This window comes from Diabrotica virgifera, chromosome 1 (assembly GCF_917563875.1).
Source record: "Diabrotica virgifera virgifera chromosome 1, PGI_DIABVI_V3a".
In the NCBI taxonomy this organism is placed as follows: Eukaryota; Metazoa; Arthropoda; class Insecta; order Coleoptera; family Chrysomelidae; genus Diabrotica; species Diabrotica virgifera.
Window position 1 is genome coordinate 13,220,009 of NC_065443.1, and position 1,153,433 is coordinate 14,373,441.

Consider the following 1,153,433-nt stretch of genomic DNA (forward strand, 5'->3'; position numbering starts at 1 on the left):
AAGTTTAGTTAGGTAGGTACATTAGTTTCAGTTATTGTTTTAGCGTCAAACAGTGTAAACGTGACTCCATCACTTGTTGTATTATCTAACCCTCCACAGCTCTAATTTACACCTTAGTAGATTTATTACTATCATAACCATGTATTTGATCTATTTTGGAGAAATTAACATATTAAAGTTTCTGGCGGTTACATTAAATTTGTGGAACATACTTGTGGTAGGGGAGCAAAGTATGCTGAATGTGCAGTCACTCGAGCGCTTTGGGGACCTATTGGGTTGTGAAGAGTAGGTTCTAAAACCAAAAAACGTTAAGTAAAGTTTTCCATTTTAGCGGGGACTTTCCATTTTTGTTTTAATTTTTCTATTCGAACAAATCGTTTTTTTAGATTAGGTATAGCGCCATCTATCCATAACTCGAAAAAATGTCTCGAATAAAAGTTACTTATTTTTACGTAAAGAATACAAATCTGCAATAAAAATGGGGGATCCCATTTAAGATTTTTAAGTACCCCACCTCCGTGGGGGGTCGTGTTGGTGCAATTCGATAGGTTTTCCAAAAATATTGAATACATAAGTGTATTTTTCAGTTTTTAACTCTGATGTTCATTTAACGAAATATCGCGAGATTCGTATTTAAAATATTAAATATACCCCCCACCCCTCTCCCTGGGAAGTCGTGTTTGGTATCATTCGATAGATTTTTGAAAAATATTGAACACGTATTTTGTAGTTTTTCGATCTGTCATTCATTTCGCGAAATATTCGCCTTTTTTCTAGTGAAACTGTGGGACTCACCCATTTCCTTACGCCCCGTTCAAATCGTTAGATTTTTGAAATATACACTGTTTTGCATGTATGTACCTACTTAACTTACCTTATCTTAATCTGACGATTTCGAGTTTTTCTAAGGATAGATTTTTTTTCGGCCCCCCCCCCCCTTAACGAACTCCCCTGCATTAAGAGTCAACATATGGTAGAGGTACATTTTCAGGGTACAAGGTTTCTCCCCATGTAATAATCTGACGCGCACGAGTAACTGCAAAAATCCCCGCTAGGGCTTCTTGGGCATTTTGTATCCTTTTTAAGTTCATACTTTTTTATTATTGGATCCATCTGATAAACAATAGAGGACTAGAGATTAGGGATAAGATAGGGAATCCCCCTGACTTATCCCATTGCCATCTTCATTTGGATCAGTTAGTTCTTCTTCTACTTTTACTTTTATTGTGTTCTAGTAGATATTTTTGATCGTTTTGATTATTCTTAGAGGTATCTCTTTTGCGTACAAAGTGTATAATGTGCTTTAATTACACCCTGTCAAATGCCTTCTTAAGATCCACGAAACAAATATGCCGGTTTGTTGTGTTCTAATGATTTCTCTTGCACTTCTCGCTACAGCAAAAGTCGAGCCATGACCTCCCCCTGTATCGGCCTCCAAGCATCCCTTTCCTTGGTTGCTCTCCTCCAGTTATCCGTCACTTCGTCTATCCACCTCTTCCTTGGTCTTCCTACAGGCCGCCGTCCAACCATACTTCCACCAAGCGTTCTTATAAAGTGACTTGTCCAGCACAATCTTTGTATTTTTGCATAATTTGAAATAGAGGGTTCTTTGTAATATTGGTATAACTCATTATTGAAAGTTATCTTGCACTTGCCTCGTTATAAACACCTAAGTATAGCTTCGGTGCATGATCTTGCCGACCTAAAACCTCGTTGTTCTGCTAGTGTTATAATTTCATTCAGGTTATTTGTTAGGTATCAGTTTGCGGGTCCGATTTGTTTAGCTTTTTGAAGAGAGATATACTATCTACCTATAGAATGCTTGATCTTCGTTATTGTGGTACTTCTATTTTGATCTATTATTTTTTGGATTAGTTTTAATAGTTCTTTGGTCAGATTTTGTCCTCCGTACTTTGGGAGTTCATTCGGCATTCTGTTCACTCCTAAGAACTTTCTATTTTTTGATTAAATTAATACCTCCTTTATCTCTCCCTTCTTAATGTATTGGTGGTTCATTATTTTCAACTTTAGCAAATAAGGATCAGAAGTAGTCTGTCCATGTTTCCTTCTGAACGTGTTTCTTATTTATTGGTTCGTTTATCTCATTTATTTGTAGTCTGATCATTCTCCATATTCCTTTTTGTGTTCCGTAGCTAGGAATCGTGTTCCATCTGTTTTGGGAAGCTCTGCCAGTGTGCCCTTTTTATTTGTCTGACTAAAATATTCGTTTCATTTCTGATTAGTTTAATAGTGGTTGAACCTACACATGTCATCTTTCTTGTGTTCTACCTACCTATCTTGTAAAAAGGCTTTCTTCTGTATGATTATGTAGGTACAGATGTTGATTCTCGACTTCCATTCTAATAAAGCTAAAGAAATAATACATATTTTCTAATGTTTATTTGATTTGGTGAAAGAACTTGTTTTTCCATGACACTCATACCTGCTCATACCTATGGTTTTTGAGCCGTTCTAATATGTTGTTTTCTTGAGTCTCATTTATTTTTTCGGTGCGTGCGTTTTTCATTTCTCCTTAAGTTTTTGTACCTACCTCTTTTTGTCCCAATTCTTCGTTGTTGCATGGTCCTAAATACCTGGTTCTTCACATCTGTTATTTTTTGTATACTCTTGGTAAACCAGTCGTTTTTCTCTTGGTTTCAGAATATTCCCAATGTGCTTTCGGCTACTAATTTCGAAGCATTCCACTATTTCAGTTTTTCCACATTCTCATGCTTGTCGGTCCAGGTTTGTTCTATTGCTTCTCTTATGTGTGACTTGAACTGTTTATCTATGTTTTCATTATCTGGCATATTAGTCTAGTAAAATAAAATAACACTACATGTAAATCAAAATGTAAATTCGTACAGGTTGAAACAAATTTTATATCAAAGTTTAGGTGGGTACAAAAGATATTTTCAAAAAAGTATCCAAATCATACAAGGGGATCATTGTTTAAATAATTAAATAGGGGTCATTTTTGCAAAAAAATTACTTTTTTAACTGCTGAGGTCATTCAATTACTAATAAAGGTCTATAGTAATATTTTCTGCAAAGTTGAAGGGTAAATATGTCACATAAGACTTACTAAATTAAATTTGACCCCCTATTTATTTAAATAATTATACATAAAATACAAATAATTATACTATTTTACAAATTTGCAAAAAAATATTTTTAGCGTTTTAAATAAGCACTATAAAATATCTTATTTTACAGGAGAAGTTGCGCTATGTTATCAGTATTAATAAAAAAAAATTGGTCCAAAAATATTTAATATTTTTTAAGATATGGAATTTGTTTATCAAATGTTACTCTATTTTCAATCGCAAAAACGCGGTTGTTGCCAAAGAAATATTCACCTGTATTAAATCTTATTATTTTTATTCTTATGTATATTTTCGATAAATGTATTGATAAATTAAATTTTAATTGAACTTCCCCCTAAAATGGCATTTGAAAATTATTCAAATTTGTTTATAATTTGTTTTTTTAATAACGTCACGGGTATTAAATATTTTGAAATGCCGTTTCGATAATTGGGTTCCTGGTAATTTTTCACTAATTAACAAATATTTTTGTCTTTTTTTCCTCTTCTTTTTTTTCTTGGAGTTATATTACTATGGGCCCTTTTAGGGTTAAGTTTCATTAAAAATGTCGAATCTCTAAGTTGTAGATTCTATACCTAAAAATATTAAGATTGGTCTAAAATCACTTAAATAAAATGTGACTACTTACTGAGTTACAGGGTGTTTTATTTAAAAATTTAAAAATTATTTTTACCAAGTACTTTCAAACTATTTGACGTATCCTTATCATACTTGGCAGAAAGTGTGGGTACTATACAGTCTACTAAATTGTGATAAATAAAAGTTTCTAGCTACTACCAGAGGCGTACGACATGGGATAGTTAATGGTTAACCCTTCCCAAATTCTTCGCCACTGAGGTAATTACTATTTTAGCGAAATTTTTCGATTCTCCTATACTTTCTAAGTAAATAATATACTCTTTATTGGTAACGCTTAAGTCATTAGTTTTCGAGATATTGGACGTTAAAAATGAAACGGCATAGTTATTTTGATTCATTCATTCATTCATTTTAATCTTCCAATATCTCTCAAACTGATGACTTTATCGATACCAATAAAGCTACTTACATACAAAGTATTGGAGAATCGAAAAATTTCGCTAAAATAGTAATTCACTCAGTGGCGTAGAATTTGGGAAGGGTCAATCATTCACTATCCCCTGTCGTACGCCTCTGGAACTAGCTAGAAACGTTTATTAATTACAATTTAGTAGGGTGTATAATAGCTACACTTTCTGCCAAGTATGATAAGGATACGTCAAATAGTTTTAAAGTACTTGGTAACAATAATCTTTAAATTTTTAAATAAAACTCAGTAAGTAGCCACATTTTATTTAAGAGATTTTAGTTAAATCTTATTATTTTTAGGTCTACAATCTACAACTTCGAGATTCGATATTCTTAATAAAATTTAGCCCTAAAAGGGTCCGTAGTAATATAACTACAAGAAAAAAAAGAAGAAGAAAAAACGACAAAAAAATTTTGTTAATTAGTAAAAAATTCCCAGGAACCCAATTATCGAAACGGAATTTTAAAATACTTAATCCCTGCGACGTTATTAAAAAAACAAATTTGAATAATTTTCAAATGCCATTTTAGGGGGGAGTTTAACTGAAATTTAAATTTATCAATACATTTATCGAAAATATACATAAAAATAAAAATAATGAGATCTTAAGCAGGTGAATATTTCTTTGGCAACAACCGCGTTTTTGCAATTGAAAATATAGTAACATTTAATAAACAAATTCAATATCTCAAAAAATATTAAATATTTTCCGACCAATTTTTTTTTTGCTTAATACTGGTAACATAGCGCAACTTAATCTGTAAAACAAGATATTTTATAGTGCTTATCTAAAACGCTAAAAAAAATTTTTTGCAAATTTGTTTTTAAAGTTTTATATACAATTATTTACATAAATAGGGGGTCAAATTTAATATAGTAAGTCTTATGAGAAAGATTTACCCTTCAGCTTTGCAGAAAAGAATCCCATAGACCTTCATTAATAAGTGAATTACCTCAGCAGTTAAAAAAGTATTTTTTTTGCAAAAATGACCCCTTTTTAATTATTTAAACAATGATCCCCTTGTATGATTTGGATACTTTCTTGAAAATATCTTTTGTACCCACCTAAACTTTGATATAAAATTTGTTTTAACCTGTACGAATTTACATTTTGACTTTTTTTTATTTTATTAGGCTATATGTAAATTGTATTTTATTGTCTAGTGCCACTTTATTTTTTGGCATTTGTAATTTTTTGTCAAAATTTAGCTCCTACCATGAAGTGGTTTGAGTTAATATCTGCGCCTCTGTAACTTCTGATGTCCATTAGGTTTGTAAAGTCTCTTCTGTCAATTATAAAATGGTTAATTTGATTTATGGTGTTTCCATTTGGTAATATCCAAGTTGCTTTATTTTCTGATTAAAACATGTTCTTCCCAAAATCATGTCTTTGGCAGCTGCTATATAACCCATTGTGAACAATCATATTTATCATGAAGGCTGTGTTTACCAATATAATCTTGATAGCATATCTCTATTTCTATCTGGGCATTCATGTTCCAATAGATATTTTAATATCATTTTTTTAACAGTTATCATTTGCCTTTCAAGGTTTTCATAGAATGGATGAAATCGAAATAATAACAATACAGTGATCTTTAGTGTTGTTCAATTGGTTTTCTGTATATTTATTTTGACATATAGAGATCAACAGATCCAATAAGACTAGTGAGCTGTTGCTCTATTTTTTCATAGTAACTTTTACCAACCCTTCTTTGTCATCTTATTCAGAATAACATTTTTATTTCTTCTACATTCATTATTTTTCTAGCCAATATAAAATATTATAGACTATAACCAGAGAACAACGACCACATGTGGCCGTTGTTCTCTGCTATAACTATCTGATCTAGAATAAACTTACTAATCTGAAATAATAAAATTTAATAAAGAAAATGCTCAAATCCTCTAAACAGTTTATTTAATTCTTAACACATATTTTATAAAAACCTATCTAAAGCTAACTATTTAAATACAAGTGATCTGATACATCCCACATTTCCAAATCACGTGAAACAGGAATAGTGTTATTTACAAAAGTATGCTGTATGCTATTATATAATTGCCTTGAACATTTATCTCTGTCTTTACATACACAACTTGTACCACTACTTCCTCCATCTAAATGTACCTCAGTATGTCTCTTTTTACTCCCCACTTTATCTTTAATAGTCCTCATATCATCAACTGCTGGCGTCATACAAAGACCCAAACTTGGATAAATAACAAACGCAACAGTAGTGAGCACTGTTAACAAGTAAACAGGCACTGTTATTGCCCAATGTCTCTGAGGAAGAAACATGATACCAACTGCTTTGAAATACTTCTCTGGTAAGACAGCCCAAATAACGTAAATGATGAAAAATATTCTAAATGAAAGGTACATAACAAAACCATACACAGCTCTGCTTGGTGTTGGTGCTGGAGTGTGTTCTGGCATTTTTAATAATGATTATATTCGTTACTAAGTGGAGGTCCTAGAAGTTCGATAGTTTCAGATATTAGTTGCAATTTGTCAAAAAATCCAGTTACTGCCACTCGCAACTGCTTTGGAAGAGCAGCAGAGAAATGCCTAAAATAAAACAGATTGAATATTAAAAACATAATAATACGAGACACTAGCAAATCTATCAAGAAAAAACAAGCCATGGTTGGAAGATGAATGTAAATTAGAAATAGAGAAACACAGTAAGCTATGATTGGAAAGTTTAAGACTAAAGACACAAAAAGTGGAAACAATACATAGAGCAAAGAAAAAAAAAGTTCAACATTACGAAAAAAAAAAGAAGGAAATTTTATGAAGATAAGTCGAAAGATATTGCAGAAAACTATAGAAATAATATAATTAAATATTTATATCAAGGCATTAATGATCAAAAAGGGAATATAAACCACAGCCTACTTATTACAAAGATAAACAAAGAGAAATGATATCTGATAACGAGTTCAATCAGGAGTATATAAAAAAATACAATGAAGAAAGCTTCATGGATAGTGTGACCAACTAGCCCGAAAAATCCGGGACATGGCCCGAATTACGAAATCGTGTCCCGGACAAGGCTTCTGGGCCATCCAAATTTTCAACGTTTTGGTAAAATTCTATTGTGAAATTTTGAATACATTATTCTTCTAAGAATTTACATGAAATTAAATTGGTGGGACGAAAAAAAGTCGACAATTTCTAGAGTGTAATAATAATATCACATCCAAAACGCTTGCATTTTATATCGTGGTATTATATATATATATATATATATATATATATATATATATATATATATATATATATATATATATATATATATATATATATATATATATATAATCGGTTCATAACGTTCTACGACGTCTTCCGATTCCCAATCGCCATTGCTCTCGATCGTAGCACATGTCTTCATTCAAGCCTCTTTCTCCGATTTCCCTATGGATTCCTTCTATCCAGCTTTTCCTAGGTCTTCCTCTCTTCCGCCGTCCTTTTGGTGCCCATCGTAGCACTTGCTTGGGTAATCTGTCTTCTTCCATATGTTGTACGTGGCCAAACCATCTTAGTTGCTAAGATGCTCTTAGTAACTAAGATCGTGGTATTACAGTTCTACAAAAAGTCAAACGCTGGACGTTTTCCCATTTCTGTATTTTAATTATCGTCTTCTGAAAGACGATTCAAAAACATGAATATCAAATAATGATAATTATATTTTGATATTAACAAGGTTCTATTTACATGGAAATCCAACATCAGTTAAATTTTCTAATTTTTCCCTTTTTGAGAACGATTTCCAGATTGGAAGTCGAAACATCAAAAACTAATAAAAATGTAATTATCATTCCAACCCATCCCATCAAAAAAATGTTTGTCAACATAAAAATATTAAATAATCAATAAAATGATATTAAAGTTGTATGTTTAAAAAATGGCCCGATTTTCATTGAAAAGTCCCGGATTTTAGGTTTTTTTTCAGCTTTGTCCCGAATTGGACTGACTTGGAGTTGGTCACACTATTCATGGACATGAAGAACAAACAAAGAGTTAGAAGAATTGTATAAGGAACCTAATATAATTATAGCAGTAAGAGCACAAAGACTTAGATGATAAAGACCTGTCCAAAGAATGATCTAAGTTAGAATGCCAAAAATCTTGTTAACACGTTCACTACCAAGAGGGTATTTAAGTTGCGTGTTCATAAATCATGTATTTAAATCGCTGGTATGTTTCGCATAGACTATGTGATACATTGATGTGGCTCATATAATGTGAGTCGCTTAGTAGCGAACGTGTTAAGCACTTCAATTGTGGTAAAAAGGGTAAAGGAAGGCCTAGGACCAGATGGAGTCATGAAGTTTATGACGACACGAGATATCTCAATGTAATCAATTGAAAAGAAAAAGCAAAAGAGAAACAGGACTGGTGGAAGATTGTATACCAAACCATGAGCCAGCTTGTCTCGCAGTGCTAATATATATCAATAATAATATGTGACAAGCTTACGCTAATAATTTGGACTCCTCTACCCGTAAAACTTTAGTAACTCCACTTCTAGTAGGTTCTTTATCTACTCTCAGTACATCATAAGCAATTTCTGCAATTCTGTGGCTTTGGAATGGTACCTCAAGATCACTAAAAGATAAAATTGTAAGATTTAATTCAGTATAATACATTCTTGCTAAACTTACATTTCGTATTCATCCGTTATATCCATTTCAGAATTTCAAAACATTAAAATATAACCTAAAACCAGAACCTCTAGAAATTTAACCTAATAAAACCTTCTTCTGTATTTCAATTGTGATTATGGCTTCAATAGATATGTCATATCCAGTGAGAGTTGACTTTAGTTCTTGAATTTTCTGTCTATCATAAAAAAAATGGTACAACTATTACGATTGTTTCATTACATAATTCGAATATCGGAATTAGAATAGAATATTAGAATACAAGAATAGTCCACAAAATTAAGGAATTATATGTTAAATTATATAATAAATGGTGTGCTATGGTACCAAAAATACTGCTCAACTTAAACATGCAATCTAAATTGTCAAAATAAAAAAGAAGATTCAGACGTTTTGGCGCCATTTGTATGTATAATGTATTTATGTTTGTTTCAATTTTATAAAAAGAGGTTTAAACTTTTTTATAAGATAGAAAGATACATAAAAGTATAAAAGATTAAAATAGAAGAGTTTTAAAAATGGAATCTTCAACACCCACCAGACGAACACCACGAACTAAGAAACCCAGTTTAAAAGCCCTAGAATCTCTTTATTCCCTTAAAATACAAAATTCAGGTATTGTTCAAGCTATAGTAACAAGCGATGATGAATCTGAAGATGAAATAGATCTGGACAATATAGACGTAGATGTAAACAAGCCGAAAGTTATGCATGAAAATGAGGTAGTCCATGGTGAAGACATATTTACTTTCCAAAAAAGAAAGAACAGTGAAGCAATTGCTCAAAAAGTAGCTGAAGCCTGTGATTTAAAAACTCCTAAGCATGTTCGAACAAAGACAAAAAGTAGGATAGCAAAAATGATACAGGAGGATAGTGAGAGTGAATTTGAAGTCTCATCTGAAGAGTCTGAGAGTAGTAGCAGCAGTAATGAGAGTGAAGACAGTTCTGGCTCAGATTCTGATGAGAAAAGCACAAAGGTATTTAATAATAACAAATGATGTTATCATAAGTGACTTGACAATCTGTTGTGGATCTTGGGCTGCTCTCAAATAAGTCGCCACTCCTGTTGTTTCCTGGCAACTTCCCTCCATCTTCTGACCCTAACGGCCGGTTTCACAAAGTAAAGTTAACTTGTGGTTAAGAGGTTACCCCAAAATATGCGTTTTAGTTTCAGCTCAACGGTGAAGTTGTGGTTAAATGACAGAATTTTTAAGCAGAGGTTGGAGTGGGTTACCTTATGGGTATACCCAGAAGGGTAACAATTATGAAACTGAAACGCATATTTTGGGGTAACCTCTGGTTATCTCTTAACCACAAGTTAACTTTACTTTGTGAAACCGGCTGTTAGAATCTTTGGGTCTTCTTCCGCATCATCAACCGATCTTCTTCAAGGTCATCCTCTATTTCTTGTGTTCTCTGGTTTTGAAAATGTTAATCTCTTGGTGTATTGGTAATCTGACATCCTAGCGATGTCCAGCCCATCTAAGTCTCTGCACTTTAACAAATTTTACAACATCTGGATCAGTGTATAACTGATATAGTTCAAAGTTCTAACTTCGACGCCATAGCCCATTTTCATTTACAGCCCCAAAAATATTTCTAAGAATTTTTCTCTCAAAATTACCAAGAAGTCTTTCATCATTTTGAAATAAAGTCCACATTTCAGCCCCATAATATATCAAAACCGGTCCTATTAAGTTCTTGTAAATATTGAGCTTTACGGCACATTGCATATTTTTATTTTTTAAATGTTTCTGGAGAACAGAGAACTGCTATGCATCTTTTTATTTCGTCGCTTGTTGTGTTTGTTGCTTTTACTAGCGATCCAAGATATGTGAATTTTTTGACTTGCTCAAAGGTATGATTGTTGATTTGAATTCTCTGTTGGATATTTCGGGAGTTTTTATGTTATGTTGTCTCTAATTTATTTTGTTTTAGGACACTAAAAACAAAAAGATGATATTCAGAGAAGCTAATTTACAAACCACAAAAACTAGGAGCAGAAACTACCATATCAAAACTGATGAATACTTCGAAAAAACATCATCCAAGAAAATAGAAACCTCAAATAATACCCTTGAAAGATTAGAGACTCCAAGACTGCCCCAATATAAACTTCAAAAGTTATTACACACAGTTTCCCATTCAAGTCAACACATTGAGGCCATACACAAATTAAAAAAAGTTAATGAAAGTTGCTTCGCAAAATGGTGGTTCTTTTTAAACGAAAACTTTAACATACTTTTATATGGATTAGGGTCAAAGAGATCTATTATCAATAAGTTCCAAAGTTTATACCTAAACAATCATCCTGTTGTTGTAGTAAACGGTTATTTTCCTAGCATCAGTATTAAAAGTATATTAGACACAATTCTGGATCTGTTAGAGATTGAAGACATCCCTGGGAATCCTATAGAAGCTTGCGATCTAATAATAAGTGAATTCCAGAATATGCGTGGTAGCAGTCTATATATAATTATACATAATATTGAGGGTGAGACCTTACGAAATGGAAAAACACAGAATATTCTTGCGAAATTAGCATCTAGTAAAAATATACATTTTATAGCGTCCATAGATCACATCAACGCTCCCTTAATCTGGGATCAGAACAAACTCAGTAAGTTTAATTACATTTGGTGGGATGTTACATCATTTTTACGTTACGAGGAGGAAACTTCATTTGAACAGTCTATGATGGTACAACAAAGCAGCACCTTAGCTTTATCATCTCTACGGAATGTTTTCGCTTCTCTAACTTCCAATTCTAAAAGTATTTATAATCTAATAGTTACACATCAGGTAGACAATGGCAAGTCGCAGTACTATCAGGGTCTAGCGTTCAAGGATTTGTACCATATGTGCAGGGAAGCCTTCATAGTCAGCTCAGATTTGGCTTTGAGGGCCCAACTTACTGAATTTGTTGACCACAAGATGCTTAAGATGAAGAGATCTGTCGATGGGACTGAATATTTGGTGATTCCATTAGCTAGTACATTGCTGCAGAAGTTTTTAGATGAAAATCAGTGAATGTTGTTTACTTTTATATTGTATAAAGTTGTATTAAGTTTTGTTTGAATTTATTTATCAATGCTCCTCCGTACCAGTATCATCACATCTCTGAGAAACATAGTGTCAGTTTCAAGCTGTGTATTTTTATCATTGGACTTTCAAAATTATCATTCAATTGCGTCACTTGTCTGCTTTTGGCTGTATGTTAGTCATCGTCCAACATCACTGTGCTCAATACAGGTTCAGATATACTACCATCGATGTTCTTCGAAGTCTACAACAACTTACTGGTGACACTCATTAAGATGACTCCTGATTGGCAGAGATTTAATAGATCCTGTTTTTGGGATAGTTTGGGAAGTCAATAGTTTGTATATTTTGAATTAATAGAAAGAAAGCATGAACCACACAATGTGAACTGAGCATTTATTTTCTTAATTTGTACTTTTAAAAACAAAAATTACCCTGAATGTATCAAAACAATAAATTGCAAAATATCTAATATTATAGGTAAGTATTTTTAAACATAATAGTGAGGTTTCTTTATCGTAATTCCAAATTCTGCCAAAGCTGGTGTCAGATCTTCCATAGTTAGACAGTATCTTCTGTCTTTTGTGCCTTGTTTGCTCTGAAAATGATTTCAAATGAATAAACGTACATTTCATCCAAAAGTAATCACAGTAGAACCCTGATTATCCATGATCAAAGGGACCGGATGTAGCATAGATAATCCGAATATTGATTTCTTATACATATGAAACTACCATAAAAAGATAACAGGAAAATAAATCTAGATGAATTGGGTTGTGACATACCAGGCTGGAGCTGATACCTGGCTTATCTTTGTCTGTGTCCATGTCTCAACCTTATGATCGATCATTTGTCAACCTCGGCTTGATCCAACAAGTTCATCATAAATTGAGGAGCTTGCATTCAAAAGGGGCTATATCCATTTGGAAAAAATGTCCAGAAAACGAAAAAAACTTCTTATCGGTTGGCCTTAGTACTTGGGGATAACAAGATAAGGTTTATTTGTAGTGTTTTAGGAAAGTAGTTTGATGCAATTTGATTTTTATTTTTTGAGTTAACGTTTTTTGAAAAAAATTGATTATTAATCTGGATATGGATAGTTTTGATTGCAAAATTTTAAAAATTCTCAAAAAGAACTAATAAAACGCCAGAAAACACATTTTTATTATCAAATTGGGACACAAAAGTCAAAAGGAATCAAGAGAACCAAAAAAACAAAAAATATTTATATGTGAAGAGCAGGTTCTTCATCCAAACAGTCATATTCCTCGCTCTCATCTACTTCTTTGTCAGTACATAGATTCCGTGTCTGCATTAGCGGAAACAAGTAAATCCTTATACCATTTTAGATCTGCTCGCAACATCCAATTTTCACCAAACAGCTCTTTCAGAAGCTTCGTAAGACTGGGTTTCTTCTTATCTGGTAACGAGTTTCTGGGCTCTATAATGTTTAGAACCACGTTCCCATCGTCTTTTCCTTTTTTTAGCATCATCATCATCATAGGTGTGTATTTACTTCAATCTTTTGTTGGTTTTGAATGTCTTTGAATGCCCTGCTCTATCTGTTTCTTCATCCATATTGCACGTGGATCGTCATCAATCGTCAATATTTTTGGAAGCAAACCAGCACTACTCCCACAAGAGTTGGCGAATAACTGATCACTGATCGTCACTCAACGAACACCTTCAACCTCTACCACTCTTTAGTTAACAGTCAATGCGAGGCGGTCACGAGTTCGCCAAGTGTATCATTACAGTATTGTCAGATGCACCACTATTTTGCCGTATTTCTGAATATAACAAATTATTGGATATAGCCACTTTTGATCGCAAAAGTATGATATAGCCACTTTTGATGCAAAATGCCGACTTTATATGCGATTTTAAAATATAAATAGCTCGTTTTGAACGCTAATGAACGTGCCAGTTGATAGATCTTGTAAAACTTAGCCGAAAATCACAAAAAAGCATAATTTTGGAAAAAATGGATATAGCCCCTTTTGAACGCAAGCTCCTCAATTATCTTCAGTAGCAAATGATGTAACATTGGCTGGAAAAAAGAACAAAGAAATTTCCATTGTAGTGTCTCATTGGGATGAGCACCAGAAAAAGAAGCGATTTTTGTGGCAATTTTTCTTCCTTTAAATAAGACTTTACTTTTTATGACACTACTCTTGGAAGATGTCAAGTTATCCAGGCAGTTTGCTAGTTATAATGGTGAACTGTGAGATTCTACGATTTCATGTTTGTAAAAGTACAAGAATTTTTTGACCTTACAATCACAGTCAGCTTCAGTGTATGGCTACCAGACGCATTGGCAAAACACAACATTGTTACAGCACGACAAGTTTCACTTTGTATTTGAGATTTGGATGGGAACTGGTGTTGACGTTCGGTTTTTCCAACTTTTTTAAATTACAATTTGGTAACGTTTCACAAAATAAAATATTTGCACGGTACCAAAATAAAATTCTGAAAATATGATAAAACCGAACATCAACAACCGTGAGCATTCAAATCTCAAATACAAAGTTTATCTGGTATATACTTTTTTTATACACAGGTGCCCTTGTATAATTACTTGCAGTTTTGATTTTTTTAGGTACATATTTCTCTCCCATATTACCATATTTCGTGAGAAATCATAGCATGGATAATCAAAGTTCTACTGTACTATTTATGTTATGATACTAACTAACCTTGGAGCCACTGTGGCTTGAAGAATTAGTAGACCTCATTTTACAGTGTTGAAGAGCATCATTAGCAATATCAGATATAAATTTTTGAGCTGCTATCGAGATCAGCCGCACCAATCGTGGATCTTTAGGCTCTAGTCCTGAGGATCGTAAATAGTATGCAGTTACCGCGTCTGGAATCTAAAATCTAACACCTTAGCAACAGGGTACATAGAAATTGTGGCTATTTACTTACAGTGGGGGTGTAATCTTCTAATTGCAAAAGAAAATCACTCAAAGGTTGGCCGAGCGTTGGATTGTTATCTTCTATCATCATTTTGTCGTCGTGGTTCATTTTATATTTATATAAATTAGTGAAAAAGTGAAAACCATAAAATATCACTAATGACTTGTGTTGTTATTCTACTGACACTGACAGATGTTTACAGGGGTCAGGGTGTGGGTGTGACGTTGACGTATGTCAAAGTTATTTAGAAAACGTCAAGGTATTAGTCGGCAGTGGCGCATCGAATTATTAAAATTTGCGGGGAAAGAAACTCTGATCTAATTCATTTATATTTCGAGGGAACTTGCATACATTTTTAAATATTAAAATTATATTAAAAAACATAAACTAACATAATCATAAAACGCTTGCATGAAAAAAAAACAAATATTTTTAACCCATACGTTTATTACGAGGCTTTGAAAATGCTATGAAATTCAAATTTCTTAAGTCGACTTTACACTACATGATTTCTCACATGATTTGTCATATTTATGATTTGGCCCTTGACGAGCCGCATGACAATGCTTATGAGAAAATCATATGACAAATCACACAGTATAAACATGTACACCTGGTTCCAAAAAAAACTGATACGACTCTTGAAGCGTATGTTGTAGAAAATTGAGCAGTGTATTTTGAAGGATAAATACTTAATATTTACATACTGTCAATGTCACTGCCAAATCTTAAAATTTGTCAGATAGCTTATTCTGTTCCACGGTTATTAGACTTTATTATTAATCTTTATTATTAATACTTTCTCCGCAACTGAGGGTATCTTATCAACTGTATTGTTTTTAAACAATAGATGATAAAATAAAAATATTGACAGTTCAAAAATGTGAACATTATTGCATTGTGTGTGGCCTAAGTTTGGGCTGAAAACTGAAATGTATTACATTTTTACAAAATTTTGGAATATGTTTAATTACGTAGACCAATTTTAACAGTTGTTTTCAATACAGATTTCAATCCTCTACAAATAGTTTCTAATGTTTTTGATGTCAAATAATTAGGGAAGCTGGAATTCAACAGTTTAGAATTTTACATTGAGTTAATGCAAAATTGTGACGCATGTCAAAATTCTCAATGTATTTTAATTGTATTCATAAATATTTTTGAAAAATTTAAATTCAGAATGAAAGACCACATTATTACCGAGGGCTGAAAGTCCCTGAAAACTTCTATAATATTTATTTTAATAAGTTACAGGGCTGAATTGAATATTAATTTGTTTTGTTGTATAATCCACGTTTACAATAATTATGTGATCTATTTGATGTAAAAACTATCATTTATATACTCTTTATAAAATACAGGAATTCAAAATAATATAAACATTTAGACCTTAATAATTAGTACAATTTATGAATTAACATAATATGTAATCAGTTGTTTGTTGTTTGGTTATTTTATTATTTGTCTGTCATAATAAATCTAATGTCAGATCAATCAAATACACTGCTCAACATGATCAAATCTTACTAAGAGTCGTATCAGTTTTTTTAGGAACCGGCTGTACATTTCACTCCATGACCAAATCATAAAATATGACAAATCACATGATAAATCATGTAATGTAAACTCTCTTCTTTAACGTGACATGCTTTGTCAAGAAACAGTAAATCCTTTATAAAAGGTATATTTAAAATCCCTAAAATGGGCTTTTTCAAGACTTTTACTGGGGGGCCTGATACAATGCATCCCAATACTAGACCCGCTCATGATACACTTTGACGCAATTATTTGTTTTGATATGAAGTTCGTTGGTGACCGTGACGTTTTTTTTTAAATTTATCAATCATTGTTTTTCTTAAAAAAAACACAATCCAAGGTTATTGGAAAACAATAACAAGAGAGACATACCTACTAGTGATGTAACGAATATTCGTATTCGCATTCGCATTCGCGAATATTCGCGTGTTTTTGCATATTCGCATTCGCATCCGCATTCGCGAAATTTGTGCGAATGTTTTGCGAATATGAAAACCAGAAAAAAAAATAATTTTAAGATAATATTAGGTTAATAAAATCAAAATCTATTCACTTCTCATCTTTTTTTTATTAAGAAAAGGTAACTTAACCTCAAACATGCAGCTACTCTCAAATGGAAATATGCAGGACACAACAGCAGACAAAGAGACGGAAGATGGAATGAAGCGATAACTCACTGGAGACCTTGGGACTACAAAAGAGGAAGGGGCAGACCACGGACGAGATGGTCGGATGACCTAAAAAGATACGCATGGACCAAATCGACAGCATTAGCACTGAACCGAGAAGAGTGGAAAAATAAGGCGGAGGCCTACGTTCAACTTTGGACAAATGAAGGGCAATAGATAGATAGAACTTAATCTTGTATAATCACATTATCAGCCTTCACTTTTTTTATTATTTGGTATTATGTAATAAAGCTTAAGATTCAGATTGATTTACACTAAATATCAATTAACTTTTCATTATAAATTTAGGAAACATTACAAAAATAAAAACAAATCTAAAAAAAAAACTGGACATTCGCATTCGCATCCGCATTCGCGAATGTCGGTAGCAGATATTCGCATTCGCATTCGTATTCGCGAATGTTCAAAAAATGACATTCGTTACATCACTAATACCTACTACTAAATAGTTATTAAAAGTTTTTTACGCTTTATAAAAACGTGTAAATTCTCTTAAACATAATGAAAAATGTGATCTTTATTCTATTTTTTAGTGTGATATTATACACACTAACTTATGGTTATAAGCCTGTTATTCTGTTACATGGAATTATGACTGGTTCGAAAAGTATGGAGCTAATTAAGAAACGAATAGAAGAGGTAATTTATTTTATGTCATACTATTTCATTATTGCGTTTTTTATTGTTTAATTACCAACTACATAATAGTAGGATTTATGGGGAAACTGAAACTGACAATTCTGGAAAGGTCCCATGATGCTAGCAGCAAATTTTGATTCATTTTTCATTGTTTGCATATTAACTTTATGTAAGCAAAAGCCAGATCCAGAAGAATGCCGGTATCCCTGAAATCTAGTTTTTCGAAGATATACTACCCTCTATAATCCATCAGCAACTTAGTACTCTTCCATTCACCATGTAGCTTCATCGTTGTCATACTGGCTCCAGCGTCTGCCTCTACCAGAATAGTTGCTCATGTTTGATGCAGACAGATCTGTTTGTCAGGATAGCTAAATTCAAATGTTTTACAATGATGGAGATTTTTCCAACTGATTGTACACTACAGTAATCTTGTCTATACTTCAGAATTCTTTTTCTGAACAACCACATGGCCGTAGAGACATGTAATCTCTTATTAGCTCCAAAATGTTCATTTCGTCTTTATCACCAAGATAAAAAACGTGCCTTTTGTCTCTAGTATGTTTACCACAAAAACTGATTTTATATTTTCTATGAGAGTAAGCATATTCACCAGTTTTTCTTTCAACATCCATGAAATACACCAAATATTAATGCAACTTTGTTCATTAAAAACTTCTCAGTCAGTACTTCATGGATGAATTTTAAAACATCTCCTCTCAACAGAACTTTAAATTTTTAGGCTGGTATCCTTTTGACCCTTACTTCAAATAGTTCCTTAACTCATGATAATTAGCAATGTTAATATTCTTATTTACCGTTAGTGTCTTCTGTACCATTTAGTTCTATGGAGCATAAGGAACTCAAAGGAAATGTTTTAGCGAGATCACCAAAATATCCAAGCATATGTTTTCTACCATCCAGTTTAGTAATCTCACATATTCTCTGTTGTATGCGTCTCTCGATTTCTTTGATAGCAAGTTTTGTGTTGCTTTTTCCATATTTTTTGCGATTTCGTTGGGGATTTCAAAAAATTTCCTGCATATTTTTTCACTTATAAGGTATGATAGCGGTAGATGTTTATTTATGTTTGACATCATTACTCCAATGACGATATTACCTACTCTACTATGATAAATTTTCTGAATTTTTATAAATATTTAAATTGTGAATACGATAACAAACTAGTATGACATAAAAGGGCATAATTTGTATGCACAATGGGCATTAATAGACATATACCCTCGGCTGACTTACAAACACTGGGCCAGAGGCCCTGTGTTTGTAAGACAGTCACCCTCAGACATAAAAAAGAATGTGTGTGTACTTTGTATGCACGTAAGAAGTTATACTTCTATTATATGATTTAAACGAAATTAATATACTTTTTATTTATATTTTGTTTAAATATTAAACTAATTTATACTTACTACTTCTCAAACATTTTTATTAGAACAGTGCCAAAAATTAAAATAATAAAAGAATAAAACACACACAAACACATTAAACAAGCCACAAATGATGTCTGAACATTAATTGTCGAAAATTTTTTTAACTAAATACGTATTTTCTGAAAATACAATTATATAATAAATATACTTACAATCATAAAATGTATTAAAAAAAACAAAAAAGAAAGTTTCTATTGGGACTCGAACCAGCGCTGATAAGAGCGGTTGGTATTGGAATTCATTCGCCTTCTCCGCTTAGCCACGAACACTATGTGTCATTATTTACGAAGATCGACTAACTAAACGGATTAAACTTGTGATATTTTGATATTTTGAAAATTGATCAAATTATTTTAATTTTGAATTGAAATGATTTAGAATTGAAAAAATACAACAAAACATAGAGTAAAAAAACAATATATTAGGTGAATATTGATAGAAATTTTGATGGTAATCAAATTATATAAATAAAAGTATTACATACTATGTATTTTGGCAGATCAAATAGGTAGGTTTATACCCATGATACATTAACAATTATTACGTACCTGTTGCTTTTAAAAACTATTTAAAAGTCACTACAATATTATAAACTTTATTGTTTCTGTCCTCACAACAATAAAACTAATATATTATACATTTGTTTACCTTTACCTTTACCTCCAAACCACAGCTGCCATATCGGATAATTTTTGACATGTCATTTGAACATCCAATCAGAACAAAGTTATAATGCGCATGCGCCGGGCTGATAGGTTTTAACATATAAAAAAATCACCCTCTATCGCCGGTAAAGAAGTATAACTTCAAAAATCTACAAAGCCCTTGGTACATCAATAACTATTAAAAATAGTTACCAAATTCATACAACCGATTTAATTTTGTAGAAACACCCAGGTACTGTTGTGTATAATATTCAACAATTTGAAGGATGGTATAGTTTAGAAAACATGTGGTATCAAGTTCAACAAGTCTCTCAAAATATAACAAATATCACAATGAAACATCCAGAAGGCGTCAACTTTATAGGTAAATATTTTACACAATACTTGGCTATTGTGTTACTCTTTAACACCATTTTCAGGTTATTCTCAAGGTGCTCTTCTTGGTAGAACTATTCTTCAAGCTAATCCAAACCACACAGTTCATCGTTACATATCATTAAGTGGTCCTCAAGCTGGACAATATGGAAGTAAGAAATAAAGCATTTACGAAAGAAAGAATTCTTATGCATTGACTTTTTTAGCACAGTTTCTTCATTTGTATTTCCCGGGATTAGCTTTAAAAACAGCTTTTGAGTTATTTTATTCTAGAGTTGGACAACATACTTCTGTAGGAAATTATTGGAACGATCCGTATCATAAAGAATTGTACATGAGTTACTCGCAATATTTGCCTTACATAAATAATGAGATCCCAAATGTAAAAAGTGATGATTTTAAAAATGCTTTGCTCAAATTAGATAGGCTTGTATTGATTGGAGGGCCTGATGACAATGTCATAACACCTTGGCAATCTAGGTAGGTAATATTTATTTATCATTTATCAATATACTCTGTTCATTGAATCCAGTCCCAATTGTCTAGTAAGTTTAGTTATAAATTTTTTCCGTTGTACTATTTGCTGTAGATTATCTTAGTTATCTGAGATCGGGATTGCTTTGTCTGCATAACCAAAGTATTTTTATTTGTTTTTGCCCAACTTGTATACCATACTGTCTTTTTAAATTTGAACTTGTCCATTACAAAATTGAAGAGTAGTGGATTTAATTGACAACTAGAACCAAACAAACTAGCCAGAAACAAATTCTAGACCTCTTCAATGCAGGATAAAAACATGTCGTCGCCTCAAAGCAACAGTAGGATATGGCATGGCATATCCCTACTGTTGCACGAGTGCACCGTAAATACACACACATCGCATCGGTCCAATATCTCTTAACTGGTTGATCGGTGCACAGTTGCAACAGTAGGATATATGGCATATCCTACTGTTGCTTTGAGGCGAGGATGTATCACATCGTGGATGGTTATGAAATTTTGGATTTACCTATACAAACCTGTGTATTAAATGCCAGTGGTCTGTTTAGGTGATTCATTGTTAAAGAAAATAAGTGTCTATAAAAAGTGGTCAGACATTTACAATAGATCATATTGCAATGATTCTTCTACAAGAGCACACAACTGTTATTATTATTATTCTCCTTCTCAAAGCACTACAGCTTAAAAAAATGAACACTAATCATCCTTCTCAAAAGACAATCCAATTTTTGTTGCAAGAAAATGTCAAAGTTTTAGGCAATCTTCCCACAGGCTTGATAATAACGTCTTTAAAAGTCATCTACTGTTTTCCTCCTGCTCTATATGCAAAATATAAAAGACACCTTATGTAAGTCTTGTTCTTGGTTGAAATATAGATGAAAATTCATATATTTGATGATAAATGTCACAACCAAGTGCAGTTCATTTATATTCTGCATTCAATATTCAAATTCCGAAGCTATAATGCTATAAATAATATTTGTGGTAATCTGTTGTTAATACTGAGATTGTTTTTAGTCAGTTTGGATATTATAACGAAAACGGAACTGTGATAGATATAAAAGATCGTGCCATATTCCAGCAGGATTCGATTGGGCTGAAAACACTTTACGAAAAGAAGAAATTAAAGCTAGTCACTGTGCCAGGCGTCAACCATTTCATGTGGCATCTTAACATGACGATATGTGATAATTATATTTTACCTCATCTTGATTGATATCGATTTTCTTTATAGATAATAATTATTAGGCGACATTTTTTAATTTTATTAATTTAGATAATTTATTTTAAATAATTTATTTATATGCACTTCTTTAATGTGCACGGATATGTATATCATTTTAAGACTTAAAAAAGACAGTAAAAACAGTGATTACCAAACCAAAAATTGCTCATTTTTATGTAGTGTATGAATAAAAATAAGTATGTCAAATTACATTGGTGTATTAATTTTAATTGTCTACAGTTTATTTTTTAACCAGGAGGAGTAAACTAAAAAGACAGATTCACACCCAAGAAAGTCACTAGAATAGGGACCGTGCAAGTATTACGTAACGCAGGGTGGGGGGGTCAAAAATCTTCAAAAATTGCGTTACGTAATAGTTAAACGCCCATTACAGTGCGTTACGTAGGGGGGAAGGGGGTCAAAAATCGCGTTACGTAATACTTGAACGCTCCCATAATAACCAAATACATCTTTTTTGGTTGATCTAGTCGACCCTCAACGGTAATCCATAAATATTATATTAAATTAATACGCCGCTAAAGAGTTCCAAAAACAACTGCTTTTTATATAAAAGCAGACTAACAACCTACAAATTAAAGGAATAACACAGAAAACACAAAAATCGCCGCTATAACTTAATTAACCTATGAAATGTCACTAGTGTCAAAATTTGATAAATGTCATTAGTGTCAAAATGTTATAACAGTGGAGTAAACTTGCATGCGGTTGGACCAATTACAAACAAGCAATACAGCGCGGTAAATTTGAATCACTCCTCTTGGTTAAAAAACAAACAATAGAATATGAATATAACAATCCTTTTGTTGTATATAGGGCACTATTTACCCAAAATTTTTAGGGGAGGACTTAAACCAACGAATAAGTGTATGAAGACAACATGAAGAATGGAAGAGCCTATATAGCTGACAACTTACTGGATTGCAAAATCTGAATGATCAAAGACGAGGGTACCAAAACCAAAAATTAGATTCTTCTCCAAATACAGATGTGAAGAGAGAACGGGAGACACTCAGCTTGGTTTCAAAAACGGTTTAGGATCAGGAAAGGCATTGCTGTGACCAAAGGAGGAATGTCTTTATTGGCTTTATCAATTACCAAAAAGTTTTTGGCAATGTTTGACATTAACTTGTATTAACACATGATGTGTTAATACAGGTCTTGATGGATTAAGACCTCTAGATGTACTGCTCCGGGTAATGATTATGTTACATATGACATTATTAAAAATCTTCCCAAAGTTGCTAAAAATTTTATACTAAATATATACAATGATTGGTGGGTGAATTCAAACTATGTTGAGCATCTCAAACAAATTACCATTTGTTTAATTTTAAAACCTACTAAAGATAGAAATATGCCTTCCTCTTATCGCCCTATATCTTTAATGTCATGTATAACTAAAACGTTCGAAAGAATGATAAAAACAAGACTGGAGTGGTACATGGAGTATAACAATATCTTACCTAATACTCAATACGGTTTTAGAAGGGGATATGGTACTTTGGATGCAGTAACTCATTTAGTAAATGACATCCAGATTGCCTTTTCTGGCAACAAGTATCTAGCTTGTTTATTCCTAGATATAAAAGGGGCTTACGACTCTGTAAATATAAATATACTTAAACAGAAAATGGTTAAGATTGGTCTTAGCGAAACGACTGCTCTAAATATATTGCAACTATATTTTTCTAGACATGTCTATATTAGAGACCATAGAAATGTGTTACATGGTCCAAGGGTTGTTTATCATGGGTTGCCACAGGGATCCGTACTTAGTCCTATACTCTTTAATATATATTCTGCCAATATTCATTCACTATTTCATAATTCCGTAAATTGCATACAATATGCAGATGATATCTGTATATACACCATCCAAAATAGTTATGAAGCATGCACTGAGGCTCTTGATAATATTATGCATAAGGTAAGCACATGGACAGAAGAAACTGGTATGACCCTTTCAACAGAAAAATGCTCTATTATATTTTTTACCAGGCATAGACTACGTGCACCAGAGAGATTAACTCTGTGTGGGCGTACCTTGTCGGTAGTTAAAGAGTTTAAGTATTTAGGTATCATTGTTGACACCAAGTTACTATGGTCGAGTCACATACGTCACTTAATAAACAAATGTGAGAAAGGCTATAATTTGCTTAGGTGTGTAACAAATCGAAGTTGGGGCGCAGCTACTGGTATAGCTTTATTGTTTTATAGAGCCTATGTGCGGTCTATCATTGACTATGGATGTTGTTTATACGGATCTGCTTGTAACACCAATCTAAACAAAATAAACAGAGTTCAATATAAATGTCTTAGAACTTGCATAGGTGGAATGATATCATCACCGGTGAAAGCAATACTGGCAGAATGTAATGAATTGCCTTTGGATTTGCGTCGGCAGCTATTATCACAAAAATATCTTTTAAAACTAAAATCCTTAGAGTCAAACATGATCAACAAATTAAGTGATATTGCAAAAGAAGATTTAACAAACCGCTTTTGGAAAATAAAGAATTCTCCTCCACTGGCAGAAGCTTTCGTTGAGACCAATGCTGATCACATTTCCTTTGGTAAAAATAAAACATTGTTTATGTATACCATACCCTATAGATCACTAATAAAACCACACAGAGTCGTAATACCCAATTATACAGAATACCATCATATAAATCACACCCTTCTAAAATCCATATTAGGTGGATTAGTCAATAAGCCATTTATATATACAGATGGATCAAAAACAAAACACGGAGTTGGTTGTGGAGTTTTTATCCAAAATACAAAACAATCATTTATGTTTAAATTACCATCAATATGTAGCATATATACTGCTGAACTTATAGCAATTTGGAAGGGCATTACTTGGTTAACATCAAATAATTTTACGAGATGGAGTAATACTAACTGATTCTAAGTCTGCATTGGAGTCAATAAAAAGCATAAAATTTGAAAGAATGAAATGTCCTATATTATGCAATTTAAAAAATTTGATAGCAGATTTAAATATAACATTTGTATGGGTCAAAGGTCATACAGGTATACTAGGTAATGAAAAAGCTGATAGTTTGGCTAAGGAAGCAGTACTTAACGGAGTTCTTTGTAATATTTATACATTACCAGACGTCTTTCATTTGATAAAAAATAAAATAAGATTAAAATGGGAACGACAGTGGGAAAATACTGTAGAAAACTCACAAAATACCTACTTTAAAATACATCCTACCCTACCATCCCCACCTCTATATATTTTCAACTACCCTACTTCAAAATTCTTTTCGGCAAGTGTTTTTCGACTTAAAACAAATCATGGGCGATTTCCATCGCACCTTGCTAAGCTGGGCGTTATACAGTCCTCGGCCTGTAGTTGTGATCAGAACTCTTACGGAGATCTAAATCATATATTTTTCGGTTGCAAAAAACATTTAAAAAAATCCAATGATTTAATTCGTACACTTATTGAAATGAAATATTTTCTTCCATTAAATCTCACACACATTTTGTTAGCTGCCAATAAAAACACCTTGGAACTTTTAGTAAATTTTATTAAAGAAAATAAAATACAAATTTAAAACGGCATAACCCACATCTCTGTAGTTATACTATAAGAAAATTCCTTTTACAACTTTCTGTGGCAAATGGACTTGATTCCATGCCATTATCTTTCCACACACACACACACACACAGGTCTTGATGGAGAGATATTAGGATTATCCAAAAGTTGTACTGGAATCAAAAGGCAGAATTAAGAATCTCCAGTGGTCTATGTACAAAACAAATAGAAATTAGTGGGGATGTGCAACAGGCCCCCATTTCAGACAAAATCTGCCACATTTTACTCCAGTTGACTAGGTCGGAAGCTTTACTATAATTTATGAAGCACAGATGTTGCGATGTTGAATTCTCTGGATTTTCCCATATTCTGTTGTACATATGTTTATTTAAAATTTGTTCCCTAGTACCCGTCGGGGACGAAACCTGCTTGTTCTTCCTCAATTTCAGGTGGTTAAAAGGGCTTTATTCTATCTAGAATTATGTGTATATGTATCTTCTCAGTGTGTAATTAACCCTGCTGTCCCGTTCGAGTCAACTACACAAATGTACTGTTCGGGTCAATATGACCCAACTATGGTTAACGCACCCTAATCGAAATAAAATAAGCTATTGGTGATAAATAAAACTTTATTAACAAGAATTTATGATTAATTAAACAAAAATTATGTTGTTAGTGTAAATTAAACCTTATTAACAAGAACAAAAGATATTTCTTTCTTTCAAAAAACAAGTTTTCTTTCAAGTAACAAATATCTACAAAAATTTAATTCAGTTTACAACCGGGACAGTAATAAAAAGAATGGATTTTACAAAATATGTTTATGATATATACAACCTAATAGTTAGTCTTGTAATCGTTTTTAGGGCAAGCTAACGAGTGCTCGTTAAGCAGGCGGAGTTAGATTCTCCATAGATGGTTCACTAGCATTTCCATCTTATCTATTTGTTTCTGCTCATGTCCTTTTTACCAGTTCGTGAGAGCCTTTAGTTATTGGTATATTTTTTCTGGAAATGATGACGGGTTTTATTAGTTTTTTCCCAATTCCCCAAGAAAAATTCGCCGTTTTGCCAGTTTATTGGTATTCCATTGGATATAATTTCTTGATGCCCATAACACGAACGCGTTGTAGGCAGAAATGTCCAACAGATTATAAAAAACAATCATTGTTCAATCATTCATAATGCAATGTACTCATAAGAACAACATTTTTATTATTTTTAGGAATATTGTTAACAAGAGTGGTATCTTGCGTGAAGCAAAAAAGACGAGCTATGAACTTCTTTATTCGCGATTTTTGCTGAAAGCTCCGGTATATTTTACTTATAATCCACGGCATTGTATCTACTTTGTGTTAGAAGAAAATTGTCTTAAATTTTACGATGTAAAAAAGTTGTTACACGTAATATGGTGGCCTTCCAAATGACTACTCAGTCACACATCACATGAATTCCTGTATAGATCTGAAATTTTAGAGCATAAGAAGTTTTACTCTTCATAATTACATAAAATTCAAACTTTTGTGCCATATTTTGCTGGCTTGCTTGGAATGTACCATTTGAAGGAGAGTGGCCTCTAAAGGCAACTAGTTGCTTATCGACAGTAACATTTTCATCAGGGTTAAAACATTTTGGTACATTTTCTACCCATGTTTCATAAATTTCACGTATTGCAGTAAGTTTATTAAAACGTCTAGTATCCTCTCCTGTCTATTAGTTTTGTTATCAAAAAGTATTACTTGCACACTTTTTGTAAATATATCAAGCGACATTATTGATTGAAATATACTACGACCCGTTTCTTCATTCCACAAACTTTTAGTTGATTCACCATGGGACTTATAAACTCGAGCTAAAAATAAAAGACCAATGTATGCTTGGAAACCAACTCTATTCATGTCTTTCCAGTTGGTTCCACAGACATGCTGTTCGTCCATGTTGGTCATATTTACAATTTGGTTTGCAACATCGTCCATCTATACTAAAATTGTTTATTTTACAAGTTCTAGCTTGCAGAAACCTGTTTTTATTTACATACGTATCCGGCTGACAAACACACAGGTACTACCAATATAGAAAACTGCCAACTAAACACACATACACAGGTAATTTTTAACGGTTTAAATAGGCGGGTCATATTGACCCGAATGTACCCTAGGTAACAATTTCATTTTTATCAAAAAAATCAGGAAGTTGATTATGTATCTCATATGCAATTAAAAGACCTCATATTAGGTAATAAAGTCACGAAACACCAAATCGATACGCCGGGTAATATTTTGTAAAATAAGAAATAAATTATTTTTTGGGTCAAATAGACCCGAACAGGACAGTAGGGTTAAAGCAATTTCGCGATAGTTGCTACATAAATTTTTCGCTCCCTTTTTATGTATGGGAATATAATATAATAGTGATTTTGTCCAATCTTCAGACCATTTACCAGTCTCCCACACTGTTTGACAAGTTTGATGTATTATATCCACTCCAACGCCATCTAGGGCCCAAATCGTTTCAATAGGTATGTTATCTGGACCAGCAGCCTTATGCATTTTTTGCCTCATAATTGCTGCGTCAACCTAACTTTTGAGTACATCAGGTTCCGTCTCAAAACTGGTATTTTGTTGTCATGGGGCGCCTGTGCTCTCCTCCGTCATCAATCGTCCACAGTATTCTTTCCACCTGTGTAAAATATTTTTTAGAACTGAGTAGAGTTCTGTTGTCATCTTTGATATAGTATTTTTACTACAAAAACGTTATTACGTAGGTCAAAATTTTTGACGTAAGAGAACTGTCAAAACATTAGAATGTGACTTTTCATTATTGCCGTGTTTATAATAAACATAGCAATAATGAAAAGTCACATTCTAATGTTTTGACAGTTCTCTTACGTCAAAAATTTTGACCTACGTAATAACGTTTTTGTAGTAAAAATACTATAGCAAGGTAGTTTGATGTAAATAAAGGAACGTGTTATCTGATTTTTTTTTAAACATGTCTCTGGTCTGAGTTTTGGTTTTATGCTCTCCTATTTCCATTCACATTTTGTTCGTGTGTTCTTATCCCTTTCGAGTCGTTTTATTTGAGCGTTCGTTATCATTGTCATTGTTCAGTAATGTGGCTTCAGGGCATTCTAAGACTTACAAATTTTATAAAAATATATAGCAGTACAACATACAAGGAGCATCGATAATGTATTCACTTGTGTTTCAATAAAAAACGAAATACAACAATAATTATTTATTTTTATATAATACAAACAATAACCAACATGGCACATTTTTAATCTCATCTATTCACAAAGTATAGTATCAATAATTTTATGAAAATAACAAGGAAAACACAGTTATTGCTGTATAAAAGCACCTAGTCGCTTTAATATATAAGATATATCATTAAAAGATCCAAAAACTAAGTGTTCCCAATATGAAACATTAAGATAATTTGCAGGGTTCTGGATCATTTTCTAAATCTTGCGATATTGAACCGCCTTTAAGCACAGTATTGACCACAGCCCTAGCTAGATATCCTGTAGATCTGACGTAAGGAATCTCCACTAAATTCGCCACGTTTTCATCGGATCTATCGTGATCCTAAACAAAATTATAATTAGGGGAATACCTCAGAATTTTACAGAAAGTAGTAGTTGTTGGTTTATTGGATCGAAATAATTTAAAAAAATTGATTATTTAATTTTGTGCTTTCCGTCCATCCTTCGATTCGAAGATTAGTACAGCACATAGATGTAGTAATAATAAACTAGATATAGAACTCGGAGAATGTAAGTGAATCCCATTTTTTAAAGTTAGTGCGGGTATTATTGTCCGCTAGGTGAAGCAAATAAGAGGACAGGAAGTGTAAACCATTTTTGAAACAGATTCAACATTTGAAACAGAAATAGATTCAACGTTTATGTGCAAAGATCCTAAATATTTTAATTCCGGCAATGAAAATGATCAAAAAAGCTTATTACTTGAGCGAACTACAGTCCGTACAATATATATACCGTTGCAAGTCATCCGCGTCATAACATGTAACGTCACATGATACCAACATGAAATAAAACGTAGGTTAGAATCGTTTAGCTGAGTACACTGGAATTACAGCCACTAAACATATTTTATTATAACGCGTAAAAAATAATATTGGCAGATTTCTATTAATGTAAATTTAAAGAAACATAAATATCCTAACTTGTTTCACTTAATTTGTATAAGTGTGTGTGTGTGTTCACAAAGAGGGGACGGCAAATTTGTATAAGTGGAATATAAAGCACACTTGTTCGGATTACACTCTAACTGCGATCGAACAAAGGTGACATTTTGCGGCAGTTGCGGTAATGACACTTCAGATTTGTTTTTATTCTTTACTGTAAGTATTTGTTTTATTATATTTATTGTTTTTATTATTTACTTTAACAAGATTATAACTCAATTCTTGTTTTCTATTTCTAATGTTTTTATTTTTATTCACATTAAACATTAATTTGATTTGTTGTATAATCCACTTCGCAATAATTATGTGATATATTTGATTTAAAATGAATTCAAGAATTTTTTGTAACTGGGCAATAATGTCAACTTAGATCTTTGATGTAGATAATGACGTGCAACGGTAAGTATATTAGTACGGACTGTATTTATTTCGATCCATAAACCATTTAATTCTATAGAGTTAAATTTGACGCCCCTTATACTTACTTTGGCATACATATGAGCAGCATCTTTAATCAACTGTTCCAGATCCAACGGTTTGGTGAATGTTAATTCGGGATTTCGGCCTAATATCGTAGAAACGATCGTCAACAGTTCGACTATTAGCTGTCTATAATCGGGTTGTTGAACATGGTTCAGCATCTGCAAATAGACATGGTAAAAAATGATAATAGCGTAATTAGCAAATATTGTATTAATCTGAATTAAATTTGGACAGTGAATCGTGGTTTAATTACTATGCTTCTTTTCATGAGCATTTTTCAGTGAGTCACAAATGATAGAAAAAAAAGGTAAGTCCGTGATAATATACATTTTAGTGACATGACATTTTAGTTAAATCTGACAGATGTCACATTTTATTTGCAATTTGGCATAAAAACAAATCAATTGTGTTTATTGCATTTATAAAATGGTATTTTCTTTGATTTGTATAGTCTTATAAATTGTACGGATTATATTCGTAGATATATTATATAATTCGTAAATAATTTTTTTTCGATTATAGCGCCATCTATTGACATCTAGAATAAATGTTATAAATGCCACCGATGAAATGTAATCACCGACGTGCGTTTTTTTCTGTCACATACAATTTAATGCGTTAGAATGAAATCGAAAAACTGTGACGCACTGAAAGATGCTCATGAGAAAAAGCATATTCACCGTACAATACAATATTTAACTATAGACAGCTTAAGATTTTATTTGTTTCAGGGGCTACCACCATCAGTTGACATGTTTCTTCCTTTTGGAGTCTTCCGAACTGCCTGTGGTGTACAGGGTACATGTCAACTGATGATGGTAGCCACTGAAACAAATTAAATCTTAAGAGGATGGGTACGTATTTTCGGCTGCAATGCTATTCAAATGGGGATTCATTTCTTTCGAATCCTGAGAAAACTAATAAGTATTTTTGAAAAATTTAAACGCAGAATGAAAGATTACGTTATTGGCGAGGGCCGAAAGTCCCAGAGAACTGCTATAATGTTTATTTTAATAAGTTACAGGGGTGAAAAACTAAGAGAAAATTTAGTGTGATATTTAATTTAAAATATCTCATTCGAAATAAACTGTTTATTTATTATAAGGGACTTTCGGCCCTCGGTAATAATATAGTCTTTCATTCTGCGTTTAAATTTTTCAAAAATATTTATTGGTTTTTTCAGGATTCGAAAAAAAATGAACACAATGTCCGTGGTAATATTTCCAAATCTATCTTTGTCATACAACGCACTCAATCGAATAGAATATTTTCAGCATACTGTCAGTCAGACAGTGACAATCAGTGACAATTTTAAATATTTGACATGGCATCGGGAATATTTTGAGTTGTTGATTAAATAATATTGATATATAGTGTATTTGATAAATAATTGATTTAAGACGTAAACTTAATAAAAAGTTATTTATTGTGTATTATTTGTGGAAGATTCAAGCAGAGAATACATCAGGATAATATATTCTGTGATCCAAGTATTTTGTTGTTAAAGATGTTCAAAATTGTTAGCGTTCCATAGTAACAATATATTATTAAAAAATCACTTTAACACTTTAACTCTTTTCGCGATTGAGTATTAGTTTTTGTTGTACATATAAATTATTACAATCACTGAATACATAGTTAGTGAAAAAATTATCACATTTATTAACTGAATTAATAATTTGCAATAATAAAAATAACAGTTATCCAAGAACATTCAAAAGCCATCTCTTTAAGTTAATGATGACATTTTCAAGTAGAATGACATTCTAGTAATCTTTACATATCCATACTAGTGTGAATTTTACTACACGTAATTTGCCGTGTAAAGACAGAAAAAGTAGGGATACCCGTAAAATATTTGCAAATTATGTACCGATAGCCTTAAGTTGTCTCTAGTTACTTCAGTTTTACTCACATTTTGAGTACTAGGAAGCAGACAGCCTAGATAAGTACACAGGTGTACATAGAACGCATAGTGTAGATTTTCCCATGTCTATTATTTATTGGTTTGTATGCCCTGCAAATCGTAGAAGGCTCATATTAAGGGGAGAAGAAATCTATAGTACTTCTATCCTTTTACAAGTGGATTGAGGACACTTTAATCAAACTGTCGGATTTACACTCAGTCCAGTTGGACAGGAAAGTGGGCAGCATGAGTTTGTAAATAGGTCACTCGCGCTGCTACTGCTCATGCCGCTGCCATTGCACGGCGCTCCCTCAATTGTCGATTTTTGGGGACGGAAAGCCTGTCAAAGGACAGGCAGCGTGAGTGCATGTTCACATTCAGCCACTCTCGCTCACTTGCCGCCGGTAAAGCGGCAAGTGAGGAAGATGATGCTGTCGTCGCAATATCCTCCAAGTCTTGCATCGTTGCGAGTCGTTCGGTAAAAAGAGTATGAGGACTGATGTGGACACTCACTCGCGTCGAATATTGCAACAGAAACATTTCGAGCAATATTTTTAGCAGCGGCAGGAGAATTGGCAAATGATGAGTTGATTTCTCTTTGTTTGAATACAATATTTCATCACGGATTACTCAATGTTTTTCTATATTAATCATTTAAAAACTTATTTTGACATCTTAAGTAAATGCATAATTAAAGAATGAAAAGGAAGAAGCTTGATTATTACGTACACCAAAATTTTTAAATTGAATTTTACGTACCTCTTCGACCAAAAGAGAAAACGTCAATTCCGATCTGGTCATATTCGACAACGTTGGCTGTTGTGGAATGAGATTTCCGGCAACTCTTATTCCTTCCGGAGTCCTGGTCATGACGTCCCATACTTGATTGTAGAACGAAGAGGGAACTCTGCACAAGCATCCTTCCAGTTGGCGTTTTTGTCGTGAAGTTAACCTGTAACAGAGCGTACAGATTTTTCGTTACCTATGCGGATATAGATATTAGATATAAATTACTTACGATATATATGTGATATACCTATCCTCAGGAAAGCACAAATAATAATAATGCGAGTGTCAGTTTAATAAAGCTAACTAAGTAAAAGTTATTTATTTAAATATACAGGGTGTCCCGGAAAATAGTGCGTTCCTTCAAGGTGTGGGTAGAATGAACCATTTAACCCTTCGTTAGTCGCTAGGATAAACGGAGCATCAAGAGTCGCTACGGTGTCAGAGACCGACAATTTAAAAAAAAAATAGTTATTGCTATAAAATTCGTACAAATATTTTATATTGTGTATAGGAATGACTGAAAAATATTTTTGAAAATGTTTTATTGAAAAACAACAGATATAAAATGAAAAACCGCTTTCATTTTCACTTCCCTGATCGTCAAAATAATTTTCATCGTCGCTAGGAACCATTTCCCATAATTCCCCTCCAACGTTTTTGTTCGGCTTCAAAGGACATCTATAAATAAGACTTGACCAAAACTTATCGATAAAATGCAATAATAAAATGGTAAATATTTACCTGAACTGCAAGTTATGCCAATAAAGTAATAACCACACCGTTAGCCGCTACGGAGTCTTGCACCGAAAATAGCTATAAAACTCGCACAACTGTACCCAAGTAGGTAAGAATGTACACTAACCCGAGGTTAGTTGATAGGAAGAGGTACAGAAAGTGGCGATAGAAAAAAACAGTTATATTGTAAATCCCGAATGAATAATTCTGTCGTCGGTGTGTGACACCGATAGCGACTAACGGAGGGTTAAAAGAAAACTTTCTTTTTCTAATTTTTTTTTTCTAAAGTCGTCTGTTGCCTCAAAAAAATAAAATAATGTCTTACTAAAATTTACATTTGGCAATCCGGCAGTTTTATTTATTTTTACATAGCGAAGATATTTCAACTTGTAAACACAAACAGTCATATCATAATTACCTGTAACCCGAGAATACATCGTATTGTTGTGGTATTGTCATGATTTCGATCGCAAGTATCATGTTAATTATTACGTAATACATATAGTGTATAATAAGTGCAAGATTTAGGTACACCAAGGCGATTTACCTCGGAGTTTAAGGATTTGTAGATGGTTTCAAAACAAAATGTGTAAAGTATTGTGTGCAGATAAAGCTTGTTTTACGAGAAATGGTGTTTGTGTGTTTTACTTTAATAATGCCAAAAGTATTAATGTATGGGCTGGGATTATTAGTAATCATCTGATTGAACCACTCGAACTTCCCAGAAGATTAAATGGAGAAGTGTAATATGTACTCAAATTTTTTGTAACATGTTCTACCGATAGATTCTTCTTGAAGACGTAGCTTGATTGAGTTGATTGTAATAAAAAAATTTCATATAAGTTGAAATACTATACAAACCTTATTTATTAGATATTTAATAAACACAAATATTATGCTGTTTTTCTATCACTGTTATCAGTATTTTATCAATACATAATATTATGCCTAATGGTCGATGATTCATGATAGTTGAGTTCCAGTAAAATTATTTTTACACAGAAGGAACGCAGCGTTGCCGGCTGTATTTGCATTTCTATGGACATTAATCAAATGCATTAAAATTAATAAATTATTTTTTTGAAAACTGTTAACTTTACAAAAAAATTTTATTAGACTTTTTTGCTCTAAATGGTGCACTTAGCCCGTACCTTGAAGGAACGCACTATTTTCCGGGATACCCTGTATACAGGTTGAGGGTGAGTTTTTAATGCGATATTGATCGACAATTCCATTATGGTATAGAGCAGGGGTCTCCAAACTTTCCAGCCTTAGGGCTATACTGATTACTCCTGTAAGTTCTGAGGGCCAAGATGGCAACACTGCATATTATTAATTTTCCTGTATTTAATTTTTTCCCGTAAAATAACGAATAATTTAATTTTTTGTAAGTGTGGTAAGCTGTCAACATTATTAAGTATGTCAAATATTCACCTATTTTTGATATATTTTAATTTAATACAAGGTAGACATAAACAAACAAAATATTTCCACCAGTGGAAATCTCCAATCTCTCCCGAGATTGTCCACTAATAACATAATTATTCTTTCTACTATTTTTCAACGCCATCGTTAGAAATTGTCACAAACACACTTAACTATCCGAAATAATAAGAAGTCTGAAAAATAATAGCCGCAAATCACTTAAGTGTTACGCCCCTGATAACTGGGAGGAGACTAAAGACCCCACCTAAGCCAGTAAGCAATTTTGGGTTTGTGCGCTCCGCCAAGTTAGCTGGCGATGACAATAGTGGCGTAACTACAAGTCAGTTCCTATGAAACTGTTGTGAATTAAAATAGGGCGTACCTCCTTAAAACAAGTTTGTGCGTGTAACAGTATTTTGATTTGATTTGAATTGTTGCTTTTGTGTGTGATTTAGTAGAATGGAAAAGAAGCGAAAAATTGATAGTGAATGCAGAAAATTCAAAGATCAGTGGAACATTCAGTATTTCGTAATTGAGTCCAGTAACAAGGCGCTATGTTTGATTTGCAATGAAAGCATAGCCGTTCTCAAAGAATATAACATGAAACGTCATTATGAAACAAAACATTCTCAAAATTACTCAAAATATACAGGAATTGTGCGGACAGAAAACGAAGCTTTGAAGTGCGGATTGAAATCGCAGCAATCGTTATTTACAAAAGTCAAAACTGAACAAGAGGCGGCAACTCGTGCCAGCTTTCGTGTGGCTCTTGAAATTGCAAAACGTGGAAAACCATTCACCGATGGAGAAATGATCAAGGAATGCATAATTGCAGTAGTCGAAGAAATGTGCCCTGAAAAGGTAAATTTATTAAAAACTGTCAGTATGTCAGCAAACACTGTGGCTCGAAGGGTACAAAACATCGCTGAAAATATATCCTCTCAACTGTTCGACAAAAATGGACATGTTGAGTGGTTTTCTTTGGCCTTGGATGAGTCAACGGATGTGTCAGATACTGCTCAGGTGTTGATTTATATTAGAGGAGTAGATAAAAGCTATGAAACCCTAGCCCCGGAACTTCAAATGGAAATGATTGAGTCTTCCACTGACACAATTTGATAATTTGCATAAATTTGCTCGTGGGCTGTTTTCCGTTTTTGGTACTACTTATTTGTGTGAGAAAACCTTCTCCAAAATGAAGTACACAAAAAATGTATACAGATCTAAATTAACTGACGAGCATCTTAAATCTCTTTTAATAATTGGTACAAGTAAAATTAGTCCACAACTACAAACTATTGTCGGTGGAAAATCTCAATTACATACATCTCATTAGCATTTCATATGTCATGTTTGTTATAAGGTATGTGTTGTTTATTACTTACAATGTATAAAATGTTAGTTGGATTCATTTCAATAATTTGTTAGTTATTATATGCTGAAGTTAAATTTACTGCATAAATTATACATGTCTTTACTCATTACCATTCTGTGTTTCTTTATCCAACTTATCACAAACATTTTATTTGCTATAAAAAATATTAAGGAGTTTTCAAGTATGTCTCCGCGGGCCGGACAAAATCTGTCTGCGGGCCGGATGTGGCCCTCGGGCCGTAGTTTGGAGACCCCTGGTATAGAGTATTCAAATTCTAGTTATGTATTTGGAAAAAATGTAGGCAATGATATTCTCCAGGCTTGAAAAATATACCGAACTCTACAAGGTTATTGATAACTACGTGGTAAAGCTAACATATTTTTTTTAATAGTACACCCTATATATTTTTCATAGTTAGATTCCTCTTATAATTCCTGTTCTTACAATATGAAGTTTCACATCAATATACAGGATGTTTAAAGAGTCATGACCATGTGTACGCTCTTAGCGACCTCTATACGAAGAAACCTGAAGCTGATGATTCTTCATCTTAGAAATCACTCAGACGAGTGAAATTTCTGGTTTTGTTTTGAAACTTTCTGTGGTTTCCCGCATACACTAAAACCTTTCACTTCTGTGATTAATGTCTGTGTTATCCCACAAAAGCACAGGTAAAAAGCATTTTTTTTTGTTTTATTACAGAAATATCATGGCTTGTGCAGTAATATCTTGACTCCAAGTTACTAGATGTTAAGAATTTGGCTTGGGAGTACTCTCTTTTATCCTTTTACTACAGATTTTCACAGTTTTCACTATTTCTTCTCTCCAGCTCTTTCTTTCTGTCAATCTCCATCTTGTAGCTTTCTCTCTTCCAGTGTCTTGTCTACTTTCTCCCTCTATTCTTCCGGTTGGACTCCAATCTGTATTTTGATTATACAGTTGTTGTCATAAGTTACCGCACCTACTTCTGTGGTAAGTGACGTAGCGTAACACTGTTACCAATATAAACTATTGACTCTTTATATTTAGAAGCTATGAATTCAGCCCACGTTACCTTTTCTCTTCTCATTCTCTTCTTTCGAATTCTGATGATATAGAATAAACGATAAAGGATTGAAAACAGTACAACAAATTGACAATGGACAATTAAATGAAACAATTCGATCTGAAGAAAACAAAAGAATCTGAATTATAATCAAAAAGAGACATTTTGTCGACTGAAAAGAACAGTTAATTATAGTGATAGTAAACTTGTTAGTGACGCAAGAACACAAATGCGGATGAGGATCCAAAAATACTATTAGTGAAGGTCCAATATAGAGTTCAGCAATGAAAGAATAACAGAACTCTGAGATCAGATAACATTCACAGAGAAAATACTAAACTATCAGCTGAGAGAAGCATCTACCTACAGGATATTTGTTGCAGCTGGATTTGGGAGATAAAACGTGCTACAGTATTTTATAAGCAAACAAATAACTTACTGTTCTTTATTGCCCCACTCCTTGATGGATAAAACTTTGTGCAACAGCTGCCTCACTTCGTACGGACTGTGGTCTTCGATCCTCTTCTGATGACCGAAGATTTTCAGATAGTGTTTGATGGCCTCCAGTACCCAACCGATCCGTATCTTCAATATACCTTTAAACAATTCGGGATTGGTTGATATTAGGCGACCGCAATACAGAATGATCTCTTGCTGCAAAACGGCTTGGATTACGTCGTACGGTTGGATGGTGTTGTATACGACGGTTTGGATTTCTGCTGGCGTCATGGGTTTGTCGAAGACGGTTTCTTTTTGGCCTATGACTCCTACTGTTAACTGCAAAAACAAAAAAAGGGTTGAAGAGGGTGTAATACGGTTCACATTTGAGGATGACCTCGATATACTGGCAGGGAGAGAGAGTACCTGGCATTGACACAGGCCACGGAGTACCTTATCTTCGGTGCACAGCGTACATGCAACCAATTCGACGAATGGATAAAAATGCATAAACTAGAGCTGACTGAAGTAAGAACGAGGTCATAGTTCTCAAGGTACAACGGAAAAGAGACGGAATAACATTCGAATGTGCAAGAACGAACGTGTTTTCAAAGAAATGTGAAGAGATATTTAGTCCAAACGGGAGGAGCACGTGAAGACGGTGGGGAGGATCCTGTGCCCTGGGGGATCATCCTAACATCGGAGGGCCACATCTGAGAGGAGGAGGACCCTTCATTCTGTTGAAAATCTCACCGGTTGTATTCTGATGCACTAACTAGTGACTCTCGCACCTAACGGAACTACCAAAAATGAAATTGACTATTTTTTTCTCAAACAACAAAAGAATATTTAAAGACGTTATAACAATAGACAAGTAACAATGGGTAGTGACCATCCTATAGTTAGCGCGAAAATAAATATGTATTAACATGAAAGAAGACAGAAAAAGGATCTTTAAAGACAATGCGGATAGATGTCTTCAATATAAGAAAAAATGGAGAGGAATTCCGAAAGGTATTAGCGGATAAGTTTGAATCAGATCTTCACATAATCAAAACCAAATTGACGAGATTAACAAAAACATAAATAAAAACCTTCTCGCAGCAGGACTACAGGTCGCAAAGAAAACAAGAACTAAAGAAGACAAAATAAAGCAAAGAAACTAAACAACTAATGATGGAAAGATAACAAACGATGATGTCAAGCCTGGACCCTAACCAAGGCAAATATGAATAAACTGGCCAAAACTGAAAGAGTTAGGTATAAGACTGTCAGATAAAAAGAGGAACGACTGGGTAAGATCAAAAACAAAAGTCAAGGACATCACAACAAAAAATGCCAAACTCAAAGTGAGCTTCGCGGGCCACACTGCTAGACAAAAAGACCAACGTTGGAACTCCACAATACAACACTGGATACCTTCTAAAGGTAGACAACCAAGAGGAAGACTACAGACGAGATGGGTAGATGACATAAAAACAATAGCCGGAACAAATTGGAAGTATGTTGCTCATGATAGAAATCTTCTTTTTGTATAGACATGACTCTGTCTGTTTTTTCAATGTGCCTCTAGTAAGTTGTCGTTCCATCGTTTTCGTGGTCTTCCCACTGATCGTCTTCCTATTGGGGAGCCGCCTCTCGCTGTCCTGAATATACTATCTGTTGACATTCGGCTTATTCCATGGTCATTCCATTCTATTCTGCTGTTTCTTACCCAGTTATTAATGTTATACAGCTTGCATCTCCGTCGTATATCTGTACTTCTAGCTCTGTCCCATAGAGTCTTACCATCGATTTTTCGAAGGGTTTTCATCTCCGCTATTTCGAGCAATCTTTTTGTCCTCTCTGTGTCGGGTCGTGTTTCTGCCGCGTATGTCATTATTGGTCTGGTTTTGTAAATTCTGCCTTTCATTTCTTTTCCGATATTTTTATTTCTCCATATTGTGTCATTCAGGCAACCTGCGGCTCTGTTTACTCTATTCACTTGATCTTCCACTTCTGTTTCGAGCCTACCGTAGCTAGATAGTGTGATGCCTAGGTATTTAAACTCCATCACTTGTTCTATTATCTGACCTTCCAGTTCCAATTTACATCTTATTGTATCTGCTGTTATAACCATGCATTTTGTCTTTTGTGAGGAAATTAACATGTTAAATTTTCTGGCGATTATGTTGAATTGGTGCAGCATACGTTGTAAATCATCTTCACTTTGAGAGATTAGTATTGCATCGTCCGCATAGCAGATTATTTTAAGATGTTTTTGTGCCATTTGGTATCCTTTTTTAGTTCTTACTTTTTTTATTATTTCGTCCATGATCAGGTTGAACGAATCCCCCTGTCTTATCCCATTGCCGGCTTCAATTGGGTCAGTTAATTCATCGTCCACTTGTACTCTTATTGTGTTGTTCTGGTAGATGTTTTCGATCGTTTTAATTATTCCTAGAGGTACCTCTCTCGAGTATAACAAATGGATAACGTCCTTTAATGTGACCCTGTCAAATGCTTTCTAAGGTCCACGAAACATAAATATGCCGGTTTGTTGTATTCCAACGATTTTTATTGAACTTGCCTCATTATAAATATAGCGTCAGTGCATGACCTTCCCGACCTAAAACCTTGTTGTTCTTCTGCTAATGTTATAATTTCATTCAATTTGTTTGTTATCACTTTGGTTGTTAATTTTAATATTGTGTTTAATGAGTTAATTCCTCTGTAATTCTCCGGGTCCGATTTGTCTCCTTTTTTGAAGAGAGGTATTAGGATGCTTGATCTCCATTCTTGTGGTATTCTGTTTTGTTCTATTATTTTTTGTATTAGTTTTAATAGTTGTTTAGTTAGATCTTGTCCTCCGTACTTTAGGAGTTCGTTCGATATTCTGTCCTCTCCTGGAGATTTTCTATTTTTTAATTTTTTTAATGCTTCCTTTACCTCTCCCTCCTCGATGTTTATTTCTTCGTTTGTTGTAACTTCAGGTATTGGTGGTTCATTACCGTCGCCTTTAGCAAATATAGATCGGAAGTAGTCTACCCATGTTTTTTTCTGAATGCGTTTCGCTTTTATTAATTCATTCATCTCCTTTCTTTGCCCTTTGATCCTTCTCCATATTTCTCTTTGTGTATCGTAGAAGTCGTGTTCCATCTGTTTTGAGAAACTCTGCCAGTGCTCCCTTTTTATTTGCCTCACTAAAGTATTCGTTTCGTTTCTGATTCGTGTGTAGTGGTTGTATGCCTGTTGTGTTTGTTTCGTTCTGTATCGTAAAAAGGCTTTCTTCTTTTCTTCACATTTTATCTTAACTTCCTCTCTAAACCACGGGGTTTTCTTCTTTAATATGTGAGTAGTCGTTACTTTTCTCTCTCTAAGTGATTATGTTGCAGCGTTGATTATGTTATCTTTGAGTTTTTGCCAGCTTTCATCGATGTTATCGTTTTCTAATATTCCATTCTCAGCAATCTTCTCTGATATTCTTTTCCTGTTTAAGTATTCCGTGGATTCCGTATGTAGTCCTTCGACTTTGATTTTTGTTTGTGTTGGTGCTGCCCTCTTGGGTGTGAAATATTTCATAATGATTCCTATTTTAAATAATACTAAGCTATGGTCGCTACCTACATCTGCTGAGTTGAGGCATCTTACGTCAATTATTTTTGATGGATGTATATCTCTGTTGGTTACAACACAATCTATCATAGATCTTTGTCCACGGGTGTTATTGAATGCATATTTGTGTTGGTCTTTGTGGTCAAAAAATGTGTTGTTTATTCTAAGTTCGTTATTCTTGCAGAAGTTTATCATCAGTTCTCCATTTTCGTTTTTAACATTTTCATTGTGTTTTTGCTTAATTCCGGGTATTACTTGGTTACCTATTCGAGCGTTAAAATCCCCAGTATTATCATCTTCACTCTAACCTCCTGTGATAGAAATCGATGGAAGGTATTGAGAAAGTCCTATGTCCAAAGATAAACGGCAGAAAGCTAAGAAGAGGAAGAAGCTGGTGAACACAAATGTTACACAAAGTTACTGTGTTATGTCTGGTCTAATTTCTTCCCTCTCTTACAAAAATTACATTATTGACACCTTTTTTAAAGATTCGCTCTAAATTTTAATTAAGAGATAGAAATGTGTAAATTTAACAAAAATTAAACACAAAAACATTTCAAAAAGTTTTACTATTTCCACGTACCTGTTTTCCGTGTACCAACACAGCAGTGATGAACGGACTGATCGAATCAACATTGTGATTTAGCAAACTGCTGGTATATCTGACGGCAGCCCAATGTCTGAGGCATCCCGCTTTATGGTACAAGCTGTGAAGGTGTTCTTCTACGGTGGTATGGTGTACGCGAAACTGACGACCTTCTCTTTTCAATAAAATACCGAACAGCTGACACTTGGCTGAAATGCTTTCCACCGATCTTATCATTTCTATTATTTCGTTGGTTCCTTGGTTTGAGTAACTCTAAAAACAATAAATCGATGCATTAGCTACACTGCGACAATTAAGTAACGTTACATAATATTTTAAAGAAGATTTCTAGGTTAAGTTAGGTTATGTGGTTCGAAAAAACCTTACCGTGTAATCTTTAGCTTCATCTTGAAAATCTAGTACTCTAGGCACGTCCGTTAAACTCTGGTAGCCAATGTAGTCATGTTCTAACTGTTTAAAATTGAAGAAATCTTTATCTTCAGTATCCAAGTTATTCATAAAATCCAAATGTTCTAAAACAATATTTCCCATTAAGAAATTGTCGGTAATTAATAAAAAAAAATTACATAATCTAGAAGACATACCAACACAAGAACTTGAAATGAGATTCTGTAGCCGTCCAATCCTCACTTTTACGCTATCACAATACCCCTTCTTCAGCATAGCCAATAAGTCTAGCATTTCTTTAAACTGTGGATCTCTCATATGTTCTTCTCTTATAAGCAAACAAACCGTGGGTCTACCGGAGAGTCGCCAATATTTTCCTACGAATTGGAGCTCCGTTTTTATGTCGTCGATCAGCAACGCCATATCCCTGAAATGAAATGGAACGTTTTAGATCATCCCCTTACCATCCCAATTTATTACCGTGCGATTAACAATATGTTTAGAGATACGCCCATGGACTATATTTGGTTAATTCTGTCTCCTGCGCAAGTGTTTTCCCATTTGATGGCATCTGTTAGCTTACTTAAAGGCCAAATTTCAGACTCTGCCTATTTTGTTGTTTAGGCAGCAATAAAGTAGGTACCTATACATAATTACCTTTTTATTTTATTTTGTATTTTAACCTCTTATGTACATGTCCTATCTAAATAAAATTTATGTTGGGTTAGTATCCAAATCAAAATTATAATCTATCCAAATTACTTTTCAAAAAAAGTCTCAAATTTTTTTGACCATGTCACGTAGTTTCTAGTGTTTTCCTTCTTGAATATGCCTTCTCTGAACAAAAATATCGGAGAGGACTACAAAAAATCAAGTGGTGGATGCTAAAAGATGAGAAAGAAGGTCTATTCAGGGAAAGAATAGTAGAAAAAATATGTTGGAACATGAAAGGAAGCCCTAACACAATTTGGAGAAAAATGGCCAATATTATTAGAGAGACGGCTATTGAAATACTTAGGAAAACGTCAGGAAAGAAGTTTGAGGATAAAGAGACTTGGTGGTGGTCAAATGAAGTACAAGGAAAAATAAAAGGGAAGGGAAAATTATATAAAAAGTGGCAAGAAACCAGATCGGACATAGATCTTCAAAACTATATGGTCGCCAAAAAGGAAGCGAAAGTAGCAGTAGCAAAAGCTAAAGCAGAAGCGTATTCAAACCTATACGATCAATTTGATACCAGGGAAGGCGAAGCAAAGATATATAAAATAGCCAAACAGAGAGCAAAGAAAGCAAGAGATTTTAATTAGATTAGATGTATCCGAGATGAAAATAATAAAATACTAATTCACGAAAAGGATGTCAAAAAGAAATAGAGAAAGTATTTTGACAGTTTATTAAATGAAGAATTTGACAGACAGCTTGCGAAGTTAACGGAGACAGTAACGGCAATGGTTACCAGAATATCAAACGAGGAAGTGGCTCAAGCGCTTCAAAAAATAAAGAAAGGAAAAGCAGTCGGACCAGATGACATTCCTGGGGAAGTACGGAGAGCATTGGGAGAGACAGGAATAAGTTGGCTAGCAGGTCTATTTAATAGAATTATGGAAGTTGGACAAATGCCAGACGAATGGAGAAGCAGTATATTAGTACCTGTCTACAAAAACCAGGGAGACATACAACAATGTACAAACTACAGGGCTATAAAACTACTTAGCCACACCATGAAAATATGGGAGAGAGTAATTGACAGACGGATACGTGAAGAAACCGAAAAATCCGATAATCAATTTGACTTTATGCAGGGCAGATGAACAACAGATGCAATTTTCATTGTAAGGCAACTGATGGAAAAATACAGGAATAAAGAGACCAACGCTCATAATATGGTATTTATTGATCTTGAGAAAGCATATGATAGAGTTCTTCGAGAGATTATGTGGTGGGCACTCGATAAGAAAGGAGTCTCTGGCGAATATGTAAAGATTGTGAGAGATATGTATGAGGGAGTAACGACTAGTGTTAGGACAGGTATGGGAGAGACTGATAAATTTCAGGTGAAAGTAGGATTGCACCAAGGCTCGGTGCTTAGTCCTTATTTATTCTCATTAGTTTTGGACCAGATAACAGGGAAAGTAAAGGGTAGCATTCCATGGTGCCTAATATATGCTGATGATGTAGTGTTAATAGGAAATAGTGAAAGAGACTTGGAACAAAAACTGGAACAGTGGAGACAAGCTCTGGAGGAAAAAGGTTTAAAACTTAGTAGGACAAAAACAGAGTATTTGGAATGTTCATTTAAAGATGGAGTTACTACAAATAAAATGGTATCTTTGGATGGTGAAATGATTGTGAAAAGCAATAGTTTTAAGTACCTAGGATCGGTATTACAGAGTAATGGAGAAATAGATGGAGATGCATGCAGTAGAATTAGGGCTGGATGGATGAAGTGGAAAGAAGCGAATGGTGTGTTGTGTGACAGAAAAATTCCAATGAAGCTGAAGGGAAAATTCTATAAAACAGCCATAAGACCGGTTATGATGTACGGAACCGAATGTTGGGCAGTGAAAAAGAAAGAGGAACAACGAATGCATGTGGCGGAAATGAGAATGCTTAGATGGATGAGTGGAGTGACAAAGAAGGATAAAATTACAAATGAGTATATTAGGGGAAGTCTAGGTGTGGTACCAACTGATGTCAAAATGAGAGAGCATAGGTTGAGATGGTTTGGTCATGTTCAACGTCGAGACGTTAATCACCCAATACGAAGAATTGCTGAAGTGCAGATTCCTGGAAGGAGTAGGAGAGGAAGACCAAAGAAGACCTGAGGGGAGATGATAAGGCAGGATATGTTGGTAAAGGGGATTGACATTGATATGACCCAAGATAGAATTGTGTGGAGTAATTCAATTAGGGAAGCCGACCCCGCATAGGGATAAGGTAAAGAGAATGAAGATGATTTAATTCTAGCATCTTTAGTATTCTTTAATGCTACACTTTCTCTCTTTCCCTCTCTACTGCCTTCCCTCCTTATGGAGTATTGTGTGCTCTTGAGTTTCTTAGCCAAACGTGAAAAATGGCTGATTGTCTAGATCAGCGCATCCTACTCTGTTTTATTCTTTAGAAATTTCCTCTACAAGTATTTTCCATTCCTCTCTATTTCTCGATCTCTGTTTGACCTCTCTATCTCAGAACAATTCTTTTATGTTCTCTTATTGCAGTTCTTCTCCAGCTATTATCGGGTATTTCTTTTCTTCTTCTTCTTCCGTCTGGTTGGTATTCTAGTGTCTGTCTGGTAATATTATTTTGGTTTTTCCTCTTTGATACTACTACTCTCGTTTGATATTAGAGTCTTATGCATTCTCCACTCCATCTAGATTGGCCACGTGATGTCTATGTGGCTTAAGTGGCGTAGACACCTGACTCCAATGGGCCAATAGAAGCGCAATGACCATCTTGGAAAGAGGCGTAGCCTACCACTTAACTTCACACGTGTCACACCTGACCACCTCTCCCACTCATCGGCAAAAATATCAAAGGATTTCGCTTTTTCCTAGGGTCGACAAAATATTTCCATGCTCAACCATGCCCAACTTTGTTCAAGTAGAGTTTGGGGCATTTAAACAAGGAAAATTTTGTCAACCGTGGGAAAAAGCAGCATCCTTTGATCTTTTGTCGGCATCCTTTGATAATTGCGGCACATAGACACGCTCCTTAAGCATCGCTCATTGATATCACGAGGATGCATGGCGGCTATCCTGTTCCGCCTTTTCCACCTGTTCAATCGTTTTCTCGAGTTCCTTTTCAAGTCAATTCTGACGCAGAGATAAAGAAGATTGCATATATTAAAGCAGGTATTAACAAAGACAATTTTGAAGTTAACCAAGTGTGATTAAAAAGTTCTTGATCTATTCAAAACATCTACCTCTCTCTTCAATCCTGACCCATTGGAAGGAGTATAGTGGTCGACGTGATGTCGTGTATTGTCCGTCCCCAAAGATCTCTGTCTCTGGTCATTTCTTTTAAATCGTACATAGGTCTTTTGCACATTCCTGTAATTTGATCGATCCATCTTGTTGGGCATCTTCCTCGAGATCTTCAGCCTAACTATATATCTATAGTTACCTATAGTGTTATTCGAGAATATTTTTTGTTTTCGTAAAAATATAAGAATTGTAACAATTTCAAACGAATCTTCTACTTACCGATAGAGATAAAAATCAGACACTTCAAATATGATGGGATAACACAAAACTGTGGCTCCAGCAATTCTATAGACCTTACTGGTGCCCAAACTTCCGACAGGTCTTAGAGGCCGGCCTTTCAGTCCTAGTTTGTAGTTGACGCCCAAATTCTCGTACACTTTCACTAGTTGAGTGGAAGACCAAATTTGTACAGGTTCTACTTCGTGTGGCGTTTGAGTCTGAATGCCGTAGGTGGCCATCATGGCTTGTAGTCTCATGGATTCAGCGATGAGCACGATTTGTACGACAAGATCGGTCGCAGTTCCCTAGTAAGTATTCGAAAGTTAGTAAGATATACTACGAAATATGTCGTTATACTCAGAAATGTTACTCTATAATGATTCTCTACATGACAATAATGATACTCTACATCGGATCGAAAAACTGAAAAACACGTATTCAATATTTTTTAAACATCTATCGAATGACACCAAACATCACCCCTGGAGGGTTGTAAGCAACTTTAAAATATTAAATGGTCTTTTATTGCTGATTTGTATTTCTTATGAAAAAATAAGTAACATTTATTCAAGATATTTTTTGAATTGTTGATAGATGACGCCATGATCGGAAAACATATTTATCGTGATGCCCTACAAACATTATGGAAATGGTCTAATATTGTCCAGAATTACATTTCCAAATAAAAAACAAAAACGAGGTGTTTATTTTTTATTAAATATAGGTATTGATCGACATCAATTATTGGGGGCGGGATGGGGGCAACTTTAAAATATTAAATAGAAAACTTTCTTTTTTTTTAACAAGACCATTTACAGCCCAAATGTTTAATTTCTGTGGATAATGGATTTGGCTTTTTCGCATCCAAAGAGAATCCTCGTCTATCCAATATCTGCAATTAACATTCAATTGAAATGTTGCTTGTTGCTGAAGAAAGTCTGAATCATGATCAATCGTCGGTCAAGATCATCTTCATTTATCTCATGATAAGTGTCATTTTGTAAGGATGCAATTTTACTTTTCAAGATACTGCGGACTGAAAATGTAATTTCTTGAGCTTGGGCAGTTCTATGAAGACTGCGGTGATGATTAGCTCGAGTTTTCACAGAGCCTGTAGCTTTAAATATTTTAACCGTTCTCTTCACAGTCGATTTGGAGATAGGATCCAATCCAGTTCAAAAAGTACCTATCATTGACAATATTTCTTGCTTAAAAGCAAGCACCTTTTCCTATCACCCCTACCTACCATCATTAGTAACGATATTCTTTCTTGTTCACTAAGAGTAAAATTTTTTATGGATGAATCAACTTAAACTAATTTTATTTTAAAAGGTACCTACCACTAAAAAATAATTTGCTTACAAGCGGAAAGCTAATATTGTTCTCAAGCTATTTCTTTGTGGCATCTTATGTCATTTACTATATTAATTGTGAAATAAGCTTCAAATAATTGATTTCCTCTTAAATTATACCCTTGGATGTCGGTGGGGATGGAAATTTTTATGGTACTGAATACAGAATCCAAATTTTCAATAAAAATGGGAGCTTTCAAATAAGACTTCAATGTTACCCTTTGTCCCATTTCCAGGGTAGGAGGTGGTGTTTAGTGTCATTCGATAGTTATTTGAAAAATATTTTACACATGGTTTTTAATTGTTTTTCTTTAGAACTGTATTTCTCAAGATATTAGACCGTTTCCAAAATTTTCCTAGGGAAATTTTCAGTAGTAATTACACAAGAGCTCTAAAATTATCGATTTTTATCCCGAGTGACACTTTGACAGTTTTAATTTTAATTTTTTTAATTATGTCAAAGTGTCACGCGGGCAACACAAATCGATAATTCGAGCTCGAGAGTAATTCGGTAAGATTATTTTATGAATTAAACTATCTTTTTAAATCATTTTAACTAATATTTTATTGATATCTTCGCCTGAATATTTGCTAAACCTGTTTCTTGTTGTTCTCTGTGACAAGTTGTAAAACATTAATTGTCATTAATGTCACTGAAAGTATTTTTGCGTAGCAACGAAGGGCATCTGACGTAAAATACTTGACGACGGGAAATTATCAAAAATTATTGCTGTAATTTTTATTTCTGTAGCTTTTTATTGGTCAGATCTCTATGAATGAAATAATCAACAAAATGTCCTAATGTTTTACGAGTTTATTGGTCTTGAATTGTATTACCCTCTCGCAATATACAGAATCATTTCTGAGCATTATGTTTACCAATCCACAATACAATACGAATATATGTACATTTTTTCTAATGAGGTGATGGTGAAATTAAAATCAGGATTATGCAGAAAATGAATGAAGATATACGTATAAAATACGTCTAGAAAGTCTTCTAATCCGTCTATACAATCCAAGTTTTCAGATATGTTTGCCTAAAGGGTGGTTTTAGAAGTAAGACGGATTTTTTCGAACTTTCAGACAGTCAGTTAATATAAGGATGCATAACATATATATCATACGAGATCATTCCATCTATCTACAACAATGACTATTTCTTGCGCATGCTCTACCTACATAACCTACCAACCTATGTCTAATTTGGGCCACAATTTTCGTTTCTGTATAAAGTCAAGTTTATAAAGAAAATCACTCTACCGGGGAACTTCAACAATTGAGATAATTAAATAAAAACTTTTAATCGTGGAAGAAAAGTTCTTAACAGACATTCAACCCATCTAGATTTAGGTGTAAAATTAAACCCGCGGGATAGGTATCGGTTTTGTAGTTGTTTTGGCGTAAAACTATCGTTCTGCTTGCTTCCAAGTTCAATTTGATAAATCAAGTCTCAAATTTAATTATACTATAATAAAATCATGGTAAATGCTAACATAGGCGAGATCTTGCAAAATTTTCTTATATTCAACATCAATGGTGCTACAATCCTATAAAAGAGCCTCGACCATCCCAAGTCTATTACGCCAATCAGTCCTATCTATTGCCAACTGTTACCAGTTTCTCATCTCATCCTCATCTACAACATCGTTTCATCTGAGTTTTGGCCTACCCCTATTTCTGCTTCCCACAGGTTGTGACATAAGGATTCTTCTAGGAGGGTTGTTCTGCTGTGATTTTGCTAGATGTTCTATTTTTATAAGAGATACTACGTCTTTACCACTAAATTATGTTTATATCTGTGGTATTTCTCGTAGTTGTACCTCCTCCTCAAAACACCATTTTCACAAATGCCACCGAATATTCCTCTCAGGCAGGATCCTTCGTTCAAATATAAGCAGAAGGTTTTCATCTGCCTTGGAGTTGGTCTCCGATCCATATGTAAACATTGGTTGTATAAGGGTTTTGTATATGGTTATTTTTGTTTTTTGACTTAAGTTTCTGCTTCTCATATGTCCACTCAGTCCAAAATAGCATTTGTTTACTAGGATTAAACTTCGCTTGATTTCTTCCGTCATGACGTTTTCCTTGGTGATCAGGGAGCCTAAGTATGTGGCGACCGATGTTTCTGGCTCTATTGTTGGGTGTTGATGCGATCTTACTTTTCTCCTCATTTATTTGCAAGCCCATATTATTTGAGGCATAGGCGTAACCAGGGGGGGTTTTGGGGGTTATAACCCCCCCCATTGGGATGTATTTTGAGCTCTATACGCTTAACACCATAGCCCTCAGAGACCTTGCAGTAGTTGTAACCCCCCCTTTCAGGTAGTTGAAACCCCCCCTAAGGATCATCCTGGTTACGCCTATGATTTGAGGCATTTGAGAAGGTGGTATACATTTCTTCTAGCTTGCGTGTTGTTGCGGCAGCTAGGTCCACATCATCTGCATATGCAAAAATTTGGGATAATTTGTTAAAAAAGCATCTTTTAAAACTATCTTACATTTAGTCAAGTTTATTTTTCAAATGTTTGTCCCCTTATTTCTTTCCGCCAAAAAATAGCGCTTTCTTGCCAGTTATAGGGTATTCGACTATAAGTTATTTAATAGAACTGTGTGGCTTTTACTCTTATAAGTTATTAATGTGACTCAAATTAGACTTCATACTAACATACTTTATTTTCAATCTAAATAATTTTTTGTACCAAAACTATTTTTTATTATATAAATTAACTTTTTTAGTCATAATTGGCGCATTTGCTTGTCTTTGTATATTTCTATGAGTTACATAAGTAAAAAATAGTTTGGTTCAAATGGTGAGACATGCTTTGATTACAAAAAAAATTAGAAAGCGATGTTATGTTCAAATTACTTACAAATGTTTGTTTTGCCTGTTCGGGGGAGCATGGAAAAATATTTATAATTAATATGAAAAATTCAAGCATTAGCGAATAAAAATTAACAACAATATTAGCGCATGTATACAAAAATTTTGTATACAAAAAGTGCTTTATTATGTTAATATTTAAATAATGTAGCAATTAACAAGTTTCAATTCAGCTCTATCAAAAGCTTCTGACCAATTCGTTGGAGCATCAACCTTTTTTTTAAGTGTCATATTTTTTTAAGGTTGTTGGCAATCTTCATGAGCACTCTTAACTTTGTAGCAACTGCTCTCAAAAATTGTTTTTTGAGGTGCAATTATACAATACTCTTAGTTTTCAGTCAGCCAAGATATACACCTTGAAGATCACTATTAATTTATGCTTATTGTTAATTCTTTAATAGTTATTCTACTCTTTTGGGTTTATAAAAGACTCCGGAATACACATTCTATCGATTTGGAAGTTGCAAGCCTGAGATAATCTATTTTGTATGACGAAGTGACCCTTAAGCCAGATGTGCCTGACGTACAATAAATTGTACACCATAAACATGTTTTGACTTGTACGTATGTGCACATTCTTTGTCTTGGTAACAGTTTAAATACTTTCAGTAAATCTTAACCAACCATAATAGTATGGTATAACTAGACCCAAACCCAGACATCCAAAGTGAAAGTTATCGTCCAGCACCAAATTGTTCTATATGGTCCACATAATGTTCAGAAAAAAGTCACACCATTTTGAGCGTCGGGTTTGGGAGGGAGAGGGGGGAGAAATCGGTATATTCGTAGTTTTCTAGGTTTTTCGTCAATATTTCTAAAACCATGCGGTTTAGCATAAACAACCTTCTATACAAAAATGTTCTACATTAAATTTGAAATAAAAAAGGCCCTATGCATAATCCTTCTAAAATGAACGGTTCCAAAGTTACGGCGGTAGTATAATATAATTGGTCCAAAAAAAGAGATAACCCAGACATCCAAAGTAAAAGTTTTCCTTCAACACCAAATTGTTCTATATGGTCTACATATTGTTCAGTAAAAAGTTACACCATTTTAAGCGTCCGGTTTGGGGGGGAGATGGGGGAAAAGTCGGTAAATTAGTAGGTTTTTTTACGTTTTTCGTCAATATTTCTAAAACTATACATTAGCGTAAACAATGTTCTATACGAAAATATTCTACATAGAATTTAAAACAAAAAAGGTCCTATACATAATTTATATAAAATCAACGGTTTCAGACTTACGAAGGGGGAAAAGTGGAGGTTTTCGATACTTTTTATATTCTTTGGGCAATTTATAGAAATTTTCTCTAACAGGATTGTGTTTTGTAAATAAAATTTTGCTATTTCAGTAGCCGATGGTATGTTAGTCATAAGCCTTTGAAGATACGTCAACCTCACCACCCAAAATCATCATTAATTGCCCAAATAATATAAAAAGTATCGAAAACCTCCATGTTTCACCCTCCGTAACTCTGGAACGGTTGATTTTATAACAATTATGTATAGGATCTTTTTTGTTTTAAATTTTATGTAGAACACTTTTGTATAGAACATTGTTTGCGCTTAAGCATAGTTTTAGAAATATTGACGAAAAACTTAAAAAACTACTAATTTACCGACTTCTCCCCTATCACCCCCCAAACCTTACGCTCAAAATGGTGTTACTTTTTACTAAACAATATGTGGACCATATAGAACAATTTGGTGTTGAAGGAAAACTTTTACTTTGGATGTCTGGGTTAGGCCTTTTTTGGACCAATTATACTATACTACCTCCGTAACTTTAAAACCGTTCATTTTAGAAGGATTATGAATAGGGCCTTTTTTATTTCAAATTTAATGTAGAACATTTTTGTATAGAAGGTTGTTCGTGCTAAACAGCATAGTTTTAGAAATATTGACGAAAAACCTAAAAAACTACGAATTTACCGATTTCTCCCCCCTCTCCCCCCCCCCCAAACCCGACGCTTAAAATGATGTGACTTTTTTCTGAACATGGATGTCTGGGTTATGCCATTATTTGGATCAATTTTATCATACTATAAGGTGTAGTTGTGAATTGCTTACTTTGTGATATCTGGCGATAATTTTGTAATAAAGATTAAAGTTTTATAATACGACTGAATTTGGAAAACGATTTGCTAAATAATTAAATTTTTGTTATATTTATACAGAAAATATATATATTTTTGTACATACCGGTAGAGAACACGTATATATTTCTATTTAGATTTAGAAATTGATTAAATTATTATTCTACAATATGCGTTGGGCTATTTCATTTTAGTGTACAAAATATTGTACGCCAGGAAAATACCATACTATTTATTATTAGCGGTTTTTCACTGGAGGATGCGCTGGGTATGTTGGAGAATCATGAAAATTTAGTAGCAATTGTAGACAGTGGCGTAACAAAATTTGTCGGGGCCCCCCGCAGAATTGGAAATGGGGCCCCCTTGAAAAATTACTAAATGCGACATGTGTCACAAAAACTTATATGTGTTATAGCCCAGTAAATGAACGGGAAATACGGCGATATCGTGTAATTTTCAATGTCACCACCGAAGTGGTCCAGTCAATACTACTTTTCGAGTTATTTACGAGTGAAAATGTTCAACATTGTTCAACAAAAAACCATGTTTTCAGGCGGGTTTTCGCATATAACCCAAAAAGAAAGTACCTATTCGTAAGTAAGTAGCAATAATGTAGCTTATACAAAAATGAAGTCTATCGACCAAGTAAATGCAAATTTGTAGCTCATGAAGAATTGTTCTTATTTGTCAAATTCCAAATCGAATATTTCAACATGAAATACCCAAAAAATGGAGCACTTTTAGCGGACTCATTAAAATTTTTTAGCGTTTAAAATGAGTTTTAGGTATTTTTACTTTTTATAAAAATTTCTATTATCAAAACTAAGCGAGTTAGGTACGCTCAAAATACAGTTAAAGTCTTTTTTGGTAAACAAAAATTGTGAAAATCTCGCCCTATTTAGCACCTCAAAAACCGCTTTAAAAATTACTTAACTTTTTTTTAAATGACCTGTCAGTTTCACCGGTTCAAAGTGCCTATTTTTGGATGGGTTTTATTTAAAAGGGCTCTAACGAATAACTAATTACGAGTGTATGCAAATTGTGAACAGCCATATCTTAACAATTTTTGTTTTCCAGAAAAACAAAATAAAACTAAAATATTTATAAAAGAGCAAAACCTACATTTCTTTACTCTCTGGGATTTTTCGTATCACTAATACAGGGCGGTCCAAGACCGATTTTCGGGGGGGGGGGTATGAACTTTTTTTTATGATATGTGCATAGCTTAGGTTACCTCACACTTTACCTCGTTCAGCACAACCTTCACTACCGTTCACCACAAAGATAAAAACATTTTTTCTCGTAGGAAGCGAGATATGTGTTTAAAACAAAAACATTTGTACTGCAAATTTTAAATTTATATTATTGTAAATTCTCGAGGGGAGGTTCTCTGAGCCCCCCTTGAACTTTGAGCGTAACTCGCTTAGTTTTGATGCTAGAAGCTTGCTATAAATCGCTTAGTTTTGATGCTAGAAGCTTGCTATAAAATGTGATGAAAATGCTATAAAAATAGAAATAAAGCTCATTTTTAAACATTAAAAAAAGTTTCAATGAGTTTTCCCCGATAAGTGATTCGTTTGTTGGTTATTTCACGTTGAAATATTCGATTTGAAATTGAACGAATATTTCCTTTTACCGTGTCGATAGACTTCATGAATAGGTACACCATTTTTTTTTGTTTTTTATAAGCTACATTTTTGCTAAAAATATTTTTTCGATAATTTTTCGATAATATTTAATTCGATGAAATACTTATTTTTTGAGTTATTTGCGAAAAACCGCCTGAATACGTGGTTTTTTGTTGAAAAATAAACATTTGTACTCGCAAGTCACTTAAAAAGAATTGACTCAGATAAAGAAGCTCTATAGAACAAAAGCTGCTCATAATTAGTCAATTTATCCATTTCCGGACTTATTTTAAACGTATATTTTTCACACCCGAGCGCAGGGTGACTTTCACCCCCCAAGTAAAAGCAACCAACGGCACAACTCCAACTTTGAAGTGGAGGATAAGTAGAATCTAAATCCAAATTGCCTGGCAAATACGTCGTGACGCTGATAATTACACTCCAAAACAGTCATTTACTGGACTATTAGTGTATTCATGCACTGTTTAGGACAACTTATATTTTTCATCTTTATTGGTAGAATAAAATAGAAAGAACATTAATAAACGACTACATTATTACATAGTATTATTCTATGAGATGAACAATTTTCTCCGTGCACTACTATCAGCGAATATATCTACAATTTTATTAATACATACAATACATACTTACATACGATACATTGTATCTAACTGATGGGCAACTTCATTTTCAATACTGTAGTTAATTCATTATACATTTTCAATAATATAACAATAACACATTTTTACATATATATTTATTAGACGACAAGATGGGGCCTCTGACATATTGGGGCCCCCCCGCAAGCTTCATGCTGCGGGGGCCTCTGTTACGCCCCTGATTGTAGACAGTATTGCTTTGGAGTCTCCAGTAAATGCATGTGATGTCCTAACAGACAAAGACTGATGATAGAGATATAAAGGCAATGGATAATAATTTACCTGGCTCGCAATTATAACCTCGTTCTCAAATATATGTGCAAAATAATGACGAAGGCATATTGTTACCCGATTCTCAATAAAACATCCCATTCACAGAGCTGAGAGATAAATGGGCAGGTAAAGGATCAAAGAAAAAATATATATCACTAGGTAAAAGAAAACATGCAGAGAGGTCAATGTATTGGTGAAAAAGGAACTTCCAAAATATGATTCTAAGCGTTCCGCTGAATGTTTTTCACTTTTCGTTGGTAAGTAACTTATACTAAAGCTTATACCGTCAGCAACTAATCGATATGCTTCACAGAAGGATCGCCAACAAGAAGTTCGGGAGTATGAGGTCAAAGCTTTTCTGGGAACTCTACTATTGAGTGGATATGTCAACATTCCTTGGAGGAGAATGTGTTGGAAACGTGAAAGGGATCCTAGAAATCGACTTAAAGCTGTGACAGATGCCCTTACTTACAAAATTGGATCAGTTATAATTTAAAAGACGCTAATTTAGATTAGGTCGTCTATCTGCCAAAGAAAACTACTAAATTTGCTAGGATCGACTAGAACATTTGGTAATTCCACAGGAAAAAAGAACTAGATAGTATGATTTGTGGCATAATATTTCATAAGTAACGTATGCTCAAATTTCAAATGTTTTGTTTTATACTATACCCAAACCTAATAGTAGGTTATATGCCTGGTGTGCCATATTTTGTACAGCATTTTTTTTACTTATTTTACATAAATACTTTGTTTTAACGACAAATATGTTTTTGTTACCTTACATAACACGTAAATAGGGAACTTGCATAAATTTTTAAATATTAAAATAATATTAAAAAACATAAGCTAACGTGATCTTAAAACGCTTGCATGCAAAAAAAAAAACGAAATATTTTTAACCCATACGTTTATTATGAGGCTTTGAAAATGCTATGAAATTCAAATTTCTTAGGAGGCGCTTGAACGTCATTCTATTGGTCTGACGTCACGGACAACGAGTAAGCGGGCTACGAGTCGACAAAAACGCGATTAGAGTATTACGAGAATTGTATATTACATTTTAATCGTATTTAATTGGAAATTACCAGGTAGTATTTGTATTCTTGTATAGTTCTACAATCAGTTTATTTAGTTTCAAAGTGAAATTTATAAATCTTTAGAAATTGCTATTTTCTAAAGGGTTTAAAACGCATAACTATTACCCACGAGGGTTTTTCAAAACAAAGCGATTAGGTTATTCTGGGGATTATATAGTACATTTTAATAGTCTTTAATTGAAATGCTAAGGATAAGTTTAATTTAATTGAATTAACTTGGGGATTAAAAATACAAAATCTTAACTATTTACTAATTAATGGAACAGATTTTGCAAATATTCTCGAAGCATTTCTTTCGCTTATGGCGAAATCATCTCCAAGAGACATAAATGTGTGTCCTGTTCTTATCTTTTTTAGAGTTAAAAATAGATGCATTGTTTGTGTTTTACAATATTTTTTGATTGTTTGTATGCAATCGAAGTCTGTATTAAAACTTCATCACTGTACAATTCAAAGACAAACTTTTAAATTGTTTTGCTTCCTCTTCTTTCGAATCTTCATCACAAGATACGGAATCACTTTAATTGTACCAATAGTCATCACTACCACTATATTCACTATTATCTTAAAATACAGAACTTCCTGATTCACTTTTTGTATCTTCAAATGTTTCAAGTCTTTTATAGGTGAAGTTCCTGCATCCTTATTATGTATTTTAAATGGCGACAACCCAACTGTAACACTACTTTGAAATTTACACTGAATACTTTTATTGAGATACCGTTTTTGAGGTAAAGCTGGTTGGTTTAATTCAGTTTCTGATTGAACTAAGTTTGTGAAATTAGGACCACACTGTCTCTTGTCATCATTGTCCTCTAGAACAGACTTTGGTGTAGAAGAGGCATCTTCAAGAAGCTGTCGTTTAACCCTTTTAAGGGCTGCTTTCCTCACAGGCTAAGAAAAAGCTTGTTTTCTTTCTGGTTGACATCAAATATGTGCGGGACAACACCTGACTTAATAATTTTGGGACCACCCATAATCTTGAATTATATATATGTAGTTATCCATGTCTTGTTCCAACTGCAACCAATAAACAAGTTTAAGTAGGCACATTTCATGAAACGACAACTAATGTTTTTTCTTGAAATAGAAAATATAGGTACCTAATTAGATAAATACTCACATATTTAAATGATCCTCACAGACATAAAGACCTTTGCTACTTTGTGAAATATCCTTTTTATCTCGCCAGCATGCCTTTAGCCATTTTAATCGACATTTTGGTTCTACTGGTAGAGTAAAAAAATGTTTGTTGGATGTTCTGACAGTTGTGCTTTGGCATTATGGCACTATATATAGTACTTATATTGCGCAGATTTGTTTTCAATTTTGATAAAGTATATTATACACTAAATACAATAATATAAATACCGAGCAAACAACACAGTTATTCGATACGCACAACTAACAATGGCAAAATGCATTCAATGCAATAGCTCACCGAACGGGCGAACGAGAACAGTGGTTGGTGACGTCAGACCCCAGCTCGCGCTCTTGAAGTTGTTTGAAACGGAAATTTTGGGCGCGGAACTATTATCAGTTGTTGTACGTACACTATTCATTGTTAAGACGTAATATTTTGAATATAACATTTTTCAACATAAATTAACAATTTTATGCAAAAATATTTTTATGTGCAAGTTCCCTATTTGAAGAAAAATATTAAAAAATATTTTAAGGTAAGTTTTAGGCATATCTGGGTTAAATAAGGGATCATCATTACTCAGTCTATACTCAGTAGGACAGTGCAAACACTCCTGAACACGGCGCAGTAGCCTTTACGTGAATTTTGACTCCGCCTTCGCGCAGCTCCATGGTCAGGACTGTTTGCACTATCTCTACTAGCACCTTTCTAAGAGATTCATTAAATAAGGGATCTCCCTGTTTCATGGAATGATCCCTTGTTTATGTTATTTCACACTTCGACCAATAGCACACCGCTGAGAATATTAATGAAAATCTTAGAAAGATGGTAATACTATACGTCTACTGTTAACTATAGGCCTCTTAAAATGGTTCCTTATATTGAAAAATCATCAGGTAGTGTCAAAAACGACCCAGAAAGCGAATGACATGATCATTAAGTCATTTACTTTGGATGACAGAAAACTTTAGAGATAAAAAAGAGATAAAAAACAGGTATTTTTTAAAGTTGAGATAAAGTTAATGTGTTCAAAGCTGCACAGTGTCAAATATCTTCCGAAAATCTGTGAAAATTAGTAATAAGGCTTGATATTTGCTAGAGGTTCCTCAAACATGACCGTCAAGGATTGCAAATTGCGGCTTGTTTCATATCCTGTACAAAATCCAGCTTGTTCTCAAAGCCAGTATAAATGGTGTAATTTTTTTCATATTTTTTTAACCTTATTGACATTTCTATTATTGATATTATACAATCTACTTCTACATCATTGTCATAAGTTATTTGTATTATAACAAACGCATCTCATATTAATTTTAGACAAAAAATATGTTAAGTATAACGCTACCTTGGAATATTTTTTTAACCTTATTGATATTTGTATTATTGATATTATAGAATCTACTTCTACATCATTGTCATAAGTTATTTGTATTATAACAAACGCATCTCATATTAATTTTAGACAAAAAATGTGTTAAGTATAACGCTACCTTGGAAGAAGACTGTCATATCTCAAAAAAAGTAAAAAATGGACTATGTTAGTGAACAAATTTAAAACATTTTATATTTTTTGTGTGATAACATCATAAAGTTAATTTGAGAATATGGTCGTCAGTAGGCAGAAGTGTCCTTATTGTTATTCAAAAAGTTGATTCGACATTTTGCACAATGTCGCTCATATTATCTTAGTTGCTTTCCAGGTGCTAAAGTGGACGTACTTAGCACCTAAGATAATACAATACTTTCTGTGAAGAATAATGTATTATTTTGAGTTGTGTCAGTCTTGTAAAGAAGTTATGTTATGTTTAAAATGAGTTGTATTATTCTTTTGAGTTATGTCAGTATTTTAGAAAATTATTAGAATTTTTTGAATTTTTAAACCCAACTATTATATACAAATTATTGCGACTTACGATGTTGAAAAAATAAATCCAGTTGAAATTATTTCAGATACAAAAATGTCTCAAGCATTTAGAGGTAAACCCATGCTAAAGTTGACTTCTGCCACAAAAATGAATAGGGTGTATTATGGACAGTTAAAGAAAGATTTTTTAAATGAACAGAAGTATTTTTAACGATAATTTACGGCAGAATAACAGAATTTTTTAGTTTTTACAATACACAGTCTTTGTTCTTATTTTTGTGATAAATATACATTTCTAAAAAATCAAGCAGAACAGTTTTAATAAAGAAATGAATTATTTATCTCATATCCAAACATCTAATTATTAATCCTAGAACTTTTTTTAAGAAGAACGTCCCAACTTAAAAATTTTATCGCCTAAAATAGGATTAAGAAAGTATGGAATTGACTATAGCCGTTTACAGGCTACTACATACCAAAGGCAAAATGTTAGCCTGTTCGCAGTTATAGGTAAAGTTTTATAACCTTTTTCAAACTCATTGATTATTTAAATTGTCATTTCTGAAACTTGTAACATTTTCATATATGACAGTTTTCTTCCAAGGTAGCGATAAATACTTCATACAAATATAATTATTATTTCAATATTATAGCACCAATAAAATACTAATCGTGCCAAATGAGCCTTTGTAAAAATATTTTGAAACATTTTACTTGAATTTTTAATAATTAACTGTATTCTCTAAAATATTCTCCCTAAATATTATAAAAAAAACTTTCCTACCTGAAAAGCAGAATATCGTCCACCCTTTTTAGGGCGATTGTAAGAAGGTAAATACCTTCGGATTGGATCCAACTCGTTGATATGTAACAATCCACCAGTTAACAGCTGGGACAGTATAAACATGGACTGGTTCCAAAGGAATAAGCCACCGTCTGTGTGCGCTCTTCTAACTGTTGAATTTGGGATAGCTCTTTCTGAGTCGATGTTTTCTTTGCATACATAGTAGTATTTGGGGATTACAGGATCTTTAATAATATAAAAGAGATTAATAACAACAGAACTTTTTTGTATGGTAATATGTATATAATAGACCGATCAAATAAAATTACACTACATGTAAATCAAAATGTAATTCCGTACAGGTTGGAATAAATTTTTTATCAAAGTTTAGGTCTTGACAAAAGATATTTTCAAGAAAGTATACGATTCATATGAGGGGATCATTGTTTAAATAATTAAAAATGGGTAATTTTTTGCACAAAATTTACTTTTTTACCTGCTGCGGTAATTCGTGTTTTTATTAAGAATTTTACAATTTTTTTCTACAAAGATGAATAAACAGTCTTTTATATGAGACTTACTAAATTAAATTTGACCCGTAATTTATTTAATTAATTTTAAATCAAATTTGAAAACCAAATTTCCAAAAAAAATATTATTTGCATTATAAATAAGCACTATAAAATATTTTTCTTCACAGAAAGAGTTACGCTATAATATCACTATAAATTGACAAAAAAATTGGTCGATAAATATTGAGTAGTTTATGAGATATTTAATTTGTTTTAAAAAATTACCATTTTTTCAATTGCAAAAACGCGGTTGTTGCCGATAGAGTATACAAGTTTTTAAGGTCTCATTTATTTTGCTTTTATGTATATTTTCGATAAATGTATTGACAAATCAAAATTTCAATTAGACACCCTTCCAAAATGGCGTTTGAAAATTGGTGTAATTTGTTTAAAACTTATTTATTTTTTAATAACATCGCCGGGATTAAAAATCTTGAAATTATTTTTCGATATTCGTATTCTTGGTAATTTTTGACATATCCACAAAAGCATAAAAATTTTCTAGAGGCATTTTTAGCCGGGATAGCTTTTCCCAGTTTAATTTTCATAATTTGTTGATTTATCAATATTGCATTTAAAAGTATGTACGTGACTACATCTATTAACCTTACTATTTAACAATGTCATTAATACACTTAATCAAACTTGTAGAATATTTTAAAAAATGATGATTTTCGTAGCACTTTAAATGAAAACTTTTTGTCTGAAAATTGGCGGAGGAGTAGTTTCCAATATCTCTGTTAATAATGGGCCAATTTCAATGTTTTTTTTTTAATTTGGGGTAGCATATAAAAATAATAGCATCTGCATCACCCTTTTTACCATAAATAATCAATAATTAGTTATAAACAATTTTTTTTCTCTAGTATTGTGATCGTGATGTTTTCTCTAGATTTTGTTATATGTGAAACAAAACTTGGCACCAAAGATAATCACAAAAGAGTATTAAAACAAATTTTTATTTTAAAAATTTAACAAAATAGAAAATTTTTCTTAAAGAATCATAAAAACTTTTTTCTTTGTACAAATCATTGGCAAAATCTCGCAAAGATAATGTGAATACAAAATAATATAATATATAAAAAAATGGAGGACAACCTCTATATAAATATATGCATATAAGTGAATAAAAATTAACAAATACATACACAATTTTTAGTGCATTACCTGTTAAAAAGATTATAAAATTAAATGTAAAATACATGTTGTTCTGAAGCTATTTTCTTGTGGCATTTTTATAATCAAGTATATTCAAATGGGAAATAAGCCACAATTTTACCTAAAAATGATTTTATTAACAAATCCACGAGGAAAAATTTCCTGTAGTTGGCTGTATACCATTACAAAAACATAAAATCCTTTATAAAAGGTATATTTGTTAAAATCCCTATACAGGGATTGATGTAGCCCTGTATAGGGATTTTAACAAATATACCTTTTATAAAGGATTTTATGATTTTATTAACGTTTCGACGCCCAAGTCGGGTGTCGTTGTCAAAATACAAAATAATACTAAATAAACAAAAATGTTGTTGCTTAGTAAAAAATTCTTCTAATAATTTATTTATTCTGACTCATTTATATCGGCAATTCAGACACGTGTTATACATTTTAAAGTAGACGACTTTAAAATGATATTGCCAATATTGATGAGTTGCGTTCCTGGGACGACTTTACTAAAATATAGTTCATTCGATTACATGAAATCAATCCCAACTCAAGAATATCCGTCACAAAAAATATCATAGCATGTGATCTGTCTTTAAAAAGACAACCAAATGCAACGGTGGCACTGAAATTCTCGCGTTAGAGATTCCATAGTAAATCACGAGGGAAAACCAGGAAAACCTCGTGAAACGTCAAGACCATTAGACGTTAGAGTAAATGAACATCAGTCTTATATAAAAAATAGAGAATTTGATAGATCTCAAATATGTCAACACGCATGGGATAATGAACATAGAGTTCAGTGGAGAGATTCAAGTATAGTCCTAAAAGAAGCAGATAGTAAAAAGAGAAAAATCAAAGAAGCGGCTCTAATTATGCTAAATGAAACCAATTGTGTCGCAAATTCCTCGGTAGAATGCAGTAGGATGTGGTTACCCATATTAAAGGAGGAAGTCAATAGAAAGAAAATACCACAATTAGTAAATCAGTAACATATCGAATTAGTACATATTTAGTATTTTAGTATTAATTAAAATTTAAAATATCAAGTCAGAATTTGGTATTATTTTTGAGAGTAAACTAAATGTAAACCCAAATACTTAAGATGTCGGGATAGTATCACGAGGTTTTTCCTGGTTTTCCCTCGAGATTTACTATGGAATCTCTAACGCGAGAATTTCAGTGCCACTGTTGCATTTGGTTGTCTTTTTAAAGACAGATCACATGCTATGATTTTTTGTGGCGGATATTCTTGAGTTGGGATTGATTTCATGTAATCGAATGAGCTATCTTTTAGTAAAGTCGTCCCAGGAACGCAACTCATCAATATTGGCAATATCATTTTAAAGTCGTCTACTTTACAATGTATAATACGTGTCTGAATTGCCGATATAAATGAGTCAGATTAAATAAATTATTAGAAGAATTTTTTACTAAGCAACAACATTTTTGTTTACTTAGTATTATTTTGTATTTTGACAACGACACCCGACTTGGGCGTCGAAACGTTAATAAAATCATTTTTAGGTAAAATTGTGGCTTATTTCCCATTTGAATATACTTGATTGTAAAATACATATCCAGTGAGCACGTAAACGTTGGAATTAATTCATTTTCTCGAGAATGGACAATTTTGGAAAAAAAATCCCGAAACAGGTAAATTTTTATTTTTAAACTACGACTTTTTGGCATATATATCATACTAGTGACGTCACCCATATGGGCGTGATGACGTCATTGATGATTTTTTTAAATGAGAATGGGGTTCGTGTGATAGTTCATTTGAAAGGTAATTCAATCCTCTATTCAGTAGTATAACCATTAACATAAATATAATATTTATACAGGGTGTCCAAAAAAATTTTTTGCATTAAATTTATTGACATAAAAAGAAGAATGTATGTAATTTATTTAATTCAAAATACATTTTACTGCTCTCAGAAAACAGAAAAAAATATTTATTTGAAAAATAATCATCGCTTTTCGCTTAAATTAAATGTTCAAACTGTCAAGAGGTAGGTCGGTGGCTGCATAAGTATTAAATTTAAGCAAAAAACATTATTTATTTGTTAAATAAACATTCTTTCTGTTTTCTGAGAGCAGTAAGATGTATTTTGAATTAAATAAATTACATACATTCCTCTTTTTATATCAATAAATTAATTTAATTCAATTTTTTTGAAAACCCTGTATAAATAATTATGTTAATTTTTATACTACTGAATAGAGATGTAAATTACCTTTCAAATGAGTCATCACACGACACCTATTCTCATTTAAAAAAATCATCGATGACGTCATCACGCACAGATGGGTGACGTCACTAGTATGATATATATGCCAAAAAGCCGCAATTTAAAGAGAAAAATTGATCTAATTCGGGATTTTTTCCAAAATCGTTCATTCTCGAGAAAATGAATTTATTCCAACCTTTAAGTGCTCACTGTATACTTTAATATTGTACAAAGCAAAAAGTCTTTAACAAATTTTTAATGCTAATTCAGTATTATTTGTTACCTTTTTAAAAAAAAATCTTTTGTGTCAATTTTTATTTATCACATCTAGAGAAAAAAAATTGAAAAAATTGACGAATATTTATTGTTAAAAATGTCATTTAGATGTTACTATTTTTATAAGTTACCATAAACTAAAAAAAAACATTGAAATTGGTCCATTATTAACACAAGATATTGCAAAGTACTACTGCACCACTATTATTCATGCAAACAGTTTTCAGTTAAGGTCGCTACGAAAATCATTATTTTTTTAAATATTCTAAAATTTTAATTCTATGTATAAATGACATTGTTAAGTAGTAGGGTTGATAGATGTACTCACGAACTTTAAATTATTAATATTAATAAATAAACAAATTATGAATTTTTAAACTTGGAAAAGCTATCTCGGCAAAAACTGGATCTAGAATTTTTTTTCTTTTGTAAGTGTGTCAAAAACTACCAGAAACACGAATATCGAAAAAAAAATTCAAAATTTTTAATCCCGGTGATGTTATTAAAAAAACAAGTTTTAAACAAATTACACCAATTTTCAAACGCCATTTTGAAGGGGTCTCTAATTAAAATTTGTCAATACATTTATCGAAAACATACACTAAAGCAAAAAAAATGAGACCTTAAAAACTTGTATACTCTGTCGGCAACAACCGCGTTTTTGCAATTGAAAAAATGCTAATTTTTTATAAACAAATCATATCTCTCATAAACTACTTAATATTTATCAAACAATTTTTTTGTCAATTTATAGTGATATCATAGCGCAACTTTTTTTGCCAAACAAAATATTTTATAGTGCTTATTTATATTGCAAAAAATATTTTTTTTTTTTTGGAAATTTGTTTTTCAATTTTGATTTAAAATTATTTAAATAAATTACGGGTCAAAGTTAATTTAGTAAGCCTCATATAAAAGACTGTTTATTCATCTTTGCAGAAAAAAATTGTAATATCCTTAATAAAAACAAGAATGGCCAAAATAGTTAAAAAAGTAAATTTTGTGCAAAAATTACCAATTTTTAATTATTTAAACAATGATCCCCTCATATGAATCATATACTTTCTTGAAAATATATTTTGTCTTGACCTGAACTTTAATAAAAAATTTATTCCAACCTGTACGGAATTACATTTTGATTTGATTTTATTTTATCGGGCTATAATACCTCCATGATGGTCGAGCATAATCCTTTCTTTCAATAAATCTTGATACTCTTGTATTTGGTCGGGAAGAGTTTTAAATACTCCATCTATTATCATGAAAATATAAAATAATGGCCATTCACATTCTATATTTTCAAAGTTCTTTATTTCTCCTTTTTCATAATACCTGCAACAAATTTGACAAAAAGCTTTGTACACAGATTTTCTCATTAAAATAGAACCCTCATTAATATTACAACTAGTATCCTTACCTATTATTAGGGTTTTCAACTTCAGTCCTAAAACCATCTCTAATATATCTTTTAAATCCGTATTGTCCTTTTAAACTTTTAACAACATTCTTCTTGGTTTCTTGATACAACATTTCTTCGTGAGTTGAAAAGGCTGGAAAAGATATGGTCGGAAGAAGAGAAGCATCCACATCCTTAAATCAATACAATTAAATTCATAAATGCAAATATTAGACGAAAATAATTACTTTTGAGCATGACTCTCTTGGTAACAATGTCTCAAAAATGCTTCTGTTTCTATTATGAGCATCAATATCAACGTAAACGACACTCCAAGAAGCTCCCTTTTCCCCAAATAAATTACAACCATTTATAGCTTCCAGAGCTGATTTGGCTAGACCAATGGAACTGGCATGAATCTCTGGAGTTCCATCATTGTACTTGCTTCCTCTTTCCCACATACCAAAATCAGGTGTTCTGTAAGCTCTCTCCACATAGTACACCAAGTTTTGGACAAAAGCAACTTCATCCTAAAACAAAAATTATACTCTCAATCTACAGGTGATTGATTAGTGGGGTAAAGCTCAATAGATCCGATATAGTAATAGATAACAATAAAAGTTAATAACAAAAATTTTAGCCATCTTTGAGTTTCACATTACAAAATTAGTTAGAATGTTACAGGGTGTTCGATAACACAGTGGCAGACCAAACTTATGTTTTTTAAATGGAACACCCTATATTTTATTTTATATTCGAAATCCTGTTAACTTCATCACAAAAATATAAAGGTTTGTTATGTTATACAAATTGGAATACAGGGGTTTTGAGGTATGAACTATTTAATGAAAATATTTTGGTTTATTTACTACTTCCGGTTATACCGGAAGTTGATTGTAACTTCGTTTTTTCAAATGGGACACCCTGTATATTTTTACATTTTTGGATTCTCCTCGATGTCTTCTTTCTTAAAATATAGGTTTTGTAATATTATACAGGGTAGTTTAAAAGATAATTACGGTTTTTTATAAGTTTTGTAGCAAACTTCACACCCTGTAGAATTGTACTGATTTGATATCAAAAACTTCATTTATGTTAAAGTGATTTTTAGTATAGTCTATTATTATTAAAAATTATTAATATAGCGAAATGTTTAATTTTAGTATACAGTATACCCTGTATTTTAGTATTGTAGTAAAATGATATTTTATAGTACTTTTTTATTTCTTAAGCATTCCCTATACCTAACTGCTTTAATTTGTAAGTTATTTGTAGTTCTTTAAGCCTAACAATAATTGCAACAAAAATTACGTGAAATTTTATTAGGTTTGGCGTGAAAATATTCAATCACAAATAATTTTTCTAAAATAAACATATATTAATCAACTTATCGCAACTGACCCTTAATTTATTAATACTGGTTGATATATGAAAATACCTACGTAGTTAAGATTGTTGGTGTGTTTAATATTAATAAAAACACAATATTCTATCTAGTTGGCTATGACTGACACTAAATATGCTTTGCTTAAGGCTTAAACATTCTACCATTTTTGAAGTTCCAGTTGTTTGCTACCATTGTTAATATAAATTTTTCTAATGAGGAACTGATTCAAATGTTTTTTTTGTTCTAGGAGAGTATAACAAATAAAAATGTGCTACTAGCAATAACAGTTTATCATCAGCAGTTCCATGATAGATGACAACCAAAAAGAGAAACTTTTCAAAATTTACTAGAGCGGTTTCAACGAACTGGAAATTTAGATTACGAGAAATCTGATCGAAGAAAAATTATTTTAAATGATTAAAATGAATTAAATGTTAGTGTCACTGAGAATCTGCATATTAGTATGAACCTTCTCGTAATCTAAGTGTCTAGTACGTCGAAACCACTCTAGTAAACTTTGAAAAGTTTCTCTTCTAAACTTTGAAAAGTATTCTTCTTGGCTGTCGTCTATCAGGGAGTTGCAGATGATAAATTCTTACTGCTAGTAGTACATTTTTGTTGTACTGACTCTCCTAGAACAAAAACTTTACTAATCAGTTCCCCATTACAAAAATTTATATTAGTAATGGTAACAAAGCAACTGGAACTATAAAAATAATATACATAATGTCTAATCTTTAATCAAGTTTAGTGTCCAAGCCATAGCCAACTGGGTAGAATATGGTTTGTTTTTATTAATATTTTATGCACCAACAATCTTAACAACGTAGGCAATTTGGTATCTCATCCAATATTAATAAATTAAGGATCATTCTAGATTAACATGTACTTATTTTCAAAAAAATATTTATGATTGAATATTTTCACGGCAAACCTAATAAAATTTCACGTAATTTTTGTTGAAATTAATGTTTGGCATAAAGAACTACGAATACCTTACAAATTAAAGCAGTTAGGTATAGGGAATGCCTAGGAAATAAAAAAGTACTATAAAATATCACTTCATTACAATACTAAAATACAGAGTGTTCCATTTAAGAAAACTCAGATAATACTCATTCCGAGTTTCGACCAACCCTGTATATTAAAATTAAACATTTCGCTATATTCATAATTTTTAATAATAATAGACTATATTAAAAATCACTTTAACATAAGTGGAGTTTTTGATATCAAATCAGTACAATTCTACAGGGTGTGAAGTTTGCTACAAAATTTATAAAAAACCGAGATTATCTCTTAAACTACCCTGTATAATATTACAAAACCTCATATTTTAAGAAAGAAGACATCAAGCAGAATCCAAAAATGTAAAAATATACAGGGTGTCCCATTTGAAAAAACGAAGTTACTATCAACTTCCGGTATAACCGGAAGTAGTAAAAAGCCCAAAATATTTTCATTAAATAGTTCATACCTCAAAACCCCTGTCTTTCAATTTTTATGATTCTCTTACCTTTAGTTCTCGAGATATTTCTAATAGGCCCTTTATCTACCTCACCCTATATACTTCAGCGAGTCTTTGATAATTTGAATAATATTTACACTACACCCTATTTTATAACCCAAACTAAAATGTTTTACAAACTTTCAGGTAGTAGGTAGGATATAAATTTTAACAATAGGCCAAGATGTCTCAAAGATCTTCATTTGAATATTTCTCACCATAGTAAAATTCTGAGAAACTATAATAATTTTATTGTATTTGTTAAAAGCCAAGATTACGGTGTTTTGACTACTACCTAAATATTAATGGCAAAACATCGATTAGGTATCCCTACTATGAATGCAAATGTTTTATAACAGTTTAGAAGAGCTAATTTGTTAGCAGAAAAAGCTGACAAGCTTATTTTTCTTAGGTATAGTATTAGGATGTTTGATTTCGAATATTAACTAACAGATCCAGTAATCAGAAATACCTACTTACTTACTTTGATGTTTTTTAATGTTATTTATTTTTACTATCGCTTATATTACCAAATAATGTATAAATGTTTGATATTTTTATCTTATAATTTCATATTTTTGTTTATCACTCATCACTTAATAAAAATATAATGCACATTATTTAAATTATTAACATTTAATATATTTTTAGTCACCATTCGGCTTCGGCTTCGGCCGAAGGTATCCTACAGGCCAAACTTGGGCATCAGCTTCGGCCAAAAAAAATCACATTCGGTCGGTCTCTAGTTTATTAATGCCATATTTTTTACGTATTGTCAAAATTTTCAAGAATGATTGATATTGCTAATTTTCTTTATATCAAATACAGGGTGAGTCAAAACGCAAGTACATTATTTTCTCAGTAATTTTAAACGGAACACCCTGTATTTTATGTCACTATTGAAAATAACCATTACTGTACTTTAATTTTTAGATAACATTCCCTATGTCTAAATTTATTAGTTTTCGAGATATTTTCATTTTTCAATGGACCAGTAGCGTGGCCACCCAAATCACCAGAATTTAATAAACTGGACTGATTTTTTTGGGGTTACATTAATAATGAAGTTTATAAAATACCTCCAACAACAAGGGATGAGATGAAAAATAGAATACAAAGTGTATTTCAATGTGTTAATTTACAAATGCTTCATACAGTAAGTAGCTCATTCGATGATCATTTTTAGGCGTGCATAAATATGTTAGGAGGTAATTTTGAACAACTTATGCTTATGTAATTAAATATTAAAAATATTTTATTAATAGTAGCTTCTAATTTTTTCAGACATGTTTTTTTTGCAAAATGTACTGACAAATTATTTTTTGTTCTTTATTTGTTACATTTACATACAAAAGCAGTGTTAACCCTTAAGTACTAACACACCGTCTCTCAGACGGCATCGTTTGTTGAAAGTGGGATATTTCCCTTCCTAGAAAAATTTGAAGGTCATCCGTTTATGACTTTTCAAGTTGGGTTGTTATTTACTAGTATTGAATTCGGCAATTTGCTGCAGGTTGTTATTCCAAAGATATTTAGACTCAAAGTGTGATTTCCGTCTAATAGACGGGGTGTTAGTGTTTGTGCCCAGTTTGTTATTAAACATAATGTGCCCCAGTTCGTCAAAAAGTTCAAATAAGGGGATAAAGACTATGAGGAAACTCTTTTGAAATGACTTGATGAGGTAGAAGACGACGTAAGCGAAGCGGGATCAATTTGTGATGAAAATGTTGCCACTGACTACCATTGCTACACTGTACAAATTTTAGTGCCTGTCAGTTTTTTTTGTTTTAATATTTTTTAATTTTTTTTTTATTTTCATGTTTATTACTCTTTGTTTAACTCGATTATAAATTTTTATCAAGATTCTTTAATTTGTTTCATTTTTATCCCACTTTTTTTCAGGAATAAAAAGTCACACAAACAATCCTTCCATTCTTGTTATAATGTTTGGTATTTTAATAAATACAGAAAAACTAGATAAATTACTGTGTTTTTCGGATAAGTAATACTTTCAGTAAGTCATCGACATATTTTTTTGCATTATAATATTTAACAAAAGAAAAATAACCAGTAAAATGTGAAACCCGTCTGTCAGGCGGTTAGTTAGTGTTTGCGCCATTGATTTAAGATGTTAGTACTTAAGGGTTAAATTGTCTTCACAAAATGTTGTATTTTGTGTCTGTGTGTTTTTTTGTAAAATTTATTACTAATTTTCTTTCTTTATTTGTTACATTTACCTAAAAAGTAGTTTTTAATTGTTTCAAAAATGTTGCATGTTGTGGTTATGTTTTTTTTTTGTAAAATGTATTACTAATAAATTATTTTTATTTCTTTATTTGCTACATTGTTACATTCATTACCGAATTGATAATCAGTAATCGTCAATTGTCAATTCAGTCATGGCTTACTTAAAATTTAGATAAATTTAGAGACCTAAAATAATTTGGTCTGAAAAATAAAAATATCTCGAAAACTAATAAATTTGGGCAATGTTATATAAAAATTAAAGTATGGTAATGTTACTTTTCAATAATGATATAAAATACAGGGTGTTCCATTTAACATTACTGAGAAAATAACGGACTTCCGTTTTGACTCACCCTGTATTTGAGATAAAGAAAATTAGCAATATCAATCATTCTTGAAAATTTTGACAATACGTAAAAAAATATGGCATTAATAAACCATTGCTGTTGTGCTTATTTTTATTTATACAGGGAGTTGAACTTGTTACGATTTTCATACAAAATTGGTTATAACTTTGTAAATACCATGTATAACATAACAAACCTTTATATTTTTGTGATGGAGATGTTAACAGGATTTCGAATATAAAATAAAATATAGGGTGTTCCATTTAAAAAAACATAAGTTTGGTCTGCCACTGTGTTATCGAACACCCTGTAACATTCTAACTAATTTTGTAATGTGAAGCTCAAAGTTGGCTACAATTTTTGTTATTAACATTATGGCTATCTATTACTATAGCGGATCTATTGAGCTTTACGCCAATAATCAATCACCCTGTATTTGCTTTTCTCTTATAAAGAAAACTACTAGAGAACGTTGGAAATTTTGAGTGCTGTGTTACCTGTGTATAAATTATTTGCAGGCCTGATGTAATCATCTGCACAAGAAAGAGCAAATATAGAGAAATTACGTCTATCTGAAGGTGGTTGTACTCATTATCACCAAACACTTCATTCCCGGTGGTCAAATGAAATTTGACATGCAAGGCATGAGCACTACATTGGTTCTTCTTGAACAGCTCAATTTTTCTCGCCTGCTTCACCCAGCACTCCAAAATCCCCCTCATGCATTTCACTGTAGATTGTCCAAGTTCGTATGATTTTCCTCTATCATCATCAATGCGTCTAAAAACAAAAAGAAGAAATTGACACCTAAAACTGCTTCAAATTCAGTAAAAATATTACCTGTAAGCTTGATACAAGCCCCATACCGCAGCTGCACAATATATACTGTCTCTAACACTTCCTACTTCGGCATCAGACGAAAACACAGGAAAGAGTCCTGTAATTGGACTTTGAAACCTCAGCAACTGACGTTTAACTAAAACGATATACAGATAGGATCACACAATACAGTACATAAAAGAATAAATGTGGCAGTATAAGCAATACAATCAAAATATTCTGATTTACAAACCCATGCCATAGTAAATATCCAATTGACGAACAGTATCTTCATAGTTTGAGACTTTAAGAAATTGATAATGATTGTAATCTTCAGTGCTATTTTGTCGTTTTAATCTAAAAATACAGATATTTCCTTATACTTAAGTATGTTTACTATCAAAAGGTATTATGGTATCACAACTTATTTTCAAACTTACGGTTTCTCTCGAAGACCCATATTTAGATCCTTACGATATTTCAGAAATATAGTTCACTCACAATTACTTAATTAAATAGTATTCATTTAAAATAAATTGTCTATTTACGTTTTACTATTTAAGGAATGTTCTTATTCGACCTTTAGAACCAAAATATAACTACATAGCCCTTAAATACAAGGCTACCCTAAACGAGGAGGTTAACGTCACCTAACGTCACTGTCAAAGGTTAGGCATTCCAAATCACGTGATATAATATGGCTGCTGGATGGCGAAACTGTCATCCATAGGCGTATCCAATGTTTAAACCACTTCATATTTAATTTGCTATCACAATTTCACAAATTTCGCTACACAATTAACAAAAAAACAAAACCAAACAGGATATTCTTTACAAATTTGTCAATATTCAAGGTAAACATTAGATACGCCATGACCACCCCCCTTAACTATGTCTATGGCCATGTCAGTTTAGCCATCCACCGGCCACCACTGACAGTTCATTGGAATCCCTAATTTGACAGTGAGGTGATAATATTTGTTAGATTTGTTATAGTCCTTTGAAGAATTATTTTTAGATATAATAAATATTGTTATTGTCTTTTAGATTTTGTTAGTATCTTATTTTTCCAAAATTTAAACGATTTTAACAAGAAATTCTATATATTTTGAGATGCTCGAAGCGTCATCTGTTTGATTTCACTTTATATACTTGATAAAGATGCAGATTCCTATTTTTCTCCTGGAGAAATTCTATTTTACTTCTTTTTCCATAGCTTTAAATTTTTGGGTAAAATTCAGTTATTTAGTTTAGCGCGCAAAATTCAACCTTCGTTTACAAAATTTACATTTTATTGAACATTATCATTCCATTATTTTGTAGATTCTTGTTTAAATGTCAATTAATTAGCGCCATCTTCCGTCTCCAGTTTTAAGAACCAAAAAATGTCACATTCGTTTTGGTTTTGAGGTTCATACTCATACGCATGTTATTTACTATGTTGTGTATTTGTCACACATTTGTCAGTGGCAAGAAGAAATTACACCTTTTATGGAGAATGAACTGATTTTTAATAATGTCAGAGGTGTTTCTGTGTGCGCAATTAAGTAAATAAAGTACAGCTGTTGTGGTGAAAAGACATTGAAATATTTATTAAAATGACTGGAAGTTTGACAGTGGTTTAGACTAGTGTTTTTAATGAAAATACCTTAATTGATGCTTACAGTAGAAATAGGTGAGCTGTAATTTGTTTTTAATCAAAAAGTATAAAATAATGAGGACCCGATACAATATCTAAGCAACTTTTATTCATGGAAATGAGTTAATAGGTGGATTAAACAATCTAGGCAAATACATACATGTTTTGTATACAAATACAGCAAAAGAGGCTTGTTTTGTTTATGTTTCTATTATTCCCTAATTTTAATGTGCATTGTCTTTTTAAAAAACATATTTGAACTATAATTTTATTACTAAAAAAGTGGGGCACACAATGCAAAATGAATAGATTCCTTTATTTTTATTAATTTATATTGTTTTTATCATTGTTAATTATGTAATGTGTTTTATTTTACATTATATTTAAATATTTTGTGGGGTTGCCGATTGGCCGATTCTAAATAAATATATAAGTGTGTATACTATTAGAACTTTTGTTTTTCTTGTTTTTAGATTTGTTCACGGCCTTCTCTTGGTTTCAGGTTCACCATGAGTTCTAGGGAGAAAGAATATGGAATATTTATAAAAAATGATTTGCTTAAAGACCTGCCTAAAGGGCTACAACCAAGAACTGTCCTTCTTGGCCAAATTGTCATTATAGATGGAAGAATAGGTGACCGAATGCTAGCTATAAGGTTCTTGAAAGACTTTGATAATTGGGAAACAATAACCTATTCATGTTGTGAAGACAACATCGTGAGAATCAGTGAGAAGTTATGCCCTTTTATTGCTTCTGTGAGTTCGCCACAAGAAAGAGTGAAATTAGCCAAAAATAGGAATCTCTGCGAAGCACTACAAAGAGTCTGTACTGATATGGTAGTTGGTTTTACTGATTTCAATGACATTCAACTAGGGAAAGTGAAGTTCATAGGGTTGGTGAAGGGAATTGGCTATGGCTATGGGATTGAGTTACATGTAAGTACAAAAATATAGTTTATATACCTACATAAGGGAAACCCGCAAGTACCTGATATCCTAAAGTTTATTTATTAAATGTATTTGTTCAATTTGTCTCTGTAAAAATAGTAGAGGATTTAGATATTTTTAGGGATTAGCCCACATAGACACATATTTAGGTATTGACTTGACACATTGCTGTGAAACACAAATGTTGTGTCTCATATTGTTGATAACAGCCACGTGACACACTGTAGTTGTCTCAAAAGCATAGAAATGGGAGACTCGTTGCCGTAAGCACCCACTTTTTTTAACATTATGGCAGCCAACATGTTAAGAATCCTTTATCTAAAAAAAATAGTATACAGTGGAATTTGCTCATAGCGTCATTGAAGGGTCCAGTAAAAAAATGACGCTATATCAGGGTGACGTTATACAAGAGATAGAAAAAAATTATTTATTTATTTATACGGGCAAGCCCAATTCGGTAATACATTAATAAGATATTGATAATTATGAGATTAAAAGAATGAGAATAGAATGAGAATGAGAATAAAAATGAGATTTTAACGAGGCAAAATTTTATTACAGTCAGCATTATTGCTGCATTTAGGAAAAAGAATTAAGAAATAAAACCTATTATGTATATAAAATTACATTTTATGACAAAGTTTTCTAATGCTGAAAAAAGCCAATTATTTTCTTATGCACAATCCTTTCCGAAAAATAAAGTTTGCAAACCGGAAACGCATTGCATTTTATTCTTCGTAAAATAAAAAAATGTCAACCTACTGTAAAATTTTATGACGCTATAGACGAGGGTTACTTATTTTTAGCCGATAAAACCGGGTTTTTAATAATATGTTATCAAATAGGTTTTGGCCGGACCTATTAAAAATTGACGTTACAACTGAGATGACATAACTACTGAGGCCGTAATATCCAAGTTCCACTGTATTTCACATTTTATTGTGTGACTTTTATGGTATACAGTGGAACCTGCTTAATTCGAACTTCCATAATTCGAAATCTTCTTTAATTCAAATTTTTATTCTGGTCCCTAGCATTTCCTATATAAGTAATGGTGAAAAGTTGTGAATAATTCGAATTATATTTTGGATAATTCGAACTTTTCTGCTATCTTTTCTGAATATCTTAGAATCTTTTGTCATTACTGAGAAGCTAAATTCTAAAAATCAGCTAAAAGGATCTCTTTGGAAAAAAATAAAGTCGCTCTTTTTTATAGCTTGCAAATGTTGTAATTGGTATTTTTGGCCAAATTTTGTTAACCCATTTTTTTTAGGTTGACAAAACTCGGGCAAGAATGGGAACAAAAACATCTCCAAGCAATAAAAATAATCAACTACTGTTTTTTGCTGATCAACTACTGATATTTATCATTTGCAGATGTTTTTGTAGGTAATCCTTGTTTTTGTTGATTTATTTTTTAATTCGAATTTTTGGATAATTCGAATTTTTTTTAAAGGTCCCCTGAGATTCGAATTATACAAGTTTCACTGTATAAGGTTCTACATTTTTTTGGCTTAATAAATGCACTCTTCAATTAAGCAAAAAATATTTTTTTTATTAATTTTCAACATTTTATAAATTCAAAATTTCGGATTTCCTATGACTATCCCAAAATTGAGTACAACCATGATTTTGTACCAAAGTACCAAAATCTGAAACATACAGTCGGAAAATGAAAGAATACCCATGAACGATCACAACTTATTTTGTGATGGCCAGCAAATAGGGCTTTTTCACAGTCATTTGTTTCGAGCTTCTGTAATGTGTCACATAATATTAATATATCTACATCGTACGTTATTGGTATTACCAATGACACAAACCGAAGACATATGACGTAGATATATTAATATTATGTGACATATGACAGGAGCTCAAAACAAATGACTGTGAATAAAAGCCCTATACAAAATAAGTGATTGATGTGATCGTTCATGGGTATTCTTTCATTTTTCCGACTGTACAATTTATGAAGATTTCTATTTAGTAGGTATACTACCTATATTAGTAACTTTAGTATGAACTGAAAAAACAAGTTCTATAAAGAAATGAGTGAATGACAGCAGTTTAAAGACAACATTTTTGAATTTTTGTTTTTTTGCAGTTTGACAGCTGAAAATAGTAGAAAAAAATTGAAATTATACTTTATTTTAGTTCATACAAGACTCAAATGTTTGACAAATACTTGGTTAAAATTTTGGAAGGATCTCTTAAAGAGTTTGTAAGAAATAGTGGTTGCTGTACCTATGTACTTATGTAAAAAAGTGTTCTCCAAATTACTTGATCAACATGAAATATAAAGAAAACTAATTTTCGTGGAAAACTCATAGAACCTTTTTTGTGGTGTTTGAAAAAAATCTTTGTTTTTATTTTTTGATAAAAGTCTCTCTCACCAATCCTTAGGGCGTTATTATAAATTATAAAAATAAGGTTGGTCCGTAATTTTTTCGGCAACAGGAAACGTGAGAATCACCATGTAACTGCCACTTTAATTAACCCGCCGTTACACACGTCTTCTATAGTGACGTGGTGGCACGCCTATGAGCATTGCCCTCACCTACATCAATTCGACTTATTTCGAGGAAGAATGAATGTCAACATGCATAACTGTAAAATGGGTTGTATAGTTTAAGTAACCAATACAGTGAAACGGGTCAGACTTGTAAAGTCTTGCTAGTTCCCCTTTAATATAGTTCGGAGGCTGGTTGTTTTTTCTGGTGATTAAATATGTAATTAAAAATATTTATTTTTACTTAGATATACCGTTAAAGCAGGACATATCGTATGTGCTAAAATTAATTATTAATTAATTAATTAATCTTAAATTAAACAACATTTTACACTCCATTATCGAGCTTTAAATCACACACCTATACTCCAGTAAGACATACTACTGAACTAAAAGTTTTGTAAAACTTGTAAATGTCTGAGGGGACCGATTATGTGGGTGTGAAAAACAGATGTCATCAAACGAACCGCCTCTTAAAACATCTTTGACAAAGAATACCAAATTTTGCCGACCTTAAAGCTGTTTCACAATATAAATTTCTCGAACTATACTAACATATTATAGAAAGTCTCGTAAACCATTTTTTTTTATTAATTTAACAAAACAAAAGTAAAAATAATATAGATCAAAAGCAAGTTTTCTTTATTTTCAATTTCAGCAAGCCACTGAAGTAATTGACGTTCTTTACGCGAATTCATTTTACTAAAAATAGAAATTAAAATTAACAACTGTTCTGAAGTGTAATTAACTATTAATATTTTGTGTTTTGATAACGACGTCCGAGGTGGACTTTCCTCTGCGGGGGGTGGTTGGCTTGGATAATAAAAGTACCTACCCAAATATTAACTAAAAGTTTCTTTGTGATAACAGGAACGTGATTTCACCGTGATTGCACGCGCAGTGAGGAATTCTCTCACTTGAAGAGGGATGTCACTTCTTTCAAGTATCACAGAGCACAATGACCGCCTGAAATACTATATAACTTTTTCATACCCTCTCATGAACGATGCTAAAGGCATTCCTGGGTGCTCAAGGTTATTGTATTAGTTAGACGATTTCATTGGTTATAAACAAATATAGTGAGGTATTCCCTCACAGCGCGTGTAATGGCGGGTTAAAAATAATCATTACCTCTTTACAATTCACTTTAAATCTACTTATAGGAGGTTCTAGACTCTAGACTAGAGGTTTGGCTGGATTAAAATGGTTAGTTTTGAAAAAAAAATGAGCTGGCAGTGAGAGGATTTGTATTTTTACAAAAAATTCCCTATTTTTCAAATAAATCGAAAACTACATAATATAGAAAAACCTACAATAATTTTGTACTCTATAAAATGTTTTGGTGTTTGACGAAGAAGAACCAACTTTCAATAAGCTATTTCTCCACTTGTATTGGGGCTACAGACACAATAAATTTACCATTCTTTTTGTTTTTTTTATAACCAACATTTTTGTAGGAATGATTTGTTTGATAAAACACATACTTTTTGAGTAATTTACAAAAACCATTTGAAAATAAATGTGTTCTCTTTTTCTTAAAGAAATGACATTTTCACCTGCAAATAAGTCAAGATGCATTGACTTTCAGAATAAAATGTGTAGGGTACATCTACAATTTACTAATAATTGAGTCTTGGGGGCGCTCCCTTAGGGTTTGCCCTGTTGCCAAATTTTGGTGCAAATGGGTGCAAGCTCAGAAAATTATGCTGCAAATGGTTATTGATTGGACTATTATAATAGGAGTCAAAATATTATCAGTGCATAGTTATCAAACCCCTATTAATGTGAAGTACCTGCACATTTTTACTAACTATGAAAGTTAATACTTTGTAAGTAGGTACTGTGATCACTGCTTATCTCCATAGAAACACACAAAAATTATTTTGATACTTAAATGAATATAAATAGGTAAATAATTTTTTTTTCATAACAACTAAGTACATTACAAAAAAATGGTTAAAACAGGATGTTTTTTTTATATATAGGGTGAGGCAGATAAAGAGCCTATTAGAAATATCTCGAGAACTAAAGGCAACAGAATCATGAAAATTGGAATGAAGGGGTTTTGAAGAGTGATCTATTTAATGAAAAATTTTTATCTATTTTCTACTTCCGGTTATACCGGAAGTTGGTTATATAGTCTGTTCGCTAAACTCAGACGCAACTTTCTAGATATTTTAGTCGGTAATTTTGCCAATTTTAGTAGAATTGACAAAAAATAATTACTAAATAGTTAATAATCACTAACTAGTTAGTAATTTTGCCAATTTTTGCAAAATTGGCAAAAAACAAAAAAATTATCGACTAAAATATCTAGCCAGTTGCATCTGAGTTTAGCGAACCGACTATAACTTCGTTTTTTTAAAAAGGACACCCTGTATATTTTTACATTTTTGGAATTTCCTCGATGTCTCCTTTCTTAATATATGAGGTTTTATATTATTATACAGGGTAGTTTAAAAGATAATTACGTGTTTTTATTAATTTCGTAGCAACTTTCACACCCTGTAGAATTATAGTACTTTGACATCAAAAACTCTATTTACGTTCAGATGATTTCTAATATAGTCTACTATTGGTAAACATTATTAGTATAGCTATATATTGAATATTAGTATACAGGGTTGGTCAAAACACGGAATGAATATTTTCTGAGTTTTCTTAAATGGAACACCCTGTATTTTAGTATTGTAATGAAATGATATTTTATGGTACTTTTTTATTTTATAAGCATTCCCTATACCTAACTGCTTTAATTTGTGAGTTATTGGTGATTCAAGCCAAACATTAATTGCAACAAAAAATACGTGAAATTTTATTAGGTTGGCCTTGAAAATATTCAGTCACAAATAATTTTTCGGAAATAAATACATATTAATCTAGACTGATCGTTAAAATTCACAATAATGGTTGAGCTATCAAAATACTTACGTAGTTAAGATTGTTGGTGCGATTAACAATTAAGCACAAATTAAAGCAGTTAGGTATAGGGAATGCTTAAGAAATAAAAAAAGTAACATAAATATCATTTCATTACAATACTAAAATATAGGGTGTTCCATTTAAGAAAACTCAGAAAATACTCATTCCGAGTTTCGACCAACCCTGTATACTAAAATTCAACAATTAGCTATACTAATAATTTCTGACAATAGTAGACTATATTAAAAATCATTTGAACATAAATAAAGTTTTTGATGTCAAACTACTCCAATTCTACAGGGTGTGAAAGTTGCTACGAAATTAATAAAAAAAACCTAATTATCTTTTAAACTACACTGTATAACAATACAAAACCTTATATTTTAAGAAATCAGACTTCGAGTAGAATTCAAAAATGTAAAAATATACAGGGTGTCCCATTTAAAAAAAAAACGAAGTTATAAGCAACTTCCGGTATAACCGGAAGCAGCAAATAGATGAAAATATTTTCATTAAATAGATCACTCTTCAAAACCCCTTCATGCCAATTTTCATGACTCTGTTGACTTTAGTTCTCGAGATATTTCTAATAGGCCCTTTATCTGCCTCACCCTGTATAGATAATGTGAACAATAGATATTAACTTGAATACTGCTTTATATATTATAGCACAACTGCTATTAAAATGGTCTACCTTTTGACCTTCAAGTTCTATGCAAATGATTATTAATGATCTATATCAACTTTTGTTTGTGTGTTGAGGTTGAGAGAGATGTATTGAGATAAATCCACCAACAAACAAAAACAAATTCGACCTTGGTGATACTGAATGGTTCATTTATTTTAATAGCAAATATCATTTTTGGATTTTTATGTAAAGAGAGTCACAGGCTGTGTCACACAATGGATGTTTTGTTTAAAGTAGTTAGAATTGGTGTGGGATTATTTTATACACTGCTCAAAAATGGTTTTATTTTTGAATAAGAAACGGAATACAAAAAATGATAGTAGCTATTAATACTTAATGTCTGTTAATATAATAGAAAAAAGTGACCTATTTAGAAAACAGAGGACAAGAAATGGCATTGGATAAGGAATGAAACTTTTTTGATGATATAACTTGACTCTAGAAATCTGTGGCTTGATTAAAATAAGGCTAATAAAAAGCCAATTTGTGGAGCAAAAAAATTCAGGAAAGATGAAAGAATTTTTTTCTCGGGACCTTTATTAAAAATGAACATAAAACTTTTTATATATTAATATCTAACTCTTAGAGAGTACAAAAAATATATCTTTTTTCATTTATACACGTACACTAATGTTGCAGGGGGCGCAAAAGTCGAGGCCTCGAAAAATGATGGCGGACAGTTAATCTCAGAATTGTGATATCTGAATAAAAAAAATCGTACTGCATTTAAAAAAGGAAGGTTTCGTACGTGACAATTTACCACAATTTGACCAAAATATAAAAATAAATATTTTTTAACCATGAAAAACTGAAGAAAAAGTGGCGATTTTTTCACAAATTTTTTTCAAATTTCCATAAAATCTTTGTTTTGCGGAATTTTTCACTAACGATGGTAAATTGTCACGTAAGAAACCTTCCTTTTTCAAATGCCGTACGATTTTTTTGTTTCAGAGATCCCAATCCTGAGACTAACAACTGTCCGCCATCGGAACTACTTTTTTCGAGGCCTCTACTTTGGCGCCCTCTACAATATTAGGGTACGTGCATAAATGGAAAAAGATATATTTTTTGCATTCTCTAAGAGTTAGATATTAATATGTAAAAAGTTTTACGTTCATTTTTAATAAAGGTTCTGAGAAAAAAAATCTTGAAAAAATGCCTATTTTTGGTCTTCTAAAGTGTACTAGTACCTTAAGTTAGTGATTGGTTACTGACATTGAAATTTTATTACTGAGTATTGGAAGAAACTTCAAATTTGGCTTTTATACAAGTGCAATAATATGCTAATTAGTGCCTTACCAAAGGACGAGAACTTTTTTTTCTAGTTTATTGACGTTGTTCTGAAGCTATTTCCTTGTGGCATTTTTATGATTAACTACATATTTATATGGGAAATAAGCCACAATTAAATTGAAAAAATAATTTTATTAACGTTTTGACGCCCAAATCGGGTATCGTTGATAAGTATGTCCCTGTAAGTTGTATCCATATGGAAAACTTTTTGAAGTTATACTTCTTTAGGCACGATTGAGAGTAAAATTTCATAATACTGCGCGCATGCGCACACAGACAATATGGCGTTTAGTTGCTAAATCTTTCTAGTTATATATAAATATATCAGTGCAAGAAAAGGTGTGAAAAGAATATATTAGTGTTTTTAGTAAATATATTTATTATAATTTTTGTGTCTTTGGATTTGTCTTCCTCAGGAATAAGATGAGTATTATTAAAACATTTTATTGTATATTAATTCACCTTGTCTGTTTGTTATTGTGAATTGTCATTAGGTACGTCCGAACCGATACAGACAAAGCCTTCGTAGCGTATTTGGTATAGCATTCGGTCAGAGATCGAGAGGTCTTGAGTTCGAATCCAGTGCAATCCTATACTTTTTTTTATTTTTTTGAAAGCGGTAAGCACAAAATTAGTTTGGTGTTTAAAAAAATTAAAACAAACTGTTTAAAGTATATTTATTTTTAAGAAATCATATAATAGAAGTATAACTTCTTACGTGCGTACAAAGTACACACACATTTTTTTTATTATTAATTTTACGAAAAAAACTTATTCTTTATAAAAAGTTCTGCATGGTCCAAAACCCAAGATTCAACCATCAGATATTAAATTTTATGAATGTTATACGAGGTATGTCAAAAAGTTTGAATTTCAATCAAGAGTAAAGTACCTAGCTTTATTTTTCACAATATTGAAAATTGCTATTATGAAAAGTTGTTTGGAATTAAAAACTATATTCTAATATGCAATTACATCCTTCTAATTAAAAATTTTTTTTTTGAAAAATTATGGATAACGTAACATTATTTTCAGTAATTTCAATTATAATAACTCTTTTATTATTAATTTTACGAAAAAAAGTGATTCTTAATAAAAAGTTCTGGATGGTCTAAAACCTAAAATACAACCATCTTATATCAAATTTTATCAATTTTGTACGAGGTATGTCAAAAAAGATAAATTTAGATCAAAAGTAAAGTACCTTTATAGTTCAGAATATTTTAATTAGAAGGATGTAATTATATACTGAAACATAGTTTTTAATTCAAAATAACTTTTCATGATAAAAATTTTCCATATTGTGAAAAATAAACGTATTTTACCCTTGAGCGAAATTCATATTTTTTGATATACCTCGTATAAAATTGATAAAATTTGATATAAGATGGTTGTATTTTAGGTTTTAGACCATGCAGAACTTTTTATTAAGAATGACTTTTTTTCGTAAAATAAATAATAAAAGAGTTATCTGAATTGAAATAGGTAACTAAAAATAATGTTAGTTATCCATAATTTTTCAAAAAAGAAATTTCAATTAGAAGGATGTAATTGCATACTAGAATATAGTTTTTAATTCCAACTTTTCATAACAGCAATTTTCAATATTGTGAAAAATAAAGATACTTTACTCTTGAGTGAAATTCAAACTTTTTGACATACCTCGTATAATATTCAAAAAATTTGATATTTGATTGTTATATCTTATGTTTTGGACCATGCAGAGCTTTTTATGAAGAATAACTTTTTTTATTTAAAAATCAAATTAACTTTCTTATCTACCACTTTCAAAAAAGAAGAATATCTTCAAAAATTATATAATAATATACTTACAATCATAAAATCTATAAAAAAAAATAAAAAAATAATAACTTGCTTGTTACCTATTGACGCCATTTCAAACTGCACCAAACTCTCGTATAAGTCATGTGGGAATATACACAAACTAAACGTTTACACCATAAATTTATATGAATTTAATAAAATTATTAGTTTGATTTTTGTCGAAATAAAATACAACAAAATATAGAGTAAGAAAACGATATATGAGATGAAGATTTGTAGAAAGTTTGTTCGTAATCAGATTATGTAAATTAAAGCATTGCCTACTAATAGGTAACTACATTATTTTGTTTACATTTTCCAAATAGATAGGTATTGAAACTATTAGGTATTTCCAACTGAAACATTTAGAATTACGTACCTGCGGCTTTTCAAAACTATTTAAAAAGTCACTATAATTATAAATTTGATTTTATTTCTGTCCACACATCAATAAAAACTAATATTATACAATATTTTTGTTTACCGATAACCTCCATATTGAACAATTATTGACAGATCATTTCAAAATTTCAACACCCAATCAGAGCCCGTATAACAACTAATACCATACTGTCGGTGTGCGCATGCGCGCGGATCAATCAAATTTTACCCTCAATCGATTCGCCGCTAAAGCAGAATATCTTCAAAAAGTTTTCCATATGGATAGAACTTACAGGGACATACTGTATATAAACGATATAAATAAATAAATATAAACGATACCCGATTTGGGCGTCGAAACGTTAATAAAATTATTTTTTCAATTTAATTGTGGCTTATTTCCCATATAATGGTAGGGGAGCAAAGTATGCTAAATGTGCAGTCACTCGAGCGCTTTGGATACCTATTGGGTTGTGAAGAGTAGGTCCTAAAACCAAAAAAAGTTAAGTAACATTGTCCATTTTAGTGGGCGCTTGCCATTTTTTAATTTAATTTTCCATTTCCAACAATCGTTTTTTCCGATTATAACGCCATCTATGCATAATTCGAAAAAATGTTTCGAATAAAAGTTACTTATTTTTTCGTAAGGAATCCAAATCTGCAATAAAAAATGGGGCCTCCTATTTAAGATTCTAAAGTAACACGACCTCCGTGGGGGGTCGTGTTTGATGCCATTCGATAGATTTTTTTAAAATATTAAATAAGTGTATTTTACAGTTTTTCGATCTGATGTTCATTTCGCGAAATATCGCGGGATTCGTATTTAAAATATTAAATTTACCCCCCACCCCTCTCCGTGGGAAGTCGTGTTTGGTATCATTTGATAGATTTTTAAAAAATATTGAGCACGTATTTTTTAGTTTTTCGATCTGTCATTCATTTCGCGAAATATTCGCTTTATTCTTGTGAAATTTTGGGACTCGCCCATTTCCTTACGCCCGGTTCAAATCGTCAGATTTTTGAAATATACTTTCTTTTGCATGTACTTAACTTACCTTATCTTAATCTGACAATTTCGAGTTTTTTTAAGGATAGATTTTTATTTTCGGGCCCCCCTTAACGAACTCCCCTGTGTTAAGAGCCAATATATGGTAGAGGTACATCTGCAGGGTACCAGGTTTCTCCCCATATGATAATCTGACGCGCTCGAGTAACTGCAAAAATCCCCGCTTGGGCTCCCCTACCATAAATAGTTAATCATAGTTTATTGACATGGCATGTGTCATACCGATTCGGATATTTCGGTTTTACCTTCCAGACAAAGGTTGTGATGATTCGTAGACAATTAAAAAGGTATTTACTCATTGATAAAAGGTGTAACGTTTAAAAATGTTTTTGTTTGCGGTGACTTTCTTATCAGCCGTTCTGAAAAAAGTATATTAACATAATATGTGTTTTCTTTAAATATAATTTTAATGAAATCGTCATGTGAGTTCAATAATCGGGGAAATTTAAACAGAATCGGCAATAAATACCAAGTATTTTATTGAACTGATAAGATAGTAGATTTGTCACTATCTTTTGACTTCGGAATGAAGTAGTTCTACTACTAACTAAAGCTGTGAGATTATAAATAGGAAACAAATAATGAGAAAGTGTCCACATTGGTCTCCTTGTATTCAATATCATCATCAATGGTGTTATAGCTCGTTATGAGGCAAATTCTTCTTTAGAACAAACTTTGTGATTCCCTTTCCAATTTCTTGGTCCTCCCTGGCAAATCTTCTATGCTCTCTAAACTCCGATATATTTGTCGTTCACGATGTTATCTTGTACCTAAGTTTCAGGGTGTCCAAAAACTCTCATCAAAATTTGATAAAAATCGGTAAAGCCGTTTTGGAGGACTATGGTAACTAACACTGTGACATGAGAATTTTATATATAGAGAAGTAGCTGTGAGAAAATTTATTTTTTGAAAATTCGTGTAAAACACCATATTTTCAAATACCAAAGTGGATTTAGTCTACAGTAAATGTTACCAAAGTTATTCAAATTATTTATAGGTACGCCAAAAATGACTCTACTTTAGTATAATATTTTTGCAGTGGTAAAAATTACTTTTTTCTTCAAACGTCAAATAATGATGACATTACTTATCTAACTTGATCCTGTCAAAGTTTGATGTCTCCGCCGGCAGCAGTTTTTTTCCCATTTCTTTACGGCAGAGGGAAAAATGTTGTCATGGCAACAATATGAAACATGTCACAAAGCAACAATACAATAATGTCATTAACAACAATGAAACATCATTTTTATTTATAGTAATATTAAAAGTACAATTAGTTAATGAGGCTTTTTCAAAATTGAAACCGTGCAAAAATGTTCCCGACTCTTGATACGCATTGGTATTTGTTGATGATACTGATGTTCGAGCACAACTTTCAGCAATCATTCCCGATGTTGGCGAATCATGAGGGTTTAAAATTTTTTGAGCATTATCGTTCTTATTTCTTATTGAATCCTCTATATATCCTTCGGCAACCGTGCTTGATTTCCAGCCCCCATGTCGTTTGAGGCATTCTAGATTTCCGCCTCCATCAATTAAAAGTGTTGGAATTGTACTATTTATGGTTGAAAATTGCTACGTTTGAAGAAAAAATAGTATACTTTATTCGGCAAAGAAGCGACTTTTCTTGACTTGCCCTCTATTACGCGCCTCACTTCGTTCGGCGCGTAATATCGGGCGCGTCAAGAAAAGTCATGCTTCTCCGCCTCATAAAGTAATATACTATTATCTACTCTATGTGATATTGTGTATAAGTTTTTAGTTTGTGAAAAGTGTCATTATGGATAGCATTGCGTGAAGTGTTTAAAGTGTGCGTGAAGTAACAATGTATTTTAAATGGGACTTACTTTTCGCACTGTTTTTGACACACTTTCATATAATCAAATATCCCTAACTTTCGCGTTGTCATGGTGATGACATAACATGAGCAATAAATAACGACAAAAGTTTTGACAGTTTTGTGGTTTGAAAGAAGTTCGAATTTTTAAATGTCAAAGTTCTAAAAATTGTAGAATAGAAAATAAATTCCAGTGACGAAGAGTTACAGTTTTTTTATTTGTTCATCATAGATAAAATATTGTATGAAACTGTGCGTGAAATACTTTTTGCGAACTTACGCGATGTATAAACATTGCGTGCGTTCGCAAAAAGCATACTTCACGAACTGTTTCATAAATAACTATTTATTGATTTTTTAAAATACATTGAAAACATAAGTCTTCTTATTTCATATGGTTCTCGCAGAATCGCTGTACAGTTGTTATTTTCTGAGAAATAACATTGCAAAAAAAGCTCTGTGTGATAAACAAATTGAATAAAATTTAAACCAATTAAAGAGTCAAGTCTTGAAATTTTTTGTGCATTATAAGAACTACTTGTCTGAACTTTTTGTGCAGCATCAAAGTCTTAGTTTATTTTTGAGAAATTTATACCTAGTAAATTTTTGATTTTCAAAATTTTAGCTTTATTTTGCAATTTACAAAGCAACAAAAATAATCTGACGAAAATTCAAAAATTGCCATTTTAAACCTTTGTCCATCTACGCTATTTATACCTGTAGCGATTTAAAGAAAAAAACTGCCATTTTTGACCCTTATTTGTTAATAACTAAAATTTTCGTCCGAAATGTGACGGGCATTTTTGTATTTTATAATGTATTAGGTATACTTATATGTAGTACCCAAAAAACCCATTTGCAACCTGGCTGGTCAAGTGTCTTGAACATGGTATATTTTTGTCTTATTTCCCTGGAGTAGTACCATTTTCTATTTTCTAAATAAAAACGTTCTGGAGATGTTAAAAAAACTAATTACGAGACGCCATCTTTAAAACCCTCCGTTACTCGCACACGGTGTGTGAGACCGGCCCGATAAATAACTTCCTGTAACTCTGTAGTGGAGATTTTCAATTGCTGCTGCATATACCTCTTCAGTCGTTAGTCAACTATAGGTGAAGTCCACGTCCAGTGTAAAAAATAGTATTGTACTTTTATTACTAGGCAATTCGGTGCGCCACACCGTGTGCGAGTATTTGTGTACAAATTTTTGTGTTTAAATCAGACATCGATAGTTTTAATTATAGTATTTTTACTATAAAAACGTTATTACGTAGGTCAAAATTTTTGACGTAAGAGAACTGTCAAAACATTAGAATGTGACTTTTCATTATTGCTATGTTTATTGTAAATACGGCAATAATGAAAAGTCACATTCTAATGTTTTGACAGTTCTCTTACGTCAAAAATTTTGACCTACGTAATAACGTTTTTGTAGTAAAAATACTATAGTAAGGCAATTTAAGATCTTTTTCTTATTTTCAATGTTTATATATTTGTTTATTATATTTAGATATGGATTACGAGAAGGAGAAGCAAAGATTATTAAAATTATTTGAGGCAGTATTGACTGACGAGGAAACGTTTGAAGAAGATGATGAACAAAGTTACTTTTGATTAATAGTTATTTATGATATAAGTGTTAAAAGTACACGTTTAAGGCACGCATGTGAAAGTTTGCAGAATGAGCGATAGCGAGTTCTGCAATTCATATGAGTGCCTTAAAAATGTACTTTTTAACACGCATATCATACAATATTTTTTCTACAAACGTTATTACAGGACAATATCTACAAAAACTTTTACTTGAACTTTGACATTCAATTTTTATATTTTTTTGACATTACATCAAAATTGTCTATACGGTCAATACGAACTGCAGTGCCTTAAAAATATTTTAAAGCACTAGTGCCTTAAAGTAGCATTTTTAACGCTCGTATGGAGTGCTAAAAATTGCATTTTTAACACGGTTGTAGAAAAAATAATATAATATTGACTCAAACGCATATTATCTACAAAATTATATGATCATATATTCATTAAATAATATAACTGCACACAATTTTACAAAAAAATTTTTTTTAAATATTGCTGACCCATATTTTTGGACCCGGTCTTCTGCACCGTGCGTGAGTATTCGATCACAAAAAATTGGCGCGAGTAACGGAAGGTTAAAGAGCTCTAGCTCCCTTAGGAAGCATTTTCGGACTAGGTGAATTGGGTTAAATTGTTTTAAAATTATCTGAAGAATCTCCGGTCTTCGTTTGTCGGGAGAGTTTCTGGACACCCTGTATAGATAATAAAAAACAATACAAATATGTCAAGTACTGAAATTAAGTAAAGATAATCTGTACGGCATGTTTTCTTTTTACGACTGTTTCGAGTGACACATATGTGTGTCACAAAGTGCATCGACACAGTTTCACGCTTCGTGGAATTTGATTGAAAGGTTGGAAGGAAATCCATGGCGAATCACTTAAAAAACAATCAAGGCTTTACCTAAATCGACGAAAACAACTAATTGGATACGACAATCGTTTACATTTATCTTTATTGTCGACAGACAAATTGTAAAAACATTTATTTAAAGGTTGTCAATTACGTGAGTTTACCTTGATTTGGTTTTTCGTATCACCGCTAATCAATTTGGTTTGTGGTAGGATAAAAATAAAAGTGGTAAATGTGTAATGTGTGGATTGTTTATTCATTTTTTTTTTTCATTGTGGGTTTTTGATGATAAATTAGTTCCTAGTTTTTATTTACATTGATTTGGTGGTTCGTATCGTTGCCTTTTTATCAATTTGGTTTGTAGTATGATAAAAATAAAAGTGGTAACTTATGTGTTGATGTTTTTTTTTCACTGTGTAATTTTTAAGACAAATTAATTGTTAAACATAAGAAATAACAATCTTCTTCTTTTTGTAATTCCTTCTCTTATCGGAGGTTGGCTATCTTCACAGCTACCCGTACCTTATTGACGGCTGCTCTGAACAGAACACTCTCATAGGATTCTCAGCCAGGAAATTCTTTGTCTTTCTATGGATCTTTTACCCTTAATTTTACCTTGCATTATTAGTCTTATTATCTCATATTTCGCACCTTTGGTAAGTGGCCTAAATATTCCAGCTTTCTTGTTTTGATGTTCTTTATGACCTCGCAATCCTTTTGTAGCCTTCTGAACATTTCTGCATTTAAAATAGGAGTAGGTTGAATGCTGGAATACATGGAATACATGGAATTTATAGAAATAAAGACAGATATCGAGCACCTAGTTTATTAAATCTTACCCAAGATTGGGCAAGATTTAACAAACTAGGTACTCGATATATTACTCCATATTGGGCAAGATTTAATAAACTAGGTGCTCGATATATGTCTTTTATTTCTATAAATTTCTGCATTTGTAACTCGCTGAATCCATGGTATTTTCAAAATTCATATATAGCACCATATCGCAAATTCTTCTAACTTCTTTATATCATCTACTTTTAGTGTCCAGCTGTCCATTTCATACAATAAAGTCGAGAATACGTAGCATCTTAAGGCTCTTATCTTCGGCTCCAGAGGAAGGTCTCGATTAACAAACATTTTCTTTTTTCAGTTTTATAAATGCTTGTCTTGCAATTTCAATGCGTTTCCTGATTTCTCTACCTTGGTCATTGTTTTCATGTACCCAGTTTCCCAGATATTTGTAGTTATTCTATTTTTCTAATTGTTTTCCCTCGATTTCTAGTCTTCTTACTGTATGTTGCTTAGAAATAATCATGAACTTTGGTTTCTTAACGTTCATGTAGTCTATATTTTATACTGACTTGATGTAATCTTTTTACTAATCGTTGCAGTGCTTCTAGACTATCTGCAAAGATAGCGGTGTCGTCTGCGAATCTTATGTTCAAGATTTTTCCGTTTATTGATATGCCCTTTTCTTCCTCTGATATTGCTTCCTAAATAGCTTCGCATAAAAGTTACTTTACAGATACCTAAACTAAATGACGAATTAATCTCCGTCCTTTATAAATTGAGACTAATATCAAAACGAAATATATACAAGAAATAACAAATGAAGAGCGATATGAAAACCCAAATACACCTATCAGGCAGAGGAACGAGATAAATTATTATTCTTCTTCTTCGGTTTTTTCCCATTATGAGTTCGACGTTTTCGTCCTCCGCAGGACTTCTCCTTTTGTCACCTTTTTTTTTAAATGGAGGACACTTATGATAGATGCCACTCATCTGAAATCTCCTCTTCTGCTTCATTTCTATTGAACAACATGTCATCTTTTAATTTCAAATTTTTTTATTGAAAATCCCATATAAAAGGTATATAATTTTATTAAAATCCCTTCAAGGGCTACATCAAAGCATAGAACGTTTTCGATGATAAAAATAACGTCATCGGTGATGATCACATTCTGAGCCACTGAAAACACTTTGGTATAAACCCTTTAAATGTTATGAAAATATGTTAAATATATATTATTAATTATAATTCCAAACGATGGATAACATTGTAGATATGGCCCTTAGGCATCGCATGACTTCCTACACAACAATGGGTTCCTGATTAGAAGGATATGTCCTTACATTACGGACGATGAATGGCAACTGAATTCAGTTGTGTTGTGTGGGGAGTCATGCGATGCCTAAGGGCCATAACTATGACAATTTTATCCATCGTTTGGAATTATAATTAATAATGTAAATTTAAGATATTTTCATAACATTTAAAGTTTATATCCAAGTATTTTTGGTGGCTCAGCATGTGATTAACATGTATCAGCACTGATGATGATGTTTTTATATCGAAAACGTTATTTGATTCGATGTAGCCCTTGAAAGGATTTTAATAAAATTATATATATCTTTTATAAAGTTCACGAGGAAAAAAATTTTCCTGTAGTTGGCTGTATACCATTACAAAAACATAAAATCCTTTATAAAAGGTATATTTGTTAAAATCCCTATACAGGGCTACATCACAGAACAGAACTAGTTTTCAATCGGTTGACCGATCATATAATAATAATAATAATAATAATAGAGTTTTAATAACAAAAACTGACACCTGGCAGTAGGTATAAAATGCACACCCATTAATATGGAGAATTATGGTTTATGTTTAGGATCGCTGCCTGGGGATCGCCAGGGCACGTCTGGAGCCGGCGCTGGACGTGACAGCATGCGGGACGTCGGTGGCAGGGTGTTGAGGAGGCGGGCCCCTGTCACACAAACAGCTACAGCCCAACAACAACAACAACCACAAGCGAGCCAAACAACAGCAAGAGCTCCACTCGCTGAAGGTGCTGCGCTGGAACATCAGCCGGCGCTCACTCAAGCGGGACGACCGAGGCAGCGCATGAAATGGACTGTGTCCATTAACGAAAGCATTTTGCGCTCCTATTATAAGGTGACAAACCTCGGTCAAGAAACGATCGGCTACAGACAACAGCTGTATACCGAATTTTGCAGGGAGTACCCAGATATTCAAGTATCGGAGCAAAGAGTATCAGATCAATACCGGGTAATCATAAGAAACAACCTTATCCCAGAGACTAGACGCAATACGATCAAAAGCGAAGTCGAACGGGAGATTAATAACCAAGAGCTAGTTATAGATCAAGTCCCTGATGCAGGTCTTGATGAGCAGATTCCTGAGATTCCTGTAGCAGAAACTCAACCTGACAATACAGAGCAGGAAAACAACGAGTTGCGCGATAGTCTAGCAAACGAAATGGCTCGTGCTGTACAAGAGTTTAATGGAACAAATCCACTTAGCAGACCACAGCTACCACGAATAAACTCTTGTAAGAAACTAGGTGCGCTGTTACAAATTGTAAACACTGAAGTCCTACCCAACTATGTCGTAGAAGCCCACTCATTGGAATATCTGCATATGCTAATCTACTGTGCAGCAACAGCAATTGCTAATGTAATGGGCGTTAAGATCAGAACAAGACGGGGTACTAATAACGGAAGGACTTGTAACAGGACTGCGCCTTGGGAAAAAAGACTTCTCGGAAAAATTGAATTACTGCGTAGGGATATTGGTCAAGTAACAGAATATATAAGAGGTGTAACAAGTAGAAAAGTCATTAAGAGAGCTGAAGAAATAATGCGGAGCACTGCAAGACACTCGAGATACGATCCGGAAAATAACACAGCCCAACAGTGTCTGGATACATTAAAACAAAAACTCTCCGTCTATTCAGGTCGATTAAGAAGGTATAAAGTTAGTAACAACCGAAAATGTGACAATGCACTTTTTGAGAACTCTGAGAAGGCGTTCTACCGAAAACTCAATTCCACCGTAGAAAGTGTCGACAAGTCTTACCCAAGCCAAGAAGAGATTCATGAGTTTTGGGGAAATCAACTTTCCACACCAGCTGCTCTTAACAACAATGCTGGCTGGATAGAAGATACGACGCAGAACTGTCGCCACTATGTCACAGCTAACTACGAACCATTCACTACCGATGAGGTCTCAAATATCATCAAAGAGCTTCATAACTGGAAATCTCCTGGACCAGACGGAGTTCAGAACTTCTGGCTTAAGAAGTTTTGGAGTATTCATGAGTGCTTGTCAACATTAATTAATCATGTTATTTCTAACCCGCAGGAAATACCATCATTTCTAACTCAGGGAACCACTTATTTAATACCGAAGGACCAAAAGAACACCCAAGATCCAGCCAAGTACCGCCCAATTACTTGTCTTCCAACTTTGTATAAACTGGTCACATCCTGTATAACCCGGCGTATCTACCAACACTGTGCTCTAAACAATATCATAGAGCCTCAACAGAAAGGATGCGCTAAGGGTTCTATGGGTTGCAAAGAACAACTGATCATCGACTCAGTCATTTCTAACCAGGCATTCACCAAAAAAAGGAACCTCTTTACTGCCTTTATTGACTATAAAAAGGCCTTTGATTCAGTGCCGCATGAATGGCTTATAGATATATTGAGAATATACAAAGTCGATGATAACATAGTGACTTTTTTAAGGCATATAATGACAAGTTGGAAGACTAAAATTCACCTCCAAATACCTGGTGAAAACAATATCGAAACGGAAAATATCGCAATCAACCGGGGCCTGTTTCAAGGAGACTCGCTGAGTCCATTGTGGTTCTGTTTGGCTATGAACCCTCTATCACAGCTATTAAATTCCACTGACTCAGGTTTTAGCATTAAAAACAACAATACTGTAGTAGCGAAGCTTAATCATCTGTTGTATATGGATGATTTGAAATTACTGGCTTCTACTCGAGATAATCTAGAAGAAATGCTAAAAACAGTAGAAACATTCTCTAATGATATTAATATGCACTTTGGACTAGACAAGTGCCGCGTTTTAAATATAGTCAGAGGAAAGATACAGCCCGGTGGATTCGATATGCAAAATGGCCAGAACATCGAGGCCATGGGTGAAAATGATATATACAAATATCTTGGAGTAAAGCAGGCGCGGAAAATTGACCATAAGCAAATGAAAACTGAGATAACTACTGAGTTTATACGAAGGATAAAACAGCTGCTTCGTTCACAGCTTAACAGTAAAAATTTGTTTAAGGCACTAAACACCTACGCTTGTTCCGCGCTTAGCTATTCATTTGGTATTGTTAAGTGGACAAAAACAGATATAGAAAATCTTCAGCGAAAAGTACGAACACACCTCACAAAGGCACAAAAACACCATCCTAAAAGTGCAGTAGAAAGAACGACATTACCACGGAATCTAGGAGGAAGAGGACTTATGGATATAGGTGAGCAATTAGATAAACAAATTGCTAATTTAAGATCTTATTTTCAGATGCAAGCTGAGACATCTACTCTACATCGCGCTATTTGCGCAGTAGATGACACAACACCGATCAAACTGAGGGAACCAGAAATGCGCATAAACCACCTCACTAAAGACGAAAAAATGCGCGCCTGGATGGGTAAACCTCTGCACGGGCGACATCCCAATGAGGTCAGCCAAGACTATGTCGACAATGCAGCGTCGAACTATTGGTTGACAGCAGGAAAGATGTTCCCTGAAACGGAGGGTTCATTACTGGCCATTCAGGATCAGGTTATACCAACCAGAAATTACCTGAAATATATCATCAAAGACCCTCAGGTTCAAAACGACAGATGCCGATATGGATGTCAAGCCCAAGAAACCATCCAACATCTTACAGGGGGCTGCCAGGCATTTGCTGCAACTGAATACAAGGAACGGCATGACGCAGTTGGAAAAATACTTCATCAAGAGATAGCTATCAAGCTGGGACTTCTCCAAACGGACCATCTCCCGTATTATCAATACGTCCCCGAGAGTATGCTTGAGGATGGCAACTACAAGCTATACTGGGACCGCACTGTGCTCACAGACCAAACAGTGGCACATAATAGACCAGATCTCGTACTAGTTAATAAATTAACAAGACAAACAACACTAATTGATGTGGCGATACCTAACAACAATAACCTACGTAGTAAATTTACTGAAAAGATCGCCAAGTACAGAGATCTGGAAATTCAAATACGAAGACAATGGAGAATGCAAAGTACCCAGACGATACCTATTATTATGTCTACTACTGGAGTCATTCCGAAGAACCTCCTCGAAAGCATAAAAAGGCTGGGTCTAAATGAACATATTTACAAGACCATGCAGAAAGCTGTACTACTCGCAACGGCCAGATGTGTACGAAAATTTCTGGGAGATACACCTGCATACCAAGTCACCTAGGGCTCGATAACACGGAAAGAGTCCCACCAGAGCTCAATCCTTTTGATACCGTAGGTATCTGGGATGAGTCAATTTTCCCCTTAGAGGGAGTGTGAGCCGTATGGCTAAAAATAGAGTTTATTTGTAGCAAATAATAACATTATAAATAAACCCAGTTTCTCACTGAAGTTGTTTGTCACAAGGACTGCAACTTGTGCGTGAGGGTTAAATTTTGATTATATTAAACTACATTAATTTAGCTTAAAGTTTACAAAAAGGAATCAAATATTTTCGCTCATCTGTCTTCAAATTTGGGCTCCTCTTCTCACTAATTCATTTACTGTTAAATTTTGTTTATGGGACCTTCGAAACTCTCATAAAATTCAAGAAAAGATTCCGAAAAATTTCTGATGGGATTCTTCGGGCGGACTTCGTTTTCTATGATAATTATCATGACTTTTTGAAGGTGTTTTATCCATTTTTACTATAATTTTTACAATTTAAACATTTATAAGTGACATTCGAAATAAATCATTTTGACATTTATTTACATCGAGATGTAAAAAAAATCATCATCAGTGTATTCCTAAAATGTGTATAACCAGATAAAATGATGCAAAGTATTTAAAATTTTGACTAAGGTTATAAAAAGTTATAGGTTATACTCACTCAGAATCTAACATGCTAACCACCAAAGTAAAAAATATTTGGGTATAAACCCTTTAGACGGATTAATTATAAAGGTTTTATACCCAAATATTTTTTACTTTGGTGGTTAGCATGTTAGATTATGAGTGAGTATAACCTATAACTTTTTATAACCTTAGTCAAAATTTTAAATACTTTGCATCATTTTACCTGGTTATACACATTTTAGGATTACATACACTGATGATGATCGGTCGACCGATTGAAAACTAGTTATGTCTTTGATATAGCCCTGTATAGGGATTTTAACAAATATACCTTTTATAAAAGATTTTATGTTCTTTTATAAAGGATTTTCAATAAAAAATTTTGTGATTAATAGATAGTATACAGCCAGGTACGGGAAAATTCCTTTCTTATGGATTTCTTTTAATTTTTTTTTTTTTCATTTTCTTTCTTCTTTCATTCTTTCATTTCATTATTTAGCATTCAAGCCCTTTCTCCTCTGACCAACCTCTGAAGACGATCACATTTGTTCTATTTATTTGTTCTACAATATTCTCTGTTATTAAATGAGCTATCCCAAACGATTATTGTTTATTTTCATTATATGTAGAAAGTTAAAACACCAAACACATGCTGAACCACACCCACACCATTTGCAGTCAGTTATTAATATCGAAAGAAATTATCTTTTTTTCATAGTACCATGGTCCGTAAATATTTGGTATGTGCCCCAAGAGAAAAAGAATTCAATATCCTTTTTCTCCACAATTATTGCAGATTAAAATAAATTTCCACCAAACAGTTACTCGTTCCAGTCTTTAGGGATTTTGTTATTTTGGAGACATCTAGAAGTATAGATCGGAAAAAAATATTTGATTCTTCTTCATGTGCCGTGCTCGATTATCCAGCTTTGGCTATGAAATTGGCTATACTTAGTCATTTTGTTGAGGCAGCTCGGAAAAGTGATGCAGAGGATCTCAGGTCTCAGGTTTCTAAGCCATGACGTTTTTCTTCTACATGGTCCCTCTTCTTCCGTCTACCTTGCCTTGTATTATTAAATGGAGAATATAGATATTTGATAAAAAGTTAAAATGCCTCGAATAATATTTGTAGAATAAAGCACCGTATGGCATTTATCTGAATTTTGTCCTTTATTTAAATCGTAATTCTCGACCTTCATAATAATTAATTATCGATCAAACGAATATTTCATTAAGATCTGAGTCACTTTTTTATTTCTGTTAATCTCATTACCGCGGATAAACTCTGTCACCTTGTAAGTTTTCATCCACAGATTCGTGTTATAGTTGTTGAGGTGGGTGTTAACGTTTATTTTTTATTGCGTTAAACAATAATTAGAGAATTCGTAATGTTGTTATATACTGCTTGAAAAAAAAAAAGAAGTATGCAAACTGATATTTTTTTTACTTCAATTTAAGAATTTAAGTGTATTGATATGTAAAAAATGAAGGCCAGGAAATAGACAGGTTAAAGAAAACTACAGAATCTGACAGTAGGAGACTAACATCGAAAGCGTGAAACTTTTTACATATCTAGGTTCACTAGTTACCGCAGATAACAATGTCAGTGAAAAAATTAAGAGAAGAATACATATTGCTAATAAGACATATAATGGACCAATTAAACATCTAAGATCTAACAACATCACAAGAAAAACCAACTGCAAAATATACAAAACCCTGATAAAGTTGGACCTTATATATGGATCAGAGACATGGACACTGTAGAAATGAGATGATAGCGAAGGTACGAGATGAAATGTAACGATGAGTACCTATTAGGTACGTTTGAACGAAAAATCCTTAGACACATATATAAAGGGGTGAAAGAAAATGACGTATGGCGCAGAAGATATAGCCAGTCCAGCATGGCCCTGGATGGGTCATGTTGAATGGATGTTGGAGACTGAAACACCAAAACATATAATGAGGCAGATACCAGTGGGAATAAGGTCGGTTTCGCTTAATTATAGTTCTACCGTTTGGTCTATCAAAACAACACTCTGTCTTCCTCTGATCTTACGGCATGACCTGTCCATCTTATTCGGTTACCGTTTATATGTCTGACGATGTTTTCAGTACCATACAGAGTCGTCAATTCAGCATTACGACGTCTTCTTCACTCGCCTGTCACTGCATCTCTTTGAGCGCAAATATCATGAGAACCTTCCTTTTGAATACCAGCGGCTTATTTATTTCCCGCTGATGTAGAGTCCATGTTTCATATCCATATGTAACAACTGGGTGAATAATTGACATGTACAGTCTTAATTTAGATTTTCTTTTAAGCAGCTTAAATGTTAATAATGATGATAGGGAGTATAATGCTCTATTCCCAGCAGCTATCTTTGCTGAGACCTTTTTTTCTATGTGATTGTCATCTGTGATTACCATCTCCAGATATTCAAAACTCTTTTACTACTTCGAAGTTGTGGTCATTAATAGTTATGTTAGGCCTAACTCTTGGTCTTGGATTTTTAGTTACTAGGATGTATTTCGTCTTCTCTTCATTATTCGAAGACCCAGACTACCTGTTTCCTCTTCGAGTTGTGAAAAAACCTCTCTCACATCTCTTGTAGAGAACCACTGCATCTAGATTATTAGCAAAAGCCAACAATAGTTTTGATCATCGATTCGCAAATCCCCTGTCAGCCCAAACGATATTTTACTTATTGCATATTCTAAGGCCAAATTGAATAAAAACGGTGATAAAAGGTCTCCTTGTCTAAGTCCTGATGTTATAATAAATGGCATCGATGTTCTGTTTCCTATCTTTACCTGTGCATATGAGTATCACGCACATTTAAATTAGCTCCAGTAATTTTCGTGTAATTCCGATTTCTAGCATTGCTAGCCATAATCTGCTTTTTTTATCAAATCATATGCTTGCTGGAAATCTACGAAATTTTGGTGTACATCTCGGTTGAATTCCCAGTTTTTTTTCTAATATTTGTCGTATCGTAAATATTTGATCTATTGTTGACCTTCCAGCACGAAAGCCGCATTGGTAGTCGCCTAGAATATCTTTCGAATACGGAGTGAGTCTCGTTTGCAAGATAATTGATAGAACTTTATATGCTGTGCTAATAAGTGATATGCCTCTTTTTCTTCTTAGCCTTCTATCGTCCACGTTTGGACATAAGCCTCTCCCAGTGGCGGCTCGTGATTTTTACAATAGGGGAGGCTATACCTAACTGTAAAATATCTAGACAAATTTGCACTAGCAAAAAAATGCGCCAAAAAATGTAATTTAAGGCCCCATCTTTTGACCATTTTTTATTTACATTTCATAATATCATCCTAATTCATAATTTCATGATATCATCATTTTAAAAATAGTTAGTCTAATAGTAAAAGTTTAATACCAAAGTTTGTGTCGTTTATTTGTTAACAATTCCATCTATTTGTAAATAGATACCTATGCATATCAAAATAAATACAGATTTGAAGTTTTGTAGTCCATACATAATGAAGCTTCAAATTTTTTAAGATACTCAACTGAATTTTTTTAATTCTAAACGCGGCCTACTGCGAATTCAAAAACACGATAAATTACCGATATTTTGCTTTGAGTTAGAGATATCGGAAAAAGTTATTTGAGCAAGTTGTTCCAAATATTATTATAACCCCACATACCAAATTTCGTAACAAAATTCGCACTTTTAGATTTTTCATTATTTTTAGTCAGGACCCTAAAATTCGTTGTCCCGAGACGCACCCAACCACCCAACGGAGCTGAGAAGCTATTCTGCCTCCCTTGGTATATCTCCGGGCAGCGTGTGATGGCGCCGTAGATGCCACTGTTAGGAGACCGCGTCTCCGTAAACGCCTGCTGCGCTGCACGGAGCATTAGCAACGGAGAATGCTGGGCTTCTCGGCTCCCTTCGTGCATCTCGGGATAACCCAGGGTCCTGCCTACAATAATATTATATGTAATAAAACTGAGACGCGATCATGTGTTCTAATGCTAATGCTCCGTACGTATGGATAATTAGTGATAATATGGAATTTACACGTTGTATAATAGTGAGAGTAATTGTTGTTTTCGCGATTCATGATAAACAAAACAGTATAGAGTGTGTAAAAAATTTATGGGGAGGCTGAGCCTCCCTTGCCTCCTCTGACGAGCCGCCACTGGCCTCTCCCAACTCCTTTTCCATCGGTCTCTATCGTGAGCAACATATTTCCAATTTGTTCCGGCTACTCTTTTAATATCATCAAACCATCTCATCTGTGGTCTTCCTCTCGGTCGTTTACTGTCGTAAGGTCTCCAGTGTTGCATTGTATGTATAGTATAGATATACCTCTATAATTTCGAAATTGTTTTTTATCTCCTTATTTACATAATATGTATGCAGAACAAAAAAATGCCAGTGTTCAAAAAAAAATTTTGTTTCAGGAAAAGAGGAAAGACAACCTATGCAACGGTCAGTGTGCAGGAATCCAGTACTTCAAATGCAATCCCGGCTACGCGGTCTTTACGACCATAGAAAGAGTGAGACCTTTAAACATGAGTAGCGCCATCTGCAACGGCACACCTTCGGCTCCCCCGCCCCAATCCGACTTGGACATTTTGGTCGAGAAGAACTTGTACAGCATGACGAACGGCATGAACGAAGAAAAGCCTAAATACGAGGAGATAGTGACGAAATACGGCGAATATCCAACGAAGAAGTTCGCTACGAATAAACATACCAACAGCAACAATACCTACTTAAGAAGTTCCCTGTCCCTTCAGAACATGATGGATATCAATAATATTTCGGTTAACACAAACAACGACTTCGATCAGAACACCGTAATTCAACCAGAAAAGACGACGCTGATGAAGAAACCCAAGGACAACACTGAAATAGATCTGATAGATGTGATAGGAGGAAAATGGTCGGGTACCACCGATAGAAAACAACTGGACGACTTCACGGGATCGATGAGGAAACTCGACAAAAACGACAACGTCAAAGAAAAATATGTCAATTATGTGGAAAACAACACCCTGAGTCGACGCAATAAGAGTAGCAACCCTTTGCATCACCTACTGGACGGCAACAGTACGTTGAAGAAGAGTACCGCCAAGTTTTATACAAATCATTTTTCGGATATCAAGGACGAGCATAAAAGTTCGACTCTCAAAAAAAGTAAGTACCTACTTATTTGTATTATGTATTTTAGACCAGGGCCCATCTGTAAAAATATTAGTACATTTGGACGTTGAGAGGTGACTCAAATTTTTTTGCAGAACTTGCTTGAATATAACTCAAATAATAATATTTGAGTTATCCTCCCTCTCAAAAAGGTCCGGAACATTGTTTAAATAATGAAAATGTCAAAAAATGAAGGAGAAATTCGATTTTTTTTTATTATAACTTTAAAAGTATTCATTTCCGAGAAAAGTTGTACTGATATAAAAGTTGCGTAATTAAATTTCCTACAATATAGAATTGGTTAAAAATTTAAAAAATAGTCACCCTTGTTGCAAAATAGCAATAATTGCGAAAAAACCATACAAAAACCAGTATTTGCATTTTACGGTTTTCAACCATTTATGCTACACTTAGGACCTTCATATTTCACCCAGAAAAACTTTATGATACAGTAAAACAATACTGTAAATTTCATTAAGATCGGTTCAATAGATTTTGCAACATAAATTTTGCAATCAAGCTTTCGCAAAAAAATTCATTTTTTCAAAATGTTACACGACTGAAAATAAAGCAGATAGCAAGTTGAATTTTTTTTGCCTATAGAAGTATTCTGTACCTTTCATTTGCAATTTGCAAAACTAAAATCAATTAACTACCACGGCGTCAGGATTTTTTTTAAATAAACATTAATTATTGGTGCTACGCGCAGGACAGCGGATAGTTTGCTCTGATTGGGCATTCCAGGGACCTTTGATAATGATTGATACATTTTAATTTTCATTACATTTCGATATAAATAAATAAATTTGTTTATTGCAAAATTAAAACACATACTCTATCCTTTGAAATAGCACTTTTTTTAGCAAAAACTGTCTTTGTTCATATATTTTAACTTAGAGAATAAAAGTTTATTATTTTTAAACATATGCAATTGTTTAAACAATATTTCACAAACAATAATAAAATTAGTCAGATTTTTGTGGAATTAAAATATTAAAATACAACAAAATATAGAGTAAGGAAATAATATATTAGATAAAGATTGGAAGAAATTTTGGTGGAAAACACCGCTGTCCTGCGCGTAGCACCAAAAATTAATGTTTATTTAAAAAATTTCCTGACGCCGTGGTAATTAATCGATTTTAATTTTGCAAATTGCAAATGAAAGGTACAGTTCACTTCTATAAGCAAAAAAAATTCAACTTGCTATCTGCTTTATTTTCAGTCGTGCAACATTAAAAAAAAATGATTTTTTTGCGAAAGCGGGATTGCAAAATCTATTAAACCGATCTTAATGAAATTTACAGTATTGTTTTACTATATCATAAAGTTTTTCTGGGCAAAATATGAAGGTCCTAAGTGAAGCATAAATGGTTAAAAAATGTAAAATGCGAATACTTGTTTTTGTATGTTTTTTTTTTCGCAATTATTACTATTTTGCAACAAGGGTGACTATTTTTTAAACTTTTAACCAATTCTTTATTGTAGGAAATTTAATTACTCAACTTTTATGTCAGTACAACTTTTCTCAGAAATGAATAGTTTTAAAGTTATAATAAAAAAACCAATAAAAAAATCGAATTTTTCCTTCATATTTTGACATTTTGATTATTTAATCAATGTTCCGGACCATTTTGAGTGGGAGGATAACTTAAAAATTATTATTTGAGTTATTTTCAAGCAATTTCTGCAAATAAAATTGAGTCACCTCTCAACGTCCATCTCAAATCAGATGCGCCCTGGACTATTTAACTAAATTATCTTTAATGGTCTCCTACAGACATGCATCTTTTTAATTAGTGTATTGGGGGATTAATTTTACACTAGTTGGTTTAAAGTAGAACAATGATTAGTTTGTTTCTAATTTAATTTGCTAAGATAATTCTTACCTACTTATTATTGTTACATCCTGGTAACATCGCCAAAAAATTTCTTTCTTAATACGGGACTAATATATTTCTTTATTAATAATACATATTATGTATATAATAATATACCATGGTTTTTTGCAATATATTTCATTTTAAATATCTCTAGCACAAAAATTTCCAAGAGTTCGTTATATGTCTCATAAATCTTTCAAATTGTTTTCAATCTACACCTGCAGATTTCTCTATTTTCCGAATTCTCGAAGTGGTAACCTGATACGACATCTGCATAAAAAATTCGCGTTAAAAGGTTTTAATAGCCGGTCTTTAAATATTTGTATTTCTTTTGAATCTGTAACTGTAAGCTATAAATCACACACCCGTAATTTTTCATCGTTCTATTTTCACTAAAGGGCAGATTATAAAAAGTCTTTTATTGTTTGAATGTAAAAACGAGAAGGTAATAATAAAGTCAATTAAAAAGATTCGTTAAGACCGTTAAAAAGACGTTATTATAATTTCCTACAAATATTCGCTATTCCCCAGTTGGGATGACAATATCACGTATACCTCTCACGTCTCCATTTAGGACAATATTTCAACACTCTCCAGTCAACGTGTTAAATAAACTTATTACACAATAACAGTGAAACTTATTGATTGCCTCTCATAGGTATAAATGGACGTAAAACGGGTCCTAAACGTAATTGTGAATACAGTTTCTGGACTCTGTATATAGCTCTACTAAAACTAGTTCGTGTAAAGTCAGTTTTTTCCCGTTTTTGTAGTTATTCTAGATATGAATCAATGCGTGGTAAATAATCACGGAACACGTGTTTTAGTGACGGTCATATAATTATTAAATTATATTTTAAACACGTTCTAGATTGCCACCATAATTAAATAATGACTTATAGCTTGTTACTTTATTTTGTGATTTTGCGTAGTTATTGAATTAAATTTTTGAAATGGTATATACGAGGATGCATTGGAAAATTATTCGCATACTATATGCTTTCACAAACGCAGATGAACATAGACCAGAGGAATTAGTAAATAAAAACCCTTTTTCGTGACCCTTTGATATAGGTATCTAACAACTGTTATTGACAAATTTGGCTATAACAAGATGTAATAAAACAAAAACAAACAATTTTGCTGAAGACCCATAGAAAATCCTTTAAAGTGAGAGTTTGTAAAGTTATTTTTGTGAATTTGTTGCAAAGCTTTTGAAATTTTGCAATTTTTTTGAAAATTATAAATCCTCAGGAAGATCTTTAGTCTTCGTATGATGCAGGTTTATATTGTGCGACCTCTACTTCACTAATTGCACTTTTTCTGTTTTTCAAAACTGACTTGAGTTTTGTCTCACTAATACACGGTGGCACGCCAAAGGACATCCATTGGATTTTTCAGCAGTAAAATAAGCGTGCAACTTAAATATTACTTGATTTATATCTAAAACACGTCTCGTCATTTTCGCTGTCAGTATATAAACAAGCTCTCTTTGGCAACTGGTTGCAACCAGTAAGTTGCAACCTCAAATGCCTCAAAAAATGATGTCATCAACACCCAACAATAGAGCCAAAAACATCGGTCACCAATTCACGGTTGATAACTCTACCCTTGAAGTGGTGGATAAGTTTACATACTTAGGCTCCCTGATCACCAAGGAGAACGTCATGACGGAAGAAATCAAGAGGAAGGATAATCCCAGCAAACAAATGCTATTTTGATCTGAGTAGACATACGAGCAGCAGAAAATAACCATATACAAAACCCTTATACAACCAGTGTTGATATATGGATCAGAGACATGGACCATCAAGATGAAAATCTTCTGATTATATTAGAACAAAGGATCCTGAGAGGAATATTCGGTGGCATGTGTGAAAATCGTTGTTTGGAGGAAAAAGTACTACTAAGAGATATACCACAAATATAAACTTATATTTGGTGGTAAAGACGTAGTATCTCTTATAAAAATAGGAAGACTAAGATGGGCAGAACATCTAGCAAGATCACAGCAGAACAACTCTCCTAAAAGAATCCTTATGTCACAACCTGTGGGAAGTAGAAATAGGGGTAGGCCAAAACTCAGATGGAAGGATGGTGTAGATGAGGATGGTAGAAAAATAGGCGCAGCAAACTGGCAACAATAATTGACAATGGATAGAACTGACTGTCGTAATAGACTTGGGAAGGTCGAGGCTCTTTTATAGGGCAGTAGCACCATTGATGATGATGATGACTTAGAAATTACTTGTTTTGTTTCATATTTTCATTACTAGAGCAATTTACTTCCGTGCTTCTTATTCTGTACAGTAGAATGCACCATTGGCTGTCGAGGTTCTAGCGATAATCCAAAACATTCGCAAATTCGTAAAATATTCTATAGCACCTTACACCAGATTTTTAAGACAGGACTAAAATAAATTAATCTTTTTAATAAAATCCTATTTATATCGATATCAGCGTATGTTGCTTTACACAATCGACGAAAACTATATTTCGATGGCCTAAATATTTACAGAAATCAGTTGGCAGTGTTTCTCTCGATACTAGTGTCTACAAACCATGATTTTTATTCTGTTGTAAGTCACAAGGGAAATTTTCCAATTTTAATATTGTTTTATTTTATAATAAAGTGTGGATCGCAAGTAAAATAATCATCATTCAGCCTGCTACGTCTACGTACACTGTTGAATGTAGGTCTTCTTCAAAATAGTCAAAAATAGTATTGAATAGAATGTAGGCCTCCTTCAAAACTCCTTTATAGTATCCAATACAAGGAAGGCAAGTGCATTTAATAGGCTGTGGCTATTTAATTGGATGTTGCCTGTCTTTTACTAGGTGATAATGCAGATTTCGTTTTGTTTCTTAAATCCAGATTAAATCCTTTTGATCTTAGATTTTTGTGTCGACAGCCTTTTTTTTCAAAAGATCCTTTGTGGTTATGGTAACGCAATATATTCTTTATCCACGTATTCCATCTATGTTACCTAAATATTAATCATCATACTATTCTCCTCCTTTCATCCCTGTTTGTTGCTCTTTCTTCCCAACCGTCAATTCTCTCTTTTATGAGATCTTCCTGTACGCTATAAAACCGTCTATGTCGTCCTTTCCTTCTTTTCGTGATTGGACCCAATTTTAGGGTCATGTTTGGTGTCCTCTTCCTTTCCATTTTTATCACGTACTCCATCCATTTCACTCTCTGTACCTTTATGAAGCGACTGATGCTTGGTTCGTTATACAGTTCCCTGTTTGTTCGTCACACCCAACCTTTCACTGTATTTTTGCCTTTATACACTATTATACAGGGTGTCATGAGGAACTGTACATACTCCTACCTCGTATGGAAGCCGCTATGTGGAATAACAAATGACCATTAAAAGGTGTCTGCTCCCATTTTTTAGTAATATACAGGGCGAGTTGTTAATTTTTACAGAAATTTTTAGTCTGCTCCCATTTTTTAGTAATATACAGGGCGAGTTGTTAATTTTTACAGAAATTTTTATTCGTCATAATTTTTGAACGGTAAGATCGATGTGTCTCTTATTTTGGTCAATCGTTACACTATTACCACCCAATCAACTGATTTATTCAAACTAGAAAAAATCAGGTCCGGCTTTAAAAAATTAGTTCGTTTTGGTCTTAGAAAAAATTTCACCCTGTATACGGTTTTTGAAAACTCTAATAAGAATTTTACAAATTAGACAAATAGGCAATTAAAATGGCATATTTATTTTTTCCCCACACGATTACTTAATTTTTTATAAAAAAATCAAATTTGACTATGAATTAAAAATTTGGTGAAGTGAACCATAGCTTTAAAAAAAATTAACTTTTATTACAAAAAATAATTTTATTTAAAGAAGTATTTAATTTATAAGTTACCACTCAACTGATTTATTCAAACTAGAAATAAATCAGGTCCGAATTTAAAAAATTAGTTCGTTTTGGTCTTGAAAAAATTTCACCCTGTATATGGTTTTTGAAACCTCTAATAAGAATTTTACAAATTAGACAAATAGGCAATTAAAGTGGCATATTTATTTTTTTCCCCACACGATTACTTAATTTTTTATAAAAAAAATCAATATGAATTAAAAGTTTGGTGAAGTGAACCATAGATTTAAAAAAAATAGCTTTTCTTGCAAAATCTATTTTTTTTTGAACATATATTTAATTTATTCATATGTATTAATACTTCCACAGCTTGTGCTATACGTTGTAAATAATAAAACACTTTTAGGGTTAAAATCAGGTGATCTGCATGAGGGCCTCCGCGCCCTATTAATCCGGTCAACTTAGACATCAAAATAGTTGGCAAATAACAAAAATTGCCGGAGAGCCAAATTTTGGTGGAGAGCTAGGGTATACCATAACAAATAAAGTATTAAAAGTCCCCATCGATCCCATGTGTGCAACAAAAGTTATTCGGGGTCAAAGGTCAAAATTTGAGATTTTTTGGATTTTTCTCGACAACCGTAAGTTTTATCAAAAAAAAACATCAGACCAAAGCTGTAGATCTGAATATTCTCTACAAAAATAGTCCTTACAATTTTTTTCCTAAGAGTTACCATTCCTGAGATATCGCGATTTTAAAAAAATACTTTATACATTATATGCAAAAGCACGTATATGCATAAAGTGGCACTTAAGACAAGTATAAATGCCTATTTGTGTCTTTTTTATATAATATATTACACTATTCTGAAAATATTTCTTCAAAAGATAATCAGTCCCAAACTGAATTTCCTATATCCACGTGGCCTTGAAAAACATTTGGCTATACCATTGTTTAAAAAAGAACAGATTGTCTATTGTAAACAATGGCTACAGTATTGTCCGTAGGTCTTGTTCATATTATCTGTTTCTATTAGTGCTACTAAAGGTTCAGTTCAAGTGAATATAAGTGCTTATTACAAGCGTCTACCATTTAGCAGACATTACGGGCTTACAGTGACAGTGACAGTGGTATTTGACGGCTACAGTGACTCGGCAAAGAATATTAAAGCTGCAGAACAACGTCGTCGAACTACAAAAACATCATCGGGTTCCGAGATTATCTTTGATGAAAATATAACAATTCCAGCGAATCAACAATAATTTTTCGCTAACATTAATAATAAATCTCGTTTCATTTCCATGTTAACTGACAAATTAACAGCTGCTAGTATTGAAGTGAAACAAGCTAAAAATGACGCAGATGTCCTTATAATTGAGACAGCAATTGAAAAATTTAAGGCAACAAACACAACAATTGTAGTTGGTGTAGATGTTGATTTGTTAGTGCTGCTTACTACAAGGACTCCAGTAGATAAAGTTATTTATTTTCTGAAACCTGGAAGGGCTCAACAGCGAACAGAGATATATTTTTCGAAAAGTTTATCGGCTTATCCCAAATGCCAAAAGTACATTTTATTTTTACATGCGATAACCGGCTGCGACACTAAGTCAGCAATATGCAGAAGGGGCAAAACGTCAGTACTTAAATTATTCGAAATAAAAAAAGATGTGACTGACTGCTGTAAAGTTTTTACAGAACTTGATTCCACACCGCAAACAATAATTACGGAAGGAATTCGCTTTCTTCTTGCGGTTTATGGAGCTACAAAAAAAAATTAGTTGTCTTGATAAATACCGATACTTAACTTTTGTAAAAAATACGCGAAACAAGAAACAAGTACAACTATCATGTCTTCCTCCAACATCAGCATCTGCTTTTCAACATTTGTATCGAGAATATTATCAAGTTCAAACATGGCTAGGCAATGAACTGAGTCAAGAAGACTGGGGTTGGAAATTAATAGATAATACTCTGGAACCGATTAAAACCTTACTCCCACCTGCTCAAGAAAAACTCCTTAACACTATTTTTTGAAATTGCAAAAAAGGTTGTAGTGCCAAATGTGGATGTAAAAAAGTCGGGTTGCTGTGTTCTCTAGCGTGTATCAACTGCCAAGGTCAGTCTTGCTCAAATGTCCAGTTTAGTACAACAGAGGAAGACTCCTGTGATTTTAATGAAGAGACCAATGACTCAGTCACATTTGAACAATTTTTGAACATCCAGCAAGAGGAAGAGGAAGAAGATGAATTCGAAGAAGACTGTTGAAGTAGACTTTCAAGAATATGAATCTGATTAAAATATTTAAAGAAATCATAACAATAGTTAACCTAACAATCAATAGCAATATCAATAATCAATATCAATAATAAGGTAATATCTAGAACTTGACCGGTATTGTTTCCTTAAATTATCCTAAAATTGTCAAAACAGTTAGAGGAGTAGGCCTACAGGGGAAACCAAGGTGAAAAAACGCGCCGAGTACACTACCTCACAGGTGGTGTGGAAACGTGTGCATATCATGTATAATGTTACTCTTAGAATCGCGATATCTCAGGAATGGCAACTCTTAGGAAAAAAATAGTAAGGACTATTTTTGTAGAGAATTTTAAGATCTACAACTTTGGTTTAAGGTTCTTTTTGATAAAATTTACCGTTTTCGAAAAAAATCCAAAAAATCTCAAATTTTGACCTTTGACCCCGAATAACGTTTGTTGCACACATGGGATCGATGGGGACTTTTAATACTTTATTTGTTATGGTATACCCTAGCTCTCCACCAAAATTTGGCTCTCCGGCAATTTTTGTTATTTCAAATGTCTATATAGACCGGGTTATATCCACCTATTTCCATAACTCACATGAAGATGTTGACGAACAGCGACTGAGAAATGTGGTGATGCCCCATCGTGCATAAAGTACATACCTTGGGCGTCTACATTGGCAAGTAGATTCGGCAAAATATTTTGTAAGATATGATAATGCAAAAAAGTACAAATATTGTAAGAAACACAAATAAATAATAGCAATGGCGAACGAAAAGTCAAATTATGTACTCAAACAACGAAAATGTCAAATTATCATTTTTATACACATACATAGTATTAATACTCCACAGACAGCCTGTGGAGTTAACGGAGACAGTAACAGCAATGGTTACCAGAATAACAAACGAGGAAGTGGCTCAAGCGCTTCAAAATATAAAGAAAGGGAAAGCAGTCGGACCAGATGACATTCCTGGGGAAATATGGAGAGCATTGGGAGAGACAGGAATAAGTTGGCTAGCAGGTCTATTTAATAGAATTATGGAAGTTGGACAAATGCCAGACGAATGGAGAAGCAGTATATTAGTACACCATGAAAATATGGGAGAGAGTAATTGATAGACGGATACGTGAAGAAACCGAAATATCCGATAATCAATTTGGCATTATGCAGGGCAGATCAACAACAGATGCAATTTTCATTGTAAGGCAATTGATGGAAAAATACAGGAATAAAGAGACCAACGCTCATATGGTATTCATTGATCTTGAGAAAGCATATGATAGAGTTTCTCGAGAGATTCTGTGGTGGGCACTCAATAAGAAAGGAGTCCCTGGCGAATATGTAAAGATTGTGAGAGATATGTATGAGGGAGTAACGACTAGTGTTAGGACAGGTGTGGGAGAGACTGATAAATTTCAGGTGAAAGTAGGATTGCATCAAGGCTCGGTGCTTAGTCCTTATTTATTCTCATTAGTTTTGGACCAGATAACAGCGAAACTACAGGGTAGTATTCCATGGTGCCTAATGTATGCTGATGATGTAGTGTTAATAGGAAATAGTGAAAGAGACTTAGAACAAAAACTGGAACAGTGGAGACAAGCTCTGGAGGAAAAAGGTTTAAAACTTAGTAGGACAAAAACAGAGTATTTGGAATGTTCATTTAAAGATGGAGTTACTACAAATAAAATGGTATCTTTGGATGGTGAAATGATTGTGAAAAGCAATAGTTTTAAGTACCTAGGATCGGTATTACAGAGTAGTGGAGAAATAGATGGAGATGCATGCAGTAGAATTAGGGCTGGATGGATGAAGTGGAAAGAAGCGAGTGGTGTGTTGTGTGACAGAAAAATTCCAATGAAGCTGAAGGGAAAATTCTATAAAACAGCCATAAGACCGGCTATGATGCTCGGAACTGAATGTTGGGCAGTGAAAAATAAAGAGGAACAACGAATGCATGTGGCGGAAATGAGAATGCTTAGATGGATGAGTGGAGTGACAAAGAAGGATAAAATTAGAAATGAGTATATTAGGGGAAGTCTAGGTGTGGCACCAATTGATGCCAAAATGAGAGAGCATAGGTTAAGATGGAGTAGGAGAGGAAGACCAAAGAAGACCTGTGGGAGACGATAAGGCAGGACATGTTGGTAAAGGGGATTAACATTGCTATGACCCAAGATAGAGTTGTGTGGAGAAATGCAATTAGGGAATCCGACCCTGCATAGGGATAAGGCAAAGAGAATGATGATGAATGATGACATAGTATTAATACATGATGAGAAGGTAGTGATGCAAAAAACGAAGGGAAAAATATTTCTTTTTGTTTTTGTTTAATTTTGGTTTATTTGTTTATCTCCTTTTTGACAAACAAATATTATACAGGATGATGTTTTAGTATTATTCAAAACAACCTGTTCCTTTTGAAATTATGGAAATTGGCTAAAAAGGTTGTAACATTTAAAGCGTATAGCACGAGCAGTGGTAGTATTATTACTTATAAATTAAATATTTGTTCAAAAAAAATTAATTTTTGTAATAAAAGTTAATATTTTTAAATCTATGGTTTACTTCACCAAACTTTTAATTCATAGTCAAATTTGATTTTTTTATAAAAAAAATAAGTAATTGTTTGGGGGGAAAATAAATATGCCATTTTAATTGCCTATTTGTGTAATTTGTAAAATTCTTATTAGAGTTTTCAAAAACCGTATACAGGGTGAAATTTGTTCTAAGACCAAAACGAACTAATTTTTTAAAGCCGGACCTGATTTTATTCTAGTTTGAATAAATCAGTTGATTGGGTGGTAATAGTGTAACGATTGACCAAAATAAGAGACACATCGATCTTACCGTTCAAAAATTATGACGAATACAAATTTCTGTAAAAATTAACTACTAGCCCTGTATATTATTAAACAATGTGAGCAGACACTTTTTAATGGTCATTTGTTATTCCCCATAGAGGCCTCCATACGAGGTAGAAGTATGTACAGTTCCTCATGACTCACCCTGTATAATATATGATTTGAGCATTTTCAGTTCCCATTATTCCTCACCTTTCCTTTCTATCATAACCCCCAGATACGTATTTCCGTTCTCGAAATTATATTCTCTTGATTCATTGGATATGAAAGTAAACTGCCCCTTTTGTTTTTGTTCTGTATTTCTGAGTATCATGTACTTTGACTTTTTCTGGTTTATTTCTAGGTCAAAATATTTTGGCACCTTTTCTAATCTGTTTATAACATTTCTTAATTATTTTCTTGTTTTCATTAGAATAGTTACTAAGATCATCAATGAATGCCAAACATTGATGTTCATTGTTGAAGGTTGATCCGGTTGTTTTAACTAGGCTTTTTCGGATTATTGATTCCAATACCAAATTCAAAAGCATCGTGGATAACGAGATCTCTAAGACCTCTGTTCACTTCAAATTCATCCGATGAGAATACTCTCCATGCTAAATGATTTCGTGTGCTATTCAGAGTCATTTTTATTAACCTAACCAGTTTTGCGGGTAGGATGTCCAAGCAGCTCAGTGCTTCATACATTTTATTTCTTCACATGAACGGTTAACGCCCAAATAGTCAGGATTTCTTTTAGTGTAAAAATCTGATCTGACACTGATCTATTAATTCTAAAACTGGCCTGGTATTCACCTAGCTTATCTTTGGAAAATCTGTCAAAATCTCTCTTAGCATCCTGGCCCCCTGGCTAATACCTTCTAACAAATATCCAACAGAGCAACACCTCTGCAATTTTCACCTGCCAATCTATCCCCCTTTTTGAATATGGGATATTGGGACCGTGCAAGTTCGGAAGAGCGACACCTGTTTTCATAGCTCAGCAACATTTTTAGCACTTTTAATTATATTAGCTCTTGTTGCTGGATAATTGTCAAGGCCATAGCCTAAAAAGGAATAAGAGGAAAAGGTAAGATTGGGGTTATGTTATTAAAAGGTAAACATTCTACTACAAACAAAATACCATTCATTAAATTCACTTTAATAATTGCATATCATAGCAATATTGTGGAGCAACATATAATTTTTACAATGTATAACACATCATTTGCGAAATCCCATTTTCTTTAATGACAGTGGGTATGAAATATACGTCAATTTAACAATTTCAATTAACATTATGAAATATATGTTAAGAAAGTTGCAAGATGTGTCCGCTATACGCGCACGATCGTTTCTCGTATCCCCAAGTACTTGCACACAGCGAATAGTATCGGTCCAATCTTTAAGCATATTTTCTTCTTCCCATATCCTTTTGATAAGGCTATACATCCTTTTTTGTAGTTCTTCACCTCCACTCTTTAGAATTTTTGCTGCCATTTCATTTTTTTCCGGTCTTTTGTTATTTTTGAGCCCATTGATGATAATTTTAGTCTCCCCCTCACTAGGCAGTTCTATTTTTATGCCATCTTTCTCTCTAAGGTAATTTTCATCCTTATCTGTATTTTGTCCATTCAGTGGTTCACTAAAATGTCTCTTCCGTATAACCATAACCATCACTGGTTCTTTTTCATTCGTGAGTATTTCATCTTCTTTTTATTTTCATGTACCTATGGATTGTAATTCTGGTATTACCTTTCAGTTTTTTAATTTCTTAATAAAACCACCGGATTTCTTGTATTATTTTTTCGTTATATTCTCTTTTCTGTCGTCTACATACAATTCTCGTTATTCTTCTTTGATATTGTAACTCTGGTTCATACCATCACATTATTTCTTAGTGCCAATTGTCTTAATATTTTCTTTTTTTTCTATTTTAAGACATTCTTCATCAAACCAATTCTTCCCTGCTTTCATTTGGCTGTTTTGTGGAATAATTGTATCATTTGCTATAGTTATCCCCTCTCTTGTAGTTTGCCACTTGGCCCTTGCGCCTTTATTTATTTCATTAATGTACTTTCTGTTTATTTATACTTCGCTTAGCTTTTCTATATCATATCGATTTTCTTCTTTGAATTTGTTCTTCTTGTCATTTTGCTTTGCACCATTCCACATATAGTTCTAACCAGAAAATGGTCTGAATCCATTTCGAAGTAAAATATCAACAAGTAAAATAAGAATGACGTTTAATTTGCAACCCGTATGCTCGAATATTTTATCCACTTCAAATTAAACTGCGTTTTTATAATAACAGTATAGTTGAACGCACTTGAAATGTTTGGCAGAGATTCCGAGACGTCAAAAATTGCATCATAACATAAGAACGATCCTTTCAATTTTGATCTGTTACACGAAAAATGAATCCGTGTTTCCGTGTTTATTTACCATAATGACGATCTATTTATCGAATTTGCATATACATACACCTCCGGAGCTTGTCCGATTTTAGCACGAGTCCTCTAAAAATAGCCGTGATGCTTAGTCAGGTCGGTAGACCCCTAGACTTTTTTAGATTTCTAAATTTATGCGCCAGTAGCGATCGCCGTCGTCCGAATTAATGTCAGTCGAAAAACCACCGTCCTACTTTTCTCTAAAACAATGTGTTGTACGTTAGAACTGCTAAAAAGTGCGTACCACCTCGTTTTATGTATTTTTTAAACCATGTCATTGAGCCATAGAAAAAACACTCATTTGCCGCTAAAACTTTCGCCGCATAATATCATGAAACTAAAAAAGTTGAATTGCGCCATTTACGCTAACACGTCATACGACGAGGAGGACGTTAATAATATTCCACTGTCTGTCTTAGAAATTAACGAAAGAACAACCGAGCATGCCAAACCGTCGGCCACGTTCTACATTAACGAGAAACCTAAGTACGACGATCCAGCTCCAGGTACTACCAACGATTTCGTCATCGGCAGCTTGGTGGAGGTTCTGAACGACGTCAGCGAAAACCCTCTGTACGGAGTCGTCAGGTGGATGGGAGTTGAGAGCGGTACCAACTTTGTGCTTGTAGGGGTGAGTATTTTTTATTTGCAGTTTATACTAAAACAATATGATAATTGCTTACACGCTTATTCAATTTGCCTTTTTCACAGCCTGGTTATATTGTTTTCTTCCTTTTTTTGCTTTCTCCTTACTCTTTTATTCATATTATTTTTCTTTGCCTGTCTCCTCTTCAGATTACACCTCTCAACAGTTTGTAACTAGTTTTTTGGTTTTTTAGTTGGTTCTGGATAATTTGTTCTTTCACATCGTTGTTTTTTAACTCTACTATACACGTTTATTTATTGTTTTTTGTAGCTTTTCTGGTTCACTTGTGTCTATGTACAATCCGGTCAAAATAACATTTTTTTTGTTCCTTTTTCATCCGTTCCACACAGTCTTCTTGTTTATAATTTTTTGTCATCTCTTTTTTTTTAATTTGCCGTATTTTCTCCACAATTCTTCTTACTCTTCTTTTTGAGTATTTTGATTGTCTCACTAAAGATCGTTTTGCTCTTTTCTTAGTGCTTAATTTCTTCTTTAATGTAATACATTCCTACTTTCATATATATTTCTTTAAACTTAGAATTTTTTCAAATTTTCCTTTTTGTTTTGTTTGGCGTTCTCCCTGTTGTTCTTACTTTTCTCAAAAGCGTAGTCGTCCTCATCCTCAGTTTTATGTAGTATGGTTCTGTAACGTCGGTTCAGCGAACACAGTTTTCTCTGGATTATTTTTATTGTTTTTTACAATTTCTTGCATTAAGTTAGTTTGTTTTCTATTTCTGGCACAGTGAAATAATTGCATGATACCTTTCTTTTCTTTCTAAAAGTCTGTATCCGTTCACACTACGACGTTTCGTCTTTATTAAAAACTAACTCATCAACTAACTTCTTCAGGTACTGAAAATTCAAAGACAGACTCGGGGAAGAAAGGCAGCATCTTTAAGCAAACTTTCCACTTCCCATAGAGGTATTGTTTGTCTCCATATTTTCCTATCTCTTCAATCACCCTATTTCAGCCCTTTCTATTGCATAGTGAGACACTTTTTTCCTCCAGGCTAATGGATGTATTCCTCTTTTCATTGTTAGTATTTTCTTTGGCCAACGCTCATCGTCCATATAAGGACTTGTCCAAACAATAATTCTAGTTGTCTTGGGGTTGTCTGATTTATAATTCGGAGAATTATCTTCATTTCTAATTCTTGTCATTCTTGAAACTTAACGTGATCGTCGTAAATAGTCCATTTCAAGGGAAATGGTTTATCTTGTATAAAAAAAATAGTCTCATGTATTTTCTTTAAAAAAATAAGTATTTCCAAGGTATCTATTGTTCCTCTGACTAAATCGATTTCCTTTCATAAAAGTCTTATATTTTAGTTGTCCTATTCGATAATATGTACCTTCTTATTAATATTTTTTTTTCTATCTTCTACCTTGTCTTCTAATATTTTCCTCTACCTTTAATAGCTCGTTTTTATCCATACTATTTGCTTCTACACTGATTCCAATGCTTCCTTAACGACTCAGTACCTTTTTCTTATAATTATTAGCCTTTGGCATTAACATACTTCTCGGTTTCAACAAAAACTTCCTCATTTGATCGACATCATTTGCTGGAGTATTCTTTTGAGGTCTGCTATTGACCCAGAACGATGCTGGGGATCAGATCTTAAGAATAAGGTGAGTGAGACTTGGCGAAAAAAACTTGTTTGTTCTTCGTTTGTGAGCGTTTTTTTTTTCTCCATTTTTTGCTTCAGAAGCGCACTAAGATCGCTATTATAATAATAATATAATAATAATATATAGTGTCGATGATAACATAGTGACCTTTTTAAGACATATAATGAGAGATTGGAAGACTAAAATTCACCTCCAAATACCTGGTGAAAAAAATATTGAAACCGAAAATATCGCAATCAACCGGGGCCTGTTTCAAGGAGACTCGTTGAGTCCACTGTGGTTCTGTTTAGCTTTGAACCCCCTTTCCCAGCTATTAAACTCCACTGACTCAGGTTTTAGCATTAAAAGCAATAATACTGTGGTAGCGAAGCTCAATCATCTGTTGTATATGGATGATTTGAAATTAATGGCTTCCACTCGAGAACACCTAGAAGAGATGCTAAAAATTGTAGAAACATTCTCTAATGATATTAGTATGCAGTTCGGTCTAGACAAGTGCCGTGTTTTGAATATAGTCAGAGGAAAGGTACAGCCCGGTGGATTCGATATGCAAAATGGCCAGAACATCGAGGCCATGGGCGACAACGATATGTATAAATATCTTGGAGTAAAACAGGCGCGGAAAATTGACCATAAGCAAATGAAAACTGAGATAACTACTGAGTTTATAAGAAGGGTAAAACAGCTGCTTCGTTCACAGCTTAACAGTAAAAATTTGTTTAAGGCACTAAACACCTACGCTTGTTCCGCGCTTAGCTATTCATTTGGTATTGTTAAGTGGACAAAAACGGATATAGAAAATCTTCAGCGAAAAGTACGAACACACCTCACAAAGGCACAAAAACACCACCCTAAAAGTGCAGTAGAACGAACAACATTACCCCGGTATTTAGGAGGAAGAGGACTTATGGATATAGGTGAGCAATTAGATAAACAAATTGCTAATTTAAGAACTTATTTTCAGATGCAGGCTGAGACATCTACTCTACACCGCGCAATTTGCGCAGTAGATGACACAACACCGATCAAACTGAGGGAACCAGAAATGCGCATAAACCACCTTACTAAGGACGAAAAAATGCGCACCTGGATGGGTAAACCTCTGCACGGGCGACATCCCAATGAGGTCAGCCAAGACTATGTCGACAATACAGCGTCGAACTATTGGTTGACATCAGGAAAGATGTTCCCTGAAACGGAGGGTTCATTACTGGCCATTCAGGATCAGGTTATACCAACCAGAAATTACCTGAAATATATCGTCAAAGACCCTCAGGTTCAAAACGACAGATGCCGATATGGATGTCAAGCCCAAGAAACCATCCAACATATTACAGGGGGCTGCCAGGCATTTGCTGCAACTGAATACAAGGAACGGCATGACGCAGTGGGAAAAATCCTTCATCAAGAGATAGCTAACAAGCTGGGACTTCTCCAAACGGACCATCTCCCATATTATCAATACGTTCCTGAGAGTATGCTTGAGGATGGCAACTACAAGCTATACTGGGACCGCAGTGTGCTCACAGACCAAACAGTGGCACATAATAGACCAGATCTCGTACTAGTTAATAAATTAACAAGACAAACAACACTAATTGATGTGGCGATACCTAACAACAATAATCTACGTAGTAAATTTACTGAAAAGATCGCCAAGTATAGAGATCTGGAAATTCAAATACGGAGACAATGGAGAATGCAAAGTACCCAGACGATACCTATTGTTATGTCTACTACTGGAGTCATTCCGAAGACCCTCCTCGAAAGCATAAAAAAGCTGGGTCTCAATGAACATATTTATAAGACCATGCAGAAAGCTGTACTACTTGCGACGGCCAGAAGTGTAAGAAAATTTTTGGGAGATACACCTGCATTCCAAGTCATCTAGGGCTCGATAACACGGAAAGAGTCCCACCAGAGCTCAATCCTTTTGATACCGTAGGTATCTGGGATGAGTCAATTTTCCCCTCAGCGGGAGTGTGAGCCGTATGGCTAAATCTGGATATATATAATATTCGCTACTGGTCACTCTTTATTCCTCAGGGTAATCAAGCTAAAGTCACACCATTTGACTTCGCAGTAAAGTGAAGACTACAATTCCATCTGATATCTGTAACTTTTCTGTTCTCTTACAACTTCAATTTACAACCTATCATACAAATTTTGTATGTCAAACATGACTTGTATCAGTGCGACTACGTGTAACGTTAGCATAACACTTGTTATTGTTGCATTTTGTTATGAAGCTCCTATCTTCTTGTTTTAGGTGGAACTAGAAGAGGAACAACTTCATCTACCGTTAAATTTATCAGACGGTGTACACAAAGGAGACAGATTATTCAGTTGTGCTGAAAACAGAGCCATTTTTGTACCCCTAGATCAGTGTAGGAAAGATTCTAGATTCCAGGACACTCCGCCGCCCAGAGTTCACGAGGCTTCCGCTGTAGAACACAATATGGTAAGTGCGAAAGACCTTTTGTACAAAGATCCGACTGGAAAGGACCAAATTTACGTTAATTGGCCATATTTACGTTTAATTTTAGTAATACTATGATTTTCCTTTAGGATTGTCCGGTGATTCCAGGAGCAGTGCCTCCTTTGTGCATGCCCACCGAAGAAGACGTAGAAGCTGTGTGTGGGAAGTACAGAGGCATTCAAGGACACCACAATTCCTGTTATCTGGACGTGACTTTGTTCGCAATGTTTACGTACACCTCAGTTTTCGATAGTATTTTATTTAGGCCTAAGAACATGTGTGATATTGATGACTACGAAGAAGTAAGTACATTTTTTGTTTCTAAACTGGTTTTATAATAACTTAGTAGCTGTCAATATAATTGTGATAATTTCTTGAAATATGGCTCTGCAATGCGTTCTTGTAGTTCCCCTGCCAACTCTTCTCATCCCTTCTTCTTCTTTCTTTTGGCATCATAACCCTGGATGGGTCTTTGTCTGTCTGGCTATGACCTTCCATTCAGATCTCTCTTGTGCCCTTCTCCTCCATTGTCTTACGTTCGTGGTTCAGGTGGTCTTCCACGTAATCCAACCATCTCGTCCTGGGCCTTTATTTTTTTCGCCTTCTTACCGGCTTCCACTGTAATATCTTCTTTGTCGTTTTTGTATCTTCTTGTCGCGCTGAACATGTCCCAGCCATGACAGTCTTTGACTTTTCACAAATCTTACAATATCATAATCTTCATTCAGATCATTAACCTCGTCGTTTCTCCTGATTCTCCATGTGCCGTCTTCCTCTTACACCGGGCCATTTACTTTTCTCGATATCTCAGGATATCTTTTCTCAGTATCTTTCTTTTGAATATCCTGAGTTGGGCTTCATCTTTTTTCCTCATTACCCAGGTTTCACAACCATAGGCTACTACGGGTCTAATGAAAGTTCTGTAGATAGTTATTTTGGTTGTTTTGTCTAATAATTTCGATGTCATCAATCTTTTATTAGCATGGTAAGTACAATTTCCACTGGAAATACGTGCATTAATTTCGCTACTTACGGAATTCTTCTGATTGATTTCTGTGCCCAGATATGTGAAGGCATCCTCACGTTCATTAGTATAGTTGTCTAATGCTATTCGTGGTGTGCAAGTACTTGTAAGGGAAACGAGAAACGACCGTGCGCGAGTCGCGGAGAAATATTGCAACTATCTTAAATAATTCATATTGTCAATTGAAATTGTCAGATTGACGTATATTTCATACCTTATGTCATTGAAGCAGAAAAATTATATATTCCTCCACAATATTGATATGATATGCAATTATTATATAAAGGTAAATTTAATTAATTGTATTTTGCTTGCAGTACTGCATTTTAATAACTAATTTTATTTACTACGTACAATTGTTTACGTTTGCATAACATAACCTGCATCTTATTTTTTCTTCTTATTATTTTTTTGGACTATGGCCTTGACAATTATCCAGCAACCAGGACTAATATAATTGGCCAATATAATTAAAAGTGCGAATAAAAGTACAGAGCGTCGAAATAGAGGTCGCTTTGCCGAACTTGCACGGTCCCAGTATTATTTTCATTCTCAGGTGTTCTTTTGATGGTCATGTACCTACTTAGTTTTTGTTTCGTTTATTTTAAGCCCTCTTTTTTGTGCTTTCTTTGAATCAACTCATCTAGTATACTTTAAACAGATATTTCAACCCTTATATCTCTGTTATTCTATTGCACCATTCAAAATATTGATATTCAACGTGTAACGTGTGAACTGTCCTTAGAAGAGTATACTACAAGAACTAGTCCATGTTTCACATGTCAACTTCCAGGAATCTGCAACAATTCAAATCTAACAACAGCTTGAAGGAATAGCTATTTGTATAACAAGGGAGGAAAGTGCTACTTTTCCTCCCGAGAATGAAGTTTACTGCCCGACGCGTAGCGGAGGGCAGTAATCATTCAAGGGAGGAAAAGGCACTTTACTCCCATGTTATACATATGGTTTTTCCACCTTCCTCAAATAACAAGTCATTTTTTTATTTTTACTTAATTTATTTATGTAACTAACCAACAAAATTTATTAGAACTAAAACTAGCAAGTAGGTACAATATAACTGTCAACTGTCAAATATAAGTCAAATTATTAATGTAAACATTGTTAAATCAAAATAACAATTTACTGTTTTTTACCATTCTGCAAAATAATTCTGTTTTATAAATAAACGTTAAATGTATAGATACTTACGTAATAGAAAATAGATATTGTACAGGGCGTCAATAAGTTATATTTCATGAATGACGTCACTTTTACTTTTCCTCCCTAGGGAGGAAAAATATTTTCCTCCCTAGGGAGGAAAAGTACAACTTTGCTCCCTACAATCAGGTCCGGAAAAGTATACTTTCGGTAGAGGTAGGTGGAAAAAAAGTTTCCAGCAATTTTGGCCCTCGTCAGTTTGAAATTAGAATTAGAATTAGAAATATGCTTTATTGTCACTGAAAATTATACAATTTTATGGACAAAGCTTAACATTGAGTCACAAAAAAACATATACATACATAACAATAACAAATACAATTTTATGAAATTAGATAAATCGTCAATAAAAAAAAATATAAACAAGTTAAAAAAGTGAAGTAAAAAACAAAACCAATATATTGCAAAATTACTGTAAATTGCAAAATTGAACATACAACATATAATAAATCACAAACAAAGGAACTAATAAGTTTAAGCTGCTGTATGTGACACCCAAATATAGATAAATCCACTTTAGTTACTTGTACATTACTGTGATTTCTTAGTTAGTCATTAAGAAACTCTTCTACTGAATAATATGGTCTTTTGTATAAATGGGCTTTTGTCATTTTACGGAACTTGAGAAAGGATGTTGCAGATTTAAGTTGTAAAGGGAGATGGTTGTATAGTTTTTTTACGGAATATAGTATAGATTTCTTTACTAACTCAGAAGTTAGACGAAAGAAATAGGTGAGTTAGAAATAGGACGAAAACTAACCGAATAGAGACAGCTTGGACATCTATATCTGCTTTTGACAACGATTTACGATTTGGGAATCAGAAGTTTCTATCTGTTTGTTCGTGTGGAACTTGGTAATCGATTTTAAACCAACTTCCTGATGAGCTGGAGACTTTAAATTAAACAAAATTGATTTTATGTTAATTGTTGTAGATTTAACGTCATCTTACCTCGTAACAGTATTTTCTCATTTCAGGTACAGAGGGTATTGAGAGAAGAAATCGTCAACCCTCTTAGGAAAAACCTTTTCGTCAGCGCAGACCACGTGATGAAGCTGCGTCGACTTTTAGATAGGCTGAGCAATATTTCGGGCTTGACGAGCGAGGAGAAAGACCCGGAAGAATTTTTAAATTCCCTTCTGGCTCAAATTCTCAGAGCCGAACCCTTCCTGAAGCTGAATTCAGGCCAAGAGACGTTCCATTATCAGTTGTTTGTAGAAAAAGACGCTCAACTCACCTTACCTACAGTCCAGCAACTGTTCGAACAGAGTTTCTTGACTAGTAATATTAAACTGAAGGAGGTTCCTTCTTGTTTGATCATTCAGATGCCTCGGTTTGGGAAAAACTATAAGATGTACCCTAGGATATTGCCGTCGCAACTTCTGGACGTGACTGATGTGATAGATGGATCTCCAAGAACGTGTATAGTCTGCGGAAAGCTGGCCAGGTACGAATGCAGAGAATGCTTCGATGACTGCAGCAATGCCGGTCTGGAAAGTACTGCTTTTTGTTCGGAGTGTCTGAAGACGGCCCACAGGCACGAGAAACGGAAAAATCACAAACCTACGAAGCTGAACGTATCCAGTGATTTATCTTCTGTGCAGGATCTGTACAGGTGGCCAAGGCTGTTCATGGAGTTATTTGCTGTGATTTGTATCGAAACGTCGCATTACGTGACGTTCGTTAAGTGTGGCGTGGGACACGAGGCTCCTTGGTGTTTTTTCGATTCCATGGCTGATAGATTAGGTAAGTTTATTGCTATTATGTTTACCTTTAATAGTGCTTGTAAAGGCTACCCCCCGTTAATATAGATAAATTGCCCTCACTTCCAGAATTAAAATATTTTCATTTTTTACGTTCTGAACGATTAAAAAATATCACCCAGCGCAATTTTAACCTACTAACCTCCTCCAACTACCCCCAGAAACGTGATTTTTTCGTTTTTATTTATTTTTTTTTCCAGTGGGCTACCATCAATTTAATTTTTTTTTAAATTCACACGCATATTCGAGGCTTTTACAAAACTTGTCTATTTTAGCTTACCAGCCATAGGTGTAGGCTAAAAATAAATTTCTTTCAAAAAAAGTGTATAACTTTTATTTGAAGATGGCTGCAGATCTATTGTTTTTGTTACGTGTATTTTTTCATAATATATGTCTCTGATTTCTAAAAAACTGGTTTTTGGAGATTTTCGGGATTTTCCCCATTTTATAGACTTCAAAAGAAATCAAATCAAGATTTTTTTTATAAATTATATATAATGTATATAAAATATATATAATGTATATATGTACATAATTTGAAGTTACTTTTAGGACATTCAAAAATTGGGCGAAATACTTTTAAATATATACATAAAAACCCATATTTATTCAGTTTTTTAAAGAGTTTATGTGAGTTTTTGCGGAGTTAATCATATTTTTTTAGGTCGATACAGCCTGAATCAATGCGTTTCTAATTCATATAAAAAAATGTGAAAAAGAATAGTTTTAGGCCTCAAAGAAACAAATACAATCATCGTTTATACGAAAAACCAGGTTTTCATGTATTATTCGAGGTTTTTATCGGATCGATATATTTTTTTCTTTCTACATCATTAATCAGTGTGTTTTTAAAATTTTTTATAAAATAACATGGGACATGCTGTTTAATGATCTAGAAAGTTAAAAAAGTTGAATAAATCCAGTAAAAACCCCCGAATAACCCTTGAAAATCTGTTTTTTTCGCATAAACGATTATATTTGTTTAAGGTCTGAAACTATTATTTTTCATATTTTTTTAATATGGATTGGGGTCTCATTGATTCAGGTGGTATCAGTCTCAAATAATATTACTTACCCAGCAAAAACTCTTACAAACCATGAAGAACATGATTTTTAGGGGTTTAGAGGTGTTTCGTCCAATTTTTGAATGTACTAAAAGAATCAGTAAGTTCAAGTTATACATAACCTGTAAAAAAACCTTAATTTGATCCATTTTGAAGTCTATCAAATGGGGAAAATCACAAAAAAACCCCTAAAAAATAGTTTTTTGGGTTTTTGAAGGTGGAGCACCGTACAGATAAATCTGAAAAAAAATGAGAAATATATTTTTTGATAAAATACACAAAATAAAAAAATAAACCTGCAGCCATCTCAAAAAAAATAATTTTAGGTTATGTACACTTAACCTATGGGTCTATAAACAATAGACAAGTCAAAAAATAATAAAAGACGTCGAAAAATGACAAAAAAAACATACAAAAGCGTTGTTAAAGTGAAAAATCCATGTCAAAAAACGGGTAAAAAGTTTAATCAAAGTCAAAAAAGCAATGAAAGACTTCGAAAAGTGACAAAAAACGTAAAAAACGTTACAAAAGTGAAAAAACCGTACAAAAACATTAAATAAGTGTTGATAATGCGTCAAAAACTCTAGAGAAAATATCAGTAGGGTTGGAAAAGCAATATTAATTTAAAAAGCCATTCTGTATGTGAAGAATGAAAAATAAATTTAATATTACACTTATACATTTCGTGATGTAGTACTTTTATTAATAGGTTTGGATCCCGCGTATGAAAAAAAAGTTGATTAATAGCAAGCTGAAAATTTGTTAATAGCTTAAGGGTGTCTAGTCGGACAAACTTTGATATATGGGAACACTGGAACAGGGGCAATTTTAATTGTGGAACAGGTTAAAAATTTCGAACGGTCAGATCACAAAAACGGCACATGTATTTTGTCCGACAGAACAGACTTAAACTCTCCGAACAAAGATTAAACTCTCATGCAAAAATTAGACTGCTATTTATTACCAAATGGGCGTTTTAATGAGTGGAACATGTAGAATATGTCAAATGATAGGAATTATGACAGGTGATGAATAGCAGTTTGATTTTTGCATGAGAGTTTAATCTCTGTTCGGAGGGTTTAAGTCTATTCTGTCGGACAAAATAAATGTGCCGTTTTCGTGGTCTGACCGTTCGAAATTTTTAACCTGTTCCACAATTAAAACTGCCCCTGTTCCAGTGGTCCCATATATCAAAGTTTATCCGACTGGACACCCTTAAGCTATTAAAAAATTTTCAGCTTGCTATTAATCAACTTTTTTTTCATACGCGGGATCCAAACCTATAAAAAATGTGTGTTAAAAACTCTTAGCGTTTAAACGTGTACACATACAAAATTGTTAACATGTACACATGTAACAAACATCTTCATCTTCTGATTTTTTTTGTTTTTTTTTATAGGTGAAAAAAATGGCTTTAATATACCCGAAATGGTGGCCTGTCCCGACGTGTCGCGATGGTTATCAGACGAAACCATCTGCAAACAACTTCACGAAGAATATCCCTCGGACAGGCATTTGCCCGAGCATGCGCGTAGACTGTTGTGTGATGCCTACATTTGCATGTACCAAAGTTCAGATGTGATGATGTACAGATAAAAAGTGTCTATATACATTTCTTGTTTTTCATTTTTTTAATTATGGACAGATCGAGAGGATTGAAGCACATTTGTTAGTATTGTTCTGAAGCTATTTCTATGTGGCATTTGTGTAATTTACTATTCTAATTGAGAAATAAGGCACAATTTAACTTGAAAAATGATTTTATTGACGTTTCGACTTCCACTTCGGAGGTGTGAAAGTCGAACGTCCGAAGTGGAAGTCAAAACGCCAATAAAATCATTTTTCAAGTTAAATTGTGGCTTATTTTCCCAATTAGAATAGTAAATTATATTTGTTAGGTGACATTGTTACTGTTTATGTATCAAGGACAGGCCTAATTTTTTGTTTATGGCAGTTTTCAGTAGTAATTACACGAGAGCTCTAAAATTATCGATTTGTATCTCGAGTGACACTTTGACAGTTTTAATTTCACGACCCTAAGGGGAGTGAAATTATGTCGAAAGTGTCACGAGGGCAAAACAAATCGGTAATTTTTAAGAGTTCGAGTGTAATTCGATAGGATTATTTCATGAATAAAACGGTTTTTTAAACCATTTACCCATAGTGTACTAAACTAAAGTGTACTAAAGTTTAAACCATAGTGTACTATTTGACAAGTTGTAAAACATTAATTGTTATTAATATGATTGAATGTTCATTTTTGAGTAGCAACGAAGGTCATCTGACGGTATATTTGACGACGGGAAATTATCGAAAAAAAATTCCGCTGTAATTTTTATTCTTGTAGGTTTCTATTGGTCAAAGTCTGTATGAATGCAATAATCTAGCAAATATTTATTAAAATATATCCAGGTGATTAGGCAATTGAGAAAGAAGTTATCTCAGTGGAATGAATACAAATATAATGGAAGTTGAATAATTTCTTACTAAATTACCTATATTCATTTATGGAAAGACCTAAACCATGAAACACCTAGAAATTGTGAAACCTCTGTACTCTGGGTGTTGAGATTTTGAAGTGGAAGAACTGACAAAATAGGGGAAAAACTGGAAGAGAAGAGATTTAAGATACTAACAGGAAAGGCTTAGCTCAGAAGAACAAATCAAATAGAAAGGCGCACAACGTGGGGCTACCATAACTGGGGAATTTGTTGCATCTGCGTGTTTGCTCGAATATTCACGAAGGTAATAGTTCTTCACAAAATAAAATGAACGACAATATCAGAGAACCATTTTATCCAAAATAATTAATCTATAGGCTTACCTGAAACTAACATGCAAACTTCAAAACTTCCACCATAACAGCATTGCTCATTGCTTCATATACAAATTATTGGATAGTTACTGGCTTTGTCAATTGGTTACTCCGAAGATTTATTGAAACCCTGTTTTTGGAAATACATAGTTGATTTTATGTAATTTATTCGATGGTATTCATTTGTTCCAGAAATTCGTCCCTCTGAAGGTTTATTAAGTTTGCATGTTACTGTTGAGCGAGCTTTGACCTGACTAATTCATCGATCCTCATCGTAAATTCGATTTCCTTTTCACAGTGGACACACAGCGGAGGAATGTCGTTTCAAAATCGATCGCGGGCGTATCACAAGAAATTTCTTGAGGGATATTATTAATTTTAATTAAATTAATTTAATCAGTGCCTAACCGCTACAATTGGAGAGAGTAAAATTGTAGAGACCTATATAATTGAAAGTTGTGTACAGCTTCTGGGAAAGATGACTTGAAACAGTTATCAGCATAGATGAAATATCAGCTAATACTGATTTTTGTTATCTGTTCTTCCATATCGTCAATATGTGTAAGAAAACATTTATTCCTATCAAACCAACACCGACATAGTGCTTGAATCCTTTTGTTCTCAGTACCAAATTCTCCTAGACCTTATGTTATTATATTAACACATATATTAACATTTATTAAAATATGTAAAGAATTGTGAAAGCTCCGTTATAATTATTTTTTTTCCTTTGGCATGTCAATTCCAAAGAATTATAAAAGATATATTGAAAATTTATTGTTTAAAATCTACTTCGATGAAATTGGTGAATGTATTCACAGGTAGATGTTCCTTTTAACTTGTAGATAGATTGAAGGACTCTAAATCGGGTTTTTTATAACAAAATACAATCTTATTCATGAATTTAAACTCATAGGCTGATCACTAGAGATTTCGATAGTTTTTTGTACCAATGAGACGCATTTTTTGTAGAAGTTTGTCTTTTTACAACACTAAACATAACCTAACATCGTCATTTGACCCAAATGTTTTGCCTTAGAGCACTCTAGAGGTCTTGAGTTGTTAGGAGCAAAATCTGAAGAATACGGTGGAAGACAAGCAGTGTCTTCCTTTAAACACTCCAATAAAGCCATAATAATCGCTATTGATTGTTCTTCCCGTCTTAACTTGTAAATTAATGGTCCAAATGACGTTAAATTTTGACAAATGACGTGTGAATGTCAATACTTTATGTAAATGTATTTTATGATTATTGGTGACGCCAGTCTTATAATGACGCCGTAAACACACATTAAACACTCCAATAAAGCCATAATAATCGCTATTGATTGTTCTTCCCGTCTTAACTTGTAAAGTAATGGTCCAAATGACGTTAAATTTTGACAAATGACGTATGAATGTCAGTACTTTATGTAAATGTATTTTATGATTATTGGTGACGCCATCTATATGTCAGCCACAGGCTTATAATGACGCCGTAAACACATAAACCGATTTCATCGAAGAAGACGAAGAAAACATACAACAAACTATAACCAATATTAGCACTCTGCGCAAACTTAAATAAAATGCCTAAAAAACACTGTTTATAAACTAAATTTGTTATCCTTTTAGAAAATTTGTTATGCTAAAAGGAATTGACATGTTAAAGTCAATGATGACAATATAAAAGCTATGTACCTATTATATAAGTAACTTCTAAAGTAAATGTTGTACATGGGTAGTGCAAATGACTGAAAGGACCAACAGTTTTTTGTTTGAATGTTTCTCTATAGTAAAACGAAAAATCGTGAGATGAAAGAGTCAATTTACTCAACAAGGGGAGTTGTTATACAATATAAACATTTGATTTATTATAAAACAAAACTATATGTTTACTAACCTTTTTAACGTTAGTGGTAAATTCCTTTCAAACTATACTCAAATTTTATTTTTAAACATCTTATTTATTTTATATAATAATTAAATTTACTATCAAATGATATTTATTTATATTTTATTAATCATTTAATATTTAGTCTAACTTTGAAGGTCTATCAGAAGTAAACAGCGTGTGCTTTATTGAAACGTTAACAGATGGCGTTAGGAGCAAACATAATAATTTAAATATAATTTGATTAATATATAAATAATCAATAAATAATACAATTCCTTTAACAAATTCAGAACACATAGTATGAAGCTTCGCGCTAGTCTATAGTACCACCTTTTTGGAAAATGGATATGTTTAAATGAAAGAAGTGCAAAATGTCAGTGAATATGTTACACAACAAATTGTAGATCTATAGAAAACATTCGGTTGAATGCACTACCCAAATCTAAATATTTATTTAAAGCTTGTTAGAGTATTACAACGCGAGAAATGTATACCCTATTCTAAAACAAAGCTAATCGCAAATTTATCTGGATTTCGTTAAGGGCATATCACACATTTTACTAATGATTACTGTTACGTTATTTTCTAGGGAAAAAAGATAAGTAAGTTCATAGAGTGATCAGCTGTGATTTGTTAATTTATTTGACTAATTTTACAGTTTTTATTTTCTACGCAACGCCTATGAGGGCGAAGAGATTTATTTTTGTCTTCTGAGATCATGTATAGAAACTAGAAATTATGTTAAGGTGTTCTATATACTTTTTTTATTGAAGTATTCGGTGTTAGAGCAAATACAATTATATATGATATGTTAAAAGTAGGTATTTTAGAAGTCCTCGGCCATTTCTACTTCTCCCACCACACTGAAATCACAAATCACGACCACAAGATGAAGTCATCTCTTTTCAACGTTTTTTCATGCTCTTTTTGATGCTTGATAAGTCAAGAGCTGGAATAGGCGTGGTTTGTGACGTCAGGGGCTTGGCTTATATTTTTAGCATATTGTGAAAAATGGAAATGGTTGGGGCTTCCCAAAAGACACAATTATGTCAAAATTATTATTCTTGACTTAATTTTTTTCAGATGTTTATAGTTCAAAGGAAAATTAGACAGGATCTTATTTTGTATTTTGTTCGCTGTCCATTTTATAAATTTTTTAATATTCGAAGTTTTTATTTCTTAGATTTCTTGTATTGATGGAGGAACAAACTATTCACATACTACTTTTATATACATTCAAACTATTTTTAACCGATACATCCGAACAGTAGATTCATTCCTATCTTGGTACGTAAAATTCTAGCAATCATAACATTTCTTTTGGTTGATTTCGAGGTGTTTAAGTGTTCTGGAAATGTGCCATGGTTTGTTTTTAAGGTTATGTTAGATTAGGTAATTTGCCACTTTATCTCTACTTGGCGAAACGTTGTGAAATATAATTGAGAACAGCATGGTAAATGACAACCAACTAATATAGAAAACACATAAAGCAAGAAAACAAATAAAATGTAAATAAGTGGACAAAACGTAAAAGCATCACAGACAACAGTGTAAAATATCCAACAAAGATAGAATTTAAGATGATATTAAGAAATCCGTTACATCACAAACCAATAAATTGGAGAGAGAGAGAGAGGGGGGGGGGGGGGGAGATTGGTATCCAGAATTCGACAGTAAAAAAATTTTGAAACACTTTAATTGGTGTCCTGTCATTTATCAAATTAGTTGATAATCGATGTCAAATATCGCTATACTTTTTATTAGCTTTAATAATCCGGCTGAAAGGACCAATGTAAAATATTTCCACGGATTCATACAAAACACAGATTGTCGATGAAATTTAAGATGTTGACAATAATTCAAAACTGACGTTATCCTAGAAACTTATTCAATGCAGTTATAAAATTGAATTGTGGCCAATGATCAGCTTTTAGGTAATTATTCTTTTCTGCAAACTTTTTGCTTCGATTTATTCCTGATTTTTAGTTTTACATATTTTCCACCTTCTCTGTCAATTTGATGTGAACAGTTAGTGCTATACTTTGTTTTTAAACCAAGAGAAGTAAACTAAAAAGACAGATTCACACCCAAGAAAGTCACTAGAAATATCATCAAATACATATTTTTTGGTTGATCATAGGGGACATCCATAAACTACGTCGTGGAGAAGAGGGAGGGGGGCTTGCTTATTTCGACGAAATACGACAGGGGTGGGGGATATGAGTGTAAATTCGACGTCGTTTAATATATTGGTATATTTAAATTTGTCGCTATTGTCTCTATAAATATAATTTTTTACTAGCTTTTACCAGCATTAAAGTATCAGATATTCATATAAAAACGTATAGTTTTTGAAATGAAATTAAAAATAAAACAAAACGTTTACGAATAAATACACCTTCGTTAAAATTAAAAAGAATTCTCTTATATATACTTTTATCGCATACATTTCGTTTTTATCAGTCACAGCCTTAAAATAATATTAGGTAGCTCTTTTGTACAGTACAACAAACAATAAGACATTGTTCTTTGGGTTTAAACAAGCGCTTCTATGTATACAGAACAACATCTGGAAGCAAACCATATTAAATTGTTAATTCATTTATGTGCTGCATACTGTGTGTGAAAAAATGGTTCTGAAAAAATGAATGGAAATAAAATATTGTGTCCTATTTAGTTAGTAAGTCGTATTTATACTTAGAGAAGATTTATACGCAAAATCTTGGTCCAATGCTATTTAAATGCATTCATTTTTTTCAAATACTCAGAAAACTAATAAAAATTTTTGAAAAATTTAAACGCAGATTGAGAGATTACATTATTACCGAGGGCCAAAAGTTTCTGAAAACATCTATAATGTTTATTTTAATAAGTTACAGGGATAAAAAAAGATAATATTTAGTCTGATTTTTAAGTTCAAAAATTTCATTCAAAAGAAACCTTTTGTTTATTCTAAGGGACTTTCAGCCCTCGGTAATAATGTAATCTTTCATTCTGCGTTTATATTTTTCAAATATATTTATTAGTTTTCTCAGGATTCGAAAAAAGAATGCATTTAAATAGCATTGGACCAAGATTTTGCGCCTACCCCCTTAATTGTTCTTGTTATGATACACTCGCAAATAAAGTTTCAAGGTTGATTAAAAAAAAACAGAAATAACATTGAATTTTTTTTAAATCACTGAAAGGAGGGTCGTGAACTGCAATGACGACGTCGACTAGGGGGGGGGGTTCGTCTGTAAACGACGAATTACGACGGAGGGGGGGGGTATTAAAAAGTTCAAATTTTTTAATTTTTTACGACGTAGTTTATGGATGCCTCCATATCGGCCTTTGACGGTAATCCATGAATATTATATTATACTAATACGTCACTAAAGAGTTCTAAAAACAATAGTTTTTTACATAAAACCAGACTAGAAATCTAAAAATTAAAGGAATAACGCAGAAAATACAAAAAAATCGCCGATATAACTTTATTAATCTATGAAATGCCAATAGTGTCAAAAGTTTTATAAATGTGATTAGTGTCAAAATTTGATAACAGTGGAGTAAACTTGCCTGAGGTTGGACCAATTACAAACAAGCTTTACGCGGGAAATTTGAATTACTTATCTTCTTTTAAAAACAGATTATAGTACTTTTTGTATTCGATTTAATTTTACTCCAACTTCACGGAAGAAGTAACTAAAATATATACTCTGAAAAAATAAAGTCTACACTCTTCTTTACAGCTGTACTTGATGGATATCATATTTAGGCGCTGAGTAGCGATGGAGTATTTTTTTATTTTTTCTAAAACTATTTATAAATAAAGTATATAGATTGTTTTGTTTACGAATATGTTTTACAATTGTATAATAATATTTAAGACGTTTATTACTGTTGATATTCGAAAGATGAAAGTCAGTATTTTAATTGTTAATAACATTTAATAGGCCGAGAGCCAGCGACAGTCAAATTATTACTCTTTATAGTATGGTACTAAGGGTGCTGTATATGAGGGTAGGATTCAATAAGTGATTTTCAATACTATTGTATTGGGTATGGGTAATAGGCTAATATTGTATAACGATTTTTCCTTGCAATTGATCACAAGTAATAGACGGAGAGGCAGCTCTGAAAAGTCTCTTTGAATTTACTAAAGCTAAATTTTTCACAGTTGATTACTGTGATTGTGTAGAGAAACATACTGCGGTCGGTCAAGCGAAACGTAGAAGAGGGGTTACTGAGAGGGTATCAAAGTTGCTTTCCTACGAAGGTAATTAAATCCATTTACTAAGGCTGAAAATCAGTACACACATTCTAAATTAAATATAAATCAAAGTTATTATAGTCGGTCAGCTGTATGACGGGACAGAGCCGGTCGGTCGGCCCCAGTGAATGTACAGGGTTATTCGGTTATTCACTATATTTTGACCCCCTTGTAAACTGCTTTATTTACAGAATTAGAAAAAAATGTAAAATACAAAAGTTATTCGATTTTTAAATTACGATTTTTTGACATATATATGATGACGTAATCGACTATTTTTTTAAATGAGAATAGGGGTCGCGTGCTAGCTCATTTTAAAGGTTATACAATTCTCTATACAGTACTATAAAAATTAAGATCATTATTTATACAGGGTGTCCAAAAATAGTTTGAATTATTAATTAAACAATTAATTTAATTAAAAAAAAATTTTTGGACACCCTGTATAATTAATCATGTTAACGTTTATATTACTGAATAGGGAATTAAATAACCTTCACCTAATAACTATTAGGTGAATAACCACCTAATAATAGGCGACCCCTATTCCCATTTAAAAAAATAGTCGATTACGTCATCACGCCCAAATGGATGACGTCACTAGTACGATATATATGTCAAAAAATCATAATTTAAAAATCGAATAACTTTTGTATTTAACATTTTTGTCTAATTCTGTAAATAAAGCAGTTTACAGGGGGGGGGTCAAAATATAGTGAATAACCCTGTTCATTCACTGGGGCCGACCGACCGGCTCTGTCCCGTCATACAGCTGACCGACTATAATAACTTTTATTTATATTCAATTTAGAATGTGTGTACTGATTTTCAGCCTTAGTAAATGGAGTTAATTACCTTCGTAGGAAAGTAACTTTGATACCCTCTCAGTAACCCCTGTTCTACGTTTCGCGTGACCGACCGCAGTATGTTTCTCTACACAATCACAGTAATCAACTGTGAAAAATCTAGCTTTAGTAAATTCAAAGAGATTTTTCAGCGCTGCCTCTTGGACTATAAGTTCTACGTGGCGTTTAACGTAACAGCTAAACACCGAAGTTAATTAATTTCTTTGATCTTACAAAAAATATCATCATCAGTAGTGCTACAGCCCTAGTTAAATTTCGACCTATTAGTCTTGCCTGCCTGTTGGTCTTGGTCTACCTCTGCTCCTATTTCCTACTGGTACCTCTAATAGGGTTCGTCTGGGTGGGGAATTTTTATTGGCTTTTGACACATATCCAACCCATCTAAGCCTACCTATTTTTATGAAAATATTTTCTAATTCTGCCATTTACTAATTCTGTATATTTCTCGTACAATTCGAAATTATATCGCCCTATCCAAATACCGTTTTCACAGTTTGGGCATATTATTTCTCTTAGTATCTTTCTTTCGAAGATGAGCAGGCAATTTGCGTCTGTTTTGGAGATGGTCCAGGTTTCTATCTCATCGTTTCTTATTAGGCCCTCACTGATTTCGTCCAGCTCGAATTCTAAGATGGTTTGACTATAAACTAAACAACAATGGTAATAAAATATACCCTTGGCGCACCCTACGGCGAAACTGGATATCTTCAGTCAGATTCCAATAGAGGTTACTATGCATTTTACAAGCGTTTTATATACCATTTTCGTACCGTTCAAACGCATACTCAGAATTGTCTCTAGTCTAGTGAGCTCTCGGACTATAAACTGTATAATCTTCCGAATTATAATCAATGTTCAATATAAAAGATTAGGAAGGTGAAAACCCAAATATCAGACAGCAGTAAAACGAGATTACTATTTCATTGTAGGTACCTGAGTGAATAGACTCATTTGATGAACTAAAAGCTGTCTACAGTATCTCGTGTAGTTAGTTATTTGATATATCGGTCATATACAAAATCTTAGGTTTCGCACTATAAGGTTTGTCTGAATGATTGATAGTCGCTGGCTCTTGGTCTATGATTAATAGAATTATTTGTGTTCTATTCTTATCCATTGTAAAAGTTTTTACTCTGTTGTATATAGTTACTATTTGCTAGTGTAAAATAAAAAATTTACAACTCTGGCAATCTTGTATTATTAGAGTATGAAATAAAACGCCTTCCTATTCTGCCCTTTTTTGCAGATATCTAAAAATAATTAAACCCGTAAAAGATCGCTTAAAAGTTTGAAAATATACATCAACATATTAAATGACAGATCACTGATGATTTGTTGATGGCGCCTCGGCCTCACAGCCACCAAGATTTAGTAGTATGACATTTCAATGGATTATCATTATATTTTTTCACAGAACAGCAAAAATCATACAAAAGAAACTAATACCTAATGATTGTAGCATTCAGTGCAGATATTTTTTGCATTGCTGAGCAGACAATTTTCCTGCAGTGTGTAGAACATAATATATTTGTTTGGAATACCGATTTCTTGATCTCAGATATATTAAGTAGCATATTTTTCTTTGACCTGTGGTCGGCAGTTCTTCTACTTCCGGTTTATCTCTAACCGTTCAGAAATTAGGCTTCTAATTAAGTTATACTTCTTTAGGCGCGATTGAGATTAAGGGTGATTATTTATTATTAATCTGCGCGCATGCGCACACCGACAGTATGGTGTTAGTCGTTATACGGGCTTTGATTGGGTGTTGAAATGATCTGTCAATACTAAATAATTGTTCAATATGGAGGTAAATAAATGTTGTATAATATATTAGTTTTATTGTTGTGGGGACAGAAACAAAAAAGTTTATAATTGTAGTGACTTTTTAAATAGTTTTTAAAAGCAACAAGTACGTAATAATTGTAAATATTTCAGTATCCTAATAGTAGTGTTCGCGCAGTACAAATCGAGCATACCCAGAGTAAGTTCGGGATTAGTTTCTAATGCGCAGGCGTCAACGTAAACTTATCCTGGACATGCTCAGGATTTTCCGCTCCGCGAACAATTTTCGGATTCGCAATGTAATGACGGGTTGCATACATTAAGGTTAGAGAAGGAAGCCTTTTGTTGTCTCTTTCTTATTTCGAAATAAATGTCAAAAAAATGCAAATGCAACAAATTTCTATGTCAACAAAGAGAAAGAGAAAAGAGAATAAAGGCAACAGGCAAACGATTAACTTTCAACTTTCTATTCAATAATTCAATGCCTTTCTTAGAAGGTAGAAATTTGATTAGAGACTTTCTTTATTATTTCCACAATATAATGTGGTTATTTCCACTCTGAAATCCAGCTTACATTCTTGTAGAGAGTAAAAGATTGTTGATATTTAGATAATTACATATAAAAATTACCTTTAACTTCATGGGGGTTGAACATTATCTGAAGGAAGGAATAATTTAGTAAAACGATCATTTCCAATTTTGATATCTATGTATTGAATTTAATGGGTTGTGGCATTGTGTTGTGGTTTATTACACCACAAAAATAATGAAATATAACAAGACACAAGAAATAGTTTCAGAATAAGTTTGATGTATTGTTTATGTTTCATTATATTCAATAAGAGACTAATTTAACTCATAAATTAAACTGAAAAATAAACCACAAGAATATGTAGATACTTATAAGCTCATTTAGATAGAAGAAATTAAGTAAAAACAGAGTACAATTTATTGTAATACATACTACCTTAATAGATAATTATCGAATATCGAATGAAAATAATACTAGAAAAGGTACCTACTTATTTATAAACATACGAAATGGAAAACATTGAGAAAACAACTAAAAAAGCTTTAATATAAAAAATATTAAAATTTGTTTGAAGAATATTTAAATGATACAACACTTTGCATAATTTCAAAGCTTTAAAAACCAGAATCTACATCTACAAGCTGTTTAACAAAACAATATTTTAGGTTAAGAATTGGAAGGAGTAAGAACAGAATGTCAAGAAATTCTTCCCAAATATTTTGTGCGCCTGTGCGAACTTAAAATCCGAAACAAAATCCTCGAACGTGGAGAGCGTATCCCGGACATGTTCAGGATCTTTTTTCTGTACTGCGCGAACACCGAATTAAAAATCCGGAGGGTGTTCAGAAGGAAAGATTTGCACTCCGCGAACGCCCAATTTTGTAATGCGCAGGCGTTCTCCCTCTGGGTATACCCAGGACGTACAGCGCGATCAAAGCTAATAAAAAATTTCATAGGTACCTACCTATTTGAACCTACCAAAATACATAGTATGTAATACTTTTATTTACATAATTTGATTACCATCAAAATTTCTATCAATATTCACCTAATATATTGTTTTCTTAGTCTATGTTTTGTTGTATTTTTTCAATTCTAAATCATTTCAATTCAAAATCAAGAACTGTCAAAAGTTTAATCCGTTTAGTTAGTCGATATTCGCACATAATGACGCATTGTCTCCGTGGCGAAGCGTTTAAGGTGAATGAATTTCAATACTAACTGCGCTGATAAGCGGGTTCGAACCCCAATAGAAACTTTTATTTTTTTTTATACATTTTATGATTGTAAGTATATTTATTATATAATTTTATTTTCAGAAAATACGTATTTAGTTAAAAAAGAATGTGTGTGTACTTTGTACGCACATAAGAAGTTATACTTATAACAGAATAAAACACACAAACACATTGAAAAATGCCACAAATGATTTCTGAACAATAATTGTTGGAAAAATTTTAATTAAATACGTATTTTCTTAAAAAAAAATAATATAATAATATACTTACAATCATAAAATGTATATAAAAAATTAAAAAATAAAAGTTTGTATTGTGGATTGAACCCACGTACATTGTGTTTAAATTCCAGCACCTTCAGATATCGGCTACGGGTGACATATGCATCTTACTGGAAGATAGAGCAACTGAACAACTTGACAGTTCCGAATTTAAGCACATTAGTTTGATGTCTACGGAATTAAAATATTACAACACAACAAAACCGAGCAAGAAAACAATATTACATGAATATTTTTAGAAATTTTGTTGGTTAGGTAGGTTTATTTTACATACATACTAGGTAGGTTTATTTTACATTTTCCAAATAGGTTATGTAATTTTTTATTGCGATACTGATACATTTACAATTATTATTACGTACCTGTTGCTTTTAAAAACTATTTAAAAAGTCACTACAATTATAAACTTTTTTGTTCCTGTCCTCACAACAATAAAACTAATATATTATACAACATTTGTTTACCTCCATATTGAACAATTATTATTGACAGATCATTTCAACACCCAATCAGAGCCCGTATAATGACTAATACCATACTGTCGGTGTGCGCATGCTCGCAGATTAATCATAAATAATCACCTTCAATCGCGCCTAAAGAAGTAGAACTTCAAAAATTTTCCGACAATTATTGTTCAGAAATCATTTGTGGCATTTTTTAATGTGTTTGTGTGTGTTTTATTCTTTTATTATTTTAATTTTTGGCACTGTTTTAATAAAAATGTTTGACAAGTAGTAAGTATAAATTAGTTTAATATTTAAATAAAATATAAATAAAAGTATATTAATTTCGTTTAAATCATATAATAGAAGTATAACTTCTTACGTGCGTACAAAGTACACACACTTTCTTTTTTTATATTCTTTTACTAGCTCATTTCCAGTTTTAAAAAAATTTCTTCTCTGCATTCAATGACTTTCATTATTATGGCTGTGAATGTGGATCAAAGTGTGATTGTGATTGAAAGTGCGAATGTGGATCAAATGGAAAAATACAACCAAAGGCTACCTTCTTGTTCTTCTCCCCACATTGTAGATAGCACATAACTTGTCCTTTGTAGCCACTTCTCCTTTAGCAATATAATTACAGGTTTTTTCCTCTCCAGTTGTGTTTTTATCAATTTCGAAATTGTAGTGCATGATATATGGACCGTTCACTCTTGTTAGAGTATAGGTCGCTCAAATACTATGAGTTCTTTCAATCCATTTCACGCGGTGGATTAGTCCGCAGTTTCCTTTAAGTTGTCTCGTTTATAGGTTGTGATGTTTTTTTTTTGCCTTCTCTACTATCTTCCTCCACTCTCTCCGGTCCTGAATAATTTCTCTCCAGTTTGCAATTTCCATCTTTGATATATCGTCTAGAAGTTGATCTTCCCATCTTATTTTCGGTCTTCCTCTAGGTCTATTTTTTACTGGTTTCCAGTTCAATATCTTCCTGATCAGTTCTTCTACCCCTCTTCTTTGTGTGTGACCAAACCATCTGAGCCTTTGTGCTTTAATTTAGTGCATTGTGGATAGTATAAAAACGCTTTTAGATCTCTTAACATAGATCTCTTTAGGAACATAAGATAACAATGTAGTTGTTTTTCAGAATCCAAATTTTAAGCCATTTATTTCCCTAGTTTTGTTTGTATTCTCAGCTGAACTTAAAACTAAGAATCAAGGGCCTAAAATGTTATATATCTCCTGTAATACTATATGGATGTCAAATCTGGATCATGATGATGAACAAATTCGAAGCCTTCGAGATGTGGTCATATCGTAGAACGCTTAAAATATCATGGGTTCAATGCATTTCAAACATAGAAGTCGTAAACAGACTAGGTCAAGCCGAAGGTAACTTTACAAAGATGATAAAAATGAAAAAAGGGATGCCTGGGGCATATGAGAGGTAACAGATACTGGATACTGCAGTTAATACCCAACGGAAAGATGGAGGGAAAAAGAGGTAGAAAGAAATATTCATGGCTCCGAAACCTTCGTCAATGGAATGGCTTATTAGCAGATCAATTATTACATGCCGCGCAAGATCGAGAACGATATCGGCAAATTGTCATGAAAGCTACCCACGCCTAAAATTTTGGTCACGGTACGCAAAGAAGAAGTCTTATGTGGTGAACATGAAGCAGGAATCGTTTTTATATTTTTGCGCAGGGTTGCACAAAATATATTGCAAATTAGAAACTGCTTATTGGCGCTTCTCAGGCTCCTTGCGAGTAGGTTCTTCTTATTTAAGAATCATAACCCTGGATGGGTCTTTGCTTGTCTTGTCTGGCTATGTCCTCTCATTCAGATCTCTCCTGTGCCCTTCTCCTCCATTGTCTAATGTTCATGGTTTTCAGGTCGTGTTCCACGTCATCCAACCATCTCGTCCTGGGTTTTTTCGCCCTCCTACCGCCTTCCATTGTACTTGCGAGTAGGTAGGTACTTAAACTTAAGGGTTAAATCTGTAGATGAACCTTCGAAAGATTGGAAATAAACAACAATAAGTAAAAGATATTTGAAATTATTTATTGTTAAAAGACAAAATTTTTAACTATGCAGTAAGGGAAAAATAGTCTAGAACATTCTTAGCTGTATCAGACATCAAATCCTCCTGGACAACAGAAAATCCGAGGGATAGGTGTAAATAAATAAGACATGTACCCACTATGTTCGCGAATCTCTTGCGCTCCTGCAAATGCACCACATACTGGATACGTTTGCGCTCCCAGACCGTCCAATAGTGCGCGAACGTATCCACAATGACTAATAAGTGCAATAAGTGGAGCAGTTGCAGGAGCGCGGAGTGCAAGAGGTTCGCGAACATAGTGAATACCTAGCTTAATGTCTTGGTAGCTCTAAATTATAAATACGTCCATGAAAACTTGATAAACACTACAAACAACATCAGTAATAAATCAAAATTTCAAAAACGTTTTATTTAAAAAATATCCTTGCCTTTTAATTACTGTTTTTCGAAGGAATACCTATCAAATACCGTTTTTTTGCCAAAAAACATCATTATGAGTTAATTATACGGTATTTATTAGAACTAAACATCGTTTCGCTTATATAATTACAGCTGTTACTAATTATAAAAATATAAAAAATCGTATGGACGAAAATAACTGATGAAGAGTATGTGTTTTTACTTTTGTTTAAAAACAAATTTCAAGGTTTCACCTTATGTCGTTTGCGCAACCGTGCCAGGAAACAAGGGATATACACGAAGTTCTCTCTCGTACAATAATACCAGAAAACAATGATAAGAACAAAGACGTAAGTATGACGGTATGCTTATCTAAGCGTTTTTATTCGGAACTTACTTGCGTTGCCAACGTTATAAATTTAATGGTTCTTTCAAGAAACTATTTAAACACAAGGAATAGAAATATTAAATATCTATCCAACGACTCGTTTTATAACAATTTTATTTGTATAATAAAATATGAAATAGAGTAAAAAGATATATTCAAAACGAACTTTAACTCGTATAACTCATTGTAAAAAAATTGAATTAAAAAATTTCTTGTCAAAGATTTGTAACGGCAACGATCCGACAACATTGCCTGGCTATTTCTGTCACTGACAGTCAAATGTCAATTCATATTTGAAGTTGTTTGTTTCTTTGTACTGCGGCCAAGCTATTGTTGACCCTCTATTTTTAGTATTTCAGCATTCATTATAAAATTTTTAGCAAGTTTGTTGTGCCATCGTAGTGTGAAAATGATTAGGGACTGCGATTATTCTGAACACTAGCTAAAAGTGATATAATTTGTGTGTGTTCTCGAAGGAAGGTGAAAATAGTGGACTCGTCCTATATCTGTTTTGTGTGTGAAATTATTTGTTTGTATCCCAAAAATCTGAACTAAAACTCTCCAACTACTTGCAAAGTGGTTATCATTTGGTTTAAACTGTTTGTAATGTGCCCAAATTACCTATTGAGCAAGATATCTGTAAGGCGTACCTTTGTGCCGACGGTTAATCTCCTTCATTCCAAAAGAAAAGGAATATTCATACATCCCACAGCAATGTTTAAAAACTGTTTATTTAATAGTAGTGCTTGCATACCGTTTAGACAATAAATCCATATAAAGGTCACAAGTGTTTTATAATCGTTTTGAGTTCGTTACTACTTATACTACACCAGCCAAGATGAAGCTGCTAGAGAGTACAAGATTTGAAGCCATCAACAATGCCCTATGTATCCAAACAGGCGACAGCAAAATCATTGGTCGTATCGAAAGTTATTCATGCAAAATGGCAGGCACTGACAAAGCCCTCTATAAGAGATTCAACGCTGAAGGTGTCAATCCCAGTGATCTACAAGCACTTTCACCACCTCAAGGAGTCTCCCCAGGCCATTCCCAATACAGCAGAAGTATTTCTGGGGATGAAGAAGGCCCTTTATGTGATACTATTAGCCGTAAAACTCTGTTTTACTTAATAGCAACACTAAACTCGGCTTTTCCAGACTATGACTTCATGAACGTTAAGGTAGGTAGATAAATATTATTTGATTAGTTGATTACAAAATGCAATAGATAAAGATGATATAAGTATGACTCAAACCAGCTATACTTTGCAATATTTTTATGTGATATAAAATATAATGACTGATAACAGATAACTAAGGTGTTGTTAGTTGTAAAGATGACAAATACAGCGAAAATGCGTTCCAAGATTGTGGCTGTAATTTTGAATATTTTTTTGAGATATTTGGCACATGTATTCGTAATATAATAAAGAATGGCGGTACAGAGCCCAATTTGAAAAATATAGTAGTGTGTGGAAATTACTCTGTAATTAAATACAATATTAAAAAAACGAGCCTGTGCCGCCATTAAGAAGAACAAAAAAATACACTTTCTTCAAATAAACTTTTTTATCCCATGCCTAGATTTTGTGTCATTTTGGAACTACTAATGAAATAAAAAATTCTACATTGCCTTGTATTATTAAATGGAGTAAATTATGTCTCTCTGGGTATCACATAACATGGCCAAAATATTCAACTTTGCTATTTTTAACTGTTCTGACTACATCCATAACTTTTCCCATTAAATGCAAAACAACTTCGTTGTATACTCTATCCACCCGACTTATTTATTTATCAACGGGCAATCACCCAATTAAAATACAGTATAAACATTAATCACAGGAGATTTATAACCTAACCTAAAGTAAATTTAAAAACTTTAATCATACAAACTAGGAACATTAAATAAATAACAAACATTAACAAAAAATGTACAAAACACAAGGATATCAAGTTATCACGCACAGTTTTTAAGCTGAGCTTTAAATTTATTTGGAAAACTGTAACAATCTAAACCTTCCGAATATTGGTTAGCAAATCTAGGTGTTCTGGACATGAAGGAGTTGTGTCCGTAGTTAGTGCGATGCGGTCTAATGTAAAAAGGTTGAATTAGCCTCGTTTGTCTACTGGGAACATGGAGGCTAATTTTCTCCAATAGTTGAGGACTAAAATTATTGGAGTGTAGTATATTATAAAACATTGTGAGATCCTTATGCATGCGTCGGATTTGGAGAGAGGTTATGTTGAGTGACTTTTCTATATTAGAATAGTTAATTTCATGAACCCTCTGATTTTGTTTAAATGCAACAAATCTTAAGAACTTGTGCTGAACTCTCTCAATAGCTAGAATATGGGTGTTATAGTGTGGAGACCAAACACATGAACAGTAATCTAGGTGAGGTCTCACAAGTGAACAATACAATACTTTTATGGATGGGATATTTAGAAAGTCTTTTGCACAACGTTTGATAAACCCTAAAAGTTGAAGTGATTTTGAGACAATAGATGAGATATAGGGGATGTAGGATAAGCTGGAATCGAGCACAACACCTAGGTCTTTTATCTGAGATACAGAGTCTAAAGGACAATCCTTAATAGTATAGATATGATTTGCAGGAGTTCTATTTCGACCAAAAACCATTAAGTGACACTTTTTAACATTAAGTTCCATTCCGTTGTTATCACACCAATAGCTCAACCGATCCAAGTCAGATTGTAATTTTTGACAGTCACCATCATTCTCGATTTTCAAATATAATTTTAAATCGTCAGCAAACATTAGGAAAAAAGCAAAGTGGAAACAGGAGACAATATCATTAATATAGATATTGAATAGAAGGGGTCCAAGGTGTGACCCTTGTGGCACTCCCGAAGGTACCTTAATTTCAAACGATTGAAAACCCTGAACACGCACTATTTGTATTCTTTCAGATAGGTAGGATAACAACCATTCTAAAAGTTCACCCTGGATACCCAGACCTCTCAACTTATTGATTAAAATGTTGTGATTTACCCGGTCAAACGCCTTTGTAAAGTCTGTGTATACAGCATGAACCTGGAAGCCACCTTCAAGAGATTCCACAAGGAAGTCGGTAAATGACAATAAATTAAGTTCAGTGGAGCGGCTAGAGAGAAATCCAAATTGCTGGTCGATAAAACAGCATTTTAAACTTGCTGACAAATAGTCACAAACAAGACTCTCAAAAACTTTGGGAATACAACTCAGAATGCTAATCGGACGATAATTGTTCACTTGAGACTTATCTCCAGATTTTAGTATTGGGGTAATAAAGCTAGTTTTCCAGTAGTCTGGGAACATCCTGGTCTTTAATGACAGGTTAAAAATGTGAAAAAGAGGTCTCGAAAGTAAAAAGCTTAAGTGTTTAAGAAAAGAAGGTGGAAGACCATCTGGACCTGGCCCCTTGTTGCTATCCAAAATGGAAAGTTTTTCATATATAGACAAAATAGAAATGACAAATTGAGATATAGTAAATTGTGATAAGTTGATGTCACCAGAATCTAAAATATTATCCTGCAAATCACAATCTCTATCACTATAAGTTTTTGAAAAGTATTCAGCAAACAAATTAACAATTGCATTGGATTCTCTGATACACCCAGATTTCAAAGGCTTTCAGATTCTTGAGAAGTGCATCCATTAGTGCCGGCGCAAATTGATCCTAAGCAAAAACAACCTGGCACCAGCGAGGTGCGTAGAGAGTTCTGCGCATCCTAATATCAGTGAATACAGTGCCAGGTCTAGCATGCGAACGTTTGTCATTGGCGTACAGTTTTCTGGTGTCGTGGGATGCGTGACTCAATTCTCAGTTGCGGTATTGTTTTCGAGATGGATGTAGAAAAGCTAATAGGACTCGTTCGGAATTACTATTATTATAAACAACACTGATTGTGATTGGATTGTGGTTGCAAAAACTGCTTACCTATTACATATATTTATATCTTGTCTACATATTTTATTTTTAAGCATGAACAAGCCCGGTATGATGACACATTTTATTTGAGGGTTGTGCGATATTCACAGATATGCTTAACGGTTTTTAATGATAATGTTGTGTAGATTTAAGAAATGAATGATATTTACAAAATTTTTATACCTATAGAAAAGGGATTACGCCATCATTTGTGACATTGTATTTCTAGGCCTGGATCCCGCGTACCAACAAAAAGTTGATTAATAGCAAGCTGAAAATTTGTTAATAGCTTAACAGTGTCTCGTCAGACAAACTTTGATGTACGGGAACACTGAAACAGAGGAAGTTTTAATTGTGGAACAGGTTAAAAATTTGGAACGTCAGACTACAAAATCGTTCCATATATTTTGCCGGACAGAACTTCCAATTAATTTGTTACCATTTCATTAAACTCTCATGGAAAAATTAGACTGGTATTTATCACTAACTGGGCATTTTAATGAGTGAAACAGGAAGAACATGTCAAATAACAGGAATCATGTTGGTTAGTAATAGCAGTCTGATTTTTGAATGAGAGTTTAATGATAGGGTAACAAATCGATTGGTTGTTCTGTCCGACAAAATACATGGGACATTTTCGTAATGTGACGTTCCAAATTTTTAAACTGTTCCACTATTAAACCTTCCCCTGTTCCAGTGTTCCTGTACATCAAAGTTTGACCGAATAGACACCGTTAAGCTACTAACAAATTTTCAGTTTGCTGGATCCAGGTCTATAAAGTAAGTTTTGCTTTTAAAATAAAAGGTGTCCTTCATTTTGTGTAGGTTCATTTAATAAAAATAAAAGTTAAGTTTCTGTAATACTTAATAGGCGGCATTTCGAAGACTTGCATCATATTGAAAAGATGTACCGCACGGCTCTGTAGTTAGTGTGGCTTTTGCCAATAAATCAAAGTTATGTGTTTACAAAAGCATATTATTTGAAAAATAAGGAGTACCATAATGTGTCATAATTATAATCTCCTTTATACAGATCAAAAAATTGTTTAGTATGTATTTCTAAATCCACACAATCATTGGAAAATGATTCATGGTAAAAATATCTATTAATGACACTGTTATCGACAAAGTCGATCAATTTTAAACTTGTCATCATATATTTATTAGACTTTTGTTAAGCAAGGCTATAATCAGCAAAAATCTTATTTAAAACATGCGAACCGTTTTTGCAATCACAATCAATGCAGTGTTTAACTTATGCTTGTTATTATAAAGGTATGTAGAAATAGAATACTCAGTGTAAGATATATGTTTATGCACCCCGCTTATGATCAAATTCGATGTTTTCGAAAGTCATACCGCTACGACTTCTAGGGACGTGTAAGATATTTTTAAAACGTTACTAGTTACATGTAGGGAACTACCGTTTTTTAGTTGCCTACTCAACTCAGTACAAGGATCAGATACATCAGTATTTTGTAATCAGTATTTGTACTCAGTACCACTGAGAACCGGTATCAATAGTAACCGTTACACGTTTGCACTTATTTTGCCCGTCTCTATTCGTTACGGCGACAGCTGACGGTCGGGTTAGCTTGTGTTTAATATGCGGCAAGCTAGGAAAATAACTGCACAGGTCACCCGTCCCACCGGCGCAGGTTGTGACTCGCTTAGGTTCAATATGCGCTGGGACTAAAAGTCCAACCGTTGACACCATACAAAAGAGTAGAGAATATATAATATCTCTGACAATAAAATTTATTTAATATACACCATAATTGTGTATATGGTGTATATTTAATATATACCATACAAAAGAGTAGAGAGTACATAACATTTTCAGACTTAAAGTAATTTATTTATTATTTATTTACGGACCGAAGTCCATTAGTACATGATACAATTAAAATGTCACACAAATTAAAAAGAATAAGATCTAGTAGGTACAAAATTGGTAAATACATAACAAACAACAACAAAGAATAAAATTAGTTGCTCTCATTTAACAATTGAGAGCTAGAACATTTTGAAATTGACAAATACAACTTATCCTAGAACAAAGACAATAACAGTAGTTGACAAATCAGTCTTGAAATTAGAACATTAAGTTAAGTATAAATGTAATTGTGTGGAAAACGCAGTAAAGTCGTTCACAAAGAAATCAATTTGCGGAGATAATGTGTTTGCTAATTTAATAGTTTTAGAGAGATAGGAACTTGAACCATAATTTGTGCGGTTAATGACCTCGTGGAAGGTGGTCACAGAACGGGTGGTTCTTGAAGGTACATGTAGACCAATTTTATTTAAAAGTGGGATACAGAATTTATGACCATGAATTAAGTTATATAAGAAGCAAAGATCTTTATGTTGACGACGACTCTGTAATGAGTCAAGTCGAATAATTTGCAGTAAAGACTCATAACTTTGACCAGTGAGATGCATCTTATAAGCATAATAACGTAAGAATTTAAGCTGAACTTGTTCGATTTTATTAATATGACAGTTATATTGAGGTGACCAAACACATGATGCATAATCTAAATGTGGTCTAACCAAAGAACAATAAAGAAATTTTAAAGAACGACCAGTCGTAAAGTCATAGCTGCATCTTTTAACGAAGCCAAGCATCTTTAATGACTTAGAAACCATGCTATTAATGTGTAGGTTGAAATTCAAGTTAGTATAAGAATAACACCCAGATCTATAACTGAGTCAACTAATTGTAACCTAGTGTCCCGTATAAAGTAAGAATTATTCTCAAAGTGTCTTAGTCGAGTAAAAGTTATAGCATGGCATTTGTTTGCATTTAAGTCCATACCATTAAGTGAGCACCATTCCACAAGACTATTAAGATCTGATTGCAAATTGTAGTGATCCAAATCAGAGGTAATTATGTGAAATAATTTAAGATCAGCAAATAGAAGAAATTGAGCAAAATTGAAGCTTTTATTTATGTCATTTATAAATAAATTAAAAAGGATAGGTCCTAAGTGGGAGCCTTGAGGTACACCCGATTTAACTATAATTTCATTAGAGAAATAATTCTTAATACGAACTATCTGCCTTCTATCTAATAGATAATTTCGAATCCAACTAAGCAGAGGATCAGAGAAACCCAACTGTTCAATCGTATGTAACAATAACGTATGGTTGACTCTATCGAATGCCTTGGAAAAATCTGTATAAATCGCATCTACCTGTTGTTTACTTTCCAATGCTTCATTTAAGAAGGAGGTATAATTTAACAAGTTCATTTCAGTTGATCTCCCCATAACAAAACCATACTGTTATTCAATGATTACATTTTGTATAGTAGGCTTATTTTTGTCACATATTAAACTCTCGAATAGTTTAGGTATAGTATTAAGGATACTAATAGGTCTGTAGCTCTGTATCATGCTTCTATCGCCATTCTTGAATATCGGTGATATAAAACTAACTTTCCAAACGGGAGGGAATTCACTCGTTTGTAATGATTTTTGAAAAATAAAGAATAAGGGACGAGCAAGATTAAAACTACAGTATTTCAGTAACTTGGGTGGGATTCCATCAGGCCCTGGACCCTTATGTATGTTTAGCTGGGATAATTTGGTATATACCTCTGAAATAGATAAGTCACAACCAGTAATGTTAAAACTAGTGTTAGCCCTTGCACTATTTGGAATAGGACATTCGTCCTCACTATATACTGCAGCAAAGTACTGAGCAAACATCTTGGCTATGGTAGGACCATCGGAACTGGTTTGGCCATTATGGTTTAAAGTGTTCGGAATGCTATTATTGTTCCTTTTAGAATTTACGAACCTCCAGAAGCTTTTAATGTTACTAGGAAGTGTATGTTCAACGTTTGCTACAAACTGATTGTATGCTTGACCTGATAAGGACTTGCATATCGACCTCAATCTAGAAAATTCATTATAGTCTTGAGGTAACCTGGTCACTTTAAATTTCTTATGAGCTTTCTTTTTAGCAATGATGCAGTTTCTTAACTCTCGGGTATACCATTTAGGAAAATTGCTGGTATAAAACTTTTTCATTGGTACATAAACATCGATAGCACCATATAAGACATCATAAAGTATATTGACCATATCATCTAAACTTTTGTCTCTGAAAATTTCATCCCAGTATATAGTGTCTAAGTAATCAGAAATACCTTGAAAATTTGCTGATTTAAAGTCGTAGAAAAAGCCTTCAGCTTTCATTTCATCAGTTAAAACATCTCCGCGGTTTAAATTAAAGCATAACGGAGGGTGGAAACTATCGGGGTCAACTAATCCCTCATCAGCTTCTGCGACAATGCAATTTTCATCATGAACCAAAACTAGATCAAGTAATGAGTTTACATTATTATAGATGTTATTGCGTTGGAAAAGATTTTGATAGGAACATATATGATTCATAATATTTATAGCATCTTCTTCGATTAAAGGAATGTCTGGAGCAGGAATTGCCGTAGAACAAAAATTATCATGAGACCAAGTACAGTGTAGGTTGAAGCCCCCTGCAATACATAAATGAGAGGTGGGAAATGTATTTGAAAGATTATAATATTGTTTCGACATGATAGTTTCTTCATCTCAAAGAATGCAGCTCTGGCCTAGTCTGTATATATTCTAATTTCTTATTAATGTCCCATTTCTTATTTAGATTACAACCAAGGTAGGTGATTCTCTTAGTTCTCTCCAGTTGTTCACCATAAGCTGTTACTACTTCCTGTTGTATTAACGTTTTACTGACAACCATCACCTTTGCCTTTGCGGTGTTTAGCTTGAGTTCATATTCCTCACACATTGTGGTAATCCTATTAATCAGATGTTGAAGTTCTTCTTAACCCTTAAACGCCCAACCTTTTTTAGGTTCCAGGTACGCCCAAGGGTGGGTAAAAAATGTCCACCTCGAAAATAGCTAATATATTTATTGAGAGTTGTTGAAAATGGATTAAACTTAAGAATCTTATGCTTAATAAACACAGCATCTTCTAAAATATTAATATAAACAATTTACAAACCTTACAACAAAATTACAATGTACATCAAAATTAACATACCAGTAATTCAGATTTGTCGATTTTCTCCATATTCTTTCTTTCAGCCTCCTCATTGGCGGATAATTATGTAGATTATGTAATTATACATCGATAATTATATGGATTATCTTCCTACCAAGGAGAAATTATATAGAAACCTTTAGTAACAAGTTTTGCCAAGGGTGTACTTTTTATGCCCATCCATATTTAACTCAAGATGCTGCTTTTATTTTCAAAAATATTGGTAGAACCAAATTAACATTCGATAATGGGTTGTCTTTTTAACAATAAATAATTTTTAAAAAAAATTTAAACGTAATAAATATGTTACAAGGGAATACGCATTAGGTGGACATTTTTTACCCACCCTTGGGCTTTAAGGGTTAATTGCTTGCAATTAACTCCCTAAAAAGGAGATGCTCATAGTAAACCATATGAAAAGAATGTGTTGTTGATAATTGTGCTTGCATTAAAGGTTGATACTGCACTTATTCTAATTCCATATTTTTGTTTGCTAAACACATTGTTCTCTGAGCTAATAATATCTTAACGCTCTCTAGGCCTATAATATCAAAGTCATTCAGAATAGGATTTTAACTTTTGGTTCTAACATTGTTGTTATTTTTTTAGTATCTTAATCTGACCTACAGAGAGATTTTCTACAGTAATTCTAATAATTCTAATATTAACTTCTCTATTTCTTTCTCAATCCTTCTCTCCTTTTTGATCTAGAACCTGCTTCCTCTGTGAAAGTCGAAAGTATCCAAAAATATATTTAAAATAACAATTTTAGTTTTCATTGGGTTTGCTGCCAAAAATATCCTGGTTGAAAAACAAACCAAATTTTATATTTAGAAGTGAATGTTTTGATTTAAGAAAAAATTATTGATAAAGTAAATGATTGTAAATAACATTTTTCTTGTGTTAATATTATATCTCAAAAACAAACACATAAACCTCATTTTTTTATGTAAGACCTTAGTTTTTATATCTATTTAGAATGTACTGCCAAAAACATTCATTGATATAAAAAATTGTAAATTGTTCTTTGTATTGTGTGAAAATTTTTAAAAACTCCTAGATAAGTGACAAGGATGGTTTCTCAGTTAATTGATTATTTATAACTAGATTTCACTATGGATCATTTTCACTGAGATCAATAAAATAATTGATAAAGTGAATAAACTGTACAACGCAATAGGGAAAACAATTATTAACAAAAAAGGAGTATCGAAACATATGAAAATAAAGGTATTTAAGGCTATATACAGACCAGTACTTACATACGGATGTGAATCCTGGGTACTAAATAGACAACATAAAAGTAAAATACAGGTTACAGAAATGAGATATCTACTCAGAGTTCAAGGAGTCACTAGAAGGGATAGTGTAAGAAATAACTACATAAGAGAACTGAAAATCGAGACAATGATGGAGTATGTTGAAAAAAGACAATTAAGTTGGTGAGGGCATCTACAACGACTACAGAAAGAAGTACCAGTTAAGAAGATATGAGAAATGAAGGTGCAGGGGAAAAGAAGTAGAGGAGGACCGAGAGAGACAAGAAACGAAGTGATGGCAAGGATTCTTGACAAAAAAGGAATATCATGGAACGAAGCAAAGGCGATGGCACAGGACAGGAAGCAATGGAAGAGATTTGTGCACTGTTAACAGAGCACAAGTCATACCTACACCCAAGAGGGTAGAAGGTTTAAATTTTATATATACATAGATTTCACTAGTCCTTGTGGGATCGGTACTCACCGGAGGGACCGCAGACGTTCGGAAACAATTAGCGTCTCTTTGCAAAGACAATGACGTCGACTTTGCAAAGTAACAAGACACTTACCCAACACACACACACTACACATTACTCCCCTGACTTAGTGATAAGTTATACAATTACGTGGCTAAAGGTTCTAGTTCTAAACCAAAGCCAGAATCAGAAAAAAAAAGATTTCACTATAATTCTATTCAATATATTAACAACAACATCCTTTAAGGTCAATATTAAATCATGTTTATATTTTGAAATAACAATTTGGAATTTTCTACATAAGTTGACTTGCTATCAAAGTTCATTATGCATGATTTACATATCTACAATGATTGTACACATGCAAAACAAAATTATTCACTTGAGCGTAAGCTGATCTTTTGTAATAACGTTTTGTCTACAGAAGACATTTTTTAGCATTCATATCTATTTTTGTGTTCAAAAATTTATGAAATCATTCTTAAATCACTTCTGTTATGTACTTTGAGATACAGTGGTACCTCGACATACGAGGGTAATTCGTTCCGTAACGTTGCTCGTATGTCAAATTGCTCGTATGTCAAAGCAATTTTCCCCATTGAAATTAACTGAAATATCATTAATCCGTTCCAGTCCCAAAAAAAATCATTTAAAAAATTTAGTTGTTTTTGTTAGGTGTTTTTAAATAAGAAAAATGTTTTTACAAGAAGAAACATTTATTTATAAATAACAAAAAATACATACATATTCTGTAATAACATAAGAAAAAGTGAGGTGCTTACGGAAGCACTTAATTTTCATCTGCAGCTCGTTAAAAAAAACTGTCCAGATGTATGTTTCTTCCTCCCTTTCATAAATCGCTCGTGCCTTCTAACATACAGTGCGGTGGAATAAGTGTTGCCCCCCCCCCCCTGTTAACTTGTTTATTTTAAGAATATAAGCAAAACGCTCGGACAGGTCGATTTTTAAACTAACCATAGTATATTATAGCATCAACGTTTAGAACTTTACGCGATCCCTCTTCAGGTGACAGCCATAACTTTGATTTTTTTAAATGGGAAAGTACATCATGTGACACCTCATTTAAAAGCTCTTAAAATACTGAGTTCAAAAATGTATAATACTTTAATCCTATTTGAGAGCGTAGGCGAAAAATTTCGGTCGAATTCTTTCTAAATGCAATCATTTTTTTCGAATCCTGAAAAAACCAATAAATATTTTTGAAAAATTTAAACGCAGAATGAAATATTACAGTATTCTCGATGGTCCAAAGTCCCTGAGAACTCCTATAATGTTTATTTTAATAAGTCACAGTGGTGGAAAAAAGAAAATTTAGTGTGATTTTTAATTTCAAATATATCATTCAAAAGAAACTTCTTGTTTATTCTAAGGGACTGTCAGCCCTCGGTAATAATCTAATCTTTCATTCTGCGTTTAAAATTTTTAAAAATACTTATTAGTTTTCTCAGAATTCGAAAAAAAATAAATGCGTTTAAAAAGAGCTCGACCGAAATTTTGGGCCTGCGATCTCAAGAAGGATTAAAGTATTACACATTTTTGAAATCAGTATTTTAAAAGCTGTTAAACGAGGTATCACGTGATGTACTTTACCATTTAAAAAAATCAAAGTTATGCCTGCCACCTGAAGAGGGATCGCGTAAAGTTCGAAACGTTGATGCTATAATATACTATGGTTAGTTTAAAAATCAATCTGTCCGAGCGTTTTGCTTATATTCTTAAAATAAACAAGTTAACAGGGGGGGGCAACACTTATTCCACTGCACTGTATGATGCTTTATGTTAAGGTTCCTCCTTGAAGCTGCTTCTCTGTCACCCAGACCATCATTAGTTTCTCCATCTTTTCATGGAGACACGTCCAGAGCTTGGAAAGTATTGTAACGCCCTTAGCTGGCATTATACCCTGTATCACCTCCTTTAAGTTAGAAGTAGGTAGTCAAAAAGAGGCATGAATTTTAATAAAAATATGTTGCTTGTATCTCAAATTTTGCTCTCATCTCAAAGCAAAACATCGCTCTCTCGGCGGCTCGTATCTCAAAACACTCGTATATTAGGGCGCTTGTATATCGAGGTACCACTGTAATTTTAAGTTCTACAGTAGAACCCCAAAAATCCGAACTAATTGGGGGGACAGCCTGTTCGGATTCCGAAAAATTCGGATTATCCGAAAGTTAGCCTAACTAGTAATTCAAAGCTTTCATTGTCGTTGATTTTGAGTAGCAAAACGTTCACGCAAGAGTGTGGATAATATTTTTAGGACAACCTTTATAAGTACAGTACATAATATTAAAGTATGTACGTATTTCTTTTTAAGAAATTTTAAATGTCAAGGTCCTTTACTAATCCTACATTGTTCAATTGTCTGGTTTTACTCTGTACATATAATAAACATGTTTTTAAGTTTTTGTCTTGAATTTTTAAGTTTTTTTCACTTTCCCTTGGTTCGGATTAGCGGGGTTCGGATTTGCGGGGTTCTACTGTATTTATAATGTACAAATGTAATAAACCTACAAAGTTCATTACATTATGTATTTCCGATATCTTAATTGATTCATAACAGTAAAGTTTCCTTACTTACTTGATAAGGCAAGTAATGGCTGCAACTGTCATGGTATTCTTGAGCAAAGGACTTTACATAGTGCTGTTATAGTATGCAGTCTACCTGTGTATGTCTATTAAAGTGTGTAGTCTACTGATTGCAATCTGGAAGGATTTGCGGAATATAAAGAAATGTAAGGAAACTCTTGTAGCAAAATATGAATAAACTGCAATAAATATTTTGCCTACAAATGGTTACTTTCAACGTAGTAACAACAACAACAACAATGTAGTAAATTGATATGACAAAGTATTAATTTGTAAAATTAAAATAATAATTCTTCTGATTTATGTGTTTAATGTGCTTCGTTAAGATTTTTTTGCTGTCACTGTAATATAATACACTGCATCCCCTGGTAGATCGCAAGCTCGAGCAGAAACGTGATGGTAGGCTGGCAGCTATGGCAGAAATGTGACGATAGACAGCATATTATAGTGGCACCTTTTACATTACATTTTGCTTTTCGTTAGTTTCTTGGTTCTGACAAGGCTTACCTTTTGGAAACCTGGTGAGCATTCATGTGATTCATTTATAGGGCCATCTTACCTCCAGTTCAATTCAATTATGGGCGGCTTATACTCCTGCCCAGGAGTGATGGACCCATATATAAGTTGGCACCATATGGGAAACTTTTTTATTTTTAGTTTTATGAAAAAAATTATTGTTTATAAAAAGTTTATTTATTTACGATCTCTACCCATTATTACAAAATAATATAAAAGCTAAAATATACATTATAACCTCAAACTCAATTATAAAAATATGTAAATACACTTAATTAAATCACAAAATGATAACATATCACAGACAATATTAAACATTGACAATTATTTGGCCACCTAACACTAAATCACTTAGCTACCTGTAAATATACTTATAAATTTATAAATTAGTGTTCTACCCTAAGAGTTATAATCCTTAATAAAGCACATACAGCGCCTTTGAGTTACACTGAAATCAATATTTGGAGATAAGGTATTGGCTGTCCTTACAGACCTTGAAGTAAAACTATTATGCTTTACATTAGTTCTACATAAAGGTTGATGAAACATTAGGTGAAATCTAGTATTCCTTGACGGAACTGCCAAACCAATAGAGTACAGTAGATCTGGGCAATCAGCAATACCATTAAAAATTTTGTAAAGATTCTGTAAGTCCCTAGATTGCTTACGAATTATAGTTGTAATGGTAGTTATGAGGATCCAATCCAGCCTTAAAGGCCAATAACGCAAAAAGATTAAAGGCCAAGTAACGCAAACATCTTCTTTGCACTTGTTCTAATTTGTGTACATGGCATGTATAGAGAGGATTCCAGACTGAAGAAGCATATTCCAAAAGGGGTCTGACCAATGAACGATACAATAGGCGGATTGCTGAGAGATTTATGAAATCTCTTATACATCTCTTGACAAAGCCAACCATTTTAACGGCTCTAGAAACTTTGAAAGGAAAAACTCTAGGAAAGCTCTAGAAAATTTGAAGAATAGAGCATTGTCAAATAAGACTCCAAGATCCTTAGTAGCTGACATATTGATCAAGATGGTGTTAGAAATTGCATAGGAAAAAGCCAAGGGGAAACGCCTTTTAGAGAAATACATAGTAAGGCATTTGTTTGGATTTAAATCCATGCAATTTCTTTCACACCAGTCCACAAGTCTGTACAAAACTGACTGCAAGTTGATACAATCAGTAGTAGAAGAGACAGCCTTGAAGCATTTCAGGTCATCAGCAAAACATAGAAATTCGGAATATTGAAAGCAATTCTGCAGAAGTTCTGCATATTCTAAAACCTAAAATGCAATCATCAAAATTAAATTTTATTTTAAGTTTTAGAATAAAAGCAAGCAGAACTTTTTATAAAGATTAGCTTTTTTTTCATAAAACTAATAATAAAAAAGTCTCCCATATGGTGCTGACTTAGTATAATATACAATAATGAATTTGAATTTATTAACCTTTAACTACCCGCGCATCAAATTATAACATAACTACACGCGTGGCGTACTTTATATGACACAAGAAAATACACGTAAAGACAGCGGATTTGTTTATTTTTTTTTGAAAAAATACACTTAGTTGTTTGTTATAAACCTTATTCGGCATCAGTGAATACTTGGAGTTCCTTCCCAGTAAGCCAATTGGGATTTATAACTGGAATCATGGAATAACTGGATTCCATGATAAATAAAATTACTAATAAAATTTTTTTTTGAAATGTCATTTTTTACAGGAGAAAAAGTATTGTTTATAAAGAAAAATATAATTTGTGCCATAATGACAAAAAACAATTGAAATATGTACTTATATTACCTACTACTTATATTAATATATACTTAATATATTAATATATTCGTGGCGTATATTGTCCACCACCGGAAACAACAAATAATAAAATGTAAATTACGATCTTCCCAGAACGCCGATTATAACGAAACTAAAATCAAATTGTAAAGCAAATTCCAGTGATAGGTTAGAGAGATAAACAAGGTCAAAAATTAAATTTTTAAATATATTTGCAGTAGGATTCTTATATTTGGCATACAAAATACGCCAGCGCGTTTATTAAAGGTTAAAGGTTCCCACATTTCAGACGAAGAAAATTTATAGAATGAAAAACTTCATTATTATGGTATCTGAGGAAAAATAATTTTGTTTGTGTGTTTTAAATTAATTATTGGGAAACCCTTATTTTTTAGTTAGATCATAATATTGTAATATGAGTAATTTATGGTTTTCCAGGTACAAAAATAGTAACTATGTGGGTTAGAATTTGTCAAATTGCCTTTAAAGGAAATTTTACCAATTCAATTACTTTTTTTATCAATTAAGTATATCAGAGGTTCTCAATCTGTGGTACATATCATTATTGGCGGTGGTACACAAAACACAGAAAAAAATTAAAATTGTAGTACATACTTAGTAAGTATTGATAATACAATTTAAAAATATAGGTGGTATCAAAAATAATAAAAATAACTGTAGGTGGTACCAAAAATAATAAAAATAACTGTAGGTGGTACATCACTCAAAAAGGTTGAGAACCACTGGTATATACCGGGTGGTGAATCGGAAAACGGGCCATAGGAAACTCAATGTAAAATTCTAAACTGTTGAATTCCTGCTTCCCTATCTATTTTACATCAAAAGTCATGAGAAGTTATTTGTAGAGGATTGAAATCTGTATTAAAAACAGAAGTTACAATTGTTCTACGATTTAAACACATTCCAAAATTTTGAAAAATATAATGTATTTACCGCAGTAGGTATGTGTGGGTATGTTAGGCCACACGTTACTATTTAACTGACAGTGAGCACATTATTGACTGTAGAAAATATCTTTATTATTAATACTTTCTCCTTAACTAAGGGTATCTTATCAACTTTATTGTGTTTTAAACAAAAAATGATAAAATAATTTAAAAAATTGACAGTTCTAATTGTTAATATAATAAATTCATTGTCAACAAATGCAATCTTATACACATTATTGTATTGTGTGTGGCCTAGCTTTGGCGTATTACTCTGAAAATTGTATTATATTTTTACAAAATTTTGAATAATTATTGTTCATAGAACAATATTAACAGTTGTTTTCAATAGAGATTTCAATTCTCTACAAATAGTTTCTGATGACTTTTGATGTAAAATAATTAGGGAAGCAGGAATTTAACAGCTTAGAATTTTACATTGAGTTTCCTATGGCCCGCTTTCCAATTCACCACCCGGTATAGTCAAGTCAATGAAGGAACAATATAGAGTAACTTTATAATTTACTGAGCCTACACCTATTTGCACCAAAATTTGACTATACATTCTACTTACCCTCTACTCAAAGTTGACCCTGTGCTGTAGGGTGCTTTTACACTGGGGGATGCCACCCCTTCTCGGGTGTAAAAGTTTAATAAATATATTACCCGAAATGAATGTATTAACCTATTTTAAGCAACTTTTGTCATAACCATTTTTTTGTATACAACTGTTTCAATCAAGTTTTTGAATAATTTATTATATATCTCGTACACTTAATAGACTGTCTTAATTTTCTTGGCAATTGTTTATTTTCCACTCTTTGCTTTACATGATCTTCCACCAGCACATCTGCTAGCTAAAAAAATTAGTTCAACAATCACCATTGTCCAATGTTTGGAAACGATGTAACACCAAAGTTTAAGATTTTCACTTTTGTTTGATATCAAATTTGAATTCAGAGAAGTTAAAATCCTTATAGTACCTACACTGTTATTTCTAATTGTTCTAAATTTTTATTAATTTCGTTTCCCATTTAGTTTCTGCTATTTAGAATAATCAAATTTTGATATAATTCGTATTCAGCAAGTCCAAAAGCCTTCCACTACCGATTTGTGTCCAATTAATTCAGATTTTATGAAATTTGGTCCGCCATATTGGATTCGCCATTTTGTTTCTTTCAAGGTTGTAAACCTTGTAGACATTCATATCCAAATTGATATACATTTAGTTAGACTTTTGGTCAGATTTTCAGCAATTCGTCCTACTGTCAAAAAACACGAAACTAAGTATTTTTGACAGTTATGAAAATCTAGCCAAGAATGCCAAGAGCCAAGATACATGCACTATAAACCATCCACCAGTACTAAATCTTTGAGGAACCATAGCCCGAGGTCTAGACTGTGCTCAAGCATATTCAAGAAAAACAAAAGGCTGGGTCACGATCATGAGCGACTCCACGTTCTGGTTCTGGGGTGAAGTTTGTTTTCAGGCTTAATTTGCAATAATAGTGTGCCTCTTAAGTAGAGATTAGAGATTATTTGTATACCAAGATAATTGTGTTATTGTCTAAAGTCTAATAGTTTTTTATGTTCGTGGAAAACTTTACTAGGACTATAGACATAATATATATTATCATAGACTGAGCCTACAATCCGCGCTTTCTGATGACGAGATCTCTTAGACAGGTTTGCGGTATCTCTTTCTAGCACATTGTATGGAGAAACTAAGTGGGTGTATAGGCACAGAAGGGGAGGACTACTGTCACAGCTTTACTATGCGTAAGAGTGAAACAGCACTGAGCCAAAAAAAAATGGTGTCGTCACTTCGGTCAACATGACACTCTGTCTATGGTAATATATGTTACGACCTACGAAACAGGCATACATATTGGTTATCTACAATCTTCTTTTATAAACTGGAGAAATTATATCTTGGTGTCTCGGTTTCAATTACAGCAATTTTTTTCAGTAGAACTTTTTATCTTGCAGAGTCACGAATTCAGCAAAGAACCTTCAAGACAATGGGTGACCAACGCCATCGATACTAACCTAGCCGCGACAGTGGGAGAGCACTACCGTCTGCTAGGACCATCCATGTGGACAGCGATTGATGACGAGATCTCTTTGGAGAATTGTGATATTTATTCTTACGAGCCCGACCTCGTATGTGACCCTTTCGGCGAAGATGGTTGTTTATGGAGCTTTAATTACTTCTTCTACAATAAGAAACTGAAGAGAATTGTGTTTTTCACCTGCAGAGCCATCAAGTAAGCCGCTTTTTTGTTGTTTTTTAATGTATTATCAAAATCTAATGTTATACGGGCAGGGAGCTTATCTACCTTTTCCCGGTAACTATTAGTTTCATCTAAAAGTTGATGAGACATGTGTGGATTCATTATATGAATGTTTTTCCAAAATTGTGATTAAATGATATTATGTAAAAATAAAAACTGCATTTATTTTTGGGTGGGTCGATAAGTACCGGTTTGTACGTGGGTGGGTCGATAAGTACCGTTCTTGTGTAAAAATATTATTTCGGCGTTTTCCCACAGACTGGGTATTCTTTTCTTTATTAGACATTTATTCAGCAAGACTTCCACAACCTCTACAACAGTGATGCCGCCCATTTTTAACATTCCAGAAGTTATAGGATCCTCGCAAGGAGCTTTTTTATTTTTCATTTGCTGTAAGGCATGTCTAATTTCCGAAGAAGTTATTTTCGGGGTTCTGTGTAGTAGATGTATAAAGATTCTTGTAGAACGTTTGTATTTCCTTGTTTATTTGAATTTTTTCAATCACTGTATTCCCCTGTTGGTTTTTGATTTTAGTTATTTTTGATTTTCGAATAAAATTAAGTATATGTATAAAGAATGTAAGATCGCTATTTAATTATAAATAGTAAAGGTTAAATCCTTAGGGTAAAGGTAAAGTAAAGTTAAATCCTTTAAAATGAAAGTTATTTTTGTTAAATTTGTTGCTTAATTATTGCAAAAACAGCTTCAAAAGTAATTATTTTCAAAATCATTTAATAACTTTACTAAAAATGTACAAAAAACTTAAATTTCCCGTGAGTATATAATTTGCGGGACAATATCACAAATATTTAGCTATAAAAATTTCAAGAAGTTCGCTTAAGGACATAGGCGCAAAAGTGGCCTCCAATGCTATTTAAATGAACTCATTTTTTTCGAATCCTGAGAAAACTAATAAGTATTTTTGAAAAATTTAAACGCAGAATGAAATATTACATTATTACCGAGGGCCGAAAGTCCCTTAGAATAACGAAAAAGTTTCGTTTGAATGAAATATTTGCCGTTAAAAATCACACTAAATTTTCTCTTTTTGAATTTATACTTCTTTAGGAGCGATTGGGAGTCAATTTTCATTATTCTGCGCGCATGCGCACACAGACAGTATGGCGTTAGTTGCTAAATCTTTCAAGTTATGTATAAATATATCAGTGCAAAAAAAGGTGTAAAAAGAATATATTAGTGTTTTTAGTAAATATATTTATTATAATTTTTGTGTCTTTGGATTAGTCTTCCTCGGGAGTAAGATACGTATTAATAAAACATTTATATTTATTATACTTCGTCTGTTTGTTACCGTGAATTGTCATTATGTCCGAGACTATAAAAACAGAGAGCTCGTAGCGTTATTGGTATAGCATTTGGCTAGAGATCGAGAGGTCTTGGGTTCAAATCCGGACCATTCCTATTCTTTTTATTTTTATTTTTTGAAAAGTGGTAAGCATTAAAATTAGTTTACACAATTGGATATAGTATGGATATAGTAACCCTTTCATCATTTAAAATTAGTTTAATATTTAAATAAAATAAAAATAAACTGTTTAAAGTATATTTATTTAAAAAAAAAACAGTAAATCCTTTGTAAAAGGTATATTTATTAAAATCCCTAAAAAGGGCTACATCACAATCAGAACTAGTTTTCGACTGGTTTACCAGACATCATCAGTGCTTACGTGAAGTTTACATGCTAACCACCAAGATATAATTTTAAAAAAATATGTGGGTCAAAGCCCTATATACGTGGGCTTTTAAGGAAACATCGGTTAAAGATGCCAATTAAAACATGGATGTTCGAAATATTTTACCATTATGCCCTAGGTAACATCTGAGCTGTCAGATGTTACCTAGGGATGAACACAGCTCAGATGTTACCTAGGGCATAATGGTAAAATATTTCTAACATCCATGTTTTAATTGGCATCTTTAACCGATGTTTCCTTAAAGGACCACGTATATAGGGCTTTGACCCACATCCAAACCAGTCGAAAACTAGTTCTGATTGTGATGTAGCCCTTTTTAGGGATTTTAAATATACCTTTTATAAACGATTTACTGTTTTTGTATTACATGGTATACAGCCAACTACAGGAAAACTTTTTCCTTGTGGAATTTTTGTATTTATTTCGTTGATAATTACATTACATTAAATCATAAATATAATAGAAGTATAACTTGTTACGTGCGTACAAAGTACACACACACACACATTCTTTTTTTTTTCGCCCCTGTAAGTTATTAAACTAAACATTGTAGAAGTATTCATTGACTTTCGGCTTTCGACATCGGAGGCGACATTTTGCGCATATGCTCTTAATAGTTATGTAAAATTTAAATTGTTTATTCTAGAAAGCTTTTTCACCTCCGATTTCGTTGAATCTCCATCGATTCTTATGAAAATTGGTGAGTAGTTAGAGGATACCTCAAGGAACAAAGGTGACATGATCCAAACTTGCGCTTTTACCCTGGGGGTGGATGCCACCCCTTCTCGGGGGTGAAAATTATTTCATTAAAACTAATACCATAAATCGATAGAGGGACAAATTCTAAGCAAAATTTGTTATATAAAGTTATTAACATAAATCAAGACTTTTTGAGTTATTAAAGATCAAAGATTTTATTTTTTTGTAAAAAAATGGATGTTTTAAAGCTATTTTTCACGTATAACTCAAAAACTATTAGCTTTTACAAAAAAGTTATTACCAAAATTAAAGATAATTAAAAATTGAATACATTTTTTTTTAAAGAACTAGGTACACTAATGTTAATTCAAAGTGAGTTATGGGTAATTGAAAGTATATTTTTTTCGATGAGTACTCAAATCTAAGTATTCAAGCTTAAATAACGGGAAAACGATGCAATGTATAAAATATTCCTGCTAAACATTTGCCAAAGTACTTCAAAATACCTATCAAATGAGCTTCAGAACAAGGTAATATCGTCAAAATTAAGCAAGTTATAATGAAAATAAAAGAACCGTTTCGAATTTTTTAGGAAAAAGTGAAAAATAAAACATACGCCATTTCCACAAAAATTAAAATTTATAGTAATCCTTATAATAACTTCTTTATATTAGCATAAGTAATGTTTTCGATAATTTTGACCGGTTTAGAATGCATATTTTTGAAAAAAAGATATAATTTAAAAATATCATAATTTTTAAAATTATTGTAATTCTCATATTCTTTTGATAATAACTCTAAAAATACTCAATATACGTAAAAAAATTTTATATAACCAAATTTTAGTTTTTTCTGTGCCAAATATTTTACCTGTTTTACTATTTCTATATGGTAAAAAATAACCGAGATAGAAACGTTTAACTTTAAAATTTTGCTGTGGGAACCATGCAACCGGGGTCATTTAACCTTTTATTTTTAAAAAAGTAAGGGGTTTAAAAGATTAAGTTCAACGTGCTTAAATAGCACTTGGAATTAACTTTCAAACAGTTTTTAGATGAACCTGATATCGTAAACACGAACGGAGTTATCAAAAAACAACAATGACATTTTTTGGAAAAAATTTTAAAAGATAAATTTTGAAAAAATTTTGGAGCATAAATTTTAACGTTATCAACATGTTCGGGGGCTTATTTAATAGATATTTTTAAGTACTTTGACAAATGTTTAATAAGTTTATGTTATAAAATGCATCAATTTCCCCTTATTTCAGCTTGAATATTTAGAGTTTTTTACTCGGCGAAAAAAATATACATTCAGTTACCTATAACTCACTTTTAGTTAACATTAAAAGGTTTTTGTAGTAAGGGGTTTATTTCATTTTTTATTAGCTTCAATTTTGATAATAATAACTTTTTTGTAAAAACTTACACCTTTTGAGTTATTGATGAAAAATTGGTTAAAAACATGCATTTTTCTCAAGAAAAATTAAAATCTTTGATCTTTAATAACTCAAAAAGTTTTGATTTATTTTAATAACTTTATATAATAAATTTTGCTTGAAATTTGTCCCTCTATCGAATTATGGGGTTATTTTCCATAAAATAATTTTCACCCCCGAGAAGGGGTGGCATCCACCCTCAGGGTAAAAGCGCAAGTTGGCACCATGTCACCTTTGTTCCTTGAGATATCCTCTAACCACTCACCAATTTTCATGCAAATCGATGGAGGTTCAACGAAATCGGAGGTAATAGCTCATATCCACCTTCAGTGACTCCACTAAATGACATGAAAAAAATCCATCAACAGTTTTTTTAAAACTTTATAAGGAATTTTTTCAATATCATTTTTTAAAATAAAATAGGTCACTCTTTAGTAGAGGTTCTTTATAGTTTTTGACGTAAGTTAAACTTTGCGCTGAAAGCGCTCAGTTAGGAAATTAAATATTTTTACACACTTCAAAAATACTTTTCTTTTCTCATTCATTCGTTTAAAAATCCTTTGCATTTATAATGTCAATCAATTGGACGAATAAGAATATTTCTCGAATAAAAAAAGAGTAGATATAATAATAATATTGCATTTATTAGTGTTAAAATTGTTTATCATTCCTAACGATAACCAAAGTTTATATAATTAATATTAATTAATATGCAGTATGCAGTAATGACGTCGATTGTCTTGCGAGGCTTTCTCTTCACCCAAGAGTGACTCCTCCTACATATTAAACAGTTAAAAAGTAACTGACCTCTAAATCCGCAAGGTAAAAACAAACAAATCCAATTTGCAACCGTGGAATTATAATGTTAATTTAGAAATTCGTCTGTATCTATCCAACTCAAGTATAGTAGTTTCTATTTTATAATTGCTTAGAGATAAAAAAGTTTATTGTTCAAAGTGAGATAACCACCTGAGGTGATAACATTACCCATGGTTGTTTTTCAATGTAATCTCGTTTGTTGAATAAAATGTTAATGTCTGATAACTCTGAAAAAACAATATTTTGGACGTGTTCTATGAGTAAACAAAATCGGGAGATCAGAACAAATTAAAAAAAAACATGACGTTATACATTTAACAAGTCATCAATTTATAAAAAAATAGAAATATATGTAGTAATAATTATTTGCTAAAAAATGTTGAATATTAAAAAATATAGTCCAGTCATCAGAGATGAAAATACTGAACCACTAAAAATATTCCGGGCTTCCCCCTAAACCCACTCTCGTAGGGGTGAAAACGGAAAACATTGATTTAGCAAGAATCTGTACCCCTTAGAAAAAAATATTTGAAAGAAGACATGTTTTGTTCTTATTCTCTATAAGAAATTCTGCTTGTTCATTAACCTTCCGATGACCAACCTTTTTTGTTACACGGATGACCACCGGGGGTAAAAAATGACCCCAGGTTAAAAATTACCTGAAATGAATGTTTTCAGCAGTTAAATCTCCATCTAACAGTACATCCTCGTTTTCTGATACTATTTCATCTTCTCTATATCATCATAAAAATCACTAGCAGTAACAATTTCCTGTAACTCAGCCTCAGTAAGATATTTGCGGGCCATATCTTTTATGTACACATAATACTAAGAAACTATAATAATATACGCCAGGAATTAATAATAATGACTAACTGTAGCAGACAGGAATGTCATGATTCGTACATAACAGGCACCACAGTCTAAAATTAGATTTTGATAACGCCCAGTGTAAAACTACTTGGAATTCCACATAATAGACGGTATTTTACTAAACATCAACTTCAGAATATATTTTTTATTCGTAAAATATAGGGAATTTTTTTTATTTCAAAATATAAAGATGTCTAATAGAATGATATTAAAGTCAAATAAAAAAATAATGAATTAAAAATTGAAATTACTTTTGAATTTATTAAAAAATATACGCTGGGGTCCAAATTTACCCCCCTTGGTCATCCGAGGGTTAACGGATTGATACCTCTACGGAAGGTTGTCATTCCATCTTTTGCGCGGCGGTCGGCGACACTTCTACTGATTGGTGATTTATCTCTTGCTATTTTGACCATACTGGTCTCCCATATTCTGCTTATATGGTTATTTATGGTTTTTTTATAGCCTTTTTTCTATTCGAAATGTCAACATTGGTCCTGCGACTCTTCTGATGTCATCGCTCCAGCGCATTTGAGGTCTTCCTCTTGGTCTCTTCGCTTCGTACCGTCGCCAGTTTCCAACTTCTTTGCTCCATCTACTATTTTCGAGACGTTCGTTGTGTCCTGCCCATTTCCATTTTAATTTAGCCGCTTGTTCCACGGCATCCCTTACTTTTGTTTTGTTTCGGGTTGCTTCGTTTGTTTGCCGATCTATGAGTGAGATACCAAGCATCTGTCGTTCCATGGCTCTTTGAGTTTTTCTAATCTTGTCCATGTTGATTTTTGTGAATGTATAGGTTTGAGCTCCGTAAGTGAGAACGGGAAGGATACAAGAATCGAACACTTTGGTTCGAAGGTATTGTGGTATCTTTTTGTCTTTTAGTATATATGAGAGTTTTCCGAATGCAGCCCTCCCATTCTTACTCGTCTGCATATTTCGGTAGTTTGGTTTTCTTTGTTTACCTTGATATTCTGACCTTGATATATATATTCTTTTACATGTTCCACTTTTGTTCCTTGGATGGTTATCGTTGGTTGATCATCTTTGTTCGACATTAGCCTTAGTAGCATTAGTATGGTTATTCCTATAGAAATATAGCTGAGATAATTTTGAACAAAAATGTTAGCACTTTTTTTGTAGGATGACGTTCCTTCAAAAACAAGGCTTGAATTTTTTAAATGGCTATTGTAACTCAGTTCAGTCTTGTAAATAAAATATCCATGTTAGTTTTTTGTCCAGGATAAGGCAAAGATATTTGACATGATTTTTGTAAGGTCATTTTGATTGGTCATTAACTAATACGTCTTGGTTTATAGGAAGGTTGTGTCTTGTAAAGTCAGATACTGTTGATTTGGCAATTGTTAAATTTAAGCCGTTCTCTGAGAACCATGGAAAGAGGGAACTACATACTTTACTTAGATTTTGCATACCATTTTCGTGTTTCTTGCTTTATGTATAGACACAAAAATTGTCTGCATATTGTATTATTTTGAATGGAATGTTGTTTATTTGGATATTATGTATGTCAGAGGTGTATAGATTGAATAAGATTGGCGATAACACTGATCCTTGTGGTATGCCGTGATAGTTATGTCGAGGTCCTATTATAGTCTAAGAGCTAGAGGCGAGAAATCATCTTCTTCTTAGGGTGCCTGTCCGTTCCGAACGTTGGCGATCATTCTGGCTATGATGACTTTGTTAGTTGCTATACGGAATAGTTGAGTTGAGGTCTTTCTATACCATGCTCTCAGGTTAGCAAGCCAGGATATTCTTCTTCGTCCTGGGGTCCTTTTTCCTTCAATTTTACCTTGTAAAATACACTGGAGTAGCTGGTATGGAGAAATCATCGTCATAAGTAATATGGAGTTTGGCATGTGAAATGTGTCTATTGTATGTTGATAATTATGACCCCTTTCAGGCTGACACCTCAGTGGATACAGGGAGTAGCAATAAGGGATGAAAGGGGAAAGTTAACGCAGTCATTAAAGGTTTTCACCTCCTATTCTGTTAAACCTCCATAGATTTACATGAAAATTGGTGAGTAGTTAGAGCATACCTCAAGAAATAAAACTGATATGGTGCCAACGTGCGCTTTTACCCTGGGGGCGGATGCCACCCCTTCTCAGAGGTGAAAACTATTTTATTAAAAATAACCCCACTAATCGATAGAGGGACAAATTTTAAGCAAAATTTATTACCTCTAATTATTAAAATAAATCAATACTTTTTGAGTTATTAAAGATCAAAGATTTGAATTTTTCGTGAAATAAATGCATGTTGTAAAGCGGTTTTTCGTAAATAATTAAAAAACTGTAAGTTTTATCAAAATAGTTATGATTACCAAAATTGAAGATAATAAAAAATAAAAGAGATTTCTTATTCGAAAAACCTTTGAGAATTAATAAAAGTGAGTTATAGGTGATGGAATGTATATTTTTTTCGGCTAGTACCCAAATCTATGTATTCAAGCTCAAATAACGGGAAAACGCTGCATTTTATAAAATATATTTACTGAACACTTGTCAAAGTACTTAAAAATATATATCAAATGAGCTCCCGGAAAAGTTGATACCATTAAACATTATGCTCCAAACATTTTTCAAAGTTTTTTCAAATTTTTGGAGCTTAATTATTATATTATTTATATAAGTTTTTAAAATTGTTTTAAGACATTTATATAAAATATAGCAAAAATGTATTTTAATATTATGTCAGATGTGCCCATTATTGGACACCCTCAGTTTCTGTACATATTCAGTTTATACAGGGGCGGTATAAAAAAAACTAGACCAAAAAAGTGGGGGGGCAAGGGAACACAACCGGTGAATAAACAAGATAACGTGCCTTTTTAACGAAAATTATAGTACAAAAGTACTGTAAAAACTGAAGGGGAGGGGCAGCTGCCCCTGACTAGAACCGCCACTTCGATAAAAAAGTTTATATCGATAGAAAAAATTCAATTAAATATCGAAATAATATAAAAATAATGGACGATGGACGATGAGATGGATGATGAGCAAGCTGATGATGACATTCATAATAGCGAAAGTGATGAAAATAATTATGATAGCGATTTTAGTGAATGTGACAGCGAAAGTGAAAAATAAATAGTATTTTCAACGAAAATTTTGATTTTCTTTATAAATTCGCAAAGTCCGTTCGTTCGTTCCTGCGTTGCCACCCCTGCAATATCTGGAGCTTATGTACCGATGTCAATGTAGTTTTGTCCCCTGAATCCAAATCTGAAAACGGCATTTCGATATCTCAAACCATCTTCGAGATAACCGACCTCAAAGACAAGTTGCATATCGGGACAGCAATTTATGATTTTTTAGCAATTTTAGATAGCGAGATAATTCTACAATGGAGACACTGTACGTAAAAATGTTAATGAAAATTTCATATTATTTCAAAAATATATTCATATAAACTGTAAAAGAATTGAAATATCAAATAAATAAATATTACTTATTAATTTTAATGTAAGTAATGTTAAATGGCAGGTTACAAATTTTTGGTGCTGTCTACCCAATGATTTACGTATTATGCATATTATATTTTATAATATACAGTGTGTCTACTTAAGTTGGACACATTCATATAACGGGATACTTTTTTATTTTTAATTTTACGAAATAAAGTTATAATTCATAAAAAGTTCTGCATCGTCTAAAACCTACGATTCAATCATCAGATAGCAAATTTTATCTATATTATAGGAGGTATTTTAAAAAATATTAATTTCGCTCAAGATTAAAGTACCTTTTTTTCACACTGTTGTAAATTATTGTTACTACGAAAAATTGTTTGGAATTAAAAACTGTGTTCTAACTTTTATTATTAATTTTACTAACAAAAATTATTCTTCATAAAAAGATCTGCACGGTCTAAAATCCAAGAGGCAATCATAAACATAAGATTATATAAAATTGTATCGATTTTAGTCGATGTGTAAAAAATATGAATTTCGCTCAAGAAATTTGCTCAGTAAAGTGCCTTTATAGCTCACAATATTTAAATAGTAGGACATAATTGCACATTAAACATAATTTTTAATTCTAAACAACTTTTCGTAATAGCAATTTTTCATATTAGGAATTTAAATACATAAAAAACAAAGTTTTCGTTATAATAATGCTCGCATTTTTAACTTGTTATATTTAAATTGTAATAAAACGAACTTGATAATAAATTATAATCCTAACTTCATTCCCGAAATTCCTTTAAAAATTATTCTGTTAACTAATTTCAAAATAAATATATAAATAGCGTATGTTTTATTTTTCACTTTTTCCTAAAAACTCGAAAGGGTTCTCTTATTTTCATCATCATTTGCTTAGCTTTGATGTTATAAACTTCATCTGGAGCTCACTTGATAGGTATTCTTGAGTACTTTGACAAGTGTTCAGTAAATATATTTTATAAAATGCACCGTTTTCCCGTTATTTGAGCTTGAATACTTAGATTTGGGTACTAGCCGAAAAAAATATACATTCCATCACCTATAACTCACTTTTTATTAATTCTCAAAGGTTTTTCGAATAATAAATCTCTTTTATTTTTTATTATCTTCAATTTTGGTAATTATAACTATTTTGATAAAACTTACAGTTTTTGAATTATTCACGAAAAACCGCTTTACATCATGCATTTATTTGACGAAAAATTCAAATCTTTGATCTTTAATAACTCAAAAAGTATTGATTTATTTTAATAATTAGAAGTAACAAATTTTGCTTAAAATTTGTCCCTCTATCGATTAGTGGGGTTATTTTTAATAAAATAGTTTTCACCCCCGAGAAGGGGTGGCATCCACCTCCAGGGTAAGAGCGCACGTTGGCACCATATCAGTTTTGTTTCTTGAGTTATGCTCTAACTACTCACCAATTTTCATGCAAATCGATGGAGGTTTAACAAAATAGGAGGTGAAAACCTTTAATGACTGCACTAACTTTCCCCTTTCATCCCTTATTGCTACTTCCTGTATCCACTGAGGTGTCAGCATGAAAGGGGTCATAGTTATCAATATACGATAGACACATTTCACATGCCAAACTCCATATTACTTATGACGATGATTTCTCGCCTCTAGCTCTCTGTCTATTAGTTTATTATTATGATCTCTGACGTAGATTGTCCTATTTGTATAGAAACTGATAATTGTATTCACGAAATTTTTTTATTCACGCATATTTTTATGTTACAGCCCAAGATATACTGTTGATTCTGGTTTTGGAAGCGATTTCATCATGGACGAGGATGAATCCTACTAAAAATCAACCGTAAGTATCTTTTAAATAATGTAGTCATAGTCTATTGGTATTTATTAGCTTATCTACAGGGTGTTTCAAAAAGGTATGTCATAAATTAAATCACGCATTCCGGGGACAAAAATAAATTGATTGGATCTAATTTACCTTAGTACAAAAGTGTACACAAAAAAGTTACAGCCCTTTGAAGTTACAAAATGAAAATCGATTTTTTTTCATATATTTATCTCTTAGAGATTTTTCATTGAAAATTGACATGTGGCATTCTTATGGCAGCAACATTTAAAAAAAAATTAAAGTGAAATTTGTCACCCCATAAAAATTTTATGGAGGTTTTGCTCCCTTAAACCCCCCCCCCCCCAAACTTTTGTGTACGTTCCAATTAAATTATTATATTGTCGAATCCGCCACATATTTGTATATGGTTAAGTACCTATGATATACCTGTTAATAATCTGAAAATTTATTTATAATTTACATTTTTAGGTATATTTTGAAGAAGAAGCCACATCTCGATAAAAGGTGACTTATCAAAAAAAGACAAGAGGCAAAAAAGTTTTAAAAACACTGTGTTTACCTAATGGTACCACAATAATAGTTTAATTGGAACGTACACGAACATTTGGTGGGTTTAAAGGAACAAAACCCCCATAGAATTTGTATGTAAACATATTAAAAAAGAAGCCGCATCTCGATAAAAATTGGCTTATCGAAAAAATACTGAGAGGCAAAAAAGTTTTAAAAACGTTGTGTTTAACTAATGGTACCACAATAATGAATTAATTGGAACGTACACAAAAGTTTGGGGGGGTTTAAGGGAGCAAAACCCCCATAAAATTTTTATGGGGTGCACAAATTTCACTTTAATTTTTTTAAGATGTTGCTGCCATAAGAATGCCACATGTCCATTTTCAATGAAAAATCTCTAAGAGATTTCGATATGTGAAAAAAAATCTATTTTCATTTTGTAACTTCAAAGGGCTGTAACTTTTTTTGTGTACACTTTTGTACTAAGGTAAGTTGGATTCAATAAATTTATTTTTGTCCCCGGAATGCGTGATTTAATTTATGACATACCTTTTTGAAACACCCTGTATAATGGTGGACAATCTCCGAAATATTATCAACAACCACGATCATGACACATTATATGAAGAAAATAACGAAGTGGAGTAAAAAGTAAAGCTTCACACTATGGTTTCTGTATTTTTAAATTTTAAGTAATATTTTTAAATTTGAAGAAAGTAATTTTATGTAGCAGATGATCAATGAACATTACTTACGACGTGTGGTTGATTAAAGAGTTGGTATAATTCGAAGTTATATCTTTTGCGCCACTGCATTAGCTTTTAAGTTAGACCTTGTCATTCTAGTTATTCGGATAAGTTTTTCTGGTACATATGCCAAACTCGTGCATTGATTAGTATACTAATGTTCTCTTAACATTGTCGTATGCAGTCTTGAAGTTGATAAATAGGTGATGGGTTTCAATGCCTACTGTATTCTCGGCGATTTGTCCTATGGAATGAATCTGCTGAATTGTTGATTTTTCTCGAGTGAATTCGGCCTGGTATTTTCCAATTATGCCCACTGTGTAAACCTGTAGCCTTTCGTAAAGAATATTTGCTAGTATTTTGTAAGCAGTTGTTAACAGGGTTATACCTCTGTAGTTGCCACACTAGAGGCTATAACTTCGTTTTTCAATACCATTTATACCAGCGGACAACTTTTTAATGGCTGGTCTAATTCACTGTTTATAGCTCTACCTAAGAAGACAACAGCAAAAACCTGTGCTGATTATAGAACCATCAGTTTGTTAAACCATTTATTGAAAATTTTTCTGAAGGCAATACATGGTCGTATCTACAATAAATGCGACGAATACCTGGATGACACACAGTTTGGTCTCCGTAACGGGTTTGGAACGAGAAAGGCATTGTTTGGAATGAACGTACTTATACTGTTGTTTTATTGACTTCCAAAAGGCGTTTGATTGTGTTAAGCACTCTATATTGATAGAAGCTCTAAAAGACATAGGCTTGGACGGCAGAGATGTTCGAATAATTGCAAATTTATATTGGAATCAAACAACATCGGTTTTAGTAGATGGTGTGGAATCACAGGCTCTTTATATTAAAGGAGGAGTACAGCAGGGATGCCTCTTGTCACCACTGCTTTTCAACTTGCTTTCAACATTTTCTCCGAAAGAATTTTCAGAAAAGCTCTTTCTGAAAAACAAGAAGGAATACTTGTGAACGGTGAAGTCATCAATAATTTGCGATATGCGGACGATCCAGTACTCCTAGCTTCTAGTCAAGAAGACCTGCAAACACTACTTGATAGTTTCGTTGAGAGTTGTAGGGAGGCAGGTCTGGATCTGAACATACGGAAAACCAAAATACTCGTAATAAGTAAACAGCAGCATATAAAACCGTCTATATATGTAAATAATACCAAACTTGAGCAAGTTGATAAAATCGTTTACCTTGGACAGTAACTAAATTGTAACGCAGAAAATCACAGCGAAATTAGATCTAGGATATAGCAGGCTAGAGCCGCTTTTAGAAAGATGTCAAAGGTGTTATGCAACAGAGACCTAAAATTGGCATTGAGGATCCGCCTACTTCGCTGCTACGTGTTCTCGGTCTTACTTTATGGTGTCGAGTCCTGGACTGTGAATAAAATCGATCTAAATCGCCTTGAGGATTTTGAAATGTGGTGCTATAGAAGAATTTTAAAAGTTTCCTGGGTGGAGAAGATTCGAAACTCCACAATACTAGAACGTCTCAGCAAGACTACTGAGATCATAAAACGCATCAAGCAGAGAAAGCTGGAGTACTTCGGACATGTAATGAGAGGAAAGGAAAAATAACATGCGAACGCGGTCCAGGACGAAGAAGAACCTCATGGTTGAAGAACTTGCGAGATTGGTATGGTGTTGATACAAGCATGCTATTTAGGGTGGCAGCGAATAAAAATAGGATAGCTATGATGGTAACCAACGTTCTGAAAGGACATGGTACATGAAGAAGAAGTTGTCACACTGGAGTTGATCGCCTTTTTTATGTAAGAAGTATATCACACCTTGAGACCATTCACAAGACATGTTCTCATTTTGCAACACAAAAAGTAAAAGTTTATGCATTGTCTGTAGCATGGTATCGCCGCTATTCTTGTAGAACTCACTGCAAATTTGATCAGTCTCTGGTGATTTATTATTTTTAGGCTTTTTAATGGATTGGGGACAACCTCTTCAATGGTGGTGTTTCGTTTGGGTTGAATAGATTCCAATTATTTTGATCTGCTGGAATGTTATTTGCTTCTTCGATATGATTAAATTTTTCGTCGAAAAACTCAACCCATCCTTACAGCTTCCTATTCTTGGCTTAAACTCTTTGCTCATTTTATCAGAAATAATGTTTCTTCTTTTGTTATATACTTCACAATTTTTGCCTTTTATAATAACAAAATGATTTAAAGAAACATTTATTTTTCTTTGCAGACTTACAACAGATGGAGCGGGCCTTCAATTTTTGGCAGGCTCCAAAATAATGGCACCCTCAGCTCGGTGTATCAGCACAATTTCTTTAAAAAAATTGTGAGCATAAAAATCTTTTGGTGAGAGCAAAAGTACAAATTACATTAACAAGTTAGCTTGTAAGTTTTTAGTTTTAAGGTATTATCAAAGATTAGATACGATAGTGTCCACAGTTTTTTTATTGATTGTACACTTTTCACGGATTGTTGTACGACTCTTTTTCTTTTCTTAGTATAGGATAAGTATAGGCCAGTGATGACGTACTAATAAATGTAGAGTTTTGGTTTCTGTGTAGTTTTTTGTATCATCCAAAGAAATACAAAAGGATTATGATATATAGCCCATTAAGATAGTGTTTTTAACAATATGTCACTTACATTTTGACGTCATGCACAAATGTTTGAGGTTAGGTCTAAATTTTGATGCCATAAGACCAACTTTGTCTTCTGGCAACAAAATATATAACTTGACTTGAATGTAAAATAATTTCTGATAAATAATAAAGGTTCAAACAGTTGAAAAATGCTATATTTGAACCAATCAACATTTTTTCGTCAATTCCTTGACCTAACCTTAAAAAAATTGACAGCATTACGTCTTAGTCAAGTTGCTTATTGACGTACATAACCTTAATCTCACTTTTTTGCTAACACGTTAGACGAGAGGTTTATTCTCTGCAAATAATTACACAGATAACTATATAGAAATCTCAATATTTCTTCTCTGTGTATTAAATTTATTTTATTGTATTGTACTTATTGTACTAATTGTTTCTAGTTAAAAAATTTTACAGTTTTCTTTTTTCTGTGTATTTAAAAATTGATTTTGGTTATTCAGTGTAGTCCTTGTATATATGAATGGTTTCTAAATTCTAATTGGCAAAAAAATTAAGTTTTTTGTACCTGTACCTCAAAGTACAATTTATTAAAATATATTGTTGTATTTAAATTAATAAGTAGCTGTGTTTATATTCGATTCTTGTCTTTCTTACTTTTACTCCCAAAAGACTACAAATTTTTTCCCTTTAAGTATTCTTTTGGGTACGAAAAAAGCAGAATTCACTTGAAGCTAGATCTGGAGAATACGATGGATGCTAAAACAGTTCTAAGTGAAATTCGTGTATTTTCACCGTAGTTACGATCTGGTACAATCTGTCAAGGTAATAGATGAGCAAAATACATTGTGGTTGTCAAAAAAATGGCGACCACAACTGTGCCAGCTGATATTTGCATCATTGAGTGGTTTTTAATTTGCTGCTGTAACTCAGCTGACTGTGTGTCATTTATTTCACATGTCTACGCAAAAACCCCCGTTTATTGGTCGGAAACAGTTGCAAACAAATGCCGGAATGGTCTGAGCGTTATTTTTGGTCGACTGCGCAAACGCGGTAAATTGTGACAGATGACATATGAAGTAGATTTGTTAGTAGATCCGCCGGCGCCGATTGCCTGTCAAGCTTAAGTTATATTGATTTGTCTGCATATAAACAGAATGATAAGTTTAGCCTGTCTTGTTTCGCATGTCACTGTTCAAATTGCAGGCAATAAATTTCATTCATTACTTTGTTTTTTTATGGTATATTTTGCATATAAACACAGCTATACTTATATACAATAATTAAAATGATTATGTCGTAAATGATTTTCGATAAACCCAGTTGTTATTCTAAAATGAAGTTGTTTTCGTCATGTTTTTATGATAAAGATAAAAATTAATTATATTTTAAGTAGAAAATAACGAATTTTTAATGTATAGTTGGTCTAAATGTTAACCTTTCCCTAACTCGTTCATAATTTCTTGTCGTTTGTCGTTGAAGATAACACAAAAAGTTTTATAAACACAGAAAATCCGTCAAAATATTATTTTATTCATCTGTTTGGACACAAATAAATTGCCGTCAATAAATATATCACTTCCTTTACTGTACATACAGGACAATAACATCCTTATCGGTAAATTAGGCCTGGATCCCGCGTACCAAAAAAAAGTTGATTAATAGCAAGCTATAAATTTGTTAATACCTTAACGGTGTCTAGTCGGACAAACTTTGATGTACGGGAATAATGGAACAGGGGAAGTTTTAATTGTGGAACAGGTTAAAAATTTGGAACGTCAGACTACGAAAACGTCCCATGTATTTTGTCAGACATAACTTCCAATTGATTTGTTACCCTTTCATTATATTCTCATCCAAAAATCAGAGTGGTATTTATCACCAACTGGGCATTTTAAAGTCCAACTCGTAGAACATGTCAAATGACAGGAATTATGACAGGTGATAAATAGAAGTCTTATTTTTGCATGAGAGTTTAATGGAAGGGTAACAAATCAATTGGAAGTTCTGTCTGACAAAATACATGGGACGTTTTCGTAGTTTGACGTTCGAAATCTGTAACCTGTTCCACAATTAAAACTTCCCCTGTTCCAGTATTCCCGTACATCAAACTTTGTCCGACTAGACACCGTTAAGCTATTAACAAATTTATAGCTTGCTATTAATCAATTTTTTTGGTACGCGGGATCCAGGCCTAAATGGTTTTATTTATTGAAGATACATTTACACAAGACTGCCTTGAGACGCAAATCTGGCGTCCAAGGTGATAATTTTGTACTACTTACCTTTCTTAACCTTAATCACCATTTGGGAAAATGATTTAAGTCGATATACAGGATGATTCGACAGCAAAATTTGTAGTTTTACATTATATGTATATTAGGAAACAGCCAAATAAGAAGCAATATATTATTGTTTTGCCATAAAATCCATAAAAATCAGGTCATCATCATCTTGTTAATAACGACTAAAAAGTATGTTAATGTACAGTTACGCCTTTAAGTGATTTCAATTTCAGTTATTGAACAAATCGATGAGAAACATTTTTTGTTTGTGAGATAAAAACAACAATATCCTTAAAGCGAATATGCTATAAGGTTACAAAGTGGTTGAAAATTGGTTAGAATTGATTTTCCAACTACTACCTTCTTCGATGTCGTTTCTGGAATCCGTTTCGAAGGACCAAAGTAAATGCTTGAATTGTGGCTTTTCATTATTTTCTTCTTTTAACTTAATGTTTTAATACATTAACTTTTAATGTATAACTGTCCATCTCCTTTTAGTTTTATGTAATGGTTCCTTCTAAGTACTAAGATCGAGCTGTACATTGCCGACATTAGTTAGGGCGTAACTAGACCGAACCTGGGGGAAAATACCGGGTGAAGTCTCAACTAAAATGGACTGGTGGACTGAAATGCGTGTACTTAAGTGAAAACTACAAGTTTCTCGACAGATTTCAATCGAATCATCCTACATATAGATGTTTAGATAAGATTAAATTTGTGAGAAGAATATTTTAAATATGTATTTATATAAGTACTAATGGTCTGGAAATTGCTTTAAGTGTAGATTATGATAAGAAAGTCTTTCACAGTTTTGTGACAGAGTCAAATAGATGCAAAACTAAATTTTTATACTTACTAAGGATTTGCTGGCCTTTCAAAAGTATTAGACATAGTAGAAGGTACTTTTCATAGAACTGCGGATGATTTTTTCAATGTATGAGCGTGACCGATGTAAAATCTTTATTGAAAAATTAATTTTTTGTTTTGAGTTGGTTTTCGTACTAAGAATTAGAATAGTTTGCTTTTTTCGTAAAATGTGAGTCTACATTTCTTTCTTAGTTACTCTTGGAGCATCCAAGCCCCTGTCACCACCTTAACACTACTTTCTGATCTTCCAGAAATCTGTAGTCCTTGAAAATTTAGTGCTTTGAGCACCAACATTGATGTGTACTAATTTTAGTTACTCTCTGAGCATCCAAGCCTTTTTGTACCTCGTCAACACGCGCTAGAAGCGTTAGTCATTTATCATTTGTTCGTATTGTACACTGCTAGACAAAAATACACCAACGTTGGAATGCAACAATACAAAAATTGAAGAAAAAAATCTTCTGTGCAAAAGGTATATTTATTTGAAAACCCTAATACAGGGCTACATTAAAAAACAGAACGTTTCCGCTCTAAAGGGAGCATCATCAGTGTTCTAAGCCTAAAATAAGTATAACCATAATTAGTGAAGACAAAGTAAAAAATTTTAAAGGTTGACCAAGATAAAAAATTAGGTTATACTCACAAGCTGTACCTAATATACAAGTAGGTATAACGTAATTTTTTATCTTGGTCAACCTTTAAAATTTTTTACTTTGTCTTCACTAATTATGGTTATACTTATTTTAGGCGTAGAACACCGATGATGCTCTCTTTAGAGCGAAAACGTTCTGTTTTTTAATGTAGCCCTTTATTGGGGTTTTCAAATAAATGTACCTTTTACACAGAAGATTTTTTTCTTCAATTTTTGTAATTAATGGTATACAGCCAGCTACAGGAAAATTTTTCCTTATGGATTTCAACAATACAACATTAGAGTAACCGACCAAGAGTAAGACAACACATGAGATGGTTTGATGATATTAAAAGAGTAGCCGGAACAAATTAGAAATATGTTGCTCAGAATAGAGACCGATGAAAGGAGTTGGGAGGGGCCTATGTCCAAACGTGGACGATAAAAGGCTAAGAAGAAGAAGTTCGTATTGTAACATAATTTCTGGCCCAGTAGTCACTACCGATAAATATATTAACCATATCTTAACAAAAATCTAATTTTTTATCATTACTTCGCAATTTGTAAATGCAGCTGTGATAAAATTTGTACGAAAAGTGAAGATATTATACCATCTGCATTTCCATTTTAAGACAAGAACTGTACTGATAAGACAACATAAATTTTATGTAACTGATTGGTTTGCTTTTAGAATATCGTTTGTTTTATTAGATTCAGTATGTATTGAATGAGTATTATTTCATATTTTTATTAGGTTTTTAAATAATCAAGACTTATTAACAGGTATGGTGTAGCTGATCTCATTGAGTCTATAATATTTCGAATATAGTTTCACATTCAATTTTACAATACCACTTAGATGTATAGTTGGTACTACGGTTGCAATATGTAGTTAATAGCTGTATGATCTGAAAATAAAAAAATTCTTGTTTTATCGTTGTTTTATTTATTTACCTCAGTATCTATATGTATAGCAAAAACCACTTAAAAAATTGTTGGTAGTACACTCGTATGTAAAGGCGTTAAGAGACGTTCTGATCATTTGATGGACTAACCCTTTTCCGTTTCTGTTCTTCTGATACAAAATCCGAAAATTTGTCGAATTTTAAACGATTCTTCACGTCCTGAACATTTTAGGGACTAACCCTTCCCTGTTTCTGTTCTCCTGATACAAAATCCGAAAATTTGTCGAATTTTAAACGATTCTTCACGTCCTGAACATTTTATGGACTAACCCTTCTCTGTTTCTGTTCTGATGCAAAATCCGAAAATTTGTCGAATTTTAAACGATTCTTCACGTCCTGAACATTTTATGGACTAACCCTTATCCATTTCTGTTCTCCTGATACAAAATCCGAAAATTTGTCGAATTTTAAACGATTCTTCACGTCCTGAACATTTTATGGACTTCCGTTTCTGTTCTCCTGATACAAAATCCGAAAATTTGTCGAATTTTAAGAAATTTTTCTTCGATCTACTCGCAATATTAAATGAAACAACAAATAGCTTAAAATATTTTTTTTATTTTGATTTTAAATCTCAATATAATAAAATCATTTTAGCATAAATATTACATTTTAAAATGCATCAACATAACGCATCAAAGAATTGATATTACAACTGATTTTTGTGCTTTTTCTGAATTGAAATATCAGATCCATAAAAGATTTTATCAAATTAAGCGACATATCACATCACGGGATAGAAACTCTTATTTGGGCTATTAAAAATGGCCCAGACTTCTCACTAGATAGGTGTTGTTATCACATAAAACACGATTGAAATAATCAGCCAAGGTTGATCTATTGAAATGTGGTGTATAATCGATATACAGCAAATTATAAGGCCTGAGAAAAAAAACGCGGGGAAGGGTTACTTTAAAAAAAATACTCAAAAACTTAAAATACAATAATTGTTTAAGCTAATTTCCCACTAAAGACAATAAAGACAAAAACAAATTGCAAATGTGCTCAACAAATATAAATTCACTGAAATGTGCTAAATAATGAATATATGAGGAGAGCAAAGGAGAAAAAAGTAGGAAAAGGAGATTTGTTTGAAACAGTTAAACAATCTGAGGACTTGATTTAAATGATGTTTCGTGCTTCTGAAAGATTCTGACAGATATAAGATTGTTTATATTTTCTTCCACAAAAGATAGTTGACGATGGTAAGAGTACTAAAAAGGTATGTTGGTCACTGTAGTGGGAAATATACATAAGTTAGCGGCCATAACAGGCTTGGACACCATTCAGTAGTTTCCATTTCTCTTAACTTATTGTAATTAATTCGTGCAATCAATATATCAAATTCTTTGATCGTGTGTACACCTTCATATACAGTGAGCACGTAAAGGTGGGAATAAATTCATTTTCTCAAAAACGGACGATTTTGGAAAAAAATGCCGGAACAGGTCAATTTTTATTTTTAAATTACGACTTTTTGGCGTATATATCATACTAGTAACATCACCCATCTGGGCGTGATGACGTAATCGATGATTTTTTTAAATGAGAACAGGGGTCGTCTGATAGCTCATTTGAAAGGTAATTCAATTCTTTATTCAGTAATATAAACATTAACATAATTATTTATACAGGGTGCCCAAAATTTTTTTTTTGAATTAAATTTATTGAAACAAAAAGAAGAATGTGTGTAATTTATTTAATTCAAAATACATTTTACTGCTATCAGAAAACAGGAAAAAAATGTTTATTTGGCAAATAAATATTGTTTTTTGCTTAAATTCAATATTAAAGCAGCCACCCACCAGCCTCGTGACAATTTGAACAATTAATTTAAGCGAAAAGCAATGATTATTTTGCAAATATACATTTTTTTTCTGTTTTCTGAGAGCAGTAAAATGTATTTTGAATTAAATAAATTACATACATTCTTCTTTTTATGCCAATAAATTGAATCCAAAACAATTTTTTTGGACACCCTGTATAAATAATTATGTTAATGTTTATATTACTGAATAGAGAATTGAATTACCTTTCAAATGAGCTATCACACGACCCCCATTCTCATTTAAAAAAATCATCGATGACGTCATCACGCCCAGATGGGTGAAGTCACTAGTATAATATATATGCCAAAAAGTCGTAATTTAAAAATAAAAATTGACCTGTTTCGGGATTTTTTTCCAAAATCGTCCGTTCTCGAGAAAATGAATTTATTCCAACCTTTACGTGCTCACTGTATAAAAGTTAAAGCTATACATTATAATATGATAAATAATTTCATAGCAACTCTAAATATCAACAATAAGCGATTACTGGTCGACCACTAACCACCTCTCTTGAATTTGCTCGACCTGTTGAGTCTGAATTGGTGTTCTTAACTTCACTTGAATCTCCAGCTTACCTCCCACCTTCTTTCGACCTTCCAATAGCTAGAACAATAAACAAAATGTAGAATTTTACGTAAGAAATTTTTTCAAAAAAGGGAACAGCACAGAAAATTGAAGACGACAAAGATACAAATACAGTTAATTTTGTGGAGGTATTCATCACTTATTAAAAAAAAATCAAGTGAGAAAGGAACAAGTCTAGAACAATAAGCAATAAATGGAAATGAAGCACGAGAATCAGAATTTTTAAAGAGAAGTAAGGCAACTACAGGAAAGACTCAAACACGAGAGAAATACAGTAAGAAAAACAACCTGATAATATTATCATGATTAAAAATAAATACAAACGATAGAAACATGAGATAAGGAATTGAGAATCTCTCCGTTATAGAAACGGAAACAATGATAGAAAAAAAGAGATATTGAAAAACAATAGCAAGTTAAAAAACCACAACGACTTCATTTACTTAAATAATTACCTAACAACGAAAGAAGAAGAAATACCGAAACAAATAACCAAAGTGGCGGAAGAAGAAATGAGAAAAATAGCAAGAATAGGATACAAAAAGTTGACACTAGAAAATGGAGATTGGATGAAGAGAATGAGCAGTTATACGAAAAAAGGAAAAGGGAAGATGCACAAGGGTGGTGAAAAAACTAATAGATATTAAACAACAAAGGAAAAATTGTAACGACATGGCTACGATGGAGGACAATGATTTTGGCGGAAGGAAAATAAGATAACAAGAAATGAAGCAAACAAATTTTGAAAATGGGAACATGCAACCTAAGAGGAAGGAGTATTAAGGAATTTAGATGAAATACGTGAGAAATATAGAATGTAAAAACGTTACAATGTACTTACATCAAATGTGTCGTGGATTTCACACTGCGTTTCGAGAGGTTGTAGTTTCAGATTCACGGTTCCAACGAGTGCATCGCTCCTGAAGAAGCCGCTAAAATAAGAACATACAATCAAGAATTAAAATCAGTATAAAAATAGGTTTTTGAAATAGAGTAAGCGAAGGGGAGAGAATGAAGTATATGGTCGTGTAAAACATAATTCTTACCATTGTCAGAATATGATAAAGTTCTCTATTTTGAAGTTATAACTAAAATAAGGAAAATACGAATATCATAACGATTCATTGATAATTCCCAGGTCTGAATAATACGAGGGGTTGTCTTTTTAGTTTTGCATATAGCCATAAAAACAAAAAATATATACACTTATTGCTTTTCAAAATGTGTCCCTCCAAGATCGATACACTTTTGCATACGTTCAAACCAATTCATAAACCGTTATTTCAGTCTTCAGTTGATACCTGCAAAATCGCTGTTTTGAAGGCATTGATGGCTTCTTCTGGCAACTGGAATCGCTGCCCACGCATTGAATTCTTAATCTTTGGGAACGTGAAGAAGTCATTGGAACTCAGGTCGAGACTATAAGGCCGCTATTATATTAGCAACTGGTGACGCCACCAAGTTGCTCCACTAGTGACTCATGACGTCACGGGTCATTTAAGTAAATGAGACCTATTAGACTACGGCAACTGGTTGCGCCACCAGAAATTGTTGCCGTTCTGATGACCGAACCCGGCCACCAGCCGGGTAACCAGATCTGGTGGTGCCACCAAGCCGGGGCACTACGTTATATGGACCCTATTAGACTGAGCAACTGGTGTCGGCCACCACTAGTTCATTTGTATTGTAATCGAGTGCTTCGTATTTCCTATCTTTGTATTTCTATTAACTTATATTTTTATCAATCTTATATTTACAATACATAATCTTTTAAAATTAATATATAAAAGTTTTGCAAAAATTTCATTATTTATAGGGGAATGTCAAAAAAATGGTATGTAAAGTATCTTTATATTTCACAATATCGAAAATTGGTATTATGAGAAGATTTAAGTCACATTTTCCACCCACACTGTGCTTATGCAATATTTTTTTTCTTTGTATTATAACTATCAGATAGCTTTAATATTCTTCTTTTATTTCCAATTCGTAACATTTAATTTGATAAATTAGTTAAACAATTATGTTACATTAACTTAACCGCGCGCTTTGTTTGTGAGAGAAGTGACATAAAAAATTATAAAAGCTGTAGATTTAATTTTAGAAAAATCTTTATATAAGTTTTCCTACATTTCCTCATTTTTGTATCAATACCACGTAATGTAGTCCAAGAGTTTCAAAAATGACGATTTTGACATGCGAAAATACTGAAAAATTTTACTTCGTCGGCACAAAGTTCAGGAAATAACGTATAATACATCCCTTTTCCTTCTCTGGAAGCCAACATTGTATGTATATAAATTTTTCGACTCCTTCTCACTCTCCTATTATTTTTAATAAAAGAGCAAGAAGAAACAACGACTCGTTTAATGTTATATTCTCAACTAAACTACTAAATAACATTCACTATGTATTTTATTATTTTTACTGGTGGCTATTATCGGCTACCAGTTGCCCGTATTCTTTTGTGCTTAAATTTGGTGGGCCCACTAGTTGCGCCACCAGTTGCGTCACCAGTTACCTAGTCTAATAGAGGATGGTTTAAGAACTCGATGTTTTGAAGCTCCAAAAACTCTGTTGTATTTTGCACTTGCATAGTTCTGATATAGGATGATTCGCCGTTGTGTGTTGCTTTGTCTGAGTTTCGCGATAACTTCTGGTAAATAAACGGTTATATCCCAATCAGAAGTAACCGTTCTTAGGTCTTCTAAAGCAATTGTTGCCACATGCCCAGATTTATACACAAAAGTTTCGACCATTCGAAACAGTCTCGAAATCACCGTCTAAATATAACTAAGTACGCCCCTAGTATTATTTTTTTGCTCTATCCTGAATACCAAAGTTATTTGAAGTTTCGATCTAGTTTACATTTGTAACACTTTCGCTACGCCCTGTATATTGAATCGAAGAATCGCAGTCCCTAATAGATCTTTCGCATGAAGTGAGTTTTGTCATTTCTGCGTTCCCACAATGTTACGAATTTTATTTGTCTGTCCGTTCTTTGAAATGTGACGTAGTTGTTTTTGAGTGTCCAAGTGGTGCTTGCCTGAAAGCTCACCGCCAAAGAAGTTAAAGTTATAAATCTCTCAGTGAAATGTTTTTATCGACGTTTGGTCCGAATTTTGTTTATATTATCTCACGCTAAGTGAAGACTTGAATCCTTGTCGTCGATAGTCAAGTACCTAGAAAAGGACACGTGTTGTTGTTGTCGGCTACAGTATAAAGAGCTTTTATAGCCTTTTCAGACAAAAAGTCTGTAGATTGTTTGTATTGGAACAGGAAATGTCGACATAAATATAGTCAATGGTATTGATAAAACCCTCAAGTATTGAGTTCTCAAAACTGGCCTGAGTTTAAGACGCAGCAAATTTCGTGGGAACTCATGGATTTTGTTATTGCAAAGATAACGAGTTCGTATTGGTAGAAAGAAAAAATCTTGGCATTTGTAGGATATCCTGAGAAAGTTTTTCTAGCCACCCGATTGGTAGAGAAATGTTTTGGATGGTCACCATTGGACAAAGTAGGTGATGGCTGTCAGAATGGGAGGTAATTTCTTTTTTTTGGGGGAGAAGGGAACCCAAGTTTAGAAGGATCGAGTTAGAGGTTCTAGAGGTCAGTTCCATCTGGGCCATCTTCAAGTACAGTTCCATTTGAGAGAGTTCTGTTAGGGCTTTCATCAAGAAGTTTAGTTTGGAGTTGCAGTCAGTTTACAGTGACGTTAAAATGTAATTACCAGTTCTTCGGCCGGCTGAGAACTCAGCGCGGCGATGCAGTGTGGTGGATAAGTTGCTGTCAAACGAATTGTCGTTAATTTATAAATAACATTTTTGGTATTCCTTTTCTTATGCAGTCAGATCCAGGATTTATGCAGTATAAGTTTTCTTTTTTCTGATACAACAGTAGAACCCCGTAAATCCGAACTAATTGGGGGGACAGCCTGTTCGGATTATCCGAAAGTTAGCCTTAACTAGTAGTTCAAAGCTTTCATTGTGATTTTGAGTAGCCAAACGTTCTCCCAAGAGTGTGGACAATATTTTTGGACTCAAGTTGACTATGAGAGAACCAAAGTAAGTTTGTGTTTAACCTTTATAAACACTTTATAAACCTATATATTAAAGTTTAATATTTATTTTTAAGAAATTTTAAATGTCAAAGTCCTAGTAATCCTACATTGTCCAATTTTCTGGCTTTACTTTGATGGCTTTACATGAATTTTTAAATTTTTTTCACTTTCCGTTGGTTCGGATTTGCCGAAAGTTCGGATTCGCGGGGTTCGGATTTATGGGGTTCTACTGTAGTTTCAGCCCCCTAGTTGGATCCTAAGGTTGCTAGTAAATTTTGATCCCGTTTAATGAACTTTTAATATTTTTGTTCGAGTATTAGTAAATTTTGATCCCGTTTAATGAATTTTAAAACATTTTTGTTCGAGTAGAAAGCTGAATTTTTCTATAATAACTTTTGTAATGAACTATGGATAACCTTATGTACTGTTGCTGTAGCTATTAACAATGTGAAGTGATTTTCGCGTAGTGAAACCAACCAACAACCAGAAGAAACCAGGACAATGATTGTAAAGGTAGGTATCATTTTTATGTTTGTAGAACTTTTCGTTTTATTTTTTTTTTATTTGGTAATCTGGTCTCCATCTGTAACACCGAGAGATCAGAGATTCATTTTTTGTTTTTTTTTTTAATAAATAATGTTTGATTTACAAAATATAAATTTATTATTTCTTTCCTTCACTCTTGAATGGTAAGAACAATAAAGAATTGACTGAGTATAGCATATTGAGTAGAGTAAGGGTCGATTTCTCATACCTGCGGTAATCTATGGTTCAGTTGAACCAGGTTCACCGGTGATCTACGGTTTTGTCGGGATTGCATTTCTCATTGCACGTTCATGTCAGCGCTCGTTCTACAGCTTTCGAGAAATGCCAATAGATGGCAAAAGGTAAAAAACTGTCGCCATTTTGAACTACCTTTTTTATGCTGTTTTTGAATAAAGTTAAATTTAAGTATTTATAGTCAAATAGTCATTTTAATAATTATAAATAAATATTATAAAAACAAAAATAATGTTGATCGTTTATCGTTAGGCTTAATATAATAAAATAGGATATATTTATATTATGACAGCGTTTCGTGTTAATACAACGCATGCGTAGTCCATGAAATCATTTGAACTGAGTTCTGAAATCTTTGAACGGCCGAATTCCACCGTTCAAGCATCGTTCAAGTTTAAACTGCCATCGGTTGAACGTGCGAATTGAGAAAGACGATTTTGACTTTAAACTGACGTTTACTAGAAGTTCAGGTTAAACTGGAGTTGAACTCGATATGAGAAATTGGCCCTAAATAAGGTAAGTTACATTATAATATTTTGTATATTATGTATATTTTTTATTTGACTATGTTTTTTGTTTTATTTTGATTTAATACTATTTTTCTTTTAATATTTTCATTTTGTGAAAGTTTAGTTCCTTTAGGTAACCAATGGCGCCAAATATTTTTTTTTATTTTCTATTTTACATCCTTATTTCAATATTTCTATCTTTTCAATTTTTCTAAGCTAATAAGAGTATATCATAACACCTAAGAATCCACCCCTTTTCAAAGCTCTGAGACAGTAGCGACCGCGGCTATGTTCTTCATTATGTAACATCCCCCTATATGACATATCAACATCTTGTCAAATTTCAAAAATTACACCCTCTTTTTGGGGCACGTTTCATAAAATGCCGCCCACCGTGTTTTGGGGAATATTCAACGTTACACATTTTCTTTGAACACTTCGAGAACGGATCACTTTCGTTGGTTTGTCCTCATCGTGAAACTCCCACACAGCGGATTTGCGATTATTTTCCGGTGCCTAGGAGTAAATCCAAGATTCATCGCCACTAATAACACTATAAACTTCCTTTGTTAAACCGTTCAAATATTTTTCGACACCAATTGACACGAACCGCTTTTTGCTCCCCTGTGAGCAAATGAGGGAACCCACGGGAAACTCACTTCGTGACATCCAGTTCTTCATGTAGAATCTGTTGGATCAAAGTCTTTGAAATGCCCGAAGATGCCTCTATCTCCAGGTATGTTACACGGCAGTCATCCAATGTTTTGCTGTGTGACTGTTGTTTTGGGTGGACCTGGCCTGGATTCGTCGCTGAAACTGGAGAGACCACGTTGAAATTCGCAATACCAGCGGGAAATAGTTGACTGGTGTGATACTTCATTTCCAACACTGTTGGGACAATCCTCTTCGAAAATTGTAAAAAATTATTGCTCGAAAAAGTTCTAGGCTAAGATCCATTTTCGACCAGATTAGATTTCTTTATTTAATCCAGTTTTTAAGTAGTTAACTTAAGAGTTTTAAGCTGCTGTAAGAACTTGGAACCAAAGCGACTCAGACAAGATGTGGAACAATGCAGAACTCTTGTACAATAAAAATTCTATTAGACGGTACTATTAGGAAGAAGTACGACCTGATTTGTCTCACAAAAATACTCTTCCGTCAAAACAACGCAATCGTTTGCAAGGAAATCGTTACGAAAAGAAAATTAAACCAATTGGGATACGATTGGCCCATCCTATTTACCAGATTTATCCTCGCTTGACTATTTCCTGTTCCCAAACTTAAAAAACGTATCTTGTTACGTCGTTTTGCATTAAAATTAAAACCAATCACTTTTTGGAAGAAACTGAACACAATTATTTTTAGTAACTGATCAAATCTACTGAGCAAAAAGTTAAAAATTAATAAAAATTGTTGCTATGCCACAATAACGTCAACCCACCCTTGTATAGAACTAAAAGAAGACATTGAAATAAATATTATGAAAAAAACTTACTAAAGCGAAGACTACCTCCAAAGTCCTCTTTATTCAAAGATGAATAATTACATTAAAAATGAGTTATATTCTGTATCATAAGAGAACTGTATCACATTCTCGACTTACTTTTCATTTGAACATCGCATCGGCATAAATGAATAAAAATGAAATAACTATTTTTCCGCGATGGATTTGACGAACGACACACATTTAACTGAAATGATAAAAGTAGTTTAGAGAAGATACCTACAAAAAACATGGTAATCCTCCCAAAAACGAACAGCAGCCGGGACAGGTAACTGGAGAGCCACAGCAGGCGCATCTAGTCCAATAAATGTTGTAAAGTTAGTTCTAATGTGTGCTGAGAAGAATTCATGCTCAATATGTGACAGTATTCAATACAGAGCGCCACAGAAATAGCGGATTACTTTCTGAGAAGCTATAAAGATGCTACGCGAATAAAAGTACAATCTCAATCTAAAACAAGGACCTTCCCCTTTTTCAATCACTCGTATTACATCTACCCTAAGATCAAATTTGTGTCTGCGCGTGTTTGTCATCTCTCTCTCTCTCTCTCTCTCTCTCTCTCTGCGCCTGTCATTCGGTTTGTCTGTGTGTGTTTTTCTATCTGTCTGTCAATCTGTTTCTCTCTCTATACCCGTCTATGTTTATTTTTCTGCCTGTCGGGTCTGTCGCGTGTTTGGGTTATTTTTATTTCATTTCTGTTAATTTCGAGAAGTTCCACAGCACAATTGATGGTCTTTTTTAAAATATGGGGTTTACCAAAAGTAGCGGCATGGTTAAATATCTCACGAAATCTACATCGGATTAAAAAACTGAAAAATACCTATTCAATATTTTTCAAAAATCTATCGAATGATACCAAACACGGGCTCCCCACTCCTCCACCAGAGGTGGGTGGGGGGGGGGGGGGGTAATTTTAAAATCTTAAATGGAAACCCTCAGTTTTTATTGCAGATTTGGATTCTTTACGTAAAAGTAGGTAACTTTTATTGGAGAGATTTTTTCTAATTATGGATAGATGGCGCTATAATCGGAAAAACGATTTATCGTGATACCATAGGTAAATTATAGAAACGGTCTAATATCGGTCTAACGGTCGAGAAATACACTTCCAAATGAAAAACCAAAAACACGTTTTTAATATTTTTCAAAAACCTATCGAATAACATCAAACACGTCCCCCCACTCAATCCCATTACGGTAGGGTAGGGGTAACTTTAAAATCTTAAATAGGAACCCCCATTTTTTATTGCAGATTTGAATACCTCACAAAAAAGTAAGTAACACTTATTAGAGACATTTTTTAGATTTGTTGATAGATGGCGCTAATAAATCGTATTTTTCCAATTACAACGCCGTCTATCAACAATTCTAAAAAATGACTCGAATGAATATTCCTTATTTTTTTCATGAGAAATCCAAATCTGCAATAAAAACAGGAGTTCCTATTTAATATTTTAAAGTTACCCCCACCCCATCTAAATGGGATGGAGTGGGTGCCGTGTTTAGTGTTATTCGATAGTTTTTTTTTTAATATTAAACACGTGTTTTTTTGGTTTTTCATTTGGAAGTGTATTTATTTCTCGAGATATTAGACCGTTTCTATAATTTACTTAGTGTATCAGGATATTTTTTCCGATTATAGCGCCATCTACCCACAATTCGAAAAAATATCTAGAATAAAAGTTACTAATTTTTTTCATGTTACTCAAGTTACTCATCTCAATCTGCAATTAAACATGGTGGTTCCTATTTAAGATTTTAAAGTTACCCCTCACCCCACCTCCAGAGGGTGGAGTGGGGGCCGTGTTTGGTATCGTTCGATAGATTTTTGAAACACGTATTTTTCAGTTCTTCGATCTGATTCGTTCATTTCACGAAATATTCGACCGTCCCACTACTTTTGGGGCTCCCTGTATAAAATACGTGCATTAAATTAAGCTGAATTTATTCATGTAGCATCTATCTAAAAAGTTATAGCTCCTCAAAACTCATCCAATGATTTTGTACAACACTGTATACTATTAACATTAGCTTTAATGAAAGTTAGTGGTTATTTAATAAAAAATTAGAAAATTGACTATTGAGCTTAGAAATGGCAAGAATTTGTTTTGAGGGTACAAAATGGATGTAAATGTGAAATATGACGTTATATAGTCTACTCACCCTTTAGAAAACAACTCAAACTTCAGACTGTGCCTCTTGAAAGTTCTTTGACATACTCTGGAATTCCTCTGTATCGGTACAACAAAGGTTTTTTGAAAGTCAGGGTTGTTTGTGTTCTTCATTGTTGAAGTTCTATCATTATATGGAGTTTCCTGGAAAGATTTCATTACGAATTTTATAAATACGTCGAATTTTGTTACGTCGAGTTTTTGACTTCTCTGGAGTCTTCATCAAGGCTTCCATAAAATAGATCCTGATATTCCCAGCATTGTAGCCGCCATTTTTCTTCTTCTTCTTAAAGTCTGTCTCCTATCGGAGGTTGGAAATCATCACAGCTATTCTTATTTTACTGGCGGCCGCCCTAAATAGGTCGATGGAACTGCAGCCGAACCATTCCCTCAGATTTCCATAGATACCTCAGAACCATAACCAAGATATTCTGCGCCTACCGATACTTCTCTTACCCCTGAATTTACCCTGGATGATCAGTCTCAGCAGCGAGTATTTGTCACCTCTCATAACATGGCCAAAGTATTCAAGCTTTCTTCTTTTAACAGTAAGTACAACTTTACATCCTTTTCCGATCCGACGTAAAATTTCGGCATTCGTCACGTGGTCCACCCAAAATACACGGAGCATTCTACGGTAACACCACATCTCAAAAGCTTCAATGTTTTTAATGCTGCCCATCTTCATGGTCCATGACTCAACTCCATATAATAAAGTGGAGAAGATATAACACTGCAGCATACGCACTCTCAGGTCAAGATTTATGTCACGACTACCGAGAAATATTTTCATCTTGTTAAATGCTGATCTAGCTATTTCTATTCTTGCTCTTTTTTCTTTTGTTTGATCGCCTGTATGATCCAGGCAAGCTCCAAGGTATTTATAGGAGGATACCCTTTCTATAACGGTGTTATTGACAACCAGATCATTCCTGGCGTGTGGATCTTTTGTTATTACCATCCATTTAGTTTTTCTGAGGTTTAATGTAAGTCCGTAACTGTTGCAGTAGTGGTTAGTGCGTTCCATCAGTCGTTGCAGATCTGCAAGATTGTCTGCTAATATCACTGTGTCGTCAGCGTATCTCACATTATTGATTGTATTTCCGTTGATCATTACACCACAACTAACCTCCGACTTTGGGTCGGAGGTTAGTTGAGGTGTACACAACTAACCTTTGTTGTTTTAACAACATATGAGAGCAACCCATCGATGATCTTCAACATCGAGACCTCCCTCACTCACGATCGAATACCGCACATTTCTTCCATCGATCCGTCAAGAATCCTCACATCATCTTTTACTCAAACACCACGTCAGCAAGGATACTATCACAGCAGCAATGCAATGTATGGTGTTAGTGAGTGTAGTAGTGAAGTTATCGAAATAGTCAATAGACTGAGGTACTGATGAAGACTTCAAAGAGAGAATCTTAAGCTCGACTTATAAAATTAAAATAATCTTACTATACACTCTAAGGAAGGAAAAGAAAAGAAACTTTTGAATTTTGCAAAAAATTTTACCTGCGGAAAAGGGAATTCCATTTTCACATAAGTATCTATGTCCTTGTCGGTGCTGATATTGAGCCCTCTGTGAACGGTCACCTCCATTTGGTTGTCTTCGATTTCGGGACAGCACTTAACAATAGCAAATTCTTTCGTCTCGTAGTGGAATTTAGGAATCCGTCCCTCTTTTCGAGCCGCGCGAACCACGTCCATGTCTTTAGTGACGTTTAGAGCAAACCTATGACGACATATTACGATTTCATAATTAGAAAAAGATTTCAAAAAAGACAAGATTATAATATATAAGATATACAAACTACGCATGGTCCGGACTATTATCACAATCGAGAATCGAGATGCATCGCGAAACTTCTAGTGACCCACTACTTCGGTTAGGCCGCTAAGCAAGTAGGCAGATTTTGCAAGTAGAAAGTCAGTTATTATGCCAGTTATGACTTACAAGGCCGAAACAAGACCAGATACAAGCAAAACACAAAGACATCTGGAGACTAACGAAATGAAGATCTTAAGAAGGATTGCTAGAAAAGGACTACAGAACAGGGTAAGAAGTGGGGAAATCAGACGCATATGTGGTGTAGACAATATAAATACCTGGGCAAAGAACAGAAAAGAAGAGTGGACTCAACACATAAGCAGGATGTCTGAATCAAGAATAGTAAGAATAGCCAGGGACAAGTCACCATTAGGCAGAAGAAGTATAGAACGAACAAGGAAAAGATTGAATGAAAATTTAGGGACAGAATGAAAAGCGCCATTGAAGAAAAACAGGCAGTACTGCCTATATAAAAGAAAACATAGACGAAGAAGGAGTTATATTGGAATTACAGATCATATAAATAAATGGAACTGTCCATTTAAAAAAAAATTAAAATATATCGATGCCTCAGAAGCCAATCGGTGTAAGTCAATAAGTGTTTAAAATGAGATAGTAAGATGTTTCTGACAATAGTTGCAGAAATATAAGTAGTATTTATCATAATATGTGTATCATATTCATAAATACAAACAAGAAATTAATATTATTATATATAATAATAAGTGTTATATCTCATAAGTCATTTTTAGGGAGAATGTGACTTACACCGTTTGACTTCTGAGGCATCCATATATAAGACTAACCTTTCAAATCTATTCATTCCTGCAACATCACCAATAGCTTTGTTGTGATCTCTAGTAGTAAGGCACATTTTTAATTGTTTCTGTAACTGTGTTTCCAATCTTGCGAAGAGGTCACCATCTATTCCAGCAGAATCGTCACTCTCGGCTGACATGGCTATATCGTATCTAAAGATAAAACATTGATTATTTAACATAATACAACGACATACTGCGCGCATGCGCACACAGACAGTATGGCGTTTAGTTGCTAATCTTTCAAATTATGTATCAGCGCAAATAAGCCATTAAAATAATATATTAGTGTTTTTTAGTAAATGTATTATTTATTATAATTTTTGTGTCTTTGGATTTGTCTTCCTTGGGCGTAAAATAATAAAATATCTATTTTTATATTTCACTTGTCACCGTGATGTGTAATTATGTATATCCGAAACGTCAGTAACAGGCGCCGTCATAGCCTGGTTGGTAGAGCATTGGACCATAGGATCCAAATCCCGGACGATTCATATTCCTTTTTTTTATTTTTGGGATTTTTTTTGGCAAGTCTTGGTTAATTTTTGGTAATTATTGTTATTTTTTGGTATTGTAACTGTTAAGTATATTTATTTCGTTGAAATTATATAATAGAAGTATAACTTCTTACGTGCGTACAAAGTACACACACATTATTTTTTTTAATAAAAAAGTTAAATAAAAACAAATAAAAATATAAAGCTGAAATTACTCTTTTAATAAACTTTCGTACTTACTCATTGTCCAACTGCGACTTTGCTTCCGGAGAAACAGGAATAGAAGACCAATCCACAGGTAGACCTGCTATAGAAGCTTCTATCAGCTTATCGAACCCTTTGGCCTGACGTAAAAACTCTTTGGCTTGGGCCATCTCTCCTCTCTTTTTAGCTTCCAACGCCGCCAGTTTGAACTGCTTTTGTTTAGCTACCAGTATCACCATTTGCTTATCTGCTTGGGTTTGCTTAGGTATCATTCCTAAAATTTGGGAACGTGAAACTCATAAAAAAACTGCAGAACAAAAACATTTCAATATTGTAATAAACATGTTTGTGTGACCCCACTGCTGGACTAATTCAATATTGTGCATCATCGCTGATACATAAGATGGAAGGGAATGATATTACAGGACATAAATCAGTTATGGGAAAGGAAGGATTACGAGAAAGAAATGATAATGGAAGTTGAGTGATACAGTTGGGTGAACAAAACAATATTATAATAGGTGAAAGTAGGTTTCATCATCATCATCTTGGTGCTACAGCCCTTAGAGGGCCTCGACCTTCTCAAGCTTTGTACGCCATTCTGTTCTGTCGACTCCGATCTTCTCGGCATCCTGTGTTACCCCGTCCATCCACCTCAGCTTTGGTCTACCCCGTCTTCTCATTCCCACGGGTTGCGCTGTTAGAATCATTTTTATCATGTTTGATTCAGGGGCCCGGGCTACATGTCCTGCCCACTGCAGGCGGTTTCGCTTAATTATAGTGATAATATCTTTTCCACCAAACGTATGCTTGTAGATATTCTGCAGTTCAAAGTTATATCTACACCTCCATATTCCGTTCTCACAGACCGCTCCGAATATCTTACGTAGCACCTTTCTTTCAACAATCGACAGAGCGGATTCATCTGTTTTAGTTAGCGTCCATGCCTCTGATCCATATGTGAGAACGGGGACTATCAATGTTCTATATACAGCCTTATACGAGTTTTTTGAGACAGACGTTTGTTAGCTAAGTACTTTGATAGACTATGATAACACCTGTTTGCAATTATTATTCGTCTTTTTATTTTCTCTGATGTGTTATTATTGGGGTTAACCGATGTCCCTAGATATATGAACTATTTGACCGCTTCGAAGTTTTGGTCATTGACGATTAGATCTGCGTAAACATTTCCAGCTCTTGTGTTTGTGTTAGTCGCCATGAATTTTGTTTTATTTCGATTTATATGTAACCCCATTCGTTCTGCTGCTGCTACTAGCTCGGTTAGGATTTCCGCAGTTCTCGCTCTGGTTCTTGTTATAATGTCCACGTCGTCTGCATATTCTAGAATTTGGACAGATCTATTGAATATTGTTCCCCTGCTACTTGAAAGTAAGTTTAGGTAGTACAAAAAGATATACAAAGAAACATAGAAATCTCCACGTCTCCAGAACAAAGATACAGATATCAAATCGACCATGCCTGCGAGGAGCAGATGTTGGTTCAGACCACATGCTAGTCAGGACCAAAATAAAGATTTTAGGTTCTGTGATTTATACATTGATACAATGTACTAAGATTCAGTACATTAGAAAGAACAAGGACAAATATAATAAACAAAAAACTTACTTGCTGGTTTACTTTCGGGACTAGGTAGACTGGGCTTGCTTTCCCCACTATTGCTCGGTTGTGGAGCTGGTCGTCTAGGTGGTGCAGCTGGAGCTGGATCAGCAGGTTCAGCAGCTGGCTGTTGTACTCCAGGAATCGGTCCATATCCTAAAATTTCATTTATATATTCTTCAATTCATGTTATCCATCCCGAATATTTACCTGGGGGAGTCGGCAGTTCTTCATATGCAAACGGTTTGCCTGCTTTATTAGCCTTGATAGCCTGTTCAAACTGCTTGATGATCCTTCCATATCGTCTGGCTTTACTGGAATTATTTTCTTCCTTTGCCTTCGCTTCCTGTTCCTTATAAAGACCCAGTCTTTGTTGCAGAGCTTCCATAGTGGATGAGGCAGTTATTAAAGCAGGAGGAGCTGCAGCAGGTTCCTCTTCAGCAGGTGCTGGACTAAAAACATTAACAATACTTTTTGTTTGGATTATATGCTTATAACATACCTATTTTGCTGAACTTCACTTTCTTGGGTAGGGGGTTCGGGCATACTAAAGGTCTCTGGTGGACCTGGCATATCACTCAAGTCTACAGGCTGGCCACTTTTAAGAGCGCCAATTACAATATCAAATTGTTTAGAAACTTTTAAAAATAAAACAGCTTTCTGTGCATTTCCTTCGTGTTTAGCCTTCAATGCAGCAACCTTATACTGCTTTTGACCTTGTAGAAGAGTGTTCAACTTTTCTTGGTCATAAGCGGGTGCTTCAGGTTGAATACTGACCAAATCTTCTGTAGGAGGCTCTTGTGGTGAATCTGTGGTTGTAGGAGAGAGTGGTTCAGGAGGTGTTGGCCTTTGTGGTACTGGTGGAGCAGGACGTGCTGGAGCTGCAGTACTTGGATGAATATCAGGAGGGATACTGTCATCATTTAAATCTATAGGTGAACCTGACTTTGCTCTCTTGATAAGGTCTTTTAATGTCTTAATAGCTCTGCCATATCGTCTAGCTTTCGTTGTTTCTCCAGATTCTTTAGCCTTTACTTCGCATATTTCATAGTTTTTAAGCCTTTCTACTAATATATTTACAATATCAGAACTACTGGCAGGTGGTGGGGCCTCTTGAGAAGGGGATGAGTCTTCTTCTGGCTCATCTTCACCTATATAACAGGAAAATTAACATATTAAAAAATGTCAAATAGTGAACAATCAGTATAACTCAGAAAATAACTAGAGTTGACACTCACCAACAATATCATTCAATTCACTAAGCAACTCAGGATCATTTTCATCAATAGACACATCATCATCATCTACATCCTTCATTGATTCTGAAACCATTGAATCTAACTCCCTCTGAGGAATTATTTTTCTGGGAGGCCTCTTTGGTTTTGATGCTCCACCTCCTCCAGCCAAGGCGGCCAATTCAGCCTCCAAATCTTCATCGTCATCATCATCATCCTCATTTCCTAGTCCTGTATCAAAGTCTGAGGGTACTTCAAATAATCCATACTACAAGACAAACAAGTATAGTCGATTCTGTTTTTTATATAAAAAAAACAGACTAAAAATCTAAAAATTAAAGAAATAACGCAGAAAATACAAAAATCGCTGGTACAACTTAATTAACCTATAAAATGACAGAAGTGTCAAAATTTTATAAATGTCATTAGTGTCAAAATTTGATAACAGTGGAGTAAACTTGCCTGAGGTTGGACCAATTACAAACAAGCTTTACGGTGTGGGAAATTTGAATTACTCCTCTTAGTTTAAAAACAGACTATAGTTATTAATAAAGACAAAAATAGATAATAAAGTCAAAAGAAATTCTGATGCCAAAAAGAAACAATGGATGACAGAAAATTTTAGATTTAATGAAAGAAATACTTCAACATAAAAACAAAGAGATAGAGAAAGAGGTATTACAAAAAAGTAGATAAACAAATTAAATACAAAATTAAACAAGTGAAAGAAGAATGGTTAAATGAACAGGGCGCAGAAATAGAAGAATAGCAGAAAAGACATGCTAGTTTTAACTAACACAAAAAAATTAAAGAATTAATTCACAACAATAAAAAAGAAAATTGGGAATACTGAAACACACAAATGGGAAAGTAGTGTTAAATACTAATAAAACATTAAAGAGATTGACATAATAAATCAATGTGTTGTTCAAAGAAAATAGAACAGAACAGAAGGAAGTAAAAGATGTGATGAAGTTTGATATATGCCTCGTAACACACTCAATATAAGATTATAATATCTCTAAATGCAGCTGAGGTGTAAATATGAATTACAGCAAAACCAAAATCATAACAAATACAGATGAGGACATCACAATGAGGATCGGACAAGATGAAATAGAACAAGTTCTCTATTATATACAGGGTGAGTGGGGAGGAATGTGCCAAACTTCAAGACTGTATAATATACGTAAAAATAATCAAAAATAACTTATATGTTGTTATTCGATTTTCATTTGTTTCTGAGATTGTTTCTTACAAACTGACGATTTATTTATTGCTCTAAAACCGGTTGAGGTGTGCAAATGACATTTGATGGGTTTTAAGACATAATTGTTGCGCATGTTTTGACATATAATTAAGAATTTTATATTTACCATTGGCGCGCATACGGATAATAGTCTGTAATTTTTAAAGATAAAAATGGTACGCCACTGAAATATTTCAAATTCAAAAACCTTTCTTGAATTCCTTGTTCAATTTTTGACAAAAATCTATCTTCCCTTTTTTCATGCAACGCTTCGTTTTCATGTAAAAAATAAAACATCTTAACGCTTACAAAGTTTTCGACGAAGTTTCTGTATGAATGTGTAGAAACTTATTCCGAATACGTTGTAAGCGTTAAGATATTTTATTTTTTGCATGAAAACGAAGCATCGTATGAACAAACATGAAGATAGATTGTTTGTCAAAAATTGAACAGGGAATTCAAAAATAATTTTTAATTTGAAATATCTCAGTGGCGTACTATTTTTTTTTCTTTAAAAAATTTCAGACTATTACTCGTACGCATGCCAATGATGAATATAAAATTCTTAATTGTGTGTCAAAACATGCGCAACAACTATGTCTTAAAAACCAACAAATTTCATTTGCACACCTCAACCGGTTATAAAGCAATAAATAAATCGTCAGTTTGCAAGAAAAATTTTAACACCCCATATCTCGGAAACAAATGAAAATCAAATAACAACATATGAGTTATTTTTGATTATTTTTAAGTATATTATACAGTCTTGAAGTTTGGCACATTCCTCCCCACTCACCCTGTATATCTGGGTCAAATTATAAAATTTAACAAGGCAAACCAAACAGCAGAGATCAAATGATGAGTTAGACTGGCATGGGTGGCATTTGGCAAACTAACCTACATCCTTAAAAACAAAAGATATCCACAACATCTTAAGACCAAGGTATACAATCAATGCATACTCCCTGTTCTCACTTACGGTTCCCAAATATGGACATTTACAAAAGCAAACATACAAAGAGCAATACAATACAAAGAGCAACAAAGAAACACGTGGATAAGAGAGAAAACAAAAGTTAGGGATGTTAGACAAGAAGTTGCAAAATTCTTATAAATTGGAGATCTTTGGAATATAAACGAATCAGAGAAAGGCCCCAAATGAGATGGGCAGATGATATCAAGAAGCACATAAGCTCTAGGTGGATGACTGTAGCGACAGGCAGAAAAGAATGGAAAAGGATTGGGGAGGTCTATGTCCAAAGATGGACCAAAGAAGGCTAATTAATTAGATATAAGAGGAGGAAGGGTTATAGGAAGAGGGAGAGTGTCATGGTTGAACAATTTAAGGGAGTGGTTTAAATACAGTTCAATAGAACTCTTCTGCAGAGCTGCAGTAGATAGAGTAAAGACATGGATGATTATATCCAACCTCCGACTAGGAGATGGCACTTAAGGAAGAAGACCCTTTTAAATTGAATAATCTATCAACAATTAAGTATTCTTCCTAAACTTTTGTGTAAATCATTAGTTATTGATACAAAAATCAAATTGAATTGGGTTTTCTGACACCATGCTCAACTGGATTTGGAGCTGCCCATCTAATAGGGTTCAATCAGTGAAAATTAGAGGATCTGTATCAATTTTATTCGATTTTTGTAGGTATATTACTATTAAAGTTAAATATTGCAAGTAAACAAAATACATCAGATGAATCAACAGCCTTGACAAAATTACAAACAAACAAAGATCTGAAGATTCTGAATATTAGCAACTGGAAAAACAAAAATCACAAAACGACTTAGATAGAATAGAGCAACAGACCATGCCAAGACACATAGAGGGTTGTCAAGTTATTTATGAGGATGGAACAACCTTGAGACAAAGAACAACATAAAAACAGGAAGTTTAGATTGTGAATCACCAACTAACAGTAATATGGAAATGGTAATTGCCTTATATTGTAAATAACAGTGATAGTTGCTTAATTAAATATAATGGTTTTTGTTGTACTTTAACAGTACATCTATTATTAAGTATGTGCAACAAAAATAACTTTCTAATACAAAGAATCACAAAAATATGAGTAGGTATGATAGCACTCATTCCAAAACTGAATTAAATGCTTCCTTAAACAAATATCATGTGACTACTCATCTGCTTTTCAACAATAATATGTAACTAGAAAAAGTAAGTCATATAGTGATAGTATTTCTTGATTAATAAATAAGATAAGTCCTGTTTTTAGTATGAGATAATTTACAAAAATACCCGACCTTAACACTACCGATATATTTACCTGAGACAATGATTTTCCTGCGTGGTTCCTCTTTGGTTTTTCTTTTTTCGAAAACATTCTGAATTTTTGTAAATTGTGTATCTATCTAGTGCCAAAATATTATTTTAGACTCAGTAAAAAACTATGGAAAATACAACCATAACCGTAGCTGACTTACCATGACTTACTCATCCTATCTGTCATAATGACAGTGTCATTTCGGTCGGTTATAAAAGTCATTGTCAGATTTGAATATATGGCGCGAATTACTAAGAAATAATTAAATACATCGGAAATATACATGTATAAATATCATAATTATTCTTATATAACATAGAAAAACTATATTGGAAGCTCAATTTTATTTTGAATTGTTTCTTTGTAGTATTTATTCAATATTTTTTTTGTATTTTTGACCCCCTTATTGATGGCGTCACTGACAGATCGGCAAACGTCGTTCTCAGCTGTTGGCTTCTTTTATAATCGGTCCCGTTTATTAATTTAATTAATTATAATCTTGTAATGATTTGATTAATTAGAAAGAATACCGTTACAGATTAGGATCTATTTTTTTGAGTTGATACATTGTGGTCAAAAAGTTTTTTTGTTTTCATTCGTCATGTTGTGACTTTCCCTTTCATTTCTGAGAGGTAACAGATGTGAGATGTGAGATGACAACTCTGTCATTGTATTTTTTGAGGTTACATACGTGGAACTTAGCTATAAGTTGTAGTTTTGTAGGGTAAATTCGTAGGTTTTAGTGAAAGAAAATGTCGTCGAAAAGAAAAAGTAAAGAAAGCATAATTGCTAGGGTGAATTTCCCACTATATACTCTTCAGATGTTAACGTCAAGGCATGTAATCGTTGGTGGTGGAGGAGGGACATCCAAAACTGGTGTACACAATGGTTTTGTAAGTAACAAATTCAATAAGGTCAACGACAGTTACAACAGATTCTATTCTTTTAGGAAATATTTGAGATTTTTCATGACGGCACACGCTTTGCAGCAAAAGAAGTAACCAGACACGAAACTGGAGGCAATGTTGTTATGAACTGTTCTGTTTACAGTGATAGAAAATATTCTCTTTTGGTAGCTGGACAAGAAAGTGAGTGTCAATTGTACAAACTGAATCCTAAACTAGTCGAGGAAGTGGAAAATATCGGTAATAATACTCATCTCAGGCAACGGAATACAAAAAACAAAGAAGTTACAGATGACAACAAAAACGTGACAAAAGAGTTATATTTTGATGTTAATGCAATAGAAAATGTTCAAACTGACTTTAATGGGAGTGAACCATTATCGAGGGTGGTAAAAATTAATCATGATGGTACATTATTAGCTACAGGTAAGTAAATATAATCTAGTGATTTTGCCCATCGCCAAGTGATGGGGGATAAAATCGATTGCCATCTACAGTCACTCCACTCAATTTTTTCTGATTCCCTCTTTTATTGTGTCTCCCTCTATTTTTTCCTGACTTATATTTTATTGTGTCTCCCTCTATTTTTTCCTGACTTACCCTATTTTATTATATAAAATATTTTATTTATACCCTATTTATACCCTATTTTTTATACCCTATTTATATTTATACCCTATTTTATTACATTATAAAAGAGAAGAGAAAATTATATAAAAAGTGGCAAGAAACCAGATCGGACATAGATCTTCAAAACTATATGGTCGCCAAAAAGGAAGCAAAAGTAGCAGTAGCAAAAGCTAAAGCAGAAGCGTATTCAAACCTATACAATCAACTTGATACCAGGGAAGGCGAAACGAAGATATATAAATAGCCAAACAGAGAGCGAAGAAAGCAAAAGATTTTAATCAGATTAGATGTATCCGAGATGAAAATAATAAAATACTAGTTCACGAAAGGGATGTCAAAAAGAGATGGAGAAAGTACTTTGACAGCTTATTAAATGAAGAATTTGACAGACAGCCTGTAGAGTCAACGGAGACAGTAGCAGCAATGGTCACCAAAATAACCAACGAGGAAGTGGCTCAAGCGCTTCAAAAAATAAAGAAAGGAAAAGCGGTAGGACCAGATGATATTCCTGGGGAAGTATGGAGAGCATTGGGAGAGACAGGAACAAGGTGGCTAGCAGGTCTATTTAATAGAATTATGGAAGTTGGACAAATGCCAGACGAATGGAGAAGCAGTATACTGGTACCTGTTTACAAAAACAAGGGAGATATACAACAATGTACAAACTACAGGGCTATAAAACTGCTTAGCCACACCATGAAAATATGGGAAAGAGTAATTGATAGACAGATACGTGAAGAGACCGAAATATCCGAGAATCAATTTGGCTTTATGCAGGGTAGATCAACAACAGATGCAATTTTCATTATAAGGCAGTTGATGGAAAAATACAGGAGTAAAGAAACAAACGCTCATATGGTATTCATTGATCTTGAGAAAGCATATGATAGAGTTCCTCGAGAGGTTCTGTGGTGGGCACTCAATAAGAAAGAAGTCCCTGGTGAATATGTAAAGATTGTGAGGGATATGTATGAGGGAGTAACGACTAGTGTTAGGACAGGTGTGGGAGAGACTGATAAATTTCATGTGAAAGTAGGATTGCATCAAGGTTCTGTGCTTAGTCCGTATTTATTCTCATTAGTTTTGGACCAGATTACAGCGAAAATACAGGGTAACATTCCATGGTGCTTAATGTATGCTGATGATGTCTTGTTAGTAGGAAATAGTGAAAGAGACAAATAGTAGGACAAAAACAGAGTATTTGGAATGTTCATTTAAAGATGGAGCTACTACAAATAAAATGGTATCTTTGGATGGTGAAATGATTGTAAAAAGCAATAGTTTTAAGTACCTAGGATCGGTATTATAGAGTAATGGAGAAATAGATGGAGATGCATGCAGTAGAATTAGGGCTGGATGGATGAAGTGGAAAGAAGCGAGTGGTGTGTTGTGTGACAGAAAAATTCCAATGAAGCTGAAGGGAAAATTCTATAAAACAGCCATAAGACCAGCTATGATGTACGGAACTGAATGTTGGGCAGTGAAAAAGAAAGAGGAACAGCGAATGCATGTGGCGGAAATGAGAATGCTTAGATGGATGAGTGGAGTGACAAAGAAGGATAAAATTAGAAATGAGTATATTAGGGGAAGTCTAGGTGTGGCACCAATTGATGCCAAAATGAGAGAGCATAGGTTAAGATGGTTTGGTCATGTTCAACGTCGAGACGTTAACCACCCAATACGAAGAATAGCTGAAGTGCAGATTTCTGGAAGGAGTAGGAGAGGAAGACCAAAGAAGACCTGGGGGGAGACGATAAGGCAGGACATGTTGGTAAAGGGGATTAACATTGATATGGCCCAAGATAGAATTGTGCGGAGAAATGCAATTAGGGAAGCCGACCCCGCATAGGGATAAGGCAAAGAGAATGATGAATGATGATGACCCTATTTTATTATATCTCCCTTTAATTTTTCCCTGCTCTGTCTAATTTTTCCTTTTTACAATTTTCTGAAACCTTTCTCTATTTCACGCTGCTGCGTGAAATTCTTCTACTGTGGAACCACATCATTGTCTAATATTACGTAGCCATGAAGGTTTCTTTCCACCAATCCATTTCTTTCCCTCCACTTTTCCTTGTATTATAAAGTGAAGCAGATGGAATTTAGGTTCTCGAATTATATGGCCAAAGTATTCTCTTTTTCTCCTATTTATGATGCTTATGAGCAGACATTCTGAATTCATCAATTGATTTTTCCTTACTCTGTCCAATTTTTCCCCACCCTCTACAATTTTTTCTGACTCCCTTTAATTTTTCCTGGCTTCTCCTCGTCCTGATTGTGTCTGCCTTTTTTTGTCTTCCTGCAGTCACTGTTTCAATAATCCTCTAGTCCTGTCGTTTGGTGTTCTTGCCACATGACCTGTCCATCTACATTTCTTTTTTGCTAAATGTTAGGTCTTTGATTTTGTTCTTTGTCTGATGGTATTATTTGGTATCCTTCCTCTCCTTGTGATTCCTAGCATGGCTCTCTCCATGGCCCTCTGGGTCACTCTTAGATTTTTTGCTGGCTTTTTCTTTAATGTTAGCGTCTCTGCTTTGTATGTTATCACTGGCAATACACTTTTCTCTTCAGACACATGGGCATATCATTTCGAAATATCTCATGTAGCTTACCAAACACAGCTCAGCCCTAACCTATTCTACGATGTATCTTGTGCGTTTGGTTGTTCTTTCCAATTAAGAAGACTATTATATAATAAATAAATTGATTATTGTATTTTTAGGTGGTACAGATGGAGATGTACGAATATGGAAGTTTCCTAGTATGCAACCTCTATTTATTCTTAAGGCACATACAAAAGAAATAGACGATATAGATTTTAGTAGGTTTGACAATTATGTGATTACCATAGCCAAAGATGGTTTAGCAGTATTGTGGGATTGTATGACAGGAAAAGAAAGAACAAAACTAACATGGAAGCAGCCAGGATCAAAATATTTATATAAACGGTGTAGGTAAGAAAATAATGTATCAAAATACACTCAAGTTAATTATCGACTTATGTAAAGCCATTCAATATTAAAAAGCATATCGTCACTTAAGAAACGTAAAAAAAACTCGTAAGGCAAAAGCAAAAGCTTGTAACACACAAATGGGTTTTCGTGCAAGAAAGTAAAAAAACATTCTCTGCATGTGAAAGTCATTAAACCTAAATGGAGAATATTATTGATTTAATATCGAGGTATTATTAATACCTTGATATTGAACCAATAATTTTATATTTAGGTTTGGCAATTTTTGCATGTAGAGAATGTTTTTCTGTTCTCTTGTGGAAAAACTTACTTGTGGGTTTTGCATCTCAAGCAACGATATATAGGAAAAAATTCAACTAATGGAGCTATTAATATTAGTTTTTTACATTCAATTGTGGTAGTTATATTGATTTTGTTAATTTTATATTATAATTTGATGTAATCTATTTATAGATTTGGCGTAATAGAAGGACTAGACAAGAAATGTGCACTATATACAATATCCAATCCAATAGGAGTAGCTAAAAAACAAAAATCCTATCTCCAGCAATGGATACCTGAGGAAAACATCTTAAGAAGGTGTATAGAATTTGATGAAAGTTTGGCAGCTTTAGCTGTTCGTGATGATGGTAGATTTGTTGCGGTTGGTACAATGTTCAGTGGATCAGTGTCCATTCTTGTAGCATTTAATTTACAGGTGAATATAAAACTGAAATGTTATTCTTTGCATTTGCTGGAACAGACATTTTTAAAGTTTGTGGACTGCTTTTTCTCTTGTCAAGAATGAAAAATATATAGGAATCATTTCTAATCCTGAAATATATCCTGAAAACTACCTGTTATTCTGAAAGTAACATACTCAGCAAAAAGATTTAAAAGAAAAAATCTGATGAAAGTCATCACACTATGTAGATATTGCAAGAAGTTATCTCACATGCTGTTTGATTCTTTTAAATGAATTCCTTTTGAATTGAACTGTATCTTGTTTTATCAAACAATTAACTAGTAATATATTTATCTAGTACAGGGGTACTGTCCTGGACAAAATGCATAGGAGAAATTAAGCATGAACAAAATAAATGCATCTAATGAATTGGAAACATCTTTTCCTTCAACAAAAAGAAGAAAACTGATGTGAATATGAGAAGACCTGTTGACCTAAATTCAACAGTTTCTTATTTACATCATCAGGAACCTGTTTCTAGATTCCAGGACATTTCCTTAAAAAGAGGCATAACAATATTAGAAGAGGATGCATAGATCCCAGATTCAGTAGAGTTCTTCCTTAAAATAGGAAGAACTTGTATTCAGTTTCAAGATTAAGAAAAAGAATCACATGAGAGATTACATTCAAGACTAGGATATTAGAAAATATGTCTTTAAAGAAAACAAAGGCAAGAAAATGGGAAAACATGTTGACCAACAATTCAACACTGTAACACTAGAGCATTGGGAAACTAACACTATGAGGAGTAGTGGCGGATCTGCGAGGGAAGGAATTCTCCTGACAAGGTCCAAAATTAAGGAAAAAAACTGAAAATAGCTGACATAAAACTTAAACCATAAGCTTTGATCGTGCTGGACAACCTAAACGTACCCAGAGGGAGAACGCCTGCGCATTACAAAATCGAGCGTTCGTGGAGGTCGAATTTTTCCCTCTGAACTCCCTCCGAATTTTTAATTCGGTGTTCGTGCAGTACAGAAAAAAGACCCTGAACGTGTCCGGGATACGCTCTCGACATTCGAGGATTTTGTTTCGGATTTTAAGTTCGCACATGCGCACAAAATATTTGGGAAGAATTTCTTGACATTCTGACCATTATTCATTCTGTTCTTACTCCGTCCAATTCTTAACCTAAAATATTGTTTTGTTAAACAACTTGTAGATGTAGATTCTGGTTTTTACATTATGTAAAGTGTTGTATTATTTCAATATTCTTCAAAAAAATTTTAATATTTTTTATATTAAAGCTTTTTTTAGTTGTTTTTGTCAGTGTTTTCCATTTAGTATGTTTATAAATAAGTAGGTACCTTTTCTAGTATTATTATCTTATTACTTTTCATTCAATATTCGATAATTATCTATTACCGTAGTATTACAATAAATTGTACTCTGTTTTTACTTAATTTATTCTATCTAGATGAGCTTATAAGTATCTACATATTCTTGAGGTTTATTTTTCAGTTTAATTTATGAGTTAAATTAGTCTCTTATTGAATAATGAATCATAAGAAACACATCAAACTTATTCTGAAACTATTTCTTGTGTCTTGTTATATTTCATTATTTTTGTGGTGTAATAAACCACAACACAATGCCACAACCTATCAAATTCAATATATCAAAATTGGAAATGATTGCTTTACTAAATTATTCCCTCCTTCAGATAATGTTCAACCACTAGGAAGTTAAAGGTAATTTTTATATCTAAATAACAAGCTGCAATTTCCAAGTAACTCAACAATCTTTTACTCTCTACAAAAATTTAAGCCGGATTATGGCATGGCGGGCGTGGAAATACCAAATTATATTGTCGAAATAATAAAGATGCTAATCAAATTTCTAACTTCTAAGAAAGGCATTGAATAGAAAGTTAATCCTTTGCCTGTTGCTGTTATTCTCTTTCTCTTTGTTGAAATACAAATTTTGCATTTTGCATTTTTTGTTGACATTGATTTCGAAATAAGAAAGGGACAAAAAAAGGCTTCCTTCTCTAACCTTAATGTGTGCAACCCGTCATAACATTACGAATCCGAAAATTGTTCGCGGAGCGAAAAATCCTGAACATGTCCAGGATAAGTTTACGATGACGCCTGCGCATTGGAAACTAATCATGAACTTACTCTGAATATGTTCGGGTTGAACAGCGCGAACACTGCTATAGACAGACAAATTCAACCCAATAAACCCCCTAGTTAGAAAAATTAAAGGAACTTGTATAGTTTGACTTTATCTTTTTAATGTCTTTTGGTTGGTGTTTCATTGGAAGTTCCCCTCCAAGGCAAATGTCTAGATTCGCCACTGATAAAGAGATTAAAAAGACCGTAAGAATATACATTAACCATCACAATAGGGAACTTGCACATTTTTTTTATTACATAATAATGTTCAGTTTTGTATAAAAATGAGATTTCCAAAATTTCACACTTCAAAAACTCATAATAACTTAGAAGTACAAATTTAAAGTCTTCGGTATCTTAAAATAGGTCAAACGGCCCATGTCGTCACTCAATTTAACTATGGTTTAACTATGGTTTAACTATATGGTTCTGTTTATGGTTATAATTAGGTATATTCTTCTTCTTCTTTAGTTTATTGGCCTCCACCTATTTTGGTATACCTCGTCGCGAAATAAAGGAAAAATATTTATATTCTATTAACATTTATCATATGTCCAGTAATAATATATACCAGTTTGTTGACATTGGAGTTTGATATAGTTATTGAAGGAAAGGAAAGAAGGTTTACTACGGAAAATAAAACCATTTTGTAAAAGTACAGTTTTCTATGAATAGTTCAAACGATCAAAACACTTGTAACGTCAAATAAATGTATTTTCTACTGACGTTTATAACGTCTAATTTAAAATTCTGTTTACTTTGTTGGAAAAATGTAAATGTACCAATGAACTGTCAATACGGATGGAATAGGCAGGAAGACAATTAATGCAGCCACGATACAAGAGAGAGGTCCTAGAAAGAGACAGACAAGGTGCTGGAAACTTTGACAGGCCGTGTAATTTGAGTTGCCTATATCAACTTAAATCGGGGAAATATAAAAGTAAAATTCTAAATATAAAAGTAACATAAAAACATAATCAAGGACTACTTCTTCACTTTATATAAAACAGTCACTAATTTAGTATTTAGATAGTTTTAAAATTATTTAACTCCCAAATACTTTGGGAAAGTAGGTATTTGTTTTGATAAATACAAATAACAATTCTGAAAAGTATTTAAACTTATTTAAACACCAAGTATGGTACTCTGTACTCTATTTACTCTGTAAATACAAAAAAGTATTTAAATTTTGAAATATGTACTACTAATCAGCCCTGAAAATTAAAATATGAGGTCCATTCAACGAACTGTCAATACTGATTCAATCGGGTCCATTTATATAGGCAACTCAAATTACACGGCCTGTCAAATTCTCCAGCACCTTGTCTGTCTCTCTCTTGTATGTTGGTGGCAATCTCGCTTCACTATTTGAATGGGACAGGGCCATTCCATCCGCATTGACAGCTCATTGAAATGTACAAACGAGTGACGTCACGACGCGTTTTAGGCCACCTGTTTTAATTTGAATTTTTAATCGCCTTTGAGGGCCAAACGAAAGACCTACAAAAATTTTTTATCTTTGATACATGTTTTAAATTATGTTCTGTTGTGATTTATAACATTTTTTTCGAATTTAAAAATTTCTGCAAGTTCCCTATTCTTCTGGAGGATGCGTCTTGTCTGTTCCTTGAGTAATAAATACCAATTATTTAATTATGATTCAAAATGTATGCGGTTTATTTTTGTTAAGCATTTCTATTTTTATTTGCAGAAAATTCTAACCATTGTTGGAGCACATTCCATGTTCGTCACTGGGCTTGAGTTTCTGCCCACCCAGAACTTGAACCATTCCATTAGTAGTGTAGTAGAAGCCGCAGTCTTGTCAATTTCTGTAGATAACCAACTATGCATACATACCGTGCCATACAGAAGTAAGTCTGGGTTTAAGGTGAAAGGTGCAAAATGTCGCCTGTCAAAATTTTCAATGTGTTCTAAATGTATTCATTTTTTTCGAATCCTGAGAAAACCAATAAGTATCTTTGAAAAATTTAAACGCAGAATGAAAGATTACGTTATTACCGAGGGCCGAAAGTCCCTTAGAATAAGTATTAAGTTTCTTTTGAATGCAATACTAGCAATTAAAAATTACACTAAATTTTCTCTTAGTTTTTCACCCCTGTAACTTATTAAAATAAACATTATAGAAGTTTTTAGGGACTTTCGTCCCTCGGTAATAATGAAATCTTTCATTCTGCGTTTAAATTTTTCAAAAATATTTATTAGTTTTCTCAGAATTCGAAAAAAAATACATTTAAAACACATTGAACATTTTGACAGGCGACATTTTGCTACTTTCCCCATAAAATAGCTAAGAGTAGCAAAATGATTATACAGGGTGTCCAGAAACTTTCTTGATAAACGAAGACAGGACATTCCTCAGATAATTTTAGGACAATTTAACCCAATTCACCTATAGTCCAGGGCGCATCTGTTTTGAGATGGACGTTGAGAGGTGACTCATATTTTTTTGCAGACATTTCTTGGAATTAACTCCTATAATAATAATTATGTTATCCTCTCACACAAAAATGTCCGGAACATTGTTTAAATAATCAAAATTTCAAAAAATGAAGGAAAAATTCGATTATTTTCTTCGTTTTTTGATAACTTTTAAAGTATTCACTTCGGAGAAAAGTTGTACTGATATAAAAGTTGCGTAATTAAATTTCCTACAATATAGGATTGGTTACAAATTTTAAAAATTGTCACCCTTGTTGCAAAATAGCAATAATTGCGAAAAAACCATAAAAAAAAGTATTTGCCTTTTAAGTTTTTCAACCATTTATGCTACACTTAGGACCTTCATATTTTACCCAGAAAAACTATATAATATAGTAAAACAATACTGTAAATTTCATTAATATCGGTGCAATAGACTTTGCAAAATAAATTTTGCAATCCAGCTTTCGCAAAAAAATTAATTTTTTTCAAAATGTTGCAGGACTGAAAATAAAGCGGATAGCAATTTTTTACGTATAGAAGAATACCGTACCTTTCATTTGCAATATTTAAAATTAAAATCCATTAACTACCACGGCGTCAGGAATTTTTTTAAATAAACATTAATTTTTGGTGCTACGCGCAGGACAGCGGTGTTCGATTCACACAAGTTGATTTCCACCAAAATTTGTTCCAATCTTTATCTAATATATTATTTTCTTACACTATATTTTGTTGTATTTTAATATTTTAATTCCACAAAAATCAAACTAATTTGATTATTGTTTGTGAAATATTGTTTAAACAGTTGCATATGTTTAAAAATAATAAACTTTTATTCTCTAACTTAAAATATATGAACAAAGAAAGTTTTTGCCAAAAAAGTGTTATTTCAAAGTGTGTTTGAAATTTTTGTTTTGCATGTGTTTTTATTTTGCAATAAACAAATTTATTTATATCGAAATGTACTAAAAATTAAAATTTGTCAATCATTATCAAAGGTCATTGGAATGCCCAATCAGAGCAAACTATCCGCTGTCCTGCGCGTAGCACCAAAAAAAAGTGTATTTAAAAAAATTCCTGACGCCGTAGTGGATAACCGATTTTATTACTGCAAATTGCAAATAAAAGGTACGGTATTCTTCTATATGTAAAAAAAATTAAACTTGCTGTCTGCTTTATATTCAGCGCTGCAAGATTTTGAAAAAATTAATTTTTTTGCGAAAGCTGGATTGCAAAATTTATTTTGCAAAATCTATTCAACCGGTCTTAATGAAATTCACAGTATCGTTTTCTTATATCATAAAGTTTTTCTTGGTAAAATATGAAGGCCCTAAGTGTAGCATAAATGGTTGAAAACGTAAAATGCGAATACTTGTTTTTTTTATCGTTTTTTCGCAATTATTGCTATTGTGCAACAAGGGTGACAATTTTTAAAATTTTTAACGAATTCTGTACTGTAGGAAATTTAATTGCGCAACTTTTATGTCAGTACAACTTTTTTCAGAAATGAATACTTTCACAGTTATAATCAAAAAACGAAGAAAAAAATCGAATTTTTCCTAAATTTTTTGACATTTTGATTATTTAAACAATGTTCTGGACCTTTTTGAGTGGGAGGATAACTCAAATATTATTATATGTTATTTTCAAGCAATTTCTGCAAAAAAATATGAGTCACTTCTCAACGTCCAAATGTACTAATATTTTTACAGATGCGCCCTGGTCTACTAGTCCAAAAATGGGGAGCTACTAAGGGAGCTAGAGCTCTTTGAAGATGGCGCCTAAAAACGATATGGGCGCCTAAAAACGATATGGTATGGTATATATCTTCCAGAGATAAATCGATTCTTTCGATTGCAAATTTCTAGTACTAGTCATAGGCGTCCTGTTTGGTCTTTAACTTTTAAGCATTTCTGACACTGGATTATTGAATTGTAAGGTATTCTAGTACTAAAATGTACTCTTACTTTAAGTCGGTAAGACACACCGTTTTCTAAAAATATCAATTTGAAAATTTTCCGTTTTGTGATTTTGAAAATAAAATTTTGACTTTGACAAGACTCAATAATTCAATAATCTAGTGTCGAAAATGCTTAAAAATTAAAGACAAAAAGTTATGCGATAAAAAATAACTTTTGACCTACCCACAACGGACGCATATGAGTGAAGATAAATAGGTATACCTGTTTCCATTTTTTTTTTAAATAGAAACGTTCTGGATATATTTATAAAAACTAATTACAAGGTGCTATTTTCAAGGAGCTCTACCTACCTTAGGGGAAACATTTTCGGATGGAGGTGAATTGAGTTAAATTGTCTTAAAATTACCTGAGGAATCTCCTGTCATCGTTTGTCAGGAGAGTTTCTGGACACCCTGTATAATCATTCACTGAGACGTAGACCATCAATTATCAGCACCTTGTCGTTTTTTTTATTAATTTTTGTATTTTTTTTTTCTTCTAGAAACCATACCTCTGTGGATTGCTATCGCACTTTTAGTTTTAACTTTATTTTTGACTTTCTCACTATGTTCATACTTAGGTTTGTGATATTATATTTATTTAAATTAATTTATAATTTAAGAAAATAAAACGTGGAATTTTTTAATATCTTTTTTTTAATTGTATCTGTTGGATCTTCATTGAGCTGTCCAACCATCCTCGCTAGTTCCGAGGTGGAACTGATTCACCTGCTACAACGGATTGAAGAAGTAAGCTTATCGGTGGGTCTTAAAATAAACAGAGACAAAACGAGAATCATGATAATTGACAGAGCTATCAATAACCAAAATCATCTAATGATGATAAACAATATCGCTGTTGTAGATAAATTTGTGTATCTGGGCTCTTTAATAACTGAAATGAATTTCGACTCGATTCCCCGTTAGAGGGCGTTCTAACCATACTCCTATATAAATTGTTTTAATTTATATCGAGAAACTACGGTCGTGACGGTGTAAATTTGTCTTCCTCAGAGCCACATTGACAACAGGTAGACCTAGAAATAGTACTATCGGGGGATGGAGGGAGACAGATTTAAATCGAAACGAAACCGTAGATTTTCTTATTTTTTTAATAACTGTTTGTTATTTATTTTACCTTTTTTTGTAAATAATTTATCATATAGGGTCGCGATTAATGACATTAAAAAAAAGAAAAATTAATTTTTTATTTTGTATATAAATTCTAGAATATTTTTTACATCATGCGCCGTACAAAAATTGGTTAAAAATTATGTAAAAAAAAAACAGAAAACATTCAATCAAAATGTGATTTTAAAGTATACAAACTATGCCTTTGTTCCAGCAAAATTAAAAACGGTAAAAAACAATTTTCCGTTAAGTACTCAAATCATAGAATTCCGAGTTCCAGATCGACTTTACCAAACGTTGTTTAAGAAGCCCCAAATGATAGTTCGAATGGGAAAACGACAAAAAAGAATATAGTTCGTTTGTTCGTTTTTGTCAAAATTTGACATATTTCATCGTCCCTGTAAAATGAAAAAGTTCCTATGCAGCCGGGATATAAATCTAAACTTAAGAACGAGAATGTTAAGGTGCTATGTTTTCTCCGTTCTGCTGTACAGCATGGAAGCTTGGACACTGTAGAGAACGTGGAAAATACCACGGACAGAAAGAGTAACAAATCAAGATGTTTTGCTGAAGATGGGGAAGGAATGTGAAGTCATAAAAACCATACAAACGAGAAAACTGAAATATCTAGGCCACATAATGAGAGGGGAAAAGTACTCCCTGCTAAGACTTATAATCCAAGGAAAATCTCGGGAAAGAGAAATGTGAGACTTTAAAAAGGGGTAAACCCTGTAGTTGGCTGTATACCTTCAATATAACAACGTAGAATGAAGTACACACTTCTGTTGTATGTAGGCATATGAATTTATTAAAAATTCTTAAAATTTATCCACAAGGGAGTGGAAGTACAAAACGTTTTCGGTCAAACTGACCATCATCAGTGTAAACGTCCAGTGTACAAGTAATTGTAACTAGCCACTTCAATAGGTGTAAAAACCTCTAAATTACATTATTGTTACATTCTATATTAAAAAGTAGTCGGCATAAAGTCGTACATTCACATGTGATCTTTAAAATCTTAAGACATGGACTACTTTTTAATATAGAATGTAACAATAATATAATTTAGAAGTTTTTACACCTATTGAAGTGGCTAGTGACTTGTACCCTGGACGTTTACACTAATGATGGTCAGTTTGACCGAAAACGTTTTGTACTTCCACTCCCTTACGGATAAATTTTAAGAATTTTTAATAAATTCATATGCCTACATACAACAGAAGTGTTTACTTCATTCCACGTTGAGAAATGTGAGGATTTCCTGGTTGCGAAATTTAAGGGAGTGGTGCGGGTGCAGTTCAATACAGTTGTTCAGAGCTGCAGCCAAAAAGGTTAAGATTGCTGTGATAGTAGCCAACCTCCGATACGAGATGGCACTGCAAGAAGAAAAAACGTTCCTATTTCCCTGATGAACTGGATAGAAAGTTTATAAAATTTTTAGATCCAAAACATTCTAACTGGATTTTGCTTTCACATTTTCGTTTGCAGTTTTTCCGCTTCTTTTTATTTTGTATTAAATAAATTTATTTGTGATTTAAATGCAAGGATAGGTGACTCAAAATGTCTTTCATTATTTTCTAACTTAAGTACTTCTTTATTTTTTTGTTATGTTCTTTAAATATCTATTTGGATTCCTCTGTTTGTTATTTCCTTTTCTTTTCAAATTTGCATTTTCTTTGAATAGCGGTGTGGCAGAATTCTGCCTCACTATTAGACAGAGAAAAGAAAAGAAAGAAAAGGAAATAAAATAGAGGAATTCAAACAGAAAGGTAAAGAACAGAACAAAAAATTAAAGGAAACGGAATTTTGAGTAAACTATTCGTGCATTTAAATCACAAATAAATTTATTTAAGATAAAATCACAACAAACAGAAAAACTAGCAAATGAAAATGTGGAATTAAAAAAAAACAAAATAAGAGCTTTGGAAAAGAGGGAATCAGGGAATAAGAGTACGATATTTTGTGGAATGAACGAGATGTCGAGTTTTAGCAATACTGGAAACATCGCTCAAAAAAAGCTCTTCTTAATTCCGAGAAGAAAAAAGCAAGAGAATTTGAACTTAATCCAAAGAGAGCAAGAAATGAAATTTCTTCTTTCATTTTTATAGGCTTGCATACTTGTGCATCTGCCAGTACATTTGGTTAAACTTAACATTTTAATTTCCCGTCAACTGCCACATTTCACGTCAAATGTCTGAAGTCAAACGTCACCATGAAAAGCTTAAAAAATGAATAGAACAAACCTTAGCTTTTTTGTCGTTTTTCCATAACAAATAAAAGATGAATGCTTCATACAATTAATATAAAAGATTGCTAACAACAAAATACTGCAAGTATATAAATATAACCATAATATTTATGAAATTTTGTAGACGAAATGACTCCAGATAATTGGGAAAAATAAAATCTTTATTTAATGTTGATTTTATAATAAAACTGAAGTGTATTTAGAATAATTGGTCGGGTTAACCGGGTGAAAGCCCAACACCGCATTGGTGTCAGAGGTGGGATGATTTGTTTGTCATAAGTTAGCCTGTATCCAGTGTTTGTTGCAATTTTTGGCTGTTCTAATCCTCGTATATGATCGATTTCTTAAAAGTTCGTACAGTAACAAACAGTTAAATATGAAAGAAAAGAGAAAAGTCGCAGATACAAAATTTATTAAAATAATAAATAATTATTTAAATATGAAACATTTTCTTATTGGAACCCCTTTCTGGTAACATCCTTAATCTCTGACTTTTGCAATGTATAAGACAAGAGACGACTAATAAAGAAAGCGAAAAGGACTCTACAATATGCAGTCACATTCCGTTTTCATTCGTCTAGGAAAAAGGTCCGAAAGAAAGAGTACCTTTTCGCTTTCTTTATTCGTTGTCTCTTGTCTTATAAATTGTAAAAGTCAGAGATTAAGATGTTGTCAGAAAGGGGTTCCAATAAGAAAAGTTTCAGATTTAAATAATTATTTATTATTATTTTAATAAATTTTGTATCTGGGACAAGTATCTTTTCTTTAAGAGCTGTCGCTACAGCGCCCTAAAATTGGATTTTAAACCATTTTTAAACTTCCACTTAAATAGCCAGTTTGGTTTCGCTTTGATTCAGAGTTGTGCACGCAGCTCCATCGAGGACGTCGTAACACAGAAACAGCTGTCTGGAAATTGTGCATCGCCTCTGAATCGAAAGGAAACATAAACTGTCTTTCATTTTCAGTTAAATATGATTTTATTTTTTCCACACCAGAAAGATCCTGCAGAGACGGATAAATATAAAATAAATAGCTTCGAAAGAAAATATTATATTAGGGGAGTGCAATTAGAACAAAAACATGCATTGTTTCGGAAAAATTCAAACAAGCTTCTATTTTTCTAAAACTTTTTTGAAGTTATACTTCTTTAGGCGCGATTGAGATTGAGGGTGAATTTATATTAATCTGCGCGCATGCGTACACCGACAGTATTGTATTAGTCGTTATACGGGCTCTGATTGGGTGTTGAAATGATCTGTCAATAATAAATAATTGTTCAATATGAAGGTAAACAAATGTATAATATATTAGTTTTATTGTTGTGAGGATAGAAACAAAAAAGTTTATAATTGCAGTGACTTTTAAATAGTTTTTAAAGCAACAGGTACGTAATACTTTTATTTACATAATTTGATTACCATCAAAATTTCTATCAATATTCACCTAATATATTGTTTTCTTACTCTATGTTTTGTTGTATTTTTTCAATTCTAAATAATTTCAATTCAAAATCAAAATAATTTGATTTAATTCAAAAATGTCAAAAGTTTAATCCATTTAGTTAGTCGATCTTCGCACATAATGACACATTGTCTCCGTGGCGAAGCGTTTAATGCGAATGAACCCCAATACAACGCCAATACCAACCGCGCTGATAAGTTGGTTCGAATCCCAAGAGAAACTTTTATTTTTTTTATACATTTTATGATTGTAAGTATATTTATTATATAATTTTATTTTCAGAAAATACGTATTTAGTTAAAAAAAATTCCGACAATTAATGTTCAGAAATCATTTGTGGCATTTTTAATGTGTTTGTGTGTATTCTTTTATTATTTTAATTTTTGGCACTGTTTTAATAAAAATGTTTGAGAAGTAGTAAGTATAAATTAGTTTATAATTAAATAAAATATAAATAAAAAGTACATTAATTTCAAATAAAAATGTATACCATTTTTATTCATTCAGTTGCGGTGCGAAACCAAAACTGTCTTAATTTTTACTCAGATCAGAGAGTGCAGCCAGCACTCTTATCGACGATTTCACCTCTTGTTAGAGGTTCATCAGAGACTGCATAGGCTGCTTTTCTCTGGCCCAGGTAAAAATTTTCGACATATCCATCTCCCACCGCAACTGACGAGATGGTAGTAGGTGCCTAGCGGCATCTGCTAAATAAAAGACTAAGTTTTTCAACCTAATAAAAATATTTGTAAATTAAATATTTTTAAAAGATTTTTAATTGAAAAACTTTATTGGTCCATTTCCTGGTGACAACCTCCAAGGCTTCTACAATATGCAAGCCAAATGGATGCTGCAGTGAGGACTAAAGGGAAGGAATTCTACACTATGCAATTCACAACCCCCGTCTGCAGCGTGGTAAAGTTCCAACGGAAAATGGACCTAGTTACTCTATAGGAGTAATACTAATATAAAATAAAAATGTATACCATTTTTATTCATTCAGTTGCGGTGCGAAACCAAAACTGTCTTAATTTTTGATTTCAAATTCTATTTTGATTTCAAATTTCTAATTCATTCAAAACTGAATGAATAAAAATGGTATACATTTTTATTTTATATTAGTATTACTCCTATAGAGTAACTAGGTCCATTTTCCGTTGGAACTTTACCACGCTGCAGACGGGGGTTGTGAATTGCATAGTGTAGAATTCCTTCCCTTTAGTCTTCACTGCAGCATCCATTTGGCTTGCATATTGTAGAAGCCTTGGAGGTTGTCACCAGGAAATGGGCCAATAAAGTTTTTCAATTAAAAATCTTTTAAAAATATTTAATTTACAAATATTTTTATTAGGTTGAAAAACTTAGTCTTTTATATTAATTTCGTTTATAATCCTATAATCATATAATAGAAGTATAACTTCTTACGTGCGTACAAAGTACACACACATTCTTTTTTTGTTGGTTTATATACATGTTAAAGTAAAAAGTTCTACTCGCGGATTTGGCCGCTAATTGTTTATTAATTGTTTAAACAATAACAATTGTTTTGTATAAATAATTTTAAAAATATCGTTGAATTTATCATTTTACTTCGATCAAATATGTTTCTATTTTCTTTTTGATTATGCTGAATCCGAGTATGGCATTGCAATTTGAAAATTCTTATATAGAAGATATACAGTATGTCTGCGTAGCTAGGAACCACATGGAAAACTTTTTTATTATCAATTTTACGAAAAAAGTTATTCTTCATAAAATGCTTTGGATGGTCAAAAATCTAAAACTCAACCATCAGATATCAACTTTTATCAATTTTATACGAGTTATGTCAAAAATATGAATTTCGTTAAAGAGTAAGTACCTTTATATTCCAGAATATCAAAAAACGCTATTATGAAAAGTTGTTTGAAATTAAAAAATATGTTTAAATACACAATTACATCATTCTAATCGAAAATAATTTTTTCAATTTTTTCTCAAATTACGGATACTCATTATCATTTTATTACAATTATGATAACTATTGTATTATCACTTTTACGAAAAAAAGTTCTCCCTGGTCCAAAATCTAAGATACAACCATCAGATATCAAACTTTTTGAATTTTATACGAGGTACGTAAAAATATGAATTTTTCTTAAGAGTTAAGCGCCTTTATTATTCACAATATTTTAATTAGAAGGATGTAATTGAACACTAAAACAAATTTTTTAATTCCAAACAACTTTTCTTAATAACAATTTTCGATATTGTGAAATGTAACGGTACTTTACTCTTGAGTGAAATTCATATTTTTTGACATACCTCATATAAAATTAATTAAATTTGATATTTGATGATTGAATCTTAGATTATATACGATGCAGAGTATTTTATAAAGAATAACTTTTTTTAGTAAAACTGATAATAAAAAAAGAATGTGTGTGTACTTTGTACGCACGTAAGAAGTTATACTTCTATTATATGATTTAAACGAAATTAATATACTTTTTATTTATATTTTGTTTAAATATTAAACTAATTTATACTTACTACTTCTCAAACATTTTTATTAGAACAGTGCCAAAAATTAAAATAATAAAAGAATAAAACACACACAAACACATTAAACAAGCCACAAATGATGTCTGAACATTAATTGTCGAAAAATTTTTTAACTAAATACGTATTTTCTGAAAATACAATTATATAATAAATATACTTACAATCATAAAATGTATTAAAAAAAACAAAAAAGAAAGTTTCTATTGGGACTCGAACCAGCGCTGATAAAAGCGGTTGGTATTGGAATTCATTCGCCTTCTCCGCTTAGCCATGGACACTATGTGTCATTATTTACGAAGATCGACTAACTAAACGGATTAAACTTGTGATATTTTGATATTTTGAAAATTGATCAAATTATTTTAATTTTGAATTGAAATGATTTAGAATTGAAAAAATACAACAAAACATAGAGTAAAAAAACAATATATTAGGTGAATATTGATAGAAATTTTGATGGTAATCAAATTATATAAATAAAAGTATTACATACTATGTATTTTGGCAGATCAAATAGGTAGGTTTATACCCATGATACATTAACAATTATTACGTACCTGTTGCGTTTAAAAACTATTTAAAAGTCACTACAATATTATAAACTTTTTTGTTTCTGTCCTCACAACAATAAAACTAATATATTATACATTTGTTTACCTTTACCTTTACCTCCAAACCACAGCTGCCATATCGGATAATTTTTGACATGTCATTTGAACATCCAATCAGAACAAAGTTATAATGCGCATGCGCCGGGCTGATAGGTTTTAACATATAAAAAAATCATCCTCTATCGCCGGTAAAGAAGTATAACTTCAAAAAGTTATCAATAGGTTCCAAGTTACGCAGACATACTGTATAAGAGCCAAAAGAAATTTTTTGCTAAATATTTATTATTGTTGAAGCTTATCATTAAATGTATTTTAGGTAAGTTTTACAGAAAAAAGTTTTGATCACTTTGTATAAACATCTTTTTAGCTGGTAATTTTCGGTTTTTGTATTACATTTTTGTTATCTTTCTTAATTTTCTCAAAAAGAAATAGTTTATTTCATTTCTAAAGTAAAATAATTTAGTGCATAATTACATCCCAAGCTTTAAAAAAGCACTTATAAAACTGTAATAGATCTGTTCAAACTTGGGCAATACCGTCTTAAAGTGGTGGTAATTTTATAAAACTACGAAGATTTCAAAAATTACATTTTTTGAGAGGTCATATCATTTGAATTAAATTTTTGAGATTTTTTTTGAATAAAACATTGTTTAGTAAGATGTTTGAAAGGTAAGTTGTGCAAAATTTAGAGTTTTATAAGAAAAATTGTATTAGTTACACATTTTCAAATCATTTTTAAACAAAATTCATGTAAGTCTCACTTTCAGCCCACACCGTACTTATGCCCATAAATTTTATTTCTTTTCATTATAACCATAAAATAGCTTAATTATTCTTCTTTCATGTCCAATTTGGAAAATTTCATTTGATCGATTAGTTAAAGAATTACATTAAAATAACTCAACCGTGCACTTCGCCGTACGCTAATTTACAGTGCGCCAATGTTTGTGAGAAGGGTGACTTTAGCGTTAAAAATAAAAAGAAGAGAAGCTACAGATTTAATTTTAGAAAAATCTTTAAATAAGGATTTTTTGTAAAATTTTCTGAATTTTGCAATGGTAAGTCAGTTTTTTCTAAAGTTTATATTTTCGGAGTTATTAAAAAAACATCTAATTTCGCAATTCATTTGTTTAATAAAAAACGAAGCACCCACTTCTCGAGTAGAACTTTTTGATATGTTGTTTATTAAACATTTCTTAATGAAATTACAAAAAGTTCTATCTTGTTTGATTTTTTCCGAAGAGAAAATCTATATACACTCCCCTATATCGCACAAACTTACAACCCCATCATGATAGTTATAGGCGTCACCGGCACCTGCGTGGGGGCCGACGCCTGTCTGACACTCATCTCCCACGTATCCAGTAGCTGCGTCACCGAAAAATGCTTCGGCAGCTTCTTAATCCTTGCCAGCAGAGCCGTCTGCACGGCAGACAAGAACTGTGTGGCGTTGTACTCGTGCGGAGCCATGTGGCAAGTAGGAGAAGTCTTTGGGTAATCTTCCGGTACTACCAGAGACACGGGCGGAACGCACGGGAGGTGCTTATCGTCCAGCCAGCATATGAGCTGGATTGATTTGGAGCCTGGTTGCTGGTTGGGGCACAAAGATACCTTGAATCGCTGGTCGAGGCGGGCTATTTCTCCTTGGAGGACGTCGGCAATGTCGCTGGTTGGTTCCTCGAGTTTCATTTTCTTCAATGGTGGTACCAACCTGAAAGAACTGTACGATAATTCAATTTTCCTGTTACTAGAATGGTACCATAAGTGTTAATACACATAAAAAAATTTAAAAATTTCACAATTTACAAGAGGAAAATAAAAACGATATTATCAATAGACTTACTTAATTTCTGGTCCAAACAGAGCATCCAGCGGCGGTCCGAAGGTTCGGTGTAGGGTGTGATTAATAACGGGACTTTGCAGGTTGCTATTGACGGCGTCCAACAAAGCGTGAAACACGTGTGGCTCTTTGAACGGCAGCTGAGCCGTCGACGCCGGGACGCTGCTATCGCTCCTTCTGCAACCGATCTTTTCCAAGACGATTTCGCACTTCAGCAATGTATCCAAAGGGGTTCTTTGGTGGGGACTCGTGAGGATTTCGAGTAGTTTCTTCATCTTGCTCATTTTTTCGACATCTGAAATTATATTTTGTGTTTTTAACCTCATGTCTTTCTAGACAATATACTACAAAACACCGCAGACACAAATAAAATGGGTAGACATTTAATAGTCCAAGCTCCCAGGGCCGCCAGACTTTCCATATTCTCTCACAAATAAAATGTATAGAATAACATAGTATTAGTATGTACTAACCCTTTCGTTCACCGTGTCCTCAATTGAGGACAACTTATTCTATAATTTTCTGTATGTAGCTCCATGTATTTTTACCGTTGTAACACATTGTCCCCGACTATGGACTTCCTACTCCATCCAATGAGTGCTTGTGCTGCCATCTAACAGCTTTTGAACAAAATATATTATAATTTGTTGAAATACAGGTTTCTATAGTTACTTATGACTGGTTTTATATAGCGCCCATTCATTTGAGTTTCTTTCGTTATAAATATTAACAATTGGTATTGACTGTGTCTTATGGTGTTGATAAATAGTGCAATTTGTTAAAAAACCATTATTAATAGCGGTTTTACTGAGAAGCAAGCGATTTTCAGGAAAATATGTACTCGTTTGTGGACATTGTGAGTTAACGGAAAAATTAATTTTTAGGTATATAAAAACGCGCTCTGTACAAGTATGACTAGATGGATTTCATCATTGGTTCATAGACGATGATAGACCTAATGCATCCAGATGTAAATTGTCTGGTTGTAAGGGCAACTCACGAATGACACGCGACAAATGCAATATTCATCTCTGTATAAGTAAAGAAAAAAAAATTTAAGATACCATACACTACTTATTGAATAAAATACTTTAGTATTTGTTTTTTGTCAGTATTTAAAAAATATCTAATATTTTTACTTTATTGGCTCACGGTGTCCTCTAATGAGGACCAAACTAATTTTGAAAATGTAAAACTAATATAGGCAACTCTGGGATCTTGCTCTATAAGTAAACAAGGAAGTCGACTAACTTACCTTCATTTCCCAGCTTCGCTATCATTTTTCTTAGAGGTTCGATGTATTTACTCAACTGCCTGACCTTTTCTCTATAAGCCTGTTCATCGGGCATAGCCCCTCCTGCCATCGGACTCTGATTCGGTTGGCCCGGAGTGTTCAAGGTGCTTCCAGGGCTAGGAGCCATTCCTACTGATCTAGGAGGTCCAACGCTTCCTATCATGTTCATCTGAGCACCAGGGGATGAAGCTAAAGCGGGAGACGCTACGGGGGGTTGGCTGCCCAAACCTGCTGGAGACTGGACGGAAGGAGAGGGACTCTGGTTGAAGATTTGATTGGGAGTGGGTTGCCTGGGGAAGTTTGGGTTGATTTGGTTTATTATCATCTGTTGGGATTTCTGTTGCGGTAGCTGGGCCATTCCACCTAGAAGAACAAAAATGCCGTCGTTATAAAACTATCACCATCATCACCAAATACATTGCAACTCTTTATAAACCAAAGCCTCCTTTAGAAAAATCCTTCATTGGATTATGAAATGTACAAACAAAAATTTTACAATAATTATTGGTTCTACTTTTAAAGCTAAACCTCCTCTTTATAGATTTCAAACAAGCTTACGGTTCTGCGATAAGAAGGCTTCTTAGTCCGTTCTTTAACGGTAAAATATTGCAAAATCTCTAAATTAAAGTCAAAGAAAAAAAGTGATATTGTGCCGATATGTGCTTTTGCCCTGGGGGTAGTTTTCACCCCCTCTTGGGGGTGAAAAAATATGTGTCCAAAGAAAGTCAGGAAATAAATAAACTGGCTAATTTTAAGTAACTTTTGTTTTATAGAGTTTTTTCACTAAGTCAATACTTTTCGAGTTATTTGGCAGTGAATATGTTCATTTTTTCAACAAAATAACGACGCTTTTAGACGGTTTTTCGCAAATAACTCAAACAGTAAGTATTTTGTCGAAAAAACATTCTTAGCAAAAATACAGCCTGTAAAAAATTTAAAAAAATGGTGTATATATCACGTCTCTACACCTAGTAGAAGCAGAGTTATAGCCAATGAAAAATAGGTTCATATTCGTCAAATTCCAAATGGAATACTTTAACGTGAAATAACCAGAAATGAAGCACATTTCGGGGAAAACTCATTAGAACTTATTTAAAGTGTTTAAAAAAGCCTCATTATTGTTTTATAAAAAAAATTTATATTATCAAAATTAAACAAGTTACGCTCAAAATAAAGTTAGTCCCTTTTGGTTTTGGTAAAAAAATCGAGAAAATCACCCCCTAATTAGTATCTTAAATGAACTTAATCGTTACGACTTCACAAGTTTCTTGACTCGTGTATATATTGTTTATACAGTAGGAAAAATGAAAGAATACCCATGAACGAACATATAAAACACGCTGTATTTTCCTGTCACCGTGTCACACAAAAAATTGGCCAGCGCAAGTACATGTAATAATTATTGTTACATGTACTTGCACTGGACAATTTTCTTGGTGACACGGTGACAGGAAAATACAGCGTGTTTTATATGTTCGTTCATGGGTATTCTTTCATTTTTCCGACTGTATGATCTGTAAGTTTCATCGGTTAAAAGTCCTTATTATTGAAAGGGCTGTAGTTAAAAGGGGTTGAACGAGTCACTGACCACGAATGTATGCAAATTTAGAAACACCAAATCTTAATCAATTTTTGTCTAACAGAAAAACAAAAAAATACATGATATTCAGAAAAGCAAATCTGACTTTTTTTTTGTTTTTCTAGATTTTTGGTATCTCTAACAATTTTTAAGTTATTTTGAAAAAAAGCATATTTTTCAAAATTTAAATTTTTAAAAATTTTACTTTGAAACCAAATGTTTTCAAAAATAAGCACTTTGAATCGATAAAACTTACAGATCATATAAACACAACATAAGTAAAATAATTTGTGGAGCGGTAACGATTAATTTCATTTAAGTTGCTAATTAGGGGGTGGTCTTCCCGATTTTTTTTGCAAAAACAAAAGGGGCCAACTTTATTTTGAGCGTAACTTGCTTAAATTTAATGCTAGAAACTTTTTGTAAAAACAGAAATAAAGCTTTTTTTAAATGTTTAAAAAAAAATTTAAAAAAAAACACTTTAAAAAAGTTAAAATGGGTTTTCCCCAAAAAGTGCTTAATTTTTTGGATATTTCACGTCGAAATATTCTATTTGAAATTTGGTGAATATGAATCTATTTTTCATTGGCTATAACTCTGGTTCTACGAGATCCAGAGACCTAACGCGTACTCCATTTTTTTTACTTTTTTATAAGCTATATTTTTGCTAAGAACGTTTTTTTCGACAAAATACTTACTTTTTGAGTTATTTGCGAAAAACCGTCTAAAAATGTGGTTATTTTGTTGAAAAATGAACATATTCACTCGCAAATAACTCGAAAAGGGTTGACTTGGCGAAAAAGCTCTATAGAACAAAAGTTACTTAAAATTAGTCAGTTCACCCATTTCCGGACTTATTTTGGACATATATTTCTTCACCCCCAAGAGAGGGTGAAGGTCACCCCCAGGGCAAAAGCACACATCGGCACAATATCACTTTTTTCCTTGACATGTAAGCTATACGTATGTTAAATTTCATGTCAATCCAAGCGGTTCTTTAAAATTTAGAGCAAAAACCGTGAAATAATGGACTATCTGTACCAGGCTTGGAATTCCAGAAAAGGTGATCAAACTAGTAACAATGACCTTGATGAAGACCGACAATAGAGTACGGGTAGAAGGAAGCCTAACAGAAAAATGTACTCTTCAATTTCTTGTTGGAGGCAATATTGAGGGAGAGTGGAATACGACCGAAAGGTATGATTTATGACAACAGAAGCCAGATCTGGTCTTTGCGGATGATGTAGTGTTAATGGCAAGAACTGAAAGGGAACTACTGAGGATTTTCAAACTCTTTGAAGCGAAGGCTAAGTAGTATGGACTGATTGTTAATGAGCAAAAAACAAAGTATAATATGGAAATGGGGCAGACCACATATGAAGACACGCAGCTGAAGACTACCACATCCAACTAGGGGAAAGAATATTGCTTCAAAAAAGTGACGGAGTTTGAGCATCTAGAAGTAATCGTAACAAGCAAAAGGGAGGAAAGCCAAGAAATTGAGAAGCGACTTTCGAAAGGAAGAAAGACTCGGAGCCCTACACAAACTACTAAGAGCAAAAAACATCTCCAGAGAGACAAAATTGAAACTATACCTAACAGAAACCCAGCCCACAGTTCTTTACGGAAGCGAAACATGGGTTATGAACAAAAATCAAGAAAATATGCTAAACATCTGGGAGCGGAGTGTTCTAAGGAAGATCTTGAGGTACTAAAAGACGATGATAAAGACGTTTGGAGAAGACGAACCAGTGCAGAGATCAGAGAATGTACCGGAAACCAGAAATTAGCCAGATCGTCAGAACAAAGAGATTTGGGTGGTTAGGTCATATTGCAAGAATGGCTGACAGAAGGTGGGCACACAGGACTCGCTGCTGAGAGGTAAAGGGAAGAAGAGAAGAGGACGATCACGGAAAAAGTGACTAGAAGCATGTACGGACGTCCTTAAAACAATTGGCATAACAAATTGGAGAACTGCGGCCATGGACATAACCAGAGGAAAACACTGGAAAAGTTCCAAGCCAAATTGTATATGCATGTTTTTAAAATAAAAAAATCTCTCACTATTTGAGAGAAATGACCCAAGCAAACTTAAAGAACCATTGTACTCACCTATCATTTGATTTTGTATCTGATTCGCCATGCTGCTGGCCATCTGCATCTGCCCTGGTAACTGTCCGGGCATTTGCCCTGCCATTTGGTTGCCCATTTGGTTTTGAACCGCATTCTGTAAAGGTCCACCCAAATGGCCGCCCATCTGGTTCAATGGGTTGTTTTGCATTTGTTGGAGCCTTATTTGATTCGCCATTTGGTTGTTCATCTGGTTGTTGGCCATTTGGCCTCCGTTTGGTGGCATATTGATGTTTTGTCTGTCCTGAAATCAATACAAAATATTGGCAAAGGGAACCACGATTATGGTTGTGGTAGATCGACGCAACGAGGTGGTCTTCGGCATTTGAAAATAGTGAAAGAAGTTTTGACTCTTCCTGTTTCTTATCTAACAACATAATCAGGTGTGTTGATACTAAGATGTCAAGTGTTAAATACCCACACAGTTCACAGCAAGGCTTTGAACTAACGAATCGAAAAGTTGCACACGAGATGTCCAAGAATGAATTTTGGTTGTAGCCATTAAACCTATTAATACATTGCCAATTTGTATAATAGAGAAGTCTCCCTAGATATCGTAAAAACTATTGAAAACATCTACCAAAACAACAAAATGGAAGTCAGAATAGATGGACAACTTACAAAACCCATAGATATAGGCAGCGGAATAAGACAGGGAGACTCATTGAGTACCATGATAAAATCATCAAAAACGTCAACAAAGGAAGAGGATATAGAATGGGAAACACAGAAGTAAAAATACTCTGCTATGCAGACGACGCAATATTGATAGCCCAAGATGAAATGTCTGCAAAGATTAGTCCAAAGATTTCATCTCAGAAAACTAAAATAATAGTAATCAGTAAAGAACCAATCAGATGTAAAATAGAAATTGATAGTATCAGTATTGAATAGGTAATGGAAGTAAAATACCTTGGAATTACATTGCCAAGTTACGGAGACCTGGACAAAGAAGTGAGAAATCAAGTACAAAAAACAAATAGACTGGCAGGATGCCTTAATAACACTATATGGCGAAACTGACATATTAACACTGAGATGAAGTCAAGAATTTATAAAGCCAGTATAAGACCAATAATGACATATGATCAGAAACAAGACCCGATACGGCCACAACACAAAGACTACTGGAAACGGCAGAGATGAGAGTACTTAGAAGAAATACATGAAATACGCTGAGATATCGAAATAGAAGTGAAGACATTAGAAGACAATGGGTGAAATGCATAAAACGTAGTAGATGCTATTGCTTCAGCAAATAGTAACTACTTTATAGCATTTTCTTTTACATAAAAGTAGGTGCTTTTGTTGAGAAGAACTTACTACACAACAAAAGTACCTACTACTGACCTGAAGTATCTACTACAAAGCGTAGCGCCAGCCTTGTCTGCATTACACCAATCGTGATGGAACTAGTTTTTCATGTTATTGTGATTTGTGAATTCACATTTTTACGTACCAAATTATTAGAGTTGTACATGAGTAAAAATGAGTGACTCAGATTCCGAAGCGACAAAATAGTTACGCGAGGATAAAAATGAACAATTGTTATTTCTTAATCTTCTTCAGAATTATTAAATTTTATTTGATAAAAGAATGACCCCAAAAATTGAGAATCTTCTTCCTAGTTTGTAATTTTTTTATGACACACATTCATAAATGCTGCCATATTGTAACAAAAAAATACCTACGACGAAGTTGACGAAGTCGTCCATCCACCAACTTCACTTAAACTGAAGAAAATACTACTAAACTAGCAAATACTTCAAAAACATAGTATATTCTTATATGTATCTGGTAAATAGTAGCAGATGCTACGGAGAAAAGTAAATGCTTTGTAAGTGTAGTAAAATCTTAAAAAATGTAGTACGTACTTGAAGCATTAGCAGGTATTACGTTTTATGTATTCCACCCAATGTAACGTACAGTGTATAAACGAATGGACACTAAATAGAAAAAAGAATGGAATAACCACATCACCAGAATAGGGGAGACACGTGTGGTCAAAATAGCACGAGATAAATTACCAATCGGTAGAAGAAGTATCGGCCGACCGCGCAAAAGATGGAGTGACAACATTTCATAGAGGTATCAATCCGCCAATGAACAAGCAGAATTACTTATAGAGAGAAAGAAGAAGAAGACATTGCCAATTGCATGTTTTGCTGTTTCCTCTGTTGTATTGGCCATTGCTTTAAAAAGTGATGTGGTTAGGGTGATTAGTAGATATACGAATTTATTAATAACTTCAATTATTGTTTCACTCTTATATAGAAATTGAACACCTTTACTGGGATTTGACCGTTTCGAGCAAATGGAAGAATTTTGCTTTTGCCAACATTTACAGTTAACTGGTTTTGGATACTGTATTTTTTTTTGAAAACTTAAATTTTTACCGGGTTCAACTTCCGAGTCGGAAAGAATGACCAAATCATCAGCGCACAGTGCACAGTAGCATTATTATTTGATTTTGGCTATCAATGGAAATGACCCTTGACTAATAAATAATTGTTCTATATCCCCCAAAAATAAACTAAATAATAGTGGACTCGAAGGTTCTCCTTATAAGACTCCTGTTGTGATAACAAAAATGGTCTTGTAGAGCCGTTTCACGCTAAGCACCGTACTCACGCCAAAACCAAACAGCTTTTGCCAATGATGATGGATAAAGGAGTCAAAAGCTCGTTTATAATCTACAAATGCAGCGCATACTTTGCGTTTTTCAGTCTGTTGCAGTTGAAGTTGTACAGCAGAGGCCAGAGTGAATACATTATCAATGCAACCCCTTGATCCACTGAACCCTGACGGACACTGACAAGATAAACAGTTTCTGTGAAAAATATGGATTAAAATATAAAAAGACTGATATGATAACACCAAAGAAAACAAACAAACATAATTTGGGAAATAAACCGACATAATTTTTGTACCGATAGAAAGGGTTGAAAAATACGAATACTTGGGAATTTGGATTTCGGTATAAAATCATCAAACAAAAATAACGGATAGAAATTGGATAGAAATAGCAAGAAATGCGTTTATAAAGAAAACAATTCTGTATAATAAAGACCTTCGAACTGAGAGTAATGGCTCCAATACACGTTGGGCCAACTAGTTGGCCAATGAGTTGGGCCAATAAGTTGGGCCAAGTAAGAACAGTGAATACATGGTGATTACACGTTGGTGGAGTTATCAGTCTGCATTAACCTTTCTTAGTGGATAAACAAAAAACAAACTCTGATTATGGATATGGATGTGGAGACTGTAGCAGCTGCCGCAATTAATTTGTACAATGCGTTCAATGCTTATAGAAAAGTGTACCAAACAAGAGTGATTAAAAAACAATGGCGCAAACGACGGTGCTTTTACACCGAAAAAAGTATTCATATTAAAACACAACCTTAAAATTAATACTTATAAACAGTATCAGTATTGTGAGAAGAGAAAACAAATATTTTAAACTCAACGACAACAACGTGTTCAGTGTTCATAACCAAACAGCTGTTTGGCAGATCGCGCAAGTCCCAAAAATCCTTTGATTTGTGCACCAAATACCGACAAGATTCGGTTTGTAGACCAACGCTGACCGCCAATCGCAAACTCATGCCAAGTGGTCCTGTACACGTTGGCCCAACTGATTTTTCCTAACGTGTACTAGCCCCATAAGAGCTCTGAGATGCTACGTGCTTTCGATACTACAATATGGACTTGAAAGCTGGACACTAAAACCAGAACACATAAATATAGCCCAGTAAATGAACCGGAAATTCGGCAATACCGTGTAATTTTCAGGGGCAACTCCGAATTGCATGAAAATTTGGATTTAGGTTCTACTTACCCTCCACTTCAAAGTTGAAATTGTGCCGTTGGTTGCTTTTACTTGGGGGGTGACAGTCATCCCTTCTCGGGGGGTGAAAAATTATACGTTCAAGATAAATGAACGGAAATGGATAAATTGACTGATTTTAAGCACCTTTTGTTCTATAAAGTTTTTTACGTAAGTCAATACTTTTTGAGTTATTTGCCATTGAAAATGTTGATTGTTCCACAAAAAAACTACCGTTTTCAGACGGTTTTTCACAAATAACTCAAAAAGTAAATACATATTTTATCGAAAAAAATATCCTTAGCAAAAGGAGCTTATAAGAAACCCCAAAAAATGGTGTATCAATAAAGTCTATCAATCAAATAAAAACAAAGTTGTAGCTCATGAAAAATACGTTCTTATTCGTCTAATTCCAAATCGAATATTTCAAGGTGAAATCACCGAAAAACTAAGCACTTTTCGGGAAAAACCCATTTAAACTTTTTTAAAGTGTTTATAAAAAGCTTTGTTTTAATTGTTAACCAAAGTTTTAGCATTAAAAATAAGCGAGTTACGCTCAAAATAAAGTTGGCCCTCTTTTTTTTTGTAAAAAATCATGAAAATCTCGCCGTGTTTAGCTCCCCAAATGAAATTAATCGCTACCGCTTTACAAACAATTTACTTACCTATCTATTTTTTATATGATCTGTCAGTCTCACCGGTTTAAAGTGTTTATTTTTGAAAGGTTTATAATTGAGAAACTTGAATGGGTCACTAATCACGAGTATATGCAAATTTTGAACAGCCATATATTAACCAATTTTGTTTTATGGAGAAACAAAATGAAACTAGCATATTTATAATAGCAAAACCTACATTTTTCTATGATTAAGATTTTTCTTATTACTAATACTTTTTAAGTTATTTTGAAAAAATGAAATTTTTCAAAAATTTTGAGAAAATTTTTTTTACTATAAAACCAAATGTTTTCAAAAATAAGCACTTCAAACCAATCAAACTTACAGATCATATAAACAAAACACATACAGTTAAAATAGATGGTAAAGCCAAACGATTAATTTCATTTAGGGTGCTAAATAGATGGAGGCTTTCACGATTTTTTTTACCAAAAAAAAGGGGCCAACTTTTTTTTCAGTGTAACTCGTTTATTTTTGATGATGAAAACTTTTGTAAAAAACAAATAAGCTTTTTTTCAATACTTTAAAAAGTCTAATAAGGTTTTCCCGAAAAACGCTTCTTTCTTCGGTGATTTCGCGTTGAATTATTTGATTTGGAATTAGACGAATAAGAACGTATTTTTCATGAGCTACAACTTTGTTTCTACTTAATTTGTAGACTTTTCCGGTACACCATTTTTTTCGTTTTTTTATAGGCTACAGTTTTGCTAAAAATATTTTTTTCGATAAATTATTTACTTTTTGAGTTATTTGGGAAAAACGGTCTGAAAACGTAGTTTTATTGTCGAAAAATCAACATTTTAAATCGCGAATAACTCCAAAAGTATTGACTTACGTAAAAAACTTTATAGAACAAAAGGTGCTTAAAATAAGTCAATTTATCCATTTCCGGCCTTATTTTAAACACGCGTTTTCACCCCCCGAGAAGGGGTAAATGTCACCCCACAAGTAAAAGCAACTAACGGCACAAATTCAACTTTGAAGTGGAGGGTAAGTAGAACCTAAATCCAAATTTTCATGCAAATCGGAGTTGCCCCTGGAAATTACACTCCAAAACGGTCATTTATTGGGCTAATAAGCTACGTCGGAAAAATGAAAGAATACCCATGAACGATCATATCAATCACTTATTTTGTATTTGCTATCTTTTTCTATAACAAACGTTTGTTATTTATAGAAAGAGACAGCAAATACAAAATAAGTGATTCATGTGATCGTTCATGGGTATTCTTTCATTTTTTCGACTGTACATCTGTACAATTCCTTAAAATGTGGTCTTACAGACGGATGCTTACAATAGTATGGACATGGACACAGAAGAAAACAAAAATAAACACAATAAAAATAAGAAAGTTACAATATCTCGGACACGTAACCGAACGAGAGCTATATGAAATGTTAAGACGATAATACAGGGTATGATAAGAAAAGGAAGGAGTGTGGGAAATATTTAAGGGACTAGTTTAAATGCAGTTCCATAGAACCCTTCAGAGCAGCTGTAGATAGAGTAAAGATCTTGATGACAATATCCAACCTCCGATTAGAAGACGGCGACAACGGACACAGGACGAACACAGGATGCCGAGAAGATCGGAGTCGGCAACTGGAAAATGCAAGCAAGGGACATAACAGAATGGCGTAGAAAGCTTGAGAAGGTCGAGGCCCTCTAAAGGCTGTAGCACCAAGATGATGATGATGATGATTAGAAGACGGCACTTACACATGATTGTTATAATAAATTAACAAAAAGTTGTGTTATAGGAAACATTGAGGTTATGATCAATAAAAATTATAAACAACAACATATGGAGTACAGTGTGGACACTAAAGAAGTGTATTTTCCCAAAAGAATACGTCCTTCTTTTAAAGCATATATTATGTGTAAATAAAGATTACTTACATGATAATACCTTCTCATGGTTGGTGTTTTACTTAGTAATTTTCGTTTGGAAAGACTGACGATCTAAGGTAAACAATAAGCTAAATTCCAAACGATCGATGCATTTTTCGCGGAAGTCCCGAGCGATATTAGATAACGTTAACCGACGATGATAATTGCAAGAAATATTTTAGGCGTACATAAAAATAAATACAGTAGTAAATGATAATTTTATTGCTAAACTGTGATTAATTTGCTGTCCAATTTTTCGTCTAATGATTCAGTAAAGATTGGAACAAAATTGATATCAATCAAAGTTTAGGTGAAAAACAAAAGATATTTTCAAGAAAGTATACAGGGTGATTGATTAGTAGGGTAAAGTTCAATAGCTCAAAGTTAATAACAAAAATTTTAGCCACCTTTGAGCTTCACATTACAAAATTAGTTAAAATGTTACAGGGTGTTCGATAACACAGTGGCAGACCTAACTTATGTTTTTTTAAATGGAACACCCTATATTTTATTTTATATTCGAAATCCTGTTAACTTCGCCATCACAAAAATATAAAGGTTTGTAATGTTATACAGGGTATTTAAAAAGTTATAACCAATTTTATATGAAAATCGTAACAAGTTCAACTCCCTGTATAAATAAAAATAAGCACAACAGTAATAATTTATTAATGCCATATTTTTTATTTATTGTCAAAATTTTTAAGAATTATTGATATTGCTAATTTTCTTTATATCAAATACAGGGTGAGTCAAAACGCAAGTACATTATTTTCTCAGTAATGTTAAATGGAACACCCTGTATTTTATATCATTATTGAAAAGTAACATTAACGTACTTTAATTTTTATATAACATTCCCAATGTCCAAATTTATTAGTTTTCGAGATATTTTCATTTTTCAGAGCAAATTATTTTAGGTGTTTAAATTTATCTAAATTTTAAGTAAGCCATGACTGAATTGAAAATTGAAGATTACCGATTATCAATCCGGTAATCTATGTAACACTGTAGCAAATAAAGAAATAAAAATAATTTATTAGTAATACATTTTACAAACAAAAACACAACCACTACATGCAACATTTTTGAAACAATTAAAAACTATCTTTTTATGTAAATGCAACAAATAAACAAAGAAAATTAGTAATAAATTTTACAAAAAAACACACAAACACAAAATACAATATTTTGTGAAGACAATTAAACACTACTTTTGTATGTAAATGTAACAATGTAACAAATAAAGAACGAAACATAATTTATCAGTAATACATTTTCCAAAAAAAACATTTTTGAAAAAATTAGAAGCTACTTTTAATAAAATATTTTTAATATTTAATTACATAAGGTGTTCAAAATTATCTCCTAACAGATTTATGTACGCCTAAAAACGATCATTGAATGAGCTACTTACTCTACGGAGCATTTGTAAATTAACACATCGAAATACACTTTGTATTCTATTTTTCATCTCATCCCTTGTTGTTGGAGGTATTTTATAAACTTTATTATTAACGTAACCCCAAAAAAATCAGTCCAGTTTATTAAATTCTGGTGATTTGGCTGGCCACGCTACTGTCCATTGAAAAATGAAAATATCTTGAAAACTAATAAATTTAGACATAGGGAATGTTATCTAAAAATTAAAGTACGGTAATGGTACTTTTCAATAGTGATATAAAATACAGGGTGTTCCATTTAAAATTACTGAGAAAATAATGTACTTGCGTTTTGACTCACCCTGTATTTGATATAAAGAAAATTAGCAATATCGACCGTTCTTGAAAATTTTGACAATACGTTAAAAATATGGCATTAATAAACCATTGTTGTTTTGCTTATTTTTATTTATACAGGGAGTTGAACTTGTTACGATTTTCATTGGTTATATCTTTGTAAATACCCTGTATAACATAACAAACCTTTATATTTCTGTGATGGAGAAGTTAACAGGATTTCGAATTTAAAATAAAATATAGGGTGTTCCATTTAAAAAAACATAAGTTCTGCCACTGTGTTATCGAACACCCTGTAACATTCTAACTAATTTTGTAATGTGAAGCTCAAAGGTGGCTAAAATTTTTGTTATTAACTTTTATTGCTATCTATTACTATAGCGGAGCTATTGAGCTTTACCCTACTAATCAATCACCCTGTAGATGATTTATACTTAGTGTGAACAACTAGTCCGAAAAATCCGGGACATGGCCCGAATTACGAAGTCGTGTCCCGGCGTCCCGGACAAGGCTTCCGGGCCATCCGAATTTTCAACGTTTTGGTAAAATTCTGTTTTGGGTGGTGGGACGAAAAAATGGACAGCCAATCGCAACTTGGCAACTTGTTTGATTTTTACAAGTTCATTGAAGTCAATTTAAAATATAAAGGGATTGCTTTTTAAATGGTTTCTTCTCAAATTCAATCATTCGACAAATATGATAGTAAGAAGTAATCAACATAAAAATGTTCTGAAGCTGTTTTCTTGTGACAACTATATTTTCGATTGGATTGAGCCACAATTGGTTGTAATGATAATTACATTTTTATATTAACCATATTTTGTATTTACATGGAAATCCAACATTTATAATGTTTTCTATTTTGATACCGACTTCCGGATTGAAAGTCGAAACGTCAAAAACTAACAAAAATGTAATTACCGTTACAACCAATTGTGTCTTAACCCCATCAAAAATATCACTGGCAACATAAAAATGTTAAATAATCAATAAAATAATGATATTAAAAAAATGGCCTGATTTTCATTGAAAATTCCTGAAAGCTTTCAGGTATTTTTTCAGCCTTGTCCCGAATTCGACTGAATTGGAGTTAGTCACACTATTTATGATACATTGATACCAGATTTTAATTGTATTAATCTGTTCTTTTGTATGTTCTTCATGTTTTGTATTATAAAAGTTTTTAGTTCTTTAAAGTGTACGAATAGTGTGATCAAATAAAATAAAATCAAAAGGTAATTTGGTACAGGTTGGAAAAAAGTTTATATGAAAGTTTAGTTTTTCAACTGGTGCCGTAATTCATGTTTTTATATGAAGGTTTTTACGTTTTTTTTTTCTGTAAAGTTGACGAAAAAAGCTTTCATTAAGACTTACTAAATTAAATCAGACTCTTAATGTATTTAAATAATTATATAAATAAAGATCAAAAAACGAATTTGCAAAATATATATATACTTTGCAGTATAAATAAGCACTATAAATACACTAAACGCAAAAAGTATCGCATAATTTTTGAAACAGAAAAAAAATTTAAAATTACTTTTTAATTTTTAGCAGAATGTTATAATACTCGTCTATAGACAAGGCGAAAATGGCCGGTTCGTTGGAAAAAATATTCCCATGAGATTTTTTTGCATAATCACACTTGTGAGACACCCCAGAATATGATTCAAGAAGTCGCCCACGCCCACGCGAAAAGTGGTCCAAATTTATTTTAATAATTTTTTTAAACAAATTGCAAAAATCAATATTTTCGACCCGGACAATTTTAACTATTTTTAATGGGAAACAAGCCACAATTTTACCAAAAATGATTTTATTAACGTTTCGAAGCCCAAATCGGGTTTCGTTGTCAAAATACAAAATAATACCGGACAATTTTTTTAGCTTTTTGGACCATTCAGCATAAACTAAAATACAGTCCGTCTAATTTACTTACCGTTGCACGTCATTATCTACGCCAGAGATCTAAGTTGACATAGTTGCCAAAGTATAAAAAAATCCTGAATCCATTTTAAATCAAATAGATCACATAATTATTGTAAACGTGGATTATACAACAAAACAAATTAATATTCAATGTAAATAAATAAAAACTTAAGAAATAGAGAACAAGAATTAAGTTATAATCATTTAAGATTTGCAGTGCAAGCGTTTTTGCACTGCATTGTTTAATTATTAAAAAACGGCTCCGAACTCTTGGGAGAAGCCGATAGGTTTCTTTGTATATGTCTACAATAACAACTAAAAAAGTTGTCAGATACCTCGATTATTCCAAGTCGTGATAAAATTAGGTGAAATTTATATTTTTATAGTAGAGGATCTTTTTATAGTAAAGTAAATAATAAAAACAGTAAATATAATAAAGCAAATACTTAGAGTAAAGAATATAAACAAATATGAAGTGTCTTCACCGCAACTGTCAAATAAATGTTACCAATTTATTCTAAAATGTCACCTTCATTCGATTACAGTTACAGTGTGTTCCGAACAAATGTGCTTCATAAAAACGGTTTATAATCCATTTATACAAATTAAATGAAACATATTGTGTATTTCTTTAGGTTAACATTAATAGAAATCTTCAAATATTATTTCTACGCGTATATAATAAAATATGTCTAGTGGCTGTAATTCCAGTGTACTCGGCAAAATGATTCTAAAAAAGAACATACCTACCGCCAAATATTTCGTGTTGGTATCATGCGACGTCACAGGCTATGACGCGGATGACGTGCAACGGTTAGTAAATTAGACGAAGTATACATTGCTATATACACTGGTAATTATTTGCAAATTCGTTTAATTCGGTAAAGTACTCACCAGCTTGATTACTGATTACTAAATTAAATGGTTAAAATTGATGATTCTTTCTTTACTAGATTCGTAATTATCTACAAACAAGTAACTGTTTGGGTTTTTATGTTGGCAAGCAAAATCGAATATTTATAACCAGAAATAGATTTATTACTTTGTAAAATTCTAATTATCTTCTAAGTAGACAAGACAATTAGACTCTTGGTCAAAAAAATCCCGACACTTGCATTTCATGTTTTTTTTTTAATTTCGTCAGTATATAGTGGTTTTAATGAGGAGGAAGTAAACATTAATAACAAAAAAAACCGTTCATTCATAACAATAAAAACGGTCCTTTTAATGTTTTAAATGCTCGCCTCACCATAGGACAAAATTTTGACATTCGGTAACAAATTTTTGGCATTTTTATTGCATTTACGCTAAGTTTCACGTTTATTCTGAAAAATTCAGATCATTGTTCATTAGTTTTTTTAAATCATCTTAGTATCCCTCCCGAAAATATTGCAATAGAGATAGAGAGGGAGAGAGAGAGAACAACCTTAAACGAGGTTTTTCAAACTTTCCTTTAATTGGTTTTTGCCTCTTTTCACTTTATTTTTTTTTAATATAGCATACATGCGGTAAACATTTTAATTGATAGATAAACATTTTATTGTTTTTAAATGTATCTAACATTAAAAGACATTAATATAATAATTTCATAAGTTTCTAGATTTTTTTTAATGAGAAATAAATTGTTTTTAAATCAATTAACGTTATGATTTCATTAAAACTGTATTTTTAAAAAGATTCGAAATATTATTCAAATAAAAAGGAAAAAACTGTTTGAAACAACTATATTCATTACTATCAAGGCTTTTCATTCCTGATGGAATGTTCCCAGTCTTACTTAGAGCTCTCTGATTCGTTTATTGCGGTGAATCACTACGCATTCTTCCTGTGCATTGTCAAAGTTTGTTGTATGACTTGGCTTTCATTACAATATCCTTCCACACATTTCGATTTCTGTAGAGTTCTGTACTGTTTCACATTTTCAAAATTTTCGAATCTTTTTGGGGTCACAAAATTAATGATCACAGGCTAACAATGTCCGAATGTTTTAGTAATTTTATGTATCGAAATGATCCTTGGTCAACATATAATTACTAAAACAATCGGATATTCATAGCCTCTGATCACTTTCCTTGATTATGTAAAGTATTGTTCTTATCAGTTAGGCCACTCTGGTTCTCATGGTTTTTAGTACCTATATGTTATTACATCGGGGTGACCAGACGTGATTGTATAAGAAATGAAGACATATGTGAAAGGTGCGGTATTGGCAGAACCTTAGACAGACTTGAAACGAAACAGTTATCGTGGTTCGGACATATGGCGAGAATGAGTGAAGGTAGAACTGTAAAAAGGGTATGGAAAGCGGCATCCGACAACAAACGACGATAAGGCAGGCCAGCAAGAACGTGGAACGCAAATATTGGAAAGGCTTGCGAAAAAAGAAATATTGGGTGGAGAGAGAGCAGAAAGACTAGCTACTGACCGAAAGGCATGGAGACGTCTGATTTCTCCACTTACCTCGACACCGTAAGGTACAAGAGGATGGCTTAAGTAAGTATGTTACTACATACTACTATCGGTTTACAGCGTTCTCCGATGCCATCTGATTCCTAACCGCCATTCTTTTCTGTTTAGCCATAGACCTGGAGGGATAGAATAGAATAGAATAGAAATATGCTTTATTGTCATGAAAAATTGTACAATTTTATCGACAAAGCTTATAAAAAGTCAAGAAAACAAAACAATAACAATTCAATTTACTAAAATTACATAAATCGTCAATATATTTACAATAATAACAATAATAATGAAGTTAAACAGAAGTAATCAATTGCAAAATTTAAGTAAATTGCAAATGCATAGTCTACCTAGTAATTAATAAGTTTAAAAGTTAAGCTGCTGCATATGACACCCAAATATAGACAAAAAAATGATAATAAAAATACTACTTGTGCAAAGGGTACTGTAATTTCTTAGTTATTGATTAAGAAAATCTTCTACTGAATAATATGGTCTTTCAGATAGGTAGGCTTTTGTCAGTTTACGGAATTTGGGGAAAGATGCTGCAGATTTAAGTTGTAGAGGGAGATGATTGTAAAGTTTTTTTGCGGAATATAATATAGATTTCTTTACTAACTCAGAGGACGGGGTCGGCATATAGACGTCAAACGTAGAATTTCTCGTGAAGTAGTCATGATTAGGTCTTGGTGGAAAGACATGTAGATGTTTACGAATCAAGCAAACAGTTTCTAAAATATACAAAGATGGAAGGGTTAAAATTCTGTGATCTTTGAAGTAACTTCCGCAATGTGTTGTTCTTCTGAGGCCAAACAGATATCTAATTGCTCTTTTTTGTAATTTGAAAATAACATCGAATTGGACAGCTGTACCACAACCCCAAAAAGGAAGACCATAACGAAGATGTGACTCGAACAAAGAAAAATATGTTATTTTGGAAGATGCTAAATTGAGTTCATTCGAAACAGATCTTATAGCATAGCAAGCTGAGGATAGTTTCTTCCTTAACAAATCGATATGGTGGGACCATTTAAGGTTGCTGTCTAAAAAAATACCAAGAAATTTTACAGAATCAACGGTACTGATCTAGCTGTTATTAAGAGGTAAGGGTTGAAGGACTCCTTTATAAGACAATGCTACTGTTTTATCTACGTTAAACGAGAGTAAATTAGAGTCAGACCAGGTTTTTATTGTAAGTAGATCAGAAGTTATAGTAGCATGAAGAGTTGCAATATTTGAGTTGCTCCAAGTGATACTGGTATCATCAGCAAAAAGAAAGACTTTTCCATCGATTTTTAAACTAGTGATGTCATTATTAAAAATAGGGAAAAGTAGAGGACCCAATACTGAACCTTGAGGTACCCCACATACAATGTTTTTGAGACTAGAGTCTGTATCATTTGCTCTAACCAGTTGTTTCCTATCATCCAAGTAAGATTGGAACCAATCTAAAGAAATACCTCGAATTCCGTAGAAATTTAGTTTTCTTATCAAAATGTTATGATTTACACAATCAAAAGCTTTGGCGTAGTCACAAAAAACGGTGGCAGTGTGAAGATTATTGTTCAGTGCTTGATAAACCTCATGTAGTACAGAAAAGATGGCATCAGTGGTGCATTTATTATTTAAAAAGCCGAACTGATTTTGTGATAAAATGTTGTTTTCAACTAGAAAGGACATAAGTCGGACTTTTATGAGTCTCTCAATAATTTTGGAGAGTACCGGTAGTAGTGCAATAGGTCTATAATTGCAGGTATTAGATATTTCACCACCCTTATGAAGAGGAATAATGATGGCTGTCTTCAGGCACTCTGGAAATTTACCTTTCTCAAAAGAATCATTAATTAGTGAGATGAGGACTTCTAACACATTTTCTGGGAGATTAGAAAAATTTTTTATCGATAGACCATCAGTACTACAGGAGGATTTGCTTTTGATACTATTGATTGTTTGGATCAGTTTAGATTTATCGACTGGTTTTATAAAGAATGAATTCGAGACCTTTCTTGAATTAGGGAGATAAGCAATGGGATCTTGTTGTGGCAAAATAGTTAATGTAATATTTTTACTCACATTAACAAAGTATTCATTTAGATTTTCAGGAAATATTTAATATTGTTATAAAATATATTGTCATAAAATGGAAATATTTAAATTACTCATAAACTACTTGAAAGAAACAAATATAATCATTTGAGTCAGATAGGTGGGAATATAACAAAACTAATAAATTGAGGTAAAAATAAAATAAAAATCTGTGGCTAACGGACCCGCATCCAAGCCATTTTTTCACACACACACACACACACACACACACACACACACACACACACACACACACACACACACACACACACACACACACACACTAGATTTTCAGGGTCTGGAAGGGAAATTGTTTTAGCAGTGTGGGTTTTATTTCGAAGATCGTTTATTATGGACCAAGTTTCTTTTGCAACACTTTTTGAGCTTCCCAAACGGTTATAGTAGTAGTCTTTTTAGCTGATTTTATAAGTTTAAGATAGGTTGTCCTGTACTTGGTGATATATTCAGTGATAGAAACGTTGGTAGTAAATTTCCTGATATAGAGAAGAGAACGCATATTCTTGGAAGATATTCGGATACCTTTAGTAGTCCAGGGTTTGCGATGTTTTGGCTTAATTGCAATTAAAGGAAATGCTTTATTGAAGATACAGACAAGCTTATCCAAAAAAGCACTGAAATTATTATCCACGTCCATAGCAGGAAAGCGCCACTCAGAGGTTAAACATAAATATTGGAAATTACGAAAGTTCCGGGTGGAAAAAATCCTGCCTAAATGTCGGGTTTTCGAGGAGGGTTTGCTCAAGATATTAAACTTCGTATAAACTGCTTCATGATCAGATAGTCCAGCATTAATAATTGTAGAGTGGACATCAATGGGTGAAAAATCTGAGACAGTATAATCAATTATGGTAGATGAAGTTTTTGTAATCCTTGTAGGAGAATCAACGTGCATTGTTAGACCATACGATTCAAATATGTTGACCAAGGATATTTGTGTAGCACTAGCAGCAGCATAATCAATGTTTAAGTCCCCGCATCAAATTTTTCTACTTTTATGGGGCAGGTCATCTAACAAATTTAGCAGTTTTCTAATTTTCTTTCCTCCAGTTTTCTCTTTCCTCCAGTTCTTTTTCTTAAAATCTGTTTAGGGATCCTGTCATCTGGTATTCTCTGTACATGACCGTACCATATATGGGTTGTTTTGTTTCTATATTATCAATTACTGTCTGTGTTATCAATTATTTTCTCATTTGGTATACGGTCTCTTCTTGATTTGCCTGCTGCTCTTCTCCAGAAGTCCATTTCTGTTACTAGTAATATTTTCTCTGTTCTTTGTTTCAGTGGCTAAACTTCACTGCCATATGTGATTATACTTTTAAGTATGGTATTGTATATGAGCTGCTTGTTAGCTTTAGATATTGTTTGGTCCCACAGAATGCCGTTTGACCCCATTTGTTATATTCTTCTATTAGCTTTCGTGTCACCTCTATGTCTTGGTGTGTGAATAAACTAAAAATACTTATTATTTTTCTTAGGATTCGAAAAAAATTAATACATTTAAAACACATTGCAAAATTCTAAGTGTTTTCAATTAAAATAAAATGTTAAAAATATAATAAAGTAAACAAACTTAATACAATTCATACCTGCATGGGCATATTTCCAGTCATCACACCCATCATCATTTGTTGTCCTGGTCCCCTGTTTAAGGTCTGTAGCAAATTAGTAGCAGGTGCTTGTTGAGGCCCTCCCATTTGTGCCGTTTGTGGACCCATTGTCATAATGGAATTTCTGGTGCCTTGGCTGGCCAAGTTTTGGAGAGCATTGATAGGATCAGGCATACCAGGCCCTCCCTGTCCTTGTCCAGGAACAGGCATTCCTCCTCCTGGTTTGGGTTCTAATGGAAATTGAAGTATAAGAACAAGGCAAAAGTAAGAAAAAACTAAGTATAACATACATAGGATGTGCTTAACAACTTCTATAGATTTCCGGAATATTTTTCTGTAATTTGTTTTACATGAACAAAATAGAAACATATAAAAAAAGTTTAATGAGTATCCTAGAAAAAGCTCTAAATGGAAATTTTGCATTTTGTAAGGTCTGCTCAGTTTTTTATGCAATACTAGACATAATATCGTCTGTGTCGTTCTAATACCTCGTAACCCACAAAAATTGGAAAATGCGTTTTTTGCAGATTTGTATAATGTAAAGCTAAACTCGCATGTTCAAAAAACCTTGTAAGCCATACTTCATTACTTATATTGTAACGTTACAAACGTCACAACTTTAATATTTTATTTTTAAATAATTATTTTATTTTATTTTCTTTAATATTTCATTAACAATAATTTTCTTCTATTTGTTTTACCAGTTTTCTTCGTTAAAAACTCGTTGGCGCCCTCTTTTATTATCCTATTTTATTATCCTCTTTTATTACCCTCTTTTATTATCTTCTATTTACTATATCTCTTCTCATCTAAAATCTAAATCATCAATTGAACCTACTGAATGTACCCTGTATATTCTTACTCTGTAAATATTTGTATTTCAATACGGAACATGCCTGCTACTTCATAGTACTTGGTTGTCATTTCAAACGCCGCACTGTCATGAAAGTGACACTTCATCCCTACCCACTGACACAAAATGAAAATGGAAGGGACAGGGAAAAATTATCTATTTAGAGAGATGAGCCCATAAGGCCTTATCTATTTCCAGACTTTCATTCTCTTGGGGTGAGTTGTGTATTCTAATTATTTTTTTTTTGTAATTACATTTCTACATGCATACCTAGCTTCTTATAACATTTTTTCTAAATTTTTTTTTCTCTAACCTCCAATGTCAAAAGCATGGTTTCTGATATTTTAATTTTAAATATATTATCTTTTTAATTTACATATATGCACGTTTAGTAATCGAATTTTAACTATTCTCCTCATCTAAATTTCATTTAATTTATTCTTGTCATCTGCTACTCTTTCTGACGATTAGAATGGCAGACGGCACATGTTGGTTTATCTTCTTGATTGTTGATATGTGTTTTACTGTTCTAGTTTTTGGGATAAAAGATCACCGTCCTCCCTCCGGGAGCTTAAACAATCCTCAAATCGCCGGCGATAGAACAACGAGGGACATGTCATCCATACTGCGACTGCAGCTGCACTGACCTAGGGCCACAACATCTGCCCAGGTCAAGAGAAGTCCACAGCAGTACCATTCAACATCAAGAAGTTACCATCAGATACCAAAAGCCATATGTATAATCCAAGAATTGTTAGTTTTTGGCAAGAATTTGAATATATTTGTTAATGCACATAAGTCATATTTTTATTATATCTTTATTGAACAATAAACATGATTAGTTAAAAATACTGTTTTGTTTGCTTCCATTCCAAACTTTCATAGTTCATTTCTAAGATTAGGACAAGAAGAACACACACACCTGGGAGACTGAGCTAAGCTGAGGGTGTAGCGATGGCTATCTTGGATGATTGAGGTAATATTTTCGAATATTATTTCAATTAGCTGGTGTAGTCCATCGCTTATTTTGTTTCAATATTATTAAATAGGTTTCTAATAGCGCGAATAGAAATAGTTTTTCTTGTCTTCTGAACAATCGTGATTTTGGGGTTTCTAGGTACTAGAAAGACACAGACGATATACAGGTCTAATGTTTATGCTATGTTTTTAAATAGTGAAATCTTACTGAGGATTTCTGATTTTTGATTAGCAAAAGATAAAATAGAAACCAGAGATCTGACAATTTTAAAGTAATTGTGACACAAAGGAGTGGTTTAGTAAGAATTGTACATCATGTAAAGTATCTGTATCATAAGTATACATGTGTTCATATTTAATTATAAATTATGAAGTTAAATTCATCATCATCAATTATTCCTTTATATCCTTCGCCTTGTTATTCTCTTAAAGTTTGTTATTTCCACCTGGTCCTTAAATCATGCTCTGGGCCTGCCTCTTCTCCTCATTCCATATGGTCTTTGGTTATAAATGTGTTTCAACAGTTCTATCTAATTCGTTCTATCTAATTCGTTCTCTCTAAGTAGACTAGATACTGAAGCCTTTTTATTTTGATGGACCTACCAATACTAGATTCTCTATATAAGCGGTAAAGGTCAAAATTATAGTGCCTCTGCAATAATCCGTTTTTCTGCAAGCCTTTACAAATATATGTCTGAGGATTTTAGATTCAAAACAGCAAACATTCTTCATCACTTTCTGTCGTCATCTGTGTTTCTAGCATGTAAGATGAATTTTGTGTCTATGTTTGATGCTACAAGTTTCTTTGTTGTCTGTTAATTTCTGCAGTTACACAAAGTTAAATTATATCTGAGAAAATGGAGAAGAAACTTTAAAAACTAGTTTGATTATAAAATCTACTGATTTCCACTGGGAAAGTGAAAGGAGGGATGGTATACGGTATACTTAGAAATGAACTTCGTCAGTATTTCGAAGTTTGTTAACCAATTTTAATAATAAAATAAATATACGAATGAGAAACATCAATAAGTTTTTGATACTTCTAATTCTTTATAATGTCGTTGTATCTAAATAAGACATTCAGTTAGAATTGCCGTCTCCTTGTGTCACTAAGTAACAAAACATTTACTCAACACATACACTACAGATTACACTAGAATCTGATTGTGAAATCAACTGTATCTTGTCAATAGTCTTAGTTGTTGAGGCATTTAAGCTAAATAAAAAAAACTGTTACGGCATTAAGTAAACTGATTAAATTCAGGTACTTACTCATTTCTCTAACATGTAAGATTAACCTGGCCACAAATCCGAGGTATTCCTCTTTATTCTTGGCTTTTAAGAAGACATGATTTTCCATTTCTATACTGTTTCTAGAGGTGTTCATTCCAGACTGACGAATAGCTTCTTCACTAAAATTATGACAATATATAAGAAGCAATTTTAATAGCTAATGTATTTAGACAAAACTTTTCTATACAGACTATCACAAACATAGTATAATATATAAATAATAAGCTCATTAAAACATTATAAGCCAAGAAAAATATTAAGTTATTTGGTAGGGACTTACATTTTTGCGACTACACTTTGTCGAAAAGTAGCCGTCCTCCAAGAATTTTCGTCGGCCATATTTTCTACTTACTAATCATTAAACACTATTCAAAAGATATTTATTATCTTTAGTCAAAACTACGTAATTAGCAAATGAAAATTTATTTTCTATTTCTCATTTTCTGCAGTTTGTTTCTATTTGATAAACTTGATCGACAGTTGACAGTGACAAAGACAGCTTAGACATCTCCTCTCGGAACACTCAAATTTGTTTTGAATACTGTGACTGAAGCCTTTTATTAGTTTGCCCATAGCCCCCGTAACATAAGGCCAGAACATTGAGATTTGGCAACATTGAATAGAGGGCCTTGAAATAAAAATATCTGTAAATACACTGTTTCACATATTCTGTTGTGAGTTTTTCTCAACACTGAACACGGGGCTGTTCCAACAATATTTCCAGGGCCTGGATTCCGTGCACTGTAGATATCTACAGTCGCCTTCTATCGATGTCACGTGTCATGAAAATATTTGAGTTTTTAGCTTTAATTGAATTATTTTCTAGTTTTGCTAGGTTATACTCTAATTGATGCTGAAGTGACACTTAGTAAAACAAGAAAATATTTGAATTAAAACTAAAAATTCAAATATTTTCATGACAATTGCCATCGACAGAAAGCGACTGTAGATATCTACAGTGCACGGAATCTAGGCCCAGGACTTCCCAAATATTTGACAGTGCTATATGAAAAGGAGAGATATTGAAGAAACAATAAAAGTTCGAAGTAGATATTAACCATACATTTTTATTAAAAGATGAACTAAGTTGGATATTACCAAAAACTTCAAAACGTTGTACCAATTTTCCACTCTTTTGGGTGTCTCTGGTTGCACATAATGTCAGTTGCCTATACTTTTGGTTCATCAATTATATTCTTGAGCTGAACTGGAGTGGTTTAGCTCCAGATTAGTATATTAGTATTATCTAGATAAATAAATCTTTTGCTAAACCAGTAATAATAAAGCCTGTTTAAATAAATGTTTGATAATTTTTATATTTTGAAAATTATAGAATTATTATAAAAATACATTTTACAAATATTTAACTTAATTACTTATTACTTTTTATAATACTTGTCCATATAATCACGAAATATTTTAGACATCCAATCGCGTACTGAAAAATAATAAAGACAATGTAAGCGATCTTTATAAATAACATAAACAATCCAATTAAAGAGTTACTTACTATTCCTCAGGTATCTATCCACGTATTCTCAGTCGATGACGACAAACAAAATACATCCATCCTCCAAGCCAAAGTAAAAAAAACAACAAAGTGTAACATATACCAGATATGCCTGAGACTTGCCTTGGATATCTGGAATTTGTTAACAAAACAGTCCTAGGTCAGTAACAAAATAAAGAGATCTAAAAACAGTTTAATGAGCACCATAGAGAGGTGCTATAAGATAAGAACCTTCTATTTTTTTATAGAAGGAAATTGTATATGGTCTGCTCAGTTTGTATGCAATATTCTACATAAAGATCTAATTATGCAATTTTTTCAAATACTGACATAGAAAGAAGAGATTTGACCAAAATTAAAGTAGGTAATTATGTCACAGAGAAGTGGTCTAGAAATAATTTTTTCCACCTACCTCTACCGAAAGTATACTTTTCCGTACCTGATTGTAGGGAGCAAAGTTGTACTTTTCCTCCCTAGGGAGGAAAAGTAAAAGTGACGTCATGGTATTTCATTTATGAAATATAACTTATTGACGCCCTGTACAATATCTAATTTCTATTACGTAAGTATCTATACAGTTTAACGTTTATTTATAAAACACCCTGTATTTTGCAGAATGGTAAAACACAGTAAATTGTTATTTTGATTTAACAAGTTTACATTAATAATTTGACTTATATTTGACAGTTGACAGTTATATTGTACCTACTTGTTAGTTTTAGTTCTAATAAATTTTGTTGGTTAGCTACATAAATAAATTAAGTAAAAATGAAAAAATTACTTGCTTTTTGAGGAAGGTGGAAAAACCATATGTATAACACGGGAGTAAAGTGCCTTTTCCTCCCTTGAATGATTACTGCCCTCCGCTACGCGTCGGGCAGTAAACTTCATTCTCGGGAGGAAAAGTAGCACTTTCCTCCCTTGTTATACAAATAGCTATTAATCATATAAAGTAATTCTATTTCTATAATATGTACAAATGTCTTCATATTTAGTTACAAACTGGATATGAATATGAAACATGAAGTTAACTTACATCTGAGAAAGAAGAAACCTTGAACATGAATTTGACTGACAAAAGAGAGCACTAATCAAGCTGTTATAGTAAAAATATACATAGGAGTGGTTACAAAGTTACTTTCACTAATTTTAATAACATAATAAAAATATTCGTTTACATAAGACTACTACTATAACACTAAAATATTATCAACCTTTTCAACCAATACTACCAGTATTATCAACCAGACACAAGTAAACTGATTAAATTATTCATGCACTCACCCAATTCTCTAATATGCAAGATTATCCTAGCGGCCAATGCCAGGTATTCCTCTTTACTCTTGGCTTTTGAAAAGATATGATGTTCCATTTCTTGACTGTTTTTCGGCGTATTCACACCAGACTGACGAATTGCCTCTTCTCTAAATTTTTTTTTAAGATATAGCAAACAACTTTAATAGTCCAGTCGGGATAGCATGTGACCTTGCGCCGAATTACCGCAAAATTTTATTTTTCTAATCTTTAGACGATATCAATAGTAGTGCAGTGTCGGAAAATATCGACCGCAGGAAACAAATTGTTATAAAAGAAATTATACAATCGAATTTTCAATACTTTCAGTTCTCACACTTTTTGTCGAAAGGTTGAAAATGGCTGAGATATTGAGTAAAAACGGTTCTCGTTTAAAATCAAGATGGCGGCTAACGCAACGGCGGAATTCAGTCGCTATTTATAAATTTACACTACTCTTGACCTCCCTTGGTTAGCATTATAAAATTGGGGGCAGCTAAAAATAGTTTTTAAATCAATAATTATGCCCCCATCCCCTTTCTACTATTTTCCCCTTAGCTCGGAAAATATCGACCGCACGAAAAAATTGTTAAAAAGAAATTGTAACAAATCGAATATGGAACTACAGTAGAACCCCGAAATTCCGAATTAATTGGGGGGACAGCCTGTTCGGATTCCGAAAAGTTCGGATTATCCGAAAGTTAGCCTAACTAATAATTCAAAGTTTACTTTGTCGTTGATTTTGAGTCGCTGCACCTGTCTCTCTCCCTCTTCCACCCATCTCAGATTGATGTCACTGATGCAGAGCCAGTGTCATCATTTGTGTTTAGTCGCTAACTACATGACTAGATTTACAATTTGAAGAAGCTCCATTTTTCCACGCTCCATAAGATGACCTTCTGGAAATCGTACAACAGCAGGATGAGAAAATGAAGAAGAAAGTGCAATTACAGAATGGATTGAAGCTGACGACAACGGGCACCAAGAATTTACGGATGAATACATTGTAGACTTGGTTCAACCTCAAGGCAACCCTAATGAAGATGAAGAAAGCGAGGAAGAAGTTTCCTTGTCATTTCGAGTGTCACACGCAGATACCACTAAAGCTCTGGGTGGCGCTTCACGTTACGTGTGAAGCATAACTCTGCTGAGTTACCAGTAGATGTAATGTTTATGTGTGAATGGTTTATCACCGCTGCGTCAATTCGCTACACTTCGATGCGTCAGAAGAAAGCTACGGAGTCAAAGACCTATTAAACCTAGATTGTTCAATTTTCTGGTTTTACTCTGTATAATAAACATGTTTTTAAGTTTTTGTCTTGAATTTTTTTCACTTGCCGTTGGTTCGGATTTGCCGAACGTTCGGATTTGCGGGGTTCTACTGTATTTTAGTTCCTACCGTTTTGTCGAAAAGTTGAAAATGGCGGTTCTCGTTTAAAATCAAGATGCTGCTAACGCAACGGTGGAATTCAGCCGTGATTTTTAAATTTACGCTACTATTGACCTCCTAAATATTAGAAAAATAAAATTTGATGTAGCTAGGCATGCAAGGTTAGGCCTATTATACGTCTAACTCGACTGGACTATAATATTTAATAATATTATCACAGAATAGCTAACCACACAGAAGCGAATCTGACTGTCATTTCCATTGATTTTGTTGGGGCCGAAATATTTGACCTTGTGCACAAGGGCGGATCCAGGACCGATTTTCGGGAGGGGCCATAAACTTTTTTTGGGGAGGAGTACTAGAAGTACGGGGGGTAATTTTTAAAAATTAGGGTTACAATGGTGAGTTTTAAGTCACCTTTCACAGACTTTGAGAAGTGCCTTAAAACTCACCATTCCTGCCATAGTACCGATTCCTACACATTTCTTCGGATCCAAGTGCAGTTCTTTCAACAAGTTTAATACTATTTTTTCCAATGCTTCTCCTGCCAGGCCTTGTTCTTTCCCTTTCTTTATTTTTACTAATTATTTTTAGGTTCTCATAAGCATCAATAAATTTGACAAAGTCTTCACGAATGTTGTTATTGTGTATATATCCCAAATTTAGAGAAAGCTGTTCCACGTGGGATCACGTAGTCGTTTCGTCAAATATTATTTGTTCAATTATTTCTTCACCACAACATGTTATTAATTGATTTTGACTGCTGCTACTAATGCATGTTGCTCAGGAAGATGCTGTGGATAGGTATAATTTAAGAGTCTTATCTCCTGACGCAATTTTAAACCTTAACACGATCGGGTTTTGCCTTAGTACCACAGCAATTCCCCTCATTCCTAGGTCCAATCATCTTCGTTCAGAAGCATAAGGCCATCATCACGATGGTCTCTTAGAGGAATATTTTGTCGACCTAAGAACACTATAGACTATAGACCCTACTATTGGTCGTAGTCTTTCTTTATTTTTTGTTTCTGTTTAGACCTCTGAGAGTCTATCTGGTTAATGACTGGCTTTTGAGGGTTGCTATAACTTTTTAGAAAATCCAGCTCAACCTGAACGCACTCCTTGTAGTATGATGTTTTTTCATGGGTTTATATGACTCCGTCTTTGCTCATGAGTTTGGCGAAAAATGTTAAAGGTTTCGTGACAAGGCTTTGGGCTCTCATCCCGTTATTGTGACCATATTTTTCATTAGAAAAATGAAACGCAATATTTGTAAAACAGTTTCTTTTGACTGTGCGATACTACCAACCAACTCCTTTGTTCTAAGTGCTAGTGACCCAAGTAACGCTTCACTTCTTTTTTATTTTTTGTGTGTATAGAATATGGAAATTTATTCGATTTTTATGGCTGTCAAGATCGTTCTAACAATTGGCACTCTGTAAAATTATCAACATTTTGATTTATAAAAAACCCAAAAGTCATTCCTGAAGCTTCTCCGTTACTTCTTTTTTTAATTCTGGTCCAGAAAACGTATATTTATCCCCTGTTTTGTACATATACAGTCGGAAAAATGAAAGAATACCCATGAATGATCACATCAATCACTTCTTTTGCATTTGATGTCTTTTTCTATAACAAACGTTTGTTATTTATACAAAAGGACAGAAAATACAAAATAAGTGATTGATGTGATCGTTCATGGGTATTCTTTCATTTTTCCGACTGTATATGTGTTTGAAATTAAAAACATTTGAACTGGAAATATTTAAATTTATATTATTCTAAATTCTCGGAGGGGGCCATGGCCCCCATGGCCCCCTCCCTGGATCCGCCCTTGCTTGTGCACCAGTTACAGAATAGAGCTTGATGTTCTAAGGAATGGACCATTCCAAATGATGTGATATTTTTGACAAGTAGTTATTATGTAATTAAATACGAAATATAAAATTTAACTATAAAATATAAATAAAATATAAAATAAAACATATATAAATAGAAAATTTAACTAAAAATACACTGTCAGTTGCAAACGTGAGGTTGCACCAGTTACGTGACGCATGAGCATGAAAATTATGTTACCGTTTTCGGCCTGAGTTTGGCTTTCGCTTCTGTGATAATAGTATCGTTCGCGGTAACGATTCCGTACTTGTCCAGGATTACTTCGCATGCGCACTTTAAAAATCGCATACGCACTTTAAAAAAGAGAACGCTCTTTTTTAAAGTGCGCATGCGAAGTAGTCCTGGACAAGTACGGGATCGTTACCGCGAACGATACTATTATTTATGTATTCAATAAAACACTTTTCGACACGCTCTACCACAAGCACAGTATTAATATGTTTATTAAGTAATATGTACTTAATATGTTCAGTAAAACATTTAAAGCCAAGAGAAATATTAATTTATTTGATACTTACATTTTTGCGACTACAATTTGTCGAAAAGTAGCCGTCCTCCTCCAAGAATTTTCATCCACCATCTTTGCTATAAAAACACTACCTGTTGTTCAAATATTTATAGTGCAGTCAATGAGGGGATTTCTCTCCGAATTCCGACCGAATGCATCAATTCACTAGATATGTTTACATTAAGTAATGAATAGCTCAAGAAATAAAGTCTACCCTATGTCACAATATTATTTTTATTTGGGGGTGGTACCCACCCCTTCTCGGGGTAGAAACTTTTATGGTCAAAAGAACCCGGAGAGTCGTTAGAGGACCTAATTCAAAGCAAAAAACGTTCTATATTTTTTAGAAAACTCTAATACTTTTTTAGTTCATCATGATTGAAAATTTGCCATTTTCATTGAAAAATTATACTTTTTCGGACGGTTTAAATAGAAAAAATCTTGCCGTTTAAATAGAAAATGGTATAACAACCTTAAAAATAAACAAATGGAAGAACAAAAAGCATGAAACAGATCAGGATGAAGAAAAATCAGGGAACAGGCCAAGACCCAAAAAGGTTTGCTGAGCCAGTGATGATAAAGATGATGTTTTGATAAACGGGTAATAATAGAGCCTCTTTTAATAAATGTTTGATTTTTGTATATTAAAAATTATAGACTTATAAATACATTTTAAAAATATTCAACTTAATTACTTATTAATCCCAGATAATCATCCATTAAGGTTCCAATGGCAAACTGAAAAATAATAAATCAAATTTAACCAATCATTATACATTATACAGGGTGTCCAGAAACTCTACCGACAAACGAAGACAGGAGATTCCTTAGATAATTTTAAGACAATTTAACCAAATTCACCTAGTCCGAAAATGTTTCCTACGGGAGCTAGAGCTCTTTGAAGATGGCGTCTTGTAATTAGTTTTTCTTAAATACATACCTCCAGAACGGTTCTAGTTAGAAAAACGAAAATTGGTACACATATTTATCTTCCAGAGATAAATCGATTCCATCCATTGTGAATTTCTAGTACCAATCATAGGCGTGCGTTTTGGGTGGGACAACGGTTATTTTATCACATAACTTTTTTGTATTTAGCTTTTAAGCATTGTTGAGACTGGATTAATAAATTGTGAGGTATTCTAGTACTAAAAGGTACTCTTGCTTTAAGTCGGTAGAATACACCGTTTTCTAGAAAAATCGATTTGAAAATTTTTCGTTTCCTGAATTTGAAAAAAAAAACGGTCTATTTTACCAACTTAAAGCAAGAGTAACTTTTAGTACTAGAATACCTCATAATTTGATAATCTAGTGTCAAAAATTCTTAAAAATTAAAGACAAAAAAGTTATGCGATAAAATAATCGTTGACCTACCCAAAACGGACGCATATGACCGGTACTAGAAATTCGCAATTAATGAAATCGATTCATCTCTGGAATATAAATAAACGTACCAGTTTTCGTTTTTCTAAATAGTTTTTTTTTGAAATTTGTTTTTGAAATTCAAAAAAATGAAATATTTTCAAATCAATTTTTCTAGAAAACGATGTATTCTATCGAATTAAAGTAAGAATAATACCTTTTAGTACTATAATATCTTACATTTTAATGATCCAGACTCAAAAGTGCTTAAAAATAAGAAACAAAAAAGTATTGCGATAATATTCTGTTGCCCTACCCAAAACGTACGCCTATGACCGGTACTAGAAATTTTCAATGGATGAAGTCGATTTTTCTCTGGAAGATAAATATGTGTACCAATTTTCGTTTTTCTAAATAGAAGCGTTCTGGAGATATTTAATAAAAAACTGCAAGAACTAAATTATCGTATTATTGCAAGAACTAAATGATCTTAGAGCGAAAGGCAAACAAGTGAGTATCAGATATCGAAATGGTACCCCATTTATTTTTGCACGAAAAAACTAACTAATGGGCCTTCCTTATCAAGTTCTCATTCCAGAATTCACCAGAATATGGATATTTTTTACCAAAATGTTCGAGGTCTTAGGACCAAACTGAATGTTCTTCGTAGTAATGTTATCTCTAACAATAACTCAGTAATTGGGCTTGGGCTAATATATAATATAGAACATAATATATATGGAAGGGATCGTAATGCAACTACCAGTGATGCTTCAAGGGGTGGTGGTGTGTTGATAGCTGTCGCTAAGAATATCCCTGCTCAATTGGTGGAGTCAAGCCCCAGCCTGGAGCAATTATTTGTTCAAATCGGCTCTGGTTCCAATAAAACCATTATAGGATGTGTATATATCCCACCAAGATCATCTCCAGAGAAATACCTACTTTTCAGTGACAAGATTGACAGCCTCTCTGAGAAGTACCAATGCCCAATGCTCTTACTTGGAGATTTTAACTTGCCGAAGGCCTCATGGGCATTTAACCAGTTCTGCTCTCATGCCATCTACTCTCCAGATACTTTGCACCAGGATGCCGAATCAATTGAGGTGATGTCAAACTTATGTATGTGCTTTTCACAATTTGTACCAACTTAACAATGTTCCCACCCATTTGGGCAAAACCCTGTACCTGGTTTTTGGTTCGAATGCCCTTTCTGTAGTTGTGACTTTGGCAGATGATGCTCTGTCACACTAATCTACTTAATGCAACCAAGGATGAATATTATTATGACTTCAAGACTGCAAACTTTAATTTGTTAAATAGCTATCTTGGAGACGTTAATTGGGACATGATATTATTAAAACATTCCATCAATGATATGCTTAATATTTTTTACGATGTTCTTTACTCAATTATACACATGGTAGTATCACAAAATAAAGTGCCTCAAGAGTACTTTCCAAGATGGTTCTCTCAAGAATTAAAAAATGTTATTATTTTAAAAAAGCAAGCACACAAAGCATTTAACGAATCTGGGAGTAGGTATGATTATATTACTTTTTCAAGATTAAGATCACAATGTAAAGTCCTATTTAAAACTTGTTACAATGAATTTGTATCCAGCTCGGAAAATGCTATTGTCAATGAGAGTAATGTGAAAAAATTCTGGTCCTATGTCAATTCACAACGAAAATCTAATGATTTACCATCTGAAATGTTTTACAATGAGGTGAGTTGCCAAGTGGGGCCTGATCTTCCAAATCTGTTTGCAGATTATTTTAAAACTGTTTACTCAACAAAAGATTGTCAGGCAGTTGAATCTTTATCCTTTAATGATATCAGCATAAATAATCTTCATATCAGTATTTCAACAATTTATGAAGAGATTTGTAATCTAAAAACCAACAAGAGTCCAGGACCAGATGGAATACTTTGTATTGTATCAACTTTCAGTCAGATTTGTCCAGACTTGTGGACTGGTGTGAAAGAAATTGCATGGATTTAAACCCAAACAAATGCCTCACTATGTATTTCTCTAAGAGACGTTTCCCCTTGGGTTTTTCCTATGCAATTTCTAACACCATCTTGATCAATATGTCAGCTACTAAGGATCTTGGAGTCTTATTTGACAATGCTCTATCCTTCAAATTTCATATCGCAGAGATTGTTTCTAGAGTCCTTAAAATGGTTGGCTATGTCAAGAGATGTACAAGAGATTTCACAAATCTCTAAGCAATCCGCCTATTGTATTGTTCATTGGTCAGACCCCTGTTGGAATATGCTACTTCAGTCTGGAATCCCCTCTATACATGCCATGTACACAAATTAGAACAAATGCAAAGAAGATTTTTGCGGTATTTGGCCTTTAAGGCTGGAGTGGATCCCCCTGATAACTACCATTACAACTATGATTCACTTTACACAAGATTTTCTCTCCCTCCTCTTCAGATTCGCAGGCAATGTAAGGACTTACAGAACCTTTACAAAATGTTTAATGGTATTGCTAATTGCCCAGATCTACTGTATTCTATTGGTTTGGCAGTGCCATCAAGGAATACTAGATTTCACCTCATGTTTCAACAACCTATTTGTAGAACTAATGTAAAGTATAATAGTTTTAGTTCAAGGTGTGTAAGGACAGCTAATAACTTGTCTCCGAACATTGATTTCAGTGTAAGTCAAGGACGCTTTATGTGCTTTGTTAAGGATTTAACGCTTAGGGTAGAACACTAATTTATAAATTTATAAGTATATTTATAGGTAGTTAGGCGATTTAGGGCCGGTTGTTCGAACGCTAATCAACAATGATCATTATCAAATATTTAATTACTGTCACTGTCAACTTCGATTGGGTTGCTGAAATCATAATTATTGATTACAATTATGAAATTACTTAATCAATTATGTTAATAATTGTTATGTTAATTGATTAACTAATCTCATAATTATAATCAATTGTTTTCAGCAACCCAATAAAAGTTGACATTGACAGTTCGTGACAGTAATTAAATATTTGATAGTGATCATTGTTGATTAGCGTTCGAACAACCGGCCCGTAGTGTTAAGTGTTCAAATAATTGTTAATTTATTATTTGTGATATGTTATCATTGTCTGTGATATGTTGATATTCAGTGATTTTAATTAAGTGAATTTACATAATATTTACATATTTTTATAATTTATTTTGAGGTTTAATGTATATTTTAGCTCTTAATTATTTTGTAATAATGGGTAAGTCCAGTAAATAAATAAATACATAAAATAAAATAAAAAACTAATTACCAGATGCCATCTTCAAATAGCTCTAGCTCCTTTAGGAAGCATTTTCGGACTAGATGAATTGGTTTAAATTATTTTAAAATTACCTGAGAAATCTCCTGTCTTCGTTTGTCGGTAGAGTTTCTGGACACCCTGTACATAATATATACAGTTTTTCCAACAGATTTTTGCACAAACGTAATGATTGATTTGCAAACAAGTTAAATCAAAACATTAAGTGAAACCTATTTTGGCATGTACTATCAATGTAATTATTAGGAAATGGCTATTATGCTGGTAGACATATTTTATAAAGGTGTTTTATTGAAGTGTTTGATCTTTTTTCGCTATCAAGAAGATTGATGGACTCACATTAAACAGCTTGAACACCATAGCGACTATATATATAGAACAGTACTAAATAAATTAAAAAAAAAAGGTAAACAGTAATCTCGAAAATAAACAAATAAGCTTTCGTTCAACAGAACTATAGTAGGACTCATGTAGTATAATGACAATCTGTAGGTTAAAAAATATTGCTTGTCACATTAGCTTAAAAATAAATAATTAGGTACAGGAAGTACCCAAATAATAGAGCAATAGTTAGTCATTCTAACAATTATGTTTGAAAATAAAAATTACATTGAAATGTAGATACAAAGACTAAAAGTTTAAATAATATGAAATACCATTTTTAAACACGAAAAATGTGCCAATCTTATTGACAATGATAAACGTCAAAATTCTTAGTAAATAATGTACCTATCAATGACATGGCGTATCACTTAGGCTAAGGCTCCACGGACGACAAATTTACGCTAGCAGTAGCCATAAAACGAACTTAGGTTCCACGGAACGGAATAGGAATAGCCGAACTGAACCGACTACAGGACTTGTGAGTAGTCGGTTCAGTTCGGCTATTCGTATTCCGTTCCGTGGAACCTTAAGTTCATTTTACGGCTACTGCTAGCGTAGATTTGTCGCCCGTGGAGCCTTAGCCTTATCCTTGTTTAAATTATTGTGGCTTCTATGGACCAGGAGCTTAATTTTGTGATGCTAGTTTCAGTGAGACCTAGCATAAAAAGTAATTCGTGAATAATTTCATGCGTGTGCAAAGATCCAGTGGAACAACTGTAAAAAAACAAAATACAGTAGTTACTTACTATCCCTGAGGCGTCTACTCTCGTACCCACTATTTTCAATCTGATTTCTCCTTCTGCTCGTATCACAACATCTTCGTCTTTAGTCTTATAGCATTGGGGATTAACGTTAGGACAAAACTCCATTTCTGCGGGTATGGAATGATGAGAAATGAAACAAGATAAAGGACCTATTTCGGCGAACATGCCAACTTTGTTGACTTGTCGAACCACCGCATCCAGGACTTCACCTTTGAATGGACGGAACACAATGGCTTTATATTTCACCGGGTAGACTACAAAGCCTTGTCCGGGTAGTATCAAACCGGCACCTATGCTATCTATAGTGGTTACTGCAATCACAAATCCATACCTGGAAAATAGGTAATTATAACCTATAAATCATGCCACAAACTTAGTAAGCTATTTTGAATGATAACAATTTTAAGTAAACCTTCAAATACGAAGATACTCCAAACATTCCAATCCAAAATACTCAGTTGATAAGTAAAGCTCCTTGGTACGTATCTAACCAGACACTTCACAATGATCTGGACATCCCACTAATCACTAATCAAGGACATAATAAAGAATCATTCAATAAAATATAAAAATCGCACCACTGACCACAACAACGAATTGATAGATAATTGATTCACCCAACCACTTGCTGAAAGAAGACTGAAGGGAGATGGGAAGAATAATACTTATTGAATGGTGACTGGGAGGGTGCCTAACTCACCTTTTGACTTATAGACTATTTGCTTATTACTTTGTATATAGACTAGATTGTAAAAATGCAGTGTATCAATAAAAAAGTAGTGTCTTACTTTCCTGTGCAAGTTCCTTCAACTTCGGTATACAGTTTAGTTTTGACTTTTTCTAACAGTTGTGGTCCGAAATATTGTGGATGTAGTAGGATTTCGTGTTCTAGAGATATCTAAAAATGATAAAAAAATATTTAAAGGACTATTCTGTTAATGTGTAGTCAGTACTTACGTGGTAAAACATTATTTTAATTTGTCTATTGATAAATTATAAACAAACGTTATTTTCCGGTGTTAAGGTTAGGATTATATTTCGTCTTCTTTTTTGTATTTGCTAGTGTTTGACATATTGCCATCGTCACCACAGCAAAATCGGTGGCAAAATAGAGAGGCAGCGCTGTTGCCAGAGCCAGAGAAAAAAATAATCTGCAAATTATTATTGCATTTTATTGCACAATAGGGAACTTGCACAATTTTTTTTTATTACATAATAATGTTCAGTCTTGTTTAAAAATGAGATTTCCAAAATTTCACGCTTCAAAAACTCGTAATAACTTAGAAATACATATTTAAAGTCTTCAGCGGTATAAAATAGTTCAAACGACCCGTGACGTCACATAGTTTTACATTAGTTATTATTATGGTTATATTTCGCGGTGTCTAGATACACGCTAACGTGTACTCAAATAAAAAAGTTAGGTATGTACACGCGAATTAAACTTCATCAAGCCAGTGACATTATTTAGCGTGCGCAGTGACTGTATATTTTGGTACATGCTATTTCGGTATCTTTAGCGTGTGTTTGATAGAAAAATATTTGTTAAAGGAAGGGAAGCAGAACTATTCAGATGTTTCAAACTTAATTGTAATAAATCAATGTATATATTAAAGTATATATTTAGGTTAGCAAAATAAATATATGTATTTAGTTGACATAACACGTAAAAAATATTGTTAAAATAATTTTTATACGTAAGTTAATTATTGTAATCAACTATTCTAAATGGGAAATAAGCCACAATTTAACTAAAAAAATGATTTTATTAACGTTTCGACGTCCAAATCGGATGTCATTGTCAAAATACAAAAATTAGTCAGATTAAATAAATTATTAGAAAAATTTTTTACTAAGCATCACCATTTTTGTTTTATTTAATAATATTTTGTATTTTGACAACGACGTCCGATTTAGACGTCGAAACGTTAATAAAATCATTTTTTGGTTAAATTGTGGCTTAGTTCCCATTTAGAATAGTTGATTACAAAAATGCCACAAGGATAATAGCTTCAGAACAAGTTAATTATTATTGTGAAAGCTGTAGGTCTTCTTTTTATTTTAATCTTTTACGGTAATACATACTATTTCATTTATAACTAAAAAAAAATATATTAATTTATAGTCTCTTATCTTTTTCGTACTGTTTTAAAATGTTCTTAAACCCATTAAAAGAACTAAATAATTGTCCACACTCAATAGTTAATTTAAAAACAAACACTAAACAAATAAAAAATAAGAAATCACTGACACTCCAACTTTTTTATTTGCGTACACGGTAACGTATACCTAGACACAACCTTATATTTAGGTATATTCTTCTTCTCCTTCTTTAGTTTATTGGCCTCCACCTACTTGGGTATTTGGCAAGCTCATCGTCGTGGAATAAGTCAAAAATATTTATATTCTGATGACATTTATCGTATGTCATTGTAATAATATATACCAGTTTGTTAAAATTGTAGTTTTATACTGTTTTTGAAGGAAAGGAACGAAGGTTTACTATTGAAAATAAGACCATTTTGTAAAAGTACGAATTTTTCTATGAATAGTTCAAACGATCAAAAACACTTGTAACGTCACATAAATGTATTTTCTACTGACGTTTATAACGTGTAATTTAAAATTCTGTTTACTTTATTGGAAAAATGTAAATGTAAAACCAAGTGACGTCACGAAGCGTTTTGGACCACCTGTTTTAATTTGAATTTTTAATCGTCTTTAGGGGCCAAACGAAAGACAAACAAAACTTTTTTATTTTTGATACATGTTTTAAATTATGTTGTGTTGTGATTTATAACATTTTTTTCGAATTTAAAAATGTATGCAAGTTCCCTATTAACAAGCTAATAAATTAGGTAGGTGATAAATTGGAAACAATCTGTCTGGTCCATGTTGTGGGGTCGCTCTTGTATGAAAAAAAATTCTGATCCGGTTTCAATGCGGATATTTTTGCGAAAAATTTTTCCTAAACAAATTCAAAAGATCACCTTTTCTGCTGCAGAAAATATTGTTTTAGATTTTTTGGATCGTTTTAAATCAAAAAAACTCTCCTGATATTTTTCTCAAGAGTTGATAGTTTTCGAGATATAAGCGATTTAAAATTTGAAATACATAATATATGCGAAAATACTCATTTTCAATTCTTGAAAACTTATGTCGATTATTATTTTTGAGAGTGCCAAGTGATTAAATTGAATTTTAAACATTAAATTTCAAGATTCTGATGAGTAATCAATGCTTATTTCAATTTAAACCGTTGTTTTTTTTGTTAATTATGCGCGTTCACTTGAATTTTAAGCCAGCCGCTCCGCTGCACGTCGCACTATATGGTGCGTCTGTCACACTTATAACTATTATACGTACTTAAGCGAAAAGTTCCTAAGTATAATCTATTATTAGGTAGGTAAATAGTTTTTTTTTATTTATTCAATTAATTATTGTCAATATGTGCTAATAATTAAATACGCAAATCAGATAGTGTCACAGCAAATCGGTAGTACTTGAGTCCACCTTTCAAACGGTGCCTAAGAAGTCCGATTCTGACATAATACGGTCCAGTATAGCATATATAGCCGAAAAATTGAACTTTGAAAATTTAGTTTTTCGGTAATTCAAAAATTCCAACTACAGTTGTGCCAATTAATGAAAGTTTGTGTGAGAACTCCAGACGTGTCTAATAATGTATATCTGGAAAAATTCGAATTTTAAATTACAGGCCTCATAATAAGTGTGATCAAATCCATTTCTTAGGGGGAAAATGGTTTTTCAGACTCATTAAATCATAATTGACCTTGGCTGCATCTACTTGTCAATGTCTTTCAAATTCGTGTTAGTGATAAAAATCGGTTAAACTGTTTAGAAGTTATCGAGCTCCAAAATTTACCCAAATTTACCAAAATTCTAGTTTTATTTTGAAACAATTTTCAATAATATTTGCTGAAGTAAAAAGTAAAACGGGCCACAAAAAGATTACCTGTAATAAAGTTTACAATTTGAGGCTCTTTTGTAGAGTGTTTTACTTCAAATTTATAGCTAATATTATTGAAAAATCTTTCAAAATAAAACTATACCTAATTTTATTTTCCATATTCATAAATCAGCTCTATTGTGACTGGAATCTTGTGTGCAACATTCATTTTTATCGCATTTATCGCGGTTTTTTATTTTTATTAATGACTATACTTGTATACTGTTTTTTACTTATTGTGTGTATTTATTATATAAGTCCTTAAATTTTTATGTTTAAATTAAACTTTTCATTGTAAAAACTTCGTATTTTATTTTGAAATGACCACAGAGCTGAGTAAGTACAAAACGGGGTAATTATGTGAAATTATTCTACGACACAATTTTAAGAAACTAACAAAAGATTCGAACAATACTAAGGTCATAAAACTGAGGAAAAATACACATTCACATTAATAATGGAATGGCTACATAATAAGTAATTTTTACCGGCTGCAAGGTGTAACCTTCGTTTAGATTGTCACGTAAGCGATGTTTTGTACGATTTGATTTAAATATAAATAGCTTTATATAAATAACGAAATTTACATGCAGACATTTATGATATGAGTAGATATCATCAAATCGTACACATGTTTTGAACATTTTTTTACTAAAGATTTTAAGTGAGTATATACCTACGATTTGTCGATTACGAGAAGGCTTTTGATTCTGTAGAGTTTGAAACAGTACTGGAAGCCTAAAGCAAAGCCGAATAGGCTACAGATACACGTCACTAATCAAAAACATTTATATGAGAACGCTACATCAAGTATACGACTACACGAAGAAACAGAAAAATTCAGCTTAGGTCGAGGAGTAAGACAAGGAGACAATATTTCACCAAAATTGTTCACGGCAGCTCTAGAGTCAATATTTAAAAACACTCAATGGCTTACCTAAAATATATGTTAACTAAAACACAATAAGATCATCATCATCATTTGGCTCTACAACTCTATGTGAGTCTTGGCCGCGTTTACTATTTCCCTCCATTGTTGTCGGTCCTGAGCAGCTATTTCCCATTGCTGTACTCCCATTTTGCGTAGATCGCTGGCTACTGCGTCCTTCCATCTCTTTCTTGGGCGACCAACTGACCTTTTTCCAACGGGCCTTTCCCAGAATGTGGCGTTTAGAAGTCTTTCGTCACTTGATCTTAGTACGTGACCCGCCCATCGTATTCTGTTTGATTTTCTGTTTGACTAAAACACAAGAGGCATACGATAATTATAAGACTATAAGAAACGAATCACATTCAGTAGTAAGAAGAATAAAATAATGATCACTGGGAACGTTTTTCGAAAGAAATGGAACATGATTTTTATGGTCTCCAAAAGGAAATATGGCTCTTTATAAGAGGTCAAAGAACGGAGCTAAAGGAACTAATAGAACCAAAACACATATTAGAAAAGGATACATGGATTGACTATCTAAAAAAGCTCTATGCAGAGGAAGAACAAAGGATGCTAGAACCGGAAACACCAGAAATTACCACAAATGAAGATGTTAATATAAGTGCACAGGAAGTATGGAAAACACTCGAAAAGCTGAAGAACAGAAAAGCTGCAGGTAAGGATGGAATACCAAACGAATTACTGAAATATTGTGGAGCAGCAATGGCAGAACAATTAACAACATTAATTAACAAAATCATAAAACACAATAAAATACCGGAAGAATGGAGAACGAGCGAACTAATTCTACTATTCAAAAAAGGAGATAAAAAGCAGCCAGAAAACTACAGAGGTATCAACTTGTTAAATACTATCCTAAAACTTACAACTAAAATCTTACAAGACGTAATGAATCAGAGGATAAGTTTAGCAGATGAACAACAGGGTTTTCGTACTGGAAGATCGTGTACAGATGCAATATTCGTCATAAAGCAAATTACTGAGAAAGAAATTGACTTAAAGAAAGCATTTGACAGAGTAAGACTCAAAGATGTAATCCATCTTCTGTATAATAATAGTCCCTCTAGATATCATAAAAACTATTGAAAACATCTATCAAAACAACAAAATGGAAGTCAGAATAGATGGACAACTTACAGAACCTATAGATATAGGCAGCGGAATAAGACAGGGAGACTCATTGAGTCCTGTGCTTTTCAATTTAATCATGGATGAAATCATCAAAAACGTCAACAAAGGAAGAGGATATAGAATTTGAAACAAAGAAGTAAAAATACTTTGCTACGCAGACGACGCAATATTGATAGCCCAAGATGAAGATAGTTTGAACGAAAAATCCTCAGACACATATATAAGGCGGTGAAAGAAAATGACGTATGGCGCAGAAGATTTGAACTATACGCAGCACACAACGAACCCGACGTCATAATATCCATAAAAATCGGACGTCTGCGCTGGATGGGCCATGTTGAACGAATGTTGGAGACCGAAACACCAAAACATATAATGAGGCAAGCACCAGTAGGGAGAAGGTCAAAGGGAAGACCCAAACTTAGATACATGGAACAAGTGGAACAAGATCTGAAAACACTTGATATTACCCACTGGAAGAACAAAGCAAGGCACAGAACAGAATGGAGGAAAATCCTAGAACAAGCCAGGACCCAAAAAGGGTTGTCGAGCTACTGATGATGATGAAGATGAAGATAGTCTGCAAAGATTAGTTCATAGATTTAACATAAGAGAAAAAGAATTCAATATGACAATTTCATCTCAGAAAACCAAAACAATAGTAATCAGTAAAGAACCAATCAGGTGCAAAATAGAAATTGTATCAGTATTGAAAAAGTAATGGAAGTAAAATACCTTGGAATTACATTGTCAAGTTACGGAGACCTAGACAAAGAAGTGAGAAATCAAGCACAAAAAGCAAATAGATTTACAGGATGCCTTAATAACACTATATGGCGAAACCGACATATTAACACTGAGATGAAGTCAATTTGTGAAGTGAATTTATAAAGCCAGTGTAAGACCAATAATAACATATGCATCAGAAACAAGACCCGATACAGCCACAACACAAACACTACTGGAAACGGCAGAGATGAGAGTACTGAGAAGAATTACAGGAAATACGCTAAGAGATCGAAAGAGGAGTGAAGATATCAGAAGACAATGTAACGTACAGTGCATAAATGAATGGACACTAAATAGAAAAAGGGAATGGGGGAGACCACATAACCAGAATGGGGGAGACACGTGTGGTCAAAATAGCACGAGATAAATCACCAATCGGTAGAAGAAGTATCGGCCGACCGCGCAAAAGATGGAGTGACAAACCTTCCATAGAGGTATCAATCCGCCAATGAACAAGCAGAATTGCTTATAAAGAGGAAGAAGAAGAAGAGACTCAATGGCAAGATATGGGCATCAATATAGATGGAGAAAAATTAAATCATCTGAGGTTTGCGGATGATGTATTAATCGCAGATAACTTACAGGATACAGTTTCTATGATTCTATACATACATTCGCTTAAATCTCTGCCTGAGAGAGCAGGATCAAAAATAAACTTTGAGAAAACTAAACTTATGACAAATCTCGTAATGATTGGAAACATAACTAGACCATAATACCATACAGCAAACAGACACTTACAGATATCTGGGACACGAGATCAAAATAAGCAGAGACAATCAAACACATGAAATGCAGAGGCGAATAGGAATGACATGGGCAGCATTTATCAAACTGAGCCATATTTTAAAAAGTTCAATTCCCATGTGTTTCAAGCGAAAGGTTTATAACCAATGTGTTTTGCCTGTACAAACTTATGGAGCAGAGACTTTAAAGGCCGCGTCCCACGATCAAATAATTTGATCAAACTGAGGCGTTCTTTGCAAAAACCCCAGTAGTCCTTTTTTTCCGAAAATGGACTTATGCCATCTATGGATTGAAGGACTAATTACCTACGTTCCTTGCGTAAGAAACTTCCATTAAAGTTACAGTAGTCCAAAATATAAGCGACAAAAGTATAGGCGATTCCGCATAAACCCCATATGTCAAGCGCAATTCCCTTTGTTAATGACTATTGGTGTTTTTGCGGGAAACTTTATCGCTTGGCTGTCAGTAGGTTTTTATAGGTTAAAGTTCCTTCGAATAGTTGTGTTGTGTGATTTTATAAGTAAACACCATTTTTCGTTCATTTTTTATTTTGGTTTATTACTATAAATATCGTTTTTCCTATAAATTAATGAAAAATTCCTGCAAAAACCCATATGTCAAATGAATAAATGTCCTTCATAAATAAAAAAAAGGAAAAAATAATGTTATTTATATTGTAAACTGTGTGTAATCATCAAAATAATAAATCACTAATTTGAGAATTTCCGTAAACTTAATAGGGTTCAATTAAATAACTTTTTTTTAAATATCTCCGATGTTGTAAAAAGTGACATATGGGGTTTTTGCAAAGAACGCCTCAACTGGTTTGAGCAAACTGAAAGTGACAGTTAGTGACGTCACATCCTGAGTGTTCATTGTGGATAATAATGAAAAATTTTAATTTTAAATAAAGTACAGTGGAACCTCGATAACTCGGATTAACCGGGACCACGGCTGATCCGGGTTATCGAAAATCCGGGTTAGCCGGAGAATATGGTAAAAATTAATAAAACACGGTATACTTACAGATAAACCCCGTTATACTGAAATTGAAATAACATGAAATATATATATGCACAGTACACATGTTATCATTTTGAAACAAAATTCTTCAATTTTAGTTCTATTTTTCTTCCAATCCGATACTGTAGATGTACCGATACCACATGATGCTGCAATTGTTTTTAAAGATTCGCCTTTATCAATCCTACCTAAGCCGAGCCGCACACCAAAGAAACATGAAACGAAAAACATGAAACATGAAACGAAAAACATGTTTCATGAAACTAAAACACTGCTAAACAAATCTCAAAGTCCGCCTACCAATGAAACGAGTGTGATTCATGCTCATGACACATTTTTATTTTCGGAGAGTTTCATAAATGGCCGGACGTATATTTGTTTAGCACTGTTTTATTTCCATGAAACGTAATTTACGTTTCATGTTTCTTTGATGTTCCTAATGCTTCTAGTTTCTTTTCCACTGTCACTACAACATTTTTACGTTTTGTTGCCATTACGTAGACAAATTAAAAAATGCAAACACAAACCTATCTGAAGCACGATTACAGAACGGAAGCGAACAATACGACTGTACTACAGACAATACGGTCACAATCGGAACGATGTTATGTTATTTAAGAACAGTGCAGACTAAGACCATTGTTTTTAAAAGAATTTTTTAAATAGTCTTTTAGTCTTTCTTAAACAATGCTAAGACAGTTTGAAATAAGTAAAGGAATACAGGTGCCTGTTGTTTCCGATAATCCGAGCCAATGAACGTCACTCTGCCGCCGTGTGTCATGAGTCATTTTTACTATCGTAAGTTCAAATTACACAAATATCCATTATCTCTCAAATATTATATTACATACATTTTTATTGTTGAAATGTTTATCTGATGAAAATCGGTCCGGGTTAGCCGGACTTCCGGGTTATCGGGGGCCGGCTTATCGGGGTTCTACTGTACAAACAAGTTAGACAACTCAATACAAAAAATTTGATCAAACTAGACTGATAGTGAGAGCACAGATTTTTAGAATTTCAAAAAAACTGCAATTGTGACGTCACTTTGACGTACTTCCTCAAGTACGTCAAGTTTGCTCAAACTGTTTGATCAAATTATTTGATGGTGAGACGCGGCCTTAACAATGACGCAAAGATATGCGAATAAATTCAGAGTTACACAACGAGCCATGGAACGTGCAATACTGAACGTAAGCTTTCGAGACCACATAACAAACCAATAAATTCGGCAACGATCAGGAGTTCAAGACGTCATCGAAAGAGCTACGATGCTTAAGTGGAACTGGGCAGGACACTTAGCAAGAACACAAGATGGACGGTCGACAAGACGAATCATGAAATGGAGGCACAGAAACTACAAAAGAAACCGAGGACGAACACCGACTAGATGGACCGACGAAATAAAAAGAGTAGCGGGAAACTGGCTACAAACGGCCTACGAAGAGAACACTGGAAAGAACTGAGGGAGGCCTATGTCCAGCAGTGGACGCGATTGGCTGATTGATGATGATGATATACCTACGAGCCCTAACAACTAGAGTTGCACAAGTTTGACTTGAATGTTTGAACTTGACTTGAGTTTGACTTAATTTCAAGTCAAACTCAAGTCAATCCTTCTGACAAATAATTCAAGTCAAGTCAAACTGGTCAATCGTACAGGTTTGAAAATTCAAACTGTTTGTCAAACTAGTTTGAAATAGTTTGAAAAATAATTTATTTAGTAGATATACTTTTTTGTCGAGATAGATATGTTAGTTGTCAATTAAGATAAGAAAATTAATAATACAATGAGTGCCATATAAAAGTAACTTGATACGAGAAGCGAATATAGTCATAATAGGGTCGTAAATTTCTTGAAAATGATTCCTGTACGCTTAGAATTGCTTACTGGCAAGTTTCGTTTTATCGATCTATCTATCTATCTATCTAATCAGCCCTAAACATCCATCCTTGGATATAGGCCTCCTCTTCCTTCTTCCATGCCTCTCTATCTTGGGCAATTTGCATCCATTTTGACCCAGTGTGTTTCTTCAGGTCATCTGACCATCGCATCTGTGGCCTTCCCCTTTTTCGTTTGTGGTTCCATGGTCTCCAATGTATTACCATCTTAGTCCATTTTTCATCCTTCTGCTGTAGGCTGTGTCCGGCGAACTTCCATTTAAGCTTTGCTACTTGGGTAGAGACGTCTTTCACTTTTGTTTTGTTACGGATCCATTCGTTTCTTTTCCTGTCTGATAATTTAATGTTCAGCATTTGTCTTTCCATGGCTCTTTCTGTCTTTGTTATTTTTTCCATATTCTCTTTTGTAAACGTCCATGTCTGAGAGCCATATATTAAAACAGGGAGTATACATTGATTGAAGACTTTTGTTTTTAGGTATTGCGGGTATTTTCTGTTCTTTAGAATATAAGATAGTTTTCCGAATGATGCCCAGAATGATTTATCGATATCACTTTTTAATATTTTTATTTGAGTGTTACTAGCAGAGAACAACGACCACAGAGAAGCGACACGAACGTACTAAAACGTGTACCGTTTTTGTAAACGCATGCGCGAATCTGGTTGGTTTAGTGTCACCAACACATGCTAATTCTGTCCCTCTGGTTGTTTTACGATAGTCTGTAGGCGTTTATGGTAAATAAAAAAAACTACTAAAATCCTTTATAAAAGGTATATTTCTAAAAGTGATTAATTTCCTTGTATACATTACCCCTACATAATGCATAAAAAACTCAACTTCGCTCTGCCAAGCAAGGGATATTTCAAAATAAAAATATTAAATTTGGTGTCAGTGCATGTACGTATTTCATTAACAGGCGCAAGTCTCCGAAGGGCCAGCCAGGTTAAAAAATCAACAGATGTCCGGGTGTCATCGCACTCAAAGATATCCTATTTTTACGAAATAAAAATATGTAGTTAAATAGTTCTATACACGAGAATTTCTGATTTAAACGACACAATTGGGGCCGATAATTGGGAAAATCTTAAAATTATAGCAGATCAAGACTTCAAAATTGCAAAAACATGAATGCAATTTTTCTTGGTATTTCATGGTCTCGGTGCAATATTTTATATTTATTGAAAGTCAACATAAATGCCTAATTTTATTTCTGGTTACTAGATTAACAAATTATTCGTTGGATGGTTCTTTTATCACACCAATTTTAATTTAATCTACTTTAACGAAAATTTATGAAGGAAGAACAAAATATTATATTTTTGATAGAGTAGGTTTAATGAATTTTTTGCGACTTTGCAAAGACGTTTTAAAGAATTAGTTCACTATTTGCCATTATACAAGTATACATTTTGCAATTTTCATTGTTTTGAAATCACCTGCCGCAACATCAAATAAACACCTATGGTGTTGAAAGAAGGCTATAATTAACTTATCTTAGCTTAGTACCATCTCTTTATTTCAGTACATCAATTACCTCTCAACAGCTATTGAACTAATTTTTCTTCGTTATTGATATTTTATGGACTTAGGGTCTTTAAATATTTAATCTTCTTGATATAGTAATCATGTTGTGACTGGCTGATTGACATAAAGTCCATGCCATTAAAAAAACATCAAATAACTCAGTATATTTATTTTTCTTAATTAATTCTGCTTCGACTACAGATTTTTTTCTCTTACAGAGTACAGATTAGCGGAGTACAGATTCAGACCTAGGTATCCAAATAAGTCAAAACAAAAGTCGGTAATTGGAAATAAACACGTTGCGCAATATGATATTCAAACTTCAAACTGTTTGAAGAAGTTTGATTTCAAGTCAAACCTAAAGATATCGAAATCAAGTCAAGTCAAACTTAAAAAAAGTTTGGTTTTCAAGTCAAGTTTGTTGAATAAAATCAAACTAATTTGGCTTGATGCATCTCTACTAACAACTAAATGTTTGGACAAACGAAAATTTATTGAAAAGGTTCATGTTCACATAATATTTATATACCAAGGATTTCCACAGTTTTCACTGTGTTCCTTCGTCCTTCACTCAACCGTTCTCTCTAGTTCTTTCTGTTTTGCCAGTCCCCTTCCTGTAGATTTCTTCTTTCCATTGCTTCGTCCACTTCATCTCTGTAGGATCTTCGAGCTCTGCCTCCCTTATCCTATCGGGCTGCACTCTTAGCCCGATCAAAGAACTCTGACCCCCAAAAAAATAAAGGAGGATAAAAATTTGGAAATAGGTAGTTGAAATTGTCTATTATTATATAAAAAAAGTTTACAATTCTACATCCCCTCCATTTTTGTAAAATGGGGGGAATACCCCCTTTTAGGGGGTGAAAAATATACATTCAAAATAAGTGCGGAATTGGATAAAATGACTAATTCTCAGCAACTTTTGTTCCATAGAGTTTTTTTACTAGGTCAATATTTTTCGAGTTATTTGCGAGTGAATATGTTCATTTTTAAGAAGAAAAAAAAACATGTTTTTGGACGCTTTTTCGCAAATAACTTAAAAAGTAAGCATTTTATCGAAAAAAATATTCTTAGCAAAAATATAGCTTATAAAAAAGTGAAAAACATAGTGTGTGCATGAAGTCTGTTGACCCAGTAGAAGCAGAGTTGTAGCTAGTGAGAAATAGGATCTTCTTCGTCAAATTTCAAATCAAATATTTTAACGTGAAATAACCAAAAACGGAGCACTTTTCGGGGAAAACTCATTACAACTTTTTTAAAGTGTTTAAAAAAAGTTTTTTTTTTGTTTTTTAAAAAAACTTTTAACATTAAAAGTAAGTCAGTTACGCTCAAAATATTGTTGGTCCCTGTTATTTTTTGGTAAAAAAATCGCGAAAATTACCTCCTAATCAGCATCCCAAATAAAATTAATCATTACCGCTTCACAAATTACTTTAGTTTTATATTTTTTATATGATCTATACGTTTCATTGGTTCAATAAAGTGCTGCATTTTGAAAAAATTTGGTTGTAAAATATTTTTTTTTATTTTGAAAACAATTCCATATTTCTTTCAAAATAACTTAAAAATTATTAGTACTACCAAAAATCTCAAAAAGTAATAAAATGTACGTTTTGCTTTTCTGAATACTATGGATTTTTTGTTTTCCTGGTAGACAAAAATTGGTTATACTATGGCTGTTCAAAATTTGAATAAATTCGTGATTAGTGACTCGTTCAAGCCATTTTAACTACAACCTTTTCAAAAATAAGCACTCTGAACCGACGAAACTTACAGATAATATAAAGAATACCAAAGCAAAGTAATTTGTGAAGCGGTAATGATTAATTTTATTTGGAATGCTAATTAGGGAGTGATTTTCGCGATATTTTTACCAAAAAATAACAGGGACCAACAATATTTTGAGCGTAACTCACTTACTTTTAATGTTAGAAATTTTTTTGAAAAACAAAAATAAACCTTTTTTTAAACACATTAAAAAAGTTGTAATGAGTTTTCCCCGAAAGGTGCTTTTTTGGTAATTTAACGTTGAAATATTCGATTTAAAATTTTACGAAGAAGAACCTACTTCTCACTAGCTACAACTCTGCTTCTACTAGGTTAGCAGACTTCATGCGTACACCATTTTTTTTTTCACTTTTTTATAAGCTATATTTTTGCTAAGAACATTTTTTTCGATAAAATACTTACTTTTTAAGTTATTTGCGAAAAACCGTCCAAAAACATGTTTTTTTTACTTAAAAATGAACATATTCACTCGCAAATAACTCGAGAAAAGTATTGACTTATTGAAAAAACTATATAGAACAAAAGTTGCTTAGAATTAGTAATTTTGTCCAATTCCGCACTTATTTTGAATGTATATTTTTCACCCACGAGAAGGGGTATTCCCCTCCATTTTGGTAAAATGGAGGGGATAAAATGGAGGGGATGTAGAATTGTAAACTTTTTCTTATATAATAATAGACACTTTCAACTACCTATTTCCAAATTTTCATCCTTCCTTTATTTTTTTGGAGGTTTTCCTAAAATTGTGTGTTCCCTGATCGTGCCATCTGTGGCTTTTGTTTATCCAACGATTTTTGTCTGCCAGGACATGTCCGTACCAGGTTAATCTCTTCTGTTCGATATAATCTATTATATCAGAGTTCATTCCCATTATTTTCTTAGTCTCTATTATTATATTCTCTCTTTTTGTTACTCTGCAGCTTCTCCTTGGAATTATATCTCTGTTGCTCTTATTTTATTCTTGGTTTTCTTATTTATTGGCCAATTTTCACACCTTGTCATGGTGTTATATTCCTCATTTTGTTTTTATACTGGAGTTCTTATTCAACACTATCGGGTTCAATTTTCGTATGCAGTCTCTTGTTTGTCCTAATAGTCTATTTTTTATTGATTGATAATATGAAACCTAAATTCTTGTACTTGTCTGTTCCACTGTTCCTTTGGTTTGTTTACCTTCGTCTGTTTCCAGCTGTTTTGTTTCTGATTCTCCGTTGTTAGGTATTCAGTTTTTTTTAGGTTTATTAATTAATTAATAAAGATAAGGAAAAGTAGAGGACCCAATACTGTGGGGTACCGGGTACCTCAAGGTTCAGTATTGGGTCCTCTACTTTTCCTTATCTTTATTAATGACATCACTAGTTTAAAAATCGATGGAAAAATCTTTCTTCTTGCTGATGATACCAGTATCACTTGGAGCAACTCAAACATTGCAACTCTTCATGCTACTATAACTTCTGATCTACTTACAATAAAAACCTGGTCTGACTCTAATTTACTCTCATTTAATGTAGATAAAACAGTAGCATTGTCTTATAAAGGAGCTCTTCAACCCTTACCTCTTAATAACAGCCAGATCAGTACCGTTGATTCTGTAAAATTTCTTGGTATTTTTTTAGACAGCAACCTTAAATGGTCCCTCCATATCGATTTGTTAAGAAAGAAACTATCTTCAGCTTCCTATGCTATAAGATCTGTTTCGAATGAACTCAATCTAGCATCTTCCAAAATAACATATTTTTCTTTGTTTGAGTCACATCTTCGTTATGGTGTCTTCCTTTTTGGGGTTCTGGTACAGCTGCCCAATTTGATATTATTTTCAAATTACAAAAAAGAGCAATATCTGTTTGGCCTCAGAAGAACAACACATTGCAGAAGTTACTTCAAAGATCACGGAATTTTAACCCTTCCATCTTTGTATATTTTAGAAACTGTTTGCTTAATTCGTAAACATCTACATGTCTTTCCACCAAGACCTAATCATGACTACTTCACGAGAAATTCTACGTTTAACGTCTCTTTGCCTCCCCCGTCATCGGAGTTAGTAAAGAAATCTATATTATACTCCGCAAAAAAACTTTACAACCATCTTCCCCTACAACTTAAATCTGCAGCATCTTTCCCCAAATTCCGTAAACTAATAAAAAGCCTACCTATCTGAAAGACCATATTATTCAGTAGAAGATTTTCTTAATCAATAACTAAGAAATTACAGTACCCTTTGCACGAGTAGTATTTTTATTATTTTTTTATCTATATTTGGCTGTCATATGCAGCAGCTTAACTTTTAAAACTTTTTTTTATTAATTACTAGGTAGACTATGCATTTGTAATTTATTTTAAATTTTGCAATTGATTATTTGTGTTTAACTTCATTATTGTTATTATTATTTTAAATATATTGACGATTTATGTAATTTTAGTAAATTGGATTGTTATTGTTTTGTTTTCTTGACTTTTATAAGCTTTGTCGATAAAATTGTACAATTTTTCATGACAATAAAGTATATTTCTATTCTATTCTATTCTATTATTTCCATCCCATTCTTTGTATAATTCCTCTTTCACTTTTCTCATCTTATTCGTTTCTTACTGGTATACCCGTTACTTCGCACTTTCTTTTCCATGGTTTCAGGGTTTTTCCAGGAATATTTTGAACAGGGTAGGGGATATGGAGCAGTCCTGTAGTAGTCCCTTTGTCGTCTTAAATGGACTGCATATTCTATTGCCCACTTTGATGGCTGCTTTGTTATTCTTGTAGAGTGCTTTTACATCTTTTATTAATATTCGTGAAACTTCGATGTCTTCCATTGTTTCCCATAGCCTTGGTTCTATGTATCGATCTTTTTAAGATCTCCAAAAACCAGATGAACGGATCTATTTTTGTCCATTTTTTTTTTCTATTAGTTGTTCCATACCGTATAAATGTGATATAATCATGCTTTCCCCGCAGTGAAACCTGCCTGGTCTTCTCGATTTTCTCTTTTATATGTATTTTTATTTTTTCCTTTATGGTCTTTCCATACAGTCTGCCCATGACAGACTTGTCCTAGTCGAACCCTGAACCTTCGCATATGTATGGGGCCCCGCTGTATCCATATTCTCCCATTTTATATACTAGTCCTTGATGTGATACTCTGTTAAAGGCTTTCCTTAGATCCAGATGCAATGTATTCGATTAGTTGGAGTACTTTAGGTTCGCTGGAGTACTGTGCTCTGAAGCCAAATTATTATTGTGCTTCAGAAATTATTCCAAGCTTGTCTGTCTCTGGAGTCTAGTATGTATGACAATTTTTATTATTTTTCTAATTGCTGTAGCTAAGTTAATCGGCCTGTAATTTTGCAGGAAAATGCTGTTCTTCGATTTGGGAAGAGCCTGTATCTCAATATTGCATTTGTAATATTTGTTAAATAAACTATGGCTTTGATTGGGTGGGAGATATATACTTTAGAGCCCTGTTTGTTATTTCGTTAGGTCCATGACTCCACATGCTTTTTTTTGAGAGCTTTTCCTGATTAACTAGCTTATTTCCGTTGGAGATGTTGGGGTATGCACTTATACTTTTTTGTATAATATACATAGTACTAGTTGAGGAAAGTAGGTAATACCCTTTTCTTATATCGTTCTCCACTTAAAAGTATTCTGAACAATGTTAACTTGTTTGGACGTAAATTGCGTTCCTTGTGTAGAAAGTTTGCATTGCTTTTAGAAAACGTAGAAATATATATTATTTATTATGCCATGTTTGTCCGTGTATTCAACGGATGGATGTGAATTGGCACGTTGTAGTAATAAGCCTTTCGTTTATAGACACTAGAACTAGATTCAGTTGGCGAGTGTACTTTAGCAATTTTTCCATCACTGCATTATAGTTGTTTTATACCGATTTATTCAGATTTATATATAGACTTTGCAAAGCATATTATGAAAATTAGGACGGACATTTCCACTCCTGTACAAAACATCCTATTTAAAACTCTTAAAAACTAGTTTGCTAGTGGATAAGTTAGAATATAATAAGCTATAAAATAATTTATTTCTTTAGCTGAGCGCTTTCGACATAAACGTCATCATCCGAGCTAATGCTACAATAAAAAACGAATCTTATAATAAACCGGGAGATATTAACAGAAGTTCAACCACGATTTTCTAAGTCCTGCCCTTTGCAATAAAGGAAGGTTAGAGAAGGTACTTACAATTTGTGGAAAAATCCACTGGTTTCCTGTGACATTTTCCTGTGAAAATTAGATTTTCCATGAAAAAAAAATTGGTAGTTGCGATGAATTTTTAAGTCCTGCAATATCTATAGAATAACAGGATACTATCTATTTTATGAAGAAAATTTTTTGGGCAGGGCGGTTGCAAAAGGACATACAGATATACAAACATGTAATGAAAATAATGAAATTTTCATAATTTTCTAAGTCCTGCCAACTTAATAAATTAATCATATTTATTTCAAAATGACCAAAAAAATGTTGGCATGACGTCACCTAATGTTTAACTTCACTTGTTTCTTGGAAAATTCTGTATAAAATTTTTACTCTGGTCCCGTTATTTTCTAAGTCATAAAATAAATTTTGTTATAAAATAAATAATTTCAGTAAACATTATTCAAAATGGCAGGATGTTTAGTTACACCTTTTTTACTATATATAGTTAAAAATGTGTAAGAAAATTCGTGGAAAATTACACGATTTTCTAAGTCATGCCATTTCGCACATATCTCAAGAAGGTTAATATAAATCTATTTTCAAAGAGGCAGGATGGTTGTATAGTTATTTCGTATAAAAAAAATTAAATTGTGTGTCTGTAAAATTATTTCAGGGTGTTATACAAACATATTCATATCACCACAATTTTCTGAGTCATGCCATGTCGAGTATGCCTAAAAAACACTAATCTAAAACCGTTTAAAACTTGGCAGGATAACCGCAAAGATGAATAATACAAAAAATTAATTGGTATATCATTAAAACAATCGTATCCTATTAAATATTATTTTCCTGAATAATGTCTCGGAATTTTTACACACTTTTCAAATCTAATAGCAAACTGTAACATCTTTATTTTAAGTGATTAGGTCATATTTTTATCTAAGTAAACGCAATAAAAGTAAATAAACAATTTTTACAATTTATTGGTTATAGTAGGAAATTTACCTAACCATTATATTATACAGGGTGTCCAGAAACTCTTATAACAAACGAAAACCGGAGATTCCTCAGATAATTTTAAGAACATTTAACTCAATTCACCTAGTTCAAAAATGCTTCCATGGAATGCTAGAGCTCTTTAAAGATGGCGTCTTGTATATCATCATCGTGATAATTCAACCCGGATCTATCCACTGCTGGATATAGGTCTCCCTCAGTCTTCTCCAAGCATTTCTGTCCTGTGCTGTCTGCATCAAGTTTCTGTCGATCCGTTTGATGTCATCAGACCATCTGGTTGGCGGACGACCTCTACTTCGATATGCTTCGTCTAGAAGAAGCATATCGAAGTCTTGTAATTAGTTTCTTTAAAATAGCTCCAGAATGCTTTTATTTGGAAAAACGAAAACTGGTACACTTATTGATCTTCCAGGTCAATTGTCAAATGTCAACTATAAATTGTCAATTTTTAGTACCGTTTTGGGTACGGAAACGGATATTTTATCGAATACTTTTCTATCTAATTTTTAAGCATTTCTGACACTGTATTATTAAATTCTGGGATAGTTTTGTACTAAAAGGTATTTTTGCTTTAACTCAGAAGAATACGCAGTTTTCTAGAAAAAATGCAGTTTTTGTCTTTCGAAATGGAAGCGTTCTGGAGATATAAAAAACTAATTACAACGCGCCATCTGTAAAGAGCTTTAGCTCCCTTAGGCAGGCCGCACATCAAAGAAACATGAAACGTAAATCACGTTTCAGGGAAATAAAACACTGCTAAACAAATAGACGTCCGGCCATTTATGCGACTCTCCGAAAATAAAAATGTTTTATGAGCATGAATCACACTCGTTTCATTGGTAGGCGGACTTTAAGATTTGTTTAGCCGTGTTTTATTTTCATGAAACGTTGTTTTTTGTTATCAATATATTTTTGTTGCATAGCAATTTTATCCCGCCTTCTTACTTCCCACAATATACACACGCATGTAACAAGCGCTAAGTTGCCGCACTCAACTGGTTTTCCTGATATTGTAGGATTGTAGATATTGTCCTGATATTGTTTCCTATATTTAATAGCAAAATGTCCTAACACTAACAACACCCGAATAAATCGATTTTTAAATACAGCACCTATCTACTTGCAACTTTTTGCATTGTGTTCAGGATAACATCAGGAAAAGGTGTACAATATAAAAATGGGTGGACATTGCATTTTAGTGCATAACATGCATCCAAAAGTGCATAAACCTGTCAAAATCAGTGTATTAAGGGCAAAATTTTGTTATTTGAGAGGTTTATGGAGTTACGAATACGCAAGCAGAACCGACCTCCGAATCAGCTAGTGCCCAGAGTTGCTGCTAAGGCACGTCATCTGGAGTTTCGTGGGATATCGGCAATAAATTAAAGCAAACAGATTATTCGAGGGTTTTTGGGATGGCCAAACACGAATATGACATTACAACCGACCCTCGGCGGAGCACCTGGTGCCCAGGGTGACTGATCTCGAATTTAGAGGGTTTTTGGAGGTCGATTCTGATGGCGTATTCATCTTCAGCAACCACAAAACTCCTCGAGTAATCTACTTGCATCACTTTAGTGTCTGAAAGTATCGAAATTTAAGAATATGGCGTGTATATCAGTCACCCTGAGCACTAGGTAAAGATCTGTTCTAATGTGACATTCTTGTTCAGAAACCCCAAAAACCACCTGAGTAATCTGTCTGTATCAATTTACTGCCGAAATTAGTATATAAATATGGTATAGAAAATGCTTAACAAATAAAAAGGTACCATAAAATATCATTTTATTATATTACTAAAATACAGGGTGTCCTATTTAAGAAAACTCAGAAAATACTCATTCCGAGTTTCAACCAACCCCGTATATTAAAATTAAACATTTTGGTATACTATTAATAACTGACAATAGTAGACTATATTAAAAATCGTTTAAACATAAATTAATAGAAGTTTGGATATCAAATCAATAACAATATGTATAGGGTGTGAATGTTCCTATAAAATTAACAAAAAAACGTAATTATATTTTAAACTACCTCGTATAATATTTCAAAACACTATATTTTATTAAAGAGAACATCGAGTAGAATCCAAAAATGTAAAAATATACAGGGTATTCCATTTAAAAAAAACATAAATTTGTGTCACCCTGTCAAAACGGGTAGCCCTGTATATTAGAAAATACTGTTAAATCATAGTCCTATCTGTGGCCTATGTTTTACCTAAATAACTTTTTTCGTATATCTTACGACAAACGAGTAATTGGACTTTGTCACACTAATGCCCCACCCTGTATACAAAATAACCATAAAACCATCCTGCCTCTTTGTAAATAGACTCATATTAAGATTCTTGAAACATGTGCAAAATGGCATGACTCAGAAAATCGTTGACTTTTTCACCAATTTTCTTACAAATCTAGGACTCCTGCCGTCTTACAAGAACCATTTAACCTTCCTGCCGAGTACCGAAAAGGTATTGATTTTATTTAAGTATTATAACTTTTTAAATGCAGGACTAAGAAAATCACGGAATCAAGGTGAAAATTTTCCGCAGAATTTTCCAAGGGACAAGTATACTTAAACATTAGGAGACGTCATGCCAATAGTTTTTTGAGCATTTTGAAATAAATATGTTTAGTTTATTTAGTTGGCAGGACCTAGAAAATCATGAAAATTTCATTATTTTCCTTACATGTTTGTATACATATATACTCCGTTAACCCGTTTGCAACCCTCCTGCCCAAAAAATTTTCTTCATAAAATCGATAGTATCCTGTCTATCTACGGATATGGCAGGACTTAGAAATTCATCGCAAAACCCTATTTTTATTTTTTTGGGAAAATCTCATTTTTGTACAACAGATTGTAAGTACATCGTCTACCCTTCCAGTATTGCAAAAGGCAGGACTTCTGTATAATATCTCCCAGTCTATAAGGAAAAGAAGTATAAAACTCTTTTTTTTTACTTACATAAATTAGTAAAAAGTACCACTACGTTGAGGCATATGCGTGAGCATCTTGAAAATATGAATCTGCTTTGGCTTGGATGACTCGCTCTACTACCCTGCTGGAAATAAGCTAACCAGCTGTAATCATGATGCTTCAGCATCATGATTACATTGGTTTCCTTTGTTGGTTATGTTTATATATTAGAATTGATTTCAGAGGCCTGTTAGTGATTTCGTCTGAACCAGGTGCTTTTCTTAGCGAAGAGAAATGAAGAATGCAAAAAATATTAAAAATAGTAAGAATTAAAAAAAAATGTTGATAATTGACATACAGGGTGGGGCATTAGTTTGACAAAGTCCAATTACTCGTTTGTCGTAAGATATACGAAAAAGAGTTATTTAGGTAAAAGTTGGGGCACAGATAGGATCATAATTTAAAAATATTTTCAAATATACAGGGGCGTGCGTATTGACAGGGTGACACAAATTTATGTTTTTTTAAATGGAACGCCCTGTATATTTTTACATTTTTGGATTCTCCTCAATGTTTCCTTTCTTAAAATATAGGGTTTTGTAATATTATACGAGGTGGTTTAAAAGATAATTACGTTTTTTTGTTAATTTCGTAGCAAAATTTACACCCTGTAGAATTGTAGTGATTCGACATCAAATTTTTATTTTATGTACAAACGATTTTTGATATAGTCTACTATTGTTAAACATTAACAGTATAGAGAAACGTTTAATTTTAGTATACAGGGTTGGTCGAAACTCGAAATGAGTATTTTCTGAATTTTTTTAAATGGAACACCCTGTATTTTAGTATTGTAATAAAATGATCTTTTGTGGTACTTTTTTATTTCTTAAGCATTCCCTATATCCGTTGATTGAAATATTGTGGGTCAATCAACGCTATATCTAAGTGCTTTAATTTGTACGTTATTCGTGATTCTTTAAGCCAAACATTAATTGCAACAAAAATTACGTGGAATTTTATTAGGTGGCCGTGAAAATATTCAATCAAAAATAATTTCTCGAAAAAAAAATTAATCATAATCTAGCCTGATCCTTAATTTATTAATATTGGATGAAATATCCAAATAAATTCGTAGTTAAGGTTGTTGATGCGCAAAATATTAATAAAAACATACAATATCCTACCTAGTCGGCTATGACACTAAATGTGCTTAAAAATTTGATATTATACTATTTTTATAGTTTCACTTGCTTTGTTACCATTACTAATATGAATTTTTCTAATGAGAAACTGATTAATAAGATTTCTGTACTAGTGGAGTATAACAAAAATGTGCTACTAAATAGCAATAAGAATTTTTATCAGAAATTTTCTGATAGACGACAACCAAGAAGAGAAACGTTTGAAAATATACTAGAACGATTTCAACGGACTGGACACTTAGATTATGATAAATCTGATTAAACGAATACTATTGTAAATGAAGAAAACAGGAATTAAATATAATCCTTAGTGTCACTGAGGATCTGCATTTTAGTACAACCGTTCTTACAATCTAAGTATCTAGTCTGTTGAGACCGTTTTAGTATACTTTCAAAGTTTCTCTTCTTGGTTGTCGTCTATCAGGGAATAGCTGATGATAAATTTTTATTGCAAATAGCTCATTTTTGTTATACTCTCCTAACACAAAGCCATTTTAATCAGTTCCTCATTAGAAAAATTAATATTAGTAATGGTAACAAATCAACTGAAACTATATAAATAGTATAATGTCAAATGTTTAAGCAAATTTTGAGTCATAGCCAACTAGGGAGAATATTTTATGTTTGATTAATATTTTAAGCACCAACAACCTTAACTACGAATGTATTTGGATATCTCATCCAATATTAATAAATTAAGGATCAGGCTAGATTATTATGTATTTTTTTTTCGAAAAATTATTTTTGATTGGATATTTTCACGGCCACCTAATAAAATTTCAAGTAATTTTTGTTGCAATTAATGTTTGGCTTAAAGAATCACGAATAACTTACAAATTAAAGCACTTAGGTATAGGGAATGCTTAAGAAATAAAAAAGTACCATAAAATATAATTTCATTACAATACTTAAATACAGGGTATTCCATTTAAGAAAACTCAGAAAATACTCATTCCGAGTTTCGACCCACCCTGTATACTAAAATTAAACATTTCGCTGTACGTTCCAATTAAAATATTAGGTACTGCTGTACCATTAGTTAAACACAGTGTTTTTAAAACTTTTTTGCCTCTTTGTATTTTTTCGAGAAGGCACCTTTTATCAAGATGTGGCTTCTTTTTTAATATGGTTCAAAATATACCTAAAAATTTAAATCATAAATAAATTTTCATATTATTACCAAGTCTCCATAATCGTACTTAACCATATACAAAATATGTGGTGGATTTGACATATTATATTCCAAATATCTCGATAAAAACTGACTTTTCGAAAAAGTACTAAAAGGCAAAAAAGTCTTAAAAACAGTGTGTTTAACTAATGGTACTACAATAACAATTTAATTGGAATGTACACAAAAGTTTGGGGGGTTTAAAAGAACAAAACCCTCATAAAATTTTTATGGGGTGTCCAAATTTCACTATAATTTTTTCTTAAAATGCTACTGCCATAAGAATGCCACATGTCCATTTTCAATATAAAATCTCTAATAGTTTTCGATATATAGGAAAAAATCGATTTTCATTTTGTAACTTGAAAGGGCTGTAACTTTTTGTGTGCACATTTTGTACTAAGGTAATTTAGGTTCAATCGAACTATTTTTGGTCCCAGAATACGTGATTAAATTTATGACCTGTATTTTTGCCCTTTATACACCCTGTATAATATATTGTATATAATGCTTGCCCCCCTCTAATCAAAATTTCAAATGACGCCCCTGAAGAAGTATATCAAATTGCGGTGTTTACGCAGCCTGGTGATATTTTAAGTAGATTTGTATTTTGTTTCGGAATATTTTAATAGAAAACACAATTTTTATCATTGCAGGTAATTTTAATTTTAATGAGCTTCCGTAAAAAATTACATGCGTTGGAACATCACCCAAACCCAAGGGTTAAAGTCTCTTCATTATTTTTATTATTGTATTGTCTACAGATAATAATCAATTCTGTGTTTTGAATAAACGCAAATGAAATTTAAACGTGTATAAACGGAAAACTATCTGACCCTTCCCACCTTTGAGCATATTTTCACTGTGAACATTGAACTTTGTACCTGGCCCCATTTCAAATTAAAATGTTCTAAAGGATTCTCTCTCTACCTAAAATATAAACAAAACAATAAACACGGTTTGTTCATCGCATCGAACTCCTAAAATAGCATCGAGAGAGGTAATCAGCACTCTAGCGAGTGATAACGGTGTTTTTCTCACTTACGTGTCCGCACAGCGCCAAGGATTATAACCGAAGCGAATCGACTAGACAAGCAGATTGCAGATCCTATTAGCTTTCTTTGCTACAAGACAAGCCCTTCTTCTCCGCTGGGCACGCTGGGCACGTGCTTATTAGTAGAGTAAATGGACTGGCAAAAGGCTTCTAGAAAAGATTTTCGTGGGCACTTTGTTGCTAAAATTTAAAACCCATATTTTTTGGTTTCTAATATATTTGTAATGCAAAATCACTTGGTCGTCCAAAAATCGTTGCGGGAGGGGACCGGTGGGGAGCCTTACAAAAAAAACTGCATTTTTTTTTTCGTCGTTTTTCGGATGTGCAATATCCGAAAATTCATTCCTCAAAGTTGCATACCCATCCGGACATTAGAAATATTTGTTTTTAATTTATAAAAATACGTCAAACCATTGTTGTATACGGAGCACCTTCATATAAAATCACTTGCCCTGACAACCCATATTTTTAAAATCGTTTACATGGCTCTATCTCGAAAAATATTGGGTCTAGCAAAAAATGGCCTTCTATAAACGTTATAGACCAAACATCAGAGAATATGTGAGTGTTTTTGGAATTTTGATTGGATAATTAGTTTAAGAAGAAATTAAATAAATCGAACAGCATGTCACGACGGACAGTGGTGAACGCAGAGATGCGAGGAAGGGCAAGATTCTATGCGGCAGTCAACCCCTAATCGACTCTACTGACCGGGATGTTGTTAGGGTCGTTTTTGCCTTGAGATGCTGTTCTTTCTTTAAATTCTTTACTATTATAAGCTTTAGTTTTAGCGCGAAATCCACTGAGATTTTAAGTGAGACATAATAAAGTTCTTCTGTGTTAATTATATTATTAAAAGTGATTAATTAAACCTATTGGTAAGTTAACAATATTGTACCTACTTATTAGTATTACAGCTAAAAAATTTTTGTATCCATCTAGAAAGGGATTTAACAAACAGCAGCAGCTCTGACAGCTAACTTGAGTAAAAAATCAGATTAAGGCATGTTTCTTTCCGAAAATCTGATGTCGGACAAGACGTTTTTATTCAAAATGTGTGTCTTATTTGTTTGGAACGAGGAAGGCTGGTTATTTCTCAAGAAAGATCTAAAAAAACTTTTATTCAATGCACGAGTGAACGTATGAAAAATTGTCATGATGATAAATATATGCGGCATATATTCTCAAAATTTGATGATCTACAAAATCAAGATTTTTTAAATGGCACAAAATTGTTACAAATCCTATATGAGCTCAAAGAACATTGCCTCGTACAAGTCAAAAAATACTAAACTGACGTTTCGTAGAGAAGATATTTTCAAAAACGGATCACCTTTTAATTCACAAAAGTGCATCTTTTGTCAGAAGCGCTCACTGAAACAAAAACTATGCCAAGTATGATTAATAATATACAAGAAAAATTAAGAGCTATATCACGAAGCAACCCTGTGTTCTTTACGAGAACTGGAGACGACTTAATTGCCTCGGAAACAAAATATCATGCCGCTCGCGTTTCAACTGAATTACACAATCTAAATAAAAAATCTGTTGGAAATACTGATATTAACAAAACAGAAAATGAAGCATTTGGGAAACTTTTAAAGGAAATGGAGAAAGGGTTTTGAGAAAGGTAAAGGATACAATACAAAATCGATTGGCAAAAGGTATCGTGAAATTAGTGGCATTGACGACATGAGCGAGAAACAAATAATTAAAAAAATGAAAAACCATTTTGGGGATGCTGTTGAATCAATAAAGTCTCCTAGACAAAACGAGCCCACAATATTTTTAAGGAATTTCTCGAAAGAACTGGCAATTGAGACAATCGTGCACAACCACGACGAATCTGACACTCTCAGTTTCAGTTTCGGTGCATCGGAGCAACACATTCTAGTCAAAATCTGCCAAACTATCCGAAGTGAGATAAACAAGACGTCAACTGAGCCCGACTTAAAAAAAATGAATGTTAGAGACTACAAAAAGTCTATTCCTGAAAGCTTGTATTCTCTTGTTAACCTTATAGTCCGAAATGAAAGCGATAATAAAAAGGAGACTGAAACCCTAAGCATTTGCCAAGACATTATTTGTGTCTGCTCAAAGGGAAAAATAAAAACTCCAAAGCATATTGGGCTAGGACTTTTAGTTCATCACGAAACAAGATCAAAAAAACTCATTGAAGCAATGCACGCCTGCGGTCATTCAATTTCATACATCAATACTCTTAGAGTGCGTAACAGCATTGCCCAAGAAGAGATTCAACTTTACTTGGAGAATGATCATGTGACCATACCGAGACAATTGGTACCGGACAGATTTGTCCAATTTGCCGCTGACAACATTGACATTTTGGAAGAGACCTTGGACAAATCACCTTTCATGGAACCCAAATTGCTGCCTTCCAGAGAGGACCATTGAATGAAGATATACCTGGATAATTTAAATTTTTGCCATACAATCAGAAGCTGACAATACCTAATGATTTTCATTCCCTTCATAAAAGTTATTTTGAGAAATCAAAAAGAAAAGTACAATCAGAAGAAAATAAACTGAGCATCATAGAAAAGAGCCAGAATCTTAATAATAACATACGATGTCGTAACATGGCATGGCATGATACCGTTTGGACTGTTATCAGAAAGTGCAGTGAAATTGCTAAGAAGCTAAATAACAGATAAACAGTACTGACATTTGACCAAGCGATCTATTATAAAGCTAAAGAGCTCCAATGGTCCCAGCCAGAAGACACAAGGAATGTAGTTATTCGTCTAGGTGGATTCTACATTGTTATGAACTTCCTGAAAATAATTGGTCAGTTTACGACAGATTCTGGATTTGCTGACGTATGGTTGGACAGTGGTCTATATGCTCAGTCCACAATTGATGGTATTTTATCTGGTAAAAAGTACAATAAAGCTATACGAGCCCATAAGTTGACATACGAAGCTGTGTCAAGATTATTAATAACTCTGTATAAGAAGTGGCTTTTAGGCTGTGCTAGTCCTTCTGTATATCTAGTAATTAAGAAATAGGTACGTAGATGTAATTGTTTGTATTACTATCCTTTGTTCTTGATTCCGAAATTAATTCCAGGGAAAACCGATGCCATTTTAGAATATGTACATACCAAGCTTTTGAACTTTAACCATTTTACGACGTCCTTAATAAGCTTTATAATATTAAAACAATTGAATCTATAAGAACATTTTTGGGGATACCTCGACGTACTAAGTCATCTGGGGCTCGATAACACCGAACGAGCCCCACCAGAACTCAATCCTTTTGATATCGTAAGTATCTGGGATAAGTGAATTTTCCCCTTTGAGGGAGTGTGAGCCGTATGGCTAAATCTGGATAAACATAATAATAATAATAATAAGTATACAACAGTACCTTAAATATATACAACAATACCTATTATTAATATTATGATAATATAACTACATACTACTATCACACTATCACTTAACACGTACAATATTCCAAAAGTGTTAATAATCTGACAACAAAACGAGCCAAAAAAATCTCTTTATGTAGTACGCTAGCAGTATTCATCATCCCTAAAATCAGCATCACAATGAAAAAACCACCCTAACAACATCCCGGTCAGTAGAGTCGATTAGGGATTGACTCTCGCATAGAATCTCGCCCTTCCTCGCATCTCTGCGTTCACCACTGTCCGTCGTGACATGCCGTTCGATTTATTTAATTTTTTCTTAAACTAATTATCCAATTAAAATTCCAAAAACACTCACATGTTCTCTGATGTTTGGTCTATAACGTTTATAGAAAGCCATTTTTTGCTAGACCTAATATTTTTCGAGATAGAGCGATGTAAACGATTTTAAAAATATGGGTTTTCAGGGCAAGTGATTTTATATGAAGGCGCTCCATATACAACAATGGTTTGACGTATTTTTATAAATTAAAAACAAATATTTCTAATGTCCGGATGGGTATGTAAATTTGAGGAATGAATTTTCGGATATTGCACATCCGAAAAACGACGAAAAAAAATTTGCAGTTTTTTTTTGTAAGGCTCCCCACCGGTCCCCTCCCGCAACGATTTTTGAACTATATGGGCTTATGGCAGGAACAACAGGAATCTTAAAAAAAAAACAACAGTGAAATTTGTACACATGGGGTTTTGTTGTATAAGAGGCAAAAAAGTTTTAAAAATAGTGTGTTAAACTAATGGTAGCACAATAATATTTTAATTGGAACGTACACAAAAGTTTGGGGTGGTTTAAGAGAACAAAACCCCCATAAAATTTTTATGGGGTGCACAAATTTCACTATAATTTTTTTAAAGATGTTCCTGCCATAAGAATGCCAAATGCCACATGTCCATTTTCAATAAAAAATCTATAATAGTTTTCGATACATTGGAAAAACTTGATTTTCATTTTGTAACTTCAAAGAGCTGTAAGTTTTTTTTAAGTGCACATTTGTACTAAAGTAAGTTAGGTTAAATCAACCTATTTTTGACCACAGAACCTGTGGTATAATTTATGACCAATCTTTTCGGGACACCCTGTATAATATAGGTAGGTATATTAACTCCTTCAGAGGAAACAGTAGCGATCAACAGGTAGCGAAAACGCGTTCCAAGATTGCGGCTGTAATTTTGAATATTTTTTCGAGATATTTGGCACACGTATTCGTAATATGTATTTGAATAATATATTAATATGTGGAAATTACTCTGTAATTAAATACAATATTAAAAAAACGAGCCTGTACCGCCATTAAGAAGAACAAAAAAATACACTTTTTTCAAATAAACTTTTTTATCTGATGCCTAGATTTTGTGTCATTTTGGAACTACTAATGAAATAAAAAATTTTAGTAGTTCCAAAATGACACAAAATCTAGGCATCGGATAAAAAAGTTTATTTGAAGAAAGTGTATCTTTTTGTTCTTCTTAATGGCGGTACAGGCTCGTTTTTTTAATATTGTATTTAATTACAGAGTAATTTCCACATATTAATATATTTTTCAAATTGGGCTCTGTACCGCCATTCTTTATTATATTACGAATACGTGTGCCAGATATCTCGAAAAAAAATTCAAAATTACAGCCGCAATCTTGGAAGGCGTTTTTGCTACCTGTTGATCGCTACTGTATCACCTTACAGCCGCAATCTTGGAACGCGTTTTTGCTACCTGTTGATCGCTACTGTATCACCTTAAAATCGTCCGTCGCAGATCTTTACATAATTATATGAAACTTCGTAAAAAGTGATGTTAATAGATTGGAATATTTACCATTTAATTATTTACATGAAATATATTGATTGATACCGTTAATACTGTCAACTAACATTTATAATAGTTATTTATGATGTAAGTGTTAAAAGTACACGTTTAAGGCACGCATGTGAAAGTTTGCAGAATGAGCGAAGCGAGTTCTGCAATTCACATGAGTGCCTTAAAAATGTACTTTTTAACAAGCATATCATACAATATTTTTTCTACAAACGTAATTACAGGACAATATCTACAAAAACTTTTACTTGAACTTGACTGACATTCCATTTTTATATTTTTTTGACATTACATCAAAATTGCCTTTAAGGTCAATACGAACTGCAGTGCCATAAAAATTTTAAAGCACTAGTGCCTTAAAGTAGCATTTTTAACGCTCGTATGGACTGCTAAAAATTGCATTTTTAACACGGTTGTAGAAAAAAATATTCATTCATCCATTTTAGAGAAAAACTTTTAAATACAAAGTTGTAGTGAATTAAAAAAGCCACAATTTGAGCTATGGCAAGTTTAATTTGTTGTTGCAAAACTGCAAAACAGCCTGCGAAAGGTCCAAAATGGCCGTTTTTGGCAATTGCATTATTTATTGTAAAAATAATGTGGTTTTTTTTATTTACTACAACTTTCTATTTAAAAGTTTTTCTCTAAAATGAATGAATGAATATTTTTATTATAAATCTTAGTTGTCAGTATTAATATATTTCATGTAAATAATAAGTTGTTTTTACAAATGATAAAGATTCCAATCTATTAACATACCTTTTTATGATTATCATATAATTATGTACAAATATGCGACGATTATGACTGAAGGAGTAAATGTACCTACCTATATTATATAAAATTATTAAAATTTTGATGTATTTTAGGTGAAATTATATGTTTTAAGTACATGTCCATAAAATTATCATAATCCAGTCGTACCACGTGTGCATAGAAACACGAACCCTGTACCATTAAACAGGGAAGTCAAACAGGGAGACACTCTATCACCCAAACTGTTTACCTTTTTGGAGGATATTTTTAAAAACCTAAATTGGGAATATAAGGGAATACACATCAATGGCCGCTACCTCAATAATCTACGATTTGCAGATGACATAATCCTGATAGCTACTGATCTACAAGAACTGCAAACCATGCTTTTAGTTTTACTACGTATCGAATCTTCTAAAATAGGACTGAAAATGAATTTAAACAAAACAAAAGTAATGCACTCCGAAGAAACCGTGACAATAATAAACGACAAAGTTGTAGAAAAAGTTGAAGAATATAATATATCTACCTAATATACTTGGGACAAAAAATAATACTAAATAGAGAAATTCAAATGGAAGAAATAAAAAGAAGAAGAAAGCATGGGCAGTATTCGGCAAATTGAATATATTCAGAAATCAACAAAATTCAACTACATCTTAGATCTAAAGTTTTTGATGTTGATTATTCCGGTATTAACGTATGGGGCACAAACATGGACAATCACAAAAAGAATATGAATATACTCAGAGTCACTCAACACGCGATGAAAAGAGCAATGCTAGACATACCACTTAAGGACAGGAAAACAAACACATGGATAAGACAGAAAACCAAAGTCACCGATGTGGTACAAAAATCATTAAAATTGATATGGGTATGGGAATACGCTGGACATGTAGCTAGGAGCGATCTAAACAAATGGCACAGAACAATTCTAACCTGGAGACCATACAAGAGACCTAGAGACAGGCCTCCTATGAGATGGACAGATCTAAAACAGACTGCCGGGAAAAATTGGCTACGAGTAGTGTACAATAAAAAACAATGGAAAGGAAGACTTGAAGAGGCTTATATTCAGATGTGGACGTGAATGGCTAGACGAAGAAGAAAGAAGAGGAATGCATAGAAAGCTAGGATCTGCAATCGGCTTGTGCTTATAGTCGGTTCGGTTATAATCCTCGGCGCTGTGCTGACATGTAAATGTTTTTCTCATTCTCATTCGTCGACACGGAGGTTCCGCGTAAATCCCTTTACTCTGGCAACAGTAGGCGTATGAGCCGAACGACGTAAGAGTAGGCAACACCGTCAATAGCGATTACTCACTGGAACTGCACGTTTTTCTCCGAATCGGAGTTTCTGTTGCACTTAAAAGGTAACGCAAATTCAAAAATTAGGTGGAGTTGTAAAGTCTGGCAAACTATCTTAGAAAGTCATTAATATTCAGCTGAACGGATCTACATAAACAATGGATCTACCTGTTTTATAAAAGTAAACCTTTGTTTATATAATTTCACAACTATGACAATGGTATGGTCAAAGCGAAGATCGATGGGATATTTGCATTTTATCAATGAAATTCGATATTTTTAAGATAGTCCAGAAGCCGCTGCAGATAAAATGTTTTAAGAGCCCCATTAATCATTCAAAATTAGCCGACGGATATTAGTACAGTTAAAATAATTAAGACGATAATGATTTAATGAGTGAAATTTATAGTTTTTTCTACTTTAATGACAAAAAAAGCAAGCTCATTAGCAGAACCCAATTAAAATTATTTTGCACATCATATTTGAAACATTATTTGGTTGAAAAATCTCATTTTTGTTGGCAAAAAAATATATTAATTTGTCTGGACTAAATTATACTTCTGTTTATCTTAAAAAGGATATGTTACTATCAACATTTACACAGTGTTGCCAAACTGAATTTTGTTATTTTGAGTGGAAATCTTCCCAGCGATCTCCGAGGGTACAATACCCCGCTCAGCAGAACTAGGTATATATAAGAGTCATTAATATTCAGCTCAGCGGGGTGCTATTCTTCAAGGTGTGAAATTCTATCAACAAGGGATCTCATCTACCTGTTTTATGGAATAATTCCTCGTTTATTTAACTACACATTTCCATCAATAGTAGGTACCCCGCGGAGCTGTTAGCTTGCACAACTATATATTGACAACTATAAATGGATATTTTATAATAAAATTATTATTTTTAGTTGCATCTCGTTTTGGGCATAGTTTTTTAGAATAGAATAGAATAGCATAGAATAGAATAGAATAGAATAGAATAGAATAGAATAGAATAGAATAGAATAGAATAGAATAGAATAAAATAGAATAGAATAGAATAGAATAGAATAGAATAGAATAAAATAGAATAGAATAGAATAGAATAGAATAGAATAGAATAGAATAGAATAGAATAGAATAGAAATATGCTTTATTGTCATGAAAAATTTAACAATTTTATAGACAAAGCTTACAAGAATCATAAATAAAAACAATAACCAATACAATTTACTAGAATTATATAAATCGTCAATATAAATAAAACATAATAAAGTGAAATAAAAATCAGTAACAATCTATTACAAAATTAAAAAAATTGCAAATTGCGTAATCTACCTTAAGAAATTTAATAAGTTGCTGCTGCATATCATGCATGACACTCAAATATAGATTAAGATTCTACTTATACATAAGAATACTGTAATTTCTTAGTTATTGGTTAAGAAACTCTGCTATTGAATAATATGGTCTTTCAGATAAATAGGCTTTTGTCATTTTACGGAACTTGGGGAAAGATGTTGCAGATTTAAGTTGTAGAGGGAGATGGTTGTATAGTTTTTTTTTCAGAATATAATATAGATTTCTTTACTAACTCACTGGACGGGATCGGTAAATAGATGTCAAAAAGGTAGAATTTCTGGTGGAATAGTCATGTCTAGGTGTTGCTGGAAAGACATGCAGATGTTTACGAATTAAGCAAACAGTTTCTAAAATATATAAAGAAGGTAGTGTTAGAGTCCTGTGATCTTTGAAGTAGCTTCTGCAATGTGTTGTTCTTCTGAGGCCAAACAGATATCTTATTGCGCTTTTTTGTAATTAAAAAAAACATCGGATTGGGCAGCTGTACCAGAACCCCAAAAAGGAAGACCATATCGAAGATGGGACTCGAACAAAGAAAAATATGTTATTTTGGAAGAGGCTAAATTCATTTCCTTCGAAACAGATCTTATTGCAAAGCCAGCTGAGGATAGTTTCTTGCTTAACACATCGATATGAAGGGACCATTTAAGGTTGCTATCTAAAAAAATACCAATAAACTTTACAGAATCAACGATACTGATCTGGCTGTTATGAAGAGGTAAGGTAAGGGTTGAAGAGTTCCTTTATAGGATAATGCTACTGTTTTATCTACGTTAAAAGAGAGTAAATTAGAATCGGACCAGGATTTTATTGTGAGTAGATCAGAAGTTATAGTAGCATGAAGAGTTGCGATATTTGAGTTGCTCCAAGTGATACTGGTATCGTCAGCAAAAAGAAAAACTTTTCCATCGATTTTTAAACCAGTGATATCATGAATAAAGATAAGGTAAAGTAGAGGACCCAATACTGAACCTTGTGGTACCCCACATACAACATTTTTGAGACTAGAGTCTGTATCATTAGCTCTAACCGGTTGTTTCCTATTATCCAGGTAAGATTGAAACCAGTTCAAAGAAATACCTCGAATTCCATAGAAATCTAGTTTTTTTTATCAAAATGTGGTGATTTACACAATCAAAAGCTTTGGCATAATCACAAAAAACAGTGGCAGTGTGCAGATTTTTGGAGGGGATACGAGAGAACGATTACGGAGAAATCTTGCAACTTTCCTAAATAAATCATATTGTCAATTGAAATTGTCAAATTGACGTATATTTCATACCTACTGTCATTGAAGAAGAAAAATTATAATGTTCCTCCAGAATATTGATATGATAAGCAATTATTATATAAAAGTAAATTTAAATAATTGTATTTTGCTTGCAGTACTGCATTTTAATAATTAATTTTATTTACTACATACAATTGTTTACCTTTTAATAATATAACCTAAATCTTACTTTTTCTTCTTATAATTTTTTTGGGCTATGGCCTTGACAATTATCCAGCAACCAGGACTAATATAATTGGCTAATATAATTAAAAGTGCGAAAAATGTTGCTGTGCTATGAATCCAGGTGTCACTTTTCCGAACTTGCACGGTCCCAATAGAACAACTTTCATTATTTCTAGACGGTTCACTTATATGTAATTAAATGCAGGAATTGGAAACACGCCTATATTCATAAATGTCAAAGAAGAAGAATCCTCAAGTACACATGGTGTAATTGAGAATTCTTCTTCTTCTTCTTAGGCTTTTATCATCCATTTTGGGACACAGGCTTCTCCCAACTTCTTCCATCGATCTCTATCCTGATCAACATACATCCAATTTGTTCCGGCTTTTTTTATACCATACGTTTAGTTTTCGATTAGAGATACGTGACTGAAGGTAACGCTAAAATCGGCAACATTGCTTGTTGCCTGTTGCCCAATAATGTTGCCATTGAGAATGAGTTGCATTGCCACTGTAAAATCGACGAATGAATGACTAAATTAAATCCGCGCGACTCGGGTGTGGGAAGCGGGGAAGCAGTGTTGCCATGCATTGAGTGTACTCCTATATCTAATTTAAAACTAAACACACGGCGTCTTGTATCCATGTATCTATCTGTGGTCTTCTACTTGACCGTCTACTTTTGTATGGTCTCCAATGCTGTATTGTGGCTTTTCAATGTTGGTCTATTTGTCTAGAAAAGTAGCCTGTGAAGGTCATATCCTTGTGATATTGTGGACTTTTGTCTTTGATCTTATCCAGTCGTTTCTCTTTCTATCTGACAGTCTTTCTTTTGTGGCTAGTTTCTTCATATTTGCCTTAGTTAGAGTCCAGGTTTGACATCAATATAATAATATCATGATAGGAAGGATGCATTGGTTGAAAAATTTGCTGAGGTCCAAGATTAAACACCATAAAAAAGGACAGAGAAGACGTAGAATGGCAGCATTCTTACTTTTATGCCAAGAGATTATTCCAGGTGCCAGGGGGAAGGGGGGTTGAGGGTTATAACCCCCCCATTGGGATGAACTTTAAGCTCTATACGCTTAACACCATACCCCTAGAGACTCTTCAGTAGTTGTAACCCCCCCTTAGGATTGTCTTGGTTACGCCGTTGCTTAGTAACAATTCTTGCTTTCCTATTTTTTACATTTCTTTGTGTTTCTTATCTTGTTAGCCTTTTGGTCATTCGTGTTACTTTGTTTTCCCCGTTCTTGTCAGGTCGTCATCTTCGCTTCAATCAGTTTGTTATTCACAGAAGTTATTCATGTTATTCTGTCATCTGAGAAGTTAACTCGTCCCTCTCTTTCTCTCAACTCCATTACGTATTGTCTGTTATAAGTTTATGGGAATAAATATACAGTAAAACTTCCGTTAATAATATACAGCAAACATATTATAGTATACATGTAATATAAAGTAAGCGTTAACCGAAATATTTGGGGGGGGGGGAGGCCGTTTTGGATAACAAGAATTTGGGTTAAAAATAACATTGTTTTGTGTATTCTTCTTTTACCATATTACATAGTATTCTTGGTCAAAGTTGGTATTAAAAAATACTATGAGGTGATTTCATAATGTGTAATGAGTGTATGTATTTTTACTACAAAAACGTTATTACGTAGGTCAAAATTTTTGACGTAAGAGAACTGTCAAAACATTAGAATGTGACTTTTCATTATTGCTATGTTTACTATAAACACGACAATAATGAAAAGTCACATTCTAATGTTTTGACAGTTCTCTTACGTCAAAAAATTTGACCTACGTAATAACGTTTTTGTAGTAAAAATACATAATATTAAATGCGTTCATTAGTTGTATAAAAGCAATGTTCACAAATTAACATCAAATTGTTTCCGTTTTGCGATAAAAATTTATTTTTTATTGACAAAATTGTCAATTGCCGTGTCAACCGTTTCGGTTAAACGATGTTTCGGTTAACGGGGGTTTTACTGTATATAATCTTTTATTAATTTTTAATGATAATTTTGTACATAGTGGCATTATTTCTTGTGTATATTGGATAAATCAGGCAAAGATCAAGAGGTCATCGAAAGAGCTACGACGCTTAAGGAACTGGGCAGGGCATTTAGATAGAACACAAGATGGACAGTGGACACGACGAATCATGGGATGGAGGCCCAGAAACTATAAAAGAAGCCGAGGACGACCACGGACTAGATGGACCCAAGACATAAAAAGAGTAGCGGAAAGTAGTCACAGAGTAGCCACAAGCGGCCCAGTGTAGAGAACACTGGAAAGAACTGAGAGAGGCCTATGTCCAGCAGTGAACTCGATTGGCTGATTGATGATGATATTGTATGCCCATAATAATATGGGCTTCACTCGCTTCATATTACTTTGCGTTACCTTTAACTTTGCAAACTCCAACGTCAGATGCAGCAACCGATGTTGCACGCCTGGGACGCGGGCTTGTCTGTGACGTCTCAGAAAACTAGCACGCTTGGATGACGTCGTAATCACGGTCAACCGCCGAGTCTGTCAGTCTTTGTGCACGTGAACACCATGCAAGCGATCACGCAGTGCTCGAGTGTTCAGCGGCCTCGCGATTGGTCCGCTGACACGAGCCCCCACGCACCATTGGCCGATTTACGGATGCAGCGCGCAACACACCCCGACAATCCCATGCCAGAACAATATCAAGAAAGCTCCAATTCAAAATAGTAATATCGCTCCCGATCTTCGAGCTGTTATACAGACTTTTTAATATTATTGTGAATTTGTTTAGTGTTTATTTGTGCAAGACTATGCTCATTCATGAGAAGATGTCCCAGGGGATCATTTCCCCTCCATCTACACCGCCCCTAAAGAATGTAAGTATTTTTTAAAATTAAAACCCTCTGTTCTTTGTTTCTGTTTATTCCTTTTTGATGTTGCGAAACATTAGAAATGTATCTATAGGGCGTTATACAAATATTTTACTCAAGATTTATGCATGAATTTAATGATTTTATGTAAAAATGTCATAAAAAAACAGTGAATCAGTTTGCCCTGGAAATACAAATTTTATGGATATTTTATTAATGAGTGGGTTTTGAATTTTTGATTCATGTATCAACATATTCAAATAAATTAGGTATCTATTGTGTTTTCTATTTTATAAATCGTAGTTGAGTTGAATCTGAATCAAAGTTTTAATGCAAAAAACAACTGATTCCTAAAAACTCATACATTGATTTTTTAAAAATTTCTGAGAGTAGGTATTTAAGTTTTAAAATGAAATTATTCCACATGTTTCTTCTAGATATTCGTGTGTTTTTCTTTGTCTTGTTTTAATTTAAATTAACATAGGATTTTATTTATTTTCCATATCATTCGTCATCAGATTCAAAGTTTTAATTTTAGTGAAAAAAAAAACAGTTGATTTCTAAAAATAATTCATTGATTTTGTAAAAATTTCTCATACTTAGTATTTAGTTACTGCTTTTAAAATGACATTATTCCACATGTTTCTTACAGTTTTTTTGTGTATTTTTCTTTATCGTGTTTTAAACAGATTTTTGTTCCTTTTCCATGTTTTCTATCTATCGGCATCAGATTTATATACCTACCACTCATTATTTCGAATAAATAAGTACCGTCTTAATGTTAAACTTATATCATTGTTTTACCATTTTTTATTTCAACATGACCCATACTTTCTTCTTCATCTTTTTGGCATTTCTTCGGGCATTTATCACTTTTACATTACCTACTTATGTCTATTAGATATTTGCACTGTCTTTATTTTATCGAGTCTTTATTTTATCTAGTCTTTATTTTATCGAGCTGTGATCTATTTTTCTTCATTTTAAAAGCTTTCTTATTTCTTATTAGTTTGTGACAAATAAAAAGTGTCCTTAACTTTTATTTATAATTGGATTAAAACTTTTACTAAATTTTTATCATTTGGTTCTCATTTTTTTTAATTTGCATATTTTTTATGAAATTTCAACCAATATTGATGTTTTTCATAAATTGTTTTTATAAATTACTCAAAATGTTCTCTTTGTTACAGATTTCTGATGACGAACACATGCAGCAATCAACGATTCTGCAACTCAGAAACTTCTTGGGCCAGAAAAGAACTATACAAACATCTGGACTGCTTACACCACAACCGTCAGATTCAGAACCTGAAGAACATGATATTCCTTTGAAAAAAAGGTACCGGATCAGCAATCTAGAAATCCCTTACCCACCCCCAACAATAACCCCACCTAAATCGCCTTCAAAAACACCACCCCTTTATCCTCCACCCACTCCTAGTCCTATTCCTTTAATTAAATCAACTTCACCGATTTTCCCCAAACCTAATGTAGTTCCTCAACAAACATATGCTCCAGTTCAAATATTTTTCCCACCCTCTCCACCAGTTGCACCTGTTGCAAAACCACAGCCGACACCAACTAGATCAGTTTCTGTTATTATGAAAGCCAACAAAACTGGTATCTGCACATCCTTGCCAATTCCTCAACTGAAAGAAAAAGGGGAAGAAAACTTACTGAAGAGTTTGAAGTTTAAGATGGGAAAGAACAAGGAACGAGTAAAAAGCTGTGAAAAAGATGTCTCGAGGGAGGAGAAGGAAGAAGCCAAGCCGGAGCCAGTAGTTACCCAGAAAATATCCCTGCCTATTCTAGCTCCTAAACTGATATCTCCCGCCACTCCGAACACAATATTCATCTCAGCAGATGGTACAGTTCTACCTACGCAGTTCGTTCTCATCACCCACACCCCTCCAGCTACAGTACCGACGAGAAGAAGAGTCTACGAATGCAAATATGAAGGTTGTGGGAAAAACTACTTCAAATCCTCTCACCTTAAGGCCCACAACCGCATCCACACTGGGGAAAAACCGTTTGTATGCCAATGGGCTGACTGTGGAAGGAGATTCTCCAGGTCTGACGAACTCTCCAGGCATAAAAGAACCCACACTGGAGAAAAGAAGTTCAAGTGCTCCCATTGCCAAAGGAAGTTCATGCGATCAGACCATTTGGCCAAACACGTCAAAAGACACACCAAAGAAAGGCTGAACACCCAAAAAGTTAATGTCATGCCTGTACTGAGACCGATTCAACCTGCACCTAAGCTGTCATAATTTTGACAAGGAGGTCAATTTTTTGCATAATCTTCGTATTTTTTTGTGGAGTTTATTTACAGGAAATTGTATATTTTCGGGATGTTGTAATATGCTGTGATAATTGTTCATATTTCGTTTGATAACTTCATTAAGATAAAATTGTAGCAATATTTGTCAATCACGATATTTTCAAAAAAATTGGTTGCATAAACAGTGGGCAGCAAAGAAATATCGACAATCATCATATCATAACAAATATTATCACGTTTCCATGGTCTGTTTCTAATATAATAATGATCTCTAAATATTTAAACAGTTGTAGCTGTTAACATTATTTTCCTATCTTATCTGCAGTTGCTAAATTTGGTTTGTTTGTTCCACGATTCTAAATCGGCGGATGCTAATTTTTTTCTGCAGTCATAATATGATGAGAGTAGGTACATTCCTCTTCAGATCATGTCAATGCAATTAGTGAAAAGTAACTTTTCACATTTTTATCTGTGATTTATGAAATTTATTTATTTTCGATGTATTATTAGCTTGTAATTGTTATAAATGTAGATATTGTAAAAATAGTTTTCAGTTTTTTATACCTTCAATTCTATTATGTAATAAAATGTTTTGTAATATATTATATAATGACTAGAAAGAAACATTTTGGTCAATAAATGATATATAATTCAAATCCTGTTTTTTTTAAATATCTGATATCAAAAATTTGCATTAACAAGATAAAAAGATGCATTCATTGAAAGAGACATCAATTTACCTATTTTATTTGGGAATAAGCCACAATAATTTAAGTTTGAAATTAAATTTATTTGGCATTTCGATTTTGGAACTTTTTTTTTCACTTCCTAAATGGAAATCGAAATGTCAAATAAAGTTAATTTGAAACTTAAATTGTTGTGGCCTATTCCCAAATAAAATAGTAAATTAAATAAGACGCCACAACAAAATAGCAGGCTAGCGGCTAGAGCGCTAGAAGACGAAAAATAATCAAACAAAAAAAGATAAGTGTTGGGAGAAAATCTTCAATAAAGTACACATTTCAAAACTGTTAAGATGCCTTCATTGATGAAAACTTGTAATTGGTGTAGGTACTTACGAGTGCGCTGATATTTTCCACGTTTCACAGCCATGTAGTAATACAGCTTTTACATCATACACAGACCAACCTTCATATCTTTGAGTAACTCTGGACTGATCTGGGTCCCTCACCTACAGACATTGCATAAAAACGAGAGGGAAAGCAACAACTATGAACAGCATACTCAGAAAGCTAACGGGAAGTAAATGGGGTGCATGTCCTGGCGATTTAAGAACAACGGCACAGGCATTGTGTTTCTCAACTGGTGAACATGCGTGCCCCGTTTGGGGCAGATCTGCCCACACCAAACAAGTTGATACTGCGCTAAATGAGACATGCAGGATACTAACGGGGTGCATGAAACCAACGCCACTCTCAAGTAAAGCAGCGGCTTTTTCAGAACCCTCAGCATGCAGAGGCGTTGCAGAGCACATAGAGAAGATTAAACAGATCGCGGACGAACGGCAGAAAAAGCTTCTTTGGAACAGTGCAGGATGAACCGCGGAGTATTTTTCTCTTCCCCGCAGGTATCAATATGGACTGGCCAGTCTCTAGACTTCTAGACTTTAAAACGTAGAAAACTATGAATAGGACAAGAACGGGGGTCGCTCCAGTGAAATGAGTCGTGTAATTCCAATATCCGCTAACTCCACACGCAACATATTTTCAGGAAAAGCAAAAAACTATATTTATTATTTCAGAGCATCTGTCTAAATGAATTGAAATTCCAACAGAAAAAACCAGTGGAGATAGCGTGGAATTAGCGAATTTTTGATACCTAAGTATAACTACAGGTGAATTTAACGACTTTTCCTTTTTCTTCTTTTATTAGGACATGCTTTTTCAACCTGTTTAGTTATTTCTTCCATTATTTTAATTAATAAAAGCAAATTACGGACAACAATATTCATACAGTTTTGAATTATAACGCCATATTGAAATATATGAGCTGGCGAGTTTTGGAAAAAATTCTTAACGTTACTCTCAAATTTAGTCGGGAGCTGGCGGTTTTAGGAACAAAACGAACATCATCATTCTCTTTACCTTATCCCTATGCGGGGTCGGCTTCTCTAATTGCATTTCTCCACACGATTCGATCTTGGGTCATATCAATGTTAATTCCCTTTACTAACATGTCCTGCCTAATCGTATCATCCCACGTCTTCTTTGGTCTTCCTCTCCTACTCCTTCCAGGAATCTGCACTTCAGCAATTCTTCGTATTGGGTGATTAGCGTCTCGACGTTGAACATGACCAAACCATCTCAACCTATGCTCTCTGATTTTGGCATCAATTGGTGCCACACCTAGACTTCCCCTAATATACTCATTTTTAATTTTATCCTTTTTTGTCACTCCACTCATCCATCTAAGCATTCTCATTTCCACCACATGCTGTCGTTGTTCCTCTTTCTTATTCACTGCCCAACATTCAATTCCGTACATCATATAGCCGGTCTTCCGTACATCTTCAACTTCATTGGAATTTTCCTGTCACACAGCACACCACTCGCTTCCTTCCACCTTATCCATCCAGCCAGGGGCGTAACAGAGGCCCCCGCAGCGTGAAGCTTGCGGGGGGGCCCAATCGAGCAGGGGCCCCATCTTGTCGTCTGATATTATGTAAAAATCTGTTATAGGTATATGATTTTACTTTGTGTGTTTAAATTTAAAAACTTAAATATCTAAATAGGTATTCGGCAAGTGAATCATCTCATATCATATCTAGAAACTTAATCCTTTCCAGTCTCACGAACTTTTATGGGTGACGACAATAAACTATAATGCTTTGTACGTGACTATTGAAAGAATTGAGAATTGCCATTTGCCGAATTTTAGAACAACATTTCTAAATCTAGAAATGGGTTTTCTCTTTACCTACGTTTAGTATTTCGATATAATTTTCCAGAGGCGTAACAAAGGCCCCCACAGCATGAAGCTTACGTGAAGCCCCAATATGTCAAGGGCCCCAATATGTCAAGGGCCCCATCTTGTTGTCTAATGTAAAAATGTGTTGTTATAGTATTTGCATACATACGTTTTTTAAGCTGTGCAGTATTGAACATGAAATTGTCCATCCGAATTAATAAAATTGTAGATATATTCGCTGATAGTAGCACGAAGAACGTTGATCATCTCATAGAATAATACTAATGTAATCATTTAGTAATTTTTGTTCTATTTTATTCTATACCAATAAAGATGAAAAATGTAAGTCGTCATAAACAATGCATGAATACACCAATAGCTCAATAAATGACTGTTTTGGAGTGAAATTATCAGCGTCACGACGGACGTATTTGCTTGACAATTTGAATTTAGGTTCTAGTTCTAGTTAAAGTTGGATTTATGCCGTTGGTTGCTTTTACTTCGGGTGGTGACACCCCTGCTTGGGGTGAAAAACATACCTTTAAAATAAGTCCGGAAATATTTAAATTGACTAATTATAAGCAACTTTTGTTCTATATAGAGTTTCTTTATCGTTGTTAATACTTTTCAAGTCATTTGCGACTGAAAATGTTTATTTTTCAACAAGAAAACAACGTTTTCAGACGGGTTTTTCGCAAATATCTCAAAAATAAGTATTTATCGAATTAAATATTAGATATCGAAAAAATATTTGTAGCAAAAATGTAACGTATAAGATACAAAAAATGGTGTGCGTGTACTTATTCATGAAGTCTATCGACACAGTAAAAGCACAGTTTCAACTCATGAAAAATTATTCTTATTCGTCCAATTCCAAATCGAATATTTCAACCTGAAATAACCAAAAAATGAAGCAATTTTCGGGAAAAACTCATTAAAACGTTTTTTTAAATGTTTCAAAAAAAGCTTACATTAAAAGCTTACAAAAAAAGATACATTTTTGCTAACATTATTCTTTTCGATCGAATACTTACTCTTTGAACTATTTGCGAAAAATCGCCTAAAAACGTGGTTTTTTTGTTGAGCAATAAACATTTTCACTCATAAATAACTCGAAAAGTCTTCAGTTGACCACTTCGCTGATGACACTGAAAATTACACGGTATCGCCATATTTTACGTTGATTTACTGGGTTGTAACACATATAGGTATTTGTTACACATGTCACATTTAGTATTTTTTAAAGGGGGCCCCATTACCAATTATGCGGGGGGGGGGCCGACGGAGTTTGTTACGCCACTGCATCCAGCACTAATTCTACTGCATGCGTCTCCATCTATTTCTCCATTACTCTGTAATACCGATCCCAGGTACTTAAAACTATTGCTTTTTACAATCAGTTCACCATCCAAAGATACCATTTTATTTTTTTTCACTCCATCTTTAAATGAACATTGCAAATACTCTGTCTTTGTCCTACTAAGTTTTAAACCTTTTTCCTCCAGAGCTTGTCTCCACTATTCCAGTTTTTGTTCTAAGTCTCTTTCACTATTTCCTACTAACACGACATCATCAGCATACATTAAGCACCATGGAATGTTACCCTGTAGTTTCGCTGTTCGCAGGAACTCCTTTCTTATCGAGTACCCACCACAGAATCTCTCGAGGAACTCTATCATATGCTTTCCCAAGATCAATGAATACCATATGAACGTTTGTTTCTTTACTCCTGTATATTTCCATCAACTGCCTTATAATGAAAATTGCATCTGTTGTTGATCTGCCCTGCATAAAGCCAAATTGATTATCGGACATTTCGGTCTCTTTACGTGTATTCGTCTATCAATTACTCTTTCCCATATTTTCATGGTGTGGCTAAGCAGTTTTATAGCCCTGTAGTTTGTACATTGTTGTATATCTCCCTTGTTTTTGTAAACAGGTACCAGTATACTGCTTCTACATTCGTCTGGCAGTTGTCCAACTTCCATAATTCTATTAAATAAACCTGCTAGCCACCTTGTTTCTGTCTCTCCCAATGCTCTCCATACTTCCCCAGGAATATTATCTGGTCCTACCGCTTTTCCTTTCTTTATTTTTTGAAGCGCTTGAGCCACTTCCTCGTTTGTTATTTTGGTGACCATTGCTGCTACTGTCTCCGTTGACTCTACAGGCTGTCTGTCAAATTCTTCATTTAATAAGCTGTCAAAGTACTTTCTCCATCTCTTTTTGACATCCTTTTCGTGAACTAGTATTTTATTATTTTCATCTCGGATACATCTAATCTGATTAAAATCTTTTGCTTTTTTTGCTCTCTGTTTGGCTATTTTATATATCTTCGTTTCGCCTTCTCCTGGTATCAAGTTGATCGTATAGGTTTGAATACGCTTCTGCTTTGGCTTTTGCTACTGCTACTTTCGCTTCCTTTTTAGCCACCATATAGTTTTGCAGATCTGTGTCGGATCCATAGGCGTAACCAGGGGGGGTTTTGGGGGTTGTAACCCCCCCATTGGGATGTACTTTGAGCTCTATACGCTTAACACCATAGCCCTCAGAGACCTTTCAGTAGTTGTAACCCCCCCCTTTCAGGTAGTTGTAACCCCCCCCTTAGGATCATCCTGGTTACGCCTATGGTCGGATCTGGTTTCTTGCCACTTTTTATATAATTTTCCCTTCTCTTTTATTTTTCCTTGTACTTCGTTTGACCACCACCAAGTCTCTTTATCCTCAAACTTTTTTCCTGACGTTTTCCGAATTATTTCAATAACAGTCTCTCTAATACTACTGGCCATTTTTCTCCAAATTGTATTAGGGCTTCCTTTGAAGTTCCAACATATTTTGTCTACTATTCTTTCCCTGAATAGGCCTTCCTATTCTCATCTTTTAGCATCCACCACTTGATTTTTTGTGGTCCTCTCCGATATTTTGGTTTACAGCTGACCTAAAAAGTTCATTAGTGGTGCAGCCAAACCACTCTCTCAAATTCCGCATCCACGACATTCTTCTACGGCCTGGATTCCGTTTTCCTTCTATTTTTCCTTGCATTATATTTTGAAGTAATGCGTATTTATGACCTCTCATCAGGTGACCAAAATACTCGAGTTTTCTTCGTTTTATCGTTAACAAAATTTCTGGGTCTCTTCCTATCCTTCGTATTACTTCAAGAGTTGTAATTCTTTCAACCCAACTTATCTTCAGCATTCGACGGTAGCACCACATCTCGAAACTTTCAATATTTTTTATGTTGTTCTGTTTGAGAGTCCAGGCCTCTACACCGTATAATAGCGTGTTAAATACGTAGCCTCTTAGCATTCTTAATCGTAGAGGGATGCTTATATCTCTGTTGCAGAAGAATTTTCTCATCTTTATGAAGGTGGCCCTGGAAATTTCGATACGTCTTTTTATTTCATTGTTTTGGTCTCCAGTTTCGTTTATTAAAGTTCCGAAGTATTTATAACTTGATACTTTTTCAATTTGAATGCCGTTTATACTAATATGTGCTTGTTGTGTCATGATTTTACTGAAGACCATATACTTGGTTTTTTTGATATTAATGTTTATGCCATAATTGTTGCAAGCAATATTTATGTTTGTAAGTAATCGTTGTAATTCTTCTACTGTTCTTGTAACTAGTACAGTGTCGTCTGCGTATCGAATATTATTTACAACCTCTCCATTGATTACGATTCCTTCATTTGCTTGTAAAAGGGCTTCCTGACAGATGCTTTCACTATATACATTAAATAGCAGTGGTGACAAAATGCATCCCTGTCTTACTCCTCTACGTATTTCTATTGCTTTTGATATCTCGTTTTCTATTTTGATGTTAGCTTTCTGATTCCAATATAAGTTGAGAATTATTCGCAGATCTTTATTATCTATGTATTTTCTTTCAAGAATGTCTCTTAGCCTATCGTGGCGTACTCTGTCAAACGCTTTTTCAAAATCGATAAAACATGCATGTACTTCTTGATTAACGTCTAGGCATCTTTGTGTAAGAACATTCAAACCGAAGAGAGCTTCTCGAGTACCTAGTCCTTTTCTGAACCCCATCTCTGTATTACTAATATCTGACTCCAACTTTTGATAAACTCGGTTGTGGATGATTTTTAGAAATATCTTTAGTAGATGGCTCATTAAAGATATTGTTCGATGTTCTGAACATTCTTTTGCATTGGATTTCTTTGGCAGTGTAACGAATGTAGACAGCAGCCACTCTTGAGGTATAATACCAGTATTGTATACTGTGTTAAATAAGTGCAATATTATACCTATTGATTCATCATTCAAGAGCTTTAGTAATTCAGTAGGAACCTCATCGGGTCCATTTGCCTTTCCAGTTTTGGAATTTCTAAGTGCCATTTCTACTTCACATTTTAGGATTTCAGGCCCCGTTTCACTATTTACCTTGTCAGTGTTATTTCTGTTGTCCTCAAACAATTCTCTTATGTATTCACTCCATCTATTAATTTTTTCTGTTAAGTCTATAATAATATTTCCGTCTTTGTCCTTAAGCAAACTTATTTGATGTCTTCTTTGGGTTCCTGTAAGTTCTTTTACTTTTTTATGTATATTGAATGTGTCATACTTTCTTTCATAGTCTTCCATTTCTACACATTGTTCTTTAATCCATGATTCTTTGGCCTTCTTTATTATTTGCTTTATGTTCCTATCAACCTCTCTGTATTTTTCTGAATTATTCTTCAATTTGCGTCTTTCATCCATTAGTTCTAGTATGTCTGGTGTCATCCACACCTTATGTTTCTTTGGAGATTTGGTTAGGTGTTTCTTTCCCGTAGTTCTTATTATAGTGTTTATATACTTCAGTTTTTCATCTATGTTGTCTGTTCTGTGGATTTGGTTTTCTGCTACACTGAGGCCGGTGTTGATTTCTTCGCGCACTGTTTGTCGTCGGTGTTCACTTTTAAGCTGACTTAAGTCTAACGCCGGGATGATGGTTTTTCTCATTTTCTTTGGTCTAGCTTCTAACACAGATACTACTGGATTATGATCCGAACCGATATCAGTTCCAGGGTAAGTTTTAGTAGATTTCACGGCATTACGGTATCTTTTTGTCACCATTATGTAATCTATTTGGTTTCTGATTACTTTTTCTTGTGTGTGTTGAGGTGACGTCCACGTATACAGTCTCCTTGGGGGTAATTTAAAGAATGTATTAGTTATTATTAAATCTTCGTTTTGACAAAACTGAACTAAACGATCACCCCTTTCATTTCTGTTACCTAAGCCGTATTCACCGACATTTTCTCCAACTTTACCCTGACCTACCTTGGCGTTCAGATCGCCCATTACTATGTTAATGTGTTGTCTCTTTGTTGTTCTCATCACCTCTTCTAAGTTATTATAGAATTGTTCTATTTCCTCTTCGTCTTTGTCTGCTGTAGGAGCGTACACTTGTATGATGTTTATTATGTTCCTCTTATCTTTCAGTTGTATTAACATCACGCGCTCTGAGAATGGAGTAAAATTTGCTACAGCATCTTTCCATTTTTTTGAGATGATGACTCCAACTCCGTATCGATGGGTTGTGGTGTCACTTCCGGCATAATAAAACATACCATGATTATTTGTGGGGCATTTGCCATTTCCTGGCCATTGTGTATCGCTTATACCTAATATGTCTATACACAAACGATCCATTTCCAACACGGCATTATCTAATTTTCCCGAAGAGAATAAGCTCCTCACATTCCACGTAGCAATTTTTATGGTTGTCTTTTTCTTATTACAAGGGTTTCGCAGGTTTACGACCGAGGAAGCCTTGTACTTATCTATTTGTCTTCCTCTGCCGGATCTTGGTATCCGATGTCCATGATCAGTACTTCTCCTTTGCATATCCACCATGATGATTACTACTAGGGGTACTCTATGAGTCCTTAATGCAGTGGTTCCCCGTTGCCTTCTGCATCCTTATGCCGTTGACCATTCTGTAGGGTTCATCCGCCTTCGAGACCGATTTCTCAGTCTCAGGACAAAAGAGTGACCTAACACTTACTAGCTCATCCACCCGAAGCTGTTGGCTAGTAAGTGGAGATTGCTTATACCGGCAATCGCTCGGTGGTTACCCTCACTTACTTCAGCCTACAGACCAATGCAGTTGCCCAGCGTGTGGCACACGTGGAGCCATAAGTGACAGTTGGATGTCTTATGAGGACCAGTTACTTCGAACCATCTCCCGTATATTACGCTCGATGTGGCCGTTCTCATAAAAGGTACTACCTCTATAAAACACCCCAACACCCCAAGGAAGGAAGACATACGTGAATGCAAGGACCTACCTAGCTTTAGTATCCAACATGGATACTAAAAAGCATAAAGATAAAACAGTAGGTATCTAAAAACCCGTGCATTTGATCAGTGCATTCTTCTCTGGCTTAGTGTCTCACTAACTATTACCTTGCAGTCCTTGCATTCACGTATGTCTTCTTTCCTTATCATGAAATAGTCTATTTGGGATTGATGTTGTCCACTTTTGTACGTAATAAGATGGGTTTCTCTCTTTTTAAAGAATGTGTAAAGAATGTCGCCATATCTAGTGCTGTTGCTAATTCAAGGATATCATCTCCAGCTTCATTTGTAGTTCCAAAGCCTAATCCCCCATGTATTGCTTCGTATCCTGCCTTGGCCTGGCCCACATGTGCATTGAAATTGAAATCACCTCCTATTATAACTTTCTCCTCTGCCGGAATATCACTCAGGACGTCTCCTAATTGGTCATAGAAAGCACTTCTTTCATTCTCACCCAGACCTGTTTGAGGAGCATACACACACACAACATTCAATACCTCTTTATCAATTATAAATTTCACTGACATCATTCTATCACTCGTTCTTACAACTTCCACTACGTTATCTTTCATTTCACTATCAGCAATTATACCAACTCCATTTCTAGTGTTACTACTCCCTGCATACCAATTTGAAATTTGTAACCTTCACCTAGTTCTTTCGCCCTTTGTCCTTTCCACCTAGTTTCTTGAATACAAGCAATTTGAACTCTCCTTCGTTTGAGCGCATCCACTAACTCCAGACTCTTACCTGTATTAAGACTACCAAGATTCCACGACCCTATCCTGATTTTTCTAACCTGCAATGGTGTTCCCCCTGAGATAGTCCTCACCCGGAAATCCGAACGGAGGCTCATTTTACTTCCGGCATATTTTACCTCAGGAGATGCCATTATTTCAGTATAAGTTTTTATATCATTGGAGAAGGTCTTTTAGTCTTTTCATTATTATGGCCTGAAAAGATTTTTTTTTTGATATTTGATGCCTGAATGCCTTTTCTATCAGCACCATACCCTGCCCTGCACGTTTAGTCAATACACCACCAATGCAACCAAAGTGCAGTATTACCCCACACCCGCCTGCATTTTTCTGTATAGGCCAGGATCCCTACTGTAAGGACTGCCCTATAAACCAATGTATTGTTGCCCGTATCCCGCCACTAGGAGGCACGTACTTTATTCGGGATACAGGTACAAAACGAACATAATAACATCTAATAAATTGCACAGATTATCTAAAAACAAAGATAGTTCAAAATATGCAAAAAGTGGAGTTAGCGGATATTGGAATTATACGACTCAAATCAAACATGGTAAAATGGGGGAAAATAGCTCCGTCCGTTTTACCAGAGTATATCAGCAGCTTGCCTTCCGTATTGACGTGTTTTCCCGTTCCATTCCATTGTGTCTCACTCTCACTGTGACTTAGTACATCAACTTTATATTCTTTTATTTCTTTACTTGAGGCAAAGTGTGATGCTTGCATCATAGTTTTTGTGTTATAATATCCGATTCTTGTACGTTTACGTAAGTAAGTCTGACTCACATGCACTGAAACATTTCAATGAAAGATGGTAAACGAATACCGAGATAATACGAGTAAGTAATTTTATGAATGGTGAATAATTTACATTTTCTAAATTTTACGTGTCATTAAAAAATATAAATAATATTCATGTAAGATCACTCGATGCGTCCAAAACAGCGTTTGGAAAGTTAACATGGATACTAAAAAGCATAAAGATAAAACAGTAGGTATCTAAAAACCCGTGCATTTGATCAGTGCATTCTTTCTGTTCTGACATATGGCTCAGAAACATGGACATTAACAAAGGCCAACATAAACAAAATAGAAATATCTCAAAGAAAAATGGAAAGATCCATACTTATTGGGAATAAAACTGCAAGACAGAAAATTAAACAAATAGATAAGAGAGAAAACAAAAGTAAAAAATGTAACAGAAGATAAAAGATGGAATGCTGAAATACATAACTGGAGACCGTGGACAGGAAGAAGAGAAAGAGGAAGACCTAAGATGCGATGGAAGGACGATGTTGTAAAAGCTGCAGGGACTCATTGGAAAAGCGCAGCCAAGCGGACAGAAAGATATGGAAAAAATATTTGAAGAAGGCCTATGTCCAAAGTTGGATAGAAATGGGCTAAAGAAGATCACTCAATAAGAGCCACTTAAAGAATTCTATGACTAAATCAGCACACGCAAACATCCAATTGACTATTGAAGATACTGTAATTGAGAGTGTGGATAACTACAAATACTTACGAGCATGGATCACATCAAATTGTAGACCAAACTAAAGAAATTAAGACACGTATTGAAATAGCACGTGCATCATTCATTAAACTTAAAAAGTTTCTTTGTTGTCGGGATGTAAGGTTATAGAACTACGCCTAAGGATGCTTCGGTGTTACGTGTTCTCTACTCTTCTTTATGGTTTGGAAGCGTGGACATTAAAACAAGTCCATCTGAATCAGTTGGTGTTACAGAAGAATCCTATATGAATATCATGGATTCAAATAATGTCAAACATGAAAGTAACTAGAAGGATAGGAAATAAACCGGAAATAATATTAACTATCAAAAGACGAAAACTTGAGTACTTGGGACATGTGATGAGAGGGCAAAAATACTCATTGTTACAACTTATTATGCAAGGCAAAATCCGAGGAAAACGAAATATGGGAAGACGAAGAACATCCTGGCTTAAGAACTTAAGGGAATGGTTCGAATGCAGTAGTGCAGAGCTGTTTAGAGCGGCAGTCAACAGGGTCCGTATTGCCATGATGATTTCCAACCTTCGATAGAAGATGGAACTTAAAGAAGAAGAAGAAAGAATTCTAATGGTACTATCACGTGAACTACGATTCACATATTGTAGACCCCTAATTTATTTTCTTGTTGTGGCCCCTCTCACGTGTCGAGATCGGCCCCGGGGGCCTATATGGACCACTTTGGGAAACTATATGGCTTGCACAATAGTGAAAATAAGAATATCTGTTTGTTACCGATATCTGCTCATTCGGTTTCTCAAACTCAAATGGTGACTTTCGTTTTGAATAATTTTTTCAGGCATCGTTGTATTACTGTTATTGAATCAGTAGAATTTTTTGGAGTTGTGAGCTTAAAATGTTTACGTGAGGCAAACCACGACAAAAATTTTTAATTTAAGATCATTCATTAACCTTGAAAGTGTACCTGCCTTTCTTATACTATCATAACGTCTGGTTGTGGATTATATTCTTTCCATATGCCCTCTATTTTCTCTAGAATTTCTTGGTATCCAAAAGACACCAAAACAATTATTGATTCGGCGAAGAATGCAAATCTGTAATCAAATACGATCAACAGGAGAATTAGAAGAAATATTGAATAATATCAATTAAAAGTAGAGAGGAAAAACAAAAAGATAAACAAAAGATAGGGAAACAACTCGATAAAGGGTTAGATGAAACGGAAAGCATAGAGAATACGAATATAGTAAAATACTTAACAAAAGGTATTAACAAAAGAAAAGCTTTTCAGCATACCTAAGTAAACCAGATTGCGAGGACGAGAAAAATTTTACGAACTATTTTAAATATATTAAAGTATCTACATATATTGTATGTATTATTTTTATGGTCACGGATGACTCATATTATTTTTAATAGTTAATTGTTTTTTTTTTCAATATTGGTGTGCACCATTTAATTGTTTCCGAATACCTTGTTTACAGTAAGTCTTGAAACAATACCGATTATAGCTAACAGTATCTAGGTAAACCCACACAACCAGTCAGTTTTCCCGTAAGTCGTAAAAAGATAATTAAGAATCACGATTTTTTTCATTTTTGCATCTCTGAACCCATAGAAAAACGTAACTATACCTTACGATGTTTTACCGTATTTATCAATTATTGTCTTTCTACACCACTCCTCAAAGCCTCATCATTTGTGAGATTGTGAGCCGACGAACAGTGCGCAACTCGAAGGGTTTAATCCTATAATCCTATTTAAGGTCTTCACTTTAACTGACCAAATTTCAACTCCATACAGCACAATATTTATTTAATTTATTCAGCTCAACCAGGCCCGGCCCTAGGGATTTTGTCGCCCTGGGCAAGATGGGCGACTACCGCCACCCTCCTTGGTAGACCCATGACTCACCAACTTCCTTCAGCCATCACCAAGATTGGATTTTTTTGTTGTGTGCATTGCGCTAAATTATTTAATACGCCACATATACTCGTATTTGCAATATTTTCATGAAATTTCACTAAATTACTACCTATATTAACATACTTTAATACCCAAAAACTCACTATCCATATCCATAATTACACACTTACTTTTTTAAGTAAACTTTTTTAAGTAACACCCTTCTTGCCTTGGTACGGGAAAAGTCTTAATAATTCTCCAAGATCTAGGGACTCGGCTATTTCGTGTTCAATAGAGATTGTCGTTAGAGCACTCAAACGTTGACATAGTTGATCTTAAGTAATTTTTTATTAGTTTCATCTTTGAAAAGCTTCTCTCTCCAGAGCCCACTGTCACTGGTAGGGTTAATAAAATCCTCAAAGAAACACTAACGTTAGGTGCGAAATCAAAATCATACTCTCTAATCAATTTCAGGGTCTTTAGAGGTGTACTCTTGGGCTTCACAATCGTAGAAAGAACTTTGAGTTCATCTTTGAGATCAGCATAATTTGGATTTTTTGACTCATCAAAAGTTAAAGCATCACATAGCTTAAAATGTTTATCTGATAAATCACTAGCAGTTGTATCCTTAATTTGGTTTATGTCGTACAAAAACTCAAAAATTTCACCATGGCTCTTAATTTGCGAAATATATCCCTTAATACATTAACGGTTGTGTCTATAATTTTTAAATAGTAAGTCATAGATTATATAATAAGTCAAACTTACATATATCGTGTCTCTGGATCCTAGGTCCACACTTTCATCTTCATCTTCATAGCCAAATTTTCTTTTCACTTTCCTCTTTCTTGCTATTATTGCGAGTCCGATTTTCGTGTCTCAATTTCTAACTTTGATGCTAATTTTGCGCCTGTCAAATAGCTCTGGAATTTTAAATCACTACTGAGAGACTTAAAGTAGATTTTCGTTTTTTCTAATATACTGACAGCTTGATACATTCCCATATTAAATACTCTGCAGTGATTTGCTGACTACGTTGATGTAAAGTAAAATGTCATGCCATATTACCACAGAGCAAAGAAAAGTAAAATCACTGATTTGATTTGCCAAAAATCTTTTTCATGAGCAACCATTTTATCGTTATTTTTATTGACAGTGATTTCTACAAGAGCATCGTAGATTTCTTCAATTTGGTATCTGATCGGAGTAGTTGCATCAATTCAATTTCCCCATCTAGTTTCGGACATAGACTTCAATGTTATGCTAGAAATATGATTTTTTAGTATAGCCCAACGATGAATAGATGCCGAGAAAAAGTTTTTAAGTTTTTGACACTAAGGAAAAGAAAGAAACTGCAAACTGTGAGGCTTTAGTAGCATCGTTCACGACTGAGTTGGGTGAATGGCTAGAACATGGGACAAAAAGTTCTTCCTTTTCATGTTTGCCCCATTATCATACCCTTGCCCTCTCATATCTTTCAAAGGTATTCCCAGTTCATTCGGTTTTTGCAAAATAACTTCTGTAAGTCCCAAGCAAGTGGTTTCCAGTACAGGCACAAATACAAGAAAATATTCTTCAATTTTTACACTTTGTGAATAGGAACCTAAATCAACAAAACGTACAAAAATAGTCATCTGTTCCACATCAGAAATATCAGGTGTACAATCTATAATTATGTTCTAATACTTTGCTGATTTCAAAAAGTTTAAAATTTTATTTTTGGTTTGGTCATAGATGAGTTGAATAATTTCGTTTTGAATACGTTTTCCCAAGTAGTGATGCTGCTTGTTACTATCATTAGTTGTTCTCCTAATTTGCTCTTGTAGAACATAATCAAATTTTCCAAAGAGCTCAACAAGCTTTAAAAAATTAACATTATTGTGATGAAAAAGTTTATCAGAATCGCCCCTCAATGGAAGACAATGTTGTGCTAAGAACTGGATTATTGACATAAGTCGTTCTAAGCCAGTTTCAAAATTGGCTGTCCTATAAAATTTGCCGCCCCTAAATTTGCTGCCCTGGGCGGCCGCCCAGTTCGCCCACCCCTGGGGCCATGCCTGAGCTCAACAATTTAATTTTCCATTACAATTACTATTTCTTCCATATTCTCTCGAAGGTTGGATTTCAACATGGCGATTCTTATTTTAAACAAATTCTAACATGAAGTAAAACCACTTCTATGAGTTCTATGTAATAGAGTAATAGGTATATTTACTAAAATTTTAAAAAATCCCAATGGATTGAATAAAATAGGTTCATTCAGAACGTTTTCGGACCTATCAGTCCATCATCAGTGAATTTATATGTACTTTCTAACTAGCCCCAGAACCAAACAATGGTTGTACTTATAATTCAATCTACATTATAGTACTGTAAAAATGAAAAGGCTAAACGCCGATGTGACCACTTGGCAGACCTCGTTGGCCCAAGATAGTTGGTTAGGGTTCTCGTTTAGAGTTTCACCATGTTCCTGGAGGTAATCTTTTAACATCGGCGTTTAGCCTTTTCAATTTCACAGTACTATAATGTAGATTGAATTATAAGTACAACCATTGTTTGGTTCTGGGGCTAGTTAGCAAGTACCTACATATGAATTCACTGATAATGGACTGATAGGTCCGAAAGCGTTCTGAATGAACCTATTTTATTCAATCCAATGGGATTTTTTAAAATTTTAGTAAATATACCTATTACCTACATAGAAGTGGTTTTTCTTCATGTTAGAGTTTGTTTAACTATATGGTATACAGCCAACCCAGGGAACTACCCCTTTTAATTCTTATTTTACTTACACCAGCTCTCAATAGTTGGTTAGAGCTCAGATGATGGCTGAGACTAAACCATTCCGTTAGATTTCGTAACCAGGAGGTTCGTCTTCTTCCTATACATCTCTTTTACCTTTTATTTTACCCTTTATAATCAAACGCAGCAGACTATAGCGAGGACCTCTTACCTCTTACTGTATGACCGAAATATTCAAGCTTCCACCTCTTAATTGTCTCTATAATTCTCTTATTAACCATTAACCCTAAAAGACTTCAGTATTGCTACTTACATTTATATTGTTACAAAACTGACTTGACTTTTCTATGATCTTTTAGGCACTAATGTTTAATTTTAGTTGACTTTATTTATTCTTAATAACTTACTTCTAAACAAATGAAAAACACTGAATTTATATTCTTTATTTTACAAACTACGCTATCTAATTTATTTATTACACCAAATCTACTAATCTATCTAATTACAAATTCAAAAATTATACCGCGACCGTTACATATCAAAATACACCGACGGTTTCAAATTCACAACTCCACTTACTAATTCCAAAAACCCCTATTTATTCATTATTACAAAGTTTCAGAATAAGAAGGATTATTACGGAAAAGAATGTGTGTGTACTTTGTACGCAGGTAAGAAGATATTCTTCTATTATATAATAAGTAATTTAAACGAAGTAAATATACTTAAAAGGTTATTTGTACTTATTTTATTTAAAAATCAAACTAACTTTCTTATCTACCACTTTCAAAAAAGAAGAATATCTTCAAAAATTATATAATAATATAGTTACAATCATAAAATCTATAAAAAAAATAAAAAAATAATAACTTGCTTGGGGCTTGAACCCATTTCACGTCTACCGCGCCGTACGAAAGTTGACGCCATTTCAAACTGCACCAAACTCTCGTATACGTCATGTGGGAATATAAACAAACTAAACGTTTACACCATAAATTTATATGAATTTAATAAAATTATTAGTTTGATTTTTGTCGAAATAAAATACAACAAAATATAGAGTAAGAAAACGGTATATGAGATGAAGATATTCGTAATCAGATTATGTAAATTAAAGCATTGCCTACTAATAGGTAACTACATTATTTTGTTTACATTTTCCAAATAGATAGGTATTGAAACTATTAGGTATTTCCAACTGAAACATTTAGAATTACGTACCTGCGGCTTTTCAAAACTATTTAAAAAGTCACTATAATTATAAATTTGATTTTATTTCTGTCCACACATCAATAAAAACTAATATTATACAATATTTTTGTTTACCGATAACCTCCATATTGAACAATTATTGACAGATCATTTCAAAATTTCAACACCCAATCAGAGCCCGTATAACAACTAATACCATACGGTCGGTGTGCGCATGCGCGGGGATCAATCAAATTTTACCCTCAATCGATTCGCCGCTAAAGAAGAATATCTTCAAAAATTCATCCTATTCTAGAATAACAATCGAAGGGTTATTTACGTAAATATCAGATAAGCATTTTCTAGAATGAAAAAGAAATATCGAGGTGTGTACCTAAAAAGGTCCCCCTTTTAAAAGCATTCACAATCAAATTCAGCAAACAAAAAGGGTCTGTTAAATTATAATAAATAGGCCAGGAGACGAAAACAGTCGTGTGACATAATCATGTCACAATATAATATCCTATCTTATAGTATTTCCATCCATTTCTTAACTACTGCCTTCCATTGATTTCTACTCAATGGTTATTTCCAATTCTCATTTTCTTCTTGTTTATATTGGCTTTAGTGATAATATCTACTATTTTCGACATTCTTTTCTTCCCCATTCTTTCAATGTATCCTAAATATCGCATTCTCCGTGTTTTGATTAGCGTCGTTATTTTTGGTTCCTTGCATAATTCTCAAGTTCTTGTTCTTTATTATGACTATGACTTCTTTTTCATTGAGTATCTATTTTCACACCTTTTTGTATTTTTCTCTCAACTTTCTTCCAAGGTCTATTTTTAATTTTTCTTACACCCAAGTTTCGTCTGCATATGTAGCAATAGGCCTGATACCTACCTGTTTTGTAGATTCTATTTTTTGTTATTCTTGGACATATCGGGATTTTGTTAATGATCTCAATGCTCCATACTTTTTGTTGTCCTTTGCTATTCTTGCCTTTATATCCCCCTCCTTGTGTTCCTTTTTACCAAGTTTTACATCCAGGTAAGTAAATTCTGAAACTCTTTTGTACATGCATGTATTTTCTCCTTCTATCTCTAATGTGAAATGCGAAATTGTCTTCTTTGTTTTCACCAATTTTTAAAAAATGTGTTGTTTTCTCCCGTCTTGAAAAAATATGAAAACGTTAAATTATCGATGTCCGTCTGTCCCAGGGACAAGCGCCTTATCAAGACGAAAACAAATATATATGTACTTTCGGTTTCATGCCTGTCCTGTCTATCCGTCGTTTCACATTTTATAGCTCAAAGATGGTATTAAAGGCGAGAAATTTAACATTGGACTTCCTAAAGTTTCCAAAATAGTACAAGCGATATATTACTCGACACGCTTTAGCAAGATGAGAATAAATATATATACTTCAGGTTTTTCCTTTAATAAGTGTAATAGGAAATGTCACATTATAGTCGCAGAAATAGTACTACCTACATATATGTGATGTATCAAATCAATAATCGTGTATTGAAAAGTAGAGTTCGAATATTTAGTTTCGGTTTTGATGTCACTTCCGGTTAATATAAGTTATGAATCGTAGGTATATCAATCGACACAAAGTTAGAAGAATATTTGAAATATCGACTTCCAGCAGTTCTACTTCCGGTAACGTTGGGTGAAAACCTAGGACTTACGAAGTCCAATTGCTGGTCTTTGTTTTTCCATTATATTTCATTATTAATAGAAACATCTTTAGAAAATAAAAATTTCTTCGATTATTATTCCCTCAAAGTCTCACAGATTCCCGTCTTATACATAGTAATACACACTAATACCTACTGAATTTAGATTATTTAACTAGGTTAGTATTATTAGTACGAATTAAAATAGATATCCAAGAGAAGCGTTTCAGTAAACATTTCGATTAAATGCTTGGAACAGTTTTTGAGAGTAAAAATAACTAACTAATAAATTAATAGATATTAGACACACGGTGAATGTGTGATAGCAAGTTCAGGGAAATTTTTTTTGGCGCGTTAAAAATAAAGTAGGAAACGAATTGAGAATTTAGCGTAGGAAATCAAATTTTCTACGGAAAATTCATCTTAACAGATAAACACTTTTGAATTAACATTTCGCATTGTTAAAAAATTATCCAAGTTATTTATACGTAGGCGTTTATGAAACAATTACAATTAGTGTTGCCCAAAATCGGTCTTGGTCTTGCAGTCTTGGTCTTGTTCTTGCGTTTTCGCAAGACCAAGACCAAGACCGCCTAATTTTAGCAAGACCAAAACCAAGACTTACCGTGCAAGACTTGAGCAAGAACAAGACTTAGCCTGCGAGACTCATGCGTCTTGCAGTTAGAACTGAGGGTTGTTTTAGGGAGTATATTAGTTCGGCTATATTCTTAGATACTTTATGAGAAACAAAAAAAATTTGTAACAAAAATTTTGAAAATTGGACTTATGCTCACTACGAACAATACCATAAACATACTGTTATGATCTGCTTTTTATTAATTTTATATTAATTATTATTTATCTGATTAATTATTTAATTGTCGCAAATCATACATAAAAATGAATAAAAAATCTCAGGGTGCCTTTTTATACTATTAAAAAAAATCTAAATTATCTCACGTTATACTTATCTTCTCTCGTGGGTTCAGTATCTCTTAGTTGATCCTAATCGGGATAAAATAGGGAAAAGAAATAAAGCAAAATATTAAAATAAACATACAGAATTGTCTTTTATTTGTCAAAATCAATACTCTAAAATCTATCAAATCTAAAACCTGTGGACACAGATGTCCGAATGAAATCTTTACCACTTAAATTTATTATAGTTAAAAAAAAAACAATTTATCGGTTTGTTCCCGATGACTTTGGTAAAACAAACTAAACAAAACAAATTTATGTATTCGCAAGATTAGCTATACTTCCTATTTACTTTTAGAAACATTGGAATTTTAATTCATATGCCTTTTACTCAAAATTTTAGTTTCCGAACATAAAAATATCTTTCACATAAGTTGACTGACCTTTTGCTTCACTCACTCTGATGTCTTCTCGTGACCCAAAACAGCTCTCCCTCGTTGACTATGTTAAAGGCTACTCATTAAAGCCCTCTCCGTTCTCCAGCTTCAAAACTATCAGCATACCAGCACCAATTCTCCAACAAGCCGGGCCTCTTTTGACACGTACTCGATTCAAACAAAACTCCAAAGTTTCTCTGCTCTCCTTCTCACAATAATACAGAATCAAAGAGGTATTTCGTCTCAATTTGATCTGTCTCTCGTTCCACTTTTCAACACTATTCTCCACTATCAAACAACCACTGGTATTTGCTAACTACTTATCCACCAAAACGTCGACCGCTCCTCAGCCCTGCCAAATAACATACTGACTTCTTTTTCAAACTCTCTCAATCATTCAAACTACCTTTCCCCTTCCAACTTGCCAAGAATCAGAAACAATCTTTTCCATTCGACAAACAAACATTCATTTTCAAAATTATTCCGACCATCCTAATTACTTTCGGGGAAACTCTACAACATTTACTCGTGTTGAACAAAGATATTAAAATTCCAAACTTTCTTTTTAAACCACTTTCCCAGAAAGTGATAATTACATCTACCTGTGGATTCTATAGTTCTCGTAATAAACAATCTATTTTCATTTTAAATCTAAATACATCGTCCTTTTCACTTTAATTATTCACAAAAGTCTTTAATGGTTCATCGGAAAGCTCATTAAAAGAGAAATCTACTTACATCCAAACTAAATTCTAATAAATATTTACAGCTCAATATACAGGGTGTATCAAATTTATGTGCCCGCGTTATTTGAAAAAAAATTTAATTTAATTTTTATTTTGCCTTTGATTGATAAAATTGAAAACACAGTAATACATAGGGAGTCAAAATATCCATTTAAAGAACACTTTATTCATTATTACAATGTAAAAATAAAATATTTTGTACATTCCTTCCCAGCAGACGACTTCTCTTAAATTAGTTGTCCGGGTTATGAGAATAGTCGCCTTCTAATCATAACATAACATTCTTGCTTTGCGACGCCGATAATAATATCAAATATCGTATCCAAACTTTTTAAAAATATGTCACCTTGCTAATAAAAAATATACCTAATAAGTAATTAATTTTTTTCATTATTAGTTTTCTAGGAATTTAAACACCACAAATTTAATCTTATCGGTATATAGAATAGTAAGACTATTATGTATTGTTTTTGCTGAATGTGCTATGCCCTATGCTATGAGATCACTGGGTTACACAAAATTTGCAGAAACAGCGCGGCTAATATTTAAAAGTATGATAACGAGACAAAAGAACAGTGTAAATAAAATACCGAAATTAACGATATATACTTCTCCAAAAAATTTACTCACCACCTTAAAAACGGGTCATTGTTAATGTCTTGAATTTCCTAAGTCTGTTGTCCGATTTAAGTGAGTTTTTTAATATGTTGTCTTATTTTTATAAATATCGCTGTAATATTATTGTTGCTAGAAAGGTCAATTAATTGCCATTGTCCACCGGGTGTACCAATAAAAGTGTGTTTTTTCACAGAGCGAGAATCACTCTGTAGAATATTCTAGCATTTATAAAATACTGAAATTACGACGATAACCTCATATTTTCTTAACATTATGTTTTTTTATTAATTCGCTTATACTGGATAATAAAATGCGTAAGTTTCTAATAAACTTGAGTTAGTTAGAACATAGGCACGGATCACTTTGATCATGGGTTCAAACTCCACCCGGTATCAGTTGTCTAGATCAGTAATTCTCAATGTTTTTGAGTCATGAACCACAAAATAATTTTTATTATTTTTGGTACCACCTAACTGAAATAGGTATCTAGAGGTAATCTAATTAAGTATAATAATAATTGTGGTGCTGATTTTAGCTGTTTTTGCGTTTTGTGTACCACCGCAAATAATGATATGTACCTACCACCAGTAGTGCACGCACCACAGATTGAGAACCGCTGGTCTAGATATTTATTAGTTTGGCTGGTCTTTACCATGACTATGATATTCGAGCTTAAAATGTACCTCTCTGTTACGTTGTTCAAATATATGCAATAGGCTAATAGGCAACTGCGAGACTTGCAAGACTCTTGCTGCAAGACCAAGACCAAGACCAAGACCAGGTGTACTGGCGCAAGACCAAGACCAAGACTGTCTAAGTCTCGTCTTGGTCTTGCATTTGGGCAACACTAATTACAATCACGCAAAAAACGGGAAGGCGATCGGACCAGATGGGATTTACGTAGAAACACTAAAGCTTTTAGGTGTCGAGGGCATTAAGATACTTACGAAATTGTTCAACTTAATCTATGAAAGCGGAAAAATTCCTAAAGATTGGCTTAAATCCTCATTTGTTGTACTACCAAAAAAACACAGAGCCACAAAATGCAGCGACTATCGCACCATCAGCCTAATGAGTCATGTATTGAAAACGTTTCTTAGAATCATTCATCAAAGAACATATAGAAAAATTGAGGAAAGAATCTCAAGTACTCAATTCGGTTTTCGCTGTGGCCTTGGAACGCGTGATGCACTATTCGCAACCCAAGTTTTAATTCAGAGATGCAGAGATGTAAATCATGACGTTTTCATGTGCGCGATTGATTTTGAAAAGGCCTTTGATAAAGTTCGCCATGAAAAAATGCTACATATTCTCAAAACTACCGGTCTGGACGGTAGGGACATTAGAATAATCGCAAATTTGTATTGGGGCCAGGCTGCATGTATTAGGGTTGCGAATCAGTGCTCTGAAGAAGTAAAAATCAAGCGCGGAGTTCGACAAGGCTGTATATTGTCACCAATGTTGTTTAATCTTTACGCTGAAACAATCTTAAATGAAGTCTTGGAAAACGCAAAAGAGGGAATACTCATTAATGGTATGCTTATGAACAATATCAGATACGCAGATGACACCTTGTTGCTGACTGGATCAATTGAACATCTTCAAGCGTTATTGAATCGAATGGTGGCATTCTGCGCGATATATGGACTCAAACTCAACGCAAGAAAAACAAAGTTTATGGTTATTAGTAAACAGGCAGCCGTAAATAATAATAACTATAACGTAACAATCGGTAATGACTCAATTGAACGAGTAAGTAATCTTGTATATCTGGGTACCCATATTAATGAAAGCTGGAACCCTAGTACAGAAATAAAAAGTAGAATTGCCAAAGCAAGAACAAGTTTTATGAAATTTAAGAAAATCCTGTGCAGTCATGATCTAAATTTGGAACTTCGCATAAGAATGGTCCGATGTTATATATTCCCAGTACTACTTTACGGGGTTGAAGCATGGACACTGACAGAATCGCTTTTAAAAAACCTAGAAGCATTTGAAATGTGGGTCTACCGCCGTATTCTGAAGATCAGTTGGGTAGAAAGAGTCACAAACGAAAGGGTTTTGCAACGTTTGAATAAAAGTTGCGAAGTAGTGAACACGGTTAAAAGGCGCAAATTGGAATACTTTGGTCATATAATGCGTCACCCAGAAAAATATGACATACTTCACCTTGTCATGCAAGGTAAAATAATGGGAAAAAGAAGTGTGGGCCGCCGTACAACTTCTTGGCTTAAAAACCTACGCCAATGGTTTGGGAAAACTAGCACTGAACTATTTCGTGCGGCTGTAAATAAGACAATGATTGTTAATATGCTGCACAACATGAGAGCCAACGATCGACAAGCGGTCTCGGCACCTTAAGAAGAAGAAGAATTACAATCATTGAATTGGTTTTGAAAGGGGCGTAGGTTCTGTTGGTACGAAAGTCCGATCGCTTTTCAACAGCGTACTGTATCTGCAGAGTAGGGAGGACGGGACGAGTCAAGTTCCACAATTGACGTATTGTACTTCCTCCTATAGGGAGCTGTCGTCCTTAGCTCATTGTCCATGCTGCCATTTTCAGAAAGGTGAACATGTCACCAGAAAACGTCTCTCTTATGCGGGCAGGTGTAGGCCAGGGCTCTCCGAACACATACCTACTCTTGTATTGACGATAACTCCTGGCATTCATATAGGACATGCTTGACAGTTTTGTCTTCTCGTTCACACTTTCCGCACAGAGGTGTATCTACTAACCCCAGTGTGGAGGTGTTTGCTTCATAGTTGGTTCAGTGGGTAGCACCATTATTCTTAAATCTGACCATATATTATCTCTCCATCGCATTCGTGTACGTAGTAAGGACCTTATTCTTGTTGGGTTTCCCTGGGATTTCCCTTGGCTTTTCTGTTGGGTAATCTGGGGCTTCCTCCCAAATTAACTTGGCAAGGCGGTTATTAGGGAGTCTATATGGACATGGACATGGTCATATTATTGTTATTTTCCATAATTATATCCTCAGTTATATCTAGGAATCCGTTTTCTTAGATACCTATTAAGTTTTTGCTAGCTTTATTTTTAATCTCATTTCTTTTGATTTTGTATTTAGGTTTAATCACATTTCCACATTTTCTGCGGTTCATCTCTGTCTATCTTTTGCTATTAACGCAACATTATCATCGGCAAATCTTAGATGGCTCAGGTTTTCACCGTGTATCTGTTATTATAATTTAGTAAAACCTGTTAGTATTTAATATACCTATAGGTATACCTATTTGTAACATAAACCTATCGCCTCGTCGATTGCGGTCTCTCTTAGTCCATATACAGTGGAACCCCGATAAGTCGGCCCCCGATAACCCGGAAGTCCGGCTAACCCGGACCGATTTTCATCAGACAAAAATTTAACAAATAAACAATTTAACAATTTTATCAAATAAAAATGTATGTAGGCCAAATAATATTTCAGAGATAATGTGTATTTGTGTAATTTGAACACATAAGTACAATAGTAAAAATGATTCATGCACACGGCGGCAGCCAGAGCGACCGTCTCAGCTTATCGGAAAGAACAGACACCTGTCTGTATTCCTTTTTCTTTATTTATGTCAAACTGTCTTAGCATTGTTTAAAAAAGACGTGACTATTTAAAAATTCTTGTATTGTGTGTAGTACAGCCTATTAATCACTTCCGTTCTGTAATGTAATCGTGCTTCAGATTGTGTTTGCTTTGTCTACGTAATGGTAACAAAACGTAAAAATGTTGCAGTGACAATGGAAAAGAAACTAGAAACATTAGGTAGGATTGATAAAGACGAATCTTTAAAATAAATTTATTGCAGCATCATAATATGATATTATGCTACCATAGGTCTGGATCCCGCGTATGAAAAAAAAGTTGATTAATAGCAAGCTAAAAATTTATTAATAGCTTAAGGGTGTCTAGTCGGATAAACTTTGATATATGAGAACACTGGAACAGGGGCAGTTTTAATTGTGGAACAGGTCAAAAATTTGGAACGGTCAGAACACGAAAATGGCACATTTGTTTTGTCCGACAGAACAGACATAAACTCTCCGAACAGAGATTAAACTCTCATGCAAAAATCAGACTGCTATTTATCACCTGTCATAATTCCTGTCATTTGACATATTCTACATGTTCCACTCATTAAAACGCCAATTTGGTGATAAATAGCAGTCTGATTTTTGCATGAGAGTTTAATCTCTGTTCGGAGAGTTTAAGTCTGTTCTGTCGGAAAAAATACATGTGCCGTTTTCGTGGTCTGACCGTTCCAAATTTTTAACCTGTTCCACAGTTAAAACTTTCCCTGTTCCAGTGTTCCCATATATTAATGTTTGTCCGACTAGACACCCTCAAGCTAATAACAAATTTTCAGCTTGCTATTTATCAATTTTTTTTTGTACGCAGGATCCAGACCTACCATATTATGGTGTCGGTACATCTCTACAGTATGACTGAGTTTTTTACCAAGAAATGAACAAAACTCTACACTCTATACAACTATACGTAATTTAGATGTGTACTGTGCATATGTGTTTTATGTTTTTGTAATTGTAATGGAGGTTATTTATTAATTTTTACTATATTCTCCGGCTAACCCCGATTTTCGATAACCCGGATCGGCCGCGGTCCCGATTAATCCGAGTTATCGAGGTTCCACTGTACCTATTTGCCTACCAAGCCAGATCTTCGACCTTTTATAAATAGAGGTAGGTACACGGTTAAACAATTTTTAGAACTATCCCAATTAGACCTCGTTTTTGCTTCTGGTTGCAAAAAAGCACCGGGCAGTAAGGAAAGATGATTAATTTTTGTCAATCTTTACACAAACTCTCTACAATGTGTATAATATGAATTTAGTAAGTGTGTACGATCAGCATCAGGAAAATTTTAATTGATACAACAAATAAAAAAAGAGAAAGATCTGTTTTTTACTAATATAATAACAGTATAATAAAAACATTTTTTACTTCTAATAGAAACCTATTTGAACGAATTATTTATTATTTACAGAAAATATCTTTTTGGTACATTCAGCGTAGCTTTCACTGGTAGGTACTTAAAATTAAATGAAGCGGAATTCATTAATATAATTTTTTTAATCCTAATAATATAATGATTTAGCTTTGTCCCCATAAAATTATTACTCAATTTGATACGCTTTCTCAAATATATTACAGCAGGTAGCGCCATCTATTGCATATAAAATATTACATTCCATCACGATTTACAGAAATTCATTAATACAGTAAATTAATTTACATTCACACTCATAGATGACAGCACTATTTTAAAAATTTGAAATACATACAGTCGGAAAAATGAAAGAATACCCATGAACGAACATATAAAACACGCTGTATTTTCCTGTCACCGTGTCACAAAGAAAATTGTCCAGTGCAAGTACATGTAACAATAATTATTACATGTACTTGTGCTGGCCAATTTTTTGTGTGACACGGTGACAGGAAAATACAGCGTGTTTTATATGTTCGTTCATGGGTATTCTTTCATTTTTCCTACTGTAGATAAAATTTAAATTTAAATGATATTAAAATATTTACTTACATACTATAATTATTTATATTTATTATAATAATTTCTAAACCTTTGACAATTACTGTACCATTTATTTCGACGTATGTATTTGCTTCTAGACGAACCTTTTCTGGTAAATCGTTTAGGTATACATAATTATTTGGATATTTGGATAGGGCAGCAATGCAATATTATTTTCTAGAGTTGTAAGTTAAAAAAGAATCCACAAGGAAAAAGTTTTCCTGTAGTTGGCTGTATACCATGTTGTTTAGGCAATACGTAAAGTATCCTTAACAATAGTAACCTATACTTATTGTACGGTTATAGAGTATATTCCCATAGGTAAGCTGGTTAAGAGTAGATAACGATTTTTCATATGTAATTTAAAGTATTATCTGCATAAATGGCACAAAGAATATTTGCTACGAGAGGTATATGGTTCAAAATGCATACAGTATCACGACTAATAAGTTATGTTCACATACATGTAGAGTACTTACAGTTTTATTCCTTGATGACGTGTCACATCAGAGCTCTGATTGAATTCCATAATCCATTTGGTTCATTTGTAAGGCACTCACTAATACGCTAAATAAATCATCGTCGATAATACTGAGCAGATTGAATTATCTGAGCGGTATAAAACGATAGCAAAAAAAGCCGGTAAAATGCGGCCTTTTTACGAATAGCGGGAGCGTCGATAGATTAGAGATGATTCTCGTTAGGAAGCTTTTGACGATCTGCCCCGGCGAGGGGTTCAAATGCGAGTCTCAACAATAACCTGGAGTTTCCAGAAAGGTTACATAAATACTACTTGAATTTTAAGTAATCAGTAGTACAGGGGCGTAACTAATTATTTTAGTGAGCCGTGTATAATATATTTATTGTACATATTGCCGGGGGCGACAGGCGAGAGAGATGGCCTATATCACCTCGAAGAGAGGGGATTGGCAAAGATGTGCACAACGATAAGAAATGTTTGAAGAAATTAGAGTTTATATACACAAGGGGTAACAACGATAAAATGGAGGAAACGATAAGTTTTCCCCCTAGGGATAGATTTTAATCTTCCAGGGGAATCACAGCGATTTTCGTAATACCACGAAGAAAATCACCGTGAGTAGTGTGAATCTTGACAGTACGAACTAGACCATCCTTACCAGGCAATACATCTATTACCCTGGCAGTTGGCCATAAGAGTGGAGGAGTACCATCCTCCTTCAACAGAACCAAATCCCCGATCTTGACAGGGTCAGTAGGGTCGGTCCATTTATTTCTTTGCTGCAGGAGGCAAAGATAGTCTTTTTTCCACAATTTCCAAAATTGCTGTTGAATTTTACTAATACGCTGAAAAAGATTCAACCTATTTTCAGGTATCTCTGAAACACTTGGTTCAGGGGGCGCGGTTAAACTTCTTTGAACTAGGAAGTGAGCTGGAGATAGGAAAGCGAAGTCATTGGCGTCAGACGACATCCTAGTGATGGGTCTCGAATTTAGAATAGCCTCGATTTGGCATAATACTGTGTTAAACACTTCAAAGGTGAAGTGGGAATTTCCTATAATTCGATAGAGGTGATACTTCACACTCTTTATTCCTACCTCATGGAGGCCGAATTGATGGGGGTTGCGGGGAACACCCATCTTGAAAGTTATGGAGTTTTGAGTACAGAATTCCTTAATCTGTTCCGAATTATTTTGATTTAAGAAAAAATCATAGAATTCGCGCATTTCATTTTTTGCCCCATGGAAATTTGTGGCATTGTCGCTCCAAATAATACTGGGCGTGGATCTTCTGGCAATAAACCTTTTCAGAGTAAGAATATAGGCTTCTGCGCTTAATCCTGTGACGAGTTCGATATGAACACATTTAGTGCTCATGCAAATGAAATAGGCTACGTATGCTTTGTAAAGCGGTGCCTTCCTCAAATGTGAGGACTTAATTAAGAAGAACCCCCCATAGTCCACTGAGACGACTTGGAAGGGTCTAGTGGGGAGTACACGATCGGGATGCATATCTGCCATCTGTTGAACAGAATTGGGTGTCATGAATCGGAAACAGTTTACACACTTACGAATTAAGCGTTTAATCTGTCTTAATCCGTCAATTGGCCAGTACTTCATTTTGACATACGAAAGTACTGTTTGCGCGCCTGAATGTAATAACTTATGATGAGCTTGAGTCAAGATTAGTTCTACAACTCGACATTTAGAAGGAAGTAGAATGGGGTGTTTTTGATTATACGATATGGGGGCGTGTCGGAGACGTCCTCCCACACGAATCAGCCCATCATTATGTTGTAGGAAGGGGTTGAGTTTACGAATGGCTTTATTGGTCACGAGTTTAGCATTTTTCAATTCAAGAATCTCTTTTTTAAAGTAGATACTTTGGATATACCTGATGATCGCGTGATCAGCGATCTCCATTTCGGGTGGCGTCAATATATCCGTATCTCGTGGAGAGTTATTTATTTTCTTTTTAATATTACTGATGAATCTAAAAAGATAAGCGACAATTCTTTGAATTTTACGAAAAGAAGAAGATTTAGCGAATAGATTTTCAAAGGTGTCGTTGAGTTCGTGATTTGTTGCTATGTTTGAGACAACTAACTTCCTTAATTCAGGAAGATCATCCTGAAAATGAGGAATTTGATGAAGAGAAAAATCGATGGGATTGTCTCTAATAAAGCTAGGTCCGCATAACCAGTCTTCGGTGGTCTGGGGATTATCAAAGACATTTATCCCTCTGGAAGCGGGGTCAGCGATGTTTTCGTGACTTCTGACGAAATGGAAATCACAAGGAAAAGTTTCCAACAAGGAATTGACCTTTTGAATTCTGTTTTGTACAAAAATGTTCCAAATGTGTTTTTTAGAAAGTATCCAAGACAAGGCAATTGTAGAGTCAGCAAAGAGATGAGATGAAGATATACTCAAATTTTTCTTGAAGATGTGAAAAAGTCTATGAGCCAGAGTGACTCCCAACACTATTCCACAAAGTTCCAATTTGGGGATGGTGAGTTTATTTTTTAGCGGAGAAATTTTGTTTTTAGAAGCGATAAGCCGCGACGATACAGAAAAGTCTGAGTATGTCGCTTTGAGATACACACAAGTGCTGTATATTTTTTCCGATGCGTCGGTGAAAATAATTAATTGAACATCAACAACTTTCTTTTGTAAAAGTAAGCATCGAGGTACCTTGACCTCTTCTATAGTTTTGAATGTCGATAAGAGGTTTTGCCAATTTTTCATAATGATGGGTGAGTCAATGGGTTGATCCCAGTCCAATTTCTGGGACCATATTTCCTGTATCAAGAGCTTAGCGTTCACAAGGACAGGGGATAACCATCCTAGCGGGTCATACAAAGTAGCAATGTAGGAGAGAATAGTACGTTTAGTAACAACATTAGCCAATTTGAAGATAGGAGTTTTAAACGAAAAGTGGTCGCGTTCTGAATCCCAGAATATGCCTAAGACTTTATCAGATCCCGTGAAGTTAAGACTGACTTCAGAGATGGGATTTAAATTGTGTTGAGACAGAAATTCTGAAGAACTGCAGTTCCACTTGTGGAGGAGGAAACCATGGGTTTCTAGCAAAGAAGTTAATTGTTCGAAAAGACAACTTAATTCATGAAGACTGTCAGCACCGCTGATCAGGTCATCCATATAGATAGATTCTTGCAGAACACTAGTAGCAAGTTCGTGGGTATGTTTGTTGTTGTCAGCGATGTGCTTGATAACTCTTTGAGCGATAAATGGGCTACTTGGGAGCCCGAAGGGTAATCTTTGAAATTGATAGCACCGTAAAGGCTGCTGAATATTGTCCCTAAAGAGAAAATTTAACAGAAATGTTTCAGTGGGACAAATGGCGATTTGTAGGAACATAGCCTTGATGTCGCCTACTAGTGCGAATTTAAACTGACGAAACTTAGCGAGAATGTCAAAAAGTTCATGTTGGACGACATAACCTTTGTCTATGACGTCACTGAGGGAGATTCCCGTAGACGATTTATTGTTTGGATCGAAAACTATACGAGTGGAAGTAGTAGAGTTGGATTTGAAAACGGGAAAGTGAGGGAGAAAGTAATTAGGTTTACCTGAGTCATTTAGCATTTTTAACGGCACTTGAATTATTTGTCCGTTATTGAGATATTCCGATATAATGTCCTGATATTTTTCCAATAAATCAGGGTTGAGTTGAAAACGTTTCTCGAGACTGAGAAAACGTCTTTTTGCCGAGAGAAACGAATTTCCCATGTCTATATCTTCGATAGGGAGTTTGAGATTGAGTGTGGACTCATATCGTCCATTGGGGAGAACATTAACATGTTTTACAAAATTAATTTCAGCGGGGTGATCATTAATGAGATCGGTGTTCTGAGGAGCGGCTTCTTCCAGCTCCCAGAATTTTTGTAAATGATCGGATAGTTCCTCGTTGGACACTACCGGCTCATTTACGGCGGAAGGAGTGTTATGAGAACAACAAGTAACGAGAGAGTTTGAATAAAATTCCAAAGCCTTTTTAGTATTTTTCGACTTAAGAGCAAAGTCTGGAACTGACCCTGATATCGTGTACCCGAGTAGAGTGCGTTGAAGAACGGGAAGACCTTTTCCCAAACGAATTATTTCAGGTTGAATGATATCGTTATACAGGTCTGCACCGAGCAGGATACCAATTGGGGATGTTACATGGAACATCGGATCACCTAATGGTATCTCTGAGGGTATGTTTAGTTTGCTCGCCGAAATAGAAATTTGAGGAAGCGGATTTGTTATCTTTGGGAGTACAGAGCACGAGATGTCAAAAGGAACGTCGTTAGCGACAGCGAAAATTGTTGTATCTACAATAGATTGAGACGAGGATGAGGTGGAGTTAATTCCATTGATCCGTAATTTTCCATCTCTAGTGGTGAGTGACAGTTCCTTTACGAGGTCAGCACTAATAAATGAAACCTGTGAGGCCGAGTCTAAAAGTGCCTTTGCGAAGACCCTCTTGCCGCTAGGAGCGACAAGATAGACCTGGAGTGTGCTTAATAACACCAAATGATTATCAAGCGAGGCTGCAGATAGAGCCATTGAATGTGGAGTCGAATTTTGAAGATTAACTTCCGTTTCAGGAGCTCTAACATGTGAGGGCCCCTGTTGTGAATTACCCTGTGTATGGGAGTTATTTGAGATAGCGGTTTTATTATGATTATTTGAGTTGTGTTGGCCAACAGCCGCGGAAGGGTTACTATGACCCGTTTTGTCGAAATGGAGCAACGTGTGATGACGAGATTTACAAACTATGCAAGAGAATTTGGATTTACACTGATCGAGCATGTGAGACCCAAGACAATTAATACAAAATTTATTTTGTTTGACAAAACTAAAACGTTCTTTAGAATTCAACTGCTTGAACTGAGGACAAGAGTAGATCGAGTGAGAGTCGTTGCAATAGGAACATTTCTTAGGACCTAAGCGAGGCGAAAGGTTACTGGTAGAAGTGTCTGAGGCTAGGTGTAAAGAGTGTCTGGAAGTAGTAGTCGATTTTGGTTTTGATTGAGATTGAATATTCTCAAGATGAACAACGCGTGTCTCGATTTCCCCTAGAAAATGGACAAAATCAGGGGTAGCTTGGCTACCACCGGATTGGAACTCAAGAGCCCTAATGGTAGGTGCGTCGAGTTTCTGAGTAGCGATATGTATGAGAAGTAAATGCAAGAGATCTGAAGGGGGCCTATTCAAGTTCAATAGGGCCTTGAAATTATTTGACATGACCGTATGAAAATTTCTTAATTGTGAGTGATTTGCGTTTCCAGAAATAGGAGGCGCATCAAGAATTTGAGAGATGAGAGTTTTGATAAGCGATTTAGAGTTGGCGTACCTTTGTGTCAGGTTATCCCGGGCTATTTTGTAATTGTCACCTGTGAGTGGGATATGCTCGAGAAGCGTCAAAGGCTCGGAAGTTAGAAAACTTTTGAGGTAAATGAGTTTTTCCAGATCACTTAATGTAGTATCAGATCCTATTATTGTATCAAAGGTCTCAATGAATGAATTGTATTCAGTAACTAAGCCACTAAATGGTTTTAACTGAATACGAGGGAGGTTTACTGTTCGTTGCCTAGCCATAGACTGTGAGGTTAGAGAAGAATTAGGGTCAAATTGGAGGGAGGGGGTAGCAGTCACATTAGAACTTTCAATGACCTCTAACCTTTCTTCCAATAGAGAAATTGTATCCAAATATTTATCAAAAACCACAGAGGAATCAGTAGAGGGGGTAGGTTCCTCGGGGATCGTCTCCAGCACATTTTGAGCATCGCGGAAAAGTCCGTAAGAATGTTTGAGTTGTGAAATTATTTCACGAATTTTATATTTGTTTAGAGAATTAAGAGTTGTGGGAACCGAATCAGCCAACTTGGTTATATCAAGTTTTGCGGTGAGCCTCTGTCGGTTATATTTTGATCGGTCAGCCATGTTGCGAGAATGTGAGATTAGATAGATTATTTGCAAATGTCTAAACCTATAAATCGATGCGAAAATGAGAGAATATGTACAATATATTATATATTACACGTTTAATAGTGTGAGATTGGCTTAATAGTATCACCCTGTATGAGCGCAGATTAGTATATGAAATGCAAAACTATAAAATTTCAAAATATATGCAATTTTCCAAAATGGGTATTTTTCAGCAAGTGTGAGACACCCTTAACAAGTATTTAAATTAATTAAATTGAAGGAAAAAACAATTATTTATTTTCTATAGTTTTCTAGAAGTGTAAAATGAGCTTAAGCGAAGCTAAATGTAGCAAAAACTTACAATTTATGCAAGAAAACAAAATTATTTTTAATAATTTTTGTAACCTGTGAACCAGGCTTAATCGGATTCAAAATTATAAATTTAATTTAAATCAAAAGGTTGAACAAACAATGTTAAAATTATAACACCCGTACTATCAGCCAAGAAATGAGTACACTTTTTGTATACTATAAACAGAAAAATATATTTACGAAAATAAAATAATGTAATATATGCAAATATTTTTTCATACAAACAAAACGACTCCTTTATTTGAACAAAGCAAGTAGTTTCTGAAATTGCACGTGTAGACCGGGCTTAACAACCTACCAGCTATTGTAGAGACGTGCTGGGTTAAATACTGAGAATTTGAGTGCAGAAAGAGAGGAATATTTTATTTTTGTGCCGGGGCGGCGTGGCTTGGAAATTTCCAAATGCAACAGAAAGACACTATAAATGAAAAACCGTTATTCTCAGAATAGAGATTATCAAAATATGCAAATACGAAGGACCTTGAGGATTTAATTAATAAATAATTAATATGATACGGCTCGATGGAACAGAAATGTTTAGGCAATACGTAAAGTATCCTTAACAATAGTAACCTATACTTATTGTACGGTTATAGAGTATATTCCCATAGGTAAGCTGGTTAAGAGTAGATAACGATTTTTCATATGTAATTTAAAGTATTATCTGCATAAATGGCACAAAGAATATTTGCTACGAGAGGTATATGGTTCAAAATGCATACAGTATCACGACTAATAAGTTATGTTCACATACATGTAGAGTACTTACAGTTTTATTCCTTGATGACGTGTCACATCAGAGCTCTGATTGAATTCCATAATCCATTTGGTTCATTTGTAAGGCACTCACTAATACGCTAAATAAATCATCGTCGATAATACTGAGCAGATTGAATTATCTGAGCGGTATAAAACGATAGCAAAAAAAGCCGGTAAAATGCGGCCTTTTTACGAATAGCGGGAGCGTCGATAGATTAGAGATGATTCTCGTTAGGAAGCTTTTGACGATCTGCCCCGGCGAGGGGTTCAAATGCGAGTCTCAACAATAACCTGGAGTTTCCAGAAAGGTTACATAAATACTACTTGAATTTTAAGTAATCAGTAGTACAGGGGCGTAACTAATTATTTTAGTGAGCCGTGTATAATATATTTATTGTACACATGTAATACAAAAAATAGTAAATCCTTTATAAAAGGTATATATTTACCGTAAAATATATACCTTTTATAAAGGATTTAGTAATTTTTAAAAAAGAATGTTACGTAACGCGCTGTTCAAACCCCCTCCCCCATGTAACGCGCCGTAACGTTTTACAAGACCCCCCCTCCCCCCAAACTGCGTTACGTAATACTTGAACGCTCCCAAAGAGATAAACGACTTATGGCAGTGAGTAAATAAAGCAGGGGTGTAATAGTTTTAACTTTTGCCTGGAAACCATACAATTCACTGGACATCAAGGCAGCGCCGTCATAAGGTTGACTTACCAATTTATTTTTGATATCAAAAAATTTTAATCTGTCCTTTAAAGCACCAAAAGTATATTCTGTCTTATGGCTTCTACTCACGTCTGAAAACCTAAAAACCTTCATAAATATTAGACGTAACGCGTATCGAAGAACAATATTGATAATTGTGAATTACATGTTACCTCTATGAGTAGTTTCGTCTACTTCTACTGAAAAGGATCAAAATGTAACTACTAATTAATTCTTTCATTCTGTGCTGTTTTAGGTACGCCGCTAAATTTCTTCGAGACAGAAAGTAAATTAGAAAATTCCAGATCGTATTTGTTAAACAATTTTATTTGTTCTCTATTCTCTATAATCAACTTGATTTAACGAATGCTCCGATTCATCCTGTCCCCTAAATGGTAATTCCTGGCAACTTAAAAAAAACTACAAAATCAATAATTAAACGACGTAAAACTACTTATTTCATAGTTTCATCGTACGTGGCTAGGTACTTGCCTTGCTGCCGTTTGCAGATCACGGATCAACAGATTGGCATTTGCCGGACTTGCCATTCAAATGAATACGGGAAATGTATAATTGGTTGCCTATCGGCTAATATTCCATAGCTTCTTATTACAAGCAAATCGTCAATCTGGGGACGGCTTGCCGAAGTGGGCCTGTCGCAATCGGGTGCATGGCTATAGGATCATTAATTTGAAAAGTCTTATACACAGCGCACAGGGATCACTTAACGTATCGGATCGATCGAATTCTTTTAAAAACAATTAATAAAATTTAGTCTGTATTATCTCGCAGATATTTTTTTATTTCACAGAAACGAATATCATCAACTCTGATTAAATTAAATATTTAAAAAAATCTATAATGTGTCCATAAATGTGCGGATCGGCATTGCCAACCCTGACCAGCCGCCACTGACTCTGCGAGACCTAAAAAAACGAAGAGATCAGGAGAAAAACCAAAGTCACTGACGTTATCGAAAGGATCTTCTTCTTCTTCTTCTTCTTCTTCTTCTTCTTCTTCTTCTTCTTCTTCTTCTTCTTCTTCGTCTTCTTCTTCTTCTTCTTCTTCTTCTTCTTCTTCTAGCGCTACAACCCTTTGTGAGTCTTGGCCTGCTTAATAATGTTCTTCCATTCTGCCCTGTCGCATACTTTCCTTCACCACTGCCTGATGTTCATGGTTTTAAGATCCCTCTCTACGTCGTCTATCCATATTTTACGAGGCCTTCCTCTCGTTCTATTTTCTTGGGGCTTCCATCTCTGGATTACTTTCACAGCTCGATTATCTAGCATTCTTTCTAAGTGACCAAGCCAGTTTAGTCTTTGAGACTTTACAAATCTAACAATATCTGCGCTCTGCATTAGTTCATCCAGCTCGTGGTTCATTTTAATTCTCCAGGAACCATCGCTGCAGTGCAATGTGGTTATCGAAAGGATAGCCAGACTAAAATGGTGATGATCAAGACATATAACTAGAATGACAGATGTGAAATGGGATGGGTGATGTATCCAAGAGGTTATTTGAATCGAGACCAAGGGACTACCTACACGAAGAACTGACGTCTGACGATATATGAAGGCTAAATAAAAACCGGATGCGCGTGGAACAAGATAGACGGGGTTGGAAACACGAGGAGGAGGCTTATGTTGAGTAGTGGACTTTTGAGGCTGACACTGACACTGGATAACATCGGCGACACAGGAAACACGCATTATTTTGGACCTGTATGAGGACTTAGAAATAGTTAAAGAGAAAGAGAAGCAGAAAAGTCCTAATTGTGTTAATCGCCATGTTTCTTTTAATCGAGATTTTCAACCCCTACACCGACAACTTTTTTCATAACACATATCATCTATATCCTCTCATCTTATGTGTATCATCATACTTTGACTATCATCTACCTTTTTTATTTCTATACAAATTTTCTATAAGCAACATCCTACTTCAAACTCTCAATACTACCCCAGGCTGTGGGTGAAAAATAGGTCGATTTCAGGATATAATTCAGGAATTTTTGAAACCTATCAGGTGTTGTAAAGGCCGATGCCAGGAATAACTTCTACTAAAATGTAACCAAAAATATTGTGCGCTTTTTTTTTTTTAATTGCGATTTTCATTTGTTAAATTTGCAATTTTTATTGATTTTTAATTTTGTAGCTTAGGATATTGATTTTAGAGAAAAACTTTTTAATAGAAAGTTGTAGTAAATTAAAAAACCTACAATTTGAGCTATGGTAAGTTTAATTTCGTTAATTGGTTATTGCAAAACAGCCTGCGAAATGTCCAAAATGGCCGTTTTTTACAATTGCACTATTTATTGTACAAATATTTTTTTTATTTTTTAAAGCTTTAAAATGAAGATCTTTCAATTCCAAACATAAAAAAAAATTGTAAAGCCAGATTAACGAATTTGTTGCTTAGTTATTATAAATTGTTTATCACAAGAGGTCAAATGTCGAAGGCTATAACTTTTTGAAAAAAAAAATCGCAGAAAGTTATTGAATCATCCAATCTCTTTCGAAAGATTTATATTTTCATATTCTGATGTAAAAAATGCGTAAAACATTTTTAAACCTCTAATTTTTGGGTTTGAAAATAAGGGGGCAAATTTCGTTATAAACATTTAGAGCTGAAGCGGCCCTGTACATCCTATGAGTTTTTAACTTACAGATTATTGTTGCTAAAGATGAAACAAAGATTTATAAAAAAATAAAAAATTTCCACGACCAACTGAAGCCGAGATAATTTTTGGGTTTGCAAATAAGGGGGCAAATTTCGTTATAAACATTTAGAGCTGAAGCGGCCCTGTACATCCTATGAGTTTCTAACTTACAGATTATTGTTTCTGAAGACAAAACGAAGATTTATAAAAAAATAAAAATTTTCTACAATCAACTGAAGCCGAGATAATTGTTTTCTTTTTCTTAAGTCGTAGTGCCTTTATTTATAACAATTAAGAAATTATTTTACAGTCATTGACTAAAGAAAGACTTAAAATAAAAATTATTATAAAATATAATTACATTTAATTATTAAAAATTATTTTTAAAATCGGTGCTTTTGCGAGCGGCCGAATTTTGCAAATCGCCCGGCTCGCTTCAAATCCGCGCGGTCGGAAAATTTTTACGTAACTTGTATTAAATTTTGACAAAAAACATTTTAATAATATTACCGTTATACAGTAGAACCCCGCAAATCCTAACTAATTGGGGGGACAGCCTGTTCGGATTCCGAAAATTTCGGATTATCCGAAAGTTAGCCTAAGAAGCTAACGAATATGATTTTTAAAAGATTTGGACTGCCACCGATCCCTTTATGAAACTCTATCCGCACGTTTATGCCTCCAATATTCTAAAGCTGAAAAATATTTAGATCACTGAAATATTAAATCGCTAACGCCAGTAGTTTTGTTTCGTCACGGGACATGGGAATTCGGCCATGTAAATGATTCATTTAATTTGTAATCTGGATATTGATTACACTATGTTTCTCATGTTTATTATCTTTTTCAATGTTTTCGTTCATAGTATACCACGGAAAATGTGTATTATGCACATTCCTTTATTGATTGTGTTTAGTTTAACTCGACGCTTTTATTCACCCATTAGTGTTCCAGTGTTTAATACTGTAGCTAGCATCTTACGTAATTATTTTCTCACATAATAAACATGTTTTTAAATTTTTATTTTGAATTTTTAAATTTTTTTTTCACTTTCCGTTGGTTCGGATTTGCCGAAAGTTCGGATTTGCGGGGTTCGGATTTGCGGGGTTCTACTGTAATATACAATCTATTTACCACTGTATTTGTTCTTCTTGATAAACTTTTATATGTGAAATTTCATTTCTGAAGAAATAATATTACAAAAATGATAAATATATATGAAATATATAACTATATTTTTAATTTTTTCATTGTTATATATATAATAATAATAATAATGTTACTTCTTACTATAATATACAATATAAAACTTTTTCTTCTTGTAGTGACTATCCTTTTTGGATTTCACATATAAAAGTTTATAAAGAAAAACAAATACAGTGGTAAATAGACTGTATATTATAATGGTAATATTATTAAATTGTTTTCTGTCATTTAATACAAGTTACGTAAAAATTTTCCGAGCGCGCAGATTTGAAGCAAGCCGGGCGATTTGCAAAATTCGGCCGCTTGCAAAAGCACCGATTTAAAAAATAATTTTAAATAATTAAATGTGATTATATTTTATAATAATTTTTATGTTAAGATAACATAAGTCTTTCTTTAGTCAATGACTGTAAAATAATGTCTTAATTGTTATAAATAAAGGCACTATGGTTTAAGAAAAAAAAAAAAAAAAATTCTCGGCTTCAGTTGGTTGTAGAAAATTTTAATTTTTTTATAAATCTTCGTTTCGTCTTTAGCAACAATAATCTGTAAGTTAGAAACTCATAGGATATACAGGGCCGCTTCAGCTCTAAATGTTTATAACGAAATTTGCCCCCTTATTTTCAAACCCAAAAATTATCTCGGCTTGAGTTGGTCGTAGAAATTTTTTATTTTTTTATAAATCTTCATTTCATCTTCAGCAACAATAATATGTAAGTTAAAAACTCATAGGATGTACAGGGCCGCTTCAGCTCTAAATGTTTATAACGAAATTTGCCCGCTTATTTTCAAATCCAAAAATTAGAGGTTTAAAAATGTTTTACGCATTTATTTACATCATAATATGAAAATATAACTCTTTCGAAGGAGATTGGATATTTCACCAACTTTCTACGATTTTTTTTCAAAAAGTTATAGCCTTCGACATTTTACCTCTTGGGATAAACAATTTATAATATCTAAGCAACAAATTCGTTAATCTGGCTTTAAATTTTTTTTTATGTTTGGAATTGAAAGATCTTCATGTTAAAGCTTTAAAAAATAAAAAAAATTATTTGTACAATAAATAATGCAATTGTAAAAAACGGCCATTTTGGACCTTTCGCTGGCTGTTTTGCAATAACCAATTAACGAAATTAAACTTACCATAGCTCAAATTGTAGGTTTTTTAATTTCCTACCACTTTCTTTTAAAAAGTTTTTCTCTAAAATCAATATCCTAAGCTACAAAATTAAAAATCAATAAAAATTGCAAATTTAACAAATGAAAATCGAAATTAAAAAAAAAGCGCACAATATTTTTGGTTACGTTTTAGTAGAAGTTATTCCTGGCATCGTTCTTTACAACACCTGATAGGTCTCAAAAATTTCTGAATTATATCACGTTTTTTCACCCACAGACTGGAGTATACATGTTATTCACATTTTATCGTTCCACATTCTTATTATTTCACTTCTACAGCAATTTAGACATACTTCTACATTATCCGTTTTTTCTCTAAATTATTGATTATCTCCACATCCTTCCACTCCACCCTGATCCTCCACCCTTCTTCCTTATTCATCCATTCATTTTCGGGCGGTTTGGGGTTGAGTCTCTTGGGTTATCAGTCTTATCAAGTGTTTTTAGTCTCATTCTCATTCGCACATAACAACAAAATTTTTTCAGCCAAACTAAATATACCATCACTTTCCAATTTTGTCAAGTTTATCTGCACTCAACAAATTAGATCAAATTATCAGTCATCAAAACACTCACACATTAATCAACAACTTAGAATTGTATATTTATGTACATATTAAACAAATTCTGATATCCTAGACGTATTTCGTAAAAGGCCTTTTTAATAATTCTAAGTCTATTACCACTTTTGTAAGATCCTAATGTGTTGCTGACTGCATAACTCCTAGTACCTATTTATCATTTGTCATGTTCATATATTTAATCATCACATATTTCACAATTTTACATTTATGTTCGAATATTTCTAACACCAATATATGGATATTATATTTGATAATGTTTTATTTTCAACATCAACATAAACTTTAAGTTCGTTGGCTGAAGTAACAAAATAGTTCATAACGTCGCATTGACATATTATGTCACTGGCATACTTCTAAAGTTCTTTCACCTTTCAGTTCAGGTGACACTCAATTTTTAATATGTGAGGTTCATTCCTTGCATATCACATCCACATGGGTTAGAGTCCTGTGTTGCACTGGGTTATATCCAGGAATATTTGCAACATCAATCTGTTTTAATAAAAATATGTAGTATCATTTAAGATCTTGAAACTTTTAAAGGGTTCTTACCCATAACTTTTTGGTGGCTCACGCATGCATGCCATTGTAAGTATGGCCTCTGTCAATAATTCTTAACCTAGTCAACTTTTATAACATTGTCTATTATTAATTAGGTTATACTTACTATTTTAAGGCTTAACACTGATGATGGATTACCTATTAATCCGAAAACGTTTTGTTTTGTGATGTAATCTTTATTGGGGTCTTTTAAATATACCTTTTACAAAGGATCTTGTATTTTTTCATTATTTTCAATGTTCTATTTTTTTCACACCCTCCAAGAGGACAATCGGTATACCAAATGTCAAATAACTATGTAAAACGCATGCAGTAGGTAGTGTGTATTTAAACATTACCAACAGTCTTCTACGTCTAGCGAGTCATCATCAAGATAGCGACATAAAAAAATAAAAGCACAAACTCATGTTAATGTGGAGATTGATAAGAAGTGAGTTGTCTGATAAAAAGTAAGAAAGCGGCGAATACAGCGCGGCTGCGCACAGCGGAAAGCAACAATCGGCATTGCCATGAGCCATGACTCACACTGTCAGTCGCTGTTTAACTGCAGAGAGGGGAGCATCTATCACACCGCTCAGCGTGCCCAAAACACACGTGAACTGACTGACATCAAAACAATTCACCGATTCCGAGTCATCCACCACTATTACAATTTTTATTTGTTGTTTTTGTTTTGTGTTGTAAGTGTCTGTGTTGTCGTTGTGCTTATAATCCGTACGTTATCATGTGACTTTTTGTTTTTGTTGTTCCTCCAAAATAAGAGACTTCTTCACAGGAGTTTCTAAGATGTCCAGACGCAAGCAGAGCAATCCTAAACCGTTGAAAAGTAGGTGTTTTTAATGTTTTTACCGTATGTTTTGTTGCTTTTTGTCGCTTTTAATATGTAAGTTGTTATCTTTAATTATCTAAAGTGTTATATACTAGTGGAATGACCTTGGAGAACCGTGAATCCGACCATGCAACGGTCTAGCTTATTACAATAATTATTGTTGTTTCAAACAATTTTTATACCATAGCGCTCAGGTGAACACGTGCTGTAAGCAGTCAGGTGTAGGCTGTAGGCCAAAACATTCTTAGTAGGTATGTCCTAAAAACGTTATCAAAACAAGTTGCGAAAATACTATCTGTTATCCGTCTTATAAAGATTATTGTACCAATTAATATACCAATTTTGACAACCAATTTATCTTATTCGATAATAATAAAAACTGCCGAAAACATAGATATTTTTGGCATAAAAAGAATTAAAAATGAGGGTTTAATAGTCTTAAAATGTATTTGATTACATATCTACATGAAAGAAAATTAGCGCATATTTGTAACAAATGTAATTTTTACTAAGTTAAGTAAAACTGAGAAAGAATATCGTCGTCGTGGGTATGAAGTAGGTAAACTAACCCACATTTTCTCAAAAATGAATTAACTGCAGCATCGCAATCAGAAAGAAAGGTTCTATGTTGTAGTGAAGAGAGCTAAGTAAATACGTTGTTTCATTTAAAATGGAACATTTTTAAAACATGGAACCTTTCTTTCTGATTGCGATGCTGCAGAACTCATTTTTGAGAAAATGTGGCTCTTCACATCCACGACAACGATATAATATACTTTTTATGTCAATGTTTATGGGTTTTTGACTATTTTGAGAACCAAAACAATCCAATATTCTTTTTCGGGTACCTTATCCGTTTCAAAGTTTGGATAAAATAAAAGTTATTTGAATTTTTAAATAATTTACGCGAAAAATTAGATTGGATCTGTCGTCGGTTAGGCAGCGGTACCTTCTTTCCATAATCTTAAAAAAGTTTAAAGCTTCTTCTTCTTTAAGAAGTGTCGTCTGCCAATCGGATGTTGGATATCATCATCTCTACTCATTGCAGCATCGCAGCGATATATAGAGTCTATCTACCGCTGCCCTGAAGAGTTCTGTAGAACTGCATTTAAAGCAGTTCCTTAAATTTTTCAACCATAAGACTCTCCTTCTTCCCATACTCCTTCCTCCTCTTATATTTCCCTGTATTATCAATCTTAGCATTTCACATTGACGTCCTCTCATTTCGTGTCCCAGATATTGTAAATTGTAACTGTTATTTTTATTGTGTTTACCTATTATTTCGTATTCTTTGCCCATTTCTCGCAATACTCCCGTGTTCGTTTTCTTCTGTGTTTATGCTATTCTAAGAATCCTTCTGTAACATCATCTTTGAAATGACTATAGCTTATTTATGTGCTCTTGCTTCAGTGTCCAGCTTTCAAATCCATATTGTAGTAGTAGTATCGAAAACACCTACCTAATATTTCAGAGCTCTTGGTCTCAGTTCTAATCTAAGATCTTTATTGCTGAGAACTGTTTTCCTTTTTACAAACGCACTTCTTACTATTTTCGTAAACCCAACTCTAAACAAGCATTACATTCTGCTGTCAAAACCGCACATTTTTCTTATCATGCATCGACTCATTCATCTCTTTTAGTATTATGTCTTGTGTCCAAAAGGCTGGAACCATTGGGATCTTTGCAGAGAGTTTGATTGTATGAATTACAAAATTCCTGAATGAAAATATCCTAAAAGTCATTCTAAAAAACACGCGAGACTCCAAGCAATGAGGTACTTGGCGTCGGTCGAATGAGATGTTCCTCAAGGTATCCTTCTTATTTATTCTAGAAACTAATTTTGTAGTAATTTATTCCGTACCAACTTTGACAAATATTTACAAAAACATTCCTTAGAACGAAGAAACTGTTGACAGAAAGAAATAGTGACGTTTTTGGACCTGGAACTCGATGAAAACCAATCTCGAAGAATTCAATACCAAAACCTTTCCTTTAAATTTATCTAACATTTATGACAACCAGCCATCTACGGTGTCTATTAGCATGGTCCAGGAGTTGGCAATCCGCATGACTATCGGCTATCGTTACTTTGCTTGCAGCTATTCGGAATATTCCAGTTATAGATGTATTGAACCACTTTCTCAGGTTTTGAAGCCAATATTATTTACCCTGGTCCTCTCTTTCCAAATACCTTGCGCTGAAAAATGAGTTGCAACAAGCCATACCTCTGGTTATTTCTCATGGTCTGTTCTCATTTCGCTTTGCTACTTCCTCCACAAAAAATTATCCCAAATCTTATAAGATAAGTGAGTGGAAGTTTGCAAAGTAAATAACTCGTTTTGATGTGACAACTAAATATGATGATATTACTCTAAGAGAGCCATTATATAAAAATATAAATAAAAGATACCAAGAGATGATACCTACCGAAGCAGAGGTCGTCCACCAACAAGTTGGACTCAGTAGCGTACTGATAGATCCGCGGGCCCTGGTTCCAATTGGGATGCGGCCCCCCTCCCCAATAAAAACACACATTGTATATCAAAAGTTTTTAATAAACATTAAATATAAATCATCATACACTAAGCAGCAAAATTAACGTACCACCTTAAAAGGGGGACATTTTTGGTGTCTCGTATTTCCTAACCTTGTTGTCCGATTTAAGTGATTTTTTGATATGTTATAGCGTTATTCTTTAGCAACATCGCTCTAATAATATTGCTGCTAGACAGGTAAATCGTCATTGTATACCTGGTGTACCAATCAAAATGGTGTTTTTTTCTCAAAGTTCGCAACACCCTGTGGAGAATTCTAGCATTTGTAAAATAATAAAATTAAAACCCAACTATATAGACCTGGATCCCGCGCACAAAAAAAAATTGATTAATTACAAGCTGAAAATTTGTTAATAGCTTAACGGTGTCTAGTCGGACAAATTTTGATGTACGGTAACACTGGAACAGGGGAAGTTTTAATTGAGGAACAATTTAAAAATTTGGAACGTCAGATTACGAAAACGTTCCATGTATTTTGTCGGACAGAAAATCCAATTGATTTGTTAATACCCTTTCATTAAACTCTCATGCAAAACTCAGACTGCTATTACTAACCAACATGATTCCTGTCATTTGACATGTTCTTCATGTTCCACTCATTAAAATGCCCAGTTGGTGATAAACACCAGTCTGATTTTTGCATGAGAGTTTAATGAAATGGTAACAAATCAATTGGAAGTTCTGTCCGACAAAATACATGGAACGTTTTCGCAGTCTGACAAAAAGCTAAATGCTAAATGCTGAAGAACGAGGGTGCTATAAATACGAACAAAAGGAGCATCGAACGTTGTTATTGTCTTGAGGCTATTTTTAGAATACTCCATATAAAACTTGCATTGAATATGTCAATTTTTATAACTTTGTAGTTTACAATATTCATGGATCGTGCTGATATAAACACAAGTGTTTGGGTTAGTAGGCACAGGTTGTTATTCTTTACAACTGTCGAAACCAGGGCTTCGGTAGCAGGTAAAACGAGTATAGAACCTTGTTTATTAATAAATTTTGTTTTCAAATTTTTTGATAAATCGGTATTCTTCGTTTTTATTTATAAGTACCTACACAAAAATAAAAATTTATTAAGCTGTTAAATTTCCTAGTTTGTACTTGTGTAGTTCAACATGTTCTCATCAAATTAGAAAAAAAAGATATAAAAAGCGTGTTTGAGCGGCGCCCTGGCACTGGTTCCGCGGAACCATGCTCAGTACGCCACTGGTTGGACTCATGATCTAAAACGTTGCTATAGGAATTGAATACAAGAGGCACAAAATCGTAACAGATGGAGAATTATGAGGGAGATCTATGTCCAGCAGTGGACAAGCGAATATTGCGCGACAAACTGATGTTAGCTTAGCGCACAATTTACCATCCTTTATTTCGATGTCGATATAGCTATATACCCAGAAATTTGTTGTTATTAATTAAAATACTTACTCCTCCTGTAACTGAACATTTTTTGGTATGGTACTGTTGTTCATTTTAGTTTTGAAAGTCTTATACATAATTGGTTTTCTCCCGATTTACTTTCAGCCTGTTCATATTGAACCACATCTGAGGCTCCTCCAAAGTATCGTTTGCAATATCTAGAAGGTTGCACAAAGACGATCCTAAGATATATTTGTTTCATCAGTAAAGTTTGCCAGATGACTACTGTCCCTATTTTTTATAATGTTCACAACTAGATCTATGATGATACTGCCCTGTGGTATGCCTACAATAAGAAGCCCTCCTCGGAGAAGTACTTAACATCCTGTTGTAGAAACTCCTTGATAAAGAAATCTACACAGAAAACTGTTGGCGAAACGCAAGTGTTTTGCCAATAATGGCATCAAAAGTAAAATCCTGAAAGTTAGTGTTTGTTAGACCATGAACTTATTAAAACCTCTCCTTTGCAATAACGTCAACACCTTAAAAAACATCAAAATTGGTTATTTAACCCATCACTATCACTTCCTGTGTATGTTTTTTACACTAGTTCTTACACAAAAGCAATACACCCCCGTATATCAAGATAATAAACACTTCCTCTATGAAAATATGAATCTATTGCCCCTCATCTGGACTTTAAGCAGTTGATGAAAAGGGGCGTAATTTGAATTAAAACTCTACAAGAGGGTGGTGTCATAATTTATATGTTGCTACCTGTTATAATATACGAGCAGTTAACGATGAAGTAATTATGTCGTGGCTAATGCAAATAATTCTAAAATGCTAAACGGTTCGAATTATCATGCAAATAATCCCAACTCTTTAGCGGTTATACGAGTAGAGAGATAATTAACTTCACCCGTGTTGAGCTGGCCCCCCCCACTTGCAAAAATTAAAAAACAAATAGCCCTGATTTATGAGCTATTTATGAGCTCTCATATTCCGCAAACTAAAAATTTTGAGCTCGTTCCACTGAGCAGGAATTTAATACCCTAGTGGGGGGGGCTGAGTCAGCCCCCCCCCACTACTTAAAAATAGGAATATTGAATCGGTTTTTGTGGCAGAATTACGAGCTATTTATGAGCTCTTGAAATTATATAGTTTCGATTTTTGAGCTCATCCCCTTCACCCCCAAACAACCCTTTAATTGATTTAACTTAAGAGAAAGATGCTGAGAAAACTTAAAATATATCGTATTGCGGATATAATTCATATAGCTTATATACTCTAAGAATAAACTATTAAATCAAGAGCATTTCGATTATTGAGCTACAACCCCTTCGCAAGAAAACCACCCTATCTTCCCGGCTTAAGAGAAAGTTGTACTTAAAATGCATTAAACTAATTATTTGGCGACTACATATCATTTAATAATTTATAAGCTTCCAAATTACGCGCATTTAGATCAGTAGATTGCAATTTATTTTGTATAGTGCAGTCACTGAAGGTAAAAATCAACGATTACCTTCAATTTCGGTGAACCTTCATCGATTTACACGAAAATTGGTCAGTAGTTAGAGGATACGTCAAGAAACAAAGGTGACATGGTACCACCTTGCGCCTTTACCCTGAGGGTGGATACCGCCCCTTCTCGGGGGTGAAAATTATTTTATAAAAAATAAATGCACAAATCAATAAAAGAACAAATTAAAAGCAAAATTTATTATATAAAGTTAATAAAATAAGTCAATACTTTTTAAGTTATTAAAGATCAAAGATTTTAATTATTTGTGAAAAAAATGCATGTTTTGAAAAGGTTTTTTGTAAATCACTGAAAAACGTTTTTACAAAAAAGGTAATAGTAGTTTAATTCGTATAGCTTATATTCTAAGAATAAACTCTTAAATCACGTGTCTTTCGATTATAGAGCTACAACCCCTTCGCAAGAAAACGACCCCATATTCCCGGCTTAAGAGAGAGTTGTTCTTAAAATAATTTAAATTAATTATTTGGCGACTACATATCGTTTAATAATTTATGAGCTTGCAAAATGTACGCATCTCAATTATTGAATTGCCATTTTCTTTCTATAGTGCAGTCACTGAAGGTAAAAATCAACTAGTACCTTCGATTTCGGTAAATCTCCATTTATTTTCACGAATTGGCAATAACAACTTGGGGTTTTAGCCTGGGGTATATGTCACCCCTTCTCGGGAGTGAAAATTACTTTATTAAAAATAACCCCACAAATCGAGAGAGGGCCAAAGTGTAAGCAAAATTTGTTATATAATGTGATTAAAATAAATCAAGACTTTTTGAGTTATTAAAGATCAAATATTTTAATTTTTGGAAAGAAAATGCATGCTTTAGAGCGATTTTTCATAAATGACTCAAAAACTGTAAGTTTTTACAAAAAAGTTTTCATCACTAAAATTGAAGCAAAAAAAAAATATAATAAATTGCTTACTTGAAAAACCCTTTAATGTTAATTTAAAGTAAGTTATTGGTAATTAAATGTATATTTTTTCCGCGACTGTTAAAATCTAAGGGTTCAAGCTTAAATAACGGGAAAAAGATGCATTTTATAACACTTAGGTACTAAATACTTGTCAAAGTACTTAGAAATACCTATGAAAAATAAGATGCAGAAAAAGTTGATAGTATCAAAATCCGCTCACCAATTTTCGTGAAAATGAATGGAGATTTACCGAAATCGAAGGTACTAGTTGATTTTTACCTTCAGTGACTGCACTATAGAAAGAAAATGGCAATTCAATAATTGAGATGCGTATATTTTGCAAGCTCATAAATTATTAAACGATATGTAGTCGCCAAATAATTAATTTAAATTATTTTAAGAACAACTCTCTCGTTAAGCCGGGAATATGGGGTCGTTTTCTTGCGAAGGGGTTGTAGCTCTATAATCGAAAGACGCGTGATTTAAGAGTTTATTCTTAGAATATAAGCTATACGAATTAAACTACTATTAACTTTTTTGTAAAAACTTAAAGTTTTTCAGTGATTTACAAAAAACCTTTTCAAAACATGCATTTTTTTCACAAATAATTAAAATCTTTGATCTTTAATAACTTAAAAAGTATTGACTTATTTTATTAACTTTATATAATAAATTTTGCTTTTAATTTGTTCTTTTATTGATTTGTGCATTTATTTTTTATAAAATAATTTTCACCCCCGAGAAGGGGCGGTATCCACCCTCAGGGTAAAGGCGCAAGGTGGTACCATGTCACCTTTGTTTCTTGACGTATCCTCTAACCACTGACCAATTTTCGTGAAAATCGATGAAGGTTCACCGAAATTGAAGGTAATCGTTGATTTTTACCTTCAGTGACTGCACTATACAAAATAAATTGCAATTTACTGATCTAAATGCGCGTAATTTGGAAGCTTATAAATTATTAAATGATATGTAGTCGCCAAATAATTAGTTTAACGCATTTTAAATACAACTTTCTCTTAAGCCGGGAAGATAGGGTGGTTTTCTGGCGAAGGGGTTGTAGCTCAATAATCGAAATGCTCTTGATTTAATAGTTTATTTTTAGAGTATATAAGCTATAGGAATTATATTCGCAATACGATATATTTTAAGTTTTCTCAGCATCTTTCTCTTAAGTTAAATCAATTAAAGGGTTGTTTGGGGGTGAAGGGGATGAGCTCAAAAATCGAAACTATATAATTTCAAGAGCTCATAAATAGCTCGTAATTCTGCCGCAAAAACCGATTCAATATTCCTATTTTTAAGTAGTGGGGGGGGCTGACTCAGCCCCCCCCACTAGGGTATTAAATTCCTGCTCAGTGGAACGAGCTCAAAATTTTTAGTTTGCGGAATATGAGAGCTCATAAATAGCTCATAAATCAGGGCTATTTGTTTTTTAATTTTTGCAAGTGGGGGGGGCCAGCTCAACACGGGTATTAACTTCCACCGTAATGTAATATACTAATTTCGCGATAAGATTGTTAAAGGAACCACGAATTACTTTTTTTGGAAGGAAAATTAACTTAAAAGAAGGAGCTTCTCTAATGCCTGGTTGCACCAACAGATCTCTACTTATAGATAGGGCCTCCTTGAGTATCACTTACGTTGCACCATAATTTTCGATTCTTACCTTATTATCAATCACATCTATTACTACATTATGATATTTTTATTATAATATATTATAATTATATTATATTAATTCTTAGGTTATTCTCGTCTTAAGCTTAAGATCTGTTGGTGCAACCGGGCATAATACATATAATAATAAGGATAAAAAAAATGGAAAAATGAACACTCAGAACCAAATTAAAGTAGGACTACCACAGGGAAGTATCCTGGAACTGATTTGGGATGTCCTCAATATAACAATATTATATTGAGGACATCCCAAATCAGTTAGAGATAGAAGAAGAAATTATCTTCTTCCTCTTTATATGCAATTCTGCTTGTTCAATGGCAAATTCATATTTCTATATGGAAGGTGTCTCTTCTAAATGTGCCTATCGTCTAGAATGTTGCGACCACAACAATGATCCATCTTATTCTTCATTCACAGCAGCTCGAAATAGCTCAGTTGAAATTGGATCAGTTCACTTCCTAAGATTGGCCAGCCCAGTCCCGGATTAAGAATCTTGAGGCCCCTAGGCAACCCAAGCTATGAAGCCCCTTAAGAAACCTCCTCCTTCGCCCTTCAAAAACCTCGGATAAACCTTCCATCTCCTTAAAATATCTGAGAATTCCAAATTTTCGAGCAAATCATTATCAAATCTCTATAGCCATAACTGAAAGAAAACACGCTAGTCTATTTTGTGCCATTGTCGAACGATGACAGTTTTTATTAATTTTCATTTTAAAAAATTACCATTCGCCTGTTGCATTTATAATCATTAGCGTAGGATAAATCTTAAAAGCTACTGACACATTTGCAAACGTCGATTTGAGTTTGTTCTCATAAATAACCCAAAATGACTGTAAAGCAGGAATAAATTGTTTTCTCTGCAAGTCTTAAAGCTGGACTACTCGTATAAAATATTTGAACTGCACTAGTTCATCTTCAAATTCAGGTTAAATATTATCAGGATAGTTTTCATATAGTTTTGAAGCATAACCCTTTATTTCGAGTACCACCCAGTTTTCAAAAACACACAAAAACGTCAAATATTGAGTTCACTGACTTGTACGCTGTCAACCGACGACAGAGCTCTGTAATTAGCTTATTTAAAATTGGTACATACGTTTTAACTCCAACAACTCCATCAACAATTTTTTCCACCCTTTTTCTAGAAAAACTTCATTGAAACTAGCATCATAAAAATGTAGTTTTCTTACTCGCTTACGTTTACTCTCGTCGGAATACTCAAAGTATTTGTTATAGACCCCAGGCTTTCTGCTCGTCATCATCATCATCATCATTTGGCTCTACAACTCTATGTGAGTCTTGGCCGCGTTTACTATTTCCCTCCATTGTTGTCGGTCCTGAGCAGCTATTTTCCATTGCTGTACTCCCATTTTGCGTAGATCGCTGGCTACTGCGTCCTTCCATCTCTTTCTTGGGCGACCAACTGACCTTTTTCCATCGGGCCTTTCCCAGAATGTGGCGTTTAGAAGTCTTTCGTCACTTGATCTTAGTACGTGACCCGCCCATCGTATTCTGTTTGATTTAATGTAGCGTACTATGTTTTCATCTCCGTATATTGTCTGGAGTTCATCATTGTGTCTTCTTCTCCATTCTCCTGTTGTCTCTTCTCTGCAAGGCCCATAGATAGTCCGCAGTATCTTTCTTTCTGCTCGTAGTAAGCAAAATTATCTCTTTGGGATTTTAATAACTAAAATCCGGATTTAGAAGCTGAACTGCAGTTTGAAGTTCCATCTCTCCTCTCTGTAATGATTTACTGACAGCATTGATGTGTTTTAAAATTGTCGCCCATGAACTGTTTCAGCTTTCTGATTAGTGTCTTCAGCAAGCGTATGAAAAGCAGATTTGAAGGCGCTGTAACCTTTAGACAAAGCTCTAGTTGCATCATTCCTTGCACTTCATCTATTGCTTCTTGTTCTTTTAAGGACTAGATCGTGACGAGTGGGATCGCTTAGTGGAGTTTCATTTAAGCATTTGATCATAACTTCCCAACGGTGGGTAGAGGCTAAAAAAAAGTTGTACACGGACTGAAAAAGACCAAAATACGATATTGCTTCAACTAAACTTTCAGCAGCACTTACTCAAACTAAATTAAGCGAGTTTGCTGTACAAATAATGTAAATTGCAAGTTTGTTAATCGTAGACAAATGAGCCTGGAGACCATTGTATTTGCCTGACATGTTTGCTGCATTGTCGTATGATTCGTCCCTCATGTCGTTTACATCAATGCCACAGACCTTTAAAAAGGTTAAAACAGCAGAAGAACGGTCATTATTTGCCAAAGAACAAAACCAAACTAAGAAGAAATAAGAGGCCAAATGATAAATTCTGTGGGAAACTAGAGCGAAAGGCAAGGATAGTGGAGGAGAGGGTACAGAAATCCACCATCACTTTTATGGTATTGCGCGATATTTGAATTTTTTGACAAAATATGATTTACAGTTTTAAGTTAACTCTTATTATTATTTTTTTGTTTTGGGCCCTGCGAGGCCCCCTTTGGGGCTGAGGCCCCTAGGCAACTGCCTACTTTGCCTAATAGTTAATCCGACACTGGGCCAGCCGGGATATACGTCTACGTCCAGGGCCTCTCTTGCTCTTAGTCTTGCCTTGTAGATTCAACTGTAGAAGTCGGTATTCATTATTACGCATAATGTGACCGAAATAAGCCAATTTTCTGTTCTTTACGGTGTTAATAATTTCTTTGTCTTCAAAGGTTCTCACTCAATCTTTTGCGTGGTGGTCCGATACTTCTTCTGCCGATTGGTGATTTATCTCTTGCTATTTTGAACACACGCCTCTACTTCGTTCTCTTACGCAGTTATTCCATTCTTTTTTTTATTTAGTGTCCATTCGGTTATACACTTTTTATTTTATTACTCTCATCTCTGTCGTTTCTTGTAGTCTTTGTATTGTGGCTGTTCTGGTCTTGTTTCTGAGGCATATGGCATGTTGGTCTTACACTGGCTTTATAAATTCTTTACTTTATTCAATCATTGATTCAATACCTCTATCATTTCTCCTCTTGATCTTGCGATTATGTCAACATCATCTATAAATGCTGTTATTTGCACACTTTTATTAATTATTGCTCCTTGAGGATTGGCTGTGTCTCTCTTATTATTTTTTCGAGCATGATGTTGAACAAGATGCATGATAATATGAATAGTTGAATAATTTCCCACCAGGTGTTGATCACTTCCAAAAGTTCTTACATTTTTATATGATCAATTCCATATAAGTTTGTTCTTAATTCGTGCTCAAATCCATTTCGTAAGCCTATGTTTTTCTTCATGTAAATAATGTAAATCATTTGAATTTAACTAATAAACTTTTCCAATTGCATGGTACTTATGTACATATGTTGAACATACGTTGTTTAAAGTACTCCAAAGTAAGTATTATGTTGTGCTTTTAACTACTTTTTTGTATATATTTTTTATTTACAATAGAAGATTAAACAAAACAAAATTATTATAGTTGGAATTATACAAAAGACAGTCAGTCATTAGAGAGTAGTATATACCGACACAAAAAGACTAATGGTCTGTTGTTAGACTAACAGTAAAAAGTACCTCTGATATGGGTCAAATTCTGATGAGAATATCTGATTAAGAATAGAGATAAGAACGATACTGCTTAATAAGCTACACAAAACATTATTAATGAATTAAGTTTATATTTTGAAGATTATCTTTAGAATAATTAAACAATTATAATAAATTAAAGTTCCCCGTAACTACGAATCTCATGTCTAGGAAGACGTCAAAATCTTAATTCTTAATGAATGGGTGGTAGAATATACACAAATATACAAGCATATACAGAGAAAAATAGTTCAATAAATACATGGTTACGAAAATTATTTAGTCATTTACAAATTAAATCAAAACCTTCAAAACAAATTTACTTCTTCTTTCTCGCGAATGTTCTTGAGTCAGGGCTTCTGTTTTCTTCTAATTCGTCTGCAACTCTCGATTTTGTTAGTCTGCATCGCTGTTCAGGGTATTCGGAGCATTTTCTTATGCAACCATATCTCAAACTCCTCTATAGGAGATCGATCCTCAGCCTTCAGAGTCCCGGTCTCGGTGCTATCTAAAGGTCGATTCTCACTATACCTCCCTTTTACTTTCCATATCCGTGGCATTCCGTTTCCATAAAATATTATTAAATACAAATCATAGAGTATATGCCCACTTTCCGTTCCGTTTAATACCTACCATTCCCGAAGCCTTGCGTTCAATATCGGCCAAGTATTTTTCGGCGACGCATCGGGTACCCTATGTGGATAGTATGAAATTGCTATTATCTTGCGGTTCAGTCACGTATTTTTTTTTTCTGCGACAAGGTGTGACTTGTCGGGTAGGGTATGGATAGGGGGAATATTGTTTACACAGCGGTGCAGTCGAAGTTGTTAAGATAAATAATATGAACGACAAAAAATTTATAGAACTTGTCTGGCAAGCCTTTATAATTTTGAAAATAAACTAACTGAAAATGCGAGCATTGTCATAACGAAAACTTTGTATATTTATTTCTATTATGAAAAGTAGTTTAGAATTAACAATTATGTTTTAATGTGCAATTATATCATTCTAATTTTAATGTTATGAACTATAAAGGTAGTTTACTCTTGATCGAAATTCATATTTTTTATATACCTCGTATAAAATTAATAAAATTTTATACAAGGTGTCCCAAAAGTAGTGGAACGGTCGAATATTTTGCGAACTGAACATCGGATCGAAAAACTGAAAAATACGTATTCAATAATTTTCAAAAATCTATCCAATGACACCAAACACCAACCTCCACTACACCCCCTGGAGGTGGGGTGGGGGGTAACTTTAAAATCTTAAATGGAAACCCCTAGTTTTTCTTGCAGATTTGCATTCGTTACGTAAAAGTAAGCAACTTTTATGCAAGACATTTTTTCGAACTGTGGATAGATGGCGCTATAATTGGGAAAAACGATTTATCCTGATACCATGGGTAAATTATAGAAACGGTCTAATATCTCGAGAAATACACTTCCAAATGAGAAACCAAACAAATTTTTTTAATACTTTTCGAAAACCTATCGAATAACACTAAACATGATCCCTGGAGGTGTGGTGGGGGGTAACTTTAAAATATTAAATAGCAACCCCCACTTTTTATTACAGATTCGGATTTGTCATGAAAAACTAAGCAACATTTATTCGAAACATGTTTTCGAATTGTTGATAGATGGCGCTTTAATTGGAAAAATACGATTTATTAGCGCCATCTATCAGCATTTTTAAAAAATGTTTCGAATAAATGTTGCTTAATTTTTCATAACGAATTCGAATCTGCAATAAAAAGTGCGGGTTGCTATTTAAGATTTTAAAGTTACCCCCACCCCACCTCCAGGGGGTGGGTTGGAGGGTCATGTTTAGTGTTTATCGATAGGTTTTCGAAAAATATTAAAAACCTGTTTTTTGGTTTCTTATTTGGAAGTGTATTTCTCGAGATATTAGACCGTTTCTATAATTTACCTATGGTATCAGGATAAATCGTTTTTCCCAATTATAGCGTCATCTATCCACAGTTCGAAAAAATGTCTTGCATAAAAGTTGCTTACTTTTACGTAACGAATGCAAATCTGCAAGAAAAACTAGGGGTTTCCATTTAAGATTTTAAAGTTACCCTCCACCCCACCTCCAGGGGGTGTAGTGGGAGTTGGTGTTTGGTGTCATTGGATAGATTTTTGAAAATGATTGAACACGTATTTTTCAGTTTTTCCATCCAATGTTTAGTTCGCGAAATATTCGACCGTTCCCCTACTTTTGGGACACGGTTGCATCATAAATCTTAGAACTAGAAGAGCTTTTTATGAAGAATAACTTTTATTTGTCAAATTAAAAATAAGAGTTATAAATGAAAATGTTCTTGGTATCCATCATTTGAGAAAAATTTTCAAATATTTTTTTCCATTAGAAGGATGTACACAGACACAATACTGGCTAGTGATTTTAGTCAATAATTTTGCCAATTCGACAAAAAAATAATTTCTAAATAGTTAATAATTATTACTAAATAATTGGTAATTTTGCCAATTTCGGCAAAATTCTCAAAAAACAAAAAAATTACCTTCTACAATCACTAGCCAGTTGTGTCGAGTTTAGGGAACGACTAGGTATACTGTATACATAATATTGTATTTTAATTTTATAGCAAATGGAACAGTCCATTTATCATAAAGGGGAGGCCGTATTTATACTGGTATAAACCTTTTTAAAACTGTTAATAAATTATTGCTTTTAAAATATTTATACTCAAATTGTATTTTTGAACATCTTATTTATTTTATATAATAATTAAATTCACTATCAAATGTCATTGATGTTTTATTAATACTTAATTTAAAATTTAGTTTGACATTCACGAAGTGTCAAACTCAAATGTAAATAACCTATGCTTGGCAAATCGAGATTAAAAAAAAAGTAGCCTACTTCCTAATCAACCATTTGGGCTGACGTTTAGTGCGTCTGTAGGAGATAACCGGATTGTGACGTCACATTTTAGACTTTGAGGTCGATTATCTCGAAGACGGTTAGAGATATCGAAATGTCGTTTTCAGATTTGGATTCAGAAGGCAAAACTACATAAGAATCCATCGATACATCTGCTCTAAGTATTGCAGGAGCGGCAACGCAATAACACACAGACTTTTGCAAATTTATAAACGAAAAGTTTTCGTTGAAAATACAGTGATAATACATTTAAAGACAACATTACTTTGGCCGGCTGTTGCCAAGGAATTAAAATATTTTCTTCATCCAATATCTCCTTATTTCTCTTTATAAGCAATTCTGCTTGTTCATTGGCGGATTGATACCTCTATGGAAGGTTGTCTCTCCATCTTTGTCTTTTGCTTGATCGGCCGATAGTTCTTCTACCGATTGGTGATTTATTTCTTGCTATTTTGACCACACGCGTCTCTCTATTCTGCTATGTGGTTGTTCCATTCTTTTTTTCTATTTACTGTCCATTCGTGTATACATTGTACGTTACATTTTCTTCTAATGTCTTTACTCCTCTTTCGATCTCTCAGCATATTTCCTGTAATTCTTCTCAGTACTCTCATCTCTAGTAGTCTCGTTTTAAGTAGTCTTTGTGTTGTAGCTGTATCGGGTGTTGTTTCTGATGCAAATGTCATTGTTGGTCGCACACTGGCTTTATAAATTCTTGACTTTATTTCAGTGTTAATATGTCGGTTTCGCCATATAGTGTTATTAAGACATCCTACTAGCTTAGTTGCATTTTGTACTTGATTTCTCACTTCTTTGTCCAGGTCTCCGTAGCTTGACAGTGTAGTATCAAAGTATTTTATTTCCATTACTTGTTCAACACTGATTGGTTCTTTACTGATTACTATTGTTTTAGTTTTCATCATTTTATTTTTCTCAGAAAACTAAAACAATAGTAATCAGTAAAGAACCAATTAGATGTAAAATAGAAATTGATGGTATCAGTATTGAACAAGTAATGGCAGTAAAATACCTTGAATTACATTGTCAAGACACGGAGACCCGGACAAAGAAGTGAGAAATATAAAGAAGTATAAAGCCAGTGTAAGACCAATAATGACATATGCATCAGAAACAAAACCCGATACAGCCACAATGCAAAGACTACAGGAAACGGCAGAGATGAGAGTACTGAGAAGATTTACAGGAAATACGCTGAGAGATCGAAAGAGGAGTGAAGACATTAGAAGACAATATAACGTACAATGTATAAACGAATGACCACTAAACAGAAAAAAAGAATGGAATAATCACATAACTAGAATGGGGGAGACACATGTGGTCAAAATAGCAAGAGATAAATCACAAATCGGTAGAAGAAGTATCGGCCTACCGCGCAAAAGATGGAGTGACAACCTTCCATAGAGGTATCAATCCGCCAATGAAAAAGCAGAATTGCTAATAAAGAGGAAGAAGAAGAAGTACATCATTGTTTCCATCCAATATAATAAATTGTCTTTAGTCCACATTTGATCAGACCGGAAAAAAATACGCGTATTCTTGTCAAAAACTTAGATTAAAATGTTAGCAAACTGGAACAAAATACAATATTTAAACGGCGACGGCGACGGAAAGTAAACGCGACGTCTACTGAGAATGGTAGTTAAAATAATGGGAGGTGTATGGAACGGGTATGGGAAGTAAACGGAACGTATAGTGAGAATCAAATTTTAATGGGAGGTGTATGGAATGGGTATGGAAAGTAAACGGGAGGTATAGTGAGAATCGACCTTAACAGTTATATTAATTATCGGTGACATTAAGCTGGACCATCATCCACTTGTCGCCAATATTGCTTTTAAATTTAAAAATGTGCGAAAACTGAATCTCATGATGACTAGAAACAACTGAGAGATATCAATAAGAATGAGAGGTACAATAATATCTGAAAAACAATATACCTGGATCTGAAACAATAAAGGAGACAGAAGAGGAATAAACTAACTGATATTAGTAAAGAGATAGTAGAGCAATACCCAGCGTCAATGATGAACAGAGGAGAAAAAGCTTGGATGAACAATAATATACTAACGATGATGGCTCGAAAAAGAGAAGTCAAAGGAAAGGACAGTGTTGACAGGTAAGTGGAGAAGACAAATAGAAGCTAAAAATATATAGATGGAAGAAAAATGCACAAAAATCGAGACACTAGACCTTAAACACGATATGTTTAACTATAACAAGAAATTCAAGGAGGTAAAAGGTTTACCTATATAAACCAAAAAGATCGACAAATGTAATCGACGCTAAGGGGAATTTAGTAATTATCATAGAAGAAATAAAAATAACTTGGTATATGAAAACAACATTTGGGGACAGCAGAAATAACATCACCATGCAGAAAATAATTGGCCATACCATACTGGACTACCAATCATCGAGGCTACAGTGTAGCTATATTAGACAGTAAGTTGAGGCCTAGATCAGGTTGATAGAAGCCTTATCACAATCCTTGGTGATAATGTTTCAGAGGAGAGGAATACCAAAAAGACAGGACCAACAATAAATCTGAATTAATTAAAATACCTCGGTCTAGGTGAAGATATAACAGACCTAATTATGCGACAGAATAAGCAGATATAAAAACTGCAGTTATCGTGGAGCAAAAATTGGCAAAGACGGAAATGATAAGTAGGAAATTAAAGCATGAATAATCCAAGGAAGAAGAGCTTTAGGTAAACTAAATAGTATATGCCACAACGATATCAACAAAGGAAGGAAAATAATATCTACAATATAGTAGTCAAAAGTGTCACAATATATTATAATGCGGAAACATGGAGATGAACAAAATGTCACGACAAAATAAGGATAGAAACGAGCAAATAAAAGAAATCATTGGGAACGAAAAACAATCGAGGAAAATATTAAATAAACACAATTGATGGTATGGATACGTATTCAGAATGAATAGAAACTGTGGAATTAGAAATCAGCCGAGAGGAGATCATGTGGAAGGACCAAAACAAACTATGGGAAATTACTATCAAGAAGTTACCACGTAGAAAAAGAGGTCTCAGCAAGGATAGTTGAGGGGAATAGAGCATTATACTCCCTATCATTATTATTAAGATCTAAGCTGCTGATAAGAAAATCTAAAGTAAGACTGTACACTGTACCTACATGTCAATTATTCACCCAGTTGTTACATATGAAAGCGAAACATGGACTTTACATCAGCGGAAATAAATAAGCTGCTGGTATTTGAAAGGAAGGTTCTCAGAATGGTATTTGGCCCTCAAAGAGATGAAGGGACAGGAGAGTGAAGGATGCGCCGTAATGCTGAATCGGTGACTTTGTATGGTACTGAAAACATGTCAGACATATAAAAGCTAACCGGATAAAATGGGCAGGTCATGTGGTAAGGTCAGAGGAAGACAGAGTGTTGAGGACAGTATTTTTTGAGAGATCAAACCTTGAGACCACCCCGAGTTTTAAAGCCAGACAAGAAGAACAAGAAGACCATCAAGGCCAATGATCGAGAAAACTTGGTCCATGACTCATGAGATGTGCTTATATAGAAATCGCTGTATTTTTATTGAAGTTTAGACAAGTCTAGTATTCTTCTCGAACAGCAACACATAGATACCTCAAATCAACTGGACTATAATAATCTATTCCGAAATATTATTTAAAACAACCAACGGATCTTTTGTAAATGCAGACTGGCAACTAATAACTAACTATACAGTGCTCATTATCAGTGAGTTCACTATCTGTTACAGATAAGATAGCACTTTATTTTTGTAACTAACTAGTAAATAAGAGATATCATTGTTATCGTTTACAGCAATTTTAATACATCATCTAGATATGGAACATGTTTTGTTTTAACATTTTAGTTTCACAATTTCTCTGGTATTTTATACACTAACTGGAATTTTTGGATCATTTTCACCGTTTTCACGATATTATTTGATGATAAGAGTGATATACACTGTTAATAAATGGTATTGCAATCGAAAGAGCCACAGCTGAACGATATATTAGAAGCCAATCATTGTGTTCATTAAAATTTAATAATAAAATTTGATATATTCAAAACTTTTTGGATACATTTTCTATACTCCGTTTGAAAATTATTGATAGCGTAGATACTTTTGTTAAATATCATTTTTATATATGGGATTAAACCAATAGTTTTTTATGTAGCTTAACCTTCAGATGACCAACCTTTTTTTGTTACACGGATGACCAACGGGGGTAAAAAATGACCCCACGTCAAAAATGACAATTGACAAAATAATTAATTTGTTTTAAGAAATAAAATAATGTATTCGTAATTTTAATATTAGTATTGTATCAATAAATGATAAATAAACATTAGTAAAATACATTTTAATCACAACTAAACCAAAACAGAAATCATCATTCTGAATTTAGAACTAAAAAAATTTTAAAATATACACTAATTTACGTCGCCACAGGTTTAACAAACAACTTTTTTCACTATTGAAATGTTTCTTACAAACAGTTCAACATAATAGACGGTATTTACTTAATATAAAATTGGAACATGGAAAGCTAAGTGAGTTCGTCTTTGACCCCAAATTCAGAAAAAAAATTTTTCGTAAAATATAGGGAATTTTTTTATTAAAAAATATGAGTGTATCTAGAATGATATTTATAGTCCTGTCGCCAGGGGGGGGGGGGGGTACAACGGCCTTCTTAATTCAGATGGACTTACCCAAGTTTTTTTTATGTATTTTGGCCCGTAGAACACGAATTTTTTGGGTAACAGTTGATCCGGATGTCGATAAGATTGTTATAACAAAGAAGTTGAGGAATTACATAACAGCGATTTCTCGCAAAACAAAACATTTTTTTGTATTTTTTGGGTCATTCTAACCAAAAAATGTTCCTACAAGTTTTTTCGTAGGATGCATAGTTTTCGAGATAAACGCGGTTGAACTTTCAAAAAATCGAAAAATTGCAATTTTTCAACCCGAATAAACTTTGAATAAAAAATAAAATAGCAATTCTGCTTACCGCCTTTAAAAGTTTGAGTCAAATTATATCTGTTTTGAATAATTGCATTGCTAAAAATTTATTTTTTGATTGTTAAAAATAGCTATAAACACATAGTGTTTCCCGTGTCTAATACATGCGTTTTAATGCATGCTACGTAGAAATAGCCCCGCTTGCACTTTTACCTCTTCTACCTACTCGTTCGATTTTAAATGAGAAATCATTGAAAACATCACTCAAGCAATAGGTGTTTATAGCTTTTTTAACAATAAAATAATAAATTTTTAGCAATACAAATAATTAAAACCGATATAATTTGACTTGAACTTTCAAATGCGGTAAGCAGAATTGCTATTTTATTTTTTAATCAAAAGTTATTCGGGTTCAAAAATTGCAATTTTTCGATTTTTTGAAAGTTCAACCGCGTTTATCTCGAAAACTATTCATCCTACGAAAAAATTTGTAGGAACATTTTTTGGTTAGAATGGCCCAAAAAATACAAAAAACTGTTTTGTTTTGCGAAAAATCGCTGCTATGTAATTCCTCAAGTTCTTTGTTTATAACAATCTTATCGACATCCGGATCAACTGTTACCCAAAAAATTCGTGTTCTACGGGTCAAAATACATAAAAAAAACTTGGGTAAGTCCATCTGAATACAAGAGGCCGTTGTACCCCCCCTGGCGACAGGACTATTAAGTTAAATAAAAAAATAATGAGCTAAAATTGAAAATATTTCTGAATTTATTAAATAAAAACATACGTTGGGGTCCAAATTTACCCCCTTGGTCATCCGAAGGTTAATGCCTCGACAACAGTTGGCCATTGGCATGGTACAGCTAGTTACGCAATCAGATAACTAGTGTAGTGTGTGTGTTCAGTAAATGTCTTGTTACTTTCGACTTCATTGTAAATTTTCGAAAAGTCGACTTCATTGTCTTAACAAAGAGACGCTAATTAATTAAAGGATAGAAACTATTTTCACTTATTAATTTCTAATAAATACCCCTGATGAGATTCGAACTCACCACCCCTGAATCCAAACGTAGGCACAGAGGGGGTTTAAGTCAAAATTGATTGTAATGAAAATTGCACTTTGTAAAATTATTATTGTTATTTGACGTTTCGGTTTCCACTACGGAAATCGTTTTCAAAAATGATTTTAAAATAATGAGCTGTTATTATAACTAAGTTGTTTGAAGGTTATTGTTTTTCAAATTAAGTATTATACAGGGTGTTTCATTAACAATTGTCCATATCTTAACTGGAGAAACCTTAGCACAAAGTACGAAGATTTAACCCAAAACACTTAAATAAAATATTCTTCCTTACCGAGATACAGAGTGTTTTATTACAAATGTTCTAGAATGATTTTAGCCCTTTTAATATTTTTTGTTCAAACTTGACACACAGTTTACACATGCTAGGGCACTTTAACTAGTCTTAAAAGATAGTTTTCCGCTGTTACCAGAGGCGTACTGTAGGGATATATACTTCCTTTTCGCCCCTTTCCCCTTTACAATCTTCGCCACTGTCGTAATAATCATTTCAGCATGTTTTTTGATTCTTCGTTACTTTTTACGTAAATATCATCCGTTGTCTCAATGCGATAGAGTAAGTAGTTTTCAAGTTATTTGCGTTTTAATGTAATGGATTCAATAAGATTATGTATTTTAAACACATACCTACCTAATCTTATTGAATGTAGTTTAAAGTATATAGTCTTATGGAATCCATTATCTTTAAACGTAAATAACTTGAAAACTACTTACTTTATCGCAATGAGACAAAAGGATGATATTTATGCAAAAAGTAACAAGGAATAAAAAAACATGCTGAAATGATTATTACGACAGTGGCGTAGATTGTAAGGGGAAAAAGGGCGAAACTGAAGTAAATATCCCTACAGCACGCCTCTGGTAACAGCGAAAAACTATCTTTTAAGACTAGTTAAAGTACCCTAATAGGTGTAAGCTGTGCGTCAAGTTTGAACAAAAAATATTGAAAGTTGCTTGAACAATTAAAATCATTTTAGAATATTTGTAATAAAACACTCTGTATCTCGGTAAGGAGGAATATTTTTATTTAAGTGTTTTGGGTTAAATCTTCGTATTTTGTGCTAAGGTTTCTCCAGTTACGATATGGACAATTGTTAATGAAACACCCTGTATAATCTATATATTGGATATACAGGGTGATCTTTTAGTGAGACATTGGTTGATAATTCCATGGTTGGACAATATATTGTTGTAGAATTGTTTTTTGGAAAAATTCAGAAAATAAATTTATATCAGGTACCACGAGATCATAGATTTTCTTCACCCTGTATATGACCAAAAATTGTATAGAGTCTAATTTCGTTGATAAACAGTGTTTTTTCGGGGTAGGTGAAATCGTTAATGTAGTTTTCGTTAATTGGTTTTTTGAAAGGATTTACAGACAATGGATTCGAAAATATTGGAAAGTGCACGTTATTTCGTTTTGTGAACATCAATAGGATTTTTGTAAATAATTCGTAGAAGGTAAACGGTAAACAAATTTTATTGAGTTTAGAATGTAAGGTTTTTGTTTAGTTGTTTGAAAAAACGATAGTAATTTGATGTCTCTTAGAATTTTAACAAAATGGTAAGTTGGATACAAATTAAGTTGGTTTTCTTAGGAAAGGAAAGTATGGATGTGTCGGGCAGAGAGGTTGTTTTTGATTGGTAGAAAAAGATCGATGGAAGGGATGAGAATGGGAAGTCGGAATTTGAGAGAGAAAAGATGGCACTGTGTGATTAATATCGGGCGAGAGCAGTCCAGTTTTTGAAAAGTGAGAAGTCAGTGTCAAGTGGTGAAATCGGCCTTTGCGAGCAGAATCAAGTTGAAACGGAATCGTTGACCGGTTGAGAAGTAGATTTTCCTGTGTCCGAGGAATATTCCTTTGTTCTGTCTAGAACGAGTAGCTGATTGGTATCTATTTGCACAAGATATCGAGCAAGGAGAAAACTGAGTAGAGAATCCGAGCGAGTCCTGGTTTTGTTTGTTTTTGAAGCAGTTTGGACGAGAGGGACCTTTTCGCAACATCCAAAGAGTACGTGTGGGAGAATCAAGGACGACGCAATCTGGGAAAAGAAGGAGTGAAGAAACAAAAAGGTTAGTCAAATCATTTGTCGAAGCTTGTTTATATCCACACCATATATGCTTATTTTTTTTTGTATTGAACAGTTCTATAACTCAGTTAGTCATTCCAACTTATAAGTAATCAATTCAAAAGGAGAAAAGTAAATTTTATTAAATTTAGTATGATTAGATAATAATTTATTTAAATAATTTTTTTGTTAAAACAAGGAGACATCAAAATTAAAGTTTGATTTATTAAGTAAGAAATTGTTGCTACAAATTTAGATTTTAGTATTTTATTTACAATCTTGTTTATACGGCATATTGGATAAATAAATAATAGATTGCATTTATATGATATTAAATGTGTTTAATTTCCCTGTTTTATCCTGGAAGGAGTAAGCAACTAGAGATACTAGAAGCCACAAATCAAAGGTATTGCATCGAATACAAAACTAGCCTTGAGAATAAAATTTATTAGAAAATTTAATTGAATTTGGTTTTGTTTTACATAGTCATAGTGATGTAAAATTTCCGGGAATATTCGAATGCCGGAAAGTTTCCGGAAACTTTCCGGGAATATTGGAAACTTATGGAAATATTGCATTTTTATTAAAGTTATTATAATAAATTATACAAATCAGTAGTTAGCTTTACTTATTGTTGTGGTATTACGACTACAGAAAAAATCGGTTAAAAATGAAATGTCAAAAACTACTTTTAAAATTTATTTAACTTAATTAAAAAAATGCTCTGAATATTTGTAATTATTCATTCTAATTAAAACTAAAAAGGACATTTTAATTAAAAAAAATATTAAAATAAAAAACATAACATACAATAAACAAACCAAAATTGATTATATAGGAACTTACTTCAGGTAATCTGTATTCCTGTATAATATTAAAGCAGGAACTTTTCTTTAACTAATAATAAGAAAATACACTTCAAAATTCGTAGGAATTATAATAATTATAAAATATATAAATAAGAGTCTACTCTTGCGAGTCAGAGAAATTTTCTTCACACAAGCTGGACTCTGTATTATGAAGAGAATATAATGAAGAATCTCTCTCTGTCTCGCTTAATCTTTCATTTTCTGATATGGATTTAGAGTCTTGTCCTGGTTCCAAGTTGAAACTTCTAGCAGATGAGTTATAGAAAGACTCTCATCACATACCATTTTTCCATGTTTATGATCTTTTAGGAGCTTTTCATTAAGAGCTATTATGCATTAACTTCCCTGCTCTATCTATAGTCAGTCTATTTCTCCTTTTATTATGTATGAAAGAGTATGTGCTATAACTACTATTTCAGCGTAGGAAGCTTGTAACCCCTGTATTGTAATTGCCAAATATTTTAAAGAAGTTTTGGTGCATATTCCCTGTCACCAGCTTATACAATCTACTTACTGATCGTGCTGAAAGCCAAATAAAATCCATTGACCAAAGGTCTGCTTTTGCACAGAACTTTGTTAGTTCTGTAAAAATGTTTTCTTTTTTGTCAATTAACTTGGGATGTATCACAATTAATTGGTTAATATCTTGTCTTTAGTTTTAATGATATAACTTTATTGTAGTTTTGAATTTTTTTTTATTTCTGTTTTGAAATATTCCCATGCATTATACCTATACTACAATCACAATAAAGATGCACTAGAAATAAACAAACCAAGACACATCGAATGTTCAAGGAGGACTCCAAAATCATGATTTACTTGTATATGCATTGTAAATCCCAAATCATGATATTCATGATTTGTAAAGTTTATATATTGTAAATCATGATTCGGGAAGTACTCCTCGTAACATTCAACGTGTCTTGGTTTGTTTATTTGTAGTGCATCTTTATTGTGATTTTAGTATAGCTTTAGGCATTTTTAGTATAAAAATAATGAAGGTAATGTTCAAAACAATGTTCCTTTTGTACTTGGCAGCGGTATAGGTTCGCCGACCGTGTGAATTAAGTAGCGGTACTCCCATGTAAATTCAAATTACGTCACTGACTCTTATGTACAAAATAGTTATTCCCAAAATATTCTCAAAAGTTCTCGGAAATATTATGTAAGTTCTCGGAAACATTATTGAAAGTTCTCGGAAATGTTCTCGAGAATTTTCCATTGACATTTTCCGGGAATATTCGCGGTCATTAGAATATTTCCATTTTTTATAGGCGAATATTCTCGGAAACTTTCCAATGTTCGCGAATATTCGCTTGGAAATATTCTCGACTCACATCACTACATAGGCAGTAATTAAATTAATTGAGTAATTAATTAAATTAAGAATTTGCTAATCAGTCTAATAAAAGAGATAAAGTAGAGCATAACAATATATATGAAAAAGGTATTTAGAAAAAAATGTAGGCAATGATATTCTCCAAGCTTGGCGGATGATCAATAACTACGTGATACTGTATATCTAAATCGTTGGATAGGTGAGGAGGTACAAAACATTAGCCTGCTGAATCGCCGGATTTAAACCCTCTAGAACTCTAGATGTATTGCATTTGCGCTTTTTTCTCGGTTCTTCGTCAAACAAGGAAATTTGAGTTTCAACGTGATTTTTTGTCTGGACAATTAAAATCAGGTCAGGTACTCAGTAATTTTTTTGCTCTTTGCAGTTGCATCTAGATGCATCTAGATAAGGTAAACATTTGAACACGAAACAGGAAACAATATTTTATGGAAGACAGATGAGAAGAAAGAAGTTATTTTAAGAATGTATTAATCTATATAAGTATTCCAAATTTAGTCGGGTCAATAAATAATTCCATGATACACAATAATCAGGTACTACACAAAGTGAACTAACCAAAATCAGTGTTATCGCCTTTTTATTATATCAAAGTCTATAAGTATCATCATGACTTAAACGGTATCAACAAATTTATGGTTTTAAGAATGCCGGTTATCATCTCCGGGCAGAACGAAAGATAACCTCACTACAGATAGATAAAGATAACTTGTATCGGTCGGCTACAAACTGATAAATAAGAAGTAAACTTTTACATTTATAACTAAAAAAATCTTGAGGCAATTGCGACGGCTGGTTCTTTGTTTAATATCTTTGGGATTATTTTGTATATGAGTACCAGTACAAGCAGACTGGTTGATTATCGCGCATAATAGCTTTTTCTATAGGTATTTCTTTCTTCCTCGTAAGTTCGTAGAGTTTGGAACAATTTTCAATCTTTCAACCTTCAGTCTCCTGACTAATTCGTGCGAAATTTTCCATAATTTGTGTCTTGTTACTTTTGGCAGTTTCATCACTATAATGTCAACTAACAGCTTGATTAAAGCAGGTATCTTATCAACATCGTCTTAGGCGACTTCAGTGCTAAAACAGACAGAGGCAAGTTCTATAATATCGTAGGAGAATATTATCATCATCATCATCATTTGGCTCTACAACTATATGTGAGTCTTGGCCGCGTTTACTATTTCCCTCCATTGTTGTCGGTCCTGAGCAGCTATTTCCCATTGCTGTACTCCCATTTTGCGTAGATCGCTGGCTACTGCGTTCTTCGTAGGAGAATATGGCCTGCGAAAACGTAATGAAACAAGAGAAAGAATGTTTAGTGTTTCCAAAAATACCATATGATAGCAACAAATCTTGGTTTAACCTGTGGCCAAACAAGCGACAATTACAGCGCTGTAAGAGCAGTAACACCAGTCTGATTTTTGCGTGAGAGTTTAATGAAATGGTAACAAATCAATTGGAAGTTCTGTCCGACAAAATACATTGTTCGACTAGACACCGTTAAGCTATTAACAAATTTTCAGCTTGCTATTAATTAACTTTTTTTGGTACGCGGGATCCAGGTCTATATCACTGCAGCAACATAATCGACATTATGATGGGACCCATTTTTCGAGCTTCATTTTACTGCCCGTACAGTGCTGTAATTGTCGCTCGTCTGGCTGTGCGCTTAAGTTACTTCCAAGTAGGTAAAAATTGATGATTTTTTCCAGATAGACTGCGGTAATAATAGAGATCAGAGGGCCAACGTAGTTTGGCTGTGAGAACCTGAACAGTAAACAGCACCTGAGAAAGAAACCTGAAGAAAGAGAACTAAAAAGACAGCAACTAGCCACGAATTAAACCAAATAATAATTCTTTATTTCTTCACAATTTCATTTTTGTTAAGATACAAAATAGATAATCACAATCTTCGTTTCTGTCATTGACTTAACTATTTTTCTGGACTAATTATTTATGAAGAAATCCATTAAACATTTCCAATATCAAATAAAAATAATTTATTTTTTTGTCGTTACTTAAAATTCCAATTTGGAGATAGATGCCGTCGATAATGTAGAACTACACTAATAATCACGAACCGATTTAAATTTAGAGTTGTTAAATTGTTTCATGTGAACGGTCTCCGAAAATTCCATTAAGATAAACAATTTTTTAATCTTTCGCTGATGCATTTACCTACATACTGATTTTAACGTTTTTTACTCTAAACTTTATAGTATGAGAGCTGGATTTTTTAACTGAATGTGTTAAAATTTATAGTCTCAGAGCTGACTCCATCGATGCCTAAAACCAAGCTATAGGAAGTAATGGAAGACAACGAAGGTCCACGAATATTAATAAATGCAATAAAAGCACTCTACAAGAATAACAGAGTCGCTATCAAAACGGGCAATAGAATATGCAGTCCATTTAAGACAACAAAGGGACTGCTACAGGGCTGCTCCACATCCCCTATCCTATTCAAAATATTCCTGAAAAAAAACCTAAAATCATGGAAAAGAAAGTGCGAAGAAATGGGAATACCAGTAAGAAATAAGAAACGAGTACCTTTGTACCCTGTAGGGGAGTGCATATAGATTTTCACTTCAGAAAAAATCAAACAAAATAGAACTTTTTGTAATTTCATTAAGAAATGTTTAATAAACAACATATCAAAAAGTTCTACTCGAGAAGTGGGTGCTTCATTTTTTATTAAACAAATGAACTACGAAGTTTGATATATTTTTTAAATAACTCCGGAAATATAAATTTTAGAACAAAACCGACTTGACCATTGAAAAATTCAGAAAATTTTACAAATAAAACCTTATATAAAGAATTTTATAAAATTAAATCTGTATCTACTATAATTTTTTATTTATAACGCTAAAGTCACCCTTCTCACAAACATTGGCGCACTATAAACTAGCGTACGGCGAAGTGCACGGTTGAGTTATTTTAATGTAATTCTTTAACTAATGAATCAAATGAAATTTTACAAATTGAACCTAAAAGAAGAATAATTCAGCTATCTTATGGTTATAATAAAAAGAAATAAAATTTATGGGCATAAGTACGGTGGGGACGGAAAGTGAGCCTTACATGAATTTTGTTTTAAAATTATTTAAAAATGTGTAACTAATACAATTTTTCTTATAAAACCCTCAATTTTGCACAATTTACCTTTAAAGCATCGTGCTAAATGATGTTTCATTAAAAAAAATCTCAAAAATTTAATTCAAATGATATGACGTCATAAATAATGTAATTTTTGAAATCTTCGTAGTTTTATAGAATTACCACTACTTTAAGACGGTATTACTCAAGTTTGAACAGATCTATTACAGTTTTGTAAGTTCTTTTTTAAAGCCTAGGATGTAATCTTTAAAATGCACTAAATTATTTTACTTTAGAAATGAAATAAACTATTTCTTTTTGAGAAAATTAAGAAAGATAACAAAAATGTAATACAAAAACCGAAAATTACCAGCTAAAAAAATGTTTATATTAAGTGATCAAAACTTTTTTCTGTAAAACTTACCTAAAATACATTTAATAATAAACTTCAACAATAGTAAATGTTCAGCAAAAAAAATTTTTTTTAGCTCCTACAGTATGTCTGCGTAACTTGGAACCTGTTGATAACTTTTTTATTATAAGTTTTACGAAAAAAAGTTATTCTTTATAAAATACTCTGCATCGTATATAATCTAAGATGCAATCATCAAATATCAAATTTAATGAATTTTATACGAGGTATGTCAAAAATATGAATTTCACTCAAGAGTAAAGTATCGTTAAATTTCACAATATCGAAAATTGTTATTAAGAAAAGTTGTTTGGAATTAAAAAATTTGTTTTAGTGTTCAACTACATCCTTCTAATTAAAATATTGTGAATAATAAAGGCACTCTCTTAAAAAAATTCATATTTTTTACATACCTCGTACAAAATTAAAAAAGTTTAATATCTGATGGTTGTATCTAAGATTTTAGACGAGGAAGAGCATTTTATGAAGAATAACTTTTTTCGTAAAAGTGATAATAAAATAGTTATCATAATTGTAATAAAATGATGATGAGTATACGTAATTTGAGAAAAAATTTTTCGATTAGAATAATGTAATTGTATATTTAAACATAGTTTTTAATTTCAAACAACTTTTCATAATATCATTTCTTGATATTCTGAAATATAAAGGTACTTTACTCTTTAACGAAATTCATATTTTTGACATAACTTGTATAAAATTGATAAAATTTGATATCTGACGGTTGAGTTTTAGATTTTTGATTATCCAGAGCATTTTATGAAGAATAACTTTTTTTCGTAAAATTGACAATAAAAAAGTTTCCCATGTGGTTCCTAGCTACGCAGACATACTGTTTAAGAGCTTCTGTATAAGAATTTTCAAATTGCAATGCCATATTCGGATTCAGTATGATCAAAAACAAAATAGAAACATATTTGATTAAAGTAAAATGACGAATTTAACGATATTTTTAAAATTATTAATATAAAACAATTGCTATTGTTTAAACAATTAATAAACAATTAGCGGCCAAATCCGCGAGCAGAACTTTTTACTTTAACATGTATATAAACTAACAAAAAAAGTTTTAGAAAAATATAAGCTTGTTTGAATTTTTCCGAAACAATGCATGTTTTCGTTCTAATTGCCCCCCCTACTAGTTTTGCTGACGACCAAATAGTGATCGCACAAGACAAAGAAGACCTCAGCTTTATGATGAGAAAACTGGAACAGGAATATTCAAAGAATGGAATGGAAATAAACCTAACGAAAACTGAATACCTAACAACGGAAAATGTAAAAATAAAATAGACAAGTACAAGTAGTTAGATTTCATAATATCAACCAAAGGAACAACTGAAGAAGATACAAGCAATAAAATATGACAAACAAGAGGCTGCATACGAAAATTAATTGAACCCGGTACTGTGGGATAAAAACATCAGTATAAAAACAAACAACAAAACCAAAATCATGGTTATTGATCGCCAACAACAGTTTCCTGAAACCCAAACTATTGCGGGATGCGAGGTAGTCTCATCTATGATATATCTTGGAGCTCTAGTTAACAATACAGGCAGTTGTGAACCCGAAATTAGAAGACGCATTCAACTAGCAAGAGCAGCAATGAGTGAACTAAACGGGCTCTGGCGTGATCGTCACATTACTATGACAAACAAAAAGAGACTCGTTTCAACTCTGGTCTTTTCCATATTTTACTATGGATGCGAGACATGGACAGTCAAAGAATCAGATAGACGACGTATAGACGCCTTTGAAATGTGGACATGGAGACGCCTGCTTCGAATTCCATGGACGGCTCGCTGTACAAATATCTCTGTTCTGGATGAAATTAAACCGGATCAGCGTCTCTCCAGTACCGTTTACTCTAGAATTTTAAAGTTCTTTGGTCATATCCATCGAAGTGATCACAAAATGGAGCGGTTAGTGGTCCAAGGAAGGCCTCAGACTCAACGCCAACGCGGAAGATCTCCACAGCGATGGGCGGACATTACTAAAAAGCTTCTCAACAAACAGTATACTGAGGCAATACATGTAACTGATGACCGCGACCAGTGGAGAAATATTATCAATCAAACTGTCCGACCTGCTGAAGCCCAATTATGAACCACAACACATCTACTAAGATGTTAATGACTATGATGAGGATAAAAACAAAAAGAAGAATATACATAACACCATGACAAGAAGTATCCGACTTGTGGGTGTGAAAATGAGAGATCCTAAAACACAGAGATCCTAAGGAGAAGCTGCAGACTACGCAACAAAAAGATATAGAATAAATAACATAGAAATTAAGAAAAGAATGGGAATGAACAGATAGACTACATAGAACAGAAAAGTACACCTGGTACGGTCATGTCAGAAGAGCAGACAAAAAAAGTTGGATAAACAGAATAACAGCGTGGAGCCCGATAGGAAGAAGGAAGAGAGGCAGACCTCGACCTCGAAGATCTTTCAGAGATGAAGTTGACGATGCAATGGAAAGAAAAATATGCAGGAAGAGGACTGGCAAAACAGAAAGAACTGGAGAGAACGGTTGAGTGATGCAATACAGTGAAGACTGTGGAAATCCTTAGTATATATTATTGAAGTATGTAACACCCTGTATGGCCTCATATTAATAAATCACCATTCCCCAATCTGAAACTGTTATCCTAGAACACCACCATCTGTTTTCTCGGCAAGAGATTTAGACTGACTGACGTAGTTTTTATGCGTTATTTTTCGAGATAATCAGAATCTTTTAGATACGGTTAATGAATATTGAAAAGAGTTTTTTAGTTTATCTCGCCAAATGGCATTTCCTGTAATCGCGGCCGATACTACCAGTTTCTAGAAGAACTAAAAATAGGTCTAGTTAACATCAACTTGGTTTCGAGTGTATCATATTCGTATAGATAAAAGCTGATTAAAAGTGTAACTCATCGTGGAATTATGAATAACTTTATATTAATAGTTAATACATGCATCGATACAGTGCAATTCGAATAGTGCTTCCAGGACAATTTGACGATATCGTTCTCGATCTTGTGCGGCATGACATGTAATAGTTGTTGATCTGCTGATAGGCCAGTCCATTGACGAAGGTTTCGGAGCCATGAATATTTCTTCCTACCAAGTCCTCTTTTTCCGTCGATTTTTCCGTTGATTATTAACTGCATCAAACTTCAAGTTTTCTCTTTTTTATCATCTTGATTAAGTCACCTTCGCCTTGACCTACTCTGTTTAAGACTGTCTCTGTTTGAAATTCGTTGAACCCAAGATATTCTGAGCATTCTACGATATGACCACATCTCGAAGGCTTCTAATTTGTTCATCATCTTAACCTTCATGATCCAGGTTTCACATCCATACAGTAATACAGGATACACATAACATTTTAGGAACTTGATTCTTAGTTGTAAATTCAGCTGAGAGTTGCTCAGAACAGATCTAAGTTTCATAAATGCTCCTCTTGCAATTTCTATACGAGTTTTAATTTCTTCATCTGGATTTAGTGTCTCGTTTATCCAACATTCTAGGTATTTAAAATGGTTAAATCTTTTGCTAAAGGTTCAATGTTCAATTAGTTGCATAGGGCCGACGTCTTGTTTGCTAACCACAAGTAACTTTGTCTTTGTTGTATTTATGCTAAGTCCATTATTGGAGCATTCTCTAGTGACTCGATCTATAAGGAATTGAAGATCTTCGATACTTTCAGCTATGATCGCGGTGTCATCTGCATATCCGATGTTGTTAATAGTTTCTCCCCCGATTCGAACTCCACATTGCCCTTCCAAGGCTTCGTTAAAAATTATTTCTGAGTATACGTTAAACAAAGTTGGAGATAACACACAACCCTGTCTGACACCTCTTTGAATGCAAATTTTGTCTGTCTCTTTGCCATCTACCAGAATAGAAGCCTCTTGATTCCAATACTTATAGATGTTGTAAAAGTCTCAGATCTTTATCATCTAATCCAATCATTTCTAGATATTCAAACAGCCTATCATGTTGAACCCTATCAAACGCCTTCTCAAAATCTATAAAGCAGACGTAAATTGATTTCTGTACTTCCCATGACCGTTGAAGTAATGTTAGCATTGAGAACAAAGCTTCCTTTGTTCCCAATCCTTCTCTGAAACCGAATTGTTGGTTTCCCATTGTCTCTTCACATTTCTGCTTGATTCGACTAAGAATTATCTTAAGAAGTAGCTCGAGAGAGTGGCTCATGAGACTAATTAGTCTAAAGTCTTTACATGATGATGCATTCCTTGGGTTTCTTTGGGAGTGGAATAAATGTAGACTCTAACCATATCTGTGGCATCATTCCAGTTTCGTATATGTGGTTAAAAATTTTTGTTAGTTCTGAGACATTGTCGTCATCTAGAAGTTTGAGCCAGTCTGATGGTATTTGGTCAGGGTCTGGAGATTTCCCATTTTTGCCTTTTTGCCATTTTTGCTTTGTTTGATGGGTATATGGTTTGATAGTATACAGACCAGTGGATAAAAAAATCGATTTTTAAATATAACTCCTATCGACTTTTTGCATTGTGTTCGAGATGACTTTAGGAAAAAGTCTACAATAGAAAAAAAATGGGTGGAAATGCATGGTTGCATTCACAATGCATAAACATTTCAAAATCAGTATATTAAGGGTCAGATTTTGTTACTCGGGAGTTTTTGGGGTCGCTAAACATGAATACGCGATCAGAACCGATCTTCGGAATACCTGGTGTCCAGGGTCTCTGCTATTTATTCCGGTGTATTTAGTTCTCCACGCCCTGTTCTAATGTGAATAAACAATAATAAGAGTATTTAATCAAAATAATAAGGTGTCTAAATAGGCCAGTGAAGAAGGAAAAAACTTCTCATACAGATAATTTAAGGTTTTAGAAAATATTTGGAGGGTAGCTGATAATAATTACATGAAGACACACATCTGATTTTGCATTTTTTTTAAACAACCATAAAAAGTGAAAAATGACATAATTCGACTTTTATGTATTGTTTGCTTTAAATCTCCTGAGAGTCATAAAGGCTACTGCCGGAATATAATATTACACTGGAGGGAGGGCTCTGACAGCCTCTAAAAATGCTGTAGGTACCCACTATTTAAGGCTCCTGTTATATTTATAGAAGAGTTTGTCGTTGTAGGGTGGTGAGAAAAGTCGCACAAGTTTGCAAAGCCGTATTTTTCACCAAAGTACTGAACCATAAGACTGAACATTGACAAAAACAACGTACTGAACCATAACTGTCGTATCACTGATGTGTATAACTAACAGATTACCTTTTGTTTCAGTCCAAAAGTTATTTGGTTGTGGATGTTTATAAGATGCCTATAAAACCCTTTCGTTGGAACAAATAAAATTAAGATGCAAATCTGAAATATACCAAACATTACAAATATTGTACAGAATCGCATAAAAGTTACTGTTTTCTGAATTAAGTGGAATTTAGAAAATATTTTTGGATCGTTACTAATTGTAGATTTACTTCGTCAAAAAATAGGTGATCAAGAGATCCATATCACCTAAGAATGTCGTAAACGTTCATATTATATAATTATACAAATAACAGACACCAGACAAAAGGACAAACAGTTTAAAATAATTATCCTGGAGACTATATTATGGGCAATGGCAGGAGACATAGTGGTTCCTGGTCATTCGAATTTAATGGAAATGTTTAAAGTGATATATGATAAAGCTGATAGCTTATTAGATGACTTTTTCTAAGACAGTCATCACAAAAGTGAACTGTTCATTCAAATACTCTATGGTAAATTGAACATTGACCACAATTATAACCGACCAGTAGTGCAGGACAAGCCAGCAGATGAAATATGAAATTATGAAAATATGTTAATTGCTAGACAGTATTTGCTGAGACCAGATGGTAGAAGATCAGTAGGCCGTCCCAGAAAAAGATGTAAGGATGATGTTGAAGCCGCTCTATCTAGAGTTGGAGTCAACGGCGTAACAAGATGAACCTAAGGGGGGGGAGGGGGGGTTAAAACTTTAAAATGGCTTGATTTGTCAACAAATATAATGGACACAGAGTGTGAATGTAAGAATTAGACTAAAACAAGTCACTTGAGAGTGGTTGGTTGCCTATTCTAAAGAGTTCCCTACCAAGTACTACCAATAGGTAGTATGTCAATTTCTCTTTTCTATAGTATATTTCTGAGTATTCAGATTAAGAACGTAACAGGTGACAGCTGTCAACTAGTAGATTTAGATATAAAAAAAACAGATATTTATATCTAAACCTTTGAAAATTTACTGTTTTTCGTCTCATAAAAATATCTACAGTATATAAATTACAAAATTTATTACAGTTTAGAGAAAAAAATAATAATAATGGATATCGGTATCGGTAGCATTCATTAAAAATCAGTACCGTAATCGTTGCTGTGGTCGAGAGGAGAGCAATAGCAATAGCAATCTGAAATTTGCCAATACATTATCAGCACTCCGTAATCGTTTTCTGATAAACATTAGCATATAAATTACATCATTTTTATAATTGTTATTCGGAATAGTTAGGTACCGAGTGCTGCTTATCTCGCGTTTATCTAAATAACAAAAAATAAAGCAGCGAAATTAAGTAGAAACACGTACTTGTATTATTTCGTGCTTTTAAAAAGAGAGAAGAGAACGCAAAAGAAACGGCTGTATTTTATCAGACAAATCAAAGTTCTCTGAGTTCTACTTCTACTTAGATATTTTTCTCGACTGGGTAGCCAACAGTGTAGCCTCTCTGTTTGTTTCTTATCAGACCTTCGGGATTTCAATGAACACAAACTAGGAATCCAGAGGCGTACACCCTTTGTACTTTTACACTTATCTCCCTAAAAGGAAACAATTAAATCAAAAGTGAATAACCATTTTCAATTTCGTTGCAACACGAAACTACAGCCGCATCATTATTCCAGTTCAATCAGAGAGTGCAGCAAGCACCTTTACCGGTTTCGAAACTTATTAGTTTCTCATCAGGAGGCACATATGCCCTAGCGGCAACTGCTAGCAGAAAAAACTGAGTTTTCGATCTAATAGCACATAAAACAACATCCAAAAATGTTACTCTACATCCTACCAGATGGAAAACAATGGGAACCTTCTCTGGTAACACCTCCGAGGCTTCTACAATTTGCAAGCCATAACGGATGCTGAGACTAAGGAAGATCAGGGAATTTTACAATTTATAATTCACGTCCCATCTGCTCAGCGCGGTAAAGTTCCAACGAGAATGGTTCCCTTCGTACTCCAATCATAGTAAACATGTAAATCAAAAATGAATAGCCATTTTCAATTTCGTTACAACACGAAACTACAGCAACATTATACTCTAGTTTAATCAGAGAGTGCATCAAGCACCTCTACCGGTTTCGAAACTTATTTTAGTTTCTCATCAGGAGGAACATATGCTGCTCTCTCTGACCCAACTGCACGCCGGGGTTTGTCCTAGTTGGGTCAGAGAGTGGGTCCAGTTGGGTCATATGTGCCTCCTGATGAGAGACTAATAAGTTTCGAAACCGGTAGAGGGGCTTGCTGCACTCTTTGATTGAACTGGAATAATGATGCGGCTGTAGTTTCGCGTTGCAACGAAACTGAAAATGGTTAATTATTTTTGATTTTTATGTTTACTCTGATTGGAGTACGAAGGGAACCATTCTCGTTGAACCTTTACCGCGCTGAGCAGATGGGACATGAATTATAAATTGTAAAATTCCCTCATCTTCCTTAGTCTCAGCATCCGTTATGGCTTGCAAATTGTAGAAGCCTCGGTGGTGTTACCAGAGAAGGTTCCCATTGTTTTCAAGCTGGCAGGATGTAGAGTAACATTTTTGGATGTTGTTTTATGTGCTATTAAGCTATTAGATTCAAAACTCAGTTTTTTTTAAACAATTAAAATTTAGACCATAGATCTTTTATTTTTTTTTAATTTGAAGCTTTGACAACAAGCTCATGGAGCTTGTATATGGACCTACCCTCTCCCCTTCGTTAACCTTTATTCATCTACTCCTCGATGTAGATTTATCCCAATTGCCCAATATTTATTTGTCCTGCGCCAAGTTCATCCACTACTCCTTTGTTATCTACCCATCTCTTTTGAGATGTCTATGTGCTGCTTTTCGCGTCTCTTTTATTGCTAAAATGTTCTCCCGAATCCAGCCTGTGTGACTGCTTGGTAGAAGCCGAGTTTATTGGCTGGGCATGTGCTATAAGTTTGGTTGAAAAAGAATGTGTGTGTACTTTGTACGCACGTAAGAAGTTACACTTCTATTATTATGATTTCAACGAAATTAATATACTTTAAACAGTTTATTTATATTTTATTTAAATATTAAACTAATTTTAATACTTACTACTTTTCAAAAATTTTTATTAAAACGATACCAAAAATTAAAAAAATAAAAGAATAAAACACACACAAACACATTGAAAAATGCCGTAAAAATGATTTCTGAACAATAATTGTTGGAAAATTTTTAACTAAATACGTATTTTCTGAAAAAAATTATATAATAATATACATACTTACAATCATAAAATGCATAAAGAAAATAGTGTATATTGGGGATTGAACCTGCGTACATTGGTGCGGTTAGTTTTGAAAATCAAGCATCTTTAGATTTTGGCTACGGACACATATGCATCATGTTGAAAGTTAGACCAACTGAACGTTTTAAACTTTTGACAGTTCTGAATTTAACCAAATTAGTTTGATTTTTGTGGAAATGAAATATTAAAATACAACAAAACATAGAGTAAGAAAACAATATTAGATGAATATTAGTAGAAATTTTATTGGTAATCAAATTATGTAAATCAAAGCATTACATACTAAGTAGGTTTATTTTACATTTTCCAAATAAGTAGGTACCTATGTAATTTTTCATAACGATACTGAAATATTTACAATTACGTACTTACCTGTTGCTTTTAAAAACTATTTAAAAAGTCACTACAATTGTAATCTTGCTTTTTTCTCTGTATGCCCTCACAACAATAAAAACTAATATACACAACATTTGTTTACCTATTATAACCGACATATTGAACAATTATTGACAGGTCATTTTAATACCTAATTAGAGGACGTATAACGTTTAAGCTGCGCCCAGGACCAAGACTTTTGATGTCATATAAATTTACTCCCAGCGTGCCTAAAGAAGTATAACTTCAAAAACTTAAGAGTGATAGAAGGCATATTGCTTTTAGTATAATCTTTTAGGATACGGTATTTTTTCTGTGTGTATATCGAGTACAATTTGGTGTAGAATTCTTCTATGGCAGTGGTGATCAGACTTATACTGCATGGGATCTACCACATAAACTGCAAGCGTCCAGCGATCGACTGCTAGTAAAAAAAACAATTTTGAAAAGAAAAAACTTCATTGCTTATTTCTATTTGATAAAAAGTTGTAACTTCAGAGAGTTGTAATTTTAAAGTCATGTTTTTCATCTTAATTTTATTTGAATGTTGATGCATATCGTCCACAAGTTTTTCATATGATAGTACGTAATTACCGAGGGCCAAACGCAAGCATGATGAGAGATGTTCGTCAGTTAGCCGATTACGATACTTTAATTTCACTACCTACATTTGGGAAAATGGAGAATCATACAAGTACGTTGATGCAAAGAATGCTGTAAGCTGCTCAGATACTTGCCTCAAAGATGGATATTTGTCAGACGATATGAAAGATTAAAATGTATCGGTCGCTCTGAACTTAAGGTGTATATCCGAAATTATTTTCAGTACCTCATTTTGGACGGAATTGATCTCCGTATTGAGAGTAATGGATATTTCAATGACAAATTGTTCCACTTATTTACAAGAAAATGGATTAGACAAGAATGTTGCAATATCTGTCACTTTTTGTAATTAGCGAAGCGTCTTTCAAACTCGCTATGAACTGCTTGCAGCTCCGCGATCGACTTCAAAAACTTTGGCGATCGACAGGTCGAACGCGATCGACTCTTTGAGCACCGCTGTTTATTTACATTTACACTCTATGGCTTTGCTTATTTACTAACGTTTTCCCTTTATTTAGTTTGGTTCTATCTTCTACCTCTCACATTTTCTGTTGTTAATTCTTTCGTGTTACAACTATCATTTATTGAACCTGCAGCTTCCTTAACATCATCTCTCCAGCCCATTTGCGTCTTAACATCTACCAATTTTAATATTTTAAATGTTATTATGTTAAATGGTCACTGACTTTTAATTTTTTGTTCTATCTTCCATATTCATTCGTTAGATATTTCGATTTTTAATTTTAGAGTTTATTAGGCTGTTATTGTTTAAGTTTTGTTTCTTATCGTTCTTTCTATTCTATTCTTTTTTTCCAGCGTACTTCATTAGTAGAATTTTGCGATCACTACATCAATATCTTCCCTTTTCTGCGCCACTCGTAGCAATTGTTGAACAGTCATGCCTGTCCAATCTCTGTTGTTGCGAAGCTATGATATTGTTCTTCTGCCTATGCATCTACTGCCTTTTATTTTTCCTTCAATTTTAGCTCTTTGATTATTGTTTAGTACTGCTTGCATAGTTATGTGCTGTATCTATGATAATTGAACATTCTACAATTATTGAGGAATGATTTTAAAGATTTCTAGGCTTCTCATGATATTTAATATTAGAATAACTGTATATATAAATGTGTATATATACTATAACCAACCACTTTTTGATAAAAGTTGGTTATAAAATGAATTCTAATATAAAGAATGACAGTAAACCTAACAGAGAAATTAGAAAACAATTCAGCACAGATATATTAAAAAATAATACGACACAAGTAAACAAACTAAAAGAGATGAAAAGAAAAATTACAGAAACAGAAAATAAGATCCTTTTACCGAGAAACAAGAAAAATAGAAACAGTAGGTATATCAGAAAAATAACCCATACATGAAAAATCATGAAGGGATATTAATAAATGAACACTTTTTAATACAACGGATACAAACGGAACAATCAGGAAAAGCAAAATAAATATGCAGGAAACAATCTTTAAAAATGGCCATGACTGTATAATCAGATAGAAGACGATCTAACACTATGTTAACGACAAGCAAGAAAGAATATACAGCAAGAACTATAATAAAAGAGGTAAAAACATTTGGGCTTATTTGGACAAAAAAGAGACAAATACAAATAAATTTAATTTCAAACTTATGTAAATTGTGGCTTATTCCCAAATAAAATAGCCAATAGGGAACTTGCACAATTTTTTTTTATTACATAATAATGTTCAGTTTTATTTAAAAATGAGATTTCCAAAATTTCACGCTTCAAAAACTCGTAATAACTTAGAAATACGTATTTAAAGTCTTCAGCGGTATAAAATAGTTCAAACGACCCGTGACGTCACATAGTTTTACATTAGATATTATTATGGTTATATTTCGCTGTGTCTAGGTACACGCTAACGTGTACGCAAATAAAAAAGTTAGGTATGTACACGCGAATTAAACTTCATCAAGCCAGTGACGTTATTATTTAGCGTGCGCAGTGACTGTATATTTTGGTACATGCTATTTTGATATGTTTAGCGTGTGTTTGATAGAAAAATATTTGTTAAAGGAAGGGAAGCAGAACTATTCAGATGTTTCAAACTTAATTGTAATAAAGCAATGTATATATTAAAGTATATATATTTAGGTTAGCAAAATAAATATATGTATTTAGTTGACATAACACGTAAAAAATATTGTTAAAATAATTTTTATACGTAAGTTAATTATTATAATCAACTATTTTAAATGGGAAATAAGCCACAATTTAACTAAAAAAATGATTTTATTAACGTTTCGACGTCCAAATCGGATGTCATTGTCAAAATACAAAAATTAGTCAGATTAAATAAATTATTAGAAAAATTTTTTACTAAGCAACACCATTTTTGTTTAATTTAATAATATTTTGTATTTTGACAACGACGTCCGATTTAGACGTCGAAACGTTAATAAAATCATTTTTTGGTTAAATTGTGACTTAGTTCCCATTTAGAATAGTTGATTACAAAAATGCCACAAGAATAATAGCTTCAGAACAAGTTAATTATTATTGTGAAAGCTTTAGGTCTTCTTTTTATTTTAATCTTTTACGGTAATACATACTATTTCATTTATAACTGAAAAAAATATATATTAATTTATAGTCTCTTATCTTTTTCGTACTATTTTAAAATGTTCTTAAACTCATTAAAACAACTAAATAATTGTCCACACTCCGTAGTTAATTTAAAAACAAACACTAAACAAATAAAAAATAAGAAATCACTGACACTCTAACTTTTTTATTTGCGTACACGGTAACGTATACCTAGACACAACCTTATATTTAGGTATATTCTTCTTCTCCTTCTTTAGTTTATTGGCCTCCACCTACTTGGGTATTTGGCAAGCTCATCGTCGTGGAATAAGTCAAAAATATTTATATTCTAATGACATTTATCGTATGTCATTGTAATAATATATACCAGATTGTTAAAATTGTAGTTTTATACTGTTTTTGAAGGAAAGGAACGAAGGTTTACTATTGAAAATAAAACCATTTTGTAAAAGTACGAATTTTTCTATGAATAGTTCAAACGATGAAAAACACTTGTAACGTCACATAAATGTATTTTCTACTGACGTTTATAACGTCTAATTTAAAATTCTGTTTACTTTATTGGAAAAATGTAAATGTAAAACCAAGTGACGTCACGACGCGTTTTGGACCACCTGTTTTAATTTGAATTTTTAATCGTCTTTAGGGGACAAACGAAAGACAAACAAAACTTTTTTATCTTTGATACATGTTTTAAATTATGTTGTGTTGTGATTTATAACATTTTTTTCGAATTTAAAAATTTATGCAAGTTCCCTATTGCATGGACATGTCACAAGGAAATAGCTTCAGAACAATCATGAGGAAAACAGATAAAGAAAAAGAAGACAAGTCACACTGGAGATAGAAGCATGCATGTTTAAAAGAGGTTCAGAATTTACCTACCTCAGTGTAAAAAAAAGATGAAAAGGGACAAGAGGAAGGAGAGATAGGTAAGAATAGCAAAAGGAAACAAAAATTATGGAGCATTGCGATCATTAAAATATGTCTCAAGAGAAACAAAAATTAGGAAAATAGTCAAAATCAGCTAAATATGCATGTAAAACGTGGGTCCTTGAAAAATCAGAAATTTACTGTTTAGAAAGTAGGGAGAGGAAAATACAAAGGTCAATAAGGTGTGAAAATATAAGGAACTCGAAGAACTACATAACGAACTAAAAATGACGACGGTAATCACAGCACAGAGAATACGGTATTTAGGACACATTGAAAGAATAGGAAAGGAAAGAATGCCGAAATTTTCACGAAAGCCAATACAAAAAAGATGGAAAGGTAGATCGAGAAACAGATGGAAGGACAGCGTACATGAAGACTTACAGTAAGGTAATATTGAGAATTGTAAAGAAAAAGCATTGGACAGAAATCAATGAAAGGAAGTGGTTAAGAAATGTATGGAATGACTATAAGAAATATTAAATGTAGATATTGTATTTAAATAAATGTAAATAGTAATTACGTATTTTTTATGGGAAATAAGCCACAATTTTACTAAAAAATGAATTTATTAACGTTTCGAAGCCCAAATCGGGTTTCGTTGTCAAAACACAAAATACTATTAAAATAAAACAAACATGTTGTTGCTAAGTAAAAAAATTCTTCTAATAATTTATTTAATCTGACTCATTTATATTGGCAATTCAGACTTATATTATATAATTCAGACGTAAATAGTAATTGTAATGGAAAATTAAAATTTTTGGCCTTAGGCCTTCAAGGCCTGTTGAACTTTATAAATAAATAAATATATACTATTAGGTTGTAACTCCATACAGAAGGCCGAACCAAACGTAGCATTTAAAAACTCCAGCCTGTTGAAAGATGACCTACAGTCCTATAGATCTTGTGTTACTAAATATTAGTTAGGAATTATTTAATTGACTTAATCGCGAAAAAGCTATTTTTTTATGTTGATACAATGGAATTTGTCCCCGTTTCGTTTATAACTCTGTGGTTTTCGTTATAACTATTTCACGGAATATTTGGTTGATAGAGATACATGTCACATCATAACAAACAACGACGCAACAAGTCGGTGATAATATTGGAATAAATGTTTTTTGTAATCTGTATTGTTATCAATATTAATATCAACATTATTAATTATAATCAGTTCAATGAACTAAATGTATCAGAATCACAGTGGCATCGAGTGATACTGTTGATTATTTAGTGATATTATTATGATGTCCTGGCCTTTCTCGACCACATCTCTATCTTCCGACGATAAACAAGATTCCTAATCGAATTTTGTTGGACTCGTTCGTTTAATAAGTGATATATAAAACGAATTAAATGGCTTTTTTATCGACGGACTTTGTCTGTACAAAATACCCAATCAAGATTAGAATTCGGTTAATACTTAAGAATCAATGAGAACGCATCAGAAATATAGTATACCAGTCAACTATACGACATTTCTTATTATCTGACTGTAGCCTTATTATAAAACGTGTAACAAAAAGTGAGGTTATAAATTAAACCATCCATTCTGTGTAAAAACCAACTGCAGGAAGAATGTTGGATACATATTTTATATTCTCTCTTCTGCCTTCCCTCCTTATGGAGTATTGGGCGCTCTTGCGTTTCTTAGCCAAAAGATGTCTGACTGCTATATCAGCGCATCCTCTTTTGTTTTACCTATCCCTTCGAAATTTCATCTACATGTCTTTTCCATTCCTCTCTATATCTCGTTTTCTGTTTGACCTCTCTTCATCTCAGACCAATTCTTTCATGATCTCTTATTACAGTTCTTCTCCAGCTATTATCCGGTCTTCTTCTTCTTCTTCTTCTTCTTCTTCTTCTTCTTCTGTCTGGTTGGTATTCGAGTGCCTATGTGTACAATAAACCTCTAGTACTAATATTTATCGATTTTCACAAAGCCTTTGACACGGTTGAGCTAAGCAAAATACTACAGGAGTTTAAAGAATGCAGCCAAAATTATCATACAATATAAATATACTTATAGGTAACAACCGCTGTCAAATTACATGTTAATAGTAATCTCGAAAAATAGAGCGGGCGGTTAGACAAGGAAACCCAGTGTCACCTAAACTTTTTAATACTGTGCTGGAACATGCTTTTAAGAATTTGGATTGGCTGACAAAGGGAATAAAAATAGATCGAAAAAAAAAATGGAAACTTACGTTTCGCCGATGATGTACTCATTATAGCTAAGAATCTAGGAATAGCAAAAGCGATAGTACAGGAACTCGTGAATACAAATAATTTAGGTTTAATAGTATGGTATAACTAGACCCAAACCCAGACATTTAAAGTGAAAGTTGTCCTCCAACACCAAATTGTTCTATATGGTCCACATAATGTTCAGAAAAAAGTCACACTATTTTGAGCGTCGGGTTTGGGTGGGAGGGGAGAGGGGGAGAAATCGGTAAATTCGTAGTTTTTTACGTTTTTCGTCAATATTTCTTAAACTATGCGGTTTAGCATGAACATCCTTCTATAAAAAATTGTTCTACATTAAATTTAAAATAAAAAAGGTCCTATGCATAATCCTTCTAAAATAAACGGTTCCAAAGTTATGGAGGTAGTATAGTATAATTGGTGCAAAAAAGGCCTAACCCCAACATCCAAAATAAAAGTTTACCTCCAACACCAAATTGTTCTATATAGTCCACGTATTGTTCAGTAAAAAGTTACACCATTTTGAGCGTCTGTTTTGGGGGGGAGATGGGGGAGAAGTCGATAAATTAGTAGTTTTTTTAAGTTTTTCGTCAATATTTCTAAAACTATGCTTTAGCGTAAATAATGTTCTATACAAAAATATTCCACATAAAATTTAAAACAAAAAAGGTCCTATACATAATTGTTATAAAATCAACGGTTCCAGAGTTACGGAGGGTGAAAAGTGGAGGTTTTCGATACTTTTTATATTTTTTGGACAATTTACTGCTGTTGAAAGAAATTTTCTTTAGCAGGCTTATGTTTTGTGAATAAAATTTGCTTTTGAGTGGCCGATGGTATGTTAGTGATAAGTCCTTGAAGAAACGTCAACCTCACCATCCAAAATCATCATCAATTGCCCAAAAAATATAAAAAGTATCGAAAACCTCCACTTTTCACCCTCCGTAACCCTGGAACCGTTGATTTTATAACAAGGCTCTTTTTTGTTTTAAATTTTATGTAGAACATTTCTGTATAGAACGTTGTTTACACGTTAAACCATATTTTTAAAAATATTGACGAAAAACGTAAAAAAACTACTAATTTACTGACTTCTCCCCCACCTCCCCCCCCAAATCGGGAGCTCAAAATGGTGTAACTTTTTACTGAACAATATGTGGACCATATATAGAACAATTTGGTGTTGGAGGAAAACTTTTACTTTGGATGCCTGGGTTAGGCCTTTTTTTGGACCAATTATTGGACTATTGTCCTTTTCATGATCATTTTTCAGTGCGTAACAAATGATAGGAAAAAGGTTAAGTCCGTGATAATACACATTTATGACATTTATTCTAACATGACATTTTAGTTAAATCTGACAGTTGTCACATTTTATTTTCAATTTGGAATAAAAACAAATCAAATGTGTTTCTTGCATTTATAAAATGGTATTTTCTTTGATTTGTATAGTCTTATAAATTATACAGATTATATTTGTAATATTATTATCCAATTAAAATTTTTTTTTTTATTATGGCGCCATCTAGACAACTAGAATAAATGCTATAAAAATGTCACCGACGAAATATAATCACCGACGTGCCTTTTTTTCTGTCACATACAATTTAATGCGTTAGAAAGAAATCGAAAAACTGTGATGCACTGAAAGATGATCATGAGAAAAAGAATACATCCGTAACTTTGGAACTGTTCATTTTAGAAGCATTATGCATAGAACCTTTTTTTTAATGAAATGTAGAATATTTTTGTATAAAACCCCCAAACCCGACGCTCCAAATGGTGTGACTTTTTTCTGAACATTATGTGGACCATATAACAATTTGGTGTTGAAGGATAACTTTCACTTTGGATGTCGCCGTTATGCGAGGTGTTATATTTGGTGTTATATAAATAGCAGCCTGATTTTTGCGTGAGAGTTTATTGAAAGGGTAACAAATCAACTGGAAGTTCTGTCGGACAAAATACATGTGACGTTTTCGTGGTTTGACCGTTCCAAATTTTTAACCTGTTCCACAATTAAAACTTCCCCTGTTCCAGTGTTCCCATATATCAAAGTTTGTCCGACTAGGCACCGTTAATCTATTAACAAATTTTCAGCTTGCTTTTAATCAACTTTTTTCATACGCGGGATCCAGACCTAGTAGCTTGACAGTTTTATTCCCAAGTATTCTGTTTCCATCACTTGTTCTATTATTTTGTTGTTTACCACCAATTTATATCGTCTCTGTTCCGCTGATACACGTTGATTTACAAAATTTATACATTGTAAATCATGATTCAGGAGTGCTCCTTGTAACAGTTAGAATGTTTTGGTTTGTTTATTTCTAGTGCATCTTGATTGTGATTTTAGTATAGGACATGAAATTATGATTGGCAGGGATAATCAGACCCATGAATTGAAGAGAAGAATCTGTCTTGGGTGAGCAATATATGGAAAACTGCGAGAAAGTTTTAACGTGTGCTTCCCACATGCCCGAAAAGAAAAGTTTGATCAATTCTCAATCAGAAACACTCACCTTAACTAAAGCCTCGGCTACCAAACTAAGAGTCACGCAGAGAAGAATGGAGCGATCCATGTTAAGAATAACAAGACAAACTAAAACAAAAAGAGATCAGGAGAAGAACTAAGGAGACGTTATCGAAAACATAGCCAGACTAAAATGGAAATGGGTAGAACATATAGCTTGAATGACAGATGGGCGATGGATAAAGAGGATATTGGATAAGTCGAATAGAATGTCGACCACCTACACAATGGACTGACGATTTAAGAAGGCTAAATAATAAAAACTGGATGGGAGCGGCGCAAGATAGATAGGGTTGGAAACAAGAGGAAGAGGCCTATGTTCAGCAGTGGACTTTTGAGGCTGGATCATGAGACATTATTTACCAAACATACGGAACGAATCTAAAGTTCTTTTAAAGTAAGGAAAAACCAGTTAATGGTTATAAAAACAAAGTAACAGCGAAGTAATTTCAAATTGTAGAAGAACCAAATAAAAGAATTGTAGTATAAAACAGTTATTGTACAAAAATCAAAGTCGATTTCACGCTTCCTCGTTACTCCAACCACCAACGGCACAATTCATATTTTAACATATTTTATGAAAAAGGACAATCCGTTTCAGCTGTAGCTATTGTCGTAAGTGATGTTTATTATGTACTATACATATATGTTTGGTTCGGTTATCATCAGGAAGGTTGATATCAGCGATACGAAATGCACACGTCGCAGCAGCGTACAAATGGGACACTATTGAGCACCGAGGATGGAAACAGCCGGTCATAAAATGGAATTGTAGCACTTGCTAGGGTATATCGACATAGTTTTAGACGACTTTATAGTATTAAACAAATATTAAAAAGTTATTAAGACTAATAGTACTATAAAATCAAATTTACAATTTGTAATATTGTAAAATTGAATTTACTCAGTTCTCGGGTTAAATGACATTGATTTTGGATGGATTAACTCTTTCAAAACCGCATACGATTCGGTTAATAGATATAAACTTCTGATTATGGTGGAATTCCAAATACCGCTTCATCTTATTCAACTAACTGAATTTTTACTTATAGGAGCAGCGAGCATGGTGAGAATCCAGTACGATTTTTCCTGATTTTTCATTGAAAAAATGGACTAAGACAGAATATATGAAGGAATAAAAGAGAAGGCAAGGGTTTGTGGCGCAGTTGTTGCAACTTTAAGTTGTATAGAAATTTCGGGGAACCTGATGTTATAAAATTCATTAAGGTAGGATGACTTAGTTGGATAAGGCATGTACTAAGGCGAGAGGAAGGTCAGAATAATCAGAAAAGTTTTTGGCCCAAGAGGGCTGATGGGACAACGAGCCAAAAGCAGATCGAGACAGATATCAAGATAATCTAGAGGGCCATTTAAAATCTACTGGAGTTAGAAAATGGACAAGAGTGGCTAGAGATAGGAGTGATTGGACGATTGTTCTGATTTGAAGATTTGGCTTATAACGAGCTGTGATTTCACTGATGATGATGATCTCTTTCGGACCGCTTTGTGGAATAAGTAACTTCACACACTAGTTCTAAAGTCACAGAAATAGAGGCTTAAATGCAATCCGTAGCTTATATTAGAGCATAGAGTGAAATAGAACCGGAGAAAATAAATAACCAAAATAGTAAGTGCTGCGAAAGATCTCCTTCCTTTCGCATCCTTTTGGATGACCTTACATTTTTGAAGATCTTTATCTGACCTATCATGATTGTAGTTTGATTTTGTGGAGTTGGATTTACTTCAATGGTGGATTTTCTGTGAGCCCTGTTTTAGGTGACTTTTGGCACCTCTTCGGAACGTGGAATGTGTTTTGGGTGTAGCACTGGATTTGTCACTGATCACTGGTGGTGTTCAGTGGAGGTTGTTGTCTTGCGGAGGAGGTCGTCCTCACAGAGTGGTCAGAGGAAAAATGTCTTGTATGCTAAAACGGTCTGAACTATCTGCCCTATTTTTCTACCACTGTTTGAACTTCGTTTGACCGAAGTCACTCTCAACTGCTAGCTGTCCTGGTGATTCGAATTATTTCAGTAACATTATTTCCAATAATAAGGCAATAAGAAAAAGAATAAGACAAGACATCTCACGGACAACAATACCGAAAAAAATCGAAAATATAGAGAAGAACTAGAACATGAAAGTGCAACAAACTCTAAATAGCACAGACCAACAAGTAGGTACACTAGATAAAATATAAAAATGGATTCAATATAAACGACGAAAACCAGATAATAAATAATATTGTTGAAGATTACTATACAGAGTTATATTCATGTATGTTATACTTGTAGAGTTATATTCGTACAGCGTAGCAAAACCCGAAATCCACGATATAGAACAAAGAATACTAAATGTAGGATGTGAAACACCACAACAAATTACTAATGAAAAATTTATAAATGCCTAATAGAGATGAAGAAGGACCCAAGAGAGATCTGAATGGAAGGACATAGCCAGACAGGCAAAGACCAAAGACCCATCCAGAGTTATGATGCCAAAAGAAGAAGAAGAATTGAGCAGCTTGTTGAACAAGCGGGATTTCGCAAAAGTTATAGTACCATAAAATACCTACAGACAATATGAACCTCTTGTGTGTGTGTGTGCGAGAGAAAAAAATGGCAATGAACCTTTTCATTTAGCATTTGTAGGTTACAATAAGTCAGTCGATTCTATCCACCTCTGGGTCGTATTTGAAGGAATACATAATGCAAGGATTGATCCCATACATGTATGAAGTTCTACCATTTCTGGAAGGCCCCGCAGTTGGTTAATAACTCCTTTCTTAATATTGTTCTGAAGCTATATATTATATCATTCTGTCCCAGCTTTAAATTGTGGCATATTTCCCAGTTAGAATAATAAGCTCCTTTATTTCAGAGTCGTCCTTCATTATACCTAAAAAGCATATAAAGATACTATTATGTTTCTTTTTTAACCATTCGGATACGCAACAATATTATTATTACATCTTAAATTACTCAATTTACTTTTATTTAATACCTATATAAATATGTACGTACCTTCAAAATATCCGTTAATTTTTAAAGAACACCAATAAATTCAACATCCATCTATATGAACATGAACATATCACGCCATCTTGACAAACACTGACGACTAAATCATAAATAGTTAATCTGCGCAATTCTTTTGTGGAAGAAAATCTCTTTGCAAGTAACATTTCGGCATTAACGACAAAGTTTTTATTTTATAACCACAGTTACTACAGAGGGTATTTCGGAAGAATTATTTCTTGTGGTTTAAAATATTTATTTGATTGTAAGAAAATTTCTTGTTCACAAATATAAATATGGATTAACTTAACATTATATTTCTTATACTGCAAAATATTTGTAGTTTTCAATTTAAGAAATAAAAACTTTAGGATAAGAAAATTAAATGTAACCATTAATGCATTTCTTAGTATTGAAGAAATTATCTGTAAGAAATTATTGAGTTGTGTTTAAAAAACTCGTTTCTTTATATGTGAACCGGTGTGTTTAAGTTAATAGGATATGTTAACTTTTAAGAAATATTGCTCAAAGAAATCGGTGTTTTAGGAGAAAAGAAATTGTTCTCTCGGTGCAGATACAGAATACCTACTCCTAAAATACATATATGATAATATGATGTAAATGAATGTAGCGGAAGGTCTAAAAATAAGCAAAATAAGAACAGAGAGAAGAGTTAGAGAGGGAGAGAGTACATCTCTCCAAATTTATTACTCTTGCATTAGAAGATGTGTTCAAGAAGTTAAATTGGGCACAAAGCGTAATTAAAATTGATGGCAGCTTTTTAAGTCATCTAAGATTTGCCGATGACATAGCACTTATAAGAAACAACACAGAAGAACTAATCTACATGTTAAAGGAGCTAAAACAAGAATCTGCGAAAATCGGTTTAAAAGTGAATTTCAATAAAACAAAAGTGATTACAAATGCGCAAATGAGAAGAGTGGAGAATTCATAGGGAGGTCTTTGTCCAGGAGTGGATGCAAATAGGCTGAAGAAGAGAAGAAATCTCTAATAATACTGATTAGAATATACTATGGATTAAGACTGGTAGTCCATTGAAATGTTACATTTAGAAAGGTTGCATTTCTTAGAGGAGTCAATTTTATTTTTTAATGTGTAGGGGGGTTCAGTAGAAGCTTCAGTTCAAGTTTTTGGGGTCGCCACCCTTGTCCCCCGGCCGCCATATTGGAAAAAGTGCTGCAAAGAGCTTTCGCGCTGTATCTCCTAAACTAGCAATCCTACAGAAAATTTAATTACACATAAAATGTAGCAAATTAAATTTTCTACAATTTTATATTTATTACTTTTATTGGTCATGTGACAAAAAAGTTATAAACCAAAATAATAGAAAATTTTGTAAGAAGTTTCCTTTTTGGAGGTTATAACTTTTTTCCGTTCATTTCACAATAAAATCACATCAAAGCGATTTTGTAGAGGATTTTTCAATGAACAATTCTCACTATAAAGTTGTTTAAGTTTATTTATTATCTAGGTTTTACAGCGCTCCAAACTTGACCAAATTCTCGAATTCTCATAGGAATACAATAAAAATAAATATTTTTCTATCCATATATTAGGCGAGCGGCATCAACCGTTATGCCGACCACGAAAATCAAATTTAAGGTGAATGACCAATTTTTGTCTATTTTTATATTTTCAAGGTCGCTGAATCCGAATATGAAGTTTATTTTTATCTATGTAGAGGTGGTGGAACATGTTCAAAAGTCAAATTTTATACAAAAAATCCAAAAATCAATTTTGATAATTTTTCAAATTTACTTCGCGGTATCTTTGGTCGCTGTATATATTTCCTTTTGAAGATTTTACTGTGTCATATCTGAAGTATGTAGATAACAATGAAGTTTGTCCAAAATGTTTAAACACAATAAAAAAGGAGTTGTTAATTTTTAAACATTTTGTCATCATCTTTCGTTAGTTTCATGTTTACTTAAAAAAGTTGAGTGACAAACTTTTTATATTATAATTTTAACCAACACAACAATAAAATATAATTCACGAAGAAGTTTTTTGGAAAATTTTAAGACAAAATATATAATAGGAAAAAAGTTACTTCATAGACAAGCGGCACAACCCAAAAAACGCTTAAATCTCGAGATCCTGACCACGGTGTGGTGAATGGCTAATTTTGATCATACTTTATGATTTTGATATCAAAAATCGTTTTTTTGCTCTTATAAAGAATTTTGCATTTTGCGGTTGCGTCATTCTTTTTCTGAACCGGCGAATTTGTCCTCAAACAACTTCTTGGGCCTTTTCTATATATGCTTAGGGTTATAAGTTTTATAGTGGGCAGAAAGGTCAAAAACAGAATAATAATAGCATAGGAATGTTAAAATCATAATAAATTTTATGAATAAAAAATATATATAGACAGAAAAGTAAGCCTAACTTTTGTTTTTATTGTATCCCTATGAGCATTCGAGAATCTGGTCAAGTTTGGAGCGCTGTAAAACCTATATACATAAATAAATGAACTGAAAAAAGTTATAACCTCCAAAAGTAAACTTATTAGAAAATTTTTACATATTTTTGTTTATATCTTTTTTGTTGGTCACTTGACGATAAAAAGTAATAGAAACAAAATTGTATAAAATTTAATTTGCTACATTTTATGTTTAATTCGATTTTCCGTAGGGTTGGTAGTTTACGAGCTATAGCCCGAAACCCCTTTGCACCCCATTTCCAAGATGGCGGCCGGGGGACAAGGGTGGCGAGCCCAAAAACTTGAAACTAAGCTTCTACTGAACCCCCCTACACATTAAAAAAATAAAATTGATTCCTCTAACAAATGCAAGGTATGGCTTAAAAAATGTAACAGTTTAATGGAGTATGGATATCACAAAAAAATTTAGATAAATTCATTACTAAATAATCAGACATAATAACGGTATATCACATTTTATAGCGCAATTAAAACTTTGTGCTCCTTCACCATTTTTTACAATTTGTCATCTACCATTAAACACATCATCCCTGTAATATTTTGTGGCTTGAGTCGTGTAGACTATTCTCCATTTACCTCTTTGATTCGATTCCTATAGCACGCTGCGTTCTAAAACACACAAATATCCAACTGCAATGGCAATAGCGCTGACGGTGTGCAAGAGGACTTCCGAAGAATAGAACCGTCAAAAGATAAGTTACGGAGTAATAGTTCAATGTTACATACATACGTGTTGCATATCTGTTGCATGCCTCATACAATACACCTGATGGGAGCTTCCCATTTATTTCGGGAATAATATATTTGGTTTGATAAGATATCCTAGAGTATGGCGTCAATACGACCGGAAATTAGCTGGAAGATACAGTAGTATCTGAAAGATACAAGTTACAAGCTGAAAGATACAAGCTGAAAGCTGTTCAGATACAAGATACAAGCTGAAAGATACAAGCAGTAGTTAGTAGTATTGGCCTATAGTGTTGCATTGTGCAACACTTATCAGGCATTTGGGCACTAATCGTTGCACTTACTTTATTTTTCCAATATGTTTCTAATAGATCGAGGCTCTTTGTCTCCCATGGCAGTTTTGTATACCTTCTTCAAGTTTTTGAACAGAATTTTAAAAAATTTTGTGAGAAACACAATAGTGCTCTTCATAGTACGCACCACCTCAAACCATAGTGCATAATATATCCGAAATATTTTTTATTAATCTTAATTTTATTACAATATGTATCTATATACAATTTCAATCTAAATGTTTAGGTAGATAATAGACAACATGTACCTTCAACCTTATTCCAATATAGTCATATATGACTATATTGGAATGTGCGGCAGTTCCCCATAATTCTAGCCCATAAGTCTAGACTGGTTTCAGGACGGATTTGTAGATTTCGAAGGACAGGCGTTACAGGTTACAGATGTAATAGAGGAAACAAAAGAACCAAATCTTGGCCGCAGAAAGGAATATCCTGAAGAAAATCATAAAAAAACGTGATTATCCATCAGCACTGATCCACCAACTTGCCAATATTCACAAGATCCAAATCTGAATCACTCTCCTTGAGGCACTCAAGGACTTGAACTTGGTGGTCGGATATCATGTTTCTGTCTGTTAATATTTTTAAGAGTCTGTTTTCTACTTTGTCCATGTTCTTCGACATTACTCGCATTAAACTAATTGGTCGATATGAAGTAGGCTCATTTGGTAGTTTTCCTGATTTTTGTATAAGGATAATTTCCGCAATTTTTCATTGGATTGGAAAGTGCAGCCTTAATACCGCATTGCACATTTGAGTTAAAGCATTTTAATTGCTTTGGGAGATCAATTTTTAATTATCTCTTTTGTGACTAAGTCTGAGCCAGGTGCTTTCTTTTTTTGTTAGATTATTGTTGATTGTTTCGAACTTCTTTGGGTGATACGTGTAGTGTGCTTTCTCCTGTGGGTTTGGTTCTGTAGAAAATTGTAGATTTCTTGATCGTTATTCGTTGCAGCAGCTTGTATAGGTTTGAAAATAGTCCAGGGTAATAAGGATTTTCTCGGGACACTCAAAGATCCAGGTAGCTGACTACTTTTTTAGTTATTGCAAACCTATAGGAAGAAAGCCTACCTGTTTCCTGCCTAGAGTTCGCGTCCGTTTTTTAATTATTAACAATTTAGTGCAAAAATCGAGATTTTTTCGATTTTTTGCACTCCATTCAAAAGCTAAATAGTTGACATAAAATTACAAAATTAAATTTTTTAGAACATTGAAAAACCTTCAAAATGTCGATTTTTTAAAGTTAAAAACGTAATTTGTTGCTGCGCAAACTGCAAAATAAGTGAAAATCGTTATTTGTTAATGACTTTTACTAAAACTACCTTAGAACTTTAGTGTTTCACCTAAAGTTGGATATTGGGGTACTTAACAAACCCTCAAAATTTAAGACCGATCCATTAATTAGTTTAAAAGTTATTCTATTTGTTTATCCCAGAGACCTCTATTTTGCAATAAGATAAGACAGAAAATAATGAAGATAGAGTAATTCTGAGTATGCCAAATGAAAGTAGAAGAGTGATAGTATTAAAATGTATTAAAAAAAGATAAAAAATAATTAACATAGTCAAAAATCCTAATGCTAAATTTTTAAAATTTTGTAGTTTATAAACATTTAGAATAACTTTAAAAATATTGTCCGTAGAAAAAATATTTTTATATATTCGAAAAGATAGTATTTTAACACGAATTTTCAAATAAAAAAATTAGTCTGGGCTCATTTGGGACAAAGTTAGCCATATGTTTTTTAAATTCACAGCTAATTTGTTTATAATATTTAAAGAATCTCATTAATGATATTTTAAAGAATATGATTTGTATTTTTTCTTAAAAAATTTGCACAAACATTATACCTTCACAGCACCCTCTAAGATTTTTCAAAAATGTAGTGCAAACGATTACTAGGGGAACCTACAAATCCAGCGAGTTAAAATACCGAAAAAGCAATTTCAAACGAATATAATTTGCTGTATCTCCGGATCAACTCAATGGATTTTGATCTTTCTTTTTTTAATTGGTAAGTAATTTTTACGTACATTACAAATATGCAATTTGTTTATAAATTTATTAATTAATAAACAGTCTAATTTGTTTAAACAATTCTTGAACAAATATTTTTTTTACGAAAATCTATTTTTTTAATCATAGTATCATTAATGATCACAGAAAAAGTTAAAGTATACTTTAATAAATAAATGATTTTTATTAGATAATTATTTATTGAAGATAATTTATTTATTAAAGTATACCTTAACTTTTTCTATGATTAATAGGGATAGTATGATAGAATGATAGTATGAAACATGGATTTTTGGGAAAAAATTATTTTTTCAAAAATTGTTTAAACAAATTAGACTGTTTATGAAATAATAAATGTCTAGACAAATTGCATATTTGTAATGTACAGAAAAATTACATACAAATTAAAAAAAGGACGATCAAAATATATTCAGTAGATCCCGAGATATAGAAAATGATAGTAGTTTTAAGTTGCTTTTTTTAGTTTTTGAACTCGTGCATTTGTCGGCTCCCAGCTCCCCCTTCACTTACCACGACTAGTCACCAATTGAACTACATTTTTAAAAATTCGTGTAAAATACGAGCTTTTCTAATATGTAAAATGACTTTTTCTTACGGACAATATTTTTAAAGTTATTCTAAATGTTTTTAAACTACAAAATTTCACAAATTTGGCATTAGAATTTTTGACTATATTAGATAATTTTTTTTATCGTTTTTTAGTACATTTTGATAGTATGTATCAGTTTTCTACTTTCATTTGGCATACGCAGAATTGCCCTATCTTCATTATTTTCTGTCTTATGTTATTGCAAAATAAAGGTCTCTGGGATAAACAATTAGAATAACTCTTAAACTAATTAATGGATCGGTCTCAAACTTTGAGGGTTTGTTAAGTACCCCAATACCCAGCCTTGGGTGAAATACTAAAGTTCTAAGGTAGTTTTAGTAAAAGTTATTAACAAATAACGATTTTCACTTATTTTGCAGTTTGCGTAGCAACAAATTAACTTTTTAACTATCAAAAATCTGCATTTTGAAGGTTTTTTAATGTTCTAAAAAATTAAATTTTGTAATTTTATGTCAACTATTTAGCTTTTGAATGGGGTGCAAAAAATCGAAAAAATCGCGATTTTTCACTAAATTGTTAATAATTAAAAAACGGACGCGAACTCTAGGCAGGAAACAGGTAGATTTTCTTCCTATAGGTCTACAATAACTAAAAAAGTAGTCAGCTCCCTGGATCTTTGAGTGTCCCGAACATGGTCTATTTCTAGCTTATTACCCTGGTCTAAAACTTCTTCTAGTCATTCGTCGAAAGTTTCTGACTTTTCATTGTTTGTTCTGGCCCACGTTCCATTGGATTTTCTAATTGGTGGGATAGGACGATGTAGTGTATGAGTATTGATACACTTAGTTTCCCGCTGACTAGGGCTTACAATACCGGGATCCCGAATACCGGGATCCCGGATGATTTTTGTCCGGTATTCGATACCGGTATTTAAAATAAAAATACCGGTATTTCGGTATTAGCTTAATTTATAAAAAGTGAATTGATGCACAGTAAACTTTCTTCTAAAATATTTTTTGCTATTACAAGAAATTATTTTTGAAGATTAACAAACAATATCATTGTAAAAAATATTTATTAAACACGTTTATTACAAATACAAGTCAAGTATAGCGCTTTCTAAAAGCGTTAATGTCGTTAATTTAAGGCGAAGGGTTATATCAGTTTTACAACCAAATTATTAAATCTCGTCAACAAATGAGTTACATAAAAATTCTTAAATATTTAAAATTAGACTACTTTATTTTATAAAAGCTGTAAGATTTATAGTCCTGTAGCCAGGGGGGTACAACGGCCTCCTTAATTCAGATGATGTTTTTTTTATATATTTTGACCCGCAGAATACGAATTTTTTGGGTAACAGTTGATCCACATGTCGATAAGATTGTTAAAGACAAAGAACTTGAGGAATTACATAACAGTGATTTCTCGCAAAACAAAACATTTTTTTGTATTTTTTGGGTCATTCTAGGCAAAAAATGTTCTGACAAGTTTTTTCGTAGGATGCATAGTTTTCGAGATAACCGCGGTTAAACTTTAAAAAAATCGAAAAATTGCAATTTTTGAACCCGAATAGCTTTTGATTAAAAAATAAAGTAGCAATTCTGCTTACTGCATTTGAAAGTTTAAGTCAAATTGTATCGGTTTTTATTAATTGCATTGCTAAAAATTTATTATTTTATTGTTAAACAAAGCTATAAACACCTAGGGCGTGAGTGATGTTTTCAATGATTTCTCATTTAAAATCCAACGAGTAGGTAGAGTCGCTACAAGTGCAAGCGAGGCAATTTCTACATAGCATGCGTTAAAACGCATGTATTAGGCACGGGAAACACTATGTGTTTATAGCTTTGTTTAACAATAAAAAAATTAATTTTTAGCAATGCAAATAATATAATTTGACTTAAACTTTCAAATGCGGTAAGCAGAATTGCTATTTTATTTTTTAATCAAAAGTTATTCGGGTTCAAAAATTGCAATTTTTCGTTTTTTGAAAGTTCAACCGCGGTTATCTGGAAAACTATGCATTCTACGAAAAAACTTGTATTAATATTTTTTGCTTAAAATGACCCAAAAAATACAAAAAGATGTTTTGTTTTGCGAGAAATCGCTGTTATGTAATTCCTCAAGTTCTTTGTCTATAACAATCTTATCGACATCCGGATCAACTGTTACCCAAAAAATTCGTATTCTACGGGTCAAAATATATAAAAGAAACTTGGGCAAGTCCATCTGAATTAAGGAGGCCGTTGTACCCCCCCTGGCGACAGGACTATTATTAATCAGAATGGTTTTTACATTTTCAGATCTATTTTTCATTCATTTTTTGTGTATTGTGGTGTATAAATTAGGCTCACTTATTTTCTGAATTATTTATAATAATTGAAAATATATAGCGGTCTAAATACATAGTAATCTATATTAAATATACACATACTGTATGTCACAGTAAGTTAATCTTTGTAATTAATATATTTTAAAGTTAAATTAATTTACAAATAGCAAATTTTATTAGTAAAAGTACTACCCTATTATATGCTAAATTCATCCTAGAATCAAATATATAGTTTTTCTATTTGCACATTTTTTTGTATCTATGTATTCCTACTCTCTATGTAATCTTATAAACAACATTTACTCATTTCAAAACAAAATTTAATAGCCAAATACCGGTATTGAGATTTTGGCTCGGTATTGTAAGCCCTACCGCTGACATCTCGGAGTATTGACTACAGACTGAGGGGCTCGTCCAGCACGCCATAGCATTGAAGGATGAAAAAGTTGTCCATCATCAAAAAAGAAAAGAAAGAAATTCAAAAATTAAGTAATATCAAGTCGTAATTGATACAAAACTGATATAAAATAAAAAGTTTGATTTCTAATCAAACTATTTTGATTATCTTCGGGCATTTTCATGTAAAATATCGATATCGATCAAAAAATCGATCGACAAAAAATATGTACAATATATTATGCTCATTAAATAGCCCGAGGACTAGCGCCCTTATCTTACTCTAAAAAACCGTTCTCGGAAATGGTTCATTTGGTATCGTTTATATGGAGGATGCGAAGATAGGGATAGTAATATAATTGCTGGGTAAATATTTTTGCTGTAACAATGCATGGATGTATATCTGTTTGGAATCGAAAAAGAGAACCCAGGCTATCATACCATATGATGCCTGTTGGGCGGGAACCGGACAAAACGTGCTCCGTGGGCGTGTCTCTCACTTCATGAACTCAGATTGAATGTTCGTCTTGTTAACTTTCAGATTTATAGTCAGATTCATACCACGCCACAGGCGAGCCAGTCTAATTTAGTAATGGCAGGATAAAACGATATGATAATATGATACCTTAATAGTTTTGACTTCATCTACCTCAACGAGAGAGAGAGAAAGAGAGCGCGCTCATCACTTCCCAATAGTTTAATTATCAGATTTTATCCAAGCTAAATACGTGAATATAATATCTCATTTTATTAAAATCGTTAGTGTACCAATTAAAAAGGTTTTGGCTTTGTTTAAGCTTTATTACGTATAGGTACATACAGTGAGCACGTAATCGTTGGCATACATTCATTCTTTCGTGAATGGGAGCTTTGGAAATAAATCCCGAAACAGGTCGATTTTTATTTTTAAATTATGATTTTTTGGCATATATGTCATACTAGTGACGTCATCTACCTATATGGGCGTGATGCCGTAATCGATGATTTTTTGAAATGAGAATAGGGGTCAAGTGATAGCTCATTTGAAAGGCTATTCAATTAAACATTAACATAATTATTTATACATTGACAGCAGTAAAATCTATTTTGAATTAAATAAATTACATACTTTTTTCTTTTTGTGTCAATTAATTTAAATAAAAAAATTTTTACACCCTGTATAAATAATTTATGTTATAAATATATATGTACAATAAATGTTTATGGGAATGAATAGAGCTATCACACGACCCCTATTCTCATTAAAAAATAATCGATCACGTCATCACGCCCAGATGAATGACGTCACTTGTATGATGTATATGCCACAAAACCATAATTTAAAAATAAATTCGGGATTTATTTCCAAAATCACCTATTCACGAAAAAATGAATTTATTCCAACTTTTACGTACTATATCGCACCTTGAAAACCATATGGCAATAACTGCAATTTTTTCATGAAATGACCTTTGAATGCAGTCTAACAGGAAAAAATCTATTTTTTAATGCTATATAGCAGCATCTGGAAAAAATTTTAAGTTAGGCACCAGAAAGATACATCCATATGGCTTTTTTCAAAAATCGATTCTTCTTTTTATACCATCAGGCATTATCTGCAGTTGATGCTCTACGGTTCTAAAATTGGAACAAAATCTGAGATCTATATGGCAATATATGTGCAAAATGTGACGCACGCTCGTAAAATAAAAGCAAGATGTACTAAGGAAAAATCCTTTGAATGCAACAAAACATAAAGTGCTGCATAGAGATTTCATGGCAACACTGGAAATAAGCGACAAGACTATAACAAATTAATATTCAACGTCGTACTGCAGATGGGTTTATCCCAAAAGAAAAGAGAGGAACTTATAAGAATGGAAAAAGAATAAACGAAGTCGTGAATCAAAACATAATGATTTACATCGAGTCCATTCCTAGAGTGGAATCTCACTAACTAAGGAAACAAACTACCAGATAATTCGTCAGCGATGACAAAACTCGTGCTGATATTCATCGCGATTATATAAAATTTTGCAAAGAAAAAGGTTCAGTGTTCGGAAATTACGCTACGATGATGACCATATTTCACACGGAATTTACTATAGACTTCTTTAAGCCCTAACATACATTTGCTTGCTGTGAGAAAGTTACAGAAATTAATTACATAAATCGACATTAGAAACAGCCTATAATACTCACCGTCAGGAAGTGGAACTCAATAGGAAAGAGAAATAAATGACTTAAAATGTACAAAATCCAACACTTGCATCACTGCTTGTTTTGATTTACAATCATTATTACCTACACCTTCAGGCGAAGTCTCTTTATTTTATTAAAAATGGAGATTATCAACATGATTTTATATTAATTTCACAATTTTTACCTGACCACAAATGCAGGACACTTCTGTCTTTGGTTCGAGCGAATTGCTAATCGTGATTCAAATGAAATAGCGTCGTTCCTGTAACAATGTCTGAGGAACCATGCCAGGGAAAAAGAAATAATATTATACTCAGATAACTACTGTGGGCAAAATAAGAACAAATATATTGTCTATCTTTATCTGTGCGAATCTTGTAATTAATTTCCACACATAAGAATGAGTCGATTTCTGCTACTGGTAAACTGTCACCAATACCCAAATTAAAGCACCAGATGCAAACTAAATTTTATTTATAAAGCGAGAATGTTTAATATTACACTAATTTACCGTACAACTTATTTAACTTAATTAAATCGCACTAGAAAATAGAGACTGTCTTTATGATTTAAAAATGCGTGAAAGTGGAAGAATGTGTGTGTGTGTTCTGTTTGGCGATTGAGATGAGAATGTTTTTAAATTCCCCTTATTTTATGTCGATTTACGGAAAAAGCGAACGAGACCTAATTTTAATTTACTGAATGGGACATGTGTAGATGTTAACTCATTTTTTACTACCAAAGAAAAGGAAATGATTGTTCATGCTTTTGACGAATATGGTACTAAAATGGATTTTATATTTTTATGAATCGATAAGGGGCTTTAACTAATTATGTTTTATTATAATAGTTTCCTTTGGTTGTGTGTAACCGAGATTTTATTCATTTGGTAGAATTTAAGTATACAGGGGAAACAAAAGTATGTTGTAATTTCAACATAACTGGGCCCCCACGGGAAATGGGAAATTATGTGGTTGTGAAACGATAAAGAGCTAAAGATAGAGAGTTATAAAACAAGGGGAGAGATGATTAAGGAAATTGAAAAACTATTGTTGTAGTACATATAATTTAGTGATAGGACGAATTAATTCGCCAGTTGATGTTTTTAATTTTACGACCCTTACTCTGCCGTTCTTTTAGTATATAGGGAAGTGCGTTCTGGAGAAATAGGTACAGAAATGATAAAGTTGTCTTCATTAGGCTGCCAGGAGAGGCCTAGTACCTTACTACTTGTATTTTCAACATCGAGTTCATAATTTAACGGAGGGTTACTTATATATTTTGCTGAAAATTGTGGAGAGTTGGAGACCCATTTATGAAGACGAATTCCATGAAAATTTAACATTTCATTAAGTTCATGGTGTGCGTTTTCAAGAGTAGAAAATTCGTTGGCTCCATAGAGAACATCATCGACATAGGTTTGATTCAAGAGAGCGTCAGCACCGAGTGGGTATTTTCCTTTATGTAAATTTGCAATTTCGTTTAAACAACGAGTGGCTAAGAAACTGGAACACGTTACTCCATAAGTAACGGAAGCGAGTTCGATGCATTTTAAGGGCTCATTTGGGCTGTCTCTCCAAAGTATATTTTGGAGAAAAGTTTGTTCGGGATTGACATTAATTTGTCTATACATTTTTTCGATGTCTGCGATAAAAACTAATTTAAATTGCCGAAAACGACAAATGATATCGAACAAATCAGGTTGTACTTGATATCCAGTGAGTAAAATATCATTAAGAGACTGCCCAGAAGTGGATTTAGAGCTACCATCAAAAACTACGCGAAGTTTGGTAGTCAGAGAATCTTTTAGAACGCAGTGATGGGGCAAAAAGTATTTGTTTAGAGAGTAAGTACTGTGAAGAGACAAAGGTACGTATTTAGCATGATTTAAGTTTATATATTCGTCGATGAATTTTTTGTATTCATTAAAGAGCGTAGGGTTGCTTTTGAATCTTCTTTCAAGTAACTCAAATCGTTTCTTTGCTACATAAAATGAATTGCCGAGTTTAAGATGCTCGGAAGGGGACTTCAACGGTAAATCAACCTGAAAGCGACCATTTTCCAGAATTTTATGACAAGTTGTGAAGTTGAGTTCAGCCAGTTCGTCTTCTTCGGACAGTTTTTTAGTGGTGGGGCATTCTTCAGTTTCCCAAAACTTAGCAAGGACTACATCAAGACGAGAATCATTATCATTGGGAAGAATTTCGGTTGTTTGTACCGAAAGAGTTAAATTTTCTTGGGAGCGAGAATTAATGGGAAAATTTCCTGCGATCACCCATCCAAAGATGGTATTAAAGAGAACTGGTAGATTTGTTCCTAATTTAAAGTGACCAGGTTGAAGAATTTCATAATATTTGTCCGCGCCAATTAAAATGTCAATATCGGAAGATTCAAAGAACTTATCATCTGCCAAATTGAGGTGTTCGGGAATATGTATGCTACTTAGAGAAATATTCGTTTGAGGTAATTTACAAGTTATTATCGGAATGATCGCACAGTTCAAAGTAAGTTGGTTGTCTGACTGATCAGAAAAGAGAGTAATTTTGGCAGTGAGATTTGAAGTGATCGGGCTTTGAGATATTCCAGAAATTTGTAAAGTCCTTGCGTATGTTTCGCAATTAAGTTTGTTTACCAGACCTTTAGTGATGAAAGAGTTCTGGCTTCCGCTATCCAATAAACCTTTAACTTGAATAGTTTTACCTGATTTCGTGAACAGAGTGAATTTTACAGTGGCGAGAAGGACATACGAATTAGTTAAAGTGTCGCTCATAGCACTTAATGATGAGCTATGGGTGTTGTCATTGACTGGGACATGATATGAAGGCCTATGAGAGTTAATTTGAGTGCCTTCTGAACTATTGGATGGTAGAGAATTTGGTGAGGTACGTTGCACGTTACGAGATTCATTAATATCTTCGTTTCTGACATTGTTGTTAGCGATGTCTTTCTGAGTGGAATGTTTGGGATAATTCACATTAGAACGTGTATTGTATTGAGTTTGAAAGCGTGGGGCAGAAGGGTTGCGATTTTGCTCAGAAGAATCTTGGTGAAGGAGACTATGATGCCTTCGGTTGCAAATTGAACAACCTCTAGAAATACAGTCATTGTGAGAGTGTTTAGTGCCCAAACAATTAGAACACATTTTTGTTGAGCGAATAAAATTATGTTTCTCATCATGAGATAGAGCTAAAAATTGCCGACAAGAATATATTCTGTGTGAGAAGGCATTACAATATGAACACTTGGGGTGAGTATAAGTTTGCTGCGTAGATTGTGAGGTATTTGAATGTAGAGAGGTAAAGTGTGTTTTAGTGTGAGCTTTTTGCGAATGTGGTTCCCTGTTAGGTTCAGGGAGAAAGGCTAAGTGGGATTTTTGTGAGTGTGAATCCCTTTTAGATTCAGGGATATGAGTTAAATCAGATAAAATATTGCAGCGTTCGTTAAGAATATCGAAAAATTCGGTTAATGTTGGCTGAGAGCTGCGATTTCTTCTTTCTCCGTAATAGCGTTTTGAAGCAAAGTCTAATTTGCGAGATAAAATATTAATTAAAATTAAATCCCAAGTTTTTACAGGCACATTTAATAACTTCAGTGAGTCAACATGCTTTTTAGACTCATTTATGAACTCACTTAGTGTTTGACGGTTACTTTTAGAGAAAGAAGGGTAGTCAATGATAGAGTTAATGTGAGAGTTGATAATTGCCAAATCGCTACTATATTTTTTCTTTAAAATGTCTAGTGCTAAGTCAAAATTATCGTTTGTGATTTCGAGAGATTCGATAAGAGTCAGGGGTTCACCAAGAAGAGCAGATTTTAAGTAGATTAGTTTTTGAGCATTTGAGATGGACTGATTATCCGTGATGAGAGAGGTAAATAATTGGTAAAAGGAAACCCATTTGGAGTACTCCCCGTGGAAAGTGGGGACTGATATGGGGGGCAACTTTACGTTTGAGGGAATAAAAGGGTTACGTTCAGAAGCCAGAGATAAGTTGAATTGAGACTGAGCAAGACTGTGTAATTTGTTTTCTAATCTTGCCATGGCAGAACAATAATTAGTTTCGACTTCGTCTCTGTTTTCAGCAACCAAATCGCCACCTTCTAATGATTCAATATTATCGCAAATTTGATTATAATTATTAAAAGAGCTAATTAGCATTGATTTTCTGACGTCTATTTCAAAGGAGTTTGTTTGAGCATCAAGATACTTAGTGATCCAAGTTAATACGCGAGTTATGGCTGATTTGGTTGTTGATTTTTCTCTCTTTAATTGATCCATTTTAATTTAGACAAAATATAACGATAATGAGGGGAAAAGTTCACTCAAAAGGTTTATTGCACTGCACTAATGTGAAATTATACAAAAATTGTTGTGTAATAGGTAACTAAAGAGAGATTTATCAGTGCGATATATGCGAAAATATGATATGTAAGTGAAATAACAGTAAATAAAGATAAATGAAGAAAGTGTAAAAAATAATTATGAGTGTAAAAGAGAAAAAATATTAATAAAAAGTAGCGAATAAAATGCGAGTATAATGCAAACAATAAAACGATACAATATTAATAATAATTGAGCGAATAAAAATTCGAGCGTATGCAGAACTGTTAATAATAATAGTTCGAAAGTTACCTTGAGTAAAACTTTTGAATATGAGCACTTCCGATGAGAAGAAAGATGCCTCTGGTTGTCTGCCTCCTGGGGGTGGTAGCAGCTATACAGTGGTTGTAGGTGATAACAGCTTCTGACTGCCTATGCCAGGGGTACCATGAATTCTTGAGAGAAGACTCGGGATTCAGCTCTCCTGTGTCTGTGTGTGTCCCACCAGGGGTACCAAATTATGTGCGAATCTTGTAATTAATTTCCACACATAAGAATGAGTCGATTTCTGCTACTGGTAAACTGTCACCAATACCCAAATTAAAGCACCAGATGCAAACTAAATTTTATTTATAAAGCGAGAATGTTTAATATTACACTAATTTACCGTACAACTTATTTAACTTAATTAAATCGCACTAGAAAATAGAGACTGTCTTTATGATTTAAAAATGCGTGAAAGTGGAAGAATGTGTGTGTGTGTTCTGTTTGGCGATTGAGATGAGAATGTTTTTAAATTCCCCTTATTTTATGTCGATTTACGGAAAAAGCGAACGAGACCTAATTTTAATTTACTGAATGGGACATGTGTAGATGTTAACTCATTTTTTACTACCAAAGAAAAGGAAATGATTGTTCATGCTTTTGACGAATATGGTACTAAAATGGATTTTATATTTTTATGAATCGATAAGGGGCTTTAACTAATTATGTTTTATTATAATAGTTTCCTTTGGTTGTGTGTAACCGAGATTTTATTCATTTGGTAGAATTTAAGTATACAGGGGAAACAAAAGTATGTTGTAATTTCAACATTATCAATATGCAGTACAGAAATTGAACATACCTAAAATTACCCACAAATTTTTGATAACGGGTCACTCCCAAAATACAGGAGATAACGTGAATTCTTTGATTGAGAAACAAAAAAAAAGGCTTTAAAAGATGAAAAATTTACGTGGCTGCGCAATGGTTCACAGTAGTTCAAACAGCGTAAAAACCAGGTGAACCTTATATAAAATTAATGAAAGGTGTACATCGGATTTATTGGACTTTAAAAAACGATGTAAGGAAATGGGGAACAATTATAACATTGACGAAGAAGGAAATCAGATCGTCTGGAATGACATAAGATGAGTTAGGTGGAGAAGACATTTAAAAATATATTTCAGGTAAAGGCAAGCTTCAACGATACAGAGTTCAGACCATTAATATAGGGTAAAGACAACGAGGGATGGTGGCTGATATGGAACTAAGTAAAGTATGCATATTCGCATCCACCAGGAATATGCAATCTCAAAAAACAAGGTGCAGACTCTCACTATGTAATGCTAATGTTATTCAAGAGCACTATCATAGGTTTTATGCAGATTTACACGTGACCAATGCAACAATAGAAACCGAACAGACAGATTATAATATGCAAGACTTTGATTAAGTGTTAACACTAAAAATTTGTAATAAATAAGTACAACCTTAAATAAAAAAAATCTGTTATTTGATATACATTTTTACTGCGTCATTTGCGAAAATTGATATATTTTTTAAAACCATATGGCCGTATGTGCTCAAATACCTACTTCCTGGAGGAAATGTTATGTACTTCTTAATTCATATCAAAATATGCAAAATTAAAGACAATTATACCAAATATCAGGTTTGTAGCTTAATTTTTGGAACTACAGGAAATAAAATTAACTTTACAAAAACTTAAAATGCTCATAACTCGATATTATGATTTTTGCAGTTACTGCCCTATGGTTTTCAAGGTGCGATATCACGATACCGCTGCTTAATAATATAAGAAACGGAAGTTACCATTGCTACAAGAAGGAATACATTCCATTTTTTTATTTATTTTATTCTTTCTTCACATGTTAACATTAAGCTGAATGTGTAGAAAATGATCCGGTGAAAAAGCTACATGGATTCCAAGCAATATTTATATGATGTAGCAGATCAGTTTCGATCAGTTTGCAGTAACGATAAACTTTAAGACTCTCATTTTTCAGTTTCGATCAGTTTGCAGTAACGATAAACTTTAAGACTTTCCTCCAACGCACTCATTACGCTACTAATTTATATCATACCGAATGCTTTGCGAAAGTCTACGAAACCAGGACCAATGGTCGGTTGTATTCGATGGATAATCCCTTTTAGGCAGTGGAGGTGGTCGTTAGTGCCAAAGTTTTTCCCTCTTCTTCTAGTGCTAACTACACTAATGAAGGTTGGCTATAACCATTGCAAATTCGTGTCTATCTTCTGATTTTCTTAAAAGTGTCTGTGTGTTTAACCCGGTCCACCCGCGAATGTTTTTCAGTCAGGATATTATTTGTCGTCTACCAGGACCCCTTTTTCCTTCGATTTTACCCGTCATAATCAGCTTTAACAACTCGTGTTTATCATTTCTAATAATTACGTGCCCCAAATATGCTGTTTTTATCTTTTTAATGGTGGTCAAAATTTATGTCCCCTTCCATTCTGTGCAAAACCATTTCGTTCGTAATATATTCGGTCCGTGGTATTTTCAAAATTCTCCTAAAAGCCACCCTTATCACAAAGGCTTCTAGCTTTCTCATTAAGTCAATATTAACAGTCCAAGCTTTGGTACCATAAAGAAGAATAGAGTGGAAATAACATTTTACCATCCGATATCAAGTTTGCAGATTGAGTATTTGGTTGCTCAGATATGTCCTCATCTGCAAAAAGGCTACTCTTGATTGACTCTGCAAAGATTACTTTGCAGAATTCGAGAAAACGTATTTATCGGACGGGTTAAAGAAGTTGGAGTATCGCTAGAGCACTTTTCCAACATTTTCGTTCTTTTGTAGGGTAAGTACTTATCGGGCCGCCCTAGTAAAATGTTGAACAATACAAAAAAGTTATGTAGTGTTCCTTTCGATATTCTTTACTGACACCCCCGGTAGGCAATCGAAAATAATCGATTCAAGACCTACGAGCTCTATAGCTCGCTCGGCAGCAGGGTGAAACAATTAGTTTTCCGTTGACAAGAACGACCGCAGAGGAATAAGTTACAGTTTTGTCTCCGCGAGATTAACAGTCTATACCACGGTTAAACTGCAAAGCCTCGTAAGTCAGTTTTATGTAACTTTAGAGAAGAGACGAAAAACATTTTAGATTTAGCAACAGATCAATTAATAACAATTATACAACAAAATATTGCCAAATGTACTTATTATAAAGCAAGAAATAGAAAAAACACAAAAATTACACCATGGATTACACAAGCTCTAGTAAAATCCACTAGTGAAAAAGACAGACCATATCGACTTACAAGGCTTCATCCAAATGATCACGATTTATTACAAAAATATAAAACATATAGAAATAAACTGCATTCACTTATCGACAAAACAAAACGGAATTTTTATAAGAATAAGATCCTAGAAAGTTCAAATAACAATAAAGAATTATGGAGTGTAGTGCAAGATTTAAGTGGACCAAAAAAAAAGGAAAAGTACCTATTGAGAGTCTTAAAAACCAAATGGGAGATATGTTGACTGAGCCCTCTGATATTGCAAATGAATTTAATAAGACATTTTCAGAGATGGGCAAAAGTTTGGCTGAAAAAATTAGTACTAATCCTCGCCAAGTATATGAAAATACTGTCTTAACAAACTCAATGATTTTATTACCTACAAATACATTTGAAATAGAAACAATAATAAATGAACTAAAGTGTAAAAAGGCAACTGGTATTGACGACATTAATGCAGAATGTTTGAAAACAATTTCACCATACATACTCGAGCCATTGGTTCACATTATCAATATATGTATAGAAAAAGGAATATATATATATATATATAAAATATTTGAATTATTATTGAAAAATAGGCTTACAGCATATATCAAAAAATATAATTTAATTTCCCCTCACCAAATTGGTTTTAAGCAAAATACTTCCACCCAAGATGCCATTTTGAATTTAACATCTAAAGCATATGAAGCACTTAACAAAAATAAAGTTTGCTTATGCGTATTTCTTGATTTGGCCAAAGCTTTTGACACTGTTAGTCACAATAACCTCTTACAAACCTTAGAGAAAATTGGTATAAGAGACAACTGTTTACAATTATTTAGAAGTTACCTCTCTGAGAGACAACAGGTAGTAAGGGTCTCCGAAGTAATAAGCGGACAAAGAAATATAACATATGGAGTGCCACAGGGAACAGTATTAGGTCCTGTCCTGTTTAATCTATATATAAATGGATTGTTTTCATTACAGAGTACAGGACACATAATTGGGTTTGCTGATACAGCTATTATTTATGATGCTGAGAATTGGTATGAATTAAAAACAAAAGCAGAATGTGATCTACAACTAATAAAAGAATGGTTTGACTACAAAATACTAACAATCAATTTTAAGAAAACTGTTTATCTACCAATATTTAACTCTAACTTGACCACTGATCTTTTCAAACCCCTTCAAATATCACATAATAAACAAAATTTTTATATTAAACCCGTAACAAATGTTAAATATCTAGGAGCTTTTATAGATACACATCTAAAATGGGACTTTCACATTAAATATATCATTAAAAAGCTACAGTTTATCCTGTATAAGTTTAAACATCTTAAAAAACACATACCTAATATATACCTTCGCACACTATATTACGGACTAGTAGAAAGTCATCTCCGTTATGGTATACTGGCTTGGGGAAGCGCCCTAAAAACACACATTCTCCCACTGGAAATCATACAAAGAAGATTTCTGAAAATTATTATGTCTAAACCATACACCTACTCTACAGATAGATTATATAAGGATAGTAATATATTTGACTTGAAACAGTTATACTTTCTTTGTGTGTCTTTAAAATATCACACCATGAAAACAGACAAGAATTTACCATCACATGAGCATGATACAACAGGCAAACACCTTTATATGATTCCGAAAATGACAAAGTCCTTCTGTCAAAGAAGTTTTCTATTTCTAGCCCCAAAAATATATAATCATATCCCCAGTGATATCAAAAATACTAAGAATGTTCTTCTATTTAAAAAGAAATTAAAATCATTTCTGATGGAAGAAACAAGAAATTTTTGTGACATCATTATATTAGCTTAAATTTACATACATTAAAAAACAAAAAAAAAATAAATGAAACTCTAGAGTCACTACCAATTTTTATACCTATATTTCAAATTTTATATTGTTTTAAACTGATTTATTTTGCTTATTATTTTTATCATATTTAATAAAACAGGCGTATATACACCATTCTTCAAAAATATTACTAACTAATTGAGCCATACATAATTGTTTAAAAAAAAATTAATTATTCGTGCTTTATTATTAAACTAAGTATTTATTTTATGGTTTTCATTATATTATTTATTCTACGTATCATATTTACTAAAACATAACTGTGTATTTACAATTAAAAAAAAACGTACCTATCTATTTATTGTATTATATTATATTGTATTATGTTGCTATTTATGTTATTTATGTTATTTACGTTAATATGTTATTATTTATTATTTTATATCATATTTACCGAAACAGGTGTATCCACACCTCTCGGAGACCTTCGGGTTAATTTATTCACTTTAGCTGTAAATATCTAAAAAGATTGTACCTATTATTGTTGAATAAATTATTATTATTATTTTGGCTTTTTTATGTAAGATTCAATTTATTCGTTTTGTGTGTAGGGTTCTTTTTAAGTAACGATTCCATTACCATTATTAAGTCAAATTCAGTAATATTGTTTTTTTTGTCAAAGAACGACTTACGAGGTTTTGTTATTTAAAATCTTAAACTATTATTAAACTTACGAGGTTTTGTCTCATAAAAATGCAACTTACGAGGTTTTGTAACTTAAAATCTTACATATGAGGCTTGTGTAGATGTCGCTAGTACCATTAAATTTAAATATTGACTTACAAGCTTTCGTAGTTTAAAAGTTATGTAAAAATATAAACCAACAAAGTATAAAAGTAATAATGGACCAAAATCGACTTACGAGGTTTTGCAGTTTAACCGTCGTATAGAATTTGTAAGTTGGTAGCAGTAAAAAGCAAAGAAATACGTGAAGCAGTGTCCTCGGCGGTCATATTCTGCATGAGATTTTGGTCATGAGAGAACTGTTGACGCCGCGTTTGCTCACTCCAAACAATAAACGCAACCGTTAGATCACTCAAAGCAGTGTTTGAAGCTATTGAAGCGTGATCCGAATGAGTTTCTACATCGTTTCGAAACATGGATCCACTGGTACACATCAGAGTACATCAAATCAAAGAGACCAATGAGTGGAGGACACATCAAGTCAAAAAGGGGATGGCCATAATTTTCTGGGATTCACAAAGGTGTGATCTACATCGACTACCTGGAGAAGGGCAAAACGATCACGAATTACTGGGCTGATTCGACGCCGACTCGCAGAAAAACGATCCTATATAGCGAAAAAAAAGATCCATCACAATGACAACGCACCGTCTCACACCTCCACTATAACCAAATTGGTCGAATTTGTCTACGAACTATTGCCCCATCCACCGTATTCTCCAGATTTGACCCTGTGCGACTTATTTTTATTGCCAATCTTGAAAAAGGCACTCGCTGGGCAGAAATTTAAGTAGAATGAGGAGGTCATCCCTGCCACGGAAGACTACTTTGCAGACTTCGAGAAAAAGTATTTTTCAGACGGGTTAAAGAAGTTGGAGCATCGCTGGCTCAAGTGTATTGAGCTAAAATAGACTATGTTGAGAAATAAATCTCCACCTTTCCAAAATTTTCGTTTTTGTTGTAGGCTAAGTTGCTAAGTACTTGTCGGCCCGCCCTAGTAAAATGTTTAACAATACAAAAACGTTATGTTCCTTTCGATTTTCTTTATTGACAGCCCCCGGTAAGGAATCGAACATAATCGACTCAAGACCTACGAGCTCCATAGCTCGCTCGGCAGCAGGAATGTGTGATGTGAAACAATTAGTTTTCCGTTGACAAGAACGACCGCAGAGGAATAAGTTAGAGTTTTGTCTCCGCGAGATTAACAGCCTATAGAATTTGTAAGTTGGCAGCAGTAAAAAGCGAAGAAATACGTGAGGCCGTGTCCTCGGCGGACGTTTCATTAGCCGACGCTAATCGGCTGTTGGTTAACTGCCAGCAGCTTCGAGCTCGCTGCCTGCGACTGCAGCGATTCATTCTCTTTCAATTAATTATGTCTGAAATATTTGCCCGGTAAATTTGCGTAAAAGTTCGCAAGTGGGCTCACATCTCGAGCACGTGTAATACTTTTCCGGTACACGGCTAATTTATAAAGTAATTAAAATGGAACTTGTGACAATATTGGCGTATTGAGGGAAAAGTGATGTACAAGAAACATAAATTGCATCCAACTGCTAGACAATATTATACAGGGTGTCCCGAAAAGATTGGTCATAAATTATACCACAGATTCTGGGGTCAAAAATAGATTGATTGAACCTCACTTACCTATATACAATAGTGCACACAAAAAAGTTACAACCCTTTGAAGTTACAAAATGAAAATCGATTTTTTTTTCATATATCGAAAACTCTTAGAGTTTTTTTATTGAAAATGGACATGTGGCATTCTTATGGCAGCAATGTCTTAACAAAAAATTAAAGTGAAATTTGTGCACCCCATAAAAGTTTTATGGGGGTTTTGTTCCTTTAATACGTTCCAACTAAATTATTATTGTGACACCATTAGTTAAACACAATGTTTTTAAAACTTTTTTGCCTCCTAATACTTTTTCGATAAGCAAGTGTTTATTTAAAATTTATTTATTTATAATTTACATTTTTAGGTATATTTTGAAAAAGAATCCACATCTCGATAAAAGGTGACTTGTCAAAAAAGACTAAGAGGCAAAAAAGTTTTAAAAACACTGTGTTTAACTAATGGTACCACAATAATAGTTTAATTGGAATGTAGACAAACATTTGGGGGGTTTAAAGGAACAAAACCCCCATAAAATTTTTAGGTAAATATATTAAAAAAAGAATGTGTGTGTACTTTGTACGCACGTAAGAAGTTATACTTCTATTATATGATTTCTTAAAAATAAATATACTTTAAACAGTTTGTTTTATTTTTTTTTAAAAACCAAACTAATTTTGTGCTTACCGCTTTCAAAAAAATAAAAAAAAGTATAGGATTGCTCCGGATTCGAACTCAAGACCTCTCGATCTCTGGCCAAATGCTATACCAAATACGCTACGAGGACTGTGTCTGTATCGGTTCGGACGTACCTAATGACAATTCACGGTAACAAACAGGCAAGGTGAAGTATAATAAATATAAAATAAAATGTTTTTATAATACTCATCTTACTCCTGAGGAAGACAAATCCAAAGACACAAAAATTATAATAAATATATTTACTAAAAACACTAATATATTCTTTTCACACCTTTTCTTGCACTGATATATTTATACATAACTTGAAAGATAGCAACTAAACGCCATACTGTCTGTGTGCGCATGCGCATTATATTATGAAATTTTACTCTCAATCGCGCCTAAAGAAGTACAACTTCAAAAAGAAGCCGCATCTCGATAAAAACTGGCTTATCGAAAATATACTAAGAGGAAAAAAAGGTTTAAAAACGTTGTGTTTAACTAATGGTACCACAATAATGAATTAAATGGAACGTACACAAAAGTTTGGGGTGGTTTAAGGGAACAAAATCCCCATACAATTTTTTTGGGGTGGACAAACTTCACTATAATTTTGTTTTAAGTTGTTCCTGCCATATGGATGATACATGTCCATTTTCAATAAAAAATCTCTAATAGTTTTCGATATATTGAAAAAAATCGATTTTCATTTTGTAACTTCAAAGGACTGTAACTATTTTTATGAGCACATTTGTACTAAGGTAAGTTAGGTTCAATCGAACTATTTTTGACCCCAGAATGTGTGGTATAATTTATGACCAATCTTTTCGGGACACCCTGTATAATAGGACCGCTTCTTCGAGCTAAACCTCTTCTTCGGGCTGGTCCTCTTCTTCGGCCTGGGCCACTTCTTCGGCATGAGCCTCTTCTTCCAGCGATCTTGCTCTGTATTATGAGGTGGAGAAAGTTTCGTAATAATTATTGTAATTTTTATTGTTTCTGTGTTCTTTTTATTTGTTGTAAAACTGTTTCATTTATTTTTCGATCAACCCAACCTCTCCAAAATATTCTTCTGTGGATCCATATCTCAAATGCCCCCATATTTTTATTAGTATCTCTCTAAGCTATATACCCCATTTATAAGTCATTGCCACTATTTTGCACTGCAAGCAATCAGTACCGTATTGTCTGCTTATCTGAGATTGTTAACATTATTGCCGTTAATTTTAATGCCTGAATTTTCATCTAAGGCTTCTTTGAAAATAAATTCGGAGTAGATATTAAAAAGTAGAGGAGATAAAATACACCCTTGCCTCACTCCATGTCGTATTTCCATTGCTTCCGTTGTGTTCTGAACAATTCGTATGTTTGCCAATGGACCAATTCCCACTTGATGCAAGACACCAATTAGTTTGTCATGGGTGACCGGGTATCGTGGGCGGTCAAAGGTATTTTCGAAATCGATAAAACACATATATACTGGTCGTTTTATATCCCTACATCTTTAAACCATGACCTGCAAACTCAATAATGCTCTGTTTCCATGGTTGTTTCTAAAACCGTAAAACTGTGTTTCACTTAGTTGTACTTCTATTTTATTGTAAATTCTCGAGTGCAGTATTCTTGAAATTTTTCAGTACAGTTCACCAAATATAGCTGAAAGTGTGAAAACGCGTAATGATCATGATGTGCATTCGTCAAACGACGGACCTCGCACTCGCACTGACGGTCCAGACCGTTTGTATGTGCGTTCTCACTTCATTGTTAGCGCAGGCAATGGGAATTTCACACTTTCAGCTATATTTGGTGAACTGTACATGGCTCATTAGATCAGACTGATAGTACGATAATCGCTACACTGTTTAGCCTTTATTTTTTTTTGGTATCATTAATGTTATCACTAGTCAGTCTGTTGGTACTATAGGTCCTGTTTCATATACATATTTTATTTAGAAGAGAATGTTTACCTTCATCGTCGAGTCGTTTGATTATTTCGCTGGTACATAATTTCATCTGGATCAGTTGCGTTCCTATTATTTCTAGTTTTATTGCCCTTTTATGTCTTACTAGACTATTGGAGACTTCTCAAATTCCCTCTGCCTGTTCTCAGGCATGGTTTTATTCTTATTTATTTTCTATTGTCACAGGGATTTCGCTGGTTAACGACCTGGAAAGCCCTGCGTGCTTGTCTTCTCCTACCGGATCTTGGTGACCGAGTACCATGATCAATACCTATTCTTTTTCTTATCATACGTCACTGCCATTATATATGGAGAATAATAATGGTGTGGTTTCCCGTTGCCTTCCCCATCCTAGTACTTACACTGCTCCAGTACTGCTTGTGGTAGTCCGGCTTGTAATATGTTTTTGAAGGATTTTTGCAATTTCACTACAGTATTGGTTGACGCTAAAGGAAAATTTCACATTCATTCCTCTTTGTGCATCTGAACGATCTCGAGCAATTCATTCTTCGGCTTGTGTTTTTGATCTAATATTGGTGTACCTGTTCTCTATTTGTTGGTGACTGGAGTGACTCTCCATCTTCAGCACAGTATTTGCACACAGTTCAGGATTAATTTGAACACACGTTTTAATAACATCTGCTTCTTTTAATATAACGAAATATACAGCTTTTTTAGTGACACGATATTCTGTAGCGATTGAGCATCTACACTACACGTATTTATCTTATTCTGACCTTTTATTTAATTCATCTAAGGTAAATGTGCCATTTCTTGCATTAATTTGAAAACAGATATAATGTTTTACAAGAAGCTGTCACTGTTATTTGTGACTTTAACATTTATATTGTTTTGCGAAAACAATTTGTACATATATGACAAATAATGTAAATTGTATGAAGTAAGTTTACGATCACGCAAAGCCTGGTGTTAAAGTATGCGATTGTTACATCGTGGGTGACCATATTCGTATTAAAATTATACTTTGAACCAATATATAAACATTTCTTAGAATTATGAGTACAACAATTGTGGGTTTTCATTGCACATAATCTTTAGAAAAGTAATTCACCGAATCTATTTCAAAGAAATAAATTCCTCATTAGATTGGTATATGTTTATATACATATTCTTCATTTCTCTCCTTTTCTTTCTGTTCCTCTCTATTGGAGATTGAATATCATAAAGACTGTTCGAACTCTATTTATAGTGTTTTAAACAGTTTGTTGGTCGTGCAACCAAACCACTTTCTTAAATTTTTCATCCAGCACATTCTGCGATGTCCTTCGTCCTTCAATATTTCCCCATATTTTGCAGGAATGTCTATTTTTGTCCTAGAATTAAATGGCACAAGTATTCCAATTTTCTCTTTTTTAGGAAAATTATTAGTTCAGGCCCTTTTGTCCATTCGCCGTAAAAATTTTTTATTCGTTACTCAGTCAACCCAACGTATCCTTAGTCCTTAGTGCTTATTTAGTCAAGTCAGTCAAAGGACAAACAGTTTAAAATAATTATTAGGGGGCCAGATTATGGATAATGTCATTGTATCTCCTGATACACAAACGTGAATCCCAATTAAAAAAACTGCATCATTTGAAACATGTTTATTCTAATTAAATAAAGTCCAGTTACCATTTACATCTGAAGATTTGTGACATGTGTTCGTATCAACAATCTCTGCGTTTTTCAGTAGAACAGAAAACGAAATATCGAAGGGTCCATTCGGTAGATTAGGCCAGTCATTGAATGAAAATGTGTTGCAAGAAAACACATAAGAACTCATTCAGAGATTTATTATTAAACGTGAATTCACTGCAAAGAACAAAGAACACATACTGGCCAACTTATTCGCCAACAGATAAAACTACTAAATTCCTTTTTCATTAAAAATATTTCAGCTAATTTTCTAGAAATAGAAAATTGCTGAAACATAAACTCTGATCTTTCGTCCACACTACTAACAAATGTGACAAGATCAGTAACAAAGAAAGTAGGTAACTCAACATTAAGTAACAAACAGACGGATTGGGCAAGCTTCAAATGAGACTTGAAGAAAAATAAATCTGGCACTTAATGCTGTTGCAAAACATACACCAATCAGATAAAGAGGTGAAGTTGTTGGTGCACAATATCCAGCAAATATTATGCGAAAACACTTTTGCGGAGATAAATCGGTCTCTTGCCACCTTTATACAACTGGGAGTTGTAAGAGAGGGTCCACTTGCCGATAAGAACATCCAGTTCCAGTCCCGACAAGGTTCCAGGATGAACCGTCTCTTAAGGAGGGGGCAATGTTACACCAGCGGTTAGGGCTAGAAGCTGTTCTTACCTGAGGTGAACCCTTGCTTAAAAATACGAGAAAGTTTGATATATCAAACATCGTTTGATACATACTTTCATGTTCTAAAACGGCCAACGTCAAATTCAACCAGAAAGCCGTAATATTAGTGTAATGGTGGCCAATGTCATAGTGAAATAATTCACATCAGTTTCGGTTAAAAGGGCCAAACTTGACATTGGACCTTTTATTGATTAGTGATATTGTTATTTAGGGGAATAATATACACATTGGCCCTTTTATCAATGACTGATATTATTATTTAGTGGAATATTCAGTGGGCCAATGTATACATTTGAGCTTCTAGCTTCAATTGACACATATCTTCACTTGTCACATCAGCAGTATCGGCGCCGTCAGTAAGTGTTGGAATTAATAAGATGGATATTAATTTAAGGATAAGAAAGATTAGGTATAAGGTAAGTTACAGAAGTGGTAAGTCATACAGAATCAGCATCAGTCAGAAATAATGGCCTCACAGAAAATACAGATTCTAGCGATCCAGAACCGGTTGAAGATAATGATGATGAATATGTACCAACAGACGACCAGTATGTAGTCGAGTAGTTTGAAGGTATTGGCAATACAACTTTAGTAGATAGTAACAGAGGAAAAAGAAAACAAGACAAAGAAGACATTACAAGAAAATGAAAGCGCAATCCTCCCAATTGGACACGGAACGTGAGAAAATCACTAAAATTAGAAGGTAAAGAGTATAGGTCGGTTTCGGGAAAAACAATACCAACTAAAAGTACCCTGCACATGTTGGAACAAGTGCTTTGAAACATTTACTCAAGAGACGCGAAAAAAACTTTTCACTGAGTTTTATCAGTTATCGAATATCAGTATCAAAACTGCGAATTCGAGTATCAAAATATTTTTATTCGTATGAAATAGAGTATAAACTTATACTTTATGCTCATACTCATGAGAACATGCTCGTGAGTTTATACTCCGTTTTTATTCATACCACTGAATATTTGCGATGACTAAATTTCGTACCCCCCAACTGGCCTACGAGTGGATGTGTGTGTATTCATTTGTGGAGTACTCCATGTTGAGAAACCGGCGATTTCCCCGTGACGTCAGTTTCACTGATGAGGCCCGATACCGCTAAAGAATTATTGAAGAGTCCTCCGCATGGAGAAAGAGAGAATAGCGACAGCCGGTTCGTGTCAGATAACAAGTTGTCTTGGCAGAAACAACACGAAACAAGAATCCAGACATGCCCGTTTACACGACGTAATACAACATCACTATATAAGTGATTTCTTTGATTCATTTGTATAGTTATTTCTACAAGAATTGAAATTCTTTCTTCGAATTACTTAAAAAGTATCTTTCAACGAACATTTAAATTACTACAAAATCATGTGCAATCTTTAGAAATACTTAGAATAGATAAAACATTAGGAATGTACAAAAATTATTAATTTTTCTTCTTCTTAATCTTCTTAGCTAAGTTAAGGAAGTTTTCAGGGAAAGAAAGATAAATAAAAAAAAAAGAATGTGTGTGTACTTTGTACGCACGTAAGAAGTTATACTTCTATTATATTATGATTTCAGCGAAATAAAATACACAGTTTATTTTATTAAATATTAAACTGATTTTAATAGATACTTACCACTTTCCAAAAATCGAAAAATTAAAAAAAGAAAAAAAAAGGACAAACTGCCCGCATTTGAACCCGGGACCTCTCGATCCTTAGTCGAATGCTGTACCAATGAGGCTACGAAGGCATTGTCTTGACTGTTTCTCGGACATTATGACAAACCACGGTAACAAATAGACGAAGTGAAGTTTTAAATAAAAATGTTTTAATATTACGTATTACCTTACTCCCGAGGAAGACAAATCCAAAGACACAAAGAATATAATAAATATATTTATTAAAACACTAATATAGTTTTTCTACACCTTTTTTGGACTGATGCATATAACTTAAAAGATTGAGCAATGAACAACATACTGTCTCTGTGCGCATGCGCGCAGAATTATAAAAATTCACTCCCTATCGCGCCTAAAGAAGTATAACTTCAATAAATTGTTACTGGGACGAAACTGTTTACGATTCTGCACAGATGGGAAGGAAAAATGCAAAGAAAATAAAAAAGCTTTCATCCTATTAAATGAAGAATTAAAAATGATCACTGGGAATCTTTTTCAAGATAAATAGAGTATTTTATGGCCTGCAAGTGGTTTATAAGAACGGAGATGAAGGTACTGATTCACCCGCAACAAATAGAAAAGGATGGGTTGATTGAAGTCCTGTACAGAGGGGTAAAAACTGAAAAATAGAAAAGCTGCAGATAATGACGGAATACCAAATAAACTACTAAACTATTGGGTAGCAACCATGACGGAACAACTAACAGCATTGTGTGTTATAATTAACAAAATTATAACACACAATGAAATACCGGAATAATAGAGAACTAGCAGAATTAGACGCAAATGCGAAGAAGATCTCGAAGATACCCAATTTGGTTTTAGAAATGCTATGGGAACCAGAGAGGCACTTTTTGCGCCTAACGTCCTATTACAAAAATGCCATGACTAAAGAAAAGATGTATTTGCATGTTTCGTGGACTTCGAAAAGGCATTCGATAAAGTACAGCATGTAAAATTAATGCAAATACTGAAAAATATCGGAATAGATGACGAGAATATTCGTGTCATTAAAAATTTATACTGAAATCAAATTGCTATCGTAAAAATTGGAGATAACTACACCGATGAAATCTCCATACAACGAGGAGTCAGACAAGGTTGCATTTTGCCGACAACATTATTCAATGTTTACTCGGACCAGTTATTTAAAAAGGCACTTGAGAGACAGCCATATGGAATAAAAATCAACGGGGAACTTTTTAATGTGATTAGATATACAGACGATACGGTAATTCTGTCAGCTAATATTGAAGTTCTCCAAATTCTGCTTGATCGTATTCACGAGGTAGGAGAGGAAATGGGCATTAAAATAAACTCAAACAAAACCAAATTTTTAGTGTTTAGTCGTGACCTACATTCCTATGCAAAACTTCAATTAAACGGAGTCCAAGTTGAGAAAGTTCACAAAATGACATATTTGGAAACTGTGATAACGGACCAACTAGATCCAGATATAGAAATAAAACGTAGAATAGCAATGACTAAAACTACTTTTATGAAAATGAAGTCATTTCTTTGCAATAATCATCTCACTTTAGAACTGAGACAAAGAATGATTAAGTACTATGTTTGGTCCGTACTTTTGTATAGTGCAGAAGTGTGGACGCTAAAAGTATCGATCATGAACAGAATTGAAGCATTGGAAATGTGGATTCATAGACGGATGCTGAAGATACCCAGGGCCCAGGACAGCAAGAAAAACTAATGAAGAAGTACTAAGGAGGGTCAACAAAGATAGAGAACTGCTAAAAACTGTTAAACATCGAAAAATGTCTTATCTGGGACATATAGTGAGGGGAAGTCGATATAAAATATTACAACTGATCTTGAAAGGCAAGTTAGAGGTGTAGGAAGAAAACAAGTTTCTTGGTTAAAAAACATTCGTGAATGGACTCAGATATCAAATGCAGGACAATTATTCCATATTGCAGAAGATCGAGAAGCCTTCGCAATGGTGATCGCCAACGTCGGATAATTCTGAAATGGCAAGTGAAGAAGAAGAAGAGAACTAGCGAACTAATCCTATCTTCTACTCAAAAAAGGGAATAAAAAGCCAGGAAGCTACAGGCGTATCAGCTTGTTAAATAACCCCCAGATACGTACAAATAATATTGTACAATAATGAATGTAAAAGTGGAAGATGAACTAACAATAATTGAAGAATTGAAGCTGGCAATGGGATAAGACAGGTGGATTCCTTGGGTCCTGTATTGTTCAACCTTATCATGGATGAAATAATAAACAAAGTAAGAACTAAAAAAGGATACCAAATGGGAGCAAAACACCCTAAAATAATCTGCTATTCAAACGATGCAATATTAATCTCTCAAAATGAAGATGATTTACTACGTAAGTTTGCTGCACCAATTTAATATAACTGCCAGAAAATTTAAAATGCCATTTTTCATCAAAACAGACAAAATACATGTTATAACAGCAAATCCAATAAGTAAATTGGAGCTGAAGGGTCAGATAATAGAACAAGTATGGAATTTAAATATCTAGTTACGGAACACTATCTAGCTACGGAAAGCTCGAAACAGAAGTGGAAGATCAAGTGAATAGAGCAAACAAAGCAGCAGGTTTCCTGAATGACACAATACGGACAAACAAAAACATCAGAAAAGAAACGAAAGACAGTATTTACAAAACAGTCATCAGATCAATAATGACATACGTGGCAGAAACACTACCTGACACAGAGAGGGCCGAAAAATTTTTCGAAAGAGCTGAGATGAAAACTCTTCGAAAATTCGATGGTAAGACACTATGCGACAGAGCTAGAAGTACAGATATGCGACGGAAATGCAAGGTGAAGAACATTAATAACTGGGCAAGAAACGTAAGAGTAGAATAGAATGACCATATAAGCAGAATGACAACAAATATAATATAGTAAGGACAGGGGGAGATGGTTCCCCAATAGGAAGACGATCAGTGGGAAGACCACGAAAACGATGGAACGACAACTTACGAGAGGCACATTGAAATAACAGCGTTATGTCTGTACAAAAAGAAGAAGAGAGAGAAGAAGCAAAATGAATGGAATTAGAGGATAATCTTAGTAGAGAAATAACAAGGTTTTTGTTCTGCAGATCTTGTACACTTGTAGTGTTCGTCATAAAGCACATTACTGAGAATGATTAGAGTATACTAGGCAAGAATTTCTAAGTTTCATCGACGTGACGAAAAAATTCGACACAGTGAGATTCAAATATGTAATTCATCAATTATTGTATAATAGATAATAGATAAGTTCCTTCGAATGTCATAAATATATTGAAAACATCTACCAAAACAATAAAATTAAAGTCAGAATAGATACATTAACAAACTTACGGACTCTAGACGTCTATACTGTATATGCAATAAAATCTAACTTACTACGTCTTGTTTTAATTTTTGGTTTGTTTTTATTGGTTTTGTTTCATTTGAGTGGGTATTCTATCAAAATCATTCGAAGGCTATTTGAAAATCTATAAACGTAATATGCGTTTTTAAGTTAATCCTATTCGTTTCTCAATAGGTTGTGTTATAATGAAAGCTTCACTGAAAAACATAGATCTTTCAGCAGGGTTGGCAGCGGCGATTTGGACATATTTGTAATTTAGAGAAACAATCAGCTAATTGTTTGTGTCTTAACGAGCACTATAAAGAAAAAAAAATAGTAGTACTGGAAGCGAAGCTTTTCACCTCGCAATTTTTACAGAATGGATCGACTTGCTTGAAAATTTGAGAATAAGTAGTGGATAGTGTAAGGATCAAAATCCATATGATGCCGAAAGCGCTTTTACCATGGGGGTGGTTGCCACCCCATCTCGAAGGTGAAATTTTTTTATTATATTCTCACCGCAAAAGTTGATAAAAACATTTATTCTAAGCAAAAAATGTTCTATACATTTTTTTGATAAAATTCACAGTTTTAGATTTATTCGCTATCAAAAGTGTTAGTTTTATAACGAAAAAATCAATGTTTTTGGATACTACTCATTTACGATTCACTTAATTTTTGCCGTAGATAAACTTTTTTCAAGCCAAGTTTTTGGGAATTAAATAACCTACAATTTCATGTTTAAACATTTTTTCGTATCTCTGATACTAATCTGTCTATTCTGAAGAGAATGGCATTTTTTACCAAACTACAAAAATTCGTTATTCGCTTTTAACTCCAGTTTTTTAAAAACTAATCATTTTAAGCCAGTCAAACTTCTAGAATCTATTAAGAATACATAAATAAAGAAGAACAGATAAAGCTAATGACTAAAAACAGCGCCAACTTACATTATTATGCTTCCAACTGGATTTCTCCTTTTTTTTTCAAAAAAATATATTGATTTTTTCACCGTAACTTTTTATTTTTTATCTTACAAAGTTTGGTAAAAAAATTTTTGTAGGTTTTTACAAGATCTATAAGGCTGTTGATAATAAATTATTTTAAAATCCTCAGTCGCAAAAAGAGCTGACTTTGAAAGGGTTGGTAAAGGTGGTTTTTTTTGCATGTTATTACAAGTTTTAACGGTTAATAGCTCACTCAATTTTTGCCGTAGAAAAAATTTTTGCAAACCAACTTCTTAGGAAATAAATAAGCTACACTTATATCTTTAAACATTTTTTCGTATCTCTGATGCTAATCTTTTTATTCTGAAGAAAATGGCATTTTTTACCAAACTACCAAAGTTCGTTATTCGCTTTTAACTCCATTTTTTTTAAGTAATCAATCTAAGCCCGTCAAATTTCTAGAACCTATTAATAATACATAAATAAAGAAGACCAAACAAGGTCAATGACTAATTTAAATTAGGGTGGTGATTAGGGGGTTGTGTCGGATCACTTTTTCGCTGAAGAAAATAGGGACTGACATTATTTTCATTATAAGTCACTAAATTTATGAGATAGAGACTTTTTTAATTCTGGAGATAGATATTTTTAAATACTTAAACAAGTTATCCTCGAAAAATGCATAGTTTTCCCGTCTTTTGACTTTGAAACTACAATATTTAGCATTTGACGAAGAAGAGCTACCATATAATAAAGTATAGCTCGATTACTATTGGTGGTAAAGAAAATTAGAAAAAACGGTTTTGTTTATTTTTTCAAAAGGTACATTTTTGTTAAGCCAAGTTGTTTTGATAAAACGAAAACTTTTTGAGTTATTAGCAGAAAAGTGATTAAAAACATTGATTTTTTCGATATAAAACTAACATTTTGTATAGCAAATAAATCGAAAAATATTCATTTTATCAAAAAAATGTAATGAACGTTTTTTGCTTAGAATGAATGTTTTTACCAACTTATGCGGTTAAAGTATAATAAAAAATTTCCACCCCCAATATGGGGTGACAATCACCCCCATGGTAAAAGCGCCTTTCAGCATCATATAGATTTTGATCCTTGGAGAATCCACTACTTGTTCTCAAATTTTCATGCAAATCGATCCATTCTGTAAAAATTGCGAGGTTTTTTTCTATTTTAAGCTTCATTACTTGGACTATAATAGATTGCACCTTATGAACTGCATAATGTCTATATTAAGAGCACACAGTAGCGATTAACAGGTAGCAACAAACGCGGTCCAAGATTGCGAAAGTTCTGCGAACTTTCAAATGTAAGGCAACAGTGCGTCGGTAATTCAACACTGACAGTGACGTTTATACTATCAAAAACAATAATTTTTATAAACATAGGCGCGAAATGTTGCCAAGTCAGTGACGTTCGATTTCTTTTTTTATAAAAAATCGATTTTTAGTAGTTCCAATGTGACACAAAATCTAGGCATGAGTCTTGTTCTAGCATTCATACGAGTAAGACCTGTGCCAAGTATAATTAAAATCTAGTTTACCTTATCAGTAGTAATTAGTGTATTTGATTTCGATTTAATAGTGTATTTTAAAAAGTGATTTCTGGACAAAATTTGTACGTATTGCTTTCTTTATATTATTAAACCATTATAAATTGTATTTAATTTATAAAAAGTGCATACCAGCGGCTGGTTTCACCAGTTTGCTGGTTCTTGCTGACCATCCAGCATAATGGCTTTGAATGCAATTCTGATACCAGAACCATTTAAAGAAAAAATATAACACGAAGCTATTGTCTGTATCTGCATGACAAGTACAAACATACACAGTAATCCTACAGTTTCTACCTCAACCATGGCCCTTCAAAGTGCTACAAATAATCAAGCTACTACATCAATTTCGTACGTAAACGCTGCAAAATCTTCGCCGAAACCACCATCCCTACCCAAAAAAGAGCAAGCCATAGTCCTTCACGCAGAAGAAAACCTTAAACTTCTAGATTACGTTAAAGCTATTGGTGATGTCATCGGACCAAAAAATATTTCCTTTGCTTCCAGAATCTCAAATAATAGAATCTGCATATATCTAGCCAACCCAAATCTCGTTGATCAACTTCTGAAGTCCCACCCAACTATCCAAATCGGATCCCTAATTTTAAGTATTAGGAAACTTGTCTCCCCGACAAAAAGAATATTAATCTCGAATATCTCTCCTTATATTCCCCACCAACTTGCAGAAAATGCAATCAAGAGTCTTGGTCTTCAAATAGCCTCCCCAGTGTCTTTCCTTAGAGCAGGAATTCCAGGTGATGAATATTCCCACATCCTCAGTTTCCGCCGCCAAGTGTATGTCTTTTCACCCTCTGATAATTTCGAGCTTCACACCTCCTTATTAATTTCATTTGAAGGCAATGATAATAGAATTTTTCTTTCAACGGACAAGATGGAATGTTTCGTATGCAAACAGGCTGGACACGTTGCGTCAAATTGCCCCAATACTTCATCTGACAATGTGCTATCACAAAATTCTACTCTTTCTCATGACCCAACTCCCACTACCGAATCAACGCCACAGCAACAGCATACACAACTTGTGACAGACAATGTGTTATCTCAAAACTCTACTATCTCATATGACCTAACCACCACCACCGAATCTACGCCACAGCAACAGAACACACAACTTTTCTCCCATACTGAATCACATCAAGCTGTAGACGGTGATCCAAACAACATAAATATTCAAAAACCTTCTTCAATTTCTTCTACTCCTCAAACCCTACTGCCAACTTCTGAAGCGAGCAAAATAATTCCCACCGAAGAGAACATTCCCACTAAAAATCCATGTGAAAAAACCTCTGAAGTAATGGATCAACAAGCTTCACTCGGAATCATAGGAGAATCATCCAGTACATCTGTGAAAAGAAGTATTGACGAAACGTTATCCCCTCCCATCGAAAATCTGAATACTAATAATCCAACGTTTGCTCTCCCTCAAACACCACGTCAAACCAACATCCAAAAGCCCAAAAAACCTAAACGCACAGCACCTACTCCTGACGCACTTAAATTTTTCATGAATAAAAATTCCACAACACTCCCATTAAACTATGATCAGCTAATAATGCTAATTGAAAATACCCAAGGTAACAATTCACCTATAGAAATTATCCAGGAATACACAACCGATCTCCCCGGTTTAATAAACCTATTAACCATATCTTACCCATACCTATCAGACAAAACTACGAAACATCGCTTCACCCGACTTAAAAATAAATTGAATCACTATCTAGGTAAAGATATCACTGACAGTGAATTATCTTCCTCCGATGCCTAATTTTCAACTCTATATTACAGTGGAATATTGATGGACTGCTCCATCGTTTACCCATGCTTCAAATCATCCAATCAGAATACTGTCCAGAAATAATTTGCCTACAAGAAACTAACCTTAGTCTGAACTAGAATAAAATCTTAAATCTGAATCTTAAAATCTTAAATCTGAACTAGAAGAGGCTCAAGAAAATTCCAGACGCATTACCTTCATATGGATCCCATCTCATATTGGTATCGATGGAAACGAAGCAGCAGATCAGTGCGCCCGTAAAGTGTCGGAAAGTGTCGAAACAGAGGTAACGGAGTGTCGAAATCTCGCGAGTGACATAAAATCGTACTTTAGAAATCTAATCACGTGTAAATGGAACCAAGAATGGAAATATTCACAGACATCTTTAAGAACAATCAAGGATAATGTTTACCCGCGGCTATCGAGAATACGAGCCCGAAAACTTCAAACTGTTATCACACGTCTGCGTATAGGTCACACAAGATACACGCACTCTCACCTGTTTACAAGAGACGATCCCCCTAAATGTGAAATTTGTGACGAAATAAATAATGTAAAACATTTTTTAATTGACTGTCCACTTTTTGCAAATGAACGAATTAGATTCAATATTCCTAACAACATCAACAAACTTTTAGGCACAGATGGTTACTATGACAATATCGCAAACTATTTAAAATGTATAGGGCTATATTATAGAATCTAAATTACTGGAAGTTATACCTACACTGTATTCTTAATTTAAGATACATACTGTAATTATAGATAATAATATCGATAATTATTTAAAACTCATAGAATTATATTATAGATTGTAAGTTATTGGAACTGTACTCCTACACTGTATTCCCGCTAATCACCTCTTGGTGGATGCGGTAAATTTTCAATAAAAAAAAAAAAAATCTAGGCATGGGATAAAAAAGTTTATTTGTAGAAAGTGTATTTTTTTGTCTTTCTTAATGGCGGTACAGGCTCCTTTTTCAATATTTTATTTAGTTATAGAGTAATTTCCACATACTAACATATTTCTGAAATTGGGCCTCTGTACCGCCATTCTTTATTATATTACGAATATGTGTGCCAAATATCTCGACCAAATATTCAAAATTAGAGCCGCAATCTTGGAACGCGTTTGTTGCTACCTGTTGATCGCTACTGTTTGCTCTAGGGCTATAAGATAGTGTTTGGATTTTAAAGAACGATTAAGTCTCTATCAAGCTCTACCTTTTATCTTATCTAATTCTAAAACAAGTTTTTTATTTAAAATAAGGTTTTTGGATGGTTATTTGAAAATTTTCTGTATAGTTTGACAATATTATACAATTAGACAACAAGAACTGATGAAATAATTATGTGTTGCAAGTCTTTATTACATCGCTAATTAATTATATAACACCACCGTCCATCTTTGTGTTTTTCCTTGTCACCGAAGACGTCTCTCGGCTTATAGGATATAAATATCGGAGCCACAAAGTTGTGGCATCAAGTATCATTTATCTGGGAGTGCCCGTAAATCTATAAGTTTTAGTGTTATCTGTAATCAAATTCCTCTCTCAGTACTCTCAGTATCATTACAGTATCTATTATCGATTAATGAACGTTCTATACAAGGGGTCGCTAAATTACTGACGGTTGCGCTTGTAAAAAGAACTTTCCAATTCCCATTGGTTTTTAGTTAACAGATGCAGAAGAGATATCGGGAAAACATGTCTGAAGTGTTACTCGCATATACTTTAAACACTATCTTTACTTTCTTTAAAGAAAAATTATTGTTTCGCGAACTCTTACTATGACAAAAGTCTCACTCATAGGAATTCCAATTTGCACAAAAAATAGTAATAAGAAGGCAACATGTATTACCGTAACAATTTTTACTTAACTATAACAAATTATATTTAATGTCAACACTTTTCTCATTTTCCTTTTTTTTCTGCTTTTACCTGGGCTTATTATGGCTGTAAGTTTTAGGGTAGTATTTAACAAGTTGATACCTGTGTAGTTTTCTGGCTGTTTTTATCTCCTTTTTTGAATAGTAGAATTAGTTTGCTCGTTCTCCATTTTCCAGTATTTTATTGTGTTTTAAAATTTTTTTAATTAATGTTGTTAAGTGTTTTGTCATTACTTCTTCTTCTTCTTTAAGTTCCCTCTCCTATCGGAGGTTGGATATCATAATGGCTATGGTCACTTTGTTGGCTGCTGCTCTGAATAGTTGTAATGAACTACAATTAAACCATTCTCTAAGGTTCCTCAGCCAGGAGATGCGTCTTCTTCCTATGTTTCTTCTTCCCTGGATCCTTCCTTGCATAATAATTCTCAGCAACTCATATTTTTCTCCTCTGGTAATGTGACCCAAATATTCCAGTTTTCTAGTTTTTATACTTTTCATAATTTCTAATTCCTTATTTAAACGTCGGTCGTAGCACTTCAACATTGGTAATCCTTTAAACCCACTGAATTTTCAATATTCTTCTGTAACACCACATTTAGCATCACAAAATATTATTTAGCATCTTAGAGCCGCCAATCTGAGAGGCAACTGAAGGTCTTTGTTTGTAAAGTAAGCAGTGTCTTCATTTTTATAAATGCTTGCCTTGCAGTTTCAATTCGGACTTTAATTTCTTTGCTTTGGTCATTTTTGTCATCAACCCAGGTTTCCAGATATTTGTATGTCTTTACTTTTTCTATTTGGGTTTGCTCTATCATTAACCTTTTATTTCCATGTTCTGTTTTTGAGACAATCATAAATTTAGTTTTTTTCTTGTTTATTTTTAGTCTGTATCGAATGCAATAATCGTTAATTCTATTTAGCAATTCTTGTAGCGATTCCAAGGTGTCTGCCATTATAACGGTGTCATCAGCGAATCTTATAATATTTACTATTCTTCCGTTTATAGAGATTCCATCACTTAGCTCCGCTATCGCTTCCTGAAATATGGCTTCACTGTACAGGTTAAACAGTAGCGGCGACAGAACACAACCCTGTCTTACTCCTCTCTTTATATCAATATTCTCCGATTCTTGTTCTTCTATCTTTATATTGGCCTTTTGATTCCAATACAGATTGATGATAATTCGTAAATCTCGTCTGTCTATATCTCTGGCATTACTGCTCTACAATATCTCAGTAATTGTTTTTCGAGCTTTTTCAAACTTCCTGTGTACTTATACATATTGACTTTTTCATTTATGGTAATTTCTGGTGTTTCCGGTTCTAGCATCATTTGTTCTTCCTCTGCATAGAGATTTTTTAGATAGGCAATCCATGTTTCCTTTTCTATGTGTTTTGGTTCTATCAGTTTCTTTACCTCCGTTCTTTGACCTCTTAAAACAGTCCTAGTGATAATTTTTTAGTTTTTTTACGAGTTTTTTGTTTCTTATTGTCTTATAAATCTCAGAAAACTAGAACAATAGTAATCAGTAAAGAATCAATCAGATGTAAAATAAGTAGGGTTATCACTAATAATAGAAAGTCGTTAACACTGAGCTAGAATTGGTTACAATTGGCTACAGTAGGTACGACCGGTTATAACAAAAAATGGCTTCCGAAAACAAAATCTAAGTATATTGGATATCTATATAATCTAAGTACCTATCTAAGTATGTATTTTGTCATTTCATCTCTTACTTGCTCTTATAATGTATGACAAAAATTAATGAGTTTGAAAGACTGAAAGTTCATAAAATTCGTGACAAGCAGGAAATATGAGCTGATATATTCCGTAGAATACGACAGAGGGGTATTTATTTAATTCAGGAAGAAGACTATTACCAAAATCTCTGGCTTTATCAGGCAAGAGTCGGTAAATCTCGCACAAGAAGATAGATATTCTGGTAGCAGTAAAATTGTAAATGATTCACGTATTTCCATTGGACGATAATTTCCTGTATAGTTGGTGTAGCGGCAACGGGTGAGAGAAAGAGACGGAACGAGCGGGCAGGCACTGAATTTGTAAAATGTTGTCATGGCTTCCATCATTAATCAGCTGAAGTAGAGACAGCGGGATATTACGTCTCTTGTAGACGTCGGCGATGCTGCTTCCGTTAAATAGATCCCGAAGAAAATGGCAACGAAATCTGCATATTTATACAAAATCATAAAGCGCCGGAATTTAGAGACGAAGAGTGGTTATTCGTATTGTTCGTTTAATTTTCAACACAACGAGATGATGACGCTGCCTGCGTCCTTCTCCGGCTCAGATTCCGGTGTTCGGGATGAGTGATAACTAAAGACTGGATTATATGCAAAATGCATATGCATATATATGCTGCATATTTCTCATGTTTTTCATAAATGCATATGCCTTGCATATTTGGAGATTTAAGAGCATATAAATGCATATTTTGATGGGAATTTACTCTACCCCATTTAAAAATAAGGTATATATTAGTAACATCAACATCCATTAAAATAAAATGTGAAAGTAAATATTTTGCTGTTAAGCTCCTTTGTTGTTGTACCCATAAACTAATGGGCGTTATTTATAGCTGCAGGTATCATTATCCGGATATTTAAGATTTATAGACTTCTCAGAATTTACAAATTACCTAAGTAAATACCGATTATATTTTGAATAACATTACAAATATTACCTGTACTTTCTGCTGGTGTCGGCCAACTATGAATTATTCTGGGAAAACCAACCAAAACGAAATTTTAAGCATTTTAAGGGTAGGATAGATTATTTTATTTTATGAATGGTTAGTCTTAAATCAATCGCCGATTATTCAACTTTTGTGATTGCAAGTTATTGACTATACTGTGTAAAAAAATCATTTTATTATTATTGTGAAAATGCCTAAAGTAGCAAGGGAAAAATCAAGTCTTCTCAGAAGTTGGATTGGAAGTAACAATCATCTAAAAGTTATCGACAGTGAAAGTATGTTTTGCACCATTTGTGATAAAAAGGTAAGTTCTCCACTTCAATAGATTTTTAAACTTATCAAACTTCTTTGCACATCTATGTGTCTGTCTATTCTAAAATGACAAACCGTCCCATTTCTTCAAAAACTGTTTTTTAAAGTTCGCAACGGTTTGGCTTATACAGAGCGAGGTGTTGAGAGTGGCCCACCCTGTATACTACGGTACACTGACTGTACTTTATTGTTTGACGATTTCAATTTCACTTTGAGAAATAAAAAAAAATTGGGGGAGGTTTAAAAAGTTTGATCATTTTAATGTAGGTATCTATTTACGAAAACATCTAAAACATCATTATCATTATATTCCAGATTCCATGTCAAAAGAAATTCCAAGTAGTTCAACACATAAAAACTTCACTTCACCAAACTAAGCTATCAAAAAATGATAATAAACCTCGCCAGCAGATTCTACAGAACAGTTTGCAGATTCAGAATACGTCAGTTGGGCAAGAAACCTTTGCAAAGGATTTATGCCATTTTTTTTTGAACTGCAATATCCCTCTGCACAAGTTAGAACATAAATCGTGTCAAAACTTTTTAAAAACTTATTGCAAGATTAAAGATAAACCAGCTCAAATACCAAGTTCTTCAACTCTTCGGAAAAAATATGTCAGTGCATGTTACAAAGATGTGATGACGAGTATTAAAAATCAGTTAAAAGCCGAATATCTTTGGATTTCCGTCGACGAAACAACGGATACAAAGGGTCGACAAATTGCGAATCTAATTGTTGGAGTTCTTAACGACTCTGGCGATTTTAAAAACTCATACTTAATTAGTGTAAAATGTTTGGAAAAAACAAACTATGCTACAATAGCTAGATTTGTTAACGAATCCCTAACAAATTTTTTTTTACCTGATCAAGTACCATTTGAAAAAATATTATTAATGCTTAGTGATGCCGCCTCATATATGATGAAAGCTGCATCCAATCTTAAAATCTTTTTCCCTAATTTAATTCACTGTACATGTTTGGCGCACGGCCTAAACAGAGTTGCAGAGAAAGTTAGAATTGAATTTCCCAATGTAAACACCTTAATAAATAATGTAAAAAAAGTATTTCTGAAAGCACCACTACGTGTACAGGTATATAGGGAGATGCTTCCCGATATTCCTTTACCACCAGAACCAGTATTAACCAGATGGGGAACTTGGCTTAAAAGTGCTATATTTTTATCTGAACACTACGACGACATCAAAAGCGTTATTTCAAGTTTTGATCCGACTTGTACCGCTATTGATAACTGTCAAAATATTTTTAAAGAAAAGTCTATTAAAAATCAATTGTTGTATATAAAATCGAATTTCGATATCATTGAAAGTTCAATTACAAAATTAGAGGCTAAAAATTTATGTCTTCACAATAGTATGTCTATTGTTGATTCGGTTAAACAGAAAATAACAAATCTGAATGGGGAAATTGGAGTAAAAATTATAGATAAACTTGATGACGTTTTAAACAAAAATGAGGGTTTCACTTTATTGCGTTCAATAAATAATATAATCAATTTTGGAAACTTCGATGAAAATATTAATATGGATCCGTCTCTAATAGCAAAGTTTAAATATGCCCCAATTACATCTTGTGACGTTGAGAGATCTTTTTCTGCCTATAAACAAATATTAACAGATAGAAGACATAATATTAGTTTAGAAAATATGAATCAATATATGATTATTTATTGTAACAATAAAAATATGTAAATTTGTTTTATTGTACTCTTTTTATAATATTAGTTTAGAAAATATGAATCAATATTGTAACAATAAAAATATGTACATTTATTTTATTGTACTCTTATTTATCTTGTGGTCAAAATAAAATATTTTGCCGTTTTATTTGTCACAAAACCTGAAGTTAAAAAAATATATTAAGAAATAATAATACAATTTGGTTTAAATTCAAACCTATTTATTTATTTTTATTATTTTTTATTTATTTATGTATTTAACGTAAACCATAAAATTATTCATATAAAAATAAGTGCATATATAAATGCATATTTGCATGTTAATTGTGCATATTCAGCTTGTTTTAAAATGCATATTGCATGCATATTTTAGACATTTTTTAGTGCATATTTTCCAGTCTCTAGTGATAACGTACAGGAAAGAGGCGCTATATGCAACTATTACTATACTATTTCGATTACCAAGACTATGCTATTATAACTTTTTTTATTTAACATCTACTGTCTAATATCTATTGAAATCTGCTATACAGGGTGTTTAATTGGGAAACGGAAATACTTTAACGGTGAATAGAGGTCACCGAGCCGGTTTTACCGTGTAGTTTTAGATATACTACATTTTTTGCGCTACCGACTTTTATAACCGAGTTACACGGTGTTTTATCGATTTTGTCCATTTCTTTCATAAACCATAACTTTAGAACCACCCTGTATATTTTTTTGATATTTGGTACACATATGTCTCACTCAAAACCCAAACGACCGACATACTAACCATAAGAAAAATCCAGATCCGGATTAACAAAAAATTATAAAGTAATTCTGACCTTACAAAAAACACCCTGTATATTCAAATTTTGAAAATCTGTTTGAATATTTGAAAAGAGCACAAGAAAGTAAGTTTAATGGTTCGCTTCGATTTTTCGGTCAGACAATTTTATGACTTTAATTTTGAAATTATATCGAATTTTTTAAGAACTCTGACATTAAAAAGCAGATATTATTAACTTTTAGTTATAAATTATTAAAGTTGATGAATAAATACTCATTTTAAAAATAATCAATACTTATTTACCACATTAGAACGACCCAATTACTAATGACAAGAAAAATCCAGGTCCGGATTAACAAAAATATATTAAGTAATTGTGACCTTGAAGGAACACCCTAGAAAAGAGCATAAAGCACTGTGATTAAAGATTTATTTTAATTTTTTGCGTCGTTGATTTAATTAACATCAATTTTGAAATTATATTGAAATTTTAAAAAAGTCTGAGATTAAAAACCAGGTGTTATTAACTTTTAATAAATTAATATTAATGAATCAATACTTATTTTAAAAATACTTAATGCTTATTTACTACGCTGACTTCATGGATTCTCTCGATTTGTAGCTGTATGCACATCATTAAAAATTATAATTGCGAGAATTGGGATATTTTAATGATCTAGTAAATTATTAAAAAAGCAGTTATATCTAATAAAAAAAAATCGTTTAAACAATTCAACAATTTAACATAAATTAAAAATATTTGAACTGTAACAGTTGCTCAAAATGTCCGCCATTTTGTTCGATGCATTTCCTTGCTAGTTTTAAAAGATTTCGAATCGATTTTCTAATTACATTGGGATTGTTCTTAATTTTTCTGGCAGCTTCGTGTCACCTTGACAGAATTAATCAATAATGATTTAAAAATTGCCGTAATTAAATTATCTGCGCAAAAATTTGACGTGCACCTTTTAACGCAGTTTTTTATGCTCTTTTAAAATACGCAAACAAATTTTCAAAATTTCAATACACAGGGCATATTTCAAAATTTCAATACACAATACACGGCTGTTGTTTCAAGGGCACAATTACTTTATATTTTTTTGGTTAATCCGGACCTGGATTTTTCTTATAATTACTAATTGGGTCGTTCCAATGTGGTAAATAAGTATTGATTATTTTTAAAATGAGTATTTATTCATTATCTTTAATAATTTATAACTAAAAGTTAATAATATCTGCTTTTAAATGTCAGAGTCCTTAAAAAATTCAATATAATTTCAAAATTAAAGTTATAAAATTGTCTGGCCGAAAAATTGAAGCCAACTTTTAAACTTACTTTTTTGTGCTCTTTTTAAATATGCAAACAGATTTTCAAAATTTGAATATACAGGGTGTTGTTTTAAGGTCACAATTACTTTATAATTTTTTGTTAATCCGGACCTGGAGTTTTCTAATGGTTAGTATGTCGGTCATTTGGGTTTTGCAGGAGACATGTGTGTACCAAATATCAAAAAAATATACAGGGTGGTTCTAAAGTTATGGCTTAGGAAAGAAATGGGCAAAATCGATAAAACACCCTGTAACTCGGTTATAAAAGCCGGTAGGCCAAAAAATGTAGCATATCTAGAACCGGTTTGGTGACCTCTATTCACCATTAAAGTATTTCCGTTTCCCAATGAAACACCCTGTATAATTTACAATAATAATATAAACAGTTCGAAATAATTTAATAGACTTGCAATTTATTGACAAACACTATCCTTCTGCAGGTTTAACTACGAAAACCTTGTTATGAACCTTGTTACGACTTTTACTTCCTCTAAGTGTGTAACGTGTCAAAATGACGGTTATTACATTTTGAGTGAAAACGGCAACAGGTGTATGTTTTCTAAAACTGATAGTGTGTAAAAAGTATTTAATAAAATTAGCTAAGTACTTTCGGCATAGCAAATGCCATCATCAGAGGTTCCTATAAAAATATTAAGTTAAGAGACTTATTCATAAAAATACAAAGATGGACTACCTAAAAACTTACGTCTTATAGATATAAAAACCTCATAGAAGAGCCATTGTTGACATACAATTGATTTAGGGCTAAATTCAAAATTGATTCAGGGATTTGTTTGTCAACAATTGCTCTTCTGTGAGGTTTTTATACCTACAAGACGTAAGTTTTTTCAATCTTTGCATTTTTATGAATAAGTCTCTTAACTTAATGTTTTCATAGGAAGCTCTGATGATGGCATTTGCTATGTAGAAAGTACTTAGCTGATTTTAATAAATACTTTACGTTGCCGTTTTCACTTATATAGAAGTGTGTACGAGTCATAGTCTTTTTATATTTATTATATTTTGGCTAATTCTCTTTTATTCTATTAAATTTTATAAAAAACTCAGTATCTATATAAGTTTAATTTTCTTATTTTCTCAAGGAATTATTTTGTTGATCGTGGTTATAAAATTCCCATTATTCTGGTACCACCCAATAGGACAATGTAATTGTAACCTTAAATATCCTATGCTTTATCTAGTCCTGTCGCCAGGGGGGGTACAACGGCCTCCTTAATTCAGATGGACTTACCCAAGTTTTTTTCATGTATTTTTACCCGTAGAATACGAATTTTTTGGGTAACAGTTGATCCGGATGTCGATAAGATTGTTAAAGACAAAGAACTTGAGGAATTACATAACAGCAATTTCTCGCAAAACAAAATATTTTTTTTGTATTTTTTGGGTCATTCTAAGTAAAAAATGTTCTGGCAAGTTTTTTCGTAGGATGCATAGTTTTCGAGATAAGCGCGGTTGAACTTCCAAAAAATCGAAAAATTGCAATTTTTGAACCAGAATAACTTTTGATTAAAAAATAAAAAAGCAATTCTGCTTACCGCATTTGAAAGTTCAAGTCAAATTATATCGGTTTTGATTATTTGCATTGCTAAAAATTAATTTTTTTATTCTTAAACAAAGCTATAAACAGTAATAAACACCTAGTGCGTGAGTGATGTTTTCAATGATTTCTCATTTAAAATCGAACAAGTAGGTAGAGTAGGTACTAGTGCAAGCGAGGCAATATCTACGTAGGATGTATTAAAACGCATGTATTAGGTACGGGAAACACTATGTGTTTATAGCTTTGTTTAACGATAGAAAAATAAATTTTTAGCAATGCAAATAATCAAAACCAATAAAATTTAACTTGAACTTTCAAATACGATAAGCAGAATTGCTATTTTATATTTAAATCAAAAGTTATTCGGGGTCAAAAATTGCAATTTTTCGATTTTTTGAAATTTTAACAGCGGTTATCTCGAAAACTATGAATCCTACGAAAAAACTTGTAGAAACATTTTTTGCTTAGAATGACCCAAAAAATACAAAAAAAAATGTTTTGTTTTGCGAGAAATCGCTGTTATGTAATTCCTCAAGTTCTTTGTTTATAACAATCTTATCGACATCCGGATCAACTGTTACCCAAAAAATTCGTGTTCTACGGGTCAAAATACATAAAAAAACTTGGGGAAGTCCATCTGAATAAAGGAGGCCGTTGTACCCCCCCTGGCGACAGGACTAATCGGTTTACGACTGTTGTTCAATTTGTCTACCCACCATAACATTCAAAAACAACATTTGGACTTCTGTCAACATTTTTGAAATCTAAATGTTTATCACATAATCACCCCATTTTAACCATTTCTGATCTTTCTTTTTTCTTTTGGTGTTAGGCCATAGGCCTGTTAGTATATTACCTTCCTTAGTCCTATTTGTGACGTTGACTAGTCCCTCACCATTCATTCGTATAACATGGTGCTTTCATTTCTGTTTTCTCTCTCTTCCGCATCGTATAATATCCTGTATTTCTATATCCTTTCTATCTCATATTATGCCATTATTGGTCTTACACATATCTTTATTCTCCCTGATGATATCCTTTCAAAGTGTTTTATTTACAGGATTTGTAACACTCCTTTTAAGGTTTCTGTAGCTGTATATTTCTTCTTCCACGTACTCGAATCTCTGAAACGTAGGAGGCTATAAAAGCCGTTTCACATACTTAGGTTCTGTTATTACAAATAATGGTGGATGCGAAAAAATACGTTGACGACTTAGGCCAAACGACAGTGGCCAAATTAGCAAAGGTCAAACTTACTAAAATCTAGAAAGATGTGATGTAATGTTTATTTACGGACTTGCTATTTTTGTAATATTCACCTTAAAGTTAAAAACTATTACAGCAAAATGTGCTTACATAAAAAGGTATTTTCGATCTTATTTTTAGTGGTACTTAAACTACGCATAGTACGGGTGCTCATCTATCCTCTTCATCAACGCTGGGCTTACCACAATCATCAACCAAAATATATTGAGGCATTTTGGACACATAGCCAAAGAAAGGAAGGCATAGAGAGATTAGTGGTTAAAAATGAAAGTAGATGGTAAAAGAACAGGTGGAAAATCGACTCTCCGATGGACAGATCGAAAATCAAATAAGGAGCATCACCGGTTACTCTATATCACGCCCAGGAGAGAGACTAATTCTTACTTCCCATCCTACCTCACTTCTTTAAAAGTACAGACATTTTTCTTAGACATTGAAAACAAAAAAGCTCTTTCTCTCTCTCTTTCTCTCTCTCTCTCTCTTCCTCTCTCTCTGATTTTGACTCTGGAAAAGAACACATGATTCTATCTCTCTTTTAGTACTAACCACTAGTACCACCTGCTAAAATACCTCGAATCGCTCTGATACCACTTCCCGTATAGAATAGAAGTGCTTTGTCGCCTCTCTCAGTGAATTACTACTCAAAATGAAACAGTACAGTGAAAAGAAAACAGCTAACATGTGATAGACAAAAACCCCTAATCCTCTGAAGACAATTAAGCCTCGCACTTTTACTAAGAACTGCATGTGAATATCGCGAATGAAGACCTGCTATGCGATAACCGAAACCTTCTTATCTGATACTGCATCTCGTATTGAATAACCGCGTGTGAAACCTGCATATGTGACGATTATCGATGCGCGAGTGAAATAACAGTTATATATATTGGTATGCCAACTTATTGAACCACACCCTACAATACAGTCCACAAACTTTGGAATTATTTTAATATATACATAATTTAAACACCAATAAAATAAAAATCAAAAAAGGCGTTACACAGGGCTGTGTCTTGTCGCCATCACTGTTTAATGCATACTCAGAAGAAATATTCCAAAAAGCATTAGAAGATGAAGGAGCAGGCATAAAAATAAATGGCTTACCCATATGTGAAATTAGATACGCCGATGACACAATACTAATAGCAGAAACTATTACAGATCTACAAAGAATTTTAGATAAGGTTGTTGCAACGAGTGAAGAATTTGGTCTGTCACTAAACATAAAGAAAACGAAATTCAATGTTATATCAAAGAAAAATATTCGAAACATCAATCAATCTACACGTAAATAATAAGACGATAGAACGAGTTCAGAATTATAACTATTTAGGGACAAACATTAGTGAAACAAACGATTATACCAAAGAAATGGAATTAGAATAGAAAAGGCTAGAAGTGCATGCACTAATATGAAACAAATATTATGTAGTAGAGACCTCAGCCTAAATCTTAGAAAGCGAGTACTAAAATGTTATGTATTTTCTGTTCTTTTGTATGGTGTGGAGACATGGACTCTTAATAAACAATGCCTCAATAGATTGGAAGCATTTGAGATGTGGACGTATCAAAGAATGCTGAGAATCTCCTGGACATACAGAATAACCAATGAGGAAGTACTAAGGAGAATACAGAACAGCAGGGAGATATTGGATTCTATCAAAATAAGAAAACTTCAATACTTGGGTCATATAACTCCTAAAATTAATTATGCAGGAAAAGATTCAAGGAAGGCGCAGCATAGGTAGGAGAAAAATGTCCTGGCTGAGAAATCTCAGAGAATGGTTTGGACGCAGCTCAACTGAACTCTTTCGGGCTGTAGTGTCAAAAGTGAGAATAGCAATGATGATTGCCAACCTTCGTCGCGGAGATGGCACGTAAAGAAGAAGAGAAGATACATAAGTATGCCTTGATTCTATACTTGAAATTTTCATTTTGTTTGTCTCAGCCGCTGTTTTAAAATTTTCTACTATATATTAGCTGTAGTTAGGTTATATTATCTTCGTTATCTGAGATCGAGATTGCGTTTTCTGCCCAGATTGAATCCACGTCTGGTCTATGTAATTGATAACTAACTTGAGTACAAATCGAAGATTTCATTCACAAGACATGTTTTCACGTATTTCATTATCACTTTGTATATGACATTTAGTAGATTTTCTAAAAATGCTTGATTTAAAAGACTTTCTTGCTTACATTCGACTGCCTCTTCGTTTCGACATTCTTTATTGTGCCATCTCCGGCGAGATAAAACAATATATCGTCCCCTCCGAATACACACACACGTACATTCATAGAGTCATAGTCGAAATTTGAGGCGAGGATGATAAGGTATTCGACATAAAAGTTGATAACTTTCATAAATCCATTTAGTTCCAGCTTATTGAGCACTTGAATTCTTTCATAAATCGCCTTGAGTTACGACGAGATATATCATATTCGTTCTATCTGCAGTTTGCAGAACCTGACCCCCTTTACCTTCTACCTCATGGACGCTCTATAAATATACATGGAGATTCGTGTGAGCGATAATTCGCGTGGGCGGACGTACGACTATCGAATGTGAGATACGAACAGATAAAAAATTGAAAACCGTCATCCATAAAACGTTTCCCTTTATCTACAGTATCGGCAGAGGCAGAGACTCTGCTGGCCTGCTCTGTTAACTGTTTAACGAAATGGTATAATGGTCCCCTTTCACGACTTCTTTTCGCTAAAATTCCGTGTCCTTCGGCAGTCATGACTTCGACTTAAAAATGTTCTTCGGCTCTTATCGACCGATAGTGTCTTAAAGAATTAATTTTGTAATTTCAGAACCTTTAACTGTAATAATAAAGCTATAAATATAAACAATATCAGGTTCATCATCATGTAGTCAAAATACCTCTGCACACTTATTATTATACTTTATTTATTTACAACTAGCAGCCTATTACAAATGCAAATATTCACAAATCTGCAAACAGCAGATGAAGTGGTCAAGCTGAAATCACTCAAAATAATATAGTCTTTGAAATGTAGTTTTAGCTATTATTTTTTAAAGAATCCCCCCTTAGCTATTATTTTTCATATATAAAATACAATCCCATGGCTTATACAGTGAGCACGTAAAGGTTGGAATAAATTAATTTTTTCATGAATGGGCGATTTTGGAAATAAATCCCGAAACAGGTCGATTTTTATTTTTAAATTTCGATTTTTTAACATTTATTAGAGATGTCATCCACCTGGGCATGTTTTTAAATGAGAGTAGGGGTCGTGTCCTAGCTCATTTAAAAGGTTATTCAATTGTCTTCTCAGTAATATAAACATTAACATAATTACAAATGAATAACCATTTTCAATTTCGTTGCAACACGAAACTACAGCCGCATAATTATTCCAGTTCAGTCAGAGAGTGCAGCAAGCACCTCTACCGATTTCGAAACTTACTAGTCTCTCATCAGGAGGCACATGTGCTGCCCTCTCTGACCCACCTAGGACAAACCCCGGCGTGCAGTCACGGATTGCAACGAACGAAATGGCAGGGATGCCCTAGCGGGAACCTTGTAGCAAAAAACTAAGTTTTCAATCTAATAGCACATAAAACAACACCCAAAAGTGCTATTCTACATCCTACCAGACTGAAAACAATGGGGAACCTTCTCTGGTAACACCTCCGAGGCTTCTACAATTTGCAAGCCATAACGGATGCTGAGACTAAGGAAGATGAGGGAATTAGTCTCAGCATACGATATGGCTTGCAAATTGTAGAAGCCAGTGGCGTAAAAAACTCCGTCGGGGCCCTCCCGCAGAATTGGAAATGGGGCCCCCTTTAAAAAATTACTAAATGCGACATGTGTAACAAATACCTATAATTATGTGTTACAGACCAGTAAATCAACGTAAAATATGACGATACCGTGTAATTTTCAGTGTCACCACCGAAGTGCTCAACTCAAGACTTTTCAAGTTATTTATGGGTAAAAATGTTTATTGTTCAACAAAGAAACCACGTTTTTAGTCGATGTTTCGCAAATAGTTCAAAGAGTAAGTATTCGATCGAAAAGAATATTGTTAACAAAAATGAAGTCTATCGACTCCGTAAAAGAAAAGTTGTAGCTCTTGAAAAGTTTTTCTTATTCGTCAAATACCAAATCGAATATTTCAACGTGAAATAACCAAAAAATGAAATACTTTTCAGGGAAACTCAGAACTTTTTTAAAGTGTCTAAAATAAGCTTTATTTTTTACAAAAGTTTGTAGCATCAAAACTAAGCCAGTTACGCTAAAAATACAGTTAATCCCATTTTTTGGTAAAAAAAATTTGTGAAAATCTCCCCCTATTTAGCACCTCAAATGAAACTAATCATTATCGCCTTACAAATTACCTATTTTTATTTATATGACCTGTAAGTTTCACCGGTTCAAAGTGCTTATTTTTAAAAGGGTTCTAGATAAAGGGCTTGAACGAGTCACTAATCACGAGTATATGCAAATTTTAAATAGCGATATCTTAACCAATTTTTGTCTTACAGAAAAACAAAGAAAATCCAAAATATTTATAAAAGCATGACCTACATTTCTTTACTCTTTGAGATTTTTCGTATCACTCATACTTTTTAAGTTATTTCGAAAAAAGGTATTTTCCAAAATAAAAAAACTGTTTTTACTATGAAATCAAATTTTTTTCAAAAATAAGAACTGCGAACCAGTCAAACTTACAGATCATATAAACAATAAATATTTAAAGTAAATGGTAAAGCGTTATAATAAATTTTATTTGGGATGCGAAATAGGGGCAGATTTTGACGATTTTTTTTTTAAACAAAAAGGGGCCAACTTTATTTTGAGCGTAATTCGTATAGTTTTGATGCTAGAAACTTATAAAAAATAAAAATAAAGCTTTTTTGAAACATTTAAAAAAAGTTTTAATTAGTTTTCCCCGAAAATTGCTTCATGTTTTGGTTATTTCAGGTTGAAGTATTCGATTTGTAATTGGACGAATAAGAATAATTTTTCATGAGTTTCAACTGTGCTTTTATTGTGTCGATAGACTTCATGAATAAGTACACCATTTTTTATATCTTATAAGCTACATTTTTGCTACAAATATTTCTTCGATATCTAATATTTAATTCGATAAATACTTTTTTTTTAGTTATTTACGAAAAACCCGTCTGAAAAAATTGTTTTTTGTTGTTGAAAAATAAACATTTTCACTCGCAAATGACTTGAAAAGTAATAACATAGAAAAAGAAACTCTATAGAATAAAGGTTGCTTATAATTAGTCAATTTATACATTTCCGGGATTATTTTAAACGTATGTTTTTCACCCCAAGGAGGGGTGTCACCCCCGAAGTAAAAGCAACCAACGGCATAAATCCAACTTTGAAGTGGAGTGTAACTAGAACCTAAATCCAAATTGTCAAGCAAATACGTCCGTCGCGACGCTGATAATTTCACTCCAAAACTCTCATTTACTGAGCATTGGTGTAATCATGCATTGTTTATGACGACTTGCATTTTTCATCTTTATTGGTATAGAATAAAATAGAACAAAGATTACTAAATGGTTACATAAGTATTATTCTATGAGATGAACAACTTTCTTCGTGCACTATCTACTATCAGCGAATATATCTACAATTTTATTAATTCGAATGGACAACTTCATTTTCAATACTGCACTTCTTAAAAAATTTATGCATGCAAATAATATAACAACACATTTTTACATATATTAGAAAACAAGATGGGGCACTTGACATATTGGGGCCCCCCGTAAGCTTCATCCTGCAAGGCGCCTCTGTTACGCCTCTGGATAATCGTATCGAAATACTACAACGTAGGTAAAGATTAAAGAGAAAACCCATTTCTAGATTTAGAAATATTGTTCTAAAATTAGGCAAATTGCAATTCTCAAATCTTTGAATAGTCACGTACAAAGCATTATAGTTTATTGTTGCCACCCATAAAAGTTAGTGAGACCGGAAAATATTTTTCTAGATATGAGATGATTCACTTGCCGAATATGCCTATTTAAAAATTTACGTTTTTAAATTTAAACCCACAAAGTAAAATCATATACCTATAACAGATTTTTACATAATATCAGACGACAAGATGGGGCCCCTGCTCGATCGGGGCCCCCCGCAAGCTTCACGCTGCGGGGGCCTCTGTTACGCCCCTGGTAGAAGCCTCGGAGGTGTTACCAGAGAAGGTTCCCATTGTTTTCAGTCTGGTAGGATGTAGAGTAACAATTTTTGGATGTTGTTTTACGTGCTATTAGATTGAAAACTTAGTTTTTTTATTAACATTATTATTTATACAGGATGTCCAAAAAAATTTTGAATTAAATTAATTGACACAAAAAGAAGAATGTATGTAATTTATTTAATTAAAAATACATTTTACTGCTGTCAGAAAACAGAAAAAAAATGTTTATTTGAAAAATAAACATTGCTTTTCGTTTAAATTAAATGTTCAATCTGCCAAGAGACAGGTGGTTGGCAGCTTTTACATTGAATTTAAGCGAAAAATTATATTTATTTGTCAAATAACGTTTTTCCCGTTTTATGACAGCAGTAAAATGTATTTTGAGTTAAATAAATTACATACATTCTTCTTTTTGTTTCAATTAATTTAATTCAAAATAATATTTTTTTGGACACCCTGTATACATAATTATGTTAATGATTATATTTATTACTGAATAGAGAATTTAATAACCTTTCATGAGTTGACGATAATGAGCTATCGCACGACCCCTAACCCGTTGGAAAAAAAATTTCACAGGAAGGCATAAAAGTGTCTCCCAAATTAAAATACATCTTTTGGAAGTCTACAGTGAAAACAACTGAAAGTCTCAAAAAATTAAAACCATAAATTATTAATATATTAGGTTTTTTTGTTAAATATTTAAATATATATTATTTGTTTCCAAATGAGAAAGTAAAGGTCCCCTTCAAATAATATAATTTTGTATTTCTTTTTTGTGATAATTCAATATGCATTACCTAAAGTAACTTTGCCCTTGTTACATTCAGTAAATCAAAAACCAAAAGGGCTCTATAGACAAATTCTATGTTCTAAAAATCTTCAAAAAAAAGTGTAAAAAACGCCTGGCAAGTTTCAGTTTTTTCTTTGTACCATTTCTTGTAGCGTGACTGAAAGGATTAACGTTAAATTTTGTATCTTTAACATCGTTAGATCTCTATGGATGTGTTAATGAATGAAACCGGTAAGCAGCGTATTGGATCACCATCATTCGAGTTCCAGCAACTATATCAAAGTGTCGCTGTGGTAGACCGTACACACACATACACACACCTGTCCCGCAATAAAGGTGATAAAATTCGCTTGGAACAGAAAACAAAAGAACAATTATTTCGAGTACATAATCGCCAATAAATCCCACCATAAGGATGTTTACAAGTCCACCATACAAAAAATAAAGAACGTATGTTTACAGATTCTGTGGAGATATGAAAAGGAAAAACAGAACAAGACTCTGCTCTGGTCGGTTACGATGCGGTGCGGTGGACTAGAGATGGGATAGTGAGTGGCTGAGTGGCAGCGACCATACAAACGGATACAATTAATTTCGAGAATGAAAAGACTTGTTTTAGTACAGGGTTTTCTTTATGAAAACGGGAAAAATAATGTTCTAGTTTTTAATCTAAAAACTTATAGGATCTATAGAATTAAAACTAATATTTTGTAGAAAAATATGTTAGATCTTAAATTTTTTTTTTGAGCATTGACTATCACCAGTGATCGTTGGTTGTTTACAGTAGTTATCGACTATTTACATATATAACCTTGCCCAGATACAATTTGTTCATAACGATAATTGCAATATCGTCAGCGTATTTTAGACAGTAAAAGTCTTTTGTGGGCAGATTTTTGAGAAGATTATCTACCAAGGTTGCCCAAAGTAGAGGTGACAGAACTCCTCCTTGTGGAAAGCCTCCATCTGCTCTTGCTTTGATCGTTGCTTTACGCAGAGTGAATATTACTATCCGATTCTCCAGTGATGCCCTTGTCCATCTGCATATTACCGCAGGTGTACCCCGTTTACTCTTTGCTTTAACCAAATAATTGGTGGTAATACTATTAAATGCCCTGTCAATATCTAAAAAAGCGGCCATTGTTATCTCTTTATCCTCTATTGACTTTAAGATAAGCTTATTTAGATCATCCAACGCTCAGTCCGTAGATTTACCAGGTTGGTATGCATATTGAAGATTGTTTAGAGGATTATCTTTTAGCAGTTCGTCTCTTATGTACCTATCCAGAAGTTTTTCCAGCGTTTTTAATAGAAAAGACTATAGACAATTAATTGGTCTATATAACTTTGGTGTCAGGTCTGATATTTCACCTACCTTGGGAAGTTTTTTTGCCAAATTTCCAGTACGACCCGGAATTCTCTAAATAACCTACCCAGTTTTCATCTCTAGAATTTGTTATTATATCATTTAGTTTGCGTGTGCAGAGTGTTAAATCTAACACTTCTTTGTGTGCCTTAGTGACAAAAGTTGGTTTGTTTCCTACATTGGATATAATTAGATAGGATGAAATTCAAAATAGACTCAACCCTTGCGTTAATGTTTGTGCTGCCCCATATGGCGTGGTGTGCGTTGGCATCACATCCTATAATTAGCTATAATCCAAATCCTTTACCTAGCCAATATGCAACTATATCGCTTATAATGCTTGGTGGCCCTAGATCCTCATCATGGTGGCCTCATAATCCAGAAAGTAGCCTGAACACACCACCAGTTTCTTCTCTACTATACTTAGAATACCTGTAACAATATCATCAGTGCAGAGCACTGGGATTAGCGTACATCTTACACTAATAGTGTGCATTATGCACGACGTTGGCCTTATAGCTTTAGGTGTGTATGAAGCCTTAACTTGTTTGAATGAGAAGCCAGCAGTCTTCTCGCCTATCTTCCAGGGCCCCTGCAAGAAGGCAACATCGATGCCTTCTTGTTCCACTCTTCTAACTAGCGTTGCTGATGCGGCTTTTACGAGTTGAAGATTGGCCTACAGGAACCTTATTTCTCTCTTCATTATGAAGTTATCTGCTTCTGGTTCCGTGGACTGTTCTTCTGGTTCTGTGGTTCCAACGCACTCTTGGACAGTTAAGTAGTCCTTACGAGTAGGCTGGTTCCGCCTGAAGAAGGTTGTCCCTCTTCCTGAACCTCCGTATATAGGGAAGTTTCCCCTGTTTCACTGGAATAAGCTTCTACTTGCTTTTCTTCCAGTGTTTTTATCTTCCATCCTTTGTATCGGAAAGTTAACTTCCCATTCCAAAAAATGGATTACATTTTGAGTTTATGGAGGTCTTACCGAGATTCAGAATCTATTCGGAAAGTCCATAAAACTCCTTTGTCGAAAGGTTTGCTTCCCGAGATGACCCATGGTTACTTATTCGAAGTCTATTAATGATCCTTTTGGACTCAAGACTCCATCTTCATTCTGTACGAAGACAATAAATGAGTGCGGCTTGGGTATATTTTCCTCCTCCTAAGCCTTGAGAGATGCATTCTCCCAAGGCCTCAGGTTTTAACTTACCTCCTTTAGCCACCTCGCACTTGTATCATTCGCACAGTTAATTTCCAGGAAATCCGGCCTGTGGCTACTCTTAAGGAAGACAGCCTTGTTCTTAGCTAACTTCATTAAGTCTTTAAGCTGGCCATAGAATTCTCCGATTAGTTCGTCATTATTTTTTGCGCTGCGAACGTATACCTGTATTAAATCGATGTTGACAAGCGTTAAATATAATTGTAGAACCCTTTTAGAGGAAAATAGATCTCGGAAATCACTTATTGTATTATTTTAATGTCATAAAAACAAAATATTATTATCGATTTTTTTAGTAGTCCTGATATATTTCTGGGAATATTGAATAACGAATGGAAAATCACAGTCGATAAAGCCGAAGCAGTCCATCACTAGCCCTAAGTCCACATCGTTATACGTACGTATATATACCTATATCTCCCATTCTGTCGAGGCACATCAACACATGCCCACTTTGATTAATGAGCGATCTGTCGACAGTGTCTGGAATTAATTTTAGCAAACAAACAGCGATAGATAACCACCGCAGCCATAGAGTTATCGCGGATACTCGCTAGGAGAACGTGAGAGTTCGCAAATCTGATAAAAAACGCGGCGAACGCGTTGGTTCTCCCGACCCGGGGCTGTTTGAAGGAGATCGTGGACCGATTAGCGAAAAGGTGCGCCAATAGCCAGACGCTAACCACCAGATATTGTAACAATCATACACTTACGGCCAAGAACAATACCGCCAAGCGCGGACTTTTTTATTGATACAATGTTAAAAATTGCCCATTACAAAACTGTCGGTTAATTACTTCCTTGTCTTTGATCTCATCGCATCAGGTTGCGCTTGGGGCGGCTGTAGATTACCGTACTTATGAAAACAAATAACCACGATCGTTAACTCGGACGACGCGTTTCTCTGCGTTTTCGATGATCGGTCTTCGATTTATGTTCTTTATAGTTATTCCTCTAGCTATTTGTTTTATGTTACCCGAAGCATAGAATTTTTAGAAGAAGGTATCAAATATTTCGTAGGAGCAACGATATTATTTTAACACTATAATGCGACATTTTCTGTATTCTCACAAAAAAAATATATTTGTGTGTGTTGGGTTGTAGATTGAGGTATAAAGATAATTTAAAAAATTTAGTTAATGAAAAACCTTTAATTAAAAAGAATGAATGTAACATTTATGATGCATATTGTGTGGAATTTATGAAAACAGTTATAGTTTTTATTCAGACAAATGTTGTCCGCATTTCCACGCGAGTCCACATTTAGAGCAGCGTATATATGAAAAAGAAATACAATTAGGCATCTTGCATCTTTGTATTGGGACCGTGCAAGTTCGGTAGAGCGACATCTGGTTTCACAGCTCAGCAACATTTATAGCACTTTTAATAATTATATTGGTCAATTATATTAGTCCTGGTTACAGGATAATTGTCAAGGCCATAGCCCAAAAAAGAATAAGAACAGAAAGTAAGATTGAGGTTATGTTATTAAAAGGTAAACATTGCATTTAGTAAATAACTAATTGTTACTTCTGCTGTATTGTGATGGAAATACACTTTTCTCTTTGTATTAATTTGTGCTTAGAAGTTGGAAACGAATAGAACTTAAATTGACATTTTTTTGTTGTATTTTTACAATTTGTTGTATTTTTAGCATTTGCAAAATCCCATTTTTTTCAACGACAGTACTTAAGTATGAAATATGTCAATATGACAATTTTCAATTGACAATATGAATTATTTAAGAAATAGGCGAAGAAAGTTACAAGATTTCTCCGCTACTCGCGCAAGGTTGTTTCTTGTATCCCCTCCAAGTACTTGCACACAGCGAATAACATTTTGATAAAGACCAGTCTGACTGCCCACTCTCTTTTTCAATAATATCTTTTTCCAATTCTGATGGCCTTCCTTTCCACATCCATTTTGGCAGTGAATTACATCCAACACTGTACAAACAATAATTGACAATATCTGTCAATTTACAGTTTGGACTGCAATTAAACCTTACTGTACTCAATGAATGGTACATTCCATGTCAAATCACTCAGGCAAAAAATTTTGGATCTCCGATTTGTCTGAAAATTGGTATATAGCTTCTGCGGGACGTAAAAATAAGATATTTAAGGTCAAAAAATCTTCTTCTTCTTTTTTTCTCAAAATGTTATTTTATGCGATTTTACAGTGATTTGGTGTTTATTTAAACAAATTTGCATTTTCTGTCGTAAAGTATCGATGAAAAACATAATATTTTAATAGAAAGGACTCAAAAATGTCATTATATGGCATAATAACAAGTTATTTTGAATCAAAACAAGTTTTTGATCAAATTTTATAGTGTAAAAAACGTTCAAATACCGTTTTTTTGCATTTTCCTCCATTTCCAAAATACATTATCATCGATTTGGCTGAAAATTTGCCCACAGATAGCCAAAAGATAGGACTTTAAGTGGTTAGAAGGATTTGAATTATATTACAATACCAAAAAAGTTACATGCAGTAATATCAGACTCAAAAGTATATATTAGTCCAGCCGGGATAGCATTTGACCTTGAATGCCGAGCTGCCCAAAATTTTATTTTTCTGATCTTTAGGGGAGTCAATAGTAGCCTAAATTTAAAATCACGAATGAATTCCTCCGTTACGTTAGCAGCCATCTTGATTTTAAAGGAGAACCTGTTTTGCTCAATATCTCCGCCATTTTTAAATTTTCGACAAAAATGGTAGGAACTGAAATTGTTCCAAATAAATCGTATTTACAATTATTACAATTTCTTTTTAACAATTTTTGTCGTGAGGTCGATATTTTCGAGTTAATTGTACTTACAGTAGACGCCTATATTTTTGACTATAATATTGCATGTAACTTTTTTGGTATTGTAATATAATTCAAATCCTTCTCACCACTTAAAGTCCTATGTTTTGTCTATCTGTGGGCAAATTTTCAGCCAAATCGATTATGATTTATTTTGGGAATGGAGAAAAATGTAAAAAACGGTATTTTAACGTTTTCTACACTATAAAATTTGATCAAAAGCTTGTTTTGAACCAAAGTAACTTGTTATAATGCCATATGACATTTTTGAGTCCCTTCTATTAAAATATTATGTTTTCTATTGATACTTTACGATAGAAAATGCAAATTTGTATAAATAAACACCAAATCACTGTAAAATCGCATAAAATAACATTTTGAGAAAAAAAGAAGAAGAAAATTTTTTGACCTTAAATATCTTATTTTTACGTCCCGTAGAAGCTATATACCAATTTTCAGACAAATCGGAGGTCCAAAATTTTTTTTGCTCCAAATTGAGTGATTTGAAATGGAATGGCCCGAATACATTCCTCTTTTAGCTAAAGATTGCAATGAAATCAAGCATGTAAAATAATTTTCAAAGTAGATAACAAAATTTTTAGCATTAGGAATAATTCTTGATAATCTTACAACCCCGTTAGTAGTGCTTGCTACTAGCTCAAGTTCTTGAGGTTCTTCTAAAACTCTAAACTTTTTATTGGTTTCAGCACCAATGTCGATTTCAAAATTTTATGAAAAACCACTAACACCGCATAAAATGAAAAACTTGTAACCATGTAACCTCACGTATGAGGTTTTGCAGACATATACTTCTTCATATAAAGCCTAGCTTTGGAAGCGCGCATCTGTTCATCTACAGAAAGCTTTTCTTCTAATGGAATATTTTGAAATATTATATATTTAGGTGGTCAACTATTGGTCGTAATTTATATAGCCGATCTTTATCTGGATTGTTTTGATCCAAGTTGATATTATCGTTGAAGTGTATAAATTTTCTTATAAATTCAAATCTTTTTTCACTCATGACGTTTGAGGATACCAAAATGATTGAGAGCAATAACTGCGACACTTTGGAATTTAAACCAATGACATAAAGATGCAGATACTTAAATATTGTTTCATATCTGTATCTATTAGCCTAGCTGTTTCAGTTGGATTTATTTGTGTTGGATATAGATTGAATTCTGAAACTATTTTGTCCATTAGTTATTTATTAAAAAAGTAGTTGAAAAAAGCAAGAGTTTGTCTACACTCCAGAAGATTATTGGAAACTTTAACATTTCCTTTGAAGGTCTTGACAGTCTCAACAATGATATTTTTTTCTCCAGACTATGTATACTTACAAGACATAACGAGATGGTTAGATGACATAAACAAACATGCTTAACCGAGTTCAATGCAAATAACCCAGAAAAAAGAACGACGGTAAGACGATGGGAATGTCTATGGTCATATGGCCAAAGATGAACGTTCTTAGCTAATTAGATCTAGTATTCATTATTCATTCATTTAGCTAATCATCCCAGGCAAAATAGACAGCAGGAGGGGTCCAGGGAGGAGGAGGAGGAGATATTTGTGGCTCCAAAACTTGTGGCAATGGTTTGGATTGTCATCTGCCGAACTATTCAGATGTGCCGTAAACAAAGTCAGAATAGCCATATTAATTGCCAACGTTCGGAATGGACAAGGCACATGAAGAAAGAATATTCATGGTGTATTAATTAATTTTACCATAATTAAATTGTTTATTTATTCTTTTGAGTCCATTAAATGTGTTTTTTATATATTCTAATTTTTTACAGGTAAGTCGCAGAGATACTTTTGTAGATACCTCAGTACAGTGCAGTAAGTACATATTTTTTAAGTACATATTTATTGAAGCGATATCTCTCTCTACTTCAGTTAAGCGACTGGAGTCAGTCGCTTAAGTAGAGTTACGACATAACCTGGAGCAGATATTGGATCTGATCACAACCCTTTAGTTGCCGACGCAAGAGATCAGTCATGCACATAACTGCACTAAAACTGCATAGAAAGAAAATGCGTTTATTGAATGGCATAAAATGTTTATTAAAAATGTGGTGTTTTGCAATTAAAATAGGTGAAATCCTTGTCATCTAAGACAGATAAATAAAACCGAAAAATCTAAATTTTATGAAAATTTTAATGCTCTAAAAGAAACCCCATCGATTGAAAATTGCGTTCATGTGACTGAGGGTGGGTAGAAAAAGTTAAAAGGAAAAGCTCTTTTTTTCACAATTATTGCAAACAATACACATTAAAGTTTCAATTTTTAGCTACTCAAATATGTAAAATTGAAAAACGAAACTGTTACCAATTTTTTTTTGTATGAGCCATATTATCTCGAGATGATATCCGCCGATGATATCTGCCTATTAGGAACAAAGGTTCCAAGATGTGGCTGACCAATTGGAAACACTTTCCACTGAAGTCAATAAAATAGGTTTGAAAATCAATGTTAGTAAAGTAAAACCAAGTCCATGAGAATAAATGCAAGGAACAACACACTATCGACAACACTATCGACAACATGCAGATAGAAAATGTGGAAAACTTTAAGTATCTTGGAAGTGCCATAACAGTAAACGGAGGTACAGAAGACGATATTCATATGAAAATACGAAAAGCTCAACAAGCATTCAGCATACTCAACCCTGTTTGGAGGTCTGGCGAGTATACTAGATACAAGGACAAAGATTCGAATATTCCAGTCAAATTAATGTCATGTTTGTTCTACTCTACGGATGTGAAGCCTTGAAAGTGACAAAAACCCTACAGACAAACTGAAGGTCTATGTTAACAAATGTCTACGAAGAATTGTGCGTATTTTCTGGCCAATCATCATCGGAAACGAAGATCTACTACACCTCACCCAACGAAAGAGGGTAGAAAATATTAAGTCCAGAAAGTGGGGTTGCATCTTTTCACTAAAGCTCTATGCTCCACTTAAGAGTTCAAGAATACATATATCTCAAGTTGCAGTCGAAAATATAAGTGCAAAAAATTACGATGTTGTTCAGATTTTGTTACATAAAAAACCAAGCACAAGGATTGCGACTGGAGCATACCCTGATTATTGATAAAAGGTATATCCTGAAGTGATTCCATAAAAAATAGACTCCCATGGAAATTGTCCAATTCAAAACAGATCCTGCCTGGACTATTAAATTCTGTAGCCCATTCAATCCGAATTGACCACGGTTATTTCTATAAAGTAGCTACATCTGTTTTTCCTTAAATTAAGGACATTTACGCATAGCATCCGTGTAGATAAAGAAGCATATTTCTCTTAATTACTAAATAATCTCCCTAAAAGCCTAAAAGTGGTACCGAGCAGCCCACAAAGCATTCCCCTCCCATAAATACAAATATGTTAACTAATAAATCCGAGTAGAAACGAACCAGACATATGTTTCAGCTATGTACGTAATTTGTTTCTTTTATCTACTCATCTGAAGCTGTACCTTAAATAACTGAGATAAAGGATCCGAAAGCTGACTCCACAATTCCGTCATCTTGAATATTATGAACGGTTATGTGTGGGATCGGTAGATATCTTCTCGAGATGTTATCTCTGCGAACTGATATCGTTGTTGGACTTTTTGTTTTTCTCTACGCATCGAAGCTACGAGGGACGACGACTTTACCGATCTGAAAGGATATACGAGAGAAAAGGAATTGTTGGTAAATATTCTATAAATTATTGTACTACATACTTCGAAGTTCAGTAATTGTATCGTAGCTGAAGAAGTTTTCTACAACATGAAATTTTTAGCACTCCATAGGAGCGTTAAAAATGCTACTTTAAGGCACTAGTGCTTGAAAATTTTTAAGGCACTGCAGTTAAAAGCAAATTGTCAAATTGTGAAACGTCAAAATATTTATATTTCATTTATTAACATTAATATTAATAGTACAACTTGCGCAATTTGAAAAAGGTGGTTTAAAAGGTTTTTTAAAATTTAATTTAAACTGTATTATTGCATTTTTAACACGTTTGTAGAAAAAACAAGTTTATGTAACGGTATAATATTTTCGCTAAGAATTTTTAGACATTCTCCTCGAGTGTAGACAACCAGTTCTACCTTTTACGGGTCATAGGTTTTATGGTCTCAGCAATTAACAAAAATATTGTATTTTATAAATTTATAACGTTTGTAGAAAAAATATTGTATGATATACGTGTTAAAAAGTACATATTTAAGGCACTCATGTGCTTAAACTTTCACATGCGTGCCTTAAAATTGTACTTTTAACACTTATATCATAATAGTTATTTATGATATAAGTGTTACAAGTACAATTTTAAGGCACGCATGTGAAAGTTTGCAGAATGAGCGCAGCGAATTCTGCAATTCTCATGAGTGCCGATTTGGATGTACCTCCCCCCGATTTGGATGTACTTTGAGCTCTACACTTAACACCATTACTGTCCATTACTATTCCGTACCTCCAAGATACCATCCTGTAGTTGTAATTCTGTAATTAAAATCAATGTTGCCAATGTTATTCTTTTATCTGACTACTTATTACAGATTAATTTTTAATCTGCTGGATTTTCTGTTTTACCATTTTAAAAGTTTTCGTTTATAGATTGAAATCTCGTATCCTAGCAGATTAATTCATGTAATTACCTACTATTATTATATTGTACGTATTTTGTATTATTGTAAGTGCTAAATCTAAATATTTCATTATTTGGATAATTTTATTTATTTTTAAGTAAAAAAACACTTTTAAATTTTATTTTATTGAAACGTAATAACTAGCTAAAACTAGGTACTAGAAACATAATCATCATCGTTCTCTTTGCCTTATCCCTATGCGGGGTCGGCTTCCCTAATTGCATTTCTCCACACAACTCTATCTCGGGTCATATCAATGTCAATCCCCTTTACCAACATGTCCTGCCTTATTGTCTCCCCCCAGGTCTTCTTTGTTCTTTCTCTCCTACTCCTTCCAGGAATCTGCACTTCAGCTATTCTTCGTATTGGGTGATTAAAGTCTCGACGTTGAACATGACCAAACCATCTTAACCTATGCTCTCTCATTTTGGCATCAGTTGGTGCCACACCTTGACTTCCCCTAATATACTCATTTCTAATTTGATCCTTCTTTGTCACTCCACTCATTCATCTAAGCATTCTCATTTCCGCCACATGCATTCGTTGTTCCTCTTTCTTTTTCACTGCCCAACATTCAGTTCCGTACATCATAGCCGGTCTTATGGCTGTTTTATAGAATTTTCCCTTCAGCTTCATTGGAATTTTTCTGTCACACAACACACCACTCGCTTCTTTCCACTTCATCCATCCAGCCCTAATTCTGCTGCATTCATCTCCATCTATTTCTCCATTACTCTGTAATACCGATCCTAGGTACTTTAAAACTATTGCTTTTCACAATCATTTCACCATCCAAAGATACCATTTTATTTGTAGTAACTCCATCTTTAAATGAACATTCCAAATACTCTGTTTTTGTCCTATTAAGTTTTAAACCTTTTTCCTCCAGAGCTTGTCTCCACTGTTCCAGTTTTTGTTCTAAGTCTCTTTCCCTATTTCCTATTAACACTAACACTAAGCCAAATTGATTCTCGGATATTTTGGTCTATTCACGTATCCGTCTATCAATTACTCTTTCCTATACTTTCATGGTATGGCTAAGCAGTTTTGTAGCCCTATAGTTTGTACATTGTTGTATATCTCCCTTGTTTTTGTAGACAGGTACTAGTATACTGCTTCTCCATTCGTCTGGCATTTGTCCAACTTCCATAATTCTATTAAATAGACCTGCTAGCCACCTTGTTCCTGTCTCTCCCAATGCTCTCCATACTTCCCCAGGAATATCATCTGGTCCTACCGCTTTTCCTTTCTTTATTTTTTGAAGCGCTTGAGCCACTTCCACGTTTGTTATTTTGTTGACCATTGCTGCTACTGTCTCCGTTGACTCTACAGGCACTCTATCAAATTCTTCATTTAACAAGTAGCAGTTTTCTTCAGTTGTCTTGAATATAAGTTTTACGATTAAAATTGACAGTAATTTCGGGAGAAAACCGAATTTTATGATGATAAAACTTTAAATATATAAGCTTTACGTTTCATAAAGAAGAATATATTGAAGTACGCCAATGCACTGCATTGTCAGATGCAACAATATAAATAATAGCAAAGAACCAACATAATTTTTATGATGGTGTCGCAACATTTTCCTTAAAACAAAGGCGATGACTTTTTCATCTCGTTTTTCCCAAGTTTGAGCAACCAGTCCACACTCAGATCGATAATTCCCGACACGAAAACACATTTTTAGTGATAAACATTGGATTTCTAAACAATGGGTCATAATGACACAGACTGATGCATACCGAGATAACTATCTGTGGAACCTTGAAAATACTATCTGATTTATACCTGTACGAAACAAAAAAAAGTACGATATAGGCCAGTCGATCTGGAATATTAGGCGAGGCAATAAAGCACTAAAATCGGCCTCACCTCCGAGAAGTGCATCTCAAACAAAAAAAAAAAAAAAAAAATCAGAAGTTGTCAATTATCGGCGGAAATGAGTTCAATTTTGATACTCGGGGGCTTTTGGGGTCGCTGAAATCGAATATGACGTCGAAAGTGATCTCCGGAGTACCTGGTGCCCAAGGTACAGCCGGTTCCTAAAAAAACTGATACGACTCTTAGTAGGATTTGATCATGTTGAGCAGTGTATTTGATTGATCTGACATTATATTTATTATGACAGACAAATAATAAAATAAACAAACAACTGATTCATGAAAAAACTAATAAGTATTTTAGAAAAATTTAAACGCAGGATGAAAGATTACATTATTACCGAGGGCGGAAAGGCCCTTAGAATAAACAAGCAGTTTCTATTGAATGAAATATTTGAAATTAAATATCACACTTTTTTTATTTTCAGCCCTGTAACTTATTAAAATAAATATAGAAGTTTTCAGGGACTTTCAGCCCTCGGTAATAATGTAGTCTTTCATTCTGAGTTTAAATTTTTCAAAAATATTTATTAGTTTTCTCAGGATTCGAAAAAAAATGAATACAATTAAAATACATTGAGAATTTTGACATGCGTCACAATTTTGCATTAACTCAATGTAAAATTCTAAACTGTTGAATTCCAGCTTCCCTAATTATTTGACATCAAAAGACATTAGAAACTATTTGTAGAGGTTGTTTGTATTTGTAGATTGAAAACAACTGTTAAAATTGGTTTACGTAATTAAACATATTCCAAAATTTTGTAAAAATGTAATACATTTCAGTTTTCAGCCCAAACTTAGGCCACACACAATGCAATAATGTTCACATTTTTGAACTGTCAATATTTTTATTTTATCATCTATTGTTTAAAAACAATACAGTTGATAAGATACCCTCAGTTGCGGAGAAAGTATTAATAATAAAATCTAATAACCGTGGAACAGAATAAGCTATCTGACAAATTTTAAGATTTGGCAGTGACATTGACAGTATGTAAATATTAAGTATTTATCCTTCAAAATACACTGATCAATTTTCTACAAAATACGTGTCAAGAGTCGTATCAGTTTTTTTTGGAACCAGGTGTACAGCTGGTTCCTAAAAAAACTGATACGACTCTTAGTAAGATTTGATCATTTTGAGCAGTGTATGATTGGTCTGACATTATATTATATTTATTATGACAGACAAATAATAATTTAAACAAACAAACAGTCAATTTTTGAGGTTGAAGTTATCTGACAAATTTTAAGATTTTGCAGTGACAGTGACCGTATGTAAATAATAAGTATTTATCCTTCAAAATATAATAAATTAAATATAATTAAACTCGTATTCATTATATCATCACACCTCATCAAAAGCTTTTTACAAGAACATAGTCAGCGATTTTGATATGGCTTAGAGCCAGACTACATCAAGATCGCCTATAAATCGTTCTGGTAATTGCCTTGCAGCGAGACCAAAAACAAAAAGAAGAAGAAGAAGCAAGTACACTGCTCAATTTTCTATAAAATACGCTTTAAGAGTCGTATCAGTTTTTTTTGGAACCAGCTGTACCTACTGTTTACCTCGTTTCTGGAGTTTTTGGCAAATTCAATAAAAAATTAATCAAAAATCATTATTTGGGGGTTTTTGAGGTCGCTGAAAATGAATATGACGTCGGAAGTGATCTCCGGAGTACCTGGTGCCCAGAATATCTACTCTTTACCTCGTCTTCTGGAGATTACGGGAAATTCATTAAAAATTAGTCAAAAATCATTACGTGTGGGTTTTTGGGCTCGCTGAAAAATAAGATAACATTGAAAATTATTTCCAGAGTACCTAGTGCCTAGGATACCTACTTTTTACGTCAACTTCTGCAATTTTCGTTATACAATCAGTCAAACCTCTAAACTTGGAAGTTATTGGATTCACCGAAAGTAAATTTCTGAATGTTAATGGTCTTCAAGGTATGTAATATAGATTGCAGTTGGTTTTAATGCGAATTCTTTGACTTTGTTTCATAAAAATACCTTTATTTAAAAAATACAATTCAATGGATGGATACATAGATGTTTATATTTCATTATTTTCTTCTTCTTCTTCGCTTTCCAATGGATGTATTAGACTATCTGTATTAGTACAATTTACTCCTGCACAATTTTTACATGCAACGAAGCATTTAAGGCCATGTTTCCTGCACCCACATGAATTTCCGCAGTCCGTCTTGCAACTACAGAATATCAAATTCATTATACTGGGTGGACCAGGTATTTGAGTCATTTTTATGGGAATTAACGATTTATCCATTAATTCCCATCCCAATTGTGTTGGGTCCAAACTGTCTTCACCTTCTCCATATATCCAACTTTGGACTTGGAACTGAATCCTTGTTAAATGTTGGGTGAAGGCATCTACAGTAGGAAGTATACTGTATTAGCCACATACTGTGCCTTGGTGTTAAAATGGCCAATGCCATTTTTTTGCGTTTTGTTTTGTCGATATTAAATTTTAAATAAAGCTTTACAAAAAATTAAAATATTGACATTGGCCCTTTTAGCACTAAGCCACGGATGGCGATCGTATTTTTTACTTTTTCTATTTTCTCCTTCTTGTCATACGCACATACGAAGTGACCATAGATTTTATAAAGATTCATCAATGTTACCAATAGAATTGAAAGCGCCAAATAAAAAAAATGTGTTATTTTTAAAAGGCATGAAAAGAAACTCTATGACGTAGAGGTCAGAAGCGTTTTCGATATTAAATACGTTCTCAGCTAGCACAAAAACCCCCCAAGTATCAAGTTTTGACTAATTATTTATTAAAATTATCGAAAACTCCAGGAGACGAGATAAACACTAGGTACCCTGGGCACCAGGTACTCCAGAATTACTTTCGATATCATATTCGTCTTCAGCTACCCCAAAACCCCTTAAGTAATGATTTTTGACTAATGTTTTAATGAATTTGCCGAAAACTCCAGAAAACGAGGTAAACAGTAGGTACCCTGGGCACCAGGTACTCCGGATATCACTTCCGATGTCATATCCGTCGTCAGCGACCCCAAAAACCCCGAGTAATGATTTTTAACAAATTTTTGCCGAATTTGCCGAAAACTCCAGAAGACGAGGTAAACAGTAGGTAGGTACCTACCTTGTTTGCCATAGAAAGAGGTAAGATGACTATACGTAAAATTAATATTAAACAGAATCTAATATTATAAAAAGATTACTTTAACATAAAAACACGTTACCATATTTTGGTTGTAAAATGTTAAAAAACGCCAGGAATAATTTTTATTACGAAAGAATCATTCTGTACGTTCATGTATCCTATTACACAAGAGAAATCCTTGAACAGAAAGAAAAAAAGACATTTAGCATTGCAAGTGTACGCCAATGGAGGAATCTGATATCCCTAAGACACCTACATTGGCTAAAGCTTTTATCTTCCATCTGTCATTCCTACTAATACCAGTACTTTTAAAAAAAGAGTAAAGTTGAGATAACTGAATTTCTTCTAAACTCTTTCTGGGAGATATTTTTCCGGATTTTCTGAATTATTTACAGAAAAAAAAGACGTGGATAAAAAATCTAGTGTTATCTGAATTCATTATACACACCTCCATGTAATTTAAATGTATGTTAATTAGATGGTTATTTATACCGTAACTACATCAGAATTTGTTGTTGTATTTATTATGTTTTTGCATAAGATATGCTATAAGTATATATTTATATACTGTTGTTAATAGTAATAATTAAACCCTAAAACTTAGAGGTTAATATGATTATAAACAGCAACCGATTGGCATATTGCACATCTTCTATTCGTGTAACCTTTTGGTTCAGTTTTCCTAATTAACGAGTTTTCAAGCAACAGGGAACGATGGCTTTACGTGCCCTCCGAACCACGATGGAGGCTCGGTTAAATTGAAAATTGAAAAATTTCTGGTATCTGTGGGGATTGAACTAGTATACCTCAATATTATCTTACGAGTTTTAAATTCGTCTTTCATTTCAGTGCACGGGCTAGTTTTTGAAGCAATATGTTGCCAAACATATATATTCGGTATGTTACTGGCAACATTGCAGCCATCTAATGAAAATACCGCCGTATGGCCGAAATCTTGCTGGTATTTGAACACTATTTCAGTTAGTGGCTGATACGTTGCGCATAAAGTTCAACTGCTGTGGAAAATTTTGCATGTTGCTCGGCTACTCTGTTGAAATTGAATTTAGTTTTGTAAAAAAAAACATACAAATAAAAAATTAATACATGGTCAAATGAAATCACAATAAGGTTTATTAAGGCAGATAAAACAGTGATTAATTATTTATATGGGAAATAAGCCACAATTAAAATGAAAAAAATAATTTTATTAACGTTTCGACGCCCAAATCGGGTGCCGTTGTCAAAATACAAAATATTACTAAAATAAACTAAAGTGTTGTTGCTAAGCAAAAAAATTCTTCTAATAATTTATTTAATCTCACTCATTTATATTGGCAATTCAGACATATATTATACATTTTAAAGTAGAAGACTTTAAAATGATATTGCCAATATTTATGAGTTGCGTTCCTGGGACGACTTACTGAAAGATAGTTCATTCGATTACATGAAATTAACCCCAACTCAAGAATATCCGTCATAAAAAATTATAGCATGTGATATGTCTTTAAAAAGACAATATATATATTCATAGTTTTTTTATATATATATTTTTTTTTATATTATATATATATAGTATATGGATAGTATCACAGGGTTTTTCCTGGTTTTCCCTTGTGATTTACTATGAGGTCTCTAACGCGAGAATTTTACTGTCGTTGCATTTGGTTGTCTTTTTAAAGACATATCACATGCTATAATTTTTTATGACGGATATTCTTGAGTTGGGGTTAATTTCATGTAATCGAATGAACTATCTTTCAGTAAGTCGTCCCAGGAACGCAACTCATAAATATTGGCAATATCATTTTAAAGTCTTCTACTTTAAAATGTATAATATATGTCTGAATTGCCAATATAAATGAGTGAGATTAAATAAATTATTAGAAGAATTTTTTTGCTTAGCAACAACACTTTAGTTTATTTTAGTAATATTTTGTATTTTGACAACGGCACCCGATTTGGGCGTCGAAACGTTAATAAAATTATTTTTTTCATTTTAATTGTGGCTTATTTCCCATATAAATAATTAATCATAAAAATGCCACAAGGAAATAGCTTCAGAACAACATTAAGATAAAACAGATATACACGCAATATGGGATCATAATATGATATTTTTTTTTATTATTTTAAGATAATTAATGTTAAATTAAATTTTCTTCCATCGCATCTATCAGGAGCCTAAATGCAGGTTATAGAACCAAATCAACATAACTGCGAGCTATTAAAGTTGGTTGGATGAAAATTAATGGATTTTTTACCGATCATAATTCCTCCCCAGAACATGACCCTTCCTCTTTTATATTTATGAACAAATCTGGCAATTTTCGTTCTTGCTTGTCTTCCTCGGCCTCTAAGTACACGAATTCGTTAATCATCTGATTTTACACATTCTACTTTCGTTTGAAAATATCACACTTTTCCAATTTTGGTGTTCTAGTTTTGGTGTTGAAGAGACACCAATTTACGTGATCTATCTTGTGCTGCCTGGTTAACTCGGAATTACGTAACTTCCTCCTGCTATATAGTCCTTGGGCACGACAACTCTTCTTCTTATCGTTTCAACTAAAATAGTTACACATATAGCTTCCAAAAACTGCAGCTTTCAAATACATAGTGATACATGTCTGCATGTTGATCTCCAAATTTTTGTAATAGAGCAGATAAGCCAAACATTGCTTCCCTAGTTCCGATTCCATCTCGAAAACCAAACTAATCGTTATCTAAGACATTTCACTTTTTCGCATTCGATAATGAATTATTTTAAGCAGGGTTTCTAGAACATACCTCATTGAGCTTATCGACTTGAAAATAAACATATAGTGCAGTCACTGAAGGTTTTCACCTCCGATTTCGTTGAACCTCCATCGATTTTCATGAAAATTGGTGAGTAATTAGAGGATACCTCAAGGAACAAACGTGACATGATGCCAACTTGCGCTTTTACCCTGGGGGTGGATGCCACCCATTCTCAAATAAAATAAAATTATTTTATTAAAAATAATACCATAAGTCGATATAGGGACAAATTATAACCAAAATTTGTTATATAAAGTTATTAAAATAAATCAACACTTTTTGAGTTATTAAAGACCAAAGATTTTATTTTTTCCTAAAAAAATGCATGTTTTAAATCGGTTTTTCACGTATAATTCAAAAACTATAAGCTTTTACAAAAAAGTTATTATTACTGAAATTGAAGATAATAAGAAACTGAATACATTCCTCACATAAAGAACTTAACTAATGTTAGCTCAAAGTGAGTTATTGGCAATTGAATGTGTATTTTTTTCGACGAGTACTCAAATTTAAGTATTCAAGCTTAAATAACGGGAAAACTATGCAATGTATAGAATATTTTTGCTAAACATTTGCCAAAGTACTTCGAAATGCCTATCAAATGAGCTTCAGAACAAAGTAATAGCGTCAAAATTAAGCAAGTTATAATGAAAATAAAAGAACCGTTTCGAATTTTTTAGAAAAAAGTGAAAAATAAAACATACGCCATTTCCACAAAAATTAAAATTGATAGTAATGCTTACAAAAACTTCTTTATATTAGCATAAGTAATGTTTTCGATAATTTTGACCGGTTTAGAATGCATATTTTTGAAAAAAAGATATAATTGAAAAAAATCGTAATTTTTAAAATTACTGTAATTCTCATATTCTTTTGATAATAACTCCAAAAATACTCAATATACGTAAAAAATTATATATAACCAAATTTTAGTTTTTTCTGTGCCAAATATTTTACCTGTTTTACTATTTCTATAGGGTAAAAATTAACCGAGATAGAAACGTTGAAATTTTAAATTTTGCTGTGGGAGCCATGCAACCGAGGTCATTTAACCTTTTATTTTTAAAAAACTTAGGGGTTTAAAATACTAGCTTCAACATGCTTAAATAGAACTTGGAATTAACTTTGAAACAGTTTTTAGATGAACCTGATATCGTAAACACAAACGGAGTTATTAAAAAAAAACAATAGCATTTTTTGGAAATATTTTAAAAGATAAATTTAAAAAAAAAATTTGGAGCATAATTTTTAGCGCTATGAACATGTTCGGGGGCTTATTTATTAGATATTTTTAAGTACTTTGACAAATGTTTTATAAGTTTATGTTATAAAATGCATCAATTTCCCGTTATTTCAGTTTGAATATTTAGAGTTTTTTACTCGCCCAAAAAAATATACATTCAATTACCTATAACTCAGTTTTAGTTAACATTATAAAGTTTTTGTAGTAAGGGCTTTATTTCGTTTTTTATTAGCTTCAATTTTGATAATTATAACTTTTTTGTAAAAACTTACTTTTTGAGTTATTGATAAAAAATTGGTTAAACACATGCATTTTTCTCAAGAAAAATTAAAATCTTTGATCTTTAATAACTCAAAAAGTTTTGATTTATTTTAATAACTTTATATGTATAACAAATTTTGCTTGAAATTTGTCCCTCTATTGAATTATGGGGTTATTTTTAATAAAATAATTTTCACCCCCGAGAAGGGGTGGCATCCACCCCCAAGGTAAAAGCGCAAGTTGGCACCATGTCACCTTTGTTTCTTGAGATATCCTCTAACCACTCACCAATTTTCATGCAAATCGATGGAGGTTCAACGAAATCGGAGGTAATAGCTCATATTCACCTTCAGTGACTCCACTAATAGGACTAATGACCGATTTCAACCAATCTTATAGAATCCTACCACATTTATAGATTCCATTGAACATGTTTAGTTAACATAATAATGTATGTCTCATTTTGAACTACTGTCTTTTCCAGTTTTACTATTTTTAACTGCTCTGACGACTTCTCAAGTTACTGTATCAGGTGCTTCTAGATGTCGCGTCGCTTGTTTTTCGAGGGATAATACCTTCAAATATTTAAATCTTACGGAAATACAAGAATCGAGACAGAGGATACGATTAAACGAAGTATGTAGATAGTAGGCAAATCGTACAGACAGCAAAGAACCACGACGAGTTTTGAAGCTACCGAGCGAGAGGTAGATACCTAGAAAATCCTCAAGAAATGAAGTAGACGAAACAAAACTATATTAGTTTAACACTTTTTAAGCATATACCTAAAATTTTTCAACGTTAGTCATAAATTTTTGTGCAGAAGCTTGCACACGAAGAAGATACACGTCTTAACTTCTCCATACTTTACATGTTTCCAGTAAATGAGAAAACGGAATAAACAGCAGATTTTTTCCATCCACATGTATCTGAAAAAAAAAATGTATAGTCTAATTCTTACATATGCCGCTAGGATTCCGCATCGGTCGCGATTGATATAACCACAACCACAATTACAACTCCCCCGCTGCTTTTAAAACAGCTCCACTGTTAGAGAGATTAATGGCCGTACACCTAACAACACTTTGTGCACTTCATGACGACATTCTCCATTCCCTGTCACCAGAGCATTTGTCTCTGGAGTTGTCTACACGTTAGCGCACCAACAAATTCATTAAATTTCTCTCTACCAGCTAGAGCCGTTCAGCCGTTGTTGGTGTCGTCGTTGTGTTTAGATAAACAGTTTAGGACGAAGCACAAAAATGATTGATTATGAAAGGTTGTGGTGTCGTTGGATGTATTATTGTTGCTCAAAAGTAGTGTAGGAAGTAAAAAACTAGTTAACTTACAGGGAGAATCAGAAAACTGCTATTCCTATGGTTCACAACATTTAGATACCTATTCAGTTCTTATCTTCGTTTCTCTGTTTATCATCTTATAATACCTTTCACGGGTAAAACTTCATTATAATACAGGGTGTAACAAAAATACAGGTCATAAATTAAATCACATATTCTGGGACCAAAAATAGTTCGAATGAACTTAACTTACCTTAGTATAAATATGCACATAAAAAAAGTTATAGCCCTTTGAAGTTACAAAATGAAAATCGATTTTTTCGAATATATCGAAAACTATTAGATATTTTTTATTGAAAATGGATATGTGGTATTCTTACGGCAGGAGCATCTTAAAGAAAAATTATAGTAAAATTTGTACTCCCCATAAAAAATTTATGGGGGTTTTGTTCCCTTAAACCCGCCCAAACTTTTCTGTACGTTCCAATTAAATTATTATTGTGGTACCATTAGTTAAATTCAATATTTTTAAAACTTTTTTGGCTATTTTTTTGATAAGGCAGTTTTTATCGAGTTGCAGCTTCTTTTTTAATATGTTTACATAAAAATTTTATGGGGGTTTTGTTCCTTTAAACCCCCCAAATGTTTGTGTACGCTCCAATTAAACTATTACTGCGATACCATTAGTTAAACAAAATGTTTTTAAAAATTTTTGCCTCTTTGTATTTTTTCGAGAAGGCAACTTTTATCGAGATATGGCTTCTTTTTTAATACGGTTCAAAATATACCTAAAAATGTAAATCATACATAAATTTTCACATTTTTACCTATTCTCCATAATCGTACTTAACCATATACAAATATGTGGTGGATTTGACAAATATTCAAAATATCTCGATAAAAACTGAATTTTCAAAAAAGTACTAAGAGCCAAAAAAGTTTTAGAAATATTGTGTTTAAGTAATGGTACTACAATAACAATTTAATTGGAACGTACACAAAAGTTTGGGGGGGTTTAAAGGAACTAAACCCCATACAATTTTTATAGGGTGTCCAAATTTCACTATAATTTTTTCTTAAGATGCTACTGTCAGAAAAATGCCATATGTCCATTTTCAATAAAAAATCTTTAATAGTTTTCGATATATTGGAAAAAATCGATTTTCATTTTGTAACTTCAAAGGGTTGTAACTTTTTTTATATGCACATTTGTTCTAAGGTAAGTTAGGTTCAATCAAACTATTTCTGGTCCCAGAATATGTGATTAAATTTATGACCTGTATTTTCGTTACACCCTGTATAATGCATACATGCATATTATGTATAAATATTTTATAACACTCGAAATAGCCGAAGAATTTATAGAAATGTAGAAGAAAAGAGATTAGAGCACACACCCGCAGAAATAAAAAATTTAACAAAAATACAAATGATTAAACACGATTCAGAAGACGTTTTCTAGCACTGTAGGTGTTACGGAAAAAAATAAAGAGCTGATAGTATTTAAATACAAGTAGTAATAACAGTTCAATGCAAACAAATCTAACTATTTAATCAAAATTATTAGTATATTTTGCAATATAAAATACCAAAAAAATAGTTAAGCTCTCTTTATCTTGTTTACAGTTGGTTCACAGAGGGGGATCCTGAATGATTCTGAGCATTAAAACAACCTATAGCTACAAACATTTATTTAAACTAAACCATAAAATAAAACAAAATAGGGGAATTGCAACAAAATATAAGGATAATTGACTATTGAAACTATTAAATATAAAATACTGTTAAGTCTTAAAAAGGCCCTAACTTATGACATACAATACACCGTTGTCACTTTACAATATAGAAAATATGAATATAGGATACACCCGGATAATATGTAAGATGTACCTACGTTAAGCAAGAATCAGATATTGTTAACTATTACTACCATAAAGTGACAAATACCTACTTCGTGTCTACCTTTTGAATGTATCTGTAGACAGTAAAAATATACTCTGTATTCACTCTGTTAATAGTTAATACCCTCGTATAGCTATACTCTGACTTACAACGAACTTACAGGAGAGACGTCTAGTTCATTCCGATGATAGCTCCTAAGTTATATACATAAAGTAGTAGATACAGACACAGTATAGGATATACAGGGTGTCCAGAAACTCTACCGACAAACGAAGACAGGAGATTCCTTAGATAATTTTAAGACAATTTAACTTAATTCATCTAGTCCGAAATGCTTCCTAAAGGAGCTAGAGCTATTTGAAGATGGCGTCTGGTAATTAGTTTTTCTTAAATATCTCCAGAACGATTCTAGTTAGAAAAACGAAAATTGGTACACATATTTATCTTCCAGAGATAAATCGACTCCATCCATTGCAAATTTCTAGTACTGGTCATAGGCGTCCGTGTTGGGTAGGGCAACAGTTATATTATCGCATAACTTTTTTGTTTTTAATTTTCAAGCATTGTTGAGTCTGGATTATTAAAATGTAAGGTACTATAGTAATAAAAGGTACTCTTACTTTAAGTCAATAGGATACACCGTTATCTAGAAAAATCGATTTGAAAATTTTTCGGTTTTTGAATATAAAAAAAATTAAAGAAAGTAAACTATTTAGAAAAACGAAAACTGGTACGTTTATTTATACTCCAGAGATGAATCGATTTCATTAATTGCGAATTTCTAGTACCGGTCATATGGGTCCGTTTTGGGTAGCTCAATGGTTATTTTATCGCATAACCTTTTTGTCTTTAATTTTTAATAATTTTTGACACTTGATTATTAAATTATGAGATAATCCAGTACTAAAAGTTACTTTTGCTTTAAGTTGGTAAAATACACCGTTTTTTTAAACTTTTTTCATTTTGTTTTCAAATTCAGGAAACGACAAATTTCCAAATCAATTTTTCTAGAAAAACGGTGTGTCCTACCGACTTAAAGCAAGAGTATCTTTTAGTACTAGAATACCTCACAATTTAATAATCCAGTAACAAAAATACTTAAAAGTTAAATAGAAAAAATTTATACGATAAAATATATGTTCCCCATCCAAAACGGACGCCTATGACTGGTACTAGAAATTCACAATAGATGGAATCGATTTATCGCTGGAAGATAAATATGTGTACCAATTTTCGTTTTTCTAACTAGAACCGTTCTGGAGGTATTTAATAAAAACTAATTAAAAGACGCCAACTTCAAAGAGCTCTAGCTCCCTTAGGACATTTTCGGACCAGGTGAATTGGGTCAAATTGTCTTAAAATTATCTGAGGAATCTCCTGTCTTCGTTTGTCGGTAGAGTTTCTGGACACCCTGTATAGTATACAGGGTGTAACAAAAATACAGGTAATAAATTAAATCCCATAATCTGGGACCAACAATAGTTCGAATGAACCTAACTTACCTTAGTACAAATATGCACATAAAAAAAGTTATAGCCCTTTGAAGTTACAAAATGAAAATCGATTTTTTCGAATATATCGAAAACTATCGGAGATTTTTTATTGAAAATGGATATGTGGCATTCTTATACCAGGAGCATCTTAAAGAAAAATTATAGTGAAATTTGTGCACCCCATAAAAATTTTATGGGGGTTTTGTTCCCTTAAACCCCCCCAAACTTTTGTGTACGTCTCAATTAAATTATTATCGTGGTACCATTAGTTAAATTTAATATTCCTAAAAATTTTTTGCCTCCTAGTATTTTTTCGATAAGGCAGTTTTTAGAGGCTTATTTTTTAATATGTTTACATAAAAAATTTATGGGGGTTTTGTTGTTTTAAACCCCCCAAATGTTTGTGTACGTTCCAGTTAAAATATTGCTGTAGTACCATTAGTTAAACACAGTGTTTTTAAAACTTTTTTGCCTCTTTGTATTTTTTCGAGAAGGCACCTTTTATCGAGATATGGCTTCTTTTTTAATACGGTTCAAAATATACCTAAAAATGTAAATCATACATAAATTTTCATATTATTACAAGTCTCCATAATCGTACTTAACCATATACAAATATGTGGTGGATTTGACAAATATTCAAAATACATATCTCGATAAAAACTGCCAACTACTAAGAGCCAAAAAAGTTTTAAAAATATTGTGTTTAAGTAGTGGTACTACAATAATAATTTAATTGGAACGTACACAAAAGTTTGGGGGGTTTAAAGGAACTAATCCCCGCATAAAATTTTTATAGAGTGTCCAAATTTCACTATAATGTTTTCTTAAGATGCTACTATCATAAGAATGCCATACGTCCATTTTCAATAAAAAATCTTTAATGGTTTTCGATATATTGGAAAAAATCGATTTTCATTTTGTAACTTCAAAGGGTTGTAACTTTTTTTATATGCACATTTGTACTAAAGTAAGTTAGGTTCAATCAAACTATTTTTGGTCCCAGAATATGTGATTAAATTTATGACCTGTATTTTCGTTACACCCTGTATATAAAAATAGAGGTTATATTGTTAATACTTCTTCCTCTTCTTGCTTACGGTCTCGTAGGTGAGTGTTCCAGTTGTGGTGACTGGTTACTACTAGGTGCTAGCTACTAGCTGGTTGCTAGCTGCTGGTAATACTACATTGCCACTGCTAACATTTGCCAAACAGTGTAAATAACAAAGAAAAATCTGAAAAAAACTTTTAGCGGAATCCGTTAATCCGTTCACGAGACTATGAAACTATGAAAATCAACATAATTTTTGGTGGTGCAAAACTTTTGGTGTTAAGTTTATTTCATATTAGCCACAACCATTTCACACTTAACAAAGTCACTTCTAAGTTGTTTCGGTAATGTTTCGCTTAACATCTTCAGATTGTTAAAACGACAGTAAAATTTGAATAAAAATAAAAACTAATGCTTAACATTACTTTCTGAATTATTTTATCACATAACTTTATTTTCTTAATGTTAGTGTCTAAAACGTGCTAAAACCATCAGATATTAAACCAATTAGAACATTAAAAAATGATTATAACACTTAACTATCCTGTACCGTAGAAAAGTTTTTAAACAATAAGCAACTAATTAGGTCAGCAGCAAATGGTCCTATTATCCGTATTATATAATTAGTTGTAGTGCAGCGAAAAGCAAAGCAAAGTACGAAATAGATTTCTTATCAGTATCACAATAAAGTAATCAAAAATAGACGTTGGTGTTTCCACCCACTAAGCTATAAAGTCGCAGATAATACTGAAATGTTCATGATGCGGTAATGGCGCTGTAATCTTGATTAGAACCCGTTAAAACAGAAAACTACGGATTTTTAAGGAGATAGCTGTAGAATGGAGTGAATGAGATATAAAAACGGTACTTTGCGATTTCTAGGACCTCCTACTTATTGCACAAAGTCATATCTTTTGGCCGTATCGGTGTTTGTCTTTTACGAGGATGCATCTTAGGCCTAGTGCTATAACAAGAAAACGTCAACAGGTTTAAAAAATATCTATACCTCATTTTTCAATGTCTGATACTAAAAGAGTTATGGTAGTGTATTTATTTACAGTTAGTTAAAACAGTAGAAGAAAAGGTAGTTAAACGACTTTTAAAATGAGGTATCACTCAGTCCCCCTTTCCATTAAAGATTTTGGGGTTGTGTCTGCCTCCGCTAGATGGTTGATGTAATTTAGTTGAAAACTGTTCTACAAAATGCCCCCCTCACAATCTTTGACATGTTTCTGCATATTTTCAGATTTTCTATAGAGACCAAATTATAGAGGGTGGCACCTTTTTAAATTGACACACTGTATAAAAGAAAGACACATACATACGTAATCATTTCCTTTGATACCCATATAGACCGAGCTGTATCGTCGCCCCGCCAGCGAAATTATTCCTATTCGATTTTTTTGCACTAACTTACTCAAAAAGAGGTCCTTATAACATATATACAGTGTGCCGGGCGGTGCCGTGGTCGAAAAATTGGTTAAACAATTTTTTTTAAACAAATTCACAAAAATAATTTTTTTATTTCGAGCAATATTTTTTTAGATAATTTGGGTCATTCTGAGCAAAAAAGGTCTCTTGTCATTTTTCTCTAAAAGTGATTGTTGTCAAGCTATATGCGATTAAAAATTTGAAAAATGCGAAAATGGCCATCTTCAAGGCTTAATATCTCGATTAAAAATTGTTATTATGAAATTCAAAAGTGACCAAATCAAGTTTCAAACCCATTCTACAAGGTCCTGAAGAGATTTTTGTCATTATTTTATTACAAAGCTGCTATTTTAACTATTATCAATTAGCGCTATAGTCCAACTGTATCGTCGCCCCCGTTAGCGAAACTATTTCGATTATATTTTTTTGCACAAACTTACTCAAAAAGAGGCCTTATAACACATCCAAAGGGTGCCGGGCGGTGCCGTGGTCGAAAAATTGTTTAAACATTTTTTTTAAACAAATTCACAAAAATAATTTTTTCATTGCGAACGATTTTTTTTAGATAATCTGGGTTATTCTGAGCAAAAAAGGTCTCTTGTGATTTTTCTCTAAAATTGATTGTTGTCGAGTTACATGGCCATTTTCGCATTTTTCAAATTTTAAATCGCGTATAACTCGACAACAATCAATTTTAGAGAAAAATCACAAGAGACCTTTACTGCTCAAAATGTTCCAAATTATCTAAAAAAAAATTTGTTCGAAGTGAAAAAATATTTTTGTGAATTTGTTTAAAAAAATTGTTTAAACAATTTTTCGACCACGGCACCGCCCGGTACCTTGTGGATATGTTATAAGGACTTTTTGGAGTTATACTTCTTTAGGCGCGATTGAGATTGAGGGTGAACTTATATTGATCTGCGCGCATGCGCACACCGACAGTTTGGTATTAGTCTTTATACGGGCTCTGATTGGGTGTTGAAATGATCTGTCAATAATTGTTCAATATGGAGGTTATCGGTAAACAAAAATGTTGTATAATATATTAGTTTTTATTGTTGTGAGGACAGAAATAAAATCAAATTTATAATTATAGTGACTTTTTAAATAGTTTTGAAAAGCCACAGGTACGTAATTCTAAATGTTTCAGTTGCATTCCAATAAACAATTATCTTCATACCTATTTGGAAAATGTAAAAAAAATAATGTAGTAAATAATAAAGTACTTGCTATGCTATACCCCTAGTAGGCAATGCTTTAATTTACATAATCTGATTACGAACAAACTTTCTACAAATTTTCATCTAATGCAGGGGTGGGCAAATACTTTAAAGCGCGGGCCAAAATGACATTTTCAAAATATCTCCCGGGCCGGAAGACTATACCGTGAACGCACGCTGTGTACCCGCCAATCTTTTTGGTGGAGTTTTTCCCTGCACTGCCCAAGATTTTTTTCACACAAACGCTATAAGTATCATTTTAAAGCATTTAGACAAAGAAATTTGACGAAGAATAATTTTTCAACGGGCCGGATAAAGTAAGCAAAAGGGCCGAATCCGGCCCGCGGGCCGGCTTTTGCCCACCCCTGCTAATGTATCGTTTTCTTACTCTATATATTGTTGTATTTTAATTCGACAAAAATAAAACTAATAAAAATTCATATAAACAAAATGTCAAAAAGTTGTTCAATTGGTGTATATTTGTATATAAAGTTATATCATTTTTTTATTTTTTTTATTTTTTTATAGATTTTATGATTGTAAGTATATTATTATATAATTTTTTTCAGAAAAAATATATTTAATTAAAATTTTTGGCAACAATTATTGTTCAGAAATCGTTTGTGGCATTTTTCAATGTGTTTGTGTGTGTTTTATTCTTTTATTTTTTTAATTTTTGGTATTGTTTTAATAAAATTTTTTGGAAAGTAGTAGAGAAACTGTTTAAAGTATATTGATTTCGTTGAAATCATATAATAGAAGTATAACTTCTTACGTGCGTACAAAGTACACACATTCTTTTTTTTTTGAGTAAGTTTGTGAAAAAAAATCGAATCGGAATAATTTCTGGACTATAGCGCTAATTGTTAATAATTAAAAATAACAGCTTTGTAATAAAATAATGACAACAATCTCTTCAGGGCCTTGAAGAAGGGACTTGAAACTTGATTTGGCCACTTTTTGAATTTCATAATAATAATTTTTAATCGAGTTATTAAGCCTTGAAATGGCAATTTTCGCATTTTCCAAAATTTTAATCGCATATAACTCGACAACAATCAATTTTCGAGAAAAATCACAATAGATCTTTTTTGCTCAGAATGTCCCAAATTACCTAAAAAAAATTTGTTTGAAGTGAAAAAATTATGTTTGTGAATTTGTTTAAAAAAATTGTTTAAACAATTTTTCGATCACGGCACCGCCCGGCACCCTGTGAATATGTTATAAGGACCTCTTTTTGATTAAGTTTGTGCAAAAAATTCGAATCGGAACAATTTCACTAACGAGGGCGACGATACATCCTGGACTAATAGGTGTCGAGGTTCATATAAAAGAAATAATTATATCTAAAATCGTATATAAACACGAAAGAGAAAATAAGCTGTGGCATAAATATCACGATGTTAATACTAATATTAGTGACCTAAAACAGAAGATTGAAGAAAGAATATCTACACACAAAGATAATAGAAACTAAAACATGGATAGCCAAAGAAATACTGACCGAAGAGAGACAAATATTCATCGGATTTCAGTACTACTAGGATAATAATATGACACTTCACCGCTAAAATTGGACAATTGGAGGGCACGATCCTGTGCTCTTCTCCTCCATTTTTTTACGTACATAGTTTTCAGATCGTCCTCCACATCATCCAATCATCTCGTTCTGGATTTTCTTTAATTTCATCTTCCATGAATGATATAAAAGCACCAACATAAAATATTACAATGGAAGCCGATAGAAAGGAGACGAATTTTTTTCTCAAGATCTTTTCGATTTCGGTAAGTGGAGTAATTTCACTAGGTACAGCAAGTATTTCAATTTTGAAATAGATAGTTATAACAATATCATATCAATATTTGTTTGTAGAGTTTTTTTTTGTGGAATTTATTACCAGTTTAGAGTCAATGTTTGAATTTTAAGAGGCAAACAGACCATCAAAAACTGTAAGTAAAGTTATATTACATCTGTATATTACCTAGAAAAGCTTGCGAGTTGCTGGATCTCTAGTATCTAAGTTAAATTATAGACAACGTTTAAAACGAGTTAATTGCGTTTTATGCGTTCCATGAAAACACACTTTCACTCCAAAACCTATTTTGTAAACAAATTTACAACTTTATTTATTATGTTTTAAGAGCTTTTCTTTAATTGGTACTCATAGTTTCTTTCTTGCTACATCAGTTGAATGAAATGAAGGACATAAAAACTTTCGAAAAAACAATAAAATTTATTTCGTTCGATAAAGTGTAAGTAAACATGTATAAAATTTATTCCATAATAATTTGGCGATAAATTTGCTTCAGGGTGTTCAACATATACAACAAATAGTCGATTAATAAACAGCTATAAATCGTAGCGCCGCTAGCTACTTAGGTGCTCGCTATTTGAATAAGAATTTATTATTGCTACAGCGCCAAAGGACATCTGAAGGTGAAATTGTGCACCTGGTCTCTTCTTTTATCGCTCAAAGAGATTTAGAATATCTGCAGAGGACGAAATATAAGAAATGTATACGTAGATCATCTGAAGATAGTGGTAAATGAGGGAGAAGACCTTAACGACTGCAACAAGACAACGACAACGTATCAAAACTTGGATTCTTCATAAACAAATACGAAATAAATGCGTGGAACTAAAACACATGAAAGGATGATATCCATCGATATATCTACAGGCTATTATTCTCTACTCATATTAGGAGTGTAAACGGCGGCGACCACGCAAGAAAAAGAAACACGATTTGAGGATTGCAACTTTGTTTGGGAATATCCGTACGTTGTATATACAGAGTGAGTTTTATGTACGCTTGCTGAACGCTTCAATTATCTCGGAAACGGCTTGCACGATTTTTAATAAATTTTTGTGGTTAAGGGTCTTCTTATGCGGCCGATATTATAGTGGTATTTACATTGTTGCCAGATTTTCCGTTTTTCTGGAAATCTAACGAAATTTCTTATTTCAAATGGAACACTCTGTATATTTTTTGCGTATCGTCCTTAAGAAATACTGATTATATGATGATTTTTTATTATGATTATGATGATTATGAAGATTGTAAAGTGGCAAAATTCAAGCTTAAACCTTATTTTATCATTTTTCGATATATACCGGGCAGTATCGTCGGCCCCGCTAGCGAAATTATTCCGATTCGATTTTTTTACACAAACTTACTCAAAAAGAGGTCCTTATAACATATCCACAGGGTGCCGGGCGGTGCCGTGGTCGAAAAATTGTTCAAACAGTTTTTTTTAACAAATTCACAAAAATAATTTTTTCATTTCGAACAATTTTTTTAGATAATTTGGGTCATTCTGAGCAAAAAAGGTCCCTTGTCATTTTTCTCTAAAATTGATTGTTGTCGAGTTATATGCGATTAAAAATTAAAAAAATGCGAAAATAGCCATTTTCAAGGCTTAATAACTCGATTAAAAATTATTATTATGAAATTCAAAAAATGACCAAATCAAGTTTAAAACCCCTTCTTCAACGTTCTGAAGAGATTTTTGGATTATTTTATTACAAAGCTGCTATTTTTAATTATTAACAATTAGCCCTATAATCAAGGATTTATCGTCGCTCCCGTTAGTGAAATTATTCCGATTCGATTTTTTTGCAGAAATTTACGCAAAAAGAGGTCCTTATAATATATCCACAGGGTGCCTGCGGTGCCGTGGTCGAAAAATTGTTTAAACAATTTTTTTTAAACAAACTCACAAAAATGGGACATTCTGAGCAAAAAAGGTATCTTGTGATTTTTCTCTAAAATTGATTGTTGTCCAGTTATACGCGATTTGAAATTTGAAAAATGCGATAATGGCCATGTAACTCGACAACAATCAATTTTAGAGAAAAATCACAAGAGACCGTTTTTACTCAGAATAACCCAAATTATCTAAAAGAAATCGTTCGCTATAAAAAATGATTTTTGTGAATTTGTTTAAAAAAAATTGTTTAAACAATTTTTCGACCACGGCACCGCAGGCACCCTGTGGATATGTTATAAGGACCTCTTTTTGCGTAAATTTCCGCAAAAAAATCGAATCGGAATAATTTCACTAACGGGGGCGACGATACATCCTTGATTATAGCGATAATTGTTAATAATTAAAAATAGCAGTTTTGTAATAAAATAATGCCAAAAGTCTCTTCAGGACCTTGACGAAGGGGTTTGAAACTTGGGCTAAAACCCACGTTGACATGACGTTGTAACGCCACGGAGTAAGTAAGTAGGTAAGTACTACATGCCGGTTTATAACGTTCGCTACTTCGTTCGGTTATTCCATAGATCCACTTCTATGTTTCTTTCTCTCAGCTTTTTATCTACTCCTTCACTCTAACTGTTTCTTCGTCTACCTCGTTTTTGAAGTTATACTTCTTTAGGCGCGATTGAGAGTCAAATTTCATAATACTGCGCGCATGCGGAAACAGACAGTATGGCGTTTAGTTGCTCATTCAAGTTATGTATAAATATATCAGTGCAAGAAAAGGTATGAAAAGAATATATTAGTGTTTTTAGTAAATATATTTATTATAATTTTTGTGTCTTTGGATTTGTCTTCATCAGGAGTAAGATGAGTATTATTAAAACATTTTATTGTATATTTATTATACTTCACCTTGCCTGTTTGTCACCGTGAATTGTCATTAGGTACGTCCGAACCGATATAGACACAGTTCTCGTAGCGTATTTGGTATAGCATTTGGCCAGAGATCGAGAGGTCTTGAGTTCGAATCCAGAGAAATCCTATACTTTTTTTTTATTTCTTTGAAAGCGGTAAGCACAAAATTAGTTTGGTGTTTGGTGCCAAAATTAAAACAAACTGTTTAAAGTATATTTATTTTTAAGAAATCATATAATAGAAGTATAACTCCTTACGTGCGTACAAAGTACACCCACATTCTTTTTTTCTGGTTGCCATTTTAATATGTCCGAACTAGATAAGTTGTTTTGTTGATAAGTAATCCGTGATGGTTCGGTTGTTTCCCATTATTTCTCTAATGCGGTCGTTGGTAATTCTTTAGATCTTCCTGCTGCTTTTCCCCAAAAATCCATTTCCGTTACTCCACAACGTTACAGCGTTGCCAGTGTTCTTTCTTTCAGTGACCATACCTCACAGCTGTATACATAGAGTAATAATTTTGATATTTTTGTAGTCGTAGCAGTGCTTTATCGTGATCATGTCGTCCAATATAAGATCTTTTTGTTTTCCTCCAATGCACAAGTCTTCGGTTTTTTGTGTATTCACTTCTAGACCGCATATATCATACCCTTCAATTAATTTTCGGGCCTATGTTTAAATAAAAGCAGGTTTTAATAAAGTTCCGGTCCAGGTTTAAAAGAAACCAATTATTGTAATTCTTTTTCTTTTTCTTTTACATATTCTTGTAATGTTTACTGTGACTTAAAAATAAAGCTTACAAAACAGACTTTGAAGAATCTGAAAATATTACTACTTTCTAGATTGTACTGTGAAGCATTTATATTACCTATTACCCCATTTAAAGCATTTCTACAGTTTATAGTAAGTTTTGCTTTAATTTAGGATATAATTTATGTGAACGCTAATTCAATTACATTCAGTTTTTATTAGTGTAGGAAACAGAGGTTGAACCTCGCAAAATGGACAAAAGTCCGGTTTTATTTTTTTTATGGTATATCAAGGGGTGCTTATTATGAGACTAACTTTTTCTTAAAAAAATTCGCCCCGGAACCCCCTTTTCATTCCTTTAAAGGGGGTAATTTTTGGTTTTTGCGAAAAGTAGCCCTTCCTATACGTTTTGCAAAAAATTTCTGTATAGTAAATAGTAAAATGAAGAGGACTATATTTCCTACCATTTATCTCCCGACAGCATAATATGTCTATCACCCACCGTTTAGCGGTGGCGGCGCCCCAAAGTTGACGGATTTTTAAAAAAGGTGTTTTTAAAAAAAATTATTTTTCCCTAGCCTAACTGTAATGAAAATTAAGAAGAGACCCTGCGGCAATTAATCACAAATAAGTGGCTGATTTTTTGGTATAGGTTTCATTTAAGGACAATTGCAAATTTTTAAATTACATGGTGTTACATTTTAAAAAACCACTTTTTATACCATCTGAACCGCCTATGCTAGAGTAAAAAAACTTAGCGATTATCCATGTACTGGTGTTATTTACAAATTTGTATATTACACCCTCATATTTTCCCCGGAACCACCAAAAAAAAGGAGATTTATAAAGAAAATAATAAAAAATTGATTTTGGGCCAACACTGTGGCTTTAGGGTGCAAAGAAAATAAAATATGCATAGGTAATAATGTGTAGCAGACAGTGTGTTCTTTTATTTTCCATAACGTTATCAATAAAATGAATAGATGACGAAAAAAAAAACAAAACTGGAGCCCGCTAAAGCATTTCTGAAGTTTACGGCGCCACTGTGCCGTAACGGTTGCTTATACGAAAAAAATGCATAGGACCTTATTTGTAGAGAAAATAATGGTCTTTAATTCTGTATAAGTTTTGTTTAAAAAAATGCATAGGTATTGAGAAAATCGTAAAAACATGCTCTCCAAGGGATAGGGGTAGTTTCTGCAGTTTATTTTCAAGGATAGGGGTAGTTTCCACAGGGATGTTGCAATAATCATATATATTTATGAAAAACCCTATTGATGGAGCATATGTCCATATGGGTCAAAAAGCAAAAAAATATTTTTTTTCAACCCCTCCTTTATTTATTTTTTTTTGGCTACAGGAAATCGCTTTTGATGTCCATGCATGGGTAATAAGAACGTGCACAAAAAGATATATGAAGCATTTTAATAAAGGGCATGGTGTGTGAAGGATTCCAAGAAAATCACTTTCTTTATTAATTCTCCTTTTTTGTAAATAACATATACCTGGATAATTGCTGAAAGTTTTTTACTCTAGCATAGGTGGTTCAGATGGTATAAAAAGGGTTTTTTTTTAAATGTAACACCCTGTAATTAAAAAATGGGCAATTGTCCTTAAATGAAACCTATACCAAAAAATAAGCCACTTATTTGTGATTAATTTTCCCAAGTTTCTCCTTAATTTTCATTACAGTTAGGGAAAATAATTTTTTTTTAAACATCCTTTTAAAAAATTTGTCAACTTTGGGACGCCACTCCCGCTAAACGGTGGGTGATAGACATATGCTGTCGGGAAATAAATAGTAGGAAATATAGTCCTCTTCATTTTACTATTAAGTAAATTTTTTGCAAAATTTACAGGAAGGGCTACGTTTCGCAAAAACCACATATTACCAACTTTTAAGGGATGGAAAGGGGGTTCCGGGCTGAAATTGTTTAAGAAAAAGTTAGTCTCATAATAAGCACCCCTTGATATACTAAAAAAAAAAATAAAACCAGACTTGTGTCCATTTTGCGAGGTTCAACCTCTGTTTCCTACGCTATATAGGGTGAGGCAGATAACTGGCCTATTAGAAATATCTCGAGAACTAAAGGCAACAGAATCATGAAAATTGGAATAAAGGGGTTTTGAGGGATGATCTATTAAATGAAAATATTTTCATCTCTTTGCAACTTCCGGTTATACCGGAAGTTGCTTATAACTTGGTTTTTTTAAATAGGACCCCCTATATATTTTTACATTTTTGGATTCTCCTCAATATCTTCTTTCTTAAAATATGGATTTTGTAACATTATACAGGGTATTTTAAAAGATATTTACGTTTTTTTATTAATTTCGTAGCAACATTCACACCTTGTAGAATTGTAACAGTTTGACTTTAAAAACTCTGCTTACGTTCAAGTGATTTTTAATATAGTCTATTATTGTTAAGAATCATTAGTAATGGATATTCCACGAACATACGCCTGTTCTTGATTACTTCGACAACGAATATTTTACTGTGCAACATAAGAAGTACGAAAGTAAATGGCGCTAATAATTATTCCAATAAACAACACCGTAATTTGCAATTTACTTTCGTTCTTCTTATTTTGCACAGTAAAATATTCGTTGTCGAAGTAATCCAAAACAGGCGTATGTTCGTGGAATAGTTTTTATAGCTAATTTTGAAATTTAAGTATACAGGGTTGGTCGAAACTCGGAATGAATATTTTCTGAGTTTTCTTAAATAGAACACCCTGTATTTTAGTATTGTAATGAAATGATATTTCATAGTACTTTTTTATTTTATAAGTATTCCCTATACCTAACTGCTTTAATTTGTGAGTTATTGGTGATTCAATCTAAACATTAATTGCAACAAATAATACGTAAAATTTTATTAGGTTGGCCGTGAGAATATTCAATCACAAATAATTTTTCAGAAATAAATACATATTAATCCAGACTGATCCTTAAAATTACCAATAATGGGTTAGCTATCAAAATACCTACGTAGTTAAGATTGTTGGTGCGACTAACAATTAAGCACAAATTAAAGCAGTTAGGTATAGGGAATGCTTAAGAAAAAAAAAGTACCAAAAAATATCATTTCATTACAATACTAAAATACAGGGTGTTCCATTTAAGAAAACTCAGAAAATACTCATTCCGAGTTTCGACCAACCCTGTATACTAAAATTAAAAATTTAGCTATACTAATGATTCTTAACAATAGTAGACTATATTAAAAATCATTTGAAGGTAAGTAGAGTTTTAGGTGTCAAACAACTACAATTCTACAGGGTGTGAATATTGTTACGAAATTAATAAAAAAACGTAATTATCTTTTAAAATACCCTGTATAAACTTACAAATCCTCATATTTTAAGAAAGAAGACATCGAAGAGAATCCAAAAATGTAAAAATATACGGGGTGTCTCATTTAAAAAAACGGAGTTATAAGCAACTTCCGGTATAACCGGAGGTTGCAAAGAGATGAAAATATTTTCATTTAATAGATCATCCTTCAAAACCCCTGTATTCCAATTTTCATGATTCTGTTGCCTTTAGTTCTCGAGATATTTCTAATAGGCCAGTTATCTGCCTCACCCTGTATACGTTTTCTTTTATGTGATTATTGAGATATTTATAAAATATGGTTAACGTCTTTTCAATAGTTTTTTTATCACATTTTTAATGTAATTTAAAAGTAGATTGCTGATTAGAAACTAATTAAATCTAGTAAATCCGATCCAAGTGGGTGATCAGAATATCAAAAATATAGTTCCTTAATATATTTCTTCCTGTTATTTTATCAATTAACATTTTTAATTCAAGGATAAATTTTTGTTACTTATCAACGGTTTTTTTAATAGATTGTATTAAATAATGTTATCAACACTATAGTTAATTATTCTATAAAAAATATCTCTTTGCCTTTAACCACTATGCGGGGTCGGTTTTCCTAAGTATATTTCTGAATAAATTTCTCTGCTGGGTCATCCAATATGTATCCTCATTGCAGGCCTATTATCCTGCCTAAGAGTTTCCCAGCAGATCTTCCATCGACCTCTTTTTCTACTTCTTTCACGAACTACCAATTGTGAAGTTCTTCGGTGATTATCATTTTGACGTTAGACGTTCTAACGTAATTTGCTTTAAGACGAATATTGCATCTATACACGATCTTCCAGTACGAAAATACTGTGTTGTCCATCTACTAAACTTATCCTCTGATTCATTAGTTCTTGTAAAATTTTGGTTGGGTAGTATTTAACAAGTTTATGCCTCTGTAGTTTTCTGGCTGTTTTTTCCCTGACTGTCCATTCTTTCGGAATTTTATCGTGTTTCGTTTCTTATTGTCTTGAAATTATCGCATGGTCCTTGTGTCTTGACTGACATGTATTTCAGGTAAGCTTTTTTTCTTTTATTTATATTTTTATTAGTTTTTGCCACTGTACTTATCCATTTAGGCATTTTCATTTCCGTCAAATCTTCCAGTCTCATTGGAATCTTTCTGCTACATCATACACTCCTCGCCTCCTTCCATTTCAGTCATCTTGCTCTACACTGAAAACAGTTCATCCCTAACAACTAAACAGAATTTGACACATAAGCGAGACATGAGCGTTGTATTTAATTTAAAGAAGTGTAATACTTTTACATATACAATATACAATATACAATATAGAATAAACATACCAATCAATATTATACAAACCAACGAAAACATCTATTTTCATAATCGAATACAGGCAAAGATAAATGGAAAACTAACGCAGTTTATACCAGTACAAAGCGGAGTCAGACAAGGTGACTCGTTAAACCCACTGCTCTTTATTATAATAATGGACGAAATAATAGAAGCAGTACGTAAAGGTCATGGTTACAGAATGGGAAACAAGGAAATCCAAATATTATGTTATGCAGACGACGCACGTCGCAATAATCGCCGAGACAGAAGACGATCTCCAAAGATTAACACACATCTTCAATACAACAGCCAAGAAATACAATATGATAATATCAGCAGAAAAAACCAAATGTATGACAACATCTAAATACCCACTACGATGTAAAATCGAAATTGATGGGAAAATAATAAAGCAGGAAGCAACGTTTAGATATCTGGGAATAGATATAACCAGTTACGGAGATGTTGAAGAGGAGGTACGACAACAAAGCTTAAAAGCAAGTAAAGCGGCGGGATCCCTTAATGACACAATCTGGAAGAACAAACACCTAAGACAAGACACAAAAGCAAGAATCTATAAAGCAGCAACTATACCTATATTCACATACACGGCAGAGACAAGACCTGACACATCTAAAACGAGACCACTACTAGAAACAACAGAGATGAAAATACTCCGACGAATATGAGGGAAAAGTCTGTTGGATAGGGAGAGAAGCGAAAACATAAGAAGATCATGCAATGTATAAGACATAAATAGATGGGTGATAAAACGGAAACAGGAGTGGAACGAACACATTAGTAGAATGGCAGAGGATAGGATAGTACGAATAGCACGAGATAAGTCACCAAATGGACGAAGAAGTATTGGCAGACCAAGAAAAAGATGGTGCGATAACTTAAATAATTTAGGAGGCTAATATTGAAGAAGAAACAGGCTTTAAAGCCTACATACAAGAAGGAAGAAGAAGAAGAATTAATACTTTTAATAAATTCATATTTCTTCACACAAATTGAGTTAATATGGAAACGAAGTTAATGAAAACATTTTAATAAAAAAATCCTTTATGAAAGGTATAAAATTTATTATGGCTTTAATTTGACAGAAGGCATAAATCGGGACATGAGAGATAGAGAAATAGAAAAAATGGAGGGATCAAGGAAAATACCAATTTGGATTTTGTTTTAGAGAGAAAGGTTCGTTCTACATAAAAGTGCTAATAAACATTTTGGTTCAAAAGTATATCAGCTACATTTCTTGTAGCTGATATATCGTTCGCACTTCGAGGGGGGTTATAGGGGAAAGGTTTATGACCTTACTGATTTACGTTGGGGATTATCAATTGTGCGATAAAGGTATGCTATCAATCATTTCCAATCGGAGTATAATTTATTGAAGTTTTTAAGAATTTTCTAAAATTGAAGAAAGAAAAATTTTCTGTGTAAAAGGTATATTTATTTGAAAACCCCAATAAAGGGCTACATTACAAAACCGAACATTTTCGCTCTAAAGAGAGCATCATCAGTGCTCTTTGCAAGTTCTACATGCTAAGCCACCAAAAATACATGGGTTAAAACCCTTAGGGTCGATTTCTCATACCTGCGTTAATCTATGGTTCAGTTGAACCGGGTTCACGGGTGATCTCCGGTTCTGTTTGAAATGCATTTCTCATTGCGCGTTCATGTCAGTGCTCGTTCTACAGCTTTCGAGAAATGCCAATAGATGGCAAAAGGTAAAAAACTGTCACCATTTGAACTACCTTTTTTATGCTGTTTTTGAATAAAGATAAATTTAAGTATTTATAGTCAAATAGTCATTTTAATAATTATAAATAAATATTATAAAAACACAAATAATGTTATCGTTTATCGTTAGGCTTAATATAATAAAATAGGATATAATTATATTATGACAGCGTTTCGTGTTAATACAACGCATGCGTAGTCCATGAAATCATCTGAACTGAGTTCTGAAATCTTTGAACGGCCGAATTCCACCGTTCAAGCATCGTTCAAGTTTAAACTGCCATCGGTTGAACGGGAATTGAGAAAGACGATTTTAACTTTAAACTGACGTTTACTAGAAGTTCAGGTTAAACTGGAGTTGAACTCGATATGAGAAATTGGCCCTTAAAATGTCGACTAAAAGTCTTACATTGACATGTTGTATACTAAATCTGACAATACTGAGGGTCGATTTCTCATACCTGCGTTAATCTATGGTTCAGTTGAACCAGGTTCACCCGTGATCTGTGGTTTTGTTTGAAATGCATTTCTCATTGCGCGTTTATGTCAGCGCTCGTTCTACAGCTTTCGAGAAATGCCAATAGATGGCAAAAGGTAAAAAACTGTCGCCATTTTGAACTACCAGTTTTATGCTGTTTTTGAATAATGTTAAATTTAAGTATTTATAGTCAAATAGTCATTTTAATAAATATAAATAAATATTATAAAAACAAAAATAATGTTATCGTTTATCGTTAGGCTTAATATAATAAAATAGGATATATTTATATTATGACAGCGTTTCGTGTTAATACAACGCATGCGTAGTCCATGGAATCATCTGAACTGAGTTCTGAAATCTTTGAACGGCCGAATTCCACCGTTCAAGCATCGTTCAAGTTTAAACTGCCATCGGTTGAACGGGAATTGAGAAAGACGATTTTGACTTTAAACTGACGTTTACTAGAAGTTCAGGTTAAACTGGAGTTGAACTCGATATGAGAAATTGGCCCTGAGTCTACAACTGAGTTGGCTTTCACTTTTCTCTTTGTGAAGACAGAGAAATCGACTCAACCACCCACATGCTTCGAGGAATAGTCATATAATGCTTTGAGGTATCTCTCTAAATTTCATCCATTGCAAGGGTTTAGTATCCTAGTTCCTCTCCCCATCGTAGTTCTTCATTTAAATTTCCAGAATAATAGTGTAGTTAGTTTAGTTAGAATAGGTTACACATTTGTTACTGGCTGAATGGGCACTTAGCCCAAAGGCCAAAAAAAAAGGATTTAGTATAGGTACAACATGTCAATGTAAGACTTTTAGTCGACATTTTAAGGGTTTTAACCCATGTATTTTTGTTGGCTTAGCATGTAGAGCTTGCAAAGAACACTGATGATGCTCTCTTTAGAGCGAATACGTTCGGTTTTTTAATGTAACCCTTTATTGGGGTTTTCAAATAAATATACCTTTTACACAGAAGATTTTTTCTTCAATTTTTATAATTAATGGTATACAGCCAGCTACAGGAAATTTTTCCCTTATGGATAAGAATTTTCTGTAAAACCAATGTGATTAAAACTACAAGGTGTAACGAAAATACAGGTCATAAATTAAATCACATATTCTGAGACCAAAAATAGTTCGAATGAACCTAATTTACCTTAGTACAAATATGCACATAAAAAAATTACAGCCCTTTGAATTTACAAAATGAAAATCGATTTTTTCGAATATATCGAAAATTATTTGAGATTTTTTATTGAAAATGGACATGTGGCATTCTTATGGCAGGAAGATCTTAAAAAAGAATTATAGTGAGATTTGTGCACCCCATAAAAATTTTATGGGGGTTTTGTTCCCTTAAACCCTCCCAAACTTTTGTGTACGTTCCAATTAAATTATTATTGTGATACCATTAGTTAAATTCAATATTTCTAAAACTTTTTTGCCTCTTAGTATTTTTTCGATAAGGCAGTTTTTATCGAGTTGCGGCTTCTTTTTAAATATGTTTACATAAAAATTTTATGGGGGTTTTGTTCCTTTAAACCCCCAAATGTTTGTGTATGTTGCAATTAAACTTTTACTGCGGTACCATTAGTTAAACACAGTGTTTTTAAAACTTTTTTGCCTCTTTGTATTTTTTCGAGAAGGCACTTTTTATCGAGATATTACTTCTTTTTTAATATGGTTCAAAATATACAACCTAAAATCGTACTTAGCCATATACAAATATGTGGTGGATTTGACAATTATTCAAAATATCTCGACAAAAACTGACTTTTCGAAAAAGTACTACGAGGCAGAAAAGTTTTTAAAATATTGTTTTTAACTAATGGTACTACAATAATAATTAAATTGGAACGTACACAAAAGTTTGGCGGGGTTTAAAGGAACAAAACCCCCATAAAATTTTTATGGGGTGTCCAAAGTTCACTATAATTTTTTTTTAAGATACTACTACCATAAGAATGCCACATGTCTATTTTCAATAAAAGATCTCGATATATTGGAAAAAATCGATTTTTATTTTGTAATTTCGAAGGGCTGTAACTTTTTTTATGTGCACATTTTTACTAAGATAAGTTAGGTTCAATCGAACTATTTTTGGTCCCAGAATATGTGATTAAATTTATGACCTGTATTTTTGTTACACCCTGTATATCTCTTCCCGAAAGTTTATAGGTTTATCTGTATCGTATATCCTTTCTTCACATATTGAAGTACCGCCTCTGCATTCGATATCTTCGGAAAAATAAAAAAAGCAATTAAAACTATTTCCAGACAACCACGAAATCATTATTTTTTAATTTCTCTATCCGAATTCAAATCGGTCTGAGGTGGGTGTGTAAATCGAGATAGCCGTTTGGTTTCAACGATTCCTGTGGTGTGGTGTAAAATAGTTCTCAAAGCGTGACTACACCTTTCACAAGTGACTCTTATACAGAACATGCATCTCGACCTGCGGTTTGTCTCTTTCTACATCTCTCGAAACAAATTCCGCGAATCATGTACGAACAGCGAAAAGAATCAATACCGAGAAGAGAAGCTGCTATATTGAAATTAACAAAGTTCATTACGGGAAAATAACCAATTAAGATGGTAGATGTGGTGGCTGCTAGATAACGGACACTTTACCAGCCAGATCTGTTAAGCGATTAAATTTTGCTACGTTTTGCATTGGAGATTATTTTTTTAACAATTCTAGTAGGGTAGTATTAGCAAACCAGTGTTGCCAATCGCATTTCTCTAGATTATCCGATGATCGCTCGAAAAATATCCGATTTGTCACGAAAAGGTACGCTAAGTCAAAAATTATTCTGTTATTAAAATCAATGTTGCCAATGTTATTCTTTTAGTCCCCTTAACAACCATCAAATAACAAAATCCATTGTTCGTACGCCAATCAGTTGATTGTAATCAATTATCATTATGATAATTAACATAATTAATTGATTAAATAATTATTAATTATCAATTAAACTAACAATATTTATCATAATTGGTTAATTAATCAATTAATCTCACAATTGTAATCAATTATGTTTTCAGCAACCCAATCAAAGTTGACATTGACAGTAATTAAAAATTTAATAATGATCAGTTGATTCCATTTCTGAGTAGCGTTCGAACAACTGGCCCTTTAATCTACTGGATTCTCTGTTTCACAGTTTAAAAATTTTGGTTTATAGATGAAAATCTCGTATCCTAGCTGATTACCTAATTCATGTATGTAAATACTATTTACTTACCAGATTTAGCCATACGGCTCACACTCCCTCTAAGGGCAAAATTGACTCATCCCAGATACCTAAGGTATCAAAAGGATTGAGCTCTGGTGTGACTCTTTCCATGTTATCGAGCCCTAGGTGACTTGGTATGCAGGTGTATCTTCCAAAAATTTTCGAACACTTCTGGCCGTCGCGAGTAGTACAGCTTTCTGCATGGTCTTATAAAGACGTTCATTCAGACCCAGCTTTTTTATGCTTTCGAGGAGGGTCTTCGGAATGACTCCAGTAGTAGACATAATAATCGGTATCGTCTGGGTACTTTGCATTCTCCATTGCCTTCGTATTTGAATTTCTAGATCTCTGTACTTGGCGATCTTTTCAGTAAATTTACTACGTAGATTATTGTTATTAGGTATCGCCACATACTTACTATTATTTAGCCACATTTACTTACTACTATTATATTATTCGTATGTTGTATTAGAGAGATATTACAAATTTAACACAGCCTACGTTGCGCTATTTACACCGCGCTATTTTGACAGAAATGACATTTCTCAGACGTTTCATAAATGCAGATATTGCTCAACATTTTAGTTGCGGTATTTTACGGCTAGATTAAGATTAGTTGTTTATCTAATTTGTACTCAAAATCCAGAATTTAGATGGAAGAAAGGTTTGTATTTTCTTCCAAATATCGAGCAAGAGAAATAAATGATCCTTGAATGTTCTTACAAATAAAAGATTTTCTTGTTGCACTCTTCATGTTTTCCTGAACTAACGTCCAATTTTCTGGAGAAGTCAATGGATTTTGACATAAAACTTGTTTTAATAAACACAAATCGTCATCAGACGTAAATCTAATTCGTTTGCTACTGTCTGAGGTACCCATTTTAGCAAATTATTAGGAATAAATTTGGTTTAAATGAAAGATAAACAACAAACATAACCTGAAAAGAAAATAGCGCAACGAATACCGCACAGCGTAACGACTCCCCTAATAACGGCAGGCCGTATTTCCAATAACGCAGCGTAAGCTAGACATCACATCTGCGCATGCTCTACTGTCAAAATAACGCGTGCTGTAATACAGCAAGTGCAAAAAAGACTCGGCAATATCTCTCTATTATCGTAAGTGTTAAATTATAAATAAATAAATAAATATAAATATTTCATTATTTGGATCGTTATATTTATTATAATTATTTAAGTAAAAAAACACTTTTAAATATTATATTATTACTAGAAAAATAAATAATAAATAAATCGATACAAAAAAAAACTACAGCTACATTAATAGCATAGGCGCAAAATTTCTGGTCAATATTTTTAAAATGCTTTCATTCTGCGTTCAAATTTTTCAAAAATATTTATTAGTTTTCTCAGGATTCGAAAAAAATGAATACGTTTAAAGATTATTTGTCCGAAATTTTGCGCCTACGCTCTTTTAACAACTAAAGATTTATTACAACTAAAACAATAGAAATGTATTTGACAGTCTTGTAGTTATTAAGATATCAAGGATATCCATAATACCCGTGGTGCGTTCAACGTTTAATACCCGACTAAATAATTTTTATAGGCAAAAAATTTGAAGAATTTTTGAGTTAATTAGTAGATATCTAGATATTACTAGTTTCAAATAAGTAGATTTTTCTACAACCACTATTCCAAATGCATTTTTCTGCACAATTTTATGTTAACAAACTTAATATTTTCTCACAGAATAACCGTAGCCGTAATAATAGTGTGTCGAAAAGTGACGTTTCTGTGCCGGAAAGTATTTTCACAAACCAAAACTTCAAAATAAAACTAAATCGTGCGTGAATTAGCTTTCATAAGTTTAAAGACTAAAAACTCATAAATAACATCGGACGGCAGACGGTTTTTCAAATTTGAATTGGATTAGTTTGCCTTAAGTGGACGCACATGTGCATTTAAATTCTAAACAAAAGAAGCGGTACATGTCCCTTTTGTCAAAAGATGCAAAGTGTCGGATGTCACTAACATTCATCCAGTGTAAAAATTTGGGTGGAACCAAAGAAAATTAATGTATTGTTAGTGTTGGGAATATATGGATAAGAAAATTTTAGTAGATGGTAGATACACTGAAAATATAGGCAAATATCCGATTTATTTATAGATACGAAGAAGATACGACAACTCTCAAAAAGGTACGCAAATCGGATAATTATCTGCCGATTGGCAACACTGTAGCAAACGTAAACAGAACATTGCATTTATTGATACATTTTTAGAATTGATATGTCCAAAATGGTATTAACAAGTTTGATAACGATTTCGCAAATTATTGAACATATTTATAAGCAATGGTTGCTGCTTCTTCTTCTTAAAGTGCCTTCTCCTCCATGGAGGTTGGCTACTACAATTGCAAACTCTTCTCTGTCTTCAGCTGTTTTTATTAGCTGTTCAAAATTTAGTCCTGTCCAATTGCTCCACTAACATAAAGGGAATCTTAAAAACAAGAAATACAGGAAAAAGTCCCAGAGCTCGAAAACATCATAAAAGAAGCACTAAGAAATAGCTCTACTGAAGAAGAATGTGAAATTTACATGAGAAGGTTTAGAGACATTAATCAGAGAATAAAAAAAAACGATAATAGAAATGAACAAGGCCAGAAAGAAAGCCATAAGAACAAGAAATCAGGAATACAAAAAATCTGACTAAATCGACAAGTCAACTAGGCATTAATATAAATAGAAGCCAAAAGTAGGACAATTATGTACAAGAAATGGAGGAAGGAGGACAAAACATGCAAGAAATATAGAGGTTCCAAACAACTTCAAGAAACGATAGGAAACCCATTCCCCACTAATCGGAGAAAACGGAATCGTCTATTCTATAGACGAGAAGGACATTTGAGATAGAGTGCACACCTAGAAATGCTCGAATAACAAGAAGAAATAATAAATCTTACATCACCCAGATAAATATATGAAATGATCAGAAAAAATTCACCAAGGAAAGCACCTCATCCAGGTAAAATCACTAACAAGGCTCTTAAATATCTTCCTTTGAAAGCAATTGTATATTTAACAAACATACTACTACCACTACTATGGGTTTACAGCGTTCTCCGACACCTTCCTACTCCTAACCGCCATTGTTCTCTGTTTAATCATAGACCTGGAGGGATTTCTTTTTCCTCTAGTTCTTTGCCAATTCCCTCCCTCCAGCTTCTTCAAACAATTTAACTTCTATATCTAACAAACATAACAAATGCAGTACTAAGATGTATCGGGAAGAGCTGTTCCCGAACAGATGGATAGAAACCAATGTAATCGTGATACCGAAAGCTAGACACGAACCACATATTTCCTCAAAATTACAGTCCGTTTAGCTTACTTCCATCATCAGCCAGTCATCCAAACCAGACTCCAATCAAATACAGACACGCTAGGATTAATCTCAGAACTGCAATTCGGATTCAAAGCTCAATATTCCAATATATACAAGTACTCAAACTTACAGATTACATATGTAACAGCTAGATTCAACGATAAGCAATAACCAGAAGCAGCCTTCTTGAATGTAAGTGGTAAATACAGACAACGTAAAATGAAGTAAATACTTCTGTTTATTTCTGTAAAATATTCGAGCCGAGCCGACACAAGCTCTATCTGCAGCTCGAAGTTCAAGCCGAGCTTGTCAAAAGCTCTATCCCTAGTTAAAATATAAAAGATGTTCAACAAGAGTGAATTGATGCACTCACTTGCGATTCCTGCTATAATATTTCATGGTCACGAAACCTGAAGATCATTCTACACTCATTGAAGAAAATACTATTATACTACGACTACATTATAGTTTGGTAACTATTTCGTTTGATAACCGACATTAAAAAAATCAATTTTTTGGCTTCCATATCAAACTAAAAGGATTTTAGTAGTTTTCGCAAACATTATTTCTATTTGACTAATTTATCATCATCTTCAAAGGAAGTCCTTATCTCCTTGACCTTATCAATTGCAGAACTATCAACATCCGCCATAATTACAGATTGTATTGTTTTTTATCTGGTCGTTTGTTATCGAACTGTTTGATAATGATAATCCAAATACTTTGAATTAGTTGTTCCTTCCATTTAGCTCACTCACTTTTTATCAGGAGCAGGAAATCAAAAATATAATACAAGTTTAACTAGGTGCTTAATTATAATCAAAATAATTACGATAGATTTTATCTGCTTTCGATCGTTCCTGTGTATTTTATGTTAATTCAAAAGATAACAACAAAACAATTACGATATGATGGAATTAACTATGTTTGAAAAGAGGCTAAAGCGACGACATGTTGTTAACTATATTGACCTTTAACAATAATTTTATTGAAAAAGCAAAAGCTTTGCTATTGCTTTGATACATTTATGTAAGCCAAATATATGGCGGAAGAGCACAATTCATCCAACCTTTCGTGTAGTGTACGAATCGGTATCAATAGAGTATTATAACGTTATTTCTGCATATCCCTGCGTCGTCAATCTATTTGTATTTTATCTCTAAGCGAGTGTGTCTTCGATCACACTATGAGATGATATGTTTCGGCTTTGTTGTTGTACTTACTGTAAACATAATGTTATTTACTTTATTTACATTTTCAAGATTTTCGCAAGTAAGAGAAGCAGATATATATGTAGTTATACCAACGGTTTCTTTTGTCGGTCCAATTCATTGTTCATAGCTGTACCTAAGAAGACAACAGCAAAAGCATGTGCTGATTATAGATCCTTCAGTTGGTCCAGCCATTTATTGAAATTTTTTTAAAGGTAATACATAGCTATATCGGGATAGAGCAAGCGGGATTTCGTACCGCATTTGGTGCAACAAATGATCACCTACAGAGCGTTAAAACGGTAATAGAAAAGACTATCGAATCGAATACAATCGACCACTCGTTTTGGTTTTTGTAGATTTTCATAAAGCCTTTGACACGGTAGAATTTGACAAAATTTTTGAAGCACTACAAGCATGCCGCATTGACTACCGATACACAAGGTTAATTTACAATACATACAAGAACGCTACTATGTCGGTGAAACTACATAAAAACACGGATCATATCCCAATCGGCAGAGGAGTCCGACAGGGCGATACCTTATCGCCTAAACTGTTTACCGCAGTACTAGAGTATGCTTGTAAAAAACTTAACTGGGAAGAGAGAGGCCTGAACCTTGACGGTAGAAGATTAACAAATTTGAAATTCGCAGACGATATCGTTTTATTCTCTGACAACCTCAAGGAGAATAAGGAGATATGTACAATGCTACATGAACTTCAGTTAGTGTGTGCCAGTGTAGGTCTTAAAACAAAAATCTCCAAAACAAAATTCATGACAAACCGAGTACCTAGTGGAAATATCAATATTGGAGACAACGAAGTAGAGCTAGTGGAAAAATACATATACCTTGGACACGAAATAAAGATCACAAGAGACAACCAAACATGCGAACTACGAAGAAGAATAAACCTAGCATGAACAGCCTATGGAAAACTGAAAGACATCTTTAAAAGCGATATACCAATTTCTTTAAAACGTAAAACATTTGACCAATGTGTGTTGCCTGTGATGACTTATAGTGCCGAAGCTTTGACATTGATAGCTACAACTTCTAAAATGCTGCAAATAGCTCAGAGAAAAAGGGCTGAGGTCAATGCTGAGTACCCGTATATCGCTTCGTGACCGAGTTAGAAATGAAGACATAAGACGAAGAACAGGAGTTACCGATGTGATTGTCCGAGTTGCCACACTGAAATGGAACTGGGCCGGACACGTCGCCCGAATCAGTGATGGGACGTGGACGAAGAGATTACTTGAGTGGAGGCCGAGATTAGACAAAAGAAGTAGAGGAAGACCCCCACTCGTTGGACTGACGATCTCAAGAAAATGTCAAGAAATTGGATGCAAAGTGATCAAAATAGAGCATAATGGACAAAAATGAGGGAGGCCTATGTCCAGCAGTGGACGCAAAGGGCTGGAGGAGGATGATGATGATAGCCATATCTATAATAAATATGAGAAGTACCTAAGTAACGCACAGTTTGGTTTCCGAAACGGGTTTGAAACGAGAGACATTGTTTAGGATGAATGTACTTGCATTTTGACTGTTGTTTTATTGACTTCTAAAAGGCATTTGATCGTGATACACTCTGTATTGATCCAAGTTCTAAGAGACATTGGCTTGGACGGCAGAGACTCAGAGACGTTTGCAAAATTGCAAATTTGTATTGGAATTAAACAAAATCAGTTTTAGTAGACGGTTTGGAATCAGATGATCTTAATATTAAAAGATGAGTATGGCAGGATTGCCTCTTTTCGCCCCTGCATTTCAACGTTTACTCCAAAAGAATTTTCGACGACACACTAGGTACTCCTAGCTTCTACTCAAGAAGATCTGCAAACATTACTTGATATTGTCGTTGAGAGCTATAAAGAAGCAGGTCTGGACCTGAATATACGGAAAACCAAAATACCCGTAATAAATAAACAACAAAATATAAAGCTGCCTATATTGTAAATATTACCAAACATGAGCAAGTTGATCAAATTGTTTACCTTGAATATCAGTTAAATTGTAACGCAGGAAGTCACGGTGGAATTAGGTCCAGAATATAGCAGGCCAGAACCGCTTTTAGAAGAATATCCAAGGTACTATTTAACAGAGACCTAAAATTGGCATTGAGGATCCGCCTACTTTTGAGAAAAGTATAAGAGAAAATTGGTATAAGAGACAACTGTTTACAATTATTTAGAAGTTACCTCTCTGAGAGACAACAGGTAGTAAGGGTCTCCGAAGTAATAAGCGGACAAAGAAGTATAACATATGGAGTGCCACAGGGAACAGTATTAGGTCCTGTCCTGTTTAATCTATATATAAATGGATTCTTTTCATTACAGAGTACAGGGCACATAATTGGGTTTGCTGATGATACAGCTATTATTTATGATGCTGAGAATTGGTATGAATTAAAAACAAAAGCAGAATGTGATCTACAACTAATAAAAGAATGGTTTGACTACAAAATACTAACAATCAATTTTAAGAAAACTGTTTATCTACCAATATTTAACTCTAACTTGACCACTGATCTTTTCAAACCCCTTCAAATATCACATAATGAACAAAATTTTTATATTAAACCCTTAACAAATGTTAAATATCTAGGAGTTTTTATAGATACACATCTAAAATGGGCCTTTCACATTAAATATATCATTAAAAAGCTACAGTTTATCCTGTATAAGTTTAAAGATCTTAAAAAACACATACCTAATATATACCTTCGCACACTATATTACGGACTAGTAGAAAGTCATCTCCGTTATGGTATACTGGCTTGGGGAAGCGCCCTAAAAACACACATTCTCCCACTGGAAATCATACAAAGAAGATTTCTGAAAATTATTATGTCTAAACCATACACCTACTCTACAGATAGATTATATAAGGATAGTAATATATTTGACTTGAAACAGTTATACTTTCTTTGTGTGTCTTTAAAATATCACACCATGAAAACAGACAACAATTTACCATCACATGAGCATGATACAAGAGGCAAACACCTTTATATGATTCCGAAAATGACAAAGTCCTTCTGTCAAAGAAGTTTTCTATTTCTAGCCCCAAAGATATATAATCATATCCCCAGTGATATCAAAAATACTAAGAATGTTCTTCTATTTAAAAAGAAATTAAAATCATTTCTGATAGAACAAACAAGAAATTTTTGTGACATCATTATAGTAGCTTAAATTTACATACATTAAAAAACAAAAAAATAAATGAAACTCTAGAGTCACTACCAATTTTTATACCTATATTTCAAATTTTATATTGTTTTAAACTGATTTATTTTGCTTATTATTTTTATCATATTTAAAAAACATGCGTATATACACCATTCTTCAAAAATATTACTAACTAATTGAGCCATACATAATTGTTTAAAAAAAAATTAATTATTCGTGCTTTATTGTTAAACTAAGTATTTATTTTATTGTTTTCATTATATTATTTATTCTACGTATCATATTTACTAAAACATAACTGTGTATTTACAATTAAAAAAAAACGTACCTGTCTATTTATTGTATTATATTATATTGTATTATGTTGCTATTTATGTTATTTATGTTATTTACGTTAGTATGTTATTATTTATTATTTTATATCCTATTTACCGAAACAGGTGTATCCACACCTCTCGGAGACCTTCGGGTTAATTTATTCACTTTAGCTGTAAATATCTAAAAAGATTATACCTATTATTGTTGAATAAATTATTATTATTATTATTACTTCGCTGCTACGTGTTCTCGATCTTACTTTATGGTGTAGAGTCTTGGATTGTAAATACCATAAAATTTATCTAAATCGTCTTAAGGCTTTCGAAATGTGGTGCGATAGAAGAATTTTAAAAGTTTCTTGGGTGGAGAAGATTCGAAACTCCACAATACTAGAACGTCTCAGCAAGACTACTGAGATTAGGTATAAATAGCATCAAGAAGGGAAAACTGGAGTATTTCTTATATGTAATCAGAGGTCTCAAATATAGGTTTCTATCTACAAAATATTATACAAGGGAAAATAGGATGCAAACGCCGTCCAGGACGAAGAAGGACTTCATGGTTGAAGAACTTGTGAGATTGGTATGATATTGATACAAGCATGCTATTTAGGGAGGCAGTGAATAAAATTAAGATAACTGTGATGGTAACCAACGTTCTGAAAGGACATAGTACATGAAGAAGAAGAGATGGTTTTTTGCCGATAATTATTTTGTTAATAATTTAAAACTAGAATATAATAACAATTTAAATGTTTTTTAGATGTTTTTGTTAATAATAAAAAAAAACTATATAAAAATTCTCATTCCGAAAAGTCTGATATTCGACCTGGCCTATAGCAATACTCGTTGGCTCAATCTTTCTGAAACCGACCAAGAACGAGAATAATTGGATACCGGTATAAAACACCTCGTTTATTATGTTAAATCAGGTTTCTGGTGGTTAAGTAGTGAGAACATGATACAGTGTTTAAGGTAAGTAATTCCGTATTTATTCATTAATAATTATTAGCCGATGGATAATGATGATACGAGGTGTTACTAAAAAGTAGTATCCGTTACAGATACAACATTAAATTTGTATTTACAAATACTTGAAGCATTCAATAGTATGTAGTGGCAGAAAATGAGGATGATACTTATTTATCATTATTTTATAAACTGAATGATACAGCATACAGTACATATTTAAAAATATCTTCATCTTTCAGAAATAATTTTTATAATAATAATTAGTTTCAGTATTTTTATACAACAAAAATATTAAATTTCATTTTGGTGATTTCTTTCTATTTTGAGTCTGTTCTTCGCTCCTACAACGAGATGTTCCGGTTTAGTTGGACCTCATCGGGTAGTAGTCTAAGAGCTAAAGCCGAAAAATCATCGTCATAAGTAATATGGAGTTTGGCATGTGAAATGTGTCTATTGTGTATTGATAATTATGACCCCTTTCAGGCTGACACCTCAGTAAGTAGGAATAAGGGATGAAAGGGGAAAGTTAGTGTAGTCATCAAAGGTTTTCACCTCCTATTTTGTTAAACCTCCATCGATTTGCATGAAAATTGGTGACTAGTTAGAGCATACCTCAAGAAATAAAACTGAATTGGTGCCAACTTGCACTTTTACCCTGGGGGAGGATACCACCCTTTCTCGGGGGTGAAGACTATTTTATTAAAAATAACCCCACAAATCGATAGAGGGACAAATTTTAAGTAAAATTTGTTATATCATGTTATTAAAATAAATAAATACTTTTTGAGTTATTAAAGATAAAAGATTTGTCTGTTTAAGAGCACATGCGTGAAGTTACGGATGATAAAAAGAACATAATATGAATTAATTGTATGTTACTAAAATATTATTTTTATATTATTTCGATATTATAAATTTAGCAAAAGTGTATTCGAATATGTCAAATGTACCCATTATTGGCCACCACCAGTTTCTGAACATATTCAGTTTATATTGATAGAAAAAATTCAATTAAATATCGAAATAATATAAAAATAATATTTTACTAACATATAATTAATTAACATGTTCTTTTTATCATCCGTAACTTCACGCTTGTGCTCTTAAATAGGCAAATCTTTGATCTTTAATAACTCAGAAACTATTGATTTATTTTAATAACATGATATAACAAATTTTACTTAAAATTTGTCCCTCTATTGATTTGTGGGGTTATTTTAATAAAATAGTTTTCACCCCCCGAGAAGGGGTGGTATCCACCCACAGGGTAAAAGTGCAAGTTGGCACCAAATCAGTTTTATTTCTTGAGGTATGCTCTAACTAGTCACCAATTTTCATGCAAATCGATGGAGGTTTAACAAAATAGGAGGTAAAAACCTTTAATGACTACACTAACTTTCCCCTTTCATCCCTTATTGCTACTTCCTGTATCCACTGAGGTGTCAGCCTGAAAGAGGTCATAATTATCAATATACAATAGACACATTTCACATGCCAAACTCCATATTACTTATGACAATGATTTTTCGGCTCTAGCTTTCCGTGTATAGTGGCAGACTCACTACTCTATAGGCGATACTTCTGAGCCTTGAAAAACGTCGTTTTTCGTTTTTTTTTCAATTTTAAATTGTTTACAACTCGAACACGATAAGCTTTAGAGAAAAATTACAACAGACTTTTTTGTTCAGAAAGGTGCAAAAACTTAAAAAAGTGTCTGGGCCGAAAGAATTGATTTTTACAATTTTTTTTAAATTGTTTAAATAAATTAAGACCACTTTTCTCATAGGCGACTTCTTGGTCCCCTTTATTCTGGTGTATCTCATGAAAGTCATTATGGAGAAAAAACTCATGGGAATATTTTTCCGAATGAATCTGACCTCTTCGCAATGTCTATATTGCAACAAACTATCAGAAGAAATAGAAATGCAACGAGGGGTAAAGCAGGGATACATTCTTTCTTCGCTGCTCTTTAACCTATATTTAGAAGAAATAGTTCAGAAAGCACTAAAGGTAACTTCAAGCGGAATTAAGGGGGTACACGCAAAATTTGGCTCCAATGCTTTTTAAATACATTAATTTTTTTCGAATCCTGACAAAACTAATACTTATTTTTGTATTTTTGAAAAATTTAAACGCAGAATGAAAGATTACGTTATTACCGAGGGCTGAAAATCCCTGAAAACTTCTATAACGTTTATTTTAATAAGTTACAGGGGTAAAAGAGACAATTTAGTGTGATTTTTAATTTCAAATATCTCATTCATAATATTTTTTTTGTTAATTCTAAGGGATTTTCGGCCTCGGTACGAATGTAAGCTTTCATTTTGCGGTTAAATTTTTCAAAATATTTATTAGTTTCCTCAGGATTCGAAAAAAAAATTTAAACGAAAAATCATTGGAGCCGAAATTTTGAGCCTATGCCCTTAAAGTCGGCGGAAAACCTATAAATAACATCACATACGCCGATGATACGTTAGTAATCGCTTAGTCGGTTGAAGATACAAGTTCTGATGAATAAGAATGTGGATAGTAGCGAAGAGAACGGACTTGCTTTAAATGTCAAAAAGACGAAATTCATGACCATTGTAAAGACACAACAACAAGAGACGTACTGGATTAGGGACGAACCCGTTCAAAAAGGTAAACAGACATACATACTTGGGACCAATAGTAAAACAACGATTATACACAGGAGATCAAATACGCGTATAGGAAAAGCTCGATCAATATTCAATAATGTGAGAAAAGTACTTTGCAACAATGATCTGTGTCTGCAACTCAAAGTAGGTAGGAATACTGAGGTGTTCTATATATTCCGTGTTAATATATTATGGAACGAAGGCTTGGAAAAAGGAAATAAGTAACTAACATGAGATGTGAGAGATATTTGTTGCTGAAGATCATTATACAGGAAAAAATACTGGACAGAAAAAGATTAGGCAAACGACAGTAGCGTAACAAACTCCGTCGGCCCCCCCCCGCAGAATTTAAAATGGGGCCCCATTTAAAAAATTACTAAATGCGACTTGTGTAACAAAAACGTATACATATTATAGTGTATTTGTGCACTGTTTGTAACAGCTTTATTGGTACCTATAGAACTATCATTTACAACTTTATTGGTATAGAATAAAATAGAACAAAAATTAAGAGCGTAGTCAGAAAATTTCGTGCAATGCTTTTTAAATGCATTCATTTTTTTCGAATCCTGAGAAAACTAGTAAGTATTTTTGAAAAATTAAAACGCACAATGAAAGATTACATTATTAGTGAGAGCCAAAAGTTCCTGAAAACTTCTGTAATTACTCAATTAATTCAGTAAGTTACAGGGGTGAAAAACGAGAAAATTTGGTATGATTTTTAATTTCAAATATCCCATTCAAAAGAAACTTTATGTTTATTCTAAGGGACTTTCAGCCCTCCGTAATAATATAATATTTCATTCTGCGTATAAAGTTTTCAAAAATATTGATTAGTTTTCTCAGGATTCAAATAAAATGAATGCATTTAAAAATCATTAGTCCGAAATTTTTCGCCTACACTCTTTAAATGATTACAATATTACATAGTATTATTCTATGAGATGAACAACTTTCTTCGTGTACTACTATCAACGAATAGGTATATATCTACAATAATTATTTTATTAATATCTATCTGATGGACAAATTCGTTTTCAATGGTTAGCACTAGAAAACTTCTGACATTGTACTACGAAAATATGGTTTAAGCTCAGAAAAATATCTCTCTGAACTAGTGGTCGTGACGGCTAGTTTAAAACAAAATGTACGCATGACACACTTCGGGTATGCAAGATGCAATCACTAGTGTAATGAAAATCTATAAGAATAATTTTGGCTGCATCATAAATAATAGAGTTCGCCAATTCCAACTGTGTCCTCAATGATTTTCTAACAAATTGCAGTTGCTCGAAAAACTAATTACTTAAATCTGACGGGTACACAACAACTAATTTACTGACTCCTACGAAAACTTCTGGTTCCGATTTGAAAAGATATCCACTTCTAGGATGTGAGACTTTAAAATCGTTGTTCACTTTGTACATACTTATAAATCCAGCTTGAATTTGTTCAATGACTGCATCGAGATTTTCGAAAAACATGCCTAAATCCAAAATTACAAAATGCTTCTTAAGCCTATCAAACCTTTTGATTTTAAAAGTACAGGGAAAGCCACAATTAGTAGCAAAACCTTTGGATTCTTGTAAAAATGACATATAGTTTTGTCTAAAGATTTGAGAAAATTTTTTTACAATTGTAATGTAAGTAAAAGTAGTACTTTATTTTGTAAATTAGATGGGAAGACAAATCCAAACTTTTCCATAATTATTAGTTGTCATTCTCTACTCACGATCTGTGGTAGTTCATATTATTTTAGACTATGTTTTTAAAATTGTCAAGTAGTTCTGCTTTACACCAAGCACAGTTTGTAATCTGGATGACCATCTAGTCACCGATAACGTTTTTAGAGTAAGTGATTTTGGTTGTACGTTTTTCTGCATTGTTTGCTAAATATAATCGAGGAAATTTTTTTGAAGATTTCCAGGCACTGCTGAAAAACGTTGCGTATGCATATGCATGTTAGACGACAAGATAGGGCCCCTGATATATTGAGGCCCCCCCGCAAGCTTCATGCTGCGGGGGCCTCTGTTACGCCCCTGGCAAACGACGTATATCCTGGCACAATTTGAGGCAATGGTACAATTATTGTAACTCTGTTGTGCTGTTTAGAGTAGCGGTATCACAGGTGAAAATATCTGCAATGATAGCCAACCTTCTTGAAGGAGACGGCACTTAAAGAAGAAGATATTGGTTAGAATGAAAAGCACATATTTTTAGACAAATAAAAACTCAAATCCCGTTGTAACTACGACGAAAACACTGATCTCTGGTCACACTTTTTTCCATTAATAGGTTAACTGAATTCCAACGTCACCGATCCTCATATTTACCGTGAGTAATGTACAAGTGAGTAATGTACTACTTCATAAAACAACAAACTGTTCCAATAATTTACTTCGATGCGGGTAAAGCAGATAAATAAATATGAATCATAAAAACACCTTTTGAACATCTTATCGCAAACTAGTCTGTAGATTATGTATAAAAATAAATTAAACGACCAACGCGCTACGTCAATATAAAAGGTATATTTTTACCTGTTATCACTAAAACATCTAAATTATTCATTATGATAAAAACAATTCAACTCGCTGCGTAGCAGTTTTAGTTTGTAAACATTGTACGGGGCGAGTTGTTTCGTTTTCAAAGTAGGCCTTTAAAAAATAATGCTTCTGCTATTCAATACATTATTTCATTTACCATAATTGCAATACAGTAGAGCCCCGATTATCCATGCTCCATGGGACCGGACACATTTATTTCTTCTACATTATGCCTTCTTCTTCTTCCTCTACGACAGTACAGCCCATATTGAGCTTTGGCCTTCTTTATTTTTTGCCTCCACCCTTGCTAGTCTGCGGCTACTCTTCTCCATTCACGGACTCCTAAAAGGGCTTGTGCGTCGCTGTTTACTGTGTCTTCCCAGCGCTTTCTTGCCTTTCCAACCGGTTTCTTTTCCTGCATTCTAGCATTTAGTGCTCTTTTCGGTAGCCTACCCTCTCCCATTATATTACATGTCCGGCCCATTGCAATCTTTGTATTCTAATGAAGTCTGACAGGGGTGTTTCCTTATAAAATTGATAAAGCTCGTTGTTGTATTGACTTCTGAAGATTCCGTTTTCCCTCACAGGTCCCGATGATATTCTCCTCAGTACTTTCCTTTCGAATATGTTGAGTTTATTTTTGGATGTTTATTTCAGGACCCATGCTTCACTGCCATATCATGCTATTGGTCGAATTAAGGTTTTATAGATTCCCATCTTTGTATTTCGGTGGACATTTTTAGATCGATATATATGGGAGAGGGCAAAATAAGCTCTGTTTGCCTGCGTTATTCTCTTTCGTATTTCTCCATCTTCTGATCCGTCGGCATATAGTTCTACTCCCAGGTATGTAAACTTTTCAACCATTTCAATGTCATCTTCATGTATAATGTTTTGTGGGACTATATTTCTTCTCGTCTGTATCATTATTTTTGTTTGTTCTGTGTTCTACATTATGTGCCTGCCACAAAAAGATAAAAAGAAAAAAATCTTATAAGTTCGAACTAACTTTTATTTACACTAAATAAGAAAAATGAAAAATACAAATTAATCAAAATAGTCTAGTAGAACACTGGCAGCTTCCTCCTGGTTAGTTACTCTTTTGATTGATGCCGTCCTATCATTTTCTTCGTCGTCACTCTTTTTGGATGAATCAGGTTGTGACGTACCTGGATGATTCAAAACTTATTCGATAAGATACACTGTTTAAGTCTCAGCCTCTGTTTCATTAAGTTATTTAAACTCATCGGCGTTGCTGACTAATATAGTTAGTTCAGCTTTGGTAGTTTCTTCATCATAATAGTATTCCATGATACTTTCATCTTTTTCTAGCGTCATTATTTTGTAAAAAGCTCTTTTAAAATCCTCACTTTCACTCCACTATAAGTATAAACCACTGTAAACATTGTATCTTCGTTGGTGAACTATTCCAAAAATTTCATCAAAGGCGTTTCATCGTCTCAATAACAAATATCCATTGGTTCAGCAATAATTGATGTAATATTGGGTGAAAAAAAAAGAACAAAGGAATCTCCATTGTCAGATTTTTGATCTGCTTCATTGGGATGAGTGTTGAATTATCCAGAAGGAGAAGCGCCTTTCTGGCAGCCTTTCGTTCTTCAAAAAAGATTTTAGAACTGTGGAACCAATCTCGAAAGATGTCACAAGTTATCCAGGTTACTTACTGTTATACTTAAGAGGAAACTAGGAGAATTTGAGGTTGCATGTTTTTAATTGCGCAATGTTTTTTAACCTTCCAATCACAGTCAGCTTCAATCTATGGTAGCTGGATGCATTCATAGAACACTGTTATCCGGGCTCAACTTTTTTATATCTCGATGCACTTATATCATTACTTGCAGCTAAGGTTTTGAAGGTATTGCACGCCAGCATCACCTTGTTTTCTCAGCAGTATAAATTTGAGAAAGTTGTTATTTAAAATTATTTCCTACAATTATGGTCTTCAGTTTATAGCAAAATTCACCATGTGTTTTTCCAGCACTATCATCACTACTGTGTTTATTTTTCATCAATTATAATATTGTTTATTCGATATTTTCAAAGTTACAAGGAATCAATACTAGGTATAATATAAATATAATGTTATTCACAAATCGAATTGTTTACATGTTGTATAATGGACTCACCTCGTCGAGTAAATGGACTCTTTAGAGAGCTGAATTTTACTATAGAGAAACATTAATATAACGCCAGTAGAGAAGCTTCGCATTAATAACTTTTTAGCTATGGCCCGGGTAAAAATTATTTTTTCATATTCGAAAAGCTTTGCAATGTTGAAAACTGTTTTTTCTAATTTCTTTTTTAATTATTTTGGTAGAATAACTCTCTCGTGCTTATGCTATTCGTAGAATAATTATTATTGTAAGTTCATTTTTTTCTTATTGCAAAAAAAGTTCTTTGTATTTTATCAAATTCTTAAATTGTAATAGTTAATTTAAAAAGCTCACCGAACCTACTAGCAAACATAGAAGTTTTAGTTATCGGAGATCCACAAAATTTAAAAAAATTGTCAGATTACCTGCCTGGGTTACAATTAGATCACACATTAGAGTAATTTTGTGTACAATTAGTATTTCTAAAGTTAAATATTTTTTTTGCAGAACCTTGCGCCCTTTGGCACAATTTTGGATCGTGTTGTATGTATAATTTAATGTAGAATACAAAGAAGGTGTAGATGTTGTTATATCTATCGGCAAATAATAAATAAGACACTCTTCTCGGACACTTCTCTCAGCGCGATCTCATTCGTAACAGGTTATTAAAGAACAATTTGTTGTAGATATGCCTTATAGTACACCCTGTAGCAGATTTATCACTGGAAGTGATTATGGAATGAGTTTTACCTATTTACTTATCAAAATGAATAATTTATACCATTAAAGCGAAAGATTAAATGCCGGACTGTCCTTGCCACTATCGCTTCATATCTCTAAAGCCAGACTCGTCGTCCATGTTGCTTTTACGTTTCGAAAAAACTTACCTACCTAGAGATACTTACTCCTGATTGCGATACACTTATGGGACTTTATCACATATCGCTTATCAAATTTATGTTAATACTTCCAACTGACACGCAACTTTTCATTTTTTTAAACTCATTTACCAACTATGGACTTTTATTCAAATACCGCACCGGAGAAAATGTGAAATGTTTGGAAATGGAATTACAATACTTGAGCATAGTTTTTCCGATTGAAAATGTAGCGGAAAACGGTTAAAATTTCCAGGATTCACGACTTTATAAATTTTATAGATTTATAATTCTAAATTAATTAGTTCTGTTAATAAACAAAGAAAATACAAATACAAATAAAAAGGAAACAAGAAAAAGTAGTAATAAAAAGAGTAAGCGATACTGTCGACTAGCGCGAAGCTTCATATTGTTTTTTGCATGTTTAAAATTTAAATATTTTTAAAACTGAATAAAGTAATTTTATTTTTTATTTATGTTTTTTTTTATTTTAGTCCGTTTGCTGACGGTAAAATATTTCAAAATCTCCAAATTTTAAAGAACCGCTTGGATTGATATGAAATTTGGCATACATGTCCCATGCATTTGCCCTAGGGGTGACTTTCACCCCTTCTCGGGAGTGAAAAAATATATGTTTAAAATGTCCTGAACATGATAAACTCAATGATTCTAAGCAACTTTTTTTCTATAGAGTTTTTTCACCAAGTTGATACTTTTCGAGTTATTTGCGGTGAATATGGTCATTTTTCAACAAAAAATTTTCTCCAAAAGGTGCTTTATTTTTTGGTTATTTCATGTTGAAATATTCCATTTGGAATTTGACGAATAAGAACCTACTTGCCATTAGCTACAAATCTGCGTCTTCTAGGTCTACAGACTTCATATACCGGGTGTCCACCTTTAACTGCCTATAACTTCTAAACGGCTCAAGATAGAAATATGCGGTTTTCGCTGGAATGTTTTATTTTAGTAAAAGTTTTGTCTGAATGGATTGAATTTTTTATATCGCTTTCAAATTCGAAAAAAAAATGGCGGAGTTTTGAAAAAAACGTTGTTGACTTTTTTTTAATGGAACACCCAGTATATTTTTTTGTAAATTGAAAGAAAGGTCATTCACCTATCCAGCGATATAAAGTTTTTCAAAATCGGTTGTCAAATCACTGAGTAAATGATTTTTAAAATGAGGGGTGCAACGTGGATACCACATACCTAAATAACATAACTGAGCAAAATGATATTATGTTATGTGATTTCCACATTGCATCTCTCATTTTAAAAATTAATTGCTCAGTCATTTGGAAACCGATTTTAAAAAAATGTATATCGCTGGATAGGTAAATGACCGTTTTTTCAAGATACAAAAAATATACTGGGTGTTTTAATAAAAAAAGTCAACAACGTTTTTTTTTCAAAAATCCGCCGTTTTTTATTTAAAAGCGATATAAAAAATGGTCAGTTACCTAAAAACTTGAAAAAACGGCCATTTATCTATCCAGGCATATAAAATTTTTTAAAATCGGTTGTCAAATGACAGCAATTAATTTTTAAAATGAGAGATGCAATGTGGAAATCACATAACTTGGTGATTTATGTTATTTAGGTATGTGATATTCACGTTGCACCTCTCATTTTAAAAATTAATTACTCAGTGATTTGACAACTGATTTTGAAAAACTTTATATCGCTACATAGGTGAATGACCTTTCTTTCAATTTACAAAAGAATATACTGGGTGTTCCATTAAAAAAACGTTTTTTTCAAAAATCCGCCATATCTTATTTCGTATTTGAAAGCGATATAAAAAATTAAATCCATTCAGACAAAACTTTTACTAAAATAAAACCTTTCAGTGAAAACCGCATATTTTTATCTTGAGCCGTTTAGAAGTTATAGGCAGTTAAAATGGGGGAAAATATAAGTGGACACCCGGTATTATACAACACATTGTTCACTTTTTTTATGAGCAATATTTTTGATAGGAATATTTTTTCGATAAAATATTTACTTTTTACGTTATTTTCGAAGAACCGTCTAAAAACATTGTATTTTTGTTGAAAAATGAACATATTCACTCGCAAATAACTCAAAAAGTATCGACTTAAAAAAACTCGATAGAACAAAAGTTGCTAAGAATTCTCTGCTAAGAAGTTTATCCAATTCCGGACTTATTTTTTCACCCCGAGAAGGGGTAAAATTCATCACCAGTGAAAAATATCACTTTTTTTTTTCTTTGACATTTTAGTCATGTGTATGCCAAATTTCATGTCAATCTAAGCAAGTTGTTCTTTAAAATTTATAGCAAAAACCGTCAGTAGTTGAACTATTTTACGGTTTTTTCACAATCATTGATTTACAGTGGTGGATGTTAAAATATGAGAATGGAGGTCTATCCAGGAAAAGAATAGTAGAAAAAATGTGTTGAAACATGAAAGGAAGTCCTAATACAATTTGGAAGAAGATGGTCAGTATTATTAGAGATCTTGCTATTGAAATACTTCAAAAGCGTCAGGAAGTTTAAGAATATAGAGACCTGGTGGTGGTCAAAAGAAGTTACTCCCTTTTTTATTGAGAAATCTTTATTTTGGTTGAAACTTTGAAAACGTAGGTACTGTTGTTGTCTGGTTCCAATACATATTGGTGTTAACTTTTATATCCTTGACGTTCAATGTCATCTCTTGTAGATATTTTATTATTGGTTCGTGTTCTATGTTATCGAATGTTTTCTTATATTAAATAAAACAGAAAAAAAAACATCATTTCTTTGATCTAACATCTAATTAAATGATTCTGTATTAACTTTTGCATATTAAAGATTGCCTCTCTCGGGCTAAGTCCAGTTTTGAAACCGAACTGACTCAAAGGATTGACCTCTTCACATTTCTTAAATTATCTTGCGTGTAGTACTTTCACTTTTTTTAAAAAGTGGTTCTTATTGGCTGGTGGTTCTTGCATAATTTCGCACGTGGTGTTTTGGACAGAGCGATAAATGCAGAGCGAAGCCAATCTTTTGGAATTTGGCCCGTATCGTAGATATCGCTAGAGTTTCACAATACGTTATTGGGTGATAAAAGAGTGGGTACAACGAACAAATAATAAAAAATTTAAACCAAAAACTACATAAAAAGTTATGAAATTAGTGTTTCCACTAGGGAAAAGACCAGGGGCGGCTCGTGATAGTAGAAGGTGGTGAGGCACACTACACCTGAGGAATTTTATTATTATGGTTAGCTTCTCTTTAATGGCCGGAAGGTCAATTTTGTGACGTCATAACGCTAGGACTAATCTAGGACCAATAATCCCGGACAAAAAATCCTCACAAATTATCCCTGGACAAGAAATCCCCAGACAAATAATCCCCGGACAAATAATCCCCGGACAAAAGATCCCCACAAAAATCTCCGGACAAATAATCCCCGGACAAGAAATCCCCACAAATAATCTACAAAAATTTTTTATTCAAAATATCCCCACAAAGAATTCCGGACAAAAAATCCTCAAGAAATATTTGCTCTCGATTAGTTCTCTAAAACTTTTCCAGTGAATGCGATTGACTCAAATGCTTTCAGCCTCAGTGCATAGAGTTATTTTGAATTCTAATTCCATATCGGAAACTTCAAATTTTACATAACAAAACAGTGTGCGTTTTTTTCAAAAATCGTGGAAGATATGGGGAATGAGCTAAGGTTGTGAGAATCATGCTGCAATATTATTCGCTTATATCTTTTGCTCACTCTGATTTGAATAAATATGTTCAAAAAAATTTTACAAAACAAACACAACCACAACATACAACATTCTTGAAACACTTAAAAACTACTTTTGTATGTAAATGTAACAAATAAATAAAAAAAATAATTTATTAGTTATATATTTTACAAAAAAAAAAACACAAACACAAAATACAACATTTTTGAAACATTTCAAAACTACTTTTTTATGTAAACGTCCGATGTGGAAGTGGAAACGTTAATAAAATCATTTTTTAAGTTAAATTGTGGTTTATTTCCCGTTTAGAATAATAAATTACATAAATGCCACAAAGAAATAGCTTTAGAACAATATATTAGGCGATAATGAACAATGATTTAAAATGAACAATGTTCTAATTACATATCCATAAACTTCTAAAATATACCATTCGTATATACCGCGTATGCATAGAAAGCTATGATCTGCAATCGACTTGGTGCTTGTAGTCGGTTCAGTTCGACTATTCATATGCCTTTCCGCGGACCCTGAGACCGTTCGGCTATTCCTATTCCGTTCCGCGGAGCCTCAGTCCAGCCTCAACGATGGATGAATTTTGTTCTTAGAATCGGTGGCACATTTTTCAAATTTTGCCGGTTTTACTGTTGGCGTTGTCCCATACTGTTGCAGATGGTGTGAGACTAGCTTCAACTGTAATGATTTGAGCAAGTTGGAATTGAGATGCATAGATGCATATAATACTATTTTAATTTTTTTCATAAAAATAAAGGTACCTATTTAGGAAATTTCAAAAAGCTAAATTATATTTAAGAAACTGAATAAAAAACAACGAAATAACGTAAATAGTCGATTGATATACTGATGAGGCACTGCCTCACCTGCCTCATAGGACAATCCGCCACTGGAAAAGACCCAGGACCTTCTGCTCGATTACATATACCAACTAAAATAGTACATTGTAGTAGTAATAAAAAAGAATAACACGAGCTTTTAGAACAAATTACACCTTCAGCAAATATATAAAGAACAAGAGCCAAAAGAAAAGAGTATTTACATTGTGGCGCATACAAACTTATAATGTAGTGACTGCCCAAAAACTTACATCGGTCAAACTGGTAGGACTTTTGACAAACGTATAACGGAACACAAAAGGGTTTCAATAATAGAAAAACATATCCTACGAAAAACTGACCAACTTGAGACAAACAGCTCTCCTCAACTTATTTAGTTGAAGACTATAAGGTGTACACGCATAGTAAAAATTTATCACTTGAGAAAGGCACTCTGTCGAAACAGTTGTAGTGACATTAATTTGTAATAAAATTTTATTTAGAAACTGAAAACAAAAGTGTTCAGTGTTTTTTTTGTTATATAAAATGAACTTCAATCAAGTACCGAGCGATCGCTTATATTTTGAAATTTTTTGAAGAAGTTTTAAAAAGTTTAAAAACTGTTCAGCAAAGGTAACGATTTATTTAACTTACATAATTTAAACTATCACATCGGAAATTGCGAAGAAAATTCATTGAATATAATTCAATAATACGTACGCCAGTCAATGGGAGCAGGAATAGGATATTACCTCCGAATTATATTCTACTGCATGGATTTTAATGAAATTTTGGGAATAACCTCTACTTATCTCCTAATTCAAAGTCTACCCTATGCCGATGTGTGCTTTTATCTTGGGGGTGGTTCCCACCCCTTCTTAGGGGTGGAAAATTTTTTGGTAAGATAATCACGGAGTTCGCTAGAGAACCTAATTCTAAGCAAAAACTCTTCTATAATTTTTTTTGAAAACTCAATACTTTTTTGAGTTATTCGTGGTTGAACATTGGCCATTTTTATTGAAACATAACACCTTTTCGAACGGTTTTTTTTCCAATACCTTAAAAAATATCTAACTAAAAAATATCTAAGCATCTAACTAAAAAAACTGTATAAAACATTTTTGTAGGTCATAAAAAACAAAGACACACTTGCCTTCATAAATCTTCTTTTTATAATACAAAAAGAGATATGGTAGGTGAAAAGAGTTTGTTTTTTTGGTACATGCTCAAATTGGTGTATTCAACTTGAAATAACGGAGAAACGGTCGATTTTATGTGTATAATGCTACCAATACCTTTTGTAGTGCTTGAAAAGACCTTTAAAATGAGCAATATTAAAGGTAAATTACATTCAAACTAAGCGAGATATCTTGCAAAAAAAATTGATAACTAATGTATTTTAAGAAAAAATGAGAAGTAATTTTAACCCCCATCCACCAGAATGTAAATGCATCATTTTCCGTCTACAATACCTTTTATTATAGTGTTATTTATATGTTCAAAAAGTTGGACGAGTTTAAAATGAATGGTTTTTGAAAAAAATAAGATCAAATCTTCCTTTTTCTCCATGTTACTTGAAAATGAGAACAGTAACAGATACAGCAATGAAAAATAAAAACGAAATTTTTATCTAAAAAAACTCTATATTTTTGTGTTTTTTTCCGTATCTCTTATAATTTTCGAATTACATGGAGAAAAAGGAAGATTTTTAAGAAAATTTAAAAATGCGCTCTATAATTTGATCTTACTTTTTTCAAAAATCCTTCATTTTAAACTAGTCCAACTTTTTGAACATAGAAATAACACTATAATAAAATGCATTTTAGAAGGAAAACGATGTATTTAAATTCTGATGGATGAGGGGTTAAAAATATACTTCTCATTTCTTCTTAAATTACATTAGTTATCAATTTTTTTGCAGCATATCTCGCTTAGTTTGATTGTAATCGACATATAATACTGTTCATTTTAAACCCCTTTTCAAGCACTACAAAAGTTATTAGTATGTACCATTATACACCTAAAATCAACCGTTTCTCTGTTATTTCAAGTTGAATACACCGATTTGAGCATGCACCAAAAAACAAACTCTTCTCACCTACCATATCTCTTTTTGTATTATAACTAGAAGATTTATGAAGGAATGAATCTCTTTGTTTTTTTTATAAGCTACAAAAATATTTTATACAGTTTTTTTGTTAGATGCATAGTTTTTAAGTTATTCGCAAAAATCCGTCCGAAAGGGTATCATTTTTCAATGAAAATGGCCAATTTTCAACCACGAATAACTCAAAAAGTATTGAGTTTTCAAAAAATAATTATGAAACAGTTTGTGCTTAGAATTAAATTCTCTAGCCTCTTCCGTGGCTATTTTATCCAAAAAAAATTTTCACCCACGAGAAGGGGTGAGAACCACCCCAAAGATAAAAGCGCACATCGGCATAGGATAGACTTTGTTTCTTGAGCTATTCCCTACTTACTGTGAAAATATCTAGTAAATCGATGTAGTAGGATGGAATTCGGAACCAAATACCCTAATTGACTGCCCTAACGGCAGTATTTTTGTATTATATTTGACACAGATCTTAGACTTTATACGAAATAACCTCGTATATCTGGGGAAATACAGAAATGGAAGGACCAAATAAGTACGTGTATCGGCATCGGCTTTGGTCAATTTGTAAGAGCCTCAGAGAGTGAGTATATCTGTAGGAAAACATGGTTTGCGAGCGCGGTGCATTCGGGTTTGATTTAATGCGAATCCACCGTTGAGTAATGTCCCGCCGATACACAGGAGCAGATAGGGTTTCTCTATACACGTATACACGAGGCTCTAACCAGATTCCGTCGAGTTTGAGCTGCAGGGAATCCAGAAACGAAGCCAGCGACGGCCTTCGGGCAGGAAATGAGACTCTGGACGCAATCGCTGTTACTTATCTGCATAGAATATAACCGGGCCGCTGCTTCTGCTTTCAATTTATTTTAATAAATCTGAGGAAATACATCAGCGCATCAGCCAATCCAAGCACAACCTGATAAGCTATTGGGGAGAGTGGTGTGATGGCGATGGAGGATGGAGACGGGATAGGATGGGACGCCGACGATGACGATGCGGAGAATACGGGAATTTTCTACACTCGAGATAGTTTATACCTGCTTTTAATGGAAACTGATAAATACTGTCTCTCTTTGTTTTGTTTTTAACGTTTCGACGAGCGCTTCTTATTAGATTTATTAGTGCACACAGAGAGAAAGAGCTGTCTCTCGACAAAGATATGCCTAGAAAAGCCCATATTGTCTTACGATAATTAAAGCGATGTTCTTGGAGAAATCGGTCTGGGGAAAAAGATTATTAATAGAATAATATTTTAAGGGAAATTCTTTCAAACATTTTCAGTTTTCCTGTCTTGGATTTTTATATCAAATTGCCTGTTACTTATGTCAAACTAGTCTTATTTATCTAACAATAAAAAACTGAAAACGTTTGTTTTCTATACTTCCACAAAATTTATTATATCTAAGTGACTACAGCTGTTTCGGTGGAGTGCCTTTCTCAAGTAATATAGTTTACAATGTGTTTGCCTTTTTAATCTTCAACTGAAGAGGTTGAGGAGTGGGGAGCTGTTTGTCTCGAGTTGGTCATTCAGAATTATATCTGTATTTTTCAGTTTATTAATTTCCATAGATTCTAAAAAAGATAGCTTAAGGCCTTTATTTTGAATATGTAGAATTTTAAACTCTTCATTGAAAGAATGATTATGATCTAGAAGGTGAAGTGCGTATGTAGAAGTGTCTGTTTTTCTATTGTTGAATGCCCTTTTGTGTTCTGCTATCCGTTTGTCAAAAGTTCTGCCAGTTTGACCGATGTACGTTTTCGGACAGTCACCACAAGTTAGTTTGTACACACCACTCTGTAGTTGCTTTCTCTTTCGGCTTTTATTGTTCTTAATATATTTGCTTAAGTTGTTGTTAGTTCTGAAAGCTGGTGTTATTCCTTTCTTTTTTATGTATCTGGCTATTGTTGTTGTTATCTTGCCAGTATATGTGAGAGAGCAGAAGGTACTGGGTTCTTTCTGTGGTGGTGGATACACTAATTTCAGGGCTTTCTTATGGAGTTTTTGGTTTAAAATTTTGTTAACTGTTTGTTCGTTATATCCGTTGTTTACTGCTATTTGTTTAATGATGTTTAGTTCTATTTCGAAGTTATTTTTTGTCATGGGAATTTCTGTCAGTCTATGTATCATGCTATGGTAGGCTGCTAATTTGTGTTGTGTAGGATGGGATGATGAATTGTGTATAGTTGTGTCAGTATGGGTAGGTTTATGATATATGGAGAACTCATGTTTGTTGTGTAGTCTGGAAATCGTTACATCTAGAAAGTTTATAGAGTTATTCTGTTCTGTTTCTACTGTAAACTCAATATTATTATGAAGTGAATTAATATATGATAGAAATTGGTCAAGTTGTCTGTTAGTTCCTGTAAAGCATACTAGTATATCATCCACGTATCTCCACCAATATAAGAACTGTTTAAATACGGGATGATTAGAAATTGTTGTTTCAAGTTGGTTCATAAATATATCTGATAGCAATGGGCTTAGAGGATTACCCATAATAAGTCCTGCACTGTTGTTTGTGTATATTTGATTATTGAATTCAAAATAGTCTTGATTTATGCAAATTTCAAGAAGGTGTAAAATTTCAGATGCAATGATCGGATTTGTACTATTATGGTCTAAAAGATTCTTAACTAAAACAAAAGTTTCTGTAGGAGGAACACTAGGAAAAAGATTTTTTACGTCAAATGAAATTAGTCTGGAGTTTTTGGGCAATTGAAAATGTTGTATTTTATTAACTAGTTCTAGTGTATTTTTTACGGTGAATTTAGGTGAAAATTTAGTGTATTCTGTAATAATATCTGACAGTTTTTTGAAATTTTATATGACGGAGCTGTATAAAAAGAAACTACAGGTCTTATTGGGTGGTCAGGTTTGTGTAGTTTAATAAAAGAGTATAATTTAGGAGGTTGTGGGTTCATAATATTAAGGTATTTCTGTTCTGTTGGATTTAGTATTGATTTTGAATTTTCAATGGCTAGTTTAATTTGTTTTCGGTATTTTTCTGTGGGGTCTTTGTTTAGTTTTATACTGTTTTGGTTAGTTAAAAATTCTATTGTTTTGTTATTATAGTCTCGTTTGTCGATAGCAATAGTAGTGTTACCTTTGTCTGCTTTTGTAAATATTATGTCATGTTTTATTGATTTATTTTTAATTGAAACGGCTATTTGGTTTTCTTTGAAACAGGAATTATTAGTTTCACTACATACATCAGTAATAGATTTTGCAATGATGCTTTTTTCTATGTTTTTGGCAGTTTTGTTTAACGCTACTTCACACTCTACACCTAAATACTCTAAATTTTTTTGATTATTATGTTGAGGCAAGTTGTGTTTGAATCCTTTCTCTAAAAGTTCTATTTCACTATTATTGAATTTAGTATCTGTTAAGTTTATAAATCTATTGAAAAAACTATGATTTGAAAAATTTGTTGTATGAGTATTGAGTTTTTTACTATTGCAAATTAGATTATTTAGTTTTTTACATTGTGTATTAAATTTTTTGTCTATTAAATTATCTACTTCAGTTCTTACTTTAGAATCTAGGATGTCAAATTCTATATTATCTAATCTATAATGTAATTCTGAATGACATACCTTAAGATAAACAGCTATAATATCTCGTTTTCTGTATTGGGTGCTCCTATCCATAGAAAATAGGTGCAACATAGAAAAAAGCATCATTGCAAAATCTATTACTGATGTATGTAGTGAAACTAATAATTCCTGTTTCAAAGAAAACCAAATAGCCGTTTCAATTAAAAATAAATCAATAAAACATGACATAATATTTACAAAAGCAGACAAAGGTAACACTACTATTGCTATCGACAAACGAGACTATAATAACAAAACAATAGAATTTTTAACTAACCAAAACAGTATAAAACTAAACAAAGACCCCACAGAAAAATACCGAAAACAAATTAAACTAGCCATTGAAAATTCAAAATCAATACTAAATCCAACAGAACAGAAATACCTTAATATTATGAACCCACAACCTCCTAAATTATACTCTTTTATTAAACTACACAAACCTGACCACCCAATAAGACCTGTAGTTTCTTTTTATACAGCTCCGTCATATAAAATTTCAAAAAAACTGTCAGATATTATTACAGAATACACTAAATTTTCACCTAAATTCACCGTAAAAAATACACTAGAACTAGTTAATAAAATACAACATTTTCAATTGCCCAAAAACTCCAGACTAATTTCATTTGACGTAAAAAATCTTTTTCCTAGTGTTCCTCCTACAGAAACTTTTGTTTTAGTTAAGAATCTTTTAGACCATAATAGTACAAATCCGATCATTGCATCTGAAATTTTACACCTTCTTGAAATTTGCATAAATCAAGACTATTTTGAATTCAATAATCAAATATACACAAACAACAGTGCAGGACTTATTATGGGTAATCCTCTAAGCCCATTGCTATCAGATATATTTATGAACCAACTTGAAACAACAATTTGTAATCATCCCGTATTTAAACAGTTCTTATATTGGTGGAGATACGTGGATGATATACTAGTATGCTTTACAGGAACTAACAGACAACTTGACCAATTTCTATCATATATTAATTCACTTCATAATAATATTGAGTTTACAGTAGAAACAGAACAGAATAACTCTATAAACTTTCTAGATGTAACGATTTCCAGACTACACAACAAACATGAGTTCTCCATATATCATAAACCTACCCATACTGACACAACTATACACAATTCATCATCCCATCCTACACAACACAAATTAGCAGCCTACCATAGCATGATACATAGACTGACAGAAATTCCCATGACAAAAAATAACTTCGAAATAGAACTAAACATCATTAAACAAATAGCAGTAAACAACGGCTATAACGAACAAACAGTTAACAAAATTTTAAACCAAAAACTCCATAAGAAAGCCCTGAAATTAGTGTATCCACCACCACAGAAAGAACCCAGTACCTTCTGCTCTCTCACATATACTGGCAAGATAACAACAACAATAGCCAGATACATAAAAAAGAAAGGAATAACACCAGCTTTCAGAACTAACAACAACTTAAGCAAATATATTAAGAACAATAAAAGCCGAAAGAGAAAGCAACTACAGAGTGGTGTGTACAAACTAACTTGTGGTGACTGTCCGAAAACGTACATCGGTCAAACTGGCAGAACTTTTGACAAACGGATAGCAGAACACAAAAGGGCATTCAACAATAGAAAAACAGACACTTCTACATACGCACTTCACCTTCTAGATCATAATCATTCTTTCAATGAAGAGTTTAAAATTCTACATATTCAAAATAAAGGCCTTAAGCTATCTTTTTTAGAATCTATGGAAATTAATAAACTGAAAAATACAGATATAATTCTGAATGACCAACTCGAGACAAACAGCTCCCCACTCCTCAACCTCTTCAGTTAGAGACTTAAAAAGGCAAACACATTGTAAACTATATTACTTGAGAAAGGCACTCCGCCGAAACAGCTGTAGTCACTTAGATATAATAAATTTTGTGGAAGTATAGAAAACAAACGTTTTCAGTTTTTTATTGTTAGATAAAATGAACTTCCATCAAGTAACGGTCGAATCCATCAATTAGTCTTATTTAGTTATCTATTCCGTTATATAGTTACTTATTCCGATATAAAAAATGATAACGGAATTCTCATCATCATCGTCAGTAGCTCGGCAACCCTTTTTTTGTCCTGGCTTGTTCTAGGATTCTGTTCTGTTCGTTGCTTTGTTCTTCCAGTGGGTAATCTCAAGTGTTTTCAGATCTTGTTCCCCTTGTTCCATGTATCTAAGTTTGGGTCTTCCCTTTGACCTTTTCCCTACTGGTGTTTGCTTCATTATATGTTTTGGTATTTGGTCTCCAACATTCGTTCAACATGGCCCATCCAGCGTAGACGTCCGATCTTTATGGATGTTATGACGTCGGGTTCGTTGTATGCTGCGTATAGTTCAAAATTATATCTTCTGCGCCATATGTCATTTTCTTTCATCCCCTAATTATGAATGTTCTTTGGAAAAAAACTTTTTTAAAAAACTGAACTTCACAATTAAAACTTTTATTTCGACAAACAAAGATTTTAGATACAACTCAATAATTTAAAATCAGACTTTACTTTAACATTTAAATCAAACTACTTTTTACTATTTTTAATCAGGCTGAAAAATATTGATTTTTACATGGTGTTTTATAATTGTATAATTGCTGATCTTGCTGTCCAATACGTCGCAATTAGGTCCAGAATGTACACAGGACACGGGTGTTTTAGAGCCTACCTCTCTAGGTTTGGAAAGGCTGACACTGACGAATGTCTATACTGCAGACACCCGGACACTGTTACACATACCATGCTAGAGTGCAACAGATGGATAGTAGAAAGAAATAGAATGGAAAGAGAGACAGGTGTGAATTTTTTGACAGTGCGAGAAATGATTGAGAGAATGATTGAAAATAAAACTGGTTGGACCAGCATACACAACTATATCCGTGTAGTGATCAAGAAGAAAGAAGAGGAGGAAAAACAGCTGTACCAACGATAGGGGTGAAATATATGGCGAGTAGAAGGCAGAGGGAATAAGTTTTGACGAGAGGCGAATAAGTGAGATATATTGTATGAGACAGACTGTGGGAAAGAAGCTCAAAAAAAAACCCAATCTTAGGACCAAAAAAAGGGGGAACGGGGAAAATGAAGGGCCTCCTTGCTTACAGTCTGTGGATAAATGAAGGTAAAGTGCTTCGGAAGCGATGTCGACCTTGCAGCGGCCATTCCGTTTTCGGAGCGCTGGATGACAGAGGAGGGTCTGGTTTAGCAGGTAGGCATTCGGCGTAGCCTCGGCGACGAGAGAGCGTTTTAAAGCACCTCGGGAACTATCGCTGGTACTACGAAGAATGAATCCTGCACTAAGGTCAGTTCGGGCGTTCTGGACTGAGGTGTCTTTTGAAGATTCCAGACCCCCCCTCTTTAAAGACGAAAAAAAAAAAAAATAGGTCCAGAATGTTCAACGCTGCGACGCGGCGTAGCCTCGTGTTGATTCCACGTGGTAAAATATACTGGATGGTAGCGGTCGTTGTACTATAACTATACAGAGAGGATTTAAATTATGGAATAAATTCATTTTCTCTAAAATGGACGACTTTAGAGAAAAATCCCAAAATAGATCGATTTTTATTTTCAAATTAAAATTTTTTGGCATATATTTCATAGTAGTGACGACATCCATCTAAGCGTAGTGACGTAACCGATGATTTTTTTAAACGGGAATAGGGGTCGTGTGGCACCTCATTTGAAAGGGTGTTCAATTATCTACACAGTAATATAAACATTAATATCATTATTTATACAGGGTGGCCAAAATAATAATTTTTGAATTAAATTATTTGACGAAATAAGAGGAATGTATGCAATTTATTTAACTCAAAATTCATTCTATCGCCGTCAGAAAATAGAAAAAAAATGTTTATTTGGCTAATAAACATTGCTTTTTGCAACGCTTAAATTAAATGTTCAAACTGCCAAGAGGTAGGTGGGAGGCTGTTTGTGATTTAATTTAAGCGAAAAGAAATGTTTATTTGTGAAATAAACATTTTTTTCTATTTACTGACAGCCGTACAATGTATTTTGTGTTAAATAAATTACATACATTCTTCTTTTTGCGTCAATTAATTTAATTCAAAAATTATTTTTTGGTCACCCTGTATAAATAATGATATTATCGTTTATATTACTAACTAGAGAATTGAACATCCTTTTAAATGAGGTGCCACACGATCTCTATTCCCATTTGAAAAAATCATTGATTACGTCAACACGCTCAGATGGATGACGTCACCAGTATGAAATATATGCTAAACAATTGTAATTTAAAAATAAAAATTGACCTGTTTTGGGATTTTTCTCCAAAGTCGTCCATTTTAGAAAAAATGAATTTATTCCATAATTTAGATCCTCTCTGTATATGTGTCTAAGGATTTTTTGTTCAAACGTACCTAATAAGTTTTCATCGTTTTTCGACAGTGTCCATGTCTCTGATCCATATAATATATATTATAAGCCGGTCCTTATATTATAAGGACCGGTTTTATCAGGGTTTTGTATATTTTGTATTTGGTTTTTCTCGTGATGTTGTTAGATCTTAGATGTTTAATGAGTCCATTATATGTTTTATTAGCAATATGTATTCTTCTCTTAACTTCTTCGCTGATATTGTTATCTGCCGTAACTAGTGAACCTAGATATGTAAAAAATTTTACGCTTTCGATGTTACAGTCTCCTATTATTGTCAGATTCTGTAGGTTTCTTTGGCCTGTCGATTTGCTGGCCTTCATGTATTTGGTTTTTATTTCATTAATATTTAGGCCACTGTTTTGTTCCGCTCTATCTATAGCATTAAATGCTTCTATCATTTCTCTTTTGCTTCTAGATATGATATCAACATCATCTGCAAATGCCAATATTGTACACTTTTTGTTATTATTGTTCCTCTGGTGTTGACTTTTGAGTCTCTAATTATTTTCTCTAATGTGATGTTGAATAGAATACAGGATAGGGCATCTCCCTGTCGTAGGCCCGTTCCAACATGGATTGTATCTGTTAGTGCGTTATGAATTCGAACCCGGCTTTGTACTTTAAGTGTTTATTTTACAACATCAATGAGATGAGTTGGAATATTAAACTCTTTCAGGGCGTTTATCAGAAATTCTCGATGAATACTATCATAGGCACTCTCAAAGTCAATGAAGAGATGATGTGTTTCTATATTAAATTCACTAGTCTTTTCCAAGATTTGTCTCAAAACGAAGATCTGATCTATTGTGGACTTCTGCCTGCAGAAACCACATTGATATCCCCCAACTATTTGTTCCGCATATGGTCTCAATCGCTCATACACAATATTTGACAGTATTTTATATGCCACAGTCAGTAGCGTTATTGCCCGGTAGTTTTTACATTGAAGCTGATCTCCCTTTTTATGTAGTGGAATGATTACTCTGGTATTCCAGTCTTGTGGCAGTTATTTATTATTTCATATGTTCACTATAAGTTCGTGTATCGCATTCAATAGCGAGTCTCCGCCTTATTTTATTAATTCTGCGCTAATATTGTCCAATCCAGGTGACTTGTTGGTGATAACGGAATTCTACTCACTTCTAAAAAAGATATTTTACACAGGAGGAAAGAATATTATGACGATTGATGATGGAGGAGAGCACAGACGTCCCATCACAACAGGAAGATAAAATTTTTTGGACGGAACCTGACGAACTCAAAAGATTGAAGCAGTAATTATGAGGCAAAAAAGTCGTAAGGCTGCTGGTTCAGATAACATACCTATTGAAATGATTTGGGACATACAATATTCCCATACATAAAAAGGGAGCGAAACATTTATGTAGCAACTATCGCACAATTGCTGTTATTGAGCAAATAGTATAGTGGGGATCTAGACATTTGCCTTGGGAGGGGAAATTTGCTTTAGGGGAGGGCCTTCCAATGAAACACTAACCAAAAGACCTAAAAAAGATAATCCCAAACTAAACATTAAAGACATAAATAATAATAACCTTCATGCGTTACGTTCACTTAATTTTATTAACTATCGTGTTTATTGGGTTGAATTTGGGTATGTCTGTGGTTTAAGTTTCATGTCAGCTAATATATTTTTATGTTTCAACAATTTTTTTTATTAATTTTGGACCTTGATAGGGGGGGATTTGCCGTTTTCCCTCCCTCTAGATCCGCCACTGTATTGCGTACTGCAGTATGAAGATACTTTTACCCATAATTGTACCCGGACATGGTGCTGACAACAATAATTACCAGTGACCACACAGGAGAACGGGAAGTTGAAATACGAACACTGGCAGGGAATAAATCTTTCTTCGCCGTTCAACATCTAATGAGGTCAAAGCTTCTCTCAAGACGTGCCAAAATCCAAATGTAGAAAACTATAATACGACCAGCAGTGACATACGGAAGAGAAACATGGACATTGAGGAAGAAATAAATCAATAAACTATTAGTATGGGAACGCAAAATCCTGCGAGTTATATATGTTTCTTACAGGGACAGTGTGACAAATTAATGGAGGAGCAGATACAACAATGAAATCGATATTCTCTTTGGATAGGGAAACATCGTGAGATACATAAAAGCTAATAGACTGAGTGTGCAGGCCACGTGGTACGGAGTAACGACGACAGACAGATTAACAATGTGTTTTGGGAAAGACCAAACGGTAGAAGATCGGCAGGACGGCCTAGAAAAAGGTGGAAAAATGCAGTCAGCAAAGACCTGAAGAAGATGGAAGTGAGACCATGGGAAATAGTAGCACAGGATAGGAACCAATGAAAGACAATAGTAAACGAGGCAAAGACTCACGAAGAGTTGTAAAATCCAAAGGTGATGAAGATGACATGGTGCTAGGAAACAAATTTTAAACGTATGACAGATTATAGAAAGATCCAGAGAATTCAACATCGCAACATATTATGTGTTTCATAGAATTTAGTGAAGCTTTCGACCTAGCCATCTAGAGTAAAATGTAGCAGGTTTTGTCTTAAATGAGAGTACCGAGTCAACAATTATTTCGAAGTTAGAGTAAACGGAGAACTAACCGAAAGTTTCATGGTTACTATGGGCGTGAGGCAATGTCCGGGATTATTTGTCGTAGCTTCTGACATATGCAGATTATACAAGTAACCTCGCTGGTTCCGAGGTTGAACTGATTCACCTGCTACATCAAATTGAAGAAGTGAGCTTAACGATGAATCAAAATAAACGGTGACAAAACGAGAATCATGATAATATACAATCAAAAATATCTTCCGATGATAAAAAAGCTAACAACAATCAAAATTATCTAACGCTGATAAACAATATCGTTTTTATAGATAAATTTGTGTATTTTGGCTCTTTAATAACTAAAAAGGGGGGCTAAGCTGTAATGAAGAAATAAATCGTCGCCGTCGGTCAGCAATTATTGTAAAGAGGAAAATTAATAAAAATTTGGAAAAGCTATGAAATAACTATCGATATAAAAATGAGACGGGTAAGAAGTCTAATTCTGCCGTGTCAGGAGATAATTGAGTTATCCCATTCTTAAAACTCTCCCTTTAGATTGAGAATGAAGAGAAAAACGAAAGCATCAATTAAGAATCTTACAAAATGAGCTTTATTTTTGTTTTTTGAAAAGATTTGTAGGTGATTTTGAACAGATCCTAAAGTGATTTTAAGCCGACATTTTTACACTCCAAAATCACTATTTTCACTCATTCAATTTTTGAAATTTCGCTAAAAAGACATGATTATCTCGTTCCGGGTGGCGGCACTAATAGACCGTGGGCCCACACTTAAAAAAATTATTACCTCCCCCATGAGACTTTTTTACTCAGTTATTGATGTCGAGTCGGACAACTTTTCTATTTCGGAAAATTTTCGGGAGGGGGACGTTTCGTAAAAATTGAGGTTTCTAAACTTTGGAGAGCCTTACAACTGGAGTACCCTTAAAAATTTCTCGGAAAATATTATCTGTAAATTGTATGTATTTTTATCAAACAATCCTGCAAAAAAAATCATCATTTATGACTCCATAAATGCGTGGGGGTGCACGCATAATAAATAGTCATAAAATTTATAGCTGATTTTTGCAGGATTGTTTGATAAAAATGTGTATTTTTACAATTAACTGGTATTATTGTCCGTCAAATTTTTAAGACTACTCCAGTTGTTGGACGCACAAAAGTTTAGAATCCTCTATATTTACAAACCGTCCCCCTCACGAAAATTTTCCGAAATTTCAAAATTTATTTGAAAAATATTTTTAGCATCAAATAATTATTCCAGTAGGTATATAATCGGTTATTTCTTCGCCGCACGTGAAAGATGATTTCAAAACTTTTATTAGATTTTATTTTTGTTATCTGCCCACAGAGTGATATCATAATTTTAAATTTATGGATATTTTCATTCGATTCCAATTAGGAATAATACGTGTCAAAACAAACTAATCTATTTGTAAAATCCGAAAATTCTTCTTTTATGTTTTTCTAGAATCATCAACCAGTTACTAGATTACGACCACTCTGATATCTAAACTGAGTCAAATGTTAAATATGAACATATAGGATTTTGTTAATAACAAATATTATTGTCGCATTTCATTTCTGACATGAAAAACTTCTAAAGATAATTTGAAAGATAATATCATTCTGGTTATCTCCTTGCTTAAACTACCCTTCTGGTCTATTATGGGCAGTTACAACAGGTAATTGCCTATAATATAGTCTCTAATATTGCATGTTAAAGACGAGAAAGAATGCATTTTCTCAGTAAAAGCCTTTCTTCGTTGTAGAGAGAAAATTCGTAGAAGGGTAGTGGGGCTCTCACGAAAACACAGTAGTTGTGCAGAAGGTTGCTTTTTCTACATTCATTGTTTGTGTGAATTTATATTGTGTCAATCATAAATTCGTATACTTGTGATTGTTACAGGTAGTGCAGTTTCCCTTCCATCAGCCAAGACTTCCATTTTTCACGATCTTCCCAGTTCCTGTCTTCCAATCCTTTCTTTGACAGGGCTGCATCGACTTTATTTTTCTATGACTTCTCGGTAGTCCTCTCCTTCTTGTTTCTCTTGGGCTCCATTTTGCAACCTTGTTTATTCATATATTTTTTGCTCTACATACGGGGTTGTACCATTTTAGTCTTTTTTTATCTATATACTGCAGGGCATTTTTTTACTTTCATTCTTCTTCTTATGTCCTCATTTGATATCCTGTCCATGGGCGTCCACAGGGAGGGGCAAGGGGGGCAGCTGCCCCCCCCCCCCCTAGAGAGGCGAGGCGAGTGTAAAATTGGTGAATAAGCAATATAGAAAAATACAAAGTTGTAATTTAATCTTGATTTTAAATGCAACCACTATGTTTCTACATTCTAGCTGGGACGAAAAAACCACATAAACTTAACAAAACTTTAATGAAAATTTGAAATCTGCTATTATTTTATTTGCCTAATATGTATTTTTTAAATCTGAAAGCAACAGCAACCACCCCTGAATTCGTATTTTCTTTCTATATGAATCTTTTTTCCACTGTGCGTCACACAGATTAAATTTAGTTGTGAAAAATTTAAATCGTTTAAATGAAGTGCTAAATACTATTGCCACTATTAAAGATATAACCAATTTCTTCCGTGAATCAGTATTAACAAGGAATATGACAGCAAATATCCGAATATCCCTAGCCTCTGCGAAACACGGTGGTCCGAGAAATACAAGGTAATTAGGGTTTTTCGAAAAAATTTCATTGAAATTGTACAGGTTTGCAAACCTATCTGTTGAAGAACATTTGGTCATTAGAAAAACATCTTATCAGTTGCATTCTGCGGCATGCAAGTCAGGATTTATCGTCGCTGTCATTTTGATTGCAAAATATTCTGAATACCTAGAGCCTATAGTCAACCGCGTACAATCTGCGCAAACTAATGTTTTAAAGGTAGCGGAACATATTCGTCAAATCATGGATACTTTTAAAAACACAGACAGAATGCAGAGAACGTAACAAACACTTTATTGCATGAAGCCAATAAGATAGCCGAAGAATGCGGTTTTGAATTATCTACCCCTAGAACTGTAAACAGCAACAGCATAGAAGCAATTAAGCAATCAACCAGCTGATACGCCTAGTGAATACTGGAGGTGATCCATGATTATTTCATATCTTCTCTAGAGACACGGTTTTCCCAAGAAAATACGCCAGCCTTCGCTCTGAGCTTTCTGCATCCCAAGCATTTTTCATTCAAAAATTGATTTAAATTGCCTTAAATTAGAACAACTGAGACAATCCTTAAACCACTATGAAATATATGGAATAGATGCAGAGCTAGAAGTATGGGTAGAACATTGGAACATAAAACGCCTTAATATTTAGTTAGACAGCTTCAACACCCTTGAAACTTTTGAACTGGTTCAAGCGTCCACTACTTTTTATCCGACAAAAAAATTGCTGGAAATTCTCGTAACATTGCCTTGCACTACGTGTACAGTTGAGAGGTCGTTCAGCAGTCTTCGAAGAATAAAAACATGGTTGGGGAGTACAATGGTCGAAGATCGCCTTAATGGGTTAGCTCTAATGAGCATTCATCGAAAACAAATATTACCAAAAAAGAAAGAGTTTGTAGAGAAAGTTTTAGAAGAATTTACAAATGATCCGCGTAAATTTATGTTTAAATAATAGTATTTAGGAACAGACAATTTATCTTGCTTCACAAATCGAAGGCTTATCCAGGAGGAAATAAACTTGTAAAATTGGCATCACGTTTTTGCAAAAAGCATTAAAATTTTTTTAAATATTTAAATTATATTTAGTTTGCTTCATTTTTGTATGAAGTCATTGAGTTATAATTTTGGCTCCAAAAACGTTATTTTCAAAACTTTTCTGAGGGAAACCCCTTCCACATCTCCCCTCTCAATGAAGACTCTCAATTTACATCTATATTTACTTATTTTTTATTACATTGCTTATCTAACCAATTTTTTTATTTCTCAAATCTGCCCCCCCTTAGTTTTGATCCTGCGGACGCCCATGATCCTGTCTCTTCTGGTCAGGCTACAGTGTCTTCTCCAGTGTCCCATTTCAGTCGCCAGAGTGCTCTTTTGGTTTATTTTGTGTTTAATTTCTGCAGCATATGTCATGATACTTCGTACTATTGTTTGGTATATTTATTTTTTGTTGTTTCTTTGATGTTATTATTCCTGATTATACTATGGAGTTGTCTTATACAACATCTTATCTTGTTTGTACCAATCTATTTTTTATCTCGTGTTCTGATGTTGCGTTTTTCGACATTATAAAACCCTAATATTTACAATTATTCGTTCCTTTTATTTTTACTTGTTCTTCTATTTCCAAATTTTTGACGTCTTTTTCAGACATTGCTAAATATTATTCAGTTTTGTTAATATTTATTTACAAGCCCACGTTTCTGTATTCTTCTTTTAGCTTGCGTACTATGCAACTGTACGTAACTATATCTTCCTCATCTTGAGCCATCACCACCTGGTCGTCTGTAGAACACAATGTGTAAAGATAATTGTCTCTTATCGGTTTTCCCATACCTCTACATTTTGACTTAGTGACCAGGCTGTTAGTGCGTGTTCTAAAAATATATTAAATACAGTTGGTGACGTTGGGCATCCCTCTTAGTAGTCATTTTGTTATTGTGAAGTTCGTAACTATCTTGTTTCCAATTTTATGTACAGTGGAACCCCGATAAGTCGGCCCCCGATAACCTGGAAGTCCGGCTAACCCGGACCGATTTTAATCAGATAAACATTTCAACAATAAAAATGTATGTAATATAATATTTGAGAGATAATGGGTATTTGTGTAATTTGAACTACATATACAATATACCCTATTCCACGAACATACGCCTGTTTTGGATTACTTCGACAACGAATATTTTACTGTGCAAAATAAGAAGAACGAAAGTAAATTGCAAATTACATTGTTGTTTATTGGAATAATTATTAGCGCCACTTACTTTCTTACTTCTTATGTTGCACACTAAAATATTCGTTGTCGCGATAATCCCAAACAGACGTATATTCGTGGAATGGCCCATAGTAAAAATGACTCATGGTACACGACGTTCATTGTCGTGTTATCAGAAACAACAGGCACCTGTAGTATACTTTATTTATTTTAAACTGTTTTAGCATTATGTCGAAACCCAAAAAACTCCATTTTCAAACAAATAAATGTTTAAAAATAATAAAATCTTTGGATTTCTTAATTCGGAAACAGATTCTCTCTTATACCTATTCCCATCCTTCTAAAAATTGCAAGGAATAAAGGGTGATGAATGTATAGACATGGAGAGTCTACATAGTTGCACTCCACAACATATCAATTCACCGAGGTAAAGATCAACAAATCTGCTTCGTAGTACTGGGAGTACTAGGAGTACTAGGAAGCAGATTTGTTGATCTTTACCTCGGTGAATTGGTATGTTGTGGAGTGCAACTATGTAGACTCCCCATGTCTATACATTCATCACCCTTTATTCCTTGCAATTTTTAGAAGGATGGGAATAGGTATAAGAGAGAATCTGTTTCCGAATTAAGAAATCCAAAGATTTTATTATTTTTAAACATTTATTTGTTTGAAAATGGAGTCTTTTGGGTTTCGGCATTTTGTTAATAGAGGTCGCTATAGCGTCTTAATGTGTACAAAATTATATTTTGTAATTGGCATGAATGGCAAAGGTGTTTATTTATTTTTCGATTCAGAGCATCATTACAGTTGCTTTCCTGATGAGAACAAAAGAGTTCGAAATGGTCCATAGAAAGATGGTAATGATCTCTGAATCGAAATTAAATATAATGCCTTTTATCTGTCTTAGCATTGTTTAAAAGAGACTAAAAGACGAATAAAAAATTATTTTTTAAATAATGGTCTTAGTCTTCACTGTTATTAAATTACATAACATCCGTTGCGATTGAGACCGTATTGTGTGTAGTACAGTCGTATTGTTCGTTTCCGTTCTGCAATCTGCGTCTACGTAATGGCAACAAAACGTAAAAATGTTGGAGTGATAATGGAAAAGAATCTAGAAGCGTTAGGTAGAATTGATAAAGGCGTAATTGATACGTAATTTAGATGTGTACTGTGCATATATTTCATGTTATTTCAATAATAACGGAGCTTATCTGTAAGTATACCGTATTTTATTAATTTTTGCCATTTTCTCCGGCTAACCCGGATTTTCGATAACCTGGATCGGCCGCGGTCCCGATTAATCCGAGTTAACGAGGTTCCACTGTACTTCATTTTCCATATAATAAAAATTATCTCTATTTTACAGAACATTGTCTCTGTTTATTTCAACCCACACTTTTTCCATTCCACCTCTACAAAAGTTACTCAGAAAATCTAACTAAGGTTGAATATTTTGTGTGGCACATGTTAAAGATCCGCTAATATAACGGACCGGTATCAGTATCGATGTTCAGTGTATCCAATACATCATATATCCGCCATCTGTTTCCTCCCATCGAAACTTATTTTTATATGACGCTGATACGGCGTCTACCAAAGCGAGATCTTATCGGATCTGCTTTAATGAGAAATATTAGAATCGACCAGTGGTATGACGATAGACAGGGAAGTTTTACAAACACACATACAAACAAACATTGTCAGGAAATATCTTACTTGAAATTTGAGATGAAAATATTAATGCTACTCATTGATCGAGTAACTTTTTTCTTCTTATTCTTTTACTTAGGCATTTTGCTTTTTTAAATCATGCGTGGAGTGAAGTTTTTTTTATAACACCTGTACGATGTTTGCATACTGCTATCTGGTCACAAATGACCAATTATCAGTTATTGTCTGACCTAACTTAATAACAACAATTACTTAAATCTAAGGGCATACCCTATGGCTTACTCTTATTATATCTATCAACTAATGCACTACAATTAACATGCAATAACATCACAGCACTATGCTCTGCTTTTTACACTAAACTGTTACACATTTACACTAACTCAAATGGTTTTGTCCTCATGAGTCTTCTCTTTAGTTCAGTGTTGTCAAGAAGCTGGATTGCCTCGACATTCACATGACTACGCAGCCTCTGCTCGTGACTTGCTGCTGTTCTCTTGATTACTTCGGTCACAGTTTCCATACCCAGGTCCTGGTGTAGGTTGCTGTTACGGATATACCAAGGAGCATCAACAATGTTCCTTAGTACTTTGTTTTGAAATCTCTGGATAATATGTAGATTACTAGCTTTGGTACAGCCCCAGAGTTGGCACCCATATACCCATACTGGCCTCAGTACTTGTTTGTAAATGGATAATTTATTATAAATGGATAATGTTGAATTTTTTCCAATCATCCAATACAATTTCTTATAAATACCTCATATCTAGCTCCCCTCTTTTCTTTTTGACATGGACTTTCCAGCGCAGCCTCGCGTCTAGGGTGATGCCCAAGTATTTTGCTGATATTGCATAAGGAACTTGGGTATCATTTATTCTAACTGGGAAATTTTCTATTTTTTTATTTGTGAAGTTAATGTGTGCTGATTTAGACTCATTTAATTTTATTCGCCATTTTCTGGTCCAGGTATGTATTGTATTTACTGAGATTTGCAACTTATCAGTCGCTTCTTCACTAGTGTCTCCTATCGCTAGTATAGGTGTATCATCAGCGAAGGTGGCAATGGTGTTCTGTTCTAGTTCTGGAATGTCACACGTATACAATAGGTACATGACCGGACCTAATACGCTCCCTTGTGGCACGCCAGCTTTGATCTCCCTTAAATCGGTGTACACTTCTTCTTGTTTAACTCTGAAATATCTATTCGCAATGTATGATTCTAGGCCTTTCCGAATACTGTTTAGGCATGAACGTTCTTAGTTTATAGTTTAAACCCTTATGCGTGGAGTGAGGTAAGCTGTATTTCGTCTCCTCTAATCTTCAATCTCTGCTCTGAGAGAATATTTAGCAAATATTTACACGAAATTGAAAAGGGGAATTTTACTTAACGGGTACATTGAATATCAGAAATGCAGATGACACCATTGTATTTGCGGACAACCTACAAGCCCTTATGAATAAAATCACGTACCAGAGTCAACTCAACAGAAACGTAAAGAATACAAAGCTCATGATAATTAGCAAGAAAAGAGAACAGAAGGTCAACTCTACGCCAACCAAATCTCAGTAGAGAGATTGAACACTAGGTACATCTATCTTTATTTAATAGAACATCCATAATCTCTTTATAGATTTCTAACAAGCATATGATAACATTAATAGGGATCAGATGTAAGATGTAGAATGCAATGGAAGAACTTTTAGTTCCAAAAACACTCATTCAACTATGTGTAAATGGCTGCAGATCTAGAGTAAGAATAGGTAACAGGTTCCCATAATTGTTTGAAATAAAGAGTCGCCTGAAAAAAGGAGCCGTGTATTTCGGTTACCCTGTTTTTAAGACGTTGCCACACTTTTTTATTGAAAGCCATTAGTAGCGTGTCGTCTGCGTATCTGTGATTGTTGACATTAATTTCGTTGATTTTAATGCTTAACGTTTCAACTAAGGCTTCTTTGAAAACAAGAATAGATTTTTGGAGGAGATTGGTAACGCCATGCAGAAGAAACTAACGAAAAAGTGAAAGAAATAAACGGGAACAACGTACAAAGCAGGAAGAGAAGTAGAATTTGAAACTAGTTCCTTGGATCCGCTATTTTCAGTGAACAGAAGTAGAATCCCAAAACAAGTTCTAAAATGGAATCTAAGGGGAAAAAGAAAATGAGGAAGCCCATGAGCTCGAGGGATGGAATTGATATAAAGATGAGAGAACATGTAAGGGAGGTGGAATTTAAAATTTAATTGCAAAATCTGAAGATATCCGATAACATTAAAAATATCCCAGCGATATGCTGAAGAAAACGCCTATACAATCTGAAAACACACAAAATAATAGGTACGTAGAATGTACGAAGTCTATACCAACAAGGAAAACTCATAACCTGATACAAGAAATGCAGCGCTTAAAGATAGACATCCTTCGCTGCAGTGGAGTTCGATGGCCAAACAGCGGTAAAAGTGTAGTAGACAAATACGTGGGTTATTACTGTGGAGTTAACACAGAAAGAATGGCTAATATTTGAGTTCATCTCAATACTATAGAACGGTGTCGAGATATCAAATTTGACGTATTCATATGCCTAGATCACTTAGAGAAAGCCTTTGACAAAATACAACACAGAAAGCTTGCATACATATTACGGAACACAGAAATAGATGATCACGATTTCATTACAAATTTATACCGATATCAGAAAGCTATAATACGAATAGACTAACAAGAATCTAAAGAGATACCTACGTATAAAAAGATGAGTACGACAAAGATGTGTACTATCTCCTTCTTCATGTGCCATCTCTTCTAAGAAGGTTATCAACCATCAACAGAAGTGCAGTTAAACCAAGGTCTCAGAATTTGGCTACACGGGCGATTGAAATCATTTCATCTAAAATTGGTGGAGGAGGTAGTCAAACCAATGGCCGCCGTAAATTATCGCGCCGTAAAAAATCGCCCGTGTGGCCAAAGTGTTAAATTGTTTCCCCAGGAGATACGTCTTCTTCCACGACTCCTTCTACCCCTATTATGTATGCTACCCCCTCTACTTTTTAATCTGCTCGAAAGCGATGTTTAAAGAGGCACTCAAAGACATAAATGAATGCGTATCAATTAACGGAACACTAGTGAATAATCTCAGATATGCAGACGATACAATACTTCTTGCGAACAGCAGAGGAGGGTAGCACATTTTGGTTGATCGTACTACGCAGTACTGCGAGAGGTATGGAATGACTCTGAACATAAAAAAAACAAAAATTATGATTGTCAATAAGAACAAGATTGAAGACGGAACAATCTACGTTAAAGCAAAAGCTTTAGAGAAAGTAGTTAGATACAATTACTTGGGATGTGAGCCAATCGAATAATGGGATCGCATTGAGATGGCCAGAACTACTTTCAATAAGATGAAAGTAGTATTATGTAATGGAAAACTGGAATTAGAAATTAAAACTAGACTATTGAGATGCTACGTAATCTCTGTCCTTTATATGAACTAGCTTTGAGATGTGGTGTTATCACAGAATGTGGAAATATTATATAAAAGATAAAAAAGAAAAAGAAATACTAAACACTATGAAGGAATGAAAAATGAGCTACTTTGGTGACATACTAAGAAATGAAAAATGGGAGTTAATGCATTGGTTATACAAGAGAAACTGGAAGGAAAAAGCAGTGGAGTGAAAAACAACAATAGAATTCTTCAGAACCACTGCAGACACAGTGAAGTGGGTCATGATAATCATCAATGTTCTTAAAGGATGAGGCGGATGAAGAAGAATTCAAAATAAATACTATTCTGTTGGTAATAATGTAACACTTACTTACTACTGGAGCTCCATATTTTTTATTACATACTTGACATGAGATTTAACAAATCTCATGTTAACAAATTTAATGTTGTCGCCGCCTCTGCAATATTTGAACGGTGCGTCAAGTATTGGTTGTATTTGAAACACGATAAAGACGACTGGTAAATGGTAAGCCGGTGATTGAATCACAGCGGTCGGCCCTTTCTTCTCCATCGATATCAAATTGAATTTTATTCGAGTATTTTTGATCCCGCTGCGACTTCCCACCTTGTTTTGATACCTTTTAGCTCGCTTATCGATACAACATCGCGCTAGTCACATCGAATCAACATTTACAAAGGAACGACGCAATTGATTCTTACTTTTATTAGCGATATAACGATTATTAATAAGAAATCGCCCGTGGTTATCGTTCTTTGGAGGTGTTTAAAGGCGACTGCAGATAGTAGTTCAGATTTTGAAGATTGTATTTTATTCAGAACATTTACAGTGGGTTTCTTTTTGTTCCGTGCATGACTAACGCGACACCTAGCGTAGTCGTCTGAAATTTTTGGCGAACACAATTTGACGTTAAACATATGATACACATATGACATATTTGACTTTAATGTAATATTTATTTACCATTTTTGATAAAATTTATTATACAAACAATAAGTTCGAGTGTCAAATAAACGTCAAATTAAAAAGCGCATATTTGGAAGTTCTCTGAAGAAAATATCAATTTTAAGGGTTTTTCTTCACTTTTTCGTTATAGTTTAGTTATCGGTGTTAACATGAATTAAGTGTACATCGAAAGTAATTAAGTAGTGTGAATTATTAGTAGGTACCAAATTTTAACATTAGCTGGGTCTATTGAACTATTAATTTTGTGGTGTATGTGTAACACAAAATGGAAGTAGATGACCATAGGAATATACCACCAGATCGAAGAAGGAAAGAAAGTCAGTATGAAAAAATAAAAATAAATAATAAAAATCAAAACGGCGATAATAAGGTAAGCGAAATATCTATTGAAAGAAATTATTATTCAATCATTATTCGCCAAAGTTGTCATATTTCGCTGCTACGGGCGCTGGCATAATTTCGTGTATCCCCACCATGGTCACGCACGGAGCGAATACGCTCACATTCTTTGTTTTATGGCAATAATTGGTCTATTTCATTAATATCTATGGTTCCATTTTATACAGTAATGAAGATAATAGATGAAGTAAATCTTCTTCTTTTTTTGGTGTAGACATGAATCGGTTTTTTCAATGTGCCTCCAGTAAGTTGTCATTCCATCGTTTTTCTGGTGTTTCCACTACTTGTCTTCCAATTGGGAAACCGTCTCTTGCCGTCTTTATTACTCTATTTTTGTTCATCTTCAGGTTATGTGGTTGTTCCATTCTACTCTTCTGTTTCTTCCCAGTTTTTAATGCTCTCCACCTTGTATCTCCGTCGTATATGTATATGTACTTCTAGCTCTGTCGCGTCTAGTGTCTTGCCATGGATTTTTCTATAGTATGATAACATTGATCCAAATAATGGCATAACCCAGACATCCAAAGTGAAAGTTATCCTCCAACACCAAATTGTTCTATATGGTCCACATAATGTTCAGAAAAAAGTCACACCATTTTGAGCGTCGGGTTTGGGGGGAAGAGGGGGGAAAAATCGGTAAATTCGTAGTTTTTTAGGTTTTTCGTCAATATTTCTAAAACTATGGGGTTTAGCATAAACAACCTTCTATACAAAAATGTTCTACATTAAATTTGAAATAAAAAAGGCCCTATGCATAATCCTTCTAAAATGAACGGTTCCAAAGTTAAGGAGGTAGTACAGTATAATTGCTCCAAAAAAGGCATAACCCAGACATCCAAAGTAAAAGTTTTCCTCCAACACCAAATTGTTATATTTGGTCCACATATTGTTTAGTAAAAAGTTGCACCATTTTGAGCGTCCGGTTTGGAGGGGAAATGGGGTAGAAGTCGGTAAATTAGTAGTTTTTTTTACGTTTTTCGTCAATATTTCTAAAACTATGCTTAAGCGTACACAATGTTCTATACAAAAATGTTCTCAATAGAATTTAAAACAAAAAAGGCCCTATACATAATTGTTATAAAATCAACGGTTCCAGAGTTACGGAGGGTGAAAAGTAGAGGTTTTCGATACTTTTTATATTATTTGGGCAATTGATGATGATTTTGGGTGGTGAGGTTGATGTCTCCTCAAGGGCTTATCACTAGCATACCATCGGCCACTGAAATATCAAATTTTATTTACAAAACCTAATCCTATTTAAAGAAAATTTCTATAAATTGTCCACAGAATATAAAAAGTATCGAAAACCTCCACATTTCACCCTCCGTAACTCTGGAACCATTGATTTTATAACAATTATGTATAGGCTTTTTTGTTTTAAATTCCATGTAGAACATTTTTGTATAGAACATTGTTTACGCAGTTTTAGAAATATTGACGAAAAACTACTAATTTACCGACTTTTCCCCTATCTCCCCCCCCCAAATCGGACGCCCAAAATGGTGTAACTTTTTACTGAACAATATGTGGACCACATAGAACAATTTGGTGTTGAAGGAAAACTTTTACTTTGGATGTCTGGGTTAGGCCTTTTTTTGGACCAATTATACTATACCACCTCCGTAACTTTGGAACCATTCATTTTAGAAGGACTATGCATAGGGCCCTTTTTATTTCAAATTTAATGTAGAACATTTTTGTATAGAAGGTTATTCATGCTAAAACGCATAGTTTTAGAAATATTGACGAAAAACCTAAAAAACTACGAATTTACCGATTTCTTCCCCCTCACCCCCCCAAACCCGACGCTCAAAATGGTGTGACTTTTTTCTGAACATTATGTGGACCATATAGAACAATTTGGTGTTGGAGGATAACTTTCACTTTGGATGTCTGGGTTTGGGTCTAGTTATACTATCTAAGGGTTTTCATTTCTGCTGTTTCGAGCATTGTTTTTATCCTGTCTGTGTCAGGTCGTGTTTCTGTCGCGTATATGTCATTATTGGTCTAATGACTATTGTGTCAATTCTGCCTTTCATTTCTTTGCCGATATTTGGTATGTTTGCTCTACTCTAATACTCTAATCAGTCAATCTTACACTTCTGCTTCGAACTTTCCGTCGCTATACATTATAAATAAGAGGTCTGATTCACTTTTTTCACTTCAATTTACATTTTATTTTAGATTTCACATCATTCATGAGCCAAATCTTACTCATTTTACTCCTTATTTGAATAGCCTTTAAGTACTTAGGAATATATTGAATGAAGATATTGAACAAGTGGACAAAATGAAAATTTAGGAGGCTGAATTACGGAAAATCTAAATCCGAAATCAGAAATTCGATCTAGAGTAGAGCAATCAAGAGCAGCCTTTTGAAGATGAGGAAACTCAAGTAACCAAAGACTCAATCTGCAAATCCAGTATCGGATGGTAAATTGTTATATCCACTCTATTCCTCTTTATGCTACTGGGATAAACACACAGACGCTTTTCAGAAAAGCAGAAAATCGAGACGAATTTGCAATGCTTATAGCCAAGTTTCATTAGTAGAGTCGGCATTAGAAGAAGAAGAAGAAGGAATATATTTAAAAAGTTCTAAAGTTCGTGAGATGTTAAACCGCCAATAATCTGCAAGTGTGTATCTTCGTTTCGAATACATTGGTACCTTTTTTTCGATTATTGAAATATACTGATAGGCTTTTGCTCCATGCCCCATGCTTATTATTCACAGCTCCACAACAAGGCAGAAAAAGTCGAGAAGGGACTGAAGAAAGTAGATTTTAAGAGCCATGTTTCATCCACGTTGGACTAGGCAAAATGTTTGAGGGACTTAATGAATGCAGGCTAGATTATGGGTATAAAAAATTATTATACAACAATACAACAACAACCACTGTCAAATTACGTAGTACGATAGTAATCGCATAAAAATAGACCGGGGAGTTAAATGATGAATGCTAGGATGATAGTAGATGTTATAATTTAAGAGCTAGAGCCGAAAAATCATCGTCATAAGTAATGTGGAGTTTGGCATGTGAAATGTGTCTATTGCATATTGATAATTATGACCCCTTTCAGGCTGACACCTCAGTGGATACAGGAAGTAGCAATAAGGGTTGAAAGGGGAACGTTAGTGTAGTCTTTAGAGGTTTTCACCTCCTATTTTGTTACCCCTTAAACATCCCTCGATTTGAATGAAAATTGGTGACTAGTTAGAACATACCTCAGGAAATGAAAATGATTTGGTGCCAACTTGCACTTTTACCCTGGGGGTGGATACCACCCCTTCTCGGGAGTGAAAACGATTTTATTAAAAATAACCCCACAAATCGATAGAGGGACAAATTATAAGTAACATTTGTTATATCATGTTATTAAAATAAATCAATACTTTTTGAGTTATTAAAGATCAAAGATTTGTCTGTTTAAGAGAACATGCGTGAAGTTACGGATGATAAAACGAACATATTAATTAATTGTATGTTACTAAAATATTATTTTTATATTATTTCGATATTATAAATTTAGCAAAAGTGTATTCGAATATGTCAAATGTACCCATTATTGGACACCCCCAGTTTCTGGACATATTCAGTTTATAATGAAAAAAAAAATTCAATTAAATATCGAAATAATATTAAAATTATATTTTACTAACATACAATTAATTGGCATGTTCTTTTTATCATCCGTAACTTCACGCATATTATGCTCTTAAATAGACAAATATTTGATCTTTAATAACTCAAAAAGTATTGATTTATTTTAATAACATGATATAACAAATTTTACTTAAACTTTGTCCCTCTATCGATTTGTGGGGTTATTTTTAATAAAATAGTTTTCACACATGGGAAGGGTTGGTATTCACCACCAGGGTAAAAGTGCAAGTGGCATCAAATCAGTTTTGTTTCTTGAGGTATGCTCTAACTAGTCACCAATTTTCATGCAAATCGATGAAGGTTTAACAAAATAGGAGGTGAAAACCTTTAATGACTGCACTAACTTTTCCCTTTCATCCCTTATTGTTACTTCCTGTATCCACTGAGGTGTCAGCCTGAAAGGGGTCATAATTGTCAATATGCAATGGACACATTTCATATGGAGGAAAAACTCCATATTACTTATGACGATGATTTTTCGGCTGTAGCTCTCCGTCTATTAGATGCTACATAGATAGTATTAGAATGAAAGTGAGTATCTAGGATGGATATTGCAGAAAAATATAACTTCACACCCATACAAATAATATTCTGGTGGGTGTAGAATAGCATTATGTTGTTTTTTATGCCATTAGAGTGAAAACTTAGTCTTTTTGCTAGCAGTTGCCGCTAGGGCATCTATGCCATTTCGTTCGTTGCAATCCGGGACTGCACGCTGGGGTTTGTTTTGGTTGGATCAGGGAGAGCAGCATATGTGCCTCCTGATGAGAGACTAATAAGTTTCGAAACCGGTAGGGGTGCTTGCAGCACTCTCTGATTGGACTAGAATATGGTTCGGCTGTGTTTTCGTTTTGCAGCGAAATTGAAAATGGTTATTCATTTTTGATTTACATTTACTCTGTGTGGAGTATGAAGGGAACCATTCTCGTTGGAACTTTACCGTGCTGAGCAGATGGGACGTGAATTGTAAATTGTAGAATTTGCTCATCTTCCTTTAGTCTCAGCATCCGTATGGCTTGCAAATTGTAGAAGCCTCGGAGGTGTAACCAGAGAAGGTTCCCATTGTTTTCATTCTGGTGGGGTGTAGAATAGCATTATGTTGTTTTATATGCCGTTAGAGTGAAAACTTAGTCTTTTTGCTAGCAGTTGCCGCTAGGGCATCTATGCCATTTCGTTCGTTGCAATCCGGGACTGCACGCTGGGGTTTGTTTTGGTTGGATCAGGGAGAGCAGTATATGTGCCTCCTGATGAGAGACTAATAAGTTTCGAAACCGGTAGGGGTGCTTGCAGCACTCTCTGATTGGACTAGAATATGGTTCGGCTATGTTTTCGTTTTGCAACGAAATTGAAAATGGTTATTCATTTTTAAATAATATTCTATAAATAATATTTGTTCTATAAAAAATTATTTTTAAAGTTATTAAAGATAAATATATTCACATCAAATTGTTATAAATTCTTTCGATCTACATTTGGTTTATTTGTTAATAAATTGGTGTGTTATGTATTGAGATATTGTATAACCATTTACTAGAAAGAGCTACCAGCCTAACAGTCAGGACTTTTCACACATGGCATTCCCTGAGCATGTTCTCGTAGTTACTTCCTTGGAAGTGAAGTACAAACTAAGTAAATAAACAGAGTAGAAGTAGAACGACAGTAAAACGAGTTTCACAAGGTCTAGAATCCGATACGAGACAAATTTTTAGAAATCTCGCGACCAATCTCGATGTAGAATCTCACAGTAACACATTCCCATGTTGACCAGCCAGCCCGCCTTCTTTGTCTTGATCTCTACTTCGACTTCGACGACCATATTTACAGACCAGTCGATATTTATAAATCAGAAAAAGTACCTACATGGGGATATTGAATCTCAGAGCCGGGTTGAATCTGGCTTTTGGGGGAAGTTTGCAAGGAAAGGGAAATTTATGCTAGATTCCATTGATTCTCAACACTATATTAATGGTTAATGGTAATAACTAATTGTGGTATGATAAGCATATTATGTTTATTTGAAATACCGCAGTTAATGGATTTTCTGACCAAACCATCAGCATGTTCATTATATGAGAGCGGATCCGGGTCAATAAGTCAGAGACTTTTTGAATGACACACAGGTTTTTATATAAAAAGTTAATTTATTTTTCAACAAAATCTCCTGTGAGTTCTATACACACTTCGTCCAACATTTCTCCAATTTTTTTTATGCCTTCCGAAAAATATGATTTTTGTCGAGATTATCAAAATAGGCATATGCTTGTGACACAATTTCGTCATTGGAGTCAAATCTCTTTCAAAAGTTTGTAGTCAAAGTTTGGGAACTAGAAATAGTCACTCGGGGCTAAATCTGGAGAATGAGGTGGATGAGGGAGCAATTCCTACCCTAGTTCATATATTTTTGCTATGGAAAATGCACATGTGTACACCCTTGCATTGTTTTGATAGAAAAAACTTTTTTCTTAGCCAAATGCGTTTTTTTTTCAATTCCTCATTGAATCGACGAAATTAGTTGGTATAATAAGATTCGCCATTGATGGTTTTCCACGTTTAAAGGCAGTCAACGTGGCACCACTTGCATCCCAAAAAACGGTCGCCATGACATTATTGGCTGACAAACACTGATATGCCTTTTTTGTCGCCGATTCACCCCGGAAAACCCACTATTTTGATTATTGTTTGGTCTCCGGTGTGTTTTATTGGATCTACGTTTCATCCATTGTTTACGTTTACGAAATGGCGCAAAAACTCGTACATATTGCGTCTGTCAACGCGGCACCCATCATGCAAAAAGCTGTCTTATACCCAAGAGATAATTCAAAATTGAAACTACTGAGCCATGTGAGATGCCTATGGCGTCTATAATCTCGCTGACTTTTAATCTCTAATCGATTAAAACCATATCGTGAATTTTTTCAATTGTTTCAGATGAAGAGACCTCAACTGGGCGTTCAGAACATTCGGCATCTTCCGATCTTTACGGTCACATTTAAATTTAGGTAACCACTTCTTTACCATGGAAATGGATGGTGCAGAGTTTGCATAATAGTCATCACGCTTAACCTTGGTTTGAGTGATGAATTTTTTTTCGCAAAAATAATACTTAATGAGCACAAGAAATTCACTTTTTCCATTTTCTTCTCAAAACGAGCGGTACCCTGCTATCCTTTTTTCCAAACACAAACTAAAGGACGCAGGTTTTTCAAATTTAGACCGGAGTCAAGTGAGAGTTGCCTGTTGACAGGAGCCAGTATTGCCACTTCAATTAAGAGGCGGGAAATTCAAAAAGTAACGGATTTCTTGACCCGGCTTCGTACGTTAGTCATAATTATATACAGGGACGGTTCTAGGGTGTTGAGCATCTCGGGCAAAACTAAATTTGGCGCCCTTTCATACATAAATATATTGCACGATTTACTGCAATTTAAAAAATAGCAAAAAAAGTCAAAAATCAAAATTACACCATAAAGAACTATGTAAATATTTATTTATTTAAAAAGAATACAATATTATACAATTTGCTTATCAGTGACGATACCAACGTATGGAATGGCATTTATGTTGCGTCAACTTTGAATAAGCTCGAAGAAATGAAATGTATGACAAACAAAGTAAATATGTTTCACAAAAATAAGTGAGGAATATTTTTTTCTATAACTGACATGAAATATTTTAATAATTATTCATAATTTGCCACCCCTTGTCAGTTGCTGAAACGTCACATTTTATCCTTTGGAGTAAAATCACTGTTACTAAACTTTGACACCATGTTTTTTTATTTTAGTAGATACCTAGGCAACGTCCTAAACTTTCCTGATTATTTCTTGATATAGTTCTTTCACTCTATCTCTTCCCATGCATGAACTCTTTCACGAATTACTTTTGTATACTAGGGCTCTTTTTTACTCACAGAAACTAGTATCGCAAAATTAAGCCGCTTGTCCATATAAACCACAATAAGTTAAACAAGGATAAACAATACGGTATGTCTTTGATACCTTGTTTACGTTTGACGTTTTGACGTTTATCATTTTTGATGACAGTGGCATTAGCGCATTTGTTGTGTATATTGGAATTTATAACTTATTTTGTGTTTATCTTATAAAGTTATATTGTGTTGAATATATTATAACATAACATATTAAAATATAAATGTACAATATAACTTTATAACATCTGTCCACCGATAATAGCCATTTCCTAATTATTACATTGACAGTACGTATCAATGATATTACACATCGACGTATGTTTCAACTAATGTTTTGATTTAACTTGTTTGAAAATAAATTATGATGTTTGGTCAATAATAAAATGAAACAACTGTAGTAGGTATATTTATTTTTATTTTTTAGGGCAAAATTGTTGAAAGTTCTCGTGCTTCTGTCGAGAAAAATATTGTATTATAGATACAGGGCCAAAATATCAGTTGCCGAAACTTCCCATTTTATACCATGGGATAAAATCTACTTCTACGCCGCTATAGGGCGTCAAACATTAATAAATATTTGAGAAATAACCATAATTGAGCATAATTGAGAAAATGTAATACACATATTTTCAAAAGTTATGCATCACCCCTCGTATTCACGAAGTTTAGGCTTTTATAAATCCGTATCTTTATCACATATTTAATGAGCCTTTTTTTATAAAAAATATACCTTTTTTGGTTTTTTATTTTATTTGAATACCCATTTAATTGACCTGGTTTTACCAAGTTGTAAACATTTGAAAAATTTATTCTGGTAAAATTTTTGAAAACGTGATTAAAAATGAATCGTACTTTAACTTCTGAGTTGGACCGTATAAGAATTATCGATTTATTTGAAGAAGGCCATTCACAGCGGTTCGTGGAGGAAAGATTGGGTGTTTCTCAGAGTGATGTCTCACGGATATGGAATAGGTTCCTGGAGACAAACTCGATACGGAATAGAGCTCGGTCTGGTAGACCCCGAGTTACCAATGATCGACAGAATAGATATATCAGAATTTCCATCTGTAGAAATTCTTCTATATATGCACCAGCCCTCCAAAGAGAATTCAGGCATGCTACAGTAGTCAGAGTATCGTTGGCTGTAATAAGAAGAAGAATTTTAGACTCAAGTATGAGGAGTCGTCGACCAATAAGAGTTCCTCAGCTACAACCTAGACATGTTTTGGACCGCCTCCAGTGGGCTCAAGAACACATACAGCTCCCCCAGCAGTTTTGAAATTTTGTTCTTTTTTCAGACGAGACCAGAATCTGTTTAAATAGTGATAACCGGCGAATTCGTGTGTGACGAGAGTCAACAAGAACTGCACAACTAGCCACACACGAATTCACCGGTTATGACTATTTAAGCAGATTCTGGTCTCGTCTGAAAAAAGCACAAAATTCCAAAACTGTTGGGGGAGCTGTATGTGTTCTTAAGCCCACTGGAGGCGGTCCAAAACATGTTTAGATTGTAGCTGAGGAACTCATTGGTCGACGACTCCTCAAACCTGAGTCTAAATTTCTTCTTCTTATTGTAGCCAACGATACTCTGACTCCTGTAGCATGCAGCATGCCTGAATTCTCTTTGCAGGTCCGGTACAGACATAGAAGAATTTCTACAGATGGAAATTCTGATATATCTATTCTGTCAATCATTGGTAACTTGGGGTCTACCAGCTCTATTCCGTATCGAGTTTGTCTCCAGGAACCTATTTCATATTGTAACGGAACGTTACTTAATGAAAATATTTTAATTAAAATCATTAATAATTTAATATTTATAAAATGCTACTTTTCCATCTTGCAACACCGCCAACACTGGATATTAGTTCCACGAGTAGCCGCTGTCGCAAGTATCAAGAAGAACTGTCAAATTTTTAAAAAGTTTGACTGTTAGCTGAACCTTCAAATAAATAAGTTCCAAGTGGTCGGTGGCTTTTTGAACAAAAAAGGAATCACCTTTAAGTTATTTTTTTTTTATATACGGAAGCTATCGTAATTAAGTTGAAGGAGGAGAAAGTTTTGTTCTGTTTTTATTGAAGAAGAAAAGTATTAATTTGGTAAAAATTTGGGAGAATTGCTATCGGCCACTTGGAAGCAATTACATATTTTCATCCCTAGACCATCAGGGGATCTAGCAGCAGTCACTGGGTAGCATAGGATGGAATCATCTTTTTGAGTTCTTCAGTCATTAGTTATCATTTTTTTTGGACATTGGGTAAGGACGTTACGTTTTGGTGTTGGACAGTGGACAGTGGTTTAAGTATTTTTTTTTGTATTATTATCAAGAGCATTAATTTTTCTCATAATTGGGACATTAAATATTTATTAAAAATAGCATATTAAATAAGTTTAAATTATACTCCACTTAAGTTATATTAACATATTTTTTTTCAACCAAAAACAAAAGAAACAATTTAATTATTTTCAATTTTTTAATAATAAATAATACCTCCTCTTCAAGGCTTAAAATTTGCATATTGTCTTTAATCAATTTATTTCTTTTGTTTATTTTCTCAACTGTAAGGTAATTGAGCTCAAATATCCGGAGAAATTTGGTAATTTTTTTATATAAATTATAACTAATTAACCTTGGCTTTCGTCCCCCTCAGGGTAGATTGACCATTTAACTTGCCTTTTATTATTGTAATCGCACGTGAAGTTAGAGTTCTATCTCGAGTAGCGTGTCGGTTCATTTTTGTATCATAAATTGGATTTGCCATTTCAAACCAATTTTTAGGCTGGACTTTGTTCCTCTTTTGTTTAAACTACTCTGTAGACTGTAAATTGTGCATACTTTATTAGTAAAATATTTTTTGGATTAATTTTAGGGTATACATTATTGGTACATATATAGTATTTTTACTACAAAAACGTTATTACGTAGGTCAAAATTTTTGACGTAAGAGAACTGTCAAAACATTAGAGTGTGACTTTTCATTATTGCCATGTTTATTATAAACATGGCAATAATGAAAAATCACATTCTAATGTTTTGACAGTTCTCTTACGTCAAAAATTTTGACCTACGTAATAACGTTTTTGTAGTAAAAATACTATACTAATTTATTGTACATATAGGTAAATGTTAAATATACTATTGATTGGGTCGTATAATATTTCTTTTGTTACCTAGTTGTTGTCATATTTTACTAGATTTACTAATTTCATTCTCATAGCAACTAACTAGTACGAGTGCAGCAGTATAGGATACCTGGTAGAGCAATAGTCTACGCTCTACTGGCGCCCACAATTTATTGTTATTCTCCTATATTTTCTAGCCTTTGTTCACCTTGATATTTTCCTTATAGCCATCATCTATATTCTGTAGATTTACTGTCTTTGACGGCGTGAAAATTGGCCGAAACCATCCTTGAGTATCAAGTGCTCTTTCTCTTCTACACACAGCTAGCCTAACTATATTTTGTTTCATCCTTCTACTTCTGTTTTTGTCAATAGTTCACCATCTGATTCTTTCAATTCACATTCCCATACGAGTACTACTGCAAAGGTAGTATTTTGTTACGTCTGCTTCCCAACGTAGAAGCCCCTTCATTCTAATACACTTGCTTCCCCTTCTTTTTCCTACTTCTGTTGGAGTTTATATATTTCACCCAACTATTACTCCAACAGAAGTGCCTACATTTTTGTTACAATATCCGTGAGACATCACTCTTAGAAACACCCATTTTTTCCTCCACGAACCGCTGTGAATGGCCTTCTTCAACTAAATTGATAATTCTTATACGGTCCAACTCAGAAATTAAAGTACGATTCATTTTTAATCACGTTTTCAAAAATTTCACCAGAATAAATATTTCAAATTTTTACACCTTGGCAAAACCAGGTTACTTAAATGGGTATTCAAATAAAATAAAAAACCAAAAAAGGTATATTTTTTATAAAAAAGGCTCATTAAATATGTGATAAAGATAAGGATTTATAAAAGCGTAAACATCGTGAATACGAGGGGTGATGTATAACTTTTGAAACTATGTGTATTCATTACACCAATAATAATTGTTGCTCATTCCCATATAAATATAACACTTAAATTAGACATGCCACAAAGACACATACTTGAACTACTTGATACTAAAAAAATACATACATCAGAACCTTGTTAAATATATTGTTTTTAACTTTTTTGCGCTTTTATTTACATAAACTTCATGATCTGTACTCTGTCATGATACAAATTGATATTTCCAAGACGTTTCCCAATATACCTATATTATTATAACATAAAATGAATTTATATAGGTAGAGCTTTATGTCCCCACTTTCTGTGCATAACACAAATAAAACAGTGTTTATTGTTATTTTGTCAGCACATGAACGTCTCGTGAACGTTTTCCAGTGTAATTCATTTAGCACCTTGGCTTGGCTTGGAAGAAAAACGAAGCGAAATAAATATATCAAGTGAGGTGAGCGTTTGCACTACCTCGGGCCATTTAACCTGGAAAAAGGAACAAACATCTAAATTAGATAAGAGCGAAAGGATAGCAATCGGCCGTTTTAAAAACTCCGCCAACTTAGAACTAATAATAATTAAGATAAAAATCCGAGATTAATGGAAAACTGTACCGGAAAATTTTATGTAAAAATTCCACTACTCTATATCTTCTTGATAAGTATGAAATATCACTTACTTCCAGGTATACACCGACAAAGAAAGAAAACGAGGGAGCGAAATAATTACCGACGCCATCTTAACTGCTATTTACATTATCATTTTTGTTCGGTATCTACTCCACTTGGACCTTAGACAAAGGAAATGTTGAGATATTTTCGAGACATTTTAGGCATAAATGCTGTTTACTGGAATTCTTACAATATTAGCTAATTAGCTGAAAATTGAGAAATGCTGCGTTTATTAAAATTTTACTAAAATTCCTTGGACAAGTTTGGGATTGTCTGCATAATTGTCCAATTAAAGAAATCTGTACGACTGATTGGTCTTGTAGTTACTCTTTTAAGTCGAAATAAGCCGATCAAAGTCTTATGTAATGATGCTACAATTAAATAAGCTCTTAAATCTAGGATCGAGGAAATCTAGAACAAAGGAATTAATGGAAAGAACATATGTTAAGAAGGTTGACTTGATCTGCTTTAGTGGCGTAGCAACCGTGGTGGTAACTAACCAAAAAACGAGTCTCTACCCCAGTAAACGTATACTACCAGAATGTAGGTGTTCTACGTATCAAACTTGTAGATCTTCTAAAAAGTATTTCATGTTGCTCTCATGATATACTTATTTTAGTCAAAAGTAATTCAAACAACAGCATCTATTATTAGCATCTTAGCCTACAGGCAAGATATTAACAAAAATTGCCGAACACATATAAAAGAAAGGAAAAACACCAGCTTTCAGAAAAAACAACTTAAGCAGATACAAAGAACAATAAGAGCCAAAAGAAAAAGCAATTAGAGAGTGGTGTATACAAACTGGCATGTGGTGCCTGTCCAAAAACATACATTGGTCAAACTGGCAGAACCTTTGACAAACGCATGGCATAACAAAAAAGAGCTTTCAATAATAAAAACAGATTCTACGGACGCACTTCACCTTTTAGAATCTAGAATCTAGATCATAATTATTCTTTTAATGAACAGTTTCAAATTCTTCATATCCAAAATAAAGGCCTTAAGGTATCTTTATTAGAATCTATGGAAATCATAGATTAAAAAATACGGATACATTTCTGAATGACCAATTCGAGACAAACAGTTCCCTACTCCTCAACCTATTCAGTTACAAACTTTAAAGTACAGACACATGGTAAAATACATCACTTGAGAAATGCACTCTGCCGAAACAGCTGAAGTGACATTAACTTATAATAATTTGTGGAAGTATTGAAAACAAAAGTTTTCATTGGTTTATTGTTAGATAAAATGAATTTCCATCCAATAACGATCGAATTAATCAATTATTACTTTAGATACTGTATTAAATATAAAGAATGTACATCCGTCTAATACGATTGAAGTAAACATAAAGTAGAGCAAATCATTAACAATATTCATAGAGGAGACCATAACTGGTATCCATTAAGCTTTAATTAACGATCTTTTGTTAATTTTTCATCATCTTGTTTGTGAGAAGTGGCACATCGATCGGGTGACACCGAAGATAGTGTTGCAGGCAATCTATTTGAATATATATTGCATATTTATACAACTGATCTGTTCAATTCATATTTAATTCATATACAATTCATACAAAATTGCTGTGTTTAGTCTTACAGACAGAACAATTAGGCTATCTAGTCCATAATACCAATCAAAAAATCTGAAAAAAATTGGATCTAAAAGATATTTTAGAAAACAATAATTCTCCAACAGAATTTTACAACCGTCGAATTAAAAAAAGAAGTTACATTATCAAAAATTAATTCAATTCCAATACCAATCTAAATCAAACCCAAACTATACCTGGCAATGTTAATAGTAATATCATCAACTCAAACAAACACTACATATCCCTACCAGACATTCATGGATTCTCCGAACAAATGTTGAAAATATTGGCAAAATATGACATCAATGTTTGATATAAATCATCTACAACATCCAGAAAATATTTTTCAAAATTTAAAGCCAATGTTACTAAAGATTAGCAGTCGGATGTTGTTTCTAAAGTAAATTGTAAAGACTACAATTCAACTTATATTGGGCAAACACACCAATATCAACATAGAAAGGTTGTTGCGCACAATAAATAAAACACTACGGCCTTAGCCAAACATTCTATAGAAAATATCCATGCTTTTGACTTTGAAAATGTACAGATTTTAGAAGAAGAACAGAACTACCAAAACAAACAAAAGATGTATATTGGAGATAATTGGAGATAATGAAGAAAGATCAAAAGTGTATCAATAACAAGACCGATATCGAGGATCCCTCCAATATATTACATTACAATTTGATAAATTGATTTTATTATGTAAAGGTAGTATTGGCAGATATTTTAAATACGTCCTTTAACCGGTCATATTTTGAAATATTTGTCATGTGGCTTTAGGATCAAATATCGCTCTCACATTCCATCTCAGATAACCAACAAGTGCAGACAGTATATTATACAGATACAGCAATTTTTCAACTACTCTATAGGCCATTCAGTATGTGGAACAAAGATAACACTTAATTGTTTGAATACGAGTGAGACACAATATACGCATGTTGGTGTAGCGAATCTGACATTTAAACAGTGTTGCTATATTTTTGTTACATCATTCCTTCTAAAATATTAGTCGGATAAATGAGTGTAAAATAATATTTAAATCTACTACGATTTATTGTAGAATGAAAATTAATATTGCCCCAATTAAACTTAAATAAAGTAGTCATGTGACTCTTGTTTTTTAAACGATTCCATCAATTACTTTATTAATAATTAACCAAGAGGAATTGATGTGTGGCAAAAGCGTGAGCTAAACAAATTTTGCTTAGACTAAGTTTTCAATCTAATAGCACATAAAGCAACACCAAACAATGCTACTCTACATCCTACCAGACTGAAAACAATGGGAACCTCCTCTGGTAACACCTCCGAGGCTTCTACAATTTGCAAGCCATAACGGATGCTGAGACTAAGGAAGATGAGGGAATTTTACAATTTATAATTCACGTCCCATCTGCTCAGCACGGTAAAGTTCCAACGAGAATGGTTCCCTTCGTACTCCAATCAGAGTAAACATGAAAATCAAAAATGAATAACCATTTTCAGTTTCGTTGCAACACGAAACTACAGCCGCATCATTATTCCAGTCTAATCAGAGAGTGCAATAAGCACCTCTACCGGTTTCGAAACTGATTAGTCTCTCATCAGGAGGCACATATGGTGCTCTCTCTGACCCAACTAGGACAAACCCCGACGTGCAGTCACGGATTGCAACCAACAAAAATGGCAGGGATGCCCTAGCGGCAACTGCTAGCAAAAGACTAAGTTTTCAATTCAATGGCATATAAAACAACATAATGCTACTCTACATCCTACCAGACTGAAAACAATGGGAACCTTCTCTGGTAACATCTCCGAGGCTTCTACAATTTGCAAGCCATAACGGATGCTGAGACTAGGGAAGATGAGGGAATTTTACAATTTATAATTCACGTCCCATCTGCTCAGTGCGGTAAAGTTCCAACGAGTGCTTGTTGTACTCTCTGATTAGACTGGAATAATGATGCGGCTGTAGTTTCGTGTTGCAACGAAATTGAAAATGCTTATTCATTTTTGATTTTCATGTTTACTCTGATTGGAGTACGAAGGGAACCATTCTCGTTGGAACTTTACCGTGCTGAGCATATAAGACATGAATTATAAATTGTAAAATTCCCTCATCTTCCTTAGTCTCAGCATCCGTTATGGTTTGCAAATTGTAGAAGCCTCGGAGGTGTTACCAGTGAAGATTCCCATTGTTTGCAGTCTGGTAGGATGTAGAGTAGCATTGTTTGGTGTTGCTTTATGTGCTATTAGATTGAAAACTTAGTCTAAACAAACTTTGTTTAGCTCACGCTCTTGCCACACATCAATTCCTCTTGGTTGAAAAACTGCTGTATCTGTATATACACTGTTGTAAATTGTGTTAAATAGTTTGGCAAAGAGTTTTAAGTCTTCTTCGTTTATGAGGTTCAGGAATTCTGTATAAGTTACATCTGGTTCAGCCGCTTTACTAATTTTTTAAAGATTGGTTAAGCTATAAAAATCAATGTATGTTATCTGTCAATATGTTGAAGGAGTTGCTGGGTACATTTAAATGACTAACTTATTCATTCTACTCAATTTTTATCATATTTAATTTTCCTCTTTGATGTGTTACACGATTATGTTAATATTTACTGTTTGTTACAGGCGATTCACACGATAAACCGCCACTGGAAGAGCCCGATACTGAAAAAGGTGAGTTTTGTTACGCCATCATAGTTCAGCCCAGCGTCACCGAAAAATTTTTGTTGCCCGTCGTTTTTATCTTGCGTCGATTAGTCCAACAGTTCCGAACAATTCCGAGATAAATTAGGGCGATAAAAATGAAATCCGAATAAAAACAATATGTTAATCAGTAAAAAACAGGCAGCAACCATCCTCTGATGATGGAATGCTTGTGTCTATGCGCACAGATGGACGATATCTTCTCGTAAAAAGGGTTGATGTTATTTATACAACGTGTTAAATATTTATGAAATATTTAAAAGAAACAGTAGGTTGATCATGATGTAGCGGCTTGGTTAAAGATATGTAGGTACCTACTTTGTATTATGTTAGGTGGAGGAATGAGGGAACAATTATTATCCATAAATTAAATTTATTTTTGCACGATTGATTATTTTTGGCTGTTTACCGTGACAGATTTTACGTCGGTAGATGACATTTACTAGCAACTCGACGGTAAGTAATCCAACTCGACGGTAAGTACTCCAACTCGACGGTAAGTAATTCACTTACCGTCGAGTTAAAAAATCTCTTAATTTTAATTTATTTTTTGAAAGAATAAAGAAAACTAACGAATTATTTATTAATATTGAAACTTCTTAGGCCTATAGCCAACATTTTTTCTCTTCAAATACGCGATCAAAGTTGAAAACTTGGAAATATCAATGCCATCATAAAGAAAAACGGTGGATTTAATCATTGAATATTCTGCCCAGAGGCTTTCAGGAGCTTTCAACTGCATATGTCTTTGAACGAAATAAGCAATAGAGTCTTTTCTTCGATTCTTAAATTCTTGCCTTCGCACCATTTTTTAAAACTTTGGTAGGTATTTTGATAACGGATTTTGGATTTTTCGTTAATAATTGCGAAACACCCTTCTTCCCAAGCCCGTTCAATTTCTTCAAATTCACTTTCGCTCATATTTTAATTTATAATAATCAAAATTGTACTTAAAATTATTGACAACTAAATAAAAACTCAATTCTCCATTGTTGTTATGCACCCTAGTTACTACCTAACAACCAAAGTATCTATCTTGATAAAATGAATGAAACTAGTCAATATGACGAAAATGTTTAATTTTATAATTTATAATGGTATCAATCGTGCAAGAAAAGTTATAAGCATGTCGAACGTTAAGGGTAACCGATCTCAGACAATAATTGGAGTCGTCGCTCCGCTCCTCCTCCAAACAATTGTCTTCGATCGGTATAAAACCCTTACCGTTCTCCATACTTAATATACTATTTTGAAGTTATACTTCTTTAGGCGCGTTGGGTGTAAATTTATATGTGCGCGAATTCATCAAAAGTCTTGGTCCTGAGCGCAGCTCAAACGTTATACGAGCTCTGATTGGGTAATTACAATGACCTGTCAACAATTGTTCAATATGTCGGTTATGGGTAAACAAATGTTGTGTATATTAGTTTTTATTGTTGTAAGGACAGAGAAAAAGCAAGTTTATAATTGTAGTGACTTTTTAAATAGTTTTTAAAAGCAACAGGTACGTAATTATTGTAAATGTTTCAGCATTGTAATAAAAAATTACATAGGTACTTACCTATTTGGAAAATGTATGTACCTATCTAGTAGGTAATGCTTTGATTTACATGAATTGAATACCAACAAAATTTCTACCAATTTTCATTTAATATATTGTTTTCTTACTCTATGTTTTGTTGTAATTCCACAAAAATCAAACTAATTTGATTAAATTTAGAACTGTCAAACAGTAAAACGTTCAGTTGGCCTATCTTCGCACATGACAGGTACGTGTAAGTGGCTAAATGAGTAGAGGCTTCGAATTCAAATCCTAAGCACCCGGATAAACGCGGGTTCGAATCCCAATGCAAGTTTTAATTTTTTTATTTATTTATTTATTTTTTTATACATTTTATGATTGTAAGTATATTTGTTATATAATTTTTTTTCAGAAATCATTTCTTTGTGGAATTTTTCAATGTGTTTGTGTGTGTTTTATTCTTTTATTTTTTTAATTTTTGGTATTGTTTTAATAAAATTTTTTGGAAAGTAGTAAGTATTAAAATTAGTTTAATATTTAAATAAAATATAAATAAACTGTTTAAAGTACATATTAATTTCGTTGGAATCATATTATAATAGAAGTATAACTTCTTACGTGCGTACAAATTACACACACATTCTTTTTTATTGTATAATGGGGAACTTGCACATTTTTTTTTATTACATAATAATGTTCAGTTTTGTATAAAAATGAGATTTCCAAAATTTCCCGCTTCAAAAACTCATAATAACTTAGAAATACAAATTTAAAGGCTTCTTTATTTTAAAGTAGTTCAGACGGCCCGTGACGTCACATAGTTTTACATTAGTTTTTTATATGGTTATATCAGTGATGTGGGAGGGTTATATGTAAGTATATTCTTCTTCTTCTTCTTTAGTTTATTGGCCTCCACCTACTTGGGTATTTGGCCACAGCATCGTCGCGAAATATGGGAAAATATTTATATTGTAATGACATTTCTTTATCGTATGTCATTGTAATAATATAAAAAATATACCAGTTTGTTGGGATTGGAGTTTACAGTTTTTGAAGGAAAAAAGAGAACGATTAATATGGAAAATAAAGAAAAACTTTATAAGTATTTTTAGTGCCATTCTGTACAAGTACAAGCATTCAAAACCCCAATAAAATATTTATTATTTATTATAAATTATCAAATATATTTATAAAACTTAGTGTCAGTGTCAAAACGAATGCCAAACCTATGAGGGAACTTACACATTTTTTTATTACGTAATATTATTCAGTTTCCTTTAAAAATAATATTTCCAAACTTTCACGCGGTAAAACCTCAATAACTTAGAGAAGATAATTTAAAATCTATATATTTTTTTCTGTTTTCTGGCCTTGGTTTAGAAGAACCATTAGCCAATGTAAAATAGTTCAAACGATCAAAAACGCTTGTGACGTTACATAACTGTATTTTCTACTGACGTTTATAGTGTCTAATTTAAAATTATATACAATTTTGTTTACTTTGTTGGTGCAGAATGTACATGCACAACTATATGACGTCACTATGCGTTTTGGACCACCTGTTTTAATTTGAATTTTTAATCGTCTTTAGGGGCCAAACGAAAGACAAACAAAACTTTTTTTTATCTTTGATACATGTTTTAAATTATGTTCTGTTGTGATTTATAACATTTGTTTCGAATTTAAAAATTTATGCAAGTTCCCTATTCATGGTGTATAGACAAAAATAGTGGACTGAAGGACTCCCCTTGTCCGATACCATTTAAACTTGTTTCAAATTTATGTAAATCTCGTTACTCTCGTGTGTATGATTCTTAACAAGGTTTTCAGCATGAATACCGATAGTGGACAACCAAAGATTTAACGGTGTTTACATCAAATAGATAAAATATGCAAAGAACTCTTTTGGACTAGTTTTTCAGGTCTGCTCTCCCTTACGGTGTGCTCACTACGGAGACCAAAGGATTGTATCCTCGCTCCGACCCTCGCTCCCTGGTATTTATATTCGTGAATTCTCGCATTTAAAATAATGTATTTATTTGACATAGCGATCGATAATATACAGGGTGATTGATTAGTAGGGTAAAGGTCAATAGCTCCGCTATAGTAATAGATAGCAATAAAAGTTATTAACAAAAATTTTAACCACCTTTGAGCTTCACATTACAAAATTAGTTAGAATGTTACAGGGTGTTCGATAACACAGTGGCAGACCAAACTTATGTTTTTTTTAAATGGAACACCCTATATTTTATTTTAAATTCGAAATCCTGTTAACTTCTTCATCACAAATATATAAAGGTTTGTTATGTTGTACAGGGTATTTACAAAGTTATAATCAATTTTATATGAAAATCGTAACAAGTTCAACTCCCTGTATAAATAAAAATAAGTAAAACAACAATGGTTTATTAATGCCATATTTTTTAACGTAATTTAACAAAATTTTCAAGAATGGTCGATATTGCTAATTTTCTATCAAATAAAGGGTGAGTCAAAACGCAAGTACATTATTTTCTCAGTAATTTTAAATGGAACACCCTGTATTTTATATCACTATTGAAAAGTACCATTACCGTACTTTAATTTTTAGATTACATTCTCTATGTCTAAATTTATTAGTTTTCGAGATATTTTCATTTTTCAATGGACCAGTAGCTTGGCCACCCAAATCACCAGAATTTAATAAACTGGACTGATTTTAATAATGAAGTTTATAAAATACCTCCAACAACAAGGGATGAGATGAAAAATAGAATACAAAGTGTATTTCGATGTGTTAATTTACAAATGCTCCGTAGAGTAAGGAGTAGTAGTTAAAAAGTAGCTTCTAATTTTTTCAAACATGTTTTTTTGCAAAATGTATTACTGATAAATTATGTTTCGTTCTTTATTTGTTACATTGCTACATTTACATACAAAAGTAGTGTTTAACTGTCTTCACAAAATATTGTATTTTGTGTTTGTGTGTTTTTTGTAAAATTTATTACTAATTTTCTTTCTTTCTTTGTTACATTTACATAAAAAAGTAGTTTTTAATTGTTTAAAAAATGTTGCATGTAGTGGTTGTGTTTTTGTTTGTAAAATGTATTACTAATAAATTATTTTTATTTCTTTATTTGCTACAGTGTTACATTGTTTACCGGATTGATAATCGGTAATCTTCAATTGTCAGTTCAGTCATGGCTTACTTAAAATTTAGATAAATTTAAACAAAACAATTTGCTCTGAAAAATGAAAATATCTCGAAAACTAATAAATTTGGGCATAGGGAATGTTATATAAAAATTAAAGTACGTTAATGTTACTTTTCAATAGTGATATAAAATACAGGGTGTTCCATTTACATTACTGAAAAAATAATGTAGGTACTTGCGTTTTGACTCTGTATTTGATATAAAGAAAATTAGCAATATTAATAATTTTTAAAAATTTTGACAATAAATAAAAAAAAATGGTATTAATAAACCATTGCTGTTGTGCTTATTTTTATTTATACAGGGAGTTAAACTTGTTACGATTTTCATACAAAATTGGTTATAACTTTGTAAATACCCTGTATAACATTACAAACCTTTATATTTTTGTGATGGAGAAGTTAACAAGATTTCGAATATAAAATAAAATATAGGGTGTTCCATCAAAAAAAAACATAAATTAGGTCTGCCACCGTGTTATCGAACACCCTGTAACATTCTAACCAATTATAATTTTGTGATGTGAAACTCAAAGCGGATGATAATTTTGTGATGTGAAATCTATTACTATAGCGGAGCTATTGAGCTTTACCCTACTAATTAATCACCCTATAGTTTCGTAGTTTTTTTTCTTCAGATTTTGTTATAAAAAAGTAAGCACAATATTTGCGACTGGAGCATATCGTGATAATTGATACAAGGTACATTCTGGAGTGATTCCAGCAAAAATATAGATACCTATGGAAAATTCTCCAATGGAGAGAAAGAATCAGAGGAATAATGAGAGATAGATAAATGAGGAGGAATGGACCGACCGAAAAAGATGGAGATCGAAATGCGGGATGCGGCAGGGGCTATAGGACACCCGTAGGTATATATAAATGGAAAATGTCCATTATTGTCTGCTTTCCTTGACTACTCCCGCCTTGACTACTTGGACTATGGTTCCTTTCATGAGCCTTTTTCAGTGCGTCACAAATGATAGAAAAAAAGGTTATTCCGTGATAAATACACATTTATGACATTTATTCTAACATGACATTTTAGTTAAATCTGACAGTTGTCACATTTTATTTGCAATTTGGTATGAAAACAAATCAATTGCGTTTATTGCATTTATAAAATGGTATTTTCTTTGATTTGTCTAGTCTTATAAATTGTACAGATTAAATTTTTTTTTTATATAAAATAATATAATATTATTTAATATTATATTATTAGCGCCATCTATTGACAAGTAGATTAAATGTTATAAATGTCACCGACGAAATGTAATCAGCGACGTGCGTTTTTTTCTGTCACATACAATTTAATGCGTTAGAGAGAAATCGAAAAACTGTGACGCACTGAAAAATGCTCATGAAAAGAACCATATATTTAGTGTTATAGGATATTACTTGGCTCTTTCTGTTTGTCGCAAGTATTGAGAAAGTTTAGCTGTTTCTATTTAGCATTTAGTATTATATCCTCTTAATAGTTTCTAAAGTTTCCTTTTTTTCTACCTAGGTGCTAGGTGCTAGTACATTATCTTCTAAACTTGTTTCCTATTTTAGTTTTAATTTTTCATTTTGTTGGAGACTTTTTGTATTGAAACGTGCAATATTTGTCCGCATTGTCCTTTGATTATCGAAAATGGCTCGCACCTCCGCTCCGCTCGAATATATATGCATAAATAAATATCATCAGAATAAATATAAAACAGGCTTTTATGTATTACAGTGGTATTGAAAATGGGAAAATGTGAGGGTTATTTGATATCGCAGCGCACTATTATAAATGAATGTCGGTGTTTGAAGGCGATAGCGTGGCAACGATCGTTAGCCAGTTGAAGTTCAATGAAAACATACGAAATATATTCAATTTGTGTGTTTGCTGATAAGGCTGCTGCAGGCTGCTACTGACCAATACCGATGACAGCTCCAATTGCTGGTGCTATGCCGCCATCTCTGCTCGAAGTCTAATCGCGCGTTTTCCACATCAAAAGAATCGAAATGACGTTTCTATTTGGACGTGTCCCGAAGAATTTCAAAGAGAAACAAATATTTATTGGCAATTTTGGAACTAAACAAAGAAACTGGCTTATTGAGCTGCTCGTTTTTTCATTTTGAAACTGTTAGATGTAAAAGTATATGTAATCAATGTATTACAAAACGATAAGTTTTTTAGTGAAAACTCCTATAAAGAGGATTTAGACAAATATATCATTTTAAATGGAGAAAAGTTTCAACTTAAGTTGTAAGTTGCATGTCAATTGTCACAAATTATTAAGTAAGGAAGTACAAAACTCAAGGAAGTACCACAAAATCTATATATTAATAAATTGGTCATATAAGGACGCGTTTCGGCTCTTCACAAGCCATCATCAGCTTAAAAATACAGGAGCAAAGACAAAACTGACCTAAAATGTAAAATGGAAATTTTAAGCATGTGGTGATAACGCCCACCTCAGTAAGGAACTTACCAGACCAGGAAGGAGGAAGAATCTACTAGTTTACATTTTTCTGATTCTATAGACTTCATTATTTAAGTTTTTATTTTTTATATGTTGTATTAACATTTAGTTAATTTGAATGTAAATTTTTTTTTAAATTCTTTAAGACTTCTACGTTGGGAGGAACCATCTTGCGAACAGATCAGGTGTAAGGAACTTTCCGGTGCAATGTCAAATTACTGTCAGTGATGACCGATGACATGTAGTACTCTAAGATGAATTTGTCGTTAGGTGGTAAACTTTGTAACTAGAAAACCCCACAGACTAGGAAAAGAAAAAAGAAGAAGATTAAACGTCAAATTTAATTTGTAAGGTGAATGAACCGAGGAAAGATAAATATGAAAATATTAAATGTGAAGGGGATTAAAACGACGAGGAAATGTCTAAAAACAATGATGAATAGCAATAACCGTTATTATACATGCATATAGCAAATAACGGTTATTGCTATTTATCATTGTTTTCAGACATTTCCTCGTCGTTTTAATCCCCTTCACATTTAATATTCTCATATTTATCTTCCTTCGGTTCATTCACCTTACAAATTAAATTTGACGTTTAATCTTCTTCTTTTTTCTTTTCCTAGTCTGTGGGGTCTTCTAGTTACAAAGTTTACCACCTAACGACAAATTCATCCTAGAGTACTACATGTCATCGGTCATCACTACTACTACTACAGAGTACTACATGTCAGTAATTTGACTTTTCACCGGAAAGTTCCCTACACCTGATCTGTTCGCAAGATGGTTCCTCCCAACGTGGAAGTCTTAAAGAATTAAAAAAAAATTTACATTTAAATTAACTAAATGTTAATACAACATATAAAAAATAAAAACTTTAATAATGGTCTATAGAACCATAAAAATGTAAACTAGTAGATTCTTCCTCCTTCCTGGTCTGGTAAGTTCCTTTACTGAGGTGAGCGTTATCACTACATGCTTAAAATTTCCTTTTTACATTGTAGGTCAGTTTTGTCTTTGCTCCTGTATTTTTAAGCTGATGATGGCTCGTGAAGAGCCGAAACGCGTCCTTATATGACCATTTTATTAATATATATATATTTTGTGGTACTTCTTTAAGTTTTGTACTTCCTTACCTCGAGACCGCATTTGAGAATGGATACTTCTCTTCATGTTAAATTATTAAGTCTTGGTTGTGAGACATCCAAGAGGTTCTTATTGAAATTGTGCATATATGTATCCGTCTGTTCTATCGTCTGTAGACAACTTTTGAACGGGATGTCCTGGAGTCTTGACTTTTGGTTCATAGGTTCATATTCACGTAAGGTAGAAAACTATTGAATTTCATCATATTATGACCTTAAAGCTCTTCGTGGGCCTTGAACCGCCTCAAATCATCTTTCCATCTTTTCCACTCGAGCCTGTCTTCTCCATCCTATTTCTCTCAAATCTTATTTTATCGTCATCCAAATGAAGTGATTCCTTCCTTCCTCTTCCCACCGGCTTGTTTTGCGATGTAACTGTCCTCAATAAACTATCAATAGTAAACAATCACAGACCAGTAAGAGCAAGAGTAATGATGAACCTACAGAAAGGAAAAAACACAGATTATAAACAGTTGCAAACGCATAGCTTGAAATCCACCAAAGCAGCTAGAATCATAAATAAGATATAGCCTAAATTTTAAAAAGTAGTAATCCCAAACTTCTAAATATCGACGATGACAATAAATTAATAACAGACTCAGTTAATAACGTACAACTCAAATTTTGCAAGAAAAATGACACCAAAAGGGAAAATATTAAAAAAGATACAAAAGTTCTAATGGAAATACGACGAAAACTAAGCGATAAAGAAAAGGGAAACAAAGAAGAATATAGAAAACGGTGAAATATTGTCTGATTGGCTTTCTTCCTTGAAAAGAATTTCAACAGAAACAAAAAAATATATAATAAGATACTCAAACAGTAGAAGAGAACAAAGGTTAAAAGATAATGAAAAGTGAACTCAAACAAAGTATAAAATATATATAGGATGTCAATTTAAAAAGTTGCCACCCCTATAATTTGGTCCCTATAGAAAATCTAAAAATATACAAAAACACGTCAAATTTATTTGTGAGGGGGACATTTTATAGACCAATTTTCAACTAATACACTAACCCTCTAGCGAGGGCGGACACAACCCCCAAAATCTTTAATGGAAAGGGGGGTTGAGTGATACCTCATTTTAAAGGTCGTTCGATTACATTTTCAAAAATACCACATACATTATATTTCTTTTCAGTAATTTTAATTTTTTTATAATTAATTTTAATAATTAAATATCGAGTTCAGAACTCCAAAATTTTTTTTGGAGTATTGAACTCCAAATTGAATTTTTTTTGGGGTGTTGAAGTATTTAGAGTATTTTTTTGAAGTATTTTTGGAAAAATGAAGTAAAACCGTAAAGATATTAAGTATAGAGTTCAGAACTCCAAAATTTTTTAGAGTATTGAGTCCAAGATTTTTCCAAAAGTACTGAAAAGAAATATAAGGCATGTGGTATTTTTGAAAAGGTAATTTAATGACCTTCAAAAAGAAGGTATCACTCAACTTTCCATTAAAGATTTTGGGGGTTGTGTCCGCCCCCGCTATAGGGTTGATGTAATTTAGTTGAAAACCGCTCTACAAAATGTCCCCCTCACAAATAAATTTGACGTGTTTTTGCATATTTTTAGATTTTCTATAGGGACCAAATTATAGGGGGTGGCAACTTTTCAAATTGACACACGTATAAGCTTAGAGAAAAAGGCGGAAAGGCAACAACATACAACAGAACATTCTGAAAATAAGTAGAGAGTTTTATAAAGACCTCCATACCAACCAAAGACTACAAGACAATTTCCTGACACGAGTAAGGACTCTCATAAATCAGGAATCTGAAGTACTTTTTCGCATTACAGTGTCAGAAGAAGAGCAGGAAATGAAGAACCATCGATGGCCTGGTGGTGACGGACTAGTTATTGAGACAATCAACTGTTATACATGCTTTGAACCATTAAAAATAAAGGAATTTATTTGTGTGAAGTATTAGTTTTTATTAAAAATTTTAGAAGATTTTTATATAAAAAGAAGTGTTTCTTGATACAGGCCCAGTGTAGAGAACACTGGAAAGAACTGAGGGAGGTATATGTACAGCAATGGACGTGATTGGCTTTTTGAAATCTCGAAAATCCGTTAAGTTTGCCGTAAAGTTCAATTAGTAGAGACTTTGTACATATAGAGAAAGAAGAAATAGTTTGTTAAAGTAGGCGATATTTAAGAGAAAGTTCTCCCTTTATGAGGGGTTACCCATTTATATTCAAATTTGGCGGGTCTATATTTTACTTTCTATACGTAGATTAGCAATTTAAGAAATATTAATAAAAGCTACGCATTGTGTAAAACAGTGCAGTTTTTTGCACTATGCGAACACGAACAAGCACACAGACACACACTAAACTAAAGAGTTTTATCATCCGTTATCAACCGCTCGCCCCACAGCCACAGCTTAGGTAATATCCATACAATGTCACGCATACTCACAATGCTATTGCTTATTAATGAGATATCCGGAGAGAATATACAAGATTGTCGTGGAAATGCGTTTGTAACAGGTAAGTAATGATTACCAGTTGCTTGTATATGGATGCTAGGCGCTTATCGTTACATCGTAAGCGTCGGCAAATTTGTTTCGCGGTCTTTAACATAAACTTACCTGGAGGCGGTTGCCTTTTCCATTTACGACGCACACAACTGACCAACAAACGACTAAATGCGCATGTTATATTGTTACTTCTATTGCGGATGATACATATTAAACACCACTATCCTTTAAGGAAGTCTATCGTTGGAATAACAAATGAAAAATTGAAAATTTTACTTTTGCAAACCTGATCAGAAGTTATTATTTGCTTGCAATTCATTTACAATAATAAATAGGAAGAAACAAAAACAATGTACATTTTTCTCCGTACATATTATTTCATATATTTACCGGTTGTTGTGGTGAATGGGGAAAATATTGACAGACAGCCAAAAAGGAAACTCAAATAAGCAGCCATTTTCTTACTACATGAAGAAAAATGTATAGTAAACACACCAATAAAATGAATAAAACTCAATATTGGAAGAAGAAGTCAGCAATAAGAATATACCAATATTCGAGTTGGTGGTGGCTATGGTTTGACCATTTTACTTTTGACTATTTAACCATTTAACTCAAAAATAATTTCAAAGTAAAATATGTATTGAAAATAAGCCAACGCTGGCCAATTTTAACACACACCTCCAAAAATAGTTATTTTCCTAACAAGTGCAGAAAGTCCACAATTTTACCTAAAAATGATTTTATTAACGTTTCGACGCCCAAGTCGGGTGTCGTTGTCAAAATACAAAATAATACTAAATAAACAAAAATGTTGTTGCTTAGTAAAAAATTCTTCTAATAATTTATTTAATCTGACTCATTTATATCGGCAATTCAGACACGTATTATACATTTTAAAGTAGACGACTTTAAAATGATATTGCCAATATTGATGAGTTGCATTCCTGGGACGACTTTACTAAAAGATAGTTCATTCGATTACATGAAATCAATCCCAACTCAAGAATATCCGCCACAAAAAAATCATAGCATGTGATCTGTCTTTAAAAAGACAACCAAATGCAACGGTGTCACTGAAATTCTCGCGTTAGAGATTCCATAGTAAATCACGAGGGAAAACCAGGAAAAACCTCGTGATACTATCCCGACATCGTAAGTATTTGGGTTTACATTTAGTTTACTCTCAAAACTAATACCGAATTCTGATTTGATATTTTAAATTTTAAATAATACTAAAATACTCAATGTACTAACTCGATATGTTACTGATTTACTAATTGTGGTATTTTCTTTCTATTGACTTCCTCCTTTAATATGGGTAACCACATCCTACTGCATTCTACCGAGGAATTTGCGACACAATTGGTTTCATTTAGCATAATTAGAGCCGCTTCTTTGATTTTTCTCTTTTTACTATCTGCTTCTTTTAGGACTATACTTGAATCTCTCCACTGAACTCTATGTTCATTATCCCATGCGTGTTGACATATTTGAGATCTATCAAATTCTCTATTTTTTATATAAGACTGATGTTCATTTACTCTAACGTCTAATGGTCTTGACGTTTCACCTATATAAAATTGTTCGCATTCACAAGGTATTTTATAAATACAATTCTTTGTTCTTTCTTGTTCTCTGTTAGGTTTAGTTTTAGATAGAATAGATCTCAATGTGTTTGTTGTTTTGAATGTTGTTGATATGTTGAATTTATTTCCTATTGTTTTAAGTTTCTCGGATAGTCCTTTTACATATGGTATTGATATTTTCCTCGTATTATTTCTTGTGAATGTTGTAGGATCCCGTTCTAAGTTGTTCTGTTCCATTCGATCCAATCTTGAGAATTCCTTATTTATAAACGATATGGGATAATCATTTTTTAATAAAACAGATGTTAACAATTGTTTTTCTTCAAAAAATGAATTTTCGTTAGAACAAGTAATTTTGGCTCTATCATATAAGGATTTAATGATTCCCTTTTTAACGTTGATGTTATGATTTGATTTGTAATTGAGATATCTGTTGGTGTGTGTTGGTTTTCTATACACTTGAGTCTCATATCCAGTATCCTTCTTTGAGACCAAAACATCGAGGAAAGGTAGGGTGTTATTGTATTCCTTTTCCATTGTAAACTTTATTGTCTCTTCTTGATCGTTTATAATATTCAGGAACGTATCCAACAATTCCGATCTATGAGGCCATATGGAAAACACATCATCTACATATCTCCACCATACTGTGGGTTTTAAATTTTGTTTAGAAATGATATTAGTTTCGAAATCCTCCATAAATATATTAGCCAATAATGGAGATAAAGAAGAGCCCATCGCGAGACCAAAATTTTGTTTATAGAATTCATTATTTAGTTGAAAATAGGTATTATTAGTACATAATGTCAATAACTCCATTATAGCTGATACATTTAGTCTTGTCCTAGTTGTTAATGTATTATCATTTTCTAATTTCGTTTTGATTATGTTTAAAGTTTTATCTAATGGCACATTTGTAAATAAACTGTTTATGTCAATTTTATTTTTATTTATTTATTTTATATTGAATTATTATTATTATAATTGTAAATATCTATTTCTGAATTTATATTTTATTTTATTTATTTTAACTTTATCTTACTCAACTTCATCATCAGGGTTGGATTATTTGTTGTCTTCTTCTATTATTATAGATTTCTTGTTGTTTTTTAGATATTATTTCTGTTAGATTGTTTAATATTCCAAAATATTCTTCATTTTGTAATATATCTCTTATTTCAATTCTTTCTAATCTTCTTCTCATGTTCTTCATTTTCTATAGTATTTTCACAATGTAACACTATGTATATGTTCTGGTGTACCTAGTTCTCCACATTCACAATATGCATCATCTTTTAAGTTAAATCTTTCCAAATATGTTGGGTCCATGTCCTGTTAAAAAGTGTACTAAACCTTGTTTTGGATTAAAATAATTTGGAATGTTTTCTAATATTGGTACTTATAAAATTGTATAAACGTCTAGATTTTGTTGAATTTTCCCATTCATTTTGTCTTTTTCTATTTATTATTTCTTTTAATTCTCTTTTATTTCTTATATCTAATCCTATTATTTGTATTATTTTTCCATATTTTTCTTTTTTTAGCCAATAATTACATGCTCTTTCTTGTGTTTCTAAATGCATTGGCATTACTTCAGTTAAAACTGTGAGTGCCTGTGTTGCAGTTGTTTAAATTTAAATAAAAATATCGGAAAAGAAATGAAAGGTAGAATTTACAAAACAGTCATCAGACCAATAATGACATACGCGGCAGAAACACGACCCGACACAGAGAGGACAAAAATATTGCTCGAAACAGCAGAGATGAAAACCCTTCAAAAAATCGATGGTAAGACTCTATGGGACAGAGCTAGAAGTACAGATATACGACGGAGATGCAAGGTGTATTACATTAATAACTGAGTAAGAAACAAAAAAAAAATGGAATGACCACATAAGCCGAATGACAACAAATAGGATAGTCAGGACAGCGAGAGACGGTTCCCCAATAGCACCCAATAGGAAGACGATCAGTGGGAAGACCACGAAAACGATGGAACGACAACTTACTAGAGGCACATTAAAAAACAGAGTCATGTATATACAAAAAGAAGAAGAAGAAGAATTTCTGGATTGTAAACCGAAACGTCAAATAACGTAAAAAATATATAAAATGTCATTCTCATTACAGTCAGTTGCGGCTTAATTCCATATAAACACAATATCTAACTTACACATGTCACAAGAAAACAGTTTCTTTATGTACAAAAACATCGGACAATTTAACAACCCTCCCCGGTATATGCGTTATGACTCATAAAGTGTAGCATTGTTCTAAATATATAAAAGCCGTACTAAATTTCAATTATTTTAATCTTTCACATATTCGATAAGTCGAGTCTCGAGCGCGACTGACCCCATTATGGATTTTCCTAATCGGACGAGGATAATCTGGCAGGCCCTGGAAATACCAGAAAGTGATGCGATAGTGGCGATAACGCTACTAACTATCAGATGCTGGTACCTCCACGACCGTCTAGTGGGCTAAGCTTTTCTATTTCCGTCTCTAGATAAAGTAAATATAATTCACATTCATTTCGATAAGAATCCATCCATCAGAAACATACAGGCGCACATATTGTGCCTACCCGGTTTCAGCGGTATAGTACAATCGCACACAAAAGACCCAACTTAACAATGAACTATTACTTCTCGGTGGAAGGTGGTTATGTCGGTTATTAAGACGCAATCTGCCGCGAACAGAAGAACTATGCACGAGATATATACGTATAGTGGCCACCAACGAATTTTGATTATATATTTTATTCACAATTTTCAAAATATAGGTACGCTTGTTCAATTAAAAGTCATCTTTGGTCAGGTTAGTTAGCCATGGAAATTATTGTAATCACTCAGCTGATGTTCTGAAATATTAGTTATCATTATAAAAGTCCCACTAATCAGTGACTATCAGTGGTATTTGACTACGATTTAAATTAGTATGACTTAAAAATTGCATTTGTTGTTTTGTTAAAAATCCGTCCAAATATAATCAACATGCAGTCATTAATTTTTTTGTGCTTTTGGTTTTTCAACCATTGCAAATTCACACTCGAATGCAAGTAGTGTATGGAAGGAAACGCATGCTTTGCATATTCAATGCATGGTGTCAATAGAAATATTAGTTTTCAATAGTATTTCAATTATCTGTGGTAGTTTATCGCGGCACAATTGGTGCCAAACGTGGCAAAATTTATGAGTCGAAGGTAGGAGATGAATGATAAGCCGTGACTAGGTGCATTGAGTTTTACATCAACAGAGTGGAATGTGGCATGTCTGGAAGGCTTGATTAGAAAAAATCGTTGAATTTCAAACAGAGCAATTTCTGAGAATGTTGGTGTTAGTATATGATATGCCCATGGTATCGTACACAAACTAGGTTACTACAAAGTTTGTGCGCAACGGATTCCTCGTCTTTTGTTAGAGGACCAAAAAAGCTTGCGAATGGGTTTATGTTTGCAACATCTCAGTGAATATAGGCAAAACGGTAGTGACTTTCTTTCGTCAATAATTGTTGTCGACGAATCTTGGTGTCATTATTTTGAACCATCCTGTAAGCTCTCATCGAAGCAATGGAAACACCCAAATTCTCCGCCACCAAAAAATTTAAAGTCCAACCTTCTGTAGCTAAGGTAATGTTGATTGCAACTGATTCCAAAGTTTTCCAAACAGTTCGATGCCCTTTTTGTAGAACCATGTGTCTTTGGTGTCAAAATGCTCTCAGTTTCCACAGTGACCTTCTAATTTGAGCAACATCTGTCTGATATTATGTTTTCTGCTTATTTGATGCTGTTTAGCCGATGCCTGTTTCAATTTCGTGCACATTTTCGATAAATATTCTTTCAGAATGGAGACTGAAGATGAGAGATGCCCAACTTCCAACTATTTAGTGCGGACTCTTACTAATTTATTCTCACCTAAAATATTGTCCCATCATTAGAAGTATATACGATAAGAATTAATTTGACAGATATAATACAAAGGTGCTAAAATGTTGACATGATCAAACTTATATCTCCAATTACGATATATCTTTTTTATACAATGTTCACGTTTAATTACAATATAAAAAATGAATACCACGCCTGAAAACAATGACAATGAGTCACTCCCCTATTGCCCTATATATTTATAAAAAAAACATCTCTTCGTCATTGAATAAATCAAGAAAAAGTGTATTCGTAATGAATTCAGTCCGTATGTAAATATGGTCGAGTTGAAAAAAGCTTAATCGACCATTAAACGGCCTTTAAAATTTAAATACTCTTTGTTTTCTTACAATTACTGTCGGTAATTGCATGTTTCGCTCAAATTGAAGTGTGCTGTGTTATGAGTGTGGTCGCTGTACTTATGTAAAATAGTACTTTTGCTAATGCATAAACATCGGTGATAAAAATACAATAAACCGAGTAATGCCAACAATTTCTTACTTTTATTTAAACCTTTAACAAGGAAAGTTGTGTTTCTTGGCTTGAAATACTCAATCAAACAAAAGACGAAAAGAAAGACTGCGAAAAGTCTATTCGTCTAATCCATGCCGGAATTTACAAGAACACAATGATGCAGAGACACATTTCATTGCTTGTTTTGCCAGAGCATGTTTTATTGATTATCAAAAAGCATTTGACTGTGTTAACCATTAAAAAATGATCGAAATTCTGAGAACAACTGGAATTGGCGAACAAGGCTTGCGAATTATGTCACGCGATATTTCACGACATTTTGTGAACTATATTGGCAACAAACGGCAAAAGAAATACAAATATAAAAAATTTGGTAGTTCATCGTAGCGAAATGTTCGGTATTTAATCTAAATGTTTCACAAATGTATCAAAAAATACTATTACTTCTAAGAATTTCCATAGTTTGCACTGTATTCCTTCCCTGAACGTTTTCTTTAGCTCTTTCGATCTTGTCAATCTTCATATTGCAAGTTTATTCGTTCCATTGCCTCGTTTACTTCATCTCTAGACGATCTTCGAGGTCTTATTCTCTTTCTTTTTCCGATTTGAATTCTGTAATTTTTCTTATCCAGCATCCAGAGTTCACTCTTCTATAGTATGACAAGATATTTGGGAGGGTGACGCATGAATGTTAGTTGATCTACGAATACATCATAGACGAAATTCAAAGGAGATAACTGATCTGGTATGGTCATGTAGAAAGAATGGACGACGACAGGCTGCCAAAACAATGCGTTAATTTTAAAATGAACACCAAGGGAAAGAAGGAAGAGAGGAAGGCCGAAACCACCCTGGCTAGGCGGCATTCAGAAGGCAATGTCGGAAAGGAATCTTCAACCTGGCACATGAAACGACCGACGAAGCTGGAAACTGGGAACCGGAAGGCGAAGAACGCTATAAATAATCGGGATAATAATAATGATCTACTAATTCTATTATAATAGCCGATAGTTTACAAGACCTGCAAAGACTCATGAGTAAAATACTAAGGTGTAGCAGGGAGTACGGACTGTCTCTCAATATCAAGACGAAGTTTATGAAAATTAGTAAACACAACCATAATAATAACTAAATCTTGATAGTAGAGGGCCAGCAGATCGAAAGAGTAAAAAAGTACACTTACCTAGGAACACTTATAACAGAAAATAATGACTACACTGCAGAAATCAAAGTCATAATCGAAAAAGCACGTTCTAATTTTATGAAAATGAAAAAGGTCCTATGTAGCAAGGATTTAACATTAGCTCTTAAAGTACGCCTAAGAAAATGTTACGTATAGAGTGTACTATACTATGGAGTGGAATTAACGGCTTTGAAATGTGGACCTATAGAAGAATTATGAGGGTTTCCTGGGTAAAAAGAGTTACGAACAACGAAGTACTAAGAAGAATAGGTAAAGAGAAGGAAGTTGAACTTACAATTAAAGAAAGAAAACTACAGTATCTCGGACATGTGATGCGGGGCGAGAAGTATGGCATCCTGCGACTCATAATGCAAGGAAAGATAGATGGCAGAAGAAGCATCGGAAGAAGACGAATTTCATGGCTGAAGAACCTGCGAGAATGGTTTGGATGCAGCTCAAAACAACTATTTAGAGCTACTGCCTCAAAAATTAAAATAGCTACGATGATTGCCAACCTCCGTAGCGGAGATGGCACCTGAAGAAGAAGAAGACTAATTCTATAAAGTGCAGATCTAATACGCCATTTTTCTTCCTACCTCACTGACGCAGTTCAACAGATGCTCGGGACCTTGTAGATTATCATATCTCATATTTTTGATCATTACCCCGTATAATTTTGTCTCATTTGCTTGGTAAACGAAAAATATAATAAAACGACTTACTTTACACGTCCATCAAGGCAACAAAAATGGTACAAAATCACATGGCGACACTGCTTTGTCGTTCCAGATGCTTTCCAGATTCGCTATCTTATCCATGGACTTGCAATCTAGATGTTGGTGTATCGCGCGCACACCTAAAAAGAATTCCTTTTTCAAGAGTCATCCACAGCCCGAAATGATTTAAAATAAAAAGAAGTAAGATGATAAAATAATTTAAAATACAAATAGGAAAGATTTATGCTAATTGAAAAGTATTTACATACAGTATGTTCTTCACAATGCATGACAAAGCTTTAACCTCCACAAAACGAGTGAAAGAATTTTTAGGAAAGTGACGTGAAGGAGCTTGATGACTCGCTGTCTGTCGGGAGTTGGGGACGCGCTTGACCAATCATATTGATACAACTCGCAGTAATAATTGACGAATATTACCTGTCAACGCGCAAACATATTTTTGTTGGGAAAGTATCCCGCACAAACCTTATGGAAATTAGGTCCAAGTGGATTTCGTTCTTACTTTAGAAAATACTCTTTGAAGCATCCTGATAAAAAGTGGGGCAACAACTCATGGGCACAGCTCAATCGTATGAAGGATTTTCAAGATATAGAGGCACAAACTCGGAAAATTATAAGATTTACTGAGTATTCCAATTCCCCGAGTTACTGGTTATCTGGCAACATGTAGAAGTTTGGATCAAGGAAAAGTACTAGTAGTCTAGGATTTTTTCCTTGCTATCCAATGGCGATCTTTACTTTGACCTTGACCTTCAACGGACGTCATCTTCTAGAGTTTCGAGGGTTTTTGGCCTTAAATTGATATAAACAGATTACTCATGGGTTTTTGGGATCGCTAAACACGAATATGCCATCAGAATTGACCTCCGGAGGATGTGGTGGCCAGAGCCACTGCAAGGGACGTCATGTTCTAGAGTTTCGATGGTTTTCGGCATTTAATTGATGCAAATTAATTACTGGAGGGTTTTTTGAGGTCGCTAAACACGAATATGCCACTAGAACCGACTCCCGGGCACCTGGTGTTTCCAAGGTTAAAGAAAGGGGCTCCTGGAGTTTCGTACTACATTAATGCAAACGGATTAGTTATAGGTTTTTGGGGTTACTGAACACGAATACGTGATCAGCAGAGACACAGGAGCACCTGGTGCCTAAGACAGGATATCTTATGGAGTTTCGGAGAAATCAAATGGATTACTCTTAGGTTTTTAACTCCAGAAGATAACCTGTCTTAGGCACCAGGTGCTCCTGTGTCTGTGCTGATCACACATTCGTGTTTAGCAACCCCAAAAACCTATAACTTATCCGTTTGCATTAATGTAGTACCAAAGATCCTCGAAACTCCAGGAGCCCCTTTCATTGACCTTGGAAACCAGGTGCTCCCGGAGTCGGTTCTGGTGGCATATTCGTGTTTAGCGACCTCAAAAAACCCTCTAGTAATTCATTTGCATCAATTAAATGCCGAAAACCATCGAAACACTAAAAGATGACGTCACTTGCAGTGGCACTGGTCACCACGTCCTCCGGAGGTCAATTCTGATTGCATATTCGTGTTTAGCGATCCCAAAAACCCATGAGTAGTTTGTTTATATCAATTTAATGCCAAAAACCCTCAAAACTCTAGAAGATGACGTCCGTTTAAGGTCGTCAAAGTAAAGGTCGCCATTTAATAGCCAGGAAAAAATCCTAGACTACTAGTACTTTTCCTTGATCCAAACTTCTACACGTTGCCAGATAACCAGTATCTCAGGGAGTTGGAATACCCAGTAAATCTTATAATTTTCCGAGTTTGTGCCTCTAAGTATATCTTGAAAATCCTTCATACGATTGAGTTGTGCCCATGAGTTGTTGCCCCACTTTTTATCAGGACGCTTCAAACAGTATTTTCCCAAAGTATAAACGAAATCCACCGGGACCTAATTTCCATAAGGTTTGTGCTGGTACGTTAATTTGGACGGGGTCGAGTTCGCTCCCAATGGTAAGAATTTTACCTGAACTAAAAAAGGTAGAGTCCGAATTAGCTCCCATAGACAAAATTTATCTTACCTAAACATGTCGAAAATATCACCCAGCGTTGTCACTTCTTTCAAATTTTCTCTTTTTGTTAGAAACAGGTACCTTCCTAGAAATATCTATGGGAAAGGAGGAAGACCTAACCCTTCGGTCCTAACTTAACTTTCGGGTATTAGAGTGTAGAGCGTAAACCGGCCGATTTCAGGTAAGAGCGCAAAACGGTCGAGCGCATACCGGCCGACACCGATAATTTGTGTTAAAATTGCCACATATGCCAATGTTGAACTAAAACAAACTCTAAAAGTATTTGTCTAAAAGTATAATTTTCCTATAAAAAGTCTATATCACTATGTAAATTTCCTAAGCAGTATAAATATTACACGATTTGGCAACAATGTCTAACGTTTCCGCGATTATATGAGAGCCTACCCGCATTCATGCGGGAGCCAATTCGTACCCTTCTAAAATATACCTGAACGAAGCGGAGCGAACTCGACTTCACCCGTTAATTTACAGGGGGTGTTCCGTACTATTCCGTAGAGTTCATTACGAACCCAACTATTGGAGGAAACGATTCGATTCAATCAGATTCATTTCGATCAAATTCAATTTTCAGTTTGAACCTTAAAGTCTGTAATCGCTGCAGTATCGCGATCTGTTTTTTTCGGCTGCATAATAAATGTATAAAGCAATTTTGACAGTATTGAGTCAAATTTTAAAGGCTAAACAATGTATGCAGAATAAAGAAACCGTAGGAAAATTACGCAATATATTTTTTATATAAAAAATTACCTGTCTTTTTCTTTTTCTTTGTCCATTAACCACAGTGCAATAACTATTTCTCACCGTCTATATTATTTTATATTTTTATAATTCTGCTCGTCTGTAAATTGTGTCCCATATTATTTGAGATAATCAACGCTGCCAGCGATTTGCCGGTTATTTAAGTTTTTCAGAATTTTCTTCGGTGTTATTGTATTACGTATAGTTTTCTGTAAACTTTTCCAACAATAACGAAACCAATCTCATGACGGTATTAATTTTCAATTTTCCCACAAGGCAAGTGTGTGAGAAGGAAAGGCATCAACTTCGACTCAACGCAACCAGCCAACCAACGGTAGCCGCGTCTTGGAATAATAACACGCTTTTATCTTGAAATCGATCATTACGCATGATGAAAATGTTTCAGTAATTATAGTGAATTATCGGATCATAACCTTGCCCAGTGGTTAGATCAATCACTTCTATTTAACATAGAAATTGATTTAAAAGTCGATTATCTAAAGGGTTGAGGTAAAATAATGAATCAGCTTACTACATCGATATTATACCGGGGAAATTAAACAAATTTCGGTTCCAAATGTCAAAAATAATTGAAGAAAGAGACAAGTACCTACCAAACAGCAGAATTTTTAGCCAAATCTCTTTATTTTCAAAATAAAAAATTCAAATACAGTCGAACCCGCTTATTGGAATAGCCTTCGTGCCAAGCAACAGTATTCCTATAGCCGAGATATTCTAATACCCGATATTAGTGGCTAGTAAAACCCTTTCGGGACCTCAAATTTATATTCCTTAAACCTGGATATTCCTATAACCGGTGTTCTAATAAGCGGGTTTGACTTGGTCAAACTCCCGGTGCTCTGATAAATCAAAATAAGGAATGATTGACAAATTTTTTTTTGACTGCAAAGTTCTGGTATCGATTTCTGTATAACTATCTGATATATTTGTAAAAAATAAGTGTCTAGATATTTTCTTATAGTTTAATTTATATTTTAATTTTATTCTCTTCATGAAATGATTTACGAAGTGATTTACACCGTGCTGATAACTCCGTGTAGAATCAAATACGTTTGCTCCGCGACTTTCGGTCTACGACTACGATTGATAGCTCACTAGTCCAGGGCGCATCTGTTTTGAGATGGACGTTGAGAGGTGACTCTTTTTTGCAGAAATTGCTTGAAAATAAATGAAATAACAATATTTGAGTTATCCTCCCTCTCAAAAAGGTCCGGAACATTGTTTAAATAATCAAAATGTCAAAAAATTAAGGAAAAATTCGATTTTTTTTTCGTTTTTTGATTATAACTGTAAAAGTATTCATTTTCGAGAAAAGTTTTACTGACATAAAAGTTGCGTAATTAAATTTCCTATAAAATAGAATTGGTAAAAGATTTTAAAAATAGTCACCCTTGTTGCAAAATACCAATAATTGCAAAAAAACAATACAAAAACAAGTATTCGCATTTTACGTTTTTCAACCATTTATGCTACACTTAGGACCTTCATATTTCACCCAAAAAAACTTTATGAAACAGTAAAATAATACTGTAAATTTTATTAAGATCGGTTCAATAGATTTTGCAAAATAAATTTGGCAATCCAGCTTTCGCAAAAAAAATTCATTTTTTCAAAATGTTACAGGACTGAAAATAAAGCAGATAGCAAGTTGAAATTTTTTTTGCTTATAGAAGTGTACTGTACCCTTTATTTGCAATTTTCAAAATTAAAATCAATTAATTATCACGGCGTCAGGAAATTTTTTAAATAAACAATAATTTTTGGTGCTACGCGCAGGACAGCGGTGTTCGATTCACACAAGTTGATTTCCAACAAAATTTCTTCTAATCTTTATCTAATAATATTATTTTCTTACTCTATATTTTGTTGTATTTTAATATTTTAATGCCACAAAAATCAAACTAATTTTATTATTGTTTGTGAAATATTGTTTAAACAATTGCATATGTTTAAAAATAATAAACTTTTATTCTCTAAGTTAAAATATATAAACAATAAAGTTTTTGCTAATAAAAGTGTTATTTCAAAGGATAGAGTATGGGTTTTTATTTTGCAATAAACAAATTTATTTATTTATACCGAAATGTAATAAAAATTAAAATGTATCAATCATTATCAAAGGTCATTGGAATGCCCAATAAGAGCAAACTATCCGCTGTCCTGCGCGTAGCACCAATAGTGAATGTTTATTTAAAAAAAATCCTGACGCCGTGGTAGTTAATTGATTTTAATCTTGCAAAATTGCAGATGAAAGGTACAGTACACTTCTATACGCAAAAAAAAATTTAACTTGCTATCTGCTTTATTTTCAGTCCTGTAACATTTTGAAAAAATGAATTTTTTTTGCGAAAGCTGGATTGCAAAATTTATTTTGCAAAATCTATAAAACCGATCTTAATGAAATTAGCAGTATTATTTTACTGTATCATAAAGTTTTTTTGGGTGAAATATGAAGGTCCTAAGTGTAGTATAAATGGTTGAAAAACGTAAAATGCGAATACCTGTTTTTGTATGTTTTTTTCGCAATTATTGCTATTTTGCAACAAGGGTGACTATTTTTTAAATTCTTAGCCAATTCTATATTGTAGGAAATTTAATTACACAACTTTTATGTCAGTACAACTTTTTTCGGAAATGAATACTTTATAAGTTATAAACAAAAAACCAAGAAAAAAATCGAATTTTTCCTTCATTTTTTGACATTTTGATTATTTAAACAATGTTCCGGACTTTTTTGAGAGGGAGGATAACTCAAATATTATTATTTGATTTATTTTCAAGCAATTTCTGCAAAAAAATTTGAGTCACCTCTCAACGTCGAAATGTGCTAATATTTTTACAGATGAGCCCTGGTCTACACGGTTTACCGAACGTCAACACCAGTGCGCTTCCAAATCTCAAATACAAAGTGAATTTGGTTAGACAGTAGTGGATGGGTACCATATGTTTTTGGAGTCTCATGGTAGTATTCAATATATGTATTGATGTGATCTTGATTATTGATATGAGATAATATTCTTATATGTCATTTAATTTAATCAATGCATTAATCATAATCTAATTAATTTACCAGATCACATATCAATATGTTTTCAATCTCAGGGCGAATTATAAAATTAATTACTTACTCTCGTGGCTTCTAAGTATTTCTCAATGGTTCCTAATCGGGATAGGAAAGAAAAGAGTAAAATAATACACACATATGGGTTACAATTATAATCAAAATATTGTTTATTTTATTTAAATGGCAATCACTGCTTAATATTTGCTAGATCTTATTTTTCTTAAACATAACATTTACAAATGGGAATCTTATTTCCTTTTGGTTTCCAATTGAAAGTTTTTATTAACATTTAACTATTAGGATTTATTAGCAACAATTCTATTTAAGTTTGATGAAGCTTTTCTGATATTATTTATTATGTTCTTCAATTTATAATGTGGTATTTAATACGAAAAACCCATACATTCATGTCCAAACAAATGAGACTGACCTTTTTCTGGTGAACTGAGAATGTCTTCACACAAGACCCGTTTCCTGCTATCCTTGGCTGCGATCAAAACCTCGTCCTGGCTTTCAGTAATGTTCTCCTTTGAAAACTAGCTCGTATAGCTCTCGTTCCTGCTTCTGTCGTGATGCTGTATTCTACCTTTTTCGAAACTGCAATCAGCTACCGGGACACTCTTGGCTCAAGGAGGTTCTTTTACTCTCAACCTGGCCTACCTCTCGTTCCACGATAGATACTCCACACTCACGGAACTACACCGGCTTTCTCACTCTCCGTACACTACCGTCTACTACTGGACTTCACTTCTCGACAGCTCAAAACATTCTGATCTCTATTTGTCATTCATTCCCCTACTTTCTAAATATCCCTTCCAGATTCACAAATCAACCTTCCACAACCAACTCTCATTCGCAGTCTTCCTCAAAACCAATTTTTAATCTTTCTAAATATGCTTAATGGATTTCAAAGAAAATAGTTAATTCCCATTCTAAAATTACTTTCTACTATTTACAAAATTTAATGACCTATTCTCTATTTCCACTAAGTCTTATTTAGCATCGGCTAATGATCGAACCTTCCGCGAACAACGATAATGACCTATTATCGATTTCACTTGAGTTTTATTTAGCATAGGCTAATGATCGAACCTTCCGCGAACAACGATAATGGTACGCGCCATTCCCTTTGTTTTTTCTAAGCGCATTGTCCCGAGTTCCGTAAGCTTTTTCTAATCACTTCTTAAAATTAAATATAACAATTTGTTGTATACAGGTTGTTCTAAATTTATATGCCCGTGGTTGAGAAAATTGAAAATATTTTATATTAAATTGAATTCTGTTTATAATTATCAAAATTTAATTTTCATATCAAATAGAAATATAACAGTATATTAAACCAATTATATAGCTTTCTACGCCTTTCCCTTCCGAATCGCTACTTCTTTCTATTATATAGCAGTGTTCTCTTCTTAAATTTCTTTCCGACATCACCTTGGAGATGCTCTTTATCCATATGGTTGCTGGTCTGTTTTTCTCTTATTCGTTTTTCTGTGGGGTCCATTCTAATAAACCATTTGAAGTCCTAACTCAAAATAAGACAGACATTAATTATTTAAATAATTACACCGAAGAGATGAAAAGATTCATAATCAACCATTTAGAAGTTTGGTTCTCCTCTTATGTTGAGTAGAAGAGACAGTCACAACACATGCAATCAAGAAAAAACAAACTAAATAACTATGTATGTAATTTTTAACATAAGAACATAACATGCTTTACAAATTTTATAGATATGAATGAAAAGTTAAAAATTAAAATAACCGCGAAGTCATTAAGGTTAGGGTGATTAATGAACAGCAAAAAGAAGCGATGGCAAACACCCAAGGCAGTACGAATAACAGCGAAATGGTTTTGTTGTGTTTATACTGATAAGGAATCTACTAGTGTGATAAGAGCGAGCAGAACCGATAACAACTTGAAATTGGTTAATTTGGTCGATGCCAGAGTATTATAACACGTAGGTAGAGTCAGATAAGTATATGTATATATTTAGTTGGGGTATTCGGCGTAAAAACAAAATAAATTTTACAAACGCTCCGATAGTGGGTTTTATGTGTCAGATCACCCAAACTGATACCGTCATGTGAATTATGTTGGTGCAGAATTATTTTATTTACCTATATAAAATTTGATATTTCATAAAATTTCCAATCAATTTATATCGCTTAATATTACCACGGTACACTATCGTTATTATTCCCCTATGAATTTAAATTGGCCTTTAACAGAGTTTATCGAGTTGGTCACCGAATTCTATTAAGAATAATCTAGAGGTCACTTAAAACTGGCTATTAGAGGGCGCAATTTTTCGTCAAATTACACTTGACTGAATATAAGAAAATTTTGAAAGATCCTGCTTCTTCTTAGCCTTCTATCGTCCACGTTTGGACATAGGCCTCTCCCAACTCCTTCCATCGGTCTCTATCCTGAACAACATACTTCCAATTTGTTCCGGCTACTCTTTTAATATCGTCAATCCACCACCCACCTCATCTGTGGTCTTCTTCTTGGTCGTTTACTTTCGTAAGGTCTCCAATATTGTATTGTGACGTTCGATTTCAGTCTATTTATTTCAATTGGCTTGGTGGTCCAGGTTTGATATCCATATTAGAGCTGCATTCCCGGGACAAATTTCCCGGGAAATCAGGAAAAAAAAAGAATGTGTGTGTACTTTGTACGCACGTAAGAAGTTATACTTCTACTACATATTATGTGATTTTTAAGACAATACCAAAAATTTAAAAAAATAAAAGAATAAAACGAACACAAACACATTGAAAAATGCCACAAAGAAAAAATGATTTCTGAACGATAATTATTGTTGGCAAAAATTTTAAATACGCATTTTCTGAAAAAAAAATTATATAACAAATATACCTACAATCATAAAATGCATAAAAAAATAAAAACTTGCATCGGGAATCGAACCTGTGAATTTCGGGGCGCTTTGATTCGTAATCGAAGCCTAGACTCACTCGTCCAATTCCACATTATTTGTCATGTGGAAAAATAGGGTAACTGAACGTTTTACTGTTTGACAGTGGTTTTGAATATAATTAAATTATGTAGTTTAAATTTTGTGGAAGAAAATATTAAAATATAACAAAACAGTAAGAAAACAATATATTAGATGAAGATTGGTAGAACTTTTGTTGGTAATCAAATTAAGTATGTAAATCAAAGCATTACATACCTACTAGATAAATAAATCTACGCCAAAAAATCATAATTTAAAAATAAAAATCGGACCTAATTTGGGATTTCTCTCTAAAATCCCCATTCTTGAGAAAATAAATGTACAGTAGAGCGTCGATTATCCGAACGTCGATCAACCGAACGACCGCTTATTCGTACCATCAACTCCCGCGTCCCGCACTCGAATACCGAGCAAGCGTTAGTAATTGACGCTTAAAATATCTTCAATTTTCTTCAATACTATATCCAAAAATAATTATGTTGTTGCAAAGACTGCACTTTTTTGTTTAGTTGCTAGTTGTCATTATCAAGATATAAATAAATATGTAGATATATAAATACGGCTTTTATTCACTTGTGGATAAATATGTATGACTATAAATATGTATCAATATATTATAGTTCGATTATCCGAACAAATCGGTTTTCCGAACACCTATGTCCCCCAATTAGTTCGGATAATCGACGCTCTACTGTATTTCAACCTAATCCAAATGTATAATTACAATATGATTATAATAAAAACTACTTACCAAATTAGAATGAGTTTTCCTTGTCAAAAATAGTCCAAAAGTCCAAAAATATAGGTATATGAAAACTATTTAAAAAGGCAGTATAACTATTAACTAACTTTGTTTGTTGTTTCTTTTCACACAAATTTTAAAACGCAACAACCCTAAATAATCTAACTACAGCTGTGCCACAGCCGCCATATTGAATAATTTTTGACATGTCATTTGAACATCCAATCAGAACAAAGTTATAATGCGCATGCGCCGGGATCATAGGTTTTAACATATAAAAATTCACCCTCATATCGCCAGTAAAGAAGTATAACTTCAAAATGGAAATCCCGATTCCCGGGAATTCTTACGGAAAGTTTTTTAAATATTATATTTTAAATTATGACCGGAGATATTACTAGCTCGCAATGAATAAATGATTCTGATACAATAATTATTATCTCTGTCTGCTTAAATCATTTTAAATTATTCCACTTAAAATATTTATTTTTCAATTATATTTTAAACCTTCAAATTTTGCCGTTAAGCGCCGGACTCCACTTGCGATTTGTAGTCGCGCGATTGTTTTGTCGCGAAGATTGAACACATTGTTTCAAATACAAGTCAATCCATTTGCAACTAAATAATCATGGATTGACTTGTATTTGAAACAATGTGTTCAATCTTCGCGACAAAACAATCGCGCGACTACAAATCGCAAGTGGTGTCCGGCGCTTAATCAGAATGTATCATATCCGTCAGCATAAACATTATTTTGTTTATTAACTATTTTTAATGGTAAGTATCCCACAATTTTACTAAAAAAATGACTTTTTGTATTTTGACAACGGCATCCGATTTGGACGTCGAAACGTTAATAAAATCATTTTTTAGTAAAATTGTGGCTTATTTCCCATTAAAAATAGTTGATTACAAAAATCATCATGATCAATGGCGCTACAACTCTTCGTGAGTATTTGCCGCGTTTACTATTGCTTTCCATGTTTGTCGGTCCTGTGCCACTAATTTCCATTGTCGCACTCCCATTTTCTCTAGATCTTCTTTGACTCCATCTTTCCACCTTTTTCTAGGCCGCCCGACAGACCTTCTTCCATCTGGCCTTTCCCGGAACACATTTACTCTGGGCTAATTAGCAAAATACAAGGAAAAGTTATTTACCAGCAATTTTATTGCTGGAATCGAATCTTATTATTGTATGTATTAATAATATAGATATGCAAAGTCCGCAGATAGTGTGCTACTTTTTTTATAAACAAAATGGCGCCCGAAAATCGTGTTTTTTTCAATTTTTGCTCTATAACTCAAAAGATTTTAACTTTAGACCAAAAACACCCAAATAAAAATTCACTGCAATTAAATTCTGCATAGAGACGTGTTTTTTCCGATTTACTTCGACGAAAACTTTCCCCGGAAAAAGCGGGTTTTTCCAACAAAATCTTTAATTTTCAACTAAACTTTTAGATAAGTAGTTGTTAATCAATAATTAAATAACTTAATAACGTAAAATCCCTTTCCGTATGTATTATAATTCCAGAAGTCTATGGAAATAGACTGAACAGTTTAGCAACAATTAAAATGTTAAATGTTCTTTTAAAAGGAAAAACCGTTAATTATGACGAGTGGTTCCTGAGATACAACCTGTCAAAGTTGACCGGAATTTACGGCAAAGATATAAACAATAGGATCATAATTTTTAAACCATCACCTTTTTATTTTTGTTCTCTTTCTCCACACCAATTTTCATATCTTTAAGAGCCTCATAACATATATTATTATAACAAAAACTATCGATAATACGTGTGAAAATTGCCAAAAATAGCAAAATTCCAATCAAAAATTAGGTTGGAGAAAATGTAACCCTCAAAGTTCAAAATCGGTATACGTTAACAAAATGCATTTTCTCGGCTTCCCATGGAGCAATTTCCTTCATTCTTTTTTTGTTCTCTAATAACTCGAGTAGAGCCATCGAACTAACGCATTATTAAATGTCAAACTTGCTTTTGTTTTGTTATAATATATTAATTTATTTTTAAGAACAGAAAATTACATATTTTTTCCAGTTGTAGGCTTTTTTTAGATAAACTTACTACAAGTGTACCTTTTAAAGTTAAAAACATAAATATTCTCATTTGAAAGCTGTATAATTATTTAAACAATTTTTATTTAAACAAATTAAAATATTGTGTTATAATAAATAAATTAATTTATTATAACAAAACAAAAGCAAGTTTGACATTTAATAATGCGTTAGTTCGATGGATCTACTCGAGTTACTTGGGAACAAAAAGGAATGAAGGAAATTGCTCCATGGGAAGCCGAGAAAATGCATTTTTTTAACGTATACCGATTTTGAACTTTGAGGGTTACATTTTCTCCAACCTAATTTTTGATTGGAATTTTGCTATTTTTGGCAATTTTCACACGTATTATCGATAGTTTTTATTATAATAATATATGTTATGAGTATTTTAAAGATATGAAAATTGGTGTGGAGAAAGAGGACAAAAATAAAAAGGTGATGGTTTGAAAATTATAATCCTATTGTTTATATCTTAGCCGTAAGTTTCGGTCAAATTTGACCGGTTGTATCTCAGCAACCACTCGTCATAATTAAACGATTTTTATTTTAAAAGAAGCGTCCTGCCGCTGTCTTTCGAATACCGTTTTCACGATTTAAGTTAGTTTAATATTTCCCGAGATATTCTATTTGTTTATAAGCCAAAAAATTGTTTATAATTTTAAAATATTCCTGAGGCAGCTTAAATAGTCCAATTTCAATCCTGTAAAGTACATTAAATAGGTATAGTCTCTTTTTATGAAAAAATCATAGTTATTCTTATGCATCTTAATTATTGTCGTTATTATAGCGACCGTAAATTTTTAATTTACATTTCAATTGTTGCTAAACTGTTCATTTAATTTCCATCTACTTCTGGAATTTTGATATATACGGAAAGGGCTTTTACGTTACCAAGTTATTTAATTATTGATTAACAACTACTTATCTAAAAGTTTAGTTGAAAATTAAAGATTTTGTTGGAAAACCCCGCTTTTTCCGGGGAAAGTTTTCGTCGAAGTAAATCGGAAAAAACACGTCTCTATGCAGAATTTAATTGCGGTGAATTTTTATTTGGGTGTTTTTGGTCTAATGTTAAAATCTATGGAGTTATAGAGCAAAAATTGAAAAAAAAACACGATTTTCGGGCGCCATTTTGTTTATAAAAAAAGTAGCACACTATCTGCGGACTTTGCATATCTATATTATTAATATATACAATCATAAGATTCGATTCCAGCAATAAAATTGCTGGTAAATAACTTTTCCCAAAAATGGCCTATTCTCCGATAATCAGCCCAGACTAATTGTTTATAAGGCGATTATCGTTACTGCGTATCACATGCCCTGCCCATCTGAGTCTATTAGCCTTTATAATATCTGACTAGATTTTCTTTTCCAAATAGAGACTTTAGCTCGGTATTGTATCTGCGCCTCCATTCGTTTGTCACGCTGTCTCTGCAAGGGCCATATATCATTCGAAGGATTTTACGTTCCCACACCAAAATGCCACAGGAAAATAGCTTCAGAACAACATTATTTTGTTTATGCAAAGATCTGATTTATTTGGAAGCATCCAGGGTCCAGAATTATTTATTACATAAATATATTTAATAAATATATAACATAAATATTTATTTTGAATTAAAATTATGTTTATGAAGAATTAGTACATAGGAAATTTAATACGTTATTATATTGGTGCAAATCAGCTGACCGGACGTTTAAAAAAATTACTCACTGCGCTAAAAAGCATCAGACCTACATCAACAGAAAGTGTGTTTTCAATTTCAGAAAATTTCTGTACAAAAAAAAGAGCCAGCCTGAAAGATCAATTACTCAACAATTTATGTTTTTTAAAACATATTTCAATAATAAAAACAACGAAAATTCAGATGAAACACAAATTTATAATTTTTCTATTTTTAAAATTTCCTTTAAAATTTTGAATTTTTCTAGACATTTTTAATTTGGAATCAAATTTATACGTTTTTTTTAATTGCATTAAAAAATTCAAGCAAAAACAATTTCTTCTTTTTATTTTTAAATTTCCCGATTCTCCGGAATTCTCGCGAAATCCAAATTGCCGACTCCCGATTCCCGGGAAATCAAAAGGGGCCGAGAAAATGGAACTCTAATCCATATGTCATTATAGGAAGGATGCACTAGTTGAACACTTTGCTCCTTAAGTATTGGGGTATTATGCGGTTCTTAAATATCCAACTAAGTTTTCCAAATTCTGCCCATGCTAGTCTTGCTCTTATAGTAATGTTCGCACTTTGGTTCTCTTTGTCAAAATTCAGAATTTGACCTAAGTAGATTTATTCCTGGACTTGTTCTATTTTATTGCCATTTATAGTTATCCGTCTGGGATCGTTTCTGTTTGTCATTGTTTTTGTTTTTGTCATTTTCATTTTGTGAAATGGTGAGAGGCTAATTGAAATATGTGAAAACCATCAATTAAAAATAACCAATGGATTTTTTAAACATAGACATGTACACAAGTACACCTGGACCCAAACTACAAGAAATTTAAAGTCAATTATAGACTATGTCATCATAAAACAAAATACTAATATGCAAGTACAGGACACAAGAGCATACAGAGGAATAACATGTGGTTCAGATCATTATGTCGTAAAATCAAAAGTAACCTGTCCATTTAGATATAAAATAACACATAATCAAACAAATTGTCCACCCCAACAAGAAGAAACTTTGGAAAAAAGAAGTTATAATTTGGATAGTTTGACCCAAGAAAGTACAAGAATACTATATCAACAAAGACTGGATGGCAAACTAATGAATATAACTGAAACATCAACAGTAGAGGAGGTATATAGAAACGTAGTCGTTAGCGTTAGAAAAGCTGCAGAAGAAGCACTCGGCTTTAACACTTCAAAGACAAAGTGAAAAACTATGGTGGAACAAAGAAATAGAAGCACTCGTAGAAGAGAAAAAGCAAGCGTATATCAGATGGCTGAGCAGTAAACAACAAAAAGATAGAGATGAATACCTGGAACTCAAAAGAATAACAAGAAGAACAACAGTAAAAGCAAAAAGAGAAATGTGGGATAAGAAGTGCCAGGAAATTAATACCTACCTGGGAGGCAGAAAATGTACAGAAACATGGAAGTTCCTCAATAAAATAAGAACTAACGAAAGGAAGAGCACAAACATTCAATTAATATCCACACAAAAATGGGAAAAGTACTATGGGGAATTACTGACAGAAAATAGGGACGAATACTTAACTCAATCACCAACAGAGGTTAACATTGAAGGAGAAGATATAACAATACAAGTGACAGAAATTAGAAAAGCTATAAAAGAACTGAAAAACGGTAGGTTTCCAGGACCAGGGGATATCCCAGCCGAACTAATAAAATGTGGATCACAAAAATTGTTTGAAACCGTCACTTGGTGCATAAATCAATTTATAAATGGTTCTCCCGTACCCGACGAGTGGAAAATTGCTTATATTTCGTCGATCCATAAGAAATGAGATAAGCTTAAATGTGAAAACTATAGAGGGATATCAGTGACTAGTACATTCAGCCGTTTGTATGGACGAATAATTAGAGACCGCATTGCAAGGGCGCCCATATAAAAATTTTTAGGGGGGGGCCAAACCATGAAGATGTTGCACATTACATTTTGTATATTTCGGATGACAATATATACAGTAGACGCTCTCTATAACGAACACGGATATAACGAGGTTTCGCTTATAACGAGGTACATTAGGTGTCCCATGAAATTCCTATTGAACTATAACGCTCTATAACGAGGCGTATTTGGTTATAACGAGGAAAATTTAAATCGAAGAATACTTGTTTTTACCTGTTTTTAGCGTTGTAATGGTCATAAATAAATAAATGCCCCAACTACCTGTACATAGAAATGCCCAACATCTGTCTTATTATCGAGGCCAGTGCCGTAATAAACTCGGCCACCTGTAATAAACATCTGCCTGTTTATCGACCGATATTGAATACTACAGGAAATTTACAATTTATGGCGGCGAAGTCACATATTGTTCACTGTTCAGGTTGACCATCGGCATCTAATAAACTACGTAAGAGGCATCAAAACATTTCAATATTATTATTGTTTGATATAACGAGATCCGCTTATAACGAGATAATTAATCCACCATTTCAGTTCTCGTTATAGAGGGAGTCTACTGTAGTTTAAACCACCTAAAAAACCTAGTTTGAACCCTGTTGTGAGAAATTATTCATACATTTAAACACTAGACCAAGTTTTTAAATGGAAATATCATGGGTACCTCAAAAGTTGCACCTCTCTTTAAAACCCGTTTGAAAAGAATACAATGCTTGCAAAGCCTTCCCTTCAACTTTAGCGAGCAGACTAACCATGAGTATGTGTCGAACCAAGTTTTTACTTTAAAATCTTAAAAAGGAGCCCCCTTTATTTTTGCAGATTTAGAATCCTTATGAAAAATAAGGCACACATATTCCAAACATTTTTAGAATCGTTGATAGATGGCGCAAATAAATCGCATTTTCCGAATATAGCGCCATCCGTCAACAATTCTAAAAAAGTTCGAATAAATGTTACTTATTTTTTGAGGAGGAAACTCAATCTGCACGAAAAAACGGGGGTTCCTATTTAAGATTTTAAAGCTAACTCTCACCCCACCTCCAGAGTGTGGAATGAAAAATCCTGTTTGGTGTCATTCTATAGATTTTTGAAAAATATTAAACACGTGTTTTTTAGTTTTTATTTGGAAGTATATTCTCGAGATATTAGACCGTTTCTATAATTTTGCTATGGTATCACGATATACCGTTTTTTCCGATTATAGCGCTATGTATCCACAATTCGCAAAATGGCTCGAATAAAATTTGCTTATTTTTACAAGGAAAATTCAAATCTGCAACAAAAATTAGGGGTTCCATTTAAGATTTTAAAGTTACCCCCCGCTCCACACCCAGGGGTTGAAGTGGTGGACTTGTTTAGTGTCATCGCATAGATTTTTGAAAATTATTGAACACGTATTTTTCAGTTTTTCGATCCGATGTTCATTTCGCGAATTATTCGACCTTTCCGCTACTTTTGGGACACCCTGTATATAACACTCATTCATCATGAAAGATCACCTGTTTTTCATTTAAATAAAATTGTTCTGTTCATAATAATGCACACTTTAAAAATAATCTACTTACTAAAAAAATACTTATGCAAACTAAAATTTGACTATGTTCAATAAATTTAAAAAATTATTTTTCAGTATGAATTTATTTCGAAATATAAAATATAATTACTTTATACCAGTTCTCAAAGATTATCGGTCAGAGATCGGATTTCTTGCTGATATGGTTTTTTTTTGCAGTATTATAAATGATTCATTTAAATGATAATTTTGGGTGTCGATTACAGTGTATATGTTACAGTTCAAGTTGATTATCCAGTTGGAGTTGACTCCAACTAGTTGGAGTCAACTCTAACGGCTGGTTTCAGTAAAAGTTGATTATAAATATAAAATGAAGATTTATATTCAACATTTACTAGTAAAAGTAGACTCCAACTAGGAAAAGTATACTCTTCCCGATGCCATTTAGTAAAAGTTGATTCTGGTTCACACAAACAGCCGATTCTAGAAATTACATGTTACTGAATATGTTCAAATTAGTCTAGGCTGTATCGTCGCCCCCGTTAGGTAAATTACTCCGATTCGAATTTTTTTGCACAAACTTACTCAAAAAGAGGTCCTTATAACAAATCTACTGGGTGCCAGGCACTAGTTGATCGATAAATTGTTTAAACATTTTTTTAGACAAATTCACAAAAATAATTTTTTCCGCAAATCGCCAGGAAATTTTGACATTCCTGTCAAAATTTCTTGAAGAAAAAGTCAGGACTTCCTTACTGTAAGGAAATGTCATTTCCTTACTGTAAGGAAATGATATTTCCGTACAGTTGTTAGTGTTCTACATAAATGATAGAAAACACATTGCTATTAAAACCTTGTAAATTACCTTAATCATTAAATTTTCTTTATCTGGAGCTTCCTGGATAAATTTTTCAATTTCTTCCTTCGTTAAAATCTTAGATTTCTTTGCCCTATAACCTTGAGCTTGCCGTTTCAATAAAGAACGAAGTTTTGAGTATGTAGATATATCTACGTTGTGTTTAAGTGCAAGGGTTGACTTCAGCATTGAATAATTGGCCCATAATGTTGAAGATTTCATCTTTAAACAAAGGTCTAGGAAGTATGCCATTACAACATTTTCTGAGAAAGAACTCGTATTTTTACTCATGCGATAATCCATAAAACGTCTGTATGCATTTTCGTACTTTTCTCTTGATTTCTTTGGCAATAATTCTAATGAAGCAGTATTCACTGCCTCAACCAGCTCTGGAGGAGTCCCAGGAATGGAAATTTCATCATCACTTATCATTTTACTTTCGAGAACACCAGCAATTAAATTTATAAGCGTCAAGTTTGACAATTCAACCTCAATACGTTTCCATAGTAACCCAAGTAATTTTATTAGGAATTTCAAAGCACCATTTATTTGGGAATAAAATTATCGCGTTTTTTTTAAATTAATCAATATCTGTCGAATTTTAAACGATTTGCGGAAAAATAGTATGTTTACCTCGTAGGAAAAGCCACATTCCTGGACTCTGTGTTGCTAAGTCTCGGCTTGCGCCTCGACTTAGCAATCTTCACAGTCGTCCAGAAATGTTAAGCTTTTCCTACCCGGTAAACAATGTACTATTTCACTTCGAACATTTTTTTTAGATCATTTGGGTTAGTCTGAGCAAAAAAAGGTATTTTGTGATTTTTCTCTAAAATTGATGGTTGTCGAGTTATACGCGATTTACAATTTGAAAAATGCGAAAATAGCCACTTTCAAGGCTTAATAACTCGGTTAAAATCCATTATTAATTATTATGAAAGTCAGAAAGTGACCAAATCAAAGTTTATAGCCTCCTCTACAAGATCCAGCAGAAATTTTTGTCACTACATATTTTATTACTAATCTTTATCTTTAATTGTTAACAATGAGCGCTAAGTGCGTATTAGGCGACCGCCAATGGTGAGTGCTAAAGAGATACACCATTCCGGCCGTCCAATGGTGAATCTCACTCGCATTCGCATTGACAGCCGCCTCAATACACGCTTAGCGCTTATTGTTGATAATTAAAAATAATATCTTATTAATGAAATAATGACAAAAATTTCTTCAGGATCTTATAGAGGTAGCTTTAATTTTTGATTTTTTTTAGTTTCTGACTATCATAATATACAATATCGTATGGCATTTTTGCCTTTCGGACAGTTCCGACGCCAATTACATCTTTAACCCTGTTTCAAGTAACTAGTGTCGATGTACACTAGCCCAGGGGGACCGACGGCTTAACGTGCTCTCCGAGGCACGGTGAGACGGCTCGTGTCATTATTGGAAATGAAAATGGTTTGTCTTTGGCAAGACCGCAAATAATGATATGTACCACCAGTGGTACATGTACCACAGATTGAGAACCGCTGCTTTACATAATATGAGATAGAGTAGATAAAAATTATTTTTGTGAATTTGGTTAACAAAAATTGGTTAAACAATTTTTCGACCGCGGTACCGCGTGACACCCTATGTATTTGTTATAAGGATTGTTATACGGATGTATTTCTTTGAGTAAGTTTGTGCAAAAAATCGAATAAGAATAATTTACCTAACGGGGGCGACGTTACAGGCTATACTAATAAGTAGTTGAAACGGTCAAAACAAAGAAACGCACACTCACCAAAAATGCACTTGCGATTCTCGTATAATCAACATTTACTGAATCGATCCAGGAAGAGTCAACTCCAACTAGTAAAAGTTGATTTAAATTTTTAAAATCAACTTTTACTGCTCGTTTCAGTTGGAGTTGACTCCAACTAGTTGGAGTCAACTCTAACTGAGAATCAACTTGAACTGTAACATATATATGTTTCCCACGCCTCTAATCTCTTTCAATGTTTTCGTTAATAGCATACCGTGATTGTGGAAAATGCGTATTATGCACATTCTATATAGACCACTGTCGCAGACACAAAGATTTTCTTAAACTATTAATAACTACCCAATATTTGAATTTTTTTTTATTAATAAATATGTTGTTTCCAATTTATCTCTCAAAATTATCCAATAATTTTTTGACAAAAATACGTTTGTGTAATATAAATTTAATTTTTGTTCTTTCCCGAAAAGCTAGGGGGGGCCACGGCCCCCCCCTGCCCGTGTGTATGGGCGCCTATGCCGCATTGAGAAGGAGTACAAAGACCAAGAGGAAGAAGAACAATCCGGTTTTCGAACAGGAAGAAGCTGTACTGATAATATCTTCTGCCTCAAACAACTAATAGAAAAAAAATTAAGCACAAATCAAGAAACCCACCTCATGTTTATTGACTTGCAGAAGGCGTACGATACAGTTCCTGTAAACAAACTCTGGAACGTGTTACGACAGACGAATATTAGTGTCACCTTAATAAAAGCCTTAAGAAATTTGTATGAAGGGTCAACATCACAAATAAAAACTGGAAACAGATTATCGCAAAGCTTCCTGGTTAATAAAGGTCTACGTCAGGGGTGCTGTGTATCACCGACCTTATTTAAAATATATGTTGCAAAAGCATTGAAAGAGTGGAAACGAAAATGCAGAGGCATAGGCGTAGACCTTGGAGAGATTTGCTTATATACATTGCAGTTTGCTGATGACCAGGTTGTTATAGCAAACGATAAAGATGATTTAGAGTACATGGCAAGGAAATTACAAGAAGAGTATAGAAAGTGGGGACTAGAAATTAATACAGAAAAAACAAAATACCTGCCAATAGGTACCGAACTATCGAACATCACATTGGAAAATAATGAACTCATCATGCCCTGCGACCATTACACATATCTAGGAATCGTTTTTGACACAACGGGGAAAGATGATGAAGAAATAAAGAGAAGAATAACACAATCCAGAAAAACAATAGGTTGTCTAAACAGCGTACTGTGGAATCATGAAATAGGAAAAAGAAGAAAACAGAATATCTACGAATCTCTTATTAAAAGCAGTCTATTGTACGGAGCAGAAACTTGGCGGATAACCGAAAACAACAGAAGAAAACTGGAGGCAGTAGAAATGGACGCTTTTAGAAGATCAGTAGGAGTGTCACGCAGAGAGAGAATACGTAATGATGAGATAAGACAGCGAATGGGGGTTGACGGCTCTCTAACAACAGACATAGAAAGAAAACAGCTGATATGGTACGGACACGTCCAGAGGATGGATAACTCAAGACTCCCTAAAATAATTATGCAATGGGTACCACCAAACCGCAGAAAGAGAGGAAGAACCAAGAAATCTTGGAGAGAGGGAGTAACGAAGGCGATGAGCGCAAGAGATCTTAGAGAGGGCCAATGGGATGATAGAGTGTCATGGAAATTAGGCATCGGACAACGTCGCAAGACGTTTTAAAACCGATTTATATATACATTTTCATTTTTAGGACGAGTTCTAAACTCGTATTTAGGACGACGTCTTAGGAGCTGCTTGCGAGTTCCTCCACCATAATTTGCAGTTTTTCGAATGTGCTCGCTATAATCACAATGTCGTCAGCGAATCTGAGGTGGTTTGAGTAGCTGCCAATCACTTTGATGCCATGTGTTGACTAATTTGTAGTTTTGAAGACGTCTTCTAGGGCTAGGCTAAAAAACTTTGGCGATATTACGTCTCCTTCTCTTACTCCTCCCTTAATGGGGACGGGATTTGTATTTTCGTCTGGTCGGACTCTATGTAGATAGCAACTGGTATACTAGATTAATGGTATACAGCCGAGTACATGAAATTATTTTTCCTTACTGTGGATTTTTTAAAAAATGATTATTTTTCGGGCAGGAGATTATCATACTTTAAACTTAATGTGTGATACATCAAGCTTTTTATTACTGCTACTAGAATTTTTTTTAGTGTGAAATTATGATGTGTGGACAGAGTTTCGAAACTACCCGTATAAATAAAGACCATCGGTCTTTGAAGTGCAAGAGCGAGCAAGAAACGAAAGGAAGGCAAAGGATCGTGATCAGTCACAACTCCGTCAAGAATCTACATTAATTTCTGGTAGAATTTCAACTCGAGCAAATTCACGATTGTCTGCTGTTGTAGAAAGATAAACCGGCCACCTTACGCTTCATTGGACATTTGATTTTTACTTCCTGCTCTTCTCTCTCGTTCGATAAGGCTTTAAGTGCAAAGTGTTGAAAGATAGAAAAAAACGGTGTTATCACGTTTCGGTTTTGTGTGCATAGAATGTCCCTAGGAGATATGTCAGAGACTAATTCTCGCTGTTCGCGATAAATGGCGATGGGAAAAAAAACCATCGCGAACGTAATGACTGAATGCTCTATTTCCTTCTTCAATAATATGTGATACCGAGGAAAACAAAATACCTGGCAAGTACTTTTTTCAAATTGGTTTAAAATGATACGGCAATATTTAACAAAAAGTTAAAGGTATACACTTTTATTCTTTCTGTTTTGTTGCTACGTTCAAGACTTATCTTTTTCATATACCATGTCCTTTCAGAACGTTGGTTACGATCATAGCTATATTAATTTTCTTCACTGCCACCCTAAATGCTTGTATCAACACCGCACCACTATCGCAAGTTCTTTAACCATGAGGCTCTTCTTCGTCCTGGACTGCGTTTGCCTGCAATTTTCCCTTGCATAATATTTTGCAGCACTTTTTATATAATCTCAGTAGTCTTGCTGACACGTTATAGTATTGTGGAGATTCGAATCTTCTCCACCCAGGAAACTTTTAAAATTCATCTACAGTACCACATTTCGAAAGCGTCAAGGCAATTTAGATCGATTTTATTCACAGTCCATTACTAGACACCATAAAGTAAGACCGAGAACACATAGCAGCGAAGTGGGCGGATCCTCAATGCCAATTTTAGGTCACTGTTACATAACACCTTTGACATCCTTCTAAAAGCGGCTCTGGTCTGCTCTATCCTAGATCTAATTTCGCCGTGACTTTCTACGTTACAATTAAATTGATATTCAAAACAAGTATTTGATGAACTTGCTCAAGTTTGGTATTATTTACATATCGCACCTTGAAAACAAAAGTGACATTATCCCAAAATCTAGATATTTCAGTATGACCGTTTAAAGTTTTTCGAACATAAGTTTGATTAAAATACAATTAGTTTCTCCCGAAGAATGCAAGTTAATAATGTAACTATTAATTTAGAAAAAATCTTTAAAAAAAAATTCCTTATAGTGCCACTTTTGTTTTACATAAAAGTTCTGATTATTAGAATAAAAAGTCAAGTTAATATTTACCTTAATGATAAAAAAAGAGAAAAATAAAACGAATTTGTGTCATATTAAAAAGAAAAATCGTTTATTTGGTAAAAGTAAACAAACTATTAATAATACTTAATGAAACTTGACATTTTAAATTTACGTGAAAACCGACACTAAAGAAAAAATGTCACTTTTTGACTTACAACGACGTGCTTCTCCCTCAACAATCCGCCGGAAACCGACACGAAACCGATAGAGTGCCACTTTTTAAATTACCACATTGACAAAACACCTAAAAGTCAAAAGTGACACTAGCAACTTCTAGGAGAAACAATGCGAGCTATTAGAACAGGAGTCTCTGCAATAGGAGCGTTTAGTCAAAAGTAATTCAGATATCGCTATAACTAAAAATTGATGTTTTCAGCATAGTGCCACTTGTTTTCAAGGTGCGATATTATTAGGGCAGTCAATGAGGGTATTTGGCTCCGAATTCCATCCTACTACATCGATTTACTTGATATTTTAACAGTAAGTAGGGAATAGCTCAAGAAACCAAATCTACCCTATGCCGATGTGCGCTTTTATCTTGGGGGTGGTTCCCACCCCTTCTCGGGGGTGAAAAATGTTTTGGTTAAAATAGCCACGGAAGAGGCTAGAGAACCTAATTTTAAGCAAAAACTGTTCTATAATTATTTTTTAAAAACTCCATATTTTTGAGTAATTCATGGTTGAAAATTGGCCATTTTCATTGAAAAATGACACCTTTTCGGACGGATTTTTGCGAATACCTTAAAAATTATGCATCTAACAAAAAAACTATATAAAATATTTCTGTAGGTTATAAAAAAACAAAGAGATTGGTTCCTTCATAAATCTTCTAGTTAAAATACAAAGAGGGATATGGTAGGTAAGAAGAGTTTGTTTTTTTGCTGCATGCTCAAATCGGTGTATTCAACTTGAAATAACAAAGAAACTGTCGATTTTAGGTGTATAATGACACTAGTAACTTTTGTAGTGCTTGTAAAGACCTTTCAAATGAGCAACACTAAATGTCGATTACATTCAAACTAAGCGAGATATTCAACAAAATTTGATGACTAATGTATTTTAAGAAGAAATGAGAAGTATACTTAACCCCTCATCCATCAGAATTTAAATACATCGTTTTCCTTCTACAATACTTTTTATTATAGTGTTATTTCTATGTTCAAAAAGTTGGACTGGATAAAAATGAATGTTTTTTGAAAAAAAAATCAAATTATAGAGCGCATTTTTAAATTTTCTTAAAAATCTTCCTTTTCCTCCATGTAACTCGAAAAAGATAAGAGATGCGAAAAAAGATACCTCACAAAAATGTAGAGCTTTTTCAGATAAAAATTTCCTTTTCATTTTTCATTACTGTATCTCTTATCATTTTCAAGTTACATGGAGAAAAAGAAGATTTTTAAGAAAATTTAAAAATGCGCTCTATAATTTCATCTTTTTTTTTCAAAAACCATTCATTTTAAACCCGTCCAACTTTTTGAACATAGAAATAATACTATACTAAAAGGTATTATCGAAGGAAAACGATGCATTTAGATTTTGATGAATGGGGGTTAAAATAACTCTCATTTTTTCTTAAAATGCATTAGTTATCAATTTTGTTTGCACCATATCTCGTTTAGTTTTAATGTAATGGACCTTTAATATAGCTCACTTTAAAGGTCTTTTTAAGTACTACAAAAGGTATTAGTAGCATTATACACCTAAAATCGACCGTTTCTCTGTTATTTTAAGTTGAATACACCAATTTGAGAATGTACCAAAAATTTATTTTCACCTGTCATATCTATTTTTGTATAACTAGAAGACTTATGAAGGCAAGTGTCTCTTTGTTTTTTTATAACTTACAAAAATGTTTAATATAGTTTTTTTAGTTAGATGCATAGTTTATAGGGTATTCGCAAAAAAACGTTCGAAAAGGTATTATGTTTCAATGAAAATGGCCAATTTTCAACCACGAATATCTCAAAAAGTATTGAGTTTTCAAAAAAAAATTATAGAACAGTTTTTGCTTAGAATTAGGTTCTATAGCGAATTCCGTGGTAATTTTAAGCAAAAAATTTTCCACCCCTAAGAAGGGGTGGGTACCACCCCCAAGATAAAAGCACACATCGGCATAGGGTAGACTTTGAATTAGGAGATAAGTAGAGGCTAGGCCCAAAATTTCATTAAAATCCATGCAGTAGGATAGAATTCGGAGCTAATATCCTATTCTTGCTCCCATTGACTGACGTATATAGAAGATTTTATATTATGTTCTTTACATATTACGAGTATTTTATTTTTCCGTATGTCAGATCCAGACCTGCTTTCTCACAGCTCTCAACGACACTATCAAGTAGTGTTTCCAGATCTTCTTGAGCAGAAGCTAGGAGTACTCTCTCGCATATCGCAAATTATTGATGGCTTCACTGTACACAAATATTCCTTCTTGTTTTTCAGAAAGTGCATCTCTAAAAATTCATTCGAAGCAGGGGCGACAAGAGGCATCCCTGCCGTACTTCTCTTTTGACATTAAGAGCCTGTGATTCCAAGCCATCTACTAAAACTTATGTTGTTTGATTCCAATACAAATTGGCAATTATGCGAACGAAAGAGAAAAAATTTAAGGAAAAAGGGCCGCAGGACGAAGAAGAATATCCTGGCTTGCTAACCTGAGAGCATGGTATAGAAAGACTTCAACACAACTATATAAAGTCATCATAGCCAGAATGATCGCCAACGTTCGGAACGGACAAGCACCCTAAGAAGAAGAAGCTAATGTCTCTGCCGTCCAAGCCAATCTCTCTTAGAACTTCGAAAAATATAGAGTGCTTAACACGATCAAGTGCCTTTTGGAAGTCAATAAAACAACAGTACATGTCTACAGATATAAGTAGTAGAGTGGACAGTGGAATGGAAAACCATACACACATTATTATTCGTTCGGCGGGGTGTGATGACGGTTGTAACTATTAACCTATGTCTTGTTGTCGGCAATTTTTAACTTTCTTGTTTTGTATCGTCTTTACATTTTTTAATTAATATAACACGGTGGATTTTCCACTATTAATCTACACTAAATAACAATAATGCTAATTAAGTAATTTTAAAAAACAGTGTTTAAAAAAGTTTACACCTGACAGTGACGCTTTTTTTTTGGTTTCGGACAAAAAAGACAGACTTGATCTTTGTCTTTCTGCATTTTTACACGCATTATGTCTTTTTTGTACATACAACAAATGCTTATGGTCCAGGATAGCATTTTGTACACACACCATGTAATTGTGTCAATAATACCATGTTCATATCTTTTTTGATGAAAAATTCGTGCTTGATGTTACCATTCTGAATTTAAATGTGATTAGTTAACTGGAGGACCATTTCCTCAGATCTGCTTCTTTTAATATCAACTTTAATTGCTTCACATGTAAATGTTTCATTTTTTACTTCTTTTTCTCTATATAGACAACTTCTCATGGTACTTCTAACTTGCAGTAAGCAGACTATTATTAGTTGATCTACTTCTAAAGGCAGTTTTTATTTTAGATATTGGACTGATGATGTTCTGGAATTACAGAACGAAAGTTTCCGAAATTATATGGATTAGCATCAACAACTTAGCTTTTTCTTTCTCCTCTCTTTTGACTGATATCTTCAAGCAGCACAGTGTGTATGGTTTTCCATTGCACTGTCCACTCTACTACTTATTTTGATAGACAGTCGTTGCTCTTATGGATTCTACAGATATAGATACACCTCTAATATACCTACCTCTCAATAACTCTCACACTCACACAAGTATAATTTTTAGAAAAATTTTTAACAAATCGTTGAAATATTGTGTAGAAAACCTGAATTTAATCCACTTAACCTTTATTAGCTGTTAAATAGGCTCTATAATGTATGTACTAAAATCTCTCAATAGCGATCTTTGAAAAAATAATCCCGATTGAATAAAAAGTGCACGTTTTAAAATGTAAATTAGGTAGAGAATAACTGTATACCCTTTTCGTGTTTCACTGTGTGTGATATCGCAGATTTGCACACCATTACCTACGCTCCGATAATATACGTGTTTGAAAAGTTACTTTGCCTCATAAACTTATACTTGGGTAATACTTATCTATGTATTATCGCTATACGTTGAATAGTTTCTGGGATATCGGTAAAAGCCCCTGATAAGATCCTATCTGGGCGGGGAACTAACCCTGTTTTATATTAAAAATGTTTCAGTTGCCGCCGTTTACGTGTTATAGAAAATATTTAATCACGAAAATGTGCAATGGAAATTTTATAAACAGACAGGTTATAATAAATCCCAGTTTATACTCACCAGGGATTGTGACTATATGTATTATGAATCACCACTACATTCTTGTGTTTAAATCAAAATTCTATGTAGATTGAAAGAGTCTGGAATACAACATGGAAATATCCTAAATATGGGTTTTTAACACAAATATCAGGTTACGTTACCTTCTGCATTCAAGGTTTTTTTATATAGCCGCACTACACATATAAAAATCAATTTTCGACAATTCTGGTGATCGCGTTGGCCAAACAGTTGTTCCTCTGCCTGAAAGTTATTACTTAGATGGTTGTGAATTGTGAAGGGCAGAGTGATGAACTGTAAAAACCACATTCTTTGTCGAATATTAAGTGGATTTGTATTAATGGCAAATGATTATTCTGAAATTCCAGATATATAGCACCACTCACACGGCCGTCAAAAAATGTAGACCAATCACATAGGGCACCCCGTCAAAATAGCCCCGTCAAAAAACTCCGACAAAATAGCCCCGACATAATATCCCGCACACAAAATAGCTCCGACAAAATAGCCTGCAGACAAAATAGCCGCGGAATAATAGCCCGCCGACAAAATAGCCCCGACAAAATAGCCCCGACAAAAAAGCTCCCTTCAGAATTCATCATGAAATCATTCCTTAAAAATTCATTTTTTCGGAAATGGTAATTATCCTCAATTCAGATGTTTATCTTAACCACATTAAATAAAAATGGTCTTTTCAGAGAACTCGAGTCCTGTCTTCCCTGCCTCTTGTATGTTTGAACATTTAAGTTAAACGAAAATCAATGTTTATTTATAATATAAACATTTCTTTCTGTTTTCGGGCAACAGTAAAATGCATTTTAAATTAAATAAGTTAAATACATTCTTCCTTTTTGTCAAATCATTTAAATTAAAAAAAGTTTTTGGACACCTTGTATAAATAATTACGTAATTGTTTATAAGAGGATGTTTTAGCCGGGGCTGTTTTGATCGGGGCTATTTTGTGTGCGATCTATTTTGTCGAGGCTATTTTGTAATCGGGCTATTTTGACGGGGCTTTTTTGACGGGGCTGTTTTGACCGGGCTATTTTGACGGGTCACGATCACATAGTCCCCAACAATACCACCCCAAACATTAATAGACACCTGGTTTTACTATGACTGTTAATAAAGTAGGGATTGATTGATGAATATTAATGAAAATTATTGTGATTCACTCCAAAAAGCAGATATTGGAAAAACAGTTGATCGTTATACACTGCTGCTGAGAACATTGACAAAAAGCTAATCTGCAGTGATAATAATCGACTGTCATTTCTTGATGAAACAATCTGTCAATTGTTAAGTGTTGATGTAGTGATCCTCAGTAGAAGCTAACAGTGTATGATTTTCCTTTTCTTCACTTAGAATAGTTACAGTTCTCTCATTTTTTTCTTCATATGGGTCATCGTTTTCTGGGGAATCCATTTCCTCTTTCGTATTTTAAAGATCATCTTCTCTTCCTATTCTTCTTCTTCTTTTTCTGTAGACATGACTCTGTCTGTTTTTTCAATGTTCTCCACGTTTCATATTCGTTGTATATCTGTACTTCTAGCTCTGTCCCATAGTGTCTTACCATCGATTTTTCGAAGGGTTTTCATCTCCGCTGTTTCCAGCAATCTTTTTGAAGTTATACTTCTTTACCGGCGATAGAGGGTGAATTTTTTATATGGTAAAACCTAGCGACCGGGCGCATGCGCATTATAACTTTGTTCTGATTGGATGTTCAAATGACATGTCAAAAATTATTCAATATGGCGGCTGTGGCACAGCTGTAGTTAGATTATTTATGGTTGTTGCGTTTTAAAATTTGTGTGAAAAGAAACAACAAACAAAAGTTAGTTAATAGTTATACTGCCTTTTTAAATAGTTTTCATATACCTATATTTTTGGACTTTTGGACTATTTTGGACAAGGAAAACTCATTCTAATTTGGTAAGTAGTTTTTATTATAATCATATTGTAATTATACATTTGGATTAGGTTGAAATACATACATTTATTTTCTCAAGAATGCGGATTTTAGAGAGAAATCCCAAATTAGGTTCGATTTTTATGTTTAAATTATGATTTTTTGGCGTAGATTTATTTATCTAGTAGGTATGTAATGCTTTGATTTACATACTTAATTTGATTACCAACAAAAGTTCTACCAATCTTCATCTAATATATTGTTTTCTTACTGTTTTGTTATATTTTTATATTTTCTTCCACAAAATTTAAACTACATAATTTAATTTTCAAAACAACTGTCAAACAGTAAAACGTTCAGTTACCGTATTTTTCCACATGATAAATAATGTGGGATTGGCCGAGTGAGTCTACGCTTCGATTACGAATCAAAGTGCCACGAAATTCACGGGTTCAATTCCCGATGCAGGTTTTATTTTTTTATTTTTTTATGCATGTTATGATTGTAAGTATATTTGTTATATATTTTTTTTTCAGAAAATGCGTATTTAAAATTTTTGCCAACAATTATTATCGTTCAGAAATCATTTTTTCTTTGTGGCATTTTTCAATGTGTTTGTGTGCGTTTTATTCTTTTATTTTTTTAAATTTTTGGTATTGTCTTAAAAATCACATAATATGTAGTAGAAGTATAACTTCTTACGTGCGTACAAAGTACACACACATTCTTGTTGCCCTCTCTGTGTCTGGTCGCATTTCTGCCGCGTATATCATTATTGGTCTGATGACTGTTTTGTAAATTCTGCCTTTCATTTCTTTTCCGGTATATTTATTTTTCCATATTGCTTCATTCGGACAACTGGAATCTTCTTTTCCAAAAACATTGATTTAAGGAAACTCAAATATTTCAATAATTTAAAGAAAACTTGCTAAATAAAACAATCTTTTTTACCTGACATCATTTTGTAAGAAGTGCATAGAATTTTCTGCGATAAAAATAGGGAGTACGATAATTCATTAAAAATTTCATGTTGCAGCCAAATAATTAAAAAAATATGCTATAAGTATATTTTGATTCCTAATATATTTGAACTGTTCGATAACGCTATCGACAGATACTCCTAAATACCAATCACAACAATGTAGTAATCTTGATAAAATATTAGATAAATATTGTTTGTTTACTTCCTTCTAAACGGCAAACAAATCGATCAAGTCTAATCTTATTTGATAATCATGCAACCTATATCTGAGTGAGTTACGTGCTTTCTGAGAAATATATTGGATATTATTCAGAATTAATAAACAAATATATAATTATTGCTTTTGGTGGATTATATAATATATAGCCCAGTGAATAGAAGAAGTTACAGCAAAATAAAGTTTCTGGTAATTTTGAAAGAATTTCTAGTGATTTATATTGGAAGGTAAAGTACAGGGCAAAAGATCAGTAGCAAGACGCCAGAAGTCGTAGCTCAAAGACATGAGAAGATGGTTTGACCGCTCATCCGTTGAAATTTTTCGTGCAGCAGGTTCCAAACCTATAATTTAGATTTGGATCGCCCACCTTCGAAAGGAGACTGCGAAATAATAAGAAGACGAATTCTGACTACGATCCTACATTTTCATCTTCATTAATGTATATTTTCGTTGCCGCTTTTTGTTTCTAAAACTTGTCAGTTGTCAGTGACGCTTAAATTTAGACACACTTAGCATCGTTTGAAAAACTCATAATGCGCGGCGCAATTTTATTCCTTAAACAGAAAACTTACTTATATCGATATTTTGATAAATTGGTTTTACTATACAGGGTGCGCCAAACCTCTGGTTTTCTTTGATTACGGCTAAACTATGGGATATACAAAAAAATGTTTTTAACAAAACTAATGTGCATCAAGACCGTCTATAATTTAAAATTATTTTCTATTATACAGGGTGAGTCAGAACGACGGTATGAACCAAAGTTTTATTTTTTTAAATGGAACACCCTATATGATAAATAATTTTTGAATATAGTTTTTAAAAATATGAAAAATTTGTATAAGGCCTTATAGGCCTAAAGTTAATAATTTTCGAAATATTTACATTTTTATTGAGAAAAATGGTAATATTTATAGGGCTGTGGATTATGCTAGTGCTAGATCAAAGTTTTTATAATATAGTGTAATTTTTAAATAATTTAATATCTTTTACTTATAGCCATATACACTGTGATCACTATTTGCAAATTCAAAATTTTCTCATTTTTTTTAAATGAAACTCCCTGTATATTAGTATGGCATTTTGTACTAAATATTACAACCTTTCTTCTGGTATAAGGTTGTATTTACATATCATGTTTGGTTTTGTAAATATTTAAAAAAAAACTATAGATTTTACGTTTCGCAAATATTTTATATCCGCGATAATTTTAATTAAATTTTTTTGCAAAAAAAAATTATAATCTGATTTTAAAAACAAACACTAAAATATCAAAGATAAAAATAACGTAATTAAAAATTAAAATAAAGCTTCTGCAAGTGCAACTTAATTGAATTTAATAATTTTAAAATTATGTTACAAACAATTTTTTACCATACTAATAAGCAATTAATATGGATAAATTAATTATTAAATTAAACACCCAATTTTAAAATCTACCCTAGAAATTTTTCTACCCTAATAACTTTATTGTACCCAATTTTGTTAGTTAAATTGTATTTACGAGTAAGATCAGTTAATAACTTTTTAATTTACCTATATCTTGAGAACGTATAAAGTATGCTTTGAAACAAATGAACGTTATAGAAGTATATTATGAAGTAAATAGTATCTATGTAGTCGTGTCACAAAAGTTGGTAATAATTTCTAATGGTTTCGCCCAAAACAAGTGAACAATCCAACAATCCATCAATTATTCGGTTGAAAAATTAAAATTTAAAATATAAAAAACTTTTACAAACATTTCAACTACAAAAGTATTACCAGCTTTTGTGACACCAGTTTAATACTATTTATATTAATAAATAATTTTACTGATACATCATTTAACATTCATTTGTTTCAAAGCATACTTTATAATAATTATGTTCTCAAGATGTAAGTAAATTTAAAAAGTAAATTAAAAGTTTAACTGATCTTATTCGTAAGTACAATATAACTAACAATTAATTTGGTACAGGAAAATGTGTGGTAGAAAAATTACTAGGGTAGATATCAAATTTGGCTGTTTATTTAATTTATAACTAAGTTATAGTAAATAATTTATGCATTCATTAGTATGGTAAAATATTTTTTGTAAAATAATTTTAAGTTATTAAATTCAATTGAATTGTACTAGTATACGATTTATTTTAATATTTAATTACGTTTCTATTTTCATATTTGATATTTTGATGTACGTTTCTAAAATCAGATTATAGTTATTTTTTTGGAAAAAAAAATTTTTTAATAAAAAATCCGCAAAAACGTAAAATCTATAGTATTTTTTAAATATCTACAAAACGAAACATGCTAGGTACATACAACCTTATACCAAAAGAAAGGTTGTAATATTTACTACAAAAAGCGATACTAATATACAGGGTGTCCCATTTAAAAAAATGAGAAAATTTTGTATTTGCAAATAGTAATCACACTGTATATTTTATGGCTATATGTCAAATATGTTAATTTATTTAAAAATACCAGTACACTAAAAAAACTTTGACAATGTCATTTAAATTTTTATTACCTTGAAAGCCTAATTTACAGCCCTTTGAATATTACCATTTTTCTCAATAAAAGTGTAAATATTTCGAAAATTTTTGATTGTAGGCCTATAACACCTTATATAAATTCTTAATATTTTTAAAAAATGTATTTAAAAATGATTTAATATATAGGATGCTCCATTTAAAAAAACACAGCTTTGGTTCGTACCGTCGTTCTGACTCACCCTGTATAATCTAAAATAATTTTAAATTATAGACGGCTTCGATATACATTAATTTTGTTAAAAACATTTTTTTTGTATATCCCATAATTTAGCCGTAATCAGAGAAAACCAGAGGTTTGGCGCACCCTGTATACACCCTGTATAATATTTGTATTAATGTATAATGTATAATGTATAATGTATAATGTATAATGTATAATGTATAATGTATAATGTATAATGTATAATGTATAATGTATAATGTATAATGTATAATGTATAATGTATAATGTATAATGTATAATGTATAATGTATAATGTATAATGTATAATGTATAATGTATAATGTATAATGTATAATGTATAATGTATAATGTATAATGTATAATGTATAATGTATAATGTATAATGTATAATGTATAATGTATAATGTATAATGTATAATGTATAATGTATAATGTATAATGTATAATGTATAATGTATAATGTATAATGTATAATGTATAATGTATAATGTATAATGTATAATTTGTATACACCCTGTATAATATTTGTATTAATGAATTGTTTTTCCCAATACATTTAAAGTAACGATTTATTTAAAGTAACAGCATCTACAAAGCAACACGAGCTCAATATTGTTACGGGAGATATTAATGCAAAAATTGGTGAAGGAGGGCAGAAGGATATCATAGGAAAATGTGATCTGTGAATACGAAATGAAAGCGGTGATATATTATTGGCATCGTTTTGTGTAGAAAAGCACAGTATAACTAACACAGAAAAGAAAAGCACACAATAACTAACACAGTTTTCAAACTCCCAAAGAGTCGTCTTTACATCTAGAGATCACCACACTTGAACGAATGGTTCGTAACCAAATAGACTTCATATGAATAAATAAAAGACAGAAATTTAGTATCAGCACTCAAAACATATACAAGTGCAGATGTATCAACGGATTACAATATTTTGGTAGGAAAAATATCACTGATATTATTGAAGAGAGTTACAAGAGCGAATAAGCAAACAGTTACTGTTGATGGGGAAATGATGTCAAATGATACCGTATAACAGGAAATAACTAGCGTATTAGAACAAAACGAAGTTAATGATTGAATAGGAAAACTGGATGAGTATGAAAGATATTTTTATTAAAGACCGTTCAAGAAACAAAATTGAGTGCAGTAAAACCAAGAAGAAAACAAGGGTAGATGGCAGAAGAAATACTGAGAATACTGAAAAAAAAGAGTCGGAAATAAAGATCAAAACGAATACAAGAGGATTTACGCAATAATCAGGCAAAATATAAGAACACAATTTCACAGAAAATAATGTGATGAAATTGAACAATATGAAAAGAAATACGATACATTTTACCTGCAAAAGAAATTAAATAAGATTTTTCGGCAGTGATATTAAGGATAGCTGGGATCGAACCGCAGAAATTAAAATAGCCGAATAGAAAGAGCACGAGCTACATTTTTAAAAATGGAACGTATTTTTTAGCCCAGAATGACGTATTGCTATATCTTTCCAGTGCTACCGTATGGAGTGGAAGCGGGTACTCTATGTGAGGCGAGGGGTCTAATAAGAGGTTCAACAGATTTAGAAATAAGAAAGTCCTTAAACGACTGACGAAATGACAATAACTAGTCAATATAATAAAGAGACGCAGCTGAAATACTTCGGTCATATTATGAGATACATTGAATTTTTTTTTGCATCATTCAGGTAAAGATCGAAGGTAAATGTGGTCCTGATAGAAGAAGCATATCATGGCAAAAAAATCTAAGACAATGGTACGGAAAATGGACTATATCATTATTTAGAGCTGCTGTCATTAAGTTACGATAGCGAATCTAGTAGCCAATATGGTCGTGGAACTAGAAGAAGATTTAAATGAAAAAAAAAACAGAAAATTAAACATTATCGTCCAATTTCTATTAGGTACTTCCATCTTGGGCAAAATTTTTGATAACTCTTATAGATCTTTAAATTAAAATTACAAAAGATGATGGTATGGATTCTTGTAGCTACAGATGTTAGTGATCATTGTAATCCTTTCTTTTTGCACTTACGTGTTATATCCTACCTCCTCCGTCCTATATGTAGGTACCTTCGCTCCGTATATCAATAGCGTTACGACTCTTTGTGAGTCTTTGGGGCATTTATTATTACCTTCCATGTTTGTCGGCCCTGTGCCACTATTTCCATTGTCTCACTCCTATTTTCTCCAGATCATCTTTGACTTCATCTGCCACCTTCTACGCAGTCCTACATACCCTCCCCCAGCTGGTCTTTCCCAAACACATTGTTTATAAAGCACATAGTTACTGCGTATCATATGTCCTGCCCATCTGTATATTGGCCTGTATTTATAGTTCACTAGATTTTTCTTTGCGAAGAGAGACTCGTTAAGTCTGCGCCTTCATTCGTTTTTCACGTTATCTCTGCATGGGCCATATATTACTCGAAGGATTTTACGTTTCCACACCAGAAATTTATTTGCTTCTTTTTTAGTTAGTTTCAATTTTTCGCTTCCATGCGCGAACACTGGTCATATTAAGGTTTTGTATATCTGGGTTTTTGAACCTCGTGAGAGATGATTTGACTTCATTAGATGTTGCATTGCAAAGAAAGATCTGTTTTCCGCCATGATTCGCATTTCAATTTCTCGTTCTACTTTGTTGTCATTGGCGATTGTTGCTCATCGATATTTAAATTCTTTAACCACTTCGAAGTTACGATCCTTTATAGTAACATTTTGCGTTATTCGCCGTCGTTCTTGTTTTGAAACGGCCATGTATTATGTTTTGTTTCATTTAGTTTTGGACCGATATTTAAATTTCAGCTTCTTTAAAGTGTAATTCATGTACAGTTTATCTCAAACCCTTTTTTCAGTGCGTCATCAATTTTGTTTTGACGTCATATCTATAAGATTTTAAGAATGTCGCGGATCGCTGCATGACATTATAGTTAAATCTGACAGTTGTCAGAATATTTACATTTATGTTTATATACATTTCAATATTTATATAAATATTTGCCAGAATAGTAATATTTAAAATATTTTAAGGAAAACCTAAATAAATATAGAATACAATTTCACTATACGAAGTCCAATATACCAAATATATAAAATATTTATATTTACGTCGTTGACAAATTTCTAACCTAGAATTACAATAATTATTGTCATTTTATCCGTTAACATTTTCAACCGTTTCAAATTATCTTTATTCGCATCATGAATTGGTTATCTATTTAGACGATTGTAATTGTCAACCAATTATACAGCTATAAATATAAGTCACTTTAATATGAAAATACCCTTCAACGAATACATCATTTTCGAAGTTTTATGTATAATAATCACAGTTGTACGTTTTTTTGTGTCACTGTGAGCTTAAGGGGATGGGTACGCATTTTCGGCTGCAATGCTATTCAAATGGGGATTCATTTTTTTCGAATCTCGAGAAAACTAATAAGTATTTTTGAAAAATTTAAACGCAGAATGAAAGACTACGTTATTAGCGAGGGCCGAAAATCCCTGAGAACTTCTATAATGTTTATTTTAATAAGTTACAGTTACAGTTTTAATAAGTTAACAAATAACAGCTATCCAAGAACATTCAAAAGCCAAAAGCCATCTCTTTAAATTAATGATGACATTTTCAAGTAGAATGGCATTCTAGTAATATACCAGTGTGAATTTTACTACACGTAATTTGCCGTGTAAAGACAGAAAAAGTAGGGATAGCCGTAAAATATTTGCGAATTACGTACCGATGGACTTAATGCGTTAGAGCGAATTCGACAAATTATGACACACTGAAAGTAGGGTTTAGGATAAAGTGTACCTAACAATTTGGATTAAATTGCACCTAAATATCTATAACAATCTCTTTTAAAGGTTATTAAAGAAACGCTTTCGTCAATAACAAACCTTCCATTTCTCTTCTTTTAGCAACTTACACAACACCGATAATTATTAAACTAATGTCATCCTAGCGATTGAATAACTCATTAATATTTGTTTCATACGACAAACCCTATTATTAGGCACGAACAACCTCAAAATATAAGCGGCCAGGTAATTATTTTGCCACACAGATAGTTATCGTCGTATGGCCAGAGCAATAGATAATTTCATTAAAGAATTGGCACCGTATTTGAGATCTTTTCGAATAGATAACCGAGAGATTTAATCGACCAGACAAACACATTGCGACAGCGCTTAGATTGATTTTGGCCACATACTGTGGCACCGTTTTGAAATATCTTTTATACTATCGATTTGGTAGGCAGCCCATTAAATTGATACCTACTATAGATGGTACACCCGTCTATTGCAGCTACTTGATGAATTAAATAAATGAATAAATTAAATGGAAGCTTTGATTTGTAAAATCCATATAATGCTAGAACAAAAAAATCATCGACACAAAAATACACCGACTAAAATCTGATAATAACATACTGATCATTGCGAATAAGTATTTGAATTCAACATGTATGCAACCGTAATCGGTTACTTCCAATAAGATTTGCAAAACTAATGTTTTACAGTGGGTTCCCCAAACCCAAACTATTAGATATACCTAATATATTTTAAGTATGTAAAAATGTTTTCTTCATGTTACATGACAAGTAAAACCAAGATACGATTATTCAACAGCAATGTGAAGACTGTGCTACTATACGGAGCACAAACTTGGAAAGTGTCAAGAAAATGTATTGGACAGATGCCGGTGTTCATAAATAAATGCCTAAGGAAGATTGTTAACATTTACTGGTCAAACCGCATATCAAACCAAGAGTTATGGACAAGGACGAACTAGAGGAACCTATATCTAAGACAATATGCAAAAGGAAATGGAGTTAGGTGGGTCACACACTAAGGGTAGCAGTACCGCTTTTTTGATTAACAATTAAAAAACAAAGGGATTTTCGATATTGTATTACAAAAAACTCTTCGGGATTTCATCAATCGATGTTTAAAGAATATCTACATACCTTGGCAACATTGAAATTTTCAGTTTTTTACATAGTTTATGAGGGTTAAAAAAGGACCGATTTCGCAATTTTTAAATTTTTAATCGCTTATATGTCAAAAACTATCAACTTTAGAGAAAAGTCACTGAAGACCTTTTCTGTTTGGAATGATCCAAAAAACCTAAAAAAACTTTGTTCGATGTAAAAAATAATAATTTTAGGAAATAAAAAAGAACGTTTAAAAAATTTTTGACCCACTTTTGGACCTGGCAACATGCAAATTTGCTAAAAGGGGTCCTTTTTGTTTAAGATTGTGTAAATAATCCGAATCATAATATTTTTCCAAGCGGATGCGCAGTGGCTTTCTGGACTATTAGTTAATTTTTCATTCTGTCTATTCCTTAGCGTTGTGTGTTTTTTATGCTTTGTGTTGTTAAAATACGTAAATTCGCCTTTTAATGTTTTTACTGTAATACGTTTAATTGTGAAAAGCTTTAGTTGTTTAATTACAATTTTATCGGGAATCGTTCGTCATAAGGAAGAAATCGTTTTTTATTTTAGTAAATTTGCGATTATATATAGAATATTTAAGTGCTGATTAAAAATGTACATGTTCACAATCTGAATACGCGATAACGGCGTTATCACGACTGGGAATAAACCTTTTTATGCTATTTAATTGATAGCGAAAATGCAAAACAGCTGCAATCCATTAGCCGATGATAAAATTAGTTATAATCAAATCGTACAATTAAGGTTATTTATATTTTGTTCTACAGCAGATACCTACAACATAAATACATCAACTATTGATTGTATAATTTTCAGATAAGAAAACTCGTATGCCAATCTAGATGAAAAACATTAAAAACAAGAACACAGAAGATTACACAAAAATAACGCAATAACGTATCAGTCCTCCAAAATACACTTTATAGAGAAATAAGTATGTACACTTTCTAAACAGTCATGGGCTGACAGAGATTTATCATTGGAGGCGATTTGGATGACGAAAAACCGTCCATTGGGGCTGTAGGCTTACAAAAATGAAAGGAAGAGAATGGCTAAATGTGTGTAGAGAATTAAAGTGTAAAACTATATCGACAGGGAAACCAACATACTGGCCAACTGATCCTAACAAAATACCAGATCCAATAAACTTTTTCATGACTAGAAATATTGCTAGGGGAAAATAGAAGGGAAAATAGACAGCAGTAAGGGTTCAGGGAGGAGGATATACTCATGACTCCAAAACTTGCAGCTTGGTTTGGATTGTCATCTGCCGAACTATTCAGATGTGCCGTAAACAAAGTCAGAATCGCCATGTTAATTGCCAACGTGAGGAACGGACAAGGCACATGAAGAAGAAGAAGAAGAAGAAATATTTCTATGAATTACATACAAATTAAGGATGCATGGGATATGAGCAGTTCAGATCATTCATCCATCATTCTGACTTAAGTGATCTTCAATAATAAGATTGGCAAAGTTTCAGATTTGAGCTCGAAAATGTGATTAATCTATCAGTGCCATTACGAGCAAGAGAACAGTTAGGTGAAGAAGTAGATTTACTAACTGAAAAGATACAAACCGCTGCGCTGCTTGGAATAATACACTGGCAATACCAATCAGAAAAAAAGTTATCAACTATCCTAAAGGAATTGGGGAATTTTGTTTTGTTTTCTGGCCTTGGTTTGGAACCTTTATAGCCAAGTAGGTAATTACTATAACTAGCTCAGGCGAGTAATGTGTAGTGTATGTCCTGGTACTTGGTAAAATCGACTTCATTGTTTTTACAAATAGACGTTTATTGAATCCGAAGTCTACGGTCTCTCAGGTGAGGACAGATTAGGGAATTAATTATGAAAAAAGGAGAAAGCTTAGACTTATGTGGCAACAGACTAGAGCCTCTGTAGATAAAACTTTATTCAACAGCACCAGCTAACAATTAACACGAGGAATACAATGAATCAAAAATGAGACAATCGCTAATTATCTAAGATCTAAGTAAACTGTCGGAGTATTCCCATCTCGGCTCGCTATAATCCTTTAGTCCTTTATGGTACCCAGGTACATTTTAAAAACCGCCCAGATCGGCTCGAAAATTAACAGGTAGGTATTAGTACCCCATTAGTAGGTATAATAATAATTTTATTTTGGAATTATACATTAGGGAAAACTTCTTAATAACATATCCTACCCCCAATTTCCCTTCCTTCAATATTGTACAGAAATTTTGGGTTCTTTGCGAATTTAAGAAACAGTTTCTCTTGGTTGGAAATATTGGCCGTGGAATCGATTTTGCTACTGATACATAGGATAAAGCTTGGTTAGATGTTTAAGACATATTATTGACTGTTTGGGTATCTGCTACGCCCCTGCTCATGTAGTCAAAAACAATTATTTTTAGTTGAATGCACAACAAAATACAGAACGATATTACCCGCTCGATTTTTTTCCATTGAGATTAAAAATTATTTGAAAGTAACAATTAATATCCCATGAGCTGAGCTGGTATATTTTATATCGGGAAATTTTAATCTTTGCGCCGACTTGGGACAATTTTATTGTTTCCTGGGCCGAGATAGGTACTGCCCGAACTGTCAGTTAATAAGAGCGCTGACTATTCTTTATGAAAATCCATAAGACGTCTCAAAAAGAATATTCACTTATCAAGAAAAGTGATAGGACTTGGACTCGTAGTAGTAAGCAGAAAGTTGACAGATTTGCTGAGCACCTAGAAAGTACTTTTTAAATAAGAGAAAATATAAATCCTAAAAGGCACCCGGGTTTGACTTGATAATGGGAGAGATATTAAAGCAATTACCAAAAAAAGGCCATAAATTAATCTTACACACCAGTTGAATGCTACATTTAGGTTAAAATATGTACCTAAGATGTACCTAAAATGATTATGAGTCTAAAAGTCCAGATAGAGTCATATCTTATAGACCCATCTCTTTATTACTGATCATTTTAAAATTATATGAAAAAATACTGCTTAGAAAAATAAAACCTATCATAGAGGAAATGAAATTGATACCAACTCACCAATTAGGATTTAGAAACAGTACTCAACTATCGACCAGGTCCATCGAATAATGAATAACTGATCTAATAGAAGAGAAAAAGGTATGCTCTACCATTTTCTTGGATGTAGCAAAAGCGTTTGACAGAGTATGTGCTCGTACATAAATTGAAATTAACACCACCAAAACAATTATCACTGTTATTAGAGTCATATATTACAGGGAAAGTATTTAGAATAAAATAAGAAGATGCATATTGAAACTTCAAATAAATCAAAAAGGAGTGCCACAATGAAGTGTACTCAGCCCTGTACTGTACCTTATACTATACACACGCGACATTCCTGTTTCAGAAAACAACACAGCTGCTACCTTTGCTGAGCACACTGCCAGCTCAGCAGTAGGAAAAGATCACAATGATACAACAAGAAAATTACAAGCATCAAAGATATGGAGAATTAAATTAAATGAAATACAATATGTACACGTAAACTTCAAACACAAACAGAAACAAACAAAAAACAGCAATATGTACATCAATTAGATTCAATAATGTCCATATATATTTTATATAATATGCTAATACTGCAAAGTATTTGGGTATTACACTGCATGCTATACATCGATGGAAAGCCCATGTCAAAAAGAAACAGGAAGAACTCGAAATCGAATACATAAATATAAGTGTGTACTGGCTGCTTGGTAGAAAATCCAACTTGTCATGGTATATAATAAATTAATTTTTTATATAAACAGATTATTAAGCCAGTATGGACATATGGCAATCAGCTCTGGGATTGTACCAATAATAAAAATATTATTATAAACACACATACACAGATTTTAAAACAAAGTGAGCCTGTGGTCCAAACTATAATCAAATTTGGCAATAGTCACAAGCAGAGACTTTACCAACACATGAACATCGAGTCCATCCAGCTTCTCGATAACACAATCCAAACAAGAAGACTCAAGAAGAGTCTTTGAGAAGACTCAAGGGGAGCAGTTTTAAAAGGAGAGCATAATGAGGCTTAGTGTATTTATAAATTGGTTAGTACCTAAGGAACACTACTGAGTTTTTAGTTTATACCTTGTTATTACCTTGTAGGATATTATTCGAGACGAGTGCCAAACGAGACAAAAAAATGTTTTGATCAGATCTGCGGGAATGTTAATTAAATAAAAAAATCTTGTACAAAACTGAGACAAAAATGATAGTCCAGGGTAATAAAGTTTTTTCCATGACACTTGAACAGCCAGGGTACTGAAGCGTTTTTTCGACAGGTAATACCTATAAGAGCAAATTGTAACTATTTCCTTCGTAGGATCTGGCGGCCATTTTTATTTATAAACAATTAAGTGTCAAAAAATGGGATTTTTCACTTTTTTCAAATCAATGGAAAACAGGGAAACTTATGGTTTTTTTAGTACAAATATCTTCGAGATTATAGAAAAAGCTTTAAAATGACGTATTACAAAGTTTGATATACTCATTTATTGTTAATATAATTATTTTCGCAATAACTGTTGTAAAAATTAATGTACAGCTTTGAAATTTTTGTCAAATAAGGGTTCTTTGAGCATTTTTTTGCAATAACATAAGTCAAAAAAGAATGACGTTAAAACCATTCCACAGGTGTGAAATGAAAGAGCATGAGCTATATTTTCAACTTGGTTTAAAAAAAGTGAATAAAAAATGCATTTATTAGTAATAAATAATTATGCAAAAGTATCGTAAACCTTTCCTCATAAACTTTTTATTTTGTTATATAAGAAATTATACATATTTATTAAATTTTTTTATCAATTATGATATAGATAACATTACTTGGTAGTTGTGCACTTTAAACAGGGTAAAAAAGTTAATTTTTTTGGAAAAAGTTATTCAAAAAGTTTATAAAGAAAAATTGACGATACATTTGCATAATTATTTATTACTAATAAATGCATTTTTTATTTACTTTTTTAAATCATGTTGAAAATGTAGCTCATGCTCTTTCATCTGACACCTGTGGAATGGTTCTAATGTCATTTTTTTCTGACTTATGTTATTGCAAAAAAATGCCCTCTGGGATAAATAATTTGAATAAAATTTAAACAATTGAATGAATCGCTTTGAAATTTTTATCACATATTAAGAACCAAAGAAACCTCATTTGAAAAAAATTTCAAAGCTGTACACTAGTTTTTACAACAGTTATTGAGAAAATATTTTTTTTGCAATTCAGACCTTTTTTAGCATTTATATGAACAATAAATGAGTATATCAAACTTTGTAATATGTCATTGTAAAGCTTTTTCCATAATCTCGAAGATATTTGTACTAAAAAATCATAAGTTTAACTGTTTTCCGTTGATTTGAAATAAATAAAATGAAAAAAAAAATTTTAAGAAACGCTTTTCTTTAGTTACGAGTGACTAAAATTAAAAATATTATAAAAAAATCAACCAAAAAGCAAAAAATAAAAAATTTAAAAAATCTAACACATCCGTCAAAGAAAAGCGTGGCGCGAGTTCATCGAATAAACGGTTTTCGCCCCACGCTTTTCTTTAGCGAATGTGTTAGATTTTTTCAATTTTTTATTTCTTGCTTTTTTGTTGATTTTTTTATAATATTTTTAATTTTAGTCACTCGTAACTAAAGAAAAGCGTTTCTTAAAAAATTTTTTTTTTCATATTTATTTATTTTTTTCGTTTTAGTCTTACACTTTTCAAACATTAAAATATATCGTCATGTTTATTAAAATATGTATAAAACAAAACATATGATGAACATGATCATACTAACATGAAAAGTAGTCGTAATCGGCAAAAAATTTGAAACTTTATTGTTTATTAATGAAGCATAACCTAAACAATTAACGTAAAAAGTGAAATTATGTATTGTTCATATCATTAGCTATACAATCCGTAAAAGTTTCAAGTTTTTACATTGTAAAAAACAAGAGAATTTAAGCGTTTTCCATTAAAATCGTTTTTTTTTATTTAAACAATTAATAAACATGAAATTTTTTTTATTGACTATTCGTGTATTGTTCCCGCGAATGCATATGTCTGCCAAGTTTCATTCATTTGCATTGAAGAAAAGGCAGTCAAATTAACGTCTAGAGATTTGACGCAAACTATTAAACTAAATAAAAGCGTTTAAAAAATAAGGGGAAAATGCCATTTTTTGACAGTTAATTGTTTATAAATAAAAATGGCCTCCAGATCCTACGCAGGAAATAGTTATAATTTGTTCCTATAGGTAGTACCTGTCGAAAAAACGCTTCAGTATACCCTGGCTGCTGAAGTGTCACGAACAGGGTATATTTTTGTCTTATTACCCTGGCCTATGAGCTATAATGCATGTTCGAATCAAGTATGAGTGTGCACTGAACTACAACTTTGTTGTCGCGTTTGTATCGACCACCTTGTCCTAGTCACATTGTTAAAGCCACAAGTTTTTTTCAAAAATTATGATGATGTTCTCTTGTGCTATTACCACCTATAAAAATTATTCTCATAAGCTTAAACCCTTTGATTTACAAATAACTGACATTAATGTGGATTCCCTAGTTATAAAATACTTCATTTCCAGAAATGATGTCTCTGCTGGCGTTGACGAATAATATCTGAGGAATATTTCTCACGTAAATCTTAACGTAATTCGTTTCTCGAAGGCTGCAGAGGAATCGCACCGAGATCTAGTGTCACAATCCCATTGCTATTTGTTATTAAACTACTTGGTATTCATTAGATCGACCAAGCTCATAGTTAATCAAATTTGTGAGGACGTCTACGTGTTGTGTCAATAGTATTTCTACGATCGCCTAATGGCTATACCAGAAACACTACACCAGATCCGGATTGATAGCATTTTCGTATAAATATAATATAAAAACCGTATATTCCTCACAATTATGTTCACAAAATATTCAAAATAGAACAATAAAAGTATTAAACAAACCATTATTATATACAGTCGCATCATAGTAATTAAGATAGCTTCATAAAAAAGAAAACAATAACAGTTCTAGGAAATTAGTCACAACAGCAAAATTACTTGGAACACAAAATTTAGTATTTAATTGATTATGTGAAACAAACATCAAGATAATTTTAGTAAAGGGCATTAAAGTCTCAGAAAACAGATACTTTATTTTTTCAATTATATGAAAGATTTATACAAGCTTGGAAGTCGAAAAAGTGTATAGGGTATATTGTGGATGCCTCTTGTCCTCACCATAAAACGAAGACCAAACTTCAAAGTGATTGATTATAAAAAAATCTAAAAAACAGTATTTTTCTTTATTTTGGAAATAACATAAATAAATAATAATAAAATAAGTTTGAAACTGACCACTTTGCTGTGTATATGTTATACTGTGAGTATCTATGCACGATAATACGTGGTGAAATGTTCAAGGCTAGGTTTGCACAAGGTGTAAGGCAAGATATATACGTAGAACACGTCCAGTAGAACCGTGTACATAGATATATACGTAGAAAATTGTCCAACTTCGGACTTGAGAACGGTCTGATAGTGCTAAATAAATCTTATGTACGTAGCGCGAGATGTGAATGTGCTAACCGAGGACGTAAGAGTGTCTTTTTACCGACAAAGAACCATCAATTTATAGGTACTTTAAGGACGGGGAAAATAATGGATCTTTTTTTACGGTTTCCTATTTTGTAAATTTAAATTTAATAGAACTTTTTTTATACTAGACTATTAAGAAACCTTTTAGTAAAAATACAACGACAAAAAATACAGGTGTATGGCTTGAATTGTTTCTTCATGACCATAAAAGTAATTTTAACCTAGATTACTTACGTATAAATTAGCAAAAAGTGTCAATTTATGTAGGTGTTAATTTAAATTGTTTGCTTTGGACCGACTGTCGTCGTTAAAGATATTAGAGGGTTTACTCATATTATTTTTTATAGAGTTTGACCTAAATTATCTGACGACTAGAGTTTGGAAATCCGAATATAGTGTAAATAATATATCTACAAAAAAGTGAGTTTGATTATCTCTTCGGGTATTGTGTAAATAAAAAATGATTTGCAGATGTGTAGTTTGAAAAGGATTTGAGAAATTTATAAGGTAATAGAATTTAGATTAAAAACTTCTAACACATATATTAGCCAAAGCTGCGCAAAAATTAAAGCAAACATCTAAGACTCAGTTAAACAAGCTCTGGGTGAAAGAGATCAAAACAAAAGCACGTCTCTTCCAAAGCGAAAAACTTCGTGGTTTTGTACATACATGGGTAAAAGAAAAATGCGAGATAATAAATGTACGGAGATTACAAGAGAATAAGAAAAATGTAAAAAAGACAATAGACCTGAAACACATCGAAAATGATGCATAAATTGACTATCTAAAAGAGAAGTTATATACAAGGGAACAACAAAAGACATTCGAGCCACGAATACCAGAATTTACTATAAACAACACTTGAAAAACTAAAGGATATAAAATCTGCAAGTAAAGATTGTATACCAACTGAATTGTTGAAATATGGTGGAGGGGCCATGACAGATTAACTGACTGATAACATTAACTAACAAGATTATAAGACACAATAAAATACCAGAAGAAGGAAGGACAAGCAAGTAAATCTTATTATTCAAAAAGGGCGGTAAGAAACAACTAGAAAACTACAGAGGTATCAATTTGCTAAATCTAAAAAACTGAAAAACCTGAAATTTGCTACTAAAATGTTGTAAGAAAGAATTAGAATACAATAGACCCGCATTCCCATGGTTCATTGCTCTGAAGAAGACATTTGACAAAGTAAGTCCCAAAGATGTAATACATCTTTGTATGATAAAGGTATTATAAAAATAATTGAAAACGTCTCTCAAAACAATAAGATGGAAGTCAGAATAGATGGACAACTTACGGAGTCTATAGTTATAGCCAATGGAAAGAACCACAATAAAGGAAGAGGATAGAGAAAGGGGAATGCTTAATGAAATTCAAATTCTCTTATACGCAGGCGATGGAGCATTGATGCAAAAATCATCGAGCATCGATAGAATATCAAAATAAAGATCTTTATAATATACTAGTTCACGGATTTAATACAAGAGCAAAATATTTTAAAATGACGCTTTCAACTCAGGAAACCAGAGCAACAGTAGGTAATAAGTAAAGAACCAATAAGATATAGACTGGATGTCGATGGAATAAACATTATATTGAAAAAAGAAATAAATTAAGTGTGGTTTATTTTTAAAATTGATCTAGATTATTACTATAAAACATTATCTAACAGCGAAATATGGTAACCAATTATATACTAAGACACATTGAATTATGGTACATATGAATATATTTTTTTCATTGTTGAGTTTTGTGTAAGACCACAATATAACCGTTGATCGATAAGGCCGATCCTGTCGGAAGGTTGTTTCTGAGCTGAAGCAGCTAACAGTCTGGTAGTTACATGATGAGATGAGATTAGTGATTGCATTCAAACATTAACCTGATGGACATATAATGGCCGATATGTTTGCTGGGCCTTCGCCGATAAGCTACTACTCCGATCACTATTTATTAACGAAGGTACGTGGTGTGTGTGCTTGTGCTTGTGGGCTTGTGCTGTTTCAATGCTGTTTTCATTTTCTAAGTACACTACAACGATGCATTAGCTGATATATACATACATGCATAGGCACTAAAACCACCTTACCAGATGTATAACATGGACCAAAAAATAGGTCTTAGTTTCGGTGGTATTAGGATTTGATTGTTATGTCAAAATAATCGCTTAACTACACTGCTCTGAAAAAATAGAGGAATATTTTCTTTAATGTCTTAATAATTTTTGTTTATTAGAAATAATAGAAATAGAGAAAATCGTAAAAGAAAAAACATTCAAAATCACGATCTATTTTCAGTTTTTTGGTCAGTTTTATTCTTATATAACATCAATTAACCAAAAAAGAAGACATTTTTAAGAAACTAAAAATGAACAAAAGGGGTGGGTATAATCTTCAACGCATTATACTTAAATCATTTGAGATTTCCAGATACCATAGTTTTAGTAGCCAATAATATCCCAGAAATGAATGAAATATTGCAACCATTAAATGAAATTTCCGAAGCAGTAAGCTCAAAAAAGAACTATTTTTTTGGCTTTAGGATTGGACCATGCGGCCAGAAACAAAGTACAACAAAAATAATCAGCTAGAACAAGACAAAAATATAAAATACTAAACCATACCGAAAAAATGTTGAGCATTATGTATACCTGGACTATGCCATCAAACTGAGAAACCAAATAAATATGCTGAAATTAAAAAAAGAACTCAAATGGCATGGGCCGCTTTCGGTAAACTAGCATATATATCTTGAAAAACAGTTCCATTCGTATAAACTTAAAGAAAAATGAGTACCAGAAAATATTCTTAAAACTAAAAACAACACAAAGGGCAAAAGAACCAGCTTGGATTATCACTGAGAGACAAGATCAAAAACACCGAGATAAGACGTAGAACGAAGATGAGGAATATCGGTGAAGACATTTAAAAAATTAAATGGCGCTGGGCTGGTCATATAGTTAAATATGATGATAACAGGTGGACACGGAGAATCCTACAATGGAGACCAATGGGGACAACAAGAGGCATTGAGCATGGGAAGACTTCAAAAAGATGGGTAGATGACATTGGAGCAGCGGGTGCAAACACTGCATTAGATTAGCGCAAGATAGAGAAAGATGGAAGCACTTGGGAGAGAACTACATTCAGGAGTAGTAGTCAGGAGATGCCTTAGTCCATGGGCTGAACTATACACGACGCAGTCATATTTATGCCAAAAAATTTCTCCATGCTGCAAAACTGTTTCCAATTGCTCGGCATCAGGAAGACAAGCACAATTATTGGTGTATTTCAGTAATTATCACTGTACAAATAAAACACTTACCTTTTTTATTGGCATGTGCTAATGGGAGAGTAGAACTTTATTATCGAAGCTCATTGGTATTTCGGAAATAGGCGTGATGCGCTTCGATTGACATCACGACGGCTAAGGCACGATTTTGCCGCGTTTAATTTGAGATGTTCTAGTCAGGACGTTTGGGAAGGTTTGCCATGCGTAACGACTTGAGTCTTGCTTGAGTATCTTTTTGCCTAGGAGTGGAATTACATTCGAATGTCATTCCTTTTGTATTTAGACTAACATGTATAGCAATACATTAAACTAACCGTACTTTAAACTGTCATTCCATACTTTCTACACAAGTGTCCTCTTTGAAATTTGATATTTTAAATAAAAGCTGTTGTGCCTTTAAGGACAAGTGGTTCTCTAAACGAAAACGATTACGACTACATATTATACCAATTTACGAAGATGAATTTAAAAATATGAAAGATTTTAAATAGCTAAAATATGATAAAACAACAATAGTTAAAATGTATATTGTATTCTGTATAATTGATTCTTTAACACATTGTTACTATCAAAATTCCTGATAGATCCAATATGATGAAATTATTTGAAAGTTAGTTAAGCTGACCTGTATACAAAGAAACTAGTAGTAGTATGGCAAATGATAAGATTTCTCTCTCCAGTCCTAATGGATGAACGAGAAATTATCACCCGCCAACAAAAGCTACTTTACATCTCGTCTATCTCTTGATTAGTGCTATCATTACATTTTAAATATCTCGTGAAGAACAAAACATAAACGACGCCATCGACACACCGTCTTACGATGTATCTTCACACGGATATACACAAAAGTCGTGAGTACGATTGTGGAGTACTACTCTACGAATGTGTAATATATTTTGCACTCAATATCATGCTGCGGTATCTCGATGCATTAATGCGAGAAAAAAATGCAATCATGATATATATGATCGTTGCTGATGTTCGCTATGACTCTAATGCCACGAAGTGATATATTCAGATATATTTATTATTCACACTTCTTGGAGAGATATTACAAATATGGTTAACAAACACAAACACTGCTAAACACAAACAATAAAAAATTATATCTGTTGCATTAAATAAATTCCAGTTCCAAGGTTTGTTATAAATATAGCAATGAGCCATTTTGGTTTATAGCTCTAAAACACACAGCATAGAAATAATTTACATAATATTATGTATGTATTTAACAATAACTTTGACATTTCAGCAATACCTACACAAACAGCTTTTACCGCCAATTTACTTAATAACTGTAATTTTGCTGAACTATTAAGAGCGTAGGTGCAAAATTTCGTTCCAATGCTTTTTAAATGCATTCATTTTTTTCGAATCCTGAAAAACTAGTTTTGAAAAATTTAAACCCAGAATGAAAGATTACATCATTACAAAGGGTGCAGAGTCCCCGAAAACTTCTATAATGTTTATTTTAATAAGCTACAGGGGAGAAAAAGAAGAGAAAATTGAGTGTGATTTAATTTAAAATAATTCAAAAGAAACTTTTTGTTTATTATAAGGAACTTTCTACTATCGGTAATGATGTAATCTTTTATTCTGCGTTTAAATTTTTGAAAATATTTAGTAGTTTTTCTAGAATTCGAAAAAAATGAGCGCCATGTCCGTGGTGATATTTTCCAAATCGAACATTCGCTAACTTTGTCATACAACGCACTCAGTCGAACAGAAATGTGGTGACAAGACAGTTATATACAAGGCTACTAAATATTTGACACGGGATCAGGATTATTTTGAGTTTTTTATTAAATAATATTGATAGTGTATTTGATAAATAATTGATTTAAGAAGTGAAATTAAGAGTAAACAGTAGCGATCAATAGGTAGCAACAAAATATAACTTCGGGAGATAGTATCATAAACTTTGGCAACAGTGGTAATCTTTGACATTATCTAAGATTAATATTTTGACAATATCATAGTCGCGCTAAATGGAAGTAATAGAAAACGATTTTATTATTAATAAATAGATATTTATAAAAATAAACCAAAATGGGTGAACATTTTATGGTAAGATACGTATTTAGAAAGGTATTTGCATGAAATATCTAATAATAAAACAATAATAAATAATCATTTTTTGTTGTGAAGCGAAACAAATTTCGATTTTCGCATAATTTTGGCACGGTTTTTAATGGACTTTTTCTTGGAAGGTTTCATTTTATTTTCGTTTGATTTACTTTTTCCATTTTGTTAAACTATTGATAATATTTTTAGAATAAAAAATCCTCCTAAAACTTTATATACTCGCATTAGAATTCGAAATATTTTTACGTAAAATATACTTACCTACTTACATATAACAAAAACTCACAATTAACAACAATCTATTCTTTCAAAGAGGCTAACAACTTATACAACAACAAATATATAATAAATTAACTATCAATAAACACTACTTTCCTATGAAACAACAAAAACGAATTCTTAAATTAACACACTACTGCTCTGAACAGATATCAATAGAGATGACAAAACAGATTAGAGAAAATCTGACGCAGATTTGTCAAAATGACAGTGATAATTTCTCTATGTTGCCTAATTAGTTATAATATGTTCGATTTCTTGTTAGAAATAAGAAATTTTAGTAGGTTTAAGATTACACAAAATCTAGGCATGGGATAAAAAAGTTTATTTGAAGAAAGTTTTCTTTTCTTCTTAATGGCGGTACAGGCTCCTTGTTTCAATGTTTTATTTAGTTTGTCGCCGCGTTGCAGCGAAGTCCTCCCCCGGATAGACGTCTGTAAGACGCCTAACCAGAGCTGTCGCTTCAAGACTGGAGAATCTCGGTTCGCTGGCCTCTTTAAGGATAAAAACATACCGAAGATACTTTCCGTATCCTGTTTTGACATCGACATCGCTGTAAACCGCGATGCACGGAGGGTGAACGGGTGACACATCCTTGGTATGTGCGATCTCATAAGAAAATGAAGGTTTGTTTTGATATTTTGATATCGATGTAGCGATCGCGACCTACACCGCGCTCATCCATGTATCTTCGGCATGTTTTTACCCTAAGTATCCCTCTGCCTGTGCTGTTTCGGAGAAGTGAAAATGAGTGGGGCATCTGCGCCGACTGTGGAACTCGTACGGTTCTAGTGTTGGTGCGTGTTCGCGGCGTATCATTACAGATATTCAAAATTTATCAAAGCGTTCCATAATGACAATATATGTACCTATTATTAAAATCACTTTATCATTTTTTCTTTTCTCTCGATTATTAGTTTTTATTGTATAGTATATAAATTATTGTAATCACTGGAATATATAGTTAGTGGAAAAATACCTAATACCATTAATTAACTGAATTAATAATTTCAGTCATTATACAAGTAACGGTTATCCAAGAACTTTCAAAAACTGAACGAAATAGCCATATCTATGTTAATGATAACAATGTCATTGTCAACTAATGTTTACATCTCCGTACCAGTGAAAATGTTTATATAGTCTGTTCGCTAAGCTCAGATACAACTGGCTAGTGATTTTAATTTTGCCAATTTGGTAAAATTGGCAAAAAAATAATTACTAAATAGTTAATAATTACCAAATAGTTAGTAATTTTTCCAATTTTGGCAAAATTGACCAAAAACAAAAAAAATACCTACTAAAATCACTAGGCAGTTGTATCTGAGTTTAGCGAACCGACTATACACGTAATTTGCCGTGTAAAGAAAGAAAAAGTAGGGATAGCCGTAAAAAAAATTGCGCCAGCGCTCTTAACGGATAAAAACCAAGACGAAGTTAATGAAGAATAAAATAATATGTTCAAGGAATACACAGAAAATCCAATAAAAGAGGAGCTAGAAGAAGCAATAAAAACGTTGAAGTATGAAAAAGCACCTGGAGTGAAAAACAATAAACCTCAGAAAATAAATATTACGGAATACAAAAATAAAAGTTTTCAAAACAGTTTATTATGCCAATGGCCATTAGTTGTCGAGGCATTAGCTAATTAAAAAAAAACAGTTTATAGACTTCATTTTCTGACTTTTGGCAGCGAATCATGGTTACTAAGGGAACGACAAAAGAACTAGATACAGGGATTAAGATTTTAAGAAAAGTTAAAAGTGCTACCAAAATGGATATAATATGAAACACAGATATAAGGAACAATCCGAAAATAGAGAAAAATGTTTATTGGACTTATTAAAATTTTTTTTTGGTTAAATTAAATGTTCAAATTACCTCCCACAACATCATAAAAGAAGTAAAGTACAGAAGACTCCAATGGGCAATGGGCAGGACACCTCAGAAGACATTCTGACCAAAGAACAGTGGCTGGTGTGGGAGGAAGTCCCAACTGGAAGAAGACCACGCGGACGCCCTCGACTCTGGTTAGAAAAGGCGAAAACAGCGGGTTGGTTGGAAAAAATATTCCCATGAGATTTTTTTGCATAATCACATTCGTGAGACACCCCAGAATAAGGTTCAAGAAGTCGCCCACGCGAAAGTGGTCCAAATTTTTTTTACAATTTTTTTAATCAAATTGCAAAAATCAATATTTTCGGTCTGGACAATTTTTTTAGGTTTTTTGGACCATTATGGACAAAAAAGGTCTCTTGTAATTTTTCTTTAAAGTTGATCGTTTTCGAGTTAGAAGCAATTTAAAATTTGAAAAACGCGAAAATGGCCATTTTTAAGACTAACTCGGATAACTCGGTTAAAAATTATTATTATAATAGTCAGAAAGTAACTAAATCAAAGTTTAAAGCCCCCCCCCCCCCACCTACTTGATACTGCAGAAATATGTGTCATTAATTTATTACTAAGCTGTTATTTTTAATTATTAACAATAAGCTGTAAGATCTTAGTGACGCGACTGTAAATGTTAGTGCGAGTAAGATGCCGGAATGGCATCTCTCTCGCACTCGCCATTGACGGTCGTCTAATACGTGCATGGCGCTCATTATTATGCACATGAAAATAACAGCTTAGTAATAAAATAATGATAAATATTTCTTCGGGATCTTGTAGGAAGGGGCTTTAAACTTTGATTTAGTTACTTCTGACTTTCATAATAATATCTTTTAACCGAGTTATTAAACCTTGAAAATCGCAATTAATCTTTTTTTCTCAATTTTAAATTGCTTATTACTCGTAAACAATCAACTTTAGAGAATAATTATAATAGAGCTTTTTTGTCCAGAATGGTACAAAAAAACCCAAAAAAAGTGTCCGGTCCGAAAATATTAATTTTTGCAATTTGAATAAAAAAATTATAAAAAAAATTTGGACCACTTTTCACGTGTGCGACTTCTTGAGCCTTATTCTAGGATGTCTCACGAATGTGATTATGCAAAAAATCTCATGGGAATATTTTTTCCAAAAAACCCGCCGTTTTCGCCTTGTCTAGATGGCGAGATAATACAGCAGGAGACCCACGAAGTGAGTAAGAAATAATCCACAATGTTCAAGAAGATTATTATTACCGTTTCACTTACAGCCAAGAAGCAGATAGGTGGCAGTTTAAACATTTATTTAGGTTAAGCGAAAAGCAATGTTTATTTTGCAAATAAACATTTTTTCTGTTTGTTGACAATAGTGAAATTTATTTTGAATTAAATAAATTACATACTTCTTATTGTGACAATTAATTTAATTCAAAAATTATTTTTTGCCACCCTGTATAAATAATTATGTTAAGGTGTATATTACTGAATAGAGAATTGAATACCCTTTCAAATGAGCTAGCACGTGAAACCTATTTTCAAATATGAAAATAATCGATTACGTGATCACAACCAGATAAACAAGATTTGTCTCCAAAATATAGACCGATCAGGGAACGCCAAATTTTACGAAAACCCCCAAAAAAATTAAGGAAGGATTAAAATTTGGGAATAGGTAGTTGAAATTGTCCATTATTATATAAGAAAAAGTTTACAATTCTACATCCCCTCCATTTTACAAAAATTGGAAAATACGGGGTGAAAATTTTTTTCCCGGGGATAAAAAAATATACGTTCAAAATAAGTCCGGAATTGGATAAAATGACTAATTCTAAGTAACTTTTGTTCTATAGAGTTTTTTTACTGAGTCAATACTTTTCGAGTTATTTGCGAGTGAATGTGTTCTCATTTTTAACCAAAAAAAAAATGTTATTGGACGGTTTTTCGGAGATAATTCAAAAAGTAACTATTTTAGCGAAAAAAATATTCTTAGTAAAAATATACCTTATAAAAAATTGAAAAAAATTCTGTACGCGCGAGGTCTGCAGACCCAGTAGAAGCAGAGTTGCAGCTAATGAAATGTAGGTTCTTCTTCGTCAAATTCCAAATCGAATATTTCAATGTGAAATAACCAAAAAACGGAGCACTTTTCGGGGAAAGTTCATTACAACTTTTTTAAAGTGTTTAAAAAAAGGTTTATTTTTGTTTTTTAAAAAAACTTCTAACATTAAAAGTAAGTGAGTTACGCTCAAAATATTGTTGGTCCATTTTATTTTTTGGTAAAACAATGGCGAAAATCACCCCTTAATTAGCTTCTCAAATAAAATTAATCGTTACCGCTTTACAAGTTACTTTACTTATGTATTTTTTATATTATCTATAAGTTTCATTGGTACAAAGTGCTCAGTTTTGAAAAAAAATTGGGTTTAAAATATAACATTTTTTTAATTTTGAAAAAAATCGTAATTGTTTATGGAATTAACTTAAAAACAATTAGGAATACCAAAAATCTTAAAGAGTAATAAAATGTACGTTTTGCTTTTCTGAATAATTTTGATTTTTTTTTCTTGTTAGACAAAAATTGGTTATGCTATGGCTGTTCAAAATTTGCCTAAACTCGTGATTAGTTACTCTTTCAAGCCATTTTAACTACAGCTTTTCAAGACGAAGCACTTTGAAACGATGAAACTTACAGATCAGATAAATAATACATAGACAAAGTAACTTGTGAAGTGGTAATGTTAAAATGCATATGTGATGCTAATTAGGGGGTGATTTTCGCGATTTTTTTATCAAAAAATAAAAGGGACCAACAATATTTTGAGCGTAATTCACTTACTTTTAATATTACAAGTTTTTTTAAAAAACAAAAATAAACCTTTTTTAAACACTTTAAAAAAGTTAAAATTAATTTTCTTCTAAAAGTTCTCCGTTTTTGGGTTATTTCACATTGAAATATTCGATTTGGAATTTGACGAAGAAGAACCTACTTTTCATTAGCTGCAACTCTGCTTCTGCTGGGTCTACAGTCCTCATGTATAACACCATTTTGTTCAGTTTTTTATGAGCTATATTTTTGCTAAGAATATATTCTTCGCCAAAATACTTACTTTTCGAGTTATCTCCGAAAAACCGTCCAAAAACATGTTTTATTTTGTTAAACACGAACATATTCACTCGCAAATAACTTGAAAAGTATTGACTTAGTGGAAAAACTCTATAGAAGAAAAGTTGTTTAGAATTAGTCATTTTATCCAATTCCGGTCTTATTTTGAATGCATTTTTTTCATCTTCGAGAGGGGGTATTCCCCTCCATTTTTGTAAAATGGAGGGGATGTAGAATTGTAAACTTTTTCTTATATAATAATAGACAATTTCAACTACCTATTCCCACATTTTCATCTTTCCTTTATTTTTTTTTGGGTCAGATTGTTCTTTGATCGGACTAATAGCCCATTCTCAAAAAAATGAATTTATTCCATACTTCTGCCTCTCACTGTATATATAATAACGACTTACTTTTAACGACTTATATCACACTTTTATCGTCATACCCAATATGATCGCCATGATAGCAAAATAAATCCTGGAGGTATATAGACGCAGACCAAAAATAATCTTCCCTTCAAGAGATAAGAGACTGATAACCCATCTAGGACATCGAATATTTTTCGAAATCCCTTTGTATATATTGTTTCGTTGTTTTGTGACGTATTCCCATAGCAAACAATTCGAATGAATATAAGCATGGTAATTTTTGAGTGTAATCATGCCCTGATCTAGCAGTTGTGCTCTTATCAGAGCTGCATCGGGTTTAGTGTTCCGGATACTGGCGAAAGATAAGGAAAATTAAAGATCGACCGATACCATACAATTGTTCGATATGCGTAGTTTTTAGTTTTATATATTAAATGGATTCTGATTGTTCGGATTTGGAATATCGTAACTCAATATTGCGTTTTGTCGGTTTTTATGTTGAAATTGGAAATGTACGTAATCGAAGACTGGTAAAAATTATTTCAAAAATGTATACATATTTAAAAATTTTAAAGTATTTCATTTAGGAATTTAAGTTAACCAAATAAACTGAAGGCAATCGAAGAAATAGTGAAACATTTTTAGGATGTAGTAAACAAAGTGGATTAAAAATAAGAAAAAATAAAAAATTGATAACTAAAGATACTTTACATCTTATAGAAGAAAGAAAATATTAAAGAAAAAATATTGCAAAAGGAAGGATCAGAAAGGTAATAGGTACTCGAAAAAATATATAAACAAAAAAATGTAAAAGAATGATTCAATTCCTCATGTGTTAGGAAGGTGATTATCCTTCATATTCTCTCTTAGAATTATCATCATCTTGGTGCTACAGCCCTTAGAGGTCCTCGACATTCTCAAGCTTTCTACGCCATTCTGTTCTGTCCCTTGCTTGCATTTTCCAGTTGCCGACTCCGATCTTCTCGGCATCTTGTGTTACCCCGTCCACTCACCTCAAGTTTGGTCTAACCCGTCTTCCCATTCCCACGGGTTGAGCTGTTAGAATCTTTTTTATCATGTTCGATTCAGGGGCCCGGGCTACATGTCCTGCCCACTGGAGGCGGTGTCGCTTAATTACAGTGATAATATCTTTTCCACCAAACCTATGCTTGTAGATATTCTGCAGTTCAAAGTTATATCTACGCCTCCATATTCCGTTCTCACAGACTGCTCCGAATATCTTGCGTAGCACCTTTCTTTCAAAAGTCGATAGAGCAGATTCATCTGTTTTAGTTAGCGTCCATGCCTCTGATCCATATGTGAGAACGGGGACTATCAATGTTCTATACAGCCTTATACGAGTTTTTTGAGATAGACGTTTGTTAATAGCTAAGTACTTTGATAGACTATGATAACACCTGTTTGCAATTATTATTCGTCTTTTTATTTCCTCTGATGTGTTATTATTGGGGTTAACCGATGTCCCTAGATATATGAACTCTTTGACCGCTTCAAAGTTTTGGTCATTGATGATTAGATCTGCGTCAACATTTCCAGCTCTTGTGGTTGTGTTAGTCGCCATGAATTTGGTTTTATTTCGATTTATATGTAACCCCATTCATTCTGCTGCTGCTACTAGCTCGGTTAGGATTTCCGCAGTTCTCGCTCTGGTTCTTCTTATAATGTCCACGTCGTCTGCATATGCTAGAATTTGGACTGATCTATTGAATATTGTTCCCCTGCTATCTAAATTAGCGTCTCGTACGACTTTTTCTAATGCTACATTAAAAAGTTGACACGCCAGCGCATCTCCCTACCTTAACCCCCTATGTATTTCAAATGGGGTTGATGAGTCGTTTTGAATTTTTACTGCTGATATCATCTTCGCCATTATCACTTTTATCATACATATGAGTTTTTTGAAATTCCTAACTTATTCATAGCGTTGTAGAGACTTGGTCTTAAGACACTGTCATATGCAGCTTTAAAATCGACAAAAATATGGTACATATCTATGTTAAACTCTTGCGCTTTTTCCAGGATCTGTCGTAGTGTAAAAATCTGGTTAATGGTTAAACGTCCACGCCTGAATCCTGCCTGATATTCTCCTAAAAACGTTTCGGTATAAGGCTTCAATCTCTCGTGCAAAATGTTTAACAATATCTTGAATGCTGTATTTAGGAGAGTTATTCCGCGGTAATTATTGCATTCAAGTTGGTTTCACTTTTTGTGTAACGGGCATATTAAGCCTAAGCTCCATTCTTTAGGCATTTGCTCCTCAGACCAAATTTTACAAACAATTTCTCGCATCACCTTGGTGAGCTGCTCTCTGCCGTGCTTAAATAACTCTGCTGGGATGCCATCGCTGCCTGGGGATTTGTGGTTTCTTAGGTTTTCTATAGATATTTTCACTTCTTCTACCGAGGGGGGTTCCACGAGTTCCTCATTTCGGTATTCCAGCTCTACATTGTTAGTAGGTTCCCTTTCCACCAGCAACTCGCGAAAGTGCTCTACCCATCGTGACAGGATATCCTCTTTGTTGGTAAGTTACCTTCCTTATCATTACAATAGTTGATTCTCGGTTTGAATTATTTTCTAATAATATTTATTTAGAACATTCTAGATTGTTAAATCTTTTTCGTCAAGGGACTTTTTCTATAAGGAATAAATCTTACGGAACTGTCATAAGTACAGTATTGATCACACATATGGAACTGTCATATAAAGAAAATAGATGAAGAGCGTATACCCAAACGATTGATAAAATGAAAAAGTAAGAAGAAATTGAGTACGATAAAGGGAGACATGATATCTACTAAGGCCTGGAGTGAATGAAATCTGGGAGAAAGACAAATGAATAAACATGAAATTATATAAACGTCACCAGAAGCTGACCAGGATTATAAATTCAGAAAAGAATTTTATGATGTCGTTCAACGAATAGAAGTATGTATTTTGCGTCTACTACATATTTTTTAATTAAAAAAAATCTCTAGGCATTAGTTGTGTCACGGCCTCAAAATCTACACAAAACATTTTATCTGCGTATATGATTACATTTAAATATTCTCACGGCGAATACACGCACAGGTGTAATAGATTTCGCAAAAGAAAAGTAAAGTAGGTATGTAAAACATCGTCATAGAAATTCCTGCTAATAAGAGGTGATATGATCACGCGACTCGAGTGTCTTTGCGCAGTGTTGAACAATTTAATTGGATTGAACACGGTCTTCATGTTTTTATTTAAAGATTGCTTTGTATCTATATGTTTATTATTTATGTATACAGTATACGGGTGTATATTTATATCGGCTATTGAGGTTATGATCTAGACTTCTAGACTAGGTAAAGGATAAAATGATCAAAAAGAAAATATACTTGCTGGACATAAGGAATGAGAAAAAATGTGTTTGTCAAGTTTCTAATAAGACTGTTGAAGGTAACAAATCTGATAATCATCATCATCAATGGGGCTACAGCCCTATGAAAGAGCCTCGACCTTACCAAGTCTATTACGCCAGTCAGTCCTATCCATTGCCAACCGTTTCCAGTTTGCTGCGCCTATTTTTCTCCCATCCTCATCTAAACCATCCTTCCATCTGAGTTTTGGCCTACCCCTGTTTCTACTTCTCACAGGTTGTGACATAAGGATTCTTCTAGGAGGGTTGTTCTGCTGTGATCTTGCTAGATGTCCTGCCCATCTTAGTCTTCCTATTCTTATAAGAGATACTACGTCTTTACCACCAATTATATGTATGTTTATATCTGTGGTATACCTCGTAATTGTACTCCTCCTCCAAACATTATTTTCACAGATGCCACCGAATATTATTCTCAGGATTCTTTGTTCAAATATAAGCAGAAGGTTTTCATCTGCCTTGGAGATTCAGGACCGGAGAGAGTGGAAAAAGATAGTAGAGAAGGCAAAAACCATCACAATCTATGAACGGCGACCTAAAGGAAACTGCGGACTAATCCACCGCGTAAAATTGATTAAAAGAGCTCATAGTATTTGAGCGACCTATACTCTAAGAAGAGTGAACGGTCCATATATTGTTTCGATTCTACTTACTTTCTTTATGTAGTTATTAAAAAAAATTATACTTATATTGGACAACTTTGATAGAATGGATTGAAATATATTAAACACTTCTTGTATTTAGCTAAAAAAATTAATTGCAATTAACAATCAATCTGACAAATAGCCCGGGAGATATTCAAATTTGACCGGAGCATTTTAGCATGACCGTTGTCTTTTTATTTAGTTAGATGTTCCAACGCTTATTAACAAATGATGTGTCAGCTGCCCCAAAACCGGGGATTTTAGCCAAGAAAAGGTAAAATATGAAACTTGATGGAAAAACGCTACAACTTATATGTCAAATATTTATCTCCGTGACTTATATCTATTAATGGCGTAGAGTACTTGGCTCCTAGCTTTCACTCAGGCGGCCCGGGTTCAATTCCTGGCGTTGAAATTTTTTTTTGTTTTTAAAATTGACATTTTATTTTAAAAATAATTATTTTTGATAATACCACGTTTTTATTATTTATACGACACAATATAAAAAGTCTGTACGTCTTTTATAGAATCGGAAACTATGCATTTGATCATAAAAATATTATGATTGACCTTAATAAGAAAAGTTGTTGTACATGAACCACTGAATCTTCCTGAGTTAGTACGACCAATCGAAGTGAAAAAGGGGGTTGCCCTCCTTACTCCCCTCCCGACATTTTTTTTTAATTTTTTTGGACAAACTGTTTTTTCTTAATTTTATATGGTGTAGAACTAAAAGATACAAACAGCCCTAATTTTTCACTTTTCTATCACCAACCCCCATTTTTTAATAGCAACCTAAATATTTCCCTGTTCTCTATAATATATAATAATGAATATTTGTCTGTATGTCCCTTATAGAATCGTAAACTATGCATTTAATCGTATGATGACCACAAGCAAAGTTTTTGTACATGAACCCGGGAAGATTTCTGAGTTAATACGACCAACCTTTACTCAGACGGCAGACACCACAAAAACAATATTGTTTATTAGAAAAAAGTATACTCAATATTTTTGAGTATATTTTGGCTTTCTGGTGATTTTTAGGTATTTAACTTTTAAACATTATTTAGTTCTAAGGCGGTACGAAGTTTGCCGGGTCAGCTAGTTAATATGTAATAAAAAATATTCTTGAACTAGTTTGGCAAGATTAAAAACAGTTTGTCCCAAAAAATAAAAAAGAATGTCAGGAGACACCCCCCTCTTCACTTAGACTCTTCGTACCATTTCAGGAAACTTCAGGGGTTCATGTACAACAAATTAGCTTATTAAGGTCAATCATAATATGATCAAATGCACAGTTTACGATTCTATAAAGACATAAGTACAGACTTTTTTTATATTGTCTAGTATAAATAATAAAAACGTGGTATTATAAAAATAATTATTTTTCAAAATAAAATGTTAATTTTAAAAACAAAAAAAAAATCAACGGCAGGAATTGAACCCGGGCCGTCTGAGTGAAAGCTAGGAGCCAAGTACTCTACGCTATTAAATATAAGTCACGGAGATAAATATTTAACATATAAGTTAAAGCGTTTTTCCATCAAGTTTCATATTTTACCTTTTCTTGCCCAAAATCCCCCGGTTTTGGGCCAGCTGGCACATCATTTGTTAATAAGCTTCGGAATACCTAACTAAATAAAAAGAAATAAGCCACAATTTTACCTAAAAATGATTTTATTAACGTTTCGACGCCCAAGTCGGGTGTCGTTGTCAAAATACAAAATAATACTAAATAAACAAAAATGTTGTTGCTTAGTAAAAAATTCTTCTAATAATTTATTTAATCTGACTCATTTATATTTGATTATAAAAATGCCACAAGAAAATAGCTTCAGAACAACATTAAGTAACCGGTATGGGCCTAGCGTTTGTCAAAATTTTAGGAGATTGGAAACTTTGTACGAGAAATTGGCACACTGTCAAAATTCAATTAAATTTTTAAGACGATGTAGAGACAACAATTTAATACCAAAAGGCTTGAGGTTACGGCCAGCATACTCAAGCAGAAGACTCCAAAATATTTTACATAGAGCCAGTGTGTCAATGATCCGGGAAAGGTTACAATTTCATAGATCAAATTTATTTTTTATTGAACAAGACATCGTAAGTAATGAAGATTTGCTTTACGGAATGATATCAAATTCTGATTTTGATCGAATTATTTTTAGTTTACACATAATTTATCAAAATTCATATCAGAAACAAAGAAATATACATTTAAATAAATTTAATATTCTTTTAGAACAAAACATACACATATACATACTTTTGATAACCTAAATAGAAATAATGACATATTAGCGACAGTTGTCAATCTATCAAATATACATTTAAATGCAACGGAAAATTTGGTATTGTCAAAAGGTTTAAACTATGCTGTCACTCATCCATCTATTCCAAAATTAGACATAATTAGCGCAGTGGAAAAAATATCCCAGTGTTTACAAACTCATGAAAAAGAACAATATAGGGTACTATGCAAATTTGAATTGGAAAAATCTAATAAAATTGAATAAAACATCAGCAAAGAGGAAATGAAAGCTTTAAAAACTTTAAAAAATGATGACTCCATAACAATCCTACCAGCGGATAAAGGAAATGCAACTGTAATAATGGATAAAGTACAATATGAGGACAAAATTACAGATCTAATTACACATGGACCTTATACCAAATTAACGAAGGATCCAACGAAGACACTAGAAAACAAAATCTATAGAACTTTATTCAAATTTAAAAATGACCTAACGTACTATCAAAGAAAATTAATGACACCTCATTACAGTAAGACACCACATTTTTATGGAGTACCGAAAATTCACAAAGCAAATATTCCACTTAGACCTATTTGTAGTACCATCAATTCTCCTTGTAGTGAACTATCAAAATTTTTAGTAAATATTATAAAACCATTTGCAAATAATAATGACACATTTATAAAAAATACACAACATTTTTTAAACAAATTATCAAATATTGAATTTAATCCAAATAATATTTTAGTAAGTTTTGACATACACAGTTTATTTACAAATGTGCCATTAGATAAAACTTTAAACATAATCAAAACGAAATTAAAAAATGATAATACATTAACAACTAGGACAAGACTAAATGTATCAGCTATAATGGAGTTATTGACATTATGTACTAATAATACCTATTTTCAACTAAATAATGAATTCTATAAACAAAATTTTGGTCTCGCAATGGGCTCTTCTTTATCTCCATTATTGGCTAATATATTTATGGAGGATTTCGAAACTAATATCATTTCTAAACAAAATTTAAAACCCACAGTATGGTGGAGATATGTAGATGATGTGTTTTCCATATGGCCTCATAGATCGGAATTGTTGGATACGTTCCTGAATATTATAAACGATCAAGAAGAGACAATAAAGTTTACAATGGAAAAGGAATACAATAACACCCTACCTTTCCTCGATGTTTTGGTCTCAAAGAAGGATATTGGATATGAGACTCAAGTGTATAGAAAACCAACACACACCAACAGATATCTCAATTACAAATCAAATCATAACATCAACGTTAAAAAGGGAATCATTAAATCCTTATATGATAGAGCCAAAATTACTTGTTCTAACGAAAATTCATTTTTAGAAGAAAAACAATTGTTAACATCTGTTTTATTAAAAAATGATTATCCCATATCGTTTATAAATAAGGAATTGTCAAGATTGGATCGAATGGAACAGAACAACTTAGAACGGGATCCTACAACATTCACAAGAAATAATACGAGGAAAATATCAATACCATATGTAAAAGGACTATCCGAGAAACTTAAAACAATAGGAAATAAATTCAACATATCAACGATATTCAAAACAACAAACACATTGAGATCTATTCTATCTAAAACTAAACCTAACCTAACAGTGAACAAGAAAGAACAAAGAATTGTATTTATAAAATACCTTGTGAATGCGAACAATGTTATATAGGTGAAACGTCAAGACCATTAGACGTTAGAGTAAATGAACATCAGTCTTATATAAAAAATAGAGAATTTGATAGATTTCAAATATGTCAACACGCATGGGATAATTAACACAGAGTTCAGTGGAGAGATTCAAGTATAGTCCTAAAAGAAGCAGATAGTAAAAAGAGAAAAATCAAAGAAGCGGCTCTAATTATGATAAATGAAACCAATTGTGTCGCAAATTCCTCGGTAGAATGCAGTAGGATGTGGTTACCCATATTAAAGGAGGAAGTCAATAGAAAGAAAATACCACAATTAGTAAATCAGTAACATATCGAGTTAGTACATATTTAGTATTTTAGTATTATTTAAAATTTGAAATATCAAGTCAGAATTTGGTATTAGTTTTGAGAGTAAACTAAATGTAAACCCAAATACTTACGATGTCGGGATAGTATCACGAGGTTTTTCCTGGTTATCCCTCGTGATTTACTATGGAATCTCTAACGCGAGAATTGCAGTGCCACCGTTGCATTTGGTTGTCTTTTTAAAGACAGATCACATGCTATGATTTTTTTGTGGCGGATATTCTTGAGTTGGGATTGATTTCATGTAATCCAATGAACTATCTTTTAGTAAAGTCGTCCCAGGAACGCAACTCATAAATATGGCAATATCATTTTAAAGTAGTCTACTTTAAAATGTATAATACGTGTCTGAATTGCCGATATAAATAAGTCAGATTAAATAAATTATTAGAAGAATTTTTTACTAAGCAACAACATTTTTGTTTATTTAGTATTATTTTGTATTTTGACAACGACATCCGACTTGGGCGTCGAAACGTTAATAAAATCATTTTTAGGTAAAATTGTGGCATATTTCCCATTTGAATATACTTGATTATAAAAATGCCACAAGAAAATAGCTTCAGAACAACATAAATAAAAAGAAAACAGTTATGCTAAAATACTCCGGTCAAATTTGACACTACCTCATTGAGTAAGTGCGGAATTGTCTATTCAGTAATAAATAATAATTTCCTTCCATACTCCCCGCCTTGAACAGCTCCAAGACCGTTCAAACACAAGTCACCTAAGTTAATTAGGAGCACTAGAAACAAGTCTCAGCTAATGGTAATGGACAAATTTTAGTTATTCCTCGTTTATGAAGTCCTTGAGCGGTTTTAACAGTTACCACTCGAATTTCACCATCATCACCATGGTGAACAGACACTTCCTAACTGCCACTGACAAGTGGGCAAATTGTCAGATTTTAAGAGCACTAAAGATCCAACTTGAATGGTGGAGGTACTGCTTCTCCATTTATGACGTTGTTGGAGATCATTCAGGTAAATATTTGACCATTGCTTCCAAAAGTCTTGCAACAATTTCTGAATCAGTTGGAATCTGGACAATTGGTTTATTTTTATCTCTCCTTGAAACGTATGATCAGGGACAGCGGTCATCGGTCTTCCGATTAAAAAATGTGAGGGAGTTAAAGGAGTGTAATCATTAGGATCAGATGATAGAGCATATAAAGGACGTGAATTCAAAGTGCCTTCAATCTGCGATTAAAAATGTACAGAATTCTTCATATGTTAGAATTGTTTGACCAATAATACGAGATAAATGATATTTTACTCCCTGTATATTACTTTCCCATAATCCCCCGAAATTTGGAGTATTAGGAGGAATGAAATGCCATATAATATTCTGAGCTGCGCAAGAGGTGACAATTTCATCCTGTAATTTTCTATTGAAATCATACAAAATTTTTAGTTCATTTTGGCACCTACAAACTTGTACTGTTATCTGAATACAGATGCCGGAGTTTACGGCGTCTAAAAACAAATCTTCGAAGGCCTGCCATGAAAGCTTCAGATGTCAAAGAACTAATTAATTCTAAATGTAGGTACTGCTTTCGTGGCGAAGCAAATAAATAAACATATGTACGCTTTATACGTTTTACATCCGCGACCTTTCCTATCCTTTAATAACTGGCCCTGCGTAATCTAATCCAGTTATGAAAAAAGGTTGTGATATATTAACACGATGTACTGGCAAATCAGCCATAATCGTAGAACCGGGTTTGGGTTTACACTAATAGCATCTAATGCAATTCCTTACAACTGTTTTAGCTAGGGACATCCCCGCAATTATCCAAAATTTTTGACGAACTGTCGCTAACAAGAGTTGTGGACCTGCATGCTGAAGTTGCACATGCTCATGTCTCAATATTAGTGAGTGCTTAAAATATGAATCTTATCTAATAGTAAGAGATGTTTCCCATCATAATTCCTAGATTTTCCAAGACGTTCTCCTACTCTCAATAATCCAGTTTCATCTAGAAAAGGCCTTAAAGGTAATAATCTACTCTTTTATAGAAACTAATGCCTTAGATTTCTTTCTCATTTCAGGAAGGTTTGATATATCAAGTAAATCATAAAACTTAGTTTTATCAAAATCTGTTGATAAAAATTGAGGGCCATTAAACCATAGCTTATAGTGAGCTAATTGGTTTGGCAAAATTCTTCTACTACCAATATCTGCAGGATTCTCAGAAGAGCTAACATAATTCCAATTTTCAATTATAGTACATCTTTGAATTTCTGCAACACGGTTTCCAACAAAATCTTGAAGGGTTTGCTGGTTCATTATTGAGCCAATGCAAAACAATTTGTGAATCACACCAATAATATGGAGTGTAGGTACTGAAAAGTAACAGAATCTGAAACAGCTTTCATAAGTTGGACCAATAATAAGTTACCACCCAATTCTAATCGAGGAATAGTCAATATTTTGACTGGGACGACTTTAGTCTTAGCACATAACAAGTGAACATTTATAGAACCTTGTGAATCAATGCATCGAGCATCGAGCATAAATTGTTGCACAATATGCATATTGTGAAGCATCACTTAATCCCTGTAATTCAATTATTTTAGGTTTGTTATTCAGAAGGCACCGGGGAATTCTTAAATCGTCTAAGTGACATAATTTAGACTGGAACTTTTTCCATTTATCACACAAATCAGAGGGTACTTCGGTACCAAAGAGATTGAATCATAATTTTTACTAGGATTATACAACAACTGGATAAACCTAAGGGATCATTAATTTTTGCGATTGCGGAAAGCATTGTGCGCTTCGTTATTTTTGATAAAAGATCAGGGTTTTCAACATGAAAACTGAAAATACCTAACTTACTACACCATTGAATACCAAGAGTTTTAATACACTCATGATCTCCTAAATTAAGTACTTTTAAAGGGTCGGAATTATCTTTAAAGTGATCTAATACCGATTGGCTGTTTGAAGACAATTTCCTTAAATTAAAACAAGCTGACTTCAACATTTTAATCACTTCATCACATTTTTTAATAGATTCAGCCTCACTTGAAAATCCAGTAGTCAGATCGTCAACATAAAAATATCTCAGAATAATTGCACTTGCTTCAGAAACTTGATTTTATGTTACGGTTTTTAAATTATAAATTGAAATTGGCTGAAAAGGACTATTCCTCAGACAATTTTTTGCATTCTTCTGTCATCGGGATGAACAAGTATCATGTATCATCCTATACATTTTGCTGATGTCGGAAACAATAACAACTGCATGTTGTCTAAATCTAATCAAAATACTCCAAATATTATTTTGAATTGCTGGTCCTGAATATTGGATATCATTTAATGACTTCCCATTATTCGATGGGGCAGAACCATTAAAAACAACACGGAGTTTGGTTGTCAGGCTTTCATTTTTGATAACACCATGATGTGGTAAAAAATAATTAGGTTCTGTGGTGCTTTCCGCATCTATATTATAATCAATTGACATGTGATCTAAATCTGAATATTCTTTCATGAAATTTAAATAACCATTTTTAAGTTCGAGACATTTCTTAAATCTATCCTCTAAATACAATAATCTTTTAACAGCTAATTGTTTAGAATCGCCTAGGACAGAAGGATGTTCCTTCCAGGGAATTTTAACAATAAACTGACCAGTTTCTGATCGAGAAAATGAATCTTTAAAATGATTTTCAACATAAACATCATCCTTTGAATAAGAAATATGAGGCTTTGGTTCTTCAACAGACCAAAATTTCTCTAATTGTAAATCATCACTACTAAATCTTTGTGAAAAATGAGATCTAATATGATTTTTTGTTGGATATGGAACTTTACCAACCCCAATATAACCAAAAACAGTATTTTGGAGGGAGGGTAAATTTTTTCCAAGATCTATGCACCCATATAACATTATATCCCAAAACAAACTAGCATCAAGTAACATATCTACCTTACTGCTTACATTAAATGAATCATCTGCCAAAGTTATATTAGGGGGCATTGAGAGATTTGAGACATTAAAAGTATAAGTTGGCAAATTCTCAGTAATCTGTTGCACCACTATGCAATGTAAATTTGACCTAAAATTATTTAATATAGAACCAATTTTTAATTGACATTTTTTATTTAAAGATGAAACAGAATTATTGATTCCTGAAAAACAAATATTTGTTCTATTTGTGTCTAAATCGAGTTTACTTAGAAAATCCTCTGTAAAATAAAACATGATTGGCTCCCTTAATCTAGGATTACCCGTGCGATATGAGTATTTCCATATCTATCATATACTCTAACTTTAGCAGTACTCAACATTACATAATCATTATTCGAACAATTATTTTTTAAAACAATCTCATTTCTATTAACATTATTTTCTGGAGTATTAGCTGACAACTTAACTTTATTTGGTTCATTCTCTAAATCATTATTCGGGTTGAAATTAATTGAACTGTAGTCTTTAACATGAATATCAGATGGTTTATTTTCATGTAAAAGAGAACTGTGTTTGGATTTACATATCTTACAACCGAACGATTTACATTGTTTGTAGGAATGTCCAATACATAAACAATTTCTATATAAATTTCTTGTTTTATTTTATCCCATCTTTGGGCTACTGAAAGTTTAAGAAATTCTTCACATATGTAAATCAAATGATTTTGTTTGCAAAAATTACAGATTTTTGTTCTGCCTGTATTGGTTAGCAGAGATCTAGATCGCTTATCTTTGTATTCGGTTTTATAATCCGGTTTTGTCACATTGCTTAACTCTATCGTTTCCAAAAATCTGCACGATTCTTCAAGAATTCAAGAAATTCGTTTAAACTTGTCAACTAATTATCTTCTTTTCTTTTTCCCATTCACGAGAACTGAATTTATCCTACTTACCACTTACCAAATAAATCATAATTGCATCCCAATGTTCAGTCGATAGTTGAAGTGATTTTAAAGCGAATAAATGCTTTTTAACCGAATCTATGCAGATTCCGCAGATTCTTTATTTAAATTTTCAATCTCAAAAAGAGCTTTTAAATGATTGTTGACTAACACCCGAGAGTTGTAAAATCTGTTGCACAGAGTCTGCCATACAGAATTGTAATTTTGTGCAGAAAAATCTAAACTTTGTATAATTTTCAATGCATCATCTTTTAAACTCGCACGTAAATAATGATATTTTTAAATACCTGCCAATATTTTAATATGTATTATGAATTAACCCCTCAAAAGTATTTTTAAAAATCCACTTCAAATAGTCTCCATCAAAGACAGGTAACTGTATATGAGGTAATTTGACACCTTCTAATCCACTATATTCATGGCTTATATCTAACCTTTTCGACTCTGAACTGGATGAATCGGAACATTTTCTTTTTAAAATCGTTCTTGCTCTAAACAAAGTTTTTGAAAATGTAGTATCTAATCGTTGTCTTTTCGCATACTCTTGTTGAATATCTTGATCCTGACAATTTAATTCAATTTGGATTTCATCAAATTCAGTAAACAAACTTTCAGTTCTTTCCGTATTCAATTCTATCTGTGAAAACTGGTCTTCGCTTAAATCATTAATCGTGATATCTCTAATCGACTCTATAAATTCAATAAAATTGTTTAATCTTTGTTCAAAATTGACGAAAATCAGAAGATTTCTTAGGCATTTTTAGCTTTATATTAACCAAAATACGTAACAAATAAAATTATTTAATTGTACGAATTCAATAATCAATCAAGTAATAAAAGTCAAATCTAAATCTGTCTTTTATCTAATAATCAAACTAAGCCTAATATTGGCTATGGTTCTATAATAATTTATATTTAAATAAATCCGATAATAATAGCAATATTTACTATAAATATAATAATCAGAATAGATAAGAATAGATCAGAATCAGATATAGATAATAATCAGAAATCGTATAGCATTCCACAAATTAACACTCCAAATCACCCCAAATACATATGTACATACACACAAAGGTGACAAATCAATCTAATAAATAATTATTTTTTTAGCTAAATAAAATTATGTTGTTATAAATCAATTATTCAACGCGCAAAATCAAAATTTTTAATTCAACCCCAAAATTCTCAAAGAATCTAATAATTTATTGGCACTTTGTTCAAAGGAAATAAGTATGAAGGATAAATAAATAAAATCAAGAAAATAAATGGAAAATCCTCACATTTAATTCAATCGGTAGAGCGGATCCAATCTCGCTGAATCATTAATTCTTCATAAATCAATAATCTTCATATCCATCTGGATCTATTAGACCATTGTCTCACTCATCGGGATCGATCGGACCAAATTTTATGGACAACTTGGATAGAATGGACTGTAATATATTAAACACTTCTTGTATTTAGCTAAAAAAATTAATTACAATTGCTAAAATTAAAATTATAATACTGACAATCAATCTGACAAATATATTGTGTATTTTTCTATGCTTGTTTTTTTTTTGGTCATTGAGTAAGTGCGGAATTGTCTATTCAGTAATAAATAATAATTTTCTTCCATATATGTATTTTCAATTATTAATGTAACAAAACTTTTATTGGGCTTGCTCAAATTGATAAATTAGCTCAGGGTTTAACGTCATCCAATCACAGAAATGCGAAACCAATACACAGAGGAAGCTCATGGATAAATAAAATTCAAATGTACATAAAATATAACCGTATGTAAAAAAAATTTAATGATAGAATAAAATGTAAAACAAACAGTCTATGAAACGATTATGTAAGTAAATGTAAAGAAAGGTATGAAAAATACCGCAAATTATTTTAAAATAGAAGGTTGCCCAGTATAGATAGATATAATAATGAATTATAACTGGTAAAAGAAATTAATTTAAAAAAATTTTGAAATTGTTTATGTAAAAGTTGATGTCAAATTACACTGGAGTCTTTATGTAGACGTCGATGAAGCCAAAAAAACCGAAATCCTCGCAACTGAGAAAATTGATAGAGAGAAATATAGATCTGAATACCTTGGTACAACTGCTACCATTTCTCACTGAATTTAATTTTAACTTTAAAAATTTACTTTGTACTGTTTTTACGGATGCCTATAAGGCTTTGATTAACGAAGACCGACACTTTTTACTTTTTTTACAACACAAACTTCTCCTTTCAGCTATCGGGAATACACTGCCTTTCTCTTTCTTTGCCAAAAACTGTCTTGGCTCAACATCCCCTTCCATCAATCACGTACCTTCATTTCAATTGGTCAAAACAAATATCTCTCCCCCTTCCTTTCAAAGCCTTCAACTTTTAATCGTAAGTACTTTAACATTTTCTAGGAAATCGAAATTTTCGACATCTTCCAAATATTTCTTGTACCTCCGATAACAATCTTTTCAAAAACGTTTTTCGTATACTTTTGCCTTCACCCACAAATTGTTCCTAGAAGCACATCAAATTTACCCGCACTAATACTATAAACCTTTCCATGAACATTATCGATAAGATTATAAATATGTGTCCAAGCATCATATAATTATTTTATAATTATTGTTAAAAGAGAAACTTAGTAAATATTGGGTAATTCCAATATGTACCTATTTTAACATGTTGAATGCAAAAATTACATATTTTATAAATGAACTACTATAACGTATTACAAAATGATAAAATTGATGCATAAAAATTATTATACAATTAGATAGTTAGATTTTCTTCTTCTCCTTCTCTGCCTTTATTTATTTACAATATATATTGTTGTTCCAATCCCTATGTAATGGAAGAATTTTGTAATCGATTTTTAACTCATATAAATCAAAGAAAATGTAAAAAATTGTATAAAATTAATGAAACATATTTCGAAAGAATAATAATTGTGATATACCTTAGTATAGCTAATTTCATATTAACTTAATAAAATATGAATTTTTAGTAGGTATATCAACCCAACAAAATATGAAAATGCTAACTAAAGTAAACTAAAGAGAAAAAATTAAAAAAAGGGAACACCCGGTTTGAACCTGGGACCTCTCGATCTGCAGTCGAATGCTCTACCAGTGAAGCCATATTCGCTATGGTCACAATAGACTACAAGATTTCCCGGAGATAGTGACAAAGACCAAGTGAAGTATACAAAAACGTTTTTTAAAAATGTGTTAGTCAAGGCTTTAAAGAAACTGTGGAAGATAACAGATCTGAAAATACCGAAAATTCCATGTAATTAACTGGAAAATTGAATACGCAGTGAAGGCATTAGAGGAAAATATATAATTTTTACATTTCCTCCTATGTAATGACGTCTAATTAACAAATTACAATGATTTAAGTGAAGTTAGTGTTATAATTTTCAAAACAATGGAAAACTTTGAATTACTTTGATAAAGCTTTGTTTATTAATGGAAAATTCTACTGTTGAAACAATACAATGACCTGATAAGTATTACTAATCTGCTCAATGGAATAGAATATACTAGAATGTTACAGGAATATAAAAATGGATCAAATCGGGAGCTTAGTTTGGAAATTGAGGTATTACCATCATTAGCGGTTTTGAGTCCGCTACTGAACATAGGCACTTACAAATTTTTCCTTTGATTCCAACCTTGAGTACGCTGAATCCAGTTGTGCTCGATGCGCTTGGTGTCGTTCGAGCACCTTGCTAGAGGACGTTCTCGATTACGATAAGCATCGTGGCTAGGCCTCCATTATAAAATATTTTGCTCCATCTTCCATCTTTGAAGCAAACAACACATCCCGCCTAGTTCCATTTCGACGTTGTAATTATTTTAACTGCGTCTGTAACACCAGTTTTTCTCTTTTTTAAACTCTTGTCCGTGAGGGATATATTCAACATTGACCTCTCCATTATTCTCTGTTTCTGTTTCTGCTCCATACCTTAGAACTGAGAGCTGAGAGTACACATAGATCAAAAACCTTCCTTTTCAAGCACTAATCTTTCTCGGAACCTCTTTGTTTGTGACGTGTTCTCTCACGATCTTTTCAGAATTCTTCTGTACACCCACAGCTCGAATGATTCGATTCCGGTTTTTTCATTGATCCCGCATTCAAGATCCAAGCTTCCATTCCATAAAACAAAGTAGAGAAAACGTTGCATCTAGCTAACCTAACTCTTAGTTCCAACTTCGAATCTCTTGTGCAAAGCGCTTTTCTCATTTTGTTCAAATTGGCTCTACTAGCCTTTTCTATTCTGATATTTACACACTTGGTCAATTTACGTGCCATTGGTTGAGATGTTTTTGGCCAGTACACGGTTGGTCATTTGTTGTATTTTGGGAAAGTTAATTTTAAGGCTAACTCGTATACAAGAGCTCTGAAGGTCTTGAAGAAGTTGGCAGGCGTGATCTACCAGGTCTTCAATAAGGAAACTGTGGCATATTCTGGAACTAAAGACATCTCGTTCCACAAAAACGCGTTTAATTATTAAAGAACTGCTAAAATCAGTGTATACTTTAAATGGACTTCAAATTTCGAAATTAATACCGCATCGTCGGCATATCGGATGTTATTTACAATTCTCCCGTTGGCTTGTGCTTGTGATTCGTCCAGAGCTCATGCTCGTATCTCATCTGAGTACAGGTTGAATAATAACGGCGAGAGTATACAACCTTGTTTAACTCCTCTTTGGATTTTTCGGTCTCAGTGTCGCCTATCTCCGTTCTAATAAATGCATTTTGGTTCCAATAGAGTTCACTCACGTATTATGTTTATATCATGGGTATAGATTTTCTTTTTTTGTAAACATTCAATTAGTTTTTCGTGTTTAACTTTATCAAAGGCCGTTCTATAATCTATGAAACACAAATATGCATCTTTATATTGATCTGATAATTTGTTTAGTTTTAGAAGTAAAGTACTATAAATATAATTACTCCCGTATACAACAGTCGCATCTACCAGTAATATGAAGCTTACTGTTTACAATTTAAATGCAGTAGCATGTATGAATTACATGTGATAAGTGACAGGCCCTCATTTTATAAACATACAATTGGCCGTGTCTCTGAAAGATACTAAATCTTAAAAAAAACTTTTACAAGAAAACTATTATGTGTTTAAAGTATGGAGATAAGCGTAAAATAAATGTGGGACAATAGTTTATTTGAATGACATTTAATCTGATGTCGACTTGATAGGTGTAATTATCTGAAATAAAAGTTGTTTTTAAAAGGAGACAATTGTCCATTTATGACGATATCAGCTATTATTATTAAAATAATCTTAAAGACTTTGAAAATTATTTGATTCCGGTCTACATAGCTATAGAAAGAAGACTGAAGGTTTTTAATAATATGCCTCTCTTTTTCTCATCCCCTTATGTGTACCAATGTAGAATTTCAGTGCTCTTTGTCCGTTTCTCTTGAACAACGATGGAGAAATTAATAAATATATGCAATCGACTGTAGGTCCGCGGAAAAATAATTTATTGGAAGCTCAAAATTAGTAGGTACACCTAAGCCAAATTTGGTATATCGATGATTAACGTAGTACATACATATTTTATGTACACTTAACCAAACTATATGGAATCAATTGAAACAGACTGTATGACTTGTACACACTTCTAAAAAAGGTCAAACCGGCAAACAGGTGTATGTTCTCAAAGAAATTGAAAGTGTGTAAAAAATTTTTAATAATCAGCTAAGTACTTTCAACACATAACGTGCCATCATCAGAGCTTCCTAAAAGGACATTTAAGATAAGAGATTTTTTATAAACAAAAGATTGAAAAAACTTACGTCCTCTTATAAATCCTTCATAGAAGAGTAATTGTTAAAATTCACATGATAAATCATGGATACTGGGCAAAAGCCACAGATATCGGGTATAAAACCCTTAAAATTAAAAGTCTATCACATCTAAATTCTTTTTTAGTTTAAAATTACAACATGGCTGCGTCAAACCATTGTGAGTTCACGTGAACAGCTGAGCGCTGCCATTCATTCAAATGATAAAGAAGGAACCACTAATTGATGCGCCCTCTATATTGGTATGTAAATAAAAATTAAAAATTAATTAAATTGAAAATGGCTAAAAGGCCATGTGTTGGTTAAATTAATTCTAAGTGAAGATACTAAATTTTTTTTTAAAGTTAAATTTTCAAAATTACAAATATTAATATTGAAGTGAAATGTTAACGTGTATGTAAGTTATCAAAATTCTTTTAAAAAACAAACCGTTATGGTTTGACCAAGTGTGGAAGAAGTTAGATGAAAACAAACCAAGGAGAAGTCTCATTTGTCAAGTTCAGAGTTCGAAAGCTGTTATTTTATAAAATTAACAAATTTACCAATAGATTAAGTCAAATCTCAAATATTCTACTTATATGTAATCAATGAAAGAAAACTCAAGAATACCGAAAAAGTAATGTTCAAAATACCTACAGCAATTGTTGGGTATAGTCATAGTGTATACTAAACCAAAATTATTAAAGAAATTTCTTAAAGATAGGATCAAATTTACAATTTAATTGAATCTGAGTGTTAACACAGTTTTGAGGATTTCTTTTCAATTCTCTACTTATTTCTAGATCTTCTAGTAGATTCATTTTAGTATAGTTATTATTTGGTATGCTATGTAGGATCCTACTATCTCTTTGGGGACTAAAGCTGTGTTTCGATGCACGTCATCATTTGCATGCATCGAAACACAGCTTTAGTCCCCAAAGAGATAGTAGGATCCTACATAGCATACCAAATAATAACTATACTAAAATGAATCTACTAGAAGATCTAGAAATAAGTAGAGAATTGAAAAGAAATCCTCAAAACTGTGTTAACACTCAGATTCAATTAAATTGTAAAATTGATCCTATCTTTAAGAAATTTCTTTAATAATTTTGGTTTAGTATACACTATACCCAACAATTGCTGTAGGTATTTTGAACATTACTTTTTCGGTATTCTTGAGTTTTCTTTCATTGATTACATATAAGTAGAATATTTGAGATTTGACTTAATCTATTGGTAAATTTGTTAATTTTATAAAACAACAGCTTTCGAACTCTGAACTTGACAAATGAGACTTCTCCTTGGTTTGTTTTCATCTAACTTCTTCCACACTTGGTCAAACCATAACGGTTTGTTTTTTAAAAGAATTTTGATAACTTACATACACGTTAACATTTCACTTCAATATTAATATTTGTAATTTTGAAAATTTAACTTTAAAAAAAATTTAGTATCTTCACTTAGAATTAATTTAACCAACACATGGCCTTTTAGCCATTTTCAATTTAATTAATTTTTAATTTTTATTTACATACCAATATAGAGGGCGCATCAATTAGTGGTTCCTTCTTTATCATTTGAATGAATGACAGCGCTCAGCTGTTCACGTGAACTCACAATGGTTTGACGCAGCCATGTTGTAATTTTAAACTAAAAAAGAATTTAGATGTGATAAACTTTTAATTTTAAGGGTTTTATACCCGATATCTGTGGCTTTTGCCCAGTATCCATGATTTATCATGTGAATTTTAACAATTACTCTTCTATGAAGGATTTATAAGAGGACGTAACTTTTTTCAATCTTTTGTTTATAAAAAATCTCTTATCTTAAATGTCCTTTTAGGAAGCTCTGATGATGGCACGTTATGTGTTGAAAGTACTTAGCTGATTATTAAAATTTTTTTACACACATTCAATTTCTTTGAGAACATACACCTGTTTGCCGGTTTGACCTTTTTTATATGGAATCATCTGATATTTTTTATTATTTTAAGCGAATTAATGCGAAATTAAATTTTCTTCCATCGCATCTATCAGGAGCCTAAGTACAGGTCATAAAACTAAATCAACATACCTGCGAGCTATTAAAGTTGGTTGGATGAAAATTAAAGGATTTTTTACCGATCATAATTCCTCCCCAGAACATGACCCTTTCTTGCTTGGCTGTTTCCGTTTTTGCTTGTCTTCCTCGCCCTCTAAGTACACGAATTTATTCATCATCTGATTTTACACATCCTACTTTCGTTTGAAAATATCACACTTTTCCAATTTTGGTGTTCTAGTTTTGGTGTTGAAGAGACACCAATTTACGTGATCTATCTTGTGCTGCCTGGTTAACTCGCGATCCCGTAACCTCCTCCTGTTATAAATATGGTCCTTGACACGGCAACTCTTCTTCTTATCGTTTCAACTAAAATATTTACACCTATAGCTTCCAAAAGCTTCAGGTTTCAAATATACCTATAGTGATTCCATATAAGTTTGGTTGAGTATACACTTTGTAGACTCTATAGTTTAACATAAACGTGATCAAGTGTCACTTAATTTTTGCGATTTAACTTTGCAATTCACGAATCTGCACATTTTATTTTAAAAAATTCATAACTTTTATGAGAAAGACACTGAAAGTCTAAAACAGTTTTCATAGTCTTCACAATGATGAGAAATATATGCTGTAAAAATTTCAGAAAAAAATATTAAAACGGAATATAGTCGAGGAAATGAAGCATTTTGGCTCGCAATTTTTTCGTCCAGCATGGATTTACTTGAAATTTTCACAGAAGGTGGGGAATAGTCCAAGGATCATTTTCTATATCATGCCGCTGTACGCTAAAACCTTGGGGGTGGTTGCCACCCCATCTCGGGGGCGGGAATTTTTTATTACATTTTAACTATGTGAATCGATGTAAAAAGTAATTCTAAGAAAAAAATGTTTTTTACATTTTCTTCGTAAAACTAATATTTTTCGAGTTATTTGCGCTTGAAAGTAACAGTTTTGCGATGAAAAAATTGACTTTTTTAGAGGGTTTTTTGAGAATACCTCGAAAAATATGCATTTAATCAAAAAAACTGTAGATATTAAAATTGTATCTTTTAGTAACACAAACCAAATTATTTTTCTGTAATATCGCTAAGACGAATACAAACCGAGATACGGCATGTTAAAAGTTAGCTTTTTTCGTCAAATGCATAATTTGAAATATTCAAAGTAAAATAACGGAAAAACTTTGCATTTTTCGAGGAAAACTTAAATAATCTTTTTTCAAGTATACAGTAAGGCCTTAAAAAAATAATAAAAAGTTTCTAATCTGAAAAGTAAGTGACTTATGATCAAAAAAATATCGGTACCTGCTATTCTCTATGAAAAAATCAGTGAAAACAACAACTTAACTACCCTCCTGATTAAAAATTGGTCTTCACCTTTCTGTATTTCCTTTTATATTTGTATTATCAATACACTCAGGAAGTTTGACCTATTTAAAAGGCCTTATTTTAGAAAAATTGGAGTTTAAAGAAAAATTAATTTTTTGGAATTTCCCATTTTTCACCTTTTACTTCAAAATATCTCCGAAAATACTGGAGATACGAAAAAAATGACAGACCACTAAATTGTAGCTTCTTTAATAGCTAAAATTCTCTTGTACATAGATTTTCATTACAGTGAACAGTTAGCGAGATATAGCTGTTTAAAACCTCTATTTACGAGCAAACACCCCCTTATTCGAGCCCTTTAAACCCACCCTAATTAAAAACGGAGGGATCTTACGGAATTTAGCTTACACAGTCTTATAACTCTTCAAAAATCCTACAAAATCATTTTTGAAAAAACTTTTCACCGCCAAAAATGAAGGAGCTATGTTTATAAAACGAATATTTTTTTCGAAAAATTCGGATAGTCCGCTTATGGATAATTTTCAATGTATGTATAATACCACAGAACCGGTTCGTATACTGGAAGATGACTAAAAAACTATTTGTATTTGTACACATTTGTAAATTCGTATTTTTGTGTAAATAGATGTTTTTGTAATTCTTTAATTCTACTTTTTTTCTGTATAGACCTATTAAAATATCTACTTATAAAAACTGTAATGTTATTAAGGGTGGTTTTTAAGGGTTGAAATATTATGATATTATATCCTAAAATATAAAACAATCATTATTTAACAAATCAAAACCAAATTTTACCCATATTAAAGTTTACAATGTTTTAATATAATTTTTGAAAATAAGGGTAGTTTACACCTCTAAAAATAATCAACGCCCTTAAGCATGATATAGAATATGAAGTACAGGGTGAGATGATCCTAATACCAAATTTTTATGTAAATCGATGCAAGCCGAAATTATTCTTTTAGGATAAGTAAATTTTTTATATATATAGCTCCAACAAGGGTGGTTTTAAGGGTTGAAATATTATGATAGTATATCTTAAAGCATAAAACGCGTACAACGGCTCAATATAGAAAATGAACTAGAGGGTGAAATGAGCCTAATCCCAAATTTTTGTAAAAATCTATGCTGGACGAAAAAATTGCGAGGTTTTGCCATTTTTTCAGCTTCATTTCCTCGACTAATAGAGTTGTAGCGAGAGTTATAATGTACAAAATTCGATAAGTGTTTTTCCTATAATTTGTACTTTACCATATTTGCTTATAGTCTAAGAGATGGGAGCGGATTTTGTGCGTGATACGTAATATGGAAAAACTATACGGGGATATGTTAAATTAGTTGTGTACATGACTTTCTCCAACAGCCGGAAACCAGAGTGGGGAACGAGGGTAGTTATTTAAAGGGTCAAAGTCGCGGTTTTTATTATTTTTTTTGTGACGCTAATGATCGAGATAGTGCACCAAAATTTGGCAGTAAGTAGGTCATGACGTAACTAAGTAAAACCTCCAGGGGCGGAACGCTGCTTGGGGTACAAAGGGGTGGTAGGCAGGGTTGAGATAGTGCACCAAAATATGGGAATAAGTAGATCATGACATTACTAAGTAAAATCTCCAGGGGCGTAACGCTGCGTAGGGGACAAATGTCGTGCTGCTTCACAAAAAAAATAATACAAACTGCGAATTTGACCCCTTAAAACTGCTCTCATCTCCAACTCTAGTTTCCGCCCCTAGATATGTTGCTTAGTTACGTCATGATCTACTTGCTCCCAAATTTTGGTTCACTATCTCGATCACGAACGTCACAAAAAATCCCTTATAATTTTAATATTCACCCCACTCCTTGGTCGGCCACGCAGCCTTCCGCCCCTGGAGATTTTACTTAGTTACGTCATAACCTACTTATTAGCAAATTTTAGTGTACTATCTCGATCATGAGCGTCACAAAAAAAATAATAAAAACCGCAATTTTGATCCCTTATAACTACCCTCGTCCCCCACTATGGTTTTCGGCTCTGGGGATTTTACTTAGTTATGTCATGGTATACTTATTCCCAAATTTTGGTTCACTATCTTGATCACGAACGTCACAAAAAATCCCTTATAATTTATATATTCACCCCTGCCCATACCCCTTTGTCGGTCCGCCCCTGGAGATTTTACTTAGATACGTCATGAGCTACTTATTACCAAATTTTGGTGCATTATCTCGATTATGAGCGTCACAAAAAAAAATAAAAACCGCGACTTTGGCCCCTCATAACTTCCCTCATCCCCAACTCTGGTTTCCGGCTCTGGGTATTTTACTTAGTTATGTCATTACTTAGTTATGTCATGATCTACTTATTCCCAAATTTTGGTGCACTATCTCAATCACGAACGTCGCAAAAAACCCCTTATATTTTTTATATTCATCCCTACCCCCACCCCTTTGTTGGCCTAGGAGCGTTCCGCCCCTAGAGATTTTACTTATTTACGTCATGACCTACCTATTCCCAAATTTTGGTGCACTATCTCTATCATTAGCGTCACAAAAAAAAAATAATAAAATCCGCGACTTTGACCCCTTATAAGTACCCTCGTCCCCACTCTGGTTTCCGGCCGTTGGGGAAAGTCATGTACACAACTAATTCAACATATCCCCGTATATATCCCCGTAAATATTTCCAAATTATGCTATTTTGCTTTAGCATATTTAGCTTAATGAGATTTATATTGTCTGTAATCATATGAAATAACTATAAAACCAAATCAGAGGCATTGCTGAAGTGTCCTTCACTTTTTAATCACTAGTATTAAGTAGTTTTGTGAATAAAAGTTTTAAAAAAACAAGCTTTTCCATTTTCGAAAACAAAATTGGCGCCAGGAGCGTTAGCTGAGTAGAAGAACTGTTATCGCTTTTGGTCTTAACCAATTAACCTGGACGTCTAGAACTTGAAGAAATATACCTCTGAACACCACAAGGTAAGTGTTGAGCAAATATTTCCTTTCGTTTCCCATTTTTTTTACATTTTACCCAAGTGAATTTTTATTTAAATCATAGTCGAGAAATTGTTTTATGTTTTAAAAGTTTTATTTTGGTCAAAAGGTAAATTTTTCTAAATAAAACGGGATAATTCCCGAAGGTTGGCTGTATACCATCTAGTTAAATAAAATTAACATGAAGTAAAACTCCCTATAGACCAGGGCGGATCTGTAAAAATATTAGTACATTTGGACGTTGAGAGTTGACTCAATTTTTTTGCAGATATTGCTTAAAAATAACTCAAATAATAATATTTGAGTTATCCTCCCTCTCAAAAAGGTCCGGAACATTGTTTAAATAATCAAAATGTCAAAAAATGAAGGAAAAATTCGATTTTTTTCTTGGTTTTTTGATGATAACTTTAAAAGTATTCATTTCCGAGAAAAGTTGTACTGACATAAAAGTTGCATAATTAAATTTCCTATAATATAGAATTGGTTAAAAATTTAAAAAATAGTCACCCTTGTTGAAAAATAGCAATAATTGCGAAAAAACTATACAAAAACAAGTATTCGCATTTTACGTTTTTTCAACCATTTATGCTACACTTAGGACCTTCATATTTCACCCAGAAAAACATTATGATACAGTAAAATAATACTGTAAATTTCATTAAGATCGGTTCAATAGATTTTGCAAAATAAATTTTGCAATCCAGCTTTCGCAAAAAAAATTCGTTTTTTAATATTGTTACAGGACTGAAAATAAAGCAGATAGCAAGTTGAATTTTTTTTGCGTATAAAAGTGTACTGTACCTTTTATTTGAAATTTGCAAAATTAAAATCGATTAACTGCCACGGCGTCAGGAATTTTTTTAATTAAACATTAATTATTGGTGCTAAGCGCAGGACAGCGGATAGTTTGCTCTGATTGGGCATTTCAATGACCCTTGATAATGATTGATACATTTTAATTTTTATTACATTTCGATATAAATAAATAAATTTGTTTATTGCAAAATAAAAACACATACTCTATCCTTTGAAATAACACTTTTTTTAGCAAAAACTTTCTTTGTTTATATATTTTAACTTAGAGAATAAAAGTTTATTATTTTTAAACATATGCAATTGTTTAAACAATATTTCACAAACAATAATAAAATTAGTTTGATTTTTGTGGAATTAAAATATTAAAATACAACAAAATATAGAGTAAGAAAATAATATATTAAATAAAGATTAGAAGGAATTTTGATGGAAATCAACTTGTGTGAATCGAACACCGCTGTCCTGCACGCAGCACCAAAAACTAATGTTTATTTAAAAAATTTCCTGACGCCGTGGTAATTATTCGATTTTAATTTTGCAAATTGAAAATGAAAGGTACAGTACACTTTTATAAGCAAAAAAAAATTCAACTTACTATCTGCTTTATTTTCAGTCCTGCAACATTTAAAAAAAATGAATTTTTTTTGCGAGAGCTGGATTGCAAAATTTATTTTGCAAAATCTATTAAACCGATCTTAATGAAATTTACAGTGTTGTTTTACTATATCATATAGTTTTTCTGGGTAAAATATGAAGGTCCTAAGTGTAGCATAAATGGTCGAAAAACGTAAAATGCGAATACTTGTTTTTGTATGGTTTTTTTCGCAAGTATTGCTATTTTGCAACAAGGGTGACTATTTTTTAAACTTTTAACCACTTTTATATTATAGTAAATTTAATTACGCAACTTTTATGTCAGTACAACTTTTCTCAGAAATGAACAGTTTTAAAGTTATATTCAAAAAAACCAATAAAAAAATCGAATTTTTCCTTCATATTTTGACATTTTGATTATTTAAACAATGTTCCGGACCATTTTGAGTGGGAGGATAACTCAAATATTATTATTTGAGATATTTTTAAGCAATTTCTGCAAAAAATTTGAGTCACCTCTCAACGTCCATCTCAAAACAGATGAGCCCTACTAGTGTAGTTGGTATATTTAATAAAAATTCTAAAGAAATTTTAAAAATCCAAAAGGCTTACGTTCAATACGTTTTCGGACTTATCAGTCCATCATCAGTGAACTCCCTGTCCTTTAGAGCACCATGTTGCTGGAAATAATCCATTGGCATCCACTTTAAGCCAAACTATTTTATACTTTTTACTATGTAGTTGGAACATATAACTTAACCAGTGTTTGTCATTGTGGCTATTGTGCAAGGACAATGAGTTCACTGATGATGGACTGATAAGTCCGAAAATGTTTGAACGTAATCATTTTGGATTTTTAAAAATTTTAAATTTTTATTAAAATATATGTACAAACTACACCAGGGAGTGTTTTACTTCACGTTAGATTTTAAATTTTTCTATATTAATAGAAAACGAATTTCCTTAATCCATATTTTTAAAGTTTTATTTAGGTAAAAAGGTAAATTTTTCTATATTAATAGAAAACGAATTTCCTTAATCAATATTTTTACAGTTTTATTTTGGTAAAAAGGTACATTTTTCTATATTAATAGAAAACGAATTTACTTAATCCATATATTTTTAAAGTTTTATTTTGGTAAAAAGGTAAATTTTTCTATATTAATAGAAAACGAATTTCCTATATATTTTTCATTATTTTATTTCCTCCGCAAAAGGACTATTATATATACATACTTAATTTTCTATGAGCATAAACCATTTAACTGGTTCTTTAAATAAATTAAAAATTAATTCTGAAATAGCTACAATCGCAGCTGCTAAAGAGATCGCAAATACCATTCGTCCGTTCTATGGGAGAAGCGAGCATTTGGAGTCATTTTAAATGTTACAGACAAATTTGCTAACAGGTATGGAAATACCCAGGACAATAGCCTAAGCGAATTTTTTTCGCGGCTATATGCTCCAAAATTGTTGACGACGCTGGTGACTTTTTATTATGCCGCCTCGATCTAAACACTTGGTCCCAAATAAAAACTGCTCTCCGCGAAAAATTCGGAGACTAAAGTCGATAGATATGTATTACAATAACAATTCATATATTTAAACAAAAATAGAAATGAACCAATGAATGAATTTTTAGACAGGTTAAAACTGCTTAAAATGCGACTTAATTTAAAAATAAATTCCGATCCTAATATCGATCAAGCCACCAAGCTTGTCTTGATTTAGCAGAATGAAGTAACAGCTATAACTGGTTTAATATCCAATTCTCACTCCGAATTAAGAACTCTCCTTCTATTGAAAAATCCACGAACTATTGAAGACGCTACATCCTTAGTTATAAATCATTCTCTCTTCGAACAACAAGTAAATGTGAAACATCTCAATCATCCTAATCCTAAGCCCCCACAAAAATATAATCCACAAAATAATTTTTCTTCTAGACCCCAACAATCTAATAATTCCGTTAGGACCCCAAACTATTTACCAATGGGTTTTCAACACACCTACCCAAATCAAGTGTCGAACTTTCCTAACATTCAAAGAAATTCATTTCCAAGTCAACCAATAAATATTCAGCCCCGACCAGTTCCACTGGTGGTGGGTTTTAAAACGTAATTATTGTACATTTTTTGACATACAACTAGGAATTTAATATTCACCATTTCACCATATGAGCCGTCATATTACCCGTATGCGCGCCAATGGTGAAAATTAATTTCTTACTTGTATGTCAAAAAATGTACAATAACTACGTCTTAAACCCACCAAATTTCATTTGCATATCTCAACCGGTTTTAAAGCAATAAATAAATCTTCAGTTTGTAAGAAAAATTTCAACACTCTCTATCTCAGAAACGAAGCATTTGCGGACATACCGTTTATAAAGCAAACTGTCATTATTTTTTCATGGAGAATTACCCCTTAAAGCTTGCCATGCTTATTTAAAAACACCCTGTATTGATGAAAAACATGGCTAGTTGTTAAAATACCTAACTTTTTTATGGTCTAATGAAGCGAATGAATCAAAAAAAATGTTAAGAAAACATGAGGCTATAGTTTGGATTTTAATTTCAGTATTTTATGAATGCCAGAATATTCCACAGGGTGATGCGAACTTTGAGAAAAAAACACAGTTTGATTGGTACACCCGGTATACAATGGTTAGTAACAATACTCTTACAGTGATATTGTTAAAGAATAAGGCTAAAATATATTAAATAATTACTTAAATCGGACAACAGGTTCAAGAAATTCGAGACATCAAAACAGACCCATTTTTAAGGTGTCCGGGTAATTTTGCACCCCAGTGTATTAACACTTTCAAAAATCAAATTATTATTTCTAGCAGCCATACAAATACTGAAAACAAAAATCATAAAGTAAAAGTAAAAGTAAAGTTTCTGAGCTTCACCGATGAGGCATAAGTATGCTGAAATAGCTATATGGAGATGGTGGTCCAACTCTGAATCAAATATAAACAAAACCTGCCTTGATCTTTTTTATCAAAAATCATAAAGTAATAAGAGAGATTATTTCATTCAAAGCAGATTCTGACCAATAGAAAGCTACAGAAATGAAAATTAAGGTGATAATTTTTGATAATATCTCATCGTCAAGTATATTACGTCAGATGCCCTTCGTTGCTACAAAAAAATACATTCAGTGACACCAATGACAATTAATGTTTTAAAAGTTATAAAAGTGATGACTTTCAACCGTCAAATATTTATAACAACTGTGTGTTTAATTGTACTAATTTCTACTTACATAAATAAATTACAATAAAATTTTTGTTTTGAGCAGTTTTATTCATGAAATAATCGCAACAAATTGCACTCGATCTCTAAAATTATTATCGAATTTTTGCCCTCGTGACACTTTGACATAATTTCACTCCCCTTCTGGTCGTGAAATTAAAACGGTCAAAGTGTCACTCGGGAAAAATTCGATAATTTTAGAGCTTTTGTGCAATTACTACTGAAAATTTTCGAGAAAAATCGAATAACACCAATCCGTCCCAGAATCTGATAATGAACCTATTATCACAGATTTCATGAAAGAATATTTTATTCCAAAACAAACCTATTGTTTCCTTTTCAAAAATAAGTTTTTAGAACCAATAATCATTCATCATCATCATCATCATCATTCTCTTTGCCTTATCCCTATGCGGGGTCGGCTTCCCTAATTGCATTTCTCCACACAATTCTATCTTGGGCCATATCAATGTTAATCCCCTTTACCAACATGTCCTGCCTTATCGTCTCCCCCCAGGTCTTCTTTGGTCTTCCTCTCCTACTCCTTCCAGGAATCTGCACTTCAGCTATTCTTCGTATTGGGTGGTTAACGTCTCGACGTTGAACATGACCAAACCATCTTAACCTATGCTCTCTCATTTTGGCATCAATTGGTGCCACACCTAGACTTCCCCTAATATACTCATTTCTAATTTTATCCTTCTTTGTCACTCCACTCATCCATCTAAGCATTCTCATTTCCGCCACATGCATTCGCTGTTCCTCTTTCTTTTTCACTGCCCAACATTCAGTTCCGTACATCATAGCTGGTCTTATGGCTGTAGGACCAGCTATGATGTACGGAACTGAATGTTGGGCAGTGAAAAAGAAAGAGGAACAGCGAATGCATGTGGCGGAAATGAGAATGCTTAGATGGATGAGTGGAGTGACAAAGAACCAATAATCATTACCAGAATTATTTCAAAAATAACGCATTTACTCTATTCAAAAAAGACACGATCCTTACGGATGTTACAGACGAAACCGAAAGAAAAGAAAAGCTAAAATTATGTCATTAAACTAAAACTAGTCATAGAGGCATAAAAGAGAATATAAACGCCATTAAGCGAATATTCTACTGGATCTGATTAGAACAAGATGTTAGAGAATATCTACTCATGTGAGATATGCCAGATTGCAACGCCTCGCCGCTCGTGCGCGGACGCTACGTTGCTACACCGGCTGTCGGATGACAACAAAGGCGTAGCCCGCTATGCTCTACTGGAGATGGGGGGGGGGGGGGTTCGTTGAGACTTCTCTTTTAACCTGAAATAGATATTAACTGGGCGCCAGCCAAGTTTGCCCCACGGCCCACGCATAAAGTAGACTGCAACTCCAAACCTACCAAATTGTTGCAGTACCAATCATGTGGTGTATGGAACAAATGAAATTAAGCGATACCTCACGTAAAAATTATCTATTAATAATAAGTAAATAAGTAATAAATAAATTTAGTGGGTAAACATGCAATAATTAACAAAAAAATAATAAACTGAATCATAATAATACCATAATATTGAACAACCACAACGATAACCTACAAAGTAACTAGATGCGCCAAAGCAAATAGGGCTTCTAGCCCTCAAAATTTAACCGAAAATTATAAGCGTCGCATGAGCTCAGGCGCAACCGCTGAAAAACAAAAAAAAAACAGTATAACAAACCGAAAACACACTAGGTACTATTCACAAATAAACTAAAATTAATAAAGGCTAATGAACATAAACGCATAAAAAAATAAATTAATCAAAATCCTTATCTTAATTCTGTAGTGAGGTATCCAACGATGTATCCAATTCCCATGAGAAGAATAACCAGTAACATATCAACGACGTAAACAAACGATTTCAAACACAACAAAACTAAATACTGAAATAAGAAATCGGAAGTACTTAATTGGAAGTAAACGTAAATAATCGGAATAAATGGAACTAAACGGAAACCCTAAAAGAGAAAAATAGTATTAGAATATCTACTTCTATTTACACTATCATATTCTATAAAACTAAATCTAAAATTACTAAGTTAACCTGAACTGTCAAAATGACGTCTACTACTACAGTAACTAATAAATTAACAAAAATAAAAACTAAAAACTGACTGAAATGACGTCAAAGAAATAATTCTATTTTAGTAGCAATGTCAAATAAGAAAAAAAAATGAAAACTGTAAATTAATGTAGATTTCTTCAAAATGACGTCAGAGCAACGATTCAAATTCTATATCAATCAATAAATAAGAAAACAATAGAAGATCTTATACTAACCTTTGGCCAGAAGGGTTTTCCAGGGGGTACATATAAAAAAACTTTTCTAATTCCCACAGAGTATTTCCAACAATAACTAGGTACTATCTACCCCTATCTATTTTGTGGTTTAAGGCCTAATAACTGCAATAGAAAAATAACAACTCTCAGAGAAACGAATAAATAAAAAGCTCGGAAAACAAAAATGCACGTATTTCAGTGCTTAAGGAATCGAATTAAACATACCTGATGTTCTCTTTCTTCAGAATGGTTTCAGGAATCGTTACGGCGTATCTAGAATGGTGCTTTGAAAATAGGTCCCGTATCTTACGGTGTGAACTTGACAACTAGACAAAATGTACCTACAGCAACACTACAATATGCCAAGTTCAATTGACAAAAGTTCAGGCCGAAATCCCCAATGAGGGTGATCTATCCAAGATCAATTGCCTGCAAACTTATGTTTCAAGTAGCACCCCAATTTTAGAATTCGACGACTGTCAAAGTGACGTACCGTAACGTATCCATGACAACCCTTGCCAAATTCAAAGTCTGGTATCTATTCGATTATTTATTTAAGAAAATAGGAGAAATGTGGGAAACGATATGAAAGAGTGGAATAATCTTATTAATAAAAATAATATATAGATGATTGAATTTTTAAAACGTAACAAGATGACAAAATACGAAAGACACCCTACGGAATTAGTATTCAAACCTACACCTATAGGTTGCGAATCGTTTGACCATATACGTGGGCAGTCCTATAAGTACTAAGCCTACAAAAGAAAAAGGACAATTTTGGAAAAGTGGCAATTTATTGCTCTACATAGTCTCCTTTTAGCTCGATACACTTGACCCAGCGATGCTTCAAACTATTTAACCCGTCTGAAAAATAACTTTTCTCGAGGTCTGCAAAATAGGCTTCCGAGGCGGTGATGACCTTCTTATTCGACTTCAATTTCTGCCCAGCGAGTGTCTTTTGCCAGTTTGGAAACAAATAGTAGTCGCACGGGGCCAAATCTGGAGAATATGGTGGATCGGGCAACAGTTCGTCGCCCAATTCGACCAATTTGGCCATAGCGACGGCGGAGGTGTGAGCCGGTGCGTTGTCATGGTGGAAGAGCACTTTTTTCTTTGCCAAATGGAGTCGTTTTTTCTTCAGTTCGGCGTCTAATCGGCCCAATAATTCGGCATGATACGGCCCTGTGATCTTTTTGCCCTTCTCCAAGCAGTCGATGTAGATTACACCTTGTGAATCCTAGAAAATGCTGGCCATCAACTTTCCGGCCGATTGGACAGTCTTCGCCTTCTTCGGAGCAAGTTCGCCGGGTGCTGCCCACTCTTTCGACTGTTCCTTGCTTTCTGGTGTATACCAGTGAATCCATATTTCATCGACGGTTATGAAACGACGTAAAAACTCCTTTGGATCACACTTATTAGCGTTAAACACTGCTCTGAAGTGGTCTCAATGTTGCGCTTATTGTCTGAAGTGAGCAAACGCGGCACCTATCGCGCCGACAGCTTTCTCATGCCCAAAATTTCATGCAGGATATGACCTATGCGGTCTTTTGAAATGCCTACTGTGTCAACTATCTCGCACACCTTCAGTTGGCGATCTGCCAATACAAGATCGTGGATTTTTGTCACGTTATTCTCCGTGGTAGCCATTTTCGGGGCACCTACGAGCGGCTCATCAAAAACCGACATTCGTCCAGGTTGAAACTCATTAAACCAATTTTTGATAGTTGCCATCGAAGGAGAAGAGTCATCGTACACAGCATCTAAGCGCTCTTTGATTTCGCTGCGTGATTTCCCTTCCAAAAACAAGAATCGAATCACCGACAGATATTGCTCTTTTTCCATTTTAATAAAATCCGCTGACTTTCACACGCAATCACAACAATACTATAATTTCGATTTGGCTGAAATTTTGACATTAGCCGTCTACGAGAACGCATTAAATGACAGTACACTTCATTTGCGATAGTGGCGCCATCGGGCGGAGAGGCTAAGTACTTATCGGACTGCCCTAGTATACACAGACACATATAAAACACACGAACAATATTTTGTCACAATCATAGATAGTTTTTCTAAATTTGGCCAGGTCTATCCTTTATAAACCCCTAATTCAGTAGAAGTTGCAAATAAACTTATACAATACTTTAGTCACTTTGGACTCCCTAGACGCATTACAACCGATAACGGAACAGAATGGAAAAATGAAGTCATTCAAGGCTTATGCAAAGCTCACCATATAAAAATTCACTATTCGCGATTGAAACGGAATATAGAGGGCAGGTCGAATGCAGGAAAATGGCCGATATAAATGTTATAAACAAACATTCAATTGAGGAATAGAACAATACTGATTTGTTTTAAAATATTTTAATGTGCTCATAATGCTGAAATTTACTAACAATTTTTAAAAAGTGACCAAATTCCATTCAAATCAACAATTTTCTGGTTTGTTTATACCACTTATAGTGGTTCAAATTTATTCCACCAGAGGTCAGATATTTTGTTTTTCATCGCGAATACACAACTCTTTATAATCCCAATAGCAACAGCCCTGTTGAGAGATTTCACTCAAGTCTAAGCGTAACAATTCTTACTCTTAAAAATTCTAAACCCCAAGAACCAATTGAATCTCTCATGAACTTAGCTTTACTAACTATCCTATAATAATTCTATTCACTCTGCCACCGGTTATACACAATTTCAAATTATCCGTGAAAGACTTGATTACAGAAACCCCTTTGAAATAGACGAGAAAATAAAAATCACACAATATACATATACAAGACCACACCCAAAACCTAAAAATTTTATGACCTTATAAAACAAAAATTAGAAACAAAACAGCAGAAAACCCTTGATAAAATTAACGAAAATAGACAATCAACTGTAGAGATAAATACTAAACAACCTTTATATAAATTTAAGAATAAAAATGCATCAGAAAATAAAAAAACAAATGGTTAAGAGAAATTAGCAGATCCCACCAATAGTACATTATTTCACGGTTTTTGCTGTAAAGTTTAAAGAACCGCTTGGATTGACATGAAATTTGGCATACGCATAGCTAACATGTCAAAGAAAAAAAGTGATATGGTGCCGATGTGTGCTTTTGGTCTGGGGATGAGTTTCACCCCATCTCGAGGGTGAAAAAATATTATAATAATTCAATGTGAAATATCCAAATAATGAAGCATTCTTGGGAAAAACACATTACAACTTTTTTAAAGAGTTTAAAAAAAGATTTATTTCTGTTTTTATAAAAAAATTCTAGCATCAAATGTAAGCAAGTTACGCTCCAAATAAAGTTAGTCCCTTGTGTTTTGGCAAAAACGAATCAGGAAGATCACCCTCCAATTAGCAACTTAAATAAAATTAATCGTTACCGCTACACAAGTTACTTTACTTATGTTGTGTTTATATTATCTGTAAGTTTCATCGATTCAAAGTGCTCATTTTTGAAAAAATTTTGTTTTAAAGTAAAATTTTAAAAAATTTTAATTTTGAAAAAATGATTTTTTTTTAAAATAACTTAAAAATTGTTAGAGATACCAAAAATCTTAAACAATAAAAAAAGTCGGCATTACTTTTTTTAATACTTAAGACAAAAATTGGTTAAGATTCGGTGTTTCTAAATTTGCATACACTCGTGGTAAGTGACTCGTTCAAGGCCTTTTAACTACAGCTCTTTCAAAAATAAGAACTTTGAACCGATGAAACTTACAGATCATAATGATCAATGCACACACGAGTAAAAAACTTGTGAATTGGTAACAATTAAGTTCATTTGAAATGCTAATTAGGGGGAGATTTTCCCGATTTTTTCCAAAAAAAAGTGAATAACTTATTTTGAGCGTAACTTGTTTAATTTTGAAGCTAAAATTTTTTTTAAACAAAAATAAGCATTTTTTAAAACTTTAAAAAAGTTAAATGAGTTTTCCCCAAAAAAGTGCTTCGTTTTTTGGTTCTGGCACGTTAAATTATTCGATTTGGAATTTGACGAATATGAACCTATTTTTCATTAGCTATAACTCTGATTCTGCTAGGTATAGTGACCTAATATATAGACCATGTTTTTCACTTTTTACGTGCTATATTTTTGATAAGAATTTTTTTTCGACCAAATACTTACTTTTTGAGTTATTTGCGAAAACCCGTCTGAAAACGTAGTTATTTTGTAGAAAAATTTACATATTCACTGGCAAATAACTCGAAAACTATTAACTTGGTGAAAAACTTTATAGAACAAAAGTTGATTGGAATTAATCATTTTATCCATTTCCGGACTTATTTCGAACATATATTTTTTACCCCGAAAAGGGGGTCAAACTCACCCCTAGGACAAAAGCACACATCGGCACAATATCACTTTTTTCTTTGACTTGATAGCTATGTGTATGCCAAACATGTCAATCCAAGCGGTTCTTTAAAATATAGAGGTTTTGAAATATTTTGTCTTTAAAGAACGGACTACAAAAAATTTTTATAAACTTACAATATTCTTTTCATTTTCCAATATTTAATATTATAGATTATTTATTCATACTATTGCAATAAATGTAGCATATAATAAACAATTTAGAAACTGCAATTTCTTTTGCAATGATAAGTAATTTACATAGTTCAATAATAGATCCTAGTTATATGGAAACAATGCTTAAAAAATTAGAACAAATATATGGAAATTCGCAAGTACCAAAATTAAACAAATTCTAAATTATTACTCTTTATTTTCTACACAAGCAGTTATTCATAATAAAATGATTCTACTTAAAATTCACGTTCCCTTAGTCAATTCCCAATATAAACTATATCCTATACCTATATCAAAATATACCATTATCCCTGAACAACCTTATATGTTGCTCAATACGGAAACACATCAGACCACATTGGACCACATCAGAAAAATGCCCAGAGACAGAATATTGGTATTTCTGCCTCGAGCTCAACTTACACCAGCATCAAACTTGTTAGCAGACCTGATTCTTTGAAAGTAGACAATGTTCCAATCCAAAACCACTACTCAAGAACAATTTGTATTTCAACTGCCCCAGATAGAAATCAACCGAGTAGAGAAAGAAAAAAATCGATAATAGGTCTGGATCTCGCGTATGAAAAAAAAGTTGATTAATAGCAAGCTGAAAATTTGTTAATAGCTTAAGGGTGTCAAGTCGGACAAACTTTGATATATGGGAACACTGGAACAGGGGAAGTTTTAATTGTGGAACAGGTTAAAAATTTGGAACGGTCAGACCACGAAAACGGCACATGTATTTTGTCCGACAGAACAGACTTAAACTCTTCGAACAGAGATTAAACTCTCATGCAAAAATCAGACTGCTATTTATCACCAAATGGGCGTTTTAATGAGTGGAACATGTAGAATATGTCAAATGACAGGTGATAAATAGCAGTCTGATTTTTGCATGAGAGTTTAATTTCTGTTCGGAGAGTTTAAATCTGTTCTGTCGGACAAAATTAATGTGCCGTTTTCGTGGTGTGACCGTTCCAAATTTTTAACCAGTTCTACAATTAAAACTGCCCCTGTTCCAGTGTTCCCATATATCAAAGTTTATCCTACTAGACACCCTTAAGCTATTAACAAATTTTCAGCTTGCTATTAATCAACTTTTTTTTCATACGCGGGATCCAGACCTTGTAACAAGAAAGAAGAAGAATTTCTGTTGGAGTGAATGCACAGAGAGTGATAACTCCAACAGATGTAGGAAAAACAAGATCTACTTAATGTAGCCAATGGAACAAAAATGTGTGGCTTCTACGTTGATGAAGCCGAAGTAACTAAAATACTACTTTGCAGTAGTACTTGTATGGAAAGATGCCAAGACAAAGAGTATAGAATTGATATAGAAAGTGAGATGAAAAAAAATTATGAATAGATAGATGTAACTTGAATGGCTAGCTAAATACGCAAGAGAATGACCACTTGACACTCAAGGAAGGATTCGGCCAATTTGCACGCCTATTTTTGCCAGACAGTAAATTAAAGGAAATGACAATAATAGCTAGAAAAGGAGCTATTAAGATAATGTTCAGAAAATAGATAGAGTAAATATAACACTAAACACTATACACTAATATAACACTATAACACTAAATGAATCTAACTATCAAAGGAAAAAAGATTACGATTATTGGAGTATATGCTGTAAACGATGATGCACTGGTGAATATTAAAGACGACTTTTTTGAAAAGCTACATTCAGAAATTGCAAATATCGGCAGATCACGAGAAATTATAATCTTGGGGGACCTAAACAGTAGAACAGGAAAGAAGCAGCACAACAAAGTCATAGGCCAATATGGTGAAGAAGCTATAAATGACAATGGTACTAGACTAATAGTCTTATGCGAACAAAATGATATGAAAATCACAAATGGATTCTTCCAACACCGAGATATCCATAAATATACATGGACACAAAATACCCGAGGGCTGAACAGACAAAAAGACAGAGGGACAAAAGACTAAATTGATTGTACAGGTGTGCGGGTATATAGAGGAGCCACTTGCGGCAGTGACCACCATCTATTAAAAACAAAGCTCACAATAGGAGTAGATAGAGCAAGAGATTTAAAAGAAGCTGCAGCGGAAATAGAAAAATTAACAGAAAAGAAATACAACCTAAACAGCTTAGAACAAGAAAGCGTGAGGGATTTATACAGGAGCAGACTAGATAAAAAGTCAGAAACCATGCAATTTACCAGCAATGAAGAGCATTATCATTATATAAAAACATGTCTTCAGGAAGCAGCAACAGAGGCCCTCGGACTCCAAATAAAAAAACCACAGAAAAACTCCGTATTGGTGGGACGAAGAAATAGAACAAGAGATTAAAAATAAAAGAGAGAAGTATAAAAAATTTCTGAACACAAGGACCAACGCCGATAAGGTAGAATACAAGAGGGTCCAAGCTAAAGTGCGAAAAATGATATGCCAAAAGAAGAATGAGGCTTGGGAGCAAAAGTGTAACATGATTAACACACATTTAGGAGGACAGAGAAGTACAGAAAGTTGGAAAGTATTAAAATCGCTACGACAGGAAAAGAAATGAGATATAATATCAGCAATCACACCGGATCAATGGGACGAATATTTTGAAAAACTCCTAAATGAGGACAGAGCGGAATTTTTAAATAACAGTGATACCAGCAATGTAAATATCTTAGCCTCACCATTACGAGTAACAACAAAAGAAGTAGAAGAAGTATGTAAGTCTTTAAAAAATAACAAAGCACCAGGACCAGGGAACATACCAGCTGAACTAATAAAATATGGCACAACAAAATTATATGAAAACCTGGCTAAACTCTTTCAAAGATGCATCAACGGAGCGGAAATCCCAGAAGAATGGAAGACATCATGGATATCCACCATACATAAAAAAGACAGACGGGATCAATGTGACAACTACAGAGGCATCGCTGTAACGAACTCGATCAGCCGAATATACGGAAAACTGATTAAAAATAAAATCGAAAACGAATATAAAGATATAGAAGCTGAAGAACAGGCAGGATTCAGGGCAGAGAGATCAACGGTTGACCATCTGTTTTGTATTACACAGATTATTGAGAAGAAACTGGCCGTCAACCAGGAGGTGCATCTGTTATATGTGGACTTAAGAAAAGCGTATGATAGCATCCCACAAAACAAACTATGGGAAGCATTGGAGAAAACCAATATAAGCGCAAATTTAATAACAGCGACGAAACAATTGTATACCAAAACTGCAGCAAGGGTGAAAGTTGGAAGCAGGCTATCGAGAGGATTCCAAATTAGCAAAGGCCTAAAACAAGGGTGCTGCCTTTCACCGACATTATTTAAGATCTACCTCGAGCAAACTCTAAAACTTTGGAAACGCAAATGCAAAAACATGGGATTACCGATCAACAACAATACAATATACACTTTGTCATTTGCAGACGACCAACTTGTACTAGCGCAAGACTACGATGATATAGAATATATGACAAGGAAATTAATAGAGGAGTACAAAAAAGGCGGTTTGGAAATAAACATAAAGAAGACCGAATATATGTGTATCGGTGGGACACAGCAGGACCTTACACTGGGGAATGGCGAAATTATTAAACATTGCGACGCATATAAATACCTGGGTATGACCATCACACAAGAAGGAAACGTAGACCGGACGATAGAAGAAAGAAACAACCAGGGAAGAAAAGCAATTACTCTTCTCAATAGCATCCTGTGGGACCAGTCAATATCAAACAACAACAAACATAGAATATACAATACAATTGTTAAGTGTATAATCACTTACAGCAGTGAAGTATGGCAAATAAAAGAAAGATACAAGAGAAAACTTGAAGCAACAGAAATGGATTTCTGGAGGCGCTCAGCAGGAAAATCAAGATTAGAAAGGGTAACCAACAACAGAATTAGGGAAATAATGAATGTGAAACACACAATAGTAGATAACATTAGTACCAAACAGCTTAGATGGTATGGACACGTACAAAGAATGTCCCAAGAACGACTCCCGAAACAAATCCTAACGTGGACCCCTCATGGTAGACGAAAAAGAGGAAGACCCCGCCTTAGTTGGAGAGAAGGCATAAATCGAGAAATGAGAGAAAGAGAATTGGATGAAGACCTTTGGATGGACCGAAGTGAATGGCGACTAGGCATCGGAAGACGTAGGAGAACGTTGTAAAACCGATATATATATATATATATATATATATATATATATATATATATATATATATATATATATATATATATATATATATATATATATATATGTATATATATATATATATGTATATATATATATATATATACGCGAGCAACGCACCATGCGAGTCCCGATATATCCAGCAGACCACCCGAGACCCACCATAACCAAAGTGTATAATTAGATTTTTATTATAGAAAAATAAAGAATATAATATGAACTTTTATGGGCCCCAGAGAGGGGTAAGAAAAATCTTTTAGTTTAAAAAATCTATACGGAGCATACCGTGCGAGTCCCACTTACAAGTCAAAAGGACATGCGAGTCCCGCCAGTTATACATGGCACACTCAGCAAACAATATGAGACCCAGCGATGTTGCCACAACGCTGGGTCTCGTATTGTTTGCCGAATATTTTAGGTACTTCCCCGGTTTGTATATTTCACCTCGAATTGAACAGTTTTGTTTCAGCGGTTATTTTTATTCTTGTGAATAGTAAGGGCGGACGTAAAATAGTGATTTTAGGCGCAAGGATAAATATTAGGTACCTATGGAAAATAGATCAAAAAAAATTTTGGAACTCGCGTTGGACGAAAATAATAAAAGTAAGTACCTCAAGTGTTTTTTAATTTATGCAAAGTAGTTAATATTACTTACACACGTCTAATTATTTAAAGTTTTTACAAAATATTTATTATAAATGAATTAATAAATTAAAAAATGCCATTTTATTATAAACTTCGGAGCGCTTTTATAAATTATGTTTTTTTATTGGCAATTGTTGGTGGAATAAATAATTTTTTATTCTATTCTTATTTATTTCTTAAATTTTTAGAAAAAGATTATTCAAATGCAAATAAGATGGGGAAATCTTATTTTGGGCCGCCTAGCAAAACGAAACAAAATGCGAAGAAAAAAACTGAGCTTTTAGAGCCCAATGTAAAGATCTTATCGAACGTTAACCTTAAAGAAAAAATTGATAACTACTTGCAAACTATAACAACTCCCTTTTTTTTTAATGTCAAGAAAATAAAATAGATGAATCAACATTATCTGAAAGTAAAAATAATGTAGAGGTAAGTATTGATCTCATTTAGTGTAAATTAAAGTATACACCAAGAAAACTATTTTAATTTTTAGACTCCATTTAATAAGTATGATAAAGAAAAAAAACAGGACCATTTAAAACCCAAAGCAAATATTTTACTGGAACCAGATGTTAAACTTAATGATAACATTGATAACGACTCACAACCTTTAAACAAAACCTTGGATTTATATGAATTTCAAGAAAATGATTTAGAGGAAAAAGCATCAAAATCGCCTGAGTACGACAAGGTAAAAATTGTTTTAAACAAAATATTTAACAAAAACTTGTTTATTTTCATACTACTTGTGTGTGTGTGTGTGTGTGTGTGTGTGTGTGTGTGTGTGTGTGTGTGTGTGTGTGTGTGTGTGTGTGTGTTTTTGGCATCAGACAAAGTCTATTTGCCACAAACTATGACGTAAGAAAGATCAAATGTCTACTTTCGTCCTAATCACAAAATGAACTAATATGTCATAGACTCTTTTATCAAATGAAGCAAGGAGTGCTGAAATATTTACTGGAAGAGGAAATTTTATATTATTTAATTCCGTCATTAGTTCCAATGTTTCAAGTGTATATTTAGTGCAGTCGAAAAATATAATATGGTTTAAGTCGCCTATCGACATATTATTGCACCTTCATACTACTTATTTGCTCTATTTTATAAAACGTAATATCTTAAAAAAGTCTTATTTTGGTGTTAATTATTAAATATTGCTTTAGCTGGAAGAAAAAACTTACACTCCATTAAAAGCTGTAAATTTTGATTGCTATCCAATTTTGACCAAAATTGACACGAATCTAAATACTGACCATCATAGAGACTATGAAGACAATGAAGACTTTAGCGAGTCACGTGACACATCCTCATATGTACCCGAAACGGAAATAGAGTCTGAGGGAGGGGAAGAGGAAACTATTATTCCAATTTTTAAGGTAATTTTTTAATACGACATATTTAATCAGTTCAAAAAAGTATTGGATAAATCCTTATTTTAAGTAAAATACAAAATGACAAGTAGATACTTATTTTAAAAGATATTGCTCAATGTAATTCTTTATTTATTTATAGACATTACTGATTGTGTGTTATTAATTTTAGACCATAAACGTAACTTGCCCTGAATCAACTTTAACAAAGGACGAACCCTCGGAAAAGCCCCATATTTCTAACGTAAGTTAAAGAATTATTAGGTTAATAATTATTAGCAGTCATTGGGAATCCCTTGTCAGGGCCGCTCTGTCCATACGTGATATAATATATAAGTGATATATATTTATGAAAAGGCGCTCCGGGTTTTTGGCTAAATAACAAAAAGCGCAAGAACTATCTTAACCTTTAACTACACGCGCATCAAGTTATAACATAACTACACGCGTGGCGTACTTTATACGCCACAAGAAAATACACTTAAAAACAGCGGATTTGTTTATTTTTTTTTTGAAGAAATACATTTAGTTGTTTGTTATAAACATTATTCGGCATCAGTGAATACTTGGAGTTCCTTCTCAGTAAGCCAATTGGGATTTATAACTGGAATCATGGAATAACTGGATTCCATGATAAATAAAATTACTAATAATTTTTTTTTAAATGTGCTTTTTTTACAGGAGAAAAAGTATTGTTTATAAAGAAAAATATATTTTGTGCCATAATGACTAAAAAACAATTAAAATATGTACTTATATTACTACTTAGATTATTATAATCGTGGTGTATATTGACCACCACCGGAAACAACAAATTACTGTCCACCTATTATTGTCCACCAACAAACTGTAAATTATGATCTTCTCAGAACGCCGATTATAACGAAACTAAAACCAAATTGTAAATCACATTCCAGTGACAGGTTAGATAGATAAACAAGGTCAAAAATTAAATTTTTTAATATATGTGCAGTAGAATTCTTATATCTGGCGTACAAAATACGCCAGCGCGTGTAGTTAAAGGTTAAATACATAATTTACGTTTATGCACGAAAACATCTTTGTCCTCCTTCAATAGTCAAGGACAGCATGCTTAACCATTGTTCCCACTAGCCAGAAGGGCGGATTATGGATTATGAACCCAGAGCCCAGCAATAGGCCAGCGTCATTTACCTGTTATTTATGATTGTCGTTCTTAAACGTGCATAGTTAAAATTTTGTGAAAAGCGGTATATAGGCCAAGGTAGATCCTCTCAAAATAGTCACAATTCTAAAAAAATTTTAACAGCATTATGCGTACTTTATTTTGTAATCATTCGTTTAAGTACTTGAGGGGAAGTGGATCGGTAAGAAACAAATTTTGAATGGGGGTCGGTGGGGGTGGTTTATAGGGGTGGAAAATTTGCCTTGCAATTTCCGGCTTAGGTTCGCATTTTTTCTAATAATATTGAACGTAAAAGTTGTAGGTATTAAAAAATCAAACAACTTTTGTTCTATGTATTTTTCAACATAACCTCAAAATTTACTAGAAAAACGCCAAAAACCACTTTTTTATGTTTTTCGGTGTAACTTTAACAAAAATTATTTAAATTTAAGCAAATTTGGTGGAAATATACCTTTTTGCATCTAATATTTTTTTAAAATTTTTTAATGGCGAATATCGAACGGTTTCCGAGAAATTTCACTTTTTCATAAAATGACACTATACATTCAATCGAAAAATTTGGTAGCTCAAATTGAGCTTTTTGACTTTTGTAGGTAGGCATTATCTTCGATGAAACGTGTACTTTCAAATGAAAAAAAAGGGCACCTTAAGAGAGAATTTTTTTGGAAATCGCAAAAATCCGAAAAAAACGGTTTTTAGGTTATAGAATTTCAGTGATCGTTATAATTTTGAAGTTATTTATTTAAAAAGACGTAAGTTTTCACTCTAATGGCATATAGAATATCCCACCAGAATGAAAACAATGGGAACCTTCTCTGGTTACACCTCCGAGGCTTCTACAATTTGCCAGCCATACGGATGCTGAGACTAAGGAAGATGAGGGAATTCTACAATTTACAATTCACGTCCCATCTGCTCAGCACGGTAAAGTTCCAACGAGAATGGTTCCCTTCGTACTCCAACAGAGTAAATGTAAATCAAAAATGAATAACCACTTTCAATTTCGTTGCAAAACGAAAATACAGCCGAACCATATCCTAGTCCAATCAGAGAGTGCTGCAAGCACCTCTACCGGTTTCGAAACTTATTAGTCTCTCATCAGGAGGCACATATGCTGCTCTCCCCGATCCAACCAAAACAAACCCCAGCGTGCACTCCCGAATTGCAACGAACGAAATGGCATAGATGCCCTAGCGGCAACTGCTAGCAAAAAGACGTAAGTTTTCACTCTAATGGCATATAGAATATCCCACCAGAATGAAAACAATGGGAACCTTCTCTGGTTACACCTCCGAGGCTTCTACAATTTGCAAGCCATACGGATGCTGAGACTAAGGAAGATGAGGGAATTCTACAATTTACAATTCACGTCCCATCTGCTCAGCACGGTAAAGTTCCAACGAGAATGGTTCCCTTCGTACTCCAACACAGTAAATGTAAATCAAAAATGAATAACCACTTTCAATTTCGTTGCAAAACGAAAATACAGCCGAACCATATCCTAGTCCAATCAGAGAGTGCTGCAAGCACCTCTACCGGTTTCGAAACTTATTAGTCTCTCATCAGGAGGCACATATGCTGCTCTCCCCGATCCAACCAAAACAAACCCCAGCGTGCACTCCCGAATTGCAACGAACGAAATGGCATAGATGCCCTAGCGGCAACTGCTAGCAAAAAGACGTAAGTTTTCACTCTAATGGCATATAGAATATCCCACCAGAATGAAAACAATGGGAACCTTCTCTGGTTACACCTCCGAGGCTTCTACAATTTGCAAGCCATACGGATGCTGAGACTAAGGAAGATGAGGGAATTCTACAATTTACAATTCACGTCCCATCTGCTCAGCACGGTAAAGTTCCAACGAGAATGGTTCCCTTCGTACTCCAACAGAGTAAATGTAAATCAAAAATGAATAACCACTTTCAATTTCGTTGCAAAACGAAAATACAGCCGAACCATATCCTAGTCCAATCAGAGAGTGCTGCAAGCACCTCTACCGGTTTCGAAACTTATTAGTCTCTCATCAGGAGGCACATATGCTGCTCTCCCCGATCCAACCAAAACAAACCCCAGCGTGCACTCCCGAATTGCAACGAACGAAATGGCATAGATGCCCTAGCGCCAACTGCTAGCAAAAAGACGTAAGTTTTCACTCTAATGGCATATAGAATATCCCACCAGAATGAAAACAATGGGAACCTTCTCTGGTTACACCTCCGAGGCTTCTACAATTTGCAAGCCATACGGATGCTGAGACTAAGGAAGATGAGGGAATTCTACAATTTACAATTCACGTCCCATCTGCTCAGCACGGTAAAGTTCCAACGAGAATGGTTCCCTTCGTACTCCAACAGAGTAAATGTAAATCAAAAATGAATAACCACTTTCAATTTCGTTGCAAAACGAAAATACAGCCGAACCATATCCTAGTCCAATCAGAGAGTGCTGCAAGCACCTCTACCGGTTTCGAAACTTATTAGTCTCTCATCAGGAGGCACATATGCTGCTCTCCCCGATCCAACCAAAACAAACCCCAGCGTGCACTCCCGAATTGCAACGAAAGTGGTTATTAATTTTTGATTTACATTTACTCTGTTGGAGTACGAAGGGAACCATTCTCGTTGGAACTTTACCGTGCTGAGCAGATGGGACGTGAATTGTAAATTGTAGAATTCCCTCATCTTCCTTAGTCTCAGCATCCGTATGGCTTGCAAATTGTAGAAGCCTCGGAGGTGTAACCAGAGAAGGTTCCCATTGTTTTCATTCTGGTGGGATATTCTATATGCCATTAGAGTGAAAACTTACGTCTTTTTGCTAGCAGTTGCCGCTAGGGCATCTATGCCATTTCGTTCGTTGCAATTCGGGAGTGCACGCTGGGGTTTGTTTTGGTTGGATCGGGGAGAGCAGCATATGTGCCTCCTGATGAGAGACTAATAAGTTTCGAAACCGGTAGAGGTGCTTGCAGCACTCTCTGATTGGACTAGGATATGGTTCGGCTGTATTTTCGTTTTGCAACGAAATTGAAAGTGGTTATTCATTTTTTTATTTATTTAAATTTCGGTTCAAACTTTGTAAAACATATTTGTTAACATTATTTATAATAATTTTAAGTTATTATTTATAAACAGTTTTCAATTATTTAAACACGTTCAGTTAATAAAACTATTGTTTAAACAATATTTTTGCATAAAATTTTTTTTGCAAAATTGACATTTTTGCTTGGAATTTTTTTTTGTATTTAAAAAAAAACAAATCGAAAGTACTCTATGCAATTTTATGAAAAAGGCGATAGATTTTGAGTAAAAATTCGTTGAAAATTTTAATGAACCAGTTCCAAAAAGAAGTAGGCACAAATAAATTGATCAAATTTTTTTTGTAAAGTGCACGTGTAACAAGTTTTCATTTTTAATTTTGTAATTAAAACATCTGTACAAAATTTTGAATAAAAAAAATTAAAATTACGTTCTTTTTTATTTCTACGGTCCTGAACACATAAAAACCTAAAGTTATACTAGTCTACCACTTTTTAAAATTTTCAAAGAATTTTTACTCAAAAGCTATCGCCTTTTTAATAAAATTGCATATATGTAATACTTTCGATTTGTTTTTTTAAATACAAAAAAAAATTTTCCAAGCAAACATGTCAATTTTGCAAAAAAATTGTATGCAAAAATATTGTTAAAACAATAGTTTTATTAACTGATCGTGTTTAAATAATTGAAAACTGTTTATAAATAACTATGTTTACAAAGTTTGAACCGAAATTTAAGTAAATAACTTCAAAATTATAACGATCACTTAAATTCTATAACCTAAAAACCGGTTTTTTCGGTTTTTTTTGCGATTTTCAAAAAAATTCTTTCTTAAGGTGACCTTTTTTTTCATTCGAAAGTACACATTTCAACGAAGATAATGCCCACCTACAAAAGTTAAAAAGCTCAATTTGAGCTACCAAATTTTTCGATTGAAATTTCTCGGAAACCGTTCAATATCCGCCATTAAAAAAAATAAAAAAAAATATTAGATGCAAAAAGGTATATTTCCCGGAATTTGGTTAAATTTAAATAATTTTTGTTAAAGTTACACCGAAGAACATGAAAAAGTGGTGTTTGGCATTTTTCTCGTAAATTTTGAGGTTATGTTGAAAAATACATAGAACAAAAGTTGTTTGTTTTTTTAATATCTACAACTTTTACGTTCAATGTTATTAGAAAAATTGCGAACCTAAGCCGGAAATCGCAAGGCAAATTTTTCACCCCTATAAACCACCCCCACCAACCCCCATTCAATTTTTTTTTCCTCCCGATCCACTTCCCTTCAAGTACTTAAACGAATAATTACAAAATAAAGTATGCATAATGCTGTTAAATTTTTTTTTATCTCGAAACAGGATCTACCCTGGCCTAATAGGTGAAGGCGCACAGTAATTTAATGCACAAGGGCGCCAAGTGTGTTTGGCGCGGGCCTGTCCCTTGTAATTTTTTAATTAATTTAAATTGTTTAAATTTAGTTTTAAAATGTACTTTTTTACAGTCTTACTTTTAATTTTTTTAGATCGAAACTAATAATTCCATTGTTGCCCTTTCACATAGAAAAAACAGAGTTTGGGATAGAAAGAATTTCTGTCCAATTTGTTTCGTAGAAGTGAGTCATTTTGCAAGACATTTGGAAAGAAATCATGCTGACGAAAGTCGAGTAAAAAAGATTTTATCTTTTCCAAAAGGATCTAATGAAAGGAAAACCTTATGGGATTCTTTACGCAAGGAAGGAAATTTTCATTTGTTTAGAGAAGAAAAAAAAATGGTGGCTGTTCGAAGGCCCACGGAAGCCCAAGCATTAGACTTTGACCATTTTGTTGTTTGCGAAAACTGTTCTGGGGTGTACAAAAAATTTTTTTTCTATAAGCATGCTAAAAAATGCCAAGAAAAACACACTGGTACAAAGTGTGGGCGACTAAATGCCTTAACTCAATCCCAAACATTTTTAGCGGCTTCTCGCTGCCAAAACAGTTTTTTATCACAGTCAAGATTAAAGAAAGAGGTATTTTGCATTATGAAAGCAGATAAAATAAGCGCCACCGCAAAAAATGATATTTTAATATGTTTATTCGGGGAAAATCATCTTAAAAAACATAAAAGAAAGCAAATTGTAACAGTAACGTCCAACAAAATGAGAGAATTAGCAAGACTTTTGATTGCTCTTAGAGAGTTCACACCTGTTCAGAACCTAATTGATGCTATGAAACCAGAATTATTTGACGATTTAGTTACGGCCACAAAAGTAATTTCGGGATTTAGTAATGCCGATAAAAGCTTTAAATCTTCATCATTAGCACTTCATATGGGTACCACTTTAAAACAAGTATGCGATATAATTAATCGAATGATTTTAAAAAAATCCCCATTATTTACCTTTAAAAACCCTAATGAGGAAAAAAAAAGCATTCGAGATTTAAAAACATTATTAGAGACCAGTTGGGCCAATGAAATTTCTTCATTAGCCCTTAAAACAATGAAAGAACAGCAATGGGAAAAACCCCAAATACTTCCGGTGACAAGTGACGTAATTAAGTTTAATAATTTTGTCAAAAATCAGTTTGAAGACAGTGCCAAAAAATTAAACAAACTTTTAGAAAAGGAGGGGAAACAAAATGACAAAAATGATTTACTTCCTTTATATAAAACCTTAGCAAAAGGAATAATGGCCCTTCTTTTAATACTAAATAGAAACCGCATCGGTGAGATTCAATACCTTGAAATTTCTACTTACAAAAGATCATTTGCGGAGCCCAGTGTTCAAAAAGAAATTGCTGAAAGTTTAACTGTTTCAGAAAAACTATTGTGTAGAAACTTTAGAAGAATTATTACAGGTGGAAAAGGTAGCAAACCTGTAGCTATTTTAATGTCTCCTTTTTTAAACGAGAAAATTGAGCTGATGATTAAAATAAGGGAAAAAATAAAATTAATTCCAGAAGATAATAAATACATATTTGCAAATCCAAATTCGTCGAAAGGTTGGTTTCATGGAACAAGTGTAATTAAACAATTTGCACAAAACTGTGGGGCAAAGGATCCCAACTCTCTAACTTCTACCAAATTTCGAAAACAGACTGCAACAATTTTACAGATTATGGACATTAATAATACTGACATGGAACAATTAGCCATTTTTATGGGCCATACAAAAAAAACCCATGAAGAATGGTATAGGTAAGCCAATCTTGTTAAAGTGGTTTATTATTATATTAGCATAATTAATAGTTGTAATATTTTTTAGACTTCCTCAAGATCTATACCAGACTGCAAAAATAGCCAAACTAATGATCGCTTTGAATAAAGGTGATGTTAATATTTACAAAGGAAAGAGCTTAGACGATATCAATATAGAAGAAAATGACTACTTGGAAATTGAAAACATAGAAACAGAAGTAAATGAAATAAATGAAAAAGGTAGAATTAGTGTACTCGCATTGGTAATTGCCTAAAAGTTTAATAATCCATTTTTTAGAATTAACAGAGCCTACTCATTCTTGGAGTCCTAAAAGTAATTTTAGCGATGTAACCGACGAAAAGATTGAACAAGCTAATAAAAATGGTAGGTAAAAGATTATTATAAACGAAGTCTTAAAAAATCATTACAATAAATGTTATAAATGAAAAAAAAAGATGAATAGCTCCTAACTCTTAAAAGCAGTTTTCTACTTAAAAGTAACAAATAACTAATTATTATTAATTTGCAGAAAAAGTTTCGTCGAAGGGTAAAAGAAAGTTATTTACCGATGAAATGACGCATCCAATGCAAAATAATAAAGGTAAAGCAGTTTTAATAAGAGTATATCGAAAAAATGCATGTATTATTTGATTTTTTTAGTTACAAAAAGAAAGGAGGTGCCAACTACTGAAAAAACCGAAAGCACTTCAAATGGTAATTTCTTTAGATAACTATTACTCTGCTACTCGTAATACAATTGTTTTAATTTAATAATACATTTATTACCTAATAGGATTTAAAAAATATTTATTCGTAAAAAACTTTAATATAATAATTTTATTTGTAAACGGACAATTACCTGTTTTTGTTAAAATTAAAAATGCTTTCCAAATTTTATAACTAATTTACGGCATATTTTTTGTTACAATTTTTAAGTATTATTTTTTTTCTACAACCGTGTTAAAAATGCAATTTTTTGCACTCCATGCGTGCGTTAAAAATGCTACTTTAAGGCACTAGTGCTTTAAAATATTTTTAAGGCACTGCAGTTCGTATTGACCGTATAGACAATTTTGATGTAATGTCAAAAAATATAAAAAATGGAATGTCAGTCAAGTTCAAGTAAAAGTTTTTGTAGATATTGTTCTGTAATTACGTTTGTAGAAAAAATATTGTATGATATGCGTGTTAAAAAGTACATTTTTAAGGCACTCATGTGAATTGCAGAACTTGCTATAGCTCATTCTGCAAACTTTCACATGCGTGCCTTAAACGTGTACTTTTAACACTTATATCATAAATAACTATTTATGTATTAACTTTTTTTAGCGATTGCAAGGCACCGATGGACCGAAAAGGACAAACAAACTATGCTTAAATACTTTACAAGATTCATAAAAGAAAAAAGGGTTCCGAAAAAAGCAGACGTACAGAAATTAAAAAAAAATAAAGCTGGAGAAAACTTTCAATCAATTGATTGGGTAAAAATTAAAACGTTTGTTTACAATTCTTACAGAGTGTAGTTTTTGTGAAGTTTTTTTATTAAATAACGTGTTTTTAAACATTTGTGTTTTAATTCGATTTCGTTTGATATATATTTTTCGGTAAAAATTCATTTAATCTAGCAAATCAGATTCTTAACAAAAATATGATTAATAAAATAGTATCTTATATTATATAAAATTCTTGTGTCATAAAGTACGTTCCCAAACTCCTCTGAAACGGTTCGACCGATTTTTATCCCCCTAGATGATAAGGGTTGTCCACCCCTAAAACATTTTTTGGACTTGTATTTTATTATCTTTTTATAATGTGGATTAAAAAATACATACAACTTTAAATTTTTTCATCGCACAAACGTTTTTTTTTTCCAACTTAGCGGTATTAAAGAATGGCGGGAGCCCTTCTTTAATCCAATACAAAATCCCACCGAATACAACCAATACGTAATCAATAATCTGGTGAAAAGTAGCCTTCTGACAAAATATATCAGTCCCGCGATTCTGCTTCTCGGCTACACGATTTACGCCGTCTTTAAATATGGCGGACAGTCGTTCTTTTTGAATCGCGGCCCTGGCTAAAATAAAGTTCAAATGAAATTCCTTTAGTAAATTATAACAAAGCAATGTTGCCGGGTTTTGGGTCTCGCATATAATGTTTGATCAATCTGGGTCTCGGATGGACATACAGCTTACATACAGTCTACCTGTGCGCCGCCTATGGTGCGTTTCTATGAACTAAATTCCATATATTTTGCGATAGCAAACAGACTTCCGAGTCCAAAAAAAATTTTTTGTTGATCAGTTTTTTTGGATAAGTTGGACCTTCTGCAACCGATATACACGATAAAACCATGCGAGTCCCGCTGAAGGGTCTCGCATGGTCAAAACGGGTCTCGGACGGTGCGCAGCATATGGCAAAATGGGAGTCACATGGCCGGTGTGTACGTCTATATATATATATATATATATATATATATATATATATATATATATATATATATATATAAACTATAATAAAAATAGAATAAATTTTTGGGCGCCAGAAGAAGGCTAACTAGGTTAACACTCTTCCAGGTATTCTACGCTGCTATAGAGTATATTAAATTTGTAGTACAAGTATTTTAAATGTATAAATATAAAGGAGTAATAAGAAAAAATATCCACAATAAATGTATACTTATTAAATATAACTACTAGATTTTCACAATCTCCGAGTTAAAACAAGTGACTAGTATGTGACTCTAACATGACAAGAAATGATAGATACTAGTGAAAGTCATTTACAGAATTACCGTACAAATTTACTCTAAGAATAATCTTAATGAGGTTAGAAAATCAAAAAGGGGTACCTCTAATATAAAAAGTACAACTCACCTAGGTTAGTAGAACCTTCACCAAATAATAATTGTACGTTTATTATACGTACACCATAATTAAATACTACCTGATACTATAAATACAATATAAAAATAACTCAATGTGAGTTGGGCAGGCACAAGCCTTTACCTAATAAATAAACCTACGGTTGGATACAACAGATCCTTTTTATAACTCGTGGTTTATAATAGTTACTTATCAAGTGAAACCAAACTCTATTCTAAGGGAATAGAGCCCAGAAGTTTATTTGAATTTAAAAATTTAAAGTTAAATAAAGTAAATAATTGAAATTTTGAATATTATTTGAAGTTAATTTGAAGAATTTAATTTAAAAATAGACTAAAATAATGAAATAAGTTTAAATAGTTATATAAAAAGGGAAACCAGCATAAAAATAATCAAAATGAGAGTACGGACAACTATTGTTGGGGAAAATATCTGAGCTCAGAGATCTTTACCTTAGAGATTACGCAGTATTGGGGAACGCTATCAATTAAATATTATGTTGTTAAAAAAAATACTATACAAATATGAAGCGGGAAAAATTTGTGTGCAATTAAACTATAAAAAAAATGTCCTGAATATCACAAAAAAACAGTCTGTCTTTACTAAGAGCGCATCAAATGTCCCCAAACACACCCCTTTTACACAATCTTCGAGCTGATGTAATGAGCACCCAGTGGTGCTAACTTTCGCTTGCAGCTGTCGTGCTGGAGGTACAGGAAGGCTGGTGGAAACAGCTGGAGGTACTCAGGAGGAAAAACAACTGGAAATGATCCAGGCTGGCTGCCCAGTGATCGTTGCTCGAGGAGTGGTCTGTCCTTGGTGGTGTTAGGTGGTTTTTAAGATTTCATAGTAGGTGCTAAAAAACACAGTATGGTGTTACTACCAATCTACCAATGTCAAAAAAAAGAAGCAAGAGAAACGAGGAGGTGTTTTTATTCCTATGGGAATAAGAAGAAATAGGTCATTAAGTCCAAAAACTTGAATGACTAGACAGCTCGACTCTTTATCAAGTTGTTATCAGATGACCTTGGTCAATAACACATGTAATTTTCAATTTGAATACAAGATATAATTACTGTAAAATAATATTTTATTATAATATATACACAGGTATACAGGCATTTTATATGAGGATGAAATAATATGACTATGCAATGGATACTTATTTGATCATCTTTCAAAAGATAGGAGATCTGAAGACTTGAAAGGAATATAAAAAAAATTGGATTTAATGAGCTCTATTTTTCCAACTAAAAGCAAAAACAGCAAAGAATATACAATTTTCTCTCGATGAGTTTGATCAAACCATGAAAATAATCTGCATGAAACTTAATTAGCAAATTAGTCAAGGACATTCAACATGGCTGAATAAAAATATTAAATTTTTTCTATTTACCGGGGCGGAACTCCATGTAGCTATGCAGTACAATTCTTCAAATTCACACTGTTCACTAATGCTGGATGACTTCAATATAATATTTATTTTAATAAATCTAGAACTTAGAATTGTAGGTAAATAAACTAGTCCAACAACCCCGCACGCTATCTACTCAAAACCACTCCTCAAAGCACAATGGCGCGTTCAGTTCAACGGCCCAAGAACCTCGTTGCGATTCTCCATATCCCTAGCTGTCAAAGTGGGGAAACCAATGTTGCCACGTTTAAATGTGACGTCAGCAAGCATTTAAAAATTATGTGATGGGTTTAAGTTGTATTTTAATGAACATTGAAAGAAAATAATTCTGAAAATAATTAAATAATATTTTCCATAATTAAATAATATCTTCCCATCAATAATTGATTCTATAAGGGGCGGAACGTCACAACCTATAAATATTCCACTTTAAACAACTCAACATGAATGAAATTAATCGAGTCAAAACCTTACGTAACTTTCTACAAACAAGAGATCTTGAAAATGTACCTACCATCAAAACATGCTAGGCCAGGGTAATAAGACAAAAATATACCCTGTTCGTGACACTTCAACAGCCAGGGTACTGAAGCGTTTTTTCGACAGGTAATACCTATAAGAACAAATTGTAACTATTTCCTGCGTAGGATCTGGCTGCCATTTTTATTTATAAACAATTTAGTCTCAAAAAACGGCCTTTTTTCCTTTTTTTTTCAAATTCATGGAAAACAGTAAGAATTATGGTTTTCTTAGTACAAACATCTTCGAGAGAATGAAAAAAGCTTTAAACTGGCGTATTACAGAGTTTAATACACTCATTTATTGTTAATATAATTGCGAAAAATGGTCGAAATTAAAAAAAATTAATTTCGCAATAACTATTGTGAAAATAAGTTTACAGCTTAGAACTTTTTGTCCAATGGAGATTCTTTGGTGCTTAATATATTACAAAAATTTCAAAGCGATTCATTCAATTGTTTAAATTTTATTCAAATTGTTTATTCCAGAGAGGGCAATAACATAAGTCAGAAAAAAATAAATTTAGAACCATTCTACAGATGTCAAATGAAAGAGCATGAACTAAACTTTCAAATTGGTTTAAAAAAGTGAATAAAAAATGCATTTATTAGTAATAAATAATTATGCAAAAGTATCGTCAATTTTTCCTTATAAACTTTTTGAATAACTTTTTCCAAAAAAATCTATTTTTTACCGTTTTTTAGGTGCACAACTACCAAGTAATGTTATGTATATGATAATTGATGAAAAATTGTAATAAATATATATAATTTATTATATAAAAAATAAAATGTTTTTAACGAAAAATTAAACATACTTTTACATAATTATAATGAACTATTTTAAATGGGAAATAAGCCACAATTTTACCAAAAAAATGAATTTATTAACGTTTCGACGCCCAAGTCGGGTATTATATATTTAAAATAGTTCATTATAAAAATGCCACAAGGAAATAGCTTCAGAACAACATTTTTCATAATTATTTAGTACTAATAAATGCATCTTATATACAATTTTTTTAAACCAGTTTGAAAGTATAGCTATAGCTCATGCTCTTTCATTTGATATACAGTCGGAAAAATGAAAGAATACCCATGAACGAACATATAAATCACGCTGTATTTTCCTGTCACCGTGTCACAAAGAAAATTGCCCAACGCAAGTACATACATGTAATAATAATTATTACCTGTACTTTCGCTGGCCAATTTTTTGTGTGACACGGTGACAGGAAAATACAGCGTGTTTTATATGGTCGTTCATGGGTATTCTTTCATTTTTCCTACTGTATGTAGAATGGTTCTAACATTATTTTTTTCTGACTTTGTTATTGCGAAAAAACTCTCTGGGATAAACAATTTGAATAAAATTTAAGCAATTGAATGAATCGCTTTGAAATTTTTGTCACATATTAAGCACCAAAGAACTCTCATTTGACAAAAAGTTCTAAGCTGTACACTTATTTTTACAATAGCTATTGCATTTTTTTTTGAAATTTCGACTTTTTTCGCAATTATATTAACAATAAATAAGTGTATTGAACTTTGCAATACGCCATTTTAAAGATTTTTCCATTCTGTCGAAGATGATTGTACTCAGAAAACCATAAGTCTTACCGTTTTCCATTAATTAAAAAAAAAGGGAAAAATGAGACCGTTTTTTGACACTAAATTGTTTATAAATAAAAATGGCCGCCAGATCATACGCAGGAAATAGTTACAATTTATTCTTATACGCTCTGAGCTTCGCTGGTGTCGCTCCTAGCGGATTACTAATGCAACTTTCACCGGTAATTTTTAAATTTATTATTTAATTGTTATCGCTTAATATTTACAACGCAAAAAAGTAATTAAATTGTAATCGATTTTTTTAAGATTTTGCTAATCATTTTGAAGTTCTATTGATGAAATATTAATTTCTTACTTCGGATACTTTCACAATTATCGTGTAGATGGCGCTAAGATTAATAGATTAATTTATAATTACATGTTACGGAACATTAAAAAAACTTAAATTCAGTATTTAAAACGTAAGTATATTTAAGGTAAAAATATGTACCACACCTTTGACCAACTAATATTTTTTATAATTAACGTTTTTAATTTTAATTTTAAATTAATCACTTTGACATTTATGTCAAATTTCCAGTAAACGTTTACAGACTTGTCACTACTGGCGCTCGCGAATTTTTAAATATCCCCTCTACGTACGAGCTCACAGCGTATACGTATTAGCTGTCGAAAAAACGCTTCAGTACCCTGGCTGTTGAAGTGTCATGGAAAAAACCTTATTACCCTGGACTATACATGGAAGAAATATCGTTCAAGACGAAAAAGAGAAGAAGAAGCCACCCAGAAAATAGAAGGACCCTTATTTTCTGCTCTAATAAGGGAGGAGTTATAATGTACAAAATTCCCGATAAGTGTTTTTCCTATAATTTGTACTTTATCTTTTTTGCTTATAACAAGATTCGTATTAATTGAGTGGCCGTTTGCTAAAAGCTGATATGTCCACTTTCGCTATTTTTCAGAAGAGCAAATTCAAATGTCCACGATGTCCATAAAATCACAGTTTTAGACATATCATATTTGGTTTTAAGTTTAATGTTTATATTGCTATTTATGTGAGTTGACATATTAGTGGAGTCACTGAAGGTGGATATGAGCTATTAGCTCCGATTTCGTTGAACCTCCCTCGATTTGCATGAAAATTGGTGAGTGGTTAGAGGATATCTCAAGGAACAAAGGTGACATGGTGCCAACTTGCGCTTTTACCCTGGGGGTCGATGCCACCCCTTCTCGGGGGTGAAAATTATTTAATTAAAAATAACCCCATAATTCGATAGAGGGACAAATTTCAAGCAAAATTTGTTAAATAAAGTTATTAAAATAAATCAAAACTTTTTAAGTTATTAAATATCAAAGATTTTAATTTTTCTTGAGAAAAATGCATGTATTTAACCATTTTTTCAACAATAACTCAAAAAGTGTAAGTTTTTACAAAAAATTGAAGCTAATAAAAAATGAAATAAACCTTTTACTAGAAAAACCTTTTACTGTTAACTAAAAGTGAGTTATAGGTAATTGAATGTATATTGTTTTCGGCGAGTTAATAACTCTAAGTGTTCAAGCTGAAATAACCGGACATTGATGCATTTTATAACATAAACTTATTAAACATTTGTCAAAGTACTTAAATATCTATCAAATGAGCCCCCGAACATGTTGATAGCGTTAAAATTTATGCTACAAAATTTTTTCAAAATTTATCTGTTAAAAATTTTTCCAAAAGATGTTATTGTTTTTTTTTACTAACTCCGTTCGTGTTTAATATATCAGGTTCATCTAAAAACTGTTTGAAAGTAAATTCCAAGTGCTATTTAAGCACGTTGAACCTAATCTTTTAAACCCCTTACTTTTTTTAAATAAAAGGTTAAATATCCCCGGTTGCATGGTTCCCACAGCAAAATTTAAGATTTAAACGCTTCTATCTCGGTTAGTTTTTAGCCTATAGATATAATAAAACAAGTAACATATTTGGCACAGACAAAATAGTCCTGTCGCCAGGGGGGGTACAACGGCCTCCTGTATTCAGATGGACTTACCCAAGTTTTTATTATGTATTTTGGCCCGTAGAACACGAATTTTTTGGGTAACAGTTGATCCGGATGTCGATAAGATTGTTATAAACAAAGAAGTTGAGGAATTACATAACAGCGATTTCTCGCAAAACAAAACATGTTTTTGTATTTTTTGGGCCATTCTAACCAAAAAATGTTCCTACAAGTTTTTTCGTAGGATGCACAGTTTTCGAGATAAACGCGGTTGAACTTTCAAAAAATCGAATAACTTTTGATTAAAAAATAAAATAGCAATTCTGCTTACCGCATTTGAAAGTTCAAGTTAAATTCTATCGGTTTCGAATATATACATTGCTAAAAATGTATGTGTTTATTGCTAAAAAAGCTATAAACACATAGTGTTTCCCGTGCCTAATACATGCGTTTACATGCATGCTACGTAGAAATAGCCTCGCTTGCACTTGTACCTACTCTACCTACTCGTTCGATTTTAAATGAGAAATCATTGAAAACATCACTCCAGCACTAGGTGTTTATACTTTTGTTTAACAATAAAATAATAAATTTTTAGCAATGCAAATAACTAAAACCGATATACTTTGACTTGAACTTTCAAATGCGGTAAGCAGAATTGCTATTTTATTTTTTAATCAAAAGTTATTCGGATACAAAAATTGCAATTTTTCGATTTTTTGAAAGTTCCACCGCGTTTATCTCGAAAACTATGCATCCTACGAACAAATTTGTAGGAACACTTTTTGGTTAGAATGGCCCAAAAAATACAAAAACATGTTTTGTTTTGCGAGAAATCGCTGTTATGTAATTCCTCAACTTCTTTGTTTATAACAATCTTATCAACATCCGGATCAACTGTTACCCAAAAAATTCGTGTTCTACGGGTCTAAAAAACCTATAAAAAACTTATGTAAGTCCATCTGAATACAGGAGGCCGTTGTACCCCCCCTGGCGACAGGACTAAAACTAAAATTTGGTTAAATATAATTTTTTACGTATATTGATTATTTTTGGAGTATGTATTATCAAAAGAATATGAGAATTACAATAATTTTAAAAATTATGATATATTTAAATTATATCTTTTTTTCAAAAATACGCAGTCTAAACCGGTCAAAATGATCGAAAACATTACTTATGCTAATATAAAGAAGATTTTTTAAGGATTACTATAAATTTTAATTTTTGTGGAAATTGCGTATGTTTTATTTTTCACTTTTTCCTAAAAAATTCGAAACGGTTCTTTTATTTTTATAATAACTTACTTAATTTTGACGCTATTACCTTGTTCTGAAGCTCATTGGATAGGTATTTCGAAGTACTTTGACAAATGTTTAGAAGGAATAATTTTTAGATTGCATCGTTTTCCCGTTATTTAAGCTTGAATACTTAGATTTGAGTACTCGTCGAAAAAAATACACATTCAATTGCCAATAACTCACTTTGAACTAACATTAGTTTAGTTCTTTATGTGAGGAATGTATTTAGCTTTTTATTATCTTCAATTTCAGTAATAACAACTTTTTTGCAAAAGCTTACAGTTTTTGATTTATACGTGAAAAAACGATTGAAAACATGCATTTTTTTACGAAAAAATAAAATCTTTGGTCTTTAATAACTCAAAAAGTGTTGATTTATTTTAATAACTTTATATAACAAATTTTGCTTATAATTTGTCTTTCTATCGACTTATGGTATTATTTTTAATACCCCCCAGGGTAAAAACGCAAGTAGGCATCATGTCACCTTTGTTCCTTGAGGTATCCTCTAATTACTCACCAATTTTTCATGAACATCGATGGAGGTTCAACGAAATCGGAGGTGAAAACCTTCAGTGACTGCACTATTAAATACTGGAGTTATTATCAAACGAAAATGAAATTTACGAAAATTTGAAAAATTATGATTTTTTTAAATCATTTTTTTTTTTCAAAAAGGTGCTTTTTAAACCGTTCAAAATTTTTGAGATTACTACTTATGCTAAAATAAAAAAAGTCTTATTGGGCCTACTATAAATTTGAATTTTTGTGAAAATAACGTATGTTTAATTTTTCACTTATTTCTAAAAAATTCGAAAGGGTTCTCTTATTTTCATCATATCTTGCTTAACTTTGATACTATCAACTCCGTCTGGAGCTCACTTGATAGGTATTCTTAAGTACTTTGATGACAAGTGTTTAGTAAGTATATTTTATAAAATACATCGTTTTCCCGTTATTTAAGCTTGAATACTTAGATTTTAGTACTAGCCGAAAAAAATATACATTCAATCACCTCTCTCTAACTCACTTTTAATTAATTCTAAAAGGTTTTTCAAGGAATCTAGTCAATTTTTTATTATCTTTAATTTTGGTAATCATCACTATTTTGTTAAAAATTATATTTTTTAAATTATTTATGAAAAACCGCTTTACACCATGCATTTTTTTTTTTTCAAGAAAAATTCAAATCTTTGATCTTTAATATCTCAAAAAGTATTGATTTATTTTAATAACTTGATATAACAAATTTTGCTTAAAATTTGCCCATCTATCGATTTGTGGGATTATTTTTAATAAAATAATTTTCACCCCCGAGAACGGGTGGCATCCACTCCCAGCGTAAAAGCGCAAGTTGGCACCATGTCACTTTTGTTTCTTAAAGTATGCTTTAACTACTCACCAATTTTCATGCAAATTGATGGAAGTTCAACGAAATCGGAGGTGAAAACCTTTAGTGACTGCACTAATTTTCCTCTTTCATCCCTTATTGCTACTTCCTGTATCCAATGAGGTGTCAGGCTGGAAGGGATCTTAATTATCAATATCCAATGGACGCATTTCACAGGACAAACTCCATATTATTTATGACGATGATTTTTCGGCTATAGCTCTCCGTCTATAAGCTCTCTTTCACACAAGGTTTTTCAAGTGCTTCAACTTTTTATTTTTTTAACATCGTCTCTACAGAAACAAACATGTTCTTTCTTTTCGCCTATTTTCTATATAGTATCTCGAATTTCAAACATATAATTCTCAGGATAATCTTTAGTCTTAGAGTGTGGTTTATATTGTGCGACCTATATTTCTATTTACACTTTTTCAAAATTGACTTGAGTTTTGTCTCACTATTACCCAATGCATCACACACAGGTTTGTGTACTGATTAAACTGTTAACTCTTTAAAAATTAAAAAAAATGTTTCAAAAATATCTAAATATTATCATAACCTTGTTAATCAACGTTGAACTGTCTTTAATGGTGGGCAAAAAAGGTAAAACTGCTAGGCAAAAAAACATTTCCGCGTAAAATGGGCAGTGTACGTGAATTATACAGAGTTGGGATAAAGTATGGAACCAAGCAAATATCTTTGAAACGAAAAGAACAATATTTATGAAGCTTTGCATGCAAGTACAGTGACGCAAAAGGCATCTGATGTCATATTTTTTGTTACTACTCCACTTCCGGTTTCACCGGAAATACCCTTAACTTATTTACTTTAAATGGGACACCCTGTATATTTTTGCAGATTTTAAAAGAACTTTTTATTTTTGATTCATACATACCAAGTTTGTAAGAAAAAACTATTAAAACAAGAAATAAATCTCTTTACAGTTAAAAAATAGGTTAATTTATTTACGTTAGACCAATGATATTAAAAATAAAAAAAAATAATTTCAAATGTTGAAAATGTTTGCTGTTCACCTCCTGACAACGTGCAAGCCTATAAATAAATTCGTGAGTCAGTTTTTCCACGTATTAGTTCACATTCATCAATTATTATTCTTTGCCTCAAATCCTGCAAGCATGTTGGTTGCCTAACGTAAACACGTAATTTTAGATAACCCAAAGAAAAAAATCTAACGGGTTGAGGTCCGGAGAACAAGCGGGCCACTCTATGAATCCTCTACGTCCAATCCATGGATTTGGAAAATTCACTTCCAAAAAATGAAAATTCACCATAACCTATTATCATTAATATTTCAATACGATCTTTTCCACTTAAATGAACCATTTTTAATACAACTTATTTCTGTCATTTAGTTCAGTAACCGTTTTACCTACTATACTAAATTCAAATGAGTCATGCAGTGCATGTAAACAACAATTTTAGTCTACAATATATAGATCAGGGATACTCAACCTGCGGCCCTCTAGCGTTTTTTATGCGGCCCGAAGGCTAACTAAAGGACCCTGCGATCAAATTATTTGTCAAATTTCACGTGTTTTTCAAATTATTTGATAGTGTGCCGATGTGTTTGAGGCGTGTTTGGGCGTGAGGCAGACAATGTAATGACTTTAATTTTAAGTTATATTGAGATTTTTAAGAACTCTGATTAAAAGGCAAGGTATAATTAACTTTTAATAATAAATTATTAAAGTTACTGAACTAAATACTCATTTGAAAAATAATCAATACTTATTTACTACATTGCAACGACCCATTTAGTAATCACAAGAAAAATTCAGGTCCGGATTAACAAAAAAAAATTTAAAATAATTGTGACCTTGAAACAACACCCTGTATATTAAAATTTTCAAAATTCGTCTGCACATTTGAAAAGAGCACAAAAACTAAATTAAATTGCTGGTTTCATTTTTTGCGCAGATAATTTAATGACATTAATTTTGAAATTATATCGAAATATTTGTTTTGAAAGTTCGAGTTCTTAAAAATTTCAACATAATTTCAAAATTAAAGTCATTGAATTGTCTGCGTAAAAAATGGAAGCTCCATTAAAGCTCTTTTCAAATGTGCAAACCGGTTTTGAAAATCTCAATATACAGGATGTTGTTTCAAGATCACAATGGATTTATAATTTTGTTTAATCCGGACCTGGATTTTTCTTGTGATTAGTAGTTGGGTGGTTTGGGTTCTAAATGCGACATATGTCTAAAATGTGACATATGTGTACCAAATATTAAAAAAATATACAAGGTGGTTCTAAAGTTATGGGTCCAGAAAGAAATGGGCAAAATCGATAAATCAGCCTGTACCTCGGTTATAAAGTCTTGTGGAGCAATAAATCGAGTATGTATAGAACCGCCTCATTTACCTCTATTCACCATTCAAGTATTTCCATTTCCCAATGATACACCCTGTATACAACTTCATCTTGATTGCGGCCCGCAAGCTGTGGCAATAGCTACAATGTGGCCCAGGAAAGAAAAAGGTTGAGTATCGCTGGTATAGATGGTACTCGTTTATTTCCTATTACGTTGTATTAATACAAAAAATTAGCTACAGACACTTTTTAACAAATTTTCTCTACCAAATTTGGTATGTATGAATTAAAAATAACAAGTTCTTTTAAAATCCGCAAAAATATATAGGGTGTTCCATTTAAATTAAATAAGTTAGGGGTATTTCCGGTGAAACCGGAAGTGGAATAGTAACAAAAAATATGGCAACAGATGCCTTCTGCGTCACTGTACTTGCATGCAAAGTTTCATAAATATTGTCCTTTTCGTTTCAAAGATATTTGCTTGGTTCCATACTTTATTCCAACCCAGTATCAAAAGAATTTACTGTAAATAACTTCTTATTAATAGATACTGTAAAAAAAGATTTTTTTTGTTTTGTTTCATATATCATTCATTACTTGAGCAATTTAGATAGATACTTCTTATGCTTTAGAGTAGAGTGGACCATTGGTTGTCAAGTGTCCAGTCTAGTAATAATCCAAAACATTCACAAATTCGTGAAATATACTTTACTACACTATAACAGACCACACCCCATATCCCCTTATAAACCCAACATTCAGAAATATATTAATGTTACCAGTAGTATCAATAGCAGGAATCACAATCAAGCCTCTTTCATTAACACACTCTTTTATTCTTTACCCTTTCCCGAAATAAGCAGCGAATCCGTTAAAAAAGAATTCGCTATTCAATTAGACTGTATCCCATTATCAGCAGCGACCACCACCGTAATTCTAACACCATGCACGCGTTTTCCGCTCCCCCATCCCCATCCCTCCTCGCGGGCTCCGCTGCTCTTTTACTATCAACAAAGGGGGCGAAGCACACCGGAGACCGCTAGCCGGCCTCGTCTTTTTGACAGCAACTTCAGTCGTCGCTTTAACTTTGTTGTGTTGCGTCTTCTACTACTCTCACACTCAATTTGTCAGTTAATGATATTAAAGACATTTTTTTTTGTTGCGCGCTGACGTAAAAGACTTTAGAGTGCCGTGTTTCCGTGTGGTTGAAAGAATAAGGACTTCAGTGCGGCACTAATGGGTAAGTCGGCGATTTTACTGTTTGTTTTTGTTGTTAAAAGAGGTCAAGATCACTTTTTTACCAGTACAACCTAGATTGTTGTGACTTCTTATAATTTTCATAAATAATATCACTTTACCTCGGAGGGATTACACTATGTCCATTTTCATAATTTTACAAGAGAGCAGTTTTAAATTGTTTTTCAACAGGGACAAATGGACTTGATGTTCTTTTAAAGGGGACCCTATCTCCATTAGCAAATGCTTTAGGACCCTAGTGTTTTATTCCTCTAAAGAATATAATATTATATATTGTAAGATACTGACTACTATCTTTATCGTAAATAAAGACAATGTCCTTCTAAACTTATTTTTGATGTGTTCATCCCAACGACAGTGAAAAGTTTATGATTGTTGTTGCTATAGTAAATATCGTTCGAAATAACTAAAATATATATTTAGAAACATAATTTTCAACCTTTTTTTATTTTTTTCTTTACCGGACCATCTTTACATTATGATGTAATATTCGTACCTAGTAACCTCATAACAAATGTCTTGTATCTTGTCTTGTATGGATCTTCTTTAGTTTACTTACTTCCCTATTCCACTTTTTCTAGGTCAAGACCCATTAAATTTTATTCAATGTCAACCGATTTTTTTTGCTTTTCGATCTTCATATTGGGCACTGTTTTAAAGTTTTTGCACTTTTCTGTATAGTCTCAAGACTACCACAAGAAAATCTTTCGATTTCTTCTTCTTTTAATCCACGTTTTAAAGATATAAATAAAATGGAGGACATCTTAACAATCCAGGAAGAAAGAAAGTTGAACTCATTATCAATTAATATTGTTATTCCTATGATTATTCTTCTTTATCTATGCTATATAGAACTTGCATTTTTAACCTCACACTCTATTTGATATATAATTTTATCCAAGATGGTTCCATGGCTATCACGCGTATGTTTTGTGAATCTAGGATTAAACAGTTAAGAAGAGCAGGTAGAATACTGCCTCTATACCATTTTTGTCCCATCCTAAATTTTGTAGTTTGACCCCAATTTACCTCTACAATAATTCGAATAAATTTGTCATTTATATCAGTTATTTTGATGACCTTTATCAACTTAAACTGCTGGTACATTATGTATTGGCTTGTAACATAGGGCTATCGAAAAAAACCGTTATTGAGATGTGTATGGCCTGTATGAGACCAGGAACCACATACAGGTCGATAGTAGTCTGGTCACCATGCTGAATTATATAGTCTGACATATAAAGTCATTTGTCACTATAAAGTTTGGTTAGACGTATTTTTAAGAAATGTTTTTGGGAAAGATGACTGATTGGATGGATCAACGCATACTCTTCTGTTTTATTTCCTTCAATTTCCTCTACAAGTGTTTTCCATTTCTCTCTATTTTTCGTTCTCTGTTTGATCTCTCTTCATCTCATGCTAATTCTTTCATGATTTTTTATTACAGTTCTTCGTCACAGTCATTATCCGGACTTACTCTTCTTCTTCCGTCTGGTCTGGAGTGCCTTCCTTCTTGTATGGGAGTAACTAATTAACCAACAGAAAAAAAGCTCATTCCAAGACCTGCTTCAATTCCGTTTTCTTCGTGGCTGGTTAGCTGAGTAGTATATGAATGTGAGAGTGTGTGACATTCCAAAAAGAAGAGAGATGATATTTATTTAATAGATTTCATTAGAGTTTTAATATACCCATCCTTGTTATATTCTTTGCAAGAATATCTGAAGCAAAACAACACGCACACATGACGCCACTACATCCTTACGAAGGAGAAAATATATAGGAGGAGGAGGATTATTTGCAAATTATTCGTTTTCACAGTTCTCCATAATTAGCTCTTTATATTCATCTTAAACAACTTTTGTATTTGTCATGAGGTCAAAAATGTCAGATGTTTGATTGCTAGCTATGATATTGTTGTTGTATACAGGTATCCTATTACGTTTTGCACACAATCTGTATCGAAATTTATTGTTCTTAACAATAGGTCATACGCATATTGCAGTAATATTTTATAATGCCTACACTAAAGACTGGTTATTGGTATTGCATAAAATTAATGTTAAATCATAATGCTAGTACATTTATGTAGTATAATTGATGTATATTTTTATTACTTAATTTATTTAATAAATTCTTTAAGTCATGTTATTTTTGAGTTATTATTAGATTACTTTTATCTTTTCAATGATTTCTTTTCCGTTTTATGCGTGGGATTTGAGAAATTTGAATTTTTAAAAATTTTGTGGAGATGCAAAGAAGAAGACATAGTAACAAAAAAAGTAAAATATTGCACATATATAAAGTGTTCTTCAAAAGAAGAAAACAGATAGGATGCGCTTCAAAAGCTGCAGTTAGAGTACATAGAGAACTGACTCCCCTATTTGACATCACTGTGGGAGTGAGACAGGGACACGCACTATCAACCATGCTGTTCAACCTAGTTCTTGAGGCAGTCATTAGAAACATTAATGTAACTGGCCATGTAAATACCAAATCAGTATAAATTACTACATATAGGTACAGACAATGCAGCTATCATTGGTAGGATAGCAAGCAACGACTAATGGGAGCGTTCAAGGAAATTGATCCTCAATCACGAAAAAGGGGCTTAAAATAAGCGAAACAAAAACCAAGTATATGATCGTGTCAAAAGAACACCTGACAATGATAACAATATCGCAATAGATAACTATACCAGCCAACATGTGAATGCTTTCACATAGGTATCTGAGCACAGAAATCAATAAAAAAATTCTTAAATAGCGAAATTAGTACATGTATTTCCAGTGGTACATACTACATATCATCATCATTCTCTTTGCCTTATCCCTATGCGGGGTCGGCTTCCCTAATTGCATTTCTCCACACAATTCTATCTTGGGTCATATCAATATTAATCCCCTTTACCAACATGTCCTGCCTAATCGTCTCCCCCCACGTCTTCTTTGGTCTTCCTCTCCTACTCCTTCCAGGAATCTGCACTTCAGCAATTCTTCGTATTGGGTGATTAACGTATCGACGTTAAACATGACCAAACCCGCTAAACCTATGCTCTCTCATTTTGACATCAATTAGTACCACATCTAGACTTCCCCTAATATACTCATTTGTAATTTTATCCTTCTTTGTCACTCCACTCATCCATCTAACCATCTCATTTCCGCCACATGCATTCGTCGTTCCTCTGTTTTTTTCACTGCTCAACATTCAGTTCCGTACATTATAGCCGGTCGTATGGCTGTTTTATAGAATTTTCACTTCAGCTTCATTGGAATTTTTCTGTCACACAACACACGACTCTCTTATTTCCACTTCATCCATTAAGCCCTAATTCTACTGCATGCATCGCCATCTATTTCTCCATTACTTTGTAATACCGATCCTAGGTACTTAAAACTATTGCTTTTCACAATTATTTCACCATCCGAAGATATCATTTTATTTGTAGTAACTCCATTTTAAATGAAAATTCCAAATACTCTGTTTTTGTCCTACTAAGTTTTAAACCTTTTTCCTCCAGAGCTTGTCTCCACTGTTTCAGTTTTTGTTCTAAGTCTCTTTCACTATTTCCTATTAACACTACATCATCAGCATACATTAGGCACCATGGAATGCTACCCTGTAGTTTCGCTGTTATCTGGTCCAAAACTAATGAGAATAAATAAGGACTAAGCACCGAGCCTTGGTGCAATCCTACTTTCACCTGAAATTTATCAGTCTCTCCCACACCTGTCCTAACACTAGTCGTTACTCCCTCATACATATCTCTCACAATGTTTACCTACATATTTCCCAGGGACTCCTTTCTTATTGAGTGCCCACCACAGAATCTCTCGAGGAACTCTATCATATGCTTTCTCAAGATCAATGAATACCATATGAGCGTTGGTCTCCTTATTCCTGTGTTTTTCCATCAGTTGCCTTACAATTAAAATTGCATCTGTTGTTGATCTGCCCTGCATAAAGCCAAATTGATTATCGGATGTTTCGGTTTCTTCACGTATTCGTCTATCAATTACTCTCTCCCATATTTTCATGGTGTGGCTAAGTAGTTTTATAGATCTGTAGTTTGTACATTGTTGTATGTCTCCCTTGTTTTTGTAGACAGGTACTAGTATACTTCCATAATTCTATTACTCGTAAATAGACCTGCTAGCCAACTTGTGAAACCTGGGCAATGAGAAGAAAAAGATAAAGCGCAACAAATGAACATTTGAGAGAAAGATACTGCTGGTCAAAGAAGATTTGAATTAAATAAAGGGTACGATATTGTGAGATTTGTTAAAAGTCAAAGACTGTTATGGGTGGGACATGTCCAGAGATGGAAAAAAAGACCCAGAACGAGATGGTTGAATGCCATGGAGGAGGACCTAAAAACTATGAATGTAGGACAATGGAGAAGAGCACAAGGGAGGAATGGAAGGACAGCCAGTCAGGCAACGAAACATTAGGGTTATGATACCACAAGAAGAAGAAGGGAGAATGCCGTATGTGATAGAATATCACTGAACCAAAACTATAAAGAGAAATAACAACAAGTCACCCGGATTAGACAACATTGACACAGAATTAATAAAAAAACGCTATACATAAAGGAACATGGACTTCTCCAGACGGAAAAACGAAAAATCAAGTAGAGTACGTGTTAATATAGAAAAACAAAAAGAAGTAGAAAACTGATAGTATAAGCTACAGATGAAGTGTTGGTTAAGACAATTCAAAAATAAAAAAACTGACAATCAATAAAGTCTTCATATACGTAGTATATTAATTTAAAAAAATAGGTTTTCTTTGAAAACTAGAAAATATAAATGAATAGTTAAGTGGCTTTCATACGTAATCTATTGGGTAATTCCGTATCCTGTAAATATGAAAATAATTGATCAAATTGACTTTTCAACTCTTTCAAAATCCCGTTGTGATCATTTATAAAAAAAAATTAAAAAAATATTAAAAATCTTTTAGGCCTGGATCCTGCGTACCAAAAAAAGAATGTGTGTGTACTTTGTACGCACGTAAGAAGTTATACTTCTACTACATATTATGTGATTTTTAAGACAATACCAAAAATTTAAAAAAATAAAAGAATAAAACGCACACAAACACATTGAAAAATGCCACAAAGAAAAAATTATTTCTGAACGATAATAATTGTTGGCAAAAATTTTAAATACGCATTTTCTGAAAAAAAAATATATATATAACAAATATACTTACAATCATAAAATGCATAAAAAAATAAAAAAATAAAAACTTGCATCGGGAATCGAACCCGTGAATTTCGGGGTGCTTTGATTCGTAATCGAAGCCTAGACTCACTCGTCCAATTCCACATTATTTGTCATGTGGAAAAATAGGGTAACTGAAAGTTTTACTGTTTGACAGTTGTTTTGAATATAATTAAATTATGTAGTTTAAATTTTGTGGAAGAAAATATTAAAATATAACAAAACAGTAACAAAACAATATATTAGATGAAGATTGGTAGAACTTTTGTTGGTAATCAAATTAAGTATGTAAATCAAAGCATTACATACCTACTAGATAAATAAATCTACGCCAAAAAATCATAATTTAAAAATAAAAATCGGACCTAATTTGGGATTTCTCTCTAAAATCCCCATTCTTGAGAAAATAAATGTATGTATTCCAACCTAATCCAAATGTATAATTACAATATGATTATAATAAAAACTACTTACCAAATTAGAATGAGTTTTCCTTGTCCAAAATAGTCCAAAAGTCCAAAAATATAGGTGTATATGAAAACTATTTAAAAAAAGGCAGTATAACTATTAACTAACTTTGTTTCTTTTCCCACAAATTTCATAACGCAACAACCATAAATAATCAAACTACGTACAGCTGCGCCACAGCCGCCATATTGAATAATTTTTGACATGTCATTTGAACATCCAATCAGAACAAAGTTATAATGCGCATGCGCCGGGATCATAGGTTTTAACATATAAAAATTCACCCTCATATCGCCGGTAAAGAAGTATAACTTCAAAAAACATTGATTAATAGCAAGCTGAAAATTTGTTAATATCTTAATGGTGTCTAGTCGGACAAACATAAGCCAACAACATAAGCTGCTTCTTCTGGACATCGAAGTAAAAAGCGAAACTAAACAAAAATATCGGAGAGGACCACAAAAAATCAAGTGGTGGCTGCTGAAAGATGAGAAAGAAGGTCTATTCAGGAGAAGAATAGTAGAAAAAATATGTTGGAACATGAAAGGAAGCCCTAATACAATTTGGAGAAAAATGGCCAGTAGTATTAGAGAGACTGCTATTGAAATACTTGGGAAAACGTCAGGAAAAAAGTTTGAGGATAAAGAGACTTGGTGGTGGTCAAACGAAGTACAAGGAAAAATAAAAGAGAAGAGAATATTATATAAAAAGTGGCAAGAAACCAGATCCGACATAGATCTTCAAAACTATATGGTGGCGAAAAAGGAAGCGAAAGTAGCAGTAGCAAAAGCCAAAGCAGAAGCGTATTCAAACCTATACGATCAACTTGATACCAGGGAAGGCGAAACGAAGATATATAAAATAGCCAAACAGAGAGCAAAGAAAGCAAAAGATTTTAATCAGATTAGATGTATCCGAGATGAAAATAATAAAATACTAGTTCACGAAAGGGAAGTCAAAAAGAGATGGAGAAAGTACTTTGACAGCTTATTAAATGAAGAATTTGACAGACAGCCTGTAGAGCCAACGGAGACAGTAGCAGCAATGGTCACCAAAATAACCAACGAGGAAGTGGCTCAAGCGCTTCAAAAAATAAAGAAAGGAAAAGCGGTAGGACCAGATGATATTCCTGGGGAAGTATGGAGAGCATTGGGAGAGACAGGAACAAGGTGGCTAGCAGGTCTATTTAATAGAATTATGGAAGTCGGACAAATGCCAGACGAATGGAGAAGCAGTATACTGGTACCTGTTTACAAAAACAAGGGAGATATACAACAATGTACAAACTACAGGGCTATAAAACTGCTTAGCCACACCATGAAAATATGGGAAAGAGTAATTGACAGACGGATACGTGAAGAGACCGAAATATCCGAGAATCAATTTGGCTTTATGCAGGGTAGATCAACAACAGATGCAATTTTCATTATAAGGCAATTGATGGAAAAATACAGGAGTAAAGAAACAAACGCTCATATGGTATTCATTGATCTTGAGAAAGCATATGATAGAGTTCCTCGAGAGATTCTGTGGTGGGCACTCAATAAGAAAGGAGTCCCTGGTGAATATGTAAAGATTGTGAGGGATATGTATGAGGGAGTAACGACTAGTGTTAGGACAGGTGTGGGAGAGACTGATAAATTTCATGTGAAAGTAGGATTGCACCAAGGTTCTGTGCTTAGTCCGTATTTATTCTCATTAGTTGTGGACCAGATAACAACGAAACTACAGGGTAACATTCCATGGTGCTTAATATATGCTGATGATGTCGTGTTAGTAGGAAATAGTGAAAGAGACCTAGAACAAAAACTGGAACAGTGGAGACAAGCTCTGGAGGAAAAAGGTTTAAAACTTAGTAGGACAAAAACAGAGTATTTGGAATGTTCATTTAAAGATGGAGCTACTACAAATAAAATGGTATCTTTGGATGGTGAAATGATTGTGAAAAGCAATAGTTTTAAGTACCTAGGATCGGTATTACAGAGTAATGGAGAAATAGATGGAGATGCATGCAGTAGAATTAGGGCTGGATGGATGAAGTGGAAAGAAGCGAGTGGTGTGTTGTGTGACAGAAAAATTCCAATGAAGCTGAAGGGAAAATTCTATAAAACAGCCATAAGACCGGCTATGATGTACGGAACTGAATGTTGGGCAGTGAAAAAGAAAGAGGAACAACGAATGCATGTGGCGGAAATGAGAATGCTTAGATGGATGAGTGGAGTGACAAAGAAGGATAAAATTAGAAATGAGTATATTAGGGGAAGTCTAGGTGTGGCACCAATTGATGCCAAAATGAGAGAGCATAGGTTAAGATGGTTTGGTCATGTTCAACGTCGAGACGTTAATCACCCAATACGAAGAATAGCTGAAGTGCAGATTCCTGGAAGGAGTAGGAGAGGAAGACCAAAGAAGACCTGGGGGGAGGCGATAAGGCAGGACATGTTGGTAAAGGGGATTAACATTGATATGACCCAAGACAGAATTGTGTGGAGAAATGCAATTAGGGAAGCCGACCCCGCATAGGGATAAGGCAAAGAGAATGATGATGATGGTGTCTAGTCGGACAAACTTTGTCATCCTGAAAAGTTTATGATTGTGAAAACTAGCAGGTTGTTTTTAAGTTTATTTAATAGCAAACTTTATATAATATATGAAAAAATGTTTGTCCCACAAATATGTTGGGCATTTTAATAAGTCCGACACGTAGAACATGTCAAATGACAGGAGTTATATTGGTGGTAAAAGCAGTCTGATTTTTGCATGAGAGTTTAATAAAAGAGTAACAAACCAATTGGAAGTTCTGTCCGACAAAATACATGGGACGTTTTCGTAGTCTGACCTTCGAAACCTGTAACCTGTTCCACAATTAAAACTTCCCCTGTTCCAATGTTCCTGTACATCAAATTTTGTCCGACTAGACACCGTTAAGCTATTGACAAATTTTCAGCTTGGTATTAATAAACTTTTTGTTGGTACGCTGGATCCAGACCTATTTGTTCTTAAAACTTAATTGTAATATCGAAAATTGCGAAAAAGTGAAAACTATACCATAAAATTGTTTGAAACTAAACACAGCTTTTGTTTGTCGTCGATCCACAAAGCTTTTAACACGTAATTACAGCCTTCGAAAGTATTCTCGGTCACAACATCTAAATTTGCCTTGTCTGGGCGTCAAAATGATTTATATCCGATGGTGGGTGGCTCTCTAACGATTCCAAACCAAACTAAACAACAGAAAAAAAACTGAAATAAAAATCCCGTAGCACCCATTTTCGATAGGAATCATTATTTGGGCTGGCCGAGCTAGTTATAGCGATAACATCACTTTCATACAAGCCATATAGTCTGATTCCCGAAGAGATAAGCGCCGATAGCGAGGAAGGAGCGCGGGCAGAGGAGAGGGATACGGCAACGATGCATGCCGCTGATAAGGCCCCGGACCGGGTCTTATCACAACTCATCAATCAGCCTGGAACTGATAAACAAACTCTGCTTGAACGCTGGGGGACCGCTTATCGGTCTCGACGGTTTCCATCTATAAAGACCCCAGACTTCGCCCCCCGCACACCCGCCCCGCCGCGCGCTCTACGGCTCGACTCTACTTTCGCGTCGTCGTCTTCTTCTCTTCCTTCCTTTTTACCTTTAAACTCGCACATCCAGCGACGGCGGTGCGGTGGGTTAATTAAATGGATGGTTTCGGCACCGCGGTGCATCGATATCGAATATTATTTTTGTTTTGACGAGATTGCTTATATAAACTGTTTTATATAGAGTAAATACGAGGGATTGTGAAAATTTTGTTTAATTAAAGCCAATTTACTGCATAGTTCTACTCTCGGCCTTTTTTCAGTGCCCTATTTCTTTCTAATACATATCGGTTTACAACGTTCTCCGTCTTCAGATACCCGTTCGCCATTCCTCTCGTCCGCACATTGATCTACTTGCAGACCTCTTTCGCTCATGGCTTTTGTTTATTCCTGCCTGCCAACTTTTCCTCGGTCTACCTCTTCTTCTTCTACCTTGCGGTTTCCAATTTCTAATACTTCTAATACTTCTTCTTCTTAAAGTTCCTAATGGAGGCCATTATGTTCACTTTGGTCACTTTGTTCGCTGCTGTTCTGAATAGTTGTAAAATGAACTACAGTTAAACCATTCTCTAAGGTTCCTCAGCCAGGAGATGCGTCTTCTTCCTATGCTTTTTCTTCCTTGGATCCTTCCTTGCATAATAATTCTCAGCAACTCATATTTTTCTCCTCTGGTTATGTGACCCAAATATTCCAGTTTTCTTGTTTTTATACTGTTCAGAATTTCTAACTCCTTATTTAAACGTCATTTTCAATAACGTCGTCTTCTAATACTAGATGGTGACAAAAAATGTACAGCTGTGGTCACTGTTCACCTTGACTTTACATTGAATAATACAGTAAAATACTGTAAAATCACATTGTCGTACGGATTTGATAAATGTCAAAGTGTTAAAAGGTACGAAGAACATCAAAATACCTGGAGAAGATGACTTGTAAGTAAAATGATAAAATTAGGAGGCAAATATGTACGTCATAAAAGCCTTAAAAACTCTTTATAGCGCTCCCCTCTCCGTTTTAAAGGAATTACACCAGAAAAATGTAATAAAAGCTACTAAAAGGAGTAACAGAAACTGGAAACTACAGCCATATCTCATTTATACAAGCTCTTTGTGAGAATAATTAACAGATTGGGACCTAAGCTAAATATTCACCAAAATAGAGCAAGCTGGATTTAGGAATGACTTTGGAACGGATGACCACCTACAAATAATAAATTCCTTAATAGAGAAAGTTATAGAATATCACAAACAATTAATAATAATATTTTTATACTTTGAGAAACCATTTGACTTAGTCCAGTTTAGTTTCATGCTAAGAACTCTTACAGATACATATTAGGCAAGGAGACATTATCTATCCTAAAATATTTACCACTTCATTACAGAGGGCTATGAGAAACAGTAATTAAGAAAATATTGGAGACAAGATAAATGGGAAGTTTTGATAACTTGAGGTTTGCAAACGACGTAGTCCTTATTTCCAAAATACGATACGCGATCAACGTTGTACTGGCCAAGAACATTTGAATTAATGACACGCAAATTGAACAATTGTATACTCTAAGTATGTGGGTCACGAGATTAAATTGGGAAGAGACAATCAAACAACATTAGGAAGAGACAATGGAGAAGAGCAGCCACGACAAACAAGGGTGGAGGCAAGAATAAAGGAGGCCAAGGCTAAATTTGGGCTGTAGTGCCGTAGGAGAAGAAGAAGAATCAAACAACAAAGTTGAACAGAGAATAGGATTAACATGAGCAGCTTACAGAAATTTGAGGAAAGTCTTTAGATTAAATATATGTGCTTGAAAAGGAAGGTTTTGTAGATGTGCAGATCTAACTTATAGAGCAGAAAAATTGACCCTTACCAGAAAAATAATCAATAAAATTATTGATACAGAGAGCAATGGAGAGGTCAATGTTGAGTATATATCTCAGAGACGGAATTTCTAATCAAATAGATATTTCTCAGTAAAATTCAAAGACCAACAATCCAGTCTCTGTCGTATTAACTCCGGAGTTCCGCAAGGTAGTGTTCTCGGGCCGCTGATGTTCTCACTCTACACAGACGATATACCAGAGTCTCATAATACTACGATCGCTTCCTTTGCTGATGACGTAGCAATACTAGCTGTAAATGAAGATCACATACAAGCCTCACAAGACCTGCAACACCATCTGGACATACTCAGTGAATGGTACACAAAATGGCGAACAAAAGTTAACAAAACAAAATCATCTCAAATAACGTTTACCAACCGCCACAACACATGCCCACCTGTAAGAATGGAAAATGTACGAATACCAACAGTAACAGACGCTAAATACCTTGGCCTCCATCTTGACCAACGTCTTACTTGGAAAGAACATATCCAGACCAAAAGAAGACAACTAGACTTGAAATTCCGGCAAATGTATTGGCTCCTTGGACGCAGATCAAAACTCAACATCCAAAACAAAATTCTTCTGTACAAAACAATACTCAAACCTATTTGTACTACGGACTACACCTCTGGGGCTGTGCAAAGTCAACATCACTGAATATCATCCAACGATTTCAATCTAAAGTTCTAAGATCAATAGTAGATGCACCATGGTACGTAACTAATTAAGCACTTCACGAAGACTTAAATATACCTTTCATCAGAAAAGAAATCCATCGAGCCACGGAGTCACAAAATGAGCGTACCATTCACCATGACAATGAGTTAGTAAGGGAATTATTCCATAATGGCCCTGCCTCAAGGAGACTAGATAGAACCTGGCCTCACCTGGCCTCAGGACCTATTTTAAAACTTAAACATAAATAGAATAAGATGAGACATCATTGAAAGTCTTTTCTTCATGCCCAAAAACATGGAACAAATTTACTTAATACTCTTTTAATGATGTAGATTGTAAATAAACATAATTACATAAAAAAAATAGTTAGAAGAAAAATTGGCGTTGTGAACAAATCGTTAAAATACCAACACGAATTACTGCAAACTCCAGAACTCTAATAGATCTAATTATCACAAATTGCAAACTTCAAGAAACTGGCCGAACTTTTCCGAAATTTACTGATCACGACATTATTGGTACGTCCATTAATATTTGTGCAAAAAATAATTTAAAAATGGTATCTTCAAGATATATTACGCCTGAGAAAATTGAAGCAATTAACATTGATTTAATTGGAAAAGATTGGAATTATTCGTCTACCAATGTTGACGTTTTATATGAATACTTTTTAAATAATATCAGAAGCAGTTTGGATAAGATAGCACCAACCTAACATAAATTCCGTTCTGATAGTAGTTATTGGATTGATGAAGAAGTGCGAAATTTACAAAGAGAAAGAGACATCTGTTTTTCAACATTTCGGTATACAAATAATCCATTAGATTTTCAACGGTACAAACGGAAGAGGAATGAAGTTGTTACTTTAATTAGAAGAAAGGAAAAAATATTTTACGAGCAAAAAATTGATCAATGTCGCTATGACAGTAAAATAATGTGGAGTACTTTAAAAGAAATTGTAAATAGTAGTAATAATACATCGAATTTTAGCATATTAGATAGTAGGTTAAATGTTACTAAAGACTTAAATAAGTTTTACTTTGATAGTATTGAGGGGATTGCTCAATATATTCCTAGATCCTCAAATTTTTCTGAAATACAGCTTGATATTGTTTCTAAGATTGATCCTTTTCCCATTATTTCACTTGGTAAATTGCATAAAGTGGTAAGTAGTTTAAAAAATAAAGCAACTGGTGACGATATTCTGACAATGTCACTGTTGAAAGGGATATTTTCAGTGGTTGGTTACCCATTGTTAAACATAGTTAATACCTGCCTGCAAGCAGGAGTTCTGCCGTCAGTATTAAAATGTAGTACCATAATACCTGTACCAAAAATAAGTAAACCACAGGCGTTTGAAGATTTTAGGCCGATTAATTTACTTCCGTTAATCGGAAAAATCATTGAATTATTAGTTTATGATCACTTATTTAACTATTTAAATGAATATAATTTGCTGTTTGTAAATCAATCTGGTTTTATATGTAGGCACTCTACTGAAACTGCATGCCAGTTAGTATGTAACACATGGAAGAAAGATATAGATGACGGTAAAATAGTAATTAGTGTCTTTGTAGATTTAAAAAGGGCTTTTGAAACAATAGACAGGCAGATGTTATTAACGAAATGCAAAAATTATGGAATAACTGGAGTTGTGTTCAAATGGCTAGAAAATTATCTAAACGGTAGATGTCAAAAAACTAAAGTAAATAATAATATTTCAGACGAAATAGGTACTATATATGGAGGTCCCCAAAGAAGCGTTCTTGGACCATTGTTATTTATTTTATATATAAATGATCTACATCTCTATCTTAAAAATTCATTTGTAAATCTGTTTGCAGATGATACATTAATTTCTGTCTCTGGACAAGATTTTAATAATTTAGTTCAAACAATAAATGATGAATTAGATATTCTTAATAATTGGTTGATGGCAAATAAATTGAAACTAAATGCTCAAAAAACTAAGTGTATGATTTTGGGTACTAAGATAAATTGTTCTAAATTGAATTAAGGAAATTTTAGTATTAAAATAGGTGAAGATATAATAAGTTATGTAGATGAAATTAAATATCTTGGAATTTTATTTGATCCACAGTTAAATTTTACCAAACATATAAATTTTCTGTGTAAAAAAATTGGTAAAAAAATCGGTTACTTCTCTAGAATATCTAAAGGGCTTTCCCGATGGTCTAGGAAGGTTGTGTATAATACAATAATATTTCCGCATTTTAATTATTGTATGTCACTGTTTATTTCATGTTCAAATGAACAGGTATATCGTTTGCAGTTGCTTCAAAATAAAGCTATGAGAATTGTCCTTGGATGTAGCAAGTATACCTCTATAAACTTTATGCTGGAAACATTAAATTTTTTAGATGTTAATCAGCTTATTACTGAGTCATGTTTGGTGTTAATATTTAAAATTATTAACAAGCAAGCTCCTCAATACTTCAATAATTATGTCATTAAAAGATCACTTTTGTTAGGTCAGTTTAATTTAAGATTTGATAATTATCATATTGAAAGGTTCAATACAAGTGCCATGGGAAAAACTCTTTTTGTTGAAGGACTAAGAATATATAACAGTCTACCGTCTAGCATAAAAAATTCACCAAATGTTAAAGTCTTCAAAAGTAGGTTAAAAAAATTGTATTTTAAGAATTAGTTGATTTTTCGTTTTTAAGTTGTAGTTATTTAAATATATGTAAATGTTTATTTGTAATGTAATAGCTAAAAAGCTAAATAAATCCTATTATTAGAAGAAAAATTGGCGTTATGGACAAAGTTAAAATAATTGCAAAGCTGACATGGAACTAGACAGACCATGTTGTCAGGGTCAGAGGTGGAAGATAGACCAAAAAAATTTTAGAACGAAGATCTAAAGCAGTAGAGCAGAAGACACAGTAGAGCAAGGTGTTTAAGATAGAATGCAATGGAATTATTTTCGGAAGATGTATGAGTGGACTCAAAACGCCTAATGATGAATGGATATTTTCGATTTGTGAGTCCCTGTGTTCGAATTGGTAAACAATATTGCGTTATGAGATCATTTAGCATCCCATGACCTCAGACGCGGGGACTGAAAATAAAGTCAAACATGAAAGACCATTAAATGTTTCCTGTTTCCCATTAAAATGGCAGCGTATAAAGGCGCCATCTACTTTGACACCAATGGTCGAAAACAATTTATACTGTTTTCTCTCCTTTGTTTTTTCTATTACTGTAATACACATAGTTTCAAAAGTTATGCATCACCCCTCGTATTCACGATGTTTACGCTTTTATAAATCCGTATCTTTATCACATATTTGATGGGCCTTTTTTATAAAAAATATACCCTTTTTGATTTTTTATTTTATTTGATTACCCATTTAATTGACCTGGTTTTGCCATGGTGTAAACATTTGAAAAATTTATTCTGGTGAAATTTTTGAAAACGTGATTAAAAATGAATCGTACTTTAATTTCTGAGTTAGACCGTATAAGAATTATCGATTTAGTTGAAGAAGGCCATTCACAGCGGTTCGTGGAGGAAAGAGTGGGTGTTTCTAAGAGTGATGTGTCACGAATATGAAATAGGTTCCTGGAGACAAACTCGATACGGAATAGAGCTCGGTCTGGTAGACCCCGAGTTAACAACGATCGACAGAATAGATATATCAGAATTTCCATCCTTAGAAATTCTTCGATGTCTGTACCAGCCCTCCAAAGAGAATTCAGGCATGCTACAGGTATCAGTATCGTTGTCTACAATAAGAAGAAAAAATTTAGACTCAGGTTTGAGGAGCCGTCGACCAATAAGAGTTCCTCAGCTACAACCTAGACATGTTTTAACCGCCTCCAGTGGGCTAAAGAACACTTAGAGCTCCCCTAACTGTTTTTAAATTTTGTGCTTTTTTCAGATGAGACCAGAATCTGTTTAAATAGTGAAAACCGGCGAATTTGTGTGTGTCGAGAGCCAACAAGAGCTGCACAACTAGCCACACACGAATTCGCCGGTTATTACTATTTAAACAGATTCTGGTCTCATCTAAAAAAAGCGCAAAATTCCAAAACTGTTGGGGAAGCTGTATATGTTCTTGAGCCCCCTGGAGGCGGTCCAAAACATGTCTAGGTTGTAGCTTAGGAACTCTTATTGGTCGACGACTTCTCATACTTGAGTCTAAAATTCTTCTTCTTATTATAGCCAACGATACTCTGACTCCTGTAGCATGCCTGAATTCCCTTTGGAGGGCTGGTGCATATATAGAAGAATTTCTACAGATGGAAATTCTGATATATCTATTCTGTCGATCATTGGTAACTCGGGGTCTACCAGACCGAGCTCTATTCCGTATCGAGTTTGTCTCCAGGAACCTATTCCATATCCGTGAGACTTCACTCTACTCTGAAAAACACCCACTCTTTCCGCCACGAACCGCTGTGAATGGCCTTCTTCAACTAAATCGATAATTCTTATACGGTCCAACTCAGAAATTAAATTACGATTCATTTTTAATCATGTTTTCGAAAATTTCACCAGAATAAATTTTTCAAATGTTTACACCTTGGCAAAACCAGGTCAATTAAATGGGTAATCAAATAAAATAAAAAACCAAAAATGGTATATTTTTTATAAAAAAGGCCCATTAAAAATGTGATAAAGATACGGATTTATAAAAGCGTAAACATCGTGAATGCGAGGGATGATGCATAACTTTTGAAACTATGTGTATTTATTTGTATACTATATTTTAAGGCAAGTAGAGGGATATGAATATACATCTGGCTGGAAGGTAATATCTTATTTCGCATAAAAATATCTTTAATTGCAAATTTTTTATGAACTGTTCTTTTCTGCAATCGTTCTTTTTATAAATGTTACCTGTTACTTCATATTTATTATGAAAATCAATATACTGTTACAACAGGTGACTAGATACAAAAGGTGATTAAAAACTAACCGATAATATCAACATACAACTGGTGGAACTGATAAAACACTCCACAATACCATTTACTCCATTTTAATTCCATCGTTTTCTTCGTCGTTTCGATATTCCTGATTTTAATTAAAACGATTTTTGATAACATCCTTTATTTATTTATTGTAATGTCAAAAACCGCGGAGATAACAAAACACAAACACGCGAATCTTCTATTAGGAGACTTTTAAATATCATTAATTTTAATCTATTATTGGATTTGGATTGCATGGCTTTCCTAATACAATTTTCTTACGAAAGTATTTTTAATTTCCGAATATTTACTTATCTGATTGCCGTATTTATCTTCATGGTATTAAAAATAGAATTTGGATTTATCGATTATCAGCCGGCTGTAATATTTATGTTGCTTCATTTATTTTGACTCAAATTATAAGAAATGTATTTATTAGATAGTAAAAATACTAAGGCCGGCGACTGACTATCTGGTACACCCGACAGGTATGCATGAACAGTTACGATTGTTAATAGGTATGAGGAGCACACATCCTTCATGTATAGCTATTAACAAAAATGAATAACCATTTTCAATTTCGTTGCAACACGAAACTACAGCCTCATTATATTCTAGTTCAATCAGAGAGTGCAGCAAGCACCTCTACCGGTTTCGAAAAATATTAGCCGTCATCAGGAGACATATGCTGCTCTCTCTGACCCAACCAGGGCAAACCCCGGCGTGCAGTCATGGATTGCAACGAACGAAATGGCAGGGATGCCCTAGCGGCAACTACTAGCAAAAGACTAAGTTTTCAATCTAATAGCACATAAAATAATACCAAAAATTTTACTCTACATCCCACTAGACTGAAAACAATAGGAACCTTCTCTGGTTACACCTCCGAGGCTTCTAAAATTTAGAAGACACCTGCGAGACTTTTGCTAGCAGTTGCCGCTAGGGCATCCCTGCCATTTCGTTCGTTGCAATCCGTGACTGCACGCCGGGGTTTGTCCTGGTTGGGTCGGAGAGAGTAGCATATGTGTCTCCTGATGAGAGACTAATAAGTTTCGAAACCGGTAGATGTGCTTGCTGCACTCTCTGATTGAACTAGAATATAATGCGGCTGAAGTTTCGTGTTGCAACGAAATTGAAAATGGATTTTCATTTTTGTTTTCATGTTTACTCTGAATGGAGTACAAAGGGAACCATTCTCGTTGGAACTTTACCGCGCTGAGCAGATGAGACGTGAATTATAAATTGTAAAATTCCCTCATCTTCTTTAGTCTCAGCATCCGTTATGGCTTGCAAATTTTAGAAGCCTCGGAGGTGTAACCAGAGAAGGTTTCCATTGTTTTCAGTCTGGTGGTATGTGGAGTAATATTTTTGGTATTACTTTATGTACTATTAGATTGAAAACTTAGCCTCTATAGCTATTAAGTTTGTCAGTTCATTACGGATTTTCCAGAAGATGATCTGCTCTCTTTCTCCTTATTTTTTAAGAAACTCCCCTAAGAAACAAGAAATAGTGTAAGAAATTGTTACAGAAAAAAATTAATTTACCTATATCAATATCCTTAATCCTAATCCTAATCCTAATCCTGGAAAACATCCTACTAGAAAGAACCGTAATATTTACAGAATTTAGATCGGGCCATTCAACTATTGAAGAGTTATGTATTCACAATAAAACAGATAATGGAAAATGCTGGGAGATTGATCACGAGCTTAATCAGATGTTCAGAGATTTTAAACAAGCATTTGATAGAGTATGCAGGGCTAGACTCTGGACAGCGATGCAGGAACTTGGCTTTCCAAAAAAACTAGTCAATTTGATACGGATATGTGTGGAACGGTTTAGTTTAGATGTAAGGTGAGAGTTCGACAACAATACTCACGTACTAAAACAGGGAGATGCACTTTCACTCACCATTCTTCAACTTACCTCTGAAATACATGATCAGAAGTGCAAGAATCGAAAAACCGACTACAGTATTTCATCGAGAAGGACCAAACTTGATATCGATCTAATCGGAAACACCAGATAAGGATAAATGAGATTTTGTTCAGATTCGAGAAGGAAGCAGAGAAGATGAAGCTCCTAATCAATGAGAATAAAACTGAATAATGGCTTTAACTTTGAACTTTGAGCGCGTCAGATAATTTAAGTATATTGGAACAAGAATAGCTAAAGATAATAATGTAGAAGACATACAAAGATACAACTATATAAAAAAATCATACCAGTGATGCATGGTAGCGAAACGTGGACCATAACAAAGGCAAAAAAATAGCGACTACGTGTTTGGAAAAAAAAAGTGTAAGGAAGATCTTTTGGGCCTGTGCTTGATGAAGCAGCAGGACAATATATAATAAGAACTACCAAAGATTCCGAAGAACTAGATCCAAACGCTAAAATAATAAAATAAATAAAGTCCAGAAGACTCCAACGGACAGGAAACCACAGAAGACATGTTGACGAAATAATAGTAAGGCTGTCATGGGACGAAGTCCCAACTGGGAGAAGACTAAGGGGACGACTTCGACTTCAGTGCCGAGATAATATAGCAGGAGACCTTAAATCTATAGACGTACAGAATTGGATGGATATTGTTCAAGACAGATAAGAATGGAAGCATTTTGTCATGTTATCTAAAACCCACGAAAGGTTGTAACACCACGGAGTAAGTAAATATCAATGAATTAAAACATAAACCGTCTGATTATAACAATTTTTCTGCGCATAATCGAATTAGTGTACGAGTTGCTATCAGTTGTATCTCCCTTGATTAAGAAGAAAGATATGCAAATGAGAGCAACTATATCTCCACATAAAAGACTGAGATGGTGTCGTTTGCATCAGGCTTTATTTCCTTCAATTTATCCCTTAATTTTCTGTATGTAGCATATCTCTTGTCTCTATTGTTATCAGGTCCTCTTCATGTCTCTTTGTAAGGTTAGTTATTCTCGTCACACACTATCAGGTATACCTGACAGTCTTAACTGTTCAAGGCGTACTATCAGCTGTGTCTGATAGTGAATGGCTGGCCTACGGGGCATATGCATCAGAATCCTATATATATGTAGTACATTCTTTCACGGTTTTTGCTCTAAATTTTAAAGAACCGCTTGGATTGACATGAAATTTGAGATACGTATAGCTTACATGTTGAAGAAAAAAAGTGATATTGTGCCGAAGTGTGCTTTTGCCCTGGGGGTGACTTTCACCCCCTATTGGGAGTGAAAATATATATGTCCAAAATAAGTCCGGAAATGGGTAAACTGACTAATTTTAAGTAACTTTTGTTCTATAGAGCTTTTTCGCCAAGTCAACACTTTTCGAGTTATTTGCGAGTGAATATGTTCATTTTTCAACAAAATAACCACATTTTTAGACGGTTTTTCGCAAATAACTCAAAAAGTAAGTATTTTGTCGAAAAAAACGTTCTTAGCAAAAATATATCCTATAAAAAAGTAAAAAAATGGTGTACGCCCTAGGTCTCTGGATCTCGTAGAACCAGAGTTATAGCCAATGAAAAATAGATTCATATTCACCAAATTTCAAATAGAATATTTCGACGTGAAATATCCAAAAAATTAAGCACTTTTTGGGGAAAACCCATTATAAATTTTTTAAAGTGTTTAAAAAAAGCTTTATTTTTGTTTTTACAAAAAGTTTACAAAGAGCATTAAATTTAAGCAAGTTACGCTCAAAATAAAGTTGGTCCCTTTTGTTTTGGCAAAAAAAAAATCGGGAAGACCACCCCCTAATTAGCAACTTAAATGAAATTAATCATTACCGTTCCACAACTTATTTAACTTATGTTGTGTTTATATGATCTGTAAGTTTCATCGATTCAAAGTGCTTATTTTTGAAAAAATTTGGTTTCAAAGTAAAATTTTTAAATTTTAATTTTGAAAAATATGCTCTTTTTTAAAATAACTTAAAAATTGTTAGAGATATCAAAAATCTCGAAAAACAAAAAAAGTCAGCATTGCTTTTCTGAATATCATGTATTTTTTTGTTTTTCTGTTAGACAAAAAATTTATTAAGATTTGGTGTTTCTAAATTTGTATACATTCGTGATCAGTGACTCGTTCAACCCCTTTTAACTACAGCCCTTTCAATAATAAGGTCTTTGAATCGATGAAACTTACAGATTATATAAACAATACATATACGAGTCAAGAAACTTGTGAAGTCGTAACGATTAAGTTCATTTAAGATACTAATTAGGGGGTGATTTTCTCGATTTTTTTACCAAAACAAAAAGGGACTAACTTTATTTTGAGCGTAACTTGTTTACTTTTGATGCTAGAAATTTTTTTATAAAACAAAAATGAAGCTTTTTTTAAACACTTTAAATAAGTTTTAATGAGTTTTCCCCGAAATGTGCTTCATTTTTGGTTATTTCACGTTAAATTATTCTATTTGGAATTTGACGAATACGAACCTATTTTTCATTAGCTTTAACTCTGCTTCTACTAGATCTAGGGACCTCATACATACACCATTTTTTTCACTTTTTTATAAGCTATATTTTTGCTAAGAATGTTTTTTTCGACGAAATACTTACTATTTGAGTTATTTGCGAAAAACCGTCTAAAAGCGTGGTTATTTTGTTGAAAAAATGAACATATTCACTGCCAAATAACTCGAAAAGTATTGACTTAGTGAAAAAACTCTATAGAACAAAAGTTACTTAAAATTAGCCAGTTTATCCATTTCCTGACTTACTTTGGACGAATATTTCTTCGCCCCCAAGAGGGGGTGAAAACCACCCCCAGGACAAAAGCACATATCGGCACAATATCACTTTTTTTTCTTTGACTTAGCTATGTGTATGCCAAATTTCATGTCAATCCAAGCGGTTCTTTAAAATTTAGAGGTTTTGCAATATTTTACCGTTAAAGAACGGACTAATAATCCAATAGTTTAAAACGAGCTCCTTTCGGGGACAACCATAACATTCAGGGGACTCTTCAGTGTGGCTGATACTTCAGCTTAAGGGGACAAATTGATTTAATATTATATACTTTAGCGATCTTAGTCCAAGCTTACTTCCACAAAACAGTTCTTACAACAGCCTCGTTATTCTACTTCCACCAAATATCTCATGAGTCCGTTCAAAATCTCGAAACAAACTGCGCTCTTTAGCTAGGATAGAGTTATCTTTTTAGTCGGATGCACTTTTAGACTTTCAGCTTGCATTATTTGTAAAGTAGTAATTTGGCCGATGTAGAGCAGAAATCAGATGTAAATTGGAAACTAACCGGGCGGATGTTGAAGGGATCCTATCCTGCTGCCACATTTTTAGGCCATGCATTGACTATGGCACAGACAAATTGATGTCGCTTTTAAAATGTGTATACTTATGCAGAAAATATCAGAAATAACTTAATTAAAGTCGTAAACAGTGATATGAAAGATGTATATAATTGTAAATAAAAATAACAATTCATTGGCGTAACTCATAAATCATTATCAGTTCAAAACAGAAATGCACTTACCCTGTGAAGTCATGCGTTCTTCGACGATAAACTGCAGATGCGCTAACCGCAAAGTATTCTGTAAAAAAAATTAATTTTCAAGCTGTTATCTCAAGCTTTTATACAACATTGCGTATGCATCCCCATTTTTAAATACAATAAATTATAAAAATAAAATAATAATTCCATTTTTATTCAGTTGCAATGCGAAGGCAAAACCGTCTTATTTTTCACTTAGAACAGGGAGCGCAGACCAGCACTCTAATCGACGATTTTCGACTAATCGACGATTTTCGACTCTATTTGGAGTCATCATCAGAAAGGCGTAGGCCTGCTGCTCTCTGCCCGAAGTGACAAAATCACGAAAGCTTATCCCCGCATTGCAACTGACGTATATGGAGTAGGTGACTAGCGTCAACTGGCAACTGAAAGGCAAATTAAGTTTTCAACCTAATAGAAACATTAATAATATTGAAAAATATTAAAAATATTACTAAAAGATTTTTAATTGAAAACTTATTGGTCCATTTCCCTGGTAACACCTCCAAGGCTTCTAAAAATTGCAAGCCAGATGGATGCTGAAGCGAAGAGGACAAGAGGGAATTCAAAAAATTTACAATGCACGACCCCGTCTGTTCAGCTGGTAAATTCCAACGGAAAATGGACGTAGTTACTCAAAGGAGTAAAGAACAATATAAAAATAAAATAAAAATTCCATTTTATTTTATTTTAAATTATATTAAAATATATAAAATATTTAAGTAAACAGTAAATACTTTTCCAAACATTCTTCCCATCTAAAAACGAATAATAGACTGAACTAAAGACAGAAAATATTGATTGACAAATAGGCAGTAGGCATATTTTGACCACCGGACGTTGTACGATGCCATCTGAAGCTGTCCTCAGATTAACAACGCTTACAGTGTCGTCAGTTAAAAAGAATAGTCTCGAATGCTCGTCGTCCTTGCAGGAAGTAAAGAAATAAGGTCTGCGATGATGCAGCAGTAATGATTTTTCAATGTACTCAAGTGTAGTGACCGATGTTAATGATAATACTGTTGACAATTTTCCTCTATGATTTCCGTGGGGTATGATAGACAAAAAGAAGAACAGCGTCGAAGTCTCGGTGTGGTATCACGTAAAATAAAGTCTATAACGCAGGGAGGCAGCCGGGGAGTAATGATATTTCGATAGTAATGTAAGAAAATGTCATTTAGATGAAAATTGTAACAGCTATGCCGGTGTCAAACAATCTGCGGGTTTTTCATTAGATGTCATACAATGTCAAGAAGAATGTGATATCAGTTCTTGTATGTATAACACGATTGACAAAAAACGGTTTCCATTTATGGGGAGAAGAATTAACTCAAGTGAGAGCAATCGTCGAATCAGACTAACGATATTCGTTGACAAATATGACTAAATCAGCCAGCAATACGACTCCCCTAAAAGATCCAATCTAGCAATAGATTGTGTCTTTAGAGGGGACGCTCTATACCGGGTGTCCATCTATATTTTCCCCCATTTTAACTGCCTATAACTTCTAAACGGCTCAAGATAGAAACATGCGGTTTTCGCTGAAACGTTTTATTTTACTAAAAGTTTTGTATGAATCGATTGAGTTTTTTATATCGCTTTCAATTACGAAAATAAAAATGGCGGATTTTTGAAAAAAACTTTGTTGACTTTTTTTAATGGAACACCCAGTATATTTTTTTGTAAATTGAAAGAACGATCATTCACCTATCCAGCGATATAAAGTTTTTTAAAATCGGTTGTCAAATCACTGAGTAATTAATTTTTAAAATGAGTGGTGCAGCGTGGATATCACATACCTAAATAACATGTAACTAAGCAAAATGATATTATGTTGTGATTTTCACATTGCATCTCTCATTTTAAAAATTAATTTCTCAGTCATTTGACAACCGATTTTAAAAAAGAATTATATCGCTGGATAGGTAAATGACCATTTTTTCAAGTTACAGAAAAATATACTGGGTGTTTTAATAAAAAAAGTCAACAACGTTTTTTTTTTTCAAAAATCCGCCATTTTTTATTTAAAAGCGATATGAAAAATGGCCATTTACCTGAAAAATTGAAAAAACGATCATTTACCTGTCTCGCGATATAAAAATTTTCAAAATCGGTTGTCAAATGACTGAGCAATTAATTTTTAAAATGAGAGATGCAATGTGGAAATCACATAACATAATATCAATTTGCTTAGTTAGAGAGTTGCACCTCTCATTTTAAAAATTAATTACTCAGCCATTTGACAACCGATTTTGAAAAACTTTATATCGCTGGATAGATGAATGACCTTTCTTTCAATTTACAAAAAAATGTACTGGGTGTTCCATTAAAAAAGTCAACAAAGTTTTTTCAAAAATCCGCCATTTTTTTTTCGTATTTGAAAGCGATATAAAAAATTTAATCCATTCAGACAAAACTTCTACTAAAATAAAACATTTCAGCGAAAACCGCATATTTCTATGTTGAGCCGTTTAGAAGTTATAGGCAGTTAAAATGGGGGAAAATATAGATGGACACCCGGTATTTAGCACATATACAAGTAGTACAGTTTTAAATGTATTAGAAGCAATGAATCGATATATACAAAACGGACGTATTTTAACTATGAGACGCAGAATCCATGAATCTCAACTTTGCAAAATTGAGCAAAACCAAAATATCGAGGGATTTGAGTACTCGCAAGGTACTTATGGCAGCTCAGAAGAAGAGTGTCAAAACTCATCGTGTAGTACAGAAGTCTTCGACGAAGCGACGGCGACGGCGGGAAGTAATGATATTTCGTTGCTAAACTGATGACATAGCTGTTGTATTTGTTCAGCAGGTGGTTCATTAACCCAAGATACATGCCAGAATATGAGTGAGATCGCGAGGATGTATGTATAAATGATTTGAACACACTTGGTTTACAATAATCGCGTTTAACAAGATCGGACCGTCACGATGACGCTTTAATGTGACAGAGCGTAGTAACCTCAGTAGTCTTCTTCTTCTACGGCACTACAGCCCAAATTGAGCCTTGGCCTCCTTTATTTTTGCCTTCACCCTTGTTTGTCTGTGGCTGCTCTTCTCCATACACGGACTCCTAAAAGAGCTTGTGCGTCGCTGTTTACTGTGTCTTCAAGCGCTTTCTTGGCTTTCCAACTGGTCTTTTTCCCTACATTGTATCATTAAGTGCTCTTTTTGGTAGACTATCCTCTCCCATTCCTATCACATGTCCGGCCCATTGCAATCTTTGTATTCTAATGAAGTCTGACAGGGGTGTTTCCTTATATAGTTGATAAAGCTCGTTGTTGTATTGACTTCTGAAGATTCCGTTTTCCCTCACAGGTCCTAGTATTCTCCTCAGTACTTTCCTTTCGAATGTGTCGAGTTTGTTTTTGGATGTCTCTTTCAGGACCCATAATTCCATAGCATGCTATTGGTCGAATTAAGGTTTTATAGATTGTCATGTTTGTATTTTGGAGGACATTTTTAGACTGAAATATATGGGAGAGGACAAAATAAGCTTTGTTTGCCTGTGTTATTCTCTTTCGTATTTCTCCATCTTCTGATTCGTCGGCCTCAGTGTTACATGTCGACATTTCATTCAGACCGTCCATGGAGATTCATACCTTATATATGAGAAAGCTCTACATGTCTATGAATTTTCTGGCCATTCCCGAAAACATCTTTGATCTGTTTCAAACATGTGGATGGACGATGACCCTAAATGCAGACGCTTTTATATATGTATGTATCTTTTTTATTTACTATTCACATTATTGTATGTTGCTTGGACTTGCTCATAGAAATCTTCCTTCTCTTTCTCAGTACTTTCGTCTGTGAGGCGTAAACGTTAATTACTAATGTGATATAGTATTTTGCCTTGAATCTCGCCCATATAATTCTTTCAAATGTTCCGAAATTCTATAACCCTTTTTAATTCAAAAGTTAATAATTATTATGATTTTTATATATTTTATTATTAACACACACCGAAAGTTGTCATTTTGTGAGTTACTCGAGCGAGACCAAATTTTGACTGGGGTTTGTGTATTGGCCTAAAAATGAGCGGAAGTCGAAGGGCCTCGATTCCACCGGCGTGTTAGAGCGTTCTGCCGGCATCATGTTAACGTGTTAACGTCGCGATGTTAGTCCATGTGAACAGTCGTAACGCGGCCAAATGACGTGTAAGAAGCTTGAGTAGAATTTTAATCAAGTCACATTGGAGATGACCATATACTACTATCAAGCGGTCTCCGGCTTTATAAATCGTTTTGTGGATGATGATCCCAAAGATGATGTTTTGGAAAGTAATCTACGAGGTTTATGAGAGCGATTTATCTCGTGTTTTTTGAAGTCTGTACGTGTTCACGAATAACTGACTAGGATTACTGTTTAAAAGACGACACATCATTTGGAAATAACGTATTGTGTTATCATTTTGTAAAATTGTTCTTTAAGACTTTTTCCTATATGATTTTCAGAATAATCTGTGAAATTTTCTATTTATGATAGTAGCAATACTCAGTAGAACGTAGAATCGTAAGACATAATATCAGGGGCGTAACAGAGGCCTCCACAGCATGAAGCTTGCGGGGGGCCCCAATATATCAGGGGCCCCATCTTGTCGTCTAATATATATGTAAAAATGTGTTATCGATATATTATTTTACGTATGCATACGCAACGTCTTTAAGCAGTGCCTGGAAATCTTCAAAAACTTCCCTCGATTCGATTTACCAAAGAATGCAGAAAAACGTCCAACCAAAATCGCTACTCTAAAAACATTATCGGTGACTAGGTGGGCATCCAGATTTCAAACTCTGTTTCAAATTAAAAAAGTAAAATGGAACTGTTTGAATATGTCTTCTCATCTATTTTACAAAATAGTAGTACTTTTACATAACTCTAAAGAATTTTTGTCAAATCTTTAGGCAAAACGATACGTCATTTTGTAAGAATCCAAAGATTTTGCTAGTAATTGTGACTTTTCCTGTACTTTTAAAATCAAAAGGTTTGGTAGAGTTAAGAAATATTTTGATGAATTATTACATAATCAACGCATCTCAAAACCTGAAGAAATATAATAATAATATTATTATAATATTATAGAGTAGGCGTGTTTTTCGGAAATCTCGATGTAGTCATTGAACAAATTCAAGCTGGATTTATAAATATGTACAAAGAAGTGAACAACGATTTTAAAGTCTTACATCTTAGAATTATAGAAGATTATTTTCAAATCGGATTCAGAAGTTTTTGCAGGAGCCAGTAAATTAGTTGCTGCGTACCCGTCAGATTTAATTAATGAGTTTTTGGAGCAACTGCAATTTGTTAGAAAATCATTAAGGACACAGTTGGAATCAGCGAACTCAATTTATGATGCAGCCAAAATTATTCTTATAGTTTTTCATTGCACTAGTGCTTGCATCTTGCGTACCAGAAGTGTGTCATGCGTACACCTTGTTTTCAACTTTACTTGGTATGACCGCTAGTTCAGAGATATATATTTCTAAACTTAAATTAATAAAACCGTATCTTCGTAGTACAATGTCAGAAGCACGGTTATCTTCTCTAGCGCTTATAAGTATTGAAAACGAAGTTGCCCATCAGATAAATATTAATCAAATAATTGTAGATATATTCGCTGATAGTAGTGCACGAAGAAAGTTGTTCATCTCATAGAATAATAGTATAATAATGTAATAATTTAAAGAGTGTAAGCGCAAAATTTTGGACTATTGCTTTTTAAATGCATTAATTTTTTTTGAATCCTGAGAAAACTAATAAAATTTTTGAAAAGTTTAAACGCAGAAAGAAAGATTACATTATTACCGAGGGCTGAAAGTTGCTTAGAATAAACGAAAATTTCTTTTGAATGGGATATTTGAAATTAAAAATGATACTAAACATTCTCTTTTTTTTTTCACCCCTGTATAACTTATTAAATTAAACATTATAGAAGTTTTCAGGTACATAATATATAATATAATCTTTCATTCTGCGTTTAAATTTGTCAAAAATACTTACTAGTTTTCTCAGGATTCGAAAAAAATGAATTTAAAAAGCATTGGCACGAAATTTTGCGCCTACGCTCTCAATTTTTGTTCTTTTTTATTCTATACCAATAAAGATCAAAAATATAAGTTTTTATAAAAAGTGCATAAATACACTACACACATATACGTTTTTTTACACAAGTCGCATTTAGTAATTTTTTAAAGGGGGCCCCATTTCCTATTCTGCGGGGGGCCCCGACGGAGTTTGTTACGCCACTGCCTAATATTATTTATAAAAGTGTGGAAGATAACAGATTATGGCGGAGGCGCTATAATTTTGAGCTTTACTTCCTTTATAGTGAACCTACTAATGATAGGTTCATCAAAATAAACTTACCGCAGTGGCTAGGTTACTTAGTGAGAACAAATAAGATGGAGCCGTCGAAACACATTTATAACTAAAGACCGAATGGAGTGAGAAGAGCACGAATTAAGGACCAGGTGGAAGACGACTAACGAGTGCTAAAATCAAGAAAATGGAAAATTGTATTTTAACCCTTGCAAATTATATTAAATAAATATTTTATTGGCAAAAATAGCAACGAAAGCTCGGATACCATTTTACGTGGCAGGCTGGTATTTAGAGAGAGACAAATTATTTTCTGGCCAAGTCTGTGATAGGTTCATACTCATAGTACTAGTTTTTTAGCTAATAATCATTACTAATAGGTACCACATATCAAAACAGTATCCATCAGATATTTCGTCCTTCCTGGGTCTCATCAGCGTTGTACAGCCATATTAAGCAACATTTATATTAGAAACTACATAAGAACAGCGGACAACAGCTGATTTTGTTTAATCAGTTGCCAAAATGAAATTATTGTACGCAAACAATATACCTACAAACACGTGATAATTTAATTTTAGAACCAATCTTACATTGTAAATCCTATTGAATATAGGACAATACAAACAATCAAGAAACAAATTAGTGTTATATTATAAGATTGATTTTTATGTTAAATAAACTAAGGGTTAAATTTCGTTTTTTTATATAAAAAGCGTAAAAGAAAATAATTATTATGAAATTATAATAATAAAATGAAAATAAATAAAATAAAGTTATTTTTACGTAATAAAAGGTAGATATCGAGCACTGAGTCTTATTCAATCTTGTCCAAGTATACTTTCGCTCCTAGAGCATCTACAGGGGCATTTCGTAAAAAAGGAAGATATCCTCGAATGTCATTAATTGTCTGAACTGGTGGCAACTTAAATTAACATATATCTAACAAATATTTAACGTACACTACACGAAGGGCGAACAGATAAATTTGAGTGCAGGTAATTTTGGTACTTATAGATTTTAAAGCTGGAGGTACAAACAGATAAATGTATCTGTTTGTACGTTACAGTGTTGTGTAAGTTAAGTATTTGTTAGATATGTTAATTTAAGTTGCCACAACTTCAGACAATTAATGACATTCGAGGATACCTTCCTTTTTTTGACGAAATGTCCCTGAAGATGCTCTAGGAGCGAAAGGATACTTGAGCAAGATTAAATAAAACTCACTTCTCGATATCTGCCTTTTATTTCGTAATATTCATATATTCGAACCACTTCCTATTTTGAAGTTATTTTAGTAAAAAAACTTCATAAAATATAAATGGTAAATAGAAAACTGAGTTCCAAATTCTTTTTGTTTATTAATTAAAAAAACTTTGCAAGACTTCTGTTCTGAAAAATGATCTATTACCTCGTCTATAAAAGCGTTCTCATCCTGTGATTTTATAAATGATTTTTCATTTGATATTTTTACCATATTACTCAATCGTGTCTATGCAGTTGTATTTCTGATATAATTTTTAACAACGCAAATGTATAATACTTTAAAAACTGACATAGAAAGTTTTAAATCATTATCGCGAAAAAAGTCTCTCTATATCGTGAAAAAGCGCTATAGTAGAGGATCCGATATAAGATCAAACGGTTTTAAATTATTAACTCGAAAACGATCAGCTTTAGAGAAAAATTGCAAAAGACGACGTTTTTTGTTTAGAATGATCCAAAAAATCTAAAATAATATCTGCCTGGGCCGAAATGTTTTTTTAATTTATATAAAAAATAATTTTTTAATAATTAAATAATTATTATTAATTATAGTCAGAAAAAAATGAGATCGGACACCTCTTGCTTTTTTGCTTTTTATAATTGTTAACAAACTAAATTACATATTCAATAATTTTTATCCATTAAACAGATCGGTGCAGTTCGACCCTATACGCTTAATATATCGTATTTTACACTACTGAGGCATGCTTCAGGCAGGATATTTGAATCAGCGTTCGAAATTGTTCTCAGAAGTTGAATTTTGTTGCTGCTCGGTCTAGTCCCTTTTGTAGATATAGAACCCATGAGAGGCTGGCCCAAGCATGCCTCTCCTGTAACCATTATTTGAGAAAGTGAAAATGAGATGCTTACTCGCACGTGGACTACAGAGCAGGGCCGTACCTATTTTTATTCAATATCATAAAAATAAAGTTATTTCACAAATTTCAAAAAGTTAAATTGTATTTAATGAATTGATGATGGGATAAAGAAATAATGTAAATAGTGGATTGATATACTGGTGAGGCACTGCCTCACCTGCCTCATAGGACCAGCCGCCACTGAATGGGATAGACCAGTATTACTGTGTTTTGTAGGCTTACGAACATAGAGTTCAATGGAAAGATTCAAGTATAGTCCTGAAAGAAACAGGTGGTAGAAAGAGAAAAATAGAAGCGGTCCTAATTAGGTTAAAGGAAAATCTGATTTTACAAAGAGGTGTCTGATACGATACGTGTCAAACAGTGTGAATAATGGTTCATATTTAAAACCATTAAAGTCAATAATTTTCGGAAACTAAACGCTACGTGCTGGAAACGATTCGTGCATGAAAATATGCCGCGACCTTAAGAAAAAGAAACAGCAAATATTAGTGTACGCACCTTAGTATCTATAGAGACATTACTAAATGAAACTATAGTTTTAAAAATACAACTGTAAGAATTCAGGTTAGAACAGAATTGCTCATTGATATAATACATTGATATACAGGGTGCGCCAAACCTCTGGTTTTCTTTGATTACGGCTAAACTATGGGATATACAAAAAAATGTTTTTAACAAAACTAATGTATATCAAAACCGTCTATAATTTAAAATTATTTTCGATGATACAGGGTGAGTAGAACGACGGTATGAACCAAAGTTGTATTTTTTTAAATGGAATACCCTATATATTAAATTATTTTTGAATATAGTTTTTAAAAATATGAAAAATTTGTAAAAGGTCTTATAGGTCTAAAGTTAATAATTTTCGAAATATTTACATTTTTATTGAGAAAAATGGTAATATTTATAGGGCTGTGGATTATGTTTCCAAGGTAATAAAAATTTAAGTAGTAGGTAGTTTTTATAATATAGTGTCATTTTTAAATAATTTAATATCTTTTACTTACAGCCATAAAATATACAGTGTGATCACTATTTGCAAATTCAAAATTTTCTCATTTTTTTAAACACCTATATATATTATTATATACCCTATATACCCTATATATTATTATTGCATTTTGTAGTAAATATTACAACCTTTCTTTTGGTATGAGGTTGTATGTACGTAACATGTTTGGTTTTGTAAATGTTTAAAAAAGAACTATAGATTTTACGTTTCGCGGATATTATATATCCGCGATAATTTTCATTAAATTTTTTTGCAAAAAAAAATTCTAATCTGATTTTAGAAACATAAACTAAAATATCAAAGATGAAAATAAAAACGTAATTAAAGATTAAAATAAAACGTATGCAAGTGCAACTTAATTGAATTTAATAACTTTAAAATTATGTTACAAACAATTTTTTTACATACTAATAAGTATTTAATATGGATAAATTAATTAGTAAATTAAACAACCAATTTTAAAATCTACCCTAGTAACTTTATTGTACCCAATTTTGTTAGTTAAATTGTATTTACGAGTAAGATCAGTTAATAACTTTTTAATTTACCTACATCTCGAGAACGTATAAAGTATGCTTTGAAACACATGAACGTTATAGAAGAAAGTATATTACGAAGTAAATAGTATCTCTGTACTCGTGTCACAAAAGCTGGTAATAATTTCGAATGGTTTCGCCCAAAACAAATGTCATATCCATCAATTGTTCGGTTGAAAAGTTTAAATTTAAAATATAAAAAATTGTTACAAAAATTTCAACTAGAAAAGTATTACCAGTTTTTGTGACACCAGTTAATACTATTTATATTAATAAATAATTTGCCTAATACATTTAACATTCATTTGTTTCAAAGCATACTTTATAATTATGTTTTTAAGAGGTAAGTAAATTTAAAAGGTAAATTAAAAGTTTAACTGATCTTACTCGTAAATACAATATACCTAACAATTAATTTGGTACAGGAAAGTTGCTGTGTACTGTGTTGCTGTGTACGGTAAAATATTTTTTGTAAAATAATTTTAAATTATTAAATTCAATTGAATTGTACTAGTATACGATTTATTTTAATCTTTAATTACGTTTTCATTTTCATATTTGATATTTTGATGTATGTTTCTAAAACCAGATTATAATTATTTCTTTTTTGCAAAAAATTTTTTAATAAAAAATCCGCAAAAACGTAAAATTGATAGTTTTTTTTTAATATCTACAAAACGAAACATGCTAGGTACATACAACCTTATACCAAAAGAAAGGTTGTAATATTTACTACAAAAGTCAATACTAATATGCAGGGTGTCCCATTTTTAAAAAATGAGAAAATTTTGTATCTGCAAATAGTGATCACACTGTATATTTTATGGCTATATGTCAAATATGTTAATTTATTTAAAAATAACAGTATACTAAAAAAACTTTGACATGTCATTTAAATATTTATTACCTTAAAAGCCTAATTCACAGCCCTTTGAATATTACCATTTTTCTCAATAAAAGTGTAAATATTTCGAAAATTGTTAACTTTAGGCCTATAATATCATCATCATCATCATTTGGCTCTACAACTCTATGTGAGTCTTGGCCGCGTTTACTATTTCCCTCCATTGTTGTCGGTCCTGAGCAGCTATTTCCCATTGCTGTACTCCCATTTTGCGTAGATCGCTGGCTACTGCGTCCTTCCATCTCTTTCTTGGGCGACCAACTGACCTTTTTCCATCGGGCCTTTCTCAGAATGTGGCGTTTAGAAGTCTTTCGTCACTTGATCTTAGTACGTGACCCGCCCATCGTATTCTGTTTGATTTAATGTAGCGTACTATGTTTTCATCTCCGTATATTGTCTGGAGTTCATCATTGTGTCTTCTTCTCCATTCTCCTGTTGTCTCTTCTCTGCAAGGCCCATAGATAGTCCGCAGTATCTTTCTTTCAAGTACCAGTAATTTTGTTGTTTCCCGCTGATTCAGAGTCCAGGTTTCGCTTCCGTACGTTATTGTGGGACGAATTATTGTCTTATATACTCTTATTTTTGCTGGTCTTGAGAGTATTTTTGATTTAAGTAGGGTCCTTAACGAGTAATATGCCCTGTTTCCTGCAATAATCCTGGCTGCCACGTCCTTTTCATAGTTATTTTCAGATGTTATGATCGCTCCCAAGTACTTAAATTCTTTGACGACTTCAAAATTGTATTCATTAATTGTTACGTTTTGTCTAACCCTTGGTCTTGGGTTCTTCGTAACCACCATGTACTTGGTCTTGTCCTCGTTGACCTTAAGACCAACTTCCTTGGCTCCGTTCTCGAATAGGGTGAAAACTTCTTTTGCATCTCTGGTGGATTGTGCAATTGTGTCCACGTCATCCGCAAAGGCTAATAGTATTTTTGATCCTTGGGCGACAAATCCGTTTGTCAGTTGTGGCTGAGCTTTCCTTACTGCATGTTCTAGTGCGAAGTTAAACAGCAGGGGGGCGAGAGGATCTCCTTGTCTAAGTCCTGTGTCAATGAGGAATTCCTCCGACGTGTTGCTGCCAACTCTGATTCGTGCGGAAGCGTTCTCCGTGCTCACCTTTGCTAATCGTACCAGTTTTCCAGGTACTCCCATTTCTACCATAGTCTCCCACAATGCTTCTCTGCTAACAGAATCGTAAGCTTGTTTGAAATCCACGAAGATTTGGTGTACATCGCGGTTGAATTCCCAGTTTTTTTCCAACACCTGGCGTAGGACGAAGATCTGGTCTATAGTCGACCTTCCCGGTCTGAATCCGCTTTGGTAGTCGCCTATTATTTCCTCTGCGTATGGAGTTAATCTTCTAAACAGTATTATGGATATAATCTTGTATGTTGTATTAATTCCTTATATAAATTCTTAATATTTTTAAAAAATATATTCAAAAATGATTTAATATATAGGATGTTCCATTTAAAAAAAACACAACTTTGGTTTGTAATGTCGTTCTGACTCACCCTGTATAATTGAAAATAATTTTAAATTATAGACGGCTTCGATATACATTAATTTTGTTAAAAACATTTTTTTATATATCCCATAATTTAGCCGTAATCAAAGAAAACCAGAGGTTTGGCGCACCCTGTATCCTGTATTGTTAGTATAATACAAAGTATCCTCAGCTTGTTGGTATAAATAAACATTTTATTAGCTAATTTTATTCTTATAAATAAAGTGTAGCTATATCTTCGCTGAATGTTTAATGGAATCCTAAATCGTTCGTTTTGAGGAACAGGTAGAACGAAGTTTAAAATATTCTAAAGTAAAGTTTGGGAGCCGCACACAGAGCAGCCACTTTGAGAGAGAGAAAATTCGCGGCGCATTCTAGACAATTCCTGCTAGGAGATTCTTCGCGATAAGATGAATAAATTTTGATAAAAACGCTATGCGAGTCCGGATATCGCGACTCGCTATCAAGCTATGACGTTGGCGACAGTGGTGGGACTGCATTGAAGGCTTTGGAGGGTTGGCTCACTTTATAAAAAGGAACGATTAGCAATAGCATGAGTAAACTGTGTTAAGGGACTGTTAGTTATTATGTGTTAATTTCGATAAAAACTATTTTGGAATTTATTGTGTGACTTTCATGCTTATATAAGTTTCTACATTTTTTTGGCTTAACAAATAATACACTCTTAAAATATGCAAAAACTGTTTGTCTGTCCCAAAATTGACGGCAACCATGATTTTGTACTAAGGAGTTATCTGAGACATAAAATTCACAAACATTTTTGTTTACAGTTTATTCGCATACCATATGCACTAGACGTAAACATTACTTGACAGCGATGTTGTCGTCAGCAACGAACGAGGTGGCTATTTGGTTCAGGTTTTGAATATTTTTGCTGATGATATTGTATTAATAACAGAAAAAAGTGAAGAATTACAAAGAATGACGGAAGAACTAGATAGAGAATCGATAAAGATAAGACTGCAGATGAATTACAGTAAAACAAAAACCATGACCAATCAACAAGAAGAACTAGTAACTACAGTGGCACAAACAAGAATAGAACAAGTAAAAGAGTACCTATATACAGGGTGTTTCATTAATAATTGTCCATATTATAGTAACTGGAGAAACCTTAGCACAAAATACGAAGATTTAACCTAAAACAGTTAAATAAAATGTGGTTCCTTACTGAGTTACAGAGTGTTTTATCTAAAAATTTAAAAACTATTTTTGCTTAGCATAATAAAACTATTCGACGTATCATTTTCATACTTGGCAGAAAGTGCGACTACTAGACACCCTACTAAATTACGATAAACAAACGTTTCTAGCTACTACCAGAGGCGTACGACAGGGGATGGTGAATGGTTGACCCTTCTCAAATTCTACGCCACTGGAAAAATTACTATTTTAGTATCATTTTCAGATTCTCCAATACTTTTTACGTAAATAATATGCTCTTCATTGGTAACGATAAAGTCATTAGTTTTCGAGATATTTGAAGTTAAATATGAAACGGCACACTTATTTTGATTAATTTATAAAATGATTCTTATGATTAAAATTTAAAAATTATTTGTACAAAGTACTTTAAAACTATTTGGTTTATCCTTATAACACTTGGCAGAAAGTGTAAGTACTGTACACCCTACTAAATTAAGATAAATAAACTTTTCTAGCTACTACCAGAGGCGTACGACAGGGGATAGTGGCTGGTTGACCCTTCCCAAATTCTACTCCACTGACGAAATTGCTATTTTAGTATACATTTTTGATTTTGCAATATCTTTTATGTAAATAATATACTCTTTACTCGTAACGATAAAATGATTAGTTTTCGAGATATTTGAAATTAAAAATGAAGCGACACAATACATTAATCAAAATAACCGTGTCGTTTCATTTTTAACTTCAAAGATCTCGAAAACTAATGACTTTATCGTTACGAATGAAGAGTATATTATTTTCATAGAAAGTATTGGAGAATCCAAAAATTGAACTAAAATAGCAATTTCGCCAGTGGCGTAGAATTTGGAAAGGGTCAACCATTCACTTTCCCCCGTCGTACGGCTCTGGTAATAGCCAGAAACGTTTGTTTAACATAATTTAGTAGTGTTTACAGTACCTATATTTTCTGCCAAGTATGAAAAGGATGCGTCGAATAGTTTTAAAATGCTGAACAAAAATGGTTTTTAAATTCTTAGATAAAACACCCTGTAACTCAGTAAGGAACCACATTTTATTTAGGTGTTTTAGGTTAAATCTTCGTATTTTGTGCTAAGGTTTCTCCAGTTATTATATGGACAATTATTAATGAAACACCCTGTATATCTAGGACAAATCACTAGATTAAATAAAGAAAATCAGACCAAAGAAATAAAGAGAAGAATAAAATTGGCCTGGCATCAATCGGAAAACTGTTTTATATACTATAGAACAGAAAATACCCGCAATACAAAATCATGAGACTTCAATCAATGTATACTCTCTGTCCTCATATATGGCTCTCACACATGGACGTTTACGAAGAAAAATATGGAGTAAATAGCAAAGACAGAAAGATCCATGGAAAGACAAATGCTGAACAATAAACTATGAGAAAGGAAAAGAAACGAATGGATGCGTAACAAAACAAAAGTGAAAGAAGATGTCTCAACCCAAATAGCAAAGCTTAAATGGAAGTTCACCGGACAGACCCTACAGCAGAAGGATGAAAGATGGACCAAGACGATTATACATTGGAGACCGTGGAACCACTAACGAAAAACGGGAAGGCTACAGTTGCGATGGTCAGATGACCTGAAGAAACACACTGGGTCAAAATGGATGCAAATTGCCCAAGATAGAGAGGCATGGAAGAAGGAAGAGGAGGCCTATATCCAAGGATGGATGTTTAGGGCTGATTAGATAGATAGATAGATTTGAATATTTTTGGATAACAGTTTCTTGTATAATCGCGTAAATTATTCATTAATTTAATTAAAAGGATTATTTTTTTACTATCTATGTATTCAGTGATTACAATAATTTATATACGATACAATAAAATCTAATAATCGAGAAAAGAGAAACAGTGATAAAGTGATGTTAATAATATACTGTTACTATGGAACGAGTAGATACATTTTGAACACCTCTAGCAACTAAAATCGTTGTTGACATGCACTGCATGTCTTATTTAAATTTAAATTTAGTATATAGTACACTAGTAGGTAGTATGAACTATAAGAAAGCAAGTTCTATAAAGAAATTACAATAGCAGCAGTTCAGAGGCAAAATTTTCGATTCTTTTTACAATTTTTGGCAGTCTGTCAACCGAAAAAGGTAGAAAAAATTAAAATTATAGAGGTATTTTAGTTCATGCAATATTCAAACGTGTGACAGATACTTGGTTAAAATTTCAGAAGGATCTGTCAAATAGTTTTTGGGAAATCGTGGTCGCCGTATGTAAAAAAGTGGTCCAAGTAATGAAGCTTAAAATAGGACAAAACCTCGCAATTTTTACAGAATCGATCGATTTGCTTGAAAATTTGAGAGTGAGAAATGGATAGTCCAAGGATCAAAATCTATATGATGCCGAAAGGCGCTTTTACCATGGGGGTGGTTGCCACCCCATGTGGGGGGGTGAAAATTTTTTATTATATTTTAACCGCAAAAGTTAGTAAAAACATTAATTCTAAGCGCAAAAAATGTTCTATACATTTTTTTGATAAAATTAATAGTTTTCTATTTATTCGCTATCGAAAGTGTTAGTTTTATATTAAAAAAATTAATGTTTTTAATCAGTTTTCTGCAAATCACTCAAAAAGTTTTTGTTTTATCAAAACAACTTTGCTTAACAAAAATGTACCTTTTGAAAAAATCAACAAAACCGTTTTTTTAAATTTTCTTTAAGACCAATAGTAATCGAGCTATACTTTATTATATGTTAGGTCTTCTTCGGCAAATTCTAAATATTGTAGTTTCAAAGTCAAAAGACGGGAAAACTATGCATTTTTCGAGGATCACTTGTTTAAACTAATTTGAAGTAATTAAAAATATCTATCTTCAGAAATAAAAAAATAGTCTTTAGCTAAAAAATTAGGTAGCTTAAAATGAAAAGAATGTCAGACCCTATATTTTTCAGCGAAAAAGTGATCGAACGCAAACCCCTAATCACCACCCTGACTAGAATTAGTCATTGACCTTATTTCGTCTTCTTTACTTATGTATTATTAATAGGTTCTAGAAGCTTAACTGGTTTAGAATGATTAGTTTTTAAAAAAATGGAGTCAAAAGCAAATATCGAATTTTTGAAGTTTGGTAAAAAATTCCCTTTTTTCAGAATAGAAAGATTATCATCAGAGATACAAAAAATATTTAAATATAAAATTGTAGCTTATTTAATTCCCAAGAATCTGGTTTGCAAAAATTTTCTCTACAGTCAAAATTAAGTGAGCTATTGACAATTAAATCTTGTAATAACATGCAAAAATCACCTTTACCAACCCTTTCAAAGTCACCACTTTTTGCGACTGAGGATTTTAAAAGGATTTGGTATTAATAGTCTTATAGATCTTGTAAAAACCTACAACATTATTTTTTAACAAACTTTCTAAGATAAAAATTAAAAAGGTTACGGTTAAAAAATCAATATATTTTTTTCAAAAAAAAAAAAGAAATCCAATTGGAAGCATAATAATGTAAGTTAGCTTTGCTTTTAGTCATTGGCCTAATTATTTCTTCTTTATTAATGTATTATTAATAGAATTTAAAAGTTTGACTGGCTTAGAATGATTAGTTTTTAAAAAACTATAGTTAAAAGCGAATAACGACTTTTTGTAGTTTGGTAAAAAAATGCCATTTTCTTCAAAATAGAAAGATTAGCATCAGATATACGAAAAAATGTTTTTATATGAAATTGTAGGTTATTTAATTCCCAAGAAATTGGTTTGAAAAAATTTTTTCTACGGCAAAAATTGAGTGAATGGTAAATGAGTATATATTGAAAAACATTGATTTTTTCTATGTAAAACTAACACTTTCGATATCGAATAAATCGAAAAGTATTAATTTTATCAAAAAATGTATAGAACATTTTTTGTTTAGAATGAATGTTTTTATCAACTTTTGTAGTCAAAATATAATAAAAAATTTCCACACCTAAGATGGGGTGGCAACCGACCCCATGGTAAAAGCGCCTTTCGGCATCATATAGATTTTGATCCTTGAACTATCCACTACTTATTCTCAAATTTTCAAGCAAATCGATCCATTCTGTAAAAATTGCGTGGTGAAATGCTTCGGTTCCTGGACTAAAAATCCTATTTTAGTATAGTATAGTCGATCCAAAAGATGGCATAACCCAGACATCCAAAGTGAAAGTTATCCTTCAACACCAAATTGTTCTATATGGTCCACACAATGTCCAGAAAAAAGTCACACCATTTTGAGCGTCGGGTTTGGGGGGAGAGGGGGGAGAAATCGGTAAATTCGTGGTTTTTTAAGTTTTTCGCCAATATTTCTAAAACTATGCGGTTTAGCATGAACAACCCTCTATACAAAATTGTTCTACATTACATTTGAAATAAAAAAGCCCTATGCATAATCTTTCTAAAATGAATGGTTCCAAAGTTATGGAGGTAGTATAATATAACTGGTCCAAAAAAAGGCCTACCCAAACATCCAAAGTAAAAGTTTTCCTTCAACACCAAAATGTTCTATATAGTCCACATATTGTTCAGTAAAAAGTTACACCAATTTGAGCGTCCGGTTTGGGAGGGAGATGGGAGAGAAGCCGGTAAATTAGTAGTTTTTTTAAGTTTTTCCTCAATATTTCTAAAACTATGTTTTAGCGTAAACAATGTTATATACAAAAATGTTCTACATGAAATTTAAAACAAAAAATGTTCTATACATAATTGTTATAAAAGCAACGGTTCCAGAGTTACGGAGGGTGAAAAGTCGAGGTTTTCGATACTTTTTATATTTTTTGGGCAATATTTATGATATATCTATACCAAAAACCCAGACATCCAAAGTGAAAGTTATCCTGCAAGACCAAATTGTTCTATATGGTCCACATAATGTTCAGAAAAAAGTCACACCATTTTGAGCGTCGGGTTTGGGGGGGGGGAGAGGGGGGGAGAAATCGGTAAATATAAAAAGTATCGAAAACCTCCACTTTTCACCCTCCGTAACTCTGGAACCGTTACTTGTATAACAATTATGTATAGAACCTTTTTTGTTTTAAATTTTATGTAGAACATTCTTCTATAGAACATTCCTTACGCTAAAGCATAGTTTTAGAAATATTGACGAAAAACGTAAAAAAACTACTAATTTACCGACTTCTCCCCCATCTCCCCCCCAAACCGGACGCTCAAAATGGTGTAACTTTTTACTGAACAATATGAGGACCATATAGAACAATTTGGTGTTGAAGGAAAACTTTTACTTTGGATGTCTGGGTTAGGCCTTTTTTGGACCAATTATACTATACTACCTCCGTAACTTTAGAACCGTTCATTTTAGAAGGGTTATGCATAGAGTCTTTTTTATTTCAAATTTAATGTAGAACAATTTTGTGTAGAAGGTTGTTCATGCTAAACCGCTTAGTTTTAGAAATATTGACGAAAAACGTAAAAAACTACGAATTTGCAGATTTCTGCCCCCTCTCCCCCCCCAAACCCGACGCTCAAAATGGTGTGACTTTTTTCTGAACATTATGTGGACCATATAGAACAATTTGGTGTTGGAGAATAACTTTCACTTTGGATGTCTGGGTTTAGGTCTAATTATACCATACTATTTAAAGGTTTTTCTATTGAAAAATAATATAAAATATTATACTAACGAAAGAAGAAGAAAGAAGAAGAATTATATACAATAAAAGTCACTCAATAAATTCTAAAATCAATAGATTTGTTATTGATTGACACATGGTACAGGCTCTTAATAAGAAGTCTATAATGAAACTGTACATCTCAATTATTTTGCAGCTGGATAATAATTCTGAGACGTATTGTTGCATCCTTGGATTGATACCAAATTATGACTTTTTTGTAATTGTTAATAAAGGCCTGTAGAAACAAACAAATAAAATTTTAATTCTCATTATTTGTTTAATTCTCATTAAACTCTATTTAATAAATATCAATCTATAAATCATAACATTAATACTGCTCTGGCATACGGAGGGATAATCTTTCTCTTATTTTCTTCTGAAGTATTTGTAAGCTTCTGAGTATTTGTAACCTGATCGATAACTTTTAAGTCTTGGAATCCTTAATCAAATTTTTCATGAAGACATTTCACGCTTTTTTCATATTCCTTAAGGTTGTCTTTCCTAACTGGTGTAATTTCTTCTTTCTTGATTACTTGTTTGTAAAATGGATTCAATTGTATTTTGAAACTTCTGATATGACCGCAGATAGCATGAATTAATAGATTTCTTCCCTGTAATCCACTATTGATATGACGTGTTACTCTCAGTTTGGTAGCCGAGGCAATAAGTGTTTCTGTTCGGTATGTCAACACTGGAGAAACGCATTGATCAAATACTTTTCTCTTAAGGCATGTGGGTAGATCACAAAGGCTACAAATAAATACGAAAAGTAACAAGATAACTACAGAAAAAAAAATAACAGAAAAGTATAATAAATACCCTAGAAACTGTTACGCTTCTGGTTGCTGGAGAATGTCACTCGTTTGCGTTAAAAACATGGTGTATGAGAGCAGGAGTATATAAGGTGACATTGTGCATGACCCATTTAAGAAGAACACATGTTGCCAAGTAAACTGGACAAAGACTAAGTGTAATGACTACAATACTGATAACCTAACAAGCTGAAGTAAATTGAATGTTTAATAAACATAGTTAAGTTGCGTTGTGATGGTTTTATTTAAAATAGTTGACTGTAGATTCTAGATGAGTCGTTTGACTGATAGATCTTTATGTACTAAGACCTGAACGAACTTTTATAATATACTTCTATGTTAAGTTTCACAAATCGAATACAAAATACACTATATATCACAATTATTACCCAGTACTTTAGAATAGAACAAGAGAAATCTTACTCCGTTCTAAAATAAATCATGCTAAGAGTACCCCAAGGAAGCATACTTGGGGACTTGGGCTACTAGTGCTGTATCTATTATACATTAGCGGTATCGTGATATCGTGAGGCTGCGTTGCGCATTTCACATTTTTCACCATATGATACACATACTTTTAAATGTACCCCGTCTCATCCACATTCAAACCTTCGCGGTTCCTTTTTAGTGAGTTGGCACCTTTACAGCGATTCCAATACAAGGTAGTCAAGGTACTGAAGAACATCGTTGATGCACCCTGATATTCCGTGCCGCAGTTCGCCTAACGGCGTGAGTAAAAAGCCTTGAATTTTGTTGTTTTTTATTTAATGCAACTGTCTTTTTGTGATGTGATAATAGTTAACCTAAGATCTTGGAGGTAGTTATAATAAAGCATTGATTGTATTGTTGTATTGAGGAATTAATAAAAAATTCTAAAAAATATTTGACGGCCACAGAGTTATAAAAGAATTGGCAGATATTTTGTCAGATACCTAGGATATAGTGAACTTTGGCGATGAAAAAGGTGAGGTTAAAGAAATTAATATAATTCGGAGAAGAAGATTTCCAAAATCAGTATTCTATGGATATACACGAGTCTGATTATTCATTCTGCATTACCAAAGATGGCGAAGCTGTTTGTAAGAGTACTATAACAACATTAGGTAAAACCAAAGCAAAAAATATAATAAAAGTTCTTCCTGGATCCAAAGGATCAGCAAAAATGCCAAAATATTGAAAATAGGAGAAAGATTTATTATGTCAAATATTATTTTATTTTTTTACTTTTTTGAAATAAAAGATTTGTTGTAACTGTCTCAGATTTACTATTATGGGTATGCATCTTTTGAATTTAATTTAAGCATACGTTTTTCTGCTTGCGGCATAAAGTGCAACCGCGCGCCCGCTCTTGAGATTTTTAAAAGCGCGCCCGACCGAGTGTTAAAATGAGATTGACAGTATTTTTGAGGTGAGTTTCTTGGGAGAACTTTATTGAAAGGATCGGTAAATTGAATACCTACATGAAAATAGTTACCCATGGTATAATTATTATGCTAAAGCTTTTATTTGCTATTTTATATTCACTTTTAACTTTTTTCTCTAATCTTATTAGTCATATTGGTGGTTTCAGCAGCCTCCGTAAAAAGCGTAACCTTCACTCTCAGAGAAGAACATTAAAAACCTATTTATTACTCTTTCAGACGAGTCGTTGGCAGAGGCTCAGGTACCCCGATGATTAATCTTCGACGAAAAAATCTTTGCTTATCCTTTGCTAGATCTAAAGGCTGGAATCAAAGTGTTTTCATTGCATTGTGTCAATCAGCGGGTAAATGTTATCGTGCTTTTTACCCCGGGCAGTATACCGAAGATCTTATCATGCCGAGTGGAAATTATAGCTTACTTAGAGACATCATTTACTTGCATCAAGGCTATGAATTGTTATTGTTATTGCAAAAATACCTTTTATTTTAGAATAGCAAACAGCAAATGTATTGGTCATCGAATTTACTGTTATTTAATTGCTTGCCTATTATTGTTGTGAATATATTTGTTTATATATTATGTCTTTTACAGGTAAGTCGCAGATATACTTTTGCACAATACGAGTTTCTTCTTAAAGTTCCCTCTCCTATCGGAGGTTGGATATCATAATGGCTATGGTCAATTTGTTGGCTGCTGCTCTGAATAGTTGTAATGAACTACAGTTAAACCATTCTCTAAGGACAATACGAGTAGATACATCAAAATTTAGTAAGTATAAGTATTTTTTATAAGTTAGTATTTTTTGAATTTCCCGCAACAGAAAACTGTTGCGCGAAGTAAACTACACGAGATTAGTTTGATATTATCTTAAATAAACGTATGATTTTTATTATTTTTTTCATTATATTTTTTATTATCTTTTGACAACACGATTTTTCAATTCTTTTTATCCTTTCTATACTCGATTTGGAAATGTATGACAGCACGGTAGCAGAAGATTACAACGGACAGAGCCTGTTTTACTTCAAATCAGGCCTGAGGCACTACACAATTTTCAGGCCCCTAAATATAAACGAAATGAAACGAAATGGACGAAATAAACATCAGATCAAAAAACTGAAAAATGCGTTTTTAATATTTTTAAAAAATCTATCGAATGACACCAAACACGACCTCCTCCTCACCCCCGGAGGTGGGGTGGGTGGGGAGTTACTTTAAAATCTGAAATAGGAACCCCCATTTTTTATTGCAGATTTTTATTCCTTATGTAAAAATAAGTAACTTTTATTGGAGATATTTTTTCGAACTATGGATAGATGGCGCTATAATCGGAAAAAACGATTTTTGGAGATGGAAAATTAAATTAAACAATTGAAAACCCCATTAAAATGAAAATCTTAAATCAACTTTTTTGGTTTTAGAACCAAATCTTCACAACCTAATAGGTCCCCATGAAGCTTTAGTAATTGTAAATTTAGCAACCATGATTTGTATTAATTTTTTGTAATATATCATTTTCTATATTTAAAATAGCCAAAGACGACAGATTTTGTCGATTTAGGGAATTTTATAAATGCGACGTTACTCTTTTCAGTACCGAGAAAGATCTTTAACCTGAAGCGTTGCTATTGCTAATGGGTAGGTATAGTTAAATACATTGTAAGCAACGTTTCTACATGTGTAAACGTCGATATGACGTTATTTTCAATCAAAAAGGTCATCATACTTTGCAGATTTTGTAAGATGTTAGATGTTCTCCTCTTCTTCCACTAAATCATCAACATCGATATCGGTCTGATAATATTCGGTAATAGTTTACAAGTTTAATGTTTCACTATTGTCTGTGAAAAAGATGTTAAAAAAATATAGTTTACAGAATTAAAAGCATCTTTTCGTATAGATAGTTGCGTAATTAAAATATCACAAATAGGTAAAAAACTATTTATTTTAAAAGTTTCATTAAAAAATCGTTTCGGGAACTCTTGAATTTTCATAAAAAAATTGTTTTCCGTCCTCAGGAAAGCTTATCTTTATAATATGAAACGTCTAATAATTATCGTCTATAATTTTTTAGAAGAAATTTCCAATTTCTGAAAATTTTTGTCTTTCTTTCTGTATACATATTTGATTAAACTATTGTAAAGGTCACACACCACTGTAACTTTTACTGGTTGCATTTATGCGGTCCAAAATGTTATTCCAAATCGTTGTCATAAGAATAAACTCTAACGTAGGTATTCATTTTCCCTAACAAAACATTTGCTTCAACTGACGTCATCCTTTTTTGGTTTGAATCTTCGCTAGATTGGTCCAACGCGATTTTAAATAAATGAAACGAAATAATTTTGAAAATTTATTTTGTTATTGCGTTAAATATATTTTTAGGATTTCCGGGCCCTTTTAAAATGCAGGCCCGAGGCAGGTGCCTGATGGGCCTAGTGGTAAAATAGGCCCTGACAACGGATTACAAGTACAAGCATTTTCTACACATAAATAAAGTTTTACGCTACAACTTGGGACTCATATATTTCCTTACTGTTGCTTGATAGAGCCATATTGCATCACATTACTTAAACTAACAGGAGTGGATTTCTGATCGCACGTAACCATCCTCCGATCACTGGGGAGCGGTTGAAGTGAATCTTATATTCGACGAATGTCTCTTGGTCCGCCTTTCCGTCTGGTAGATTGCTATGTAGAAAGTCGATGGGGAGCTTCATCTCTCGACCAGTCAATAGCCATTGCTGGAGTGTAACCAGTTGCTTTATGTTGAGAGCTTTGGTCTCTCTGGTTTTCATGTACAAACAGGGACAGATACTGGGTACAGGTTCCTACTATGCCATCTGACTTAGGATGAAGCGATGTCGTTCTGCTTTTCTTAATTTCCAGTAAAGCCATCATGGTCTTCCAAACTTTCGATTCAAAGTTGCTACAATTTCGAGTAGGGCCTCACCAGCTGTGATTACTTCTTGGTTAGGTAGTGCAATTCTTCTGGCCATTTGGAAAAATAGTCCATAGCAGCCATCAAATATTAATTTACTGATGGTGTTACTGAAAATGATCCCAGAATGTCGACAGCAACTTGTTCCCATGGAGACCCAGTGATGTATTATTTGAGTTTTTCTCTAAGTCTCCTTTTGGGTCATTTCTTTGATACACACAGGTCACATTGTTTGCACAATTCTACCACATCTTGCCGACAATTATCCCAGTAATACCTCTCAAGGAATTTGGCCAGAATCCTATTGATCCTGGAGTGGCTGTCGCGGAATTCTGCAAGCACGTCCTTTGCACATGTCCTTGGGAGAACAATTTGGGGTACTGTTCTTGTTCCATCCTCTTCCATTTACGAGTGATGACGTCGCTCGCAGACACAAAGAGTTCCATTGAAGCCACCTTCACTTTACAATCTCCTGCCATTGTGGCCTAGCTCTGTGTTCAGCCACTCACGGACTATCTTTAGATCTGGATCATTCTTCTTCTCAATCTGGAGGTTTTCTTTGGGTAGGGCTTCTTCGTCACTTCTGCACTCTATGGTTTTCAACTGTAGAATCTAGCACTGTTGTTCTTCTTGGCGCTCGTAGAATCGGCACTTCCTTTCTTTGAATGATTTTCGAGCCATCGAGTCGTCGAGCTTAAGAGCCATTGTAAGGAGGAATGGTCATGCTTTGACGACCGCCCATAAATCTTTACCGGCAACACAGTAGTGCCTCATTGCTTTTCCCAGAGCTTTGCTAAAGTATCCTATGATATGTTCCTCACCCTCCTGTACTTGCGAATGTAATGCCCCGATGCCATTTTGAGAAGCATCCATATTAAACACGAAAAGTCCCTGTTCTTTAGGATATATCACGATTGGAGCCGTTGTCAATTTATAATTAAGTGTGGTGGAGGCAAGCTGGCAGTATGATGTCTAGTTCAGTCAAATAACAGCTTCCTCTCAGTCAGGTTATGGGGGATTGGCAATCTTCCCAAATTTTTTACGGGCGACGGCAGTAACTGCAAAGGCCTTCGGATAATGTCGTTTTCCCCAAAATGTTTATTCAAAATAAAGATTCAAACCAAACTTTACGTTGGCATGTTGGCAAAATGTCGTGTCACTTAGCATGTGACTTTGTTCCTACCGATACATAGAAATAAACGATTCAAAGGGCTATTGTTTGCCCTCAATAAACTTTTTTTTTCATATTTTTATAATTATTTTTTATCTCTCTATTTATTTTTAACTAGCTGACCCGGCAGACTTCTTATTGCCTCAGTAGATAAAAACAAACTTTTATATACAATAAACTTAAAACAAACAAAAGGAATTCGTAATTAATAAAGAAAAAATGCTCGATGTGAATGAGGTTTTATTATTGTTTTTAATTAATTACACATGCTGTTTGATGCAATAAAGTTTAGTTAGAAGTAACAAAATAAAGTTTGTAGTGCAACAGTTACAATCTTAAATTTTTTTATCTTATAATGAATATAACAGCTTTATTTTATCTACATTCAAAACAACCCTGTATTTATGATTGGGTTCGGGGTGGTTCCAACTCTATAGGTGTTGATTAAATAAAATTAAATTAAATTAAAATTAAATAAAATTAAATAGAATTAAATAAAATTTCATAAAATTAATAAAATTAGATAAAAATAAATAAAGCTGCTAAAAAAAATTAAATAAAAATAATAAATAATTAAAAAAAACTAAAATTAAATAAAAGTTAATAGAATCTAATAAAAATAAATAAAATTTAATAAAATGGAATAAAATAAAAAAAAAATGGAATTAAAAATTAAATCCAATAAAATAAACGAAAATAAATAAAATACTTAAATTAAATAAAATTAAATAAAATTAAACAAAATTAATTAAAATTAAATAAAATTTTATAATTTGCTGCTTGTTCTTTTCGTGTGCTCAGAATTTTTCTCCTGCTTACGGTTCGTCAGAAAAGTTCCGTTATGAGATATTTTTTGAAAATTTCGCAAAATTAAAACTTCATATTTTGCCCAATTTGAGTCCCAAAATTAAACTGTTCCACTTCTCTTTTATAAAATTGGTCGCTCGTTCTTCTTCTGTGCTCAGAATATTTCTACGGCTTGAGATATTGTATTTTGACACTGATTGCGCTAGAGAAAAAAATTTTAGTACGGTTCTGCTCGGTATTCAGCTGGGGGTCTACCTACTTAATTTCGTATTTTCACGTCATTATTATGAGAGTTATGGCGTCATCGGCAACCCCACTTGCGACGTACGGGTATGAAAAATTAACAACCTATTCTCAGTCCTGCCGAATATAGGCGTAAAATTTCATAAAAATCGGTCAAATCGTTTCGGATGAGTATGGCAACAAACACTGTGAAAAGAGCATTTTATACACATAGATGTAAAAATTTTGGTGGCTACTAAAATGACTATATAAAACCGTATAAACCTTCCCTGAACTTCTACAAATAATTCAACATCAAAATTAGCCAAATCGGTCCAGCCATTTTCGAGTTTTAGCGAGACACACGAACAGCAATTGATTTTTATATAAATATAAGATTAATACTGAGACTCTTGTATCAGCCCTCTCATTTTTATTTTACTTTGATCGATATGCGATAGTTGTACCGCAATCAGTATTCTTTTCATTAACGTCGTTAATTAAATTATCCTGCTGTTAAAATTAATATTGTACAGTGTAGTTTAGTAAATACACTACTAAAAAATTTTATTTCCCCGTCTCTTTAAATAATTCCGTTGTAAAGGAAGCACCGCACTCTCAAACACATCAACGTTATTGGGAAAATATCTTTAATCAGAAATTTGATCGAAAGGTGGTGTGAGTGAGCGCCAACAAGCAAGAGTGGAGAACGAAATCGGAAATTTATATTTTCCAGTGCGCAATCTTTTCTTCAATCTTGACTGGCTCGATAACCAAATCTACCACAGAATATTGCCTTCGCATAAAAAAAGATAGAATTGCTTTTAGATCGAACACAAGGTTGCCGATAACGCTGCTGATCAGTACGTCTCAGATTTTAGATGGAAATTATGACGAATTTAAGGAAGCTACAGGAGCTGCGGATTAATTTTCTTTATGAAAATTATCCCTAAATTATCCACAAGGAAAAAGTTTGTTTTCGTGTAGTTGGCTGTATACTATGTAATACAAAAAAAGGTTAAAATCCTTTATAAAAGGTATATTTAAAATCCCTAAAAAGGGCTACATCACAATCACATAATTAGTTTTCAACTGGTTTACAAGTCATCATCAGCGCTTATCTAAAATGAATATAACCTGGTAAAATAATGCAAAGATATTGAAATTTTGACTACGGTTAAGAAAAGTTGTAGGTTATACTCACGTGAGATATACTATCCGTTGCAAGATAATTCGGATGGAATTATGACAAAATATGTACTTTTTGTATATATTTTATCGGAAATCCATCCGAATTATCTTGCAACGGACAGTACATGCTAACCACCAAGATCTAAATGTACAAAAATATGTGGGTCAAAGCCCTGTAAAAGTAGTCCGTCAAGGAAACATCGGTTTAAAATGCTGCATTAAGCATGGATGTTTAAAGTATTTTACTAATATGCCCTAGGTAACATCCGAGCTGTGGAATTGACTTCCACATGGTGAAAGTATGACGGTAACGGCAAGTGACAATGAAATGGATAGAGACCTCCGAACGATGACAAGACAGAAATGACAGTTTCACAGGAAGTTGAAAATTTAACCTGTCATATTTAAAGACTATGGTGTACAGCTTGTTACAATAATTAGAAATGATGTAACAACACACTCCATTGTGAAAATTATCAATTAAAATTCAGTATACTAGTAGTTGTAGTTAAAAATGTATTCACGTATACTGTAAGTGGAGGTGGTTAGGCAAACCACATTACACAAATGTATTGTATTCGAGAACTAAAGTCAGTAATCAAATCTTGTTATCAAGAGATCTAAGATTTAAAAAAGCAATTTTGTATTGATTTAAAGTTATCGAATTTATTTAACTTATTGGTGGCTGTTGGAATTTGTGTAAGTAACACACAACAAGTGCTCATTGTCACTTGCCGTCATACTTTCACCATGTGAACAAGTCAATTCCAGAGCTCGGATGTTACCTAGGGCATATTAGTAAAATACTTTAAACATCCATGCTTAATGTAGCATTTTAAACCGATGTTTCCTTGACGGACTACTTTTACAGGGCTTTGACCCACATATTTTTGAAAATTTAGATCTTGGTGGTTAGCATGTACATCTCACGTGAGTATAACCTACAACTTTTCTTAACCGTAGTCAAAATTTCAATATCTTTGCATTATTTTACCAGGTTATATTCATTTTAGGTAAGCACTGATGATGACTGGTAAACCAGTTGAAAACTAGTTATGTGATTGTGATGTAGCCCTTTTTAGGGATTTTAAATATACCTTTTATAAAGGATTTTAACTTTTTTTTTATCCCTAAATTGTATTTAATAATTAAATCTAAAAATCGACGGTTTTCTATTAATTAAGTTTCTAAATAAAATTTTAATTAGATATATAGAAACTACACCCAAATGGATATAAAGAGGCATCAAAAAAATCGTCAATAGAGCAGGCCTAGAATAAGACTTCTTTCTTTTGGATGGTAAGTCACTCAACACACAAAGGATTCAAAATAAATTTACCATAACCTAATTTGAGTATGTACATAATTTTCTGCTTTCTTAACACGTTGACTACCAACAACGAGGTTTCTCGTGGGTTGTTTACCTAACCAAGACGCCAACTACCAGTTGCCTCGTAGTAAATCAATGTTGCCGAGCTGCGTCAAGGGGGGAAAGAAGAAAAGAGCTTGAACGAAAAGAAACAGCAGCGTTGGCCAGAGTTGGACTAAATGAAAATTTATTTTTTTTTTTTGATAAATTTTAAAATGATTTTCCACAGAAAGTGTTAGTTTCTCTTTCTCTTTCAGAGTTTCGTTTCGTTTTTTATTTTTAGTACAAACTCGAATTTGCTTTGCAACATGCACTTCTTTTCAATTCTCTCTAAATAATAAAGAGCTTGCGATTTGTGTGTTTTTTAATTTATTCAATCTATTCTCCAAGTAAAGCATTGGCAAACGCCTCTCGAAAAACTTGATCAGTTTTATTTAAGAAGAAGTAGCTATTTTATGATTACTATGTACCTACTATAATTAGCATTTTTAATAATATATGATTAAATTCGCTTCTGGAACCGAAATACTTAAAAGTACCGTGGTAGTTAACGTGCTCAAACAATTTCAATAAAATGAGATGGTCTAAAACAGCCTTTTGAGTATGTTCTAATGAACGGTGCAACTTTTTCCACATCTGCTTTGCAATTGTACAACAATTTTGAAATGTAAAAAAAATAAATAGACCAACGCAACAGATTCCGCCGACTAGAAAAAAATAAGAGAATAAAAAAATATTCTCTCAGCTATTTTCCTAGACATTGCAAAATCATTCGATAACGTGTCGCAGAAAGGCCTGCTGCTAAAACTCAAAGTCTTTCTATCCACTATGTCTATCCAATACAGTCATATTTATTTAGAAGACAGAAAGAGTTTAGAGGAACAGGAAGGCGAATATTCAAAACTACGACCAATCAAAGCAGAAATCCCATAGGGCAGTGTTCTGGGGTCCACACTGGTGGCGGTTCTAGCCCGAGGCAGGGGGGCCTCCAGTTTTTACAGGACTATTGTACTATAATATTTCTTTAAAAAGGCACGTTATCTTGTTTATTCACCGGTTGTGTCCCTTGCCCGTGCCCCCTCCCCCCAGTTTTTAGTCTAGAACCAGCACTGGCGCATACTATATTTATTATATACCTGTAACATCCCTGTTACAGAAAATATTAAACTGGCCATACTTGCAGACGACAGTGCATTGTTAAGAGTCTGTGAAATATTCGAAGAAACAACCACAAAGTGCAAACTACAAAATACACAGTGCAGTGAACAAAATAAGCAATTGAAAGAATAAAAGGTGCATAAAAATTAATGAAGGGAAATCTGCCCATATCGATTTCAGTATAGTAGTACGTATGTATCATGTTACTTTCCCTAAAGCAAATTGATTATTATTTAAAGAAGAGTGAGATAAGGAAAACGCGTGCCGTAAAAACATTTTATCTCATACAAAATAAGTGGAATGAGAAGTGAGTATTTACGATAAGGTATAAAAAAAAATTATCTTGGCAAACACAAACAATAATTCCCCAAAGTCAAGTGACGCGCGAAAATAAGATTCAGTCTGGAATCCATATTTTAATAACCATAAGGGTATTTGTTTTGTTTCAATATGTACGTAAAATAAATATGTATAACTTGTAATTCGAGAGAAAGAAATGGACCGAAGATCAGTGACTTCAAGACATTTATTACTTTTCATCTTAAGGACATAGGCGCAAAATGTCGCCTGTCAAAATGTTCAATGTGTTTTAAATGTATTCATTTTTTTCGAATCCTAAGAAAACTAATAAGTATTTTTGAAAAATTTAAACCCAGAATGAAAGATTACATTATTACCGAGGGCCGAAAGTCCCTTAGAATAAACAAAAAGTTTCATTTGAATGAAATATTTGGAATTAAAAATTACACTATTTTTTTATTTGTTTTTTTACCCCTGTAATTTATTAAAATAAACATTATAGAAGTTTTCAGGGACTTTCGGCACTCGGTAATAATGTAATCTTTCACTCTGCGTTTAAATTTTTTAAAATACTTGTTAGTTTTCTCAGGATTAAAAAAAAATGAATACATTTAAAACACATTGAACAGTTTGACAGGTCGTTAATTAGCGACAAATTCAAATATTTCATGAATTTTGGGACAGCTTTTATAATATACATACAAAAAGTATAATATACTTTTCATAATATTATTAATTATTATGTGACAAAGTTTTTACTTTTTTGATTAAATTTTTCGGTTTCATTTTGCAACCACCATATTTTTCGACGTGCAGTATTTCTTTTACATATCCAATTTATATTTACTCATACTCATTTACATTTACTCATACGTAGTTTTCCTCTAATTCTTCAATTATTATTTTTCGCAAATTGATACATTTTTTAAGATAGCCAAAATATCGAGAGGTTTAAAGGTTTGGAAAGGTGGCTACCATCATCTGAGGGTCTAGTCGTTTCCATTAGGCGGCGTCAGATCATGACGTTCTTATCCGGCGTCCGATCTATGGCAACAGGGGCGTTACAAAAATATTTTTATTCAAAAGTAATAAAGTATGTTATCTAATAAATGAGCACTGGTAAACCTAGAAACGAAGAAATTCGTAGAAAAAGTGGTGTAGAAAACATAATAAAACACATAGCCAAAATTAAATGGAAGTGGGCAGGATACGTCGCTAAAATGAGAGATGATAGGTGGACCAAAAAAATCTTGGAGTGGAGACCGAACGCGGATAGAGGAAACCCGGGAAGACCACCCACAAGATGGACTGACGACATAAAGAGGATTTGTACCAACTGGATTGCAGCGGCGCAGGATAGATCTGAATGGAAGTTTTTTCGAGGAGGCCTATGTTCAGCAGTGGACGACTATGGGCTAATGATGATGATGATGATGGTAAACCTAATCTTTGGTTGGTGAGTTCCTTCATTGCTTTCTGTTCAAAGTAAGCTTTCTTTTGCTGTTGTTCTACATTTAGAAAATATTTCCTTTTAGGATCTTTAGGTCTTGCTCTTCGTATTTCTGCCCTACGTACACTTTCTTTCAGAAGTATTTTTTGTACTTACCTCTGTTACATGGTCTAGCTACGTTTTAGATTTTCATTTGTTCCGCTCTTTAGAGATTATTATATATACAGTGAGCCCGTAAAGGTTGGAATTAATTAATTTTCTCGAGAATGGACGATTTTGGAAAAATATCTCGAAACATGTTAATTTTTATTTTTAAATTACGACTTTTTGGCATATATATCATACTAGTAACGTCATCCATCTGGGCGTGATAAAGTCATCGATGATTTTTTTTAATGAGAATAGGGGTCATGTGATAGCTCATTTGAAAGGTAATTCAATTCTCCATTCAGTAGTATAAACATTAACATAACTATTTATACAGTGTCTCCAAAAAATTTTTTTTAATTAAATTTATTGACATAAAAAGAATGTATGTAATTTATTTAAGTCTCCCCCATTATTCGCCTACAAGCATTTGTTTTCTTGACTGCTCTCATCTACTTATCAACCCTCAATATCACTTTAGCATCGGTTCTCTCTTCATCTATTTACTTCTTACTTGGTCTTTCTACTGGCCGACGTCCCTCAATAGTTTCACTAAGCGTTCTACTATATGTTCTCTTATTACCCATCCTTATTTATCAATACAGAATGTAGGGAGATCGCGTAATCATTGAGATAATTAAACTACAAGGTCCATTTTTGATGTCATGAATCCAACACTTTTTAATCTATGTCTACATTACCAAAACATTCTAAATAAATGGAAAAATTCGGTTACAATCCTCCTTCATAAACATGGAGATAAATTAGTTTGTACTTGAAAACTATAGGCCCTTAACTATATATAAACCACCTATACAAGTTATGTTCTGGAATACTGGCACACAGATTGGAAGTAAAACTTGATTTCTATCAGTTAGAGGAACAAGCAAGATTCCCATCAGACCACGGAAATAAGGACCATCTGCAGTGCCGTAAAGCTATAGTCGAGTAGTCTCGAATATAAAAGACCTCTTGCTCTTATTTTTGTTCACTTCCATAAAGCATTTACCACAGTGGAATCCTGTCCGCAATGATCTAATAAAAATCGAGAAATCCATTTAAAAAGAACAGCTTTCAACCAGTGTATTCTACCACGTCTTACATGAGGAACAGAAACCTAACTCTCACAAAAGCATCAGCCGAAAAATTGTGAAGGATACAACGTAAAATGGAAAGATCAATGCTTGGAATAAGCTTGACAAATATATTAAGAAACGAGGACTAAGGAAACTAGGAACCGGAATGAAAGACGTTATCGAAGGAATTACAACGCAAAAATGGAGATGGGCTGGACATGTTGCAAGAATGAAAGACGACAGGTGGAGAAAAAAATTACTTAAGTGGAGACCACGGGCAGACAACCACCAAGATAGCAGAGGCGCTGAACAGACAAAGATTGAAATATTTGTAAGAGGCCTATGTTCAACAATGGACAAATCAGGGCTGATTGATGATGATGATGATATTTCTCAGTTAACAATAAAATGTCAAATACATGTCAGTAGGAAAAGCTTTCATGGTTACGTAACATTAGAAATTGGAGGAATAACCTTTGAAGAATTGATCGTAACACCTCAAGACAGAGACGAGTTTGCTATTGTAAACGATAATCTTTATTAGTGGAGACGGCACTCAGAGAAGACATAGACTACTTACAAAATCTTATGAAACTGACTCTCACATTTAGTGATGTTAATCTACAGACGAAATAATGATGGAATCCAAGATTGCTGAAAACGTCAGGGTGCGGATAGAACCCTGTCGCGCAATTCAGTATAAAATGAAAATAGTCGAATGTTTTTAGGATTAATTTTTTCCGGTTGTACGAATTTTCAAGTTCCATGAGTTTTTGCATTAACTCTACTAATTTTTTGATTCTCGAGATTCCATTATCTCCAGAGCAAAAAACATTATGTGAAATATTATCCTTTTTAAACACCTTTGTCTACGCCTATGGGTATCGGTAGTTTCTCTTGACATTTTCACACCTTTGCTTTGCAATAAAGTCACTCGGCGATGATCGAGTGAGTGACATATCGCGCGACACCAGCAATTCTGCATTCGGAAAATTCATTTTCCCTCATATTGCGCACGCGTCTTATCAGCACCAGCAGTACACACGAGGCGGCCGCACGTTTTCCGAACGGTTATCATACTTTGGCAGTGACAACCAGACTAGTCGTGTGGAAAAATGATAGCGAAATCTCAGGTCATCACCGAACCGGATGGATCTCTTTTGCGACTCTTTCCCGAAACCCATAAAAAAAAAATAACCATCCTCGCCTTTTTAATTTAGAACTTCCGATTCGGAATCCGATTGTTTTCCATTTTATTTTATTCGTCTTAAGTAGGCGGCTGATTGAATTTCTCGCAGAAATTGAAGAAGTGTTTTATCTCAATCGCCCACAAAATTAGAAAAGCTGATATCACATCGATTTCAAATCAATAATATAAATATTCTTTAATGAAGAATCAACGACAGAAGTAAATGACTGAATATGGACTAAATGAAAAATGGACTAAGACTACGCACCAATAAAAATTAATGGACAAGACATTCATTATGCCAACACAGCCAAATACCTATACACGAAGCTTCGCTGTAAAGCACATGTAAAGAAAAATAAAGAAGAATTAGATATTAAATATAAAAAATTGTACTGGCCACTGGGAAGAGGGAAGATACTCAGGATTGTCAAAGTATAACAAGATGCTAATCTACAAACAAGTTATAAAACCAGTATGGACGTATGGTATCCAACTATGGGGATGTACAAAAAATACAAACTTGAAAATAATACAAAATTTTGAAAACAAAGTATTAAGGGGCATAGTTAACGTACTATGGTACATCCGTAATGACGACCTCCACAGGGATCTACGAATGGAGCCCTTCGACAAAGAAATCCGAAAACACGCAGAAAGTCATGAAAAAGACTTCTTCTCCACGAAAATATTGAGGCCATCCAGCTCCTGGACAACTCAAACCAGAAAAGAAGACTGAAGAGGACCAAACCTCACGAGTTGGTGTATTGTGCGACAAAGCTAATAGCGGAGCATTGCGCGACAAGTGTGCAAGCAACGTGTTGGTGTAGTGCGTGATAAAGTGAAAAGCAGCGCTTTGTGAGATGGTGCTCAAGCAAAAACTGCCCCAGTAATAATAAAGACAACTAAGAAGACATCAAAGGGTGACTCTTAGATATTAAGTAGTTAGTAAGATAGGATAGATAAAAAGTTACTTACTCATTGGTCCAAGACCAGATTGTAGCACTTAGCAAATAAATAAAAAATAGCTATTTGTATAACAAGGGAGGAAAGTGCTACTACTTTTCCTCCCGAGAATGAAGTTTACTGTATTATACTATTTACAGTAATCTTTCAAGGGAGGAAAAGGCACTTTACTCCCATGTTATACATATGGTTTTTCCACCTTCCTCAAATAACAAGTAATTTTTTCATTTTTACTTAATTTATTTATGTAACTAACCAACAAAATTTATTAAAACTAAAACTAACAAGTAGGTACAATATATCTGTCAACTGTCAAATATAAGTCAAATTATTAATGTAAACATTGTTAAATCACACGGTTATTAGACTTTATTACGGTTGTCTTGTCCGACGGTGGTGGGGAGACTTATATTTTTGACTTTACGTCACAAGAGTTTACATTCCCATATTTTTAAATGATTTTCGATCACTGAATGTGTGTTATTGTGTATATGTGTATTATGTTATTATGAAATAATTAGACAAATAGTACACATTTTATCTTATACCGGGTGATGAATCGTAAAAAGGGCCATAGGAAACTCAATGTAAAATTCTGAATTGTTGAATTCCTGCTTCCCTAATTATTTTACATCAAAAGTCATGAGAGAATACTTGTAGAGAATTAAAGTCTGTATTAAAATCAAAAGTTAAAATTGTTCTACGATTTAAATGCATTCTAAAATTTTGAAAAATATGATACATTTGCCACAATAGGTATGCGTGTAAAAGTAAGGCCACACGTTACTATTTAACTGACAGTGCTCACACCATTGATTGAATAAAAAAATCTTTATTATTAATCATTTCTCCGCAACTGAGGGTATCTTATCAACTGTATTGTTTTTAAACAATAGATGATAAAATAAAAATATTGACAGTTCAAAAATGTGAACATTATTGCATTGTGTGTGGCCTAAGTTTGGGCTGAAAACTAAAATGTATTACATTTTTACAAAATTTTGGAATATGTTTAATTACGTAGACCAATTTTAACAGTTATTTCCAATACAGATTTCAATCCTCTACAAATAGTTTCTAATGTCTTTTGATGTACAATAATTATTAGGGAAGCTGGAATTCAACAGTTCAGAATTTTACATTGAGTTAATGCAAAATTTTGACGCCTGTCAAAATTCTCAATGTGTTTTAATTGTATTGTATTGTATTGAGAAAACTAATAAATATTTTTGAAAAATTTTAAACTCAGAATGAAAGACTACATTACTACCGAGGACTGAAAGTCCCTGAAAACTTCTATAATGTTTATTTTAAAAAGTTACAGGGCTGAAAATAAAAGAGAAGTGTGATATTTAATTTCAAATATTTCATTCAATAGAATCTGCTTGTTTATTCTAAGGGGCTTTGCGCCCTCGGTAATAATGTAATCTTGCATCCTGCGTTTAAATTTTCCTAAAATACTTGGTTTTCTCAGGATTCGAAAAAAATCATATTACGATTCAAATGACAGTAAACTCTTGTGACGTAATTTCACCCTTAATGTTCATTGGTTAGTCGATTTAGGCAACCGTAGTAATGTCTAAGAACCGTGGTTAAATCAAAATAACAATTTACTGTTTTTTACCATTCTGCAAAATACAGGGTGTTTTATAAATAAACGTTAAAATGTATAGATACTTACGTAATAGAAAATAGATATTGTACAGGGCGCCAATAAGTTATATTTCATGAATGAAATACCATGACCTCACTTTTACTTTTCCTCCCTAGGGAGGAAAAGTACAACTTTGCTCCCTACAATCAGGTCCGGAAAAGTATACTTTAGGTAGAGGTAGGTGGAAAAATCTTTTCTTTATGGTATTAGTGTATAAAAATGTGTCTACTCTGCATAATGTATACCTTAGATGTAAGCATTACTGCTTCTCTTAATATACTCTAAAACTGGTTTGTCTTTGGGGTTGGCTCAGCTAGTTTATTTCATCATTTCTGCCATTCCTGACATGCTGAGCGTTGGGAGCCTAAGTTCAAATTTTCGAAGCTTCAAAATGCTTGTATCAAAAAGCCAATAAGAACATATATAAGAAAAGAAGAAAACTGAAAAAAGCAACTGGAAATATAGATGCACCGATGATTCTAATCCCAATCTGCTACCTGAGAATTGCATAAAAAGGGCAGACCCACTATCGATTTATGTAGTATTAAATAAACAAACACTTATTTGCTCATACTACTGCATTAAAATCGTTTAGTGTAGCATTACCAAGATTACATAATCAGATTATAATCTCGTTGTACCCCTTTTCCTTGTTTGTTGGTTTGGGTGCGTTATCAGATAAGTTTGTTCCTTTCTCTGATCCAATATTTGTCTATCTATATGGGTTAGATAAGTGAATAAATTATTGTTTTATAGATAAGAGCAGTTTTGAAAAGATGGAAGTAGTTTTAATGTTTGTAAAATATTCATAAGAAATACAGCGTTTCGCGAAATTAGATGAACACATTTTTTAGAAACATAAAATGCAAATAAGTTCAAGCGATTTTATTAGAACTTCATCTTCATCATCATCATCATCATCATTTATAGTCCAAGTAATGAAGCTTAAAATAGGACAAAACCTCGCAATTTTTACAGAATGGATCGATTTTCTTGAAAATTTGAAAATAAGCAGTGGATAGTCCAAGGATCAAAATCTATATGAGGCCGAAAGGCGCTTTTACCATGGGGGTGGTTGCCACCCCATGTCGAGGGTGGAAATTTTTTATTTTATTTTGACCACAAAAGTTGGTAAAAACGTTCATTCTAAGCAAAAAACGCTCTATACATTTTTTTGATAAAATTAATAGTATTCGATTTATTCCCTATCGAAAGTGTTAATTTTATATCGAAAAAATCAATGTATTTAATCAGTTTTCTGCTAATAACTCAAAAAGTTTTCGTTTTATCAAAACAACTTTACTTAACAAAAATGTACCTTTTGAAAAAATAAACAAAACTGTTTTTTTTTTATTTCTTTAAGACCTATAGTAATCGAGCTGTACTTTATTATATGGAAGCTCTTCTTCGTCAAATGCTAAATATTGTAGTTTCAAAGTCAAAAGACGGGAAAACTATGCATTTTTCGAGGATAATTTGTTGAAAGTAATTTAAAGTATTTAAAAAGATCTATCTCCAGGAATAAAAAAAAATAGTCTCTAGCTAAAAATTAAGTGACTTATAATAAAAATAATGTCAGTCCCTCTTTTTTTCAACGAAAAAGTGATCGGAAACTTCCCCCTACTCACCACCCTGATTAAAATTAGTCATTGATCTTGTTTGGTCTTCTTTATTTATGTATTGTTAATAGGTTCTAGATGTTTAACCAGCTTAGAATGATTAGTTTTTAGAAAGATGGAGTTAAAAGCGAATAACGAATTTTTGTATTTTGATAAAAAATGCCGTTTTCTTCAGAATAGAAAGACTAGCATCAGAGATACGAAAAAATGATTAAATATAAAATTGAACCTTATTTAATTCTCAAGAAAGTAGTCTGCAAAAATTTTTTCCACGGCAAAAATTGAGTGAGCTATTGACAATTAAAACTTGTAATAACATGCAAAAACCACCTTTACCAACCCTTTCAAAGTCACCTGTTTTTGCGACTGAGGATTTTAGAAGGATTTAATATTAATAGCCTTATATACCTTGTAAAAGCCTACAAAATTATTTTTTACAAAACTTTGTATGATAAAAAATAAAAAAGTTACGGGGTAAAAAATCAATATATTTTTTTTGAAAAATAAGGAGAAATCCAATTGGAAGCATAATAATGTAAGTTGGCGGTGTTTTTAGTCATTGGCCTTATTTATTCTTCTTTATTTATATATTATTAATAGATTCCAGAAGTTTGACTCACTTAAAATGATTAGTTTTTAAAAAACTGGAGTTAAAATAGAATAATGAATTTTTGTAGTTTGGTAAAAAATGCCATTTTCTTCAAAATAGAAAGATTAGCATCAGAGATACGAAAAAATGTTTAAATATGAAATTGTAGGTTATTTAATTCCCAAGAACTTGGTTTGAAATAAAATTTTCTATGGCAAAAATTGAGTGAATCGTTAATGAGTATAATATCGAAAAACATTGATTTTTCGATATAAAACTAACACTTTCGATAGCGAATAAATCGAAAACTATTAATTTTATCAAAAAAATGTATGGGACATTTTTTGCTTATAATGAATGTTTTTATCGACTTTTGCGGTCAAAATATAATAAAAAATTTCCACTCTGAAGTGGGGTGGCAACTACCCCCATGGTAAAAGCGCCTTTCGGCATAATATAGATTTTGATCATTGGACTATCCACTACTTATTCTCAAATTTTCAAGCAAATCGATCCATTCTGTAAAAATTGCGAGGTGAAAAGCTTCGGTTCCTGGGCTATTAGCCTTCTGCGTGCAAAGTTGAACATAGGCCTCCTGTAATTGCTTCCAGTTCTGACTGTCTTAAGTGTCCTACAGGCAGTTTCCAGCGATTCTTTTAACGTTGTCTGTCCTTCATATAGGACTATAATATAGGTGGTCTACTCCTGTCTCTTCTATCCGCTCGTGGTCTCCATACTGTAATTTTAATTGTGTACTAGAGCTTTATTATCTTTTAGCTCTTTTGAAGTTCTTTCTGTTTAGAATCCATCTATACTTTTTAGTACCTTTGATCCTACATTTTCGATTTTTCTTTTGACGTTCTATTTTTATGGTTCCTTAGGCTGGCTTTGCAAGTTGTACAAGTATATTCAAATAAAAGTGCAAGTTGGTTATATAACTAATTAAACGGATATTAAAATCTTTATTATATTATCAATGTTTTGGATCATGACCTTTTGTTAAAACTTTTGCAAATCGACTACCTTTTTCTCTACTGTCAATGTCACTCTAAACAGTTCGTTACAAACTTTTGACACTTGGTAGTCAACGTTGGCCTAAGATGGTTGTTTTAGTTTCCTAGTAGGGTTTCACCATGTTCCCGGAGGTTATATGTATCTTTTAACATCGGCGTTTAGCCTGTTCAATATTACTGTGACATAATGTAGATTGAATTATAAATTCAACCATTGTTTGGTTCTGGGGCTATTTAGCAAGTATTCGAGTACTTACTTATTCTATTTTAGATTCACTGATGATGGACTGATAGGTCCGAAAACGTTCTGAATTGGACACATTTTATTGAATCCATTGGGATTTTTAAATTTTTAATAAATATACCAATTACGTAGAAGTGGTTTTTACTTCATGTTAGAGTTTTTTAACTATATGGTATACAGCCAACCTAGGGAACTTCCCTTTTTAGTTAAAAAAAAACTGGAAGAAAGAAAAGACGATAGCTAGTTTCTATTCAGAAATGGACTAGGAACCAGAGAGGGGTTATTTGCTTTAATGTGATAGCTCAACAAAGATGCATGGATATGAATGTGGATGTACAGGTTTTGTTACTTTGATTTTTAACAAGAATTTGACAAAGTAAGACATGAAAAATTAGTCCAAGTTCTAAAGACAAAAAAATAGACAAAGGGGACTTACACGAATAGTAAAAAACCTTTACTCATTTGTACTCAAAGAGTACAAATTGTAATAGATAACGAACACAGTTCTTCTTCTTCTTCTTCTTCTTCGTGCGACTAGGATTACTCCTGTTTGTCTGCCTCTTATTCTGTTTCAGTTGTTGTTGACTGTACATTGTCTTTCCACCTTTTAGGCGGCCTTCCAACGGGTCTTCTGCTATACGGCTTGTTGCTTTTACAGATATTCGCTAATCTATCTGGTTACATTTGGTTTACATGTTCGTTGCACTTTTTCTTTCTTGTTTTTATCCACTTGTTAATATTTTGAATTTTGCATCGTTCTCGTATACTTCTGTTGCTTTGTCTGTCTCTTAAGGTGATACAGTAGCGATCAACAGGTAGCCAAAACGCGTTCCAAGATTGCGGCTGTAATTTTGAATATTTTTTCGAGATATTTGGCACACATATTCGTAATATAATAAAAAATGGCGGTACAGAGTCCAATTTTAAAAATATATTAATATGCGGAAATTACTCTGTAATTAAATACAATATTAAAAAAACGAGCCTGTACCGCCATTAAGAAGAACAAAAAATACACTTTCTTCAAATAAACTTTTTTATCCGATGCCTAGATTTTGTGTCATTTTGGAACTACTAATTAAATAAAAAATTTTAGTAGTTCCAAAATGACACAAAATCTAGGCATCGGATAAAAAAGTTTATTTGAAGAAAGTGTATTTTTTTGTTCTTCTTAATGGCGGTACAGGCTCGTTTTTTTAATATTGTATTTAATTACATAGTAATTTCCACATATTAATATATTTTTCAAATTGGGCTCTGTACCGCCATTCTTTATTATATTACGAATACGTGTGCCAAATATCTCGAAAAAATATTCAAAATTACAGCCGCAATCTTGGAACGCGTTTTGACTACCTGTTGATCGCTACTGTTTCCTCTTAATGATATGTTTATATGTTAGGATAGGTCTTATTGCATATGTTAGGACATTGATTATAAATATTCCACTAGATAGCTCACCTCTTGGTAACCGAAAGACGTATCAACAACTAGATGGCGCTACTCGAAAACCGTATCGAGATTTCTCATTCTCTCTCTGACTTGCGAGGAGGTAGGAGTAGTGTCAGGGCCGAACTTACCCTATAGGTGTATTATCTGTGACAAGTGTTGTGACAAGTTATAGCAAAATTAAAAAAAAGGACTCACATTTTAGATAAAATGGCCTCTGTAACGCATAAGTGTGTTTACGCGGGATGTTTTGAAAGAAACGATGGAACAAATAATAATTAGGATATGTTAGGATAGGTTTTACTGTTGTCTTGTATACTTTTATTTTGCTTTCCGTGGTCAGATATTTGCTTCTCCGTATGGTTTCTCGGAGGCAACCACTTATTCTTGCCGCTTTTGTTGCTTGTGTTGTGGTCTCTGTTCTTATATTCATGTCACTAGTGATCTCTACTCCTAGTTAATTGAATTTCATTACCTACTTGTTCTACAATTTTGCCGTCTATTTCTAGCTTGCATCTACGCAGCTCTTTACTTATCACTATACATTTAGTTTTTTCTACTGATATTCTCATATTAAGTTTATTTGTTGTGATATTGAAAGTGTGGAGCTGCCTTTGTAGGTCATCCTCGTTATCAGCAATTAGTACAACGTCATCGGCATACCATAAGATCGTAATTTTATGCGCTCCCATATGGTATCCATGTCGTTTTCTGACTTCGTGAATTACTTGATTCATCGCCATATTGAATAACAATGGGCTGAGCGAGTCTCCTTGGCGGATTCCTACTTTTAGTTCTATGCGTTCTGTTTCTCCTGTTGACATTGTAATACAGTTCAGAAATTGGAATCAGGAGAGGAGTTAGGCAGGAATGTATTATGTTTCCACTACTATTCAATGTATATAGTGAATCTATTTTTGAAACAGTATTATCTGAAAGTGAAGGGATAGTAATAATTAACGGTAGAACTATTAACAACATAGACACATAACAAAACGAACATGGAGGTATTGCGAGAAATGGGCAAAGAATACGAGATCATAATTACAATAAAAATAAGAAAGTTACAATACCTGGGACAAGTAATGACGGGACAGCGATATGATATGCTAAGACTGATAATACAGCGAAAGATAAGAGTAGGAAGGAGTATAGGAAGAAGGAGGGTGTCATGGTTGAAAAATTTAAGGGACTGGTTTACATGTAGTTCAATAGAACTCTTTAGAGCAGCGGTAGATAGAGTAAAGATAGTGATGATGATATACAACCTCCAATTGGGAGACAGCCCTAAAGAAGAAGCATGTTTTCTGGGAGTTTATGACATAATGCAAAACAAAATAGAAGGGCTACGGGATACAGAATCGAACTCATAGGAGAACGTCGTTCATGTGAAATTCAAGAGAATGATCATTGACAGTTTTCAATCTCCGACAGGAGTTTCACAACAAAAACTGATCTTTTTTTTTATTTTGAATATACTCGAGATTGATATCTGCTTGCACTAATTTACTTGTTGATGTAATTTTGGAGTTTGGGACGTTCTGTACATTAGTAGATATATCGGGAAAACGTTGATTAGCTAGAAAGGCAGGGAGCATTAATGAAAGTCGATTTATTAATTCGATAAGTGGCCGCATGAAAAATCTATTAAGATTTAAGTTAATCGATTTCTCAATCGCCCTTTTTGCCTTTCCATTCGAATACTATACAAGTGTTGGTCTGTTTTCTTCGAAATGGCGCTTCTGTTTTATTTTAAGATCGCTCTTATGATACTTTTACGTTTTATTTTCGTTATAATAGCTATGCTTGTGTTGATTCATTTCAATTTCAGCTGATAACATCTGATAAATGGCCAATGGAAAAAATGAGACAAGACTCTGGCTTTTGTAAAGCAACTGGAGATTCGATCTAGACCCATGTGAAATTAGTGAGGCATTTATTAATTTTTTTTTTCGAGATTCTAATTTTAGACAGAGATAAACCACTACTTGTAGTATGTTGTCACTACGTCAGTTGTTATATAATATAATCCGATAATTGATGATATAAAAAGGCTAAAAAATACAAAGACGACTGTTCAAAGTTTTAACATTAAAATGTTAGTTTTTAAAATGATTTTGACAACACAAATCATAGCAGAAGATTCAAAATATTAGGTTTACACATAATAAGTATATATAGTCGGTTCGCTAAACTCAGACACAATTGGCTAGTGATTTTAGTCGGTATTTTTTTTGTTTTTTGCCAATTTTGCCAAAATTGGCAAAATTACTAACTATTTAGTAATTATTTTTTGTCAATTTTACCAAATTGGCAAAATTACTTACTAAAATCACTAGCCAGTTGTGTCTGAAGCGAACCGACTGTAACACTGTTTTTGTCACCTAGGGATTAACGAATAAACAAATGCATAATTAAACAAACTGTAGTAGTAGGTAGAGGATCCGACATAAGGTCGATTTGCACCGATCTGTTTAATGGATAAAAATTAATGGATATGTAATTTTCCATGTTAACAATTACAAAAAACAAGAGTTGCCCGATCTAATCTTGTTCTAACTATCATTAGTTAATAATAAAAAACCTTTTTTTTTCTTTTTGCCTTTTTTTATGAATTTTAAAATAAATATTTCGACCCGGACAGATATTATTTCAGATTTTTTGGATCATTCTAAACAAAAAAGGCCTTTTGCATTTTTTTTAAGTTAATCGTTTTTGAGTTATAAACAATTTAAAACTGAAAAAAGAACGAAAGATGACAATTTTCAAGGCTCAAAAACATAAGTAAAAAATATCATTTTTGTAATCATCAAGTACATAAATTTAAGTTTAAACCATTTTCTATCAGGTCTCGATAAGAATTTTGGCCATGTTTTATTCTAAAACATATTTTTTTAATTGTTAATGAGGAAGGTTTCTTATGGGGAGACGGGCATTAACAACTAAAAAACAATGTTTCAAAACGAAACAAGTCCAAAAGACTTTTCAAGAACTGATCAGGTTTAAAATTGAATTTAGGTACTTCGTAATTTCAAAAAAGATATTTTATCCTTATGTTTTTGAGCCTTGAAAATTGTCATCTTTCGTTCTTTTTTCAGTTTTAAATTGTTTATAACTAGAAAACGATCAACTTTAGAAGAAAATTACAAAAGATCTTTTTTGTTTAGAATGACCAAAAAAATCTGAAATAATATCTGCCTGGGTCGATTTTTTTTTATTTATAAAAAAATGTAATTTTTTAATTATTAATAATAGTTAGAACAAGATTAGATCGGGCAACCCTTGTTTTTTGTAATTGTTAACATGCTAAATTACATATCCAATAATTTTTATCCATTAAACAGATCGGTGCAAATCGACCTTATATTGTATCTTAGACTTTAGTTAGATCTCCAAAACACCTGTAAAACGTACCTACAAATGTCATTGTCGTCATTAGCTCAACAATCCTTTTGACTTATACCAGGATTTTCCTCCAATCTGGTCTGACATTGGCTTCTTTTTTCCATTTGGTAATATTTAAGTAGTTCTATAGAACTCTTCATAGCAGCAGTAGATAAAGTAAAGATAGTGATGATGATATCCAACCTCCGATTGGGAGACGGCACTTAAAGAAGAAGAATATTTAGGTTTTCTGATATTGTTCCACTTATACAATTAATGCATGTTGATTACTTCTCCGCCCAGTCTTACTCCCTCTTGTCTGTCGTCCAAAGCCCCCCCCTAAAGATTTTTTCAGAGTACAGATTAAAGAGGAAACACAACCCTGTCGCACTCCACGTTTGATGGGTAGTTTTTCAATACGACCATCTCCAATTTGGATTGATGCTACTTGATTGTATTATTAGTATTTTAGCAGTCTTATATCGTAGTAGTCAAGTCCTGCTACCTGTAGGCAATTGAAAAGTATATCGTGTTGTACTCGGTCGAATGCCTTCTCGAAGTCGATGAAACAAACATAAACGTTCTTTGGGAATTCACAGCTTTTTTGTAAAAGAACGCGCATACAAAATAGTGCCTCTCAGGTTCCTAGACCATCTATAAATCCAAAAGAGTGAAAAAAGGTTATATTACACGTATAAAAACCATCAGATTCTAACTATTTAGAATGGGAAATAAGCCACAATATTATTAAAAATTGATTTTTATTAACGTTTCGACGCCCAAATCGGGTGCCGTTGTCAAAATACAAAATACTATTTTGTATTTTGTATTTTGACAACGGCACCCGATTTGGGCGTCGAAACGTTAATAAAAATCAATTTTTAATAATATTGTGGCTTATTTCCCATTCTAAATAGTTAAAATTGTAAAAATGCCACAAGAAAATAGCTTCAGAACAACATCAGATTCTTTTACGTTAGTTACCACTCAATAGCCCACTGAAGGTTGGGCAGTTAAAAAGAAAGAGTGCATGTGGCAAAAATGAGAAAGCTTGGATGGATGAGTGGATTAACAAAACAGGATAAAATTAGAAACGAGTGTATTAGCGGAAGTCTAGGGGCGACACCAATTGATGCAAAATATGGGAGCATAGGTTAAGATGGTTTGGTCATGTTCAACGACGAGACGTTAATTACCCAATACGAAGAATAACTGAACTGCGGGTTTCTGGAAGAAGTAGGAGGAGAAGGCCAAAGAGGACCTAGGGAGACGCTTAGGCAGGATATGTCGGATGTCGGTAAGGGGGTTTGATATTGATATGACCTAAGATAGAAACCCCGCATGGGAATAATGACAAAGAGAATGATGATGGTGATGACCACTCAATGACCCACTAGATGGGGCCCCAAATAAACAGCACTAACCTCGATGTCTTTGGAATTAGTTTTTACCGCTTGCTGGGATTGAGATGTATCCGCTGTCTGTAGGCTCTTCCAGATTGTTCGATAGAAGGGTCGAATAACTGGTCAAACGACAGCCGGAGTCATGTAGAGGTTTCGAGAACCAGAACCGTAACCATAAATACAAAATAATTTGAAACGTTCAGTCAGTCTGAAGATATAAATTGCCTCGTAAAGTTTAAATAATGAATTGGGTATTGAATATGCGTTTTTAAGTTGGGAATTTAATAAATGTAGGTATTATATAAATTAAGTTTTAGTGTAAATAGTTTAGTATAAATAAATTTAAAAATAAGTGTAATAAATTAAAATAAAAACTAAATAAATTAAAATAAAAACTAAATAAATTAAGTGATAAATGTATTGCAATTCTTACGAAAATATCTGCTTAAAATTCTCAGTTATCTCAGATTTAGTTAGCTTAGATTTGCCGGTGCAAAATTAAGAACCGAGCAGACTTAGTAATAGTAGAACACGTGTCATGGAGCAGCCATATTCAACAAAGTTTTCTGTTGAGAAAATGTAATTTTGAACCGTTCTATTAACGAGATCGCAACAGAAGAAGAAACGAAACCGAAGACAATGGTTGAATGGTATCGATGAGAACGGCCCACCCGCGAATATCTGCACGTGTTCACATCACGTGACGAAGGTGATGATAACTTTTGATAGTGCGGGACGGCATCCGGAATCAATGACACTTTCAGACTCTTACCGTGGAGTGCGACGGGGGTTGATGGAGGGGCCCGCATTTCGTCGAAGAGCGTCCTTCTTATCTTTGGTTATCTTTTATGTACTTCGACGAAGACAATAAGTCTGAAAGTTATATCCGGTTTGAGGAATTATCTCGGATATTTCAATAGATTTTATATCTATACGTATCAGTAATAATTAAAACTTTATTTTTTCACGTAATCATTTGACAATAGATAATTATTGTTCAAATATTTTTTATTGCTTATACTTATCACGCTCATATACATTTCAGAACTTGTAAAAATAACGGATCAACTAAAAGCATTAATAAGCAAAATTTCAAAATACAATCAAATACGGAGAACTAGTGAAAAAATCCTGCTATTCAAAAAAGGCGATAAAACCAGACAAAAAACTACAGATGTATTTACTGGTTAAATACCACCTGAGACGTACAACTAAAATTATACAAGTACGACTACATAACTGCAAAAACTTCTGTATTTCTAATTGACTTAAAGAAAGAATTTGATAAAGTAAGACTTCATCACTATCTTTGCCTTTATCCTTATGCAAGGTCAGCTTCCCTCATTACATTTCTCCATAAATTCCTATCTGGGGTCATATCCATATCAATCTCCTTTACTCACATGTCCTGTCTCCCTCCCAGGTCTTCTTTGATCAGCAATTCTTTGTATTGGATGACCAAACCATATTCGACATTGAACATAACATGGCAACTGCCTTGTAATGGAAATTGCATCTGTTGTTGATCTCCCTTACATAAATCCAAACCGATTATAGGATATTGCGGTTTCTTCACGTATACGTTTATTAATGAATCTCCCTCAATATTTTTTTAGTGTGACTAAGTAGTTTCATGGCCGTCCTGTAGTTTGTGTCTAAAAATCAATGCTTCAAAAAAAATTATCACATTTAGTTGCCAACCTCACGACAATGCTTCCATACAGATGTCAACAAAGCATTGAGGGAGGTACTCACTTTAAATATCTGAGGTGTTACATTACAGATCAACTGGACCCAAGTAAAGAGATCAAATGCACAATTAAAACAGTTCACACAAAGTTTTTAAAATGAAATCATTTTTCTGTAACCACAGTTTAAACCTAAAATTACGTCAAAGAATGATCCTATATTTGGTCAGTGTTAATACATATAGGCGTTTGAGATATGGTTACATACAAGAATGCTCCAAATACCCTGGAAAGCGATGCAGTGTGACGTTGGGGGTTTCAAGACGAAGACACTACCCCCAACAAACAAACTTAAACTTTTTACAGAAACTTTATTTTTATATAATTAAATGTACAATTAAATTACGTAGAACTTGAGATAGGTCGGGGATAACCCATTGCCCCGGTAATGGTACAAGTGTAGTAAGAATGACGTGTGCTTTCTTTGCAGTCTTTCAAATGAGTTCAGTACTTTGAACTTTGCTACTGTCGTAATAAATTATACAAATTGCAATTATAATATTATGACCTAATTTTTATAACAAAGGAATTAGGAAAATTCCGTGAGGGTTGTCGTGTACCATCACAGCAGATGCTGTGTTCAATAGAGCATATGTCGTTCGTGAGTTACTGAAAACTATTACAATAAGAAAAATTTCATACCTAGGGCATATTTTTTTAGAGGAGATCGGTACAGAATGCTTGAGCTTATCCTGAAAAGTAAAATCGGTGGCCCCAGAGGAATCGGAAGGAAGCTTCTCCTTCCTGCTAGCAGATGTTATGGCAGATAAGAATACGCTGTTCCGAACAACGATTCCATTAGATGAAGACCGTGAACAATTCGCCAATGTAATAATTGTAAACTTTGAGACGACGTAATATGTCACCAAAAGAAGAATAATAGAAAATTACAAAATCATAAAAACTTTTAAAAACATTTACCAAATTAACAATGAGAATAGTTGGGCATACGAAAATAGGCAACATCATGCCATCATGACCTCTATGGTCTTCAGTTTACTCTTTGATAAAGTCATCAAAAACGTTAACAGTGAAAGAAGATACACAGTGGGAAACAACAAAGTCAAAATATTCTGTTAGGCGGACGATGCAGTATTGATAGCTCAAAATGAAGATAGTTCTACAAAAACTAGTCAATAAAAGAGCAAACTAATTTAGTAAGACAGTTTCCACTCAGGAAACCAAAACAATAGATAGTAACGGTATCTCTTTTTTTAATTCTCACCCTTAATAGTAAGAGTTATAGGCCATTCCACGAATATACGACTGTTTTGGATTATCGCGACAAAGAATATTTTAGTGTGCAACATAAGAAGTACGAAAGTAAATGGCTCTAATAATTATTCCAATAAGCAACAATGTAATTCGCAATTTACTTTCGTTCTTCATATTTTGCACAGTAAAATATTCGTTGTCGAGATAATCCAAAACAGTCGTATATTTGTGGAATAGTGTATAGGTACTTATTCTAAATATCTAAAAACTATTTCTTATAATTCTCCGCCACTTGTCTTGAAAATAGACTCCCCTCCCCACGCTATTTAAGAATATAAATAAAGCTACTAATAGATGATGTAACCGTAACCCCTACGTATTACAGATTTGTTTAAGCTGGTGGACTGGCCTAAAAGTTTAGGCCGTCCGCCCAATCAACCACCATCATCGAAGAAGTCCTCGCGCGATTCTCCGAAGAAGATCTGACACCGGATGCACCGTTCCGCTGGCATCAGATATGGTAAATAAAACGGCCGTGCGCTGTTTACGAGGTCACCAAGTGGGAAAAAACAAGCTAGTTCTTTATCTGATACCTTTGGTGGTTCGATTTATTTTTGTTGGATGTTTTTTACTAGAAAGTTATTAACATTACATAAAAAGAAAACACAGATGAGATCTAGGTATGTGTTTGAGATGGGCTGTGTCAAAGACTGAATATGCAAATGAGGAATATAAGGGACGTTTTTCGTGTGTCAATTTCGACAAAACTCTTTATTTTGGAATTTACTGTGTAACTATTATGATATAGTTTCTTCATTTTTTGACTTAATAAATGCACTCCGCAAAAAGAAATTTTATCAATTTTCAACATCTTATAAATTCAAAATGGCGGATTTCCCATGACTGTAGATATTCCCAATGATACTAAGGAATTATCTGAAACATAAAATTCACATATTTCTAATATAGTATGAACTAAAAAAAAAACAAGTTCTATAAAAAAATGACTGAATGGTAGCAGTTTGAAGACTTTAAAACAGTGCGAATTTTTAGATCCAAAGAACTAAAGACTTTTATTGGAATCAAGTTCTGGCGAACAACTTAAATTCATGCTTTCTAAAACTTTCAAAGCAAACGAACCATGAATTATTAGAAGAAGACTAGGGGAATATAAAATTACATTTCACTACCTGTCAATTCATTGAATAGAGAGACATATATTCATAGTAGGTCATAATAGAGCCTCTCTTCTTCCTCTTGACGTGCCATCTTCGCGACGAAGGTTGGTAATCATCATTGCTATTCTAACTTTTGACACTACAGTCCGAAAGAGATCAGTTGAGCTGCATCCAAACCATTCTTTGAGGTTTCTCAGCCAGTACATTTTTCTTCTACCTATACTGCGTCTTTCATCAATCTTTCTCTGTATTATTAATTTTAGGCGTTCATATCTGTCACCATGTGTTATATGACTCAAATATTGTAGTTTTCTTATTTTGATGGAATCCAGTATTTCCCTGCTATTCTCTATTCTTCTTAGTACTTCTTCATTGGTTATTCTGTCTGTCCAGTAGATTCTCAGCATTCTTCGGTATGTCCACATTTCAAATGCTTACAATCTATTAAGACATTGTTTATTAAGAGTCCATGTCTCCACACCATACAAAAGAACAGAAAATACATAACATTTTAGCACTCGTTTTCTAAGATTTAGGCTAAGGTCTTTACTACACAATATTTAAAGCTTTAAAAAGGGAGTAAACCCTGTAGTTGGCTGTATACCTTCAATATAACAACGTGGAATGAAGTAAACACTTCTGTTGTATGTAGGCATACATATATGAATTTATTAAAAAATCCTTAAAATTTATCCACGAAGGAGTGGAAGTACAAAACGTGTTCGGTCAAACTGACCATCATCAGTGTAAACCTGGAAATAAGTAAACCACTAAGATTAAAAAGCAAAAGGGTGAAATGTTAACAGTTGAAAAAATTTTAAGAAAATGTGGTTACTTACGTCCAGTGTACAAGTAATTGAAACTAGCCACTTCAATAGGTACAAAAACCTCAAAAATACATTATTGTTACATTCTATAATGAAAAGTGGTCGACATTAAGTCGATGTCTTAAGATTTAAAGATCACATGTGAATGTATTTCATCCTTGCTCGAAAATTGCACAAGGTAAGTACTTGTGTTCAGGTGAGAGGTTACCAACCAACTGATTAGACAGTTTGGTGCCAGAAATGTATGACAAGATGTCAAGGGAAGTTAGGTGGATCTTTCATCTGTCAACCGAAAAATTTTTAACAAAGAGTTTTAATAAAGATATTTAGATAACAAAGATATTTAGTTTTAATGAGTATATTGAAAAATGCAGATATTAAAAAGTTTAATGTGAGTTCCTTAGTGCAAACTGCATTTAAAAAACAAAAATCAAAAATCTGCTCCAACAATATGTGACGTCATAAACTGTTTTTCAAAATTGAAAGAGTGGAAGAATTAAATTTAATTAAGTTAAGTTATGATATTGTGAAGAATGGATATTGTTGGAATTGTCTGAGAGTATTTAAAAAGTCAAAAATATTGAAAGTATGGTTGGTTGCATATGTTACAGGAAACTAAGGAAACTGAATGTTGATAGAATAGGAAAATACTAATAATATCTGTAAATTGTGTGAAGTATAGAATGAAATGAGAGCTGAAATCAAAGAGGAAAATATCGTTAAAAGATATGTAAGTGTCTTAAAAGAAAAATAAAAAAATTTTATTTTTATTTTCTTTGATAGTAGAAACCTGATTGTAAAAACTTTTTAAGCTGCATATTGAGCTATTGAAAGTTATGATTTGAATATTAGGAATATTGATAAATGTTAAGATATTGGAATAAAATTAATTAAATATTTGTAGCTGAGAATTTATTTTTAAAAAATAAATAAATGCAATTCTGAAATATGGTTGGTTGCATATATGTATATCAGGAAATTTGTAAAGAAATAAGAAATAACTGTTGAAATCTGTAAATTGTGGGAGGTATAATATAGAAAGAATAAAGAACTGTTATTAAATGAGAAATATTGAGATAATGGAAATGTACAAACTTAACCAAAACTTGCCAACTGTTGAACTATTGAAAAATTTTAGATTATATTATATTGGTAAATGTTGAGATACTAGAGTAAAATTAATTGTTGATAGCTGAGAAATTATTTATAATTTTAATAGTAATGAAAACAGAGTGGATGAGTGAAAAAAGGGAATTTTTATTGTTGGGCAATCAGCAGAAGGTTTTTGGTGGTTGTATTTACAATATTTGTTTCATTAATGTTTGTCCATAAATCGTTTGTTTTGTTAATGTTTGTCCCTAAATAGTTGTAATTCTGAACTCGTTCTGAAAGAACAATCATCAAGGATAATCAGAAACTCCGAGAGCTTATCTTCGCATTGCAACTGACTTAATGACTGATTTAATATTTCTATTAGGTTGAAAACTTTGACTTTCAGTTGCCAGATGTCGCTAGACACCTACTCCATAAACGTCAGTTGAAATGCGGGGATAAGCTCTCGAAGTTTCGTCACTTCGGGCAGAGAGCAGCAAACCTACGCCTCTCTGATGATGACTCTAAATAGAGTCGAAAATCGTCGATAGAGTATAGAGTGCTGGTTTGCGCTCTCTGTTCTAAGCGAAAAATAAGACAGTTTTGCCTTCGCATTTGAGTAACTAGGTGCGTTTTCCGTTGGAATTTACCAGCTGAACAGACGGGGTCGTGAATTGTAAGTTTTTGAATTCCCTCTTGTCTTCTTCGCTTCAGCATCCATCTGGCTTGCAATTTTTAGAAGCCATGGAGGTGTTACCAGGAAAATGGTCCAATAAGTTTTCAATTAAATATCTTTTAGGAATATTTTTAATATTTTTCAAAATTTTTAATATTTCTATTAGGTTGAAAACTTTGACATTATTTACAAGTTGTTTAAACTTGTAGACTCTTATTGGCTAGATATTGATGATTGATCGATAAATTTTAGGAATTTCAAAAAAGCTATTATATCCAGATGTCTAATTCACCCTCTGATCGAAGTGTTCCCTAATGAGTGTTCCATATTCATTCCACATTAAGTCAAAATAAGTTCAAAAAAGCTATTATATCCAGATGTCTAATTCACCCTCTGATCGAAGTGTTCCCTAATGAGTGTTCCATATTCATTCCACATTAAGTCAAAATAGTCAGTGGGCGGTAGGCGGCAGCCGATGCTAATTCAACCGGTATTATAATTAGCTGTTTGCTTTAAAATTGGTGTAAATTCAATACGTCCATTCAAATGCCCAGCCAACCGTGCTCTTTAGTGATTTAATTTCTTCGATATCAAGGAATGTCTAATCAACCGAAATTGATCATCATTTAACACGATAAATGAACGTTAAATATGGTATTAGGTATTAGGTTAACAGTAACCTTTTGAAATATGATACTTCACGATTAAAGACTCACCCAATCGTCGGTTATAAACGCTAAACGTATGCTAACAAGAATATGAAAGATAATTACTATAGATACTAAAAGGGGTATTCACAAAACAAAGAGAAAAATGCAAATATCATTAAAATAAAATATGGTAAAATTCACTACCTATATCAAACTGTATTAATAAAATATCAAAATCATAAATATCACAAAATAGGCAAATAAAATATTCAAATAAGATAAGTAAATATCATAACACAAATTGAGAAAGGTATTATCATACACAACAGAAGAACTGTCAAAAAACATGCTATTAAATTGAAATATAGAAAAGGAACAACAATTTTACTGTCTAGTTACTCCACGTCGGGTTAAACATGTTTAAACTGCAGACTGCATAATAATTTTAAGTAACATTATATATTTAATAATAAAAAATAATAATACGCACTATTTCAATAAAAGTTTTTTTCTACAAACGTGTTAAAAATGCAATTTTTAGCACTCGATAGGAGCCTTAAAAATTTCACTTTAAAGCACTGGGTGCCTTAAAAATTTTAAGGCGCTGCAGTTAAAAGTAAAATGTCAATTTTTTTTAAATGTCACTCTAAAGCACTGGGTGCTTTAAAATTTGTAAGGCACTACAGTGAAAAGTGAAATGCCAAATTTTGAAAACAAACGTCAAAATATTTATATTTCATTTATTAACATTAATATTAATAGTAAAATTTGCGCTATTAAAGAATTTGCGTTTATAGAAAAAAATATTGTATGATATACGTGTTAAAAAGTACATTTTTAAGGCACTCATATGAATTGCAGAATTTGCTTCGCTCATTCTGCAAACTTTCACATACGTGCCTTAAAATTGTACTTTTAACACTTATATCATAAATAACTATTAGTGATTATAAGTATTGATAAGTATATATCATAAGTATTGATTTCTATGACATAACAATATTTAGTCTCTTTATTTGTAACTTTCTTAATTTTGAAATAACTTCGGTTGACAGAAGATAGGAAATGTATTTACAATAACTCAGATTGATCTGTAAAACAGATCAACTACACGTTAACCTTTTGTGTAGTAAACTCTTAAAGACAAGGGAACCATACTTAGTTGAGGGGAAACGTGATTGCAAATCAGGGCAAAACGTGAGATATGCTGGAACTACGTTTGGAGCTAACTTGAGATTGACATTGGAATGTTTGGACTAACGTTGGAACTTATTCTGGATTGACTTCGGACCACGTACAGTATATCTTCTCCAATATTCATTTATTTGATTAAAATTTATTAAAAACACTATGTACATTACTTTAATTAAAAAAAATAAATTGTAAAAATTGTAAAAATATTTTCAAGAAATTATTTTGTTGGCCGTGCTAACAAAATGTCCGTTATATTGTTACCACCCAGTGTAATTCTTACCTAAATATTTTGTGCTTTATCGTTTTATGACTGTATTGCGAATCTCCTCTATTTATAAAATTCCCGTTATTTTTTGACTAACTCGCCGTTGGTTTTTGTTTGCAAATATATAAGCTACTCCCTCGAAAGCTTATGCCAAATTACGATCTGCCTGTTTCCATATTATCCCTTCAAAGCTTCTATCGGAATACCGAAAAATATCCTGTTAAGACCACCCTAAAGTTCTGTCTTGACATACCTTTCCAATTTTATTCCATTTTTTTGTTATATTATCAATGGCATTACAACTCTTCGTGAGTCTTTGCTGTGTTTGCTATTGCTCCATGATTGTCAGTTATATGTCACTATTTTCCATTGCCCCTTTACCATTTTCCCCATTTCATCTTTCCACCTTCGTTAAGGTCGTCTTATAGACCTTCTCCCACTCACAGCTGGTCTTTTCCACAGCACATTGTTTATGAGGCGATTTCTTGGCAATTTCATTAAACAATTTCCGCGTTGGAAATAGATTTCATTGAACCTCTCACTCATGATTTTTTGGTATTCAAACATTTAAAAACAGTTATGCTTTTTTTTTTCGAAGAATCGATATCTTCCCTATTTCTTTTTTGTTGATTTGTATCTATTCTTTCTTGTGTTTCTCACCTCTATAATCTACTAGGACTGAGCAACGATGCCTTCGAGCAAAGTGTATCAGTGTTCTAGGTTTACCTCCTAGTAATCTAGAACAACAATGTCTCCTAATGCTGGGGCCACAATAACGTCTAATGCCGTTAATTAACGCATTATTTGCATTACAGAGATGGCAAATAATGCGTTAACTAACGACATTAGACGTTACTGTGGCCCCAACATTCTAGATATGAAGAAATCAATCAGATTAATCAATATTTTGGTTTACCTATTAAAAATGTTTCACATTTTAAGTGGGCCTGCAGGAATTTTCTTTGATCGATTGATGGATTAGTATATACATCCACAATCAGTGTGCTTAACATCAAAATCATCAACGGATTGTATATTTAGATAAACATACATAGATTTCTTTAGATCGCTTGAAGATTTTCCAATTTTTTTAGAATAATTTAAAAATTTCGTTTTTTTTTTGAAATAGTAGTTTTTAAAAAACATATTTCTACTATCTAAAAATAACATTATTAATGAGCCAACGCAAACATTTCTTGTCGACGTTTATCGTCCGACTAGTCACTCTTATTGATACAACAATGTCAGATTATGTTCAACAAGGTGTGGTTCGGGTTTATCTCTTGATTTGATTGATAAGGAATCGCTCGAAGAGAACTAGTTTACTCACATACACACACACTGCTTCTTTTTAGGTTCGTAAAATGCATGACGCGCATTTGCATTCGATAAGAGTAATTGGCCTCTTCGGAAAATGCCATTAATTTATAATGAATTATTTGATTTGGTTTACCATATGCGGCGAACAGGCTTACGCGTTATTTAAGATAATCGAGATGGGTATCAGATGCTGCAGTTTGATGAGCTTTAGCAGCTCAACCGCTTATTAGTACATTTATTATGGTGTATGAAATTGTCACATTATTCCATGGTTGAGTTGGTCGATTTTCTTAATGTCTCTATCAGGTGTTGATTTTTTAACGATGTTTATTGTGAATATACTTAAAATTTGGCATGGGCGGCATTTAGCAAGCTAGCCTACATCCTGAAAAACAAAAGATATCCACAACATCTTAAGACCAAGGTATACAATCAATGCGTACTCCCTGTTTTCACTTATTGTTCCCAAACGTGGACGTTTACAAAAGTAAACATGGGCAAAATCATAAAAACGCAAAGAGCAATGGAAAGACAAATGTTGCACATAAGACTAATGGATAAAAAGAGAAACAAGTGGATAAGAGAGAAAACAAAAGTTAGGGAAATTAGACAAGAAGTTTCAAAATTGAAATGGAGATTTGTCACACACAATATAAGACAAAAAGAAGACCGATGGAACAAAATTCTTATAAATTACAGACCGTGGGAGTATAAACGAAGCAGAAAAAGGCCCCAAATCAGATGGAGAGATTATATCAAGAAGCACGTGGGCTCTAGGTGGATGACTGTAGCGACAGACAGAGGAGATTGGAAAAGGATTGGGGAGGACTGTGTCCAATGATGGACCGAAGAATACTAGATAGATAGATACTTAAAATTTGTTATAACTTTTTGTAGATTTTCAACCCAAAACGTATAAAAATGAAAATATTAGGTTTGTTATAGCAAACAGTCAAACTAGTCAGAAACCGTCAGCAAATAGTTGGTCAGTGAGAGAACATAATACAGTCACCAGTGCTATCCCCTCTACTCGCGCTGGTCCACTATTCGCTGATGGTTTCAAACCGTTTGAAACTGATGCTAGAACAAACCTAATATCAAACAATTACTGCATTTATTTTTATTAGGTATTAAAACCAATATTGACTGTAACGTTATAAAAAAAAGACAAAGATAAAATTTTGGATGAGATAAGGTTAACTTAAGAATATCTGTCTCAAAAAAGTCATAGCATGTGATCCGTCTTTAAAAGGACAACCACGCGCAATGGTGACAGTAAAATTCTTGTGTTCGTGATCCCATAATAAATCACGAGGAAAAACCAGGAAACTTTTTTTCTGGTTTTTCGACACAGGTTTCGAGTTCTCTGAAAAGACCATTTTTATTTAATGTGGTTAAGATAACCAACTGAATAGAGGATAATTACCATTTCCGAAAAAATGTATTTTTAAGGGATTATTTCATGATGAATTCTGAAGGAAGCTTTTTTGTCGGGACTGTTTCGTCGGTGCTATTTTGTGGGCGAGCTATTGTTCTGCGGCTATTTTGTCTGCAGGCTATTTTGTGGGAACTGTTTTGTGTGCGGAATATTATGTCGGGGCTAATTTGTCGGAGCTCTATCGACGGGGCTATTTTGACGGGGTTACTGTCAAACAAAATCAGAATTAAACAAATTAAAGAACAACAAATCACTGAAGGAAGGAGGAGATGCATTATTAAAAACAATGCATTAGCTGACGACAAAGATGTGATTGAATAAACAATTCCCAGCAGAGTAGAGGTCTAAAGAAGATTAAAGTCTTAGAACACACGTTAAAAAATAGTTGGCAAAGGTAAAAAATAAAAATAACAAAATGAAATTTGGCGAGGAAGATACAACTTTGAGCTATACCGAATATACCAAGATCTGGATATCATAACATCCAGTTGCATTGGATAGAACATGTGGAAGGAATGGAAGAAAGCGGGATACTAAACAAAATAAGCAAACAACTGCCAATAAAAAGAACAATAGGAAGACCGAGCCTGAGTTATAGAGAACTAATAGAATATTATATAACAACCTTAAAAATAAACAAATTGAGAAAAAAAGCAGCAAAAGCTATCACAATGGGTAGGAATCCTGGAACAGACCAGTTGTCGAGCCAGTGGCAATGATGATTGTATTAATTAAATCTATTTTAATATTTATCTATTTAATCTTAATTAAATCTAGGCCCTTACGTATCTTTAAAAATAATTTCTTGATAAAAAGCTAGACTTTGTAAAGAGGACACCGTCGATAAAATCATCTCAAAGTTGGTTGAACCGAGCGATAAAAATGTTGAAGTTCGTCGTTATCAGTTTTGGACCTATCGCACAATCGTCAAACAGCATCCAAATTCAATAATTATCCTATTATCCAACGTTATTGATTTGTTTTGAACGATTGCTATCTAACAGATAAATTTAGGTCGAGATATTTGTTGGTGGATTAAACTAATAATAGCTCTGTAGCTAGGCACAGATACAACGATTGGAGAGGAGATACTTTCGTATTTGAGATCATGTCTCGTTGAAAACCAAACAAATATGCGTCAGATATGAACATAATTGCAAATTAGGCAAATAAACTGCGTTTAAGTCATTATTTGATGAGTATATTTCATTGAAAAATTTCGAATTTATTTAAGAAAATAAGAGAGAAACTGTCTTTTAAATCGCTTCTTTTCCTTCAGTATCCTGGCCCATTATCCAACACGTTGGTGATCATATTGGTAGTAATACCTTTGTTCCAACGCTTATTTTGTCTTCTTTACTTTTCGTTTTCTTTGCCACAGTCAGGCCTGCTTTCAAGAGCTTTCGTTGCATTTCTCTATTAATTGTGTTCATGTCGGTATTTTCTTGTTGACTATTTCACTAGACTGTTTTTAACTGATAAAACGGCATAGCAACGCATAGTTTCCTACTGACAAAACTCCTTATCTAATTTCACGTTATCCCCTGAGAAATCTAGCATCACCTTTTTCACTAGACATAGGTTAAGTTCCCCTACCAGTATAAATTTAAGTAATGTTGATATTAATGTGTTCTCTCACCATAAGTATCTGGGCGTGGTTTTGGACAAAAAACTAACCTGGACACTCCATGTGAATCACATTATCAACAAATGCGAAAAAGGTTTAAACATGCTTCGTTGCATATGTAAAGCTAGATGGGGTGCCGACCCACATATAGCATTAATGTTCTATAAATCGTGTATTCGGTCAATCATTGATTATGGATGCTTTTTATATGGTTCATCGTCAAAATCTAATTTATCAAAAATCGATCATATTCAGTATAAGGCAATACGTATATGTATTAGTGCGTTTAAGTCAACGCCATGTGCTGCAATTCTAGCAGAAGCGCAGGAACCTCCTCTAAACCTTAGAAGAGAATTCTTGTCTAATAAGTTTCTATTAAAGACCAGGGCTTTAGACTCACATAAATTATTAAGGAAAATTAACAGTCTCACTGAATATAACTTAACAAATTCTTATTGGAGAATTAAAACTTCTCCCCCTCTTACAGATGCTTATCTAGAAACTAACAACTTTAACATTAACACTAAACAAATATTACCCATATATAACCTTTCTATTGAGGAAATCGCAATCTTTCCAAAGATCATAAAACCTACATACAGAAACTTACCATGCCAAAACAATAAAATTATAAAATTAATCTTATCTGAATTTTCTAATTATAAATACATCTATACAGATGGTTCAAAAATATGTAATAGTGTAGATAGCGCTTATTATGTTTCTAATATAAAAAGTGGTAATTCTTTTAGACTACCTAAATGTCGGAATGGGACGTTTCGATGCCGCCGGTTCATCGCCGGCCGTTTCGATGCCGCCGGTTCATCGCCAGTCCATTTCATCGCCGTCATATCTCGCATTTCCTAGAATTCCTTATTAATACTAAAAATAACTAATAATTGTAACTGTCGAAAATTCGGAAATATATCAGATAGCGATTAATTGACTGGCGATGAATCGGCCGGCATCGGCATCGAACTGGCGACATCGAAACGGCGGCGATGAAACGTCCTAGACCCCCTAAATGTACATCTATCTTCACTGCCGAACTTTATGCTATTGAAAGAGCCCTAACTTACGCGGTTGAACAGAACTTTGGAGACACGGTTATACTATCAGATTCTTTATCTGCTCTTGAGGCAATATCACAACCAATAATCAAAAAATACAACAATGAGTTGTTATGCCATATTAGAAAGACAATCGCTCGATTTAAAAATAATAGCAGTGACTTGGTCTTTATCTGGGTAAAAGGACATGCCGGAATCAAAGAAAATGAGATAGTGGATGAATTGGCAAAGAATTCAGCAACTTTAAATCAAATAGTAGATTTAACAATCTCCAGCGATTACATTCCAGAATTGCATAAAAAATTAAGAAAGAAATGGGAAACTATTTGGCTTAAGTTTGTACAAACTTCGAGGAATCCATACACTTACATACACCCACAACTTCCGCAAAATATCCCACATATATTTGATTATCACGTTACTCGATTTTATTCCACATCCCTAAGTCGCTTAAGATTAAACCATGGCAATTTTCCTGCACATTTAGCTAAAATAGGAATGCGTATCAACTCTCTCTGTTCATGTGATAACTACTCTACTGCAGATTTAAATCATATAATCTTTAATTGTGAACTTAATAAAAACCATACGAAAGCACTAATTGCTAGACTTCAGGAGCGGAATGTAAGTTTACCGCTGAATATTTCACATCTACTAAGCTTCAATACCAAAACTATTAATGATATTATCATACAATTTCTTAAAGATTCTAAAATAAAAATTTAATGTGACATCTTCAATCTTCAACTTTCAAATATCTGTGGCAAAAAGTTTATCTAATGCCATCCCCTCTTTGTGAACACACACACACACAAACTCCTTATCGACGTGAAATCTCAGCGACAAAATTATGACAGATAATAAATAAAGATAAATAAATAAATAAAGAAATAAAGATTATATTTCGTTGATATGTTGCATTAATTGTCTCGTGAAATAGTCTTGTCGAATATCATTCGAGAGAAAATTATTTCCGGCAAAATTTTCTCCTGGTTTCATTCAAGTTCGTTGCCTTTTGGTAATTTTCGCTTATGAAATTTTGACAAAATCACTCGACTGACGTCTCGTGATTTAAGTCAAAATTTAATTCGCGAAAATTGCCAGGCAACAAACTTTCATACCAGTCGAAAATATTGCCGGCAAAATTTTCTCTCTTGTGATATTATATACGATAATATCCTATAAAAATATAATATCCTATATAATATCCTATAAAACGGTTGATGGAAAAGAGACGCCTATTTCTAAGCGAAGGAAAGCGAAACACCGACGGTTTCAAAGAATTGAATAAACAAATAAAGAAGGGAGTAAAGGAAGACTTAAGGATCTACAATGAAAACAAGGTAGAAAAAATTATAGAAAAGAATCGAGGCCTAAAATGCTTAAGACCAAACATAGGAAAGCCTCCAATAATCTCATTAAAAGATAAAGATGGAAAAGAAACAAGAGAAGAGAACAAAATCCTAAAAGTTACACAAACATTTTACCGTGATTTATATTCCTCAAACAAAGTCCCAGATAACACTGCAAAGGAAAATCTTAAGAAAAAGATAATATGTCAAGAAGTACTCCCTAACATAGAATCCTTCGAAATAAAACAAGCTATGGCACAACTAAAGAACAATAAGGCTCCGGGCCCAGATGGAATACTTGCCGAAATGTTAAAGGAGAGGAGTGAAATTATTCTCGAAGAATTGAAAAATCTTTTCAACGAATGCCTTCACAAAGGAGAAGTCCCAGATGATTGGAAAGAAAGCTTGACAATAATTCTCTTCAAAAAAGGAGACAGGGGAGATCTGAAGAACTATAGGCCAATTTTCCTGTTGTTCCAAATATACAAACTGTTTATGAGAGTAATAAGTAATAGGCTATCGTCGAAGTTTGATAGCTATCAACAGGTAGAGGTAGAGAAAGGGTTAGAGTACAGCGGATCATCTTCTTAAAGTCAGAACGCTAATAGAGAAAACCAATGAATATCACTTGAACTTATACATTGGCTTCGTTGATTATAAAAAGGCATTCGACTCCATAGAACTTTGGGCAATAGAGGGAGCTATGAACAACTGCAGGATAGATTCTCTATACAGAATGCTCATACCTAATGTTTATAAGAAAGCTACAATGAAAATACAAATAGATGAGAAAACCAAAGCTATACCAATCAACAGAGGAGTTTGCCAGGGAGACGTTATTTCACCAAAGCTATTCACACTGGGACTTGAAGACGTGTTCAAAGACATTAACTGGGTAGATAAAGGAATAAATGTTAATTTAAGAAAACTGAGTCATTTGAGATATGCTGACGACATTGTAATATTCGCTACAAGTTTCGAAGAATTACAGACCATGATAACGCAACTATTTCAAGCTTCGGAAAAAGTAGGTCTTAAGATGAACTTGGAAAAAAACAAAAGTAATGACGAATACACCGATCAATACAAAAATAACGTTGAATGACATAGAGTTAGAAACAGTAAGCGAATACATCTACCTGGGACAGATAATGAAAGTTAACAAAGAAAATCAAACTGCCGAAATTACTAGAAGAATAAGGTTAGCGTGAGCAGGATTTGGAAAACTGAGTTGGATCTTGAAAAACACTAAAATAGAACAATATTTGAGAAACAAAGTTTACGATCAGTGTATCCTCCCTATTCTTACGTATGGTTCACAGACGTGGACACTCACCAAGGCCAATATGGATAAAATAGTAAAGGCACAGAGAGCGATGGAAAGATCAATGCTCGGGGTGAGGCTCATAGACAAAAAAACAAATACATGGATTAGAAGCAAAACCAAAGTAAAAGACGCAGGAGAACATGCTGCAAAATTAAAATGGAGCTTCGCAGGACACAATTCCCGACTGAAGGATAAAAGATGGGATCACGAAATACAACAATGGAGGCCGTGGTTAGGAAGAAGAAGTAGAGGAAGGCCACAAATGAGATGGGCCGATGACATAAAGAAGTTTGGAGGACACAACTGGAAACAGGTGGCGCAAAATAGACAACACTGGATTGAATTGGGGGAGGCCTATGTCCAAAGTTGGATTACTGAAGCCTGAAGAAGAAGAAAACCTTTGTCTACAGCAGCTCCAAAACAGTCAAAAATAGTTCTAGTTAATAACTAATTAATATCTAAAAAATCCACAAGGAAAAGAAAAAGTTTTCCTGTAGTTGGCTGTATACCATCAATCACAAAATTGGAAAGAAATCCTTTGTAAAAGGTATAAAATTTTTTTATTAAAAATCCCTTAAAAGGGCTACATCACAACAAAACGTTTTCGATTTTTATAAAAAAATCATCATCAGTGTTCGATAAACTCAAGTTGCCATTAAGTCATTGCCACGAGTTGCCATTAAGTCATTGAAATGTGATCAACTCAATTTGGATCCCACGTGTTGGGGAAACCTGTATACTTTACCTTAGGGCATTATCCTGTTTGCCATGTGACCATCACAGGCCTTTTTATTGAAGTATGCACTTTTAAGGCATCTATATTTTATGTAAAGGGTTTTTACCCAGATATTTTTCTTTTGTGGCTCAGCTAGCATCCAGTTTATCGAACACTGATGATGATTTTTTTATAAAAATCGAAAACGTTTTGTTGTGATGTAGCCCTTTTAAGGGATTTTTAATAAAAAAATTGTATACCTTTTACAAAGGATTTCTTTCCAATTTTGTAATTAATATCTATTAAATAATTTTCGCTCCTAAAGGATTTGTGTTCGTCCTTGCCAATATGTTTCCATATTATCTAATGCTTCTGTTCTTCTGTACTTGTTCTCAATTTTTCATCCTTTCTTGCATTCCACTATACACTTATTAATTACGGTTATTCTGTTCTTCTTCTAAAGATGATTTCTTGTGTTATTTTGCTTTGACTTTTATCTACTTTTTTATTTTATTTTTGTTGCATCTGTCCACCTGTGTAATCAGTCACGAACATCCATCTTTGGACAACCTCCACTTTCCTCCATTGTTCTCTATCCTGGGCTGGTTGCATTCTTATCGATTCAGCATGAAATGGAGCTGGTAGGACACATGGCACCACAAGACAACCAAAGATCAGAGCAAAAGTGGGAAGAAACTGGCATCAAATAGCACAAAACAGAGAAGAGTGGAGAACTCATGAGTAGGCCTTTGTCCAGAAGTGGATGCAAGCAGGCTGAATAAGAAGAAGAAGAGAGAAGGAGATTATCATATTGTAGCTAGATCGGATAGTTACAAGACCATTTTAAAAACCAATGTCATCAAATTGAAAAAACTTTAGTAATGATTTGATAATTTATTTCTTTTTGAATTTTTAAACAGATCTTGTGACGATGATGGATTATTATCTTTAATATCAATTTTTACTAATATTGTGTAAAAATACAGAGTGGAGAGGTACATGTGAACATTAAGTGCAATTTTTTGCGATAACGATAGCAATCTTCTGAAATTCGCTCTTGTTAATAATATAATCATCCGAATTCCAATACTTATCAAAATGATATCCAATACTTATCGATATGATAAATAATTGTTTAATTGCATGTTATTATAATTAAAAGATACGATAACTAAAAAATTTTGCAAATAGATAGAAGTATTCGCAAGTGGTACAGACGTACTGATAAAAGAAATATATTATTTGAAAAAGTTAACAAGTCTTTTATAATGAATAGAAGAAAAACTGTGGGCAAAACATTATTTAACATCTTTCCATAACCATCTTTCGACTTTAGGGCGTAAAAACAGAAAAGGGAATATGATTGATTTGATTATACTGCAGCTGAAACTTCACCAAACCACACACAGCTAAGTTGCACAAATCGTAGGAAGAAAAGGAAAATGACAGTTTGGCATCTTCAATATCCGCTGAACGTGGTTTTCTTGCAACCTTAATTGTAGCAATGAGTGCTGCTGGTCAATTCGTTCCACCTATGTCGATTTTACGGAAACCAACAAATCTTTCCCCAAAGGAGTTCTTCCTGGTTCTCTGCAAGACAAGCTGCTGGAACTGCAACCTACCTGCTCCAGATACATTGACAAAGACGTTGACGTCATGCTCCAGTAAGACGTCTCCAAGATACTCTCTCTTCACCTTTTGAAATATCCTCTATACCAATCTTAAAAAAATTCACTCGTGGTCGAAAAGGTTCCAAATCACAAATAATTACGTTCTTTCCCTACAAATCTGACGATATTCTCTCGATAAAACTCCTAGCCAAAGACTTGATAGCGCAAAAAGAAAAGTATTTGGAATTTCAGGAAACGAGGGTTCAACATTGCCGAAGAAAAGAAAAAACCAGAAGAAGTCAAAACCATTAAAAACTAGCAGTGAAGGTTCCGCTAATTTTCCCCAGCTGACGATTATGTTTGTACAATAGAGACATGTACATACATGAAATTATTATTATTATTTCAGTTTTTGTGGACTGTATAGGGTTTCTGGTTCAAGGGAAGTTACGAGTTACGAAAGGGTTATGATAAACAGAAAATATTGTAAGCTTATAAAAATCTTACCAAGCCCTGTATAGTCACTGGTCACTGCTCGCGTTATGATTAAACACATGTGCCGGTTTCACTCGTGGATTAAATAGTTCATGTACGAGTTTTAAATGTCTTTAATGGATTCACGATTATTTTATGTCGAATTACTGTCTTAGACTATAGCATAGAGAAGCGAGCGTTTGTTCAACGGTAATCTAACGGTAACGATTTCCAAAGAAAGGTTCAACTGATATACACGGAAGCTACACAAGAGCGATCTGTACGATAGGGCTGGTAGCACCAATGAGGTTGATGTGTCCTCAGCGCGCGGTGAGTGACAATCAAATTAGGAATTCACCCTTAGACGGGCAGTACTAGAAGAGGAAGTGTGAAGTGACCTCTCTCTCAATGTCCAAGCATAATTGTTTGTGCAGAGTTAGGAAGTGGGGTAACGTCCTTAGTAGGATATTGGTCAGGGGCGAATTAAGAAATAATCTAAAATTCGGGATGAAAATTACTGAAATCATACAGCAAAAAATATAAGATCATTTTTCATAAGATAATAACCAAACACGGTACTGTGTAGAACGTTTTTAAAATCGCTCGTAGTTATTTGCTATTTTTGCAAGGAAATAGTTATTTTTGTATTGTTTAATTGGCATCAATTTAATCGTCTAATTATAGTGGTAATATTAGTGAAAAATTAAAAACTGTGCAACATAAATTAAGCGAGTAATTAGAAGATATCTGGAAGCTGTTCTGCCGTATAAAACAGGTTAGTCAATAATTGTTTATCGTTACCAAGGTCAAACAGCTTTAAATATGAGTGATTGCCAGAATTGTCGATCAGCTTTAGGGTCTACGCCAACAACAATGTGTGACGGATGTCGATCTACTGTTCATTTGAAGTGTGTTGGAATGCAATCCGCCGAAGATGTTAGAATGACTAGAAATAAATCACGAAGCGTTAAGATTCTTTGTAATAATTGTTCAGGAAATATTGGTAATCTTGATCAATTAAAATCTTTTTTTGAAGGCTTTAAAAATGAGTTTGAAACTAAAATGTCAGAATTAAATAAAAAGTTTGATGATCTAAGCACACAAATTACAAACCAAAAGATGTCACCACAAACTTTTGAAGAAGTTGTTTCGGAGGCAACTGAGAGGATGGTGCGAGCTCAGAATATAATTATTGTTGGTGCTCCAGAAAGTACAGGCAGTATCGATCAACGTAAAAAGCATGATGAAGAATTAGCATCCGATATTTTGGGGGTAGTGTGTGGGAATTCAACCCCACATATTCCTGTTAGCATAACCAGAATTGGCAAACCTTCACCCAATAGACCAAAATTAATGAAACTTTCATTTAACAATGCATCAATTGCAAAGGATATTCTTAAACGCAAGAACTCATTAACGGGAACCCGTTTTGATAAATTTATTATTAGAGATGATAAAACACCTAAGCAAATGGAGTATTTGGATCAGTTGAGAAAGGAGCTAAATGATCGAAAGGCTAAAGGCGAGACTGATATTACTATAAAGTTCATCAGAGGAACCCCCTCTATTGTACCATCAAAAAACTGAAACAGTCAAATTTTCTTAATTTCTCTATATCTTATACTAATATTGATTCTTTAATGGCAAAACTCAATGAATTTGTTCCTTATATGGATTTAGAGAAGCCTGCTATTATGCTTATAACAGAATCCTGGCTTAAACCACATATACCTAATTCTATCATAGATGTACAAGGTTATACTATATTCCGCAACGACCGGCTTTCGACTGGAGGTGGAGTATGCATTTATGTGTTAGATTCTGTTTTTTCTCAATTTACAGTAACTGTTTTACCTTCCAATATTCCTGGCTTCGAGGCAATATGTCTTCTCTTTCATAATAAACACTTATCTTTTACGATTTGCTGTGTTTACAGACCGCCTGATACTGCTTATAATAATTATGTTCAACTTATTAATTTTTTATCCGTTCTAGCTTCAACTTACAAAAACCTAATTATTGCCGGTGACTTCAATCATAGAGATTTAAAATGGCCACATCCTGTACCTCAAAATGCTTCATCTAGACTTCTTCTTGATTTTGTACAAGATTCACATCTCCAACAAATCGTTACTGAACCAACTCGTTTCCGTTCTGGGCAGCAACCCTCCATCTTGGATTTAATTATTACTTCTGATAATGATTTAATAAACAATCTAGAATACTATCCCCCTTTTGCTAAATCCGATCATGCAATTCTTCAGTTCCAAATGCAGTTAATTCTTGTTACTGATCCAAAAAAACTATACTCATCAAGATATTTTATTGATTATAGAGGTATTAATCATGATGTGTCACTGGTTGACTGGGCTTCCGCCCTGTCGTTACCAAATGTACAGGAAAACTGGAATATTTTTCATGAACAATGTAGCAACATCATAAAAAAGAATACAAGCTCAAGACTTATAACTACATTTCCTTCTAAACCCTGGATTAATTGGGATATTCAAAGACTGATTAAGAGAAAGAAAGCTCTTTGGCAAAAGTATCAAAGATCACGTTTGGAGAATGATTTTGTTACGCATAGGAAAGTTGCCAATCTATTGAAAACAAAAATTTGCAATGCTAGGAGAAACTATGAAAAAAATATTATAGACAGCAATAATCCAAAGAAGTTTTATAAGTATATTAGAACTTCCATAAACACAAAAGTTTCTGTTCCTCAATTAAAAACAGACTCAGGTGATATTACAAATGATGATTTGAAAGTGGCTACAACTTTTGCTAGGAGCTTTTACGGATCTTTTACTTTAGAACCTGATGGCCCGCTCCCAGACTTACATTATGAACCCGTAAATCATAGTTCTATTACCTCAGTAGAATTTTCTCCTGATGATATTTTTAAAAAACTTAAAGAACTTGACACCAACAAATCTCCAGGACCAGATAATCTTTCTCCTACTTTCTTGAAATCATGTGCAAATGCTCTTAAATATCCACTCCATTTGCTTATGGAACAATCATTCCACTCTGCTACTCTGCCACTTATTTGGAAAGAAGCACGGGTGAAACCAATCTTTAAGAAAGGAGATAAACTCGACCCCAAAAATTATAGGCCTGTTAGTCTCACTCCAGTTATATCCAAAGTTATGGAATCAATTATTGTGGATAATTTACACATATTTTTGAACCAGCATCAAATAATCCCGAACGAACAACATGGCTTTACCAGTGGAAGATCGGTTGTTACCAACTTGTTATGTTGCCTAAATGACTGGACTGCCGAAGTAGATATGGGACAGGATATTGATATTATCTACTTAGATTTTAGCAAGGCTTTCGATAAAGTTCCAAGGGAAAGGCTTTTGAAAAAATTAAACAGGATTGGAATTCGCGGGCAACTGTTAAACTGGATTTCAGCCTTCTTAAGTGAAAGAAAATTTTCAGTAAGAATACAGTCTTCAAGTAGCCCCCTATATGACGTGATAAGTGGAGTCCCCCAAGGATCTGTTTTAGGGCCACTACTGTTTAATATATTTACATCGGAGCTAAAATACATCATTTCATCAAAGTTTTCGGTTTATGCGGATGACACAAAGCTGTACAACAATCCTAAAATAAACTCTCAGTGTTTGCAAAAAGACTTGGACAGCATTTCTCGATGGTGTACTGACTGGTTGCTACCGCTTAATATAGAAAAATGTGTCGTTCTTCATCTCGGCAAGAATAACCCTCGGTTAAATTATTTTATTAACGGCACCGTTTTAAAAAAGACCGATTGTCACTCTGATCTCGGCGTGTTAATAGACTCACAATTGTCCTGGACTCCTCAAACGTTGCAACAGTGTAATAAAGCCAATCGCATGGTATATCTTATTAGTAAAGTTTTTTCGTCCTGTGACAGTCGAACCTTAGCAAAATTGTATAAAACTTATGTGAGACCTATATTAGAATTTGCTAATTCAGTGTGGTGTCCGGTTCTTCAGCGTGATGTAAATATGCTGGAAAATGTACAGCGACGAGTAACACGGATCCCGTATTCATTGGTGCGTCCCTCATATGAAGATCGTTTAAGGATCATGGATTTAGTTCCATTATCCGCCCGAAGACTTAGAGGCGACTTAATTACAACATTCAATTCATTTCATTACGAAACTTCTTCACTCAGAAATTTCTTTACAATAAATACAGATGAGCGGTTAAGAGGCCATCCCAGAAAGCTAAGAAGAGAACTCTGCAGAACCAACATCAGGTTAAACTTTTTATCAAATAGGGTTGTTTATGCTTGGAATTCATTACCGGCTTATGTCGCTATGGCTCCTAGTACAAATAGTTTTAAGAATAGACTCGATAATAATTGATTGTATTTTTAATTTAATTATATGTAAATCAGCGTATTTAAGTGTAAAACAGCTAAGTACCAAAATTTGTTTAGCTTTTAGAGTATAATAGGATTCTAATCCTCTATTCTTATTGAATGTTAATAATAATAATAATAATAATTTTTTGCATGTGAAAAATTGAACAATGTTGACCTTGAAGGCACAAACTATATTCTGGACACTTACGTTTGCAATTTTTGCAAACAATTTTAATTTATTTCTGTTTTGCTAATTAATTTGCTATAAACTATGTTTTTTTTATTAAATAAAATTATTAATAAATCTAGTCTTCGTCACTTTAGACTATCAAACGTTTTAAACTTTCCTCTTCTATATTTTTTATATAGAACTATTTTGGATGTTATATACAAATTTCGTAATTTTCTATTACCGTAAATATGTAGTATTTCTGTAACGATCTTTTGTCGGCTTAAACGCGAGCCCAACTTATCAGATACCTCCTTATCAGTCATTATATCTCCAGCTATGAATACAACGATAAGGAAACTTATATAAAGGTAAATAAACGTGTTGGTATCTTTTTGTACAGTTATGTTAAGCATTGTAGCGTACCCGTGCGGTAGTACTATGCTCGTTTTTCCGAAAGTGCAGTGAAAATTTTATAACTATTGTTGTTAGTTCATTTGACGGCTGTTAAAATGATCGATACAAGGACTTACGAAAACTATAAACCTACGAGTGTGTTGAAGAAACGATATTTTGCTCGGGAGTTGCAGCGATTGAGGATTATCAAAGGTAATCGATTGTTTTTTGGACAGAAATTGTCCACAAATATGAAAAGGCATGCATATTATTGGCTTTTCTAAACACTGATGATTGATTTTTTAATCCGAAACGTTCTGAAAACGAATTTTAAATATAGGCACCTTTTACAAAGGATCTAGTATTTTTTTTATGAAAATTATGTTCTATTTCATGTTTGTACTACTTTTTAAATATTGCCGGCAGAAGTAATATTGTTTTTCCGAAGGTACCGGCAGATATGATTGAGTTTACTTATTGATAACATAGATAACGGTTAACGGCAAATATATTCGTAAAGTAAGCAATACAAACCCTTTTTTGAACTATCACCAGGTATGCCAAATGGCATTTTACTTCTTTTTTGGTTCTGGTGGCTGTTGGTCCTTAATATGTTATTATTTGGGGTTCATCACTAACCTTTACGCTTCCATTACTGTACATAAGTCTAGCTCAGCTCTTTCCATCTTTCTCTGTCTTGTGCGGCTTGCATTGGATTACTGCTAACACACTTCAGGTCGTCAGTCCATCTGGTTGATTTGCGTCCTCTGCTCTGTAGTGCTTCTGTCCTAGTTTCCACTCTACAATACGTTTTGTCCATCAGTTGTCTGATAATCTGGTGACGTGTCCTGCCAATTTAATTTTAAAGATGCAATATTTTCGATAGCCTCTGTTGTTTCTGAGCTACGACGTATTTCTTCGTTTGGAATTCGGTCTCTCAGGGAGACACCTAACATCTGATGCTCCATATCCCTCCGAGTCACGCGAATCTTCACTACATTTTTTGTGAGTGTTAATTTTCCCACGCTACAAGTGACTGAAAGTAACACACACTGGTCAAACACTTTCCTTTTGATACATATGGTTAGGCCCTATTTAAACAATAGTTTAATTTACCAAACGCTGCCCAGGCTAATCCTAAGCGACGTGGAAGCTCACATGTCTCGTTATCTCTGCCCAACCGAATTTCATGTCCTAGGTACTTATACGATGCAGTCTGCTCAATATCTATCAACAGCAATATTATGATCTAGCACCAGATTAGTCGTTATTTGCATCTTGTTTATGTTAATCTTCGCGTGGGTGACATTCGGAAAAATGAGCTATATCCTGAAAAACCAGAAATACGCCCAATACCTCCGCACAAAAGTATATGATCAATGTGTCCTACCAGTACTTACATATGGAGCACATACATGGACCTTCACAAATGAGAATATGAAAAATATGGCAGAGACTCAAAGAGCAATGGAAAAGCAGATGCTGTGTATCAAGCTAAGTGATAAAATGAAAAAATACATGGATCAGAAATAAAACCAAAGTGAAAGACGTAAACAAACATGCAGCTACTCTCAAATGGAAATTTGCAGGACACAACAGCAGACAAGGATACGGAAGATGGAATGAAGCGATAACTCACTGGAGACCTTACCATAAAATAGAAAAGATTCCGAATACAGATTAAATAAGAGCGGTGACAAAACGCAACCCTGTGGCACTCATCGTCGGATTCGTATATCTTCAGATGTTGTGTGATCTATTTCAATTGTTGTCGTTTGGTTGCCGTGAAATTAGCTTGAGATTTGTAAAACATTGATATTCATAGTTTATTGATTGCGTATTAATTTATATTTCAATATACAGGAACTACAGTTAAAGATTTGTTCCCAATATTGTGTATAAGTTGGATATAAATAACCCCATTTTGACCCGACTATAAGCCAATCAATCAACTTTTCAATATAGAGAAAAAGAGCCATTGAAAAATGGCAGTTATTAGTAGCAGCAGTAGTAGAGAGGCTCGTTCACTATATCGACGTTAGTGGAATTAAGATAGGAGGATATCACGCACTCGAAGATTTATAGGGTTATGAGGTATTTGCTGTGGAATATATAAATCAGTGGGTAAAGAAGAGAGTGTAAGAACCGGCAGAGCGTGATTCACATTACCGACCCTACAGAGCGTGATATAGGAAGGAACGTCTCTCGTAATCATTTTTGCTGTGCCATTGTGATATGATATATAAGCATTTTATCTGATCGGTCTTATCATGGCTCGTGAGGTGTTATAACGAATATTTTCTGGCGCGCTTCTCTCCGATTAAGACACGGGTGCGATAGAGACGACAATAACTTTCGGCTCTTGATGAATATGTATAGTTGCCGTTTTTCCCGAGATGAACTCTATCTCTGGATATAAATTTGTTAAATGCCATTTATCTCTGTCACAGATTAACGTGGAGAGAACTTCACTTTTATCCTCTATTGAAATGTCTGCTTTATCTCTATACTCTGCTTGCGAAGATTACATGTTGTGGTTGTGGGTCAACGGTTTTATCTCGACAGTTTTTTTAATTCATTTAAAAGTTTTCAAAGATAAAGCACCACGAAATGCATTATAACTCCCAACTTTTAATGAATCCTATCACTATCTATTCTTTTATAATGCTTTTAAACAAAATTGGCCTCAACTAGAAAATCGTGTGTTTAAATTTATACAGAGCCATTTAAAAAACTTGCCATTAGAGCAGGCCTTGGAATAAGCCTTCTTGTTTCTGGATTGTTGGTCACTTACACACGTTGTATTCGAAATATTCGCTATTAGAGACCTTGTTGTTACTTTTGTAACATATATAAGAGTTATTTGTCAGTTATATAATAAAATTAGTAAAGACGATCACTTAAAGTTACGACATCGATAAAAAATTCAAAGAAAAATGAAACAAAATTCAAGGAAACAAAATTGCAAAAGTTTTGAGACGAAATATGAATAACATAGGCAACAAAAATATGTACAGAATAAGGAACATTATTAACGGATAGAACCGAAATCCTCTAGCTAGTCTAGGTTTTCGAAATCTTTAATCGCGAAATGTATAACAGTCTGTTCCAACGAAAATTTGACCCCCTCAGAAACTCAGAAACCAAGAACTTCTTCAAAATAAAAAAAAAACACGTCAATTTTTAATGGAAGGGGGACGAATGTTCATGCAAAATTCATGCCCTTAAATGTAAACCCCTACTACCCCGCATCAACCCCCACTTTGTTTAAATAGCAAGTGTGGTCGAGTGGCACATCATTTGAAAGGTAATTTTTTTCTCTAAACGACGCTCAATTTTTTTTTAATTTACGTAATAAGTTTGAAGATAATTTTGGACTTAACAAATTTATTATAAATTAGTTAAATCCAAAATTATCTTTAAGGTTATTCCACAATTTAAAAAAAATTAAAAGGTCCTGTAGAGAAAACAAATACAGTTCTTATATTGGTGGAGATACGTGGATGATATACTAGTATGCTTTACAGGAACTAACAGACAACTTGACCAATTTCTATCATATATTAATTCACTTCATAATATTGTCGAGTTTACAATAGAAACAGAACAGAATAACTCCATAAACTTTCTAGATGTAACGATTTCCAGACTACACAACAAACATGAGTTCTCCGTATATCATAAACCTACCCATACTGACACAACTATACACAATTCATCATCCCATCTTACACAACATAAATTAGCAGCCTACCATAGCATGATACATAGACTGACAGAAATTCCCATGACAAAAAATAACTTCGAGATAGAACTAAACATCGTTAAACAAATAGCAGTAAACAACGGCTATAACGAAGAAACAGTTAACAAAATTTTAAACCAAAAACTCCATAAGAAAGCCCTGAAATTAGTGTATCCACCACCACAGAAAGAACCCAGTACCTTCTGCTCTCTCACATATACTGGCAAGATAACAAAAATAGCCAGATACATAAAAAAGAAAGGAATAACACCAGCTTTCATAACTAACAACAACTTAAGCAAATATATTAAGAACAATAAAAGCCGAAAGAGAAAGCAACTACAGAGTGGTGTGTACAAACTAACGTGTGGTGACTGTCCGAAAACGTACATCGGTCAAACTGGCAGAACTTTTCACAAACGGATAGCAGAACACAAAAGGGCATTCAACAATAGAAAAACAGACACTTCTACATACGCACTTCACCTTCTAGATCATAATCATTCTTTCAATGAAGGGTTTCAAATTCTGCATATTCAAAATAAAGGCCTTAAGCTATCTTTTTTAGAATCTATGGAAATTAATAAACTGAACAATACAGATATAATTCTGAATGACCAACTCGAGACAAACAGCTCCCCACTCCTCAACCTCTTCAGTTGAAGACTTAAAAAGGCAAACACATTGTAAACTATATCACTTGAGAAAAGCACTCTGCCGAAACAGCTGTAGTCACTTAGTTATAATAAATTCTGTGGAAGTATAGAAAACAAACGTTTTCAGTGTTTTATTATTAGATAAAATGAACTTCCATCAAGTAACGGTCGAATCCATCAATTATTGAAAACAAATACCTTTCAAATGATGTCCGACTCGACTACACTTGCTATTTAAAAAAACTAGGGGGGCTGATGCAGGGCAGGAAAAGGGGGACGACTTTTGCATGGACATTCGTTCCCCCCTCAATACAAATTGACATGTTTTTTTTAAGAAAACTCTTGGTTTCTGAGTTACTAGGGTGGGGGTCAAATTTTTGGTTGGAACACTGTATATAAATGTATCACCAACGAAAGGTAAGATTAGCCCTCCCCAAAATCGTAAACCAAGCCTAGCATTGCGGGCGAAAACGGATTTTCACAACTCAATTTCGGTGAAAGGGAAAGTGAAATAGAAAGAAATTTACTTAACTAGCGACATAGTTTCGGCAATTTCTTTGAGGGATTATTTACTATATTTGCAAACAAAAAACCACCGACAACTTTAGCCAAAAAAACGGACTGGGCAGTTCAAATGGAGTATAATATGACGGATGACAGCACCCAAAGGGGACATCCATAAACTACGTCGTTGAGAAGAGGGCGGGGGAAGGGGGGCTTGCTTATTTCGACGAAATACGACAGGGAGATGGGGGGTATGAATGCAGATTCGACGTCGTTTAATATATTGGTATATTTAAATTTGTCGCTATTGCTTCTATAAATATAATTTTTTATTAGCTTTTATCAGCATTAAAGTATCAGATATTCATATAAAAACGTATAGTTTTTGAAATGAAATTGAAAATAAAACAAAACGTTTACGAATAAATACACCTTTGTTAAAATTTAAAAAGAATTCTCTTATAGATACTTTTATCGCATACATTTCGTTTTTATCAGTCACAGCCTTAAAATAATAATATTAGGTAGCACTTTTGTACAGGAGAACAAACAATAAGACATTGTTCTTTGGGTTAAACAAGCGCTTCTATATATGCAAGCAAGCAAGCAATTTGATTAAACCCGACCTGTGGGAGATGTCCACCCTATCGAAAAAGTACATTCGGGTGTAACAATTCATTGGGGCGAGGTGTTTTGACCCGAGTGTAAAACAGGGATCACCCCACCTCGCTCCAATGCCCCAGGCCATCCCTTTCCCCCCCATAGCACGCTGATGCGCGATGGGGGCTCAACTATCGTAGCCAAATGCTCTTCACAATGGAACCCTGGGTAATAAGATTCCATTGTGGTGCCCTAATCGAATGCAAAAACTAGGCCCAGCGTGATGCGCTCTATGCCTTTATCCTCTTATTTACTTATCCGCGGGAACTAAAATTGCTTGGTTGCTTGGGGCCCAAGCCATTGCACCAGGCCCAACTGGGCTCGGTACAATGGCTCGGAGCCCAAGATCTTTTTGGGTTTTTTTGTTTTTTGTGTGATTTTTTTGTTGGCTTACGCCTTTTTTGTTTTTTTTTTTTTTTTGTGTTTTTTTGTTTGGCTTGCGCCTTTTCCTCTAATTTTCTACTGGTTTACTTACCTGATCGTGATGTTGGACCTACGCTTGGGTTTCGTGTTTTCTTCGGCACTTGGAGTTTCGAGCTACGAACTGACTACTATCACTTTTACTTTATTTTTCACTTTATCGCTTTAGTTCACTATTTGTTGTTTAGGACGTCTGTGCTTCCATCGGTGGAACGCGTCATACCCTAGCATCTCTCGCAGTATGTGGCTTGGGTGGTGCTCCAGATCCGCGAATTTGACCCTTGCCTTGTCTGTCATCACTTCGGTGACTCTCACCTGTTGCAGTTCTCTAAACAGGAATCGTTCTGCTACGTATCTTGGGACTCTGGCTGCTTCTCTTAGGCTGTTGTTATGGACTGCTTGTATCTTCTTTTTGTGGGTTTTACATACTTGTCCCCATGCGAGAGATGCGTATGTTAATACCGGTAATATTATGCTGTTTATTAGTCTTAACCTTGTTTTTAGTCTTAATTTACTTTTTCTGCCTGTGAGTCCTCTTAATGTTGCTCTCGCGAAGTTGGCCTTCTGGACTGTGGCTTCTACGTGTTTTTGGAAGGTTAATCCTTTGTCCATGATAACTCCTAGGTATTTTGCTTCATTTTTCCACTCGATGGGGGTGTCCTGTACCGTTAGCTGTTCTTCTGGCTGTTGTCTTCCCTTCTTGTATAGTACCGCTTGCGTCTTTTCTGAGTTGATGGCTATCTTCCATTTTATGCTCCATTCCTCGATGTCTTCTAGCGCTGTTTGCAGGTTGGTCACTGCTATGTCTACATTTCTGTGTTTGGCCGCTATCGCTGTATCGTCGGCGTAGAGGCTCATAAGGGTTCCTGGTGTTCTAGGTACATCGGCGGTGTATATTGTGTACAGCAGAGGTGACAGGACCGCTCCCTGGGGTACTCCAGCTTCCGGGCTTCCGAGGTCGGACAGGACTTGTCCTATCCGAACCCTGAAGCACCGGTCGCCTAAGTACGACGAGATTAGCCTCGTCATCGCTCCGCTGTACCCATAATCCCGCATTTTGTATAATAGCCCCTTGTGCCATACTCTGTCGAAAGCCTTGCTTACGTCCAGGAATGCTGCTCCAGTGTACTGCTTGTCGTTGAATCCAGCTGCTATGTACTCAGTTAGTCTGAGTACTTGTAGCTCGCTGGAATGCTCTGCCCTGAATCCAAATTGAGCTTCTGGGATTATATCTAATCTGGTTGTTTCCGCTTTCAGTCTGCTGAGAATGATTCTTTCCACTATCTTGCTGATCGCTGGAAGTAAGCTGATTGGCCTGTAGTTCTGCGGGAATGTGTGGTTCTTGCCAGGCTTTGGGATCATGATGACATGGGCCTCTTTCCATCTGTTTGGGAATATTTTATATCTTAATATCGCGTTCACTATATTTGTAAAGTACACTATGGCTCTCCTGGGCAAATACTTTAGGGCTCTATTTGTTATTTTGTCTAGACCAGGCGCTTTTCTCGGTGAACAGTTTCTAATATGTTCGTTAATTTCTTCCGGTGATGTTGGTGGAATGATGTCTTCTGGGTCTTCTGGTCTTTCTTCTTGTTCTTCGACTTCTTCCAGGAAGTCTGCGTCTTCGTCTTGGTGGAAATTTAACCTGCATTCTCTTTCGAGCGTGGACCTCATCACCTCTGCTTTTTCCTCAATTTTATATACCATGCCGTTTTCTCCATGGAGTGGTGGGATGGGTTTTCTGTCGCTTCTCATCATTTTCTGGAGCTTCCAAACATTTTTCATGTTTGAGTCTAGTTCTTCCATCTCTTGTACGTAGTTGTCCCATTTTTCGCTGCGGTGGTGTTGCAGAGCCGTTTTGACCTCTCTGTTTAGTGTATTTGCCCAGGTTTTGTCTACTCGGTTTCTTGTTCTTCTGGCTATTTGCTTCGCTCTATTTTTTTCCCTTATCAGGTCTTGTATTTCTTGTGGTATGTCTTTGAACCTTCCCGTGTGGATCTCGACTTCTTCCTCTGTTGTGCTGTTTCTGATTGCTTCTTGGATGATGTTTTCTAGTTCTAGGACTTTTTCTTCTATTTGTTGCGGGTCATTTATAACTGGCACTATATTTATTCCTTCACTCACTAATCTTTTATAATTTGTCCACTTTATTTTCTTTTTTATTCTTTTCGGCGGGTTTGTTTCTTCCCATGTTCCTATTTCCAGTAGAATGGGGTTGTGATCTGTTGTACCTTCGTTCAGCGTGATTAGTTCTGCTTGTAGTCCTAGGTTTTTGGCCACAACGATGTCGATATGGGTGGGAAGTCCATTTCCTGGGAAGTGTGTTGGTTCTTCTGGGCCCATTGCCAGTGTATCTTCGTTATTTTCTATGTAGCTATTTAGTAGTCGTCCGTTTCTGTTCGTAACCCGCTTCTATATATACAGAACAACGTCTGGAAGCAAACAATATTAAATTGTTAGTTCATTTATGTGCTGCATACTGTGTGTGAAAAAATAGTTCTGAAAGGATGAATGGAAATAAAATATTGTGTTCTATTTTAGTTAGTAAGTCGTATTTATACTTAGAGAAGATTTATACGCAAAATCTTGGTCCAGTGCTATTTAAATGCATTCATTTTTTCGAATACTCAGAAAACTAATAAAAATTTTTGAAAAATTTAAACGCAGATTGAGAGATTACATTATTACCGAGGGCCAAAAGTTTCTGAACATCTATAATGTTTATTTTAATAAGTTACAGGGATAAAAAAAGAGAATATTTAATCTGATTTTTAAGTTCAAAAATTTCATTCAAAAGAAACCTTTTGTTTATTCTAAGGGACTTACAGCCCTCGGTAATAATGTAATCTTTCATTATGCGTTTATATTTTTCAAATATATTTATTAGTTTTCCCAGGATTCGAAAAAAGAATGCATTTAAATAGCATTGGACCAAGATTTTACGCCTACCCCCTTAATTGTTCTTGTTATGATACATTCGCAAATAAAGTTTCAAGGTTGATTAAAAAAAACAGAAATAACATTGAATTTTTTTTAATCACTGAAAGGGGAGTCGTGAACTGCAATGTCGACGTCGACATTCGTCTGTAAACGACGAATTACGACGGAGGGGGGGGGGGGCGGAGGTTATTAAAAAATCCAAATTTTTTACGACGTAGTTTATGGATGCCACCAAACGGTCGATTTATAATAAGGTTCATAATGGATATTACAGTAAGTACTGAACAGTAAGTGAGAAAATATTTACAGAACTTAAAAAAATCATACATTAAGTACTGGATATTTTTTAAAACGTTTAATAAGATAAACGAAGATTAGACAAAATATAACAAACAACTGTCATTTTGACACGTTACAATGTGTATTGCATTTTTCACTTTTATTAGCTGCAAATTCTTGCTTTTGTATCATTTTACTTGGTTTCTGTGTATATCTGGTATAATAACAACAGTAAAGTGCATACCAACGCTTAAATATAAATACGAAAGAATATTTATAGGCCTTAGCGGCTGTAAGTGATATTGCTGGAAGGATTCTTCAAAACAGGTTTATTTCTCTTATTTTCGAGTAGTATCTAACAAGTTTTAGCGCTTGGATAACGTCATTTTATAACTTAAATCATAAATATTCAATATCTCGAAGTTTTCCCATCCCGTGAAGACACTGCAAAGTTGTCACTATCGGTAAGGGAACTGATATCGCACAATATTATAACATTCCGTAGCAACTCTGAAGCAACGTGTATTCTCTCGAAAGTAGTTTTAGAAGATATCATCTCTGAGAATATATTAACAAAATATGTAAAGTTGATACGATGGGTACTTTGAAAATGGCCGCTATCTGTGGCTTTTAGTGTTATCGAATCGCGCGCCGGTTATTTGGTCAATTCAGTAGACTGTTTATATAAAGATCGTAAGATGAATGTCGGCATAATACTCGAGATATGTGTATGTGTATGGAAATTAAGGTAGTCCATCATCGACCTTTATCAAATCTAAAAAGTTTGACGTTGTTGACTTAGGGACGAGACTGACCGTTCTGAATTAGAATTATTTTAATCTTGTCGGATGGAGCCACCGGTCTACTAACTGTGAGTTATTTTAGTATTTATAATGCTCGGAATCTCCCAGTTGTAGTGTAAACATGAGGAGGAATGTCGTATTTTCGGTTTCGATGTTATTTTTCCATGTCGGAATAAAAAACGAGGCTTTCTTGTAATCACAATCTACCTCATTGACAGAATATTTATTAGAATAGTTTCCTTATCGCTTGGAATATAAGTAGGTAAACGTTTTGTGTATCATTCAAGGGCTTTTGTTTATGTCATTAAGTCAATTCTGTCAAAGCCGGAATGATAGTGTATATGTGTACAAGAGATATTTAAATATAATTTTAGAAAATTAATTTAACCATACTTTTCTGGCGTTTCACCACGACGTAGAAGCCAGTAAAGAACCATGCTCCAACCGATTGAATCTGCAGCTGCTCAGTACTGCTTAAGCCCAGTTTCACACACTAAGAATTTGAACGTGCGATCGCTAGAACGCACGATGACATTCCAATGGTGGCTCGAGCAATCCCATGGTAACTTTCACATTACACGGCGACTTCACCGAAAGTTCCAACCGCCGTGTAACGTGAAAGTTACCATGTAGCCCAATCAGGGAACACAAAATTTTACGAAAACCTCCAAAAAAATAAAGGAAAAGTGAAAATTTGGGAATATGTAGTTGAAATCGTCTATTATTATATAAGAAAAAGTTTACAATTTCTACATCCCCTCCATTTTACAAAAATTGGGAAATACGGGGTGAAAATATTTTCTCGGGTGTGAAAAAAATATACGTTCAAAATAAGTCCAAAATTGTATAAAATGACTAATTCCAAGTAACTTTTGTTCTATAGAGTTTTTTCACTAAGTTAATACTTTTCGAGTTATTTGCGCGTGAATATGTTCATTTTTAACAAAAAAACATGTTTTTGCACGGTTTTTCACAGATAACTCAAAAAGTAAGTATTTTAGCGAAAAAATATTCTTAGCAAAAATATAGCTTATAAAAAACTAAATAAAAAAAAATGGTGTATACATGAGGTCTGTAAACCCAGTAGACGCAGAGTTGTAGCTAATGAAAAGTAGGTTCTTCTTCGTCAAATTTCAAATCGAATATTTCAATTTGAAATAACCCAAAAACAAAGCTCTTTTCGGGAAAAATTCATTATAACTTTTTTAAAGTGTTTAAAAAAGGTTTTTTTGTGTTTTAAAAAAACTTATAACATTAAAAGTAAGTAAGTTCCTCTCAAAATATTACTGGTCTTTTTTATTTTTTGCTAAAAAAATCTCCAAAATCACCCCCTAATAGTCTCTCAAATAAAATTAATCGTTACCGCTTCACAAGTTACTTTACTTATGTATTGTTTATATTATCTATAAGTTTCATCGGTTCAAAGTGCTCATGTTTGAAAAAAAACATTTTTTTTATTTTGAAAAAAATGGAATTTTTTATGGAATTAACTTAAAAATTATTAGTAATACCAAAAATCTCAAAGTGTAATAAAAATGTTCGTTTTGCTTTTCTGAATATTTCTGATTTTTTGTTTTCTTGTCAGACAAAAATTGGTTATGGTATGGCTGTTCAAAATTTGCCTAAACTCGTGATTAGTTACTCGTTCAAGTCAAGTTAACTACAGCTTTTTCAAAAATAAAATTTAATAATTTATTAATTCGATGAAACTTACAGATCATATAAATAATATATAAGCAAAGTAATTTGTCAAGTGGTAATGATAAAATTTATTTGTGATGCTAATTAGGGGGTGATTTTCGCGATGTTTTTTACCAAAAAATAAAAGGGACCAACAATATTTTGAGCGTAGCTCACTTACTTTTAATGTTAGAAATTTTTTTAAAAAACCAAAATAAACCTTTTTTTAAACACTTTAAAAAAGTTGAAATGAATTTTCTCAGAAAAGTGCTACGTTTTTGAATTATTTCACATTGAAATATTCGATTTGGAATTTGACGAAGAAGAACCTACTTTTCATTAGCTACAACTCTGCTTCTACTGGGTCTACAGACCTCATGCATACACCATTTTTTTGAAGTTATACTTCTTTACGCGCATATGAGGGTGAATTTTAATAGGATGAAAACCTTTGATCCCGGCGCAGTCGCATTACAACTTTGTTCTGATTGGAAGTTCAAATGACATGACAAAAATTATCCAATATGGCAGCTGTATCACAGCTGTAGGACTGTGGTTTGGTTATGTATGGTGTATGGTTGTTGCGTTTTAAAATTTGTAGGAAGAGAAACAACAAACAAAAAGTTAGTTAATGGTTATACTGCCTTTTTAAATAGTTTTCATATTATATTTTTGGACTTATTAACATAGAAGGGATGGTTGTTGCATGTCAATGTGAAAGCCCATCAAACTGTGACTAGTATGAGTGCCGCAAAATTACTGATAAAAAACCTATTAGCTAAGGCGTAGAGAACTGTGGATAACAACAATCAACCGGGACGATGTACGATCTCGCTTATTCAAAGCTAAAGAATCTTACACTGGTAAGTGTTTTAAAAATAGTAGATCAAATTTTGTTATGATATTGTCAAATTGTGAAACGTCAAAATATTTATATTTCATTTATTAACATTAATATTAATAATACAACTTGCGACTTGCGCAATTTGAAAAATGTGGTTTAAAAGGTTTTTTATTATAATTTTGTGTCTTTGGATTTGTCTTCCTTGGGCGTAAAATAATAAAACATCTATTTTTATATTTCACTTGTCACCGTGATGTGTAAATATGTATATAGTCAAGGCGAAAACGGCGGGTTCGAAGGGAAAAATATTCCCATGAGATTTTTTTGCATAATCACATTCGTGAGACATCTCAGAATAAGGTTCAAGAAGTCGCCCATGTGAAAAGTGGGCCAATTTTTTTTAACAATTTTTTTTAATCAAATTGCAAGAATCAATGTTTTTGGCCTGAACAATTTTTTCTTTAATTTTTTGGACCATTCTGGACAAAAAAAATCTCTTATAACTTTTCTCTAAAGTTGATGGTTTTCGACTTATAAGCAATTTAAAATTGAAAAAAACGAAAAATGGCGATTTTCAAGGCTTAATAACTCGGTTAAAAGTTATTATTATGAAAGTCAATATATGACTAAATCAAAGTTTAAAGCCCCCCCTACAAGATCCAGAAGAAATTTTTGTCATTATTTTATTACTAAGCTGTTATTTTTAAATAATAATAATAAGCGCCATGCACGTGTGCGGGGCTGTACACAGGCAATTGTGCATCTTACTCGCACTCACATTTACAGCAGCGTCAATACGATCTAACCACTCATTGTTATTAATTAAAAATAACAGCTTAGTAGTAAATTATTGACACAGATTTCTTCAGAATTATGTAGCAGCGACTTTTTGATTTAGTCACTTTCTGACTTTCAAAATAATAATTTTTGACCGAGTTATTAAGTCTTAAAAATGGCCATTTTCGCGTTTTTCAAATTTTAACTTGCTTATAACTCGAAAAAGATCAACTTTAGAGAAAAACTATAAGAGACCTTTTTTGTCCAGAATGGTCCAAGAAACCTAAAAAAAATTAGTCCGGGCCAAAAATATTAATTTTTGCAATTTGATTAAAAAAAATAATTGGCCCACTTTTCTCGTGGGCGACTTCTTGAACCTTATTCTGGGATGTCTCACGAATGTGATTATGCAAAAATATCTCATGGGAATATTTTTCCCAACGAACCCGCCGTTTCCGCTTTGTCTAATATCTGACACGTTAATAGTATGTGCCTTTATGGTCTTGTTGGTAGAGCATTGGACCAGAGATTGAGAATTCGCGAGGTTGCGGGTTAAATTCCCGGATGATTCATACTTTTTTCGTTTTTTTTTTAATATTTGGCATTGTTAAGTTTTGGTAAAATTTTGGTAATTATTGTTAATTTTTTGTATTGTAACTGTTAAGTAGGTATATTTGTTTCGTTGAAATTATATTATAATAGAAGTATAACTTTTTACGAGCGTACAAAGTACACACACATTCTTTTTTTTTAATTTTTTTATAAGCTATATTTTTACTAATATTTTTTTCAATAAAATACTTACTTTTTGAGTTATCTCCGAAAAACCGTCCAAAAACATGTTTTTTTTTTTGTTAAAAATGAACATAATATGTTCATATAGTGAATATTATTCACTCGCAAATAACTCGAAAAGTATTGACTTAGCGAAAAAACTCTATAGAACAAAAGTTGTTTAGAATTAGTCATTTTATCTAATTCCGGTCTTATTTTGAATGTATATTTTTCACCTTCGAGAGGGGGTATTTTTCTTATATAATAATAGACAATTTCAACTACCTATTCCCGAATTTTCACCCTTCCTTTATTTTTTTGGGGTCAGATTGTTCTTTGATCGGGCTAATGGGATTGCTCGAGCCACCATTGGAATGTCATCGTACGTTCTAGCGATTGCACGTTCAAATTCTTAGTGTGTAAAACTGGGCTTAGGGTTTATTACCAAGTTCAGCAATGGCTTGATAATAAATGACGACATTGGGAGCTGTTTTTTTTTTCTTTACTTACCTACTTATGAGTGTTTATTTTGTCTTACTGTTTTTTTTTGTTTTCTGTTGGCCCTTTGTGACCAGCTATAATTTTGATGTCGTCCCCCATCTGGCTTGAGATCTGCCTTTGGTTCTGTTGTGTTCTCTTGGTAACTATTTAACCAAGTTCTCGTTATCCATCTTATTTCTTCAATACGTATATGATCGATAGGTTTAATATTGAGCTTTCCATGTTATTTGTGTTGACATTAAATTGTTTTTTCTCTTGTATTTTTCTCTTCTATTTTTCTATTCAATAATTTCAGTTTCAGTTTGCTTACACTCCTTGTCAAATCAGTGATTTCTTTGTAATTGCTATTCTCTACCTATTACCTCGTCTGCGGTGTTAAGTCAAATTTCATTTTTTTCTATTTTTCATTCTTTTGCACACTCTCATTTTCATATTAGATATATGACATCTTGACATAGATGATATATCTTGTTTCTAAGTTTTTTCCTTATATTGTTTTAAGATAGCTATTCTGTATTATTTATTTTTTCTTTGCAAGGCAACTATAATAATAATCTAATTAGACATTTATATCGAGGCATTAAAAATAAAAAAGGAACTCTAAACTACAACCTACTTATTACAAAGATAAAGAAGGAAAATGATATTTGGTGATAAAAAAATATTAAAACAATGGAAACAACATTTTGATGAATTATTAAACGGGGAGTATACAAATAATGAATAATAAAGAATACCTAGGCCACGATAATGAAGAACACATACTTAACAATGAATGCTATACGGAAAACTACTAACTGAACTGAATCCCTAAGTAGAAATCACTTGTGACTGCTTGAAAACTAACCGTCATCAACAACTACCCCGGGTTTGAAAGTAAATAAAAGTCTCTTTAATAAAAAACCTCTATTTATCTAAAACAGCTCTAAATCAAAAAATCAAATGTCGCACAAAAATGAATAGCGAAAACAGTATATTTCTAATGGATCTAAACAACTTAAAATAAATAAAAAATGTTTCTGTTGTGTACGCGGTACGGAAAAAATATTGACCCAGTCACCGGCGTATCTTGACTTGTCAATTCACACTCCCTACATCACTGCCGGTTAAATTTTCTTCGCAGCGTATCGCAAAAGTTTTGTTTATTCAGCATGACATAATTTTCCCTGGACCAATTAGTATAAAAACAAAATAGATCGTAGTCTGTAAGTGAAAAAATGTGATTATATTAATCAAAGGTTTCTGAATACAGGGTATACACCAAACAGACAACTAAAATTAATACAATATTTAAATGGCTCGAACACTATGAATAGCGGAAATGTTAAAATATTCAGGAGCCCAGCTGACAGACGACAGACAAAATACACAAACTACTAAAACATATGGGAAAAGGAAGAACTACCTACCAATGGAATGGAAGCAAACAGAATTATGTCCTCTTTATAAAATTGGAAATAAAGCGGAATATCAGAACCATTTTGTATAAGCGAAATTTGTATAACAAACAAAAAGTTAGAAGAATTTTACTATCTATTTACGGGTACAATAATTATGTTACAATAATTATTCAACTGTTTTCATTACCGCAACAGCATCTTACCGCATTCCCGTCATTCTTTGCCAAACCTCTCTGTCCAAGGCGTCGTCTTCTTGAAGAAAACAACTAAAAGAGTTTATATGTAGCCTACCATTAATTGGAGCCTACCGGTAAGAGCACAAAGAGATAGATGGTTATAACATGTCCTAAGACTGATTCAAGTTACAATGCCAGATTGCCAGATCTTGTTAAGCACTACAATAGGTGGTAAAGCGAGCAAAGGAAGACCTAGGGCCAGATGGAGTCATAAAATTAATGATGACCTGAGGTATCTCCAATCTAAACAAGTGGAAAAAAAGCGAGGAACAAACTGGAAAAGAGAAAGATTGTAAACCAAGTCATGAGCCTGCTTGGCTTGAAGTACTAATATATAATTATTTTATTTTTTCACTTTCTTATTGTTTTTGCAATAGATTTTTCGCCCAAAGCTTTGTGATCTCCAAGTAAGGACCGGAATCGATTAGCTCTTTGAAACTTTCTTATTGTGTCTAATCGATGCGTATACTACATAACTATTATTAGGTACATGATATAAATTTGACAAAAAGGGACTGCGGTCTACAGGACCGCAATCAGTCATATATGTAAGTGAAACGTAAATTAAAAAGTAAATGAAGGCAGATAGAATTTGAATATGTCATTAGTATAGGAACAAACACCTTTGGACATCATTTAACCCTTTTGATTTTCTCTATAAATCGGGATAAATGTGCAGCAGCAAATCACGAATTGCTTTATATCAGAGACATAAATATCGCACTCATTAATTTTACATTCGGCGAATATGTGAAATACCGGAAATATTATCGGAGTTTTTGAATGTGTTTTCGGCGAAGAGAACTTTGGAAGTACTAATGGTAGATCATTAGGGCCCAGGTAATCTGTTCTGTGAGTTTTTTTACTGTACGAAAAGATAAAAATAATAAATCACCGCGCTTTCCATGAGCGCTTTCTCTTCATGCAATTCTGATAATGGTTTATAACCGATAGGGCCTGCTGAAATCTCATAATCTTGTGATATATGATGCCAGACATAATATCGATAATAACGCTGAATTTATTATTGTCTTTATGTCTTTTACAATTTAATTCGTTAGTACTGAAGGACGGTACGAAAAACGAATAATTAGACAACATTATTTCATAGTTTCAGTCCCGCAAATAAGATTGAAATTTGTATAATAAATCAATAACTAAAAGAGAAATATGCCACATTTAGTACCTTAAGGGGATGGTTTAAAATCAACATTTCAAGCACATTTTTTTGATTTTTTATAAACTATGGTACCTATACTTAATTTATTTTTAAATTAAATAAGCATAATTAAGTACAATTCAAGGAATATTCAAAAAAATTGTCAAGGAAAAATATTGATAAATAAGCCAACGGTGGCAAATTTTTATAGACACCTCAAAAAAATGGATTTTGCAGTGGACATCATAACTCGTTACTGGATCATGTGAAACAAAAAATTCAAAAAGATTTTATTAGATTATGAGTTTTTTAACGATTTTTGATTACTTGGTATTACTCGAAAGTTAAAAAAACTAAACTGTTTCTGACAAGAGGGGAAAACAACATATATTTATTGTTGTCAAACACATAATAAGCATAAAAACGAATATATATCAACAGCGTTACCTCACAAAATGTGTAAAGAAAATCTATGCGAAATTTCAGGTGGATAGGTCGAGTAGTTTTTGAGTTAACAATGTCCACCGCCTTAGAAAAAGCAGTTTTGAGAAAAACGCGTTTAAAGTTTTGACAAATTCGTCCTTGTCTTCTTTTTTGTCTGTCAAATCGTAAAGTGATACACACCGGAATATGTTTTTTGAATCGCGGAGTAATTTTCAAAAGAGAAGGGGAACAGTTGTTGAACGTTTCCCACTACGCTTAAGACTGCTTGTCGCGAAGCCGCGGCAAAACGAGTCGAAGGTAGGGATATTCAACATGCTGTCTCTGGTAATTTACACCGAATTTACAAACTAGTCAGAAGCCGTCAGCAAACAGTTGGTCAGTGAGAGAACATACTACAGTCACCAGTGCTATCCCCTCTACTCGCGCTGGTCCACTATTCGCTGATGGTTTCAAACCGTTTGAAACTGATGCTAAAACAAACCCAATAATATCCTCCCCCCTTCCTTAACCAAATTTTTACTGTTAATAACGATTTATTTTTTATTGAACGTACGGCTACATCATGGATAAATCATACATACAAAGAGTTGTGTAGAGAAATAGAATAATAATATATAAATATTGTGTAGATATTAGGTAATACTTTTAATTGACTCTTTTGTCGCAACTAATATACTAAAACAGGTGTTTAATAGTTTTTCATTCAGCGCCGAATCAATTCAGGCTCCGGATAAACCAACCGCACTATACGATCAACATCTGCTTCAAATTCTTGTAAATTCTCACTTGCTTGTTGAAGTCTTTTTCTTAGTTATACTTTGTACACTTGTTGTAGATGAGTGTCGCCATAACGTTTCTCTAGTAGAGTGAAAAATCTCTGGTGAATAGATCTTAGGATATCCGCAGCATCACCTCGTAAAGCAGCAGTCAAATAGACTGCGTGGCTCATATCCTGCATGAAATTTTGGACATGAGAAGGCTATTGACGGGATGAAATAAGTGCAACCGTTAGACCGTGAGACCATTTCAGAGCATTGTTTGAGCCTGTTTAAGCGTAATCCAACTAAGTTTCTCCTTTGTTTCTTAACTGTCTACGGAACATGAATTCACTGGTATACATCAAAATCCAAGAAACAGTCGTAACAGTGGACTTCAGCCCGCGAAAGTACTCCGAAGGAGTCATGTAGCTCATGATGTGAGCTACATCGACTTCATGGAAAAGGGCAAACCGGTCAGAGGGCTATATTATACCGAATTATTGGGCCAATTCGACGCCGAATTGCAGAAAAAATGGCCCCATCTGGCAATGAAAAAAGTGCTCTTCCACCATGGCAACGCACCTAGCTCACACCTCCGCCGCTGTCATGACCAAATTGATTGAATTGGGTTACAAAATGCTGTCTCATCCACCATATTCTCCAGATTTGGCCTTGTAGGACTTATATGTGTTTCCAAATTTGAAAAAGTTACTCGCCGGGTAGAAATTTAAGTCAAATAAGGAGTTTATCGCCAACACGGAAGCCTACTTTGCAGTAGGGATGGAAAAACCTACCAGTTATAGCCTAAAACCGGGTATTTTACTCCTCAATAATTGGTTTTTTCCTATTCTTTTTTGTCCCGGTTATAACCAGTTTTGTCTATTTTTAAGTAATAACCAGTGAAAAACTGGATAAGTTAGGTACCTCTGGAAAAAATAATTAATTCAGAGAAAAAATGGAAAAATTTTTCGCACCAGACGCGCGCGTATGTAAATTTTAAGACGACCGAAACCGATTTGACAAAACTGATGACTGATTTCTATTTTCGATCCCAATTGGCCAGTTCTTTCGATATCAAGAGTATCGATAGTTCTTTCGGTATCGATATTTTTTCGATAGTACCGATATCGATAATATTGATATCGATTCGATTGGAGGATACGCCAGTTTTTGGAATAATATTATAAATCGTAAGTAAAAAAACCGGTGTAACCGAAAACCGGTGTTTTATCAACAACCGCCATCCCTACTTTGGAGATCTCGAGAAAACGTATTTTTTATACGGATTAAAGAAGTTGGAGCATCATCATTTTTCACATTTTTTTTTCTTTTGTAGGCTAAGTAGATACTTATCGGACCGCCCTAGTATCTATTCATTATCCTCCTTAAGATAAGTCCGTCAGCCATCGATCGCAAACAAATCCGAAACCAAACTCCCTCGGAGGTCTTCTTTGTTTAAGAACTTTGTTGTATTATAGTTATTCCCCGTAACTAAACATCTGATAGATCAACTATCAATTTCCTGTGTTATTACAGGACACTAAAACGAACCGAAGATATTTGCAATTACTAAATTATCTACTCTCTCGCGATACGATCTCTCCGGTATTATTGTAATATCGAAACAATCACAATCATTACAAACAAACAAATCATGAATTGCTGGTACAAGAATATACAAGAGGATGGGTACTAGAGGTTGAGGTTAAAACGTTCAGCGGGACGGTCAGAATGAGATAGTAGATTACTAGGTGTAATGAAATGGGATCTTTCCGAGAAGATTGTATGTCCGTATTTATTAAATCCGTTATGCAATAGACGTATTGGTAAAGGACATCGCACACATCTTATGGAAAATATAATGTCACTCAAATTCAATAAAATTTATATGAATATATTCGTTTCAATTTAACGATCAATTCTTATCATTGCGCCAACTCTTAATTTTCAATAATAAGAGCAGAAATTGATATAAATCAATCTGAAATCAAATGGGTAGGTACATAAGTTAGAGAGAGAAAAAATATTTTAAAATACCCAAATTATAGTTAGTTCATAAATCTTCTCGAGCTCTTAAGCATCTTATTATAATAGTTTCACTAATCCGCTTAGGCCCAGCGGGGTTTAAGCTGTTTTGAATAGCACCCAGAGCAATAGTGATTATAACTGACACGTTTATAGACTCCAAAAATGTGATTTCGATAAACTTTAATTGCAATTTGCGCCGTAATTAATCATAATTAAGAGTTGACGCAATGATAAGAATTGACAGTTAATTTAAAACGAATCTATTCGTATAAATTTTATTGAATTTGAGTGACATTATATTTTCCATAAGATGTGTGCGATGTCCTTTAATCAAACATAAACCCATAAACTTCATATATTGTAATGAGTTCTTCACTTTATTTTATTTTTAACATTTATTTTAATTGAAAACACTTAATCTATTAGTCTTTATTTTTAATTTATTTACACACATTATCATCATCATCATCCAGCCTTCTGCATCCAAAGTTGAACATAGGCCTCCCCTAATTTCTTCCAGTTTTGTCGATCTTGGGCTTTCTGCAACCAATTCCCAGCAATCCTTTTGACGTCGTCTGTCCATCGTGTAGGTGGTCTACCTCTACTTCTTCTGTCTTCTCTTGGTCTCCATACTGTAATTTTTTGGGTCCACCTCCCGTTCTTCATTCTGGCTACATGTCCCGCCCAATTCCACTTCAGCCATGCTACTCGCTCTATGACATCTGTGACGCCTGTCTTTCTTCTGATTTCTTCGTTTCTGACCCTGCCTCTGAGAGTCAGTCCAAGTAGTGACCGTTCCATTCTTCTTTGGGCCACTCTAAGTTTCGTTGCTGTGGCCTGGGCTAACTATAATGTTTCGGCGCCGTAAGTCATGACTGTATGATGTATATACACACATTGGTTGAACGTCTTCTTCTTCAAATAATTTGGCAAGTTGCTCTTGAAGATGTCTGATAGAGCTCCATATGCGGCCCATGCTAAGGTGATCCTTCTCTGTAATTCGGCAGTTTGATTGTCCCTGGCAATTTGGATTTCATGCCCTAAGTATTTATATTTATGGACCAATGCTATTTCGTTGACTTCGACTTTTGGATTTTCGCTTGGTACCAGGTTTGTCATGCATTGTGTCTTTCCAAAATTTATGTTTAAACCAACTTTTTTACAGGCGGCATCTAACTCAGTAAGCGTAGTTGTAATCTCTTTAAAGTTGGCTGTTATAAGAACTATGTCATCTGCGAATCGTAGGTGGGAGAGCCTATTTACACACGATTTACACATAAAAACGTATAATTTATAGGTATGTATATACATACAATTATTTATTTACAATTTGTGTTCGATATTTATAACACGCGACATTAAGATAACGACTAAGACTGTTTCGTATCAATTCTCTTATTTATATTATTTGATGCCAGTTCTAGAATTTTCGTTTTTAGGATCACTGAGTGACGATCAGTTTCGTAATGCTTCCAGTTCGATCCGAAGTATTTGCTAACAATCGATGGTCAAGCATTTGTGACTTATTTAGCCGATATCTTTAAAAAATTAAAAACATATATTAAATAAGCAACTCAAGGAACAAATAAATCTCTTGCTGTTGTTTCATTACTCATATTGAGTTTGTCAGAAACATATTAACAACAAAGCCTTTAAACATTTTCATTGGCACAAAAAATGTGAAAGTAGATACTTGCTATTCTATGTATCTTGCTATCTGAGTATTCTATCGGCTGATAGATCGGTGCGTTTTGATTCAGTTCAGTCTTCTTACAAAACCTCTTTGAAAACGGATAGACCTAGAAACACGTGTCAGAGACTCGAATTGAATCAAAAAACTCGTCAATTTTTATTTGATTTAAAAAAGATTTTCTGATTTAAAACAAATCTATTTTCCAACCTTAATGATGTACCCATAAGGTCTATTGAATAAAAAGAAGTGTTTGCTTTTACTTCCTCGTATTTAAGTATTTACTTAATAGTAATTAAATAAAGCATTAAAGAAATGACTATTCAATTACTATTAAGTAAATACTTAAATATCTAGATCAGAATATCAAGGTAAACAAAGAAAACCAAACTACCGAAATAAGTAGCCGAGTAAGAATGGCATTCGGAAAACTCTCATGTATACTAAAAGACAAAAAGATACCACAATACCTTCGAACCAAAGTGTTCGATTCTTGTATCCTTCCCGTTCTCACTTACGGAGCTCAAACCTGGACATTCACAAAAATGAACATGGACAAGATTAGAAAACTCAAAGAGCCATGGAACAACAAATGCTTGGTATCTCACTCATAGATCGGCAAACAAACGAAGCAACCCGAAACAAAACAAAAGTAAGGGATGCCGTGGAACAAGCGGCTAAATTAAAATGGAAATGGGCTGGACACAACGAATATCTCGAAAATGGTAGATGGAGCAAGGAAGTTGGAAACTGACGACCGTACGAAGCGAAGAGACCAAGAGGAAGACCTCAAATGCGCTGGAGCGATGACATCAGAAGAGTCGCAGGACCAATGTGGAAACGCCTCACACACAGCAGAGATGAATGGCGAGAAATGGGAGAAGCCTTTATTCGACATTTCGAATAGAAAAAAAGGCTATAAAAAATACTTAAATACTTGTAAGGAAAAGCAAATACTTCTTTTTATTCAATAGACCCGTTAGAGGATTTGTCTGATATATAGCAGAATTTCAAAATGATGAGTCAGTTAAAATTTTAATTAATATAATGCAGCGATGGCATGGCATGGCTTTGTGAGGAAACAGATCATCTTCGTATTTAGCTGAATGTGGATATGGTGCTCTAACCGATTTACTGGTAAAAAAGGCATCAGGAGGATATAACACAACGTGGAGACTTGAGACTGAAGCTAACCAAATTGGAACCTAATACAAAATCCATGTGCAGCAAGCACCAAGCGAAAGGATCTCACTAAATTAAAATAATAAATTAATGTAGACTAAACATTATTTGGAATTTAGATATTAGTTTTTCATTATAGGTATGTTTTGAAAATTTACTTAGTACTTGTGTTTCGTTAACCATTTCCTAGTGATTTCTTCCTTAAAACCCATCATTTAAGTTTCTTCAGTGAACAACTCAATTTTTAATATCAAAAATTATGTATGTTATAGGGGGGCATAAGAAAGGCTATTTTAGAAATTCTATTTTAGAAATATTTTATACTTTACTTTAAGCAAAATATATTAAAAAAAGAGTATTTTAATTGAAGTAAATTAGAGTCACAAGGTTCGATGTGATGATCTCGAATGACGCGCAGACCTTGATCTTGAATTTGAGATACGATGATTTCAAATAAAGATAATTCACATGAAATAACATAATCTCGCAATTAAAAATTATAACGGTCGACCACATAAATTTTAATTAATGCCGAGAGATTGTTATCTGGCAGCTTTTGAATGCGAGATAAGATATATCTGCATTTTTTAGCATAAACGAGGAGGTTCCGATGTTTTTAGTGGATGTGTGCCGTAATCTACTTTTCATTTATTGTTACACTTTGGGTTTTAGTGCAGCCGTAACGCTATTATACGTTTATTACATGCAAATCTACTTTTTATAATTATGTATTATAAAAACACATTTTGAACTATTCAGTTTACATTTTGCTGAGATATGTACATATTTAGGAAACGTTTTGAGTAATCAGTAATCATAACAAGTCGACTGCTCTTAATCATAGTTTCGTAGATATTAAATTTTCTCTTTTTCGATATTTGAGTACTCCAAAGAATATTATTGAGACATCAGATTGCTCTGTTTGCTTGTATAATTCAGGAAGTAATTTCTTTGTCATCAGTTAAAGTTTTATCTTATCAAATGTTACTCCTAGATATTTATAATCTTGGCAGGCTTTAATTTTTTGATTATTTTCCATAGTAAGATTAATATCGTTCTCTTCTGAACCAACATATAAGTACTTTATTTTATCTATATTGACGTCCAATCCCCATCTTGAATATTCCTCGACCAACTTACACATAATGTATTCTATGTCTTCCCTGTCGTTTGCTATTACGACCTGGTCGTCCGCGAACTGGAGTGTGTAGAGGGATGTATTGTTTAGCTCGATACCCATTCCATTTACTTTCCTCTTCCAACCTTTAAGTGCTGCTGCAACGTAGATTTCAAACAGGGTCGGAGATACGCAACATCCTTGTCTAAGCCCGGAAAGCTGTTAGTAAGTGAGTTTCCTATCTTTACTCGTGAACGTGATCCTGCATATAGATTTTTTAATGCATTGGTGAGAGTGTAGCTCACTGGTGAAAAATGTAAAACTTCCCACATCTTATTTAAGGGTATGTTATCATAAGCTTTTTGTAAGTCAACGAATGTCAGGTGCATTTCTCTGTTTCTGGCGGTTTTTTCTCTATAATTTGTTTTAAACTAAATACGTTGTCAAAAATGAATAACCATTTTCAATTTCATTGCAAAACGAAAACACAGCCGAACCATATTCTAGTCCAATCAGAGAGCGCTGCAAGCACCCCTACCGGTTTCGAAACTTATTAGTCTCTCATCAGGAGGCACATATGCTGCTCTCCCTGATCCAACCAAAACAAACTCCAGCGTGCAGTCTTTTCTTCTTCAATCTTCTGAAAACGTACTCATTTATGACTTAACTTATAACTTCTAAACATATCTTCATTCAAGGTCCACAATTTAACACCGTAAAAAGAACAGAAAAGGCGTAGCATCGCAGCATCCTTACTTTTATACCAAGAGAGAGGTTGTGGCTCTTCTGCTGGAAGGGCTCCCATTCTTCATATATTTATTATATTATCTTCATAGATAGATATAATAGTCGTTTTATCCCAAAACCTACAGAACAAATTCTGGTTTGACGTTTCTCATGAAACCAATTAAATTCTGAGGAATACTATCCTCAGCCCAATTTTTTTAAGAATTCCCAAAACAGTTATTTATTAGCAATGATCGTTAATTAAGTCAAGAATGTAATAAATAAAGGCGCAGATATTAAGGTGTGATACCTGGTAATTGGCACGTTTTGCTTGTTATAGAGTGTCATAAGAACGGACCATGTAATCACTTAAAAATATCACCATTTTCTATCAGTACTCGAGATCAATTGACGTGTAAAAGTAGCATACATTTATCATATAGAAGTCGCGTTTTTATTACAGCGAGTAATTTTAATAAATCGACATGCAAAAATTATTTGCACCCACTGACAAACATTATAAACAAAAATTTCATTTATTGTATAGGTAGGTATGCAAAATCAGAGAATTTGTTATCAAGTACAAATATGTAGAAGAAAATTGCAAGTTTGCAAAATGACGCTGGGTGCAAAATAAGTACTTTAAATAGTCGAATATTTTATTACCTAGAAAGAAAGGCTCAAGCCTGCAAACGCACTTTGAAAAATTGAAATCGTTTAACTAGAAGAACCTGGGGAATTTTTAAATTTATGCTGGTGAGGGTAGCCCCTCCACCACAACTTTAAAAATGTTAATATTTTAGATATTTCTTGGACAAAATTTTCTTCGAAAACTTAGTTGTTATGAAATTTGACGAGACGAAACTGATTGATAAACATCTATATACATAAATGAATCTTCCAGTGTCCATTTCTTTGCAATTTTTAAACTTCCTTTAATACATTATAACAGCCCATTTAGACACACATACTTTGTCTAATAAATCTTAGTGCCGTTTTTTCAATTAATAGGTAAGGATATGTGTAGAAATTTTGACCATGTGTTCTAATTGGTAACTTTCTGAACAGAAAAGAGATACTTCTGGTGGCGTCCTTTTGGGGAACAGACATGCTTTTCTCCAAATCAGAATTTCAGGAAGTGCCGAAATTTTTCTACAGCAAGTATTTTTATTTAGAAATATGAGTATATAGCTATAATAATAATCATATCAATATCTAAGATAAATACCGATTTATTTTTAAGTAATACAATAAATCTCCCGTGATTTTGTTTGTAGCGTTTATTTGTTGAATTTGTTATCGGCTTAGAGTCAAAGTTTGAAGTGTCAAGAAGCAGACCTTCAAGAATTGTTACATTCTGTTACACCATTATGTTACCTGGATAAGCGTGATAGATCCTACATCTTTGCAGGATCATAACTTTGTTACCTTTTGAATTAATATTAAATACCAGAGTAATTAAAGACGATTACATGAACTTCACTTTACTAGAGTCATGCAGAAGTGGAGGATCAAATGATTAACCCAATAACAGCCGCAGGTTGCCTGAATTGAACAATATGGAGAAATATAAATATCAGAAATGAAATTAAAGCCGGAATTTACAAAATAGTCATCAGACCAATAATAACATACGCGGCAGAAACACAATCTGATACAGAGATGACAAAAAGAATGCTAGAAACAGCAGAGATGAAAAAACTTCGAAAAATCGATGGTAAGACACTATGGGACAGAGGTAGAAGTGCAGATATATGATGGAGATGCAAGGCAAACAACATTAATAACTGGGTAAAAACAGAATAGTACAATAGAACGACTACATAGCCGAATGACAACAATAGGCCAGGGTAATAAGACAAAAATATACCCTGTTCGTGACACTTCAGCAGCCAGGGTACTGAAGCCTTTTTTCGACAAGTAATACCTATAGGAACAAATTGTAACTATTTCCTGCGTAGGATCTGGCGGCCATTTTTATTTATAAACAATTAACTGTCAAAAAATGACATTTTTCCCTTTTTTTCAAATCAATGGAAAACAGTAAAACTTATGAGTTTTTTAGTACAAATATCTTTGAGATTTTTTGGATAACTTTTTCCAAAAAAATGAACTTTTTTACCCTGTTTTAAGTCCACAACTACCAAGTAACTTTATTTATATCATAATTGATTAAAAATTATAATAAATATGTATAATTTCTTATATACCAAAATAAAAAATTGATAAGGAAAGATTTATGATACTTTTGCATAATTATTTATTACTAATAAATACATGTTTTATTCGCTTTTTTTAAACTAAGTTGAAAATATAGCTCATATTCTTTCAATCGACACCTGTGGAATGGTTCTAACGTCATTTTTTTCTGACTTATGTTATTGCAAAAAAATGCTCTCTGGGATAAACAATTTGAATAAAATTTAAACAATTAAATGAATCGCTTTGAAATTTTTATCACATATTAAGCACCAAAGAACCCTTATATGACAAAAATTTTAAAGCTGTATACTAATTTTTACAATAGATATTGCAAAATAAATTTTTTTTGCAATTCCGACCTTTTTTCGCAATTATATTAACAATAAATGAGTATATCAAACTTTGTAATACGTCATTTTAAAGCTTTTTCCATAATCTCAAAGATATTTGTACTAAGAAAACCATAAGTTTCACTGTTTTCCATTGATTTGAAAAAAAAAAGGGAAAAATGCCATTTTTGACACTTAATTGTTTATAAATAAAAATGACCGCCAGATCCTACGCAGGAAATAGTTACAATTTGCTCTTATAGGTATAACCTGTCGAAAAAACGCTTCTGTACCCTGGCTGCTCGAGTGTCACGGACTACAAATCTCTTCTATTACCCTGGACTACAAATAGAGTAGTAAGGAAGACGGGAGACAGTTCCCCAATGGGAAGATAATCAGTGGCAAGACCACGAAAACGATGAAATGACAACTTACTGGAGGCACATTGAAAAAACAGAGAGAGTCATGTCTACACATATAAAGAGGAAGAAAAAGAAGCTCAGTAGTGGTTTGACTTATTTTTTGTGCTATTTAACTAAATCCAAATCAAATTATAAAACACCACCTATCTATTGTGTTGTGTTAAGAGAACATACAGATTATTATAATTTTTTAAAGCTGAAATGAAATTAGTTATCTAAGTGGATATCGATCCCAGAAAGCAGTCATCAACGCGTTGTGGGAAAATCTCAAATTTAAAATGTACAGAAATCATTTTAATTATGAAGTAATTAGGAGAAATAATATTAATTATATTAATTTGCCAGGTGTATTTTTTATTATCTATTTAATTCTATGGGAATTATTGTTTGTTTTATTAAAATCTCCCGCCACGAGAGAAATTGTCCAGGGACGGAATCAAAACATCAGCATGTGTGCATCTGTAAGCGACAGATTTCTCTTTATTATTAATGACAATTTTGCTATTTATACTCTATTTACCAGTAATCAGATGATGCTAAATCTTGTGAATTAAGAGGATACTCGATATCACATTGATGTTACGTTTAAATTCCTTTTTAAATTTTTTTATAGACTCACTCCAAACGCTCTTTTTACACACTAAGAATTTTGACCGTGCGATGGTTGAAATCTACATAGTGGCTCGAGCAATCATATGGAATATTTCTCTCTTCACCGCACCGCTTGAAACGTTCGGTGAAGGGAGAAAGATTCCATATTATGATTTATGATTGCTCGAGCCACTATGTAGATTTCAATCATCGTACGTTCAAAATTCTTAGTGTGTATTTCGAGCGTAAGGATTTTTACTGCCGTTTTGTTTTGAATTGAATTATTTTATTAGAAATTTATTCCATCATAAAAATACGGATTATGAAAATTATAAGTAGTAGATTTAAGGTTACGATTATGGTAAAATCATGATAGTACATTGTAAAAATAAGATTAGTAATTATAGTATGTCTAATGGTAGGCGAGCAAAGTATGCTAAATGTGCAGTCACTCGAGCGTAATGGGGACCTATTGGGTTGTGAAGATTAGGTCCTAAAACCAGAAAAAGTTAAGTAAAGTTTTCCATTTGAGTGGGAACTTTCCATTTTTAATTTAATCCATTTCCAACAATCGTTTTTTTAGATTATACATCTATCCATAATTAGAAAAAATGTCACGAATAAAAGTTACTTATTTTTACCCAAGGAATCCAAATCTGCAATAACAAATGGGCCTCCCATTTAAGATTTTAAAGTAACTCCCCACCACACCTCTGTGGGGGTCGTGTTTGGTACCATTCGATAGATTTTTCAAAAATATTGAAAATAAGTATATTTTTCAGTTTTTTGATCTGATGTTCATTTCGCGAAATATCGCGGGATTCGTATTTCAAATTTAAAATTTACCCCCACACCTCTCCGTAGGAAGTCGTGTTTGGTTTCATTCGATAGATTTTTGAAAAATATTGAGCACGAATTTTTTAGTTTTTCGATCTGTCATTCATTTCATGAAATATTTGCTTTTTTCTTGTGAAACTTTGGGACTCACCCATTTCCTTACTCCTCGCTCAAATCGTCAGATTTTTTAAATATACACTGTTTTGCATGTACTTAACTTATAGTAGGGGAGAAAAGTATGCTAAATGTGCAGTAACTCGAGCGCTTTGGGGACCTATTGGGTTGTGAAGAGTAGGTTTTAAAACCAAAAAAAGTTAAGTAAAGTTTTCCATTTTGGTGGGGACTTTCCATTTTTAATTTAATTTTCCATTTCCAACAATCGTTTTTTCCAATTATAGCGCCATCTATCCATAATTCGAAAAATGTTTCAAATAAAAGTTACTTATTTTTAAGTAAGGAATCCGAATCTGCAATAAAAAATGGAGGCTCGTATTTAAAATTTAAAATTTACCCCCCAACCCTCTCCGTGGGCAGTCGTGTTTGGTATCATTCGATAGATTTTTGACAAAAATATTGAGCACGTATTTTTTAGTTTTTAGATCTATCGTTCATTTCGCGAAATATTCGCTTTTTCTTGTGAAACTTTGTGACTCACCCATTTCCTTACGCCCCGCCCAAATCGTCAGATTTTTGAAATATACACTGTTTTGCATGTACTTACCTTATTTTAATCTGACGATTTCGAGTTTTTCTAAGGATAGATTTTTTTTTCGGCCCCCCCCTTAACGAACTCCCCTGTATTAAGAGCCACTATATGGTAGAGGTACATTTTCAGGGTACAAAGTCTCTCACCATGTAATAATCTGACGCGCTCGAGCAACTGCAAAAATCCCCGCTTGGGCTGCCCTACCATAATAATCAGAGAAAAATAACAAGATATTTGAGAGAAAGATATTGAGAAAAATATATGGACGACGAAGAGAAATGAAGAATAAGAAGAAACAACGGTATTAGTGAATAGACTGAGGGCATGATATTGTACGATTTGTAACAGGTCAGAGGCTGGCATGACTGGGATATGTGCAGAAGTTAGAAGACACAAAACGGACTAGGAAAGTGGTACAATAGAAACCAATAGGCAAACGAAAGAAAGGAAGGCCAGAACCAGATGGTTGGAGAGTGGAGGATGACTTGAGAACTATGAATGGAAAAGCATGGAGAGTGTCGTTGAGAGTTGTAGGGAAGCAGGTCTGGATCTGAACATACGGAAAACCAAATACTCGTAATAAGGTAACAGCAGCATATAAAACCGTCTATATAATATGTAAATAATACCAAACTTGAGCAAGTTGATAAAATCGTTTACCTTGGACAGCAACTAAATTGTAACGCAGAAAGTCACGGCGAAATTAGATCTAGGATAGAGCAGGCTAGAGCCGCTTTTAGAAGGATGCCCAAGGTGTTATGTAACAGAGACCTAAAATTGGCATTGAGGATCCGCCTACTTCGCTGCTACGTGTTCTCGTTCATACTTTATGGTGTCGAGTCCTGGACTGTGAATAAAATCGATCTAAATCTCCTTGAGGCTTTCGAAATGTGGTGCTATAGAAGAATTTTAAAAGTTTCCTGGGTGGAAAAGATTCGAAACTCCACAATACTAGAACGTCTCAGCAAGACTACTGAGATCATAAAAAGCATCAAGCAGAGAAAGCTGGAGTATTTCGGACATGAAATGAGAGGTCCCAAATAAAGGTTGCTACAAAATATTATGCAAGGAAAAATTGCAAGCAAACGCGGTCCAGGACGAAGAAGAATCTCATGGTTGAAGAACTTGCGAGATTGGTATGATGTTGATACAAGCATGCTATTTAGGGTGGCAGTGAATAAAATTAGAATAGCTATGATGGTAACCAACGTTCTGAAATGACATGGTACATGAAGAAGAAGAAAAGCATGGAGGAGAAGGACACAAGAGAGATCTTAATGGAAAACAAAAGCTAGTTAAGGTTACAAAGCCCAAAAAATAGGAAGATAAAATAAATTTGTGACTACCCACCACAAATTGAGACACCCTGTACAATGTTTCCGCAGTTGTATAATATTTTTTATCAATATTATCGCGATATATCGCCTACATTGACGTGAATAGGTAATTGTTTTGTAGAAACAGCATTTCTGTGATTACATAACAATGCAAAGGTAATTAATATGACCGACTCGTCAAAAACAAGCAAAAAATGCGGACGAAACAGAATAAATTGTAGAATTTTCAGAAGACACATGGGGAAGTCGAAGGCAAAGAAATACGTAACTCCAATCGGATGTTTTATGAAACGTTTGCCGTTGGTGCAGCGACACAAACGTGTACAGAATTAGCGAATTTCAGACACTTCGAAACAATATAATATGCATAAAGTGGCTACGTCATTAGAGATTCCTGTCGTAACCCTGTAAGTGAGATAGGCAATCAGCATTCTCGTAAGTTGTTGCGAATGCGATGGTACATATACCTGGCCCGTTGTGCGAGCAAATGCACTTGTCTGCCTTAGACTGAGCGGCGACTTGGCTTTCATTAGATAAACTCTACACTGAGAAATTCAAATCAGTTTTGCGAATAGATAGATCTTACATTTTTAAGTGTACTCTACTTCGCTTAGTGGGTAGTAATAGAGATTTTTGATTACAATTAAAAAAATCACTTCTCGGTTTAACGTTTGATAACTAACTTAGAACCAGCATATTAGTGTAGTAAAGGACAATACCATGAATAGGCTCGATATCATCAAGTCATTATAACAGTGGGTACTCTTGGGGTGCGGTCGAAAACATCTTACTTAATGTCTATAGAGCTTTAATTCGCTCAAAACTAGACTAGGTAGCTTCATACACATGTCTGCATCAAAATCTGGCTTAAAACTACTGTACTCTATGCATAACGCTTCCATTCGTCTTTGCTTAGGCGTTTTCAAATCTAGTCTCATAGAGAGCCTTTACTGCGAGACTAATGAACCACCTCTTTGAATTCGACGAAAGTACATATTCTAAAATCTTCCTTTGCAAATCCGCAAATCCATCCAATCCAGTTTATCGTTTAGTTAGCTCAAAACTGCCTGTGAAGACTCCGTGAAGGAGGCAATCAATCATAGATATCCAGAAATCAACTCTAAGAAAAACCACCGACCTTACAAAAACACATTCTTTTCCAATCTTGGATACTCCTCCTTGGAATAGACCAATCCCACGTTAAATCACTTCTCTTTTGGCATCCAGTAAACACGTAACTTCAAGTCTTCTCATTAAGCAACGCTTCGAAGAAATTATAATATCATCAAATCTTCGCTTGTCCAGCTGGACATAGATCTCCCTCATAATTTTCCATCTATTTTGATCTTGTGCCTCTTGCATCCAATTCCTATGATAACGTAATCATAACCAAGAACCAATACCAAAAAATTGTGTGTACAGATGCTTCCAAAAGCGAAAAAGGCTTGGATGTGCCGTTACCAGACCACATGTAAAGATATAGCGGCGAAAAAGATATGGAGGACTACACTTTGCACCAATAATGGTCTTCTCCATTTTTCCTTGAACCGCAAGAAGAACCAACAAGTATATTTTTAGACAAATACGTTACAAGTAGGTTTCGAAATGTTTTGAACGAAAAAATGAACGCTTACTTTTGGCCTGCGGTCTGGAGAAGCTGACATTACTGGGGAAGGGGCAAGTGCGAGAGCCCGGGGAAGATCACCAACAAGATATGTGGACCACGTTACAAAAGAGGTCGGAGCTCCCCTAAACCTTTGCTTTAGAGTTGCATAGAATAGAGAAAGATGGAGACAGTTTAAAAGAAATCATTGAAAATTTAAGGTGGCACGATGTTCAAATATATTCAATATATTGTTAGTTCAGAGAAATAAGGAAAAAAATATCCTGTTGGTAACACAACCCCCTCCAGGCCGAAACCAAATTTTTTGAGTAGTATGGACATCTATAATAATAACCTATATGTTTCCTTCAGCCGATTTTGATGATATACATAGTTATAAACAAATGAAGATCAAAAAACGGTAAAGTTTCGCTTTTTTCGTCTATTACCAAAAAGTTAAGCATTTTAAACAAATTTGTGAATAATAAACTCATGAATCGTATAAAAAACTTCAATATGGCGTTCGCTGAATATGGCTATCCTTATTGGTTGTTTATAAAATTGCAAAATAAATCATAAATTTTGAGTTTTTATAAATATTCATAACTTATGTAAAAATTAACTTAAAACCTTCTTATTACACACGGAATGCTGAGACTTCTGGTGCTTAAATTATATCTTAAATTTCAAAGCAATTGGTCAAATAGTTTAAAAGTTTATTTGTTTATCTCAAATTAAATTTTTTTGCAACACTATAAGTCAGAAAATGATGAAGTTACAGTAATACTTTGGATAGTTTATGAAAGAAGAAGATTTACACTATTAATTTAATTTAAAAAAAAAATGACAAAAAATAATTCTAAATATTGCAGAATTATTTTGCAAGAACATGTTAATTAAAAAAAAGGGGGGCTAATTGCGTCCCTAATTTTCCTAGGACAATTGTTTTTCTTTCTAAATGTTTATAAAAATTCAGTCTTTCTAAATATGAAAGAATAATTTTTCTACGGGTAACGGTTAAAAAGTTATTCTAATTGTCTATAAGTAAGCAAAAAATCGACATGTTTTTGCAAAATTTCGCAAAATGCAAAATACACTGTTTAAAATTACTTTTTGCCATTTTTTTAAATTAAGTTAATAATATAAATGTTCATTCATAAACTGTCCGAAGTATTACTGTAACCTCATAATTTTCTGACTTATAGTGCTGCAAAAAAAATGAATTTGGGATAAACAAATTAAATAACTTTTAAACTATTTGACTAATTGCTTCCAAATTTAAAATATAATTTAAGCACAAGAAGTCTCAGCATTCCGTATAATAAGAAGGTTCTAACTTAATTTTTACATAAGTTATGAACATTTATAAAGTCTCAAAAGGACATCGCACACATCTTATGGAAAATATAATGTCACTCAAATTCAATAAAATTTATACGAATAGATGCGTTTTAAATTAACGGTCAAATCTTATCATTGCGCCAACTCTATATTTTCAATAATAAGAGCAGAAATTGATATAAATAAATCTGAAATCAAATGGGTACGTACATAAGTTAGAGAGAGAGAAAATATTTTAAAATACCCAAATTGTCGGTACTCCATAAATCAGCGGATTAGTTTCACTAATCCGCTTAGACCCAGCGGGGTTTTAGCTCTTGTGAATAGCACCCAGAGCAATAGTAATTGTAACTGACACTTTTACTGACTCAAAAAATGTGATTTCGATAAACTTTAATTGCAATTTGCGCCGTAATTAATCATAATTAAGAGTTGGCGCAATGATAAGATTTGACCGTTAATTTAAAACGAATCTATTCGTATAAATTTTATTGAATTTGAGTAACATTATATTTTCCATAAGATGTGTGCGATGTCCTTTATTACTTATTTTGCAATTTTCTATTTTTTCTATTTTTTAATTTTTTTATTCGTTCTTGTAGCTCTTCTTCTGATATTAGTACTCTATCGTGGGTTTCATTAATGTTTATTTCTCTGTTCTCTTCTTCTCCTTCTCCATATAATTTCGTGAAATGCTCAGTCCATTGTGTCTCCGTAATGTTATCTATCCGTATAAATTCAGAAATAATAATAAAGAAAAAAATAGAAAAGCACCTGGTCCTGATAAGCTAAATAATGAACTGCTAAAATATGGAGGAAGAACACTACTCAAATGGCTCCTAAAATTATTTGTCGATATAATAAATATCGGAGTAGTACCAGCGGAATGGAAGGAAAGTCTCCTGCTACCGATACTCAAAAAGAGAGACTCGAAAAATCCTGAAAATTATAGAGGCATTAGTCTGATGAACAGTACATTAAAATTGTTGACGGCAGTCATAAAAGATAAAATCGAGGAAAAAGCGAATATGGCAGATGAACAGCAAGGCTTCCGGAAGAACCGCAGCACAATAGATGCAATTTTTATTATCAGGCAAATAGTAGAAAAGTCTATTGAATATAGAAAACCAGCATACATGTGCTTTGTAGATTTAAAAAGTGCTTTTGACAAGGTGAGGCGAAATGATATCTTAAATTTATTACAAGCTGAACAAATAGACCACCAGATAATAAGGCTAATTAAGGAAATTAACAAGAACAACAAGACCAGAGTTATAATGTCAACAGGAGAAACAGAACGCATAGAACTAAAGGGAGGAATCCGCCAAGGAGACTCGCTCAGCCCATTGTTATTCAATATGATGATGAATCAAATAATTCACGAAGTCAGAAAACGACATGGATACCACATGGGAGCGCATAAAATCACGATACTATGCTATGCCGATGATGCAGTACTAATTGCTGATAACGAGGATGACCTACAAAGGCAGCTCCACACTTTCAATATCGCAGCAAATAAACTTAATATGAGAATATCAGTAGAAAAAACTAAATGTATAGTGATAAGTAAAGAGCCGCGTAGATGCAAGTTAGAAATAAACGGCAAAATTGTAGAACAAGTAATGAAATTCAATTACCTAGGAGTAGAAATCACTAGTGACAGGAATATAAGAACACAGACCACAACACAAGCGACAAGAGTAAGTGGTTGCCTCCGAGAAACCATATGGAGAAACAAATATCTGACCATGGAAAGCAAAATAAAAGTATACAAGACAACAGTAAGACCTATCCTAACATATGCAGCGGAGACAAGGACCGATACAAGAAAGACGAAACAACAAATCAACAATATCGAAATGAAAGTATTAAAATCAATAGCGGGCATATCATTAAGAGACAGACAAAGCAACAGAAGTATACGAGAACGTTGCAAAATTCAAAATATTAACAGGTGGATAAAAACAAGAAAGAAAAACTGGAACGAACATGTAAATCGAATGGAACCAGATAGATTAGCGAACATCTGTAAAAACAACAAGCCATATAGCAGAAGACCCGTTGGAAGGCCGCCGAAAAGGTGGAAAGACAATGTACAGTCAACAACAACTAAAACATAATAAGAGGCAGACAAACAGGAGTAATCCTAGTCGCACGAAGAAGAAGAAGAAGAAGCAATTTTCTAAGCAACAAATAAGGATAGACATATTCAGCGAACGCCATATTGAAATTTTTTATATGATTTATGGGTTTCTTATTCTCAAATTTGTTTAGAATGCTTCACTTTTTAATAATAGACGAAAAAAGCGAAAATTTACCGTTTTTTGAGCTTCATTTGTTTATAACTATGTATATCATCAAAATCGGTTGCAGGAAAAATATAGGTTATTAATATAGATGTCCATACTATGTACTCAAAAAATTTTGTTTCGGCGTGGAGGGGATGTGTCACGAGAAATATCTTATTTCTCTAGACTATGTTAGAACAAGACATTAAATGGAAAATTGTGCCCTCGTTTATCGTACGTCTCTGTTTTTCGTTATGGCAAAATAAATTTTTGCTCGTATGATTGGATAATAAATACACGAACAATCCAGAATGAGGATAGACCGCATCGCAAATCTCATTCTCCGATATATAACAACAAGTCGAGCTCTGGCCGCATGTTCGCCTTGCGATATTTCTGTTCATAACTGATAAGAGCAGCTTTGATGAATATAAATAAAGTGGTGGCGGCAATGCTATCGCAGCGATGCAAGGGGCAGCCCTGCCGCCCGACCGCCCCCTTGTGGGCGGCCGACATCCCCGAGCCAAGGATATTTAGATATTCTAATAGTGGTGGAGCTGCCAGATAACATGTATACTAGTGCTGGTCTGGAGCGATAAGCGTCTCGACGGAGAAGTCTGCCACTGATAAAGACGCTTTGCGTCGCTGCTGTTCTGTTTCTTCGGAGCGATAACACTGGATATCGGCCGCACCGCAAACAGAGAGAGCACGAGAAAGATTGCGACTTTTCGGGGGCAGATGCTGCAAGTTTTAGATCGAGGAGAATATGAGTGAGTGGCCTCTGCGACAAAAATAAAAAAATTTATTTACTTTTTTTGTTTTCTTTATAGATATTTGAAACAGTGTATACTTTTGTAACCCTTTACCCATAAAAACATATTACATTATTCTAATGTTATGTTTAATGGGATCGAGCCACAATTGTTCGTGAAATACAATTGCACTCTAGAAGTCGTCCTCAGAAAATTAAAAAATTAAAAGAAAATTAGGTGTTGAAAATTATGGGAAAATTCACGTAACCTGATCTTTTTAGGTTAGGTGTATATACAAATTTTGGTCTCGATCTTTAAGGACCCTAGCTATCTGTCGTTACCCTTAAACATCGAGACCAAAATTTCATTTGAAGGAAAGTACACTTAACCTAAAAAGACCAGGTTGAAATCAGGATGAAACTCAGGCATGTGTACGAATACAAAACCACCGGACAGACTTTTTCAAAGTTTCGCTAAACTAAAGCAGGAAGATGGGCTGGTCCCAACATTGTTTAACCTGGCACTGGAATATGCGGTTAGGCAAATGCAAACTGGACGAGGAAACCTACTGACCAACCGAACGGTTCAACTGGCCGCTTATGCCGATGATATTAATATTACAAGTAGAACATCAACAGGAGCACAGGAAACATAAACAGAGTTAAAAATGCAAACAAAAAGGCTAGGTCTGGAAATTAACACAGAAAAAACAAAAATAATGATACAGACGAGAAGAAATATAGTCCCACAAAACATACATGAAGATGACATTGAAACGGTTGGAAAGTTTACATACCTGGGAGTAGCAATGTATGCCTACGGATCAGAAGATGGAGAAATACGGAAGAGAATAACGTAGGCAAACAGAGCTTATTTTGCCCTCTCCCATATATTACGGTCTAAAAGTGTCCACCGAAATACAGAGATGAGAATCTATAAAACCTTAATTCGACCAATAGCATGCTACGGCAGTGAAGCATGGGTCCTGAAAGAAACATCTAAAAATAAACTGGACACATTCGAAAGGAAAGTACTGAGGAGAATACTAGAATCTGTGAGGGAAAACGGAATACTTGGACATGTCGAAGGATATGTGAAAAAACATGGGGTTTGAAACCCAAATAGATGTACTAGCTACAGGCCCGGCCCCAGGGGTGAGCGGCTGCCCAGGGCGGCAAATTCAGGGGCGGCCAATTTTAGAGGACAGCCAATTTTTGAAATTGAAGAAATAATAACTTATGTTTTTAATATTATAAAAAATCAATATTATGAACAAGAGCGGCAAAAATGTAACTGTAAAAACGAGAATTAAGTAAGTGAAACAATAACAATTGCAAGGTTCGGAATTTCAATTCGACGGAAAATCGACAACACCGCCTTCTTCTTCATCGTACAAGAATAGTAGGATCAGAACTAAACTAAATTCACTGAAGTTCACTTAAAATTAACTTTACTGAAAATGGATATAATATTTAGAAACATATGGCTGAAGCTTTGTCCAGCCACGCTAAGCCTCCATCTCATCTACAGTCACAGCGACAGTGGGTAGAACTAGCAATTAGACTAGAATCGGGCAAAAACATAGATGAAGAAACACAAAAAGTTCTAAATTCAGAAACTGGTCATTGGAAAAATGTAATACAACGACTTATATCAATAATAAAGTTCTTAGCACATCAGTGTCATCCAATGAGGGGCGATTCTGATAAACATTTTCATCAAAACAATGGTAATTTTTTAAGCTTTTTGAGCTCTTTAAAAACTTTGATTCTGTGTTACAAGGGCACATTAGGAAAATAACTAATGGGAGTAACAAGCAGCATCACTACTTGGGAAAATGTATTCAAAACGAAACTATTCAGCTCCTCCATGAGCAAATCAAAAATAGAATTTTAAACTTTTTGAAATCAGCAACGTACTATAGCATAATTTTAGATTGTATATCTGATATTGCTGGGGTGGAACAGATGACTATTGTTGTACATTTTGTCGATTTAGGTTCTTGTTCACAAAGTGTTAAAATTGAAGAACATTTTCTTGGATTTGTGCCTGTAGTGGAAACCACTGGCTTGGGAGTTACAGAGTCCCAGAATGAACTGGGAATACCTTTGGAAGATATGAGAGGACAAGAGTATGATAATGGGGCAAGCATGAAAAAGAATAACTTGGGAGTTCAAAACAGAATTTTGAAAATGAATCCTAGAGCATTTTTTATCCCATGTTCTAGCCATTCACTTAACTTAGTCGTTAACGATGCTGCTAAAGCCTCACAGTTTGCAGTTTCTTTCTTTTCCTTAGTGACAAATGTTACAACTTTTTCTCAGCATCTATTCATCGTTGGACTATGCTGAAAAATCATATTTCTAGCCTAACATTGAAACCTTTGTCCAAAAGTATATGGGAAAGTAGAATAATTGATGCAATTACTCCCATTAGAGACCAAATTGAAGAAATTTACGATGCTCTTGTAGAAATCACTGTGAATAAAAACAACGATAAAATGGTTGCTCATGAGGCAAGCTGTTTGGCAAATCAAATCCGTGATTTTACTTTTCTTTGCTCTGCGTGGTAATATGGCACGACATTTTACTTCACATCAACGTAGTCGCATATGCAGAGTATTGATATGAGAGCGTATCTAGCTAACAGTTTATTAGAAAAATCGGAAATCCATTTTAAGTCTCTCGGAAGTGATTTAAAATTCCAGGGCTATTTGACAGACGCATAAGGGCTCATCAAAGTTAGAAATTGAGAATCCGAAAAGGAGGCTGAAGATGAAAGTATGGATCTAGATCCAGAGATACGATATAAAGTTGACTTCAATTTAAAAATTATAGACACAACCGTTAATGCATTAAGTGACAGATTTCAGCAAATTAAGAGCCATGGTGAAATTTTTGAGTTTTTGGGTATACCAAGGGAGAGGGGCGGCAGTCGCCGATCTTGCCCAGGGCGGCAAAATCTCTAGAGCCGGGCGTGACTAGCTATATACGACTGTAGTCAGACCTATGATTAGGTATTTTTTTCTTCTTCATGCGCCGTGCTCGATTATCGAGCGTTGGCTATAGTAATTTTGTTGACGGCAGCTCGGAGGATCTGTTAAACCATTCTCTCAGGTTTCTGAGCCATGACGTTCTTCTTCTTCTTCCATGATTAGGTATGGCGCAAATAATAATATGGTGGTCTAAACAAAAGACCACCAAAAAGAAGCTTCGATGACAAGCATGCTTAATCATAGCAGGAGCGAAATCTCTCCATTGCATATATGGATGCAGAAAGAGGTGAAGCTAAGAGCATACAGAAGGCAGATGAGATGTCAAGAAGCAAGGCAAAAGGATAGCGGGATCGATTCTGGAGAGAGATAATTAAAAATCACCCAAAGTTGAAAATGGTACGAATGGGTACAGAGACGAATGGCAGAAAGGTTTGCCAGCCTTATTTGCCAGTGAGCTTAAGGGTGGTTAGGTGCGCTCATGGGACGGTTATATTTTTAATGATTATTTCATTATCTTCAGTCGAAAACTAGTTCTGATTGTCATGTAGCTCTTTTTAGGAATTTTTAAATATACCTTGTATAACGGATTTACTGCTTTTTTTTAATATCTAAAGTTAATTTTACAAGAGCCACTAACGAAACAATAATGATAGAACTTTATTAAAACAAACAACAGCTACAATTACAAATAAAACACCAGAATATTTATGGTTTTATGTTTCATAAATTTACCTCTGACACATCAAAATAAGTGTTTTTATTTTTATTATTATATACAACAAAAAATATCAATATATAAATGGAAATATGGAGTACCATTATCTGTTTTTAATTATCAATAAAATTATGTTTTCTCGATTTTCTGATTCACAATCTCGATAATCGCTTGTTGGTTTTATTATTAAACACTGATTTCATCTGGTTTCCATTGTGGGTAATCAAAAACTCCATCGACAATAGATAAAATGTTTCTTCCAATAATCACCGCCGCGTTATTATCTTCTATCGCAATTACTAATTCTTAGTTTACTAGTAGAAGGACAAATGATACTAACAAACGGAATTTATAAAAAAATATGTAAATACATATATTGTTTGTGTTATGGGATGTTGTCAGTAATGTACGAGTACAGATCCGAGAATATTTGAAAACATTGTGATTTCCAGTTATTTATTTTCTAAATCACCTGATGATGGGCTAAATACTGATTCCATTATCATACTCCAGTCTATCTGTGAAAAAATCATGGATTTCACGTAAAAATCTTAAGACGGGATCCCATGGATTGTGGCGTGGCTCACTCTTCGGCAGATCACGTCGACAAAAAGAAATAGATAATAAATAATAACGAAAAGAAAGGAGAGCACAGTTCACGCCCCACGTTACTCTGAAATTAATAAAAATATACTTTTTGATAAATCCGGTAGGGTCATTTTCATGGAACGGGTTACCTAGAATATCAAAAGGTACACCACCAGTGTTGGCGGTAGCAATTTTATCAAGTTGGTTAATTCATGAAACAATAAAAATTCCAAAACAGTGTCGTGAGACCACTCCATGGTAAAATTGCCACGGCATTAACCGTAACCAGTCCCTAACCGAGTCGGAAGCGTTGGAGGGTTATGTACCTAGTATGTATCAGCTTCTGTCTTCCTTTGAACAGTGTTCATTTACCGACAAACGATAGGAAACCTCGCGCCGATGCGAGCCAGCCATAAATAGAGGGTTCGGTCCTAGCCCAATGATCGTAAATTACAAATTTTGAGGGGAATTTCCATGTTTAGTTTTTATCTTTTTCTATAACGTATTCTCTATTTATCTTGGCGTGCCACGTCACATTCCATGGGATCCCAGCTTTACAGACGTTTTTGATTCTTCTAAAATGGATATGAGCTATATGAGGGATAGCTGATGACAAATCCTTAAAGACTTACAGCTTTTGCTTTGTATTTTTGAAACGATCATCTTCTTCTTTTGGCATCATAACTCTGGATGGGTCTTCGCCTGCTTGTTTTCCATTCAGACCTCTCTTGTGTCATTTTTCTTCATTGTCTACTAGATTCATAGTTTTCAGGCCTTCTTATTCGACGTCATCCAACCATCTCCTTCTAGGTCTTCGTTTCTTTCGTCTTTCTATCGGCTTCCATTGTAATATTTTCTCTGTTGATTCTGTATCTTCTGGTCTTTAGATATAATCTGGCTATGACAGTCTCGGACTATTAACAAATCATACAATATCATGTCCTTTATTTAACTCATTAATCTCGTTTCTCCTGATTCTCCATATACTGTTTTCTTAAGTACTATGTAACTGATATCTTCCTTATGTTGAGTTATCACCACTTGGTGATGCTACGTCTGGTCGACTCTTCTCTATGCAGTTGAGCCGTGGACCCTTAAAAGATCAACCGTAAATAAATTGGAGTTCTTTGAAATGTGGATCTACTGGAGCATCCTCAAAATTTCATGAGCATGGCATACCTCAAATGAAGAAGTGCTGCATAAAATAGGGAATTTAGAAAAACATCATACGTGCTCAACTAATAGTCAAAGGAAATATCTAGGGACAGAGAGCATTAGGAAGGAAAAGACTAAGAAACACCCCACAATGGACAGAGCTAAATAAGTTTTGAACAGCTAATAAGAACAGCTGAAGACAGAGAAAAGTCTGAAATTGTAGTAGCCAACCTCCATAAAGGAAAGGGCACTTCAAGAAGAACAAGACCGTCCTTGCTGATGTTCGTCCGGCACTTCGTTTGTCCTTACCTGGTCTACATTCCAATGGCGTTTTTATTGGATTTTTATATAACTAAAACCAAACGAAAGAAATAAAAAAGAAATACGAAATTATAGACCTTCTTGTGGTAGTATTTGCGTCAAATGACTAACAAATTGAGCTCATCATGAACTATACCGGGTGGTGAATCGTAAAACGGGCCATAGGAAACTCAATGTAAAATTCTCAACTGTCGAATTTCTGCTCCGCTAATTATTTTACATCAAAAGTCATGAGAGAATATTTGTAGAGGATTGAAATCTGTATTCAAATCAAAAGTTAAAATTGTTCTACGTTTTAAACGCCTACCAAAATTTTGAAAAATATAATACATTGCCACAGTAGTTATGTGTGCAAAAGTTAGACCATACATTACTATTTAACTGACAGTGCGCACACTATTGACTGAATAAATAGTTATTTATGAAACAGTTATCGCGTAAGTTCGCAAAAAGTACTTCACGCACAGTTTCATACAATATTTATCTACGATAAACAAATAAAAAAACTGTAACTCTTCGTCACTGGAATTCATTTCTATTCTACAATTTTTAGAACTTTGACATTTAAAAATCCTAATTACTTTCAAACCACAAAACTGTCAAAAATCACAAAACTGTCAAAAATTTTGTTGTAAGTTATTGCTTATATTGTCATCACCATGACAACGCGAAAGTTAAGAATATTTGATTACATGAAAGTGTGCCAAAAAACCCATTGAAAGTGTGCGAAAAAGTAAATCCCATTTAAAATTCATTGTTACTTCACGCACACTTTAAACGCTTCACGCACTGGTATATATAATGACAGTTTTCACAAACTAAAAACTTATGCATAGTATGACATAGAGTAGATAAACATCTTTATTATTAAACAAATGAAACACACTGAAACACACTGAGTGTGTTCAAAGATTGACTTCTTTTTTTTTATCTTTATTATTAATACTTTCTTCGCAACTGAGAACTTCTGATCAACTTTATTGTTTTTAAACAATAAATGATAAAATAAAAATATAGACAGTTCAAAAATGTGAAAATAATAACTTCATTGTGATACATTATTGCACTGCATGTGGCCTAATTTTGGGCTAAAAAACTAAAAAATGTATTACATTTTTACAAAATTTTGGAATATGTTTAATTCGTAGAACAATTTTAACAGTGGTTTTCAATACAAATTTCAATCCTCTACAAATAGTTTCTGATGTCTTTTGATGTAAAATAATTAGGGAAGCAGGAATTCAACAGTTTAGAATTTTACATTGAGTTTCCTATGGCCCGTTTTCCAATTCACCACCCGGTATATAGTCTACAGTCCATAGTCCTTTTTGGAAGATGGTTACAGAAGTCTTAAAAATAAAAATGGTTTTAACTGGTTCGTTTGAGCGAGTCTACCACTTTCTGAAAAATTTCAGAGTGCAGGTTGGACGCGTTTCCGCGTCCCGCGTCATTAACATAATTACGTTTAGCCCAGTCGGGATAGCATTTGACCTTACATTAGGAGCTGCCCCAAATTTTATTTTTCTAATCTTTAGGGAGGGTCAATATTAGTATAAATTAAAAATTTCGACTGAATTTCACCGTTGCTGAATTTCGACTAACGAAACGCGGCTGTAAATTTGGCGGACAGGAGATCGACAATCTTTATTAATTAAATATAAGTACTTTAAATTGAAAATTAAAAGTTTTGTTATAACAAAATCGTAGAGTACCGACAACTGCAAGATGTTAAAGTACTTATCTTTAATTAATAAAGATTGTCGATCTCTTGTCCGACAAATTTACAGCCTCGTTTTGTTAGTCCGACAACGTAAATATGATAATGACGCGGGACGCGGAAACGCGTCCAACCTGCACTCTAAAATTTTTCAGAAAATGGTAGACTCGCTCAAACGAACCAGTTAAGGCCATTCCAGGCATTAAGACCATCTTCCAAAAAGGACTATGTACTGTGGACTAATACTGTGTCTGTTGGTATACAATGTAAGAAATAAATTTTTTCTTATGTGAAAATGTTGAAATGTGTCCCCAAGACTAGTACTTAGAAACATGATTTCGATAAGGTCCGTGGCGAGTGAATCTCTGCGATGGTGGCGAATGATAAGCAATAAAATACGTGCCAGAATTCACGAGTTACGGCCAAAAGAGAAGAAGAATTAAATAGCAAACAGGTTGTTATAAATGCATCGGTGATAAGAGGGAGATGTACACGGATCGGGCATGTCGAAACTCTACACTTTAATGAAGCAGTCTATCAGAAAGCGTCCTACGCGGATGGTACTTCATGCTAACCACAACCACATCTCGCATCCTCCGCATAAAATGCATACTGTCTTCGTTCTTCACTTAGATTTAGATACAAATGATTTGTTGGCCGGTCCCAGACGAGGAAATATAACGGGAACGTTGCCAATCGATCGCAGGTGTTTATTTTTATTTACCAAATCGAATCCACCGACCAAAATCGTAATTAGGGTAGGCCATCAATTATCTTGCATACGACTTGTTGGTAGCGTTTTACCACGCTGAACGACGTGACATTTATGGCTTTTTTCCTTCGTTTGTGATGACTACGGAAACTGAACACATTTGCCAAACTACATTGATTGTTGATCTAATATGTCAGTGACGATAATGTGACGTCATATTACATCGGCCATTTTAATACTAAATATGTTAAATATTATATACAAGGCGCGCCTAGAGTTTGGAAATATAACAAAATGTGGTTATGTATGGTTATTAGATGAACCAGCGATTTAAAATTTTATATTTTCGACGTTGTCAAATGTACAGTTTCTGACATATACGGATAATATGTGTATTTTAAATTGGACCCCCCGTGTACTTTAGAATATTTTGTTACAGCTTTTTATTGCCGATGCAGAATTTTATTTTATTTATTTATTAAGCTCAACTAGCCTTGTAGACCTAGGGATAAAATATTTACATTTCTGATTACATTTTATTTTAGTCTTATAAATATTTAATTACACTTCAGTCTTTTTATACACTCCTTCACCACCTCCCTCCATCTCCTTCTGTCCAATGTTAGTTCTTTCAATCTCTCAATGTTACTTCTCGTCAGGTCTTCGTACACACTGTCCTTCCATCTTTTTCTTGCCCTGCATTTCCTTCTATTTTGTATTGGTCTTCGTGAGAGTTCCATTTTTGGCATTCTTTTACTTCCCATTCTTTCGATATGCCCCAAATGTCGGATTCTCTGTGCTTTGATCTTCGTCCTGATCATTAGCTCTTTATATAGTTCTTCCAATTCTTTATTGGTACTTTTTCTCCACTAACCTTCTATTTTCACATCTCCATATATTGCTCTTTGCATTTTTGTCTCCCATCTCCCTAAAAGGTCTCTTTCTGACTTTTTCAGCACCAATGTTTCTCATGCGTATGTTACTGTAACTTATATATTCTGTTTTTTGTTTTTCTTGATACGTATTTGTATTTAGTTAATATGCATAATGCTCCATACTTTTTACTTTCTTTAGCTATTCTTGCCTTTATCTCCCCTTCCTCCGACGCAGAATATAATCTGTTAATGGCCAATATTGACCATTAATATGCAGAATTGGAAAAAACATTTTTATTTTGTAATTTTGCTGTACCTACCTATAAATAGAAAGAACCTAAAGAGAAAATTTATAGATGATGTTCAATATGACCATCTTATCTTTGATAAACAGAAATCCATTCTAAATATAAATTAGTTTAAGACTTTTCTAGTTGTTTCCGGAGAAAATTAGCGATATCTCTCTTTCAGTTCTTGGATAGTCAGTGGCCTATTTGTATCCACTTTTATTTTTAAATAAACTCATAAAAATAATCTGGAAATGTCAAATCCGGGGATATTGCTGGCCATTCGATAGCTCCTCTTCTTCCAATTCAATAATTTGGAAATGTATTGTCGAAAAACTTACGAACACCTCGAAGATAATGAGGAGGTGTTCCATTTTGCTGAAACCAACCTACATAATATAATATATCCTATATTCTATATCGTTTCCCGACCTATATCGTCGGGAAAGAGTCTGACTGCTAATTCTGGGATTAACTCCAATTCTAAAAATGCCCAGTATTGTTCACCTGTTATGGTTATATGCCAAAAATAAGGTCCAATAATGGTATTATTAATAATTTCTGCACACACACCTAATTCCGTTCTCACTCTCACCTCTATTATTTACAAATTTTGTCGGTTTTTATTCGTTCGTTCTTTTACTGATAATTATTTCCTATTTTAATGGAGATTATAAGAATATTATATTCTACTTACAGTTTTCAATAGCAATATTGTTGCTATTGTTGGCTACTAAACATACTAATTATCAAATATGGGCTCAATAACTGCCAGTGCCTTAAGTTTTTGAAACAACAATTGTATATTTTATCTTCAAAATATTTACTTGGAACGTCAAAGTTGAAGCTTATTTGAAAATTATTATTAAGGTTTTAATTGCGTGTTTTTGTATTCTAATATCTATTTTTTTTTTGTTACAGGAGAGGTCGAAGACTGGAATAGCGACCCAGCTGACAACGCCGTTTCCACAAACCCACCCTCGAAATCTCCCCCGCGGAAGACAGCAACTCCAGAAGAACCCGCCGAAGAAATTACGCAAATTTCGGTAAAGAATGAAACGGAAGAAAAAACACCTAGAATACGGTTAAAAGCTAACTTGGCGACTGATCCCGCTTTACAAAGCCAGCCCATCACTTTGACTAACCCCAAAGTGGAATCTGAAGTTTCCCAGTTTTCGAGTGGATATCTAACAGCACTCAGACCTGCTCTACAAACTGCTTTGGTATCGAGAGGATTCTTTCTGCCGAATATAATTCCTGGTGCAGAACCGCAATCTGAGTCTGTGGAGACGAGGCAGCAAACAGTTCCAATATTTCAATGCTCTCCTTGCGGGATCAGATTTTCGTCTATAAGCACCTTAGAAGCACATCAAACGTACTATTGCTCGCATCGTGTAAATAAAGCAGCAACTGACGATGACTCGAAATCAGTTACCGATCCAAATGGAAACCAATCCGATGCTGATGTATCAGAACCCCCTTTGAAAAACGTCCGCACTGGTAAACAATATACATGCACCCATTGTTCATATAGCGCTGATAAGAAGGTCAGTTTGAACCGTCACATGAGAATGCATACAGTATCTCCTAGTCCTAGTCCCCTGAACATAGTAACTACGCCAAATGGAGAGAGCAGCACCAACAGTACTGATCGCTACTGTGCAGAATGCGATATTAGGTTTAGTTCCCAGAAGACGTATCGTGCCCATAAGTTACACTACTGCAATTCGAGGCATACGATAAAACCACAAGTGGTCACAACAAAAGCTTCGTCAAGTACGTCTGGATCATCCCCTACTTCACCCATTGATTCTAGACCTTGCAGATCTCCCTCTTCACCTTCGTCACAAAGCGCTTCGCAGCAGCCTTTCTTGGCTTTACCAACCAATCCTATAATAATTGTGCCATATTCACTGTTTCGAAGTGCGAGTGTCTTTCCGGCCCTTTCTGTTGCTTCGGGTCTTCCAAACCCCGATACCCCCTGCTTCTTGCTTCCCAATGGTACTCTTCAACCAATGACGAGTGCTTTGCTTAACCAATATCAGCAGCAGCAATCTGAAGGTAGTAGAAACGATAGTAAATCCAAAGAACCATCTGTTGTTCGGGAAACTTCCTCGGCCCCATTAGACTTAAGTGTAAGAAAATCTCCTGACAATAATGATCTGATTATCGACTTTACTGAAGATCGAGGAAGGCATACACCCAATAAATCTTTGACTCCTGACAAGAGCAAATCGGTTCATTCTTCACAAAACTCACCGCCAACCACACCAGTCTCCCATTGTGAATCGTCACCGTCGCCCAAAATCAAAGATGAAGCTTCAAGAAGCAGCAGCCCGAAGAGACTTAGATCTGTGCTAAAACCGACGCAAGAAAAATCTAGAACAAGTCCAGAAGTAAACAACTTCCAACAGTTCGAAGGAAATCCCTCATTACATCCATTATTAATGAGAGGAGCTCTGCCTCTCCTTCCACCCGAAGTTCAAATGAGGCTAGAACCTCCTTTACCCGCAGTAATGCCCCAAGTGCTGGTGAAACAAGGCGTTTCTAAATGTAAAGACTGTAATATAGTGTTCTGCAAGCTCGAAAACTACGTTGTTCACAAAAAGCACTACTGCTCGGCCCGTAGCCAGGACGAGAACCTCTCCAAATTCTCCGGTAGCCCTCCGGTGAGTCCGAATAGTATCGAAACCACCAGTCCAGCTGCGCAATACCAGCAACTCATCTGCTTGGCGTGTGGTATTAAGTTTACTTCTCTGGACAACCTCAATGCCCATCAAGCTTACTATTGTTTAAAGCGCGGCGATACGGAGGTGAGAAAATGCGGCAAGTGCAAGGGAATCGCTGAACCTGGCCACCAGTGTATCCCCCACGCGGCCACCCTTACAGGATGGAAATGTCCTTGTTGTGACGTCGTCAGCCCCACGGCTAGTGCGGCCCAAAGGCACATGGAATCTCATACTGGAGTAAAAGCGTACAGGTGTACTATCTGTCGATACAAAGGAAACACCTTAAGAGGAATGAGGACGCACATTCGAATGCACTTCGATAAGAGATCTTCAGATTTACAGGTGAGTTTGAGTTTGTTTACATGCATTATTCAACGATTGTCGATCACTGTGATGATTTAATATGGACATTGATATTGATTTGCATCTCTTATTAGATTCTTTTGTTCCACACCTAGATAAACTGACATTGATATGTCGATATATGTAATGTTTTAAAGCTTTGTAGATTATTAAGATAAATATTATTACAATATTGAAATATGTCTGACGAAATGATAGTTGGCACAAAGCCTTGATTAACTTTACATTGTAACAATACATTGTTAAACAAACTAAAAATTAGCCGGAGAGGCACTTTTGAAGTGTTCTTTTTATCAAGTTTTTTTTTGTTGTCTATGTTCATGTTGCATTCATTGCCTCCCGGTTTAAGAATCGTTGTGTTCGTTTGATTTAAAGTCATAAATGGTATTAGTCCTGGGCGCATCTGTTTTGAGATGGACGTTGAGAGGTGACTCAAATTGAAAATAACTCAAATAATAATATTTGAGTTATCCTCCCACTCAGAATGGTCCGGAACATTGTTTAAATAATCAGAATGTCAAAATATGAAGGAAAAATTCGATTTTTTTATTGGTTTTTTGATTATAACTTTAAAACTATTCATTTCTGAGAAAAGTTGTACCAACATAAAAGTTGCGTAATTAAATTTTCTACAATAGAGAATTGGTTAAAAATTTAAAAAATAGTCACCCTTGTTGCAAAATAGCAATAATTTCGAAAAAAACCATACAAAAACAAGTATTCGCATTTTACGTTTTTCAATCATTTACGCTACACTTAGGACCTTCATATTTTAACCAGAAAAACTTTATGATATAATTCTGCAATACAGCTTTCGCAAAAAAAATTCATTTTTTAAAAATGTTGCAGGACTGGAAATAAAGCAGATAGCAAGTTGAATTTTTTTGCTTATAGAAGTGTACTGTATACAGGAAATTTTTTAAATAAACATTAATTTTTGGTTCTACGCGCAGGACAGCGGTGTTCGATTCACACAAGTTGATTTCCACCAAAATTTCTTCCAATCTTTATGTAATATATTATTTTCTTACTCTATATTTTGTTGTATTTTAATATTTTAATTCCACAAAAATCAAACTAATTTTATTATTGTTTGTGAAATATTGTTTAAACAATTGCATATGTTTAAAAATATTAAACTTTTATTCTCTAAGTTAAAATATATGAACAAAGAAAGTTTTTGCTAAAAAAAGTGTTATTTCAAAAGATAGAGTATGTGTTTTTATTTTGCAATAAACAAATTTATTTATTTATATCGTTTATTTATATCTAAATGTAATAAAAATTAAAATGTATCAATCATTATCAAAGGTCATTGGAATGCCCAATCAGGGCAAACTATCCGCTGTCCTGCGCGTAGCAACAATAATTAATGTTTATTTAAAAAAATTATGACGCCATGGTAGTTAATCAATTTTAATTTTGCAAATTGCAAATAAAAGTTACAGTACACTTCTACACGCGAAAAGAATTTCAACTTGCTCTCTGCTTTATTTTCAGTCCTGTAACATTTTGAAAAAATGAATTTTTTTTGCGAAAACTGGATTGCAAAATTTATTTTGCAAAATCTATTGAGCCGATCTTAATGAAATTTACAGTATTCTTTTACTGTATCATAAAGTTTTTCTGGGTGAAATATGAAGGTCCTAAGTGTAGCATAAATGGTTGAAACACGTAAAATGCGAATACTTGTTTTTGTATGGTTTTTTCGCAACTATTGCTATTTTGCAACAAGGGTGACTATTTTTTAAATTTCTAACCAATTCTATATTGTAGGAAATTTAATTATGCAAGTTTTATGTCAGTACAACTTTTCTCGGAAATGAATATTTTTAAAGTTATAATAAAAAAACGAAGAAAAAAATCGAATTTTTCCTTCATTTTTTGACATTTTAATTATTTAAACAATGTTCCGGGCCTTTTTGAGAGGGAGAATAACTCAAATATTATTATTTGAGTTATAATTCTGTCATAATTCCTGTCATTTGACATATTCTACATGTTCCACTCATTAAAACGCCCATTTGGTGATAAATAGCAGTCTGATTTTTGCATGAGAGTTTAATCTCTGTTCGACGAGTTTAAGTCTGTTCTGTCGGACAAAATACATGTGCCGTTTTCGTGATCTGACCGTTCCAAATTTTTAACCTGTTCCACAATTAAAACTTCCCCTGTTCCAGTGCTCCCATAAATCAAAGTTTGTCCGACTAGACACCCTTAAGCTATTAACAAATTTTCAACTTGCTATTAATCAACTTTTTTTTTCATACGCGGGATCCAGACCTATAATTTCGCCTTCTTAGAATGGTCCCACTAAATCTTTATCTTCCTTTTCTACGTGACTATTAAAATCTCCAATTAATAGAATATCTTCTTTTTCCTTTGCCTTATTTAATACATATTTTAGTGCGTTGTGTTTCCTCCCTTTATTTTTTATTAATATTGATACTCATTTTGCTGCTCTTTCATGTTTGCGAAGCCACGGTATATGCGTGTATATTTCCCTATAATTTCCCCTCCTTGACCCCTTTCTTTTTGTTTAACTTGAGACTATCATATTTATAATGTGAGCCTAGTCTTTCGATTTCTGGAAGTATTTCATTTTATTTCTATGCGTTTCCTTGTATAGTTTACGTTTCTATTCCCATAGTCCTTTTTCTTCGCCTAAGTAATATAATATCCTTGTTTTCATCCAAATTTTTAGGCTGTGTTGGATTGTTTTTTGCATAATGATTTTTCCAATGTCGTGTAGCAGGCCCGGCGCCTAAACTATAGAAAGTTCTTTTTGTCTTGTCAAAATGATAGCTTTTTAGTATTCATTATAGAAACCTATCAACAAGTAGATTTGAGTCGATTTTTCTCATTTTCCGAATGAAAATATTTTTTCAAATACTTTAAAAGCTTTTGTTCCACACGTTGATAAAATGACGTGGATATAATCGATAGGATTAATATTTTAGAGTCTTTATGAGATTGTTTAGATAAATATTAAAACCAGATTAATATACGCGATAAGCGAATTACAGCATGCAATTGAAAGTGTGGTAACAAACAAAAAACACATTTTTTTATCAAACAAATATATCAAAGCATTAAAAATTTTATTTATTGTCATTTTTAAATTTTTACGCTTGAAGAACGATGAATCGTTGTGGTTTATGGTTTTCATAATTCATTTGTGACATTTTTATCGGTTCGAAATTTTTTAAACAACAGAATTCACTTTTCAAATTATTAGTAATATTGTTCTGCACATTGTTGATTTAATTATTGACATTTAGTCAGAGAAATAAGGAAAAAAAATATCCTGTTGGTGACACAACCCCCTCCAGGCATAACCTATATGTTTCCTGCAGTCGATTTTGATGATATACATAGTTATACACAAATGAAGATCAAAAACGGTAAATTTTCGCTTTTTTCGTCTATAACCAAAAAGTTAAGCATTTTAAACAAATTTATAAATCGTATAAAAAAAACTTCAATATAGCGTTCGCTGAATATGTCTATCCTTACTGGTTGCTTATAAAATTGCAAAATAAATCATAAATTTTGAATTTTTATAAATATTCATAACTTATGTAAAAATTAACTTAGAACCTTCTTATTGAGAATGCTGAGACTTCTGGTGCTTAAATCATACCATAAATTTTAAAGCAATTGGTCAAATAGTTTAAAAGTTATTTAATTTGTTTGTCCCAAATTAATTTGTTTGCAACACTATAAGTCAGAAAATGATAAAGTTACAGTAATACTTTGAATAGTTTATGAAAGAATAAGATTTACACGATTAATTTAATTTAAAAAAATGACAAAAAATAATTCTAAATATTGCAAAATTATTTTGCAAGGACGTGTGAATAAAAAAAAAAGGAGGGAACTTCGTCATTAAATGTCCTAGGACAATTGTTTTGCTTTCTAAATGTGTATAAAAATTCAGTCTTTCTAAATATGAAAAAATAATTTTTCTACGGGTAACGGTTAAAAAGTTATTCTAATTGTTTATAAGTAAGCAAAAATCGACATGTTCTTGCAAAATAATTTTACACTGTTTAAAATTACTTTTTGTCATAAGTTAACAGTGCAAAATAATTTTTTCTACGAGCGTGCAAAAATGTCTACTTTCGCGCACGCATTTTAGTTTAGAAAGTTTCACTTTTCCGCACGCGTGTTACTTTTCCGCACGCGTGTTACTTTTCCGCGCGCGGTTTTTACTTTTCCGCACGCGTGTTAATTTATATATGTTAATATGGCCTTAAAGTAATTATAATACATGCAATACACTAATATTTAGATATTATTTACTAATTTATTTCAAATATATCTTATTGTGTTCCTGTTTTAATGAAATTAACGCGACAGTTCGATAAAATAAAATTTTTCTGACATAATATTCGAAAGTCAAATCGGTAGACAATAATAGTCGTTTTGAATCATCGTCATGGAAACCAAGATCGTCGTCATGCTAACTAATTATATTGAAAGTTTGGTTTTGACAACCTTGTCAAAGAATTAATTTGTGTATGTATTTTCATATTAATTAAATTAATTGATTAAGATTTGGTAATTTTTTAAAGACTCTTAGAAAAAATATTGTTCCTAACTCTTGCAGAAAGTCTCTTTTCCGCACTCGACTGCTTGCCGAACTCCCGCTTCGCGTCGTTCGGCAAACTGCAGTCGCGTGCGGAAAAGAATGACTTTCTGCACTTGTTAGGAAAATAACTATTACACTGTTTAAAATTACTTTTTGTCATAAGTTAACAGTATAAATGTTCTTCTTTCATAAACTGTCCGAAGTGTTACTGTAACCTCATAATTTTCTGACTTATAATGTTGCAAAAAAAAAATGAATTTGGAATAAACAAATTAAATAACTTTTAAACTATTTGACCAATTGCTTTGAAATTTAAAATATAATTTAAGCACAAGAAGTCTCAGCAATTCGTGTAATAAGAAGGTTTTAACTTAATTTTTACATAAGTTATGAACATTTATAAAATCTCAAAATTTATTACTTATTTTGCAATTTTCTAAGCAACAAATAAGGATAGACATGTTCAACCAACGCCATATTGAAGATTTTTATATAATTTATGAGTTTCTTATTCTCAAATTTGTTTAGAATGCTTTACTTTTTAGTAATAGACGAAAAAATTGAAAATTTACCGTCTTTTGATCTTCATTTGTTTATAAATATGTATGTATATCATCAAAATGGGCTGCAGGAAACATATAGGTTATTAATATAGATGTCCATACTACTCAAAAAATTTGGTTTCGGCCTGGAGGGGGATGTGTCACGAGAAAAATCTTATTTCTCTGGACTAATTGGTTGCTATTATTTACCAGACAGATTCTTCTAAAAAGCGAAGGGAAATTTCAATCAATTTATCACTGTTATTCATTACTGCATCAGTATCTAACACTAAATATTAAACGGATCTAACGTAAGTCCTTTCTGTCTTATTTTTTGTCTTTAGAATTTGCACTCTTTTTTTCACGTTTTACTTTGTCAAATGCTTTTCCAAATGAAAGTAACGAACATGCATATCCACATTCATAACCATGCACCCTTGAGCTATCACATTAAAAACAAATAGAGACCCTTTGGTTCCTAGTCTGTTACTGAACCGAAACTGTCTATCATCCATTCCTTCTTTCAACATTATATTCCAGTATTAATTTGTATTTTTACAACGACACCCGTCTTGGGCGTCGAAACGTTAATAAAATCATTTTTTTGGTAAAATTGTGGCTTATTTCCCATTGAAAATAGTTGATTATAAAAATGCCACAAGGAAATGGCTTCAGAACAACTTCTTCCAATTTTTATGTATACTCATTAATGATATTGTTCTGTACTATTTACGGTAGTCTTTAGCGTTTGTATTTTTAGGGATACGCAATAGATGGAGAGTAACCACTGTTTCTGTATATGTCCTGTTTTGTTTATTGTTTTAAACAAGTCTACTATACATATTACGTAATTTCTAAGGTTCCATCATTTATGCATTTTAAGCTTTATACTGTGATTTGGTCTGGACCTACTGCTTTGCCATTTTTGTTCGTTCAATATCATTTTAATTTCCTCTTTTCAAGTTCATCATTTTTTTTTCATTGCCGTATATTTCTTGGTCTCCTAACATCCAGAATCAGTTAAATTACACATATTTATGTGGTATGTCTACATATAGGGTTAAGGATCCTATTATGAGACCCGTTCCTAATATAAGACCCCTGTCTCTAGAGTCTTGTAAGTGCTGCAGCCTGGTGAGTGGGGTAAAAACTTAGCACTGGTAGTAGTGTTTCGAGTAGGCTGTGAACAAATCGAGTCTCTGTGATTTAGTATTACCAGTCAGTGAAGTTTAGTTTTTTTTTTAAGTTTTTTTGCGAGTCAAAAGTTTTTTAATCAGTGTAGCTCAAACTGAATTTTTATTTTTAAGGAAAGAGAAAAAAAATCACGTTACTAATTAGTTGATAGCTACTTAAATTGGTTACAGAAACACGCAATTATAGTGGCGTAAAAACCAATCCTAACTTCAAAATACGGACTAAAATTTCACACGTGGTTGCTCCTAATATGAGACCCTCAAGTGTGCCTAATATGAGATAGGGTACTGTAATGTTTTGAGTATAGCATGATGTCTTTTTACTATTTTATTGGGAAATAAGCCACAATTTAAGTTAAAAATCAAATGTATTGACGTTTACACTTCCAATTTTTATTTTTAACTTAAATTGTGGCTTATTTCCCAATAAAATAGTTAATTGCATAATATGCCACAAAGAAACAGCTTTAGAAAAATAGAATCATGTCTACAGCATTTAATACAGTTTACATCCAGAACAATGTGTTAAAATAATTTGTGTCACCTCTTTAACCTGTATAACGTGGTGTCTCATATTAGGATACCACATAGTCTCATATTAGACACCTTTTTTTAAGTTGGGAATTTTGACATTTTAAAAAAATTAATTTATTGATAAAAAAATGTTAGTTTAAAATTAATTTTGAACCTGTTGCAATATAATAGCATAATAAATTTAATTTAAGACTTCTTGAATCCATAAACTTTACGATTACCAGGAGTTTTAAAAAAAGGGTCTCTCATATTTGGATCCATTACCCTAGTAATGCATCTTTTCTGGTGTTTTATTTCATTTTGTCAAAACAGTTTCAACAAGATTTATATAAGAAACTACCATGTCTTAATGCAATTGAGTTGAAACCTTTACATTTGGTATTTGTTTGCTTTGTTTTAATTTTGTTTTTTTAAATGTTTTTCTTTGTTCCAGGAGGAAAAGTACATCTCCTACATACTGGAAGATGAAAGCTCCAATACAGTCGAAGTCAACGTAACCACAGCGGAACCGTCAGACGAAAAGGTCGGCTCCCCAGGAAACGAACCCTCCCTTCCAGACTCACTGCACTACTGCCTGCAGTGCTCCTACAACTCGACATACAAAGCCAACGTAGTTCGCCATATGAAACTGGTCCACGACATCAACATCACCGAAGAACCACCAGTCAACGGCTTGTCCGACAAAAACAAGTCCATGCCTGCGCTGGAGGACGATGAGGAAGAGATCGTAGTGAAAAAGGAAGCCATGGAACCGGAGGTGATCATCGCGCAGGGCGAGGAGCCCATCATTAAAGAGGAGGTAGGCATAAAGTTGCCTAAGAGCAAAACGCCGGACGAGGAGATTCTCCAAGAAGCCGCCAAGTCGGGTGCGAGGTACTGCAAATCGTGTGACATTTACTTCAACTACTACTCGACTTTCGTGGCTCATAAAAAGTTTTACTGTTCGAGTCATGCCGGCGAGATATCGAACGCTGCCTCGAATAACAATATTACTAATAATAATAATAATAATTCCGCCACGCGCGCCGCTGCCGAGGCGTCTGTGCTTTAAAGTAGATTTTGTAGAATGATTAGGTTGATAAAAAATGTGGAAAGGCAGATTGGAAATAGCTTAAAAAACGGTTTCATGATATCTCGTAACGCGACAGTTCGTAACGCCACAAATGGTAACGGACGATCCGTAACACCGTCAATTTGTAACGGCGACAATTCGTAACATCGACAGTTTGTAACTATAACTATTCGTAATGGTATAATTCGTAACGCTAACATTAAGATTTTTTAGCTCTAGCATTAATAAATGTATACAATGCATGTATTTTGCATACTTTCCTACACAAGTAGTAGTACTTTTTAAGACCACTTCTTTTTAAATATATTTCACCCGTATTTTGCATATATTTTTGTAAATATGACAACTAAAGAATAATTTTTAAACATTTTTATCCTTAAATTACTTTAAAGTAGTAAAACTACTGTTACAGCTATTTTAAGACATAATTGTCAAAACATATTTCAGCACGAAATATGAAGTTTGTTAAAAATGTTTATCCTGATGCTGGTTCATTAAATTGATAAACGTAATTTCAATTGTAACTCTAGTTGGTTTCCACGTTACCAAAAATATACAGAATAATTCAAGGTTGAGGTTACGAATTATACCGTTACGAATAGTTTAGTTACGAACTGTCGATGTTACGAAATGTCACCGTTACGAAGTGATGGCGTTACGAATTGTCCGTTAGAATTTGTGGCGTTACGAACTGTCGCGTTACGAGTTGTCACGTAAAAAACGTGACTTTTGCATGAATCATTGGTTTGATTTAGTTTTTTGTTATTTATAATTTTTTACTCGTCCATTACAGGTAGTTAACCACATTTTAATGCATTGTTAAACATTGTTATTTAATTTTAGTAGTACGTCAACATTTGGTAAAGTATATTAATACTTTGTAAATGTGCTAATGATACGATGATTGTTTAAAATGGCGACTATATCTTGTGTCAAATTATAAACATACCATGGAAATTTCCATAAGGGCCACAAATGTTATCAGGATATTGGTGAGGGCTACATTTCATATAATAAACAAAAATTTTTTATAAGACTAATTTTTGCATTTTCAACTATATTTATTGTTAAAAAAAATTTTAAAATTGAAGTTAAAAAACTTCTATTATAATTGGTAAACATATTTAATAAAGATTAAATTAAAAGTCCATTTGGGTTACAATAGTTGTTCAAAACGAACGTTGTCGGACTTTTAGTCCATTTTCAATGAACTTTGAAGTACTTGGGCTAATAACCACAGAAGTAAATAGTAGTTGAGTTTAAATTGTTAATTAAATACTTTAAAAGTAGTAAATTAACCGACTTGAAGTCGATAAAAATAGATAAAACTATCCGGTAACTGCATGTCGTGTTCCTACTAAAAATAGAAATTACATCTGTATTGGACCGCAATAGTTCAACACAATACAATCAGAGTCTTTATGTTTAGTAATGATTCCCCCTAAAACACTTTTTGCCCGTTCATGGTGTTACTTCCGTCAGTAATAACACTTATCTACTTTGTCCAGCTTATTTGTAATAGAGTAATAGTTTCAAGACTGGATCCAAATAACGGAATAAATCTTCCCCTGTAGTAACAGTACCTTTCGAACTGCCCATTTTTAGTAGCTCTTCATAAATATTAAAGTTTTCGTCAATAATATGTACCTACAAACTCGAAAAACTCAAATAAGTCCATTGCTGGAGAGAAATAACCAAAAGACTGTTCTTTATATTTGAGCACTTTATAAAAGTTAACACCCAATTCTTCGGTGTGCCAGGTAGAGATTCTATCGGAGAGTTCTTCTTCTTAAAGTGCCCTTTACTCAATGGAGGTTGGCTACTACAATTGAGGCCATGAGGGCCAGACAGAGCCTGTTCGATTGTTTTAGTAATTGTATGTTGACAAATAATGATTCTTGGTCAACATAAAACTACTAAAACAATCGGACATTGTTAGCTTCTGATCATTTTCTTTGATTATAATATAAAGTTATGTTAAAATCAGTTAAGCCACTCTGACTCTCATGACCTCAATTGCAAACTCTTCTCCGTCTTCAGCTGTTCTTATTAACTGTACAAAATTTAGCTCTGTCTATTGTCGGATGTTTCTTAGCCACGGCCACGACTTTTTCTACCTAGTCCTCACTTTCCGTCGATCTTTCCTTTCACTATTAGGTGAGCATATTGGTACTTATTGTTTCTCAGTATGTGGCCTAGGTATGATATTTTTCTAACTTTCACTGTGTTCAAAAATTCTCGTTTCTTGCCTATTATATATGCAGCACTTCTTCGCTTAAGATATGCGATGTCCATGCAATTTTGATGGTTCTCCGGTAAATCCACATTTCAACGGCCTCCAGTTCATTTACTGTTGATGTTTTAAGGGTCCACGTCTCAACTGCAAAGAGTCGACAGGCACGTAGCCAAGGGGGGTCCATGGGGTCCGGATCCCTCCCAAAACTGCCTCGGCTTTGGTACCAAGGCAGAAAGTTTATCCCCAAGTTATTATTATTATTTTTGAAAAAGTGAACGAAATTATTATTTTTTACTATTAATAGTTTATTCAGTGTACGGATTAACTTATATCCAATTTAAAAATCAGATTTACCAAAACGAAAGTATTCTATGTATCAGCATTTCAAATTTTTTTACCTGGATTTGCCTCTACAGAAAAAGCAAAATTGCTAGAAAATTTGTCTGCCTATTACTTCCACGGCACTTTCCTTACACTCTTACAGCAATAAAAGCTGAATATGTTATGGTGTAACTGTAATACAATATCATCTTTGGAACCAAATTTTAGAGATTTTTTTCCAAACATTTCCCTGGCATAATAACCAGTGTAGCAGTGTAGAACGTTCATTCTCAAATGAAGCGAGTAAAAACTTCACCCAGAAACAAGATGGGAAACGAAAGACTCATTTTATTGAACCGTATATCTTTGGTCCGTTCATTGGAACGTTAAGCCTGATATATATTAAATAACCAAAATTATTGGGTGGACAGCTGAATAGAAGACCAGGTGCACTCTTTTCTACTGAATACATATTTCGTTAGTAGTCACTAACATGATCAAAGACGCTAAAATGATATTAAAGAGACAATGGTGAAATTATGTATTAAAAACAACTTACTAGGGTGAGATTGTCGTCATATAGATGTTACATCTTAGTCAATCAAGTAGTAGCACGACCAATTTCACTTTGTATTTGAGATTTGGATGCGCACTGTTGTTGAGATTCGGTTTTCATTCAAAATTCAAAAAATTTGGAAAAACCGAATGTCAACACCAGTGCGCATCCATAATGTCAAATACAAAGTGCAAATTCACTGCAATGTCGTGTTGTAAACACTTAAAGGTAGTTTACTTAATAAACCTACTTAGTAAATATGTACTTAGTAAAAGTAATTTGAAATATTTTAATAATGTATGTTTTACATAGTTAAAATATCTAATTAAATTTAAAAAATATTTTTAATTAAATGTGAAAATAACAGCAAATTGCAATTTTAAAAATATTAAAATAGTTTTTTAAAATCTTACATATGGATCTAAAATTTATTCTGAATATTTTTTTCAATACCTTACCGTCTAATCTAACAAAAAATTTGTGTTGTGTTTGGACCCCCCTCAAGCACATTTCCTGGCTACGTGCCTCAGAGTCGACTAGACGTAGCATTTTGATAAACGTAGTCGAATTTCGAGTTTTATTCGAGAATCACATAGCAATTTTTTAATTTTTTCGAAATACTGCTGACTGATCAAAGACTAACACTTTCAAAATTTGGTTCTCCGGACATACTTCACTGCACGAATCTCTTCCTGATTAATTTCATTGTTTGAAGCCACAATTTTCAAATAATAAAATAATAAAACATGCTGAAGAAAATTACTTCGAAATGTGTTATAATTGATCAAAATGTAAAGCATTTATTATTACAGTTAGAAATTTAATGTGCAGGTAGCTAATTCTTTCGTAGAAATTCGTGAATAAAATCAACCAACAGTGGAGCCTTCAGTTTCTGATCAAATCAAGATCAAGTGTTCGTTATTTAATTACGTCGATCGCCTAATTAACCTACATAAACCCAAAAAAATGTGCCAGTTCTTGATATTCATGATTACCTTTGATATTTCAGACAGATAAGAGTCAGTGTCATTGCCCAAGATTTAGGTAATTGATAAGGGACGTTAAAAATAACACATTTCACAATTAGACAGATAAGATCATGTGGCAGAACCGTTTTTTAATATTATTTAATGTTCTATCTGTAACACCTGCATGGATTTAGCTATATATACCTACATACGCTTTTGCAGCTACATTACATGTTACATAAATTTTCGATAATAACAACATATATGAAACATTAAACTCATGTTATATACTCATATCAAATATGCGACAGTACAGGCTGCATCACGAATAAAACAATTAAATGAAACCTTCATAAAATGCTTAACTCAACTTCCATTAAAAATTTAAAAAAATAACAAACTTCAGAAGATGTAACTACTCAAAAATAACAAAACACATCAACACAAAAATAGCAATATGCATCAAAAACACCATAACAGATCACAACGAACTATGCAAACATAATCTAGAGTCTAGATCTTTTCTCTGTTAAGCAGCGGATACATCAAATCGGATACCAAATGAGCGAATACGAGAAATGATGAGAGTCACGCATACAATAATTAATGACTTAAAAACAAAACGACTAATATGGTATGGTCATGTACAGAGAATGCCAGGTGACAGGATCCCTAAACAGATTTTGACTTGGACACCACGTGACACCACTAGAGCTGGGCCGTAACTACTATTGGGGGAACCGGGGGACCAAGGAGGGCCCCGTTTGGTTGACCGTGCATAGATTTTAACGAGGAAAATAAAAGTATGTATTTTAAAAACCGATGCCAACGAAATATTTTCAAATGACACAATTTTAAAAAGTCCTTTTAAAAGGACCGCAAGTTTTAATTTTTCACATAAAGTTTTTTTTTAAATAATTAACACAGATTAGAACAGATCAGGACCCCTGAGGCCTGAGCTAAGCTGGGGCCCTCGAGATCTTAAAATAAAAATTTAATTTATTACTTAGGAAATTAGTTATTTCGGCTTAATAAAACCTAAAATGCCATTAGAAGAGGGGGCTCGGACTAAGCTGGGCCCCCGATACCTTTCGTACAGATATAAATTATTACTGAGGAAATTAGTTGTTTTGGCGAAATAAAAACTAACATGCAACCGGAATGGGGACCCCAGGTCCCAGCTACTTTGTCTTAACCAATTTACCCCAAACCACATCTTGGTACGTGAAAGGAATCACAAGGTACCACATATTGAAAAGAAAGGTATAGGTAAGATAGAATGAGCATATTAGGATCAGTCCCACCACTAGGTACACTGACCAGCTTCACTGAGTGTGTTTGGCTCACACTGCAGTAGCTTAAGGCACCTTAAGGTGCATTTAAATCAAAGGGGAACACGAACGAATTCGTAGCTGTTCGCTTGGTTATTAGTTCGGTACATTGTAGCGAACGAACGTATTCGTTGATGATCCGTCCGCAATGCCAGATATAGAGATAAAGATGTAATCATTAGCGCTGCTAATTCTATAGTTATTGCAGGACATGCTGAAAAAAAGAAACAAGAGAGTGCGGTGTTCACACAGGAGGGAAAATGCGGTTTCAAGGGGTTAAATATCAAACATTTTTCCGCCCCCCCCCCCTTCCGCTGGGAGGTGAATTCTCCAGACCTCCCGGTAGGGGCCCCCAACATCGTACTTCGGACCTGCACAAGGGAGCAGAAAAAGAGGAAAGCCGAGAAGAAGCTGGAGGGAGGGAACTAAAAAAGAATTATAACTTATAGAGGGCAAATAAATCTCTCTATGTCTATGGTTAAACAGAAAAGGTTGGCGGTTGTGGTGGAAGTTATCGAAATGTCAAGGTGGTGTGGCTTTTGACAACGTAAGGTATTCAGACATCTGGCAATTTACAGGGGTAGCAGCAATTTTACTTAAAATAATACAAATTTATAAAATTATAGTTAGTTTTCGAACAATAACACTGTATACTAAATTTACAATCAAGATGCAGTAGAAATAAACAAACCAAGACCTAATAATAATTTACAACGTATATAGGTACATTGGAAATCCCAAATCATGATTTCCAAAGTTTATACATTGGAAATTATTATGATTCGGGAGTGCTCCTAGTAGCATTTAACGTGTCTTGGTTTGTTTATTTCTACTGCATCTTGATTGTAAATTTAGTATAGTTTCTTTATCCACAGAACTGGTTTAGGCTAATAACGTAATATCTACAGCTTTATACATTTGTGTAAAGGTCATTATTGACCCAGAGTGCCAAAAAGAAGTCTCGTATAATTATTCTAACAATTTAGTGATAAATTAAAAATATAAAACACAAAAATATCTGCAAAAAGCTTCAAATTACTCAAAATATTCATTTTATGCTATTTCTAATCTGCCACTAAGGTGTTATGAGGTGTTTTAATGGGCCAGTCCTCTCTTGTATACGTGCAACCAAATTTAGTGCCTCAACACTTAGATAACATAATGTAAGTAATACTAACAAAATCGAATAGAAGAAGAGAATTTGAAAATTTCAAAGTTTAAAAATAGAAGTTTATAGAAACAAGTGCGTAAAGTTATATTTTTTTACTCTATGAGTGAAAAAAAAATGTTTATGTCTCATACAATATTTTGTAGGCAAACCAAACAATACAAATAAAAATAGATATTTGTAATATTTTAATTAAAAATATGAATTTAATTAAACATAATATGATAAGCAATAGCGTAATTCGATTTTTATCTACAGACAATAAAAAGCCAGAGTACATATTAAAGAACACCGGGAGAGAATGCATCCTTGTCTAACTCATCTATATATGGCTATTGCCTCTTTCAACTGGTCATCCACTGTTGGCAGTTTGGTTGCAATATAAATTATCCAGAGAAAATTATGGAATAAATTCATTTTTTTCAAGAATAGGGCATTTACGGTGTTTTTCTCCAAAGTGGCCTATTCTCGAAAAAATGAATTTATTCCATAATTTTGAACCTCTCTATGAATATATGAGTCTCTATGCTTCATCTGTTATATTATCAATATAAATAGTAATGATAGAAGTAAGTATGATTTTTAGTATATTTTTCATGAAAATACACATAAAAATATGTTTTCGGTCTTAACTACATAACTGTTTAACATGCATAATTTGTATTGTGTACCTATATAGCAGTTAGCATATTATGTAAATTCGGCTTTTAAATAAAAGTTTATTAAAAGTTTATTTAAATAAAAGTTTGTTATGATTCCCCACTTTTCATACACCATGTAAAATATAACTAAAAATTTTCAAATTCTCTCAAACACCAAAATAATCGTAATACAAAAAATTGTAGACTGTTGATAATCTCGATTGTATTTATTTTAATTTTTTAGGCGTACAAATTGTAATATTTAAAGGAATATGCATGCAATCAAAGAATTTTATTAGCTTCTATGCCTCTACGACTTTACCAACTTTCAGTTGGTTTTCAGTGACTTTAAGTAACGAGTAGTACTTAAAGTCTAACAAGAAAACTAAGAGAGTCATTAATATTCAGTTCAACGGGATGCTATTATTCGAGGTGTGAAATTATATAAACAAGGGAACAATTGATACAGATAGATCTCTTGTTTATGGTATTTCACCCCTTGAACAATAACACCCCGCCCAGCTGAATACTTAGTTCTCTTGTTCGAATATAAACACTTTTCAAAGAGTTCGATGCTTTTTTTATAAAACCGTTTTGTCTCTGATGTGAGAGTTAGCGCGGAAATACTGACCTCTGGCTTAAGGCAGGTTTACATGTATCCAGTAACTGGCGCCAGTCGCACTGGAACGATAGTGCTGGCATGGTAGTGGCATCATGTAAACGCTTTTTTGCTCCAGTCCAGCGCTGTCTGCCAGTGGTTGTAGACACGTGTACACACAGCGTGCCAGTCGCTGGCGCTGTCGTACCTGTGGTTTCAGTGGCAGGATTTTTAATAAGAGTGCCAGTGAGATTGGCGCCAGTTACTGGATACGTGTAAACGAACCTATCTAGCGCTGTCTTAGTCAAACACTCGCATTCCAGTGAGACTGGCGCCAGTTACTGGATACGTGTAAACGTGACTTTAGTGTTATTTATCAGTGACCTTTTTTTTCTTCTTTCATACTTCTTGTATTACCTTAAACAACTGCTCTATACGCTCTGCATGGGTTCTATGAAATCTATAAACGACTGGCAAAACTGAGGCATCTTCTAACTAAGGCTAATACTGTCAGATCCCAAAGGAATATTTCTGGAATTCCTGGTAAGAAAAATATTGTTCGTGCATATTCCTTAATGGTATTGTTTAATTTTTAAGTGTTTGGGCATTGAATTCATAGTTGTTTATGAATCGATCATGGAATACTAGTATGTAATAGGTATGTTAAATGTTTTTCTTGTATATAAAATATGCAATAACTAAAAATTTGTTTTTGTATAAAGTTAAAGATTTATAATTTGTTCGTTTATAATTTTTCAGTATATATTTAAAATATACTATGCCAAAGGAGTAAAAATTTAAAAAGTTTTTTATTTACATATTATCCTCCCCCAACTCAAGATCATCGTCAAAATATCACTTTAACTTTGTTACAAAGGAACAAACAACAAGTAAAACAATACAAACATTGGAACACACCTCCTCCGTCATTATACAGATACAGATAGTATGACAAATGAGGCGTCGAATGAAAGCTTATAAGCCAAGAATGGTATTAAAGATGAGTAATTTGACTTCGGACTTCCGGTTTTAGAGTTGCAAGCGGAAGTAATGTTTTAAAGTCGCAGAAATATTACAAGCGATATATTATTCGACGCGCCTTAGCAAGACGAGAAGAAATTGTGAGGTGTCCAATGAAAGCTTATAACCTGTAAATTTGAAGCTGATTAAAACATGTAAATTTAAAGAGGAAGGCAACATACTGAGACCGAATAGAAATAGGTGTAGTTCCTGAGAACTGCAATAGAAACTATTCAGAGTGGCAGATTTAAAATTAGATGATGCTATTAAATTTTTCCAAGCTGTAAGACTGCGATATATCGGGTAAGACGATTCCTATGGATACTCACATCTGTGCCTTGTACACCCTACAAGGAGTCTCAAACTTAGCATAAGAAAAATATTTCTTTTCTTCCACCTGGTATTACAAACAAGAAGTTTGAGTAAACCTTTGCTCAACTGTGTAAATACTAAAGAAAAATCTAAAATAATAAAAAAATTAGCGGAGTTCTTTAATTTGTTCACGAAAAAATCAACTATAAAAATGAGCATAATTTTCTATATCCCTAACTTATGCCTCGCAGTATATTTTACCAGTCAAAATTTTAGTAAGATGGGTAATAATCAGAATCAGCTGTTAAGAGAATCAAAAATAGTGTTGGAAGCTTTCGACGGAAAAAAAATCAAGTGCTTGGGTAAGTAATATCAAGTTAAAATATGAAATCAATATTTGTACAGGTATTATAACATAGAATTTACTGTTGTCAATAAAAATGTAAGGCCTATTTTAGGGCTTCAGGTATGTAAAAATTTCAATCTTATTAAGCAAATTAAAATCAAATATGTAGTAAAGTAAAAGTAGATAAGTAAAGAGACTGAATTTATGAAAGATAATAATAAAATATTTGAAGGATTAGGTGCCTTTCCTGAATATTATACAGTACAAAGAAATAAGAATGTAGAAGGGGTAATTAATAAAACCGCCTAGAAGATTGCTTCAAGTTACCTACTTTTAAATACATTTGAAAAAGAATTAAACAAGATGGTTAACAATGGTTTAGTATTTAGTATAGCAAGATTTCTGTCTGAAAAAATGGTCTAGTAATAATACAGTGTGTCCACGGATGGGGTGCCCAAGAGGAAAAACCTTTTTATTTTCAATTTTAGCAAAAAATGTCATTCATGATTAAAAGTTTGCTTGTTCTAAAACCCCATAAAACGAAGTAAAATTCAAGTTTTTCAAAACCTGCTTAATGTTTTAGCCAATTTTATGTAAACCCCATAAATGTTTGCACTAAGTTCGAAATCGTAACAATAATCTATTTTTGCTAAGCTACAATGTAACTTAGTAGCTGTCAACTCCGATAAATAATTTGCGAATTGTCATTCTTTTTCGACAAGACAATGTTAAGCATCCAACAAAGAATTTATCTTGTAAAAATTGAAGATTTGAAACAAGCAATCGTTAATGCCGTCAGAGGAATCACCCCAGTGGAGGCTACGTCGAATAGTTGTTGTTTTATTTAGGTACTGTTAGTTTTCCTAGTTTCGTTTATTATTTTTTTGTTTTTTTTATAGGGTTTTAGAACAAGCAAAATATTTATCAAGAATGACAGTTCACAAGATAAATTCTCTGTTGAACGACTCACATTGTCGAAAGAAAAATGACAATTCGCAAAATTATTTTTTCTACGAGCGTGCAAAAATGTCTACTTTCGCGCACGCATTTTAGTTTAGAAAGTTTCACTTTTCCGCACGCGTGTTAGTTTTCCGCACACGGTTTTTACTTTTCCGCACGCGTGTTAATTTAGATATGTTAATATGGCCTTAAAGTAATTATAATACATGTTATAAACTAATATTTAGATATTATTTACTAATTTATTTCAAATATATCATATTGTGTTCCTGTTTTAATGAAATTAACGCGACAATTCGCTGAAATTAAATTATTTTGACATAATATTCGAAAGTCAAATCGGTAGACAATAACAGTCGTTTTGAATCATCGTCATGGAAACCAAGATCATCGTCATGCTAACTAATTATATTGAAAGTTTGGTTTTGACAAAGAATTAATTTGTGTATGTATTTTCATATTAATTAAATTAATTGATTAAGATTTGGTAATTTTTTAAAGACTCTTAGAAAAAATATTGTTCCTAACTCTTGCAGAAAGTCTCTTTTCCGTACTCGACTGCTTGCCGAACTCCCGCTTCGCGTCGTTCGGCAAACTGCAGTCGCGTGCGGAAAAGAATGACTTTCTGCACTTGTTAGGAAAATAACTATATCGGACTTGACAGTTACTAAGTTACATTGTAGCTTAGCAACAGTAGATTATGTATTGTTACGATATTGAACTTAGTGCAAAAATTTATATGTATTTAAATCAAATTGGCTACAAAATTAAGCAGGTTTTAAAAAACTTGACTTTTATTTCGTTTTATCGGGTTTTAGAACAAGCAAAACTTTTTATCAAAAATGACATTTTTCGCTAAAATTGGAAATAAAAAAGTTTTTCCTCTTGGGCACCCCAACCGTGAACATACTGTATAATGAATGAAAACCTGAAACCAAAACATTAATAAGAAACTGCATGAACTAAACAATTACTTACCTACGAGGAAAAGAAGTACTGGAAACTAGAGACTTCTAAAAAAATATCCGCACAACAACACCAAAAGATGCTTTATCCACAATTTCATACAGCGAAGAAATGGTGTTTAGAGAAGTAGGTACACAAAAAATACGAGCAGAAAGGTCCCCAATAATTATATTAAACTAAGAAGTGCAAAACAGCCTTAAAAATTCCAACTGATTGCATCAAGTCTGACAATGCTATTCTAATCATGTCTCAACAAGAGATAAATATATTCTGAATGGAAATCAAAAATAATCCTAGCACGAAAACAAGATCAATAGACGACCAAAAAGGAGATCACAACCTATCGGAAGAGTATTAGGAATAAGCCAGTAAGAGCCAAAATAACGATAAACCTACAAAAAGAAAGCTCAAGGATGATAAACAGTTGCAAACGCATAGTTTGGTGGGATTCTAAAGTAAACTTCTATAACATGTATAGTCTCATATTCTCTGTACAATAAAGTCATCATAAGCAGAGACAGCTAATATTAGATCTTGATTGTATAAAAATAACAACCAAATAGTACTAAATAAATAAAGATAAATCATATTTTGCGATTATTTTTAAGTTATACGCTGAAAATACTAAAATAAACCATTTTAACGTTAACTAATTATCGGAGAGCAAGTAATTAATAAAATATTCAGGAAGAAATGCAATTCTATTACATAATTCATCATGGCCGTAGCCCGTTGGTGTGCTGTGTAACATACATTCAATAATTATTATCATATTTTTACACTTACCTTTAAAGAATCATTGACCAAATAAACACTAACATTATTTACCATTAAACACTCATTCACTACACACTAATAAACATAGTTTTGCACAAATTATTGCTAAAAAACTGTAAATATTTTATAATAACAAACAACAGACGCGTTCTTGCCGAAAAACCGGATAATGCATCGTCTCTAGTTCTAGTTTTAAGACGGTATTAGAAAAATAACTAGTTTTTATTGGCCATTGGCCCCGTCAAAACAATTATTGCTCGAGCCTACTAGAAAGAAACGCACTGTCAAAATTATTATGCGCAAAACCCTTTATTTATAACCGATATTTGCTTTGATTAAAACAAAAACAGACGAAATAGAATTCTTAAGGTCCTAGTACACTTTAAAAGACCAAAAATAAGCATTTTTTCAAGATTTTTTTTCTCAGAACCTTTATTAAAAATGAACATAAAAGTTTTTACATATTAATATCTAACTCTTAGAGAATACAAAAAATTTATCTTTTTTCATTTATGCACGTACACTAATATTGTAGAGGGCGCCAAAGTCGAGGCCTCGAAAAAAGTAGTTCCGATGGCGGACAGTTGTTAGTCTCAGGATTGGGATCTCTGAAACAAAAAAAATCGTACGGCATTTGAAAAAGGAAGGTTTCTTACGTGATAATTTACCACCATCAGTGAAAAATTCCGCAAAAAAAAAGATTTTACGGAAATTTTAAAAATGTTTGTGAAAAATCGCACGTTCTTCTTTAGTTTTTCATGGTTAAAAAATATTTATTGAAGATATTCTTCTTTAGCGGCGAATCGATTGAGGGTAAAATTTGATTGATCCACGCGCATGCGCACACCGACAGTATGGGTATTAGTCGTTATACGGGCTCTGATTGGGTGTTGAAATTTTGAAATTATCTGTCAATAATTGTTCAATATGGAGGTTATCGGTAAACAAAAATATTGTATAATATTAGTTTTTATTGATGTGTGGACAGAAATAAAATCAAATTTATAATTATAGTGACTTTTTAAATAGTTTTGAAAAGCCGCAGGTACGTAATTCTAAATGTTTCAGTTGGAAATACCTAATAGTTTCAATACCTATCTATTTGGAAAATGTAAACAAAATAATGTAGTTACCTATTAGTAGGCAATGCTTTAATTTACATAATCTGATTACGAACAAACTTTCTACAAATCTTCATCTCATATATCGTTTTCTTACTCTATATTTTGTTGTATTTTATTTCGACAAAAATCAAACTAATAATTTTATTAAATTCATATAAATTTATGGTGTAAACGTTTAGTTTATGTATATTCCCACATGACGTATACGCGAATGTGGTGCAGTTTGAAATGCCGTCAACTTTCGTACGGCGCGGTAGACGTGAAGTGGGTTCAAGCCCCAAGCAAGTTATTGTTTTTTTTATTTTTTTTTATAGATTTTATGATTGTAAGTATATTATTATATAATTTTTGAAGATATTCTTCTTTTTTGAAAGTGGTAGATAAGTAAGTTAGTTTGATTTTTAAATAAAATAAGTACAAATAACCTTTTAAGTATATTTACTTCGTTTAAATTACCTATTATATAATAGAAGAATATCTTCTTACGTGCGTACAAAGTACACACACATTTTTTTTTTAATTTTTGGTCAAATTGTGGTAAATTATCACGTAAGAAACCTTCCTTTTTCAAATGCAGTACGATTTTTTTGGTTCAGATATCCCAATCCTGAGATTAACTGTCAGCCATCATTTTTCGAGGCCTCGACTTTTGCGCCCTCTACAATATTAGTGTACGCGCATAAATGAAAAAAGATAGATTTGTTGTACTCTCTAAGAGTTAGATATTAATATGTAAGAAGTTTTATGTTCATTTTTAATAAAGGTTCTGAGAAAAAAATTCTTGAAAAAAATTATTATTTTTGGTCTTCTAAAGTGTACTAGTACCTTAAGGCAACTAAAACCAGAATTTAAATAGGTATGAATAAGTTTATTATTTTTTAATAAGAAAGGATTTTAGTTCTTATAATATTAATTATGATCACACCGCTTTATTTAATTATTCTTCTTTTATACGTTATGCATGTATAGACAATTTTTATTATTTATTAAAGTTCTGTTCTGTCATCGTTTAATCGCTTGTCCGCTGCTTGAACATAGATCTCCCTCATAATGCTCCATCTATTTCTATCTTGCGCCTCTTGCATCCAATTTCTATGACAACGTTTTAGATCATCAGTCCAACGTGTTGATGGACGATCTCTACTTCGGTAGGCATCATCTCTTGCTCTCCATTCCAGTATCCGTCTCTATTCCAGTACCTATGGTAGGGGAGTCCAAGCGGGGATTTTTGCAGTTACTCGAGCGCGTCAGATTAGCATATGGGGAGAAACCTGGTACCCTGCAGATGTACCTCTACCATATATTGGCTCTTAACACAGGGGAGTTGGTTAAGGGGGCCCGAAAAAAAATATATCCTTAAAAAAACTCGAAATTGTCAGATTAAGATAAGGTAAGTTAAGTACATGCAAAAGAGTGTATATTTCAAAAATCTGACAATTTGAGCCGGGCGTAAGAAAATGGGAGAGTCCCAAAGTTTCACAAGAAAAAAGCGAATATTTCGCGAAATGAATGACAGATCGAAAAACTAAAAAATATGTGTTCAATATTTTTTAAAAATCTATCGAATGATACCAAACACGACTTCCCACGGAGAGGGGTGGGGGGAAATTTAATATTTTAAATACGAATCCCTTGATATTTCGCAAAAGGAACATCAGATCTAAAAACTGTAAAATACACTTGTAAAGTAATGATAAATGATAACTAAAACTGAACATGTTCACAGAATAAATATATTATAGTAAAAAAACAGAGTCTCCCAACCTCTTATGTTGTTTAAATCATCTCATGGATAATCTAAGAATTCAATATTTTACGTAATTCACTTTATAGAACAAAATCTTGTAAAAAAAACAAGGGGCATGATGTCGCGGTCTCAATTATGTTAACTCAGCTTTAATGAACCTGGATTGGCGGGTATTAGCTAGGGAATTATAGGTGCACGATGCAATTATTAACAAAATGCATAGGTCTATGGGCTGACGATCTACTGCCCATTTTAATAACTATATTTTTCACCACTGTGATAATCTCTTAAAGCAATGACTGTTATTGCTGTATGGTATAAAACGCTATGTATATTTCATTCACAATTATAGAAACCGACTTATAGAGGATTTAGAGCCATTGGATTTTCTTGCTCATTTACATGTTATCTTCTATTAGAATATAAAATCGATAAACAAGGCATTGATATTTTTTTCTGCTTTAGGTTATTTTGAATAGTACTATATATTTATAAAGTGCATTGTAATTTTGTGAATTGATTCGTCTTAAAAAAAAATAAAATAATAAAGGAGAAGAAGCAAGCCTGGAAAAAATATCAACAGTGTAGAGATGAAAATAACAAACGAGAATATAATATAGAGAAACTTAATAGAGCAAAGACAGCAGTAAGGAGTATAGAATCAAAGATAAAAATAAACAATTAAAAATAGAGACTACAGAAATAGTAGAGTTATAGAAACAATACCATGAAGATAAATTCAATCAATAAAAAGTAGAAAGAAAATGAAACAGGTGGAATAGACCAGAAGTGGAAGAGGAACCAGAGCATATAAGAAAAGAAGAGTTGTAAGAGGGTATAAAGAATATTAAAATTGGAAAAACGGCAGGAGAGGACCAAATGGATCCAGAAATGATTAAATGGATGGGAGAAAAAGGAGAGGACTGGCTATGCAAGGAATCATGAAGTACAGAGATAATCCCAGAAGTCTGGAAGAAAAACATAGTTCTACCAATATACGAAAAAGGATAACATAATGAATGTGAGAATTGTAGAAAAGTGTCTAAGATTAATGATAAAGAAAGAAATGGTAGATGAACAATTTCAGATCAAACCGTCAAACAAGCGATAACGTATATAAGGAATATAATAGAGAAACAATGACGTAAAGGGGACGAATAATCTAATGATATAGTTTTAATCACAGATATAGTAGAGAAAATGCAAAAACTAACAGATATTTGGCAAAAAGAGATACAAGATTTAAAAATGCAAATTAATCTCAATAGAACAAAACTTATGATAATAAATCTTCTTCTCCTTACCACTTTATAAATAGGCTCAATGCCTGTTTTACTTCGGTTTTTAGCCACAATTGATATTGTCTGACCATCTTTTCCTCGGTCGTCCCAATGACCTTCTTCCATTTGTCGATTTGTCTCTTGCTATTGTACTATTCTATTTTCTGTCATTCTTTCTATGTGTTGATTCCATTCTATCTTTCTTTTTTTGGCCCACATGTTTATTTCTTCTATTCCACATCTCGCTCGTATTTCTTCACTTCTTACACTGTCTCTTAGAGTATGGTTTGTTATTTTTCGTAAGACTTTCATTTCTGCTGATTCCAGCAGTCTTTGTATTTTCGCCGTGTCTGCTCTTGTTTCCGCTGTGTACGTCATTATCGGTCTTATTGTTGACTTATATATCCTGGTTTTCGATTCCATTTGTTTCTCCAGATTGTGTTGTTGAGACATCCTGCTGCTCTGTTCCCCATGTTCACTTGTTTTTGTACTTCTTCTTCCACTTTTCCGTAACTTGACAGTTTTACTTCCAAGTATTCCGTTTCCATCACTTGTTTTATTATTTTGGTATTCACGACCAATTTACATCGTCTCGGTTCCGCTGATATCACTATCGATTTAGTTTTCTCTGTTGAGATCACCATGTTGTATATAAGAGCCGTATCTTCGAATTCTTTAATTAATCTTTGTAGGTCATCTTAATTTTCGACTGTTGTTATTATAATAATATGATAATATATGAATATAATATGTTATGATAATAAATGAAGATGAGAACAAGAAAAGGGATACCGGAACCTATATAACAAATAAGGGAACAAGTAATAGAATAAGTATCTACTTTTGAATATTTGGGAAATATATCTAATAACAGATGATGGGAAAACGGACTTGGCAATAAGTAATAAACTGAAGAAGGCGTGTATTACTCTTTAAATAATACAATTTTTGGGAAATCATAAATAGACAACAAAACCAAACTCAGAGTATATAACAGCATAGTAAATCCGATAATGACATATGGGGCGGAAACATGGATTGTGTAAAAGAAACATGAATCTATGATAAACGTGGCCGAGATGAACTACATAGAAGAATAGATGGAGTTACGAAGTTTGAAAGATTCAGAAATGAAGATATAAGGAGAGAGCTGGAACAAGAATTGATAATGAGGAAGGTCGAAAACAAACAATTGAACTGGTTTGGCCACATGGAATAAATGGAGCAATAGTGACTAACAAAGAAGGTACATGAATCCAAAATCTAAAACAAAAGAAAAAAGGAAGGCCTTGGAAGACATGGATGGACTAGATCCATGATAGGGGTGAAAGGAAAAATATGAATATAAGAGATTTGAAGATGAAGAACCTGGTCACCAATAGAAGTGCATGGAAGAAATGGATAAGAGGCGGAACCATACCAGTGGCGGCTTTTCCTATGAGGCAGGTGAGGCAGTGCCTCATCAGTATATCAATCGACTATTTACGTTATTTCGTTGTTTTATAATCAGTTTTGTAAATATAATTTAGCTTTTGGAAATTTCCTAAATACCTTTATTTTTATGAAAAAAATTAAAATCGGTACGGCCTGACTCTTTATCTTTTTATCCGTCTTCCACGTGCCAGTATTATATGCATCTATGCATCATGCATCTCATTCCAACTTTCTCAAATCATCACAGTTGAAGCTAGCCTCACACCATCTGCAACAGTATGGGACAACGCCAACAGTAAAACCGGCAAAATTTGAAAAATGTGCCACCGATTCTAGGAACAAAATTCATCCATCCTTGAGGCTGGCCTCCAGCTCCGCGGAACGGAATAGGAATAGCCGAACTGAACCGACTACAAGCACCAAGTCGATTGCAGATCATAGCTTTCTATGCATACGCGGTATGGTATATACGAATGGTATATTTTAGAAGTTTATGGATATGTATTTAAAATATTGTTCATTTTAAATCATTGTTCATTATCGCCTAATATATTGTTCTAAAGCTATTTCTTTGTGGCATTTATGTAATTTATTATTCGAAATGGGAAATAAGCCACAATCTAACTTAAAAAATTATTTTATTAACGTTTCCACTTCCACATCGGACGTTTACATAAAAAAGTAGTTTTTAAGTGTTTCAAAAATGTTGTATTTTGTGTTTGTGTTTTTTTTTTTGTAAAATATATAACTAATAATTTTTTTTTTATTTATTTGTTACATTTACACACAAAAGTAGTTTTTAAGTGTTTCAAGAATGTTGTATGTTGTGGTTGTGTTTTTTTTTGTAAAAATTTTTTGAACATAAATATTCAAATCAGAGTGAGCAAAATATTTAAGCGAATAATATTGCAACATTATTCCCACAGCCTTAGCTCATTCCCCATATCTTCCACGATTTTTGAAAAAACGCACACTCTTTTGTTATGTAAAATTTAAAGTTTTCGATATTGAATTGGAATTCAAAATAACTCTATGCACTGAGGCTGAAAGCATTTGAGTCGATCGCATTCACTGGGAAAGTTTTAGAGAGCTAATCGACAGCAAATATTTCTTGATGATTTTTGTCCGGAATTCTTTGTGGGGATATTTTGAATAAAAAATTTTTGTAGATTATTTGTCCGGGATTTTTTGTGGGGATTTTTTGTCCGCATATTATTTGTCCGGGGATTATTTGTCCGGGGATTTTTGTGGGGATTTTTTCTCCGGGGAATATTTGTCCGGGGATTATTTGTCTGGGGATTTCTTGTCCAGCGATAATTTGTGAGGATTTTTTGTCCGGGATTATTGGTCCTAGATTAGTCCTAGCGTTATGACGTCACAAAATCTACCTTCCGGCCATTAAAGAGAAGCTAACCATAATAATAAAAACCTATACAGAAGTAAAAACTTCAAATTGTATTTTGGTATAAAATAGTTTATTTAAAACTTCTAAAAGTCATCCACATGGATTGCAAAACGTTTTCGTTCTGAACAGAACATCTTCAGTGCCTGGAATGAAGTATTTCCACGTTAGATTAAGGCAAAAAGGTTAAAATTGTGACTGTTAATGAGAAAATTATGTGGAGAATACTTACATTCCGCAAAGTAGTTGTAACTAGCACACCAATGAAGGTGGTAACTTCAAAATATATGGCTTACATTATACCTTATGATAAAATATTATGACTACAAGTCGATGTTACTAGATTAAAATATGTATGTGCCTAAAGAGCAACATGCTTCCCTGCTCGAAAAAACTAGGTACTTGCCATTTGAATTAGCACAGACCAACTGATGTAAAATGAAAAGGAATGACAAAGAGTGACATGACAAGACAAGGTAAAGTCAATTAATAATAAAATTCCTCAGGTGTAGTGTGCGTCAACACCTTCTACTATCACGAGCCGCCCCTGAACCCTACATCCGACTCCCTGAAGGGTACTAAGGATTTTAAAAAAGAAGAATAAGATTCGTCTTTTTTTAATCTTAAAGTGGTTGAATAGTATGTATAAGAATGAAAATATTTTTTCTAATTCTTGTTCATTTTAGCAGTCGTCGAAATTATAAAATTCATACTGTATATATAAATATTTCAAATTCTTAATATGTACATTATCTGCAGAGATAATCCTTTAACGTATAGAAATTAGTCGAGCGCATAATCCCACATGCAGCGTGCGTTTGTGTCTTTTTAGTCGAATTTTCGGTTTCGTATTTGGTTTATCGTGCCAGTGCAAAATATTGGGCGGTATCTGGTGCTATCGTCCGGCCACTCGTGCATTTTTCCTTGTAGATACGACCATAATTTGCATAAGGCAATAATAAATAAGCGAACTTATCTAGGTGCATGTGAATATATGCATGGCAAGCTTAGATTACCTAGATACGATAAGTGCGACTCATTGGTTATAGTCAAGAGGATTTGCCAAACGACTGTACACTTTTTTATCCCTGTAATTTAGGATTGCGACGTTCCAGATACTACAGTAAAGAGAAATAGGCGGCATGTTTCAAGATTATATTATCTAGGAATATTCTACGTTTATTAGGAAATCTATTATTAAACAAAATAATTTTCGAACATTTCTGTTTTTGTTTTTAATAAAATCGCTTTGTAGTGGAGTCATTGAAGGTTTTCACCTCCGATTTCGTTGAACCTTCATCGATTTTTATGAAAATTGGTGAGTAGTTAGAAGATACTTCAAGAAACAAAGGTGACATGATGCCAACTTGCGGTTTTACCCTGGGGGTGGATGCCACCCCTTCTCGGGGGTGAATTTTTTTATTAAAAATAATACCAGAAATCAATAGAGGGGCAACTTGTAAGCAAAATTTGTTATATAAAGTTATTAACATAAATCAATACTTTCTGAGTTATTAAATATCAAACATTTTATTTTTTCTTAAAAAAATGCATGTTTTAAAGCTGTTTCTCACGTATTACTCAAAAACTATAAGCTTTTGTAAAAAAGCAATTACAGTGGAACCCCGTTAACTCGGATTAATCGGGACCGCTGCCGATCCGGGTTATCGAAAATCCGGGTTAGCCGGAGAAAATGGTAAAAATTAATAAAATATGGTATGCTTACAGATAAACTCCGTTATAATTGGCACACAGACACTGGTAAACCACGTTCACGCTTCGCACAAAACCACACATACAAAGTGTCGCGTCGTCGAGAGTCGCATTTTTAGCTTTATTAGATTTGCACCGATTGTCCAAACTGTCTTTTGATATCATTTTGAAACAAAAACAACATTTTTACGTTTTATTGCCAATCTGAATAGATTTACGAACGATTACAGAACGGAAGCGAACAATGCGACTTTACTACACACAATACCGTCTCAACCGCAAGGAAGTTATGTTATTTAATAACAGTGAAGACTAAGACCATTGTTTGAAAAATAATTTTAATAGTCTTTTAATCTTTTCTAAACAATGCTAAGACAGTTTCAAATAAATAAAGGATACTTACAGGTGCCTGTTGTTTTCGATAACACGACAATGAACGTTGTGTGCCATGAGTCATTTTTATTACTACACACAATACCGTCTCAACCGCAAGGAAGTTATGTTATTTAATAACAGTGAAGACTAAGACCATTGTTTGAAAAATAATTTTAATAGTCTTTTAATCTTTTCTAAACAATGCTAAGACAGTTTCAAATAAATAAAGGATACTTACAGGTGCCTGTTGTTTTCGATAACACGACAATGAACGTTGTGTGCCATGAGTCATTTTTACTATGGTATATTATGTAGTTCAAATTACACAAATACGTATTATCTCTCAAATATTATATTACATACATTTTTATTGTTGCAATGTTTGTCTGATAATTAACTATGTATTTTGATGGGAAATAAGCCACAATTAAATTGAAAAATAATTTTATTAACATTTCGACGCCCAGATCGGCTGTCGTTGTCAAAATACAAAATATGTACTGAAAATCAAATTGTTTATCTGATGAAAATCGGTCCGGGTTAGCCGGACTTCCGGGTTATCGGGGGCCTACTTATCGGGGTTCCACTGTATTACCAAAAATTAAAATTTGTAGTAATCCTCACAATAATTTTTTTAGGTTAACATAGTTAATGATTTCAACAATTTTGACCGGTATATAATGCATATTTATAAAAAAGATATAATTTAAAAAAAAACAGAATTTTTAAAATTATCGTACTTTTCATTTTCTTTTGATAATAACTCCAAAAATACTCAATATACGTAAAAAATCATATATAACTAAATTGTAGGTTTTTCTGTTTCAAATACTTTACCTATTTTACTATTTCATTAGAGTAAACAATAACCGAGATAGAAACGTTTAATATTTCAATTTTGCTGCGAGAACCATATAACCGGGGCCATTTAACCTTTTATTTTTTAAAAAAGTAAGAGGTTTAAAAGACTAGTTTCGACGTTTTTTAATAGCACTTGGAATCAACTTTTAATTGGATTTTAGGTGAACCTGATATCATAAAAATTAACGGAGTTATTTACAAAAAAACAATAACATTTTTTGGAAAAATGTTTAAAAGACACATTTTGAAACATTTTTGGTGCATAATTTTTATTGCTATCAACTTGTTCGAGGGCTTATTTGATATATATTTCTATGAACTTTGACAAATGTTTAATAAGTTTATGTTATAAAATGCATCATTTTCCCGGTATACTTAGATTTGGGTACTCGACGAAAGAAATATACATTCAATTACCTATAACTCACTTTTAGTTAACAATAAAAGGTTTTTCTAGTAAGGAGTTTATTTGATATTTTATTAGCCTCAATTTTGATAATCATAACTTTTTTGCAAAAACTTATAGCTTTTGAGCTATTTATGAAAAATCGGTTAACAACATGCATTTTTCTCACGAAAAATTAAAATTTTTGATCTTTAATAACTCAAAAAGTTTTGATTTATTTTAATAAAATATAACAAATTTTGCTTATAATTTGTGCCTCTATCGAATTGTGGAGTTATTTTTAATAAAATAATTTTCACCCTTGAGGAGGGGTGGCATCCACCCCCAGGGTAAAAGCGCAAGTTGGCACCATGTCACCTTTGTTCCTTGAGATATCCTCTAACCACTCACCAATTTTCATGCAAATCGATGGAGGTTCAACGAAATCGGAGGTAATAGCTCATATCCACCTTCAGTGACTGCACTATTGAGGTTTAGACATCACGTTTTTATTAATCATCTTCAAATGGTTATTCTAATCGTATGCTTGGAAGTATTAAAAAAAATCAAAAGTCTAATAAGTCAGGAAATAGAATTCGAAATTATTTATCCTCTGAGCTTTTTAAGTTAGAAAAATAAAGCATAACAGAGTGGCGAAATACTCGACAAGGGAAATCTAAATTGCATTTCACGTCCTGTAATTCACCGTGATAATAATTTTAGCGAACTATTTCCTTTAATACCCACCAAAGGTGAATAAAGTATAAACTAAAAGAACAGAAAAGATGGTTCAGATTTGATTACAGTACAGAGCCTCTACTATGTGCTTATACGTATTTCGGAATAACTGTTTCCTCATCGGAGCACCTGGGTAGAGGCACTGAACTGAACTCAAATCCTTTCATCCTTTCCGGGTAGTTATCAGTAGTAATTGCACAAGAGCTCTAAAATTCTATATTAATTTTAGAGATCGAGTGCAATTTGTTGCGATTATTTCATGAATAAAACTGTTCAAAACCAAAATTTTATTGTAATTTATTTATGTAAGTACAAATTAGTACAATTAAACAAACAGTTGTTATAAATATTAATTTGACGGTTGAAAGTCATCACTTTTATAATTTTTAAAACATTAATTGTCATTAATGTCACTGAATGTATTTTTTCGTAGCAACGAAGGGCATCTGACGTAATATATTTGACGACAGGAAATTGAATGAAATAATCAGTAGTAATTGCGCAAGAGCTCTAAAATTATTGAATTTTTCCCGAGTGACACTTTGACAGTTTCAATTTCACGAGCCGAAGGCGAGTGAAATTATGTCAAAATGTCACGAGGGCAAAAATTCTATATTAATTTTAGAGATCAAGTGCAATTTGTTGCGATTATTTCATGAATAAAACTGTTCAAAACCAAAATTTTATTGTAATTTATTTATGTAAGTACAAATTAGTACAATTAAACACACAGTTGTTAATAAAAATTTGACGGTTGAAAGTCAGCACTTTTATAATTTTTAAAACATTAATTGTCATTACCGTCACTGAATGTATTTTTTCGTAGCAACGAAGGGCAGCTGACGTAATATACTTGACGACGGGAAATTATCAAAAATTATTCCGAAATACGTATAAGCACATAGTAGAGGCTCAGTTCTGTAATCAAATCTGAACCATCTTTTCTTTTCTTAAAAAAAAATGTTTGGAAAATGCAACAAAGGGCATAAAAACAAATTATTGTATTTGGTGAGTTAACAAATGAGACATGCCGATGACACGCTTATTCTTGCCAGTAGCATAGAATTACAACAGACAAAGTGGATGCAAATTCAATATGGATGATAGGCAAAACGGAACAACCTGCTCGACAATTACGGATAAACAATATACTATTTGACCGTGTAGAATTTTATGTATCCCTTGGCACCAATGTAAATGCAAAATGAGAATAATAAGCCAAGAAATTATGGACCGGGCTGAAGCAGCATATAACAATATGAAAAAGCTCCTCATTAGCAAGGATTTCTCTCTTATTCTAAAACTTTTTCGTGTTTAGGTGCCGTGTGCGTATTCAGCCGTTGGCCATCATCGTGATTACAATTTCCTGAAACCATTTTCTATCGGCTGCTGTGCGAAATAATTCTTCTACAGTGGAGCCACACAGAGCCGGATTTAAGGGGGGCAGGCTGGGCAGCTGCCCGGGGCCCCCACATTTTGGGGGCCCCACAAAGCCCCAGACGTAAAAAAATCAGCACATTATTCACACAGAATAATTTTTGCCAATCAATTAATTGTGATATTTCGTTACATGAAAGGTTTCTCATATTTTGCCAAATCACGGTCATAAAGCAAAAGATATATTTAATTCTCTAATGACACTCTTGTAACAACATGATATCGATTTGAAAAACTGCAGGGGACAACTGCAAGAGGACGTTGTCCTACGACAACGCGTCAGTTATGGGTGGAAAATACAATGGGGTTCAGGCTAAAATTAGAGAACATAATATATTGGCGTTGTGGATTCCGTGTGCCAACCACTCTCTAAATTTAGTTGCAGAAGCTGCAGCTGAGGGTTGTCTTGCCCCATAGCATTCTTTAATTTCTTAGAAGAACTATATGAACTGAGTATATGTATTTATTACTTCCGCTACATGTAGATACAACTTGTTAATCGAATGTTTAAAAGCTGCGTATTTAAGCGAGAGCAACGCCGATCGTGGCAGATATATTATTGTTCTTAAAAGAGTAAATACTACTAGATGGTCATCTAGAAGTGATGCCGCAAAAGCTCTAGTTAAAGGTTATAATCAGATTAAAGGAGCATTATCTAAAATTTCAGAAGACAATGAGCAACAATTTAAGACTCATAGCGATGCAAATGGTTTGTATAATCGAATGTGTTTACTGGAAACAGGAATATTTGGAACATTTTGAAATGAAATCTTAGAGAGGAAAAACAGCACAAGTTTTATTCTCCAAGAACCAAATATTGACTTTAATTCAGAAGTGGTGGCACTTATAGATCACTCAAAGAATTTATATTTTTTTAAGGCATATTCGACTGACTCCACTGGATCATGGAACATGTCCAGAGGCTGAAATGACATCAGAGAAATTTAGGACTCAAAAACCTAGGTAGCTATCGAACTGGTACAATTTGTAGAATTTTTCAATTCATTAAAAGAGGAAATCGGCTCATCAAATAAATCTTAGTAAACAACTTCAAATGTACCGATTGATAAAAGAAAATAATGTGAGTGGTGCGTTTCGTAATGTTGAGGTGACACTTCGTTTATATTTAGTTTTGCTAAATAACTTCACTGAAGAGAGATTATTCTCAAAACTCAAGTTAATAAAAATTCGACTTCGGTCTAAGATGGGCCAAGAGCGTTTGAATCATCTCTCTATAATGAACATTGAACACGATGTCTTAAAGCAACTAGACATGTCCGACATAATCAAGGAATTTTCAATTAAAAAATCTCGAAAAGTACCCGGACTTTAACCATACATCATACTATGTTTATTTTTAATATTTTACTGTAACAAGATAAAGCTCTCGTATTTTTTATTTAAAAATATATTTTTTATAAAAGTATATCAACATTTTTTTAATTTCTAAAAGGGAAAACCCTGTAGTTGGCTGTATACCATAGTTATAACAGCAATTTTTAATGGTAGGAGGTAGGGCCCCACACCAATTCTATCCAGGGGTCCCCACTGCCTTAAATCCGGCTCTGGAACCACATCATTGTCTCGTGTTACGCAGCCATGAAAGTTTCTTTCGACCAATCAATGTCTTTCCCTCCTATTTTCCTTGTATTATAAATATCTTCCTTCATTGGAAATCCATGATATTCTTTAGGATCCGTCCATAGCACCACAATTCGAAGGCTTCTAATTTGTTAAACATTGTGGTTTTTAATGTCCATGCATCCACAGTTTTCTCTTACATAAAACTGGTTTTCAGGCCATAAAAGCCTTACGTGATTTTTCGATTCTAGCTATTATCTCTTTATCAGAATCACAGTTTACATTCAACTGCCAAGGTATTTAAAATGGTTTACGCGTTCTAGCTCCTCTTCATTAAGAGAAAACAGACATTGATCTATATGCATCTTTCCAACAGCCATCCATTTTGTCTTTGAAATTTTAAGTTTAAGTCTCCGATAACTTTCTTTTTGATTATATTTACTAATGTCTGGAAATCTTAAAAATTTTCTGCAAGAACGGCTCTATCGTCAGCGTATCTGATATTGTTGATTACTTCTCCGTTTAGTCTTACTCCTTCTTGTCTCTCATCCAAAGACCCCCTAAAGACTTCTTCAGAGTATAGATTAAAAAGACTGGGTGTCAAAACACAACCATGTCGTACTTCACGTTTGATGGGTAGATTTTCAGTACGACTATCTCCAATTTGAATACAATCTACTTGATTGTAATATAAGTATTTTAGCAGTCTTATATTGTAGTGGCTAAGTCCTGTTGTCCGCAGGCAATCAAAATATGTATCGTGTTGTACTCTGTCAAATGCCTTCTCGAAATCGATGAAATAAACATAGACGTTCTTTCGGATCTCACAAATTTTGTAAGAGAACTCGCATACATATAGTGCCTCTGTAGTTGCTAGACCATTTCTAAATCCAAATTGCTTTTTACCCATTCTACTTTCACACAAAAGGAATATGTATTCGGTTTTGTATAATTCCTAAAAGTAAAAGTGTGTGACTTATCAAACTGATTAATCTAAAATAGCTGCATTTGCTGGTCCTGCTTATCTTTGTTAAAGTTATCGACAGTGACTCCAACCAATCATCTGGTATTTTTCCTTAGTTGTAAATTTTTGTGTGTAAGTTTTTGTTTTAATAAAGTGGTTAAGTAGATAATGTTTTCCTCGTCCAAAAGATAAAGTAGCTTAGCAGGGATTTAATTTGGTCCAGATTCTTTATTATTTTTAAGTTGCTCTAGTGCTGTTCTGGCCACTTTCTAAATTCAGTATACTGCAGTATGTGTATATGTAGCATTTTATTGAGAAGCATTATCAAAAAGGTCACTGATGTATCCTTTCCATTATTTGCACTGGAAATGCTGGACTGAGTCAAACGTTTTCTCAAAGTCAACAAATATTAATATGAATGGATTGTTGTATTATGTAACTTTCTCTATTAAGGATTTTATTACTTGCATGTGGTCATTCGTTCCAAATCCGCTCCTAAATCCTGCTTGCTCTAATTGTGGGTGAAATAAGCACGCATGCAGTACAAAATAATTTAAATAGAGACAACAACAACGAGAATTTAATTTACTTAATCAGAATAAAAAACATGTTTCAAGCGAAAAAAAATGTGTGCGGATCGTCCAGACTATGATTGATAAAAGTGAACTAAATATAAGAAGGGCGGGAGGGTGTACAATTGACGGATTAATGAGATGCGAAAATTTGATAGCGCTAACGGTGGGTTTCGGATTGATAGTGTACTTTTTGAACATGCACATTGATTGGCACACTGATTAAGAGATCATAAAACACATATGTGTGCTGTACTGCGCCACCGCCCGTCACAAAAACTCGTTTGTACGATAAAACCATACATCGCCACGTGTATTTTTATTTCTACAGGGTGGTACACTTTCAAATGGTGTAAATATTTATCTATAAAGGTATAAAAGAGTACGATATATGGGGTTTAAAAGTCATTACAACGAAAACCGAATACTTGTGCATTGGAGAGCAACCATATAGAAACGCTACAAATACTACGCAAATTTCATACTACGCTGAAATAGAAACGCTACAACATAAACATGACAGCTATAATGTACACAGGAAAATAAAAGAATTAACTAGAAAACCAGAATACAAACAAAATATACTAGTTGATGAAAAGGGAGATATAGTAATGGATACAGAAAACAAATTGATGGTATGGACAAACTGTATAGAACAGCTGTTTAACGACAGCCGAGACACAATAGATAACGAATATTTCGTTGAAGAAACTGGACCAGAAATAACAGAAAGTGAAGTAAAACACACCATTAAAGAACTGAAAACTGGGAAAGATCGGACGAAATACCGACAGAAATATTGCAACTTATAGCCGACTGCAATATACATGTAATTGTCGAATTATTTAATATCATATACAGAACAGGTATATTACATAAAGAATGGCTATCAACATTCGTGACTATACCGAAAAAGATAAACGCCAGACTATGTTGCGAACACCGTACCATCAGTCTAATATGCCACATACTCAAAGTATTTCTAAAGATTATTCATCGTAGAATATACAAAAAGTTAGAACAAGACATTGGACAAACTCAGTTCGGATTTAGAAATGCTCAAGGAACCAGGAAAGCATTATTTGCAGTAAATGTGCTAATACAGAAATGTTTAGATGTAAACCAGGACATCTATGTCTGCTTCCTAGATTATAACAAGGCATTCGATACGGTGAAACTTAATCCGTTAATAAAACTACTCAGAACAAAGAACATCGACACACGGGATATAAGAATAATAAATAATCTTTATTATGAACAAGAAGCTGTCATAAGAATAAATAATTTAAACACCAATAAAATAAAAATCAAAAGAGGCGTTAGACAGGGCTGTGTCTTGTCGCCATCACTGCTTAACGCATACTCAGAAGAAATATTCAAAAAAGCATTAAAAGATGAAGTAGCAGGCATAAAATAAATGGCCTACCCATATGTGAAATTAGATACGTCGATGACACAATACTAATAGCAGAAACTATTACAGATCTACAAAGAATTTTAGATAAGGTTGTTGCAACGAGTAAAGAATTTGGTCTGTCGCTAAACATAAAGAAAACGAAATTCATGGTTATATCAAAGAAAAATATTAAAAACATCAGTCTACACGTAAATAATAAGACTATAGAACGAGTTCAGAATTATAACTATTTAGGGACAAACATTAATGAAAGAAACGTTTATACCAAAGAAATCCGAATTAGAATAGAAAAGGCTAGAAGTGCACTCACTAATATGAAACAAATATTATGTAGTAGAGACCTCAGCCTAAGTCTTAGAAAGCGAGTACTAAAATGTTATGTATTTTCTATTATTTTGTATGGTGTGGAGACATGGACTCTCAATAAACAATGCCTCAATAGATTGGAGGCATTTGAGATGTGGACGTATCGAAGAATGCTGAGAATCTCCTGTACAGACAGAATAACCAATGAGGAAGTACTAAGGAGAATACAGAACAGCAGGGAGATACTGGATTCCATCAAAATAATAAAACTTCAATACTTGGGTCATATAACACGTGGTGACAGATATGAACTCCTACAATTAATTATGCAGAGAAAGATTCAAGGAAGGCGCAGCATAGGTAGTAGAAAAATGTCCTGGCTGAGAAATCTCAGAGAATGGTTTGGATGCAGCTCAACTGAACTCTTTCGGGCTATAGTGTCAAAAGTGAGAATAGCAATGATGATTGCCAACCTTCGTCGCTGAGATGGCACGTAAAGAAGAAGAAGGAGAGCAATCAAAAATATCTCATATTAGACTACATAACCACGGTAAAACACTGCTACGACTACAAAAATACAGTAGAGTCCCGCTAATCCGAACTTGGTAATCCGAAAATCCGCTTAATCCGAAACAGAACTTTACAATAGATTTAGAGACCAAATAACTTTTTTTCTTAAAAAACTGTATTTGATCGTACGTCTCAGATGAATGTGTTCTTCTATTAAAGGGTTCATTACTTTCTTCTTATTATCATAGGCTCTTTATTATTGCGTTCAAAACGAAAGTACTGTACTTAATAATGTTAGATATATTTATGATATTTTTTATTAAAAGGGTGTTTTAAGAAAATCTGTTTAATCCGAATAATTCGGTAATCTGAAATGGGTTCGGTCCCAATTATTTCGGATTACCGGGACCACTGTAGTACAAATATTTTCTTAAGGTCCCTGCATTTCTGCGTAGGCGTCCACCGTACATTGTTTTGTCATTTGAGATGTTAGATAGTCAGGATTAAATTATTATCTTTTTATCAGCTTGCGAAGTATTTCATAGCTGTGTATTCCTGTGGATTCATGTCCATTGGCGAATATTAAACAGCCATGACATCTATTTACCTCCTAAAACTCTCTTACCATCTATCTTTCATTTGAGTATCAGTTGCTCAAAAGTGTATCGTTCTCCTCGTAAGAAGTATGGAGTCTTCTTGCTTTTTAAATAATCAAAAAGTACCCTATCCTGGAAGCCCGCTCTTTTTAGTTCTTCCTCATTTCTGACTCTGTCGTTCCATAATATTCTGAGCATTCGGCGCAGACACCTTTAGTATGTCAATGGAGCTGGCCTTTAACGTTCATGCTTTTATGCCGTAGAAGAGAACAGGCAAAATGTAACACTTTAACATCTTATATCTCAGGTTGAAATCCAAATTGCACTCAGTCAGAAAACAAAGCTTCAAACGTTATATTTTGCTACTCAATACGAAGCTTTTATATTTCTGGCTTGTTCTACTCTGCTCTTTATTTTAGTCTAAGGGTCATAAGTCTCATTTAGCAGACAAGTCAAGTATTTAAACTGCCTGACTTGTTGGATTTCTTCTACAGCTACATAATTATATCTTTGTGTTTGGGTAATTATTTATATCTATAATTATTCTTTTTGTATTTTTGTCTTCTTGATATTCATTTTCAAACTTAGAGATTCACTTGCAAGAGTTAGATCATTTAAAATGCATTGAAGACCTTCGATGTTACCTGCCAGAATCGCTGTGCCATCATCATCAGCATACCTGATGTTGTTAATAAATATGGCGTTTACTTATTACCCTTACTTTTTTTATAACCTTGCTTTACTCATTTTTTAATTGCGAAATCTTTCCTTTCGTTGAAATTCTGAAGAAACACTGTAATGTTAAATATTTTGTTTAGATATTTGGCACACATATTCGTAATATAATAAAGAATGGCGGTACAGAGCCCAAATTGAGAAATATATTAGTATGTGGAAATTACTCTGTAATTAAATACACTATTAAAAAAACGAGCCTGTACCGCCATTAAGAAGAACAAAAAAATAAACTTTCTTGAAATAAACTTTTTTATCCCATGCCTAGATTTTGTGTAATCTTGGAACTACTAAAATTTTTTATTTCTAACAAGAAATCGAACATATTATAACTAATAAATAATTAATTAGGGAACATAGATAAATTATCACTGTCATTTTGACAAACCTGCGTCAGATTTTCTCTAATCTGTTCTGTCATCTTTATCGATATCTGTTCAGTGCAGTAGTGTGTTAATTTAAGAATTCGTTATTGTTGTTTCATAGGAAAGTAGTGTTTATTGATAGTTAATTTATTATATTTTTCTTGTTGTTGTATAAGTTGTTGGCCTCTTTAAAAGAATAGATTTTTAGATAAAAGGCATTATATTTAATTTCGATTCAGAGATCATTACCATCTTTCTATGGACCATTTCGAACTCTTTTGTTCTCGTCAGGAAAGCATATGCAATGATGCTCAGAATCGAAAAATAAATATCTTTGCCATTGTAGCAGATGGATTTCTACTACAATGTTTTATAAAAAAAAATATCCGTTAATTTTATATCCTATCCCAAGAAAAATATCTATTTTTCTAATTTATTTTGTGAGTTTAAATATCTTTAAAATTTCGTAAGCCGCTCCTGTTCGAAATATTTCAAAGTATTTCACGACAGTAAAATCGTAGGAAATTTCCTATTTATTTGTGTAGCATTTACCAACTACGTAGATAGTTATTGTGAAAACATTCATTATTCGAGAATGAATCCTCTAAAAGGTTTGGTGTTTTTCCTTTAAGTTTTGAGCGCTAAAAACCCTTTAATATTATTAGTCAGAATTTTGAAAGATCCTTGAGTTTTAGTTGGCGATTGGTTAATATCTCCGTCGAGAAATGCTTCGGCTCAGCGCACGAAGAGAATCTTCAAAAGGCAAGGTACGCCGCTGAAAAAGAAGATTAGTTCCAAAAACATGTCTGAAGAGTAAAAATCTTTTTGTGTGGAACTCAACTAACAGACTCGTAGAAAGTCGCACTTTGCCGGCAAAATGGTTTTCTTCTTGTGGTAGAAGAACTGATGGATTTATAACATGTCAAGGAATATTATTACAATAGTTTCACAACATTTTACATGGATATATTCTTGTGAAACACTATTGTTATGCAGTTTGGTTTGCCGGCGGTTTAAAAAAAGTGCGTGGTTTTCTGGTTTCCTGTTTCTGATGATGTTATAGTAACATTCCTGTATTGAAGATGATATTTGATTTGGTATCAATTTTATCCTGTTTCCAGTTTTGTAATGATTTGAATGTCTTCCCTCCCCCCAATCTCGAATGGAAAATTTTGAAGTTCCAAGTGTTGTGACATGGATTTTTGTTTTAACAAGGTATGGATAATGTTTATTTTAAATAATTCACAAGTGGATATTAATGGTAAAGGTTTTACATAATTAAATATTTTGTTTTCAACATGGATTTTATTGTAAAGTAAATTTAATGGCAGTGACTTTTGACAGCCATGTCAAATTTTTGTTTTGGTACACTGCTAAAAATAAATAAGGTTAAAAATTGTAAAATCATGTATTTTGTTATTATTATTCATTTCTTGTTTGAGAATGTGTTTATTCTCAAAATAAAAATAAAAAGGTATAAAGGTTTAAATAAACATTATGAAATGTACACATCTTTATTTTTGTAACCTCTTTCTTTAAAAAAATTATTAACCAGATAACTAATACAAGTGAATTAAGTTTTAGAACAGAAGAAAATATAATGGCATAGAAGCCAATAATGATAAATAAGTAGCCCAGTATAACCCCAACGAGGAATCTACGATGAATGTCCCCCAGTTGCTTTCCAGTAAGTACTCGATATGAGAATTTGAGGATTTTTCAAACGGCGTCCCAATTTGTTTAAATAGTAGGAAAGTCCTCAAGTCTGTGTAAGTATCCTTTGCTTATTTGGTTAAGTAGTTAGTCTTCATTAAACCCTCTTAAAAATACAGGTAATGGTTGGAAAAATGCTTCAACTTAGTCTTCTTTGAACCCTCCTACCCCTCCCCACGAACCTACGACCTGCCACCGCACAAAAAATGAGCTGCCGTTCGCATGAAGGTTTGCGTGTCTGTTCCTTCTACTAGCCCCATTCTGACCCCCCAGTATCTCTATAGATAGTCTTTCCTTGATCCCATTAGAGCAGACAGGTAAAACGCATCACCATTCATGTCAATTACAAAATATAATTAACATTTAGACGCTATAGCGACCTCTTTTAACAAACTGTCGAAACCCAAAAGACTCCATCTTTAAACAAATAAATGTCTAAAAACAATAAAATCTTTGGATTTCTTGGTTCGGAAGCAGATTCTCTCTTATACCTATTCCCCATCCTTCTAAAAATTGCAAGGAAAAGGGTGATGAATGTAGAGACATGGGGAGTCTACATAGTTGCACTCCACAACATATCAATTCACCGAGGTAAAGATCAACAAATCTGCTTCCTAGTACTCGATACGTGAGTAAAACCGTGGGTAGATAAAAGGCATCATTGCATAAGCTTTCCTGACGAGAACAAAAGAGTTCGAAATGGTCCATAGAAAGATGGTAATGATCTCTGAATCGAAATTAAATATAATGCCTTTTATCTACCCACGGTTTTACTCACGTATCGAGTACTAGGAAGCAGATTTGTTGAGCTTTACCTCGGTGAATTGATATGTTGTGGAGTGCAACTATGTAGACTCCCCATGTCTCTACATTCATCACCCTTTTCCTTGCCATTTTTAGAAGGATGGGGAATAGGTATAAGAGAGAATCTGCTTCCGAACCAAGAAATCCAAAGATTTTATTGTTTTTAAACATTTATTTGTTTAAAGATGGAGTCTTTTGGGTTTCGACAGTTTGTTAAAAGAGGTCGCTATAGCGTCTAAATGTTAATTATATTTTGTAATTGACATGAATGGCAAAGATATTTATTTTTCGATCCAGAGCATCATTGCATATGCTTTCCTGACGAGAACAAAAGAGTTCGAAATGGTCCATAGAAAGGTCCTTATCTACGCTGGTGCGATAAGACAAGGGGTCACTAACTCAATTGTCAAAAGAGGTCCCAGATCAAAGTTTGGGAAACACTGGTCTAGAGTTCTAGAGAATAAACCTTATTAATTCTGGTGAATGCGCCAGGAAAAAGAATTAGAATCGATATAGAAAAAAAGCTGTATAGTCCAGAAAGCCACTGTGCAACCGCTAGGAAAAATATTCCAATTTGGATTTTTTGCACAATCTTACTCAAAAAGGACCCCTTTTAACAAATTTGCATGTTGCCGTTGCCAGGACCAAAAGTGGGTCAAAAAATTTTTAAATGTTTTTTTTTGTTTTTTTCCTAAAATTATTTTTTTTTGCATTGAACAAGTTTTTTTAGGTTCTTTAGATCATTCCAAACAGAAAAGATCGTTAGTAACGTTTCTCTAAAGTTGATAGTTTTTGACATATAAGCGATTAAAAATTGAAAAATTGCGAAATCGGCCATTTTTAACCCGCAAAAGCTGTGTGAAAAACTGAAAATTTGAATGTTGCCAAGGTAGATAGATATTCTTTAAACATCGATTAATGAAATCCCGAAGAGTTTTTTGCAATACAATATTCAAAACTCCTTTGTTTTTTAATTGCCAATCAAGCGTGCGCGACACTATTTTCCACCATTGCATCTGTATACAGTATGGTGCAAATGAAAGGAATAAATTCGGTACATATTTCGTAAACCGGCAAATTTAAGGAAAAATCCCGAAACAGGTAGATTTTTATTTTTAAGTTATGATATTGTGGCATATATGGTATACTAGTGAAGTCATCCATCTGGGCGTGATGACGTAATTGATGATTTTTTAAATGAGAATAGGGGTCGTGTGCTAGCTCATTTGAAAGGTTCTTCAATTCTCTATTCAGTAATATAAACATTTACATAATTACTTATACAAGGTGTCCAAAAAAAGTTTTTAATTAAATTATTTGAAAAAAGAAGAAGAATGTATGTAATTTATTTAATTCAAAACACATTTTACTGTTACCCGAAAACTAAAAAATGTTTATTTCACAAATAAACATTGCTTTTCGATTAAATTCAATGTTCAAGCCAACTCCCGCCAGCCACCTGCCTCTTGGAAGTTTGAACATTTAATTTAAGCGAAAAGCAATGTTTATTTGTGAAATAAACTTTGTTTTCTGATTTGTAAAAGCAGTAAAATGTATTTTGAATTAAATAAATTACATATATTCTTCTTTTGTCAAATAATTTAATTTAATAAAAATTTTTTGGACACCCTGTATAAATAATTATGTAAATGTTTATATTACTATATAGAGAATTGAAGAACCTTCCAAATGAGCTAGCACACGACCCCTATTCTCTTTTAAAAAATCACCGATTACGTCATCACGCCCAGATGGTTGCCGTCACTAGTATACCATATATGCCACAATATCATAAAATAAAATTCGACCTGTTTCGGGATTTTTCCTTAAAGTCGCCGGTTTACGAAATAACGAATTTATTCCTTTCATTTGCACCATACTGTATACACATGCACGGTGGAAAATAGTGTCGCGCACGCTTGATTAGCAATTAACAAACAAAGGAGTTTTGAGGAGATTACATCAATCGATGTTTAAAGAATATCTGCATACCTTGGCAACATTTAAATTTTCAGTTTTTCACATAGTTTTTGAGGGTTAAAAATGGCCAATTTCGCAATTTTTCAATTTTTAATCGCTTATATGTCAAAAACTATCAACTTTAGAGAAAAGTCACTTAAGACCTTTTCTCTTTGGAATGATCCAAAAAACCTAAAAAACTTTGTTCCATGCAAAAAAAATAATTTAAGGAAAAAAACAAAAAAAAACGTTTAAAACATTTTTGACCCACTTTTGGTCCTGGCAACATGCCAATTTGTTAAAAGGAGTCCTTTTTGAGTAAGATTGCGCAAAAAATCCGAATCGGAATATTTTTCCTAGCGGATGCGCAGGGGCTTTCTGCTTAAATTATATATTCTCTGATTATATGCTTAAAAAGCTCAAAGATGAATACGAAAAATGGGCGATATGTATAAATATGTCAAAAACATAATATATGCGAATAGGCAGTAAACACGAAAACCCGGATTTGGAAATTAGACAAATGAAAAGGTGGTACGAATACAAATATTTGGGAAGTATTATCTGAAGTAAAGGAACAACGGAACGAGATATCGATTATGCCCAACAGAGCTACTTTGAAAACTAAAATGACAATCTACAAAGTAATTGTAGAGCCCATTCTTGCATATGGAGCAGAATGTTGACAAAAAAGAGCTATGGAATATATCCAAGGAATAGAAGGAAACGAGGAAGACCAGCCAAGTCTTGGATACAAGGTGTAATGGAAACCATGACACCATGGACACCATGTTAGGTGTTGTTTTTTAGCGATTAAAAAATTAAGTACGAACCAGTGGCGAAGCGTCCATGTAACCACTGTTACCATGGGTAACAGTTACAAATCTTGCAAATAAATATTTTATGACTACCACGAAATAATTCCATTTATATTTTTTACCAACAGAAATACTTGTTAATAGTACCTAATTCAGTAAATAGCCAACTAGACGCACGAAAATATTGGCGAGATAGGTGAATCCATGGCACGTTATCATAATATGCTGTTACCAATACTGCCACTGGTAATGGTACGCAGGAGAAACCTCGCTATCGCTGGGGACTGGCTCTGAATATTTTGAAGAAGCGACGGATCTAGAGACGGCGCGCGGGCACGCTGTGCATATCAGTATTGTAACCATTTTGAAGATTGGTAACGTTGGTTTAGTACCTATTACAGATTACAGTGTGCCTGCATTTAAACATGAAAGAGTGTTGCTACGTATTGCGTAATTGATCAACTACTTGAAAAGTCATTCTACTTGTATATTTTTTTATATATTATTTTAAGGAAAAAAACGATATTGAAAATGGAAGAATTAAAATATAAACAATAGTTTTCAAAATCTGTTCTTTTTCCTACTTGTTCATTTTTTATGTTAATTTTATGGTAGAATAATAGGTTTGTTTATTATTTATTGTTATACCTGTTACATATACATAATTACATACATATAATTTGGGAATAGTGATTTGTTTAATTTTATCCCACAAGATTGAAAACAAAAACTTATATTTGGGAGGTTCAAAATATTTTTTTTAAATAAGATTTTTTTACATCTGGTTTTGGTAACACTTTAGAAAAAGTCACGCGTCGCCACTGGTACGAACAATTTTTTCGAACACACATAGAGAACTGGTAGACTAAGAGCCGCTATAGGTGAAATTTGCTAATCATTTTAGGCACGATAAGACCCTATAACTTAAATAGTAGAACCTAAAAGAAAACGTATGAACACTGTGCCGTCACTTTTTAGCGGCACATGCGTCGACAGTGGCGCATCAAACTTTCCACTTATGGACGGGATAAATAAATTAAAAAGTACCCTTTCTCACTTCCAGAATTCAGTTTTTTCATTTTTTTTAGTTATTTGTAATTAGAAAATAAGACTCAGAGTAATTTTAACCCACCACCCACTTCCCCCTCCTCCCACCATAAAAAACTTAATTTTTCCTTTTTATTTTTTTTTAGGTAAGATACAATCACTTTTAAAATTTCAAAAAATTCATAGGCATAGTTGAGGCTCTTACAAAATACGTCTATTTTTATAGATCCGTAGGTTGAATATACATAACCTCAAATTTTTTTTAAGCGTATAACTTTTTTTTTGAGATGGCTAGAGTTCTATTTTTTTTTCTATTTTATTTATTTTATTAAACACTATGTTTTCAATTTTTTCAGATTTTTCCATAAGTTTTGTGACCTTCAAAAATTCAAAAAAAAATGTTTTTTTGGGGAGTTTTTGGGTATTTTCCCTGGTTTACAGACTTCAAAATAGATCAAATCAATGTTTTTTTTTTGATACTTTATATGTAAATTCAAGTAACTGAGTTCTTTATAATATTTAAAAATGAAAGAAATGCGTGAAAACCCCCAAAACCCCCATAAAGAATCAGTTTTTTGGATTTTTGAAGCTGGCGAACCTTACGGAAAGATCTGAAAAAAATTAAAAACATAATGTTTGATAAAATACACAAAAGAGAAAAAAAAATAGACCTCCAACTATTTACAAAAAAACGTTATATGCTTTTTTCCAAAAAAAAAATAAAAAAAAAATTTTGAGGTTATGTACATTGAATCTACGGATCTATAAAAAGACATGTTTTGTAAAAGCCAACTATGCCTATAAATTTTTTGAAATTTTAAAATTGATTGTATCATACCTAAAAAAATAAAAACGAAAAATGAAGTTTTTGATGGTGGAAAAGGAGGAAGGGGGTGGTGGGTTAAAATAACGCTGAGTCTTATTTTCTAATCACGTAGAACTTAAAAAAATGAAAAAAATTGAATTGAGATTTTAATTTATTTATCCCGTCGATAAGTGGAAAGTTTGATGCGCCACTGTCGACAGTGTCGACGCATGTGCCACTAAAAAGTGACGGCACAGTGTTCATACGTTTTCTTTTAGGTTCTACTATTTAAGTATAGGGTGCCTCTCCAAAACGAAATTTTTAAACATCACGACGTGTTCTGAGAGACTAGAATCCTCAAATTGTTTTAGTGATAACAACTTTGGCATGGTTCTGATTAATATTCGTTCTATAAGATACAAAACTGATGAATTGTTTTTGTTCCTAGAGGAATTAGGATTTCCCCCGGTAGTTGCGGTTACAGAGCACTGGCTTGAAGTCAACGAGCCTTTTTTGTAGATAAATACACCACAATTGCTAGGTATGATCGTCCAAGCTCAGCTTATGGGGGGACACTAATTCTGTCTACGAGTAATGATTTTTCTTTGGTAACAAAATATGATTTTCTGTTAAGTGAAGCCTCCTTTGAGTTTTCCTTAGTTCACAATAAGAATCTTAATCTTTATATTATTTGCATTTATAGATCACCTGCCTCTTCCATGGAACTATTTTTTCAGAACCTGCTAAATTTGTTAGATGACTTGCCCCATAAAAGTAGAAAAATTTTATGCGGAGACTTTAACATTGATTATGCTGCTGCTTGTGCTACACAAATATCCTTGGTCAACATATTTGAATCGTATGGTCTAACAATGCACGTTGATTCTCCTACAAGGAATACAAAAACTTCATCTACCATAATTGATTATACAGTCTCAGATTTCTCACCCCTTGATGTCCAGACTCAGTCCCTTGAGTCTAAACGATTACTTCGTTAATGTAAGTAAAAATATAACATCAACTATTTTGTCGCAACAAGATCCCATTTCCTATCTCCCTAATTCAAGAAAGGTCTCGAATTCATTCTTCATAAAACCAGTCGATAAATCTGAACTGATCCAAACAATCAATAGTATCAAAAGCAAATCTTCCTGTAGTACTGATGGTCTATCGATAAAAATTTTTTCTAATCTTCCAGAAAATGTGTTGGGAGTCCTCATCTCACTAATTAATGATTCTTTTGAAAAAGGTAAATTTCCAGAGTGCCTGAAGACAGCCATCATTATTCCTCTTCATAAGGATGGTGAAATATCTAATACCTGCAATTATAGACCTATTGCACTACTACCGGTACTCTCCAAAATTATTGAGAGACTCATAAAAGCCCGACTTATGTCATTTCTAGTTGAAAACAACATTTTATCACAAAATCAGTCAGCGGCGGATCCAGCATCGTTAAGAGGGGGGGCCGATTGGCTAAAATGAAAATCGGATCGAAGAACTGAAAAATACCTGTTCAGTAATTTTTAAAAATCTATCGAATGACACCAAATACGACCCCCTACTCCAACTCCTGGAAGTGGGGTGGTGTTCAATTTAAAATCGTAAATGGAAACCCCCAGTTTTTATTGCAAATTTGGATTTCTTACGTAAAAGTAAGCAACTTTTATTCGAGACATTTTTTCTATTCTATAGAAATAGAATAATATAGAAATAGTCTGTCTCGAGAAATACACTTCCAAATGAAAAACTAAAAAACACGTGTTTAATATTTTTCAAAAACCTATTGAATGACACCGTGTCGTGTTTGGTGGCATTCGATAGGATTTTGAAAAATTTCAACTTGTGTTTTTTGATTTTTCATTTGAGAGTGTGTTTCTATAGATATTAAACAATTTCTATAAATTACCTATAGTATCACGATAAATCGTTTTTCCGATTATAGCGCCATCTATCATATATCCAGAATTCGAAAAAATGTCTCGAATAAAAGTTGCTTACTTTTACGTAAGGAATCCAAATCTGCAATTAAAACTGGGGGTCTCCATTAAATATTTTAAAGTTACCCCCATCCCACTTCCAGAGGGGGTCGTGTTTGGTATCATTTGATAGATTTTTAAAAATTATTAAACACATATTTTTCATTTTTTCGATCCGTTGTTCATTTCGCGAAATATTCAACGGTTCCGCTACTTTTGGGTTGGGACACCCTATATATAAAGTTAATGAAATAAAAATAAATATATGTAGTGAATTATCATTACAATTTAAAAAACCTACAAAATGAGACTTTATAAGTTAACAACTTACAGTAGTTTCGTAAATGTAATAATGAATTAACCGAATGTAATTTTCAAAAAATCAAAATATGTACTTTACTTTTTTCAAGGCAAAAAAATTAATGTCGAAATAGTTTTAATTTTATTTCGTAATGGGAAAGTTCATCATGGGACACCTCATTTAAAATCGTTTGAAATACTGATCACAAAAATGTATAATACGTACATGCGCAAAATTTTGGTTAAATGCTTTTTAAACGCATTCATTTTTTTTCGAATCCTGAGAAAACTAATACGAGAATCTTTGAAAAATTTAAACGCAGAATAAAATATTACATTATTACCGAGGGCCGAAAATCCATTAAAGCCAAATAAACAAAAAGTTTCTTTTGAATGATATATTTGAAATTAACACGCTGACGGACAGAACGTCTATAGACGTCTAATTTCGATTGATGTAATGTAACACGTCTACAGACGTTGCATTTTCCCCTATTCTATACATTGCAAAATACATATAGTGTCACAACACTTGCTTATACATTTAACATGTCCGTTAACTTGTTAAAAATCATACTCAATGTTTTTTCACCCCTGTAACTTATTAAAATAAACATTATAGAAGATTTCAGGGAATTTCTACTCTCGGTAATAATGTAATCTTGCATTCTGCGTTTAAATTTTTCAAAAATGCTTATTAGTTTTCTCACGATTATAAAAAAAATGAATGCATTTAAAAAGCATTGGACCGACATTTTGCACAAGTATTTGAAGTATTGCCTATACATTTTTGTAATCAGTATCTCGAAAAGCTTTTAAATGAGGTGCCATATTATGATGTACTCTCCCATATGAAGTTTAAAATTTAATTTATTACCATAATTTTATATGTGGATGATTGCACTCCGCGACATAAATGACTATCTATCGTACTCGTGGAGAAATACTCACTTCTGTCAAACTGATATAAAATAAACTTATATAATATAAGACATACATTTCATGCATATAAGACGTATACCTTTTTTCATAAAACTCTCGAAAGTAGAATTATTGGTATTTACTACATCATCGTTGATTTGTATCGGACACACTGAAAAATCGCATGACTTGTTTTGAATGCTCTCAGAACTTAAATTTGATCCAAGATCAGTAGGTCTCAATGTATGATCTATCTGATAAGATGTACCTTGTAAATATTATTATTATCATTACTATTAATATTATCACCCAAATTACGTTGATTTAAAAAAAAATAATCAGTTATATTGCGACATTTGAATTTTTTACTTTTTAAGTTCTCGGTAGAAGCTTCTGGTTCCTTTCGTTTATTTGACATCTTATAACTCTTCGTAAATCACAAACTATATTAAAAAAAAAGAAGAATAAACTCAAAATACTATTAATCACGCTAACAATTTACAAACTAAGATCTGTACGAATCAGTATTAGAGATGTTACGTGCATCCATACCCAAAATACACTAATTACTAATAATAATAATAATAATTAATAAGGGCAAGGGTGTTCGTTTTTCGTGGTCAGATATCGGCGTGTGAACATATTTATATTTTCGGCGAATTAATATAGTTTTTGCTAGGCGCGCAATTTTCGAGAGATTTTCGGGGAATCTGTTATCTGCAAACGATTTTATAATTATACGTGGAGATGCTTAAGTATGCGTTCACAGTATATAGGATTACATATTTTTTAAATATGCTTATGTGATCATTTTGAATTCTTAATTTATAAGGATTATAAATTACTCATTTCCAAATACACTGGCGTCACTGGCCCGTTTTAGCCAAGTTCCATACTAATAAATTACAATATGTATTTTTTTATATGTAATTCATAATTCATATAATATTGTAATTTTAAAACATGTATAATTATCCATTTGAAACAATAAATGAATGTTTTTGTAATCTTTATATTATAATTAAAAAAAATCACTTGGGTTGAGAGGGGGGGCCGATCGCCCCCATCGCCCCCCCCTGGATCCGCCACTGAAATCAGTTCGGCTTTTTAAATAATAAATGCACCACTGATGCCACGTTTTCTGTACTACATGAGGTTTATCAAGCACTGAACAATAATCTTCACACTGCCACCGTTTTTTGTGACTACGCCAAAGCTTTTGATTGTGTAAATCACAACATTTTGATAAAAAGCTAAATTTCTACGGAATTCGAGGCATTTCTTTAGATTGGTTCCAATCTTACTTGGATGATAGGAAACAACTGGTTAGAGCAAATGATACAGACTCTAGTCTCAAAAACATTGTATGTGGGGTACCTCAAGGTTCAGTATTGGGTCCTCTACTTTTCCTTATCTTTATTAATCACATCACTAATTTAAAAATCGATGGAAAAATCTTTCTTTTTGTTGATGATACCAGTGTCACTTGGAGCAACTCAAATATTGCAACTCTTCATGCTACTATAACTTATGATTTACTTACAATAAAAACCTGGTCTGACTCAAATTTACTTTCGTTTAACGTAGATAAAACAGTAGCATTGTCTTATAAAGGAGCTCTTCAACCCTTACCTCTTAATAACAGCCAGATCAGTACCGTTGATTCTGTAAAATTTCTTGGTATTTTTTTAGACAGCAACCTTAAATGGTCCCTCTATATCGATTTGTTACGGAAGAAACTCTCTTCAGCTTGCTATGCTAGTAGGTCTGGATCCCGCGTATGAAAAAAAAGTTGATTAATAGCAAGCTGAAAATTTGTAAATAGCTTAAGGGTGTCTAGTCGGACAAATTTTGATATATGGGAACACTGGAACAGGGGAAGTTTTAATTGTGGAACAGTTTAAAAATTTGGAACGGTCAGACCACGAAAACGGCACATGTATTTTGTCCGACAGAACAGACTTAAACTCTCCGAACAGAGATTAAACTCTCATGCAAAAATCAGACTGCTATTTATCACCAAATGGGCGTTTTAATGAGTGGAACATGTAGAATATGTCAAATGACAGGAATTATGACAGATGATAAATAGCAGTCTGATTTTTGCATGAGAGTTTAATCTCTGTTCGGAGAGTTTAAGTCTATTCTGTCGGACAAAATAAATGTGCCGTTTTCGTGGTCTGACCGTTCCAAATTTTTAACCTGTTCCACAATTAAAACTACCCCTGTTCTAGTGTTCCCATATATCAAAGTTTAAATGACTAGACACTCTTAAGCTATTAACAAATTTTCAGCTTGCTATTAATCAACTTTTGTTTCATACGCGGGATCCAGACCTATATAAGTTCTGTTTCAAATGAACTCAATTTAGCATCTTCCAAAATAACATATTTTTCTTTGATCGAGTCACATCTTCGTTATGGTCTTCCTTTTTGGGGTTCTGGTACAGCTGCCCAATTCGATGTTATTTTCAAACTACAAAAAAGAGCAATAAGATATCTGTTTGGCCTCAGAAGAACAACACATTGCAGAAGTTACTTCAAAGATCACGGAATTTTAACCCTTCCATCTTTGTATATTTTAGAAACTGTTTGCTTAATTCGTAAACATCTACATGTCTTTCCACCAAGACCTAATCATGACTACTTCACGAGAAATTCTACGTTTGACGTCTATTTGCCGACCCCGTCCTCGGAGTTAGTAAAGAAATCGATATTATATTCCGCAAAATATATGTACAACCATTTCCCCTACAACTACAATCTGCACCATCTTTCCCCAAATTCCGTAAACTGACAAAAGCCTACCTGTCTGAAAGACCATATTATTCAGTAGAAGATTTTTTTAGTCAATAACTAAGAAATTACACTACCCTTTGCACAAGTAGTATTTTTATTATTTTTTTATCTATATTTGGGTGTCATTTGCAGCAGCTTAACTTTTTAACTTTTAAACCTTTTTTATTAATTATTAGGTAGACTATGCATTTGCAATTTATTTAAATTTTTGCAATTGATTATTTCTGTTTTAACTTCATTATTATTATTATTATTTTAATATATTGACGATTTATGTAATTTTAGTAAATTGGATTGTTACTGTTTTGTTTTTTTACTATTTATAAGTTTTCTCGATAAAATTGTAAAATTTTTCGTGGCAATAAAGCATATTTCTATTCTATTCTATGTTATAGTACCTAAAATGATTAGCAAATTTCACCTATACCGGCTCCTAGTCTATGGTAGTTTAAGAAGACGAAGTAAATCAGCTCTGTTGCGAGCTGCCATAAACAAAGTTAGAATAGAACAAAGAAGAAGACAATAAATAAATTAGATCAAAATTTCAGAGAAAATTTCAAACACGGTATTTTTGTACTTATTTTCCTGAATTATAGGTACTCCCTTTAAAACGTTAGATAACTAAGTTATATTATGCTAAGAAGAGAAACCCCTCTTTTAAAAAAGATAGAAGTTGTTTCCATCAGCAATAAATTCGTTTAGAAACAACACCGGACAAATGGCATGCATCAGTTCGTTGTTTGCGTTCGCTCCATGTTTTCCACGTAGAACAATTAATCAGTTTCCCGTTTTTGAAACACACCTGCCGGCTTTCCCACTATGGGAGTTCGTTATCACCAGAACAGAACACTGCAAAAGTACAAGATCATAAGTAATCTTTGATCTGAGAAAACAGCAAGCAGTTGAATCCAAGAACGGGGAATACGCCACACAAAAGGTTTATCCACAAATCACTACACCAATCAGTAGCGTAGGCCGTGGCTGATGGGCTGAACAAAAAATCGTTTAAGGCTATGGGTACATAATTCGCAAATATTTTACGTGTATCCCTAATTTTTCTGTCTTTACACGGCAAATTACGTGTAGTAAAATTCACACTGGTATTGATATGTAAACATTACTAGAATGTCATTCTGCTTGAAAATGTCATCATTAATTTAAAGAGATGGGTTTTGAATGTTCTTTGATAACTGTTATTTTTATAATTGGAAATTATTAATTCAGTTAATAAATGTGATAATTTTTTCGCTAACTATGTATTCAGTGATTGTAATAATTTATTTGTACAACAAAGACTAATACTCAATCGAGAAAAGAAGAAGAAAAGTGTTAAAGTGATTTTTTAATAATATATTGTTATGGAACGCTTACAATTTTGAACATCTTTAACAACAAAATACTTGGATCACAGAATATATTATCCTGATGTATTCTCTGCTTGAATCTTCCACAAATAATACACAATAAATAACTTTTTATTAAGTTCACGTCTTAAATCAATTATTTATCAAATACACTATATTTCAATAATATTTAATCAATAACTCAACATATTCCCGATGCAATGTCAAATATTTAAAATTGTCACTGATGGTCAGTGTCTGACTGACAATATATGCTGACAATATTATATTCGGCTGAGTGCGTTGTAAGACAAAGATAGATTTGGAAAATATTAGCACGGCATTGTGTTTATTTTTTTCGAATCCTGAAAAAACCAATAAATATTTTTGAAAAATTTAAACGCAGAATGAAAGACTAAATTTTTACCGAGGGCCGAAAGTCCCTTAGAATAAATAAAAAGTTTATTTTGAATGATATATTTGAAATTAAAAATCACACTAAATTTTCTCTTAGTTTTTCACCCCTGTAACTTATTAAAATAAACATTATAGAAGTTCTCAGGGACTTTCGGCCCTCGCTAATAACGTGATCTTTCATTCTGCGTTTAAATTTTTCAAAAATACTTATTAGTTTTCTCAGGATTCGAAAAAAATAAATCCCCATTTGAATAGCATTGCAGCCGAAAATACGTACCGATCCTCTTAATACAGCTTAATAACACAATAAATGTGCATTTAGTCTTGCTAATTTTGCAATTCGACTTATATTTAAGTTAACTTATTTATTACTGACTTCGCTAGAAAGTCCACATTAAAAAGAAAAGGAAAGAACTAGTTATCCATTATGTACAAGAAAATGTATTGGCTAATGGGACGAAACTCAGAATTGTCCATACATAACAAACAACTTCTACAAAGAAATACTGAGACCAGTATTTTGCGGGAGATGCATGTGATATTTGGGTATCATTCACCCATTTGGGTATCATAGGAAACGTATTACCGGACGTAATACGCTGAGGGACTCCTGCTTAGATTTCTTTTAGATATGTGTACACGTTTTCTTGCTTAATTCTGAAATATCTGTCAGATATGTATGACTGCAAAATTTCTGAATATTGTTTAGGAAAAAGGCTTTGAATTTGTAGATTAAACCTGCATGCCACACTTTATCAAAGGCCCTAACTACGTCTAAAAAGATTGTAGAACTTTCTTTTCTGAATTTGAATTCTGAATTTGAATTCTTTAAATCAAATGGATGGTTTGGAATCACTTTCTTCTCTTCTATTATTAGTTTTATTCTTTTTATCAGGACTGTTTTAAAAATCTGCGACATCACTGGTAAACTGATATTGGTCTATATGAGAAGACTTAATTTGGCGATTTATTTGATTTTAATATCAAATTATAATCTCCATGAAAATGATTATTTTCCATAGATGTTTCCAACTTTACGATGCATTTTCTTTTCTCCTTGATTGGGCTCTAACGATATTCGATCATTAATTTGGTTTTTATGCGGTTTCAATGTATTTTGCAAATACCCATGTATGTGGCAATTCTCATTGCCTTTTTCTTATTGTTTCTAGACCAGCTACCGTCTTCCAGTTTAATGGGTAGAAAATGGGATACTGGTCTTTTTAACTAACTCTCTCAAGTAAGAATTGATTGACTTTTGACCAGAATAGATCTAAAAAGTCGCAGTGGAATAGGTCAAAACCACCTCATTGAATCTATGTATGTACTGATTTTTTATGTTTTGAATCTCTCTTATTAAGTTTTTGATTAACATTGTTCAAATTTGTCTTGAGGAGCTCTAATCTGTTGCCACATTTTTCTAAGTTTTCTTTTCTCTTTAACTTTTTATCTATAAATAAAATGAGTCAGAATGTTTTATTATGTATTAGAACAACAATGCACCTTATCCTTTATTTTATATTTAACTCAATCTGCTACTTTACTATTCTAAGTATTCCCAATGGTCACCTTAATTTACAGTGGCTTGGAGGGTTTACAAAATATGAAGTGGAACTCAATACGAAAAAAAAACAAAGTATGTACATGGTAATAAGTAAGGGCTAAATATTAAATAAGCAGCTATTGGTTAATCAACAGTGAATTGATAGGGTAAACAGCTACACATCTTCTTCAAGAAAACTCGAGGTATTCGAGTTGTAGTGTTACAGACGCATTTTAAGAATTTCATGGGTGGATCATGTGACCAATGTTCAGGTGTTACGTAGAATGGGTAAGGAATGGGAGATTATTAACACAGTCAAAGAGTTCAAATTAGAATATTTTGGTCATTGTATAAGAAGTGGACGGATATATGCCTTGTTGCGACTCATTCTTCAGGGAAAGGTATTTGGAAAGAGAGTACCATTGATAAGAATATTTGATATAAGATATATTTGCTTCAAATCTTGAGAAACTGTAACATAGACATATGCGGTCGCATTGAAGTTCAGTTATCTTGGTTTGTGTATCCCTCACATTTTAACAATACCTATATCAACAGACTCTTACGCAGGAGTCTCTTAGTCTAGTTTTTTTTACTCAATTTAGTATTTCCCATTCATTAATTATTTTTCATATTCTAAAAGGAACGCTACCGATTTGCTTGAAGAAAAAAGTTTACAACCAATGCATACTGCCGGTAATAAGATATGGTTCCGAAACCATAACTTTGACTAATAGTCTAAGAACTAGAGCCGAAAAATCATCGTCATAAGTAATATGGAGTTTGGCATGTGAAATGTGTCTATTGTATATTGATAATTATGACCCTTTTCAGGCTGACACCTCAGTGGATACAGGAAGTAGCAATAAGGGATGAAAGGGGAAAGTTAGTGTAGTCTTTAAAGGTTTTCACCTCCTATTTTGTTAAACCTTCATCGATTTGCATGAAAATTGGTAACTAATTAGAGCATGCCTCAAGAAAAAAAATGATTTGGTGCCAACTTGCACTTTTACCCTGGTGGTGAATACCACCCCTTCTCGTGGGTGAAAACTATTTTATTAAAGATAACCCCACAAATCGATAGAGGCACAAATTATAAGTAAAATTTGTTATATCATGTTATTAAAATAAATCAATACTTTTTGAGTTATTAAAGATCAAAGATTTGTCTATTTAAGAGCATTATTATGCGTGAAGTTACGGATGATAAAAAGAACGTATTAATTAATTGTATGTTACTAAAATATTATTTTTATATTATTTCGATATTATAAATTTAGCAAAAGTGTATTCGAATATGTCAAATGTACCCATTATTGGACACCCCCAGTTTTTGGACATATTCAGTTTATAATGAAAAAAAAATTCAATTAAATATGGAAATAATATTTACTAACATACAATTAATTAACATGTTCTTTTTATCATCCGCAATTTCACGCACAATATGCTCTTAAATAGACAAATCTTTGATCTTAACTCAAAAAGTATTGATTTATTTTAATAACATGATATAACAAATTTTACTTAAAATTTGTCCCTCTATCGATTTGTGGGGCTATTTTTAATAAAATTGTTTTCACCCGCGGGAAGGGGTGGTATTCACCACCAGGGTAAAAGTGCAAGTTGGCACCAAATCAGTTTTATTTCTTGAGGTATGCTCTAACTAGTCACCAATTTTCATGCAAATCGATGGAGGTTTAACAAAATAAGAGGTGAAAACCACACACACACACACACACATGCTCGTATCAACCCCAGCCCCGGGGGACATGTGTGTTCCAATGTAAAATTGGCACCCACATGTCCGAAGATCAAACCGGTCACACCCCGTAATGGAGTGGTACCTATCTGACCCCCAAGCTATACCTCCACCCCTCCCCATCGAAGGACATACCGAATGGGGAGACGTTGATCTTAAAGTTACTTTGGATGCCCTGGGTAATGGGACATCCTTTGTATTACTTCATGTAGTTAAGCCACCTGGTTTTAGGGGTAGCTAGAAGAGCTTTTCTCCCTAAGGTGAAAACCTTTAATGACTGCACTAACTTTCCCCTTTCATCCCTTATTGCTACTTCCTGTATCCACTGAGGTGTCAGCCTGGAAGGGGTCATAATTGTCAATATACAATGGACACATTTCACAGGAAATACTCCATATTACTGATGACGATGATTTTTCGGCTCTAGCTCTTCGTCTATAAACATTCTGCAAATAAATTGAGAATAATCCAAAGAAAAATGGAAAGAGCAATGTTGGGAATAACAAGAAGAGATATGGTACCAAATAGGATAGTGATAGAGAGGACCAAAGTGACAGATGTCAAAGAAAAAATTGCACAAGCCAAATGGAGATGAGCTGAACATGTAGCACTTTTAAATGATAATAGGTGGACCAAAATACTCATTAAATGGAAATCTTATCATCATGGCATCTACACTCCTAGCGGAGTGATTGCCGCCCTTTTTGGGCTCTTCCGATTCGTTTGTCGCAAAGAATCAATCCGCATTAACATTTTGGTTTTACAATTGGTTGTGAGACTTAGCATCTTCTACAATTTTTCTCCATTCGTTCCTGTTTTCGCTTATGGTTTCCCATTCTCTGACAACTATCTTCTTAAGGTCCTCGACTATCTGGTTCTCCCATCTATTTTTGGGTCTTCCTCGTGGTAGTCGTGGTCTGCCTAATACAGGTCTCCATTTCGAAATTTTCTTGATAACGGCTTCTGGATTCCTCCTTTCTATATGTCCCACCGATTTGAGTCTCTGTGCCTTGGTAAATTTGACGATGTCTTCTCCTTTCAGAAGTTCTCTTACTTCGTGGTTCATGAGTTTTCTAAATTCATGATTACCTAAGTTTAACGGTCCTGCTATCCTCCGAATTATTTTCCTTTCTAGGATCATCAATCTTTCTTCCTCTTTCTGTGACAGACACATTACTTCAGCACCATATATGTGATTATGGAAACTATGATGAAGGAAATTGGAAACCTAGAGAAGATTAAAGACACCGAGGTAAAACACCAAAATGATGGATGGATAACTTGAGAAAAGCAGTGGAAAATTGGATACAGAAGGCATAAGATAAAGAAAAATGGAAGAATATGGAGGAAACCTGTATCCAACAGTGGATGCAAGAGGTTGAGGAATGATGATGACGATGAGTATTCTTTATTTACTTTTTATGTATTTGATAAACAAATCATTATCTCCATGTTCTTTAAACAAAATTTATTAAATGTATAGATATATTTACAGTATATTTTGGAATTAAAAATATGTCTTCGAGATCTGTTTATGGACCCGCCTCTGGTTATAATGCCACACTACAATGGTTATTTGTAAATGGCCAGCGATCGTACAGATGATAGCTGTAATCGCGTCGCTGCATCCAACATTAAAAAATCAATGTCGATATATAGCAATGGCGAGCCATTGTATGTTAAATCCGGAGACAATTAGAGCTACCAGTGGCTCTTACGTTTCGAATCTCTCGCCAAAGCCTCTCAGTTGTAACACCAATATGTTATTCTTCTCTCCGCGACCACCAGATATCCCTATTTATCCTTCTCAACACCTAATTGTTATAAGACAGCTGTTTGAAGTGGAAGAAATAATATCGTGGGATTCCCTAGAAGCTAAGATATCTGTGTATTTAAATATTTTCAACAGGTACCTTATAGGTATAAGAGGAATTTACAAAATATATCCTTCAATCCTAGACAATTTGAAAGTCAATGAGATAAAAGATACATGATATTTTCCAAATTGTTAAAAATTTTTTTTTTTCATTTTAACGAAAGCTGATCTTGCTTTCTTGATCATTATCTTAATTTCAGTCAAGTGTTCCCATTATTCGATCAAATTTGCACTCAAAAACCAAAAGTTGGTGATTTGCGATATAGGTTGTTGATTAATTAATTATTCTGGTGTTATTCTATTTTTGCTTATAACCATGCATTTCATTTTTTTTGTCACCAATTTTGAAAAAATGTGAAAACCTTGAATTATCCACGTTTGTCTGTCTGTCTGTAAGTAAACACAACTCCTCCGTCCAGGTTATACCCGTTATACCAGGTAGAATGACAAATCAGATGTTAAATGAGAAATTTGACCTAGTCTGTCTGTCCCTCTGTCCATTCGACCGCGAATATAACTCCTCCGTCATTATACCAGGTAGAATGACTAATAAGGTGTTGAATGAAAGCTTATAATTCAAGGATAGTACTAAAAGTGAGAAATTTGACCTAGGACTTCCAGTCATAGAAAGGCGACCAGAAGTACTGTTTTAAAGTCAACGGAATAGCGGTATATCATTCGACGTCCCTTAGCAAGATGAGAGCAAATTATGTAACATTTTGGATTTTATGTCATTTCCGCCTAAACAGTTCTAACCAGAAGTGTCATAATAAGTGCCATATTATAGTCGCAGAAATAATAGGTACGTGTAAAACATCAATCGAAGCATATTGAAAAGTCGAGTTTGAATCTTTAGTTCCGGTTTTGAAGTCATTTCTGTTTAAACAATGATGACACAAAGTTTAGTAAAAATTACTCAAAATTAGTAAAATCGTATATCAATCGACGCAAAGTTATTTACACGAGTTCAAATATCGACTTCCAGTTCTATTTTCGATTACTTTGGGTGAAAACCTAGGACTTACGAAGTCCAATTAATTACTTGTTTTATATTTAAATCAAGCCCAGACTTGCTACTTACTATTGCTACTCTAGAGAGAAGTGCTTGCAGGTCTTCCAAATTGTCTGCAAAAATGACTGCGTCATCAGCGTATCTTCTGTTGTTCAGTCGATCTTCATTTATTAATCCAGGGGTGAACTACAGACTAAACATAGAAAGCGAAGGGGTTACCCTAAAACATAACCCAAATCCAAAATATCTCGGTGTAACACTGGATCGTACTCTAACTTTCAAGGAACACTTACATAAAACTGCAGCTAAAGTAAAAACTCGCAATAATATCATTCACAAGCTTGCAAACACCTCTTGGGGAGCCAATGCAGACATAATCAGGACAAGCGCTCTTGCATTAGTCTATTCAACAGCCGAATATTGTGCTCCAGTCTGGCTAAACAGTCACCATACTAACGTCCTAGACACACAACTAAATCAGACAATGAGGTATATTACGGGGACCATAAAAAGCACACCAACTCAGTGGCTTCCAGTTCTAAGCAACATTTGCACCAACCAAAACACGACGGTTAGCTGCCCTTAAATCACAATACCAGAAATGTCAAAAGAATCCCTCATTGCCAATAAATACCGACATAGATCAGTTAAACCAGGGCCAATTGCGGCTGAGATCTCGAGACCCGCCAACAAGAACAGCAAACAATCTTCCAACAATTTCACAATCGATGAGCATTGGATAAGCGAATGGAACGAAGAAGTGAACAATGCACACCTAATAGGAAATCCCACAGTCAAACTCAACGGTTTCTCTCTTCCGCGTCGAGAATGGTGTAATCTGAACCGAATCAGGGCAGGTCATGGAGTGTGCAATAAATCACTTAACCAATGGGGTATCGCAGACAGCCCGCTATGTGACAAATGCAATGCTGCTGAACAAACAGTCCACCACATTACACAGAATGTCCAGCCACACAATTCGAAGGAAGCTTAATCGAAATCCACGAACTAACTCCTGAGGCAATGGAATGGCTCCACAGTAGCAATATCCGCCTTTAATGTTTTCATTTATATTCTTACAATCTATTGTATGTTTTAGCAATGTGTAAAGTTCATACGAATATATATATATATATATATATATATATATATATATATATATATATATATATATATATATATATATATATATATATATATATATATATATTGTTATATTTCTATTTGATATGAAAATTAAATTTTGATAATTATAAACAAAATTCACTTTAATATAAAATATTTTTAATTTTCTCAACCTCGGGCATATAAATTTAGAACAACCTGTATACAACAAATTGTTATATTTAATTTTAAGAAGTGATTAGAATAAGCGTACGAAACTCGGAACAATGTGCTTAGATAAACAAAGTGAATGACGCGTACCATTATCGTTCTTCTCGGAAGGTCGATCATTAGCCTATGCTAAATAAAACTCAGTGAAATAGATGATAGTTCATTATCGTTTTTCGCGGAAGGTTTCGATCATTAGCCTATGCTAAATAAGACTCATTTGAAAGAGAGAATAGGTCATTAAAATTTGTAAATAGTTAGAAAGTATTTTAGAATGGGAATTAAATATTTTCTTTTGAAATCCATTAAGCATATTTAAAAAGATTAAAAATTGGTTTTGAGGAATATTACGAATGAGAGTTGGTGGTGGAAGATTGATTTGTGAATCTGGAAGGGATATTTAGAAAGTAGGGGAATGGATGAGAAAGTGAGATCAGAATGTTTTGAGCTGTCGAGAAGTGAAGTCGAGTAGTAGACGGTAGTGTACGGAGAGTGAGAAAGCCGGTATAGTTCCGTGAGTGTGGAGTATCTATCGTGGAACGAGAAGTAGGCCAGGTCGAGAGTAAAAGAACCTCCTTGAGCCCAGAGTGTCCCGGTAGCTGATAGCAGTTTCGAAAAGGGTAGAACACAGCATCACGACAAAAGCAGGAACGAGAGCTATTCGAGCTAGTTTTTCAAAGGAGAACATCACTGGAAGCCAGGACGAGGTTTGATCGCAGCCAAGGATAGCAGGAAAGGGTCTTGTGTGAGGACATTTTCAGTTCACCAGGAAAAGGTCAGTCTCATTTGTTTGGACATGAATGTATGGGTTTTTCGTATTAAATTCCACATAAAAAATTGAATAACATAATCAATAATATCAGAAAAGCTTCATCAAACTTAAATAGAGTTGTTCCTAATAACTCCTAATAGTTAAATGTTAATAAAAACTTTCAATTGAAAACCAAAAGGAAATAAGATTCCCATTTGTAAATGTTATGTTTAAGAATAATAAGAAATAGCAAATATTAAGCATTGATTGCCTTTTAAATAAAATAAAAAATATTTTGATTATAATTGTGACCCATATGTGTATTTTTTTTACTCTTTTCTTTTCTATCGCGATTAGGAACCATTAAGAAATATTTAGAAGCCACGGAAGTAAGTAATTAATTTATAATTCGCCCTGAGATTGAAAACATATTGATATGTGATCTGGTTAATTAATTGGATTAGTATTAATACATTGATTAAATTAAGTAACATATAAGAATATTATCTCATATCAATAATCAAGATCACATCAACTGGCGCCCAACGTGGGGCATTGTAAAGTATTTCTAGTGGCAAATTTGAAGGATAGAAAGAGTAAAGCCGGTATTTGAAAATTTATATGCCTGTGGTAAAAAGTGAGATACTTACATTTGATAACATAAAATTTTAGATCTCTTTAGGTACAAATTTTACATAACTGATTTAATATTTTATTTTACGATATTTACATTTGATATATTTATTGACAATTTATAATATTTGGGTGAGAAAAAGTCGTCTTGGTAACATACTAGTAAAATTTCATATTTGGCGGGGACAGTACTTCTTGAAAACAAATGTCTGTGACAAGAAGCCAAAGCAAAGACAACAAAAAACAAAAAGAACATTCAAATCAAGAGAATAATTCAGACCAAGAAGATATTTTAGACAAGACAATCATGGCATCAGAACAGCAAGAATTATCAGGAATAGATAAATTATTACAAATGATGCAACTCCAGTCACAAAGAATGGAACAGAAAATGGATGAAACACAACAAAAACTGGATGACAATCAAAGAGAAACAAAACAAACAATGGAGAAAAATCAGGAAGAAACATCAAAGAAAATGGATAAAGTGGATCAAAAAATGGAGGAAACACAACGAAAAATGGATGAAACACAACAAAAATTGGATCAAAAAATGGATGAAACAAAAAGAATAATGCAAGAAAATCAGAAGGAAACAAAACAAGCCATAGAAGAGAACAACAAGAAAATGGAGGAACGCATAGAAAAGTATGAAATGAAAATTCAAGATAAAATAAAGGAGTTAACGAATGGCCAGAAAAAGGAACTAGAAAATTTGGAAAATAAGTTGGAAAATGCTATTCAAGTAGACAAAGAAGAAGTGGAAAAAAGAATCACAGAAATAGAAAAACAAGTCACCGAAAACCGGACGCAACAAAATGTCGGAGAAAGAAGAGAAATGGTGATACATAGCACAGATGACGTGAAGATAAGGTTTGGCGGGGATTTAAGAAGATTACACCCAGTGCCGTTCATAAATAGCCTGAAAAAGAAAATACAACACATCGGAAATTTCGATACAGCAAAAGAAACTATCAGAAACCATCTCAAATATGAAGCAAGCCTATGGTTCGATAGTAAAGAAGAAGAATTCGGCAATTGGCAACAATTTGAACAAAAATTTTTGAATTATTTCTGGGGAAAGGTCCAACAATTGGAAATTAACAAGGAATTGCAAAATGGGAAATACAATGATAGGATGGGTGTATCAGAAAGGACATATGCTTTGCAAATTTACAATAATGCAAAACATTTACAATATAATTACTCATCGGAACAATTAGTCGAACTGATTGCAAGACATTTCGAGGAAACGCTGGAAGACCATATCACATTGCAAAATTACAAAGACATAGATAGTTTATGCCAATTCCTACAAATAAGAGAATCACGTCTAAGAGAAAGAAAATCAAGAAGGTCGCGAGAAGATTACAGGCCCCGAGAAACACAAGATTACAGAGATAGAAATCAAAATAGGAGGGACTATACAAGACGAGATTTTAATCCCAGAAGGGAAAACGAAAATAGAGACAACGGAAGAGGAAATTATGAACAAAGAAATAGGCAATGGAATGAGGACAGAAATCGAGAATACCAGAATAGAAACATCACACGCTCAAATCAAGAAAACAGAAATAATGGTAGACAAAATGAACAGGTATATCGAGAAAACCGAAACAGATCCGACAGACCAAGAGAAAATAGAAGAGAAGTAAATAATACCCAGACAGATGAATATGACGGAGAGAGACATTATGACGAAAATATAAACAACGATGAGCAACCGGCGTCTTTTCACGACGGCGCTCACTAAAAACCAAAAAGCAAACAGGAATCTTTTGTCACACCAAGGAGTTTATTAAATTGGCAGGAAACAACGAAAAGAAAAATGGAATTAATTTAAAATTTGTGGATGGATTTATCAACGAGAAACCAATTAAAATTATGATAGACACTGGATCTGAAATAACATTGGTCAACAGAAAACTAATAGAAGAAGTTAACTTAACAAATTTAATTTATAAAATACCTAGGGTAAATTTAGTGGGCGCAAACAAACGGACATTGGCAACTATAAATGAAGGCATACGAGTAATGGTACGACTGGGCAAGAATATGTATGCACTACAATGTGTAATAATGCCAAACATGTCACATGACATGATAGTAGGAGTGGACGAATTGGCAGAAAAACATGTAGTGATAGATTTTAAAAATAATACGATGAAACTAACAGAAGAAAAAGAAAAAGAACAGGACAAGGAACATGAGAAACAAAATACGGACGAATCAGGTAAAGAACAAACAGTGGAAATGAATTTGGCAGCGAAGCAAGGACAAAGAAGAAAAAGGAGAAAAGGTCAGAAAAAGATAAAAGAAAATGAAACCTGTGGCTCCTCAAAAGAAGAGTTGAGCCCAGAAGAAGAAAATTTGAGAGTATCAGAAACAAAGGAAACCTGGGATTCCTCAAAAGAAGAGACGGGCTCAGGAGAAGAAGAAATAAAGCTAAAAAATGAAAGTGAAAAGAATATGATTGAAACAGTGGTATTTGAAGAGGAGGTATATGCAAACGAGGATGCAGAATGCACGGTAAACTTGTGTGAAGAATCTGAGAAAAAAGACAGAAAATTGATATGTGGAGAAGGGAAAGAAAAAGAATTGCGGTTGATGTTAAGAAACTACGAAAATTTGATCAATGAGGAAAACAGAGTGGCTAAAAAGTACGAACATTCATTTGAGGTGAAAAACTTGGGAAATTTTCGATCAAAGATTTACCCGATTCCATACAAGTATCGACAAGAGGTGAAAGAAGAAATAAATAAAATGGAAGATCAAATCATCGAAAGATGTGATTCACCGTATGTTAACCCGATTGTGATAGTAAAGAAAAGCAGTGGAGAATTGAGATTATGTTTAGATGCCAGGAATATCAACCAGCACACAGTATCACAATATGAATCACCTCTAAACATCGAGGCCATTTTTGGAAGAATCACCGGGTCACACATATTTTCGAAAATTGACTTAAAACACAGTTTTTGGTTGATACCGTTAGCTGAAAAGTGTAGAAACTACACCGCTTTTTCTATTGATGGTATTGTCTACCGGTTTAAGGTAGTGCCGTTTGGATTGCAGAGTGCTTGTGCTGCACTCGTCCGAGCTCTACATACCATTTTGAATCGCCACGAAGATTTCATAGTTCATTATATCGATGATTTATTAATTTTTTCACAAGATACTCAGAGTCATCTGAAACACATAGAAATAATTCTGGAAGAATTGGACACAGCGGGATTGAAATTAAACATTGAAAAATGTCAATTTTTTCAAAAAGAAGTCATTTATTTGGGTTTTCAATTGGACACCAAAACAGTAAGATTATCTGAAGACAGAGTCAAGCTCATAGATGAATACCCAAGACCAACGAATTTGAAAACATTGAGAGGTTTTCTTGGCACGATTAATTATTTTAAAAAACTGATTCCCGATTTGAGCCAAAAGGAAATCCCTCTGATAAAGTTGCTTAAAAAAGGAATAAAATGGAATTGGAAAGAAGAACAGGAGGAAGCTTTCGAAACATTAAAACGAGAATTCGCAAAAGGAACGAAAATATACCACCCCATTTACAATTTACCTTTTATACTCCGAACTGATGCGTCCATACAAAAATTTGCAGGAGTTCTGTCTCAAATACAAAACGACCAAGAAGTGCCGATATGTTTTATATCTCGAGTGACTAATGCCCGATTTCACCAACGATACCTAAACAGTTGCCTTATTAAGTAATTCTTATCGATAGGAACTTCTTAAGTCAATACTTAGGAACAATCGCATTTCACAACTAAAAGAACTGCTTATCTAGGAAATGCTTTCCTAGGTATCACCTAGGGTACGTTTGAACTATTTTTGATAAATAAAAAGAAGAATAAGATGACATTTTCTTACTTTTTCGATTATTTGTCATTATTGTTTGTTTACCAATTTGGTTTTATTCAGTTTTGTACTGTTATAGTTATTTTATTTAGTAGTTAGTTATTTGTGCATTAAGTTTGTATATAATAAATATAGTCTTGTATGTTATTTGTATATGTACAGTGAAATGGAGGAAAAGAAAAGAGTTGTAAATTTCACATATGACGAAAAATTGAAGTTAGTTGAATTGCCATTATTGAAATAATTTTAAAATATATAATATGCTGAAAATTGCTTTTTATTATTAATTTTTTAATGACACACTTTTAGTTATATCATGAATGGGTTTTTGAAACACAACACTAGTTTGTTAGGTAGTAGGTAGACTACATAATTTTGTCAACAGACCTGTAAAAAACTCCAAAGGATTTTCTATATTTTCCAACACATATTAAATTGATAATATAAAAAAAATACAAAATTACAACTAATAATATACCTAATATTACAGAATAACAGGAAAATTAAGGTAAGAAGCAAATTATTGACAAACGTCACAAGTACATTAGTCAAAATTGTAAAAATATAACCCGACTGTCAACGATAAGTAATACCTAAAGTTTAGGGAGATCGAAATCCGTATCCTAACGTAAGGTAATGCTTAAGCGGTTTAGGCAATTCTTATCGTATGGTGAAATCCGTTTTAGAGTTAGGAAGTACCTAAACCCACTTAGGTAATTCTTAAATATTTAGGTATCGTTGGTGAAATCGGGCATAAAACACATGAGAGAAAATATAGTGTTACAGAATTGGAGTTTGCCAGTGTACTATATTGCGTAAACAAATTGAGGTTTTACTTATTGGGAGCAAAATTCACAATCGAAACAGACCATGCAGCTTTAGTACATATCATGAAGAATAGATTAGTAAATAATAGAATACATAGAGGCATTCTATTATTACAGGAGTATGATTTTGAGTTCCGATATATAAAAGGAAAAGACAACATAATAGCCGACGCTCTAACACGGGATGAGGACACCGGAAAAAAGGAAACAATTACTCTACAGGTGGGACTAAATAGATTAATACAAGAAGAAGGGATATATTCGTTAAATGAGATAAGGACAAACCAAGAAGACCTAGAGGAAAGAGAGAAAAGAAGAGCGGAAATAGAAAATGACATATATTTTAAGAGAATAGACGGAAAGGAACTATATTTAGTGACACAGACATTGGCCGAAAAGATAATAAAGAAATTACATGAGGACAATGGGCATATCGGTAGCAGAAAAGTTTGGCTCGTTTTTAGGGAAAATTACATCAGCCGACAGGATTACCGCATTGCAAAGGAAATTACCCAGAAGTGCGATGTATGTCAAAAATATAAGAGTCGGAATTTCAAAAACGAAAATGTTGCCAAAAATATTGAAGCCCGAAACAAACTAGACATTGTAGCAATAGATATGTTAAGCGATCTAATTATGACCACTAAAAGGAACAAACATATTCTGGTAATGGTGGATGTGTTTTCAAAATACGTAAAATTATATAGTTGCCGCACCACAAAGGGGGAGGAAATATTAAGAAAAATCGACAATTTTATAGCCATAGTAGGAACACCAAAAAAGATTCTACTGGACAATGCAACGTATTTCCGAAATGATCGTTTCAAGGGACAACTTCGAGAACGAGGAATAGAGACAAATTTTGTCAGCATCAGGCATCCACAGAGTAATCCTTCGGAACGATTCATACAGGAAGTGACGAAATTTCTTCGCATTGCAACAGATGGTCAACATCGCCACTGGGACAGGAAAATGGCGGAAATAGAAAGGTATCTAAATACAATTCCGAGCACAGTAACAAAAGAGACCCCAGAATACATCATGAAGGGTGTACTGCCGATAAGGCCATGGGAAGACCAAGAGCCAAAAGAATATCAACAGGTGATTGAAACCGTACAGAGAAGATTACGGCGAAGCAACGAAAAATATATCCAAAGACAGGAACAAAATAGAAAAAGAAGACCAGTGACTTTCCAAAAGGGTGAAAAAGTACTCGTGAGGGCATTACGAGTATCAAATCTTCCTGGGGGCATTTGCGCAAAGTTGATGCCTGTTTTCGAAGGCCCGTACATAGTGAATAATGAAAATGGGATAAATAGTTATGAGTTGAGGCACAGGAACTCGGAAAAGATCCGAGGAATTTATAATATTCACGATGTATACAAATATCACGAATAAAAGACAGAATTACATGAAGTAGATAGTAAGTTAGGATATAAGACGTAGATTAAAGTAAGGAAATATAGAGGGAGTTGGTTTTGCCTCGAGAAAATTTATTTAAAAATGCAGATAAATTTTATCGAATACAAGGCGGGGATTTGTTATATTTCTATTTGATATGAAAATTAAATTTTGATAATTATAAACAAAATTCACTTTAATATAAAATATGTTTAATTTTCTCAACCTCGGGCATATAAATTTAGAACAACCTGTATACAACAAATTGTTATATTTAATTTTAAGAAGTGATTAGAATAAGCGTACGAAACTCGGAACAATGTGCTTAGATAAACAAAGTGAATGACGCGTACCATTATCGTTCTTCTCGGAAGGTCGATCATTAGCCTATGCTAAATAAAACTCAGTGAAATAGATGATAGTTCATTATCGTTTTTCGCGGAAGGTTTCGATCATTAGCCTATGCTAAATAAGACTCATTTGAAAGAGAGAATAGGTCATTAAAATTTGTAAATAGTTAGAAAGTATTTTAGAATGGGAATTAAATATTTTCTTTTGAAATCCATTAAGCATATTTAGAAAGATTAAAAATTGGTTTTGAGGAATATTACGAATGAGAGTTGGTGGTGGAAGATTGATTTGTGAATCTGGAAGGGATATTTAGAAAGTAGGGGAATGGATGAGAAAGTGAGATCAGAATGTTTTGAGCTGTCGAGAAGTGAAGTCGAGTAGTAGACGGTAGTGTACGGAGAGTGAGAAAGCCGGTATAGTTCCGTGAGTGTGGAGTATCTATCGTGGAACGAGAAGTAGGCCAGGTCGAGAGTAAAAGAACCTCCTTGAGCCCAGAGTGTCCCGGTAGCTGATAGCAGTTTCGAAAAGGGTAGAACACAGCATCACGACAAAAGCAGGAACGAGAGCTATTCGAGCTAGTTTTTCAAAGGAGAACATCACTGGAAGCCAGGACGAGGTTTGATCGCAGCCAAGGATAGCAGGAAAAGGTCTTGTGTGAGGACATTTTCAGTTCACCAGGAAAAGGTCAGTCTCATTTGTTTGGACATGAATGTATGGGTTTTTCGTATTAAATTCCACATAAAAAATTGAATAACATAATCAATAATATCAGAAAAGCTTCATCAAACTTAAATAGAGTTGTTCCTAATAACTCCTAATAGTTAAATGTTAATAAAAACTTTCAATTGAAAACCAAAAGGAAATAAGATTCCCATTTGTAAATGTTATGTTTAAGAATAATAAGAAATAGCAAATATTAAGCATTGATTGCCTTTTAAATAAAATAAAAAATATTTTGATTATAATTGTGACCCATATGTGTATTTTTTTTTACTCTTTTCTTTTCTATCCCGATTAGGAACCATTAAGAAATATTTAGAAGCCACGGAAGTAAGTAATTAATTTATAATTCGCCCTGAGATTGAAAACATATTGATATGTGATCTGGTTAATTAATTGGATTAGTATTAATACATTGATTAAATTAAGTAACATATAAGAATATTATCTCATATCAATAATCAAGATTACATCAATATATATATATATATATATATATATATATATATATATATATATAATCCAGGGCGCATCTGTTTTGAGATGGACGTTGAGAGGTGACTCATATTTTTTTGCAAAAATTGCTTGGAATTAACTCACATAATGATAATTGAGTTATCCTCCCACTCAAAAAGGTTCGGAACATTGTTTAAATAATCAAAATGTCAAAAAATAAAGGAAAAATTCGATTTTTTTCCTCGTTTTTTGATTATAACTATAAAAATATTCACTTACGAGAAAAGTTGCCCTAACATTAAAGTTGCGCATTTAAATTTACTACAATATAGGATTGGCTAAAAATTTTAAAAATTGTCACCCTTGTTGAAAAATAGCAATAATTGCGAAAAAAAACCATTAAAACAAGTATTCGCATTTTACGTTTTTCAACCATTTATGCTACACTTAGGACCTTCATATTTTAACCAGAAAAACTTATGATATAATAAAACAATACTGTAAATTTCATTAAGATCGGTTCAATAGATTTTGCAAAATAAATTTTTCCGGCTTTCCAGCTTTCGCAAAAAAAATTTATTTTTTCGAAATATTGCAGGACTGAAATAAAGCAGATATCAAGTTAAACTTTTTTTAAAAATGAATAACCATTTTCAATTTTCGTTTTGCAACGAAATTGAAAATGGTTATTCATTTTTGATTTACATTTACTCTGTGTGGAGTATGAAGGGAACCATTCTCGTTGGAACTTTACCGCGCTGAGCAGATGGGACGTGAATTGTAAATTGTAGAATTCCCTCATCTTCCTTAGTCTCAGCATCCGTATGGCTTGCAAATTGTAGAAGCCTCGGAGGTGTAACCAGAGAAGGTTCCCATTGTTTTCATTCTGGTGGGGTGTAGAATATCATTATGTTGTTTTATATGCCATTAGAGTGAAAACTTAGTCTTTTTGCTAGCAGTTGCCGCTAGGGCATCTATGCCATTTCGTTCGTTGCAATCCGGGACTGCACGCTTGGGTTTGTTTTGGTTGGATCGGGGAGAGCAGCATATGTGCCTCCTGATGAGAGACTAATGAGTTTCGAAACCGGTAGGGGTGCTTGCGGCACTCTCTGATTGGACTAGAATATGGTTCGGCTGTGTTTTCGTTTTGCAACGAAATTGAAAATGGTTATTCATTTTTGATTTACATTTACTCTGTGTGAAGTATAAAGGGAACCATTCTCGTTGGAACTTTACCGCGCTGAGCAGATGGGACGTGAATTGTAAATTGTAGAATTCCCTCATCTTCCTTAGTCTCAGCATCCGTATGGCTTGCAAATTGTAGAAGCCTCGGAGGTGTAACCAGAGAAGGTTCCCATTGTTTTCATTCTGGTGGGGTGTAGAATAGCATTATGTTGTTTTATATGCCATTAGAGTGAAAACTTAGTCATTTTTTTTAAACTTTTTTTACATATAGAAGAATACTGTACCTTTCATTTGCAATTTGCAAAATTAAAATCGGTTATCTACCACGGCGTCAGGAATTTTTTTAAATAAACATTAATTTTTAGTGCTACGCGCAGGACAGCGGTGTTCGATTCACACAAGTTGATTTCCTCCAAAATTTCTTCCAAGCTTTATCTAATATATCAGGAGTGGCCAAACTGCGGCTCGCGAGCCACATGCGGCTCGTTGAAGGATTACTTGTGGCTATCGATAAATGTACCCGAGTTCCTTTTCAATTTTGTGTTAATATATTTAAAAAAATTATTATCGTGCCATATGTTTCAAAATGTCTTTTAAAATGATGTGACACATCAAAAACTGCACGAATGAACATTAAGAGTGGCGCAAAATAAAAGTCGTAAATCAACCCACTCCAGACAGATTTGTATAACTCTTGCTAGGGATATGATTTGTAATTTGGATTACACATCTTAGTCATTAACGAACGAGTATATAGATTTCGAGATTTAAAATATTTTGAATAGTCCCTTCATTTTTTCTGAATTCGTTTGAAATGAACATAATATGTAATTCATAAGATGAATTTTTTATTACCAATATAATGACCCAAATATCCCAAAGATCAAGCTCGAAAATTAAAACTATATGTAATTAAGTTTTAATATTTCGTAAATTTATTTCTGTTTTGAATAAATAAAATGTCTGTTAAAAATTTGTAAATACCTTCTTTACATACTTTTTGAATATGTATTTAATTGCGGCTCGCGAAAAATTTCAACTTATGAAAAGTGGCTCGGACTATCAAGGAGCTTGGCCACCCCTGTAATATATTATTTTCTTGCCCTATATTTTGTTGTATTTTAATATTTTAATTCCACAAAAATCAAACTAATTTGATTATTGTTTGTGAAATATTGTTTAAACTAAACAATTGCATATGTTTAAAAATAATAAACTTTTATTCTCTAAGTTAAAATATATGAACAAGGAAAGTTTTTGCTAAAAAGAGTGTTATTTCAAAGGACAGAGTATGTGTTTTTATTTTGCAATAAACAAATTTATTTATTTATATCGAGATGTAATATCAAAGTCCATTGGAATGCCCAATCAGAGTAAACGTATCCGCTGTCCTGCCCGTAGCACCAAAAATTAATGTTCATTTAAAAAAATTCTTGACGTCGTGGTAGTTAAACGATTTTAATTTTGCAAATGGCAAGGTACAGTATTCTTCTACACGTAAAAAAATATTCAACTTTCTGTCTGCTTTATTTTCAGTCCTGCAACCTTTTGAAAAACTGAATTTTTTTGCGAAAGCTGGATTGCAAAATTTATTTTGAAAAATCTACTAAACCGATCTTAACCCGGCACCTGCCACGTGGGGTGCTATCAGCACCCCATAACACATTTTTATTAAATATTTGGTATTTCAAGTTTGGTAACCGAGCTGTGCGTCATAGTAGCTTTCTATAATATTATATAGCATGTATGTGTTAGTGTTTGAAGTGGTTATTTAGTGTCATTCTGAACTTATAGCTCTAAAGTCGAATTGGGGTGTCATCATCTGGCACTTTAAGTTTGAAATTTTTTTTGTATTTTTGATAAACAAGTCAAATTTACATTTTTTATTGAAATAACTGATTTAAATTATTAATATAGACTCTATACTCACTAAATCTTAATTTTTTTAGATATTTTACTTGACTTCATTTATTATGGCTTGGTACTTGCTAATTTGCTGATAACACCTTTTTCATTTTATTTTTCAATTTTTATAACATATTAGTGGCTAATAAGTTTATAAAACATGTTTATTTATATTCTTGTGTTACTCAACACATTATTTTGTTTTTTAAACAAGTAGATCACAGACAATGGTTAAGGGGTGCTGTGAGCACCCCACGTGGCAGTTGGCGCCTTGCAAAGCCACGTGGCAGGTGCCGGGTTAATGAAAGTTACAGAAATATTTTATTATATCATAAAGTTTTTCTGGGTGAAATATGAAAGTCCTAAGTGTAGCATAAATGGTTGAAAAACGTAAAATGCGAATACTTGTTTTTTATGGTTTTCTCGCAATTATTGCTATTTTGCAACAAGGGTGACATTTTTTAAAATTAATTAATCGTATACTGTAGGAAATTTAATTACGCAACTTTTATGTCAGTGCAACTTTTCTCTAAACTCAATACTTTTTAAAATTATAATCAAAAAACGTAGAAAAAAATCGAATTTTTCCTTCATTTTTTGACATTTTGTTTATTTAAACAATGTTCCGGACCTATTTGAGTGTGAGGATAACTCAAATATTATTTTATGAGTTATTTTCAAGCAATTTCTGCAAAAAAAATATGAGTCACCTCTCAACATCCAAATTAAATGTACTAATATTTTTACAGATGCGGCCTGGTCTATATATGTAGATTTGTAGATACCTATCCCCATCGACTTGTTCAGAGCTGCAAGCTCAAAAGTGAAAATAGCCGTGATGATTACCAACCTCCTTAGAGGAGACGGTACCTAAAGAAGAAGAAGACGTATTCTCACAAATTAGAGCTAGGTTCATAATGTGCTCTGAATATCTTGTGCTCTTCTTCTTCTAATCGCGCCACAACCATTTGTGAGTCTTGGCCTGCTCAACAATGTTCTTCCATTCTACTCTGTCGGATACTTTCCTTCGCCACTTCCTGATGTTCATGGTTTTAAGATCTCCCTCTACGTCGTCTATACATTTTTACGGGGCCTTCCTCTTGTTCTATTTCCTTGGGGCTTCCATCTCCGGATTACTATTATAGAGCTCGATTATCTGGCATTCTTTCTAAGTGACCAAGCCAGTTTAGTCTTTATGACTTTATAAATCTAACAATATCTGCGCTCTGCATTAGTTCATCCACCTCATAGTTCATTTTAATTCTCCACGAACCATTATCTTGGGGTGTTCTGAATATTGAATAAAAATGGGGACAGTATACACTCTTGTATGATAATGATTATGATGAAAGCTATTCTTTTTTATATTTGCATTCTATATTTATAATAATTGTAATCTACAATAAGAAATCGCAACTTTCAAGCAAAGCCCGCAAACTTTTAAAGCTTTGCATAATTAATTAAAAAAGAAAAATATTTCAGCCAGAAAAGTTTTCAAACTGTACCAAAATGGTTTTATGTTTTTATTTTTAGCATAAATGTATGTCAAATAATGAGTTTTAAATGACGATATCTCGTCTTTTGTTGCAGATGAACCACAAACGGTATCTTTCGACTAATATTAGCTGAACTCGAAACCCTATATATAAAATAAGAAATTCTCATCAGTGGCAATCAAGATTAGAAAAAGGTTATATCAGAGAGTGGCCCCCAGATCCAGATGAAAATGAAAAACGACCTCCATTAGCAGAGATGTGAATTATGAATGCACTTTCTGTGAAGATTAATCCGACAAAAAACGTTATCATTATTGAAGTGGTTGGTGGGGTATAATGTAAGAGAAAGGACACGGACGGGCACACGGCATTCGGTGTTGCCGATCTTCCACTTTCTTCCTATTAACTATTTAATTAAACGGTTAATAAATGATAGTAATTAACAAAAAAGAGTTATATCGGTATACAACTGCTAAATCGTTTTATAGCATTTAATATCTTTTGCCTCTTTATCTCTCTTCTTCTTTAATTACCCTGTCTGGAGGTTGGATAGCATCATCACTACCTTTACTCTATCTACCTCTGCTCTAAAGAGTTATATCCTGCATTTGAAACAATCCCTCAAATTTTTCAACCATGATACTCTCCTTCTTCCTTTACTCCTTCCTCCCCTTATATTTCCGTGTATTATCAGTCTTAGCATTTTATAACGCTGTCCTCTCATTACGTGTCCCAGATATTGTAACTTTTTTATTATTCCGTATTCTTTGTTGACCTCTTGCAATAGCTTCGTGTTCCTTTTCTTCTGTGTTGATAGTATTTTATGGATCCTTCTGTAACAACACATCTCAAATGACTGTAGCTTATTTATGTGTTCTTGCTTTAGTGTCCAGCTTTCAAGTCCATATAGTAGTATCGAAAATAAATATCATTTCGGAGCTATTACTATCAGTTCTAATATAAGGACTTTTTTGCAGAGCATGGTTTTCATTTTTACAAATGCATTTTTTGTTATTTCTATCCTGGCTCTTATTTCTGTTGTTTGATCATTACTTTCTGAAATCCGGGTTCCCAGGTATTTGTATTTATTATCCATTTCTATCGGTACATTTGCCAAATATATGTTTGATGGTATATTTGTTTTCTGTGTTATTTCGTATTCATTTTTAGTCCAAATTCATATAAACTACTTATTTAATTTAGTAGGAGTTGGAGTTGTTTAGCAGAGCTTGCGATAATGACGGTGTCAACTGCATAACTTATGTTGTCAACAGCTCTTATGTTAACTATTATTCCTTCACTTTCAGATATTAAGTGATGGTGCGGGTTAAAATTTGTGCAATAAATTAACATAACCGAAGGAATACTAGTAAGCTTGAGCTTACTCGAAAGTTTTTAGAGTAGGAATTTAGGCTAGAAAGAAGTTGCTTATTAATCATATTGATTGATCAGATTGTAATGTTCTTAATCATCTTGTTGAATTTTATTAAATAAAAAACTTTCAGATATTAAAGCTTCTTCAAAAATGTACTGAACAACTATATTACATTGAATAGTAATGGGGACATACATCCCTGCCTAACTCCTCTCCTGATTTCAATTTATGATCTTTGTTCGTTATCTAGGTATTACAATTTATGCTCTTTGGTTCCAGTAAAAGTTTGTTATTATTCGTAAGTCCCTTTTCTCTACGTTTTTGTAGAAAATTTGTACCAATTTGTCATGTCTTTCTTTGCCAAATGCTTTTTCAAAATCAACGTAACAAACATATACATCTAGTCATATCCATCCATCTTTAAGCTATCACATTAAATGAAAATAATACCTCTACCATAGTCCGTTTCTGAACCCAAACGGGCTATCATCTATTCCTTCTTCCAGTTTTTTATTTAAACGACCATGTACTATTTTCAAGAATAATCTCAGAACATGACTTATTAATATTGTTCTGTATTCACTGTAGTCTTTTGCATTTGTGTTTTTAGGGATAGTGCAAAAGGTGGAGGGTAGCCATTGTTTCGGTAGGTATATGGCCTGTTTTGTATATTTTGTTAAACAATTCTACTTTCTTCTATTCACCATCTTCTGTTCTACTTCCATCCGTCCCGTTCTATTGTCTCTGAACAATTTGTTGATGTATTTCGTCGATAATTTTTCGGTAGTATTCAACACTAGTTTCCCATTTGTACCTTTCAGTATTACCGGTTTTCTGTTTTCTATTGGTGTGAGAATTCTTTTTTTTGTGTGTTAAAACTACCATGTCGTTGCTGCAATTCTTCTATTTCTGCGCATTGTTCTTTTGACTATTCTTCTTTCTCTTGCTATATTTTATTTTATTTTGTATTTACATCTGATCATATTTTTTATGTTGACGTCTTTCCAAAGACGTAGATATAAAGCTAAAATTTCCTCCGCCATCAATTTTTTCTTTTTGTATCTGGTTGGTATCAGAATTTCTGTTTGACCTTTATCTATTTCTATCTTTATTAATGGTCCTTTTGAATCAGTTTCAGTATTTTGCAGAATTTGTTCTTTAACATTCAATAATCAATTATTGGTTTCATCTATCAGGCCTTGTCTTATCAGTGAAGTTCTTAATTTACTTGTATCGATTTGTGCATTCGTTGTTCTTCGTTTTATTATTTTCATTTTGAGCCTAATTTTGGTCACTAATGGGAATAGGTTATGATCTGATCCTATATCTACACTTGAATGTGATTTTGCTGATATAATTGCTTTTTTCCACGTGTACAGGGTTATTCACTATATTTTGAACCCTCTGTAAACTGCTTTATTTACAGAATTAGAAAAATATGTAAAATACAAAAGTTATTATATTTTTAAATTATGATTTTTTTACATATTGATCATACTAGTGACGTCATCCATCTGGGCGTGATGACGTAATCGACTATTTTTTAAATGAGAATAGGGGTCGTGTGCTAGCTCATTTGAAAGGTTATTCAATTCTTTATTCAGTAATATAAACATTAAGATAATTATTTATACAGGGTGTCCAAAAAAATTTTTTTAATTAAATTAATTGACACAAAAAGAAGAATGTATGTAATTTATTTAATTCAAAATACATTTTACTGCTGTTAGAAAACAGAAATAAATATTTATTGAACAAATAAACATTACTTTTCACTTAAATTAAATGTTCGAGCTGTCACACATCTGCCTCTTGGCAGTTTGCACATTGAATTTAAGCAAAAAGCAATGTTTATTTGTGCAATAAACATTTATTTCTGTTTTCTAACTTTAGTAGAAGATATTTTGAATTAAATAAATTACATACATTCTTCATTTTATGTCAATTAATTTAATTCAAAAAAAATTTTTTTGGACACCCTGTGTAAATAATTATCTTAATGTTTATATTAGTGAATAGAGAATTGAATAACCTTTCAAATGAGCTAGAACACGACCCTTATTTTTATTTAAAAAAAAATAGTCGATTACGTCATCACGCACAGATAGATGATGTCACTAGTATGATATATATATATATATATATATATATATATATATATATATATATATATATATATATATATATATATATATATATATATATATATATATATACAGTATGTCCCTGTAAGTTGTATCCATATGAAAAACTTTTTTATTATTAGTTTTACGAAAAAAAGTTATTCCTCATAAAAAGCTCTGCATGGTCCAAAACCTAAGATTTAACCATCAGATATCAAATTTTTTGAATATTATACGAGGTATGTCAAAAAGTTTGAATTTCATTCAAGAGTAAAGTAGCTTTATTTTTTACAATATTGAAAATTGCTATTATGAAAAGTTGTTTGGAATTAAAAACTGTATTCTAGTATGCAATTACATCCTTCTAATTGAAAAAAATTTATTTTGAAAAATTATGGATAACTAACATTATTTTCAGTTATTTTAATTCAGATTATTAATTTTACGAAAAAAAGTGATTCTTAATAAAAAGTTCTGCATTGACTAAAATCTAAAATACAACCATCTTTTGTCAAATTTTATCAATTTTATACGAGGTATGTCAAAAAGTTTGAATTTGACTCAGGAGTAAAGTAGCTTTATTTTTCACAATATCGAAAATTGTTATAATGAAAAGTTATTTAGAATTAAAAACTATGTTTCAGTATGTAATTACATCCATCTAATTGAAATATTCTGAACTATAAAATTACTTTACCTTTGATCTAAATTTATCTTTTTTGACATACCTCGTATAAAATTGATAAAATTTGATATAAGATCATTGTATTTTAAATTTTAGACCATCCAGAACTTTTTATTAAGAATCACTTTTTTTCGTAAAATTTTTAATAAGAGTTATCAGAATTGAAATAACTGAAAAAATAATGATAGTTAGCCATAATTTTTCAAAAAAAATTTTTTTTCAATTAGAAGGATGTAATTGCATACTAGAATATAGTTTTTAATTCCAAACAACTTTTCATAATAGCAATTTCCAATATTACGAAAAATAAAGCTACTTTACTCTTGAGTGAAATTCAAACTTTCTGACATACCTCGTATAATATTCAAAAAATTTGATATTTGATGGTTAAATCTTAGGTTTTGGACCATGCAGAGCTTTTTATAAAGAATAACTTTTTTTCGTAAAATTAATAATAAAAAAGTTTTCCATATGGATACAACTTACAGGGACATACTGTATATATATATATGTTAAAAAGTCATCATTTAAAAATCAAATAACTTTTGTATTTTACATTTTTTTTTCTAATTCTGTAAATAAAGCAGTTTACAGGGGGGTCAAAATATATTGAATAACCCTGTACAGTCTTCGCTTTGTTTTGGCAAGATTCGATAAGCCTATCACCCCTTTAGTTATCTCTGTGAACCGTTTTGACCTGAATAATATATCGCACCATCAATGCAAGACTATCACAACTCAAAAATTCCCATTTTTTGTTTTTAATGAATCTGTAATGGTAATGGGTAGTCTAACATAATGAAAGAGTATTATAACTCAAAATTTAATATAAGACATTATTAAACAATATTAATGTTAAGTTATAATACTCTTGCATTATGTTAGACTACCCATTACCATTACAGATTCGTAAAAAACAAAAAATGGCAATTTTTGGGTTGTGATAGTCTTGCATTGATGGTACGATATTGTTAATTGTCATCATTCCTGAATCGGGCCATTGGACGTCTTTGATTAAAAAAATATCTATATTCAGTCTGTCCATTTCTTTAACTGGATTGGATTATGTATCTCTCCAGCTTGATGTAGACTTCTAACATTCCAAGTCGCTATTTCGCATCTGTGTAATATTACTCTCTTATTCGCATGTGTTTTGACTTCTCCTGTTTTCCTCCCAGATATTTAAAGTTTATAATTAACTTTTTAAAAATGACGTTTTCCGGAAATGTGTCTTTATGATTTTGTGCGATTGAGCACGGCAACACTGACCGCTGCCGCGGCACCAGGTGATTAGTAATCCAGCAAGGCGGCTACGTACTAAAGCTATAGCTATAGCCATAGCCAGAGAACGAATGATTGAGGCGCGTCGAGATATGTGCGACAGAATAAACCGAAATGCCGTTATCTTCGCCTGCAGCGTCGCACCAGCCTTTTAATCATCCCTTAACACATTTCTCACCTTATCTCTCTGAGACTTTTAGAGACATTTTCCTCGACCCCGGCGCTCCCCTCACCACCCACTGCTTCCCTATAGACGACGATCGACTCCTTCCTCCCGATTTTTAATTCTGCCACTTACCAATTTATAAAAACGCGAAGCGAACATCCTGGATCATTTTGAGCTACCGATTTATATCACATTAACTTCGTGATTCTTTGTTATGTAGACTGAAATATAGCCCTCTTTTTAGACAGTGTGCCAAGATGTTTATTCTAGCATTATTGGTTTATTTTTTTTATTTTAATACTATTTAATAAAATGGTCATGTGGAAACAAAAACACTGTGTTAAAATGAATTTATTGTAAATTGTTATCAAAAATCGACACAAAGGCATTTCTTTGGGTAAAGAATATTATTTTATTACTTTTTTTATTCTACTTTATTCTATTTTTTTTTTATTCTACTGTTGATGGTGCGTAGGAATATCTTCAAGGTGTGGCTCCTAAGCCTTATCAGTATATAGTAGCTAGAGTATTTCGGACGTTGTTTTCTGTTTTCACCCATTTAACAACATTAAAGCCGATAACCTTTTTGGTAAAATGACAAATGAGGTGTCGAATGAGAGCTTATAACCTAAAGATGATAATATAGGAATATGCAACCACAGTTGCAACCACAAATATCTACAGTTTTAAATTTACCGAAATAGTAAAAGCGACATATTATTGGACGCATCTTAGCAAGACGAGAACAAATATAAACTTCTGGTTTTTATATCAGTTCCGATTAAATAGTTGTAACCGGAAATGTTACATTATAGTCACAGATAAATAGTACAGTTAAACCTCCGTTAACCGAAACATCGTTTAACCGAAATGGCTGACAGTTTCAATAATGTCGTCAATAAAAAGTACACTGGGGTGCAAAATTAACCGGACACCTTAAAAATGGGTCATTTTTGATGTTTCGAATTTCCTAAATCTCTTGTCTGATTTAAGTGATTTTTTAATATAATATAGCCTCATTCTTTAGCAATATCGCTATAATAGTATTGTGGCCAAACAGTTAAATTTTCATTGTATACCGGGTGTATCAATCAAACTGTGCTTTTTTCTCAAAGTTCGCATCACCCTGTGGAATATTCTAGCATTTATAAAATACTGAAATTAAAATCCAACTATAGCCTCATGCTTTCTCAACATTTTTTTTATTCATTCACTTATGTTGGATAATAAAAAAGTTAGGTACTTTAACAACTAGCCATGTTTCTCATCAATACAGCATGTCTTTAAATAATAATTGGCAAACTTTAAGGGGTAATTCTGCATGAAAAAATAATGACAGTTTGCTTTATCAACGATATGTCTGCAAATGCTTCGTTTCCGAGATAGGGGTGTTGAAAGTTTTCTTACAAACTGACGATTTATTTATTGCTTTAAAACCGGTTGAGGTATGCAAATGAAATTTGGTGGGTTTTAAGAAGTAATTATTGCACATTTTTTGACATACAATTAAGATTTTAATATTTACCATTGGCGCACATACGGGTAATAAGAGGTCTTATATTACCCATAAGAGCGCCAATGGTGAATATTAAATTCTTACTTGTATGTCAAAAAATGTACAATAACTACGTCTTAACACCTACCAAATATTATTTGCATATCTCAACTGGTTTTTAAGTAATAAATAAATCGTCAGTTTGTAAAAAAAATTTCAACACCCTCTATCTCAGAAATGAAGCATTTGCGGGCATAGGTTTATAAAGCAAACTGTCATTATTTTTTCATGTAGAATTACCCCTTAAAGTTTGTCGCACTTATTTAGAAACACCCTGTATTGATAAAGAACATGGCTAGTTATTAAATTTCCCAACTTTTTTATGGTCCTACTTAAGTGAATGAATCAAAAAACAGAATGTTGAGAAAACATAAGGCTATAGTTGGGTTTTAACTTGAGTATTTTATAAATGCTAGAATATTTCACAAGGTGATGCGAAGTTTAAGAAAAAAACATAGTTTCATTGGTACACCCGGTATGCAATGAAAATTTACCTGTTTAGCCACAATATTATTACAGCGATATTGATAAAGAATAAGGCTATAACAAATTAAAAAATCACTTAAGTCGGACAGCAGATTTAGGAAATTCGAGACATCAAAAATGACCAATTTTTAAGGTGTGCGGTTAATTTTGCACCCCAGTGTAGATGATTTAGAAAAAAGCAATACAATTAAGGAAAATGAACATGTTTAGGGTGTTTTGTTAAGAAAGCTTCTAATTCCTGTTGTATTTTCTTTTGACAACGATGTTTTGCAGCTATATCTATCCAGTACTATGTAATTTGATACAAGAAGAATACAAAAAACAACGTTATTTTTAATCGAAATTCTTATTATCCGAAACGGTCTCCCCCCGAAATATTTCGGTTAACGGAGGTTTTACTGTACTACATGTTATATATCAATCAGCGCGTATTGAAAAGTCGAGGAAAACCTAGGACTTACAAAGTACAACTGTCGTGTTTTTGTACTAGTGTGGACTATAAACTCAGGAAACATCCCATCGAAGCCAGCTGCTTTTCCTGTTTTGGTTTGGTTAAGCGCTTCGTTTATTTCATCCAATGAGAAGGCACGTGAGTATTCTGATGTTGCGGGGGAATTTGCTTTAAGTTGTTTAAGAGCTTTTCTCACGGTGGATGTATGAGTTTTGTCAGATGGAGCTCGAGAGTTCTCAATTATTCTATTGGCTATCTTATTTGGCTCAATTGTTCATTTGTTTAAGTGTTGTGCTCTGCTTGCTTCGCCCAGTTTACGGATCAGTCCCCATGACTTCCGACTGGAACGGGAGAAATCAGTATGTTCTACGGTAGACTTCCATTTATTAAATCTAGTTGAATCCAGAGACTTCAGTAAGTTGTCACCAATTTCGTTCTTCTGATTTCAAAAATTCGTCATATAGTTTTTGGCTTTCTTCCGTCCAGCCTGGGATGTACTTCTTTCGGAAACCTCGGGGGATATGTTTTTTGGCGATAGAGATAACCATTCCTAAAAAACGCTGATAATTGTTGGCCTTTGGGTCAATGAAGCAAATGCAGGTGTCCAGCTCTTTGGTGTATTCGGGCCAATTTGCTTTGTTAAAATTCCAACGGGGTCTCGGCGTAGATTCAACGATAGGAATTTGTATGCCTATTTCGATTATGACAGGTCGATGTTAGCTGCGGGGGAACTAGGGAATACAGTTCGGGAGCTTGGGAGTGGTTGCAACTGTGAGTTACTCGAAATCCAGCATAGATCAGGGTTGTAGCCTTTGCGCATTCTTCTAGAAAAGAAAGTAGTTTTATCATTTAGACTATGGATAAGGTAAATATTGTTTTCTTTGGCCCACTCCAGGAGTTTCTCCCCATTTTCATCATTGTTTTCATATCCCCGTTTGTTATAGTAACTGTTTAAGTCCCCAATGTAAACTGTAGGTTGGTTGTCCACAGCTTTGATTACATTTATTGGCCATTTTATTTAGTTAATGGGGGTTTGTAGATGTTCGTTATGGTTGCGCCATTCACTTCTGTAGAGATTATGGATACACTATTTTCGCAGCTGTAGTCCGTCACCTTGGAATTTTGTATACTTTTATGCACGTAAGTTGCAGTGCCGTAAACATTGCTGTAAGTGGCTCCAATCACGCTATATCCCGGAATTTTACCCCTCTTAAGAAGTTCGGTTTGTAATAGTGCGTGAGATTCTTGAATGGCTATGAGGTCAACGTTATTTTCGATTAGTAATTTTGAAACAAATTTAGATTTTGATCTACTAATTCCCTCTATGTTTATTTGATATATACTGAGGGTTGGTCCGATACGTCTCGTCAAATGGTGTTGATAAACACCTTTGTAGTTTTCCATATTCCTATATGGGGATTCCTTTTCTTACTTTTCTTTATCGTACAGGTTGCTAGGAGAGCTTAGCAGCTAGTTTGGCGTCCAAAAATTGATAGATCATTTAGCGTTACCCAGGGTGCACCACGTGGAGGCGATCTAACACTACACCCCTCTACTGGGGTTTGGTTGACGTAGAGTTGAGCTTTAACGTTGATTAATACATCATCATTTACTCCTATAATTGTTTATTTGTGTGCTCTAATTTTTGGGTTGATTTTTATCATTAAATAATATTATGAATAAACAAATAATGTAGTTAAAAACCAAATCATTAAATAATACCCCGCAAAGTTTATTTTAACCAACCCCAGTAAATTTAAGACCGTTAGAAATTTGTAGATTAAATTTTTATCTTTATTCCCGTTAAAATAAAATAATCTTAACTAAGTCTCGTTATTGGAACGTCGCCGGTAATATATTTACAGAAATCTTTAGCGAGACATTGAGGTAGAAATAATGGATAATGGCGTATAAAATATCCTTAATCGATTGATTTCAGGCGGGCCGGGAAAAAGGATATCACCAATAAAGTACTTGCGGGAGCTGGAAAAATAAGGGCAAAAGTGTGATCTATCTACCATCGAACTTAATGACATAATCAAAAAATTGAAAGCGTTAGCCACTCGTTAGCTGCAAAAGGTAGATTCGACATGGCGCCTTTAAAAAGTCTTATAAAGAGATGCGTAAACGAAAATACGACAGCCGTTAAGGGTGTTTTATGACTAACGGAAAATGAGGAATATGATAAGAGGTGTTCACATGAATTACCTAATCGATTTTATATACGTACTAATAATACAATTAATTACATAAAATTGCCCTATACATAAAAAGGTGATAGAATATATATTGTTGTAGAATTGTTTTTTTGGAAAAATTCAGAAAATAAATTTATATCAGAGACCACGAGTTCACAGATTTTCTTCACCCTGTATATGACCAAAAATTGTATAGAGTCTAATTTAGTTAATAAACAGTGCTTTTTCGGGGAAGCGGAAATCGTTAATGTGGTTTTCGTTAATGGATTTTTGAAAGGATTTACAGACAATGGTTATTTCGTTTTGTAATCATCAATAGGATTTTTGTAAATAATTCGTAGAAGTTTTAAACGGTAAACAAATTTTATTGAGTTTAGAATGTAAGGCCTTTTTTTAGTTTTGTGAAAAAACGATAGTAATTTGATGTCTCTTAGGATTTAACAAAATGGAAAGTTGGATACAAATTAAGTTGGTGTTTCTTAGGAAAGGAAAGTATGGATGTTTTTGGGTAGAGAGGTTGTTTTTTATTGGTAGGGAAAGATCGATGGAAGGGATGAGGATGTGGAGTCGGAATTTCAGAGAGAAAAGATAGTCACTGTGTGATGAATTTTGGGAGAGAGCAGTCCAGTTTTTGAAAAGTGAGAAGTCAGTGTAAAGTGGTGAAATCGTCCTTTGCGAGCAGAATCAAGTTGAAACGAAATCGTTGACCGGTTGAGAAGTGAATTTTCCTGTGTCCGATGAAGATTACTTTGTTCTGTCTAGAACGAGTAGCTGATTGGTATATATTTGCACAAGATATCGAGCAAGGAAAAAACTGAGTAGATAATTCGAGGAGTCCTGGTTTTGTTTGTTTTTTGAAGCAGTTTGGACGAGAGGGGCCTTTTCGCAACATCCAAAGAGTACGTGTGGGAGAATCAAGGACGAGGCAATCTGGGAAAAGAAGGAGTTAAGAAACAAAAAGGTTAGTCAAATCAATTGTCGAAACGGAGAGAGCTTGTTTATATCCACACCATATATGCTTAATTTTTTTGTATTGAACAGTTCTATAACTCAGTTAGTCATTCCAACTCGTTAGTAATCAATTCAAAAGGAGAAAAGTAAATTTTATTAAATTTAGTATGAATAAATAATAATTTATTTAAATATTTTTTATGTTAAAACAAGGAGACATCAGAATTAAAGCTTGATTTATTAAGTAAGAAATTGTTGCAACATAGAATGTATTTAGATTTTAGTATTTTTTTATCTTATTTATACGGCATATTGGAAAAATAAATAATAGATTACATTTATATGATATTGAATGTGTTTAATTTCCCTGTCTTATCCTGGAAGGAGTAAGCAACTAGAGATACTAGAAGCCACGAATTAAAGGTATTGCATCGAATACAAAATTAGCCCCGAGAATAAAGTTTATTAGAAAATTTAATTTGAATTTGGTTTTGTTTACATAGGCAGCAATTAAATTAATTGAGTAATTAATTAAATTAAGAATTTGCTAATCAATCTAATAAAAGAGATAAAATAGAGCATAACAATATATAGAGGCATCTATATATAGATATACTACAGAGGCATCGCACTACGAGTACTTGAAAAATAATTTACAAAATCTTCCATATTCGGAAAAAATATTGGCAGAATACCAGGCAGGTTTTAGAAACAACAGATCAACGACGAACCAAATATTTGCCTTAAAAGAAATACAGACTATCTGTTACGAACATAAAATAGTACTATATGCTTTGTTCATCCACTTTAAGCAGGTCTACGACACAGTAAACAGACAGCAGATGTACGAACTGATGAAAGAATTGGGGATACCAAGTAAAATTGTCCGGATGGGAAAGATGACGATGGAAACACAATAAACGAAATAGCATGGAAAGAGTATACCTACATTCAAAAAGTTTAAAACCAAGGAAGGATTACGACAAGGAGACCCACTATCAACAATTGCATTCAATCTAACATTGGAAGGAATAATCAGGAAAAGCAGAATACACATGCAAGAAACGATATTTAAAAACGACCACCAATGCATAGCATTTGCAGATCTGACACTGATGATGATCTAACACTATTAGCAACAAGCGAGAAATAACTACAAAAGTTAATGAAAATCAGAAAGACAGAAGCCAACAAATTGGGACTTAAAATAAATGAAGAAAAGACAAAGTATATGATGATGGGGGAGATCCAAAAAGAAAAAGAAAATACCAGCATAGTACAAATAAATGGAGAAAAACATAGTCTTTCAAAAGAGCCAAAAAAATTAATTACCTGGGAGCCAAAATAGATGAAAATGGTCATGAGGAAGGGGAGATAAAGACAATAATAGCTAAAGAAAATAAAAATATGGAACATTACGCACATCAATGAAATCCAAATACGTATCAAGTAAAACAAAAATCAGAATTTAAGACTGTTATCAGACCTACAGTAACAGTCAGAAATAGACCTCTTAGAAAGATGGGAGAGAAATGCAAAGAACAATATATGGAAGTGTGAAAACAGGTCAGTGGAAAAGAAGAACCAATAAAGAATTGGAAGAGCTATATAAAGAGCCAACGATCACGACGACGATAAAGCACAGATAATAGGATATTTGGGGCACATCGAGAGAATGGTAAGTAAAAGAATGCCAAAAATGGTACTCTCACGAAGACCAATACAAAAGAGAAGGAAAGGCAGGCCAAGGAAAAGATGGAAGGACAGTATGTATGAAGACCTGAAGAAAAGTAACACTGAGAGATGACAAGAACTAGCATTGGACAGAAGGAGATGGAGGAGGTATTGTATATTGTAGAATTTTATATTCACCATTGGCGTACATACGGATAATATGACCCGTATGCACGCTAATGGTGAATATAAAATTCTTAATTGTATATCAAAAAATGCGCAATAACTACCTCTTAAAACCTACTAAATTTTATTTGCATATCTCAGCCGGTTTTAGAGTAATAAATGAATCGTCAGTTTGTAAGAAAAAAATCAACATCCCGTATCTCGGAAACCAAGCATTTGCGGACATATGTTTATAAAGCAAATGGTCGTTATTTTTTCATGCAGAATTACCCCTAAAAGTTAGTCGCACTTATTTAGAAACACTCTGTATTGATGAATAACATGGCTAGTTGTTAAAGTACCTAACTTTTTATTATCCCACATAAGCGAACGAATCGAAAAGCAAAATGTTAAGAAATCCTAAGGCTACAGTTGAGTTTTAATTTCAATATTGTATATACGCTAGAATATTCCACAGGGTGTTTCAAACTTTGAGGAAACAACACACTATCATTGTTACACCCGGTATACAATGACACTTACCTCTTTAGCAATAATATTATTACATCGATATTCTTGAAGAATAAAGCTATAACAGACTAAAAAATCACTCAAATCGGACAACAGGTTTAGGAAATACGAGACTTCAAAAATGTCCCATTTTTAAGGTGGTGCGTTAATTTTGATGCTTAATGTATTACAAGAATTGGTACTTTTACAACCCAAGATACTGGGATACTGGATAGATTATATAGGTACTTACCTTAATAATGCTTTTAAAATTTAATAACCAATGCATATTGAAAAAGTTAATGTTTAAAGTGTTATTGTTATTATACAACGGTTAAATACATATAGGTATATCTAATATTGTACCCTGTATATTTCCAAATGATCCAACGAACCAAAAGCAATTGATAGGCATATAGCTTACTGGTGGGTTCCGATTATATCTTGATCCACTTCTGCTACGGTAATGAGGTCCGTCTGGGAGCTGTCATTCGACCCGATGTCTTGCCGTTCCTTCTGCCTTCTTATCTCTCCCAGATATAGACTCATCCCACACTTTTTCTGCTTTTAATTAGGGTACCCCTTGCCCACTAACATACACTCCGCTTATCTGCGGAGCGATCGATCAGATAACAGTTTTGAAATTCATTTTTCGATGCTTGTAATTACATGTCCGGGATCCGTGCTGTCTTAACTTATAATCTAACTAAACAAAGAGTAGATGCCTTAATTGATTTCGAGTTTAGTAAACTCTACACGGAATATACCTAAGTTTACTATAAACAAAATAAATCCAATCTAATATCCACCTTAGCAAAATAGAATGTGTGTGTACTTTTTACGCACGTAAGAAGTTATACTTCTATTATTATGATTTCAACGAAATTAATATACTTTAAACAGTTTATTTATATTTTATTTAAATATTAAACTAATTTTTTAATATTAAACTAACTTCGTCCCTAATTGTCCTAGGACAATTGTTTTTCTTTCTAAATGTGTATAAAAATTCAGTCTTTCTAAATATGAAAAAATAATTTCTCTACGGGTAACGGTTAAAAAGTTATTGCAAAATTATTTTACACTGTTTAAAATTACTTTTTGTCATTTTTTTTAATTAAATTAATAGTATGAATGTTCTTCTTTCATAAACTGTCCGAAGCATTACTGTAACCTCATAATTTTCTGACTTGTTGCAAAAAAATGAATTTGGGATAAACAAATTAAATAACTTTTAAACTATTTGATCAATTGCGTTAAAATTTAAAATATAATTTAAGCACAAGAAGTCTCAGCATTCCGTGTAATAAGAAGGTTCTAACTTAATTTTTACATACGTTATGAACATTTATAAAATCTCAAAATGTATGACTTATTTTGCAATTTTCTAAGCAACAAATAAGGATAGACATATTCAGCGAACGCCATATTGAAATTTTTATATGATTTATGAGTTTATTATTCTCAAATTTGTTTAGAATGCTCAATTTTTTAGTAATAGACGAAAAAAGCGAAAATTTAGCGTTTTTTGATCTTCATTTGTTTAAAACTATGTATATCATCAAAATCGGCTGCATGAAATATATAGGTTATTAATATAGATGTCCATACTACTCAAAAAATTTGGTTTGGCCTAGAGGGGGATGTGTCACGAGAAAAATCTTATTTCTCTGGACTAAATATCTTGACCATGTTATTGCTATGAGGAATGAACAGAGATATGGCTTGTTTAAACTCAGTGCCGGATTTACCACTAGGCCGACTAGACCGCGGCCTAGGGACGCAAGCAAAAAGGGGCCGCAGCGTTTTGTAAAATAAAACTTTTTTTGGTAAAAAATTTTAATAATTGAATTGAAATAGTAAACAATTTTTCAAATAAGAGAATGGCTATTCTACTAAATACGTGGTACGGTATTTTACAACGTTTTGATAAGAGTAGCACAACATTAACTGCTACAGACTTAAATGTGACTTGCAACATACAAATCTCTAAAGGAGTATGCATTGAGTCTGAGAGACAACTTTGTTTCCTATGCAAAAAGAGGAAAAGAATTGTCTAAAAATGAAACCTATATTCTTGAAATAAAAGACGCCCGAAAAGAAAAGCTCTGCCTGGCTAAGACAAAGAAGATAAATCCACTGAACCCCACTTTAATGGCAAAGAAAACTTAAAGATTCAATATTGTAATTGACACGCTTTATTCAGAATTGAATGAAAGGTCCGAAGTTTATTTCAGTCTTAATGAAGAATATGGATTTAAAACAACTTATCATCAATTTCCAATGAAGAAATCGGGGTAAACGTTTCTATTTTGACTAAAAATTATCGAATCGACATAGATGGCGACTTTGGAGAAGAGTGTGTACAGTTCAAAGGCTTTGTTGAAGGTATATTTGATGAAGAAAGAGAACCTCATGACAACAAGATTACCAAGCCTCCGAGAAATACACTTTTGGAGTATCTGAAAATCATTCATGAAAAGCAGTTAACAACATTATTTCCGAATATGGACACGGCTTTGTGCATTCTAATATGCATGATGACATCTAATGCATCTGGAGAAAGATCATTCAACGTGTTGAAAAGAATCAAAAACTACTTGAGTAACTCGACTTCTGACGAAGATTCTAGATTGTCTAGTTCGGAGAGTTTTGTTTCAAATGCTGAGCTTTTTCAAGCCTTAGACTTTAAAAATTTGATTAAAGATTTTGCAGCCAAAAAACCTAAAAAAGTGAGTTTTTAGAGTTTAGACATGATATTTATTGTAAGAGAATAATGAATAATGAATTAAACGATCTAGAAGTTTATTTGTTGTATTGTTATGTCTGGTTGCACCAACAGATCTTAAGCTTAAGGTGTGCATTAACGAAACATATGCGTTGCACCATTGAGTCTTAGATCAATTTTCAGCTTGCCACAGTGGATTGTCATGTGGATTGCATTGATAAGAATTGAAAATTATGGTGCAATGTATGTGACACTTAAATCGGCCCTATCTATAAGCTGAGTTGGGTTAAGCTGGAGCTTAAGATTTGTTGGTGCAACCAGACATTAATATTTTTAATTACAGTTTATAAGGGGATGAGGGTTTAGGGTGTGAGAGTTAGGATATATTATAGGGGTTTTGCTCGTACTCGAACTTCAGCTGTAAATAATGGGAAGCACCTTGCACATCGGGGTTGAATAATAATAAGCACAAACTTTACTGTGAGCGGTATAATCACCGAAAGAAATAGAAACAAACTACATTATTAAAACTAATAGTTCAATGGCTTGGAGTACAATCAGGCACTCTTGAAGCAGTCTCCGCCATCTCAGCTGTCAGCAGTTGGGAGAACCTACGTCACTCGGTCGGCAGGGTTGCCAAGTATAATTCTTGTTACATCCTCCCCCTTTGGATCAGGCGTAGAATATGGCTGATACAAAACGGAATAACTGGTTATTAGCGAGGGCTTGGAACAGACCTCGGTCATCATACATGAGCATCTTGATAGCGCTTAGGAGGGCGCTTGGAACGTCTGGGTCTCTGTATGGAACAATCAATCTGCGTAGGCAACGAGGTACTACTGGAGTCGCTGGTTGTGGTTACAGGTACACCAGAACCTGTAGATTGCTGCGTTGTCTTAGGATGTCGTTTAGGGATAGCCCCTCTGCTTTTGGCTGCGACATCTTTCTGCAACGTGGTTGAAGGTCGACCTCTACTACGTAACTCATGTAGAGGAGTTACAGGCGAATCGGAATCATCTTCCACAAAAGGATGGAGAGCAGACACGTGGTATTTTCCGATCGATACATCTGGGTGCGTTAGAGTTGCTAACTCGTACGAGGTGGGGGAAAGTTGGTTAAGGATAAGGTATGGGCCATCGCGACGCGGCGCAAATTTAGAAGACAGTCCTGCATCACTTTTACTAAGGATGTGAGTCTTTACTAGAACTTTCTGTCCCTTGTTAAACACAACGGTTTCGCGAAAATGTTTATCTGCATACAATTTCGAAGAGTCTTGGCGTAACTCATTATTTTCTCGCGCACTTAATAAAATGTCAGTATGCCTGCGCAAGTAAGGTGTTATCTCAGGAATAACCGTTTCACTCGCGATAATAGCTCGTAAGTCTTTATGCACATCTGTGGGCGTACGTAGCTCACGCGCAAAGTTCAAATAGGCCGGGGAATAACCGGTAGCTAAATTTGGTACGGTATTCATAGAAAAACGTATACTGGGTAGCACTTCATCCCATTTAGTATGGTCTCTTTGCACTAAAATGGAAATCTGAATTTTAAGATCTCGATTTTTACGTTCCTCCGGATTTGAGGCAGGGTGATAAACAGGAATGAGTGATTGCTGAATACCTAGGCAGTATGTAAACTGCTGCATTATTTTACTAACGAATTGGGGTCCGTTGTCACTTATTATTCTACGAGGGGTGCCGTATCGTAAACATATTTCACTTATTAGTACCTTTGTGCACTCCTCCGCAGTAGCTTGTTTTAACGGGAATATTTCTATCCATTTCGTGGAAGTATCTTCCACTGCAAAAATCCATCTGTTTCCCTTTTCAGTCACAGGTAGTGGACCCACTAAATCAATTGCAACGCATTCAAAGCGTTGTGCCAACACAGGAGTTTGAATTAGACCTGCTGGTTTTAGATTCAAAGGTTTATACCTTTGGCAGTCGATGCATTTCTTTATATGCTTTACAACATCTCGCCTAATGGTAGGCCAGTAATAACGAAGAGCAATTCTTTGGATTGTCTTTTCGACACCATAATGTCCTGCAATGGGCATGTCATGGCACTCTTTCAAAACCTCAGCTACTTTATTTTGAGGCACTACTAACTGAGCATCCTCACATTCAAGGTCCTGATTATACCGATACAAGACTCCTTGATTCATGACATATCCGCGATCAGTATATCGGTTGATGTCTACTAATTCAGGTTCTTCAGATTCAAGGCAATCAATAATTATTTTAAGCTGTGAATCAGTCAACTGTTCCTCTCTAAGTTTTTTATTGCTTATCGTTGGTACATCCATTGCGATAGTACAGAGGTCACAAATATCTTTCGTATCTGGACCACAGATAGGCCTTGATAACATATCGGCGATTCGATTCGTCCGTCCAGGAACATATTCGATTCGTAAGTCGTAACTTTGCACTTCTAATGCCCATCTAGCAAGACGGCCAGTAGGAGATTTTAGTGACATCAACCATTTTAGCGGTTGATGATCTGTTTTGACAATAATAGGCGAACTTTCTATGTAACCCCGGAATTTATTAATTGCATATACTATAGCTAAAGCTTCTCGCTCTGTCGTACTATAGTTACGTTCAGCCGCTGTGAGTAAGCGACTTGCATACTCTATCGGCTTTTCATTTTCTTCCTCCCCCTGGAGGAGACATGCGCCAAGTGCATATGAACTTGCGTCTGTTTTAATTACAAAAGTATCTGTAAAAGTTGCTTGCTGCAGAATGGGAGCTTGCGTAAGCCATCTCTTAAGAGTTTCATAGGCCTGGTTTTGTGCCGGTCCCCAAACAAATGCTACATTCTTCTTAGTTAGATCCGAAAGAGGTTTGGATATACCTGCGAAGTTTGGCACAAAACGTCGAAACCAAGTACAAGTTTGCAAAAATGACAAAACATGTTTAGCATTGCGTGGAATAGGCATTTCAGCAATTGCTGATATCTTCCCTGGATCAGGAGCGATCCCATTGGGCGTAAGAAGGTGCCCTAAATACTTTACTGAAGAGCGCACAAAAGTACATTTTGCTCTATTTACACACAGTTTGAATACTTGTAATCTTTGAAACACACTAGCTAGATCATTGATATGATTTTCAAATGAGCTAGATAAAATAATAATATCATCTAAATATGCCAAAATAGTAATACTTGGTAATCCGCTACGAAAACGGTCAATAAGCCTTTGAAAAGTAGCAGGCGCGTTTCGTAGACCAAAAGGCATACGATTAAATCTAAAAATACCAAAAGGGGTAATAAAAGAAGTTTTATCTCGATCTGATGGACGAACACTTATTTGATGGTAGCCACTTTTCAGATCTAGTGTTGTCATAAATAGTGTCTGTGTGGTGGCATGCAACAGATCGTCCATCCTCGGTAGAGGATATCTATCTGGTACAGTTATTTCGTTGAGGCGTCTGTAATCAACGCACATGCGAAAGGTACCGTCTTTTTTAGGAACGAGTACAGTTGGTGCAGCATAAGCTGAGTCGCTTTCATCAATGATTTCCATTTCCAATAAATGATGGATTTCATTTTTGAGTATCTCTGCTTTCTGAGGTGTTGTCCTATAAGGGGGCACAGCGATTGGAATATCACTGGTTAAATTAATACAATGCTCAGCAAATGGTGTAGGTTCATTATGTTCCATAAAAACGTCACCGTACTGATTTATCAAACACTGTAAAGTACTACGCTCAGAAGTATTTAACTGTGAAGCTTCGTCCTGTCGTAAAGTAAGTTCAAGAAGGTTAATTGAAGCATTGCAGGAGTTAGGTTCCCGTAATAGTTTATGTTGAATATCAGGAGAATCAGCAAATGAGAATTTCATTTGAGAGATATTAATAATAATATCAGCATTTTTTAAGAAGTCTATGCCAAGAAGAGTTTTAGCTGATGTGTGTTCAGGAAATGCCACAAAAGTTGTAGGTATGGATCTATCTAATAGGAGAACCAAACACTCAAAAATATGAGCTGTTACCGTGCGGCTTATACCGTCAGCAAGCACTAAACTCATTTCCTTGGAAATATAGTGTAGACCTTTGTTTAAAAAATGATTGTATAGTCTAATTCCAGCTATAGTACATTTAGCTCCAGTATCAACATATGCGCAACCACTCAAACCTAAGACACTTATTGGTAAGAGGGGACGATTATTCAAATTGTTAGTTTCTGCTAAAAGAAGCTCTACAGAAGAAGCTGCTTCTGTGGTAATAGGATTTACAGAAATTTTACAGTTAGGACAATTTGTGCGAACATAACCAGGAGTATTGCAACCGTAACAAACTACACTGGAAGAACGTTGAGAAGGTACATTTGAAGTGCTAGGATTTGTATTTGGACGACTAGGAGGTACAGAGGTGCTAACTGAATCATTAGAATTAGATTGCTTAAATTTTCTGCATTCCGGCTGAGTATGGCCAAAAATTTTACAAAATGTACACTTTGGTCTGAATTTTGGTTTAACAGAATCCTTGTTTTCATTCGATTGAGGTTTTTGTCGACGATCAGAGTCGGTAGCAACTAAACCTTCCTTTAAGGATGCTTCGATTTCTCGAGATTCCCTTAAAAGTTCCTTAAAGTCTCGAAATTTATTCCTTGGTAACCTTTTTCGTATTTTACGCGCCATTAAGCCATAAACCATATCCAACTGAACCTCTTCGGTTAGGGTATAAGGTAATTGTGCGAGCAAAGCTCGAATACGAGAAACAAACAGTTCGGTAGGTTCCTTAGAATTTTGTTCACGCGAGAATAATTCTCGAAATATTAAATGAGGAGGAAGTTTTCTCGAATAGGCATCTCTCAAGGCTTGTACAGCGTCTTCCCATGTGAGAATGGTATTTTTGACACCTTGCCACCATGTAGCAGCACTAGCATTAAGAAGCATGGATAAACCACGAAGAGCATTTTCATCACTTATTTGGGAACAGTCCTTAAAAGTGATCACATTGTCGAGAAAAGCTTCAACATCAGCGTTAACAGTACCATCAAAGCGAGCAGTACATTTAACGAAGTTTCCTCCTGACGTATGTGTAGGAGTTCTATTAATGTCTCTGATTTGTACCAGAATATCTTCAGATACTTGTTTGTTAGAATTAGCAAGTACCGAAAGTAATGAATCAAATTGATCTTGTGACATTGTTACCATAGCGGGAGCAGAACATTCTCCTGCTGTAGGATTTTTTGAATTACCTTTTGACATTGTACAAAGTATAGCAGATAACCAAATATTACTAAATATGCAACAGACACAGGCAATAAAAGTGATTTTATTGAAAAAGTTAAATAGTTATATGTATATGCAATAAAAGTTATTTTATTGAGAAATCGTAATATAATTACATGCAATAAAGTTATTTTATTGAAAAAGTATATAATTATATGCAATAAAGTTATTTTATTGAAAAGTTATATAATTATATGCAATAAAGTTATTTTATTGAAAAGGTTTTATAATTATATGCAATAAAGTTATTTTATTGAAAAAAGTTATATAATTATATTTTAATTTAAAATCCGAGCAAATTCGGTAAAATTTTAAATTTGGCAACAAAATGTTGAAAAAGTTTGAAGAGCTACGAAACAGTGTTAGACATAGGCAACACCGCGAAGAACGACAAGCGAACATCAATTCGAATAATCGAAACACGAAATCGATTCCCCGTACTCAGATCGTGCATGCAAAATCGATATATACCGGTGAAACATGAAAATCGGCGCAAAATACATGCCACGCCACGATATGAAAAAGTAGGGTTATTGATTTTAAAATACTACTTACAGCGAAATTCTGGTATTAAAAAGCACTTTAACACTTACGAAACAATGTCTATAATTCCTAGCCACAAAGTTGGGACGCCAATATAAGGGGATGAGGGTTTAGGGTGTGAGAGTTAGGATATATTATAGGGGTTTTGCTCGTACTCGAACTTCAGCTGTAAATAATGGGAAGCACCTTGCACATCGGGGTTGAATAATAATAAGCACAAACTTTACTGTGAGCGGTATAATCACCGAAAGAAATAGAAACAAACTACATTATTAAAACTAATAGTTCAATGGCTTGGAGTACAATCAGGCACTCTTGAAGCAGTCTCCGCCATCTCAGCTGTCAGCAGTTGGGAGAACCTACGTCACTCGGTCGGCAGGGTTGCCAAGTATAATTCTTGTTACAAGTTCATATTATTTTGCTTGTTCTTTTACTTATAATGTCTTTTCAACTCGGCTTTTTGAAGTTATACTTCTTTACCGGCGATAGAGGGTGATTTTTTTATATGTTAAAACCTATCAGCCCGGCACATGCGCAATATAACTTTGTTCTGATTGGATGTTCAAATGACATGTCAAAAATTATCCGATATGGCAGCTGTGGTTTGGAGGTAAAGGTAAAGGTAAACAAATGTATAATATATTAGTTTTATTGTTGTGAGGACAGAAACAAAAAAGTTTATAATATTGTAGTGACTTTTAAATAGTTTTTAAAAGCAACAGGTACGTAATAATTGTTAATGTATCATGGGTATAAACCTACCTATTTGATCTGCCAAAATACATAGTATGTAATACTTTTATTTATATAATTTGATTACCATCAAAATTTCTATCAATATTCACCTAATATAGGGCCGGTTGTTCGAACGCTAATCAACAATGATCATTATCAAATATTTAATTACTGTCACCAAAACTGTCAATGTCAACTTTGTTTGGGTTGCTGAAAACATAATTAATTACAATTATGAGATTTATTATTAATTATGTTAATAATTATTGTTATATTAATTGATTATAGACTCCACAGACTTTTTAACAACCCAAACAAAGTTGACATTGACAGTAATTAATTATTTGATAATGATCATTGTTGATTAGCGTTCGAACAACCGGCCCATATTGTTTTTTTACTCTATGTTTTGTTGTATTTTTTCAATTCTAAATCATTTCAATTCAAAATTAAAATAATTTGATCAATTTTCAAAATATCAAAATATCACAAGTTTAATCCGTTTAGTTAGTCGATCTTCGTAAATAATGACACATAGTGTCCGTGGCTAAGCGGAGAAGGCAAATGAATTCCAGTACCAACCGCTCTTATCAGCGCTGGTTCGAGTCCCAATAGAAACTTTCTTTTTTGTTTTTTTTTTAATTCCTCTTTTGATTGTAAGTATATTTATTATATAATTGTATTTTCAGAAAATACGTATTTAGTTAAAAAAATTTTCGACAATTAATGTTCAGACATCATTTGTGGCTTGTTTAATGTGTTTGTGTGTGTTTTATTCTTTTATTATTTTAATTTTTGGCACTGTTCTAATAAAAATGTTTGAGAAGTAGTAAGTATAAATTAGTTTAATATTTAAACAAAATATAAATAAAAAGTATATTAATTTCGTTTAAATCATATAATAGAAGTATAACTTCTTACGTGCGTAAAAAGTACACACACATTCTTTTTTTTAGTTTTTTGTTGTCATCTGTACTTTTCCCTCCGAATGGAACAAATGGTATTTAATTTTAACAATTAACTACAATACCAATTATTTATAATATAATCATTTTAGCAATATTAATAATTTTACAAATAACTGCTGTTTGCTAACATTTTGAATTATATATTTTCTATCTTCTTCTTAAGGTGTCTTCACAAGTACTGAAGGTTGGCTATAACTAAAGCAAATTGTTCTCTATCTTGAGCGGTTCTGAGTATCGAATGTTTGTCCATGCCTGTCCAGACTCTCACGTTCTTCAGCCAGGAGCATTTTCTTCTTCCTGAACCTCTTCTTCCTTCCACTTTCCTTTCCATTATGAGTCGTAAAAAGTTGTAGGTTTCTCCTATGTAAATTATTTCCTAGATAACTCGTTTTTCTGTTTTTTACAATATTTAGGAATTTTTTCTCAGTCTCCATTCTTCTCAGCGCAGTGGCGGCGCCTGGTGTAAAATATTGGGGGTGCACACATAATGTTAACATATAAAAAGACCTTGAGACCCTATTTCCGTAGGTAAAGGTTTTTGAGTGTCTTCAAATTGTAAAAATCAAAGGACCTTATTAAAAATTACAATAAATAATGTATTTTATTGACTTAAAATTATAATTTAGTGTTTAAATGTTACAAGCAAGTTTTGTAACGAAAGTCAGTCGCCTGTTATTTTTTAGATAAATTATTCACAAACAAATTCAGTAAAATTTGGAATTTCTTGAATCATTTTTTTTTTATTGAAAACATTGCAAGTGCAGTTAATCGATTCTGGCCCATAGCTATTCTAAGGAAAGTTTTGATACGTTTCAATGCAGAGAGACATCGTTCTGTTTCTGCAGTTGTCACTGGCATCGTAACAAGTACATAATTGGAGAATTCCAATCTGGAATTCCAACTGGATAGTTAAAATCGTATCTTCTATTTTATTCATTATGCTTCCTCTTCTCCAAATATGTGTTTCACACCTACACAATTTGTAAGTTTTTACACAAATCTCCATTTTAAATAATCATTTATAATCCCGACGTTTGCACTTTGGTACATTCTTAATTAACAAATTTGGTTTCGGCATTTTTAATTTTTCTTCTAAATATAATGAACAAAATTTAATTGATTTTAAATATTCCACGCTAACATTTACGTCCACAATTCCATTCTTAATATAGTTCCGAAATTCGAACTTCATGAAAGCAAAATTTAAACATACGTGTGCCGTGCACGTTGAAAACACCAAAGATCATGCCATAGATCACATCCGACTTGTGATCCTGTGGCCATCTAAACTTGAGGGCTCTAGCGGGTAGCGGGGTGGGTGGTGAGTTGTATTTTGTCGAATGAAAAGTCATTGGTATAGGAACCACTGTGAGAGCGGTGAACGCGGGGTTCTGTCTAAGGCCTCGCATCCGTGAACTTTCTCCTTTGAAATAGAATAAAAATAATTAAATGTTACCTATTAGATACTTATAAACTCCTTGGATCTGTTATGTCGAATTTCAATTACTGTATAGTTAGATTAAAATGTTATTTATAGAATGATAAATATTACATATATGAATGTTGGTGTGAAAATAATTTTGGGGGTTCACGTGCACATGTGCACTTATGGAGAAACCGCCACTGTCTCAGCGCCTCGTTGTTGGTCACTAACTTGATATGTCTAAGAGATCTTCAGCATCCTTCAACAAACCAACATCTCAAAGGCTTCTATAAATATAGAATTCTTTCTATAAATTTTCTTTTTCGAAATTTCTATAAATATATAAATTGTTAGAGCTGTTTTGGGGTTTTAGTAAAATTTGCAAACCAAGATTATTTAATTAGTAAATACATTTCAACCTATTTACAGTCGGAAAAATGAAAGAATACCCATGAACGATCACATCAATCACTTATTTTGTATTTGCTGTCATTTTCTGTAACAAACGTTTGTTATTTATAGAAAAAGACAGCAAATACAAAATAAGTGATTGATGTGATCGTTCATGGGTATTCTTTCATTTTTTTGACTGTATGTCCGTATTCAAATAGAACATTAGAGGCATTTTTATTCATTTATGTTATACTTTGTATTACGAATTTTAAAAAGTAAAATTAAAATAAACGTTTTAATTATTATTATTATTAAGTTTTTATGCTTTAATTACATAATCGTGAAGTTATCGGGGGCCGCTCGGGACAATTTGGCCTAGGGCCGCAAATGCCCTAAATCCGGCACTGTTGTAACTCATTCTTCAGGTCAAGGTATTTGTAAATTTGGAAAGAAAGGACAAGGAAAAAAGGATATCTTGGCTTCAAAACCTGAGAAAATCGTTTAATACATCGACAACCGGATTATTCAGAATAACAGCAAGCAAAGTTAGGATATTCATGCTAATCGCCAATATCCGGAACGAATAGACGCCGTAAGAAGAAGAAGCATTATCTAGTCTTTTCTGTTAAATTTACTTAGTCACATGGTGACCATATCTTTTTAAAGAAAAAAAAGTACAAAAAACAAAAATGTATTAAAAACGCAAAATGTATCTTTTTATTGGACAAACATAACTTTTTGACATTAAAAATAAATAATCCATGTAGCTAAACATAAAAAATTATAACAATTAAACTAAACAACACATTATATTAACTTTGAGAAAGTTACAAGCCTGTAAATAAGAGTAGTTTTTATATGAGGGACCTGCAATAGCCTCATCATCTTCCCGTTTTTTGCATCATTCATATTTTTCTGAACTTAAAATTAATTTAAGAAGGTCCGGCTTCGACTGAAGTAAATGAAACATATCATACAAGTCTCATCAAAATTTGCGTACACCCGCATCGCTGCCTTGAGAGTGGATATGGACATTTGTGACTTTTCCGACGTCCAATAATAATTTTTTATTACAGAAAAGAAACGCTCGATAGCCGCACTAGTTCCCGGAAGACAAAAAATAAATTCGCATAATATTTGCAAGTTTTTCAGTTTGAATTGATCTACACACTTAAAAACTTCAAGACTTCGATCCTGACTATTTTTTTCTTTTCCGTTCCAATCAGAAATTTTTTTTGTAGCCAGATTCAGATTCAGCATTTCACTTGTAGCCACGTCTTTTAAAATTCCCAGTTCGTCAAAGAGTTGATTTTCATTTAACATGGTTGCCTTGATTTCATGGTTCCATGTTATTTCACTTCTTAGATCTATCCTTTTGAATAGTTTAAATTCATGAAAATTTGTACTCCAGTTTTCTAGATAGGTTACAGATTTTGTGTAAAAATGTTTCACTTGTGCAGTAAAATTTTGTGCACGACCATCGCACCATAAGCCTGACTTCTCTCATGTTTTTAAAGATCATTCATAAACGCATTTACCAAACACTTGATATGGATATTGAAGAAACCCAATTTGGATTCCGTAGAGGCGTAGGTACCCGTGAAGCTCTGTTTGCATTTAACGTACTAATCCAGATATGCTTGGGTGTGAACGTGTGAACGGATAATACGTCTGTTTCATAGATTACAACAAGGCTTTCGGTAAAGTGCGCCACAAAGAGCTAATGGACGTCCTCAAAGCAAAACAATTACAATACAATGACCTTTGAATTATAACAAATCTATATTATAAACAGCAGGCACACATACGCATTAACGAACACACATCAGAAGAGTTCGAATTTAAAAGAGGAGTGCGACAGGGATAGGGGTGTGTATTGTCACTACTACTGTTCAATGCATACTCTGAAGAAATTATGAAAAAAGCTCTTGAGGAAGAAGCAGGAGGAATAGAGGTAAATGGAACGCCAATTAACAACATTAGATATGCGAACGATACTATCATAATAGCGGACAACCTCCAAGACCTCCAAAAGCTAATGAACAAGACAGTTGAGTATGGAGAAGAATATGGATTATCAATAAACATCAAGAAAAATAAATTTAAGAGGATATCAAAAACCCAAAATAATGACTAAAGCCTGACAATTAAAGGTAAAACTTTAGAACAAGTTGAAAACTACAACTATGTTGGCACAATAATTAATCACACAAACGATTACTCCAAAGAAATCAAAGTTCAAATAAAGAAAGCAACAAACTTCAATAAAATGAGAAAGGTACTTTGTGCAAGAGAACTGAAATAATTAGACTTGAGAGTTAGCCTGGTAATGGGTTATATTTTCTCGACTCTGCTTTACGGGATAGAAGCATGGTCAATTAACAGGTCGACTACTAGAAAGTTGGAAGCATTTGAACTGTGGGTGAAGGTATCCTGAAGATAGCATGGACCGAGCATGTAACAAACAACGAAGTCATGAGAAGAGTCAACAAAAGAATGGAAATATTGGAAACCATCAAGACACAAAAGCTGCAATACCTGGAACAGTATACAAAGAAATTTGTTTAAAAATAGTAAAAGGTAAAAATATTAATTTTTTAGAAAAATTAAGTACATTTGCTTGTCCTTAGAAAGGTTTTAAAGTACATTAGGACAATATTTAAAAATAAGTACTGTCCTACTTAAATAAGTACATATGGTCACCGTACATATTATAACTGCTCACTGCTCTCCACAATTTTGTTTGTCGTCCTATTAACATTTATGTCCGTCTACGTTTGTGATATTTCGAAGGATCCCTCGTAAACAAGATCAATTTAAATTACCACTGACATTGACCTTGTACGAACAATTCGATAGTTTTTTCGTTATTCGTAATAAAATAAAATAGATTGAGTATGAGTCAGTACGTGAAAACCACCGGTTCTTCTATTGATTCTTCATTTAGAAATAGAAAAACTTATTTTTCGGCTATTTAAAAGTACGTAAGTTTATTTAGTTATATTCATTTTTCCTCAGTTTTTTGTATACATATTCCCATTGCTATATTAATCCATAAAAGCCTTGTCTCTCAGTCTCTGCAACATTTTTAATAATATAATATCATTGATTTCGTTTTGCACGATTTTTAAAACACTCGTTTCTAAGTTATTCTTAAATAATTTTTTACCCCATTTTTCATAATCTGTGAAAAAATCATCGATTTCATGTACAATTCTTATACAGGTTTTTAATGATTCTAAAAGGTAATTTATGAGGGATAGTTGATGACATATCCTTGAAGATATGATACCATGATAAAGTTAGAACATGCGGTAGATAATTTCTTTCTAAGCTAAGTTCAAAGTTGTAAAAAAGTTCTACCTAGAATGCTATCTATGCCAAAACTAGATAAAAGAAGTGTTTTGTTCAGTTTTACTCGATATGATATGCAAGAAGAAAGGGATAATGTCAGCCTCTCTTTTGCAGGAATGGGCTCAAGTTTTTATCTTGTTTTTCTGTATCAAGTGTACCGTTCATACTGCTCTTCTTATTGGAATGTGTTTAGATTTTTGTGGGACTACTCGAATTACGGCTTTCTAATGTCGGTATGAATTTGTAATGCTTCTCATATCCTGATCATCTATTTCTGTGCTCCGAAATATGTTTGCAAGCCTTCTGTGTTGTATTTTGTCAAAGCACATGATAACATATCTAAAACTTGTCAAATCAGCTAAAAAAGCCTATTATCAAAATCGTCTGGGAAGCTCTAAAAGTGTTGCAAAAGACACTTGGTCTATAATAAACGATCTTCGAAATAAAACTGACAAAGCTCAATCATTTTCCCTTCCAAATCCTAAAAGTCTAAACGATTACTTCGTTAATGTGAGTAAAAATATAACATCAACTATTGTGTCGCAACAAGATCCCATTTCCTATCTCCCTAATTCAGGAAAGGTCTCGAATTCATTCTTTTTAAGACCAGTCGATAATTCTGAACTGATCCAAACAATCAATAGTATCAAAAGCAAATCATCCTGTAGTACTGATGGACTATCTATAAAAATTTTCTCTAATCTCACAGAAAATGTGTTGGAAATCCTCGTCCCACTAATTAATGATTCCTTCGAAAAAGGTAAATTTCCAGAGTGCCTAATGACAGCCATTATTATTCCTCTTCATAAAGGTGGTAAAAAATCTAATGCCGGCAACTATGGGCCATTCCACGAACATACGCCTGTTTTGGATTACTTCGTCAACGAATATTTTACTGTGCAAAATTAGAAGAACGAAAGTAAATTGCAAATTACATTGTTGTTTATTGGAATAATTATTAGCGCCATTTACTTTCGTACTTCTTATGTTGCACAGTAAAATATTCGTTGTCGAAGTAATCCAAAACAGGCGGATGTTCGTGGAATGGCCCATATAAACCTATTGCCTTACTACCGGTACTCTCCAAAATTATTGAGAGACTCATTAAAACTCGACTTATGTCTTTTATCGTTGATAACAACATTTTATCACAAAATCAGTTGGGCTTTTTAACTAATAATTGTACCACTGATGCCATGTTTTCTGTACTACATGAGGTTTACCAAGCACTAAACAATAATCTTTATACTGTCACTGTTTTCTGTGACTATGCCAAAGCATTTGATTGTGTAAATCGCGACATCTTGATTAAAAAACTAAACTATGGAATTCGAGGTATTTCTTTGAATTGGTTCCAATCCTACTTGAATAATAGGAAACAACTAGTTAGAGCAGATGATACTGACTCTAGTCTCAAAAACATTGTACGTGGAGTACCACAAGGTTCAGTATTGGGTCCTCTTCTGTTCCTTATCTTTATATGACATCACTAATTTAAAAACCAATAGGAAAATTTTTATTTTTGCTGATGATAACAGTATTACTTGGAGCAACTACTCAACTATTGCATCTCTTCATGAAACTATAACTTTACTGACGATAAAGACCTGGTCTGACTCTAATATGCTCTCTTTTAACGTAGATAAAACAGTAGCATTATCCTATAAAGGATCTCTTCAACCTTTGCCTCTTAATAAAAGCCAGATCAGTACCGTTGATTCTGTAAAGGTATTTTTTTAGACAGCAACCTCAAATGGTCCCTTCATATCGATTCGTTAAGTAAGAAACTCGCCTCAGCTTGACATGCAATAGAATCTGTCTCAAGGAACTCAATTTAGCATCTTCTAAAATAACATATTTTTCGTTGTTCGAGTCTCATCTTCGATATCGTCGGTGATGTGGCAATACCGTGAGATTTTTAGGAGAGACGAAAAACCTCTTTTAGGGTCACCTACTGTTTTCATATGTAAGTTTTGACTTATTATATAGTAAATACATAGTAGAATTTACTACAAAACAAATCAATAAATATCTTATAAAAACAGGAGGTGGCCCTAAAAAAAACTTTTACGTCTCTCCTAAACAACTCACGGTATTGTCAGATAGGAGGTATTGTCACATCACTGACGATATGGTCTTCCTTTTTGGGGTTCTAGTACAGCTGCTCAATTTGATGTTATTTTTAAATTGCAAAAAAGAGCAATAATATATCTGTTTGGCCTCAGAAGATCTACACATTGCAGAAGTTACTTCAGAAATCACGGAATTTTAACACTTCCATCTTTATATATTTTAGAAACAATTTGTTTAATTCGTAAACACCTTCATGTCTTTCCAGCAAGGCCCAATCATCTATACTCCACCAGAAATTCAAAATTTGATATTTACGTACCGATCCAAAAAACTATACAACCATCTCCCTTTATAACTTAAATCTGCAACATCATTCCCAAAGTTCCGTAAAATGACAAAAGCCTATCTATCTAAAAGACCATATTATTCAATAGAAGAATCTCTTAATGAATAACTAAGAAAATTGGGTTTCATTCGCAGTAGCTTAAACTTGTCAGTTTCTAATGTTGTATTAAGTATGTTCAATTTGAAATTTATATAAATTTTGCAATACATTGTTTTTGTCTTTGCTTTTATAGCTTATATACTATATATTGACGATTTATCTAATTTTACTAAATTGTAGTTGTTATTTGTTATTAACATTATTTTTCTTTTGATTGTATGTAAGCTTTGTCCATAAAATTATAAAAATGTTGTGACTATAAAACATATTTCTACTCCATTATATTCTAAGGCTTTCTCAAAGTCAACTGGACATATATGAATACGTCATAATTGACATCTCGACACCGTTCTGAGTGTATAGTAAATAATGCCTCTCTTGTTCAAAAACCTTTTCAAAATCCCAGTTGCTTTCCTGTTATGCTATCGTCTAGTTTTTTGTAGACACGTGCATTGATCACTCACAAGAAAACTTTTAAAACATGGTTCATCAAACTATATTCCTCACATTTCATTGCTTGAACTCTGATCTGGGTATTGGGATGACCTCTGATATTAACCGTTGTTTCGGAATTTTCTCGGTATAGTAAATTTCGTTGAATAATTCTACTACTATGTATATCCATGTGGTTCTGTGTTAGTAATCTTTAACATTCTTGTACGTATTTTATCCGGTTCCATGGCTTTATCATTTTTTCATACGTTTTAGAGCATTTTCAATTCCCCCTTTGGCAACTGTAGATCCATGTCTACCTCTTGGTTCTATTGTTTCCATTCTTTTGTCGTCCTCAAATAACTCTTCAATATAATCTTGTTCATTATATTTCCAATACCTCTTTTTTTGTACATGCCAGTTGTTTCTTTAATTTATAATCTTCTTTCTTTAACCTTTTTATCTCTGCACATTTTGCTGATAGCCCCAATCCATTCGCTTCTTTGTTTTTTTTTTGTTTGTTTTATTTCCATTTTTGTATTGTTGTCCGTTTTTATTTTTATATTTTCTCATTTACAATATCAATGACTTTATTTGTGGTGTTATCCATTGTTTTCTTTTAGACAATGTATCGCCATCCCGTTGTTGTATAATGTTCCTCAGGATCTTCTCTAACTCTCTCCAATTTTCTATAGCATTAAGTTGTTTTTCAAGTAATTCATCTTCAAGTGCTTGTTCGTTTGATTTCCATTATTTCTCTAATTGGTTCATTATTTCTCTTGGTAATCCTTACTCTTCTAGATCTTCCTGCTGCTCTTCTCCAAAAATCCATTACCGTTGCTCTCAACGCTGCCAGTGTTCTTTCTTTCAGTGACTATACCTCACATCTGTATAGAGCGATATAGAGATTTTCTTTGCTGATGGATTGGTGATTGCTCCCATAAAATGCTGTGATGGCTTTTCTGCCCGACATATTTCTTTCTCTTAAGTCTTTGTATAATATTCCATGGTCCGAAATATTGATGCCTAGATATTTGTAGTGCTTTAACATGGTCATATCGTCTAATATGAGATATTTTTGTTCTCCTCCATGCACAAGTATTCGGTTTTCTTTTTATTCACTTCTAGACCCCATATATCATACCGCCCAATTAATTTTCGGGCCATATAGTTTAGTAAATTTTTGAAAAAGCACTCTTCTTAATAACAAAAATTGGAATAAATCCTTTGTAAAAGGTATAAAATTTATTAAAATCCCTAAAGGGCTACATCAGAACAAAACGTTTTCGATTTTATTACAAAATCATCATCAGTGTAAGACAGTCTGGATGCTAGCTGAGCCACCAAAGAAATATAGGGGTAATAACCCTTCAAATATAAAATGTATGCTTTACAGATGCATATTTACTTAAAATGCCTTGTGATGGGCAAATGGCAACAGGAATAATGCCCTAAGGTAAGGTATTTAAATTCCCAACATGTGGGATGCAAAAAATTGAGTTGTTTACATTTCGATGACTTTATGGCAACTGATTTGCCATAAAGTTGCCATAAAGTCATCGAAATGTAAACAACTCAATTTTTTGCATCCCACATGTTGGGAATTTAAATACCTTACCTTAGGGCATTATTCCTGTTGCTATTTGCCCATCACAAGGCATTTTAAGTAAATATGCATCTATAAAGCATAAATTTTATATTTGAATGGTTATTACCCCTACCCCTATATTTCTTTGGTGGCTCAGCTAGCATCCAGACTGTCTTACACTGATGATGATTTTGTAATAAAATCGAAAACGTTTTGTTCTGATGTAGCCCTTTAGGGATTTTAATAAATTTTATACCTTTTACAAAGGATTTATTCCAATTTTTGTGATTGATGGTATACAGCCAACTACAGGAAAAATTTTCTTTCCTTGTGGACTCTTCTTAATATTCAAGCAGACCCTACAGCACCAATAACCTTATTCATTTTATGACAAAATTCTACTTTTAGATGCCCAAGAGAATAAAACCATTTCGCTGTGCAGACATTCGCAATTTCAGTGAACATATTCGCATTTTCATCGAAGAAATCATCATGGAAACTACAGATCATATGACCAGATCATTTTTACGTGAAGTTCCCAAAATAGGCGCCAGTCAAATACGCCCTCCTAATTGGCGGTTAAGTAAAAATAGATATGAGTTTTATGGAAATATTGCTTACAAATAAATAATATAATCAATTGTGTGAACATTTGAGTATTAGTATTTCTTAATTTAAATTAGAATGTCATTGCAAATTATTTTATTAATATTTTATCCTTAATAAAATGGTTCAAATGGAAAAATGTTTTCTTTATTTTTTGGCAGCATTACTGTCACATACACTGTAACGGTACTATTATTGACTTGCTCAAGAACAAATGTTCCAGGAAGACCAGCTTGGGTGTACATAATGGGTAGTCTCAGAATCAGTCTCACTTTACAGTTCAGACTTATCATCATGTAATTATTATGTATTTTGTTTGCTAAACAGTCACTAAATGTCACAAGCATGGAAAAAGTGTTACAAAACACCAAAAGTACAGATATGGCATCGAAAAGGGTTAAAATAGAAACATAAAACCTTGAAAAACGCCAAAAGCATGGAAAAGCAACAAAAACATCGAACAAGCGTCTAAGAAGTATTAAGAGCATACAGTAACGATCAACAGGTAGCAACAAACGCGGTCCAAGATTACGGCTGTAATTTTGAATATTTTGTCGAGATATTTGGCACACATATTCATAATATAATTTGTATCCCGAAATAACCAAAGTACGTGCCTCCTAGCGGCGGGATACGGGCAACAATACATTGGCTTATAGGGCAGTCCTTACAGTAGGGATCCTGGCCTATACAGAAAAATGCAGGCGGGTGTGGGGTAATACTGCACTTTGGTTGCATTGGTGGTGTATTGGCTAAACGTGCAAGGCAGGGTATGGTGCTGATAGAAAAGGCATTCAGGCATCAAATATCCAAAAATCTTTTCAGGCCATAATAATGAAAAGACCTTCTCCAAACGCAATAAAAACTTATACTGAAATGATGGCATCTCCTGAGGTAAAATGTTCCGGAAGTAAAATGAGCCTCCGTTCGGATCTCCGGGTGAGGACTATCTCAGGGGGAACACCATTACAGGTTAGAAAAATCAGGATAGGGTCTTGGAATCTTGGTAGTCTTACAGGTAAGAGTCTGGAGTTAGTGGATGCGCTCAAACGAAGAAGAGTCCAAATTGCTTGTATTCAAGAAACTAGGTGGAAAGGACAAAGGGCGAAAGAACTAGGTGAAGGATACAAATTGTGGTATGTAGGGAGTAGTAACACTAGAAATGGAGTTGGTATAATTGCTGATAGTGAAATGAAAGATAACGTAGTAGAAGTTGTAAGAACGAGTGATAGAATGATTTCAGTGAAATTTGTAATTGATAAAGAGGTATTGAATGTTGTGTGTGTGTATGCTCACCAAACAGGTCTGGGTGAGAATGAAAGAAGAGCTTTCTATGATCAATTAGGAGACGTACTGAGTGATATTCCAGCAGAAGAGAAGGTTATAATAGGAGGTGATTTCAATGCACATGTGGGCCAAACCAAGACAGGATATGAAACAATACATGGGGGATTAGGCTTTGGAACTAGAAATGAAGCTGGAGATGACATGCTTGAATTAGCAACAGCATTGGATATGGTGATTGTTAACACATTCTTTAAAAAGAGAGAAACTCAACTTATTACCTACAAAAGTGGACAACATCAATCCCAAATAGACTACTTCATGATAAGGAAAGAAGACATACGTGAATGCAAGGACTGCAAGGTAATAGTGAGTGAGACAGTAAGCCAACAACATAAGCTGCTTGTTCTGGACATCGAAGTAAAAAGCGAAACTAAACAAAAATATCGGAGAGGACCACAAAAAATCAAGTGGTGGCTGCTGAAAGATGAGAAAGAAGGTCTATTCAGGAGAAGAATAGTAGAAAAAATATGTTGGAACATGAAAGGAAGCCCTAATACAATTTGGAGAAAAATGGCCAGTAGTATTAGAGAGACTGCTATTGAAATACTTGGGAAAACGTCAGGAAAAAAGTTCGAGGATAAAGAGACTTGGTGGTGGTCAAACGAAGTACAAGGAAAAATAAAAGAGAAGAGAAAATTATATAAAAAGTGGCAAGAAACCAGATCCGACACAGATCTTCAAAACTATATGGTGGCGAAAAAGGAAGCGAAAGTAGCAGTAGCAAAAGCCAAAGCAGAAGCGTATTCAAACCTATACGATCAACTTGATACCAGGGAAGGCGAAACGAAGATATATAAAATAGCCAAACAGAGAGCAAAGAAAGCAAAAGATTTTAATCAGATTAGATGTATCCGAGATGAAAATAATAAAATACTAGTTCACGAAAGGGAAGTCAAAAAGAGATGGAGAAAGTACTTTGACAGCTTATTAAATGAAGAATTTGACAGACAGCCTGTAGAGTCAACGGAGACAGTAGCAGCAATGGTCACCAAAATAACCAACGAGGAAGTGGCTCAAGCGCTTCAAAAAATAAAGAAAGGAAAAGCGGTAGGACCAGATGATATTCCTGGGGAAGTATGGAGAGCATTGGGAGAGACAGGAACAAGATGGCTAGCAGGTCTATTTAATAGAATTATGGAAGTCGGACAAATGCCAGACGAATGGAGAAGCAGTATACTGGTACCTGTTTACAAAAACAAGGGAGATATACAACAATGTACAAACTACAGGGCTATAAAACTGCTTAGCCACACCATGAAAATATGGGAAAGAGTAATAGACAGACGGATACGTGAAGAGACCGAAATATCCGAGAATCAATTTGGCTTTATGCAGGGTAGATCAACAACAGATGCAATTTTCATTATAAGGCAGTTGATGGAAAAATACAGGAGTAAAGAAACAAGCGCTCATATGGTATTCATTGATCTTGAGAAAGCATATGATAGAGTTCCTCGAGAGATTCTGTGGTGGGCACTCAATACGAAAGGAGTCCCTGGTGAATATGTAAAGATTGTGAGGGATATGTATGAGGGAGTTACGACTAGTGTTAGGACAGGTGTGGGAGAGACTGATAAATTTCATGTGAAAGTAGGATTGCACCAAGGCTCGGTGCTTAGTCCGTATTTATTCTCATTAGTTTTGGACCAGATAACAGCGAAACTACAGGGTAACATTCCATGGTGCTTAATGTATGCTGATGATGTCGTGTTAGTAGGAAATAGTGAAAGAGACTTAGAACAAAAACTGGAACAGTGGAGACATGCTCTGGAGGAAAAAGGTTTAAAACTTAGTAGGACAAAAACAGAGTATTTGGAATGTTCATTTAAAGATGGAGCTACTACAAATAAAATGGTATCTTTGGATGGTGAAATGATTGTGAAAAGCAATAGTTTTAAGTACCTAGGATCGGTATTACAGAGTAATGGAGAAATAGATGGAGATGCATGCAGTAGAATTAGGGCTGGATGGATGAAGTGGAAAGAAGCGAGTGGTGTGTTGTGTGACAGAAAAATTCCAATGAAGCTGAAGGGAAAATTCTATAAAACAGCCATAAGACCGGCTATGATGTACGGAACTGAATGTTGGGCAGTGAAAAAGAAAGAGGAACAACGAATGCATGTGGCGGAAATGAGAATGCTTAGATGGATGAGTGGAGTGACAAAGAAGGATAAAATTAGAAATGAGTATATCAGAGGAAGTCTAGGTGTGGCACCAATTGATGCCAAAATGAGAGAGCATAGGTTAAGATGGTTTGGTCATGTTCAACGTCGAGACGTTAATCACCCAATACGAAGAATAGCTGAAGTGCAGATTCCTGGAAGGAGTAGGAGAGGAAGACCAAAGAAGACCTGGGGGGAGGCGATAAGGCAGGACATGTTGGTAAAGGGGATTAACATTGATATGACCCAAGACAGAATTGGGTGGAGAAATGCAATTAGGGAAGCCGACCCCGCATAGGGATAAGGCAAAGAGAATGATGATGATTCATAATATAATAAAGAATGGCGGTACAGATTTCAGAAATGGCCCAATTTCAAAAATATGTTAGTATTGGAAATTACTCTATAACTAAATAAAATATTGCAAAAAGGAGCCTGTACCGCCATTAAGAAAGACAAAAAATACACTTTCTTCAAATAAACTTTTTTATCCCATGCCTAGATTTTGTGTCACATTGGATCTACTAAAAATCGATTTTCTATATCATGACTATCTTTTATGTACATCACAATGTGATTATAGAGATGAAGGGAAGGAAAGACAGACCATGAGGGATCCCATATGAGAATGTAATACTAGATTTACAAGGCTCTAGAAGAGGCGGGGGATAATATTTTATGGCAAATGATACGTAAGATATAAGAGTAAGAAATAATGCCCAATGCATGGAGAGAGTGTGTGATAGAATCATTGTATAAAGATAAAGGACATTAAGGACTCTAGAAGAATAGAGGTAAAAAATTGTCGCACAAAACGAAAATTTCGCAGGAACTGTAGAGTGATGGTAGAGAGAGATCGATAGGAGAACAACAGTTTGGGTTTAGGCCAGGAAGGAGAACAACAGATGTTGTTTGCTTTAAAACAGTAGGTAGAGAAATACGACCAGAAGATAAGAGGACTACATTTGGTATTTATAGATCTTGAGAGGGCGTAGGACACAGTTCCTAGACAAGAGCTATGGAGAAGTATTAGAGAGAAATGGTTTCCTGAGAAGTACAAAGACTCGTGAAGGGTATGTATGAGGGATACAGAAGACTTGTGCTGGATTGACTGAAAGTTTTTCAGTGACGGTTGGTTTGCATCAAGACTCTTCACTTAGCCCCTGCCTGTCTAATTTTGTTATGGATGTACTGACAGAGAAGGTAAAGGAGGAGCCTCCTTGGTCACAGGCCAATGCTCTTTGCTGACGATATCGTGTTTGTAGAGGAGAACAAAGAAATTTGGGAGAAGTTGTAAGATTAAAGAAGGGCTATTGAAGAGGGAGGATTTAAGGTTAACAGGTCGAAACGGAGTATATGTGGTTGAGATGAAAAGGGTTGGTAGGGTACATAGAATTACTTGGAGAAAAATTAGGACGAGTAGAATTTAAATACCTTGGCTCCTACAAGCACATTGAAGTTCACATCGAGCTGATTAAACTTATAGATGAAGTCAATTTAAGCGCAATAACTATCCTCTTCAATAAAATATACAATTCTGGTGAGATACCTAGAGATTGGTTACTATCAACCTTTGTTCCGCTGCCAAAAACCAAGAACCCCAAACACTGTAGTGACTATAGATTGATCAGCTTAATGTCACAATAAATATTAAAAACACTTTTAAAGGTTGCACATGCAAGAATATATTATTCAGAAAGTATGAAGCGGATATGAATAATAAACAGTTTGGCTTTCTTAAGGCCTCGCCACAGTAAAATCTCTTAATGTAAATGTTTCACAACTTTTGCCCAAAAATTTCGAGACCAACAAACAGATTTTTTCGTCGCATTTATAGATTATGTGAAAGATTTCGACAAAGTTAAACATAACATTCTCATGAAACGTCTACAGTGAAAAGGACTCGACAAAAATGATATTAAGATAGTGAGAAATTCCTATTGGAACCAACTGGCTGTTGTAACATTATATGGAAGTAGCACGGATGCGCAACAGATAAGTAGAGTGAGACAGGTATGTGTACTTTCACCATTACTATTTAATATATACTGCGAAGAGTTATTTACACAAGCACTTGAAAACAGCACAGAATATATCAAGGTAAATGGTGGAAATATAAACAACATCCGTTATGCCGACGATACAGTCATCATCGCTGAAAGTGAGAAAGACATGCAGACGTTAATAAACACAATTTGTGATACTGGTCTGGGGAACAGTTTGGTTTAACAATAAACAAAAAGAAAACAAAAACCAAGGTGATCAGCAAGAGGGGTAAGTCATAACAAGGATCCAGATAACAAATGAAGATATCGAACAAGTGGACAAAATAAAGTACTTATGAGTGCGGATTACAGAAGATCTAAATCCGAAATCAGAAATTCGATCAAGAATAGAACAATCAAGAGCAGCCTTTTTGAAGATGAGAAAACTGAGTAACCAAAGACTCAATCTGCAAAGCCGATATCGCATGGTGAAATTGTATATCCACTCTATTCTTATTTATGGTGTCGAAGCTTGAACTATTAATGTTGATTTAATGAGAAAGCTGGAAGCTGGTCTTGAACAGAATGGGAAGAGACAGAGAACTTTTTACCACCATTAAAAGAGAAAGGCAGCATATTTAGGGCACATACTTAGAAATGATAAGTATGAGTTATTACAGCTGATTATGAAGGGTAAAATCGAAGAAAAAAGGTGTCCTGGTAGACGACAAATATCCTGGCTGAAAAAAAATCGCGACTGGACCTTCTTAAACACACAGACGTTTTTCAGAAAAGCAGAAGATAGAGACGAATTTGCAATGGTTATAGCCAACCTTCATTAGTGTAGTTAGCACTAGAAGAAGAAGGCTCCTACAAAGGGAAAATTGGACATTAGAAATTACTCAAAAGATACACGCTGGTTGTTTTAACTGGAAGCGAATGACCGGGTTACTCCGCGATAAAAAAATCCGGGAGAGGCTGAATGGAAAAATATACAAAAGTGTAGTGATATCTGCCTTGGTGTACGGTGGTAAAGTGTGGCATGTAAAAAAGATTCAGGAAAAGAATATGGAGGTAGCTGAAATGAATATGTTAGGTAAGACAAGAAGGGACAGGATCAGAAAAACTTTTTAACATGTAAAGGGTTTATACCCAAACATTTTGGTGGCTCAGGCATACACACAATTGGTTTTTTAACACTGGATGGATTTTTTAATCCGAAAACGTTCTGTTATGTGATGTAACCCCTTATTTAGGGACTTTTAAATATACCTTTTAAAAAGGATTCAGTATTTTTGTGATTTATGGTATACAGCCAGCTACAGAATTTTATTTTCCTCGTTGATTTTTTATTTAATTAACATTTTTTGCCAACACACAACAACAAAAGGACCAGGCAACACTCCTTATGGAAAAGTGGTCCCGGTCAAATTTGATGAAAGTTTGGTCAATGATACTTCTTGATGTGTAGATTAAAAAAGTCCATGGCACCTGGGTATGAATAACTACTATTCTCGAGTTACAGCCTTCTGAAGTTATTGGATTCGAGTGCTCGGTTTACGTTAAATACACTAATTCACGGTCAAGTGAACGAAAATATTTATTATTAGAAGAAGAGAAACTCATGTTCGTCGTACATACTTGCGTGTTGTATATGAATTTGTGGTCAAAAATAGTTGGATCGTATTTTAGTCTCCAGAAAACCTCCGAAAAGTCTTCAGAAAACTGAAGAAGTGCGGTATAAAATGTGCTGCTAGACCGATATAAGCATTATCATGTTTTCATGAATGCTTCTCAGTTATGCAATACCAGCAAAACCGCAGTTCGGCTTTATCTTTAGAAAACTACTGAACAGTGGCGGATCTAGGGGGGATAGGGGTAGTTCCACCGGTAACATGTTCCAGAATTAATGAAATAACTTTATTTAACGAAAATGAACGAGATGGAGCCATCAAAACACATTTATAACCAAAGAGCGGATAGTGTGACGAAAAGACTTAAGCCCAGAGCACGGGCGCCCATATAAAAATTTTTAGGGGGGTGGCAAACGTGAAGAAGTTGCACATTATATTTTGTATACTTTGAATAACCATATATAATTCAAAGCACCCGAAAAGCCAGGGGGGTCACGGCCCCCCCTGCCCATGGGTATGGGCGCCCATGGCCCAGAGTACGATTTAAGGACCAGAGAAGATGAGTTACGGGTGTTAAGAGTACGAAATTGGAAAACCAAGGCGGAGGATAGAATGGAATGTAAACTGATTCTCGAACAGACCGAGGTCCACCAGGGGTTCTACAGCCAATGATGATGAGCTTTTTAATACAAAATATTATGGAGAATAATTTTGTAGGGTTATTTTTATAACAATTATAATATTCATACTTAGGTATAATCACATAGAAGAAATGGTCAATGGAGAAGGCTTCATAATCATGATTTTGATAACTTTCCTGTTTTCGACTTAGACTACCTAAAAGACCTTACGATTGGGATATATCAAATTAAACTGGCACCATCTTACATACAAGATAAAATAATAAGATAAAATGACGAAGAGTTTCAAATTGATGAGAATATGGATAAACCAGAATTCATAAGAGTTCGAATATTTTCTAGGTTTCGGCAAGCTACAAAACACCAAGTATTCATTTCCTATACGATTGATGAAGATAATGATGAAGATGAGCCTGTAGAAGAACCGATTAACGGGTACTACTGTACCTGTCAATCTGGTGAGAGAACTGTAGGTACTTGTGCTCATATCACCAGTGTGTTATGGTTTTTAGGCTTTGCAAGACATCAACCCAATGTTAAGTATCCTGATAGGTCGTTAGTTAACACGACGTATGATGCATCTAACCGAAATCAGCAAAATGTTAACATACGAATAGTCGAAGATGATTTAAACTCGATTTTTCCATAGACAATTGTAATTAATATTTAACATTTACAAACTACCATTTACTTTGTTTTTTTTTTGTATTGAAATCAAGTCCATGTTTTCTACCTGTCTTATATCTGATATCCGGGACAAGTTTCATGTCAACTAATGTATTTTTTTATGTTTCAACAATTTTTTCTTTAATTATTCTGGAACATGTTACGAGTGGAATTACCCCCATCCCCCCCTAGATGCGCCACTGTTCAGTAGTTTTCTAAAGATAAGGCGGAACTGTAGTTTTGCTGGTATTCCATAACTGAGAAGCATTCATGAAAACATGATAATGCTTATATCGATCTAGCAGCACCTTTTATACCGCACTTCTTTAGTTTTCTGAAGACTTTTCGGAGGTTTTCTGAAGACTAAAATACGACCCAACTATTTTTGACCACGAATTCATATACAACACGCAAACATGTATGAAAAACATGAGTTTCTCTTCTAATAATAAATATTTTCGTTCACTTGACCGTAAATTAGTGCACTTAACATAAACCGAGCACTCGAATCCAATAACTTCAGAAGGCTATAACTCGAGAATAGTAGTTATTTAGACCCAGGTGCCATGGACTTTTTTAATCTACACATCAAGAAGTATCATTGACCAAACTTTCATCAAATTTGACCGGGACCACTTTTCCATAAGGAGTGTTGCCTGATCCTTTGGTTTTGATTTTTCAGCCACTTTTCTAAATAATTGTGTTAATTTGTTCTGAATAAATATTGGAAATACACAAATAACAACAATAAATACCATAAATAAAACTTTCACATAAATCATTCGATCTTTATATTTTAAATAAAAAATTACAACTGCTCACACTTATATTAACAATAGAAAATAATAACGAGTCTCGTTTGTTTTCAATAAAGAATAATAATAAAATAACTAATCCTGCCCATTTCTCGGTTTTTTTAAACTTGGTCCGTCATCCGTATTCCTATGCCTAACTATCCGTTTAGCTTTAAGAATTGACAACGTGTCTCGATTAGTTTGTCGCGGAAGCGAAAACTCGCTCACGTCCGGTTTGGGGTTCACTACGCGCTGAGTCACGAAATCACTAGGAACGGCCTCGTTCGAGGGCTTGATGGGCGATCCGGTTTCTTCGCCCTTCAGTTCGCCCTCATCGAAGGCCTCTGATAAAGATTCTTTGGAGGAATTCATCGGTAGATCATCTTTCGACGTGTCAAATGATTCTTCTTCTTCTTCCTCCTCCTCTTCCATCATTTCTTCCTCGTCCTCTTCCTCGTCGTCCATTTCATGTTCGACGATTTTACCTAGAAAAAATATAATTTGAGTAAGACTTTATCCTTGACAATATGAGAGTAGGTGGGCACGAAGTACATCAGGTTTTTAGCTATATCTATTTAGAGCATGAAATTAGGATAGGAAAAGAAACAAGTGCTTAAAAAAAAGAATGTGTGTGTGCTTTGTACGCACGTAACAAGTTATACTTCTATTATAATATAATCTAACTTCATATTATGATTTCAACGAAATCAATATATCTACTTTAAACAGTTTTTTTTTGTATTGTATTTAAATACTAAACTAATTTTAGAAAGAACTAAAAGAATACCAAAAATTAAAAAAAAATGACTGTCCGGATTTGAACGGGGGACCTCTCGATCCGTAGGCGAATGCTCTACCGATGAGCTACCACCGTTGTGTATACACACGATCATTTCTCGGACATAATTACAATCACGGTGACAGATAGATTAATTGAAAATAAATATTTTCAATAATATCTTAGATTAATGAAAACACCGAGATGTAACATGGTTCATTGCGCAGCGTGCCAAATTCTCCTTTATCCCTACCTACGCTATTTCACCAATTGGAGTGGACATTAGCATCGTATCGTGACGAGAACCGCCGATAATGTTCGAAGCTCATATTTTGTTTCGTGCCGTTGAAGGTTAACGCAAGCAATTAAATTGTGAATATCAAAATAGTTTCTGTTTTTTTTGTGATTTTAGTGTCAAAATGAGTCGATGTATTGTAAAACAATGTGTATACAACAAAACTAAAGTATGCCGACGTGATAAAAGAAGTATTCATTTGTTTACGTAAGTATTGAACAGTATTTAAATTCAAATGCCGCGCCGGTTTGTTTACATTCGACACCAGGGCCAGGGTGGTATTAGGCCCGATTGTTTGTAATTGTAAAAAGTACCGAGTTACTTATTTTAGCATTGTATTGCTTTGTTTATTTTTTTATATATGTATATGCTCAAGATGTCGTAGTCTGTTAGTTGTTTATTCTAAATATATATTAATGCAATGTAATATAACTTAAAAAAATATTACAAAAATTTAAACACCATATTTCATCAAACTGCTCACATAATTATTATCCAGAGTAAATAAAGCATGTAAACCTAAGTTAGTCATTATTACTGATTAATACAGTTACTTTTGATACATTACTTTAATTTGATAGTGTATAATCAAGAGTGTGTGATATTATGGATATGTAGATTATGGAGTTGACTTACAAACGGATTGTCATTCAATTGCCAAGGAAGCAATAGTATTTATGTTAGTATGTATTAATAGCTCTTGGAAACTTCCCGTAGGGTATTTCTTAATTGATTCATTAACTGGCAAACAAAAACAAAATTTATTATTACAATGCTTAAAGGACATCGCACACATCTTATGGAAAATATAATGTCACTCAAATTCAATAAAATTTATATGAATATATTCGTTTCAATTTAACGATCAATTCTTATCATTGCGCCAACTCTTAATTTTCAATAATAAGAGCAGAAATTGATATAAATCAATCTGAAATCAAATGGGTAGGTACATAAGAGAGAGAAAAAATATTTTAAAATACCCAAATTATAGTTAGTTCATAAATCTTCTCGAGCTCTTAAACATCTTATTATAATAGTTTCACTAATCCGCTTAGGCCCAGCGGGGTTTAAGCTGTTTTGAATAGCACCCAGAGCAATAGTGATTATAACTGACACGTTTATAGACCCCAAAAATGTGATTTCGATCAACTTTAATTGCAATTTGCGCCGTAATTAATCATAATTAAGAGTTGGCGCAATGATAAGAATTGACAGTTAATTTAAAACGAATCTATTCGTATAAATTTTATTGAATTTGAGTGACATTATATTTTCCATAAGATGTGTGCGATGTCCTTTGGTAAATCAATCTGGTGTAGAAGTGAAATCAGTAACTTTTGATGGTGCATCAAATAATGTGACAATGGTAAAGGAGTTAGGCCGATGCCACATTATGCGTTTTGACCGGATGCGTTTCCGACGCATCCGGTAAAAACGCATAGTGTGACAGATCGGTCCGGTTGCGTTGGAAGCGGATGCGTTTTGAGTCATCGGTACGCGCTTACTACCTGCACCAGACTAAACGCACAGTGTGACAGGTCGGTCCGGTTGCGTTGGAAACGGATGCGTTTTCACCGCATCCGTTCAAAACGCATAATGTGGCATCGGCCTTAGGGTTACTTTACAAAATTCAAATAAAGAAATTGCAGTTCTGTTCTACCCGTGTCATATGATAAAATTATTAAGAAACACACTAGGAGATAAACTAATTTTAGTTGATGATAATGGTGAAACTGTAGAGTGGAAATATATTAAGGAATTAAATAAACTCCAAGAGGAAGAGGGTCCAAGGAAGAGGAAGAGATTTCATTTACGAAATAAACTTAAAAAATCTCATATTAATTATAAAAAACACAAAATGAAAGTAAGGTTGGCAACACAATTATTTAGTAACTCTGTGGCACATGCTATTGAATATTTAACACAAGTTTTACAGTTACAACAACTTAGTAACTCTGCTGCTACGGTCAATTTTATTCGTATCTTAAATAATTTGTTTGATGTTTTTAATTCTAGAAATATGTCACAAAAAGATTATAAAAAGCCTTTAAATACAGAGAATTATATCAAAATTAATGACTTTTTAACCGAAACTGCTGAATATTTAAAATCATTAACTTTAGTTAACGGGGTAAAGCTTTGCGAAAGCAAGAGAAAAATGGGAGTTTTGGGATTTCTATTTTGTATTAATAGTCTTCAACATTTGTACAAACAATTAGTGGAAACAAATTTATTAGTGTATATTCCAACCTATAAATTAAGTCAAGATCAGAACTTTTTTTGGGTTAATTAGATCAATGGGGGGTTATAACAATAATCCAACTGCTAAACAGTTTAAGGCAGCCTATAAAAAATGTTAAAACATTTAGAACTAAGGGATAGTTTTAGATGAAATTGTATTCCTTTAGAACTGATTACAGTTATGGCTATTGAAAAAATAATTAGTAAGTCTTGTGGCAGAGAACGAATTGTTGAAGACGAATGTGTTGATGAAAACGATGACATATCCAATACGAATTTTATATCACTTCAATTAAGGAACTTATCATTTACATATTACAAGAGAGAAGTTATTATATACAATTCAGGATATGTCGTTTATAAAATATCGAAAATTTTGAAATGTGAAGACTGTGTAAACGCACTTATAGGAGACCGAGCAGACTTGTTGACATCATTCATCAACCAAAGAGTTACATTAAATTTAACTTATCCATCCAACGATGTTGTTATTATTTGCTCTACTGCCGAAAAAGTGCTACAGTGCCACATAAACATTAATAAAAGTATTAATGTTAATATTGTTAATGTCCAAATATTAAAAGAATTAACAGAACAATTATTATTTAAGAACTTAAACAACCATTTCAAACATTATTCCTTTTTAGAGTCACATTATTCCAATTTATTAAAATTAATAATTTTCACCTACAATAACGTCCGAATTCATCAGTATAATAAAACAATTATAGATACTAGTAAAAGTAAAAGAATTTTTCATAATAAAATGACATTATTTTCTGGACAATGAAAATATTTTTTAGTTTTTGATCATTGATTATTTTTATTGTAAAACTTTCGCCCGGTTTCCGAAATGATGATCATCTCAAAAATTATGTAATCGACGATTAACAATAGATTAAATGCGTCAGAAACGTCAACCAAACTAGTTTTAACAACAGTCGATCACATGACAAAAGATTAATCGTTAGTTAACAGCCGATCATGAGTGTTTTGAGTCTCCGAAAGGTCGATTAACAAGTTTCGCTTGTCAAACGGCGGTAAAAATGGACTGTTACCTAATCTGCGACTATCCGTCGATTAACGGGCTGTTAACGAGTTTTTTTTAGTTTTTTAATTACTGTAATTAACAAATACCGGGAAAAAATTGTCAAATAACACATATATAAATGATATAAATCATATTATTCAATAAAAATAAGATTTTTTATGGAAAAAATAATTTAAAATATTTATTTAACTTACAGAACATGGATATCTCGGACATTTTTTATATTTGATTATATAATTTATATTTTTTTTCTTTTAAAAATGTAAGATAACAAGGATGCTAGACTCATAGAGCTATTTTTTGAGAGGCCAGAGCTCTAAAAAGCAGAACATATTGATTATAGCGATGTAAATAAGAGGGAAAACGTGTGAGAAATTATAGCAGCTAACTTTGAAGACAATAAAACAGCCGGTAAATAAATTAAAAATAAATATAAAAAGTAAATATATAGACCAAAAATAAAAATACGATAATAAAATATTATAGATCATAAATAAACTGTTTTATATCTCCAACTCTCGTCACATTACCTAGCCTCATTTTTAAAATGCTCTCGTTCAATTCTTGCTCCAAACAAAAGTGACAGTACGTAAGAGAGAATGCACCTTTAGAATCTAAAGATACAAGTTTGGATTTAGAGGTTAATATAATTGAAATTTTGCAGGATAATAGCCAATTGTGACAGTATCGCTACCAAATCGTATGTCAGATCATCGATTACATGATCAATGATCATGCAATTTTACAATAACAGCCGGTTTCCGAAACGTTATTCAAATCTCCGATCATCTAATCGGCTGTCAGATTTGATCAACTGTTAATCTGTGATGGGTTTCTCAAACGCCAATTATTGTAAAATTGCATGATCATAGATCATGTAATCGAAGATCTGACATACGATTTGGTAGCAATACTGTCACAATTGGCTGTTATCCTTCAAAATTTCAATTATATTAACCTCTAAATCCAAACTTGTATCTTTAGATTCTAAAGGTGCATTCTCTCTTACGGACTGTCACTTTTGTTTGGAGCAAGAATTGAACGAGAGCATTTTAAAAATGAGGCTAGGTATTGTGACGAAAGTTGGAGATATAAAACAGTTTATTTATGATCTGTAATATTTTATAATCTTATTTTTATTTTTGGTCTATATATTTACTTTTTATATTTATTTTTAATTTATTTACCGGCTGTTTTATTGTCTCCAAAGTTAGCTCCTATAATTTCTCACACGTTTTCCCTCTTATTTACATCGCTATAATCATTATGTTCTGCTTGTTAGAGCTCTGGCCTCTCAAAAAATAGCTCCATGAGTCTAGCATCCTTGTTACCTTACATTTTTAAAAGAAAAAAAATATAAATTATATAATCAAATATAAAAAATGTCCGAGATATCCATGTTCTGCAAGTTAAATAAATATTCTAAATTATTTCTTCCATAAAAAAATCTTATTTTTATTGAATAATATGATTTATATCATTTATATATGTGTCATTTGACAATTTTTTCCCGGAATTTGTTAATTACAGTAATTAAAAAACTAAAAAAACTCTTAACAGCCCGCTAATCGACGGATAGTCGCAGATTAGGTAACAGTCCATTTTTACCGCCGTTTGACAAGCGAAACTGGTTAATCGACCTTTCGCAAACTCAAAACACTCATGATCGGCTGTTAACTAACGATTAATCTTTTGTCAGGTGATCGACTGTTGTTAAAACTAGTTTGTTTGACGTTTCTGACGCATTTAATCTATTGTTAATCGTCGATTACATAATTTTTGAGATGATCATCCTTTCGGAAACCGGGCGTAATTGGCGTTTGAGAAACCCATCACAGGTTAACAGTTGATCAAATCTGACAGCCGATTAGATGATCGGAGATTTGAATAACGTTTCGGAAACCGATGTTGTTTTTTGTGATTAGTCAATACGATTAGTGTAATTAGTTAAATAAGTGTATATTAATTTGTGTTATATTCGGAACTAATTCAATAAATATTATTAATTATTCTGAATCCAACTCTGTTTCATTTATGTAGAAGCTCCCCACCCCTGCAATTCTGTTTAGAAACAAGGCAACATTCGCGCAGCTATCTAAATAGGTTCATGTTACATCTCGGGCTTCTTAAATCTATGAATAATACTTATTACGAGGAAGACAAATCCACTGACACAAAAATTATAATAAATATATTTACCAAAAACACTAATAATATATTCTTTCGCGCACACCTTATTTGCGTTACATAACTTAAAATATGTAGCGACTAATACCATACTGTCGGTGTGCGCATGCGCCCAGAAAAATAAAAATTCACCCACATGCCTAAAGAAGTATAACTTCAATAAAGAAAGGAAAAGCAGTCGGACCAGATGATATTCCTGGGGAAGTATGGAGAGCATTGGGAAAGACAGGAATAAGTTGGCTAGCAGGTCTATTTAATAGAATTATGGAAGTTGGACAAATGCCAGACGAATGGAGAAGCAGTATATTAGTACCTGTCTACAAAAACAAGGGAGACATACAACAATGTACAAACTACAGGGCTATAAAACTACTTAGCCACACCATGAAAATATGGGAGAGAGTAATTGATAGACGGATACGCGAAGAAACCTAAATATCCGATAATCCATTTGGCTTTATGCAGGGTAGATCAACAACAGATACAATTTTCATTGTAAGGCAACTGATGGAAAAATACAGGAATAAAGAGACCAACGCTCATATGGTATTCATTGATCTTGAGAAAGCATATGATAAAGTTCCTCGAGAGATTCTGTGGTGGGCACTCAATAAGAAAGGAGTCCCTGGCGGATATGTAAAGATTGTGGGAGATATGTATGAGGGACTAACGACTAGTGTTAAAACAGGTGTGGGAGAGACTGATAAATTTCAAATGAAAGTAGGATTGCACCAAGGCTCGGGGCTTAGTCCTTATTTATTCTCATTAGTTTTGGACCAGATAACAGCGAAACTACAGGGTAGTATTCCATGGTGACTAATGTATGCTGATGATGTAGTGTTAATAGGAAATAGTGAAAGAGACCTAGAACAAAATCTGGAACAGTGGAGACAAGCTCTGGAGGAAAAAGGTTTAAAACTTAGTAGGACAAAAACAGAGTATTTGTAATGTTCATTTAAAGATGGAGCTACTACAAATAAAATGGTATCTTTGGATGGTGAAATGATTGTAAAAAGCAATTCGCGGTGTGCAAGTACTTGGAAGGGAAACGAGAAATGACCGTGCGCGAGTCGCGTAGAAATATTGCAACTATCTTAAATAATTCATATTGTCAATTGAAATTGTCAAATTGACGTATATTTCATACCTTCTGTCATTGAAGCTGAAAAATTATATATTGCTCCACAATATTGATATGATATGCAATTATTATATAAACGTAAATTTAATTAATTGTATTTTGCTTGCAGTACTGCACTTTAATAACTAATTTTATTTACTACATACAATTGTTTAAATTTGCATAACATAACCTGCATCTTATATTTTCTTCTTATTATTTTTTTGGACTATGGCCTTGACAATTATCCAGCAACCAGGACTAATATAATTGGTCAATATAATTAAAAGTGCGAATAAAAGTACAGAGCGTAGAAATAGAAGTCGCTTTGCCGAACTTGCACGGTCCCAATAGTTTTAAGTACCTAGGATCGGTATTACAGAGTAATGGAGAAATATATGGAGATGCAAGCAGTAAAATTAGGGCTGGATGGATGAACTGGAAGGAAGCGAGTGGTGTGCTGTGTGACAGGAAAATTCCAATGAAGTTGAAGGGAAAATTCTATAAAACAGCCATAAGACCGGCTATGATATACGGAACTGAATGTTGGGCAGTGAAAAATAAAGAGGAACAACGAATGCATGTGGGGGAAATGAGAATGCTTAGATATATGACTGGAGTGACAAAGAAGGATAAAATTAGAAATGAGTATATTAGGGGAAGTCTAGGTGTGGCACCAATTGATGCCAAAATGAGAGAGCATAGGTTAAGATGGTTTGGCCATGTTCAACGTCCAGACGTTAATCACCCAATACGAAGAATAGCTGAAGTGCAGATTCCTGGAAGGAGTAGGAGAGGAAGATCAAAGAAAACCGGGGGGGACACGATAAGGCAGGACATGTTGGTAAAGGGGATTGACATTGATATGAAGCCAGGTTAGAATTGTGTGGAGAAATGAAATTAGGGAAGCCGACCCCGCATAGGGATAAGACAAAGAAAATGATGATGATTAGGATAGGAAAAGACAATCAAACTTGTGAGATCCAGCGTCGTATAGGCTTGGGATGGGCAGCATTTGGCAAGATGCGACATATTCTAAAAGGAATGATACCGATTTGCTTGAAGAAAAAAAGTTTACAACAAATGCATACTGCCGGTAATAAGATATGGTTCCGAAACCATAACTTTGACTAAACATTCTGCAAATAAATTGAGAATAACCCAAAGAAAAATGGAAAGAGCAGTGTTGGGAATAACAAGAAGAGATGCGGTACCAAATAGGATAGTGAGAGAGAGGACCAAAGTGACAGATGTCATAGAAAAAATTGCACAATCCAAATGGAGATGGGCTGAACATGAAGCACGTTTGAATGATAAATAGGTGGACCAAAAGACTCATAGAATGGAGACTTAGAGAAGATAAATGACACCGAGGTAGACCACTAAAAAGATGGATGGATGATTTGAGAAAAGCATTGGGAAAATACACTTCAGAGACTTGCACTATCAAAAAATCAGATTCGAAGCGTATAATTTCATTTGAAATGTGGATCTACCATATAATGTTGCGCATACCATGGACCGTACATCGTACAAATAATTCAATACTAGCAGAACTTAACATAAAAATTGGACTCACCACAACTATCATCCAAAATATATTGAGATATTTTGGACATATTGTAACGTTACAAACGTCACATCTTTGTTAGTTTATTTTTAAATAATTATTTTATTCTATTTTCTTTAACATTTCATTAATAATTATCTTCTGTATTCGTTTTAACTTATTTTTACGTTAAAAACCTGTTTGGTGCCCGTTCTATAGGCAACTCTCTTTGCATTTTAGAATCTCATCTAAACTTGTGTTCTGTGTTCATTACTTCATACTTACTTAGTCATTATTTCAAAGTTCATGTTGTGTGTTTCGCTGATATGACAGTGACACTTCGTCTCTCAACAATACAGAGTGGCGGAAAATTAATTTCGCTATAAAAGCCAATTACAGGCTGATATTAGCTTTATTTATCCATCAACACTTAATCTCTTGGGGTGAGTTTTTATTCTAAGCCTGTATTAATCTTTTATAGTTATTTTTTCTGATACCTAACCTTGCATGTCATAAAGCACATGTTTCATATTTTACATTCTCTCTATTGATATGCTTTTAGTAATCAAATTATTTAACTATTCCCCTCATCTTAATTCCATTTAATTTACCCTTGCCATCTACTAGCTTTTGAATACTATTTGGCAAAGGTACATTTTTGTTATTAACTTCTTGTTTGTCACTTATACGCATTATATCTTCTACTTTTTGAGAATAAAATCAACCTTTTCTCCCTTAGGGAGCTTCAAGCCATCCTCACCGGTGATGGAACTAGGGCTGACAAAAATGACCAGTCATCTGGTCTAGATGACCAGGTCATCTAGACTGCAACGACGAACATCTTCAGCTGCAGGGATCTGAGGCCGAACATCTGCCCAGGTCTACAAGAAGTCTACATCAGTACCATTCGACATCAAGAAGTTACCATCGAACCGATAAGCCGTAAGTATAATCTACAAATTTTAGTTTTTGGCTAGAATTTGAATATATTTGTTAATGCATTTACTAAGTCACAATTTTATTATATCATTATTGAACAATAAACATGATTGGTTAAAATATTGTTTTGTTTGCTTCCATTGTGAATTTTTATGGTTCATATTTAAGATTAGGACAAGGCGAACACACACCTTGGGATAATGAGCTAAACCAGGGTTAACGATAGCTAGCTTAGTTGGTTGAAATATTATTTTCGAATATTGTTCAATTAGCTGGGGTAGTTATATCGTAACTTCGTTTCAATGTAACTACAAGAAGAGAAAGCATGGAGCGAATGATAGTTGAAAACAACGTATAGGGTCAAAGATCCAGAAGAAGTTCTCCAGTACAGAAATAGTCAAATAAATTACATGACGCCACTACATCCTTAAAAAAAAGATAGAGCGGGAGGACTTGCTCGTAACCCACAAATGTGTTTTTGGGAAGGAGAGTAAAAAACATTGCGGGCATGCGAAAGTCGTTAGACCTAAATGGAGGATTGTTGATTAAATATCAAGATATCAATGTTTTTTTATTCTCCTGTGGAAAAGCTTATTTGTGGGTGCTTTTGCATCTTGCAGTCAGAGAAGACCCGGAGAAGATGGAAGTGAGACCTTGGGAAATAGTAGGATATGATCGGAACCAATGGAAAACAATAGTAAGCGCGGCAAAGACTCACGAAGAGTTGTAAAACCCATAGATGATGATGAATTAGTAAATATGATGAGCAAAGCTATTGAGACCTGGACAAAAAAGAAACGTAGTATTTTTTAAATGTTGCTACTTACCATGCAGCGTGGGGAACATTATATTGTCTGGCACTAGCCTTAAATCTTTGCCGTATTCTCGCATTAAAGTTTTTATTAAAATTGCTATATCTTCCCTTTTCTTGGTAACGGTGATTTCTTCGAACCAATTTTGTATTTCTTTTATAGGTATCCGGAAATCTTTAATAGGATCCTAAAACCAAAAGTTTTGTTTTAATAAAAAAATATAATTGAGGGTTGTTATATTAATCTAACCTTCGCTAGATAGAGTTATGTGAGAACGAACAGAACATCGTTTTGACATCTGACATCCCAATGTTTGACGTCTGTCAAAATTAACATTATTTTGGCTTAAATAACCGTGAAACTAAACAACAAAACAAAAAAGAAGAAGAGAGGGAAAAGAGAGAATCTAAGAAGGGTGGAGAAAAAAGGGAAAAAAGAGTGGGAAACGGGAGGTAGAAGAGAAAGAGAAAATAAAGTGAGTATAAGATGGACAAAAAAAGAGACATAGAAAAGGCGGAGAGATAAAAGAGAAGGGAAAGAGAAAGGGAAAAATTGTAGATAAGTATGCTGTACAAATTAAACAAACCATACGGACTGAATAACATCAAACAAATTACAAATTACTGATGGCGAATTGATGTCAAAAACAACCAACAGAAACGAATGAACACACTTAAGTTTATACCCGACCATGACTGGAATAGCTATTGATAATGATACGATAATGATGAAACAATAATAGTCGATAATATATGTAAACAAAATAAATCAATTACTAAAGCTGTAAACTATAAAATACTAAAGTACATATATCACCTACCTTAAAAAATTGCTCAACATATTGTAACAAATAGAGTCCGCAGTCCGTGAAGTTATTTTGCTGTGGAACTTTCGGACTGGCTCCCTTGATAACGTCTTTATTAAATACTCTCTCGCTTCCCATTCGCGATTTGTATTCGCACGTTAAATAATCCCTTAAAGTAGCCACGACACGGCATCTGCTGGCTCCGGATAAAGAATCAAATATTAGAATGCAGGGCCTGAAAAATACAATGTTACTATTAATCCAACTGCAAAAAACTTAATCATAAGACATTGAGTAAAAAACAGTAAATATTACTTTGGACATTGTCAGCATTTGTATATCAGAGTTATATCACTTTGGATATTAAAGTTAGAATAGAAAAGACTAGAAGTGCATTCAAACAAATATTATGTAGTAGAGACCTCAGCCTAAATCTTATGCCCAGTTGCACCAACAGACTGTAAATCAACTGATTTGCTAACCGTCAATTCGACGATTTAAATCAATGATCAATGGTTATTTTTCAAACGAGTTGCACCATTCTAAAAAACTGTTGATTTACAAACCGACAATGTATAAGTGGTAATATCGTATTAATACAGATTATTCCATTCGAATCCGAGTTTGGTCTGTCAAAGATGTAAGGTTATGTTATGAAATTGAATTTCCAAAATAAAAACAGTCGATTATTCAAATAATCGCAGAAAATGGGCTGGTTACTTTTGACAGTTCAAAAACTATCAGTTCCAATTGAATGATGGTTGGTGCAACATATTTTAAAATAAACGGACAATCCAAATCAAACAAGCTGAAAATGCGAGCATTATCATAACGAAAACTTTGTTTATTTGTATTTTAATTCATAACATGGAAAATTGCTATTATGAAAAGTTGTTTAGAATTAAAAATTATGTTTTAGTGTGCAATTATATCATTCTAATTTAAATGTTGTGAACTATAAAGGTACTTTACTCTTGATCGAAATTCATATTTTTTATATACCTCGTATAAAATTAATAATTTGATATATGATGGTTGCATCATAAATCATAAATCTTAGACCATGAAGAGCTTTTTATGAAGAACAGCTTTTCTTCGTCAAATTAAAAATAAAAGAGTTATGAATGAAAATGTTGTTGGTATCCATAATTTCAGAAAAATCTTCAAATATTTTTTCCATTAGAAGGATGTAATTGCACATATCAGACCATAATTTTTTATTCCAAACAACATTTCATATAGTCGGTTCGCTAAACTCAGACGCAACTGGCTAGTGATTGTAGTCAGTAATTTTACCAATTTTGCAAAAAAATTAATTACTAAATTATATACTAAATATAGTTATTAATTACTAAATAATTAGTAATATTGCCAATGTTGGCAAAATTGGCAAAAAACAAAAAAATTACCCACTAAAATCACTAACCAGTTGTGTCTGAGTTTAGTGAACCGACTATAATAACAATTTTCATTTCATAACAAATGGAACAGTCCATTTATCATTAGGTACTCCCATTAAAGGGGAGGCCGTATACTCGTATAAACCTTTTTAAAATTGTTAATAAATTATTGCTTTCAAAATATACTCAAATTGTATTTTTGAACATCGTGTTTATTTTATATAATAATTAAATTCACTATCAAATGTCATTGATATTTTATTAATACTTTATTTAAAATTTAGTTTGACATTCACGAAGTGTCAAACTCAAATAATGTAAATAACCTATGCTTTGCTTAACAAATTCAGATTAAAAAACTAGCCCACTTATTAGCAATGATTTCAGCAGACGTTTAGTGTGTGAGCAGAAAATAAAAGGATTGTGACGTCACATGTTAGACTTTGAGGTCAATTATCTCGAAGACGGTTAGAGATATCGAAATGCCGTTTTCAGATTTGGATTCAGAAGACAAAACTACATAAGAATCCATCGATAAATCTGCTCTAAGTATTGCAGGAGCGGCAACGCAATAACACACAGACTTTGCGAATTTATAAAAGAAAAGTTTTCGTTGATAAACCGCTAAGTACGAACGGAATATCGACAGAATTATTAAAACGTGGAGGATCCGAACTCTGAGGAAGAATCCATTATCAAATAAGATTAATATGGACCAGGAAGCAAATGGGCAGTTGGCTCAAAAGCAGCAGTTAGAGTGAGAACTGACTCCCATATTTGACATCAATGTGGGAATGAGAGAGGGAGACAGAAAAACCGCTGTAACCGAACATATAAATACCAAATCAGTACAAATTACTGTGTATGCATATAATGCAGCTACCATTAGTAAGAGCGTAGTAGAGGAAGACCACAAAAACGATAGCTAGACGACATCAAAGCAAAAATGGGGAGAAACTGGCACCAAATAGCACAAAACAGAGAATAATGGAGAACTCATGGGGAGGCCTTTGACCAGGAATGGATGCAAATAGGCTGAAGAAGAAGGTCAGTAAGAGCAAGCAACGATTAATGAAAGTGTTCAAGGAAATAGATTTTGATTAACGAAAATGAGGGTCCACAATGAAGAATTTCCTGTAGGCTGTATACCATTAATTACAAGTAAATTTAATGAAAAATTCTTCTTGGTAAATGGTATATTAATTTAAAAAGCCCCTAAAAGGGCTACAAATATAAAAACAACACGTGTTCGCTCTGTAACAAGAGCATCATCAGTGTTACAAGAGCATGCTGAGCCACCCAAAAATAGTAAGGTTAAAACCTTTTAAAAATAGACTAAATGTCTTATAAAAGTGTATACATACGTACCACGTGTGGGAGTCATATGTTCCCCTAAGGCCATATCCATAGTAATTATATCCATCCTTTGGATTTAATTATGTATACACTTTTATAAGACATTTAGTCTATTTTTAAAAGGTTTAAAACCTGAGGTTTAGTATTTTTGGGTGGCTCAGCATGTTCTTGTAACACTGATGATGATGCTCTTGTTACAGAGCGAACACGTGTTGTTTTTATATTTATAGCCCTTTTAGGGGCTTTTTAAATTAATATACCTTTTACCAAAACGGATTTTTTCATTAAATTTACTTGAAAATGAGGGCTTAAAATAAGCGAAACAAAACCTAAGTACATGACAGTCAACGGCACACCTGAAAATGAAAATAACATTGCAATAGACACCTATACCACCGGAAGATGACCTACAAACTATGAATGTAAGACAATGAATAAGGGCGCAAGAGAGTTCTGAACGGAAGGGCATAGCCAGAAAGGTAAAGGCCCATTAAAGGGTTACGATGCCAAAAGAAGAACCAATCATTGTTGTTCTTGTTTCTTGTTAACTTCCAAGGACCGATATTTGAGGCTATCAGAGCAACAGTACAATTAGTAATGAGAATAACGGGTTTACAGCAGAAATAAAAATGAGAATTGGACAAGCTAAAGCAACATTTAACACGATGGGAAGAGTATTATGCAGTAGAGACCTTAGTTTGCAATACGAATACTACGTTCATATGTGGTTTCGGTGCTGCTGTATGGGGTGGAGGCCTGGACCTTAAACAAAGAAATAAGCGATCGATTTGAAGCATTCGAGACGTGGACCTACCGAAGAATATTAAAAATAAGTTGGGTAGATAGAATAACAAATGTTGAGGTCCTCAGAAAGATGAAAAAGGATAAGGAAATTATGAATACGATTAAGATAAGAAAGTTACAGTATCTCGGCCACGTTATGAGAGCGGATAAATATGTGTTGCTACAAACTATTATAATGCAGGGAAAAATACAGGGAAAACTAAGTATTGGAAGAAGGCACATCTCCTGGCTCAACAATCTGATAAAGTGGTATAATTGCAGTTCCGTCGACTTGTCCACAGCTGCAATCTCAAAAGCGAAAATAGCCGTGATGATTACCAACCTCCTTAGAGGAGACGGTACCTAAAGAAGAAGAGCAACAGTGGCCTAAGTCCAAAAACGAATTTTTGAAATACATGCAATCTTTGCATTCGGATTTTCATTATGTTTATGGGATGGCTCTACAAATTATGTAGCGCCATCTAGCCAAATGTAGTGCTTATTGAAAATGGCAATTAGCCGAAACGTTTAAGCAAAAATAAAGTGTTTTATTTTATCAGACCGACAAACCCAGGAATAAAAAAAGTTTCTTCTTAAAAATTCACGGTCAGGAAATAACAAACTATAGCCAAATATAGAGGTAGGTTGTGTAGGCCCCTGTTAATCCGAAAATTTAATGTTGTTGCTTTTATTGATATATCTAAAAATGCTCAATTTGTGACTTAGGCCACTGTCGCTCTGAGGGCCTCATTTGATGTACTTGCCCAACAGTTTCCCTTGCCTTGGAATTTTTGAATTTCTTTTGATGTCTTAACTTTTCAAACCCTCAATGATGAGGGTAGAGGGTAAATATCGTAGAAATATCCAAGTGAAAACAAAAAATACAACTACTGTTAACCAAATTTAAAAATACTGATTACAGACAAATCATACTTACTGCTTAATGGGTAGTCTCGGTTCCTTAGACCCCCTACTCGTATGAGTCGGTGTGCTTGTGCTTTTAACAGGACTGTCGGTCGAAGTCGTACTTGTAGGTGTAGAAATGGGCGTTTGACCGTTCTGAGAAAGAGGCAACTCTTCAGAATCATCGGATTCCATCTCACTATCGTCTCCTTCTGCTTCGTCTTTATCACTCAGTTCGGGATCATCGCAAGATATCGCTTTACCAAGTTTCTCTTGTTTGATGGCTACGGTTACGTTGGCAATGCTAACAGTTGTTGTAGCGGGTTCTACTCAAAGAAAAATGAATATTACAAATTATCACAATAAATTTCATAACAAAACAAAATAGACAATATCATATTGTGGCGATCCCGGCCCCGTAAAGGATTCTAGAGAAACCCAGGCTGTTGTTCTGCCTCGAAGCAGATTAGGATTCGACATTTTTCCCGAACCTACTTCACATACTTCGCCTATGGTTCCAAAAAACAATCCCAAAAAGCACTTGAAAAATCGAAAAATTACTGGCCGGTATTTTTTAAATGGAATGTCTAGCGGAAGTCAATAGAAAAGGCATTTCAATATTGTGAAAAAACTAAGCAATGTAGATTGAAACGTTTAACAGACGACTTCCTTGAAAATACAGTCTGTCTAATTTACTTACCGTTGCACGTCATTATCTACGTCAGAGATCTAAGTTGACGTACTTGCCAAAGTATAAAAAGATCCTGAATCCATTTTAAATTAAATAGATCACATACTTATTGCGAAGTGGATTATAAAACAAAACAAATTAATATTCAATGTAAATAAATAAAAACATTAGAAATAGAAAATAAGAATTAAGTTATAATCTTATGTTAAAGTAAATAATAAAAACAATAAATATAAAAAAACAAATACTTTTAGTAAAGGATAAAAACAAATCTAAAGTGGCAATATCGCAACTGTCAAATAAAGGTTACCAATTTATGCCAAAATGTCACCTTCGTTCGATTACAGTTACAGTGTGTTCCGAACAAATGTGCTTCATAAAAACGCTTTATAATCCATTTATACAAATTAAATGAAACATATTATTGTGTATTTCTTTAAGTAGCATTAACAGAAATCTACAAATATTATTTATACGCGTATATAACAAAATATGTCTAGTGGCTGTAATTCCAGTGTACTTGGCAAAATGATTCTAAAAAAGAACACACCTACCGCCTAAATATTTCGTGTTGGTATCATGTAACGTCACCGGCTATGACGCGGATGACGTGCAACGGTAAGTATATTAGACGGAGTATATCTAGATAAAATTCCAACAGAATTCTGCAGCCTTAGTACTGAAATATGACGGGCGTTGCCGTGGTCGAAAAATTGTTTTTTTCAATTTTAAAAAATAATTCACAAAAATAATTCTTTTATTTCGAACAATATTTTTTAGATAATCTAGGTCATTCTGGACAAAAAAGGTATCTTGTGATTTTTCTCTACAATTGATTGTCGAGTTATATGCGATTAAAAATTTGAAAAATGCGAAAATGACCATTTTCAAGGCTTAATAGCTCGATTAAAAATTATTATTATGAAATTAAAAAATTGACCAAATCAAGTTTCAAACCCCTTCTTCAAGGTCCTGAAGAGATTTTTGTCATTATTTTTTTACAAAGCTGCTATTTTTAATTATTAACAATTAGCGCTATAGTCCAACTGTAACGTCCCCGTTAGCGAAACTATTTCGATTAGATTTTTTTGCACAAACTTACTCAAAAAGATGTCCTTAAATTTAACACATCCACGGAGTGCAAATTGTAAAAGCAACTTTTTTACATAAATTCAAAAACATAACTTTTTCATTGTGAACGATTTTTTTTTAGTTAATTTGGGTTATTCTGAGCAAAAAAGGTATCTTGTGATATTTCTTTAAAATTGATTGTTGTCGAGTTATATTGCCATTTTCGCATTTTTCAAATTTTATCTCGACAACAATCAATTTTAGAGAAAAATCACAAGAGACCTTTTTTGCTCATAATGTCCCAAATTATCTAAAAAAAAAATTGTTCGAAGTGAAAAATTCTTTTTGTAAATTTGTTTAAAAAAAATGTTTAATAAACAATTTTTCGACCACGGCACCGCCGGCACCCTGTGGATATGTTATAAGGACCTCTTTTTGAGTAGGTTTGTGCAAAAAAATCGAATCGGAATAATTTCACTAACGGGGGCGACGATACATCCTGGACTATAGCACTAATTGTTAATAATTGAAAATAACAGCTTTGTAATAAAATAATGACAAAAATCTCTTCAGGACCTTGAAGAAGGGGTTTGAGACTTGATTTGGTCACTTTTTGAATTCCATAATAATAATTTTTAATCGAGTTATTAAGCCTTGAAAATGGCCATGTTCGCATTTTTCAAATTTTAATCGCATATAACTCGACAACAATCAATTTTTAAAAAATGACAAGAGACCTTTTTTGCTCAGAATGACCCAAATTATTTAAAAAAAATTGTTCGAAATGAAAAAATTATTTTTGTGAATTTGTTTAAAAAAAATTGTTTAAACAATTTTTCGACCACGGCACCGCCTGGCCCCCTGCGGATATGTTATAAGAACTTCTTTTTGAGTAAGTTTGAGCAAAAAAATAGAATCGGAATAATTTCGCTAGCGGGGGCGAAGATACAGCCCGGTCTATGACCTAAGTTTCTTCTTTCTCTTCAAAGCCGCCTGCAGTGTATTCCACTGTATCTATCAGTGGGATACACTAAATGCATAATTAATCTGCATAAAAATGTTTATAACAAAACAATTACTGCAAATTAATCTCGACAGTGAGCATTTTTTTCAATTTTTTTATAATTATTCTTAAAATAAAGAAAAATATTTAAAGCATTTATATTATCGTGTATTTTCATATCGTTTCATATGGTGTATTTTGTTTTTTTTTAAGGTTAGAACGGCGCAGATAATAATTTAATTGTTTTATACAGCGAAAAATGGTACTTCATTTTGCATCAATTATTTGTAAGTAAAAATTTAAAAATGAATTGTATTCAAATTCCAGACCAAAAAAAACCCTTCTAAATATTGACAAAGCAACTGTAAATTAATTTGAAAATGACATTTTTTGCTCAAATGAGATAAACAAATAGAATTGTTTAAAAATTACTCGATCGATCGAGTCCATCTTTTGCACATAATACAGTAACTACATAAAAACTCATATTATTAAAAGTGTTTTTATTATTTATTTCAATAATTATGAACCATTAAAAAAATGTGTACTTTCGGGTTTAATTTGCAATAAGTATAAACATTTTTTAATTTAGAAAATTTTATTTTTAAGAGAATTTTGAAGAAAATCGTCTGTTTTTCTGAAAATACGCATTTTGTATTGACTTCCTCCAGATATTCCAGTTAAAAAATAGGGGCCAGTAATTTTTCAATTTATAAATTCTTCGTTTACTGAGGTATATCTACCTGATTTATCTCGAATTTTATTACATATAAATAATAAACGGGATGTGGCACTCCGGAAGTGACACAGGAGGAAAGCATGGCTTTCTTATCGTCTACGCACCGATCAATGGTTTTTAATTTATTTAATTCAATTAATTTAATTTATTTTATTTCAATTTATTTTATTTCAATTTAATTTCATTTTATATTAATTATTTAAATTTGATTTATTTTATTTTAATGCATCTTATTTTAATTTATTTAATTTTATTTTAATTTAAGTTTACATATTTTATTTAGGTTTCAGTCGATTTTATTCTTCATATCTCTGTGCGATCCTCGATCAATGCATTCCGTCCCCAGCCCACTATAAGAAAGCTATGCTTCCTAAAAAACTTAAAAAGGAAATGGGCTGGACACGTTGCCAGAATGAAAGACGGAAGATGGACTCGCAAACTAGTTGAATGGAGACCAAGATCCGATAAACGTAGCGTAGGAAGACCACCAACACGATGGCAAGACGACTTACGAAGATAACAAAAACTGGATACAGAAAGCACAAGATACTCTGGAGACAAACAGGGGAGGCCTATGTCCAGCAGAGGATCGAGGGAGACTGATGATGATGATGCGTCGTAAAAGACTTATAAAGTTTTTGAAAACTGTTACTTACTTTTTTTCCTAGATATAACTTCGAGTTTGTAAGGTTTTCCGTCCCAGGTATGACAGCCCGACATTCCCGGAAAGCATATTATAGCCAAAAACCAATGGGCGTTCTCGTTAATGGGAACTATTACGAAATCCTTCTCGAATATATTGACGTTTTTGCTCCATTTCTTGACTCTAGCGTGGCGTTTTTGTGCCGGTGATAAGGTCGGATCTAGTTCACTTGGCTGAGATTTCCTAAAACAAGACCAGAAACAATGTAGGTCACTGTAGGTGTGTAACATGTAGGTCACTGTAGGTGTGTAACATGTAGGTCACTGAAGAATGATCGAAATGTTTATTAAGCTGTCTTAATATCTGACCAAAAATAACAATAACTTTGAAAAATTATTTTTGGTTATAAAAATAATTTTTTAACCTTTTTTGCTACAAATGGTGATAGTATAACTCTTAAACTTTTATTTGGTATGCATGGAATTGGCGTATCTTCTTTATTTTCTAATATTTTTGCAAACAAAGGTCTCTGGGATAAAGAAATAGAATAACTTTTAAACGAATTGATGGATCGATCTGAAATTTTGAGGGTTTGTTAAGGACCACAATACTCAATTTTGGGCGTAATAACAAGCATTTAGATTGATTTTTTACAATAGTTATACACAATTAACGATTTCGCTTTATCTTGCAGTTTTCAAAGCAACAAATTAATTTTACAACTTTTAGCAATCGCCATTTTATAACCTTTTTTGTGTTTTAAAAGATAATTTTGTAATATCACCTCAAATTTAAACTTAATGGTAGGCAAAAAATCGAAAAAATGGCATTTTTTACACTAAATTGTTAATAATTAAAAAAGACACCGAAATCTCTGAGAAAAAGTATAGGCATTATAGGTTTTTTATATATAATATATAGGCTTATAACTAAAAAAACTCAGATACCTAGATTTGTCTCAGTCACCAACAGGATATTTTTTGCTATTTCGCTGTACCTACTATTCATAATGTATAAGGATGAATAAAGGACTATGATTACAACATACACGTTAACAATACAAATATGAAACCGTTATCTTGAAGTTATTCTATCTAGAATTTGAAAATTTTAAAACGTTAAAAATAAAAATTAAAATAAGACAACCGGCATATATTCAAATAATGGGACAACCGGTATAACACTTCTATTATAATATACGTTTGTTTGTCACAACTCCAAACAATATTTACGATCAACATATTGTTTACTGAGACGTCTGAGACATGCTGTATATAAAACGAATATTTAATTAGAAATTCTTAAATAAATTCCATATAAAAAGTTTGTAATCACTTTGGTTGATTTTCCAAAACGGCAACAATGCCATTTCACTGATACGCGACCTACATTCCATTGAATAAATTTACATAATTTCCCATCAGATAAATAAAAGCTGCGGCGTAGCCAATGTGTACGTGATTTCGTATATTCGACAAAACGGCCCGTCACGGCAACACCGGCGACGTTGCCGAACGTGAAAAATTGTAGAGGTATCAAAGAAATGGCGAAAACGCCAGGTGCAATATGCAGTATACAGATTGTCTAACTTGAAAAATTACGAAATGGTATTTTTGTTATCTATTAAAAAATCGTTCTCAGTAACTGTGGAAATGAAATGGGATAGGTTCTGAGTAAAATGAAAAATGTAAAACTCTTTTTTTATCTCTGCCTGGAGCAACAGATGAGTGCAAAAACCACCTTTTAGTGGAAATACGAAATATTAATATGAATATTAAAAAAATATACTAGGGTAAATGGCAATTAACTTTGCAGTGAAAGTCACAATAAATCAAGGAAATACGTACATCAAGATAAAAAGATGTACGAGAAGAGTAAGGTGTACGAGAAAGATGTACAAAGGGACAATTAGGAAAATGGAGCGCACACAAATAACAAGTTAGGCAGATGATCTGATTTTAGTAAAATATTGAGATACTACTACGTACAAAATGAAAACTTTAAAACTTTGGATAATGAAATATCGTGAAAAGTATTAATTTTAGTTGTTTACGATCGGTACAAGAGAGTAATGGGAAAATACATAGAGATGCATGTAGTACAGTTGTAGTGGGTTGGATGAAATGGAAGGAGGCAATTGGTGTGTTGTTTAATAGGAAGATTCCGATTAGAATAAAAGGAAAATTCAATAAAATTGCCATAAAACCAGTTATGATGTACGGAACTGAATGGTAAGTGTTAAAAAGCAAGAGGAATAACGAATCCATGTAAAGGAAATAAGAATGCTTAGATGGATGAGTGGAGTGACGAAAAAGGATAAAATTAAGAATCGATATATCAGGGAAAATCTAGGGGTGGCACTAGCCGATGCCAAAGTGAGAGAGAAATATCACGAAGAGGACATAAAGGAAATATTGAAATGCAAAATAACAAATTCTACTGAGTTGGTCAGTAACGATATTATAAATAAACATGTAAACATATTAAATATATAAACATATAAAGATATTAAATATAAACATTATAAACTGGTGGCGAAAGTTATAAATCATAAAGCAACAGAGCTGAACTACTAATCGAGCGAAATCCAACATTAACTGACATACAGAAAAATAGAAAGCAGAGAAAATGTGGAGTGTTACCCCGCTGAAATCGGATGAATAGAGCTCTTAAATAAATACATAATTCTGTCCAGAAGTGTCAGATATCTACCTTATTTGTCTGATCAACAACAACAATAACAACAATATGGACTCAATATAAACGTAAAGAAGACAAGAGCTCATGATAATTATTAGCAAGAAAGACTTAACTTAATGTCAACGAAACTCCAGTAGAAAGAGTGAAACTCGGCATCATAATAAATGAAGAATGGACCAACAACAAGGAGATAATACGCCGCATTGGAAAAGCTAGATCCATCTTCAACCGGATGGGGGCCTTGAATGAAGGAGAACCGAAAGGTTCTGACCACCATCAAATCAAGAAATTCTGACACACTGTGCGAAATGCATACAGATTAACACTAAGGAGTAATGAGCGAAGTGATAAACGAATTAGAGAACTAATAAATGTGAAGGAAACACCAAACGACGAAATAAAAATCGAAAATGACTCTGGTATGGACATATACGAAGGATTGATGGGACAGGAGTATCGCTAAGAACTTTGAAATGGAAACTATACTAAAAATGGCTAAGTGGAGAAAAAGACCAGAGTCAAATAACTATCACGTTTTAGGACAAAAAGACCATGCTGTACGAATAGGATTTAGATTTATTAAACTACTGGGCAGAACACGTCGCCAGATTATCAGACAACCAATGGGCAAAACGTATTGTCGAGTGGATGTCACTAAGGAGCATAGGACCCCCATCAACCAGATAAACTGAGGACCTGAAGCGTGTTATCAGTAACTGGATGGAAACTGAAAAAGACAGACAAATGGAAAGAGCTTAGGGATATCTATGCCCAGCAGTGGACGTGTAAAAGTTGACGATTATAATGATGACTACATGTTATAGAAAGAAGACAGCGAAATTAATGTGCAGGCGAAAGAAATATGAGAAAAGTACGATTAGTTTTTTTTAATTTTATTTATGATTTACAATTATCTTACGATTGCGTGATATACACAACTTAAAGACGAACTACTTCAAAAGCTAATAGTATTTTAAAGTCTTAAAATGACCTTGTTTAATTTTTCCAAAGTTTCTGTTTTGGGAAGGAACCCCGCACTGAGAATTGAAATGTCCAATGAGATATGTCTAATTAAATTTGTGGTTGATTTCCAAAAAAGAGAATAATTAAAAAGTAGAAATACATAAGCAAATACCTTGAGACAAATAGGTATCTACTAATTATCAACTTCCCGTTTTTAAATTGAAAAGCTATTGATGGGCAAACAATACGTTGTAAAATAATATGTCGACTATAACTTTATTACAATTCAGCAAAATTTCTAATTATATATTAAGTTAATTTTTTTCCGCGCCCCGTATAAACGTCTTCAAATAAAATTATATAAAATAAAAACGTCACAAAAATAAAATTAATCTCAAATATTAATCCAAAATAACTAATATTATTTAAAAATTACAGCGAAAAAGTAAAAGTAATTCCCCTAATTGTTTTTATTTACGGAGACGTCCTGTATATCAGTTCACCTTCCCATTCGATCAGCTGTAGGTAAATAAATCCTCAAATATACATATTAAGCGGTGTTGCCCACCCGTCAAAAATTCCGAGGCGCCGATGAAATACACCGCGCGGCAACAAAATAATGTAAATGACCTTATTAATGGCGACGTTGCCGCGAACTTCAGAATTTCTGGATTCTGGGGAAAATATATTTTCCATTGGAACGAATTGCCATGGGATAAAAAAAAGAAAATTCGCGACGTTGTCATTGACTAGGTAATTAACAATTTTTGCGAAGGTGGTAATTTTAATATTTATATGAATCATTAAACAAACATTCCAATCGATATTTTATCTTAATGTATTTTTTAGGTTAACTATACCTAGTTTTTCCATTTGATCAAATTCCCATTGGATAAATGTATCTACCGTCAAGCTGTCAAAATGCACATTGGTTGTCAAAATGACTTTGTTTTTCTGTCAAACTGTTTGCAATTTCTTGCTCTTAACTATTTTTTTCTTATTAAGTATTATTTTATGAGTAATGAAATTGAAACTTTAACAAAATGTTCTTTTCTCTATTCTTGATGTACGTTACTTATTTTTTCCTTTTTTATATTACCTACTCTTCATTCCAATATAGCTGGTTGAATGTAAAACTATTTAGTTTCAACTGTATAGAAAAAAACCTTTACAAACTGAAATTCCATAAAACGACTTTCCATATGTCTTGCACACTATACTTCTGCTACGACAAAGATTTCTTGTTCTCCTTTTCTTCTATTTTTTTGTATATTGATATTTTTTTATTTGTTTTAAAAAATGTTTATTATTAATTTTTTGAGAAAAACTTTTTGTTTTTCCATTAAAATGTACAAGAAAATGTAAAATAAACAGCACTGGTTAGTTTTTTTCAGTTTCTTTATTTTATTATCGTATTTGGAGACTATACCTTGTTTTTAAACTAGAAGGAGTAGATCAAATTTATCGCGCTGTAATGCTTGTTTGTAATATGTCTAACCACAGGCAAGTTTACTCCACTTAACTATGAAACTTTGACACTATTGACATTTATGAAATTTTGACACTATTAACAATTAAAATTCACAGGTTAATAAAGTTATATCGGCGATTTTTTGTGTTTTCTGCGTTATTTCTTTAATTTTTAGATTTTTAGTCTGAATTTATATAAAAAAAAACATTTGTTTTTAGAACTCTTTAGCGACGTATAATATAATATTTATGGATTAAAATCAACTATTTTCAATGGGAAATAAGCCACAATTTTACCAAAAAAATGATTTTATTAACGTTTCGACGCCCAAGTCGGGTGTCGTTGTCAAAATACAAAATAATACTAAATTAAACAAAAATGTTGTTGCTTAGTAAAAAATTTGAAAATTATAAAAGGAAATAGCTTCAAAACAACATTTATTGATTACCCTCGAAGGCCGACGTGATCAACCAAAAAAGAAAATGAATCTGGTTATTTCTCTAGTGATATTATTGGGTATGAATGTGTCTTTTGAGTTAACCTCTCCTAGTTTAAAAACAGGGTTTTTTATAGCACTAAGTAAGAGATTCGAATGCAAGGACAGGCTAGCTTTGTTTACTTTAAGATTGACGCTATACTTGAGTCGCTTAAAAGATGGAAACCAAGGTCGCGTGATCACTTAATGCAAGCATCGGCCGGTCGTTCCAAGCCAGACCTTGTAAGAACAGTTTACACCGTCATTATTTGTGTTTCGCAATTCCGCTGGTGAATTTCGTTAGGCAGTGCTTAAAATTCGGGTTTGTTGGGCGGTGTAAACGTGGGAAAAGGGAGAGAAACGTTTCAGAGTGCGTGCCGTTCACGTGATCAGTCCATCTTTCCAGCAGCTAGACTACAGTCTATAGTTTTTCCCAAAAGGAGTAAAAAAAATTAAATCAAAGACTTGGAATAATATACTGTTTATATACTGTAGGCTATTTTTCTCCCCGATACCCATTCTCTCCGATCTTGAAACTTTTTTCTCCAGTTTGCAATTTCCATTTTTGATATATCCTCTAGCAGTTGGTCTTTCCATCTACTTTTTGGTCATCCTCTTGGTCTGTTTATTGCTGGTGTCCAGTTCGTTGTCCCCCATAATTAGTGCGTCTTCTGCTCTTCTTTGTATGTGTCCAAACCATCTCACTCCTTGGACTTTAATAAATTTTACTATATCATCTCCATCGGTTATATTTATTATTGCATGGTCCATCAGTCATCTACATTTTCCTTGTTCTGTCTTTATTGGGCCGTGTATTCTTCTCATAATGTTTCTTTCAATTGTTATTAGTTTTTCATCTTTTTTAATAAGACACAGTACTTCCGCTCTATATGCTATCACCGGTCTAATGCCGCTTTTATTTTTGTCCTTATTTTTTGCGCAGGTTTTTGTCTTTTAGTTGGTGATATTTTCAATAGTTTCTCGCTTTAATTCTTTCCCGTATTTCTGCACTCCTTTCATTTTTGCTGTCTACTAACGCCCCCAATTATTTAAAGTGACTTTGGAATTTATTTTCATCGATTTTTATTTCTGTTATTGTGTTTACATCGTCCCTTATACTTAAGTATTTTATTTTATTCTGATTGATATTTATTCTTTTTGAAGAAAGCATTGGTCATTTCTATAAATGAGTTGGTGCAATTATTGCAATTATAGTTAGTTCCATGTAGATGTTTTTTTAAATATAGAAAAGATATTAGAAGCGCTACAAGAAATTCCATGGAAAGATCAAGCGGCAATAGTAAAAAAGAAATACAAAAATGTTTTATTCTGGAGTTACCAAACAGGATCATAATGGTACAGCTTTCCTAATTAACATTAAACTAAGGGACAAGGTGATAGATTTTAAAGCAATATGGGGAAGACTACCTTATATCAGAATAAAGAACAAGCAATTTAAATTCATTAAAGCATATTTATGTTCCGAATGAGAATGCCAAAGAGGAAGGCTAAAATGATTTTTACGAAAAACTCGAACAGATAGATATAATGAAAATACGTATACTAAAAAAGACATATTAATTTTACTAGGCGATTTCAACGCAATGATAAGAAAGAAAGACATAAACAAACAAATATGTAGCTGGTAAGGAAACTATCCACACAATTACGAATACTAATGGGAGAATGCCGTGTTAACCTAGTAGCAGCAACAGACAGGTTTATAATAAGCACACACTTCAAACACAAAAGAGGATAAGGTAACATGGCTAATAGATGTCAGAGGATAAGGTAACATGGGTCAAGATGTCAGGTCGTATCTTGGTGCAAATGCAAATTCTTACCAATTCCTATTATAGATAATGGATTTTGGGAAGAGCTGTGACCTTGAAAATGTCACAAAGAATATAACTAAATATCTCTTTTCTTACTCAGATTCTTTAAAGTCTTTTACAATATTTTGGACTCGAAAATATTTAAATATATTATTAAGGTATTGGATTTTGGCAAGAATTATGACGATTTGATTTAGTATAAAATTTTATGTGAAATTTTCAAGGTCATAGCTCTCCCAAAATCCATTACCTATAATAGGAAATATGGAAATGAAAATAATTAAAGACACAAAGAAATACACACAAGAAAAAATTGGAATGTAAGGAAACTAGAGTCGGATATTGTCTGAGACTATTCTAAAAATTGTCTGTATTGAGAAAGACTATTCTAAAGAGTTGGAAGCAATAGCAAATTTAAAAATCTCGAACCCTAACAACATCGAAGAAACGTGGAAAGAAATAAAAGGTCACATTTCGATAGCAGCAGAAAAAGTAATGGGATATAAAGAAATAAAAAGGCAAAGAGAATGGTACGACGAAGACTGCGAAACAGCAACCAGGGAAAAACTTCTAGTACGAAAGAAATGACAGAAGACAGATAGAGAAGAACATTGAGAAGAGTACAGGGGAAGAAGGAAAGACTCGGACGAATGCTGTACAAACAAAAAATGATCTGGATTGATGAATAGACATAAGAGTTGGAAGTAGATAACAAGAATAATGTTAACAATGAGTGTTTAACCCTTTCGCTAGCGATCGAAGAGGATGGAACTCGGCTAGGAGCCTATTTGTTGAACGGCACCTGACTGAAGTAACCGCATCACTCGCTCGTGCGTGAACGGCACCTGACTGAAGTAACCACATCACGCGCTGGCGCGTGATTGGCAGCGAATGGGTTAACTCTTAAACTTTCATTTGGAATGTATATAATTAACGTATCTTCATTATTTTTTGGCTAATGTTATTCCAAAAAAGGTCTGTGGGACAAACAAATAAAATAATTTTTAAACTAATTGATGGATCGATCTGAGATTTTGAGGGTTTTTTACGGACCTTCTTCTTCTTCTTCTTTTAGTGCCTATTCGTTTCGAATATTGGCGATCATTCTGGCTATAATTATTTTATCAACTGATGCTTTAAATAGATTAGTTGTTGTTGTGGAGAACCATTTCCTCATGTTCTTTAACCATGATATTCTTCTTCTCCCAATTCCTAGCTTTCCGAATACTTTACCTTGAAGAATTACCTTCAGTAATCTGTATTTAGTGTGGTTTCTCATTATGTGTCCGAGATATTCTAACTTTCTCCTTTTAATGGTATACATCACCTCTCTTTCTTTGCCCACTCTTCTTAATACGGTCTCGTTGGTAATCTTGTCCGTCCATGATATCCTTAGGATTCGCCTATATAGCCACATCTCGAAGGCTTCAAGTTTTTTCTCCATTGCTTCAGTGAGTGTCCAGGATTCAACTCGGTAATACAATATTAAGAAGATATAACATCGTAGGACCTTATTTTTATCTCCAGATTAAGGTTGTGGCTTTTAAAGAGTTTGGCCATGTTATTGAATGCACTCCTTCTCTATTCTACATTTTATTTCTTGTGGGTGATCCCATTGTTCGTTTACTATTGTTCCAAGATAGTTATACTGTTTTAGTCGGTTACTGTTACGGACCACAATACCCAAATTAGACATATAATAACAAAAATCAGATATTTTTGTCACAGTCCTGAACAGGGTCTTTTTTGCGTATTTTCCCGTACTACAATAAAATACTTTCACTGGAACATTCTGTTTGCATCTCCGATAGGGTAAGAATTTTTCCACCTACCTCTACCGAAAGTATACTTTTCCTGACCTGATTGTAGGGAGCAAAGTCGTACTTTTCCTCCCTAGGGAGGAAAAGTAAAAGTGACGTCATGGAATGTCATACACTTTAACGTTTATTTATAGAACACCTTCTATTTTGTAGAACGGTAAAAAACAGTAAATTGTTATTTAGATTTAATAATGTTTACATTAATAATTTGACTTATACTTGACAGTTGACAGTTATAATGTACCTACTAATAAATTTTGTCAGTTAGTTATTCGCGGTGTGCAAGTACTTGGAAGGGAAACGAGAAACGACCGTGCGCGAGTCGCGGAGAAATATTGCAACTATCTTAAATAATTCATATTGTCAATTGAAATTGTCAAATTGACGTATATTTCATACCGTCTGTCATTGAAGCAGAAAAATTATATATTGCTCCACAATATTGATATGATATGCAATTATTATATAAAGGTAAATTTAATTAATTGTATTTTGCTTGCAGTACTGCATTTTAATAACTAATTTTATTTACTACATACAATTGTTTACGTTTGCATAACATAACCTGCATCTTATTTTTTCTTCTTAATTTTTTTTGGACTATGGCCTTGACAATTATCCAGCAACCAGGACTAATATAATTGGCCAATATAATTAAAAGTGCGAATAAAAGTACAGAGCGTAGAAATAGAGGTCGCTTTGCCGAACTTGCACGGTCCCAATAGGTCTGGATCCCGCGTATGAAAAAAAAGTTGATTAATAGCAAGCTGAAAATTTGATAATAGCTTAAGGGTGTCTAGTCGGACAAACTTTGATATATAGGAACACTGGAACAGGGGAAGTTTTAATTGTGGAATAGGTTAAAAATTTGGAACCGTCCACGAAAACGTCACATGTATTTTGACCGACAGAACTTCCAATTGATTTGTTACCCTTTCATTAAACTCTCATGCAAAAATCAGGCTGCTATTTATAACCAAATGGGAATTATAATGAGTGGAACACGTAAAATATGTCAAATGACAGGAATTATGACAGGTGATAAATAGCAGTCTGATTTTTGCATGAAAGTTTAATGAAAGCATAACAAATAAATTGGAAGTTCTAGGACAAAATACATGTGACGTTTTCGTGGTCTGACCGTTCCAAATTTTTAACTGGTTCCACAATTAAAACTCCCCCTGTTCCAGTGTTCCCATATATCAAAGTTTGTCCGATTAGACACCCTTAAGCTATTAACAAATTTTCAGCTTGCTATTAATCAACCTTTTTTCATACGCGGGATCCAGGCCTATTACATAAATAAATTATTTAACAAGCTGAAAATGCGAGCATTATCATAACGAAAACTTTGTTTATTTACGTATTTTAATTCATAATATGGAAAATTGCTATTATGAAAAGTAGTTTAGAATTAATAATTATGTTTTAATGTGCAATTATATCATTCTAATTTAAATGTTATAAACTATAAAGGTAGTTTACTCTTGATCGAAATTCATATTTTTTATATACCTCGTATAAAATTAATAAAATTTTACATATGATGGTTGCATCATAAATCTTAGAACATGAAGAGCTTTTTATGAATGACTTTTCTTCGTCAAATTAAAAATAGAAGGTATCCATAATTTGAGAAAAATCTTCAAATATTTTTTTCCATTATAAGGATGTAATTGCCATCAGACCATAATTTCAGACCACAGGATGTAATTGTAAAGGTTTATCAACATCCAATATTGAGATCAAGACATATTCATTTAATTCTTAAATGTACTAGAAACAAAACCAAAACATACACATTTGTTTACATTTTAGTAGGTGACCTAGATTTGTTAGAAGCACCAGTTTCGTATGTCGTGGTCAAGCTGAGTCGGCAATATATTTGTTTATATACTTATATACGAAGGCATCGTGATTTTCTAATTGATTCGTTAATTAAATATCATTCTTAATCCAGATGCACTCGCAGATGGTTTTACTTTAAGCACACCAACTAGTTACTAGCGTAATAGTGATTAAATAAACATATTATGAGTACTTAGTGTATTCCTACCCCTAGCGAGGTTCATCTCCAGAATACGACAACGTATTCTATTATATGGCGATCCAAGACCAGGGACGAGCACGGGAACTAGCAGTTTGAAACGAGTATGGGAGGAAAGTCGTCCAAGGATGAACTCCAGGAGAATGGAGTAGTGAACAGCAACTTCATCGTCAAGAGTAAGGACGTCAAACCCGATACGGAGCTGAAGGTGCTGCTTTACATAATTACGGCTGTTCTGATTCTTAGATTGGCGTGGTCACTATGGAAGGCCCACAGAAGGAACCTCAAAAGGAACATCCATAGGGGACTGGCGAGATCAACAGCGAACATTGACGTTTAAAGTGTGAATTGACCTATCCTATTATATGACCTGAGAGAGACGAACTGGACTTCTGAGGTAGAGAACAGGAAGAATGGCGATGGAGAATTGGAAAAAACGGAGGAAATTTGGGGTAAAGTACCAATCCCCATATTAACATATTAATATATGACTATATGGACAATATGGAGTTGGAGAGCAGCCACGCAGTAGCAGACGTCGACAAGGACGAAGGTTGGAGTCTTGGGTCCAAGCCCAGCTGCAAGAGGAACCATGGAAACGATGGATAATGGTCAATAGTGAATGTGAGTAACTCTTAAGCTATTTTTTTCATTGCATACAGTCTCACATACACGTATAATTTTCTTTTATTAAATATAATGTAAATACATAAAATTTTGGGATAAATTAGGATTAATTATTTTTTTAAATTTAAATACATATTAATTAGGTAAAGTTTTTAATATTTCTATGTAGAGTAAATGGTAAAGTAGAGTATTGAATAAGTTAAATTACTGTTTCTACAAAGACTAACTAAGCTTTCTTAACTACAAATAGAGATTATCTATAGAAGTTTATATTTTTAAGGATAAAACAAGATTTTTTTTGCAATGCGTCAGCACATAAAACAATTAAAAGTATTTTTAAAACTGTCTACAATTACATAATATGCATATAAGTGTCTAGTTACATGAATATACTATTTATTTACATGTAGAAGCGAGGAGAAAAAAAATGCAAGATAATGTGCGTATGATATTTATATTTACGTTCGATTGACCGTGAAAGCATGAGTTATGATTATGAAGGAATCTGCTGAAAAAGCAAAAATTTAAATGGACAATTGAAATTATATACAAGGAAATGTGTAGAAAAACTTTTTGCGATGAGTCAAAATATTTTAATTGAACATGAATCATGAAAGTTAAACATGAAAGGAATATTTTATTGAAATAATTTCCACGGAAAATGTGAGTTCCGAAATAACGAAGACTAACGAAAAAAGAATCAGGATTTAGAGATTTTTTTTTACCAATGACAAGATAAAGAAACATTAACGATTAAGAAACATAAGACGAAAAAATTTAAAATATGACTACGGAAAAGAAATTAAATTATTTATATACAAGGATATACAAGAATTTTTATACAATGAATTTATGAAGAAATGATGTAAGAAAATGATGTAAAAGTAATGATGTAAGAAGAAAAATAAAGACATATAAGTTACCTATAATGACGTAAGGAAGTTTATACATTAACAAGTAAATCCCATTGGAGGGAAAAAAGAAAAAAAAAGATTGGTAAATATAAGACTTATCATAATATCATAATGATGGACATGTTATTAAGATTAATGTAAAGAAGATTTAATGACAATGATACGGAAAACCGAATAATTGAAGAGACTTTTGTACAGTAAAAAGTACTATTTAAGAAAAATACTTGGTATTGCTTCAAGTAAAATATAGATAATTAGTATAATATAAAGTTACTTTAAATTTTTTGTAATATAAACTAACTCTAATTTTCTATAATGTTAATATGTTTTGAATGAATACTTGACAAGTCATGTAAGACTGTATTTCAATCAGAGAAATAGAGACTTTTTCATTGTGACGGTATAATATAAAGTGACTAATTGCGCGAATAAGTGAGAAAAAACTATTATTTAGTAGATAGCACAAACTCATATTATTTATTTAGCGTATATTTACAAGTTTTCGTTCCTAATCCTTTTTTTTTTGTAAATATTTTATGGGTCCGCGGCCCCGAAACTCATTTAGTATTAGGATTTCAATTTTTAGCCCAGAAATATTAGGATTAATTATTTTTGCCCAGAAACAGTAGGATTAATTATTGTTAGCCCAGAATCAGATTTAGTGTTAGGATTAAGATTTTCTTAGAGAATTTTCATTATATTTTTCAACAGAATATAGTCTATTTTTATTAACACTTTCTTTAGATTTTTTTTCATTATTGAACACTGAAGTTTTTAGGTAATAATTCTTTTTGTTTTTGATTTTGTTTTAAGTTTTGATTTCAATTTTTTAATATCGAGTGAATTTTGGTATAAATATAATATTTATGTTTTATGGTTAATTAAGGAGACAAATGATTTTTAATATATTAGAAGCAAAGTTAATTAACAATACAAACAATAAAAAACCAACTCTTGTCAAGGAAAAAGGTACAAAATAACATCAGAAGATTTTAACATGCTTATTTCATGTTTTGAAGCTAACCGACTCTCATCAAGACTGAGCAGTTCGGATCAGACAGGAATTTAGGGATGCAAAATGTAGATTTTTTAAGCGCACAACTATCCATTTTGTCTTTTTGGAACAAACCTTCCCATGACTAAGGACGTGGAGAAAGAACCGGAAGCAAATACAAGGATTTAAAGCTGCGAAAAACCCGCCAAGTAGGTAAGGGTTAGAAAAGGAAGAATATGTGACGTAAATACGAGTTTAATAAAGAAATATGTTTAATAGTACACTATGAAGAAAGTACTAAGTATAAAGAAAATGAAAATATGTATTAGTAAAGTACCAGTCAAGAAGAAGAGGAAGAAAACGGAGAATTTTTTTTTAATTGAAGAATATATAAAAGGTCAGAAAGTCAAATAATTATTTTAAAAGTGAAAGAAGTATAATTAAAAAGTAAGTTCAAATGTAAGAATTAAAGTTATAATTTTATTTTAAATCGGGAAAAGGTAAAATATACATTACAATTTCTGAGGGTAGAATTTCGCGAGATATAAGGAAGTAATAAGTAAGAATAGACGATGTTTGATGGCAATTTTTTTATAGGGTAATAAGCTGCATATTTGTATATATTATATTTGTATTTTGTATTTGTATATATTTCTATAAATCTTTTAAAGTAACCAGTTGGTGGAGCACAACAATATTTTCTTCCTTGCATGTAGTCAGAAAATTTCCCGAAGGGGATGGATGTAAAGGTTTATCAACATCCAATATTGAGATCAAGACATATTCATTTAATTCTTAAATGTACTAGAAACAAAACCAAAACATACACATTTGTTTACATTTTAGTAGGTGACCTAGATTTGTTAGAAGCACCAGTTTCGTATGTCGTGGTCAAGCTGAGTCGGCAATATATTTGTTTATATACTTATATACGAAGGCATCGTGATTTTCTAATTGATTCGTTAATTAAATATCATTCTTAATCCAGATGCACTCGCAGATGGTTTTACTTTAAGCACACCAACTAGTTACTAGCGTAATAGTGATTAAATAAACATATTATGAGTACTTAGTGTATTCCTACCCCTAGCGAGGTTCATCTCCAGAATACGACAACGTATTCTATTATATAATCAGACCATAATTTTTTATACCAAACAATATTATTTCATATACTGGCGGTTTGCTAAACTCAGACAGAACTGGTTAGTGATTTTAGTCAATACTTTTAATAATTACTAATTAGTTAATAATTACTAAATAATTAGTAATATTGCCAATGTTGGCAAAATTGGCAAATAACAAAAAAATTACCTACTAAAATCACTAGCCAGTTGTGTCGAGTTTAGTGAACCGACTATATTTTAATTTCATAGCAAATGGAACAGTCCATTTATCATAAAGGGGAGGCCGAATACTCGTATAAACCTTTGTAAAGCTGTTAATAAATTATTGCTTTTAAAAAATAATCAAATTGTATTTTGAACATCTTATTTATTTTATATAATAATTAAATTCACTATCAAATGTCATTATGTTTTATTAATACTTACTTTAAAATTTAGTTTGACATTCACGAAGTGTCAAACTCAAATGTAAATAACCTATGCTTTGCTTAACAAATCGAGATTAAAAAACTAGCTTACTTAGCAACGATTTCAGCTGGACATGTAGTATGTCGGAAGAAAATAAAACGATTGTGACGTCACATTTTAGACTTTGAGGTCGATTATCTCGAAGACTACATAAGACTAAAAAACTACATAAGAATCCATCGATAAATCTGATCTGAGTATTGCAGGAGCGGCAACGCAATAACACACACACTTTTGCGAATTTATAAACGAAATGTTTTCGTTGAAAATGAAAAAATGACTTACTTGAGGAAGGTGGAAAAATCATATGTATAACATGGTAGTAAAGTGCCCTTTCCTCCCTTGTTATACAAATAGCTATTTCAATATATCGCGTATACATTCACTAATTGGTTTATTGTTTTCCTATACACAGAATTAAAATCAAAAATATTTTTTTAGAAAACAAAATATTCAACAATTTTCCCAAATCATTTTCTGGTTCTGATTGTGCTGTTGAAGTATTTATTTTTAATGGAATCCTTAATCTGAGGAAAACACAGACATCCTATATTATTATACTTTCCCCTGAAGGTCATAAATTATTCCAGTACTAAAAAAATTTAGCGCCGTTGTTGCCACTCGTTCGACAAATATATCGTTATTTACGGACACAAAACGACCAAGAAGATTTATCGCGTGGTTGCCACTCATTTCTAAATTTCGAGGTGTAGACGATTTACAGCATATATTCGTTTTCCCGTTGGATATAATTTGAGCAGTGTTGCCGTGTCTATAAAAAATCGGGAACTGGTGGATTTCGTTAAAAAACGTATAGGGTGATCCACTAAGTGTAAGTATTGTGTTAACGGAACATATTATTCTGTTATGATTTTTGAGAATAGCGGTTTGGTTCAAGTTATTCGAGCAATAAAAGTGACACAACTACATTTCACAAACCAATAAATTGATTCTTCGAATAAATTGCTCAATTTAAATACCTAAAATAAAAAAAATTCCTGAGTTTAACTTATCAAATTGTATTGTAGGTTAACGTGATTATACAGTGCGCTGGAATAAGTGTTACCACTCCCTATTAACTTATTTATTTTTAGCACATAAGCAAATAGCTCGGACAGGTCGATTTTTAAAATAATCTTAGTATATTACACCATAAATGTTTCGAACTTTACGCAATCCTTCTTCAGGTGAATGCCATAACTTGGACTTTTTTAAATGGGAAAGTAAATCATGTGACGCGTCATTTAAAAGTTTTTGGAATACTGATTACAAAAATGTATAATACTTTATTCCTTTTTGAAAGCGTAGGCGCAAAATTTCGGTCGAGTTATTTTTAAATGCATTCATTTTTTTTTCGAATCCTGAGAAAACTAATAAGTATTTTTGAAAAATTTAAACGCAGAATGAATCAGTATTTCCGAGAGTCAAAAGTCCCTGAGAACTTCTGTAATGTTTATTTTAATAAGTATACAGAGGTGAAAAAAAGGGAAAATTAAGTGTGATTTTTAATTTCAAATATATCATTCAAAAGAAACTTTTTGTTTATTCTAAAGGACTTTTATCCCTTGGCTATAATGTAATCTTTCACTCTGCGTTTAAATTTTTCAAAAATAATTATTAGTTTTCTCAGGATTCGAAAAAAATGAATGGATTTAAAAATAATTTGATTGAAATTTTGCGCATACGCTATGAAAAAGGACTAAAGTGTTATACATTTTTGTAATCAGTGTTTCAAAAGCTTTTAAATGCGGTATGACATGATGTACTTTCCCATTTAAAAAAATCAAAGGTATGCCTGTCGCCTGAAGAGGGATCGCGTAAAGTTCGAAACATGGATGCTATAAAATACTATGATTTTTTTTAAATCGACCTGTTTGAGCGTTTTGCGTATGTGTTAAAAATAAATAAGTTAATGGGAGGGGTAACACTTATTCCAGCACATTGTATTAGACGACAACAACTGTGTATACTTCTTCTTTAGTCCATTTCTATCCAACTTTGGACATATATAGGCCTTCCCCAAATCTTTTCGTATCTGTCTGTCTTTGGCTGCGCTTTTCCAATTAGTTCCTGCAGCTTTTACATCGCATCTGAGGTCTTCCTCTTCTTCCTGTCCACGGTCTCCAGTTTTGTATTTCAGCATTCCATCTTTTATCTTTATCTTTTATCTCCACTTTAACCCTGTTATATTTTCAGTTACATTTTTTTCTTTTGTTTTCTCTCTTATCTTTGAACTTTATATGCATATATGTTTAATTTAGATTATGGCCATTATTATCCCTTGATGAAGACGGACATGTTTAGCAAGGGAGTAAACAACGCTTGTTGTTGTAGAGTAGAGAATAACGATTTTTATAGAATTTGATAATGTGGATTTTACAATTACGTTTAGATTAGCTAAAAATTTTGTAGATCAATAATTATAACACTTGATCGGTGACTAATTCCATCCTCTAAGCAACAAAAACAGACCAATCGATGTTACATACAACAGACTAAAAAACAACATTTTTGATGTCTCGAATTTCCTAAACTTGTGGTCCGATTTAAGTGATTGTTTTAATATGTTATAGCCTTATTCTTTAACAATATCGCTGTAATGATATTGTTGCTAAACAGGAAAAGTTTCATTGTATACCGGGTGTACCAATCAAACTTTGTTTTTTTTTCTCAAAGTTCGCATCACACTGTAGAATATTCTAGCGTTTATAAAATAATGAAATTAAAACCCGACTATAGCCTCATGTTTTCTCAACATTCGGTTTTTTGATTCATTCGCTTATGTTGGACCATAAAAAAGTTAGGTACATTAACAACTAGCCATGTTTTTCATCAATACAGGGAGTTTTTAAATAAGTATGGCAAACTTTAAAGGGTAATTCTGCATGAAAAGATAAGGACAGTTTGCTTTAAAAACGTATGTCCGTAAATGTGAATGCTTCGTTTCCGAGATAGGAGCTGTTGACATTTTTCTTACAAACTGACGATTTATTTTTCTGAAGCTATTTCTTTGTGGCATTTATTTAATTTACTATTCTAATTGGGAAATAGGCCACAATTTAACTTGAAAAATGATTTTATTGACGTTTCGACTTCCACGTCGGCGGTCGATATCTAAATACAAAATACTAATAAATTAAACTATTTTATTTATTGCTCTAAAACCGGATAAGATATGCACGTGAAATTTGGTGGATTTTAAGGCGTAGTTACCAGTTGAGATATGCAAATGAAATTTGGTGGGTTTTAAGGCGTAGTTATTGCGCATTTTTTGACGTACAATTAAAAATTTTATATTACCGGAAAATCATTACAGTTCTTACTGTGACTTATTTTAGGGTAAAATATTGCTCTGAAGACATTTCTTTGTGGCATCTTATGCAATTTACTATTTTACTTGGGAAATAAGCCACAATTTAAGTTGGAAATGAAATTTATTTTACTTTTCGATTTCCTCTTGGATCAAACTCTATGGGTATTTGACGGATCAAAATTTGCTAAGTTCAAACGGTTTTTTTAATAAACATGTTCATAAAATATTGAATTTTTTTAAATATATCTTTGGGCAAGTATAGTTGTTTAAATAATCGTTTATTATTTATAAATTACTGCAAAAATAATGTTTTTTTTGCAATTATCTTAATTAATTATGTATTTTGATTTTGAGTCATAAAAGAAAATACGTTGTTATTCGAAAAATCTATATGCTATTATGAAAGTGTTAACTTAAAAAAATTCATTAAAACATATATCTGTTAAGAAACTTTCCATTTATTTAAACATTGAATGATTTTGAATCATCCTGTATAATAAAATTTATTTTTATAAGATTTTCTACTTTTAAAATCTATATAAACGATATTTCAAAATATTATTTAATCAACAACAATTAGCAACAATACAATTTAAAACCGCATATGCCATTATCTCAATTTTTTTTATTTTTGTTTCACCGCGCAATAAACAAGCTTACGACCATTCATAAGTAAGATGAATGACCTTTCTTATTATCCAATCGATAGTAGACGCAACGTTGCCACGTTCGACAAAAAATATAGAAACAGAGAGTCGCTTGGATGACGATAAAGCGGTTGCCAGTTCTCTCAGAAATTCGAGATCTTCCGAAAATATCTCACTCGCAGATGTTGCCAAGTTTCTGATAAAATCGGAAATGTTTGGAAAACAGTAAAACCAAAAATTGTTTGATACAGGGAAAATGATTTATATATTTATAGAGTTAGCGCATACATTTTGGAATTTAGTTCTTAAAAGATATTACTTATTTTAATTCAGAGATTTCATCTATTTCTCGTATTATTCATTAATATTTAATAGATAATAATAAGCGCGATTTTAGTTTTAGGTTTCATCCTGATCAAAGTATTCTAGTGGTAAACAATATTTTGTACAGTATAATAATAGGCCTGGATCCCGCGTACAAAAAAAAGTTGATTGATAGCAAGATGAAAATTGTTAATAGCTTAATGGTGTCTAGTCGGACAAACTTTGATGTACGGGAATACTAGAACGGGGTAATTTTTAATTGTGAAACGTGATTTTAATTGTGCAACTTGTCATCCTGACAAGTTTATGATTGTGAAAACTAGCAGGATGTTTTAAGTTTATTCAATAGCAAATTTTATACAATCTATGAAAAAATGGTTGTACGACAAATATGTTGGGCATTTTAATAAGTACAACACATTGAACACGTCAAATGACAAGACTATTGTTGGTGATAAATAGCAGTCTGATTTTTGCATGAGTGTTTAATGAAAAGGTAACAAATTAATTGGAAGTTCTGTCCGATAAAATACATGGGAAGTTTTCGTAGTCTGACGTTTGAAACCTGTAACCTGTTCCACAATTGAAACGTCCCCTGTTCCCGTGCATTAAAGTTTGTCCAACTAGACACCGTTATGCTATTAACAAATTTTCAGCTTGTTATTAATAAAATTTTATTTGGTACTCGGGATCCAGGCCTATAAAGTTTCAGTTACACATGAAATATTTTCTTCAAGATTTATAGAGGGTTATCTGCTATAGTAAAAAACCTTATCTTCAGTATAATACATATTTATTAAAATCAAAATGATAACGTAGAAATAATAAGTAACATACCTAGAGGCTTTTGTGGGTTTGGTGGTCAGTCGTTTATAGAAGAAGGTAGAGAAGACGTGGATCTTCGACTTTTGTTCTGGCGGTAGGTTGTCCACGAGATAGGTTAGGTAGAAATCTATTATCACATCGTTGAGAAACTGGTCTTGAGCCAAGCACATGTAGTCTTCCGTGTTGATGGTTAGGCGGTAACGGCCCTCTGGTGGATATGTCAACAACTGTTTTATCTCGGCGAAAGCACTGTAAGGAAATAAAAAAACTTTAAATATAACCATAACCAGGTTTGACAATAGTCGAACTAATTCATAAGCTCCCAAACAACCAAGAAAAGGAAAACAACGGAAAAATACCAATTAGAGCAGCTACAAGATAAAGAGGTAGCAAAAAGAACCGAGGAAGAAATAAACAAGAGATTGGGAAAAATCACGACGGGAACTTAGAAGAAGAATGGGAACTAATACAAACAATCATAATAGAAAGTTGCAGAACTTAGCATTGGGAAAGCCGAAAAAGAAAAGAGAGCACACTGGTTTGCTGAGGACTAACAAAGGATCCTAGCGCAGAGGAACAACGTAAAAATGGAAAATATTAGAAGTACATACTACAGAAAAAATGAAACAGCTTTAAAAAATCAAAAGGAGAGACAGGTAAATAGGGAGAAGTGTACTTTTGAAGTGTGTAAATTAAATAATTCCTAGCTGAGCGCTTTCGGCTTCTAAAGCAATCTTCAGCGCTATGGTCAAAAAGTTCAAAATACCACTATGAAGAGAGATGGATCCCATGTACGATATAAAAATACTTCTATTTCTTATGCAGTTTTTTAATGATGGAAAAAAACCTTGTCTGTCTGTCGAAAAAATGCTCAATTTTGCCGTTGTTTTTTTGTGGCCGGAAAAGTTAAAAACTTATATTACAAGCACAAAGGACTTTCACACGAAAAATTACATTACATATAACGAATATTTGATCATGGTAAGGTCAAGAAACCCTACCATCTGAAGTGTACGGTGTCAGCATGCAGAATTGTACGGTGTCAGATGGTAAGGTTCTTGATCTTACCATGATCAAATATTCGTTATATGTAATGTAATTTTTGTGTGAAAGTCCTTTGCGCTCGTATTTGATGTTTTTAACTTTTCCGGCTACAAAAAACCAACAGCAAAATTGAGCAATTTTTTCAACAGACAGACAAGGTTTTTTTCCATCATTAAAAAAACTGCATAATAGAAGTATTTTTATATCGTACATGGGATCCATCTCTCTTCATAGTGGTATTTTGAACTTTTTGACCATAGCTCTGAAGATGGCTTTAGAAGTCGAAAGCGCTCAGCTAGGAATTATTTAATTTACACACTTCAAAAGTACACTTCTCTCTGTTTATCTGTAGGCATAAGTGTGTACAAAACTATTTCAGTCTTTACATTTCAAAAGGAAAGAAGCTAACTAATTATTACTGGAAAATAACTATAACTATAGAACTAATAGAAGACAAAAAATATGTCCACCATCATCAGTGACATCAGTGACACAAAATAAAAGCACAATATTATGCATAAATAAAGATGGTATACCCTATTCCACGAACATACGCCTGTTTTGGATTACTTCGACAACGAATATTTTGCTGTGCAAAATAAGAAGAACGAAAGTAAATTGCAAATTCTTCTTCTTCTTCTTCTTTTATATAGGCAGTACTGCCTGTTTTTCTTCAACGGTGCCTTTCATTCTGCCCCTAAGTTGTCATTCCATCTTTTCCTTGGGCGTCCTATACTTCTCCTGCCTAACGGTGACTTGTCCCTGGCTATTCGCGGTGTGCAAGTACTTGGAAAGGGAAACGAGAAACGACCGTGCGCGAGTCGCGGAGAAATATTGCAACTATCTTAAATAATTCATATTGTCAATTGAAATTGTCAAATTGACGTATATTTCATACCTTCTGTCATTGAAGCAGAAAAATTATATATTCCTCCACAATATTGATATGATATGCAATTATTATATAAAGGTAAATTTAATTAATTGTATTTTGCTTGCAGTACTGCATTTTAATAACTAATTTTATTTACTACATACAATTGTTTACGTTTGCATAACATAACCTGCATCTTATTTTTTCTTCTTAATTTTTTTTGGACTATGGTCTTGACAATTATCCAGCAACCAGGACTAATATAATTGGCCAATATAATTAAAAGTGCGAATAAAAGTACAGAGCGTAGAAATAGAGGTCGCTTTGCCGAACTTGCACGGTCCCAATTCTTACTATCCTTGATTCAGACATCCTGCTTATGTGCTCATTCCACTCTTCTTTTCTGTTCTTTACCCAGGTATTTATATTGTCTACTCCACATATGCGTCTGATTTCCTCACTTCTTACCCTATCCTGTAGTCCTTTTCCAGCAATCCTTCTTAAGATCTTCATTTCGTTGGTTTCCAGATGTCTTCGTGTTTTGCTTGTATCTGGTCTTGTTTCGGCCGTGTAAGTCATAACGGCCTAATAACTGACTTATATATTCGGGCCTTTGTTTCCAATCTTAGGTGTTTGTTTTTCCAAATTGTGTCGTTTAGGCACCCGGCCGTTCTACTGGCTTTAACTATTTGGTATTTTACCTCTTCTTCGATATTGTTGTCGGCTGATAGATTAATTCCCAGATATTTGAAAGTCATTACTTGTTGTATAATTTGATTGTCTAACTCCAATTTGCATCTTATTGGTTCTTTGGCAATTACTAAGCTTTTTGTTTTTTGGACTGATATTTTCATATTAATTTCTTTTGCGTTAATGTTGAACTCGTGCAATAATCTTTGTAGGTCGTCTTCGCACTCTGCTACTGACACGGTGTCATCAGCGTAACAGAGTATTTTTATCTCTCTATTGCCCATTGCAAATTACATTGTTGTTTATTGGAATAATTATTAGCGCCATTTACTTTCGTACTTCTTATGTTGCACAGTAAAATATTCGTTGTCGAAGTAATCCAAAACAGGCGTATGTTCGTGGAATGGCCCATATGTTACCAGTAAACAAGACAGAAAAATTAAACAGATGGGCAGAGTATTTTATGCTAAAATTATTACAAAACAACAGTTTATGAACAAAATCTAGGTTTGCATATGCTCTTTATTGATTTTAAACAGGCCTAAGGGTAAGAACAGAACAAGTGGGTCGAGGTGGATGCCACTAGTTAGGTCGCGGTCGATGTCGACAGCACATAGCAAGGAGGTCACTTGCGCTGTCAGTCGAGCTAGAATCACTCTCAAGTGAAGTAGTTTAATGAAATTTGAAGAAATTCAAAAATAAACTGAACACAAAAAAGGATTATATAAAAAGTATCAACTCAGATAGCGCAGGTAATGAAACATCCTTGTAGGCCGCGCAGTAGACATCCATATAAAACAAACTCATTTTATTTTCAAAAGCATCGATGTAAACCTCCTGAATGGCATTGCGCTAAACCTCCACCGCGACTTGCCTGCTCTGTTCTCTTTCATTCACTACAATGTGTTTGTTTTACATGGATGTCTACATCGACCGCGACCTCCACCTCCACCTCCACTTACTTGTTCTGTTCTTACCCTTAGATTCCAACTCATGAAACTGACTATATGAAGCAATGAGATAACTAGGAATACCAGAGAAACTGTCATGACAAAAGGTAGTCTTTCAAATTAGCTTAACGTCAAACGTCAATTAATAGTAGATTAAAACAGAAGTAGAGATTTGAGGGAGGAACTATTGAGAACAGTTTTTGGTGGTATAAAGGACGCTAACAAGGAATGGCGCAGAACAACAAACCAGGAGCTACTGGAGATATAGTCTGTCCGCTATAACTTTTCCCATGCGGTACGATTCATTTTCAATCAAATTAGGTCAAAACAGAAAGTGAAACGTACGCCGATGTGTGTAGTATATAGTATGTATACAAAATGTATATACACATCGACGTTCGTTTCAATTTATGTTTTGACTTAATTTGATTGAAAATGAATCGTACCGCATGGGAAAAGTTATAGCGGACGGACTATATATAACAGACCCAAAATAACACAGAAAATCAGGACAGAGAGAGTCCTAAACGTCCTAAAAGTTATGTAAGAACGAAAACAAGGGGAAAAAAGAAGAGGGAGACCACGAAGAAAGTGGTTTGATGCCGCCCGGATCAGCATAGAAGAAATGAAAAAGTGGAAAAATCTAGTCAAGAATATTGAATCCTAGGACCCCTGGGGCTTGTACTGTAGTATGGGAAAATATGCACATGTACACATCTTGTTGGTCTTTGGCTTTTAGTTTGTATACATCCATAAATGCCTGATTATAGACAACTGTGAAATCGCGATAGTATTTCAAGACAATGAAAAAATCAACGAAACAACAGATGAGATACAGTAGGTTGCAAAATAAACAGTACTGAAATGAATATTGAAATGTTTATGATTATTTATATATTTAGTATAATACATTTATGATATAGCCTCGCAAACATTATTCAGGACAACGTTCCCGATAAAACAGATATTAAAGATGCCCTCTGGCAAGAAAAAATCTTTAATTCTAGTCCGCAATTCCGCAATGTTAGACGGTGGATGGGTCTGCCTCCTTCAGCATTCCCCATATCTACGCATCAGGTGGAGTTAGGTCTGGTAATAGGGCAGTCAATCAATGAGGGTATTTGGCTCCGAATTCCATCCTACTACATCGATTTACTTCATATTTTCACAGTAAGTAGGGATAGCTCAAGAAACAAAGTCTACCCTATGCCGATGTGCGCTTTTATCTTGGGGTGGTTCCCATCCCTTCTCGGGGGTGAAAAATATTTTGGTTAAAATAGCCACGGAAGAGGCTAGAGAACCTAATTTTAAGCAAAAACTGTTCTTACATTATTTTTTGAAAACTCAATACTTTTGAGTTATTCGTGGTTGAAAAATGGCCATTTTCATTTAAAAATGACACCTTTTCGGACGGATTTTTGCAAATCCCTTAAAAAATGTTCATCTAACAAAAAAACTTTATAAAATATTTCTATAGGTTATAAAAAAAACAAAGACATTCGTTCCTTCATAAATCTTCTAGTTAAAATACAAAGAGGGATATGGTAGGTAAGAAGAGTTTGTTTTTTTGCTGCATGCTCAAATCGATGTATTCAACTTGAAATTAAAGAGAAACTGTCGATTTTAGGTGTATAATGATACTAATAACTTTTGTGGTGTTGGAAAGACCTTTAAAATGAGCAATACTAAATGTCGATTACATGCAAACTAAGCGAGATATTCTGCAAAAAAGTTGATGACTAATGTATTTTAAGAAGAAATGAGAAGTATATTTAACCCCTCATCCATCAGAATTTAAATACATCGTTTTCCTTCTACAATACTTTTTATTATAGTGTTATTTCTATGTTCAAAAAGTTGGACTGGATTAAAATGAATGGGTTTTGAAAAAAATAAGGTCAAATTATAGAGCGCATTTTCAAATTTTCTTAAAAATTTTCCTTTCTCTCCATTTAACTCGAAAAAGATAAGAGATACTAAAAAAAATACCACACAAAAATTTTGGGCTTTTATAGATAAAAATTTCCTTTTTATTTTTCATTACTGTATCTCTTATCATTTTCAAGTTACATGGAGAAAAAGGATGATTTTTAAGAAATTTTAAAAATGCGCTCTATAATTTGATCTTTTTTTCAAAAACCATTCATTTTAAACCCGTCCAACTGTGTAGACATAGAAATAACGCTATAATAAAAGGTATTGTAGAAGGAAAACGATGCATTTACATTTTGGTGGATAGGGGTTAAAATTACTTCTCATTTTTTCTTAAAATACATTAGTTGTCAATTTTGTTTGCAGCATATTTCGCTTAGTTTTAACACAAGAATCTACAGGTCGAGCAAGTCTCGTAAATTTCGCGATTGCGAGCCACGCTTCACGCAACCGTGTTTGCGTACTTGTGTTTCGAGTTGCGTGGTCGTGCGGAGTTATATTTACCAAATTTAAATGTAATCCTTTCTACTGATAATAATATACTATTCTCAATATGGCTACTGGGTGTAAAAGATAAATCTTATTCTATCTGTTCTTCATGAGTTTTAGATAATTTTAGTTGTATTTCTTTGTAATTTTGTGTTGTACAAAGATTAATTTAACATTTTCTCTGGAAGTATTAATTTAGAAAGATAATATGCTTCATTGGTGTTGTGTTTTGAAGTGTGAAATGCAAAGTAATTGTGATAAAGTCAAGATAAAGTTCACTTTTAAACTGAACTAAATAAGGTATCTGAGAGACAACAATGGTTAAATGCAATACAATGTACAGGTTTTACTAGCGAAATGAAAATTTTCCTGTCCTGTCTGCTGTAATCATTTTATATCTGGTAAGTTACAATTACAACAGTAACGATTTTTGAAGATGTTAACATTTTAATCTTATAGGAAAATAGGAAAACCAGCCGACTTAATCGATAATAACAATCTCCAGATTGGGTTCCTTCAATAAATATGGGCTATAAACACAATGAAATAAGTTCCCCAAAATCTAAAATGGAGTGCTATCAAAGGAGAATTAAAGGAAAAAATATTCATATTGAAATTATTTATAAGGCACTGGACTGTCTTAAATTCTACAATAATACTAGGTGGGTAAATGATTTTAGACATTTTTCATTAAGAGTAGATTAAGATTAAGTAGATTTTCATTCAGTAGATTTAAGACTTGTTTACACGGGTAGAGTAATGATGCAAGTACTTGATAGAGTAGAGTAACTCTACCTGTAAAAATGCTCAGCACAGTAGAATAGCTGGTAGAGTGTATAGTTGGAGTTAAAGTAGAGTGACTAGCAACCTATGGCAAAGTAACTACTCTATGACCACCACTACTGCCAAAATGTCTACTCGGCTGCACACTCTACCCATGGAACACACTCAATTATGGCAGAATAGAGTAGGTAGGAGAGTACATGGGGGCGCTGTCATTCTGGCTGGAATTGTGTTTTGTGTAAATAGTGAAAATGAAGTTCACCGAAGATGAAACTTTAAAACTTGTAGAGCTATAATACGGCGAATACCAGTGTTTATGGAATTTAGGTAGTGTATACTACAGAAATAAAAGTTTGCAGCAAGCTGCGGAGGATGAAATCGTCGAAAGAATGGCAAAGGAGGCTTTGGAGTAAACGAGCTTAAGCAAAAAATTAAGAATTTAAGGTGCACTTATAATCAAGAGTGTTTAAAAATACAAAAATCGGTTTCACTATACTAGCATCAGTACTATACTTGTACTCTCCTCATGTGAATGGTATCAAGCCATTTTTGGTAGAGTACTACCGCTACTCTACTCTCCTCAAAACTCTACCCATGTAAACAAGTCTTTACAAACAGTGGAAAATGAGGTAGCTAGTAGAGTAGTAGTAGAGTAAAATATACTGGTTTAGCAAATTACAATGTTTTAAGTTAATACAGTAGCGATCAACAGGTAGCCAAAACGTGTTCCAAGATTGCCACTGTAATTTTGAATATTTTTTCGAGGTATTTGGCACACGTATTCGTAAAATAATAAAGAATGGCGGTACAGAGCCCAATTTGAAAAATATATTAATATGTGGAAATTACTCTGTAATTATACAATATTTAAAAAAGAGCCTGTACCGCCATTAAGAAGAACAAAAAAATACACTTTCTTCAAATAAACTTTTTTATCCGATGCCTAGATTTTGTGTAATTTTGGAACTACTAATGAAATAAAAAATTTTAGTAGTTCCAAAATAACACAAAATCGGATAAAAAAGTTGTATTTGAAGAAAGTGTATTTTTTTGTTCTTCTTAATGGCGGTACAAGCTCGTTTTTTTATATTGTATTTAATTACAAAGTAATTTCCACATATTAATATATTTTTCAAATTGGGCTCTGTACCACCATTCTTTATTATATTAAGAATATGTGTGCCAAATATCTCGAAAAAATATTCAAAATTACAGCCGCAATCTTGGAACACCTTTACGCTACCTGTTGATCGATACTGTTACCTCTTAAGATAGTTTTAATAGTTATTCATGATATAAGTATTAAAAGTACAATTTTAAGACGCGCATGTGAAAGTTAACTTGAAAAAATAATTTTATTAATGTTTTGACTTCCACATCAGATGTCATTGTCAAAATACAAAATATTCATTATTATTAGGTTTATTCTAGCAAACAGTCAAACTAGTCAAAAACCGTCAGCAAACAGTTGGTCGGTAAAAGAACATAATACAGTCACCAGTGCGATCCCCTCTACTCGCGCTGGTCCACTATTCGCTGATGATTTCAAACTGTTTGAAACTGATGCTAAAACAAACCTATTATTATTATGCATATCATTATCTGTAAATAATATTTCTTCTGATTGTTAATTGTAAAGGATAGAAAAATTACCATTTATTTTATTTTTTTTTAGAATCAGCTGAGAGAAGTGGTCTACAAAAAACCAGGAAGGAAACGGAATATGTGGCTACGAAAGGCAAAAGAAAGGTTTACAAAGCAAATGTGATACATTTTTTTGAAATATTTAGGAATATCAGTAAATTGCATTAAAAAATGTATGAAAAGATTTTGTTCAATAAAAATGTTTATATTTATCAAGGATGTATTATTTGGTATGGCCACATATCGTCAGTGATGTAATAATACATCCTATCTGTTTTTTTCATGAGTTTTGTAAGAGAGACTAAAAACTTGTCTTAGGGTCACCTCCTGTTTTCATATGATATTTGTTTTGTAGTAAATTAAACTATCTATGAACTACAAAACAAGTCAAAACTTACATATGAACACAGGAGGTGACCTTAAAACATGTTTTTCCATCTCTCATACAAAACTCATGAAAAAACAGATAGGAGGTATTGTCACATCAGCAAGGATTAAGGATGTACAGTGATGAGTGCCCTAATAACCGGCAAAATATGGGCAACATATTTAGTTGTGAGATAAAAAGAAATGAAACTAGTCGAGCTGGGAAATTTAGCGAAATTAACCTTTAAATTTACGTTATATTGATCCCACCTTTACACATATCGGAGGAGTATGTCAACTAAAACTGTCACTGTGACAGTGGTAGTTTCCAAACTCGTCTGATATGTCTGAAGGTGGTACACAATCAATACAATCTAAATGTATAAGTTAATATCGCTAAATTTCCCAGCTCGACTAGTTTCATGTCTTTTTATCTCACTACTTAATACATCTTTTGTGCTATTTTGCCGGTTATTAGAGCGCTCATCACTGTATTTCTGGTATATCCAGGGAATGTCTACAAAATATATTTTGAATGTCCAGAGAACATTCGTGGACATTCATGGAATGTTCCAATAAGACATTCAGGTAATGTTTAAAATGCTGACACAGGATTTTCCTGGGATGTTCAGGGAACATGTTTTCGGGGATATTCCAGGAATTTTTCAATGTCTGTGTACCTTCTATGGACCTATATGGAATATTTTGGTGTTATTACCGCCGCACTCCACTTGCGATTTGTAATCAGGAAGATTGAACACATTGTTTCAAATACAAGTCAATCCATTTGTGACTAAATAATCATGGATTGACTTCTATTTGAAAGAATGTGTTCAATCTTCACAACTACAAATCGCAAGTGGAGTCCGGCGCTTAGGGCTACTTCCTCTTTGGTATTATGTATTATACTACAGAAATCAGGAACTTTCCTTCTAAATATATGTATGCATCTTGGCCATCAAACATATTCTTTGAAACATTTTTTTAAGGGGTTACATAGGTCTTGTGGGTAAAAAAAGTGACTTTTTAAAAAAAATATATCTCGAAAACTAAAATTTATTTTTATTTATAATTGGAACATGTAAAAGTATAGTACTTAAGGTAGTCTCAAAAAAAGTTTCAGCCAAAAATATTCATTTTTGTAGAGTTTAAGTTTTTTTTGCGTTGGCAGCATAACTAAGTCCAGTCTCATCTGAAATCAAAAAGTTTCTTGTAGTTTATACCTCTGGCTAGAATATGAACGAAGGAATTAAAAAAAATGAAATTTGAAGATTTTACATAAGTTTAAACACATTTTTGACCCCAATTTTTCTCATTTTTAAAGTAGTTTTTTTTTATAAAACAAAAATTACCTCATCTAATAAAAAATCATTTGTTCATTCACTAGCCAGAGGTATAAACTACAAGAAACTTTGATTTCAGATGAGACTGGACTTGTTATGCTGCTCACCACAAAAAAGGGCTGTTGTCGAAAAATTGCAGTCAACTCTACAAAAATGAATATTTTTGGCTGAAATTTTTTTGAGAGTACTATACTTTTACATGTTTCAATTATAAATAAAAATAATTTTTAGTTTCCAAGATATAATTTTTTTAAAAAGTCACTTTTTTTACCTGCAAGACAACAACTTGTTGATTTCAAATTGTAACAGTTGTTTTGCAAAGTATGCTGCCCTCTTGTATTTTCTGTGTTATCTTCATCATACAATTACTTCATCTAAAAATTTTCTGCGAAAAAAAAATAAAACAAAAGTTTAACCACAGAATCAAGTTACACAAATTTTCAAACACCTCACCTGATACAGCGTCTCAAGTACGATTGCGCGAATTGGTAAATATAACTCCGCACGACCACGCAACTCGAAACACAAGTACGCAAACACGGTTGCGTGAAGCGTGGCTCGCAATCGTGAAATTTACGAGACTTGCTCGACCTGTAGATTCTTGTAGTTTTAACGTAATGGACCTTTAATACAGCTCATTTTAAAAGTCTTTTCAAGCACTATTAGTAGTATACACCTAAAATCGACCGTTTCTCTGTTATTTCAAGTTTAATACTCCAATTTGAGAATGTACCAAAAAACAAACTATTTTCACCTACATTATCTCTTTTTGTATTATAACTAGAAGATTTATGAAGGCAAGCGTTTCTTTGTTTTTTTTTATAACCGACAAAAATGTTTAATGTAGTTTTTTTAGTTAGATGCATATTTTTTAAGGTATTCGCAAAAAACCGTTGGAAAAGGTATTATGTTTCAATGAAAATGGCCAATTTTCAACCACGAATATCTCAAAAGGTATTGAGTTTTCAAAAAAAAAATTATAGAACAGTTTTTGCTTATAATTAGGTTCTCTAGCGAATTCCGTCGTAATTTTAACCAAAAATTTTCCACCCCCAAGATAAAAGCACACATTGGCATAGGGTAAACTTTGAATTAGGAGATAAGTAGAGGCTAGGCCCAAAATTTCATTAAAATCCATGCAGTAGGATAGAATTCGGAGGTAATAACCTGTTCTTGCTCCCATTTACTGGCGTATAAGTGGATATCTCCCAAAATGATCGCGCACTATACGAAAAGACTTCCTGGCTATGTGACAAGTTGACCGATCCTGCTGCAACCATTTTTGATTTTAAGATTGGATCGTTTTCGCGACCTTTTTCTAGCACCCAACATTAACACGACATTCACATACGTTCTAACGACGTTCTGGAACCACTCAGTACGTTTCGGTGCATGACGCATACAATTTTGAGGCACACATTTCAGTACTGTTTATTTTGCCGCATACCGCAGTTTAGTACGTTCTTTAACAGTAAAATATTGCAAAACCTCTAAATTCTAAAGAACCGCCCCGATTTAGATAAAATTTTGCAAATAAGCTCATCTTGCCCTCCTCTTCAAAAGTGATATGACTACAATGTGTGCTTTTTATTTTTAAAGGGTGAAAGCTACCCTTTTTACCAAAAAAATAAAAACAGCATATATATAAGCGGTATTTAAATCTAAATTAAGTGTAGGTATGTTAAATAGTATGCTTAATATAGGAATTTGATTGTTTCTTATATTGAAACGTATTTTATAATTTTAAACCCTTAAAAACTACCCTCTAAATAAGAATTTGTATAAAAAAATAATTTGTAACTCTAAATTAGGTAATGATGCATTTTGTAGTGATTTAAACTTTATTTTATGTTCGTAATTTAGTGTATTAAGTATTTAATATTTTCAACCCTAATAAACTACCCCTACACTACAAAGACATTTATTAGATCATTCACTCACGGTAAAATATTGCAAATGAATATTAAACAACCGCTTGGGTTGACATGAAATTTGACATTCACTTAGCTAATAAGTCAAAGAAAAAAAGTGATATAGTACCGATGTGTGCTTACCCCTTCACAGGGGTGAAAAATATAGGTCCAAAATAAGTCCGGAAATTGATAAACTGATTACTTTTAAGCAACTTTTGTTCTATAGAGTTTTTTCACTAAGTTAATACTTTTCGAGTTATTTGCGAGTGAATATGTTCATTTTTCAACAAATGAGACGGTTAGACGGTTCTTCGTAAATAACTGAAAAAGTAAGTATTTTATCGAAAAAATATTCCGAGCAGATATATAGATTATGAAATCTAAAAAAATCTGTGTATGTATGAAGTTTGGAGAGCTAGTAGAACCACAGTTGTAGCTAATGTAAAGTAGGTTTATTATTCGTGAAATTCCAAATCGAACATTTCGACGTGAAATATCCAAAAAATGAAGCACTCTTTAGGGAAAATTTATCAGAAGTTTTTAAGAAAGTTTTATTTTTTTTTGTTTTTTTATTTTTTTATTTTTAGCATTAAATGTAAGCAAATTACGCTCAAAATAAGGTTGGTCCCTTTTGAAATTAATCGTTATCGCTTCACAAGTTACTTTACTTATAGACCTTGATGCCGCGTACCGCGAAAAAAATTGATTAATAGCAAGCTGAAAGTTTAACAGCTTAACGGTTTTTTAACGATAACTTCTGTAATTTTCAAGATATTTCATTGTTTCAAAGATTTTTTCGTCGGGAATTGTAAGTGATAAAAGTTCTCAAAAGTTGGACTTTCTGGAGGTCTTTGATTTTTAAAGCATGCGATTCAAAGAGCTTATAAAACTGCTTCTCACACTTACGTGCAAATTTAAAATATAAATATCTCACTCAGTTTTTATCACAGAGACATTGAAAAAACTGAAAAAGTTTCAGTATAAAAAATACTACATTTTAGTATTCACATATATTTTTCAAATTTCTTTTATTTTTCAAGTAATTTTGAAAAAATGGAAAAAATTTATAAAATATCAAAAAATAATTTAATTGATGGATTCGACCGTTACTTGATGGAAGTTCATTTTATCTAACAATAAAACACTGAAAACGTTTGTTTTCTATACTTCCACAAAATTTATTATATCTAAGTGACTACAGCTGTTTCGGCGGAGTGCCTTTCTCAAGTAATATAGTTTACAATGTGTTTGCCTTTTTAATCTTCAACTGAAGAGGTTGAGGAGTGGGGAGCTACTTGTCTCGAGTTGGTCATTCAGAATTATATCTGTATTTTTCAGTTTATTAATTTCCATAGATTCTAAAAAAGATAGCTTAAGGCCTTTATTTTGAATATGTAGAATTTGAAACTCTTCATTGAAAGAATGATTATGATCTAGAAGGTGAAGTGCGTATGTAGAAGTGTCTGTTTTTCTATTGTTGAATGCCCTTTTGTGTTCTGCTATCCGTTTGTCAAAAGTTCTGCCAGTTTGACCGATGTACGTTTTCGGACAGTCACCACAAGTTAGTTTGTACACACCACTCTGTAGTTGCTTTCTCTTTCGGCTTTTATTGTTCTTAATATATTTGCTTAAGTTGTTGTTAGTTCTGAAAGCTGGTGTTATTCCTTTCTTTTTTATGTATCTGGCTATTGTTGTTGTTATCTTGCCAGTATATGTGAGAGAGCAGAAGGTACTGGGTTCTTTCTGTGGTGGTGGATACACTAATTTCAGGGCTTTCTTGTGGAGTTTTTGGTTTAAAATTTTGTTAACTGTTTGTTCGTTATAGCCGTTGTTTACTGCTATTTGTTTAATGATGTTTAGTTCTATTTCGAAGTTATTTTTTGTCATGGGAATTTCTGTCAGTCTATGTATCATGCTATGGTAGGCTGCTAATTTGTGTTGTGTAGGATGGGATGATGAATTGTGTATAGTTGTGTCAGTATGGGTAGGTTTATGATATACGGAGAACTCATGTTTGTTGTGTAGTCTGGAAAACTTTCTAGATGTAACGATTTCCAGACTACACAACAAACATGAGTTCTCCGTATATCATAAACCTACCCATACTGACACAGCTATACACAATTCATCATCCCATCCTACACAACACAAATTAGCAGCCTACCATAGCATGATACATAGACTGACAGAAATTCCCATGACAAAAAATAACTTCGAAATAGAACTAAACATCATTAAACAAATAGCAGTAAACAACGGCTATAACGAACAAACAGTTAACAAAATTTTAAACCAAAAACTCCACAAGAAAGCCCTGAAATTAGTGTATCCACCACCACAGAAAGAACCCAGTACCTTCTGCTCTCTCACATATACTGGCAAGATAACAACAACAATAGCCAGATACATAAAAAAGAAAGGAATAACACCAGCTTTCAGAACTAACAACAACTTAAGCAAATATATTAAGAACAATAAAAGCCGAAAGAGAAAGCAACTACAGAGTGGTGTGTACAAACTAACTTGTGGTGACTGTCCGAAAACGTACATCGGTCAAACTGGCAGAACTTTTGACAAACGGATAGCAGAACACAAAAGGGCATTCAACAATAGAAAAACAGACACTTCTACATACGCACTTCACCTTCTAGATCATAATCATTCTTTCAATGAAGAGTTTCAAATTCTACATATTCAAAATAAAGGCCTTAAGCTATCTTTTTTAGAATCTATGGAAATTAATAAACTGAAAAATACAGATATAATTCTGAATGACCAACTCGAGACAAATAGCTCCCCACTCCTCAACCTCTTCAGTTGAAGATTAAAAAGGCAAACACATTGTAAACTATATTACTTGAGAAAGGCACTCCGCCGAAACAGCTGTAGTCACTTAGATATAATAAATTTTGTGGAAGTATAGAAAACAAACGTTTTCAGTGTTTTATTGTTAGAAAAAATAATTTATTATTAAAGTTTTTTTTTTAAATCTAAGAACTTTAAACCGGTTTAAATCTCAGAACACGTAGTCAGTTTATAAATAAAGCTAAATGTATATGGAATAATGTTAATTTTTATTTTTGTGGAAAATTCACCGATTTAAGAAATTATTTTTTTGTTTTTTCAACGACAAAATCGTTTTGTTTGTTTAATAACTCGGCCATTTTTTATCCAAATCACTTCTATCGTAGCACCTTTTAAAGGTATGAGTAAAGTCTTTAAAAGATGCCTCTATATTTTTTTCCAAAAACCTCTATTTCTTGCGTTCTTTAATGATAAAATGTTTGAATCAAGGTTGATTCGAAAAAACCCCGATTTTAAGTAGGGTGTAACTTAATTAGTGTTATTGCTATAATAATTTAAAGAACACCACTCAATTCATTAATTTAAAAGGTTTCTTTTTGATTCTAATGACTTTTTCGTAAAAATGCATAATTTTCGAGTTATTTTTGAAAATCCACTCAAAAACATGAACTTTTCATGTAGAAAATCATCAATTTCAATCCTGAATAACTTGCTAAATATCAATTTACCGAAAAAGTCGTATATAACATTTTTTACTCAGAATTGAAATGTCTATCGATTTCTGAGGTTATTTTGACGTTAAATATTTCCCGAGAAGGGGTGGTACCCACCTCCAGAGCAAAAGCACACATCGGCACAATATCACTTTTTTCTTTGACATGTAAGCTATGCGTATGCCAAATTTCATGTCAATCCAAGCGGTTCTTTAAAATTTACCGCAAAAACCGTCGAAGAATGTACTAGTTGACATTACCTACTCAAAGCAGATTTTCTAAGGAGACGCGGCACGGGAAAAAAAAGAGCGACGTGAATAAATCAATACATATACATTAATAAAAATTACCTATTCGCAACAATAATAATAGAATGACTGACTTACCCAAAACCGGGAGTTGGTCGGGCCACATCCTTGGGACAAGTCTTAATCAAAATGTCATTGGCCTCCTTGATGTTTAACTCCTCAAAAATACTAGCAGGCTGGCTGTAGATCGTTTGAAACGCGTTCTTATTCTCTTCCGAAAGATCGTCCGGTAATAAGGTCAATCGACGATGAACCTCGTCTTCTAGGGACAACGGATCATAGTAATAGTCACTGTCTGTCATCATATCCAGCACTGTCCGTACTTGGGAGGCTGCTGACGGATTCAGGTAGTAGAAGATCACAGGCAAGGAACTGTTGAAGCTGACCAATACTTTGACGGTGTCACATTTCGCGAACGTTATTGTCTTTACGCCTTTTTCCTTGTGCGGATGCGGAACCTTTATGGTTACCGCTTCCGAATCTATCACGATCTGAAAAAAAAAGGCAGGGCGTTGTTTCTAAGAAGTATCATACAAATTAACTGAAATATTAAGTGAATACTCGTGCCACTTACATCTTCTAAAGGAATACATCTGTATGAGCCAATACGAACGGTTCTGCAATGTACTTTTGTCCGGATGATTTCTTTTTCAGCTATCGATTTAGTCGGACCTATAAAAAATTTGTTACAATAGTATTTACAATTCGATTTTATTAAAAATATGTGTGAATGAAAAGATTAAAAAGCTAGTAAATAAAGAAAGATATACATACTATCATTTTTGGATAAATGTCTTTGAATGTCTGCCAGTGACGGTTCCTTAGATTTCGGACTGATAGTTACAGAATTGCCCAGTTTCTGCAAAAGGTTTTCACTCTGTAACAAGTAAAATACATATAATACATGTCAAAGAATACTAACAGTGTTGTGAGTTTTAGGCCCGTCAGTGAGATAAGTGTTCTATTAAACTAAAAGAAAAATGGTACAATATCTCAATTACATCCGCACACGTTCTGATATAAGAATAAGAGGATAATAAATGACAATAAAAGAGGAAACAGTCAAAGATGACCACTGCAAGCGTTCGAAAAAGCGCTAAAGAGAATCCCCAAACAAATGTGGAGAAGATTCAACTCAAAAATTGGCAAAGAACCTCACCTAAAACCGACAATAGGACAACACAGTCTCCACTATATCTTAATGATAATGGAGAAAGACTCGTAGAGCTAGCATCGGCTAACAATATGCTTGTAAAGTCTACTATGTTCCAACATAAAAACATTCATGGTCAAACAGACTTGGTCTCTACTGACAATTCCACAAGGAACCAAATTGACCACATAATTGTCGATGCTAGACATGAAAGTGATGTTCTGGACGTAAGTTGCCTCAGAGGAGTAGATGGAGATACACACCATTACCTAGTGAGGGCAAAAATCAGATTGAGAATATCACAGAAACTTAAAACGAATAAAGCATTGCTACAATTGAACATCGAGAAAATTCAAAATGAGGAAATCCTAGAAAATTATGTACAGAAAATGAAACATCTAAATATATTAGACCAGAGCAATGATGTCAAACAGCTGTGGCAATAAATGGAAAAATCAATTACAGAGACAGCAGAACGAATAATAGGAAAAAGCAGGACGAGAACAACGAAATGGTTTGACAGAGAATGTCAAGAAAAACTAGAAGACAGACAGAAAAAGCGAAACATTATGCTTCAACAAGAAACAACAGAAAATAAAGAAAGCTGTATAATCTCTAAACTGTAGATTAAAGAATTCTCATCTTTATTACAACAAATAAAATTAGTTTAATATACTCGTAACTTACAAGTTTAGGAGATTCTTCTTCTTCTTCATCGGAGCTGATGACGTGGACGCTGTCTTCAAGTGTTTTAGATCTGGTCGCTTTTCTCTTTTGGGGAGATGGCACTTTTGGTGCAGGAGCGGCTGAAACAACACAAAAATACACTAAAGCAATAAATTCCACAGTTTTCACTCATCTAATAGTAGTTTATTTAAGATTTTTTTATTTCCAAAGCAGAGAGATACAACTTGCTCCAACTCATTATGCAGGGAAAGATTCAAGGAAAAAGAAGCATAGGGAGATGCAGAATATCGTGGCTGCGCAACCAGAGAGAGTGGTACGGATGTACATCAAATGAACTTTTTAGAGCAGCCGCCTCTAAAATACGAATAGCTATGATGATTGCCGACCTCCGTCGCGGAGATGGCACTTGAAGAAGAGAAAATTTTCAAAGCAATACATAAACCAATACTATTTTTAGAAATAATTGAATAGGACAATTTGTTTTTTCTTTTCATAAAATCTATTATAAATAAATTACTTACGACGATAATATTTGAAGAAGTATATATTAATCTTTCTTTCTTTCTCCCCTTCCTTGTATCCTATCAGGGTGTCGGATTTGGGATCGCTATTTTAATTTACATTCACTTATCTCTTCCATTCTTTTCTGTTTTCTGCCATTATTTTTAATTCCTCGAGTAATTTTCCTTTAACTTTTCCCGCCTCTACTATTTGCTGTATACATTTTTTTTCTTGGTCTGCCTCTTTTTCTTTTTACAATGTTCCTTGCTTCGTGGACTTTTCTCGTAATTCTGATGGGTTGCATCCTCATCAAATGCCCATACCAATTAATTTGTCTCTTTTTTAGTTTATTCATTATTGGTTCATGGTTGGCCATTCTTCTAATAGTTTCGTTGCTTAATCTATCCCATTTTGTCTTTCCAACTATCCTTCTTAAATGTATCATCTCCATTGCATTTATTCTGCTCTTAGGTTTTTTCAAAATTGTCCAGTATTCACTTGCATAGAGCACAGTCGGTATCACTATTGTGTTGTATATATTAATCAAGAATAATTATGTTTTAAAATAAAAATGACCTCAAATATTACAAAAAAAATACATTATATGGTTTTTTTACAATTTATTTATTTAAATATTGCATATTCGTAATGTGCGCAAAAAGTAAATACAAATTAAAAAAAAAAGAAACAAGAACCAGAAATACAGTTAACAGCTCCTTCTCCTCCATCGCTCCCATGAGTTTCAAAGCCGGCCGATTTCGAGAACACATTTTGAAGCTCAGTGGACGATTTTACGTAGAAACATTAAAGCTTTTAGGTGCCAAGGGCATTAAGATACCTACGAAATTATTCCACTTACCCCTCGTAAGGAGGTGCGGGGTGCAGCTGCACCCCAGACCTCGTTTTTCTCACCTATCTTTTTTAATATTTTTTTTGATTTTTGTCCATTTTTTATTCGCATTAAATTCAATTCTAAACGCATTCCACTCATTACAGCATTTAAAACTCTTTGCGTTTACGTCCTTTTTTGGAAAAATGACTGTAGGGTGCAAATGATGAAAATTTCATATCCTGAATTGGACGTTTCTAGTGTTCCACCTGGAGCTAACAGAGCTACGGGACAAGGTCTGTGTTACTGATGTCAGAGAAAAAAGACCGAAAGTCCCGGCATAACTGTATTATGTGTAAAAACTTTGTGTTGCTCACTCTGTGAAAAATTTCATGTGTTTGTCTTGCAACGATAATAATTTTTTTTAAGAAGAAATGAGTACTTTTTTTGTAAAATTATGTTTTATAGTATGTATAATAAATAAGTCGTAATTATCTTTCAAATCAATTTCCCCGACGTTCACATATAAAAAAATGGACATACAGATGGGGTGCAATTGCACCCCGCACCGTCGTTTATGTAAGAATCGCCTTACAAGGGTTAATCTACGAAAGCGGAAAAATTCCTAAAGATTGGCTTAAATCCTCATTTGTTGTACTACCAAAAAACAGAGCCCAAAATGCAGCGACTATCGTACCATCAGCCTAATGAGTCATGTATTGGAAATTTTTCTCAGAATAGAGAATGAGAGTCTCAAGTAGTCAATTCGGTTTTCGCTGTGGCCTTGGAACCCGTGATGCACTATTTGCAACCTAGGATTTAATCCAAAGTTGGAGAGATGTAAATCACGACGTTTTAATGTGCACGATTGATTTTGAAAAGGCTTTTGATAAAGTTCCCATGAAAAAATGCTACATATTCTCAAGACTTCCGGTCTGGACGGTAAGGACCTTAGAATCATCGCAAATTTGTATTGAGGCCAGGCTGGATGTGTTAGGGTTGGGAATCAGTGCTCTGAAGAAGTAAAAATCAAGCATGGAGTTCGACATGGCTGTATATTGTCACCAATGTTGTTTAATCTTTACGCTGAAGGGATCTTAAATAAGTGTTGGAAAACACAAAAGAGGGCATAATCACTAATGGCGTGCTTACGAACAATATCAGACACACAGGTGACACCTTGTTAGTGACAGGATCAATTGAACATCTTCAAACATTATTGAACCGAATGGGGGCGATCTGTGTGATATATGGACTCAAACTCAACGCAAGAAAAACAAAGTTTATGGTTATTAGTAAACAGGTAACAGTAAATATAACTAATGTAACAATTGGTAATGACTCAATTGAACGCGTAAGTTATCTTGTATATCTGGGTACTCTAATGAATCCTAGAACCCTAGTACAGAAATAAAGGTAGAATTGCCAAAGCAAGAACAAGTTTTATAATATTGGGGTTGAAGCATGGACCCTGACAGAACCGTTTTTGAAGAACCTACAAGCATGTGAGATGTGGGTCTACCGCCGTATTCTGAAGATGAATTGGGTAGAAAGAGTCACAAACGAAAGGGTTTTGCAACGTTTGAATGAAAGTTGTAAAGTAGTGAACAGGGCTAAAAGGCCTAAATACTTTGGTCATATAATGCGTCACCCAGAAAAATATGACATACTTCACCTTGTCATGCAAGGTACAATAATGGGAAAAAGAAGTGTGTGTCGCCGTACAACTTCTTGGTTTGGGAAAACTAGCATTGAGCTATTGCATGCGGCTGTAAATAAGACAATGATTGTTAATATGCTGAGCAACATGAGAGCCAACGATCGACAAGCAGTCTCGGCACCTTCAGAATAAAAAGGACGATTTCGTTTAAAGGCAATCTGTTTAGAATTTGTCACATTAAAACTTTTAAGTATTTTCTTTCAAATGACGCTAATTCCACCTCCTAATTAGATCTTTAAATGACGCTAATTAATTGTTATAAACAAAGATTCTGGGAATTAAAAAAAGGGACTAAATTTGTCACAACTTTTTCCTAGGTTAACTTTTTTTCTTTTAGAACTAGTGAAAAAATGCAAGCTTTCGAAATATGAAAAAATCATTTTCCTATAGACAATGGTTAAAAATTCTAATTGTTTATAAGCAAAAAACAATGTTTTTGTAAAATTATTTTGAAATATTTAAACTTGTTTTTCTTCATTTTGTTTTTAATAAAATTGATACAATAAAAATTCTTCTATTATATAAGCTGCCTGTAGCATTATTGTAACTTTACTATTTTCTAACTAATACTGTTGAAAAAAAATATATATTGGGATAAATAAAAATAAAATAAACTTTTTCCTGGACTATAAGTTGCCAAATCATAAAACAGAATCACCTGAGAGACCAAGTACCATTTACACTAGATTCAGAACTAGTTCAGAACCGATTCTTAAACATCAGGGACACTACTAAACTGTTTGATTTGAAAAATGCTTTGTTGCTAATAATAATAACCGGAAATCTATTAAATGTCTTCATCTATTTATTATATTTTACATTATTAAAATTATATGTAGTACAAAATAATTCGTTTTTGTTCTAAATAAATTAAAAAAATATAAAAGTATTCCTATCCTCACCAAAAAAAAGCGCTCGACACCCATGACCACGAATTCCAGAACCAGAATCGATAATCATAACCTTCAATAAAAATATCATTTTTTTAAGGTTAACAAGGAATGCTCACCTTAATTTTAATTTTGCAATTTATTGATTGGAATTTTTAGTCCCAAGAATATATCAAAGGAAATTTTTCACAACAAAAAAAAAACATGGGCTCATTATATAAAACCAAAATACCTATAAATATTTTAACATACCTGCTCTGTCTCTGTCTAGTAAGTTTATCTTGATTAACATGCCACATTTGCGGAAGAAGTTTATTATTTTTGCGTTAAATGAACGTGAGTTTAAATAAATATTAAAAACAAGTTCCACTTTGATGTTTTGTTGGAACCTCCATTTCATTTACATTGTGACATTGACGTTTGACGTTTGACGTAGCAATCTCATAAACAGAGATAGGTAGGTAATCCGCGTATCTGAATGCAGTGCGGTGCTGAGAAAGAGCAAAAGTGGCAAAAAAATAATTCAAAATTATTTACTTTGATTTTGAAAACTCATCAGAAAAATCATCTTCGATAATCATAGTTATATAAGGAAATGCGTTAAAAATGTTGAATTTTTGTTGGAATTAGCAGAAAAAGTGAAAATTTAAAAGTTTTTGCAATGTACTGTTCTAATAATTGACGAATCTCAATTATTTTTACTGTTACATTGTGCAAAAATTCAAAATATTTTAAAATTTCTAAAATTATTTCGCATCCCATGCCAATGTGGCCAATATCTTTCTAAGAATAATTCTAAAAAGAGAAGAAAAAAGGACCAAGTGAAATTACGAAATTACTGGATTCACAGTGTTGCCACGTTAGTAAAAACTACACAAAATAATATTGTGTTATATCTAATATTATATAGCATAGTCAACAAGGCACAATAATAATATGTAATGAGTGAAAAATAATTTTGACCATGAATCAAGTAATCTGTTAAACCGAGGTACACAGTACCAAGCTCCGCTAGGAATAATGCGTCGCAGATTACTTATATGAAACGTGGTCATTTTGTACTCTAATACAGAGTATGGTATGACCAGAAAGAAAATACTCGTTTCGTTTTTGACGAAACAGAGTTCGACGTAAAATATCACTTTGACGAAAAAATAATGTAAATAAAGAATACTTACCCGAAGTAGTCTTCTGTTGTTGCCCCTGTTGTGCCTGTTGCTGCTGCTGTTGTAGCATCGCTTGGTGTTTTTGTTGTTGCGCCACAGCGACTGCTGCAATATCCCGTTTTTGTCCTACGGGATTCGCAGCGATCCCAGCGTTCCCAGTGGTCCTAGGGTCGGGCATGGCTTTCACTGTATCTGGTAGCTTCCTAAAACATCTCTGACACTTGTTGAAATCCTCCGACAAGAAGCCACAACACGCACATACCGCCAGCATACCTGAAATACGACAGAAATTATCCCAGACGTTTTGATAACTGTTCAAAAAATATTTACTTACCTTTAACAAGCTTAGGGGTTTCCTTAACTGGCGGTGGAACTGGAGACTTTGGTGGTTCTGGTGGATTTTTCTGTGTGGTTGAGGATGCATCCTGCGTTTGAGGCTGTTGTACTTGATATTGATCTTCCTGTGTGTGTACGGGTGTAGCCTCCTGTGGCGACGATGATGAGTCGTCCAGCTGTAATTAACAAGTCAATACATAAATATATCGAAGTAGAAAACGAATCGTATTGTTAAAATATTACCCCAAATCGAGTCTTAGCCATATTTCCAACAGTCACAATATAATTAATGCCTTCAGAGTTCGTTTCCATGACTTGTATGTTGGTGTCTAGGTTGAAAGGAACGTTAACTTGTTCCAAAATTTCTTGAATGGTGCACGCTTCTTTTGGTAGCGTAAACGTTATGAGTCTTTGTTCTCCGTTTTCTAGTAGCACAAGCATTCTAATAGAATCTGCGAATTCTTCGCTCAGTGGTGTTTCTTCTGAAAACGAAATAAAAAATATATCAAGACATAAAAAAATGTTAATATTCAAATGTACAAAGTTAAAATTACTAATGGTAGGGGGGCCCAAGCAGGGATTTTTGCAGTTCTCGAGCGCGTCAGATTATCATATAGGGAGAAACCTTGTACCCTGTAAATGTACCTCTACTATATATTGGCTCTTAATACAGGGGAGTTCGTTAAGGGGGGGGCCGAAACAAAAATTCTCTCCTTAGAAAAACTCGAAATCGTCAGATTAAGATAAGGTAAGTTAAGTACATGCAAAACAGTGTACATTTAAAAAATCTGATGATTTGAGCGGGGCGTAAGGAAATGGGCGAGTCACAAAGTTTCACAAGAAAAAAGCGAATATTTCGCAAAATGAACGACAGATCGAAAAACTAAAAAATACGTGCTCAATATTTTTCAAAAATCTATCGAACGATACCAAACACGACTCCCCACGGAGAGGGGTGGGGGGTAAATTTAAAATTTTAAATACAAACCCCGCGATATTTCGCGAAATGAACATCAGATCGAAAAACTGAAAAATACACGCATTCAATATTTTTAAAAAATCTATCGAATGGCACCAAACACGAGCCCCCACGGAGGTAGGGTGGGGGATTACTTTAAAATCTTAAATAGGAGCCCCCATTTTTTATTGCAGATTTGGATTCCTTACGTAAAAATAAGTAACTTTTATTCGAGACATTGTTTCGAATTATGGATAGATGGCGCTATAATCGGAAAAAAACGATTGTTGGAAATGGAAAATTAAATTAAAAAGTCCCCACTAAAATGGAAACTTTTACTTAACTTTTTTGGTTTTAGGACGTACTCTTCACAACCCAATAGGTTTGAGTGACTGCACATTTAGCATACCTTCTTCCCCTACTATAATAAAAAATATCTCGCGGTCTTTTCCTCTTTGATATTATTAAAATTCTAAGATTTGATTGTGCTATTTTGTCCTACCTGATTTTGAGTTACCTAATATTGATCGACTTTTTAATAGTTGATCCTGAAATGATCCTGATGATGAACAGTGCCTAAATTGGATGACCGATTGACAGAGGTAATCTCGATAGATAGAAAAATGAGATAAGGATGCCCGTTGTTGTTTAACATATACTCTGAACATTATCTTCACACATGCGATGGAAGAACAGAAGCATTTAGAGCGTTTCCCAACAATAATATCACGCATATTACCATATCAGTACAGTTTTTTTATTACAAGGTTTTCATCACTCTGTTTACCGAAAACCCACCCATACCAACCGTTCCTTGCATGCTAACCCTCATCACCCACCTTCACAAATTCATTCAATCATTAATACCTTTGTTTTTACATAAATACTCCTTTGTGATGATACAAGTAGATCCGCTGGACACTCTTCCTGAGAACAAGCCTCCATCCAAGCGCTTATCATATGAACACTTTTCTTTCTTACATCAAAGTTGTCGAATCGAATGACAACAAATAGAGTAGTAAGGACGGCGAGAGACCGTTCTCCAACAGGAAGACGATCAGTGGGACGACCACGAAAACGATGGAATGACAACTTACTGGAGGCACATTGAAAACAGACAAAAGAGTCATGTCTACACAAAAAGAAGAAGAAGATCAAAGTAATCTCTGTCAAAATCAATAATATCGTCAAATCAAGAGGAATAAAGACAATATTTACACCCCAACAAAAATTTGCATCTCTTGTCCGATCAGTCAGACAACAATCCAAATGAACAACACAAAATTAACGAAATTCCATCTGCAGACTTACAGACCCCATATTACATAGACCAAACCAATCTTAGAATTCAAAATCGGATTTATGAACATAGGTTTTTATGATTTTTTTAAAATCTAGTTGTATTTGCTGTAATCGTTGCTAATAAACTAATAAATCACCTGATTTTTTTTACATAAAAAAATATAACAAATGAAATCACGGCATTTAAAATTATTGACTTACCTATTATTTTCTGAATGTGACTAGACGGTACGAAAGCAGGTAGAGGCCGTTGATTCGCCGGCTTCTGGTTCAATTTCGGAGGTTGAATTACATAATTCGCTTGCGATCCTCTGGCTCTAGCTTGTTGATTCTGTTGCATCTGAGCGGGACTAGGAGACTGTTGGTGCTGCTGTTGCTGTTGCGACGGCTGCCTTGCAGCTTGTTGCTGTTGTTGAGGCAGCTGCATTTGCTTCTGCTGTTGCTGTTGCGAGGGCTGCATTTGGTTCTGCTGTTGCTGTTGCGAGGTCTGCATTTGGTTCTGCTGTTGCGACGGCTGCATTTGGTTCTGCTGTTGCGAGGGCTGCACTTGATTCTGTTGTTGCTGTTGCGAAGACTGCAGCTGGGACTGCAGCTGCTGCTTTTGTTGAGACTGCATAGGAACTTGCTGCTGTATCTGAGATTGTTGTTGCGGTTGTGACAACGACGCAAGCGCAGGGAGCTAAAGATATAACAGAATATTGTTCTGAAGCTATTTTCTTGTGACGTTTTAATATTATTCACTATCTTTAATGGGAAGTACATATATGTCAAAAACAGCATATATGACGACTTACAAAAAGTAATATTGAGAATTGGAAAGAAAAATCATTGGACAGAAATCAATGCAAGGAACTGGTTAAGAAATTTATGGAAAGACTACCTATAAGAAATATTAAATGTATCTTATTTAAATAAATGTAAATAATAATTGAAGGGCCACGGGAAAGAACGATCAGAGTCACATTTTGTTCATTTTATCCAAATCCAATTTGAAAGTTTTAGTTCGTATACTTTGGTTCAGGAAAATTAAATAAAACATTTTTAATTGTAACGTGCGGTGATCGTTATCGGACAATCGAAACCATGCTTGGGTTCTTTCCACGAAAAGCTAAAATATGGTGCCAATATTTAAATTTCGACCAAAAATGGACTCTGATCGTTCTTTCCCGTGGTCCTTCAATTGTAATCAAAAGTTAACATTTTCAGCCCTAAGCCTTTAGGCCTGTTGAGCTTTATAAGATAAATAAATATAACCACAATATCAGTTGAAAATACGTTTATTTTGACGCCCCAATGTGGGGCGTTAATTTTCATTAAAGATAGTAAATAACAGAACGCTTACAAAAATAAAAAACTTTTATGCTATTACTACTATTGCTATTTTCCTTCGGCATCTCTGTTATCTACAATATTTAATGTGAATTAACCACAATATTAATGGACAAAAGGTTAAAATTATAATGTATTTTCAAAAAATTTTTTCGGTTAATCCACATTAAATAAAAAAGATGTCATAACTTATTAGTTTTCCCTCAAATAATATAGAAAACAATAACTTAATGTTATTGTTTTGAGAATTAAACTTACTAAAAACTTGTTTCTACACTTACCGGACTTGAAAACTGTTGTTGTTGGGGTTTATTCGCGTTGTGTTGTTGACTCAACATGGAAAAATGACCCGGGGTATTCGACTGTTGTTGCTGTTGTTGTTGATTGGCTTGGGACCCAGCTCTCCCTCGAGGAGCTTTTGGAGTCTTTGGTTGTTGCGCACGAGGTACACGCGGAGAAGGGTTTCTCTTCTTGGTTGCCGTTGGAGGTTTGTTAGGAGGAGTGTTAACTGCTCTACGCGATGCTGCTAAGTTATTGTTTTGCGCTATTAAAAGAGGCGATTGTGGTAGAGGGTTGGTAGACTGGACAGAACTATTTGGCTGTAGGGGACTGTTCTGTTGAAGATTCGTAGCTTGATGGATTTGGTTGTTTTGTTGACCGACTGGTTGCCTGTAGAAAGTAATTATTATATTGCGTAATCCAGCTCAAAATTTTTGACTGTTATATTTTTTATACGAACTTTATCTGAAAAAAAAATTATATATAAGAATTGTAGACTTACTTTGGGGGAGTGTTTCGCGCCTTTTGATCTGCCAACATCTTTTTGTATGACGTCATAGAAACTACGGTGCCATCAGGTAAAGATACAGCTTCCTGATCCTCGGATTTCTAAAAATTACTTTTATATGAATGACTGATGAAACATTACGAAAAAATGTTTGTAAATAGTTTACAATAAGACTCAAAAACCTTCTGCTTCCTATAAGAAAAATGAAAATTATCGAAATATATGAAATCAACTGCCAACATCTATCTAGATTGAATATTAGAGCCTTTTTATTGTTAATAAATGGCTTTATTTTTTAATATACATACACTAGAGGTCTCGTCTGACTCGACAAAGCCTCAATATGGGTCTAAATAGATTGAAGAAAAGTAGGTAATAAGTCGATAATCTTAAGGGATATAAGGACTTGAACTTATTACTTTATAATCATATCTACTGCTTAATAAAGTCACATTCTTTTGAGCCTTTGAACTCTCAGAACTCCAAAAGATACTGCTGCCACCTTTGACTAGAAAACATCCAGCCTTAGAGGCATTTGTGCATAATCTTACAGATGCAGAACTTTAAATATGCTGACTTTATACTAGATAAATCTATAAAAATATCTACTCGTTCAGAAAATAACAATTTACATACCATTTCAGTATCACTAGCACTCGATCCTTGACTAATAAACTTGGAAAGCTGTGCAGATGGTTGCTGCACTACTTGAACAGGCTGGTGTTGTGACAGTCCTTGTAACCTTTGGTTTATAGTATTAGCAACGGGACTTCTGATTAAACTGGGTCTATTTGAGACTACCTGATTTGGTGTCCGTATTGGTAATCTCACTTGGTTAGGTTCAGTCTGCCGAACTGAGGCCGTTTGAGGTCTGAAATGGAAACAAATTAAGTCCATATCTATAATATATTTAAAACAATGTCAAATTTACCGAAATGTTGATTGGCCCGTCCTAACTAATCCATGTCTAAGATTGGTTTGGCCAGCTATTTGAGATCGGCCGATACTGGGAATGATTGGTGAACCAGGTGTTTTGTTTGGCACATTACCTATTTGTCTAATTTGTCCCACCGAAGGGGAATGTAGACGAGCTTGGTTTTGGTTTGGGTTAGGCGGGCGCTGCATTGGTTTCTGTTTCTAAATTGGAAGAAAAGTTAAGAGGATAAAGTATAATAATTTCAAAATGTTGGCACTAAGTTCTTAGAAGTTTTAATAACAATACCATTTATATTATTTGTCTTCCTATGTTAAATATCTGTTTATATGTACAGCATTAAGACAGTATGAATATAATCAAACTTCCAGTACAGTCGGAAAAATGAAAGAATACCCATGAACGATCACATCAATCACTTATTTTGTATTTGCTGTCTTTTTCTATAAATAACAAACGTTTGTTATAGAAAAAGACAGAAAATACAAAATAAGTGATTGATCTGATTGTTCATGGGTATTCTTTCATTTTTCCAACTGTATATAAGTATGTATGTAAATATCATTTCATGTCACGACAATATATAATACTAATTAATATCATTCTTAACTTGTCACTAAACTAAAAGCACTTAGCACTGTTTTTTGGAAGTTATTTTAGTTTTAACTTCTAAAGTGATGTATATATATATAAGTTGTACATATTAACACTGGCTAGTGTTTTTTGATACAATAATCATCTACAAATTTCAATAAAATGAAAATAAGAAAGTTGGAGTGGTATTTGTTGTAATAATTTAACTAAAGCATTGACTAGAACTGTTCACGGAATTCTACACTACAGACATTTTCAACAGCAAGAAGACAAATTGTATGATTTATCATTATCATAATTGGCTCAATAATCCTTTGTGTTGAATCTTGGCCTGTTAGCACAGAAGTCGCCACTCCTGTCGATTTCTAGCAACTTAACTCCATCTTCTGACCCTTATTGCCCTCTGGTCGTGAGAATGTCAATCTCTCTGTGTACTCATTATCTGATATTCTAGCAATGTGTCCAACCCATCTTAGCATCTACACAATTAGTAAATTTCACAATATTTGGATCTGGGTATAGCTGGTATAATTCAAAGTTATACCTTTGATGCCATGGAACATTTTCATTTACAGCCCCAAAAATCTTTTGACGTAGCTATTTTTCTCTCAATGATACCAAGTAGTCTCTCGTGATTTTGGGATAGAGTCCATGTTTTAGCCCTATATATCAAAACCGGTCTTATCATATGGACGGCGTTATGCATAACTTGATTAAGCGCCATTTCTTTAATATCGAGATAACAGCGGATTCTGGTGACACATAGCTAAAACTATCTTGGAAAAAATCCCTGTTATTGTCACGTTAAAGGTTACTAAGAAAAACAAAATTAAACCAAGCGACATTAATCCACCTACCATTAAGCGACCATTAAGCAACCAAGAAACGAAAAACTTTGAAGCCATTTATCTCAAAACTATGTTTTGGCGCTTGGTCGAGTTATGCATAACGCCGTCCATATAGTCTTAACCATGTTAAGCTTTACTGCATGTTTTAGGTTATTTCTCAGATGTTTTTGAAGATTATGGAGAGTTTCTGTTTGCTACTGCAATGCTTCTTTATACTTCGTTGCTCGTCATGGTTGTTGTATTTACTAGTGATCCAAGATATGTGAATTCTTTGGATTCTCTGTTGGAACATTTAGAGGGTTTTTGGTAACCGACATATATTTAGTTTTTTCCTTGTTTACAACAAGTCCTCTATTTCACTTGCTGCTTCCATAAACTTTGTAAAACACTGCACTAAGTCTTTGTCACTTTAAATTCACGTTTCTAAGAACTTTTTTTTGGCCCTTGGGAGCTATGCCTATTTAGCCAGCTGTTCTAAGAACTTAATACCTATAATTTTTAAATTAAATAATGTTAAAATTATCACAATGAAATCTAATGTACATTTTTTGATGCTAAGGTTTTAGTACGTTGTGTTGACATTGATTTAGTACAGCTAGTAAAATCTGTTCGCTCAACTCAGACAGATTTTGACAGATTCAGAGTACGAAACATACAACACAAAAAATTCCTACCTCACGCAATAAATAACTCAAAGGCTTGCCATTGCATAATTCTTTCATTGAAAAAAGAAGAATTATTAGAAATAGTGTGAGTATATATGAAACTCATAAAATTTTCTGTATAATATATTTACATATATTTATTCAAAGTATATAATTTCAGTTACTATAATTTAACATACTTACAGTAAATAATTATTGTATTATTCGTGCTGTTCATATTATTAGATATTAGAACTATTGTTTATTGTTTGTTTACCCTTAATATTGACTATGAGCATGTGTGCTTGGTCTTATAGTAATTTCCAGCTACTTCTAGTCTGTCGTCTGTCAAAATGTGACGATAGCTAACTTAGCAAAAAAAAAATTACTAAATTTACTAGACAGTTCCGTCTGAGAATACTGAACCTACTATATAAAGAAATGGAAGTACAATCAAAGTCCTAGATACATAATCAATTATACTTACTTGTATTACTTCTAAAGACACTTGTTGATTTAGAGTGGGCTTCATAAGAGGAGCCCTAGCAATCGCAGGTTGCGATATTTGATGGTTTAGCACAATGGGTTGTTGAGTGTGTTGAATCTGTTTTTCAATAACAATACCATCAGTAGTTATAGCATTTTCAACAAAGAATATTTGCTGACCTTCTGTAGTTCTTATGGTACCATCTTTGATAAGGGTATATTGGGGAGTTTGTATCTGAATGGGCTGTTGAATCAGGGACTGCTGTACAATTTGGGTTTGTACAATTTGGTTAGGGATCTGTTAAAAATTAAATATTCTAGGGTTAAAAAAAAGTCAAAATATTTGTCTTATTGCGTTATTAAAATGTGTAAATGTACCTGCTGTGATGGAAGCTGGACTTGAGTGTTATCTGGAGTAATGACGTATTGAACAGTAGAATCTTCAATATTAGAGAAAAAGTGTTGCTCTTGATTCTTGTTACTATTATTTAAAACTTCAAAATATTGTGGCTGTGCCATAATGATGAAATCAAAGTATAGGGCACATGGTATTATTCTACCAAGTTACCCTTTGTAGAGTGGATAGTTTTCTATATTTGATTATATTCCTTATATATGTAGATAGTGATATTTCTAGAACAAAGAAGCTACATGAATAGAAGGTATAGAAATGAATGAATTTATTTCAAACACTTCAATGATGATTCTAAGTAGTGAAGCTCTGTGTTATAAAGACTTCTCATTAACAAATTCACTGTCCCAATGGAAATATATACCCGGAGTCTACCACATCCAACATTTAATTTGTGGAATATTATTTAATTCGTGGACATAATATAGCACTTTTGGGAAACACTGAAGCAAGTTCAAATTTTTCACAAATTGAGTTATCAACACTACAATATTCCTAATACTCGTATTTGTCTGGGAAAACAAAGTCAGACTTGTAACTCTTTCCTATTTCGCTACATGACGTGTAGGTAGTTGTTGAATTTCTGTTTTTTACCTGCTCTCTTGGTGCAACAAAGTCAGATTGTTGGTTGTTGTGTGTGATACAATATTAGTATGAAATAATAAAATTAATAAAGTCATAACATTTTTTGAGAAACAATGACTTATTTGCTAATTTTTGGACAAACAAGGACATATTTGCCAATTTTCTCCCCTTTCAGGCGGTTTTAAGAGGGGATATTTAACACATTAACCGCCACACTAAAATTTTTGCTTGTTCTGTCAGGCTCCACGTGCAGAATCTCAATGTTAATGTGAATTATATTTAACTCGCTGAGCGCCTGGGCCAAGCAAGGCGTGAGTTAAATACAACTCGCGTGGTGTTCAATGTGTTAAGAAAAATCGTAAAAAAAACTTTATACAATATACTATACAGTAATATCTAAAACTTCAAACAATAAATTTCTACTTTTTTTTGTAATTCGCATCTCATTTTTGGCCTCAACTAACTTTCAAAACTTTAAATGCGTTTTCCCAATAATTAACAAATTTGCACTTGCGTCAGTGTTTCTTCAAAGGTGCGATATATATTAGTTACACAATTAGGTTCTTTGAATCATATAATATGATTCATTGGACAGGGAAATTTGTTAACTTGCTGAACTTGCAGGGAACAATAACAAATAAGCAACAGATAAAGGAATTTTACAGGAAAGTTGGTTCCAGCATCGCTTTTAAAACAACTAATAAGTAAAAAAGTTTAATTTCAAGATTAAAGTAGTTTTACTTGCTATTCCAGTTGCTACAACTTAAAAGCATTGCTAAATCTAATCAATTTTCAAAACAAAATCAGGAAAGTTGATGTTCTATAGGATTTTAAAAATGTCTCGAATCTTTACATTACATTTTAGTTAATACGTTGGCTGCGTTACAAGAATATATGAGACAAATAGACCTCGTATTAGATTAGCAGTTGACTGTGTCAACTGTATCGTAATGCACAGTGGCAATTTTGTATACAGGACATACATGCCTCGTAATACACTCAACACAAGTTTATAAATATCCGCAAATGCAGCCAAGGCCTTAAATAATCTAACAGTTGTCAGAATAATAATATTTAAAATATTTTAATGAAAAAATAAATATAAAATAAAATTTCACTATACAATGTCCCAATAATTTATTGACAAAATATTTATATTTAGGTTGTTGTAAAATATTTATTTATTTATTTACGGGAAACCCCCATTAACAGTACAAAAACATAAGTTAAATTTAAAAAATAGGTAACCTAAAATAATTTTTTTTAGTTAGAATTACAATAATTGTCATTTTCCCCATTGACATTGTGGCAATACTGTCACAATCAATTACTTTTGTGCCAAATTATCTTTATGTGCATCATTGATTGGTTACCTATTTAGAGTAATGTAAATGTCAACTAATTATACATGTATAAGGATAAGTGGTTTTAATATGCAAATACCTGTTAACGAATACATAATTTTCAAGGACATAATATGTTCTTTTCTGTCACTTCGAGCTTAATGCCTTCGAGATAATGCAATAAACTACGACACACTGAAAGAAAGGTTTGGTATGAACTATAAAGGCAATATCATATGCCATTTTTATTCCATAAGCTTTAAAAATGTCATCTACCAAAACAAGTATGTAGATGTATTAAAATGAAACTAATAGATGTATTGAAATTAAACTAAAGAATGTATTTAAAGGAAAGACTAGTGTCTACTTTAGGACAAAAATGGTGAGAAAGATGTGCTTATTTTATTAGATGTAACATAAAAAAACATTGCCCTTACTTTGAATACATACCTAAATTTAGCAACACCAACAATGTTTTTGATAGAATTAAGAGATTGGACAAAGGTACAGATAGTAAAAGAGTAAAAGTATTCAAATAGATTCTCCAACAGCGAATATGTATGGGCCATTCCACGAACATACGCCTGTTTTGGATTACTTCGACAACGAATATTTTACTGTGCAACATAAGAAGTATGAAAGTAAATGGCGCTAATAATTATTCCAATAAACAACAATGTAATTTGCAATTTACTTTCGTTCTTCTTATTTTGCACAGTAAAATATTCGTTGTCGAAGTAATCCAAAACAGGCGTATGTTCGTGGAATAGGGTATAGTAAGAGATTATAAAGATGTGTAAAACAGAACATTAATAGAATGACTAGATTTTGCATAGTTTACATGCTGACATTACTATCATATTACATACTATCTCCAGCTCCAATGTCTATTTATGATGGATCTCATAACACCATTTGTTTCATGTATATGGAAGTTATATCACATTAATAATCTAGTAATCATAACCCCAAACAATAAAAATAGATACATGAGATGACAAGAAAATAATAGTAAAGGAAGCACAACTATGTTGGATAGTTGGATGCAAAAGTTTAACTTTTAACTTACAAAAAATTATTATCATGCTCTGAATTATAACCTAAATGTCGCAACTCCTTATTTCTATTTCAGTTCAAACCTACTGTAGTATATCTACTACGAATATGTTGCTTCAAATTCATCTACTACCACTAAATATTGAGATTTTAGTGCTTAAATTACTCACATCGTCGTGTATATCTTTAAAATATCAAAAGATTACCTAAAATCACGAACTGTTTCTACCTCTAATGGACATTTGAAAGCACTTACTTGATTTACTTGTCTTTTCTAGCAATTGCCAACAACAATTATTTTACGAAATATGTTTTACAATTATCATCTAATTGTAAATTTTAGGATTTTCTCTTCTTTGTATTACAAACTAAGCAGATACGTAGACATTTGCAAAATATAACAGGATACACATCGACCAACGGCAAAATGGCGTGTTGACTGATGGGCTTGCGGCTTACACTTCAGAACAATTCCGTTCAATAATTTTGTGACGCAATATAATAAAAGTTAGAACGTCTTATTTAGTTACTAAACCTTCGAAAAATATATGATATGTAAAGGAATATTATAAAAACGACGATTAACGTTAAATGAAGCCCATTAAAACTGTGTTATTGTAGAATGTGTGCAGCGTTGCCGGATCTTCGGACTATAATTTCACATGCATCTGTTAAACGGCGGCAAATTTAAAGAGATTCGTATCAACCAATAAAGATTTACTACGTGATCACATGATATAGTTCATTGATGGTATTGGTCTAAAGTTGTTTAGATGTAACCATGGTAACCGGTATAAGTCCCAGCTTATTGGTTGAGGCCAATTCAATTAATCTAACCAAAATACAACCAAATTGATTTGTCGTCTTTCTTGTGTTATATGCTGGCAACGTAGTAAAAAGAGCAAGACAATTGATTAATTACGGAATGGGTTAGGTCACACAATGGAGATGTTCTAATACTCGGTTCTATACATTACTCCAGAATCGTTTTGATAAGATATTTTTATGTCGTATTTCGTTTTTAAATGATATTTAAAATTAATAGATAGCAGTTTATTAATACTCATTAATTAGAATTAGTGTACTATTTAATCGAAAATGTTTATTGTTTTGATATTTTAAACTAAAGTTTATACTGAAGTTGATTGAACACAACTAACACTGACCTTGACCTTGTTGAAGTTAGATTTTAGACTTTTGATTTTGATTAAAATCATTTGGTTCTTCAATGCTAGATGGCGCTTTTCCGATATTACAAATTGTAATAAACTAAAAAATCCTAATAAAATGAAAATTATTGATTAAATAGGTAATAAATTAATATTGCTTGGGATTGTAATGTGAAGCGATAATCCAAAATTCATAAACATAAAGCTCAATATTGAATCTGGCAAATCAGCGTCAAAAGCAATCATATGGTATGGTGACATAAACTTATGAAGTCTCAGTGATGTTCGTGAAAATGGGCATTTATGATGAATTTTTGGGAGAAACCAAAAACACCTTTTTATAGTCCAGTCATAAGAAACGAAAATGATACTAAACCTCTAAAATTCATATGGAATAGGCTGGAATTTATCTCAGCAGGCCAATTTTGGGACCCCAATGGAAAAACGGAAAACCTCGATTTATTAAGAATCTGTACACCGTATAAAAAAAATGTTTCAAATAAGAAATGTATATAGCTGCGATAATTTTAAACAAATATGTTTATTTGCAGTTTTTGTGTAAAATGAACCGTTCTCTTAGAAACAATGCATGAAGCTACCGGCGATTTTGAATGTCAGTTACGCGCGCGAAATAAATTTTTTAAATAAAATTTTATCGACAATAAAATTTCTATATCTTTTGATGCAATTTTTGCATTTTACCACAAACTAAGCTGGTTTCTGCAAAGCTGTTAAATTAACGTTGCGCGATTTTTGCCATTTTTTACGATTCTCATGAAATCAATATAACTTATCACTTCCAGTGACCGCTCGCTATGAAATTCCCATTGTTAGAGTCTTCCCATTCAAAACCTATAACTTTAAATTCCGAGTTTGAGTTTTGGCAACAATATGAGGCATGAGGCATCTGAAATATACCTAAAAAACATTGAATTCAAACTTTCACAAGAGGCTTTCAAGAGTTATTCTCTTCCTACTTACTTTTTTGAAGTTATATACTTCTTTATATAGGCGCGTTTTGGGAGTAATAAATGTATATGTGCGCAAATTCATCAAAAGTCTTGGTCCTGGGCGCAGCTGAAACGTTAAACGTGCTCTGATTGGGTAATTTTTAATATTTTTAAATTAACCTGTCAATAATTGTTCAATATGCCGGTTATAATAGGTAAACAAATGTTGTGTATATTAGTTTTTATTGTTGTGAGGACAAAGACAAAAGCAAGTTTATAATTGTAGTGACTTTTAAAATAGTTTTTAAAACCAACAGGTACATAATTGTAAATGTTTCAGTATCGTAATAAAAAATTACATAGGTACCTATCTATTTGGAAAATGTATGTACCTATATCTATTAGGTAATGCTTTGATTTACATAATTTGATTACCAAAAAACTTTTTACCAATATTCATCTAATATATTATTTTCTTACTCTATGTTTTGTTGTATTTTAATTCAACAAAAATTAATCTAATTTCATTAAATTCAGAACTATTAAAAGTTGAAAACGTTCAGTTCGTATATCTTCGCACATAACGGCTGTAGCTAAAATGTAATATGCTTGGATCTTAAATCTAACTGCCCTAACATACGCGGGTTCGATCCCCAATGGAAAATTTTTATTTTTTTATTTTTCTTTATCCATTTTATGATTGTAAGTATGTTTATTATATAATTTTTTTTCAGAAAATACGTATTTTAGTTAAAATTTTTGCCAATAGTTATTGTTCGGAAATCACTTGTGGTATTTTTCAATGTGTTTGTGTGTGATTTATTATTTTATTTTCTTTATTTTTGGTATTGTTTTAATAAAATAGTAGTAAGTATTAAAATTAGTTTAATATTTAAATAAAATATAAATAAATTGTTTAAAGTATAATAATTTCGTTGAAATCATATAATATGGGCCATTCCACGAACATACGCCTGTTTTGTTTATATTGAATATTTTACTGTGCAACATAAGAAGTACGAAAGTAAGTGGCGCTAATAAATAATTATTCCAATAAACAACAATGTAATTTGCAATTTACTTTCGTTCTTTTTATTTTGCACAGTAAAATATTCATTGTCGAAGTAATCCAAAACAGGCGTATGTTCGTGGAATAGGGTATAGAAGTATAACTTCTTATGTGCGTACAAAGTACACACACACACATTCTTTTTTTTTTTGTTGCTTAATGTTTTCTTTCTTACCTTGCTCACCTCTAAAACGACCCCGCCCATAATCTGCCCGGACTGAGCAACGGTGCCTTTGAGCCTTTTGTGTACCGATGTTCTAAAATTAGTTCTTCGAAATTTAGATTACTAGGTAGGTATGGTACAATAGACCAGCAGAATAGGAATTCTAGTTGTACGCAAACTATTTTTTTGGTTGTACCAGTTTCTTTTATTGCTTAACCCTCGTAAAGCGGTGCTTAGATTCTTACGTAAACGACGGTGCGGAGTGCATTTGCACCCCATCTGTATATCCATTTTTTTAATATGTGAACGTCGGGGAAATTGATTTGAAAGATAATTAGGACTTGTTTATGATAGTATGAAACATAATTTTACAAACAAAGTACCCATTTCTTCTTAAAAAAATTATTATCGTTGCAAGATAAACACATGAAATTTTTCACAGAGTGAGTGACACAAAGTTTTTACACATAATACAGTTATGTCGGGACTTTCGATCTTTTTTCTCTGACATAAGTAACACCGACCTTGTCCCGTAGCTCTGTTAGCTCCAAGTGTAACACCAGAAACGTCCAATTCAGGACATGAAATTTTCATCATTTGCAAAATAGTAATTTTTCCAAAAAATCACGTAAACGTAAAGCGTTTTAGATGCTGCAATGGGTGGTATGTGTTTAGAATTGAATTTAATGCGAATAAAAAATTGGACAAAAATCAAAAAAATTTATTAAAAAAGATAGGTGAGAAAAACGAGGTCTGGGGTGCAGCTGCACCCCGCACCGCCTTACGAGGGTTAAAGTAATTTTTTCGTTATCTCATTTAAAAGTACCTACTTATTAATACATGTAGTTTCCATTGTGTTCAATTTATTTTGTTTAATATTTATAGCACCAGTTTTGAGCGTCGGTTTGGATTGAGTTTTGTAAATTCTGAAAATGTCCATTTCACAAAAATTCTTCCCACTGTTTTCTTATGGCATGTTAAGTTTGATTCTAATAAAAATTACATTTTATATATGTTTTGATCTTTCGACTTCCAATCAGGAAATCATTTTCAAAAAAGTTTATCATAAAATAAAGGAATTTATAATTTGTTTTGAAATAGCTATTTGTATAACAAGGGAGGAAAGCGCTACTTTTCCTCCCGAGAATGAAGTTTACTGCCCGACGCGTAGCGGAGGGCAGTAATCATTCAAGGGAGGAAAAGGCACTTTACTCCCATGTTATACATATGGTTTTTCCGCCTTCCTCAAATAACAAGTCATTTTTTCATTTTTACTTAATTTATTTATGTAACTAACCAACAAAATTTATTAGAACTAAAACTAACAAGTAGGTACAATATAACTGTCAACTGTCAAATATAAGTCAAATTATTAATGTAAACATTGTTAAATTAGAATAACAATTTACTGTTTTTTACCATTCTGCAAAATACAGAGTGTTTTTAAATAAACGTTAAAATGTATAGATACTTACGTAATAGAAATTGTACAGGGCGTCAATAAGTTATATTTCATGAATGAAATACCATGACGTCACTTTTACTTTTCCTCTCTAGAGAGGAAAAATATTTTCCTCCCTAGGGAGGAAAAGTACAACTTTGCTCCCTACAAGCAGGTCCGGAAAAGTATACTTTCGGTAGAGGTAGGTGGAAAAATAATTTCCGAATTGGAAATCTAACTTTTACTGACAGTGCCGGTTTATCCACTGGGCGATTGGGGCGGGCGGCCAGGGGCCCGGAGCCCAAAGGGGCCCGTTACTTTTAATTATAAAAAAAAGACGCTAGATAAGCTACATATTCTCCGAAAAAAATCTCATACGCAGATACGCCAATACACTGCAAAAGCCTATGTTCTATTGTTACTTCTCTTCACGCTTATACACAGTGGCGTAGCCTAGCCCCACAAGGGCCCCGTGTCAGTGTTTGTGTCGGGCCCCTTTTCCAAAAACTACAGAAAGTTGTCAGATTTAGCTGTCTCGAATTGTATCCAAAATAATCGCATAAACGGAGTTTTTTTAGTTTCTAATAACTTCATTTTGAATTGTGGGGCTTAAATAATAATAGATAGGTATATCTCACTTTTCGGCTTTAAAATAAGTTCTTTTAAAATAGTTAAACGAAAGACAAAAATAGATGTACATACATCTAATTTATAGATAAAGAATATATTATTCTCGAAAATGCCAATACGTAAACAATTAATAGGTACACAGTCTTTCAAACATTCAAAAGTAAAGCGATTACAAAAAATGCAATTTGGCATTATACAGTGGCCTCTAAGGCTAGCACTCCACTTGCGATTTGTAGTCGCGACGACAAAAAAATCGCTGTCGCAGAAAATTTAGAGTCTAGAAAATTAGTCGCTGTTTTCAGAATCGCGAATTGAATGCTACAAGGGTGTGACATCAACGTTTAGATGTTTTTTACTCTAGATAAAGAATAAGTCAATACGTCAATTAATACTTTATGCGAAAAACATAAAAACGATGTTGATGAAACCAAAGAGAACTTGCATAATGAAATTACTTATTTTGTAACGTTATGCCAAAATTTGAATAAACATACAATTTATGAAAAATTTGATGTCATCCAGGATGTAAAGACAATTTTTCCCAATATCTTAACTTAACTGCAAATTTATTTGAGTGAGCGGTCTTTTTCGGCTTTAAAAAAAAATAAAAACATATTTCAGGTCAAATTTGGGTCAAAAAAACCTAGACGCATTATCACTATTGAATATAGACAATGAAGAACTGGAGAAACTGAGTATTTTTTGTATTATTTTTTACGTTTGCTATTCTTCTTGCTTGTTTAAAAAATATATATTTTATGGATTTTAAATAAACCTTTATAGTTAATACATGTGTTTTCTTGTTAAAAAACTGACAACGAATAGCAATGAGGGGGGCCCCTAAACCTCCAGCGCCCAAAGTTAGGTTAAACCGGCACTCTTTACTGAGAGCTCTCTGATTCGTTTATTGCGGAAAATCGCTCTGCAGTCTTCTTATATATTGTCAAAGTTTGTTGTATGACTTGAATTTTGTTACAATTGTCTTCTACCTTTTTCGATCTGTGCATAGTTCTCTCCAGGATTTTGATATCTCTCATGAATTGGTTTTCCATCTACTTCTAGGTCTTCCCCTTGATCTTTCAGTTTCAGACCCCCGTCTAATGACCTTCTTAATCAGTAGGTAGTTTTTCCTTCTCTCGATCTATGATAATAAATGTACTTTTCCCAGCCATCTCATTCTTTACACTTTAATAAATCTAACTATATAGGGTGAGGCAGATAAAGGGCCTATTAGAAATATCTCGAGAACTAAAGGCAACTGAATTATAAAAATTGGAATAAGGGGGTTTTGAAGATTGATCTATTTAATGAAAATATTTTCATCTATTTGGTACTTCCGGTTATACCGGAAGTTGCTTATAACTTCGTTTTTTTTTAAATGGGACACCCTGTATATTTTTACATTTTTGGATTCTCCTCGATTTTTCCTTTCTTAAAATATAAGGTTTTGTAACATTATATAGGGTAGGTTAAAAGATAATTACGTTTTCTTATTAATTTCGTAGCAATATTCACACCCTGTAGGATTGTAGTAGTTTGACATAATAAACTTTATTTATGTTCAAATGATTTTTAATATAGTCTACTATTATTTACGATTATTAGTGTAGCTAAATTTTTAATTTTAGTATACAGGGTGGGTCGAAACTAGGAATGAGTATTTTCTGAGTTTTCTTAAATGGAGCACCCTATATTTTAGTATTGTAATGAAATGATATTTCATGGTACTTTTTTACTTCTTAAGCATTCCCTATACCTAACTGCTTTAATTTGTGCTTAATTGTTAATCCCACCAATAATCTTAAATTCGATGGTATTTTGAAAACTCAACCATTATTGTCAATTTTAAGTATCAGTCTAGATTAACATGTATTTATTTAAAAAAAATTATTTGTGATTGAATATTTTAACGGCCAACCTAATACAATTTCACCTATTTTGTGTTGCAGTTATATATAGGGACTGCTTAAGAAATTAAAAAGTACTATAAAATAACATTTCATTACATTACTAAAATACAGGGTATTCCATTTAAGAAAACTCAGAAAATACTCATTCCGAGTTTCGACCAACCCTGTATACTAAAATGAAAAATTTAACCATATTAATAGCTCTTAACAATGGTAGACTATATTAAAAATAATTTGAACATTAAAAGAGTTTATTATGTCAAACTACTACAATCCTACAGGGTGTGAATGTTGCTACGAAGTTAATAAGAAAACGTAATTATCTTTTAACCTACCCTGTATAATATTACAAAACCTTATATTTTTAAAAAGAAGAAATCTAGGAGAATCCAAGAATGTAAAAATATACAGGGTGCCCCATTTAAAAAAACGAAGTTACAATCAACTTCCGGTATAACCGGAAGTAGCAAAGAGACCAAAATATTTTCATTAAATAGTTCATACCTTAAAACCCTTGTATTCCAATTTTCATTGTTCTCTGAGCTTTAGTTCTCGAGATATTTCTAATAGGCCCTTTATCTGCCTCACACTGTATATTCTCCTTTCATGATGTCTATTATTTCATTCTTCTTTAAATTTTAAACTCTTTTACTTTATAAGGAACATGGCGATAACTTAAGAATTAAGATTTAAGCAAATAAGAAATATATTAAATTTAACTAAATACAAACAAAATAAACTTTACAAAATGTAGAATACATGTTTTTTCTTCGATTACTTTCACTCGTAATTCTTTGCTTTTGCCATTTTGGTTAAAAGTTTAGCAGCCACATAGAATTATCTACTTTTCCTCTTTATATTTAGTGTACTGATCAAATTTATCAATAAAAATATTTTTGTATACAGTGATGAGCACGCTAATAACCGGCAAAATAACGCACAAGATGGAAAACATAATATATTGTAAAATAAAAAGAGATGAAACTAGTAGAGGTGGAAATTATCGATATAAGCGTATAAAAAATTAACATTGCTTTACATAGTTTGTGACAAGAGTATTTTATAAAATTCTCCTGTCACAGTGACAATTGTCATACTCCTCCGTTACGTCTAAAGGTGGGAAACTATGTAATGTAATGTTAATTTATACGTTTAGGTCGATAATTTCCAGCTCTACTAGTTTCATCTCTTTTTACTTCACAATGTATTATATTTTCCATCTTTTTCGTTATTTTGCCGGTTATTAGCGCGCTCATCACTGTATGTATGTATTCAGGTATTCCCTTTACAAAAAAGTGTGTTTTGGAACTATAAGGTTCATGAATCTGGGCATTTTCTAATCTGTATTACAATGCAATAAAGTATTCACTCCAATAATTTCACAATGAAGTTATTTTTACAAGTATTTGCCTTCTATTGTGTCACAAACTGTGCGGAGGGCCCACTCCAGTGGCTATCACCAATGATGCATATTATAGTTTACTTACATTTTTATCTCCTTCATGATCCTCTTTGAGACAAGGGAGTCAAGGTAGAGCAATGTCAGATTCTATCAAATATTTTACAAAATACTATATACAAGACGTTTAAAAAATGTTATTTGCATATTATAGAAAACGATGAACCAAACATACAGGAATTTTTTTACAGAGAAAATAATATATAATTTGTTGGAAGAATATGTTTTGTAAGAAATAAGATTTGTATCAATTATAATGGTTTTATAGTAGTACCAGGAAAATAAAAAATGGTTGCTGTATGTACATTTTAAAAAATAAATAGTTTTATTTTTGCTTTTTGTTTTCTAAAATAATTGAAATAAAACAAATACATCCAGATCCAAAAAGTAGTTATCACCGAACCTCTTCCATATTTATAATAATATCAAATTATCAATATCCCTTCTACACATTAATAACAAAAATATTTTCATTGATAAGTTTCATAATCTCCAGCAAAATGGCTGACAAATTAATCGAAGCTTAGAATATAAAATAGTAGATCATAATATTTTTATTGTCCATATCACTTAAGCGCGGCGGTTCTATTCGGCCTGTCTCAATCTGGCCAATCGTTGGGTCAGTTCGTCCTGTTCGTGAACCACCGTAGAGGTGCTCACTGCGGAGCTTTGAGGTCCTTCTGGCAGTTCCATGTTCAATTCCAATCTAAGACAAAAATATAAATTAGAATGAGGGAATCTAAAAATTACTGGAACAATATTATACAAAAAAACTGTTGCTTTCTGCACAGAGATGGCCTCTAAATACACATTTGAGGCCACCAGAAGGGGAGGTTAGATATGTAAGTTCAGTCTAGAACACGCTGGTTTTTCCCCTTCTAATTAAGTGTATACTAATATATGTATTATACGAAGCAAGTGGACTGTATTATTCTAATTAAGATCAAGTAAAATGAAACAAAAAAAATAGCTTACAATACATTATTTAATGTTGAAACGACGAATTATTTACAAATTTCCACACATATTTTGACAATCAAGACAAATAGACACAATTCTAAAAGCTGAGAAAAACCCTTTTACGAAATTACATACAATATTGTCCTTGACCTAAAATAACCAAATCAGCTGTTAAAAATATCGTAAATGAAGCAAAACAATAATTAATAACACTAACCATCTGAGACGATAAAATCTCCGAAGTGAATATGGTACGACAGCTCGTAAATGGCACGTGTTTTAAAAGAAAGAATCATTGGTCATAAAAATATTAGGGCAAAAACAATATTGAACTTCGGTAGGTCAATGATACCAGAGTCTAATGAAAGGAAAATATTAACAAGCGTTTATTACGAGAAACGCACCCTATTAAAATCAATATATGGATTTATAATATGTCAATAATACTCAATAATGTATATTAGGTATTGCTAAAATAGCGCATACAAAATAGCCAATACAGTTTTCCAAAAATGATTACTAAAACACATGCAATAATTATTATTATAATACGATACAACACAGAAAAATATAGAGATATGTTTAAAATGAATGTCTATACGATTAAAGACCCAATGTCTTTGCAAATTCGTGCACTTCGCGACGTTAAAAGTTATTTGGAAAAAAAGGGTATCTGATGATACCACAGCAACGTAAAATGTACTTTAAAACTTATTTTGGTACCTTAAAAACTTCTCTCAGGGACGTACAATGCAGCAGGATTGCTATAGTCTATAGCAAGGACATCACGTCCCGTCATAGGACGCAGGGTAGCCCTTGCTACCAAAGGAAGAAGACCTTATTCGCTCAAGGAACTGACTGGCATTAAATAAACACATTTTTAGGGGGTCTCTTCTTTGATATTGGATTGGTACTCAATTAAAGAAAATTAGTTTTAGGGTTTATTACCGATTTTTCATTATTTCCGTTCCGCGACGTAGTTACCATAATTACAATGATGTCATTTCGACACATTCCCAATAGTAATAAACCAAGTTGTAATTAAAATTTCGTATATTTATAGTTCATAAAAGTTCATATATTAGACGAGACCCTTTTTTACGATTTTTAAAGCATCGTTTTCGAGAAAGTATTTTAACTATACGGGGAGAACCATAAGTTACAAGAAAATTGCGAAACTGCAACAAAAACTATGTGTAACTTTGTAACTCTAAACCAGCAAGAATCATAACTCAATGACGAATGGTGGGAAAAGCAACCGAAGGAGTGTCCAAAAATATGATATAAGGACCAAGTACAGAAGTATGTGAGAGAACTCGAACCTAGAAACTGGATAACGAAAGGTAGAACTAGGAATTAATGGAGAACATTGATTGGGCAGACCAAGGCCCAATTTGGACTGTGGAGTCAACGATGACGATGACTAATGATAAAGTAACCATAATAGATTTTTAATTAAACATTTAAATGCAGAAATAATTGATGAGAAGGTTACGGTTCAGTTTGGCAAAATGTGAGAAAATCAAGTAAGCTTCAGGACCCTTCCTGAACTGTGGAATAACCTCGACGTGGTGGGAGGGCCACCACGACATGCTGCCCTAGCAATTATTGGTCTTGGTCTCAACACCAATGTGGGTTTAGGAAAGAGAAATCTCCAATAGGCGCAGTCAGTAGGATCAGAGAAGTAGCTGCCACATGTAGGAGCACGCAATTTCTGGCCTTCTTTCTGGACATAAAAATGTCTTCATGTTTTCAACTGAAAAAGATGAGGAGTAATAACTGGAATACTAGAGAAACTGGAATGATCTCCAGACCCGAACTAAGAGCTCTTCTAAGCAACCAAAAGCACATTCTTCCAATTTAAAGCATGTTATACAAGAAAAATCACTTTATCCACGAAAATAAACATTTAAAGTGTTTCCAGAAGCATATAAATAGTAATGAACATGAAGATGCTATATAAATATGATAATATACATACCCAGCTTCATCAGCTACTTGTTGCATAAGTGAATCCACATCATTTTGAGGTATAAGCGTAGTAGTAGTTTGGCCCATGGTATTTTCTAATACATCCGTTTGCACACCCAGATCTTCGAATTGTTGCTCAAACTTATCCATAACTTGAGATATCTTCTCCAGATTCATACTCTTCATAGCCACATCCATGGCTTTCACCACTCCTGCCATGGAATTGGTTACTTTCCTAGTGGTAACAGCCGACTGAATCTTACTAGCTACAGCATCTACCCTAGCGGACATTCGTAAGTAATTGACAGATTGATTTTTTTGTCGAATTGCATTTTCGGCATGTATTCTAGCTACTTCCATGTTTCCTTTTTGGATGGCTTGTTTGGTTTTGGCCTTTTCTTGTTTTTCCTCCTTTTCGCATCTCTTGGAGTTTCTCTCTAGTTCCTTCACGGCAAATTTCAGGTTGAAGAGGTGCTCTAAGAAATGTTAAGGAAAATACTGACATATGCAAATAAAATAACATTGTATTCACTTTTGATTATGAAGTACCAGAAAATTAAATGATTAAATATAGTTTCACAAGCAGAAGAATGAGGAATTGCGAGGATCATCTTAACAAGAACAAAAGTATTGAAAAGAAAAAGATGCCACTGTCACTTCAGTCATTACAATGATATTGTTGGTCAGTAAAAATTAAATTCAGATTTGTTTCTGCCAGCATTAAAGACTGAATCCACAGTCAAAAGAAGGAAAGTGTTAGCTGTTATTGAACTTTTGTGATAAGCTAATCTAGGAAGGTACAGTCCATCTAATTTACTTACCGTTGCATGTCATTATCTATGCCAGAGATCTAAGTTGACATAGTTGCCAAAGTATAAAAAAATCCTGAATCCATTTTAAATCAAATAGATCACATAATTATTGTAAACGTGGACTATACAACAAAATAAATTAATATTCAATGTAAATAAGTAAAAACTTAAGAAATAGAGAACAAGAATTAAGTAACAATCTTTTAATATTTGCACTGCAAGCGTTTTTGCACTGCATTGTTAATAATTAAAAAACGGCTCCGAACTCTTGGCATGAAGCCGGTAGGTTTCTTTGTATATGTCTACAATAACAACTAAAAACGTTGTCAGATACCTCGATTATTCCAAGTCGTGATAAAATTAGGTGAAATTTATATTTTTATAGTAGAGGATCTTTTTATAGTATAGTAAATAATAAAAACAGTAAATATAATAAAACAGATACCTACTTATAGTAAAGAATATAAACAAATATGAAGTGTCATCACCGCAACTGTCAAATAAATGTTACCAATTTATTCTAAAATGTCATCTTCGTTCGATTACAGTTACAGTGTGTTCCAAACAAATCTGATTCATAAAAACGCTTTATAATCCATTTATACAAATAAATGAAACATATGTTTGTGTATTTCTTTAGGTTAACATTAATAGACATCATCAAATATTATTTCTACACATATATAATAAAATATGTCTAATGGCCGTAATTCCAGTATACTAGGCAAAATGATTCTAAAAAAGAACACACCTACCGCCTAAATATTTCATGTTGGTACCATGTGACGTCACAAGCTATGACGCGGATGACGTGCAACGGTTAGTAAATTAGATGAAGTATATAAGCATAAAGGTGTTGGAAATGATACCAGATTGAATGCATCCTAAATTTAATTTCAAAAAGATGTTTACCATCCTTTTTTCAAGAAAGAACGAATGGGAGTCAAGTAAAATAAATATCATAATGGCAGATCAATACACGTGTATACTGACGTCTCTAAAACTGGTGAAGGAGTTGGTGTTAGTGTACATTGAGGGAAACCAAGCCTAAGCCTTAGTAAAAGCTTAAGTAATCACCATACTCTCGTTGAAGTAGACATTTTTTGCTATAGAGATGTGCCTGCAGGAATTAATAAAGAAGAACTACATGGACAGATCTATAAAAATTGTATCCGCTAGCTAGGTGACATTAAAGGAACTGGACTAAGTTGGTTTGTAACTGTCTTCAGAATCTGATTCACATCGGAAAAAGTAACAAAGTAAGTTTACTCTTAAGTAGAGTGGAAGGGTAGTTAAGCGCCTACTCACATTGAATCTAATTTAATCTAAGCTAATATGGTGCTAGTCATATGAGTTCTCCTAATCTTAAACTCTAATGTATGTATTAGATAACTTAAAACCGTTATACCTTACAACATTTCCGAATTGATTTAGGTGATATCTTTTGTTTGTGATTGTACTGACCTAATGTTATCTTATTCTTTTTTTTTTTTTCTTTTTTGTAACTGTATTACTCATACGAGTTATTTTTTCTCAAACCACTTGGTTATATGTTATATTACGATAGTTTATGTTATATAATTGGTTAACATTAATGTTATATAATTGTATAATTATGTTATATAATTTAGAACACTGTAAAATTTATATCGGAATAGGGCTTGCCCGTGAATAAATAAATAAAAATAAAATAAACCAAATGGCCTACATAGGTCGTAGAACTACTAACATTTATGTGTTTTAAGACATGATATAATGTACTTTTGTCAATAGATCAATCATAAAATGGATGATTATTATCAATCAGAAAATCGATGACTGTTAAAAAACTATTCTAAAAACTACTGTTTTGAAAGAAATTAGAGGTACCAAACCAAATGATCATTTGAGGTAGGTATTTTCCCTTTGTGTATTCAATTTAAAATTTTCCTTGAAGATTAATAAAATACAAGCAAAAAGTATCAATCTTTAATACTTTAAGTAGGTACATATAGGAGTAAGACTAGGCAGAGAAGTAATCAATAATATCAAATACACTGACGATACAGCCATTTTTTGCACATAATTTGTAAGATCTCTAGAAATTAGTAAATCTAGTCACTGAAGCAAGTTATCGGAGAGGCCTTAAAATCAACATTTCAAAGACAAAGTGGATGGCAGTTGGAAAGATTAATATAGATCAAGGTCTGAATCCTCTTAATGGAGAGGATAGAACAGGCAAACAATTTTAAAAACCTTGGCAGCTCTGGTTAAATGTAAATTGTGACTCTGATGGAGATAATAACCAGGATCAAAATATCCGGTAAAGCTTTAATGAACTAGAAACCTTTTATGTAACAGAAACTGGTTGTTCCTTCGCAAGAAGGTACTGAAATGTTGTGTGTTCTATTCTATTGTATGGTTGAGACATGAATGTTAAAAATCACAATGCTAAACAAATTAGAAGCATTTGAATTGTGGTGCTATCAACGAATTCGAAAGATATCGTGGGTTTCGCACAAATGAAGATGTTCTTCAAATGATGAATTCAGAAAGTTTGCTCATAAACATCGTAAAGAGGAGAAAAACCGAATACTTTGGTGATATAATCAGAGGACCTAAATAGCAACTACTTTGCCTTATAATACAAGGAAAAATGTAGGGAAAGAGATAGTTTAGTAGTTGGTAGAAAGAAACTTTCATGGCTGAGTAATATAAGACAATAGTGTGGCCCCATGGTAGAAGAATTATTTTGCGCAGCAGATGATAAACAGAGGTTTCAGGAAATTGTAAACATGATGATGGCCAACGATTGAACAGGGACACGGCACCTAAAAAAGAAGAAGGTACTTATATTGGTAACAGTGGAAGGATTTTTATTTCTTCATGAAGTAAAACGTTGCACTAAGAAATAAAGCAAAACCTACAAACAAAACGACAATTATTTGAAAGACTACTAGTATCTAAAAACAACTTGACAGCAGATACCCACTAATGGTCATACATAACAATAACAATCATATCTTTTCATTCAACCAGTCATTAAAACTGACAAAAAACTTGTTTTTCTCAAGAATGAATCATCTTTTATCTATCCAAAACATGTACAAATCCCATGTATTAATAAATGTTTATGACTATGTCCTTGGACAATATTGATAATTCATATTCTAGACATGAAAATTGTCTTTGGTACTTTCACAGGAAGACGTCCCTGTTTGACATTTGACCTAGAGGATCTAGAAAACTAACTAATAAGCATTAATTCATCAAAAAGGATACTTTCCATAGCAGTTGAAGACATTTCATTACCCATATTCCGTTTTTTAATATTGCTTATATTAGTAAAAAGGTGTGTTGTTTTTATTGAAGATTTGTACTCAGTTACTTAATTTTATGATTAATCTTCACCAACTTCCACTGAAATTATAAAATCACTTTTTAAAACAGTAAGGAACAGTTATAAACTTAAAAACCTATATAATCAACAAATTTCTGGAATTCTTAAAACTGAAAATGACATCATTGACAGAAATGAATCATTTGATTTGAAGTTTTGACGTGCACTTCAGAACAGGTGATATCACTCAATGACAATTTTTCAATATTTTGATTGGATCTTTTTAAAATCCTGCAAATTTGATTTGTTAACCGACGGTTAAATCTGCGTTGAATTTTGAGTTATAAAATGTAGGGTATGGTTTGTTCGTTACATGTACTCTAATAATCCTAGAAAAATAAGTCAATTTTGAAACTAATCAATAACGTCCAATAAAGTTAAATTATAAGTTATTTTTATTATTTATTAAAAATTTATCTAAATATATGTAATATTTATTTCGAGTTATTGCAAATTAAAAATTATATTCTACCAGCACCATCTATTATCAGAAAGTGAAGTAGTGAATGACAGTTTCGTTTGACTCTTTGATTACAACAGTTTCCTGGATTAATAAATTCAGTGTGGCAAAAATACAAACTAAAAAGGAATATTATTTTATGAAATTTCGAAAAATAAATAACCTGTTATGAAAAAACTGGAATGTTACCGAAATAAGGTCTATGAAATTATTGTTGAAGGGGTTATAGTGTTGTATATTTGTATAAATGTATAAAAAAGGATTTGAAGTAGAGGTTTTCCTTTGATATCACCTATCTTCTTATTTCTCAGTGAGTGAACAGGAGAAATAAGAAGTTTCATACATTGTGCAGTTAATTAATTTAATGAAAACATTAGTCAGCTTTACTGAGTTATAGGGAAATAACTTACAAAATCAGTGTATAATGGAACTTGAGAAAATTAGGTACCTACAACCTATTTTATTATTTTTGTCACAGTAGTATGCTGTGGTTGTGAACTGTAAGCTTAATTCGCATCTTACAAGGCACTGACTGTCAAAGCATAAAATTGTTTCACATGCACCAATCAAAAATTAATTTTGCGAAAATACGTCATTTCCGCAAAAATTTTTCTTTCATTTACAGGTGGTAGACAGATCGAAAGGCTTCATTTTGGCTTTTGAAAAGGACGCTATGAATTTCTTTTGGAAATTCTCGTGTTTTTTATTAAAATATTGTGCGGAAAGGACTAAAATAACGTATAGTGAGTGCGTGAGTGAAAATGGTCGGATTTCTAGCATGCAGGGATGTAGTTTATTTAAAGGTAGGTGCTGATTTATTAGTTCTAACTTGTTGATTCTTGTCTACAATTTGGGGGGTGGGTCAGTCAGACATGCCATATTATGTAACGACTTATTTATAAATGCATATGATTTTAAGCACCTTTATAATATATTACATTATTAATGTATAGTGTTATTTTAAAGATAATATCTCATTATGTTATTATAATTATTACTTACAATATAGGTACCTACTCATTCGTGGCTTCACATAGCATTTCTGTTTGCCGTTTACTACATCGTGATCCCGATCGCCATTTCTTGTTGTCATGTATTATCTTCTTCAGTGAGCTCTCTTTTTTCCATTGCTGTTTTTATTTTTCCGTTCCACTGTAATCTAGGTGGACGCCCTCTTTTTCTATTTGGTTTCCATTTCCAAGTCTTCAGCGGTATCCACGTCTTGTCTATCCTTCGAATATGCCCATCTATCTATCTAATTAGCCTTCTTCGGTCCATCTTTGGATATAGGCCTGCCCAATCCTTTTCCAGTTTCTATTTCGATTAAAATTTGAATGTTGCCAAGGTAGGTAGATATTCTTTAAACATCGATTCATGAAATCCCGAAGAGTTTTTTGCAATACAATATTCAAACTCCTTTGTTTTTTAATTGATAATCAAGTGTGCGCGACACTATTTTCCACCGACAGTATGGTGCAAATGAAAGGAATAAATTCGTTATTTCGTAAACCGGCGAATTTAAGGAAAAATCCCGAAACAGATCGATTTGTATTTTTAAGTTATGATATTATGGCATATATCATAGCCACCTTTACTTTACAAGCCATGAAGAGAAAAAGGCAACATCGCAATTGATGACGTGCGTAGTCCGACTTTCGGACTACCGCTTTTGAAAACACAATGTTAAAGTAGAAATTCTGGTAAAATTTATAGTATTTTTTGAGTCGAACAAGAAAATATTATTAATTAGAAGTTTGTACAAAATAAAATTAAAAGTACTTGTAAGTAACGTTTATTATACAAAAAAAAAACCAATAACAAGAATATACATGGGATTAATTTTTTTCGAATCCTAAGAAAACTAATGAGTATTTTTCAAAAATTTAAACGCAGAATGAAAGATTACGTTAGGACCGAGGGCCGAAAGTCCCTGAAAACTTCTATGTTTATTTTAATAAGTTACAGGGGCGAAAAATTAAGAAAATTTAGTGTGATTTTTAGTTTCAAATATGTCATTCAAAAACAACCTTTCATTCATTCTAAGGGACTTTCGGCCCTCGGTAATAAAGTAATCTTTCATTCAGCGTTTAAATTTTTCAAAAATACTTATTAGTTTTCTCAGAATTCGAAAAAATGATTGCATTTAAAATACACTGAAAATTTTGACAGGCGTCAAAATTTTGCATTTTGTTCCTTTCCCTTTAAAGTTTTTCGCACTTATTTAGAAACATCCTGAATTGGAAAAATGCGAGGAACTGCAGAAGGTTTTAACTTAGGATTCGTTAATTTCTCTACATGTTTGTTGCCTTCCTTATCTACCCATTCTCTAACTCTCTCGATGTCATCAGAATAAAAATGTTTGGCACATACTACCGCTGATGTTCCAATAAAAAAATTTTTCCTGTGGATACACTGTAACCAAAGTTCTCGCAGCTTTGGATCCTTTGGAAATAAAAAAGTGCTTTCTGGTTGTTCATTCTTTTTAAGACTGCTATCGTAATTGCTTTTGCACTCTGGCACACAGCAACGGCTTGGCATCTACAAAAACAAAAATTATAAGTAGGTATGCCGTATGTAAAATACCAAACTTAAAGTTTATATAAACTTGCGTGCATAGAAATCAGCCCACTCAAAAATTTGGTCATTTTTGATGTCTCGTATTTCCCGAACCTGTTGGCCGATTTAAATTGATTTTTTAATATGTTATAGCCTGATTCTTTAACAATACCCCTGTAATAATATTGTTGCTAAATAAGTAAATTTTCATTGTATATATACTGGGTGTACGAATTAAACTGTCTTTTTTTTTCAAAGTTCGCATCACCCTATGGAATATTCATTCTAAGGGACTTTCGGCCCTCGGTGATAAAGTAATCTTTCATTCTGCGTTTAAATTTTTCGAAAATACTTATTAGATTTTTCAAGATTCGAAAAAAATGATTACATTTAAAATACATTGAAAATTTTGACAGGGGTCAAAATTTTGAATTTTGTTACTTTCCCTTTAAAGTTTGTCGCACTTATTTAGAAACACCCTGTATTGATAAAAGACATATTATCTAGTTGTTAAAGTAGCTAACTTTTTTTTATTATCCAACATAAGCGAATGAATAAAAAACAGAATGTTAAGAAAACCTGAGGCTATAGTTGAGTTTTAATTTCACTATTTTATAAATGCCCGTTATACAATAAAAAATTAACTGCTTAGCAACAATATTATTACAGCGGTATTGTTAAAGAATCAGGCTATAACATATTAAAAAAATCACTTGAATCGGCCAACAGGTTTAGTAAATATAAGACATCAAAAATGACAAAAATTTTAAGTGGACGCATTTCTATATGCACGTAAGTTTATATAAAAATATATTATACTATAAAATATATTATATAAAAATATATTATATTGAACTAAAATCATCTTAATACATACCTTTTAATATTCTTTATAATTTGGAGCACGAAATATTGTAAAATGTTTGAGTTTTTCTGTAAATACAGTGAATATTATTTAAAAACATTTAAAAATAAATGAGAACTGTCAGAATTAACCGGTCTACGCTTAGATGTTGCCAAGTTTCAACTTCATGGCTTGTAAAGTAAAGGTGGCTATGCATATATGGTATACTAGTGACGTCATCCATCTGGGCGTGATGACGTAATCGATGATTTTTTTAAATGAGAATAGGGGTTGTGTGCTAGCTCATTTGAAAAGTTCTTCAATTCTCTATTCAGTAATATAAACATTTATATAATTATTTATACAGGGTGTCGTTCTACTTCTTTTTTTGTCAAATAATTTAATTTAATAAAAATTTTTTGGGCACCCTGTATAAATAATTATGTAAATGTTTATATTACTGAATAGAGAATTGAAGAACCTTTCAAATGAGCTACCACACGACCCCTATTCTCATTTAAAAAAAATAATCGACTACGTCATCACGCCCAGATGGATGACGTCACTAGTATACCATACATGCCACAATATCATAACTTAAAAATACAAATCGACTTGTTTCGGGATTTTTCCTTAAATTCACCGGTTTACGAAATAACGAATTTATTCCTTTCATTTGCACCATACTGTCGGTGGAAAATAGTGTCGCGCACGCTTGATTATCAATTAAAAAACAAAGGAATTTTGAATATTATATTGCAAAAAACTCTTCGGGATTTCATGAATCGATGTTTAAATAATATCTACCTACCTTGGCCACATTCAAATAAGTTTTTCACATAGTTTTTGAGGGTTAAAAATGGCCGATTTCGCAATTTTTCAATTTTTAATCGCTTATATGTCAAAAACTATAATTTTTAGAGAAAAGTCACTAAAGACCTTTTCTGTTTGGAATGATCCAAAAAACCTAAAAAAAATTTGTTCGATGCAAAAAAAAATATTTTAGGAAAAAACAAAAAAAAAACGTTTAAAACATTTTTGACCACCTTTTGGTCCTGGCAACATGCAAATTTGTTAAAAGGAGTCCTTTTTGAGTAAGATTGTGCAAAAAATCCGAATTAGAATATTTTTCCTAGCGGATGCGCAGTGGCTTTCTGGACTATTTCAAATATCTCGTTCAAAAGAAACTTTTTATTTATTCTAAGGACTTACGTCTTTCGATAATAATTTAGTCTTTCATTCTGCGTTTAAATTTTTTAAAACTATTTATTAGTTTTTTCAGGATTTGAAAAAAATCGACACCTTGTCCGTGGTGATATTTTCCAAATCGAACATTCGCTATCTTTGTCATACACGCACTGATAGCCCGATCAAGGAACATAAAATTTTACGAAAACCTCCAAAAAAATAAAGGAAGGATGAAAAAGTAGTTGAAATTGTCTATTATTGTATAAGAAAAAGTTTACAAATCTATATCCCCTCCCTTTTTCAAAAATTGGAAAACACGGGTTGAAAAATATTTTCTCTGGGGTGAAAAAAAATACGTTCAAAATAAGTTCGGAATTGGATATAATGACTAATTCTAAGCAACTTTTATTCTATAGAGTTTTTTTACAAAGTCAATACTTTTCGAGTTATTTGCTAGTGAATATGTTCATTTTTAACAAAAAAACAACAAGTTTTTGGACCGTTTTTCGGAGATAACTCAAAAAGTAAGTATTTTAGCGAAGAAAATATTGTATAAATATACAGTGAGTACGTAAAGGTTGGAATAAATTAATTTTCTCGAAAATGGACGATTTTGGAAAAAAATCCCGAAACAGGTCAATTTTTAGATTTAAATTGCGACTTTTTGGCATATGTATCATACTAGTGACGTCACCCATCTGGGCGTGATGACGTCATCTATAATTTTCTTAAATGAGAATAGGGGTCGTTAGATAGCTCATTTGAAAGTAATTCAATTTTCTATTCAGTAATATAAACATTAACATAATTATTTATACAGGGTATCCAAAAAAAAAATTTCTTAATTAAATTTATTGACATAGAAAGAAGAATGTGTGTAATTTATTTAACTCAAAATACATTTTACTGCTATCAGAAAACAGGAAATAATGTTTATTTGACAAATATTGTTTTTTGCTTAAATTAAATATTAAATCCGCCACCCAACTTCCTCTTGACAGTTTGAACATTTAATTTAAGCGGAAAGCAATGATTATTTTTCAAATAAACATTTTTGAAGTTATACTTCTTTAGGCGCGATTGAGATTGAGGGTGAATTTATATTGATCTGCGCGCATGCGCACACCGACAGTATGGTATTAGTCGTTATACGGGCTCTGATTGGGTGTTGAAATGACCTGTCAATAATAAATAATTGTTCAATATGAAGGTAAACAAATGTATAATATATTAGTTTTATTGTTGTGAGCACAGAAACAAAAAAGTTTATAATTGTAGTGACATTTAAATAGTTTTTAAAAGCAACAGGTACGTAATAATTGTAAATGTATCATAGCTATAGTATTTTTACTACAAAAGCGATATTACGTAGGTCAAAATTTTTGACGTAGGAGAACTGTCAAAACATTAGAATGTGACTTTTAATTATTGCCATGTTTATAATAAACATGGCAATAATGAAAAGTCACATTCTAATGTTTTGACAGTTCTCTTACGTCAAAAATTTTGACCTACGCTTTTATATCGCTTTTGTAGTAAAAATACTATACCTACCTATTTGAACCTACCAAAATACATAGTATGTAATACTTTTATTTACATAATTTGATTACCATCAAAATTTCTATCTATGTTCACCTAATATATTCTTTTCTTACTCTATGTTTTGTGGTATTTTTTCAATTCTAAATCATTTCAATTCAACATCAAAATAATCTAATTTAATTCAAAAATGTCAAAAGCTTAATCCGTTTAGTTAGTCGATCTTCGCACATAATGACACATTGCCTCCGTGGCGAAGCGTTTAAGGCGAATGAACCCCAATATACCAACCTCGCTGATAGCTGATTCGAATCCCAATAAAAACTTTTATTTTTTTATTTTTTTTTACATTTTATGATTGTAAGTATATTTATTATATAATTTTATTTTCAGAAAATACGTATTTAGTTAAAAATTTTCCGACAATTAAGTTCAGAAATCATTTGTGGCATTTTTAATGTGTTTGTGTGTGTTTTATTCTTTTATTATTTTAATTTTTGGCACTGTTTTAATAAAAATGTTTGAGAAGTAGTAAGTATAAATTAGTTTAATATTTAAATAAAATATAAATAAAGAGTATATTAATCTCGTTTAAATCATATAATAGAAGTATAACTTCTTACGTGCGTACAAAGTACACACACATTCTTTTTTCTGTTTTCTGAGAGCAGTAAAATGTATTTCGGACTAAATAATTAAATTACATGCATTCTTTTTTTTATGTTAATAAATTTAATTAAAAAAATTTTTTTGGACACCCTGTATAAATAATTATATAAATGTTTATATTACTCAATAGAGAATTAAATTACCTTTCAAATGAGCTATCACAAGACCCCTATTCACATTTAAAAAAATCATCACGCCCAGGTGGGTGACGTCACTAGTATGATATATATGCCAAACAGTCGTAATTTAAAAATATAAATTGACCTGTTTCGGGATTTTTTTCCAGAATCATCCATTCTCGAGAAAATGAATTTATTCCAACCTTTACGTGCTCACTGTATAATAAAAATATAGCTTATAAAAAATTGAAAAAAATGGTGTATGCGTGAGGTCTGCAGACACAGTAGAAGTAGAGTTGCAGCTAATGAAAAGTAGGTTCTTCTTCGTCAAATTCCAAATCGGATATTTCAATGTGAAATAACCAAAAAACGGAGCACTTTTCTGGGAAAATTCATTACAACTTTTCTAAAGTGATTAAAAAAAGGTTTATCGGGTGTTAAAAAAAGGTTTATTTTTGTTTTTAAAAAAACTTCTGATATTAAAAGTAAGTGAATTATGCTCAAAATATTGTTGGTTCCTTTTATTTTTTGGTAAAAAAATGGCGAAAATCACCCCCTAATTAGCTTCTCAAATAAAATTAATCGTTACCGTTTCACCGGTTACTTTATTTATGTCTTATTTATATTATCTATAAGTTTCATTGGTTTAAAGTGCTCAATTTTGAAAAAAATGGGGTTTAAAACAAAACATTTTCTTTTACTTGGAAATCGGAAATCGAAAAAAATCGCAATTGTTTATGGAATTAACTTAAAAATTATTAGTAATACCAAAAATCTCAAAGAGTAATAAAGTGTACCTTTTGCTTTTCTGAATATTTTTGATTTTTTGTTTTCTTGTTAGACAAAAATTCGTTATGCTAGGGCTGTTCCAAATTTGCCTAAACTCGTGATTAGTTACTCGCTCAAGCCATTTCAACTACATCTTTTTCAAAAAGAAGCACTTTGAACCGATTAAACTTACAGATCATATAACTAATACATAGGCAAAGTAACTTGTGAAGTGGTAATGATAAATTTTATTTGTGATATTAATTAGGTGGTGATTTTTGTGATTTTTGTGATTTTTTTACCAAAAAATAAAAGGGAACAACAATATTTTGAGCCTAACTCACTTACTTTTAATGCTACAAGTTTTTTTAAAAAACAAAAATAAAGCTTTTTTTAAACACTTTAAAAAAGTTAAAATTAATTTTTCCCGAAAAGTGCTTCGTATTTGGGTTATTTCACATTAAAATATTCGATTTCGAATTTGACGAAGAAGAACCTACTTTTCATTAGCTGCAACTCTGCTTCTACTGGGTCTACAGACCTCATGTATACACCATTTTTTCAATTTTTTATGAGCTATATTTTTGCTAAAAATTTTTTTTTTCGCTAAAATGCTTACTCTTTTTGAGTTATCTCCGAAAAACTGTTCAAAAACATGTTTTATTTTGTTAAACATGAACATATTCACTCGCAAATAACTCGAACAGTATTGACTTAGTGAAAAAACTCTATAGAACAAAAGTTGTTTAGAATTAGTTATTTTATCCAATTCCGGTCTTATTTTGAATGTATTTTTTTTACCTTCAAGAGGGGGGCATTCCCTTCCATTTTTGTAAAATGGAGGGGATGTAGAATTGTAAACGTTTTCTTATATAATAATAGACAATTTCAACTACCTATTCCCAAATTTTCATCCTTCCTTTATTTTTTTGAGGTCAGATTTTTCTTTGATCGGGCTATGAGTCAAATAAAATATGATGACAAGACAGTGACAATTTTAAATATTTGACATGGCATCGGGAATATTTTGAGTTGTTGATTAAATAATTGATTTAAGACGTGAACTTAAGAGGATCGGTACGTTTTTTCGGCTGCAATGCTATTCAAATGGGGATTCATTTTTTTCGAATCCTGAGAAAACTAATAAGTATTTTTAAAAAATTTAAACGCAGAATGAAAGATTGCGTTATTGGCAAGGGCCGAAAGTCCCTGAGAACTTCTATAATGTTTATTTTAATAAGTTACAGGGGTGAAAAACTAAGAGAAAATTTAGTGTTATTTTTAATTTCAAATATCTCATTCAAAATAAACTTTTTATTTATTCTAAGGGACTTTCAGCCCTCGTTAATAATGTATTCTTTCATTCTTCGTTTAGATTTTTCAAAAATATTTATTGATTTTTTCAGGATTCGAAAAAAATGAACACAATGTCCGTGGTAATTTTCCAAATCTATCTTTGTCATACAACGCACTTAGTCGAATAGAATATTGTCAGTCAGACATTGACAATCAGTGACAATTTTAAATAATTATTTGACATGAATCGGGAATATTTTGAATTGTTGATTAAATAATATTGATATAATAATATTATATCATAATATTATATTATATTATATTATATTATATTATAATATAATTATATAATATTATATAATATATATTATATAATATTATATTAATATTATATTAAGTATATTATATAATAATATTATATAGTGTATTTGATAAATAATTGATTTAAAGGTGAACTTTATAAAAAGTTATTTATTGTGTATTATTTATGGAAGATAGAAGCAGAGAATACATCAAGATATATTCTGTGATCCAAGTATTTTGTTGTTAAAGATGTTCAAAATTGTAAGCGTTCCATTTATTAAAAAAGTTTCCGTTAAAAGTTATTCCGTTTATTAAAAAATCACTTTAACACTTTTCCTCTTTTCTCGATTGAGTATTAGTTTTTTTTTGTAGGTACACGTACATATAAATTATTACAATCACTGAATACATAGCTAGTGAAAAAATTATCACATTTATTAACTGAATTAATAATTTGCAGTTATACAAAAAATAACAGTTATCCAAGAAAATTCAAAAGCCATCCCTTTAAGCTAGTTATGACATTGTCAAGTAGAATGACATTCTAGTAATACCTATGTACATATTACATATCCATACCAGTGTGAATTTTACTACACGTAATTTGCCATGCAAAGACAGAAAAGGTAGGGATAGCCGTAAAATATTTGCGAATTATGTACCCATGGCCTTAATAAAAAGTTAATTGTTATTTATGGACTATCCAAGCAGATAATTGACCAAGATAATATATTCTGTGATCCAAGTATTTTATTCTTAAATATGTTCAAAATTGTAAGCGTTCCGTAGTAACAATATATTATTAAAAATCACTTTAACACTTTTCTTTTTTTCTCGATTGAGTATTAGTTTTTGTTGTACACTATATAAATTATTACAATCACTGAATACATAATTAGTGAAAAAAATATCATATTTTTAAACTGAATTAATAATTTGCAATTGTACATACAAGTAACAGTTATCCAAGAACATTCAAAAGCCATCTCTTTAAAGTTAATGATGACATTGTCAAGTAGTAATGTTTACATACCAATACTAGTGAGAATTTTACTAATACGTAATTTGCCGTGTAAAGACAGAAAAAGTAGGGATAGCCGTAAAATATTTGCGAATTATGTACCGATGGCCTTAAGGGGAAACAGTAGCGATCAACAGGTATCGAAAATGCGTTCCAAGATTGCGGCTGTAATTTTGAATATTTTTTCGAGATATTTGGTACACGTATTCGTAATATAATAAAGAATGGCGGTACAGAGCCCAATTTGAAAAATATATTAATATGTGGAAATTACTCTGTAATTAAATACAATATTCAAAAAACTAGCCTGTACCGCCATTAAGAAGAACAAAAAAATACACTTTCTTCAAATAAACTTTTTTATCCGATGCCTAGATTTTGTGTCATTTTGGAACTACTAATGAAATAAAAAATTTTAGTACATAGTTCCAAAATGACACAAAATCTAGGCATCGGATAAAAAAGTTTATTAGAAGAAAGTGTATTTTTTTGTTCTTCTTAATGGCGCTTCGGAAGCCAGAATGCATAGTTTTCGAGATAAACGCGGTTGAACTTTCAAAATATCGAACAATTGCAATTTTTGAACCCGAATAACTTTTGATTAAAAAACAAAATAGCAATTCTGCTTACCGCATTTGAAAGTTCGTGTCAAATTATACCGGTTTTGATTATTTGCATTGCTAAAAATAAATTTTTTATTGTTAAACAAAGCTATAAACACATAGTGTTTGAAAAATGTTTTTAATGCATCTCTCATTTAAAATCGAACGAGTAGGCGCGCCTACAAACAGGCAATTTCTACGTATCATGCTTAAAACGCATGCATTGGGCACAGGTCAAAACGCTCAAACTTACTTATAATAGTAATAAAATATGTAACATTTCCACTGATGTAAAATAAATAATATTTTTAACACAGTTTCAAACATTATTTGAAGAATCTTATTTAAATAAAAAAAATTTGCTTGCATTTTTTTTGCAAAAGTGGTGCATGATTGAAGGGCCCTACTAGAGAATTGCCTAGGGCGTCATTTGACCTAAACGCGGCCCTGCTGGCGACCCCTAGGAAAAACACACACCTAAGAAAAGACACAAGAACAAGAATCTATAAAGCAGCAATTAGACCTATATTAACATTCACGGCGGTGATAAGACCTGACACATCTAAAACGAGACGACTACTAGAAACAACAGAGATGAAAATAGGAAAATACTTCGACGAATAGCAGGGAAAACTTTGTAGACTAGGGCGCATCGGTAAAAATATTAGTACATTTGGACGTTGAGAGGTGACTCAAATTTTTTTGCAAAAATTGCTTGAAAATAACTCAAATAATAATATTTGAGTTATCCTCCCTCTCAAAAAGGTCCGGAACATTGTTTAAATAATCAAAATGTCAAAAAATTAAGGAAAAATTCGATTTTTTTCTTCGTTTTTTAATTATAACTTTAAAAGTATTCATTTTCGAGAAAAGTTGTACAGACATAAAAGTTGCGTAATTAAATTTTCTACAATATAGAATTGGTTAGAAATTTTAAAAATAGTAACCCTTGTTGCAAAATAGCAATAATTGCAAAAAAAACCATACAAAAATAAGTACATATTCGCATTTTACGTTTTTCAACCATTTATGCTACACATAGGACCTTCATATTTCATCCAGAAGAACTTTATGATACAGTAAAACAACACTGTAAATTTCATTAAGATCGGTTTAATAGATTTTGCAAAATAAATTTTGCAATCCAGCTTTCGCAAAAAAAATTCATTTTTTCAAAATATTACAGGACTGTAAGTAAAGCAGATAGCAAGTTGAAATTTTTTTTTGCTTATAGAAGTAGACTGTAGCTTTCATCTGCAATTTACAAAATTAAAATCGATTAACTACCACGGCGTCAGGAATTTTTTTCAATAAACATTAATTATTAAATGAATTAATTATTATAAGAAGAAGAAGATGGTATTTAAGATTTCCATTTCTTTATTCATCTTTTTCAGAACCTGTTTGTTTGTGACGTGTTCTGTCCACGATATTTTCAGGATTCTTCTGTACACCCACAGCTCGAATGATTCTAGTTTTTGAAGTTATACTTCTTTACGCGCGATATGAGGGTGAATTTTTATATGTTAAAACCTACAATCCGGGCGCGTGCGCATTATAATTTTGTTCTGATTGGATGTTCAAATGACATGTCAAAAATTATCCAATATGGCAGCTGTAGCACAGCTGTGGTGTGGACGGTTGACGGTTTGGTTATGTATGGTTGTTGCGTTTTAAAATTTGTAGGAAGAGAAACAACAAACAAAGGTTAGTTAATAGTTATACTGGCTTTTTGAAGTTATACTTCTTTAGGCGCGATTTCATTGAGGGTGAAATTTTAGTAATCTGCGCACACAGGCAGTATGGAGTTCGTTACTAAATGTTTTAATTTATGTATTTATCAGTCCAGAAAAGGTGTGGAAAGAATAGATTAGTGTTTTTAAATATATTTTTCTACAAACGTGTTAAAAATGCAATTTATAGCACTCCATAGGAGCGTTAAAAATGCTACTTTAAAGCACCGGTGCTTTAAACATTTTAAGGCACTGCAGTTAAAAGTGAATTGTCAAATTGTGAAACGTCAAAATATTTATATTTCATTTAGTAACATTAATAGATATTAATAATACCTATTTACGAATGTTTCTTCTAAAATTTAGGAATATATTAATTTTATAATACATTTAAGTATGTAGTAATTTTCTTTACAATTTTTACTTACCAATTTGTTTTGTTTATACCTAATATCGCCGTTTTCTAGCAAGTGTCTGCGTAGATTAGCGGTATGTGTATTATTTAGCTACGGACCTGTTAGTACTTGGTTCGATTCCCACATAAGGAAATTGTTTTTGTTTATTATTAATGGTTATTGACATCTTAGACTATTATTATATGTACTTATAAATGATTAAAAATAATTGAAAATAATTAAAATAATTAATCGGGATTTTGCCCAACTATTTACCGGGTTGCAAATTTATAATAATTGCCTATTTCAAAATGCACTTTTAAAATGAATTTTTCTTATGCACAAATGCAATTTCAGATTTCTTATTAATTACAATAGTTCACAAAATTTCCTGACATTCTCACGAATCCAACGCACCAAACTGCATTAAAATCCGTCTTACTGCGCCAAAAATCGAGAGTAAGGCCTTTTTTTGTGCTTCAATTCCTCGACTAATTCGGCCAGAGATAGAGAGGTCGTGAGTTCGAATCCAGTGCAATCCTATACTTTTTTTTATTTTTTTTTTGAAAGCGGTAAGCACAAAATTAGTTTGGTGTTTAAAAAAAATTAAAACAAACTGTTTAAAGTATATTTATTTTTAAGAAGTCATATAATAGAAGTATAACTTCTTACGTGCGTACAAAGTACACACACATTCTTTTTTTCATTGACGCAGCGTTCAGGGTCCAATCTTCCATTCCATAAAACAAAGTCAAGAAAACGTGGCACCTAGCCAATCTAACTCTTAGCTTCAAGTAAGATGTAGAAAATGCTCCTCTTTTAATAAGATGTGGAAAATTTGGGAATGGATTTGGTCGAGTACGCCCATGATGTATCATATTAAAAGTGGCAGACACCGAACGGCTTCATAATTTTAGGTCAACACTCATTTTGTTTAAGTTTCCGAATTTAATTTCGAATTTTGCGCCTCACTTCGACGGGCGTCGGGGCGACGTTTCGCGTGGGGTGGGCCCGTCATCATCGGTCAAACTTTAGTCTCTATTAAAAGTTTCAATAAAATGACACGTACAATATGAATGGTTTATTCATGATGAAAGAAAAGTTTCCGGGAAATCAGAATAATGGACAAGCATTTTCGATAGAAAGTTTTTGTTTAATTTTGAGTGACATTTCGTGTGCTGATAATTAAAGGCCTTTTATGATACGTTAACCATTTATTTATCCGTATTAAAACTTTGCAGACGATTTGATGCTTCGAGGTTCTATATTTAAATATGTTTTGCCGAATGTGTTGGTTGATGGATTAAATTTGTTTTGATTACTTTTATATTTCAATTATTGTAATTGTCTGTCATCAGCATACATAAACGATATACTGTGAGGCATTTAAATATTTAATTTTCTCGATAAATTAACAGATAGGTATACACTAGATCACACACTGGACCCGCTGGGCGAATGCAGTCAATAAAAAACATTAATAAAACAACAACTTTTAGACACAATTCGACATTCTTCATGAAAATAGTTTTTTATAAGACATTTATACCGGGTGGTGAATCGTAAGACGGGCCATAGGAAACTCAATGTAAAATTCTAAACTGTTTAATTCCTGCTTCCCTAAATATTTTACATCAAAATTCATGAGAGAATATTTGTAGAGGATTGAAATCAAAAGTTAAAATTGTTCTACGATTTAAACGCATTCCAAAATTTTGAAAAATATAATTATTAGGTAGATATGTGTGTAAAAGTTAGGCCACACGTTACTATTTAACTGACAGTGCTCACACCATTGACTGAATAAAAAATCTTTATTATTAATACTTTCTCCACAACTGAGGGTATCTTATCAACTGTATTGTTTTTAAACAATAAATGATAAAATAAAAATATTGACAGTTCAAAAATTTGAAAATAATAACTTCATTGCAGCACATTATTGCACTGTGTGTGGCCTAATTTTAGGCTGAAAACCTGAAAAATGTATTACATTTTTACAAAATTTTGGAATATGTTTAATTCGTAGAACAATTTTAGCAGTTGTTTTCAATACAGATTTCAATCCTCTACAAATAGTTTCTAATGTCTTTTGATGTAAAATAATTAGGGAAGCAAGAATTCAACAATTTGGAATTTTACATTGAGTTTCCTATGGCCCGTTTTCCAATTCACCACCCGGTATATGTTGAAATTATTACAAGACTCAAAGTATCCTTCAGAATTTAGGTATTAGATAGTCTTATGCAAGACAATATGAGCTTCTTTACCAGAAAAGACTAGATGAAGATTTCTTGAAGATGAAGGTACTTCCTCAAGTTCCATGTTCTATATCGAATGTTGGAAATAATCATGGCAAGACGGACCTTGTGGACTGTCAAGTTGCTCTAAATAGTTCTGCACTACTGCATTCAAACAAAGAATGAGTATTCTTGTCCTCTCAATACATGTCCTAAGTATTCAATCGTCTTTTCATAGTTAATATTATTTCTGCTTCATTTTCTCTCCTTCTCGTTACTTCCACGTTTGATATTTTTTGCCTCAATGATAGTCGTAGGGATTCTTCTCTAACACCAAAATTCAAAGTCGGTCTATTTATTCAGATGCATTTGTTTTAGTGTCGTTGGTATCTTTCTTTTGTGGTTTCTAATAACAATTCTTCTCTTTACTCAATAAATGGTTGCAGGATTTAATAAGTCCTGTGACACAATTTCTCCTTCACATCAGTTATAGGTAATATCCCCTTAATTTTTAAGGATATTCGTTCTGCTGTTTTTTCTGGAACCTGTCATTTCTTTGAATTTTTTAACAAATTAAGGTTATAATACTTTTTATCCAGATCTACTATTTCCTTGCATCTGCCGGACAGCCGCCTCTCTTTTGCCTCTTCAATTTTCTGCCTGTTGTTCCTCTGAATTTCTTTGTATTTATTCAGGTGTTTTGCTGTGTTTCCGTCGTTTTTAAGTTCATGAATTTCTATTGTTCTTTTCCAACTAACACAACGGCATGTTGAATTTTCTTGTCTCGTTGTGTCCAACGAGACGATAAGAAATGAAGAAATTAGGGAACGCATGGGAATAGTAGATACGTAGAATAATGGATGACATACAAATTTTCAATTTTCCCAAGCGAAGTGAACCGACTATTCAAATTCAAATTCAAATTTATTCAGAAATATTTGTGTACAACATTTTACATTTAGATCTTATATTATTATTAGTATCGACTGACTCAGCACCATGCCTAGGCAAGAGTTGCCTGTTTTGCACTGTACTATGTCAATCGAAACTGTATCAATTGTACATAAAAGTAGTATTAAGGTTGGAACTAAGAAGTAACATACCTAATTATCGAAGAGATAATGCAACAGAACAAGACGGACGGTAAAGCTCTCTAGCTGCTGAATACTTTGTTAATTATAATACCAATATACACCCAAATTCTACTCTGTTTATGCTGTCGTTCATACATTAAGAGATTGCGTCCAAAAATAATTGTAAGTGGGTTTTTAGATAGGTTTTTATGTATTTTTTAAATTTAAACAATTTAGGTTCTTGTTTGATATGTATAGGAATTATGTTATAAAATTTAGGTCCAAAGAACATTAGGGATCTTTGTGTTACTGATTTTTTGAACTGCTGAATACTAATATCCATATTTGTTACTGATCGAGTTAATCGGTTGCTTTGAAATTTAAATTTTTTTGAGTTTATATAAACATTTAAAACACAGTTGTAGATGTAGAGGGATTTAACACTAAATATCTCGGATTCATCATATAATTTTTTTGTTGGATGCAGTTTTCTTTTTTTAAAAATTATTTTTAATAGGGTATTTTGAACTGTTTCTAAAATGTTAAGAGTTTTGTTAAACGCGCCACCCCATGCTACAATACAATATCTTAAGACTGATTCTGCAAACGAGTTATAAACCATGATTAATTTTTTCCTGGGTAGAATATCTCTTAAGATATAAAATTTATGCATTAGAGCCCTTATTCGTTTACTGACATGAGTGATATGGTCTGACCAACGTAAATGTTGATCTATGAAGACACCTAAATACTTTATAGAGAAAACTTTTTCTATTGAAGAACAGTCACAATTTTGTCCTTGACATTTTGCGTTATGCAATTTTATATGAAAATTTGTAGGTTGGTCAACAATTGTTGGGCTAAAGGCGATATATTTTGTTTTATTAATATTTAAACTCAGTTTGTTAAATTTTAGCCATAAGTTTAGCTGTTTTAGGTTCATTTCAGAGCTGGTTTTAACCTCCTCCCATGTTTTCCCCATAAATAATATTGCTGTGTCATCGGCATAACAAACAATGTGGCCGTTGAAACTATTAATTCTTGTGATATTGTTCAGATAAATATTAAATAAAAGTGGTCCTAATACTGTTCCTTGTGGTACTCCGAATTTTATTGTAGTTTCAGAACTTAATTCTGGGCCAATTTTTACTCGTTGAGCTCTTTCCGACAAATAATCTGCTATTAGATTTAGTGCAATTCCCCTAACCCCATAATTACTTAGTTTATCTAAGAGAATTTTATGAGAGACCGTGTCAAACGCCTTAGCTAAATCAAGGAAAACCACTACGCATTTCAATGATTCATCCACAGCTCCTATCACTTTCTCTAGTAGGTCAACTACAGCCCTTTCTGTACTTGATTTTTTTACAAAACCAAATTGCTTATCTGAAATAACCTTATTTATATGAAAAAATTCAAGCAACCTTTCTTTTAGGGCCATTTCAAATATTTTAGCAAAATTATTTATTAAAGAAATGGGCCTATAGTTGTTCAGTTTACTCGAATTTTCGGATTTAAAAATGGGGGTGACTGTAGATTATTTCCATTGTAGTGGTATTTTACCACTTTGAAAACACAAATTTATATGAGTTAAAGGCTGTGAGATTAGATCATGGATATTTTTTATTGTTTTAGCATACAATTTATCTGGTCCAGGTGCACAGTTATTTTTTAACTTTGATATTAGTATTGTTACTTCATTTTTAGTTACTGGTTTTAAGAATAAGCTAGATTCAACCTTATCATTAGCAATAAAATTATCAGGTATACTTGTCACCGGTATTCTATTTGCCATATCAGCACCAATATTAGAAAAGAAATTATTAAACATATCTGCTTTTTCTTTGTTATTACTTACAGTTATATTGTCATTAACAATTGATATGTGTTCAATGTTTTTAGATTTTTGATTCCGACCAGAGATATCATTTATAATATTCCACATTTTTTTTGTGTTTCCACCAGCTTCATGAATTTTATTTTGATAAAAGTCATTCTTGGTTTTTTTTTAGTAGACTATTAAGTTTGTTTCTATAATTTTTATATTCAGCATTAAGTGCTGGTGAAAATTGTTTTAATAATTTCTTTTTAAGAAAATCTCGTCGTTTGATTGACGATACCAGCCCCACCGTTATCCAGGGTTTTATTTTTGATATTTTTTTATTCATACTTTTTACCTCCGTAGAGGTTTGTATGTAATTATTTAAGTTATTTATAAATGTATCATATGCAACTTGAGAATCTATTTTGTTTATATAAATATCATTCCACTGTTCATTTTTTAGAAGCTGTTGTAGTTTTCCGATATTAAGGTTTTTAATTATGACTGGAGATTCAGGTGTAGGTTTTTTTTTTAGTTTGATTATTTGCCAAAACGGCTGGAGTGAAGTGATCAGTCATGTCAGTGTGAAAAACGAACGGATCAATACTAATTTGCTGTTTTAGATTAGCTTGTGTTTTTATAAATATAATATGATCAACGATTGATTTTGTATTTATTGTTACTCTCGTTGGCTTGTTTACATAGGAAACAAAACCATTAGAATTTAATATATTCAAATAACTGTTTGTATAAACTTCATCTCTTTTTTTTAAATCAATATTAATATCACCTGCAAATATTTCAATATTTTGTTTTTGTATTGTTCTAAAATATTCACCCAAATCCCCTAAAAATTGTTTAATATCTGTTGATGGAAGCCTATAAAAAGCCGTTATACCTATTTTGCAAATTGTATTAGATAATTTTTTACTAGAAAAGGTAACCCTTAAAAATTTACTATAAAAGAATTCTCTGATTATTTATGTTTTATTATACTTAGGTAGTCTTTTATTTTCCTTTTATTTTTTTGCATAAATAATAAAAAAAAATAGAAGGAAAACGGAATCCAGGCAGTAGAAGAATGTCATGGTTGCGGAATTTGAGAGAGTGGTTTGGCTGCACCACTAATGAAACTTTTTAGGTCAGCTGTAAACAAGGTCAGGATAGCCTTGATGATTTCCAATCTCCGATATGAGTGGCACAAGAAGAAGAAGATACTTAGTCTGTATTGATTCTAAGAATTTTAAACATTTTAATTATTTAAAAACTTAGTAAAATTCCTTTATCAAAGGTATAGATATTAAAAAACCCTTTCGGGCTAAATCACAGAACCTTTTCGGAATAAAAATTCCATATTTAGTGCTGCTACAAAGGTAGACATGGTTAAAGTCACATATAGTGCAGTAACTGAAGGTTTTCACCTCCAATTTCGTTGAACCTCCATCGATTTTTATTAAAATTGGTGAGTAGTTAGAAAATACCTCAAGGAACAAAGGTGACATGATGCCAATTTGCGCTTTTACCCTGGGGGTGGATGCCACCCCTTCTCGAGGGTGAAAATTAGTTTATTAAAAATAATAACATAAATCGATAGAGGGACAAATTATAAGCAAAATTTGTTATATAAAGTTATTCATTTAAATCGATACTTTTTAAGTTATTAAAGATCAAAGATTTTATTTTTTCGTAAAAAAATGCGTGTTTTAAAGCTGTTTTTCACGTATAACTCAAAAACTATAAGCTTTTACAAAAAAGTTATTATAACCAAAATTGAAGATAATAAAAATCTGAATACACTGCTCACTTAAAGAAGTAACCTACAGTCGGAAAAATGAAAGAATACCCATGAACGATCACATCAATCACATATTATTCAGATTATTAATAATCTCTCTCGTTTGTTATTTATGAAAAAAAAAACAGCAAATACAAAATATGTGCTTGATGTGATCGTTCATGGGTATTCTTTCATTTTTCCGACTGTATTGTTAATTCAAAGTGGGTTATGGGTAATTGAATGTATATTTTTTTCGACGAGTACTAAAATCTAAATATTCAAGCTTAAATAACGGAAAAAAAATGCATTTTATAAAATATATCTTGTAAATAAACACTTGTCAAATCACTTCGGAGTACCTATCAAATGAGCTACAGAAGAAGTTAATGGAATCAAAATTAAGCAAGTTAGGATGAAAATAAGAGAACCCTTTCGAATATTTTAGGAAAAAGTGAAAAATAAAACATAGGTAGGTATAGTAAAACACCATTTCCTCAAAAATTAAACTTTATTGTAATTCTTACAATCGTTTCTTTGTATTAGCATAAGTAAGGATTTCAACAATTTTGACCAGTTTAGATTGCATATTTTTGAAAAAAGGGTATAATTAAAAAAATCAGAATTTTTAAAATCATCGTAGTTTTCATTTTCTTTTGATAATAACTCCAAAAATACTCAACATACCTAAAAATGATTTATAACCAAATTTAGTTTTTTGTGTATGAAATATTTTACCTGTTTTACTATTTCCGTAGGGTCAAAAATAACCGAGATAGAAACGTTTAAAGCTAAAATTTTGCTGGGAGAATCATGTAACCGGGGTCATTTAACATTTTAGTTTTAGAAAAGTAGGGGGTTTAAAAGATTAATTTCAAAGTGGTTTAATAGCCCTTGAAATTAGCTTTCAAATGGTTTTTACGTGAATCTCATTTCTTAAAAATTAAAACGGAGTTATTTAAGAGAAAACCATAACATTTTTTGGAAAAAATTTTTAAAAATTAATTTTGAAAAAATTTTGAAGCATAAATTTTAATGCTCTCAACTTCTTCGGTGGCTCATTTGATAGATATTTCTAAACACTTTGAGAAATCTTTAATAAGTTTATGTTCTAAATTCATCCGTTTAATAAAATCCGGTAAAATATCATTTTTCCGTTATTTAAGCTTGAATACTTAGATTTGGGTACTGGCCGAAAAATTATATACCTTCAATTACCTACAACCCACTTAAAGTTAATTTTAAAAGGGTTTTTCTAACAAGGAGTTTATTTAATTTTTTATTAGCTTCAATTTTGGGAATAATTACTTTTTTGTAAAAACTTATATTTTTTGAGTTATTTATGAAAAATCTGTTAAAAACATGCATTTTTCTCACGAAAAATTAAAATTTTTGATCTTTAATAACTCAAAAAGTATTCATTTAAATTAATAACTTCGTATAACAAATTTTACTTAGAATTTGTCCCTCTATCGAATTGTGGGGTTACTTTTAATAAAATAATTTTCACCACCGATGGGGGTGGCATCCACCCCAGAGTAAAAGCGCAAGTTGGCACCATATCACCTTTGTTCCTTGAGATATCCTCTAACCACTCACCAATTTTCATGCATATCGATAGAGGTTCAACGAAATTGAAGGTGAAGGTAATAGCTCAAATCCACCTTCAGTGACTGCACTAATATAGCTCCCGGAGCGAACCATGGCCGGTGGGGGAAATTCTCTCTGCTAAAAGTTTATAGTCCATTCTTTCACGGTTTTTGCTCTAAATTTTAAAGAACCGCTTGGATTGACATGAAATTTGGCATAAGCATAGCTAACATGTCAAAGAAAAAAAGTGATATTGTGCCGATGTGTGCTTTTGCCCTGGGGGTGACTTTCACCCCCTGTTGGGGGTGAAAAAATATATGTCCAAAATAAGTCCGAAAATGGGTAAACTGACTAATTTTAAGTAACTTTTGTTCTATAGAGCTTTTTCGCCGAGTCAACACTTTTCGAGTTATTTGCGAGTGAATATGTTCATTTTTCAACAAAATAACGGATCTCTGGATCTCGTAGAACCGGAGTTATAGCCAATGAAAAATAGATTCATATTCACCAAATTTTAACTAGAACATTTCGACGTGCAATATCCAAAAAATTAAGCACTTTTTGGGGAAAATCCATTATAACTTTTTTATAGTGTTTAAAAAAAGCTTTATTTTTGTTTTTACAAAAAGTTTCTAGCATTAAAGTTAAGCAAGTTACGCTCAAAATAAAGTTGGCCCCTTTTGTTTTTTCAAAAAAAAAATCGGGAAGACCACCCTCTAATTAGCAACTTAAATGAAATTAATCGTTGCCGCTCCACAAATTATTTTACTTATGTTGTGTTTATATGATCTGTAAGTTTCATCGATTCAAAGTGCTTATTTTTGAAAAAATTTGGTCTCAAATTATTTTTAAAATTTAAATTTTGAAAAATGTGCTTTTTTTCAAAATAACTTAAAAATTGTTAGAGATACCAAAAATCTCGAAAAACAAAAAAAAGTCAGATTTGCTTTTCTGAATATCATGTATTTTTTTGTTTTTCTGTTAGACAAAAATTGATTAAGATTTTTGGTGTTTCTAAATTTGCATACATTCGTGATCAGTGACTCGTTCAACCCCTTTTAACTACAGCCCATTCAATAATAAGGACTTTGAACCGATGAAACTTACAGATCATATAAACAATATATACAAGAGTCAAGAAACTTGTGAAGTCGTAACGATTAAGTTCATTTAAGATACTATTTAGGGGGTTTTTTTTCTAGATTTTTTTGTACCAAAACCAAAAGGGACTAACCTTATTTTGAGCATAATTTGTTTAATTTTGATGCTAGAAATTTTTTTTATAAAACAAAAATAAAGCTTTTTTTAAACACTTTAAATAAGTTTTAATGAGTTTCCCCCGAAATGTGGTTCATTTTTGGTTATTTCACGTCAAAGTATTCCATTTGGAATTTGACGAATATGAACCTATTTTTCATTAGCTATAACTCTGCTTCTACTAGGTGTAGAGACGTGATATATACACCATTTTTTAAAAAATATTACAGGCTATATTTTTGCTAAGAACATTTTTTCGACAAAATACTATTTGAGTTATTTGCGAAAAACCGTCTAAAAGCGTGGTTATTTTGTTGAAAAAATTCACTGCCAAATAACTCGAAAAGTATTGACTTAATGAAAAAACTCTATAGAACAAAAGTTACTTAAAATTAGGCAGTTTATCCATTTCCTGACTTTCTTTGGACGAATATTTTTTCACCACCAAGAGGGGGTGAAAACCACCCCCAGGGCAAAAGCACATATCGGCACAATATCACTTTTTTTCTTTGACGTGTTAGCTATGTGTATACCAAATTTCATGTCAATCCAAGCGGTTCTTTAAAATTTAGAGATTTTGCAAAGAGCGGACTATTAGGTGGGCGTACGACCGACAACAGCGTTTTTCACCCGCCATGATTCGTTCCGGGAGCTGTACATGGGTGACAACCGTTTAAATGCTATAAAACTGATATTAAATTAGTACATCATTGCTACTAATTTTAGAGCTACCTGGGATCCGATTGGAGACACGTCTCCGGACTCCGGACCAGTAACTCACGTGGTAGTTTAAGTTGCTATGAAGTAAATATGCTTAAATTTTAACATCCTATAAAATTAGTAGCAATCATGGAATCTAATATCAATTTAATAACATTTATCGGATTTTCACCAGATGTATTTAGTGGTTTTAAACCTAATGTGTATACCTTACCTTTGTAGCAGCACTGAAGACATACCTAATATTTATTCCGAAAACGTTGTGTGATTTAGGTCGAAATGGTGTTTATTAAATAAATATGATTTTCATTTATAATAAAGGATCTTTTACCAAATTTTTTATGATATTATCAACATTATTGTGTGATTATGATCAACAGCCGACTACAGGAAATTAACTTTTCTTTGTGGACTTTAATTTTATTCCGCAAGATGGTGCCATGTGTATATAATCGAGTATCCACTACAACACAAACACAGTATAATCTATATTTTCGAGTACGATTATATACATTAAAATATGAATTAATTAAATTAAGTGAAATAATTTTTTTACAAATCTTTCTCTGAAAAGTTTGAGCAAGAGTCTTAAAAATGAAGAGTGCTATTTATTCGGATCAATGGTTTGTATATATATTTGTGACAACAGATGGCGCATGAGACACATTTTGCAAAATTATTTAAAATGTAGATTTTATCTGTATGTATGGCAAGAATATTTTTCGGTATGTGTTCGAATTAATGTTAATTACATATTTTAGTTTTTAATTAAGTATACGAGGATAATTTTGACGTTTTGATGCCGAAGTTATAAGCTGCTTTCAAAATACGTTTTAGAAAAATATATTTTTCTTGGTTCAAAGTCACATTTAGGGCCTGTGCCTGTACTTTCTTTCCCGGTTAGCTAATCGAGACAGAAAGTACAAGCCCTAAATGTTATAAAGACTTTGAACCAAGAAAAATATATTTTTCTAAAGCGTATTTTGAAAGCAGCTTATAGTAGTAGGTAGCTATCAAAACGTCAAAATTATTCTGGGTTTAATCGGGACTGAAAGCAACTCTTAGGGTTTCTGGCGTTGTAATATGTATATGCAATTATAATAATCATTTATAATTATAATAATTATTATAATTGCATTTATTAAGTCTGTTATTCTTAGGGCTGGTACCTTCTATCCCGATTAAACTCCGGTTAGCTAACCGGAAGGAAAGTACCGGCCCTTGGTGGCGTAAATTTTTTATAAAAATTAGCAATTCTCTCATATATCTATATTTTCTTCCTTCACAATCCTTTAGCCCAGTCGTCAGAAACAAAAATGCCATTGAATCTCTAAAAATCGTATCTACGAACAATCTGAATTTCGCAGAGAATGTCAATTTTGGACCCCAAAAAAGACGCAACAAAGTTTTCCACTCCTACCATCAGGCTTTCTCCTAAAACCTCCCTTCAAGGGGGTGGGAAGACGAAAACCATCGATTTACCAATAATCTGTAGGTACGCCGTAGAAACAGATGTTTCAGACCAGAAATGTTGAGATAATTTTGAACAAAAATGTTTATTTTATTATCATTTTTTGTGTAGAATAATCCGTTCTCTCAGAAACAACACTTGAAACGACTGGCGATTGTGAGTGTGTTACTCGTGAAATGAATTTTTTAAATAAAATTTGTATCAATTCGAGGGTATAAGTTCGATATTTTTTTATCAGAGTGTTCTATGAATAAAAATCAGAATGCATTTAAAAGGTGAATAGTGCAGCTTTCGTATGCAATGTTTGCATTTTGCTGTAAATGAAGTAAGTTTCTATAAAACTGTCAAATAAATAAACGTTGGGCGATTTCTGCCATTTTTTTACGATTCTCGTGAGAACAATAAAATTTATCACTTCCAATGAACGATCGCCGTGGAATAAGTTTTTTTAACAATTTTGGTAAACTCTAGAAATTTTTTTAATATATCTTAAATTGAAGCTTGTTGATTACCAATTCACGGTTGATAACTCTACCTTTGAAGTGGTGGACAAATTCACATACTTAGGCTCCCTGATCAAAAAGGAGAACGTTATGACGGAAGAAATCAAGCGAAGGATAATCCTAGCAAACAATTGCTATTTTGGACTGAGTAGACATATGAGAAGCATAAACTTAAATCAAAAACAAAAATAACCATATATAAAACCCTTATACAACCAGTGTTAACGTATGGATCAGAGACATGAACCATCTCCAAGGCAGATGAAAACCTCCTGCTTATATTTAAACGAAGGATCCTGAGAGGAATATTCGGTGGCATCTGTGAAAATGATGCTTGGAAGAGGGGGTACAACTACGAGGTATACCACAGATATAAACATATATTTGGTGGTAAAGACGTAGTATCTCTCATAAGAAGCATAGCATATGCAGATGATTTGTTGTTGATCATAGATGCAAACTCAAGAAGAGAATTAGAAAATAAATCAAATGAAGTATTAATAAGAGTAAATGATTGGATGAATAAAGTAAAATTAACAATGTCAGATTCAAAAACAACATATAGTTTAATAAAAGGAAATTTAGAAAGAGATCCAATTATAAAAATTAGAGGGAAAACAATAAAAAGAAAAATGGAAACAAGATATTTAGGTATTATAATAGACGAACAAAAATTATTTACAAAACACATGAATTGTGTCTGTGAAAAGGCAACAAAGATCATGCATAGCATTGCTAGTCTAGCACAGAAGGAATATAGAATTTCGTTCCGACAGATGAGAATATACCTAAGTACAATACTTGCATCAATTGTAGGGTACGGTTCAAGTGTATGGGCACATAGATTAATAAATAAAAAAAAACGCAGAAAAATTAAATAGAGCTCAGAGAGGATTTCTTGTAAGAATGACGGGAGCATTTGGAACAACTGCAACACAGGCACTCACAGTTTTAACTGGAGTAATGCCAATGCATTTAGAAACACAAAAAAGAGCATGTAATTATTGGCTAAAAAAAGAAAAATATGAAAAAATAATACAAATAATAGGATTAGACATAAGAAATAAAAGAGAATTAAAAGAAATAATATATAGAAAAAGACAAAATGAATGGGAAAATTCAACAAAATCTAGACGTTTATACAATTTTATACCAATATTAGAAAACATTCCAAATTATTTTAATCCAAAACAAGGTTTAATACACTTTTTAACAGGACATGGACCGTACCCAACATATTTGGAAAGATTTAACTTAAAAGATGATGCATATTGTGAATGTGGAGAACTAGGTACACCAGAACATATAGTGTTACATTGTGAAAATACTATAGAAAATGAAGAACACAGAGACATGAGAAGAAGATTAGAAAGAATTGAAATAAGAGATATATTACAAAATGAAGAATATTTTGAAACATTAAACAATCTCACACAAATAATATCTAAAAAACAACAAGAAATCTATAATAATAGAAGAAGACAACCAATAATCCAACCCTGATGAAGTTGAGTAAGATAAAGTTAAAATAAATAAAATAAAATATAAATTCAAAAATAGATATTTACAATTATAATAATAATAATTCAATATAAAATAAATAAATAAAAATAATAATTCAATACATAATTCATAAAAATAAAAAAAAAATAAAAAAAAAAAACTACCAACTCTCTTCTGAAAATAGAGGGACTGTCTTTATAACTTAGAAGGGAGTTGATAGTATCAAACATATTTTAAATTGTTTATTTAAATTTGTTTGTTATACGTAATTAAGAGATTATGGCAAATTGTTATTGTAAAAATAGATTTAATAGTTGAGTAAAAAATGTAAAAATATAAAAAAAAAATATCTGTAATCCCATCAGGAAAAAACGACCTGGATTAGTCACTAGAGGCCAGGTCATATGTATAAATAATAAATAAATAAATAAAAAATATCTCTCATAAGAAGAGGAATACTAAGATGGTCAAGACATCTAGCAAGATCACAGCATAACAACCCTCCTAGAAGATTCCTTATGTCACAACCTGTGGGAAGTAGAAATAGGGGTAGGCCAAAACTCAGATAGAAGGATGGTGTGGATGAGGATGAGAGAAAAATAGGCGCAGCAAACTGGCAACGGTTGGCAATGGATAGGACTGACTGGCGTAATAGACTTGGGAAGGTCGAGGCTCTTTCATAGGGCTGTAGCATCATGATGATGAAATTGAAGCCTTAAAGAATCGATCACGAACTGCTAAATATCTCTAAAGCAACTGTTTTGGCAAGTAGATTTGTTTAAATAATCGCTCTCCGGGATAAACTCAACATATTGAATAATTTGGTTGACCTAGCTGAGATTTGGCACACTTTTTGGCCAATTTTCATTGGAGCTAATTTGCTCTAAAATTCTACAAGAAACGTTTTATAGTAAAAAAATGATTTTTTGCTCTTTTTATGATTGATTAAAAAAATAAAGCATAATCAGCTAGACGTCTTCAAGAATTTATCACCACTTATCAATCATATAGGTACCTACTTTTTAAAACCTTCCAAAACCTGTAGAAGATTTTATCAGCTCTTTTTTTCTTTTACTGCCCTATTATTAGTTCGTCAATGATCAAGCAGAATTGCTTATAGAGAGAAAGAAGCAGATCATTTAATTAAGAATATAGTCATTAATGTTTCATCATCATCATCATCATCATTTGGCTCTACAACTCTATGTGAGTCTTGGCCGCGTTTACTATTTCCCTCCATTGTTGTCGGTCCTGAGCAGCTATTTCCCATTGCTGTACTCCCATTTTGCGTAGATCGCTGGCTACTGCGTCCTTCCATCTCTTTCTTGGGCGACCAGCTGGCCTTTTTCCATCGGGCCTTTCCCAGATTGTGGCGTTCAGAAGTTTTTCGTCACTTGATCTTAGCACGTGACCCGCCCATCGTATTCTGTTTGCTTTAATGTAGCGTACTATGTTTTCATCTCCATATATTGTCTGGAGTTCATCATTGTGTCTTCTTCTCCATTCTCCTGTTGTCTCTTCTCTGCAAGGCCCATAGATAGTCCGCAGTATCTTTCTTTCAAGTACCTACCAGTAATTTTGTCGTTTCCCGCTGATTCAGAGTCCATGTTTCGCTTCCATACGTTATTGTGGGACGAATTATTGTCTTATATATACTCTTATTTTTGCTGATCTTGAGAGTACTTTTGATTTAAGTAGGGTTCTTAATAAGTAATATGCCCTGTTTCCTGCAATGATCCTAGCTGCCACGTCCTTTTCATATTTATTTTCAGATGTTATGATCGCTCCCAGATACTTTAATTCTTTGACGACTTCAAAATTGTATTCATTAATTGTTACGTTTTGTCTAACCCTTGGTCTTGGGTTCTTCGTAACCACCATGTACTTGGTTTTGTCCTCGTTGACCTTGTCCTCGTTGACCTTAGACCAACTTCCTTGGCTCCGTTCTCGAATAGGGTGAGAGCTTCTTTTGCATCACTGGTGGATTATGCAATGTGTCCACGTCATCCGCAAAGGCTAATAGTATTTTTGATCTTTGGGCGACAAATTCGTTTGTCAGTTGTGGCTGAGCTTTCCTTACTGCATATTCCAGTGGGAAGTTAAACAGCAGGGTGCGAGAGGATCTCCTTGTCTAAGCCCGGTGTCAATGAGGAATTCCTCCGACGTGGTGCTGCCAATTCTGATTCGTGCGGAAGCGTTCTTCAGCGTACCAGTTTTCCAGGTACTCCCATTTCTACCATAGTCTCCCACAATGCTTCTCTGCTAACAGAATCGTAAGCTTGTTTGAAGTCTACGAAGATTTGGTGTACATCGCGGTTGAATTCCCAGTTTTTTTTCAACACCTGGCGTAGGACGAAGATCTGGTCTATGGTCGACCTTCCCGGTCTGAATCCGCTTTGGTAGTCGCCTATTGTTTTCTCTGCGTATGGAGTTAGTCTTCTAAACAGTATTAAAGTATTATCGTTGATTGAAATATTGATATGGGATCAGTGGCGGCCCGTGAGGTAGTGCCATAGAGCCATGGCACTACCTTGCTAACTATCCATAAACATATTTTTTATCTTCAAAACTTTTTAATTCCTATTAATTTTTTTGTGTGTATTTCTTTTGATCTTCATAAATTATATAAAATATGGCAACTATGGGCGCAATACAATCCCTGCCGACAGCGGAGAGTATTCGACAGGAGAATCTCCTTCGCGCCGAAGTCAGTACTGGCACGAGTGAAGAGAGAAAGATTTTACGAACATTATATGTAAGTGACAGAGAAAGAGCTATATTGGACTATCAGTATACCTTAACATTAGAATCTCTGTGCCAGGCACGAGGGTATGAAGCCAGGTCTATTTATTTTGAGTTTCTTTACGTGCTGGTTTGTCGCTTTTATTATGTATATTTTCTGTTAAAAAGTTTTTGTATTTATAATTAAACTTTTGGTGCATCATGATCGTGGATATTTTGATAATATTTTGATTATTTCTTAAGTTTAATTTATTAATTGACAATAAAGATTAGTATTTTAAAACTTTTTTTTGGTGGTTTTTCGCTAGAAAAAAAAACTACAAATGTTATAAGGTTTTGTGGAGCTTTCGAGTTAGCTTTAAGAGGTCACGACGAAAAAGAAAATTCAGAAAATAGAGGCATATTTAAGGAGCTGGTCAATTTTAGCGCCGAATTAGACAACGACTTAAAGGTTCATATTATTCAAAGTACCAGATCTTTCAAAGGTCTAACTTCTCCGGACATTTAGTTGCTTCTAATTTATTTATGTCGGAGAAGTTTTCTGCTTATAAGCATCAGTTCTCCGAATCATTTCTTACTGAACCATGGAGACTGGAGACAATTTTAGTTTTTAAGCAAAACTCGGTTTAAAACTGAATTAGAAGTAGGTACTGTATTAGCGAGACGAATTAAGTACTACCTCTGGGGCTGTTTCGCTATCGGTTTTATTGTAGAGGGAAGGTTCAAAAAGCACATTTGAAGAAACTATTAAACTTTTAAGTATTTTAGTTACCATTCCTATATCAACATCTGAAGCAGAACGCTGTTTTTCGATGTTTACATCGAAACCTAGTGCTTTAGGTATGCTATCTGCAAAAAAGCATTTTGTAAATTGTATTGATAATTTTAATTATAAAGTCATTGAAAACTTTGCAACCAAAAAATAGAAGAATGAACTTCATATATCGTAAACTTTAAAAGTGACATTACAAAAATTTGTGCATGTGTGTGAATAATGAAATAGTATTATTTTTATAAATTGGTAAATAGAGACTAAATCGTAATAACAATTTTCAAGCACTATCAGCAGTAAATGCTGGTGGTAGGTTAAGAGGTTTTTATTATTAATTAATTTACGGAACTGTTTTGATCAATGTTGAACAATTGCTTGGCACCTCAGATCAATAAACTTAAGATATGTACATAAGATAAAAGTATCCGCGCATATTTTTTTTAGTTTTTGTTGTCAGTATACCTTTTTTTGACAATATCGTGAATCCGTCACTAAAAATTTTGGCGGCTGCCCGAGTTGTGGCACTACCTTCTTAAAGTGGTACGAGCCGCCACTGTATGGGATGGATATAATCTTGTATGTTGTATTAATTAGCGATATTCCTCTATAGTTCCGACATATTTGTTTGTCTCCCTTCTTGTGAATAGGTATTATATGGCTTTCATGCCAGTGTTTCGGTATTTCTTCTCTTTCCATTAATGGTTTTTATAATAAAAAAAATTTATTTTTAGTTTATTTTAAATTCGCCGTGTATTAAAAAACGAGTAATATAAACCATAAACCCCACGACCTGGACACCCTGTTACAGAATTCCATCCGTATAGGAAACAAAAAAAATCTTTCTAACCCCATAACTCATCAGCTATCAGTCATTTATGACCGATCACCATTATCAGGGCGTTGTGAAATTCGCTGGGAACGCACTCGCACAAAAAAACGATGCACAAAAAAGTATTTCCCCCTTTTATCCACTGTACAATAGCTTACCGTCGTCGCATCTATAGACGCAAAAGGATACGTCGGGATCTTGCCGAAAGGTAACAACTTTTTGTTCTTTTTACAAGAAGAACAAGTAAATAATGAAGTGGTTGACTTGGTACATACTTTGTACGTATTCGATGCGAGATCGGCTTAGAAAAAGAATGTTAGATATTATCGGGGGGGGGGGGGGGGGTCGATGTTTGTGCGAGACGAAAAAGGCGAGAGACAAAGTAATCACTTAGGAATTATAACAATGATACTAATACGGCTTTTTAAGTATTTAGTCACAGAAATCTGTTTTATACGATAGTTTATATCACAGAATAAAAAAGTGAAAAAATAGTTTTTTTGTCTAACAATAAAACACTGAAAATTTCTGTTTTCAATAGGTACTTCCACAAAATTTATTAAAAGTTTATCTGCACCGAGGCTATAACTCGATAGGTTGAGTGAAGAACTGTTTTGTCTCAAGTTGGTCAATCAGAATTAATAATATGCATAGATTATTATAAATATAGTTTAAGGCCTTTATTTTGAATATGGAGAATTTGAAACTGTTCATTAAAATAATGACTATGACCTAGAAGGTGAAGTGAGTACATGGAATCTGTTTTTCTATTATAGAAAGCCCTTTATTTGTGTTCTGCTATCCGTTTGTCAAAGGTTCTGCCAATTTGTCCGATATAAGTTTTTGGACAATCACCACATCAACCACATGTCAGTTTGTATACACTATACGCCACTCTGTTGTGCTTAATGTATTTGCTTAAGTTGTTGTTTGTTCTGAAAGATGGTATTATTCCTTTCTTTTTTATGTGTTTGCCTATTTTGCAGAGTAATTTGGATACGTTGAGAGCTTTCAGCAAGGTAACAACTTTTTGTTTTGTTTACAAGAAGAACAAGTAAATAATGAAGTGGTTGACTTGGTACGTACTTTGTAGGTACGTATTTTGCGTGTAATTAGTCAAAAAGAAACCATAAACACATTTGTTGACTTTACAATAATGGCGCGAAGAGAAATATTTCAATAAATATTTACTCTACCTGAATCCTGAATATTACAATTAGGTACGATTAAAATCAGCGTTTCTTAACTTAAGAATGGTAAAGCTAATTGTAATTTTTGGTTAAAGCGTCTAATTTGTTGACTATTTTCAAATAAATTTAATTCTAACATATTCGGGTGGTTTCCTAGTCTAGTCGTTGTAAATATTTATCACTGTGTGACACTATATTTATGTAACTTCACTCACAGTTGGCACTTGAAGGTCTTGTAGAACAGGGGTCACCAATTGGCGGACCGCGGTCCGCATCCGGACCGTGGGCTAGTTTTGTGCGGACCGTCATTGAATTCAGAATATAGTGCTTTTGCAATTTTGAAAATGTTTGGCCATGAAATTGTGTACTTACTACGTTTGGCTAAACTTATGTGTGCGAAGCCGCTTTATCAAGAATGAACTTTATTAAAAATCGGTACAGACACATCTCAGCTAACAGATAAATATCTTAAATCCCTAATTAGAATCAGTTGCATTAAACTCACTCAAAACTTCAGACAGGTTGTACATAATAAAAAATGTCATTTTTCTCACTGATAATTAAATTTTGTAAAGAGTTTTCCCCTTATTGTTATACATACATACTTATTATAATCATTAATTTTGAATTTAAGTAAACTGCTGTATAAAATTGTCACGTGATTTTTTTATATTCATTTCCTCTCTACTATAAGTAGATGCAAGTAGAAATGCTTTTCAGCTGTGCATATAATTGAAATAGTTTTCAGATTTAATAAGTTTGCAACACACAGCTTACATTGAAACTAATGTAGAAAAGATAACATGTTAGTTACCATTTTGTACTATGATTGATTAATTTAAATTTCTCATTTTCAATAACTGGATTTAAAAAAAGTTAATAACTATGTACAAAATTGAAGATGTCTAAAAACTTGAGAAAGACGCCATTAACATTCACAATATAAATTTTTAACTTTTAAAATATTACTGTGTTGCTGTGTTCAACATAAAATTTATCTGATTCGTTTTTTTTGCGGATTCCTGTTCAAATAATATTTGATTTGTTCAAATTTGATTTGTTTAGGGGTCATATTATGGCCCCTAAACAAATCAGAAGGGTACCGGGCGAAACAATTTTTTTAAACAAATTCAAAATTAATTTTCTGCCTTTTTTGCGATTTAAAATCTGAAAAATGCGAAAGTAGGCATTTTCGATATTTGAAAACTCTTCTGTAAATTATTAGTTTTCGGGTGACCAAGTACCTAAATTGAAGTTCAATTTCAAGATTCTAATGAGTAGGTGGGGCTTATTTCGCGCGAATTATCGCGCATAATTAACAATTAACAACATTGGTCTAAATAATTGAAATAAGCCCCGATTACTCATCAGAATCTTAAAATTGAATGTTTAAACTTCAATTTAGGCACTTGACAACCACAAAAATAATAATTTAAACATGAGTTTTCAAGCTTCAAAAATGCTTATTATTGCATTTATCAATTTGTAAATCACTTTAAACCGGAAATCTGTCAGGTTTTGAGAAAATGACAGATCTTTTTTGTTTAAGATGACCCAAAAATGCTAATAACATATTTTCGGGGACAAAAAAGGTAATGTTTTGAAGTTATTAAGAAAAATTGTTAAACAATTTCTACCCAAAAATTTCGCCCAGCACCCTTCTGATTTGTTTATAGGGTATATTTTTTGACAAGAATCCGCAAAGAAACCGAATCAGAAGAACCAGACACAGGTAGCATTAAATCCGGACCCCGGAAGTGTCATAAGTTTTCGAAACGGACCCTCAGGGAAACTAATTGGTGACCCCTGTTGTAGAATGTCTTTGTTACTTACAAACCGTGGCGCAGCAGTTAATGCTCGTAACACCTTGTTTTGAAATCGGTCCATGATTGCTAGGTTGGATTTTAAAACGGTGCCCCACAACTGTATTCCGTACGTCCAAATTGGCTTGAGTATCGCATTGTGCGCTAGTAGTTTATTTCTCAACGACAACTTGGACCTTCTCCGAGTAACCAATAATATTTTCTATATATGGTACCTATCAAGATGTTTTCTTTTTTTCCATATATGAGTTTTCCAAGTGAGTCTCTTGTCCATATGTAAGCCTAAATACTTTACAGTATCTAACGTTGGAACGGGGGCATTGTTGAGTAATACATGTATTTGAGAAGAATCGCTGTAGCATTTAGTGAATACTATGTGGCTTGATTTAGATTCATTAAGTTTTATCTTCCACTTCTTAGTCCATTTCTGGACTTTATTTAAGTTTTCTTGGAGTTGTTCTGCTGCAACAACGGGATCTAAATGTACCGCCATTATTGCGGTATCGTCTGCAAATGTGGCTGTATACTCGTATACCTACTTTATTGTCAGTAGGCAAATCAGAGGTAAATAGTAGGTAAAGGATCGGCCCAAGAACGCTATCTTGAGGAATGCCTGCCTTTATGAGATGTGGGCCGGTTATATCGTCTTCATATTTTACCTGGAAATATCTTTCTTTTAGGTATGAGTATAGTATGTCATACATGTTCTGGTGTATGTTTTTTTTTAGTTTATATAGTAGTCCCCGATGCCACACCTTGTCAAAAGCTTGACTTACATCGACGAATGCAGTTAAGCAATACTGCTTGCTTTCAAAAGAGTCTTGGATTAATTCTACCAGTTGTTGTATCTGTTCAATTGTTGAATGTTTGGCTCTAAATCCAAATTGGTGTATCGGTTGAAGTTCTTTTTCTGCAATAATTTTTATTACTCTCTTAGCTAGTAATTTTTCTATAATTTCCAACATGACAGGCAGTAGACTTAATGGTCAGTAAGAAATTGTTTCGTGTTGAGGTTTACCACGTTTAGGGATTAACATTATTTGCCAGTTTATTTGTCAGCTTCATTGCGCTGGAAAATATTTAAGTCTTGGTGTTAGTAAGATAGGTTAACATAAGTATCCCTTTTAGCGGTAGTTCGATCATAATTTTTCCAGTGATTAGGTCGTGTCCTGGAGCTTTTTTAGAGTATAGCTCTATTTTCATAACGCACCGTACCTCATTTGGTGTAATATGTTGTATATATCTGTTCATCTGAGTGTATTTTTGCATCAAGAAACGTTATAATTTCGTTATCTATGTATTTTTTCGTGTTAAGAAAGGTTTGAAAACTGTTTCAAGATGTAAAGCAAAAATTTCCGCCTTCTCTTTATTTTTTTGCCAAACTTCCATCAGGTTTACTTACAGGCGAGATATGTTCTTTGGGTTGCTTTAATTTTTTAGTTGCTTTCCATAAGCTGTAATTTGTATCCTCTGTTGACTTTTTTAGGTTTTCGACATAGTTTAGGAAGCTTTCATTTTTAATGCTTGATAGGTAAAATTTTAAACGTTTGGCTGCCCTGCCATAATTTTGTTTTATCTGCATGGTGTCATGTGTTCTGCCAGATCTTTTATAAGTGGCGTTTTTCTTTAATCTTCTTTCTAATACTAGGAAGGCAGTGACTTATGTTTTGGGTTCTGACCAATGCAAAGTGTAAAATTAGTTTTTTTGTCTAACAATAAAACACTGAAAACTTTTGTTTGCAATACTTCCACAAAGTTTATTAAAAGCTAATGTCACTAAAGTAGTTTTGGCAGGGTGCCTTTCTGAAGTGATGAATTTTACTGTGTGTCTGTACCTTAAAGACTGTAACTGAGTAGGTTGAGGAGTGGGAAGCTGTTTGTCTCAAGTTGCTCCATCAGAATTATATCTGTATTTTTCAATTTATTAATTTCCATAGATTCTAATAAATATAGCTTAAGGCCTTTATTTTGAAGATGAACCATTTGAGACTGTTATATTATTGAAGGTCCGTTTGTGTTCCGCTATACGTTTGTCAAAGGTTCTGCTAGTTTGACCGATGTAAGTTTTTAGACATTCACTACATGTCAGCCACCTCCAGACAAGGAGTGGCGACGTTGAACTGTTTATTCTTGATACGAATTTGTTTCAAGACCGTTTTCTGCTGTTCTTCATAATATATCTTGCTTGTTTTCTTAGTTCTTTTTCAACGAAAACTTTTCGTTTATAAATTTGAAAAAGTCTGTGTGTTATTGCGTTGCCGCTCCTGCAATACTTAGAGCAGATGTATCGATGGATTCTTATGTAGTTTTGTCTTCTGAATCCAAATCTGATAACGGCATTTCGATATCTCTAACCGTCTTTGAGATAATCGACCTCAAAATCTAAAATGTGACGTCACAATCCGGTTATTTCCTACCAGACACTAAACGTCAGCTGAAATCTTTGATTAGGAAGTAGGCTACTTTTTAATCTGAATTTGTTAAGCAAAGCAAATGTTATTATTTACATTTGAGTTTGACACTTCGTGAATGTCAAACTAAATTTTAAATTATTTAGCTATTAATAAAATATAAATGGCATTTTATAGTGAATTTAATTATTATATAAAATAATATGTGTAATAAATGTATAAAAATACAATTTGAGTATATTTTGAAAGCAATAATACATATTATACTATATTAATAAGGAATCACTAGAAACGATTATATTTAAATTTGGTAAATTATAACTCCACTCGACCAGCGCACGACCACACAACTCAAAACACAAGTACGCAAATACGGTTGCGTGAAGCGTGGCGCAAAGCCGTGATATTTACGAGACTCGCTCGGTCTGTAGATCCAAGTAAAGTTCATCAGTAAAAAGTATCTTTATCATGTATGTATTATTTATTTTATAATATTGGAAAATTGTTATTTAAAATGTGGTTTGGAATAAAAAAGTATGTTCTGATATATGAAATTACATCCTTCTAATGGAAAAAAATATTTGACGAATTTTCTCAAATTATGGATACCAACATCATTTTCATTTATAAATCTTGTATTTTTAATTTGACGAAGAAAAGTTATTCTTCATAAAAATCTCTTCTTGGTCAAAGATTTATAATGCAACCATCATGAATCAAATTTTATTAATTTTATACGAGGTATGTAAAAAATATGAATTTCCAGTAAAGTTTATAGTTCACAACATTTAAATGAATGATATACTTGCACATTAAAACATAATTTTTAATTCTAAACAGCTTTTCGTAATAGCAATTTTCTATATTATGAATTTAAATACGTATATAAACAAAGTTTTCGTTATGATAATGCTCGCATTTTCAGCTTGTTTATACTCAAGTTTTGTGATGTTAGTCTGAGCTAATTACAAGTTTTGTGATGTTCTATTTTGTGTAATTTTTATAAGACTTAATAGCTTTAGTATGGACAGCATTATTTTTAAAATCACGCTAATAAACCAAACGGCTCCGCAACTCAAATTTGAATGTATCAGGAAGTGGTGCGGGTTAAGGACCCTTATTTTTTCTAATAATCATTTATACCTTTTGAACGTGGTATACCTAAACAGTTTAGGAAATGGGGTGCCGATGAACACATTATCCGTCGACTGAGACCTCATGGCGTCAAGCCTAATGCTTTTTTTGCTTATTTCTCTTCCTAAGGAAATTTAATTGGACAGCAAGATACTGTCCAAAAAAATTTATTTTGTAATGTATCACATTTTATAAAACTGATTCGAACTCATTTTCTTGAATGTGAATGAAGTTGATGTAAATATATTTTCATTGTTTTTCTTTTTACATCAACTATCATTTAACCATTTATGTCCACAGCCGAACATAGACCTATAAACCTTCTAAAAATCTTAAAAACCTTCATATAAACCATCATATAAATCTTCTAAACATCTCAACCTTCTGCCAATAAACCTTCTAAATATGTATCTGCAAGTTTCTTTATATTCGGCCATTGCTATCTAGTAGGTCTAGTATATTCAGTGGTCGTTCTGGGATTGCTGGACAGCTCTTGATCTCTGTTCTTAAACTTAAACCATTTTTGTCTTCCTGTTATCCTTTTTTATCAAGTGACTCGGTCTATCGAAAACATAGGTTTTTTGTCATTTTTTTGCGTTATTTAAATTTTTTCTCTATGTTTTTTCTCGATGTTTCTCGATTTTTTTAATTACCATAGGCAATTATAGAATTAGATCAAAAATTAGTGCTGGGAAAATTTCTATGAAGAATATTCAAGAAAAAATCATCCAAATTCTAGGGTTTTCGTATATAACGCCATATTATAAAAGCTTTGTATAGAAAAAGATTTAGATGAAAAGTTTGAGACAAATACAGTAACAATTATTGCAGCACAATTTAACAGTGCAAAACAACAGTAACAATGCAATCATCTACTTTCATTTTAGCGAAAAACTAGATCCACCTTCAACAGGATTTAGGCCTTCTTCAAAAGCCACTACTTCTCTCTTGGTATAAAAGTATGAATGCGACGCTACGTCTTCTGTCCTTTTTTATGGTGTTAAATCGTGAATATTGAACAAAACACTATATGCAGAAAATGGGAAGCATTTGAGAAATGAGAGAATACTTAAAATCTGTGGATTGATTGAGTCACAAATGAGGAGGTCCTCAGAAGAAAGAAAAAGAAGCGAGAGGTAATGACCACCATCAAAACTTCAAAGTTACAGTACTTCAGACACATTATGCGAAATAAATCCAGATATATGCCCTCCTACAAGCCGTCCTGCAAGGAAAAATATTTGGAAAGCGAGGTCCAGAAAGAAGAATTATGTACAGTAAGGGAAAAACCCTCACTGTATAATATAATATGTATCGAAAAAAATGTATATAATTTTAAGTAATTTAGGTTGTTACAAAAGATATTGTTTCTACATATACAAACATAACGAAGGTTGATTGACAAAGTTTGTTTGTGTAACCTTGCAGAGACTCACGTATAGCTTACTTCAAAAGTCCGAGTTGAAAGAAGAGATAAATAGCCCACAGAGGGATTAAATGGAGCATTATAGTATTGTCATTATTCATAGTAAGATTAAGATCGTTACTATGCTAGTGAGCCGTCCTGCGAGAAGGGTGTCCTGAAGGACTACCCTGCGAAACAACATCTTAGTAACCTTATGTTGATGGATGTTGTAAATCATAAATAAAGTTATAAATTAGAGTCAGTGTTTCAACTCGACATACCAACCCTGCAACGTATCGTGGCAATCTACCAACGTAACATGGCGACCCTGCCAGGATTTAATCAATCCCTCTGTGGGCTATTTATCTCTTCTTCCAACTCGGACTTTGGAAGTAAGCTATACGTGAGCCTCTGCGAGGTTACACAAACTTTGTCAATCAACCTTCGTTATGTTTGTGTATGTAGAAACAATATCTTTTGTAACAACCTAAATTACTTAAAATTATATACATTTTTTTCGATACATATTATATTATACAGTATGGGTTTTTTCCCTTATTGTACAATTATATCTTGGTTAAAGAACCTCACAGCCTTGTTCAATACAAACATATGTGCAGCTTTTCCACGTTGCTGCAGATAAGATAAAGATTGCCATGACGATCTCCAGCATTCGTCACGTACAGGCACATCAAGAAGATGGTACAATCGTGTACGGAGGATGAGAGAAGATAACAAAGCAACTGTTAAATTGGGTGCAGCATTAGAGACAGGAACTTACATCTGGATGGTAACTGAGCATCGAAAGACCAGGTACTCAGCATAGAACGTTCATATATTTCTAGATGAAAAAAAAAAAAAATCAATCCATGTCACTAATAGGCTAGAGCAGTTAATCTATTACCGTTCTGAAGGACCTAGATTATTCAATTGATAGAAATAAACAAAAAGTCAGGTGTAAGATTAATATCGACATTATAATAGTTAACAATTAAGTACTCGAAACGCTTAATACCTACTTCCCGTGACTTACCCACGGTTATTATTCCAAAGTGACTTTTATTACCTCAACTTTCATGTTTCGCAAATATTTCCACCTGTAAGTACCCTGTGCATCGGAGAGATGCTTGGAAACAACATTTTGGTCGCGTGTCTTCAACAGTTTTTTCACTTGTTGCATAAACAGCTGCCGAGTCAATCAAGTCGATCATAAACGCCAATAAATTCACGTGTTAAAATAAAATTTACAATTTAATATACCACACTGTTTTGTATTTATTTATTAGGTGAATAAATCACTAAGCGAATACTTATTTTGGATAAATTATACATTTTAACCGATTGAATGAGGGAATAACCACAAAGGAGGCTTTCACAGGTGTCGACGGCTGAAGAGCCGTTTGGTATATTAGTTTAGAATAACTACTCGTATAGGGTCACATTTTTTTCTAGTTTCTTCTTTTTTTAGTTTTCTAATTGAATGTTAAAAACGAGAACATAAAAAACAGATGGAACATAATTTACAATAAAGTTTTGTGTTTTTATAGGTGAACTTTGTTTGTGCAGTTTCGTTTCAAGTGTGTTTGCTAAAATTTCATCATTTCTTGTCTCATTATTGTTATTTATATTTAGTTTCTGCATACACTCTATACCTGCCTTCAAAAAGTCCAATACCAAATACTAAGGAACATAGTATGTGGTTTTACACACAAAAGCAAAAGAAATAAGCAACATATACCTATGTATTAAAAAACGAATTCCATCTGTACTAAATGACAATAACAACAAAATTATTGTAAAGGGGAATCAAATGAGGAGAGAATGTTAGCTATATATCAGAGTTGTTTAAATATGACAGAAATAACATTACCTAATTCTACCAAAATTGTATTGACTATCCAGAAATGATGAAATCAGGGGTAGAGTTCGCTATAAAAAATGCTAAAACTAGGAAAGCTGGTGGTGTAAATGATACATCAACTGAGATGCTGAAGGTAATAGATGAAGATAACATATTATAAGCAGTAGTTAAACTTTTAATAATACTGGACTGGTTCCCACAGGCTGGTTCATCTTTGTCGCAATACCTAAAAAAACCAATGCTAGAAAATTCTCATAATATCGATTAATTAGCTTAATGAGCCACACTCTTAAGATTTCCTAAGAATTCTTCACAACAGGATTAGATATACATACGAAGAATATCTCGATGATACCAATTTGGTTTTAGAAATGTTATGGGAACAAGGGAGACACTTTTTGCGCTTAATATCCTATTAGAAGAATGCCGTGATCAAAGAAAATATGTTTTTGCATGACTCGTGGACTTAGAAAAAATACAACCAAATATTTAGTCTTTAGTCGTAACCCACATCCAGATGCAGAGCTTCAATTCAATGAAGTCAAAGTTTACAATATTACATAGGTACCTATTTGAAAACTGGTATAACGGACCAACTACATAGATCCAAGCATAGAAATAAAACGCAAAATAGCAATGACTAAAACTAGCTTTATAAAAATGAAGACATTTCTTTGTAATAATCATTTAAGTTTAGAACTAAGACAAATAATGGTTAAGTGCTATGTTTGGTCTGTAATTTTGTATGGTGCAGAAGTGTGGACATTAAAAGTCTCAAGCATGTATAGAATTGAAGCATTGGAAATGTGGATTCATAAGACTGATGCTGAACATACCTTGGACAGCAAGAAAAATTAATAAAGAAGTATTAAGGAGAGCCAACAAAGATAGAGAACTGCTAGAGAAAGGACTGGTAAACACCGCAAAATATCTTATCTGGGATATTAAGTGATAAGTATTAAGTAAATATAATCAATATAGAATATTAAAGGCAAAATAGAGGGCTGTATATTCTATAAGATTAGGTGCAGTCTTCCTCTAATAAATAAAAGAAAACTTAGTTAGTCCTTAAGTGCATATAAATGTCAATCTGGAAGGTTATTATTATTTTGACATCAAACACCTGATACAAACGTATAAAAATCACAATAAGAAATTACACACAATCAAGTGTTTTGTATTTTGCTCCCAAAATCCATTTCGAATTGATGAAAAGCAGTTTTTACAAACATCGAATTACAAGAATTAGTCCAGAAAGCCACTGCGCATCCGCTAGGAAAAATATTCTAATTCGGATTTTTGCACAATCTTACTCAAAAAGGACTCCTTTTAACAAATTTGCATGTTGCCAGGACCAAAAGGTGGTCAAAAATTTTTTAAACGTTTTTTTTTTGTTTTTTTCCTAAAATTATTTTTTTTGCATGGAAAAAAGTTTTTTTAGTTTTTTTGGATCATTCCAAACAGAAAAGGTCTTTGGTGACTTTTCTCTAAAAATGATAGGTTTTAACAAATAAGCGATTAAAAATTGAAAAATTGCGAAATCGGCCATTTTTAACCTTCAAAAACTATGTGAAAAACTGAAAATTTGAATGTTGCCAAGGTAGGTAGATATTCTTTAAACATCGATTGATGAAATCCCGAAGAGTTTTTTGCAATACAATATTCAAAACTCCTTTGTTTTTTAATTGCTAATCAAGCGTGCGCGACACTATTTTCCACCGAACACGACAGTATGGTGCAAATGAAAGGAATAAATTCGTTATTTCGTAAACCCGCGACTTTAAGAAAAATTCCCGAAACAGGTCGATATTTATTTTTAAGTTATGATATTGTGGCATATATGGTATACTAGTGACGTCATCCGTCGGGACGTGATGACGTAATCGATGATTTTTTTAAATCAGAATAGGAGTCGTGTGGTAGCTCATTTGAAAGTTCATTCAATTCTCTATTCAGTAATGTAAACATTTACATAATTATTTATACAGGGTGTCCTTCTACTTCTTTTTTGTCAAATAATTTAATTTAATAAAAATTTTTTGGACACCCTGTATAAATAATTATGTAAATGTTTATATTACTGAATAGATAATTGAAGAACCTTTCAAATAAGCTAGCACACAACCCCTATTCTTATTTAAAAAAAGCATCGATTACGTCATTACGTCCAGATGGATGACGTCACTAGTATACCATATATGCCACAATATCATAACTTAAAAATAAAAATCGATCTGTTTCGGGATTTTTCCTTAAAGTCGCCGATTTACGAAATACCGAATTTATTCCTTTCATTTGCACCATACTGTCGGTGGAAAATAGTGTCGCGCACGCTTGATTAGCAATTAAAAAACAAAGGAGCTTTGAATATTGTATTGCAAAAAACTCTTCGGGATTTCATAAATCGATGTTTAAAGAATATCTAACTACCTTGGCAACATTCAAATTTTCAGATTTTCACATAGTTTTTGAGGGTTAAAAATGGCCGATTTCGCAATTTTTCAATTTTAAATCGCTTATTTGTCAAAAACTATCATTTTTAGAGAAACGTCACTAAAGACCTTTTCTGTTTGGAATGATCCAAAAAACCTAAAAAAACTTTTTTCCATGCAAAAAAATAAATTTTAGGAAAAAAACAAAAAAAAACGTTTAAAAATTTTTTGACCACCTTTTGGTCTTGGCAACACGCAAATTTGTTAAAAGGAGTCCTTTTTGAGTAAGATTGTGTAAAAGATCCGAATTAGAATATTTTTCCTAGCGGATGCGCAGTAGCTTTCTGGACTAAATCAATTTAATGTTGTTACTATATAGTATTGTAATACCCGATAGTATTACCTACTTATCAAAACACTAAAATAATACCCTCAATCCATCTGGGAAATCCACTTGACTTTCCAACTATTATTCCAACTAACGGATTACCAAATATTCCGATATAACTAACAAGAATTTATCCCATTGTTTCCAATAAGATAAGAAAGTAGAAATAAACTTTCGGTGATAGCAGGAACGAGAAAAACAAAATAATTACCCGAAGAACAATACACACAAAAGGGGATGATTACGAGTGGTGGAAGTGAAAGTCTTATGGGAAAAACCGTCCATTCTGGTGGTCGAACAAATGGCAACATGGCCGAGAACACGAGGGCACAGTATATAGAGGTTCCACCAGTATATAGAGGCACAGTATATAGAGGTCCCTCTTTATACTGTGACGAGGGTTAACTTAAAAATAAATTAATTTCAAAACTTAGTTTTTTTATAGTAAAATCCTTTATTTATATGGGAAACTATTAATATCGTATTCCCTATGCTTTGATTACCGTTGTTATTATTTTGCTTCGTTATATAGTTCTTTAAGTTCTTTATTATTCCTTCTTCTCCATTGCCATCTACTTCCACACCTCCATATATCGCTCTTTGTTTTTTTTTCTCTCCTATCTTTCTAAAAGGTCTATTTATGATCCATATCTCTTTGTATTTTAATCTCCCGTCTTTCTAAATGTCTATGATTGATTTTTTAAGAAACCATGTTTCACATGCATATACAGCTGTAGGAGTGATAACTGTTTTGTAGATTCAAATTTTTGTTTTCCTTGAGACATATTTGGATTCATTAATGATCGCAATGCTTCCCATTATTTTTGTTGCCTCTTGCTATTCTTGCCTTTATCTCCACTTCCCCATGTCCCTTTTCATATAATTTTACACCCAGGTAAGTAAATTCTGAAACTTTTTGTATCTTTTTTTAGTTTTCCTCCTATCTCCAACGTGAATTTATTTTCCTTTTGTTTGTCTGTTTCTCCCATTATCATGTATCTATTTTCTAATTTCCTTATTTCTTACAAGCCTAAATTTGTTAGCCTCTTTTATTATATTGTTCATTAATCTTTTTAGTTCTTTATATGTCGTTAATAGTGTTAGATGGTCGGTGAGTGCTATAGGTATATATTGATGGCCATTATAACCAGAATTGGTGATTTTTGTACAATACCTTGATAATAAATAATATTACAAAAATTGTTTTACTCTTAATTCATTCTTTATTTTAATTCCAGAGTACACTGGATTAAGGATTAATAATTTTGCAAAGCAAAATATAGTCAATTTTGAGCCACGCTCTGTATAATCTATTGTTGTATCGAATGTTATCGATATTTAGACTCGCGGTAACCGATAACCATAAAATATTAACCGATATGATATTTAATAAGTGTTTGTGATTTGTTAAATAATATAAAATTAATTATATAGCTACGTTTGAAGCGACTTATAGTCGTATCAATCACTTGTCATGCTTTGTTAATAATGACTCTTGAAACACAATTAATTTTAATTGGCATATTATAATGCATTTATATATTATATGAAGTGATTTAAATCGTATTATTGTGTATAAATTATTGAAATGAACAATGGTTAATCAACAGATACATGTATGTAATGAAGTGGATTTTTTTCTTCAACACACGCACACAGCAGTCGTGGAAATCTAGTAGTGAAACTAACAACTAAATACGTTAGACACTGAATGTTTTTTATAATATATGAAATTTATTTATTTATAAAAGAAAAGAGATGTAATATCACCAATTACTCCTGATAAATGGGATGAGTTCTTCGAAAGACTTTTAAATGAAGGCACACCAAACTTTTAAGATAATAACGACACACTATGTGTGTTTATTAACTATAAAAAATATTCTAGCCTCATCTATATAAATATCAAAAAAGTAGAAGAGAAAAAATACGAAAGAGCAAAAGTATCTGAAAGCCTAGCCCAACTTTTCCTAAGTTACATTAACGGAAAGGAAATATCTACCATCCAGAAGAAAGAAAGATCTTTTGGCATGTGCTTGATGAAGCAGCAGGACAATATAGGATAAGAACTAACAGAAAGCTCGAAGAACTGTACCCAGAAGCCAACATAATAAAAGAAATAAAGTCCAGAAGACTCCAATGGGCATTCTGACGAAAGAACAGTACGGGTAAAAACATGCCGAAGATAAAATTTTTATTCTGTTAATATTTTTACTTAAAAAAGGTATCTCGCTAAACTCAACAGTTTTCGAGATTAACGCATTTTAAATCTGCGATACAACATAATTTTTTGCTTAATATATCATTGTAGTTAGACCCGAAAAATAAACTTGAAACGACTTGAAATCATTGTGCCAGTTCTCATATTTATGTCATTGCATCGCAAAATCCATTTGAAGAAATTTGCGATACATTTTTGTAAATTTTTATGGTTATAAGTTATTTTTCGGGTGTAACTACAATGATATTATGCAAAAAATTATGGTGCCTCGCAGATTTAAAATGCGTTTATCTCAAAAACGGTTGAGTTTAGCGAAATGAATGTAGTATACCGTTTTGAAGTAAAAATATTAAGAGAATAAAAGTTTTGATTCAAAATGTATGTAGAGTGGGTAATAAAAAAATTGAATCTATTAAATGAGCGCTGAAAGGCGTATGAGGCGCCCTCTGGATAATAAGTACATCATTTTTGGTGGCGAATTTAAATTTCTTGTCCCAAAAAACCCCCGCTTACCAAATTTCGTGTTATTATCCCATGCCTCTTAGAAAATATTGAAGAATAAATAAAATAAAAGTTTAACTTTGAGACCCTGTATTTAGGTTATTATCAACTTTCGTACTGAGGTAAGTTAGCTTAAATCGACCTATTTTAAGTTCAGGAATCTACGGTTAAGCTATGGCCCATTCTTTATCAAACACCCTGTATAAGCACGTAGGTATGATCGTAACAGAAGATTCCATCTAAATAATATACTTTGGCACCAATCAATAACAAATAATAACAAACGTAGGATATAAGTAGGTATAACACAATTATTATTAAAAGTATAATCACTTACAGCAATGAAGTATGGCAGATAAGGGAACGAGAAAAAACAAGAGAAAACTTTAGGCAACGGAAATGGATTTCTTGGGACTTTTGGCAGGGAAATTAAGATTGGTAAGCGTTACTAACAGAAACAGTAGAAGAAGAAATCATGAAAGTAAATCATACAATAGTCGAAAATATTGGTACACAACAACTAAGATGGTATGACCATGCATCGCCATAAAACCTCGAGAAGGCACAAATCGTGAAATAGAGGAAAACCTATGGACAGGCCGAGAAATATTGGACACGATTGGGTATCGGAAGAAGTAGGTAAACGCTAGAAATACTGCATAGTGTGGGTAGTATTTAGTGCTAATTTCTTAACTAGGTGCTTTCGTATTTTTTGTCGTTTGTCATTTTCTATTCTCCGAACCTCTCTTCATATTTTGTTCTGTCTCTCTCTCTCTCTCTCTCTCTCTCTCTCTCTCTCTCTCTCTCTCTCTCTCTCTCCAGTTCTCCTTGTGTTCTTCTTCTCAATGTGTTTTGCGGCTTCGTATTCCTGGCGCGTTATTATTTAGAACTTGCTTTGATATGTTCTCTTTTGGTTTCCTAAGGATGTGGCCTATCCGTTACCGGTTTCTTCATATGACAGCCTTTCTAAGTTCTTTCTCTGTAAGCCAAACATTCGAGTTAAATCCTCTCTGGCCAAAACATATAATTCTGATTTCTGATATTGGTTAATGAATATTTACAACTACTTCCTTAATGAGTATTTCTTCTGTATTTAAATTTCCGGTTCACACACAACTGTTTGAACAAAATGATTTTAACTTTGTCTTGGTAGACTTCCATATCTTGTTTAGGCATTTTTTTGTTGCCAGTCCCGTTCTTCTTGTCACATCTTTTTTCTATAACCAGCACACTGGAAAAAATCCATGAGTTGGACTTCGAATCGCTTTTTCATCCGGCCTATTTTCCTGATTTGGTCTCCTGCGATTATTATGTGTTCCCAAATCTGAAGAGATGGCTCGTAAGTAAAAAATTCAGCTCGAGCAAAGAGATATTTGATTAAATAAACACCTGAGCTTCCAAAATCGCATCATTCGGACGGCATGAAGAAGTTGGAAAATAGCTGGAATCATTGTATTGAGCTAAAAGGAGACTGAACAATTCGATGTAATATAAGTTTCTAATTGTTTCTAATGCACTGTGATCGTTTCTTCTCGATCGATGATGATAAACAAATGTTGAAGTCGTAGAGTAAAAAGTCGTTTTATTGACAGCTACTGAATTAATACACTACAGTTGTTGGTTAGGTAAAATTTTATGATAGACTGCGCTCAAAAGAGCCCGAATCCCCTAATTTATAAGCTCAGCAACAATGTATACCTCAGCATAGAGGTTAATGTCTCTAGCGTAGTAACAAATTTTGTACATACTTTGAAAGCGAACAAATTGTCGAGTTGGAGGGAGCCGTGTCGAGTTGTCGTGTTGGATCCTCAATGGGACGAAAGGGGGAGCCAACTATTGGACCTTAGGAAAACACAGACTCTAACTTATAACTTTATTTACAGAGTGCAACATCCATCAACGTAAGGTTAATAAGATGTTGTTTCGCGGGGTAGTCTTTCAGACACCCATCTCGCACGACTGCTCACTAGCATAGTAACGATCTTAATCTTAACATGAATAATAATAATAAAACTATAATGCTTATATTAATCCCTCTGTGGGCTTTTTATGTCTTCTTATAATTTGGACTTTGAAAGTAAATGATACGTGAGTCTCCGCGAGGTTACACAAACAAACTCCGTCAATCAACCTTCGTTTTGTTTGTGATTGTAGAAGCAACATCTGTTGTAACGACCTAATTATACTTAAATTATATACATTTTTTAGATACATATTATATTATACAGTCAGGGTTCTTTCCCTTACTGTACAAAATATATAACTTAAACGGGGACATTAGGTATTGCAACACTATTTGGCAATTCATTCAATTTACCGGAAGTTAAATAAACTGGTGGTTAAACTATTACTCGATGTTTCACAATTATACACGGTGAAACTATGGAAAATTAGGAAGTTAAGATTAATGTGGGATTACAAATTAAGGGATTAATTTGTGATTGAGCAAGACTATATCGAATAAAATAAAAGAATTTTCTCGAAAAATATGTTTTTCATTTCAAAGGAGGTTACTTATCAGACCATATAGCATCTTCAATAATTATAACTTTCGTATTAAAAAAATTCAACAGAGACACAATATTCCTGTCGCCAGGGGGGGGGGGTACAACGGCCTCCTTAATTCAGGTGGAATTTGTATTTTGACCCGTAGAACACGAATTTTTTGGGTAACAATTGATCCGGATCTCGATAAGATTGTTATAAACAAAGAACTTGAGGAATTACATAACAGCAATTTTTCGCAAAACAAAACATGTTTTTGTATTTTTTGGGTGATTCTCAGCTAAAAAAGTTTTTTCTAAGATGCATAGTTTTCGAGATAAACGCGGTTGAACTTTCAAAAAATCGAAAAAGTACAATTTTTGAACTCGAATAACTTTGATTAAAAAATAAAATAGCAATTCCGCTTACTGCATTTGAAAGTTCAAGTCAAATTCTATCGGTTTTGATTATTCGCATTGCTAAAAATTAATTTTTTTATTGTTAAACAAAGCTATAAACACATAGTGTTTCCCGTGCCCAATGCATGCGTTTTAATGTACGTAATCTACCTAGAAATTGTCTGTATGCGCGTCTACTCGTTCGATTTCAAATGAGAAATGCATTGAAAACATCATTCAAGTTCTATGTGTTTATAGCTTTGTTTAACAATAAAAAAATTAATTTTTAGCAATGAAAATAATCAAAACCAATAGAATTTGACTTGAACTTTCAAATGCGGTAAGCTGAATTGCTATTTTAATTTTCACAAAAAGTTATTCGGGTTAAAAAATTGCAATTTTTCGATTTTTTGAAAGTTCAACCGCGTTTATGTCGAAAACTATGCATCCTACGAAAAAACTTGTAGCAACATGTTTTGCTTAGAATGACCCAAGAAATACAAAAAAATGTTTTGTTTTGCGAAAAATCGCTGTTATGTGATTCCTCAAGTTCTTTGTTTATAACAATCTTATCGACATCCGGATCAACTGTTACCCAAAAAATTCGTGTTCTACAGGTCCAAATACATAAAAAAAACTTGGGTAAGTCCATTTGAATTAAGGAGGCCGTTGTACCCCCACTGGCGACAGGACTACAATATTTTTCGAAACCTTGTTTTACTATAATATGAGTATTTTTGACTCACAATACAACTAATAAAAAGTAATACGAAAATTTCACCGAACGTGGATTTTTTTCGTCCAATCATACTAAAAATTATATTATCTCGACTAATTAGCATAGTGTTCCGTTTTTAGAACCCGATTAGAAAAAAAAGGTTATTATTATTCAAATTCTAACGTTTTCATACGGTACCACGGCAGCGTTTATTTTCACTGCCGTTTTTGGATACTTTATTATTATACATATGGTCCGTTTAAGAAAGCAGAGGACCGTGTTTATGGTAATTTTATGCCGAATGTTACTTTGAATTGTTGGATTAATAAATTTGGTTTCTAATAGGCAGATATCTATTGGCTCGTGGTTTTTTTCTCTTAAAATTTACGATCGAGTTCGCGACTCGCAGATAAAAAGTATTTTTTGTCGCTTTTATCAAATTTCTAAGGCGACTTATGGCATACGTACCAAGTACTAAACAGCATAGGCGTGGCCAGTTATTTTTAGTCTGGGTTCCAATCAAAAATGACATTTTCATATCTGAAAAACAGTTTAAAATTATTTTTTGACATAATTTTTTAAAATCAAAATATTTTTTAAATAGGATAGGATAGTAAATTTTCTCAAAAATAGAAAGTCACCAGGATCAGACGGAATAACCAACGAGCTTATAAAATACGGAGGAGAAAGTATAACCCTATAGAGATGACACAACTTATACAAAAACTAATATTGCACTGCAAGATATCAGGCACATGGAGAAACAGCATAATGATACCAATGTTCAAGAAAGAAGACAAAGAAGACTTCAACAATTATAGAGGTATTAATATACTGAACACCGCATTTAAGCTAACCACAAAAGTCCTAACCAACAAAATCAATAAACTAACAACTTTATCAGATGAACAACAAGGATTAAGATCCGGAAGATCCTGCGGAGACGCCGTATTTGTACTGAGACAAATCACAGAAAAGGCCATTGAGTACAATCATATCTATGTTTTATAGACCTGACAAAGGCTTTCGATCGCATCCAAGTCGAAGACGTCTTACATTTACTGTATAGAAGAAACATACCAATTATAAAAACCATCGGAAATATCTATTTTCATAATCGAATACAGGCAAAGATAAATGGAAAACTAACGCAGTTTATACAAGTACAAAGCGGAGTCAGACAAGGTGACTCATTAAGCCCACTGCTCTTTAATATAATAATGGACGAAATAATAGAAGCAGTACGTAAAAGTAATGGTTACAGAATGGGGAACAAAGAAATCCAAATATTAGGTTTTGCAGACGACGCCGCAATAATCGCCGAGACAGAAGACGATCTCCAAAGATTAACACACATCTTCAATACAACAGTCAAGAAATACAATAGGATAATATCAGCAGAAAAAATCAAATGTATGACAACATCTAAATACCCACTACGATGTAAAATCGAAATTGATGGGAAAATAATAAAGCAGGAAGCAAGGTTTAGATATTTGGGAATAGATATAACCAGTTGCGGAGATGTTGAAGAGGAAGTACGACAACAAAGCTTAAAAGCAAGTAAAGCGGAGGGATCTTTTAATGACACAATCTGGAAGAACAAACACCTAAGACAAGACACAAAAGCAAGAATCTATAAAGCAGCAATTAGACCTATATTGACATACACGGCGGAGACAAGACCTGACACATCTAAAACGAGACGACTACTAGAAACAACAGAGATGAAAATATTTCGACGAATATCAGGGAAAAGTCTGTTGGATAGGGAGAGAAGCGAAAACATAAGAAGATCGTGCAATGTAGAAGACAAAAATGGATGGGTGACAAAAAGGAAACAGGAGTGGAATAACGAACACATTAGTAGAACGGCAGAGGATAGGATAGTACGAATAGCACGAGATAAGTCACCAAATCGACGAAGAAGTATTGGCAGACCAAGTAAAAGATGGTGTGATAACTTAAATAATTTAGGAGGCTAATATTGAAGAAGAGACAGGCTTTAAAGCATACATACAAGAAGGGCGAAGAAGAAAAAGAAGTAAATTTTCAACCACTGATGAAAATCAACTGAGAATATTTGAGCGCAAAATACTAAGGAAGATATTTGGACCCAGAGGTGTAACCAGGAAGATCCTAAGGGGGGGGGTACAACTACTTGATGGTCTCTGGGGAGTATGGAATAGTAATGGTGTTAAGCGTATAGAGCTCAAAGTACATCCAAATGGGGGGGGGGGGTTATAACCCCAAAACCACCCCCTGGTTACGCCTATGTTTGGACCAATCCGTTGCAGCGATGGTTCGTGGGGAATTAAAATGAACTACGAGCTGGATGAACTAATGCAGAGCTCAGATGTTGTTAGATTTGGAAAGTCACAAAGACTAAACTGGTTTCGTCACTTAGAAAGAATGCCACATAATTGAGCTGTACCTAAAAGTCTAAAAGTAATACAGAGATGGAAGCCCCAAGGAAATAGAACAAGAGGAAGGCTCCGCAAAAGATGGATAGACGACATAGTAGAAGATCTTAAAACAATGAACATCATGCTGTGGCGAAGGAAAGTATGAGACAGGGCAGAATGGAAGAACATTGTTAAGTAGGCCAAATCTCACAAAGGGTTGTAGCGAAATTAGTAGAAATAGAAGAACAGTAGGCAGATATCTATTGGCTCGTGGTTATTTTCTCTTAAAATTTACGGTCGAGTTACGAACTACCAAACAGCATAGGCGTGGCCAGTTATTTTTAATCTGGGTTCCAATCAAAAATGATATTTTCATATCTGAAAAACAGTTTACCATTTTTTGACATAATTTTTAAAATCAAAATATTTATTAAATAGGACAGTAAATTTGCAACCATTGATGGAAATCAACTGAAAATATTTGAGCGCAAAATACTAAGAAAGATATTTGGACCAACCCATTGCCCATTGCAGCGATGGTTCGTGGGGAATTAAAATGAACTACGAGCTGGATGAACTAATGCAGAGCTTAGATATTGTTAGATTTGTAAAGTCACAAAACCCAAACTGGCTTGTTCACTTAAAAAGAATGCCAGATAATCGAGCTGTGAAAGTAATCCAGAGATGGAACCCCAAGGAAATAGAATAAGAGGAAGGTCCCGCAAAAGATGAATAGACGACATATATCTTAAAACCATGCCCCTCAGGCAGTGGCGAAGGAAAGTATCCGACAGGGCAGTATCCGACAGGGCAAAAGTAAGCAAGTTATGCTCAAAATAACGTTGGTCCCTTATTTTTTTGGTAAAATAATCGTGAAAATCACCCCCAAATTAGCATCCCAAATGAAATTAATCGTTACCGCACCAAAAGTTGTTTAACTCGTGTATGTTTGTTTATATGATCTGTAAGTTTCATCGGTTCAAAGTGCTTATTTTTGAGAGGGCTGTAGTTAAAAGAGCTTGAAAGATTCACTAATCGCGAGTGTAGGTATGCAAACTTTGAACAGCCAAATCTGAACTACTTACTTAATGTTTGTCTTACAGAAAAACAAAAATCCAAAATATTCAGAAAAGTAATACCTACATTTTTTTACTCTTTGAGATTTTTGGTAGGTATAACTAATAATTTTTTAATTAATTAAAAAATTATTATATAAAATAAGCATTTTTTTCAAAATTAAATATTTTAAAACATTTATTTTGCAACCAAATTTTTTCAAAAATAAGCACCGAACCGATAAAACTTACAGATCATATAAATAAAATATGTATAAGTAAAGCAACTTGTGAAGCTGTAACGATTAATTTCATTTGAGATGCTAATTAGGGGTGATTTCCCTATTTTTTTATATAAAAAAGGGACTATCCTTATTTTGAGCGTAACTTGTTTACTTTGAGTGCTAGAAACTTTTTTAAAAAATAAAGCTTCTTTTAAAAATAAAACTCGCAATGAGTTTTTCCCGAAAAGTGCTTCATTTTTTGGTTATTTTACGTTGAAATATTCTATTTGGAATTTGACGAATATGAACGTATTTTTTCTTAGCTACAATCATCTACAACTCGGCTTCTATTGCATCTAGAGACCTCATGCATACACCATTTTTTACTTTTTTATTATGCTATATGTACTTTTGCTAAAAATATATTTTTCGATAAAATACTTACTTTCTGAGTTATTTGCGAAAACCCGTTTAAAAACGTGTTTTTTTTTTGTTGAAAACTGAACACATTCACTCGCAAATAACTCGAAAAGTATCGACTTACTGAAAAACCTCTATCGAAAAAGAAAACGCTTAGAATTAATCAGTTTATCCATTTCCAGACTAACTTGAGCGTAAGTTTTTTCACACCCGAGAAGGGCTGAAACTCACCCCCTGGGCAGAAGCACCTATCATCACAATTCAGTTTTTTTTTCTTTGACATGTTAGCTATGTGTATGCCAAATTTCATGTCCATCCAAGCGGTTCTGTAAGATTTGGAGCAAAAACCGTGATTCAATGAACTATTTAAAATGTATAATGCCTTTATGTCTGAATTGTCAATATGAATATAAATGAGTCAAATATTATTAGACGAATTTTTTATCCAGTAACAAAAAAACAGTTGATTAATTTATTAATGTTTTAACAAACTAACAATGAAGTAAAAAACTTGTTATGTATAATGATATAATTGTTTATATATTTTCTATTAAAAAATTTGAAAAATCATCCAAATGGATTATAAATCTCCAAAACGTTTTCAATCCAGTTGGACCATTATATTATCAGTGAAACCTACCATTGAAGTAAGTATTTCCACGATTAGAATTAATACAAAAAGGTAAAATTTTGACTTTTAGACAGGCTAAGCATGTGATAAATACTTACATACTTATTCGTCACATGCTTAGTAGTCAAAATCGTGGAAATACTTCTATACTAAATTTACAATCGAGATGCAGTAGAAATAAACAAACCAAGACATGCTATTAGGAGCACTCCCGAATCATAATTTACAATGTAGGTATAAACTTTGGAAATCGTGATTTACAATGTAGGATTTATCTATATACATTGTAAATTATGATTTGGGAGTGCTCCTATTAGCATTTAACGTGTCTTGGTTTGTTTAGTTCTACTGCATCTTGATTTTAAATTTCGTATAGGATCGAAAATTTTTAAATTGTTTTGAAGATTTACAATCTATTTGGATGATTTTTTTAATAAAATAAGTATACCATCTTATACCTACATAAGAAGTTTTTTACTTAATTGTAAATTTGTTTAAACTCTGATAAATATAGGTACATACAGAAAACGTAGGGTAGACTGGGTACGGTTGTAACAATTTTTCTTTAGTGCTTCATAGCACAGCTATTATAGCTGTAAGCAACGATCAAAGTCTTTGATGTGAAGTAATATTCATTTGTCTTTAAATTAATGTCAAAACCTATAGCTCAAGTAAAATAGTACGGAGGGAATATGTCATTTAAATAAGTGTGTGCGATTGTTACAACCGACCCCATACCAGGGGCGGTTGTAACACGAATAGGGGACAGTTGTAACAATCAAAAATAATACATAAATCACACATATAAAATCAGTTTTATTATTTTTAATCATATTTATTAATCAAAAATACCAAACAACATCAAAATCAAATTTATTAATAAAAAATATCGAACAAAATCTGAGTTTAAACAAATTATAATTTCCTATATTTAATCAGACTCATCACAGTTGTGGCATATATAATATCTACTTCCATCAGTATACAGGCCATGTGAGACCATTGTTTGCAGCTACCTTGGCACTGAATCCAACTGTCTCCAGATCGACTCACTGAATAGGTCTCTAAGCAAATAAGACAATAATATTCTTCTTCTGATGGTGTATTAATCTTCATTTTCTTCGCTTTTCCTTTCCCTTTGTTTTTGATTACCTTTCCAGTAGATGATTCGAGTACTTTTTTCTTTGTTAGTCTATTTTTCAACCGTTTTTGTCGCTCTTCATACTCCTTTCTAGCAGCTTCCTTTTCTGGAGTATCTGTGGAGATAGCAGACTTTTTGGTTTTTCGACCTCTGTTTCCTAGTTTTCTAGGTGGAGCTTTAGGGTAAGGCCGTAAAGTCTCAGGCGAGAAGACAGACTGCTTGCTTGTAGACGGTTCTGATGGCTGACACAAAACAGCATCACGAGGAGAGATGTCTGATTCCAGATTCACTGTACCAGCTTGCCATTCTTGGCTAGGTTCTAGAGATGTTTGTCTAGGCGGTGTTATTGTTGCTTCGAGCTCGGATATTTCAATTAGTGTGAGCATTTGACGGTCAATGGATGTTTCCTTTTTAGGATCACTGTTAGTAAATTCTTTAGTTGAAGCTCTAGTTTCGGGCTCAGTGGGGCTTACTGCGCTGGATGAAGGTGAATCCTCCTTCAGTAACGAAGGTGATAGTGATTCGTCATCAGGAGCAAGTCTAATGCTATGTTGATTAGAAATGCCCACCTCTTCAGTAGCATTTGGATTAGGCCTGTCTGTCGCGAACGATGGCGCAGAATCAATTACTTGAAACAAATCGCGGTTGAATGGGAAGATCCCTCTCTTTCGAAATCCGGCCTGGATATTCACCTGAGTGAAAACAAGTGGCATTGCGATAGTTACAATACCCGGTATGTCGTAAATAGTCATGACTTTTCCTGGGTGATTTCGCATCCAGGCATCACAGGCAGTATTAATGGCTTTTTTGAAAGGCCCATAAACGGATCTATCTAAGGGCTGTAGCTTGTGAGAGCAGTGGGGCGGAAATGACAGTAATACTATCCCATTATCTTTGCAACAATCTAAGGAGTTGATATGTATATGGGGCGAATGATTGTCTAGCACTAATAATATCTTATGCGACAAAGAGGCATTCGTATGTTTTTGAAAATGTTTAAGAAATATAATGAATGACTTTTCTTGCATCCACCCTAATGGATTACCGGCACCGATTGATCCCACTGGTCCGTCTCTAATGAAATACTCTTGATATCTAATTCGAGGAAACACGAACATAGGTGGAATGGCGTTGCCTAATGCGTTAGCTGCAAATGCTAGTGTGACCAAAGAGCCTCGTTCAGCAGAAGTAATTGCACCCACCTGCCTTGTGCCACGTCTTGCAACAACCCTGTCAGGCTTATGTACTGTAGTAACGCCGGTTTACAATTAAAATTACTGTTACAACCGTCCCCATGAAAATCGTTACAACCGTCCCCACCCCCCCATTTTGATAATAATACTGTCGCAAGCACGAGGTAGCATAACCTATACAAAAACATATTATATGCTTATTATAATCTCTAAACTGCGACGATTATATAAGCATATTTTGAAATACGTGACAATATTAATATTTAAGTTATAACAGAAAGAAATTCGTCAAAAATACTTACTTTTCGTTGACAAAACACAATAGGTCTCACTGTAAGTGTAATTACCGCGCGAAAGGTGATGCAGCACTGATAATCGTGTCGGGACACGTTGTCTGCGTATTCCTTCCCTTGTGCCCCTCGCCTACCATACACAGTTTCGATAATATTCGAGTTGTTACAACCGTACCCTGTTACAACCGTACCCAGGCTCCCCTATACGAATTTCCCTTTTAATTTTTTATTAATGTTTTGTAAAATAAAATTAAAGTAATATTCTTGCTTATCTATCCCAACAAAAATAGCAAAATAGCAAAAAAATAGCTTCAGAACAATAATACCTAGTGGAAAATTATAGGGGGTCAGCATCGTAATCACAATACCTACATATTAAGATTTTACTATAAAGTAAAAGCTTCTTGTGTAAAATGGTAGTATATAGGTATAGATATCTACATTATAAAAATTTTAAAAATATCCACAATGGATCTATGAGGTTTCAGAACTATTGGATCATCCTCAGTGAAAAACGTCCGATAGGACTGAAAACGTTCTAATAAGACGAAGCTGATGACTGAAAACATTCTGAAACTTTATAAATTCATTTTGGATAAGTAGGTATTTTGAAAATTTTTAATAAATTCATACAATTTTACAAAAGAAGTTTTTACTTCAAAGAAAGTTTTTTTAAAATTATGGGTTTAAAATTACCACTTGGTTTTTCTTTTTAAATTTCTATTTACAAAAATTTTGTTAGAAGAAGTGTCATCTAATGAATTCTGTTGTATTTTTGTAATTTATTACTATTTGAATTTTGAGAACCATTTCCGAAGTGGAATGGAAACAGTACCGGCGCTAGGGTATAAGGCGCCCGCCTTCAAAACTAATATAGGTGTCCTTCGGCTTCTTTTAAATTAGAATTTTGTATAGCACCAGCAGAAAAAGATCATTTTGGCTCCCCCTAAATAGAGGCGCCCGCCTGCAATGCATCCGTTGCAGGCCCGTTATCGCCGGCCCTGAATGGAAACGTCAAATAAACTTATGTTAAAGTAAAATTGTAACTTTATTCCCAAGAAAAATAATAAATTAAAATATAAGTAACAGAAATTAATAGATATAAAATAGAACTAATATTATAGGAAATAATATTTGAATTGGTAAAGATAAAATCGGATATAGTCTATGAAGTAATCTTTTTGTCGGAGTCGAAAATGAAACCATAAAAGTAATGTAGCCAAAAGTTTTCACAGTCCACTAAAACAACGAGATATCGGTCATGTTTTGTATCCATATCGGTGGTATACGTATATGAACTCTGCACAGTCGGTTGCTTGGAGACTAAACCCCGTGAAGTGTAAACACTTCCCCTATGTGGAAGGGAACGAACGGAGGCGGTATGCCCGCGTCTTCGGCCAATAGATTACGCTACAGTTATGATGTCACATTTCAATTAGAACCTAGGAGTGCCAATGGCGCGCGCACTCTCTCACAACGAAGAGGGGAATCTGTGGTGGGGCGGATTGGACGGTGAGACTACCAGTTTCCCAATCTACACACACAGTCAGTAATACTAAGAGGGTCGCGTGCGTGTCGTCTGATATGCATAACGAATCACATCTGGGCATAAGTAAGCAGTTTGCTCTGAATCGCGTCGCCGCGACATAAAAACAATTGTTCAATAGCGTTGGCACGAGTGTTTACTAACTACAAGTGGGTGCTTTTATGTTGATCAAGTGACGAAAACAGTGCAAAGTGTACGAACACGAGGACAGTGTGGACGAACGGCCCTTACAGGGCATGGCGGCCACTACATACCTACCGGCCAGCAGTGCAGTCACGACAGATCTCGAAGGTAACGTCGTTGGGATGAATATTGTCGCGGGTTATCATTCTAGTGCCTCTCCGAGGTCTGCAGCCGACGCTAACGAAATGAAGTACTTGCCGCAACACCACCACAACCATCACCATCATATGGCTAGCTCGCCGTCGCCTAGCGGCCATACGGCGGTATCTTTATCAGCGAATCCATGGGTCAGTTTGCAACCTGGGGCCGATCCTTGGACGGCCTCCATGGCTGGTATGCACCACCCGCACCATCATCACCACCAAGACGTCAAACCCTTAACACAATCCGCTGATATGATGCATCATCAGAGACAGCAACAACAAAGTATGGGATCTCCTCATGCTTGGCACGGGGCCGTTTCCTCGGCGCATTACAATCCAGGCGGTGCTGGATCTCCTCTTCAGCAATATCATGCTGCTATGAACGGTATGTTAGCTCATCATCAAGCGGCACCCCCTTTACATCATTCTCTACATAGAGATATGCAAAGTCCGCATCACCCGCAGCATTCCGAAAGAGACGTTAGCGGAGGCGAAGACGAAACGCCTACGAGTGATGACTTAGAAGCCTTCGCAAAACAATTCAAACAACGACGTATTAAACTAGGGTTTACCCAAGCAGATGTCGGGCTAGCATTAGGAACTCTTTATGGTAATGTCTTTTCTCAAACAACAATTTGTAGATTCGAAGCTTTGCAGCTTAGTTTCAAAAATATGTGCAAGTTAAAACCCCTCTTACAAAAATGGCTGGAAGAGGCCGATTCCACAACGGGATCGCCCACGTCTATAGACAAAATAGCAGCACAGGGTAGAAAAAGGAAAAAACGCACTAGTATAGAAGTCTCGGTAAAGGGTGCGCTAGAACAACACTTCCACAAACAACCAAAACCGTCAGCTCAAGAAATCACTTCTCTCGCCGATAGTTTGCAATTAGAAAAAGAAGTCGTGCGGGTTTGGTTTTGCAATAGGAGACAAAAGGAGAAGAGAATGACGCCTCCGAATACGTTAGGTGGCGACATGATGGACGGTATGCCTCCGGGAAGCCACATGCATCCCAGCTACGGCCATCACCAAGATATGCATGGCTCGCCGATGGGCCAGCACTCACATTCCCATAGTCCTCCCATGTTATCTCCCCAAAGTATGGGCCATCAGTTGACGGCCCACTAGCATCCAGCCCACTGGGCCTCTTTACTTCACAGTGACAACGGCTAGTGATATTCTGTCCCATAAGATGCGCCTGTCGCCGACGGGTTCCGTCGGCTTCTCAAACTTTCTTCACGCTACCTCAAGCCATGGCTGAAGTCCTACTTCCGAGTCGTTGAGGAGGTCCTAGTGGAATTTCAAACGTTGGACGTCATAGACTGTTATAACTAAATTATAAATACACTGTACAGTGAGAGTGAGTACCTACCTTGTAGACTAGAAGGAATGTGGTTATTATCGGTTTCAGGAACATGCGACCAACTACAGAATATCCTCAACAACTGCTTCAACACGTAAGATTTGTACATTATTCTTTTTAATCCTATAGAATCGCATATTTTTATACACACAAACGCAAACAATCGGTGATTTGGAAAATGATTCAAAATATCTTACGCTCCGCTTAACACATTGTACCATTCTTTTAACCCTTGTACGATAGAGCGAAGGGTTACTTTATTTAGCAAATTAGTTACGTATGTTATTTTAATTGAAACAGTGAGCATTCTTTTCGTTTTTAAATATCAAAAACATATGTTTCGCTAGGAAACATTTTCGTCAGTTTTTTCGTACTTTATTTCGCGTATTTTTTAAGAATTTGAAAACAACAACATGTTTAGAGCTAGTAACATTTTTGTCACTTTTTCGTACTTTATTAAACGTATTTTTATGAATTTAACTTGAAAACGTACTTTTTAACCAACCGAAAACTTTTCTTGGTGTACTTTTAAGTCATTTATTTTTATTTCGAATATTATGAATTTTAACTTTTGTTTGGAAACATTTCATATGTTCTGCCTTTTTTCAGTCATATTCTTTTATATCATCAATACTCTTTGGAGTCATTTTACTTAGATTTCTACCAAATATACAATATTATTAAAAATATCTTCTATTTTTGACAACAGAAGTACATTTCTTATATATACTGAAAAAAATAATTACAGGAAACATTTTCGATAGTTTTTTTTATAGTTTATTTCACATATTTTTCTGAATTTCAGCTTGAAAACGGACTTTTTGTCCGAAAGCTTGTCTTGGTACTGTTAAATTAATTTTTTTTTTAGATTTTAAATTTTGTTTCGTAGCTAATATTTGTTGTGTTCTGTTTTTTTTTTCAATCATCAAAATCCTACTAAATACACAATATTGTTAACAATATTAACAATATCTTATATTATACTGAGAAAAGTAATTCCAGGAAATATTTTCTTCAGTTTTTTCGTACTTTATTTCACGTATTATTTTATGAATTTGTACTTGAAAACGTACTTGTCTAATGTACCTACGTCATACAAAACTGTACTAACCGAAGTGTCATTTTAAATCACTTATTTTTGGATTTTAACGTTTTTTTTTTATTTTTATTTATCCGCATCAACCACTCGGGTTATTAGCGGTACATTTATAATACAAAATAGATAGAGCAAAAGATACATTTTTAGAATATAAGAATGACAAAAATATGGAAATTATTTAGAGTTTACAAAGAAAAATAGAAATGAATCATAATTTGTTATACAGTTTACAATGATTGATTTTAACGTTTGTTTGGCAATTATTTGTATGATCTGTCTTTTTTCAAGCATTTTTTATATGATCGATACTCTGGGGATCATTTTTACTTAAGATTTCTACTAAATATACAATAATATTAACAATTCTTCTATTTTTGCCAAAAATACAACATTTTCTCTATATACTGAGAAATCTAATTAAATTTTTTATTTTTATCTTCAAATCTGATCAATTTACCATCTTGAAATGTTTTTTCACACTTTTGAGTAATTGTTTATGTTTAATATGTAAACTGGATTATTAAATGTCATTAAGTATAGGTAATCTAGACAACTGATTTCTTTTGGCTAGTACTTGTCGCAGACTGTGTTGATTTTCTCATATTATAAACACAGAACCAGTCACATGTTTTTTGGTAAAGGACTTGGCATAAAAAATAATTATTTGAATAATAATTGCAATATTTGGTAGATTAGTTCCTTGTTGCATGCTCAAAGGATTATTTGTTTGTTATTTGGATTCTATATAGATTTTTTATTCTCTAATAATTTTCTTGAATTTATTTTATAAATTTTATGCCTTTAAATTCGTATAAACCTACTGCATATACTCACAGATTTGTCTTTCCTTGTCCCTTTAGTCGAGCAATATTGTATTTGAAGTTTGAATCAAGTTTTTTCTTATTAATAGTTATTATTTTCTTTATTCAAATTTTATCATTATTTTTAATCTCAGGAAATATTTTGAAACATTAAAGTCATTTTTTCTTGTCATAATTGATCCATTTGAAGATTTAATATTATTCTTATGAAATATCATTTAATTGTTTTATATTCTGTATTTGCTTGGTCTGTATGATATTTTAATTGATAAAAACAGTAAATTTATCTTTTTTATTTATTAATTCTTCCATGATAGTGTCGATAGTACCTAACTCTTGAAAATATTTCATATTATTCGTAATTTGGTACCTGATTCCAGATCTTGTTTGTAGTAGTGTACTAGCTGGTGTTTCAGTGTTCTGGCTACATACATGTTTGTGTCATGTTTGTATACCTACGACAAGGAACTGATTTTTGTTTGATATTATTTATATCTCTAACAAAATATCTTGCATTTACTTCATAGTTCCTCGGTAGAGGTCGCAAAATATTATTTCACTATAATTGCCATACTAGCTCGTGTGTTTTGATTCAGTTCAGTCTTCTTACAAGTCTCTCTGATGACGGGTAGACCCTGAAACGCATGTAAGAGAATAGTAAGTGACCAGAATTAAATCAAAAATTAAAAATTTTTATGAAAAATTTTTGAGTTATTTTGTTTATGTGTTTCTTTCTTTGTAAAATTTATCTAAATCCTTAAATGACATTATTTCGATTTTAGCCACTTTTCAGCCTAATAAGCAATTGTATCTATTTTAGAGTATAGTATTAATTATTAACTTAGCCCTGTGTGTTCTGTGGTATTTTTGTAGGTATTGTCTGTGGTCTTTATACTGTCGACACTTTACGTACTTATCTTTAAATTTGTATTATTTTTTCCGTTTTTTAATAGTCTATTTTTGTCTATTTCTAAATTTATCTTTCTCGTCAAGTCAATATTTTATTTTATGTTGTTCTTTTCTAATTTCTCTGCAAGGATGTATGATCCATCTTCATTTTTGCCTCTTTCCTTAACTGTTGACGATTATGTGCTATCTGTTTATGGCTACCTACTGAATGTTTTTCATATCATCACTTAGCAATTTGCAAAAGTTTCATAAAACATGCAAAAGGTGCTGTATTGTGTTGTAGGTTGTAACGATTGTCAACGATTTCCGAAGTAAAGATCAAAACGTTAAAATAAATTCATTGTCAACTGAAATCAGTGGCGGGTAGACGGGGAAAATGGAAAAATTTCCCCCTTAAAAAGGTCCAAAATTTAAAAAAAAAATGTTTACACATAAAAATATATACCTAAGCTGACATGAAATTTAAACCCCAGACAGACAATTTCAACCCAATAAACTAGCTAGTTAAGAAAATTAAGGGAATTTAATGCATATAAATTAATGCATTATTTACTTGTGCATTTTATGAAGTTGTGTTTATCTTTTCTATCTCTTTTGGTTGGTGTTTCATTGGAAGTGACTAAAATTGTGTTTAATTCCCATTAAAAATAGTAAAAACATTGTAATTGTCTGATTTTTTCAAGTATCATCATCAGTAGTATAGTTCCCGTTGAAAATAGTGCTCACTTTTTCATTATAACAGTGTTTTCTTTGTACAGTTAATAAATATTTTTAAAATATTTTAATTTGAGTAAATATGCGATTCATTTATGACTATTTTTCGGCCAACATTGGCCAAGAAGTACCGAGATATTTATGTGCATTTGATTTCGAAGTAGATGTGATATTGGGGTAGTGGTCGCATGTCGAATGTTCCTCCACCCGATTATTCTGTATATGTTGTTGTACATAAGAAGTAAATAAGAGTGATAAAGTTGCCCAAAAAACGAGCAGCTATGTATTATAAATTATAGGCAAAGAAGCTGCTGCGTTGTAAATAAAATGAAATTTTAAATACCGGTCCAACAATAGATGAAAAAAAATCGTGATTTATACCTTAAAAAAAGAACACACCGAGATGATGGTTGACGATAAAAAATTAATAATATAAGTTTTTAATGTACAGAATGTCCTGTTTATCAAAGTTGTTCTTACGTTGTTATTATTTTTTGGTTCGAGTGTCTCGTACAATAGGGAGGGGGTTGCACCCTGTCCGTTTTTCGCTCCTACACATTCTAAAAGTGCAAATTATGTTTTTATAATGATGTAAATGGTAAAAAAGGTTTTCCTTTTAACAAAAGGTTTTCGTTTTAACCAATTCTGATTATTTGGAAAAATTTGTTTGCGATGTGTGACTAATGATTTTTTATGACACTTTTACTACTATTCTTTATTGAAATTTATGTAAACTGCTTTTATTTAATACTTAGAATATTTAAAAATATAGATATAAACAAGGTACAAAATGCTGAAACAGTCTAAATCTTATGAACACAAAATTTACTATTTTTATTGGGAATAAGTCATAATTTTGCTTTAAAATAGGTTACCTATTTGACGATATTTTGAGAATGATTTCTAAAGTGGAAATTGAAACGTCAAAAAATAAGCTTATATTTAAAGTAAAATTTCGACTTATTCTCAATAAAAATAGTAAATTATACTATTTTACTACTGTTTTATATTGCAATTTATATAAACAATATTTTATTTAATAAATTCTAAAAAATATACCTAGATGTTATAAATAATGTGCAAAAAGCAGATACAGCATAAATCTTATAAAAAAGAACACTAAGAAAGTAGTTTCCAAATTATACAAATTTACAATTTTTATTGGGAATATGCCATATTTTCCTTTAAAATACGTTTATTTGACGTTTTTGAATACTGATATTTTGAGAACGTTATTTTGAGTATTTTGAGAACCATTTCCTAAGTGACAATCGAAACATCAAATAAACTTATTTTCAAGTAAAATTGTAAAAAAGCTGTGGTTTACTCCCAATAATAAAAAAGGAAAATTGCATTAAAAACCACAAGAAACAGCTTCATAAAATCTCCACATTGAAGATATTTTCCACGAAAAGAAGCTTTATTATTTGTAAACAACGTTGAATTTACATGAAGTCGTCTTATTTCATTTTTTCTGTTTTTTTGTGATCACCTGTTTTCTAAATGTTTCTTTTACATTTTTATGTATTTTATTCGGTTTTTTCGCATGTTCTCATAAGTATCCAACAAAAAATTTATAAAATAGAATCCTTCATACTAATGTATTAGATCTTGGAAAATGGTGACGATATTTTCATTAGATGCACATCCTATTATGTTCTGTTTTCTTGTATTAATAGAAATGATTTTTTCCATTCTGGTGTAAATAATTTTTGTCTAAAATTCTCTAAACAATTGTTACAAACAAACTATTACATTTACAATTCAAATCGATTTCATACTGTCTTTACAATGAGTTTTTTATTATCATGTTCTTGCCATTTATCTTCCAATCCTGTTTTTTAGTCTTACTTGAATTTATTATTACTAATCTTACTATTTACTCTTCCTTAGATACTTACTTAATTTTTTTTTATTTTCTCAATATAACATTCCTCAATACATTCATAGAAAAGTTTATAACTGATTTCTCATTACACCAGATCATTCCATCAGTTGAAAATTCAAAAATATTACCTTCAATTTCTTTTGCAGTCCATTTTTAATATAAATGCTAATAAAAAACTGTCCATCAATGTAAAACATTCCAAAATTAGTTCCCATTTAGCTGTTATTATGTAGTTTAGGGATAGTTAACACGCTATCAATTTTGGTACTATAAATCTCCATTAAATAACATTTTTTATGATACTATCGAGATTTTTTAACAATGTGGATTTACCTCTCTTTTTTATCTCTTGATCTGTTTTTTATACAGTTTTTTAATTGAGTTGTTCCCTATCATCATCGACATAATATTTAATAATGCATTTATTTCTCCCAGAATTGGTTTGTCGAAAATGCTTGTCTTTGGTTTGGTATATTTTTTCTTTGAGAAATTCATCTTACGAAAAAAGTGTTCTACAATTTAAACAAACTCAACAATTATTCAAATTCTATTTTTGTCCAGTGTTCATTTCTGTAGTTGAATTTATCGATGATTCATTCATATATTCACTCGCAATAACTATACTCTGCTAAATGATTCTTTTCGTTGTGATTTTTGCCGTTTTTCTTGAAATTTACAGACATTCATTCCTGTTACATTACGAAGATTAATCGAACATCAGTATAAGTAGAAGAAACAAGAATTGAAAATGTTGTAACAGGCAAAATAAAAGTCAAAAATAATCATGTGATATTCTGTAAAAACTAGAAGGCAATGATACAAAATCCAACGGCTATCCAATGACTATTTGACTTTTTTTGTAATCCTCGTGATCTTACTAAAATATTTTTAGAGCATATAGGTGAGTTTCTTTTGGTCGAAAAAGGTCTATTTTATAACCACAAACTAAAACGTGTTTTAATCCAGAGATTATGATGCCAATATGCTATGTTTAAAAATTAACTGAAAATTCTCCATGGCAACCTATTTTATTTATATATTATATATTTTATAACCATTTAAAAAAATATATAAAAAATATCTTTTGGTTTCAAACCTACTTTTTTAATAATAATTTGGGTTATTTGAAGACAAAAAATGTTCTGGTGTTTTTTTTTCGTAATATGCTTTACTTTAAGCGTAAAATGAAAATAAATAAATAAATAAATAATGCCGACAAGACCGAAATTTAACGTTTATCGAGACCATTTTTCAATAAGCTGGACATCGAATAAAAAAAAAGAAAATATGAGATGAAGGCTTAAGCGGAGTAGTTTCAAAATGCACAATTCCATTTTGATGTTAGATTGCAAAAAACAGTTAACAAATCTAGACTTTACAGACGTCTTATCTCTAACGTTCCAAACACATTGATTATTTCTTACCCAAAAGCTTAATATTGTTTTAATCGAAAGAATGTGATTCTTCAACATTACAGCGTTTACAATATAAAGTTAAATTTGTAAAGAAATTGAGCCCATCAAAATCAAAACCTGCTAAATCCTAAATTTTTCGTTCTGCTGAATCCAAATTATAGTACAAATTTCTGAAGATGTAAGGGGCATACAGTAAAACGACAAATTAGTATGCAATTTTATGATATTTATTGATGACCCTTTGATTGAGAAATGCTGGATACTTTTTGGAAAATTGACATTTTTAATGTTTTTTTAGCCTCCTGACAAAATTTTAAAACATGGATCTAGCAGGTTTTGATTCTATAGGCCTCAATTAATAAATCAGCAAGTTCCTGTGGTAAACTTTGGGTAAACTTTTTATTATAATGTAGCTTCATATTCTTTCTAATCTATTTATCCATTTTTTAAACTAACTTATGCCATATAAAATGAAACTGAAAATATGCATTTTGATATTACTTAACTTTATGCTTTCATCCCATATTTTTTTGTTTTTTTTTTAATTCGAGTCCAACCTATTGAAAAGTGGCCTCGAAAATTAGTAAAATGGCTTTTTTCGGCATTTTTATGCATTCATTCATTCATGCATTCGTTCATTTGCATTTTACGCTTAAAATAAGCATTTCGTCTTAAAATAACCTAAATTATTAAAAACATATAAAATATATTATCTATTATTTATATTTATAAAATACACTCACCGGCAAAATTCCGCACCCAAAATTTTTGATTAAGTTTGACAATTTATAACTTTATTATTTGTACTCCGATTTTCAAGATTCTTGCATCAGTTTGTAGGTACATGTATTGAGGTCGTCTGTTATTATTCCGATAACAAAATTTTTTTGCTTAGGTGGAATTATACGGGGGTGAACGGAAGCGTTATTTTTTCTTCTAACGTTAAAAAATTCTGTGGAAAAATTGGAGAGCTAATTTTATTTCATACTGCTTTTGTGTTATCCTGGAGATATCACTAAGGTTTTGTTTTTTGAATTATTTGAATATCTCTTGTCTTGTAAGAGCTGCAAATAAAAACACTGATTTGAAGGTTTATTTCACTAAAAGTAGCAACAGCACTAAAATTAACAAAACAAAACAAAATTAACAACAAAACAAAACAGTTCAATAGCTGGTATGTCCACTTCTTGCAACAACGACTGCTCGCAATCTGTTTAGCATCGAATAAAGATGTGTTATCCTTGCCTGTACCAAATTTTCTGGAGGCATAGGATAACGGCGAATAGCTTCTTTTAATTCACCCCATAAATGCTCAATCGGATTGAGATCTGGGCAGCATGCGAGCCATTCTAATCTTATCAATCCAACCTCTATTTTATGAGTCAATCAGTGTTTTTATTTACAAAAAATGGTACAGCTCTTACAAGAAAAGAGATATTCAGATAATTCAAAAAACAAAATTTTAGTGATACCTCCGGGATAATATGACAGGACTATGAAAAAAAATCAGCTGTTCCATTTTTCCACAGAATTTTTTAAAGTTAGGAGAAAATACAACGCTTCCATTCACCCTTGTATAATGTCATGCAAGCAAAGTTTTTTTGTTACCGGAATAATACAAAACGATACCAATACATGCATGTACCTACAAACGGGTGCAAGAATCTTGAAAATAGGAGCACAAATGATAAAGTTATAAATTGTCAAACTTAATCAAACATTTTGGGTGACGCAATTTTGTGCCGGTGAGTGTATATAATTATTATAAAAAAATAGCAATTTTTTATAATTGTTTAAAAACTTATGCCATGGCTGATATGGATAATTTTCAGTATTTTCGGTAAACAAGTTTCATCTTGTGGGTATGAAATTAACCTTTTTTGGCAAAACCCACCCCCATTATAAAAAATTATGCAAGATACTGTATCCACTTTACATTAATAATATTAAAATCTAGTTTAAATACAAGTATTTCCTGAGTAAACCTATTCAGAGAAATAAAGAATGGATTGATCTGCACTTGATTTAATAATAATTTATTCCTTTTAAATTCAATTTTAAAATTTTCAAAATAAACACATACTTTTTTTGTATTTTTCTTATAATTGTAACGACAAATGTGAAGTTAAATCATTTTTAATAATAATGTATGTCGAAAACCTTTTTTACCATTGCAAAAATATTTTTATAACAAGTAGTGTCACACACATTATTAGGCGTTTTACCATTATTAAAAATTATTATGTAAAGTTTTGTGATTATTATCGTGGGAAGCTCAATATGATGAATTTTTTCGTCTAAATCTCTTTAAATTAAAGGCAAAATATCACAATAGTTTTATTTAGAAAAAATAAGATTGGCAATAGACTTTTGATTGATGTAACCGAAGTGTTCTGTTAGAAATTGTACTTTGTAACTGTTGTCAATCTGTATTTCGAATTTTCTTCTCATTTAAGCTCAAAATCGGAATTCCAAAGTTACTAGATATTTGCCTTTAATACAAAAGATTCTTCCTAATTTAATGCAATATTATTGTTTGCAAGAAAATCTTAAAATATTATTTTAAATTTGTTTTGTTGCATGGACTTATGATTTTTATTCTGTTTCGAATCAAAATAATACCACAAGGGCTTTCACATAAGTTACTGTACTGACGAATTTTCCTAAAAATTTCTATTTCTTTAAAATTATTTCCAAAAGGAAAATACTAAAAGTTCTTGTTCGCAAAATAGTATTATTGATATACCAAAAGAAAAACTGGTAGTAAAAATAAAATATATATTAAAAAGGGAGTAAATACTGTTATTAAATAAACAACGAACAATGTTATGTTGATTTAAAATCAAATTTTAGTTTTTAGATGACACTTTGGAGACGATTTTTTATTTTATTATTAAAAACCTATAAAATTTGGTGAATCCCAGATTAAATTAGAATTTTGCAAATGTTTCACGTGCCAAAAAGTTGTTTTTATTTCAAATATCAATGAAATTTTAAGATTTTTTACATTTGCTATGAATTAAAAGATTTTTTATTCTACATTTAAAATGTTCTCAGTATGATTTATATTGTTTCTTTATTGTCATTGCATCTTATGATGAATCATCTATCTTAATTCTACTTGCTTGTGGCATTTGGTCGTGACATCTTTGTAACAAACCCTCCCTTTCTAATAAACTCCAATAAAAAAATCATGTATGCTTAATACATGCTAGTTTATCTTCTCCTAGAGGACTTTTTCTGGTATAATACATGGTTTTATAAGTCTATAACGCCTCATGATCATTTCATGCTAAATAATGCTTATGGACCTTTCAATATTTTTCTCTAGTTAATGAGTACCTACTATTCGAGTACCTATTCATTTCCTCATGCATCAGATATGACTTAATTAGATATATGTTTCAAAAGTTTTCTGATATTCTTCTCAAAATATTCTTCATAACCTTCTTAATCTTCTTTAAGTTCCATCTCCGCGACGGAGGTCGGCAATCATCATAGCTATTCGGACTTTGAGAAGGCTGCTCTGAAAAGTTTATTTGATGTACACCCGTACCATTCTTGCAGGTTGCGTAGCCATAATGTTCTATTATTGTACGTCTCCTTATACTTCTTTCTCTTTGGATCTTTCACTTTATAATCAGTTGGAGCAAGTTTTATCTCACTTTATGTGGAATCGTCTTTTTCTTCAGCCTGTTTGCATCCACTACTGGACAAAGGTCTCCCCATGAGCTCTCCACTCTTTCTGTTTTGTGCTATTTGGTGCCAGTTTCTTCCCACTTTGGCCTTGATCTTGATGTCGTCTAGCCATCGTTTTTGTGGTCCTCCACTACTACGACTGTGTTCGCGTGGTCTCCAATGTACAATGCTTCTCGTCCACCTGTCGTTGTTTTGCCGTGCCACGGGTCCTACCCAGTTCAATTTCATTTGCGCAATTCTTCCAATTTTACATCTTCCACTTTCGTCCTGCTTCGCACGTCATCGTTTCGTATATGTTCTCTCAGAGACACTCCCAATATAGCTCGTTCGATTGCCCTCTGTGTTGTTCTTAATCTATTGGCTGACAATTCTGTAAGTGTCACGGTGCGACCACTCTGTAAGTGGTCCATGTGCAATAAGTCTGAGATATTCAAATTCTCTTGTTTGTTTTCATAGCATTTTGTTCGACATTGGATCCGTTTATTAGAAGATTTCCGTCATTTCTTTGAGTTTTTGATATTCTTATAAACTTTGTCTTCTTCACGTTCACTGTTAGACCGTATTTTCCATATTCCATATTCTGGTCACCAGTTTCTGAAGATCTTCAATGTTTTCAGCTAAGATGAGAGTGTCATCCCCATATTTAGTTGTTAATGGGGACATTGAGTGTCTTCATGACTAGGTTATAAAAAATCAATGATCTTTTCGCATGTGCTTCCAGTACTAACTGTGTGCCATAATTTATTCCTTCTACATGTCTTGCTGTAGTGGGTTTGACAAATATTTACTTTTTCAGTACCTACCAAATATTTGAAATTTACTCACAACAAAATTTGAATCACCAATAAAAGTTTTTAAAAAACCTGGTCTGATGGAAGTTTTGCAATGTTTGTAAAGCAATATTTTGCTTCATTCTGTTTAATATAATTTCCTCTTTGGAATTTTCACATTCAAATATGACGTAAACTGTATTAATCTTAATCCCTTATTTTGATTCTTCTTCGCTACCGAATTAACCTTTAGTCATTCCATCTTCACAGGAATATAATGTCCATCAACTCCTCTTGGCATATCCCTTTTCTCCATTTGGATTGTAATTGCATGGTTTTTTAGTAGTCTTTTCTTTTCCATTCTGTAAACATATTGTCTTTCTTTATCTGCCTAATCAGTTCATTTTTGCTTATTTATATCCTTTAACTCTGTTTCTTTCTATCTTTCTTTTTCAAGCAAATTTTCGAGATTTGCCAAACGTATCATTGAATTGTAAACTACCATTCCATTCGTCATCGTGCTTCATTTTGTTTAAGTACCAAGTATTGTTTATTCATACTGACACGCTTCTTAAAAGTACTATAACTATAAGTTACTATATGCTAGTGAAGACATACTAAGGAGAAATAATGAGGGACAAAGTTTGATAATGTCAAATGTACTGTTTGATAAATAGGCTACGGTAACTAAGTAAAATATCCACAGATAACTGGGATTTTGTAATTTTGTAACTTCTAATAAAAATAAAATATAATGAAGTATTTTTTAGTAAATTATTTTAAAAATAAAAGTCAAACATTGCGATTAAACAGACAAATAAACAATTGCAAAGAACTGACGAGTAACAAAAGCACCCTGTGGTATTATTTGGATGAACTAAAAGAGAAAAAAATGTTTTTACTTTGAGATATTTGTAAATACTTGTTTTATTTAATAAATTATTTATAAATCTTTTAAAATGTGTGTTTTTGAATACACCCAGTGATATATTAGGATGTTGTCTGGGGTGCAGCCTCTTCACATGAATAATTTTTCTACAATCCGTACTGTAGTTATATAAAAAATATTCAAGGATTAATTTCATATGTATATTATTATTATGATAATTATATCGTTGTACGGTGTGACATTAAATCGATTTTTCGTTTTTAAAACAATGTAGTTTTTCTCATACACCTCGAACCCTCAATTAAAGAGAACAATAGCACCTGTAGAGTAAAAGCATTCTGGTAATAGATAACATGAAAAATCTGACAGGCAGGTCGATTTTGTTTTCAAGGGATATTTTTTCAGTGGGTATTGATACACGTTTTTAACGGTAGTAAGAGTCAATGTTACCCTTGTAGGGTGGGTGTCAATTGGAACCTAATTTTTAAGGGTGTATAATTGTCTCTATAATAATGGCTTCATTTATATAACAACAGTTGCCAAAAAATCCTGTTAACACAATTACAGAAGTAAATATAGTATTTTTACTACAAAAACGTTATTACGTAGGTCAAAATTTTTGACATAAGAGAACTGTCAAAACATTAGAATGTGACTTTTCATTATTGCCGTGTTTATAATAAACATAGCAATAATGAAAAGTCACATTCTAATGTTTTGACAGTTCTCTTACGTCAAAAATTTTGACCTACGTAATAACGTTTTTGTAGTAAAAATACTATAGAAATTAACAAGGTTTTGAAACTGTTGGCATGTCTATAAATATTAGCCCGATCAAGGAATACAAAACTTAACGAAAACCTCCAAAAAATAAAGGAAGGATGAAAATTTGGGAATAGGTAGTTGAAATTGTCTATTATTATATTATAAGAAAAAGTTTACAATTCTACATCCCCTCCATTTTACAAAAATGGAGAGGAATACTTCCTTCTCGGAGGTGAAAATATACATTCAAAATAAGTCCGGAATTTGATAAAATAACTAATTTTAAGCAACATTTGTCCTATAGATTTTTTTTACTAAGTCAATACTTTTCGAGTTATTTGCAAGTGAATATGTTCATTTTTAACAAAATAAAAACATGCTTTTGGACGGTTTTTCACAAATAACTCAAAAAGTAAGTATTTTATCGAAAAAAGTATTCTTAGCGAAAATGTAGTGAAAAATGGTGTCCGCATGAAGTCTGTTGACCAAGTAGAAGCAGAGTTGTAGCTAATGAGGAGTAGGTCCGTCTTTGTCAAATTTCAAATCGAATATTTCGACAAGAAATAACCAAAAATTGGAGCACTTTTCAGGAAAAAGTAATTACAACTTTTTTAAAGTGTTTTAAAGAAGGTATATTTTTGTTTTTTAAAAGAACTTCTAACATTATAATTATTCCCTTTTATTTTTTTTTGTATAAAAATCGCGAAAATCACCAACTAATTTGCATACCAAATAAATTTAATCGTTACCGCTTCACACTTTACTTTTATTATGTATTCTTTATATGATCTGTAAGTTTCATCGGTTCAAAGTGATTCTTTTTGAAAAGGATGTAAGCAGTTAAAATGGCTTAAAGAAGTCACTAATCACGAGTGAATGCAAATTTTGAACAGTCATAGCATAACCAATTTTTGTCTACCAGGAAAACAAAAAAATCCAAAATAATCAGAAAACAAGTTATTTTTAAGTTATAGCAAGCATTTTTAAGTTATTTTGAAAAAAAAAAGGATTTTTTTCAAAATCAGAAATTTTTTTTATTTTAAAACCAATTTTTTTCAAAACTGAACAGTTTGAACCAATAAGACTTATAGATCATTATAAAGAATACATAAACAAAGCAACTTGTGAAGCGGTAACGATTAATTTTATTTGGTATGCTAATTATTGGGTGATTTTTGCGATTGTTTTTACCAAAATATAAAAGGGAGCAACAATATTTTGAGCGTAACTCACTTACTTTTAATGTTAGAAGTTTAAAAAAAACAAAAATAACCTTTTTTTTAAACACTTTAAAAAAGTTTTAATGAGTTTTCCCCGGAAATTGCTCCGTTTTTTGGTTATTTCACTTTGAAATATTCGATTTGGAATTGGACGAATAAAGACCTATTTTTCATTAGTTACAAGTTACAACTCCACTTCTGTGTATACAGACTTCATGCGTACACCATTCTTTTCACTATTTATAAGCTATAAGTATTTTTACTTTTTTCGATAAAATACTTACTTTTTGAGTTATTTGCGAAAAACCGTCGAAAAACATGTTTTTTGTTGTTAAAAATGAATATACATAATATTTCACTCGTAAATAACTCAGAAAGTATTGACTTAGTTAAAAAACTCTATAAAACAAAGTTGCTTAGAATTAGTCATTTTATCTAATTACGGACTTATTTTGAATGTATATTTTTTCACCCCCGAGAAGGGGCATTTCCCTCTATTTTTATAAAATGGAGGGGGTGTAGAATTGTAAACCTTTTCTTATATAATAATACGATTTCAACTACCTATTCCCAATTTTTCATCCTTCCTTTATTTTTTTTGAGCCAGATTATTGTTTGATCGGGCTATATGTTTATATGGGATCGAGCCACAATTATTGATGCAATGAAAATTATATTTCTTGATTAACTATTGTTTGACGCTTCGATTTCCACTCCTGAAATTGTTCTCAAAAATGTTATTCTAAAAACTCTATGAAGATTGTGATTCTGGGAGTCATCCCAGAATTTTTCAGAAAATTCCTTTGTTTTTGAGAACGATTTTTGGAATGGAAATCGAAACGCCAAACATTAGTTAATTAAAAATGTAATTTTCATTACACTAATAATTGTGGCTCAACTCCATGTAAATGGGTGATTCCATTTCAAAACACTCAATTTTGGATCAAAAAACTTTTGGATCTCCGATTTGTCTGAAAATTGGTATATAGCATCTACGGGACGTAAAAATAAGATATTTAAGGTCAAAAAATCTTCTTCTTTTTTTTTTCTCAAAATGTTATTTTATGCGATTTTACAGTAATTTGGTGTTTATTTAAACAAATTTGCATTTTATATCGTAAAGTATCAATGGAAAACATAATATTTTAATAGAAGGAACTTAAAAATGTCATTATATGGCATTATAACAAGTTATTTTGATTCAAAACACGTTTTTGATCAAATTTTATAGTGTAGAAAACGTTAAAATACCGTTTTTTACATTTTACTCCATTCCCAATATCCATCATAATCGATTTCGCTGAAAATTTGCCCACATATAGCCAAAGCGGTCGATAGTTTCCGAGTTAATTGTACTTACAGTAGACGCCTATATTTTTGACTATGATATTGCATGCAACTTTTTTGGTATTGTAATATAATTCAAATCCTTCTAACCACTTAAAGTCCTATGTTTTGGCTATCTGTGGGTAAATTTTCAGCCAAATCGATTATGATGTATTTTGGGAATGGAGGAAAATGTCAAAAACGGTATTTTAACGTTTTCTACACTATAAAAGTTGATCAAAAACGTTTTTTTTAATGAAAATAACTTGTTATAATGCCATGTAATGACATTTTTGAGTCCCTTACATTAAAATATTATGTTTTCCATTGATACTTTACTATAGAAAATGCAAGTTTGTTTAAATAAACACCAGATTACTGTAAAATCGCATAAAATAATATTTTGAAAAAAAAGCAGAAGAAGATTTTTTGACCTTATATATCTTATTTTTACGTCCCGCAGAAGCTATACACCAAGTTTCAGAAAAATCGGAGATAGAAAAGTTTTTGCCTGAGTGATTTGACATGGAATGTAAGTACCAGATACAATACTTAATAGAAATTATAATACTTGCACTGAAATTAGTGGTTGTAATGGTTGTAGTGGTTGATTAGACTTTCAATAAAAGTAGTGTTTGTAGACTTTAAGTAAAAACCATGTTAAAATAAATAGAAAAAATAGTCTACACGATACATGTTCCATACAACTAAAACCGAATTAACAATAAAATCCATAAGTAAAAATTTCCTGTAGCTCTGTATACCATTAATTACAAAAATTGAAGAAAAAGATCTTCTGTGTAAAAGGTATATTTATTTATTGGGGTTTTCAAATAAATATACCTTTTACACAGAAGATCTTTTTCTTCAATTTTTGGAATTAACAATAGACCCTAATCATTAAAATTTGTTGTGAATTTTTTTCTTAAAAAACACTATTTTAGATTTTTTTGAAGCAGCAGCCAAAACGGAAGACAATTTGTGTTTCCATCGATTATTTCATTGGTAGATATTTTGACCAATAGAAATTTAGAAAAATAAAAATTTCAGCGATTATTTTTGAATGATTTTAATTTCAAATCATGTGGTAAGATTTTTCATCAAGTGTTTAATTCTGTAAAATCAGATTATTATTATTTTAGTATTATTATTTTATTACAGTATTAGACTGAAAATAAAGTATTTTGTTTGTGTTCAATGACAACGAACAACGAGTTTTCTAGTTTTGACAACTGTCACATTAAGAAATTGAACGGAATAAATGAGATCAAGTGTAATTCAGTAAGATTATTTCATGAATAAAACTGTACCCATTTATAAATAATTTTAACCAATATTTTATTGATATATTCGTCTGAATATTCCCTAAATCTGCGCATGCTGTTCACTTTGACAAATTGTAAAACATTAATTGTGATACATGTCACTGAATGTTCATTTTAGAGATGCATCAAGTCAAATTAGTTTTGATTTTACTCAACAAACTTGACTTGACTTGAAAATCAAACTTTTTGTATAAAAAAGTTTGACTTGACTTGATTTCGATATCTTTAGGTTTGACTTGAATTCAAACATCTTCAAACAGTTTGAAAAGTTTGAATATTACGCAACGTGTTTATTTGTTCAGTGGTGGATCAACGGGCGGGAGTAATGGGTGGGGGGTAGGGGAAATCCCCCCCTTCCAACAAGTTCCAAAAAAATTTTTTTGACAAATTTTAATAAATAGAAATGTATTGGCTGATATGATATTTAAACCGCAGACAGACAAAATAAAACCAAATAAACGCGCCAGTTAGGATAATAATTATTAAGAAAGCTTATAGCGTCTTATAGTAGTATGATACAATTGATCCAAATAATGGCATAAACCAGACATCCACAGTGAAAGTTATCATCCAACACCAAATTGTTCTATATGGTCCACATAATGTTCAGAAAAAAGTCACACCATTTTGAGCGTCGGGTTTGAAGGGGAGAGGGGAAAGAAATCGGTAAATTCGTAGTTTTTTACGTTTTTCGTCAATATTTTTAAAACTATGCGGTTTAGCATGAACAACCTTTTATACAAAATGTTCTACATTCAATTTGAAATAAAAAAGGCTCAATGCATAATCATTCTAAAATGAACGGTTCCAAAGTTACGGAGGTAGTATAGTATAACTGGTCAAAAAAAGGCCTAACCCAAACATCCAAAGTAAGAGTCTTCCTCCAACACCATATTGTTCTATATGGTCCACATATTGTTCAGTAAAAAGTTACACCATTTTGAGCGTCCGGTTTGGAGGGGAGATTGGGGAGAAATCGGTAAATTAGTAGTTTTTTTACGTTTTTCGTCAATATTTCTAAAACTATACTTTAGCGTAAACAATGTTCTATATAAAATTGTTCTACATAAAATTTAAAACAAAAAAGGTCCTATATATAATTGTTATAAAATCAACCCTTCCAGAGTTACGGAGAGTGAAAAGTGGAGGTTTTCGATATTTTTTATATTTTTTGGGCAATTGATGATGATTTTGGGTGGTGAGGTTGACGTTTCTTTAAGGGCTTATCACTAACATGCCACTGAAATAGCAAATTTTATTTACAAAACACAATCCTGTTAAAGAAAATTTCTTTCATCAGTAATAATATTATAAATTGCCCAAAAAATATAAAAAGTATCGAAAACTTCCACTTTTCACCCTCCGTAACTCTGGAACCGTTGATTTTATAACAAATATGTATGTATAGGACCTTTTTTGTTTTAAATTTTATGTAGAATCCTTTAGAAACCGCATAGTTTTAGAAATATCGACGAAAAATGACGCTTCCCCCCCCCCCCCAAACCCGACGCTCAAAATGGTGTGACTTTTTTCTTAACATTATGTGGACCATATAGAACAATTTGGTGTTGGAGGATAACTTTCACTTTGGATGTCTGGGTTTGGGTCTAGTTATACCATACTATTAATACATATTATACATTAATTTTTTAAACATTTAAACCCAGCATTTGTATCCGAATGAAATTTAAATTGTAGATATAAAACCATATAGACCTGGATCCCGCGTACCAAAAAAAAGTTGATTAATAGCAAGCTGAAAATTTGTTAATAGCTTAACGGTGTCTAGTCAGACAAACTTTGATGTATGGGAACACTGGAACAGGAGAAGTTTTAATTGTGGAACAGGTTAAAAATTTGCAACGTCAGACTACGTAAACGTTCCATGTATTTTGTCGGAGAGAACTTCCAACTGATTTGTTACCATTTCATTAAACTCTCATCCAAAAATCAGACTGGTGTTTATCACCAACTGGGCATTTTAATGAGTGGAACATGAAGAACATGTCAAGTGACAGGAATCATGTTGGTTAGTAATAGCAATAGCAGTCTGATTTTTGCATGAGAGTTTAATGAAAGGGTAACAAAACAATTGGATGTTATGTCCGACAAAATACATGGGACGTTTTCGTAATCTGACGTTCCAAATTTTTAAACTGTTCTACAATTAAAACTTCCAACGTTCCAGTGTTCCCGTGCATCTAAGTTTGTCCGACTAGACACCGTTAAGCTATTAAAAAATTTTCAGCTTGCTATTAATCAACTTTTTTTTGGTACGCAGGATCCAGGTCTAATAACCCAATGGTTAGTTTTGAATTTTAAAGAAATACCAACGAATATACAGCAATACTTTTGTATTATATTTTTGAGTGAACTAGCAGCTTGGTACCAGATGTTTGTTCCAACTGGCCCTAAGATAAATAAATGCCTTTTTTAATAAAAGAAAGTCATAAAAATTCCAAATCATTTTATTTTGAGCTCTCCATTGAGACACGTGTTACTGTGCTTGATCTGCTAAATACAAATTTTAAGATTTTTTCACTTGAATACTATTTTGTCCTATTGTAACATGAGCGGAACGTGAGGGGGCAATATAATACAATCCAGGGGTTCTATGTAAAATATAAACGAAAGTTGAAAAGGTGGAAGATTGTGATTTGGTAGTTTTTTTATTTAAGTTAAAAAAACAATGTTACGTAATGCGCTGTTCGAACCATCCTACCCCCTCCCCGTGTAACGCGCCGTAACGTTTTATATGACCCCCCCCCCCAATTTGCGTTACGTAATACTTGGACGCTCCCAAAGTAGATTAAATTTCACTTCGTATGATAAAAAAACTATCCACCGAATTCTTTGTTTTAATCTAGTAACACTCAAATATAAAAAAGTTATATGAATAAAACGAAACTTGCCAGCAAGCAGTTCTAAGCATTCAGGAATCATTTTCAAGAAATTTAAATTTACGACCGTATTTTGATTATAATCGCTTCCTGTATTAAGTTACTTTTGTGTGACACTCATTGTATTATTAATTTTCTTATCTTAATTGGCAACTAACATGTCAATCTCGACAAAAAAGTATATCTACTAAATAAATTATTTTTCAAACTCTTTCAAACTAGTTTGACAAACAGTTTGAATTTTCAAACCTGTACGATTGACCAGTTTGACTTGATTTGAAATATTTGTCAGAAGGATTGACTTGAGTTTGACTTGAAATTAAGTCAAACTCAAGTCAAGTTCAAACATTCAAGTCAAACTTGTGCAACTCTAGTTCATTTACAAAGACTTGAATTTTGTACGCGAGTATTAAAAAATAATGTTTCGAATATAACACGATAGCAAGATTAAATAAGAAAATAATACTCGATCTATTTGTTTCTCAAAGTTGTCATTCGACAATAATCATTCGAGCCCTGCGGGCCCTCGTGTCTATTGCCAAGCAACAAGTTTTCGAAAAATTGTCGCATTATTGTCAATTTATTCTCACTCTCTTGTGATATTAATGTTGACAATTTTTTTTGAAAATTTCCCGTCGTCAAGTAGCGCGACATATCTCCTTCGTTGCTACGCAAAAATAAACATTCAGTGGCATTAATGACAATTAATGTTTTACAATTTGTCAAAGAAAACACTATACGGTTTAGCAAATATTCGGGCGAAGATATCAATAAAACATTAGTTAAAATGATTTAAAAATACAAGTTTTATTCATGAAATAATCCTACCGAATTACACTCGAGCTCTTAAACATTACCGATTTGTATTGTTCTCGTGACAATTTGACAGAAATTGATTGTCAAATTGTCACTCGAGATACAAATCGGTAATGTTAAATCTCGTGTGTAATTACAAATGATAAGATTTAAAAAAACAACTTTTAACAAACACAAAGTATTTACCAGCGAATCTTTATCATCAGATTACATTTATTTTATTATCTTTCTAGAGTATACAACATTATTATTTTGCATTTCAACAACAAGAAGTCTCAATAAAATAATTTGTATTTACATAGGTACTAACCATACCCTAGCTACAATAAGTAATCACAATTCCAATTTATTTTCTATTTTCTATTGCTGGTGTACAGGGGTGAATTATAATATACAGTGATGAGTGCGCTAATAACCGGCAAAATAAGGCAAAAGATGGAAAACATAATTTTGTGACATAAAAAGAAATGAAACTAGTATAGTTGGGAAATTTAGCGATAAAAACCTATAAATTTACATTCTATGTATTGTTTCCCACCAGACGTATCGGATGAGTTTGGCAACTGCGACTGTAACAGTGACCATTTTAGTTGACATACTCCTCTGACACGTCGGTGGGAAACAATAAATATAATGTAAATTTATAGGTTTTTATCGCTAAATTTCCCAACTCTACTAGTTTCATTTCTTTTTATCTCACAAAATTATGTTTTCCGTTCTGTATAATATGATATACAGTGACGAGCGCGCGAATAACCGACAGAATAACGCAAAAGATGGAAAATATATTAAGTTGTGAGATAAAAAGAAATGGAGTGGAGTGAAGTGGAGGTGGGAAATTTAGCGAAAAAAACCTATAAATTTCCATTCTATATACTGTTTTCCATCTTTAGACGTATCAGAGGAGTATGCAACTAAAACTGTTACTGTCACAGTGGCAGTTGCCAAACTCATCCGATACGTCTATAGGTGGGAAACAATAAATATAATATATAATTTATAGGTTTTTATCGCTAAATTCCCTACCTCCACAAGTTTCATTTCTTTTATCTCACAACTTAATATTATGTTTTCCATCTTTTGCATTATTCTGCCGGTTATTAGCGCGCTGATCACTGTATTAAATAAATCTGCTAGTATCTGATTTTAAAAACACTGATTCCGATTAGTGCTGTAACGAATGTCATTTTTTAAACATTCGCGAATACGAATGCGAATGCGAATATCTGCTACCGACATTCGCGAATGCGGATGCGAATGCGAATGTCCAGTTTTTTAATAATTTGTTTCTATTTTGTAATGTTGCCTAAATTTATATTGAAAAGTTAATTGGTATTTAGTGTAAATCAATCTGAATATTAAGCTTTATCACATAATACCAAATAATAAAATAAAGTGAAAGCTGATAATGTGATTATTCGAGGTTAAGTTACCTTTCCTTAATAAAAGAAAAGTTGAGAAGTGAATAGATTTTCATATTATGTATTAACCTAATAATATCTTCAAATGATTTTTTTTCTGATATTCATATTCGCAAAACATTCGCACAAACTTCGCGAATGCGGATGCGAATGCGAATATGCAAAAATATGCGAATATTCGCGAATGCGAATGCGAATACGAATATTCGTTACATCACTAATTCCGATACTGAGTATTCAGAGTGTTACTTTATAGTCCAGGGCGCATCTGTTTTGAGATGGACGTTGAGAAGTGACTCAAATTTTTTTGCAGAAATTGCTTGAAAATAACTTAAATAATATTATTTGAGTTATCCTCTCACTCAAAATGGTCCGGAACATTTAAAAATATCCAATTTTGCAAAATATGAACAGTTTAAATAATCAAAATGTCAAGATATGAACGAAAAATTCGATTTTTTTATTGGTTTGATGTGAGGTCACGTCTCTTCCGGGAGATGCTTTCACGGCTTTAACAGCATTACGGTATCTTTCATTTGTCTATATGGTTCTTAACTACTTTTTCCTTAACTACCTCTCTCGTTGCGATTTGTTAGACCCTAACTTTGCCCCTTTCCAATCTTTTTATTGAGATTACCTAGAACTATCGTGATTGCTCTAATTTTCGCTATTTTCAGTACTTCCTCGATATCCCGGTAAAATAATTCCACTTCTTCGTAGGAGTTCGTCGTACGAGGATAAACTTTTGTATCAAGGTCAGTTTAATATATTGTATATTCCCTAATACATTCATTTTTAATTTAATCCCTGTTTGTCAGTCCATTCATCCATCTAAGCATTCCCATTTCCTCCACATGCATTCGTTGTTCCTCTTTCTTTTTAAGTGCCCAAAATTCAGTTCCGTACATCATAGCTGTGGCAGTTTATGTGGCAGTTTTATAGACTTTTCCTTTAAGTTTCATTGGATTATATTATGGAATTTATTAGTCTCTCCCATACCTGTCCTAACATTAGTTGTTACCCCCCTTCTTCACATGGGAGTCTTATTTCACATTTCACCACACAAAAAATTGCTAGGATGAGTAGGGCAGTCAATGAGGTTATTTGGCTCCAAATTTCATCCTACTACATTGATTTATAGTATATTTTTACAATAAGTAGAGAATAGCTCAATAAACAAAGTCTACCCTATGCCGATGTGCGCTTTTATCTTGGGGTGGTTTCCACCCCTTCTCGGTGGTGTAAAAATTTTTGGTTAAAATAACCACGGAAGTGGCTAGAGAACCAAAACTGTTCAATAATTTTTTTTTTGAAAACTCAATAATTATTTTTGAGTTATTCATGGTTGAAAATCGGCCGTTTTCATTGAAAAATGACACCTTTTCGGGCGGTTTTTTGCGAATACCTTAAAATCTACGCATCTAACGAAAAAAACTATACAAAACATTTTTGTAGCTTATAAAAAAAAAGAAAGAGATTCTTTCCTTCATAATTTTAGTCATAATACATAGTGTGACCAACTCCAATTCAGTCGAATTCGGGACAAGGCTGAAAAAATACCTTAAATCCGGGACTTTTCAATGAAAATCGGGCCATTTTTGTTTTAAATATAAAACTTTAATATTATTATAATCATTTTATTATGTGCATCCATGTTAGTTATTGTTTTTGAATCGTCTTTTCAGAAGACAATAATTCTCTAATGTTTGGGATAAAGGGCTTTGACCCTTCTGGGCCAAAACAATCGGCTCTTTTTATTAGCATGTCAAAACATCAAAATATTATTGTTGTGAAATTCTGACTTAAGCCTTTTATCCCAAATACCAGGGAATTAAAATACTGAAACGAAAAAACAGTCCACAGTTTGAGTTTTCATAGAACTATAATACCTCGATATAAATTGCATGCGTTTTGGATGTGGTATTAGTATTACATTCTAGAAATTGCCGACTTTTTTCATGGCACCAATTCAATTTGATGTGAATTCTTAGAAGAATAATGTATTCAAAATTTCAAAATAGAATTTTACCAAAGCGTTGAAAATTCAAATGGCCCGGAAGCCTTGTCCGGGACGCCGGGACACGACTTCGTAATTCAGGTCATGTCCCGGATTTTTCGGACTAGTTGGTCACACTAATAATACAAAAAGAGATATGGTAGGTGAGAAGAGTTTGTTTTTTTGGTGCATGCTGAAATAGGTGTATTCAACTTGAAATTAAAAAGAAACGGTCGATTTTAGTTGTATAATGCTACCAATATCTTTTGTAGTGATTGAAAAGACCTTTAGAATGAGCAACATTAAATGTCGATTACGTTTAAAGTAAGCGAGATATTCTGCAAAAAAATTGATGACTAATGGAATTTAAAAAAAATGTATTTTTTGTACAAAAAAAGTACATTTAACCCCTCATCCATCTAAATTTAAATGCATCGTTTTTCTTCTACAATACTTTTTATTATAGTGTTATTTCTATGTTCAAAAAGTTGGACGGGTTTAAAATGAATAGTTTTTGAAAAAAATAAGATCGAATTATAGAGCGCATTTTTAAATTTTCTTAAGAATCTTCTTTTTTCTCCATGTAACTTGAAAAGTATAAGAGATACGAAAAAAAGGTACCACACAAAAATGTAGGATTTTTTTGAATAAAAATTGTGTTTTGTGTTTCATTATAGTATCTCTTATCATTTTCAAGTTACATGATGTAGAAAAAGAAGATTTTTTAGGAAATATAAAAATGCGCTCTATAAATTGATCTTATTTTTTTTTCAAAAACCATTTATTTTAAACCCGTCCAACTTTATGAACCCGTGCATAATACTATAATAAAAGGTATTTTAGAAGTAAAATGATGCATTAAAATTCTGGTGTATGAGAGGTTAAAAATATACTTGCCATTTTTTCTTAAAATACATTAATCATCATTTTTTTGCAGCATATCTCGCTTAGTTTGAATGCAATATACCTTTAATATTACTCATTTTAAAGATCTTTTTAAGCACTACAAAAATTGTTGGTAACATACACCTGAAATCGACCGTTTGTCTGTTATTTCAAGTTGAATACAACGATTTAAGCATGCACCAAAAAAACAAACTATTTTCACCTACCATATCTCTTTTTATATTATAACTAGTTATTAACTAGAAGATTTATGAAGGAACTAGTGTCTTTGATTTTTTATAAGCTACAAAAATGTTTTATATAGCTTTTTTAGTTAGATGCACAGTTTTTAAGATATGTATTTGCAAAAAACCGTTCGAAAAGGTGTTGTTTCAATGAAAATGGCAAATTTTCAACCACGAATAACTCAAAAAATATTGAGTTTAAAAAAAATTATAGAACAGTTTTTGCTTACAATTAAGTTCTCTAGCCACTTCCGTGGTTATTTTAACCAAGAAATTTTCTACACCCGAGAAGGGGTGGGAACCACCCCCAAGATAAAAGCACACATCGGCATAGGGTAGACTTTGAATTAGGAGATAAGTGGAGGCTATTCCCAAAATTTCATTAAAATCCATGCAGTAGGATAGGATTCGGAGGTAATATCCTATTTTTGCTCCCATTGACTGGCGTAGAGTAGGAAGGAAGACCAAAGCAAATCTGGGAGGAAATGTTCAGACAGTAGGTGTCAAGAAAGCGGCTTGGCATTGATATGAACGATAGGCAGAAATGTAATTAAATAAAAAAAATATTAAATTTATTTCAACCTAACCGTCCACACTGTATATTAAACTCAATGTCTCTATTTAAATATATCTGTAAGATACGTTTATTATAATTGTTCACATGTTATTTATCTGCAACACTGCAGTGCTTCATAGTTGAATAATGTAGATATCGCATTAACTTTTTACAAACGATTTTGATCGAGTTTAATGTTTTTATAATAGCGCTCGTCATACAGTCAAAAAAAAACTCATTAACCGTTAAATTACCGACAAATTAATAATTATTTTAATCAAAATTATGAATCTAATCATCCCTCTGGCGATACATTATTCGCCTGTTTGGATATAATTCGGTGTGCGTGTTAAATAGCCAAAAAATTAGCCCGAATTAGGTTCTGTTCGGGTTGCTGGTTTGATTTTTTTTTATAATACAATGAGAAATAAATGTTTTAAAAATATGTACATTGCTAAAAAGAGATTATAACATTTACTACTACAATAATTTAATTATTAACAATTGTACTTTTTATTAAATCAACAATTTGATTAACCGTCTTAAATATAATTTTAAATAACTCGCTTAAAAAACAACAAAGTAATTTTTTGTACGCATTTTTATTAACTTTTACTCTTCAGAATTAAACGTTTCAGTCATGGGAGCCCATGTAAAAATTTATAGAGGGGGCCAGACGTGAATATGTTGCACATTACATGTTGTATACTTTGGTTGACAATATTTAATTTAAAGCATCCGAAAAGCTAGCAGGGGGGTCGTGCCCCCCATGAGTATGGGCGCCAATAGTTTCAGTACTATATTATTTATTGTTTAGGAATATTTTAGATAACTATTGGTGCGCCGTCAAAATAACCGAAAAATCAATATAGTTAGTCATGATAACCAGTTTGCTCTTCTTCTTCTTCTTCTTCTTCTTCTTCTTCTTCTTCTTCTTCTTCTTCTTCTTTTTGTATAGACATAACTCTGTCTGTTTTTTCAATGTGCCTCTAGTAAGTTGTCGTTCCATCGTTTTCGTGGTCTTCCCACTGATCGTCTTCCTATTGGGGAACCGTCTCTCGCTGTCCTGACTACCCTATTTGTTGTCATTCGGCTTATGTGGTCATTCCATTCTATTCTTCTGTTTCTTACCCAGGTAAGGCATATTGTGTCATTCAGGCAACCTGCGGCTCTGTTTGCTCTATTCACTTGATCTTCCACTTCGGTTTCGAGTCTTCCGTAGCTAGATAGTGTGATGCCTAGGTATTTAAACTCCATCACTTGTTCTATTATCTGACCTTCCAGCTCCAATTTACATCGTATTGGATCTGCTGTTATAACCATGCATTTTGTCTTTTTTGAGGAAATTAACATGTTAAATTTTCTGGCGATTATGTTGAATTGGTGCAGCATACGTTGTAAATCATCTTCACTTTGAGAGATTAGTATTGCATCGTCCGCATAGCAGATTATTTTAAGTTGTTTTTCTCCCATTTGTTATCCTTTTTAGTTCTTACTTTTTTTATTATTTCGTCCATGATCAGGTTGAACAATAAAGGTCAAACCGGCAAACAGGTGTATGTTCTCAAAGAAATTGAAAGTGTGTAAAAAAGTGTGTGTGTTTTTTTTTACACACTTTCAATTTCTTTGAGAACATACACCTGTTTGCCGGTTTGACCTTTTTTAGAAGTGTGTACAAGTCATACAGTCTGTTTCAATGAACAATAAAGGACTCAAGGAATCCCCCTGTCTTATCACATTGTCGGCTTCAATTGGGTCAGTTAGTTCATCTTCCACTTTTACTTTTATTGTGTTGTTCTGGTAGATGTTTTCTATCATTTTAATTATTCCCAGAGGTACCTCTCTCGAGTATAACAAGTGGATAACGTCCTTTAATGTGACCCTGTCAAATGCTTTCTTAAGGTCCACGAAACATAAATATGCCGGTTTGTTGGATTCCAACGATTTCTCTTGAACTTGCCTCATTATAAATATAGCGTCAGTGCATGACCTTCCCGAAGCTTGATCTCCATTCATGTGGTATTCTGTTTTGTTCTATTATTTTTTGTATTAGTTTTAATAGTTGTTTAGTTAGATCTTGTCCTCCGTACTTTAGGAGTTCGTTCGATTATCTGTCCTCTCCTGGAGATTTTCTATTTTTTAATTTTCTTAATGCTTCCTTTACCTCTCCCTCATCGATGTTTATTTCTTCATTTGTCGTAACTTCAGGTGTTGGTGGTTCATTATCGTCGCCTTTAGCAAATAGAGATCGGAAGTAGTCTGCCCATGTTTCCTTCTGAATGTGTTTTGCTTTTATTAATTCGTTCATCTCCTTTCTTTGCCCTCTGATCATTCTCCATACTTCTTTTTGTGATCCGTAGAAGTCGTGTTCCATCTGTTTTGAGAAACTCTGCCAGTGCTCCCTTTTTATTTGCCTCACTAAAGTATTCGTTTCGGTTCTGATTTCGTATTTTTAAATCACATCGCGATGGCCTACCACTGATTTTATTATTTTTAGATCGTCCGTCAATACTATACAAGTCTGTGAGTAAGCAGGAGTGTGTAGATATGTATATGTATAGTGCGAGTAGTCTATTAACCGTAATATGCAGCCAGTCCCTGCGCTAGGGTATAAGGTGCCCTTCGATTTTTTTAAATTGGTATTTTATATAACACCAGCAAAAAAAGCTCATTTTGGCGCCCCCAAACAGGGGCGACAGCCTGCAGTGAATCCCTTGCAGGCCAGTTATCGTCGGCCCTGTATGCAGCAGCATATCCGTCACGAGTTTTAGAGGCAACACTGAAGATTTGGAGATAATATCTCCAATTAATGCTAATCGCAAAAATGAAATGCCTCATATTTGCTGGCAAAATTCAAAATTGAAATTGTACTGTAATAGGTTTTGAAGATTAGGTTCTAACAATAGAAATTCCACAGCAATCGGACATTGGAAGCCATACATTTTATTGATCTCATTAGAATTGTAAAAAAATTGGGGTTGAGTGGTTGGTTGGTAATGGTAAACTTTTTGGCATGTTTTTGAAGTCCCAAATTGGACCTTATTCAGCTCATTCGTCTTGTCTTTACAAATATCTGACTGGACTATTAGTAAAAGTTTGTCGCCGGTTATTTTGGCGGGTGATCATAAATACATATTATCAACAACAATACTAAAAATTTCTAAATTTTTTAGTAGGTAGGTACATGTACGTTAAAAAATTTATCAAATCGAAACTATCATTTCTAATAAAGAGTTGTCGACAATAAAAAGTGCCGATATGTCGGCGTTAATTGTCTAACGTCCGGTTTTTGAGTGATTGTTGACTGCTATCTAATAAACTAACAATGTGTGTGCCCAAGAACTACATTATAACGGAATCTTTTATTATTATGGTATTGTGTCGGGTATCGTGGTACGATGCTACTGGTAGTTATGTCGGTTTGGAGTTTCATTAGAAATGGCTTTCGCTATGAGCGGAACCATTTTTGTTCAGCCATTTTCAATACCATTACTGTGTACTTTAATTTTGTTTAAAACGAAACATATTCGGTATATGTAACCTATTTAACTCATATCTAATGTATATGAGGAGTATACCTAATGCATCTAATGAAAGCAGTCAAAACGATGTACACAAATACAGATATTACGATTAAAATTCAGTAAAACACAAATAAAACAAATATTTTGTCGATGATCCATCCGTCTATCGCCATCAACAAACTATCTAGTGTATAGCAATTCTTCTTCTTTAGAGGTTTCCCATTATGAGTTTGCCCTTTTAACCCTCCACAGCTTGGTATCCTCCCAGTTCGTTTTTTTGAGATTTCTCTTCATCATTGCATTACCTATATACTTATGTTTTCTTCCTAGATGTTCCTATGCATTTCTGTTTTTGGTCGTCGCTTGGAATTATTTGAACGTGACCGTACCATTGTAGGATTTTGTTTTTCAATTTTTTTGTTATTAAGTATACCTATACTACTTCCACCCGGTTCCATATTTCCTTAGTTCTTATTCTGTCCCTTCTGACAATTTGAAGAAATCTTCTCAAAAAGGTAAATTCTACTGTACTTATTTCTTTTCTTTGATGAAAATATTGTTCCATATCAACCCATGAAATGTTTCTGCAGATCGCTCTTCCCGACCTATTTTTATTTCTTTAATAGTCTCGTCTTCTAGGCTTTAGTTTTAGTTTAAATCTGCAACCTTTCATTTTTGGATATTTTTTCTTGTAGTAACATTTGGTGTAATTATTTGTAAAATTTTATTTGTTATCTTGTTTTTTTTTTCTAATATTTTTTATTTTTTCCAAGTTTTCGTTGATCTATTATGGTCAATCGTGTTGTCTATGGCTCTACACATTCTCTCTCAATATTCGTTTTTCTTTAGGCCTACTGTTTGCTTCACTTCCTGAATGAGGGTAAAATATTCATCTCGTGTTCTTTGAGTTTTATCATCCTTCAACCATTTATGAAATTAATCTTTTTTTCTTTTAATCATCTCTTCTAAGTCTTCACTGCATTTCTCCAGATATTGATTCTAGTTATTCCATCTTAACCTAGCTCTCCTATTTTGGCACAGAATTTTTGCCACTTGAACTAATATGTATAGCTATTTGTAATTGTATATCTTTATTACTCATCCCTTAATTCATATAAACATTCCTTTTAAAAAATTCTTTTTAATTGCAAAAGATTCACCTCAATACGTTATAGCTCGCCTTAGGTACGGTGGTACGGTAATTTTATATAATTTTCCTCTCAGTTTAATTGGGATCTTTCTATGGCACACTATGCATCACACGAAATGGACTAAGTCATCGGGTGGTATAGAAACCGATCTTATGTATAAATTAGACGCTACATTTATAGTTTAAAACAATTTATAGACAATAGGATAGACAAAACGGCTATTTAGCATTTATAGACCTCAAGAAGGCATACGGCTCAATATCTAGAACTATCGAACTAACGGACAATATCGGAGTTTCACAAAACTAACAAAAGGAGTCAAAGCACAAAGTACAGTGGAACCCCAATAAGTTGGCCCCAGATAACTCGGACCGATTTTCATCAGAGAAACATTTCAACAATTCAAAATAAAAATGTATGTATGTAATATAATATTTGAGAGATAATGTGCATTTGTGTAATTTGAACTATACGATAATAAAAAGGACTCATGGCACACGGCGGCATGGCAGAGCGAGGTTCATTGTCTTGAATTATCGGAAAACACAGGCACCTGTAGTAGTATTCCTTTATTTATTTCAATCAAACTGTCTTAGCATTGTTTAAAAAAGACTAAAGGACTATTTAAAATATTATTTTTTAAAAAATGGTCTGAGTCTTCACTGTTCTAAAATAACATAACATCGTTCCGATTGTGACTGTATTGTGTGTAGTACAATCTTGTATTGTTAGCTTCCGTTTGCTTAGTTTTGTAATTACGTGTTTTTAGTAATTTAGATGTGTACTGTGCATATATATTTCATGTGATTTCAATTATAACGGAGTTTATCTGTAAGTATACCGTATTTTATTAATTTTTACCATATTCTCCGGTTAACCGGATTTTCGATAACCCGGATCGGCCGCGGTCCCGATTAATCCGAGTTATCGAGGTTCCACTATAGACTATAGGTATTAATCTAAGTAAGACTAAGAACTTTTATGGCCATGCGAGAGGTTTATACAGAATTATGCGTATGTTAATATTTTGAATATATTTTTGTATTTCTAAAGGAAAATCCTTGCGATTTAATAGCAGCAGAAACAGTTTTATTAGTATGGTCGGTAGAGCATAGAATAAAAAGAAGAAAAAGGTATGGTACCCATTGGTGTGAAAATGAGAGTACAAAACTTAAAATGGTTAAGGCAGAAGTAAAATCTAATTCGTAGACAATCTTTACAAATAAATGAACAATTGGAAAGCCAGAAGCGAAATGACAAGACAAAAAAATCCTAGTGGAGGATAGTTAAACAATGCATTTCAGTAAAGGAGATTTAGTATTGGGTGATACAAGATAAAAACGTATGGTCAAATGTAATTAGAGAAGTCGCCCCCTAATGGGAGGGGAGCCCAAGCGGGGATTATTGCAGTTACTCGAGCGCGTGAGAATATCACACGGGGAGAAACCTTGTACCCTGTAAATGTACCTACGTCTACCATATATGAATTGGATCTTAATATAGGGGAGTTCGTTAAGGTTGTTCCGAAAAAAAAAATCTATCCTTAGAAAAACTCGAAATCGTCAGATTAAGATGAGTTAAGTTAAGTATCTACATGCAAAAGAGTGTTCCTATATTTAAAAAATCTGACGATTTGAGCGGGGCGTAAGGAAATGGGCGAGTCAGAAAGTTTCACATAAAAAGCGAATATTTCGCGAAATGAACATCAGATCGGAAAACTGAAAAATACGTGTTCAATATTTTTTAAAAATCTATCGAATGATACCCATCACGACCCCCCACGGAGAGGGGTGGGGGTAAATTTAAAATTTTAAATACGAACCCCGCGATATTTCGCGAAATGAATGTCGAAAAACTGCAAAATACACCTATTCAATATTTTTGAAAAATCTATCGAATGGTACCTACCAAACACGGAAACACGACCCTTCACGGAGGCAGGGTGGGGGTTCGAGACAGTTTTTCGAATTATAGATAGATGGTGCTATAATCGGACAAAACGATTGTTGGAAATGGAAAATTAAATTAAAAAATGGAAACTCCCCCACTTTATGGAAAACTTCACTTAAATTTTTTTGGTTGTAGAACCTATTCTTCACAACCCAATAGGTCCCCATAACGCACGAGTAACTGCAAATTTAGCATACTTTCCTCCCCTACAATAGGGATAACAGCAAAAAAACTAGGTTTATTTTTGAGTTTGTTATTGACGTTATTTTTTCTGATAAGTAAAAGATGGTTTTTGCTTGTTTTCGATTCAGAGGGATGCACAATCCCTGGACAGCTGTTTCTGCCTTACAGGCTTCCTCAGCAGAGCTAGCGTGTACACCTCTGAAGCGAAAACCAGCCAGCCCATCTATTTAAGGGAAATTTCAAAGATCATTGAAATCTCCATTGGGACGCAATTCAGCGACATCTCTTAAACAAACTGAAAAGTCTCAGATGCAGAATTCACAATTATAATAAAAATTAAAATGGCAAATAGTTATTTAAACCTGAAACTTTTCTTTCTGAGACTTTTCAGTTTGTTATTTTTTCTATTAATTTTTAACTAGTTTACGTAAATACAAAGTTGTATGAGCACGTTCCAAACGGTTGTAAATTTCTTACCACGTCTCCATACAGAAATTTATGATTTTGTCCAGAAAAAATGCATTCGCCTATTTTAAGTTCAGCATCAATAAAGTAATAACATCCTCGTTTACTGTACAATAAAGATAGCTTCAAGTATCCTCTAATAATATCGACGTTACTTATGTGGCAGTTACACAATGCACTCAAACGCAGGTAGCCATTTATATAAGCGTATTTCTTTGTATTGCACCTTTATGTCCATTCATTCTATCAAATTGATTATCGCTTAATGCGGTGATTGCAGCTACTCCTTGTGACAACGGAATAGTAACTATCTTTGAAGAAATACAGCATCCTCTCACATAACTTGTACCGAAAATAAACATTGTATTTAATGATTATTTTTCATAACTGTTATGTTCAAAATGTATCTGCACCACTGCAGTGCAAATAAGGTTTATAACAAGCTTGCACATTATTGAACATATTCACCATAATTTGCGTCAACATTGTTATTGATAAAATATTGGGAATATGAAGGTTGTTAACCCCAGGGGTATAGACAATTTGAAAGAAATCCTTGAACAAATTAACAGTTTCTTGCCCATTACTAATTCTTTACAGGAATTGGCCAGACTAATTCTTCTAAAATATAGGATTTGGAAAACCATTAATAGAACGTCTATCATAAACATATTTCCAAAACCATTTGGATTGTTTTTAAACTGAGTATCAATATCTGTAACATATTGGAAATTCTAAATTGGTAGGAAAATTTAATGTTCTGTATCTCTTTAGTTAAAAATTTGACAATCCATGGTGAAAGAATTTGATTTGATAAAACATATTACTTACTTTACTCCTCTTGGTTCCATTTGGAACATAGGGGCTCTACTTTCCCCCTCCATTCATCTCTGTTTTTGGCCAGGGGCTTCACCTCTTTCAATGTTAACCCGTTGTCTTCTAGATTTCTGGTAATATTTCTTTTCCAGGATGTCATTGGTCTGCCTTGTTTTCTTTTTCCTGTTGGTTGGTAATCCAGGGCTTGTTTGGTTAAATCATCTTCATTTTTCCTTAGTATGGGTCCAATAAACTTGTATTTGCGTCTATTTATCGTTTTGGCTATCGGCTCTTGATTAGTTTTGCTCCAAAGTTCCTTGTTACTTATCCGATTTGGCCATTATATTTTCAATATGTCTCAGGCATCTATTTACAAATGTTTGAACCCTTTGTATAATCTTTTTTCTCTAATTTCCAAGTTTCTGCTGCATATAGCAAAATGCTCTCTACATTTGTGTTAAATATCCTGATTTTGGTTTTGGTTATTAATTTATTGGACTCACATGTTTTCTTCAGCATATATAACGCATTCTGGGCCTTAGTTATCCTTCCATTAATTTCTTCTTTTATTCCACCGCTAGCGTAAATTATGCTTCCCAGATAGCAAAACTTCTGTACATTTCCACTTCTTATCCTTCAATGAATATCCCCATTTCCCTTTTCGTATTTATCTTGATGAGTTTGGTTTGTCTTGCGTTAAACTCTAATCCTATTTTTCTTGCTTCTTTTTACAGCTTTTCTGGTTTTTTTCTACAAATGCTGTCTTTTTTCGGACACCAGACATACCTATATCATCCGCAAAGTCTAGATCTTCAAGCTGACCGAAAGCATTCCATCTAATTCCTGTTTTATTTTTCGTTGCTTTCTTCATGACCCAGTCGATTAGGACTGTCGTTGAAATATTAATATCATTGTGAACCATGCAACCTTGTCAATTAAGACCAAAAAGTTATATTATAGCCCAGTAAATGAACGGGAAATACGGTGATACCGTGTAATTTTTAGGGGCAACTCCAAATTGCATGAAAATTTGGATTTAGGTTCTACTTACCCTCCACTTCAAAGTTGAATTTGTGCCGTTGGTTGCTTTTACTTGGGGGGTGACAGTCACTTCTTCTCGGGGGTGAAAAAACATACGTTTAAGATAAGACCGGAAATGGATAAATTAACTGATTTTAAGCAACTTTTGTTCTATAGAGTTCTTTATGTAAATCAATACTTTTCGAGTTATTTGCGATTGAAAATGTTTATTTTTCGACAAAAAGACTACGTTTTCAGACGGTTTTCGCAAATAACTCAAAAAGTAAATATTTATATGATCTGTCAGTCTCACCAGTTTAAAGTGTTTGAAAGGGATATAGTTGAAAAAGCTTGAACGAGTCACTAATCACGAGTTCACGACTGTATGCAAATTTTGGACAGCCATATCTTAACCATTTTTTGTCTTACGGAAAAGCAAAATAAAACTAGCATACCTATTTATAATAAAAAGAAAATAATCGTTTCGTTTTGATTAAATTCGAGTCTCTTGCCATCCTCTGACACCTGATGTTTCGGAATCTATTCCTTGTCAAAGAGGCTTTACAAGAAGACTGAATTGAACCATAACGAAACGAAGAAGAAGTGCAAAAATTAATATATTTGCCCCGGAGTATGGTTAGACTGTCCTCTAACGGGGAATGATGAAATGAGTGAAACCTACATATTTATGATAGCAAAACTTACATTTTTTACTCTTTGAGATTTTTCTTATCACTAATACTGTTTAAGGTATTTTGAAAAAAGGGAATTTTTTCAAAAATTTTTAGAAAATTTTTTTTACTATAAAACCAAATTTTTTTAAAAATAAGCATTTCAAACCAATTAAACTTACAGATCATATATAAACAATACACATACAGTTAAAATAAATGGTAAAGAGGGAGGTTTTCACGATTTTTTTTACCAAAAAAAGGGGACAACCTTTTTTCAGTGTTACTCGTTTATTTTGGATGCTAAAAACTTTTGTAAAAAACAAATATAAATATTTTTTAGATCCTTTAAAAATGTTAATAAGCTTTTCCCGTAAAGTGCTTAATTTTTCGGTGATTTCGCGTTGAATTATTCGATTTGGAATTAGACGAATAAGAACGTATTTTCCATGAGCTACAACTTTGCTTTTACTCAATGTACAGACTTTACTGATACACCATTTTTTTCGTTTTTTATAAGCTACACTTTTGCTAAAAATATTTTTTTCAATAAAATATTTACTATTTGAGTTATTTGCGAAAAACGGTCCGAAAACTTTTTGTCGAAAAATCAACACTTTCAATCGCTAATAACTCGAAAAGTATTGACTTAGTAAAAAACTTTATAGAACGAAAGTTACTTATAATCTGTCCATTTATCCATTTCCGGGCTTATTTAAACGCGCGTTTCGCACCCCCGAGAAGAGGTGACTGTCACCCTCCAAGTAAAAGCAACCAATGGCACAAATTCAACTTTGAAGTGAAGGGTAAGGAGAACCTAAATCCAAAGTTTCATGCAATTCAGAGTTGCCCCTGAAAATTACATTCCAAAACGGTCATTTATTGGGCTATTAAGCTCATTGTAATTGCCAATTTTAAAATTATAAAAAATACCTTATAATTCTCATTTCTCGTCTTGACGAATTAAATATACCTATTTGAGATTTTTAAACAAACAGAAGAAGAAAAGAAGTGAAAAGCAGAATTTACAAAAAAGTCATCATCCAGCAACGACATACGCAGCAGAAACACGAATTAATACAGAAAGGACAAAATAATGCTAGAAACAGCAGAGATTCCTTTCGAAAAATGGATGGTAAAACACTATGAGATAGAGCTCGAAGTGCAGATATAGGAACGACGGAGATGCAAGGTGGAGAACATTAAGAACTGGGTAAGAAACAAGAGTCAAATGGAACGTCCACATAAGCTGAATAACAAGAAATAGAGTAAGTAGTAAGGACTGCGAGAGACGGTTCCCCTATAGGAAGATGATCAGAGGGACGACCAAGAAAACGATGGAATGACAACTTACTAGAGGCACATTGAAAAACAGACAGAGTCATGTCTACACAAAAAGAAGAAGAAAAAGAAAGAGATTATTAAATAACATTCATATGATGCGGACATAGTAACACTTAATCAAATACCCCATATAGAGTGACGATAACTGTACGTTCTATGTAAATTTAATACACAAAATTTAATTCGATTTTAATTCGAAGTATATTTAATTTAATCAAGCATTTAAATATTTACGTAATATTAATACAATTATTGTATTGTAAACAGTATTAATACAATTGATGAATACTAACAAAATCCATTCAAAATATAGTAGTTGCGTCCCTTTACCTAAGTTTTTCAAAACATCACTTTTTGAGTCATTCAACACTATTTTCATTTCTAAACTTTTACAAAATACCCAAAAGGTATTGACCGCGTTGTCCAACATCAATGAGGATTATACATTATACAATTAGAAACGGATAGGTCTTGCGTCCATTTGCATAAAATTTTATGACAGGATTAAAATGCTGAGGGTTATTTAATACAAAGTAACGAGAGGTATCGGGATTATTATTCTTTGACAAAGAGTAGACCACCTGACTGGCTTGCCAAGTCTTTGTTTAGTAAGTAATAGGTACATACTGGTATTGTTTAAGATTTTTCTAATAATTGTACGGTGCTGCTAAAAGTAGTAGCTGCTAAAATTGCTTATTCTTCTTCATTATAGAGGTTGGATATTTTTAGCTTATTTCGGCTTCTTTCGCGCCATATTTTCAAGGTGCGTCGTAAATTCCGTTCGGATTAGGATTTGTTTAGATAGTTGATTTGTATTTTAGATAGTCAGGATTAAATTATTCTATTTTTAACACCATTGTGAAGCATGGCGTCGTTGTGGATTGCTTCCCATTGGCTATTGTTACGCAGCCATGGCATCTTTTTACGTCCTAGACATCTCAAGTGTATCGTTACCTTTGTAATATGAGCCCTAAGTATGCAATATTCTTATTTTTACATAACCAAAAAGTTCCCTATCCTGGACGCCCGCCCTTCTTAATAATTTCTCATTTCTGACTCTGTCCGAACTTGTTGTAACTATTCTGCTCTTTATTTCAGTCGGAGGGTGCCAACTGTCGTTTAGCAGATAACACAAGTATTTAAACTGTCCGATTTCTTCTTCAGCTTTATTTATTTATTTATACTAAAATAAAGTTCCATTCCCTCCAGCTAATCTTCCACAATTGGCCAGAAACGAACTTGATGAGTACTACGATATTCTAGAGCAAACCCCCTATCCCCCTAATATATCGCAGATAACGTAAGCTGCATCCCTAAATGCTGAATCCAAGAGCCGTTCCTGATTAGTGACAGCTTGAAGTCGTCGCTGGTATATGGGCAAGTTCACAGCAACAGTTCTTCTCCTAAACCGTCTACAGTCTACAGCTTCCGTGCTAATAACAACATCACCACCTTCCAAAGCTCCCGCCCCACTAGCAGTTTTGCTTCTCCAACTGCATTACATTTAATGTCTCATCTGCTGACACTACAGACCTATTCGGATGTCACCCCTAAACTCCTGAAAGGGAGTCTCCAGTACCCTGAAGATGCTCAGGCCTAACCGAGGAATAAACGACGACGCGTATTCGCTTCGTTTCTCTAGCTACAAATATCTTTGCGTTTAAGTAATTATTTCTACCTATAATCATTTCTTTTGTCTTCTTGATATTTATTTTTAAATCCAAAGCTTCAGTTGTAAGAGTTGATCATTTAAAAGGCATTGAAGATCTTCGATATTACCTGCCACTATCGCTGTGTCATCGGCATACCTAATGTGGTTAATCTAAATAAACTAGAACAAGAATCGCCAGACAATCTTTAACAAGATCTCCCGACAGAAAGAAGTCACAGTTTTCAAAATTATTAAAGATGTCGCTGCTAACAAATGCAGTTGTAATGACCAATTGACAAAAAAACTCGGACCCAGTATACAAGTTAGCCAACTTAACATGGGAGGCATAGGCATAGCAAAATGCCAAATTTTGCGCAAATTCTTAAAAGAAAACGATATTGACGGTCGCAATACAAGAAACATATACAGAAAACGAAGCCCAATTGAATTCAATAGGAAAAATCCCTGACTATGATATATTTATTGTTGTTTACTGTTTGTTATTTCTGCTGTATATGTTTTCGATAGTCTTGATAATATCTGATGGTATGTTTCGCCAGAATTAATAACAAACCAGTACAGCAGATATACCACTGGAAAGAGGCGTACGTCAAGGAGACTCATTGAGCCCGCTGTTGTTTAACCTCATCATCGTTGAAATTATTCATAAAGTCAGGACAAGGACAAAAAGACTGATGGACATTTGTGAAATGAAAATAGTCCGAGATATCACAAGGAAATTCATTATGGGACAGACAATTTATTTTTATTTTATTTTATTTTTTCTTTTTTTATTTATATATTGAATGTTTCTGATTAATTATTTGACAATGCTTATTTCTTTATTTGTTTAGTCTCATGTTTTTAATTTTTGTAATACTTTATGATAATTATACAGCGCTCCTTGCCTTGACAATTCTTATGTAATTTGTACAGGTGTGGAGTGCAATGTTTCTGTTTTGTGTATTATCTATTATGATAAATAAATAAATATCTATCTATCTTACAACGTAGCACAAAACAAACCTCAGGCAAAACTGTAATATAGAGAATATAAATGACTGGACACTGAAAAGAAAAACATAATGGTATAGCCATATAAGCAGAATGGGAGAAGGACGACTGCGACTGGTAAAATAGCATGAGATAGATCACCAAACGGCCGAATATAGGAGTATAGGAAGGCAAAGGAAGAGATGCAGTGACAACTTGGATATCTGAAGAAGAGGCATCCGAAGATAGAAGAGGCGCGAGCCTATTACGAAAGCAGGAAGAAGAAGAAGTTTAATGTTTGTAATATATTGTCCTCTTTACTTATACCTACACAAAAACTCAACAACTATGGTGTAGCCATATCGTAAATAAATAAATACAATTGTTTACTTTAAAAACTTAGATATAAAATATATCAATGTGTAAGTCGAAACCTTAATAGAAATTCCATTTTCCCTATTTCAATGCTACTGTACCCATATAACACCAAGAAACACATTACGAAGCATCCAACACATATTTAACACGGACTAAATGCACGAAGTGTGCTATAAACTCTTCAAATTAATATTTATCGCGGTCTTTAACAATCTCGCATAATGAATATTTGTTCTGCTAAATCGTTACTCAATTCTTTGTTTAAGTATCGAATGTTTGACAGCATATTATTTTGATATCCTCTCATTAACTTATCTTATTGTTTATCTGCTCTCTGATGGATTTGAAATTTATGGAGTGTGGTAATTATAGGTACACCATGAATGTGTCAGTTTTTATACTGACAAGTGCATTTAAAAAGATATTACGAGAAGAAATAAGAATCCGCGAAGGATTTTTATGATCAACTATTGCTGGATAATTATAGACAATTACAATAGGAGATTATCTATAAAATTCTTGTTTTTTTTTGTATTCATGATGGATTGATCATGACATGGAATAACTGAATTTTTACTATAATTTTTTTTGTCTAGTTTCTGCGTTTTTAGCTTTGTCATGTGAGATGTATGATCGACTAGCTCAGCTTATGTTCTCCATCGTTTATTATTTGGATAAGTTCTTTGTAAGTTCATTTTATGCTCGATTTTTGACTTCCTCATCTTCTTCTTAGCCTTCTATCGTTGATTTTTTTCAAATAGGCCTTTCCCAACTCCTTGCATCGATTTGTATCCTGGACAACATACTTCCAGTTTGTTTCCCCTACTTTTATACCCATTTCGTCTATGGTCTTCCTCATGATGGTCTACCTTTTTGAGGTCTGCCATGTTGTATTGTGGCGTTCCAAGGTTGGTCCTTTTTTACCTTACCACTAGTCCTTCCCCATTTGATAGTCGTATACATAACATTACTCTTACCATTGCCCTTTCTGTTGTGGCTTCTTTGGTTAGGTTGTTCATAATTTGTCTTAGTTTAGGACCAATGCTTTTTGCGACGCCGTCGTTGTAAGTACTTCTGTGAAGTCACTTGTATCTCGTTCCTGTATTGCGGGATCCAATCCATCGACTTGTGTTGCAAATTCGGTGTTGACGTCTGTATTGTCTTTACTGTTGGAGTTTTTCGAAAATCAATGCAGAGCAGAATCCACATTTCCGTTTGTCATCGATACCTAGTATGGCTTGTGAGGAGAGATTTGGCATGTAATAAAACTTAATTTGACGCCATTCATCATTGATTAGTCATATGGTATGATAGCTGTCTTATTTCTTGAGTGCTACCGTCTGCAAGCCTAATATCTGTTCTTTCCTCTTCTTCGGTAATGTCATCTTCTAACAGTGTCTTCCGAGCTGTTTCCCCGATGAAAGATTTCTGTGATCCAGTATCTAACAGTGCTTGAAACGTTTATCCGTTTGTGAACATCAGTGAACAATGCGGTCTGCTGTCAAAATTGGTTGTCTGATTACGGCAAGATGTGACAGAGGACCTTAATTCTGGTTTGGGTTCGAGAAGCCTCTGGGTGTCTCGACCCTTGTGTCGTTTTCCGGATTGGGACAACTGCAATCTCTGTGTGAGATATTTAATGTTCCGCATCTACTGCAGAAAAGTATCGGCGTTGAACGGCATGTATTACGGTTGTGGCCCCTCTTTCCACATTTCCAGCAGCATGTTCGTCTATCGAAGTTGAATAGTTTGTTTCTTGATGTTTCCTGGGACATTCTATTAAAACGGGAGCTTCTTCTTTGTGAAGTGTTGCCTACCTCTATTTTACTTATGCTACTTTGGATCGTTTCGTATTCTTCAGTCTGTCGTAAAAGGTCTTTGACGGACGTGCCATCTTTTTCCTTGATGTATAACTTGTAATTTGGATGCATGTTTTTGTAAATTCTTTTTAATTCTTGTGTTTTGTCCATTTTGCCGTACCTTCTGATTAGCGTTCGAAGCTCTAATAATAGAAAATCTTTAAACCGTTCGTTTGTTTTCTGCGTTCTCGTTCTGGTTTGGTCTTCCAAATCGTCTAACCAGTTTGCTGATTTAAAAGCCAAGTTAAAATCCTCCGTAAAATTGTTCCAGTTTTCCCAGGAGTCGACGTTGTTTCCGAACCATAGTATCGCTTTTCCCCTAAATACTTTTGGTAGTGCTTTCAATACAGCATCGTCTCGAAACCGGTAACAGCTTTTTAGTTCATATAGCCTCTCCAAAAATTCTGTGGGGTCTTTGGATCCGTCAAAATGTAAGCCCCATTTTCTAACTGCGTCCATTATTTGACTGTGTTCATTTTCCGTTTGTGTGTCGTCTGTTTTAGGATCCTCAGTTTCGATATTGGTAACTGTGCCGGTCTTTTTTGAGCGTACGTGTAAGATCATTCTTGATCGAAGATCGTCTAATTTACCTGTCGTATCTAAGTTAAATTCTGCCATAACACATAACATTGCTTAATTCCTCTTCCTACTTTCTTCTTGACATCTTGACAGTGGTATCGGTAAGACAGAGTCGCACAGAGTTCCACATGTATATGCAATATTTTTGTCCGTTATAACAACATAACAAGAAGTATCCTCACTTATGAGTGAACAAAATATGAGCAATAGAGATGGAATTTCTAAGGAGAAGCTGCAGGGTAACAGAATAGACTAAATAACAGAGATTAAGAAAAGAATGGGAATGAACTCAGATATGACAGGCTAAATAGAACAGGACAGAAAATATTAACCTGGTACGGACATGTCAGAAGAGCAGACAAAAAACGTTGGATAAACAAAATAACAGAGTGGTGCCCGATAGGAAGAAGGAAGAGAGGCAGACCTCGAAGATCTTTCAGAGATGAAGTGAACGAAGCAATGGAAATCTACAGCTACAGGAAGGGGACCGGTAAAACAGAAAGAACTGGAGAGAACCGTTGAGTGAGAGAATACAGTGAACACTGTGGAAATCTTTAGTATATATGGATAAAACAAACAGATACTTTTTGGATTTTTTTAAAATGAACAAGTAAAATGACATATTAGCTAAACACATGCCACATTCTACAAGATAGTGATACAAATTACTTTTTAATTCTGGTTGTTTGATCACATTATTCCCTCATTGAATTTATTTATGTCAGTCTAGTATAAGACCCGCCA

At 33.1% G+C, this 1,153,433-nt stretch overlaps 20 protein-coding genes and 1 long non-coding RNA gene across 29 annotated transcripts; 11 read left to right on the forward strand and 10 right to left on the reverse strand.

Annotated features, from left to right (window-relative positions):
* Window positions 1-6,059: 6,059 nt before the first annotated feature.
* Window positions 6,060-6,595, reverse strand: LOC126878425 (phosphatidylinositol N-acetylglucosaminyltransferase subunit P). The gene has a single exon (XM_050654729.1). The coding sequence runs from the start codon at window positions 6,593-6,595 to the stop codon at window positions 6,116-6,118; it is 480 nt and encodes a 159-aa protein (XP_050510686.1). The 3' UTR covers window positions 6,060-6,115.
* LOC114325014 (uncharacterized) lies at window positions 6,060-8,996 on the reverse strand. The gene is made up of 3 exons (XM_028272977.2): window positions 8,827-8,996; window positions 8,642-8,770; window positions 6,060-6,727 (listed from the first exon to the last, which is right to left on the reverse strand). The coding sequence occupies exons 1-3, from the start codon at window positions 8,850-8,852 to the stop codon at window positions 6,598-6,600; spliced, it is 285 nt and encodes a 94-aa protein (XP_028128778.2). The 5' UTR covers window positions 8,853-8,996; the 3' UTR covers window positions 6,060-6,597.
* A 98-nt stretch (window positions 8,997-9,094) lies between these two features.
* Window positions 9,095-11,898, forward strand: LOC114324921 (origin recognition complex subunit 2). Its single transcript, XM_028272876.2, has 2 exons — window positions 9,095-9,803; window positions 10,765-11,898. The coding sequence occupies exons 1-2, from the start codon at window positions 9,345-9,347 to the stop codon at window positions 11,854-11,856; spliced, it is 1,551 nt and encodes a 516-aa protein (XP_028128677.2). The 5' UTR covers window positions 9,095-9,344; the 3' UTR covers window positions 11,857-11,898.
* Window positions 11,899-12,247: 349 nt separating this feature from the next.
* LOC114325160 (transcription initiation factor TFIID subunit 10) lies at window positions 12,248-15,012 on the reverse strand. The gene is made up of 3 exons (XM_028273169.2): window positions 14,800-15,012; window positions 14,568-14,744; window positions 12,248-12,466 (listed from the first exon to the last, which is right to left on the reverse strand). The coding sequence occupies exons 1-3, from the start codon at window positions 14,896-14,898 to the stop codon at window positions 12,359-12,361; spliced, it is 384 nt and encodes a 127-aa protein (XP_028128970.1). The 5' UTR covers window positions 14,899-15,012; the 3' UTR covers window positions 12,248-12,358.
* A 2,434-nt stretch (window positions 15,013-17,446) lies between these two features.
* On the forward strand, window positions 17,447-22,081 carry LOC114324842 (lysosomal thioesterase PPT2 homolog). The gene is made up of 5 exons (XM_028272763.2): window positions 17,447-17,654; window positions 19,993-20,134; window positions 20,190-20,297; window positions 20,352-20,625; window positions 21,664-22,081. The coding sequence occupies exons 1-5, from the start codon at window positions 17,517-17,519 to the stop codon at window positions 21,860-21,862; spliced, it is 861 nt and encodes a 286-aa protein (XP_028128564.1). The 5' UTR covers window positions 17,447-17,516; the 3' UTR covers window positions 21,863-22,081.
* Window positions 22,082-28,667: 6,586 nt separating this feature from the next.
* On the reverse strand, window positions 28,668-73,049 carry LOC114324536 (probable phosphorylase b kinase regulatory subunit beta). 2 transcript variants are annotated; one of them, XM_028272427.2, is made up of 17 exons: window positions 72,822-73,049; window positions 72,635-72,738; window positions 72,403-72,538; window positions 72,060-72,342; window positions 66,323-66,604; window positions 66,096-66,268; window positions 65,847-66,010; window positions 60,430-60,674; window positions 50,869-50,883; window positions 46,644-46,948; window positions 42,639-42,868; window positions 42,421-42,566; window positions 42,031-42,306; window positions 37,855-38,192; window positions 32,806-32,998; window positions 30,143-30,298; window positions 28,668-29,035 (listed from the first exon to the last, which is right to left on the reverse strand). In XM_028272427.2, exons 1-17 carry the CDS (start codon window positions 72,839-72,841, stop codon window positions 28,877-28,879), a joined length of 3,225 nt encoding a protein of 1,074 aa, XP_028128228.1. In that variant the 5' UTR covers window positions 72,842-73,049; the 3' UTR covers window positions 28,668-28,876. The 2 variants fall into 2 exon arrangements, with proteins under 2 accessions (XP_028128228.1, XP_028128298.1); XM_028272497.2 differs by lacking the exon at window positions 50,869-50,883.
* A 748-nt stretch (window positions 73,050-73,797) lies between these two features.
* Window positions 73,798-136,127, forward strand: LOC114324701 (ubiquitin carboxyl-terminal hydrolase CYLD). Its single transcript, XM_028272569.2, has 8 exons — window positions 73,798-74,056; window positions 74,523-74,955; window positions 101,280-102,018; window positions 115,723-115,934; window positions 119,851-120,042; window positions 120,150-120,362; window positions 123,280-124,048; window positions 126,529-136,127. Exons 2-8 carry the CDS (start codon window positions 74,530-74,532, stop codon window positions 126,723-126,725), a joined length of 2,748 nt encoding a protein of 915 aa, XP_028128370.1. The 5' UTR covers window positions 73,798-74,056; window positions 74,523-74,529; the 3' UTR covers window positions 126,726-136,127.
* On the forward strand, window positions 111,418-205,753 carry LOC126887361 (uncharacterized). The gene is made up of 2 exons (XM_050654823.1): window positions 111,418-111,772; window positions 204,423-205,753. The coding sequence occupies exon 2, from the start codon at window positions 204,474-204,476 to the stop codon at window positions 204,960-204,962; it is 489 nt and encodes a 162-aa protein (XP_050510780.1). The 5' UTR covers window positions 111,418-111,772; window positions 204,423-204,473; the 3' UTR covers window positions 204,963-205,753.
* LOC114326382 (repressor of RNA polymerase III transcription MAF1 homolog) lies at window positions 142,356-180,351 on the forward strand. Its single transcript, XM_050654815.1, has 4 exons — window positions 142,356-143,252; window positions 160,646-160,923; window positions 171,701-171,776; window positions 175,267-180,351. Exons 1-3 carry the CDS (start codon window positions 142,911-142,913, stop codon window positions 171,765-171,767), a joined length of 687 nt encoding a protein of 228 aa, XP_050510772.1. The 5' UTR covers window positions 142,356-142,910; the 3' UTR covers window positions 171,768-171,776; window positions 175,267-180,351.
* Window positions 180,923-201,782, reverse strand: LOC114324202 (coiled-coil and C2 domain-containing protein 1-like). Of its 2 annotated transcripts, XM_028272005.2 has the most exons (12): window positions 201,582-201,782; window positions 198,040-198,304; window positions 197,304-197,952; window positions 197,012-197,253; window positions 196,811-196,957; window positions 195,218-195,455; window positions 194,469-194,633; window positions 193,347-193,566; window positions 191,818-191,969; window positions 189,878-189,949; window positions 183,640-183,730; window positions 180,923-182,816 (listed from the first exon to the last, which is right to left on the reverse strand). In XM_028272005.2, the coding sequence occupies exons 1-12, from the start codon at window positions 201,636-201,638 to the stop codon at window positions 182,697-182,699; spliced, it is 2,418 nt and encodes an 805-aa protein (XP_028127806.1). In that variant the 5' UTR covers window positions 201,639-201,782; the 3' UTR covers window positions 180,923-182,696. The 2 variants fall into 2 exon arrangements, with proteins under 2 accessions (XP_028127806.1, XP_028127880.1); XM_028272079.2 differs by lacking the exon at window positions 189,878-189,949 and having other exon boundaries at window positions 201,582-201,781.
* LOC114324341 (prolactin regulatory element-binding protein) lies at window positions 202,008-213,975 on the forward strand. The gene is made up of 6 exons (XM_028272183.2): window positions 202,008-202,471; window positions 202,528-202,909; window positions 205,836-206,067; window positions 206,539-206,782; window positions 210,638-210,797; window positions 213,832-213,975. The coding sequence occupies exons 1-6, from the start codon at window positions 202,331-202,333 to the stop codon at window positions 213,915-213,917; spliced, it is 1,245 nt and encodes a 414-aa protein (XP_028127984.1). The 5' UTR covers window positions 202,008-202,330; the 3' UTR covers window positions 213,918-213,975.
* Window positions 213,976-221,969: 7,994 nt separating this feature from the next.
* LOC114349454 (mediator of RNA polymerase II transcription subunit 15) lies at window positions 221,970-248,134 on the reverse strand. Of its 2 annotated transcripts, none has more exons than XM_028299871.2 (7): window positions 247,806-248,134; window positions 247,505-247,644; window positions 244,381-244,631; window positions 228,149-228,410; window positions 224,419-224,820; window positions 223,167-223,458; window positions 221,970-223,043 (listed from the first exon to the last, which is right to left on the reverse strand). In XM_028299871.2, the coding sequence occupies exons 1-7, from the start codon at window positions 247,862-247,864 to the stop codon at window positions 222,602-222,604; spliced, it is 1,848 nt and encodes a 615-aa protein (XP_028155672.1). In that variant the 5' UTR covers window positions 247,865-248,134; the 3' UTR covers window positions 221,970-222,601. The 2 variants fall into 2 exon arrangements, with proteins under 2 accessions (XP_028155672.1, XP_028127689.1); XM_028271888.2 differs by having other exon boundaries at window positions 221,970-223,034; window positions 247,806-248,017.
* Window positions 248,135-248,823: 689 nt separating this feature from the next.
* Window positions 248,824-254,444, reverse strand: LOC114324144 (mediator of RNA polymerase II transcription subunit 15-like). Its single transcript, XM_028275442.2, has 4 exons — window positions 254,136-254,444; window positions 250,320-250,459; window positions 249,036-249,167; window positions 248,824-248,963 (listed from the first exon to the last, which is right to left on the reverse strand). Exons 1-3 carry the CDS (start codon window positions 254,195-254,197, stop codon window positions 249,064-249,066), a joined length of 306 nt encoding a protein of 101 aa, XP_028131243.1. The 5' UTR covers window positions 254,198-254,444; the 3' UTR covers window positions 248,824-248,963; window positions 249,036-249,063.
* A 298-nt stretch (window positions 254,445-254,742) lies between these two features.
* Window positions 254,743-261,106, reverse strand: LOC114349374 (DNA-directed RNA polymerase II subunit RPB7). Its single transcript, XM_028299763.2, has 4 exons — window positions 260,882-261,106; window positions 260,713-260,822; window positions 259,907-260,255; window positions 254,743-254,863 (listed from the first exon to the last, which is right to left on the reverse strand). The coding sequence occupies exons 1-4, from the start codon at window positions 260,891-260,893 to the stop codon at window positions 254,813-254,815; spliced, it is 522 nt and encodes a 173-aa protein (XP_028155564.1). The 5' UTR covers window positions 260,894-261,106; the 3' UTR covers window positions 254,743-254,812.
* A 26,955-nt stretch (window positions 261,107-288,061) lies between these two features.
* Window positions 288,062-301,212, forward strand: LOC114325573 (Krueppel-like factor 3). Its single transcript, XM_050650641.1, has 3 exons — window positions 288,062-288,289; window positions 298,036-298,281; window positions 299,466-301,212. Exons 1-3 carry the CDS (start codon window positions 288,062-288,064, stop codon window positions 300,543-300,545), a joined length of 1,554 nt encoding a protein of 517 aa, XP_050506598.1. The 3' UTR covers window positions 300,546-301,212.
* A 41,595-nt stretch (window positions 301,213-342,807) lies between these two features.
* LOC114343226 (zinc finger protein ush) lies at window positions 342,808-855,326 on the forward strand. 4 transcript variants are annotated; one of them, XM_028295666.2, is made up of 4 exons: window positions 342,808-343,116; window positions 553,975-554,022; window positions 836,598-838,747; window positions 846,065-855,326. In XM_028295666.2, the coding sequence occupies exons 1-4, from the start codon at window positions 343,077-343,079 to the stop codon at window positions 846,680-846,682; spliced, it is 2,856 nt and encodes a 951-aa protein (XP_028151467.2). In that variant the 5' UTR covers window positions 342,808-343,076; the 3' UTR covers window positions 846,683-855,326. The 4 variants fall into 4 exon arrangements, with proteins under 4 accessions (XP_028151467.2, XP_028152114.2, XP_028150168.2 ...); XM_028296313.2 differs by lacking the exons at window positions 342,808-343,116; window positions 553,975-554,022 and adding an exon at window positions 694,622-694,713; XM_028294367.2 differs by lacking the exons at window positions 342,808-343,116; window positions 553,975-554,022 and adding an exon at window positions 739,177-739,300.
* LOC114347814 (uncharacterized) lies at window positions 670,795-681,642 on the forward strand. 2 transcript variants are annotated; one of them, XM_050654873.1, is made up of 11 exons: window positions 670,795-671,283; window positions 671,514-671,754; window positions 671,819-672,016; window positions 672,489-672,701; window positions 672,868-672,939; window positions 678,418-680,072; window positions 680,140-680,312; window positions 680,371-680,457; window positions 680,603-680,674; window positions 680,734-680,787; window positions 681,403-681,642. In XM_050654873.1, exons 6-11 carry the CDS (start codon window positions 678,664-678,666, stop codon window positions 681,594-681,596), a joined length of 1,989 nt encoding a protein of 662 aa, XP_050510830.1. In that variant the 5' UTR covers window positions 670,795-671,283; window positions 671,514-671,754; window positions 671,819-672,016; window positions 672,489-672,701; window positions 672,868-672,939; window positions 678,418-678,663; the 3' UTR covers window positions 681,597-681,642. The 2 variants fall into 2 exon arrangements, with proteins under 2 accessions (XP_050510830.1, XP_050510833.1); XM_050654876.1 differs by having other exon boundaries at window positions 670,795-671,754.
* A 102,499-nt stretch (window positions 855,327-957,825) lies between the features above and the next one.
* Window positions 957,826-1,033,783, reverse strand: LOC114342259 (uncharacterized). 2 transcript variants are annotated; one of them, XM_028293396.2, is made up of 21 exons: window positions 1,033,435-1,033,783; window positions 1,030,161-1,030,415; window positions 1,029,784-1,030,080; window positions 1,027,208-1,027,413; window positions 1,026,913-1,027,147; window positions 1,026,271-1,026,377; window positions 1,025,771-1,026,158; window positions 1,024,362-1,024,839; window positions 1,022,144-1,022,382; window positions 1,021,899-1,022,076; window positions 1,021,577-1,021,837; window positions 1,016,459-1,016,577; window positions 1,015,393-1,015,495; window positions 1,015,193-1,015,290; window positions 1,014,697-1,015,109; window positions 998,777-999,013; window positions 978,228-978,457; window positions 974,102-974,393; window positions 969,641-969,860; window positions 968,836-969,007; window positions 957,826-958,330 (listed from the first exon to the last, which is right to left on the reverse strand). In XM_028293396.2, exons 2-21 carry the CDS (start codon window positions 1,030,299-1,030,301, stop codon window positions 957,942-957,944), a joined length of 4,803 nt encoding a protein of 1,600 aa, XP_028149197.2. In that variant the 5' UTR covers window positions 1,030,302-1,030,415; window positions 1,033,435-1,033,783; the 3' UTR covers window positions 957,826-957,941. The 2 variants fall into 2 exon arrangements, with proteins under 2 accessions (XP_028149197.2, XP_050510807.1); XM_050654850.1 differs by lacking the exon at window positions 1,033,435-1,033,783 and having other exon boundaries at window positions 1,029,784-1,030,099; window positions 1,030,161-1,030,343.
* On the forward strand, window positions 1,004,655-1,007,411 carry LOC126887389 (uncharacterized). Its single transcript, XR_007699048.1, has 3 exons — window positions 1,004,655-1,005,144; window positions 1,005,203-1,005,405; window positions 1,007,202-1,007,411. It is a non-coding gene; the product is annotated as an uncharacterized LOC126887389 (long non-coding RNA).
* A 7,415-nt stretch (window positions 1,033,784-1,041,198) lies between the features above and the next one.
* LOC114346158 (charged multivesicular body protein 1b) lies at window positions 1,041,199-1,049,255 on the reverse strand. The gene is made up of 3 exons (XM_028297237.2): window positions 1,048,974-1,049,255; window positions 1,044,911-1,045,376; window positions 1,041,199-1,042,675 (listed from the first exon to the last, which is right to left on the reverse strand). The coding sequence occupies exons 1-3, from the start codon at window positions 1,049,005-1,049,007 to the stop codon at window positions 1,042,555-1,042,557; spliced, it is 621 nt and encodes a 206-aa protein (XP_028153038.1). The 5' UTR covers window positions 1,049,008-1,049,255; the 3' UTR covers window positions 1,041,199-1,042,554.
* Window positions 1,049,256-1,108,673: 59,418 nt separating this feature from the next.
* LOC114341277 (POU domain protein CF1A) lies at window positions 1,108,674-1,122,919 on the forward strand. The gene has a single exon (XM_028292405.2). It carries the CDS (start codon window positions 1,108,994-1,108,996, stop codon window positions 1,110,209-1,110,211), a length of 1,218 nt encoding a protein of 405 aa, XP_028148206.1. The 5' UTR covers window positions 1,108,674-1,108,993; the 3' UTR covers window positions 1,110,212-1,122,919.
* Window positions 1,122,920-1,153,433: the final 30,514 nt, after the last annotated feature.

Bases quoted from the DNA above. Each gene is read 5' to 3' on its own strand.
- LOC114343226 (XM_028294367.2), top strand. From the start codon at position 739,201: ATGGCTATGGTCAATTTGTTGGCTGCTGCTCTGAATAGTTGTAATGAA. The intron at 739,301-836,597 runs GTAAGTATAAGT...TTTTTGTTACAG, and splicing joins AGTAGATACATCAAAATTTA to GAGAGGTCGAAGACTGGAAT. The intron at 838,748-846,064 runs GTGAGTTTGAGT...TCTTTGTTCCAG, and splicing joins AGAGATCTTCAGATTTACAG to GAGGAAAAGTACATCTCCTA.
- LOC114325160 (XM_028273169.2), bottom strand. From the start codon at position 14,898: ATGAACCACGACGACAAAATGATGATAGAAGATAACAATCCAACGCTC. The intron at 14,745-14,799 runs GTAAGTAAATAG...GTTAGATTTTAG, and splicing joins TAGAAGATTACACCCCCACT to ATTCCAGACGCGGTAACTGC. The intron at 12,467-14,567 runs GTTAGTTAGTAT...AATCATTTTCAG, and splicing joins CAAGCCACAGTGGCTCCAAG to AGCAAACAAGGCACAAAAGA.
- LOC114342259 (XM_028293396.2), bottom strand. From the start codon at position 1,030,301: ATGGCACAGCCACAATATTTTGAAGTTTTAAATAATAGTAACAAGAAT. The intron at 1,027,414-1,029,783 runs GTAAGTATAATT...CTTCCAATTTAG, and splicing joins TGTCTTTAGAAGTAATACAA to AAACAGAAACCAATGCAGCG. The intron at 969,008-969,640 runs GTAGGTGATATA...TTTTGGTTTTAG, and splicing joins ATGTTGAGCAATTTTTTAAG to GATCCTATTAAAGATTTCCG.
- LOC114324921 (XM_028272876.2), top strand. From the start codon at position 9,345: ATGGAATCTTCAACACCCACCAGACGAACACCACGAACTAAGAAACCC. The intron at 9,804-10,764 runs GTATTTAATAAT...ATTTTGTTTTAG, and splicing joins CTGATGAGAAAAGCACAAAG to GACACTAAAAACAAAAAGAT.
- LOC114349374 (XM_028299763.2), bottom strand. The intron at 260,256-260,712 runs GTAAGACACTAC...CCTATTTTCCAG, and splicing joins GAAGGAACTTGCACAGGAAA to GTATGGATTTGTGATTGCAG. The intron at 254,864-259,906 runs GTAAGTAACTAC...ATTATTTTTCAG, and splicing joins GAGTAGACGCCTCAGGGATA to TTTGCCATTGGAACCTTAAT.
- LOC114349454 (XM_028299871.2), bottom strand. From the start codon at position 247,864: ATGGCCGACGAAAATTCTTGGAGGACGGCTACTTTTCGACAAAGTGTA. The intron at 228,411-244,380 runs GTATGAATTGTA...TATTGATTTCAG, and splicing joins CTGGAAATATGCCCATGCAG to GACAGACAAAACATCAATAT. The intron at 223,459-224,418 runs GTAAGTTAGTCG...ATATAATTTCAG, and splicing joins AGCGAAGCTGGGAAATGAAG to ATGTCGAAAAAATGAGCAAG.
- LOC114324202 (XM_028272005.2), bottom strand. From the start codon at position 201,638: ATGTTTTCGAAAAAAGAAAAACCAAAGAGGAACCACGCAGGAAAATCA. The intron at 198,305-201,581 runs GTAAATATATCG...TTTGTCTTGTAG, and splicing joins CAGGAAAATCATTGTCTCAG to TATGGATTATTTGAAGTACC. The intron at 195,456-196,810 runs GTAAGTTTTTTG...CCCAAATTTTAG, and splicing joins TCCCGAAAGTAAACCAGCAA to GAATGATACCTAAGCAAACC.
- LOC114326382 (XM_050654815.1), top strand. From the start codon at position 142,911: ATGAAGCTGCTAGAGAGTACAAGATTTGAAGCCATCAACAATGCCCTA. The intron at 143,253-160,645 runs GTAGGTAGATAA...TTTATCTTGCAG, and splicing joins ATGACTTCATGAACGTTAAG to AGTCACGAATTCAGCAAAGA. The intron at 160,924-171,700 runs GTAAGCCGCTTT...TTTATGTTACAG, and splicing joins TTCACCTGCAGAGCCATCAA to CCCAAGATATACTGTTGATT.
- LOC126887361 (XM_050654823.1), top strand. From the start codon at position 204,474: ATGAAGTGGAAAGAAGCGAGTGGTGTGTTGTGTGACAGAAAAATTCCA.
- LOC114347814 (XM_050654876.1), top strand. From the start codon at position 678,664: ATGGTGGCTGTTCGAAGGCCCACGGAAGCCCAAGCATTAGACTTTGAC. The intron at 680,675-680,733 runs GTAAAGCAGTTT...TGATTTTTTTAG, and splicing joins TCCAATGCAAAATAATAAAG to TTACAAAAAGAAAGGAGGTG. The intron at 680,788-681,402 runs GTAATTTCTTTA...AACTTTTTTTAG, and splicing joins AACCGAAAGCACTTCAAATG to CGATTGCAAGGCACCGATGG.
- LOC114324144 (XM_028275442.2), bottom strand. From the start codon at position 254,197: ATGGTGGATGAAAATTCTTGGAGGAGGACGGCTACTTTTCGACAAATT. The intron at 250,460-254,135 runs GTAAGTATCAAA...AAAAAAATTTAG, and splicing joins CAAATTGTAGTCGCAAAAAT to AGAAGAGGCAATTCGTCAGT. The intron at 249,168-250,319 runs GTGAGTGCATGA...AACAAATTCCAG, and splicing joins CTTGCATATTAGAGAATTGG to ATATCCAAGGCAAGTCTCAG.
- LOC114324842 (XM_028272763.2), top strand. From the start codon at position 17,517: ATGAAAAATGTGATCTTTATTCTATTTTTTAGTGTGATATTATACACA. The intron at 17,655-19,992 runs GTAATTTATTTT...TTAATTTTGTAG, and splicing joins TTAAGAAACGAATAGAAGAG to AAACACCCAGGTACTGTTGT. The intron at 20,298-20,351 runs GTAAGAAATAAA...TGACTTTTTTAG, and splicing joins TCAAGCTGGACAATATGGAA to CACAGTTTCTTCATTTGTAT.
- LOC126878425 (XM_050654729.1), bottom strand. From the start codon at position 6,595: ATGCCAGAACACACTCCAGCACCAACACCAAGCAGAGCTGTGTATGGT.
- LOC114341277 (XM_028292405.2), top strand. From the start codon at position 1,108,994: ATGGCGGCCACTACATACCTACCGGCCAGCAGTGCAGTCACGACAGAT.
- LOC114324341 (XM_028272183.2), top strand. From the start codon at position 202,331: ATGTCGTCGAAAAGAAAAAGTAAAGAAAGCATAATTGCTAGGGTGAAT. The intron at 202,472-202,527 runs GTAAGTAACAAA...CTATTCTTTTAG, and splicing joins CTGGTGTACACAATGGTTTT to GAAATATTTGAGATTTTTCA. The intron at 210,798-213,831 runs GTAAGTCTGGGT...TTTTTCTTCTAG, and splicing joins ACATACCGTGCCATACAGAA to AAACCATACCTCTGTGGATT.
- LOC114346158 (XM_028297237.2), bottom strand. From the start codon at position 1,049,007: ATGGGTAATGAAATGTCTTCAACTGCTATGGAAA. The intron at 1,045,377-1,048,973 runs GTATCCTTTTTG...AACATTTCTTAG, and splicing joins GTCTTCAACTGCTATGGAAA to AGCACCTCTTCAACCTGAAA. The intron at 1,042,676-1,044,910 runs GTATGTATATTA...TTTTTGTCTTAG, and splicing joins CAAGTAGCTGATGAAGCTGG to ATTGGAATTGAACATGGAAC.
- LOC114324701 (XM_028272569.2), top strand. From the start codon at position 74,530: ATGAGTTCTAGGGAGAAAGAATATGGAATATTTATAAAAAATGATTTG. The intron at 115,935-119,850 runs GTGAGTATTTTT...TTCTTGTTTTAG, and splicing joins CCAACTTTGTGCTTGTAGGG to GTGGAACTAGAAGAGGAACA. The intron at 120,043-120,149 runs GTAAGTGCGAAA...ATTTTCCTTTAG, and splicing joins CCGCTGTAGAACACAATATG to GATTGTCCGGTGATTCCAGG.
- LOC114325573 (XM_050650641.1), top strand. From the start codon at position 288,062: ATGAACTTCCTGAAAATAATTGGTCAGTTTACGACAGATTCTGGATTT. The intron at 288,290-298,035 runs GTAATTAAGAAA...CGCTGACACGAG, and splicing joins CTAGTCCTTCTGTATATCTA to CCCCCACGCACCATTGGCCG. The intron at 298,282-299,465 runs GTAAGTATTTTT...TCTTTGTTACAG, and splicing joins CTACACCGCCCCTAAAGAAT to ATTTCTGATGACGAACACAT.
- LOC114325014 (XM_028272977.2), bottom strand. From the start codon at position 8,852: ATGGATATAACGGATGAATACGAAAT. The intron at 8,771-8,826 runs GTAAGTTTAGCA...TTTATCTTTTAG, and splicing joins ATAACGGATGAATACGAAAT to TGATCTTGAGGTACCATTCC. The intron at 6,728-8,641 runs GTAAGCTTGTCA...GTTTTATTTTAG, and splicing joins GAGGAGTCCAAATTATTAGC to GCATTTCTCTGCTGCTCTTC.
- LOC114324536 (XM_028272427.2), bottom strand. From the start codon at position 72,841: ATGGGTCTTCGAGAGAAACC. The intron at 66,011-66,095 runs GTAAGGATACTA...AATTTGTTGCAG, and splicing joins GTTGAAAACCCTAATAATAG to GTATTATGAAAAAGGAGAAA. The intron at 42,307-42,420 runs GTAAGGTTTTTT...TATTGTTTTTAG, and splicing joins ATGAAGCTAAAGATTACACG to AGTTACTCAAACCAAGGAAC.